The sequence below is a fragment of the Stegodyphus dumicola genome, chromosome 5 (genome assembly GCF_044657685.1).
Source record: "Stegodyphus dumicola isolate Sdum_Otavi_A_Nest chromosome 5, ASM4465768v1".
In the NCBI taxonomy this organism is placed as follows: domain Eukaryota; kingdom Metazoa; phylum Arthropoda; class Arachnida; order Araneae; family Eresidae; genus Stegodyphus; species Stegodyphus dumicola.
In genome coordinates, this window is record NC_140772.1 from 125,808,659 (window position 1) to 126,740,775 (window position 932,117).

Genomic DNA, 932,117 nt, shown 5'->3' on the forward strand with positions numbered 1-932,117 from the left:
AAAGGGATTTTTCTGAGAAATTTATACATTAAATTCTTAGAAAGGGAATAGCTGAATTATTAACATATATTTCAGTGCGAAAATAATTAAAAAACGTGTTTTAATGAAGTTGTCACTCTACCGCTTCTCAAACTGTGTTATATAAGTATTCTGGGAGGGGGAGGGGGATGTGATGGCTTAGTCAGGAATAACCGAAAATGATCAGCAATGGCTGAAAATAACAAAGTGTTATAAAAGATGCTGATGAAAAGCAAAACGTTCAGAAAATTCAAATTTGGTATTGGGTGAAAGTAAAAACAATTTAATCTATTACTGATGTGACTACTACTGACCAAAATATGTTTTAAAAGCGATGTAACAAGTAATAAACCCTGACCATTTACTTTTCATCAAAACTTACAATAAGAATGACTATAACGATAAGAGCTTATTGCTGTGAAATTAAATCTTGATATTTAGGGAAAAAGGTTACCCAGGAACCAACCATTTTGTCCGCTTCCACATAAGAGATTCGCTTCATATGTAGCCACTTCCTTGCCAGCTCTGTCACCGAAGCCTACGTTCATTTCGGTGTATCCAACACTCCCTAGAACTTAAGGGGGTTATGTAGGGGCTGCTGTTTTGCTTCCCTCCAACTTGTCACAATTCACTGTTCCAACTATCTTCGCCAAAGCCGGCGCACTGTGGGCGCGTTCAGGTGTGTGTCAGTTGAGATTTGCAGTATAGATCAACCTGCCATTCTCCGTCCGATTACCATGCGCCCCGTAAAATCGTTGATTGCAGACGAATTTAAAATATTATAGAGCATATGCATTTTCCATCCGCGATTTCCTGCTTTGAATTAACTGAACGTAAACTAATACACAGTTTAAATTCAGTTATTGTGCTTGCAAGCAGAATTCAAATAAAGAGAGTAATTGGAATACTTCAAAGCATCAAGAAATTCTGGCCTTAAATTCTTCATTTTGTGCTGATTGCAGTAGTGCTTTCTTAACATCAGTTTATCACCAAGACGAAGAGAAGCTTTTTTAAAAAAATATATTCTATATATTTTATTCATTATATATATATATAGAATGAACTAACATTCATTGAAATCGAAAATAAGTTTTTCTAATATTTGCGCAGTAGCTGCAAAGTAAGATAATAATAATTTATTTACTAAAGAAATATTGATTATATTATCTCCTAATATAAATTGAGTGGAATGTATCAAAATGAGGGAATCCAGAAGTATGAAATTTAATTCCGAAAATTGCTTCTTAAAAGGAACTTGAATGTAAATCATGAAAAGAAACTTTTTAAGGGGACTAGAATTTAAATCATGAAAAAGATTTTGAAAGGAATTTGAATTTAAATCACGAATAACAAAAATTCACTATTAACTCAAAATTTGATGTTTCTTGGTACCGTTGTTTATTATCAGTGCGAAAAACATACATACATTTATGCAGATTCTTCATTATTAATTCTTTAAATATAAATGCAGGGCTCTAATATTTGGTGGCAACAATTTGAAAAGTGAAACGCCGTTTGTAGTGGAAGACACAAAATGCCAATTATTAATTGCTCGTCTGGGCAAATTGCCCCTTTCGGCTAATAAATAAATAAATATAAATCTGAAAGTGTTAGAATTCAGAGATCGCCCAAAAAGATTTGTTAAGGTTTTTTTTTTTTTTTTACACTCTCACTATCTGCTGTTTCACTCACTCTTCCTAATGCATTTCTTTTTGTCTTCTTAGCTTTATTATTAAGAATAATTTTTTTCGCACTTACGCCATATACAGTTCAACAACAAAATTACGAAAATTGTAAAAGCGGCATATGTTTAGAATTCCTGATGCAGTGTTAAGCATAGCAGCAATATGTTTAGAATTCCCAATGCAGTATTAAATTTTGGCATATATATACAAGGTGTGGCTATTAATTTTCAGGACTGCTGTAATAACACCAGAACAGATGATGAGAAAAACGTAACCTTTTAATATGTTTCGAAGTAATCCCATCGGCCGTAACACACTTTTGTGCCCGGTTGTATAAGTTGTGGAACCAACTTTTAAAGTCCTCTTTCGGAAGGCTCTTCAATGTCGACGTCATGTTCTTCTTGATGTCTTGAACATCCACAGAGCGTGTTCCTTTGATCACAGTTTTGAGTTTGGGAAACAAAAAGAAGTCTGCGGGGACCAAGTCAGGAGAGTATGACCGAACATTCATAAACTCAAAACTGCGATCAAAGGAACACGCTTTGTGGATGTTGAAGACATCAAGAAGAACGTGACGTCGACAATTAAGAGCCTTCCGAAAGAGGACTTTAAAAGTTGTTTCCACAATTTATACAGCCGAGCACAGAAGTGTATTACGGCAGATGGGGATTACTTCGAAACACATTAAAAGGTTACATTTTTGACATCATCTGTTCTGATGTTATTAGAGCAGTCCTGGAAATTAATAGCCACACTTTGTGTATATATATAGTTTGCTTTTCAGCCTTATCTCGGTTCATGATATCAATACTCATGATAGTAAGATGGCTTGCAAAACATTTTTTTTTTTTTTTGTCTTTATATTATTGATGTTTGTGTGTTAACATTATTTATTAAGTATCATGATCTTCACATTTACCCCACACAAAATTCAATTCAACAGCAAAATCGCAAAATATTTAAAAACATCTTATCTTTAGAAGTTCCGATAGACAGTCTCGCGCACTGGAGATAAAAATTTCATCCGTACAGTGCTCCCACTGCTCATTTTCAAATCGTTCAGTTTGTTTATCAGAAATTCATTCAAGTTTTATAAAATATGAAATATAAAATTCGAAATTTAAAATTCGGGCTTCCCGATGCACATGTTTGAGAAATAGGTTATTCAAAATCTGATGGCTGTAGATACAGTCTTTTTTCTTCATAATGCGATAAACATACAAACATGAATGCAGCTTCTTTATTATTTAAACTTTTTAAAATAATAAGGGCGATAATATTTTGGTGGCAGCAATTTGAAAAGTGATACTGTGGTTTATAATGGACGACACAAAATCCCGTTTCGAGACTAATAGCGCTTTCTGACTAATACCTTTTGGGGTTTTTGTTTTTTAAAAAACAAAAGTTTAGAGGAAGAGCACATATATACAATGATTATAAATACAATTATCACCAGAAAAGAATCCAAACTAAACTAACAACACATAGTGTCGAGAAATTACACCTAACTAAAAAAAAATTGTTGATGATTATAAGTTACGGAGTGCCTATGTTTCAAACACTCTAACAGAAAAAAAATTAATCTGAATTCTTACGTTAGATTCGTTAAAATAGAAACCGGTGGACAAATTATAAAAATATTTCATTATTCTTCTTAAATAAAAATAATGTATGGTATAAACTGCTTATATAAGGTAAATTGTCGGATAAAACTGCTTAAATAAGGTAATATACGCGGATAAACTAAAAACCTGTTTTAACTATTAAATAAAATTAGAATGCAACACTAAAGGAATTTAAATTTTTAAATGCTTCGACCTTTTTTCTAATTAAAAAGATATAAAGAGAAAAATATCAAAATATAAATATTATTAAAGGAAAATAATTCATGTCAATAAAATTCAAAAAAAGAAATGTACAGACGATTGCAAACTACTGAGTTGCGCAAGAACAGTGTTGTGCAGCAAATTCACTTAATTATTTAAATTATGACTTAATAAAAATTAATTTATTATTAATATTCTAAATTTATGCTACAGAACGTGTATTTTCTTTAATATCTGTGCTAAGTTTATTTATTTTTTAATTGGCATCCGGAAGCCCAAATTTGGAATTTGGAATTTGTTTTATTATCTAGTTAATATTTGGTAAAACTTTAACGAATTTTTGATTAACAAACTCAACGATTTCAAATCGAGCAATGGCAACATCGTACAAAATAAATAAATAAATAAATAAAAAATAATATATATATATAAATAAAATTTAAAAAAAATTAGCTCCAGTGTGCAAGACTGTGTATTGGAAGTTTTAAAGATATTCCCTCTTTAAATATTTTGTGATATTGCTGTTGAATTGAATTTTATGATTTAAGTCCGAAGTACATGCTTTTTATTAAATAAAGGTAACACACAAAGCGCTAAAAAACACCTAAAATCCGAAAGCTCTCAGATTTATTTTCTGTGTATTTATTTATTTATTTTTAATGCAATGAAGGTTTAAAATGCTTCCCACTTATCATTTTATTCATCTGGACACTAGGCATCTATACCCCCATCTATTGAGCACTTGCGGAGTGGTGCAGAATAACTCGGTAAACGTAAAAGAAGCACTACCCGTCAACATTTAGACTCACATTTAAATTCATATGGCGTCGCATGCATCCCAAACGATAAGCACTAACGTGAGAAATGCCATTTTTAATTTTAAGTCTCTTATTTAGACTTATATGTTTTTTTAGTCCAATATTTATTAATTACTGATATTTTTAATTTAGTTCTGCATATTTTATTTATTTATTAGAAAAATAAACACGTAACTACCTTTTTTAATATTTTGTTTTTATATCAAGTTTTTATTTTTTATATTTTTTTAAAGAGAATTTTCAGGAAATGAGAAAGAGAAATCAAGGAAAATAAAATTACGAGCAAAAATTTCGTAAAAAGGGGGGGGGGAGGAAATTCGAAAAAATAAAATGTTTGAGCAGAGGAAAGTTTAATTTCAGCCAAAGGCATAAGGAAATAAATAATCCAAAATGTATCAATACGGTGCCGAAAATGCGGGTATGCTTTATAGCAGTGTTTCTTAACCTTTCTAGCGAGTCGCACCCCATTGAATCTGAAAATATATCTTCGCACCCCCATTGAAAAATGTGTTTTAATTTTTTAGTCTAGAAAAACACATTTTTTGCGAAACTTATTGTTTATTGAAAAACATTGTACATTTTATATAAATACAAAACAATATTATTTTTATTAATGACTAGTCTGTTGTTGTTTGTTCATTATTATACTGGCGAAGCGAGGTTCCTTTTTTGAAAGACATGCGCGTAAGTCATCACTTGAATTTAAGCGATTTCTCGCTTTAGTTTTTATATGCAAAAGCGATGAAAATCCCATTTCGCACAAGTAGGTGGTAGCAAAGGGTAAGAGTAACTGCAGTGTTCCGTTCGCCAACTCTGGATAACGTTGTAACTGTGAACACCAGAATTGTTGCAATTCTAATTGTTCGAATTCCATTTGAACATGTCCGTTTGGTCGCATTTCAATAAGTTGATCTTTTTTTAGATCACTATCATCCATCAAATTTAAGTCAAACAGAAATGGATCCACTATCCATCTCTGATATTGGGTAATATTTCCGGTAGAAAAATATCCATTGAATGATTAGCTCAATCGTCTCAAATGTATTACAATGTCGGGTATAATTGCATTCTTTTCATTTTTTGCAATAACAAAATCAAGCAAGGGAAAGTTTGCAAAATTCCCCTTCTATATTCGACGTATCCAAATTTCTAATTTTGCGATAAATGAAGATAATTTTTCACTAGATATTATTATATTTATACCAAATCCTTGCATTGATAGATTCAATTTATTTAAATGGCTAAATATGTCTGCTAAGTAGGCCAGCCTCAGCATTGCATCATTACTTAGAATCTTTTACTAAATAACAGTTTTGACTAGTCAGTAATTGAATAATTTCCTCACGCAATTCAAAAACTCTGTTAAGCATGCGACCCTTAGATAACCATCGTATTTCGGTGTGATATAGAAGCACGGTATGGTCAGCACCGATTTCTTCGCAAAATGCACGAAAAATGCGATGATTAAGCGCTCGCCCTCGAATGTATTTTACTACATTTACTGCTGTAGTTAGATGTTGTTTTAAACTTTCTGGCAATGCTTTCGACGCAAGTGCATGACGATGCAACATGCAATGCGTTATTATAACTTTTGGTAATTCCCTTTTCATGTGTGAAAAAAAATCCTGAATTTTTGCCTAACATTGCTGGGGCTCCATCAGTGCATATTGAGCCAATCACATTCATTGGTAATTGATATTTAGTAAAAAAAATCTTTTATGCGATTGAAAACATCAATTCCTATCGTATTCACCTCCAATGGCTCACAAAATAGAAATTCTTCTATCACCTCTTTTTCCTTCACATGACAAATACCAAAAGTTGGATACAATTATCAACATCAGTTGACTCATCCAGTTGCATGCTTATTTTTAGTGGACTGATTTTTATGTCTTCAATTACTTATATCTTCACTGAGATCTTGTATTCGCAATCGTATAATATCATTTGATAATGGAATCTGCTGGATTTTTTTATGTGCTTCCGAATCTAAAACTGTTTTAGCAATAATTAAAGCAGAAGGTTTAATCAACTCTTCAGCGATCGTGTGAGGTTTCTTTTTTTTTTTTCACATAAATATGCCATTTGATATGACGCTTCTAATAAAGGTTTTTGAATTGCTGGTCCGCACAATTTTAGGATAGTTCCACTGGTATCAAACCGAGCCTTCTTGGACTTCAAGCTGTTCATCCTATGCGCTTTTTCGCCACCATGCAGATTGTTGAAATGCTCTAATAATTTTGATGGTTTGAGATTGCTGTTTGAAAATATTTTGGAACACAAGATGCATTGCGGTCGTTGCGTGCCATCTTTTTCGGTTGTGTAGGTAAATCCATAACCGGAATACTTATCGTTCCATTGTCGTTTTTTTGACATAGTGGGGTTCCCTATAATCGATTTAATTATTTAGAAATAATGTAATATAATATATATATTGTTCTTATGTTTGTAATATCACTGAATCGTATTCGGCTTGAACGGGCAATTAAGAATGTATTAGTCTCAAGAGGTTTCTGGACAAGTCAGAATACAGAATACACATGTCGCAGACACAATAGTTGGCTCAAATTGACTCAACCTAACACAGACGCAGTTGATGTAGATACAAATCTGTGAATCCGTAGATTCCATTGGAGTAGCACATATTGAACTCAGCGCATGCGCAAGCTGGGATAACGTTCTCTGCTTGTATTCCCACAAAGTGTTTTTCTTTTCTCCGTCACCTAGCTGCCTGTTCGCGTTCGTTTGTAGCGTTTCATGCCTTTTCGTAGTGTAGCGTATACGCCCATCGGCACCGGCTCTTTCCTGTGTCTTCTGCCGATAAGTGAGCTAGGTGCTACCAATTTTTGTGAGCTTCAATATTGGTGACATTATTGCAGATTTCAAATATTTTATTATAAAAAATTTAATAAATGATATTTAATAATTTTTATGGTTAGGTAGGGGCTTCTTCCGCACCCTCCCAAAATACATTCCCGCAAACCCGGTTAAGAACCACTGCTTTAAAGGAAAAATATCTTAGAGTATTTACAATATGATATTTGTTTTGTTTATGTGTTACATGTTTGCAAAAGTAAATGTTTTTCATTGTTAAACAAAAATCTTTTTCATTTCTTTTCTTGATTTATGTATCCATATGTATTATAAAGGGAAAATAATTCTTACAACAAGAAATACAGTCAAAAGTCTTTAATCCGGACTCGTCGGGACTTCGACGATTCCGGATTATCGCTTTTTCCGGATTATAGATCATCATTTTAAATCTGGTAAGATAGCATGCAGAAATTATCAAATTAAAAATATGAAACCGTAATTTATGAAATAAAGAGCAATTATGATCTAAAGAGTATCAGAATTTAAAAAAAAAAAAAAAAAGCTTAATATTTATTTGTTTACTTTATTAAACATTTCTTTCAACGTGCGCATGCGTAAATCATACATTACGCATAGTCGAAATTAGAAACTTGCAACCAGAAAACTATTTGATGTGTATTCGTGATATTTATAATGACGAGGAATTTGATTTAAATCGTATCAAAGACGGAGTACATCGAGATGAAATACTACATTTAGTAAGGAATTATAAGCCGAATAAAATTAAAACATCTGCCGTGAAGATAAGGATATTGCTGACAGATCAACTTCCAGTTCATTGCGCGCCGCGTCGTCTTCCCCCCCACAGAGCAGCGTGAAATTGATAAAACAGATTTCGGAATGGTTAGAGAATCAAAGGATATGCCTTTATCCATTTCTTGCAGCAATTAAACTTTTTGTTTAATAGACATCGAAACATGCTTTCGCTTTGTAGATCCTTTGGTATCTCCAGAATCGGAAATTCTTTTTTTCATAATCGAAAGTTCATGTTTACTTTTATAAAATTGCTCTAACAGTCTGCAAAAAAATAATAAGCCGGATCCAATTAGAAGATTAAGGAACAACGCAATCTGCAACATTAACTGAAATAGATAATTAGATAATTTTAGCTTAGCTTATACCGTCCGTTATACATAAACGCGCATGCGTAAACGTATTATGCACATGCCTAAATGTATTATGCGCATGCGTTAACACAATATGCGTTGACGCATGCGCAGAAAGTTTGTAGCTTTGAGGTCCGAATTATAGATCATTCCGGATTATGGACGTCCGGATTAAAGACTTTTGACTGTATCAGTTTTTTGATCGCTTCATATTCATTAGTCTGCAGTAATACATGTTTACGCTATTTTTCAAATGTTCAGCTAGAAACTAATTGCAAGTTCCTTAAATTTTTTTTTAATTAATTTTTTTTAAAGACTTTCAAGGAAACCTGTTAGAGATAGTTATCGTTTATAGTTCGCGGATACCTTTCCCTTCAAAGCAGAGAGTATTGCTACCTAGGGAAATATTTGTTGCAAGCCTCGCGCATAACGGCCCAGTGAAATAAATGCACAGAAATTTTCTTAAATAATTGTATTTATTTTTATTAAATAGATATACTATTCTTCTAACGTATGATGAACGTATGATGAAATAATATCATAGCATCTTTTCCTCGAACGTTTAATTTATAGTTCGGGAAAAATTTAAATTATAGTTCGGAGCCATTTTGAATAGTTCATTTTAAATTTAAGATTTTATCTTCTATATCTTTAATTTTTGTGTGATTAATTCTTAAACATGCATAGCTGTTGTAACTGCTTAGCTAAAAATTGTTCCATTTGTTTAACTGAAACCCGTTGTACTGATAGTAGATAGGAATTTTATTTTCCTCTTTTGATTTTTTTCTTTTTCAACTTTTAAGCACTTTTTTTTTAAACTTTATAAAATTTTACTGATAAATTATTCAAGGTGTTAGACTATATTTTTCCAGATCGTAATTTTAATATTTTTGTGATATGTATTGCAGAAAATTCTATTTGAATAAAGTATTTTGGGATTGCCTGCAACAGTAAGTTAGCAAAACGTATTATTCAAAAATGAAGGTCCAAAAAATATTTCAGCTCTTTATCTTTCTTTCCGAGAGAGGGGAACAAAAACGGAAAAGAAGCGGCTCATGCTCCACGGCTGATGAAAATTAAATACATAATCAGCATAAATATATATGTGCTTCTTCAAGAAATCGTAAATAAAATAAAATAGTCGTGACGTCATTTCAGATTCCTGAGGCGGAGCGATATGTCAAAACAGTAGTAGCGTAAATTTGCTTTTTTTTAACGCTGTTCTTCCCAACCTTGAAAACCCAAACCAGTTTCTGCTATCGCCTCATGGTTGAGGTCTTCGCCTTCGGAATACATACACTTTTTTAATTCTTAAATAAAAGTTGCTTCTGCCTCAGATACAGTTCATGGATTAGTTGCTCAAGAGATGCAGATGCCATGGGGGCTCTCTGCCACAAATTTTCAAAGCATCGAATATTATTGGGGACTGCAATATGTGCTATATTCCTTTGCCTAACTCTGGTCAACTTGGTTGACAAATGGGCCCCCAAACAATCACCTCGTAGAAAACCAAAACGAGTGACTGACCTCTCGGAAAACCAAAGCGCACAGGTATTATCTCTTTATATGGACTTGTAAGTTTTTTTCTTTTTTTAAACAGAAATATATATTCTCATTGCGAGATAGGAATAAATTCTGCTGTCTTTTATAATACTATTTACTTATGTTTATCGTCTGCTGATGATAGACAATCGTATAATGCAAAATAAGAATCTGCATTCTAGAAATCTGGCCTTCATAATATAGAAAATATTAAGTGTATTTAAATAGTTAAAAGCTAATTGATTTTTATGAATGTTTCAATACAAATATTATGATAAATGTGTAACATACGCATAGTAATAGTCGTAAAACATTAATAGTTATATAAATATAGAATATGAGTTTAAGGGTAACCGAAGTGATTTGTTTATTATATCATCGATGCTGAACATTTAATTGTTATTGAGAAACATTTGTAATGAACATAAAGCACTTTTTGCGAGTATTTTTCCAATATGTAAATTAGCTAAGCTTAGAAAAGATGAATTTATAATCAATGAAAATGATGCAGCTATCGACGTACACACGATATCCTTAAAAAAAAAAAAAAAAAAAAAAAAAAAAAAGTCATTTTTTGAACGCTATGCTGGAAAGTTAATAAATACGGTGAAAAAATATTTAGATTTTCTGTCATTAGTAATATTCTGTATTACTAATACTAAAGAAAGGCTTTTAAAATACAAGTTGGTGTGACAAACACAATATTAAGATTCAATGTTAAAAAATGAAAGGATAATTACAGTTATAACCGAATAACATAAATTTATGTGTAAAATGTATTTCGAAATGTTTCACGAAATTTTCATTTTTATTAGTTTTCTTTCAACCTTGATTTCAAAATAGATTTTGTTTTGTTTCTTTGATTTAATAAATACGTTAGTTTATCACATTTTTCAGTTTCAGTGATGAAAAATTTAATGTGCCGATAAAGTTGTAAATTGACTATTTGATTATCTTGTTAGTTAACTCAACCTTAATTCAAAATTCGGCAAAGAGCAACCATTATTTGCGTAGATTTTGAATAAAATCCTATCGAAGTCGGATCTTCCTCGAAATCGATGGAGTTTTGTTCTAAATCTGCGACAAACAAAAGTACTTTTTTGAGCGAATTTGAAAATTTATACTGCCACTTTATCTTCCGCTTGATTCCATTTTTAATTTTTACCAATAAAATACATTTAGCTTTTATCTATTTTTATTTTATATAATGCGTTTTTTATATTGAAATTTATACGAATTAATTCATTTGACAGAATATATGATTTTGGAATTTAAATATTAAAAGAGTGTTAAAACTATCTTAAACATTTTGGTTAATCATCTTTATAGTTTTTCAACAGCAGGCATTTTTCCAATAATTTATTAAGATTCTAAATCCCGATGGATCTAAATCCTGAAAGTGCGTTAAGGCGTCTAAAGTGTCACTGTGGCATTAATGAAGATATTCTTGATATAATTTAATGGAATTTTTTGTTGTTCTCTCTTACAAAAAACCTTTTTATTTTAAAAGTTGATGAAATACGGGAAATCCAGTGAAGAATGTTAGAAAGTTTAGTTAAATTATATATTTCCAGCTTTTCTTTTTTAGTTTTCTTTTATGTTCAACTAATTCTTGTTTATTTTCTAAAGTTAAATTTTTTTATTTCTGTTTCCAGACACATCGAAGAGATTTTTATTGTTTTCAGTATGCGGATTTAGTGTTCTGGCGAAAAATATTGCTTTGGATAAATAAGATAATAATTCCTTGGATAATAGAAGTACTTTTTCTTTTATGTTGTTGTAAGCTATGTACTCAATATTTGTCTTCCTGTTTCATACAGATCCGTCAACCATGCACTTGCTGACTTTTCTATTAGCTTTGATGTGTTTTTCATTAATTTTTTTGTTGAGTCTTTCAGCCTTAAAAAATAAAACAAAAAGAAATTATGAACCTTTCAGAATAGTGGAATATTGCCGAAAATTTGAAAATGTTTTGAGTTTTCATAGAAGGAATTATAAATCATAAAAGTAAATAAACGCTTTTAGCACATACCTTTCTTTTGAAAAAGTACACGCAGAATAGGAAATTCACTTAAAAGAAGTTAGATTACATTTCCATTGTCTGTATTATTTATTTAGTACTTTTACTTGAAGTAGTCAACAGTCAACTGTTTTCATTATACATGGAAAATAAAGCTGTCATAGAGTAAATAATTGTTTTCGAGTTACGTTGTCGAGAAATGGATTTTGTTGCATCATTGCTGAGAATAAAATATTAAGGAATCCTATTAGAGGCCGAGCGAATTCTGATATCTCGACTCGGGTTCATATCCCGACGAATGACTGTTTGCATGCGATCCATGTTATTACGTATTTCCAGCGTCATTCTGACTAGAGGGCGCTGCGTTCGTCCTAATAGTCAGTGGCAGGCAGGATACTAAAGGTGTAAGACGTGGAAGGCAGAGATGCCTAATAATATATCTCTAATTGATTGAAATTTTCGTATATTTTCTTGTAAATAAATGTTGTTATTGTTAACAAAACCTCTTATTATCTCTTGGATGCACCTTTAGTCTCACAGAACCATTAGATGCAAAATTGGTGCATCTTGTCCGCGAATGTGGAATACCGGAAGCAATTAGTCATCATTACTGGATTATATTTCTGAGAAGTTTGGATACTTTACGCACGCTTTTGGATACGTAACATTGCATACTGGACTGTGGAGGTAAGACCTTTTGAACTCACATATTCGGAGTTAATATGGATAAGCTTTCGAAAATAATTGAAAAAAGAAGTAACGTTCGCGCTAGTGTCACTAAACTAGTTAAAAGAGTGCAGAAGCTTGATGAAGCCGTCGAAGACGTAAGTTCATTATCAGAACTACTGGAACTATTAGAAACGAAAGAGCAGATCTTGAAAAGCCATGATTTAGAGGTGGAAGCACTCATAGACGATCCGGAAAAATTTAAAAGCGAATTAAAAGCTTCGGAAGAATACGATGACAAAATATTGTTGGCTAAGATTAAACTAAAAAGCAAAATTAAAGAATTAGCAGCAGAAAATGTTCAGCGGACTTCTTCAGTTCTTAACACATCTAGTGTTTCGGAAAACACTGTTACGGCTTTAAAATTAACAAAGTTAGAAATTTCGCGATTCTCTGGTGATTCTGGCAAATTTATGGAATTCTTAAACTGTTTTGATAGCGCAATCGGTTCAAACAATTCACTTACGAAAATTGAAAAATTCCAATATTTAAAATCTCTTCTTTCTGGTCCTGCATATAATGTTGTTGCGGGTTTTGAATTAAATGAGAAAAACTATGACTTATGTCTTGAGCTTTTGAAACAAAGATATGGTAGAACTGATTCTATTATAAATTCTTACATGACTAAATTATTAAGCTTAGAACCCGTGAGAAGTTCGTCTAATGTTAAGGGTTTGCGTAAATTATACGATGAAATAGAAGTTAATATAAGAAATTTGCGTTCATTAAATGTAACGGAGGGTTCATATGGGCATTTATTGAATCCAATATTATTGAAGTTGCTACCACAAGATTTGGTGTTAGATTTTCACCGAAAACGAAACAGGGAAGTGAATTGTGAGGTTTCGGAAATTATTACGTTTTTGAGGAATGAAGTCGAATCTAGGGAAATTGTCGAAACTGTGATGAGCCCCCTAAAAGGTTACGAAACAAAACGATCCTTTTCCCAAAATTATCAAAGTGGTCAAACTTATCAGAAAAACTATTCAAAGCCTAAAAATTTATCAACCGCTTCAGCGTTAAATACACAAATAAAAAATGCTTGTTTATTCTGTGACGGTCATCACGATTCCGTAAGTTGTAAAAAATTGGATGTAGAACAAAAAATAAATAAGCTTAGGACTGAAGCTAGATGCTGGTGTTGTTTCCAGAAATATCACAGGTCTCGCGTATGCAGGGCAAAAATATCGTGTAAAAATTGTTTAAGCAATTTTCATCATGAGTCAGTGTGTAGAAAAAATAAACCCGTTAATGTTACTTTGAAAGGTTGTGAGAAGCAAGTGGAAAGCGAAACTGTTTTGAATGACTCACAATCTAAATCTAATAAAAGCGCCGAGAATATTTCTGTGTCTCATAGTAATATATGTACCAAAAATAAGCCCTTTTTACAAACATGTACAGTTTTAGCTTGTTCGGATAAAAATTCAGTCTTAACTAATGTTATTTTAGACAATGGTAGTCATCGAAGTTTTATTTCATCTCGATTAGTTAAGGAATTAAAATTAAAGCCAATACGCTACGAAAGAATAGCTATTTTCGCTTTCGGAGACAAAATAGCACGTGAGAAGGAATACGGTATCGTTTCATTGACGTTGCGCAATAGGGATCAAAGTTCGAAATCGTACGAGTTAGAAGCTGTCATAACGGATTATATATCTAATTTGTCCTTGAAAATTCCTGATGTATCTATTCGCAGTGCGTTGAAGGAAAGAGGTTTTACCTTTGGCTGATTCATTTTCTGGCGACTGCCAGACGGAAATACTTATCGGATGTGATTCATTTTGGGATGTTGTTTATGACGAGAGAGTAAAGTTAAATGAAAACATTACTGCGATAAATTCTTGTTTCGGTTGGTTACTAGCGGGAGTGGAAGGAAGTAATAAATTGACTAATAATTATGAAAATGTATGTTTAGTCATGGACTCTTCTTCCATTTTGTGCGATTTAAAAAAATTTTGGGAAGTAGAAGAATTTCAGTCAGACAAACAAAACTTTTCTGAATGGGACAATCAGTTGATTGAAAAATTTGAAAATTCTCTGGAATTTAATGGGGAAAGGTACGTTTGTAGATTGATGTGGAAGGAAAACTTGGGACCTGCGGTTTTGAATTCTAATTATGACGTTGCGAAAAAGCGTTTTGATTCGTTAAAGCAAAAACTAAATAAAAATCAAGAAATTTATGACCAGTATAAACAAATTATATTGGATCAGTTAGAATGTCAGATTGTGGGAAAATGTGTTAATGAAGATAAAAATTTAGGATATTATATGCCTCACAGAGCGGTAATTAGGGATGACAAGGAAACAACTCGAGTTAGAATTGTTTATGACTGTAGCAGTAAAGCTAATGAAAATAATGAGTCTCTAGAATCAGGAGTAAATCTTTATGCAAATTTATTGGACATAATTCTTAAATTCTGAGAATATCAAGTTGCATTTTGCGGAGATTTAGAGAAAGCTTTTCTTATGATAGAGATTGCGGAGGAAGATAGAAAATACCTTAAATTTTTGTGGTTTTCGGAAGAGGTAGGTCATTCAACCGAAACTCTCCATTTAAATCGTCTCCCATTCGGTTTAACTACTTCGCCATTTTCCTTGGCTTGTGTTTTGAAATTTCACATAAAGAAATTTAAGGAACTTCATCCAAAATGTTATGACATGTTAAATTCTTTTCTTTATGTTGATGATCTCTGCTATGGAGCCAATACCGTTCAAGATGCTTATTATTTGACGTCTACGGCAATAGAGATATTAAAAGCAGCGGGATTTCATTTGAGGAAATTAAAAACTAATTGTCCGGAATTGTATAAACTTTGGAATGAAAACGGATATGAGGAAAATACTGACTTCGGGCAAGGAACAGGTTTCTTGGGATTGAAGTGGGATCCGATTGAGGATAAAATTAAATTAGATTTAAGAGATGTTAGGGATTCCATTGATGCTAGAATCACCAAGCGTCACGTTTTGAGAGTTATTTCAAAGATATTTGATCCGTGTGGACTGATTAGTCCCTTTGTAATCACTGTGAAAATTCTTCTGCAAGAGATGTGGGAACGTGGTCTGCAATGGGACGAAGATTTGCCAAGTGACCTCCAAAATAAATGGAGAACCTGGTGTTCTGAACTTTGTGAACTTGAATCAGTATCTATTGAAAGAAGGTTTTTTGAAAGTGTAGAAATAAGTGAAGTTTCTCTTCATGTGTTTTGTGACGCCAGTCCCAAGGCATATGGGGCTGTTGCGTTCCTAAGGTACGTGAATTACAATGGCCAAATCAAAGTGAGCTTTATAATGTCAAAAAGTAAAGTTGCTCCTTTAAAAACTTTGACTCTTGCAAGATTAGAGTTAATGGCAGCTCTCCTCGCTGCACGTTTAGGAAATTATTTACAAGGTCTATTTCCTAATTTCGCGAAACAAATTTTCTTTTGGAGCGACTCTCAAATCGTCCTTCATTGGCTGAAAGGATCTTCTAATCAATGGAAACCATTTGTCGCCAACAGAGTAGCTCAAGTGCAGTCGCTGACTCTACCAGAGTGTTGGAACCATTGCAGTGGCTCGGACAATCCCGCAGACCTTACTACTAGAGGAGAATCGGCTAGGAGGATTCTTACAAGTTCTCTGTGGTGGTCTGGCCCTGTTTGGTTGTCTAAACCACTTTACTCGTGGCCTCTTCAAGAATCGCTACAACATTTTAATGACATCTCTGATGAACGCGTTGTAGTGAAAGAGCGACGGACTACACTGGTTAATTCCATGGTAACCAGTTCAGCTAATGGAAACTTACCTATGTCGTCGTTATTGGACGTTAATGACTTCAGCAAATTAAGTAGATTACTGCGTGTTACTGCTTGGATTAAAAGGTTTGTGCACAATTCTAAACCTAATTCTACAAAATTAAATGGACCTATATGTGCTCCAGAACTCGAGCAAGCTTTGCGTTTTTGGATCAGAGCTACTCAATTCAAACATTATAGTACAGAAGTTACCCAACTTCTTTCTAAAGGAACTATCGATAAGAGTTCACGCATATTTAATTTGAATCCTGAACTTGATGATAATAACTTACTTTGTTTAAAGGGACGTTTACAGTTTTCAAATAACGATATGCGAGCCAAACATCCTTGGCTTCTTCCATCTAATGATAAATTTGTTGAACTACTTATCTGTGATTCTCATACTAAAATGTGCCATTTAGGTGTCGATGTAACTTTAACACATTTACGAGAACAATTCTGGATTGTTAAAGGTCGTCAATTTGTGAAAAAAGTGTTAAATAACTGTCTGATTTGTAGACGATTCAGAGTGAAATCTGGAATGCAGGTGGTTGCCCCTTTACCGCCTGATAGAATTCAAGAGCATCCACCATTTGATGTATGCGGTGTGGATTTTGCCGGACCATTTTTTGTTCGTGATTTTAATTCAAAGTGTTATTTACTTATATTCAGCTGTGCAGTGACAAGAGCTATCCACTTAGAAGTAGTTCTTAACATAAGTGCTGATTCCTTTTTGTTAGGATTCCGACGATTTGTTTCTCGTCGAGGATTATGTTCCACTATATATTCTGATAATGCCAAAGCTTTTAAAAAAGCAAATAGTGAATTGAAAAAATGGTGGAATCAGATAGATAATGATCAAGTTAAAAATTTGTTTGCTTCTAAAGGTATAGTTTGGAATTTTATAGTTGAAAAAAGTCCATGGTGGGGAGGTTTCTGGGAGAGACAGATACGGACGGTTAAAACCTGCTTAAAGAAAATTGTTGGACGATCCTCTCTATCTTTGAAGGAATTGGAAACTGTTTTTTCGGAAATTGAAGCTCTGGTTAATTCCAGGCCTATCACGTATCTGTACAACGAACCCTCAGAACCCTCTCCACTCACCCCATCTCATTTTCTTATTGGTAAAAGATTGGTGTCTTTACCTGTAATAAAACATAAAAAGGAAAATTTAAATGTTAATAAGAATTCTTTGGTAAAGAAATATAAATATCAGCAAACACTTTTGAATCACTTCTGGAACAGGTGGAGAAAGGAATATTTACTTAATCTAAGATCAGCTTATATTTCTCCACAACCAGGTAAAATAGTTTCATTTAAAGTGAATGATATTGTTTTGATTAATGATGAGCGTTATCCCAGAAATATGTGGATGATGGGAAAAATTTTAGAGCTATATCCAGGAAGAGATGGAAAAGTTCGTTCTCTTCTTATTCAGACTCCTAAAGGACAAATAAGACGCTCAGTACAACTTGTGTATAATTTGGAAATTAATCCTTAATTGTGTTAGTTTAATTGAGTTGCAACCAGTTAATGTTCTATCTGTGTATTAATTATAGTTTAATTGTGCTTATATTTTAATGCTTGATATTTGAACAATTTTCTTTGGAAGTTAAAAGTGTAATTGGTTTTTGTATGTTAAGTCACTGAATAATTTTGAAGCTTTGTATTTGATATAATATGCTATTTATTTTTATTCTTGTAATTTTAAATGGTTCCTGAATGTAAATTTAGTTGAAATTCAATGGTAAGTGAACTCAAGTGAGTTCAGGTGGGGAGTATTACGTATTTCCAGCGTCATTCTGACTAGAGGGCGCTGCGTTCGTCCTAATAGTCAGTGGCAGGCAGGATACTAAAGGTGTAAGACGTGGAAGGCAGAGATGCCTAATAATATATCTCTAATTGATTGAAATTTTCGTATATTTTCTTGTAAATAAATGTTGTTATTGTTAACAAAACCTCTTATTATCTCTTGGATGCACCTTTAGTCTCGTTTGCATGCGATCCATGTATAACATATCCAGCTAGGTAAAATTTTAGTGTGCTTTGACATAAATTCAGTCCTGTTCAAATGGAAAATTAAAGAACAAGCGAGAAATGAGGGAAAATTATACATTTCTATTTTCCTTCTTCGACAGTTGCATGGAATAGGCAGATGAAGGTTAGATTAATTTATTAAGGAAAAATTACTCGAGGACCCTCTCGCTTACGTAGAGAGATATCTTCCTGGATGACTTTTTTAAGGGAAGACTGACTCGTATTCATGTTACGCGTGAGAGAAATCACGAAAATTCTCATGCAGCCAGCCCGTTCCCTAGTATTCGAACCTTGATCCAACTCCCAGGGGTTCCGAGATCTCACCTTCGGCTGCTGGTGAACAGGTAATTATAGGAAACAATATAATAGTTATTACTTCAACAGACTTTGGCCCTTTTGTATTACGCTCACATTTACGAATTTGATGCGATACATAATTTCTAACTGGAAGTCAAACAAAGCTGATTTCAAAGGCTAAGATGTAGCACGTCTTCACGAAACATTCCTTAAAGAAAATAAAACGGTGATAATTCGTACATCCAAACTATTAGTAGGGATTCGAGCCAGATCAATCAAAATATCAGTGTTCAGCGTCTTATCCTATCGGCCAATTTGCCCCACCAGCGGCTGAGCGGTAAAGTTGCAGTAGTAGTTCAACCGTGGTTCGAATCTCGAAAGGTTTGGCTGCTTTGTTAGTTTTCATGATTTTTCTGATGTGTAACATGGTTATCAGCCAGTTTTCCTAAAAATGTTCTAAACCAAGAATTCCCTTCCCATAGGCAGATAGCCCTGAAGTTGCTTTGGCTTAATCAATTAACCTAATCTAACCTAACCTGTCGGCCACTGATAGGCATGTATTCTAAGTAAAGAATGTGTTTTAAATAAAGGCTAGAGGCTTCACAAATTTTTTATCTACTTGGAGTTTTTAGTTTATGAGTTTAATATTTTAAAATATGCATTAATTTTACAACTAAGTTTCTTTCTTTCTTTTTCCTTTTTTTTACAATTTGCCCCGAATGCATCTTTTAATAAATGCCACTTACACTCGAATAACAGAAAATCCCAATAGAAAATAAAAGGCAAGTAAGGCCCTTAGCTTAGTAATTTAAAATAATAATTATGCTTAAAATAAAACAAAGAGCAAATCCGAGTTACGATAACAGCTCATGGCCTAGAGCGTATTTTATGATATAGTTCCACATAAAATGTCTGGACGTCAACGTAGATTAGCTTTCAGCTTCGTCTAAAAAATAACATCTGTTGAGCTGTCTTTATCTAGATTCAGTGGTTCCCAGCCTATGGTGCGCGTAGGGTTACACGAAAAATTATCAGTAATGGCGGAAAATATTAAAAATTACAACATATATTTATCATAAGCAAAATCTTCAGAAAAATAAGTTTGTCATTGAATAAAAGAGAAACTAAGTGGGAAGATTTTCGATGTGAATGTTACTGACCAAAATGTAAACCAAAGGATGTCCTAACTAGTCGTGTAACTAGTCTTACTCTCACATATAATGCTACTCGAGTAATATAATGCTTACTCATCTCATATAGCCACCCCTTTCCTGCTCTATTATTGTACATTATTGAAAACAATTGGCAGCCAATCATATTTTTGGCATGGAGGGAATCATCAAAGCAGTTACCTAATTCGATTCCTTTACTATTGTGATATTTAAATCAGCTTCTCTTTTAAAATTTGTAAAGTGTTATACAGTTTAGTAACTTTGTAGAGTCATAGGGTTAATTGGAAGCAGAAAGGATGAAAAATAGCAAACGCCTTCGCCGGGAATCGAACCACGGACCTCTGGAATACTGGACCGGCGTGCAGAACCACTACACCACGAAGGACGCTAGGAAAGTGGGAGAAAGCTTTATAACTTTTTCTTTTTTATACATTTTCTCACAGACCTGAACCTATCGTAAGTAAAATCACTTATTTGATCTCTGCGTTAAGCACTTTTTGAAGATAATTTTTTTTAGTTTAAACCTGACAGTGAAAAATGATGAATAATTTCAAACTTGTGCAGTTATCCGATATTTTTTTTAAATAAACTTAATTTAGCATTATCCGTAATTGTTTTCAAAGTGCCTGAAAAAACTGATTTTATGATCAAAGTATGAACTGGAAACTGATACTGAAATAACATGAAAAAAAAGTCCCGTCGAAATATTTGAAACATATTACAACATCATATTAAAATACGAGTTTCAATTTACAGATGAAGTAAAGAAAACATACTGAACTATTTAGAAAGAAAGGTAAAGGCTGTTCACACATTCTTTTAAATGAAATGAGAAGGATAACTGAATTTCAAATCTTTTCAATGATTTCTTCAAAGAAATCTTAAAATTACCATTCGCTGAAAAAGAGCAACTTAATGATTATATTTTTCTAACCTCATGCATTTTAGTTAATAAATTTTATGATATTAAAATAGTAATAAAATAAACTGCGAGAATATTGGAAGGGGGTGAAGGGATCTTAGGCTCGAAGAGGTTAAAGATACTATATAATTACACAATATTATTAAGCAGTGTATTTTCTTTAGGTAGAAAGTAGTTGTGTGTTTTGTCTTAATTAATTAAACTAAGCTAACTCTTGCTGTCTTTCGAAATTGTAATGCATGCTTAATTTCTGTATTTTATATTATTTCGCTGTACGACTGTTTGCTCTACATAAATTTGTATATTGGCTGGTACACTGTGTAACCTTTCACTGAATTCTATTTGTATTTTATTCATCTTTATGGCATGTTTAAATATGATTCAAATCTTCTTTTATTACCTTCATGTAATAAACTGTCGCTTCTGTATATTAACTATGCAGTGTTTCTGCAGAAATTCTTATCTACGCACTATTATTAGGTATTTCTGTTAATAGAACTTAGAATTTTATTACATAATACCAACTATTCAGCGTATTCCTTCGGCTCTAAGTTGGTTTGATTTAGTTCAATTAAGGCAAAGCACACTAAAGGCTCATCTGCCTGAGGGAGGGATGCCTTCTTGGAAACTGGCTCGTGCAACGTGTGTGCGTTAACGTAAATGTGCATACGTTATACATGTATAAATAAACATGTATACGTTACACATGGGGAAAACCTTGAAAATGTTCATGCAGCCAGCCTGTTGCCAGGATTCGAATCGAGCTACCAGTGTTCAGCCATTTTACCGCTCGGCCGCTGAGGAGGCCGCATTAAATTGAGTTGGAAAGATAAAAATACTGTTTCTGCTAGCAGAAGCAAAGCTGAAAGTTATGTGAAATGCTGCTAGTACTTTAAATCTTCAAATCTTTGGTAGTTTTTATCCTGTTTGGCTTTGCAAACCCCAAGAGAATGGATAAATATACGTTATCATTGTTTTCTCCATATGTATGAAAACACGTGTCATTTTTTTCTTAAAAAATCCTCCACGAAGCCAGACCTCACCTACTAGGGAATATTGAGTACACTGTCGTGATAAATTGTCGTAATATTTAATCACGAAAGGCATTCATTTAAACAAAGTAATAGAATAAATAAATAATAAAAATTTTGAATAAATTATCTAGGATAACATTGCGAAGTCATGCCTTTGCTAAAGGATATATAGCTTTGACTCGCTTTATTAATTTTCACAAATTTTAAGAAAGAGAAAGAGCAAATTGTTAGACAACTAGGATATGTTAGAATTTCAAATTAGAAATTTACGTAAGTATGGAACATGTTTTCATTCGTTTTCAAGTTAAACGATAAGCAAGTGCATGATAGAAATGACCTGTATAAGACAGAATAAACGGCCCGGTTATTTCATGATTGATGCCATGTGTATGCTTTCTTTCTTTTTTACCATCTCTTTTTCTCTTCATCTAGACTTTTCTAAACCGGAATCTGCACGAATATGCAAGAAAGCATGCCTTACCATTTTTGAATTTGTAAGAGGGAAAATAAATCTTTGCTTAAACTGGAAAAAGAGATATGAAGAGGATGAGCAATTTTTTAGTTCATTCAGAATTATAAACAACTGATTTCAATATAATATTTCCATACTGTAATTTATCAATCCGTTTTTACTTTACTTGTCCTTACGGCTCTGGATTTCATAAAAAAACATAGTTTATTAACCTCTGGATTTCATAAAAATATATAACAATAGATGTAATAAAAGGCAAGAAAAGTATTTGTTGACTTCCAAACTGACTCAAGCGAGAAAAGTTAATATTGTTAAATGAAAAAGGCCTAAAGAAAGCTCTCAAGGTAATTGCGCATATCAACGTTAATACAGATAATCTTTAGGTTTTCACACAGCACTTTAAATTTAAAACTCTCTAGTGCGAAGTGCGCAGTCTTACATACTGTCTAATCTCTATCTATTTCTTATTATTCATATTTTCAAAAATTCAGTGTAATAATGCTTATTCTCTAAAAAACATTTTTTTTTCACATTACAAATGAACGTGGCCTTGTAAATATGTAGATTCTAGATAAATTATTATTTTGATATTTGCATATATTGCATAAAATAGTTCCTGCAATACTTTTCACGGTATGTTTCCATGACACTGGCGTGAATAATTCTATAATTTCCGCAGTTCAGCTTTTAATGTGTGATCTGCTGTTAAGTTGTAGCAACACAGGATGCCAGTGTATTTTCCTCAAGAGCCTTGTATATACTCAACAAAATATGTTTAAATAATGCAGCCTGTACAGCTTTCCAGGCCCTTGGCTGTGGTGCACAGCTAGTATGTTTCCTGCTCCATAAGCATTCCACAATAGCTTAATCATAACAGTAGGTCATTTGTCTTCATGGAGTTCTAAGTGGTGCGGAGTGGTTCAATGGCAATACTCAGGTGTCCAGCGCAAGAGTAAATGTCGATGACGACAACGGAACCTTAGTAGATCATGGACAGAGTCGTAGCTAGGGTTTTCAGCGCCCAGGGACAACTGAAGATTTCGCGCCCTCTACTGCTTGCCAAGGATGGAAAACATTTAAATCTAAAATGTCGTAACATCAGTTTGGCGCCCCTTGGATTCTGCGCCCGGGGACAGATGTCCCCTTTGCCCCCCCCTCTAGCTACGCCCCTGATCGTGGACAGCGGAAACTATGTCTAACAACGTTCGTTGAATTGTGTGTTCTGAAATGCTTATGCTTTGTTACGCACTAAAATAAGCGACTAGCAGAATAATGCTCTGATACCGCTTTATCAAATGTGACAGGTACGGCGCCCACCATCTTTACTAAGTCATGGAAAGCGAAATGGCTGGGTGTCTACTGCTCGTTTCAACACAAGTGAGCCACTTTATATAGATATTAGCTACAGCTGCACTCCAATTGCCACCCAGCTTGGCCGTCTCCAAAATGCTTTTTCCCCGAGGCGTTGGTCTATAACAATCTGTCATTTGTTGACCTCAAGTAAATCTCGAGCTTTATCCATGACGATAGCACCAAACAATTTTGTTGATAACTGTGATTCCCTAGCACTAGATTAATATCCGTCTGAAGTCGTCAAGTACAATTTACGCTCATCAGGTGGCTCCCAAAATTCGAAGATAGGTAATCATGATGCTTTAGCTCTTCAGTGAAAATATAAGCTAATTAGATATCCCCTACCCACATGAAAGTTCTTTTCCTTCTTATTCGGAAACATATGAAGAAAGACGGCCTACGAATGTTTTCGCATTTAACTTGGTTCGACATGCTAATAGGAATCAGAGGCAATTGTATTCTTGTTTCGCGGCAACGTGTATACGCAAGGTGGTAATTTGGAATTACACTAATAGCATTTTCCAAAAAATAAATGAAATGATTCTTAATTGGAACTTTTCTTTAAAAATATATGAATGAAAATTTATACTTACATAATTAGAAAGATTAGAAAATATATGCTATGTTTGAATTGATCCTTCCAGTAAAGCCATATGTAATTAGAAAATATAGTGTCAGTGGGATGCAAAAATGTACAAAATAAATTGAGAAAAAAATAAGATATAGCAAGAAGAAGTGTAAAGCAAAAAATACGTAATACATACTTGCATAATGGAGACTAGGGTGGTTGTGCCGAGCGTCACATGAGGACATATGTAAAGGTAATGAGGGGATAGATGAAATCAAGAGAAATAAATCATAATAAAGGAAGTGCTTCGCTTGGTACAGAATGTGGTGTCGTAATGATTGTTGGTAGTTGCAACGGGATTAAGAAGGAAAGGAACGCGCCTGAGAAGTGCACCAGCAGGTGGGTTGCATAAAGTTGCACGATGAAGTCTTCATTGGCTATCACTTTTCTTATGCTGTTCAAGAAGTTGACAAATTCTCATTTTATAGTTTTTCTAAAAAAAAAAAAAAAATCTTTCATTTTGGGGCAGTTCAAGTAATTTTCTACCGCATCAGTTTTCATTTCCTTCCTGTAGAAATGCGTTACAGCAGAAAAGTGATTAGATGAACTACGTTTTGCTCCTGAAAAAGAAGAATTCGTGTTTTATTGTCCTTGGAATCAGAGAGTGTTATTCAAAAATCTATGCCCAACTACCAGCGGCTGAGTGGTAAAATCGCTGGACATTGGTAGTTTGATCCGGATTCGATTCCAGGCTGGCTGCTTGAGCGTTTTCGTGTTTATCCCTATGATTAACGTGAATGTTTATACCGGTTTAAACTAAGATTGTTTTTTTTTTTTTTTTTTCTTTGCTTAGTTGTATAGTGCCGTGTTTCTCATCCAACTTGATGAAGCTGATGATGTTTTATGTAATTTGAGGTTTCTCAATGAGAAATGAGAAATGATCAGGTAATAAATCGAAGTGTAGAGTGTTTATTTCGCAATAGGTGTTAGCAGAGAATTCTTATGCATACCCGACTTAAGTTTGACGATAAAAGTAGTGCTTCTGCATTTAATTCGATTTATATGTGAGGTCTGCGTGAAGTTATTAGAGTAAAATCAAAGACGTACGGCCCTACTCTATGAATAAATTTCCCCAAGAACATAAAATTGTTATTTAATTTGACACACGTCCCGTATGTTTTTTTTTATTAATTAAATCACTAACACTGCCGGGATTAATACTGGTCATCTATTTCCTATATAATGGGTGGTGGTTGGAAAAAGAAGATTTTTCTTAGAGTAACTTAAATGACGAAACCCGATCGCTTATACTTAGCAGTAATTGGAGTGCAGTTGAGTGATATATTATTATCAATCATTAGCAATTTCAGTGCAACTCATTGAATTATCTTTGACCACATCTAGCATAAGGATAGTAATACTTTGTTTATTGTGCATAGTTGAGCCAATATACTCTGATATGTACCAGTTGTGTAGCTGTGAAAATTCCCTTTCGGAAACCGAACTCTTCATCTGTGAACTGTCCAGCTGGATAGACATTCTGTGCAAGCTGATATGCTCATGTAATTTATCGAGTGATGAGAACAGAATCCTCTCTTCCTGACTGGCATATAATTTCATAGGCAGTCGTAATATTTTCCTGATTTTGATATTATGAAGATATTATCAATTTTTCAAGAAGGCCCACCAGCTGCCAAGCGGTTTAGTCGCTGAACACTGGTAGTTCTGACTGGGTTCGATTACAAGAGAACGGGCTGGCTGCATGGACGTTTTTGCTTAGTTTCATGTGTGTAACTTATATACCAGCTAGTTTCCTTAGAAAGTCCTCCATTAAGGCATCCTTCCTCTTGGGCAGATAGCCCTAGTGTGGTTTGCCGTAATCAAATAAACCAGACCAAACTAATTTTTCAGGCCTTCGGAAAGTAAGATTAACGTAAGCAGGCACTAAAGTTGTTGTTTATTCCAAAGAAAATATTTTTTGAGTGTATTCAGTCATCAGTCTAGATCAGCGGTTCTCAAACTTTTTTGACTAACGCGTACCATCTAAATAAAAACTGAAAAACTTTACTACATTTTACAAGGATTACCACTACATTTTACAAGGATTATTTTTCAAATTCTCAATAGAAATATTTAAAAATATGTATTTTTCCATTTGCACCACTTATTGGCTATTTGTGTTAAACATAAAAAATGTTAAATTAAAAATTGATTACCACTTTAATTATCAAAATTTAAGTTATAGTACTTAAATTCTAAAATTTAATGTGAAATTCGGTCTGTTTAAAGAGAGGTGAATTTCGTTGTCTGGCCTTATTTCACTTAGCTTTAACCGTAAAGTAGGATCCACTTTTAATTTTGTTCCATTTTTATTTTTCAAATATAACATGGAAGTAAATCCTTGTTCACACAAATACGTTGTGCAAAAGGCAATAAAAATTTGATAGCTTTATTTGAGATGCCTTTAAATTCATTTTTCCGTTCAGTCAAAAGTTAACCATTGTGTAATTTTCAAATCATCAGTTCGATCACCGCTTTTTCTGTTCACAACATTTTTAAACTTACTAGTTAAAAATACTTTGTTTATTTGCGTACCACCTATTTTTCTCCTGTGTACCACCGGCTGAGAACCACTGGTCTAGATACAATACAGTTCTAGAAAGACCACTCATTTTATACGATTTTTGTATCTATGCATATTGATGTCAATTTTGATGTCATTATTGTTAATTTACGTTTTTTTTCCTTTGAGAACATACAGACTCCCCGTGCACCACATATGTACAACACGGGGCTTACAGAAGTAAGTTAACTAGAACATTAAACGTTACATGTATAAATAAACATTAAAAATTACATGCATAAATAAAGCGAACAAAAGCAGAGAACTGCAATCTGGACTTCACGAAAACAGATAAGTTCACTGGCCAAGTCACTCCGAACAATTTCAAATCGTTGTGTAAGCATAATCTAGGGCCATCAAATGTAGGGCACGAGAAAATCAAATGTTCCACATCCTGAGGAGCTCTTTTTGAACATTCGCATAAATTGTTTGATCGTAGATTAAAACGAAACAGATAACTTGCAAATTTACCGTGACCAGATAAAAACTGAGACACTTTAAAATTTAACGAGAGGAAAGACTCGGAATTCAGTCTATGGTAAATAGAAGGAAGGAACTTTTTGGTGACTTCAGCATTACAAGATGAAATGTATTCCTCATTCCACATAGCTAAAAGCTTTTTATAATGAAAGGACTTCCAATAACTCTTTGGAATTCTAATGTTGATATCAATGGGTAAATTTAAGGCATCTTTAGCTAAGAAATCATTTCTTTCATTCCGTAGAAACCATGATGAGTACGCACATAAGCAAAGCAGATATCAATACCTCTAATTCTAAGTGAGCTAACAGTTACTAGGGTTTCGATAACTAATTTATCGCAGCTGGTAATACTGTTCAAAAGTTGAAGAGAAGAAAGAGAATCAGAACAAATAAGGTACTTTGAGGATGTTGTCCCATGATCCTGGATCCATTTGACGGCAAGATAAATGCACAGAAGTTCTGCTTGAAGAACTGTACATTCATTCCGTATACGGTGTCTAAGAAAACAAATCTCGAAATGGCCTTCAAAAAGAACAAATGCAAGGCCAACCTTGTTGTTCATCTTGCTGCCATCTGTAAAGAAAACTATATGAAAACTTATTTCAGCAGTCTCTTTATAATCGCAGAAATTTATGGGTTCTAAAGAAGCGTGATGAGGAAGATCAGTGAAGGGGACAATTCCAATAATACAGTCTTCCGAAACATGAGCTTCCAATGACTCAAAAATATTATTCTCATATGCAATTTCAAAATCAATAGGCGGAACTCCTGCAAGAACAAAAGTAGCCTCATAGCTTAAGGTTCTATAACCACTAATAATACGAATAAGAATTCTCCGTTGAATCTTTCTTAAATTTCTTTTGTTAACCTTCTTGGCAAGAACATGTCCCCAAGCACGACAGCCGTACGAAATCAAGGTACAATACACTGCTTATACATGAGTTTCTTAACATCGTAGCTTACTCCAAAATTATTTTTGGCAATTCGGTGAAAGCCATTAATAATTTTTCACATTTAGCAGAAAGGAATTCAATGTGCTTTTTCCATGTTAATTTTTGGTCAAGAATGACACCAAGATATTTAACATTTTCTACAAATTCCAACGGAGAATTATCGAGCATCAAAGAAGCAATATTTTATTCATCAAACGTACTGGGAACAAGCATAGCTTTACTTTTTGAAGGATTGAAAGTGAGTTTATGAGAAATCGCCCAACTGGAGACAAAATCTAGAACTTCTTGTGCTCTCAAAAGAATGTTAATCAAAATCCTTCCTTGGAAAATTAATAGTAAGTCGTTTGCAAACGCAATTTTTAAACAACCGTCGAGATGACTTAAAAGATCATTTGTGATTATGTTCCAAAGAGTAGGTCCGGATACAGAGCCTTGAGGACAGCCTTTTTCTAGAGAATAAACCTTAGCTTCGTTCCCAAGCTGAAGCTCAGCAGTCCTCTCGTTCAAGAAGCTTTTAAGAAGGTTATAGATATTATGTGGTATACCAGCATCTTTTAAAATTTTTAAGATAGATGGCCATCAAGCATTATCAAAAGCTCCTTTGAAATCCAGGAAAATAAGAAGTGTAGTATACTTAATTTTCTTTGCACACTGCAAGATATTACAAAGGCGAATAATGGCGTCTTCAGCGGACTTCCGAGGAGTAAATTCGAACTGAGAATCATTATAAAAGCATTTTTGTCTCAAATACCAATTTATTCTGTTAATGAAGAGAGTTTCAAGACATTTTCCCAAAGTAGGCAAAAGACTAATGCATCTAATATTATCAAGATAAGGGGTTCTTGTATCTAAAATTTTAGGAATCAAAACAACCCGAGCTCTCTTCCATTGTGCTGGAAAAACTGCTAATTGTAAACAAAGGTTGAAAAGTCTGTGTAGAAATGTGCTATCCACCGCATGAAAGTGCTGTACAATTTCATTAGAGAGAGTCAAGCCCAGGTGATTTGTTCTTCTTGAGATTTTTAATAACACTGTTAACTTCTGAAGTAGAGAACGGACAGTCCATAAAAGAAATATAAGGTCCATCAGACTCAGTGCGCATAGTTCTATGAGAATTTCTATCATCACGCGCATTATCTCTTGGGAAATTCTTTGTCATTATAGCAACAATTGTATCACTCAAACTCGAAGTAACACTGCCATCCGGGAGTTTAATTCCCGAAATCTCAATCCTTTTCGCAAAATTGGTCTTAACCCCATACTTATATATAGATTTCCAGACATTGTGAACAGTAATAGTTGAGAGAAAATTTATCCACGACTCAAGCTTAGCATTAGCTAATTTAGTCTTGTACTTATGCCGCGATTCGAAATATTTAATTTTATAAATATTTTTAAGAAGACAGTTTCTTTCTCTCTGGAATCTACGCCTAGCAGCATTTACATGCTTACATGCTTTCTATAACAATCAATTTCCTTAGACCACCAAGGGACCCCATTCTTCTTACTTTTCTTCATCGGAATTGAAAGTAAAGCACAATTAAAAACAACGGTAGAAAGTCTGTTTACAACATTTTCTAATGCAATACAATCAGAGAAACTGTTAAGAAGGATATTCAAGTTACACAATTCTCTCTTACAAAGTTCAGTAAATAAAAACCAGTTCGCTCTTTTTAAATTAAAAGTACACAAATTAGAAGATATAATCGGACGGCATAAAACAAGTTCAAAGATAATCATTTTATGGTCAGAAAGAGAATCTTCCTCAGAGATATCCCAACCTTAATTTACGTTTAAAAACTGTTTCTTCAGCTGGATTTTCATTAATACAAATGCTTAGATAGTTCAATATTATTTCACTCAGTTGCTTTGAATGAAAACGTTTAACAAGGATGATTTTTCTAATTTTTTTGTCCAGTCTACCCCAGTTGACTTAACCACTCGGCTACTGGTGGGCACAATTGTACACGTAACATGCAGAGAAAAGACGGAAAATGAAAAAAACAATTCTTGCCTACCTTCACAGGAAATTTTAAATTTTTTAGTATTTCGTAAAATGTTAAAAAAGTGAGAATATTGGTATTTGTAGATGTTATTTATAGGATAATTTGTAATTAAGTAAGTCTGCGAAAGTATTAAAGTAGAACTAGGCTTAGTAGTAGTAACTTAGTAGTAGTGTCTAAAGTAGAGACATCAGTTTTTTTTTTTTTTTTCAGCAAGCAAGATGAAACATTAGCAAATTAGCAACGCCTTCGCCCGGAATCGAACTACCGACCTCTCAATTACGCGCTGAGTGTGCAGACCACTACACCACGAAGGCTCGCTAAGAAGGCGGGAGAAACGCCTTATATACTCCCTCTTTTAAAGGGCGACTGGGGTTTTTTAGGGAACCCAGTCACCAAATCCTGGGTGAGGAGAATCATCATCCAACAGCCTTTTAGTTCGGGCGCCACTATAGAGACATTAGGTATTTTTTTGTAAGCAAGCAAGTTGAAAAATTAGCAACGCCTTCGCCGGGAACCGAACCGCGGACCTCTCCATTACGCATTGAACGTGCAGACCCCCTACACCACGAAGGCTCGCTAAGAAGGCAGGAGAAATACCTTATAGCCTGATTCAATCATTTCTTCAAAGCCAAACCAAAGTGTCTAAATACTAGGCGGTTTCCTATACACATTCCTGCACTATGGCATCCCTCGTTTGTTCCTGCCGTATCAAATTAACAAAAATATCCTTCTCCAAAGCGAATATACACTGCCCTCCAAAAGTTAAGAAACGGCATGTTTTTCAAAGCTCACCATTACAAAAATGTCAGTAAATTCACAGTTCATATATATGAGGGTAACGACATTTAAGAAAATATATGCAAAAACAATAACTACCACTTTTATTTTATAGAAATGGATACTTATATAGGAGTTGGACTAAAAATGCAAAGATTGTAATTTTTGTTCATGGGTGTTGATCTTCAGTTGTTATTACTGTTTCGTGGGCAATATCCAAGAGAGTCTATCAATGTCCAGGAGAAGTCGTTTGCCTGATTCGTTGAGGTGGCGGGCGATCGGATGGATGGAAACGGGAATGTCACAAGCTGATGCTGATAGACGTCTTAATATCTCTCGTAGTGTGGTCCACCGACTATGGAATCAGTTTGAATCCATGGATTCTGTGTCTGAAAGACCTGTTCCAGGCAGACCTATAGTTACAACACATGCAGGATACCGATAATTAGCTCTTTCGGCCTGAAGGAGGAGTAACATTACTGTGCCTCAGCTCATGAAGATCATTTAGTGGCAACAGAAACAAGAAGCTCAGCTATTACAGTGCACAGACGCCTGCACAATACGTGTCTGTATGCAAGACGACCACTTGTTTGTGTCCCCTTAACCCGAGGACACAGAGGTCCCGTTTATGTTGGGCAAGAGAGCGCGTCTCCTGGACCAGTCAACAATGTTCGTCTATTCTCTTAACAGACGAGTGCAGGTTCATATTGGAGATGATTCAGGTCGTCAGCTGATCTTAAGGGAACAACGAATCAGATACAACCAATCCCACATTGTTGAAAGACACAGTTACAAAGGTGGTGGAATAATGGTTTGGCCACGGATCTCTCTTGGTGGTTACACTGTTTTCCCCGTGTGGAACGTGTATACGAGTCAATTTTATTTAGTAGTAGTAACGGAGGACGTGAGCAAGTCAATTTCATTTATGGATATGGATATGGAGAAATGTGGTGGACAGGTAAAACCATTATTTAACCATTGGCAATGTGGGTATTATCCAGCCACACTAGATATCAAGATAAATTACACCCCACAGGACTTACAGGGGATCCTGCCAGGCGTTGCTTGCAATGCTTTGTATTTCACCAGACCACGTCAGTGCCTTTCTTTTTCCCTTAAATATACATTGGTGTTTTTACAGTTGGTGCCTTTCGCACGTACTTGCTATGGAGGGCAGCTCCAGGTTTGCTTGCATACTATGTTTTAAGTAATAGCTTTGTTATATTATTCTAGGTTGTGCTGCATAGCTCAGTGCCTCTTGTGGACAGGAAGCTCATTATAATTATGTTTTTTTTTCGGAGATGGATGTTCTTGATAGCGTATCTAATAAAGTGAGTCACTACACTCTGTGAATTCGGGACTTTTAGATGATGTTCAGTTGTAAGGGGGCATTTGAATATATAATGGTCGGGACTGCCTCTTTCTCCACATGCACATTGATTTGAAGTTGCTAGTTTCCTTGCAGAGAAGTACGTGGGAAAAAGCCCATGCCCTGATAAGAACCACGTTATTTCTCTAGTTATTAAACTGGGAGCTGTGCCTACTTTTGGGAACAACTGATAAGTCCTTCATCCTTGTTCAGCGTTGTCCCACCAGTCAATTTCATTTAGAAAGTCATCCACAAAGGTATCCCTCCCCTTAGGCAGATAGCCTTTGAGGCTTTGCTGTAATCAAATAAACCAAATTAAGCAATGGCCCACCATCGGCCGAGCGGTAAAGACCATGAATACTGGTAGTTCGGTCCGAGGTTCGAATCCAACGAACTGCATGGGCGCTTTCGTGATTTTCATTATGTGTAACGTATATACGAGCCAGTTGTTCTTAGAAAGTCCTCCACGAAGGTATCCCTTCCTTTATAGCGAACTCGAGGATTTGCCATAATTACCCAAATCAAGTAATTTTCGCTAGTAAACTTCATATTAAAAATGTTGAAATTTTCAGTAATTAAAATGTATTAGCTCTTGAATTACTCTTGTTTCGCGCTTTAACAGTTGCTGAACAGCAGTTTATTGTTTCTGTGTTTTTTATACACTTTTATGATCACTAAAGCTTTTTCGTCAATGGTAATTAAAACTAATTCATTTTTCAATTTTCAGATTAAAGAAGAAGCTAATCGTCTGTGGGAAGCAGAATATGAAAGTCGAGTGCAGAGAGTGCGTGACGTATGTGAGAAGGATGAAATCGTTGCCATGCGGCGTATTTGGCGTGTGGCTGCCAATCGACGTTTCGGCAAAGAAACTTTTTGTAAAACCAAACTCTGTCCTATCATTGTGGATGAGCAAAAAGTACTTTTCTTTTGCTTCATACCTAAAGTAGCTTCAACGCTAGTCAAACGTTTTTTTCTAAATATTTCAGGCATTCCTTTGCATGACGCAGACAATGACTCTGCGATACACATTGTGGCCAATCAAGCTTTGCGACGTATCAGTCCCATGTATTATCCATCAACAACAATTCATCGATTTTTCAAAATAATCTTCGTCCGCCATCCCTTTGATCGTCTTGTTTCTGCTTTCAGAAGCAAAGCAGAAGCGCCCCGACACGAAGTGCAGTTCTTTTATGACAGGTACTGGGATCCCATTTTGAAGAAACTCAGGCCCAATGACACAAACTTGAGCCAAATAACTTTTCAAGAATTCGTATGGTATTTGACGCATTCGCTGGAAAGAGACTATGACGAGCACTGGGCTCCTTATTGGAGTCGTTGTGACCCTTGTCTAGTGGATTACGATTTTGTGGGAAAACTGGATACAGCTGAACATGATTTCCCATATGCGTTTCAGAAAGTTGGCATCGAATCCAGTCCCGACTGGTGGAGTGATGTCCATCCTATTTCGCATTCATTAACTTTGCGTTATTTTTCATCTGTTCCTGAAGAGGATATCCGTAGACTATATCGAATATATCGTCTAGATTTCGAGCTTTTTGGATATTCTGTGGACGAATTTTTACAAGGGAATCGATCAAATATTTAATTACTCATGGAAATATTTATTTAATTTTACTTCCATAATTGGGCATGAAGTCAACGAAGTAGATCTTAGATTTTAATGCACATTTTAAATTCTTTTGGTAATATAAAATAGTAATGTTTCTTATAATTTTTTTGGTTTAAATATGAATGTTTTTTATTTCATGCGTTATTATTGAAAAAATTATAACACAATCTTAAACTGACCATATACAGCATGTATCAAAGTTAATGGAACAAACTTTAAGGGATGATAGAAGACACTGAAACAGGCACTTTTCATCACAGAATTCATTGTTTCACGTTAAGCGGTTAAGTGATGAAGAGCGTTTCCCTCCCTTCCATAAAATTATCTTGTAATAAAATAAAGCTTTACTTAAAACAAAATGGCGGAAAATTAAACGTCAATAGTTGCTTCGTGCCATTAAATTAAACTGAAACTATACACATTTAATAACTGTACAGGTTACCATATTTAGTACATTCCATGCATTTTTTTTAACCTATTGAAAAACGAAAGGAGTAAATTACACATTGTGTACATTTTCTAACGGGAAGGCTTAAATGCATAACTAGTACATTAAAGCCTTAAAGCATTTCCCCCTCTAAATATGCTATTTTTACAATTCACAGTTTCTTAAAATTAAATTTCAGAAAGAAAATACTGTATGTAAACTTTACTATTTTTTCGTTAATATATTTCTCTTTTTTTGTTATTACTAACGTGTTTTTTCTATGAGTAGTTCTTCAAACAGATTTTCTCTGGAAGAAACGTTTTCCTCTTTTCACAGATTTAATAGTGAGTATCTTTGAGCCACAGCTTTTGAGGTCGAAATTTAGTTTCTCATGTTGACTTTCACAGAAGGAAAATCCGGAAAGATTATCCTGACCTGGTAATTGGTGTTAAGATTAGAGATTACACTCTGGAAAGGAAACTTACAGTCAGTTTTATTTCCAATATAACGGAATATTACAAAGCAGGCTGTGACTGCATCCTCAAGAAATAACTGTCAACAGTGATTCTGCAGTACCTTTGTACTGCAGAAGCTTTGTAGTAAATGTTTCTGTCAAAAGGAAGGTTTCATTCCCTTCTGTTCATTGCACGGTTTCACTTTCAAAAGTTCAAGTTTACAGTGCGGACTACAGCCCGCACTGTAAACTTGCATAATAGTCAATTCTGAACGCTATTAAATCTATACTATAGCGTTCATACTAACTTCAAGTATGCTGGAGTGAAAATCGAAGAGAAACAATGTTATAATGGAAATGTTTTATGTGGATTATGGAACGAAAGGGTTACTGTGCGAGTTAATGTTTTATGGTACTTTTGATGGTTTTAACTACCAAGAGCACGCAGATATTTTAAATGCAGCATTGCTTGACGTTTTAGACGATACTGTCTCATCAACAAATTTGTAAACTGTGGGGTTTCAGATTTACGATGTACTAGCACATAAATACGTCATACCACGCTGTTTTTTTAGTAGTGTATTTGGAACCAACACAGTTTCATGCAGTGCCATTCCTAGGCCATTGGCTGCCCGCATACTTTCCTAAGATTGCCGACTTATCTGGAGGCTCCGAGGAGACCGCACGTCGCACAGGGACCTTGCACTTGGTGTAATGTGGTGTAATGGTTTGGGCAGCCACTGGGTGCACGACACACACATCTCTAGTTCGGATCGATGGTAATCTGAATACAGATCGGTACATTTCTGACATCTTACTTCCAGTAATGTGTCCTATCTTCGAGGCCTGCTAAACGCCATCTTCCAACAAGATAATGCAAGACCACATGTTGCACGTCGTGTTCTGATCTTCCTCGATACACAATAAATTTGATTTCTGCCGTGGGCTGCACGGTCTCCAGATCTGTCACCCATTGAAAATATACGGTCATGGGTTGCTGAGAGACTGGCCCTTCATCATTCTCCAGCTAATACGGTTGATGAAGTGTGGCATAAATTTGAAGTAGCATGGAATGAGTTGCCGGTTTCTGTGATCCAAGCCTAGTTAGACTCCATGCCTAACCAAGTAAGGGCTGTTTTAGATGCCAAAGGTGGCAGCTGTTTCTACTAATTTCGCACCTCTGTAAATACCCAGACTGCTTACAAATTTCATCATTTTATCTTAATGCCATACTGTTTTCGTATACTAAATATCTTTTTTGTATTTGCTTTCCTTCATGGTGTTGCAATTTTAATGGCCAGCAGTGTGTATTTATTTTCTATCTGAAGACCAAAGGCTGTACCAGCAAGAAATTTCAATTGCTTATACTTTGTAATTCAAATGCATGCACAGCTAAATATTAAATTGACATTTATTTCAAGCTGACTATGACTGAAATTTATGACGTCCAGATGGGGAAGTGGTTAGTGACTGCAGTACCGAAAGGGGCCCGGGTTCGAGTCCCGAAGAAGGCATGGATGTAAATTGTCTGTCCTTTCATAGGAGGCAACGGTGGTCCACTTATTAGGTGCCTCCATGACAACCGTTTTCGAACTCAGTAATAGCCAACGCCTAATGGCTAGTGCGAGCAATTGAAAAAAAAAAAAAAAAAGAAAGAAAAGAAAAAAAAATGACTGAGATTTATTTATGATTGACATTTATTTCAGGTAAATGCCGTAGATTAATCACTAAATAACTTACATTAACCTGAAAATTCTAAATTTCAGAATACTGAAAGGCCACCTTACTTAAATTTACTGACTATACAAATGTGTGAAATTATCTCACATGACTTTAATCGCATGGTATGACGTACAAGCATACGGTAACAATGACTAGCCCCAGCCTATTCAATCTATCATGTTGCTTTCAATAGTAAGTCACATAGCATGTAATAGTCACATAGCTAAGTTCAAATTTTTGTGTCTCTAACACTTTTAAGTACTATTGCAACAAGTATATAATTAAAATGTATTCGCAAGTCGCATAAAATTGCTTTGGGGACCGCGATTTTGAAACCAGTGTCCTAGACAACTGTAATGTACAGAATGCCCTTAAAAAGTCAGGTATTGTTATTTTGTAGACGAGTTGCCTTTTTTGAAATTTCTTAGTGTTGGGCGCCCAGGCTGTCTTGTTTTTATTCTTTTACCTGAAAACTGATAGTTGTTAATATTGTACTATTAACAGGAATGTTAATGTTTGACATTTCAAAAACAAATACAAGGAAAGGAAGTATTGTGATTGCGAAAAGTTTTGGGTATCGTATTTCAACGTAAATATTCATAATTATAAAACGTATAATGAAGTGAACTGCACATTTTTGTTTGAATAATTTTTGGTACACTTTTGCTCTCGGGACCGTATTCAGAACTGTATGTATATGTGCATGTACGTATGGATTATGTGTTCATGTACGCATGTATATATATATGTATGCATGTATATATATGTTCAGATATACATGTACATACGAATGTATGTGTGTATACATTACATTTCTGAATCTGGTCCCGATAACAGAACAGTACCCAATTTTGGATGAAAGATGTTGAATAAAGGTTATTTTATGAAATACTTTATGTAAAATGTAATTCATATGAAATATAACTTGTATCAGTGATATCTATTTCCAGTATTGAAAAAATTTAGAGAGAAAGGGTCTGTTTAACAAGCTTTTCCCCGGCTTTCAGTTTTGTAAATCTGGTCCTATATGAGCGCGCTTCTCCTGGACGTTGCCAAAAGTCAGCTTAGGAATAAATAAATACAGCGGATATTTTTTCCCTCATATAAGTTATATTTTCCCTCTGAATATACGGTGACAAAGTATATAAAATAAATAAATGCAGTTCTAAATAAAGTTGTGTAAACGGTTGAAGCTCCTGAAAAAATGAAAATGAACATTTACTGATTATTTATATCAGTGAAATGAAATTTATTAGCTGTGAAGTTCCTTGAGCTATTCTTTAAACTCTACATTATGTTTGTTTTTTTTAGCCTTGTTCTAGGAAATTATACATAGTTATTTGTAATAATTTAATTTTATTTTACAAAAATGTCAATAAATTAAGCCCACCTTATCTATGAACCACAACAATAAAAAACCAATTACAAAAGATTTCATTTTACAGCACCAAGAGATAACGAAACAATCACGATATAAATTACAAAACGATCATTTGACATTTAGATATTAGTTTCTAGCACATTTTGACGCCAACAGGCATAAATAAATGATTAAAGAGAGAAGCTCGATTTTATTTTTCACATTCGTTAAGTGTGTTAATAGTATCGTAACTTTTCTTAGCTTAGTAATACCATTAAAATTATCACAGGATATGAGCTCTTTTTTAAATTTAATAGATTCCGGTCGGTGAGATAGAAGAATCCTGTATATGAACCATGATTCAATCCATGAAGCTAAAAGAATCGTGCAACATCGTTCCCTAAAAGGTTTAGATCGGAAGTAACATACCTGTAAAATAATATAATATATTTACAAGCGTACAACAAAAGTTTTGGACGTTGAAGAATTTCTGCAATCATTTCATGGTTCATTTGGAAGTAAAAATACTTTTCCATAAGTGAGAGTTTAAAGATCTCATGAGTTGAGAAATTAAGCTTGACACTTATTCTCTAAAATGCTAAAACTTCGAATCTAAATGTTAATATTTCTTTCTTCATTAATAATTTGTGGATAAGTAGATAGATTTTTGAATTTAAGTTAGCAGTTTTACTTTGATACGAGAGATACCATATATCATTTGAAAACAGCTTAGTATACGTTGATTCTTTCTATTATCACAAGGCACAGTCTGCAGGAGTGTAATAATCACTGAAAGTGATGGTTGGAGCTGAACGGTAATTGTTCGCTCTCCAAACTGCATTTTCTGCGTTCTTTTTGCATTCTTGGATGAGGCTGAGGCAACTGTCATTTGTATTTGATGACGACAATGCTGAAGTAAATTCTTCACTACTGTTCTTAGATAATGGATTTACTTCCCAGGTTGGAAGTTGGAATGTTGGAGAAGTCGGAATTTCTCCATACTCCGATGTTTGGTTCTCTTTCCCCAAAAGCCAGTATGTCCTCATTTCGCCTTTACCCTGTAAAGAAATTTGTCGTATTAAAACCTTTTTAGATACCTAAATTATTTAAAGATGGTTTATAGGGCTCATACAATTTTTACGTAAAAAAAATTCACAGTTGTCATCTACCTTTATAGAAAATCAAATATTTATGAAGATATATTTTTACTATTTACCTGTATATTATAGTATCTCTATAAATAAATACAGGTTACTGTATGTATAGTAATTTGTCAAATATATAGTAATTGTTATATTTATATAACCTGTCAAATAGTTTAATGGGAAAATATTACAAATCTTCTGGCTGAAATACAATTTTTAATATTAAAAAAAATTATACGTATATTTTATTTTTCTTACTCAGTTTTATAACAGTTTAACTTATATTTGAAAAAGCTAACTTTATACCAGCGGCTCAAAATACAAAATAAATAATTATCTTACTGTAGAATTTTCAATCTCTTTTTGAATTTATGTGTTAAATTCGCTTTACAAATATAATCTAAATTTTTAAGTGACTGAAAGTTAATTACGATAATGTAGAAAGTTTTATAAACTATTGGAGGATAATTTGGTGTCAAAACATTTTTGAGTTTAAAATAGAACATGGATAAAATTTTAAAATAAATTGAAAAAAAAAAATAACAAAGTATTATGACGAAGTTCTTTTATGCTGCTCTCTACCTTAGAGATAATATAAATAATTTTGTATTATCATTAAATTCATCATAAATCATTTTATATTATCTATAAGATGGCAGACACTTATGTCAATGATGCTAGAAACTTACAAGATTAGAATCAGCCAAAGCAATTAACCGTTTTGCATAAATCAGCATCTTTCTTACGCTGACATACTACGATTATGTCCTTTGGTTCCTTACCTGTTCTATTGCTATGGAATACAAATCTTTTCTCAGTAACAACCGGAAGTTTTTGGTGAGGTTCATGTTTAGGTAGTTTATAAGCGATAGAAAGAGATACTCAAGACATTTTCTGGTTTCCTCTGCAATTTTAAAATTAATTATGACTATGCCAAATATATCAAAGGCTAAGTGACAAAATAAATTATGTATTTTTTGATACTTTACAAGTGGCCAGTTTTTGTTAAAATATCCACGAGTGACCTTTAACTGACCAGTTTTACAGTGGGTAGCAGGTTCATTTTTAGGACATTTAAAGGTTGCTTATGTCTTAATTACAAATTTCCTGTACTTTTAATATCGTTAACTATTCAGAACATTTTACAGCTTGGTAGAGACACTCGAAATCCAAACGTCTAGGACTTTTCAGATGAATTTTCAGAGGAGTACCAAGTGTCAGAGAAAACTGGAATTTATTCCCGCAAAATGAAGTGATGACACTTATTAGCAATTCATAGGTCATAGTTCTAAATTTTCTATATTCATTAAGATGTTTTCATTTGATGCAAGTACGTTAAATTCTTTTCGATTTAACTAAGGAATACTCTTATGCATAGTTCTACAGTTTAATTATTCACAGTAGAACTCTTTTCACCGACATATATAAAATTATAGCAACTTTTTTATTTGCAGGTTACAACAAAACTTCTGCTACCACATCTCAAAATCATTGACCAGATTTGGACGCATTCTTAAGAGGACCGGCATCCTTATGCAGATCAATCAGTGTTTGCTGGAAGGTACCCTGGCAACACTGTGATAGCATCTTTACGAAGATGGTTTTTTAACTTGAAAAAAGAAGCATCCATAAAACTGTCACATCCCTTATGCAAATATGATTTTAGTTTTTTTGCTTTGATTAATAAGGCGAATAGAAATCCTATATCTATAAGGACGCCTTGATGTAAGTTTCTGGCATTTTTATGAAAGGTAGTATTTTTCAGGATAAAAATTAACCTGCATTAAAGTACTGGCACATTTATGACAAAGTATCTTCATTAAAGTTTCGGCTTTGGAGAACGATGGCTGATTAGCATAAGACTGCTAGCGCTCATAACTGGAAATCCTTATGAAGCGGTCCTTCAGGCTGGGGATAAACCGAAGAGAACCTCTTTTTATAAATATTCTTAAAAAACCAAGTGTAACCGTTAACATACTGTTTAATCTAATCTTAGGCATCATATAATTTGACTACAATCGATTGCCGATTTAGCCTTTTGCACCGGTTACACCAGTATTTTATGAAGATATGGCGTAAATACAGAGTAGACTTCCGATTTTGCGAACACGGATGGACCACAAAAAGTGTGCGTTAAAATAGAAATTCGAAGTGTGAATGGCATAAAAAGGGCCAAACCTCTCAGTAACAATGCGATAGAAAGTTTGTAAATGTGTTTAATACATAAACAAGAGTTTCATATTAACGCGAGCCTACTGTATTATCTATTTGTTTTCATGCTTCAATACTATGCTTTAATGTCTGTTATATAAAAATTTACTTAACTGAAGCTGCACAATCTATGTGAGTTTTCATTTGAAGCAGATTTCAGATAATTAACTTAGCACAAGGGAAACAAATCAAGCAATATTTGGTTTTAATGACACAGACTCATGCAATCCTTCTAAATGTTTTTTAATCAGCTAATGAATGTCATATTGATTATGCTAATTTACTATTTATTATATGTTTTAAAATTTCTTTTAGGAAAAGGCGAAAGACTATGTGATCTTGCAATTTTTCTGGCCATAAAATTAAATGCTTCTAACAAAAATACATCAGCTATTCTGAAGAAAACATATCATAAATTTCAAACATTCATCATATAAAATAGAGCAGATATTTACAATATTGCACGTATAAACTACATCAATAAAAATTACGAATGAATGAACTGGTTTTTGATTTAATTTACCACAGTAGTTTATAAGGAACCCGAATCAACCTGGAAGAGCCAACCGTTACGGAACTAAAAGGACTTTGAAAATCATTATAATAATGATGCAATATAGACTTTCTTTTTGATTGATATGGTATTTCGCAATGAAGAATATTTGTGGTACGAAAACATACGATGATAAATACCTTTAGTATTTTAAAACAGCAGATCAGAAAACGCTGAGGTAAACATTAAATGACATTCTTAAAAGTGCACGATTAAACTGGGAAAAAATTATGATAAAAATGAAATTTCTTAGAAATTTTACAAAATAAATACAAAGAACATTGCTAAAATAACGAAGAATACTAATGAATGTTTTCATTTTACATTACCTTAATTGGGATCAGTCCTCTTTCTTGTAAATTATAGCCACCAAGTTTGTCAAGTAATTTCTTACAGGCTTCACTTACATGGATTTTCATAGCTATGTTTAAAAATATTCTAATTAATGAAATATAAATAACATTATGAAAGAAAAGTTTCAGCACATTATAGGCAGAAATCTCATTTTTAGTCTATTAATTTAGGTGATATTTTGTCTTTTTGACAAAGAGAGAAAATTCACCGACTTCGCCCAAACTCTGACATTTAAAAAGGAATAAAAATACGATGTGCCAGAATGCGCTTATAAAATAGAAGAAAGAAAAGGCGAGGTTTAAGTTTTAAGTAACATTTGTATTACTTAATTCTGTTATTTGTGCGAGTTCATCATTAATCTTGCAATAAAATCTTAACGCTCTACTTCGGGATAATTCGAAACTGTGAGTTTGTTTCTTTCAGTATTATTAATTCTTTTATCGTTGTCTTCTTTATTTATGAAGGAAGACTTATCCATGAATAATATTAAGAAAATAATTTGAAACAATTTGAAAATGTTATGTTTTAAAAGAAGGAAAACAGTTCTTATTTTGTCTGGATTTAATTTATTGCATTTTGTCTAGGGTTACCATACGTCATCATTTTCAAGGACTAGATTAACTTTCAGAAGGAGGTTTTGAGATAACACAAACTGCCCAGAAGTTGGACATGTTTATTTTAATTTTGAAATTATTCTTTTAATGTCTGGTTTCCAAATAACGAAAGCTAAAGATTGTATTGCAAGACAGAGAAAGTTTGATGCTTTGGAAGAGGAGAACAAGCACCTGAGAAATGATGGCGTTGTGCAATGATTCTGATGAAATAATTTGCATAACTGTTGCTCACAATATCTGGAAATGTAAACTGAGTCATTGAGCTTTTCATTTCGAATGGATGAATCACTGAAAATTTCTCACTACAGAAATTAAACCCTGCATCGTAAAATAAAAGAAGTAAGTGCATGAATTCTTATGACAGTTTTATGATTTAAAGAATTTTTCACCTTTATACAAGAATAAAGAAACTACATCAGCATCATTTCATAAAAGATAGGCTCAGTACTTCAAATCTTCAAAATGTATCGTAAGTCATTCTGATTTTCTGAAAACTATCCAACTTCTTGCCCACAGTACTGATTTTGAAGAACTAATCTGTGTAATTTAGATTCAATAGTCTAAGAAAAATAACCACCTTGTTGTGAAGAGAGTAAAAAGATTGGCAATAATTGTATAGTATATAGTGAAATAACTATATAGTGAAATAAAACATTCGTCATTTCATTTGTATAGTATTCCACCCAAACTTCCTGATATTTTAAAGGAAATTTCGATGTGGGGCTCTTCGTGGTCTAACAGAAGAGTCGAGATACTGGGAGGCAAGGACGCTCCTTAGGCAATGACTTCAGTCTTTTTATTCATAGTTTTATTGCTCTGTTTATAAGATTTTAGTTCTTTGTAATTTTTTGCCTAGCCACTGAAGAAAAATTAAAGGAAATTAGACCAATAAGGAGATGATCAAAAGCTGTTTAAATGATGCTTCTTTCTATTGGGACATGAATAGCTGAAATTTCATTACCGTATATTCTGGCGTATAGCGCGTACCTGTAAATGTCAAACTACGTTTTTTAATTTTCAGATATATTCGCCGTATAACGCACATCCTTTGCATTAAGAAAAAAACCTAAAAAATATATGTGCGATACAGTTATCTTTTGTAGTCGTTCATTCGATGATTTTTCGCAGGTTTTCGAACAATATTATGCGTATGCTGAATTGACATGCGATAAGGGGAGAAATATATGTGTGGGGGAAATGCTTGAGGGAGCAAATAATTCTGCTCTGCAAAGCAGGTGGGTTATTTAAATGGTTTTTCTAAAGTTTCTAGGTCTTAAATCATCCATAAATAATTAGAAAAGCTGAATGTGCAGTTGATTCAGCGAAATCGTACACTGTCAATTCGTGTTTGCTTCGCTGTAATTGGTCGGCTCTTATATTAGACTGCCATAAAGGTCAATAGTTAGAAAAGTTCGACGCAGGTAGTTCCCGAAAGTTTGTCTTTGTTAGCAAGACGAAAACCATTGCTACACGGACGAATCCATTTTAAAATTTAAGGAAGCTTCTTCCCTGAATACATTTCAGAAAAGAAAAATTACGCGAATATTTTTAAAATTTTCAGAACCCGGAGCTAAAAATGTAAGGCGAGGGGTGAATACATTGCGGAATAAGGTATTTGCAATTTAATGACTGTGGCTGAATATAAGAATTTGGGTCTGAGAGATTTTATTTGAGATTTAGAGGACAGGAATTATACTATGTTCTCATTTTTACGTTTCAAGACAATACTGATGTCCCTCAATTTTACATTTCAGGATATTATAACATATATTTTATCACGAATATGTATATAATTGCTAGAGTTATATTTTTTCCTAAAAAGATTCAAAATATAAAATATCTTGGTAAAAGTAGGGTGTTACCACATTTTGGGAAGCAGAATCCAAGACTATGAAAGTTCGCGCAGAGGGAGGCGGATGCGGCACAGAATCCTGTTGCAATCGAACAAAAAATGTGTTTTTATATTGATGCATGTGAAATATATACGTTTTCTATTGAAAGAACAATGCATGTTTGCTCATGGACCCATAAAATTAAAATAAATAAAATAAAAATTATTAGTGTAATTATTTGTCTCCACTTTCTTCCTCTTGAAAATTTTCTGTGGATGCACATGTTCAGGACACTTTATGAAATATTATTTTCAGTAACTAGAAAGCTTACAATTTACACATTATACAAACCTGTGTGACAGATAAAGATTTATATACAGGGCTAAAAGGAAATCATATAACAAAAGCAACTTAATATTCAAGATATTGTCTGCATATCTTTTTGCAGCATCGTTATGTTGTATAGAGAATGATCTAATCAAGTACCAAATCTGATGAAATACAGATCTTAATCTTTCTTACAAATGAACCTTTTGTCAGTCAAATACCTGTACAACTGCAAAACCTTTTACATAGGTTCACTTAGGAAACATAATTTCAAATTCTTTAATTCTACTGTCGTAGGCAGATAAACGCGTAATCCTAGCTACATAAGCATTCATTTTTTTATATAAACGCCGCACTAGTAAATTAAAGTCACAATAAATATGCAAATAAAGACTTATTCCTAATTTCAGAACTAAACTCCTTAATAAATAATTGCATATTAACATTAGTTTTATTTACATTATACATTTAGTAACACTTAATAACCATCGCTACATGCAAGGAGAAGTTGAAGAATATTTACACGAGCTGGTTTCAGAGTTCGACCCATTTCTAGAAATAAAAATATTAAAAACTAAAATTCATGAAAAAATAACGCAATGTTAAGCGATAACCTTCTGAGAGTCAGACTTCAAATAAACCTGTGTTTAACACCTTTATGTAAACTGTCCTTAAAACACATTCACTTAAATCCTTAACACTGTTCATTACTTAACGTAGAGAAGAGGCTTCCTCTTCATCGCGTTAAATATCAGTTCAGAAGAGTCTCTATTACACTTTGTAGACAGGAATAACCGCCCAGATCCCTTTACTTCATCGGAAGCCAATATTTTGGTCGTTAGTTAAGTATCAGTCCGAAATAGAGTCTTTATAATACTCTGTAAACGGGAACATAACTCTCCGATCATCGCACATCATCAATCGGAGCAGGAGCAGGAAACCGATGTTCTAAGCTGCTAAATCAGGAAGTTAGGATGCTCACGCATCTTTTTATTTCCTTCACTCATTAAAGAAGTTACATATTTCATAAAGTGTCCTGAACATGTGCATCCACAGAAAATTTTCAAGAGGAAGAAAGTGGAGACAAATAATTACATTAATAATTTTTATTTTATTTATTTTAATTTTATGGGTCCATGAGCAAACATGCATTGTTCTTTCAGTAGAAAACGCATATATTTCACATGCATCAATATAAAGAGAGGTTCTGTTAATTATCACTTTTCGCGTCATAAATTCGGTATTTTTTTCGCGTTACACACATCGTGACAAGATACCACATTTCCTGCTCAGGAATTTATCATTCACGTCCTTCTCCTTCATCATACTCTAAATCATTCAATACATCTGATCATCTTCCACGAGGCCGATATTTCTGCAATAATACCTCTTTGATTTCACACGCGCTCTAGAACTGATTTCTGCCCTTCTTTTTCCACCCTTCTATTAGTTATTACCAGGAAATTTTTCCTATTCTTTTTTCCTTTTTTTTCTTCATATTGTCAAATTCTGATCTAAAAACACCTCCTTTTTCGATAAAATCTTTCTTATCTAATCCCTGACCTAATTATTAATTAAAAGCCATCTTCTGATGCAACCATGCCTCACTTGAGAATAAGTTAATCTCAGATATCTTTTTACAGCGCCCAAGAAAAGGTGAGTAAAGAAAAGCGAGTTTTCTACAGCGCCGCAAGAAAAAGATATTTTATCTGATATTGTTCGCCATGGGAAGTCTCTGATGATTTTCGCTCCCAATAAAACATCTCTCAAGAAACTATTAAGTTTGCCAAACCTATTGTTTGCTTTACAGTCTAATGACCATTTAAACAATACATGGCATTCCGATAATGGCAGTCTTCAAAGCTGCAAATATCCGTTTACCACCTACAAAGAAAAAAATTTTAACCTCCTTTCCAACTTTTAGACAGTTATTGTGTAAGAAGTCTTGTTTTAAATTAAGCAAGCCACGTGAAAATTCATTATTTAATATTTTATTCAAAGGATCCTTTGCTCACAGTCTATAAGTGTTTAGTTTTATCCGCGCCAGCATTTAGGGCTTATTATTCTATTTCTCGACTATCCTGTCAAGGAATCGCACCGCATTCATAATTAACGCTGAAGCTAGAATTTCTATAAAACATCTACTGTAAAGATAATTTCTTGTTTCTATTCCACTCTTGCATATTTTTCATTAGATAATATTTCCCTTAGAAACTCTTTATTGGATTTCGTGTGCTTTTAAAAATTACTATATGAAGATTTGGAATTCACTTTCAAATTTAAATATTACATTAACACCTGTAATCAATCTCTTTTTGGAGACTAAAGGTTATTTACATTTGAAAAAATCCCTTTCTATTGAAGCTGAAGCACGTAACACGAAACTGATTAACTAAACTAAAAATAATCACGTTTAAATATGCCTGACATTTTTCAATCCCAGACACAGCCCTGGGTGCAATTAAAAATTCCAGACATCTTATAAACCTAAGCATAACGCACACTGATTGATTATTACAAGTTAAATGCATTTTTAGAATAATTTTTCTTCAGAATGTCAAGACAGGAACACACGTCAGTAATATTTATAGAATCTTCTCCCGTATATTAATGTCCGGAATATCTACTATTTGTTTACTCTTGCTTCATTTTAGTATATGACTATGTTTCACAAAACACTAGAAAACAATGAAATTTTCTTTTGAAAATAACCCTTTCTTTTTTACATTCTAAAACCTTTAATATTATTTGCTTGCTATGAAGGCTAAATACCAAGAATAAACAAAAATATCATATGAACTTCTGACTGAGTTTAGGTGAAAACAGACTGAAATACGAAAAAGAACCTTTTCTACAGAATTTACACTGACTCGAAAATATGCAAGAATAGCCCAAATGATTATGCATTAGGTTTTGATTTAATTTTTTTCATAAGCCTCTTAAAACATTTTCCTTGAATAATATTTTTAAATAAAAAGTGACAAAATAAATATGTTAATAACACTGATAAAAAACAGAGCCCTTGGCATCGGGATTCGAAATGAGAACTCCTCTTTAGCGTAACTAGGCGCTTTATGGTAACTCCGTCGACGAGCTCAAGAAGAAAAATAATTTCAATTATGGACGTTACTTTGTGAAGAGCTTTCAACCTTGAATTTCCTCCTTATTCTTGAGAGGTGAAATTTCTCACTTCATATGAGTATTTATTTTAAGGTTCTGTGTAGCAATTCAGAATTTGTGCAAAATGGGGGAATCTGAGGTCATACGCACTCCTTCTCAAGCAAATATAAAGTTCTGGAAATAATTATGCTGTTTGACTTGCCATACGGATATTTTGCTACGTGTACAGTGCGGGGAAAAAAGAGGGGGGACAGTTATACATCTCCCGTTCTACTGGGCCGACTGGAGAAATTCAAAATGCGTTCTTCATGTCTCAAAAGCCCGACTTAGGATATATATCAGATTTATATACAGCACTATTCCATCATAGGTATTTTGACACAAAATCGGACTTTTTCTGAAATAACATGCCAAATGTTTTACATATTTCGATTCTACGACTCAAATTATGTCCAAATATGAAATTTTGTAAAATTTGGTGCGAAATTTACGGAGAAATTCACAAATTTATGTTGGCACTTTTTTTTTTAGTTTGCGCCAAGAAGAGTTCGCTTGGCGAACTTCTTAATATATGGCAACCTATTTTCCTTTTCCTTGAGAGGGAAAAAAATCACAACGTTCTTTCAAATAATGAATGTTCTTTATATTATATTTTTATGTTATTACTTTAGATATTTTTTTTTCCTTTTTCGAATTTCATTTTAATTCTTTAAGTTGCTTTGTTTCTTTCGAATAACTGTTTTAAAATTTTCTATTTACCCATTCGAATCGCGTAGTTTAAATATCAGGTGCATCTTTTTTTTTTTTTTTTTTTTCCAAATAGTTTTCTTTATAATTAATTTTTTGTCACAGCTATTATTTTAGGTAATTTTTAAATTTTTAGACTTTTATTTTAATTGTTTGTGTTGCATTGTCTCTTCAAATTTACTATTTTTTCATTCGAACTGAGATTTTTAAATATATTTATTAATATAAATTTTCCAGGATTTTATTTTATTTACTTGAATTGCGTTTCTTTCGGAATAATACTTTGTGTTCCAGACTACAATGCATCTGAAAACTGAATATATTAAAAGAGAAAATACAGTTAAAACGCCTTTCAGTTCAGAAAAGATATGTAAATGAGAAAGATGTATAACCGACATTTTAACTTAGGATGACTTGCGTATATTGCTTTAAATAGCTTTAACATTACAAAATTAATTAAAATTGCTTTTACACAATTTTATCATCCTACATTTAGTTTCTTAAAATGTTATTCATATTTTAGTCAAATATTTTATTTTTGAAATCGCAAGAATCAAATATCATAAGATTAAAAAGTTTTAAATAAAAAAAAAAATACTAAATTTTATGCAAAAATTTATTTTTTTCTTCTTAATGGCTTGCTCTTTTTCTTCAGGCTTTCTGCAAGTATATTAAAAAGCATCCAACTTTTAGAAACATCTCGGTATTTCTGACATTCATTTTAAATAAATTTATCGCCTTCCATTCCATAAAGCCAGTAACGGCCGAGCGGTAAAGTCGCTGAACACTGGTAGTTTGCTCCGGGGGTTCGAAAATGGGCTGGTTGCATGGGCGTTTTCGTGGTTTTCTCATTGTAACGTGTATGCCAGCTGGTTTCTCTTAGAAAGTTCTTCACGAAAGCCTTTTAGGGCAGATAGTCTTGCTTTGCCGTAATTTAATAATCCAATTCAATCCATTTCATCAGTACTTAGTCTGAGCCTTTATCAGTCTTTAGAGGATAAGCATTTTAAGGCATGGAGATGAATGGAAAGACTGGTTTCATCAAGAGAAAAACGTCTTGATGACATCCACATATATCCACATATATCACTGGATAAATTCATGAATATTCAAATAATTCGTCCAAAAAATCATGGGATTCTCTGTTTATGATTATATGATGTTCTATAACGTAATTTAAATTTATACAAACCTATAGTCGAAAACCAGTCGCTCTTCACTTTAATCTGCAATGATATCGTTTTTGTCTTTTCCGTTAGCACAAACTCAGTTAATGATATTTTCTAGTGTACACGTGCAAGTGTTTTCACTTTGAAAACCCAAATTACTTGAAGTATTCTGAAAGTATATTCAAAAGCATCCAACTTTTCGAAACACCTTGGTCTTTCTGACAGCCAAAATCCCCTTCAAATTGTTACTTCCTTTTCTCCCTACATTTCTTCCTTCTACATTTATTTTCAGTGCTTATCATAAGAAAATGAAGATTTTTCGATTGTTACACTTTCATAAATTTTTTATTCTTGTCAAATTTTTTAAAATATTAATTACATCAAATGCGTTTCATCTGAAGATAGCTTTTCATTTTCTAGACATTTTAATTAGAAATAAAGTTTTAAATAAGAATAAATAGAAATAAACCATTCCAGCAGCGCTTATCCTGTACCACGGAGTGGCCCGATTTTTATATCGGCTGCAAACAATATAAATCGTATTATTTAGAATTTTTAAGCTTAATAATTTCTATATTAAAGGACATGTTTTTTATATAATCTACGACACGGCAGAAAATTGCTACTTAAAACATTCTTTAAGAGGATTTATGTAAAAATTTATACTTGTATATATTTTTTTAAAGCTAGGACATGACCCAAACTTTCAAAGTCCTGTTTGCTTAAAAATATTGTGAAAATAAACATCAAACGAACTTTCTCAGTTTTAGACAATTCAATTTAAATGCAAAGTAAAGTAGCAGACGGTAACACGGCGAAGTTAAAAATTTACTCTTACAAATATTAAAAAAAAAAAAAAGGGAAGGAAGGAAGAGAGAAAGACATTAAAAAAAAGTTAAAAATTTGAATAATATCATATATAATTTGAAAAAAATAGCTTTTCATATAGTATTAATAAATTTTTATTACGCATCAGTGAGGGAATAAATTTCATATACAGTGTCTCACAAAAGTGATGGGACACTTCTGCTTTACAAAAGGAAACTGTAGTAAAATAAATTAAAAAAACATGTAAAAAGTTTTTGTGGGTGTGTTTCATACTTTAGTAACAATTATTACATAACATACATTTCCCCAAAATATTAAAATATTAATTTAATCAAAATACACTTGTTTAGAACGGAGCAAAAAATGGCTAAGTGATGGGACACTTATTTTTCCATCAAATATTTATCCAAACATTTTACTTTTTGAAAAGTTTTAATATTTTGTTGGATTTCCTTTTACTTTTAAAACATGATTTAATCTTCTTGGGATAGATTCGTATAATTTTTTTTTTTTTTTTTTTTTTTGTGATTTCTGGAGTGATTTTACCCTATTCTTCTTGAAGCACCGATTTTAATTGTTGTTCTGAAGAAATGGTGTGTTTGCGAATTCTTGATTCCAATTCTAGCCAAATATTCTCTATGGGATTTAAGTCTGGAGATTGTGGTGGTGTTTTCATTATTTCAGGGCAGTTATACAGCAGCCAGAGTCTAACGTTCAAAGCAGTGTTTGGGGTCATTGTCCTGGGAGAATTTAAAATCGTTATGAAGGTTCAATTTTCGTGCTGAAGATTTCAAATTTTGATTTAAAATGTCAATATACTTGTACTGATACATTCTACTGTCAATAAAAACAAGATTACCAACTCCAGCGGACGATATACACCCACATACCATAACTCCTCCTCCACCATGTTTTACTGTTGGCACCAAGTTCTGTTTGCGAAATTCTTCCCTGGGTTTTCTCCACACCAAGATTCTACCGTCAGAACCAAATATATTAAATTTACTCTCATCAGCAAATATAACTTCATTCCAGTAATCAGAATTCTTATTTATGTTGGATTTTCCGAAAGCCAGTCTGAGTTTTCTATTTTTTTCACTCACGAAGAATTTTTTCCTTGCTGCTCTACCGTGATATCCAGCAGATCGAATTACTCTTCTAATAGTCTCAGGATTAACAATTACTTCATATAATGCTTGTAAATCAGCAGCAACTTTATCAGCACTCATTCTTGGATTTTTTTTAACGATAATTCGCTTTATTCCATTGGATAGCTTTGATGGTCGGCAAGGTCTTTCTGAAACATATGATTCTTTTTATATCGTTTAATGATATTGAAAACTGTTGAATGACTCAAGTTAACTGTTTCAGCAGTTTCTCTAATAGATTTTCCACGTTAAATATGCAAATTAATAACTAATTTTCGGATTTCAGGCAAAGTTTCTTTTTGTTTAGCATTCATGGCTGCACAGAGCTAAAAAAATAAAAATTCCAAAACAAACTGGAGAGAAATACTGCAGATGATTTTATAAATTATTGCTAATTGCTTTTGAGTAAAAATAAAAACCCCAAAAATATTTTTATTGCTTACTTCAGACGATTTTTGTTGCATAGTACGTAGTAGTATCTAATGGTGTTCCATCACTTATGTGAGCCATTTTTTGCTCCGTTCTAAACAATTGTATTTTTATGAAATTAATATTTTAATATTTTGAGAAAATGTATGTTATGTAATAATTGTTACTAAATTGAAGTATGAAACACATCCACAAAAAATTTTATATGTTTTTTTAATTTATTTTATTACGGTTTCCTTTTGTAAAGCACAAGTGTCCCATCACTTTTGTGAGACACTGTAATTAATTCTCCGCAAAAATTTACTTGGAATTTAAGGTTAAAAATAGCTGTGGCAATTCATTGTAACAAAAATACATAAACCACATTTGGCGTTATTATCGCTCAAAAAAAAGGTGCCGAATTTCAATACGCGAAAATATGTAAATTCGTGTATATCTTAGAGAATTTTGAATAAAAAACTCTAATTTTTTTCAGGTATGCTTAGAACTACACCTATTTTAAAATGATGGTAAAATTTTATAGGTTTTAATTCAAATTTTTTTTCGAAACATTTATAAAATTTTTTTAAAATATAAATTTTAAAAATAAAACACAAAAAATGGCTGAATTTTATTTGGAATGAACCTAAGTTTCGAAATGTGAAAGAAAGAATAGAAAAAGTTTAAAAGTTTAATTAAAGAGATATTAATAAATATGTGCCAAATTCAATTAACATTGAGGAGCTAAAATTTTGAGAGCTAATTTTTTAAAAGCTAGTCGGACGATTTTTACAAAACTTGGCAGTCTGGCATAATTTGAATCGTAGAATCGAAATATGTAAAACAATTGGTATGGTTTCTCAGAAAAAGTCCGATTTTGTGTCAAAATACCTATGTTAGAATAGTGCTATATATAAATCTAATATATATCTTAAGTCGCGCTTTCGAGACATGAAAAACGCAATTTGAATTTTGTCAATCGGCCCACTAGAAAGGGAGATATAGAACTGTCTCATTTTTTTTCCGCACTGCACAACTTGTTACAGCTGTAAAGAAATTCGTATCAAATAACCGCATTTTGAAGCAATTTCAAAGAAATATAGTTTACATTTATAAGCAATAATCGTACTAGAACTTTGCTTAAAACATTAATATGACTGAGCTGTAAAAATGGAATGAATAAGCGAATTTAACATCTCCTTCGAAGTTTAAAAACAATAAATACATATTCGTATAATTCACTAGGGAAGATGAATAAGAACATCACTTGGGTAGATAGCAACCTTCGCCTGTAGATTCCATTCTGGAGGCTGTGTTGACAGTGTCGCCGAATAAGCAATACCTGGGCATCTTAAGACCCACAACGCCGGCAACACAAGGACCTGAAATTTTAGATATATATAGAACTAAATTATTTCACATAAACAAAAGAACACGCATTGGACATTTACTGCTACTTGAACAGTACAGAAAGAGTCTTAACATAAAATCAACATTATTTTCACCTTTCTTATGCATATCCCATCAGAAAAGACATGTGTGAATTAAAATAATATTCAAAATATATTGCTACGTGTATACGGGATCGTAATAGCTTGAATGCAGACAGAACCGATTACAGCTTCATAAAATTTATTTTACGAAAAGAATCACTTCACATTGTAGAACTTTAAGAAAAGATAGGCGTACAGCTCCTCATAGTATCACGGAGTACAATCAGCAGTTACACTTCAAACACTAAGATCGTTAAATACAAAGCAATGAAAAGCGTATCTAAAATGCAAAGCTTTCACGAACATCTCAATACTCCGAATTCAGCTCTGAACTAACAACAACTACTAAACTGAGAAACTGATGCTCTTCTCGGTCTTATTATACAGTTTTCTTCAGGCCGCTGAGAGATTTCTAGTATTTTGCATTTCTCGAAATTATTGAAAGTGGGTGGTCTCCCACCCCTCTCCCCTACCACCCCTCTCCCCTCTCAGGCCGCTGAGAGATTTCTAGTATTTTGAATTTCTCGAAATTATTGAAAGTGGGTGGTCTCACCCCTCTCAGGCCGCTGAGAGATTTCTAGTATTTTGCATTTCTCGAAATTATTGAAAGTGGGTGGTCTCACCCCTCTCAGGCCGCTGAGAGATTTCTAGTATTTTGCATTTCTCGAAATTATTGAAAGTGGGTGGTCTCCCACCCCTCTCCCCTCTCAGGCCGCTGAGAGATTTCTAGTATTTTGCATTTCTCGAAATTATTGAAAGTGGGTGGTCTCACCCCTCTCAGGCCGCTGAGAGATTTCTAGTATTTTGCATTTCTCGAAATTATTGAAAGTGGGTGGTCTCCCACCCCTCTCCCCTACCACCGAACCACACGAAAGGACTTTCGGCCAGCCATGTATTTAGAGTGAATGCTCCATGCCGCAAAGACATTATACATTTACAAACATCCGTGTCTTCTCCACGATTCGAAGCCGAGGCCTTCGGTACCACAGTAGGCTCTCTAACCATTATACCGTCTGGACGGAACAGTTATTTAGTTAAAATAGCCGTAACAGTTATATAGGGAACCGACCAAACAGTCGCCAAATGGTCGCCAAGTATGGCGACTTCTCGCCAATTTAGCGAGATAACCATTTACTCAATGTTAAATAGACTTTCCCCTGTATTTTTACTTTTCCGGCAAAGCTTCGCTTCTTAAGATTATCATGTTACATTACATAAAAAACAAAAATAAAACACCGCAATTTCATATATAATTTCATTAAAATTATTTACACATATATATGTTAAAACTCGTAACAATATAAATCCTACCGAGTATCATTAATGTAGCTCACTCATAAAGCAACACATCAATATTAAAAGCCACGTACTTAGAATTATTGAAATCTCATAACAAATTTAGATAATGAATGACATGTATTAAGTCAAGGACATAGTTTTAAGATTTTCCCTATCCACTTTTTATGCAATTAAGTTATTTCTTATAAAGCGATTAGCGTCGTGTTATATTATTAGATTAAATAATTCAAAAAAGAAGAGCAATAAGAATATACTGATGCGCAAAGAATGGCTGATAAACATAACGCAACCAAAACAAGGCCAGTTCCAAACATATGCTACTTAGGTAGTCGTCTGGAGCACGAATTTTGGGAGGTTGCTAAATACGTTTTCCCATAATTGATAATTAAATAGAGAAATGTTTTGTTTTGAATTATTAAACTGTTCAGTTTATACGGAAACTGATAGCTTAGTGTTTCCCTTAGTTTGAATAACCACTTATTTTAATTGGTGTATCTTTTCTGAACTTCTTCTCCTCACATTTCCTCGCCAGGATGCAAATTAAGCTAAGTGAAGAGAATATTTAAACAGGTGAACATGTAGAGACATTATAATATTTTTTTGAGTAAGAGAGATTGAAAAATTAGCAACCGCCTTCGTCGGGAATCGAACCACGGTCCTCTGGAATACCGGCCCAGTGTGCAGAACCACTACACCACGAAGGCACGCTATTAAGGAGGGAGAAATACCTTATAAAACGAGAAAGTTTGATAGAGTGTGATTTCGCTAGTTAGAGCACGTTGTTATTCTATCCTTCGGCTGTTAATCTTAGTTGCGGCAACTAAGATTAACAGCATTATTCAGTTTGTCTCCAGCGTAGGTTTCCCCATAAGTTATAATTAAATCACTTATGGCGAAACGGAGTCAGCCTGTTAGCTTTAAGTAAATTGTGCTGTCTAGCACTATTATTTACCATTTTGAATTTATTGCTAAACTATCCATAAGTTCCTCACCGCAAGTAGTCGGTGTTACTGTATGCACGAAGTACTGTCCCTTTTGTTACAGAGTTCGAGAATTAAAGGGCCATTTGTACCGTTCTTCTGAATTGTTATTCTTCACCAGTCGCCAGGCTTCCTACTAAGATCAAGTCACTTGCATTATAGCGAAAAAGGTGAAATCTTACAATTGCACCGAAAACGCTGAAGTGGGTCTGATCAAAATTGAATTCAATAACGGCTGATTTATACACCTGCATTGCAAAAGAACACACAACAGTTCACTCAGCCACAATTTGCTGTTGCAGTTGCTCTTGTGTTTCTGGTTGGTATGCCGTCTTAGATATGTTCCTTATTTTAAAGCGTTTATGAAGGGCCACTATTCAGTCATTTATTCACCTTTAATATTTACATACAACGGGTCAAAATATGAATATACAGAATTTCATTTGGAACGGTGAGGCTCTCGGGGCATGTCTTTAGCTTTGATAAGCAAGGTATAACAATCTTTTTACAGTACCGTGGCTTGAAATGCGTTACAATGAGAGTAAGAATTTTGCTAGCCATACTTACCAGAATTGATTCCAATCCTCAGACTTAATCTTTCTTCGGGCCTGTGTCTGATTTCGAAATTTTCTATGGCTGCCAACAGCCTCAGAGCCAAAGAAGCGATCTCGCTGGCATGCCGATCACCATTACGTATGGGCAAGCCACTTACAACCATATATGCATCGCCTATCGTTTCTACTTTGTAGACATCATAGTTTCCTATGATTGAATCGAAACATGTGTACAAGTCGTTGAGAAGATCCACGACCTGTTAAAAGATAGTTAAAAAGTGAGCTTTGAGTTATGTAATGAATAAAGTTCAATCAAATAAATGACTGTTGCATATAATCATATAAAGAAAATGAGCCGATATGATATTAATACTACAAAATTTCATAATCCCATTTTCTTCTTTCATATTTAATCAAGGATATAGTATCTGTGAAGAAATTTTAAAAGCTGTGACAAACTTATTTAATTTAAGCACACATTCTGAATACTTCTTATAACTCTTAATAATTTTTTAATATGCTGTTATTTGGCATTTGAAACTCAATCTTAATTGCGATTAAAGTAATAAAAATCGAGTCTGCGAGTAAATTAATAGAATTAAAAAAAATCTAAAAGCTTGCAGATTTTACAATTACGCCCAAATGGGCGTTTTTTTTAACGTTTTGTGATTTACCTTATTTATCATAAAATTCAATTCAACAGCAATAGCTCAAAATAATTTTAAAATGAGCATATCTTTAGAATTTCCGATACACAGTCTCTCGCGCTAAAAAAATGTTCCCTCCGCGAAGTGTTGCCATTCCTTGCTTTGAAATCATTGAGTTTGTTAATCAAAAATTAGTGACAAAATATGAAATCGATAATAAAACAAATTCAAATTAGGGCTTCCAGATGCCCATATTCGGGGAAGGATTACGTTATTCAACATTTGATTGTTCTAGGTACCGTTGTTTTATCACAATGCAAAAAACATACATACATTTATGCAGATTCTTCATTATTTAATTACTTTAAATATAATATAGGGCTCTAATATTTGGTGGAAATAATTTAAAAAGTGATTTGCCTTTTATAGTGAACAACACAAAATGCCAAAACGAAATTAATAGTCCTTCTGGGCAAATTGCCCCTTTGGACTAATAAAAGTCTGAAAAATTTCAGATTTTAACGGGTCTGTTAAGCCCAAAAGAGTTTGTTAAATTTCCTATTAATAAGTTTCCTACTATTCACTCCTACTAATCCATAATTTTTGCCAATATAGCTTAATTAAGCATCATCTTGTGCGTGATTACATCATATACTGAATACGTCAATATATATATACGTAATCATATGAATTACATCATATATAGTATGTTACAGCAGCAAAATTACAGAAGTTTTAAAAGCAGCATAGAAATGAACATTCAGAGTTCCCAACGCAGTGTTCAATGATGGCACACATCTTTCTGCTTTTTTTTTAGTCATTTCTCAGTTCATCATATCAGTGATTAAGTTTTCTTACTAAGATGGCTTTACAAAACTTTTTTTTATCTTTTTATTATTAATGTTTTGTATGCTTACTTTATTTATTAAATATAACGTCATTGGCGTATAAGCCACATAAAATTCGATTCAATAGAAAAATCATAAAATACTTAAAAACAGCATGTCTTTAGAATTTCCGACAGACAGTCTCGCGCGCTGCAGATAAAAATATTTTTCTCCGTACAGTGCTGCTACTGCTTGCCTTCAAAGCGTTGAATTCGTTAACAAAAAATTCATTAAAGTTTTACAAAATTTGAAATAGATAATAAAACAAATTCGAAACTCCAAAGTCGGACTTCCAGGTGCCCATGTTTGGGTGGAAGACAACGTTATTCGAAATTGCATGGCTCTGGATACTGTTGTTTTTTCACAGTTCGAGAAGAGAAACTTGCATACATTTATGCAGGTTCTTCATTATTTAATTTCTTTAAAAATAACGCATGGCGATAATATTTGGTGGCAACAATTTGAAACGTTCGGGACTAACATAACATTTGGGTAAATTGTTTTTTTTTTTTTTTTTGGTTTAACTGGAACGTGCATTAAAGTTATTTTACAGGTAATATAACGTTTATTGCAGCCTATACATATATATAGACTCTCTCTCTATATATATATAGATATATGTTTAAAATTAATAAGCTAGGTTGTAAGTACTATACCAAAAAGACCAATTTGTTCAAAAACTTTTGCGCAATATGCTGCAAAATTAAAGAAATGAGAAGAGAAATTGTAGCTAGCTCGCCAAAAAGTTACCAGGAGCTGTGGCTCCAAGAAAAGGTTCAACACAGTTTTATAAAAAAACAAAGACATTGAAGGGTGAAAAATTAGGCTACACGCGAGATAAAATGTAAATTATAAAACACAGTAAAATACTAATCGTTGGATACAAGTTAAAGGCAAAAAATACAGTAAAATACCAATCGATGTGACACATTAAAACATATAAAAAACCTATCGATGGAACAAGTTAAAACAAATAAAACAAATAAAAACATATAAAAATTACAAAGCGGAAAATGGTAAATTAGCTCAATTCGAGGTCCAATCTGGCTTTTCAAGGGAAATTTCTGGTTAAACGTCGAACCAAGCTAACTCCATTACGCGTTTCGCCGGAACAGACAATTGAAACTTTTGCGTTACGAAATTTTTGATTAATTAGATAAACTGCCCTAAAAAGTTTTTTAGTCTCAATTCTCTGTTCCAGTTTCCCGACGCATCCGCATAAAATGACACATTAAGGTGTAAAAAATGGAAATGCAACTCCGATGTAAAGCAATAATAAAAATAATAATAAATAGCGGTCTGCTATTAGTCAAAATATACAATAACGTATGGGCTGGACCTACAAGCTTAAAGAATTAAACCTTTATAAATATTAGAAATTTGAAACTAAATTTAAATGAAATCTAACAGGGTGGGTCTTGCTAAGATAAAGAAATTTTTTTGTAAAAGAAACATAAAAAACAGACCTGTAGTTATGCAGTGTTCTCTATCGTGAAGCATAAATTGAAAGGAGTTGTAATTCCCCCCTGTGTTTTCATTGCTCTCCTACTCGCCGTGTGACGTCAGAAGGGGGAAACAAAGTCACTGAGCAACAGCCAATGTGTAAAGACTGTCCGTTGGCGGGAACTCGCCCCCAAAACTAAAGGAGGGTCGACAGACTTGGAAAGACGTGGAAAAAGTTCAAAATGGCGTCAGTCAAGTTGTTTTAAGAATAAGAACTGTTTCATAACTTGAAAATGGCTAAATCAGCTAAAATTACTTAACATGGCCACAAAAGTAAGAGTAAAATGGAAAAAACAGTCATTTGTTAATAAAAGTCGTAATTTTTCAAGCTAGAGGGCGATCAAGCTTCAGTGAAAAACGAAAAGGCCCGTTTGTTAATAACAGGAGGAGAATTGGCCATCAAAGTAATTTAGAACTATTTAAAAATAGTATTAAAAGTATTGTGCCAAAAATTTTTTTTAGGAGGAAAGTAATCGTAGTGAGAAGAATTATCTGTACATTTTTACATTAGATTCTCAGAATCAGCCATCCACTTTATACCGTTCCATTGGGCTTTAAGTATAAAATATCATTATCTAACTCAAAAAATCAAAAAGTTGGTAAGGCTAATGCCAGCTTTTTTAAGGTATTTTTAATTATTTTTTGAGGAATTAGGTTATTTTTCAAAATTATCACGAAGCTTCTTGAAGGTGTTTTGTTATATTGCAAATTCTTTTTATTCTAAGTAGCTGTGAATAGATAGCGTTTAGGATGACTCTTTTGGAAATATTTGAATTCTAGTTGGTTAATTTTAGTGTTGAAAAATTGAATTCTCTTCTTTTGTCGTAAACTTTTATTAAATTGTATTCAATAATATGTAAATCAAGGTAGACTACATTATGTTGCACCGTAGTTGTATTATTTAGTTTTAAGTATGTAGGGTAGATATTAGCAACTTCTATTTTGTTGTAGTTGTTAAAGGCAATGACATCATCAATATATCGATAGATGTGTTGGTAAAATTTATGTTCTTCTTTACTGAGTGAACGGACAAAGGTCAATTCTTTTGTAAAAAGGAATAATTCACAGACAGAACTTGAAAAATTACCTCCCATTGGAATTCCCTGTATTTGTTTAAAGATGCTATTGTTAAATTGAATAAAATTATTGAAAAGCATGCTTGAGAGAAAAAGTTGCCGTTTTTCGGTATTTATTATTGTAGAAATTATAAATTAATTAGATAAATTGTCCTAAAAAGATATCGGATGTAAGATTGCGGAAATAAATCTGGAAGAGCAAGTAAGCACTTCAATCCTTGTTGGAAATCAGAATTTAATCGAATAAAAATGAGACTAGAAAATACAAAGGTATTGAAAATAGCTTTAAACATATCTAGAATATTTAAAATTGCATAAAGAACGTTTGTTCTGATAAGCAGAGGCGTAACTAGGGTTTTCAGAGCCCGGGGACAAATTAAGAGTTTTTGCCCTTTTCTGTCTGCCAAGAATGGGAAACATTGCATTCTAAAATTTCGTAACATAAGTTTGGCGCCCCCTGAATGCTACGCCCGGAGACAGATGTCCCCCCTTGTCCCTCCATCGCGACGCCACTGCTGATAATCTATGTTTTTAGAATTTACTATATTTTTCATTGTTATAATATAATAACTTCAATTTTAACAAATCGTTCTCAGCCGTAACCTGATTTATCCAAATTGGTTTGTTTTGCCATAACACGCGAGATGATGTTGGAAAATATTTTTGAAATGTACTAATTTTTTAGAGCAGTGGAACGCTTTTTTACACTACTGGAAGGAAAAAAACAAATTGTAACAAGAAAGCGTAAACTATATTAAGTTTATGCTTTTGTCAGACTATTTTTCCTTCTGTTCAATCTTTTTTGAATATGAATTCTCATGCAGCTGTAAAAAAACTGCCAATAATTAATTTAAATCAAATTTCCTCTAATAACACAAATACTCTTCAACCGTACTTATTCTACGTATTACACTATCTCTGTTAAGCATAAGTCATTCAATATTAGAAGGAAGTTGTATTTCTAATTTTCAGATGAATTAATAATAATTTTCGAGTCCTTAAATTTTATACCTATGTGTGCAATGTTTGTTCCTAAAAGATGAAACTTATAAAAATCTTAATAAACAATCTGCATAATTTAGTTGTGTTGCGTTGGTACGGGTTCATAAGAGACTGAATACACACAGAACCGTTGATAGCCTAATAAAATTTATTTTAAGAAAAGAAATACTTCGCAGTTCTGTAATTTTCCACAAAAATAGTCGAATAGTTGTTCACAGTATCACAGAGTAAAATCAGTAGTAAAATTTCAAACTACTAAAAGCGCTAAACACAGTACAATGAATGCAAATCGTGTCTAAAAGGCAAAGCTGTCGCGATTATCTCCGCATTCAGCTCTGAACTAACTACTACTACATCCAAACTGATCTTCTCTGCAGTCTTATATACCGTGCATGTTCGTTAGCTCTATCTCAAAGGTTCTCAGAAAACAGTTCGAATTATCCGATATTAAAAGAAAATATAACTTTAAAAGTCTATCATTGAAGAAGAAAAATCTCCTAATATGTATAATTCCAGAAAATATATTATACTGTGTTATATAAAAATTAAACTTATTAAAAAGCAATAAATACTTACATTAATCACAAAATGAAGCAGAATATATGCAGTACATTGACTACCAATAAGTATTTGGACACCTGTGATAGAAAAGAAAAACTAACTTTATTCAAAATCAATAGTTGGTAGAGCCTCCACGAGAGGTAATTACAGCGTGGACCCTCCGGGGCATACTTTCCACAGATCTTTGTATGACAGCTAGTGGTATTTTCTTCCACTCGGCTTGGAGAAGACATAAAAATTCCTTCACCGATTTTGCACGGGTACAGCACCCCTGAATTCGGCGATGCAACTCGTCCCAGAGGTTCTCTATAGAGTTCAGGTCTGGACAGGCCAGTCCATTCGATGAACTCCATTGGCACCATAACAAGCCTTGGTTAACGTCGAAACATGACAACTGGCAGTGTCGTCCTGAAAGTAACAGGGGTGCAATCCCTAAAACTGCCCCAACGTAGGAAGCACATTGTTCAAAATAGTGCAGTAGGCATCGGAGTTGAGCTTAACATGAATGGGGACCAAGGGTCCCAGCCCATACCAGGAGAAACACCCCCAGACCATAATTCCACCTCCGCCGAACTTGTCTGTCGGCACAATGCATTCTGGCAGGAGACGTTCTCCAGGTAGACGCCAGACCCAGACCCTGACATCCGAACGGTAAAGGGTGAACCTTGATTCGTCACTCCAAAGAACCCGTTTCCACTGATCTACGATCCAATTTCGATGTGCTTTGCACCACATTAACCGAGCAGCGCGGTTGGACTTGTTGTGATCAAAGGCTTATGGGCAGTAGCACGACCATGAAAACCAAGCAGATGTGCTTCCTTACGGATGGTATTCTTTGAAACAATACTCCCGGATGCCTGTTGAAACTCCTCGCGGATGAGAGCCATCGGTTGGGTGCGGTTCTTCCGAATTTCTCTGGACAGCACTTGTCGGTCTCTATCTCCCAGTTTTGTTGGTCTGCCGACTCCGGGCACATTCCGACAATTACCTCTCACCTTCCACCTCTTAATCACATAGGCCACTGTCGATTTTGGGTACTTCAGATCGCTAGATATGTCCCTTAAGGATCGGCAACATTTGTGATACCCGATAATTATACCTTTCTAGAAATCAGAGAGCTCCGAACTGCGAGTCATCTTGCATGCGATTAAAGCCGATGCTGTTTCCTATACGATAAATACCAGCGGAGTCCGTGACGTACCTTAGGACCGCAGACATCGTCATTTGCATAGGTGTCCAAATACTTATTGGTAGTCAGTGTAGAAAGTAAATTTTAATTAAAAATATTAATTACACTTTTGGGAAAAACTGTAAAGTTTGGTTTTGTTTATTTATGCCTACATTTTTCAGCCAGCTTATCGATTTCAAGTAAACATTTCAATTCATTTCCAGAAGAATCTGAATAAATGCTTTCAGAATTTGATCATTAGGTCGCTTAACAGTCTGTGCATTCTTTTTTGAATCCGATAAGGTCTCTTCTTTTTCATCTTATTGGTAAGTTTTTATTATATCGTCATCGCTCGGTTTTTCACAGACTTCTAAATCTTCATTTACCCTTACATAATCAGAAAAAGTAGCGTCATCTCACTTAATTTTTTTTAATTCAGTAAAACTGTATCAATATCGTCACACTCTTCGATACGTTTGTTCTCTTCGGTGTGTATGAATTTAGCACGACGAAAGCAATTACTAATTGTGCTTTCTTTAACAGCACCCCATGCGGCGTATAGATCATTTACAGCTGTCAGCACACTAATGTCGTAGTTTTCATTGCAATATAAAGAAAAGGTGATCTGTTGTAAGAGTCTATTACGATAATTTATCGATATCAGCACAAATTAAGATTCTGTAAGATTCCTTGATCCATTGGTTGTAGCTTCGCAGTTGTGTTTGGCGGCAAATATTCAACCTGTATAGGACCGAGCTCTGGAGGGTTATTTTGGCAGGTTGCGTTATCCACAAATAAGAAAATTTTACACTTTTCCCTCGAAAACTGCTTATCTATTCCTTTTAACCAGTTACTGAAGATATCTCGTTTCATCCATGTTTTTATATTGGTTACATAATCAACTGGCAGTGTTCGAATTCCTTTAAAACATAGAGGATTCTGGACTCCAATCACTAATTATTTAAGCTTTTCGTTCCCATACATATCAGCACAAATTAAGCTGTAATCCTCTGTTTACTGCTTTTACCTCCTACGCAAGCATCCTTCTTAAAATGTAATCTCTTGTTTCGCAAGATTTTATTAAAAAATGCTGTTTCGTCCGCATTTAAAATATGTTTTGGTAGGTAAGTAGAGAAAAGTCTGGCAGTTTCCTACCGAAATTGATGCATACGTCTTCGTTTACGTCAGAGCTTTGGCCTCATTACAATTTGATAAGAGATACACTCACTTCCAAAAGTTAAGTACGAAGATGTAAAATGCAAAAAAATCAACAAATACTCCTTTGATTAACACAAAATTTGGTAGGAAAGTAGCATATATAGTTATGCATAAAACAAAATCAATAATTATATATAGAAGTGAAAACAATATTAAATTTTTGTAAGTTATCAGATAATGACATACTGGAGACTTAAACAGAATTATGTATAAAGTGGAAATAAACAGCATAAAATGAAAAAAGGGCATTAATAGGGTATGTGATCCCCCCCCTCATCTGTATACAAAGTTTACACCTTGTGACCATGCTTTCAATTAAGTGGTCAACCCCCGCAGAATTAAGCAATCGCCATTCTTCTTGTAGAGAAGTTTCCAGCTCAATAAGAGTGGGAAACGTGAAGATACCGTACGGCCGAGAGCATCCCAAAGATTTTCAATGGGATTAAGGTCGGACGAATATGCTGGCCGCGGGGGTTGTAACCCTTGGGCGACGGCTATGGGTCTTCGAACAACTGTCTGCGCGGTTTGGAATTGTTTCCACAAACGTGAAATTACAGAATGATGAACGCCGAAGAGAAGAGAAACATCTGTGATCGACTTTCCTGCTTCAATGCGCCCCACAGCACACCAACGCACGCTCAGAATCTTCCATTTGTCTTCTGGAAGTCATAGAGACACGTATGTCTTGAAAACAAATTGTACGAAAGTTTTAAACGCCTTCTATCAGCACTTACAATCAACTTCTGTAACCCTTCATAAAGCTGGCTTCTTCCCATATTTCTTGACATGAAAGCGAGATTGGCTGTTACCTAACATATTGGCATACTTTCAACTACTTCTGCATCCTCTTCAATTCTGATTGGCTTCGGGAAATTAGAATTTTCCTCTCCATGCTTAACGTTTAGAAGTGAGCGTATTGTGTCTTGACTTAAATCGAAAAAGCCATCCATCACTACATTTGAAATCTTCAATACCCACTCGACTTGCCAATTAATCAGCTTCTGCAGTAGGAGTCCATTTATCGGAAAATTTCAATATCTAACCTGCTGGAACCATAGCAGTAGAGCTTTTTCTAGATCTTCTTGGATGAGGTTATAGCTGCACATATAGATTAATTACAGTTATTCAATTCCAATACCCGTTACAATTATTCAATTACAATACCCATTACAGTTATACAAGAGCCAGACTAAAATGACGCCAAATTCAGCGACTTTTGGCAATTTTTTTGCAAGATTTGGTGAAACAAATTAGTCGCCAAAACCATCGGCAGCATTGCGATATCTTACCAATTTAGCAAGAGAGCCATTTACTCAATGCTAAATAGACTTGCTCATGTACTCTTTCTTTTCTGGCAAAGTATCGCTTCTTCGGATTTTCGTGTTATATTATACAAGAAAATACAACAATTCCACATATAATTTCACTAAAACTGTTTATATATGTTCAAAATTGTAACAGTAGCAAAAAATAACTTTTTCAATAAAAATTATGAGCTATAGAAACTTGAAATTTTCAAAAGAATTTACAATAAAGATTTTTAGAATAAGATGATTAACCTACAAGAAAACTTCATTAGAAGATTTTAATGAATGCTAGAGCATATAATCTTAGAAGGTTAATCTAGGTTCTCAGACGGTTAATCTAGGAAATATGGTTTTAAAAATGAAGTAGACTCACTTGCAGTGGTGTACTAATTGCTGAGAGGGAGGTGAATCCTACAATATCACTGAAGTAGATAGTAACAGAATCAAAACTTTCCGCCTCTACCTTCTCACCTCTTAACAGCTGCTCCGCAACAGGTCTACAAATGCATTTCGTATTAGTATTCGTATTTAAAAGACAAAATTTTTTTATTTGCAAATGCAATTATAAAATTATTTTATACCAGTCAGGCTACATTTATAAAACAAAGCAACATAAAACATAAAACCAAATATAAAGTTATATTATGCCAGTCATGAAGGTAAAAAACAATTTATGATGAGTTATAAGATATATAATGGCTGTTTCATTGCTTGAATGTTTTAATGTGTTCTGTTACTTATTCTTGTTTTGTTTGTTGCAAAGAGGTATGCTGAAAATCAAAATCGTAAAAACAACCCTGTATTTAGCGTAAGTATACTGAAACACTCAATCGATTTCGAGGGCAGCTAAAGGTCCCTCCTCATCAGGAGAAAGAAATAACTAGAAAGAAGTAAATAAAGGAGAAGCAGTCTCAGAAACACATGGTCCTTATCAGCACCGCACGTGGTTATAACTGGATTTTTAATCAGAGTTGCACTGGCCGCCTACTTTTACTGAGCCAGGCTATCTGATCAAGCATAAAGGACAAGAAAAATTAGTGAAGTTAAAATAGGGAGCGACGGGCAAATGCACCTTCACGCTCAAAATCTGAACTTCAAATAATGGAAAGCTTAGACTTTGAACGGATTTTTATACCCTCTGGTAGTACCAAACGCGAGGAGGTAACGCCATCTATCGGCAAAAATAACTGAAATAAGATAGTAGAATTTTAAAGGCATTCGGAAGGACTGGATTGGACTTCAAATCATTAACTAAACCTGCTAAATCTTTGTGAATGTGAAAAGCCTCAAGAAAATCCAATTCACCCATGGAAGAAGCCTTTTGGATAATTTTTGCAGACCCAAAGTCAAAATTATGGTTAAATGTCCAACTATAATACGCTATTGAAGACTTGTTAATTTCGCCTTTTCTGACATAAGATTCGTGTTCCTTGATACGAAACTTCAACGCTCTTTTTGTTTGGCCAATATATCTTAAACCACACTGACACAATATACTATAAATTCCCCAAGAATTCAAGACAGAAACGCAATCTTTTAGAATCGAAGGTTCAGTTTTATTAATAGGGGAGAAACCGACTTGAAAATTGAATTTCTGGAGAATCCGTGCAATTTTATAGCTAACAGAAGGATAAAATGGAAGCACGACAAGGTCATTAATATTATTTCTAACAGTGGAATGTCTTCTTTGATGGGAATCTGAATTTTTTTTTCTTTTTTTTTTCTTTTAACGGCTTTATCAATAATCACGGGAGAAAATCCACGGTCAATCGCAACTGCTCTCAAATAATTAAGTTCATTGGTAAGCAAAGATTCAGAGGAACAAACTTTAAGCGCGCGGAATACATAATAGTAAAAAGAAGCCATTTTTTGCTTAAACAGGGTGGCATGACTTGGCATGGGGTGGTAAACAAACTGCAAAGGGTTTACGGTACACAGTGGTGCTAAAATCAGTTTCATTGCGAATTATAAGAATATCAACGAAGGGGAGGGAATTGTTGGATTCAATTTCAAGAGTGAATTGGATGGCTGGATCAATTGAATTCATAATAGATAGAATCTCGGATAAATCCTCTTTATAACCGTCAAAAAGTGCGAAAGTGTCCTCAACATACCGAATCCAAAGACGAAAAGATAGTTTATCAAATAATTTCATCTCAAAATAGTGCATATAAATGTCAGCAAATACCGGACTGTATGTGTGAAGTGAAATTCCCGAAGCCTAGTTTCAAGGCAATTAAGTGCTCCTTCGACCGGAACATTAGTAAACAGTGATTTGACATCAAATGAAACCATAATGGAAGGAAGTGGAGAAATATTTTTAAGTTTATCAATGACAAGAGAATTTTTTACACTGTGAATATTGTTAGCAAGTAGAGAAGAAAATCTGGAAACTAAATATTTGGCCAAAGGATATGAAGCAGTATCTATGTTGGAAACAATTGGTCGAAAAGGAATACCGGTTTTGTGGACTTTTGGAAGAGCATAAAGCCTAGCGCAATTAGTAATAGGTGGCATAAGAGATTTCACTTATTCCACCTACTAATAATTTGAAATCACCAAGAATACCTCCTCGCGTTTGGTACTACCAGAGGGTATAAAAATCCGTTCAAAGTCTAAGCTTTCCATTATTTGAAGTTCAGATTTTGAGCGTGAAGGTGCATTTGCCCGTCGCTCCCTATTTTAACTTCACTAATTTTTCTTTTCCTTTATGCTCGATCAGATAGCCGGGCTCAGTAAAAGTAGGTGGCCAGTGCAACTCTGATTAAAAATCCAGTTATAACCACGTGCAGTGCTGATAAGGACCACGTGTTTCTGAGACTCCTTCTCCTTTATTTTCTTCTTTCTAGGTATTTCTTTCTCCTGATGAGGAGGGACCTTTAGCTACCCTCGAAATCGATTAAGTGTTTCATTATACTTGCGCTAAATACAAGGTTGTTTTTACGATTTTGATTGTCACATTAGCGTGTTTTTCTTCTAGTCTAGGTATGCTGAATTTATGATTGGATCTGACCGTAGATATGCTAACAGCGTACAGTAAAGATTAGAATAAGTTCCTAAGAAAAGGATGAGAAGTCAGTGTATTCTGACCCGAAATTTTGATTGACTTTGTTAATAAAAACAGATGTATCTCAGTTTATTTAGGGATCATAGTACAGGATTATTTAAGAAATGTCGGCTTTGCTTAGAGGTAGTCTGTCTTTAAACGTTTTAGTTGTGGTAAAATGTTTGTTATTTAAAAAAAACTCGCATATTTTTGAGTTACATACTTTAAAACATGTAAAATTTGCAATATAAGAATCAGTATATTTATTCAGATTTAATCAGAAAATCTGAGTCAATCACGTAATTTCTTTATTATAATAAAAGCATTTCACAATCGGTGTATTAATTACTCTTCTATGATTTAAATGCTATAGGCCTGAAATCAGAGACTAATTTGATAATTTTAGGAGAAATGACTTCGATAAATATATTACAGTTTTATTGAGAAAAATAACTTATATACTAGTTTGATAGAGACCAAATTTGGTAGAATCTGAGGTTAATTAATGACACTGTGGTTTATAAGCAGAAACTAGAATCCACAGAAGCTTAGATGAAAACACGAGAAAGAATTACATCATTACTGTATCCCTAACGGGTTGCAGGTTCTCCTTCCAGTTTTGAGCACCTTACATACATTTAGCATAAAAAAGTTTTGAACGATACCAACATGGACCACACATCATCCTTTAATACTGTATTCTATTTTCGTATAATCAGCTGACGTAGAAACTCTGATAAAATGAAATTTATTCTTATCAATAAATAGTATCATATTTCTTTGTTTTGTTGTCCAGGCTTTGTGTTCTGTGTACCGTTGCGATGTCTTTAATAACAAGTTGGCCAACATTTGCGCAATCTCTTGCCAACAGAAAACAGTTTTGAGGCCAATGTGAAATTATGCTGCTATATTTATCACAGACATCTTGGAAACCAGAGACAGATACGGCAAGCTGTCTTTTCTTAGCTATCTAGTTTTTAGCGGAAATCATTGCCTCCTTATGCTGGTTATCCTGAAGCAAAAATTTACTTGTTATTCGGAAGACCAAATTAATCTCCGAATTATTTGACTGCATACCGAAATCCTCAAGCGGGTTCTCAGCGGGCTATTTTGTTGCCTCTAGTGCACAAAAGAGTAAAGGGAATATTTATAATAAAGATGCATCCTATTAAGTCACTTAGATTGAACTGATACAACACAACAGCGTGAGAATAGCATGTTTTTACATTATGTGAACCACATTTTATGCAGCATAACAGCGCATGTTCTCATAAATTTCAGGGTGGATTTTTGTTTCGTTACTATGTTACTTATAAAACAGGAAAAGAACGTACTGACATTACGTTTTTTCCTGGTCTTTAAAGTTCACTAGCGCATTTTCAAGCAAACTTCCTGACAAGTTTATAAATATTAAGAGGTGGATTGGAAAATAATATTTACATTAAGATGTAAAAACATGTAAACTGCCAAATCTGACGATTTTAAGGATCCTTTTGTAAAAGCGTCCAATCGATAGCAACCTTCCTCTATTATTCCTGTTATTAAATCAAGTTTTATTATATAAGTGGTGCCTCTTACAATCGCTTCTTGAAATCCTAAGGTGCGGCTACCAAAAAAAAAAAAAAAAAAAAAAAAAAAAAAGGTCCCCCCCTCTCTGAATTTTTAAATCAACAAAGTCATTTAGATCGTCATTACGCAGATAGTAATTCGTATTTGAATGTGACTAATTAAAAGAATCTGTTTTTTAAATGAATAAAAATATATTGCATTTAAATAATTCTGCATTTTACTCTAAAAACTTACTTTGGAAGCATTCTCAACAGTAAGTTCTCTGTCTTCTTTTTTTCCTCAAGCAGTTGATTCGTTCGTTCTTTCACTACGCTTTCAAGGTTGTACGCGTATTTCTCCATGATGTTGATCATATTGTCAAAGATATTCGAATTCCTAGAAAGAGAAAAATTATTCATTTCTCTTCCTCAGTTGGATGTTATTAAATTTTGGGTTGGTATTCATCATAGTACTAACACCTCAGATTTTTAAGAACCGCAGTTGATGAAAGGGAGTGTAGATTTATAAACTCAAGCATAGTCTTGATTTAGGTCTAGAAATCCGATAAATAAAGATACTTGCAAAGAAAGAATTTCTGCTAAATGTAGTTAAAATCAAATCATTATTATATTTAATTTAAATTTTAGGAGGAAGGTTTTTAACCTCTGTCAGAGAATGCTGTTAGTTTCTTTATTCATAAATTAAGATAAATGAAGCATAAAAAATATGAAAGCTTTTAGATTTTATGATACGTTTTCAAAGCGACGTTTTTGATTTACACAAACATACACGTTTCCAGAGCTGTTTCGAGAGCATCTGGGCTAAAAATATTTGAAAACAGTACATTCTTAGAATTTCCAGTGGACAGTCTCGCGTGCTGGAGATGAAGATTTTCGTAATGTGCTGCCAATGCTCCCTTTGAAATCTTTGAGGTTTTTAATCAAAAATTCGTTAAGGTTGTGTATAACATGAAGTAAATAATAAAATAAAATTGAAATTCAAAATTCAGGTCTCCAGGTGTCCATGTTTGGGTAGAGGACTACGTTATTCAGAATTTGATGGCTTAAGGTATCGTTGCTATTTCACAATGCAAGAAGCATACATACGTTCATGCAGATTTTTCATTATTTAATTTCTTTAAATATAATACAAGGCGATAATATTTGCTTGCAACAGTTTGAAAAGAAATTCAGTGCTTTCAGTTATTCCACGCAAAATACAGTTTCAAGACTAATAGCCCTTCTGGGCGAATAAAAAAAACTAGCCTGTTTTTTGCGAAAGGAATTTAAAAAGAAACGAGTTATATTTTTACTAAAAAAAAGATAGATTGTAAAAAATTCTATGCAATTACATATTTTAATAATTCACCGGTAACTGAACCGGTTTGAAATTATGCTAATACTTCAATAAGTATATTCCGGTTTGAAATTCATCTAACCTCTCAATACGTGCATGCACTTGAAGAAGTTTAACTGATGTGTGTTTAAGTAAAAGTATTTGATGCATATGCTTACAAGTAAACTAAGTAAAGACATTTAACTTAATAAAATTAACATTTTACAATTTTATAATCTCTTATTAATTGAAGATATTCCAGAAACTAACTAATACTAAATAAAAATAAATGGAATTTGTTAAGGAACATTTTTATGTAAAATGGCAGATAAAGAATGGCAGATGAAGATAAGTAGATAATTCCAACTTTTTTTCGTACTCTTCTGTTATCGGAACCGGATTTCGAAATGTAAGTTAGTACGCCTGGGTGTCCGCCGATAACATCGCGGCAAAAACAACGCGGACGAAAACGTCGCGGAGAAAACAACGCAAGGCGAAAACGTCGTGCTATAAAACATCGTGGGAGAAAACGTCGCAAAGAGAAAACATCGCACTTCTAAAACATCGTAGTACAAAATATCGTCGTCGAAAATAAAGCGGTTCAAAAACTTCGCAGTTTAAAATCATCGCGGTCGAAAATATCGTGGTAAAAAATAAAGTATCTACAAATCATCGCATGACCATAACATCGCAGACACACTTTTTTCAAGCTTTAATAATTGTAAATGGGTATTCTCATGATGATTTGTGGGCGCCAAGATGGAAAGAAGAATAATTTTTACTTTCATATTTTTTATTCACTAATAAATTTTTGATGGTAAAGTAAGAAGGAAACTTAAGCATAGAAAATTAATGCAACTTATAGCACTTAATAGAATTTTAAACCGACATAGTTAACTAACAAAGGTCATGAATAAATCATTTTTTATAAAGTTTTTACTGGTAATTTTTCATGAAAAGTATAATCTAAGAAAGATTAGAAAAAGGAAAGTAACTGCATGACCTTAAATATATGAAAATTGTTAACTTAATTATGAGATTATATTCTTCACTTTTGTTTTAATCTGATATTCTTATAGTGAAAATTATTTCTTGTTTTGTTTCACTTTATTCCTAAAGTGACATTAAAATTTTCATGCACAGCTTGCAGTCAGTTACTTAAATGTCGATTTGCTAGTTATGATGAAAGTCAGCTATATAATATTTCAGTAGAGTTTGGATTTATTAGATTATGCCAAAGCACACTACGGCTATCTGCTTAAGGGGTGGGATTCCTTTGTGGAGTACATTCTCAGGAACTAGTTCATATACATATTACACTTCAGGAAAATCACAAAAATCTTCACACAGCTTTTTCTTTTTTTTAAAGAAATAATGTATACTTGCAGTGAGCCCTCTTGGTAACTATCTCCCCAAGACGAACTATGTTTTTGAGAATAATAAACATAGGTTTTAATCATTAAGCAATTTCACCACATCCACACAAGATTAAAAAGATATCGAATTTTGAGTGGTCGCTTTAAATTGGATTGCTTACATTTATTTTTAGGTTTAGACTTTTCTTATTAGCACTTTAAAAGTATTATTTAATTCTTCATATACATTTTATTCGAAAATTTCGTAGTTACTTATTGAACTTACAGTGACCAACTTCCTAAGGCAATTTTAAATGTTTTTTTTTTTTTTTTTTTTTTTTTTTTTTCGTGTTTCTTAATTTTTAGAATATTTTAATTTATGGACTCTGTAGCGAAATAAAAATGAATATTTCTTGATTAAATTTATATTTCCTGATTCTTTGTCGTCGGAATTCTTTGCCTAGCAACTTTGAAGCGACTAATTTTTCTTGTACTTTCTAAAGTTTTAATTAAAGATAAAATTTAATCAAATTTCCCTTATATAATTTTCAAGGATAAAAACTGCACATATTTTACGTTGACTTATTATCAGTTATTTTCAGTGACTGAAACGTTTCAAGTACACTTTTTTTTTGTATTTATATGGCAAACTGTTTGGAATAAGAAAATGAAACATTTTTATGCATCATTTTAAATGCTTTAAAAGCATATAATTTTGAATATCAATCATAACTAAATTTTAAAATCCGGGTTCGCTTTGTTGTATGATTATTTTTTAATTAATTGTACGAAGTAAAAAGGAAGTATTGTAATCGCGAAAAGCTTCAGGCAGCATATTTGAACGAAAATATCCATTTTGACCGCTTTCGAATGCAATTTAACGATGTTTTTGCGTGATATCTCTACGTAAGGACAGAATAAAAGACTCTTTTCCTCAAAAAAAATTATAAAACTGCTTTAAAATGAATTCTGAAGATAATTTTTAGTGGCGTCTGTACGTACGTACGTACGTATCTCGCATAACTCAAAAACCGCATAACTCAGAACGTTGAAATTTTGTATATAGGACTACTATAACATGTAGATGTGCACCTCGTATTTTGGTTGCAATCGGTCGCACCAAACGTATATAAATATATTTATATATATATCCACTCTATTATCCGGCTCAGTGATCTCAGTTTCTTTACGCTTATATGTTTGTAAATTGTACGTTTTTTGCTTTAAAAATGATTGAATTATGTTGTTTTTATCTTCCGGTTAAGGTTTTTATGCCTTTAGTAAATTTGTATGCAATATTTTTAGAATTATCAACAGTTTTAAAGTTGTTTAAGTGCCGCTAAGCCTAATAATGTTTTGGATGGGGGCCATTGCTTGTTTAAATTTGAAACAGCAGAGTAGTGGATTTGTTGCCAATCTAGAGAAACGTAGCTTCGCACCAACAAAGATAACGCCTTCATTTATTATTGCGAATTAAATCATGCTTAATCTTTTCTGGAATTTTTTCGAGGAAATAAGTGTTTAAGATTTACTTAATTTTTAATAATTTAATTTTTAATAATTAGTAATTTTTAATACATATATTTTGAGGTTTTATGTATTTTTGTCTTGTCGCGAAGTGAGAACTGAATTAATTAAATGAGAAATACTCAATCGTCTGTGAAAAACTGTTTCTTTTTTGTTTTGTTTGCTTAATTTCTTTTATACATCGTTCTATCTTTATTATAGTATTTAAATAGAACATGTGGCAACGATTAGATAATTCTTTAAATGATACAAATTTTGTGCATTCTGAGATATAATTTGAACGAAATGTAATACTGTTAAGTGAACCTAGCGCCAGAGTGTCGGTATGGTAAACAAATAGAGTGAATTTTAAAGAATGCATTAGTTCTATTGTGGTTTATGCGCTGTCGGCGAAGTAGATTTAATTAAATTCAATAAGTTTAAACGAAATGCAAGAAAAAATGCGTATAATTTAATATTCCGTACAAGGAAGTCATGTGGTGTACACATCAGATTTTTAATTAAAGTGGCCAGAAAGAATATTTTTTTAATACATTGAAAGTATTTAGTGCTTCTACGCATTAAACTACTGGAAAAAGTTATCTTGAAAAAGGCATGTTAATTTCCGTATTTTACGTTTTAAATTAAACAAAAGTATTTTTTTGTTTTAATAATTTTACAAATCTTATAGTTTTTCTTCATCTGTAATTAACTGTAGTTTTAGTTTCACAATTCGTAATAATAAAGAACAAAGATATACTGTTAATTAGCTAAATCAATGAGAGGTGTGTTATTAGGTAAATGTAGTATTCAGTTTATCCATGTACACCACTATAAATACCAAATGTACTAATTGCTTGTCTGATTTCTTTTCTCAAGGTTAAACATTTTCTTCATCTTTCACTTCACAGGGAGGAAAGAAGGCTTCTCTATCTCTTTTTCCAGCCATACAAACTCTACTATAATGCTCATTATTGCATCTGCATGAGACAAAAGGAACAAACTGTTGCATATAAGTTTACAACTTCATGGAGTTAACCATTTTTTATATGGGATATGCATTGTTTTTAATATTCATGTAAAGCTTAATTAGCATGTTGGTTGCGATTCATACTATATATTTATACTTGTATATATTCGAATCACATGCTTTTTTGAGTGCTAGATTGATGTTAAAAAAATCTTTTTTTATTTCCATTTTATTATTGCAACATGACTAATTTTTATATAAAGTTCAGTGGTGATGGTGCGTATATAAGAGGACTACATATAGTCCTTATTCGTTTTTTGTATATTGTCCGTATTTAATAATCCTTATTATAATACATATTATAATAATGCATTTTAGTAATATTTACGAAGTCTCATTGATCCTGTGACACAATCATTTTCTCCTTGAACGTTACTTTTGCAATAAATTTCTAATGTTCCAGTTTCATCATAGAAGGGGAATGTTTTTCATACTGAATTATTTTTATGGATATTTAGCGCTAGGATTTTGGTACGAAAAATATGAACTGAATTTTGTGCTCTAATTTTCCATTAAGTTGGACCAAAAATTCTGGGAAATCCTCTGGTTATTGAAAACTAATACATATAAAAGTAGAAGATAGTAGTTTCTCTAAATTATTTTGAATTTCTTTTAAACGAATGTCAAATGCTTCTGCGATTAATATATTCCTAAGTGTAATGGTTAAGAATTGCTATAAAATTATAGCTCATAGGAAATGTAGAATTATAAAGCAATCAGATAACTACGAATTTTCTCATCTGTAATTGAATTTTCTGAGAATTCTTGAATCATGTTTTAGTATTGAGTCATCTATGATTGTTTCACTAATGACCTAGCTAACTACAGTGTTATCAAATGAGTCTTACAAAAATGCATGATATTATGATGCTTAAAATCATTTTAACAATATAGATAATAGATATCTGGTTACATCTTTGTGTAAGCTCTTTCTGATATGTATATAAAAATATTTGCGCTATATTTATTTTATTGACAAATGTTAAGAAAGCAGACGTAAAAATCTGATTGACTTAAGGTCTTTACATTTATGACTTAAATGAATGTAGGTCTTTATACCGAAAATAGTGCTAGTTTAACCCCCTACAATTAAATTTAATATGAATTTCTTGCTTATGTATGAATTTGCACTTTCAACGACACACACGTAATTTGTGTTTTTGATTTTCTTTCTCCAATCAAAGAACAAATCTCATCAAAGAACAAATAAATTCAGCAATTTTAACGAACAAGATTTCTAATTTTTCTACAATATTCATTTATTACCAATTATGTATAGAGCTTAATTGCAGAGAGAAGTTTAGAAATTTTACCCTTTTGTTTGCTCGCTTACCTGCTGTAAAAATATCTGAAAGTGGCATTCGAGGGTAATTTGAAGTTTTTACTTAACATTTATATAACACACTTAAGCAAAATCAAGTAATGTGATATACATTATAGAAGATATATTTTTACCAAATAGTTACAATATTATTTTAAAAAATACTGGTGTAAATAACTTATTTTTCTTTCATGTCTTTATTTATTTGTTTATTTATTTTGTATCAAATTACTAAACAAACTGCGTACTTTTGACCAATCTGACTATAAAAGGTGTGATTCCTGGACTAATTAACCAAAAAATTTTTTAAATCATTTAAAATATGAAAAAGGTTAGACAGGGGGCAGGCAGCTGAATATTCCCGTTTGAAAAGTAAAAAAAATATATATCTTTTCTCATTTTAGATCTTTTTTTTTTTTTTTTTTTTTTTTTTTTTTACACGAGCCAACCTTTTTACATATAAAATAAATACTTTGAAAGCTGCAGATCTCAGTAAGTTCAATCTCAGTGCAGATTTCAAAAGCTCTCTTGATGCCCTTCAAGTTCCATAATAGACATAAAATTTCCTGTCAAAGGCATTTCTCGTGAATAAAAAATGCATTTTTATTTTAACTAAATATGTTTACTTTTTGTTTATTTGTATTTTTTCTATTGATTAGTTCTTAAATGTTAATGTTTTTTAAAGAAATTGAAAGTTGATTATAGAAATCGATATATTCATATGCTGAAAAAAATTTTGCCTATGCTATTCACATACTTATATAGTTTTTTTATACTAAAATAAGTACTGAATACACACTGAAATAGTTTTTTACAATCATATACAGAAAAAGTCTTTCCTCGGGCTATTCATATATTAACTTGTTAGTTTTGAAAGACTTTTTTTAACTTTTTCTCTATATTAATTTCCAAACTTAAGCTGAAACTTCGTTTGTAACGTTAAACCACCAACGTTTTATAAAAGAAGACTCCCATCATAAGTCATCTATTTTATGAAGCAATATAGAGATTATTTGTTGAATTATATAATCACCTTATATTAATACTTATTTCTCAGATCAATTAATATCCAAAATTGCATCCTGAAAAGTTCGTTTAAAATAGCCTGTGCTACTTTCAGATTTTGCAGTGCGCCAGGACATAATATTTTGACTCTATATTTTAATTAAAAGTTGCCATTCATAATATTATACTAATTTTATTCAACACACTGCTTTATAATCCACTCTTTTTACGATTTTTAAGTAATTATCAAAATTAGGTGTTATTGAATAATGAAAACTATTTATGGCACCCTTATAAAATTTAGCGTAGATATTTCAGCCTTGTTAAAAAATAATAGCTTAAGAATAAACAATAATTTTACTTTCCTTCATTTCGTTAAAAGGTGATATCATGTCAAAACTTTGCAAATCATGCACCATCTATTGATGCAGTTATAAAAATTAATTAAAAAATAATAAATACTCATTATATACATTAAAAAAATTAGGAGAGCGAGAAAACTGTAAACATAGTAGAAATTTCCGCCTAAGTTAGAACTAACATTTAATATTGTTTCAAAAATATTTGCGATTAAGCTATGCGTCGCAAACCTTAATATTTTGAGAATATATTTTTGTAACAAAAGACCGATGTTTATAGTGTTACCCATTACAAATTTTCTTCCTTTTAAATATGCAGAGATACGTAATAAAATACCGTATTTTCTCAAAACATAATGATGTCATATATAAACAAGTTTTGTCTTTTAAAAATGTTTCAGAAAGACCAAAGGGGCTTGCATATAAGATGTGCCCGCGTATATAAATTTGATATATCAAAGTAAATTACAAGAAAAGCCATTAAAAGTCTAATCTTATTATTTGAGATAAAATTAAGTAAATATATCTCCCATTGCTTTACGAGTTAAAAAAAGAAAGAAGTACTCAGCTAGGATAAATAACATAGAAGGGAATTGCACGGGAAAAAAGTAACATGAAAGACGGTGTTATTTAAACCTGAATGAATTAATATGTGCCATTTTCTGTCCTGATAAATATTTTATGTAGGTTTGCAGTAATTAAGTCTTTTAATTAAGTTTTGTTTCATTAGGTTTTCGTTACATCGTGTGGAATTCGACCATGTGGATTACCTCAAATAATACGAAGTAAGAATAAATGAGCAACTGTCATTATTTCATAAAAAATTATCAATACGAAAATCTATTGCACATGGCATTGTTATTACGCACGGTGTTCGAAAAAAATGTCCCTGAAAAAATTATCCTGGAAAAAGTGTTCCAGTAAACATGTTTCCAGAAAAAAATAAATATTTCTGGAAACTGTATGTCTATTTTCTTATTTTTCCAAAATTTAAAGCAAATTATTTAGTATCATATCATAAATATCACCGCATGTTTATATAACTTTTAAAATAAATTAACATTTAACAGCCTTACATTTAATAAAATCTGTTATACACAGATGTACTAAATGTGAAATATTCTATAAAAGAGATTTAAATTTAATAGAATTAATCATGCGATTGTGTTATATGGATAATCAGATATAAATTTAAACTAGCTTTTTGGGAAAATGTGCAATATGTATATCAATGTAGAGGTTACGTCGATTACTTTTTTAACCGTTTTCGTCGTAAAGGCCAAATAATATTCCTAATTCGTAAAGGCCAAATAATATTCCCAATTCGTAAAGCCGTATATCATACTCCTAATTAATAATAATTCGCAAAATCATATTCCCATTTCGTAAAGCCGTAGATGCTGTTTCAAGGCCGTAGATGTTAGATATATCATCATTTAGTCTTTAAGGGGCTGTGTACAATTCTAAATTTCATTTTGTATAAATTAATTTTTTAAGGATTACATTTTAATTTAGAATTAAGATAAATTAGATAATTAAGATTACATTTTAACTTAGAACTACTTGGTCCTGTTATTATGTAGATTTAATCATACAGGAACAGACGTTGTGAACACGAGAAACACAAAGAAAGACAGTCGTGTGGGCCTTTGTTGAGCAATCGGAAGCTTAAATACATTAAATCGTGAAAGCAAATTTTATAATGTTTGTGTGTATAGACCGGAAACTAAATTTTTTAAGTTATTTTGACAGATTAAAACATGTTTCAGGAAAATCTGTACATTTCTGTTATTGGTCTGAAGAAGTATTTAATAATAAAGAAATAAATGAATATTGCACAGTTCTGAAAACACACTGCTTAAAACTTATATAATTAAAAAAAATATTTAATTTTGGAAAATCTTATTCCTCAGATTCTAAATATTTTCCATTCTCAGCGACAAAGTTTAAATTTATGTTTTTATCATACGTATAATCGGGAAGTTTCACCTCTTTAATCGAACTACATGGATATGTCATTTTATTGGAAAAAAATTTAAATGTTGTATTATTAATTATTCGTAATGCTGAAGTTTGGCCAAAAAAGAAAGAAAAAGAAAAAAATGTCAATTAAATCTATATTTTAATATAATTCATTGATGAAATTATATATTAATTAAATAAATCTGTATGTATGAATACATGTATGCAAGGACTTTATCAAAGGGCTTTATCAAAAACAATGAAGGAAGGGCGATCTAAACATGTTTGGTAAACTCTAAACTTTTCTGGTTTTTTTTTTAAACTGCATGATAGCTGAAAAACAAAAAAATACTAAGTTAAGAAATGCTATTTCTGTCTGTACGTGAAGCATCATCAGTATTGACCGCAATTTTCAGCTGTCTTTTATTAGCCAAATAGCCTTAAGCTCCAAGAGGGGACAGATCCCCAGGAGTTAAGCTTGATTGAAACATCCACTCCCACGGTTGACTCTCCCCAATAGTAAAATTAGCTGTAACTCATTCCTCCCCCCCCTGAGTTCAGCTGCTTAGCTTGTTTTTCAGCTCAATACTCAGAACTAAAAGCTTCAGGCGTTAGTTTCCCGAAAATTTCCTAATTGCTTTCATCTTGCATACAGATTGCTACAGTTTCCAGCCAAACTCTGATTCTCACTTCTCTTTCGAAACAAATATATACTACTATAGATGAAAGAAAAATTTCATTTTGTGAATAAAATAACTGAATATAAAATGAGAAACTAAATCCTTTATTAAAAAATGAACTTTTGTAAAAAACTCATAAATCAATATTCTGAATATTTTAAGTGCGGTGAAATATAGCATTTAGCTCTCTCCCTTAACCTTTTCAGTCCCAATGGGTTATATAAGTCCCAGCAGATGTTTAAAGAAGCCTAGAGGGAATTACACGCATCAGTTTACCACATAGTTAATGTCCCACTGGTAGTAGGCATCATTTCTAACATCCCCACTACAAAATTGTCGTGCGCCTCTTCTTTAGAGGCTTAGTTACAGACTGTCAATTTCTGTCAATGTCATTTGTGTCATTTTTGATAATTACCAAAAATACATAAAAAAATCAAGTCAGTTGAAACAAACAAATAAATTGGGACTGAAAGGGTTAAACAATTTAAGATATTTTAAAATTTCAGTATTTAGTTATTCAGATTTCAAGCATCAAAATCATTTTCTTCAAACGCATTTCTTAAATGTATTTAACTCCTCAAAAAGAGTATTTTTCCTTTCATTTAAATATTTTATATTTTGACAACTTGTACATCTTTGTTTTTAATAATCTGCACTATATCACACGTAAAATTATAAGTTTTGCTCATAAAAAATTCATAGATTCATGAGTCTATTTGAATTAATTATGCTTCTTACATCGAAAATCTGTGTAATATGAAGACGTATACTAATAGAGTTTTATAATATATTTTCAGTGGGAAATATGCACTAACATATAGCAAGCATTAAAATAATCGAGTCACAGGATCAGTAAGAAACCGTGGTTATTACCAAAATAAATAAGGACAATGTACAATGTAATCAAGACTACAAAAATGAATGAGTACAATATTTAAAATAAATAAGGACTATATACAACTTCTCACACTCCCACACCATCGCCATTATATAAAAATTAAACATATTGCAACAATTAAATGAACAAAAAGAGGGAGTCTGAACAAACCAGTGCTCCAAAAAAGCAAGTGATTCGAATATATACAAGTATTAATATATAGTATGAATCACAATCAACATACTAATTAAGCCTTGCATGTATATTAAAGAGAACGCATATCAAAGTATAAGAAATGGCTAGCTCTATGAAGTATAAAGATGAAAAAGATCATCTGTTTGATTTAAAACGTAAACTATGGAAAACATGCCTTCTTTAAAAATATCTTTTTCCAAAATGTGTTAGATACTTTTAGTTGAATGCGCAGAACTTTCATTTTATTGAAAAAATATTCTTTCTGATTATTTTAATTAAAAAATAATGCACGAAGCGAACTCGTATTTTAAAATTTAGTTATGCTTGATATTCAAAATCATACGTTTATAAAACATTTAAAATAATACATAAAAAATTTACATTTTCTTATTCCAAATAATCTGCCATTTAAGTACAAAAAATTGAACTTGAAACGTTTCAGTCACTGAAAATAAAAGTCAATGTAAAATACGTGCAGTTTTTATCCTTGAATAAAATTTAAGGAAAATTTGATTTTGTTTTTCACGGAAGAAAACCATTAAAATTGTTTTAGGAAGTTGGTCACTCTAAGTTCAATAAGTAACTACGAAATTTTCGAATAAAATGTATATGAAAAATTAAATAAAATACTTTTAAGTGCTTAATAAAAAATATCTAAATCTATTTTTTATAACCAATGACCGGCCCTCAGCCAACTTCGGCTTGGCCACTACTAAGAAGTGATGCCCCTTTATTATGGAGGTACCAAATAGGTGGGCCACCTTTGCCTCCTATGAAGGGACGGACAGTTACAACCATGCCTTCTCCAAGATTCGAGCCCGGGGCTTTTGGTATTGCAGGCCGGCTCCCCAAACCACCTGGATCCCCATACCGTCAGGGCGGCCTAAATCTAAAAGTAAATGTAGGCAATCCAATTTAAAGTGACCACTCAAAATTCCATACCTTTTTAATCTTGTGTGAATGTGGTGAAATTGCGTAATGATTAAAACCTGTGTTTATTATTCTCAAAAACATTGTTCATCTTAAGGAGATAGTCACCAAGAGGGTTCACTGCAAGTATACATTATTTCTTTAAAAAAGGAAAAAAAAAAAAAAAAAAAAAAAAAGCTGTGTGAAGATTTTTTGTGATTTTCCTGAAGTATAATATGCATATGAACTAGTTCCTGAGAATGTACTCCACAAAGGAATCCCATCCCTTAAGCAGATAGCCGTAGTGTGCTTTGGCATAATCTAATAAATCCAAACACTACTGAAATATTATATAGCTGACTTTCATCATAACTAGCAAATCGACATTTAAGTAACTGACTGCAAGCTGTGCATGAAAATTTTAATGTCACTTTAGGAATAAAGTGAAACAAAACAAGAAATAATTTTCACTATAAGAATATCAGATTAAAACAAAAGTGAAGAATATAATCTCATAATTAAGTTAACAATTTTCATATATTTAAGGTCATGCAGTTACTTTCCTTTTTCTAATCTTTCTTAGATTATACTTTTCATGAAAAATTACCAGTAAAAACTTTATAAAAAATGATTTATTCATGACCTTTGTTAGTTAACTATGTCGGTTTAAAATTCTATTAAGTGCTATAAGTTGCATTAATTTTCTATGCTTAAGTTTCCTTCTTACTTTACCATCAAAAATTTATTAGTGAATAAAAAATATGAAAGTAAAAATTATTCTTCTTTCCATCTTGGCGCCCACAAATCATCATGAGAATACCCATTTACAATTATTAAAGCTTGAAAAAAGTGTGTCTGCGATGTTATGGTCATGCGATGATTTGTAGATACTTTATTTTTTACCACGATATTTTCGACCGCGATGATTTTAAACTGCGAAGTTTTTGAACCGCTTTATTTTCGACGACGATATTTTGTACTACGATGTTTTAGAACTGCGATGTTTTCTCTTTGCGACGTTTTCTCCCACGATGTTTTGTAGCACGACGTTTTCGCCTTGCGTTGTTTTCTCCGCGACGTTTTCGTCCGCGGTGTTTTTGCCGCGATGTTTTCGGCTGTAACCGTACGCCTGTATGTAGGTATGTATGTGTTCATGTATGCATGTATGCACGTACGTTCATATATGTATGCGTGTGCGCACATACACATATACGCTCATACATACATACACACATGCATGCATACATATATTTCTTAACCCGGTCCGATAACTAACAGAAAACTACCCTTTTTTAATCGCTTAAAATACTACTCTACACTTATTCCTGTCTCAAACTGTCAGAGGGAAACGTATGCTTTTGATGAAATGCTGTCTGTTCTATTCCTGCTCAAGGTGTGCATTCTTCGGTAATTATTATAGCGGCCCCCAAAATTTAATCGTTAATTAACCGAGGTGTAACAAGTAGAGAGGTCTTAGGAACACGCGGAGATATTTCGTAAGATATCTTGGTTGATTAGTGATTCAGTCTTGGGGACTGCTATACGAACGAATTACCTATTCTTCTTATTAGACAATTACTTCTACCTCTTAAGTGTATTTTTAAATTCTTTATGTGCACGAAATATCTTCTGGAAAGAAATAATCTCAAACGTTCTAAAACAAAACTTTGTAACTTTTTTTTTATTTCCCGTGGCAAGTAAACAGGACAACAGATATCTTTAAAACAAATAGAAATGAACATAAAGATGGAACGATGTCGGTTAAGTCGTCAACTTAAGTGCGGCAATCGAATACCGCTCCCACAAAAATGCAGGAGGTAGAGCAGGACAGGAGGCAAGGTGAGAAATGTCAAAATCCTTTACAAGATTACAATCCTTTACAAGAGCCACACAAGGGACAAGCAGAATCCGGAGCCAAGTTAATTTTATGAAGGTGTTTTCGGAGACTATCATTACCAGAAAATACATTATCATTACCGTACAGTGCCACCGATTTATCATGAGGCCACTCAGGAATATCTTGAATATAACTGAATCAGGGCTTTTGACCACTTTTAAAGGCAACGTTCCGAAAGAAGGAACTCATTAGTGTGCTTTTAATTATTGTCTTAATAGATTGGTAGGCCAGTTTCTGGTTATTTAGGTGTAAAACGAAAGCCATCTTTTCCCCAGAAAGTCAGCGATATCATTCCCTTCGATTCCGCAATGGGCCGGGATCAAGAGCAAAACAACTGTTTTATCATAATCTGATAAACAGTCCAAAAGATTCGTCGACATCTTTCGTGTAGGATGGACCATCAGATTCTATGGCCTGAAGACCTGCTGTTGAATCCGAGAGAATCACCACTTCAGAAAAACATTCCAATCGGTTTTGCAATTGAAAAAAGGCAATCGGATAGCAGAGATTTCTCCGTCGAAAGCTAACATGTGAGCACCAACAGGAGAGTAAAATGAAAAAAGTACGCTAAAAGCACTGGCTTCTGCACTGACACTATCTTCCACCCTAGAACCATCTCTGTATAGACCCTGAGGCAATGCGAAACAGGATAAGGATTATTCAAAGTTTTATGTGTCACAGATCTTAGGATTTTATCACAGTTCTTTAACAACATTCTGACTCAAGTCAAGGCAGACAGAAAATGTTTTGACTTCGATGAAGCAACGGGGTAATAAAAATTTCTGCATTCCACAATCGATGTCAAGTTCAGAAATCAGATCGATGATCCCCCTGAACAAAGCTTCTCTGGGTCTTTAGATTACGATCAGTCTAAACAGAGATATGATCCCATATGGTCAGGCAAGGAATTGCAAGGCTTGATTTTGAAATTTTTCAAGGAAATAAATTATTTTCTTAGAAGCAGTAACAAGTAGATTACAGAAGTAAGTGTTACGTAGAAAAAAATTAATTAACTTTTAACTCAACTTTTTAACTGACTTCTTGGTCCTGTGACAAAAAAAAATACTCAAACTAAAACCAAGCTCAGTAATCATAATCTTAAACTTTTAAATCAAAGAGAAATCAAAGAAAGATATCCTCTCTGGTGTTTTGGATAAAACTAATATTATTTAAAAAAAAAAAAAAAAAATGCGAAGAGGCACTTCCACAACAAAATCATTAATCATGTTATCTCTCACTAAAATAAAACTAATTCAGATCTCCCAACCTGAAAACACATAAATTTCAATACAAACCTAGATATAGTCATAAAACACTTCACATTTAAAATACCACACAGATCTCCCCAAAACACCAGGGAAAGATAAATCTCACAATTAAGAAGTCTGTTCATCAAAATCAAAATAAATTCAGTAAACCGATCGTATAGTCACCAACCCTTAAAACTGATTTTTCTACTACCGCAATACCGTTCTACTACCGCATGGTTATTCGAATAAAATAACCATGTTTCCGTAAGGATCACATGGGTGACCTACAGTAGACCACAATTAATACACAAAAGAAACATACAATAATAAAAATAATAAACACATTTATTAAATAATTCAAATCTTATAATTCAAGATTGCTGGCCAGACTACCCCTAGACTACCCAATTAGTTCAATTAACTTCTGACAATTAAACATTAATAAAATAAATAAGTTACTCATAGTTTTTTTTTTCATATCAATCTCATATTAAACATTATTACATTAATACAAAAATCACAGTAAAACACGTCACAGTTCTTAATCATTTTAAACAGGAACTCAAGAAGTTTAAACTCATTTATAAAAGTTAATTTAGAATAAATCATATTTCTTCAACTGTGACACATCAGCATGTTCATCCTCGGTCAAATGAAATTACATGAATATAGAACTTAAACATTAAAACAAAGATTCACTTCCTTCAATTAGTTCAATTAACTTCTGACAATTAAACATTAATAAAATAAATTACCTTCTCAGCTAGAAATTTAGTAACAATAAATATTCAATTTTCATCTACTTAAACATGATAGCTCTTGCTTTAGTATTAAACATTTCCAAATTTATAAAGATAAATTAACAAAATAAAAGCAGCAGTGAAAATATAAAGTCACTCACGAAATCCGCGTACACACATGTGAGAGACACAGGGGCCCGGATCCAGTCACGAAACGTCGAAATATAACAGACAAGCATCCTCGATGTCCAGAAAACCGATACTGATGTGTGTTCAAGCATAACGAGAATTTTCTCATAACACCCGCACTACTCGGTCCAGCAGCATTTAACTCAAAAAAATATTAATAATCAGTCTTCTCTTTTATTTCGAAGACCCTCTGAAGATAACGGAAGGAGATGGACAGCAGGAGATGAGGACTTCCCTCTTTTTCCATATTTTCCAAAGCAAACTGGAACTTCAGCGCGAGTTATTCAAACAGCTCTTCCAACGTCAGAGACATGATTCAGACGCTGGACCTAGCTCCAGGTCTTTTGCCAATTACGCGGAAATATAACCGCAAGGAGCTCGCGACGATCTATGACCGGCCGCCGCAACCAGTGCCTCGGAAATTATCAATTTTAACCGTAACCGCGGTCGCCCCCAAGGGGTCGTCGGGTAACGTTCCTCTCAAAGTCGTTCAAACTGGACCAAATTTCACAAAAACCTCGCAAAATCTCCTTTATTCTTCTCCTTGCAACGGCTTAAGAAAACTCGGTTTACACTCCCCAAGAAACGCCTCAAAACCACTATTGGCTCAAACAACACTAAAATTAAAAATTTAACCAATCTTAAAGAAACTTGGACTCCCTCTAGCCAACTAGGAAAAAGGTAATAAATAGCCTCTAAAATTCTCAGAAATTCAGAACTTTCTACAAGAAGACAAACCCTTTCTTTCCCACGCAACAGAAGAATGTTTCCAACCTATAACTCTGTCAAAAAAAAAAAAAAAAAACCGCGCCCCTTAGAACTATTGCCTCTGAACGAGCAAAGCACGTGTTTTTAACCCCCGCGAAAAGAGGAAAATGCAGATGGGCAGTTTGACCCCTAACCTCCCAAAGAAGCCGACTCGAGAGAAACGGAAATACACCCTCGCCCTTTTAACTGTAACACATATTCTGCCAAACTTAAAAGAGCTTTGCCATAAAGTTTAACAATTTTAAATATTATACATTAATTTTTAAATTAGAGCAATACAAATTCATTAATCACAGTAAAATAATATAATAACTAAGAATACATTATGCACAGTAAAATAATACATAATAATTTTCCACCACAAATTCCCCACGGTACGGAAAAAAGAAACATTTTGAGCAACAAAATTTTTCTACACACTCCTAAATAATTACAAAAAGATTAAGCCAAACTGCAGACACATTATTACACACCTGGATGTAGTTACGGAGAACAGTGATAAGTACTCACAACAATTTCAAATTTACTTTAAGAAGTGTCCCTGATACCTTAATTAACAACTTGGTAACACAATACTCATAAACCAGAAACAAATCAAACGACTAGTGAGTAAATAAATACAAGCTTTTAGTATCCTAATCAACAACAGAAGCAAACAACATGAACCAGAAAAGTTTATCACAAATAACCTCTAAACTGAAAGGAAGTACAGACACGCAGAGAGAAACTCCAGAAACGGAATTCAGTAACTTGAACAAAATCTAAGCCAAAAAATGTCTAGCGCTTAACTAGAAACAAGAGGGAAAAAAAAAATTGAAAACTTAACTTGAAACAGGAAATGAAAGTTCGTACCAGCCAAATAAATCCCTAAACGCAAACAAACTATGGAGTCACGAACTAAAACCAAAACTAAGAAAACTCTCAACATGCGCATACCACCACCAGAGCGAAGCCCAGTTAAATGAAATCGGAACTTTAAAATAATTCTTCAAAGAGCCAAAGAAAATTCAAGACACTTGTAAGGTAATCAAAACTCAATAATAAACAAATTACCGAAAAAAAAAAAAAAAAAATTCTAAACAAAAATTTGTCACCAGGACTAAGTCAAGACCGAACCGAAGCGAGTTAAAGAACACACATAGAAAATCTCAAAATAACAAAAGGTGTTCAAAATACCTTTAAAATTTAAACTGTATAAAACATAAAATTGCCTACAAGAGCTGTTTAGGGAATGTGCACTGCTTTGCGAAAATGCAGTATTGAGCAACATCTATACAAAAACGCCCAAAGCTGGCTACAGTAGACCATGGTAGACACGTAACGACCTAACATGTTAACATGTCTATACCATTGTTAAGCCCTAACATGTTAACATACTTTCCACGTTGTATGTTTACAACACCGTGTTCATGCTCGTGAATACATGCTTATGTGAAGGCTTCAGAAACGGTGATAATTTAATTAAGAGATTATGTTTTCCATTATAATATTTGCATTGCTTTCCGCGTTATGGAAGACGCAGTGAAAAATATTAGCATATTTTTAAATGAGAATCTGGAATTGCGGCAGATGCAATATACTGAATTAAACTGAAATTCGAAAAATTTCTGTTTCTTTCTTTATGGGCAAAGCAAGACTTTCTGCTGGATTGTTCTTTTACTTCCTTGTACGAAGTAAAAAGGAAGTATTGTAATCGCGAAAAGTTTCAGGCAGCATATTTCAACGAAAATATCCATTTTTAACGCTATCGAATACAATTTAACGATGTTTTTGCGTGATATATGTACGTAAGGACAGAATAAAAGACTCCTTTCCTCAAAAAAAAAAAAAAAAAATTATAAAACTGCTTTAAAAATGAATTCTGAAGAGAATTTTTCGTGGCGTCTGTACGAACGTATGTACGTACGTACGTATCTCGCATAACTCAAAAACGAGTAGCCTCACAACGTTGAAATTTTGTATATAGGACTGATATAACATGTAGATGTGCACCTCGTATTTTGGTTGCAATCGGCCGCACCAAACGTATATAAATATATTTATATATATATCCACTCTGTTACCCGGCTCAGTGATCTCAGTTTCTTTACTCTTATGTTTGTAAATTGTACATTTTTTGCTTTAAAAATGATTGAATTATGTTGTTCTTATCTTCCAGTTCAGGTTTTTATGCCTTTAGTAAATCTGTATGCAATATTTTTAGAATTATCGACAATTAAGTTATCGACAATTAAATTGTTTAAGTGCCGCTAAGCCTAATAATGTTTTTGTTGGCGGCCATTGCTTGTTTACATTTGAAACAGCAGAATAGTGGATTTGTTGCAAATCTAGAGAAACTTAGCTTCGCAACAACAAAGATAACACCTTCATTTAGTATCGCGAATTAAATCATGCTTAATACTTTCTGGAATTTTTTCGAGGAAATAAGTGTTTAAAATTTACTTCGTAATTTTTAATACAGATATTTTGAGTTTTTATGTATTTTTGCCTTGTCGCGAAGTGAGAACTGAATTAATTGAATGAGAAATACTCAATCGTCTGTGAAAAACTGTTTCTTTTTTGTATTGTTTGCTTAATTTCTTTTATACATCGTTCTAGTTTTATTATAGCATTTGAATAGAACATGTGGTAACGATTAGATAATTCTTGAAATGATATAAATTTTGTGCATTCTGAGTTATAATTCTCTCAAGACAAGCATAGCCGAGCGGCAGAAATTGTCAAGTTGCAGATCCTCACATCGTGGGGCCACGTTTACTTCTCTTCTAGAGACTCTGCACTAGGTGCAAAAAGTACGTTTCATCTTACTGGATTCAACTCATCATTAAAGACACCCTACTTATAATATATTGGTAAAGGCCGCACTAGGCCGATTGCCTCTTAATTGTGTTATGGCATAGACATAGACATAGTTATAATATGAACAAAATATAATACTGTTAAGTGAACCTAGCGCCAGAGTGTCGCTATGGTAAACAAATATAGTGAATTTTAAGGAATGCATTTATTCTATTGTGGTTTATGCGCTGTCGGCGAAGTAGATTTAATTCAATCCAATAAGTTTAAATGAAATGAAAAAAAAAATGCGTTTAATTTAATATTCCGTACAAGGAAGTCATGTGGTCTACACATCAGATTGTTTTTTATGGTATGCGAACGTTGCGTCAAAAATATAAGTCGGCAAAAAGTATTTATCTTGTTGTGAGGTCTTTCACAGATGTTGTGAAAACAAGTCAAACATATTCAGTTATATTTTATTCTTTGAAATCTGTGCGTGCGGTCTGTTAGTTCTGCGACAAGAAACTAAGATTTACAATAAAGGATGATGCTTTATTAAAAGAATTTTCAAGCTATTCAGGCAGCATGGCTAATTGCAAAGAATTTATTTGAGAAATATATTACTTAGTCTAAATTCCTGGTATTTTAAATAGCTTTTCTTATTCCTGCCTGTTCGTATTAATGATAATCTACGGTACTTCTTTCATTTAAGATAGATCTAAAGAGTGGAAGAGATAGTTCATAGAAAATATTTAATCCTGTCGTAAGAGCTATGTCATTAGATTCTCATTAAAAAGGACATTACGTCATGGTTATTATATCTCAACATAAGGAATAGTAGGATTTGATTTGTGCTCATGCTATAGATACTTTTTGTCATTTGCCTGTACGAAGTAAAGGAAGTACTGTAATCGCGAAAATTTTCGGGTACCATATTTCAACGAAACTATCCATTTTGACTACTGTCGAATGCAATTTAACGACGTTTTTGCGTGACATCTGTACGTAAGAACAGAATAAAGGACACTTTTTGCCAAAACAGGTTGCAAAAAGGATTTAAAATGGATTCAGAAGAGATTTTTTTTCGTGATGTCTGCGCGTACTTAACGTACGTATGTATGTATCTCGCATAACTTAAAACCGAGTAGCCTCAGCACGCGAAAATTTTGAAATATATAACTGCTATAACATGTCGTTGTGCAGCTCTTTTTTTAGTTACAATCCTCGGTCTGACCAAAAGTGTATATACACTCTCTTAGACAAATAATAATAAATAATAATAATAATAATAAAAAAAAAACGACGCACCACAACGCACCGAGAAGATATAAAGCAAATTGGACACAAATTGATATGCATGCAGGTTTCGACGGAAATGCAAAATTTTACTTTTTGGCTGCCAATGAATGAACGGTTGTCGCTATAGCGCATCTGATCTGCGCAACTGGCAGGATATTTGAGAGGAGAAATTACGATTCCAGGTCATAAATTCTTCACGAATTTCATTCCGTGTACTCTGGTAGACAGTAACTATGCCTCCCATACAAGTGCGCGAACGATATGCGCAGATGTCAGAATTTGAGAGAGGTCGTGTATTCGGGCTCAAAGAAGCCGGTTGGTCTTCAGTGATGAGTTCCACTTTGAACTGAGCCCCGATGACCAGCGAAGGCGAGTCTGGAGACGCCCCAGACAGCGGTGTGATACCAACCTGTCTTCCGGGAGACAGGCCGACAACCAAGAGTAATGGTCTGGGGTGCCATTTCATTTCATAGTAGGACCCCTTTGGTTGTCACCCATCGCAACCTTACAGCACAACGGTACGTCGACGAAATTCTAAAGCCCGTTGTGTTGCCCTTGATGTCACGCGACCCTGGGCTTACATTTCAGCAAGATAATGCCCGCCCCCCCACACTGCACATGTTTCTACTGCTTGCCTTACTGTTTGCCGAACATTACCTTGGCCAGCAAGGTTGCCGGATCTCTCTCCTATTGAGCTCGTTTGGAGCATTATGGGCAGGACCCTCCAACCAGCTCGGGATGTTGACGATCTAATGCGCTTGTTGGACAGAATTTGGCACGATATCCCTCAGGAGGACATTCGCAACCTCTATCGATCGATGCCAAGTCGAATAACTGCTTGCATAAGGGCCAGAGGTGGACAAACGCGTTACTGACACGTTACTTCAATAAATGGCCCAATTTTTCTCAAACTGTAATCATTTGTTTTTCTGTACACGTACATCACTTCTACCGATTTTCATCCCATTCGGATAACTCCTTCTTGGTTTTTTTCGTAGTTTTTTTTTTTTTTGTCTAACAGTGTATATACCCACTGTTGTTAATCGGCTCCATAAGCTCAGTTTTTTTTTTATTCTTATATGTTGATATGGTGTTGGTGTATTTAATTACGGTAAAGCACACTAGGGCTATCTGCCTAAGGGGAGGGATGCCTTTCGTGGAGGACTTTCTAAGGGAAACTGGCTCGTATACACGTTACACATGGGGAAAACCACGAAAACGCCCATGCAGCCAGCCCGTTTGCGGGATTCGAACCTCGGACCGAACTACCAGTGTTCAGCGACGTTACCGCTCGGCCGCTGGTGGGCTCAACATGTTGATTAACTGCGCAATTTTTTGCTTCAAAAATGATTGAATTATGTTGTTCTTATCTTCTGGTTAAACCTTTTATGCCTTTAATTAATAGTTGCAGAATTATCAGCAATTTAAAAGTTAATTCAGAAGTCAAACAACAAAAATCAGCGTTATATTTACAAAATATTCACAGGACTAGTTTCGATGGTTTTACCGAACCACCATCTTCAGCTGCAAAACCGCAAATGAACAAGATAGGAAAAAATGATTAGATAAGATAAGAAAGCGTGGACAAGAATAAGCAAGTGGCGCCATCTGTTGGTGAAACTAAAACATAATTTCTCTAAAAGCCGAAGGCAAATTTGGATTGGAATTAGGATTGTTAACTAGAACAGAAAGATTTTTATGAATGTGAAATGCCTCTAGAAAATCCAGTTCTCCAATGGAAGATGTTTTTTGAATAATTTTGGCAGCAGAAAAATTGAAAGTGTGATTTTCGGACCAACAATGTTGAGCAACAGAAGACTTCTGTGTTTCCTTTTTTCTAACATATGCCTCATGTTCTTTGACGCGAAATTTTAAGCCTCTCTTAGTTTGGCCAATGTAAATTAAACCCCACTGGCAAGGAATCCTATAAATACCCCAGGAATTCATATCCGGAATGGAGTCCTTGAGTATAGAAGTCGGAATTTTATTGATGGGAGAATAAACAACCCGAAAGTTAAATTTCTGCAAAATATGTGCAACTTTATAGCTAATTGATGGAAAGAAGGGAATGACAACAGAATTTTTATAATCTCCTAAAATAAGAGTGTGGCTTTTAGTGTGTTGAGATGAGAATTTTTTAACTGCTTGATTAATAATGTTGGGTGAAAAGCCCCTGTCAATAGCTATTGCTTTTAAATAATATAGTTCTTCATCAAGGGCTAGTTTGGAGGAGCAAACTTGAAGAGCACGGAAAACATAGGAATAAAATGAAGCTAACTTTTGTTTAGTCGGATGACATGATTTAAAGTGTGGTAGAAGGCAAACCGATGAAGGTTTACGGTAAACTGTAGTACTGAAGTTGGATGTGTTACGTGTGACCAGAATGTCGAGAAACGGAAGAGAATTGCAAGTCTCAAGTTCAAAAGTGAACTGAATAGCAGGATCAATAGAATTCATTGTTGAAAGAACTTTATTTAAATCATCTTTATTACCTTCAAACAGGGTAAAAGTATCGTCTACGTAGCGGAACCATGCCGGGAAGTTTAAAGTTTCAAACAATTTTGATTCATAATAATGCATGTAGATATCAGCCAGGATGGGACTGAGGGGGCTTCCCATGGCTAATCCCTCAGTTTGCTTGTAATATTTATTTTGGAAAACAAAATGTGTTTGTTTCAAACAGAGTTGAGTGAGAGAAATTAGCTCATCAATTTCGAAGCAAGAGAAATGAAATTCGCGAAGTCTGGTTTCTAGACATCTTAATGCACCCTCCACTGGGACATTGGTGAATAATGATTTTACATCAAAAGAAACCATGAGTAAATTACTAGGAGAAATGTTTTTAACCTTTTTTACAAACTCTATTTAATTTTTATGGTGTAAATGTTATTGTCTAATAGAGTGGAAAATCTAGAAACTAAACATTTAGCTAATGGATAGGAGGCAGTACCTAAACTTGATACAATAGGGCGGAAAGGAATACCACTTTTATGAATTTTGGGAAGAGCATATAATCTGGCACAATTCGCAACAGATGGGATAAGCGAATGTTTTAAGTTGCTTGAAATGATTTGCGAAGATTTGATCGCAGTTTTTATTTTGGACAAGTCCGAAGGTGAAGGATCTTTAGGGATCGGATTATATGGTCCTTCGTTTAAGAGTTTAGTGACACCATCGATGTAAGTGTTCTTATCCATGACGACTATCTGGCCACCTTTGTCGGCCTTTGAAATGATAATATCCGGGTTAGAATGAATTTCGCGCATTGTAGCTCTTTCTCTCGCAGTTAGATTTGGTTTCAAAGGTTTATTATTGAATTTCACATTATGAGCGATAAGATGCCTAATCATTTCCTTCTGTGAATCTGAAACTTTACTGAACTTGAAAGCTTTTTCGATAGGAGTCAAAATCTTTGGAATAGAGGGTTTACAGGTTTGTGAGAAGTTAAAATTATATTTTAGAATTCTCTCTTGTTCTTCTGAAAGACTAACATTAGAAATATTAAGTATTGGCTTGATGTTTACAATGGGAAGATTTTTTGAACTACTTGAACTGGAAGACTGTAAAAGAAGTTTTTCGAATTTAACTGAGAGGGTGTTTTTATGACGGTTAACTGCATTTTCCGTTCTAGACCAAGACTTTTGTTCAAGGGCAGTGAATTTTGGATATGATTTAGCGAGTTCCAGATGAAGCTTATAGAGTTCATGTTCAATTTTGGACAATTGTTGACGTGTATCCCTTATCACGGACCGAAATAAGGCAAGCTTGCAATTTAACAGAATTCTTGAAACGCGACTCGAAGGTTTTTGATTAGATTTGATTTGAATAAAATTAGGGATCAATTTTTTACATTTACATTTAAGTAAAAAGTCAAAATGATTCAGGAATTTTTGCCGTTTCAGGCGTAATTTAGTGAAACGATTAACGGATGAAGGCATGATAAACAATGCAGAAAATCAAACTAAATTAACTGAGCAATAATAAAGTACACACAAAACAGCAGAAAAATCCCTCACTGAAATGAATAGAGAACAAAACGTTTGTAAGCAAAATGCATGAAATCAGACAAGCAAAGCACAATATCCAAATGTACAAAACATAAACATAACTTAAAAATTGCAAAAAAGTACTCACCGAAACTCCTATCGAAAAAGCTTTCAAGTTCAGTAAAGTTTCAGATTCACAGAAAGAAATGATTAGGCATCTTATCGCTCATAATGTGAAATTCAATAATAAACCTTTGAAACCAAATCTAACTGCGAGAGAAAGAGCTACAATGCGCGAAATTCATTCTAACCCGGATATTATCATTTCAAAGGCCGACAAAGGTGGCCAGATAGTCGTCATGGATAAGAACACTTACATCGATGGTGTCACTAAACTCTTAAACGAAGGACCATATAATCCGATCCCTAAAGATCCTTCACCTTCGGACTTGTCCAAAATAAAAACTGCGATCAAATCTTCGCAAATCATTTCAAGCAACTTAAAACATTCGCTTATCCCATCTGTTGCGAATTGTGCCAGATTATATGCTCTTCCCAAAATTCATAAAAGTGGTATTCCTTTCCGCCCTATTGTATCAAGTTTAGGTACTGCCTCCTATCCATTAGCTAAATGTTTAGTTTCTAGATTTTCCACTCTATTAGACAATAACATTTACACCATAAAAATTAAATAGAGTTTGTAAAAAAGGTTAAAAACATTTCTCCTAGTAATTTACTCATGGTTTCTTTTGATGTAAAATCATTATTCACCAATGTCCCAGTGGAGGGTGCATTAAGATGTCTAGAAACCAGACTTCGCGAATTTCATTTCTCTTGCTTCGAAATTGATGAGCTAATTTCTCTCACTCAACTCTGTTTGAAACAAACACATTTTGTTTTCCACAGTTTACCGTAAACCTTCATCGGTTTGCCTTCTACCACACTTTAAATCATGTCATCCGACTAAACAAAAATTAGCTTCATTTTATTCCTATGTTTTCCGTGCTCTTCAAGTTTGCTCCTCCAAACTAGCCCTTGATGAAGAACTAAATTATTTAAAAGCAATAGCTATTGACAGGGGCTTTTCACCCAACATTATTAATCAAGCAGTTAAAAAATTCTCATCTCAACACACTAAAAGCCACACTTATTTTAGGAGATAATAAAAATTCTGTTGTCATTCCCTTCTTTCCATCAATTAGCTATAAAGTTGCACATATTTTGCAGAAATTTAACTTTCGGGTTGTTTATTCTCCCATCAATAAAATTCCGACTTCTATACTCAAGGACCCCATTTCGGATATGAATTCCTGGGGTATTTATAGGATTCCTTGCCAGTGGGGTTTAATTTACATTGGCCAAACTAAAAGAGGCTTAAAATTTCGCGTCAAAGAACATGAGGCATATGTTAGAAAAAAGGAAACACAGAAGTCTTCTGTTGCTCAACATTGTTGGTCCGAAAATCACACTTTCAATTTTTCTGCTGCCAAAATTATTCAAAAAACATCTTCCATTGGAGAACTGGATTTTCTAGAGGCATTTCACATTCATAAAAATCTTTCTGTTCTAGTTAACAATCCTAATTCCAATCCAAATTTGCCTTCGGCTTTTAGAGAAATTATGTTTTAGTTTCACCAACAGATGGCGCCACTTGCTTATTCCTGTCCAGGCTTTCTTATCTTATCTAATCATTTTTTCCTATCTTGTTCATTTGCGGTTTTGCAGCTGAAGATGGTGGTTCGGTAAAACCATCGAAACTAGTCCTGTGAAAATTTTGTAAATATAACGCTGATTTTTGTTGTTTGACGTCTGAATTAGTATTTATTCGGCGTGTTATTGTGTCTTAATTTAAAAGTTGTTTAAGTGCAGCTAATATATAGTAGGTAATTAATAATTTGTTTACCATAGCAGTCATATTTGTTTACATTTGAAACTTATCAGAATAGTGAATTAAGTCAGTTTCTGCAGCTTCAGTGATTTTGCCGAGTGGGACCAGAAATATATACTTTCAGAGTGAAGACTCAAGTGCGTATTAAGGAAGCGTCAAGAGGCGTATTAAGCAGTTTTGTTTACCAAAATTTATCTGCCTTCTTACCACGCTAGCCGAATTGCTTGTTTTGGGGAAAAACTCTAATTTTAATTGTAATTTTTTTTAAATTGTGTTAATTGTATTTGGTGTTTTATGTTTTTATATATCATTCAACTTTTGATGAAGATATATTGAGTTTTTATGTATTTTTGCCTTGCCGCGAAGTGAGAACTGAATTAATTGAATGAGAAATATATCTCTAATGAAATTCGAGGAAATAAGTTTAAACGAAATGCAGCAAAAAGTGCGGATTGTAGTCTTGTGGTTGTACATTCAACAATAGGAAGTACAACTAAATGGCATGAATCATTTAGCTCTTTGAATAAGAAATATAATAACAATTTGATCTAAATGTAAGTAAAACAAGAGGTATCAATCATATCTAGGAATACGGAAGAAACAGATCTCCGTCTACCAATTAGTTTGACTTATGTATTTGATACACTCAGTAGCTCTGCAAATGAATATGTGCATGTATAATATAAGGTAGGGGACTAGCTTTTTTTGTCAAACCAGTGCCCTGTTTTTCCATTAAAACAAAATTTGAATTGTGGCAAAGACAGGAAAATTATAAGAAACATAGCTTTCTTTCGTTAAAATCTTTAAAAATAATGATTTTACGACAAATTAATTATAAGATTCAGAATATCACGTACAGACCAGAGTGAAGAACTCTTAATTTGACCTTGATGAATCTAAAATCTGGACGGTCCTCAGGGTTTTCGAACCAGCATTCTTCCATGCACTGCTTGATGTAGTCTGGGCAATCTAGTTCGTGTAAGGGAGGACGGAAAAGTTCACCATCGTAGTTCATGGGATTGGCAACTCTTTCTTCTACATCTATAAAAATATTCGAAACTCAAAATGAATAATTTTGTTCCTGATGTAATTTCAAAAATAATGATCAATATTTTATAGTTAAAAAAATATGGGGGGACATAGATAATTTAATAAAAAGGACTAAATCATATTCAGCCGTAATCAAAACAAGAACTTAGGTTAGAATTTCAAAAGGAAAATTTTTTAATTCTTTCTAAAAGCTTTTGCAGAATAAGAAATTAAAAGTGTTAAATCGATTTTTGGCCTTATTGCAGTAAAGAAAAGGAGTCCACAATAATTTTTCGACTTTGTTTCGATGAAACTAAATGAAAATAGTCGCAAGGTTAAAATATTTATACTTTTTTATCTTTTTATTAAAACACATTTTAAAATAAAACATTAAATTTAAGAAAGACAAAATGCAAAAGAATGTAAAACAAGAGTTAATATAAAAGGAAGTTTTCAGAAGGAATTATATACTAAATACGAAGCGAAACATTTGATCAGTTATAGTATTATATACTAAGCATAATCCCTATTACCCGCGGTACTATGTCGTAATGAAATGAAAATTCAGATTATCTTTTCGAATACAATTGTGTAAGGTTTATTTTAATTAACAAGTTTTATTTATTTTAAAATCTCTTCTATTCTCCTACTGTTTCTTTTGCCCCCACCATAATATGTAAATGACAGAAGTTTTAAATAGAGAAAATGTGAGTTAAGAGAAGGATTGCCATCGCTAGTGATCTTGAAGACCAATCCTCTATCTGTACCAGATGTAAGCAGAGAATTATCTGAACTCCTTTGCTGTTGCATATTAAAAAATTAGTTCATGAAATTTACAGAGTCTGTTGTAAGAATAGGTTAAGGATTTGTGAATTATAAATAATCTGAATTTACATGTTGTCTGTTATTTCTGCGAAAAGCGGAATTAAAATTTTAAGTTTATTTCTGTACTTCAAGTTGAAATTTACAATAAATTTTTGTTTTTTTGTTTTCTAAATTTGATTCGGTTGTTGTGTTTGCGGAACCAGCGGCTGATTATAGTTCTACATCTTTTTAATATTCAAATCGATTCTAAGAGGCTCTTGTGTAGAGTAGAAAATATGCTAACATTATAAAGAACGAATCACCGACAACCTACCTATTCTTTAACTAATTGCTCTTTGTCATAGTTTACATGCTGGTCTACATTGCCCAAAAAAGACTTTAATTCCAGAATGCACTTTTCCGACTGAGAATCAATTCAATTCTTAGGCAAATGCTGCCATCTAGTGGGGATACAGGAAACGATTCCCCATATGTTCATTCAATATTCTGAGAGTATAGTCGGAGTCGGGAGTAAAATTAGTCTGTCAGATTTTAAAAATTAGTTAGTGTAGTTACGGAAAAGTGACTTTCAACTGATGGAGATAAAAATTTTCCGAATTTATGCACGATAATTAAGTTTCCTATCAGGTCCGTGCCAAACCCAATTGGCGCCGTCGTGCAAATGTCTAGAGAGCGCCTTTATGTAGTAACGATAATAATAATAATAATAACAATAATAGTAATAATAATAATAATAATAATAATAATAATAAAATAAATAAATAAATTCAAAAACAAAAACAAAAAACAAAGTTTAACTTTTGTCTAAATATGCAAACATTTTGTGCTTTGTTAAAACCCACACTTACACATATTTATTGAACATTTATATTATTAAAAGCCGCCCAACTGGTATAATGGTTAGCGTTGCTGACTGCCGTGCCGAAGGGCTCGAGTTCGAATCCGGGAGAAGACATGGATGTTTGTAAATGTATAATGTCCGTGCGGCATGGGTGCACTCTAAATATGCGAGGTGAAAGTCCTCTCGAAAAGTTGGTGGCAGAAGAAGAGGGGTGGGAGATGCTCGGATCCTCCCCCCATGGCGCTTTCCATCAAAATTGGGTGCGAAATTGAGCTAAACCAAGGTAAGGTGATGAAGGATGATACCAACGACAGGATTACCTTGCGCTCCTTGCCACGACGAATTTCGTGGGCTTGGGCTGACTATAGGTCAGACAAGTGAGCATTAGTCAACAGCAACATGTTATGAAAAAGTAACACTGCAAGCGAAGCGAAATAATATACTAAACGCACTGGATACCAAATATATTGCTGAACACTACTTATTATCTTAAAATTCAAACCGAAGTAATATACATATCTAATAAACTTGCACTAAATAAATTGTTGATCTCAGCGTAATTTACGACAAGGTTCAAATTGTGATTACAAAAGAGCACAAAAAATGCTGTAGGGCTGATATCTAGTGACATATCCAAAATTCTTTTCTGCACACCGCTATGTTGTTGACAACGATATAGCTTAGAGTTTCAACCGGCGATGCTATATTGCCTCCAAAAGTTTGCAAAACTGCAATTCATGCATAAGTTTTGTACTATGTATATCGCTTTGATTTTTATCAATTAATGCTTTTGCAGTTTCTGACATAAGTTGAGCTGATCTTGTAAATATATGTGAACAAAAATACGTCATGCCGACGTATATGCCAGGGTACAGGGGGCACCGTAGACACGTTCGGCAAATTGCTTAGTCCTTATTTTGTGTCTACTGTTGCAATCAGAGTAATTTGTGAAACATTTATCTTTTCTGTGATTTTTTTTTTGGTGATTGCTTGATGTTATATTTATTCTACATAAAAAAGGTAAGGGCAGTTACATATTATTGTTGAACTTGGGTTAGCTTTTTAATTCAGAAAAGCGACTACTTGAGCATAATTACACGTTTTTTTTTAATGTGAACCATTTATTTATTTAACTAAAAATTATTATCTTTCGAAAAGAAAGGATTGACATACTTATCGAGTAGCACTGAATTTAAAATATACCTATTTGAGATTTGAAGGGAAATAAAAATATACAAGGTATTCTGAAATTAAAAACTGCCCATTTACCGATTTTTAGTTATGCGGGAAACCGAAGGAAAATGCTTAGATATTTCATTACGTCTTTAATACATACTTTAAATTTGATTTATTTACTTTAATAAACAAACGAGTACCACCATCTCTTTGAATTATTTGGTATTGATCTAATAGTTCATACATTTACCAAGCAATGATTTCAGATATACTCACTTTTTCAGAAGTAAGGTAAAATATTTCAAACAATGACTTTCCGAGTGTTTTCAAGAAACGTTTTACGCAATAGTTCTTATAATAGTTATTTTCTACTTTTATGTTTACTTCCATTTTTTCCGTTTTTATTTTTCCTCAGATGTCGGAAGAAAAACAGAAAGAAACTGTCTGAGTATTAGAATGTATTGAAGAACAAGAAGATGTGAGGATGACTTAACCAGAACTTTAAAACTATAGAGTACCCAACCTGACGCTACTATTATTTGTTCATTAACGTCTCAGCTACCACTGAAATTACCAAAAGAACCTAATAACCAAAAAGAGTTAGAAAGTGTTTTCGCCTGAGAATTACCTTTAATTTCAGTGCCAGCCTGTCGAAAAAACAGAGGAAATACCACTGAAATCTACAATTTCTGCAGTAAATACGCTTTTGCCTGTGCCTGATGATTCTGGATTATGCCCGAGTCCATTATTGCCATCCCAAGTTCAAGCCTTAAGAGAAAATTGTTCTGGATATTACCAAAACTTGGTTTCGAGTTTCAGTTTCCCAAAAGACAAAAATAGACGTAATTGTTTTTTAGATGTACTGTTGTCGAATCTGACCAAACAACGAAAGAGTTGTCCGATTTCTTAGAACGATTACGAAAGAATAAACCTGTTAATTCGGAATTTCAAATTTCATTAAAAAAGAGACGAAGCATTGGCACGATGTTATTCAAAGAATTATCTATGCAATTCAGTTTTTAGCGACATAAAACTTAGCCTTCAGTGATTCCAGTAACAAATTATTCGAAAGATATAATAATTTTCTAAAGTGTATAGAAATGATCAAAAAATTTCACACTATCAATGTCTGTATATATTAATAAAATTCAAACTAAAAGAATATGCTTCATTACCTTGGAGATCAAATTCAAAATAAAAAAATAAGCTTATTGGGGGATAATATAAAAGGAAATTATTTTAAATAGAAATAAATATAATATAAAGCAAATTATTTTAAATAAGGTCAAACAGGCAAAGAATTTTTCTATTTTACTTGATTGTAACCCTAATGCTAGCCATCATGAGCAGATATCAATTTATATGAGGTATCTTAATTTAGAAAATGCAGACATGAGTATTGAAGAAATGTTTTTAGTATTTTGTATTACAACAGATACGACCGGTGGAGGACGAACTACATTCTTATTAAAAAAAGGAGGAAAATGGAAGAAAAAAAGGAAGGAAAATGGTTTAGATATTAGTAATTTATGCGGCCAAGAACACGACAATGGTTCAAACATGAGAGGTAAACAGTTTCTGAGTAATTATGCTCAAATCGTTGCTTTTCCGAATTAGAAAGTTAACTTAAGTTTAACGTAATATGTAAATGCACTTACCGTTTTTTATGTAGAAAAACAATAACAACAAGTAATCACAAAAATGATAAATGTTGCGCAAATTACTACTATTGCAACAGTATTCACAAAATAAGGATTTGTCGAATGCGTCTATTCTTACATAAGCATCGGCATCAAGTATTTCCAAGTTCAAATAAGACAGAAGAGAACACCAAAGACGAACTCCTGTCCCGGTTATAACTTTAGGTCAAATAAGACAGTGTGCTAGAAGGAAGGAAGTGGTACTCAGACATGTCAAAGTCGACGTTAACATAGTTAAATGCCCCAACGCCTAGAGGCGATCCAAGAGGCCGCAAACTTATCGGTCGAGCCGACGAGCAAAGACTAAGCTGAGTCGACAGGAATACTCAGAAACTCATATTCCACGTCTTCGTTCTGGAGGCATGGCAAAAGCATCTGCCATCAACAAGGACCTCAACTCCGAACAGCAGAACGAAGTCACTTAAACACTATCAGAAAGACCGGGCCATCAATCCGGCCTGCTAACACTACGTCATACTATACAGATCTCAGCTTTAGGCGATCCCAGTGAAAAACCAAGGAAGGAAATGAATATGGAGTTTTGAGGCTCCAGGCGCCCACTGGAAACCTCAAGCACTATGAAGGCTAGCTGAATTCGCCAACTCCATCGACGGGGCTGTTTCGTCCCGGAAAATCATGAATATCCGACTATATAGCTCCACCACAACCAACGAAACGGGCAAGGCAGTATCATGCGGTCCCTGCCGAACCTGGAAAAACCATCGCCAGCGATGGCTCCAGTCCTGTGAGACTGTTTTTAAACACTCGTGGCCGAGACTGCCTAGGTACAGATCCTTCCCAGGTTTTACCTGAGTCGACCCCCGAAGAAGCGTTCAAATAAGACAAGAATTTTCCTGTTGAGCAGGCAGCGGGACGTACTGCTTGTTTTAATCATTACTCAGCGCCTTTTTGAATCGTGTTCCGCACGACCTTGCACCTATTGTCGGCGCGGGTCTGTTTCCTATGATACTGAATAAATTTAATGTTCATAAAACAAGGAAAAATAAGCCTTTTGACTTTTTTTGGTATTACACTAGTTATCGAATAATTAGTACATGCAATAGTTTCGAGAACAAAATTATTTATTATTATAGCCACATTTTGGTACGCTTGAGTTAGTTATTTCACAATGAAAAAAAAAAAAAAAAAAAAAAAAAAAAGAAAGAAAGAAAAAGATATAACGGCAAAATGTAACGAAAACAAATTATTTCGTCAAACTTTTCTTGCAGTATTTTCACAACTTTTAGCCCCAAAAGGACGTTAGTTGTTCATTTCTACGGGTGGGCCAGAGGCCCTATCCTTATTCTTAAGTTCTGGTTCTTTTTTCTAAAGTTGAAGGAACATCTGGTTAGGTAGAGGAGTTAAAAGTATAAGGTGCTTAGAAGAATCAGATGAAAAGGTAAAGAGAATGCAGAGGCATTAGCGAGGCTTTTCAGTCAGTGGCTGCTTCGATTCTTGCATGGAATAACATCAAATTTATCAATGGAGTCTGTAGATACTATAAGATTTTTATTAATGTATTTCTCCACTTTAATGACGAAGACAGAAAATTGAGTTCATTTGTACATCATCTCTATTTTATCGAAAGGAAGAAGTTGTACGGAGGTAAGTTTTCTTTAGTACAATTTCATGTAAATTGTATAACTTTATGTACCGTGCATTCTAGCGCGGTTATTTCATTAATAGTTTCTTTTTTTTTCTCCACGTCTATAGGTTACTATACGTACGTACTGTCTCTTATTACAATTTTAATGGGTCTTTTACATTCAGCAGTGATAATGTAGCTTTCAGTATTATTTGCTGGAAACAATTTAATCAGAAGGCGATGATCATTAGATGTTACAGGTATAATTTTGAGGAACTCTGTGATTCTGCGTAAGAATTTGGCAGTGGTTATATTAGATAAATGTTTTAAGTACGCATTAAAGTATTAGTTTCTAGAGGTTGCACCCTTATCGGTGGCAACAAATAATTTTTGGTCACACGGTTATTACAATTTTACTCGGTCTTTTACATTCAGCAGTAATAATGTAGTCTTCAATATTATTTGCCTGAAACAATTTAGTCAGAAGGCCGTTATCATCAGGTGATTCAGGTACAATTTTTAGGAAATTTCCTGTGACTTTGTCTAAGAATTTGGCAATGGTTATATGAGACAAATGTTTTAAGCACGCATTAAACGTAGTAGTTTCTAGAGCACCATTAAACCATTAAACGCAACATTATTGGTTTCACAGTGGTTTGAGGCTGAGTCCGCTGCTGATTATGTATGGTGTTGTCATTGCTATTACTAGTACTAAATTGCGGTGTAGAGGTGTTTTCATCATCCAATTTACTAAATCTATTACCTACTGAGATTTGATTTAATATTCTTTTTCCTAAGCGGAGCTTTCTGTAGTAGTTTTTGCTGCATTCTTAAGTTTTGTAAATCCATCACTATCGCGAGTCCCATCTTCCGAATTTTCGGTTAAGTCCTGCTTCTTCTGCTTAACTACATTAGGTTCATTAGAGGTAAAAGTAATGGGTTTGGGTAGGGAGTTACTCGCTCAAGAATTTTTGAAAAACTCACATTTAACTCGTAAGTAATGCAGTTTGCCAGATTCATTCTTATAAATTTCAGCAAGTTTCTCCGCATAAAAATCCGGTTGCCCGGCTTCAGAATGGCGGTTTACCGTGCTCTTTGTAATTCTGAATTTTTCATGTTTAAATTCAAAATCTTTAATTTCTTTTAACATCTGGCCATATTCTTCACGAGAGGTTAAACCGTTGTGCAGAACATCAGAATTTTGAGCGAAGTCCATAACATCATCACTGTCTTCAGGAATATTAATGACCGGCACACACTATCCGGAGACGTAGCATTGCCACCCGGTATGGTAGGACTGTTCGCGTTACTTATGAGAGGTGACCAAACATGCACCTCAGGTTATTAGTCTCGAAACCGATGGGATATTATTCTCGAAACGATATTTTGCTTTGAACCAATATAATTCGCTTATCACTTTTCAAATTGTTGCTGTCACATATTATGGCCCTGTATTTTATTTACAGAAATTAAATAATGAAGACTCTGTATGAATGTATGCATGTTTCTCGCATTGTGAAAAAACAGCGGCACTTAGAGCCATCCAATTTTGAATAACTTAGTCCTCTACCTGAACATAGGTACCTGCAAGTCCGAATTTTGAATTTTGAATTAGCTTTATTATCTATTTTGTATTTAGTTAAACTTTAACAAATTTTTGATTAACAAACTCAAGATTTCAAAGCGAGTAGTGGCAGGGCACGGAATAAAACATTTTAATCTCTAGCGCGCGAGACTGTCTATCGTTTCAAAGGAATGCTGGTCTTAAATATTTTGTGATTTTCCTGTTCAATCGAATTTTATGTGGCGTAAGCGTAAAGAGCGTGGTATTTAAAGTTAACACACAAAATGTTAATAGTAAAAAGGAAAAAAAAAAAAGTTTTGTAAAACTATCTTAGTAAGAAAAACCGGAAAAAAAAAAAAAGTGTTAGTAAGGGTTAGTGGAACAGCAGACTGATAGACTGCGAGCTCAGCGGCAGCTTAAAACACCTTAACAAACACTTTTTGGCGCGCATTAAAATCCCTTTCAGATTTTCTTTTTTGTATTTAGGGTTATTTTTAAAACTTAATCATATTAACTTTAATTATTTTAAATCTTTGGTAAAAATGCTTACGTTTTCCTAAAAATTCGTTTCTAGTTCACGATCTTTTTTTCTCTCCCCAGAGATGGCAGTTTCTCACTTTATTCTTGCTACATTCTTTTATTTACGTCATACTTGTTTTATTCATGTCATATCTGCTTCATTTTCGTCATATTCTCATCAAAACCGAAATCTCAGGATGCATAAGATCTTGTTATTCTGTAAATGAAAGTTCTGTTTCGATAACTTTCCAGACATCAGTATAAGAATTAATTATGTGGATTTTATGCGCAGTCGGCGAGGATTCATGAATTCTTTGCAAAACGGTGCACTGACTGTTTAAACTCATTTATGATAATCTGGCTTTAGGGTTAACAAGAGCTTGGATAAATATGATTGCACTAAATCAGTAAATATTACCGAATCCTTTCCTATGAAGCGCTAAAATTTTAATATAGCTGCAAATGATTAAATACAAGGAAATTTATATAAAGATCAAAAAAGGTTTATTCTTACATTTTAACGATGGCTCTGGATTTCCCCATGGTCCTTTCCTTCCAATAATTTCAAACAGAATAATTCCAAATGAATAAACATCACCTTTCTGGGTACCCCTTGCTGGAGGATTCAGTTTTCTCATCAGTTCTGGAGCTCGCCAGAGTAATGCTGGAAAAGCATGATGTGAACTTTTAACAAAGATAAGTAACGCAGCGAGTTTAAAGCTCAAACAGAGGAATTTATTGCTTTTGAATACTTCAAACTTCAGGAATACTCTTCTTATACTCTTAGCCACTAACTTTATTGAATATTTCCAAACTGATTTCTAATGTCTTTAAGTAGAATGTGTGGAAATTTCCTCCCTATTTAAACAGGGAAAGCTGATAAAAATTTTCCACCTCATAACAGTATTATAATTATTATTAACGCAGTCCTATTTACTATGCATTAAGATTGGCAAAGGAAATATTTAATTAATCAAATCACGGATACATTAGAAATAAATTAATATGTCTGAACTTGATTAGATTGTGGAAATAGTAATGCTATCAAGATATCAAAATATTTGACAGTAATTCTATAATTAAATTTTCTAGCAGATCCTTATAAATGTCTAATGACACTGTTTCAGATAAAATTTCATCGTTCTAAGCGTTTAATATAAGTAGCTAATCTCTATCATGATTCTAACTTCTTTTCGTATCTACGACAACTATTGACATTTGTTGTAAAAAAATTCACGACCGATTATTTTTTAAGAAAAGTTGTTTTTCACTTTAGCTTTTTGTTAAAACTTTGAAAATGTAAACCATATCGATTTGCAGGTAACACATATTTATTGCTTTTAAAGACATACATTATTTTGCATGGTTCTACTCTGTGAAATTAAAACGGAGCTCTGAGACGGTTTTAAATAACCTTTGTGTTACACGCCTGGACTTAATAATAGCAAAATTTGAGTGTACAAATTAAAACTCCACCACTGGGGTATTAGATAACAGAAAGTTGAATTCACAAATTAAAGCGAATCGTAGTAGTAAATTACAATACAAATGGCCTAATTAAACATTGGTTCAAATTTGAACTGTGCAGTTTAACTTCGACCAGCAGATTGGCTTATCCCGTATAACTAACATATCGGAGCTAGGCAAAAGAAAAGTATTATAGCTGATGTCATCGGTACCATAAACTGTATCTTTAAAAATTTCAAAACCTTCACTTTAAATACACTAAACTCATTTACATCCTCGTGACATCTAACGAAAAGTGATAGTATAGATCCAAATCATAAGGCAATAGCTTAATTAATATAACTATGCATTTCTGTTAATAAATTTGAGAGAGAGTATTTGGACCCTGTATTAAGGAAAAGATTTGACTGTAGATGTCCTAGCCATTAGCCGTGTATGAAATGAGCTTATGATTTTTCACCTTTTAGAGGTAAGCAGTAATAATAAAATGCGCTATATGACATACACTGACTACCAATAAGTATTTGGACACCTATGCAAATGACGATATCTGCGGTCCTAAGGTACGTCACGGACTCTGCCGGTATATATGGTGTAGGAAACAGCATCGGTTTTAGTCGCATGCAAGATGCCTCGCAGTTCGGAGCTTTCTGATTTTGAGAAAGGTATAATTATCGGGTATCACAAATGTGGCCGATCCTTAAGGGACATATCTAGCGATCTGAAGTACCCAAAATCGACAGTGGTTTATGTAATTAAGAAGTGGAAGGTGAGGGGTGATTGTCGGAATGTGCCCCGAGTCGGCAGACCAACGAAACTGGGAGATAGAGACCGACGAGTGCTGTCCAGAGAAATTCGGAAGAACCGCACCCAACCGATGGCCCTCATCCGCGAGGAGTTTCAACAGGCATCCGGGAGTATTGTTTCAATGAATACCATCCGTAAGGAAGCACATCTGCTTGGTTTTCATGGTCGTGCTGCTGCCCATAAGCCTTTGATCACAAAGTCCAACCGCTTTGCTCGGTTAAGTGGTGCAAAGCACATCGAAATTGGACCATAGATCAGTGGAAACGGGTTCTTTGGAGTGACGAACCAAGGTTCACCCTTTATCTTTCGGATGGCAGTGTCTAGGTCTGGCGTCTACCTGGAGAACGTCTCTTGCCAGAATGCATTGTGACAACAGTCAAGTTCGGCAGAGGTGGAATTATGGTCTGGGGGTATTTCTCCTGGTATGGGCTGGGACCCTTGGTCCCCATTCATGGTAAGCTGAACTCCGATGCCTCCTGCACTATTTTGGATGACAATGTGCTTCCTACGTTGTGGCAGTTTTACGGGGTGGACCCCTGTTACTTTCAGGACAACAATGCCAGTTGTCATGTTTCGACGTTAACCAAGGCTTGGTATGGTACCAATGGTGTTCATCGAATGGACTGCCCTGAGTCCAGACCTGAACCCTATGGAGAACCTTTGAGACGAGTTGCATCGCCGAATTCAGGAGTTCACTACCCGTGCAAAATCGGTGAGGGAACTTCTATGCCTTCTCCAAGCCGAGTGGAAGAAAATACCACTAGCTGTGATACAAAGACTTGTGGAAAGTATGCCCCGGAGGGTCCACGCTGTAATTACGTCTCGTGGAGGCTCTACCAACTATTGATTTTGAATAAAGTTAGTTTTCCTTTTCTATCACAGGTGTCCAAATACTTATTGGTAGTCAGTGTACTTGCAATGTTCAGCAGTCATAATTTTTTATGGGATATATGGCTGTATTACGTGATCCCCTGTTAAAATATATTATAACTTTTGACTGGTTTTGTTCTAAGTATCGGTATCAACTCCTTCTCAAATGCTACCTTACTGTGACGGCTAATTATCATACTTAGTCTAAACTGATTGTGAAGGCAACAAACACATTAGAATGTAAAATAGTAAGTTAAACATATTTTACTCATTACCTGGGAAGAATTAAAGTAACATGAATGTAAATCTAAGTTTCCCCAGTTTTCAGGTAATTGCCGGAACCTACAACATGCAGAAAGGAGGGAGAAAATATCTTATACCTTAATTTTATTTCAATAAAGGTGTACTTTTGATGATTAGTTTAATGCTTACTGAACCAATATACAGTGATAATCAAGGATTCTGAAGCAATTTAACATTTTAAAGAAATAAAATGATTATTTTTGATACCGACTTACATCTAGATCTAATATCTTTAACTTCTAGAGGTGGATCCTGATTGGCTCTAAATTCGTGCATTCCAAAGTCTGTAATTTTGAGCATCCATCGATTGTCCACAATACAGTTAGATGACTTCAAATTGCCATGAGAAATTATGTCACTCTCGTGGATGTAAATCATACCCTAAAAACGGAGAACCATCTCTTATTGGTGTAATAAAAAACGGTACTAAATACAGTTGCACTTAATATAAGAAGAAATAATGAAATATCCAAAAAATAAAAGTTATCCTAAACTACATAGGCACAAAATTGTGTCTGTTCAAGTAAGTTTTCTAAGTAAGTTTTCTAAGAGTGCACATATTCCAATAAGCTACTAGTCTAGAGAATAAATCATTTCAGTATCTTACAATAGTAAAGATTTAGAAATGCATTACGGTTATATAAAGCACTTCACTACTTAAAAATAACTTTTATGAAATCTAGAATTGGGTGCAATTATTATTATTTTTTTAAATATTAAAATTAATTTTATTATTATTTTTCGAGGAGCCTACAAAGGAATTCTCCTACACAGTTAATTTGAATACTGACCTCATAACTTATGCTCATTGGTGCCACCATGAAATTTGAATTAAAGAACTGAAATTAATACTGATAGCAAGAGTTTTGTGTTCAAAGTTTTCAAACAGTATTATACTACAAATTCTAATAAAATATTAAAAATACATAACACTGAAATTTTGTTTCTCCAAAATAAAAAGAAATCTAACTGCAAAATAAATACATATTAAAAGGCTTTTACAAAACCATATACCCAACTCCAGTAGCACTATAACACTGTAATTTTGAATGACGAAAGTAAATTCAACGTTAGTGAAATTCAGCGTTAGTTATCAAGTTACTATCCCATAGAATAAGAGGTTGAATTAAAATCTTTTTTCTAAATAATGATTAAACACAATTAATGTTGTCTCACAGTTATATCTAGATTTTTTCTCTATCCTATCATAAACAAGATCTATTTTTTAAAAAATAAAACGTCATATTTGATTTGAAGGTATTAAAATCAGTTTCATAAAGTGAATCAGATTTCTGTATTAATTAATGATGAAATATACAATTTTTCAACCCTTCATCAAGCTTAAAACCAGAGGACTACAAATATTGCTGTTTATAACATTATATTTTTAGAACTCATTTTTTAATACTTGCTTGGAAAATACTACTAAAAGTGAAAACGCAGTACGTATGGAGGATTTTTTAAGTAAAGGGATTAAATGCTGCGTTTAATATAAAATACATATTAGACACAAATACGCATTCATTTTATAAACACTTTTGAGACAGAAAGTAAGAAAACAATGATGGTTTTATTCATTTTATTGAATATTTTCATTGATGTAAAAATGCTTGGTTAAAATTACATTGTAATTGTATTCATGTTATAAAATATGCAGAAGGAGAAACCATGCAGATATCTGCATGTATCGATTGCATATCCCAATTTACGATTGAGATTTTTCTCATCTTGAGGTGCAGCTGAACCGAACAAATAGTTCAACCGCAACTTTTCTATACACAAAATTAAAATGAATCTGTGTTGCTTAAACGATATTTATTTTGTGATTTAAAGATATAATTCTAAATAAATTATTGAAATGTTTCCGAATTTACTAACTGCTATTGAAAAATGCAAATTTAAAATAAATTTTTTTCTATTAAAAGATCTTTAAATACACATTATTCGCCTCATACATTGATCTAAAATCCTATTAAAAATTTTGCTTTATGTACTGTTTGAAAAAGCATCTAAATGTGTAAATAAATGGCAGAAAGAGAAAGAGAAATCAATAATAAAATGACAGAGAGAAAAATAATCAGGGAACTATATTTGAGGGTGATAGCTAATCGTAGAAAATTAGAAATATTACTATTTTAGAACTTGGTACAACTTTATTTGCGACATTCATTATTTCACTGTCACTTTTGCAGTATAATATGAATTATGAATTGAAAGAGTGAAGAATTCAACATTATGACTACAACATATTTTGATGAATCTGGCATATTAGTATTCCATACAGAATAAAGTTTCAATTTTTCATACGAGTTACATACGTTAAGAATATTAAAGAAATATGCTTCGTCTTTTTCTATAAGGAAAATAGTTACATTTAGATAAAGCTATATATATATATGATATATGTATAATTTATTCTAACGTGTTCTACAGGTAGACAAATCATCTTCTTTCTAACTGAGTTGCTAGTTCGAGAGAAAGGGATATTAAATTGTGTTTACGTTTAAAAGGGATGTTTTTACATTGAAAAGGTTACGTTGTGTTCATTCTAAAGTTCGTTCTTTCTTCGAAGGAACTTTCCGTCAATGTAACGCAGGTAGTCTAAACCTTCACGAAATTAACATTTGTTTATTTCTTTCAAATGGCATGTATTTTAACTGGTAGAAACTTATAACTCTCTTTTTTAGTGTTTTGGTACTTATGTCATTTTTAAAGTGGTCATTAAGTTATTATTCATTGTTTACATGAGGAGTTAAATCTGTCTGAGAATATGCGTAAGTTAAAATCATCATAACTTTTGTCTTATTACAGATGCACTTTCTCTATATCATTTTTGCTATGATAAATTACTATAATTTCTTCTTTAAACCGCAATAGTTTGCAAAGAGTTATAAAAGTTAAGATTCTCTTATTTAAGAATACTCGGCGAATATACAGGTTAATTTTGTCTTGAAACTTTAATGAGGAGTCAAAAATTACTAAATTTATTCTTTAATGTATGCACAGACATGCTTAAGTGATCTTACCTTGACTAAATCTGCAACCAGTGACGCTATGAACATTGTATCAAGATGAAGGTCAGGGTTGTTCAGTATGTCCTAAATTAAGAAGAAACACAATCACTAACTGAATGAACATTCTGCACACACACACACACACACAAAGAGAAGAAATAAAAAAATTTAAAAAATAAAGGGGGGGGGGCAAATTTATATCTTCCGTTTTGGGCCGATTAACGAAATATAACTTGCGATTTTATGTCTCGAAAGAACGACTTGGGATATATTTTAGGTTTATATATAGCATTATTCTAACATAAGTATTTTGACACAAAATCGGACTTTTCTGAAATGACATGCCAATTTATTTCCATACTTCGATTCTACGTTTCAAATTATGCCCAAATATTAAATTTTGTAAAATTGAGGGAGAAACTAACCGAGAAATTTAAAATTTAACTTGGCACACTTTTCTTCAGTTTTTGAGACAAGAATAATTTACTTGGCGAAATTCTTAACTTATAGTAACCTATTTTCCTTTTCCTTTTCTCACTGTGCATCAGCGGGGAAAAAACAAAAAAAAAAAAAACAAAAAAAAAAAAAAAAAAAAAAAGGTGCATCGTTCATTCTTTTAAATAATTTTAACAAACTGCGTAAAGCGCATTTAGTGTTATCGCATATAACAAATATGCCAAATCTGAAAACGAACCAATATACAAATTCACTTATATCTTTGGAAATTTTGAATAGGAAACTCTAATTTTAGCAGTTATGTTTAGAAATTCACCTACTTTATGGTGATGGCAAAAGTTTTATAGTTTATATTTCAAGAAGTTTTTCGATAAATTTATAAAAATTAGTGAAAAACACAAATTAAAAAAAATAAATAAAAAATTAGCTACGAATTTTATTTGAATTGAATCTAAATTTCAAACTGTGAAAGAAGAGATCAAGTAAGTTTAATAAAAAGAATTATTATTAATAAATGTAGTCCAAATTCAAATAACACTGAGGAGATAAAATTTTGAGAGCTAATATTTTAAAAACTACTCGTGCGAATTTTCAGAAAACTTGGCACTCAGGCATAATTAAAGATGTAGAAGTGAAATATGGAAAAAAAAATCGGTATATCTTTCCAGAAAAAGTCCGAATTTGGGTCAAAATACGTATGTTACAACAATGCTATATATAAATCTAAAATATATCCTAAGCCGCGCTTCGAGACATGGAAAAAGCGAGTTAAATTTCGTCAATCGGCCCAGTAGAACTGGAGATATAGAACCGTCGTATTCTTTTTGTGCAAAGACTACGTGTAGCTACCTATCTATATAACATTTATAAATTGCTTGTGATACTAAATATGGAATCATTAGTCAGCAAATGAGTAAGACACAAATATTTAGGATATAGTGCAAATTTTTAATTTTTTCTCTTTTTTTTCGTCTGTTTTTTTCTAATCTTTGTTTTAAATTACTCAAATTCTGATAGGATTGGTATGAATAACTGCACTTACTTGAAGACTGCCTCTCGAGCAGAATAAACTCAGAATACAAATATTAGGTGGGTCGACGCATGCGCCAATGAAAGGGTTGATATTTTCATGTCTCATTTCTCTGATCTGGAAATCAAAAAGATATAAATGTACTTAGGATACATACTCATACATAGAAACAATTTTATTATTGTAGCTAATATTATTTTTTCAGTGATTATTTTATTTTATAGCTTTAAGTTCGTGCGAATAGGGAAGGTTGACTTTTGGTATTAGAAATACGTATAGTCTAGTTTTGTAACTATATTGTTTTACATAACGCTACTAGAGTATTGCGACATAAAATTTTTAATTTGGCTTTCAAATGAAAACTTTTTTATAGTTAACAAAATGAGTAATTTAAAAATTATCTAAATTCTTCTTAATAATTTGTACCTTCCAAAGTTTTGTTTTTAATAATGTCAATATAAATTACGTAATTACGTAATTACGTATTATGTGATTATTTGCATGTAGTATAAATTATGTCTTATGTAATTATTTGTGTGTAATGGAATTTACAAATAAATAATATAATTTTAAAAACTTTTGAATCGTTACTGCAATTAATAAAATATATATCGTATGCCGTATATTGCTTACTTTGGTACAGAACAATGCTGCACATGTGGCCTAATGGCCATTCACTTTTATTAAGTTTTTTCATGTAACATCTTATATTAGAAAAGGCGAAATGAAAAATGTATGTGGTACAGATACACTCAGCTGATCAGTGATAATGTTTACAAAATGTTGCATACTTTTTTTAATAATCGCTACACTATTTATATTTGGTATGTAAATTGATGAACATCTCCGGATTTGGGCCGGATGAAAATTATTACTAGTTGGAGTTGTAAGAAAGGTTCAAATTTTTGGCTATTTTTCTTTGCTCTTCTTCCATGTTTATTCAGGAAGTTTACCCAAACTGTTAACACACAACGCTGGAAAATATCAAGATGTTTACTTTAGTTATTCTTTATTTTGAAGTTGTGGAAGATAGCCATTTGTAAAATGGAATCCTAAGTTTGAAGACTTTTATTTTAGAAAACAGGTAAGATGTTATTTTTATATACTTAAATTTGGGAATTTCAAGCCTCCAACAGTACAATCAATAGGATTTTATGAGCCTTATTATTATGACTTAATATTATGATTTGCGCTTTGCGAACTGTTTTATTATTAGTTTTAAGGTACTGTGATATGCATGAGCTTTAAGGCATGAGTTGCCTACTTTAGTTACTGTTTACTACAGTTATTGTTCACTGTTACTTCAGTTATTAGTCTTAGCTTTCGCCCTGACATCAGTATCTTAGTTAATATCATACAGAAATTCGAGAAGAAAAAAGAAGGGCAAAGAGATACACTGTGTGGCATGGCCGTACTCAGCTGATAAATATGTTGACTCAGCTGATACAATGATACGTTTACAAGTTTACAAGTAATGTTTTAGGAAATGACAATAATCAAAAACCATCTGAGAGAGCTCATTGACCATTCGAAAAATTTCAGTGCCTCCACTGTGGTCGTCTACTTAACATCAGCACTCAGCAATAAAAAATATTTAGTTCTCTCCTTGCACTTGAAGAGTTAACATGAGTGTTACCAAGTCAAAAAAATTATTCAAGACAGATGTCTGGGAGCTGAAAACAAGGACTGAACGTTGGACAGAACACAAATACACTGATTGGCCATTTCAATTTAAGGATATATGAACAAGATATATATGAACTATATGCTGCTTTCACACATCCTAAAGGAGAGAAAATCTTACATAAATTGATTTTACTTATTACAAAGGTGAGTAATTAGAGTATGAAAAATTACTTGACCAAGAATTTTAAATATTTTACTTAATCCAAAGGTTAGCAACTGGGATCGATTAAGTGATTTGAAGCAAAATCTTACATACCTGGGTTTCACCTATCACAAAGGTTGATAACTAAGCTCGGGAATGTGTTTTGAACCAAAAAAGTGGCAACATCTGCGTAGCCGAAAGCCGGAATAATTAATTACAGGAATTAATTCCGGTAGGAATTGCGTGGGACGGTATGAATAATTTATTTCTTCCGTTGATTTATTCTCTACTTTTTACGCCGCTTGTTCACATGTTAGCCATTCATACCGTAGAGAATATGAATTTAATTTTTACCGTCTTAAAATGTATATAAAGCTTTAAAATTGGATTTATTTTCTACTTTTTAATTCTCCTATTATCATTCCCATGCATACTGGAGTTACACAAAATCACTCTTTTATGGGATCGGATCAGAGCTGTTCGCTCACTGAAATGAATCGGTTCTTTTTTTATGACTGTCTCCTAATTAACAATGGGGAATCAAGAGCGGAAATAATCGAATAAGCAGTTAGATAGGGACCGGTTAGCGAGATTGGAGCGAAGAAGTGAAAGGAATCGAGTGGGATGGAAAATATTGACTCAATCAAACGCAAAGTGCTTGAACTGATTTTTTTCAACAGTAGTTTTGAGATTCCCTATAGCTCTCTTCCTACACAGAACCAACAATAAAATTCTGAAATTAAAAGTTTTCAAAAAATTGGGCAATGATAAAAATTAAACTAACATTTGCGAAAGTAAACGTTCCCCATACCCCCTTAAATGAGGAAGTTGGCACGCTTCCAACTTCTTACACCCCCCCTTTTTCACCAATCAGGCTTTCGCTCGCTCTGTAAAGTGAACCAGTTTGTGAATGAATAGCAGATCTCTCTTCCTGGCACCTTCCAATAAGAGCTGTCCGTTTACTGCAAAAGTTCCGTTTTCTGAAATGGATAAATGTGCTCAAAAGAGTGAATTGGTTCTTTTAATCAGTTGGAGTGGATCATCCAACTCTAATTCATAGCGTGGGGAGTTAGTTTTACGCGTTTGCTTATTTCTGCTAAGCCCGCTGACGTTTCACTTACGGACTATTGTGCATATGATCTATTGAACAGAACTTTTTCTAAGCGCAAACTCACCATGGCTGATGGACGCTGGAAAGTACTGGCAGAGGAACGGAAATCAGTAGTACCCTTGGAAATTTTGCGAAAAGACAATCATGTAAATCACAATTCAACTTATTATCCAGGAAAGAAGCTATCAAATCGAGTAACTAAAAGTACTCTTTATATTTTAAACATTAATTAAACGGCATCGAAATCTGTCTATATTTAGTGTATTAAAGCTCGTTAATCATTAGATATAACTCGTTCAGGCCGGCCATTACGTTCGAGGACAAACAGTTCCCATTTAGTTTATCACCTTAAAAGAGAGAACTAAACGAATTCTTCCTCCTTAACTTGCTTTATTAGTAAAAATGTACTATTTTATGTTAATAGTTGCAGATCTGGGAAAAAAAAAAAAAACTGTTGTTTATTATAAATATGTTTCACTATCAACACAAAATCAGAATGCTATTTGAAATGCGGAAAAGAACTGTGTAGAATAAATAGTTTCTTGTTCAGAATAAGTGACGATAAATCGAATATATGTCCATCCATCTAGATCTCCATGTTCAGATTTATAAATAAACTATATAATTATGTTTAGATATCCTTATACAACAGTCGTGTATGCTGAAAATATTATAGCGAGAAATTATTCTTGGTAAAACTAAAAATATGTGTCTAGTTTCATAATTTCGTAGTTTTTATTTAGAATAAAGATGTTATCTTCAGGCTCACTGTAGCGGAAATATAGGCAAAGAAAATAGCTTAAAACGAAAACAATATAACTGAATTACCTGTATCATTTCTTTCCTTAAACTCCTAGTGAGATCTACGCTCTTTTTGTACACATGATATATGTAAACAGCGTTTCCTTTGTAGAAACCCACTTTAGATTGTGTCCTTCCAGTCACTGGATCTTCCATCATTGCTGGACAGTCTGTTTCACCTTTACTGTTTTCAACTTCTTGCTAAAAAAAAAAAAAAAAAAAAAAAAAAAAAAAAAAAAAAACTAAAAGTAAATTTAGCATAGATGTTTCAGAAAATATATTGTTTTGTGTATATTTTTCAATCTAAAAGAATTTTCATATTAATTTTAATATTCAAAGCTACTTTTTGTCACATCATAAAAAGAATATTTATGTTTAATTTAATTCACGAAGGAGGTACCCGTGAAAAAAAGCATTTCGCTTTAATATTAATATTTCATTGTTTCATTTGCCATCTAATAAAATAGAATATTTCGTGTTAACGAATTTACTCAATTAGATCTAAAAAAATTCCTCACTTTTTACTGACTGTCTAGAAAGTTCAAAGGCTGGAAATAATTCCAAGAAATAACTTTTATGAAAATGGTTAGAGAAAATGATTGGCTTGTAAAAGGATAAAAAAATGACCTCTCAGAGAATTAAAAATTATATACAAGCATTTTTGAAGGGGGATATTTCAACCAGATAAAATTTCTTCTCAAGAAGAAAGCCCCCCCTTTTTTTTTCAAGTCACATGTAATATAAAACAAATCGGACAAAATGTCATTTGCCCTTTTAAATTAAAACCAATTTCTTCAATCATCAAACAGATTTCTCTCCTTAAATTTCACTGAACAACAAACTCGTTATATTGAATATTTTTAAAGGCTTATTTACATAAATTTCAATGATGGGTTTTCAGCGCTTATAGACAACAAAAGTTTGGATTTGAAGACAGGATGATTTCTTCATTGCAGATGTATAAGAAGAATAGTAATCATTCTAAAACCTTAAAAACGGAATTTTTGAAATCAATGTAAATTGCAGTGATGAATCCATATCTCATTTATTAGTAGCCGATACATTAACTGTGTAAGATGAATTATGCAGAAACATACCTTAGACTAATCAGTTTTTAGAGGTCTACTTCAGCCATGAAAAAGTAAAATATTTATAAAATAGATTAAGACCATTAAAAACACTCAGATCATAAAACTCATACCAAAAATAATTGCTATTCTTTGAAAATACGGAATTGAAAAATAAAACTTTTTTTTTAAAGAAGTTGATGTAATTTATGCGATATCTTTTAATATATATGATGCAGAAGGAATAGCGATTCCTCGTGCAATAAAAAATCTGATGTGTACACCACATGACTTCCTTGAATGGAATATTAAATTATACGCATTTTTTCCTGCATTTCACTTATTTCCTCGAATTTCATTAGAGATATATTTCTCATTCAATTAATTCAGTTCTCACTTCGCGATAAGGCAAACATATATAAAACCTTAAAATATATTTATTAAAATTGAAAAATATAGAAAAATATAAAACATCAAATACAGTTAAAACAATTAAAAAACAATTTTTACAATTAAAATTAGATTTTCTAAGCAAAAACAGGCAATTCGGCCAGAAAAACAGATTTTTCAGTGCGGAAACCTGACAGTTTTCCTTTTGTCCCACTCGGCAGAAAGACACGGAAGGTGCAGAAATTGACTTAATCCACTATTCTACTAAGTTACAAATGTAAAAAATTATGGCTTCTACGATAAAAAAAATTAGGCTCAGCCGCACTTAAACAACTTTTAAATTGTTGATAATTCTACAGCTATTGCATGCAGATTAACTAAAGGCATAAAAACCTTAAGCGGAAGATAAGAACAACATAATCCAATCAATTTCTAAAGCAAAAAATGCACAATTTACCAACATATAAGAATAGAACACTGAGCTCACTAAGCCGAGTAACAGAGTGTATATATATATATATAAATATATATATATACTCTGTTATCCGGCTGTTTATATACATATATTATAATACATACATACATATATTATATATATTGGTGCTATATATATTGGTGCTACCGATTGCAACCAGAAAGGAAGGAGCACAATTACATGTTATAGCAGTCCTATATACAGAATTTCCTCCTTAACTTGCTAAGTAAAGTTAAGTTCTGAGGCTACTCGTTTTTGAGTTATGCGAGATACGTATGTACGTATGTAGGTACGTACGTACCAAAGCCACGAAAAAAAATTTCTGAATACATTTTAAATCAGTTAATAATTCGTTTGGGAGAAAAGAGTACTTTATTCTGTTCTTATGTACAGATGTCGCACAAAAACATGGTTAGATTACATTCGATAGCCATCAAAATGAATATTTGCTTTGAAATATGAAACCCGGAATTTTTCGTGATGCTAGTACTTCTTTTATTTCGTACACAAGGAAGTAAAAAGAACGTTTACATTGCAGCAGTCTTATATCATAGAAGAGTAACAAAACTTATGCTCATTCTCAAGAATTTAGGATTTTGAGGATCTATGAAGAACAGGATGCATATCTTCTTCACAGTAGAAGGACCTTTTCAGCAGTTTTCTCCAACGAATATAAAAATGAATACTTCGATTTATCTTGATTTCTATTACGAAACGTTTCTTGTTACGATTTGTAATTACGGGCAATTTACATAAAACTTCGGAAGCGAACGTTACCTTTCAGCGAATTTTAATTCTAATCAGTGGTGTGGAAAAGGAATAATATTTTCTTATTTAATTTGGTGAAGGAGTAGTAAATGGTAATTCTATGGAATGAAAAAACAATAATGTGAGCCGCATATAATGATACTTTAAGATGCATTTTAAGAGAATAGTAATTTTTTAGACCAATTAGTTATTCTTTAAAAAATTTTTCTCTCTTTAAATTTTAAATGAAGAGACAAAAAATTTTCGATAAACTTGCATGCGTTCAAGAGCTTGCAAATTTTGCGATGCCAAACTGCCAAGTTTTGTAAAAATCGCAGGAGTAGTTTTAAAAAATTAGCTTTCAAAATTTCAGTTCCTCCATGCTAATTGAATTTTATATATTTATATGAATATCTTTTATTAATTAAATTTATTTGATTCTTCCTTTCCCATTTCGAAATTTAGGTTCATTCCAAATAAAATTGTAGAGACATTAGGATTTTTTGGAAGCAGACTTGATGAAAAATTAGCAATCGCCTTCGCCGGGATTCGAACCACGGACCTCTGAAATACCGACTCAGTGTGCTGACCACTACACCACGAAGGCACGCTAGGAAGGCGGGAGGAATACCTTCTAAAATATATCTTTCAAATAGCTAACAGCACTCCACTTTTTATACGCGCTGAACAAGAATTCCATAAGACAACAGTACTACAACTACGAAAGAAGAGCCATTACAAATCTTTTAGAACGTTTAGCAGAGAATTACGAGACACCGGCACACCCATATGAACACCACACAGGAAAGAAAAATAATATCACATTAAGCATGAAAAAAGAAGTAAGCGAAAAGAAATTCCCCCAACTCTTTACAGACGGTTCCGGCCTAGAAGGTAAAGGCAGCGCGATCAAAATCTACCTAGATTCCAATTCGACAATAGAACAGAAGTTCCACCTAGATCAACAAAATAGTGTATTCCAAGCGGAATCAGTAGCGCTTCATGAACCAATAAAATACAGCATCACAAACTTCCTAAAAGCAGCACATATCTTTACAGACAGTCTTTCAGCGATGTATGCCATCGCAAACCCGCGCCACCGATCAAAATTAATCCAGGAGATTACAGAAAGAACTTCAGCATCACAAAATCAACACTTCTTTGTAACTTGGCTGAAGGCACATGCAGGGACAAAAGGCAACGAGGAGGCTGACAACCTAGCCAAAGAAGCAGCTAGGGGTCAAAATGCACAAAATTTATCAGTACCATGGCCTGGCTCGCACCTTAAAAAAATCATAACCAACAAGCTGAATGGCCGAACTGGTGGGACAACGCCGAACAAGGAAGGACTTATCAGTTGTTCCCGAAAGTAGGCACAGCTCCCAGTTTAATAACTAGAGAAATAACGTGGTTCTTATCAGGGCATGGCCCTTTTCCCACGTACTTCTATGCAAGGAAACTAGCAACTTCAGATCAATGTGCATGCGGAGAAAGAGGCAGTCCCGACCATTATATATTCAGCTGAACCCTTACAGCTGAACATCATCTAAAAGTCCAGAATTCACAGAGTGAAGTGACTCCCTTTATTAGAAACGCTATCAAGAACATCCATCTCCGATATAATGAGCTTCCTTTTCACAAGAGGCACTGAACTATGCAGCACAACCTAGAATAATATAACAAAGCTACTACTTAAAACATAGTATGCAAGCAGACCTGGAGCTGCCCTTCATAGCATGTACGTGAGAAAGGCACCAACTGTAAAAACACCAATGTATATTTAAGGAAAAAAGAAGGCACTGCCCGCGGTCTGGTAAAATACAAAGCATTGCAAGCAACGCCTGGCAGGATCCCCTATAAGTCCTGGGGGTGTAATTTATCTGGATATTTAGTGTGGCTGGACAATACCCACATTGCCAATGGTTAAACAATGAGTGTCCACAACATTTCTCCATATCCATATCCATACCTTATAAAATTCGCAGATTTTTTATGATTTATTTTTAAAATTTGTATTTTAAAATAATTTTTATAAATTTTTCGGAAAACATTTTGGATTAAAACCGATAAAAGTTTTACTATTCCCTTAAAGTACTTCTAAGCATACATGCAAAAATTTACAATTTTTTATTGAAAATGTTCTAAGATATACGTGAATTCATATATTGGCTTGTTTTCAGATTTGGCATATTGTTATATGCGATAATAACACTAAATTTCCTTTACGCAGTTTGTTAAAATTATATGAAAGAATGAACGATGCACCCTTTTTCCGCTGATGCACAGTGGGAAAAGGGAAAGTGAAATCGGTTACTATAAATTAATATTTTTGTCAAGTGAATTATTTTTGTTTCAAACTGAATAAAAGTGTGCCGAGTTAAAGTTTTGAATTTCTGCTTAAATTTCGCACCAAATTTTACAAAATTTAATATTTAGGCATAATTTGAGTAGGAGAATCGAAATATGGAAAAGAACTGGCATGTTATTTCAGAAAATGTCTGATTTTTGTATCAAAATACCTATATTAGAGCAATGCTATATATAAATCTAATATATATCCTAAATCGCGCTTTCGAGACATGAAAAAAGCAATCTGAATTTCGTCAATCGGCCCAGTAGAATGGGATATATAGAACTGTCTTCCTTTTTTTGTGCATTGTACATAAGATGTTTAATGCAGAAAATTTCCAAAGTTTCAAGAAATATAAATCAGATTAAAAATTACTTGATGCTCACAAAAGAAATGATACTGACGTATAGAGTGTTACGAAATCTTTGGAATCTTCCATCGTGGTCAGACCTCAAGAGTAACAGATCTTTCATCTCTACCTTCCACAGCAAACAAGCCAGTTTCTGTTCGTATCGGTAGTGTCTGTAAATACGTAGATTAAACAATAAGCACAGCTGCGATTTGCAATAAAAATTTATTCAATAAAATAAAATATTAAAAGATTTTATAGTAAGCAAGAAGTCCAAATTTAATATTGAGAAGAAAAGTAATTTATTGCTGGTTAAAGTTCTTGACTAAGGAGGGGGGAAATACCTTATTTTCTAGGATAAATGTTATTAAACTTATGTTACCGACGAATTCGTACAATATTCAAACAAATCAGAAAGTAGCGAATATAAATTAACAACTTTAATCATAGTCCTAATTACAGGAGGCGATGAGTATTTAATTATCATAAAACAGTGTTGAAAATGCGCGTAATAAGAAAGATTATTCCAATATGGTAAAATTATTTACTAAAGATGTTTGGCTTAAGAGTTAAGCAAGGGTTTACACAGTGGGTTTGCAAGTTTTATAAAATTGCATGAAAACTGTTATACATCAACTCCCAAACACACTAGTATAAACAAAATACTTTCATTCTCAGTAACATCAAAACACAGAAAACATTAAATTATATTCATGGAATGGGTAATTGTAAAATATTTCCCTGCTATGTTTGTTATACTTGTATGTACAGAGATTTGTATTTGTAGAGTCATTAGGTTTTTTTGATACGGAAGACATGAAAAATGAGCAATGCCCTTGCCGGGACCTCTTGAGTACGCGCCGAGTGTGCTTCTGTTACATCACGGACGCATGCTGGAAGGGCGGAGAAAATACCTTATATACCCCGTTTTAAAGGGAGGCTGATGATTAGGCGAACCAGTCGCCAAGTCCTGGTGGTGATGAATGGTCATCCACCACTTTTTAGTTCGGGCGCCACTGTAGAGTCATTAGATTGTTTTGAAGCAAGAGACATGAAAAATGAGGAATGCCCTCTCCGGTACTCGAACAAGGACCTATCGAATACGCGCCGAGTGTGCTAACGTTACACCACGAAAGCATGCTGAAAGGAAGGAGGATAATACTTAAAAAACTTTAACGGTGTGAGGTTTATATTATTTTTACGAATAGTTATTTTAATTGGTTAACCTTGCTGTCTTTTCTTGTTTCCCTCGCGTTTCCTCGTCGGGATGTAAATGAGTTAGGGTGAACGAGATTGTATTTAAACTGAAGTAGCATAAAGTTAGTCAGAGCGTATTTCACTAATGAGCGCGCACGTTGTTATTTGTACTTAGCTGTTTAAATTCTGAATCCCGGCTCCACATTCTTGCTGCCAAATTTAATAGCACGCCGGTGTAAGTTTTTGAGTCAACCTGCTGGGATAAATTAAATTGTGTAGTCTTGTGCTGCTTACCTTTGAATTTAGTTTAGTTATCATTATCTTTAGTTTTACCTCAAGTGCATAGTGGATTTGTAAGCACAAAGATTGTGCCGTTTGTAAAGAGCCTTTTCAAATAGGTCTAGTAGCAGTTTATTTTACTAGACCTACTTCTAAGAATACTGAATGTTACAACAGATTTAACATCTTATGAAGATGAATTATAAATTATATAATTATAAATTTAAGCATTTTACCGATATCACAATAATTAATTGAGCAAAACTGTTGAAATGCTTTGAAACATTATATATTACTTCTACTTTATGTATAAACTTATTCATGTACTAAAAGAGTTTTTGTTCCGTTTTTTTAGTACATTTCATTATAACAGGATAAACTCCGAAGGGACTTCTAGAAAAGTGATAAACATGAGATGCAAAGCAAGAATAATATTTTTGTTTTCATATAATAATTCAAATAATTTATCTAATTCCAGATAACATACAATCTTAAAACAAGATATTCAAGTGCGCTATGCAGTCCTTACCACCTTGATTGCAAAGTTAAATTCTTATGCCCTGAAGGCGAAAATTACAATCAAGATTGCTTTGAATTCACTTCAGTTACCCTGCTAAAGTAATAGTTTTGCCACCGCATTCCTTTCGATTTTACTCCCGGATTGCTTAAAATCATGTAAAAAAAAGTTGAAAGCATGATAAAAAGACTGAAATGCAGTTTTTGTGAGAAAAAATATAAACAGAACGAAATGTGCATTTTTTTCAATAAGGAAATTTAATTTTGTACAGGGTTTGGAATTTTAACTCACGATGAAGAATCATAAGAAAAAATTGTCTCAAATCTAATATATATACAAAAAGAAACATAATAATAGGCTAAACATTAAAAACAAATTTCTTTAGAACGGTCCTGCGCTATAGCTGCAGGATTGAAGTAAAATAAACTTAAAGCATCTAAAGTAAATATTCAATTGAAATCAAAGCAAGGCAATTCCTCAACAATATTAAAAATTGTAGCGGTGTAAGAGATGTTAACATAATATCTAAACAAATCAAAATTAAAATAAGAATTCATGGCAGAACAAACTCGAAAAATAAAAATGCGACATGTAAAATATAAAAAAATACAAATGATAAAAATTAATCTCCCTTTGCTGAAACTCCAATTCAGAGTTCATCAGGGAAAAATGAAATACAGTTTCAGAAAAGTCGAATCAGATGTTTCGTTTTCCTGGTTCTTGAGATCAAAAACCGAAAAAAGTACAATTAAATTTTCAATTAAGACATTAAAATTCATATAAAACCGAAAAATCTAATCTCAGATGTACCAGAATTTTCCCTACACAATTTCGAAACACTTGAAAAAAAAAAAAAAAAAAAAAGGAATAAAACATAACATTGTGCCCAACTGACTACTGAAAACGACCTGAAAACTTAACATTTTGCAACTTGACCATTCAAAAAATAACTGGTCTAAAAGCATTACATGCAAAATCGAAATTCAGAAGCAATTACAAATAAAGAGCAAAACAAATATGCATTAAACAAAATTGTCATTTAAACAACACTTCAGAAAAGTCGAATAATATGTTTCGAAAGCATGTTTCGTTCTCCTGGTTCATTTAAGATCAGAAACCGAAAAAAGTACAATTAAATTTTCATTTAAGACATTAAAATTCAAATAAAACCGAAAAATTCAATCTCAAATCTGCAGAATTTTCCCTTTTTCCCTACACGATTTCGAAACACTTGGAAAAAAGAATAAAACACAACATTGTGGCAAACTGACTACTGAAAATAACCCTAAAACGTAACATTTTGTAAAGTGAACATTAAAAAAAAAAAAAAAAAAAGTCATTACATGCAAAATCGAAATTCAGAAGTAATTACAAATAAAGAGCAAAACAAATGTACATTAAACGTCATTTTAAACAACACTAAAAAATTGGGTGGACCCCGATTATGCTAAACTAAACTTTTAATACCAAGAAAACGAGAAACTTTTCACAGAGATTTCTCTAAATAACAAAATCTAATCTGAGCCTTAAACAGCTAAAATCTGTTACTTTAGATCAGTGGTAGAACCGGGGGTGCCAGCACCCCTGGGCGTACGAGAATGTATCTTTGGGGGTGCGGGAGAAGCCTAACCATAAAAATTACTAAATATCATTTATTAAATTTCTTATAATAAAATATTTGAAATCTGCAATAGTGTCCCTAATATTGAAGCTAAAAAAATTGGTAGCACCTAGCTCACTTATCGGCAAAAGACACAGGAAAGAGCCGGTGCCGATGGGCGTATATACACTGGTGTGCAAAAATTAAGGACGAGACGGTTTTTACAAAAGCTTTCCAAATCAACACATTTAATACCGTAAGATCCCCAATACATAAGGACATGAGTAATGTAAGCAACACTTACTAAAAGAGAAATCAGAGGGATAAAAAGAAGCTTTACTGAAAAAGTGGCATGGAGCGCAATGCGACTGAAGGCCGAAACATCCCTGTGATGGGTGTCCAGCAAGAAACATCCGGTCTTTAATATGGGATATGATCTCCCCTGACTGCTAGGCAGGTTTCACAGCGTCTGCCCATGCTGAGAATGAGGGTGTCAATGAGTTGTTGAGGCATTGCTGCCCATTCGTCTTGCAGCGCCAATCGAAGCTCCGGAATCGTTACTGGTGGTAAGGTACGAGCTGCCAAGCGTCTGCCTAGAAAATCCCATACATGCTCGGTGGGATTGAGATCCGGAGATCGTGCCGGCCAATCCATACGTTCAATATCCTCACTCTCTAAGAGCTGTTTGGCAGCTACTGTGCGATGACATGGTGCATTGTCATCCATGAAAAGGAACTGCGGACCCATAGCGCATCTAAAAAGACGCACATATGGAAGAAGAATCTCGTTATAATAACGGGTCCCGTTGATCGAACCTGCGTCGAAGATGTGAAGGTCTGTACGACTACCAAGCATGATGGCTCCCCAAACGAGAACACCGCCACCTCCATACCTGTCCCTTTCAATAATGTTCGAGGGATGATTGCGGCTTTCCCGCTCTCTCCAGATGACTAAGCGATGAGAATCGCTACTCAGACTGAATCTGCTCTCATCTGTAAAGAGTACTCGTCCCCATTCATTGTTTCTCCAATTCCGGTGTTCCCGGCACCACAGAGAACGCCTTCTCCGATGGGCAGGCTTCAGAGGTACACACGGTACAGGGCGTCGTGCAAACAAACCACCACCGTGCAGTCTTCTGGCTACGGTAAAACGCGATATCGGTCGTCCAGTCGCCTGTGTCGTGTGTCTAGCGATTTCTCCCGCTGTCTGCCGCCTGTTTCTTCTGGCCTGTAAGGCAATATACCGGTCATCTGCGGGTGTGGTTCCTCGTGTACGACCACTTCTAAACCCCGGATAGCTGTTCCTGTAGTTTGAAATTGTCTCCAAAGTCGTGAAACGATGCTGTGAGCAATTCCGAACTCTGCAGCCAAACTTGTCACACTGCGGCCTTCCTCCAACTTCCCAATGATTCGACCTCGGGTAAAAGCATCCAGATGTCGTTTAACAGATTGATTATTCGCCATTTCTCGCTGAGGAAGAAACTCGGTGTGATTTTAACTGCTATACGGCGTGCAATCTCTTTGCCAGAAATACTGATCTTACACCGACAACATGCTTTATACTACTCAGACACTCCTCCATTACGTCTACCTACATATCTGCGCATGTGCTACCGTACATCACCTTACTTAATCTCCTGATTGGTCTTTCTCTCCGCTCTGCCTCTTCGTTCAGCTGATATGCTAATTTTTCGACTTCGTCCTTAATTTTTGCACACCAGTGTACTACGCTACGAAAAGGCATGTAACGCTACAAATGAACGCGAACAGGCAGCTAGGTGACGGAGAAAAGAAAAAAACCTTGTGGGAATACAAGTAGAGAGCGTTATCTCAGCTTCAATATGTGCTACTCCAATGGAATCTACAGATTCACAGATTTGTATCTGCATCTACTGCGCCTGTGTTAGGTTGAGTCAACTTTTGTGTCTGCAACATGTGTATTGTGTATTCTGACTTGTCCAGAAACCTCTTGAGACTAACACATTCTTAATTGCCCGTTCAAGCCGAATAGGATTCAGTGATATTACAAACGTAAGAACATTATGTATATTATATTACATTATTTCTAAATAATTAAATCGATTATATTGAACCCCACTATGTCAAAAAAACGACAATGGAACGATAAGTATTCCGGTTATGGATTTACCTACACAACCGAAAAAGATGGCACGCAACGACCGCAATGCATCTTGTGTTCCAAAATATTTTCAAACAGCAATCTCAAACCATCAAAATTATTAGAGTATTTCAACAATCTGCATGGTGGCGAAAAAGCGCATAGCATGAACAGCTTGAAGTCCAAGAAGGTTCGGTTTGATACCAGTGGAACTATCCTAAAATTGTGTGGACCAGCAATTCAAAAACCTTTATTAGAAACGTCATATCAAATGGCATATTTATGTGAAAAAAAAAAAGAAACCTCACACGATCGCTGAAGAGTTGATTAAACCTTCTACTTTAATTATTGCTAAAACAGTTTTAGATTCTGAAGCACATAAAAAAATCCAACAGATTCCATTATCGAATGATATTATACGATCGCGAATACAAGATCTCAGTTAAGATATTTTAATGCAAGTAATTGAAGACATAAAAATCAGCCTACTAAAATTAAGCATGTATTTCGATGAGTCAACTGATGTTGATAATTGTAGCCAACTTTTGGTATTTGTCAGGTATGTTAAGGAAAAAGACGTGATAGAAGAATTTCTATTTTGTGAGCCATTGGAGGTGAATACGAGAGGAATTCATGTTTTCAATCGCATGAAAGATTTTTTTACTAAATATCAATTACCAATGAATGTGATTGGCTCAATGTGCACTGATGAAGCCCCAGCAATGTTAGGCAAAAATTCAGGAATTTTTTCACACATGAAAAGAGAATTACCAGAAGTTATAATAAATAACGCATTGCATGTTGCATCGTCATGCACTTGCGTCGAAAGCATTGCCAGAAAGTTTAAAAACAACATCTAACTACAACAGTAAATGTAGTAAAATACATCCGAGAGCAAGCGCTTAATCATCGCATTTTCTGTGCATTTTGCGAAGAAAACAGTGCTGATCATACCGTACTCCTATAACACACCGAAATACGATGGTTATCTAAGGGTCGCATGATTAACAGAGTTTTTGAATTGCATGAGGAAATTATTCAATTACTGACTAGTCAAAACTGTTATTTAGTGAAAGATTTTGAGAGTATTGATGCAATGCTGAGGCTGGCCTACTTAGCAGACATACTTAGCCATTTAAATGAATTGAATCTATCAATGCAAGGATTTGGTATAAATATAATAATATCTAGTGAAAAATTATCTTCATTTATCGCAAAATTAGAAATTTGGATACGTCGAGTAGAAAAGGGGAATTTTACAAACTTTCCCTTGCTTGATTCTGTTATTGCGAAAAATGAAAAGAATGCAATTATACCCGACATTGTAATACATTTGAGACGGTTGAGCGAATCATTCAATGGATATTTTTTTACCGGAAATATTACCAATACTCAGAGATGGATACTGGATCCATTTCTATTTGACTTAAATTTAATGGATGATAGTGATCTGAAAAAAGATCAACTTCTTGAAATGCGAGCAAGTGGACATGTTCAAATGGAATTCGAACAATCAGAATAGCAACAATTCTGGTGTTCACAGTTACAACGTTATCCAGAGTTGGCGAACGGAGCACTGCAGTTACTCTTACCCTTTGATACCATCTACTTGTGCGAAATGGGATTTTCATCGCTTTTGCACATAAAAACTAAAGCGAGAAATCGCTTAAATGCAAGTGATGACTTACGCGTACGTCTTTCAAAAAAGGAACTTCCCTTCTCCAGTATAAAAATGAACAAACAACAGCAGACTAGTCATTAATAAAAATAATATTATTTTGTATTTATATAAAATGTACAATGTTTTTCAATAAACAATAAGGTTCGCAAAAAATGTATTTTTCTAGACTAAAAAAATTAAAACACATTTTTCAATAGGGTGCAGAGATATGTTTTCAGATTCAATGGGGTGCGACTCGATAGAAAGGTTAAGAAACACTGCTTTAGATGCTTTAAGTTTATATATATATATACCCATTCGAATCAAACTTTGCAGCTCAATGGCCCCCGAAAATATATACAATCGCGGATTCCCAAGATGGGTAAGATATTCTTCCTTTATCTTACTCCCGTAATAGCCTCTAACTATTCTATTGGAAATGTATATATACACAGGATTTAAAGCAGTGATTTTCAACTTCTTTTGCCCTACGCACCCTTTTCATCATTGCTAAATGATCAGTCCTATAGTCGTTACCCAAACTCAAAATACATATACATTTATTTAAATTTAGATTATTTTTATTGACTTTTATAAAACAAACAAGGAAAAGTGTAGAAAATATTGATATCACAAATTAAAATTAAATACTTAAAGAATAAATCAAAAGCTGACTGCATTCCTCCTTGAAATTATGAAATTCTAAAGAAACGTCCGTACGCACTACATTTATATTAGAATGAAAGGTCCCGGATGGTATACTTTGGATTTGGTTGTAGTAAAGTGAATATGCCGCATCAAATAAAAATTGAGAATAGCGAAAAGTTCTGTCTTTAACTTAATTCTATGACGAAGAAATGTAATAAAAAAGAAACAATTACATCAATGCACGGAATCATTCAATGACTAAGAATTAGTATTCAGGAATGTACCAAAGTGAAATAATACAATTCGTACGGAACCCAATATAAAACTGGGTTTAGAATACATTTTTTTTTGGCATAAACACGATTGTAGACGAATGTCTATCACTTTTTTTATCTTACGCCTGCCATACTATGCTCGAGAAATACTTTCCTGCCAAGGGTCATTCGTCCCCCCCTTCATGGTATTCATTACCTATGACAAGAATTCATATTCATATTCAGCCATAGTTCTTCAACATTTTGAAGACGCCACTGAGGGCTTAATTTATGCTCTTCACCTTCGTACTGAAGCTTGAAAAGTAGAGGCATGTCTTAAGCCAAAAACCTCCGAAATCATTCGAATACTCGAATGTTAGGGTCTTTAGGCATTATTAGCCTTCTGTGCCGTAAAGCTCAAAAATACTTCACTATACTTCATCGAAAGGGCAGCTGTTCCACTTGGAAATGGCCACTTGGGCGTCTATCAACCTGCTTAAGCGCTGTCAGTGATTCTAAATACAGCCATATGCCCAAGCACATATCCTCTAAAAGCTGCCTTATGGGACTAAATTATTCTATTGTGAATGTAAGCCACAAGGCAAGAAAGAAGAGGACGATTCATGCGCTATATTTTAGTTGAAATACAGATGTTTTTCTCATTTTTTCCGATAATTTCGAGAGTGATAAGTGTACTGAGACAATGTAAGGTATCTAAATCTTTGTTAAGCTTTCGATGCAGTGCTACTAGTCCGATGAGTATCGTGGGATAATAATAAACTATGACGAAATGGCAGAGATGTCAGTCACGAGTAAAGCCAACGTTTTCTGTATAGTTCACATTAATCAAACAAAACGTTTCCAATACAGAATAAAGAGACGAGTAGTACGGCGCCAGGTTCTTCATTCAGCAGGCCTACACATTCGAGTATTCGAATGACTTTAAATCTTTATGTTAGTGTATGCCTCTCCGGACTGTGGAAGAAACGTCAAGTAACTAGAAATGTCAATTAATAAACGAATAGGTGAACGAGAATATTTTGAATAAGCACAAAATTTGTTGTATATGGCAGAAATATCATTAAAAATGACAAAAAATCGTCATAACCATATTTACTTCAAAACCATGCATTCTAGATTCTGTACCTATGATAATGGCTGTAAATGACAGATATGATATATAACTAATACTTATTTCGCGTGAGTGATGTATGACTGATAGTTATTGTAACTCAGTCAGTGACGTATGACTGATAGTATTGTTGTTGGATGTCTATGCTTAGAAATTACCCATGTGATCAGAGAGTAATAACGTAACGTATTCTTTCGTGTATAAGCCGCATTTTTTTCCATAAAAATCAGATGAAAATCAGATGTGCGGCTGGTAGACGACTTTTTAACATTCATTCTGTTTATAGGAATATACAGTAGAAGTCCATTAGTCCGGCATCCAACAGTCCGGAATGCCCGATAGTCCGACATCGCTCCGGAAAATTGTAAAAATTTTGGTTTTCTCCAAAAGTGTGTCTTTAAAGCAAATAAAACCGCTCGAGAGCTATTCGGAAGTTTTCGGGGTAGTTCGAGATCATCCGGAAGCGCTCGGTATTGTTCGGAAACAATTAGCGGCCGGCTAGTCTCAGCTGTCACAACAAATTCAGGTGCAGTGCAGCTCCGTTAATCAATCACGAAGCGTCTTCGCCATTTTTTTGTGCGTTGTTGTTTTGTGTCCTTTCACATCGCAGTAAACGTAACTTTTGAAGCTGTTTATAAAAAAAGTGATTTTCGTTCTAACAGTACAACAGTTCTAACAGTAACTGTACAGTGACCATGTTTTCAAAACCTAAGCCTTCGAATTCAAAAGGAGAGAAACGAAAACACGTAACACTGACTCTCAATCAGAAACTAGAAATCATCAAACGGCTAGAAAATGACTCAGATGCCGAAACGGAAGAAAAGGAAAAAATCAGCTGGGCAGAAGCTGCAGAATCACTAAATAAGTTTATCTCTTTTGCCGAGGCTAGTACTAGCTACAGTGCTTCAGAAATTATTGATTTCCATATCATTAGAAATAAATTTTATACTAAACGCCAAAAGTCAAGAAAACAAAAAGACATTCGTGACTTTTTAAAATCTAAGTGAATATGTGCTGACCATTGCACCACGAAGACATGCTAGAAGGCAGGAGAAATATCTTATAACTGTACTATTGATTGCTGGCAAGAACGTCCACAATACTCAAGAAGTCGAAAATGCAATAAATGAAAATTTTGCTCAAAAATCAAAAGACGAACTTTTTTTTATTTCAATTTGTGTGTATCCATACTTCATTACATTTTGATCAACCTTATAAATGATGCTCTAAGACTTTGTAACCGATAACTTTCTTATGTTTCATTTCATTGCAGAGTTTAAAAAATGATTTCATAATTTTAATTTTAGAGATTACAGCGCTTAAATTCATTTGCACATATCTGCTTTATCAGACACACATCCAACGTATACACTCTGAGTATGTTCATTTTACTGGGTATGTTCATCCTGACTTTTCTTTGAACCTCGTAGATGGGCACTGATATCAGTTATAAATCTGTAACGGTTTTGCAGACCTTGTGCAACTATTTAAATTTAATAACATTGACGAAATAAATAATTGTTTGATGGAAATGTAAACTGATACTTTACCGAATTAAGATTGCTCCTAAAATTATTGTAACGGCACAACATACCGCGTATATTAAGGCCATTTTCCACTCTGAAATAAAAACTAATTTTCAGTACATTTATTAATAAAAGTACATAAAATTTATTGTGGTAATATATATTAATTGCAATATACATTTTTGTAATCTATAAACTTCCGAACAATTTTTAAACGTATACCTTGGTATAAGAGAAAAAAAATCTATTACAAATAACAAGAAAATTAGGAAGTATAATTCTGTAAAACCACACTTAGGATTAAAAAAATATAAGACAAGAAAAAAGATTTAGTAGCTACGTAATATAAAATTAAAAATATAGTAGCAAGGAGAAATAAATTAATACGTAATTATCGTAAATGATAAGCACATATTTAAAGATATCTGGTTAACAATGAGAAATAATGATTTACTATTGTATGTAAAATTTGAAAAAAAAAGTATTTATTATTATATGTTAATTAAAAAATAGTTATTTGTTATTTCATACACATTCAATCAAAAATCAATGCATAATTTTAATATGTAAATCAGAAAAATTAAATTTAATCTTAGCCTGCATTCTATATCTTAAATTCAAATTTTATACTGTAAAATTCTGTTACAGATTGTAAATAAAAGTTTAAAATCGATATAAATAAGTAGTAAATAAATGACCTAGATAGATCACCTTGAGGGTAACAAAAAGCAAATGTACTTTTGCTTCTAACAAAGAGTATAAAACAAATAAAGAAATGGAAAGATATGCCTAAATTAGCAATTTAGATCATTTTTCAAATCTTGCTTTGTTTATAGGTTCATATTGCCAGCTGGAGGTTTCAGAGCTAAGACACACTGAGGGAGATTCAGATTTTTAAACTAAAAACATGATATGGAAACCATATGTCTTCCTTGTACCTCCTATTTAATTTTATACGTTTTTTGTTGCATTTCATTTAAACTTATTTCCTCAAATTTCATCAGAAATATATTTCTGATTCAGTCAATATAGTTCTCACTTCAAGGCAAGGCAGAAGTGCACAAAACTTGAAAGCACCTTCATTAAAAATTATGAAATACAGGACAGGACTAAGTGTGGGAAGCACCAACACATCGCCATTGGCAGAACTGGTGTCGCTCCTTCACACTAACCGTCTTGAGATGAACACCGCCACAGGGCGTATTTACGCCAGGCATCGGTGTTAATTGAAACGTTTATCATTAGGGCATAGAGAACTTGTGGTACGGGAGATACAGTTGCTGATGACGATGACATTACAAATACAATACCATACTAATTCAGAAGTCAAACAACAAAAATCAGCGCTAAACCTCCAAAATTTTCACAGGACCAGCCTCGAAAACCTATGAGCAGACGTCACGAAAAAAATTATTTTGAATCCATTTTACAATCCGTTTTGGAGAAAAGAATCCTTTATTCTGTTCGTACGTACAAATTTCACGCAAAAGCATCTTTCAAATGGATCCGAGAGCGGTCAAAATGGATATATTAGTTGAAATATGATACTCGAAATTTTTCTTGATTACAATACTTCCTTTACTTCGCAAAAGAAAGTAAAAAAGTCTTTAAAATCAGGACACGCATAAAATGCATTTTTAACGACACAATGATCTAAAAAAATTATGGAGACAAAATTATATAAAATTAAAAAAAAATTGATGAAGTTAAACAATAAAAATAATATGCAGAATGCCAAAATATTTTTAAAAGAAGAAAGACATTTACTTTAACGCTTTGGTGTTTGCCAGATGAAGCAATTCTTTCTCCTCAAATACACGCATTATCTGTGACTCGGTAAATTCCATAATGCGAGATGTTTTCGTATGTGCTTTCTACGGCGCAGAACTGTAATGGAAACTGACCTCGAAGGTGACCAGGAAAATTCAGAACTTTGAAGAGGATTTTAAGGGACCTTTTTTTCCCCTCATTCCAAGAATTAAAACTTTCTGGATAACATTTCCATTTAAAAAACAGCTTATTTCCTTTCCTCTTTATAATTTTCTCATTTTATTTTTTTATCATATTTAACCAATTTCTTTTTATAAAAAGTTTTTTCAATTTCCTGATTCTTCAGATCTTTCAGCCTGTACGTATGAGGATCTGTGTTTAAAACTTAAGTAATAAGAATCTCTTCAATAAAGTATTTATCGTATCCTCTTGTTAAAACGGTTTAAATTTAGAAATCCTTAACTGTATCACCGATTTTAGATTTCGGCGTTTTAATTTCTCTCGGCATTTTGTCATAAATTCTTAGAATGTACGTCTTCATTGTCTTTAATAGATGCTTCAACGGGTGTGATTTTTATAGATCGAGGATACGAATTATTATAATTTTTAACTAGCACATCTATATATCTTTTAGTTCCATTTGCATCTAAATATTTTCTGATCTACTCATTCAAACTCTTATTAAATCTCTCAATTATAGCACATTTAATTTCTACATTTTCTGTATCAAATCAATGACTATTATTAACATTAAACAAGTTTTGAGTATTTTTATTGGTAAACTCTGTTGCTTTATCCTTCTATTAGTCCACATGCGAATTAGTCTACATGCGAATTCTTGAATTAGTCCACATGCGAATGCTTTTATTAGTTCACATGCGAATTTGTTCTCTAAAAATTCTTTTAAACGCATTTCTGACTTATTCTCCTGTTTTTCTATTTATGTGAATAGCCCACATATTTACTAAAGACTAAGTTCGGTCAGCAAATAATTTGTTGCTCCATTATATTCGCTAAAGGGCTCTAAAAATAATAGATCTCCTTTCCATTGATCGTTAATTCTAGAAACCTATATTCTTCTCGTTTGGAAATTTCTAATGAATAGTTTATATTTTGTATAAACATCTTGTTGATGGGGGGGATTCTTTTTCAGGCATTTTGGTTTTCCTCTGCTGTTCATTCCCGCCACAGTATCCTGTTTTAGAATTATAATGTGCATCTTTTAACACGTTTTCTTTTGACAAGCCGTTTGAGCTAAAAAAGTACTTTTTTAGAGGCGAAAACATCGAAAATATCTTCTAATATAGGTCTGTTGTTTTCAGGAAAAGTTTCATGCGAATATTTAGCCTTTAAAACAGTATTTCATTCACATAGTTTTTTTTTTTTTTTTTCATTTCAAACAGTCTTCCATTCCAAATACTTTGTATTTTCCATTTTTTAACGCCAGAAATCATGTTTGTATGCTGTTTTATTCACCCTGTTTATAGGCTTAGACAATTATTTATAAATTGGGATTTAATGTCGTTTTTCCCCATAAAAGCTGCGCCCCAGGTCCTGTAAACGAGTACTTAAGCAAATACATTTCATAAGGTAAATTGTTAATGAGTTTATTAATAATACCCTTCTTCATTTATATAGCATAAAAAAAAACAAGTAGCCATTCGAGTTTTTCATTTTCAGGGCCCACCAGCGGCCGAGCGGTAAAGGCGCTGAACACGGGTAGTTCGGTCCGAGGTTCGAATCCCGCGAACGGGCTGGCTGCAGGGACGTTTTCGTGGTTTTCCCCATGTGTAACGTGTATACGAGCCAGTTTCCCTTAGAAAGTCTCCACGAAGGCATCCCTCCTCTTAGGCAGATAGCCCTAGTGTGCTTTGCAATAATTAAATACACCACACCTTTTCATTTTCAGATACTTTTTAATTTGGAAAAACTGTTAATCTTTAATCATGGTTTTAGCTTTCAGAGAACTTAACAGAGATTTACAAAGTTCATAAGCATACTTAGATTCCTATTTTCTTTCTGAATGTTTTAACGATTTATCTGGATTTCGATAATTTCTGTTACAATACTCAATGCAGTAAGGAAAAAAAAAAACATGAAGGCACATAACGGATTTGCATTAAGCAAAAATTTAAAGACAGAGAACGATAAAATGACGTCATTATATACTTTGAACTCTTTTTATTGCCATCACTATTTTGTCTATTTTACTAATTTTTTGTTACCATTGTTTGTGTTTGTTCGCATTTTTTTTCTTTGGTGTATGCTTTTGTCTAAATGTTTGTATTTGTTTTTTCTTCACTTTTCTGTTTTCAATTATTATTTTCATTTAGTTGTTTAATGTTTTAATTATTTTCCTTTATTTAAAAGGGCGTGGCCTGTTATGACCATGAGACCAACTTAGGTGGGTCGGGCTGCGCCCATTACTGATACTCTGTAACTCTTGCGGTAAACATATAACTAATCTCCTAACTTCTTTTCCATTTTTATGGTCTTTATGGTATTAATTTTGTTTATATCTAATCTTAGGATTTTAAAAATGATGATATCATGGCGTTCTTTTATACGTCTGTTATACATTTCATTAAATTTTTCGCTTATTAATTTCCCATCAGTTCTCATGATGTGTTGCATTTCTTTCGGTTGTAAATTAAAAAATATGAAATAGTTGCAGTTGATCCTTATTTTTAGGAACGTTGTAAGAAGCTTGAGTTAGATAAATGATAGACACCATTTTGTGTCAACTGGAAAAGCATAATTTTTTAATATTTGTCTGGTCTTCAGCAAGGCGATCATCGTATACAGTTACATTCTTTGCAAAAAATGGTTTGTCACATGTATTATATTTTCATAGTAATTCCTTTTATAACTTTTTATCGGTTGTAACATTTACGATATGTCTTTTTGAATACCTCCGAATCTTTTAATTTTTTTAAATCAATCAATTTTTAAATTTTTCAATTATTTATTTTCATGAATATTTTTAGCATATATGTATAATGTATCGTAATTTAAAATTTTCTAAATTTAAAGTAAAAGTAAATTGATTGAAATATTTGTTTTTTTTTTCAGCTTTGCTACAATCACAAGCCTGAAAGAGTGAATAGGCAGGAGAAACATTTTAATTTTTATCACTCATAGAGAAAAAAAAAATGCATGGTGCATATTTTGTTTAGCATGCTGAAAATTTAATCTAGTTATAAGCGAACATTATTAAAAAAGAAAACCACGCAAATGGTTTTAGAGGTCATAAAGTTAAAAAAAGAAACTATGCTAAATAATGAGAATAATTTACGAAGGAAACGAAAATACTGAAGTTTATTGAGAAATTTCATAAGCCTGTTGGTGACAGGATAGAGAAAGCCCGTACGTGCAAAATAACAGAAGAAAATCCCACCAGAGCCATAGAAGGCAGGAAAAAATTCTGACGTTTGATTTGAATAAAGACTTCGATTTTAGTTTTTTGGTAGAAAATAATTTAGATCTACTTTCAAACTGTTTACGAATCTTAACGAAGAAAAAATTGTTCAAATGATTGAAAACGCTAGTGATTAAAAAAAAAAAAAAAAAAAGGATTAGGTAAAAAAGAGGCTAACTGAAAAGCAAAATTTCTGGAGCTAAAAATTTGATTGAAGCAGAAATTCAAGAAAAGAGATTGACTGCAGGGGATAATGATAAGAAAATGTGATGGAAATGTATTTGGAAAGATTATATAAAATAAGAGGTTCTTCAAAATTACTGACAGGCAAGGGTTCAGAAAATGTATTAGATCTTTTAAAGATGCTAACTCAAAAAAATATGGAATGGTTTTCAATGCAAAAAGACAGTGATGTTGCTGATATGCATTTAACAAAATATCCAATAAGGGAAATTCAAAATGGAGGAAGAATAGCTAGAGCAACAATCAATTACAATAGAACAAAGAAGGAGGATTTATTTCTTTTCTGATTCCTGCTTAAACAGCGGCTGCGACAGCTACAACTCCAAGTGCAAAGGCAGGGGTCGGTGTTAAGAAACTTCTTGGATCTGGAATCATCTCAAAGGTCTGGAATCATCTGATATAAATTCTGAATTTATATCAGCTTTACAAAATGTAATAAATGAACATCAAGGAGGACGCTTAAAAATTCCCGAAAAGGGGAATGTATCAAAACTGGGAGTTTTCACCAAAAGTATAGAAGATAATTTAAAAAACGGAAAAGCTTTTAGAGCAGCTTTTACTTCAGATTTACAGCCCAAAAGAATGAAAAAAATTTGAAAATGGTGTTATCAATTTAGAAGTATTTACATGGAACTCATTAGGTTTTTTATTACAACAAACCGAATTACATTTTTTTAATATTTTGATTCTTTTGGTGATCACACAAAATTAAAAAAAAATTCAGAAAGTATAATAAAATATCTCAAAAAAGGGGAAAATAATACATAACGACTGTTTTCTACAAAAATATTTCATTTATTAGCTGCGAGTTTTACAGCATGAAATATATAACCGATTAAAAATAAAAATCAATTTTCTTTAGAAGTTTTTCAAATTCCTTTACTCAAACCCCTGATGATTACAACAAAATGTTTTCGATATTAATGAAATAGTTGGTTTTAAATTCAAGAGATTAATCGAAAGAAAATTCATGACTGAATTTGCTCATCCGCTTAAAATTAAAAAAGTAGCGCTCAAGGGATTCAGCATTTTTGTTTCTTGGTACACTATAAGTTAAAATAATACCTTTAAATACTTTGGATGGATTTCAGTGGATCGATTTCATTATTCCAGACTGAAATTATGCAATTACAGAGTTTAATGGTTATCAGGAAGATTATTATTTTTAACAACTTGGAAGAAAAAGTACCGAAATATGGACCTTCCATTCAGTTTGGTATACTGAGTGCAGGATTTACATATAAACTACACAAGCTATAGCGTTGGCCCCAACAAATAATTAAAATATAGTATAAATTTAGTATTAAAATATATTATAACAGACTTATAAAGGACCCCATATCTGAAATAGCTTAGGGCCTTATCAAGTCTAAATCCGGCTCAATCACTTTCAATGCAATATCCTAAGAGCTAGACAACGATATACTATCAAATTACTGAATATATATAAAGTAGATATATCTAGAAATCAACATCACAAAAGACTGTGATTTGAAAGCATAACTTATGAAGAAAGCAGACGAGAAGAAGAATATATCGCCGACACAACAAACGAAAATAACGATACCTACAAATTCATTACGATATTTAGGAAAGAGCTTAATCAATGACTTCGGATGTTATTATTTTGCATACAAACAAATACAAGCAGTCAAATTGTAGAAACGATTGATAAGCCTTTATTTTTTTAATGTAAAACATGAAGAAGTTTAGAGCATTACCATGAAAATTACAAATCAGAGTTATTAAACCTGAACAAGCAAGAAGTGGAATGCAGTTTAATATTTGAATCTGAAAATGAAGAAGGGGATATTTAAGAAAAACTTACGACTTAAAGTTTTTTCCTTTACAAATGAATCGCCATAGATATTATGCAAAGAGTATAAAAGGTCCAAGGAAGAGGATTTTTAAAAATAATTTAACCAAGACTGGCAATGAGGCATTAGAAAAACTAAATCTGTTGTTCATGATAACCAGATACAAAAATTTTCTATGACAGGTCAAAAGTTTAAAAATAGATAAGTCATATTTTATTTTTAAATAAATAGAGAAAAGATTTATGTTCTGAGTAATAAGAATTACTATTATAATCGAGATATAAAGAGTTATGAATATAAAAAATTGAAAAACAACAAAATGTTGATCTCAAGGACGAAAACGCAAAAACAGAATTTTCGCTCAAGAGTTACGATGACAGTTTTCTGATTTCTGAAGGTTTTCTTTGTCAAAAACTTAAAACCGTAAAATCAGACGGTTTTTCTATTAGGATCGACCATATAACATTTACAATCTTCTGACCGGCATGGGGCTTCACGAAGAAAGCCCAAATTTTCGAAAACTGCGGTGAGAAAGAGATACTTTCTTGATTTTAATGTAAAATATATCTAGTGTTTTATGCTTGTACTTATGTGCTTTTAAATTATTGCCTTAATAGTACCTTGGACAAATTTCAAGATGCACGTATATATACGTTCTTTTAGACATCAGAAAATATTCTCTCTCTCTCTCTATATATATACCGCCTTGTCATTCAGAAGGTTCGTTTGAGTTTGATTAATAAAATGCGTTTCAAAATAGGAGTCACTGCCACTGGGAAAAATCATCAAAACATGGCTCTCACGTTACAAGGCCTGAGTTTAAAGATCTTCACGATTGATTATTCAAATTCTGAGCTCACCAACGCGTTTTTCTACAAAGATACATCCGATCATCATCACTCTTTCTTTACGTTGTTCTGAAACAGATGAAGATGTAAAAAAGATATCAGATATTACCAAAAGAGTAAAACTTATCTCACTTGTGCTTGGTTTAGAGCTGAAAGAATTATAACTCGCAGAGATCAGAGGGATCACACATATATATATACATTATGAAAGTTATATATTTTTAGAAATGTCAAGATGTTCTTCTTTAAAAGAACGACTGAAGAAAGCAATGCTACATGGAGAAATGATGTACTACTTTTAAAATATTATTACCTGTTATTACCATACCTGGTTTATTATCACATTTTTCACCCTTAAATCCGCATCTTGGCTCACTCAAGGGAGGTGCTCCAGCTATCCAGTTGATGGCACGCTCTATCCTTAGAAGCTGAAATGCACAGAATATTAACTGTAAAACACATCGCAGTACATTGTGAACTATTAAATATAGTCATATTCACAAAAGCGAATGCCCAGCTTAAGTAATTTTATTGCTTGTTGCATATTTTTAAAGTGAGATTACTGAATGTTTTGCAGAATTTATATATACAATAATACAGCTTTTATCTTCAGTATTTTAATCATGCCCTAATTATCATATTAAACGTTAAAACAACATCATTTAAATTGTATACAATAGAAACTTCAGCCAGAAAATGAAAAATTTGCATGAAAATTGCATTTTCCGGCTGAAGTTTCTGTTGCTTTTCTGGAAGCAAAAGAGCGTTTATCACACAAAAATATTAATAGCACATTTATTATCACAATGAAAATATATTTTATGCAATCGACAGTACAGAAAATTAAAAATTCTACTAGTCAAAAAGTCTGAAATATCTAATACAGTTCATTTGGTTCCTGTTAGTTGGATAAAATCTTAATAAACCGACATACGCGTTTAATGAAATAGAATTCAAGCATTATTATTATTTTCTAGGAAAAGAAACAAAGTCCACTCGTTAAATTTGGGAAAGAAGAGTTTATTTTTTATTTGTTTTGAATCCCATATATAGATTCTTTCATTTTAAATTTACACGACTTTTTTTAATCAAACTCATATTCAGTTCTATGGGAAGAATGTAAATGTAAATGGATTTTTTTCTTTCCGTAAACTTCGAAGAAATGGAATTTATGAAATGCCTTATGGGCATTTCTGTAACAAACTTCTATGATGTATTCGGAATGAAGTTGTAGAGTCATTCGGTTTTTTTTAAGTAGGATACGTGAAAAATGTGCATTGCCCTCGCCGGGACTTGAACCCTGGACCTTTCTAATACGCGTCAAGTAAGCTTCTATACACCAGGAAAGCTTGAGGAAAGGAGAAAGAACATACTTTATAAAGTTAAATACGATACGCTTTGTTTTCAGTGTTCGACAATTTTTCGTTATTTGGTTAAGAATGAGCCAAATTTTCAGTTTAAGCTTAGTTTGTAGCAGTCTTTTATCTTCTTCTAGTTGTCATCTCGTTGCATAATCCGATGATGTACGGCATTTAGTAGTTTCTCTTTTGGTGTTTAGTAATAAAATATTAGCCTCTAAATGTCTGTGTTAGATCCTTGCTTGGTTTATAACATTATTTCAACAATCTTTACGAAGTCTAAAAAGGCCATTAAAACGTTTCAACAAGAAACGGAGATTTATCTGGAAGGTTGTACGCATTGCCGTGCTCGATTTTATGCCACGTATTGAAATTATGCCAACCAAGAAAAATATTATTTAATCTTAATAATATTAATGAATTAGATGATTCTGATCTTTCGACGCATGGTTCGGAAGCTCTTTCTCCGAGAAGCTGCGTAACTTGACGTAATTTACACCATAACGCATTTTACAAAGCACTTCATGTATTATTGTCTACTACTTGGCTTCTAAACAACAGATTACTAAACTATAAACAAACTAAATATTAACTGGACCTTAATATTACGTTAAGTGCTGTTAAAAATCAAGCTGAGCTCATGCATACTAAGCCAATAATAATATACTCCATACAGCACATCTTCCTAACAAGATATAGGATTTCCTTCAACTCTCAAAATGGCACTTACTCTGATAGGCCTTGATTCGATGAGATGCCGATAAAAGTTCAGGGTATCTGTTATCATTATCTTAATTGCAGGTCCTTCAGTTGTTATAAATTTTGGCCTGGTAATAATGTAGCATTAAAGTAAAACTTGAGCTGACGAAGAGACATCAATTGAAATTATGGTAGAACTTTGATTATTCGAAGTAATTGGGGCAGTAAGTACCTCAGATAATCGAAATTTTGATTAGATGAGACTAAATGTTAAATTATGCAAATTATTCTTTCGATAAGTTTTTTTTTGAAATTATTCGTTTCAAGTTTTAAATATATGTGTTTAAAAGCTATTATTAACATTTTAGAAAACTGTTTATAAGTAAATAAAATTTGTTTCTTTCATTTGAACAAATATTCCACACAAGATTATATTTATTAATAAAAATATTTATAAAACCTAGAATAAACAAATTCCATCAAAATTTCTGCAACTTTTGAAAGTTTGTCAAATTTGTTATTGCATTTTATAGGGCATTAATTTTTTGAAACATTGTTACCCTTTTTTGTGATAATCCTATTATTACTCTAGCAACTGTCGCAAGTTCAGCTGTCAAATTTTGATCAACAAAAGATCCGTAGGAGGAACATTAGGGAGTTGTTCCAAAAGGTAAAAAACTGATTCCCTGCATTCTCTATTTATCCATTTTGAAGTGTGTTCTAGAGCAATATCTTTGTATCCTTTTATCTTCTGGAACATGTCTATGAATTTGTCGTCAGCTGATGTAAGTTCCGGTGCTTTCATCTTCAATACACTTAAAACAGATCTTTTATCGTAAGGCTTTTAAACAAAAATTCACTCACCCATAAAAAGAGGTCAAAGACCAACTGCTGATAATAGAATACATAAATAGCACTAATTTTCCCACAAACTTCTATGTTATTACTTTTTTAATGATTTCTTTAAACTGATTGTAGGCTCGGTTAATAGAGGGCTTCATTGATAGAGACCCGGTTGCTAAATGTTCTCTTGTACAGACGTCTGGATGAGTGAATCAAATGGAATTCACTATCGTTTCTTTGAGCTGCTCTTTGTTAATTCTTGAAGTTTAGCGTGATGCACTATCAGGTTGTTACAAGTTGTTACTGGCCATCAACAGTAGGCAACAACAATAGTACGAATGTGTAAACCTGATCCACAGCATTGATTATATACACTCACGTCCATAAATTAAGAATAATGCAAAATCAGGCAAAGGAAGAGTTAGAAGCAAAACAAATTTGACTTATTTGTAAAGCTTACTTATTAAACAAAAGGTAAAGAGCAAAAAAAGAGGCTGTATGTTTGATATTATAAAAAAAATTAGCGATTTTTTCTTCCTGCAGCAAATTACAAAAAAAAAAAAAAAAAAAAAAAACCCTATGTAAAAAAACCAATATTACATGGTTGGTATGATTGTTAATACATTGTATGTCTTCCAGACGATGCAATACAGTCCGTACAACGCCTAGGCATGCTGAGTAAAAAATTACCGATCTGATCTTGGGGGATATTACACCACTAAAAAAGCAATGCTCTCCGAAGTTCCGGTAGACATATAGGAGGAGGTTGACGGGCTGCAACTCGTCGGCCAAGCATGTCCCACACGTGCTCTACTGGATTCATGTCCGGTGAGAATGCTGGCCAGTCCATACGGGTGATATCCTCCGATTGAAGGCATTCGCTTACGATGTTTGCACAGATCAAGGCCGAAAATCTTATGCCCATGTTATGCAGTTGTCAATTGAGTGCAACTAGCAATAGGAGATATTGTTTTGATTATATGGTGTTAGGATTGGTCTACGTAACCGATTGAGTCAATATTCAATCAATAACTGCCCTGTCATCTGAGTGCACGTCTAGGCTGCGGATATTGTGTATAATAAAAGTAGGCCTCTGGTATCAGACATCTATAATCAGCACACCAGCTAGACAAATGGTTCGTCATTTGTTCATCCTTTTCCATTTTTGAATGACTACTATACTATATATCGAAAACTTTTTACATTCTGACATTAGACATAATACGGACAGAAAAGAAGTCAAACAAAATTACATATAAAACTTGATCTTGACTTTGTGACCTTGGTATAAGTAATTGATTGTTCTAGAGACAGGTTTACTTTTTTAGCCCACAGGTGGTTATAATGAAATGATTCTTTGATATACAGCATACACTGTATATCCCCTTGAGGACCAGCGCGCCGGAAATAAAACTCAGTCACGGGAACGAACGCTCTGAAACGGAGCGTCACTACCGGCCCGCGCATTTTAAGCAGTTAAGCCTAAGTTTGCAAAAAAATTCGTATAAAATCAGCATTTTAATAAAAAGACTCCAAATTTATAAATTATATATATACTATACTTCTATTTAATATGTATTAAAATAAAAAATATAACGTTAATACAAATGAATGAAATATGCAAAAAACTAAAATTATTACTATGCACATGAAAACAAATACTATACACAATAAAACAAAGCTGCAAATATTACAAACACAAAATAAAAAAAGAGTAAATTAAGAATAATAATATATTCTGAATAAAATCGAAATTTAAAAATTCTGCTGTGTGTGATATAGTTCAAAACAAGGATCCACACAGAGTCCAACATTGCATATTTTGCACTCATAATATGATGTTTGTTTTCGATTTTTTTTAGCACATACGACACATCTTCTTCTACTTTTATTTCCTTTCCCATCAATATAAATTTTTGGAAAATGTCTACCAGTTAGACGAAATGGTTGAATGCCAGGTAATTTTGAACAAGTTTTTGAGCTCCTTGGTTTAGCGAATTTTCCTATTATTTGATGAATAACTTTGGATCTGAATTCCAAAGCAGATATTTTCTCGCCTTTTACCTTCGAATATATTACATTTGCATTTAGAAGTGCCATATCTAACAAACCAAAAAACAGCTTTTTATACCATTTTACGGTTTTTCTAAATGCTGGATAGTGATGAATAATAGAATCGCCAATGTCAACACCCCCCATATTGTGATTATACTCCACAACGCAGAGTGGCTTCAAAATGTCCTTTCCAGTCTTTCGGTCTTTTTTACCAATTGGCACAATAACGCCGTCATGTATAGTTGATAACATCAGCACTTTTTTCTTTTTGTCATTAAATGCAAATAAATTCACTGAATTTTCCGATCACATATCCCTAAACTTCTACGAAACACACACACATAAAAAAAAAAAAAAAAAAAAAAAAAAACGGCGCCAAAACTGAACATAAATATTTTACTCTTACCCGTTGCTAATCCGCTGAATGTACTCCCTCATATTCTCCTAATGAAAAAAACAAAGCAATAAACAAGTCACTTGAACTCACACGTGCCCTTTCAAACACCCGTGTTTCCCAGTTTGTTTATATTAACTAGAAGAAATTCTTTCTTCCATTTCACTATTTGATTAATTCATCTATTTCGAAATCTCGCTCTGTCAAACCTTTAAAGAGCCGTGATTCTCACTTTGTTTACATCAATAAATATATCAAATACAGTAGCATAGAACAGAAACCAATGCCCGTTCATGAAGGTCAAATACCATATGAGTCGACCGTTGTGAAAACCGTTGCCGTTTAACGCCATCTAGTAGCATTTAAAAATTCAAATAAAACGTTCCGATTTCCGATTACGCATACGCGACGCTGGTCTCTCCATATCAATCGGAGCTCTTCGCGTGGAAGCGACGCTGGGCTGATAAGAGTGGAATCGCTGCGTCGCGTCCACGCGACCTTGGTCACGAACGGGATATCAAAGAATCATTAACAGGTATGAGCCATGTAACAAAATCTATTGTTATGTATAGTATAAAGCCCCCAATATGCTATATTTGTCATATTTAGATAAATACTCAGATCACATGGACCTCTTAAGAATGAGTGTAACTGAAAATATAGTAATGTAACAATATTGGCCCCTTTTTCCTGTGAAGACATTACTGATTGTGATTTAATTAGTTCAAAAATCTATAATTCCGTCACTTTAGACGCATATTTTCTAGAGAAGGACAAATTATGCTTGCTTCATTTAAGTTCATCTCGTTGGCAATCACTTTCAACGCAATATAAACAGACTATTTCCAATAAACATGACTGAAAGTTCAAAGCTTATGGAGATGTTAGGATTGATTCTTAAATTAGTGCTAAGGTTAAATCGTTTAAGAAATCATAACACGTCAGGTCGACTGGAAATAATTAAAAGTATAAGAAAATTATCATGATTATCATGAGGGGAAAAGCAACGTGCAGGTAAGTAACTTACAGGTAAGTCTTTGGTACCCTGATGAGTGAATCTAGCTACAGGCATCATTTTTTGCTGTGGGGGCTCACCTTCCTTTACAAGAGCCATTACCGAGTAATTTCCTTCAGCATCTCCATTGTCATCTATCATCACACTAAAACCCATTATACCTAAAATGCAAAGTCACAAAAATTTTCTATCAATAAGCATAAAATTAAACTATAAAGAATAAAAAAGGAGCACATGACAATTTTTTAAGGAAGTCAATTTTCTTGAACGTGATGATTCTTGAACCACATAACATCAGTTATCAAGAAAATGTAAATTTATTGATCCAGCAGAACTTTACTCGTTGAAACTAACTGCAACAAAGTCGGTTTGCATTTTTTAATAGTGGCGGAGGTCTAATGGTGGCATTTTACCTTCAGGTAGCCCTTGGTCAGGCTCATTTTCAGAAAATGAGAAAAGGTTCATTTTTCAACTATGAAGCTAGTTCATTTTCTTTAATAAAGTTATTTAAAAAAATAAATATCAAAATTTGCTTTTAATTTTTTTTAATAAGCAATTTGTTTGTCTTTGGACATAACAGGAAAAATATACATCCGCAGTTTAAAAAAAATTTTAGAGATTTTTTATCCACTTATGGTTTTTTTAAAAAAAATGGTGAAGTGCTCGATGAAATGTGAAATTTTTTTTTAGTTTGAAAGCAAAAATATTGACAAGGAAATGCAGTTAAATACTTTGAGGTTAAAATTATAATATTTCATAAATAAGTATAATTTTATTTTACAACAAACACCTGATGAAAATTAATAATACTGTAGTTTGAAAGCAAGAATATTCATAAGAAAATGAAATCTTCTTTATATATATAAGCGGCTAAAGTGTTTGTCGTCGATAGTTTATTGTTGCCACTCCGAAAAATGAGCGTGGAAATTAACGTTTCCGCAGTTTTTAATTAATATCTCGGCCGATTAAAGTCGTACGAAGATGAGAACGGTATCGATGGATTCGGAGAATTTTTTGGAATCCGAGGATACGCGTCTCGAGTTTCAACTCGGCGGCGTTCCGTAGATATTCGAGAAAAAGAATTTGGCACGTAGCCAAATTACTCTAATAGAGAAAACCCAAGAAAGAAAGTGGAAAATGTAGGGAAAACGTAAGGGAAAATTAGTTTTTAATTAATATCTCGGCTAATTAAAGTCCCAAGAGGACGCGAAGGGTCAAAATGGCGTTCCACGTACCTGCGAAATCCAACGGTGTGCTTCGCTGAGCCAGGAAGCCAGCCATTTCGGAGGAGATGATGTTACTTTCCCCCGTATATATATGCTACTTAAGTGTCTGTTTGTCGCCGATAGTTTATTGGTTGCTTGCGTAACTGTACTAGCCAATGGGGTGAAGTTGCCATGGCACAGGGTGGCCGTTTCAATTGAGACGTAGACAATTTCCTGTAAAACTTGACTTTGCTATGACCATCCATAAGTCTCAGGGCCAAACGCTTAAGCGTGTTGGCATTTTTTTATCTGAGCCTGCATTTGGACACGGCCAACTTTACGTTGTCTGTTCAAGAGTTCGTGAAAGAACGGACGTAAAATTAAAAATATTGGATGGTCCTCTGCAAGGCGAGCTTAAAAATGATGGAAAGATCTACACAAGAAATGTTGTGTACAAAGAGATCTTTGACATGTGAATTAATATTTCATTATTTAAATCACCTATTGATTGAGCTAGCGATGGGGGCTTTTAAGAAATGTACCGCCAGTGGTTTCCTTCATTGCACTCTACTTTAAGCAAAGCAAGTAGAAGGGAGAAACCCGTTGGGTTGTAAACAAAGGGGCGTCCTCGCCGCCTGCCCTGGGTAATTCAGTTTAAATTAGCAGACACCTTTGCACAAATCATTTTAATTACAATTTATAATATCTAGAACAGCGGTCATTTCGTATGACCGCTGGGCTTTCTAGTTTATAAATAATGGCTTAAAATTATAATATTTTACGGATAAACGCAGCTAAAAAATTCCTTTTATGAAATGTGTCTAAATCAATAGCAGTTCCCTAATACATTTACTTGCTTGAATGACAAAACTTAATTTGGGCTGTTTTTCAAAATGTATGTTCTAGTTTTCTGACATCTCTCATGCTTCCGTTTTTGGTAGTTCAGAAAGATATTTCAGAATAACTTATATTTAAGTAAACTGATTAGTGCATTTAAATTAAATTCACTGGAAATATGCTATTTTGTAGACTCTTGATTTGCGTACGACATAAAAAGATTTTATGTTATGAAATATGTATTAATTTTAAGTCAATGACGGAAAAAAAGGCTGATTAAAAAATTGGAGATGGCTGTTTTTTTGCTTAATGTGTGACAATTTGCATATTGCTCTATCACTTCGAACTTAGTCACGAACTCGTTTTCTCCAGAGGGTTATGCAGACTTTGAGAAGAGAGTAAGGATTTACGCAGTTAACTGGAATCGGTACTCGAATGGTCAATCATTCGATCGATTAGTTGATTAGTTGCCTGCAGTTATCCTTATGTCTGTCCTTATATCTGAGTTGGTGTACCTGAAGTACCGCAGCCGATGTCTGGTCATAAGCGTATCAGATCATAAGAACGGAACACTGGAAGTTGTTGACGTTGATTATACATGTTGGAATGAGTAACAACCAGAAAAGTTTCTGTCGCAATCAGTAAGCTAAAGATATTACGGTTAGCTTGATAACAAGTCGGGAATTGGGTTCCTCGCAGAATTATCTTTGAAATGTGCATTTTAGTTTCGTAAAGTAGACCGGTGATATTTATATTTTTGTTTGTGATGCTCTGACTCAATAAAAGTTTGAATGCTAAATGCTATTAAGTCTTTGTATTATCCCTTCCATCTCGATAACTTGGGAAAGGAAGTTAATGATACTTTGTAATTGGATTCCATAGAGCTAGCTGTATTAGTCACATTAATCCAAACATTTTAAAGCGAAACCCACAGGTAAAGTGCCATAACTGATTCAATGCTACTTTTCTATATCATTTCGTTATTTTATCATAACCTATTTAGAACTGAGACATAAAATGTTTTCGGAGAAAATTTTATTCACGAGAAATCACTTAGTCAGTAAAAAGAACAAAGCTAAACAAACTTACTCTCATAAGGCCTTGATTTTATGTATTGAAAGATGGCAGTTCCTTCAAGTTCGGATCTATTATCGGCTAGAGCTTCTGTTAGGGCACTCGCGTAAATCATAACTGCATCGTAAGCCAGACCAGCATATATTGGTACCTATTGAAGTAAAAGAAATTTAATAGCAGATTGAAATTTAATACTGTTTTCTTTAGTTTAATTCAGAATGTATCACACAAAATGCAACTAGTCGCTTAGAGTTGCATATATTTAAAATGCAAAACATAGAAAAAATATGTAATAAGTATTACTTTGTTACGCAGCTATAGCTGAAAGGGGCTGTTAACTTTATGATATAACATTCTGTTCTTTTCATTCTGGCTATGGCTGCTTTTCTCTCTTAAAATTTGCTACTATATACCGCTTACAGTCTCTTCAGTGATCTTATATTTTGTTTTATATCTTTGATTTGGATGAGATTCATTATTAACAGTGTGATCATCCAGGAGGAAAGGTTTGATGGAGTCCAAAATTATATTATGGCTGATTTGCATAAAATAGTAAGTTTAGAATATAAATGTGTTTTAGAGAGAACGGTATTTACTTTCGCAATGGAAGGAGAAAACTAGTTTCTTAAGTCTTCATATCAGCTAATGGGTGAGTAGATTATAGTAGGTTATAGTATTTACATATGTATTTCGTATTTTGTGGAACGCGATTTTGGTTCGAAAACTACAAAACAAACAATAATCAACAAAACGAATTCATATTGGACGCCCAGTTATATATACTCAATCTCCAAGAGCGACAGAGAACACAAATGTTTCTCACAACTAAATGACGTATTTCACTCCGTCTATGAATTAAAATAACGGTTAAAAATTAACGTAATATGAAAGCATTATTAATGAGTGATAAATGATAGAGCTATATCTGTATGCAATATGCTATTCAAGCGTAAAACATAGGAGTACAGAGTAAAGAGGAGTGAATAATTTGAATACTTCAGTAACACAAAATTACTCTGTGTAATTCTAATAAAGTTCAAAATACCTGCGTTGAGAGCATTGAAATATATCAAAATAAGAAATAAATCACAATCTTGGTTTACCAAAAAAATGCTTCTGTAAAATAAACTGAAATGGGATAAAAGAAAGAAGTAATTACCAATAATTTATATGGGAAACATTTTTTTAGTATTCCTTGGCCACCAAAAAGTATGTCTCGTCATATTGAGTAATACGCATAAGTAACAATAAATGCAAGAATGGTGTGATAAACGCACAGACTGTATAAACAAAACTTTAATCTTGAAGTATTACAATTTAACAGTGCTATTTTACCTTTAAATTCTAAAAACAGAATACATTGGAAGGTTTAAAAGTAAAGAAAATGACTCTAACGCTTAAAATTGTGCCGTCTGACATTCAGAAATAAAACATACAGAATATGCGATCACAGAAAAAGGGAAAGAAGATCACCTATTACTATTTCACTAATTACTTGTTTCTCTTAAAGCGTTATGTCTGCAGTTAATAGGTTTATTTGCTCCAGTGTTGAAAATCGAATTGCACTGCTATATTCGTTCTTTCCTTCACATCATGCCGTGAATATCGCAAAATTTGTCTGCCTCAGTAAAAATGACATAATGAATTTCATGTAAGGATTACTTCAAATAAAATTCAATAAGGAGAATAATTAATAAAGATTGGAAAGTAGAAGAATTTTTTCTCCTAGTTTTTGAAAAAGCCAAAACAGAGTCATATGAACTAGAATGTGAAAAGAATGTCATAATATGATTACAAAAGGCTACACAAAATACAAATACAAATTTGAAATGGAGACGAAATATAACTGTTTACAATATATACAAGTGCAGGAGCGCAGGAGCTGAATTTACATCGGAAAATTCAAGTCACTTAAAGTTTATCAGCATACGGACGTAATTCATTGTTCTTCGGCAGTATATTATATTCAAACAACCTAAAGCTTCTAAGATGATAAAAAGTAGCAGTTTTCTTGTAAAAATAAATACAGCTTTTATCTAGAAATTTATCAATTGCTTTATTGTTAAGATCTTCATGTAGTATGGGATTACGCATGCAGAGTTGTGTTTTAGTAATGATATTAAGACATTGGTTTTTGTACTTGTGGGAGTATGAGTAAGTCTTTTTTGTTAAGAGTAGTTCATGCAGATGATGCACAAGCGAGGACTGGAAGCACAATGGAAATATAGGCGCTTCTTCGAGAGATCTAATTTGCAATATTTACCAATAATAGGAAACTAACAGTTAATGACTTTAGTGACTTTTCTTCTAATATTTACAGTATGATATTTCCAGTTTAGTTTACCATTAAAATAGACCAAAATATTTGGCTTTACGTACTTTTTGAATGATTTAATCAGAGCTTTGGTAACAACTTTTATTTGGTAAGGTGCTCATGTGTTTTTTATAAATTATTAAAAGCTGGAATTTCTTCGCATTGATGGATAATTTCCACTTCGTGACTTTAGCAAATGTCATCATCAGAATGATTCTTTATTCATAGATTTTTTAGTTAGGCTAATAAATGCATTGTCAGTTAGTATACCATGCAAGTTAACTGGAACTCTATATCTAAGAAAATTATGACTTTTTGTTTTTGTTACATGAAGTAACTGCAATAAATTTATTGAATTTGTTCAATACCGTTTTGCCTTCTGCTTCTGATTCTACTTCGTCCAAGAGTATTCGCTTTATTTTAAGTAACTGCAAATTCTTCTCGTATTTCATCTTCATTTAGTAAGACTGGCTGGAATACGAATACATAAGTTTTCATTTCTCTAGTTCGCCAATTTTCCTAATTCATTCCATGACGCCACTAAAGCTAACCAAATTCAGTGAAAATTACAAGGAAATCTGCACCGATACATGACAGCCGTACATATTGGCATCCACTTGTGGATGTACAGATGAAATCTTCAAAGATACCATATGACTGATTGCTTAGACAAGCGTATTTTATTTTCTGTAACACAGTTTTTCATAGGCATTTTGAAACATTTTGCAAAAAATGGCTCAAACTAATGCATCTTTATATACCTTTTATTCATAACCTGAACATAATAACATAAAAGTAATGTTGAAAAATGTTACCATTCTTTCGTAAAAGCGAAATCTCCTTCGGGTTTGATTTGTTACAGGAAAGTGGTTCTTTGATTTTCGATAAAAACGAAGTGGTGGGAGTCTTAGCTCCGTGACCAACTAGCGCTCACACTAAGATCTTGATATTTTGGCTTCGGAATCATGACTGCTGTTTTAACCAGCTGCATCAGTAACCGAGGTTACTGATGCAGCTTTAGGTGATGGATGCAGCGGCGCAACTATTATCTCCATTGCCAGTAAGCAAAATTTCGGTTTCACAAAATTACATATGGGTAGCCAATGTGTGGGGCTGACTATAGCTCTCTCTTCATTGCGCTGCTGTCTCTCGGCAGCATCTCGATATAAGGATGGTAGATGTGATGTTGCTGCATTGGTGACTTTGCAGCTGTGGCAGTGAACCTGAAGTGGCGAACGAAGGATTATTATAAAGAAAGCTAATATTGTTACTTAAAGACCAAGACAACGCTCATGGTTCCTAAACCAATACCAGTCTAATATAATTTTATTATGAATTTACAAACTTGAAAATACAAATAATATTTTTATTACTTTACAGTTGTTATACAATTAACTCCCAAATATAATAGTAAGACATATTTTGAAGCACATAATTCATACTCTTAATATGAAGAATTATACAAACCTCTACTTTGATGATATGATGAAATGGAATGTTAAAAGGTTCTGATTCTGAATAGTTGAGCACCAGATCTTTAAAAAATTCATAATCCGGATGAATAGGAGAACCTGGACTAAGCAACAGCACAGAGCGGAATGGGATTGGATCTGCAACCATTGAGGCAGCTTCGAACTCTGTACAGATATAAAGAAAACATTTATGCTGAATTGAAAAGTCTTGTATTTAAATAAAAAGATCAAGTTTACTCAACTAGTGACGTTTACCAGTTGGAAAGTTTTGAACATTTTATGAATTTAGCTGAACTAGTTAGAGTAATTTTTAAGGCATTTATAACGGCATAAAAAATTTAAAAAAAAAAAAAAAAAAAAAAAAGCTGACGAATGAGAAAGGAAACTAATTTAAATCTTGATATGTTTTCAATAAAAACATATAAATTTGATTCAATAAATTTAAAAGTAATTTTATAGCGCAAATTTGTCGTATCATATAATAAATAATTCGTAAACCTAATGCGAGTTTACAGCAAAAAAATTGTACCGATTCTAAGTTCCAACCTCACTCCTTTTGTATAAGGTTTCCAATTAATTTGAAGTTTTAAGCAACACTTCCCTTTAAAATTAGGAAGAGTTCTGAAGTTCGCAAAAGTTTCAGAAGCTATTTTTTTGTTAAAAATCTGCTTTTAATTTTTGTCTGCATTTTTTCATTTACCACCATTTTGAAAGCTGAATGCTACTTATTTATATTATTAACTGCCAATATTAAAATTTTATTTTATTTATTTGAAGAAAATAACCTAATTAAGCTAGCTTATTTGGTTTGTAAGAATGATATATTTTGAGTAAAAATTAAAACTAGAAGAGGTACCTTTTCATGGAGATCCTAATGTACTCTCGAATGAGTGGAGAAATTATTTATTATTTAATGCTCTGCTGTCTGGAAAAGAATATTAAAACTATGCTTCTTTATTTATTGCTAATTCAAATACATTAGTATTGATTTAGCGTCGGCATTTGTCGACAAATATTTCAGGCAGAAGACAAATCTCTCACTTGAGATTATTTTCTTCATTCAGCATAGTTTATTTAAAACAACAGTTAGAAAAAAAAAATAGAAGCAATAAAGGGAAGGTAAAAAAAGTTTTTAAGGAAAAAAAGATGTTTAAATTCCAATGAGTATATCGGAGAAGAAAAGAAATTAATAATTTTCTAACATGTTTAAAAGGAATTTCATTACTTTTAGTGTCGCCATCTGTTGCGACCAATATAAATTAAAAGCTGATTTCGTAATAAAGTGATCAAATAACAGATTACAAAACGGATAATCGATATAACTGAGCAGCTGATGCTAACATTAATTAAATATTGGTTAAAGTTAAAAATTAATTTACTCAATAGTTTTTCTCACTGTTGATTCTATTTGAAAATGTTTGAATAGGAAAATTCACTTTATAAGTCCGCAGTGCACATTTTTCTTATTACATTTAAAATACTAATATTTCTTGAAATGGTTTTTAAAATGCAAATGTCTGCAGCATAGGAAAACTGGTTATAAGAAAACAGTAAGCATAATTTAAAAAAAAAGAAGAAATCGCATTTAAAGTAAAGGACGTACCTCTGCGGATGTATTGGTGTTTTTTATATGGATCGTACACTTCATCTTCATCCAGTGATATGACAATGTATTCCCCTTTATCAAAGAGTCCTTCTTTTTGCATGATGCGCACGAAATCCACCAAAGCATAAATGTCAGCAATCACAACATATACTGGGATAGAAAAAAAATATTAAATTGGAAAACCATTGTGGAAAAAATATAATAACAATATTACTCTAATTTAAAGAATATAGGAAACATAAATTATTCGACTATTACCTTCTATAAATACGCGCGCACTGGAGATAAGAATGTTATATTTCGAACAGTGTTGTCAGTGCTCGCTTTCAAATTGTTCAATATCTTAATCAAAAATTTATTAGTTTTACAAAATAAAAATAAATAAATAAAAACATAAAAACTGAACGTTTTCAGATTTTATACTACGCCCAAAAGGGCATTTTTTAACGTTTTGTGTGTTACCTTTATTTATTAAATATCATGTTCTTCCCACTTAAACCACATAAAATTCAGTTCAACAGCAGTATTACGAAATATTTAAAAACAGCATATATTTATAATTTCCGATACACAGACTCGCGCGATGGAGATAAAAATTTTTTTGCCCTAGAGTGTTGCCATTGCTTGCTTTGAAATCGTTGAGTTTTTAATCAAAAATTCATTAAAGTTTTATTAAAATATTAAATAGATAAGCCGAACATCAAAATTCGGGCTTCCAAGTGTCCATGTTCGGTTGGAGGACTACATTGTTCAAAATTTAATGGCTCTAGGTACCGTTATTTTTTCACAATGTGAGAAACATACACGCATTTATGCAGATTCTTCATTATTTAGTTTCTTTAAATAATTTCAGGGCGATAATATTTGATTGCAACAGTTTGAAAACTCAATAGACGCAAACTGCCGTTTTGAAATTAATAGCGCTTCTGGGGTAACACCCTTTTGGGCTAAAAATAACAAGATTACTATATGTATATATAAAAATACGTAATAAATAAAAAAATCTGAAAGTTTTCAGACGTTATATTACACCCAAAGGGGCGTTTTGTAACGTTTTGTAACGTTTTGTGTTTTACCTTTATTTATTAAATATCATGTTCTTCGCTCTTAGACCACATAAAATTCAATTGACCAGCAATACCACCAAATACTTAAAAACATCAGATCTTTAGAATTTTCGATAGGCAGCCTTCCACGATGGAGATAAAAATTTTTTTTTTTCTATACAGTGTTACCATTGCTCGCTCTGAAATCGTTGAGTTAGTTAATAAAAAAATTCGTCAAAGTTTTATATGTCGAAAGTTTTATATTTATCAAAATGTGAAACAGATAATAAAACAAATTCGGATTTCGGGATTTCAGGTGCCTTTGTTCGGGTGGATGATAACATTGTTCAAAATTTGAAGGTTTGCGTACCGTCGGTTTTTCACAATGCGAGAAATATACCTACATTTATGTACATTCTCCTTTATTAAATTTTTTTAAGATAATACAGGGCGATAATATTTGGTCGCAAAAATTTAAAAAGTGATAAAGCCTTTTACAGTGATTCAATGCAAAATCCCGTTTCGAGACTAATAGCCCTTCTGAGCTAACGCTTCCTTGGGTTAACAAATTGGAAATGCAAAATTCGGGTTCCCAGGTGCATATATTGGGATCAAGGATTACGTTATTCAAAATTTGATGGACTTAAGTACCTCCGTTTTTTCACTATGCGAGGAAAATTCGCGCACAGATGGAGATTCTTTAGTATTTATTTGTTTAAAAATAATACAAGGCGATATTATTTGGTACCAACAATTCGAGAGGTTATACACCGCTTATTGAGAGCCGACGCAAAATCTCATTTCGAGACTAATAGCCCCTTTTGTGTTAAAAAATAATTAGTAAATTTAAGTAAAACTTTGTGATTTAAAATGTTTATATATATAACAGAACAAATCTGGGTTTTAAAATGAACAACGGTGGTAAGCAGCTTAATATGAAGAAAGCTAATGTCATAGTGCTGATAAGGCACTTCTTCCGTTTTGTTAGCATGTCTTTGTCGTGTAATGGTCAACAGGCTCGGTCGTATTCGAGAAGTCGGAGGTTAGAGTCTCGGCGAGGGCATTCCTCATTTTTCATCTCGCCTGCTTTCAAAAAATACATAATGTCTTTATATGCTCATACTAAGATATTAATCCTGGAAGAAAATGTAAATTTAATACAAAAACAAAAAAAAAGTGGTAATAGTTTTCAAGGAGCAGCCAAAAGAATTATCACTTGAACTGCGTTTCCTGAATTCCATGTGGATGAATTGCTAAAATATTAAAAACTTAAATTTGAAAATGGAAGAAACGATTTTTTATTGAAAAGATTATTCTCATTAGTCTACAGAATGCAGAAAAGTAAGTTTGAGGCATGGGAAAATGATGAAAATGCTAAAAACAAAAAAGTTCATTTGTCTGAAATCGAACCCAGATCGAGCTACCGCTGTTTAGCTACTTTACCGTTCAACTGCAGATGAGTTCTTAACCGCCCACACACAGGAAAAAAATCCTGAACACAATAAAATTAATCATTCTAACAGCCTAGCAACATGTACCATAATATTTTTATTTAAAGTTTTCTATTCTATTTGATAACGTAACTTATCATTACATTCATTCATTTATTCATTTAGCTTTCTGTCTGTGAACATTTTCTTGTCATCACTAATATATATTAGAAGCGGCCAAAATTAGCTACAAGATTTAACACAAACAAATCAGTCAACTAATAAACAATGGAATAAGTTAAATAAAACTATATAAAAAGGAAACGCCTCAGATAAATGATCTTAGACTGTTTGAGAAGGAAAGTACTTTTAAAAGGCAGAAGCCGCCAATATTTAACTTCACGCATGTTCTAACGTGTTCTTTAATTTTATCGTGCATTCACATTTGATACGTAAACAAAATAATGCATTTTATCAAACTGCTGGCATATGATACAAAAGCCTTTTTCAGAATGCAAAACAGTTTAGAATTTTCAAGCAGAAATTGCAAATGAGTGAGTCAGAAATTTTAAGACTTTTAATGCGATTTTATTTTATAAAATTTAAAGCTTTGGTTTAGCAAAAGTGCCGCCCACACGATATAGTGGTTAGGGAAGCCTGACCGCGTTACCGAAGGGCCTTGGTTCAAATCCCAGAGAAGGCATGATTGTAACTGTCCGTTCCTTCATAGGAGGCGATGGTGGCTCACCTATTAGGTGCCTCCATAATAAAGAGACCACCACATCTGACCTTGTATAGATTAATGGACTGGGCTACATTGTAACTGTTCACAATCTGCCATTAGAAAAAAAAAATAAAAAAAGGTTAGCAAAAGTTGACTTTTACTATGTCATGCTCGTTAATTTTACATAAAAGTCGATTGAATGTCTTAACGCTGAAGTGTCAGAACACGTTATTGGACTAATGATTCATGTTCTTAATTTTTAAGTTTGTAAATGACTTCAAATACGAAAAATGAGTCTTTTTATCACTTCCTTAACAATAACAACAAAAAATGCTGTATGCGTCGTGTTTCTTAAATGGTTATCAACGTAATCGCATATTATCAAAAAAGATAAAACAGAAAACCTAGAGTTTAAAATGCTCAACATGAGAAATATACTTGGTAAAAAAGAATAAAAGGCGTAATGCATGTTAAAAATGTGTATATATTTCATGCGTCAGTGCATCACCTAAATACAAGTTTAAGTGCATAAATAAGTACAAATGCGCAAGAATGCAGTAATATTTATAGGTGCAATAATGCTTATAATTTTTTTTTTTTAGTTTGGACGTTATTCTTGATATGAGGTTGGCTTTGGTTTACTTAATAATGGCAAAGCACTAGAAGTAGTTCATATAGATGTTATACATGGGAACAAAACCAAGACAAAGCCCGTGCAGCCAGCTCGTTCGCCGGGATTCGAACCGCAGACTGAACTACCAATGCTCAGCGACTTTACCGCTCGTCCGTCGGTAGGCAGATTTCTACATTTCATTCACCTCAGTGATTATTATAATATCTAAAGAAATCCTTACATGCAGTTATTGTATTACAGATGGTCCTTCATTGATTGCAGCATTATTTATTGCATTGAATAAAAGATGAAATAGTTGATGATTTGTTTCAACTCTCTTCATATTTATCAAAAGTTCTATAAATTCTAAATGTTAATCATAAATCCTAGATTGCAAAATTTGGCATTTGTTAGTTGAAGGTGATTTTGTACTGTATTCACTAGCTAGGAAAATTTGAATAAAGGAAAAGTAAAGCTATGCTGAAATATTTTTGGTTTGAAACTTTTCTTTTTTTGTTCGGAAGATAACTAATTTCGTTGAATGCTGAATTTCAGAATTTTAGCCGAAGAAATCGTAAAACGTAAATGTCGTTTAAACCAGATTGGTTCAAAGAAAGGGAAACAAAGGAACTTTATGCTTTGTGATATACTACCTTTTATCTCTAAAATGAAAACGGAAGAAGTATTTTTAGTTTTAGATAGCAATATAAGCAGTACTGAAAAATAAGAAAAATTCATGCCTGAAAAATAAAATTTGTAATCGTTTGAAGTTGATATGCATTAATTTCACGAAATACGGAGAGTACTTCCTTTTTCTCATCTGAGATGCTCTTTTATCAATCAATTGAAGAAGATGAAATGCGGTAAATGAAGATTTTCATTAAAACTGTTAAGGAATTGAACATTTAGTATTAGCACTGCGTTTTTAAATTTATAAAATAGTCGAAATCCTGGGGTGGCATCAAGAACCAATAGAGTCTTGTCTGTAAGGGTTAGTGTACTTGCCTTTATCTAATCTTTTTTTTCCAATTTGTCATGAGGGTGAGTTAAAATATTTTATTTTGTAGCTTATGTTTTATTAACAAGGAAGAGCACAGCACAAAGACAAGAAATTGTCCCATCTTATTTTCAGAATATCTCGAAAAAATTCGGATTTTATATTTATATAAGTTTTGCCGTCAGTATTATATCAGTCATTTCAAAAGTTTGAAAACATTACGTATAAACTAAGAGTTATTATCACTGAATATAAATTTAATGTAACATTAAAACTGAATATAACTAAATATTACTGAATATAATATTTATTGTACTGAATATAAATATTCGTTAAGAATAATTGAAGAATATTGTTGAAAAAACTTTATATAAAAAATACGAATATATAAAATAAAACATGTAAAAAATAAATATATTAAAAAAACTTTAAATTAAAGATATAAAATACTAAATTAGCAATATAAAGTCATTTTTTTCATCCGTACGAGCTTAAATTATTGATATTCAGGTAGTTAAGTTTTAAAATTTGTCTAGAATCTGCGTCCCTATAATAGAAACTGAAAGTAGGGTTTTAATTATTCTTATTTCTCACTAATTATTCAACTAAATTGGACTACAGTTTTTTTTAATCTCTCTGATACCCTACTACCTTTTAAAATTTTAATTATAAAGATTTGCATTCCTTATATTCGAAACGAATCTTTTTATTATTTTATTTATAGAGTTCCTCACTGTTATTCTGTTATATGAAGTGTCGAGGAACCTAGTGAAATATTAAACGAATAATTGCTTAGTTCAAAGAACAGAAAGCGAAAATTCAAGAAGGCTTAATTACCCTTTATTTACTCAAAATAAGATTAACAGTCGACCCCTTTCTTCGGGCTTACAGCAAAGTCTCTACTTGGGATGAAACTCAAAAGCAAGAAAATAAGAACTAACTATATCTAACTAAGAGATTTAACCAAAGTTAACACAATTCTAAAGTAGTTGGCCCGTAGTCGTAAACTAGCCGGGGAACAATCAAAAGGCAACGTAATAATACGGCCGAGCGTAACAACAACTAGAGAGGCTAGTCCAAAGGCAAACGAGTGATACACAAGAATCCTCACTCTCTTTCTCTAAGTCAGTTGAACCTAACTTTAACACTATTGCCTTCCTCATTTGCATTCAACACGATTCTAAAAACTCATTCTAGTAGGGAGTTGTAAGTTGAAATGAGATAAGACAGGAAATGTTCACTAAATTAACATAACTGTTATAGAATTAAAATATACTTTACACACTGAATTTTGTGGTCAATATATAATTACTTTTAAAATTAATTAATATATTGTCTCAAATATATGGTGATATGGACTTCTTTAAAAATGCCATATTTGGCATTTTAAAGAAGTCATATATAAAATATACATATGATATGTTACAGTTTTCAAAATTTTAACATACGTATGATATTTAGATTTTCTTATTCTTGTAAATCATCTTCAAATTAGGTTAGGTTAAGTTGCGTGCCTTTCCAAAGCACGTCCCATAACGCGTTATATATTTGAGACAACCCAGTTCATCTTTATTGCTCTGAATTTCAATCTTAATAAATTTAAACTTTTGTCAATTGTTACTCGTCGGCTGATATAACCATCCTTCTTTTAAATGCTTAAAACATCATTGTAACTGGAAGTAATACAATGTATTTCCATGAGAATTTCTAGTTTTTACTTTTTAAATTTAACGTGTTTGTTAGCGATGTGGATTAAATCTATACACTATAAATATTTCCGCGCTTCTAAATGTAACGAGGTGCCTACATAGGATTTTCGTAGTCTATTTCACCTGTAATGTCAATACGAACCAGTTTACATGGAAAAGTTCTTCACAAAATCATCATTCCAAAGATGTTTTTCCAACCTTCGAGTACTTTATTTTTACAGAAAGCATAATTTTGTAAAATATTTTCTTCCTCCTTACTACGCGCATCGTGGCGGAATTAGAAGCACGACTGGGTTCCATCAGGAGATTCAAAGATCGAATCTTAGCAAGGGCATTTGCGCATTTTTATGATTCCTCATAAGGTACTTTCTTCCTCTTTTCCGCATACTTTCGTAATGTAACTGAAAGTAAACTCGACGCGTATTCGAGAGGTTCAGGGTTCGAGTTCCGGTGAGGGCACTACACAGTTTTCACGTATCTTCCTTCAAGGAAACCGAATGATTTTACATGCTTTTATAATAAATCTAATGACACTACAATGGCGCCTGAGCTAAAATGTGGCGGACGAAAATTTGCCACAACCAGGATTTGGCGGATGGTCGCCATGTTCCCAGTTTCCGTTGAACTGGATTTATCGCGAATTTTCATGTTGTAATTTGGAAGCACATTTTTGTAGAAATACTGTAAGTTCTTCTTGTGGTTTGTAAACTATCACAATAATTTGTAGGTGCTCAGTACTTTTTCCAATTATTAAAATATTTATGAAAAGTGAGATTTCTATTAAAGATACTTTTTTTTCTCAAGTGTACCAGCCTTCATGGGAAATTAATCCTTGTCATTAATACAAGATTATAGAGAAAGAACTATAATCTATTTGTATTACAGAAATTCTGGATGCAGTAGATAGTGTGCAGAAGGAGTACTATTATAAATTTTGCAATCCATTTATTATTAGAATATTAGACACATATTTTATTTATCACACTTATTGTATAAAATAGTATGTGTTGCAAAATATTATTATGAAGTGCAGATAAAATAACTTTTTGAATGATTCACTTTCTTATAGTGACGAGCAACGAAACTCTTTTATAATACGGAATATTAATACAAAATTTATGCATCGCAGATCAGCAACAATCTACTCTAACATATCTGAGTTTTATTCGTAAAAGACAAGACTACATCATTAACTCTGAAGATTAACGTACAGGGGTTGGACAAAACTATAGATATACTTCCTAAAATGTTATGTTGGAACTGAAATGTTTATTCTTGCAAAAGCTGTTGCTAGCGCTGATGCGTTTTCTTTCTAGCGCCACCTGTATAGCATCCTCAATACATTGCAAACGTCATTCATTATCGAGACAGTGTTCTGTGCAGTTGTGAGTGTAACATGTCGGACCTAAATGATTCGAAAGTGAATAATTGTTGGGGACCTTATGGTGAGTGCTTCCATAACCAAAGTAGCTGAAGTGTTTGGTTTTTCAAGAGGGAGAACATCTACAAATTTTAAGTCATATAGGAAAACCGGAAAAACCCCGTCCGATAAATCACAGCGCGGATGAAAATGTGTGTTGAGTGATCATGACAGAGGATAATTGAAGAGGATTGTGATTGAAAATGAGAGGCTTACATCTGCAAAAGTGACTGCTGAACTGAATGTCGCACTCGCAAACCCTGTGAGCACCAAAACAATAAAAAGAGGAGCTCCACAAGCAGGGTATTTTTGGGCTAGCTGCAACTCAAAAGCTACCTCTTTCTCCTTTTACACGCATGTAAGAGGAGAAAGAGGTGTCAACCATACAAAACCTCGATTGTAGAGCAATGAAAGACTGTCATTTGGTGGGATGAATCTTGCTTTACACTGTTTCAGAATTCTGGGCGACTTCTGCCGAACGCCGTTTTAAGAGTAGGATAGGGTTATGTGACTATTTTCTCTGATTATGTCCATCCCATGGTACAAATTTTGTTTCCCAGTGGTGATGTCGCATTCCAGGACGACAGAACTTCTGCTCACTCAGCTCACACCGTCCAGGACTGGTTTTGCGGAACATGAGAGTGAACTTTTACATCTACCGTGGCCACCACAGTCACCAAATATCAATATTGTTGATCCTTTATAGGCTATTTCGGAGAGAAATCTGCGTAAACGCTATCTACCGCCATCACCGTTAATTGAACTTACCAACGTTTTATAGGAAGAATGGTACAAGATTCCTTGCAAAGGATACAAGACCTTTGTTTATCCATTCTGAGAAGACTGGAGGCTGTTTCGAATGCCAACGGTTTTTACATCTGTTAAAATGAATATCAAAATAAACAAAAAAATGAATGCTGTTAGAAGATTCTTCAATACTCCCAGTGAGGAAAAGTTTCTAAAAAAATGTCAACCTTACTTTAAGAATGTGACAGGAAATGCAAGTTTAGGATCAATATTTAAGGAAATAAAACCTGAAATTATCTTTTAGACAATATCTTGTATATGTACGTAAAGTATAAAATATTTACCTTTTTGGTAAAGAGAAGTGCCGGATCTCTTTAAATCAGTCTATCATATTCGCTTTACATGATGGGTAAAAATTTCTTAATTTTAACTAATTCAGTTTAATTTCTCATTTGAAAATATTCCAGGTTTTTTAATAATAATAATAATATATATATATATATATATATTATTCAATTTAGTCTCAATGTGATTAAAGAATATTATTATTTTCGCACCATTGTAAATATAAATAGAATAGACCCTCCTCCACAAAAAAATTCGTCTTCATAAGTAATAAATTGTTTAAGAGGCCATGGAAGTAACGTCGGTTATATGTTCCAGAAAGCATTTTTTTTTTCATAAAGCGCAGTTTCTGTAAATGCAGATCCTTTCATTTACATAATTTCGTTTCACTTACGACGAGTAGTTTCAGAAGCAGAAAGAAGTTTACGGCTACAGAGTAAAATGTCCCATCAGAATTGCAACTAAAGTTTCGAGTAAAAGCTGTTTAAATTTTATCACAAAAATGATGTACGCAGGTCTTACATTTCAAAAGAATCTATTCGTTTATTTAGAACGGAAGGCAGATTGAAATACAGAGGTAAAATTTTATGTTGAGGGACCGTTAGAATTGGCTTGTAATAGTATTGGCAAAGCGACGACTAATGATATAACTGAAAGTTCCTGTTTTTACTTTATAGAACTGGAAGTTTCTATTCTGTCAAGTATCCTTTTGAAATACTTTAAATTCTTTAACCATATTATGAAATATAAATTACTCTTAAATCGTGCATAGTTTATATGTATTTTTTAAGTGATTTAATATCACACTAAAAATCATTATAGATAGAACTGGTGGAGAAAAAGAAAGAAAGAAATGGTAAAAATACTTGCTAAATCGAAATTTTCAATAAGTTGGTGTTTATAACAATTCGAGCTGAATATCAAAATATAGAATTCGAGATTAATATTAACTTTTATTCATAAGTCAAACTTTCACTATTTGAATATTTTCAACTATCTCAGGGCTCGGCTTTCGAATTTCGACTGTACGTGTTAACACCCCCCCGCGGGGGTCGACGTAGAGAACTCTGCGAATGGCTAGGATCTGTACCTAGGCAGTCTCGGCCACGGGGGTATAAAATTTATGAACTTGGTGATTCTGAAGGCTCTGGGAAAGGTCACTTATTGGCCGGCCTCGGGGTCTGACATGTTCTGAGAGGTTGGATCTGTAGCCTGGGGGGGGAGAGCTATCCCCCTGGTTTGCTGGGTAACGGCCTTCTGCGACGGGCTCTTCCCTGCGACTGCCAGGTAGCAATTGACGACCAGTGTCGCCTGGAGATCTAAGTATTTCCAGGTGGTGCGCAACCCCTTGGAGAGGTAATAGTGGAGGTTGAACCTCCACGACCTGTCCCAAGGGGGGTTGGTTGGTTGGTAACGGAGGACGGGGACGTGTGATGTCTAACAGAGGTAAACAGGCATGTGTCCCGCGCCCTCCACTAACCAGGAACAATTCCCTGAGGCCTCAAGATGAAGCCTCGGGAGCTTTTTAGGATGTTAACAAGAGCAATTACATGGCCATACAAGGGCAGATTGCATTCGTTTTACCGTTTTGACATTTGTTGTTGCAATTTGCTATGGTAATTTTGCATATTCATAATAAAATTGAAATAAAAATACAAATTAAATATACAGCTACAAAAATACAGTTACAAAATAATAAGACTAAAATACAGGCTCATAGGTTAAAAAAATTAAGTATTATGCATATACAGAAGAGGAAATGTTAAATACATGTTGGAAACTTTTGACTGTACATTATTTGATAAGTGTCTGTAATAGGGACTTATGTAAGTTTTAGGAGTAGACTTATGTGTCTGAGAATGTGGAACTGCATGCTGACTTAGTGTATCATGCCTTGAGAGTTTTGGTTAATGAGAAGAGCACAAATCTTGGCCCATTCTCTTGAGCTTGTTAACAACTTTGCAGATTGTATTTACTGCCGGTTTGTGCTTTATAAGGAAGCGGTGATAAGCTTCTCTATTGTTGATAGAAAGAGGGAGGTGATTTCCTGCTGTCAGATGGCATTCAAAAACATAGTAGTCTGGGGAGCCTTCCGCTCCGCAGGCGCATATGTCCGTGGTTGTTATGCCATGTCTATTGAAGTTGGTCGGGAATGGGCCGTGTCCCGTAATATAAGCCGTAAGAGGAGCTATTGCAATGTTGCGTTCAGTGACGACTTTCGGGAGGTAGCTGTATGTAAGTCTTCCAGTCGTGCAGTGCGTCCAGTCTTCCTGCTAAAAATTTAGGCCATCACCCCGTAATAGCTCTTTGAGGTAGGAAAGAGAGGCTGGGATTGTGATTTTTTCAGCTTCTGGATCAGTGGATGCTTGCCTGGCCAAGCTATCAGCTGCTTCATTCCCCTCATTTTATGCATGTGACTTGACCCAAGTTAAGGAGAGATGTTTCTGCGGATTGCGCTGTAAAAGTTGTTGTAATTTGATGATCAAGGGCGAGGTTTGTTTGCAATTATCGAGTGAAAAAGTGTTGACATACTGTCTGTGAAAAGTTTCGCCGTTCTATATTATTATTGAAAATGTAATCTACCGCCGTTATAATTGCTTGAACCACCGCCTGGAACACACTGTTGTTTAAGTCAAGGCGTCCTTTCCATACATGGATGATTCTTCCTTTGTCATAGTGTGCAAAGGCGCTGCCTACTCCGCCTTCCTGCTTAGAGCCGTGTATTTGTGTATATTTGCGTATCCCTTGAAACTCACGTCATTGACAGTGGCTGTACCCGTGAGATGTTAATGCTTATTCCTGTGCCTTTACGTGCGGGTTGAGTGTGAAGAGTGTTACCTGGGCTTTGAAATTGCAGAGGGCTGTATGTTATGTTGCCAAATGTTGCATCTTTACGGAGGTATATGAGGGTGGTGTAGATTTGCTTCACTTCCTTGTCACTAAATGGTATATCATGTGGAGTTGGTGGGATGTTGGTATTCATGTGAACAATTTTCTGTGCTGGCGTATCTTCCTCCGCGTTGTCTGTGGGAAGGACTTCGTTGAGGATTGTGGTGGCTGTATTTTGTACTGGATTGTCGTTGCTTGTATTTGGTGGCTGCATGAAGATTTGAGCTGGGTGATATATTTTACTTGAGGCTAGCTTGTGGAGGATTCCATACGGATTGCTGTTTTCGGTGCAAAATTTTCTCCAACTGGTAATTTTGGCCCCTAGTATGTTGTTTTTGTAGAGAGCGCGCTCTTTGCGGAATGTCGCCAATAGTTGGATTTTCCTATCTTCATTGGTGGTGGTGTCCCGAGGGGGGGGTGGACCCGTAGTATGATATTTGATTCACGGAACGGGGAACGCCCAAATGTTGTTGTACATGTTAACGATTTACAAACAGAGGGCGAAATATTTGAAGTTTATAGCACAGCATGAAGTAGTTCTGAGATTATACTTTAAAATATATTTTTTTATGTAATAATAATATAAAAATGTCCTTCTAGAATAAATTTGAAATTGAAAATTTGAGGAAAGAGTAATCTAGGCTGGAAATTCAGAGGTCTGAAAAAGAAAGTTATCACAACTTGTTGGTCAAGATGGCACAGCACAGAGGAAATATTGGAATCTGCATCTGAATATCACAATTCTGTGATTCTGTATACGTAGGGAATGAAGACTGGTTAAATCGTATTCGAATGAAAATAAAAGCAAAACTATGATTTTTACTAATTTACTCATTAAATTAAATTTGAAAACTAAAGTTAAAATTTGATATTACATTATATAAATAAATTATAATATTTGATTAGATCTATTATCAATGATTTTAACGCTTATCTATGAGAACCGGTACGAGTCATCGAGTAGCCTATATTGATTTATGGCAGTCACGATGCCAGACTTAACGCGTTAAATGTAACATAATAGGTAATAAATCAATTAACAACAAAATGCCACATGACAGTAAATAAATGGCCGTGAAAGTGGAAAATGAAGTTAACCTAAATTAATAGACAGGGTAGCAGTAAATATGTAAATGAACTAATCACACTGGAAACTCGTCTCTTCCAAGCTTAGTTACAATTAGTTAAAATACCGCCAATATTGCTAACAGACAGTGTTTAGGGATCAAAATTGCGTTAGGATCAAAATTAAATTATTAAACTGTAAGAAACTTGGTTGTCTAACACTTTAGAAATTTAGTGCTTACGTATGCCGGGAAGAAAATAAAATATTTCACACTTCTACATTTATTTCTATGCTATGTTAAAATGATATATAATGAAATACTAGAGCGAGTAAATTGACGAGTAGAATCGGAATATTCTTTACTGGTGTAATGCAATTATTGAACTCTAGCACATACATTTATAAGCTATTAAATGTTCAGAAACTTAGCGAGAAACACTGCTGGAATAATTAATGAACTTTATAACCGTTTTTGAAGTTGATATTCGTTTTATGGTGACCGGAGATTAAAGATTTTCGCACTGCAGATTTCCACTAAATATATCTATGTTTTTCTCTTTTCTTAATCACATGAGCATAAATAAATGATGGTTTAACTTTCTGTAAATACCTGTTATATTTATTTTACAAAGTATATACTTCTGCATTTACTTTGATAGTGGAATACAGTGTGGTTTCAAAAGATTGTGAGACTATGTATCTCTTAAACACGTATTTAAAACTTGAACGCATAGTTAAAAATGAATGAAATAAGCTATTAAATTTCTGCAGCTCCGCATGTACATAATATTCCTAATGACAGCTATACATGCTAAGTTTATGAACGCATATTTCTGAAAGATGCCTTTTTTCAGCATATAAACGTTAAATATAGAAGTGCAAGGTTTCACGTTCTCCTTCGTAGAAATTTTAAAATTAGAGATTTTATTTCTCACAAAATTAAATGTTTGCCCAAAATTTGAAAATTTTAACTATGGGTGAAAACTGCTTAAACGATATAATTTTGAAACATTTTTTTCAAGAGATAAAAGAAAAAATAAATTACTTTCGTAAAGAACTCTTACAAAAATTTAATTAACATATATTTTACTAAGATGTGTCACATGGCAAAAATTGTTGCAGTCTGAGAGCCTATTTACTTGATTTATTTCTTAAACTGGAATGCAGAGATATAACCTATCATCGGTAAAGGATTTATTTAGCAGTGCAATAGTTTTGAAACACTTTGCACAAGATGATTCAAAATAAATGATTTGATTTCGATTGACTTTATTTCTGAATTTAGCGAGCACAGAAAAAAATATTGTATGTGAAATGAACAGAGAACCATCTAAGTTTCACCTACAAGTGCTTATGTGGCTTCTTTTAGTTACCCGAACATGAAAAGACGACAGTCATATGCTTCAGGATATTACAAGCTGACTTAAGAGAAAATATAACAGTTGTAAAAATGAGAAATTAATGCAGCATTTTAAATATATCCAAAAGAAGTTTCGAAATGTCAGATACGATATGTATGAGGCTAGACATGAAAACTAAGTCATCAGGCCTACTAAGTTTGGTTTAGTATAGATTCAGTTCTTCCTTATCAGCATTTTGATTCTATTATAAAATATTAAAATTTTGCTTTTCCATTTGAAATATATCCCATTGATGTATAATTAATAGGTTATTATAAACTAAATTCAGGTCAATCGTTTTGAACCATCTTCTGTTGGTATACGCATGTTTCATTTTTATGCAAAACCTACTTTGCAATATTTAACGTAAAGAGTTTTATATTCATGATAGTACAAACCTGATTGGCCCACCAGCGGCCGAGCGGTAAAGTTGCTGAACACTGGTAGTTCGGTCTGAGGTTCGAATCCCGCGAACGGGCTGGCTGCACGGGTTTTTTCGTGGTTTTCCCCATGTGTAACGTGTATACGAGTCAGTTTTCCTTAGAAAGTCCTCCACGAAGACATCCCTCCCCTTAGACAGATAGCCCTAGTGTGCTCTGCCATAATTAAATAAACTAAACCAAACAAACCTGATTACTAGCTATCGTAGAACTGGAGATATCAAATTTCAGTATCTAGTAAGTTTAGAGGCAAATATGGCGACATACGGCATGGTAATATAATATTTTTTTTGTTTTTTTGCTGATTTATATTCTGTAGAATATATAGAAATAAACATTACTATGAACTTTAATTGATGTTATCATAAATATTACTACTCGGATATCAAACACAAAGAGAGAAGGAAACAAAAGGAATTTAATTTCGAACCGCAGCAGATTTATTTATGCCCTTTCCTTCGCCTAATTAAGATAAAGAGAAAATAAAATTTACTCAAATAATTTCCAAAATACAATGGAACTGATTGTAAAAGTATAATGATATTATCATTTGTGTAGATCTTTAATTAGATACAGAAAGTGTTATGATGATCTTTCATTAAATGCACAAAATGTTATGTTATGCAATGAAAATGCTATGATTAATTAAGTACAGAAAATGCTTCATATACATTTTCCAAAAATTATTAGTCCGCATTTGAATAAAACCTTTAAGAAGTACTTATCTGAGAATAAAACTTTAATGACAGACTAAAAATTGTACAAGGGGACTATAAAGTGTAAGGTATAAGTAAAGTTGAGGGGATATGTGCTGAAGACAAATATGCACATTGCGAAAATTGTTTACCAAAAGAAATGCCAAGTACCTTATTTATAAGTATTTATTCTAATGTATAACAGGTTGACAAAACTTTGTAAAAAATATTTATTCTATCCAAAATGAAACAAAATATTATGTAAGCAATTTTATGATACTTTACTACTTAAAACAAAAATACAAATATTTCCGATTGCTTGCATTTCAAAAGAAGCAAAGTTCCTTTTGTGTGAGCTTGCATTCAAATTTTAAGCAAAAATGTGTTTAATTTAAATAAGGCCCTATAAGGAAGTCATGTGATGTCCACATCAGGTATCTATTACAAGGCGTTTGTTACAAAAGGATAAAAAAAATATCGGAACAGAGATTTTATTGTTTCAAGTTATTTATTTCATTTCAAACAACTGAATTTATATCATTCTAAATACTGTATTTGTGTTAGTTAATGTAGTTTTTTTCTTTAACATTCCCTAAGTTAAAAACGGTAAAAATAATTATTACCTAGCGTATATATATATATATTCTCAGCCATAACATAACGTCCAGTTTTATTGCTGTCACATTTCAGATTGATTCTAAGAATTGTATGAGCATTGACATTATGTTAATATAAGTTTTTTCCTTTAAATTACTTCTACTTTATCTGATAATACCAATTAAAGTTTAAAAATGCGGTATTAAAATATTGCAAATATTTCTGTGTTCAGTCTAAAAGATATTTGATTATTATCATTGTTTAAAGACAATTTACATCTTTTTTGCTTAAGTTTGTTTTTCTAGCTGTTTTTAGTCTAACTTTCGATAATCAGATGAAATCTGCGTTAGGAAAAATATAGGTAGAGTTTTTTTTTAAATGAATATAATTGGGAAAGTGAAACGAGAACAGTCAGAAGGAAAGAAGGGACAAAGTTGAAGTTGGATGTCGCTGTATGAAACATGTCGGATGTAAATGTTATACAGATGACCTTGAAAAGATGGCCTTGAATTTAAAATCTGATAGCAGATTTTATCAGCTGTTCTAGTGTATTGGATTACTGAATAACTTTAGTCTGTGTTAACTTCGAATTTGTATAAATGTTTTTTTTTTGGGTTTGGTTTTTGGTTTATTTGTATGGGTTAAATCTTGAAATTAATATTATTTCATCCTATTTTTTAACCTTTTCAAAAATACACATATTTGAGATGACAAATCAATATTCTACAAAAATGGTTTTTGAAATCTGACACAAAATATTTTTATTTAGTGTTGAAATTGTTTTACACATCATAGTTTGACGCTGAAACTAATAATCGCGGTATTTTTATATTTGCACATCGGATAGATAAAATAAAACTTTCAAATGAAGATTTGTTGAAATTTCTAATACAATTCACGGAATTTCGGCGGTTTCCCAAAAATTATTCGATTTTTTACTTAGCCTGTAATTGCTAACAGTTATGGAGTTTTAAATCAAAATGATTCAGCCAGTGCTATGGATTTGTACAGATCTCCTTTAATAACCATATCAGGAGAACAGTAAGATTTGAATTGAGCTAATTAACAGCTCATACAGCATGATAAATAGGTATTAGAACCCTAGTAGAAAAATAAAACATATATAAGGCGAAATTCTATTTGATACGCGAAGAATATCGACGATCACCAGCCTGCAATAAATTCCAGATTGGTAATTATAGAGAAGAAGCGCAATATTGTAAACTCTGAATTACACTAGCTGTACTAACTGATTGACAACTGCTCTCAACCTTCTGTTTACGGGATTGTTCAAAGTAAAATGTAAGTGCTTATGATAACTTCAAGAAAAATCGCTTCTAGGGCTTACAAAATGCGGTTTTTTTTGGAAACTTTTAGAATATCAGCAAGTTGCACGAGTACTTGCTAAATGCCTGCAAATTTGTGATAAAAAGTGTTTTTAAAGTTCACTAGGAAGTCTCTACCCACATCGCTCAGCTCCAGCCCAAAATTCAAACAACATAAACTTCAATTGATCCCGAAAAACATTATCAGTAATATAATATATGAAATAAACACAAGAAAATACAGGAAAATGACACAAATTCAGAATCAGACAAAACATCCACCAAATATATCTACCAACACCATACTAAACACACTAACTATGTGGAATAGGAAAGAAAAACAATGTACAGCATTAAAAAGCCGAACTATACTTACCGAAAATTCGAATTATAAAAAAATAAAACAAATGTTTACAAAATTTTACAGCATTCTTCAGTACTTCTTTATAAAAATTGTTCCCGTTACATTTGAAGTGACGATGAAATTAGATTTCAAATGGAAATTAAGTGAATGCTGTGTAAATTCAAACCATCAGATAAATTTGTAAATCTTGAACAAAAGAGTTCATAACTCGCATTTAGAATAAATATCTGTCATATGAAGTTTGTAAATTAGTAAACTGAATAGAAATTAAACAAATTCAGTGTTATGGTGCAGCTGAAGTTTGTAAGAATTTTTGTTTGAAATATTTCTTTTCGCATAATACAATAACGAAATTAGTTTTTAAGACTGATTAGTCAGCACGCAAACAAATGATTTTAAAATTGGTTTTATTTAATAGCCTTAGTAAAGGTCTAGGTATTTCTCTCATATGAAAAATGAAACAGTTTCTTTAAAAGTATACTTCCATTTAAGACACTTTTTTTCATTTAAATACTTTTTTAACATGGGAATGCGTTCCTCCGCAATGGTCTGATAGGAAAGCAAAAATTAAGAGGCTATTTGATCTGCGCTTGTGAGCGGCAAGGTCGTCTGATAGGAATTTATCCGTAGACAGTGTGTTCGGGTGGTGCTTGTTGTTATTTTATTTTATTTCGTCAAGCTGGTGGTGTTGCGAATTTATAAAAAAATTGATGAGTGCAGAAGATAGTTCATCAACAGAATTTACTGTTAAGCAGAGCAAGGTAATACAGGATTCAGAAGCACGTGACATTTGTTAGGTAAGTTAATAGACTGTCAAGATTTATTCTAGCATCCGTATATATTCATTCAATTGTTAATTTAGGAGATTTGAAGATGTTTTTGTTCAACACATTGATGAAATATTCTGAGACTACTTTATTGATCGACGAAGCGTTTATTGTAGATACAAATGTTCCTGTTATTATGATGGAAAGTTTTAATCCAGATGTCAAATGAAATGAAAAAACATTTGGTTTCATGAAACATCATTTTAATCTCAATACGGTGCCAAATAACTATACAAGTACACTTGGCAATTCATTTATAGATTTAACATTTAGTAGGAATATAACCGGCCATTTTAAGTGAATAATTGCAATAAATAAGAAATAATAAAATAAAATAAAATATATGTGTGTGTAAAACTTTTAGTTTGTTTTATTTTTTTTCTATAATATCTCCATACTTCTGTTAGCAATCCTACGTATTAAGCACCAGCGGCTCTTTAAATTAAAAAAGACAGCCTACCGTTATTTTTTAAACTAATTTATGTGTTAGTGTAGAATTATTATACAAATGAGACACATATATTGCCCTAAAATAAAATATGCCGAATACTGAGACGGAAGTATTTTTCTACAAAAATGTCAAAAAAGGTTTACTTGGAGGTGGAATTCTCAGACTATTGAATCAGTATTTGCACTTGTAAAAATGAATTTTTGCATTTACGCATATTATCTTTTTTTCTCTGTACTGAGTGAGCGCGCCCTGAGATGGCTTCTGACTGTAGAGATGAATCAGACGTAATGTATACATACTGAACTGGAAGATTTGAATTTTTAAAGTATTTTCTACAAACATACTTTAAAAATTCAAATTACCAAGAATATTCAAATTACCAATTACCAAGAAGCGTAAATTAAGGAATTTGAAAACGGTAAGAAAAAACAGAAAATACTTAAATAAAATTTAATTTTAAAGTAATTGGAAGAACCAAAAAATGTAGTTGAATTCAGCAAAGTATATTACAAAATTGAAAATCTAAAAACTTGTAACGGAATTTTATTGTCTTGATTCCGTTCTCTCTCAGGAGGATGACTGAAATAAATGCAAACGAATCACGTTCCAGCACAGGAAACTCCTACTCTTAATTAAGGCTGCATTTGCGCTTAGCTATAGTTTATTGGTAAGATTAAGTTTGCTTTTAACTCGATTCTCAAACTAAATTAAGTTAACTTCTGATAATGTTTATATAGTATATGCTATCTAGCAGTGGTGTATGAAAGGACTCGATTCAGTTTTAATGAACTATCTCATTTTAAGACGGTAAATTCAAACATGATTAAAAATAATGTTTTTGGATATTTTTTCATTGTTTCACTAGTCCTTTGAGCGGCAGGCCATTCAAGAAATGTTGCATTTACAGAACACTCGAATTTTGGATTTTTCAGAATAATTCATAAAAATATTTATTTTCTGAATCTTCAAATGATAAAATTTATTTATGTATAATAAAAGAAGTAAAAAAAAATCAACATATATTGCAAAAAATTCAGAATGAATTGTAAAATCTGTTTTATAATTTATCGAAATCTTTGTTAATTCTTTTTGAGTAGTTTATTTCTTTTCAGGAATCTTATAGAACAAAGCGATTTAAATCCATCAATGGACATAGACATTTGAAAGTCATCATTTGGAAAACATAGCTTTCACAATCAGCAAGCTATATTTGTATGTAATAAATAAATCAATATCACTAGTATTCTTTATAAGGTACTAACGTTGAGTGCCACGTCAGTCACCGGTGACTGACATTAAACTTTCCGTTCAGGAGACATCAGTTACTGGTGATTGACAGTGATAAATATGATATAACACAAAAAACAATTACATTGTTTTAATGAATTTTATTGAAATACGGTAAACATAAAACCTGTTGTTCTTCGCAGATATCAGAAACTTGTTTAATCAATTTTCTGTCCATTTCTCTACCAAACTGTGCAGCGTTTTCTTCATATCGTAATCCTCATATCTTTGCATTGTAGAGACTTCGCAGCTTTTTTTGGAGTTTGGGCGGGGGATTTTAGTAGTACCCGCAATACCAATAATAGATGGAATGTCTTCATCACGACAGTTTTTGAGGTGACATTCAATTGATTCAAATGACATTTTCGCGTTCTAGGCTAAAGAAAGATTTTTGTCTGCATTGGACCAAGAACCACAGAGAGCTGAATGCATATAATCGTAAAAAAATTCTAATCTTAACTAATAATCTTAGAAGTACGCTTAGTATACCACAATATCAGCGCCCTTCTAAGCAGCCCGTCTTACCCGAAGGCAATTTACTAATAAATTCGCATGGCACTCAACGTGTTACACAATCAGAAAGACGAAAAGTTTTATTTGGAAGTACTGTAAATAATCGGTTTTAGGAAGCATTGATTCAATGTCATTTTTCTGCTCAACTCAATTTATTCAGGTTTATGTTATACGAAGTTCATTTATGAGATTTTACTATACATAATTGATAAAAAAGTAGGAAAGGATATAACGAAGAGAAGTAAATTTTTCATGCTCCTTTTTTATCGTATAGTTCTTTTATTTTTGAAACAACGTTGCTCATTATTCCACAGTTCTAAAGCAGTAAATCAGTATAAAGGTTTTCTTTTGAAAATATGATTTTAATTCTAGCAAGAGTAAAATATTCCTTATGTATGAGAAAACTTCTTTAACCTAATAATTGTAATGTGAGCTGGGAATCTCTACCTTGTGATTTAATATTCCAGTTATATTCGTATATCGATCGTATGAAATATATGGATTATTCACGAAATTATAATATTGCGCTAAATGTACATAATTTTTTTTATTAATTTGAATTAGATTCTCTTTATCATATCCATAATAAAATACATTATTGGATGGAATAGAATCCGCATTTCATTTTCTGGCTGAAAGCGTAAGCTGCAGTATTGTAAAGTGCCTAACGTAACAGGCTAACATAAACTACTTACCTCTTGTTCGTTCGTAAGTTTCCATTATGATGTCTTTAAGAGTGGTGTTGTGTTTGGTGAGGTAGTCTCCCGGAATGTAAAAGATTTCCAATATTTCTATTTCATGTTCTTGAGCAAGTTGTATAAGTGCTTCTGCTACTTGCTTATCAGATGAGCTGTCAGAAACAAGCAACATGAGCTGGTCCCACATGAAGTGTTTCAAGAGTGAGATGAGCGATTTGGACACCTTAGAGCTCGGAGGAAGAGTCCGAGCAAACGTCGAGAAGATCGTCTTATCGGACACTTTGCTATCAGAACATTTCTAAGAATAAAGGAAAAAAAAACAGGAACAATTTTCAAAGATATTTACTTGTTTCATGGCTTATATGTTGTAAAAGACAAAATATACATACATGCAAAATAAAAGATAAAAGTGAAGAAAAATTCTAACATTATTTCCCATGCTATTCATATATATATGTTATAGTTTACTGTTATATAAAACCTTTCTCTTCACGTATTCCCATGTTATTATAGATATATGCCCTAGCTTACTATTATATAAAAGATTTCTCTTCACGTATTCTCAATGATAATTAAATTGGAGGTAATAGCTGAGATTGGCTCTGAAAGTTTGGTGGATATATAAAAACCATACTAGTTCAGAATCCATTTCAAACGGATTATTCAGGGCTCACACAAATAAAAAATCTGCATGTCTCAGCAAATCAGAAGATATGGTTTTATGAGTCATATGAGAAATGCTTATGGCATGATTTTCCTGATAGCACAAACATATGATAAACTGAATACATCAAAGAAAGGTACCTGACATGTAAACATCTATTACGTTTCTACCAGTTGTCAATAACTTTTGGGCTTTCTGAGTTTGGGCTTTCTGAGGTGCAAAGTTTACAGTTCGTTTAGTTCCATTTTCACCTTCTTGATGTTTAAAGAACTAAAATACTTCAAGAACAAATCCCTTGAGATAAAACTCTTATTTTGGCTTCCTACTAAGGCTTGTCACTGATAATGGATAATTTTGTTCTCTTAAAATTTTATGACTGAACGGTTTATAATAGTTCCATTTTACATTCAACATCGAATATCGAGACAAAAATATAGAAGATTTGAATAGTTCCCGATTTAGTTATTATATATCAAAAATATTATTCTGATCTGCTTGTTTTTTTCTTTTAACTCTTATAAATGATCTGGGCTGAGCTTTTGAAACTTCTTCACCTGAGTTCAGAAGCAGAGAGAAAGTATCATTACTTGATTATATAGATAATATTACTTGATTATATGTTAACAAAAGCTCACGAATTCTTGGTACTAAATCAGGTAAAACAAATAAAAATAGAGCTAAACTGTTAGCGCATGGGAACTGTAAATTATATCATCATCACTGTTATTGAAGTCACTAAGAACTGAACATTACTGGAGTTGAAAACGCCTTTCATTAATCATACAAACGGTATAATTATTTGTACAAGTTACTAGCGAGAACTTTTTATACATTTATCTAATATAAAACTATAGAATATGTATTATAAAAATAAAATAGAAATAAAAGTGTTAAGAACTGCCCATATTAAACTTTAATCTTCCAGTTTAGATCAAGGATATAAAATGCGCATTAATTTTAAAGAGGAAGATCTATTTTTACTTTTAAATCGGAACTCAAGCTTATGTTCAAGACAAGATATGCAAGAAAGTCCATGTAGAATTAAAGGTAGGTAACGTTAAACACTTCCTCGCTATACGAATTTGATACGATTCCCTGCTTAACATATACTGCAACTTCGAAAAATTTTAATCATTACTATGCAGATGTAAGCTGATTGAAAAATTTTAAGAATAATTATTTTATTCAGAATTATAGATGGATTAAAGAATAATACGCCGGTATACTCAAAAAGCAAAAAAAATCTAAAACCAACTGCAACATATTTGTTGATTTTTGCCTAGTTTTGCGTAATTAATCATAATTTTAAAATTTCATGGAAGCAAGAATATTAATAAAATTTGTTAGAGGTATTTGATGGCGATTTCATGCAAATAAATGTATCGGCAGCTTTTATGTACATAAAAAGAATTAACTCTTGCTAGAATTTAAAAAAATGTCATTCATTCTTTTTGGATAATATAATGAGATGTAAAAGATAACATATGATTTCGTTCTTAAGAAAAAGTTTAAATCGGATATCTTTCCTAATTCAAAATTTAACAGCTCGTGCAACTTTCAATGTTTTTATTTTGATCCTCTTGTAAAAGGATTATAAATTTGGTCTCGTATGTGTTTTTGAAAACATGCATAGGGTAAAAATATAAGCTCTTGCTAATTTATTACCCTTCAACCAATCTAATAAAGTAAAATGTTAACATTTTAATTTATTAGATTGGTTGAAGAAATAGTTTCCTCTTCCAGAAGTTGGACTCCATCAATTAAACGTTATTCGAATCTGTATGAATAGATACCTTTCATATTTATGAATTAATTTCGAAACCCAAGTTTCAGTTTTAAACTTTCTTTAGCTCAGAAACAAACTGGCTAATTAATATACTGAAAACTAATTTTTTCCAATTATAAGTAATTTCATTATAACCAATATAAAATATACGGTCATATTTTGTTCTCTAAGATGCACATAGATTTTTTTTTTTTAATTGCCAGGCTAATATATTTTATTTTAAACAGTTTGGAGATTCTAGGTTATCAGCTCAAAGAATAAAATAGTTCGATTAAGAATATTAAATCATTTACAGACATAATTACCCTTATAAAAATGTGAATTAAATTGGTAAAAAAACAATAAGTAAATAAGAACTTTTCTCATCAAACTTCGGGATAATTAAAATACTTTTTAATTAAAATTACAAAATGTTCAAATGTAGAATAAATAATTTTTAATAGATCAATTTGTTTTATATATTTCATGTTATTTTTAATATTTTGTGATTAATTAAAAGATAACCAAATATTTCAGTTCTTGTTATTTTTAATATTTTGTGATTAATTAAAGGATACCAAATATTTCATAATTTTAATTCTTCTGTATCAAATAATTTGTTGTAATACGGTAATTATAAGCTATAGAATGAATAAATTTTAGAAAATTTTAAACAATGCTAGGAAAAAATTAGTAAATTAATTATTTTAATACTGTAACCAATCCTTTAACATAAACTGTTGGACTAATTGTGACAACAAGGGTGCCCTCTTGTGAGTAGCCAGAGAAGGACTTTAGTAAAAGTGTCTAACCTGATAGATTGTATCAGACTCTTGCTCTATAATTTTCTTAAAGTTAAATATAATGTCCGTTGTAACTTAAACCTGCTAATAAATACTTGTTACACTATACACGATTTTTCTATGAACCTATCTAAACGCCCAACGTTATGTTTAGCTTTAAAAATTTTCCTTGGCTTTTGCTCCCTTTCTTTTTCAGAAACAGTACTTGCATCCACACCCGCTGGATCCAACTCCTAAAACTTTAGAAAAAGAAATACCTCGCCCATTAGGTATGAATTTTTTTTTGTGTGTGTGTTTGCCACTTCAACGGCTTATCAGGAACAAATAGTTGTTGTCAATGCTATAAGTTGTTTTGTATTTAAACACTAATGTTCTATAATGGGTTAACTCTTAATATTGAAAACGTGAAAATACTTAAATATGAAAACGTAAAAATACTTTACTGTGTTCTTAAAGTATATATTGTTACGGATTTGATATTTAAATAGCTAATGTTAGTAGAATTGTAAATTAAATTGTTTTATTTTCCGTGCAGTGCAGCGCGTGACGAATATTATGAGAAAGCTAAGTTTAAATTTAAAAAAAAATTAAAAATACAAGAGCATGTGCATTTAATATCTAATAAATAAATATCTCTTTTTGATATCGAGAAATTGCTAGAACAATCTCGCGCGTGATTTAAAAAGCTTATAAAATGGAGGAAAACCTCTCAATTCAGTTAGGATTCTGAGTTAAAAAATGAAAGTTTCTCTCTTGCGACGACGACTACTCTGTGGAAATCCTGTGGAACGGAAAATAGAGACTTAAAACCATGTCTTGCCATCCTTGTAGGAGATGCGCATGACAACTGGCATTCGAAACTCCCAGTTATTCGCTTCGCTATGAATTCGGCCGTCTGTGACACAACAGGCCATACACCAGCATTCCTAATGTTTGGAAAAGAGCTGAGGACTGTCGACGACGTTGTTCACGATTTCAAAGCTGTGGTCGAAAATGATAACTTTGTTCCTGAAATGATCCCTTATCTTAAAAGATTCGTAACTATTACAAAGGACATACGAGAGCATATCGAAATAAAGCAAGATAAACGTAAAAAGCAATATGATAAAGGAAGGCGACAAGTGTTTTATTTACCAGGCGATAAAGTATGGGTAAATTTACATCCCGTTAGCAATTTAAAAACAAAAAAGACTTCAAAGTTCATACCAAAGCGTGAAGGTCCATTCTTGGTAATGACACGACACAGAAATCACCTACTTCCTATGCCATTTCAAGTCTTCATAAACCATCAGAACCGTTAGGAACGTACCATACATCTGCACTAACACCTTTCAAAGACTCGCCACCTCTCCCATTCTTCCGCTCAGGAAGAGAGGTAGACCTCCAAAAGTTACTTTGCATTCCCGAAATAATCAAGAAATTGTGGTTCTGGACAGTGCTTCAAAGAGAAACAATGTTACAACAGCTCCCAAATCCTCCAATTCTGTCTCCTTGCCGGAACGTCGGCGGAGCCAGAGGGAGAGTTTGTAACCAATCCTTTAACATAAATTGTTGGACTAACTGGGACAACAAGGGTGCCCTCTGATGAGTAGCCAGAGAAGGACTTTATAAAAGCCCGGTGTTTAACCTGATGGGTTGTACCAGACTTTGGTTCTGTAATTTTCTTAAAGTTTCTTAAAGTAATATCCGCGTGTAACATAACCTGCTAATAAAACTTGTTACACTATACACGACACTTCTGTGAACCAATCTAAAACGATCCCCCTCACAATACGGATTTCGTTAATATATGCATTTTCTTATCTGGATTTACATTACCCAATGCTAGTATTTATAAGATAGAAGATACATTTGTACTGATATGTTTCTTATAAGACAACTATAATACCAGCAAAGCACCTTAGAGATCATTTTGAAATTGTTTACTAAAAATCGTTCGTAAATGCTACAATTTTAAGTGTTTGCAACAGCCTGATCAAATATATAAGAAAAGAATTCAAAAATGGTTTTTCTGTCGAAACAGATCGAAACATATTACTTAACCTATTAACGTATGTGCAGTACAGATAAATAGCAGAAATATTTTATTATAATGTTAATTTCATTCATGATTAATTATATCTTCATTCCTCAAAAAATAAGAATTACATTTAACATTTTCGTCGCATTAATACATAAGACATTTTCTCCCTTCTTCCCGCATACCTTCGTGGTGCAACTGGAAGCACGCTCGACTCATATTCGAAGGTCCAGAGTTCGAAACGTCGCGGGGCACTACATAATTTTATCGTTCCAGCATCGATATAACCGAAGACCGCTACAAAAATACCTACTAATAACATCACTTCTGAGTGATACTTGCATAGTTTTACCTGAGCGGTTTCGCCATAATATCTTATAAGGCTCCCAGTATACTTTATAATCACTTGTGTAGAATACTAAATAATTTCGTAACTCGATCATTATTTCAAACCAGGATCTTCAGAACACGATACGTCATGCAAGCGATTGTATATCAAACATGAGACTGCCTGTCGAGCATATAATTAAACCATTGCATGGAATGTTAACTGAGGATGAGTGAGACAAATAATACTTATGGACTCCGTTTGGAGGTTTTAACATTTAAAAGGTATCAATGAATATTATTGGTTAACACTTTAAAATTAACAAGATAAGAATAGGGATGCATAAATAAGATCTCAGTGAAGTCGTATGATTTAGGTAACCTGATTTCAAACAAGCTCTAAAAGAGAATGCATGCATAGTTCAATTCTTTCATTATAAAGTTAGAAATTTCTCCATCCAGGTTTTTAGTGTGGCAAGGCATCGAACTCGTAATTCATTTCCAGGGACTTAAAAGGAAAATTTGATTTCATTCTGACTTCTGACAGGAATCCAAAGTTCTTAAGGGAGCGAACGGATTGATTTATAGAGTTTGAAAATCTCTACAATATCTTTGAATTGTTTAATGTTGTAGAACATTAGTTTAACAATAATCCTGTCTTAAGAATTAGAATCACTAAAAGATAACTAAAAATGTAACCTAAACTATGAATGATTTTGCATGATCGCAGTGTTTATTATTGATAACTAAACTTAGATTCCATTTGGAAATTATAATTAATCAAATAACATTTTATCCTAATTCAGAAGTCAAACAACAAAAATCAGCGTTATATTTTCAAAATTTTCGCAGTACTGCGAAATACTGCGAAAATTTTGAAAATATAACGCTGATTTTTGTTGTTTGACTTTTGAATTAGTATTTATTCGGTGTGTTATTGTGTCTTAACATTTTATCCTGTTTAAGATATACATAGCTGAATCGTTATTTTAAAGTAAGACAAATATTAATGGAAATAATGTAAAAATAAACAGAAATTTAAAATGGATGAACGTAAAAGAGTATACATTTTTATATACAAGATGTAAAAATGAGACTACGGTGTTTATTTATTTTAATATCTAACGTAAACACGTGTCCCCAATTACAAGGTTTATTTTAATTTCTTATGAAAATACCCTTTATAAATGGAAATAATTCTGTAAAGGAATAGATGAGGAGGGGCATTTTATATGATTTACATACAGTAAAAAGGCTTATTAATCTATTATTCATATGTTTTAATTCATTAACTTAAAAACTTCCTCATATATAGTATGCAAATTTTCAAACAGATATGTGAAACAAATATTTTCATCAATAATTAAATGGACATTTACAAACAAAATGACAAATATTATATTAATCCAAGACGAAACTGTTATTGATCTAAATGGGTGCATTTTGTTCTTTGCATTTTTTCTTAGTCTTGAATTTTATCTATGGTAATACTAGGTACGGAAAAAATATTCAACACAGTATTTTTTTTGCGTGAAATATCTTCCCCAATTTTGTATCTAATGATAAAGAAACTTTTAAATTTATCTTTTAAATTTTAATCATCCAGTTAATTAAAGTAAAATAACACGCCGCATAAATATTAATTAAGTCAAACAACAAAAATCAGCGTTATATTTGAAAATTTTCACAGGACTAGTTTCGATTCTCAGCTGCCAAAGTGCAGATAAACGAGATAAGATATAGTGATAGCCTGGACAAAGCTACTGGCGGCATCTATTGATGAAACAAGAAAACTAAAATATAATTACCTTACAACATAATTCTTTCCTGTTTTAGTTTTCTTGTTTCATCAATAGATGGCGCCAGTAGCTTAACTCCTGTCCATGCATTCTTATCTTATCACTATTTGTTATCTCGTTTATTTGAACTACCACTTTTCGACCTCTTATTCAGGCACAAGACTTACCTACGTTATGTGCCGTTAAGCAACAAAGTTATTGAGCCGCAAACGTCGCGCTTCTACGTGATGTCGCGGCAATACTCGTCCAGAGCGAACGATAATTTGCACTTTGACAGCTGGTGATTCGGTAAAACCTTCGAAACTCATCCTGGGAAAATTTTCAAATTTAACGCTGATTTTTGTTTGACTTACTTAAATTAATAGTTATTCGGCGTGTTATTTTACCTTAATTAATTAGATTTTAGTTGATTAATTGATTCTCTGCAGCTTCGGCTAATAAAATTTGATTAAGTATTAGTTTTGTATTTTCTATTTTGAGTTAAAGTGGATGCATATAGTACGCCCAGAGGGGCTATCTGCAATCTATTTTGAGTTGGAATATAGGGTAATTTACTCTTCTTTGGACTTGCTATTTACAAAATTCAGCGAATAGTCGCTATACAGTTCTTCAGTAGTCTAGCGTAGAAGGAAATCTAGTTTAGCTAGGACATAAGGTATTTCTCCCACTTTCCGAGGTGCCTTCGTGGTGTAGTGGTTCTGCACGCTGAGTCGGTATTCCAGAGGTCCGCGGTTCGATTCCCGGTGAAGACTATTGCTAATTTTTCATCTCTCCGGCTTCCAAAAATCCTAATGTCTCTACAGTGGCGCCGCGCCCGAACTAAAAGGGTCATGGATGATGAATCTCCACACCCAGGATTTGGCGATTGGGTCCCCTAAAAACCCAGTCGCCCTTTAAAAAGGGGAGTATATAAGGTACTTCTCCCACTTTCCGAGCGTGCCTTCGTGGTCTAGTAGTTCTGCACGCTGGGCTGGTATTCCAGAGGTCCGCGGTTCGATTCCCGGCAAAGACGATTGCTAATTTTTCATCTCTCCGGCTTCCAAAAATCCTTATGTCTCTACAAATATATAACAAGCATTACGGCTATTTAAAGAAGAATTTTAGATTTTACAATTATAGAATAATTTACAATGCAGAAAGTAATGTCCTAAAACTCTACATTTATTTGAGAAACTTTATTACTGGAATAAATGGCATAAGCCAATAGTTAAAAAAATAACCTACTGTCATATTATTTAAACATTCTGTAAAATTATCACATTGAAATCCATGAGAGAAGACATATTTATGCGAATTAATACTGTATTCTCTTAACTTAAATACGGTCTGCATGAAACAAAGCGGTTAAAGTTTTAAAATATAATTTCATGTCAAGTTTTTGTTATCTTTAAACTGCATCAGGAAAAACTAAGTTTCGTTTTTAAAATTAGAGTTTCATATAATATATTTTCAATAAAATTTTAACTTCTACTTAAATTTTCATAAAAAATGTTTTTGCATGAAATTTTATTGATCTAGAGTGCAGAACACACGAAACTGCAGAAGAAAGGAATTTGTTCTCCCGAGAATGCTCTTGTTGTGCAAGTCCATTTGGCAAGTAGAAGATCCATGATTCTAATCCCATCGATGTCACAGTTGATTTTTCTTGTCTACCGGTCCGAAATGTGTAATGGTTTCTACACATTGCTTTCATGTGTAAATAAATAACAATATAATCATCGTAATGACCCGTTAAATATGGATAAATAACTTAATAGTGGAATTGATAAAGAAGAGTTGTTATGTAGTGTTAATAATAATATTCCGGATGAAAATGTTGCTTTTTTTTAAATCTCCCAACAAGGATTATAATATTGTTAATAAAGGGAGAAATTTTTCATTTTTATCCTTAAAATCTAGTTCTCATAGAAATAAATTACTTTTAATGAAAATGTTTCTTAAAAGGAAATTCTAAGCAAATAAAAAACAAGCTATAAGATAGTGATACAGAGTACATAAAATAAAATTTAAGCTACAGAGTGTTTTACAAACCCTTTTATAAAAACATTTAAATTCATAAATTCATTCATTTATATGCCTTCAAATGCATAAAGCGAAAGGAATCAAATGATATTCTTCAGTGACAGCCAAAGACTGAATATCTTTAAAAATAAAATAGTGAATTTGAAAATTCTCACATATATTTGATATCTTAACTGTTGTATTTATAAAAATTAAAGGATTTAAACAAAATAAATAAATATTCCAAAACATACGCTTACAAATTATTATTAGACATTAAAATATATTCTTTTCGTAGATGCACAAAAGGGGGAAAAGAAACAACGTAGAAAGTGAGTACATTCCTCCTTGAATGCAAATTAATTCAGTTTACGACGCTAAGTTTTTCGTTTGTGACATGTTAAAAATACTCTAGAACACTGGTTACGAATTCAGAGTGAGTGGTTACGGTGCAAATAGAAAACACAATACATCCTGGATTTAGAACGGCCAGAAAAACAGCGTGAATGCCAGAACGGTCAGAAAAACAGGTCTAATGCATAAAAAGTCCTAGCTCTAGAAGTTTCCATAAAATATATTCTAACTCAGTCATTGACCCGAGGTTGATATTTTGTATCAAGAAGGTCAGAGACCTTAAATCTTTACAAAGGTCTGCTGCATATTTCATTTTAGACGGTAAAATCGTAGAAAAATTTATGCATTAATATGAAAAATATTTAAAAATAACATTTGGCTGGAATTACTTTCTTCTGTGAAATAACTGCCACTTTTCTTTTAATGCGTTGACAAAGGATTCCTAAAAAAGCCTTTACAGAATGCAGTAGTAAGAGTTTATGTCATCAGTTTATTATCCTAAACTTTTATATTCAAGAGTTATTATATTACATTGATATCATCGCCATTTTGCATCTTTTACTCATTTATTTTATTGATTATCGTCTTTTCACTTCTTTTACTTGTTTACTTTATTGATTATCGTCATTTTTACTTATGTACAGTGTCTTCTGTGGTTGAGCAAATTACCAAATTTCTATCAAACTCATCTGCTGCGAGAAATAGTCCTTAGCGAGCAGAGCATATATTACAATCCTGCTAAAAATAATCAAAAAAGGCAAGATATAGAATAAAACAAAAACTAGTTAATGGATGTTCATGAAATTGTTCCAAGACATTGCTAAGGCATTACTAAAGCACATAACAAACAATAAAGCAAAGACAACAAAGCAGAAACACATTTCTTACTACCACGACATCATAAGAGACCACATGGATCGGAAAAATGTGCAATAGAAACATGACGCTAATAACTGGATGATGCCATCTAGCTGAAATGCATGCTTGAAAACGGCGAGTCAAGCTGACAGTAATGCCATTGGAGCAGTAACGCCCATTCTTGTACTAATGCATGTCAGAGATCGTAGAGTGAGCCTGACAGCACACTGCGACCTGATATCCGTCTTCTCAACGTGTTCCATACATGCTCTATAAGGCTCAGATCCAGTGCCTTATAGAGCATGTATGGGATATAGCATGTATAGCAGGCCACGGCAAGCATGGAATTGTTTCACTCTCCAGATAACTCCTCACCAATGGAGTTGTACGTGGACGGGCATTATCATCCATAAATATTGCGTCGGTACCCCATTGCAGAGACAAAAGGACGCACAAAAAAAGTGTAGAATTTCGTCCCGGTATCGGACGGCTGAGACGAAACCACCAGGAATCATGCAGAAGACTTTGCAACCGTTCTTTGCTATCCCAACCCATGCAAGTAAAATACCTATATTAGAGCAACGGTATATATAAATCTGATATATAGCCTGACTTTTCGGAATGTGAAGTCATAAGTTACGTTTTCGGAACATAAAGAACGCCTGTTAAATTTAGTCAATCGGCCCAGTAGAACGGGAGATATAGAACTGCCCCCCTTTTTTGTGCAAAATGTACATCCACCGAAGAATATAGTTCTATAATTTCTAGCAGTTGTAGTTTAAGAATTAAAAAGAATTACATATAAATAATTTTGAGATAAAAAGGCTGATCAGAAAACAGAGCTTAAGGAAAGAAGGCTTAAATGTTTATTTAAAAATCAAACATTGTGCATGTCAGTTAATCTGATGATTAACAGAAACCCGAAATTGGCGTATTTGGTGAAACTGCGTATTGCCAGTAATCTAACCATACTCCCCCCTATCTAACAAAAGCAATAAAATAATAAATTCCCTGTACAGTGGAAAGACAGACCTGTACAGTGGAAAGCGGTTCTGTTACTATCATTGAGTTTGTATCTAATTTGGATAAAATAATCGCAAACGAACATTCGAGATTTCAAGTGCCATACAAGTATTAAGAATATTATTAACTAATGATTTTTTATAATACAGCATTTGTAATAAAAATAAAAATATTTGAAAAGTTATGAATTAAAATTTATGATTTTTTAATAAATTGCGTTTATAAATTTTATAAAGTGTTTGCTTAAACATTAGTGCAATTTTTTTCCTTCGTGTTCTTTGAAATTTACGTGTATATTTTACATTTCAACTGTAATGTTGCGCTGCCCCAACCTGCACGCAACAATAGTGTTGACTGCTATGAACTGGAAAGTATACAAAGTCTTGAGAAGGGTTTAAATCCCTTTTTATTCAACTTTAGAAATTACAGATGCGTGCTCTTGACGCTCACAAACTACGCCGACCCGGCGGTAAAATAAAAATAAGAAACTAAAAATGAATAATAACAAGTTACTACCTACGAGGCTGTCTAAACGTAACTAACCTAACTGCGTTCTATGATACCGTTGATAATTCAGCAAACTTCTGAATATTACGTTGAAAGATTTAACTATCTGCCGCACAGGCCGAAACGCTCGGTTCTTCAATTTCTAACTAGCCACCTCCACGCTCGTGAAGCAAGAAAAGCACACTTTCGAACTCGTTTCCCTTCTATTTAACTCAGAATACTTCCGCTGACAATTTGAATACTTTGCGCGTTCTACTAAAATTTACATACTCTGGCATTGGCAATTCCAGGGGAAAGTAAGGCTTGACAAGAAAGATAGTTTAAACTTAAAATAAATGTTAGTTAAAATAAATATAAACCCTACATTTGCTGCTGCCAGAATTTGGAAAACTTGGAAGCAGGTCCTACAAACGACCTGTTGTAAAGTTTCTACAATTCTGAACTAACTTTTAAGAGCCTCGTTTACATAAAAAAAATCTTATCTCACAAAAGGATAATAAAATTTCTGAGTATACTTCATTAAATCTCTCTTCTTACAGCAACTTTTCCTGGACTTCAGCAATCAATCTTGTTCTTTTCCTTCCAGCGTCTGGAAGGAATAAGTATCAGTATCTTTCTAAATACATTATAATTTACACTTTCTTGACACTGAATAAATTTTTGTTTTTTTTAAACGATTTATTTTCCTTAGTTACTGCTTACTTCACATTCATTCAAGTATTCAAACATTAATTTAACTTTACCCTGGCTCTCCACCATGTGTGGTGTCAAACGGGAATATTCGTGTTTTAGTATTACAACACTTCCCCTAACCACCATGATTTGTTAGAATTCAACGACCAAATAGACACACCTTACTCGACATTCTAAAACTCGATGAGCTATTTTAACATTCTTAAAATTCAAGTGTAGGTGGAGAACCCTACAAAACACATTCATTCTAAATTCCCCCTCATTCATCTTTAGACATACAGGCTTTCGCTCTAAAGCATGATTTTAACTGCTGTTTAATACTTAAACTTAAATTCATTTCTTTCGAGTATTCACTTTTAGCATCTAAAATTTCATGCTTCTAAACTAAATTCTACTTTTACATAACTTTTAAGTATTTACGCATATTTACAAAATTCTAATACATATAATTTTTACAATTTACCATAAAATGAATAAGAGAAAAATAAAATTTTTACTTCACACATTCTTCGCCAAGCTGGCGGCACTGAAACTAAATTTCTTATTAATATAAGAATACGAAGTTATTTTTATCTTCGGCCAAATTTTGGCTTTAACATAGCAGAATTAGTCTTTCGACCAACAGAAACTGCTTGTTCTTAGATTTTATACTTAAAGAAAATAATACTTTTGCCTTAGCTAAATAAAGTAAAACAAAACTAAGTCTCAACCGAGACAAATTGACTTCCGTCAAAACATAGAACTTCGTATTTACGCATAACACTTCGGAACAAAAGAAAAATTTATAGAAGATTTTAACTTATCTTTGAGTTTTCGATGACTGGAACTCCATCCTCTTCTGGCAGAACTGCTCCCACGATATGGAATTCATCGAAGTCAGTCGTCTCCTTTGTGTCCTTCGAGTTTCGTCCATGTTGATTTTTCTTTTTCGCCCTCTGTATGCTGGCCTCTTGGAGTGGAGTCGTCGGGTTGCTGTCTTTTCCGTTTTGCCCCTGGACGGCTGGTCTTGGCGTCCTCCGGTCTGGAATCGTTCTTGAATTTCTTCTGTTGGTGGTGGTCTTTTCGTTCCTCCTGCTGTCTTTTCGTTCTCGGAACGGCGGCCTTGTTTGCTCCTGACTATCTGAACCTGGAAGTGTTTTCCTCGATGCAGAATTTCTACTGCGATACGTTGTAACTGGTCTTTTCCTCTTTACCAAAGATTCTTTACGCGGCGGCGTTGCTTTCTTGTATTTCTTAAATGCTGGAGTCTGAACGTTTTCATTTCTTCTTTCGGTACCGTCGCATGACTTGTAGAAGGGCTAGGTTTCTCTTCAGTTCTCTGCTTCTTGGGTGGTGGGGCGGGTGACGTTACTTCTTGACCTTCCACTTCTTTTACGCTTGAGTCCTGCAAGAAACTTTTAAGGATTTCAAAATCACTTTGATTATAATATTTTTTCACCTGATAGGACTTGATTTACAAATTTCCCCTCTCTCGTTCTTAAGGTACAATACGACTTCCTTAATTTCCTGAATTACATAGGGGCCTTCAAATTTTGGAGCTAACTTTGCAGTAAAATTGTCTGGGGCACTTGATAAAGAAAATTTCCGCTTCAACACTTTATCTCCAACTTTAAAATCTGCTTCACGGCGTTTTCTATCATAGTATAATTTTTGTCCATTTCTTGCCGTATCCGAGCTTTTAACCGCCTGGTCAATGAGTTTTTGCACATCTTTTTGTTTAAATTCTTGCTCTCTTTGTTGCACAAAGAATAATTTATCTAATGGCGTAATTAACTTCCGTCCTAAAAATAATTCTGCTGGAGTTTTTCCCGTAGTATCGTGATTTGCTGTTCTTAAAGCATAAGCTAACTCATTTATGTAGCCATCCCAGCGCTTGTGATGTGTGCTAACATAACTTCGAATTATTTTTACAATATTTGTATTAACTCTTTCTGCGATGTTTGCCTGTGGTCTATACGGAACCATTTTGATATGGCGTATGCCAAGTCCATTGCATATGTTTTCAAATATTTGACTAATGAATTGTTTTCAGTTATCGCTAATGACTTTTATCGGTGCACCGTATTTTAAAATGTATCTGTGTAAGAATGCATCTGCGACTGTTTTGGCTGACGCGCGTTTAAGTGGAACAATTTCTGTCCATTTTGAAAAATGATGTACAATTACGAAAAGAAAACGATTTTTATTTAACTCACTCTGGGGGAAAGGACCAAGAAGATCTATGCCTAAAATTGCATTCGGAAATGTAGCGCGAATGTTATTTAAGTACCCAGCCGGGCTGTAATTAATATCATTTATTAACTGACATTGATTGCAGGACCTGACATACGCAGTTACTATTTTGTATAACTGCGGGAAATATACCGCCTCGCGTACCCTTTTTAAAGTCTTTCTGACCCCTAAATGACCCGCTGTTTTCGCGTCGTGTAATTCCTTCAAAATGCTTAATCGAAGCGAGGCTGGGATGACTGGTTTGTACTCGAGATTTTCGTTTGTTGTTTTCGTATAAAATAATAAATTATCTATTATTTCATAGTTTTCTGCTCTATTTCTTATCGCATCGATATCTGTGTGCTCAAGCTTTCGGGGTCTTTCAAATATGCATAAATACTTCCAAATTCAGGATCAGCTTTCAATTCAGCAATAATTGTTTCTCTAGAATCTAAAATTTTTGAAGTCAACACAGCGCATTTAAGTTCATTTCCTTCATCGTCCAGTTTTATACGAAAAAGTGCGTCAGCTACATTGTTTTCCTTATCCGTTTTATATTTAATTATGAGATTATATTCTTGAAGTTTTAAAGGCCCATCTTATTAACCTGGGCGTTAGGCATTTCCCCGAGTAAAGTCTACCAACAGCCGCATGAACCGAAAACACTGTTACTGGCGCTTTGCCGAAATAAACTCGAAATTTGTGTACAGCCATTAATACGGCTAATGTTTCTCTCTCTGTAGCTGTATAATTCCTTTGCGTAGGGTTCAACGTTTCACTAAAAAATGCCAAAGGATGGCCATTTTGCATGAGAACAGCACCTACAGCATAGTCCGACGCATCTGCTGCAATTTTCAGGTTTTCGTCCCCCTCCGGGAATTTCAAAACAGGGGCATTGATGAGCGCTTCTTTTAACCTTTCAAAAGCAGTATTTGCTTCTGCTGTCCACGTGAATTTACTTTTCTTTCTTTTAATTACTAACAATGTTTCAACAATATTAGCAAAATCTTTAATGAATGACCGATAATAAGAACATAACCCAAAGAAAGAAGAAAGTTTCTTGGCGGTGTTGGGAGGTGGGAAATTCTTCATGGCTTTTATTTTTTAATATTGAGTTTCTATACCCTTTTGCGAAATTTTATAACCCAAATATTTAATTTCTTTAGTTGCGAACTTGCATTTTGAGGCGTTAATTGTAAGACCGGCCTCTTTTAATAATTTAAAAACTTCTTCTAGGTCTTTAATATGTTGTTCCAACGTACTACTCGTTATAATTATATCATCTAGATAGATTAAAGTCGATTTTCCTAGGACAGGTTTTAGAACAATGTCCATAGCTCTCTGGAATGTTGACGGGGCCCCACACAACCCAAAAGGCATGCGTAAAAATGCATAAGTGCCCGATTTTGTTATAAACGCGGTTTTATGTATGTCTTCGGGTCTCATAGCTATTTGATAGTAGCCAGATGTTAAGTCCAACGTAGTCATGTATCTCGTAGACTTAATCTTTCTAATAATTTCCTTTATAACCGGGAAAGGGTAAATTGGGAATTTAGTAACACTATTAAGTTTTCTGTAATCGATAGCAAACTTCCAAGCCCTTTTATCCGAAGGAGGAAACTCGTTCTTTTTCCTACATAGTACGACTGGACTCGCGTACTCAATATTTATGGGCGTTATTATCTGGTTCTTTAACCTTTCCTGAATGTGTTCTTCGAGGATTTGTTCTTTCTGTTTATCATAGCGGTAAGGTTTAGTCCTACTGGGTTTGTCGGCAGTTAACTGAATATCATGCGTAACAATTTGACAACTACCCGGCCGTTCTGAAAACAAGTTTGAAAAAGTACTCACCACTTGCTGGATGGCTTGGCTTTCATGGTCATTCAAATGGCTAAGGTCGACTTGCGGTTGTTCTACTGGTTCCACCACCCTCCGATCCATCTCCAGCACAATAGAACTTTCCTGAAAATTCAGTTTGGCCTTCACGGCTTTTAAAAACTCCATACCTAATATAAGTGGACTTTGCAAGTTTTTTACTACAAAAATTAATACTTTAAGGCTTTCGTTTTGAACCTGTATTTTTAAAGATAATTTCCAATACATTGACAAGTTTGTCCTTGCGCTGCTATGATTTCTGTGTTTTTATTTTTAAATAATCGTAACCTATTAAAATTCTTAAAAAAAATATCACTCATAAAATTACCTTCTGCTCCTGTATCGATGAGGGCTTCTACTGGTACATCGCCAACCAGGACTGGTATAATTGGTAACTGTGAGTTCTATACGATGACCGTATTTAAGTGTCTTCCTGAGGGATTTTTCAAAACTTCCGGGATCTGGACCCTCGCTTTCACAGGCCCCTCTACTCGTTTAAAGCTTTTCTTTCAACTTCTGCCTTCTGGGTACGCGGACGGTTGTTTTCAAATTTCCTTTTTGGGCCTTGACCTTCGAGCTTCGATGAGTTAGCTTGATAGCTCTTTCCCCCATAAGAGCGATTTTCGTTTCTGGTCTGCTCATTTGAAGATTGCCTTCGGAGACCTTGAGAATACGATGCCCCTCTAGCTTTTCCCGCTATTCTGCGATTTTGGAACTTGACCGCCAATTCGAAGAGCTCCTGCAATGTGCTTGGGTTTCTAATTTCGAAGTAATCTTGAACAGCAAGTAGCAATCTTGGTAAGATTATTTCAATAATTTCCGCGTCGGGTTTCTTCCCATACAGCATATCAGTCAGCTTAATTTTTCGCAGAATAAAGTCCGTCAACTCTTCTATATTCCATTGATAAAAATTATATAGTTCGGCTTCTAGCCTTGCTCGATCTTTCACTATGGGGAAGGCCTTTAATAACGATTTTTTGAAATTTTCAAATGTGTATGTTTGGCCTCCGAATTCCCCTAATAAAAATTTACCTATATTCTTCCACCATAGCGCGGCCTGTCCTCTTAGTGCAGATGTGACAATGGCAACTTTTTGTCTTTCAGGCACAGGGTATAGCTGGAAATGGTTTTCGAGGCCTTCTAGAAATATCGCCACCGAATTTTTTCCGTCGAAATTGATGTTTGGCTTGATTGTCGCTCTCATCGTGTGGACCAGGTATCCAAATCCTTCCAATTAGCTTGCCATTTCTTGTTGTTGGACTTGTCCCGAGGTTTCCATCGAGTTTTCGGCCATTTCAGCTCGACAAGTATTCGGGCGCTAATGTAATGTTGCGCGGCCCTAACCTGCACGCAACAATAGTGGTGAATGCTATTAACTGGAACGTACACAAAGTCTTGAGAAGGGTTTAAATCCCTTTTTATTCAACTTTAGAAATTACAGATGCGTGCTCTTGACGCTCACAAACTACGCCGACCTGGCGGTAAAATAAAAATTAGAAACTAAAAATGAATAATAACAAGTTACTACCTACGAGGCTCTCTAAACGTAACTAACCTAACCGCGTTCTAAGATACCGCTGATATTTCAGCAAACCTCTGAATATTAAGTTGAAAGATTCAACTATCTGCCGAGGCACGCACACAGGCCGAAACGCGCGGTTCTTAACTTTCTGCCTAGCAACCTCCACACTCGTGAAGCAAGAAAGCCCACTTTCGAACTCGTTTCCCTTCTATTTAACTCAGAATACTTCCGCTGACAATTTGAATACTTTGCGCGTTCTACTAAAATTTACATACTCTGGCATTGGCAATTCCAGGGGAAAGTAAGGCTTGACAGGAAAGATAGTTTAAACTTAAAATAAATGTTAGTTAAAATAAATATAAACCCTACACAATGGTCGACAATCATGCAGAGCAGTCTTGACCTCGTGTTCATCTTCTGGGGCTTATTTAAAGTGAAATATATGAAATTAAGTGTTTAAAATACTATTTCAAATTGTTAGTTTTGAATAAAAATTCTACGGAGAAGGAATATCTCCCTATCGCATCCTGGCGAACAACAGAAAACCACACAAGATAATCCTGCCTGCCACTGCACTATAAAAGACCCACATTCCTGGTATAGACCTTTCATTTCCACATGGCTTATAAGATAACAGCTAGATGACAGAGATCTCGAGACTACAATCTTAGAAGAATCTGATAGTAGTAACAACAGATGTTTCGAAATCGTGTCGTAAGGCGTACTGATTATTAAAGGGGGATGAATATAAATGCGTATATAAGTATCATCGACGCATGTTTTAATAATTTAGAAGACACTAAATTGAAAAGCGATTATTTTTATTACGAGATGACCAATCATATTCCAAAAGATTCAACAGCGTTTTTGGAGTTAACCGTGTCTGTGGAAGATTATGATGTTTTAAGTCTTCAGACCTTAGAACCACACATAAATCAAAAAATGAAAGAGAACATTACTGAAAAAGACAAGTCACACACAGCTCATTGATATGTTCTCATACGTGTATCTCTAGATCATGAATATTTCATGGAAACGTATTTTCATTTTTTCAGCATTGGTTGTGATACAATTCGTGGTTACATTTTTGAAGAAATGATAACGGAGTCACATTTTGAGTGAAACACCCTGCATTTCTTATGCTATAATTTGGGTCACATCATTGCTGTTTTATTTGCATTCTTAAGCTGATGATTAATTTACTTTGGTCATTTAAGAAGGACAGAAAAAGAAGAACAGAAGTATCAAGAATTAACAAAATGCAGTTATTGTTAGTTTTGGTTTAACACTGTTTGCCTGAACATTATTTCATAGTTACAACATAAAATATACTGCCACATAAGAAAGCAAAAAGGATATACTTTTCCCAATTAATGTGAAGATTTCAAAATATTGTTAGAAAAGTGATTCTGCAAAAGTAGGCAAAGCATTTGGAAGTTTGTTTCTCCTAGTTTCTTTCTTTCATTTGATGATTTAGTTTTCTACCTCAGAAATCTAGGAATGGACCAAAAATAGAATCAAAAAGAGTAAACTGAAAATAGAAATGAGAGCTTTAATAAAAGCCGGTATAGATTGAAATATAATTTTATTTCTAAATCTTTCAGAGGAAAGCATAAGCCAGTCCTGAAAAGTTCAATGCACAGGAAAAATAGTTATATTTATGTTTCATCTTCTCTGCTATTGTAGTTTTTTAAACTCCGAATTAAAACTTTATTAGAATTTTAACTATCTGGATTAAATGGGACCGTAGTCTACCGGGATAACGGTGTTTTTGTTTTCCTACAGGCAACATATTTGCAGTAATGAAAGTAATAATTATATAATGTAGAGTGAATGCAAAATATGTTAATATATGCGTTGTATACTTAAGAAGCAAAAATAACACTGTATACTGAAGAGCCAAAATTCAGACAAAATTAAAATGATATGCGCCAAAAGGAGTAATAGAACTAATAGTAAGAACTGCAGCTATGTTGCATATTTTAAAACAAAAACTCTTTACCTAAAGAGGGAACTGACATAAATTTACATAATTTGCACACGCGGTTTTGGAGAGAGAGAGAGGAAAGGCGTATATTCTGGTACAGCTAAGATTAACAGTGAAAGCAACGAGATATTAGGTGCATATGAATTTGTTTTTCCTTTAATATTTATAGCTTTCATATTTGCTTAGGGTGTCGAGTACTTTTAAAATGTCAAAATATGCCAATAATCTTAACTCTTTTTAAAGCTCAGTACCTTTATAATTAACTGGGTTATAATTTGTAAATTTTGTACAGGCATTTCTCTATCCTTCCTTTTCCTTTTCTACTGCTACCTTTACTTTATATTTCAAGCTTTGCAATCGACATAAAATTGTAATACGCACTGTTCGCAACGTTATGAATAAAAAAATCACGATTTTTAGCTAATTTGTTTTAAAAAATCTAATGAATAATTAAAATGACCTAATATAAAATAGTCGTGTAACGTTTAGTATTCTTGGCTAGTATATACTACTACTAAATTTCACAATCGAATAATATTTTCTTGAAAAAATGAAATTTGTTTAACTTAAGGACTTAAAATTGACAATTTTTTGAAAGTATAATTAAACGTAATTTCTATGTTTTTGTACGAGAAGCATAAGAATTGGTCATTTTATACTCATATATACTTAAAACATTGATCAACATATCTTGAAATTATGACGACTGGTTTCCGAGAGATCATGCTCGCAAGCAGCAAAACTTTAGTTCTGAGAAATGGTAAAGATTTAATTTCCTTCAAATCCTGTAAATTTACATTATTTTCTTAATATTAATAAAGATTAAACTGAATTCATTGGTTAATACTTTAAGCATCTATAATTATATTTTAAACCAATATTATACACATAATCATTTCACTATTATAATCATCACTCATTATTATACACATAATCATCATTATTTTATTTAAGATAATGAAAAGTGACTAGTCGAAATTTTCAAACAGTTTCAAATTTAAATTAAACTGAATTAGTTGATCAAATTCTTATACCAAAAACACAATAAATAGTCATTTTACACAGATGCAGTGTTTACACAATTCATCAAAATTTTTTTAAATTCTAATTTTTAAACTAATTCAGAGAATTAGTTTAAAATTAAAATGCAATCAGGAAAATCACATTTTTATGAAATCTTTACTGGGAAGGAAATTGCATTGAAATCTTGTAAGCACATTTTCTTAAAGTAAAAAATATAAATAGACATGCTAATACGTTAATTTCCCTCTCCGGTATAACTTTATATTTGTATACAATTATATCCAGCAGGATTTTATGTGTAGTTCAAGAAATTTAATACGAAGAATTTGTGGAAATGCAAATGTAAAAAACGAATTGGAAAAATTTAGAATTCTAGAGACATTAGGTAGTTTTTGGAAGCAAGCAAGATGAAAAATTAGCAACTGCCTTCGCGAGAATCGAACCACGGACCTCTGGAATACCGGTCCAGTGTGTGGAACCGCTACACCCCGATGGCACGCCAGGAAGGCGGGAAAAATACCTTATATACTCTCCCTTTTAAAGGGCGACTAGGGTTTTTAGGGGACCCAATCGCCAAATCCTGGGTGTGAGGAGAATGAGGAGAATCATCATCCAACACCCTTTTAGTTCGGGCTCCAAGGTTGAGACATAAGGATTTTTTTTTTTTTTTTGGAAGCAGGCAAGATAAAAAATGAGCAAACGCCTTCGCCGGGAATCGAACCACGGAACTCTGGAATACCGGGCCAGAGTTCAGAACCACTACACCACGGAGGCACGCTAGGAAAGCGGGAGAAATATCTTATACACTGCTTTTTTTAAAGGGCGACTGGATTTTTATTGGACCCAATCGCCAAATCCTGGGTTTGGAGAATCCTCATCCAACACCCTTTTATTTGCAGCGCCACTGTAGAGATATTAGGATTTTATGGAAGCAAGAGAGACTGAAAAATTAGCAACTGCCTTCGCGGGAATCGAACCACGGACCTCTGGAATACCAGGCTAGTGCAGAACCACTACACCACGAAGGCACTCTAGGAAGGCGGCAGAAATACCTTATAAAACAATTTTTTTACCTTAATTTAGGTTCAAGAGCAAATTTTTACACGAGATTCTTTTAAAATGCTTGCAACAAATCTAATTTTAGTATAAAAAGATAAAAAAATTCTGACTGTTTAAATTACTAGGTACCTGACCCCTTAGTACTGTAAGATTGCAGACCACGCTATATGTCGTATACATTCTCCAAATTCCATTTAATAACTTCTTAAAATGCGTGTTGCATTGTTTTATCTTGCTTATATTGTTTAAATCAAGATAAAGATGAAATATGAAAATAAATTAAAAGCAAGCTTAATTTTACTTGGTTTAAAGAGAAAACAAACTATCCAGGTAAATGGATTTCTAGACATCTGGAGATCGGGTAGTTGGAATTCTACTCTTTTATGAATATAATATTTTATCTACTTTATCAGAAGTTTTAATTCAGAACAAAGAATATGATATTCATAATAATTATTACGACATTAATAATAATATTGTGGTACTGATACATTAATGGTATGATATATCATTCGATTGGGCACTAATGGACTTCAACTAAGGCTAGAGGTATAAGTGTACTGCATTTAAGTTTCATCATGTGTAATAATTACATTATTATGTGAGTTTTATACTTCTTATGCTTTAATGAAGATTAATTACATTATTGTTCTTGTAGCGATAAAGTTATTATAAATCGGTATATTTATTACTACGAGAACAATTATGTAATTAATCCTTAAGCAAGCAGCATCTAAACTACAAAGAGTCTTGATTTTCTACTTCCACAGCTTTTAACAAAGTAGGCAGAAATTGGAATATAGTTTATAGTAAAAATGAGAAGATTTGAGACAACTTACTTTCGCCCATATATTATAAATAATTACGATAAAGCGTCGACCTGAAAGAAGGTCAAAGCCTCAGTAAATAAAAAGCTCTTAAATTTTCCCCGCGGTTTGCTGTGCTTTTTAAATTTTATTATCTCGGTGAAAAATATGTAGCATTCACTTTAATTAATGCCATTATTTTTTAAATTAAAAAAGAAGTCTGAAAATTACTTCAAATATTCTAGAAAGAAGAGAGTGCAGTACGAAATGAAATAAAAGATAATCGCATTCAGCATTTATGCAATTAATTGGTAATGAAAAATGTACACAAATGGGAACTTCATAACTTTCTATTGAAAACCTGCGTTATATAGGAGAAAGAAAACGAAATCACTAAAAGGTCTTCTAATGAATTAACTAAATATTTATAAAATTCAATAATCACATGCCTTCCCGTCTTTCCGATTGCATACGCTTTCCTAGGTAAACAGAATTCTGCGCTTCCCATTATTAAATACCTTAACGAGAAAAAAAATGTGAAAGAGTAATTTACTCAGTTTCATTACGTTTTCGATTTCTAAGTAGAAGAATTAATGCGAGAGATTACTAACTTTATTAAAGGTTATCGCTCTTTCATAACTTAAGTTAAATGAGCCCTGCGGTTATTAGTTATTCTACAGCTGCCTTTGTGTGAAGGAATTCTGTATGTGTGCTAAGCATCGGCACATAAACCAATTTGTCTCATTCCATTTTAAGGAATTAACTAACTCCTTAGAATATAAAATCTCTTGCTTTTCAGGGAGAAATTTGAGATGTGATAAGCAAAGCACTTTATGCTGCTTTTATAGCTTTCACATGGTGAAGCGGGCTCATGTTTTATGAATTTCATTAATAACCTGCTGAGACATAGATTAATATATTCCCCAAACGGAAATGAGATACATTGCTACGGATATATTAATTCGTACAGATTGACGTAGAAAAGCAGAAATTGGAGGGATGTGATTACTTTTAGCTTCAGTTCTGTGTATTAGTTTGAATGTTACGTTATGGCATCATCATGAAATACATTTCAGAATACGTACGCTGAGACTTCTTACTTTTTCTTCTTACTTCTTTTCGAAATTAAAAATTCACCTAGTACCTATCTATATCACCTATACATTTTTAATAATTTCTATATCACATTTTTGTTCAAAGATATTTTTTTTAATAATGCCACAAGATTATACTATATGCACTTATAGCCATAATATTCTTTCCATTACAAATAAAGATCAGAAACAAGCCAGCACGTTCATTCCTTTCGAAAATCTTAAAAGGTTGTAGAGACATTAGGATTTTTTGGAAGCAAGAGAGATGAAAAATTAGTAACGCCTTCGCCGGGAGTGGAACCGCGGACCTCTGGAATACGCGTCCAGCGTGCAGACCACCACACCACGAAGGCATGCCAAGAAGGCGAAAGAAATACCTTATATACTCGCCCTTTTGAAGGGTTGTGGTCCGGTGCATGCTAGGTGTTCAAACTGACCCCTTTTGAAGGGTGACTGTGGTTTTAGCGGACCCTGTCGCCTAATCCTGGGTGGGGAGAATCATCATCCACCCCCCTTTTAGATCGGGCGCCACTGTAGACAGACATAAGGAGCTTTTGGAAGCAAGAAAGATGAAAAATTAGCAACGCCTTTCCCGGGAATCGAACCGTGGACCTCTGTAATACGCGCCGAGCGTGTAGACCACCACACCACAAGCCAAGAAAGCAGGAGAAATACCTTATAAGGTATTTTCTCCTTCCTTTCGGTATGCCTTTGTGGTGTCAATGGAAACATACTCGCCGCGTGTTTGGGAGGCCCGGAGTTCGAATCCCGGCGAAAGCATTGCAGAATTTTGACGTCTCCAGCATCAAAAACACTAATGACTCTACAATATTTCCAAACAAGGAGTTTTTTAAAATAAAAACTTTTGTGTAGGGTGGAAATTACCCAGATGCAGTTAATCTTTAAGTCGAAGAACAAAACGCAATATTACGAATTTGATTATGGATTCGAAAAGAAAAAGCATTGAAATTAATCCTTAACCAATAAACTTAGAAGTAATTATTTTTTGTGTTTAATACCAAAAAATGAAAGTTTTGCATTAAGACTTTCAAATTTTCTGAAAATAATTTAAAAAGATTTAGCTATTTAACAGCAGCTGTCGAAGAAGAGCATTTCATCATCGAATTCAGACACAGTGTTTCAAAATTATACTATCATCCAAAGTATTTATTCAAGGAATTCAGAGATTTACACAAGATGGATAACCAGCGAAATCTTTCAATGATATATACGCATGTGACTGAGCGTAATTCTTGTAAATATTTCCTTTGCAATAAAAGTGCTTGAAACAATGGAAGCAGTTGATAAATTCTTGACATCATGAAAGATCCGTGTTTATATATCTGTCAGAAACAATCGCAAATATTTTAATGGTCTTTCGCAAAATTTTGTTTCTGAAATCTGTGAGTCAGTTTCCCAAGCTCAGTCTTGAGTAAGTTTATACCATAAGAGTTGCTTAGAAGCATGTAACGGAAGTAATTTTGAAGGAATTTAATATTTATTATAAATGTTTCATTGCTTTAAAACTTTATTTAAAATGCAGTAAAACATCATTTCATTCAAATCTGTTTGAAAGCAGATTTTTCTGGAAAGAACGCTGAAATTTGATGTAATTTAAAAGTAGCAGAAAAGGGTGGTTAACTTCATTTTAACAATAAAATTTAAATGAAAAAGAAATCTAAAATTTGTAATACCTACTTTATTTTTCACGTATCATTTACGTTACTGTGATTCATTAATATTATTACAATTGATGTCAGAAAATTGAAAAGAAATTCTTCGTAAATGCTGAATTCGCATTATTATATTTTCTTTCATTTTCTTAAGTTCTATATTTGATTTGCAAATTTCGAAACAATTAGCAATAAAATTAAAGTTCTTTTAAATTATTTTACGCATCTCATGTACACATACACTGACGAGCTAATACACTGACCATATACACTGACCATCTCTACATGAACTCGTCTGGACGTGAAGGGCACGTAATTAAGTAGGGATGATAATTAACTGCTGCTGGAGAAGGTCTGCTGATTTTATCTCAGACCCTCCTTTACCACCTGTTTTCGACACTCAACTGCCAGGTGCCATCGCGACACAAGTATCAGGAGCCGATAACGTCGCATTTACTAGCGACAATTCCACGATATATATATGGACCGGACTGGAGTAGGTCTGCTGATGTTCTCTTGTTACAGGATTCATCTGAAGTAATTACACTGTCATGCACCCCTCCCCCCCCTGGAATTCGCTCAGGTGACTGGGATGTACCGCTTTAACCCTTTCCGGCACGCTACATTTTAAAGTCGGAGTTTTAATAAAAAAAAAATAAAAAGTTAGGCAGTCTAATTAGGCCTAGAGGAGTCCACAAGTAAAATTTTGTGAAAATAGCACTTATCGTTTTAATTCTGTGGGTGTGCCCAAAGTGGGCAACACTGATTGAATAGAGCTTCGAAAAGAGTGCTGAAATGAGCATTGTTGTCAATGAACTGATCGATGAGATGCGGAAAAACAAAGAATACAGACTCTCAGTAGTCCTAGATTATCGGTGAGCCCGGTCTGGGCACACCTAGGGTTCGCCGTTTGATTTTAAGCAAGATTTCAAGGTAAAAATTTAAAACTAATATAGAATAAGGAGATTAGCATACAGACAAAAATAACATAGAAATTTCTTTTCAAATAATTCTTTTATACTCTAAAAAAAATCTGGAAGATTTCTTTGAAAAATGAGGGTCATGGCTAAAATATATGGACTGGTTTGTGTTGAGCTGCCATCTACTATAAATAAAGAAGGTTCAGAATAACCTATAGTAACCTATAAATCCTTTTTCATTCAATTTTTCTGTGCGTACAGAAGGAAATTTTTAGGTGTGTCCAAACCGGACACACTGTGCCGCAAAGGGTTAATGTGTTAGAACCCCAGTATAAACACGGCAGTATCAAAGTAAGGAATGACCACTGAGCTCGAGAAGATAGGTCGCAAGTTTCATGACATCTCGAATCTTGGTAAGTTATTTTTTACTTATCTCCTCGAATGTCAGTCAGCTTGCGTTAATAGTACCCAGTGCTTATCAACTCGTCATTGATCGAATATTAGAAAATTTGTTGCCAGGAAAAATTCGGTAGGGCTCTCGAATGACGAGGAAAGAATTCTTGCTTCCATTATGAAGAAAGAGGACGCTCTGGATAATTTTTTTTCGAATCCGAAAGAAGAAGAAACGATAAGAAATCTCCAAAAATCTAAAGACCAGAGGAACTCCACAGCAGAGGATTCAAATTGGAAAACTGTTGAATGCACTAAGAGTATAATATAAAACAGCGGTTCCTCTATAGAATCTCAACCAGCAAGCACCACCTCTAGATATAAAGCCTTGAATGGTACCCAAAATTTAGATAACTCAGATATTGAAGCAGACGATATTAGAGCGCCAACAGAGGAGAATGCAGCAAAACAACACATCCGTAATCCAAATAAGAAAATCTTTCGTTAGTAATTACGTAAACTAACACAAATTGGCTATAACTACGTAAAGAAATCAAAGAAACACTCGTAGTTACTAAATTTGAAAGCAGAACAGACAGAGACAACCTTAAGGTTCAAGCTTTTAAGTATTGATGATTTTCGCAGAGCGCTAAGCAAATTCGAAAGAGAAAAAATTGCCTTTCATTCCTTCCTCCTTAAGCATGAGAAAAAAATCAAAACTGTCATAAAAGGTCTTACGGCAGATATGCCTGCTGAAGAAATAACAAGAGCTGCTTATTTTAAATGTACCAGTTATTAAATGTCATCAATTGATGAAAATGAGAAATGGAACTACCACGTTATTGCCTGTTTTTTACGTAGAAAGCCCAGAAACCCAGAAGGGAAGAAAGTATATGAAGTTAAGCATATACTAGACATGAGAGTCAAAAGTTTTGCATACAGAAGTTGGCGTGGCCTATCTAATGCTTCAATTGCCAGATGTATGGGCACATGCAGAGTGCTTGGTTTAACAAACCTGCATGTGTGAGGTGTTTTGATTCTCATAGATCGTACGAGTGTCCCGTAAAAGATAAAAATGAGATAGCGGCCAAATGTTTACTCTGCGCTGAACTCCACGCGGCCAGTAACATTTTATGCCCTAAAAGACCAGAGAACAATGATTCCGAGACCGAAGAATGACAGGAAAATAATCAGAACACAGAAAATGTCAGAAAAGGGTGATAGATTCAACAGTCAATAAACTAATACGGGAACAAAATCGTACGTGGTCGACAGTGGTCGTTCTCGCTGCGACAAAAGATTATGATAAACTTAAAGAATTCAGCTGCACTTAAGAAATTTGCAGTGATTTTAAAAAGAGGATTTTCAAATTAAAAGCAATATATGATAATTATAAAGACATACAAAACAAGAACAAGAAAAACAAGAACGATGAGATTGACTCACCTTGGAAGCACTTGAATTTTTGATTCTGTCAGCGCTTGGCAGCCGAGTGGTATTACAGAGCCACGAGAAACTGTTTACGAGATCGCGAATTCGATTCCAGGCGAACTCGTAAAAATAATAATTTTGAAGACTTGTATATATTTTTTAAACTTTCATCTTATTTCTTTTTTATGTGTTTTAGATGACTCACTGCATTTTTAGACGACATGTTTAGTTTTTTATTCACCTGCTTTGCAAAATATAGGACTTGTGCTACATCCCGTGATTGTGTACTTTACAAGAACTACTGCCTAGCTGTTTTGCCTCCAGTATATTGCTTTCATTTGAGATATGCCTACACTAAAAAAATATGTTTTTTGGTTATAATTGCTTATTTCATAGAAGTGTTTTCCGTTTTATCTGGAGCTATACGCACCCAATCGACAGCCCTAGTGGAAGATGAGATATATAGAAGTAAAGCGTCGAAAAAGATAATTACTTCTGCGACGAATGAAGATCTCCCAATTTACCTAAGAAGTGTTTTCCGTTTTATCTGGAGCTATACGCACCCAATCGACAGCCCTAGTGAAAGATGAGATATATAGAAGTAAAGCGTCGAAAAAGATAATTCCTTCTGCGACGAATGAAGATCTCCCAATTTACCTACAAGAAATCATCCTTGAACTTAATTTTGCGAGTGATGGTAAAGGCTGCTAAGCGAATTTGATATACAACAGATTTTAATAGCCCAAAGACACAGAACAAGTATCTCCAAAACTGCACGACTCATAGATCATTCATGATATGCCGCTTATGCATGCTAGTATTTATACGAAATGGATAAGTGACGGTGAAACCAACAGTAGTCGCCAAGATGTCGGACGTCCACTCGTCATCAAAGAAAAAGGACGCCCGAGACAGTTCCGCTTGGTACAGCAAAATCGGCGCCAGACAGTGGCTCAACTGACAGCCCAATAGAATGCAGGTCCATGTGCAAGTGTTTCGGAATACACTGTTTATCTGACACTGTTGGATATGTACAGAGCAGCAGTCGCCCCACACGTGTGCCTCTGTTGACCAAGCGTTATTGTCAGCCTCGCCTACAGTGAGCTCGAGAACATCGAGATTGGAAGAAATGAAAGACAGTTGCTCGGTTGCATGAATCACGATATATCATTCATCAAGTCGATGGTCGTTTCAGGTATGCCGTTTCCAAACGAGCGAATGCTCCTCCTAGGTCACACAAAGGCTGGTGGTGGCAGTATTATGCTTTGGACAACATTCCCATGGGCGGCTCTGGAACCCTTAATTATAGCAGAATAGAGCACGAAAGATACGGATTATCTGATCATAATCGCGGATCGGTTGCACCCTTAGATGCTGTTCCCTCAGTTACTTCCCAACAGAAAATGGAATATTCAATCAGGGCAACGCTCTATGCCACAAAGCTCAAATTATGGAGTGGTTCGAAGAGCATAAGGATGAATTCCAATTAATGTCCTGGCCACTTAACTTGCTGGATCTTAACCCGATAGAGCACATTTGGGATGTCATAGAGCGGCAGTTCAGAGCTCAAACACCGCCATGTCGGAATATCTCGACTTTGCGTGACCCCTTCTTAGACATCTGGTACAACTTGTCTCCAGGCATCTATCAAGAACTTCTGGACTCTAAGCCAAGGTGAGTTTCAGCTGCTTTCCAGGCCAAAGATAGCGCAACGCGTGATTGAGTTGGTTATCATAATAGTATGGCTCTTAAAGGTTATATTAGACAAAAGGCTAGGTTATATTTCTAAATATAGGCGTTGTTTCTGGATTATCTTTATTTAGAAATGCACTATGTGCTATTTCTGGCAAACAGCCAATTCTAGGATAAAAGGGAATGTTTTACTATTGTCCTAGTGTTGCTATTCATATACATGAAACTATTAATAAACAAATAAAGATACTGATTCATGGAAAATACAAATAGATTTCCTAGTTATAGTTTTGCTTCTTAAAGATATTATTGAAGGGTGTAATGAATGACAACTATTCGTTGTGGAAAAGTAAGGATTCAAAATTTTTAGAATGAAAATAAACTAATTAGTGAGATTTTTAAGATAAAAGAAATTTAAAATAATTAGTAATAAATAAAAATTCGTGCATTAACATGTAGGGTTTATATTTATTTTAACTAACATTTATTTTAAGTTTAAATTATCTTTCCTGTCAAACCTTACTTTCCCCAGGAACTGCCAATGCCAGAGTATGTAAATTTTAGTAGAACACGCAAGGATTCAAATTATCAGCGGAAGTATTCTGAGTTAAATAGAAAGGAAACGAGTTCGAAGTGTGCTTTTCTTACTTCACGAGCGCGGAGGTAGTTAATCAGAAATTGAAGAACCACGCGTTTCGGCCTGTGTGCTTGCCTCGGCAAATTGTTAATCTTTCAACGTAATATTCAGAGTTTGCTGAATTATCAGCGGTATTGTAGAACGCGGTGAGGTCAGTTACGTTTAGAGAGCCTCGTAGTTAGTCTCTTGTTATTATCTCTTTTCAGTTTATTATTTTTATTTTACCGCCGGGTCGGCGTAGTTTGTGAGCGTTAAGAGCACGCATTTGTAATTTCTAAAGTTGAATAAAAAGGGACTTAAACCCTTAGCAAGACTCTGTCTAATTTCCAGTTTCAGCAGTCACCACTTTGTTGCGTGCAGGTTGGAGGCGCGCAACTTTACATTGGCGCCCGAACACTTGTCGAACTGAAATGGCCGAAAATAGGATGGAAGCCGCGGGACAACAACAAGAAATGGCAAGCAAATTGGAAGGATTTGGATACCTGGTCCAGACGTTGAGAGCGTCAATCAAGCCAAACATCAATTTCGACGGAAAAAATTCGGTGGCGATATTTCTAGAAGGCCTCGAAAACCATTTCCAGCTATACCCTGTGCCTGAAAGACAAAAAGTTGCCATTGTCACATCTGCACTAAGAGGACAGGCCGCGCTATGCTTAAATGCGCTGTGTTGACTTCAAAAATTTTAGATTCTAGAGATACAATTATCGCTGAACTGAAAGCTGATCCTGAATTTGGAAGTGTCTATGCATATTTGAAAGACCCCGAAAGCTTTGAGCCCACAGATATCGATGCGATAAGAGGTAGAGCAGAAAACTATGAAATAATAGATAATTTACTATTTTATACTAAAACAACAAACGAAAATCTCGAGTACAAACCAGTCATCCCAGCGTCGCTTCGATTAAGCATTTTGAAGGAATTACACGACGCGAAAACAGCGGGTAATTTAGGGGTCAGAAAGGCTTTAAAAAGGGTACGCGAGGCGGTATATTTCCCGCAATTATACAAAATAGTAACGGCGTATGTCAGGTCCTGCAATCAATGTCAGTTAATAAATGATATTAATTACAGCCCGGCCGGGTACTTAAATAGCATTCGCGCTACATTTCCGAATGAAATTTTAGGCATAGATCTTCTTGGTGTTTTCCCCCAGAGCGAGTTAAATAAAAATCGTTTTCTTTTAGTAATTGTAGATAATTTGTCAAAATGGACAGAAATTGTTCCACTTAAACGCGCGTCAGTCGCAGATGCATTCTTACACAGATACATTTTAAAATACGGTGCACCGATAAAAGTCATTAGCGATAACGGTAAACAATTCATTAGTCAAATATTTGAAAACATATGCACTGGACTTGGCATACGCCATATCAAAATGTTTCCGTATAGACCACAGGCAAACATAGCAGAAAGAGTTAATAAAAACATTGTAAAAATAATTCGCAGTTACGTTAGCACACATCACAAGCGCTGGGATGGCTACATAAATGAGTCAGCTTATGCTTTAAGAACGGTAAATCACGATACTACGGGAAAAACCCCAGCAGAATTTATTCTTTGTGCAACAAAGAGAGCAAGAATTTAAACAAAAAGATGTGCAAAAAGTTATTGACCAGGCGCTTAAACCTCGGATACGGCAAGAAATAGGCAAAAAATATATTACGATAGAAAACACCGTGAAGCAGATTTTAAAGTTGGGGATAAAGTATTGAAGCGGAAATTTTCTTTATCAAGTGCCCCAGACAATTTTACGGCAAAGTTAGCTCCAAAATTTGAAGGCGCCTATGTAATTCAGGAAATCAAAGGAGTCGTAATGTACTTTAAGAACGAGAGAGGGGATATCTGTAAAGCAAGTCCAGACCAGGTGAAAAAATACTATAATCAAAATGATTTTGAAATCCTTAAAAGTTTCTTGCAGGACTCAAGCGTAAAGGAAGTAGAAGGTCCAGAAATAACGTCACCCGTTCCACCACCCAAGAAGCAGAGAACTGAAGAGAGACCTAGCCCTTCTACAACGACGGTACCGAAAAGAAAAAACGAAAACTTTCAGACTCCAGCATTTAAGAAAACAAGAACGCAAAGCCGCCGCGTAAAGAAACCTTGGTAAAGAGGAAAATACCACTTACAACGTATCGCAGTAAATATTATTCATCAAGGAGAACGCTCCCAGGGCCAGAGACTCAGGTGCAAACAAGGCCGCCGTTCTGGAAAATAAAAAGACAGCAGGAGGAACGAAAAGACCAGCAACAACAGAAGAAATTCAAGAATGACTCCAGACCGGAGGACGCCAAGACCAGCCGTCCAGGGAAAAACCAAAAAGACAGCAACCCGACGACTACTACTCCAAGAGGCCAGCATGCAGAGGACGAAAAAGACAAATTAGCGTGGACGACACTCGGTGGTCAGTAAGGAGAAGACTGACGTCCATGAAACCTATAACTTGGGAACAGTTCTGCCAGAAAAGAATGACGGAGTTCCAATCATCGAAAACTCAAAGATAAGTTAAAATCTTCTATAAAATTTTTTTCTTTCGTTGCAAAATGTTATGCGTAAATACGAAGTTCTATTTTTGACGAAAGTCAATATGTCTCGGTTGAGACTTAGTTTTGTTTTACTTTATTTAGCTAAGGCAAAAGTATTATTTTCTTTCAGTATAAAATCTAAGAACAAGCAGTTTCTGTTGGTCGAAAGACTAATTCTGTTATGTTAAAGCCAAAATTTGGCCGAAGATAAAAATAATTTGGTGTTCGTGTATTAATAAGAACTTATTTTCAGTGCCGCCAGCTTGGCGAAAAATGAGTAAAGTAAAAATTTATTTTTCTCTTATTCATTTTATAGTAAATTGTAAAAATCATATGTATTAGAATTTTGTAAATATATTTAAATACTTGAAAGTTATGTAAAAGTAGAATTTAGTCTAGAAGCATAAAATTTTAGATGCTAAAAGTAAATGCTCAAAAGCAATGAATTCAAATTTAAGTATTAAACTGTACATAAAATCATGCTTTAGAGCGAAAGCCTGCATGTCTAAAGATGAATGAGGGGGAAGTTAGAATGAATGTGTTTTGTAGGGTTCTCCACCTACACTTGAATTTTAAGAATGTTAAAGTAGCTCATCGAGTTGTAGAATGTCGAGTAAGGTGTGTCTATTTGGTCGTTGAATTCTAACAAATCATGGTGGTTAGGGGAAGTGTTGTAATACTAAAACACGAATATTCCCGTTTGACACCACACATGGTGGAGAGCCAGGGTAAAGTTAAATTAATGTTTGAATATTTGAATGAATGTGAAGTAAGCAGTAACTAAGGAAAATAAATCGTTTAAAAAAAACAAAAATTTATTCAGTGTCAAGAAAGTGTAAATTATAATGTATTTAGAAAGATACTGATACTTATTCCTTCCAGATGCTGGAAGGAAAAGAACAAGATTGATTGCTGAAGTCCAGGAAAAGTTGCTGTAAGAAGAGAGATTTAATAAAGTATACTCAGAAATTTTATTATCCTTTTGTGAGATAAGATTTTTTTTATGTAAACGAGGCTCTTAAAAGTTAGTTCAGAATTGTAGAAACTTTACAACAGGTCGTTTGTAGGACCTGCTTCCAAGTTTTCCAAATTCTGGCAGCAGCAAATGTAGGGTTTATATTTATTTTAACTAACATTTATTTTAAGTTTAAAGTATCTTTCTTGTCAAGCCTTACTTTCCCCTGGAACTGCCAATGCCAGAGTATGTAAATTTAGTAGAACACGCAAGGATTCAAATTATCAGCGGAAGTATTCTGAGTTAAATAGAAAGGAAACGAGTTCGAATTGTGCTTTTCTTACTTCACGAGCGCGGAGGTAGTTAGTCAGAAATTGAAGAACCACGCGTTTCGGCCTGTGGGCTTGCCTCGGCAAATTGTTAATCTTTCAACGTAATATTCAGAGTTTGCTGAATTATCAGCGGTATTGTAGAACGCGGTGAGGTCAGTTACGTTTAGAGAGCCTCGTAGTTAGTCTCTTGTTATTATCTCTTTTCAGTTTATTATTTTTATTTTACCGCCGGGTCGGCGTAGTTTGTGAGCGTCAAGAGCACGCATTTGTAATTTCTAAAGTTGAATAAAAAGGGACTTAAACCCTTCTCAAGACTCTGTCTAATTTCCAGTTTCAGCAGTCACCACTTTGTTGCGTGCAGGTTGGAGGCGCGCAACTTTACAAACAGGTCCATACATGATGTAAAATATGCTTCACATTTTCGATTCTAAGATTATTTATATTGCGATAGATAGCTAATATGATTTCTTCTTGAAGTGACCGATTATGTTGATAACCAGAAAGCACTGCAAACAATGCATCTGATTAATTAAAATAGTTTTCATCGTAATCCAAATCTTTATTTTACAATATTCAATAAAAGTTTGGCTGCTTTAAAATTCAGCAAACCTGTTAATGAACTGGTAACATTATTAGGAAATTGAGCAAGATACTGTATTGTTGTGTTTTTCTTTTCTGACACCAGTTGTTATTTTCTTCCTTCACGTTTGTATGAAGTTCGTGAGGATTTGGAGTGAATAACGACGGCACTTGTTGAAGTATCGAAACACACTTTGTTTAGCCAATATTAATCAGGACAGCTCCAAAACACTTTTACAGTCGTTGAAGAACTACTATAGACACGCTGACACAATCAGCGACACAGCCTTCACACTATCAGGTTATAACGGTCGAGACAGCTTCACTCCACCAGAGTACAGCTCCCGACTCTGCTTGGTCGTTCAGTCAGAGCTCCACGTACTCTCGAGATTTTCCACGCTACAACTCGCGATGCACTCGACTCAGCACCACAGTCTAAGACAAAACTCGACGATGCACTATCTCGCGATACACTAAAAGACTCTGTCAATGCACTCCACGACCAACTCGGCGCTAGACTTCGAGACACTCGCTCAATGACTGACTATCAGCTCGTTAGACGAGGCACACACACTCGCCCTCTCGACGACGCACTCTCTCACTGACTGCAAACCAGCAGAGTTTACATAGCTTTCAGCTTGTGTTCGAGAACATTCAGGGCTAAACCGGTAAGAATTCGTTCCAGAAGGTTCTCCATCCGTCCTTGGCACACCGCCAATTTTGTCGCCAAATGGGCGATATCTCGCCAAACGTGGTCCCTGCCTTTCCTTGCCATTTTATGACAACCCTAAAACTGTTTTGCGGGGAAGCTATCTCACCGCGCCTGTACATTTCGTAACAGCATATTGTAATATGTAATTGGTTAGATTTTTCCAGCAATTGTCGTATGACATACACCTAAATATTACTTTTAGAAATACATTATGTCTATTAAAGTTAGCTGTTACGCATACAACTTTTAATGCATTTACATTTCATTTATTAGTCATTGATTTTCCAAAATTAATTAATGAATTAACTATCTTAGGTATTTTTATTTATTTATTTATTTTATATTATTTATTTATTTTTTTTTTTGTTTTGGGAAAAGGACTAAACACTGACTCACCGAAACGCAATGACGAAATGGCGACGGTGGAAATTCAGAGATCTTTTACTATCACCTATTTTTCTAGAAATGGGATAAATCCACATCTGACTTAGAATGAAGCTTGGGTTTAGTTGATTTCTTCTGTATAATGGTAATAAATTTGTGTGGGTAGCTATGCTGATTCCTCAACCTTTGATAAAGGCATATAGATTAAACTCATGGCCCTAACCGGCATTGACTTGATTTATTCGTTATTCATAGTTATTGAAAAGTATTTTCTCTTCCTTACCTCGTGCCTTCGTAGCGTAACTGAAAAACACACCCGGCTGGCATGCGGGAGGTGCGGAGTTCGAATCCTGGCAAGGCCATTGAGGATTTCTTCGGTTTCCTACCTTCAAAAATTTTTAATAAGCTCTTCAGGGGCGTCCCAGCTAAAGAATGGATGGTAAACGATAATCCATCAGCTTCAGGATTTGGCGATTGGGTCCTTCCTTCCTAGTCACCTTTTAGCTGGGATGGAGTTTAAGGTATTTTCTCCTTTTTTACTGCTTGTCTTTCTGGGGTAATAGAAAACTACGTCCGACTGGCATTCGGGAGATCCGGAATTCGAATCCAGGTCAGAGCATTTCAGGTATCTTCGTTTTTCTGGTTTCAAAAATTCTGAATAGATTGTGTATAGTCAAAACACTTTAAAAATGTTTCCTTTTTCGCTCCAAATAAATGAGAAATAATTCTTCGAGTTATCATGATTTGTGTGTTTCGATTCGAAACGAATTCAAACGAATTTGTGTGTTTCGATTCGATCTTCAAAATGTGACAGTTCATGAATTGTGTAAAACGCATATACATTATCTGAAATTTGTCAGCCACAGTAGCTTTCATTCGCACCTGAAGGGTGTTCGAGAAATATAGCTGTATGCCTCTCATTTCTTTATATAATATCTCTATATATACATTTCCAAATACGAAATTTTAAAATACGAGTAAGACAGAGAATTTTATGAAAACAGTTTTATGATAATATATGGGAAGTTTCCGTAAAAATAAAATCTAAATTTTTATGTGTTATGTGCTGAGTGAAAATTTAATTTGTGAAGCATTTATTTTGCTCCAATTAGTCAAACACAATACTTCATACTTTTAAATACTTTAGAACACAAAACTTCATACTTTACAATTCCCAGTAGCAAAAATAATAAATTATTTCAAGAGTTCGACTACAAATTTAATAATGAGCGCTCCTTTATTCAAGGTACAAACATTAATCGTCAAAACGAACAAAGTTTGTTATCACCCTCAATTCGCTCTAAAAAGGCTCAGTTATTTTGCCAAAGTAATTGGGAAAAGACCCGAAACAGTAAATTTGTTGTCATATATCTCCAATATTTAAATCTAAAGTTAGGTAATGCGTAGAGATCATTAGACGTTTTATTTCGGAACAGAAGATATGTACACTATCCTCGCCAGAACTAAAGCTCTGGACCTACCGACTGCTATCCGAACATGCTTTTCAATTACACCGCGAAGGCACGTGATAAGGAGTGAGAAAATGCTTTGCATTCTCCCCCACTTGAAGGGGACTGCCTAGATGCAGTCGTTAAATCCTGGTGATGACGAATAATCATTCACTACCTTTTTAGTTCGGTTGCTCCGTTAGAGACCATTAGTTCTTTTATTTAGGTGCAGGACACATGCAAAATGTGCAGTGCCTTAGCCGGGACTCAAACCTCGGACTTTCCGATTGCTCGATTCGAATTGCACCTTATAGGTACTAGATAAGGAGGGAGAAAATATCTTATAAACGTTTTATGCGTAAATAATCAAAGCACAATTAATATTTCATTAATGAAACTTTTGCTTTGTGCAAAGTGAAATTTTAGATTTGAGTAATTACATAATATTCTTATCGCTTTTACAAAATTCCTTGCATTAATAGTTGAAACTTGTATGTCTAGTTTCAACATCTACGTAAATGATCAGTTTAAAGAACGGATGTTTTTAGTTAGCTTTTTCTTGCGTACGTAGAAGAATGTTGCGTTTTTTCCCTTGGCACAGAGCTTGAGCATAGATTGAAGATAAGTTACGTTTATTGAACGTTGATTGAGCTATCTGAAATTCAGACTGAATATGCGGCGGACAACACAGAGATGGGAAAATCCTGTGTAAGATCCCTGCAAGTCACTGCTCCCAAGCTTTTACGACGTGTCACACGACATGGTTTGACATCGCAGACGCAATAATTCATTCCGTTGACAGTACAAGAGACGCAACTTCATAACCAATGTCAAGAGATCTTAGCGTTTTGCACTGTGTCTGTCATCTCGATTTCAGGAGGGCATACAAACCAATGATCTTGTTTTTCTTTCCAGATATAAGGAATCAGAGGATGTAAAATACTACGGAAAAATTAAGGAGGCGTAGCTAATTCATTTTGAAGATTTTTTCCAACCGAACCACACGCTAGCATGCTGTTGAATTCTCGACTAGAGACCCTCGTTAGCAGGTTCTTCACGTCACGAGGCCTATACTTCACTACAGTAAATGTTTTATGCAATCCATGAATTATATATTTATGTAAAGAGCTTCTCGTAATTGTAATAAATATGTTTTGAGTTCAAAAATGCAGTAAGTATTATTACGCGATTTCACAAACGTACTAATTACTATACACTGATGTGCAAAGATTAAGGACGAGACGGTTTTTTCAATATAACTTTGTAGAAAAGCTTTCCAAATCAACACATTTAATACCGTAAGATCCCGAATACGTAAGGACATGGGTAATGTAAGCAACACTTACTAAAAGAGAAATCAGAAGGATAAAAAGAAGCTTTATTGAAAAAGTAGCATGGAGCGCAATGCGACTGAAGGCCGAAACATCCCTGTGATGGGTGTCCAGCAAGAAACATCCGGTCTTTAATAGGGGATATGATCTCCGCTGACTGCTAGGCAGGTTTCACAGCGTCTGCCCATGCTGAGAATAAGGGTGTCAATGAGTTGTTGAGCATTGCTGCCCATTCGTCTTGCAGCGCCAATCGGAGCTCCGGAATCGTTACTGGTGGTAAGGTACGAGCTGCCAAGCGTCTGCCTAGAAAATCCCATACATGCTCGATGGGATTGAGATCCGGAGATCGTGCCGGCCAATCCATACGTTCAATATCCTTACTCTCTAAGAGCTGTTCGGCAGCTACTGTGCGATGACATGGTGCATTGTCGTCCATGAAAAGGAACTGCAGACCCATAGCGCCTCTAAAAATACGCACATATGGAAGAAGAATCTCGTTACAATAACGGGTCCCGTTGACTGAACCTGCGTCAAAGATGTGAAGGTCTGTACGACTACCAAGCATGATGCCTCTCCAAACGAGAACACAATACTTCATACTTTTAAATACAATTAGTCAAACACAATACTTCATACTTTTAAATACAATTAGTCAAACACAATACTTCATACTTTTAAATACTTTAGAACACAAAACTTCATACTTTACAATTCCCAGTAGCAAAAATAATAAATTATTTCAAGAGTTCGACTACAAATTTAATAATGAGCGCTCCTTTATTCAAGGTACAAACATTAATCGTCAAAACGAACAAAGTTTGTTATCACCCTCAATTCGCTCTAAAAAGGCTCAGTTATTTTGCCAAAGTAATTGGGAAAAGACCCGAAACAGTAAATTTGTTGTCATATATCTCCAATATTTAAATCTAAAGTTAGGTAATGCGTAGAGATCATTAGACGTTTTATTTCGGAACAGAAGATATGTACACTATCCTCGCCAGAACTAAAGCTCTGGACCTACCGACTGCTATCCGAACATGCTTTTCAATTACACCGCGAAGGCACGTGATAAGGAGTGAGAAAATGATTTGCATTCTCCCCCACTTGAAGGGGACTGCCTAGATGCAGTCGTTAAATCCTGGTGATGACGAATAATCATTCACTACCTTTTTAGTTCGGTTGCTCCGTGAGAGACCATTAGTTCTTTTATTTAGGTGCAGGACACATGAAAAATGTGCAGTGCCTTAGCCGGGACTCAAACCTCGGACTTTCCGATTGCTCGATTCGAATTGCACCTTATAGGTACTAGATAAGGAGGGAGAAAATATCTTATAAACGTTTTATGCGTAAATAATCAAAGCACAATTAATATTTCATTAATGAAACTTTTGCTTTGTGCAAAGTGAAATTTTAGATTTGAGTAATTACATAATATTCTTATCGCTTTTACAAAATTCCTTGCATTAATAGTTGAAACTTGTATGTCTAGTTTCAACATCTACGTAAATGATCAGTTTAAAGAAAGGATGTTTTTAGTTAGCTTTTTCTTGCGTACGTAGAAGAATGTTGCGTTTTTTCCCTTGGCACAGAGCTTGAGCATAGATTGAAGATAAGTTACGTTTATTGAACGTTGATTGAGCTATCTGAAATTCAGACTGAATATGCGGCGGACAACACAGAGATGGGAAAATCCTGTGTAAGATCCCTGCAAGTCACTGCTCCCAAGCTTTTACGCCGCCACCTCCATACCTGTCCCTTTCAATGATGTTCGAGGGATGATTGCGGCTTCCCCGCTCTCTCCAGATGAGTATGCGATGAGAATCGCTTCTCAGACTTAATCTGCTCTCATCTGTAAAGAGTACTCGTCCCCATTCATTGTCTCTCCAATTCCGGTGTTCCCGGCACCACAGAGAACGCCTTCTCCGATGGGCAGGCGTTAGAGGTACACACCGTACAGGACGTCGTGCAAACAGACCACCACCGTGCAGTCTTCTGGTCACGGTAAAACGCGATATCGGTCGTCCAGTCGCCTGTGTCGTGTGTCTAGTGATTTCTCCCGCTGTCTGCCGCCTGTTTCTTCTGGCCTGTAAGGCAATATACCGGTCATCTGCGGGTGTGGTTCCTCGTGGACGACCACTACTAAACTCCCGGATAGCTGTTCCTGTAGTTTGAAATTGTCTCCAAAGTCGTGAAACGATGCTGTGAGCAATTCCGAACTCTGCAGCCACACTTGTCACACTGCGGCCTTCCTCCAACTTCCCAATGATTCGACCTCGGGTAAAAGCATCCAGATGCCGTCTAACAGATTGATTATTTGCCATTTCTCGCTGAGGCAGCAACTCGGTGTGATTTTAACTGCTATACGGCGTGCAATCTCTTTGCCAGAAATACTGATCTTACACCGACAACATGCTTTATACTACTCAGACACTCCCCCATTACATCTACCTGCATATCTGCGCATGTGCTACCGTACATCACCTTACTTAATCTCCTGATTGGTCTTTCTGTCCGCTCTGCCTCTTCGTTCAGCTGATATGCTAATTTTTCGACTTCGTCCTTAATTTTTGCACACCAGTGTATAAAGTCATAAAGTAAGCGCTATCTGCCGCCAGTTATCTACAAATAATAAGTTACGTTTTCTCTAACCAGAACATTAACAATAGCTTCAGATAAAGAAACATTAGAAGTCCCATCTAAAATGTGGAGAGACTGAGTCAGAGAGGAAGTTATTTTGAAAAACAGGCCTATCATCTTCGAACATAGACAATACCATCAAAATAACAGGTTTGATTTCAGAAGGAAATGTGAACAGAAAATATGACGCATTTGAGAAATTTTCCTTTGAATAGCTTTTCCTTTAAATCGTGAAATATTGCGACATATAGAGTAGTGTTTCCCTATAATTTTGCAGTTTCTGTACGTACAAATATATCCAAAAATTTCTCATGTTAAGCAGACTTTCAGGTATTTTGTGAAAAGAAACAATAGTATGTAAAATCTACAAAAGTATTGAAATTAATAATACTAACGTCAAATTAAAAAAGATAAATTCTTTACGCGTTAGATTATGTTTGATTTAGAAACTACAAAGTAGCAGTAGGCTTTATAAACAGTACGTAGTAACAGAAAAAGTTGTTATCTGAGAATATATGAAAAGCTTGCAGAGTCATTTTTTTTTTTTTTTTGAAGCAGAAGAAATTTAAAATGTAAAGTGCCCTCGCCGGGACTCGAACTCTGCAACTTTTGAATACGCGTCGAGTATGCTTACAGTCACACCACGAAAAAATGCGGAAAGGAAGTAAAAAATACCTTATATACTCCTAGGTTTAAAGAGCGACTGTCCTGGTAGGAACGAATTATCGCACACAACATTTTAGTTCAGACACCACTTGTAGAGTCATTAGAGTTTTTGAAGCAGTAGATGTGAAAAATGTGCAATGCCCTCGCCGGGACTCGAACCCTCCACCTCTCGAATATGCGTCGAGTATGCTTTCAGCTACGCAACGAAGGCATGCGGAAAGGAAGGAGAAAATGCCTTATAAGCAAACGTTAGAAAAAAGTTATAGATTAGCAAAAATACCGATAAATAATATGAAAAGACATTGCTACCGTTAAATCTACAAATAAACATACTTTTATTTCACTTTTCAGTTCAGTGGGTTTTCCAGCTTGCTTATTGATGTTTAACCCTATGCTTAAAAGAAAAGGATACATATTCTAGAAGAGTAAGAAAAGAATTTTATAAGATTTATGAGAATTATGCAAATTTGAAAAGCATCTCAAGTGTAAAGTCATTACACGCGCGTTTTTCTCGAAGAAAATATGTTGCAAATTTTTAGGTATTTTCGATGATAATCACGATAAATTACGATTAGTGTTTTGTAAATACAGCAAATGACGTTTAATGTGATTGTGGTCAATCTTATTAACCGGATTCTTCCGTCGAATTGCCGAAGTAACTCTCTTTTGTACAGGAAAATTTACAAAATACATTTTTATATTCAGCCATCACGCGATTCACAGTTCGATTCATAAATCACGCGCATCAACATTTAAATTAATATGATCAAAATATTGCACAGTAAATTTTATTCACCTAAAGGAAAGTCACTAAATAAGTTTAAAATAAATTATTAAAAAAATCTGAAAAGTATCAGATTTTAAAAGTCGTCTAAAACGATTTTTTCTTTACAGTCTCCATATGTACATATGTACAACACGGGGCTTACAGAAGTAAGTTAAATAAAGCATTAGAAGTTACATGCAAACATAAAACGAACAAAAGCAGACAACAGCAGTCTGGACTTCACGAAAACAAATAATATCACTGGCCAAGTCACTCCGAACATTTTCAAATCGTTCTGCAAGCATAATCTAGGGGCATCAAATGTAGGGAATGAGAAAATCAAATGTTCCACATCCTGAGATACTCATTTTAAACATTTACATAAATTGTTTGATCTTAGATTAAAACGAAACAGATAACTTGCAAATTCACCATGACCAGATAAAAATTGAGAAACTTTAAAATTTATAGAGAAGAAAGACTCGGATTGCAGTCTATGATAAATAGAAGGAAATAATTCTTGGTGACCTCAGCATTACAAGATGAAATATATTCCTCATTTCACTTTGCTAGAAGCTGCTTATAATGAAAGGACTTTAAATAACTCTTTGGAATGCTAATGTTGATATCAATGGGTAAATTTAAGGCATGGTTAGCTAAGAAATCAGCTCTTTCATTTCCAAAGAAACCGCGATGAACACGCACATAAGCAAAGCGGATATCAATTCCTCTATTTCTAAGCGAACTGACAGTTAATAAGGTTTCGAGAACTAATTTGTCGCAGCTGGTAATACTGTTCAAAAGTTGAAGAGAAGAAAGATAATCAGAACAAATAGGATACCTTGAGGATGTTTCCCCATTATCCATGATCCGTTTGACGACAAGATAAATACACAGAAGTTCTGCTTGAAACACTTTGCATTCATTCCGTATACGGTGCCTAAAGTAAAAATTCTCGGAATGGCCTTCAAAAAGAACAAATGCAAAGCCAACCTTGTTGTTCATCTTACTGCCATCTGTAAAGAAAACCATGTGAAAACTCATTTCAGTAGTCTCTTTATAATCGCAGAAATTTATGGCCTCTAAAGTAGCGGGATGAGGAAGATCAGTGAAGGGGATAACTTCATTTATGCAGTCTCCATTTATTCAAGGTATAAATTGCCAATGACTCGAAAATATTATTCTTATATGCAATTTCAAAATCAATAGGCGGAACTCCTGCCAGAACAAAAGTAATATCATAGCCTTAAGGTTCTATAAACACTAATAATACGAAAAAGAATTCTCCGTTGAATCTTTCTCAAATTTCTTTTGTTAAACTTCTTTGCAAGAACGTGTCCCCAAACATGACAGCCGTAAGAAATGAAAGGTACAATACACTGCTTATACATGAGTTTATTAACATCGTAACTTACTCCAAAAGTATTTCTGGCGATTCGGTGAAAGCCATTAATAATATTTTCACATTTAGCAGAAAGGAATTCAGTGTACTTTTTCCATGTTAATTTTTGGTCAAGAATGACACCAAGATACTTAACATTTTCTACAAATTCCAACGGAGAAACATCGAGTATCAAAGGAGCAATATTTTGTTCTTCGAACGTTCGGGGAACAATCATAGCTTTTCTTATTGAGGGATTGAAAGCGAGTTTATGAGAAATCGCCCATTTAAAGACAAAATCTAGAACTTCTTCTGCTCTCAAAAGAACGTTATTCAAAGTATTTCCTTGGAAAATTAAAAGTAAGTCTCCTGTAAATGCAATTTTTAAACAACCGAACGAGATGACTTAAAAGATAATTTATTATAATGTTTCAAAGAGTAGGTCCACGCAGAGCCTTGAGGAGAGCCTTTTTCTAGCTTAGCTTCGGTCTCATGTCAAGGTTTTTTTACACTCCTACTAAGCTCGCTGTCTACCAATCTACTATTACACTCACTCTTACTAATTCACTTTTTTTCTGTCTTTTTACCTTATTATTTTTAAGCACAACGTTCTTTATACTTATGCCTTATACTTAAGCAACAGCAAAATTATAAAAATTTTAACAGCAGTATAGCAGTATACGTTTAGAATTCCCGATGAGGCGTTAAGTGATGACACACATTTTTCTTTTTCTTTTCTTTTCTTTTCTTTTTTTTTTTTTTTTTTTTTTTTTTTCTTTTCAGTTCTTCATATTAATGTTCAGTTTTATTACTAAGAGGCATCACAAAACTTTTTTTTGTCTTTTTGTATTAAAGTTTTGTGTGTTTACTCTATTTATTAAACATCACTTTCTTGGTGTTTATGCCACATAACATTCGATTCAAAAGAGAAATCACAAAATATTCAAAAACAGCGTATCTTCAGAATTTCCGATACACAGTCTTACGCGATGGAGATAAAAATGTTCTTTTTCTATAGTGTTGCCAATGCTTGCTTTGAAACCGTTGCGTTTTTTTAATAAAAAGTTCGTTAAAATTTTGCAGAATGTAAAATAGATAATAAAACAAATTCCGGATTCCAAAATCGGGTTTACAGATGCTCACGTTCGGGAGGAGGATTACGCTATTCAAAATTTGATTGTTCTAGGTACTGTCGTTTTTTTCACAATGCGAGAATTATACCTACATTCATGTATATTCTCTTTTATTTAATTTCTTTAAATGTAATACAGGGAAATACTATTTGGTGGCAACATTTGAAAAGTGATTAGAATTACAGAGTGATTCAACGCAAAATGCTGTTTTGAGACTAATAGGCCAATCGCTCCTTTGAGCTTGAGCTGGAAAAAAAACCTTATTTTGAGGTAGGTTTTCAATAACTCTGTGGATTTTGAGGGGATCAGGCACAGGTCTATATTGAGCACGAGAAAAAAAAAAAGAGTCTGCAGAATTTTTTTCCTGAAACATCTACATCAACTCAAGGTTACGTTTTTGCTTGATTTTAATTTTTACATTGACAAGTTCTGTTTTAATGAGGGATGCTCTCCGAGTATTAAGATTGGTCTGTCAAAGCATTTCCAGAAATGCTATGAGCAATGAGCAGTTTATAAACGTTTTAAATATTAAAGTAGTTAAATTCGATTGCTGATTTGAAGGATATGTTTCTTCATCGTTTAATGTTATCTTTAGGTTAATACTTTCAAAATAGCCGTGTACAAATGTAATCAGGTTAAATGGCCCCTTCTGTGATAAAATGTAAATTTTAAGCATAAAGGTCTGTAAATCACGTTGTCTTTGATCATATGTCGCATATATTTTGTTAAGGATTACATTTGTGTAAATTAAACAACGCTGAAATTTATGAAATAAATGAAATTTTTATGAGCATAAAAAACTGCTATCGCGTGCCGAAAAAAATCGCAATATTGAGTTTATTTTTTATTTTTAAAGATCGCTATGTATTTTTCATTAATGTATATTATTGTCAAATGAAAGGATTCCTGAGTTAATATTTACATTTCTTTACCTAGGCCTTTTAAAGCAACTATTTTAAATATGTTTCTTAAAAGAGAGGGATAATAGTGAAAGTTTGCTCTACAAAACTAAGAGATGGGGACCTTAAAATAATTATTTAAATTTATTGATATTAATGCAGAAAATTTTTTAATGTAAGTAAGGCTTTTTGGTATACTAACAGTGATAAAGCACATGGCGGTTATCTATCTTGGAGATGAATTCGTTTTTAAGAAGTCTTTCTAGCAAAAGAAGCCATTCGTATTCATTTACACCAAAAAGATCACAGCTATTTTGTAGAAATAAACCTGGTTAGAATAAAAAGCATCTTTTAGAATCTTGCATGAAAAAGGTTAGACTTTATTGAACCTCGAGTGTTAAAAGAATATTTTGCCCTATGATACAACATTTTCCCTATATCTCTTCGATTCGTTGTAAAATTTTTGGGGATTAAAGTTAAATAAATTGCGGAAAGGTAAGTATTAAAAAACTGCATTGTACGTAATGCTTTCAAAAGCCAAATTTTAAAATATCTAAAAGAAAAATACTGTTTCATTTGATACTGATAATGCTCTTAGTGAAATCTTTCGAAAAGTATTGGAGCTGTAGGTTAAGTTACGTTACACCACGATGTGCTTTAGTGAATGTTTTCATTGCAAGAAACATTGTATTTTCTCACATGGAAGACTGTCATTGTATAATAGTAGTCTTCAAACTTCATTGCTGTGATTCCTCTTCGCAGCATGGGCAAAATATAATCTTCTCCAAAGATCTCTTTTTTGTTTTTGTTTAATTTAAATGGTTAACCCCTCATATAGGTAAGATTGAAAATTTAGTATTTTTATATATACCCAAAAAGGCATAATGGTAAGTTTACTACATTCAATTAATATTTATTTGCATATTAATATATAAATTAACATTACATTTAAGAAATATGAATAAGGAAACGTTTCGATTGATTTCATCACGCATACATAGTACCTAAAATAGAAAATAGTTTTTTTCAGCTTTTTCATATTCTTAGCTGTTTTCCTGCATTATTGATTTTCTATGCAATTTAAGTCTGAAATCAAACAATCTTTCTCTGAGATAGTAAAATGCCCCCTTTAAGGAAGAATTTTCCAGCGGTTTAGAACATTTACGCTATTAATGGCGATGACCAAAAATGGTCACTGCTAATCTTAGATTTAACTTAATAATGTATGCACTTTAAATCGCTCCGTTTTCCCCAACGGTGATCGTCAAACCGCATGTCACTTTCTGTCTAATTTTGCAGTTAGAAACGTACTTAGCCAGAGGCTTCGAGAACTTTTGGACTATGTACAGTCAGTTCAGTTAGCAAATATTCACTTAGGGAAATACAAGAAACTCGATGCAGGAGAAGGTGCTCAATCAATTACGACGTTCTAACATCCTAGTTCTAACAATCTACAAAGCAAAGCCATTTTTTAGTTTAACAAGGGCTAATCGATTATTCACTATATTCTTTTTCCCAAACATCAGGAAATCATTTTGAGCCCAGTTAAATAATATTCTTTCTCATGGATGGGAAAACATACCAAGATAAAAACAATGTCCGAAATACAATTTCTGCTTCATTTCGTTCAAACATCTTGAAAACATCAATTCAAAGAAATTTTAAAAAGTTATACAGAAACATTTCTTGGCTGTAATATTAACAGGCGTTTTGTCTTTCATAAAAGATAAAAAAGATATTGAATTAAGATGTCTGAGTTAAAGACAAGACCATGTTGTTGAGAAAATAGAACCGTTTTAATAAGATGATATAATTATCCATCGGCCTCTCAACCAAAATGATAATTACGTAAGCATAAGGTACCATACAGAATTCGTTAATATAACGATTGTAGTATTTATTATGTCTTGGATTACGCTTTAGATTAGAGCAACGGTTCTCAGCCTTTTGACTAACATGTACCATCTAAATAAAAACTGAAAAACTTTCGTACCATCACTACATTTTACAACGGTAATTTTTCAATATCTCAATAGAAATATTAAAAAATATATATTTTGCCTTTAGCACAACTTATTCGCTATTTGTATAGAATAGGCACACATGAAATATTAGATTAAAAGTTGGTTAACATTTTATTTGTCTAAATTCAAGTTATAAATATATTACTTTAATTATAAAATTTAGTGTGAAATTTGAGCCCGTTTGAGAGGGAGATCAATTTCCCAGTCCGGCATTATTTCAATTAGTTTAAAGTGCAAATTAGGATCCACTTTTAATTTTACTCTGTATTTAATTTTCAAACATGGAACAAAATCCTTGTTCCCATAAATAGGTTGTGCAAAAAAAGCAATAAAAATCTAATAGCTTTATTTGAAATGCCTTTAAATTCTTTTTTTCGGTTCAGCCAAAAGTTACCAAGTGTGTTATTTTTGAAATCTTCAGTTAGAGTTCCATCAAAGGAAATTTCTATCAGGTGTTCGTTTTCTTCACGAGATAAAACTTTGTATAGAAGACAAACAAACAAAAAAATCATTGATTTATATATGTATAGATACTGCAAATATTTTAAAAATATGATTTAAATGCATTAAAAATCTCACATGCTATACGTATTATAATTTACATCCACTAGAACTGTTATTGATGACTTAAAATAATGTATAAATTATTAAGTAAATGTAGAGATGTAATAATTAAATAAGCGAATTGCTTTTAATACGCTCATTTTGCTAATAAATGTATAATTCCAATTTGAAAGATATATTAAAGACATGTTTAATGTGCAAACTGAACTTTGGCAGGTCCTTGGATCATAAATAAGAGATTTCTTGACTCACTGAATGGTAACACTATCCAGGCCAAATTCAAAAGTTAATCTAAATTTTAAGAAGTGATGGATTATTATTCGAATAAATAGTATAATAAGAAGATGCGAAGAGAAAAGTGTTTAGTAGAAAAAATTCTTGATATGCTTTAGTTTTTCATTTTAGTATTTAGTTTTCCAATAGGTGAAGCAATTCTTCCAAGTATATGCTCATACAAATATTCACGTACTTGACAACGATGTTTCTAAGAGTTACTGTGGAAAAAAGAACTTGTACGGAATAGTTCCCTCTCTTTTATTGCATTTGTTCCCTATGAGATAATAATAGCAATACCATTATCTAATAAAGAAAATAGATTACTTTTATTGCCATCGAGTATGAAGAATTGTTGTAAAAAGGAAATAAAGCAATTAATGTTCTTTATTTTACCTTTAAATATTATGAGCACTAGAAAGTTCAGATACATGAGCAGTTAAAGACAATTATATTTGTTCTTATCTATCAAGAATTGTTCCAAATAAATATCTTTCCTAATTACATATGATTCTATTGACCAGAATTAGGTAGGAAAACATATTGCATTAGAAACGTTAAATAAATGGGACGACTATTTATCCAGTCTAAGAAGTGTCCGCATTAAACAAAAGGTTGTACTTTGCCGCTTTTAAATCGTGTGACGAGTTTTCTTCAAGCTTGCGATTTCTTATGATAGAAATTAGTTAACAAGTAGTTACAATATTTTGATCAATATTTATTCACCACGAGAGAAAGTATATTTCCGAGACGACCAAGTTTTGCAGTTTTTGGCTTGCCATATGCTGGTTTTGGCTAAATATATACACTGCACAAAAAGAAAAAAAAAAGGGTGGGGCAGTTCTGTATCTCTCGTTCTACTGGGCCGATTGACGAAATTCAAATTGCGTTTTTCATGTCTCGAAAGCGCGACTTAGTATGTAAGTTAGATTTATACGTAGCATTATTCTAACATAGGTATTTTGACAAAAACATCGGACTTTTTCAGAAATAACATATCAATTTTTTCCATATTTCGATTCTACGGGTCAAATTATGCCTAGATATTAAATCTGGTAATTTTTAGTGAGAAATTTATGGAGAAATTAAAAAATTTATCTTGGCTGATATTTTTCAGTTTGCGCTAAGAATAATTCACTTGGAAGAATTCTTAATTTATACTAACGTACTTACTTTCCTTATTTTTCATTTGATGCACGAGAGGAAAAAAGGTCCATCGTTCATTCTTTCAAATAATTTTAACAACATGAGAAAACCACATTTTCGTTATTATCGCTTATATTAAATACGCTAAATTTCAAAACGAGCCAAAATGTAAATTCACGGATATCTTAGGAAATTTTGAATAAAAAATATAATTTTTTGCAGATATGCTTAGAAATACATGTAGTAACCAGAACAGATAGGAGCCCCTTACCCTACTTGTGAGTGACCTATTTTGTGTTTCATATGAATTACGGTGCTTATTTCTTTCCTATAAAGGTACGCCCGCGTACATTATATCTGCATTTAATTGCTTTATTTTTCTATTGATGGAGCATTTCTTTGAAGGCTAAATTCAAAGAAATGCTCCAGCAATAGCAAAATAAAGCAATTAAATGCAGATATAATGTACGCGGGCGTACCTTTATAGGAAAGAAATAAGCACCGTAATCCATATGAAGCACAAAATAGGTCACTCACAAGTAGGGTAAGGGGCTCCTATCTGTTTACTTCAGGTAAATAATATATGACCCCTACATTTCTATGTAACATAAGGTCCCATTACCTGATAAGTGAACACATGTAATAAATAAACAGCATTCAGCTGGTAAAGTATCAACAATGTAATGTATCATAGTATGTAATTCATGTAAACTAATTATTGTAAAAACACACGTAATTGCATACAATGAACTAACAAAAATAAGTTGGCAATGTATCAGCAAATGTATGCAGATATATCTAAAAGTACGTAGTACGTATAAGTATGCAGATGAAGCTATTTTTTTCTTTTGTTTTCAGACTTATTTATTTATGTCTTTTTTATTATTTTATATTTTCTATTTTTGACAGCTGTTTGTAAAAAAATGATGTAAACAAGTCATGATTGTAGGCTTGATCTGTATACTAGAAATAAGCTGCTTCTAGCCACCTCAATTTATAATGTCATGATCAATTTTTACATGCAAATAGCAATGTACTGCTAGACAATAATGTAATTTCTGAAAATCAATTAACACAAAAACATACGTTACAGCACATAATGAATCGTCAAAATTGAGCTGTTAAACTTTCAGCACAACTTTACAACAGTATTTAAATGTAAGCTTTGTAAACAATTTTATAGTTCTTAATTAATTCTGATAGTAAACAGATTATGTTTACAAAAATAATTTGTAACGTGGGAACATTCCGCCTGTTTGTAATGCAATATATAATGTCCTGAAACATGTTGCCTGTACCCACTACAATAGATAACATCTTCAAAATATGCACCTGCACAACTATGTATTTCGCAATGTATATTATGTTATTCAATCCCTTTTACTTGAGCTAATTTAATGCTGATAGGTAGGAGTACCGTTGATGCCGCCGCCGGTGGCAGTACGTGTAGTGCTCACTGGAGTCACATTTTCCATCACGACTCGAGGAATGATGCCAGAATGTTGTTAGTTTTCTAGTTAGTGTGTGGGGCTAATACCTACTTACTTGGGTAAATATTAGGTGGCCACCTCACTTCTACATAACATAACATAACATAACATAGAAATACATCTACTTTAAGATGATGTTAAACATTTTATAGGTGATAATAAAAAATGTTTTCGAAAAATGTATAAAGAATATTTAAAAATATAAATCCTTAAAATAAATCATAAAAAAATGTTCGAATTATATTTGAATTAAGCATAAATTTCGAATTCTGGAAGAAGGAATCAAGTAAATTTAATAAAAAAAGAGATATTAATAAATACATATCAAATTAAATTAACATTGAAAAGCTAAAATTTTGAGAGCTAATTTTAAAAAAACTACTCGTGTGATGTTTACAAAATTTGGCAGTTTGGCATAATTTGAGTCGTAGAATCGAAATATAGAAAACAAATTGGCATGTCCTTTCAGAAAAAGCCCGATTTTTTGTCGAAATAGCTAGATTAAAACAATGCTATATATAAATCTAATACATGCCCTTAGTCGCGCTTTTTGAAACATGGAAAACAAGGTGAATTTCGTCAATCGGCCCAGTAGACTGGGAGATAACGAACTGTCCTATTTTGGTTTTTGCGCAGTGTACACAGCCTTATAATCTTCAGTGAAGAGCTTCGTTGTGTTCGAACTCACAAGGGCTGTTAACAAGGTGATAAATATTTATAGTTTCGTTTCACTAATCTTTTATCTGACCGGAATGATCAATTTACAGTAACTGCTAGTAAGTCAATAACCACTAGTCAAACCATTATTGTTGTGTTTCTATTTGGAACTGCAGAATAGAGAATGTATAGTTGGCATTTTAGTATGTTCTGGCAATAGGTTAAGAAATCACCGTGAGACTTATCATTCGTTCAGTTTTGAAATTATTAGATTAGATTCAAATTCATCAGATAATATTTTGATGATACGTTTTCATGAATACTTACATTCTGAGTTGTAGCGTTAAAATACAGCGCAATGTACTGGTTTCTATCAAAGAAATGATTCCTTATTAGGCACATACAGTTTTTACAACTTTCAGCTTTATCATATCACTTTCGTAACACATTTCGGTACGGTGACATTTTGTTGCAGTGGCATCCTTTATCTCAACAACCATATATTCGGATATCATATTCTTGAAGCTATATTCATAATACTCGACGAATGGTTTGGATTTCATAATAAAGAACATTAATAGCATAGGCTCCCCACGAATTTAGTCGTTACAAGCCCACAATTTCTTTCATTTGCAATTTCCTATCTGAAAATAAGCAGAAAACGTGCGTAGGTAAAACATTTTGAAATCTCAAAACTGATTTCCTTAGTTCGATAGAAATATTCAAGTCACATTAAAAGCATTTTGATACACAATGTACTCTTGATTATTCGGGTACGGATTATGCGTGCGTAGCAGTGCCACCACACGCATACTCAACGAAAGTTAGAAAAGTGTTGTCATACAAAAAAAGTGTACGCATAATCAACGGAAGCACGCGACACGAGCACTTTGTCCGAAACTGTTGATTTGCGTCTTTGTGTTAACGGTTACCTCGCACAATTCATTCTAAATGCGCATAATCGAATGCATCGTTTCGGTTGATCTTTCCGATAGTTCTGTTTCCTTTGTATGTTTGTGCATAATTTCTTCTTACGCTTTTAAAAATTGACAAAAAAGTTTAGGCCGAAAGTAAAACTAATAACTCTGTTTCGATCATAGAGAATGAACCAACATGATATAGAAATCAGAGATTTATCTAAATTTTGAAAGCAAGATCTGTAGTTGTATCCCGAATAATCGACAGTACACTGTAATTTAATTATTTATAAAAATAGACCCATCAACAAGCCCATATTACTTTGAACTGACTTATATAATGATACAAATAACGCAAAAGCTAATTAAAAACGATTTTGATTACGCTTATTAATAATTTCACCAATTTTTATTAGACCACGTGACTAACTAAGTAGCATTCATGATACATTGAACTGCGATATTTTAAATGTATCTTTTTGTATTAATTTTAAATTTGTGTTAACTTATGTAGCTCCATGTTTAACTACTCCTTGTGTACAAAAGTATCATAACACGACGCTAAAGAGAATCATAAGCTGCACAATGATTTTTACTCGTCAATGATCACTCTTCTCTTTCTTATAAGTTAATTCGGAAGAGCATAAATTCAAGCAACAGGTTTTTAGAAAAATGTTAGACAATCAACGGCATTTAGAAAGGTGGATCCAAAGACATCATCAAAATTCGCTCATTGAATTTCATGCATTAACGGCTTCAATCCCAAATGGGATATTAGTCTCAAAAAGGCGTTTTGCATTGAATCACAATGAACGGCGTATCACTTGTCAAAATGTTGCCACCAAATATTATCGGCCTGTATTATGTTTAAAGAAATTAAATAATGAAGAATCTGTATGAATGTAATCATGTTTCTCGCATTGTGAAAAAACAACGGTAACTAGAGCCATCAAATTTTGAATAATGTAGTACTCCCCCTAACATCGGCACCTGGAAGCTCGAATTTGTTTTATTATATATTTCATGTTTCGAAAAACTTTAACGAATTGTAATTCACTAACTCAATGGTTTCAAAGCGAGCACTGGAAACACTGAACGGAAAAATAGGCTTTTACCTCCAGCGCACGAGACTGTCTATCGAAAATTCTAAAGATATGCTGTTTTAAAATATTTTGTGACTTCACTGTTGAATCGAATTTTATGTGACGTAACCGCCAAGAACGTGGTATTTAATAGGTAAAGTAAATACACAAACTGTTAATAACAAAAAGACAAAAAAAGTAACAAAAGTCATCTGAGTAAGAAAACTGAATATCGATATGTTGAACTGAGAAAAGATTGGAGGAAAAAAAGGAAACAGAAAAATATGTACCAAGACCTACGGTTGCATCGGGAATTCTAAACTTATACTACTTTTAAAATTTTTGAAATTTTGCTGTTGAATTGTATATTGTGTAAGTGCAGATAAAATGATTTTTAATAATGAAGCTAAGAACACAGAAAAAAATGGGTTATTAGGAGTGAGTGTAACAGCAGACTGGGTAGACTAGGTGCTCAGCGAGAGGGTAAAAAACCTTAACAAACCCTTTTGGGATACCATTAAAATCTGAAAAGATTTATATTTTTTACTATTTTCATCATTTTCTCTTACCAATTTAAAGATTTAAAATCTGAAATTACGAAGAAAACATTTTAGACGATGATGACATAAGATATATATTGAACATTTCGAGAAGAAAATACTGGAAGAAAAGGTAGCCAGAATAAACATGAGAGAAGCAGATTGTTATATTTCGAGCCAATGAAAAGTATTGGCTGTGATGCGAAACTTCAAGATGGAGAATGATCTCTTTATGCGAAGAATTTCTCCGACTTTCTAAAACAGTATGAAGGCTGATTCTATAGGGAAAAAAGTGAGTTCCAAAGAATAAAATTTCAATTTCGTAGGATGTTCGCAATACTTCACAGAACTTTCAGAAATCTTACTGCCGAATCAACGAATTTTCGAAACAGCGAGTTTAAAGATAACGCTGTAATAGAACCTTGTGAAAATTCTTTGGTGAAATGAATTGATATTCTACGGAACGTAATCTTCTTACAGACGAACTAAAGCTTGTGATAATCCCTTGCTGAGATTCTGAATTTTTATTTTAAATTTTCGGTACCATAAGAACATTTTTCATAGTAAAAAACCTTTTAATATTTATTCAGAAGGGGAGGCATACCGAGGTATAATGATGATAAAATTTTGATCGAGTGGAGGGAAGCGTTGATTGTAAATACACACATTTTCTACAAAGTTTGCTAGGCAAAATGTGAAATTGATTTTGGAAAGAATTGAAATAAAAAACATTATAATCTAAATATGATTCTTTCCCTTCCCATGTTAGAATTTGGTATTTGTTCTTGCTTCATTTATCTGGGCATAATTAGACTAATGATCAGCAATAAAAATATTTTAGAAATATGTGAAAATGTTTTAAAAATATTTTTAAATTAAAAGAAAATCATCCGTTAACATATGCTTCCAGACACTCATTTCCGGGCAAACTCAGAATTTTATTAAAATTCTTATTTATAATGAATGAAGAGGTATGGAGGAGATAAGATTTTCTTTCATTTAATTTCTATAGATTCCCTTGTGAAACCATCAACGATATTAAATATATTTAATTACATACACGTATATTGTAATACATGACTTCATTTGCTTCATGCCGAATTCATACGAATTTCAAAATTAAGTTACATGCAAATAACAATCTTTTTAAAATCTGTTAACGGTAGTGGAATTTAAACCAGAATTTTCACAGAGAAATGCAAACAAATTGGGAATAACCATTCCCGCATAAATTACTACTTCATGTTCTTTATTTTAATACTATTAATACAGAGGAGCTCCCGATATACTAAATTCTAATACTATTAATACATGGGGGAATTTTAGTTATATATGACTAAGAATATTATGCTAATTAAAATGTTTAATTTTTACACTTAAATGCATTTAAATAAATCTATATAATTTGAAATATATTATAATATATGTTTTATGTATAGAATGCTGAAAAGTAAGAAAGGAAGAAAATTCCTTTCTCCGAAAGCAGAGACCTTTTCTTACCCCAAGTAGCGTTACAACGAAGTACACGTGACGACAACAAATGTTTTCAAGTATTTGCTAATGTATTCGTCAATATAATTTATATTTAATTCATTTACATTTCAGTATTCTTATAAATTTGTCATTCTTTATTATTGCATCTGAATTTTTTTCATTATTTTAAAAATAATAAATAAATAAGAAAAAAAAAACAAAAAACTGAAAGCTTTTAGATTTTGTTATGCCCAAAGGGACGTTTGTTTAATGTTTTGCGTATTAACTTTATTTATTAAATATTCTGTTCTTTGCACTTAAACCATAAAATTAATTCAACAGCAATATCGCAAAATAATTTTAAAATGAACATATCTTTGGAATTTCCGATACACAGTCTCGAGCGCTGGAGATAAAAATGCTTTTTTTTTTCGTACACTGTTGCCACTGCTCGCTTTGAAATCGTTGAGTTTGTTAATTAAAAATTAGTTAAAGTGTTACAAAAAATATGAAACCGATAATAAAAGAAATTCCGAATTAGGGCTTCCAGATACCCGTATTCGGTGGAAGAATTCGTTATTCGCAATTTGATGGCTCTTAGGTACAGTTGTTTTATCACAGTGCGAGAACCATAGATCCATTTATGCAGATTCTTCATTAGTTAATTTCTTTAAATATAATGCAGGGCTGTAACATTTGGTGGCAACAATTTGAAAAGTGATACTCCGTTTATAGTGACTAAATGCAAAATGCCAAAACGAAAGTAATAGCCGCTTTCCGGGGCGTTTTTTTAACGTTTTGTGCGTCACCTTTATTTATTAAATATCACGTTCTCCACACTTAATCCATAAAATTCATTCAACAGGAATATCACAAAATATTTAAAACAGCATATCTTTAGTATTTGCGATACACAGCCTCGCGCGCTCGAGATAAAAATGTTTTTTTTTTTGGGGGGGGGAAGGCACAGAGTTGTCATTGCTCACTTTGAAATAGTTGAGTTTCTTAATCAAAAACTCATAAATGCTTTAATATGAAAAGGTAATAAAACAAATTCCAGATTTGGGCTTCCAGATGCCCATATTCGGGTTGAGACGTCGTTATTTAAAATTTCATGGCTCTAGGTACCGTTGCTTTATCAAAGTGCGAGAAACGTACATACATTTATGCAGATTCTTCATTATTTAATTTCTTTAAATATAATTCAGGGCTCTAATATTTGGTGGCAACCATTTTAAAAGTGATTCGCCATTTATAGTGAATCAACGCAAAATGCCAAACGAAATTAATAGCCCATTTGGGCTAATTGCCCCCTTGGGCTAAAAGTACAATTTCTGTGAAACTGAATAAGTGTTTTTAAATATTTCTCTTCAGCTCTTATTCTCGGGCAATTAAAAAATTCCAGAAGTCTCAAAACGTAATATACTTTTTAACCTAAATTTTTCGAATACTTTCTATTTTATTTCAGGGTTTGGATTTACTTATAACTCAATTTCTCTAATTTTTAGCTTGTTTTGGGTTACTCTTCGCAAGTTATTGTCTTATTGATAGTATACTTCAGAATTCGTACAGAGAATTAAAGGTAATAATTAAAATTTATGCACAATGTGGACTTCAGTATTAAAAATTATAAAACCAACAGCTTAATAAAAACATAGGTCGGTTGTATTTGTCTATGTACAAGAGAAGAGCAGCTCACAAAACGCTCAGGAAAACGCTGGACGAAAATCTTTATTTTTTTACGTTCATCGTATTTTTTCCAGCAGAAATAAATAGAGCTTGTGGCGTCCTCTATGTTTCCTCTTCATCTTATCTTTAATTTCTGTACGTTTTAATTTTTGTAAGATGGCAACAAACGAAGACTGTTGGAAAGATAAACATTCATTGGAATTTCGTTTTCAAAAGACTCATTCGTTTCAATCCTGTTTTCGCGTTAATAAAATTGTTTAAACAAGTTTTTTCTTTATGGTATATTAAAAATACTTTAGATTTTATTCAACGAACTTCATTGGTGACTACTGGACGCATTACTCAAGAATCGAATATGGAAAACGAAGGCAAGAGTTTAAGTTGAAGAAGTGCTAAATACTTTGAACTTGTAACTGAAAAATATATGAAAAATTAAACAAAATATATGAAAATTTTCAAAGTTTTGCTAATTATTTCAAAGTTAGGTAATCAATTCTTCTGACTTTGTTTAAAAAACTAAATCTAACTCAATATATCAGACAATTTTAATCGTAGAGAGATGTTCGTCATATGTGTGAATCATTATTAATTACATCTAATGACCGATGTGGTTAATTTCTTTATTCTGATTAATTCCCTGCAATTTTTATACGTTTGTTCTGCTTCTTAAAAAAACGCAATGAAATATGATACTCGTGTTACAGCTGCTTTGCTTGTGTTAAAGTAAAAATACTCTAAGAATGTGGCTTTTTAAAAATGGAAAACGAAGGCTAAAACAAAAGCGTCATTTTGACATCGATCCCTAAATAAGTACTTGCCTAATAAAGACAAAATAATTTCCATCTTCGCCGAAACCGAAACGCAAAAGGCACAAAAATTATTAACTGAGGTGGAATTGGGTGATAAAAAACCTTCACAGTTGTTATGTGAAATGAAGAATTTAGATTCAGATAAGGTAGGTGAAGCTTTCCTAAAAATTCTCTGGCTTCAGAGATTACCCAAGGCAATCTCGAGCATTTTATCCATCAGCGGCGATGATTTAGCCAAATTGGTGACAATGACCGATAAAATGTGGGAAACAAAATCTACGTGATATCAGAATGCCGTTATAGATTGCTCTAGAGATGGCATGCTTTAATTAAACTACAAGTGCAGATTTCTGAATTATCCCTACAAGTTAGCGAACTAAATAAAAGACATCATTCTAGACGCCAACAGTTCAGATTCCACTCCAGAAGTAATTCTATTAATAGGTATGAAAGTTTATCACTCAAGGGTTTGGCGATAAGGCTTTAAAATGCAATAATCCTTGCAAATGGCCTAACAAAACCAACGTTCATCCGCAGGGAAACTAAATCCTCGACTCTCGCAACGACAGAGGGCCAAGCGGTAGATATGTGGCTTCTTTTTATTAGTGACAAGGAAAGCTCCACCCAATTTTTAATCGATACCGGCGCCGAAATTTCTGTGATTCCACTATTATCGAAAGAAAAAAGAGCTGTTGCAAAGCTGGAATTCTTCGCTGCAAATGGGACCAAAATTAAGACTTATGGGCAAAAGTTGCTAAAATTGGATTTGGGACTGAGAAGAGCGTTTGATTAGCCTTTTTTGATAGCTGATGTTAATAAACCAATAATAGGTATTGATTTTTTGTCTCACTTTCACCGTTTAGTTGACAACAAAAATCGTAAATTAATTGATGGCATCACTTCTTTGTCTTCTATTGGTGACTCTCCTATGGTGTCGTTTCACCAATGGTGCATGCGGTAGAGAATCAGTACGAAGCAATCCTCGAACAATTTCCAGGTCTTTTGCGGCCAACATTCGTCAATAATAAAATTAAAAGTCACAACATTGAACATTTCATGGGAACTAAGGGGGCTCCTGTTACTACTAGGGTCAGAAGACTCTCGGCCGAAAAATTAAAAGCAGCAAAACCCGAATTTCAGTTTATATTGCAACAAGATCTTTGCAGGCTTTCAAAAAGTTGTTGGTCTACACGGAAAGAAGATTTTTTCATCTGTTGACTTAATTAGAGCTTATCAATAAATTCCAGTGCACGATAGAGACATCCCCAAAACGGCCATTATAACTCCTTTTGGGCTGTCTGAATTCCCATTCATGACATCTGGTTTACGCAACGCGGCACAGACATTTCAGCCATTCATTAATATAGTACTATCAAGATTAGACTTTACATTCTGATATTTAGATTATATATTAATAACTTCTCCAGACAAAGAGTCGCAGCGTAAGCATCTACACACAATTTTTCACGGATTAAATGACTATGGTTCATGCATCAATGTTGCAAAACGTATTTTTGGCACTTCTAAACTTAATTATTTGGGTATGAAAGCACAACTGAAAGCATAAGACCTCTTCCGACGAACGTTGATGACATACAAAATATACCCGAACCCACATCATCCACCAGCTTACGTAGGCTCTTGGGGATGATGAATTTTTATCACCGCTTCATCCTAAAGTGTGCCAAGCTTCAACAACCTCTGACCTCACTACTCAGTATGTAGAGTCATTAGGTTAATTTGGAAGCAAGCAAGATGAAAAATTAGCAACCGCCTTCGCCAGGAATCGAACCACGGATCTCTGGAATACCGGCCGAGCATGCTACCGTTACACAGCGAAGGCACGCTAGGAAAGTTGGAGAAATAATTTATAAGTAGAACATGCAAAAATAGTAAAATACTGCTAACATGGACCTAAGAATGGCAATGCATCCAAAAACCTCAAAAATTCTTTTTGTCACGCTACTATGCTGGTTTATCCCTCAACTGACGCTACTATATTTCTTACATGGGATGCTTCAGATACAGCTATCGGGCCGTCATTCATCAAACTGACCATATAGAGAAATGCTTTCATTAAGTTTCTTCTTACGCTCCTTAACTGACACACAGAAAAAGTACAGCGCATTTGATCGAGAGCTCTTGTCCATCTACACGGCAATACAGCATTTTAGGTACATATTGGGAGGAAGGTCTTTCAACATTTATACGGACCACAAACCGCTCACCTTCGCGTTTCAACAAAATTTAGACAAAGCCTCTTTCAGACAAGCAGAACAACTGAGTTATATTGCTCAATTTTAACGAATATTAGCTTCGTCAAGGGAGGAAAAAAAACGTTGTTGCAGATGCTTTTTCTAGAATTAATAGCATCTCCAAAAGATTACGCCACTATTGCAGAATTTCAAGATGATGAAGAATTAACGATTTAAAAAAACAATCCAAGGCTGATAGTGGTTCAGATTCCCATTCCAGGCACCGAAAAATCGATTTTTTTTCTGATGTCTCCGCCAACAGTAACCGCCCATACATCCTCTCAAACTTTCGCCGACAGATATTTTATTTTATTCATACCCTATCGAATACAGGGATTAGAAGAACAAAAAAATTAATCAGGAAAAGATTCATACGGCCAAAATATCAATAGAGATTATCAGTTATGGTGTAGGGAATGCCAACGATCTAAGGTTCAAAGACTTACAAAGTCAGCTCTTAATGACTTCAAGGTTCCACCTGAATGTTTTCAGCACATTCACATTGACATCGTTGTACCCTTGCCTTCATGTCAAGGTTTCAGATAGTTATTAGCGATGATTGATCGTTTTCAAGACGGTTTGAAACTCTTTCTATGGTGGATCAATCAGCAGAAACAGTTGCAAAGGAGATGATCTCAACCTGGATTTCTCATTTTGGAATACCACAGCGTATTACGCCTGATCAAGGACGTCAGTTTGAAAGTCAACTCTTCTCATCTTTGGGAAAATGCTTCGGTTTTCAAAAATCCAGAACAGCAGCACACTATCCACAATCGAACACATTGATTGAGCGACAACACAGGTTTATAAAGGCAAGCTTGAGATGTCATTTACAACAAAGCAAATCTTCGTTAGATGCTTTACCTTTGTTTCTTCTTGGATTACGCTCTACACTGAAAGAAGATATAGGGTACTCTTCAGCCGAGCTTCTTTACGGAAGTCCCCTCTGTTTATCCGGAGAATTCATCACCACGATCTCTAATGTCACACACTCAGAGTTCGTACAAAGGCTACAAAGTACTCTTAACACGAAACATTCTGCAATGACTAATCATGGCAATACAACAGTATTCGTTTCCAGAGAATTTGAATTGCTCACATGGTTTCGTCTACAATAACACGGCCACTTCATCTTTGCAAACAGTTTATTTTGGCCCTTATGTTGTGAAACACCAACCATCAAAGTATTCTGACATTGAAATTAATGGAACTGTCAAAAAAGTTTAGTTAATAGACTGAAACCGTATTTTACTATAAAAGACAATGATAAGCTACCTCTTGAAACTCACAGGCACATGGATTATCCCGATCCTCACACACGGTGCGAAACCTCGGGGGGATTTCGCCACCGGTCAATCACAACCATGCCACACGCAATGAAAAGACCGTTAGGTTTCCACCCCATTTAAAGGATTATGCCTTCTAATCATCTTCACTGGGTGTGTAGCGTTCTCTATTTTCCCACTTCATATTATTTTTAATTTCTGTAAGTTTTACGTTTCGTAAGATGGCAACAAAAGAGATAAACTTTCATTTGAGTTTCGTTTTCAAAAGGCTGTTTATCATTTCTTTCAATCTTGTTTTCTCGTTACTAAAATTGTTTAAAGAAGTTTGTTCTGTATAGTATATTAACGATACTTTAAATTTTATTCAACGAACTTCAGAGCTTCATATGTTTTGAGCATCTAAATCTGATTGAGGGGATTGTACAGTAGAATTAAATGCTATCAGTTTCTAATCTGAGCAAAAGACAGTCATCAGACATACCATTTAATATCTCCTTTATTTAGCCACTTCTTTGCATATTTACAGAACGAAAGTAAAGAGTTTAAAGCAAAGAAAGTAATCAACGAGACTAAAAATAAAATTTAAATGTCTGTCAAAATAATAAAATATTACAAGAACTGCGGATTAAGAATTTCTGTGCTCTAAGAGACCTAAGAGAATTTCTTCAAGTTCGAAATAAGAATTTTCAGGAGTCTCAGGAATATATATTATCCACTTTGGAGAGAATGACAGTTAATCTACTTCATAGAGAATCTTTTCTCGATTGGGAGATAAATGGAGTAGGGTGACACCATGAAAAATGATCTGCGTCATCCATTACTGTTACTAGAAAATAGTCAGTTATTGTCTTCTACAATCATCGGCTAATCGGCTAATAAAAGAATGTTTACTTTCTTCGCAAGAGCTGCGCATTATTGAGCAAGCCATTACAGAGATTCATTTGATCATTAAAGTGAACGATTATCAAGAGGTGCCAAATCTGAAGGAATGTGTATAGTTGTTACCAATGTTTCGATTTCATGCCAAAGGTAGTACATGCCTTAATGCATGCCGCGGAATGAGAATGAATTGATTGAATAAGAAATATAGTATCTCTAACGAAATTTGAGGAAAACGTTTAAATGAAATTCAGCAAAAAGTGTGTATAATTTAATAAGCAATACAAGGAAGTCATGTAGTGCCCAAATCAGATTTTATAAAATAAACAAACTCTTCCTTCTCCTGAAGAAGAACCTGTGTGTGATAGCTCTCTAAATCGATTAACTTCTTTGAAAATATACATAAAGCTAATGCTTCCTTTATTGCCTATATTTAAATTTCACATTGGCGTGTGTCTCTTCTATTTAATGTTAACAATTTGCCTGTGTTTCTAAGACTTTTAATCTAGAAAAACGATCCATTTGGTTATGTAAATCAGCATCACTCAGATTTGAAACGAAATCACGTTTTAAAACAAAACGAACAATGTTTCCATTTATATTATTCTTACATTACGATAGGACTCCATATGAAAGAGAAGATTAATGGTTGAAACACTTAAACTATTCTCATGACGCAGCAATTTATATTTTTAATAGGTATTTTAACAATATATTCCAGATTATGCACAATTAAATTACATATCGTAGTAACGCGCTGCAACGCTAATCTAATGATCTTAATTCGATACAATTTCTCCTCTCGGCATCAAATGAATGCGCCATAATGTCGTATTTTATCTTTCTCTTTTAGATTTTTTAACTAGCAGATACTCCATCGAAGATTTGAAGAGGTGATTGGTTAATGCAGACACAGCGATAATTTTTCCATTGGAATTGGACACACAGGATACGTGTCCCGTCGACTGGGAATGTGTAAAATAATGCGCAATACAGGTACTGTGCGCAATGCAGATAGTTACAGAATGAATTTTCAGACATGAGGCGTTTTCAAACTAAAAAAGGGGAATTAAGAGCTACTTTAAAGTATAATCTAAAGTTAAGGATTTTTTTTCTATTTTACACATATATCCACTCTGTTACCCGGTTTGGTGAGCTCAGATTTTTATTCTTTTATGTTGTTACATTGTGCAGTTTTTGCTTTAAATGTGATTGAATTATGTTGTTCTTATTATTTTATCTTCCGGTTAAGGTTTTTAATGCCTTTAGTTAATCTGCATGCAATAGTTGTAAAATTATCAACCGTTTAAAAATTTAAGTGGTGTTCAGCCTAACGAGGCCGCCATTTGTTTACTTTTGAAATTCTTAGAATAATAGTGAATTAAGTCGGTTTATGCACCAATTTCACTGTTTTTTTGATAAGTGTGACCAAAAATAAATTTTCAATTTTGTGCAGTAAAAAAAATCCGACTTCCTGCCCACTAGCTGAATTGCTTGTTTTTGCAATGAAAGTCTGATTTTTAATTGTAAAACCTTTTTCTTAAACTGTTTACAATTTTTAATGAAGATGCTCTGAGGTTTTATGTTTTTTTTTTTTTTTTCCCTTGCGGCGAATTGAGAATTGAATTAATTGAATAAGAAATATATCTCTAATGATATTCGAAGAAATAAAGTGTAAATTAAATGCAGCAAAAAATCGTATAACTTAATAAGCCATACAAGAAAGTCATTTGTTGTCCATGTGGTTGCCACGTCAGATATTTTAGATAAGACCTGGCTACATCACTGTTAATCAGAAGTAGGCTATGCTTCTACTAAATAATTATTTAAAAATATTCATTGGTCGTTTCTGGTGACTAAAATAATTTCAGTAGTAACAATAAATCTTAATAGTGCTATTGGTATTGCTTGATTTCTATGAAACTATTTCGTAAAGTGGAATAGTGTTACGAAAATAAAATGCATATAATTAAACTAAATTGAAATCCTTGTGAATTTTTTTGTTTTAATTATATAATACAGTATCTGTAATTTGTGCCAAAAAAGTTTATAAAAAACTTTAAAGAAAATACTGTTCTCTCAATATTTTAACAATATTGTTCCGCGAAAATATTTTATTTGCGTAATTTCGTTTATTGATTTTATTCTTTGCACATTTAATGACAAATTATTAAGCATTAATTCAGAATTAAAACATAGCAGTTAATTTTAAACTTTTCATAATTACAAGAAAGTTTAAAAATATTCACAATTCCGCACTAAGCTATAATTATGTCTACGTGATTTCGTGTCCGCCGATAACATCGCGGCAAAAACATCGTGGACGAAAACGTCGCGGAGAAAATAACGCAAGGTGAAAACGTCGTGCTACAAAACATCGTGGGAGAAAACATCGCAAAGAGAAAACATCGCAAAGAGAAAAAATCGCAGTTCTAAAACATCGTGGTACAAAACATCGTCGTCGAAAATAAAGCGGTTCAAAAACATCGCAGTTTGAAAACATCGTCGTCGAAAATATCGTGGTAAAAAATAAAGTATCTACAAATCATCGCATGACGATAACATCGCAGACATGCTTTTTTCAGGTTTTAATAATTGTAAATGGATATTCCCATAATGATTTGTGAGCGCAAGGTGTAAAGAAGGATAAATTTTACTTTCACATATTTTATTAACTAATAAATTTTTGCTGAAAACGTAAGAAGGAAACTTAAGCATAGAAAATTAAATGTAACTTATAGATTATACTTTTCATGAAATATTACCAGTAAAAACTTTATAAAAATGATTTATTAATGGCCTTTGTTAGTTAACTATGTCGGTTTAAAATTCTATTAAGTGCTATAAGTTGCATTAATTTTTTATGCTTAAGTTTCCTTTTTATTTTCTCAGCAAAAATTTATTAATTAATAAAAAATATAAAAGTAAAAATTATCCTTCTTTCCATCTTGCGCTCACAAATCATTATGGGAATATCCATTTACACTTATTAAAGCATGCTTGAAAAAAGCATGTCTGCGATGTTATCGTCATGCGATGATTTGTAGATACTTTATTTTTTACCACGATATTTTCAACGACGATGTTTTTAAACTGCGATGTTTTTGAACCGCTTTATTTTCGACAACGATGTTTTGTACCACGATGTTTTCGAACTGCGATGTTTTCTCTTTGCGATGTTTCCTCCCACGATGTTTTGTAGCACGACGTTTTCGCCTTCCGTTGTTTTCTCCGCGACATTTTCGTCTGCGATGTTTTCGGCTGTAACCACGTGATTTAAGATATAAAACTTAATTTTATGCTTGTGAAAATGCAGTTATTACGATAGGATAACTATAGGTTTGATTTCCACTGGTCTTAAATTCTGCCATTTCTAAAATTTCTTGGGATTCAGAACAGTCTCAAAATCATGGGTGACGAGGACTCTGAGATATAAATTTTCTCGTTGAATAAAATTTGCAACTATTAAAATATAAATTTTCTCATTAATTAATTGAACTCAAAATGCTTGTTATATATATATAAATTTTAATAAAATTGTCCAAAATTCTCAATGCTCATAGAAGATAAAAATATTTTATTTCCAGCAATGGACAACATATTGCTTTCAAATACTTGAATTTATTGATTACATTAAAAATGCATATAAAAAATCTTACGCTCTGCCGAATGGCAACACACGAGCATCTGGAAGACAAAAGTATTTTATTTCGGGCAGTGGAAATATATTTCTCTTAAACCTCTGAATTTGTTGATAAAAGATTTTATTATTTTGCATAAAAGATAATTAGAATAACTCCATTCCACTGACGACAGACTTGTACTGATTAGTGCAAAAGAGAACACCTTTATAAGCACAAAAGAAAGCTTTTTAACTGCAGAAGTTTCGAAAGCAAAGACACATAAAAATATTGCAATCAAATTCTTACGCCATAAATATATTTCCTTGTACTACAGCATAAAAAACAATAGAAGGGATAAAGTTTTCCTCTTAGTACTGAGCAGTAGTCAAACTAAAAATTAAATACCTTTTTGAAAAAGGATTTACTGTACTCTAATTGGAGGATGAACGAAGGATTTAATGGATCATTTCATATCGATCGAAGTGATCACGTGTATCAGAAGAATATCACTGCTACTAGGGTGTTGTTACAAATACCCCAAAATCCAGAGGAAAAGATTATATGGGAAGGTAATCCTTTGTTCAACTTCCGATTACTATCTCCTCTCCCAAGATTTTTGGCAAACGGCCAGAAGAGAACAGATCAAAATTCAGCTCTTCCGAGAAATGAAGTGGAGTAATTTTTCTCTATAGAATACTTTTCCCATTTACGAAAGAGTTTATGAGGTAGTGATGAGAGAAGCTAGCTGTCATTAACTTATTTGCACTTAAGACTAAACGTGTAATTTTCAAAGCGCAGAACTTAAAGCATTGTATCATTTACCGAAAATATTCACATAATTGCGAAATATCAGTTGGGCCATTTAATTCGTTGAACATTAATCGGATTAGAATGAGAAGACCTTATATAACCGAGGTAACTAATACTCTGAGGAATCGTAAGTAATACTTAAAGAGCGATAGCTTATTTGATAGTTACTTAATACACTACGCATATTCGCTTAATTCAGCTACCGGGTAGTTATTTGCAAATGTTTTTGTTCGTATTGATACTACGAGTAGATTTGAAATAACTGGCTTGCCAAATTTTTAAAATTATAATTTGATTTTTGAATGTAATTATAAATTTATTACGTTCAGAATTAAATTTTTTCATTACTTGCTGTTCATTCTAAAACTTCAGAAACGCAGACATCAAATGTTTCCTCTGTTTTATAAAAGTACAACGGTTGTTTGAAATCTCTTGTAATGATTTGGTTTGATTTGTTTGATTATGGCAACGATTTCAAAAGCTATCTGCCTAAAGGGAGGGTTGCCTTCGTCAAGAACTTTGTGAGGGAAGCTCTCTCGCATCGCTGTTACACAGATGGAAAACGAGAAACAACCATCCAGCCAACCCGTTCACTTTGGTTCAATTCTGCGTCGAACTACCACTATTCACCGATTTTAACCACTCGGTTACCGTAAGGACCCAAACTGAATAACAATAGCAAGTTGTTTCATTGTATATAATAAATACTGGATTACCCGTATACTGTTACGAGTAATATATCACTTGAAATTTCAGTTACAGTTTATATTGTTACGTTTAAAAACTGTTTGTTTAAGATGAAGATGGATTTTTCAAAAACAGAATTTCCATCTAATGATTGAGCATTACTTTGCAACGCATTCTTAAGGATATGTTGTTTCAGCATTTAAAGAGACCGAATGTTCGCAAACCTAACAAGACAATAGTGTTCTGCTTGCTAACGGAATTTCAGGAAACTGCAAGATTTCACAATAACAAATTAAATGGCACTTTCTCTGTGGGATAAGGTCACGAATAAGATGTTTCTATTACAAATAAAAGGTCATCGCAATCAATTCGCATTGCGAAGTAATTCTAAATCATAAAAATACGTTCTAGGTGGGAAAAATTCATATCCATCTTGTACCAAATAAAAGTTTTTTTAAAGCTAATAACATGAACTGTAACTAAATTTCAAGTGCTGTAATATTACTTCTGAGAATATAGGAATATCATCAACTGAGGCAGTTTACCATTGATTTCTATTGTTGAATTTCAACAGTTTTTGAACTTTCGATGCGCGCGATTTTTGGATGATCTGATATTTTTCAATAAATTTCCCAGTTTGATGAAAGCCGGTTTTCAATACAGTCAAATAAGAATTTAATAAAAAAAAATATTCGGACCTAATACTTCATTGGGATCTGACGAAACTGAAAGTAAAGATCAATCAGTTCAGACAACGACATCGTCTTATACTAGAATGCTTAAAATCAGAAAATATGAAAAACTGATATCATATACCCAAACAACACGAGAATTTAAGGTCAGCGTTAGGGAGAGGATGGGAACTGGCACTTTTTTCTTAAAGACCGCCAGTCACCAAATGCGGTAGCCTATTTATATATAATCATGAACAGCTGTGCAATAATAATATTTATAATGCTTACTGTGTGCAATGACAAATTTGCTCCTGAAGCCGAATTTGTGCAGCTTTCTGACTTTTTTCAAGATAAAACAGATCGCTGCGTACATGGGTGGAACAGCAGTTTCGTTCTCCCTATTTGCATTGTGAGGTATATATTATTTTTACTAATAGTTATTTTAATTTGTTAGCCTTTTCTGTCATTTCTTGTTTCCCTCGCGTTTCCTTGCCAGGATCTGAATGATTTAGGGTGAACGAGAGTGCATTTAATTTGAAGTAACGATAAGGGTGAGTCACATTGTGTTTCGCTATTGAGTGGGCACGTTGTTGTTTCTGCCAGCTGTTTGAATTCTAAATCTCGGCTTCGCATTCTTGCCGCCGAAGTTTAATATCACGCCGGGTGTAGGTTTTTGAGTCAATCTGCTACGTTAACTTAATTTGTGTAGTATTGAACTACTAGCTTATCATTAAATTTAATTTAGTTTACCATTATCCTTACCATTATCCTTAGTTGATGGAGGATTTGTAAGCACAAAATCTGTAATAATTGAGTTCAATAAAAGGGCCTTTTACACCGGTTTTCGATGACCGTTTGGTGCGGAATTTATAAAAAAGGCTAATCGGCTCAATATTTTACCAGGTTACGTTAACGGCCACACGATATTTAGAACTTCTGCAAGACATAATACCGGATTTTGTTGAGAACCTACCGTTGCTTTGACTCCTGAATGGATGGTTCCAACATGACTTTGCAAGTGAAGCAGTACCTGATGGAGGAATTCGGAGAAAGAAAAATCAAGGTACTGTGGTTTCGAAGAGTGGCATCGAAATTCACCTGACATGACTCCAATGAACTTTTTCTTGTGCAGCCTAAGCTATAGCTTGTGTAGCTTACGCGAAAATCCTGCACTGTATATGTCTTACCAAGTGCAATTCTGCAATTAAATTTCATGCAATAGTCATATTGAGACGAAATAACATAATACAAAATTCTAACTAGAGTTTTAACTAGTGTTTCTAACAGAGTTTTGTCAAATTATATCTGCTTTTTAAAAATCATTTCCTTGTAAGAACTGTCCATGCTATTAGAGGAAGTAAATGAGTTTGTCACTAAGAATTAATATATGACCAAGAAGATGAAGACAGGAACCTGAAGAAAGATAAAGTATGGTACGAACTTAAGTTGATGAGAACTTCAAGTTACAAACGCCTTGGAAATGAATATTATTGCTTGATAAGGAAACTGCGTCGATTGACAAATCTAGAATTCTCATTTAGAGGATCAAATTGAATATTTTTTCCTGAGCATAATTTTTTTTTCATTCGAAACTCATATGAATCTAGGAATAATCTTATCAGCAACTTATTTATTGCGTATACACCTTTTACCAGTATTTTAAAAAATGCTTTTTCATTGCAAATAATTACCTAATTAAAATTGCTTTTGAATTCTTTTCTCAGTATTTTGAATACTGTCGAAATAATTTTGCTGACTTTACTTAATCGGATCTTAGTCGAAATGTGCCAAAAGAAGCTGAAGAATGTCAAGTTGAAGTTACGATAGAAACATTTATTTTGCAACTACAAAGAATTTCGCGTTGAATAAAATAAAATTGTCATTTCAACGCCAAAACAACTCAAATAAGGGAGACCAAATGTTTATTTACCAGAACCTCAAACGTTTGACGCATCTATTCGCGATTCCTTCAATAACATGCATTTGCTTTTTTATATGATCTCATCACTTACGTTTAATGTGAAATTTTTCACATCTGGCATACTTGCTGACTCGATCAGTTTAATCATCCATTACTAGCACTGAAGCAAAAAACAGCGTCCAACAGGCGCCAAAAGTATTAGTAAAGGAAAAAAATTAAACCATGAGAAGCAGTTATTTCTAAATTAAACACACGTTCCCAGAATTGAACATCTTTATTTCGGTAACAGCAAATAAAATGCTTTTTTTTACGATTTCTTAGAGAAACGTCTTTATGTTTCTTCCTTCTTATTTGTTTTTTTTACGAGTTTAGATCTATTAATTTATTGTTCTGTTGCTTCGCAATAATTATCTGCAGTTCACAAAACTATTCTATTGCTATCTTTCAGATAATTTAGATCATATTTAATGCATAATTCTGAGGAAAATTTACATGAAAACTTTAACATGCTCAATAGAATTTCGTTTCCACTATTAAAATTTATTAAATAAACTTTTAGCTATTGCAGGTACAATAATAAATGTGAATATTCATAATAATGCTAGAAAAATTAATTGTATTATCAAATGAGGAAATACATAAAGAATCTCATAACGCATAAATAAATAATAAATAATAAGCATAATTAAAGTTTCGTTCATACCTAGATATTATGTTGCAGGGAAAAATTACACGAAAATGTTTAAATCATAAATTAATTCCTTTTCTTTATTAATATGTTATTCAGAACATCTAAAAGCTTTAAGTTTTTTACAGTATGCTCAAATGAAAATATTTATTTTAATGTGAAGGAAAAATAGATAATTAAACCGAATTATGCATATACGATAAATGTAATTAAACACAGTAAATAATTGAGGAGATTGAAAAAAGAGTTATGAACTCAAAAGCTCAGCAAGAAATGTAATTGAATTGCTTCGAAGTTTTATTGAGAAAAACTTCTGGTCACATGAAAGTAACAGCAGAAGATATGAAGAACTAATTATAGAAAAATAAAATGTTTAATCAAGGACTGAAAGAAACCGTTGCCAATTTTCTAAATAAATTCTGTTGTGTTGTAAGGTTAGTTAATTAATTAGTATCTAGGTGCAAAGTTAGTTTTTTCGTGTTTTTAAGGAACACTTTAAGAAGATAGTTATAAAGAAAAGAAGAAAACTATGAAAGCAGAAGTTTTCGTTTGTAACAACAAATTGTTTTACAATCCATTAATAATTTTAAATCACAGTATAAAAATTATTTTGAGTGCCTCTTCGAAGATGAATTTGATCTATAAAAGTAAAAAATTAAATTTTCAGTTCCTTATAAAATGTTTTCACAGTGGGGGGGGGGAGATCTACTATTTAATTTCTTTGATTATGTCATTTATAGATTTCTAGATTATAACGTTGCGCGCCTCTAACTAGCACGCAACCAAGAGGTGACTGTGAAAGCTTGTATAAACCACAGAGTCTTATAAAGGGTTTAAGTCCCTTTTTATTCAACGTACTAAATTACAATTGCGTCCTCTTGACGCTTACAAACTGTGCCAACTAGGCAGTCAAAATAAAAATAATAACCTGAAAAGAAAATAAAGACAATATTCTAACTACGAGGCTCTCTAAAATAACTAACTCACCGCGTTTTACAAAAGCCGCAGCTAATTCAACAGACTTGAAGCTCACTGGAACAATTGCAACTACTTCCCGCCAAGCACATAGGCCGCAACGCGGGGTTCTTTAATTCTCGATTTCTACCTCCGCGCTCGCGAAGTAAGAATAACTCTCTCACCGAACTCGTTTCCTTCTATTTAAATCATACTACTTCCGCTGATAATTTGAATGCTTGCGCGTTCTACTCAAATTTACATATTCTGGCATTGGCAGTTCCAGGGGAAAGTAAGGATTGACAGGAAAGATAGTTTAAACTTAAAATAAATGTTAGTTAAAGTAAATATAAACCCTACATTTGCCGCTGCCAGAATTTGGAAAACTTGGAAGCAGGTCCTACAAACGACCTGTTGTAAGTTTATCTAATTCTGAACTAACTGGCGAAAGCCTCGTTTACACAAAAAAAAAATCTTATGTAACAATTATATACTAAAATTCTTTTGCTCGTTACAAAGCTTTCTTCTTACAGCAACTTTTCCTGGACTTCATCAATCAATCTTGGTCTTTCCTTCACAGCATCTGGAAGGAATAAGTATCAGTATCTTTCTACATACATTATAATTTACACTTTCTTGACACAATAAATTTTTGTTTTTAAGCGATTCGTTTTTCTTAGTTATTGCTTACTTCACATTCATTCAATTTTTCAAGCATTAATTTAACTTTACCCTGGCTCTCCACCGTGTGTGGTGTCAAACGGGAATATTCGTGTTTTAGTCTTACAACACTTCCCCTAACCACCATGATTTGTTAGAATTCAACAACCAAATAGACACACCTTACTCGACATTCTACAACTCAATGAGCTACTTTAATATTCTTAAAAATTCAAATGTAGGTGGAGAACCCTACAAAACACATTCATTCTAGCTTCCCCCTCATTCATTTTTAAACATGCAGGCTTTCGCTCTAAAGCATGACTTTACAGTTTAATACTTAAATTTTGACTTCATTGCTTTTAAGCATTCACTTTTAGCATCTACAATTTTATGCTTCTAGACTAAATTCTACTTTTACATAACATGCAAGTATTTACATACATTTACAAAAGTTTAATACATATGCTTTTTACAATTTACCATGAAATGAATAAGAGAAAATAAATTTTTACTTTACTCATTCTTCGCCAAGCTGGCGGCACTGGAACTAAAATTCTTATTAGTACAAGAATACGAAGTTATTTTTATCTCCGGCCAAATTTTGGCTTTAACATAACAGAATTAGTCTTTCGACCAACAGAAAATGCTTGTTTTTAGCTTTTACACTTAAAGAAAATAATACTTTTGCCTTAGCTAAATAAAGTAAAACAAAACTAAGTCTCAACCGAGACATATTTACTTTCGTCAAAACATAGAACTTCGTACTTATGCATAACATTTCGGAACAAAAGAGAAAAAAAAAAATTATAGAAGGTTTTAACTTATCTTTGAGTTTTCGATGCTTGAAACTCCGTCATCCGTTTTTGACAAAATTGATCCCAAGTTAGAGGTGTCATGGATGTCAATCTTCTCCTTATTGATCTCCGCGTGTCGTCCCCGTTGATCTTTCTTTTGCGTCCTCTACATGCTGGCCTCTTGACGGAGTAATCGTCTGGTTGTTGTCCTTTGCGTTTCTGCCTGGGACGGCTGGTCTTGACGTCCTCCGGTCTGGAGTCCTTCTTGAATTTCTTCTGTTCGTCGTATTTCTGTGCCTCCTGTTGGCGTTTCAGTTTCCGGAACGGCGGCCTTGCTGGCACCTGACTCTGTGGCCGTGTGCGCGTTCTCCTTGATGTGTAATTTCTGCTGCCATCCTTTGTAGGTGGTGTTTTCGTCTTTACCACGGTTTCTTTACCCGGTTCATCTGTATTTTTGTTTTTCTTAAACGCCGGAGTTTGAAAATCCTTTTTTTCTTTTTGATACCGACGTCCGGGTTGTAGAAGTGCTAGGTCTCTCTTCAGTTCTCCGTTTCTTGGGTGGTGGAATAGTTGTTGCAGTCTCTGGCCCTTCTATTTCGTTTAGACTTGAGTCCTGCAAGAAACTTTTAAGGATTTCAAAATCATTTGGATTATAGTATTTTTTCACCTGGTCGGGACTTGCTTTACAGATTTCCCCTCTCTCGTTTTTAAGATATAAGACTACTCCTTTGATTTCCTGAATTACATAGGGGCCTTCAAACTTTGGAGCTAGCTTTGCCATAAAATTGTCTGGGGCACTTGATAAAGAAAATTTCCGTTTCAATACTTTATCCCCAACTTTAAAATCTGCTTCACGGCGTTTTTTATCATAATAAATTTTCTGCCTATTTCTTGCCGTATCCGAGGTTTTAAGCGCCTGATCAATTAGTTTTTGCACGTCCTTTTGTCTAAATTCCTGCTCTCTTTGTTGCACAAAGAATAATTTATCTAAAGGCGTAATTAACTTTCTGCCTAAAAATAATTCTGCTGGAGTTTTTCCCGTAGTATCATGATGTGCCGTTCTTAAAGCATAAGCTAATTCATTTATGTAGCCAACCCAGCGCTTGTGATGTGTGCTAACGTAACTGCGAATTATTTTTACAATGTTTTTATTAACTCTTTCTGCTATGTTAGCCTGTGGTCTATACGGAACCATTTTGATATGGCGTATGCCAAGTCCATTGCATATGTTTTCAAATATTTGACTAATGAATTGTTTTCCGTTATCGCTAATGACTTTTATCGGTGCACCGTATTTTAAAATGTATCCGTGTAAGAATGCATATGCGACTGTTTTGGCTGACGCGCGTTTAAGTGGAACAATTTCTATCCATTTTGAAAAATGATCTACTATTACTAAAAGAAAACGATTTTTATTTAACTCGCTCTGGGGGAAGGGACCAAGGAGATCTATGCCTAAAATTTCATTCGGAAATGTAGCGCGAATGCTATTTAAGTACCCGGCTGGGCTGTAATTAATATCATTTATTAACTGACATTGATTGCAGGACCTGACATACGCCGTTACTATTTTGTATAATTGCGGGAAATATACCGCCTCGCGTACCCTTTTTAAAGTCTTTCTGACCCCGAGGTGGCCCGCTGTTTTTTTTTTGTGCAACTCCTTCAAAATGCTTAATCGAAGCGAGGCTGGGATGACTGGCTTATACTCAAGATTTTCGTCCGTTGTTTTCGTATAGAATAATAAATTATCTATTATTTCATAGTTTTTTGCTCTATTTCTTATCGCATCGATATCTGTTTGCTCAAAGCTTTCGGGGTCTTTCAAATAAGCATAGATATTTCCAAATTCAGGATCAGCTTTCAGTTCAGTAATAACCGTATCTCTAGAATCTAAAATTTTTGAAGTCAACACAGCGCATTTAAGTTCATTACCTTCATCGTCCAGTTTTATACGAGAAAGTGCGTCAGCTACATTATTTTCGTTACCCGGTTTATATTTGGTTGTGATATTATATTCTTGGAGTTTTAAAGCCCATCTTATTAACCTGGGCGTTAGGTTTTTTCCCGAGTAAAGTCTACCAACAGCCGCATGATCCGAAAAGACTGTTACTGGCGATTTGCCGAAATAAACTCGAAATTTGTGTACAGCCATTAATACGGCTAATGTTTCTCTTTCTGTAGCTGTATAATTCCTTTGTGTTTGATTCAATGTTTTACAAAAAATGCCAGCGGATGGTTATTTTGCATAAGAACCGCGCCCACCGCATAGTCTGACGCATCTGCCGCAATTTCCAGGTTTTCGTCCCCCTCAGGGAATTTTAAAACAGGGGCATTAATAAGCGCTTCTTTTAATCTTTCAAAAGCCGTGTTAGCTTCAGCTGTCCACGTAAGTTTACTCTTTTTTCTTTTGATTACTAAGAGTGGTTCAACAATATTAGCGAAATCTTTTATGAAAGATCGATAGTAAGAACATAGTCCAAGGAAAGAAGAAAGTTTCTTGGCGGTGTTGGGCGGTGGGAAATTCTTAATAGCTTTTATTTTTGAATCTTGCGTTTCTATACCCTTTTGCGAAATTTTATAACCGAGATAATTAAGTTCTTTAGTTGCGAACTTGCATTTTGAGGCGTTAATTGTAAGACCGGCCTCTTTTAATAATTTAAAAACTTGTTCGAGGTCACTAATGTGTTGTTCCAACGTACTACTCGTTATAATTATATCATCTAGATCAATTAAAGTTGATTTTCCTAGGACAGGCTTTAGAACAATGTCCATAGCTCTCTGGAATGTTGTTGGGGCCCCACACAACCCAAAAGGCATGCGTAAAAATGCATAAGTGCCCGATTTTGTTATAAACGCGGTTATGACATGTTTTTCCTTGCGCCGCTATAATTTCCGTATTTCTGGTTTTAAAGAGTCGTATCCTAAAAAAATTCTTTTTGAAGAACTTTTCACTCATGAAATTTCCTTCTGCCCCTGTATCGATGAGGGCTTCTACTGGTACATCGCCAACCAGGACTTGTATAATTGGTAGCTGTGAGTTTTTTACGATGACTGTATTTAGATGTCTATTTGAGGGATTTTCTAAAACTTCCGGGGTCTGGACCCTCCCTTTCACAGGCCCCTCTAGTCGTTTAAAGCTTTCCTTTCAATCTGTGTCTTCTGGGTACGCGGGTGCTTATTTTCAAATTTCCTTTTTGGGCCTTGACCTTCGAGTTTCGATGCGTTAGCTTGATAGTTCTTTCCCCCATATGAGCGATTTCCATTTCTTGTTTCCTCCTTCCTTCTGGTACTTTGAGAATATGTTTCCCCTCTCGCTCTTTCCGAGATTCTGCGATTTTGAAACTTCACCGCCAATTCGAAAAGTTCCTGCAATGTGGTTGGTTTTCTAATTTCAAAGTAGTCTTGGACAGCGGGTAACAATCTTGGTAATATTATTTCAATAATCTGCGCATCGGGTTTCTTGCCATACAGCATATCCGTTAGCTTGATTTTTCGCAAAATAAAGTCCGTCAATTGTGCTGTATCCCGTTGATAGAAACTATATAGCTCGGCTTCCAGCCGTGCGCGATCTTTCACTATGGGGAAGGCCTTTACTAACGATTTTTTGAAATTTTCAAATGCTTCCAAATTCACCTAGTAGAAATTTTCCTATGTTCTTCCACCATAGCGCGGCCTGTCCTCTTAGTGCTGATGTGGCGATGGCAACTTTTTGTCTTTCAGGCACAGGGTAGAGCTGAAAGTGGTTTTCTATACCTTCTAAAAATACGGACACCGAATTTTTTCCGTCGAAATAGACGTTTGGCTTGATTGATGCTCTCAAAGTCTGGACCAGGTATCCAAATCCTTCTAACTGAGTTGTCATTTCTTGGTGTTGTCCAGCGGCTTCCATCCAGTTTTCGGCCATTTCAGTTCGATAAGTGTTCGGGCGCCAATAACGTTGCGCGCCTCTAACTAGCACGCAACCAAGAGGTGACTGTGAAAGCTTGTATAAACCACAGAGTCTTATAAAGGGTTTAAGTCCCTTTTTATTCAACGTACTAAATTACAATTGCGTCCTCTTGACGCTTACAAACTGTGCCAACTAGGCAGTCAAAATAAAAATAATAACCTGAAAAGAAAATAAAGACAATATTCTAACTACGAGGCTCTCTAAAATAACTAACTCACCGCGTTTTACAAAAGCCGCAGCTAATTCAACAGACTTGAAGCTCACTGGAACAGTTGCAACTACTTCCCGCCAAGCACATAGGCCGCAACGCGGGGTTCTTTAATTCTCGATTTCTACCTCCGCGCTCGCGAAGTAAGAATAACTCTCTCACCGAACTCGTTTCCTTCTATTTAAATCATACTACTTCCGCTGATAATTTGAATGCTTGCGCGTTCTACTCAAATTTACATATTCTGGCATTGGCAGTTCCAGGGGAAAGTAAGGATTGACAGGAAAGATAGTTTAAACTTGAAATAAATGTTAGTTAAAGTAAATATAAACCCTACAAGATATTATGTTTAACTATTTAACTATTTATTGATACTATTTTGACTAATATTCAACTAATTTAGTTTAATTATGAGGCATTTTACCCCGTCTTCGTGGTGTAGTGTACAGCACACTGGGCGCGTATTCGAGAGGTTGGAATTCCCGTGAGGGCTTTGTTCATTTTTCATCTTTGCTGCTTTAAAAAAATACCCCATTTATCATCTTTCTTGCTTTAAAAAATACCTAATGTTTTTCCACAATATATTTCAATATCGTTCCGCAGTTATAAAATATGTAAATATACTTTATTTATTCAGTGGATATTTATTAACTTTTTTAATTGAGGCAACTCAAGCAAAATACAGGATTTTAAAATAATAGACCGAAGTACCATTATTGCAAAACGTGTTTCAAAGCACCTTGCTCGATATATACCGCTAGTACCTCCACCGAAAATCCGTGGTTTAAAATTCTGCAATTGTTCCATCATCTTTTCAACTGGTCAAAAGTATATACCAATCAAAAGTGTAACATTAAAAGTGTATACAATTACACTGATGTTCCCAGATTTTAGCCCTTTTTATATTTAAGGGAAATAATTAAGTTTATAAAGTCTTAAAATCGGACACCAGAAAGTTTCATATAAAAAGAATAAAATAAACTCTTAAAAGCTCAGGAAAATTTTTATAACCAGCAAAAAATTATTTCAACACAGACATCAGTAAATATAAAAAGATTGTATACACGTTGATGCAACATATTTGGGGACGAAGAATACTTTTAAATCAGGCATTACATTTCTCAAATGACTTAGAAAGAATAGAGAAAGTTAAAGAAGGACGATTATGGATGTTCTTTTTCAATATTTTTTCACACACACACACACACACACACACACAAAAAAAAAAAAAAAAAAAAAAAAAAAATGCGAGACCTGTAATAAATCCTGGCTATTGAAAGTTACCCAGAGAAAGATATCAATATCGAAATTTCTTAGAGGGCATTGTTTGTAGGGTTTTTCTTAATTTGCTTGCGTAACAAATTTATTTTAAGTTTTCCTGTTCTCAACTTCTCAAACTTCCCCTCAGAGCGTGTTTCGCTAGCCTAGCGCACGTTTAGTTGTTATTTCGCGGTCACTCGAGTAAGCCTCTTATCAGTTTAGTATCACGCCGGTTAGATTTCTGTGAGTCCATCTCTTAGGAGTAAGTGCGTTCTTGCACTCCTTTATTTTTCAGATTTGATTTATATTATAGTCTACGTTTAGTTACCGCCGCAAGTGAACGGTGTTTTTTTGTAACGCACGAAGTCTGTGCTGTCTGTTATTTTAGTTTGAGTTAATAAAGAGTTATTTTGCACCCTTTTTCTATGCTGTTATCTATTTCACGCCTGTGCGAGAATTCACCAGGTTCGTTGTAGGATCTAAGTTAGTGTATGTGGAAAGTAGAGATAGATCTTACATGTTTACATTATTACTCACTAAAAGGAATCTACATTTACTCCGATCACTAGATGAAGGCTAGAAAAAGAAGAGCAGCTTTTCTTACTCATGACTTCAAATGAAGCTATTCATTGTGATACAGATCTTACGCAGTTTTCAGCTTAGTTGTGGATCATGCTTAATACTTAGATTCTGAGATAAAGGAATGTGAACATTTGGGACGAACTTAAATATTATGCATTGAGTGGATTAAATATCGTGTCTTGTTATATAGTAAACATATTCATAATCAGCTTGAAGAAATTTATAATTATATGTTTAAACACATCCATTCGAACTTTAATGTAACATTAAAAAGTGAAAACAAGCCTTAGCAATATAAATGATGCTTTGAGGAGTGGTTTTTAAAAAAAGGACAAGAACGAATTTCAGACGCCCTCTGATTAGAACACTATTCATATTATAATCAATTATTTAGGCTGTAAAATGATGTACGTCTAGGAGTCTAATGAAGCTAGAAATAACTAAAAGCAAAGCGGAAGAACGCCAGTAAAAGTTTTCCTCTTTGAATATAGGGAGATCATTAAAAGTGGATCAGCTGTATTTAGCTTTAGTACAGAGAAAATTATGTTTTTAATTCGGCATTTTAAATTTTTAACACACAATATTTAAATTTGAATTTGGTGTTGTGTTTTCATTTTTTACACATGTAAGTTTTCAAGTTAATTACATGTTAAGTTACACATGTAAGTAACTTTAGGCTGGCCGGTTATCCTCTGAAGATTTCCTCCTGCAGCTTGGGTGGCAGAATCATTTTAGCTTGCTGGCAGAAGTTTCTATTAGCCCCGATTTGCTAGCGAGCGTTTAATCAGTAGGCAGTCAAGGTTCAAGAAAATCTTGAAATTTGTGCTCTGCATTTCATTCAGTTTGAATATGGGTTTGTTTACCACCAAGGCGGGGAAATTTTTGTTCTTCCTAAATTTTTACTTTGTATAACCCCGACATGATAGCAAATAGTTTTATTTTAAACTTTTGTCTTTGTTTATGTTACTTTTAGTAAATAGTTAAATGGATCAAAACTCGTCCAGGAGTTCACGAAGGTTATTTCTGTAACCTTGGTAGCTGAAACTTAGTAGCTTAATCGTACAAATTTCAGAGCTTAATTTCAATGCTTGAATTCAAAATGAACATGTGTCTTACTTTGATAACATTAATCCTTTAGTCATTTGAAACACCATATTTGTTATTTTTACTCACTATGTTATAAAAACATACTAAAAGCAGTTTCTTTACTTGATATACGAATACCTCAAAACGGTTTACACACCATCTACGGGAGTAAATCTGATAATCACCGTGTAAGCGCACAACTTAGCATCACCCTCCTTAGCTGTTCGTAGTCTAAATCACTCAAAAAGGCTGTTGTGACGCACCTTCCTTAGCTGATCATAAGTCAGGTGTTTACCATGGCTAAGAAAAATTTTGTGAACCCAGCTTCACCCCAATCTTGATGGAGAACACTCTTGAGAATGGATCCAAGAGTCTTCTACATCTCTCTTCTCCTACTACTAACCTTTGAAACGAACAACCCACTCGACACTATTTTATGTGCCCCTATACTAATAGAACCTTACAAACATTTTAAAACATAGGTAATAACAAATCATATTGGACAAATTTTGAGTGAAACGTAATCTCAATGAGTCTTAAAAAAGTCGAATGATGCGTAAAGACAAAGAAATGATAAACGAATGTGCCATATAAAGACACTTAGTTAACGTTTTTATGTAATGGGACGCTTCATACAAACGATAACATTTTTCTATTTTCCACTTGTGATGTCCATTCTCCTTTTTCAGATACAGTAAAATTAAACTAAATTTTCGTCCATGTTATCTGTTTAATATTACGTTTATAGGATCAAACTCGCTTTGGCTACATAAACTAGTCCTACTAATGAAACTGGCGATATCTCGCACTAGCGTGAAATAATACCAGCACAGAAGAAGCGTGAAAGTAATCCTTTATTATTTTCAACTATGAACAAAAAAGGGACGTACTTCGTGTTTTACAATAACACCTATAACTTGCGATGGAAACTAAGAATTTGTAACACAAATGAATTTAAATCTAAAAAGAATAGTGTTAGATTAACTGTTGTATCATAAATTATTAATACGACGTTTAGCTTAAGAGAGCTTCTCCTGACGCATGCGCCGTTCGCGTTTATCCGCGCGGTGATGATGATGACGTAACTGTTTATTACACATGTATGTATATGTATACCATTCTTACTTCTTCGCCTTTTTGCTCTGCTGTACGCAACTATGTTTAAGATAATTTCTGTCATTAAAAATGTTCATTGATATTACAATCTATTTAGGCTTATTTATTTCGTCAATGGTTATGTGCCTAATTAGCAAAATACTTATTTTAAAATGAATATTTTGAAGTTTTCGAGCATTGAACTCTTAAGCCTAATTCAGTGCAAGAACTGTTACGTCTAATCAACGGTAAGAACTGATCAGCGTTCAGTTAAGCCTATTTTTATAGCGATCAATCTTGTTTTATTTGGCTGTGAGAGACTGTATTACATCATGTCGCATTTGACTACTATAGATAAGCTCGGAAAAGATAATTTTGACAGTTGGAAATTACAAATAGAAGCAGTATTGATTAAAAACGACCATTGGGATTATGTAACCGGTAAAGTGCTAAAACCTGCTGAAGGAACCGAAGACGAAAAGAAATGGCTCCAAGCTGATCAAAAAGCTCGCGCAGATATAATTCTTGCTATTAATCCTAGTGAACTGTGTCATATAAAGCATTGTGTGACATCAAATGCTGTGTGGAATAAACTCAAATCAGTATATGAATCGAAAGGACCTGCGAAGAAGGCTACATTATTAAAACAGCTTTTATTTAGAAAAATGGCGGAAAGCGAAACGATGTCTGAACATTTGAATAATTTCTTCGAAATAGTTGATAAGCTTAAACAAATGGAAATTGACATAGCTGATGATTTATTATCGATTCTTCTGCTCTACAGTATTCCAGAAAATTTTGAAAATTTTAGATGCGCCATCGAATCAAGAGATCAGTTACCTAGTCCCGAATCTTTGAAAATCAAAATGTTAGAAGAATGGGAAACAAGAAAAGGGAAAACATCTCAAGATTCACAGAATGCATACTATACTGATTATAAAAGAAGAAATCAAGAACAGAAGAAAAATGAAAAATGGAAGGTGAATTCAAACAAAAATTTTCCTGCTGAAAGAAATTTTCGAAACTTGAAGTGTAATTACTGCTCGAAAATTGGGCACAAGGCATCTGAATGCAGAAAGAAAATAGCTGATAAAAAATATGCGCAATCAAATAATGGAAATCAAGGTTCTATGATGGCTTCTAATTATGAAGAGCAGATTAGTTTAGCAGTAAACAATGCTTATCAGAAGACCTCCTCATGGTGCTTAGACAGTGGCCGTACATCTCACATGTGCAATGACAGAAGGTTATTTTCAGAATTTCACCCTCGAACGAATTCAACCATAAAGTTAGCAGTTGACAAAACAGCAAAAATTACAGGAATTGGAACTGTCCTTATAACAGTACCTAACGGAAATAAGACAATTAAACTTACGCTCAAAAATGTGTTATGTGTTCCGGAATTAAAATGTAATTTGCTGTCAAATCTAAAGCTACTGCAAATAATCGTTCAGTGATTTTTACAGAACGACATGCTAGAATAATAGAACCAAATGGATCTATACTAGTGCAGGCTATTCGTCATGGTGATCTTTATTATATACATCCAAGCACTGAAACAGCTGCAATAGCACAGGTAAGTGATTTTGTAAAGTGGCATCTTAAATTAGGTCATTTAAATGAGTCTGATTTGAAAAGACTTAAGTCTGATAACATGGTTAGAAATTTAAATTTTAATAACACTGAATCTCTAAAAGACTGCAAAGTCTGTATCAGAGGTAAACAAACTGTGCAACCTTTTCAAAAAGAATCACAATTTCAAAGTGATGAATTACTGTACTTGATTCACTCAGATTTGTGTGGACCTATGAGAGTCCCATCCCATGCTGGTTCGCGTTATTTTGTTACTTTCATACACGACAAATCGCGTTATGTCGAAGTCAGTCTTCTTAAAACTAAAGATGAAGTGAAAAAGGCATTCATTAAATACAAAGCTGCGGTCGAAAATCGTCTAGGAAAGAAAATAAAAATCCTTCGGACTGATAACGGTCTCGAATATCGCGGAGAAGAATTTAATAGATATATTCAAGAATGCGGGATTAAACGAGAATTCTCTGCACCAATGACTCCTCAACAGAATTCGAGAGCTGAACGCATGAACCGCACTTTAACTGAAATGGCCAGATGTTTGTTACTACAAAGTAATCTTCCCCAATCCTTTTGGGCTGAAGCCTTGAACTGTGCTGTTTATATTCGTAATCGTTGCCCGAATCGAAGCCTGGGAGTAAACAAAACACCTTATGAATTATTTTTGGCATAAAGCCAACTGTATCTCACTTCAAAGTATTCGGACAGAAATGTTTTGTACTTAATAAAAGGTCTAAAGGGAAATTCGATCCTCGATCAGAAGAACATATATTTGTAGGATACTCAAATGAATCGAAAGCATACAGGCTGTGGAATAAAAATTCCAGAAAAATCGTTATAAGCCGAGATGTTAGATTCATTGATGAATTTGAAAACTGTACTAATTATGATAAAGATTTAGAAGTTTTATTTCTCGAAAATATTCCTGATAAAAAGAAGGAAGAACCTCTGAATGTAAATCAAATATCGGCTGATGAAATAACAGAAGACCCCTCAAATATGGCAGAAGCATCTGCTGAATCATCTGATAATGAAGATTCTGATTCCGAAGCACTACCTGAAATGCAGATTAAAAGGGGGGCAGGTCGTCCAAAGAAAGTCAAGACTGGGAAGCCAGGAAGACCAAAAAAAGAGTACCACAATATAAACATAGAAAAGGAAGAAGCACAAATTGCTGAAGAAGATACAAATCCGACATTAGAAGAAGCATTAAATGGAAGTTATGCTGAAGAATGGCATAAGGCTATGCAAAGTGAGTATGAAGCACTTGTTAAAAATGGTGCATGGAAATTAGTAAAGCGACCACACAACAAAAAGGTAATAGGATGTCGCTGGGTTCTTAGAACGAAATATAATGCAGATGGAACAGTTCAAAAGAGAAAAGCTCGATTGGTTGCTAGAGGATTTGCACAGGAACCTGGAATTGATTTTAATGAAACCTTTGCTCCAGTAGCCAGAGCAAGTTCTATAAGAACTGTGATTGCATACAGTGCTGAACAAGACCTTATGTTATATCAACTAGATTTTGTTATGGCTTATGTTAACGGAGATTTAAAAGAAGAAATTTTCATGGAACAAGCTAAAGGTTTTGAAGACCAAAATAGTCCTGATTATGTTTATGCTTTGCAAAAGTCTCTTTATGGTTTGAAACAAAGTAAAAGACAGTGGTATGAAAAATTAGACAAAAAATTCAAAAACTTTGGATTACAACCATTACAATCAGATAAGTGTGTATACAGGATGAAAACATCTCAAGGTGAGTTAATTCTAATTTTATATGTTGATGACTTAATAATAGCAACAAATAGCTGTGATTTATATGCTGAACTTAAAGGTTATCTTTCTAAAGAATTTCATGTTAAAGATTTAGGCAAACTTCATTATTGTCTTGGAATAGAATTTAATCAAGATGTAAATAATAATTCTATTAGTTTATCTCAGCAGAAATATGTTGATAATATTCTACGAAGGTTTAATATGCAAGATGCAAAACCAGTAGCAACTCCTTTAGATCCTAGTGTAAAATTAAGTAAAGAAATGTGTCCTTCTGAAACTGAAAAGGAAGAAATGAACAATGTACCTTATCGCCGTCTAATTGGTTCGCTTATGTATCTTTCTGTGTTTACTAGGCCGGATATTACATATGCCGTCAGTCACCTGAGCCAATTTAATAACAATCCTGGAAAATTACACTGGTTGGCTGCAAAGCGCGTTCTTCGATACTTAAAAGGAACTAAAAATTATTGTTTAAAATTTCGAAGGACTGGAAAAGCACTTATTGGATATACCGATGCCGACTGGGTGTCTGATGTTAATACTAGAAAATCGTATACAGGTTACCTATTCAAGCTTGCTGGAAATCCAATAACATGAGAACCACGAAAGCAACAAACTGTTGCATTATCAAGTACTGAAGCAGAGTACATCAGTCTTTCAGAAAGTGCCAAAGAAGCAGTTTATTTACGTCGTTTCCTTAAAGAATTAAATTTTACTGCTGATTATCCAACCATTATATATTGTGATAATCAAGGTGCACAGAAGCTTATGAAAAATGCTGTTTATCACTCACGCACTAATCACATAGATATTAGACATCATTTCATTCGTGAAATTTATGAAAGAAATGAAATAGACGTTAACTATGTGCCAACAGAGAAAATGCCTGCTGATGTACTGACAAAAACACTGACTGCTTCGAAACATTCTAAGTGCTGTAAATTAATTGGAATAACTGTAAATGATTAATGTTTATTTTTTTTTCAGCCGCCAAACGTCGAAAGGGGGATTGTTGTATCATAAATTATTAATACGACGTTTAGCTTAAGAGAGCTTCTCCTGACGCATGCGCCGTTCGCGTTTATCCGCGCGGTGATGATGATGACGTAACTGTTTATTACACATGTATATATATGTATACCATTCTTACTTCTTCGCCTTTTTGCTCTGCTGTACGCAACTATGTTTAAGATAATTTCTGTCATTAAAAATGTTCATTGATATTACAATCTATTTAGGCTTCAATCAAAACCGTAAAAAACAACCTTATATTTAGCGTAGGTATAATGAAACACTCAATCGATTTCGAGGGCAGCTAAAGGTCCCTCCTCATCAGGAGAAAGAAATACATAGAAAGAAGAAAATAGGAATCACAGAAACACGTGGTGCTTATCAGCACTGCATGTGGTTATAACTAGATTTTTAATCAGAGTTGCACTGGCCGCCTACTTTTACTGAGCCAGGCTGTCTGATCAAGCATAAAGAAATATTAGCGAAGTTAAAATAGGGAGCGAGGGGCAAATGCACATTACGCTCAAAATCTGAACTTCAAATAATGGAAAGCAACCACTGAACGGATTTTTATACCCTCTGGTAGTACCAAGTGCGAGGAGGTAACGCCATCTATCGGCAAAAATAATTGAATTAAGACAGTAGAATTTTAAAGGCATTAGGAAGGACTGGATTGGACTTCAAATCATTAACTTAACTTTCTAAATCTTTGTGAATGTGAAAAGCCTCAAGAAAATCCAATTCGCCTATGGAAGAAGCCTTTTGGATGATTTTTGCAGACCCAAAATCAAAATTATGGTTAAAAGTCCAGCTATGATACGCTATTGAAGACTTGTTAATTTCCCCTTTTTTGACATAAGATTCATGTTCCTTGATACGAAACTTCAACGCTCTTTTTGTTTGGCCAATATATCTTAAACCACACTGATATGATATACTATAAATTCCCCAAGAATTCAAGACAGAAACGCAATCTTTTAGAATCGAAGGGTGAATTTTATTAATAGGGGAGAAACCGACTTGAAAATTGAATTTCTGGAGAATCCGTGCAATTTTATAGCTAACAGAAGGATAAAATGGAAGCACGACAAGGTCATTGATATTATTTCTAACAGTGGAATGTCTTCTTTGATGGGAATTTTTTGACGGCTTTATCAATAATCACGGGAGAAAATCCACGGTCAATCGCAACTGCTCTCAAATAATTAAGTTCATTGGTAAGCAAAGATTCAGAGGAACAAACTTTTAGCGCGCGGAAAACATAATAGTAAAAAGAAGCCATTTTTTGCTTAACAGGGTGGCATGACTTGGCATGGGGTGGCAAACAAACTGCAAAGGGTTTACGGTACACAGTGGTGCTAAAATCGGTTTCATTGCGGATTATAAGAATATCGAGGAAGGGGAGGGAATTGTTGGATTCAATTTCAAGAGTGAATTGGATGGCTGGATCAATTGAATTCATAATAGATAGAATCTCGGATAAATCCTCTTTATAACCGTCAAAAAGTGCGAAAGTGTCGTCGACATACCGAATCCAAAGACGAAACATAATTTATCAAATAATTTCATCTCAAAATAGTGCATATAAATGTCAGCAAGTACCGGACTGAGAGGATTACACATAGCCAATCCTTCAACTTGACGAAAATATGCATTTTGGAAAACAAAGTGGGTTTGACTTAGAGAAACTTTAGTAAGCGAAACCAACTCATTAATTTCAGTATGTGTGAAGTGAAATTCCCGAAGCCTAGTTTCAAGACAATTTAGTGCTCCTTCGACCGGAACATTAGTAAACAATGATTTGACATCAAATGAAACCATAATGGAACGAAGTGGGGAAATATTTTTAAGTTTATCAATGACTTCAACAGAATTTTTTACAGTGTGAATATTGTTATCAAGTAGAGGAGAAAATCTGGAAACTAAATATTTGGCCAAAGGATATGAAGCAGTACCTATGTTGGAAACAATTGGTCGAAAAGGAATACCGGTTTTGTGGACTTTTGGAAGAGCATAAAGTCTAGCGCAATTAGTAATAGGCGGAATAAGTGATTTCTTCAACTGAGTTGGCAGAATGTGGGAAGATTTAATAGCACTTTTTACTTTCATGAGGTCCGAAGTTGAAGGATCTTTAGGGATCGAGCAGTATGGGCCTTCATTTATCAATTTAGAGACTCCAGTAATATATGTGTGTTTGTCCATAACAACGATCTGTCCGCCCTTATCAGCTTTAGAGATAATGATATTAGTATCAGAATTAATTTCACGTAAGATCTCATTTTCCTTTTTGCTAAGATTAGAACCCAAAGATTTATTGTTAAAATTAACGTTATGAGTAATTAGGTGGCGGATTGTATCCTTCTGCGTTTCCGAAATTTTGGAGAATTTAAAGGCTTTCTCTATAGGGGCGATGATTTGAGGAATTGAAGGTTTAGATGTCTTTGAAAAGTTGAAATTATATTTTAATACTTTTAACTGATCCTCCGAAAGATTCCTATTGGAAATATTAACGATGGAGTTAACGTTTACAGTGGGAAGATCAGCTAGATAATTGGGACTATCCGACAGGTGTGTGAGTTTTTGGAATTTAGAAATGAGCACATTTTTATGCCGTTGACAAACGGTATCGGTTCTAGACCAGGATGTATGTTCAAATGAGGAAAAATTTTCAGTGGAATTAGCAATTTTTAAATGGAGGTAATATAATTCAAATTCAATTTTAGATAAACGTTTGCGTGTGTCCCTTATAATGTGACGAAGAAGTGCCAATTTGAATTTATGCAAAATTTTTGAAACGTGAACGGAAGCTTTAAGGCTACATTTCACATGTATAAATTTGGGAATGAAATTTTGATGTTTGCATTTAAGTAGAAACTGTAGATGATTCAAGAATTTCGTACGCTTAAGGCGTAACTTACAAAATCGGTTCCTGTCAGTGGACATATTGTGAAAAGGGCACAAGCAAGAAACAAGTGAACAAAAGAAATGTAATTCCGAAAGTCCAAACAAGTAATTACTTATAACATGAAAAAAACACCAATAAATAATGAAGACAATTTTCATCAACAAATGACAAAAACATTCCAAAAGGAGAGAAACATCCAATACTGAAAAACCAATAGCCACGTGGAAAGAAGCAACGAAAGTCAAAATCGTGCACGTGGTAAACCGAAAAAATATAGAATTACCTCGAAAATGCCGGTTGATAGCATAAACCAAATCCGAAAAAATGATGGCCACGTGGAAAGAAGTAAATAAAATGGTGCACGTGGTAAAACAATAAACAGTAAAATATTCTCGAAAATGCCGGTTGATAGCACAAACTAGACTAGAAGAGAAACACGCTAATGTGACAATCAAAACCGTAAAAAACAACCTTATATTTAGCGTAGGTATAATGAAACACTCAATCGATTTCGAGGGCAGCTAAAGGTCCCTCCTCATCAGGAGAAAGAAATACATAGAAAGAAGAAAATAGGAATCACAGAAACACGTGGTGCTTATCAGCACTGCATGTGGTTATAACTAGATTTTTAATCAGAGTTGCACTGGCCGCCTACTTTTACTGAGCCAGGCTGTCTGATCAAGCATAAAGAAATATTAGCGAGGTTAAAATAGGGAGCGAGGGGCACATGCACATTACGCTCAAAATCTGAACTTCAAATAATGGAAAGCAACCACTGAACGGATTTTTATACCCTCTGGTAGTACCAAGTGCGAGGAGGTAACGCCATCTATCGGCAAAAATAATTGAATTAAGACAGTAGAATTTTAAAGGCATTAGGAAGGACTGGATTGGACTTCAAATCATTAACTTAACTTTCTAAATCTTTGTGAATGTGAAAAGCCTCAAGAAAATCCAATTCGCCTATGGAAGAAGCCTTTTGGATGATTTTTGCAGACCCAAAATCAAAATTATGGTTAAAAGTCCAGCTATGATACGCTATTGAAGACTTGTTAATTTCCCCTTTTTTGACATAAGATTCATGTTCCTTGATACGAAACTTCAACGCTCTTTTTGTTTGGCCAATATATCTTAAACCACACTGACATGATATACTATAAATTCCCCAAGAATTCAAGACAGAAACGCAATCTTTTAGAATCGAAGGGTGAATTTTATTAATAGGGGAGAAACCGACTTGAAAATTGAATTTCTGGAGAATCCGTGCAATTTTATAGCTAACAGAAGGATAAAATGGAAGCACGACAAGGTCATTGATATTATTTCTAACAGTGGAATGTCTTCTTTGATGGGAATTTTTTGACGGCTTTATCAATAATCACGGGAGAAAATCCACGGTCAATCGCAACTGCTCTCAAATAATTAAGTTCATTGGTAAGCAAAGATTCAGAGGAACAAACTTTTAGCGCGCGGAAAACATAATAGTAAAAAGAAGCCATTTTTTGCTTAACAGGGTGGCATGACTTGGCATGGGATGGTAAACAAACTGCAAAGGGTTTACGGTACACAGTGGTGCTAAAATCGGTTTCATTGCGGATTATAAGAATATCGAGGAAGGGGAGGGAATTGTTGGATTCAATTTCAAGAGTGAATTGGATGGCTGGATCAATTGAATTCATAATAGATAGAATCTCGGATAAATCCTCTTTATAACCGTCAAAAAGTGCGAAAGTGTCGTCGACATACCGAATCCAAAGACGAAACATAATTTATCAAATAATTTCATCTCAAAATAGTGCATATAAATGTCAGCAAGTACCGGACTGAGAGGATTACCCATAGACAATCCTTCAACTTGACGAAAATATGCATTTTGGAAAACAAAGTGGGTTTGACTTAGAGAAACTTTAGTAAGCGAAACCAACTCATTAATTTCAGTATGTGTGAAGTGAAATTCCCGAAGCCTAGTTTCAAGACAATTTAGTGCTCCTTCGACCGGAACATTAGTAAACAATGATTTGACATCAAATGAAACCATAATGGAACGAAGTGGGGAAATATTTTTAAGTTTATCAATGACTTCAACAGAATTTTTTACAGTGTGAATATTGTTATCAAGTAGAGGAAAAAATCTGGAAACTAAATATTTGGCCAAAGGATATGAAGCAGTACCTATGTTGGAAACAATTGGTCGAAAAGGAATACCGGTTTTGTGGACTTTTGGAAGAGCATAAAGTCTAGCGCAATTAGTAATAGGCGGAATAAGTGATTTCTTCAACTGAGTTGGCAGAATGTGGGAAGATTTAATAGCACTTTTTACTTTCATGAGGTCCGAAGTTGAAGGATCTTTAGGGATCGAGCAGTATGGGCCTTCATTTATCAATTTAGAGACTCCAGTAATATATGTGTGTTTGTCCATAACAACGATCTGTCCGCCCTTATCAGCTTTAGAGATAATGATATTAGTATCAGAATTAATTTCACGTAAGATCTCATTTTCCTTTTTGCTAAGATTAGAACCCAAAGATTTATTGTTAAAATTAACGTTATGAGTAATTAGGTGGCGGATTGTATCCTTCTGCGTTTCCGAAATTTTGGAGAATTTAAAGGCTTTCTCTATAGGGGCGATGATTTGAGGAATTGAAGGTTTAGATGTCTTTGAAAAGTTGAAATTATATTTTAATACTTTTAACTGATCCTCCGAAAGATTCCTATTGGAGATATTAACGATGGAGTTAACGTTTACAGTGGGAAGATCAGCTAGATAATTGGGACTATCCGACAGGTGTGTGAGTTTTTGGAATTTAGAAATGAGCACATTTTTATGCCGTTGACAAACGGTATCGGTTCTAGACCAGGATGTATGTTCAAATGAGGAAAAATTTTCAGTGGAATTAGCAATTTTTAAATGGAGGTAATATAATTCAAATTCAATTTTAGATAAACGTTTGCGTGTGTCCCTTATAATGTGACGAAGAAGTGCCAATTTGAATTTATGCAAAATTTTTGAAACGTGAACGGAAGCTTTAAGGCTACATTTCACATGTATAAATTTGGGAATGAAATTTTGATGTTTGCATTTAAGTAGAAACTGTAGATGATTCAAGAATTTCGTACGCTTAAGGCGTAACTTACAAAATCGGTTCCTGTCAGTGGACATATTGTGAAAAGGGCACAAGCAAGAAACAAGTGAACAAAAGAAATGTAATTCCGAAAGTCCAAACAAGTAATTACTTATAACATGAAAAAAACACCAATAAATAATGAAGACAATTTTCATCAACAAATGACAAAAACATTCCAAAAGGAGAGAAACATCCAATACTGAAAAACCAATAGCCACGTGGAAAGAAGCAACGAAAGTCAAAATCGTGCACGTGGTAAACCGAAAAAATATAGAATTACCTCGAAAATGCCGGTTGATAGCATAAACCAAATCCGAAAAAATGATGGCCACGTGGAAAGAAGTAAATAAAATGGTGCACGTGGTAAAACAATAAACAGTAAAATATTCTCGAAAATGCCGGTTGATAGCACAAACTAGACTAGAAGAGAAACACGCTAATGTGACAATCAAAACCGTAAAAAACAACCTTATATTTAGCGTAGGTATAATGAAACACTCAATCGATTTCGAGGGCAGCTAAAGGTCCCTCCTCATCAGGAGAAAGAAATACATAGAAAGAAGAAAATAGGAATCACAGAAACACGTGGTGCTTATCAGCACTGCATGTGGTTATAACTAGATTTTTAATCAGAGTTGCACTGGCCGCCTACTTTTACTGAGCCAGGCTGTCTGATCAAGCATAAAGAAATATTAGCGAAGTTAAAATAGGGAGCGAGGGGCACATGCACATTACGCTCAAAATCTGAACTTCAAATAATGGAAAGCAACCACTGAACGGATTTTTATACCCTCTGGTAGTACCAAGTGCGAGGAGGTAACGCCATCTATCGGCAAAAATAATTGAATTAAGACAGTAGAATTTTAAAGGCATTAGGAAGGACTGGATTGGACTTCAAATCATTAACTTAACTTTCTAAATCTTTGTGAATGTGAAAAGCCTCAAGAAAATCCAATTCGCCTATGGAAGAAGCCTTTTGGATGATTTTTGCAGACCCAAAATCAAAATTATGGTTAAAAGTCCAGCTATGATACGCTATTGAAGACTTGTTAATTTCCCCTTTTTTGACATAAGATTCATGTTCCTTGATACGAAACTTCAACGCTCTTTTTGTTTGGCCAATATATCTTAAACCACACTGACATGATATACTATAAATTCCCCAAGAATTCAAGACAGAAACGCAATCTTTTAGAATCGAAGGGTGAATTTTATTAATAGGGGAGAAACCGACTTGAAAATTGAATTTCTGGAGAATCCGTGCAATTTTATAGCTAACAGAAGGATAAAATGGAAGCACGACAAGGTCATTGATATTATTTCTAACAGTGGAATGTCTTCTTTGATGGGAATTTTTTGACGGCTTTATCAATAATCACGGGAGAAAATCCACGGTCAATCGCAACTGCTCTCAAATAATTAAGTTCATTGGTAAGCAAAGATTCAGAGGAACAAACTTTTAGCGCGCGGAAAACATAATAGTAAAAAGAAGCCATTTTTTGCTTAACAGGGTGGCATGACTTGGCATGGGATGGTAAACAAACTGCAAAGGGTTTACGGTACACAGTGGTGCTAAAATCGGTTTCATTGCGGATTATAAGAATATCGAGGAAGGGGAGGGAATTGTTGGATTCAATTTCAAGAGTGAATTGGATGGCTGGATCAATTGAATTCATAATAGATAGAATCTCGGATAAATCCTCTTTATAACCGTCAAAAAGTGCGAAAGTGTCGTCGACATACCGAATCCAAAGACGAAACATAATTTATCAAATAATTTCATCTCAAAATAGTGCATATAAATGTCAGCAAGTACCGGACTGAGAGGATTACCCATAGACAATCCTTCAACTTGACGAAAATATGCATTTTGGAAAACAAAGTGGGTTTGACTTAGAGAAACTTTAGTAAGCGAAACCAACTCATTAATTTCAGTATGTGTGAAGTGAAATTCCCGAAGCCTAGTTTCAAGACAATTTAGTGCTCCTTCGACCGGAACATTAGTAAACAATGATTTGACATCAAATGAAACCATAATGGAACGAAGTGGGGAAATATTTTTAAGTTTATCAATGACTTCAACAGAATTTTTTACAGTGTGAATATTGTTATCAAGTAGAGGAAAAAATCTGGAAACTAAATATTTGGCCAAAGGATATGAAGCAGTACCTATGTTGGAAACAATTGGTCGAAAAGGAATACCGGTTTTGTGGACTTTTGGAAGAGCATAAAGTCTAGCGCAATTAGTAATAGGCGGAATAAGTGATTTCTTCAACTGAGTTGGCAGAATGTGGGAAGATTTAATAGCACTTTTTACTTTCATGAGGTCCGAAGTTGAAGGATCTTTAGGGATCGAGCAGTATGGGCCTTCATTTATCAATTTAGAGACTCCAGTAATATATGTGTGTTTGTCCATAACAACGATCTGTCCGCCCTTATCAGCTTTAGAGATAATGATATTAGTATCAGAATTAATTTCACGTAAGATCTCATTTTCCTTTTTGCTAAGATTAGAACCCAAAGATTTATTGTTAAAATTAACGTTATGAGTAATTAGGTGGCGGATTGTATCCTTCTGCGTTTCCGAAATTTTGGAGAATTTAAAGGCTTTCTCTATAGGGGCGATGATTTGAGGAATTGAAGGTTTAGATGTCTTTGAAAAGTTGAAATTATATTTTAATACTTTTAACTGATCCTCCGAAAGATTCCTATTGGAGATATTAACGATGGAGTTAACGTTTACAGTGGGAAGATCAGCTAGATAATTGGGACTATCCGACAGGTGTGTGAGTTTTTGGAATTTAGAAATGAGCACATTTTTATGCCGTTGACAAACGGTATCGGTTCTAGACCAGGATGTATGTTCAAATGAGGAAAAATTTTCAGTGGAATTAGCAATTTTTAAATGGAGGTAATATAATTCAAATTCAATTTTAGATAAACGTTTGCGTGTGTCCCTTATAATGTGACGAAGAAGTGCCAATTTGAATTTATGCAAAATTTTTGAAACGTGAACGGAAGCTTTAAGGCTACATTTCACATGTATAAATTTGGGAATGAAATTTTGATGTTTGCATTTAAGTAGAAACTGTAGATGATTCAAGAATTTCGTACGCTTAAGGCGTAACTTACAAAATCGGTTCCTGTCAGTGGACATATTGTGAAAAGGGCACAAGCAAGAAACAAGTGAACAAAAGAAATGTAATTCCGAAAGTCCAAACAAGTAATTACTTATAACATGAAAAAAACACCAATAAATAATGAAGACAATTTTCATCAACAAATGACAAAAACATTCCAAAAGGAGAGAAACATCCAATACTGAAAAACCAATAGCCACGTGGAAAGAAGCAACGAAAGTCAAAATCGTGCACGTGGTAAACCGAAAAAATATAGAATTACCTCGAAAATGCCGGTTGATAGCATAAACCAAATCCGAAAAAATGATGGCCACGTGGACAGAAGTAAATAAAATGGTGCACGTGGTAAAACAATAAACAGTAAAATATTCTCGAAAATGCCGGTTGATAGCACAAACTAGACTAGAAGAGAAACACGCTAATGTGACAATCAAAACCGTAAAAAACAACCTTATATTTAGCGTAGGTATAATGAAACACTCAATCGATTTCGAGGGCAGCTAAAGGTCCCTCCTCATCAGGAGAAAGAAATACATAGAAAGAAGAAAATAGGAATCACAGAAACACGTGGTGCTTATCAGCACTGCATGTGGTTATAACTAGATTTTTAATCAGAGTTGCACTGGCCGCCTACTTTTACTGAGCCAGGCTGTCTGATCAAGCATAAAGAAATATTAGCGAAGTTAAAATAGGGAGCGAGGGGCAAATGCACATTACGCTCAAAATCTGAACTTCAAATAATGGAAAGCAACCACTGAACGGATTTTTATACCCTCTGGTAGTACCAAGTGCGAGGAGGTAACGCCATCTATCGGCAAAAATAATTGAATTAAGACAGTAGAATTTTAAAGGCATTAGGAAGGACTGGATTGGACTTCAAATCATTAACTTAACTTTCTAAATCTTTGTGAATGTGAAAAGCCTCAAGAAAATCCAATTCGCCTATGGAAGAAGCCTTTTGGATGATTTTTGCAGACCCAAAATCAAAATTATGGTTAAAAGTCCAGCTATGATACGCTATTGAAGACTTGTTAATTTCCCCTTTTTTGACATAAGATTCATGTTCCTTGATACGAAACTTCAACGCTCTTTTTGTTTGGCCAATATATCTTAAACCACACTGACATGATATACTATAAATTCCCCAAGAATTCAAGACAGAAACGCAATCTTTTAGAATCGAAGGGTGAATTTTATTAATAGGGGAGAAACCGACTTGAAAATTGAATTTCTGGAGAATCCGTGCAATTTTATAGCTAACAGAAGGATAAAATGGAAGCACGACAAGGTCATTGATATTATTTCTAACAGTGGAATGTCTTCTTTGATGGGAATTTTTTGACGGCTTTATCAATAATCACGGGAGAAAATCCACGGTCAATCGCAACTGCTCTCAAATAATTAAGTTCATTGGTAAGCAAAGATTCAGAGGAACAAACTTTTAGCGCGCGGAAAACATAATAGTAAAAAGAAGCCATTTTTTGCTTAACAGGGTGGCATGACTTGGCATGGGATGGTAAACAAACTGCAAAGGGTTTACGGTACACAGTGGTGCTAAAATCGGTTTCATTGCGGATTATAAGAATATCGAGGAAGGGGAGGGAATTGTTGGATTCAATTTCAAGAGTGAATTGGATGGCTGGATCAATTGAATTCATAATAGATAGAATCTCGGATAAATCCTCTTTATAACCGTCAAAAAGTGCGAAAGTGTCGTCGACATACCGAATCCAAAGACGAAACATAATTTATCAAATAATTTCATCTCAAAATAGTGCATATAAATGTCAGCAAGTACCGGACTGAGAGGATTACCCATAGACAATCCTTCAACTTGACGAAAATATGCATTTTGGAAAACAAAGTGGGTTTGACTTAGAGAAACTTTAGTAAGCGAAACCAACTCATTAATTTCAGTATGTGTGAAGTGAAATTCCCGAAGCCTAGTTTCAAGACAATTTAGTGCTCCTTCGACCGGAACATTAGTAAACAATGATTTGACATCAAATGAAACCATAATGGAACGAAGTGGGGAAATATTTTTAAGTTTATCAATGACTTCAACAGAATTTTTTACAGTGTGAATATTGTTATCAAGTAGAGGAAAAAATCTGGAAACTAAATATTTGGCCAAAGGATATGAAGCAGTACCTATGTTGGAAACAATTGGTCGAAAAGGAATACCGGTTTTGTGGACTTTTGGAAGAGCATAAAGTCTAGCGCAATTAGTAATAGGCGGAATAAGTGATTTCTTCAACTGAGTTGGCAGAATGTGGGAAGATTTAATAGCACTTTTTACTTTCATGAGGTCCGAAGTTGAAGGATCTTTAGGGATCGAGCAGTATGGGCCTTCATTTATCAATTTAGAGACTCCAGTAATATATGTGTGTTTGTCCATAACAACGATCTGTCCGCCCTTATCAGCTTTAGAGATAATGATATTAGTATCAGAATTAATTTCACGTAAGATCTCATTTTCCTTTTTGCTAAGATTAGAACCCAAAGATTTATTGTTAAAATTAACGTTATGAGTAATTAGGTGGCGGATTGTATCCTTCTGCGTTTCCGAAATTTTGGAGAATTTAAAGGCTTTCTCTATAGGGGCGATGATTTGAGGAATTGAAGGTTTAGATGTCTTTGAAAAGTTGAAATTATATTTTAATACTTTTAACTGATCCTCCGAAAGATTCCTATTGGAGATATTAACGATGGAGTTAACGTTTACAGTGGGAAGATCAGCTAGATAATTGGGACTATCCGACAGGTGTGTGAGTTTTTGGAATTTAGAAATGAGCACATTTTTATGCCGTTGACAAACGGTATCGGTTCTAGACCAGGATGTATGTTCAAATGAGGAAAAATTTTCAGTGGAATTAGCAATTTTTAAATGGAGGTAATATAATTCAAATTCAATTTTAGATAAACGTTTGCGTGTGTCCCTTATAATGTGACGAAGAAGTGCCAATTTGAATTTATGCAAAATTTTTGAAACGTGAACGGAAGCTTTAAGGCTACATTTCACATGTATAAATTTGGGAATGAAATTTTGATGTTTGCATTTAAGTAGAAACTGTAGATGATTCAAGAATTTCGTACGCTTAAGGCGTAACTTACAAAATCGGTTCCTGTCAGTGGACATATTGTGAAAAGGGCACAAGCAAGAAACAAGTGAACAAAAGAAATGTAATTCCGAAAGTCCAAACAAGTAATTACTTATAACATGAAAAAAACACCAATAAATAATGAAGACAATTTTCATCAACAAATGACAAAAACATTCCAAAAGGAGAGAAACATCCAATACTGAAAAACCAATAGCCACGTGGAAAGAAGCAACGAAAGTCAAAATCGTGCACGTGGTAAACCGAAAAAATATAGAATTACCTCGAAAATGCCGGTTGATAGCATAAACCAAATCCGAAAAAATGATGGCCACGTGGACAGAAGTAAATAAAATGGTGCACGTGGTAAAACAATAAACAGTAAAATATTCTCGAAAATGCCGGTTGATAGCACAAACTAGACTAGAAGAGAAACACGCTAATGTGACAATCAAAACCGTAAAAAACAACCTTATATTTAGCGTAGGTATAATGAAACACTCAATCGATTTCGAGGGCAGCTAAAGGTCCCTCCTCATCAGGAGAAAGAAATACATAGAAAGAAGAAAATAGGAATCACAGAAACACGTGGTGCTTATCAGCACTGCATGTGGTTATAACTAGATTTTTAATCAGAGTTGCACTGGCCGCCTACTTTTACTGAGCCAGGCTGTCTGATCAAGCATAAAGAAATATTAGCGAAGTTAAAATAGGGAGCGAGGGGCAAATGCACATTACGCTCAAAATCTGAACTTCAAATAATGGAAAGCAACCACTGAACGGATTTTTATACCCTCTGGTAGTACCAAGTGCGAGGAGGTAACGCCATCTATCGGCAAAAATAATTGAATTAAGACAGTAGAATTTTAAAGGCATTAGGAAGGACTGGATTGGACTTCAAATCATTAACTTAACTTTCTAAATCTTTGTGAATGTGAAAAGCCTCAAGAAAATCCAATTCGCCTATGGAAGAAGCCTTTTGGATGATTTTTGCAGACCCAAAATCAAAATTATGGTTAAAAGTCCAGCTATGATACGCTATTGAAGACTTGTTAATTTCCCCTTTTTTGACATAAGATTCATGTTCCTTGATACGAAACTTCAACGCTCTTTTTGTTTGGCCAATATATCTTAAACCACACTGACATGATATACTATAAATTCCCCAAGAATTCAAGACAGAAACGCAATCTTTTAGAATCGAAGGGTGAATTTTATTAATAGGGGAGAAACCGACTTGAAAATTGAATTTCTGGAGAATCCGTGCAATTTTATAGCTAACAGAAGGATAAAATGGAAGCACGACAAGGTCATTGATATTATTTCTAACAGTGGAATGTCTTCTTTGATGGGAATTTTTTGACGGCTTTATCAATAATCACGGGAGAAAATCCACGGTCAATCGCAACTGCTCTCAAATAATTAAGTTCATTGGTAAGCAAAGATTCAGAGGAACAAACTTTTAGCGCGCGGAAAACATAATAGTAAAAAGAAGCCATTTTTTGCTTAACAGGGTGGCATGACTTGGCATGGGATGGTAAACAAACTGCAAAGGGTTTACGGTACACAGTGGTGCTAAAATCGGTTTCATTGCGGATTATAAGAATATCGAGGAAGGGGAGGGAATTGTTGGATTCAATTTCAAGAGTGAATTGGATGGCTGGATCAATTGAATTCATAATAGATAGAATCTCGGATAAATCCTCTTTATAACCGTCAAAAAGTGCGAAAGTGTCGTCGACATACCGAATCCAAAGACGAAACATAATTTATCAAATAATTTCATCTCAAAATAGTGCATATAAATGTCAGCAAGTACCGGACTGAGAGGATTACCCATAGACAATCCTTCAACTTGACGAAAATATGCATTTTGGAAAACAAAGTGGGTTTGACTTAGAGAAACTTTAGTAAGCGAAACCAACTCATTAATTTCAGTATGTGTGAAGTGAAATTCCCGAAGCCTAGTTTCAAGACAATTTAGTGCTCCTTCGACCGGAACATTAGTAAACAATGATTTGACATCAAATGAAACCATAATGGAACGAAGTGGGGAAATATTTTTAAGTTTATCAATGACTTCAACAGAATTTTTTACAGTGTGAATATTGTTATCAAGTAGAGGAAAAAATCTGGAAACTAAATATTTGGCCAAAGGATATGAAGCAGTACCTATGTTGGAAACAATTGGTCGAAAAGGAATACCGGTTTTGTGGACTTTTGGAAGAGCATAAAGTCTAGCGCAATTAGTAATAGGCGGAATAAGTGATTTCTTCAACTGAGTTGGCAGAATGTGGGAAGATTTAATAGCACTTTTTACTTTCATGAGGTCCGAAGTTGAAGGATCTTTAGGGATCGAGCAGTATGGGCCTTCATTTATCAATTTAGAGACTCCAGTAATATATGTGTGTTTGTCCATAACAACGATCTGTCCGCCCTTATCAGCTTTAGAGATAATGATATTAGTATCAGAATTAATTTCACGTAAGATCTCATTTTCCTTTTTGCTAAGATTAGAACCCAAAGATTTATTGTTAAAATTAACGTTATGAGTAATTAGGTGGCGGATTGTATCCTTCTGCGTTTCCGAAATTTTGGAGAATTTAAAGGCTTTCTCTATAGGGGCGATGATTTGAGGAATTGAAGGTTTAGATGTCTTTGAAAAGTTGAAATTATATTTTAATACTTTTAACTGATCCTCCGAAAGATTCCTATTGGAGATATTAACGATGGAGTTAACGTTTACAGTGGGAAGATCAGCTAGATAATTGGGACTATCCGACAGGTGTGTGAGTTTTTGGAATTTAGAAATGAGCACATTTTTATGCCGTTGACAAACGGTATCGGTTCTAGACCAGGATGTATGTTCAAATGAGGAAAAATTTTCAGTGGAATTAGCAATTTTTAAATGGAGGTAATATAATTCAAATTCAATTTTAGATAAACGTTTGCGTGTGTCCCTTATAATGTGACGAAGAAGTGCCAATTTGAATTTATGCAAAATTTTTGAAACGTGAACGGAAGCTTTAAGGCTACATTTCACATGTATAAATTTGGGAATGAAATTTTGATGTTTGCATTTAAGTAGAAACTGTAGATGATTCAAGAATTTCGTACGCTTAAGGCGTAACTTACAAAATCGGTTCCTGTCAGTGGACATATTGTGAAAAGGGCACAAGCAAGAAACAAGTGAACAAAAGAAATGTAATTCCGAAAGTCCAAACAAGTAATTACTTATAACATGAAAAAAACACCAATAAATAATGAAGACAATTTTCATCAACAAATGACAAAAACATTCCAAAAGGAGAGAAACATCCAATACTGAAAAACCAATAGCCACGTGGAAAGAAGCAACGAAAGTCAAAATCGTGCACGTGGTAAACCGAAAAAATATAGAATTACCTCGAAAATGCCGGTTGATAGCATAAACCAAATCCGAAAAAATGATGGCCACGTGGACAGAAGTAAATAAAATGGTGCACGTGGTAAAACAATAAACAGTAAAATATTCTCGAAAATGCCGGTTGATAGCACAAACTAGACTAGAAGAGAAACACGCTAATGTGACAATCAAAACCGTAAAAAACAACCTTATATTTAGCGTAGGTATAATGAAACACTCAATCGATTTCGAGGGCAGCTAAAGGTCCCTCCTCATCAGGAGAAAGAAATACATAGAAAGAAGAAAATAGGAATCACAGAAACACGTGGTGCTTATCAGCACTGCATGTGGTTATAACTAGATTTTTAATCAGAGTTGCACTGGCCGCCTACTTTTACTGAGCCAGGCTGTCTGATCAAGCATAAAGAAATATTAGCGAAGTTAAAATAGGGAGCGAGGGGCAAATGCACATTACGCTCAAAATCTGAACTTCAAATAATGGAAAGCAACCACTGAACGGATTTTTATACCCTCTGGTAGTACCAAGTGCGAGGAGGTAACGCCATCTATCGGCAAAAATAATTGAATTAAGACAGTAGAATTTTAAAGGCATTAGGAAGGACTGGATTGGACTTCAAATCATTAACTTAACTTTCTAAATCTTTGTGAATGTGAAAAGCCTCAAGAAAATCCAATTCGCCTATGGAAGAAGCCTTTTGGATGATTTTTGCAGACCCAAAATCAAAATTATGGTTAAAAGTCCAGCTATGATACGCTATTGAAGACTTGTTAATTTCCCCTTTTTTGACATAAGATTCATGTTCCTTGATACGAAACTTCAACGCTCTTTTTGTTTGGCCAATATATCTTAAACCACACTGACATGATATACTATAAATTCCCCAAGAATTCAAGACAGAAACGCAATCTTTTAGAATCGAAGGGTGAATTTTATTAATAGGGGAGAAACCGACTTGAAAATTGAATTTCTGGAGAATCCGTGCAATTTTATAGCTAACAGAAGGATAAAATGGAAGCACGACAAGGTCATTGATATTATTTCTAACAGTGGAATGTCTTCTTTGATGGGAATCTGAAAATTTTTTGACGGCTTTATCAATAATCACGGGAGAAAATCCACGGTCAATCGCAACTGCTCTCATATAATTAAGTTCATTGGTAAGCAAAGATTCAGAGGAACAAACTTTTAGCGCGCGGAAAACATAATAGTAAAAAGAAGCCATTTTTTGCTTAACAGGGTGGCATGACTTGGCATGGGGTGGTAAACAAACTGCAAAGGGTTTACGGTACACAGTGGTGCTAAAATCGGTTTCATTGCGGATTATAAGAATATCGAGGAAGGGGAGGGAATTGTTGGATTCAATTTCAAGAGTGAATTGGATGGCTGGATCAATTGAATTCATAATAGATAGAATCTCGGATAAATCCTCTTTATAACCGTCAAAAAGTGCGAAAGTGTCGTCGACATACCGAATCCAAAGACGAAACATAATTTATCAAATAATTTCATCTCAAAATAGTGCATATAAATGTCAGCAAGTACCGGACTGAGAGCCAATCCTTCAACTTGACGAAAATATGCATTTTGGAAAACAAAGTGGGTTTGACTTAGAGAAACTTTAGTAAGCGAAACCAACTCATTAATTTCAGTATGTGTGAAGTGAAATTCCCGAAGCCTAGTTTCAAGACAATTTAGTGCTCCTTCGACCGGAACATTAGTAAACAATGATTTGACATCAAATGAAACCATAATGGAACGAAGTGGGGAAATATTTTTAAGTTTATCAATGACTTCAACAGAATTTTTTACAGTGTGAATATTGTTATCAAGTAGAGGAGAAAATCTGGAAACTAAATATTTGGCCAAAGGATATGAAGCAGTACCTATGTTGGAAACAATTGGTCGAAAAGGAATACCGGTTTTGTGGACTTTTGGAAGAGCATAAAGTCTAGCGCAATTAGTAATAGGCGGAATAAGTGATTTCTTCAACTGAGTTGGCAGAATGTGGGAAGATTTAATAGCACTTTTTACTTTCATGAGGTCCGAAGTTGAAGGATCTTTAGGGATCGAGCAGTATGGGCCTTCATTTATCAATTTAGAGACTCCAGTAATATATGTGTGTTTGTCCATAACAACGATCTGTCCGCCCTTATCAGCTTTAGAGATAATGATATTAGTATCAGAATTAATTTCACGTAAGATCTCATTTTCCTTTTTGCTAAGATTAGAACCCAAAGATTTATTGTTAAAATTAACGTTATGAGTAATTAGGTGGCGGATTGTATCCTTCTGCGTTTCCGAAATTTTGGAGAATTTAAAGGCTTTCTCTATAGGGGCGATGATTTGAGGAATTGAAGGTTTAGATGTCTTTGAAAAGTTGAAATTATATTTTAATACTTTTAACTGATCCTCCGAAAGATTCCTATTGGAGATATTAACGATGGAGTTAACGTTTACAGTGGGAAGATCAGCTAGATAATTGGGACTATCCGACAGGTGTGTGAGTTTTTGGAATTTAGAAATGAGCACATTTTTATGCCGTTGACAAACGGTATCGGTTCTAGACCAGGATGTATGTTCAAATGAGGAAAAATTTTCAGTGGAATTAGCAATTTTTAAATGGAGGTAATATAATTCAAATTCAATTTTAGATAAACGTTTGCGTGTGTCCCTTATAATGTGACGAAGAAGTGCCAATTTGAATTTATGCAAAATTTTTGAAACGTGAACGGAAGCTTTAAGGCTACATTTCACACGTATAAATTTGGGAATGAAATTTTGATGTTTGCATTTAAGTAGAAACTGTAGATGATTCAAGAATTTCGTACGCTTAAGGCGTAACTTACAAAATCGGTTCCTGTCAGTGGACATATTGTGAAAAGGGCACAAGCAAGAAACAAGTGAACAAAAGAAATGTAATTCCGAAAGTCCAAACAAGTAATTACTTATAACATGAAAAAAACACCAATAAATAATGAAGACAATTTTCATCAACAAATGACAAAAACATTCCAAAAGGAGAGAAACATCCAATACTGAAAAACCAATAGCCACGTGGAAAGAAGCAACGAAAGTCAAAATCGTGCACGTGGTAAACCGAAAAAATATAGAATTACCTCGAAAATGCCGGTTGATAGCATAAACCAAATCCGAAAAAATGATGGCCACGTGGAAAGAAGTAAATAAAATGGTGCACGTGGTAAAACAATAAACAGTAAAATATTCTCGAAAATGCCGGTTGATAGCAAAATCATCCAAAAGGCTTCTTCCATAGGCGAATTGGATTTTCTTGAGGCTTTTCACATTCACAAAGATTTAGAAAGTTTAGTTAATGATTTGAAGTCCAATCCAGTCCTTCCTAATGCCTTTAAAATTCTACTGTCTTAATTCAATTATTTTTGCCGATAGATGGCGTTACCTCCTCGCACTTGGTACTACTAGAGGGTATAAAAATCCGTTCAGTGGTTGCTTTCCATTATTTGAAGTTCAGATTTTGAGCGTAATGTGCATTTGCCCCTCGCTCCCTATTTTAACTTCGCTAATATTTCTTTATGCTTGATCAGACAGCCTGGCTCAGTAAAAGTAGGCGGCCAGTGCAACTCTGATTAAAAATCTAGTTATAACCACATGCAGTGCTGATAAGCACCACGTGTTTCTGTGATTCCTATTTTCTTCTTTCTATGTATTTCTTTCTCCTGATGAGGAGGGACCTTTAGCTGCCCTCGAAATCGATTGAGTGTTTCATTATACCTACGCTAAATATAAGGTTGTTTTTTACGGTTTTGATTGTCACATTAGCGTGTTTCTCTTCTAGTCTATTTAGGCTTATTTATTTCGTCATTAACACTTTTAAGTTACGGCTAACTAGGCTGACTCCACAACCTAAGAGGCGTGATAATTATTCAATTGGTGAAAAGGCGTATCAGCGTGACAGCCAGGTCAGAAAACGAAACGTGCGCTGGCTAGCGAAAATACGCTCTAAATAAACTCCAAGATTCACCCGTTTAAATACTCACTTCACTTAACTTTAAATTTACACCCTGGCGAGGAAATGCGAGGGGAAGTTGAAGAGTTCAGGAAAGATAACAAAAATTTGAATAATAGGTTAAATAAACTAAGGGAAAACCTACACGTTTATCGTTTTTGTTTTACATTCAATGGTTTCCATTTTTTACGAATTTGCGCGCTGAGTACTGTTTGAAAATTTAAATAAGCAATTATCTGTGGTCCAGAAAGGAATTCATGCAGTTTGTTTTAATTATTCTAAAGAAAATTGTTTCGGTTTACTAATATGCCAGTTGCCGAAAGACCTACAGCAACGAATTAAATTTGTGAAACAAAATTTAGCTGTATATGAAACATAATACGATACGGGAGGGACCTCTGAATTTTTTTATATACCGTTCGATAAATAATTTGAATTTTATCGATTTGCAGAACTCAAGGACGAGTTAAGTTATTAAGTTAAGGCTAACTTAATATTTTCTATTATAACAACGCTAGAATTCATCGCAGCTTTAATATTAATACTTTTAGAACCATTTTGTATGCTGTTAGGAAAATAACATTCTTCCTTACATAGCATATTGATACCTAAACACTATGATCTTGTTTCATTATAAGGTATTTCTCCCGCCTTCATGGTGTGGTGGTCGGCACGCTCGACGTGTATTCGAGAGGTTCGTGGTTCGAGTCCCCGCGAAAGCATTGCATATTTTTCACATTTCCTGCATCGAAATATCCTAATGTCTCTACAGTGGCGCCCAAACTAAAAAAGGGTGGTGAATGATGATTCTTCACCACCAGGATTTAGCGAGTGGGTCCCCTAAATCCCAGTTGCCCTTTAAAGGGGGGTATATAAGGTCCCACCTTCTTAGCATGCCTTCGTAGTGTAGTGGTCAGCACGCTCGAGGCGTATTCGAGAGGTCCGTGGTTCGAATCCCATCCACAAGAGATGAGAAACTGCTCATTTCTCATCTCTCGTGCTTTGAAAAAATACCTAATGTCTCTACAACATTACTTGCTATGTATTAGGAAAAGTCTACACAAATTATAGGATGGTTCATAATCTTTTCCTCCTAAATTTGGAAAACTTACCGATCAGTAAGTGTTGCAAAATGGTTCATAGCAATACAGAAATAATTCGGTAACAGGCTCTATCACCCAACTACAAATTTAGCCGTAAGGTGGCCATGTAATGCAAGCAAGGTTTCACTGCTACACAAAGTTTACTGTGTCTCAAAATTCGCTAAATGAAAATCATTGTAGTGATATTATTGAAATTCTTTCGAAATATCAAACGAAAATATCTAATATTCTAACAATTCATGCATAATGCAGTTAGTTGAAGAAGAATGGCTACTTCTACAATGCAAAAAGTTCAGGTTGCTAGTTTCATTGTAGAGCCATTGAATAAAATCGAAATTTGCAATGTTACCAGATCTGTACCTAATAAAAGACTATATCGTGCTGTAAGGATCTTAAGTTTTACTAACGTTTACTTTATTTTAAATCTTTACTATCACTTCTTATTTTCTACTTCCGGCCAGAATTATAAGCGTTAATGTATTTATGCAAAGTTTGTCTGGCGAACGCCAAGTATTTAAGTTGTGGCATTTTGCCAAGCGAGAGAGAGGAAGCAGTGAGTCGAAGCAGGCCGCTTACCTTAGAAGTTTTACTCAGTTGCTGGTTGCCTTCCAGGCCAGAGGTTTTAATCCTTTTGATAATTTTTAAACGTATTGTAGTGTTCACAGTTCTCTGTACTACATACGGCTTCCTGTTAATATAAGGCCAATCTTCCACGTTTATTATTTTAAAGTTAAATTAGAGTTTAGTTTTATTTTTATATTTTTACGTTAGACCACAAGTAGCGGGTCTGTGTATTCCGAAGTACGGAAGTTATTGTAAATAGAGAAAAATAAAGGGTTTTGTATACCCTTCTTGTGTATCCTGTCTACTTCCCACAATTATTTAACATAGCTTTAGTAGTTGTTCCCGAAGAAGGTAAGACGGAACATTGAACCTGATAGTGGCGCCCAACGAAGAAGAATAACCATGGCCGAGTTTCAAGAAGAACCTGTGCTGCCTGCAGAAGCGGCTCAGAATCCAGAAATGCCAGCTGCCGCCCTGGAAGGATTTGGTTACATCGTCCAGACCATGCGCGCTTCGATGAAACCAGAAGCAACATTTAATGGAAACTCACCGGTAACCAGTTTTTTGGAAAAATTGGATGACCACTTCATGCTCTACCCCGTGCACGAATTTCAAAAAGTTACCTTAGCTACCAGCGCTTTGAGGGCCCAAGCGCTTAACTGGTTCAAATGTATTCGCAGAAATCTCTTGGGTCAAGCAGGAAGTCCCACCTATACTTATGAGAATTTCAAGACTGCCCTAGTAAAAGCCTTCCCTGTTGTAAGGGATCGTGCGAAATTAGAAACGGAACCTTTTAGTATATATCAACAAAGAATCGAAAATCTCTCAAGCTTTATTTTAAGAAAAATTCACGTTTTCAAACTCTTGTATGGAAACCGTCCGGATCCTGAGATAATTCAAGTGATTTTGCCGAGGTTACTGCCTCAAGTGCAAGACTCAATTTCTTAATTCTACCCCGTGCACGAATTTCAAAAAGTTACCTTAGCTACCAGCGCTTTGAGGGGCCAAGCGCTTAACTGGTTCAAATGTATTCGCAGAAATCTCTTGGGTCAAGCAGGAAGTCCCACCTATACTTATGAGAATTTCAAGACTGCCCTAGTAAAAGCCTTCCCTTTTGAACCAGTTAAGCGCACGGGGTAGAATTAAGAAATTGAGTCTTGCACTTGGGGCAGTAACCTCGGCAAAATCACTTGAATTATCTCAGGATCCGGACGGTTTCCATACAAGAGTTTGAAAACGTGAATTTTTCTTAAAATAAAGCTTGAGAGATTTTCGATTCTTTGTTGATATATACTAAAAGGTTCCGTTTCTAATTTCGCACGATCCCTTACAACAGGGAAGGCTTTTACTAGGGCAGTCTTGAAATTCTCATAAGTATAGGTGGGACTTCCTGCTTGACCCAAGAGATTTCTGCGAATACATTTGAACCAGTTAAGCGCTTGGCCCCTCAAAGCGCTGGTAGCTAAGGTAACTTTTTGAAATTCGTGCACGGGGTAGAGCATGAAGTGGTCATCCAATTTTTCCAAAAAACTGGTTACCGGTGAGTTTCCATTAAATGTTGCTTCTGGTTTCATCGAAGCGCGCATGGTAAAGGTGATGTTTTTTTATAGTAAAGAATCTGCAAGCACATATAATCTTAGGAATAGATTTTCTTTCAGAGGCACAAACAACGCTGGATTTTAATGAAGCGTCCCTTAAGCTGACAATGAAACCAGTTCGTGCAGAAAAGGCTGAACCGCCGATGTTAAATCTTGACCACCTGCCTAATGACGAGCAAGGAAGAATCCGACAAGTGGTAAGTGAATTTGCTTCGTTATTTAGTGATATTCCAGGATTCACTCAGGGTACTAACCATAGTATTGACACCGGAGATTCAATGCCAGTTCGCCACAAAGCATACCGGTATGATAAGAATAAGGAAAATATTATAGAATGACACATTAGCGATATGCTACGTAAAAAGATCATAACGCCCATCTCAAGTAGTTATGCTAGTCCGGTGGTTTTATGTAAGAAAAACAATGACTACCCATTAACACATCCAAAAAGGTGGCGTTTCGCGATTGACTATCGTAAATTAAACTCCATAACTAAATATCCGGTATATCCGTTACCTATTATTGAAGAAATTCTAAGGAACATAACATCCACCAAATATATGACGACTTTAGACTTAACGACTGGTTATTTTCAAATAGGGGTTAGGCCTGAGGACGTGCCTAAGACTGCTTTTATAACCAAGTCTGGCACTTATGCATTTTTGCGTATGCCGTTTGGCCTTTCAGGGGAGCCGGAAACATTTCAGCGATATATGGACATTGTGTTAAGACCTGTTCTTGGAAAGTCCACATTTATCTATTTAGACGATATCATTATTACTAGTGATAATCTCGACCAACATGTACAGGATTTAAGACAGGTGTTTTCTTTATTAAATAAGGCCGGTCTAAAAGTTAATGTCGAAAAGTGCAAATTTGCAGCCCCTGAATTAAAATATTTAGGTTACAAGATATCTCAGAAAGGAATAGAGACAGACGAATCAAAAATAATTGCTGTACAAAAGTATCCGACTCCAAACACGGCGAAGAAGCTCTCTTCTTTTCTAGGACTTTGTTCATATTATAGGTCCTTTATAAAAGACTTTGCAGCTATTCCTGAACAATTGTTAAAATTAAAAAGGAAAAAGGCAAGATTCTCGTGGAAGGCCGAAGCCAATAGTGCTTTCGAAAAATTAAAACAAGCATTAACGCAAGCCCCTGTGTTGAAATTTCCTGAAAAGGATGAGAATTTAGAAATTTCAGCGGATGCTTCGGATTATGCGGTAGGAGCGGTACTTTCGCAAAATCAGCGGCCCGTGGCATTTTTTAGCCGAACTTTAAATCAAACACAAAGAAACTATTCCGCGACCGAGAGAGAGGCACTTGCAGTTCTGTTAGCAGTGCAAAAGTTCCGAGTCTATTTTGGAAAGGCGCCAATAACAGTGTACTCTGATCATGCGGCGGTAACTAGATTGTACTCAGGGAAAAACTTATCCCCAAGATTAATAAGATGGGCACTCAAGCTACAAGAATATAATCTGGTAATCAAACATACCCCCGGAAAGGAAAATATCGTAGCAGATGCCCTATCAAGAATTAAAATAGATGAACAAGGTAATACTGTAAAGGTTGGAAATGCTCACAGCATGTACAATAAATTCCCGAGAAACTGTAATAACCGAACTGGGTAAGGATCCTGAGTTTGGAAGCATTTATGAGTATTTAAAGGATCCTGAAAATTTTAGCCACCAAGATATTGTGGCGATAAGAAATAGGGCGGCCCATTACGAACTAATAGATGGTCTATTATTCTATACAAAAACTACGAATTCCAACAACGAATTTCGACCTGTTATCCCAGCTAGTCTTAGATTAAATATCCTGCAGGAGCTCCATGACAGCCCTTTAGCTTCTCGTGCTGGTATTCGAAAAACTATCGAACGCGTACGCGGGGCAGTCTATTTTCCTGAACTGCAAAAGTTAACAAGGGCATATGTCCAGTCCTGCCCAACATGTCAAGCAGTTAATTATATTAATTTCCTCCCGGCCGGGTTTCTAAATAGTATTAAATCCGAATTTCCAAATGAAATAATTGGCATCGATTTATTGGGCCCTTTCCCAAAAAGTCAGTTAAATAAAAGTCGCTATCTCCTTGTTATGGTTGATCATTTTAGTAAATGGACCGAAATTGTTCCCTTAAAACGAGCCTCCGCGAAATTAGTTACTGATTCTATTTTAAATAAATATATTTTAAAATACGGGGCGCCCCTAAAAGTTATATCGGATAATGGTCCTCAATTTGTAAGTAATGTATTTGAAGACATGTGCCAAAAACTGGGCATACGTCATTTAAAAATGGTCCCGTATCGGCCGCAATCAAATATAGCGGAACGGGTCAATAGAAATATAGTGAAAATTATCCGTAGTTATGTTAAAAATTTTCATAAAAGCTGGGGTAACTATGTCAATGAATTTGCTTTCGCCCTTAGGACCGCAAAACGTGATACAACGGGCAAAACTCCTGCTGAGTTATTTTTAGGCAGAAAGATTATAACGCCGTTAAATAAATTATTTTATGTGCAACAAAGAGCCCCAGAATTTAAAATGGGTGATATAGAAAAACTAATTAAGGAAGCAAAGAAGAATACTGAAGTAGCACAGAGAAAACAATAATTATATTATGACTTGAAACGACGGGGAGTAACTTATAAAGTAGGGGATGAAGTTTTAAAAATTAAGCATTCACTTTCTTCAGCACCAGAAGATAAAACTGCCAAATTTTTTCCACGATTTGAGGACCATATGTCATAGAAAAAATAACTCACGCTGTAGTAGTGTTAAAAGCTAGAAATGGTGAAACCTGCTCCGCAAACATTGATCAAATCAAACCCTACTATGATCGTAATAAAATGAAAATTTTCAAAGATCTTTTGCAGGATCCGGCACGGCAGACACCGCAGGCACAAGCTCCAGAGGTGGAAAAACAACAAGTACAAGAGCAAGCCATTAAGAGGCAGGAGCAAGTAAAAAGAAAGTTTCCCCGCGGAAAAATTGAAGGTAGCAAGAAAAAGAAGCCGTTCCACCGTCCAGAAAAGAGAGCTCACGAACACCCCCAGAATGAAGAAGGGAGAAGGACGCCATATGCAAAGAGAACCAGGAAAAATGACGGCAACTATAACCCGGCTCTAAAACGGAAGATCTACTCATCCGACAGGACTCTCCGCAGCAAATGTCGCCGAACTGCGGAAGGGCCACCAGCGACGGAGGAAAAGTTACAAGGAAAATTTGAACGGCCAGCAACGAGGTCCAAGCAGGAACACGAAAGAAGTTTCCCGGTTCCGCCAAGACCAGCTGCCATCAAACGACCAAGACCACAGGCAGAAGCGAAAAAGAAGGTATTCAAGGGTGACCGAACTGGAGAAAAAAGAAAGCATCTAGAGGAAGGCACTGAAGGGCGAGCCCGTACAAGAAGGAGGATAAATCAAACAACAATCTGCACTACCTTTCAGGACTGGGCCCAGAAAAGAATGTCCGAATATCACGAAGATAAGTAAAATTTTATGTTACTTTGCAAACTTAAGTTAATCTTTCATTCTTACTGCAAGTGGCAGATTTCAAGAAGTTTTACCTCATGCGAGGTCTACCTTGATCGCCAAAAGGGCGAGAAATGAGTTGTTACCGATTTTGGTATTATGTTTTTCAATTACTCGCGCGTAAAACTAAAGTTGATGTATAATAGCGTTGTGTAAAGACTTAAATATTGTAAAAAGTTATTGTATAAATATTATTTAAAACATTCTGGCAAGAAAGAAGTTTTAGTCTGAAAGACTTTTTGAAATGTATTATTTCAATGTAGAAAGAATTGGCACTTGCTTTGAAAAGAATACAAGTTAACAATGTACTACTAATGTATGTTTTCAAATGTATAAAATTAACGGCATGTTAATATATTCTTATATACAATGTGAACTGTTATTTTAAATGTTAAGAAATACCGTGATATGGTAAAAGTGAAAGTAATGTTAAAATGTTTTTTATTCGTGTGACTGTAAAAAGACTAAATCATGGTGAATATGTGTTAAAGGTTGAATGATGTAGTTAGGCTCTCTGACGCTACACTTCAGAGTTAGCCACTTTCAGAATAGTACCTCAGGGTTTAGAGTTGAAATTAGGGTGTGTTACGAGGTCTTGGTATGTTGAATTTTAACACTTTAGTGTTTTGATTGTAGGAGGAAGTGTTGAACACATAGACATAAACACATTCGTGTTTGGTGTTCTTTTACAACACATGTCAGAGAGCACGTGGAGAGATAACTAAAATAGTCATGAATGAAATAAGAATGTTAAGAGAAATATAATTATACATGTTACTTGCCATTTCATTGTGTAACATTTCATTAAACTAGTTTTCCTTCCAGATCTCTGGAAGGAACCAGATTTGAATAAAAGCTCCTGTTTAGATGCAGTACAGATGAAAAAAAATTGTGTGTCCTGGGAGCTGCTATTGTAAAAACAAATTTCTTTCTTTTAAATTTCTAGTTTCTAGCGAAAAATGTTTGTAAAAGATTGGCCTCGCGTTAGATTCTAGAGCTAAAAGTTTTCAACAAGGTCGTTTTAGACCTCAGTTTCAAACTAATTAACTCTGGCGGGAAGTATGTAAGGATATTAAGTTTTACTAACGTTTATTTTATTTTAAATCTTTACTATCACTTCTTATTTTCTACTTCCGGCCAGAATTATAAGCGTTAATGTATTTATGCAAAGTTTGTCTGGCGAACGCGAAGTATTTAAGTTGTGGCATTTTGCCAAGCGAGAGAGAGGAAGCTTTGAGTCGAAGCAGGCCGCTTACCTTAGAAGTTTTACTCAGTTGCTGGTTGCCTTCCAGGCCAGAGGTTTTAATCCTCTTGATAATTTTTAAACGTATTGTAGTGTTCACAGTTCTCTGTACTACATACGGCTTCCTGTTAATATAAGGCCAATCTTCCACGTTTATTATTTTAATGTTAAATTAGAGTTTAGTTTTATTTTTATATTTTTACGTTAGACCACAAGTAGCGGGTCTGTGTATTCCGAAGTACGGAAGTTATTGTAAATAGAGAAAAATAAAGGGTTTTGTATACCCTTCTTGTGTATCCTGTCTACTTCCCACAATTATTGAACATAGCTTTAGTAAGCTCTCTGTTCCGAGTCAGGTCCTTGTATGTTCCCGAAGAAGGTAAGACGGAACATTGAACCTGATAGTGCTTGCAAAACTTGGAGAGATCCTTTATATATTGATTTAGATCTTTTTGCTGTGTTTTTTATAATTATTTTATTAAGAATTTTAGAAACCAGATGGGAATTATGTGTCATTATATATTTAACTAACTAGGTATTCGTAATGAAATTATGTGTAATATTTTTATTTTTTTTCTATACTTTTATATTGTTCAGTTAATTTCTAGGATTGGCAACATAATGAGAATTATATTAAATAACTAATTTCATTCTACAGATTTTTATCTAAGAAAATCTGCAAGACATTAATGAAAACAACTGGAAACTGACTTCTATGTTTAATTCGAACCGAAATCGAAAGTATGATTTATATGGTGCTGAAAGCACAGTTAGAAAAGAATAAGGAGAAAGTGTGGTTTCTTAAACAAATGTTGCCATTCATTTTAAGAAAAATTTATATACAGACGATATGTCATACCAACAAACAAGCCTGCACATATAAATAACGTAACTTTAACAAGGAAAGATTTATGAATAAAAGGAAGTAATTCGTCACGTGTATTGCAAAATACATCAACATTCATAAACGAATTTGACTGTTCTATAATTGATATCCCGTTGCCAAGATTATTTTTACGAATTTTGTTTCGAAAAATAAATTTAATGAAATTATTCATATCCAAAGCAGTTACATTTATTCCTTCCTTCGGAAAGGTTAAAGAATTTCTCTTTTGAATCTTGAAAATGTTAAAAAATGCTGAAGGGTAAAAATTTAAAAAAGATCTTAGAATGAAAAAACAATATATATATATTTTGCTTCTGCAACGTGAGAAGAAAATGCGATTTGCTGTAGTTGTTGAAAACGAATCAAAATCATATAAATAATTACTGGATTCACAATTTCACTTTAAGAGCATATCAATAAATTTGACAAAGAACTTAATAAGCTTTGGCATCTCCTTAATGTAATGAAATTTCAGAAACTGCTAAAATATTTGACGAAATGACTTTTACAATTTCAGATTCAGAATCACTGATTCAGGATGCCGTTTTCATAAAGCTAATGCTTAAACTATTTCAAATGATATGTAAAATATTTCGGCAATTGGATATACTGTATTCTGAAAAGAAGTTCGAAGAATTTCCGTTATCGGTTTAAAATTATGAGCATTTTCTTTATAGTAATATATATCTGCTTATGTAATATTTGTCTCTTTAGGAAAGTTCCGATTCATGACCAGAATCTCAAACTCGCAAACAAAACTCGGAGTAAGCCTGTATTTTTATATACAGGGTAAGTCAAAATGAATATAGCGATTACAAATGACCATAACTATTTATTGAAAAAGAATTTATAAGATTAACACATAATGTAGAAGGAACTTCAAAATTTTGTATACATACGTCATAGATGTCCTATGTGACTTCCCTTGTTCACACGAACAACATCTAGACGGTAGTCCATTTTACGCCATACATTCTGAAGCATTTGTTCACTCTCCGACGCAAGCGCATTACAAATGCGTACTTTGAGTTCTTCAATTGTTTTGGGGATGGGAGATACAAACACCCTGTCTTTCACATAACCCCCATATAGGAAAAAATCGCAGGGTTTCAAGGCCGGAAATCTCGGTGGCCAAGAGTAGAAGACATCGTCGGCAGCTCCACTTCGACCGACCCAACGCTTTGAAAGATGTTGATTCAAAAATTTGCGAACCTCCGTACTCCAGTGTGGGGGGGGGGGCTCCATCTTGCTGGAAGTTGTAATCCGGGGAATCAGAGTCTAGTTGTGGCAATAACCGTACCTCAAAGCATGTCTAGGTAAACATTTGATGTCACACTTCGCTCACTAAAGAAAAAAGGACCGTACAATTTACGTGATGAGCTCGCGCAGAACACATCAACTTCGCTGAGTCACGTTCATATTCAATTACAGTGGAAGGCTTCTCCGTACCCTATTTCGACTGTTGTACCGGTTAACCTTCCCACTTATACGGAAGGCTGATTCATCGCTAAAAATGAGACGAGCGTAATTCATACGTTTTCCATAGTCTTCCTGTTTCAATTGCTGCACAAGTTGAATGATGTACGGTTTCATTTGCAGCCTCTTTCTGAGAGCACGCCATACCGTTTTTTGTGGCATTTGTAACTCCCTACTGCCTTCGTACGTCGATTTCGGTGAGCTTCTTGCGGCGAATTCTTTCTATGTTATCTGCTGAAACACGTGGCTTTCCGTTACTATTCCCTTTGCACAGACATCCTGTTTCTTTAAACATCCGATGTCATCTGCGTATGTTGTTCGCATTTGAAGATACTTGTTTGTAACGCTGATGAAATCTTTGCACTTTTGTAACAGAATAACATTTTTCAAATTCTAACACGCAGAATGATTTCTGAACGGGACTGTCCTTTTTTACAAATGAGACGCCCACAATGAACATGTTTCTTGTTGTTGCGAAGTTTTAACTAGGCTTCCGCTTCACTGCACCTGCGCCTTACGTAAAAAAATTTTTGTAGTTCCGTCTACATTCTGTGTTACACTTATTGATAAATTCTTTTCCATTAAATAGTTATAGCCGTTTGTAACCGCTATATTCATTTTGACTTACCCGGTATTTAGTCCGTATATAACTAAATTTTCTAAATTTTTTGTATTTAATAATACTTTGTAAATAATTATTTTTCTTGCATTTAAGTGCAATGAACGTTTGTATTTTTTGTAACTTTGTCGAGGTGCGATTAACTGCACCGGATGGTTGTGGGAACATTTGCCCCAAAAAATAAAAATGATTTTAACATGACCAATAATTTAGTAGATATCGTGGGTAGTACTCTAAAGCAATCAATGATAGTTCTACCCTGCGAACTCCTTTTGTTACAGGTTCGAATCCCCTCAAATAGAGTAGTAGGTAGTATGCATGGCGTTGTCCACCCTCCTGGCAGGCCCAAGCTTCCCTTTGGCTTTTCTAGACCGGCCTCACCCCCTGAAAGAGGAAAACATCTATTTATCAACTAAATTAAGAATAAGAAAACACTCCTTAACTATGTCTCCGCGTGCAGGCTCATCATTGAAAAATTAAAAGAACTGAAAAAATAATAATATCGTCTGTATCAACTCTGTCGATAGATGCACACATAAGCACATCAGAATTAATATAATAACTTAGTTTCTCTGCAAGACGTTTACTGTTACCCAACTGATATCCAGATCGAAATTGTTGACTTACAGTAGCGTACTACACTGAAAAGCAAATATAAGGAACTTATTTCAGATGAAAGTGATTCAAATTATATTGAATTTTGGAAATTTGTACCAACAAGCAATTTTGCATATTCACACTATTTGGCTGTCATATTTTGTTGTAGGTTTAGATCAACATATGTTTGTGAAAAAAATGTGTTTTTTTATGAACATAATAAAATTAAAATATCTTTTAAAATTAACTGATATCTACATAAAACACGTAATTTTTTAGCATCTAAAAGAACTAATTCTAATATAGATGACTTGATTAAAAAACTACATATTCAAAAGCCACATTAATTAATTGCTGACTGTTTAATAGTTATTTAGAATTAAATATTTCAAACTATTCATTTCTGTTTTAAACATAACCTACTTGAATGAACCTTTAAAAGTGTTTAACAAGCAAAACTCTAGTTTGTACGACAGTTTTATTTATTATATTTTTTCAAATGTCCACTAATCATATTTTCATAAAAAAGTGTGCTATTGCTAAGTCCCATAAATCAGCCTATAAATAAAAATTTTTTTCATCGTTTTCTATTTTTTTAGTATGCTAGAAAAGTGGGAAGTGGGCGCGCATAACTTTGTTTTTTTCAGATAGTGGCACTCTTACCAGAAAGGTTGTTTACCTATTCTAATCTGGTGACGCGTCCTAGCTGGAAACTTCGCCTATAGTCTCCTTCTGCTCTTATTCCTTCTTCAATACAGAGAAAAGAATCGAAGCCACAGTTCATTCTACAGTTCGAGCTTGTTCTCGTAGCCACAGAGATATACAATGCAGGACAGTGCCGGCCTAAACGTATAACTATAGTTCGTAGATTTCTAGGATAAATGAAATAAGGAAAAATTACGATTCCCAAATGGCACATTTAATATAGTGCTGCTAAGATATGGACTGTCGAATATTTTCGCTTATTCACTTTCCTTCTTGAGTTAAAGAGGCTCAAGAGATGAGAGAGTAACACCCACGTGAGCAAGTCATAATGCCAAACATCGTTCAATGTGTTATTAAAGAGAATCCTAGGGAGACAAGAGCTGTGAAATGTTTGGTAAGAACTACGTTATAAGTTAAATCTAAAGGGCACCATGAAGATAAATACATACTGTTTGCTACTCTTGGCGCCGACGTTTCGAATTCTGAAGATATTTCCAGCTAGTGAATTTTAAAATATATTTAATATTTTTTGTTATGTATTTAATTTTTTTCACTTTAGTTCCAGGGCATAGTTAGAACCCTTATTTCTAAATAAATTCTTTTAAAACTTAAGACAATCGTGAAAGATCAATGTCAAAGCCATATATTAAAAAAAGATAATTATAATTTTAATGATAGTACTTATCAAGTGTCTTATTTTTAACGCTCACGCCTTCTGAATATTTGAAAGATTTTTCAAAAGTTATATAAATATATCACATGAAAATTTTAAGTGACATCCAGGAAATTCTTTAGATTCCAAACCCTAGAAGTTTCATTTGAAAAGGAGAACTGTATATCTTGAAGGTAATTAACTACTGTTGATATTTCACTTTTGGACCCCTAATTTTGTTATTTGAAGTAAAGGTATAATTTTCTGAAATCTGTTGTCAGTTTCTCATCAGGTTAGTGGCAATAGATAAAACAAATATGTTCTCGCTAGTCTTAAAAGTCGCCGCCCAGACCGGAAAGTGGATAGTGACTCTGACTGCCATACTGAAAGGCACGGACACGAATCAAGGAGGAGGCGTGGATTGACAGATGGCCGCGAGTTTCACCCTAAATACTATATTTTCGTCTCATTTAAACGGTGGTGGATAAAGCTTCTTAAGAAACTAATTCTTTAGTTATATAATCTAAGGGAAAAATTATGTTTTTCCGAATGAAGATTATTATCGGCTTTCTTTTCTTCCCTGAATTCCTTTATAGTATGTTTCTAGAATGATGCATTACAAATACAGGTTTTAGGACTTTGGGTTAGAGATAAAATACGATATTTAAATAAGGCACATTTTCAATTTCTTAGCACACTGCAGATATTGAGGTAGTACATAAGTTTATGCTGAGTAGAATTAAGAGGCATGAAACCTTACTTCAAAGAACTATTTCCTCTGAATTTGCATACATAACGACTTACCGTATTAGCCGTATCTTTGCAAGCTGGTACCTGAGAAGAGCTTATTGATTATCCACTGATGCAATATCATTAATTTTGAAATTGAAAACGTAAGATATTTAAGTTACAAAGATGCAAATCAGTAAGTCATTGCGTTTACGTGACCTGTAGCGCAATTGAGAAACTATAAATTAAATTAATTTTGGCTATCTTTGAAGCATAACAATTTGACATAGTCTGCGTTTCTTAGTTTAACATTCTACATATCTCTAACTTTTAAGCAGCTAAACAGTTATTCTGTAATAAAAGAAAACAATATATGGTGTTAGAAACATCCTTTATTAATTATTATAATGATGCTAATATTCATATATATATAAGTTAGAGTAAACTAATAAAATCTATGATATATTATTAAAAATAAAACAAAAATGCTTGAAAAATTCGGAAAGTTTTCAGATTTTAACGGTTGCTTAAAAGAGTTTACTAAGATTTTTACTTAAGATTTAAGTAAAAGTCTTAGTGAATCCCAGTTTAAGTTGTTTAACATTAATAAGATTAAGCTGAGCTCGCAATTTACCAGTCTGCTGGTTCATTCACTCCTACTAACCCATTTTTTGCCTTTTTAACATTATTGTTAAGCCTTGTTAGCTTCACACTCACGCCATATACAATTCAACAGCAAAATTACAAAAAATTTAAAATAGCATAGCAGTATATGTTTAGAATTCCCGATGTAGCGTTAAGTGTTGGCAAACATTTCTTTCTTTTTCTCAATCTTTTCTCAGTTCCTCATATTAATTAATGTTCAGATTTCTTACTAAGATGGTACGATCTTATTCTCTTAGCTATCGTAAAGTAACCTTATCTTACTGGGAAACCTGGCGACTTCTCGCACAAGCATGAGTAATACCAGCACGGAATAAGAGTAAATTAAATCATTTATTATTCGTCAAACTCTTAACACAAATACTTACAATAACACCGACGACTTGCGGCAGAACTTAAGAATAATTTAACAATATATTCAAAGATAAAGAGTAGTGCTGGACTGACAATTTAATTTAAGGTTAATAGGCTGACTCAACAACCTACCCGGCGATATGACCAAAAAGGTGTATCAGCTGATCGCCGTAACAGCAAGGACGAAATCGTCACGTGCGATGGCTAGAAATATCATGCTCTGAATAAACTACTCGTTTCGTCTGATTTTGTATTTATCATCGCCAGATTTTGTATCGTCTGATTTTGTATACATCCTCGCCAGGATGCAAATTTAATATTTGCATCCTGACGAGGAAATGCGGGGGGGGGAAATGAGAGTTTCAGGGAAGGTATCAAACTTAAAATAATTTATGTAAAACTAAGCGAAGCGGTAGAAGAAGGCTTTACAAAACTTGTTCTTTTGCTTTGTATTAATGTTTTGTATGCGTATCTTAATTAAATATGACGTTCTTGGGACTTATGCCACGTAAATTCCATTCAACAGGAAAATTAAAACGTATTTAAAAATAGCATATTTTTTAGAATTTCCAAAAGACAGATTCGCGCGTTGGAAATAAAAATATTTTTTTTTCTGTACAGTACTGCCATTGATCACTTAGAAATCATTAGATTGTTAATCAAAAATTCGTTACAGTTTTACGAAATATGAAACAGATAGCAAAAAAAATTCGAAATTCAAAATTCAGGTTTCCAGGTGCCCATGTTCGGGAGGAGGAATTGAAAAGGTGATGGATCTAAGTATCGTTCTTTTTACAGTGCGAGATAGATGCATATATTATTATGTAATTTGTATAAATATAATATAGGGCGGTAATATTTGGCGGCAACAATTTGAAAAGTGATACGCCATCAATAGTGATTCAACACAAAATGCCTTGAGACTAATATCCTATTCGGTAGTAAAGTCCCTTTCGGGCTAAAAAATGTAAATTATTCGGGACTACATTTATTGCTTTTAAATAACGCAGTTACCAAGTAATTCCAGATGCACATCGAAAGACAAATCAAGAGTTTATGCCTGGTCGAAAAGCAGTTCTCTGAGAAATGACTATTTGCCTAGCCACGTGAAAATTAAAGATCTTATGTTCCTGGTATGTCAATGCTTATTGGCTGTCTTTGATAATAAATACCCTTATGACAAATATCGCTTTGATCATAAAATGCTATTTTAATGTAACGGCTCACACATTTTAACTGCCGTGGATACTGAGGTTCATTACAGATATTATTAGATGCTGGTACATCACCAAAATGTCCACTCTTTTTCTAAAGACTACTACAGGCGTTTGTAACATCAGAATGCTTTTAAATAATGAAACTAACTTCTAACGGGGGCCCACCAGCGGCCGAGTAGTAAAGTCGCTGAACCCTGGTACTTCGTTTCGAGGTTCAATTCCCGCGAACGGGCTGGCTGCATGGGCGTTTTTGTAGTTCTCTTCGAGTGTAATATGTATACGAGCCAGTTTCCTTTAGAAAGTCCTCCGCGAAGGCATTCTTCCCTTCCGTGTAGTGCCTAAGGGCGGATTACATAAATAATAATAAATAGCTTCTAACGGGCTTAGAAAAACGTAAACTTAAAACTTGAAAGCTCCCGCTCTTAGTTTTATCATTATCCAATTTATTCGATAAGTACGCATATTAGTTATTTCCAGAATAAAAAAAAATAGGATAAAAACAGAGAAATAGGTTAATATACTTAATATGAATTTGATTAATGTCAGTCTACATGTCTAAGATTTAGTAACTAATTTGGTTTTTACCTAAACTCTACAGTCAACTATTAAAGATTAATTTCAATTTTTGGTTTACTCAAGTGAAAAAAAAAAGCGCAAATAGTTTTATTTTTAACGGATAACATCAAATGCATATAAGATGAATAATAAAACAAACATAAAATTTATACTTTTTTAAATGTTAACTGATATATTTTAAACAATTGAGTTTACGCTTATAATTTGACGAGATGTTTGATAAATAATTTTTCCTCGTTTAAAAAAAATTAAAAATTTATAAATTGAAAAGATTGATTCTTAAAATAAAAATAAACCAATTGATTAATCTCTTTCATAATGGCGCAGATGTTGCTAAAAGTTATCAGTTGGATGTATTATGAATTATGTTGGCAGGATAGTGGATAGGCTTGCAGATGCAAAACAGACAAAAGATTCGGAAGAAAGGGGCAAGAAAAAGGCTTTTAGTTTCTCATAGCGTAATAAAGGCTATTTCTTCTTGCTCCAATGAATGAAATCCCTTCAGATCTCTCTGGAGGAGCTCGATGGAAAGGAAGAAATGTCATTTTGAAACAAATGACTCTTTGTGCTTGATTGTCGCATTATTTAAATTTGGAAATTATAAAATAATAAAAAAATGCGTCGTAGGTAGGGTGTTGTGAGCAAGAACCCTTTTTGCTCCCCTACTGAGCGCCGGAAGCTTGAAAATTATGTTAGCCCCACTCTCAGGGCGAATAAAGGAAAAGCGTGTTGCATAATTTTACTTTGAATCCGTGTTTTTAAATAACCTTCCAATGTGTGACATGCCATACGCCTTAAGCAGTGTAAGATGATGGGAGGCATAATTGTATTAAGTTCTGTTTGAATAATAATTATGAAAAGGAATGAACAGTGCCAATATTATCGAAAAGCAACGAGAAAAAAGGGGTAGGGTAAAAGTAAAAAGAAAGGAGAAAGATGATGTGTGTGGACTGATAGTCTGATGGAGCAATTGGTGTTATGAAGGAGAAACGTCTGGAAAAAGGTGCTCAGGTTAGAAAAAGATGAAGAGTGCTTTAATGAACTGAGTTTAACTTGCGAGATGAAGGAAAGTAACTCACGCTGAATCGGACTCCCTGAATGATGAACAACTGAATAGAATGTAACTGGTGTGTGTTTAAAACTGTGGTCAAGACAGTTATCTGATGAATGTTGGAGAGATTGAATGAGTTTCATTTCCGATAACGAGGGTGTTTAACTGGTAGTAAGACTCCTCGCATGATAATAAAGTGAATTAGACTGTAATTTAGTATGTGTTCGAAACTGTTGTTTAGCGTGTAATGGAAGCCAAAAAAGGGGGGGAATGTGATACTGTCAATTAAGACTTGAGAAGATATGCCGTCCCAGTTTCTGAGACGACAATCTATGTGATACGTTCCGGTTTGCGGCGTCTTAGGAAGAATTCTTTCCTGGATGTTTTCGTTGATTCCTGATAGCTCCGGTTTGAATAGAGCCACCTGGACGTTATAGAGTGCGATAAAATTGGGAACCCGCCAAGCTATATGAGTTGTTTTCCTGCTACACTCTTCAGAATTTTATTGTGGCAAATTGTGATCTTACAATGAAGAAAGTTAACTTGTCTCTGAGGTATCTATTGATGACAGCCCACGTAAATAGTCACCTCTTCATAATATACATATATTGCATTGTAATCTTATTAATTTGAGTTTAAGCACAATGTTTCATCCGCCAAAAGATTATAAAATGTTTTTGTTTGTGCCAAGATTAGATATAAAAAGCCTTGATGTAATAATATGCCTTATTCGAATCAACTATACATTATCTGACATCCCCCTTGAAAAGGGAATATAGCATTTGATGTTGATAAGTATATTATATATGTACATATGTACAGATATTAAGTACCATAACTTAGATATTAAGTACCATATTTTTGAATTTATATGTTATCTTGTTTAACTGTCTTCCATTGCTATTAGTTCAATTATCAAAACTGTATTTATCCCTTAGAACCTTGGGTTATGTTCTTAATGATTTAGTTTAATAATCTAGATTGTGATTGTTCACATTTATCAACTCCTTCCCACAACAATAGCTAAGTTTATGTTTTCGTTCTTCAACTATTAGTTGCATCAATAGCTTTTCCATTTTTAATTCGTGAAGAAAGAAAGAGCAACAGCGGACATCAAGCTTGCAAGCCAGAGAAGCGAGACAAGAATGAGCAAGTTATACTTTGAAGGTCTGGAGAATGCTTATTCAATAAAAATTGTTGCTTGCTTTTTAATGCTCCGTCCCCCGAAAAAAAAGAGAAATCTGCCAAAATAGTGCTGCATGAAATAAAATGTAAATGCATTCAAGTTTGTAAAGTCTGCATAAAACTTCAAGGAAGGAATATAGTGATAATCTAATTCTGCAAAAAACACAAAGCTAAAGAAAATACGAGAAGTTACTTACGTATGTGATCATTGGTATATCCCACGCAGCGGCGACGAGAGCCTCTGACACGCAGCTGTGATCTGGACCAATAAAAGCTGTAACTCCATCGTCCTTCATCTGAGTCATCTTTCTTATTGTGACCGCAGTGTTCGGTTCTCCAGAATCGAGATACATAAACCTTAGGTTGTGATCGGGTAGTAATAATGGATTTTCATTGACCATCTCTACCGCTAAGGGAATAGCTCCAGCTATCAGATTCCCCAAATACTTGTGAGAGAATAAACACTTTATTAGTTAGCAGAATAAAACTAGGAAGAGAATAATCAAAATTTAAACTAACCAAAGAATCATCTTAATAGAATCATCAGAAAAACAAGTTACCCTAGAACTACTGCAAAATGCATTTGTGTTGTACTAAAAGTATATTTTGATACTTTTTGCATGAATTTGTTGCTTTAAGCTACCAAGATTTGGATATAATGAATATTACTACTCATTTTTCGGTAAATTTTAAATTCGCTATTAAAACTCATTAGTCTGTCAAAATAATTACGTTCATAATAATAATTTTCTAATTATTCCAAATCTGATTATTACTAAAGTAACTAACTTTGCCCGACAATGCATCTCGAATGATTAAAACATATACCAGTTAACGTTATGAATATCCAAAAGCAGATGTCGATGAATTTTATAAAGTCTTATAAAAGGTAATATAAAACTGGAGGCATACTCATTTCTCAAATAGTTACTGTTTCCAAAATTCTGAAAAATATAATCTTCAGCAACTTAACAGTCTTTTTTATATCATGGCATTGCATAATGTGAATAGTTATCAGAAAATTCTCTGAAAGTTAACCTTCCATCTACTATAATCTGGAAAACAAATAAGATCTTGTTAAAGAATGGTGGAACTAATAAAGATTAAGCAAACATAATTCTTGGGACTTAAACCATTATATTTTTACAGCATATATTTATTAAAGTATCCTGATACTATTACTGACTAATAATATTTATTTGCCTTTTGGAGAAGGCAAGTAGTTAAAACATTAAAAACCTATAAAATTTAGTCCAGGTGACAATGCATATACGAGAGGAATGCATAAAATCTCAAGTGAATTAATAAATATGAATGAAATCAGCAGAAATAAGGGCATATTTACAAAACTTGTAACAGCTTCAAGCACTAAACTGTTTATTCGGTTGATTTGATGCAAAGACTGCAAGGACAGACTTCTAAAGGAAGAATGTTTTAAAGGGAAGCTTATTCATATTGACGTAAAACAAGGGAAAAAACCCGAGAATAACAAGCAGCCAAGACGTTCAATCTGCATAAAAGGGCCTCTAAATGAATTAGTAAAGTTCGGCAACTTTAATATTTTCACAACAGAAAGAGTCACTAAAGTGGCGCTATGCTACAAGTATGTATAGAGTTGGTATACGAAATTCTAGAAACAGGAAATGTAGAAGAGTTCAAAGAAGTATCTAACTTGAAAAAGTTGCATCAAAAGTACAAATGTAATGCACAAAATGTGAAAAAATGGGTCAAACTTGCCTATGTAATTTTGGACATTTCGAAGAACTATCTGCTTTAATATTTGATGCTACTACTTTGTAACACCGGTTATATACATCAAAACTCTAAAAGAAGAAAATCCCCATGTTGAAGTATCATTGTAATTTTATTATAATTTCATTATCTGATTATTAAATTCGTAAAATTTAGTGCATTACATAATCTATTTACTTATCATTCATTATATATAAAAATTTTGTTATGTGTAAAATTCATCTAGGCAAAAAAATGTGCACTCTATTAAAGCTAATTTAAATACCTTGAAGGAGCAAAGGAAACCTATGGTAATGTTGGGTTTATTGGGATCCAGTGGATGTTCTCGAGCAGAAGATTTCAGGCGATGAAGATCCACTACAGTCCGGTGGGGTTGAAGTTCTGTGCTGCTCAGTGTGAAGAGAAAGCTGGTTACCAAAAGCGCAGTGGCCATGGAGGACATGTGTACGTTGGAGTGCCGTGAGCATAGTATGACATTCCAGATATCCGAAATCTTCCAAGGACGTTGAACGCTGGCGGAAAATATCCACTCATTCTATGCAAATAAGATCTGGGAGTGAAATATCTCTGATATTTTGAGACATTTTTGGCGAACATGTGATTCTGCATGAAAAGTCTAATTTATAGTCGCTCGGCAAAAGGTGAAACAAGATAATTTCTGCAGCGGATGAAATATATTTCCATAGAGAAAAGGAAGCGATTCAGCACCTGGTAAAAAAAAAAAAAAAAAAAAAAAGAAAACACATATTAGATTACAAACTGCGCGTTAATTTCGTAATAATTCGCAGAAATAAAAGAAAGTTGAAATATTTTTCATTGTTTTGTTGATAGACACATACGTAACCGCATATTTAAAAATAAGGAAAATCCTTTCTCTTTCAAGAAGTTACTTATCGTTTAAAGATGACAAATGCATTCATAATAACAATACTTTGAGTGCGAATTTGAAAAAAAGATGTATTTTTGGCGAATCATGTGCCTTCATAAAGCTGAATAACTGTTTTGATCCCGAAAAACACCACATGACGTGTTTTTTTTTGGTTTCGTAATACCGAACACTCTCGTCATATTTACAATACGTGCTAAAAATACCTTCAAGGAAGTTTAAATCATTCTCTGTTAATAATTAACATTCTTTCGGAACATGAAGTATCGTACTGTTTTCCACTTGAACTACATTTTCTAATCTCTTTAATTATACGATTAATGAAAAGATTTTGCCAGTAGCTGTTGTTATAAAACTAACAGAAAAAAAAGGATGACAGAAAAAGGAAGGAAAAAAGTATCTGTTTATTCTACATGGTGTTACTAAACAGAGAATAATGTTTATCATATTAACTTTAGGTACCAACAACATTATTAAAAAAAATAAATCACCGTTAAAAGAAAAAATATCTTAAATTCGTAACGAAAATAAAGTTATAAGTTTTCATCGCTAAGAGAGGAAAGATGATTAAACCTCTAATAATAATACTGTTTAAGCTAAGTTATTGTATAAATAAGTAAGCCATTAATACAAAAGAATAATAATGGGTCATTTGTATGAACATTAAACTTGGATGAACCTGAAAAGCACTAAATAGCCGAAGTATTTTAAAATGAAGAGAAATAAAAAATAGGTCCTGGTGAAATTTCTTTATTTATATAATAACTTTATTTATTTATTTATTTCGTAACATATTTCTATCAATTTATTTAATAAGATGCAAAATAGTAAATGCTGCCAGGTGTTAAACCAGTACTTGTTTCCAATCTTCAGGAAGGGGATCCAGAGATCCAGTCTAAACACGGTTACTGGCTAAGATTTTACCTTTCAGGTGTAGTCAAGAAATAGTTTACTGAATTTGTACAATTTCAAACGTTAAAATTTGTTTATCATTATAAAATTTGCATTCAAACATAGAATAAAATTATTCTTTCAGAAAACCTTTTACGTCTACACAAATAAAGAATTTATTGAACTTTTAGAACCGTAGATTAGAATAGAACTACAAACATTCGTTTAAGTGGGATTACAGCTTATTTAGGTATTAAAAAAATCCGGATAATTGAGTTATAGCATTTTTCACGTAGAGTAAATACTTATTAACATGCCAAAAATAGTATAGAAATCTAGTATTTAATATGTTTTTCGCGAAAGCGTAAAACTGCTGAAAATGAAGTTCACAAGTATGTGTGTGTATTCTATAGGCACTGAAAAGCGGTCCATAATTTTGCTGTATTCGAAACTGGTCGCCTTGACAGATATAGTGGTTAGTTCAATAGCTGCTGTACCAATGGGTCCAAGTTCGAATCTCGAAGATATGAATACATATTTGAAAATGGGTATACTATGAAACTTCCATCGCTTGTAAGTGTATAGTGTCTATGCAGCATAGGGGCATTCAAAATACTCATGCACCGAAAGTCCTGTCGAGTGATTTGGTCATAAAGAAAGAGGGCTGGGAGACCTCGTCCTCTGGGATGTTCTCCCTAGAACATGCGATGAATAGCTAGTAATTTATATCTTTAATCAGTATTTAAATGGCAAGTACCTTAATTTTATAAAGCTTTAGAGGCGAATGGGCACTCTATGTAAAAGAAATTCTTTGCAATGAAATGCAAAAGAAATGTTTGCAAAAATTCTAATCACAGATAGCAATAGCAAGGGGCCAGTATGAAGATGGAATTCATGGAAATGATTCACTATAATCACCGAACATCACCGAAAAAATCACCGAATCACCAAAAACATCACCGAACTGACTGAAAGAACTGTAGAACTTCAACCCACAAAATACTGAATCAAATAAACATGTGAAAACAATCGTAATCCATATGACTTAACAATATGCAACAAATTTGTAACTACCATGTAAAATCAGCTGTATCATCATATTGAAGTAATATTTATGTACCACCATGGCATAATGTAACTTTTCATAGATTTAAATGTATAAAAGAAGCACTAGGGACTTGTGGACGAGCTCCTAATGCACTGCTGGCAGTGGTAAGGCCCGCGGTGTAGCGTGAGGCAGGAATCTTCTGTTCCAAGCTAACCTATTCGGGAAAGTTAGTAGAAAGGGACAACACCTGTATCAACCTGTTGGCAAATATCTGGTGTCGCCCTACTTATACCTATACCTATATTCAGTATTGTAGTTTTGCTTCAGTATTCAATATTTTACATCTATTTATAGTGTTATGACAGTATTCAGAATGGTACTTGCTTTATGCAAAGAAATCCTTATCATGCATTTATTTGTAATTATGTAGCAATATCAGCCAAGGTACCTACCCAACATTACTATGTATTCATTAGTAGATTACTTACGGTTTTGCAACGGAACATTTTAGCATGTAATTTCGGAGTGAAATTGTATGTAAAAAGTAATATATTTTTGTATAAGGTAATGAATTTTGTATATAATTAGCAAGTGTTTCATATAAATATGACCTATTATGTCATATCTATATGAAACACTTGCTAATTATATACAAAAAAATAAATGTATTTGAAATTTAAATTAATAAACATAAGATTACAACAATGCGAATGGACTGTAGTACAACTTTTTTACGATTTCAGCTTTAGAACACAACACAGCAAAACGTAAAGCATGAAAATTACAGTTAGCGTTTGCAAGAATTCAAAAACAAAATGCGAGCTGCGCATACGAACTGCGCGTTGCGAAATAAGATCTCATAGACAGGCAGAAGACTCTAGTGGCCGAAACATTCCGCCCGGCAATGAAACGTCGTCTCAAATCTAAATAGCTTTTGCAAAATGAAATTGTCATAACAATATTAAATTACGCAAAAATGTTTCATAAAAATATTCACAAGAAAACATAATATGAAATTATGAAAGGAAACTAAATTGTTCTCAAAACAGATGCACAGAAGCCTTGATACAATTCAAGAACTTAATTATATTTAAAGCAAAGGACAAAGTTATAATGCTTTAGAGGAAAAAAAAACTTAAACACTAATAGGCAAAACACTAAGTTTGTGAATTGGCCTTTTGAAAAGTCCATTAGCAGTTTTGATACGCACAGTATTATCTGAGCTAGGAAAAACTTCCAACACTCTTCCTAATTTCCATCGTAGCGGAGGTAAAGTGTCTTCCTTTATGGTAACTAAATCATTAATCTTTAAATTAGGTTGCACTTTAAACCATTTTAAACGTCGTTGCAAATTAGAAATGTATTCATTTGACCATCATTTCCAAAAGCTTTGAAACATTTTCTCAAGAAGCTTCCAACGTTGCAATATGGGAATTTTTTGATCGTGTAAATTTTCTTTAGGTAACGCAGTTTGCGGGGTACCAATTAAGAAATGTTCTGGCGTAAGTGCAGAATTATGATGGATCTTCAGACATTGGACACAAAGGTCGAGAATTTAAACAAGCTTCAATTTGACATAGCAATGTCGTAAATTCTTCTTGAGTTAGAAGTTGTTCACCTATGGTTCGCTTGAGATGTAACTTTGTAGATTTGACTGCAGGTCCCATAATCCTCCAAAATGTGGCGCTGCGGGAGAATTAAATATCCACTTAATACTTTCAGTAGAGCAATATTTATTAACCAATTCATTTTACCTCAAAGAATTTATTACTCTTTTCAATTCCTTATCTGCGGCAATAAAATTCGTGCCACAATCGCTATGCACTTCTATTGGTTTTCCTTTTCGAGATACAAGCGCTTCAAAGCGGCAATAAATGATTCTGATGTTAGATTAACTACTAATTCAATATGTATCGCTCTTGTAATAAAACACACGAATACACAAATGTAGCATTTCATTGGTCACGGTTTTATTGGTCATGAGTCATGGTTTTACTCCTCGACCTTCACTTGAAATGGCGTAGTCAATTCCAACCTTGGAGAAAACCTTTGACGGAACGACTCTAGACGATGGTAAGTCAGAAATTATCTGGGTAGATGTTATAGCACGTACACGATGACATTTCACACATTTCCAAATCTGTTGTCTTATAACTGACCTAGCGTAGATGATCCAATATTCTTTTCTAATCACAGATAGCAATAGCAAGGGGCCAGTATGAAGATGGAATTCATGGAAATGATTCACTATAATCTGGGTTATGTGATGTTTCTTTGGCAACAAAATAGGATATTTTCTGTCCTGCGCGATGTTGGCTTGTCTTAATCTTCCTCCGACGCGTATAAGTCCATTTTTATCGATAAAGGGATTCAAAGAAAGGCTCTTACTATTTAAGTTTAACGGTTGGTTCTTCTTCAGAAGATTATTTTCATTAAAAAACTCATCCCTTTGATTTACTCTAACAATTGCATTTCTAGCGTATTGCAATTCTTCGGTTTTAAAGTAACCTTAATCCTTGTTGCAGTAGATTTAGCTGAATTATTCGCAAACCGAAAACACCATGCGATTATTCTTTTAAGTTTCAAGAATGATGAAACTTCATTAAGAACTGGAATTTGCGAAGCAACTGTTCCAATTGAAGAAGAAACATTTTTCCTTTGTTCTTTTAAAGACTCTCCTGAAAATGGTAAGTTGATAGAGAACGGAATATTATTTGAATTAAGTCACTGAGGACCTGTCCACCCCAAGTCATGAGTAGAAAGTTCTGAAGGCAAAAGAGCTCTTGATGCGCAATCAGCTGGATTCTCCTTCCCTTTTATGTCATTCCAATGCAATGATGGTAAGACTGATTGAATTTTTGAAACGCGGTTGTCTACGAAAGTTTGCCAGCCTGTGGGTTCTGATTTTATCTATGACAAAACTATCATTGAACTCCATGCGTAAATATTGTCAACATGAGTTCGTAATGAATTCTGCGCACCTTGAACCAAATGCACTAATAGAATGGCAGAGCAAAGTTCTAAACGAAGAATATAAATCACTTTCAGGGAAGCTACACGAGTCTTTGACGTTAGTAGCTGCATCAAAACTGAAGAATTATTTAAAGACTTTAAATAAATCACTGCCGCGTAAGCTTTCTCTGATGCGTCATAGAAACAATGAAGTTCTAGATTTGTAGCTTTGGGCAATAATACTCTCCTAGAAATGCGAATGCATTCAAGATTTGCGATATCTTCACAATAGATTTTTCATATTTGATTGATTTCATCTGGTAAGAGATCATCCCACAAGATATGCAATTTCCATATATCTTCAAGCAAGATTTTTGATGCAACTATAAAAGGTGCTAACCAACCAAGTGGATCAAAGATTTTCGAAATAGAAGACAAAATCATTCTTTTAGTAGAATGCTCTCTGTTTTCAAGGCTTTCAAAGTGACAAGTAAACTCGTCTTGCGTTGGATACCGCTCCAAACCATATAATTTTATTGATTTAGTATCAACTACTGTGCATCAAGAATTAGCGTTCTGAGCATTCAACGCAGATTTTAAAATCGAGTGATCATTTGTACACCCTTTATGAAATTGAAATACACATTTTTGTAAAAGTTCACTCAATGAACCACGATTCTCTACTGTGTCTGAATCAAATAGGACATCATCAATATAACAATTATTTAATATTATCTTTTGGGAATTCAGCTCCTTAATCAATTGTTAGTTGTTTGAATACGCTAGTCAGGTATGAAGCTGAAGTAGTGCCGTACGTAACTGTGCACAAATTGTAAGTTTTAATCGGCTTCGATGGATCATCTCTCCACAATATTTTTTGGTAATCGCGATCTTCATCATGAATTTGAACTTGTCGATACATATTCAATAAGTCGCTAGTAATGGCTATGGGATTGCATCTCAAAGGATTAGTAAATAAGTCATCTTGTACCTTGGGACCATTCATTAGCATGTCATTAAACGATATCCCTGATGTAGGTTTGTCACTAGCATTGAAAATAGCACGTAGTTTTGTGGTAAGACCCGATTCCTTCAGCACTTGATGATGAGGTATGTAATAATGCTCATTTACTTTATCTAGATTATCATCGGATAATTCTTCCATGTGTCCACGTGATAAATATTCGGACATAAAGTCTTTATATTGTTCATATACTTCAGGAGTTTTTATTAGTTTTGGTTCCAGACTAAGACAGTTGCGCTCTGGAATTACCTTAACTCATTTCTTTTAGGCTTGAATGGCAATTTTACTGAGTAACGACCATTCTCACTATGGACATGATTTTCCACGAAATGGATTTCACACAATCTTTCCTCTTTAGTTATAGGTTTTGATGTGGGAATTTGTTCCAAATCCCAAAATGATTTGACTAATTCCTCAGTAATTACGTTTAGCGTGTTGACTGAAACTTGCTTACGGTTTGGGAATTCAAAATGTAAAAAGCAATTACCCATCCTAACTTAGAACAAAATGCAATGCTTCCTGTAATTTTGGCAATTGAAATAGAAGAAGACTAATAGCTGTGCACTCAATTTACTATTTACACTAGTTCTAACTGTGGATTTAAAAGCGTTTTTATTTTCTGGATTATGAACAATTAGCTTTCAATGTTACATCATCGTCTGCGGTTACTTTTGCTATTATCCCCACTTTCGTCGTTTCCTTTTTGTGTTTTTCCTATTACTTTGGTTTCTGATAGTAATTTTTCTATCGTTTCGCCATATATAAACTTAATTTCTTTAGATGGAATCCACAATCTGATTAATCTGTCCCCTAATCAATACACAGTTTCAGTTTACTCTTATTTTCTGTTCCTTGAAACTAAGCTTGTATTATCAGTTTAAATTGTATTTGTTACGAGAGGCTCAATAATACACTACTGTAACTTTTTTGCGCTTCTTCATCAATTTTCTTCAATATTGATAGAAATTCGTCGTTTTTAAAATCTTCTGTCACAAGCTGTAGTTTACTTGGCAAAGAAACGTTAAATCTCATGCATAAAATACAAACAAAGATAATGCATTGTTTGAATTGATTTATTGAAGGTAATTAGCTTGATTATCCAGACAACTGGAAAGATTTTAATCTGTTGTCTAGACGTGTTTATAGCAGGTATCTGAAAATCATCAATATATACAGTGAGATATTTGACATTGATGCATTTTGATTTATAGCAAGAACCGATGCTGATGTATTCTGGTTTTAACTTGATACGTTCTAACGGTGTTCTAAACTTATTTGCTTTCCAGGATTAGAAATGCAGTTAAAAGTTTATAAAGTTGTAATGTTTTTACGTTGCAGATATTTTGATATCTTCTCGAGGATTCAATAGTATTGTGACATTAAACTGTCTCTGCAAAGAAAAATGCGTTTAAGATAAGAATAAAAATTTCACCTTATATTTGATACTGCATTTAATTTTAAAAAAAGCTTTCAGAGGTGATTGTCACTTACCTTAAAACATATTTTCATTTTAAGTAATAAAATTAAAATAAAATAAAATTAAAATTTTCGAAAAACTTTTGTATTTTATGGACCTCTTGTTTTAAAGAGATTTGAAGGAGGCAAAGAAAGAACAAAATAGCAGTAAACATAACTGTGCTTCTTTGCAAAATTGAAAAAAATCAATCGATTGAGCAATCAGTTAATGCGTTTAAAATCTTTGAATGAGTTAACATTATTACTACAAAAAACTTATATTACATTATCGAAAGGTCTAAATCAAATCAATTGGGTGAAATACATTATGTTAATTAATACAAAATAATAAATTTTCAGAATTTAAATTACATTAAAATGTGAAATCTTACCATATTAATAATTTTTTGTACGAATTCAATTACAGTTAAAATTTAATTATTGGTTTTGCACTTTTTATTGCCATTAATTGTTAGGAAAAGGAGGAAATTTTGTGTATTATTTTAGCATATTGTCATTTAATAATACCTGCATATAACTCACAAGTAATAAATTAGCATATTCATGAGCGACGTATTGATAAATTCGAATATTCATAAGTAATTCGTTAATCCCATTGTATTCATAAATACAATCTTATTTAAATAAATTATTTTAAATTTTGAAATTTATCTAATTTTTATAATTTTTGTGGTTTTAGAAATTTTAAGAAATTTGAAAGAAATCAGAAGTGTCCCAAAATATAAGAAAATAAAAAGTAAAAAATAATATAGCATTCTTTTTCTGAAAAACGACATTTTAAAACTGAGTTTCACTCAGTTTCACTTAAATTGAAATAAATGAATTATTGTTTAAAATCAAGAAAGAAAATTCAATAATTTTTTTACAGATGTTTTCTCTTGGGAACATTGATATGTTAAACTTCCATGAAGTGACAACACGATCAGCGCCCACCAGCGGCCGAGCGGTAAAGTCGCTGAACAACGGTAGTTCGGTCCGGGGTTCGAATCCCGCGAACATGCATGGGCGTTTTCGCGGATTTTCCCATGTGTAACGTGTATACGAGCCAGTTTTCTTTAGAAAGTCCTCCACGAAGGCATCCCTCTCCTTAGGCAGATAGCCTTAGAGTGCTTTGCCTTAATTAAAGTCACCACACCACACCTATACGATCAAACCATGGAGAAAAGAAGAGTATTCGTTACTTTGAAAATAACAAATATAATATATTATCAAGCATATTATTAATTGCTCATGAAATTCGAATTTATTTTCCAGGACTTTTTTGTGTTTATATTTTTGTTGAAAAATTCCTTTCTTAAGCACCTAGTTCCCTACTTAAATATTTTCCCTTGTAAATTAAAAGTAAACCGCAAAACTGCGCATAATCTTAATCTAAATATTTTGTTCTTGTTTCTTCAGAAAGTAATTCAAGGATTATTATTCTTCAAAACCTTCCAGTTCCCTAGATGTTTTTTGATTTATAACCACGAAATACCCCGCTTTTATGACCAAGAGCTTCGATCATTATATGTTCAAAAAATGAATAATAACACTTCGTCAAATCTCTACAAACTATGCATTCCATAAGTTTTATTGTTCTGTCCGAATAATACTATAACTATAATGGTGACATTTAGCTTTTTCACTTAGGGTATGATTAAAAACCTAAAACACATCAGAAACCTAAAAAGAAATGCAAATATTTCTTTCACATTGAAGAGCATTGGTTCCTGGTTTTGTAAAAAGACAAAATATCTACAATGTCCAAAATGCGATAAGAGACGCACCAGCTTCCGAGCGGTAAAATCGCTGAACACTGATAGTTCCTTTCGGGGTTTGAATTCCGACTAACAAGCTGGTGCATGTGCGTTTTTGTTATTTTCCCCCCATGTGCAACATGTATACTCGTCAGTTTCTCTTAGACAGTCCCCCATGAAGATATCCCTCCTTTTAAACCGATAGCCCTCGCGTGCTTTGCCATAATCAAATAAACCAATCTAACCAAAATGTGATTATAAGAGTCATAAGTACCTACGCTGTATAAATAATTATAAATAAGCAAACGCTGAAATTTGTACGCCTAAATTCTTCTTATTATTCGCAAGATACTGAAAATGCAATTTAGATTAATTATAAGGGAAATTAAAGAGACTAGGAAATCGAGGATGTTAAGAAAAAAACTTAGAATATTTGTATAGAAACAATATTATGGGATAATTTCTATCACTTGTTAAGATCTTGTTTCTATCTTCATTCTTCATTGTTCAGATTTTTAAACTTACTTTAAAGATTATGGTATAACAATTGTAGCAAACTAGTCTTCATATTCAGTAAAGAACATCATTCAACTAAACTCCTCCAGCATGTATATGCCACATTGAAAACATTTAACTGAAATATAATCTTTGGGGGACTTATCTTCAAAACGTTCTGATCTCTGTATAATTTCCAATGAGAAAAACATTAAAATGCTTTCGGAGAAAACACTTTTTATATATGGATTTATTAATACTTATATGTCAATGACTCTAAGCCGATTTAATCTGAGATTATTTATCCCAGAATGGAAGCGACAGCACTAGTGACTATTTGAAAAGTTTACTCCAGCGGTGGAAATCTTAAAAATAAATGTTATGAACCATTGAAGTTACGTACAGATATGACGACATGAAGTTAGGAATTATAACAAACCTCTCTAAACTTGTATTATATAAAAGAGTTATAAAGTCTAGCTTCACATGTGTCGTATCAGCTTGCGTTCGGGTAAGTGAATATAGGCCATTCATCTTAAAAGGGCTTCAAGCCTTTCGAAAAAAAAAAAAAGGTGTACGTATAATTATCAGCGCACCTTGGTTTTTGATAAATTCTGTTCTTCACAAGGACTTGAGAGTCAAATCTGTCGACTTATATATCCTGACTACCTATCAAAATGAGTGCCGCTATTCTAGATAAATTCAAGACATTATTAATTAGAAAGAATTTCTGAATGAGCCTATAAAAAGGAAAGCAGACCATCTTTCAATATCCTAGTTGGTCATTTTCAGTTATCGCTTCTTGTCCTTAAGCTTGATAATCAGAATTCACTTGCTTGTTATCTGCAAGCTGGTTTCACCACTGATCTACCGCTCCAGCCTTAAAAGATATATTAATATGCGAGGAAAGTTAACCATATTGTTGAATCTTTTGTTATATTTATTTCTTCGATTTGCGACGTTACGAAGTTAAATACAGATATGAAGCCATGAAGAAGAAATATTTTTGATGATACATTGAAATATATGATTTATTTTCAAGTTTCATTAATTTTACTTTAAAAATTCTGGATTTTAAATTTTTATGAAAGTTTTCAGCGCTGCGTATTGATATTCGTCACACATTCATGAACACAAGAATCTATACTTTTAATGCTTATTTTATTTCGATCAACCAATTATTTTGCTAAAAAAGGTAAAATACTACTTTTGTGCATAAGATATGTAAGGCTATTTGCTGTTTTACCACGCTCTTATTCTTTACTCATCAGTTTTTTAAAATGTGCAATGGAAGCAACGTATACCTGGGATTTATACGATTGCATGGAATCACATATACCGTTTGGTTTCTTGGTGAGGATAATGAGGAGTAGGTAGACACAGAGTTATGGGGATTTTGTCAAATTTTTGTTTGAGGAATGAAGAAACTTCATATAATATGTACTGCAGTGGATAATTGATACATTGTTTTCATTTTATAGTATCATTATTTTAAATTTTCTTCGTCAAGTATCTAACTAAAAATTTTAATTACTTTAAATTGGTGTCACTGTCCTTGTGACAGTTGATTTGAGATAAAAAGAGATTTTAAATTAGAAAGTCTGCAAACTTACTTTTAAAAAACATAACCGATATAAATTTAATTATTTAAAGTTCGATCAGATAAGGTATTATGCTAATGAATCCAATTATCTTATTATTTTACTGGAACTTTCCTTTTAGTTTCGTCTGCTGCCGTCAGAATGTAAATTACTAATGTAACTTAAGGAAATTTCTTGAGTCTGAGAGAGAGACAGCTTGTGACAGCTACCGCTGACCGTCTGGCTATTATTTTTTCCCTCTTGTAAATACTTAAATGGGCTTTAATCTTGCTAGTAGCAAATACTCCCAAGAATTTAAGCGCTTGAGCCAAAAGATGTAGGCTCGCTTTGTGGTGTTGGAGCGCTGTTAATTTATTTGCATTTGAGCCAAAACTTGTAGGCTTGCTTTGTTTTGTAGAAGCGCTGTTAATCTACTATTTACACTTGCTTGCTACTTACCGGCTTTAGCTTTGCGAATGCATTCAGTCCCGCACCCAAGCTTACCTTTTAATTTAACTTCTTCGATATTTTTCGCGAGTAGTAGAGCTAATTTCTGTTACAGAATCTGTATTATTTAACTGTCATGCTGACATGTTAAATAGAGTCATTTTAAAATTTCTCCCGAGTTTGCGTTTACTGTACTCAAAAGGTCAGACGGGACGATCAATTATCTCTCTGTATTTCGTAGTAGTTGGTATTTAAGGTAATATAGATCCGTACAAATAATAACCCAAATCTAGCCTACATTATTAATATTATTCTACGAATACATTGAATTAAATTCTTTCATTACTAGAAAGCACAATAAACCTGTTCACCTAAGAGAATAGATGCTTTTGTGGAGCACTTTCTAAGAGAATATATTCACGCTATCTATGGAAGAAACCGTGAATAAACCCATGTAATCAGCCCATTCACTAATTCGAACTTTCTTTTCTTTTCACCATCGATGGAACAGCTGGCCCACTGGGTTAGGTGCTTTTCAGCCTGTTGGATCCCGTCGATGGAATTAAAAAATAAATACATGAATAAACATAAATATAGAGCTTAGTACTGTGCCCTCCGGGATTGGCCACGAAACGAGGAACATTGAAATAAGAACCAGTACATGGAAAGAAGGTGTATGGTGGGGACTGCTGAGACTAAGCGGAACACTTTTCACTATTCTCATACATGTTAGGCATACAGTTATATTAAGGATGTGCTATAAAAATCAGGTACAGATGTAAAGATGACCAAATACATTACAAATTGTGGAATACATTAAATGAGTTCTGGATTAATCATAATATTAAATATAATTAAAAACAGCAAAAACAAAACAAAACAAAACAAAAACAAGACATTAAGTAAATTAATATATGTACAGAGCAGGCTGCTGACGACCCGGTATCCAAGGAAAGTAGTCATTCCAGGTTGTCAGCAATGCTTTTAGCAATGGTAGTGCAGTCTCTAATGCGGCTGAGCGCAGATTTATTCTTAATTGAGTTCTTGAACCATGCTGGCATATTGATTGCAGTTGGTCTTTTTAAATGTGAATTTTCTGTGGGCGAGCAGTCAAACAGATAGTGATCTGGGTCACCAGTACTGCCACAAATATATTGGTCACTGTCTCTTAGGCGAAATCTGTGAAGATAGGACATATATGGGCCATGCCCTGTCAGATACTGTGTGAGGTGCAAAGAACTGCTATTTAAATTGCGGTTAACTTTTGGTTGGAAATCATACAGTCTTCTACCTGTGGTGCTTGTTTCCCAGTAGTTTTGCCACTGCTTCATTAGTTCACATTTGAGAGCAGTTTTCAGATACGAGTGCGGAAGGGGAACACCAATGATACAAGTAATTAATGATAATTTATTCAGTGTTGTTAGATTACTCACAGCGAGCGGACACACACACAAATTACAAATGCGTGTGAGTAGCTTGCGTTCAGCTACCTTCGGCTTTTGGGGGACACGTGCACTCAGAACCTGTACGCATCCCCCGAAGATCATATCATTACGAACATGTTTGACATAATTAAAGCATTCAAATGTCAACTAGTTCTTTGGGAGAAACAACTTAAAAATGAAGATCTGACGCACTTCCCGACATGCAGCATGAATAAATCAAGTTTAGATGATACTTGTTCGTATCAAAAGTATCAGAACGTAAACATTAAATTTTTCTTGTTCTTTTCTCTCTCTCTCTCTCTCTCTATATATATGTTTGTTATTGTATTATTCGAAATAAATCTACGTTTCTATGAATATTGATTTTTTTTTTTTTTTTTTTTTTTTTTTTGCGGCCCGCCTAAAGTTAAATCTTGTTTGTTTGGCCCAAGTGTACCTATGAGTTTGACATCCCTGTAGAACGTAGTAGTATCTAATGGTGTCCCATCACTTATGTGAGCCATTTTTTGCTCCATTCTGAACAATTGTATTTTTATTAAATTAATATTTTAATATTTTGAGAAAATGTATCTTATGTAATAATTGTTACTAGATTTAAGTATGAAACACACCCACAAAAAATTTTTACACGTTTTTTAAGTTTATTTTATTACAGTTTCCTTTTGTAAAGCACAAGTGTCCCATCACTTTTGTGAGACACTGTATTTTGCTTAAAACATTGGCTGCAGATTTGGTTTTCGAATATAATAAAACATTTCGAAAATCAAATTACGATTTGAATCACCTAGTGGAATTTCTTTCTTTCTCAGCAATTAATTGCACGGGAAAAAACAGCTTTGCAGTCGAAAGAAGCGGCGTCAAATTCTCCTCCTCCCCCGACAAACAAAACGCGAAAGCAAGCTGTCAACTTGGCAGGATAAACGGGTACCAGATGTATCGTCTGCTCGCAGTTGCTGTCTACAAATGAGAATCAAAATTATAAACATTCGAACTGCATATTTTGCGATTCGGATCATGAAAGTTCTGAATTTCGGAATGCGAGTCGTTTAACCTTAGATGGAAAAAAGCAAAAATTGCAGAATCACGGATTATGTTTTAAATCAAGGATGTCAAACTCGTGGCCCACAACAAATATTTTTGCGGCCCGGCCAATATATCGGCAAATAATAATATATAATAATAAAATAACATATCGACGAAGAAAAAAATGAAATGTTTACTGCTAAGTAATTAAGGATAATTTATTCAGTGTTGTTAGATAGATTACTCACAGTGAGCTGGCACACACACTACTTAAATTACAAATGCGTGTGAATAGCTTGCGTTCAGCTACCTTCGGCTTTTGGGGTACACGTGCACTCAGCTGCGTTGGAAGGTTAAAAATAGAACAGCGCGTGCATTTAATATCTAATAAATAAATATCTCGTAATTGCTGTTGCCATCCACAAAAATCCAGATATTTACAGATGTTTCCAGTATATTCGAGAAATTAATTATAAAGCTTATAAAAGCCGAGAACAAACAACTCATCTCAGTAGTAGCTGTAGTTCTTGCGAACTGTTTGTTTACTTAATGCTGTGATTGATTTGTAGCGATTTCGCTGTGAGATAGAATTAGTTTCTCTGTTTTGAATTGATTTTTGCTAAACGTTTGACATTTTGTGATATTGTTAGAATATTTTTGAAGAAATATTTCAGCATTTTGATTTATCTCTTGTAGAAAGAATAAATTTTTGTTAACTTTTTAACGTTAACCGTGTTTATTCCAGCCCTTTGTATTCAGTATGTCTATATCAAAACCAAGTGGTAGTAAAATTAAACGAAAAATCGCTGACGAACATAGAATATTCCAAGTAAAATGGGAATTAGAATATTTTTGCTGTGAAATAAAAGATAAAATAATCTGCTTGATTTGTAATAATACTATTAATGTACCAAAGTTATATAATATTAAACGTCATTACGAACAACACAAATCGAAATATAACAATTACGAAGGATTAATGAGAGAAGAAAAGTTGAAAGAGCTCAAGTTAGGAGTGAAAAAGCAACAGTCCATGTTTAGTAAAGTATTGCAAGAAAGTGAAGCGGCGGTACATGCAAGCTACGTCTTGGTCCGAGTTGATAGCTAAACATTCGAAGCCTTTTACTGACGGTGATTTCATCAAGGAATGCCTAATGAAAGCTGGAGAAATTGTTTGTCCTGGAAATGTGAAGGCTTTTCAATCAATTTCATTGTCTCGAAATACAGTTGCGGAAAGAGTTACTGATTTAGCCGCGAATTTAAGTGATCAGATCAAAGCAAAATCATCTAGTTTCGAAAGTTTCTCCATTGCCTGTGACGAGAGCACGGACATTAGTGGCAAAGCTCAATTAGCAGTGTTTTTTCGTTCTTGTGACAAGAATTTTAACATTTTTGAGGAATTACTGGAACTAATACCGATGCCTGGTACTACCACAGGAGAAGATATATTTACTTGTGTTTTGGGACTTCTGCAGAAATACAATGTACCTTTGGCAAAATTAAATTCTGTAGCTTACAGATGGCGCTCCATCAATGACCGGGAAAAACAAGGGCTTCGTAGCATTACTAAGGAAAAAACTTAGTGAAATTCACGGTTCAAACATTCATCATATGCATTGTATTATACATCAAGAAGTTCTATGCACGAAAGTAATGAATATGGACAATGTTTTGTCATATATAAAAAAAGTTATAAATTTTATAAGATCTCGAGGTTTAAATCAGCGTCAATTCACTGCTTTCTTAAGTGAGTTAGATAGTGAATATTCGGGTTTGTCCTACTATACCGAGGTCAAACAATTCTGGGATTTGAAAGAAGAAATATGTCAGTTTTTAAAAACGAAAAATCAAGACGTAAGTTTGTTTTACGATCCAATATGGATACAATATTTATCTTTTTTGGTTGATATAACCAATCACTTAACCGATTTAAATTTATCGTTACAAGGAAAAGATCATATCATTACGAACATGTTTGACATAATTAAAGCATTCAAATTTCAACTAGTTCTTTGGGAAAAACAACTTAAAAATGAAGATTTGATGCACTTCTCGACGTGCAGCATGAATAAATCAAGTTTAGATCATACTTGTTCGCATCAAAAATACGCAGAAAAAATTGAAAATTTAACAACTGAATTTGAAACGAGGTTTAATGATTTTAGTTCCCTAAGACAATTTTTTTTTGTTTTCTTCGATTTTCTCAATAAGTAATGACTCAGTACCCAGCCATATGCAAATGGAGGTGATCGAGATTCAATGCAACTCAAATTTGAAAGCAAAATTCATTGAAGTGGGCGTGCCTGAATTTTACAAATATTTACCTGCCAGGTTTGAAAATACTCGAAAATTCGCATATGAAATTATTTCCATGTTTGGTAGCACTTATCGGTGCGAGCAGTTATTTTCAGTCATGAAAGGTAATAAGTCTCCTATTAGAAACCGTATTAATGATGCTCACCTTGGGTCAGCGTTGAAAGTTATCACTGCAAACAAAATTTCTCCCGAAATAGGAAAGATAATAGCAGAGAAGAGATGTTATGTATCAGGACGTAAACATTAAATTTTTCTTGTTCTTTTATATATATATATATATATATATATATATATATATATATATATATATAATATATCAAGCAAGGTAGTAATTAGGTTTGATTTTCATATGTATTGATTTTCATATGTATTAATTTTTTAAAACGTGTTGAACTTTTTGGAGCAGCAGCTCTTGGTAACTTTTAGGCGAGCTTACTACAATTTATATATATATATATATATATATGTTTATTACTGTATTATTCGAAATAAATCTACGTTTCTATGAATATTGATTTTTTTTTCGGCCCGCCTAAAGTTAAACCTTGTTTGTTTGGCCCAAGTGTAGCTATGAGTTTGACATCCCTGTTTTAAATGCTTGAACCGGAACCATATCTCCCGTTTTTGCAAGACCAAAGTTAAATGTTCCATATGCGGTAAAGCTCATTTATCAATAATGTGTAACTCTCACGGAAATAATTCTACAGACATTATTGACGATGAAAATAATAAAAAGGACTGTATTCTGACAAATAAATCTTGCATGCAGTTAGTAAATTTGCAAACTTTAGTAGTAAAACTTCGTGGGGATGGGATCGAAAGATATGTGAGAATTTTAATAGATAGTGGTTCCCAGCGATCCTACGTTTCGAAGTATGCAGTTAGTATAATGAATTATAAAACAAGTGGTAAAGAAGAATTAATCCATGGTTTGTTCGGAGGAATTGAAAAGAAAGAAACTCATAGTAAATATTTAATTAGATTGAGTAGACTTAAAGGTGATTATCACTGTAATTTTCAGGTTTTGGATCAGGATAAAATATGTACTGACATTCCTCAAATTCGTAGAGATACATATCTTACTGAACTGCGAAAACATGGAATTTATTTAACTGAGATGCAGAATAAGTCTGTGTATTTGATGTATGAAAAATCACCTTTAGAAATTCATGTTCGTTTAGGTGCAGATGTGGCAGGAAAGCTTCTAACAGGGAAGGTTAGACAACTAAAATGTGGGTTATCATGCGTATACACTAGATTAGGATGGACAATGATGGGGAAAAATGAAAAGCGTGAGTTCTCTGACAGTACGAAAACTGTATTGTCACTTCATGTTAATGATGCTAAAATATCGGATTTATGGTGTCTTGACTCGTTAGGAATAACGGATCCTGCTACAACTCACACAAGAAAGGAAATTGATGAAATTGCTAAAACATATTGTCGTCAGTCATTAAAGAGAGATAGTGAGGGTAGATATCATTTCTCTTTTCCTTGGTTAGAAGGGCATGAGGTTTCACCTGACAATAGATTGTTAGCAGAGAAAAGGTTAAAATCCTGCGTCAAAAATCTTCAGTCAAAAAACTGTCTAAAAGAGTATGAAAATATTTTTAACGAATGGGCTGAAGAATGTATTATAGAATCTGTTGAAGATAAGAAAACCGAAAATTGTCATTACCTACCACATAGGGCTGTAATTAAGGAAAGTTCAACCACAAAGATTAGACCTGTGTTCGATGCGTCTGCGAAGGAAAGGAATGGTGTCTCCTTAAATGACTGTTTAGAAAAGGGCCCAAATTATTTGGAATTAATACCGAGTGTTTTAAACAGATTTCGCCTAGATAAACACGGGGTTATCTCAGATATACATAAGGCCTTTTTTCAAATAGGTGTCTGTCCTCGAGATAGGGACATTCTTAGATTTCTCTGGTGGGAAGAAGGAGATTCCGAAAAATTGAAAATATATCGACATAAGCGCGTTGTGTTTGGCGTTAATGCCAGTCCTTTTTTTCTTGCCGTCACACTGAATCATCATCTCGAGAATGTTCCTGAACATCAACAAGAGGTAGTTAAGAAATTAAGTGAATCAATGTACGTCGACAATTGTGTGGCCAGCGTTGATAGTATTGAAGAACTAAACACTTTCATTAATGTGTCGAAGGAAATTATGTCGACTGCTAAATTTGATTTAAGGGGATGGTGTTACAATGAACCTAGCGGTGAAACTTTAAAGGGAAATTCTTGCAATGAAGACTCCGATAAAACCGTATCAGTTCTGGGGTTGAAATGGAATTTATCAAATGCCACTTTGTCCTGTGACTTTAAAGATAGTTCTGTGAAACAGCCTGTCAGCAAAAGGAATATATTGTCAATAGTACACAGGATTTTTGACTCGATTGGGTTTACAGTTCCTGCTACTCTGATTCCTAAGCTAATGCTTTAAGAATGCTGGAAACAGAAGATTTCATGGGATAACAATTTACCTAAAAGCATTTCTGACAAATTCGAAAGCTGGAAAAATAAATTGCACAATTTGGAAAAAATAGCTATACCCAGAAGAATTTTTGCTGACTTTTTTCCGATTTATCTTTACACGTGTTTGACTGAAAGAATTTCCGATTTATCTTTACACGTGTTTTGTGACGCGAGTAAATCTGATTATGCCACATGCATATTTATGCGAAGCTGTAATGAAAATTCCGTTACATATCAGCTCGTTTCAGCTTGATCCAGAGTGGCACCTATCAAGCCGATTTCCATACCACGACTAGAGCTTTTAGCTTGTACGATTGGTGCTAGACTGGCACATCGTGTTAAGGAAGATTTGAGACTAGACAGCCGGCCTATTTATTATTGGAGTGATTCTATAGATGCATTATTTTGGATAAAAAAGAATGAAAACTGGGCCGTTTTCGTTCACGATAGAGTGAAAGAAATCCGTACTCTAATCCAAACGACTGGAATTATATTCCTGGAACGCTAAATCCAGCGAACCTCCCTTCCCGAGGATGCAGTCCGGAAACCTTAGTCAAATCGAAATGGTGGCAGGGTCCCGATTGGTTGAAAAATGATCCAGAAAAATGGCCTACCTCTGAAATTGTACCGAATTTTGACATTATAAATGCTGAAAGAAAGAAGACAATAATTTCTGCAGTTAATTCGAATGCTATGACTGAAGTTAATTTTGATAAGATTTCTTCATACAATACCATTCTAAAGATAATATCTTGGATCTTCCGTTTTGTTAAAAATGTCAGACTAAGTCTTAATGAAAGAACTTTTGGAACAATTACAGCGGAAGAAATTAAAGGAGCCGAATTAACTCTTTTGAGATTAGTGCAGAGTGAATCATTTTCTGGATTAGATGACAAAAGATGTACTTCAACCAATGACTGATTCTAACGGAATCCTTAGGGTTAAAATCAGAATTCTGAGAAGAAATGATACAGAAAATTTTCGATTTCCTATTATTCTTCCTTCAGATCATCCTATTGTAGTAAAATTAATTAGAGCTAAACATGAAATGAACAATCATGCAGGAGTACAATTTTTAATATCCGCTTTACGAGAACAATATTGGATTTTGAAAACACGAAAGACTGTCAAGAAAGTCATAAGAAGCTGTGTTGTATGTCAGAGGTTCGATACTAGTTCTTCGAAAACACCCATTGCTCCTCTCCCTGAAGACCGAGTAAGAGAAGCAGCAGTCTTTGAGATTGTAGGTGTTGACTTGACTGGACCGTTGATATTGAAGGGAAATCAAAAATCATGGATAGTGAGTTTTACCTGTGCTGTTTTTCGCGCTTCATGGATAGTGAGTTTTACCTATGCTGTTTTTCGCGCTGTACATTTGGAATTGATTTTCTCGCTATCAACTGAAAGTTTTCTGCAAGCGCTGAGACGTTTCATTGCTCGACGTGGAAGACCCCACACCATCTATTCCGACAATGGAACGAATTTCAAAGGAAGTGATAGATTATTCAAAAGCTTAAATTGGGATAAAATCTTAGAACAAGCTAGTATCCACAGGATCACATGGAAATTTCTTCCGCCATCAGCTCCCTGGTCTGGAGGATGGTGGGAACGATTAATAGGAGTCCTGAAAAGAATCCTTCGCAAAGTTTTAGGACGATCATCTCTGAATCATGAAGAAATGATAGCAATTTTGTGTGACTATGAAGCAATAATGAATAATCGTCCATTGACGTATGTCTCGGAAGATGTTGAAGATTTATCTCCGATCACACTTTCCATGTTTCTCCATGAAATTCGACAAATTGGAGTTCCTGATTTGCGTTCAAATCCTGCGAAAGTTTCCGTAACTTTCTCTATCTGTAATATGAATATGAAAAATACCTCAGAAAGTTGTCCACGAAGGCATCCCTTCTTCAGACAGATATCCTTAATGTGCTCTGTTGTAATCTAATACGCAAATTAAATAAATTCATCTGTAATGTAAATATGAACCAGTTTATCTTAAAACGCCTTTCATTAATGCATCCTTAAGCAAATAACACTTCCGAGTTTTGCTTTTAATCAATTAACGAGATAAAATAAAGAACTTATTTAATTCAGTTAGTCATTTCGTCATAAAGTTCTGTATTACATATTTTTCATAATTTTTGTTTGTTATAATTGCTTAACGTTTAATAAATGCTTCAAACTTGTATAAAGCATCAGTTGACAGATATGGCTATGGGCTGAAAAAACGCAACCTGAAGCAAATCGGTTTGAAGTCTTTGCGTTATCTGCATGAAATTTAATACCGTAAGAAGTGAAAGAGATAAATACAGTCTTTCAATCAAGAAGTGTAACCATACGCTTACCAGAAGATTAAACTCGGTCCAAATCCCAGTGAATGGAGTGACTGCATGGTTTTTTCCATGTTTAACACTGTTACTAGCTGTTTCCCTTAAACATTTTTCTATAAATAACCTTATTTTTCTTTAAATGGGTACCTTTCGTATTCTTTAACGTACTGAATTTAACAAATGCAATTAAAAAATGTGGGTACCACATGACTTCCTTGTACGAATTATTAAATTACTCCTGATTTTGCTTCTTTAAAAAGCCGAAAAACGTCCTTGAAAAGTAGTGTAATATTTTTCACTAATTACATTGCTATTTGTAATATTTCAAAGTTTTTTTTTATCAAAAAGGTATTTTATAATTTTTTTTATTTTAAAGATTATAAGTATTATTTCTGAATACAGAAAGCTGTGACTATGTTTACCTTTTGTTTAACATAAAATGTATCCATATCCCGTGGATTCCCTCTCGATGAATACTCAGAATTCCAAATGCAGCCCACCAGCGGCCGAGCAGTGAAGTCGCTAAAAACTGGTAGTTCGGTCCGCGGTTTGATTCCTTGCGAACGGAATGGCTGCATGGGCGTTTTTTTCGCGGTGTTCTTTATGTAAAAAGTGTATACGAGTGAAAAACACATGTGTAAGTCTGTATTTATTATTGGGGTAAAGGAATCAGAAATACAGCATGAATATGTTTTAAAAGCAGGATAAAAGTTAAATATAAAGGACAATATATAAACAGAAAGTAGAAAATGTCAAATTTACATTTTTCAGACATAGTTTGGCGAATCCTTTGAATAAAAGTAAGATGTGTAAAAGAGAATCCACCATGTTTTCTATAGTGTTCCAAAACGTTAATATATCTGTAGAGACATTAGGTATTTTTAGAAGCAGGCAAGATGAAAAATGAGCAACGCCGTCGCCGGGAATCGAACCACGGACCTCTAGGATACGCGCCCAGCGTGCAAACCAGTACACTGCGAAGGCATGCTAAGAAGGCGGCAGAAATGCCTTATATACTTCCCCTTTTAAAGGGCGACTGAGGTTTTCAGGGAACCCAAACGCCAAATCCTGGGTGTGAAGAATCTTCATCCACCACCCTTTTAGTTCGGGCGCAACATTAGGATATTTTGAAGGAAGCGTGAAGGATAAAAAATGAACAGCGCTCTCTCCGGGAATCAAACCACGAACCATGGACCACTGGAATAAGCACCCAGTGTGTAGACCACTACACTCCGAAGGCATGCTAAGAAGGCGGGAGAAATATCTTATAACATGACAAACTTTACTTGTTATCCGGTAATGAAATTTTTTAAGTTCGTAAGGTACGTCATTTGTTTTAAATAAGCAACATATATAAAAGGTAAAAGTAAAAATCGAATTTCTATACACTCATTTTTTTTCCCTTATTTTCCTCTTTCATTTTTATATCCGGCGTGTAGCGCGCACCCGTAAATTTTGATCTTATTTTTTATGCTAAAAGTTCGCTTTATGTTTCGGGATGTGCAGTACATACGATATTATACGAATGCATTTACGTGTTTATATAATGGAATGGAATTTGAATACTGCATTATTTTCCGCCTAAAAAGAAAACAGATAGAGCACGTATTAAGGACCTAAATAGCCCCCCTAAGAAAAGTTATGAAAAGACAAAATTAGTAATGTACTAAATCTAGAATTTACGCGATGATTGAGAATAGAAAATAAAGTAAATTTTAACAATCACCTAAAGAGTTGTACTAAGGTTTTTTAAGCTCTCGCTGAGTTCCCGGCCTGCTAGTCCGTTGCTACGCTCTCTTCCACTAAACATAATTTAACTACTTCGTTAAAGAACTTCAATGAATATGAAAGAGATGGCAAAACAAATTCGAAATTCAATATTCGTGCTTCCAAGTGTCCATATTCGGATGGAGGACTACATTATTCAAAATTTGATGGCTCTAGATACCCTTGTTTTTCCACAATGCGAAAAAGATGCACACTTAGTGGCAATAATTTAAAAATTGATTCACACTTTTCTAGTGATGCAACACCAAATCTCATTTTGAGACTAATAGCCCCAAAAATCTGAAAGCTTCTAGATTTTATATTTCTCTCAAAAGGGCGTTTTTTTTTCATTACATACACATGCACGTTTCAAAAACATTTGGGCTAATGTCCCTTTGGACTAAAAATATTTAAAAACAGCATATCGTTAGAATTTTTGAAAGAGAGTCTTGCGCGCTTGAGATATTTTTTTTTTTTTTTTGTTTTTGTTTTCCTGTACAGTGTTACCAGGGTTTTGAAATTGTTGAGTTTGTTAATAAAAAATTCGTTAAAATTTTCAAAATATGAAATAGACAATAAAACAAACTCGAAATTCCGAACACATTCTTCCAGGTGTTTACATTTGCGTGGAGGACTACGTTATTCAAAATTTGATGTCCCTAGGTACCCTAGTTTATTTCATAATTTGAAAAAAATGCACACATTCATATAGATTCTTCATTATTTAATTTAGTTCAATATTATATAGGGCGATAATATTTGGTGGTAACAATCTGAAAAGTGATAAGCCGTTTATAGTCAGTGATTCAACGCGGAATTCCATTTCGAGACTAAGAATTCATTCGAGCTAACGTTGTTTTGGGGCTAATAAAGATCAATAGTACATTCAAATATCAAGAAAATGTTTCAAGTTCTAAACTTATTATTTCCACGTGAAAGGAGAAACATTTGGTAAGGTTCTAAATTTTTAATTTTAAATGCTATAAAAGGAAACTGTAATGTAACATGTAAACATGCTTTCTGTAATAACATGTAAACATGCTTTCTGTAATACCCTGTAGTAATTTATTGAAATAGATATCAAACAAAGGGAAAAAAATCTGTATTAAAGTCAAGGTTAAAATTAATTCTTCGGAGACAGCTTTTGAGGAAATAATTGCGCTTCTGGTTTCTGAGCGTACTAGTCAGATATTTTATTTAATTAAAAAGAATTTTGAACAATACAACATAAACCATAAGCTAATTAAAAGCAGAGAATAAATGTTTAATTTTTTTCTCTGCTTTAGAAATGTCCGCGTCCGTCATTTTCTTTGAAGAATTTTGTTTTAATATATAAAGTGAAAACATAATTTCTAAATATTTTAAGTTTATTATTAGTTTTGTAAAATAATTAAAAGTCTGGGAATTTAATAAATTAAATGTTTAACAAAAATGTTTCTAATTTTTAATATCCTATTCCTTTTATCTACATAATTTATCATTAATATTTTTATTTTATAGAGCGATAGAAACTAAACACACTCACTATCTAGTTGCATAAATAAGTAGGCACACGGAGATGGAAGCAATTATTTTATACTTCTGATCGTCGGAGTTTAATCTTCGACCATTAATCAAACAGTACATATATCTACATAATTTATCTACATAATTTATCATTAATATTTTTATTTTATAGAGCGATAGAAACTAAACACACTCACTATCTAGTTGCATAAATAAGTAGGCACACGGAGATGGAAGCAATTATTTTATACTTCTGATCGTCGGAGTTTAATCTTCGACCATTAATCAAACAGTACATATATCTACATAATTTATCTACATAATTTATCATTAATATTTTTATTTTATAGAGCGATAGAAACTAAACACACTCACTATCTAGTTGCATAAATAAGTAGGCACACGGAGATGGAAGCAATTATTTTATACTTCTGATCGTCGGAGTTTAATCTTCGACCATTAATCAAACAGTACATATATCTACATAATTTATCTACATAATTTATCATTAATATTTTTATTTTATAGAGCGATAGAAACTAAACACACTCACTATCTAGTTGCATAAATAAGTAGGCACACGGAATTGGAAGCAATTATTTTATACTTCTGATCGTCGGAGTTTAATCTTCGACCATTAATCAAACAGTACATATATCTACATAATTTATCTACATAATTTATCATTAATATTTTTATTTTATAGAGCGATAGAAACTAAACACACTCACTATCTAGTTGCATAAATAAGTAGGCACACGGAGATGGAAGCAATTATTTTATACTTCTGATCGTCGGAGTTTAATCTTCGACCATTAATCAAACAGTACATATATCTACATAATTTATCTACATAATTTATCATTAATATTTTTATTTTATAGAGCGATAGAAACTAAACACACTCACTATCTAGTTGCATAAATAAGTAGGCACACGGAGATGGAAGCAATTATTTTATACTTCTGATCGTCGGAGTTTAATCTTCGACCATTAATCAAACAGTACATATATCTACATAATTTATCTACATAATTTATCATTAATATTTTTATTTTATAGAGCGATAGAAACTAAACACACTCACTATCTAGTTGCATAAATAAGTAGGCACACGGAGATGGAAGCAATTATTTTATACTTCTGATCGTCGGAGTTTAATCTTCGACCATTAATCAAACAGTACATATATCTACATAATTTATCTACATAATTTATCATTAATATTTTTATTTTATAGAGCGATAGAAACTAAACACACTCACTATCTAGTTGCATAAATAAGTAGGCACACGGAGATGGAAGCAATTATTTTATACTTCTGATCGTCGGAGTTTAATCTTCGACCATTAATCAAACAGTACATATATCTACATAATTTATCTACATAATTTATCATTAATATTTTTATTTTATAGAGCGATAGAAACTAAACACACTCACTATCTAGTTGCATAAATAAGTAGGCACACGGAGATGGAAGCAATTATTTTATACTTCTGATCGTCGGAGTTTAATCTTCGACCATTAATCAAACAGTACATATATCTACATAATTTATCTACATAATTTATCATTAATATTTTTATTTTATAGAGCGATAGAAACTAAACACACTCACTATCTAGTTGCATAAATAAGTAGGCACACGGAGATGGAAGCAATTATTTTATACTTCTGATCGTCGGAGTTTAATCTTCGACCATTAATCAAACAGTACATATATCTACATAATTTATCTACATAATTTATCATTAATATTTTTATTTTATAGAGCGATAGAAACTAAACACACTCACTATCTAGTTGCATAAATAAGTAGGCACACGGAGATGGAAGCAATTATTTTATACTTCTGATCGTCGGAGTTTAATCTTCGACCATTAATCAAACAGTACATATATCTACATAATTTATCTACATAATTTATCATTAATATTTTTATTTTATAGAGCGATAGAAACTAAACACACTCACTATCTAGTTGCATAAATAAGTAGGCACACGGAGATGGAAGCAATTATTTTATACTTCTGATCGTCGGAGTTTAATCTTCGACCATTAATCAAACAGTACATATATCTACATAATTTATCTACATAATTTATCATTAATATTTTTATTTTATAGAGCGATAGAAACTAAACACACTCACTATCTAGTTGCATAAATAAGTAGGCACACGGAGATGGAAGCAATTATTTTATACTTCTGATCGTCGGAGTTTAATCTTCGACCATTAATCAAACAGTACATATATCTACATAATTTATCTACATAATTTATCATTAATATTTTTATTTTATAGAGCGATAGAAACTAAACACACTCACTATCTAGTTGCATAAATAAGTAGGCACACGGAGATGGAAGCAATTATTTTATACTTCTGATCGTCGGAGTTTAATCTTCGACCATTAATCAAACAGTACATATATCTACATAATTTATCTACATAATTTATCATTAATATTTTTATTTTATAGAGCGATAGAAACTAAACACACTCACTATCTAGTTGCATAAATAAGTAGGCACACGGAGATGGAAGCAATTATTTTATACTTCTGATCGTCGGAGTTTAATCTTCGACCATTAATCAAACAGTACATATATCTACATAATTTATCTACATAATTTATCATTAATATTTTTATTTTATAGAGCGATAGAAACTAAACACACTCACTATCTAGTTGCATAAATAAGTAGGCACACGGAGATGGAAGCAATTATTTTATACTTCTGATCGTCGGAGTTTAATCTTCGACCATTAATCAAACAGTACATATATCTACATAATTTATCTACATAATTTATCATTAATATTTTTATTTTATAGAGCGATAGAAACTAAACACACTCACTATCTAGTTGCATAAATAAGTAGGCACACGGAGATGGAAGCAATTATTTTATACTTCTGATCGTCGGAGTTTAATCTTCGACCATTAATCAAACAGTACATATATCTACATAATTTATCTACATAATTTATCATTAATATTTTTATTTTATAGAGCGATAGAAACTAAACACACTCACTATCTAGTTGCATAAATAAGTAGGCACACGGAGATGGAAGCAATTATTTTATACTTCTGATCGTCGGAGTTTAATCTTCGACCATTAATCAAACAGTACATATATCTACATAATTTATCTACATAATTTATCATTAATATTTTTATTTTATAGAGCGATAGAAACTAAACACACTCACTATCTAGTTGCATAAATAAGTAGGCACACGGAGATGGAAGCAATTATTTTATACTTCTGATCGTCGGAGTTTAATCTTCGACCATTAATCAAACAGTACATATATCTACATAATTTATCTACATAATTTATCATTAATATTTTTATTTTATAGAGCGATAGAAACTAAACACACTCACTATCTAGTTGCATAAATAAGTAGGCACACGGAGATGGAAGCAATTATTTTATACTTCTGATCGTCGGAGTTTAATCTTCGACCATTAATCAAACAGTACATATATCTACATAATTTATCTACATAATTTATCATTAATATTTTTATTTTATAGAGCGATAGAAACTAAACACACTCACTATCTAGTTGCATAAATAAGTAGGCACACGGAGATGGAAGCAATTATTTTATACTTCTGATCGTCGGAGTTTAATCTTCGACCATTAATCAAACAGTACATATATCTACATAATTTATCTACATAATTTATCATTAATATTTTTATTTTATAGAGCGATAGAAACTAAACACACTCACTATCTAGTTGCATAAATAAGTAGGCACACGGAGATGGAAGCAATTATTTTATACTTCTGATCGTCGGAGTTTAATCTTCGACCATTAATCAAACAGTACATATATCTACATAATTTATCTACATAATTTATCATTAATATTTTTATTTTATAGAGCGATAGAAACTAAACACACTCACTATCTAGTTGCATAAATAAGTAGGCACACGGAGATGGAAGCAATTATTTTATACTTCTGATCGTCGGAGTTTAATCTTCGACCATTAATCAAACAGTACATATATCTACATAATTTATCTACATAATTTATCATTAATATTTTTATTTTATAGAGCGATAGAAACTAAACACACTCACTATCTAGTTGCATAAATAAGTAGGCACACGGAGATGGAAGCAATTATTTTATACTTCTGATCGTCGGAGTTTAATCTTCGACCATTAATCAAACAGTACATATATCTACATAATTTATCTACATAATTTATCATTAATATTTTTATTTTATAGAGCGATAGAAACTAAACACACTCACTATCTAGTTGCATAAATAAGTAGGCACACGGAGATGGAAGCAATTATTTTATACTTCTGATCGTCGGAGTTTAATCTTCGACCATTAATCAAACAGTACATATATCTACATAATTTATCTACATAATTTATCATTAATATTTTTATTTTATAGAGCGATAGAAACTAAACACACTCACTATCTAGTTGCATAAATAAGTAGGCACACGGAGATGGAAGCAATTATTTTATACTTCTGATCGTCGGAGTTTAATCTTCGACCATTAATCAAACAGTACATATATCTACATAATTTATCTACATAATTTATCATTAATATTTTTATTTTATAGAGCGATAGAAACTAAACACACTCACTATCTAGTTGCATAAATAAGTAGGCACACGGAGATGGAAGCAATTATTTTATACTTCTGATCGTCGGAGTTTAATCTTCGACCATTAATCAAACAGTACATATATCTACATAATTTATCTACATAATTTATCATTAATATTTTTATTTTATAGAGCGATAGAAACTAAACACACTCACTATCTAGTTGCATAAATAAGTAGGCACACGGAGATGGAAGCAATTATTTTATACTTCTGATCGTCGGAGTTTAATCTTCGACCATTAATCAAACAGTACATATATCTACATAATTTATCTACATAATTTATCATTAATATTTTTATTTTATAGAGCGATAGAAACTAAACACACTCACTATCTAGTTGCATAAATAAGTAGGCACACGGAGATGGAAGCAATTATTTTATACTTCTGATCGTCGGAGTTTAATCTTCGACCATTAATCAAACAGTACATATATCTACATAATTTATCTACATAATTTATCATTAATATTTTTATTTTATAGAGCGATAGAAACTAAACACACTCACTATCTAGTTGCATAAATAAGTAGGCACACGGAGATGGAAGCAATTATTTTATACTTCTGATCGTCGGAGTTTAATCTTCGACCATTAATCAAACAGTACATATATCTACATAATTTATCTACATAATTTATCATTAATATTTTTATTTTATAGAGCGATAGAAACTAAACACACTCACTATCTAGTTGCATAAATAAGTAGGCACACGGAGATGGAAGCAATTATTTTATACTTCTGATCGTCGGAGTTTAATCTTCGACCATTAATCAAACAGTACATATATCTACATAATTTATCTACATAATTTATCATTAATATTTTTATTTTATAGAGCGATAGAAACTAAACACACTCACTATCTAGTTGCATAAATAAGTAGGCACACGGAGATGGAAGCAATTATTTTATACTTCTGATCGTCGGAGTTTAATCTTCGACCATTAATCAAACAGTACATATATCTACATAATTTATCTACATAATTTATCATTAATATTTTTATTTTATAGAGCGATAGAAACTAAACACACTCACTATCTAGTTGCATAAATAAGTAGGCACACGGAGATGGAAGCAATTATTTTATACTTCTGATCGTCGGAGTTTAATCTTCGACCATTAATCAAACAGTACATATATCTACATAATTTATCTACATAATTTATCATTAATATTTTTATTTTATAGAGCGATAGAAACTAAACACACTCACTATCTAGTTGCATAAATAAGTAGGCACACGGAGATGGAAGCAATTATTTTATACTTCTGATCGTCGGAGTTTAATCTTCGACCATTAATCAAACAGTACATATATCTACATAATTTATCTACATAATTTATCATTAATATTTTTATTTTATAGAGCGATAGAAACTAAACACACTCACTATCTAGTTGCATAAATAAGTAGGCACACGGAGATGGAAGCAATTATTTTATACTTCTGATCGTCGGAGTTTAATCTTCGACCATTAATCAAACAGTACATATATCTACATAATTTATCTACATAATTTATCATTAATATTTTTATTTTATAGAGCGATAGAAACTAAACACACTCACTATCTAGTTGCATAAATAAGTAGGCACACGGAGATGGAAGCAATTATTTTATACTTCTGATCGTCGGAGTTTAATCTTCGACCATTAATCAAACAGTACATATATCTACATAATTTATCTACATAATTTATCATTAATATTTTTATTTTATAGAGCGATAGAAACTAAACACACTCACTATCTAGTTGCATAAATAAGTAGGCACACGGAGATGGAAGCAATTATTTTATACTTCTGATCGTCGGAGTTTAATCTTCGACCATTAATCAAACAGTACATATATCTACATAATTTATCTACATAATTTATCATTAATATTTTTATTTTATAGAGCGATAGAAACTAAACACACTCACTATCTAGTTGCATAAATAAGTAGGCACACGGAGATGGAAGCAATTATTTTATACTTCTGATCGTCGGAGTTTAATCTTCGACCATTAATCAAACAGTACATATATCTACATAATTTATCTACATAATTTATCATTAATATTTTTATTTTATAGAGCGATAGAAACTAAACACACTCACTATCTAGTTGCATAAATAAGTAGGCACACGGAGATGGAAGCAATTATTTTATACTTCTGATCGTCGGAGTTTAATCTTCGACCATTAATCAAACAGTACATATATCTACATAATTTATCTACATAATTTATCATTAATATTTTTATTTTATAGAGCGATAGAAACTAAACACACTCACTATCTAGTTGCATAAATAAGTAGGCACACGGAGATGGAAGCAATTATTTTATACTTCTGATCGTCGGAGTTTAATCTTCGACCATTAATCAAACAGTACATATATCTACATAATTTATCTACATAATTTATCATTAATATTTTTATTTTATAGAGCGATAGAAACTAAACACACTCACTATCTAGTTGCATAAATAAGTAGGCACACGGAGATGGAAGCAATTATTTTATACTTCTGATCGTCGGAGTTTAATCTTCGACCATTAATCAAACAGTACATATATCTACATAATTTATCTACATAATTTATCATTAATATTTTTATTTTATAGAGCGATAGAAACTAAACACACTCACTATCTAGTTGCATAAATAAGTAGGCACACGGAGATGGAAGCAATTATTTTATACTTCTGATCGTCGGAGTTTAATCTTCGACCATTAATCAAACAGTACATATATCTACATAATTTATCTACATAATTTATCATTAATATTTTTATTTTATAGAGCGATAGAAACTAAACACACTCACTATCTAGTTGCATAAATAAGTAGGCACACGGAGATGGAAGCAATTATTTTATACTTCTGATCGTCGGAGTTTAATCTTCGACCATTAATCAAACAGTACATATATCTACATAATTTATCTACATAATTTATCATTAATATTTTTATTTTATAGAGCGATAGAAACTAAACACACTCACTATCTAGTTGCATAAATAAGTAGGCACACGGAGATGGAAGCAATTATTTTATACTTCTGATCGTCGGAGTTTAATCTTCGACCATTAATCAAACAGTACATATATCTACATAATTTATCTACATAATTTATCATTAATATTTTTATTTTATAGAGCGATAGAAACTAAACACACTCACTATCTAGTTGCATAAATAAGTAGGCACACGGAGATGGAAGCAATTATTTTATACTTCTGATCGTCGGAGTTTAATCTTCGACCATTAATCAAACAGTACATATATCTACATAATTTATCTACATAATTTATCATTAATATTTTTATTTTATAGAGCGATAGAAACTAAACACACTCACTATCTAGTTGCATAAATAAGTAGGCACACGGAGATGGAAGCAATTATTTTATACTTCTGATCGTCGGAGTTTAATCTTCGACCATTAATCAAACAGTACATATATCTACATAATTTATCTACATAATTTATCATTAATATTTTTATTTTATAGAGCGATAGAAACTAAACACACTCACTATCTAGTTGCATAAATAAGTAGGCACACGGAGATGGAAGCAATTATTTTATACTTCTGATCGTCGGAGTTTAATCTTCGACCATTAATCAAACAGTACATATATCTACATAATTTATCTACATAATTTATCATTAATATTTTTATTTTATAGAGCGATAGAAACTAAACACACTCACTATCTAGTTGCATAAATAAGTAGGCACACGGAGATGGAAGCAATTATTTTATACTTCTGATCGTCGGAGTTTAATCTTCGACCATTAATCAAACAGTACATATATCTACATAATTTATCTACATAATTTATCATTAATATTTTTATTTTATAGAGCGATAGAAACTAAACACACTCACTATCTAGTTGCATAAATAAGTAGGCACACGGAGATGGAAGCAATTATTTTATACTTCTGATCGTCGGAGTTTAATCTTCGACCATTAATCAAACAGTACATATATCTACATAATTTATCTACATAATTTATCATTAATATTTTTATTTTATAGAGCGATAGAAACTAAACACACTCACTATCTAGTTGCATAAATAAGTAGGCACACGGAGATGGAAGCAATTATTTTATACTTCTGATCGTCGGAGTTTAATCTTCGACCATTAATCAAACAGTACATATATCTACATAATTTATCTACATAATTTATCATTAATATTTTTATTTTATAGAGCGATAGAAACTAAACACACTCACTATCTAGTTGCATAAATAAGTAGGCACACGGAGATGGAAGCAATTATTTTATACTTCTGATCGTCGGAGTTTAATCTTCGACCATTAATCAAACAGTACATATATCTACATAATTTATCTACATAATTTATCATTAATATTTTTATTTTATAGAGCGATAGAAACTAAACACACTCACTATCTAGTTGCATAAATAAGTAGGCACACGGAGATGGAAGCAATTATTTTATACTTCTGATCGTCGGAGTTTAATCTTCGACCATTAATCAAACAGTACATATATCTACATAATTTATCTACATAATTTATCATTAATATTTTTATTTTATAGAGCGATAGAAACTAAACACACTCACTATCTAGTTGCATAAATAAGTAGGCACACGGAGATGGAAGCAATTATTTTATACTTCTGATCGTCGGAGTTTAATCTTCGACCATTAATCAAACAGTACATATATCTACATAATTTATCTACATAATTTATCATTAATATTTTTATTTTATAGAGCGATAGAAACTAAACACACTCACTATCTAGTTGCATAAATAAGTAGGCACACGGAGATGGAAGCAATTATTTTATACTTCTGATCGTCGGAGTTTAATCTTCGACCATTAATCAAACAGTACATATATCTACATAATTTATCTACATAATTTATCATTAATATTTTTATTTTATAGAGCGATAGAAACTAAACACACTCACTATCTAGTTGCATAAATAAGTAGGCACACGGAGATGGAAGCAATTATTTTATACTTCTGATCGTCGGAGTTTAATCTTCGACCATTAATCAAACAGTACATATATCTACATAATTTATCTACATAATTTATCATTAATATTTTTATTTTATAGAGCGATAGAAACTAAACACACTCACTATCTAGTTGCATAAATAAGTAGGCACACGGAGATGGAAGCAATTATTTTATACTTCTGATCGTCGGAGTTTAATCTTCGACCATTAATCAAACAGTACATATATCTACATAATTTATCTACATAATTTATCATTAATATTTTTATTTTATAGAGCGATAGAAACTAAACACACTCACTATCTAGTTGCATAAATAAGTAGGCACACGGAGATGGAAGCAATTATTTTATACTTCTGATCGTCGGAGTTTAATCTTCGACCATTAATCAAACAGTACATATATCTACATAATTTATCTACATAATTTATCATTAATATTTTTATTTTATAGAGCGATAGAAACTAAACACACTCACTATCTAGTTGCATAAATAAGTAGGCACACGGAGATGGAAGCAATTATTTTATACTTCTGATCGTCGGAGTTTAATCTTCGACCATTAATCAAACAGTACATATATCTACATAATTTATCTACATAATTTATCATTAATATTTTTATTTTATAGAGCGATAGAAACTAAACACACTCACTATCTAGTTGCATAAATAAGTAGGCACACGGAGATGGAAGCAATTATTTTATACTTCTGATCGTCGGAGTTTAATCTTCGACCATTAATCAAACAGTACATATATCTACATAATTTATCTACATAATTTATCATTAATATTTTTATTTTATAGAGCGATAGAAACTAAACACACTCACTATCTAGTTGCATAAATAAGTAGGCACACGGAGATGGAAGCAATTATTTTATACTTCTGATCGTCGGAGTTTAATCTTCGACCATTAATCAAACAGTACATATATCTACATAATTTATCTACATAATTTATCATTAATATTTTTATTTTATAGAGCGATAGAAACTAAACACACTCACTATCTAGTTGCATAAATAAGTAGGCACACGGAGATGGAAGCAATTATTTTATACTTCTGATCGTCGGAGTTTAATCTTCGACCATTAATCAAACAGTACATATATCTACATAATTTATCTACATAATTTATCATTAATATTTTTATTTTATAGAGCGATAGAAACTAAACACACTCACTATCTAGTTGCATAAATAAGTAGGCACACGGAGATGGAAGCAATTATTTTATACTTCTGATCGTCGGAGTTTAATCTTCGACCATTAATCAAACAGTACATATATCTACATAATTTATCTACATAATTTATCATTAATATTTTTATTTTATAGAGCGATAGAAACTAAACACACTCACTATCTAGTTGCATAAATAAGTAGGCACACGGAGATGGAAGCAATTATTTTATACTTCTGATCGTCGGAGTTTAATCTTCGACCATTAATCAAACAGTACATATATCTACATAATTTATCTACATAATTTATCATTAATATTTTTATTTTATAGAGCGATAGAAACTAAACACACTCACTATCTAGTTGCATAAATAAGTAGGCACACGGAGATGGAAGCAATTATTTTATACTTCTGATCGTCGGAGTTTAATCTTCGACCATTAATCAAACAGTACATATATCTACATAATTTATCTACATAATTTATCATTAATATTTTTATTTTATAGAGCGATAGAAACTAAACACACTCACTATCTAGTTGCATAAATAAGTAGGCACACGGAGATGGAAGCAATTATTTTATACTTCTGATCGTCGGAGTTTAATCTTCGACCATTAATCAAACAGTACATATATCTACATAATTTATCTACATAATTTATCATTAATATTTTTATTTTATAGAGCGATAGAAACTAAACACACTCACTATCTAGTTGCATAAATAAGTAGGCACACGGAGATGGAAGCAATTATTTTATACTTCTGATCGTCGGAGTTTAATCTTCGACCATTAATCAAACAGTACATATATCTACATAATTTATCTACATAATTTATCATTAATATTTTTATTTTATAGAGCGATAGAAACTAAACACACTCACTATCTAGTTGCATAAATAAGTAGGCACACGGAGATGGAAGCAATTATTTTATACTTCTGATCGTCGGAGTTTAATCTTCGACCATTAATCAAACAGTACATATATCTACATAATTTATCTACATAATTTATCATTAATATTTTTATTTTATAGAGCGATAGAAACTAAACACACTCACTATCTAGTTGCATAAATAAGTAGGCACACGGAGATGGAAGCAATTATTTTATACTTCTGATCGTCGGAGTTTAATCTTCGACCATTAATCAAACAGTACATATATCTACATAATTTATCTACATAATTTATCATTAATATTTTTATTTTATAGAGCGATAGAAACTAAACACACTCACTATCTAGTTGCATAAATAAGTAGGCACACGGAGATGGAAGCAATTATTTTATACTTCTGATCGTCGGAGTTTAATCTTCGACCATTAATCAAACAGTACATATATCTACATAATTTATCTACATAATTTATCATTAATATTTTTATTTTATAGAGCGATAGAAACTAAACACACTCACTATCTAGTTGCATAAATAAGTAGGCACACGGAGATGGAAGCAATTATTTTATACTTCTGATCGTCGGAGTTTAATCTTCGACCATTAATCAAACAGTACATATATCTACATAATTTATCTACATAATTTATCATTAATATTTTTATTTTATAGAGCGATAGAAACTAAACACACTCACTATCTAGTTGCATAAATAAGTAGGCACACGGAGATGGAAGCAATTATTTTATACTTCTGATCGTCGGAGTTTAATCTTCGACCATTAATCAAACAGTACATATATCTACATAATTTATCTACATAATTTATCATTAATATTTTTATTTTATAGAGCGATAGAAACTAAACACACTCACTATCTAGTTGCATAAATAAGTAGGCACACGGAGATGGAAGCAATTATTTTATACTTCTGATCGTCGGAGTTTAATCTTCGACCATTAATCAAACAGTACATATATCTACATAATTTATCTACATAATTTATCATTAATATTTTTATTTTATAGAGCGATAGAAACTAAACACACTCACTATCTAGTTGCATAAATAAGTAGGCACACGGAGATGGAAGCAATTATTTTATACTTCTGATCGTCGGAGTTTAATCTTCGACCATTAATCAAACAGTACATATATCTACATAATTTATCTACATAATTTATCATTAATATTTTTATTTTATAGAGCGATAGAAACTAAACACACTCACTATCTAGTTGCATAAATAAGTAGGCACACGGAGATGGAAGCAATTATTTTATACTTCTGATCGTCGGAGTTTAATCTTCGACCATTAATCAAACAGTACATATATCTACATAATTTATCTACATAATTTATCATTAATATTTTTATTTTATAGAGCGATAGAAACTAAACACACTCACTATCTAGTTGCATAAATAAGTAGGCACACGGAGATGGAAGCAATTATTTTATACTTCTGATCGTCGGAGTTTAATCTTCGACCATTAATCAAACAGTACATATATCTACATAATTTATCTACATAATTTATCATTAATATTTTTATTTTATAGAGCGATAGAAACTAAACACACTCACTATCTAGTTGCATAAATAAGTAGGCACACGGAGATGGAAGCAATTATTTTATACTTCTGATCGTCGGAGTTTAATCTTCGACCATTAATCAAACAGTACATATATCTACATAATTTATCTACATAATTTATCATTAATATTTTTATTTTATAGAGCGATAGAAACTAAACACACTCACTATCTAGTTGCATAAATAAGTAGGCACACGGAGATGGAAGCAATTATTTTATACTTCTGATCGTCGGAGTTTAATCTTCGACCATTAATCAAACAGTACATATATCTACATAATTTATCTACATAATTTATCATTAATATTTTTATTTTATAGAGCGATAGAAACTAAACACACTCACTATCTAGTTGCATAAATAAGTAGGCACACGGAGATGGAAGCAATTATTTTATACTTCTGATCGTCGGAGTTTAATCTTCGACCATTAATCAAACAGTACATATATCTACATAATTTATCTACATAATTTATCATTAATATTTTTATTTTATAGAGCGATAGAAACTAAACACACTCACTATCTAGTTGCATAAATAAGTAGGCACACGGAGATGGAAGCAATTATTTTATACTTCTGATCGTCGGAGTTTAATCTTCGACCATTAATCAAACAGTACATATATCTACATAATTTATCTACATAATTTATCATTAATATTTTTATTTTATAGAGCGATAGAAACTAAACACACTCACTATCTAGTTGCATAAATAAGTAGGCACACGGAGATGGAAGCAATTATTTTATACTTCTGATCGTCGGAGTTTAATCTTCGACCATTAATCAAACAGTACATATATCTACATAATTTATCTACATAATTTATCATTAATATTTTTATTTTATAGAGCGATAGAAACTAAACACACTCACTATCTAGTTGCATAAATAAGTAGGCACACGGAGATGGAAGCAATTATTTTATACTTCTGATCGTCGGAGTTTAATCTTCGACCATTAATCAAACAGTACATATATCTACATAATTTATCTACATAATTTATCATTAATATTTTTATTTTATAGAGCGATAGAAACTAAACACACTCACTATCTAGTTGCATAAATAAGTAGGCACACGGAGATGGAAGCAATTATTTTATACTTCTGATCGTCGGAGTTTAATCTTCGACCATTAATCAAACAGTACATATATCTACATAATTTATCTACATAATTTATCATTAATATTTTTATTTTATAGAGCGATAGAAACTAAACACACTCACTATCTAGTTGCATAAATAAGTAGGCACACGGAGATGGAAGCAATTATTTTATACTTCTGATCGTCGGAGTTTAATCTTCGACCATTAATCAAACAGTACATATATCTACATAATTTATCTACATAATTTATCATTAATATTTTTATTTTATAGAGCGATAGAAACTAAACACACTCACTATCTAGTTGCATAAATAAGTAGGCACACGGAGATGGAAGCAATTATTTTATACTTCTGATCGTCGGAGTTTAATCTTCGACCATTAATCAAACAGTACATATATCTACATAATTTATCTACATAATTTATCATTAATATTTTTATTTTATAGAGCGATAGAAACTAAACACACTCACTATCTAGTTGCATAAATAAGTAGGCACACGGAGATGGAAGCAATTATTTTATACTTCTGATCGTCGGAGTTTAATCTTCGACCATTAATCAAACAGTACATATATCTACATAATTTATCTACATAATTTATCATTAATATTTTTATTTTATAGAGCGATAGAAACTAAACACACTCACTATCTAGTTGCATAAATAAGTAGGCACACGGAGATGGAAGCAATTATTTTATACTTCTGATCGTCGGAGTTTAATCTTCGACCATTAATCAAACAGTACATATATCTACATAATTTATCTACATAATTTATCATTAATATTTTTATTTTATAGAGCGATAGAAACTAAACACACTCACTATCTAGTTGCATAAATAAGTAGGCACACGGAGATGGAAGCAATTATTTTATACTTCTGATCGTCGGAGTTTAATCTTCGACCATTAATCAAACAGTACATATATCTACATAATTTATCTACATAATTTATCATTAATATTTTTATTTTATAGAGCGATAGAAACTAAACACACTCACTATCTAGTTGCATAAATAAGTAGGCACACGGAGATGGAAGCAATTATTTTATACTTCTGATCGTCGGAGTTTAATCTTCGACCATTAATCAAACAGTACATATATCTACATAATTTATCTACATAATTTATCATTAATATTTTTATTTTATAGAGCGATAGAAACTAAACACACTCACTATCTAGTTGCATAAATAAGTAGGCACACGGAGATGGAAGCAATTATTTTATACTTCTGATCGTCGGAGTTTAATCTTCGACCATTAATCAAACAGTACATATATCTACATAATTTATCTACATAATTTATCATTAATATTTTTATTTTATAGAGCGATAGAAACTAAACACACTCACTATCTAGTTGCATAAATAAGTAGGCACACGGAGATGGAAGCAATTATTTTATACTTCTGATCGTCGGAGTTTAATCTTCGACCATTAATCAAACAGTACATATATCTACATAATTTATCTACATAATTTATCATTAATATTTTTATTTTATAGAGCGATAGAAACTAAACACACTCACTATCTAGTTGCATAAATAAGTAGGCACACGGAGATGGAAGCAATTATTTTATACTTCTGATCGTCGGAGTTTAATCTTCGACCATTAATCAAACAGTACATATATCTACATAATTTATCTACATAATTTATCATTAATATTTTTATTTTATAGAGCGATAGAAACTAAACACACTCACTATCTAGTTGCATAAATAAGTAGGCACACGGAGATGGAAGCAATTATTTTATACTTCTGATCGTCGGAGTTTAATCTTCGACCATTAATCAAACAGTACATATATCTACATAATTTATCTACATAATTTATCATTAATATTTTTATTTTATAGAGCGATAGAAACTAAACACACTCACTATCTAGTTGCATAAATAAGTAGGCACACGGAGATGGAAGCAATTATTTTATACTTCTGATCGTCGGAGTTTAATCTTCGACCATTAATCAAACAGTACATATATCTACATAATTTATCTACATAATTTATCATTAATATTTTTATTTTATAGAGCGATAGAAACTAAACACACTCACTATCTAGTTGCATAAATAAGTAGGCACACGGAGATGGAAGCAATTATTTTATACTTCTGATCGTCGGAGTTTAATCTTCGACCATTAATCAAACAGTACATATATCTACATAATTTATCTACATAATTTATCATTAATATTTTTATTTTATAGAGCGATAGAAACTAAACACACTCACTATCTAGTTGCATAAATAAGTAGGCACACGGAGATGGAAGCAATTATTTTATACTTCTGATCGTCGGAGTTTAATCTTCGACCATTAATCAAACAGTACATATATCTACATAATTTATCTACATAATTTATCATTAATATTTTTATTTTATAGAGCGATAGAAACTAAACACACTCACTATCTAGTTGCATAAATAAGTAGGCACACGGAGATGGAAGCAATTATTTTATACTTCTGATCGTCGGAGTTTAATCTTCGACCATTAATCAAACAGTACATATATCTACATAATTTATCTACATAATTTATCATTAATATTTTTATTTTATAGAGCGATAGAAACTAAACACACTCACTATCTAGTTGCATAAATAAGTAGGCACACGGAGATGGAAGCAATTATTTTATACTTCTGATCGTCGGAGTTTAATCTTCGACCATTAATCAAACAGTACATATATCTACATAATTTATCTACATAATTTATCATTAATATTTTTATTTTATAGAGCGATAGAAACTAAACACACTCACTATCTAGTTGCATAAATAAGTAGGCACACGGAGATGGAAGCAATTATTTTATACTTCTGATCGTCGGAGTTTAATCTTCGACCATTAATCAAACAGTACATATATCTACATAATTTATCTACATAATTTATCATTAATATTTTTATTTTATAGAGCGATAGAAACTAAACACACTCACTATCTAGTTGCATAAATAAGTAGGCACACGGAGATGGAAGCAATTATTTTATACTTCTGATCGTCGGAGTTTAATCTTCGACCATTAATCAAACAGTACATATATCTACATAATTTATCTACATAATTTATCATTAATATTTTTATTTTATAGAGCGATAGAAACTAAACACACTCACTATCTAGTTGCATAAATAAGTAGGCACACGGAGATGGAAGCAATTATTTTATACTTCTGATCGTCGGAGTTTAATCTTCGACCATTAATCAAACAGTACATATATCTACATAATTTATCTACATAATTTATCATTAATATTTTTATTTTATAGAGCGATAGAAACTAAACACACTCACTATCTAGTTGCATAAATAAGTAGGCACACGGAGATGGAAGCAATTATTTTATACTTCTGATCGTCGGAGTTTAATCTTCGACCATTAATCAAACAGTACATATATCTACATAATTTATCTACATAATTTATCATTAATATTTTTATTTTATAGAGCGATAGAAACTAAACACACTCACTATCTAGTTGCATAAATAAGTAGGCACACGGAGATGGAAGCAATTATTTTATACTTCTGATCGTCGGAGTTTAATCTTCGACCATTAATCAAACAGTACATATATCTACATAATTTATCTACATAATTTATCATTAATATTTTTATTTTATAGAGCGATAGAAACTAAACACACTCACTATCTAGTTGCATAAATAAGTAGGCACACGGAGATGGAAGCAATTATTTTATACTTCTGATCGTCGGAGTTTAATCTTCGACCATTAATCAAACAGTACATATATCTACATAATTTATCTACATAATTTATCATTAATATTTTTATTTTATAGAGCGATAGAAACTAAACACACTCACTATCTAGTTGCATAAATAAGTAGGCACACGGAGATGGAAGCAATTATTTTATACTTCTGATCGTCGGAGTTTAATCTTCGACCATTAATCAAACAGTACATATATCTACATAATTTATCTACATAATTTATCATTAATATTTTTATTTTATAGAGCGATAGAAACTAAACACACTCACTATCTAGTTGCATAAATAAGTAGGCACACGGAGATGGAAGCAATTATTTTATACTTCTGATCGTCGGAGTTTAATCTTCGACCATTAATCAAACAGTACATATATCTACATAATTTATCTACATAATTTATCATTAATATTTTTATTTTATAGAGCGATAGAAACTAAACACACTCACTATCTAGTTGCATAAATAAGTAGGCACACGGAGATGGAAGCAATTATTTTATACTTCTGATCGTCGGAGTTTAATCTTCGACCATTAATCAAACAGTACATATATCTACATAATTTATCTACATAATTTATCATTAATATTTTTATTTTATAGAGCGATAGAAACTAAACACACTCACTATCTAGTTGCATAAATAAGTAGGCACACGGAGATGGAAGCAATTATTTTATACTTCTGATCGTCGGAGTTTAATCTTCGACCATTAATCAAACAGTACATATATCTACATAATTTATCTACATAATTTATCATTAATATTTTTATTTTATAGAGCGATAGAAACTAAACACACTCACTATCTAGTTGCATAAATAAGTAGGCACACGGAGATGGAAGCAATTATTTTATACTTCTGATCGTCGGAGTTTAATCTTCGACCATTAATCAAACAGTACATATATCTACATAATTTATCTACATAATTTATCATTAATATTTTTATTTTATAGAGCGATAGAAACTAAACACACTCACTATCTAGTTGCATAAATAAGTAGGCACACGGAGATGGAAGCAATTATTTTATACTTCTGATCGTCGGAGTTTAATCTTCGACCATTAATCAAACAGTACATATATCTACATAATTTATCTACATAATTTATCATTAATATTTTTATTTTATAGAGCGATAGAAACTAAACACACTCACTATCTAGTTGCATAAATAAGTAGGCACACGGAGATGGAAGCAATTATTTTATACTTCTGATCGTCGGAGTTTAATCTTCGACCATTAATCAAACAGTACATATATCTACATAATTTATCTACATAATTTATCATTAATATTTTTATTTTATAGAGCGATAGAAACTAAACACACTCACTATCTAGTTGCATAAATAAGTAGGCACACGGAGATGGAAGCAATTATTTTATACTTCTGATCGTCGGAGTTTAATCTTCGACCATTAATCAAACAGTACATATATCTACATAATTTATCTACATAATTTATCATTAATATTTTTATTTTATAGAGCGATAGAAACTAAACACACTCACTATCTAGTTGCATAAATAAGTAGGCACACGGAGATGGAAGCAATTATTTTATACTTCTGATCGTCGGAGTTTAATCTTCGACCATTAATCAAACAGTACATATATCTACATAATTTATCTACATAATTTATCATTAATATTTTTATTTTATAGAGCGATAGAAACTAAACACACTCACTATCTAGTTGCATAAATAAGTAGGCACACGGAGATGGAAGCAATTATTTTATACTTCTGATCGTCGGAGTTTAATCTTCGACCATTAATCAAACAGTACATATATCTACATAATTTATCTACATAATTTATCATTAATATTTTTATTTTATAGAGCGATAGAAACTAAACACACTCACTATCTAGTTGCATAAATAAGTAGGCACACGGAGATGGAAGCAATTATTTTATACTTCTGATCGTCGGAGTTTAATCTTCGACCATTAATCAAACAGTACATATATCTACATAATTTATCTACATAATTTATCATTAATATTTTTATTTTATAGAGCGATAGAAACTAAACACACTCACTATCTAGTTGCATAAATAAGTAGGCACACGGAGATGGAAGCAATTATTTTATACTTCTGATCGTCGGAGTTTAATCTTCGACCATTAATCAAACAGTACATATATCTACATAATTTATCTACATAATTTATCATTAATATTTTTATTTTATAGAGCGATAGAAACTAAACACACTCACTATCTAGTTGCATAAATAAGTAGGCACACGGAGATGGAAGCAATTATTTTATACTTCTGATCGTCGGAGTTTAATCTTCGACCATTAATCAAACAGTACATATATCTACATAATTTATCTACATAATTTATCATTAATATTTTTATTTTATAGAGCGATAGAAACTAAACACACTCACTATCTAGTTGCATAAATAAGTAGGCACACGGAGATGGAAGCAATTATTTTATACTTCTGATCGTCGGAGTTTAATCTTCGACCATTAATCAAACAGTACATATATCTACATAATTTATCTACATAATTTATCATTAATATTTTTATTTTATAGAGCGATAGAAACTAAACACACTCACTATCTAGTTGCATAAATAAGTAGGCACACGGAGATGGAAGCAATTATTTTATACTTCTGATCGTCGGAGTTTAATCTTCGACCATTAATCAAACAGTACATATATCTACATAATTTATCTACATAATTTATCATTAATATTTTTATTTTATAGAGCGATAGAAACTAAACACACTCACTATCTAGTTGCATAAATAAGTAGGCACACGGAGATGGAAGCAATTATTTTATACTTCTGATCGTCGGAGTTTAATCTTCGACCATTAATCAAACAGTACATATATCTACATAATTTATCTACATAATTTATCATTAATATTTTTATTTTATAGAGCGATAGAAACTAAACACACTCACTATCTAGTTGCATAAATAAGTAGGCACACGGAGATGGAAGCAATTATTTTATACTTCTGATCGTCGGAGTTTAATCTTCGACCATTAATCAAACAGTACATATATCTACATAATTTATCTACATAATTTATCATTAATATTTTTATTTTATAGAGCGATAGAAACTAAACACACTCACTATCTAGTTGCATAAATAAGTAGGCACACGGAGATGGAAGCAATTATTTTATACTTCTGATCGTCGGAGTTTAATCTTCGACCATTAATCAAACAGTACATATATCTACATAATTTATCTACATAATTTATCATTAATATTTTTATTTTATAGAGCGATAGAAACTAAACACACTCACTATCTAGTTGCATAAATAAGTAGGCACACGGAGATGGAAGCAATTATTTTATACTTCTGATCGTCGGAGTTTAATCTTCGACCATTAATCAAACAGTACATATATCTACATAATTTATCTACATAATTTATCATTAATATTTTTATTTTATAGAGCGATAGAAACTAAACACTCTCACTATCTAGTTGCATAAATAAGTAGGCACACGGAGATGGAAGCAATTATTTTATACTTCTGATCGTCGGAGTTTAATCTTCGACCATTAATCAAACAGTACATATATCTACATAATTTATCTACATAATTTATCATTAATATTTTTATTTTATAGAGCGATAGAAACTAAACACACTCACTATCTAGTTGCATAAATAAGTAGGCACACGGAGATGGAAGCAATTATTTTATACTTCTGATCGTCGGAGTTTAATCTTCGACCATTAATCAAACAGTACATATATCTACATAATTTATCTACATAATTTATCATTAATATTTTTATTTTATAGAGCGATAGAAACTAAACACACTCACTATCTAGTTGCATAAATAAGTAGGCACACGGAGATGGAAGCAATTATTTTATACTTCTGATCGTCGGAGTTTAATCTTCGACCATTAATCAAACAGTACATATATCTACATAATTTATCTACATAATTTATCATTAATATTTTTATTTTATAGAGCGATAGAAACTAAACACACTCACTATCTAGTTGCATAAATAAGTAGGCACACGGAGATGGAAGCAATTATTTTATACTTCTGATCGTCGGAGTTTAATCTTCGACCATTAATCAAACAGTACATATATCTACATAATTTATCTACATAATTTATCATTAATATTTTTATTTTATAGAGCGATAGAAACTAAACACACTCACTATCTAGTTGCATAAATAAGTAGGCACACGGAGATGGAAGCAATTATTTTATACTTCTGATCGTCGGAGTTTAATCTTCGACCATTAATCAAACAGTACATATATCTACATAATTTATCTACATAATTTATCATTAATATTTTTATTTTATAGAGCGATAGAAACTAAACACACTCACTATCTAGTTGCATAAATAAGTAGGCACACGGAGATGGAAGCAATTATTTTATACTTCTGATCGTCGGAGTTTAATCTTCGACCATTAATCAAACAGTACATATATCTACATAATTTATCTACATAATTTATCATTAATATTTTTATTTTATAGAGCGATAGAAACTAAACACACTCACTATCTAGTTGCATAAATAAGTAGGCACACGGAGATGGAAGCAATTATTTTATACTTCTGATCGTCGGAGTTTAATCTTCGACCATTAATCAAACAGTACATATATCTACATAATTTATCTACATAATTTATCATTAATATTTTTATTTTATAGAGCGATAGAAACTAAACACACTCACTATCTAGTTGCATAAATAAGTAGGCACACGGAGATGGAAGCAATTATTTTATACTTCTGATCGTCGGAGTTTAATCTTCGACCATTAATCAAACAGTACATATATCTACATAATTTATCTACATAATTTATCATTAATATTTTTATTTTATAGAGCGATAGAAACTAAACACACTCACTATCTAATTGCATAAATAAGTAGGCACACGGAGATGGAAGCAATTATTTTATACTTCTGATCGTCGGAGTTTAATCTTCGACCATTAATCAAACAGTACATATATCTACATAATTTATCTACATAATTTATCATTAATATTTTTATTTTATAGAGCGATAGAAACTAAACACACTCACTATCTAGTTGCATAAATAAGTAGGCACACGGAGATGGAAGCAATTATTTTATACTTCTGATCGTCGGAGTTTAATCTTCGACCATTAATCAAACAGTACATATATCTACATAATTTATCTACATAATTTATCATTAATATTTTTATTTTATAGAGCGATAGAAACTAAACACACTCACTATCTAGTTGCATAAATAAGTAGGCACACGGAGATGGAAGCAATTATTTTATACTTCTGATCGTCGGAGTTTAATCTTCGACCATTAATCAAACAGTACATATATCTACATAATTTATCTACATAATTTATCATTAATATTTTTATTTTATAGAGCGATAGAAACTAAACACACTCACTATCTAGTTGCATAAATAAGTAGGCACACGGAGATGGAAGCAATTATTTTATACTTCTGATCGTCGGAGTTTAATCTTCGACCATTAATCAAACAGTACATATATCGAAATGTTTTTAATCGTTTAGTGAGACGATATTTTAGGAGCTATTAACTTTCGTACCTTGCCACTACACACAGAGAAACGTTCTGACCAGGTTTATGGCTCCTGTTTCGAATAAAGTAGTATTATTAATATTATTATTGTTATTGTTATGACTATTAAGCCCATTAAAAGAACTTTGCGTCGTTGAAGCTGAACAACTACTTTACATAATGGACACATCAACAATGTCAGTTAACTAAATAAGGAACTACTAAGTTTCTCCGAGTAGGATAAAATCCGTATATGTACTATATTGGCAGAGATACCAAAAAGAAAAACTGAAGTTAACTGTCAGAAAAGCCTGTCTAAGTACAGTATTACCTCTCACAATATTAAATGGGATTAAATCCTGAATACAGGTTCAGATTAGAACACACTATGGAAAAATATTTTACACTACACATAGATGCAGGACTAGAATACATATATATCTTGAATAATAAGCAAATAAGGGCTCGAAAAAGTACAGAACATATGGGCTTGGAAATACAAGATTATGCACATATTACAAGATATAGAGAAATACACAAACAGCGTATTAAGAAATCTAACAGAAGCAGGAAAGACAGGGATTAAGGGGATCTCAGCTGGGGTTATTGCCTGATTGATTGAACTCTCAGGGAAAATCTGAGCCTTCACATTGTTGCGAATTTCTATAAATATTTTAATTCGGTTGATAGTGTTGTTGTTTTGTACAGCATTATAGAATTACTATTATTTTGCATTAATCAGTTATTCATAATTTCAAGCTTTACTATAACTTCTCTTTTCCGATATCTCACCAGAATTGTAAATGAGTTAGAGAGTATTGAATCTGAGGTTTTGGGACTGAAAGACAGAGCGTGTTTCTGCCTCTCGAGGCCATGTTACTTAGTTTTTCCAGCTGCGATAAAATTATAATTATTCGGCTTTGCGTTGTAGCTGCAGTGAATTAAATTGTTACGCTGGTTGAAGTTCTGAACCAAGTTAAAATTAAGTTGAAGTTAAAATGCGCGGTCTTGACTACTAGCTTACATCTTAAATTTTGAATTTATTACTTTAATTTGCATCGCCACGAATGGTGGCTGATTATGTGAGCAAGAGATGTGGATTTTATTTTCAAATTCTAAGTTAAATAAAAATGTTTATGTAGACTTTTTCACGACTCTGTAGTTTATTTGAGACATAGCGATAATTCGCTTAGTTAGCCTCTATTAGGAATATGATGACAGGGTATGCTCTCAAAGAAAGTAGCTGCTCTGTCGTGTTATAATATTACATATTGTTTTATCTAGCTATTATCTATAAGGTTTAGAATTTATTTTGTTTGTTAACGAATTTTTATCTTAATATTTTGTGTGTAAGTGTTTATTTCTTAAACAGAATTGAAGATTTTTCAATTTTAAATCCAACAATGTTTAAACTGTAAATGTAACTCATTCACAAAGCAAGATGGAAGCAATTATTTTATACTTCTGATCGTCGGAGTTTAATCTTCGACCATTAATCAAATAGTACATATCAAACAGTACAAAAATCGTCTCACGGGCCTTGACAGCATTGGACGATTTCTCGTCAACTTGGTGACTTTCTGGAAGATTTGTGAAAATGCATTTTCGAAGCTTAAGAAGCGATTTTCCGTTAAGCTTCCAGAAGCCCATGTAACACAGTATAAATACGGGTTCGAGAGCGGATCTGTTGCTAATCAGCTCTGAGACTTTGCAATTCAAAGATAATTCGCTGAATTGCATTTTAGACACACTATTAAAGATTTTAGGGACTTAGGATCTTTTTCATGCACTAAAGAGGAGTTGCGTTTAATTTTAATATCTACGTTTTCCTTGAACTGTTTACAGCTGTTAATTTTGCTCTGTGTCATTATAAGCTATAATAAAGTGTCAAATTTTTCCTTCTCATTCAGAGTAATTATTCAAAGAGAAAACCGCAAACCTGTAGAAAGTAATAATATTTTGCTGTTGGCATTTTTTTAGTAATTAATGTATATGTATTGAATTTAAAAATTGAGATCTGGATTACCATTTCCATTTCAGTACAGATCACATTCTCTGTGGAAATGCGTAGTGAAATGCATAGTATGGCCATGAAGAATGCTTTAAATGCGATTTTCCGCTTATTACTGTTTTAGTTACTTTCAGTGAAAACAAATTACTGCTTCTGCGGCCAGTACGTAATTTGTCCTAGCGTTCTGCTATTTTGTGAATTACAAGCTGATGAATTTCCTTTTCTACGGATGAACCAGGCAACAAATTTTTAGTACTTGAAATATTTGTTCCATTGTTGCGTTTTTAGCTGTTTACATCTGCAACTTTGGTTTTCACTATAGAACTGTGATCATGATTTCTGTGCGGTCGCAGATCTGCGGGTAAGAACAATTTTGATATTTTCCCGACGAGAGAAACTCTCGTTAGGGAAATAAAAAAACTGCTAAAAATTTCTTCCCTTAAAACATTTTCAGTGCTATTCTATGAAAGTTTTTTGGTACATTAGAAATTATGCTAGAAAGTGTACAATCACTAGTTTGGTATTGAATATAGAGCTTTCTATACTTAGTTTTACTGCTAGAATAGAGCTGCTTGTTTACATCTTTCGTCAAGAATATCAAAAGCACCTAAGCGAGATTCGAAACCAGGTTTAACAAGAGGCAGTTGCCTCTGCAACTACCGTGCGAAAAAGATGCTGATGATTTTAATCTAGGAAAAATTGCTGCTCAGATGACTTCCTAGGAAAACTTGATCTATAATTACTTAATTTATGAGGTATTTCTACCACCTTCTTAGCATGCTTTCGTGGTGTAGTGGTCAGCATGCTCGACGCATATTCGAGAGGTCCGTGGTTCGAATCCCGGTGAGGGTATTGCTCATTTTTTACGTCTCTTCTACTTCAAAAATATCCTAATCACTCTACAGTGGCGCCAAAACTAAAATTGTGGTGGATGATGATTCTCAACCACCAGGATTTGGCGATTGGGTACCCTACTCCCCATTCGTCCTTTAAAAGGAGAAGTATATAAGGTATTTCTCCCGCCCTTTTTAGCATGCCTTCGCGGTGTTGTGCTCAGCACGCTGGACGCGTATTCAAGAAGTACGTGGTTCGAATCCCGGCGATGGCATTGCTCAGTTTTCAACATTACCGCTTCAAAAATACCTAATGTCTGTACAACGTAATTGTACAAACTTCATAATATCGATGTAATACTTGACAAAATTCAACTTCCATACGAAAAATGTGTTCCAATTTGCTACTAAAACATTATTTAAAAAAAAATTGTTTTCTGGGATAGGTTGATGGTTTAGGATAGGTTGACATTTTTTAAACAAGAAATCGTGAAATTTTCCATTTTTGGTTTGCGTAAATTTATTTGAAAGTAATTTATTTCGCATGTTGACTTTTTAAGGGAGAGTTACTCTGCATATTATTCTGTTACTCTGTATACTAAGATTTCATAGCATCATGTTTCTATACCTGATGAAATTCAAATTCTGGTCAAGAAACTTGTTTATTTTGTTACTAAACCTTTCTACAAATATGTCATAAGTAAACCTAATTTACCTTAGCAGCTCTCTAAATCTTTGGAAGGACACAACTTTATCTCGAGCCACTAACAGAAATTAAAGTGTGCTATAAAATATCTCGTTAAATTTTAGAATTTGTAGTAAAGAACTTTTAAAGGGTCATAAAAAGCGTAATTAAGAATCGTCTTTCTGAAAAGATAAGTGCTTGGCAAGGGATAAATTTTAGCGTCGTAATATATAATTTTACTAACCAATGGCTTTCATATGATCAAAAGAAACCTTATTTGTTTTAAGTACATAGCTGAAGAATTTGTTTTATTTACAAATTTAAAGAAAAAAATAACAAAGATAATGCAGGTATTTTACAATTACTTTATTATTTTCACAGATTCTTGATGATGCAGAATAAAGACGTTGATAAAACACAGGGTGTTTCAGAACAGCGGTTAGAAACTTTCAGGAGAGATAGACTAAACCTACATGACGGAAAATCATATAGTAATGCTATACTCGGAAACACTTTCCTGGCACGGTAGTGACAACACAAAACACACGAAATTAAGGACATGAATAGGGTGATAAAATATGTTTATAATGCTTAGTATAGCAGAAACCAAGAAATAAGAACAAAAACAGACAACGATCGTCATCATTGAAGTTCGAAATTGCTACCGTGATGCAGGCCTCACATCTCCGAAGCATGAAAGATGTGATGTTCTGGATAACAAAGGGTGTGTGCCGGACTTCCCCAAGCAGCTGTCAAGATGTGTGCAACAAGTTCTTCAGCACTGTTGACGGGGTTTCGTACACGATTGTCGTAATGTGCCCCTAGAGGAAGTAGTCAGCTCATGTTTGGTCTGGTGATCTTTTTAGCCAATGCATCTGACCACTCCTGCTGATCCAATGTTGAGGATACGTTGCATTCAGGTGCTCGTACACCAGCCAAAGCCGTCCCAACATTTTAGCTGTACTAAGCATAATAAACATGCTTTCTCAACATGTTCGTGTCCTTTATTTCTTGAGGCACGCCAGCGACGAGCGGTAAAGTCGCTGAACACTGGTAATTCGGTCCGAGGTTCGAATCTTGCGAAAAGGCTTTTATGGGCTTTTGCGTCGTTTTCCCCATGTGTAACGTGTATATGAGCCAATTTCCGTTAGAAAATCCTCCACCAGAGCATCCCCTTAGGCACTTATTCCCCTTAGGCACTTATCCCTCGAGGCTTTGTCGCAATCGCATAAACCGAACAACCTTCCTTTCTTGCGTTTTGAGTCGTCACTATCGCGCCAGGAAAGCATTTCCGACCAAACTTCGCTATCTGATTTTCCATCGTCTAGGTCAGGGATGGGCAAACGTTTTCGGTCGTGGGACAAAAATCGAAAAAAAAAGTTTGGAGGGTCAAGAAAAATTTTTCTAAAATTTTGAAAACAATATACAAGTACTGATATTTATATTAAATATCTTAATGAAATTAATAAAATTGAGATTTCATTTTTAAAAGTTCCTTATATTGAGTTTCGAAGTGAAATGTACTGATTCTAAGGAACGAGACTAAATGCTCATGTGTCAGTCTACTTCTGAAATAATTTTTTTCTAAGGTTCATAGTTGAAAACACTTGTTCACATATATAAGATGAAGTATACATAGCACTGACTTTCTGGGAGTGAGATATTAAATTTGGAAAACTTGCTTTCGATAATGATTTGTAAAACTCTGACTTTGGCATATTTAGAAGCAACTGCTTGAAACGATTGTTACATTGCAACTCAATTAATTCAAACTGCAAATCTGACCTCACTGCTTCACAATTTACGTTGAAAGGCATGGTAAAAATATTTAATTTTTTTAAATGGCAATGAAATCTTGCATTTCTCAAAACTCAAAATGCAGTTTTTTCAAGCCACGTTCGTAATTCTTAAGCTTCTCTTCATTAACGGAGAGTATTGAATTTAAGCTCGGGAAATGAGAAAAGTCGTTCTTAGCTAGCTGCCCAGCAAACAGATTAAGTTTTACTTTAAAAGCTTTTAGATGGGCCCAGGTATCGTTGATAAATTGGTCTTTTCCTTGCATCATGACATTCATGTTGCTCATATGACAAAGAAGATCTGTGAAAATGAAATTTCAAGTCTGAAATCCATTCTGTATCTTATAACATTTTGCACTCTGCAGAACAGTGTTTCTCATGGAAGAACGACACGATGTCGTCTTTCAGCTGCCAAACTCGATCGGAAACACATCCTGCACTAAGCCACCTTACGTTTGTGTAATACAGTATATCAGAGTATTCAGATTGCATGGACTGAAGAAAATCTCGAAATTACCTATGAGTAATCCCACGAGATCGAATAGTATTTACAAGCTTCACGACTGCATCAAGCACGTGTTTCATATTCAATGCAGATTTACACAGAGCATCATGTGGTAAAATACAATGTAGAAAACCAACATTGTTCCCGGGATAGTTTTGATTAAAGAGTCCAACAAATCCAGTTTTTTCTTGTCATATTTGGTGCTCCATATGTCGTAATATTACATATATTTGTTATAGGCACTTTCAAAGTTAAAAGCCCTTCCTGAAACTAGCTCTAGGACACCATTAGATTATGGATAATAACTAGAACATTTTCCAGGCTCAATGTTTAGATCCTTAAGAATTCCTTTTTTCTATGCTCATTATTCAGATCCTTCTTTTTTAAGAAAATTTTCAGACTCAGCGGCAGAGTCGTTGAACACTTGTAGTTCTGTCCAAGGCTCGAATCCCGCGAACCGTCAGGCTGCAAGGGCAGATTTTTACTATGTGTAACGCGTATACGAGCCAGTATCGCTTACAAAGTACTCCACGAAGGCATATCTTCCCTTAGGTTGATAGTCCTCGAGGCTTTTTCGTAAATGTGAAGCATGAGCAATATATAAACAAAGGTTTAACTGTTTATTTGAGAAATAGAATTTTATTTTCTAAGTGCTTTGCTTTTAAATGTGCCCTGGTTGTTAACTTTATATCACTACATCATTACTCTTATCAATAAAATACTTGCTACAAATTTCAGTATTATTATTATTAACTTTTATAATATAAATAATATTTTTATCGATTTTTACTGATTTACTATGTTTTGAGTGAGTTTGAGACTTTTGAGTGTTCGTCAGAAACTCTAGAAAGAAAATCTGCAAGACTAAGGAAGCCGCCTAAATTCTTTTAAATTCTTATGACTGCAAAAAATAAAAATCTTAAAATCACGAAAATGGGTTTGAATCATAAGCATAAAAAATGAAAAAATCCTAAAATATAATTATTGACCATTTTTTTTAAGAAGAATCTTGACATTCAACTGCGTTTTTATATATCGTATTTACTCGCATATTTCTCATCTTTGCCCTAGTATTTTCAGTATATGGTTCAGAAGCTTCTGATTTATGGTTGCACAATTAGTATTATTTTGCATTAACCAGTTATTATTAATTTAGACTAAAGAGTTCCTCACTTTTATCCTGCTAACTGAAGTGCCGAGGAACCCAGTGAACTGTTGCGGGAATTATCCCTAAGTTCAAAGAACACTCATTTAGGTAGGGAGATGTAAGTTGAAACAAGGCAAGACAGGAAAGGTTCACTAAATTAAAATAACTGTTATAAAATTAAAATATATCTTACAAGATAGTTACTATAACTTCTGCGTTTTCGTTTCTTTACCAGAAATGTAAATTAGTTACACAGTATTTAGCTGAGATTTTTGGATTGTAAAACAGATCGTGTCTCTACATTTCGAGGCACATTACTAGGTTTCAGTAATTCTGATAAGGTTGTAATTATTTGGCTTTGTGTCATAGTTGCCGTCATTTAAAAATGTATGCTGGTGAGAATTTCTGAGTCTACTTAATTTTTAATTAAATTGGGTAGCCTTTGGGTTGTAGGTCAAATTTAATTTGGATTTTACTGTTACTTAATTGCATCCCCACAAGAGGTGGTTTTTCTTGTCAAGCTCGAGAACTGGGTTTTATATTCAAATTCTGTTTTAATAGAAAGGTTATCTTAACCTTCTCAAGTATCTCTAGTTAATTTCAGACCAAGCGATAATTCGTTCAAGTTTATTAGGACTTGCAAACGAGTTTATGCTACCAAGGCAAGTCAGACGCAATATGAAAGCAATATAAAATGTAATGCACACTCAAGAAATTATTCTGTGTAATAGGAAAGTATTTTGCGTAAATAAAAGAAATATCATTGCAATTGATACATAATAACAGTGCACATTTTAATGTGCTATCATATTTCAACGGAAATATCCATTTTGAATGATCTCCAATCCATTTGGACGATTTTTTTATGGAGGTCTGTAAGTACGAACAAAATAAAGCGCTGTTTTTTTTTTCAAAAATGGTTGTAAAATAGATTCTGTCGTGACATTTGTACATATGTACGTAAGTATGCATCTCGCATAATTCATAAACGATTAGACGTACAACATTGAAACTTTGCCTATGGGACTGCTATAACATCTAATTTTTTACACAATTAGTTGTTAATCTAACTGTTTATACAATTAGAATGCTGCCCCTACCTTTTTTTATTGCAATCCGCAGTACCAAAAGTATATATGTAATATATATGTTCGATGTTATGCAAATTGTATTTCTTTCTTTGTACCGAGGAACGGCGCAGACGCAAATTTGTTAGGTTTTTAAAGCTCGCGTTTAGAGCTTTGAGGTTGCTGTGATTTACTGGAGTTTCAACTAAGCAGGGGTTCTTCTGAGTTTGTGTTGGTAAGCCGCTACTGAGTTCGGAGTTTGCAGTGTGGTCTTCGCCGTTCCTCAACCAACCTACTGTTTTGAAAGCCAATAAAGAAGTTTCGGTCGACATTATGACTCTGAGGTTTCTTGGGTTCTATACTGAAGTAATATCAAGTCAATTTACGGGGCCCACCAGCGGCCGAGCGGTAAAGTCGCTGAACACTGGTAGTTCGGTCCGAGGTTCCAATCCCGCGAACGGGCTGGCTGCATGGGCGTTTTCGTGGTTTTCCCCATGTGTAACGTGTATACGAGCCAGCTTCCCTTAGAAAGTCCTCCACGAAGGCATCCCTCCTCTTAGGCAGATAGCCTTCGAGTGTGTTGACTTGAGTGTGTGTGTGTGGGTGTGTGATTATTTGCCATAATCACACACCCACACACACACACTCAAGTCAATTTACAGTCCACTATTTTTAACAACGGATCGTACATGTTTTTGGTCCGTCAGCTACGGAGTCGCAGTAAATTTTGTGAGTCAGTGTGTTTTTTTATCTTTCTTATTAGATAATGGAATTTACAACGCTTAAGACTAAAAAGCGTGTAGCTAAAGCTAAGTTAAGTAAACTGAAAGAGAAAATTACAGTGACTTACGATTCTGCTGATGTTGATCAGTTAGAACTTTTTAAATCTAGATTAAATAATTTAATGACCGAACTATCGGATATTTTTAGTAACATATTTGTAGTGTGTGAAGAAAAAGATATTGATGTATTTATAGAAGAACAACAGGTCATACAAGATACTGTTTATGAGTTAATTTTAATGCTAACCAGAGTTAAGAATGTTAAAGACATTAGTGTGGAAACTAAATCTTGTGAAATAGCGAGTATACGCTTACCTAAACTAACTCTTCCTGTATTTAGTGGCAGTACTGAAGAATGGTTATCATTTTTTGATTTATTTAAAACGGCGATAGTGGATAATGACCGTTTATCAGGTGCACAAAAGCTACAATATTTAAAGGGTTCTTTAAAAGGAGATGCTTTGCGGATTGTTCAAGCTTTAACTATTTGTGACAGGAATTTCGAAATAGCGTGGCATTTATTGTGTCAAAGATTTTCACATAAGAGAGAATTACTTTCATCGTTATTAAAGAAAATCTTGTATTTATCAAATTTACAAGCTGAAATTCCTAGTCAGATATTAGCGTTAGTAGACACTGTAAAAGAGTGTGTATGTTCGTTTGAAAATCTAGGATTCAAAGTGGAGCAATTCGCAGATACAATTTTAATGTTAATAGTACAGTTTAAATTGAATTCTTCGACGAGAGGATGGTGGGAAAGAACATTAAAGAGTGAGGAAATACCAACACTTAATAATCTGCTAGAGTACTTAAAATCTCATGCCAGAACCTTGCAAGCAGGTAAACCTCAAGGTATTAAAAAACAAGTTACAAAAGACAAATTAACTTCATTGGCTTCAGAGATTCGCGCGCAGTGTACGTATTGTAAAGCCGGTCATTCAGTTTTTAAATGTAATAAGTTTTTAAATCTGAATGTTCAGGAACGCGTTAATTTTGTCAAGAGAAATAATGTTTGTTTTAATTGTTTGGTTTCAAATCCTAAAGCTTTCGAGTGTAGAAGTACACATAAATGTAAAAAGTGCTTTAAAAATCATCACACACTACTGCATTTCGAAAGAGTTCAAAATGAGCCAAAGGCACGTAAAGGAGTTACGAACAGTTCGAATGAATTATCAGTGACGGCTAAGCCATTTTTCCCTGGGCCAGAACCTCGCACTCAATCGGCTGGGTCAGGGGAGAATATCGCAAGTTCTAGTCCAGTAATTAAATCTTGTGTTTCAGACTTTAATTTTCAGAGTGAAGTTTTATTATGTAAGTCTATTATTAAAGTCTTAGATTCATCGGGTGAATACCAATTGTGTAGAGCCCTCCTTGACCCTGGCAGTCAAGCAAGCCTGATTTCACAAGATTGTGTACAAAGGCTAGGGTTATCAAGAAGAAATGCCATAGTTTTTATTTCATGTTTAGGGTCTTTGGATACGAAAACTAATGGAATTACGGAAATAAACTTCGTTCCGCATTTTCCGGCGAAAGTGTCATTTAAAACACCAGTATTTATCATCAATAGAATTATTGGAACTTTGCCGCATTTTACTTTGGATAAGAAGTACGTTGAGGAATATAATGATTTAATGTTAGCAGATCCAACATTTTACAAAAGTGGGCCTGTTGATATACTTTTAGGCGTAGATATTGCCTTACCTCTTTTAAAGGGAGAAATAATTAAATGAGAAGAAGGTAAACCGGTAGCTTCTCGTTCTGAACTAAGATGGATTATTTCAGGTAGTGAGAATAATTCAACAGAAATTAATCCTACTATCTATGTGAATAATATACAAGTGGAAACTGATCAGATGCTGTCAGACTTTTGGAAATTGGATGCTGTACCTACGTTTGACATGCTTACTAAATCGGAGAGAGCATGTGAAGATTATTTCAAATCTACATATACGAGAGAGGAAAGTGGGGTATATACTGTGATATTACCGTTTCACTCTCCGCCTTCTCAGCTTGGAGATTCCAGACAATTAACTATGCGTAGATTCCAATCTTTAGAAAATTCACTTCTAAAAATGCCTCAGATATATGAACAGTATAAGGATTTCATGAGGGAATACCTTGAGCTGAGACATATGGAGGGAGTGCGTGAGGGAGAGATTCTTATTGACTCTACGTATTACATGCCTCATCATGCCGTATTAAAGGAATCAAGTACTACGACTAAACTGAGAGTTGTTTTCGATGCTTCAGCTAAAACGACATCGGGTCTTTCATTGAATGATATATTGATGGTTGGGCCAAGAGTTCAGCAAGAGCTGTTTCCAATTTTTCCACGGTTTAGAACTCACAAAATTGCAGTATGTGTCGATGTAGAGAAGATGTTCAGACAAATTCGTGTCCACCCAGATGATACAAATTGGCAACGAATGCTTTGGAGGGATAGTCCTAGTGAGCCCTTGAGTACATTTAGATTAGTGACAGTTACATATGGGACTGCCTGTGCGCCATATTTGTCTACTAGAGTAATGAAACAACTTGCATTAGATGAACAAGTGAGATTTCCTTTAGCATCAAAAATTGCCCTTCGTGATTTTTATGTTGATGATTTGCTTTCAGGGGCACAAAGTGAAGAGGAAGCGAATGTTCTAGTTCAGCAGTTGAATGAAATGATGAAAAGGGGTGGATTTCGCTTAAGGAAGTGGATTTCAAACAGTTCAGCTATTTTAGAGAATATTCCCGAGTGCTTACGAGAATCCAGTATTTCTCTTGAAATAACCAGTGACAAGAAAGTAAAAGTATTGGGAATTAATTGGAACAACTCTAGTGATACGTTTCATTTTTCGGTATGCATAAGTGATAAAGAGTTTACTAAGAGGACTATTTTATCAGAGGTAGCCAAAATCTTTGATCCAATGGGATGGTTAGCGCCAACAATAATATATGCGAAAATATTATTACAAGAGTTATGGAACTTACAGCTGGGTTGGGATGAACTCGTTGATAAGAGAATAAGTAGAAAATGGAAGCGTTTCTATCTAGAATTGCCCTTACTTTCAATCTTACAATTTCCGAGGTATGTCTTGAGTCCGAAGGCAGTAGTTACAGAAATCCATGCTTTCTGAGACGCTTCAGAAAAGGTTTATTGTGCAGTCATCTATCTCCGAACAATCGACCTTGATTCGTGAGTCAAAGTCAGCCTTCTGAAATCGAAAACCAGAGTAGCGCCCTTAAAAACCCAGTCTCTTCCGAGACTAGAGTTGTGTGCTGCGTTACTTTTAACCAACCTCTTACATGCAGTATTATTATGCATAGAACTGCCTATTAAAAATATTTACGCATGGACCGACTCGCGGGTTACATTGGCATGGGTCTCGTCCGAACCTCGCCGTTGGCTACCTTTTGTGGCAAATCGAGTTGCAAAAATACAGGAAGCTGTTCCAGGTATTCAATGGAATTATGTTGCTGGGAAAGAAAATCCTGAAGACTGTGGGACCAGAGGTTTTATTCCATCAGAATTCTTACAATGTGAGTTATGGATGAAGGGACCTCAGTGGTTAAACGAATCCCTAATTCATGTACAGCAAAATTCAAGTGTAGAATTAGAGGGTGAAGTTATGTTGAAGGAATTGCAAAAGAGTTTCAGTTCAAATGTTTCCAAATTTGAAGAACCTAGTGTGTTTTCAAGATTTTCATCATGGTTAAAGTTATGTCGAGTGTTAGCGTGGTGTTTAAGATTCAGAAATAATTGTAGTAAATTACCTACAGAGCGTATAAAGGGTTATTTATCTACTGAAGAATTCTGTGAAGTTACTTCTATGATTGTTAGGATTGTGCAAAGAGCCGAATTTCCAGAAGAATTATTCTGTTTAGACTCTGGTAAACCCTTGAAGACATCAAGTAAATTACTGTCTTTAAGTCCTTTCTTGGATTCCGCGGGAGTAATGCGTGTGGGCGGAAGGCTCAGAAACTCTACAGTTTCAAATAATCAGAAACATCCTATAATTTTACCTAAGAATCACAATGTTACGCGTTTAATTATTAAGCATTATCATGACACGTATCTTCACGCAGGTACGCAGCTACTCACTTCTGTCATACGACATAGATTTTGGATTGTGAATGCTAGAGATATTATAAGAAAGTGTATAAACCAATGTGTTATCTGCCGTAGAGTTAGAGCGCAAACTGCAACTCAGCTAATGACAGATTTACCCGCTTGAAGAGTTACTCAAAGTAGAGCTTTTTCTCGTGGAGGGATTGATTTAGCAGGACCATTAAACGTTAAATATCGTCCTGGTAGAGGAGTCAAAATCTTTAAGTGTTACGTATGTCTATTTATTTGTTTTACAAGAGCAATACACTTAGAATTAGTTGGAGATCTTTCAACAAAATCATTCCTCGCGACACTTAAGCGGTTTATAGCTCGTAGAGGCAAACCGTGTGAAATTCACAGTGATTGTGCAACGAATTTTATAGGAGCTAATAAATAATTAAGGAAAGCCTTTTCTATTGTTCAACGTGATGAACAGCTACAGGGTTATATTTCTTCAGAAAATATTAAATGGTTATTTAATCCTCCCTCTGCCGCTCATTTTGGAGGGCTTTGAGAAGCGGGTATCAAGTCTATGAAACATCACTTAAAAAGATGTTTAGGAACACTTATTTTAACATACGAGGAATTTTTGACATTAATAACCCAAATTGAATCCTGTCTTAATTCCAGGCCTTTGGTACCAGCTTCAAGTGATTGTAGAGACTTGGAGGCGATAAGACCAGGACACTGTTTAACCGGAGCGGCTTTAAGCGCTATTCCAGAATCTAACCAAATTCAAGAAACCGTGAGCTGCAGTGACCGTTGGAGGAACGTGCAAAGGTTATTTCAACATTTCTGGAATCGATGGAGCAGTGAGTATTTATCTAGATTGCAGCAGAGATCCAAGTGGTGCAAGTTACAATAAGATCTGAAGATTGGTGATATGCTTCTTATTAAGAACGAAAATCTACCTCCGCTACGTTGGAAATTAGGTAGAATTACTAAAGTGTATCCTGGTCTTGATGAGAAAGTTCGATTGGTGAGTTTACGCACGTCTAATGGTGAAATAAAACGACCTATAGCAAAGCTATGTGCTTTGCCATTTAATTCCTGATTTAGAGACTTTAATTTTTATTTTTCAGGTTTATGCAGTTCAACAGTTTAAATTTATTGTTTGAACCCCCTTGAGACTTCAAGGCTGGGGGTATGTTCGATGTTATGCAAATTGTATTTCTTTCTTTGTACCGAGGAGCGGCGCAGACGCAAATTTGTTAGGTTTTTAAAGCTCGCGTTTAGAGCTTTGAGGTTGCTGTGATTTACTGGATACTGGAGTTTCAACTAAGCAGAGGTTCTTCTGAGTTTGTGTTGGTAAGCCGCTACTGAGTTCGGAGTTCGCAGTGCGGTCTTCGCCGTTCCTCAACCAACCTACTGTTTGAAAGCGAATAAAGAAGTTTCGGTCGACATTATGACTCTGAGGTTTCTTGGGTTCTATACTGAAGTAATATCAAGTCAATTTACAGTCCACTATTTTTAACAACGAATCGTACAATATATATATATATATATACATCCATTTATTAGGCCTTTATTTATTGGTCGTAGTAATAAACTTCCAGTTATAGAGGTGTTTTAAATAACGAAAATATTTATGTTTCGGCAATGTCAAATTAAAAATAATCAATTTTCTGCAAATAACGAAATCTAGCTTTTAATGCAGTCTCCTATTTCGCGTACTTATGTTTTAGAATGTTCTATACTCATTATGAAAAATAAAATGATAAGAAATTTGACTCCCGTAAGATGAAAATTGACCGGTGTATTAAATTTCAAAATTTGCAGTTTTTGATGTCATTTTCAGCTAGCTTTGAAGAATCGGTTAATCAAGTTAGAATAATTCGAGAAAATAAATTTAAATGAATTGCAGTAAAAAAAAATGTGTTATAATCTAATATGCCATAAAAGGAGGTCAAGTGATGTTCACAACGGATTTTTTCATTTAATAAGGAGACCGTACGTTACAAAATTTATTTTTTAGTTTCTTTTGGTTTATTTTGTATTTGAATTACTTATAGACAAATTTATTTTTTTATAATCTAATTTCATTAATACTTCCCAACAGCATCGTTAAAAGTATTTATTTATGGTTCTTAGAAATATTAAAAATCTATTAATTGTTAATGAATTCAAGTCATTGAAAAATAAAGATCAAACTAGTCAAAAGAAAGAATATGGAGAATAGTTCGCGTTTTTCGTTGCTAGTATAACAGTTTATGAATTTAGCCAAATAAATATATAACTCAATTTGTGACTTTTATGATTTCTCTTGTGAAACTTAGTCTGAAGTGTTAAATATAGTCTGAGGTCAAACTTCAAAATGAAGAAAATCTATTAAATGCTTTTTTTATTAAATAATGACACTTTAGGCTTTTATCTGTTAAACATTTAAAAAATTTGTCAGTAAATTCTGTCAGCTTAATTTAATATTGATATACTTATTATTTCTGTTACTGCAATTTGTTTATTAGAAACATTTCAAACTTAATAAAGTAATTGAAATTAAAAAAATTAGTAAATTATAAGCTATTTTATGTTAATTTATCAATTCATTATGATTTAAACCTTTATTATAAATTCTTCCGCTCTCTCATCAGAATGCAAACTAGTTATTTGAGTATTTCAGTTGAAAGTTTTGAAAGTTTTAATGTAAAAGCTTTTGTCAGTCTTTATTTCCTATCATCATAACACTTTGAAATTAATAGTCTCTATTAGAATAGTCTCTGTTAGAGATTATTATGGCCTCGTCCACTTTCCTAGTCGACGTCAATAGTTGAGGTTAAAATATTTGAGTCAGGTGACAGTTGAGAGCGGATCCGGATACCCGGGTGGCTTACTAGAATTATTCGGGTATCGTCCGGAATCCGCAACTGTACAACGCAATAATTCTTTGGCGCCCCGGAAGCCCGGCGTCAGGAGCTTAATAGAAACTTCTGTTGGTGCTGTATATTGAAATTTGAGCATTTTAAACTGATATTTAAACATTTTACAATAACTGTAATTTACAGTACAATAATTGTATACTGATACACACACTGAAGCTGTTGTATAAATATTATACATTAATAATTGAACATTAATGTGGTGCATTTTATGTGCACCACATTAATGTTCAATTATTAATGTATAATATGCATTTTATGTTCAATTATTAATGTATAATTATTAATGTAAACCACATTAGGTTCAAACACTGGGAATAAATTGTTACAACAATATTTGTTTTGCCCATGCATACATTATTGCTCGTACATAAACATTCCACACTAATAATTAAATGTTTTACTCTTGGTTGCAAGCCAGTTCTACAATGATACATTCATATATACATAAACAAATAAACACACATAAGTTACCCTGGGACATTTTACATATATAGAAGCTTTGGATAGGTTAGTTACTTTAGAGTGTTCATGTACTGGGTTCCATCATACACACACTAAATAGCACACTAATATGCCGCGTAAAAGCACTAGTACCATACAGCGAGGCACTCAGGAATAAAGAATTAGTACTGAAGATTGGGTAGGAATCTGTAGTGCACTAGGTGACATGACAGAGGTCCTTTCCCAAAGCTTTCAGTTTTTCCATTACGAGTTTTAGTTTTCTGAGCAGAGCAGGCTGCTTAATGAAGAAGAGCATGAATGGTGCATCATCAACTGGTAGCCGCATGCGCCACGTCTCTGTGAGTAGGCATGCTGTTATGTAATGGTCTGGAGTACCAGCCTCACCGCACACACAGAGGTTAGATCAGACAAATTCCCTTTTACAGAAATACTCTGGAAAGGGGCTGTGGCCAGTTACAAATATTGTTACAAAGGGTGCCGAGGTAAGTCGATCAGTGGAAACTTTATAATAAAATATATGAGCTCTTCTACCCTGAGGAGCTGCATCCCATTCCACTTGTCATTGCTTTAATGCCTTCTCCCAGATCTGTCGCTTTAGAGAAGATGTAGGAAACAGAGTGGGCACAGGCTGAGCATTGATGTTTCTTGCTACTTCTTTGGCGAGTTCATCGGCTTCTTCATTTCCCTGGTATCCAGCATGTGCATTTTTCCAGGAGATATGAATAGTCCTTCGACTCTCACTCTCTCTAAGCAAAGCCTGGGTATCAGCTATCTTAGTAGAGGAATGGTAGGGATTACGTATTGCATAAATAGCAGAAAGGCTGTCTGTGAAGATGCGGAATGCGTGCCCATCAAATTGTTCCGTGACTGCGATGGCCTGCCTAATTGCGGTCATTTCAGTTTTGAAATACCGTATTTTCTAAGTGCCCTTTTTATGTTTGTAAATCTTCATCGTTAAATTTTATTACAGCACTACATCCAACTCCTCCTTCGAGTTTTTGAACCGTCTGTTTACATGCAAATTGCATTTTCTGAACTATTTTGGCAATTGAGCATTATTGGATAGACATGAATACCTGTTCCATGTTGCGCTGGATATACATTAAGCAGCGACCTCTTGCTCTCATAATCGGCTGGATTAAGGTGAAGATCTCTGTAAGTTGCCTGTCTTTTAAGCATTGTGACGGAATATCTGAGTCAGCTTAAGCAGACCATTTTGTGTAATCTCCGACTGTGATACCTGAAGTTGAATTTTAACTTATGTTATTTTAAATACCCACAAGTGGCGGAATTTTGTTTGTAAGCACAAGTGGTTCCTTTTGTTAAATGTAAAGTGTTAATAAAAAGGCTATATTAACCTTCTCAGGACATTTTATTTTAATTCAGGCTAGAGCGGTATTTCGCTTATTAGTCTAGGAGGGTCTGAAAGCCATTAATTTAATTTCTACACAAACAGAGCCCGTAACTTCTATGAGGCTTTATATTGTTTAAAATACATTTCTCAGAGTTTTATATCGGCAAACATGTTTAATGCATTGTGCTGTTTCTTCCATGTAATAAAAATATTCATATTTATTAACATAGTAGCATATTTGATAAAACGTTAAGTTAAATGTTACAGCATTTCTAAATGCTACTTTTTATTTGAAGTTAGGAAGCCTTTTTCGTTAAGAAACTATTACTCTAATATTTGAGAACATATTAGTTTCCTCCTTATTTATGCTGCAAGATCTACCATTATTTAAAATTCAATAGATGTTTGGAAACGGTTGGCTTGGTAAACTTTTAGATAGTGCATAAGAGCAATTTTTCTTCAAAGGTCGCCAGAGAATCTTTACATACCTCACAAGCGAACAAAATCTAAAACTAAACGTATTTATTTTGAGGAGTGCCATGTAGAATCAATAAACCAATACTAAATTTTGAGGAAACGTTATGGAAACTCGGTCAAATGCAAAAGCCTTATTCTTTTTTCCCGTTAAGTGAGGTGAGGAGAATTCAGTTTTAAATATTTTTTTTCTCCTTCTTTGCAGCCTAATATTCGTACTAAGCATTTAATAAAGTTTTCAAAACTAATGGTTGACAGCATAAGCCCTGTTAAACAATCAGAACAATGTACCAGATTGTACCAATCAGAAAAATGTACCAGATTTAAATGCTAAGTATGCAGTGTTTATAAATTGTTTGAATATTTCTCAATTTCTACCGTAGTTTCTGTTAATTAAGTACCTTCCAGACTTTTTGCTCTCTGGCTCCTTTTTTCGTTTATTCTAATCTTCATTGTCTTTTTACTTACCCTTTCTTGTAGCTTTAGTTAAGATATTCAGCAACCTACATATGCCTGTCGCTAAATCAGAAAATAATAAATGCTTCCAAAAATAATTAGGTTGCATTCAGTTAGAAAAGGGAAAAAATAATAAAAAGAAACATAAGCATTTTGTTAAAATTCTAGATATTTAAGTCTTATACTTTTTAAAGCAGGTAAACATTCCATGCTTCTTTCCGTATATTATCTTATATTTGGCGTATCAGTTAGGGTTCGTGCTGCCAGACTGTACGTCTGCAGCGCCACGGATTGTTAACAAGACGTCCTTTGCATTAACGTCCCTTGACGCTTTAGTGCAATCATTGCCAGCAATGGTTCGTTCAACAACACACATAAACGTATCAATGTTGCGACATCGTCTTTTTTGAGGATTTATGTTTTGCTTACAGAATCACTCAGGCCACATATTTTATATAGGGGCATCAAGAAGTACGGACGTTAGAAACATGTGTTCGTCATAGTCATATCAGCTCAGTGCTTGGATCCAAAATATTGGATGCTACTGGGTACACATCCATTTTACATCTAGTTTGCTTATCCTAAATTTTGAACAGCCACCATAACATTACAGAGGTTTTAATGCTCTTGGGTTTGCTGTATCTTCTGGACTTCTGCCATCCCATCTTTCACTAGGAAAATACGAAACCTCAGGTTGCCCACGCTTTTCATCATTTCCACTATAAATAGGGTGTTAAACGTCTGCTTTGTCCAAAATATTGTCCAGATCTGTCACCAACTGAAGAGTCTGGTCAATGGTTTCAGATAGAATGTCACGGCAGCATCCATCAACCAGCAGGGCAGGAAAATATTCCACCGTCTGAAAAAGTTTACTATTTGGACTAAAATTGAAATTTTTGACTGATCGAAGTCAAAGTTTTTGACAAAGACTGAAATCTGAGGCATTTCAATACCCAGAACTGCCTCCAAAATCTGTTCGACTTCATGCCCAGCCGTATAAGAGCTTCTGTTGTTCCCAGAGGTGGATGCTGAGAATACTAATTGTTACATGCTTTCTGTACATCGAAACTACTGGAAATTTTAACCATTTCATTCTTCCATTATAATAAACTTGCGACATAAATATATTCTATAAACTGCTTTTTTCATGATGCAGCTATTTTAATGGCAAGCAAAGTATATTATCTCCATAGTAAAATACCCTTTTGATTTATATTCTGCACTTCTATGCAGCAAAACTAGTGAATCTTTATGAAAGCCATAATAAAAGCTAAGAAAAGAGCTTAACAATAACGACGTAACATGAAGGATGGACTAGACGGTTCATACATAATGTAGACAGAAGTAATTCAGTGTGACTTATTTGTAAAGTCCATTTAATATTACTTATTTAAAGAAGGTGTGTATGTTAACCTTTTGTATATAAATAAAATAATTATTAATGTATTGTATTAATAAAATTCAGTTATATTATGTATGATATATTGTGTTAAGTTGTATTAATAATAAAACTGTATTAATAAAATTAAATTTAAAATTAACTCTCATGTCAAGCAATAATTCAATTCATACCTACGAAATTCTCCCTTGGAAAAAAAAAAAAAAAAAAAAAAAAAAAAATACTTCGCTGAATGTGCTTTTAAGTAATTATATAATAATATATATTTACTTTTCGATTGATTTTCTCAAATGCTGAAGAATAGCGCAGTGCAAAAATGCTTTCAAACCTTAGCACGCGAGGACATACACTCGCATACGTAAGAAAAGGAAACTAATTTTTTACATTGAAAAAGGTGCTGGAGTATATAGGTGAAGATTTAGAAACGTGATCGAAGTAAAAAATGGAAACCGAAAAGGCATCTAGAATATTAAAGTAATGTTCGATAGTAAAATATTGTTACGAAATTTACAGGCGCGGTAAGATGGCTTTAGTTTTAGGGCAGTTTTAGGGTTGCCATAAAATGGCAAGGAAAGGCAGGGTTACCACATTTGGCGAGAAATCGCCCATTCGGCGACATTTGGCGATATACCGTGTACGGATGGAGAACTTTCTGGGACAATACTTACCGGTTAAGCCCAGAATGTTCTCAAACACAAGCCGAAAGCTATATAAACCCATGCTGGTCCGCAATCAGTGAGAGAGTGCCTCGTCTAGTGTGCGAGTGAGTGTGTCTCATCTAGTTAGTCCGTGCGGAGACGATCGAGTTGACAGCCGGCCAGCGAGTGCCGAGTGGGTCGTTGAGTGCATCGAAGAGTCTCTTAATGTATCGCGGTTAACACATCGTCGAGAGAGTGTGTTAAACTCCGGGAACGACTGAACAGAAGACTCGGGAGCTGTGCTCTGTGTGTCGTCGAGTGCGTCGCGAGATGTAGCGTGGAGAGTCTCGAGAGTACGCGGAGTTCCGGGAACGACCGAGCAGAGTCGGGAGCTGTACTCTGGTGCTTTGCAGCGAAGAGCTATCTCCACCGTTATTACCTGACAGTGTGAAGGCTGTGTCGCTGATTGTTTCTGGGTGTTTATAGTAGATCTTCCACAACTGTAAAAGTGTTTTGGAGCTGTCCTGATTGATATTGGTAAATAAAGTGTGTTTCGATACTTCATGAAGTGCTGTCGTCGTTCTTTACTCCAAATCCACACGAACGTGAACGAAGAAAATAACGTAACAACTGGTATCAGAAAAAAAAACGCAACAATATATTAGAAATTCATTAAGCGATTTCTTTAATTTCTTTTTTTTTATAGTATCATTACCTATTGATTGAAATATGATGAGCAAATCGCTATTCTAAATAATTTTCGCACTTTTTAGAATTCTTATAATACTAAAAGTTCTAAAATTGTTTAGATTTCTTAAGTAAAGTTTCTATGTTAATTATAGTACGTTTTAGTGCTACTGATTTTTCCAGCGTGTCTATAGTAGATCTTCGACGAAGTCGTCGAAATAAAAAAATAACCCCCCCCCGAAAAAAAAAAAAAAGAAATGAAATAATTGCCAGATGAAAATAGTTCTGAATTCCTTTGTTTTCTCCTAATAACTTTTACGCGCTGTTAATGTCTAGAAATTTTTTAAGGAAATATTTCAAAATTTTTAGACCATTATGATAAACGATAATATCATTTATTGCATTTATCATTCGTGTACTCTGGCAAATATCATTCTTTGACTCTCACTTAACAGATATGAGATCTTTCACACAGCCTGGCAAAAAGCCAGTTTCAGAGTGCTACCATTCGAAGGGACGTCTTTAAATTTATGTTTCAAATTATAATCTTGCTGTTTAACAAACTGGAAGATTAAAAAGAAACAGCTCACCTTTTAATAATGTGTATATTTTTCATTTTTTATTAACATATCTAAGTGATATTATTATAGAGAATATCAGGTGTTTCAACCGGATATATAAAAAATCGAATGTCTGGGAATTCTATTTCCTGGATGAATCTCATAAAGGCATGCACAGGAGGAGTAGTATAATACTTTACAATATTATTTAAAATAAATTTTAATAACAATACATCCCGTTGATAATTAAGAAAATTTGGAAAATTATAGTTATTAATAAAAGATGTCTCTCAAATCATACATTCCGTTCCTTGGTACAGAATAATTTGATTTTTTTACTGACTCTTTTATATGAAGGGATTGTTGTTTTCCCTCTCTTTAATCTTCAGCTTAATTCTTACTTTGTTACTAATCTTTTTAGCTTATTTATTTCTTGAATTTATTGATTTGTTCTGCCGTCATTTGGTTGAATAATGTAAGTAATTAAACCATCTAAATAAAAAGAAAGACCAGGCACAGGCAAGAAATTTTCAGAAATATTTTTGAATGACTGATTAATAATTAATATTCATTAGGAGAAAGCCCATAAAAATACTGCTACTACATTTTTTACTTAAGCAAAACGCATTTGCAATGCAATGAAAATTGAGATCAGTTTCCCCGCGGACAGAAATCTTGCCCGTTCATATACTTTGAATGTTATCTGTAGAAAAAGGATAACAAATATTTAAAATTAGATGAAAGAAAAGAAAAGACATTCGAGCTTTCATTGGATTGATGGAAAAAACATCTGTGGGCAATTTCCCGAAATAAAAGGGACAGTTCACTTAATTAAAATTCCATAACTATCTATTACGAAAGAGATCCAAATTTAGACGAACGATTTAAGTCTCATTCAGAGTTTCGCTTTAGTAACATCACACGTGTGAGTATGTGATTGGTTTACCGCCGTTCTCAAACAGAATGAAAATTAAATCAAAATTTTCTACTGGAAATGCTGTGGTATTACATGTTTATATTTGCAACGTACGTTTCCTGCAATTTATGAAGCCAAATGTTTCGAAAATTTTATTACAGCCAATACAAATCATTACATTGCAATTAAATTATGCTTCATGCACTAGTTGAAATTTTGTATCTAAACCTTTTTCCACCATAGCAACTGATATTCATAAAAATTGCATTGTAGATGTAATCATTGACTGACACCAAGAAACCATACGTTTATTAAAGATACATTTATTAATGCGTTTTAGCCATGGTTGTTGTATTATACTACTTATACTCATCGTCCTTTCGAAGAGATCCGATAGTATATGAGGGAAGGATGAAATGTTTTGAGCTTCGCAGTGAAGAGGGTGTTTCAACTACGGCTTCTCATTACGTATATCTTCATAATTAAGTTTTAAAACAATGCACTTATGAATTCTGTGCCGCAGTTGGTTGGCAGTTATCATAAAGAATGATTTATTTTCAGTCTCATTACGCTAAATGATAGACTCAATAATATCACCGTTTAGGTTGAAGTGCCATTCTTCTTAAATCAATCTCAGATTTTAGATCATTATTCTTTAACGAGCATTCTCTCTCTTTGGAGACGTCTTTACTCCATGTCTTTGTATATTTCTTTAGAAGTTGCCTAGCTAGTATAGTGGTTACTGACGCTGGCTGCCGCACCGATGGGTCAAAGTTCGAGTTCCGAAGAAGTAATGGATATGCGCAAGGGGGACTTAAAATAGAGGAGAGCCTAAGTTCTTTCGAGAGGTTGGTGTTAGGGAATGATGGGATAGAATGCCGCCCCGCGATGTTTACTCTCAGAATTGGAGTGGAACTATTTTGTTAATGCGGCCGGTCTGTACCAGTACGCACAGTGGTGAAATTCTGGTTTTCTATCCACTTCTAGCTGTATATTTTTTTAGGGTTTTGAGAATTAAAAAAAAATTCTCAGAACGATATGTCTCTTACCGGAACTCAAAGAGCACAAAACGGAGACATTACACATAAGTATAGATAAGAACCATCTTCGCTTCTTGTTCTATTAGATAATCATAGTAACTGATATTCTAAATAATTCTATAGTCGTGATTACTGCGCTTGTTATAAGAAATGAGTTCTTCAAAGTAAAGAACAGATGAAAATCTAACATGCCGTGACTCGAGATAAAAGTGGTGAAGCCACAATCGAACCAGGAAACTTGGGTAGTTTTGGCACAGCGATAAAGTCTTGATGCAGCATGATTCTGTTCTAAATTTTCCCTAGTTTCATCTCTTACATCCAACCTGTCTGCTTTTGTATCTGATTAGAATATTATTCAACTTACATATCATTGATTGTGAAGCCTTTCATAACAAAATTAACTCTTCATTTTCAAAATCTCCCTCCGTTTTCACCCTGTTGTAATGTTTCTAGGGATCAACAACTTCAGATTATGTGTCACATAGGTTCACATTGATGAATCATGTGTGATATAGGATTGATTGAAACCTACAAACATTTAAACACTGTTTACACGGTCATTCGACGATTGTACAAGATCATTTCTAATTTTATGTGTTTCTCGGTTCATGAGCCATCTAAAATGCTTTCGCTTCCACGTCTTAAGTCTGCAATCCCTCATTTAACAGTTGCATATAAGAAAACTTCATTTTTTAACATTTGCAGTATATTTTCTGCTGAATAGCTATTGCAATGAGGATCTTCTGACAAAGGTGTACCGAGTTTCGGTTCTGTCAGCTAATGTTATATCTTTCATTTTCCATCTGAAAGGAACAGAGAATAATAATAATTTCGCAGTGTGTCATAAAATTCCAAACTAACATGTCACAAAATATTAACTACCTAGTACCATTCTTCTATGTGAGGCTCAAAAATATTTCACATTTCCTAAGTAGATTCTGACTTCAAACAAATTCAAACAAACAAGCAAACAGGAACGGTGACTTCAAACAAACAAGCAAAAAGGAACAGTGAACACAAATGCTTTTAAATCTTTAACTAGAGCTCAGCGTATGCTTACTCTATGCAGTTTGGTTTTGTCATTAAACAAACACTTTGCTATAATAACAAAAAAATTCGCAAATCGCATGCATCCAAACAGATATAGACCATTATTCAGTTTCATTAAGAACATGTAATTTTATTTACTAAATGAAGTCAGTACATGCCAATAAATTAATTTATAAGGTGACTAAAGTTTTCATTATTCAATAAATGCCATTCTTGCTGTGCTGTACTCTACATTCTGTGCTGTACATCTTACACCTAACATGACTACAATGAACTGATAAAAATATTTTGTGGTTGCAAATAAAAAGACCTCATACCTGCTCAGAATAAAACGAAACTCTTTTATTAATATAGATTCCTTTTGTCATAATAAAAAGGTTGTGTTTAAGGGGAGTTGGAACCCCAAAATCTTCAAAAAATTGTGATTTCGGATTTTTGCATTTTCAAATTCTCTACACTTTTATCTTTCTAAAAATACCATTCTTTAATCTTTATGAAAGTTAGAATTGAAAAAAAAATCTAGTTTTAATTTGTCATATACTGCTTTGATCAATGAGGATTTTTACATAAAACCGCGTTTTTCTCCAAACGTGATTTTTTTATACTCGATGTACCTTTTCTCAGGAACTACTGCTCACAGGTATCTAAACTTTTTGTGGCTTATTTATTAGGCTCCCTAATATTTACTGAAATGAGCTTTTTGTAATAAACTTAGAAAAAAAAATGTATTTTTTTTGTGTGAGAAAAGTGCTAAATTTTACTATGCCTAACAAAATATCCTGTAATTTACTCTAAAATTCAAAATGTTTCAAAAGCTCATTTCAGTATAATCAGATAGGTATACTTTAATTACAGAAAAAATTTCAAGCTTGTATCTACAGCAGATTTTGAGAAAAGGTACATCGACAATGGTCAATTTAACATTGTCGGTATAGGGGTTTCTAATACCCCTTAAAACATAAAACTAAACTTTAATAACTAATTAATTAAGTTATTAAATTTTTATAAGGGAGTTCTTTTTAAAGCTAAAACTTTCAACTAACCATAAAATGAAAATACATACTTTAGTGAAGTTTTCTTATGTTTAGTACATTTTTAAAGTTAACTAGATTATTAATAGTTATTGTTTTCCTTTAGAAGAAGTTTGTTGGCTAACGTCCTTGCAAGGAAAACTGAGTTTTTTTAATTAAAAGAGATTGCAATTAAATTTCCTTAGAAAACTAATTATTTTCAGAATTGGTTGCAGTTTTAAGATTAAAGTATCATAATTAAATTTCAAAATAAAGCAACAGTTACCATGTTCGTTTTCTTATTTGGTATTAATATTCCATATTTATATACTATCGTATTATTTCCTACCTGATTTTAAAAATGAATGTAAGTGCAGCGGAACTCCAAATGAATGGATGTACTGAAATCATTGAAGAATGTGCCCACAGCTCTATCGGAACATTAGACTTTTTTTTCCCTGCAGCTAAAATGAAACTGAAAAAAGAAAATACTAAAAATCTTTTATTTCCATAAAAAATACGTAACATATTTCGTAGAAAATTAATCAAGGAAATAATATTTAATTGATCTAAACTTTCAATTTATTTCTATTTTGGCTGACATAAAGCAATGGAGTGTGGACCTTAAAAGCCTTATTGTTTTTTCTACCTTTCAATTAAACAAAGGGCTTTTTAAATAAAACCAAAAGCATGAGATATTTCTATTCCCTTCAAATTCGAATAAAAATTATTCGCTGCAATTGCATTAAATTACGGGTTTTATTTTATTTTCCCAAATGTTATCTTTAATTTTGGAAACAGACTTTCCTTTACTCCCTTATTTTCCTACACACGTTTTCCTGCCAAAATGAGTTTTCAGTTTCACGCTTTATGCAAAGTGAGGTAGAAACTACTATTTAAGCTGTGATCTGAGCTATTTCAGACACAACGTGTTATACCTTTTGGCCCTCTTGATACCAGTTAGAGCTTGTTATTTTACGGCCATGCATATAATTTGCTTGTTCATCTACGTCGGTGATATTAGCCAAAAAGCCAATTACGCGTTAAATACCTGTGTGCAGCTTCGGCTGATTATTCAACTTAGTTTAGTTTTACGTTTTCTACTTTTATAAAAGGCTTAAGGGAATTTGTAAGCCCAAGTGGGGCCATTTGTAAATACAGTTGGGTTAAAATAAAAGAGTATTTTAAACCTTCATCTGTTGCTGTTTCTGACCCAGTAGAATTTAACGAATAATCACTTACAGTTGTAGAGATATTAGGTATTTTTTGGAAGCAAGAAAGATGAAAAATTAGCAACGCCTTCGCCGGGAATTGAATCTCGGACTTCTGGAATACGCGTCCAACGTGCAGACCATCACACCACGAAGGCATGCGAAGAAGGCGGGAGAAGTACCTTATACAGTTCTAGTTGGTTCTCGCCTTCAAGTGACTTTAATTTAGCTAGAACACTATAAATAAGTCAGTACTATAAGTAACTCATGAAATCAAAATGCAGTAGTTTGTAGCAATCAATATTAGTTTTTCACTTAATGTTTACAATGTTGTGGTGTAGTGTCCAAAACCGCTACACAAACCTCGGGTTGTAATGAACTTCTAACTCAAGCTCTAACAATAACATGAATTTTAATACAATAAAAACATTAACACTTGCAAATCATGACGATGTGGAACTTTAGTACACTCAGTCCCGTAATTTCGGAAATTTGTTAACAGGAAGCTAGTAACATTATGTACGAGGAGTGATAGTTCCAGCGGGCCAATATATGCCCATAGCTCCAGCAGGAATGTCCTGGCTTATCTCAAGAAAAAGCCACTTTCCTTTCTCGCTGCTCCAAAACTTAGTAACTCACTGTGTTAGTTATTTAATTTAAAATCACCTGTGACTATGTGTTTGTGATAAGGATCCACATATTTATTGTAATCAAGAAGCTGGTAATTACATTTGCTATTAGCTGCAACATCGTGGTGATTAACAATCATATTTCTTAAAGTTTTTTCAAACTTAAAACAAGGTATCACTTGGATCTGGTTGGGTCGAGAGCAGACTTTGATGTTACTTGAAAATTTGAGGAATTTGGAGCTGATTATACAAATGTTGCTTGAATTGTACCGTACAGAAAATATTTTTATGTAAAAAATTACTTTTCTTTAATTTAAAATTGCAAAAGTCGATAATTAAATCTTTGACAATTAGGTAAGCTTGAAATTATTTTTTAACTTTACAAAGAAGATTCCATAACATAACATCTTTAAAAGCATGTAGTAAGTTAATGGAAGTTTTTGCGAAGGCATCCTTTTGAAAGAAGGAGCAAAGTTTTTTAATTACACTATCTAAATCCTGAGTGGAAAAAATGTTATTGTTAGAATTTCCTCCTCTTTTTCCTCTGGAAGTTTTTGTACTATACTAAAAAATCTAAATTATCGGTAAATTGAATCTTCTACATGTCTGTTAGTAGTGTTGTTGAGATGCGCGTTGAGCCCATAAGGGTAGAGTGTCCTTTTTTGAAGGATGTACATTGACTCTCTAAAGAGCCTCAATTTTGTGTCAGGTACAAGATCAAGAATACTAATCTCTATGCTGTCAAAATTGTGAACTTGAAAATGCTCAAGAATTGCTGTGGGGGTTTTTTCATGTAAATTAGCTTTATCAATATCTTTAAATTTTTTTATATGTGACCTAAGGTTATTGATTCTAAGATTGAGAGAGTGTTTAGTTTGCCTTACATAGGTGAGGGAACATTCCTTTCAAGTAATTTGGTAAATACAGTTAAAAGTTTTCAGGGGGGTTGGTGATGTATAACTTTTGATGCTAAAAAAGTTGAGCAATTGTTGAAGAAAAAGTCTTAATTTCATAACAAGCGATCAAATAGCCTGTGCCTTGCTTCGGAAAAGTGTGTACTCATTTAAAACAACTTGCATTTATCAAAAATCAGTGAATTAACTTCGAAATATTCGAATTTAGAATATTTGAGTTACATAACGTTATCTATTATGCAGATACTTTCATTGTATGCAAACTTTATAAATAAACCCATTTCATACCCTACTGTGAAATGAAATATTAAAACTTCATCCTTCTGTAAAATAAGAATTTATCAAAATAAAAACGACATTTATCTCTAAGAAGAAGAACGACTTCTGTATGCAAGTTTGACAATATAGTTAGTTTTTATAGTTATGCATGTTAGAAAAGATTAAAGACTGGCGGGGGGAAAGCAAATTTACTAGCCGATTTTTCCTGATAAAACAGAAACATTGAAACAGACTTGGCCACAGCTGCGCTAAACCACATTCTGCAGCTGCTCCATTTAACTTTTTAAGAAAAATATACTGGAAATGAAAGTGCTGTAAAAACTATTCTTGGTATGAAAATTTTAAAAAAAACATTTTTTTCCCTTTGCTTGACATTTAAATACACTTAGATGTTGGATTATTTTAAAGAATGACATTAACCAACTGCTGTTTGGCCACAATAGTTTATATGCATATATACCCAGAATAATGAGAAAAATATATTAATAGTGAAAGAGTATGAAAATAACAATTTCTATTTATCTTATTCGTTCGAAGATTTTTCACAATTATTATTAGTTTTTAACATTCTTATGGTCCAATAGTAAACCAGGAATGGTTCTCAGACATAAAGCAACGGTCACTAGACAAAACACGATTTTAAAACCAAACAAACTGACAAACCAAGCCGCTAGTTACAGACCCAGAAGTTTAATATCGCTGTTCATAAAGCTACGGTATCTGCCATCCTAAGGAAACGCAAAGAATAATGCTCATTATAATGATGCTCAAATATTTTATCCATTAGGGTTTAGCTGAAACCTAACTTTAGTTTAGATGGAAACTTAACTGCACACTTCTTGGCTAGGTGTTCGCATATGATAAATAATACAAAAACTGTGAATTAAACAAAATTAAAATTAAGAGAAATTACCAGTGCTGAGTACGTACTATTATCAAAATTAAGTGTTCTGCATGTAAGACCATAACTACAACAATAATAACAAAAACTCCCCAGGACATTTTTTGAAAATCATAATTGATATTTTAATTCCATGTGGCTGAATGGGACATCAGTGTGAGCAAACTTTATTAAATAAGCTTTATTTCGTTAACTTTCCTTTAGATACAAACTGTGAAGTCGTAAATAATAACTTAAATCTAATTTTGTATCATAACATGGAAGGAAAATCATTTACTGCTACTGATCACTCTATTAGCTTTAAAAGTATGTCCCTTTACACATATCATTTTTAATGATAACTTACCCGACTATATCTCGCATTTAGGTGCATTGGCTTTTAATTAGCTCTAAATTTGTTCCGCGAAAAGAGAGGATGTAGCAGTTCTGGAATCATCGTTTGATGTCCAGGTCAAATTTCGCAAGTGTCCCATAAGTTGCAAGCAGGTGATATTCTCTGGCGCAGCTCATAAAAGTTTAAGGCATTTGCAAGAAAAGCCGTGGAATATTCATCGGAAAATTAATCCTTGTTTTATCTCATAGCATGTCATTTCACACGTGCCAGAGACTCAACTGTTTGGCGTTGACCTTAGATTATACAGTTTAGGGACGTTCGCAAGAAAATTCTCATCTTCATATTCGTCGTTACATTCGAGAATATTTAACGCCTCTCAGCTGAGAAAATGACGAATTAGGTAAAAACACTTAACGACAGCTTTTCAATACGCCGCACAATGCAGGAAGATTAAAGGAAGACATAGTGTCGCTTTTGGGAGTAACAAACTATGAGTGAAAGACGCGTTGCTTTGAGCTCTTGTGTTGCGATTTTGTAAACTGCGGAAAAATTCTAATACCATAAGCGAATTTTATACCTTCGTGAAGCCCTACTCGAGAGGAATACAGTGATATTACCTGCTAGGCAATAGAATTAATCATCGAAAAGTTATAAATCAAGCAAACTTAAAATCTTTACGGATTGGATTTGTAATTGTAAACAACAATAAAGTAATGCAATAATGGGTATGTGTTTATAATTAAAAAATTTAAAAAAGAGTTTAAAAGTTATACATTAAATTCATAATTGAGTCATAGAAAAATTTTTTCTCTATTTTGTGATATAACCTTTGTTCAAATATATCAAGTTTTTTCAAAATTATAGTAATTTTCGTAAAATTTCATTTAAATATAAATTTTAAAAAAATTTATAGAACTTCATTATTTGTATCATTCACGTAATAGCTTTAGCTCATGCATATCTTTCAGTATTATCTTACTTTAAATAAATAATATTAACCATTTGATTTACATAATGAATTAAATTCTAAGCTGAAAAATATCAAAATAAATATTTTTAACTTTTTCATATAAATACAAAATTATGGTATATATTTGGTTTATATCATAATATTTATTTACCTATTAGTTAGTTTTTCTATTAGTTATTTAAAAATTTTTGGTTTTCTGTATCACGTTTTTGTAAATTCAGTAACAAGATTAGTTTAAAACATCTCATTCATTATTCATGATGTCAGTGAGAGACAAATTATCTGACACAACGTCAGAATTTGACTGCAGTTTTTTAAATGAAAGCTTCCAAATTGAAACAAAGAAATTAATAACAATAATAATAATAACAATTAATAACAAAGAAAATATAAATACTTAGTTTGAAAATGGACTCAATAAAGTAAAGAAGAAACGGAAAGAACATATTACCACCTAAAATACAAGACAAATTCAAGGTAATTCTATATAATCTTAGAAATGCAGCACTTAAAAACTTAATCCCCGTGCAGAAAGAAGATAAATCTTCACATACTGCAATAACTACTAAAAATGCACATACCCAATTTGAAAAAGAAAAGACAATAGATAGATCTTTTCAGTTCAACAACTCACAAGAAAGTACATACCAAGTCATTTTGGATTCTTCTAATAGTATTTCGGAACATAGTCATACTGCAATTTCTTCTGATCATCATTCATTGAACATTTCATCAACTCCGAAGCCACAATGCAATCAGACAGCTAAGAAATCTAAAAATTGTTCTCAAGAATTTATACCGACAATAATTAGCACAAGATCAGAATCTACTACTGAAAATAATAATCAAGGAAGAAGACTCTCAACAGCCCTTTTAATATTCCCGAGAGGGCATAATACTAATGAACAAATTTTTGATGATCTAGATAGACATATTCCACTCCACAAACTGCCCATCATAATTAAGAAAATAGTGAAGCTCAAACGAGGAGGTATTGTTATTGAATGCGACAATAGCAGCGACATTTTTTCCTTGCAAGAATTCATCATTAATAATCCAATCAAAAATATAGAAACTAAAATCTCTACTCCAAGATTACCAAAATGTAATCTCCATAATGTTACATCCAGATATACTGAAGAGGACATCCTAAATATTTTATATTCAATAAACAATTTACCAGATCACTCCTTCAGACCTCTCTTTAAAAATGCAGAAATAAGGGGAACAACAAACAAATGGATAATAGAATGTACACCACCCGCCTTCAACCATCTAATCAATAAAAAACATATATCAATAGGATGGAGATCGATTCGTATATCTGAATATTTTGGAGTTAAAAGATGCAGTAACTGTCAAGATTTTTCGCATACAAAAAGAAATTGTAATTTCTGGACACACTGCCTTTACTGCGGAGAAAAACACCACATCTCAGAATGCCAAGCAAGCTTTCCCTCTTGCATCATTTGCATAGCTAATAAAAATTTTAATAACACAATCTATGATATCCATCATTCAGCCAATGATATCAACTGCCCAACGTACAAACAAGAAGTAGAGAAAATAATATCAAAAACCTCTTATTAATGAATCAGCAAGACTTACCAAGGAACTTTCCTTTTCAAGAAATAGATAACCATTCAACGCCATTACGGATACTACAAATTAATCTTCAGGGAGCAAAAATAACTTTACCACATGCACTCAAAATAGCGCAAGAAGAAAAAATACATTTAATATTAGCTCAAGAACCTTACGTTCCAACCTCAAGAAAACTGGAATTGCCATCAGGGCTCTTTTCCTTGCTATCGCATTCAACAAAATCTTTAATAATCTATTCAGGACCAATAACACCTATATCAGTTCATACCACACTGCACACAGCCACTATTAAACTGGAAACATTAAATCTATCACTATACTGCACTTCTATATATGCTCCACCATCCTTAAATCTTCAAGATGTCTTGCAAGAATTAAGCTCAATACCTCTTCCATCTAAATGTCATCATCTAATATCAGGAGATTTTAACGCCCATAGTCCAGTATGGGGATCAAGTACTAAAAATAACATAGGTTCGATATTAGAATTTATTCAACCAAATCTACTTGCAATAATAAATACTCCAGACAGTCCACCCACCTTCCTCACTCTTACAGGTCAAAGTTGGATAGATCTTACAATTGTAACTCCTGAACTAGCCTCAAAAATTACAAACTGGAAAGTCCTTCATCAAGAATCATTAAGTGATCATCAATATATAACTTTTCAAATAGAATCATAAATATATTATACTATTAAAAGAAGATTCAAAACTTCATATGGAGGCCATAGCTCATTTAATACAAAATTAAATGTAAAATCCCAAGTTCTAATAAATATTCTAAATTCCTCAAAAACAAAAGAAGAAGTAACTGCAGCAACAGCATACCTTATCAGCACAATAATAGACATCTGCAATACCTCATATAAACAAAGATCTACATCAAAAAATTTTTAATTAAATTGGTGGAATCAAGCGTTATCAATAGAAAGAAGCAGGGTCAGAGCCCTAAAAAGAAGATATAAAGCAAACAAACTCCCTGAAGAAAGATCAAAATGGAAACAAGAATTTAATAAATCAAGAGCAATATATAAAAGAAATATCAGACAAGCAAAATTAACCAGCTGGAAAAACTTTTGTACAAATACATCAGAACTCTTTGGTGCAGCATTCAAAATAGCCCACAATAAAGTGTTCATACCACCCCAACTATCTATGTCAGGATTCACAGGAGCAGCAACTGCACGCGATGTTATCACCCAAATAATTAACACAATTATTTCCTCAAGATGAAGAAGTAGCACAACCAAGTTTAAACTCAAAAGCTTTCAATAACACAGAAAATTTTGAACAAACATCCTGCAATAACTCCCCAATTCTAATGGAAATAGAAAACATAATTAAACACTTAAATCCCAAAACAGCTCCTGGACCTGACGGCATAGACAATATAATTTTAAAGCAAATTTTGAAAACCAATAGAAATATCATAAAATCTTTTGTTAGTTCATGTTGGAAAACTGCCACTTTTCCTACTATACTAAAACAAGCTGAAGTATTTCTCTTCTTAAAGAAAAACAAGCCTCAGGATAATCCTCAATCATATCGACCAATATGCCTGTTACCTGGTTTGGGAAAGCTTCTAGAAAAATTAATACTATCAAGACTACAATATCACCTGCATATTAACAAAATCATTCACCCATATCAGTTTGGTTTCATTATTAATAAATCAATAGACCATACTTTCCAGAAATTACATCAAATATTACAAATAAACAGAAATCAAAATAAACATTTTTTAATAATATCATTAGATATTCAAGCAGCTTTTGACTCTATACGTTGGACAGATGCAATACAAATCCTTAAATTCATCCATTGTCCAAATAAAATATTCCTATTATTAAACGATTACTTCTATAACAGATCTCTACAATATACATCAAATAGTGGAGTCAAATTATATAAAATTACAAGAGGATGCCCACAAGGATCTTGTTTGAGTCCAGTTATTTGGAATTTAATAGCAAATGAAATATTGAAAAATTTTGACAATATCCTTCATACACACGTACAAGCATATGCAGATGATTTCCTACTAATAGTCCAAGGCAATAGTCGCAAAGACATAGAAGATAACTCCAAACAATCCCTACAAATCTTTAAACAATAGGCAAATAAATTTCAGTTAAAAATATCAATTCTCAAGAGTAAAGCTCTTTATATACCAAAACAGGGCACCAAGATAACGAACCTTCGAAACCCAATTATCAAAATAGCACAAGATAAAATAGCAACAGTAAATTCACTACTATACCTAGGTATCATGCTTGATAATAGACTTTCATGGCATCAACATATCAAATATATCAAAAATAAACTTCTAATATTATCAAACTCAATAAAAATAACCACAGCAAGAAACTGGGGAATTTCTTCTCAATATCAGAAAATTTGGTATACAACAGTAATAGAAAAGATTCTTCTATACGGCGCTTCTGTTTGGGGCACAGATCTAAATCAACATGCAAAAAGACAACTTCAATACAACGGCTTTTTCTGCTATCAATAACAAAAGCATATAGAACAACACCTACCAGTTCTTTACAAATAATTTCAGGTATTCACCAATTACTCTGACTTTACAGAAAGAAGCAGTTAAAACAAAAGTTGCACGCCCGCGACAAACAAGCACCTATAATTCTAATATCTATCATCCAGCAGAATATGAAGAACTCAAAACAAAATGTAAACTTACATCCAAATCAATTATATTCAGAAAATCTAATAGTAAATTCAAATATAGATCATTTTCAAATTCAAATTTTTACAGATGGATCAAAAACAGAGTTAGGCGTAGGCACTGCTTATTGCGTTTTCAGAAATAATAATCTTATACAAACCTGGAAAACAAAATTGAATCATACAAATTCACTATTTCAAGCAGAACTATTGGCTATAAGAGAAGCAATAAGATATGCAAAGCAATTCTCAATAACCAGTGTTATAATTTCTGACAGTGCATCAAGTATTCAAGCAATAGCTGGTCATAATCGCTCTCCTTTGGTTCAAGATATACAATATTTACTCGCCTATTTTCCAACTGGACAAAAACCTAAACTACATTGGACACGTGCCCACGTAGGAACATTGGGCAACGAAATGGCAGATAGCTTGGCAAAAGAAGCAGCAAATAGTACTATAACAGCAATAACCTATTTACCAAATCCAATATCACTTTTAAAATTAAGACTTGAACAAGACTTGATTTTACAATGGAAACTCATGTGGTCACAAGATAATACGGGCAGACGAACTTTTATGTTTCTACCAAAATCAACGCGAAATTTAGTTACAACAAATAATGCAATAACATATCTTCTAACAGCACATGGACCCTTCATTTCATATCTTTTTCGTTTCGACTTGTATCATACAGACAACTGTATATGTGGATCAACAGGAACAATAGATCATTACCTGTTTGAATGTGCAATCACTAAAGACCTCCACATTCGTCCTTTCACAAGTGAAAATGCCCAAGGATGGTTCAAACAACTACTGAGAAGTAAATCTCTCCGCAAAAAACTTCATAATTTAATGGAATATCTCATAGAAAATTGTGATAATCTAAAGGCAGCATAAATTAAGGCATCACAATTCCACATCAGCATTTTTTTGGCATAAATAGCATCACTTCAAGACAGCCCAACTTCAATCAACAAATATGAAACTTACTTCACACTAACTATAAAATTTCTCAGAGCTTTATCAGAACTTACATCAGACTAATTATTAACTTCAACAGAAAATAAACTTTAACAGACTTATGAACTGTGCACTATAATGAAGAGTGAACTATTTATGAATTATTAACTATTTACCAACTGTGAACTATTATTGCAATCCAACATACCATAAAAATCCTATTTTATTTATTATGTATATAACCAAACGTTTTAAAATGTTTATTGTAATATAAAATTTTAAATAAACGTGGTCCCACTGAGTGAGCAATAAAGCTGAAAGTCTTCATGGCGGCACAGCTGCTCACCCAGTGGTCTCCTGTCTCCTGTCGCTTTTGGGACACAGCGCAAAGATCACATCAACGGAGAATACTTTCAACCGCACGCAGCACAAATGGTTTTACGACGCAAATCGCATCTTCCAATATAACATTTCAGAGTACTGCCCTAAGATGTCAAGCGACCAAGCAACTTTAGCAATGAAAAGAGTTTGAAGACTGTACCTTTCACAGTCGAGCGGCGTTTGACAAGACGACAAAATATAAGACACTAATTACAAAATTTGCACTTGCAGTTTGAGGCCAATGCTTGGATTTCCTTTTTATTAGCCGCCTCGCATTCATTTTGAGGTACACAATAATAATTAACAAACCATCTATTATTCAGTTAATAAAAAAGGAAAATATTAAATATTTCAATTTAAATACATAAATATTCTAAGGCTTTTCTTTGTCGTTGTTCTTAAAAATAATATTCTTTTTTAAGTCAACATGCGACCTCTATCAGGAACCGTGAAAGAAATTATTGACATTTTAACTGATAACTGAAAATAATACTTAGAATTAAGTTATACTAAATTCCCTGAAATAGTATAACGTAGAATTACTATTTAAATTTACTCATTGGAAATTAGTTAATATTATAAAGAAACAACAAGGCTTCAATCTGCAATAAGCGTATAATGTATTTTCTCCTTTCTTCCAGCATGCCTTCGTGGAGTAGTGGTAGCACACTCGGCGCCTATTCAAGAAGTCCAGGTCGAGTTCCGATGATGGATTGCTCATTTGTCATGTCTCCTACATCAAAATAACATAATGACTCTACAGTAGGGCCGAACTAAAAGATAGTAGAACTAAAAGGTAATTCGTCACCACCAGGATTTGACGATTGGGTCGCCTAACCTGCAGTCGCCCTTTAAAAGGGTATTTTCTCCGTCCTACCTTCGTGGTGTAACGTAACATACTCAGCGCGTATTCTAAAGGTCCAGGTTAGAACCTCGGTGAGGGCATTGCTCATTTTTCATGTCTCCTGCTTCAAAAAAAATACCGAATGAGTACTAATTCAGAAGTCAAACAACAAAAATCAGCGTTATACCTACAAAATTTTGTAGGTATAACGCTGATTTTTGTTGTTTGACTTCTGAATTAGTATTTATTCGGCGTGTTATTGTGTCTTAATTACCGAATGAGTGTTATGTTTCATTGATCTGTTAATGTCATTAGTAGCTTTTATGTTTGGTGATCGAGTAATATATTATTCCCCCAAATTTAAAATATAATTACATGTTGTTGTTTTTCAATTAGAAAAATTATAAAATATATAACGTTTATTGAGACATTAATATGTCACACTTTATCATTCCAGAAATATAATATAAGGGTGAACTTTTAAAAATACTAATAACAATGAATGACTTTTAATTCAAACTATGTAAATTTTTAGAAATCAAAAGTAGAAAACTATGCAGTCATATGAAATGTACAAAGCTACAAAAATATAAAAAGAATATTCTTCAAGAAAATGCTAGGAAATCCTTGAACTAGTTTCGAGCGCATACCAAGGAAAAAAGAGGCATCATACATAAAATATGCGTTGAATAACAGCTTTAAATCGAGCTTTAGAGCTCGTTCTTTACACTCAGCAGTTTCCAAAAATGGCTGCATACTGTATTTCTGTCGTCGATGTCACTATTCATTCATAAATCGGAAGTTGCTAAAAATCATGAATGGCCACCGCCAAAGAAATACTCCGAGTAGAGGACGAACATAAAACAGCGTAATGTCTTTTCCCAAAGAGATGTCTTCATAAAAATGGAATATAAATGCTGGTAAATGCGGTATTAACATTCTAATAAAGAAAAAGGAATTTTTTGAAGTGGTATTTAAGGAGTGGTGATTGTAAAATACTCTTTTTTGGCACTTAATGACCTTTGTAAAAAATAGAACAGTTTTACTGTATTTTGCTTACTTTAAAATGAGGGGAAAATAATAAAGAAACAATTTTAAATGAAATTTTATTTAAGAAATGATGATAAATATCCATTTTAATTAACATTTAATGGATTGGATTGAGAGAATATTCTAGAGCTCTATTTTGAGGACTTCTTTTATCTGGAATATTAATTAGCTAGTCATTTGATGCAATTTTTAAGACATGTGATCGGGACAATTCGAATTCCAAGTAAATGGAATTCAGGAATTTTTTTACATATAATCTAGTCCGTTATAAATGGAAGCGATTAAAGCCTATGTAAGACGCAAAATTATGCGAACAAATTTAAATTATATGTACCATCGTTTTCTGGAGCGACTGACTTTGCCTTTAGTAAATCTGTATGCAATATTTGTGGAGTTATCAAAAATTTAAAATTTGTGCAGCTAAGCTTAATGAATTTTGCGGATGGCGGACATGTTTCTTTACATTTCAAACTTGGCAAAATAGCGGATTTGTTGCCGATCTAGAGAAACTAAGCTTGGCAACAATAAAGAAAACGTCTTCTTTTATTATTGCGAATTAAATCATGCTTAATCCATTCTGGAATTTATTCGAGGAAATAAGTGTTTCAGATTTACTTCGTAATTTTTAATATAGATCTTTTGAGTTTTTTATGTATTTTTGCCTTGTGGGGAAGTGAGAACTGAATTAATTAAATGAGAAATACTGAATCGTCTGTGAAAAACTGTTCTTTCTCGTTTTGTTTGCTTAATTTCTTTTATGCATCGTTTTAGATTTATAATAATATATGAATAGAACATATTAAAACGATTAGATAATTCTTCAAATGATATAAATTTATATACATTCTGAGTTATAATAATATGGACGAAATGTAACGCTGTTAAGTGAACCAGAGTGTCGCTATGGTAAACAAGTATAGTGAATTTTAAAGAGTGCTTTTATTCTATTGTGGGTTTTGCAGTATCGACGATGTAGATTTAATTCAATCCAAGAAGTTTAAATGAAATGAAAAAAAAAAAATGCGTATAATTTAATATTCCTTGCAAGGAAGTCAGGTGTTGCACACAAACATAAAACAGCATTTTGTGGCGTTCCACTATAAACGGCGAATCACCTTTTTAAATTGCTACGACCAAATATTATCGTCCTGTATTATATTTAAAGAAAATAAATAATAATGTAGAATCTGCATGAATGTATCGATGCTTCTCCCAATGGGAAAACGACACGGTGACTAGAGACATCAAATATTGAATAACTTAATCCTCCACACGAATATAGTCACATGGAAGTCCGAAATTTGAATTTCGAATTTGTTTTATTTTCTCTTTCATACTTTGTAAAACTTTAACAATTTTTTTTATTAAAAAAACCTCAACGATTTCAAAGCGAGGAATGGCAAAATTGTACGAAAAAAAAAAAAAACATTTTTATCTCCTGCGCGCGAGACTGTGTATCTTTTTAAATTATTTGGGATATTGTTGTTGAATTGAATTTTAAGTTTTAAGTGCGAAGAACATGATATTTAATAAATAAAGGTAACACACGAAACGTTAAATAAATAAACGCACCTTTGGACGTAATATACTTTCAGATTTTATTTATTTATTTAGTTACTTTTTTGGTTTTTACCTTATTTTACGTCAAGTTCATTATTGAAACATTTATTATGCATTGTTAAGTTTATCGAGTATTTATAGAATATAAAGTAAGGTTCAGAGCATTATTTAATTTAAGGCTATTAACCTGTTTAGGCTTATGCTTACAAGATAAAATTTAAATAGCAGTTTATGAAATAAATATCCTAACAAAATTAATGTAAAAGCATTTACACATTCTAAAGATTCTTTTTTTGTTTTTGTTTTGTTTTGTTGTTGTTGTTGATTTTTTTGTTTCGTATGAACAAGAGCTTAAAAAAAGATTAATTTAATTGGTTTACCTAACTCAAAATTGAAATGGGTTCTGTTAATAAAAAAATAATAATTTCATTGTTAATTTTGCTAGAAAAGGGTGGTTTGTTTAAAAAAATAAAAAATATGAAAAATGTTTCAAAAGTTTTTTTTAAATAATTTTTAAATACCTCGAAGGAAATCGAGGTTTATTAATTTCAGTTCATGGATATGGTATCCTGGTTAAATAGAAAGTATTGCCACCTAAGGGAAACACTTATTGCAAGCCTCGTATGCAAGAGATGCAGGGAAATAAACGCACAGCTACGTCCTGAACAATTGTCCTTTCTATATTAAATAAGTGCGTACGTCTTCTCTTGAGTTAATGTACGAATAATAATGAAATAATGTAAAATGAAATATGAAATGTTGTCATAAAAATATTTCTTATTTTTCTCTTACAATATGCTACATAATATAAGCTAGAATTTTGTCTTTGAAATCGCTAGCGAAAAACGATTGATCATTTTGAACAGATGATTTTAAATATAAACCTTTTATCTTCGGTACATTACATTCTGGGGAAATGTGTCTCTAATTGTAAGTCCATCCTAACAGATTAGTTTAAAGCTGTTTCAGGCGTTAAACTGAAATCTCATGAAAAGATCGGCTTGAAATTTCTTTTTAATCTTATGATTTATATGTTTTTTAATTAAAAATATTTCAACTTTCTGAAACTTTAATTTAAATCTGATTCATAAGAAATATCTCTTATATTATGATAAATACTTATTTGGACTAAAGCAAAATGATAACCAAATTACGCATACTTATATAAACTAAAAACAATCCCAGTATGTCCTAGTATATGGTGTTTGACTTGATTTTAATAATAAATGTGTCTGCTGAACTTAGTTTAGCTTGCAGTATAAGAAAGTATTTGCGACCGGGCCTTATTAAATTTCGTGCGTTATTAAAAATAAAATAAAAATCATATTTATCCGATTACAGTACTTTCATTATAAAGAGAAATGCATCAATTATATGAGTGTTTGTTTAAACATTTTTACTGTTTAAAACCTGCTTTTGATAAAAATAGAACTTAAATGCTTAAAACAACTTTAAATTAAAATTCTCATTAAAAGGCATTTTCCGAACACATTTTTGGACATGCATTTTGATCTGAATAATTCGAATTACAAATAATTATTTTAAAAAATTCTTAACATTTTAATTATTTCATGCGGCAGAATAATATTACTGGAAATAAGCCTTCATGCCTGAATATTTTTATTTCTGAAACTGGCATTTTATGATGTATATGTTAGAAAATTTTATGTTCATTTATAACTTAAATTGCCAACTTCACGAACACAAATGGTATGTTCTGTATTTGGAATACTAAACATAATTTTGGTTCATATTGCCTTAAACCTGTTAAATCCTCTGCAATGATTACTTTGTATTTTTTATTTATTTGTACTCAAAAATTACCGTTGAAAAAATGTTTTTCATTTTAGAACGCTAATTATTCTTTGGAATTATTTAATGGTATTAATCAATACGACTTTTAATCGATTATGCCTTGAAAGTATATAAATAGTAAGTACACGTAAAGATGATACGGACTACTTGAAACAACCGAATAAGATCACAGTTCACTCGTACTTTTATCAACATAGAGTGTTCTCTTTGAGGTTCTCGGGATTACTCCTACGCTATTTACTCGCTGCATTCCAAAGGCTTGTATTGACTCAAGATTACACCTAAGGGCATGCTTTTTATGCGAATTGCAATACTCCGACCCTTTTTTATATTCCTTATTATTACGAGGTTTCATAGCCCACCACGTTTTCCAAATTTGCTAAAACCTTCATATTAATGAAGTTGTTACCATATATTTTATTTATCAAGCATAATTTTATAAGATCAGCATTTTACAGCATACTCTCAGGCAGATAACTGTATTAAAGTATTCTGTTTGCCTGTAATTTATATCAGCGATCAGTTTGACCTCACTGTTATAAAATGCTACTTTATGCGTCTCTAAAAAAACATCAGTTTGCCTTATCATCGGCACCATGTGAGATCAACACGTGATAATCATATTCTATTAATAATAAGGCACCCCGTCATTTTGGAATTAAATATACCTAGCAGGAATTAGCGAAAATATGGACTATAAGATCAAAACTGTCAGTGTTATACATTCATGTCCATAAATTAAGGATAATTCCGAGTCACGCGGAAAACGAACTCTAAAATAAATATATCACCTATAAAATCACTACACACAGCTTCAAGAGTAATATGCAAATTTTAGGAAGTAACCAGATGACACCGATGGTACGCCACAATGACGAGAGTGTAAGAGAGTGATAATAAGGAATACAAGCAAAGAAGTAAAATTGTTCCCAGGCGCTTTATAAGCATTTCAGTGCAATAACCGAATAGTTATGACACAAAGGACGCATTTGGATGATTTTTGACGTGGTAGAATTATCGGCCGTCTGGAATGTGGGCGTACCTAACTGGAAGTATCAGACGAACTTGGAATTGCCCAGAATGTCATCTCCAGGCTTTGGCAACGATTCCAAGATGATGGTAATGTGAGAAGACGTTACAGCACAGGTCGCCCCAGAGTTACAACGCCGAATGACGACCGCTATTTGGCAGTTACTACCAAAAGAAACAGGCGGAGCACAGCCTCAGCCCTGTCTCATCAGCTCTCTTCAGCCACTGGTACGACAATTTCAAGGCAGACCGTCTACAGACGCTTAGGGCAGATTGGTCTATAAGCTCGTAGACCTGTAAGATGCTTTCCACTTACTGCAACTCACTGTCGCCTGCGGTTAGGCTGGAGTAGAGAGCATGCATTGTGGACACCGCAACAGTAGGCTTGTGTGATGTTTTCCGACGAGTCCAGGTTTAGCTCGCAGTCTGATTCTCGCCGGACTTTCATGTGGAGAGCTCCAGGTACCCGTTACCACCAAGAAAACATCATTGAACGACACCGTTACGGTGGTGCAGGAGTGCTCGTTTGGGGTGGAATTATTCTGGGTTCCAGAACTGACTTGCATCTTCAAATTGGAACCATGACAAGCCAAATCTATCGAGACGTCATTCTGGATCAACATGTACGTTTGTTTTGGGGCGCCATGGGCACACAATTTGTGTTTATGGATGACAACGCCCGTCCTCATCGTGCAACATCGTAAGCGAATGTCTTCAGTCGGAGGATATCACCCGTATGGAATGGCCAGCATTCTCACCGGACATGAATCCAGTAGAGCACGTGTGGGACATGCTTGGCCGACGAGTTGCAGCCCGTCAAACTCCTCCTACATGCCTACTGGAACTTTGGGGAGCATTGCTTTTTGAGTGGTGTAATATCCCTCAAGATCAGATCGATAATTTGATACTCAGCATGCCTAGGCGTTGTACGGACTGTATTGCATCGTCTGGGAGACATACAATGCATTAACAATCATACCAAACATGTAATATTATTTTTTTGTAAATAGGGTTTTTTGTAATTTGCTCCAGGGAGAAAAAATCGCAATTTTTTTTAATAATATCAAACATATAGCATCTTTTCTTGCTCTTTACCTTTTGTTTAATAAATAAGCTTTACAAATAAGTCAAATTTGTTTTGCTTCTAACTCTTCCTTTGCCTGATTTTGCATTATCCTTAATTTATGGACATGAGTGTATTTGATCCATTAGACAAATATACAGTCTATATATTCGCGTAAACCATCAGTATTGTATAAATTTTGACCGAATAGCTTTCGTGTATGACGGATGAAACTGTTGTGTCTTAATGTAATTAGAATTCTTAAGGTGCAAAATATTCTTAATTACTTTAAAATAGGCACTTCAAGGCCGTTTCAACCGTCTTCCCTCATTTGTAATAGCAACTCCTATCCTCACCACCGAGCAGCATGTGTTTTCTTTACGCCATTTGAGGCTGCAGTTCAAGTTTTCATTCTCGCGCTTTCTCAGGTTTCTTCGCATACAGTTGAAAGAATGTTTTGATTAAAACCGTATGTTTCAAACACAATTACTTAGAATTCTGAAAAATTACCTTGAACTCCTATTTTAAAGTAACAGACAATGATTTTAGAAATTATTATAAACCTCTTTCAAACCTGACAATGTTTAAAATTAATATAATTTTATATTGCCAGATTAATTAATATAATTGTCAGATTTGAAAGAGGTTTGGTGTATTTAATTATGGCAAAGCACACGAAGGCTCTCTGCCTAAGGAAAGGGATGCTTTCGTGGAGGACTTTCTAAGGGAAACTGGCTCGTATACACGTTACACATGGGGAAAACCACGAAAACGCCCATGCAGCCAGCCCGTTCGCGAGATTCGAACCTCGGACCGAACTACCAGTGTTCAACTATTTTCCGCTCGGCCGCTGGTGGGACTTGAAAGAGGTTTATAATAATGTTAATTCGAATAGATTAATTTTAATTTAGATATGCAGAAATCATTGAAATGCCTTCATCTGACTTTCACAGATCAATCTTGGAATGCAAGTAAACATCAATAAATGTATTTACAGAAATAACTAGAATATGGTTTTATTAAATAAGCTTATTTTAAAATGTGCACCTAAAGGAGAAAGAATTACAAAAATTAATTCCTTTTAGAGATTTTACTTCAAATGTTATAAATTAATCAAAATTTAAAATCCAAATAAAGGTAATTTTGTGACGAAGAGATGCGTTTATAAAGCTGAAGTAAATACATGTCATGATTTTAATGACATTTATCATCAGTTCTATTTGACTCTAACAGCTACAGGTTTTCTGAAAGCTTCCCATAATAAAACAAAAACTCTACTAAATTAAATAAATTAAAACTCTACTAAATTAAATAAATTAAAAACTTTTTGTTATAAGAAACATACTTAGTTATATACTGTACTACTATTTGCTAATAATACTATTATTTTTTATTATAATTATATTTCTATATTAAAATAACAATCTGCTCTGCTACTATTAGAATAATACAATACAGTACTATTGTTATAAAAACATTTTAGTATATTATTTATTATAATTATACTACAATATTATTTTTTTTCAACTCGTAAAAGAGTATTAACGAATATGTGACGAAATACGTTTTTTTTTTTTTTATTATTGTTAAATCTAGTTCCATCTCCTCGTATTCTTTTAGCTTCTCTATAGCAACAAAAATTTTTATGAATTAAAATATCTGAACATGTTCGGAGTATTTGTTTTTTCAAAAACGAAATATAACTATATTAGAAACACGCTTTTTTCATTTATTTGTTACAAAGAATACCAATAGAATATAAAAATTTAATATATATTATTATCATTCCGCAGAAATATCAAATGCAAATTTCAAAAACATTTGAAGCATCTTCCATAGAAAATTATCGTAGCTACATAAAAAAGTCTTACACTAATAAATTAGATGCTTTTATTTACAGAATAACGTATAATTTTAAGCATTTATTAAAAAGTTAATTTTTCAGTTTAAAGATTTTTATATTTTCAATAAATTCGCAATGTCGCAATGTTTAATGGTAGGTCACAAATTCAAAAATATTTACAATGTAACTATTCTGGTATATCATTCCTTAGATAATCATATATAGCTTAAGTACGCAATATTTCATAAAAGTAAAACAAGAATAATTTATCTTGTACCAAGTAAGCAAGTTTTCAGGGGTAAAGAGATTTTAGGAAAAATGCATTTAAAGTTTGAAACGTAATTTTGGTTTTAAATTTTCATCCAGATACGTAAGAATCCAAACATCTCTAGGTGACATCTTCGGTTTGCTTTGAGTTATCTGTTTTTTATAATCACCCTATTAATCTTTTTTCTGGCATTTTTTACTCTGAGTAGTGAGTTACATTTCGATTTACTTATTGGCTCCACGTGCTTGAATTTCTCTCCTTTGATGTATACCTGTACAATTTAAAATATCTAGCATGCCTTAAAACACTCTGCTAAATTTTATAACAGCTATGAATGTTACCAGTTTCAGAGTTGGAAATTCTACAAACAAATCCATCATTATAAATTTCCATAAAATGTCATTAAAACTTTCCTTTGCATTCTGTGCCTTTCATGTAAGCACTTTTGTGAGTGATTCTGCTCACATAGTTTCATGTATATATATACCGTATATACCCGCGTATAAGTCGACACCCCCCCCACTTCGACATAAAAAATTCGTAGAAAATAAGAAACCCGCGTATAAGTCGACCCCCCACTTCCGAAATCGATCGAGAAACTTCGAAAAATTTTTCTTAAGTATTACATTTATTCAAAATCATCTGAGAAAAAAAAGTAAATATACGATAAAAAATACCTTGGTAAATAAACAAAATCAAAATCCTTCAACGTCCGATTCATGGTCAGATTCGCCAAACATTTCATTAAACCCTTCTGTCGTCATTGGCTCATCATCATACATATTTTCAGTCACGAACTCTGTATTGTTACAATCACTACTAGAGCCTTCGTCATCATTTTCACTTTCAAAAACAGTATCATCTTCCGTGCCGTCTAGTTAGTTGCTAATACAACATTTTTTAAATGATTTTATAATCATTTCAAAGAGTATTTCGTTCCAAGCATCTTTAACCCACTGAGCAATTAATGTAATATCGGACTTTTTATTGTTCGGGGGCCGAAAATTCTTTGGTTTAATCGAAACTTACTCTAGTTAAGGAATGAAATTAGTTCGCCACATAAATTACTTCAAGTAAGTGACTTATTTGATAAGTCGTCCAATTTGAGTGCGGGAAGAAAACAACTGCATTATATAAAGAAATGTTTGAACTTTCGATTCCTTTAATTTTTTATGGCCCCGCGTATAAGTCGACCCCCCGCTTTGAAGTCTTTTTTTTTTTGGTCCAAAATATCTCGACTTATACGCGGGTATATACGGTACATATATATCACATCTGGCGGTACTTTAGGTTTGTCTGTGTACATTCTTCCAACTGACGCAGGTCGCTGATATTTACACCAGCTCTCTGGTTCAAATGAGTAAAGGGGCTTTGTCCCTGAAGAACTATTGTTTTATTTTTGCGATTTTGCGTTGAATCACTATAAATTTACGTTTCACTTTTCAATCTGTTGCCACCAAATGTTAGAGTCCTGTATTATATTTGAAGAAATTAAATAATGAAAAATCTGCATAAATGCATATACATTTCTCGCAGTGTGATAAAACAACGATAAATAGAGCCATCTAATTTTGGAATATGGGCATGTGAAAGACCAAATTTGAAATTAGGAATTTGTTTCATTATCGATTTCATATTTTGTAAAACTTTAACGAATTTTTGATTAACAAACTCAAGGATTTCAAAGCGAGCAATAGCAACACTCTACGGCGGGGGGGGGGGGACCGTTTTATTTCCAGCGGGCGCGGAACTGTGAGTCGGAAATTCTAGAGATATACTTATTGTAAAACTCTTTTGCGAAATTGCTACTGAACTGAATTTTATGTGCGAAGAACAGGATATTTAATAAATAAACGTAACACACAAAACGTTAAAAAAACACCCCTTTGAAAGTAATTTAAAATCTGAAACCGTTCAGATTTTTTTTAACTTTTTTTTTTTTCATTAGAGTATGTGTGAAAAATGGAGTAATTACTGCACTTTTCATTCCTGATTACAAACATTGTTCCTGATTGCATTTCCATAGTGAATTTGAAGTTAGTCAATAAAGACATCCGTTAGTTAGCGACATTTAACTGTCCACCAAGTTTTCCATTCAATTTTCTGATCCTGGAATCAACAATGCTTATGTATATGACCGATACATTCATACCTGGTGCCACTGTTTACACATAAATGAGAAGGTGTGATGTAGCCGTTCCTCAATAGACACTAATGCCGGCTAGCTTTAAAAGAATTTATTAACAGAGCACACAGGAACGGTTACAAACAAAAGAAATATACATAAAAAATGAAACATATACCAAATGGAACATCAAACATTGAGAATAACATAACATAGTAAGCTATCATCATGGCGGCTGGAGGTCGACTGACGTTTTTTCATATCGCCACGAGATGGCGTTTAAATAAAATAGTTCGGTTAAAGTTCATGAGTTCATGGCGTGAATAAAATAGTTTAATTACACTTAAATAGGTCTGTTACATCCTCCCCCTCTGACTTCGTAGACGTCTCGGCAAGAAGTCAGAAACTGACATTTGTCTACTTCGTGCAGCGGGCGGAGAATCAGATGGACGGGCTCCAGTTTGACGAGGAGTAGATTTTGCGTCACCAGCACCTTGTGCAACAGGTGCAGATTCGGGTGGTATTACACGTTTCGGGCGTCCTCTTTTCTTTAAGGGAACCACTGGAGTTACACGAGCTGTGTTTTGAAACTTATTTCGATCTTGATATGGATTCAAGGCTGAAACATGATACTTGCCGAGAATTTTGTCTGGTTCATGAGGATCGGCAATATCATAAGTGGTTGGAGATCTTGTAGTCACTATCACATAAGGACCATCTCTCTTGGGCATGAATTTAGCAGTTTTCTTCAGTGGACCTTTGCTGATTGGGTGGAGGGTGACACAAACTTTATCTCCAGGAACGAATTTCGGTGTTTCTCTTCGTTTTCTGTCAGCATAACGTTTCTGTTTATCTTGATGCAATTCGACTCTTTCTCGTACCTGTTGTACATTTCTTGCAAAACGTTTCAAATATGGAGTAATTTCGGGAACAAAATTATCGTTCTCAATTACGGCTTTTATATCATGCTTTACATCATCTAAGGTTCGTAACTCTTGTGCAAATTGAAGAAAAGCAGCAGAATGTCCAGTTGAATCACATTTGGCTGTATTCAAAGCAAACCTTATTAATGGCAGTTTATCCTTCCATGACTGATGGTCGTTACCAACAAGTATTGCTAAACGTGGTTTCAGATCTCTATTCTTCCTTTCAACTGGGTTAGATTGTGGGTGATAGACAGGAGTAAGACTTTGATCAATGTTCAAGATATAGCATAGTTGTTGCATAACAGCACTAGTAAACTGGGTACCAGTATCACTTATTATTTTCCTGGGTAACCCAAATCAAAGGGCAACTTCCTCCAAAAGAATAGTGGCACATTCTCTGGCCGTGGCTTCCTTTAAAGCAAATAGTTCTGTCCACTTCGTAGCACAGTCCTGCACAATAAAAATCCATTTTTCACCACACGGTGTTTCAGGAAGGGGACCGAAAAGATCAATTGACAAGGTCTCAAAACGTTGAGCATAGACTGGAGTTTGAAGTAAGGCAGATGGCTTTTGATTAGTGGTTTCTCCCCCTACTTTGAAGACAGTGTGATATTTGTTAAGCAATGCATCAGTTGCAAGCCGTTGGGCTGTAGTTAATTGCTGTCCTTCATTTTCTCGTAGTCGGCAGTTGTTTACAACAACTGGGGTTTCTTCCAGTACTTGGGATTGATGAGGTTTCACGAAGCTATATTTTCTTCGAGGTTCATCAGAAAAGTTCCACTTATTTTCAGCAAGATTTAAAACAATTTTAGCTTTTTGAAGAAAGTCAGTTCCTAACAGAGTCGAGTTATTTTTGGCATCAGGCAACACAAGGAGCGGAGTTTTGAACTCTCTGCCTTCGAGAAGAATGATTTGTTCGGTGCGAAGTACCTCTTTTTCAGATACCAAACCATCAGCGAAAGACACCTGTAGTGTTGTCTTTTCAAATACTGCATCTTGTTTTAGCAGAATATGATAGAGGGATTCACTTGCAATTGAGTGACTAGCACCAGTGTCGGCGAAAGCTGTACCGGAAACACCACCAATACTAATTGGAAATACAGCAGTCCGAGTGGAAGATAAACAGGATCGGATTTGGATAGTGCCAAAATTTGATGAATTTGAAGTCTTTGGGGGGTTACAGTCTGGACATTTAGACTTGATAAAACCAGTTTTTCCGCACCCATAGCATGTTAAAGGAGGTCGCTTTTCCTCTGTTTGTTGCTGAACACGATTTGAAAAGGTTTTATGAGTTCCCTGTATGTCACTTGTTCGATTTTCTACTTTGTGTTTGGATGGATTACTCGGTTTGTAAGAATAGTTCCGCCTGCCAGGAAGTTGAGTTTTATAGTTCGTATTTTTAACACGTACAGCTTCATAATCATCCAATTTCTGTACTAATTCAGATGAACTCTTTATTTTTCCCCAAGTATCAATAAAATGCTCCTTAACGTCACTACTGACTCTTCTTTTAAGCTGATCTGTCAGGACCAAGTCTTTGAGTGATTCAAAGTCTGTAACATCGAGACTATGGAGCCACTCTTCGAGATAATTGTTTAATTCGTAAGTAAAATCTTTCCATAAAGACACAGGGTGTTTTTGGTGTGTAGTAAGTTTAATTCGAAATGATTCAGCATTTAATTTGAATCTTTGTAGCAGAATCTTCTTGATGTAAGAATAATCTTCTAATTTGTCTTTTGGTTCTCTTAAAATAATTTGCGAAATGTCTATAGGCAGAAGAGGTAGGAGATGAGTGATGTAATCTATTTGTTTTATATTAACTTTCTCACATTGTCTTTCAAAAATTTGCAGGTAGGTTGCAATGTCAGAAGTTCCTGTAAATTTAGGGATTAGGTGTTGAATATTTGTTCCAATAGCTGCATTTGAAGCAAAGGCGGCATAGTTAGGGTTTGAGCGAGCAGCTGCCAGGTTTAATTTTAAACGTTCCAATTCTAATAAAAGTTCTTGTTCTTTTCTTTGACGTGTCTCCAGATCGTTGCTTTCACGTTGTTTTTGTTGTCTAGTTTCGATTAAAGTTTCCAGAAGATTCCTGGTAAAAGCCTCATCATAAGTGTCAGAATTGACAATAAGATCTTTAAGATCTATTACTCGCATAGTGTCGTTTACAGTGAAACCCAGTTCTGCAGCGAGAGTTTTTAAATCCTCTTTTCGTGCTTTGGCAAGGTAAGCCATAATTATATGAGAGGTCAGGGGGGAGGGAAAAGATGAAGTTGAATTTGTTGTTATTTCGATTTTATTCACAATACAGTATTTTAGAATTAATAATTATACCTTTAAGTAAAATAAATATACCTCTATTAAACAGCATGTATGAATGTAAACAATGTTACTCGTACATTTATATACCACTATTAAACAGTATTTATAAATGTAAACAATAATACTCACAAAGTTTATTATTTCGGAGTCGTAAAAATATCATAAAATGCCCTCATAAATTCAACTTGTATCAAGAAAATAACATATAATAAATTGCTCAAAAATTGTTTACTACTTAGCAAAACATACAAAACATACATAAATGTCTTACCATAAGCTTTTATATTTAAGCTGAATTCTTCAAAATCTTAATCTTAACAAAATATTAAGCTGATTAAGCAACACACACTTAGTAACTCTTTTACTTTATTTAAATAGTCATTCGATTTTATTCATAATTATTTTCTTTCGCTTCAAGAAATATTTTCAAGACATGCATTCATTAAAGGAAAACAATCGTATTTTCTTAAAGTATTATACTATAATCATTTTCTCAAAATGTTCGTCGAAAGATAAATCAACAAGTACAATATTTTATTTTATGTAGAATAAAACATTTAATAAGGAACAACAGCACTCAAAGGAAATAAAAATAATAAAAGATTTGACGTAAACACATCATAAATCATCGCTAGTCTAAACATTTCCGCGGGGGGAAAACATCTGCTGCTGTATGTCAGAATCGAAACTAATAAATTCTAATGAACAACGTCCATGAATATATTCAAACTTTAACATCAAAACATGTATTCAGTGAAACAATATTATTCACAAATTAATTTACTATGCGAATTAACATTTTAAAATAACAAATTACAATTCAAGAAATAACGTTTGGTTAACAGAAAGCTGTTTGCTTTCGTTTAATACTCTTATGTAGTATCAATAAATGAGATTTCAGTAAAGAATTTACATTTGCTTTAAGAAGCAGCTTATAATAAATAATCAGTTTAAAAGAACTTTAAACTCAGATTAAACGATAATGTAAACGAAACTTATGTTTTCCGTTGAAATTGTCCAGTTGATGATTCGATGTGCTAGCAGCACGGTATGACAATTTTAATTCCAGAATTGGTTTCCAGAATATTTGACCAGTAGTCCACACCTGAAAAGAAACTGAGCCGATCTCCAGCAACTAAAAGTTAAATTCGGGAGTAAGAGCTTGTTAAAGCCAAAGCCAAACAGAAATTCTAAACATTTTGTTGCGCCATTTTGGATTCAAATTTAGACACTAATGCCGGCTAGCTTTAAAAGAATTTATTAACAGAGCACACAGGAACGGTTACAAACAAAAGAAATATACATAAAAAATGAAACATATACCAAATGAAACATCAAACATTGAGAATAACATAACATAGTAAGCTATCATCATGGCGGCTGGAGGTCGACTGACGTTTTTTCATATCGCCACGAGATGGCGTTTAAATAAAATAGTTCGGTTACAGTTCATGAGTTCATGGCGTGAATAAAATAGTTCAATTACACTTAAATAGGTCTGTTACAAAGGTGATTTATTACCATTGTTTTCGATTGCCTTTGCAAACCCGTTTCATAAATTTGCTCCTTACGGATCTGTGTTTACGAGTAGTGTTTCGATTTTTTTTATAATTTACCACTAGACGTTTAACTCAAGTGTCACAGAATAGCACAGAATAATAACAAAATAGTCACAGAATAAGAAAACTATAATTGCAATATAAAGGATGGTCCAAAACTATATATCAAATATGTAAAGGCATGTAGTTTAGTTTAGTGACGGAGGACGTGGGCACCATCCCTTTACCGTTATGGTTAATTGGTAATAGCACCACGTCCACCCTTATCTAGAGACTAGTGGGACTACAGGTCATACTTTACAGTACTTACGATATCGTACAATATAAATAAACCATACAATTTCCTACATATGCATGATACAGTATATAATCAAACAGGATTATTAAAGCATAATGCTGGTGCGTATACAGTTAAAATGCAAAAGTTAAGATGTAAAATACTAAGTATCGATTTAAGTTATATGACTAAATAATATTATATTATTCATGCATAAAAACCTTAAAAAAAATAAAGAAATAAAGAAAGAAAATTAAAAAAAAAAATACAATATCCTACATATGCATGATACAGTATATAATCAAACAGGATTATTAAAACATAATGCTGGTGCGTGTACAGTTAAAATGCAAAAGGTTAAAATGCAAAATACTAAGTATCAATTAATTATATGATTAAATATTATTATATTATTCATACATAAAAACATTCAAAAAAAAATAAAATAAATAAATAAATAAATAAAAATAAGTAAATAAATATATATATATATACATAGAATATGCCATACAAAATAATACACATACACATTAGGAGCAGAATGTGGAATATAGGATCAAACAAATACAGGATCAAGTCATGAGGATCATTGAAAAGTACATACTTAATGTGCTTCACAAATTCAGCCATAAGTATCATTCATACAAATGTAAGCATTCTGGAACAACAAAAACCAATAATGGTGTACCCTCATATTTGCTACAATACACTACACTGGTACAGTAGTTTCTTATGAAATATTTTACTTTTACATTTCAGAGACACAAAATTTGATAGAATTTGTACTGAGTGACTATTTGAAAGGGTACGTTAAGACTGTGGCAACTAATAAGCAAAGTAAACATATTTTTCATAGGGGGTGCATAAGATACAGTACAATGATCATTTCATTAGATCAGTCCGTTATAAGAATATCACTAAAATTTATAAATGTAGCATTAAACCAGAGTTTACCACGAAGATTATGTACTTTGCATCAATGCATTATGCCTATGAATGCTACACCTGGCACAGGTCTATTCCAAGACCTTTAACCTTTTCCATAACCTTGTTAATTTTATTAATCAAGTGCCTCTGCTTGATTAGAAATTTGCAAAAGGCTTGACGATTTTGCGAAGGGAATCTGATATGTAAGCCTTCTGTAAGAGGGCACTCTCCGCAGGTGCAAAAGCTGGAATCGCTTATTTTAAATCTCTCAAAATAAAGAGGAAAAGGGCCATGCCCTGAAATATAACGTGTCAAATGGGGATTTCCACAGCATCTATCTTGTGTAACGTAAGAAATATGGTAATAAGTACGACGACCAGTGGTACTATAATCCCATTCTTCTTGCCACTTACTGATTGCTTTGAGACGTAATGCAGATTTCAAATGTGAATGCGGCCAAGGTATGTGAATTTGTTCAGCAGCAATTCCAAAAGCGGCCTCCTTGGCGAGAGTATCTGCAACTTCGTTTCCATATTCACCCATATGTGCCTTTATCCAAGCTAAGTGGATGTCATGGCGTTGATGTTTTCTAAGGTCTTGTTGAATATCTCTAATGATTTTGGATGGGTGTTCTGGATTACTAATCGCATAAATAGCTGAAAGGCTATCAGACTTTATAGTAGCATTTAGGATTTGGTGGGCTAGCAAGTAGCGAATAGCTTGCGCTATTGCTACTGCTTCCCCTTGAAAGACACTGTTATTGTTAGCCAAATGGCCCTTCCATTGTGCAATGACACTATTTTTTTGTAAGACAGCAAATGCGCTCCCCACATTTCCTTCAATTTTAGATTACTATACTCGAGGGGCTACGGTATTCTGTAGGCGGGACATGTAGTCTAATGCCAACACCATAATCCGCAGGGTGAATGCTGTCAGATGTTAGTTTGGTTTCATATTCCTCCGAAGTAAATTTTTCTTCAGCAAATGCTATTGGCTTGTGTAGCTGTATTAACATTTGTCGTGCTGCTTCCTCCTCAGTTCTAATATGCAGTGGGAGTAAACCAGCCAAGACATTTATTGCATCAGTGGAAGTAGTAATATATGCCCGAGTTATTCCTAAGGCAAAAGAGCGCTGAATAGTAGAGAGATGCTTGATTTTTCTCCTCTGCATAGGGAGAGCCCAAATTGCTGCTGCATAAGTTACTAACTTTTCTACAACCGTTGTGTATAAGATCTTTTGAATGTGGTGGTTCAAACCCCACTTGTATCCATAAAATTGTCTTAGTTGTTTGGCGATGGCCAGGGTACGCTTTTTAATAGAGAGAACATGAGGAATCCACGTAAGTTTTTCATCAAAGGTAACACCAAGATATTTTAATTCTTTTACAATTTTGAGCCTCTGACCATTGAGTACAATACGCGGTCTCCTTGCCAAAGAGCCTCCCTTCTTAGGCACCAGTAAAATTTGACACTTATTTTCTGCTATGACTAATTTCAGTTCGTCACAATTTCGCTGGAAAATTTGACAGGCCTCATTGCAGTTCTTTTGCAATTCTTCACGAGAATGTCCCTTGACAACCAAGGCCGCGTCATCGGCATAGGCAAAAATGTTCGTATGCGCAGGCCAGGAAGCATTGAGTAGTTTATTGAAGGTTAAATTCCAGAGTTGAGGACCTGCGCAGGAACCCTGCGGGCATCCTCTCGTCTGTGACTTTTCAATAATTCCCGCTGAATGTATAATCATTATTCTTCGATCCTGTAGATAATGATTTATAGTATTAAAGATATTGCTTGGGCAGCCAGAACTTCTTACAGCCTGCAAGATCGCTGGCCACCATAAGTTGTCAAATGCACTCTTCAGGTCTAAGCTGATGAGTGCTGTATGGAGACCGTGATATTTGTTGTCCATGATAGCCTCTTTGATATCATGCAAAGCGTGTAAAGTGGAAGTTCCTGGCCTAAATCCATATTGCCTGGGACTGAGGATATTATTAACGTGTAGGTAATAGCGTAGTCTGGTCATAAGGAGTTTTTCAAACAGTTTACCAAGAGCCGGAAGTAAACAGATTGGTCGGAAAGATGTGGGTTCCGCTGGATTGCGATCTTTTTTCAAAAACAACACCACTTGTCCGATTTTAAACGATTTCGGGAATGTACCCGTAGCTAGCAATTTATTGAAAAAGTTAACAAAGATTGTTGGCTTGGCCAAAACGACTGTTTTAACGATTGCATAATCAATGCCATCAGGGCCAGGGGCCTTTTTCTTTGGCAAATGCGCTAATATTTGTTTTAGTTCTTTCAATGTAATATCCCTATCCGGTGGCACGTTGGTAGACATCTGTTCTGTACGTATAGTTGCTTGTTGCTTAGAATCTTCGGTTGGGTCATCCTGACTGAAGACGGAATCCAAGTCAGTTTTTTAGTACTACGCTGTGGCAATATGTCATCACACGCTTGCTGTATACACTTTTGTAGAGTCACTGTGAAATCTCCAATTCGTCTCTAGAGTTCGCTTGAGTTAGCTGTTGTTTAATACCTTCAAACAAATTCTTGACTCTAGTAGTAAAAGCACGTTTACGCCTACCAGGTAACGACGAATAATATTAATTGTCGTCGGTTGCTCTATTGAGAAAGTAATGTAATGATGGTCGCTTAAGCTAATTTCATCATTAACCCTCCAGTTTTGTATTAATGGCGCAGCTGAGGCTGAGCTGACCGTCAAATCAGGCCAGCCTTGTGCGTAGATTCTATCATATGTCGGAGGAGCGTCTGCTGTGTTATGTAAAACAAGATGATTAGCAGACAGAAAATCCTCCAGAAGGCTTCCTTTGTCATTCGTAGAAGCATACCCCCAAACCGTGTTGTGGGCATTATAATCGCCTGTAATTATTTTAAGAGGAATTTTAATCTTTTGCAGGGTATCTGTAAGAAACTGTGTAGTAGCCAAAATGTCTGCAGAAGGAGGAGAGTATTGTGAGATAAACAGTAAAGATGCTTCTTGTGCTTCTATAATGATTGCAACATTATCGCGTTCAATTGCTACGATAGCCGGAGACCATTTTTTGTTGCAGTTAATAATAATGGCCCTAGGAGGATATTCTACATTTCCTTGTTGATAAATTGTCCATTGCAATGGAAATCCCACTGCGATTCCGTCTCGCGTGTAAGGTTCTTGAGCCATTATCAGGTCAGCAATAAATTCTGCTGCAAATTGTGCTAGTTGAGCAACTGCTGCTTTTGCTCGCTGTAAATTTATTTGTATACATTTGATAGATAATGTACTGCATATTGTATCTTTATTTATGACGTTTGATAAATCAAGATTAGCAGTATTCTGTATTATCTCGGATTGACTGTACCTTGCGCTGGTATTGTGGGCATTCTGGAGCATAGGCTGGATGGATGTAGCTGTATTTGGTGCCATAGCGGGAGTTGGCCTCACCACAGTTGATACACTGTGGTTGTTGGGCTGTGCAATCACGGTTCCCATGTTCTTCTGCACAGTAGGAGCAATATTGTTTTCTACTTCTGCAGTCAGCTTGCTTATGCCCATATTGCTGGCATCTAAAACATCGCTGGAGGCCAATATGCTCTGAGACTCTATGAGCCTGCCAGCCGAGGAAGATTTTTCTGTGCTGCATGATGGCTGCAAAGCCTGTCGGCTCACACTCAAAAACCCACTTGATTTTGCCTTTACGACGTTCTTGTAATCGGAATAGGGCTTTAAAGGTGGTGCTAGGCATTCCAGTGACGCCGCTGAGTTCTGCGAGTACTTCTTCTGATTGTGTGGGTACCGGCAAGTCATGGACGGTGCATCTTGGCTTACGTTTCCATGGACGGGTGACTTCCGCTGGGATATCTTGTTGTTGAAGCTGTTGTTCGAGGATTTCGACATCTTCAGTGGATTTACAGACAACCTCGAAACCTCCTTTGTTGAGCTTAGAAATTCTTTCTATACCTGCCTGTTGCTTGGAAAGTGGTACTTTAGCGTTTAGCTGCGCCTTTAGCTCAGTCTCTGTGACGTCCGCTTTGGGATGTATGCATAGACTTGGATTCTTATGTTTCTTTATAATCTCTGGAAAAGTTGGTCGAGAAGCTGTTGGCAAAGGTGGAGGTGCCTGTAAATCAGGTGGTTGTTGTGCTATCGGTAGAGGCTGAGAGCGAGCCAATTCACAGCAAAGCACTGTTGATGTATTAACACCTGTGTCTATCTTTGTTGGCTTGGCTGCTAATTCTGCACCTTGTAAGGCCAGCGTCTGCAACGCAACCAGGGAGTCTAATAGTCTGGTGCGAAGAACTGTAGGTAAAAGATATTTAGTACTTCTGGTGGTGGCCGCTACCTGTCTAATATCCTCACACAAAATAGCTACTTTCTCTGCGTAAGGCAAATCAGAGGTCAATAAATTAGTGGCGTCTACGTCCCTTTGTGAATGCGCGGAATCACCGTCAGTTGGAATTACTGATTGACAGGACATGCTGTCCAAGAACTTTCTCAGAGTTGCAAATTATCACACTCGTAGTGTAACTCTTTATCAAATACTTAACGTGAAATAGCTATTGCTTATTGCTGTATAACAACCAATATATGATAAAATTTGGTAACAATAGGTCCCTTTCACACCCAGTAACAAGAAATTACAGTAATTAAAACATGTAGTAGAATAAGTAAGATACTAAACATAATTAACAGATGAACTATGACTAAAAATTCTCTAAATACAATCAAACTGACTGATTTTTAAGTGCAAGTAGAAACATAAAAATACAAGTAATTAAAATACAGCAATTAATACAGTAATTAAAAGATTAAATAAACATTTCAAGTAATTAAAGGTAAAATACAGAGTGCATAAAGATCAGTTCTCATGTAAAACACACCAAAAGCACGCAACTAGAGCTTTAAAACTAAATTTTTAGAGTTTGTCGAATAGTGTTCAAAGTTATCGAAAAGTTATTCGACGACGAGAGCTATAATGTCGAAACTGAAGATGAAAACGATGGAATTAAAACTATGCAAATCCTGTAACACTATGCAAATCCTGTAAAAATGTTAAACATTTTGAAAAAAATAAACATACCATTTCTTGAAATTCCTGGTTGCAATGGATCCGAAGATATATACATATATTTTAATTAAAAATTAATTTCTGGACATGGAATATTTGGCCGATTTTCTAGGCCTACCAGGGGAACCACGTGGTAGCTAGGCGGGACCCTTCCGTTGCTGTAGCGGCAGAAGTGGTGAACAAAAACACGGTAAATTGCGACTGCCTATTTTCTTTTGTTAGAAGCACTAAAACACAAAAATCTGGAGAAATATCACTCACACACACTTAAACGATGTATCCAGGGATGCAGGCGATATTCACGCACATTTTGATATATAATACACACGTCGCACTCAAAAACTTCCACTAAAAATTGGGGAAAAACCAAGAGCACGGCGTGATGGCGTGCTTCCTCGTTGCATGCTCCGGCGTCTCCCCTGTAAAGGCAGGTAGAAGGAACCTAAATAAGAAGATTTCGTATAGGAATGTGTTTGCGATAATGCCACATTGAGCCTGTAGAGACCACTGATGAGTGTAGCGTATAAAAGCTAGCGCGGTTACGGAGGAGTGCGTCTAGCTGGATTCTTCACTTCCTGCACGGATCTTGAACAGCATGCAACATTACACCAATGCGGAGCTTGCCGACATAAATTTCATGTATGGGGCTGCACGAGGAGATAGATTAGTTGCTCAAAGGATGTTCAGGGAACGATTCCCGGAGAAGAATCAACCGTATAGTAGAACATTAGAACGTAGTCATCGAGAGTTAACCACGGGTGGATAGTTTTATGCGTGTACTGGCACTGGAATATATCCCAGAATTCCTGCAGTGGAAAAAAGAATATTAAACACAGTAGGGGATTATCCTTCGTCAAGCTCTAGAGCTGTAGGAGGTGCGCTGGGTGTGAGCCATTCAACTGTTTTGAGGACTTCACATTAAGACGGAATACACCCGTATCATTGACAGAGAATGCAGGCAATGACAACTAACGATTATCTTCCGCGTCTCAACTTTGCTCTTTGGCACCTAGAGAAGTCGGCAGGCAATCAAACTTTCCCTGCTGCAGATGTTTTATTCACTGATGAGGCTACCTTTACGCGGTCGGATATGTTTAACATTTTTAATTCTCACCTGTGCTCTCATGATAACCCACGTCGCACAATAACACACGCCTACCATGAAAAGTTTTCCATTAATGTTTGGGAAAGCATTGTGCACAATAACTTAATAGGATCGTACATTCTACTCCGACCAGCCAATTAACTGGGCACACGTACAGCATCTTCCTACAGAAGATTTTACCTAAACTTTTGGTCGATGTTCCTCCAGATGTTCGCGGACGAATGTTGTTTTAGCCCCAGCTCACTTCAGCCGGAATGTCAGGAATCACCTAGACTTGTCTACGGCCAGCATTGGACAGGACGAGGCGGACCAGTTCCCTGGCCACCGCGTTCTCCTGATTTAACCTGCTTGGATTTCTTCTTTTGGTGTCATATTAAAAACCTCGTGTACATCCGCAGAAAATCTTGTTGCTCGCTTGTCTGTTGCTGCTGAGCATGTGCTCTACATGCCTGATTTCTTTTCTGATGTACGCTGATCTATGCGCCGCCGCTGTGAATCTTGTATCGCTGTAGGTGGCCGCTCTTTAAAGCACACATTATAAACTGTTAGTAATTTTTTCTTTCTTCTTTGTCATTTTAGCTTCCTGTGATTTCTACTGATTTACGTGCTAGCGCTTTATTGCGTTTTTACCGCACACACATTCCTATACGAAATCTTCTTATTGAGATTCCCTCTACCTGTCTTTACAAATCAAATTTAAACCCATGCGCTAGGGAGAAATATACGTTTCCAACATGTAGACAATAACAATACTGCATTTTATTTGAAATAATTTCATCTTGCCGCACAGATTACGCATAAGAATAATTTATTTCTCTCTCTTTAAAATTATATTTCAAAAATAAAACTGTTTATATTCATTTTTGACACTTTTCTTCTGTTTTGATGAGGAATTTTGCCGACTTCTAGTTTTTACGTCTTTATGAAATCCTTAATATCTTGGTTGCTAACTAAAGCAGAAACAAAAAACTTTTCGGAAAGCTAAATAAACTGTATATCTAATGAATGACTTTTAAAAAATTCGCACTTCGGTCCAAAATTGGCCTTTTCAGTGTGTTCAGATAACTTAAGGCATTTCGTGTAAAGATCTGCTCAATTTACATTTTTTACTTCCTTGCACTAAGTAAAGGAGTATGAAGTAAAGGAGCACGAAGTAAGTGCTGCTCTGTCAACCTCACGCCGCTTCGATACCTACGTCTTACTTTAAAAATCAGTGTACAAAAAAATTATCCTATTGAAATATGATTGGATAAATCCTTTGTCTACAAAAATAATCTGATATGAAGTATAATGGAATAAAATTATATTTTTAAATGGCTACACTTTGAAGTTTGTGTTTTATGCATCCATCTATCTAATTACGTAGACTTCAAGCTGCAGCGCATCAAAATATCCATCCCGGCCATGACGACTGCAGGCTGATTAAATTATGACGTATATATGTAATTTAACAAAGTAATAGAGCATAAAAATAAAAATTATCTCCTAGGAAATCCGGAGTGAAATTTAGAAAGCAAATGTGCACTATTGTGGTAATTATTAATTGAAATTTGTAAGTAATTGGAATCGCCAATTGAGAGTAAATTAAAAGAATAAAACAAGAAAATTACTGCTGATTCCATGCATACAAGCAATAACAATTCATACAAAGCGCATTCCATCATCTCGCATATCTGAACAGACCACTTATTTTAAAGTTTTTCTTCTTGTTTGCCTTTACTATGTATGCATATATATATATATATATATATATATATGCATATCCACCCCGTTATCCGGCTTAAAAGTCCTTACCTTTATTTTCGCAAGCGTTGCTCGTTGTCATATACTTCCTATTCCAAAAGTGTTTTAAATGACGAAAATAGTCATGTTTTGGCAATTTCAAATTTTTAAAAATAATTAACTTCCGACAAATAAGGAAATTTAACTTTTAATGCAATCTCCGGTTCCTCTATTTGTGTTTGGGAAAGTAGTACACGCGTTATGAAAAAACTTGACTTGAGGGATCGGTTGGTTAAGCTTAAATAAATCGAGGAAATAAATTAAAATAAAGTCCAGCAGAAAATGTGGATAATTACACAGGCTTTACGAGGAAGTCAAGTGGTATCCACATCAGATTTTTTTCATTATAGGAAACTAGTACATTGAGAGTCAGAAATAAGTAAATGAATTTCCTCTGTTACATATTATCGAAATTAAACGGATGAATTTTCGAAAACGCATTTTCTGCATTCACGTAATTATCAGATTTTAATTCACAGTCGCACTATTTTATATATATTACATATATTATAGTATTTTTCCTTCTTACAAGAAGGAAATTAATTTACATTGCAAGCAGATTGAACATATTTACAGTGCAAGCAGATGGAACATATTTACAGTGCAAGCAGATGGAACAGGAAATATTTAGAAATATTCATATATAAATAATACTTTCTGAAACTGTTTTATGTTGTAATACAAATAAAGTTTAGAAAAAAAGCCTCAAATAAAGGAACCTTTTCCTGCACTTCATAATCTACCACTCTCTTATGTAGACTAAGAGAGAGCTTTTAGTCTTTTTTTTGTGTGTGTCTTTGGTTATTAAAAATCAAAATTAAATTTAAGGGAGAAATGTCCTCTTTTTTAAATCAAATAATTCTTGGGAAATGATGCAGTTTATTTCTTTTTTTAAATTTGCGTGTATATGATTACAAATAATCTGTCTTTAGAACCTATGTTATTATAATGTCGCTATAAGTATTTTATTATACTCTGAAAGAGTGCTGTGCAATATTTGCAAAGAGAGTTTTAAATTGTAAATACACTAATTTTCATATAATGAATTAATTTTTTATTTATCTTATTGTAACTTCTTTGGTATAAATGTTCCCAAAATTTATACTTACGTCTATCATGGAATTTTAGAATGAGTTTTTCCTTACATTTTGTCGAAGAATAAGAAATCTGGCAAACAAGATGATTGTGGTATGGCATGTATGTACTCTTGACCAAAAGAACCCAAGTTTCTTTCCTCACTTACTATTTTCTCAATACATTGCAGGGTTGAAAGATGCTTCAAATAGGCTTGCACTGCAATATAAACTATATCGCCTCTGATGATATCATTTTATGTATGCTTTCTGCACAGATCATTCTAACACACTCTGAAAGCCAAGTTCATGTATTGCAAGTTTCACACAAGATGCGACATGAATTTCCGTCGAACGTTTTGGATACATGACTATTTTTTGAGCTTATCCAACCAGAGCCAGATTTAGGCATGATAAGGCCCTACGCTATTTGTGATATGGGGCCCTTTATATGTCTGTTATACTGTATTTTAATTTTTGGGTGGGCCCCCAAGAAAGTGGGGACCCTAAGCTATAGCTTGTGTAACCTTATACGTAAATCCTGCACTGTATCCAACTCATAATCACTTAAGTGTTTACTCTTTCAGTATGTAACTTTCCATTTTCAGCTCTGTATGAACTCCTTGAGCTTTCTTTTCGAAATATTGGATAAAAACAAAAAGATAATTTATTGTTATCCAATATTTCAAAATAATTGTGATTATTTTCATAAATCTAGAGACCAAATCTCGAAATTCCATTCTTAATTTCAATAAGAATATCTAAATTACGAGGACTAAAAACTTTGCTTATTATAAATTCCATTTTTATTCGTGGAACACACATACACACTCGAGCGTTCCAATGTATAGAGAGAGAGACAAAAAGTTAGAAATTTGGAACCTATTTTACACAAGAACCCCAATAAATCTAAATTCAATACCAATAAATTTCAAAATATCTTATAAATATGAAAGATAAAAATTAAAGAAATGTGAAATTAAAAGCTAAAAATTATAAAAACCTTAAAATATATACCAAAACCAGAAAAATAAATAAAGAAGAGACATTCAATTAAATTTGATGTAACGTTATAAAGAGGAGGATACATCAGGCTCAATTACAATCCCCTTTTCACTTGAAAACCCTTGCGTTTTGTATTCAAAATTAGCCGATAAACTATACTGAAGTTTTTTAATTAATAAGAGTTTATCCGAAAATTTTGAAGTCCTCCTCAACGCAAAGAAAAATCAATGTCAAATCAAGTAAAAAATTAAATTAGACTTCTTCATTGAATTTAAAATGGAAATAAAAATTAAAATAAACCGAGAACATGAACTTACTAAGTTTTAAACTGAGGTTTATTTAAGACTTACTAAGCAAACTGTGCAACATGTCGGATGCCTTTAAATGTATTCTTTTATTATACCATTCATTTTTTTTTTCTAAAATCCTTGCCAGATTGTGTTACTCATTTGTTATAAGCAAAGAAGTGACTGATGATAAACTTTTTTTTGACAATTTGATGATCATGCTGAATGATCACTTAGTATACTAAACTGCACCTGTCATCGACAGACTCAATGGACTAACTAGGCTACTTTATATGCTGTTAGTAACATCATACTTTCTAAATTCTTTCCTCCTGAAAATGATTTTTCTGGAGTAATCAACACATTTAAGTTATTATTATGATATAAAAGGTCAATAAAATACTTCCTTTTCTTCCCAATATTCCTGGTTACAATTTTAATGAATGCACCTTTTTTAAACTGTTCAAGATGGAGTTATGCCATTAGTTCTATGAACAACTCAATTTTCATCAAGGATTAAAGAATGAATGGCGCATGATATAAACCGCTGTTTTTCAAAGTCATACATCAAATGCTCTTTTTTTAACAGTCCATGAAGCTGACAAATAATTAATGATGGTGGATTATCAGTTAAAAAATAAAACAAGAAAACACATTATAATGCATAAAAATTAAATAATAAATAAAATGAATAATAAATAAGTTTTTCAGTGGGAGCACGTACACCTAAAATACATAAATTAAGGATAATGCAAAATCAAGCAAAGGAAGAGTTAGAAGCAAAACAAATTTGACTTATTTGTAAAGCTTATTTATTAAACAAAAGGTAAAGAGCAAAAAAAAAAAAAAAAAAAAAAAAAAAACTATATATTAGATATTAGTAAAAAATTAGCGATTTTTTCTCCCTGGAGCAAATCGCAAAATAAAAACCTATTTACAAAAAACCAATATTACATGGTTGGTATGATTGTTAATACATTGTATGTCTCCCAGACGATGCAATACAGCCTGTACAACGCCTAGGCATGCTGAGTATCAAATTATCGATCTGATCTTGAGGGATATTACACCACTCAAAAAGCAATGTTCTCCGAGGTTCCAGTAGGCATGTAGGAGGAGGTTGACGGGCTGCAACTCGTCGGCCAAGCATGTCCCACACGTGCTCTACTGGATTCAAGTCCGGTAAGAATGCTGGCCAGTCCATACGGGTGATATCCTCCGATTGAAGGCATTCGCTTACGATGTTTGCACGGTGAGGACGTGCATTGTCATCCATAAACACAAATTGTGTGCCCATGGCGCCCCGAAACAAACGTACATGTTGATCCAGAATGACGTCCCGATAGATTTGGCTTGTCATGGTTCCAATTTGAAGATGCAAGTCAGTTCTGGAACCCAGAATAATTCCACCCCAAACGAGCACTCCTTCACCACCGTAACGGTGTTGTTCAATGATGTTTTCTTGGTGGTAACGGGTACCTGGAGCTCTCCATATGAAAGTCCGGCGAGAATCAGACTGCGAGCTAAACCTGGACTCGTCGGAAAACATCACACAAGCCCACTGTTGCGGTGTTCACAATGCATGCTTTCTATTCCAGGCTAACCGCAGGCGACAGTGAGTTGCAGTAAGTGGAATGCATCTGACAGGTCTACGAGCATATAGACCAATCTTCCCTAAGCGTCTGTACACGGTCTGTCTTGAAATTGTCGTACCAGTGGCTGAAGAGAGCTGACGAGACAGGGCTGAGGCTGTGCTCCGCCTGTTTCTTTTGGTAGTAACTGCCAAATAGCGGTCCTCATTCGGCGTTGTAACTCTGGGGCGACCTGTGCTGTAACGTCTTCTCACATTACCATCATCTTGGAATCAATTCCAAAGCCTGGAGATGACATTCTGGGCAATTCCAAGTTCGTCTGATACTTCCCACATTCCAGACGGCCGATAATTCTACCATGTTAAAAAATCATCCAAATGCGTCCTTTGTGTCATAACTATTCGGTTATTGCACTGAAATGCTTATAAAGTGCCTGGGAACAATTTTACTTCTTTGCGTGTATTCCTTATATATCACTCTCTTACACTCTTGTCATTCTGACGTACCATCGGTGTCATCTGGTTACTTCCTGAAATTTGCATATGATTCTTGAAGATGTGTGTAGTGATTTTACAGGTGATATTTTTATTTTAGAGTTCGATTTCCTCGTGACTCAATTATCCTTAATTTATGGGCATGAGTGTAAATATTTAAATCAAAGATATCTACAGTTACGATTTTTAAATAACAAATTATAAATACCTTTATCAGGAATGGGGATTATAAACAAATAAGAGAAGGTTCTCTTACTCGCTAAATACATTTATTATATAAACTTATAAGCCTACAAAATTCATTTGCATCTCCGTTAGATTCTCATCTACTTTATCTTCAAAATATCATTATATGACAAAATTATTCATGCCATTAATCACGAAATGTTATCCTAAGTAATATTTTTAGCTAAAATCTTATTTCCTACGTTTTTATTAATTAATTGTATCCTGCTTCTTTGAAAAAATAAATTTAGGAAGAAATATCGAATGCTTTTTATCTGCGAACTCACAAATAAATCTTTATAAAAAGGGCTTTTTGAGTGATAATTCATTACAGACACAGTTTATTGATTTTAAGAATAAAAATATTATATTACGGCATAATAGAAAAAAATCATAAAATAAAAATCGTCATTGATGAAAATTTCGTGGTAAAAAACTCAAATGAAAAAAAAAGATCTCTTCGGAATTTATTATTTCTGGCTTTTAAAAGCTAATTAAATTTGCGTCCAGGCACATTCATCTTCTTTGTCTTTCTAAATAAATTTCTCATATAAGTAGGAAGTAAAAAATATTCAAAACAAATTAATAGAATTTATAGCACTAAAAGAAATAGAATTTAGAAAACGAATTAGATATTGGGTACTAAAAATATGTTTGTTCACTTCGGAATCTAATCAAACATCATGATTATTTTATTTGCAAGAAACGTAACTCCTAGTTTGTATGTTTTACCCTTACACAAGAAGGATTACTAGTATTTAATTTTTATATAGTTTTTTCCATGTTTAGAAAAAAAAATTATTCTAAAATTTTTTTTACACGTTCTTAAATAATTAAGTAAATCGTACTTATGTTTCTCAAAATTAAATTTCAGAATTGTTTCAGCTTTTTAAAATATTAATAATTTATTGTATATACTAAATACAGACCAAAGGAAAGTAAATTATAAATGTATATACTGAAAAAAAGAATGACTACTTTTTGGTAACATTATTGTATTAATTTAAAATTTACTTCTAAAACTATTGAATAATATTTAAAGAAATATTACAAAACATTATGTCCTAATGGCAGAATTAACAAAAAAAATTAAAAGCATTAAAAGAATAATATAAGTATAATTTTAATATGATATATTTTTAAAAAAAAGATAACCGATCTTAAGAATGTGTATATGATAAATTTAAACTCAATCAAAATAAATTCAAATAATTTTCTTCAAAATTCAATTTTTATTTTGTTTTGACTGCATGATCAAAGTCTGAAAATAAATTAATATTTTTTCTTATCTACTAAATAGGCTAGTTTCCTTTAACTGACATTAATCTGCTTGACAGAGAAAATGTCACATTCTGAAGATTTTTCACACAGCTATGCAAATAGGGGTGTGTATTAATTAAAAACTACCGCTGGATTCTCAGAGGCGTTTTTTCTTCTAAAGCTTTGTTATAACATACGAAAAAATGTTGCAATGAATGATAACCATGGCTATATGAAAACGCTCTGTTTTCTGTCATGGGATTGATGCGAAATTGCAGCAATTTGCAATTTTTTAAGCTAACTTATCCGTTTATATATAATTAATTACTTTCTGCTTCATATCACGAATGAAAAGACACAAAATCTGAAATGGCGGTGGAAATAAGCAAATGTGAACAATCATAGTTGGATTAAAGAACTCAAATGATCACTATTTACAATTCAGAACAATTTCAAATTAATATGCAATGTTGTGTACGAACGGGAGACTTATAAACGTTCGCTGATGAGTCGCTAATATGTAGAAAACACCGATTAGAATGTAAACAAAGCCAACCAGAAATCATCTTATACAGCGGCCATGATAAGTTGCGACCTCTACCGTGACATTTCATGGCTTCATTTTCATTGTGCGAGACATAAGTGGGTTGCTTACTCTATTTATTCTAACCTCCTACGTCCTAGGAAACAACATATACAATACTGTGAAACTGTAGCACTTTTGAGAATAAATTAACATAATTATCAGGTGAATTGTTGATAATAAAAAAATCTTAACCTTTTTTCTTGAAATGAATAGAAACCACGCAATAGAAATGAGTATAAAAGAAATTTGATTATAAAGAAATTAAATAAATCATTTAATTACTCTTTAAACAATTCGGCTGCTTACTACATTGACTTTAAAGCAATATCAAGAATATAAATTTTTTAAATTATCATAAATAGTTTTAGCGAAGTTTCGTTAATTTAAGTACGATATTTAAAAATCACTCTTCTAGATGTTTCCCAGAGTCTAAAATTAACAATAATAATATGTTTTCTAAAGGGAATAATCAGCTCTTTGTAACCAATTTGGCACCCCTTCTAGTGTCTCACCTGAGAAAAGTTTACACTTTTCCCGATTCTGACTATCACATATTATTTAATATATTTGTTACTTACAAAAGGAATTCTAAACAGCATATTTCATTCACTTTTATTTCTCGTTACTGATTCAAATACTGAACGCAGAGAAACACTAAAGCTTTGATTGAAAATGTAGACGATAATCCAAATCTGTTTTAAAATGTAATATCATACTATATAATACGATCCAAAGGAGAAACAACAAGAATCGTATGCAGGGAAAGAAAAAATTGATCCTAGTCATAAGAAACTGCATACGAAGAAATAAATTGATCCTAGTCATAAAAAATTCTCTTTTCTTATGCGTTTTGATTTGTAGTGAATTCAGAAAAATTTTACTTGAAAAGCAGCCGGCAAACCTAATACTCAACAAAACATAGATGTAATTTCAGAAATAAAATTAAAACATTAGAACAAACAAAGAATGATTATTTTTTTAGCCCTTAGAGCATTAGCCCAGAAGAGCTATTAATTTCGTTTTGGCATTTTGCGTTGAAAACTTTAAATATCCGTTTCACTTTTCAAATTGTTGCCAGCAAATATTATCGCCCTGTGTTATATTTAAGAAATTAAAGAATGAAGAATCTGCATTAGTCATCGAATTTTGAATAATTTAACCTTCCACGGAATACGTGCATCTGGAAGCCCTAATTTGGAATTTGGATTTTGATTTATTATCAATTTCATATCTTGTAACACTTTAACGAATTTCTGATTAACAAGCTCAGCGATTGCAAAGTGACCACTGCAACACTGTACGGTAAAAAAAAAAAAAAAAAAAAAAAAAAAAAAAAAATATCTCCAGCGCGTGCGACTGTGTATCGGAAATTCTAAAGATACGCCCATTTTAAAATTATTTTGCGCGAATGCTCTTGAACTGAATTTTATGGTTTAAGAACGAATAGCATGATATTTAATAAATAAAGGTAACACACAACATGTTTAAAAAACGCCCGTTTGGGAGTAATGTAAAATCCGAAAGCTTTCAGATTTTTCTTTAATTAATCTTATTATTTTATGACGCTATTTTTGTTATTTCTACCCAAAGGGGCAATTTTCCCAGAAGGGCTATTAATTTCATTTTGGAATTTTGCGTTGATTCACTATAAACGGTAAATCACTTTTTAAATTTTTGCCACTAAGTATTAGATCCCTGTATTTATATTTAAAGAAATTAAATAATGAAGAATCTACATAAATATATTGTTACGGATTTTGTATTTAATTGGCTATTTCTAGTAGAATTGTAATTAAAAATTATTTTATTTCTCCGTGTGATGCAGCTTATGACGAATTTTAAGAGAAAGCTACACGAAAAGTAAAAACACAGGAGCACGCGCATTTAATAAATAGATATCTCATAATTTATATTTAAGTTGAAATAATGCAATTGTATTATGTTAGCTGTAACTGTAATTCCTACTCTTTGGCTTTCCAGAAACCTCGAGAAATTACAAGCTTCTCGTGACTGATTAAAAAGCTTATAAAAGCGGTAAAAACATTTCAGTTCAATTGTTTATTTAACTTGTTGACTGACTGTAGCGAATTCGCGGTGAGATCAGATTAGCTTTTTCTGTGTTTTGGATTGCGTTCTATTTAACGATTTAGAAGCTTAAAATATAACTACTGTGTGATATTGTGACATTGTACGAATATATATGAGGAAAAATTTCAGCATTTTTTTCTTATTTCTTGTGATGAGAACAAGTGCTATTACTTTTTACCAGACTTGTGCATTCAATCTATTACGAACCCGTACGCACGCAACAATATGTATGTTTCTCTCATTGTAATACAACAACGATACCTGGAGTCATCAACATTTTAATAACATATGTCTTCACCCGAGTGTGGGCGTCTGGAAGCCCAAATTTGGAATGCGGAATTTGTTTTATTGTCTAGCTCATACTTTGTAAAACTTTGAATTTTTGATAAACAAACCCAACGATTTCAAAGCCAGCAATGGCAAGACTTTACGGGGGAAAAAGAAACATTCTTATCTCCATCGCGCGGGAATTCTAAAGACATATCAGAAATTCTAAAAGCATGCTCATTTTAGAATTATTCCGCGATATTGGTGTTGAACTAAATTTTATAGTTTAAGTGCAAAGAAAATTATATTCAGTAAATAAAGGTAACCCACAAAACGTATAAACGCCCCCTTTGGGCGTAATGTAAAATCTGAAAGCCTTCAAATTTTTTTTAGTCCAAAGGGGCTTTGTCTCTGAGGGACTATTTTCGTTTTGTGATTTTGCGTCGAATCACTCTGAATGTCCGTTACACTTTTCAGACTATCGCCACGAAATATTATCTACCTGTATTATATTAGAAAAAAGTAAATAATGAAGACTCTGCAAAAATGCACTGTATATAGAGCGAGTGAATTTTGAATGACTTAATCCTACTGCGAATATGGGCACGTGGAAGCCCAAATTTGAAATTTGGAATTTGTTTTATTATCGATTTCATGTTTTGTAAATCTTTAAGGAATTTTTGATTAAAAAACTCAAGGATTTTAAAGCGAGCAATTGCAACATTCTACAGAAAATACACTTTTATCTTCAGCGCGTCAGACTGTGTGTCGGAAATTCTAAAGATATGCTCAGTTTAAAACTATTTTGCGACATTGCTCTTGAACTTAATTTTATGGTTTAAGTGCGAAGAACGTGATATTTATTAAATAAAGGTAGCAGACAAAATGTTAAAAAACGCCCCATTTAGACATAATTTAAAATCTGAAACTTTCAGATTTTTTTTTCATTTAATTCATTATTATCCAAGAGATGGAGAGCATGCAAGCAAATTTTATCATGAAAACAAAATTTAGAAGTTTTATCTTTCGGTTTCTATTGCATCGGACTGAAATCAAAACTAGTTATAGTAAAGAAATACCCGTAGAAAATGAAACAAAAAACTAGTAATACGTTGAACGTTAAGATATAACTAGCAATTTTCATGCTGTTTTCCTGTAAACCGTTCAAGGTAATGAATCTTACGAGTATTAAAAACCGAAAGCAATTCCAAACACCTAATGTTTTACTATTACTAGTATAAGATCTTAAAATACATTTTTGTTTTGTATTATAAGGGTGTTTTTACACAACGGCAGAATTATCAGGCTGTTTATGGCAAAGAAACACGCAGCTGTCTTTTTTTCATTATCTTTTCAGGCCAGTTTCATTATCTATGTATGTGTTTCTGTTCCTTAACATAAGATCTCATTTACAGAGTTCTGAGAGCAACTCAGAAATTCGGAAAAATACAATGAGAAAATTAAAAGTATTTCACTAATGCACTTCTACAAAATCATCGAGAAACATTGCGAAGAAGATAAAAAAAATTTAAAAGATATAGAGCTTTAGAATGAATGAATCTAACAAACGGAAGAGTTATAACATTTTATAACGTTTTTCTTTTTTTTTTAAAGCGCAATTTTTATGAACTCAGTCCTAAAAATTTCGTTGACGCCCTGCTATGATTATTTATAAATAATTTCAGACAAAAAAGTTACCTTAAAATGTGATACAATTTTGTAATTTAAACTTTTATCAAAGCCATAAAATGAAGTCTTTTATTTATTATTAAAGTAATAGATTTGCGTATATCAGAATAATTAGTTATCAAGATTCACATATGCAAAGCTTATCCAACGCAGTTCAGATTTTCGCTACTGTATCCAAAGCATAGCTGTAGAGTTTAGGTTAATTACTTCATTATCATTTTATTTGAACTATACTAACACTTCCACTTCGTCAGTTTTCACCAGGTTATAACTGAAATATGTGTATGTAAGAAGAGAGAGAGAGAGCTTTGGCAGTGACTCTAATTATTGTGCTAGTTCCTCGAGTGCTGAGAGTTACTTTATCCGGAGTTAGCCATTTGCTTGCCGAGTTACTCGCACAAATTATATCGAGGTATCGCATGGTAGGTTTTTACATTTTGAATCGATTTAAATTATTTTGAATTTTAATTAACTTTTATATATATTCAAAACCCTTCAAGCTTCAGAGATTAAATTATAAGCAATAACCTGCATTAGTTAGGTTTAATGTTTTAAAAAAGAAGGTTTGCTGAGGTCTTCTTGTGTGTTTGTCGTTAGGTAAATTCTACACACACCAAAAAAAGGGAAAAGAATACAAAATCTGAAAGCTTTCAGATTTTAAGCTTTCAGATTTAAAGCTTTCAGACTTTACATTACTCCCAAACGGGCGTTTTTTTTTTTAACGTTTTATGTGTTACCTTTATTTATTAAATATCATGTTCTTTGTACTATAACCATAAAATTGAATTCAACAGTAATATCGCAAAATAATTTTTAAATGAGCATATCTTTAGAATTTTCGGTACAGAGTTTCGAGTGCTGGAAAAAATTTTTTCCCTCTACAAAGTGGCCATTGTTCGCTTTGAAATCGTTGAGGTTGTTAATCAAGAATTCGTTAAAGTGTTACAAAATATGAAATCGATAATAAAACAAATTCCAAATTAGGGCTTTTAGATGCCTATATTCGGTGGAGGATTACGTTATTCAAAATTTGATGGTTCTAAGTACCGTTGTTTTATCACGATGAGAGAAATATACATTCATTTATGCGAATTCTTTCTTATTAAATTTCTTTCAATATAATGCAGAGCTGTAACATTTAGTGGCGATAATTTGAAATTTTTTATAGTGGTTTAAAGCAAAATGTCAAAACGAAAACTTGTGGGTTAACGCCCTTTGGGCTTAAAAAAAAAAAGTTCTGAATGTTTTCAGATTTTATATTAGGCCCAAAGGGAAATTTTGTAATGTTTTGTGTGTTAAATTTATTTATTAAATATCATTCTCTTTGCATTTAAACCATCAAACTCAATTCAACAGCAATATCACAAAATAATTTAAAAAGAGCATATCTTTAAAATTTCTTATACACAGTCTCCCGCGCTGGAGGTAAAAATGTTTCTTTTTCCGTACAGTATTGCCATTGCTGGCTTTGAAATCGTAGAGTTTGTTAATGAAAAATTAGTTAACGTTTTACAAAATATGAAATAGATAATAAAGTAAATCCCAAATTCGGGCTTCCAGATGCCCATATTCGAGTGGAGAATTACGTTATTGAAAATTTGATGGCTCAAGGTACCGTTGTTTTATCGCAGTGCCAGAAACATATACACATTTATGCAAATCCTTCATTACTTAATTTCTTTAAATGTAATACAGGGCTCTAATATTTGAAGGTAATAATTTAAAAAGTGATTCACGATTCCAAAACAAAATTAACAGCCGTTTTGGCAAAATTGCGCCTTTGAGATAAAAATGATGGGACAGTTCTATATCTCTTGTTTTAAATGGCCGTCTGACTAAATTTAACTTGCATTTTAAATGACTCGAAAGCGGGAAGGATATACATTAGACTTTTTTATAGCATTGTTCTAACATAGGTGTTCTGACACAAAATCGGACTTTTTCTGAAATGACATATGGATTTTTTCCATATTCGGACTCTATGACACAAATTAGGGCCTAAATATTAAATTTCCTAAAATTGAGCGATTTACCAAGAAATTCAGAAGTTTATCTTGCCTCACTTTTTTCAGATTGACCCAAGAACAGTTCACTTAGTAAAATTCTTAATTTCTAGTAACCTATTTTTTCTCCGCACGAGAAGAAAAAAAAGGTGCATCGTTCATTCTTTCAAATAATATTAACAAACTGCATAAAGCACATTTAGAGTTATTATCGTATATAACAAATATGCCAAATCTGAAAACGAGCTAATATATAAAGTCACGTATATTGAGAAATTTTGAATAAAAATCTTTATGATTTTGCATTTATGCTTAAAATATATTTACTTTAAGAAGATGAAAAAAGTTTCATAGGTTATGATGAATTTTGCTTTCAAAAATTTATAAAAATTACTAAAAAATATAAATTTCAAAAACGAATAAAAAGTAACTGCGAATATTATTTGGGTTGAATCTGAATTTCGAACTGTGAAAGAATGTACCAAGTAAGTTTCATAAAAAAGATATATTAATAAATATGTTAACAATTTCAAATTAACACTGAGAAGCTAAAATTGTGATAGCTAATTTTTTAAAAACCACTCGTGAGATTTTTACAAAATTTTCCACTTGGGCATAATTTGAGTCGAGGATTCAAAGAATGGGAAAAATAGATACGCCATATTAGGGAATGTCCGATTTTGTGTCAAAATACCTATGTTATAATAATATAGGTCATGCTTTTGAGACATGAAAAACGCAAATTAAATTTCTTCAATCTACCCAGTAGAATAAGAGATATAGTATAGTTCCTTTTTTTTTTTTTTTTTTTTTTTGAGTGTATGTGTGCTAGGTGTACTTAGACAAATACGTAGACAGGTATGTTAGGGCTACGTACATTGACAGATAAGTCGCCTGATGCTCTAAATGACGAAGTAATTAACTGAGCGGAAGTCTATTTCGGATTATCCCAAAAATTAAGAAAAATTCATAAGTTTATAATTGAATCCTTTTGTTCTTTTATATATACATCTTGATAAAACATTTATTATTTCAGTCTTTAATATGTATTTATAAAATCTATAAACACTTTCTTTTTCAACAATGTGTTACTTAGATAGACCGTGCTTATGCAGTATGCGTTACTTACGCCTTCTGCCATTGCTTGGGTAAAAGAATTGTAAGTATATCTGCGGTAGTTATATCAAGTTGATATTTAACAGAAATACTTAACTGAATGACGACTGAATTCAAATTTAATTTATTTGCCTTTATCAGAACACCATTCAGTAATAATTCAAAATTTCAGTAAATAAGATATTTGAATTACCGTAAATGGTACTGAATCTGCTCATAAAATACTTTTTGTTTACAACAAAAGCCTTTGTCTGAAAAATATACTGATACTCTAAATTACTGACAAAAATATAGAAAGTTTTTCTTTCAAAACAGAGAACAGAATATTTTTGTTTCTTGAAGAACAGAGACTTCTTACCAGTTCCTGCCAAAATGCTCAGATATTTTTTCGAAAATCACAGTGTCTGGTTTAGTTTCAGCTGCAAGGTCTAGTCTTCTTGGCTAGCACGCAGTGCTGCTAGATCTACTTAAAAGCCTACTAGCGATAAGGTTAGAAGATTAATACAACAGGGGAAGGGTGTAAAAAGATTAAACACAATTATTTAGAGGCGGCACAGTCTTTGTGCTTACAAATCCGTCATCTACTTATGGCGATAAAACTAAAGATAATGGCAAATTAAGCTAAATTTAAGGATAAGCTAGTAATTCAAGACTACATAAATTAATGTAACCTAACAGGTTGACTCAGAAACCCACAGCGATGTGATGCTAAACTCAGACGGCAATAATGCGAAGGCGAGGTCCAGAATTCCAACAGATGGCAGAAAGAACAACGTGCACTCAATAACAAAACACGCTCGAACTAATTTTTCCGCTACTTCAGTTTAAATACATTCTCGTTCACCCCAACTCACATATATCCTGGCGAGAGAAACAAGAAATCACACAAAAGGTTAACAAATTAAAATAACTATTAGTAAAAATAATATAAACCTCACGCAACAAATTAAAATTTAAATACTTCTTCTATCTTGAATTAGTTCAAGGCTAACTTGAGAATTTTTCTTCGCTCCAAAAAATTAAAATAATATGCGTTAAGCTATGAAATACAATATGCTTTCGTTTAAATAGAAGATATTAAGTTTTAGCTCGAAATTCGTAAAATGAATTGAATAAGAGACTAAAAATGGTATGTCTGATGTTACCTTCAAGGAAAAAGAAATTATAATCAGTTTTGGAAAAGCAAACTGTACACATTTTTACAACCGTCTACTTCATAGAAAGCAAATCTGTGCATTCGCAAAATAGGTATGTAATAATGATCAATAAATAAAAAACTTTACTTTCGGGTGTACTTTTTATAGCGTCTTCTTATACTTAAATTTAAGTATTTCGTCTTTTGATGGACGAAACAAGATTATTAGTATCCCGAAGTGACGCTGTCTAGAGAGTAGAAGAGATCAGATTCTGAAATGTTATAATTTGTGAGACTTTCTCAGATGCAACTTTCAGTTAGGGAAAATAATTACGATGTTTTTCGCTGCCAGACGTGGGAAATCTGTGAAAACCGGAAGTGATTTTTAGAAAAGGTAGTAAAAATCTCTGTCTGATAGCAAGATAACAGATTTTTTTTTCTTTTCCGTAAACTCCTTTTCTGTGTAAAGCATTTCTTTTCTTTTTCAGAAAAGACATTCATTATGAGCAATTACTGAGAGTAAAATGATGCTTAAGAAAGACAAAAAGAAGCGCCCGAAAGAATGAATGTAAAAATAATAAGAAGCACCCAGACCGCGGAAGATAAACTTTGCGTTTCAACCTCGAGTCACAGAGTTATAGGAACGTTGTTTGAATTTATTACTTATTAATGTAATATTACTTCGAAATTAATGCACTTGCAATGTATCAGTACGCTATTTTTTGTTATATACATCTTCCATAAAAAAATGGTACAGTTCTACTAGCCCGATTGACGAAATTTAACTTGCAATTTTCATGTCTCGAAAGCCCAACTTAGGATATGTATTAGATTTATATGTAGCATTGGTTTAACGTACATATTCTGACACAAAATTGGGCCTTTTTCTGAAATGACATATATTTTTTTCCATATTTCGATTCCATGATTCAAATTATGCCAAAGTGCTAAGTTTCGGAAAAATCATACTAATAGTTTCTTAAAAATTAGCTAAAAATTTTTAACTCCTCAATGTTAATGGAATTTGGTATACATTTATTAATATCTCTTTTTCTTATTACACTTACTTGATTTTTTATTTCACAGTTCGAACAACCTAAAGAACATTAGCTTTCTAATTTTTATTTGCTTTAAATATATATTTTTTAGTAATTTTCATAAAATTTTGAATTATGACTTATACAACCTTTGCCATATTCTTAAAGTAAATATCTCCTTAAGAATAATTGGAAAACATTTCATTCAAAATTTCCAAAGGTATATGTGAATTTATATGTTAGCGCGCTTTGAAATTTGGAGCATTTGTTATAAGCGATAATAAAGTCAAATGTATTTTATGCATGTTGTTAAAGTTAAAGTAGTATGAACAAAAAAAGAGAAAGGAAAATAGCTTGGTGTAAATTAAGGAGTTTTCGAAGTGATTTATTCTTGGCGCAAACTGGAAAACGTGTGCCAAGATAAATTTTTAAATTTCTCTGTAAATGCCTCAACAAATTTTACAAACTTTAAAATTTAGGCATAATTTGAGTCGTAGAATCAAAATATGGAAAAACGGCATATCTTTACAGAAAAAGTCCGATTTTGTGACAAAATACCTATGTCAGAATAATGCTATATATAAATCTAATACATATTTTAAGCCACGCTTTCGAAACATGAAAAACTACGTCAAATTTCGCCAGTGTGCAAGGTGTCGAAGTTCTTGGCAAATGATAAGAAATTTAAGTTATATTTTTATTTTAGTAAAGAAATAAATCTGTTTTTAGATTCTGTCATCTATGGGAATTTAACTAATTTTATTCTTGTTAAAGTAATTCTTTTCCAGACATGTGCTAATAATGTGACTTGATTCTTCATTAGTAGAAACTTCAAAAAATTTAAAAAATTAAACACTGTTCACCGCAGTATTTAATGAAACCAGAATACTGTGATGTTGCTGAGATGTCGATGTTATAAACAAAAGCCAAGCTAAAGTATGTACACCTTTTTAAATTCCCACGGAGTCAACAAAAATTTATTTCTCAAGAGTTTCAATGAACCTATTACAGGTAGTTCCTGAGAACTGCCTATTTATAACTTTCGAAATTATTTATTTATATTACTAAATGTACGAAACAATTCACTAAAGCATTAATGAAGGATTCTTTCACTACTTCGGCGTTATGAAATGATTTCATCTGTTTGCCACGAAATAAAAAGCTTCATACTATGCTCACATACCACTGCATCTTGTGAAATCACCAACGATAGTATATTTTACTGTTGCTGCAAAGATTTCTTAAACTGAATTAATTTTTCACTCCTTCTCAAACAAAGTGTAGCTAAATCATTATTTGTAATTTTAATGTTACTTATTTCATAATATCCCACTTTCACAACAAAGCAAACAAGTTATTGAATCACTTTCATTTTGCGCAAAAAATAATCTTCTTCTCAGTTGTCTTGAAATAATCGGTTATCATCAGTTATTTTTATTTTTATTTTAAAAATGTTTCTGCTATTGTAGTTAATAAAAGTCTACGAATATGCTCTTCAAATTAAAATAACTAAAAATCAAAACTATCCCGAATTGACGTAACTACACAGAAGTCGGCCATGCCCAGTGCAAGATTAGTTTGGGTTATGCATACATTGTATCCGAGACTATACATTCGGCAGCAGTTCGTACTTCAGTAACTATACCAGTGGGTCACAAAATTAAAACATTACAGGACATATAACCTGCAATTTTAACCTGCGTTAGAGAAATTTAATCATACTATAGCCTAGACAGCCTTCAATCTTTACATACAAGAACTACAAATTAACTTCATTTCGGGTCCTATACATAAACTAGCTGAGCCATATACGCTCCGTGGGCCACGAGTTGATTATGAATGCTCTGATGTCTTAATTTCTAATTTATGATTTTAGCTTTGATGAAACTGATTTATTTATGACAATAACAGCACGAATATATTTTAATATGAATTTTTCTAATTTTTAATGGAAATTTAAAAAAAAACATTTTGCTCCGTCCTGGCAAAAATAGGATGCTTACGTGGTCATTCTAAAGTCAGGTAAATTAAATAAACTTAATAATTAATAAAAAAATTTCTGTATTACAAAATTTGTTATCTCGAGGTCTTATGACAACTTCTCAACCTCATGAAAAAATTTCTGATATGTCATCGAAGTCGTAAACTTTGAGTTCATATAAATTAATTTTAAATAATTACTAGCTAACTTTACAATTTGTAAACTACAAAGCAATGTTATTTATTCTATTCACTTCAGGAAAGTTAGATTAAGAAACATTCCTTGCAAAAAGACTGAAGTCTGCACTATTTGAAAGTCAAAATGGGAGTATGTAGAGAAATAATGTATAAAGGTGAAAAAAATAATAAAACATTAAAAGTTTTTTTTATTGAATGTTTCATGCTTTTTCTCTAATAATTGTATGTTTGGACAGTTGTATCGATATGATCAGGGAAATTTGTCGACTTGATTATTACTGTGATGATATAACAATTGTTTAAATGTACTTGCGGTGTTGTCACTATTACGATAAATAACTATCTTAAAATTATTTTTTAGAAAGTACTTTGGAAGTTGAAAAAAAATAAAGCAAATTTTTGTGTAGTGATTAGGATTGTAACAAATATTTTTGCCTTTGGTGAGCATTTGTTGAGTAAAATGCAAGCTGTTCCAACCCCCCCCCATAAAACATTTCTTTTTATCATACAGAAAAGACTAATTGGGTCAGTTTATGCCATTTTATTTTTCGAGTCGCGTTCATTTAACCTGGAATAAATTTTATTGTCGTTTGGTTACATACATATTTATAAGTATTTAAAATATCGCCTCATCAAAATGCTTGACGGCCCAGTTGTAATGCAGTTACATCTAAAATAATTAAATTTTTGGTTTTTCACAACGGTGTTAATCATTTCTTTCTCGCAAGTTTAATCATGGGTGTCTACAAAATGTTTTATCCTGCAAATAACTAAGAAAGATTAAATTTTCTGGAAAGAAATAAGAGGATGGAATTATGGTTACAGCTAACATAGTGGTCAATTATATTTATTCAATATAACTATAAATTACCTAGGTATCCTTTTACTGAATGTTAAACGCACGTTCTCCTGTATTTTTACTTCCTTGACATAGCTTTCTCCCAAAGTTTGTCTCGAGCTGCGTTGCACGGAGAAATACAATAATTTTAATTATAATTCTACTAAAACTAGATATCTAAATACAAAATTCGTAACACTTCCCCCTCACCAAGGACTACATGTCCTGGGCAGTACAATACCTAGACAGGAAGCCAGACTTACAAATAAAGCATCAATGCAATAATAAAAATTACAATGCAGTAAAAAACAACATAAACAATAATTGCAAGAAGTAAATTAAAACAAATTAAATACTAAATCAATAAATGATTGCACAAATTTACAAATTTAGAAACAAAAAATACCATGGTCTAATACTATTTGCGTTATATATACTACGTACTAAAGCCATAGTAAGGAGCTAACCTGTCGTGATGCATGACTTTAGTTTTAAAATTCGATGACTTGCAGATCCGAACTACGACGTCGTTCAGCCCGTTTAAGACTCTGTAAGAACCATCCCAAGATGACTGTAGTTTAGGACAGGGTCCTTTTCGTAGAATCGGATTCTACAACCACAACTTGTCTCCTTCGTTGAATAAATGTACTCCAGCTCTCGTGGCGTATCGGATCTTCATATTCTCTGTCGCCAGGTGATTCGCTCTCTTGCAGATCTGTGCATCCCGTCAAACCGGGATCTGGAGATCTTGGATGTACCTCTCAGACGATGAAGTCGCATCCGGAGGGCCATCAAACAATAAATCATAAGGCAGACGAAGGTCACGACCGAAGAGCATCTAAGATGCGAAATAACCAGTAATTTCGTGGACAGCAGTGCAATAAGGCTGTAAAAATAGAGGTAACTTCTTGTCCCAGTCTGGTTGGTTTCTGGAAATCACCAACGAGAGGTTATTGGGGATGGTTCGATTAAACCTCTTCATCATGTCCTCTAACTGGCGAAGTAAAGGTGTCGTTTGGGTTTTGTCAATGCCAAGTACCTTGCAGAGGTCTTTAATTACAGCCGATGCAAAATTTCTTCCTTGACTGGAATGTAACTGAAGAGGCACATCGAACCTGGAAATCCAGTGCTGTATCGTTACCTCTGGCTACCTTGACAGCCACCTGATTAGTTATAGGATACGCTTCAGGCCACTTGATGAAGTAGTCCATGACAACGAGGATGTATTTTTTGCCATCAGCAGCTCGTGGCAGAGATCCCAGGATTTCAAACAAGATACATTCAAAAGGTGCTCTTACATTGTAACGTTGCAACTTGCTTCGGCTGCGTCCTTCGGTCTTTTCCGACCTGAGTAGGTATTGCAAGATCGGCACCACTTTTGCAAGTCATTTCTTGCATTACTCAAGCAGAAGCGCTCACGAACTCTCTGCAAAGTTTTCATAATTCCGAAGTGGCTTTCTGTAGGGCTGCTGTGTAGTTCCTTAAGGTCGTTTAGGACCTTGGAATTATCAGCTGCCATTGAAGAGACTTTCTATCATCTGATTCGAATTTCCGGTACAAGACACCGTTTTGAATTTGGAGTGAGACCCAAAGAGCCCAATATTGTTTTGTCGTAAGATTATAGATCGAAATGTCCTGCCAGGTAGGTTTTTCGGTTTGAAGACTCCATTAAATCAATTATGGGTTAAATGTCGCCGTCTTCCAGCTGGTCCTTCCTTACTTCGTCAACACTCCGTGGGTCTGGATGAGCCGATGCTGAAGTTGTAAGTTGTTGGAAAACCGCATTTAGCAGCTCGTGTTTCGCCTCGACCCTGGATTTATCCTTCCGCTTCTACTGCGAGTGAAGTGTTTTTTACAGGAGTTGTGGCAGTTGAGTGGAGAATGGGATGAGGTGTATTTTGGAGAAATTAAAGAAAATGGCAAGCATGATGTAATGAAATTAAAGAACTTCAAAATTTGAAGATTCGTCGACATTATTTTTCTGGCACAATTCTGAAAGGAGAAGAAGATTTACAGATTCATATATTCACTGATGCTGCATTAAAAGGTTTTCGAGCGGTGGCATACTTTAGGTACAAGACATCACATGGCACTTTTAAAACTAGCTTCATAATTTCCAAATCTCGATTTGCGCGAATTAAAATGATGTTGCTCCAACTAGAATTAATGGGTGCAGTAATTGCAGCAAGATTAACCAAGTATTGTAAAAACCGCTTTAAAAATGTAGAAAGGATTATTCTATGAAGTGATTCAAGAGTTACGGAAGGCATGGCAACTAAGAGGAAGCAATTTGTTTCAAACAGAGTATTAGAAATTCAAGAAACGACAGATCCCAGTACATGGAGACACTGTAGAGGTAAAGATAATCCTGCGGACTTGTTAACAAGACGATTAACTAGTAAAGATTTGCTAAATTTGTAGAGACATTAGGTACTTTTGAAGCAAGAGACGTGAAAAATGAGCAATGCCCTCGCCGGGACTCGAGCCACGGACGTCTCGAATACGCGTCGAGTGTACTGACAACTACATTACGAAGCCATGCTAAGAAGACGGAAGAAATACTTCATAACTTCAAAAAAAAATGGTGGCAGGGCCCAAAATTGTTATTGTACCCGGAGAATACTTAGCACCACCGGAAGCGATTTGAATATGACTCAGTCGACCAGGAGATCGAAGCTGAATATAAGGCTCCTGCTATAATTAGCAATTGTTTCCAAACAGATAATTGATGTTAATAAGTTTAATTGCTTACGTAAACTACTGAAGGTGACGTCTTGTGTATTATGGTTTGTTGATACTCTTAGGTGGAACACTAGTATAACGAGTCCTTTTACTACTGAAGAATATAATCGTGCTGAACAGTTTTGGGTAAAGCTGTTCAAAGGGGCGTTTTCTCTGAGGAAATTAATTGTTTGAAGAATAACAAGCCTTTACCAAAAGACTCTAAGTTGTTATGCTTAAACTCATTTTTAGATTATGAATATTTATTGCGAGTGACAGGAAAACTTGAGAAAACTCCTTTGTATACGAATGAAAAACACCCTATTATACTACCTTCAAAATCTAAACTCGCTGAATTACTGATTTGGGAATCCCATAATAAAGTATTTCATTCTGGTATATCTCACACGCTGGTGAAGTTGAGAGAATAGTACTGGATACTAAAGGCCAAACAAGTTATAAAATCTCTTTTAAGCAAATGTGTTATTTGCAAAAGGTTCAGCGTTTCTTCAGGAGACCAGATGGTTGCTCCATTACCAGCTCTCCGAGTGGAGCGATCAGTCTCATTTACAGTTATTGGGATCGAGTATGCTGATCCGTTATTTGTGAAAGATAGTAAAAATAAATAATATATTCTATTGATAACCTGTGCTGTTACAAAAAGCGCTCATCTGGAAGTAGTTAGTAATATCAATGCACATGCAGTTTTCCTTGCCTTCCCACGTTTATATCTCGATGAGGCTTGCAAAGTAAAAACCGAGTTATCGGTTGCACTGCGGAAAAAAAAGGGGGTCAGTTCTATATCCTTCGTTCTGCTGGGTCGATTGACAAAATTCAACTTGCGTTTTTCATGTCTCGAAAGCGCGACTTAGGATATGTATTAGATTTATATATAGCATTGTTCTAATATAGGTATTTTGACACAAAATCGGACTTTTTCTGAAATAACACACCAAGTTTTTCCATATTTCGATTCTACGAATTAAATTACGCCAAAGTACCAAGTTGCGTAAAGTCACACGAGTAGTTTTTAAAAAATTAGCTCTCAAAACTTTAGCTCCTCAATTTTAAATGGTGGTGTGGTGGTGTATTAAAAATACGGCAAACCAGACTAGGGCTATCTGCCTAAGGGGAGGGATGTCTTAATGGAGGACGTTCTAAGGAAAACTGACTCGTATACACGTTACACATGGAGAAAACCACGAAAACGCCCATGCAGCCAGCCCGTTCGCGGGATTCGAACCTCGGACCGAACTAGCTGTGTTCAGCGAATTTACCGTTCGGAAGCTGGCGGGCCTCAGTGTTAATTGAATTCGCATATATTTTTTAATATCTCTTTTTTATTAAGCTTATTTGATTCTTCCTGTCTCATTTCGAAATTCAGGTTCTTTCCAAATAAAATTCACCCCTGTTTTTATGATTTATTTTTAAATTTGTATTTTTATTTAATTTTTAGAAATTTTGCAAACACATTTTGAATTATAATTAATAAAATTTTTACCATTATCTTAAAGTAGACGTATTTCTAAGCATACCTGCAAAAAATAACAAATTTGAATTCAAAATTTCCGAAGATATAAGTGAATTTATGTATTGGCGCGTTTTGAAATTTGGCATATTTGTTGAAAGCGATAAAACATCAGATGTGGCTTAAACACTTTGCTAAAATTATTTGGAAGTAGAAACGATGTAACTTTTTTTCCGCTCATACACAATGTAAGAAGATAGAAACGATGTGCCTTTTTTTTCCGCTTTCGCATAATGGAAGGGAAGGGGAAATTGGTTGCTATGTATTAAAAAGCTCGCCAAGTGAATTATTCTTGGCCAAACTGAAAAAATGTCTGCATAAATTTCGCACTAAATTTTTTCAAAATTTAATATCTAGGCATAATTTGAGTCGTAGAATCGAAATATGAAAAAAAAATGGTATGTTATTGCAGAAAAAGTCCAATTTTGTGTCAAAATACCTATGTTAGATCAACGCTATATATAAATCTAATACATATCCGAAGTCGTGCGTTTGAAACATGAAAAGCGCAATTTGAATTTGGTCAATTGACCCAGTAGAACGAGAGATATAGAACTATCCCATTTTTTTGCGCAGTGTACATCTTTTATACTATTAACTACTTCAGAACTCAAGTTTGATCTTAAGTGCTAATTTAAAAGTATGCATTGTGAGTATACCTTTTTATGGTTGTTTCTTATATTTTGAATTATTCTGTTAAGACTTTGTAATTTTTTAAGCTTCCATATACAAATTAAATAATTTAAAATGTGCTCCATAGAGTCATGGTATGCTCTTAGGGGCCACTGAATAATCTTCTATTGTTTTTTGAATTTGAATAATGTTATATTTAAATTGCCTAATATTCCATTTAAATTATCAGTTACTTAGATGAGATATATTTTTTCCTTTTGTCTGAAGCTCGAGTGTTTTTGTAGTATGAATCTATACTGTTTATATATAAAATTTGTGAAGCCCCCTGTGGTTCATGGGGGGCAAGTTGTTAAAAAAATGATCATGTGAGCAGACGATCATGCGTTTGCAGTCGTCTGAATACTTTTTTCCGGCAGGCCTTGCGATAAATGTTTATAAAAATAAATCTTTAGAATTTTAATGTAACGGATAGTTTTGCTTATTAGGTTAGTTTATTATTTCCTTTTTCTGGGATTAAATACGCTTGGATTATTTTTTTATTGCTCCCTGCCGTCGATACGACTTTCTTCAAGGTATCAACTACTTTGGCGACCGAGAAAACTATGTTATGGATATGTTGTTCCACGGCAGAAACAAGCTCTTCTATCTGTTCTTTGACAGAGGAAATTCTTTCTTCATTTTCTACCGCCTGTGTTCTGCCCTCCATGGGTTCAAATTTGTTTTCTATTATGTAGGTGATTTCTCTTCTCACTTCCTTTTGGCTCGCTTTTATCTCTTCTTTAACTTTATCGTGACCAAGTTCCATCTTTTCTTTGACGGAATCTTGGCAAGCTTTCATCTCTCCTTTGACCGAGTTGACGGCCCCTTCCATCCCTTCTTGATAGGCTTTCATCTCTGCTTTAACGGATTCTTGACGCGCTTTCATGTCCTCTTTAAGGGATGCTTGGATAGCTTTAATCTTTTCTGGGAATGCAGCGAAGGCAGTCACGATTTGTCTTAATTGTTCTTTCATCGCTCTTGCCACTAGCATTCAATCCCACTTCTGACACCAAAAAGAGTTTCGTGGATAGAGGTTTGTAATAGACTGAATGCACAACTCCGAAAATAAGCTAATAAAATTTATTCTTATAAGAAGAAATACAGAAGGCTTGAATTTTCTTCAGAGGTATTCGTTCACAATACCACGCAGTATAATCAGTAGTTATACTTCAAACTACTATAAATATTAAAATACAACGCAGTTCAAAGCATTGTCTAAAGAGAAAGCCAATTCAGATATCTCAGTTCACGCTGAATTAAACAAATCGCAAAAAGAATAGCTAAGCAAGACTCATACGCTCTCTCTCCGGCCTTTTATAGATTTCAACCGGTCGTGCAAGAAATGTCTAGTAATTTTTGCTTCTCGAGATTTCCGGAAAGCAATAGAAGGATGGAATTACGGTTGCAGCTAACATAGTGGTCAATTACATTTATTCAATTTACAGACAAATTACCGAGATATCCTTTTACTCAATGTTAAATGCAAGTGCTACCGTATTTTTACTTTCCCTACATACATTTCCCTCAAAATTTGTCTCACGCTGCATCTCACGTTGAAATACAACAATTTTAATTATAATTCCACTAAAATTAGCTTTCTAAACACAAAATTCTTAACATTATTATACTAGAAACTTGTTTAAAGAAATAATTTAATTAAAAAAATTGATATATGACTAGTAGACGTAAGTCATATGCTGCCAGTGGCACGTAATGTATTTATTATTCTTTCTGCATTAAGCAGCAAAGCAGCAAAAGTTATGTTTTTTGATCTTACGTAATATTTAAATGTAGGAATAATGCATCTCAAAATGTTGGACTCTTATTCCTTTCCAATGCCCTCGACATACCATACTCATATATGCGAGATCCTCCACTAGGGATACATTTGTTACTCTAATTATCGTCGTGCTTCCCTTCGAAAATTAAAATCCGTATCATTTGCGATATAGATATGCTATTTAGCCAAAATGGTACTTAATGCTACTCAAGCTGTTTTCTATTTGTTTTGTAATTTAATGTTAGGAAAGCAGCAATTTAATCTTAAATGTTATTACTTATTCAGAAGTCAAACAACAAAAATCAGCGTTATATTTACAAAATTTTCACAGGACTAGTTTCGATGGTTTTACCGAACCACCATCCTCAGCTGCAAAACCGCAAATGAACAAGATAGGAAATAATGATTAGATAAGATAAGAAAGCCTGGACAAGAATAAGCAAGTGGCGCCATCTGTTGGTGAAACCAGAACTAAAACATAATTTCTTTAAAGGCCGAAGGCAAATTTGGATTGGAATTAGGATCGTTAACTAGAACAGAAAGATTTTTATGAATGTGAAATGCCTCTAGAAAATCCAGTTCTCCAATGGAAGATGTTTTTTGAATAATTTTGGCAGCAGAAAAATTGAAAGTGTGATTTTCGGACCAACAATGTTGAGCAACAGAAGACTTCTGTGTTTCCTTTTTTCTAACATATGCCTCATGTTCTTTGACGCGAAATTTTAAGGCTCTCTTAGTTTGTCCAATGTAAATTAAACCACACTGGCAAGGAATCTTATAAATACCCCAGGAATTCATATCCTTAATGGGGTCCTTGAGTATGGAACTCGGAATTTTATTGATGGGAGAATAAACAACCCGAAAGTTAAATTTCTGCAAAATTGCAACTTTATAGATAATTGATGGAAAGAAGGGAATGACAACAGAAATTTTATAATCTCCTAAAACAAGAGTGTGCCTTTTAGTTATTACTTATTTAGCCACTAATATATCTAACTCTTCAGCTAATTAAAAAATATTAAAATGTAATGAAAATTTGTGGTTACTTAGACATACGCATTTTTTAAACGTTCGTCTAGTATAAATATAGTTTTCTCCACAGTATTGACAGCTATTAAAAGTATGAAAAATAGCGCCTAGGTAGTTGCAAAAAACCTTCATGAAAGAATTATATATGTAGTTCGTTATAGTAATATTACTTACCAAACACCATATTAAAACTTTATTATCAGAAAGCTTCGAGATCGTAGAGCTTTTCAGTTGTCTATTTCACATATATTTAAATTGACGGAATATTATTCATGCTTATAATATAAATGTTTAATGATAAAATAGCGTACATCATTCTGAATTGTGTCGCAAATACAAAAATATGAATACGTAAATTAAGGAGTTGATATTTTTATAGAAATCTAACTAAAGCAGTGAGGGTTTGATAAGATACATAAAAAATGGCAGAACGAATGAACTGCTTTTTTCACTGCAGAGTTTATTTACATTTTATCTATATTGTAGCTCGTTTAAAAATTTAATGAAACTAATTTGTACGGATTTCGTTTTATATAATTTTGCTTTTCTCTAAAGGTCATTAAATTGATAAATATTATGTTGCTAACATGGCATGAAGAGGAAGAATTAGATTCATTACTTTAATTCATCATTTACTGGAAATTTGGCCGTGAAAAAATAAATCTCTTGTTGATTTTTTTTATGGCTGAGAGGCAGATGTAAAATAAGCCATGAATATCACTTCACTTTGTGTTTATCTGTTGAAATGGAGTTGTACTTCATGTTTGGTGATTTAGAATCAATTTTTTAGAAATGAGTGCATTTAATCATAACAAAAGGGCTATGTCTCCTAGAAAAATTCCGAAACTTTTGCTGTTTTAGTTTCTTTCATTTGTGTTAAATTATGGAACTCTTTGACCTTTTGCTGAGGCAAGAAAATATTCTTTCACAGAAAAAAAAAATTAGAATTCATGCAATAAGAAAACTCCTCAAAGTTTAAAACATATTGGAAGTTTTAAAGGATATCAGAAACCTACAAGATTAAAGTTTAGCGACTATCTGTGGCTTAGACAATAAATCCTCAGAATTATTCTGTTTCATTTGCACATATTTCTGGCAATTTCCGGGTACAGCAGATTTTCAAATCGAAATTATTTTTAGTTATTACACCAGATTAGGTGTAGGTATGGATTAAGCTTTAGTTCTAGATTTTTGTTTCTTATGTTGTTTTAAACATATCTTTAAACATAAACTCTAAATTTTCAGACAGCAGTAAATAGCTACTGTCAACCAAATATAACCAGCCAGACAAGAAAATTCGACGGTATTCTGTTACTAGCTCATGAAATTGTTACCACTTGATAATTTGATTAAATACGGGCAGCCAAAAATTTATAAAGGCATAAGGCGAAGTTTATTTAGATTATTTTACTTAAATTGCAAATAAGTATTTTAGAGATTATTGCGATAATAACGTAAAAAGCAATTCAAAATAAAATACCCTTGAAATATTTACCTTGTATCAAGAATATTCGCATTAATTGAGCAATCCACAAGTCACAAAATTATACATGGCATAAATTACTAAATTATTTCGTGTGTAAGTGTTACAAAACCTTATTTCCTCATATTCACAATCGCATTATAGATATAACATTTATTTAATTTATTATTTTCTCACGAACATCTTTTTCTTAAACTTTGGGACTTAAATAGTTTATTAAGGTGGAATACAAAAAAATAACAAGCTTAATTGGTATATTTAACAATAAAGAGATGCATAATTATATATATATATACTTTTAAAGCAAAATAAAATTTTAAAAACGTTGCTTGAAAGGGCATATCCCTTTTTTCAAATAACAGGATAGCATGTTACTGATGTTTGTGCAAAATTTAGTTAAACGTATAAGGCATTTCTCCCGCCTTCGTGATGTAGTGGTCTGCACGTTGCCTGCGTATCCAGAGGTCCGTGGTTCGATTCCCGGAGGTGTTCCTCATGTTTCATCACTCCTGGTTCCAAAATACCTATTTCTCTACAAACGTATTACTTAACATGCATGAATTTAATTACATTAAACTTATTTTTACAAGCCAAATAACCAGACCAGACCTAAATGCTTCTCGCTTCTCTACTTTTTTGAATGAATTAAAAGAATATAATGCACTTTGTGTGCATGTAGATACGAAATATTACACTTGAAGTACTCTTTATTGTATCTCTTTATTGTTACACTAAAATGATTGCGATCAGATTTTTTGTTATGAAATCTTTAAAGTGTTTTAAACCGCACTTTTCTATTCGGAAAGTAGAATTAAATCCAGCCACGTGTCACGTCAAGCAGAGCAATTCTAAAATAAACCCAAGAATATAAGTTAAAAATGAACCTATAGGTGTTAGACCATTTTAAAAGCGTAAGAAAAACGTGTGCATTATGATAAAAATCAGTGGAAGGGTCTAAGAGAACTTTATTAATACACTTATAAATTATGGAGAGGAAATGAAGCTGAGTTCTTAGTTTTAATTGTCTTCGAAATTTATTTGAAATGAAAACACATATTTTTAAAACGCATTTGAAAAAGTGTATTTACTGTTGAAAATACAGACAGTTAAATAATTGAATACATTATTACTAATATTTTTGTCTGTTTGAGAAAGACTTGCGTAAGGAATTTCAAGTTCTTGGCGGATTTTCATTTCGCTCAAACCTATTAATGATTTTCGAAAATATTAACCTCTGAGCAGATTGCAGTCATTTTAGTCGGTAGCATATACAAAAACCTATTCAAAGCAGGAGGAATTTTAAATGCAATATTTAGTTATTATTACAGAGGATAATTATTTCACGCAATAAAGAATAATTTGTTTCACATGTTTAAAACTAAGGGATAATATATGTAACATAGGAATCCGCTGAATCTAAAAGTATGGTGTATTTTTCATCACACTGGCATTTCTCCTCTTCACAACATTGAGAATATCATGACTATAATTTGATATTTCCTAATTAGAATAAAAACAGTGACATTGTACATAGGGTACTTTAACAAGCAGCAATTATAAGCGGCTCATTTGTACTTGAGGAAAACGAAACCTCGTAAGGAAGACTGCAGAAAGTCGAGGCGTTTGAAACACAAAATATCAAGTAAAAGAAAAAGTTTTGAAACATAACGTAACTACATTTTTAAGAACTTAAAACTTTATAAGTATTTTTTCCTCTTTTCCGCATGCCTTTATGGTGTGATTGGAAACATACTCCTCGCGCATTCGAGAGGTCCAGAATTCAAGTCCTGGCGAGGGCATTGCTCATTTTTCCCCTCTTCTGTTTAAAAAAAGAAGGAAAAAAACCTAATGACTCTACAAATTTAAATAAGCAATCGGCACCAATTACAAATTACAAATTACAATTACCTGTTAATAAGTGGCATGTATTCTAAGCCAACTAGTCTGATTGCGAAGACCAAAAAACATTGCCGATAACTAATAAATTAAGTAGGATACATTTAAAAGTTCTTGAACACCCAGAAAAAGAGCTTAAGCTTCTCCTCCCTCCCGAAAAAGAGAAAGAATGAAATTCGAATCGTCGTTACATTTGTTGTTATATCAAAAGTCAGTATATTTGCAATTTAATGCATTTGTCGGAAACAGCTAATATTTATCCATTTTATTATATCGTCATTTAGCTATCTCATCACCAAAAACATTGCCTATGATGCATCACAGAGTGTCCATGGAAAAAACATCGTGGATTAAAGGGATATGATACCCCAAAACCAATTTAATTTTTTGCGAAAAATATACTTTAGTACTTTTACTAGACAGAGAAAAAAATTTGAAACAATTTGACGACGAATGGTGTATAAAAAAACAATAAGTGTTATAAAAAGGCTTTGAAAAATTTTAGCAGCATTTTCCCTGAAAAAGAAGGAAAGACAGAAAAATGTACTTTTGATCTCGCAGATTCCCTCCCACTCCCTCTGGAAATATTGCTACTTGCATTTTCTGTCAATTTTGTTATGCGTTTATTATATACCTTGACATTATTAAAAATGGTGCTGGAAGAAATGATTTAATACTCTTTAATTAATTAAAATACCCCTAAATTAATTAAACAGCCAGTTTATATACGAGAACAAAAGAAGCGAAAATAAGAGACGAGATCACACATGCTGCTACGGAATTTTAAATGAAAAATTTTAGATTTGTTCAAATTTCAAATTTTAATTTTTGAAAAAATGAAAAATCTTATTAACACTGATTATAAATGTTTTGGAAACTATATTATAATCAATTTATATACTAAATTGTTTTAAACATGTTTTATAAGACAAAAGAAAGTAAAGAAAAATTCTACTTACACTTTATGATTTATCTTGCGACATTTCCGGTCAGATTAGGTTTCAGAGTTACAGAGATAGGGATTGAATTATTTAATATTTTTACGGCTTGTTTATCACTATATACTTAAGAGAAATAAGAATAGGTTTTTGCAAAATACTGAAAAGAAAATTATTGGAAGTAAAAATGTAATTAAAATTTTTTTAATTAAAATTTACTTTTTTCAATCTTTTTGCATATAAATATGCTTTTAAATTTTTTCTCAGGAACTAATTCATTAATTGCACAATCGATCCTTAAAGTTATAAAGAACATTTTAATAAACCTAACTAAAAACCTGGGGTTGAAATCTGTAGCAGAAGATAAATATTCTAATTTTAGACCATTTCCTCCCAAACTTAAAATGATAAAAAGTACATGAAAAAATTTTTCAGCTTAAAATTATTTTGTCTAACAAAGTCATTTAACAATATTCATAAAAAATATATGAAAGTTCTTAAACAAAAAAGTATCGTTTAAAAGGTATCGACTCCCCATTTTACTACGGAATCGCAGTGCATTTTGCTATGGAATTTATTTATTGTGAGTGCAGTACTGTTTTGAGCAAAAAAAGCCTTCTCGTCTCGTGTTTTGAGCAAAAAAAGCCTTCCACTTTAAGTCTCCTGCGCAAGACGACCACCTCTGAAAGTTATAAGCATTTCTGAGAAAAGTATACTAACATCTTCATTAAAAATCACCTAAGATTACACCCATAGAAGGCCAAAATAATCTGAAATCGAGATTGTCTTAATGAAGGCTCACCGAATTCAGTACAATAATGCAGTCCCAAAAATATTGTTTCATAGAATTCTGAATGTCTTAGAAGCATAAAATGCATCTATGATTTTTACTTGCTGAATTTTTTTGTCACGATTTCTTGTGAGGTGATGTTTTCTAATTATGAAATGCTGTCACCTTTTTTAGTTTCTACGAGTCTTGTACCGTGATGTTTTGGTGTAGTAGAATAAATTGGAAGGGGAACTGTGAAGAATTCCTTCCACTTTATACGGAACTGATCCGAGGGTCTCTATCCTTCACCACCAGACGTCACAAGAAGCCTTTTGATTCATCAGTATTTTAAGTGCCTCGATGACGCTCAGACACCTACAAAAACAAAACCTTCTCCAGGATTTGAACTCGGAACTAATAATGCGGCAATAAGAATGATTATAATTGTACCCATGAAGGTGGCTTGATGTAATTTTACGGTCTAGTCATCATAAACTAATCAATCATAACATAAACAACTAGTCTTTACATTCCAAATCGAAAATTCTCTAGCAAGAAGGTAAATATTTAAGTAAGCTTTAGACTAGCTTACTTATTAGGTTTTTGGATAGTTAAATATTATTTACGTTTAAAAATTCTGTTTTTTTCTAATACATTTTATATTACTTTTTAAATCATCGTACTGAGGAGGTGGTTAATAAATAAAGTAAAATAATTCAAATAACAATAACAAGTAGATTTTTCCCTCCTTAAATGCCAATTAGTCAATGATATAATTTAGCGATTTACTAGTGTCTTTAATTTATAATTACTAATTTACTAATGTGTTTAATTTATAACATTTGCTATGGCAAAAGAATTTTCACGCAAGTATTTTTTAGAAGTTTTCAAAATCTAAAAATACGTTGATAATATTCTCATGATGTTTCATTACTTTTAAAATCAATGTATAAAATACCATAGTTACTTAAAAATATTTTATTAAACTACATATATCATAATTCCATAAAAGTATTTCATCAAACTAGAAATATTTTCATTTTAAATTAATGTGAATATTATTACGGGTTGGCTGCGATTCAGTGAATAATAACTCCATTTTCTGAAAAAAAAGTATATTAATCAATAGGTTTCACTGAATAGAATTATTCGTCACTTAATCTGTTATTATCAGAGGTGTACGCTGAAAACGTGGCTTCAACAAACAACGAAGAGAAAAAAAATCGTCGTATAAATCTTCCTAAGAAAAACTAAACAAGGAGAAAACATCGCAGCTATAAAACATCGTAGAAAATAAAGCGATTAAAAATTTTGCAGATGTAAAGCTTTTTCGTAAAAAATATCCCAGTAAAAAGTAAAGGACTTAACAAATCATCGCATAATGGCTGCATAGCAGATATGTGTTTTCAGACTTTATAAGGGCATGTTCGCACTACGAGTTCAACTTCGTAAAAAAAATTAAGTTAACAAAGTTAAAGTAAAGTAAACTTCGTAAAAATTAGCTATTTAAGTTTCGTATTCAGTATTAAGTTACCTTATTGCATTTCAAGTAAAAGAAATATTATTTAATATAAAAATATGAAATATACAGGTAAAAAGAGTAAATATTTTCTTTGCAACATATTTTCTTGCGGGCACAAATCATCATGAGAACATGCATTTAAAACTTTCAAAGTCTGAAGACACATACATGCAATACAATGCTGTAATAATGTGAGGATTTTCAGGAGCGGTATTTTTAATTCAATATATTTTATGGTGATGTTTTAAAACTACGAAATTTTTGACTCTCTTAATTTTTACTAATTAATACTACGATGTCTTAGTGCTGCAATGATTTCTCCTTGTCTTCTTCTCTCTCACGACGTTTTGTATGTCGATGTTTAGCATTTGCGCTGTTTTTTTCCCTCGGCGTTTTTGTTTGCAATGTTTTTGCCACGATGTTTTCGCCTGCAACCTAATCAGAAATATATTTTCTAAACTGATATTTTATTTTTAGTTGTGTACACATGCAAACATTTGGATTTTTAATTTGTGTACGGCCTTTAAATGTGATCCTTGACTTAATACCAAATATCTGTCAATTATTTTGTGCGGTTGTTAACATTTCTGTATTTTACTTTTCATGAATATAACAGTTCTATAAATGCAAGTATAGAGTGTACTCAAGTTACATATGAGGAAAATCACAAATCTCTCTAGCAACTAACTCCTTCCCTGAAATTGCAACTGACGTAAAACTACAGATAATTAAATCTTTGCTTGCATACTTTAATTCAAATGTAACACAGGATTAATTGTTAATTAAAATGCTTGCTTTGTAGTATTATATAAAATTCATAAAATTCACAATAAATTACCCGTGTCTCACGTTTCGGTGTTTGAGCGATATTCATTGAGAAATAAGAATCACTTGTTACCGTAAATGAGCTTAATGAATATTAAGATGCTTAAATTTAAAAGATTTATTGACTTGTATAATAATATCTCTTAATGTATTTAGTTCGCTTTAAAATATCAATTAAAACGAAACTGAACTCAAATTCTGTGCTTTAAAATGAAATTTATAGGTAAACAATACTATTGGTATTAATGGAATCAATGCATTTGAAATCGTGGAACGTTTAAGTAAATAAGTGCATGGTATTGATTTGTTTGAGAAATGGTTAAATTTACCGCCTTGACATTTGGGATTGCAAGGGTTCAGTGACTTCAAAAGAGAAGACATTTCATTTAAGACTCCACTGTTGGTAAACAGCATAGTGTTCCAATGCATCAGAGATAGCATTTTAATGTTATTAGTGATGATGAATAAAATGACTGGAATTTACATTTTGGAAAACTGTTTACCATAATATTTTTAAAAGGTGAATCTTTGGATACAGACGAGCTTTCCATGAAAAAAGATAACGTATAATTTAGCATGAAAGGAAATAATTACACATCACCAGAGTGGCAGATTATAAAAAAAAGATATCCTTTTCAATTTTGTTGATCCACGACAGAAAGATTAAAATATTCTAATGTTTCAAAAATTTGGGTGTCTTGGCAACTATTTACAATGAAAATTGTCGAGTAGAAATCCTTCAATTACAATTCAATTCTCTTTCTAGTATTTCCGTGCTTAGGTTTCGTTCACAATATTCAATTTTTTTTTCATTTTGACACATCGAAATGTTGTGATATTTCATTTAAATCAACTAGAAATTAAAATTATATCGATTGTTTCTTTGATGCTTTGTTTCACAGATTACTTGCATAGAAGATTACGTAGAACTTATGGCAAGCAGCGAAGCTTGAAATGAGAAGAGGAATCGTAACCGGCAGTATTTTGAGTACAGCCTTGGCTATTGCTGCTTGCTTGTCGAAATGAAATGCCAATGATCAGAAAGGATATGAATGCCTGGCATTCATAAGATTATTAAATGTAAATTACTTTAGCTTTGTCTGCTCAACCCAATTAGAATGTAGCTTCTCGTAGGGCTTAATAACTAATATATTATATATTTCCAACGAGCTCCTGTTTCTGAGAAGACTTTAATTTTATGCTAAATTACGTTACGTTAAACTCAGCAGCGGCGAGGAAATACAATTTTACGTAAACGTTTGTAATTTTAATGTATCATATTTCCACAGTTCGAATTTATGAAAGGCGATAATTCGCATAGAGGCAACTTCGAAAGATGAGGAGCAGAGGAGAGGTGGTTAATTAGGCAGTTAAACACTTCTAGGTCGTTATAGCAGCAAAAGACGGAAATCTTTGTAAGCAGTTGAGAAACTGTTTGAAGTTAAATTTTGAGTTGTGTTACGACGACTAGAGTTTTGTTGTCAATAAAATATCCGAAATGAAAAAAGAGCTGATAAAGTCACAATGTTGAAAAGGAATGTGTTAGCACCAACCAGATTTTTGATCCCAGGCTAAGTATTGATGCATTACAACGATTCGTACGGATAATAGATACGGTAAAACCAAATTTAGTTTTGATGGGACAGGCGTATTTTCCGCTGTTCTCAGTACCAGAAATTCAGAAAATAACAACAATATCGTCTATTTTAACAGGTCTGCATCGTCTATTTTTTAGTCTATCCGCAAGATGTTGTTATATCTCATCGGTGTACCGACATACACTTATGAGTCGCTTAAGCAAGTGGTGTTAAAAGAAATTTCACTGATGAAGAATGGGACTATAAACTGAATTGTATAGTAAACTTCAGATGAAGGGCGAAGAAATAACTAAATCAACTTTAAGAAAACTGGAACTATATAAATTGCTGTATGGCAATAGACAAGATGTAAAATATTGGAAATAGAGGTCCCGCGTTATTACTTAAGATACAAGATTTCGTAGAATTAAGAAATCTGCATTCGTTGCATATTTTGGTTCAGTCAGTGTCAAAGTACGAAAACAGAAAGATGATAGTTGAATATCGGCAAGTGCATGGCGGATATGAGCCTAACTAAATTGTCTCCCTTAGTTGCCTAACTAAACCATCGTCTTTGCTTGCTTAACTAAATCGCCGCATTTGCTCTCTAGTTTGATAACGGGTGTCAAGTTGGCAGCCAAGGGCAATTATTTAATTGGAATAAATATTAAGATAAAAAAATAGCCGAAAAAAAGAGTCAAAAGGAGGAAATCTAAGTTCAAGGAAAGGTTTTTATACGAAGAACAGGCAGAAAAGAAATTTAAACTAGAAAGAGAAGTAAAGAAATTAATAAAACACCTCTCAAATTTCACTCAATTTTATTGTGGTAAAAAAGATAGTGTTGCCATACATGCAGGTGCAGTTAAATGGATTAACAATGAGAGCAGTATTAAATAGTGTTTGCAAGGCAAGCTTTTTGTCGACTAGACTTTTTTCAAATTAAGATGCTGTTCAAAGTATAAGAAAGGTAATCAAAATCGTAAAAACAACCTTGTATTTAGCGTAAGTATATTGAAACACTCAATCGATTTCGAGGGCAGCTAAAGGTCCCTCCTCATCAGGAGAAAGAAATACCTAGAAAGAAGAAAGATAAAATAAAGGGGAATCTCAGAAACACGTGGTCCTTATCAGCACTAGTATTTCTTTCTCCTGACGAGGAGGGACCTTTAGCTGCACTCGAAATCGATTGAGTGTTTCAATATACTTACGCTAAATACAAGGTTGTTTTTACGATTTTGATTGTCAAATCAGCGTGTTTCTCTTCTAGTCTATAAGAAAGGTATTTTACATTGTTGGGAAGCATAACGTTAAATATAAAAGTAAAACAATGAGTAACAGAAGATGCTATTTTCGATTTTAAAAAGCTTTCAGATGAATGTTATTTTGGGTGCAGACTTTCTGTAGAACGTCAGGTCTCAAATAGATTAAAAAAAAACACAAGGTTCGATGGTAACACTAATCTCACTTGCCGTAATGCCCATAGCAGCCCACTCAACAGACGGTGGACTTTAAAATTTGAGTTCTCTCTTTACCTGCTTCTAACGGTCACCACTCCAGAGAGCATGGAGGTCACGATGGATAAGGAAAGCTAACTGAAAAACAGTAGTCTGCCTTTCGCACTACCCACTCGGAAGGCCTGCGCCACCGCTCTTTGGAACAGCATGGATTGTTCTGTCAAAGAGTAGAACTGGGTCCGTGCATTTTATCCAGTGCATTTTCCAGTGCCGAAAGTGTCAGACATCAATATTACGTGAGTGCGTACGATGCCAGGGGGGGGAGGTGGACAAGAGGCCATTTAGTTTGCCAAAGTTTCAATTAGCCTATCTCCAGGCGGGAAAAAGCGAAATATCCTGAAAGTAGAGTAGTTCGAACAGTTATTCATTAATAATCCGAGTTCAACACTTCTAATAACAAATAAAATCAACAAAAGCAAATAAGGTATAAGGTACTTTTCCCGCCTTCTTAGCGTGCCTTCGTGGTGTAGTGGTCAGCACATTTAGCGCGTAATTGAGAGGTCCGCGGTTCGATTCCCGGCGAAGGCGTTGCTAATTTTTCATCTTGCCTGCTTCCAAAAATACCTAATGCTTCTACAGTGGCGCCCGAACTAAAAGTGTGTCAGATGATGATTCTCCTCACCCAGGATTCGGCGATTGGATCCCCGAAAATCACCAGTTGCACTTTAAAAGGAGGAGTATATAAGGCTCCCACTTTCTTAGCGTGCCTTCGTGGTGTAGTGGTCAGCCCACTCAGCGCATAACGGAGAGGTCCACGTTCATGTTACCTACTTTCAAAAATACCTAATGTCTCTACAAAGGAATGGAATAAGGAATATACACAATAAGGAAATGTTTGGCAATAAGATTATAATACTTATCAAGAGGCTGTGTAAATTCGGAAGTGTTATGTATAAAAAACGAACTGACTGGTAATACAAAGATTGTGGAGATTCCTAATTAATTACTGTAAATTAAATAAAAATACAAGTTGCCCCGTTTACTCCCTGCGTATTATTGAGGACGTTATTAGGAAGGTCAAACGTACGCAGTATATGATAATACTGGATTTCAAATCGGGATAATTTCAGAGGGCAGTAAAGCCAGAGGATGTAAAGGAAACCACGTTCATAACAAAATCGGAAACTTATAATTTATGCCACACCGACTTTATAGGTACGATCGGCGTTATCCTGATTTAAACTTTGAAAAAAAATTAATTCGTCTACCCCCATGATATAATTCTTACGTCAGAGTCAGTACAGAAAGACGTGGAAGCTCTCCGGGAAGTATACTCGTCATTGAAGGACAAGGGACTGAAGGTCAATACAGATAAATGTAAGTCTGCATGTAAAGAATTAAATTACGCAGGATTTAAATTAAAATACATAGGATTTAAAACCATAAAGTTGAAAACTGTACATACCAAATATTTCTTATCCTTAAGACGGCACATATCTATAGCTATTTCTAAGACTATGCTTGAGTTATTGCAGTTTCATAAGAAACTTTAGAAACGTAGAAGAACCCCTGTAAAACCTGGAGTGAAAAAAAGGCGAGGTTTAAATGGCGAGACAAAGCGAACATGGCCTTTGAAACGTTAAAAAAGCCTTAGAATCCGCGCTAGTACGCAAAGTGCCTGATCCGGAAAGATCACTACAGATTTAGACTGACGTCTCAGATTTTCCATAGAGCCTCTTTTAATGCCAGATGGGCATTCAATAGCATATTTCAGCTGGTGCGTGAGCCCTGCAGACAGTAATTGTTCTATCTCTGAATGCAAGACTCTGGCTTGCATTCAGCGAGAAGAAAAAATTTCAGGTGTGTTTCTAAAAAGAGCGAGATACAATACCCACAGATCACGTCGTCCTTATGCGATTATGAATTGAGTATAATTTGTCCCCGAGGATGATTAGAGGGTCCTTAAAATTGAGAATGGAATTTTAACTTCGGGGAAAGAAAACTGAGTTTCAGACGAATCAGGATTGATGAGGACAAGAACAAAATCAGTTGTAATATGTTAAGTGCTGTCGTGTTAGACTTACGGGAGGAACTCGTTAGAGGTTTACCGAATGATCTATAATTTAAATTATCTTGAATTTTGTGACATTTTATGTAAATTGCCTATTAGTTAAATTCATGCTGAATCTTTCTTTTAGGAATAATTTTGTCATGCACTCGCTGAGTACAGAGGTTTATGCAGAATTTATCGCAAGTGATGTCGGTTAAAAGGAGAAAAGGAATCGTATCTGGCACAATATGGGATAGAGATTTGGCTACTGTCGTTGCTACTGCTTACTTGTCGAAAGAGAAATTCTCTGATAATTGATGCGGTTGGTAAGTATTGTAAATTTGTTGAATTTGATCTGTCCGACCCAGTTAGGATTGAGCTATACATAGATTTCCTAGTTCGTACACTGCACAGTTTCAATGTTCTGTTGTTGTCCAGAAGATTAATTTTGTGTTTTACACTGCCGGCCATTAAAATTACTATACAAGGAGGGAAAACAAACAGTTGAACTTTATTTATAATACTTGCATAATGGGAGGAAAGACACGATTTAGCTTGTGAAACCTGTGCTTGTATTACTTTATTTTATTTTAATTTAAGAATGATGTCTAAACTAATAGTTCATATAAAATGCTTACGATTGCTTCAAACTAAAATACGGGATGACCCAAAAGTCCGTAACGTTTGAAAATGCAGTAATCCACTGAATAATACAGGTAGAGAACAAAAACTGACACACATGCTTGAAATATCATGGGGTTTTATTGAAAGCAAAAAATTAGTTAAAACGGCCAACAGATAGCGCTTCATTTGACAACAAAAACAATAATTAGCATAAAAATTGATTTTTAGAAAAGACTGCCTTCTTCATAACAAATATTTAACATGTACCGTCATTTAGCAACAATACATGTAAACGAGAGACAGTGTTGTGAACAGCACTGTATAGCATATCTCTAGGTATAGTGATAAATTGCCGTCGGAATGTTGTCTTTCGGCATCTCTAATGAGATCGGACGTTCGCGGTGGACTTGCGATTTCAGATAAGCCCACAACTAATAATCACACGGATTGAGATCTGGGCACCTGAGAGGCCAGGCATGACGGCACTGGTGGTTCAGCATGCGATCCTCACCAAATGATGTGTGCAAGAGCTCATTCACCACGTGTAGCAATATGGGGTGGAGCTCCATCCTGCATAAAAGTCATACCTTCGAACAAGTCTTCATCAGCCAGCTAAAGATAATGCGATTCTGTAACAAATCAGGGTACCTCACACCCATCATACTGACAGTTTGAATAGCAGAATCACACATTTCTTCGAAGAAATATGATCCGATCAGGATTGAAGTGATAAATCCACATCACTGCTCTTACTTAGGAATACAATAATCTATTTGCTTACTTTCTAAGTAATAAAAAATTAAGTAACATAAAAGACTTAAAGCTTTCAATACCTTTATACTTTAGAAACTTTTTCTTCTTCTAAAGGTTACTTTTCAAATAGAAACATTATATTGCAGATAAAATTCTTTACCTTGTTTAGAAGATTAGTACAGCAGTTTATAAAAAGGCCTTATAGTAACACATGTTGCTGGGCGAAATATTTTCAAAAAATTAAGATAAAATGCTTTTCCTGGAACACCTACAGAAACAAAATTTTAAAGTAGTCAAATATTATTTTAAAAGCAAAAACTTTGGCGTAAAAATTTGTATGATTGTTTTAAATTTCAGCGGTAACTGGTTCAGCTCTAACATTTGAATATTGTTATGGCGCTTTTTAAGAAGACACCATAAATTAAATTTACCTAAACCTAACTATTACAAGCATTGCGTTGTGATTTTATTAAGACACGCTATAACCTCGTCTTAACAACTGGTAATGATCATGAGTGGTGATTAAATAAAACATACAATTTTTATTCCAAGAAAAGCATGACATTTATTTATCAAGAGAATATTTATAAATCATAAAAAAAGTATTGAAAATCTTCTATAAAAAATTTCAACCCGGAAAAATCAAAACAAACATAAGATATATATATATTTGATATTTGATTGCCCCATTTAATCTCTATTTAGTTTAACATTTTCATCAAAATCTATTATTCTTTCTTGATCAAATATTCAATTATCTTCGTAAAGGGTATTTTTTAAAAAACGTTTCGTAGAACAAGTTATTTATTCAACATATTGCACATAAAATAAAAATCACTCAAAACACAACATTTAACAAAATTCCTAGAAGGATCACCTACACTCAACTTAATTCATACAAGAGGTACTTGCTTAATTTACAGCTATTGCACTAATTTATTTCTTCAGTAGATATTTTTTTACGGTAGTAGGAGAGGGTATACTCAATTCTCGGAGTATTAACCATTAAATAACTTAAATAAGATATTTTTCTTTCCTTGAGTTATAGTTGACTTTCTCTAACATTTCTTTAGTTGTGATTTTCTCTAACATTTCTTTAGTTGTGATTTTCTCTAACATTTCTTTAGTTGTGATTTTCTCTAACATTTCTTTAGTTGTAATTAACTCTTAAGTATTAAAACGAATTTGGTAATAATTAGCATTTGGATTAGAAATTTTTCATTTTTTGATCCACCAACAGCTCTATAATTATTGCCAGCAATTTAAATATTAATAAGCCTTACCATTAGAGAAATTACATTGATATTTCACCACTAATTCCCTTCAATACTCTTAGAAAATTTAAATTATATCTGTAAAACATTTAATGATTCACTTGAAAAATTAAGTTGGTTACACGTTAAGGTAAACCCACATTTTAAAACAATTCCCTGCAAGCTCTTGAAGAAATTTAACTAGAGTTAGAATTTACAAAAATCTAAGGAAAGAGCAAATTACAAATGAGAAAATTTTCTCCACTTAGCTGGAAAGGTCCGGCAAGGACATAGATGGCAATCCGTCATTTTAACGTAAGCTCAACCTCTCAAAAAGAATAGGATCAGCAAGCATTACAGGGACAACAGGAAATCGGACGGCTATTTGCTATTTCAGGAGGATGAAAGAAAAGCCGTAGCATCTGCATCAAAACGACATCGGCAGGTAGAATAATGAGTCAGGAAGTTCGTCGAAAATAATTTAGCATAACGATGATGGCACAGAGAATCGGATAGCTAAGTTGCTATTTCAGGAGAATGAAGAAAAACTGGACTCTTTTAGAAATAGGTAAGCTGACATCTTTAATGCAAAGAACAGTTGACATCTTAAATAAAAATCATAAATTAGCATCTTTAGAACGCAGCGAAACGCTGGCGTCTTCAGTGAAGAGGTTCTCAAAATCTGTTCTCGGCCCATAGCCACGAGAACGCTTGCCTTCTCCTTGCATCGCCGAGCTCAAGAAAAAAATTTAACCGCAACCCACGAGAGAGTAGAAATCCCGTGCACATGGTGGAGGCCAGAGGGAACAAAAAGGGGCGAAATCCCGACTTGCAACTCCTTTTAGATATGATGAGACTGCCACATTGGCTAACAAACGCTAGAAATTGTGAAAAAAAAAAACCAGTTTTCACAACCACCGCCTCACGCTATGTAAAATTTCTTCTTTTTCCCAAGCGTTGAACTAAACACAAATTTGAATATCGCCTAAACTTCGCTGAGTTGGAACGCCAGCGAAGGCCGAGCTGGCAACCATAAACTAATCCCACCGGAAATCCCCTAACTGCATATGCAAGAAAACTAGAAATCGTTTTTAGAATTGTAACTATTTCTTCCCCCATTACTTTCCACACAATGAAAAATGGAAATTTCAGTTAAATAATTCACTGTATCTTAAAATCTGTTAAGGCTAGATTCTTGAAAGTGATCTTAAATTCCATTGTGTGTTTCATCGCATTTACAAATAACTAGAAAAGAACGTACCAATTCTTTCGTACAAAACCCCACTTAAAAATTAAACAAACTTAGCACAGATATTTAATAAAATACACGTTGTGTAGCATAAATTTAGAATATTATTAAATTAATTTTAATTAAGTCATAATTTAAATAATTAAGCGAGTTTGCTACACAAAAATATAAAGACTTCTGTTTTCTCTAATGAAAATTTTGTGGATGATAAACACGAATGTTAGGACACAGAATTATGACAAAGCGGAAATAAGAAGTCACTATTGCACGACTAACTGTCTTGTCTAGTATTTTAAAATAAGAACATCAAGGCATTTTTCGCACCCGATTTGACTTGCAATCGTAGAAACAACAGCTGCGAAAAAAAAATGTCGAGTTGCTTAATTTGTTTTTCCTACCTTATTTTCGTTTAGAGCGTTTTGCTTTATAAAACGCACACTTATGATGTCTAGCTTGCATTACGGACTTAAATGGCGTGAAGAAAATAAGGAGTTTGCACTGATGACAACCTGAGTTAAAAATGAACATGATCAAAAATGAAAAAGGGATGGCAACTGTCTTGAGAAGCTAACAGACACAGCTTTCCGTATTTGCAGCTTGAACTATGAACAGTGCACATACCAACTGCGTATTGAATTTTATTACGTGGCAACAGTAATAATTAATTTTCAGATAATTGCATGTGGGGTGTAGACTGATTGTCAGATCAAATAGTTGATATTCAAGTGGGTACATTTATAGTGAAATGAAAATTTTACGCATACGACCACCACTTTTTCCAGAATTAACAAAGATTCCAGGAAGTCCAAATTAATGGATCAGCAGGTGAGAAATCTGGCCTGTAATGAATTTTGATTCTTCTCGTATATTTCAAGATTATATTCTGTGCATAGCCAAAATTAAAAACTAATCAAATGGAATCACCTCACCCATCAAAGGATCATCTTCTAAATTAGGGTTTACTGTTAAATGCGTTTTTAATTTTGTTTGGATGATTGAAAGATAATAACAATTACTTTATACTAGCTTAGTTTAGAAAACAAAATAACCGTGCAGATTTTGATAAATATTGTAGAGTTTATGTGAACAAGTTTGAGGTGTACTCATAACACTTCAAATAGAATAGTTCTGTACGAATGTTTATATTTTTATACGTATATAAAATAAGTTTTCGCTAGAAAGGAAACTCATTCTTTGGAAATTCGTTTCCCAAGACTAAACAATTCATCCTCCAAGATCCAAGAATTCCTAACGAATATCTATGAATTCCTAGGAAATTCATCTTTTAAAGGTTGTTAAAGGTTAATCAATAATCATCTGTTTTATGGTAATTTATTGATGGTCTTGAAAAGTACATATGTAAATTTCCCATTTAATAATTCTTCATCAGAAGTTATGACTTTCCACTTAAAATTAATGTAAACCTTTTCTCTTGCAAAGCCTCATAATCAGTAATTCTGCTGTAGCAGCCGTGATACAATGGCATGGCAAAAAAATAACTATTCATCACGTGTCTTTTATTTAAATTGGAAATAATTTCTGCCATTTCTTTATTCACCACTGCTAATCTAGCATCTCATGACCGAGTAGCCATGAGATGCTAGATTAGCGCTGTCTCATGCAGTAGTAGATTAGCGGTGGCTTATGCATTAGTAGAGATTCGCTCATGCAATGTTGCCACAGTCAGTCTTCTAAACACAGATTTAAATTCCATCACAGCATGCTTCTCCAGTTCGCTGGAACTTTATATAAACTTGTTGACGAAAAATGCAGATATTTCGAAAACATAAGGGAATTTTTTGCAGCAAACATTCAATGAAGTAAAAATTTCATAACTATATCATGACCAGGATATTACAAACAATGATTATTTTTTTTATTTAATCAAGATCTTATTAAAGTAAAAATAGCATTTCGAATAATATTAATTAGATAGTTCAGGCAACAAGAATCCGCGTTAATGTCTTTGAATTTGCAGTAATCGTTTAAAAGTTTTAAATACAGGAGTGAAGTAAAATTTCACATTAAATAACATGAAACATATTGTTGCGCGCGTACGGGTTCGTAATAGATTGAAAGCGCACAAGTCCGATTATAGGCTAATAAAATTTATTTTTATCAAATGAAACACTTCAAAGTTTCGGAATTTTCGTTTAGAGCGTTTTGCTTTATAAAACGCACACTTATGATGTCTAGCTTGCATTACGGACTTAAATGGCGTGAAGAAAATAAGGAGTTTGCACTGATGACAACCTGAGTTAAAAATGAACATGATCAAAAATGAAAAAGGGATGGCAACTGTCTTGAGAAGCTAACAGACACAGCTTTCCGTATTTGCAGCTTGAACTATGAACACAGGTATATTCGTATAGGTATTCACAATACCACAGAGTATGCGCTAAACTGCGGTTTAGAAAGCCATGTGCAAAAGAATTGCAAAACACTCCAGGGAAGGAAAAGAAAACATTCCACAGAAAGGACACAAGAAAAGTGGGAGAAATACCTTAATAGCCATCTCACCGAGCGGAGTTTGAATGAAAATAAGAAACCCCATTTTAGAGCTCTTCAGATTTCTGCATCAAGAGGCAGCAGTAATGGACTATTCATCAATGGGCATATAAATGGAGTTCCTTGCAATATATCCATCCATACAGGAGCCAATATTACCATCATTCGAAAAGATTTAGTTCAACAGTTTAAAGATAATATCATTTGGACGCCATCCTGTGTTAGGCTCTAGACTGCGTCTAGTGATAAAATCGAAACTGATGGGAAGTTAAATCTAAATATCACGTTTGGAAGTGTTACCTACCATCACATGGCACATGTAGCAGATATTACAGATCCTTGAATACTCTGATTGGACTTTCCAAGGAAATGGATTTTTTTCTTTGACTTAAAGATAACGAAATGCATTCAGCCTCTGAGGACATAACTATCCGTCATTGAAAGGGATTCTTACCTGGAAAAGCCAAAAACTTCTCTAGAACACTCTGCTCTAGAACACACAGAATGCTGCCGCTATTGTTCCCGGATTGAAGAGAAACATGAGCTGCTTAGTCCTGTCGTATACCATATGTCGTACGCCAACATTGGTTGATCGAGACCCATGGAGAGACAAAGAAGTCCGGAAAGGCCAGCTGGAAGACGGCGACCTTAAACTCATAATTGACTTTATAAGGTATTTCTCACACTTTCCTAGAGTGCCTTCGTGGTGTAGTGGTTCTGCATGCTTGGCCGTTATCCAGAGGCCCGTGGTTCGATTCCCGGCGAAGGCGTTGGTTCATTTTTCATCTTGCCTGTTTCCAAAAAGTACCTAATGTCTCTACAATGGCGCCCTAACTAAAAGGGTGTTGGATGAGGTTTCTACACGTAGGATTTGGCGATTGTGTCTCCTGAAAACCCCAATCGTCCTTTAAAAAGGGGAGTATATAAGGTATTTCTCCCACTTTCCTAGCGTGCCTTCGTGGTGTAGCGGTTCTGCACGCTGGGCCGGTATCCAGAGGTCTGTAGTTCGATTCCCGGCGAAGGCATTTGTTCATTTTTCATCTTGCCTGCTTCCAAAAAGTACCTAATGTCTCTACAACTTAACGGCATCCTCAAACAGAAAACTTACCTTGCAGGACATGTCGACCAATAAAACAAAATTGGGCTCTCTGGGACTCACTCCACATTCGAAACGGCATATTATACCGAAAATTCGAATTAGATGATGGAAAGGCATTCTGATGGCAGCTGATATTTCCAAGATCCTGGATCCCTGACGTCTGTTAAGAGCTACATATGAGCCCTACAGGAGGCCACTTTGGAGTAATGAAGACTTTGCAAACAGTTAGAGAGCGTCTTGCGATGCATGAGAAGGTCGGAAAGAAACGAAGAAATGCAATCGAGACAAGATGCAACGTTACAATGCAGGAGCGCACTTTTGAACGTATTGTGTTTGACCTCTTGGGACTTCTGCCACGAGCTGCTGACGTCAACAAATACATCCTCGTTGTCATTGATACTTCAGAAAGTAGCTTGAAGCGTTTCCCATTCCTGCTCTAGAGGCTGTCACAGTAGCAGAGGTAAGGATTCAGCATTGTATTTACAGGTTCAGAGTGCCTTTTGAGTTACATTCCCATCAAGGAAGAAATTTTGCACCGGCTGTAGTTAAAGATTTCTACAAGCTACTCGGCATTGCAAAACCCAAACGACACCCTTACATCCCCAGTCAGACCGAATGGTAAAGAGGTTTAACCGAACCATCCTTAATAAACTCTCGCAGGTGGTTTCCAGAAAACAACAGGACTGGGACAAGAAGTTCCCTCTGTTTTTGCTGCTATCGCAGTGCTGTCTACGAGACTACCGGCTATTCCCTAACCCAAATGCTCTTGGGTCGTGACCTTCGTCTGCCATGAGATCTCTTGATCGGTCTTCCTCTGGATGTATCTTCATCGCCTGAGGCGTACATCCAAGATCTGCAGGCACGGTTTCGAGTGATGCAGAGTTCTGCACGACATCGAGTCAACTTGGCGACGGAAAAGACGAAGACCCGATATGACACGAAAGCTACAGGATAAATGGACGAAGGAGACAATGTATGGTTGTGGAAACGGATTTGCCGGAAAGGATTCTGTCCAAAACTACAATCACCTTGGGACTGCCCTTGCACGGTCCTAAACAGGCTGAATGACGTCATAGTTCGGACCCGTACGTCATCGAATCCAAAGCCTAATGTAGTTCATTGCGACAGGCTATCTCCTTACTATAGCCATAATACGTGGTGTATAAAATGTAAATAGCATAAGACCATGGTTCTATTTGTTTTAAAATTTGCAAATTTGTGGGTTTTTCAATCATTTTTTTAAGTTAGTATTTGATTTGTTTTATGTTATTTATTCCAATTAATTGTTTAAGTATTGCATTGAGTTTTAGTTGTAAGTATGACTTCCTGTCCGGGAATTGTATCACCCGGGACGTTCAGTCCTTGGAAAGGAAGCAGTGTTACGAATTTTGTACTGTGACTGGCAATTTTAGTATAATTATAAGTAAGACTGTTGTATTTATTTTGCAACCTGAAAAATCTAAAGTGAAACTATCAGGTTCAATGTTCCTTCTAACCTTCTTCGGGAACATACAAGGACCTGACTCGGAACAGAGAGCTTACTAAAGCTATGTTCACTAATTGTGGTAAGTAGACAGGATACAGACGAAGGGTATACAAAACCCTTTATTTTTCTCTATATACAATAACTTCCGTACTTCGGAATACACTGACCCTCCACTCGGGGTCTAACGTAAAAAAGTATAAAAATAAAACTAAACTCTAATTTAACTTTAGAATAATAGACGTGGAATTTTGGCCTTATAATAACAGGAAGCGTATGTAGCACAGAAACTGTGAACACTACAATACGTTTAATTTATCAAGAGGATTAAAACCTCTGGCCTGGAAGGCAAATAGCAACTGCGTAACTTCTAAGGTAAGCGGCCTGCTTCGAACTCACTGCTTCCTCCCTCTCGCTTGGCAAAAAGGCCACACTTAAATACTTGGCGTTCGCCAGACAAACTTTGCATAAAAACCTTCACGCTTATTATTCTGGCCGGAAGTAGAAAATAAGAAGTGATAGTAAAGATTTAAAATAAAATAAAGGTTAGTAAAACTTAAGATCCTTACATACTTCCCGCCAGAGTTAATTAGTTTGAAACTGAGGTGAGGTCTAAAACGACCTTGTTGAAAACTTTTAGCTCTAGAATCTAACGCGAGGCCAACCTTTTACAACCATAACTTCTCTAGAAACTAGAAAATTTAAAAGAAAGAAATTTGTTACAATAGCAGCTCCCAGGTTATACAACAATCTTTTTTTCATCTGTACTGCATCTAAACAGGAGCTTTATTCAATTCTGATTCCTTCCAGAGATCTGGAAGGAAAACTAGTTTAATGAAATGTTACAGAATGACATTGCAAATAACATATAGAATATACTTCTCTTAACATTCTTATTTCATTCATGACTATTTTAATTATCTCTCCCCGTGCTCTCTGACATGTGTTGTAAAAGAACACCAAACACGAATGTGTTTCTGTCTACGTGTGCCACACTTCCTCCTACAATTAAAACACTAACGTGTTAAAATTCAACATAACGAGACCTCTTAACACACCCTACTTTCAACTCTAAACCCTGAGGTACTATTCTAAAAGTGGCTAACTCTAAAGTGTAGCGTCAGAGAGCCTAACTATATCATTCAACCTTTACCACATATTCGCCATGATTTAATCTTTACAGTCACACGAATAACAAATGTTTAACATTACTTTCACTTTTACCATATCACGGTATTTCTTAACATTTAAAATAACAGTTCACATGTATATAAGAACATATCAACATGCCGTTAATTTTACACATTTGAAAACATACATTAGTAGTACATTGTTAACTTCTATTCTTTTCAAAGCAAGTGCCAATTCTTTCTACATTGAAATAATACTACATTTCAAAAAGTCTTTTAGACTAAAACTTCTTTCTTGCTAGAATGTTTTAAATAAAATTTATACAATAACTTTTTACAATATTTAAGTCTTTACACAACGCTATTATACATCAACTTTAGTTTTACGCACGAGTAATTTAAAAACATAATACGAAAATCGGTCACAACTAATTTCTCGCCCTTTTGGCGATAAAGGTAGACCTCGCATGAGGTAAAACTTCTTGAAATCTGCCACTTGCAGTAAGAATAAAAGATTAACTTAAGTTTGCAAAGTAACATAAAATTTTACTTATCTTTGTAATATTCGGACATCCTTTTCTGGGCCCAGTCTTTAAAGGTACTGCCGATAGTAGCTTGGTTTATCCTCCTTCTTGTACGTGCTCGCCCTTCAGTGCTTTCCTCTGGAAGCTTCCGTTTTTCACCAGTTCGGCCACCCTTGAACACCTTCCTTTTCTCCTCTGCTTGTGGTCCTGGCCGTTTGAAGGCAGCTGGTCTTGGCGGAATCGGGAAACTTCTGTCGTGATCCTGCTTGGACCTCGTTGATGGCCGTTCAAATTTTCCTTGTACTTTTTCCTCCGCCGCTGATGGCCCTTCCGCAGTTCGGCGACTTTGCTGCGGAGAGTTCTGTCGGATGAGTCGATCTTCCGTTTTAAAGCCGGGTTATAGTTGCCGTCATTTCTCCTGGTCCTCTTCACATACGTCGTCCTTCTCCCTTCTTCATTCTGGGGGTGTTTGTGAACTCTGTTTTCTGGACGGTGGAACGGCTTCTTTTTCTTGTTACCTTCCATTTTTCCGCGGGGCAATTTTCTTTACACTTGCTTCTGTCTCTCATTGGCCTGCACTTGTACTTGTCGTTTTTTCACCTCTGGAACTTGTACCTGCGGTGTCTGCCGTGCCGGATCCTGCAAAAGATCTGAAAAGATTTGCATTTTATTACGATCGAAGTAGGTCTTGATTTGATCAATGTTTGCGGAACAGGTTTCACCATTTCTGGCTTTTAACAATACAACAGCGTGAGTTATTTTTTCTATAACATATGGTCCTTCAAATCGTGGAAAAAATTTGACAGTTTTATCTTCTGGTGCTGAAGAAAGTGAATGCTTAATTTTTAAAACTTCATCCCCTACTTTATAAGTTACTCCCCGTCGTTTCAAATCATAATATAATTTCTGTTTTCTTTGTGCTACTTCCGTATTCTTTTTTTGCTTCTTTTATTAGTTTTTCTATATCACCCATTTTAAATTCTGGGGCTCTTTGTTGCACATAAAATAGTTTATCTAACGGTGTTATAATCTTTCTGCCTAGAAATAACTCAGCAGGAGTTTTGCCCGTTGTATCATGTTTTGCGGTCCGAAGGGCGAAAGCAAATTCATTGACATAGTTATCCCAGCTTTTATGAAAATTTTTAACATAACTACGGATAATTTTCACTATATTTCTGTTGACCCGTTCCGCTATATTTGATTGCGGCCGATACGGGACCATTTTTAAATGACGTATGCCCAGTTTTTGGCACATGTCTTCAAATATATTACTTACAAATTGAGGACCATTATCCGATATAACTTTTAGGGGCGCCCCGTATTTTAAAATATATTTATTTAAAATAGAATCGGTAACTAATTTCGCGGAGGCTCGTTTTAAGGGAACAATTTCGGTCCATTTACTAAAATGATCAACCATAACAAGGAGATAGCGACTTTTATTTAACTGACTTTTTGGGAAAGGGCCCAATAAATCGATGCCAATTATTTCATTTGGAAATTCGGATTTAATACTATTTAGAAACCCGGCCGGGCGGAAATTAATATAATTAACGGCTTGACATGTTGGGCAGAACTGGACATACGCCCTTGTTAACTTTTGCAGTTCAGGAAAGTAGACTGCCTCGCGTACGCGTTGGATAGTTTTTCGAATACCAGCATGAGAAGCTAAAGGGCTGTTATGGAGCTCCTGCAGGATATTTAATCTAAGACTAGCTGGGATAACAGGTCGAAATTCGTTGTTGGAATTCGTAGTTGTTGTGTAGAATAATAGACCATCTATTAGTTCGTAATGGGCCGCCCTATTTCTTATCGCCACAATATCTTGGTGGCTAAAATTTTCAGGATCCTTCAAATACTCATAAATACTTCCAAACTCAGGATCCTTACCCAGTTCTGTTATTACAGTTTCTCGGGAATTTATTGTACACGCTGTAAGCATTGCAACGTTTACGGTATTACCCTGTTCGTCTAATTTAATTCGTGATAGGGCATCTGCTACGATATTTTCCTTTCCGTGGGTATGCTTGATTACCAGATTATATTCTTGCAGCTTGAGTGCCCATCTTATTAACCTTGGGGATAAATGTTTTCCTGAGTACAATCTAGTTACCGCCGCATGATCAGAGTATACTGTTATCGGCGCCTTTCCAAAATAGACTCGGAACTTTTGCACTGCTTACAGAACTGCAAGTGCCTCTCTCTCGGTCGCGGAATAGTTTCTTTGTGTTTGATTTAAAGTTCGGCTAAAAATGCCACGGGCTGCTGATTTTGCGAAAGTACCGCTCCTACCGCATAATCCGAAACATCCGCTGAAATTTCTAAATTTTCATCCTTTTCAGGAAATTTCAACACAGGGGCTTGCGTTAATGCTTGTTTTAATTTTTCGAAAGCACTATTGGCTTCGGCCGTCCACGAGAATCTTGCCTTTTTCCTTTTTAATTTAAACAATTGCTCAGCGATAGCCGCAAAATTTTTATAAAGGACCTATAATATGAAGAAAGTCCTAGAAAAGAAGAGAGCTTCTTTGCCGTGTTTGGAGTCGGATACTTTTGTACAGCGATTATTTTTGATTCATCTGTCTCGATCCCTTTTTGCGATATTTTGTAAACTAAATATTTTAATTCAGGGGCTGCAAATTTGCACTTTTCGACATTAACTTTTAGACCGGCCTCATTTAATAAAGAAAACACCTGTCTTAAATCCTGTACATGTTGGTCTAGATTATCACTAGTAATAATGATATCGTCTAAATAGATAAATGTGGACTTTCCAAGAACAGGTCTTAACACAATGTCCATGCATCGCTGAAATGTTGCTGGGGCCCCTGAAAGGCCAAACGGCATACGCAAAAATGCATAAGTGCCAGACTTGGTTATAAAAGCAGTCTTAGGCACGTCCTCAGGCCTCACCCCTATTTGAAAATAACCAGTCGTTAAGTCTAAAGTCGTCATAAATTTGGTTGATTTTATGTTCCTTAAAATTTCTTCTATGATCGGCAACGGATATACCGGATATTTCGTTATGGAATTTAATTTACGGTAATCAATAGCGAATCTCCACATTTTTGGATGCTCCAAAGGATAATCATTATTTTTCTTACATAAAACCACCGGGCTAGCATAACTACTTGAGATGGGCGTTATGATCTTTTTACGTAGCATATCGGTAATATGCCATTCTATAATTTTTTCCTTATTCTTATCATACCGGTATGGTTTTTGACGAACTGGCAATGCATCTCCGGTGTCAATACTATGGTTAGTAACCTGAGTAAATCCTGGAATATCACTAAATAACGAAGCAAATTCACTTACCACTTGTCGGATTCTATCTTGCTCGTCATTAGGCAGGTGGTCAAGATTTAACCTTGGCGGTTCAACCTTTTCTACACGCACTGGTTTCATTGTCAGCTTAAGGGACGCTTCATTAAAATCCAGTGTAGCTTGTGCGCCTGAAAGAAAGTCTATTCCTAAGATCAAATGTGCTTGCAAATTCTTTACTATAAAAAACATCACCTTTACTTGTTCGTCCTTGATACGGATATACAAAGGTACTTTACCTACGCACTTACATTGTTCTCCTTGCGCCGCTAATACTGTCGTATTATCCGCATTATATATGCGGTATTTGCGAAAATACTTTCTAAAAAAGACTTCTGCCACACAGGAACACTGCGCGCCGGTATCCAGGAGTGCGGTGGCCGGGATATTATTCACCAAGACTTCAATCTTCGGAAGAGTCAAATTTTTCACCATTACTGTATTTAACTTGTAGGAAGAGGGGTTTTCGTGGCCTTCGGATTTCCGCACCCTCTCGTCAGCAGAAATCCGTTTTAGTTTAAATTATTTTTCCTTTCCGTGCTTTCCTTCTTTTTTCCCTGGCCTTGAGACTTTTTTCCTGGGTTGCTATTGAACTGTCGACGTTCGCCGGCTGTTTTTGAATGCTCGGGTTTCCTTGCCCACTGATTCGCTTTTTCTCCGTAGCCATGTGCTTGAGTTTGCTGTAGTCTTGGCGTACCAAATTGGTTTCGCTGTTGATATTGGCGTCTTCTTTCGACGTCCGCCGTTCTTCTACTTTCAAACTGGATTGCTAGCTCAAATAACTTTTCCAGTGTAGTCGGATTTCTTAATTCAATAAAGTCTTGCACTTGGGGTAGTAACCTCGGCAAAATCACTAGAATTATTTCAGGATCCGGACGGTTTCCATACAAGAGCTTGAAAACGTGAATTTTTCTTAAAATAAAGCTCGAGAGGTTTTCGATTCTTTGTTGATATATACTAAAAAGTTCCGTTTCTAATTTCGCACGATCCCTTACAACAGGGAAGGCTTTTAGTAGGGCAGTCTTGAAATTTTCGTAAGTATAGGTGGGACTTCCTGCTTGACCCAAGAGACTTCTGCCGATACATTTGAACCAGTTAAGCGCTTGGCCCCTCAAAGCGCTGGTAGCTAAGGTAACTTTTTGAAACTCGTGCACGGGGTAGAGCATGAAGTGGTCATCCAATTTTTCCAAAAAACTGGTTACCGGTGAGTTTCCATTAAATGTTGCTTCTGGTTTCATCGAAGCGCGCATGGTCTGGACGATGTAACCAAATCCTTCCAGGGCGGCAGCTGGCATTTCTGGATTCTGAGCCGCTTCTGCAGGCAGCACAGGTTCTTCTTGATACTCGGCCATGGTTATTCTTCTTAATCGGGCGCCACTATCAGGTTCAATGTTCCGTCTTACTTTCTTCGGGAACATGCAAGGACCTGACTCGGAACAGAGAGCTTACTAAAGCTATGTTCAATAACTGTGGGAAGTAGACAGAATACACAAGAAGGGTATACAAAACCCTTTATTTATGAAATTGGCAATGCTTTCACCAGGATTCGAACTCCGAGGTTCCTGAATACGCGTCGAGTGTGCCTCTAGTTACACCACGAAAAGGAGGGAGCAAACACCTCATATAAACTAACTAAAATATGTAACCTGTTGGCTTGTCTATATTTAAAACTAAATCGACGTAGTCTGCAGCGAATCAAACTTGCGAGAAAATTTATGATGAGAGATTGTCTGCAAGTTGCCATTGAACCAAAGAGTGAAACTTTAGTTTTGTAGAATTTGAGTTACGATACTTTTTGAGATTTTTCTCATTGAAACAAAGAGTCTGGTTTTAGTTTCGTAGAATTTGAGGTACGGTAACTTTTTGAAGTTTTATTTAATCATTTTTAGTCTTATGAAATAAATTTAATATTGAAGCCTTTAATATATTCTTTTTGAGAAATCATGGTATACGCCTATCTCTTCGGTATTTTTAATTCTCACACTACATGCTGGTTGTTTTAATTAAGTCAAGAATTAGAGAAAATTAATAAAACATTTTATCAGGTTCAATGTTCCGTCTTACTTTCTTCGGGAACATGCAAGGACCTGACTCGGAACAGAGAGCTTACTAAAGCTATGTTCAATAACTGTGGGAAGTAGACAGAATACACAAGAAGGGTATACAAAACCCTTTATTTTTCTCTATTTACAATAATTTCCGTACTTCGCAATACAAAGACCCACTACTCGTGGTCTAAACGTAAGAATATAAAAATATAACTAAACTCTACTTTAACTTTAGAATAATACACGTGGAAGATTGGCCTTATAATAACAGGAAGCGTATGTAGCACAGAGACTGTGACTACAATACGTTTAATTTATCAAGAGGATTAAAACCTCTGGCCTGGAAGGCAACCAGCAAGTGGGTAAAACTTCTAAGGTAAGCGGCCTGCTTCGAACTCACTGCTTCCTCTCTCTCGCTTGGCAAAAAGGCCACACTTAAATACTTGGCGTTCGCCAGACAAACTTTGCATAAAAACCTTCACGCTTATAATTCTTGCCGGAAGTAGAAAATAAGAAGTGATAGTAAAGATTTAAAATAAAATAAACGTTAGTGAAACTTAAGATCCTTACAAAACTATGCCGAAAAAGTAAAAATAGAATAGTAAGTGCGACGTATAAGCACATACTCATAGAGGTGTTCACAGTACCATAGAGTATAATCAGTAGTTCCTATTTAAACTACTAAGAATGTTAAACACAACACAATGCAAAGCGCATCTAAAGAGAAAGCTAACCCGGAAAGATCTCTGATCTCGTGCTGAACTGACAACTAGCAACAACAGAAACTAAAGAACTGACAGCAGAACTCTCCTCAGCCTTAAATAGTTTTCAACCGGCAGCCGAAATATTTCTAGTACTTTCTGCTTCTCGAAATTGCTGGAAAGTAATAAGAGGATGAAATTACGGTTACTGCTAATATAGTGAAAAATTATATTTATTCAATTTCAATATATATTACGGTGATGCAGCCACCGGACCAAAATGTCGCCAAATAGTTTCCAAATTTGGGGATTTTTGGTGATTTCTCACCAAATTTTCGAGTCAATGTTAAATGATCACCCCTGTATTCTGATTTTTACGGCATAACTTCTCTTTAGATTTTTCATCTTACAAAACAAATACAACAATTTTATTTATAATTATAGTAAAATTACCTATCTAAGTACAAAATTCGTAACATTATGTTAGGGAAAAAGAAACATATAAGTCTGCAGTTGACCAATATTTTTGGTAAAAAAAAAATCACATTTTGCATTCTTTTGCACCTACAATTATTCAAAAAATAGCTTCGATGCATCATCCACTGAAGTATTAGATTTCTACGAGGCGTTTCACATTCATAAATATCTTTTAGTTCTAAATAATCATCCAAATTTCAGTTTGGATTTACCCTGTTTTTAAAGAAATTATTTCATAGTTATTTTAATTTTTCGTTGACAGATGGTGCCAGTAATTGTTTTCATTTCTTGATGGAAACTTCCCAAATTTTCTAGTCAATTATTTTCATTGGTGTCTCGTAACCAAAGCCTTGTCTTTCATCGTTTTCACTTCTGTGGCTGAAGAAGGTCTGAGTCAGTTCTTCGAAACTAGTACAATAAATTTATAAAAATTAACGCTGATTCCGCTTGCTTGAACTCTCTAATCAAGATCATCTTAGTTATTAAGGAATAGGTAGCAATTTAGTATCTGAAGACATTTTAAGCTATAATCCATCATACTAAGCTGTCATTTTAAAGAATTATCTTCCACAGGTACTACGGGAAGTTGTGTATTCTGATTCTTTACAGAGCTTACTTTTCTTTTAAAAACGTTTTGATCTTGATCAATCTTGGTTCATAGCCTAAGGCAAAATATCATCAGGTAGAGATTAAATACAAATTACTGTTCTACTAGTTCTTAATATCTTGATTTTTAGCACCTTCGTTTGGCAGTTTGTAAGATATTATCACAATCCCTATGCGTAAGTGTAGTAGTGTAAGTAGTTAGCACGTAGAGCTCTTAAATGAATGATCCATGACTAGTACCTCGGTTAGAGCAGATTTCATTTCTTATGTCTCCTACTTATAGCAAACTCAATGGTCTACGCATGTCTGCGTAATCATTCGGGAAATTTACCTATGGAGAAAACCCTAAAAACATTTGCGTTGCCATTAATATTTCAGTTACGGTTATCATTCAAATGCTAAGAGTCGGATTCCACCATCTCAGCTGCAAAACCGCAAATGAATACAGCTGAGGATGGTGGTTCGGTAAAACCATCGAAACTAGTCCTGTGAAAATTTTGAAAATATAACGCTGATTTTTGTTGTTTGACTTCTGAATTAGTATTTATTCAGAGTGTTATTGTGTCTTAATTACGAGATTATTAATTAAATGCGCGTGCTCCTGTATTTTTACTTTTTCGGCTAGCTTTCTCTTAAAACTCGTCCCGCACTGCATTGCACGGGGAGATAAAACAATTATCATTACAATTCTACTAGAAATAGCTAACTAAATGCAAAATCCATAACAATATAATATTGTTTTATTCCTGAAATCTTGCTTCATTCCTGAATTCATGCTTGACCTAATTTTTGTCATCTTATTTTAGCTTCTACTTGCAAGACAATCATGACCAACACTTCAGCTGCTTCTTAAGAAATTGAAATCAGAGTTTTGAATTTATTTCAGTTCTATAACCAAAAAAAAAAAAAAAGGTATTTTCTCTATTTTTTCCGCGTGTTTTCGTGGTGCAGTTGGAAGCATACTCGACGCGTGTTCCAGAGGAACAGAGTTCGAGTCTCAGCGAGGGCATTGCACATTTTTTCACCTCTTCTGCTTAAAATAAAAAGACTGTACAAGTGGCGCCCGAACCAAAAAGTGGAGGATGATAATTCTTGACCACTAAGATTTGGTGACTGGATGCCATAATCTCCAGTCGCCCTTTAAAATAATGGGAAGTATATAAGATATTTTTTCCTCTTGTCCGAATGCTTTCGTGGTGTAATTGAAAGCATACAGAATGCGTATTCCAGAAGTCCAGCTGGGTTCGAGTCCCGACTAGGGCACTGCACAATTTCTCCTCTCTCCTGCTTTAAAAAAATAATAATAATGTAAAGAAATACATTTTCAAAGATTTACGGAAAAACGTATATATAAGGTAGTTTATTCAGTTATAGTTATGACTGATAGCTTCATAGGTATTATTTTAAGAAACATTCACGAAATTTTCTAATGGTTTACGATATTTTGTACAATTATTTCTATACTGCATAGGAATGATTTTTTTAGGATTTGCAGAAAAGTAAAAATTAAAAGAAAATCTGAAAGGTTTCAGATTTTAAATTATATCCAAAGGGGCTTGTTTTTTGGTTTTATTTTTATTTTTTATTTTTATTTTATTTTATTTTTTTATTTAAAAAAAATTTTTTTTACGTTTTGTGTGTTACCTTTATTTATAAAATATCATGTTAACTTAAACCATAAAATTCAAAAAATAATTTTAAAATGAGCATATCTTAAGCATATCTTAAGTTCCGCGCGCGGGAAATAAAGTTTTTCCCCCCTCGTAGAGTGTTACCATTGCTCGCTTTTAAATCCCTGAGTTTATTAAACCAAAATTCGTTAAAGGTTTAGAAGATATGAAATAGATAATAAGACAAATTCCAAATTCGGGCTTCCAGATGCCCATGTACGGGTGGAAACGTACGTTATTCAAAATTCGATGGCTGTAGGTACCGTTTTTTTATCACAATGCGAGAAACATACATACATTTATGCAGAGCCTTCATTATTTAATTTCTTTAAATATAGTACAGGGCGATATCTACTGGCAACAATTTTAAAAGTGAATCAGACATTTATAGTGAACCAACGCAAACGGCCAAAACGAAAATAATAGTCAAGGCCAATTGCCTCTCTGGATTTAAAAAAAAAAAAAAAAAAAAAAAAACTTAATGTTTTTGCAAACTTGATGAAAACGTCTGCTTGAAATAATTAACGGATTTGTGGTTCATAAATATGCATAATGTTTAGATCATAAATTTACTTCTTTGTCTATTAAAACGTCTTTTTAGTGGTACAAAATCAAGATTATCTTGCTATAGCCTGAATACAATTAAATGAAGGTCAATAAATAGTCAATACTTTTTCTCCATAAACTCCAAGATTTCATGATTCGAGAACAAAAATTCGATTCCTAATCATAAGAACTATACGTTGTATAAGCAGCGGGTACTGAACTCGCAAGCTACGTAAGCTTTTACGATAAAATAGCAATATTCGCAGAAATACTTTTTTAGCTTCATGAAGCATCAGACTGTAAATAAGAAACATTTGTTGTCCACAGATCAGGAAGCTATAATGGTGATTATGTTTATACAGTTGGACGTATCGCATACTTTTTCCAGATCTCGGTACTAATCCAAGGATTTGGGCAAAAGGAGAATTATCCACTATGCTGCTGAATACACGAATATTTTTATTATTTCAGAAGCATAAATATGTGACTCTATAGGAAATGGTATAAATTATTTATATTACACATTCTAGACATCTGGTTTTCGTGAAATGTTTTTTGGTTGCCATTAAGGAAAAAATCTGACGTGGACACCACATGACTTCCTTGTATGGCCTATTAGATTATAAACATGTTTTGCTGCATTTTATTTAAAATTATTTTCTCGAATTTCATTAGAGATATATTTCTCATTCAGTTAATTCAGTTCTCACTTCTCGGCAAGGCAAAAACACTTGAAAACTAAGAACATCTTCATTGAAAATTGAGAAATATGGAAAAGCATAAAACGCCAAATACACTTACAACAGTTTAGATAACAATTTTTACAATTAAAATTAGAATTTCTGCGCAAAAACAAGCGATTCGGCCAGGAGACAAGAAGGTAGATTTTTCGGTGCACAAAACGGAAAGTGTACTTATGATCTCATTCGGCAAAAAGACACTGAAGATGCAAAAAACTGACTTTATTAACAATCCTGTTAGGTTTCAAATGTAAATAATAAGTAGCTGCTCCGTTAGCCTTAGTGGCACTTAAACATTTTTTAGGTTGCGGATAATTCTACAACTATTGCATGCAGATAAACTAAAGAGATAAAAACCTTAACCGGAATATAAGAACATAAATAGTAATAATTCAATCATTTTTAAATTAAAAAATGCACAATGTACTAGCATATAAGAAGAAAAAACTAAGCTCACTGATGAAGGTAATAGAGTGTGTATAAATATATCTAATTTTGACGAGGCCGATTGAAAAAAAAAAAAAAAAAAAAAAAAAGGAGATGCAGAACTACATGCTTTAACAGTCTTATATACAAAGTTTCAAATTTCTACGGCTAATCGTTTTTGAGTTATACGAGATAAATACATACGTACGTACGCACAGATGTCAAAAAAAATTTCTTCTGAATTCATTTAAAAGCCCTTTATAATCAGTGACGGAAAAAAGAATCATTTGTTCTCTTCGTATGTAGACATGTCATGCAAGAAAATTGTTCAAATGGATTCGAGAGCTGTCAAAACGGATACTTTCACTGAAATATGATACTTGGCATTTTTGCGATTAAATTTGGATTGGTTACAAACTTATACTTAAAATTCTTTAGTTTCTAGTGTTCAAAGTATGCTAAAGGTTAGATTTATTCTATAAACTTAAACTGACTGTTTCTTTCTTATATAAATTTAAGTACAAACTACTAACTTATTACTACTTATTTATTTAACATAACATAATCACAGTGATAATAAATTTACTGCTCGCCCAGCGAACTTACTGCTGTAAAATTCAGCGCAAGACTTGAGAGAGTATTTTTTACAGATAAGCGAACATAATTCTTTCAGACTGTATTTCATCAAACAAATAACATTACATTTGGTCAAAATTTATTCTTTAAATGCTAGAAATGTCACTCGTATTCGTGTTTGGATCCATGACAAAAAAAAAAAAAAAAAAAAAAAAAAACCCCTGTAAACTGAACTATAAAATGGAAAGCAAACAAACGAATATTTTATCCGGACCGGCTCTCACAAACGTTTCCCGATATTTCCTCAGTGAATACAAAACGCATTATGTTTTATTTTTTCCTCTCAAATATGTTATTGATTATGTCTATGCTCGAAATATTTTCTAAAAGGAAATATTCTTCAAAGAAAATGATAAATTATCAAAACTTTCAAACATATTGACACTAAGGTGTTGTGTCTTCGTAGTTTGGAAGCCAAAGCCCATTATACCATACAAAAAAAATTTTTATCAAATTTTATGGTTTCCAACAAATGATTTTGTAGAGGATGTTTCGAAAGGAAATTGAGTCAAGTCTCACGCGGAGAAGAACCATGAAAATACTCTTTCAACCAGTCCATTCACCAGGATTTGAATTTATGTAGAATTGTTAGTGTCACCTGATTTTCATCTACAAAACCGCTGGGTGGAAATGTGCTTTAGCCCACTTAGCGATTTTCAGTAGTGGCGATTATTTGAAAATCGCCAGTAAAATCTCAGAATACGTTGCGTAAACAAAGTTGCGAAGGCGGAGCTAAGTGACGCCCATTAATGGTTGGGACTAAAATTGTGACGTCACAATGTATTCTCTATAAATATAGGAATAAGTATAATAAATTCTTTATATTTTAAGTTATAATAATGCAGTAAGTGAATTGTTCCAGTTATTAAAACAGTAAACAACGTCGCATTCTCTCATATTTGTATTTCATACAGCTTCGGTATTTTCAAAGATTTTTAAGCTTTAGAATTTATACAAATAAAAAAAGATTTTTATTATTAAATTTATTGCGGCAATTATGTCAGAATGTTGCAAATTATTGCGTGTCTTTTAAATAAAATAGTATATACGCCAATTTGCGTTAAATCTATTAATACAAGGGCTTAATAAATTTCATGACTTACCCCCTTTGATGATTTTTTTTATGTTGGATTATATTCCGAATAGCTACTAGAAAAATACAAACTTCTTTTGTGAATGATTGAACGTAAAATAAATCATACACATGATTTTGATTTATTTTGTTTCATATCGACATAATATTATTTACATTTTTAGTTTAAAAGAATAATCATTTAAAGAACAATATCCGATTATAGCCGATTCAAAAACTATCAAAAATCGAGTTCAAGTTCTAAAAAAAAAATGCTAGTTCTACGGTTTTCGTCTGGTTTCTCTCTTTTGCCAATATGCTGCAATCAATAACTATTCCCCCCCCTTTTTTTTTCTTTTCCTTTTACGGAGTAGTTGCCAACAAATTTAAATTCATATTATCGAACATTTTAATTTTATCATTTTTACAAATTATCTTGTTGCTACGTAACGACACAATCCCTTAGGTAATAGCAAGTAGACAATCTTCCTTAGTGTCTAAAAATTTTAAACTTTACATTAATAAAAATATAATAAATATTTTTATTGCAGATCAACATCATACACAGCTTTCATATCACTATTTATATTTCTTAAATTCTTAAATCACGTCATATTCTATAGTCATTCTAGAATTCTATACATTCTACAAATAAAAAAAAATCTAATTTCTCACAATGAAAGAGAATAAACACTACAAATTTGGAACACTAAGCAATGCTTCACACACACACACACACACACACACACACATATTATCAAGGAACTCATATTATCAAGTGCAATTGCGATAGCAAATACTACTTATAAAAATAAAAAGAAGTATAAGTTATTATAAAGTTAACAGTTCTGCTACTATTGAGTAGATCGTCGGATTATCGATATTTTTCGGAAAGTATTATCAACATATCAAAACCAAGCAATTAAAAATACAATAAAAAAGACGTCTAAAGTACAACTTGCAATTAAAACAACAATGCAAATTTAAAATATACAAACGACACATTAAACATTGCATATAAAATACGTTACATTACAGCTCGGTATAACATACAGCCTCGCCTTGTCCATGTGCACAACGATCTGTATTCACTCGAAAAACTTCAAAGAAGTGCAAAAACTTGGTTTCGATGTACACATCCATCCATTTTCACTAAAAAAAAATCAGAGAATTGCACAAACTTGGCATTGCGCGCTGCCTTGGCTTTGTCCATGTGCAAGTCGATCTATTTTTACTTAGAAAACAATAGAGAATCGCACAAACGCGGCATTGCGCGCTACATTGATTTTCCCATGTGCACATCGATCTATTTTCACTTAAAAAACTTCAGAGAATTGCACAATCTCGGCATCGCGCACAAACTCTTTATTGCGCACTGCATTGGCTTTGCCCATGTACACACCGATCTATTTTCACTTAAAAAATCAGAGAACTGCACAACCTCGGCATTGCGCACTGCATTGGCTTTGCCTATGCATACATCGATGTATTTCCCTTAAAAAAAACATCAGAAAATTGCACAAACTCGGCGTCGAGCACAACCAGGACATTGCGCATTGCATTGTCTTTGCCCATGTACACATCGATCTAGTTTCACTTAAAAAAACGTCAGAGAATTGCACAAATTTGGCATCGCGCACAACCTCGGCATTGCGCATTGCATTGGCTTTGCCTATGTACACATCGATCTATTTTCACTTAAAAAAATCAGAGAATTGCACAAACTCGGCATTGCGCACTGCATTGGCTTTGCCCATGTACACATCGATCTATTTTGACTTAAATAACATCAGAGAATTGCACAAACTCGGCATCGCGCACAACCTCGGCATTGCGCACTGCATTGGCTTTGCCCTTGCACACATCAATCTATTTTCACTTAAAAAAATCAGAGAATTGCACAAACTCGGCATCGCGCACAACCTCGGCATTGCGCACTGCATTGGCTTTGCCCATGTACACATCGATGTATTTTCACTTAAAAAAATCAGAGAATTGCACAAACTCGGCTTCGCGCACAACCTCGGTATTGCGCACTACATTTGCTTTGCCCATGTACACATCGATCTATTTTCACTTAAAAAATAAGAGAATTGCACAACCTCAGCTTTTCCAATCTTCTAGAATTGAGCCAAAAAGAAATACAAAATATTAAATATAAGCAACTTTAAAACGAAGCATACAAGAAGAAATTTTTTTTCCTTTTCAGGAAAAATGTAAAGTCTTTTTGAGGGGTTTTATATATGTATATTGAATTTATCTCAGGGGAAACCCTTTTGGACTTCCCTCATCTTTTACTAAATTTACTAATGTTTTATACGCCGTTTCCGTAATACCCACAGGGGGAAAAGACACTCGATTAAAAAAAGAACCACCACATAAGAACATTCAAACCGCAACAGAATTAACTGCTCAAATTAACAAATAAAAATTTCAAAAAAAAAAAAAAATTAAAGCTTTCAGATTTTACATTAGGGTTTTTTTAACGTTTTGTGTGTTACCTTTCTTTATCAAATATCTTTACACTTAAACCATAAAATTCAGTTCAAAAGCAATATCGCAAAATAATTTTAAAATGAGAATAGCTTTAAATTTCCGATAGTTTTGCGCTCTGCACATAAAAATGTTTCCCCCCCTCCGTACTGTGTTGACGTTGCTCGCTTTGAAATCTTTGAGTTTCTTAATAAAAAATTCGTTAAGTTTTATAAAATATGAATCAGATAATAAAAAAAATTCCAAATTCCAAGTTTAGGCTTCCAGATGCGCATATTAGGTTGGAAACGTACGTTATTCAAAATTTGACGGCTCTAGGTACCGTTGTTTTATCACAATGCGAGAAACATTTATGCAGATTTTTCAATATTTAATTTCTTTAAATATAACACAGGGCGATAACATTTAGTGGCAACAGAATAACAATACAGCTTCAAAACATCGGGTTAGCCCTGTTGCCGCGTTTATTGCCCATTGATAAACAATCGCCAAGCAGTGGGCTAAACCGCATTTCAACCGGCCGCTATTGAGTACGTAAATTTCTGCAGAGATAGTTAGTTCTAAAATACTGTAAAAATGTTTTTGTTTTCTTTTGGGGCAAGAGTTTTACTGAATTCTTTAATACGTGCTCTTCTTGAAAAATTGAACTTCATTGACAAGTCTTTTGTACTTGTTTTTCAGAAATCCTTGATTTTTTTTAATGTCTCCTGGTTATAAAATATGTTTCATAAAAAGATTCGGCTAAATCGCAGAATAGGCTGCATCAGTCGATGCTGTGTTTACTTCTCTTATGCTTGGACACGCCTTTTTATGACGTAATATTGGTTACACCTCTTCTTAAAAACAAGTTATAAGTATGCTATAGCTTCGTATTTAAAGAAAACTTAAATTATATTTTAACTCAGTTGAAATGGCAGGTTTATAATGTTCTGCGCGAGATTTTTTTAATTATAAATCTAGTTTTGTGTGTTGTGTGAGCTTTTAACGCAACGAGTTATCTCTTACAAATGTATTAAGATATCAAACGATTGAAAATATTAAATGCATGAGTTAAAAATTATAACCGTAACTTCTGAATATACAGAAAATAATTCTAAAGAATGTTTTGATTATTGATGAGTGTGTCATAATCGGTGCTTACTGCAGAATGGATGAGTATCTGAATCTGGATTTTTTTTATCAGTTGGAGCTAAGAGGTAAAAAGAGCGTTATTGAGTAGTGTATGGAGAAAAGCTTGATTGCAGTATCGTATAAGTACCTAATTTGTGGAACAAATATGAAACTAGTAGCGCGAAAAAACCGTATAGACGGTTTTGAGTGGATGTGTAGAGTTACTGGAGGCAAATGTAGGCATCGAATTTCAAGTTCTGTTCGAAAGAACTCCTGGTTTGCGAAGAGTAAATTGAGCGTGTGTGATGTTTTGCGAGTTACCTATATGTGGTTGGGTAAGTGCGGGAATGATTTTATACGAACGGAATTACTTATTGCTAAAAATAAGGTGATAGATTGGAAAAGTTTTTGTAGGGAAGTATGCATGGAGTTATGTTTGAAGGAGAATGTGGTGTTGGGTGGGGAAGGCGTGATTGTCGAAATCGACGAAAACAAGTTTGGCAAGCTAAAGTATCATAGAGGGAAAAAGAGTCGAAGAAAGATGGGTTTTTGGTTTCGTTGAGAGAGGGACAGATAAATGCGTCTTTAGAGTTGTTGAAAACAAAGGTGCCGAATATTTTTATTTTGTTTTGTATAATTTTTCTGGATACATTTTTTTGCAACTCGAATCAATGGAGTTGGTTACGCGCAAGTTTCTGAAATTCTCTGATTTCTTTAAGTGAAAGTAGATTTCTGATTATATAAGCAATGGAGAATTTATTCAATGTCTGGTTTTTTAAGTAGAAATAGATCGATGTGCACATGGGCAAAGCCAATGTGGTGCGCAATGCCGAGGTTGTGCGCGATGCCGAATTTGTACAATTCTGGGATTTTTTTTAAGTGAAAATTGATCGATGTGCACATGGGCATAGCCAATGTGGTGCGCAATGCCGAAGTTGTGCGCGATGCCGAGTTTGTGCAATTCTGGGATGTTTTTTTAAGTGAAAATAGATTGACGTGCACATGGGCGCAAAAGTCAATGTGGTGCGCAATGCCGAGTTTGAGCAATTCTCTGATTTTTCTTTAAGTGAAAATAGATGGAGGAGCACATTGACACCGAGTTTGTGGGATTCTTTGATGTTTTTCGAGCGAATACTGATCGTGGTGTAAAAGGGAAAACGAGGTTGTGTGTGATGCCAAGCAGTAATGTAACTTTATTTATGTGCAATGTTTAACATATCGTTTGTGTATTTTAAATTTGTATTGTTGTTTTAATTGTGAAATCATTTTTCATTTAAATTGTATTTTTCATTTTTTGGTTTTGATATGTTTATAACGCTTTCCGACTTATATGTATCGATAGCCCGACGATTAACAGTAGCAAAACTGTAAACTTTAACCCTTTAAGTAACGTTTACCTCATATTTTAATACGTAGTATTTGGTATCGTAATTGCACTTGATAATATGAGTTCATTGATAATATGTGTGTGTGTGTGCTTATGTGAAGCATTGCTTAGTGTTCCAAGTTTGTAATATTTATTTTATTATATTATTTTCTTTTATTCTGAGAAATTAGATTTTTTTATTTATTAATGCGTAGAATTCTAGTATGCCTACACAGAATATGGCGTGATTTAGGAATTTTAGAAACTGATATGAAAGCTATGTGATGATATTCATATGCAATAAAAATATTCTTCTTTTTTTATTAATGTAAAGTTTTTTTAGAATTTTTTAGAAAATAATGAAAATTGTCTAATTATTGATATGTAAGGAATTATGCCGTTACGTAGCAAGAAGGTAATTTGTAAAAATGATAAAATTGAAATGTTCCACAATATGAATTTAAATAAAAAGAAACATTTTTTTTTATTTGTATAAATGCTTTAATAAAAATCTTTGAAAATATTGAAGCTCTACAAATATTAGAGACTGCGACGTTGTTTATCGTTTTAATAATTGGTAGAATTCGCTTACTGTTATCATGGTAATTTTAAATATAAACAATTTATTATACTTATTATCAGTAACGCCTAAGCTTAAATGTTATAAATGTAAATTAAAAGTAAAGAATTTTATATTAATTTACAATAATAAACAATTTATTATTGTTATTTTTAAGAGAAAAAGAGAAAGTACGCGTAGTGTAAATGCGAGACTACCATGGACTTATAAGAAATAGAGTAACCCAAATGGATTTTCTCTCTGGTCTGAGGCGTGCCCGGCTGTCACCTTGATCACATCCGGAGGAGTAGGGACGACTTGCAGAAATTTAACAGTGGTTGCCTATTGCAGCGTGTATAATTATCAAGAAAAAGCTGGTTGTAGCGCTTCATTTCACAAATTAGAATTTCTACATATTTTTATTTTTGAAATTGAGATTAATTTTTAAAAATTTAGCATATTTATCAAGCATAATTAACGTTCCAAATAATTATAAAACTATTGCATGCTTTCAGGGCTGGATATTTTTTTAGCTTATCTTATGCTGTAAGGAAATTTCTAACTACTTCTTTTAGAAAATAGTATTTTAAATCTGAACTAATAGAAAATTTCAAGCAAGCAATTTTTTCTTTCAATTTTTAGGCTTTTTATTGGTGTAAATAAGTAAAAAATACTAAAATATTTAAAAACGAATTTTTGAAACGTTTGTTTAAAATTCTAAATTATGCTGCTTTTTAAAAATTATAAATGAGTATTATAGCACAATTTCTATAAAGGAATTTTATTTCAATTATATTTTATGATACCTCATAGTGATAAACGCTTTTGACTCCTTAAAAATTTTTATACATTTAATTCTAATATTAAAATTGTATTTAACCGTAATAATTAATTTTGCTTGTATTTTATAGTGATTATTTATTTAATTTTTTTTTTTTTTTTAGTTCCGCATAAGTTTTTTTTTATTTATTGTTAACTAGCAGCTTCGCTGCCAGCCTTCGTCTGGCTTTTAAATGTACCGGAAAAATGGCTGAAGGGAACACCAAACGTTAAATTTAAAAACTGCGTAGAATTTTACTCTGCAGAACAACTTCATAAAAAAAATTATTACGTATAACAAAATTACAATGAATTAAGCAATATCCTTTAATACAAATATTAATTATCCTAATAAATAAATTAACCAACTTCCCTTTGCGAAATCTTAAGAACTCAAATGGTATAAAGGAGGTCAAGAACTTTGTTTCCTAAAAAAAATCACTCAAAACGTTTCAATATCTGAAAAACAGTGAAATGAGGAATAAATAACATGAAAGAATACAAAAAACAAAAAATTCTAAAAAGCGAAGTATAATTAAGGATATTTTATCTTATATTTTCAAGAGAAAAAATTACAATGAAATAAGCTATATCCCTTAATACAAATATTAATTATCCTATTAAAAAACTAACTAACTTTCCGTTGAAAGAAAAAAATCATGCAAAACTTTTCAATATCTTACAAACACTTAAATAAGCAAAAAATAACAGCAACTCAAAAAACATAAAATTGCGCGCAGAATTTTATTCTGCAGAACAACTTTATCACAAAAAATCTGATCTGTACACCACATGACTTCCTTGTATTGGAATATTAAATTGGAATATTAAATTATATACATTTTTTCTTGCATTTCATTTAAACTTACTGGATTGAATTAAATCTACTTCGCCGGCAGCGCATAAACCACAATAGAATAAACGCATTCTTTAAAATTCACTCCAGTATTTGTTTACCATAGCAACACTCTGGGGCTAGATTCACTTAACAGTATTAATAATTATATAACAGTTAACTTATATAATAATTTTATAACGGAAACTAAGTTAACTGCTATATAATCCAATAATTGTATAACAGTTAACTTATATATTTCGTTCATATTATCACTCATAATGCACAAAATTTATATCATTTAAAGAATAGAATTATCTAATCGTTGCCACATGTTCTATTCAAATACTATAATAAAGCTAGAATGATGTATAAAAGAAATTAAGCAAACAAAACAAAAAAGAAACAGTTTTACACAGACGATTGAGTATTTCTCATTTAATTAATTCAGTTCTCACTTCGCGAGAAGGCAAAAATACATAAAAACTCAAAATATCTGTATTAAAAATTACGAAGTAAATCTCAAACACTTATATCCTTGAAAAAATTCCAGAAAGAATTCAGCATGATTTAATTGGTAATAATAAATGAAGGCGTTATCTTTGTTGTTCGAAGCTAAATTTCTCTAGATTGGCAACAAATCCACTAGTCTGCTGTTTCAAATGTAAACAATCAATCGCCGCCATAAAAAAAAGGCTTAGCGGCACTTAAACAACTTTAAAATTGTTGATAATTCTAAAAATACTGCATACAGATTTACTAAAGGCATAAAAACCTTAACCGGAAGATAAAAACAACATAATTCAATCATTTTTAAAGCAAAAAATGTACAATTTATAAACATATACTAGTAAAGAAACTGAGATCACTGAGCCGGGTAACAGAGTGGATATATATATAAATATATTTATATACGTTTGGTGCGGTCTATTGCAACTAAAATACGAGGTGCACATGTACATGTTATAGTAGTCCTATATACAAAATTTCAACGTTCTGAGGCTATTCGTTTTTGAGTTATGCGAGATACGTACGCCCGTACGTACATACGTTCGTACAGACGCCACGAAAAACACTCTTCAGAATTAATTTTAAAGCAGTTTTATAATTTTTTTGAAGGAAAAGAGTATTTTATTCTGTCCTTACGCACAGATATCACGCAAAAACATTGTTAATTTGCATTCGATAATGGTCAGAATGGATATTTTCGTTGAAATATGCTGCCTGAAACTTTTCGCGATTACAGTACTTTATTCGTACAAGAAATATACATTACTCTTTTTATTCGTACAAGAAAGTAAAAATGACAATGAAATATGCAAGTCTCTTAAAAACAGCGACCTAAGAAATACGATAAAACATTGTTGCCAAACCTATATTTCTAAAAGAATGAAACTATTCAAAATGAGGCGATTTCATCAAAAATCTATTAACAACAATAAGAAAGGAAATTTTCTTCCAAAATCACATTTTTAAAGATGTGAGATGTGAGAAGTGTACTCGGAAGCTTCATTTAATTTTTTTTTTTTTTAAAAATACAAAGTATTATCATTTTTCCAAAATTCTTTTTGTAAAAACAGTCGCAAGGATGAAAGTTTAGCGTGTCCAAAATTCAAAGAAAAATAAACTGTACATTTTTAAAAATAAACTTTTTTAGAAAAAATCCCGTTGGTAAGGTGTTAAACCCACTTTGTTAAATAAATTCGCATTTAATCGATTTATTGAAACACGAAATTTATTTAAAGTTCGTAAAATAGCTAAGTCCCTACGTTTCATGACGATGTGAAAATGGAGTGTGTAGAGTAAAATCTCACTTTGTTATAGCCCATTATGTCTCAAAATGACGCGATTTCGTCACAAAACATAAAATAAAAAAACTTCTAATTCAAATTTCGAAAAAATCGCTTCGAGGTGCACTGGCTCTTGTCTAGATGCACCTATGTACCAAATTTCGTAGCCGTGGGTCTATTAGCTTACGCGCAGCGCGAACAAAAGACACACACACAGACAGACTCTTTCTTTTATTATGTGTAGAGATGGAGATAGAGAAGATTTAATTTATTAGCCCAAAGTGGCGGTAGCCTAGAAAGGCTGTTAGTTTCGAAGCGGCATTTTGCGCTGTTTTACTATAGTAAAAGTCCGTGTCTCCTTGCAGATTGTTGTTACCAAATATTATCGCCCTGTATTATATTTAAAGAAATTAAATAAGGAAGAATCTGCATGAATACATGTATGTTTTTCGCACGGTGACAAAAACGGCAGTATCTATAGCTATCAAATTTTGAATAATATAATCCTCCATCCGAACATGGGCATCTGGACGGCCGAATTTCGAATTTGTTTTAATCTATTTCATATTTTGTAAAACTACCCCTTCGTCGGGAATCGAACCACGGACCTCTGGAATACGCGCCCAGCGTGTAGACCACCCCATCATGAAGGCATGCTAAGAAGGCGGAAGAAATACTTACAATCAAATGTTAAGCAAATAAGTAAATATCCATCAATATGCATTTAAATGAAAATATATCTTTTATGATCTAAGCTTGAGTTTAAATTAAATTTAGATAACAAATTACCTTTAAATAATGACAAGCGCATACTATGCCGTTAGCAGAGAGTGGCACAATCGCTAATTCTCCGCTGGAGCTTTCACATTTCAGAGCTAAATGTTTAATGTCTTTTCATTGCATAATCATGCAACCTGTAGCGAATTAGCCCTTGTTCCTCTAGTCTACCATTATCGAGGTAGCTAATGCTTATCTTACATACTGCGCCGACAGTAGGAACTGATTTTAGACATACGAAACGAAATGATATCAGATAAAAAATAAACAGAAAGAAATTGCGTTTGTATTAATTTTTTTAATATTAAAGTAAAATAATTTAGTTTATAGAAAATGAATTAGATACTATATTATTATTTCTTTGTAAATCAAATACAAAACTGTCAAAAGTATTTCACATCACTCGAAGATCTATGCTTTCAAGTGCGAAATAATTTCAGCCATTTTTGTTTTTAGCTAATTTTACGAAAATACTTTCTTTTGTGGAAGAGAAGATATATATTGGCAAGATATTCTTTTCATTTTAAGAGAGAAAGTGAAAATAACGCTTTTAAGTTATTATCATTTTTAACAATTAATTATTATTGATGTTCAAGGAAACATCAAATAAATCTCATAAATAATCAGACTGGTAAAACTTGAATAAACAGCTTTTATATTACTTGCTACATTTATCTTTACTCTTTTGTAGAAATGACCACAAATAGTAACTCACATTATAGAGGTGATTGGTCTTCATTAAACAAAAACGAACCTCAGTGACGATATTCGTTTCCTCTCGTTTATCATAGTTGTTTTTTTAGCATTCGCATTCGTCAAAAAGGAAATTCATTAATTTACTGTTAAATTGAGAAAACGAACTAATGCTATGAAGAGCTTATTAAACACTTCCTTATACTTTATTTAAATGGTAACGACAAAGTGAATAATTAGGTATTATATACAAACCTAAGTTTAGTCGCCGGTAACATAACTACAGCCTGAAAGCAAATAATTCACTTTCAGTAGATATATATATAAAGGGCAATCAATAAAAATGAATTGAAAGTTATGGTGGAAAACAGGCAGCAACGTCAGTTGCATTGAAAGAAGTCATAAAAGAAAATTATGAACATGTAATACATAAAGCTAGAGGAACTAGGTATCACATCACGTCATCAAAAAGGGAGCTATCTAAACAACATTTCCTTCCAAGCATATGGAGACTGAAATGGACTTACTGAAGGTGACTGTATGAGAATTGAGAAATAGAACGTATTGAAAATACCTTTACATCCAAGAATTGCACTAGAACTTCCTTCTACTATCTTTTCTTATACATGCCTTTTCATTAAAACGATAATACGCAGGTACGTCTGCTTTAGCGATACATGCGCATATATATAGTTTCCTTTTTGGTTGTGACTAAAAGTCGGCGTTGTTGTCTATCCCATATGTTCACTACCACAGCTTTCGGTCTTTTCCTTTTAATTAATCCTTTTTTATACATTTTGGCCTCACCCTGATTTTTAAGGGATTTTACAATAAAACTTTGTTGTGCTATAAAAGTAGTTAAATGGTCTAAATATACTTAGAGTTCAAACTATGCAAATGTGTTTCCTTTTAATATAAAAGTTAAGCGAAAGGTAACAATTTAATCAGTATTTTATCTTAATCTGGTGCACTTACGACGAATGCTTTTTAAAGGGGAAAATCAATTTATAAAGTATTTCCCTCGCCTTCCTAGCGTGCCTTCGTGGTGTAATGGCTAGCACACTGGGTCGGTATTCCAGAGGTCCGCGGTTCGATTCCCACCGAAGGCGTTGTTAATTTTCCATCTCTCCTGCTCCCAGAAAAATACCTAATGTCTCTACGGTGGCGCCCGAAATAAAAGGGTTAGATAATGATTCTCCTCACCCAGAATTTGGCGGAATAGAAATATATCTCTTCGGAAAGCGCAAAAACATATCCTCAATTCAGAGCTTGTTTGCATAAGACATTCTAAAAGAAGAATAAATTTAATTGTAACAGACAATATTTCTCATTTCAAATAATAAGCTGTTGATAGAAAGTTTTATTCCAAAACACTTGCCTTCTTAATTCTTTATCGAAATCGTTCTAAAAATGTGCAAACACCCTCTATATGGAACAAATCCACTTTAACAGAGACAGATCTACCATGCGCAGTCTGAGACCTTTCATGACGAAACAAATACAGTGCGTGCAGACCTCTTTTTCAAACCTTCAGTGCACATGGACTCGTGAGCCACAACCGTGTCAAAACTGAAATGAATGGCATATCCTGGTTCAAAGGATAAAGAAATAAAAAATTAAATTGAAAATGATAAAACATTTAGGGAGTGTAATTTCACATTATTTCCTCTCAAAGAAACAAGAAATATTTATTATATTAAGTAAATTCTTGAGCGGACAATTAAAAAAAAAAAAAGCCTTTCTTTGATAATTTTTTTTTATTCGTCAATAAAATGATTGATCTTAAAGACGTAAACAGCTTACTACCAGAAACTACTCCAACATGACATCTTCTCATGTTTCGTTTTCTTTCAATTCTTTTAGCAAGGTAATTACAGAACCAGTTTCTTGAAAACGTCTAGCCGAATATTGAATGATAAAATTTGAATGTCGTTGCCTGAAATTAACATTAAAAAGCAAAATTTGCTGAATTAATTTGCAGTTCTATTCTTGCGTTGTCATTTGGAATGTTATGTTTTAGTTCTTCGAGCAATCCCAAAAATTATTTTCAGCAGTAGCATCTTATAAAATTGGTAAAACGAGGAGGAAAGAAACTAAATCTGTTAGCAATGTAAACATAACTGTGACTTATAGAACATGTTTTATAGCTACATTATACTGTATATGTAGAGGCACTTTATCCTCATTCATAAATATTTCAAATTATAATAAAAAATTCTGAAAGCTTTCAGATTTTATGTTACGCCCAAAGGGGCGTTTTTTTCACAGGGGATTCAAAACAGGATTTGAATAGTGATATAGACATTGAAAGTCATTCTATGCAAAATACCATTAGACATTGTAATGTCTTTGCGTTGCTACGCGACCAACATAATACCGGGAAGAAATGTAAGGAAGCCTCGCGCATAAAATACCACTGCTTTGAAAATGAAGGCGATGTTAGTATTAATGGAACGCTTTGAAATCGTTGAGTTCGTAATCGAAAATTCATTAAGGTTTTACAAAATACGAAATAGGTAATAAAATAATTTCCAAATTTGGGCTTCTAGATACGAATGCTCGAGTGGAGGACTACGTTATTCAAAATTTGATGTCTCTCGGTACCGTTGTTTTTTCACAACGCGAGAAACATACATACATTTATGCAGATTTTTCATTATTTAATTTCTTTAAATATAATGCAGGGCTCTAATATTTGGTGGCAGCAATTTGAAAAGTGATTCAGACATTTATAGTGAACCAACGCAAAACCCTAAAATGAAATTTATAGCCCTTCTAGGCTAACGTTCATTTGGTATAAAAAGAAGGTATAATGAATTACAATTTGTTATTATTAGTAATTTTATAATATTTACTTAATTTAAGTTTTAAAAAAATATTAGATTATAGACTAAGATTTTAAAAATACAGCGGTATAATTATTTATTTTTCCTGAAGCTATATTTAATCTTAAATCTTTTTCATTATTTCACCATAACAGTTTGGCTTTATAGAAAATTTTTAAAGCTAGATTCAACCTTATAATTCCTGACGGCATATCATAAGTCTATCTACTTATTCCCGTTAGAATTTAAAAATTGCTTAATTGAGTAAACTGAATTTATGAACACGTGTTTGCAACAATCGTCCTTTCCTCTTTGCATTAATTATTTAACAAAATTTCTTTCAAATGAGTAAACTTTGTTGATATATCTATTTTATTTATCACTTAAGTTGTGATATCTATTTTATTTATCACTTAAACTAATAATTTCAGAAATTTATTGTATATGAAATTACCTATTACCAGTTATAGCGCTTATTGTCTTAAAGATAATTTGCAGAGTCATTTGGTTTCCGAAACAGACAGCATAAATTATTGCGCCATATTCCGGTGGAAGACTACATTATTCAAAATTTGATGGCTGTAGGTACCGTCGTGTTTTCACAATACGAGGAACTTACATATCTATATGCAGATTGATGCTTCATTATTTAATCTCTTAAAAATAAACAAGTCGATATTATGTGGTGCCAATAATTAAAATGGATGCAGCTGTTTATAGAGGACGACGCAAAATCCCGTTTCAAGACTAATAACCCGATCGGGCTAACGCTCTTTTAAACTCTATAAAAAAGTGTTATTTTAGGGTGTGTGTGTGATTACGGCAAAACCTCGATGGCTATCTGCCTAAGGGAAGGGATGCCTTCCTGTAGGACTTTCTACGAGAAACTGGCTCGTATACACGTTCGGAAAGCCACGAGGGCGCCCATGCAGCCGGCCTGTTCACGGGATTCGAACCTCGGGCCGAACTACCAGTGTTCAGCGACTTTACCGCTCGGCTGCTGGTGGGCCCAATTAGTTTAGGTATTTTGTGAAAACAAAATTTCATGAAGCGAACGATTGGAAAGCGGAAGATATCTGTATTCGCGTTATGCTTTGTAATTATCTTAAAAGTTTTAAAAATAACTCTTTTAAAGATTTCAGAAGGTAATTTCAGTTTTTCAGATTGCAAAATTTACTACTTTTCTATTTTTTTTTAATTAGAGATATAATTTTCGTACGTATTGATGTTAAAATAAATTGGATGGTCGTTTTACGACACTGAATCATCAGAAGTATGTCATTATGTCTGAATATGCTTTTTATTTACATTTTCTGGTACTGCTACAGCTATTTCTGCTATTAACAAACTATGTTTGCTTTTTAAAACCTTCTATGAATTTATGTTTTAACACTGGAGTTTAAACGAACGAAATGGAAGCTTTGTTTTGAATCTTGGCATTGATTTATATCAGGAGCAAGTAATGCTTTGTAAAAGAGATAATACACTTTTTTATTGATAGCTTTTCCGACTGTTGCTTTTTCAATTTAAAGTAATACTCACTGGCGCTGGGTGGAGAAAATACAACCGATTCAGAACATATACTAAACATTTCTTTTCTTCTTCAATAAACTCTAATACTCAAAATACGGATCTTTATGACTGATTTGAAATAATCATCACCATCATGATTACTTTTATATATAAATGATTAAATTAGTTCACAAGAAAATTCATTATTAATGAGACATAATAAATTAGCATGCGACGAAATAATAAATTAGCATACGATAGAAATAATAAATTAGCGTAGTATACGACGACTTAACGGCGAACAGAAATTAGGAAAGAGAAATATTATTCTTGGAAATATAATTTGTAATCCCGAATAGATACCACTTAAAAGTATAAATGAAAGGGCTGAAATTAAATATGTATGCATGGCTATAAATATCAAAATGAAACAAATTAAATTTCATCTAGAGCAGCGGTTCTTAACCTTTTGACTAACGCGTACCAGCTGAACAAAAATTGAAAAACTTTATTACCACCACTACAATGTATTACTAGCACCACCACTCTTGAACAAAGCTCAGATCGCATAATTTTACGAGTGTTATAGAAAAAACTCAATCAGGATGTTGATCTCAATCAGGATGTTGATCTCAATCAGGATCTCAATTAATTTTTGAATTTAATAGTTAAAAATAATTTTCATCTTTGCGTACTACCTATTTTTCTCTTGCGTACCACCGGTTGAGAACCCCTGATCTAGAAGCCATTGTATTTTTTCCCCTTTCTACGATATACTTTAAATCTGGTAGTGTCTTAACGATACACAAACGGAGAAGTTGATAAAACTAAACTTTTTTAATTGTATAAAAACTTTAAGAATGCTTCTTCACTAAACAAACTTAGTTCGAAATTAATTAACTCTTCAGCTTATTTGTTCATAATCTGAATTTTTAAACTAATCATTCTAAGGTAATTTTTTTCAATTAATCTCTCTGATTGTGGTCCAGTAATAAGTCCAATACATAACTGAAATTACAAAGCAAATATTAATGGCATTCATTGCATAAAAGAAAACCAAAAAAAAATTTTTATACAAACGAAAATAACAGCAACCATCAGTAATGGTAATATAATGATTTTAAAAAGAATGCGCTTTTAATCTTTTTAAGATGTGATAGCTTTAAAGAAAAAAAAAAAAAAAAAAAAACGCTAAACGTACTCTCCTTCCCTTGTACATTAAATTATAAATTTACATGCGATTTTATATACCTTACCTTGAGTCATCTTTGTGAATGTTAGACTAAAATAATGTTTGTAAAGTCTCAGTGAACTTATTCACAGTGTTCTCACCAGCGAGAAGTTTTAGCGCACGAGCTTTGACTCTCACGAGAGAAAAACATGAGGTGCGATCACTACGATAGCCGAACAGCATATGGTTCGATAGTGAGTTGACTTGCGCTAACTCAGATTTTTCCCCGAGAGCAAGAATATGATTGGTTCTCAGTTCTGGCGGGCTGCTGCTAAAGAACAAGTAAGAGAGCAGCATTCGATCGCCAGAAGTTAAAACGAGAGAAGTAAATATAGTTTAAATCTCCTGTTTCGTTATTCGCTGATTTAATTATAAGTGCATGGCAGGGCATTTGCATCTGTCATACCTGAATTCTGGATATCGTCATTAAAATTAGATTTATCTTCATGCGGAAATGCTAGCCGCGGTCTATCTGTTAATGTTTGAAGTTATAATAAATATGCTGTAAATAAATGCTAGCAGGACTGAGAGCATATCAAATTAATACTTCTCTCTCACTATCACGGATTCTTCGATATAAACTGATAATTTTATATTTTGCCTTTGCTTACATAAAAAAAATCTGATTGTACACCACATGACTTCCTTGTACGGAAGATTTAATTATACGCATTTTTTCCTGCATTTCATTTAAACTTATTGAATTCTACTTCGTCGGGAGCAAATAAACCACAATAGAATAAATGCACTTTTTAAAATCCACTATATTTATTTACCATAGCGACATACTGGTGCTAGGTTCACTTAACAGCGTTATATGTCATTCATTTTATAACTCAGAATGTACAAAAATTATCTAATCGTTACTACATGTTCTATTCAAATGCTATAATAAATCTAAAACGATGTATAAAAGAAATTAAACAAATAAAAACGAAGCAGTTTTTCACAGATGATTCAGCGTCGCTTACCTAATGCACATACGCTATTCGAAAACATTCTCTTCTGTCCGAGTCAGACTGGCGACAACTTATTTCCTCGAATTTCGTTAGAGATATATTTACCATTCAATTAATTCAGTTCTCGCTTCGCGGCAAGGCAAAAATACATAAAAATTCAAAATATCTTCATTAAAAGTTTAAAGATATAGAAACGCATAAAATACCAAATACAGTTAAAACAATTTTCACAATTAAAAAATTTGAGTTTCTGCGCAAAAACAAGCAATTCGGCGAACAGGCAGAAAGGCAGATTTTTAGGTACACAAAATAAAAAATTTCCTTCCGTGGGGACCAACCCCATGGCAAAAAGACACTGACGACGTAGAAAATGACTTATTGTTATTGACGCTATGCTGAGTCAATATATGGGATAATAATATTTCCAGAATAGATTAAGCATGATTTCATTCGCAATAATAAAAGAAAACGTTGTCTTTGTTGGAGCTTAATTTCTCTAGATCAGCAACAAATCCACTATTTTGCTAAGTTTCAAATATAAACAAATATGCTATAGAAAAAAAAGTTAGGCTTATCCGCACTTACACAACTTTTAAATTGTTGATGATTCTACAATTTTAACATGCAAGTTAAATGAAAACATAAAAACCTTAACCGAAAGATAAGAACAACATAACTCAATCATTCTTAAAGCAAAAAATTCACAATTTACCAAAATATAAGAATAAAAAACCTGAACTCGCGGAAACGAGTAACAACCCACTCTGTTATATATATATATACCCACTCTTGCGTATATATATATATGTGTGTGTGTAAGATAAAAATATGGGAATCAAAATTATAATTGAAACTAACGGTAACCCTTTAATTCTACCTCTCTGTTTCAAACATTGTAGTAACTTCTCTGGATTACATCATTTCTAGATCTCTGGATTACGCCATTCTGCATGGCCTATGCAGCGCTCATGACGTAATAATTGGGAACTGAAACTTTTAACTCAAACCAAAACCTTTCTCTTTGTGTGTTTCCATATAGGATAACTACGCACTTCAGCTACGCTCTCCAACCAGCTAGGATTTAATTTCACTGTCTTGCTAGTTATCGCAATAATATCAAAAATGTAAATGTTCTGTAAATAGGCATGACTAGAGTGCCAAGTGATTGTGACCACAAAAGTCAGTTGCAAATAAAAATGGAATTAAAACTGCCTCGGTTGCCAGTTTCTTAGATAATACGAACTCCTTCCTCTCCAGTATGCCATCTACGATCTATCCTATCTGGATATTAACGCATCAATAGTGCTCCGTGTTTTCCTTGCTATTATTGCAACTACTTCTTTAAGTACGCATCTTATAGAATTTGCTTTACAATACTTTTTAGCAGATTGTTTTCCAGTTCGAACAATTCTTACTTAAATAGTTTTATTAACGTATTTGTCAACATAACTTCAATTTATATTTACAATTAAATGTTAAGGTTATTATATATTTAGATAATACTTATAATCATTATAAATTTAGATATATTTAATAACTAGACTTCTCTTACAGGAGTTTATGAATGAATAAATTCTTCATTTCCAAATAAATTTATATATAATTTAATAAAGATTTATGCATTTTGTTAAAATATTTTTATTTAATTTTTTATTAAATTTGCATAAATACTTATACATATTTCATATTTAAGATAAATATAAAAGTAAAGTTATTTAAGTAAAATAATAAATAAATGACAATAAATTTAATAAAAGTAGCGAATACTCTATCAAGGGCATTGAAAAGACGTATACAATATTAAAGGTACCGTAAGGTATTTTTCATAATTTAAGTAGAACATTTTTGCTAAAATCTATATTTTTGTTGTCCAACAGCTTAACATTTTATACAAACAAATTTATAATCAAAATCTTTGTTATAAGTTATCGGAAGGTAACCAAGATGTGAGTTTTGTGTAAATGTCACTAAATCATATCAGGTTCAGTGTTCCGCCTTACTTTCTTTGGGAACATGCAGAGACCTGACTCGGAACAGGGAGCTTACTAAAGCTATGTTCAATAAATGTGGGAAGTAGACACGATACACAGGAAGGGTATACAAAACCCTTTATTTTTCATTCTTTACAATAATTTCCGTACTTCGGAATACAGAGACCAACTACTTGTGGTCTGAACGTAAGAATATAAAAATATGAACTAAACTCTAACTTAACTTTGGAATAATAAACAAGGGCCTACGTGGAAGATTGGACGTATATTAACAGGAAGCCGTATGTAGTACAGAGAACTGTTAACACTACAATACGTTTAAAATTATTAAGAGGATTAAACCTCTGGCCTGGAAGGCAACCAGCAAGCGAGTAAAACTGCTAAGGCAAGCGGCCTGCTTCGACTAACTCATTCCTCTTTTCCGCTTGGCAAAAAGCCACAACTTAAGTACTTGGCGTTCGCCAGACAAATTTGCATAAATAAGTTAAAGCTTTTAATTCTGGCCGAAAGTAGAAAATAAGAAGTGATAGTAAAGATTTAAAATAAAATAAACGTTAGTAAAACTTAAGATCCTTACATACTTCCCGCCAGAGTTAATTAGTTTGAAACTGAGGTCTAAAACGACCTTGTTGAAAACTTTTAGCTCTAGAATCTAACGCGAGGCCAATCTTTTACAAACATTTCTCACTAGAAACTAGAAATTAAAAAAAAAATTGTTTTTACATTATCAGCTCCATGGACAATCACTTTTCATCCGTACTGCATCTAAACAGAAGCTTTTAGTTCAAATCTGGTTCCTTCCCGAGATCTGGAAGGAAAACTAGTTTAATGAAATATTACACTATGAAATGGCAAGTAACATGAATATTTATATTTCTCTTAACATTCTTATTTCATTCATGACTTTATTTTAATTATCTTTCCCCGTGCTCTCTGACATGTGTTGTAAACGAAAACACCAAACACGAATGTGTTTATGTATACGTGTGCAACACTGCCTCCTACAATCAAAACACTAACGTGTTAAAATTCAACATAACAAGACCTCGTAACACAGCCTATCTTCATCTCTAAACCCTGAGGTACTATTGTGAAAGTGGCTAACTCTGAAGTGTAGCGTCAGAGAGCCTAACTACATTCATTCAACCTTTAACACATATTCACAATACTTTTCTCTCTCTCTCTTTTTTTTTTTTTTTCCAGTCACACGAATAAGTTTAAAATTTTTGGCATTACTTTCACTTTTACCATATCACAGTATTTCTTAACATTTAAAATAACACATTGTATATAAGAACATATTAACATTTTGTTAATTTTACGCATTTTAAAACATACATTAGTAGTACATTGTTAACTTCTATTCTTTTCCAAGCAAGTGCCAATTCTTCTACATTGAAACACTACATTTCAAAAGTCTTTCAGACCAAAACTTCTTTCTTGCCAGAATTATTTAAATAAAATTTATACAATAACTTTTACAATATTCAAGTATTTACACATTCCTATTATACATCAAATTTAGTTTTACTCGCGAGTAATTGAAAAACATAATACCAAAATAGGTAACAACTCATTTCTCGCCTTTTTGGCGATAAAGGTAGACCTCACATGAGGTAAAACTTCTTGAAATCTACCACTTGCAGTAAGAATGAAAGATTAACTTAAGTTTGCAAAGTAACATAAAATTTTACTTATCTTTGTGATATTCGGACATTCTTTTCTCAGCCCAGTCCTGGAAGGTAGCAACGATTCGTGTTTGATTTATCCTCCTTCTTGTGCGGGCTCGCCCTTCAGTTTCTTCCTCTAGAAGCTTTCTTTTCCCTCCAGTTCGGTCACCCTTGAATACCTTCTTTTTCGCCTCTGCCTGTGGTCCTGGCCATTTGATGACCGCTGGTCTTGGCGGAACCGGGACACTTCTCTCTCGTTCCTGCTTGGACCTCGTTGCTGGCCGTTCAAATTTTCCTTGTATCTTTTCCTCCGCCGTTGGTGGTCCTTCCGCAGTTCGGCGACATTTGCTGCGTAGAGTCCTGTCCGATGAGTAGATCTTCCGTTTGGGAGAAGGGTTATAGTTGCCGTTATTTCTCCTGGCTCTCTTTGCATTTGTCGTACTTCTCCCTTCTTCATTCTGGGGGTGGTCGTGCGCTCTCTTTTGTGGTAGATGGAACGGCTTCTTTTTCTTGTTACCTTCAATTTTCCAACGGGGAAATTTTCTTTTCTATTGCTCCTGCCTCCTAATGGCTTGTCTTTGTGCTTGTCGTTGTTCCACCTCTGGAGCTTGTGCCTGCAGTGCCTGCCGTGCCGGATCCTGCAAAAGATCTGTAAATATTTGCATTTTATTACGGTCATAGTAAGGTTTTATTTGGTCAATGTTTGCGGAGTATGTTTCACCATTCCTGGCTTTTAACACCACTACAGCCTGAGTTAGTTTTTCTATGACATATGGTCCTTCAAATCGTGGAAAAAATTTGGCGGTTTTATCTTCTGGTGCTGAAGAAAGTGAATGCTTAATTTTTAATACCTCATCTCCTACTTTATAAGTTACTCCCCGTCGTTTCAAATCATAAAAGAGCTTCTGTTTTTTTTCTGCTACTTCAGTGTTCTTTTTTGCTTCTTTAATTAATTTTTCTATATCACCCATTTTAAATTCTGGGGCTCTTTGTTGCACATAAAATAATTTATCTAACGGCGTTATAATCTTTCTGCCTAAAAATAACTCAGCAGGAGTTTTGCCCGTTGTATCATGTTTTGCGGTCCTAAGGGCGAAAGCAAATTCATTGACATAGTTATCCCAGCTTTTATGAAAATTTTTAACATAACTACGGATAATTTTCACTATATTTCTATTGACCCGTTCCGCTATATTTGATTGCGGCCGATACGGGACCATTTTTAAATGACGTATGCCCAGTTTTTGGCACATGTCTTCAAATATATTACTTACAAATTGAGGACCATTATCCGATATAACATTTAGGGGCGCCCCGTATTTTAAAATATATTTATTTAAAATAGAATCACTAACTAATTTCGCGGAGGCTCGTTTTAAGGGAACAATTTCGGTCCACTTACTAAAATTATCAACCATAACAAGGAGATACCGACTTTTGTTTAACTGACTTTTTGGGAATTAGCCCAATAAATCGATGCCAATTATTTCATTTGGAAATTCGGATTTAATACTATTCAGAAACCCGGCCGGGCGGAAATTAATATAATTAACTGCTTGACATGTTGGGCAGGACTGGACATACGGCCTTGTTAACTTTTGCAGTTCAGGAAAATAGACTGCCTCGCGTACGCGTTGGATAGTTTTCGAATACCAGCATGAGAAGCTAAAGGGCTGTCATGTAACTCCTGCAGGATATTTAATCTAAGACTAGCTGGGATAACAGGTCGAAATTTATTGTTGGAATTTGTAGTTTTTGTATAAAATAATAGACCATCTATTAGTTCGTAATGGGCCGCCCTATTTCTTATCGCCACAATATCTTGGTGGCTAAAATTTTCAGGATCCTTTAAATACTCATAAATGTCAATTGCAAAACGCCACCTTTCCAGATGTGTTACCGGATAGTCATTGTTTTTCTTACATAAAACCACCGGGCTAGCATAACTACTTGAGATGGGCGTTATGATCTTTTTACGTAGCATATCGCTAATGTGCCATTCTATAATTTTTTCTTTATTCTTATCATACCGGTATGCTTTGTGGCGAACTGGCATTGAATCTCCGGTGTCAATACTATGGTTAGTAACTTGAGTAAATCCTGGAATATCACTAAATAACGAAGCAAATTCACTTACCACTTGTCGGATTCTTTGTTGCTCTTCCTTAGGCAGGTGATCAAGGTTTAGCATTGGCGGTTCCGATTTTTCTTCTCGAACTGGTTTCATCGTCAGCTTAAGGGACGCTTCATTAAAATCCAGCGTTGCTTCTGCCTCTGAAAGAAAATCTATCCCTAAGATAATATGTGCTTGCAGATTCTTTACTATAAAAAACATAACCTTTATTTGTTTGTCCTTGATACGGACGTATAGCGGTAATTTACCTATGCACTTGCATCTTTCTCCCTGCGCAGCTAACACTGTCGTATTATCCGAATTATATATGCGATATTTACGAAAATACTTCCTAAAAAAATCTTCTGCCACACAGGAACACTGCGCGCCTGTATCCAGGAGTGCGGTGGCTGGGATGTTATTCACCAACACTTCAATCTTTGGAAGAGTCAAATTTTTCAACATTACTGTATTTAACTTAAAGGAAGAGGGGTTTTCTTGGCCTTCGGATTTCCGCACCCTCCCGTCAGCAGAAATCCGTTTTAGTTTAAATCCTTTTTTCTTTCCATGCTTTCCTTCTTTTTCCACTGGCCTTGAGACTTTTTTCCTGGATTGCTATTGAACTGTCGACGTTCGCCGGCTGTTTTTGGATGCTCGGGTTTCCTTGCCCACTGATTCGCTTTGCTTCCGTAGCCGTGTGCTTGACTTTGCTGTGGTCTTGGCTCACCAGATTGGTTGCGTTGTTGATATATATATTCAATGTCCGCCGTTCTTCGACTTTCAAACTGGATTGCTAGCTCAAATAACTTTTCCAGTGTAGTCGGATTCCTTAATTCAATAAAGTCTTGTACTTGGGGAAGTAACCTCGGCAAAATCACTTGAATTATCTCAGGATCCGCACGAATTCCATACAAGAGTTTGAAGACGTGAATTTTTCTTAAAATAAAGCTTGAGATATTTTCAATTGGTTTCTGGTATATGCTGAAAAGTTCCGCTTCTAATTTTGCACGATCCCTTACGACAGGGAAGGCTTTTACTAAGGCAGTCTTGAAATTTTCGTAAGTATAGGTGGGACTTCAAGCTTGACCCAAGAGACATCTGCCTATGCATTTAAACCACTTAAGCGCTTGGCCCCTCAAAGCGCTGGTAACTAAGGTGACTTTTTGGAACTCGTGCACGGGATACATCATGAAGTGGTCCTCCAATTTTTCCAAAAAACTGGTTACCGGTGAGTTTCCATTAAATGTTGCTTCTGGTTTCATCGAAGCGCGCATGGTCTGGACGATGTAACCAAATCCTTCCAATGCGGCAGCTGGCATTTCTGTATTCTGAGCCGCTTCTGCAGGCAGCACAGGTTCTTCTTGAAACTCGGCCATGTTTATTCTTCTTCGTCGGGCGCCACTATCAGGTTCAGTGTTCCGCCTTACTTTCTTTGGGAACACTTTGCATAGACCTGACTCTGAACAGGGAGTTAAAGCTATGTTCAATAAATGTGGGAAGTAGACAAGGGTAGATATGCTTCGACATGCTATGACAAGCTATGTTCAATAAATGTGGGAAGTAGACAAGGGTAGATATGTTATTAAGGGTAGATATGCTTCGACACCGGTTCTCAGCTATTTCGCAAAGCCGCAAAAAGCATTAAGCCTAGATTCATCCATGGTCTGATGAAGACGTTCCTGATTTAACGAAGCTTTCGTTCTTAAGATCCGAATTCTTTGGCTTAACTAAGACACGGGTGCAGCACGGGGGAGGGGAGGTTGTGCGGTGTCTCCTTTAGACGTCCAACTGGTGTCTCCTTTAGACGTCCAACTGGCGTCTCCTTTAGATGCCGTCGCACCATCCTTGCGGAGCGCTCCCAATTTGAAAATCCGTGATTTTAAAGTTATGGGACCGTAAACGAACCTGCAAGATAAACTACATTTCCCTTTGATTAGGATAAATTTTATGCTTCAAATAATATATAAAAAAAGTACTTTTCTTTAAAGAAAGATTGTATTGTTAGGAAACAGTTTTGTTGGAATATGAATTTGCTTAGTACTTGGAAATATTTTAGGCTGACACTTGAGTAAAAATGTTTTAGTTGTCGGGAATTAATCTATCTGATGGTATCGGTCTGCTTAAAGAGTGATCCTATTAGAGAAGAAAATTTATCCGAGCAGATATTTTATTTATGCTCTAAGAAATACTTATGAGTATTTTAAAAAGAGTCACCTACGAAAAATGATCGCTGTGAGAATATTCACTACATAATTTAATTCTCCTTTAAATTAACTTTTGAAATATTGCAGCTACTCCAATCATTACATTCAGCTGTATTTATCTTTAAGCATGTTCGCATTAACAAAACTTTTAATTTGAGATTTAATTAGTAAAGCTTTTTAAAAAAATTTTTCCGATGTTAAATATAATATAAAAGTAGAATTGGGCTTTGAATGCTGAATATGGAAAAGATAAAATTAAATTTTGCAAACATTTGAAATACAGTACAAATTTTAGTACGTATAGTCTTACTGTGGTTACAATTTCATATACTTTTTTATACATAGAACTGTTGATGCATGGTGTATAGAAAAGTCTTAAAACACCAGTATGATGTTAGAAAAGAACTGAAATTAAAGCTAAAATGATAGCAGAAAGCTATAAAAGAAAGCTAAAACTGTGAAAGATACGTTTGTCAAAAGTAAAGAACCATGCTGTACCGACTGAAAGTGAACCTACAGCCGAATTTTGGAAGATAGAGAAAAGAAGGACAGAGGAAAGAGTTAAATGCAAATATAGCCACCGATTTAGCATGTAGAATCCCCGATTTAGCATGATATGGCACCCTACACACACCAATAAATTTAACAGAAGCATGAAACAAAGAGTCCTCATTATTCAATGACTAAGGTGCCGTGCCGCATTCAGGTACTCAGGTTGTCCCCCACACAAAGGCGCCTTATAAGAGGGATGCCATTTCAAGGAAGTGCTTATTAATAAAATTTTGTAGCATGCTCTTAGGAATCAAAACATTTCTTACATATTTACTTACACATTAATCAAAACTTTACACATTAATCACAACTTTACACAATTATTAATCACACTACTCACAAATTAATCACATATTAGTCACAACTTTACTCACACATTCATCACAAATTTACACACACATTCATCTCAACTTTACTAACATATTCATCACAACTTTACTCATACATTAAGAATCAAAACTTTACTCAAAAAAAGCATGCTTGCTGTCCGACTAATCCTTAGTTTTCAGAAGTCTATATACAAAACAAACATTTAGTTTAAGTTATATAACTGTTTTTTTTTAATGACATTGCCATTTTAAAGTGTATCAGAATCTCCTTTTGGTTCCTTCTTCATTTTTTTTTATTTCAGGCATATTACTTCCACCTTTCCACAATTTGCCTGCGGTAATTAAATGAAATGAGAAGAGAGCAACATAGGCATTTTCAATATTTTATTTCCATAATTCGTAACATATTAAAGAGCTGATATGTTTAAGTTACAGCCAAAAATATAAAACGAATAAAAATTATTCCTTTAACAAGGTGGTTTTAAACGGATTTGCCTACTTTGAAAGGATCTTAAGTTTTACTAACGTTTATTTTTATTTTAAATCTCCCTTGCCTTCCTGTCACTTCTTATTTTCTACTTCCGGCCAGAATTCAAAGCTTTAACTTATTTATGCAAATTCGTCTGGCGAACGCCAAGTACTTAAGTTGTGGCTTTTTGCCAAGCAAGAGAGAGGAAGGAGTTAGTCGAAGCAGGCCGCTTGCCTTAGCAGTTTTACTCGGTTGCTGGTTGCCTTCCAGGCCAGAGGTTTAATCCTCTTAATAATTTTAAACGTATTGTAATGTTAACAGTTCTCTGTACTACATACGGCTTCCTGTTAATATACGGCCAATCTTCCACGCAAGCCCTGGTTTATTATTGGCAGAGAAAAGAATGTTTGAATATCACAAAGATAAGTAAAACTTTATGTTACTTTGCAAACTTAAGTTAATCTTTCATTCTTACTGCAAGTGGCAGATTTCAAGACGTTTTACCTCATGTGAGGTCTACCTTTATCGCCAAAAAGGCGAGAAATGAGTTGTTACCTATTTTGGTATTATGTTTTTCAATTACTCGCGAGTAAAACTAAAGTTGATGTATTATAGGAATGTGTAAATACTTGAATATTGTAAAAGTTATTGTATAAATTTTATTTAAAACATTCAGGCAAGAAAGAAGTTTTAGTCTGAAAGGCTTTTGAAATGTAGTATTTCAATGTAGAAGAATTGGCACTTGCTTGGAAAAGAATAGAAGTTAACAATGTACTACTAATGTATGTTTTAAAATGCGTAAAATTAACGGCATGTTAATATGTTCTTATATACAATGTGTTATTTTAAATGTTAAGAAATACTGTGATATGGTAAAAGTGAAAGTAATGCCAAAAATTTTAAACTTATTCGTGTGACTGGAAGAAAAAAAAAAAAAAAAAAAAAAAGGGAGAAAAGTATTGTGAATATGTGTTAAAGGTTGAATGAATGTAGTTAGGCTCTCTGACGCTACACTTCAGAGTTAGCCACTTTCAGAATAGTACCTCAGGGTTTAGAGTTTGGGATAGGGTGTGTTACGAGGTCTTGTTATGTCGAATTATAACACGTTAGTGTTTTGATTGTAGGCGGCAATGTTGAACATGTATACATAAACACATTCGTGTTTGGTGTTTTCTTTTACAACACATGTCAGAGAGCACGGCGAGAGATAATTAAAATAAAGTCATGAATGAAATAAGAATGTTAAGAGAAATATAAATATTCATGTTACTTGCCATTTCATTGTGTGACATTTCATTAAACTAGTTTTCCTTCCAGATCTCTGGAAGGAACCAGATTTCAACTAAAAGCTCCTGTTTAGATGCAGTACAGATGAAAAGTAATTGTCCATGGAGCTGATAATGTAAAAACAAATTTTTTTTTTTAATTTCTAGTTTCTAGTGAGAAATGTTTGTAAAAGATTGGCCTCGCGTTAGATTCTAGAGCTAAAAGTTTTCAACAAGGTCGTTTTAGACCTCAGTTTCAAACTAATTAACTCTGGCGGGAAGTATGTAAGGATCTTAATTTTTACTAACGTTTATTTTTATTTTAAATCTTTACTATCACTTCTTATTTTCTACTTCCGGCCAGAATTAAAAGCTTTAACTTATTTATGTAAATTTGTCTGGCGAACGCCAAGTACTTAAGTTGTGGCTTTTTGCCAAGCAAGAGAGAGGAAGGAGTTAGTCGAAGCAGGCCGCTTGCCTTAGCAGTTTTTCTCGGTTGCTGGTTGCCTTCCAGGCCAGAGGTTTAATCCTCATAATAATTTTAAACGTATTGTAGTGTTAAAAGTTCTCTGTACTACATACGGCTTCCTGTTAATATACGGCCAATCTTCCACGCAGGCCCTGGTTTATTATTCCAAAGTTAAGTTAGAGTTTAGTTAATATTTTTATATTCTTACGTTCAGACCACAAGTGTATTCTCTGTATTCCGAAGTACGGAAATTATTGTAAAGAGTGAAAAATAAAGGGTTTCGTATACCCTTCCTGTGTATCTTGTCTACTTCCCACATTTATTGAACATAGCTTTAGTAAGCTCCCTGTTCCGAGTCAGGTTCCTGAATGTTCCCAAAGCAAGTAAGAAGGAACACTGAACCTGATAGTGGCGCCCGACGAAGAAGAATAACCATGGCCGAGTTTCAAGAAGAACCTTTGCTGCCTGCAGAAGCGGCTCAGAATCCAGAAATGCCAGCTGTCGCCCTGGAAGGATTTGGTTACATCGTCCAGACCATGCGCGCAGCGATGAAACCAGAAGCAACATTTAATGGAAACTCACCGGTAACCAGTTTTTTGGAAAAACTAGATGACCACTTCATGATGTATCCCGTGCACGAGTTCCAGAAATTCACCTTAGCTACTAGCGCTTTGAGGGGCCAAGCGCTTATTGGTTCAAATGTATAGGCAGAAGTCTCTTGGGTCAAGCTTGAAGTCCCACCTATACTTACGAAAATTTCAAGACTGCCTTAGTAAAAGCCTTCCCTGTCGTAAGGGATCGTGCGAAATTAGAAATGGAACTTTTTAGCATATATCAGCAAAGAATCGAAAATCTTTCCGCCTTTATTTTAAGAAAAATTCACGTCTTCAAACTCTTGTATGGAAACCGTCCAGATCCTGAGATAATTCAAGGGATTTTGCCGAGGTTACTTCCCCAAGTACAAGACTTTATTGAATTAAGGAATCCGACTGCACTGGAAAAGTTATTTGAGCTAGCAATCCAGTTTGAAAGTAGAAGAACGGTGGACATTGAAAAAAGACGCCAATATCAAGAACGAAAGAACGAAACCAATTTGGTGAGGCAAGACCACAGCAAAGTCAAGCACACGGATACGGAAGCAAAGCGAATCAGTGGGCAAGGAAACCTGAACATCCAAAAACAGCCGGCGAACGTCGACAGTTCAATAGCAATCCAGAAAAAAGTCTCAAGGCCAGTGGAAAAAGAAGGAAAGCATGGAAAGAAAAAATGATTTAAACTAAAACGGATTTCTGCTGACGGGAGGGTGAGGAAATCCGAAGACCAAGAAAACCCCTCTTCCTTCAAGTTAAATACAGTAATGATGAAAAATTTGGCTCTTCCGAAGATTGAAGTATTAGTGAATAACATCCCAGCCACCGCACTCCTGGATACAGGCGCGCAGTGTTCCTGTGTGGCAGAAGATTTTTTTAGGAAGTATTTTCGTAAATACCGCATATATAATTCGGATAATACGACAATGTTAGCTGCGCAGGGAGAAAAAAGTAAGTGTATAGGTAAATTACCGCTGTATGTCCGTATCAAGGACGAACAAGTAAAGGTTATGTTTTTCATAGTAAAGAATCTGCAAGCACATATTATCTTAGGGATAGATTTTCTTTCAGAGGCAGAAGCAACGCTGGATTTTAATGAAGCGTCCCTTAAGCTGACGATGAAACCAGTTCGAGAAGAAAAAACGGAAACGCCAAAGTTAAACCTTGATCACCTGCCTAAGGAAGAGCAACAAAGAATCCGACAAGTGGTAAGTGAATTTGCTTCGTTATTTAGTGATATTCCAGGATTTACTCAAGTTACTAACCATAGTATCGACAACGGAGATTCAATGCCAGTTCGCCACAAAGCATACCGGTATGATAAGAATAAAGAAAATATTATAGAATGACACATTAGCGATATGCTACGTAAAAAGATCATAACGCCCATCTCAAGTAGTTATGCTAGTCCGGTGGTTTTATGTAAGAAAAACAATGACTACCCATTAACACATCCAAAAAGGTGGCGTTTCGCGATTGACTATCGTAAATTAAACTCCATAACTAAATATCCGGTATATCCGTTACCTATTATTGAAGAAATTCTAAGGAACATAACGTCTACCAAATATACGACGACTTTAGACTTAACGACTGGTTATTTTCAAATAGGGGTTAGACAGGAGGACGTGCCTAAGACTTGTTTTATAACCAAGTCTGGCACTTATGCATTACTGCGTATGCCGTTTGGCCTTTCAGGGGCACCGGCAACATTTCAGCGATGTACGGACATGGTGCTAAGGCCTGTTCTTGGAAAGTCCACATTTATCTATTTAGACGATATCATTATTACTAGTGATAATCTGGACCAACATGTACAGAATTTAAGACAGGTGTTTTCATTATTAAATGAGGCCGGTCTAAAAGTTAATGTCGAAAAGTGCAAATTTGCAGCCCCTGAATTAAAATACTTAGGTTACAAAATATCTCAGAAAGGAATCGAGACAGACGAATCAAAAATAATCGCTGTGCAAAAGTATCCGCCGCCAAATACGGCGAGGAAGCTCTCTTCTTTTCTAGGACTTTGTTCATATTATAGGTCCTTTATAAAAGATTTTGCAGCTATTGCTGAACCATTGTTAAAATTAAAAAGGAAAAAGGCAAGATTCTCGTGGACGGCCGAAGCCAATAGTGCTTTCAAAAAATTAAATCAAGCATTAACGCAAGCCCCTGTGTTGAAATTTCCTGAAAAGGATGAGAATTTAGAAATTTCAGCGGATGCTTCGGATTATGCGGTAGGAGCGGTACTTTCGCAAAATCAGCAGCCCGTGGCATTTTTTAGTCGAAACACAAAGAAATTATTCCGCGACTGAGAGAGAGACACTTGCAGTTCTGTTAGCAGTGCAAAAGTTCCGAGTCTATTTTGGAAGATCGCCAATAACAGTGTATTCTGATCATGCGGCGGTAACTAGATTGTACTCAGGGAAAAACTTATCCCCAAGGTTAATAAGATGGGCACTCAAGCTACAATAATATAATCTGGTAATCAAGCATACCCCCGGAAAGGAAAATATCGTAGCAGATGCCCTATCCAGAATAAAAATAGATGAAGAAGGTAATATTGTAAAGGTGGCAATGCTCACAGCATGTACAATAAATTCCCGAGAAATACCCGAACTGGGTAAGGATCCTGAGTTTAGAAACATTTATGAGTATTTAAAGGATCCTGAAAATTTTAGCCACCAAGATATTGTGGCGATAAGAAATAGGGCGGCCCATTACGAACTAATAGATGGTCTATTATTTTATACAAAAACTACAAATTCCAACAATAAATTTCGACCTGTTATCCCAGCTAGTCTTAGATTAAATATCCTGCAGGAGTTACATGACAGCCCTTTAGCTTCTCATGCTGGTATTCAAAAAACCATCCAACGCGTACGCGAAGCAGTTTTATTTTCCTGAGCTGCAAAAGTTAACAAGGGCGTTTGTCAAGTCCTGCCCAACATGTCAAGCAGTTAATTATATTAATTTCCGCCCGGCCGGGTTTCTAAATAGCATTAAATCCGAATTTCCAAATGAAATAATTGGCATCGATTTATTGGGGCCTTTCCCGAAAAGTCAGTTAAATAAAAGTCGGTATCTCTTTGTTATGGTTGATCATTTTAGTAAGTGGACCAAAATTGTTCCTTTAAAACGAGCCTCCGCGAAATTAGTTAGTGATTCTATTTTAAATAAATATATTTTAAAATACGGGGCGCCCCTAAAAGTGATATCGGATAATGGTCCTCAATTTGTAAGTAATATATTTGAAGACATGTGCCAAAAACTGGGCATACGTCATTTAAAAATGGTTTCGTATCGGCCGCAATCAAATTTAGCGGAACGGGTCAATAGAAATATAGTGAAAATTATCCGTAGTTATGTTAAAAATTTTCATAAAATTTGGGATAACTATGTCAATGAATTTGCTTTCGCCCGTAGGACCGCAAAACATGATACAACGGGCAAAACTCCTGCTGAGTTATTTTTAGGCAGAAAGATTATAACGCCGTTAGATAAATTATTTTATGTTCAACAAAGAGCCCCAGAATTTAAAATGGGTGATATAGAAAAATTAATTAAAGAAGCAAAAAAGAACACTGAAGTAGCTCAAAGAAAACAGAAGCTCTATTATGATTTGAAACGACGGGGAGTAACTTATAAAGTAGGAAATGAAGTATTAAAAATTAAGCATTCACTTTCTTCAGCACCAGAAGATAAAACCGCCAAAGTTTTCCACGATTTGAAGGACCATATGTCATAGAAAAAATAACTCACGCTGTAGTGGTGTTAAAAGCCAGGAATGGTAAAACATGCTCTGCAAACATGGACCAAATAAAACTATACTATGACCGTAATAAAATGCAAATATTTAAAGATCTTTTGCAGGATCCGGCACGGCAGGCACTACAGGCACAAGCTCCAGAGGTGGAACAACGACAAGCACAAGGACAAGCCATTAGGAGGCAGGAGCAATTGAAAAGAAAGTTTCCCCGTTGGAAAATTTAAGGTAACAAGAAAAAGAAGCCGTTCCACCGACCACAAAAGAGAGCACACGACCACCCCCAGAATAAAGAAGGGAGAAGTACGACGAATGCAAAGAGAGCCAGGAGAAACAACGGCAACTATAACCCGGCTCCCAGACGGAAGATCTACTCATCGGACAGAACTCTACGCAGAAAATGTCGCCGAATTGCGGAAGGACCACCACCGGCGGAGGAGAAGATACAAGGAAAATTTGAACGGCCAGCAACGAGGTCCAAGCAGGAACGAGAGAGAAGTGTCCCGGTTCCACCAAGACCAGCGGCCATCAAACGGCCAAGACCACAGGCAGAGGCGAAAAAGAAGGAATTCAAGGGTGACCGAAATGGAGGGAAAAGAAAGCTCCTAGAGGAAGGCACTAAAGGGCGAGCCCGCACAAGAAGGAGGATAAATCAAACACGAATCTTAGCTACCTTCCAGGACTGGGTAGAGAAAAGAATGTCCGAATATCACAAAGATATGTAAAACTTTATGTTACTTTGCAAACTTAAGTTAATCTTTCATTCTTACTGCAAGTGGCAGATTTCAAGACGTTTTACCTCATGTGAGGTCTACCTTTATCGCCAAAAAGGCGAGAAATGAGTTGTTACCAATTTTGGTATTATGTTTTTCAATTACTCGCGAGTAAAACTAAAGTTGATGTATTATAGGAATGTGTAAATACTTGAATATTGTAAAAGTTTTTGTATAAATTTTATTTAAAACATTCTGGCAAGAAAGAAGTTTTAGTCTGAAAGACTCTTGAAATGTAGTATTTCAATGTAGAAGAATTGCCACTTGCTTGGAAAAGAATAGAAGTTAACAATGTGCTACTAATGTATGTTTTAAAATGCGTAAAATTAACAAAATGTTAATATGTTCTTATATACAATGTGTTATTTTAAATGTTAAGAAATACTGTGATATGGTAAAAGTGAAAGTAATGCCAAAAATTTTAAACTTATTCGTGTGACTGAAAAAAAAAAAAAAAAAGAGAGAGAGAAAAGTATTGTGAATATGTGTTAAAGGTTGAATGAATGTAGTTAGGTTCTCTGACGCTACACTTCAGAGTTAGCCACTTTCAGAATAGTACCTCAGGGTTTAGAGTTGAAGATAGGGTGTGTTATGAGGTCTTGTTATGTTGAATTTTAACACGTTAATGTTTTGATTGTAGGCGGCAGTGTTGAACACGTATACATAAACACATTCGTGTTTGGTGTTTTCTTTTACAACACATGTCAGAGAGCACGGCGAGAGATAATTAAAATAAAGTCATGAATGAAATAAAAATGTTAAGAGAAATATAAATATTCATGTTACTTGCCATTTCATTGTGCGACATTTCATTAAACTAGTTTTCCTTCCAGATCTCCGGAAGGAACCAGATTTCAACTAAAAGCTCCTGTTTAGATGCAGTACAGATGAAAAGTAATTGTCCATGGAGCTGATAATGTAAAAACAAATTTTTTGTTAAATTTCTAGTTTTTAGTGAGAAATGTTTGTAAAAGATTGGTCTCGCGTTAGATTCTAGAGCTAAAAGTTTTCAACAAGGTTGTTTTAGACCTCAGTTTCAAAGTAATTAACTCTGGCGGGAAGTATGTAAGGATCTTAAGTTTTACTAACGTTTATTTTATTTTAAATCTTTACTATCACTTCTTATTTTCTACTTTCGGCCAGAATTAAAAGCTTTAACTTATTTATGCAAATTTGTCTGGCGAACGCCAAGTACTTAAGTTGTGGCTTTTTGCCAAGCGGAAAAGAGGAAGGAGTTAGTCGAAGCAGGCCGCTTGCCCTAGCAGTTTTACTCGCTTGCTGGTTGCCTTCCAGGCCAGAGGTTTAATCCTCATAATAATTTTAAACGTATTGTAGTGTTAACAGTTCTCTGTACTACATACGGCTTCCTGTTAATATACGGCCAATCTTCCACGCAGGCCCTGGTTTATTATTCCAATGTTAAGTTAGAGTTTAGTTAATATTTTTATATTCTTACGTTCAGACCACAAGTGGTTGGTCTCTGTATTCCGAAGTACGGAAATTATTGTAAAGAGTGAAAAATAAAGGGTTTCGTATAGCCTTCCTGTGTATCTTGTCTACTTCCCACATTTATTGAACATAGCTTTAGTAAGCTCCCTGTTTCGATTCAGGTTCCTGAATGTTCCCAAAGCAAGTAAGAAGAAACACTGAACCTGATAACTTATCTTAAAGATTCTACATATTTTTCATCCACGATTCTAGAGCATAAAATATGAAAATAGGAATAGGAAAGGGCAATATAAAAATTTTACTTGTTTTTGCTTAATTAATTCAATAGCTTCTATACCAGAGCCAATAAGAAAAAGACTGGATTGCCAAGTTTCCCCATTGCAAGTCTAAGAACCTTGATTCTATTTTTGTCTTCTAACAAACGGGATTTATGCTATTCTATAAAAAATTGTATAAAGAAATTGTATTTAGTGTACTTATGGAATTCTATAGAGAAAGAAAGAGAAATGTTAAAAGAAAAAAGCATTTCGATGTTGGCCATAATTCATACAGCTTATATTCTGCTTCATATTATAGCAAATTAACTAAAAGTATCCTCACAGTTACTGTAAAATCGTAAAAAGTAGAAGCTACACTTTTAAACAAGTATAATCAGAATTGGGAGTGCAGCACAATTCAAATTATTTCTTTTCATTTTCCCATACAAAAACTGGATGAGACTGTGGTTAGTTAAAGAAATGCACTAATCCTTCTATTTTCTTACAACCCTGAAATAATTTGAAAGTACCTACAACAAGTAACGTTTACTATTCAGCGTTTTTATAAAAATAGTTTTCGTAACATAGATTCATGTAAGGAAAATTTTGATATTTATTTGAGCCCAATCGTTTTTTTTATTTTATTTTATTTTATTTATTTATTTATTTATTTATTTATTATTTTTTTTTTGTCTTTTCTCCTATTAGAGTTTAAAATCAAAACAGAAGATAAACACGCCAAAGTGAAACATAAAATTATCAAAGCAACAACATTATGTTTGGGTAGATTTAGCCGAGAGCTCAATCGATTTCGAAGACAAATAGGTACAGGTTCCTCTTCGTCAAAAACAAAGAAATCTGCAAGACTGGGAGAAAGCAACGCTTGTATTCGTATCCTACAGTAAAGCAAAAATTTGAAAATTAAGTTCATAAAATTAACAAGTGCTTTTAAAATAATATTAATTTAATTTTTTCAATTTTGGTTGATATTTTTACTTAGACATGGCTCTACCTTCTCGTTTGCTTTACTGCTATAAGGTATAAATATACAACCGTTGCTTTCCAGTCTAGCAGGTTTCGTTGTTCCTAATGAAGAGGGACCTGTACCTGTATGCTCTCGAAATCCATTGAGTTCTTGACTAATCCACGCCACTAGGGTGATGCTTCGCTAATTTTAAGTATTTGTTTTTTTCCATTTATTGTTTGCTTATTTATCGTTATCATTTTTTGTGTTTTATAAAAAGAAAATTGCTATATGCAGTAGTGCATTGATGTCATTGTATAATCTCATCACAAAATTTCTATATACACTATTTCTATATTCACAAAATTTCTATATACACATCACATTTTTACAAAATCAGGTAAATAAACCCTTTAGTAATGGAATATTTTTATGTAAAACTGATGCAAGATACTATTTGCATACGTTATATAAAATGAAATGTTTTAAAATTTCCTTACGTTGTTTGGAATTCTATTGCGCTACTTTATATTTGTAACAATTTATGTTGTTATAAAATGCATTCATAGACAGTTAAATTTTACTTTAAAGATAGTCACAGACAAAAAAAATACCATAACGTCGGTTATTGGCCTAAAGCATATCTAAAGCTCATATGGAAACACAGACTCGCTATATTTTTATGTATCCTTCGGAATGGCTTTCCTAGCTAAGCTTCTTACATAAGTAGAAGGAAAAACTTGGAAACGTTTTACTTTGAAAGGTACGCAATCTTAAAATGCCAGAGGTTGTCATAGAAATCTCATAAATGCCTTTCATTTCATGAATCTCACGAAATGGCTGCCCGACTACGGAGGTATTTGAATATATTATAGTTAAAGAACTTTTGCATGTTTACGCTTGTGTATTCAAGGCGTATTTTAAAAGAAGATTTAAAATATTATTAAACTTCAAATTGCTTATGTTAAAAGAACTCGAATGGATATTTTTATATATTTAAGTTTCAGTAACGTTTGAGGCTAAGCTGTTTTTTTTTTTTTTTTTTTTTTTTATCTCTATTACTTCAAAATACTACAGTTTATCAAAGAACATTTTTTATTAATTACAAGCACAAACTGCGAAAATCTGTATAAATCTTACACTGAATCGTATTATTATGAGAATAATTCCCGAAAGATTTATTACCTACACGAAAAAAAGGTACTTAAATTGATGAGAGGGACATTTATATTCAGCCAATGTGCATAAAGAATTATTAATTTTTGTAGTCTCTAGCTATTGATACTAGGTGACCGTACAGAAATTCAAAATTTAATTTGATATATAATCTCTCTCTCTCTCTATATATATATATAGTATATGTGTGTGTGTGTGCATAATAATGCAAGACTTAGCAATATCGATTCATTATAATGAAAAAAATCATACACTGTATTAAACCACACTTAGAAGTAACGAATAGCGGGAATTTTGATTGCGTAGAAGGTATAATGTTTAATCTGTAATGAAGCAAACTTGACAGCCGAGGCAAATTAAAATATTCAATTTTATTTCAATTAAAATTTCTGGCCACAGTTCCCTTGCCACTCTAATCTAGCCTATTCAAGAACATTTACATTTTTGATACTGTTGCGATAGGAAAAGAGTAGCGGGACAGAAAACTGCTCGAGGACAGAGCAGAGGTAGAAGCAAAAGTGAGCTTATTAAGAGAAAGTTTTAAGTTCTGATTTAGATACATCATCAGCGTTCTGCAACTAATATGATATCAATTGATCTAGAAATGACGCAGTTCAGAAATAGTTATCACTATTTTTAGAACAGAGAGAGAAAACGCGTAAATTAAAAATGAGGAAGTAAGAGGTTATTGCTAATTTAAATTAGCAATAACCTCTTCATTCCTCATAACACAGATTCTTTAGTGAAAGGAGAGTTCCCTTAAGCATTCATGGATCGGTGAGTTTCAAGGTTCCTTGTAAACATTTTTAAAATGAAGTTCTACAGAAATGCTCTTTAAACTGCAAAGTAACCTAAATTAAAAATAGGATTTGCTTTCCAAAAATTCTTAATGGAATTTGAACTGCAAACTACTTCAAGTTTTCCTATCATTTTTAACCAACTTTCCCGTTAGCAGAGATTTTGCATTTCGAGTTCTGTTTTAATTTGCCCGAGTGTTTCATTTAGAATGTTTTAGACATGATTTGATGAGTAAATATTTAATTGCTTACAAATGGTTCGCCTTATTACGCATTTTTGAACTCTTAATTTTAATGTACAAACTAATTCTAAAAATACTGTATTTCTAAAATTCTTCTTCGAGTTCTTTAACTTATAAAGTTACATCAGTTTATAGATTTATAATTTCATTTTCTAACGCAGTTTTTTTCGTTGTATATTAAATGTGTCAGAAATTATTTCGGCTCTATTTTTTACACTTAATTCCTTTTTAAAGGAAACTACGGATAATGCACAATAATTTTAACTTATTAAACTTGAAAACAGAGTCTACAGTGATTACAAATTTCTGTAATGTATTTTTAATGTTATAATTAAAATTTTGAAGATTTTTGTAGTTAATCGGACAAATTTGGAAAGTGATAAAAGCTGTTTTGCTGAAGATCTTCTAATAACGCAATAAATTTTATATGCAATAAAAGTTGTATGCTACTGATGATTTCAGTTATTGACTTATGTCTCATTGCAATTCTAAACTTAATTTCAATGTGAAATCTGAAACATTAAATCACTGAGACAAGTTTCCATGATTTAAGTTTACAAATTCTTGATGTTGCTCTTCGAGGGCTTTTCTTGAATAGTATAAAATGTTTTGAAAATTGTGACTATTATTTCTTTTGTAGTTAATGTTTTGATGGCTAACATATGTTGGTGAATTATGGAGTGGTAACTCAAAACACTAAAGAATTTGCCATAATTTTGGTAGAAAATTATAAATCCATGTATGCCACCTGTCATTGGCTTACTCCATCATTTAAACTAATTTACAAAGGGCTAGTTTCCTTTTTTTTCCTCAAAGAAATCATAACCATTTGTTCTTTAGATGTATAAATCTTTGAAAACGCATACGATTAAACATAAGCAATTGTGCAATTCTCACTTACATCTGTCGACTCATCAAACCGGTGGCAAAAACAAGAACATCTACTAAATATTCTTCTTAAAATTATTACAAAGTAATTTTCCAGAAAGTTTCTCTTATAAATTAATAGTTCATATTTTTTGCCTAGATATGGCTTACTTAAAATGATGCAACAGTCATTGCGCGTGATTTCAACATGGACTTTTTAAAAGCATTTTGTTGAGCTTTCAAATGAGTAAAGATTTCTAATTTTATTTTTTATCACGTTACTGTTTTGTGAATAATCTATTTAATATTTGTTTTTTAAAGCTGAAACTATTTTTCCGATTATGCATTTTACGGCATATTAAACAGCATTTATCATTCCTCACTGTGAAAAAGATGGCAAGTTTCCTTCGTTATGAACATGATATGTCTTCGAATTTTTTTATTTACTTCTTGGTTTGTTGGGTACTAAAAAACGCAAAGAAGTATGCCAGGAGGCTTTCAACTTTGCCCGTAGGAAGTAGGTATATTAAAATTTTTCACAGCTGTAATATTAATTGATTAATTTTCTATAAACGCTAACACAATGCTATCACTTTACTTTACTCCACCGACAGAGCAGCTGGTCCACTTGGAGATGGTGCTCATCAGTCTGTTTAAGCCCTGCCTGTGATTCAAATTTTGTTTGCTGATATACTAATATCTTGAAAAAATATGCATATTTAATAATTGAGTATTATGCGTACAATGCTATCACTGTGGTTAATACTAAATACTAAACAAAAAAATCATGAATGCCAAATTATACGAATGACTGTTACATTATGAATTAAAAAGGCCCCGCCGAGGAGCCTGTAGATGGCACATTGGATAGTGAGCGAATGACAGATCACATAGAATGCTGCTCCCCTGCTCCCTCGACTACTGACGAGTAAACCGAATTATGATCGTCAATTATACGTCTAAAATGAGTCAGATCTGTTTGCTTCTATGAGACATGACTGTGATGTGTGCTGAAATCATCTCTCATCGGCTGTGATCGTTGTTGGCCATACCTACTCTAAAAAATATCTGTCAACATACAAGACTTCTGTGAATCTGATAAAAAGAGGTAAAAGAACATAAGATGCTGCATATAATATCAGGACTGCTATTCCTTCTAATCTGTTTAGGAAACATGTAAGTGCCCTGAAAAGAACAGGGAGCTTACTGGAAACTATGTTCTGTTGAATTGTAGAAGGGATAACAAGGATGCAAAGGGTTTATTCTGCACAAATTACAGGTGCTCCCGCACTTCGAGATACAAAGACCAACCACTTGTGGTCTGAACGTATGAAAATAAGAACTACGAGCTAACTAAATTTAAATAAGAGCTAAATACTTTACACAGATTAATAACACTAAGATTGGCCTTTCAGATTTTTACGTATGTAGCACGCAAACTGCGGAAAACAATACGTCTTAGATATCAAGAGGACTAAACCTCTGGCCTTAAAGGCGGACAGCAACTGACTGAAAACACGCTTGAAATAAAGTGGCAAGAAGGCCTCTCTCTCCTAACTCTTATTGGCGAAAAGCTACAACTTAAATACTTAAGCGTTAGCAAGCACAATTTGCATAACCAAACTAAGCATTTATTCTGGCCGGAAGTGGAAAATAAGAGAGGACAGTAAAGTCTTAAAATAAAATAAACATTAGGAAAAGTTAAGATCCTTATAATGTGAGATATGGTACATGACTATTTACGAAATATAAGAGCTAGAAATTAAAATTTTTGAGTAATGTTTACCTTAAAGCTTCTGCTCTCCGAGTGAATACGTAAATTCTTAGATCTTTTTAATAATTGATGTGTTTTCTTCTTTGTTTTTGACAGTTTGTTAACAGTATGAACATTTTCTTTTATGTAGTTTTATACTTCTGTAAAATTACGTATTTTAATGCATTTGTGGAAAACTTATTTGTTATGTCTTATGTGTTTGAGATTTGCAAGAACTAACCGTTCTCCTTTCTCCTAATAAACTTAAAATAAAATAACTTTACATATAAAATTCTACAGCGTCATATTTATTTTCAAAATCCATAGAACTGCAACAAACTACAACAAAGATCAGATGGTTGCCACTCTGGCAGTGACAAACTATGAAAAGAAAATAACAAATGAGGCTGAGTTCTAACAATACTCCCACCTTTTGATTGATGACATATACTTAATCAATCAAAACAAAATATAATAAAAAATACTGTCCATACAATTATTAAGGCTAAATAGTAAACAAAAGGAAAAATTAAGTTCTTGAATTTCTACTCTAAAATAACTCAAGTAGTGTTCAGGTTAGAAATCTAGATGGAATTTTGATTTGTCGTCCACTTTTAATTACGACAGTCTTAATGTCCTTTGATAAATCTGCAGCTGAATTATTCTTTGGTAATTTTGAGAGTAAACTGTCTTCACCCTGCGTCTCAGTTTCATTTGCCTCATTTGACTCCAAAGATGAAGGTATTTCGAGAGGGAATATTCTCTGGATTGGTCGAACTAATTCTCCAGACATGGTTTTGACACGAACTACTCGAATGTTGCCATCCTTTTCGGGATATGGTTCAATTACTTTCGCTAGAGGCCACAAGACCTTGCGTTTGTCATCACATTCGATAAGAACTATATCACCGATTTTTATCTGTTGAGAAATCGGCACTGTAGATGGACGTTGCACTAGAAAGCCGAGATATTCATTTCTAAATCTCTTTCTCAAGAGCTCTCGTAAATTCTGTAAATGTCTCAGTCTCTTGTTGAAATCAACTTTATCAAGATGATCCAAGTCAGGAACTCCAAAGACTGGAATTTCACCTAAAAACAAGGACGGTGTCAAAGGGAGTCATCAGAGTCCTCTGACACATAAGTGAGTGGTCTGGCATTCCAGTTGCTTCGCAGTCGCACAGCACACTTATCAATTCTTCATAATTCAGACATGACTGGCCTAGGACTCGACGCAAAAGCTTCTTAATCATTTGAACAAGTCGTTCCCAAAAGCCACCCCACCATGGTGCTGCGGGTGGATTGAACTTCCAGTCGATCTTGTTTGTGGCGGCATCTATCTCAATGGTATTCCAATTAATGGATCTCAAGAGATTATTGGATCCGACAAAATTGCTTCCCTTATCGCTATAAATTATCGATGTCCTCCCTCTACGGGCAATAAATCTTCTAAGACCAAGTAAAAATCCTTGAGTTGAAAGGGACAAAATCAGTTCCAAATGGACCGCCCTGAAAACAGCACATGTGAAAAGTAAAATCCAAGCTTTTCTTTTATCCTTCAAAATTAATGGGCCAGCTAAATCAACGCCGACAATCTCGAAATTACGAGCCTCTCTAACTCTATTTTCTGGTAGAGTAGCAGGCACAGTCTGTAGTCGTTTACCTCCATGTCTCCTGCACCTGACACATGCATATAAAGCTTTTCGAATCGTAGCTCTACTTTCAGGATCCAAAATGTCCCTCTAAGTGTTGACATCAGTACGTGAATTCCTGGCTGAGACATAGAGATATGTTTATCAATTATCAATTTCTCCACAATCTTATGATTCTTCGGAAGTAACATCGGATAAATAAAATTTTCATGGTCTTTCCTTTCAGTCAATCTAGACCTGACACGTAAAATGCCTTCGTCATCTTTGAACATACTTATTGACTTCAGCTTCTTAATATCATCAGATGAAAAAGAATCACGTTGAATAATCTTCACGATAGATTTCTCAGCCCTTATCAATTCATAAACTTTTAACTCTCCTGATTCTTTTTCTTCTTTCCTCTTTCGGGTATTTCCTATGAATCTGTGTATCCACCCAATCATTCTAAGTACTTTCTTATACTTTGAAAAATAGCCAAAGAATTGTGAAGACATATCGTTAACATTGCTTAACGAAACTATAACTGCTTTACATTTTTCAGTATTAACCTCTTCTTTACTATCGATTGGGATAGAACGAGGCCATTCTTGTTCCGGCAGTGCCAACCAAGGTGGGCCCTCCCACCATCTTGACTCAATGAGTTTCTTCACAGAGCATCCTCTTGATGGCATATCGGCTGGGTTTTCCGCACCTGGTACATGATGCCAATTTTCACGATCCGATAGGATTCTAATTTCTGAAACTCTGTTATTCACAAAAGTGCTCCAAACTTCAACGTTCTTTATCCAGAATAGTGCTTTTGACGAATCGGTCCAGTAATATTCCTTTGAAATTTCGACCTTAAGGTTCTTCTTGACAAATGATGCTAATCGTACCCCAATAAGACAAGCAAGCAATTCAAGTCGTGGTATACTTATTTTTTTCAGGAGTGCCACTCGTGCTTTGGCGTGCACTAGGGTCACTTTGACTTCTTTATATTGACTTCTCAAATATACTGCACTTGCATAAGATCGCTGTGAAGCATCGGCAAACGTATGCAAACTAAAAGATTGTCCTGTTAATGAAAGTAGTCTGGGAATCTTCAGAGGATAACAATGGCAATTCTTTGACCCACTTCAAGAATTTTCTTTTAATATCTTCAGGTAGCTCTGCATCCCAGCTCAATTTAGTTTCCCAGCTCTTTTGCAAGTATAACTTTGGAAAAAGTGTAAAAGGGCATGTGAAACCTATTGGGTCAAAAACTCTCTGTACAATCGATAGAACGTTTCGTCTTGTCACTGAGAGAACAATCAAGTTGATATTAGGGATGTCACAAAACAAAGAATCTTCATATTTATCCCACAGAAGACCAAGTACTTTCAATGGTTCGCTCATTGTAGATTTTCCACTGTTCAGTTCTATTTGCTCCCACCCTCTTAAGTCAAAGTTAGCACTTGCCATTAACTGAGTTGATTTTGCAATAAATTATTCTGCTTCTTCATTCGAATTCAATGAAGTGACACAGTTGTTAACATAGATGGAATTTTTCAATTTTGTAGCCACTTCCTTCAAAGAAGGTTCACATTGGTCTAAATGAGAGTTGATCACTTCTCCTAAAAGAAAAGGACTGCATTTTAGTCCGAAGACTACTCTGCAATGGCGAAATTTTCTTATTTCCTTTTGTTCCGAGTTTTTCCACCATAGGAATCTTAGGAAATCACGATCAGAACAGATATTTGAAGAAAAGCTCTTTTGATATCTGAGATAATCCCTATTTTTCCTTGCCTAAATTCAAGAAGCAATCTAGGTATTAATTCAATTAGATTTTGACCTTTTGCTAAACAGTCATTAAGTGACAGGAAATCTTTTTGCTTGCACGAAGCGACAAATACAGGCCTTACTGCTGTTGTACAGTTATCTTTGAAGACCGGTCTGTGGGGAAGATAATGATTGTTAACTCGTTCCTCTTCTTTTATTACTTCTTCTATTACTTCAGATTCGAGCCATTCTTCGAACACTGCATTGTATGTTTCAAATTTATCTTTCAACATGAGCTTCTTTGTCGTGGAAATCAATCGCTTTTCAGCAACTTCTCTATTACTTGGTAAAGCTTCTTTATCGTTGATCCAAGGCAAACTGACTTCACAGCGATCATCCATCCTCTTCAGAGTCTTGTGAAAGTGATCCCACACTGCTTCTTCTAACTCTGAGTCAGTTTTACTTTCTTTGGCATCTGTAATTCCCAGTGCTTCTAGCTTCCACAAGTTTTCTATGTCACTGCTGTGAGTCAACATCGACGTTATGGTTGAAGACATGGACAAGGAGTTTCTTTCTGAAACGTTATCTTTTATCTTTCCCATGATTGTCCATCCAAGTAGTGATTCCACAGCAGTCAGCCCATTTTCTAATTTCTGAATTCTCCCGGTTAACAGAACACCTGCGACGTCAGCTCCAATAAGAACTTCTATTTTCAAATCCTTTTTTCCTACATCAGATGCATGGATATTCTTCTGTCTTAGTTCTTCTATCCATGGTCCAGGCTGTAAACTGGCTACTGGTCCACAAATCTTCGACAGTTCCAACAAGATTAGTCGTCTAGAAAAATCACCTCTTAGGCTTCCTAACGTTCACTTCATAGCGTTTGTAAATTTCTCTCTTTGTTGTTACTCCTCCAAAAAGTGCATGGATTAAAGATTCAGATCCAATTGCGTGGCACCCTATGTCTACAGCAGTCTCCTTTAATATGTATGAACGTTGCGATCCTGTATCGATAAGTGCTCTTACTGTCTTCTGCTTTTTGTTTGCGTCTATATTAATTAATAGTGTTTGAAGAAACACTTCATCTAGGAAATAAGTGCTCGCAAGTGATACATTTTGTGTTTCCTCTTCTTTATTCTTTTCAACATCATTGCTCTTTTGATTGGTGGGCAAATCCGGACACATGACACCCCAATGTCTTTTCGAGCATATCAAACATTGTACATTTGTCTTGCATTGCTTGGCCCTGTGCCCAATTTTGAGGCAGAAGAAGCACCCCTTCTTTTTGTTAATTTCATCATTCTTTTGACTCAGAGGCATCTTCTGAGCAACAAAGCAATCTCGACTTTCATGAATTTTTCACAAAATATGCAAGAATTCTTCTCACTATAATCCGTTGCTTTATTTTGGCCTGAGAATAAATCATTTGCTGTAGGCACGAAATGTTCACTCTGGTACTTTTTATCTTTTCTACTTTCTCTCTTAGCACCCGAATCAATTAATTTAAATCCAGCTTTTGCCAAAGAAATTCTCTGCTCTCCTTCTACTTCATTCTTTAAAAACAATAATAATTGTTTCAATTTATCAGAGTGAGAATTTTCTACTGTAATTATTGATGCATAATTTCTAATCCAAACTCGTAAAATTTCCTCGGGAATGCAAGATTCCACGAGCGGAAACAGCATTGCAGCGTATTTATCGCTTGTCATTCCTATTGACTCCAACGAACGCAAATACGATTCTAACTTGTCATACAATTCTGATATACTGTATTTTCCCTTTTGATCAGTGACGTTTTTAATAATCAAACTTAATAATTCCCGAATATAGAATTCTACCAACAATTCTTTCCTGCCAAACCTATTTTTTAAGCTTTCTATAACTTTTTCATAATTTTCGGCAGTTGCAGGGATGCTGTTTACAATATCCCGTGGTCTCGTACCGGGTACGGTCGCTTGAACGAGATAATGCTTCTTATCCTCGTTTTGAATTTCTTTATCTTCCTGTATTCGCCGAAATTGCCCCAAAACGGTAACCAATCTTTAATTTCGCCCCCGAATTCTTTTAACTCAATTTTAGGTAATTTCAATTTCCGTTTGTTCGAATTCGGCGGAACACTGCCTATGAATAGTGTCGTTTGGAGATTGAAGAATAATTCCGTTTCTACTCGTATTAAATCTAATTTTTCTTTGTATTCTTCAATTTTCGCCCATTCACTTTCAAACTGATCATTTGAAGAAAATTCCGAATTTAATATTTGAGTATCAAATGCATTAAGTTCAACAGATAAACGTTCTAAAGTAACAAGTTTCGTTTTTACAGATTTTGCGTCAGGAATTTCCTTTTCTAATTCTTGCAAAATTGCATTAATTGTTCTCGTAAAACACGCTCTGACAGGTTTTCGTTTCTTAATTAACGATTCCATTTCAATAAAAATAAATTCAATAAAGTCAAATAGAATTAAATTCGATAAAACCAACAAAATTACTTTGACTTGTTTTACCGATCACTTCCGTCGTCACCAAAATTGTTTGAGATTTGCAAGAATTAACCGTTCTCCTTTCTCCTAATAAACTTAAAATAAAATAACTTTACATATAAAATTCTATAGCGTCATATTTATTTTCAAAATCTATAGAACTGCAACAAACTACACCAAAGATCAGATGATTGCCACTCTGGCAGTGACAAACTACGAAAAGAAAATAACAAATGAGGCTGGGTTCTAACATTATGTTTACTAGATTTTTCAGGCTTCATGTTATTATGTAAAGCATAAAATGTTAAGTAATATTCTGAAACAAGATTCAGTGAACAAATTATGTTGAATGTGGGAAGGTTCTAGGGAATTTAGTTAATTTAGTTTAGCTAAAGAAATGTTTTAGAAATTTTAGAAAGTAAAGGAGAAAGTAAACACTATTTGGCAAACCAGCAACAATCAGCGATTACAGATTTATTAATTTCTCCAGGCGCTAACTGTTAACTGTGTAGTATAATACTACATAAAGCTTGAAGACCATCATCTTGACTGGGAAAAGATGCATGCTCAAACAAGAATGCTTTACAAGAAAGAAGATTTTCGTACTTTTCTTCTAATTCATCAATGTAAATAAAATATGGATAGCAGTAAAACGTTATAGCGGTTTTAGTTGTTCCTGATAACACTTAAAACTGTTGTAAATCAGCATTGTTTGGCTATATTAACAATGGTTGTTTACTTTCTTATAACCGAAATCACAGACGTTTCACATGCGGACTGCTAGTTGCCTTCAATGAGCCAGCCTGCGTTGCTATGAATGGGTTGGTGGGCTAACAATGGAAACCATATCGAGGCTAATATTTTGTAAGTTTTTCAGGTTGAAGAATAAAATGTGACTTTATCTGATTTAGTATAAAGTTATCAGTAAAAATTAAATCTATAATTAATTAATGATATCATTTTCTTTGTTATAAAAATAATTATAATCTATAATTTTAATTTTAATTTATACCGTAGTATCCTTAATTCGTGTGTAAAAGGAATATTTTATTAAAATTATCGTAATGATTTTCATTACTTCTAGCGTAATTTATGCCTATTTGTTGCCTTAAAATTGCACTTGTACTATAAATAGCTTAAGAAACATTAAGGAATAAGTTTGTACAACAGAGATGAAGGAAAAGTAGAAGTTGTCACCCAGTTCCATATAGCAAGATTGTTTGGAAATGCATGTGGACAAACAGCAACTGTAGGAATGGCAATGAACGGTTTTGCCAAAACAGGAGTTTGGCCAGTGAACAGATATGTATTTCAAAACTCAAATTTTTTTTGCAGCAGTGCAGTTTAAGACAAATCATGTTCTTGTAGAAGTTCCTGACACAAACCTCTACTCAAAGTCACAGAATACTCTGGCATCAAGACATGCTACAGATGTCAGCAGTACGGGCATACGCAGGCAGACTGCAAAAGCCAAAAGCAATACTGTTCATTCTGCGCTGGAGAACATGGGGTTTGGGAATGCAATGCACATCAACCGCAGTGCATTAACTGCGGGGACGCAAACTCACGGTATGGATCAAGACATAATTTTACCCAACCAGCCTACTAACCCGACTGTCCAGCGAAGAGTGCAGACCATCAAACACAGTACAGAGTACTAGAAGGCTGCCAGCGCCTTTAATGCGCTCAACAGCAACCTCACGTTCGACGAAAGTTTCCAAAAAATAAATATGGCTAATATAGCACAGAGACCAATTGCATTCCTACAGATAAATTTACAGAGGGCACAAGCAGCGACAAATAGAGCAGTAGCATTTGCCATCGAGCACAGTACCGACTTCATTCTAGCACAAGAACCGTACACACGAAATGGCCAAGCAGTGGGATCCCCACTTAAATGGACGATATATCAGCAGCAAGACAAGACTCAACCGCCCCGCGCTATCCTAGTATGTTGTCAACCTAACTGGACTCCTCTGATTAATGAGCAGCAAAGAGACTTAAGTGCAGTCCTTCTTCCTGCCAGCAATTTCTCCTTTCTACTCATGTCGCAATATGCTTCCCCAGCTGAGGATTTAGAAACCACGATTGAACTAGCACAGTCAGTTCTCCAACGTACCAAGCTGCCAAACGTCATCATAGCTGGAGATTACAACGCTCATCATACCAACTTGGGCTACAACAGTACCGACACCAGAGGAAGACAACTTGAGGATTTCTTATCAACACATAATCTCATTCTCCATAATTCCATAGATTCTCCACCAACCTTTGACAGAATTTTTGCTGTCGGCTGGCCGGATTTGACCCTCTCTACGGTGCCGATAGCACAGCATGTGCAGAACTGGAAGGTAGAAGAAGCTGATAGCTTATCAGACCACAAATTTATCACCTTCAAAATCAAGAGCCTACCACAAATAGAAATTATTGAACGTTATAACATGCCATCAAATAAGAAGCGACAGTACTCTCGGAAAATTGATCAAAGATTAAGCAATCTAACCCCAATCCTAAAAAATGGCAATACACAAAGTGATATGGAATCGCTAACCGACGACATCATGAAAACCCTTCATGACACCTGCAAAGAGCTCTTACCAACAAGATCCAAAAAGAAATTAAACGCCACTAACTGGTGGAACACAGAGCTCACCATCCAACGGAAAAAATGCCGTGCGCTCAGACGCAGATTAAAGCAGGAACGACGTAATGAAATACAGAGCTCTACCCTACCTATCTTTCAAAGAGAGCGATCATTATATAAACGACTAATAATCAAGGCCAAGATCAATTCCTGGCAAAAATTCTGTACTGAAACGGAAGTAATTTACGGGCTGCACCACAAAATAGCTACTAACAAGCTCTTTAAACCCGTGCGTCTTCAATTCATACCATCAGAGAAATCAGTAATTACGGAAGAATCCGCCAAAAATACGCTAGAAAATATCCTGGACCATGTCTTTAATCAAGATTACAATTCTTACGACTCGGAATATCATAAATCTCTACGCAGTAACAAATCTACTCCGTCTACTGCAGACGATCCAGACTTCACCATGCAAGAAGTTTTACAAGTCCTAAAATTCCTTCCCAATAACAAGGCACCGGGACCAGACGGGATAAACTATCAAATCATCAAAACAGCAATAAGAGCATCTTTGCCACTTTTTATAGCCTTCTTTAATAAGCTGCTACAAACAGGTACGTTTTCAAAAGCATGCAAGGTCGGCCAGGTCGTATTATTCCTAAAAAAGGATCGCGACCCTTCAGATCCATCCTCGTACCGACCGATCTGCTTATTTTCGGCTCTCGGAAAAGTATATAAGAAGCTTCTAATGAATCGCTTACGACACCGCTTAGAAAGAGGCCAACATCTACACCCCAAGCAATATGGATTTCGAACAGGGTCATCAACACTGCATGCTCTCCACGATATACATTCAGCTATACACGATAATCGCAACCACGGCTATCATACTGCACTATTCAATATAGACCTGAAAAGTGCATTTGATATGCTGTGGTGGCCCTCAATTTTAGAAGCACTCAGAACAGTTCAATGTCCACGCAATATTTTCCTTACTTTGCGGCATTACCTAACGGACCGTTGTCTTCTAATAGTGCACGACAGTGGGATTATCAAGCGTACACAAACCAGAGGATGTCCACAGGGGTCCTGTGCAGGTCCCCATTTGTAGAACACAACCTTCAACTCAGTCTTAAATTTCACACTGCCAACGCATTCCTCCATATTCGCATATGCAGACGATGTTGCTCTACTTGTCCTAGGACGTACTAGAGCAGAATTGGAGGCCAACTCAAATGAAGTTTGCAATCTATTCTACCAGCAATGCAACAGACAAAAACTCCAAGTAGCAGAGCACAAATGTCAAATTCTACTAATCGCAAAGAAGGGAGAATAACTGACTAGAAGACCGACAATCCGCATCAACAATCGTCGAATTAAAATTGTCCATGTCCTGAGATACCTTGGCCTATACATAGATGAAAAACTGACATGGATGCCGCACATACTTAATTTAAGGAAGCGTACAGAAACCATAGCACAGCATTTCAGAATGCAACGCGGATTTCATTGGGGGATTAATTCTCACATACAAAAAGCGTTATATCTTACTATCGTCGAGAAGATGGTGTCCTATGGAGCGGCCATTTGGGCCTTCCCCATGCAGGGAAGGAAACCCCGGCACGTGTCTGCACTACAGAGGCCCTTTCTACTCTCAATTACAAGGGCCTTCAGGACAACATCTACTGATGCACTAAACATCTTGGCAGGAGTGCTACCACTTCATCTACGCATAGAAGAAGAAGCGGTGACACAACAGGTTCAGCAGTTAAGACTTTCACTTACTTATGATTACGTTACCTTCTCTCAAGAACAGTTTGAGAATAAGACTTCAGAACTTCATATACACCCAGCAATCAAGAGTATTGGAATTCACCTCACGAAGAACACAGCATATGTGGCACCATCCAGCTACATATCCATCTACACAGATGGTTCTCATATTGACGAAAAGGTAGGCAGTGCCTTTGTCGTGCTCAGTGAACAACAACAACCCCTTCACCATTGACAGATGCAGCTCAGCACTGAAAACGTTTTCCAGAGTGAAGCACTCGCCATTCACGAGGCCATACGCTATCTAAAGAATAATAAAATCTCCAAAGCCTTAATACATACAGATAGCCTGTCTTCTATGCAAGCAATTTCCAATTCAGAACATACCTCCCCGCAAATAGCAGTCATTCAAAAAAGTCTACGTGAAAATGCTCACAATCATTACGTCATTGAACTTGCAGACGGCCTGGCAAAAGACGCCGCCACTGGGAACAACATTACTACAGTATAGATCCCATGGCCTACCTCATATTTAAAAAAAGACCATACGACAAATAGTTTGCAATTAATGGCAGCAGGATTGGACAAACAGCTTGACCGGCAGAACTTCAAGTCAAAAGTAAATTTACAAAGACTTATCGCCAGTCCCCTCTTGGTACGTTACATATCCCGGTCATGGCCCCTTCCCACAGTACTATTATAGACACGCTATCACCAGCACTGACGAATGCATCTGTGGTGAAGAGGGCACAGCAGACCATTACATCACTGCATGTCCTCTTACAGAGGACCATCATATTGCCATTCCTATAACGGATCGGCAGGCCTTCTGCAGGTTTCTCGTTAAGCATAAGCCAACAATACTCCAAATCACTGCCGTCATGTCAAAGCTAATGACACTTGGCACAGAATTGTGTCAAACTGCTTAATGTAACTTATGGTGTAAAGCAGCATAATGACTACTGCATAGGAATCACAAATTTATGCATGTACTATGCGTATTTTTCACATCAGACTATTTATATACAGACTGCAACCCAATCTGCAGATTACCTTTCCTTGTGCAATTAATAATGTTACAATATTTCAACATAGTGACTTTATCTGCATGTATATTACATGTAAATTAATATAACCTGCATTGCATAATGCCTGTAGTATGTGAAATGCAGGTTTGTAATATGCACTATGTAAAACTTCGCACAGAATTGTAAGAAACTGCTTAATGTATCTTATGGTATCAAGCAACATAATGACTACTGCATATGAATCACAAACTTATGCATATAGTATGCCTATTAATCACATATCTGACTATTTATATTTATTCAATTTCTCAGTAATTGTAAACTGTACTATTTAATGTGTGTAATATGTACCATGCTAATATTGTAGTAATATGTACCATGCTAATACTATTGCAATATGTACCATGCTAATATACTAAGTAATTGTAAACTGTAAATGCGTGTAATATGTACCATACTAATATTCTAAGTAATTGTAATTTGTAAATGTGTGTAATATGTATCATGTCTCAGTAATTGTGTGTAATATGTACCATGTATCAGTAATTGTGTGTAATATGTACCATGTCTCAGTAATTGTGTGTAATATGTACCATGCTAACACTCTCAGTATTTAAACTTAAGCACTGTTCAATCTCTCACTAAATGTTAAATGTACTATGAAATGTGTGTAATATGTACAATGCAAGTATTAATTAATATTATTAACTATTAATGAACTTCTTAGTAAATGTAATCAGTATTATGTAATGTATGTACTATCTATCATGCAAGTCTGTAAATAATAATGAATGCATAATGTTAACCTAAGTACCTAATTAAGTATGATTACGTAAACATGAACTCAACGGATGCAACGTACCTTAAACATAAGTAATATTCAATTTCCCAGTAAACGCAATATGTAGTATGTAATGTGTAAAATATGTACCATGCAATATGAATGTTTATGTATCATACAAGCCTGGATTTGAAAGTCTGAACGTATTAAGTACTTTAAAGACAAATATTCATCAATCTCTTACTAAATGTAAACTGTACTATAATAAGCAAGTAATATGCACCATGCAAGTATTAATTAATATTATAACTATTAATTAACTTCTTAGTAAATATAATCAGTAATTTGTAATGTGTACTATGTACCATGCATGTCTGTAAACAATAATGAATGTATAATTATGTTTAATTAATATTAAAATATTGAACCTTGCGGATGCAACGTACCTTAAACATAAGTAAAATTAATTTCTGAGTAAATGTAATATATAGTATGTAACGTGTGAGAATATGTAACATGCAATATGAATGTATATGCATCAAGCAAGTTTGAATAGGGTATAGAACATATAATAGTCATGCAAGTCAGAATATGGTAATAGGTACCATGCGAGTCTGAACATAAAAATAAGTACTATTAAATTTCTCAGTAATAGTAATCTGTACTATTTAATGTGTGCAACATGTACCATGTTAATATTATTGTAATATGTAATATGCTAATATTCTCAGGAATTGTATTCTTAGTAACTGTAAACTGTAAATGTGTGTAATATGTACCATGCAAATATACCCCATGTCTCAGTAATTGTGTGTAATATGTACCATGTCAATATTCAGAGTACTATTTAATGTGTATAATATGTACCATGCTAATTAATTAGTATGCACTTGTTAATGTGTGTAATATGTACTATGCAAACTGTAAATAATAATTAATGTGTAAAGCCAACCTATGTGTTCACCTAAGCACCCAACTAGACATAGTTATAGTAAGAATTGAACTAAATAGGTGTAAAGTACCTTAAACATAAATATTAAGTACCCTAAACAAAAGTATTAATCAATCTCTCAGTAAATGTAAACTGCACTATGAAATGTGTATGATATGTACCATGCAAGTATTAATTAATATTATTAATTAATAATTAAATTCTTAGAAATGTAATATGTATTATGTAATGCGTGAACTATGTACAATGCAGTCTTCTCAGTAAATATAAGCTGTACTATGCAATGTGTGTAATATGCACTATGCAAACCTGTAAATGCGTAGTGTTAAACCTGTAAATGAGTAGTGTAAATGAATGCGTAGTGTTAAACTATGTGTTAACCTAAATACCTAAGATGTAAAGTACCTTTAACATAAGTATTAATCAATCTCTCTGTAAGTAATATATACCATGCAAGTCTGTAAATAATAATTAATGCATAGAGTTAACCTAAGTGTCTAATCATGTATAATTAACGTAAATATTGAACCTTACGGATGCAAAGAACCTTAAACATAAGTCATATTCAATTTCCCAGTAAATGTAATGTGTAATATGAAATGTTTGAAATATGCACCATGCAATATGAATGTAAATGCACCATGCAAGTATGAATAAGCAAGTCCGAATATGGTATGGCATGTGTAATAGTCAAGCAAGTCAGAGTATGGCAATATGTACCATGCAAGTCTGAATGGGTAGCGATAACCTAAGTACCTAAGGTCATTCTAGATATGGGCGGGCGTGGTGCTCATACCAATTAACCGTAACAGTAGAGGGATGGTGCCCACGTCCTCCGTCACTCACTCGCTCACTCACAAACCTCTACTAGTGGACTGTCATATGATATGTAGTGTCAAGGGTGAAAATTTGTGCAATCACCAAAGGACCAGAATCAGAATGCTTCCAGCTGGTGCACAAACATTGGTGTCAAAAGTTAAAGTTCGTTTGAGTGAAATCTCACCGATTCCATTTAAAGTCTCAGTTGAAAAAGGTCCAAACAAAGCTCAAAAAACAATTCTGATAACAAGTAGCCCATATACAAGCAGATCCTAGAAGAGGCTTAAAAATGCAAAAGGAAGAAGAGGCATCTCTGTGAAAAGACTGTAAGGATCCTAAGTTTTACTAACATTTATTTTATTTTAAATCTTTACTATCACTTCTTATTTTATACTTCCCGCCAGAATTAAAAGCTTTTAACTTATTTATGCAAATTTGTCTTGCTAACGCCAAGTACTTAAGTTGTGGCTTTTTGCCAAGCAAGAGAGAGGAAGGAGTTAATAGAAGCAGGCCGCTTACCTTAGTAGTTTTACTCGGTCGCTGGTTGCCTTCAAGGCCAGAGGTTTAATGCTCGTGATAATTTTAAACGTATCGTAGTTTTAGCAGCTCTCTGTACTACATACGGCTTTTTATTAATTATTGGCCAATCTTAAAGTAGACACTTGTATATTAATCTAAAGTTAGTTTAGTTAGAGTTTTAGTTAATATTTTTATATTCTTACGTTCAGACCACAAGTGGTTGGTCTCTGTATTCCGAAGTCCGGAAATCTCTGTAAAGATAGAAACATAAAGGGTTTCGTATACCCTTCCTGTGTGTATTGTCTACTTCACAATTTATTGAACATAGCTTTAGTAAGCTCCCTGTTCCGAGTCAGGACAGTTAATGTTTCCAAAGCAAGTAAGGAGGAACACAAATCCTGATAGTGGCGCCCAACGAAGAAGAATAACCATGGCCGAGTTTCAAGAAGAACCTGTGCTGCCTGCAGAAGCGGCTCAGAATTCAGAAATGCCAGCTGCCGCCCTGGAAGGATTTGGTTACATCGTCCAGACCATGCGCGCATTCATGAAACCAGAAGCAACATTTAATGGAAACTCACCGGTAACCAGTTTTTTGGAAAAATTGGATGACCACTTCATGCTGTATCCAGTACATGAGTTCCAGAAAGTCACCTTAGCTACCAGCGCTTTGAGGAGCCAAGCGCTTAATTGGTTCAAATGTATAGGCAGAATCCTCTTGGGTCAAGCGGGAAGTCCCACCTATACTTACGAAAATTTTAAGACTGCCTTAGTAAAAGCCTTCCCTGTCGTAAGAAATCGTGCAAGATTAGAAACGGAACTCTTCAGCATATATCAGCAACGAATCGAAAATCTTTCCACCTTTATTTTAAGAAAAATTTACGTCTTTAAACTCTTGTATGGAAACCGTCCGGATCCTGAGATAAATAATCCAAGTGATTCTGCCGAGGTTACTTCTCCATGTACAAGTCTTTATTGAATTAAGGAATCCGACTACACTGGAAACGATATTTGAGCTAGCAATCCAGTTTGAAAGTAGAAGAACGGCGGACATTCAAAGAAGACGCTAGTATGAGAAACGAAGCCAATTTGGTGCGCCAAGACCACAGCAAAGTCAAGAACACGGCTACGGAAGCAAAGCGAATCAGTGGGCAAGGAAACCCGAGCATCCAAAAACAACCGGCGAACGTCGACAATTGAATAGTAAGCCAGAAAAAAGTCTGAAGGCCAGCGGAAAAAGAAGGAAAGCATGGAAAGGAAGAAACAAAATTTAAACTAGCGGATCTCTGCTGACGGGAGGGTACGGAAATCCGAAGGCCTAGAAAACCCCTCTTCCTTCAAGTTAAATACAGTTATGGTAAAAAATTTGACTCTTTCAAAGATTGAAGTTTTGGTGAATAACATCCCAGCCACCGCACTCCTGGATACAGGCGCGCAGTGTTCCTGTGTGGCAGAAGATTTTTTAGGAAGTTTTTGCATAAATACCGCATATATAATTCGGATAATACGACAGTGTTAGCTGCGCAGGGAGAAAGATGCAAGTGCATAGGTAAATTACCGTTATACATTCGTATCAAGGACGAGCAAGTAAAGATTATGTTTTTCATCGTAAAGAATTTACAAGCACATGTCATTTTAGGGATAGATTTTCTTTCAGAAAATTTTCAGCGTCCCTTAAGCTGACGATGAAACCAGTTCGAGAAGAAAAAACAGAACCACCGACGTTAAACTTCGACCACCTGCCTAAGGAAGAGCAACAAAAAATTCGACAAGTGGTAAGTGAATTTGCTTCGTTATTTAGTGATATTCCCGGATTTACTCAAGTTACTAACCATAGTATCGACACCGGAGATTCAACGCCAGTTCGCCACAAACCATACCGATATGATAAGAATAAAGAAAAAATTATAGAGTGGCACATTCGAGATATGTTACGTAAAAAGATCATAACGGCCATCTCAAGTAGTTATGCTAGCCCGGTTGTGTTATGTAAGAAAAATAATGACTATCCGGTAACACATCTGGAAAGGTGGCGTTTTGCAATTGACTATCGTAAATTATACTCCATGACTAAATATCCGGTATATCCGTTACCTATTATTGAAGAAATTCTAAGAAACATAACTTCTACCAAATATATGACTACTTTAGACTTAACGACTGGTTATTTTCAAACAGGGGTTAAACCGGAAGATGTGCCTAAGACTGCTTTTATAACCAAGTCTGGCACTTATGCATTCCTGCGTATGCCGTTTGGCCTTTCAGGGGCACCGGCAACATTTCAGCGATGTATGGACATTGTGCTAAGGCCTGTTCTTGGAAAGTCTACATTTATCTATTTAGACGATATCATTATTACTAGTGATAATCTGGACCAACATGTACAGGATTTAAGACAGGTGTTTTCATTATTAAATGAGGCCGGTCTAAAAGTTAATGTCGAAAAGTGCAAATTTGCAGCCCCTGAATTAAAATACTTAGGTTACAAAATATCTCAGAAAGGAATCGAGACAGACGAATCAAAAATAATCGCTGTGCAAAAGTATCCGCCGCCAAATACGGCGAAGAAGCTCTCTTCTTTTCTAGGACTTTGTTCATATTATATGTCTTTTATAGAATATTTTGCAGCTATTGCTGAACCATTGATAAAATTAAAAAGGAAAAAGGCAAGATTCTCGTGGACGGCCGAAGCCAATAGTGCTTTCGAAAAATTAAAACAAACATTAACGCAAGCCCCTGTCTTGAAGCCCCTGTTTTTAGTTTTGAGAATTTAGAAATTTCAGCGGATGCTTCGGATTATGCGGTAGGAGCGGTACTTTCGCAAAATCAGCAGCCCGTGGCATTTTTAGTCAAACTTTAAATCAAACACAAAGAAATTATTCCGCGACTGAGAGAAAGGCACTTGCAGTTCTGCTAGCAGTGCAAAAGTTCCGAGTCTATTTTGGAAGGGCGCCAATAACAGTGTATTCTGATCATGCGGCGGTAACTAGATTGTACTCTAGGAAAAACTTATCCCCAAGGTTAATAAGATAGGCAGTCAAGTTACAAGAGTATAATCTGGTAATCAAGCACACCCCCGTAAAAGGAAAATATCGTAGCAGATGCCCTATCCAGAATAAAAATAGATGAAAAGGTAATACTGTAAAAGTGGCACTGCTCACAGCATCTACGATACATTCCCGAGAAACTGTAATAATCGAACTGGGCAAGGATCCTGAATTTAAAAACATTTATGAGTATTTAAAGGATCCTGAAAATTTTAGCCACCAAGATATTGTGGCGATAAGAAATAGGGCGGCCCATTACGAACTAATAGATGGTCTATTATTCTATACAAAAACTACGAATTCCAACAACGAATTTCGACCTGTTATCCCAGCTAGTCTTAGATTAAATATCCTGCAGGAGCTCCATGACAGCCCTTTAGCTTCTCATGCTGGTATTCGAAAAACTATCCAACGCGTACGCGAGGCAGTCTATTTTCCTGAACTGCAAAAGTTAACAAGGGCGTATGTCCAGTCCTGCCCAACATGTCAAGCAGTTAATTATATTAATTTCCTCCCGGCCGGGTTTCTAAATAGTATTAAATCCGAATTTCCAAATGAAATAATTGGCATCGATTTATTGGGCCCTTTCCCAAAAAGTCAGTTAAATAAAAGTCGCTATCTCCTTGTTATGGTTGATTATTTTAGTAAATGGACCGAAATTGTTCCCTTAAAACGAGCCTCCGCGAAATTAGTTACTGATTCTATTTTAAATAAATATATTTTAAAATACGGGGCGCCCCTAAAAGTTATATCGGATAATGGTCCTCAATTTGTAAGTAATGTATTTGAAGACATGTGCCAAAAACTGGGCATACGTCATTTAAAAATGTTCCCGTACCGGCCGCAATCAAATATAGCGGAACGAGTCAATAGAAATATAGTGAAAATTATCCGTAGTTATGTTAAAAATTTTCATAAAAGCTGGAATGCTATGTCAATGAATTCGCTTTCGCCCTTAGTACCGCAAAACATGATACAACGTGCAAAACTCCTGCTGAGTTATTTTTAGGCAGAAAGATTATAACGCCGTTAGATAAATTATTTTATGTTCAACAAAGAGCCTCAGAATTTAAAATGGGCGATATAGAAAAATTAATTAAAGAAGGAAAAAAGAACACTGAAGTAGCACAGAGAAAACAGAAACTTTATTATGATATGAAACGACGAGGAGTAACTTATAAAGTAGGAGATGAAGTGTCAAAAATTAAGCATTCACTTTCTTCAGCACCAGAAGATAAAACTGCCAAATTTTTTCCACGATTTGAAGGACCATATGTCATAGAAAAAATAACTCACGCTGTAGTGCTATTAAAAGCCAGGAATGGTGAAACATGCTCCCCAAACATTGACCAGATAAAACCATTCTTTACTCGTAATAAAATGCCAACATTTAAAGATCTTTTGCAGGATCCGGCACGGCAGGCACTGCAGGCACAAGCTCCAGAGGTGGAACAACGACAATCACAAGGGCAAGCCATTAGGAGGCAGGAGCACTTGGAAAAAAAGTTTCCCCGTTGGAAATTTGAAGGTAACAAGAAAAAGAAGCCGATCCACCGACCAGAAAAGAGAGAGCACGACCACCCCCAGAATGAAGAAGGGAGAAGTACGACGAATGCAAAGAGAGCCAGGAGAAATTACGGAAACTATAACCCGGCTCCCAAACGGAAGATCTACCCATCGGATAGGAGGATAGGAGTCTACGCAGCAAATGTCGACGAATTGCTGAAGGAACACCAACTGTGGAGGCAAAGAAACAAGGAAAATTTGAACAGCCAGGAACGAGAGAGAGTTGTCCCGTTTCCGCCAAACCAGCTGCCATCAAACGGCCGAGACCACAGGCAGAGGCTAAAAGGAAGGTCTTCAAGGGTGACCAGACTGGAAGGAAAAGAAAGCTCATGGAGGAAGGAACTGAAAGGCGAACCCGCACAAGAAGGAAGATAAACCAAACCGTAGTCTTCGCTACCTTCCAGGACTGGGCAGAAAAAAGGATGTCCGAATATCACAAAGATAAGTAAAACTTTATGTTACTTTGAAACCTTAAGTTAATCTTTCATTCTTACTGCAAGTGGCAAAATTGAAGAAGTTTTACCTCATGTGAGGTCTACCTTTATCGCCAAAAAGGCGAGAAATGAGTTGTTACCTATTTTGGTATTATGTTTTTCAATTACTCGCGAGTAAAACTAAAATTAATGTATAATAGGAATGTGTAAATACTTGAATATTGTAAAAGCATTGATAATCTTTGAGAAAGGTACCTTAAGAAAATTGTAAAAGTTATTGTATAAAATTTTATTTAAAAGATTCTGGCAAGACAGAAGTTTTAGTCTAAAAGACTTTTGAAATGTAGTATTTCAATATAGAAGAATTGGCACTTGCTTGGAAAAGAATAGAAGTTAACAATGTACTACTAATGTATGTTTTAAAATGCGTAAAATTAACGGCATGTTAATATGTCCTTATATACAACGTGAAATGTTATTTTAAAAGTTAAGAAATACTGTGATATGTTAAAAGTGAAAGTAATGTCAAAAATTTTAACTTATTCGTGTGACTGTAAAAAGAGCAAATTATTGTGAATATGTGTTAAAGGTTGAATGAATGTAGTTAGGCTCTCTGACGCTACACTTCAGAGTTAGCGACTTTCAGAATAGGTGATAGGTGCCGGGGGGCATGGGCACTGTCCCTTTACCATTAGGTTAATCGGTTTAGCACCGTGCCCACCCCCATCTAGAGCCATATTTATTGAATATCAAAACAACAAATACACGGCCAAACTAGGGCTGGAATGAATATATATGGTACCTCGGTTTAGAGATGAATATAAGGTGTGTTCTGGGGTCTTGTTATGTTGAATTTTAACACGTTAGTGTTTTGATTGCAGGCGGTAGTGTTGAACACTTGTACATAGACACGTTCGTGTTTGGTGTTTTCCTTTACAACACATGTCAGAGAGCACGGGGAGATAATTAAATAACGTCACGAATGAAATAAGAATGTTAAAACAGAAATATAAGTATTCATGTTACTTGCCATTTAATTGTGTAACATTTCATTAAACTAGTTTTCCTTCCAGATCTGCCCACCAGCGGCCGAGCGGTAAAGTCGCTGAACACTGGTAGTTCGGTCCGAGGTTCGAATCCCGCGAACGGGCTGGCTGCATGGGTGTTTTCGTGGTTTTCCCCATGTGTAACGTGTATACGAGCCAGTTTCCCTTAGAAAGTCCTCCACGAAGGCCTCCCTCCCCTTAGGCAGATAGCCCTAGTGTGCTTTGCCATAATTAAATACACACCTTCCAGATCTCTGAAGAAGAAGATCAGAAGGGACCAGAATTTCAACTAAGAACTCCTGTTTAGATGCAGTACAGATGAAAAATCTTGTCCTTGGAGTTGATAATGTAAAAACGATTTTTTTTTTTTTTAATTTCTAGTTTCTAGTGAGAAATGTTTGTAAAAGATTGGCCTCGCGTTAGATTCTAGAGCTAAAAGTTTTCAACAAGGTCGTTTTAGACCTCAGTTTCAAACTAATTAACTCTGGCGGGAAGTATGTAAGTATCCTAAGTTTTACTAACGTTTATTTTATTTTAAATCTTTACTATCACTTCTTATTTTCTACTTCCGGCCAGAATTAAAAGCTTTTAACTTATTTATGCAAATTTGTCTTGCTAACGCCAAGTACTTAAGTTGTGGCGTTTTGCCAAGCAAGAGAGAGGAAGGAGTTATTAGAAGCAGGCCGCTTGCCATAGTAGTTTTACTCGTTTGCTGGTTGCCTTCAAGGCCAGAGGTTTAATCCTCTTGATAATTTTAAACTTATCGTAGTTTTAGCAGCTCTCTGTACTACATACGGCTTTTTGTTAATTAACGGCCAATCTTAAAATAGGCACTTGTATATTAATCCAAAGTTAGTTTAGTTAGAGTTTTAGTTAATATTTTTATATTCTTACGTTCAGACCACAAGTGGTTGGTCTCTGTATTCCGAAGTCCGGAAATCTCTGTAAAGATAGAAAAATAAATGGTTTCGTATACCGTTCCTGTGTGTATATTCTACTTCACAATTTATTGAACATAGCTTTAGTAAGCTCCCTGTTCCGAGTCAGGACAGTTAATGTTTCCAAAGCAAGTAAGGAGGAACACAGAACCTGATAAGACGACTCTAAAGTCCTGGCCCAGAGAAGACAAAGGCTAAATTTTCATTGCCTTCAGTCAATTAGTCTATCAATTCCAACGAGGATTTATGGTTCTGTGCTATCTGTTGTGATGACTTCAAGGAAGACATGATTCAATATCTATTGTGTATAGTGTGTGTTTATGAGAAGTGGGTTCTGGTGTCAGAGAGGGGATCAAAATGTATTATTGCGAAAATGCAACTGAACTCATTAAGAACGAATAACTGATGCAGTAGTTTGTGTAAGATTTATATCCTAATATTAATTGTAAATTTGAAAGTTATTTTATGTTATTTGAAAGTTTTCAAGTTGTCGTTATTGTTCTTTTTAAACTAGCCTAAGTATAAATTATCCTCAAGTTCTTATTTTCATTAAATTGTTTCGAATAAACGAAATTGAGAGTTATTTCGTAGATTCTCACTTTAGACCTATTTTATGATTATAAAGACTAATTTACAATCCAACTCCAGATTCGTTGGGAATATTGCGAAGCTATCTATATATTTCAATGAATTTTCAATGGTCTGTGTTCGTTTTTAACCAGTATTTTATATTTACGAATCAAGCTGAAAATATTTTTAAATGTTTTATTGACATGTATTAAGATGATACTGTATTAAAAAGACAATGGCTACCAGCCTATTCATAGAATGTCACCGGCTCAATGAAGGCGGCCGGTGTCATTCATAGGGTCAGTGGCACTTACTTTTATTTTTCTAATATTTACTGAACATTTCATAATTTTAATGTCTATTCCTAGGTATGTATGGTGAGTAATATTTACATTAATATGCAAAATGTGTAAAATTGCCAAATTTGACGGTTTTAAGGATCATTTTATAAATGTGCCCCATCAATATCAACCTTTTCCTAAGTAAGGTCTCTAAACATTCGTAAGTCAAACCAGATTCGAATCCAGGCGAACAGTTAGCTGTAGGTTCACTTCCATTGCTTGTATGTATGTATACCGTGAATTCAAACCAGATTTCCTTAGAAAAACTGCCATAAAATCATCCCTCTCCTTAGGCAGATTAGCCTTCAAGTGCTTTATCCTTAACGAAAAGAACTCAATTATATCCCTGCCAACAACAGTTTCGCTTTACTGAAATTGAAATTTCACAGTTTATTAAGTTCGATCAATACATATTCGAATCTACGACGTATCCTAAGAATTAAGATCTTGGACAATGTGTTTGATGAATATGCCACAAACTATATAAACATTTTGCTTTCAAATTACTTCAATACATCTTTCAAAATATAACTTACCAGTATGGATTCACTCTTTTAAAATACTTCTACTTTAATTAAACTTAGGAGATAATATAATCAATTAATCAATATTGTTTAGGAAATAAATTGTTATTAACTAACTTTGCAGCAATTGCGCAAGTAGTAGTAACTTGTTTTCGCACTTAATGAATTTAAGATCATACAACATATATATAATATATATATATATATATATATAGCATAATAGGAAACAGTTTTTGAAGTACATTTGCACAATCGAGAAACTATTTTAATTAACAGAAGGGAGGAATGACATAACAACAGCGAGAGGAAGAATGGTGTGATGTGGTGTATTTAATTATGGCAAAGCACACTAGGGCTATCTGCCTAAGGGGAGGGATGCCTTTCGTGGAGGACTTTCTAAGGGAAACTGGCTCGTATACACGTTACACATGGGGAAAACCACGAAAACGCCCATGCAGCCAGCCCGTTCGCGGGATTCGAACCTCGGACCGAACTACCAGTTATGAGCGTCTTTACCGCTCGGCCGCTGGTGGGCTGAGAGAGGAAGAATGTCTCCTGCAATGTGAGACGAAGAAATTTGTAAGCTTAATTAATAAGAATCAGAGAAACATTTCCAATAACAGAAACTCGTAAGTAATGAAGTTCGCGACTAAGAGCTGATTTTTAGGAATAAACCTAAAAAAATGAAAACGTAAGATTCTAGAAAGGATATTTGGCTATCAGTCGCCGAGTCACTAAAGCCATGGAGTACTAGTAGACTGGCCCATGTTCAAATTTAGCAAACGCCAAACCATGGCTGCTTTGTTTTTTCATGATCTTCGGTGTGGACAACGCAAATGCGAACCATTATTTTCTCAAAATTTCCTCCGAGAAAGCATCCATCTGCTTAGGTAGATAGCCATCCTATATTTAACCATATCCAATTAAATAAATAAACAATAAGACATTTTTATTTCATCTGTGTACGAATATCTGTCATGAGAAGGAAGAAAAACAAAGGTTTTCGATTAATTAGTAACATAGCACCAAATTTAATTTTTATCGTTAAATACGGGAATTAGAAGCATCAAGCTTCAAGAATCAATGAATTCAAGCACAAATGAAGGAAACTTAGCTGGATAAATTGCTCATTTGAAATTCATTGACCCTTTTTACGTGAACTCAACCCTATATCAAAACGTGATTTATCTGCTTTTCAAATATTTCTTTGAACATATTTGTTGAAACTATTTATATTTGCGTCATGAAAATTATATTGTGCGAGCAAAAGTTGAGAAAAAAATCTATTAAAACGATTTTCGGATGAATGTTCCTTTCGGATAAAGAAAACACAAGTAATTTTCTACGTAAGAACTCTTGACATTTGCAAAACTGTGTGAATGATTGTATCCGAATAAAAATGACTAAAAGGATTTCGGTGGGTCAGGGAATTTAGAAAAATTAGTGCGACAGAATGTCTTTATTCACTATTCGCCTATAAAATATAATGATTAAGCAATTTATTATTAAGTCTATTTTTCATTTTTAAAATATTTTTTGTGCTTAATAAACAGATAACACATGGGATTAATTGGAAAAACATTGAAATGCAATCATCACGCACTTATTCTTTGCAAGTTTTCGTATTATATTTTAAAAAATTTCTTAAAAGTAAATATTGCAATGGAATACGGATGAAGATTTCCTAGAAATGCTATCTGATAACAGGTCAATGGCATTATCTTTTATTCATGTACAAAGAAAGTACTATGCATTGGCTTACTTTTAAAACTTAAACTTCTCTTGCAGTTTAGAAATAAACTAGAAAACCATTGTACTGATGTTGTTCTTTCTTAAACATTATATTAGGCAAAGAATACTCTCGGCGGATTTTAAATTTTTATAACGTTATAAAGCAATCGTGATTTCTTTTCAAAAAGAGTTATAAGAAAACTAATCTCAATTTCCTTTTATTTTTACAAAACTGTTGACAAATTTTGAGCTTACTTAAACTGATTTCATTCTTGTTAAAAAGGGATTATTTCCACTTAATTTTAAAAAAAATGTAATAATGTGACAGATATGACCTTTCAGCTGGCTTAATTTAATGTAAAATTAAACTGAGTAATAATCAACCTAACAGGAAATGGATATTTATACGATAATGAAACTATCGTGGTAGTTAAAAAACAACAGAAATAAGCTACTGTATTCCAAATAAACTTCATGCAGTTCATATAATTTATATCCATGTTTTACTTCCATTATTTGCTCTTTCTTCTGAATTAAGGAAGTTAGTCTTTTGCATACAAGAAAGGCAGCGAATACTCAAGAAAACAGGAACTCCGTTTTCTAAAGGCTGGTTAACTATTAATTATGATAAAGCACTATTAATTATGATAAAGCACTTGAGGTGTTTCTACCTATAAGGAAGATTCTTGAGAGCTTCATGAGAAAATAAACTATATTTAGATGGAACATTTCTAAAAACACAAAACCATGCAGCGAGGGCGTTCAACTGCAACTAAACTAAACTTGTTATATCTCCATAACAAGTTTAGAAATAAACTAGGAAACCATAGAAATAAACTAGAAAACAAATTCGGTGGATTTATCCATTTTGCTAGAGATCAATATTTTTTACTATTAAAAGGTTTTTACCATTTTACAGACAACGGATTTTTCTAGAAGAGGTAAAAATGCAGCTTCAATTTTAGAATATTTAACTATTAACTTGGGTGAGAAATTTTCTCATTTTTTTTCACATATGCATATCTTCTTTACCAGAAAAAATTAAGAATTTTAACACTTTTATGAATACTGACTTTTATGAATACTTTACTGACAGAAGCTGCCAATGTAAAGAAATAATCCGTAAGTTAAAAACAAACCTAGAAGTTAACGCAAATGCTCATTTTAACTACTTTAGGATTTATCCATGTGTCTATTTTAGCGTAACGTATTTTTCTGATGCATAAGAATCTCTTTATGGAACCTCAGTACACAAAATTATGAAAGATAACATTGATTTTATAAAATCTCTTCATGTGGTGTTGGTGTGGTGTATTTAATTATGGCAAAGCACACTACGGCTATCTGCCTAAGGGGAGGGATGCCTTCGTGGAGGACTTTCTAAGGGAAACTGGCTCGTATACACTAAAATATCTTCATAGATAATATTATTTTTAAAATAGGAATAAAATAAAGGAGATTTAATGAAATAAAAAGAGAAATAATATGGAGTTCTTAGGCTATTTTTCTTCATTTTCTGAAATTTTAAATAAAATTAAGAAATTTAGAGTAAACAAAAATGAAAACATTTCTTCTGAAATATTCTCTTTATCCAGAAATATATGTTTGATATGTCATTTATATGTTTAATCAACCTTGAAATTCAACAAACAGATCTCAAATATGGCCCTTAATTATAATATAATTACTTAGTATTTTGCATACTAGAGACATTTTTTTCTTTATTTTTAAATTAGAAAAGCTTTTCAGTTAAAATTCCTTCTTTAGAAAATTCCAATTTACTTTTGACTTTAATATAAAGAATAGAAATAATATTTTAGTTGCAAATTCTCAAAAGGAAACCAGTTTATCTCCAGACGACAAGCTCTTTTTCATTGATTGTTAGAGCTCACCGAAAACAACAAGTTTAACGACAGTTCATTTAAAATATTTTTTTTTTATTTTTGCTAATGGGAAGGTAAATCTTGTATCAAAAATATAAGGAATATTTTAAATACAGCATAATTATTGCACGAATGAAACTTATTTAATATATTTTAAGGTTTTGTAAAATAATTTGTGCTGAATTTAATTACTCTTTAGGAAACTGACAGTTATTAATGGGGAAATAAAAAGGGCAAATTGGACACTTATTTTGGACAGGAGAAGTAAAAATGTAAATTTATAAAACTGCTTACTTACATTAAACATTACATCCTTTTATTTTGCTAATCTCATCAATGAACTTTTGTTTTATGTAGACTGCACAGATACTTCGCTTACTTACTAACATAGAATAACGTATTATTATAATTATAAAAAGATTTAATATAACTGATTCCATGCAAAACTTATAATTTGCGTTAAATACAATAATTACGCATTACAACAACATAGATAACTTTTTTAACTATTATTGATCGGAAGATAAAATTTTCGAAGACATTGGCCTTAATAAATTGTTACACTCTATGTTACATTTAATTTAAAATTTATACCTCTGTAATTATAAAATATTTAAATCATTCTTCTATTTTTTAAGAATTAATGAGATAAAGTAAAATGAAATTTAATGTCACTTTCTCAAAATTTTCCAGTAAGTTACATTTTTCGTTTTTTTTTTTTTCTGGTGGTTTGGTACCCCAAGGTATGTAAAAATGAATCCTCATGACATTTGATATTTCTTAAAATTACGCTTCACAATGCAAATGCCCGTAAATAATGTGGTTCTGAAACAAAAACAAATAAAGTTAGAATAAAGCGCACTTTTGGAAAGAATGGTCATTAAAGAGATTTTATAAAAGCAGAATAACATACCTTTTTTACTTGCTTTCAGTCCCTGGTGAAAGATCATCAGAGATATTTGTGACTTATAATTAAGTTGTAGGCAATATGACACTGACAGATGTTCTCAAGTTTAGAATCATAAAATACTTCCACTTCTGTAAATATGTATATTTTATCAGTTTTTATGCTATAAAAGTCAATTTTTTAATAATAATTTCCATCTTATATGATGGATCTTATAGTTGCTTATCGCATAATCACGATCCACAGAATCGATATTAAATGAGGAAAGTAAAGGAATAAAGGAGCGTAACATACAAAAGCGTTTCTACGTTATTAAAAGGAGAAGTTAAATAAAGGTAACCCCTCAGCTATTACCACGTTAAAAGAAAACAACAAAAGTTTCTTCTCTATCCGTTTTACTAGTAGTTGCAACGTTCCCCATTGATAGTTCCCACAGGCTCAAGTGACAGCACTTCCAGAATCAATCACGTTGAAATTAAACCTCCTTTGTTATACAGAGGTTTCACTAATAGCATTAACATGGAGTTCCATCCCTTCATTCTAACTTCGTTAGTGAAAGGGATTACTTCTTCGGGTAGCATTACAAGTCTCCTTACTGTACATGTTGGAAAGAATTAAATGCTTTTTAACAACTCATTTTTTAAAGAATTAATAATCTAAAATTCTCAATTTCACACATTTTCTAGAACATATTAACTAGTTTTTTTCTCAATCTGAAAATTTGCATTTGCATGAGATCTCATGTAATTCAAACCTTCAAGTAAAGTTTGAAGCTTTAATTGGTAATGTTTTATTTGCTCTAATAGTGCTATTTTAGTCCTTATAACCCTAATAGTAAAGTTGAAGCTTTATTTCACATAAGATACTCTATAAATTTAAAACGGAGTACCGTTTCAAATGTATAACTGAAAAAAGAGCCACTTTAGTCTCAACTTAATGTCGTATTCCTTCATATAATTCAGTCATCAGTCTTGAAACTCCATCAGATGCAGGAAATGAGATACTGGATTGATGCAAATGTTCATCCCGTTTTCTAAAGATGCAGGCCACGCGTGGATTTGATGTCGTATATGGCACTGTGCTGAGTGGAAGTTTTTACCAATAAAATGTTCGTGCAGACAGCATATAAGGCAACACTCGCTGTGATTGGAGGATTATTGGGATAACCACATATTCTATTATCTGTTGCATTTGTTTATATTCTTCTTGCTTTTTTATTTACTTTCATTCCTATACAAAATTGTGTATTTTATTCAATTTGAGATTCATTCACATTCATTTGTTTTACTATAACTAAACCTACATTCACATTAATTTTACATTTTATATATATGTTTATCCTTTTATAGGCTCTACCCATCGAAGCAAGGGCTTTAAAATCTCTTTTGCAACTCCTAATTGGAACTTATCATTGAGTTTGTGTAATTGGGATTTCCTATCTCTAGGGTTATTTGAAGGTTCTAGCAATAGAGCTAAAAGGTTTAATGCTTATGTTAGCAATTAATTAGTTCCTTTATTAAAAACACATTCCGTCAAACATTACCGTTCAAACATTAATTAATAGATACCTGCTTTATTCAGAAACATTACCGTCAACATTACTGCTCAAAAACATTACAGTTCAAATTATTACCGTTCTAAAAAAAACTGTTGTTGCCAATCGGGAAAATACATCTTAAATAAAATTAATACGTTGCGTTTACATTCGGGCATCCTGACTTAGTTACGACCTCGGAACATTAAGAACTTATATTTAAAAAAATTAAATCTGTAATATTAATGTTTATAGTTCGAAAGTCTTTAGCTGTCATATAGATTCACCGTCGTTTTCTATTCTTTTTCTGTGTCCTAGTTTTAGTAATATGCGGCGTGTTGTTATCGTTATCCCCAGTAACACTAATGTCATCACTATCATCATCGTCTTCTTCTGATTCAGCTTGACACTGCCATGACTTTAATTGGCTCACATGAGCTGTCGTACTAAAGAAATGTCCTTTCACCTTCTCTTCTAATTGAGTCACTCTATAGGTAACACTTGGTAAAACTTCTGTAACTACCAAAGGTCCTCGATATTTTTGTTGTGTTTTGGTTGATTCTCCGGTTGATTTAAGTACTCTTCTCATAACTACTATTTCTCCTCGTTCGAATGTTAAAGAATTGCTTTTCTTCTTGTTATAATTTGCTTTCATTTTCATCTGCATATCTTCAATTCTCTTTCTAGCTTCCTTCTGTAAGATTACTGCATTCTCCCATTCATTTGCGTCTTCATCTGTAATCATCCTCATCAATCCGTCGTTAAATTTTGGTGAATAACCATGAAGCATTTCGAAAGGAGTTTTATTTGTAGTCTTATTTATCATATTGTTTAGATTTCTTTCGGATTCCTTAATCTTTTTGTCCCAGTCTCTCTGATTCGGATTTTCCATACTCGTTTTAATCGTAGCCAAAATTGTTCGATTTGCTCTTTCCACCATTCCATTACCACTTGGATGTTGAGTTGAATTGAATGTATAACTGATTCCATTATTTTGACAGTACTCTCGAAATTCCTTCGCTGTGAAACATGTTCCTCTATCGCTGATAATTTTTCTGGTAACCCAAAATCATCTACAAAACTCTTCAATGCAACTAACACATACTTGGTTGCAGTACTTTTCATAGGATATAAGCGTGTAAATCTTGTAAAATTATCAATTATTACAAATAATTCTGTATTTCCTCTTGAACATTTTACGAATGGTCTTAAATGATCTATCTATATGTATAATTGCAAAAGGTCTTCTACTAGATCTAATTGGATGCAGTACTCCTTGTTTCTTACCACTAGGCACTTTACTTACTAGGCATTCGAAACACATCGAAATGTGACGCATAACATATCGTTTCGTTCCTTTAAACCAGTGATTCCTTGATTTTGGCAACAGTTCTGTCTGCTGAAAAATATCCCAAAAGATCGTGAAATTTTACTACAATACCTTTTTATCATTGATTTAGGTATGACATATAACAATTTCTCCTTTTCCTGGTCTTTTACTTTACGAAGCAATCGATTATTCTTCAAGACGTTATTTTCAGTTACATATTTATCTGCATTCGTTCTATCATTTATCTTTTTCTTTAAAATATCTATTAATTTGCGTAATTCTGGATCTCAATGCTGAATTATAAGAATTTGTTCATCTATCGTTAGCGTTAAACAAACTTCCAAGTTGTTTTCAATTATAGAGTCTAAAGTTTCTTCTGACTGATCAACTGGCGATCGGCTCAATGCATCTATGTGACTCATTTTTTTACCTTGTCTGTGCTTTATTTCAAGATTGTATTCCTGGATCAGGTTACTCCACCTTGCTATCTGAGGATTTGAAGTTTTCTTCGCGTTTAAATAAACTAAAGTTTGGCAGTCTGTAATTACCGTAAATCGGATTCCAATTTGTCAAAGTCCAAACAATAGCCATTAATTATAATTTGCTTGAATGATAATTCTTTGCTGTTTCTTTTGTTCCTTTACTTACACAATAAACTAAATGCCACTTTTTATCTTCACCTTTTTTCAACAGCATTCCTGCCAGCTCTTTGTTGCTCCCATCTTCAGTCTGTGCTTTCGAGTTATATAACGCTAGTACTGGTTCATTAGTTAAGTAATCTTTTAAAGTTCTGATCTTCATGCTGATGCTTCTTGCTGATCTTCATTCCAATGAAATGTTTCATGCATCCTTCGTCAGTCTTGTTAATGGCTCAGCTTTCTCTGCATATTTTGGTACAAACCTTCTAAAGAAACTTGTAAGACCTAAAAAATGTTTAACTTAATGTTCATTGGTTGGTTTAGGAAAGCTTAATATGGCTCGTACGTTTCTTGGTCCAGGTTGCATACCATTTGATTTTATTAGGAATCCCAAATACTCAACTTCATCTTTTCCAAATTCGCATTTTGTCAGTTTCATTGTCAGCATTGCTTCTCTCAATCTATCAAACACTTTCCTAAGTTTTTCCATCATTTCTTTCCAAGATTTAGCCGGAATTAATATGTCGTCCAAATAGCACAATACTTCTTTATTAAGCAATGGACCTAAAACGTGATTCATAAGTCTCTTAAATTCTGCAGGAGCATTAGCTAACCCAAAGATCATACGTTCAAATTGACCAGTATCATCTGGAGTGATGAAAGCTTTTTTCAATTTCGCTTCTTCAGTTAAAGGAATCTGTAAATATCCATGAGCTAAGTCCAATGTAGTGAAAACTTTACACTCACTAAGACATTCAAGAAGATCATTTATCATAAGGAGTGGAAATTTATGTTTAACAATTTGCGAATTCAACTTTCTATAATCTATCACTAATCGTAATTCACCTGTGTTTTTCTTTACAAGTAAAACTGGACTAGCATACGGAGATCGTGTTTCAGTAACAATTCCATATTTCTTCTATTCATTTATTATCTTCTTTATAGAAAATGTAAAACTTCATGTTTTCTCTCTGGCGTAATATTGTTATTAACTTTAATTTCTTCTAAAGTAGCCGGTCTCCTTAAACTTCTTAATTTCATTCATTATCAGTATTCCCTTTTGACTTGAATTTTCAGTTTTCTGATCTGAACTTGGTTCAACTAATTCTGCTACTTCCGCTCTACCGATACATTGATTCTCTTTCAAAATTAGTTTTCGATCGCTGTAGTTAGTGACTGGTATCACTGTTTCTCCTTGTATTACTTCCAATAATGAGCCCAACTCCTATTCCGATCCACTTATTAAAACATAACCGTTGTTATTTATTTCATCAGTTTTAACTTTCACGAAATTAACCCTATTACTTTCGATTTGAGTTTCTTGGGAAGCCTTCAGTTTAATTCGCGGAGTGTTGCTATCATTTTGCAACTGTGAAAATGGGCAGTCATTAGCATAGCGTATGTGCAAGGTATTACCTATCTTGGCGTATGCAATATGTGGTAAATCAATCCATGTTCGACCAACTAATAAGTCGCACGGTTGCGTTTCATCTCCTACAATTAGAACTGTAATGTCCTTCTACCACATTATCAATCTCTAAGTTAACAGTTACTTTTCCCAATGTTCTAGCGGCTTTTTTACTCTGGTTCCCAAAGCCAAGCAATTTCTCCACATCAGGTTTTATAATAACATTCAGTCTCTTAGCCGCAAACTGTTTCAATAAACACGAACTAGAACCCGTATCCATGATTGTAGTAATTTCTTCTTCAATATTGATGCGAGCATACTTTAAATATACAGCTGGTGAAACACCTGAATTCTGGTCCACGGATAAATTATTTTTAACATTTGTCAAGTCTGGATTCTTAGAAGTACACTTTTTAAAAGTATGACCCTTTTCATTATATTTCCTGCAAATAATTTCTTTTTTAGGTTGAGGACAATCCGTCGCTATATTTCCATAATCATTACAATTGAAGCATTTCGGCTCACCCTTTTCATTGCGGATGTCAGAATTATATTCCCTTTTCCTTTCGCCTGTTTTATAAAATTTATCTCTCAGATTGTATTTATTATCAAAACTGTTTTTAAAACCCACTTTGAAATTACCATTTGTCTGCATGGAATCGTTAACATTTCTGTGTCTTGAATACTGATTATAGGATCCTTCATAAAATTTACAACCAAATTTGAGCTTAGAATTATGCCTAAAAGTTTTATTTTCTACATGAAATACTTTTATCCCTGCCCGAATATTTTCATATTCATCTAGTTTTTCAGCCAACGCTTCAGGATTAATGAATTTAGACCAATCATCAATGAAATGGTCTCGGATAGCAGCGGGGACCCTTTTTTTAAATTTATCCGTAATAATAACTTGTTTTAAAGAGTCAAAATCTGTTACATTTTATCCAGCAAGCCATTCAAAATCATTTTTTAATTCAAACGTGAAGTCCTTCCACGTATTACGCAACGTTTTAATATGATCAACGAACTTTTGCCGAAACTATTCAGGGCTTAAATTTTCTCAGTAGCATTTGTTTAACGTGCTTATAGTCGTTAGCTTTTTCTTCTGATTCACGGGCAATTAACTGAGTTATTTCATAAGGCAATAGACCCAACAGCTAAAAACCCAGTTTTGTTCTTCTAACCCAATACGTCGTGCCTGTCTCTCAAATAAAACTAAATAAAAACTTACATCACCTTCATTCAAATCATACTTATGCATTAATTTACTCATATCACAGATATTACTTCTACTAACATTAGAAGGAACAGAATCATTTACATTACTACTTCTGATTTCCGCTTCTATTTCCAATTTTTCAAGTTCAAAAGTTCTTTGCTTATCTCTTTCTATAATTTCCATTTCAAATGCTCTTTGCTTATCTTTTTCTATAATTTCCATTTCAAATGCTCTTTGCTTATCTTTTTCTATAATTTCCATTTCAAATGCTCTTTGCTTATCTTTTTCTATAATTTCCATTTCAAATGCTCTTTGCTTATCTTTTTCTTTTTCTAAAATTTCTAACTTTTCCCTGTCTAAACGATCATTTATAATTCTATCTAGCATTTGCTTAGAAAAGTCTTCGTTATAATTCTTACTATTCAAAATCATATCTCTTAAGCCTACAATTTTAATATCAGAAGAGACATCTACATCAAGTTCCAAAGCAAGTTCTTTTAAGTCACATTTCTTGCCTCTTGCCAAATAAGCCATCTTAGACTTCAATTTTCAAATAATAATACAATAATTATACTTAAGTTCTTTCCGTTTAATATTTAGACATAACATAAACAGTTTATAAATTCACGTACCTTTCTACTTTCAGTTTTGGCGAGCTTCTGCATTCAGTTTAGGCTTAACGTACATTAAGGCAATACGTTATTAAATCCTAGATAATAATTCTAATTGATCCCACTTCTGAAATGTTAGCAATTAATTAGTTCCTTTATTAAAAACACATTCCGCCAAACATTACCGTTCAAACATTAATTGTTAGATATATGCTTTATTCAGAAACATTACCGTCAACATTACTGCTCAAAAACATTACAGTTCAAATTATTACCGTTCTAAAAAAACTATTGTTGCCAATCGGGAAAATACATTTTAAATAAAATTAATACGTTGCTTTTACACTTAAGATATATTAATTTTAGTATCAAAGAATAAACTATTCTGTAAAAATTTCAAATGCTTTAAAATTACAAAGAATGAGAAGCATATCAGACATTGTTTGTAATGTGAGTTTTATAGAAATAGTATTGATACTGCAGCATGGTGAAACATTTGTTAAGTGCATGGATATGATTTTCTTTATACTCTTTTTCCTGTTCGAAGAACTCCTATATTGATGATCTGTACCATAAAATACAAAATAATCACAATCTGTAGTAAAAAGTAAATTCGCCTAGAAACTGAACATGTTGGAACATGAGATATGTTAGTCAATCTAAAAATTACTGAGAGAATTCTGGGCTAATCTTTGGAATATGGTAACAGGTAGTTTGGCGACATTTTGGTAAGGCGATAAAGGTTACTAGCTAGGACTTCAGCAGTGTACATGGATATAGTCAAGAGTGTGCGCAATGCAATTTTTGTGCAATTCTGGGATGTTTTTTAAGTGAAAATAGGTCGACGTGTACATGGATGATACCGTGTATGTGCAATTCGTAAAAACGTGGCAAGCAGTGGGCGATTCTGCACTTTCTCCCAATTTTGCACTTAATCTTCGTCATGATTAAGCACTTTTGTTCCATAAAAGTTCTAGCATAAGCGTAATTCGGCTAGCAGATTGTTGGAAAAAAAAATGTTGAGAAAAAAAAAAAAAAAAAAAAAAAACATGCTTTTTACTTTGTGAAAACAAAATGGCGTCCAAACATAAACTAGCAGGTTGCTGTAGCAGCGTTGGTCGCCAAATAATTGCCAAGTTACCATAATCCAAAGATTAACCGGATTCTGTTTAAATTCAAAATTTTTTATCGAATGAAATAGATTTTTGAATTGCCATAATATGTAGGAAAGGAATTATTATGGAGCTTTCTTAACGAATCTGAAGTTATGTAAGCGTTTCACGCAAAATAACTTGATCATCAGAGGTTATTTTTACAGCTAATTTCAGCATCACTCATCTACCTTAGGGCTCATTTTGCATTTAATTCTCCTATCACGTACTAAAAGTTTTTGCACAAATATACCTCAAGTATGATGAGACAGAAAATAAGTTACATTTCCTGAAAAGATGAAAAATGTATATAATAGTTTTAAATTATATTGTTTTAGTAAATGCGCTGGGTAAAATATAAGCTTTTTGGAGGAAGGGGTATCACAATAATTTTGTTATGTGACTAAAAGGAAAATCGTGAAATTGCTACTGATGATATACCATTTTTAAAAAAAATTCATTAAAATTTAAATTAATTGAATGTAATCATTTTTATGTTACACTTTATTCTCATTATTTTCTTCCCCATCATCAGTTTTTTTTTTTTTTGTTTTGTTTTGTTATTCTGTTAATGTCCCAATACAGTTCTTCCCTAGACATGCCACGGGTTTATTTTTAGTCACGTAAAATCAAGTATATAGTGACAATTAAAAAGCTGTTTTTCTTACATTTTAGTGCTTTTAATTGAAACTTGGTAATTAAAAAAGCCTTTTCTTTATTCTTTAATATATTTTATTGAACCTTTTCAGCCCTGGGCTGAGTAAAAAAAAAATCTCTTCGACTAGACGTAAAAATTACTCCTTTCTAATCAATGTGGCACCGGAGTACATGATGCCATCTTTCTTTCAAAGTCTTTCGACGTATCCTATAGCATAAAATTTTATTCAATACATCTTAGAAATCCTGTCTTCGTCCCTTAAAATCGTGTCGCTACTAATAATGAAGGATTAAATGTTTTGATTTAAAATTCTGTCACTTTTCACTGCGCGACAGCTAATCTACTGAAACTTTGACAGAAATTTTGAACAAAAAATTCATTTGGAAAATTATTTTTCTGCCCATGCAATGATGGAGAGATTAAAGTCTGCAATTGTCAGTTTGCTTGTTAAGCAAGGATGTAAGAGAAACATTTCACTCTAAATAAAATAAATTTTATAAAAAAATGCGAATTGGCATTTCAAATACATATATCTGTGTATCTTTTCTATAAATACGAAACATTTCCAAAACGTCAATTCTGTGCAAAAGGGTCAGATGTTAATTTCAAGATTTGCTTGATTCAAACAAACAGAGAAATAAAGTTAAATTAAATCATATAAAAAGAAATCATAGCAGCTATAAATTTTAGAAGGCATGCTAATAAAACGGAACTACAGGTCCTGAAATTGGATGTATTTTGATACATACATCCTATAATGTGCCCAAACGTTTGAACTTTTCGTACTCAGAATAATTTGCGTAAGGAAATGTACACTGGTGTGCAAAACTTAAGCAACAGGTGTTCTTTTTGGCATAACTCCACGAGAAATCATCTGAGAGACATTAAATTCAGAATTAAGAGACAGCATTTGGTATTTAAACGATGACGAAAGCATAATTGCTCTAAAAATGAATACAATGCAGACAGTATGGAATCAAACAAAACCGGCTTTATTGAACTCATAGTATCATAACACATGATTGTCTGTACAAGAGGAAGAACAACAAGCAGGTGTTCTTTAGTATGGGATATGCCCTCCCCTTACTGCAATGATTGCTTCGAACGGCTCTCCATACTCAGCACCAGATTTTCCAACAGATCTTGAGGTAAGAGTGCCCATTCCTCAATCAGCATCTGTTTCAGTTGTTGGGTGTTCCCCGGAGGATGTAATCGTGTCACAAGCGTCTCCCCAAAGCATCCCACACATGTTCTATGGGATTCTAACGTTCATCATTACGTTTGTATGTTTGTATGTAATCAAGGGAGCACGCTGGCCAATCCATTCGAGTGATATCTTCACTTTTCAGTAGCTTTTGAACAGCAAGAGTCCGGTGTGGCTGTGCATTGTCATCCATAAAAACAAAGTCTGCTCTAATGGCACCTCGGAACAGACGCACATGGGGAAGGATCACCTCCTGACGAGAGCGATCTCCGATTACAGAACTTCTGTCGAAAACGTGGAGTTCCGTCCGCCCGTTCAGCATAATGCCTCTGCAGACGAGAGCTTCAGGACACCGTAACGGTCTCTTTCCGTAATGTTACTGAGATTAAACCGTGTCCCTCCTCTCCAAATCAATTTGTGTTGAGAATCTCTTGTGGCACTAAAAGCGATTCTCATCCGTAAGGAGGATACGACTCCATTGATGAGATGCCCAGTTTTTGCGCTCCTTGCACAACTGTAAACGGTGATGCCGATGGCCAACTTTCAAAGAGATTCAGCGTTCAGAACGGCATGCGCATAGGCCATCTTTGTGAAGGTGTTTGGACACAGTAAACCACGGGAATTGTCGCCCGTTGCTGTTTAGAGTTGTTGAGCTGTGGCGCTTGCTGACTGGTTTCGGACTCTTTTCGTCTGCAGGACAATATATCGGTTATTTGCTGCAGTTGTTTTCCTGGGACGGCCACCACCAACCTTTCCAACAGCTGTACCTATGGTATGAAAAGCTTTTTAAACGCCCGAAACGCCACTTTGTTGATTCCGAACTTTTCAGCTATACTGGTCACACTGTAGAGACATTAGGTTTTTTTTTTTTTTTTTTTTTTTTTTTTTTGGGGGGGGAAGCAGGCAAGATGAAAAATAGCAAACCGCCTTCGCCGGGAATCGAACCACGGATCTCTGGAATACCGGCCCAGCGTGCTACCGTTACACCACGAAGGCACGCTAGGGAAGTGGGAGAAATACCTTATATACTCCCCTTTTTAAAGGGCGACTAGGGTTTTAGGGAACCTAGTAGCCAAATCCTTTGTGCGGAGAATCATCATCCACAACCCCTTTAGTTCAGGCCTTGTAGAGAAATTAGGTTTTTTTTGGAAGCCAGAGAGATGAAAAATATGCAACCGCCTTCGCCGGGAATCGAACCACGGACCTCTGGAATACCGGCCCAGCGTGCTACCGTTACACCACGAAGGCACGCTAGGGAATTGGGAGAAATACCTTATAACACTTCGCCCCTACTCCAGACTTTCGATCATTCTTCCACGTGTGAAGTCATTCAGATCATTTCTTCTAACCAATATTTCACGAAAGAACTCCTTGTACTTGCAGCGAATATTTTTAATTGCATCTCCATCCTTCCTTTTATGATAATCTCGAGTTGAGCGCGCCGACCATAAGCGTTTTGCGTACGCTCACGTAGACTGTGACCTTTTTTTTCTTGACATTTGCATACGCATGACCTTTCTACTGAATTGTGTGTTCATTGTACTAAACGCAAGAATCCCTTTTCTACAATTTCATGGCTATCAGATTAAAATTTACATTGTTGCTTAAGTTTAGCAAACCAGTGTAGGTTTACTTTCCTGATCCTTAGATAGATCTCTAGAGAACTATGGATGACTCCGCAAGAATCACATACCTTATATTACTTTTCCTTTGTAGAGCCACTAAAAATTATTAATGTACATATAAACGAGTGTAAATTTGTTATTACTTGGCAAAACCAGTTATTTTATGATTTAGATCTTTACTGATCATTTACTTTCTTTCATTTTACTCACCAGAATGCAAGTTAGGTTGAGCATTCAACCTGATGTTGTTAAATTGTAAAACAGAGCGTTTCCGCATGAGAGAAACGCAACATGTGCATACACGTTGCGTTTCTCTCAGGTCTCATAGTCTGAGTTACTCAACTCTGCATTATTGCTGTCCAGTATTTAAACATATACGCCTGTTATATTTGTGAGCCAACTTCGCGTTAAACTGAATTGTATATTCTTTGACTACTAACTTATTTAAATTTTAAATTCACAAGCGCTGGCTGAATTCGTCAAGCGTGAGGCAGGCTCTTTTGTTAAATTTCTGCTTTAATAAAATGGTTAATTTTTAACCTTTTCAGTCGTCATGTTCAGGTTCAGTGGTAATTCTCTATATTCTACAAGTCTGTTAAAAATTTTGATACTAGTAGTTTAAGCTACTACATAAAGTCAAACTCTATAATAGTCTGATCTGCAATATCTAAAAGAAATGAGTGTCAGTTTCGCATGATAACACTCCTACAACCAAAGAAAAAACTTCTAAAAACAATTCAAACATGTTATTTTGAACTGTTCCTACGAACTTTCTAATATGGCAAAACTTAGGAGACTACTGTACAGAGAATTGACTACTAGCAAAGCCATAGTCTTCACATAGATCCAGATTTGGAAGTTTTCATATGTTGAGATTCTTATGAGTAGCTGAGAGGTTACATATGGTCAGAGTACAAATCGCATTGCACTACTCAAAATAAATCAAATGCTTATTCAGAATGTAATCGGAATGACATCACTTAAACAGCATAATATCATTTTAGACATAACAGTGTTGTTAATTTGATATTTTTATTTAAAAAATATTAAACACTTGCTTTTCCCTTTATTTATATGCTTCAATTATGCTCTGAGAAATTATAACACTTCTTTTGAAATACTATTTGAGCAAAACTGCGCTCTCCTTTAAATTTGTCATCGTTCTGTTTTTCCTTTTCTTAATATTATAAAAACATAATATCAGTTGTTTTTCTTGCGTAGCATTTTGGCTTATGCTGAAAGCAATTAGTTCTATTCCCTCTGACTCAGTTCAAAGACTAAAGTATTTAAAAATAGTTTTGTTGAAAATAATGCTTTTTATTTTCAGATTCGTCCTTTTCCCAGTTATAATTTTCCAAACATCCTGTACTCCAATTTGCATGAAATGACATATTAAACTCCTGGGATATATCATCGTAATACACATTGGAAGAAATTCATGCTCATTTTATAAAATGGGCGAGATAAGCAGGAATAAAAGTGATTTATGCCTACAGATTTACACAATACTTTACATTTATTTGCAGATTTTGTTTCTTAATGTCTCAGGCTAAATAAAAATTTGTATCGTTAGATTCTGATGGAGTTCACTCCTCGAATAATAAACTTTCATAACTGGAACCATAAACTTTTATAAATAAAATAATAAACTTCCATAACTTGCTAGTGAATAAACGAACAGCTTATTAGCAAAACGTAAAAGGGATTTAATTAGTTGAGTAATATTGAGATATTTCATTATAACTCATAAAGTTTTTATAGTTTACCTCTGGCGTTAAAACAATTTTGTGGATAAAATTAAATAATATTCTTCATAAAAAGCAGTTTGCTTGTATTTGACTTCAAAAAAATAAATAAATAAAACTTTAATTTGGGAAGGAATCATTGTTAAGAAATCGTAAGTTTCTTCTAAGTGTACTTTTTGACTATTTTTCCCATCTCATTTATAAAAAAAAAAATTACTATTTCATATATCATATCTTTATCGTATAACATTTCAGCTCAAACATGCCAGTATTCACTTTTTTGAGGAGAAAAAGTCATTTTTACATTCATGTTGTATTTTTCTTAGTTTACATCACAAATGTAATGTATTATGTTAAATTACATTACTTTTACATTAAACTTTGTTTTCCTTTATATTTTTATTATTAAATTAAATATTATTTTAATAAATCGGAGTTAATTCGAAACAAAAGAAGTAAAAAGAAACTCGAACTAATATATGAAATTTTAATTCAGAAAATTCTAATACTTTTTACAGATAAAGAATCAAATAATGAGAATATTAATTACCATTATTTTAAAGAATTGTTAGTATATGTTTAGACATCTTTGACATTTAACCGAAACTATTTGTTTGGCTTTGCTTATCTTATGTCTGCGGTGCATTTACTGGCACTTTTCCCCGTATGATGATATTTTGAGAAATGCATATCAAAATCTTGATAAAAGAAGATATCAGTCTCCTTTTAAGACATGAAAGCACAGAAGACAGAAAACATGAAAGCAGTTTAATAATGCATTTGCAGGTGTTTTTTTATTTCATGAACACGAAAGGTAGTGAATTTTTAAAATTCATGGTTCTTTTGTCATTCTGAATTTCAATTCTATTTGGTACGGAATACTTCAGTCATCTGTTATTTGCTTCAGATTCTTCGGAAAAGCCTAATTTGTCACATTCCAAATTTATGCGTAACGATACTATAAATGAACGCCAACAAATCATTATACCCATTAATGATAAAAATCAAAGAAACAATCTAATTTAAGTCATTTAGCGTTATAGCTAAGAAAAAAGAATTAATCATGTTTAAAAATTATCAAGCTATTATTTAACATATTTAATCTTTCTTACTATTTAATATCACTAAGTCTCTTTTAATATGTTGCTTAGAGTTACTTTCTTCTTCAACCCTGTCAGCTTGAATATTTCAGATTTTCAGTTACGTCAAATTTTAGTGTTGTATGGCGCTTAGAATCTTTTGTATGAAATCGGTATATTGCATCATTTTGCCCCTTTACTGAGTTGCATATCAGCAGAATCCACTTATATTAAGTTATAGTAAAGTAAGCTCGAAAATTCTGAAAATTTGGGAATATTGACCTAATATGCATTTTGGCAAATACTTGCTATGCCTATTTCATTAAAAATAAATTCAAATGAATTGATGTCAAACTGCTATCAATGTATTCTGTACGTTAGCTAAGGTTTAAAATTAAAAGTCTTCCTTTGCAGATTCGTGAAACTTAAAACAAGCAGGAAATCAACTTGTCACGTCTATATAGAATAAAAAATTAACCCTTGAAATCATGAACTGATAGCAAATCTGATTTTATTCTTACAGACATACGGAATGATCCGAATAACGGCGTTTAATTTATAAAAAAACACTTTAGAAGTAGTTGATAAATATTTTTCTTAATTTGAAAACTTAATTTCTCATTATTTATCAACATAATCTCCAATAATTTATAGATATTTCTTCAGGCAATGGATCATGTCTGGACTTCACATATCTCAAAGCTAAGCAATCCCTGTTACTTCATTTAAAAATTCAGATCCAAAATGCAATCATAACAAGCTGTTACCTGATAATCTTAATAGTATCTTCTGTGTTCTCGTAACTTTTCTCCAGCCATAGGCTTCAGGGAAAACAAGGAAGGTCTTGGACTTAATGGAAACAAAACCAGTATTTAAGAGAAATGAACGGAGCTTTAAATGTACTCATTTCCGTTGATCCAAGAGAATTAGTCATCAATGTAGGGAAAAAGAAAACATTATTTCATTAAATATATCAACCTGGCGGCAGTCATATTTAAAATAGTGAAAAACTTATTTCTCGATAGGGAGAAAAAAAAGCTCGCGGGAGATGTAAATTATATTTAATGAAATAGATTGATTCTATAGTTAAATGTAACTTATTCAAGTGTTTCTCACATCTTATCCCTTTCATTACATACGGTCAAACAATAAAATTATGAAATGCCATTAAATGAGTATACAGAATATGTAGCATTTTAAGAAGTTAACAAGAGCGATATGCAGAGTGTTCCAAAAAAGGTAATTTCTAGCTTAAATATACCGACATATGCTTTTCCCTCACAAATCTTATCAAAATAAGGTAGAGGATTTTACAAGATAGTTTCACTACTGGGACGGCTCTGAAAGGATGAAATGTAACTTCTTATTTAGTCAAGCTACTTGCTTTAATAGTAAACGCAGAATATTTCATATCTTTATGCGAAAAATTTGAAGAAATCATTCAAGGTAAAATTTGCTAACTTATATTTCATTCCGATGCCAATCCCTAAGCAATTTTGAACAAAATTTATCTACATTTAGAGAAGGACTACAAAATAAAATTCGATTGTCGTATAGATTAATGATTCCATATTATTCAAACAGCAGTCATTATTACGTTTCTTAGCTGACCTTATGTAGGAATCAATTATTAATATCGCTGAGAACTTTGCACATAAAGTTTAGTAGTTTTTTGTACTTAACTCGTTATAGCATAATGAACATTTTATGGAGGTGTCTCCCTCCCTCGTTTTTTGCGCTTAGTTTGTCCATGTGTGTTTCTACACTGCGAAGCTCGGGTGAGGTTTAATGAGCAGCTCAGATGCATAGCTGTACGAAATATAAGAAGAAGCATAATTAGTATTCATATTCTCTTTTAAGCTTTAATTGAATAAATTTGCATTCCTACAGCTCGTTTGAATAAACATTCGGAAAATAGGTGAACATAAGATGTCAAGAAGTATTTTTAAATAATCTGGAAACTTGAAACCGTTCATTGGAATGTCAGAAAGTTAGATACAGCTCCAATTAATTAAAGCAATTTGTTTTATATAAAATATAAGATCAACCCCACTTCGCATGACGTGGTCATGCTTTCAAGATCTTCCATCCGAGTTAGCGACCGTAAAATTTTAATAAGCTTAAGAATTTAAAAAAGTCTTTTTAATTAGTTATGGATGAAATGATCTGGAAAATAGTTTCCGAGATATGCAAGTATTTATACATAATTTAGAAAGAGGAAAGTCTTCATAAGTTAAAGAAAAAATTTTAATTAACAGAGATGAAGTTCTAACGAACTGTCTTTTATTTTAGAACGTAAGCAATCAAGCCCAAAGCAATAATTGATAAACTACAGCCGAAATGTAAAATGCGTGTATTTAAATAGAAGAGATAAGAAAATTCAACTGAATTTGGTAAGTATGGTATTTTTCGGATTACTGAACAATGTTTATATTAACCGGCACTGTTTTATCAAAAATATATTACAACAACATATTTATTAATCCTTTAAGCATAAATTTAGTATTTCATGATTAAAATGATTGATAATTTTAAATGAACTATAAATAACATAAAATACTGTTATGAAATAATTGCATTGCGAAGAATTTTGACAAACATCTTGTTACTACTGATGATGATCTGATTTTGGCAAAGCATACGAAGAATATCTCTAAAGAAGAGGGATGCATTTATGAAAAGCTTTCTCGAGAAATTAGTTCATATTTACGTGACATTACACGTAAACAATGAAAAACGGCCTATGCAGCTAAACTGTTTATCAGTCAAAATAGTAGCGTTCAATTGTTTTCTCTACGTGCCTAGTGGTAAGCCACAATAAAACCTTTGTATAGCAAATTCATGCAGCAGTATCTATTGCTTAATTTACCTTTCATGACGTCAATACAACTTTATACATTGAATGCAATAATAAAAGTAACTCAGAAGGTAAAATCGACTTAAACGTTTCAACCAATTCATTTAGCATCTTTTTATTAATATGTTTAAATAAATATGGGAAATACGTAAGTGTTTTTCTAGCTAAAGAAACGGGTACACTCATGCCGAACTTTCTCCAAGAAAGTGGCTCGTGTTTACGTTACAAAACTGCATTAAGTTATGTAGAATAAACCAAGAAAATATCCATATAATTAACGAAATCATCGGAATTCGAGCCGAGATCAAACTACTAGCGTTCAGCTGTGCTGCCACTTTTGTGCCCCCATAAGCAGTAAAATAATTCATCCTGTAATGTGTACAACAGCTAAGTACAATTCGAAATTTATTTTTTCAATATAACATTCGATTTTTTCAGGGGAATTTACGTTTTATGGAAGCTCTTTATCTCGGTCTAAATTAAAACCTTGATTAAATAATTAGTATAATAATTCATGCGATTTTAAGACTTATTCTTAGTAACAGCAGCAATGATCTTGTTAACAACAATGACGAGGTAAACAACAACATGGTAGGTTGTTGACAGCAATGACGAACGTAACTAGCAGGAGGAAGCTGTATATTTTCATATTTTATGGCATCTATCATTTCTGACAAATCTCGCGGATTTGATGTGGGAACCTTAGATTTCAGATACCTCCAGATACAGAAATCCATTGGAATGAGGTCGGGCAAACGGGATGGCCATGAAACTGCAAAGTTACGGGAGATCTGGATTCTGATTCTCAGTTTATCTGAAATCTAATTTGTGCACCTTAAATCCACAAAATTTGTAGACTTGATAGATAACATAAAATGTGAAGCTATACAGATTCCTCCTGAGATATTACTTTCGTCATTGTTGGTCCGAAAATATCGGCACGTTGAAAATTTGTATTTCCAGTAAAAGTTCCCCCCCCCTCCTCTCTTGTATTGAATTATTCCTTTACAATGCTCTTCTTTGTAAATGTTTCACGCCGGCAATTTCAGCCGTCAATGTACCTTTCCAAATCCATTTATGGTTTCTCAGTGCGCTAATCAATTTGCACAGGAAAATATGGGTATTGCCATTCAAAACTTTCAAATATTTTTCAATCGTAATCGTGAGAGCTCGGTTGTTTGAAATCATCTCAGTCTTCAGCACAAACCTTCAAATAACAATATCTGAAATTACATTTCACCTGGTTGAGCAGATAGGTCCCTAGAGGTTCATATATACCGAGGAAGTTTCTTTTTATGACCACCCTATATTTCTGATATACTTTGGAACATCTGTCGTCGTTTCTGAATAACAACAGCTCGTCATTCGTCGTCACCTTTTACATCAATAGGCAGTTTCATTCAGAAGAAGCGTTAAAACGATGTTCATGTTTATAGACTTTTTTTCTGTTTATTTTGTCAGCATGAATTATCACCTTTTGTGCATTTCTTCAGAGGTTATTAGTAAAGTGTCTTAAAGACTCGGTCGTAGCAACTCATATTTAACTTTCATTTTATTACAATCTTTTCTAGCCCGAAAATTAAATTATTGCCAATTCATACGTAGCAAAAACTTTCTTCCATATTTGAACATAAATCCATTCCCAGTACAACAAAGCCAACATATAAAAGCACCGCGTAATTCTTAATAACATTTCCTCGTAAATGAAGCTTATGCTTTTATTATAATTAATAAAAGGCATTTTTAAAGCCAGATACAATGTATGAATGCACTAGAGGTTTCTTAACTCTCCAACCATGTGCGTTCTGCATTAATCAAACCTAATACTAAAGATAAAATTCTGTAGAAACAATTAATTATCATCGTCTATGTTTTCTATCCTACTTAATTTTCTTTAAACTAAAATATATTTTAATAATATTTTAATGTAGTTCTCTGTATACTTTTTAACTTTCAATAAATACACTTGTGCTAAAAAAAAGCTACAAACACTAAAAGAAAAGTTACGAATGTAAAAAGGGCACTTAAAAAATGCGGTTTACATATGAGTTAGAAGTTGTATATCCGAATGCAAATAGGAAATCAAAATTAGCATAAAACTCAATCCCGCAGTCACAACACGACGCCTTTAAAAGGGGCATGCTGCATCTTTGTGTCAATTTTCAAGCAGCGGTATTTTCGTGTAATCTGAGATAGCCAAAACGGTAAGTGTGAGCCGAAGATACAATTTGCACGATGAAATGTGTTGCAGGGCTGCCGGGATGTTTCAAGCTAGTGCAAGACAATCCGCTGCTGCAAGAGAGCTGTATGTGTATCGACTATTGAATGGTATGTGTATCGGCTATGGAATGGTATGTGTATCGGCTATGGAATGGTATGTGTATCGACTATGGAATGGTATGTGTATCGACTATGGAATGGTATGTGTGTCGACTATGGAAAGGGATCAAAATCCCTTTGGTAACGATTCCGGGGGGGATTTTTGTTTTGGTAGTCCTCCGGGGTTTGGACCTCGGAAGACTACCACAACGACAGACAATCGCTTCCTTTAGCTATGTGCAAGACGCCGTAGATTATTAGTACCAAGACAGCTCGTGTCGCATCACTCTGCTGCTGCAGGACGGTCCATATCCGCCAAACTGTGTCAACTGCATGAAGGTGGACATCACGCAGCCCCACGACCTGCGGTTTATGTTTTATTTCCGTCGCATGTCAGAGCGCGGTTGAATTGGGACCGGGAACATCGCAGTTGAACAACAGACCAGTGAGACCACGTTATCTTTACAGATGAGTCTCGATTTAATATCCAGAACGATTCCCGAACGACAATGATATTGCGAGAACCGGGGACACACTATCGGGTGCCAAATATCGTCGAGAGGGACCATGACAAAGAAGGAGGCTTACTTGCATGCGATGGGATAGCAATGAACGACAGCGCGGACCTCTACGTGATTCCTGGTAGTCCCATCACAGCCGACCGATATCGCGATGAAATTAACACTCTCTTGTGCTCTCTTTTATCGCTGCTATGTGTACCAACGATATTTATGGACGATAACGCCCGTCTACATAGATATCTAAAGGTGCAGAATTATCTGAAGAGGAAACCATCCCACGTCTGCCGTGGCAGATCACTGGATCTGAATCCCGTAGAGCTTGTGTAGTACATATTGGAAGACGGGTAGCTGGTCACAGTGTTCCGCCAGGCATCCTGTACGAGCTCCGACCAGCTACAGGAATGGACGCTAGTGCCACAGCAAGCGATCAACGACACTATTGCCAGCTAGCTTCGCCGTTCAGAAGTGTGCATTTTAGCTAGAGGTTATCGTACCCGTTATCAGTGTGATGTTTTCACTGCCCATTCTTTCGACTCACTTGGTGTTTCGCGATGTGATTGTCGTAATATATATGTTTTTGTATGGTTTTGCTTTATTGTTTACTATGTAGTCTAGTAATGCCTCACCAACCTCTGGATTAATTTCACGCATGTCCATTAAATAGATTTTATTTTATTTTTTAGCAGGACTGTAATAACTAATGTAAATTTGAAAATGTTTTAAATGACGCATTTTTTTGTTGAGATATTTGCGTAGAATTCATCATCGAGTTTTCTGTAAATAATTTTCTTTTAACGGGACATTTAGAATGTTTAGTATGAATTTTCTTTTAACGGGGTATTAGTTTTATGTAATTTCCTGCCTTTTGAATTTTAGTAAAATTCGAAATCTTTACTATTCGTATTCAATTTTTATAACGTGCATGCTTCTTAACATGCAAGAAAAAGTTTCCTTAGTATTAAAATAGACATTCCATTTGTCTTAGACCAGGTATTCCCAACTTTTTTCTTGCATCGATATCTCTTAAAGAAATGCTTTTCATTATAACATTTTTCTCTGTAATATAGAGTACACAGCATGATCATAATATATAATCATTATCATAAAAATGATCATCAAAAATTTAAGGATTACAATTAGGTACAAAATACAAACAAAGAATTTGGGGAAAATGATTTATTAAATTTACGGCTAATTATTTTTTGTATTATTATTATTTTTTTAATTTTATTAATATAATTTTTTCAGAAACAAAGTCATAAATTCTAATTGCAGTAAAGTACGATTTTGAATAATGTGATATCTGTGTTTAATGTATTGATACAATTTTTTAATATTTGTCATAAAATTGCTTAATTTAATTTTTCAAATACCTTGTTTAAAAATATTCAGCTTGTTTCTAGTTTTCCTTTTTGATTTTGAGCTTTTCGTATTTTTTTAAATTGCATTTTACTTTTGTATTATATAAAATTATACATATTTGAAGGTATGGTATTGATTTGTAAAATACATTAATTATTTTAGTGTACTTTTTCTCTCAAACTTATTTTAAATGATCTGTTCTTTATTTCATGATACGGCTTTCTTAAACAATTAATTATATTAAAGAATTAATTATATTTTTTTAATAAATGTTTTGTAATCATTTAATTTTTTTGGATCATAATCATGCCAATCAATATCCAGTGCACATTCGGCTATCAACTTCTTGACCATCACTGTCCCCTTTTAAAACTCCATCGATCCCCCAAGGGGTCAGTACCGACTCCATTGGGAACTCCTGTTTAAGACAGAGTTAGCTGGTAAAGTGAATTCTTATAAGTTAGGTATGCTGGTACAAGTGAATTCTTTCTAAAAATCTATACAAATTTTTAATGGGTCACACACCTCAGTCTGCGAAGATGCAAGTGTACTACAGCTTCTGTGTTTTGAACTGCAGTTTGAAGCATCAAACAGCATATGTTTTTGCATAAAAATAATTTTATTACTTTATAATCTCTTTCAATCTTTTTCAAATGCAGAAAATTCATAAATTTGTTATATAAAACAACGCTTCTATAATTTTCTTACAACTGAAAAGGAAATGTTTCCTTTCTGGAGAAATATAAACGGGTACTAAAATTACTTATTCTGTTTCTCTGTTTTACAAATGATTTTATGTGAAAAATAGATGAGATTTTCTTTGCAGGTCGTGTTTTCTGAATGGCCTTTTCTCATATATCCGCAGATTGAATGCTTTTACCATGTACTTAAGTTAATTTACAATATCTCAAAAGGCACATCCCAAATCAATCACAGAATTGCAGCAGAGAGCAATGAACTTCAGTATAAGCTCTCCATGGGAAAAATTGTAAAAATCAACTTCCTAGTATGTTCTTCTCTTCTTGGAGAAAGAGCAGACTGAACAGAAGTAAAATTGAATTTACTCAATATAATTTTCGTTAAAAAGCATTTTTAAATTTTCAAGACTTTTTTACTTCAAATGCCTCAGTCTACGGAAATGCACCGCAAAATATGGGGTTAAACGAAACACCTTTTCAACAGCTGGCCTCAAGACAGTTACATTTATGAAGCTATCTTCGAGATGTGCTCAGTGTCACCCCCTATTAATAGAAAAGGTATTAAAGATTAAATTATATGCAAAAATAAAAGTAATAAAATAATTTTTTGGAATTTTATAAATTCACATAACGCGTAGCTGAAAGGTTATTTCAACTATTGATCGAAAAATGTAATTTAAGTAACTTTTAATGTTAGTGATGAATACCTAAGATTTGAATGAACAACTCAGAGTAATATCTAACTTTAATTTCTTCATTCAATTTCTCTTATATTTCCAAAGCCGTAATTTATACTATTCATATTTACTTTCTTGAACGAAATAAATTAGAGAAGAGAAGAGGTGAAAGCGGGTGAAAAACGATGTAGGAGGCGGTTAATTCAGTTCAAGAAATTATTGAAACACGTCAAGAGAAAATTAAGAGAGAAATAGGACCAAAATGTCGCTTAATGGTTGCTACATTTGGTGACTTTTTGCGAATTTTTGCCAAATTTGTATATAAAAATTAGTCACCGAAATTATCTCCAGCTTGAGGCTCACTTTTATATAAATGTTAGTCTATATAAAACTATTTAACTCTGTAACCTTATTTTTCCGTCAATGCTTCACTTCCTGATGCTTTTTATGTTAGGTTATGCAAGAGATGAGAGAGTGTAATTTATATATTTCACTAAAATTGTTTACATAGATACAAAATGCATAGCAATATATATTTATGGATTTAACATTTATTGTCAATTTCCATTTAGCAATCTCATTTTCTCCTTCGCTATATTTTTCACTTTCAATTTAGTTGTGAAGACATTAGAATATAATACGCTAGGAATTTTAGTTCGGGCGCTACTTTAGAGACATTAGGATATTTTTTGGAGGCTGGAGAGATGAAAAATTAACAACGCCTTCGGCCGGTAATCGAACCACGGACCTCTGGAATACCGGCCCAGTGTGCAGAACCACTACACCACGAAGGCACGCTAGGAAAGTAGGAGAAATACCTTATATAGTGTATATATCAGTAGGATCTTAGGAACAAGACAACATAAATTTACATTAAGAGTGGAGTGAAACCCTCTCTAAGGCATCCGTCTATGGTTTCTGACGATTTTGCTCTGTGGAAGCGATTGTTTTAGAAAGGTGATACCCGTTTGTAAGCTATTCTATTTTAATTTGCCTGTATTATAACTTCTTCTTGTATTCCTCACGAAACTGTAAATTAGGTTCTTGTGTATATTTAAACTGAGGGTTTGAATGTTTAAATGAGAGCTTCTGGCAGCCATGTCTCACTGTCACTTACTCTCACCAGCTCTGCCTAAAGTTACATTTCTAATTTAGCCTCTTGCTAGCCGATGCTTTAAATACGCGCGGGTAAAATTTTGAGTTAGCTTAATTAGTCTGTTTTACGCGTGGTCCCTAACTAAGTTACTTCCATTGAATTTCTGTTGTATTAATTTAAATAGCAATAAGACTAAGCCATAACTCTCTAGCAATCTACTAGAGTCTGCAGGATTTAAATTCAGGTTTTTAGTTACAGTAGAATCCTACACGTTTTTAATTTAATTTCTCAGTAATGCTAGTAACTTTCAGATTGATCTTCTATGAAATTGATTGCCACAAGAAAGTTCATTATGGTTAACACTGTAAAATCTGGCATGCTGTTCTTATAACTTTTCCGTATATATCTCTAAGCAGTGAAATTAGTTGGGAAATAATATTACGTGGAAAATAGTGGTTAAGTTTTAAAATACCATTGAAAATTTTATTACATTTTACACCAACATTAAAGTGAAAGAAAAAGAATTTTCATCAGAACTTTCAGAACATCAGAATTATTTTAATCAACAACAAATAAACTTATGTGTAAAGTAATTTCTTTGGTATACGTTACATACTTAATGTCAGTAGTTTTTTTTTAATTTTCCGGTATTTAGGTTTGTCTTTGGTACTTCTATGAATTTTCATTACCCTTCCTGTTCCACACTAAATAGTTCTATTTTTCTTTTGACACTCTAAAGGTAGCATGTTATTTTCAGGAAATGTAAACCCACCTCCTGGAAAAATAAAATTTAAACGAAGAGCGGAAATAGCCTAGAAGCAGTATCTATAATTTCACGGGCCTTGAAGCGAAACAAAAGATTTCTAATTTATCTCCTACGTATCATCGCGTATACTTGATTCTCGGAAATTTGCGTCTTAGGAAAGCGTATATCTCCTGTATAATGTAAAATGAAAAGATAGCATATTTATCTTTCAAATTTAACCAGTCTTTTACTGATTAATAAATTGAGTGGTTTTTCAAACAATAAACACTTTTTTTAAAAATATTTAATACTTATTTTATTTTTATAATATACCCAGTTGTTATCAATAAAAATACACTAAATTTGTGATGACAATGTTTAAGAACATTTGCAGCTTTGACACACTTTGGGATGAGATTCAAGCGATGTGTACAGAAATTGCATTAGACATTTTAGTGCAAAGTACGGAACCAGTCCTGGCTTGTACTCAGAAATGAATTGATGCTGAAGATTACCGTTTGAAAGTTTACTTTAAACTCCATTTAGAACATTCAGTTTGACCAAAAAGTACACTTATTTTTCAAACTGGAGTATAACCTTACTATTCTGAGAAATTTAACCTTGTAGGTTGGAAAATAAATTTTCTATGAGAGTTGAAAGTGTGTATATATTTTTCTGACGCAACCTTTGTATAAGTGTATTTTAGGATATTATTTCGATGTTAAGATGCGTTTTGATTTCTTAATTCCAAGTTTTCGATGCATTCTGAAGTTAAAAATTTCTGCTTAGTGTTCATTTAAATATACGCTTTGAACAATTTATTAAAGAATCTAAATATCGCAGTTCCATAAGCTTAAAGATTATTACAAGCTTTAAGAACAATTTGTCTGACATATATAACTCTATTTGAAAATCATAATTACCTTGCTTTAAAACTCAATTTACTCGTAACCTTTTAAGAACTACTTAATATTTCTCGAAATTTCATGAAAGTGATTTTTCAGGTGCTCATTTTAACTGATTTTTTAAATGAAATATGCGATTAAAATTACATACAAATTAATATTGCTGTCTGTAATTTCTAAAAAGATCTGTTATGCATAGATTCTGGCTTCAGGATTATTATTGTGAGTTTCCTATCAGGAGGTTTGAGCGGTAGAAGCAGGCGTGGATAAAAATTAAACAATTATATTGACAATAAAGGATTCCTTCACTTTTGTGTATGTTGCAAAGGAGAGAGAGAGAGAATGCTTTATATTGTCTTTAATGAGATGGGACCCACGGGGGCACTGCCTAAGGATCAAATATTCTCTTGAAACAAGAGTTCTAACGGGTGACTTTTATGTAAATCTCGAAGTTAATGTTAGAATTTATTTCATTGTAGGGAGTAAGCAGATGCGGCAGCTTTGTAAAAATAGGCTTTACTTGGACCATTTCACAGTTAATTATTTAAATGGTACTTGCAACAAAATGAAGTACACAAGGTCGTGTTTTCTTGAGAGGTTTTGTCGAGAGGATAAAATAAATATATTATCCGATTTATTATCCGATGCAGAAAAATAAGTGCAGCCTCAAATTTTAATTTCTACATGGTTATTATTGGTTCGGAAAAGGATGTGCCATACTGTGATTGATCAATTATGTTCAAGCGGGGCGTGCTTATATTAAATTTATAATAAGGTCAGGAATTAAATAGGAAAGATTTTGTCGGAAAAAAAGAGGCTTTTTAATTTGCGAGTTGCTTTAAGCTGGATAAAGAGTTTAGCGAAACTGAAAGAAGAAAATAGAAGAGACTGCGGGTGTTAACTAATAGAAAGGCGCGTGAGGTTTTTGAGATAGGAAAAGAACATTTTATTGGAGATGAGTTTACAGAATGATAAAGGTTCCTGTCTTTGTTGATGAAGTGTTCCATTTCTACAGACGTTTAGGAAATGACTGAATGATAAAGGTCCCTATCCTATACATACTTTACAGATTCTTAAGAAAAAAATGAGTAATAAATATTTCCTCCCTATACTGATGATGTATGATTATCCCTGCGTTGTGTTCCTGATGTTGTTATTGTTGTAGAATTTCTATTTCATGGAAAATTAGTTACCAGAGCCTCAAGGAGGTTGGACTTCTTTCCCCTAATTCTGAGGGAGACCACCCTGGCTGGTCCAGGGGTCTTCCACCCCTCTCTCCTACCCATGCTTCTACCATCAGATCATACAAGAGGACATTTACAAACATCCATATCTTCTGCGGGATTCGAAATCGGGATCCTCGTTACCGCAGTAGGCTTCCCTAACCACTTTACCGTCTGGTTCCTGTTTCCGAAGTATAAAGAAGTTCAATAAAGATTGTTCTGAACTGATATTTATTGAAGAGGACGGCTTGCTTCTACGAACAATCACGAACACACTAAATACTGTAAATGCTTTGTTAAGACAGGTTGCATTAATTCGCTTGCAGCGAGATGCCCGGTGTTTACAATTTTTGCATTTGCGCTGCGATACGCGCTACACGCTCTGTGAGACTATTTGCCTAGTCGAAAAACTGTATATAAAATATTTTTGAGTTACTATGTTTGCTGTTGAAAATAAATAAAAATGTATGTTCTGAAGATATTAAGTTGAGTTTTTAATTGTTTATTGAAGATATTAAGTTGAGTTTTTAATTGTTTATTAACTTTTTAAATACTCGGTGTGTTATCCATAAATACCACGTAAGTTTGCTTTAGATTCCAGATTCCCGAACTTCCGATACTAATCCGAAGTCTAAGTACCCTTCATGTAGTTGGTAGAGATAATTTTGTAAACCTGAATTTTTTAATGTAAGTATTTATTCAGGAGTTTAGGGCTTTATTTGTATGTTTCTTGTGACTTTAATATGATAGTGTGGATATTAATGATTTTTATAAAAAAATTAATATTTACCTAAGTATGATTCTGCATATGTATGAGTTATCTGTCCACGACACAGTATAATTACAGAATTTAAAATCTTGTTATGTAAACGAACCTGGATTAATTATTAGCTATTGAATTTGATTGTGCAAATACTATTTATACGGAAGAAAGATTAAAATTTTGCCTGTTTATCAGTTTTTGTACATAATTGTTCCCAATAATCAACTACACAGTAGAACAGGAATTTTATTTTCTGAAGACATAGGTTAAGTTTTCCTCTTTTCGGTATATAATTTTTCTGACGTTCCGTTCTGACAGTATCAGAAACAGAAGAAACGGAAGACAGTAAATTGATGAGAACGAGTAGTAGGAAATAAAATGCTTTTAAGAAAGAACTTAAGAATGCAGATTTTATTTTGTGTATATAATATTTTTTTTTTCAAATAATCAAAAAAAATTCTATGACTAATATAACTGACAATTAAGTTGCTTGTGTAATAATGACGGTTATGGGAACCATTCCAAAAACTGGTTAAAAAGTATTGGTAGATTTTTAATCTAATACATTCATTGAGGAGTGCGCCAATAGCCGGGTGCTAATGCTAAGAAAAACTGAAAGTTCGTCTCAGACTTAGTTCTTGATTGAAAAGGATAGTTTGTCTTTAAACATCTGAGCTTCTCTTGGTATGTAGCTTTAATATGGCATATAAATCAGAACTAGCTCTTATTTTAAACTAAAACACTAAACGAAATATTATTTATTGAAAACTATGCAAAGATCTTTTAGCATTTTTCAAAGCCAGTAAACTGAAGAAATCCACAGTGTTCTCACAAGGATTTGAACTCCGAGCCTTCCGAATACTCGGCGAGCGTGCTTCCAGTTACACCACGAAGGCATGCAAAGAGGAGGCAGAAAATACCTTATATACCTTCGGTTTTAAAAAACGACTGAGTGTTAGGGGAACCAGTCGCCAATTCCTGGTGGTGACGAATTATCACCCATCACCTTTTAGTTTGGGCGCCACTTGAATCTTTTAGAACTTTTTGATGAAATTGGCAATGCCTTCACCAGGATTCGAACTCCGAGGTTCCTGAATACGCGTCGAGTGTGCCTCTAGTTACACCACGAAAAGGAGGGAGCAAACACCTCATATAAACTAACTAAAATATGTAACCTGTTGGCTTGTCTATATTTAAAACTAAATCGACGTAGTCTGCAGCGAATCAAACTTGCGAGAAAATTTATGATGAGAGATTGTCTGCAAGTTGCCATTGAACCAAAGAGTGAAACTTTAGTTTTGTAGAATTTGAGTTACGATACTTTTTGAGATTTTTCTCATTGAAACAAAGAGTCTGGTTTTAGTTTCGTAGAATTTGAGGTACGGTAACTTTTTGAAGTTTTATTTAATCATTTTTAGTCTTATGAAATAAATTTAATATTGAAGCCTTTAATATATTCTTTTTGAGAAATCATGGTATACGCCTATCTCTTCGGTATTTTTAATTCTCACACTACATGCTGGTTGTTTTAATTAAGTCAAGAATTAGAGAAAATTAATAAAACATTTTATCAGGTTCAATGTTCCGTCTTACTTTCTTCGGGAACATGCAAGGACCTGACTCGGAACAGAGAGCTTACTAAAGCTATGTTCGATAACTGTGGGAAGTAGACAGGATACACAAGAAAGGTATACAAAACCCTTTATTTTTCTCTATTTACAATAATTTCCGTACTTCGGAATACAAAGACCCACTACTCGTGGTCTAAACGTAAGAATATAAAAATATAGCTAAACTCTACTTTAAAAAAATAAACGTGGAAGATTGGCCTTATATTAACAGGAAGCCGTATGTAGTACAGAGAACTGCTAACACTACAATACGTTTAAAGTTATCAAGAGGATTAAACCTCTGGCCTGGAAGGCAACCAGCAACTGAATAAAACTTCTAAGGTAAGCGGCCTCCTTCGACTAACTGCTTCCTCTCTCTCGCTTGGCAAAAAGCCACAACTTAAGTACTTGGCGTTCGCCAGACAAATTTTGCATAAATACGTTAACGCTTATAATTCTGGCCGGAAGTAGAAAATAAGAAGTGATAGTAAAGATTTAAAATAAAATAAACGTTAGTAAAACTTAAGATCCTTACATACTTCCCGCCAGAGTTAATTAGTTTGAAATTGAGGTCTAAAACGACCTTGTTGAAAACTTTTAGCTTTAGAATCTAACGCGAGGCCAATCTTTTACAAACATTTCTGACTAGAAACTAGAAATTTAAAAGAAAGAAATTTGTTTTTACAATAGCAGCTCCCAGGACACGCAACTTTTTTTTCATCTGTACTGCATCTAAACAGGAGCTTTCATTCAAATCTGGTTCCTTCCAGAGATCTGGAAGGATAACTAGTTTAATGAAATGTTACACAATGAAATGGCAAGTAACATGCATATTTATATTTCTCTTAACATTCTTCTTTCATTCATGACTGTTTTAATTATCTCTCCCCGTGCTCTCTGACATGTGTTGTAAAAGAATACCAAACACGAATGTGTTTATGTATATGTGTTCAACACTTCCTCCTACAATCAAAACACTAACGTGTTAAAATTCAACATACCAAGATCACGTAACACACCCTAACTTCAACTATAAACCCTGAGGTACTATTCTGAAAGTGGCTAACTCTGAAGTGTAGCGTCAGAGAGCCTAACTACATTCATTCAACCTATAACACATATTCACCATAATTTGGTCTTTTTACAGTCACACGAATAAAAAAAAAATTTTAACATTACTTTCACTTTTACCATATCACGGTAGTTCTTAACATTTAAAATAACAGTTCACATTGTATATAAGAACATATTAACATGCCGTTAATTTTACGCATTTGAAAACATACATTAGTAGTACATTGTTAACTTCTATTCTTTTCAAAGCAAGTGCCAATTCTTTCTACATTGAAATACTACATTTCAAAAAGTCTTTCAGACTAAAACTTCTTTCTTTCCAGAATGTTTTAAATAAAATTTATACAATAACTTTCACAATATTTAAGTCTTTACATATTCCTATTATACATCAACTTTAGTTTTACGCGCGAGTAATTGAAAAACATAATACCAAAATTGGTAACAACTCATTTCTCGCCCTTTTGGCGATAAAGATAGACCTCGCATGAGGTAAAACTTCTTGAGATCTGCCACTTGCAGTAAGAATGAAAGATTAACTTAAGTTTGCAAAGTAACATAAAATTTTTACTTATTTTTGTGATAATTGGACTTTTTTTTCTGAGCCCAGTCTTGGAAGGTAGCGTAGATTCTTGTTTGATTTATCCTCCTTCTTGTACGGGCTCGCCCTTCAGTGCCTTCCTCTAGAAGCTTTCTTTTTTCTCCAGTTCGGTCACCCTTGAATACCTTCTTTTTCGCCTCTGTCTGTGGTCTTGGCCGTTTGATGGCAGCTGGTCTTGGCGGAACCGGGAAACTTCTTTCGCGTTCCTGCTTGGACCTCGTTGCTGGCCGTTCAAATTTTCCTTGTAACTTTTCCTCAGCCGCTGGTGGCCCTTCCGCAGTTCCGCGACATTTGCTGAGGAGAGTCCTGTCGGATGAGTAGATCTTCCGTTTTAGAGCCGGGTTATAGTTGCCGTCATTTCTCCTGGCTCTTTTTGCATACGTCGTCGTTCTCCCTTCTTCATTCTGGGGGTGTTCGTGAGCTCTCTTTTCTGGACGGTGGAACGGCTTCTTTTTCTTGTTACCTTCAATTTTCCAGCGGGGAAACTTTCTTTTCACTTGCTCCTGCCTCTTAATGGCTTGCCCTTGTCGTTTTTCCACCTCTGGAGCTTGTGCCTGCCGTGTCTGCTGTGCCGGATCCTGAAAAGATCTGTAAAATTTGCATTTATTACGATCATAGTAGGGTTTGATTTGATCAATGTTTGCGGAGCAGGTTTCACCATTCCTGGCTTTTAACACTACTACAGCGTGAGTTATTTTTTCTATGACATATGGTCCTTCAAATCGTGGGAAAAATTTGGCAGTTTTATCTTCTGGTGCTAAAGTGAATGCTTAATTTTTAATACTTCATCCCCTACTTTATAAGTTACTCCCCGTCGTTTCAAGTCATAATATAGTTTTTGTTTTCTCTGTGCTACTTCCGTATTCTTTTTTGCTTCTTTAATTAGTTTTTCTGTATCACCCATTTTAAATTCTGGGGCTCTTTGTTGCACATAAAATAATTTATCTAACGGCGTTATAATCTTTCTGCCTAAAAATAACTCAGCAGGTGTTTTGCCCGTTGACCCGTTCCGCTATATTTGATTGCGGCCGATGCGGGACCATTTTTAAATTACGTATGCCCGGTTTTTGGCACATGACTTCAAATATATTACTTAAAAATTGAGGACCATTATCCGATACAACTTTTAGGGGCGCCCCGTATTTTAAAACATATTTATTTAAAATAGAATCAGTAACTAATTTCGCGGAGGCTCGTTTTAAAGGAACAATTTCGGTCCACTTACTAAAATGATCAACCATAACAAGGAGATAGCGACTTTTATTTAACTGACTTTTTGGGAAAGGGCCCAATAAATCGATGCCAATTATTTCATTTGGAAATTCGGGTTTAATACTATTTAGAAACCCGGCCGGCCGGAAATTAATATAATTCACTGCTTGTCATGTTGGGCAGGACTGGACATACGCCCTTGTTAACTTTTGCAGTTCAGGAAAATAGACTGCCTCGCGTACGCGTTGGATAGTTTTTCGAATACCAGCACGAGAAGCTAAAGGGCTGTCATGGAGCTACTGCAGGATATTTAATCTAAGACTAGCTGGGATAACAGGTCGAAATTCGTTGTTGGAATTCGTAGTTTTTGTATAGAATAATAGACCATCTATTAGTTCGTAATGGGCCGCCCTATTTCTTATCGCCACAATATCTTGGTGGCTAAAATTTTCAGGATCCTTCAAATACTCATAAATGCTTCCAAACTCAGGATCCTTACCCAGTTCGGTTATTACAGTTTCTCGGGAATTTATTGTACATGCTGTGAGCATTGCCACCTTTACAGTATTACCTTCTTCATCTATTTTAATTCTGGATAGGGCATCTGCTACGATATTTTCCTTTCCGGGGGTATGCTTGATTACCAGATTGTATTCTTGTAGCTTGAGTGCCCATCTTATTAACCTTGGGGATAAGTTTTTCCCTGAGTACAATCTAATTACCGCCGCATGATCAGAGTACACTGTTATTGGCGCCTTTCCAAAATAGACTCGGAACTTTTGCACTGCTAACAGAACTGCAAGTGCCTCTCTCTCGGTCGCGGAATAGTTTCTTTGTGTTTGATTTAAAGTTCGGCTAAAAAATGCCACGGGCTGCTGATTTTGCGAAAGTACCGCTCCTACCGCATAATCCGAAGCATCCGCTGAAATTTCTAAATTCTCATCCTTTTCAGGAAATTTCAACACAGGGGCTTGCGTTAATGCTTGTTTTAATTTTTCGAAAGCACTATTGGCTTCGGCCGTCCACGAGAATCTTGCCTTTTTCCTTTTTAATTTTAACAATGGTTCAGCAATAGCTGCAAAATCTTTTATAAAGGACCTATAATATGAACAAAATCCTAGAAAAGAAGAGAGCTTCTTCGCCGTGTTTGGAGTCGGATACTTTTGTACAGCGATTATTTTTGATTCGTATGTCTCTATTCCTTTCTGAGATATTTTGTAACCTAAATATTTTAATTCAGGGGCTGCAAATTTGCACTTTTCGGCATTAACTTTTAGACCGGCCTCATTTAATAAAGAAAACACCTGTCTTAAATCCTGTACATGTTGGTCGAGATTATCACTAGTAATAATGATATCGTCTAAATAGATAAATGTGGACTTTCCAAGAACAGACCTTAACACAATGTCCATACATCGCTGAAATGTTGCCGGTGCCCCTGAAAGGCCAAACGGCATACGCAGAAATGCATAAGTGCCAGAGTTGGTTATAAAAGCAGTCTTAGGCACGTCCTCAGGCCTAACCCCTATTTGAAAATAACCAGTCATTAAGTCTAAAGTCGTCATATATTTGGTGGATGTTATGTTCCTTAGAATTTCTTCAATAATAGGGAACGGATATACCGGATATTTAGTCATGGAGTTTAATTTACGGTAGTCAATTGCGAATCTCCACCTTTTTGGATGTGTCAAAGGATAGTCATTATTTTTCTTACATAAAACCACCGGGCTAGCATAACTACTTGAGATGGGCGTTATGATCTTTTTACGTAGCATATCGGTGATATGCCATTCTATAATTTTTTCCTTATTCTTATCATACCGGTATTCTTTGTGGCGAACTGGCATTGAATCTCCGGTGTCAATACTATGGTTAGTAACCTGAGTAAATCCTGGAATATCACTAAATAACGAAGCAAATTCACTTACCACTTGTCGGATTCTATCTTGCTCGTCATTAGCCAGGTGGTCAAGATTTAACATCGGCGGTTCAGCCTTTTCTTCACGAACTGGTTTCATCGTCAGCTTAAGGGACGCTTCATTAAAATCCAGCGTTGCTTGTGCCTCTGAAAGAAAATCTATCCCTAAGATAATATGTGCTTGCAGATTCTTTACTATGAAAAACATAACCTTTACTTGTTCGTCCTTGATACGGACATACAGCGGTAATTTACCTATACACTTACTTTTTTCTCCTTGCGCCGCTAACACTGTCGTATTATCCGAATTATATATGCGGTATTTCCGAAAATACTTCCTAAAAAAATCTTCTGCTACACAGGAACACTGCGCGCCTGTATCCAGGAGTGCGGTGGCTGGGATATTATTCACCAACACTTCAATCTTCGGAAGAGTCAAATTTTTCACCATTACTATATTTAACTTGAAGGAAGAGGGGTTTTCGTGGCCTTCGGATTTCCGCACCCTCTTGTCAGCAGAAATCCGTTTCAGTTTAAATTATTTTTCATTTCCGTGCTTTCCTTCTTTTTCCACTGGCCTTGAGACTTTTTTCCTGGATTGCTATTCAACTGTTGACGTTCGCCGGCTGTTTTTGAATGTTCGGGTTTCCTTGCCCACTGATTCGCTTTGCTTCCGTAGCCGTGTGCTTGAGTTTGCTGTAGTCTTGGCGCACCAAATTGGTTTCGCTGTTGATATTGGCGTCTTCTTTCAATGTCCGCCGTTCTTCTACTTTCAAACTGGATTGTTAGCTCAAATAACTTTTCCAGTGTAGTCGGATTTCTTAATTCAATAAAGTCTTGCACTTGGGGCAGTAACCTCGGCAAAATCACTTGAATTATCTCAGGATCTGGACGGTTTCCATACAAGAGCTTGAAAACGTGAATTTTTCTTAAAATAAAGCTCGAGAGGTTTTCCATTCTTTGTTGATATATACTGAAAAGTTCTGTTTCTAATTTCGCACGATCCCTTACAACAGGGAAGGCTTTTAGTAGGGCAGTCTTGAAATTTTCGTAAGTATAGGTGGGACTTCCTGCTTGACCCAAGAGACTTCTACCGATACATTTGAACCAGTTAAGCGCTTGGCCCCTCAAAGCGCTGGTAGCTAAGGTAACTTTTTGAAACTCGTGCACGGGGTAGAGCATGAAGTGGTCATCCAATTTTTCCAAAAAACTGGTTACCGGTGAGTTTCCATTAAATGTTGCTTCTGGTTTCATCGAAGCGCGCATGGTCTGGACGATGTAACCAAATCCTTCCAGGGCGGCAGCTGGCATTTCTGGATTCTGAGCCGCTTCTGCAGGCAGCACAGGTTCTTCTTGATACTCGGCCATGGTTATTCTTCTTCATCGGGCGCCACTATCAGGTTCATTGTTCCGTCTTACTTTCTTCGGGAACATGCAAGGACCTGACTCGGAACAGAGAGCTTACTAAAGCTATGTTCAATAACTGTGGGAAGTAGACAGAATACACAAGAAGGGGATACAAAACCCTTTATTTTTCTCTATTTACAATAATTTCCGTACTTCGCAATACAAAGACCCACTACTCGTGGTCTAAACGTAAGAATATAAAAATATAACTAAACTCTACTTTAAAATAATAAACGTGGAAGATTGGCCTTATATTAACAGGAAGCCGTATTTAGTACAGAGAACTGCTAACACTACAATACGTTTAAAGTTATCAAGAGGATTAAACCTCTGGCCTGGAAGGCAACCAGCAAGTGGGTAAAACTTCTAAGGTAAGCGGCCTGCTTCGACTAACTGCTTCCTCTCTCTCGCTTGGCAAAAAGCCACAACTTAAGCACTTGGCGCTCGCCAGACAAATTTTGCATAAATACGTTAACGCTATAATTCTGGCCGGAAGTAGAAAATAAGAAGTGATAGTAAAGATTTAAAATAAAATAAACGTTAGTAAAACTTAAGATCCTTACAATTTGACTGAATTTACAGTTTTAAATAATATAAGGTCTACGGAGTTATTATGAAAATTATAAATTATAAAATTAGTATAGGATCAAAATTCCCATTCTTGTTAGTAATTTGAATAAATCAAATGAGAAAAATTAATTAGCTTGTGGAAATGCAAACGGACTTCGTGGTGTCAAAGTGCAAATCTTTGGTCTTCCTTAAAGAACAAAACGTCAGATAACTCCCCTTTTTTAAACGCTTTATTTTAAAATGCCTCACAACTTATTCTTAAATCTGAAGTTCTCAATCATGTAGCCTCTAAATTATTCACTGCAGTAAACTTCTTGTGCACAGAACTGTTCTTTCTTTTCCAGCATTAATGTCATTTTACTTAAACGTTAATTAATGTTTAACAGTTCGTCACTAACAGCGGAACAGCTGAATACTCTGCCGCAGAAAATGATCCTGAAAAAAAAAAAGAACATCACTGTTTATGATATGGAAGAAACGTTCTCTAAGTGCTTCCGGAAACTATGCTTCTAACATTTTGTAAGATAATGTTGTTTTCTTCTTGTTAAGTACGTGACACTTTAAATTGCCGATACGCAATAATTAGGCGGTCGATGACTGCTCCTCGAATAAAAAATTCACGAAGTGGAAAATGTTTAAAAAGTATCACGATGTTTCTCATGAGCGTTTCTTTATTATAGATTTTTACTCTTCTGTTATGGAAAAATAAAGTCTTACGTATTTTGAACTTTCATTCAAATGATACCATCAATCTCCTGAAACTGCCAATATGATTTATCATTGGAATTTCTTTACTGGTGATATTCTTTAATGGCGAGATGCAACAGGCTTCTTAATTTGAGAATTCCTTCCGCGGAAATTAAACTTATAAAACATAAAAACTTCTAAGTTATAAAACATCCAAAATGAGCTGTTGAAAATAGAAAAGCAATGGTAGAAAAACAGCTATAATAATTGTATTATTTAGTCCTAAAATTAACGCCAGATAAACGTACGTATCTAATAAACATTGAGCACGCATTTAAAAAAAATGATTTAAATAATCAAAATAAAACTATGTATTTATTTCCTTGGAGAGCGTGCACAAGAATTTTGCAATAAAGACTTTCCCTAAATGCAATACCTTTCATTTTACTAAGACATGAAATCTGTTTCCCAGGTTTCATAGGTTAACTGAAGCATGTAACAAAATTAATGTTTCTTTGCATCGCCTGGTGATCCTGTAGGATCATTAGGTTGATTTGAAGCAGGAGACATGAAAAATGAGCAATGCCCACGCCGGGACTCGAAAGGGGATTTCTCGAACACCCACCGAGTGTGCTACCGTTACACCAAGAAGGCATGCAGAAAGAAGAGAAAAATACATTGAAATCTTTCTTTTTTACTTCCTCGTATGAATTTAAAAGGAAGCATTGTAATTGCGAAAAATTTCGGGTATCATATTTCAAAGAAAATATCCAGTTTAACCGATATCCAATGCAATTTAACGATATTTTGCGTGACATCTGTATGTAAGGATAGAATAAAAGACTCTTTCTCCAAAAAAAAAAATATATATATATATATATATATAACTGATTTAAAATGAATTCTGAAGAGAATTTTTCGTGGCGTCTGTGCTTACGTACGTACGTATGTACCTCACATAACTCGAAAGCGAGTAGCCTCAGAACGTTGAAATTTTGTATATAGGACTGCTATAATATGTAGATGTGTACCTCCCATCTTGGTTGCAATCGGCCGCACCGAAAGTATATAAATATATGTATATCCAACTTTGTTACTTGGCTCAGTGATCTCGGTTTCTTTACTCTTATATGTTTGTGAATTGCGCATTTTTTGCTTTAAAAATGATTAAATTATGTTGTTTTTATCTTCCGGTTAAGACTTTAGTAAACCAGGTTAAGACTTTAGTAGTTTATGCCTTTAGTAAATCTGCATGCAATATTTTTAGAATTATCAACAATTTTAAAGTTGTTTAAGTGCCGCTAAGCCTAATAATTTTTTTGATGGCGACCATTGCTTGTTTACATTTGAAACAGCAGAATAGTGGATTTGTTGCCAATCTAGAGAGACTTTGCTTTGCAACAACAAATATAACGCCATCTTTTATTATTACAAATTAAATCATGCTTAATCCATTCTGGAATTTATTCGATGAAATAAGGTTTTAAGATTTACTTCGTAATTTTTAATATAGATATTTTGAGTTTTTATGTATTTTTGCCTTGTTAAGAAGTGAGACCTGATTTAATTGATTAAGAAATACTGAATCGTCTGTGAAAAAAAAAATTTGTTGTTTTTGTTTGTTTGTTTGTTTCCTTAATTTCTTTTATACATCGTTTTAGATTTATTATAATATTTGAATGGAACATATGGCAAAGATGAGATATTTCTTAAAATGATATAAATTTTGACCTAGCGCCAGAGTGTCGCAATGGTAAACAAATATAGTGAATTTTAAAGGGTGCATTTATTCTAGTGGTTTATGCACTATCGACAAAGTAGATTTAATTCAGTGCAATAAGTTTAAATGAAATGCAAGAATAAATGCGTATAATTTAATATTCCGTACAAGGAAATCATGTGGTGTACATATCAATTTTTTTGTTTTGTTTATAGTTTAACTTATATCATTGATTGGGGGAAGTACGGCACATAATTTTCTCCAAGCGGTCATCGATTTTTAATTTTTAATCCTGAAACATCGATCAGGAATACTTCATTTTATAAACTGAGATTTAGGTTGCAGATATCGTAAATTTATTTATCTATAGAACGTAACATGTAAACTAAAAACAATTTCCCCGAATAAGTTAGAAAAACCTCTTTTTATTTAGCAAAACATTTGTCAACGGAAACAAACGATCTTCCTGTTCCTGCATTCTGGAGAACTTCGAATTCCATCTTCTTCATTTTGGTTCTGAATATTTATCTTCAGTGAATATTCCATTGTTATTTTCTGTTTTTGAATACATTTCGGTGAAAATGTTCCAGTTTACTTTTCTCATTCTGTAAAACAAATTACTCAAAAATCTTCTAATGATCGAGATTTCTCTAAAGTTGAGTCCTACATTTTGTGAAGCGTAGAAATGGAAGAATTGAGTAAATCCCTATCCTAATTTAGAGATACTTATTTTAACAGTAGCCTCGATCTCGTATGAACGGTAAAGCTTAATAAAAATTATTATCTTCTATAATTACATGAAATTCTCAAAGCGTGACAAACTCTTTGACATTTTCTTTAGTTTTCTCTGTATTCAATTTTTCTTTCAGAAATACACAAGTCACCTGTGAAATGTTCAGATCTCAAATTACTGAAGAAATTTATGACCATCAGAAAGCATCCCAAAATCATCCGATTCTGGAAATAATCCTGAAATGGGTAAAACCGAAATGAATATGACTACTGCTTCAGCAACTGATGTTGAAAGTCACTACAGCCTCGACAATTGAATAAAATTACTTCTTGTACAAATTAAATACTTGCACATTTAAAGGTACCAGCGCTGGGGATGAAATCCAAGAGGGAATCATCAGTGTAGATATGAAGCTAGGGTATTTACATATGATATAAGTATATAATATTTTTCATGATATGTGTATTTATAATTTCTAAACGTTTTTATTTTTCATGAAACTCTTAATTTCATTTTATAAAACTAAAAGGCTCCAAGGAACACCATTTGCGATACGTTGCTCTAGAATACTTTCCATTGTTATTCTTGATATTTTACTCATTAAAAATTTATCTCTTTCTTATATTTAGTCTCCTGTCATGAAAACCACGGCACGCCACTTCTCACAGGTCATCTGCAATTTCTTATTAGAATAATATATTAATAGTATTTTCTTTACGTGATTAAGACATTTGGCGTTTCATATTTTCCTATGAGTTAAATTTGAAGCTTCTGTGATCGAGCCATACTGGCCAAAATAATATTTATTTTTTTGTTAAGTTTTCTGTCCCCCCATTGCACGTATCTCCATCGGAAACAAAGATTTTGTCTGATCAAACATTGAGAAAAAAAAACAGCTTTTATCTGCATTCAATTATTTTTGGACAATTTACCGAAAGTAGCGATATTAATGTTGCTCTTTTCGAGTCAATATCTGCAGCAGTACTTCAGATAGATTTTTTCGTCAAACTTTCTAAAAATGTTGATCCTCTGATGCCTTGATGTCTTTTAAATCCATCTCTGAATAAAAAGAATGCTGTTTGTTTTTTCAGAAGCTTTGCTATTGATAGGGCTTTTTTTTGGGGGGTCATCATTTTTTGCAGCCAAATGTTTTTATTTTTCATGAAGAGAAATTTCCGGATTCGCTTTCTTCAATTCCGGAAATTTCTCTTCGCGGAATTATTCGGAAAAGTACGACTTCACCTCAGGTATCATCTATAGCAACTATGTTTGCCTGACTACCCTACTAAAATGCAATAAGAAACAGTAAAACTTTCTACTAGCAACAGTACAATTTTATTGGTTTATACTGACTTTTTACTAGTTTCGATCGATTCCTACTAGCTTTTCTTTTTGGTATCAGTAAAATTCTACTAATAGCGTACAACCAGTGTCAATATTAATAGAAACACTCTGATGGTTTAAAATGTTTTATATTGACCATTAGTGGTCAATATAAAACAACTTCTAACTGATGTGAATGGAATCCTTCTGATAAACTAGTACAATCCAAATGGATATCAGTAAACCTTCTAATGATTTATGTGGGCTTATGCAAGGTTTATTACTAACGTCAATAAAAATCTTTTATAAGCAATGAAAACTAATAGAAATTACGAAAATTCATTTCTTTATAAAGTCTCGTGTTCTTTGCTAGTATAAAATGTACTAAACGTCTTAAAATCTTAGAAGTGAATTATCACTATGTCTTGTAAGGACCACAGAGACGGGGGAAAGGGTGTAAAGGACCCTTTTATTTGGCTCAAACAAAAGTTAACAGAAGGCATCACTCGTGCTTAAAGAAAGCAGCATTCATGGCTTAAATCAAAGATTGAATTTTGCTTCACAACGGCTACACAGATAGAGAACGCGCAAGTTGGCTTTGACTTAAGTTGGCGTGGAAAGCCTAATGGCGAAAATGATGCGACGCTGCAGAATACAGCTCTAAAGAGAATAAAATAAGTATTTTGCCTTCAGGCAGAAGACGCTCTAATTCTAGCTTCTAAAACCTTCTTTTAAATACTATCTCCTTTCTATCTAATTTGGATATCACGCGAGCTAGAAACTTATATTCTGGCAATAAAATGGTAAGTAAGAGGGACAGGAAAGTAAATTAGCATAAAATAACTGGTTAATAAACTAAACGAGAACTTACTGCTTAATTTCTATTAGTTTCGATTGGTATTCGGGTTGTGTACTAAAATCATTTTTTAATTTTTATTTTACTAATTTTATTTTATTTATTTATCTATCTATTTTGTGTTGCTGCTGAAATTAATGTTAGAAGGTACTTTCTCCCTTCTTTACGCATGCCTTCGCGGTGTAACTGGAAGCATACTCAAAGAGTATTCGAGAGGTCCAGTGTTCGAATCTCAGGGAGGGTTCTGCACAGTTTTCACGTCTACTGATTTAAAAAAATTACTCTACAGTGGGCATTCGCCGAGACTCGAACCCTGGGGATCATCTCGAATACGCGTCAATATATGCTTCCAGTTACACCACGGAGGAATGCTGAAGGAGTGAAAAAGTAACTTTGGTTTTCTCCATGTGTAACGTCTATACGAGCCTAATCATTTTATAATACAGATGTTATAAAAAAGATTTTATAATACAGATATTATAAAAAGTAACACAGATGGTTCTCGTAAAAATCCATCAAGTTGCCTATTGAAACGGAGAAAAACTATGTTATTAACGACTACAATAGCATATGTTTGTAATTCAAAAGGAAAGAGAATTCCAGTTTCTCTTAAATAGCCTCCACGAAGGCATCCCACCCCTTAAGCAGATAGCCCTCGAGGCTTTGCCATAATCACACACACACGTTATCAGATCAAATGAAATCTACAACTTTCAAATATTGTTGAAATAATATTTTAACATTACTCCCCTTCGTTAGAAATTAATTGTGCTACGGGAAAAGCTGTTACAGTCTTTTATAATAAACTAATGTGGATATTATAACTGTATAGCAGATAAGATTGTTTTAAACAAATACGCGCACGTATTCACTAAACCAGACTTTTAAGCAAAATTTAATGCTGGAGTTAATAATTTCGAAGAATGTAACGTTGGACATATACACATATGTTGCAGACGTTTTTAATTTTAGTTAAGTGAAGGATTTATTCATACAACTCAACTTTAATGCAAATTCGTTTGATGCTGTAAGTATAGAGTAACATTAAATATTTGTAGAGTCATTAGGTTAATTGGAAGCAGAAAAGGTGAAAAATATGCAGCCGCCTTCGCGGGGAATCGAGCCACGGACCTCTGGAATACCGGCCCAGCGTACTACCGTTACACCACGAAGGCACGCTAGGGAAGTGGGAGAAATACTTTATATATTTTTAATGATATTTTTATATTTTTGTATTTTCAAAGAAATTTATTCCTGATAGGTCAGTTATGTAATACCTACTCATAATTACTTGCACATAGGAATGACTAAATCCATACTTATTCAATGAGATGAATTTTTTACAATCATAGGTTATAAGAGTTGAAAATTAAGCTCTTTATTTTATTTCCACTGGAAAATTTACATCTTGTTATATAGATATCTGCATGTTATTGATTTTATTTACATCAGATTATTATCTAAAATTTATGGAAGACTCTAATCAGATTGGACTTTACAAGCATACATATTCATTGAGACATATCAATAATTCCCTAACTATAAGCTGAAAGACACTATTTATATGGGTTAAGGAAATCTTTAAAAGTTTTCTTCATAATAATAATAATATATATTAAATTTAGTATATTATTATATTGATATTTATTTATGTTCTAACAAATACTGGTAGCATTCAGAGATGGTTGTCTTAGGAAGGTGATCTCCATAGTATTTCTTTATTATTAAATACTTATTAATTTTTAGAACTTTCTTATGTTTCCTTTTTTTCCGCAGAGCAACTATATGTACATTAGTTCACAATAAGTCATGATGCAGGAAGGTTGTAGTACTAAAATGTTTGGGAAGCATTAAATACAACATGCTAGATCAGCGGTCGTCAGCCCTTTGAAATTCACGGACCACTACATATATAATTTTATATTTGGCAGACCACTAATAGGAATTTAAAAAAAAACTTAAATCAGACCTTTAAAACAACATATTAATACGCAAAAATAATATGCAACTTTCCAATACATGTAATTCTAATTTTTATTTGTCAATATAATTTTCGAAACATTTGGTGTTCAGCAGTATGCCTTTATGAAAATTCAGGCTATGCCCCTGCTTATGAGTAACAATTAAAACACTATTTACATCTGACTGATACACATATTTCATTCACATTGAAAAATTATATGAAAAGCACAAAAATCTTACCTTTGTGTACAGAAAGCTTCACATTTCCATATGACTGAAAAGGAACTACACGAAAAGCAAGAACAAACCGGCAAACGCAAAGCAATAACAATAAACTGAAAGTGTTAAGCCGCCAATTTTAATTTATTGTAAACATAATAATCATCGCTTACTCAGCAATGGCGCCATCGATCAACAGTTAGACGAGACAGAAACGGAAACTTCCGGTAAAGCAATTATAAAAAATAATGCAGATGGTTCTCATAAAAATCCATCAAGTTGCCTATTGACACGGAGAAAAACTATGTTATTAACGACTACAATAGCATATGTTTGTAATTCAAAAGGAAAGAGAATTCCAGTTCGCTCTATTATTGATAACAGTAGCATATCTATGAATGCCAACTCTCACTTTCAAATATCGCTAAATACACCTTCAAAAGTAGCTAAAATGTCGCTAAATGCAGAAGGAATTCCGCTAAAAGTAGTAGTCAAAATTAAAAAGAAAAACGTATAATCCATATTCCATAACAGGTTTTGTTACTCGTCAGTTTTTAAACTGAATCTTCATAAATGTCCCAATTTGTCTGCGGACCATCAAAGCGTTTTCACGGACCACCAGTATACCGTGGACCTCCGGTTGGCGACCGCTGTAACATGCAGCGAGACAGAGTGATATGTATGTCTTTTGCAGATTAGATCAACATGACATTTATTATAATCTTTTTGTTAATTTCACTCTTTTTATAAGAGAAATTTAGTTTATGAATTGGTAGAAATATTTTGTAAACATTTGTATTGACATAGGCAGAAAATAACATAGAGCTGTAGGCTTCACAGAATCAAAAATGTTGTTGTTTTTATTAAATTGAATTTCATTCACTATTACCGTATTTATGCGAATCTAATGCGCCATCGAATCTAATGCGCATCCCCATTTTAAAACTTTAAATAATAAAAAAATGTTTGTCGGCGAATGTAATGCGCATCAATGGTATGAGGAATTTATTGAATCTTATTTTATACAAATATGGATTTGTATATAAACTATCAATCAATGGTATGATAATTTTATTCAAATTTAGATACCATATTTTATACAACAATGGATTTATACATAAAGTAGCATAACATAGAATTAACCTATTAGTGGGCTATTGTTATGTGAAACAATCATTGTTCATTACCACTACCGTATATACGGTACCTATCGTAAAATATGAACATGAAAAATAAATCGTAACATTTCTATAGCTAACAGTTTCTACAAACCGTGATTAATAGTAATCGTCTTTATTCACTAATGTTTTCATCGCTGGAATCTTCGCAGCTCTCTTCGTCAGAAGCAGATTCATTTCTTCTTTCCTCATCGTCATCCTCGGCGTTCCAGAGCACGTCATCTTCACTGCCATTCAATGAATTTGAAATGCAGCATTTCTTAAAAGATTTCGCAATCATTGGATCTTCGATGCTTTTCCAGGCAGCAGAAACCCATTGTGCAACAATGTGCGGTGCAGTACGCTTAATTTTTCCTATCGGGGTCAATTCACGGTTTGGATCACAAAACCATTTTTCGTACTCCGCCTGAACGTACCTCTTAAAAGGTTTATTTATACTAACGTCCAGTGGTTGTGTAACACAGACGTCATCCCTCCAGGAATGATTACAAGATCACTGCCTAGGCTGCGCGTGTTCTTTTTTACGTCGTCGGTGAGATAACCACGAAATGCGTACAGACAAAGCATTGATGGTGGATTGAAGAGCCTACCGGGACGGCGTTCTCATACATTTCGGAGCCAATCAAGCATTAATGATTTCGTCATCCACCCCTTCTCTTGGTTTCGAATCAGGACATCATCTGGGAACAGCTTTTCATTCTTAGGGGTTTTAAGGCTTGTTTTCCGTTTGAAGATTAAGAAAGGGGGGAGTTTGCACCCGTCTGCTGTTATTGCCAGCATCACTGTTACGCGTTGTTTTACACATCCCCAAGTTTTAATGATAACTTCCTTAGTCCCCTTCTCCGTAATGGTGTAGTTATGAGGCATATCAAACCAAATTGGCGTCTCGTCAGCGTTGCCAATTTGCTCCATTGAAAAATTCTTTTCCTTCCGAAGTTAGTAGTTTTCCCTCAAAATCTGCAGGAAGCTTTTGGCATATTGTTGTACGGCGTCTTAGAGATAAGCCCATCCGCTTCATAAACCGATCCACCCATCCACGGCTAGCCTTAAACTCTTGTTTCGGTATTCCAAGAACTTCAGCCTCCTCTTTTGCTTTATTTCTTATGGTGTCACTAGTCACAGGTTGTTCATTTTTGTTCCTTTCACGTACAAATTCCAAAACTTTTTCTTCAATTTTAGGGTGTCTTCCTTTGCGAGAGCCAGTGAATTTCTTTCTACTAGCTTTAGTTGCAAACAGTGCCAATTTCTCTTGCCGCCACAAGCGAACACTGCTCTCAGCTACGTTGAACTCTCCCCTGCCTTTCTATTGCCATTTTTTTTCAGCATAAAGAATTACTTTACGTTTGAAAGTAGCGTCATATGACATTCTCCTCTGTTTGCCCTCCCTTTCGTGACTACGTACTCTGCAGTTTGTATCCTCTATGCAATAATGTGTCAACGATAAATGTAACGGTAAATCTAGTCGACAAATACAGTAATCGATTGTTACGATTTAAATTTGGTGGACGTCATCGGCGAACTTTGCACTGGAATCTAATGCGCCATCGAATCTAATGCGCACCCCAATTTTGAATATTACATTTGGCCAAAAACGATGCGCATTACATTCGCGTAAATACGGTATTTTATATGTTCCTCTTTTATTCCAAAATGGTTTTACATGTTTCATCTGTGTTAAATACGTATCTGAGATTACTTTTATGGGATTTTATTTACTTGAACGCTATAATTCTCTAGTTTCTTAGACATTAGTTTCTACGCGAATCTGAATTATGTTAGTACTCCTACAGCTCTATTGGTTTCATATCCTGGTTTTTGCAAGAATTATTCTTACAGTTCAATTCATTTTGCCAGTGGTTCTTTAACAATATACATCTACGACGCACGGATTTTTGTCTACTTGCTTTTACGGAAATTTAGCAATAGATATCGTATCCTACGGATTTTTTATCTACTTCTTTTATGGAAATTTAGCACTAGTTACTGGATCGTACGAAGTTTTTATCTATAGATTTTTACGATGATTTGGCCAACGGATACCCGTATGAATATACCGGGTTTTCTGCAAGTTCTCGTAGACCAAGTCCAAGCATAATTTTTTTATTGATCTGTAAGGCATGTTTTAGAAGGGTATGATTTCCTGAGTATCGACTCAGGAAATATTTTAGAATCCCGTCCTTTTTTACCATTTCGATCGTAGTCAAGAAATGAGATTCCACTTCTAAAATTTTGTGTCTTGTCATTCAGAGACAAATACATTCTCTTTTCTTTCTAGACACAGTTAGGAAATGAAGTTTACCAAGCGAAAAGACGAGCAACACACTCCGTAGAGATTTTCTAATTATTTAATTATGAATGTCACATTCGATACTACTTTGCCGAACAGATGCCAATTTATTCTCGTAGAACAGGATAAAAAGCTAAACTGGAGTGAAAACAATTTCTTATGCTATAACTGCCTTTCTGTTTAACGATTTCTTCGATACACCATGTAAACTTTGACTACGGAGGCAAATTCTCGTCTCCTTTTTTTTTTTTACTAACAAGTGAGTTTCGTAGTTTTGAAAACTTTTGCCATTCAACTAATTTTTCAAAAATTCATTTTGTTTCGCTTTAATTTTAATACTTTGGAAAAAAGTAGTGGAAGGGAAACAAAAACTTCAATTCATAAAATACAGGGAATGTGTAATTTTAGTTCGAAAACCGCAGCAGAATTTATCTTTATTCTATAAGATGCTTTTCCGCACAAATACGATTTACTGATGCTAAGTGCAACAGAAATACCCCTCAGAAAAAAATTACTTTGAATATTTGGGAATTTACCGCAATTTTGAAACAATCAATAAATTTTCAAATGCTTAAAAACTGAATTAAGTTTATCAGTATATTGAAAAGTTTGCTTTATTTATCTTAATTTCAAAAAATATTTTTACGAAGTTATAAAAATAGCTCATCTTAGCTATGCTGATTGCTATGTGAAGCGCTCCTGCAAAAACTAAAAAGGTAAGTACTTTAAACTTTACAAAATTAAATATTTTTAAACCTTATAATCTATAAAAGAAATCGGTTAGTAAATTGCGAAGCAGCTATAATTTGAAAGGTCTAATTATTATTCAATTATATTCTATGGGAATCTTAAGGCAGAATTAGAAGAAACTTAACAATATACGTAAATACCATATACGAACCAAGAAACTCTGCAAAAATCTTAGGTAAAGTTTAATAACCTTTTTTAAATCACGCTAAAGAAGAGAAAGGGAATGTAGAATGGGAAATGACATTCGAGTCGCAGTTTTTATTATAAAAGACGAATTCTTCATCGCCTTAAACTATATTCTTTCTGAGAATTGAATAGTTCGTGAACAATTTCTAGCTAATAAAAAAACCGTACTCACGTATCTTTTAAACTTACCGTTTTTAAAAGGGAAAACGGCTCTGTTTCAGATAAAAAATTAATATAAAATTTGAAATATATTGGATTTCACGGGAAAAAAATATGAAGTGGGCTTGTTTCCTAATTCTTTTTCAACAACTGGATTCTAGAAAAGGAAGATTTCCTGCTTTCTTGCGTTTTCCAATAACACACTTTTATCGATAATCCATTTCTTTAATTTAAATCTCCAGATAATTTATTTTATAAGAATGAGGATTGAGCGATTTGGATATCATATATTTTCTTATCTCTGTCTCTCTCCTTATATGTATAATATATATGCATGTGTGTGCATATATTATTTTGCATTCAATGAAAATTGATCACTATTTATTCCTTGTTTATGTGATACCCTAAGGACGCTCTTAATTAAAGTTATTGATTTTGGTAGGAATTCTTGAAATTCAAGTTCTTACTTTGTAAGGATCTTAAGTTTTACTAACGTTTATTTTATTTTAAATCTTTACTATTACTTCTTATTTTCTACTTCCGGCCAGAATTATAAGCGTTAAAGTATTTATGCAAAGTTTGTCTGGCGAACGCCAAGTATTTAAGTTGTGACTTTTTGCCAAGCGAGAGAGGGGAAGCAGTGAGTCGAAGCAGGCCGCTTACCTTAGAAGTTTTACGCAGTTGCTGGTTGCCGTCCAGGCCAGAGGTTTTAATCCTCTTGATAAATTTTAAACGTATTGTAGAGTTCACAGTTCTCTGTACTACATACGGCTTCCTGTTAATATAAGGCCAATCTTCCACGTTTATTATTTTAAAGTTAAATTAGAGTTCAGTTTTATTTTTATACTTTTACGTTTTGACCCCAAGTAACGGGTCTGTGTATTTCCGAAGTACGGAAGTTATTGTAAATAGAGAAAAATAAAGGGTTTTGTATACCCTTCTTGTGTATCCTGTCTACTTTCCACAGTTTTGAACATAGCTTTAGTAAGCTCTCTGTTCCGAGTCAGGTCCTTGCATGTTCCCGAAGAAGGTAAGACGGAACACTGAACCTGATAGTGGCGCCCAACGAAGAAGAATAACCATGGCCGAGTTTCAAGAACCTGTGCTGCCTGCAGAAGCGGCTCAGAATCCAGAAATGCCAGCTGCCGCCCTGGAAGGATTTGGTTACATCGTCCACACCATACGCACTTCGATGAAACCAGAAGCAACATTTAATGGAAACTCACCGGTAACCACTTTTTTGGAAAAATTGGATGACCACTTCATGCTCTACCCCGTGCATGAATTTCAAAAAGTTACCTTAGCTACCAGCGCTTTGAGGGGCCAAGCGCTTAACTGGTTCAAATGTATAGGCAGAAGTTTCTTGGGTCAAGCAGGAAGTCCCACCTATACTTACGAGAATTTCAAGACTGCCCTACTAAAAGCCTTCCCTGTTGTAAGGGATCGTGCGAAATTAGAAACGGAACTTTTTCGTATATATCAACAAAGAATCGAAAATCTCTCAAGCTTTATTTTAAGAAAAATTCACGTCTTCAAACTCTTGTATGGAAACCGTCCGGATCCTGAGATAATTCAAGTGATTTTGCCGAGGTTACTGCCCCAAGTGCAAGACTTTATTGAATTAAGAGGCGGACGTCGAAAGAAGACGCCAATATCAACAGCGAAACCAATTTGGTGCGCCAAGACTACAGCAAACTCAAGCACACGGCTACGGCAGCAAAGCGAATCAGTGGGCAAGGAAACCCGAGCATTCAAAAACAGACGGCGAACGTCGACAGTTCAATAGCAATCCAGGAAAAATGTCTCAAGGCCAAGGGAAAAATAAGGAAAACACGGAAATGAAAAATAAGTTAAACTAAAACGGATTTCTGCTGACGGGATGGTGCGGAAATCTGAAGGCCAAGAAAACCCCTCTCCCTTCAAGTTAAATACAGTAATGGTAAAAAATTTGACTCTTCCGAAGATTGAAGTGTTGGTAAATAATATCCCGGCCACCGCACTCCTGGATACCGGCGCGCAGTGTTCCTGTGTGGCAGAAGAGTTTTTTAGAAAGTATTTTCGCAAATACCGCATATATAATGCGGATAATACGACAGTATTAGCGGCGCAAGGAGAAAAATGTAAGTGCGTAGGTAAAGTACCTTTGTATATCCGTATCAAGGACGAACAAGAAATGTGATGTTTTTTATAGTAAAGAATCTGCAAGCACATTTTATCTTAGGAATAGATTTTCTTTCAGACGCACAAGCTACACTGGATTTTAATGAAGCGTCCCTTAAGCTGACAATAAAACCAGTTCGTGCAGAAAAGGCTGAACCGCCGATGTTAAAGCTTGACCACCTGCCTAATGACGAGCAAGGAAGTATCCGACAAGTGGTAAGTGAATTTGCTTCGTTATTTAGTGATATTCCAGGGTTTACTCAGGTTACTAACCATAGTATTGACACCGGAGATTCAATGCCAGTTCGCCACAAAGCATAACGGTATGATAAGAATAAGGAAAAAATTATAGAATGGCATATCACCGATATGCTACGTAAAAAGATCATAACGCCCATCTCAAGTAGTTATGCTAGCCCGGTGGTTTTATGTAAGAAAAATAATGACTATCCTTTGACACATCCAAAACGGTGGAGATTCGCAATTGATTACCGTAAATTAAACTCCATAACTAAATATCCGGTATATCCGTTACCTATTATTGAGGATATTCTAAGGAACATAACATCCACCAAATATATGACGACTTTAGACTTGACGACTGGTTATTTTCAAATAGGGGTCAGGCCTGAGGACGTGCCTAAGACTGCTTTTATAACCAAGTCTGGCACTTATGCATTTCTGCGCAAGCCGTTTGGCCTTTCAGGGGCACCGGCAACATTTCAGCGATGTATGGACATTGTGTTAAGGACTGTTCATGGAAAGTCCACATTTATCTATTTAGAGGATATCATTATTACTAATGATAATCTCGACCAACATGTACAGGATTTAAGACAGGTGTTTTTATTATTAAATGAGGCCGGTCTAAAAGTTAATGTCGAAAAGTGCAAATTTGCAGCCCCTGAATTAAAATATTTAGGTTACAAAATATCTCAGAAAGGAATAGAGACAGACGAATCAAAAATAATTGCTGTACAAAAGTATCCGACTCCAAACACGGCGAAGAAGCTCTCTTCTTTTCTAGGACTTTGTTCATATTATAGATCCTTTATAAAAGATTTTGCAGCTATCGCTGAGCCATTGTTAAAATTAAAAAGGAAAAAGGCAAGCTTATCGTGGACGGCCGAAGCCAATAGTGCTTTCGAAAAATTAAAACAAGCATTAACGCAAGCCCCTGTGTTGAAATTTCCTGAAAAGGATGAGAATTTAGAAATTTCAGCGGATGCTTCGGATTATGCGGTAGGAGCGGTACTTTCGCAAAACAAGCAGCCCGTGGCATTTTTTAGCCGAACTTTAAATCAAACACAAAGAAACTATTCCGCGACCGAGAAAGAGGCACTTGCAGTTCTGTTAGCAGTGCAAAAGTTCCGAGTCTGTTTTGGAAAGGCGCCAATAACAGTGTACTCTGATCATGCGGCGGTAACTAGATTGTACTCAGGGAAAAACTTATCCCCAAGGTTAATAAGATGGGCACTCACGCTACAATAATATAATCTGGTAATCAAGCATACCCCCGGAAAGGAAAATATCGTAGCAGATGCCCTATCCAGAATTAAAATAGATGAAGAAGGTAATACTGTAAAGGTGGCAATGCTCACAGCATGTACAATAAATTCCCGAGTAACTGTAATAACTGAACTGGGTAAGGGTCCTGAGTTTGGAAGCATTTATGAGTATTTAAAGGATCCTGAAAATTTTAGCCACCAAGTTATTGTGGCGATAAGAAATAGGGCGGCCCATTACGAACTAATAAATGGTCTATTATTTTATACAAAAACTACGAATTCCAACAACGAATTTCGACCTGTTATCCCAGCTAGTCTTAGATTAAATATCCTGCAGGAGCTCCATGACAGCCCTTTAGCTTCTCATGCTGGTATTCGAAAAACTATCGAACGCGTACGCGAGGCAGTCTATTTTCCTGAACTGCAAAAGTTAACAAGGGCGTATGTCCAGTCCTGCCAAACATGTCAAGCAGTGAATTATATTAATTTCCGGCCGGCCGGGTTTCTAAATAGTATTAAACCCGAATTTCCAAATGAAATAATTGGCATCGATTTATTGGGCCCTTTCCCAAAAAGTCAGTTAAATAAATGTCGCTATCTCCTTGTTATGGTTGATCATTTTAGTAAGTGGACCGAAATTGTTCCCTCAAAACGAGCCTCCGCGAAATTAGTTACTGATTCTATTTTAAATAAATAGGTTTTAAAATACGGGTCGCCCCTAAAAGTTATATCGGATAATGGTCCTCAATTTTTAAGTAATATATTTGAAGACATGTGCCAAAAACCGGGCATACGTAATTTAAAAATGGTCCCGTATCGGCCGCAATCAAATATAGCGGAACGGGTCAACAGAAATATAGTGAAAATTATCCGTAGTTATGTTAAAAATTTTCATAAAAGCTGGGATAACTATGTCAATGAATTTGCTTTCGCCCTTAGGACCGCAAAAGATGATACAACGGGCAAAACACCTGCTGAGTTATTTCTAGGCAGAAAGATTATAACACCGTTAGATAAATTATTTTATGTGCAACAAAGAGCCCCAGAATTTAAAATGGGTGATATAGAAAAACTAATAAAAGAAGCAAAAAAGAATACGGAAGTAGCACAAAGAAAACAGAAGCTCTATTATGATTTGAAACGACGGGGAGTAACTTATAAAGTAGGGGATGAAGTTTTAAAAATTAAGCATTCACTTTCTTCAGCACCAGAAGATAAAACTGCCAAATTTTTTCCACGATTTGAAGGACCATATGTTATAGAAAAAATAACTCACGCTGTAGTAGTGTTAAAAGCCAGAAATGGTGAAACCTGTTCCGCAAACATTGATCAAATCAAGCCCTACTTCGATCGTAATAAAATGCAAGTCTTTTCAGATCTTTTGTAGGATCCGGCACGGCAGACACCGCGGGAACAAGCTCCAGAGGTGGAAAAACGACAAGTACAAGGGCAAGCCATTAAGAGGCAGGAGCAAGTGAAAAGAAAATTTCCCCGCGGAAAAATTAATGTTAACAAGAAAAAGAAGCCGTTCCACCGTCTAGAAAAGAGAGTTCATGAACACCCCCAGAATGAAGAAGGGAGAAGGACGACGTATGTGAAGAGAACCAGGAGAAATGACGGCAACTATAACCCGGCTCTAAAACGGAAGATCGACTCATCCGACAGGACTCTCCGCAGTAAATGTAGCCGAACTGCGGAAGGGCCATCAGCGGCGGAGGAAAAGTTACAAGGAAAATTTGAACGGCTAACAACGAGGTCCAAGCAGGAACACGACAGAAATTTCCCGGTTCCGCCAAGACCAGCTGCCATCAAACGGCCAAGACCACAAGCAGAGGAGAAAAGGAAGGTATTCAAGGGTGGCCGAACTGGTGAAAAAAGGAAGCTTCCAGAGGAAAGCACTGAAGGGCGAGCCCGTACAAGAAGAAGGATAAATCAAACTACTATCTGCAGTACCTTTAAAGACTGGGCCCAGAAAAGAATGTCCGAATATTACAAAGATGTAAAATTTTATGTTACTTTGCAAACTTAAGTTAATCTTTCATTCTTACTGCAAGTGGCAGATTTCAAGAAGTTTTATCTCATGCGAGGTCTACCTTTATCGCCAAAAGGGCGAGAAATGAGCTGTGACCGATTTTCGTATTATGTTTTTCAATTACTCGCGCGTAAAACTAAAGTTGATGTATAATAGCGTTGTGTAAAAACTTAAATATTGTAAAAAGTTATTGTATAAATTTTATTTAAAACATTCTAGCAAGAAAGAAGTTTTAGTCTGAAAGACTTTTTGAAATGTATTATTTCAATGTAGAAAGAATTGGCACTTGCTTTGAAAAGAATAGAAGTTAACAATGTACTACTAATGTATGTTTTCAAATGTGTAAAATTAACGGTATGTTGATATGTTCTGTTATTTTAAATGTTAAGAAATACCGTGATATGGTAAAAGTGAAAGTAATGTTAAAATTTGTTATTCGTGTGACTGTAAAGACTAAATCATGGTGAATATGTGTTAAAGGTTGAATGATGTAGTTAGGCTCTCTGACGCTACACTTTAGAGTTAGCCACTTTTAGAATAGTACCTCAGGGTTTAGAGTTGAAATTAGGGTGTTTTAAGAGGTCTTGTTATGTTGAATTTTAACACGTTAGTGTTTTGATTGTAGGAGGAAGTGTGGCACACGTAGACAGAAACACATTCGTGTTTGGTGTTCTTGTGCAACACATGTCAGAGAGCACGGGGAGAGATAATTAAAATAGTCATGAATGAAATAAGAATGTTAAGAGAAGTATAATTGTATATATTACTTGCCATTTCATTCTGTAACATTTCATTAAACTAGTTTTCCTTCCAGATCTCTGGAAGGAACCAGAATTGAATAAAAGCTCCTGTTTAGATGCAGTACAGATGAAAAAAAGATTGTTGTATAACCTGGGAGCTGCTATTGTAACAAATTTCTTTCTTTTAAATTTTCTAGTTTCTAGAGAAGTTATGGTTGTAAAAGGTTGGCCTCGCGTTAGATTCTAGAGCTAAAAGTTTTCATCAAGGTCGTTTTAGACCTCAGTTTCAAACTAATTAACTCTGGCGGGAAGTATGTAAGGATCTTAAGTTTTACTAACATTTATTTTATTTTAAATCTTTACTATCACTTCTTATTTTCTACTTCCGGCCAGAATTATAAGCGTTAAGGTTTTTATGCAAAGTTTGTCTGGCGAACGCCAAGTATTTAAGTTGTGGCCTTTTGCCAAGCGACAGAGAGGAAGCAGTGAGTCAAAGCAGGCCGCTTACCTCAGAAGTTACTTAGTTGCTGTTTGCCTTCCGGGCCAGAGGTTTTAATCCTCTTGATAAATTTAAACGTATTGTAGTGTTCACAGTCTCTGTACTACATACGCTTCCTGTTAATATAAGGCCAATCTTCCACGTTTATTAGTTTAAAGTTAAATTAGAGTTTAGTTTTATTTTTATACTTTTACGTTAGACCCCAAGTGGCGGGTCAGTGTATTCCGAAGTACGGAAGTTGTATATAGAGAAAAATAAAGGGTTTTGTATACCCTTCATGTGTATCCTGTCTACTTATCACAATTAGTGAACATAGCTTTAGTAAGCTCTCTGTTCCGAGTCAGGTCCTTGTATGTTCCCGAAAAAGGTTAGAAGGAACATAGAACCTGATAAAGAATGTCCGAATATCACAAAGATAAGTAAAATTTTATGTTACTTTGCAAACTTAAGTTAATCTTTCATTCTTACTGCAAGTGGCAGATTTCAAGAAGTTTTACCTCATGCGAGGTCTACCTTTATCGCCAAAAGGGCGAGAAATGAGTTGTTACCGATTTTGGTATTATGTTTTTCAATTACTCGCGCGTAAAACTAAAGTTGATGTATAATAGCGTTGTGTAAAGACTTAAATTTGTAAAAAGTTACTGTATAAATATTATTTAAAACATTCTGGCAAGAAAGAAGTTTTAGTCTGAAAGACTTTTTGAAATGTATTATTTCAATGTAGAAAGAATTGGCACTTGCTTTGAAAAGAATAGAAGTTAACAATGTACTACTAATGTATGTTTTCAAATGTGTAAAATTAACGGCATGTTAATATGTTCTTATATACAATGTGAACTGTTATTTTAAAAGTTAAGAAATATCGTGATATGGTAAAAGTGAAAGTAACGTTAAAATTTTTTTTTATTCGTGTGATTGTAAAAGGACTAAATCATGGTGAATATGTGTTAAAGGTTGAATGATGTAGTTAGGCTCTCTGACGCTACACTTCAGAGTTAGCCACTTTCAGAATAGTACCTCAGGGTTTAGAGTTGAAATTAGGGTGTGTTACGAGGTCTTGGTATGTTGAATTTTAACACGTTAGTGTTTTGATTGTAGGAGGAAGTGTTGAACACATAGACATAAACACATTCGTGTTTGGTGTTCTTTTACAACACATGTCAGAGAGCACGGGAAGAGATAATTAAAATAGTCATGAATGAAATAAGAATGTTAAGAGAAATATAATTATACATGTTACTTGCCATTTCATTGTGTAACATTTCATTAAAGTAGTTTTCCTTCCAGAGATCTGGAAGGAACCAGATTTGAATAAAAGCTCCTGTTTACATGCAGTACAGATGAAAAATTGTGTCCTGGGAGCTGCTATTGTAAAAACAAATTTCTTTCTTTTAAATTTCTAGTTTCTAGAGAAAAATGTTTGTAAAAGATTGGCCTCGCGTTAGATTCTAGAGCTAAAAGTTTTCAACAAGGTCGTTTTAGACCTCAATTTCAAACTAATTAACTCTGGCGGGAAGTATGTAAGGATCTTAAGTTTTACTAACGTTTATTTTATTTTAAATCTTTACTATCACTTCTTATTTTCTACTTCCGGCCAGAATTATAAGCATTAAAGCTTTTATGCAAAGTTTGTCTGGCGAACGCCAAGTATTTAAGTTGTGGCTTTTTGGCAAGCGAGAGAGAGGAAGCAGTTAGTCGAAGCAGGCCGCTTACCTTAGAAGTTTTACTCAGCTGCTGTTTGCCGTCCAGGCCAGGCCAGAGGTTTTAATCCTCTTGATAATTTTAAACGTATTGTAGTGTTCACAGTTCTCTGTACTACATACGGCTTCCTGTTAATATAAGGCCAATCTTCCACGTTTATTATTTTAAAGTTAAATTAGAGTTTTGTTCTATTTTTATATTTTTACGTTAGACCCCAAGTAGCGGGTCTGTGTATTCCGAAGTACGGAAGTTATTGTAAATAGAGAAAAAATAAAGGGTTTTGTATACCCTTCTTGTGTATCCTGTCTACTTCCCACAATTGTTGAACATAGCTTTAGTAAGCTCTCTGTTCCGAGTCAGGTCCCTGCATGTTCCCGAAGAAGGTAAGACGGAACATTGAACCTGATAACTTATGTGAATTAAACCCTCTCTCTCACTCTAAATACTTATAAAAGAAGTATTCCTTCATCTTAATTACTATTAAGTACCAGTTTAACAATCACAGCTGTTTTGTACCCATAGGTAACAGAAAATTAAAATTACACTTTAGAAAGTAGGATGGGTTATAAAAAATTAGATGCTTTTAGAATATTAGCTTCTGATGATCGTCAGTACTGTTAATGATAACTTTAATAAACAAATAATGGAAATTGTTTAAACCTAAAAGAAAGATAGGTTGGTGTAATCATGATACATATAGTTTACTCTAGGTAAACTAGGAAGCATTAATTTTGGAATTGTTTTCAAATTTATTTCAAGTATCTCTCCTACATCTATCACTTGATGCAAAAATTAGTTTACAGCTAACTTTTTAAGATGTAAAGTGCAAGATGATTTTTGTGTCTTTCCTGTACAAGTACTACCGAGGAAGAACTGAAAAAATAAGATACTGATTTTCAACCTTATTAGCTTTAAGGGCGGAAAATTCTGTATAGAAGTGCGGCTTTTGTGTTGAAATACCATGAAAATTTCTGCCAGCTTTTAATGTATCCGATTTTGGATTGGATGCATATTGGAAGAAAAGGAATCAATGTATAAAGGGAGAGAGTCGTTTTTTAATTATAATCAAGAAAATACCATTTAGACATTTAGAGGAGCTTTGAAATTTTCAGGGCTAAACCCTTTACGCTCGGAAGGTACGAGATAACTGAAGGCAATTCAAATCTCAGAGACGCATACTTTTTGCCTTGAGGTAAAAATAGAGTTGCCCAGAATGTGATCTCACTTTCATATTGGTCTGAACGAATTCGAGTCAGTTTCCCTTAAACTGTACTCCATGAGGCATCTCTCTCCGTAGGCCGATAACTGTAGTTGCCGTAATTGGTTAAGCCACAAATAAACAAATATTCTGATTTTCGTGTACAATGAAAGATGAATATAAGACCACCCACAGCTCTAGCTTTTAAGGAGGAGAGAGTCCCGCGGAACATAGCTACAGATGTAGTCAAGCAGTTGTTTATTAATGCTCTCAGGAAACACTGATCATTTTTAGAGACATTCTTTCTTAGGGAACAAGTCAACATGAGGTATTAAATTTATATTTTTGTGAAGTCTACAATCCGTCAGAAACATAACTTCATACTGAAATAATAGGTCTTGAATGTGCTGGTATTGGCTAATGGTGGCTCATATAAATTTTCTCGACTGACTTACAGATAGTAAAAATAGAACAAAATTGTTATTGAGGTCTGCAAATGGTAAGTGTACAGACTAAAGTATAATCTGCTGCTTCGTGGATTAAACATATAATTACAATATTAATTTAGGAACTCAAAATGTTTTAACGCAATCGAAATTTGTCAAAAAAATTGGCAACAGAGTTTAAATTCAAAAATTTTTAAGCTTAAATATCATACTTTGAAGGAACATTTTCAATCTATATGGCTGAAACGTAACTCACTGGCATGAAAAAACATGATTATAAGATTAGAATTTATTATAAAGTTCCACTCAGGAAGTAAACAGCTAACTTTACCACAAACTTCAGACTTAACTGCTTTACCACAAACTTCAGAGACTGTTGCGTCGTCTCAAACACGTATTATATTTGCAGACTTCTAGGAGAAGTTAAATTAAAAATGTGTAGTAAAAAACAGGCGATATAAAATCAGAACTGGTTCGTTAAATTTATAATATGTATATATTAATTAAATTAATTTACGGTTTCTTTTCTTCTTTCTAGCTAATTTTAAAAGTAAGTACTATACATTACATTTTTTTTAAAACACATCATTTTATCAAACAACCATGAAAACATTTTGAGTGTAAATGAAAGGTGAGATATTTTATTCGTAAATAAATCAACATATAAGTATATTTATTTACAGTTTTGCTTCAATATCAATTTAAAATGTTTAGTATTTGCTCTACAAATTTACCTCATTTAAATACTTGAATTCATTATGCCATGTGGCATGCTTTACTATATTGATTAAATATCTTACATTTTTTTATTATTACTGTTAAACTGTGGTCACAAATTCGCTATTGAAAGCTTACTGTATTAAATATTAATTCTAAAATTGTGCTTTTTGCAGTGCTTTTTAACAAAGAAATGTTTATTAATGTTCTCATGGTTCTCAGGGCTTGGGAATGGTGTGTTTTATTCACATCCCCAATCTCCGTGTTACCAAACTCAAAAAGAAAATTAAAACAACCAATTTTTCAGATATTAATAGTACTATACCATCTGAGTCACGTTTTAGACGATTAGAAGTAGCAAGGCATCTCAAAAAATGTCAGTGACAATGTAATGTAAACTAAGCCTCGAATGTCAGTTGTTCTCTCATTTACTGCCCGTGGAATCGATATCAAAGTAAAGCAACTGCTATCATAAAAACCAGTAAGTGTGCGTCACTATACGCTCAAGAAAATTATTTCTTGGCTCTGCAAGCACCAAAAATTCAAAATGAAAAGAGCTGCTATGTTGTTAGAATTAAGGCCAATTTCCTCCTTTTCGTCCAAGCAAAATATTCTAATATATCACTAACTTTGTTTGAGTTAGCTACTTCTATCTGAAAAAACGCTTTTCGATATCAGCAGAAAAATTAACTGGATAATTCCTGAAGTTAACAAGAATATACAAAAGATTTAGTTCGAATTTATTCCCAGACCATAAAAGACACTTATGGTGATTTAAATGTCCATAAACAATTATGGAAATTTAAAAATTTTAAATTCTTTCATTTAGAGTAAGATGCATCAAACATTATTCTAATTTTAGTTGTTGATTTATTTCCATTAAATACAGGATTATCATGAAAGCATCATCTAATTACAAAATTTAATATTTTCTATGATTACAAACAGAAAATTATAAATAATATGTTATAAAGTCTAGTTCTCTTCCGGAGCAGACACTATAGACTTTAAAAAGACTATTGAAGAATTATCTTCTAGCCTTTTGAAATAAAAAAGGTCAGAAGAAGGGTGTATAAGACCCTTTTATTCGAACAGAAACTTAATAATTACCCAACTTCGGTTTACACAAGCCAAGCGCTTCTGACTTAACAGAAATACATAACGTTGAATAAATTCAAAACCTGGTAGATTAGCTTAACGGCTTAGAGGATAGTTTAACGCGCAAGCAAGGCTCTGGTTTGTAGAAAACCGGCGAGATAAAGCTAAATGGCTAGAAGCACTCAATGCCACTAAATCAAGTCGCTAATAATCACGGTACAACGTGGCTTGGAATAGGCAGACACGCTCTAAAACTAACTTCCGAAACTATTGCTTAAATAACACTTCTTTCTGCCTGAATCTAAATATAAACGCTCGCTGTCTCATTTACGTTCTGGCATGAAAATCATGGGTGAAAAGAGAATAATAGAAAAGTGCTAATTAAAAATGAACTATTAGCTAAAAATTAATAGATAAACCTCACAATGTTACTTTAAAGAAAAAATTTTAAATATTTCTCACAAATGTTTGATATGACTTCTTTTAGTCAGGTGTATAATATCAATGCAATATGCCATTTCTTGCAAACACGTTGCAATGTTTTACTGTTAACTGTTTGTAAAGCATCACAAATGCGTTGCGCGGGCAAACGTGCAGGTAAAAATGGTATGAACACAAAATATCTTTCACTTATCGCCAAAGGAGTATGTCGCATGGGGTGTTAAATCAGTTGATCTAGGAGGGTAGCTTTGTAGGACCAAATCATCGGTTGCACTACTGCCAATCCAGTGGTGTGGTGGTTCTCTGTTTAGAAATTTACGAACCGCCAAATGTCAATAGAATGGTGGGTGCACTGTCTTATTGAAAAATGGAATTTTGCGTATCTTCCTTCAACTAAGGGAAAAGCCATTTTCCCAACATATCGAGGTAGGTAATAACACTTACTAATTTTTCGGTAAAAAAGAACGGTCCTGTAAACCTTTGATGAAGGCACTGCAGAAAGGATGCATGGGGATTTTCCGATTACCAAATTCGCATATTATAGTGGTTTACTTTGACACTTAAATGAAAAGTGGCTTCATCACTAAATACGAATCCATAACTTCATTCATAAAAAGCAGTAGTTTAGACGTGACAAATCGTCACTAAGCTTCGGTGCTTGCATGCTTTTCAGTTTGTAAGGCTTAAAATGCAACTTTTTTTCTCAACACAGTCCAACCGGTAGCTTGAGGTGTCCGAAGTTCACAACTAACACGAACCGTCGATTTCTTCGGACTGTGTAAAAGAGTCCCTCGCACTCTTCCAACATTCTCTGCGGAAACACCTGGTTGCCCTGGAATTTTGCCTTGACACAAGCATTAAGTTTCATGGAACTTGTTGTACCACTTTCTGATACTCTGAGATATTATTTCCATGATACTTTCTCCTAAATTTACGCTAAACAGTAATTGTCTGACTTCTTGCAAAGAAGAGCATACAAGAAGCCTTTTTCTTAGAAGCCATTTCCACTTCTTTTCAAAATATCAAAAACAATTAATGATAACAGTGTTGCCACCTATGGAGAAAAGACAATGTTACATACAAAAAATTTAATATTTTTCTCCTCAGTACCATAATTCAGATACAGCTGAATTCTTTCATGATATTAATTTAGTTCATTTTCTCTTAAATGGGTCTTCACAACTTCTTATTTAGTTCATTTTTCCTTAAATGGGTTTCACAAATTCTTATATTGTAGGGTTTATATTTATTTTAATTAACATTTATTTTAAGCTATCTGTCCTGTTAAGCCTTTATTTTCCCCTGGAATTTCCAATGCCAGAGTATGTAAATTTTAGTAGAACGCGCAAGGTATTCAAATTTTCAGCAGAAGTAATTTAAGTTAAATAGAAGGGAAACGAGTTTGTAGGTGTGCTTTCTTGATTCACGAGCGTGAAGATCGCTAGGTAGAAATTTAAGAACCGCGCGTTTCGGCCTGTGTGCCTACTTCGGCAGTTAGTTGAATCTTTCAACTTCTTATTCAGAAAGTTTGCTGAAATCTCAGCTGTATCTTAGAACGCGGTTAAGTTAGTCACGTTTATAGAGCCTCGTAGGTAGTGACTTGTTATTTATTCATTTTTAGTTGTACTTTCTTATTTTTATTTAACCGCCGGGTCGGCGTAGTTTGTGAGCGTCAAGTGAACGCATCTGTAACTTCTAAAGTGGAATAAAAAGGGAGTTAAACCCTTCTTAAGAGTTTGTGTAATTTCCAGTTCATAGCAGTCACTACTATTGTTGCGGGCAAGTTGGGGCCACGCAACATCACATTGGCGCCCGAACACTTGTCCAACTGAAATGGCCGAAAACTGGATGGAAGCTCCTGTACAAGTCCAACAACAAGAAATGGAGAACCAATTAGAAAGATTTGGATACCTGGTCCAGACGATGAGAGCATCAATCAAGCCAAACGTCAATTTCGACGGAAAAAATTCGGTGTCCGTATTTTTAGAAGGTATAGAAAACCACTTTCAGCTCTATCCTGTGCCTGAAAGACAAAAAGTTGCTATTGCCACATCAGCACTAAGAGGACAGGCCGCGCTATGGTGGAAAAATATAGGCAAATTTCTTCTAGGTGAATTTGGAAGCCCGACGTATACATTTGAAAATTTCAAAAAATCGTTAGTAAAGGCCTTCCCCATAGTGAAAGATCGCGCACGGCTGGAAGCCGAACTATATAGTTTCTATCAACGGGATACAGCACAATTGACGGACTTTATTTTACGAAAAATCAAGCTAACGGATATGCTGTATGGCAAGAAACCCGATGCGGAGATTATTGAAATAATATTACCAAGATTGTTACCCGCTGTTCAAGACTACTTTGAAATTAGAAACCCAACCACATTGCAGGAACTTTTCGAATTGGCGGTGAAATTTCAAAATCGCAGAATAGCGGAAAGAGCGAGAGGGGAAACATATTCTCAAAGTACCAGAAGGAAGGAGGAAACCAGAAATGGAAATCGCTCATATGGGGGAAAGAACTATCAAGCTAACGCATCGAAACTCGAAGGTCAAGGCCCAAAAAGAAAATTTGAAAATAAGCATCCGCGTACCCAGAAGACACAGATTGAAAGGAAAGCTTTAAACGACTAGAGGGGCTTGTGAAAGGGAGGGTCCAGACCCCGGAAGTTTTAGAAAAACCCTCAAATAGACATCTAAATACAGTCATCGTAAAAAACTCACAGCTACCAATTATACAAGTCCTGGTTGGCGATGTACCAGTAGAAGCCCTCATAGATACAGGGGCAGAAGGAAATTTCATGAGTGAAAAGTTCTTCAAAAAGAATTTTTTTAGGATACGACTCTTTAAAACCAGAAATACGGAAATTATAGCGGCGCAAGGAAAAACATGTCACTGCATCGGGAAAGTATCATTAAACGTACAGGTAAAAGAGGAAAATCTCAAAGTATTAATTATTGTGGTGAAACACCTGCAACACTCTCTTATTTTAGGAATGTCCATTCCTTTTTTAAGGGCCGCGAGGGCCAAATTGAATTTTCAAGATAGTTCCGTGGTGCTGGAGATGGACCAGAGGGTGGTGGAACCTGTGGAGACACCTGAATTGGACCTTAGCCATTTGAATGACCAGGAAAGTAAAGCAATACAGCAAGTGGTGAGTAATTTTTCTCATTTGTTTTCAGAAAAACCGGGAAACTGTCAGATCGTGACTCACAAGATTCAATTAAATGCCGAAAAACCTTGTAGGACTAAACCGTATCGCTATGATAAACAAAAAGACTTAAACATCGAAGAACATATTCAGGAGATGTTAAAAAATAAAATAATAACGCCCATAAATAGTGAGTACGCGAGTCCAGTATTACTATGTAGGAAAAAGAACGAGTTTCCTCCTTCGGATAAAAGGGCTTGGAGGTTTGCTATCGATTATAGAAAACTAAATAGCATAACTAAATTTCCAGTTTACCCTTTGCTGGTTATAGACGATATCATTAGACAGATCAAATCGACAAGATATATGTCTACTTTGGACTTAACGTCTGGCTACTATCAAATAGCTATGAGACCCGAAGACATACATAAAACCGCGTTTATAACAAAATCGGGCACTTATGCATTTTTACGCATGCCCTTTGGGTTGTGTGGGGCCCCATCAACATTCCAGAGAGCTATGGACCTTGTTCTAAAGCCTGTCCTAGGAAAATCAACTTTAATTTATCTAGATGATATAATTATAACGAGTAGTACGTTGGAACAACACATTAATGACCTCGAACAAGTTTTTAAATTATTAAAAGAGGCCGGTCTTACAATTAACGCCTCAAAATGCAAGTTCGCAACTAAAGAACTTAAATATCTCGGTTATAAAATTTCGCAAAAGGGTATAGAAACGCAAGATTCAAAAATAAAAGCTATTAAGAATTTCCCACCGCCCAACACAGCCAAGAAACTTTCGTCTTTCCTTGGATTATGTTCTTACTATCGATCTTTCATAAAAGATTTCGCTAATATTGTTGAACCACTCTTAGTAATCAAAAGAAAAAAGCGTAAATTTACGTGGACAGCGGAAGCTAACACAGCTTTTGAAAGATTAAAAGAAGCGCTTATTAATGCCCCTGTTTTAAAATTTCCTGAGGGGGACGAAAACCTGGAAATTGCGGCAGATGCGTCAGACTATGCGGTGGGCGCGGTTCTTATGCAAAATAACCATCCGCTGCCATTTTTTAGTAAAACATTGAATCAGACACAAAGGAATTATACAGCTACAGAAAGAGAAACATTAGCCGTATTAATGGCTGTACACAAATTTCGAGTTTATTTCGGCAAATCGCCAGTAACAGTCTTTTCGGATCATGCGGCTGTTGGTAGACTTTACTCGGGAAAAAACCTAACGCCCAGGTTAATAAGATGGGCTTTAAAACTCCAAGAATATAATATCACAATAAAATATAAACCGGGTAAGGAAAACAATGTAGCTGACGCACTTTCTCGTATAAAACTGGACGATGAAGGAAATGAACTTAAATGCGCTGTGTTGACTTCAAAAATTTTAGATTCTAGAGATACGGTTATTACTGAACTGAAAGCTGATCCTGAATTTGGAAATATCTATGCTTATTTGAAAGACCCCGAAAGCTTTGAGCATACAGATATCGATGCGATAAGAAATAGAGCAAAAAACTATGAAATAATAGATAATTTATTATTCTATACGAAAACAACAAACGAAAATCTTGAGTATAAGCCAGTCATCCCAGCCTCGCTTCGATTAAGCATTTTGAGGGAGTTGCACGAAAAAAAAACAGCGGGCCACCTCGGGGTCAGAAAGACTATAAAAAGGGTACGCGAGGCGGTATATTTCCCGCAATTATACAAAATATTAACGGCGTATGTCAGGCCTGCAATCAATGTCAGTTAATAAATGATATTAATTACAGCCCGGCCGGGTACTTAAATAGCATTCGCGCTACATTTCCGAATGAAATTTTAGGCATAGATCTCCTTGGTCCCTTCCCCCAGAGCGAGTTAAATAAAAATCGTTTTCTTTTAGTAATAGTAGATCATTTTTCAAAATGGATAGAAATTGTTCCACTTTAACGCGCGTCAGCCAAAACAGTCGCAGATGCATTCTTACACAGATACATTTTAAAATACGGTGCACCGATAAAAGTCATTAGCGATAACGGAAAACAATTCATTAGTCAAATATTTGAAAACATATGCAATGGACTTGATATACGCCATATCAAAATGGTTCCGTATAGACCACAAGCTAACATAGCAGAAAGAGTTAATAAAAACATTGTAAAAATAATTCGCAGTTACGTTAGCACACATCACAAGCGCTGGGATGGCTACATAAATGAATTAGCTTATGCTTTAAGAACGGCACATCATGATACTACGGGAAAAACTCCAGCAGAATTATTTTTAGGCAGAAAGTTAATTACGCCTTTAGATAAATTATTCTTTGTGCAACAAAGAGAGCAGGAATTTAGACAAAAGGACGTGCAAAAGCTAATTGATCAGGCACTTAAAACCTCGGATACGGCAAGAAATAGACAGAAAATTTATTATGATAGAAAACGCCGTGAAGCAGATTTTAAAGTTGGGGATAAAGTATTGAAACGGGAATTTTCTTTATCAAGTGCCCCAGACAATTTTATGGCAAAGCTAGCTCCAAAGTTTGAAGGCGCCTATGTAATTCAGGAAATCAAAGGACTAGTCTTATATCTTAAAAACGAGAGAGGGGAAATCTGTAAAGCAAGTCCCGACCAGGTGAAAAAATACTATAATCCAAATGATTTTGAAATCCTTAAAAGTTTCTTGCAGGACTCAAGTCTAAACGAAATAGAAGGGCCAGAGACTGCAACAACTATTCCACCACCCAAGAAACGGAGAACTGAAGAGAGACCTAGCACTTCTACAACCCGGACGTCGGTATCAAAAAGAAAAAAGGATTTTCAAACTCCGGCGTTTAAGAAAAACAAAAATACAGATGAACCGGGTAAAGAAACGGTGGTAAAGACGAAAACACCACCTACAAAAGATGGCAGCAGAAATTACACATCAAGGAGAACGCGCACACGGCCACAGAGTCAGGTGCCAGCAAGGCCGCCGTTCCGGAAACTGAAACGCCAACAGGAGGCACAGAAGTACGAGGAACAGAAGAAATTCAAGAAGGACTCCAGACCGGAGGACGTCACGACCAGCCGTCCCAGGCAGAAACGCAAAGGCCAACTACCAGACGATTACTCCGTCAAGAGGCCAGCATGTAGAGGACGCAAAAGAAAGAGCAACGGGGACGACACTCGCAGATCAATAAGGAGAAGATTGACATCCATGACACCTCTAACTTGGGATCAATTTTGTCAAAAACGGATGACGGAGTTTCAAGCATCGAAAACTCAAAGATAATTTAAAACCTTCTATAATTTTTTTTTCTCTTTTGTTCCGAAATGTTATGCATAAGTACGAAGTTCTATGTTTTGACGAAAGTCAATATGTCTCGGTTGAGACTTAGTTTTGTTTTACTTTATTTAGCTAAGGCAAAAGTATTATTTTCATTAAGTGTAAAAGCTAAAAACAAGCATTTTCTGTTGGTCGAAAGACTAATTCTGTTATGTTAAAGCCAAAATTTGGCCGGAGATAAAAATAACTTCGTATTCTTGTACTAATAAGAATTTTAGTTTCAGTGCCGCCAGCTTGGCGAAGAATGAGTAAAGTAAAAATTTATTTTCTCTATGAATGAGGGGGAAGCTAGAATGAATGTGTTTTGTAGGGTTCTCCACCTACATTTGAATTTTTAAGAATATTAAAGTAGCTCATTGAGTTGTAGAATGTCGAGTAAGGTGTGTCTATTTGGTTGTTGAATTCTAACAAATCATGGTGGTTAGGGGAAGTGTTGTAAGACTAAAACACGAATATTCCCGTTTGACACCACACATGGTGGAGAGCCAGGGTAAAGTTAAATTAATGCTTGAAAAATTGAATGAATGTGAAGTAAGCAATAACTAAGAAAAACGAATCGTTAAAAACAAAAATTTATTGTGTCAATAATGTATGTAGAAAGATACTGATACTTATTCCTTCCAGATGCTGGAAGGAAAGACCAAGATTGATTGATGAAGTCCAGGAAAAGTTGCTGTAAGAAAAAAGCTTTGTAACGAATAACAGAATTTTAATATATAATTGTTACATAAGATTTTTTTTGTGTAAACGAGGCTTTCGCCAGTTAGTTCAGAATTAGATAAACTTACAACAGGTCGTTTGTAGGACCTGCTTCCAAGTTTTCCAAATTCTGGCAGCGGCAAATGTAGGGTTTATATTTATTTTAACTAACATTTATTTTAAGTTTAAACTATCTTTCCTGTCAAGCCTTACTTTCCCCTGGAACTGCCAATGCCAGAATATGTAAATTTGAGTAGAACGCGCAAGCATTCAAATTATCAGCGGAAGTAGTATGATTTAAATAGAAGGAAACGAGTTCGGTGAGAGTTATTCTTACTTAGCGAGCGCGGTGGTAGAATCGAGAATTGAAGAACCCCGCGTTGCGGCCTATGTGCTTGGCGGGAAGTAGTTGCAATTGTTCCAGTGAGCTTCAAGTCTGCTGAATTAGCTGCGGTATTTGTAAAACGCGGTGAGTTAGTTATTTTAGAGAGCCTCGTAGTTAGAATATTGTCTTTACTTTCTTTTCAGGTTCTTATTTTTATTTGACTGCCTAGTGGGCACAGTCTGTAAGCGTCAAGAGGACGCCATTGTAATTTATTACGTGGAATAAAAAGGGACTTAAACCCTTTATAAAGACTCTGTGGTTTATACAAGCTTTTCACAGTCACCTTTTGGTTGCGTGCTAGTTAGAGGCGCGCAACGTTATAAGGGTTAGTTTCAAATTACACATTTATGAGAATATAAGCGTATCTGAGATTTAGTGAAAACACAAATTTTACTTATTCTCTTACTGCAGTGATAAATTAATGTCTCTTCTTTCCAAATTCAGGTTTAAAGTTCTCTAAGTTATAGGTAATACTCCATCGTAATGGGAAAATGAAATATATGCTTACATCTCAATAATAACATTTTATACTGCATATAAATACCATTCCAAAACTGGCTTGTATATTGCAATGGGAGGAAGATCAACTAACAGACAGAAAAACGTTTTTTAATATGTTTTGAATAAAGACTCAGGAAGGATTAATATTCTTGTCGTTATTTTTATAACGATAAGTTAATATTAATAGAAATCAGTAAAGAAAGCAGGATTTGTAAACAATTGACATCGTAGAAAGATGATGTTTGGGGTGAAAGTTCTAATTTAGTACCAGAATCACCTTCGAGGCTTTTGATCTCAAATATAATTGAAGCTCACCAGTAGTCGTACACCACATGTATTAAACGGGAAATACTACGTTATCTGAAAATTCATGACGCATTTTTCTTTGTTCCTTAGAGGTCCTTTATTTATATAAAAAAATCATCAATCAATAGTAAAAGAGTGCAAAATGTTTTGTTATATGTCATTTTTGATGGAAAAACAAGAATTGAATCTTTGGATCTCCCAAATATTTCAACAGAGATTCGGCATGACATTATCTGCAGTTTGGAACCCTTTTGGATTAGTTCACTGCGGATAACAATTTTCGGATTGCCTTAACTAGGATCATCATTAATATCTTTTCTTCTGATTCTAAAGCCTCGCTAGAGACGGTGTGTATAAAATCACTAATCACTGGGCATCCATCTTGAATTCTGTTGTAAGTGAAATGGGTGTCTGCATGTCTTTTTCCTGGTTTTTTTCCAAGTGAGCTCTAGCAACTTTCTTTTAAAAAGTCCTTCATAAAGATATCCCTTAAGGCAGTTAACCGTAATAGAGTCCCGTTATCAATTAACCAACCAGCTCAATAAGCTTTGGTTTCTGAAAACTGCATACCGTATGAAAATTTGTATACGCAATATACAATCATTACCCTAAAATTAGTAAATCAACCTAAGTATTTTGTGAAAATTTAATGGTTGCATTACTCCATTCTGGCTTTGCGACGATATAGCAATTATTACGGTTACTTCTACTCGCATTTTTCAGAAAATGTTATTATTCATAATTCCATCAAACATTTCAAAAATTCAGATTTGTGATTGATCATAATAATTAAGCGAATAAACGAAAGCACTTTCCAGATCTTTTTAAATGGTAATTTTGCGCAGAAAGTTTCTGTAGTTTATCATTGGGTGTCAGCAATATTAGTGGTTAGGGAATATGATGCTCCTTTTGTGTTTTGAAATACGAAAAAAGCTTCGTCCATTTTGATCGTAGATTGTGGGTTTCCATCAGAATTCGGGAAGAAAGACTTGTTTTCAGCAATTTCAAATAACAGTACATGGAATTCTTGAGTCAAGGTTCTCTTTGTTCTTGCATTAACTGCTAATCTCGGATCTTCTCAAGTACGGTCTAGCCGCTGTGGCTAACTGTGATATGGAGGGAATCGAAATACATCATCGTATAGATGGGTATCTGACATATCAACAAAGATGAACATGCTGGACATTTGTGAAATATATAAAATAAAACTCAGTATGTTTTATTTACATTATATACATTTCAGTGTAGTAAAATTTGATTGCGTAGTTTATTTTTATAAACATTTACAATGCGTACGAACAATCATGTATTTATAACTCACATTTTTCTAAATTTTAATGCAAGAAGGATAGTGATTAATTAGATATCATAGTTATATTAAGACTGATCATCAAGATTTAGATTGTTATATTAATTTAGATACAAGATTAGATTGTTTTAGATTGTTCTGCTGATTTATATGGTTAATAAAAATTTCCCTTTCTAGCCATTTTTCTTTGAATAGAGAACAAAATATACATTTATTGACTAAGAGACGAGTAAGAATCAATGATTTATATTTTGAATTTTTTAAATGAATGCTTTCTGCGTTCGTTTCTAAGTACTTTATAACATATGAAAAGTCTTAAGCAGTCATTCACAAAGGTGGTTGAGATTTGCAAGCTCAATATTCCCTAATCGATCGATATTTATTATTTACTTTTCGCCTAAAGTTAAAAACACAGTACTGAAAAGATACTTTAAAAGTTTTTAATTAAAATTAAGCAAGATAATATAGATCGAACTCGAGATATTGTAACGATGAATAATTTTAATGAGTGCCAACTTCAATAAATATCAAATGTACCTTATGGTTGGCTTCATCAGTGACCTAGAAGATGAAATTGCTCAGCACTGATAGCCAAATCTGGGTGAACGGGCTGGCTTGTGTTAGCTGATAATGAGCTAGTTTCTCTTAGGAAGTTCTTCACAAAGGCATCTTTCACCTTATGCAATTAGCACTAGAGTGCTTTCCCTTGAAATAAATAATCAGTAAGTAGGCAACCCTAGTGTACTTTAATCTAATTAAAACAATTCATTCCGTTTTAGCTTCTTATCATTGGATTGTTTAAACACAAAAGTCTAGAATACATCAAATTCCACTGTGTACTTAATTGAGTAATGCCTTATTTAATGCTTTACATTCACTCTGGATGAAATATAGATGCTGTGCGCAATTATGGTTTACTAAAATTCCTGATCAATCAGTTGTTAAAGTGTGGAGAATTTGCCTCATAAACGCAATCTTGCTTTGAATTTAAGTCTCATTTTAGCTTCCCTATTCAGTTTCAGGTTTTGATTTGGATTACTAAGTATTATTCTCTTGTTTTCCTGTTTGTCTGAAATTATTTGCTTCTTTTCCTCAACTTTGAAATATTAATTAGATAAATTACTTTTACATTACCTTTATTATTCACAAAAATATGTTGGTAATCAACAAGAAGTGTGACTGGCCATCAGTTAGAATTTAAACGGTGTAATTTAAATGCAAGGGCCAAAATTTTCATAATTTTAGACAACAGCTAATAGCTTTGAGTAAAGGCAGCGTCATAGTTTCCAGTGAGGTTTTAAATAGGCGTAATTATTCTTAGTTAAAACTTCGTATCATGTATTTAAAGCTTACATAATGTTTATATTAAACATTTAATGATGGCATATCGCATTATAGCTTAATAATTTATCTCCCAGAAGTACTGTTTGTGATTCTTCGCAAATTTTACCACTCCAGCGAGTGCAAATATAATACTGGGTATTAGGTTAAATGGGTTTATTATATTCTTTGATACAGCTTACTGGAAATTTCAATGTATCTTCCATGTCTTTGATTTAAACTGTGCTGCCTTGTAAGTAATATGGCTTGAAAGACAAGGACAAATACGACCAGGATAAAACACAGATTTGAAAAGAATTAATATAATGTAAAACGGTATTTTTAAGAAAACGTTCTACAATGTATCATTATAATTATTGTTCAATTAATAAAGGCATGTTTTGGAGCGTCAATCACATGTGTTATATGTAACGACAGTCAGTAAATTGATTACCTAGTTATTTTCTAACAAATTCATGATATCGAAAATCAGAGCTGCATTCGAACAAAACGCTAGTATATAATAATACTGATCAAAAAGCACAAAACGCGAAAAACAATAGGAAACTATTTAAAGCTCTGCAATAAAGATAGCTACAATCAACGTTAACAACCTTGAAAGAAAACAACCAAATAAATTTTTAGCTATCTGACTCGTAATCCCAAGGCTTCATGGCATTAGTTTTAACGCATTCCCTTGGCAGCATTTCTAGTGATCAATCAAGATAAAAATAAATCTCTGACAAACAAAAACCAATAGCCCAATAGCATTTCTTAAAAATAACATATTTCCTTCAGTTTTACTCTAAACTCAATGAAAATATTTCATCTGCTTGCCCTTACCACATTTCTATCGTGAAAAATTAAATTTTATTAATGTTTTTAACGTTTAAAATATATTACTCAATAAATGGCCATTTTAAATCCCACTTGTTTCAATAACTTTTTCAGGTCACTGGGAAGAATTAATCATGCAAGCTTTTTTGAATTTTCATAGAGTTGAATAAATATCATTTCATTTCTCATATCTTCATATGTTTATATTTCATTTGTACTCATAGTTATAATGAAAGTTATTCTATATCCCTTTTAAACGATTATTTCATCTTTATATAGATCTCATTCCCGACGATAAAGCGCAGGTGAAGCCATCACTAACAGTTTTTAATTAACATCTTCATAGTAAGACATTACTTGCTCTTACCAGCGGTCGAGCTGTAAAGTCGTTGGATACTGTAAGTTTGACTTAAGTTCGATTTCAGGAGAGCTGCATGGGCGTTTTCATGTTTTCTCTTGTGTTATATGAATACGAGCCAGTTTCCCTTAGAACGCCTCCCACGAAGGTATCCTTTTCCGTAGGCAGATAACCCTAGTGTGCTTTATCTCAGTCTCATGTGCAAACCAGATAATATTTGCAAAAATACCATTTTTCGTAGAAAAAGCTCGTATCAAACTGTTCTTAAATAAATGTATGGAAAATAATCTTTTTACAAGAAAATTGAGAGCTTCGTATTTTATAATAAATAAATGAAGAAGAAAGATCTTATTATTGTTGCGATTTCTGTAATTTTCATTAACATTATAAGAGAGTCTGCTAGTTCATTTCCTTGATTTCCAACATGTGCCTTTATCCAATGGAGGTAAAAATTTAGATGTCTGAAGCACTATAAGTCCCTCTGAATATCACTGATAATATATGAACTGTATGTGGTGTTTACGATGGCATGTAGCACTGAGAGGCTGTTGCTATAGAAACTGGCGTTGTAGTATCTTTCGTTTACTGCATGAGTTATTGGAATTGCTAGGGAATCCACATCTGCCTAGAAGGGGCTATTTTGACTGAATGTTGTGCTTTTCATATGCAGAATTCTCCTGCATTAGTGTACTGAACAAAGGCGGAGACAATTTTTCGACTGAACCGTCAGTGTAGAGCTGAAATTTGTATTGGGAAGTGGTAGACAGTTGTTTCAGATGTATACTTTATTGAAACATCCTCTGACAACTGGATGAATGTGCAGTGTGTTGCTCGATGCTTCATACGTATGAGGGTGGAATCACGTCTTGTGAAACTGCATTTATTTTCGTAGCTAGATAATAGTCTGGAGTGCAGCTGTTATTTCTATATTCGTATATGCAGTAGGGTGACTGTACTATGTAAACAACCAACAATCGCTCTTTGCTAACAATAAAAAGCTTCAGTAAGCAGTAAATGCTTTCTAAAGTGGATTGGTGGTAGAAGTTTGATATGTGACTATGTAAAACCTTGTCTTCCGGTACGATAACTGCCTTAATATCAATGTTGCCCGCGTAGAATAAAAGCCCAAATCATGTCTTTTTCAAATGCTAAAAATACATTGCTTGATTTAACATCTTTCATTCTTAGATATTGTTAGATAGAAATATAGAATATCATAGCAATTTTATGCTCATAGAAAAATGAGCATAAAAGTACTATTTTGGGATTGTTTTCTGAAATCCATACGTATTAGCTATCTTATGATTTGCTTACTGTAATTAAAAACTGCTTTAATTGTTGTTATAATTGTGATTTAGAATTATTTTATTGAAAGGTTTCTTTAACATAATACTTATATGGCAGTGCTTGAGTTAGTTGGATGTAAAACATTTCTAGCTTCCAAATATTTTTGTTTTATTATTTTTATTGCACATATACCTTTGATTATTAATGTTTAAGTTAGCACTGATAAAATTTAATTGATCTCCATACTATTAACTTTTGGATAGTTCTATGTGGCTTGGGGATAAAGAGACATTCATAATAAATTAAGATGATTTTGTTAATGACATTGGTTGTTTATTATATCTTAAGCAGACGCGATAATTCACAATAGAAAAATGAGCATAAAAGTACTATTTTGGGATTGGATAAAATCACTTCATCCTTTAAATTGCTGACGAATGTGTTCCATTAGCTGGAAACTCGAGGTAATTTTCTGAGACAGGGAGAGAAATGTGAGAGAACATTCAGATAAAACTGTGTAATGAATCAAATCATTTCAGATGGTATAAATTGCAATTTTAGGGCACAAAATTTGCGTAGATATGACATATATAATTTTTTATTTCATAATAAATATTTAAATTATTTTCAGTTTAAATATTTTGGAATCAATTCTAATGCAAAGAATTTTTAAAGAAAGTTTTTTAAGTTAATTTATTCAATCCTTTTTTAAGAAAAAATACAATTTTTTTATTGTTTCAGCATTAAGTAAGCTTTGCTTTGAGAAAAGACCTACATGCCTAATTACGTTTTGCATTGCAAATATTTTAATAAAAATGAAGAAATTTCGACAATGTTTCCCCAGCGACCAATCATTTGTTAAGGCAACTAAAAAAACAAAATTTCTCCCCAACCACGGGACTCGTAATGAAACTGCGTAATGGCCCTTTGGCAGAATGTTGAATACTTTCAAGAGCATAGAGTGTTTTCTTTTATTTAGCCCGCAATCACGATAGACACTTTAATTAAAAGAAAGAACAGGTCAGTGACCTTTCAGAAAGATGTAAGGGGTTTCTATATTTATGCTGCAATAACTGTCGTCTAGGGGGCTACCCTAAGAGATCCATCAACATACAATCATTTTCTATTTATTTTTTATTTGATTCTTGTATAAATAAGGTTACATTTCAATATTTTTATGACTGCTTAGGCCAAGCCAAAAGTTATAAATAAATATGTATGTGGTTTTTAAGACCTGGAAATCATTTTAATATTAAGACTGATATTTTCTGATATTTTTTATATTATTTTATATAAGAATTTTAAAGTGCATATATGGATTCCAACCTAAAAAATCTAATAAAGGTTTGATGAATTTTTGTTGACTGTTCTTCCTTTTGATAGTTTTTTAATAATTATATGGTTTCGAAAAATCAAAGATTTCATTGTGATTCTTTAAATAAATATAAATATGTTTAATATTGACCGTAAAATACCCATCTCTTTTCACATTTTATATATCATTCTAAAACTGTTGTTGAGGTAATTTACAGCATGGCTTCTCGATTTCGTTTCTTCAGATGAAATGTTTCGTAATTATTCATTTGCGTAAAAATATAATTTATGCAGAGAATTTTAAATTATATTTTTAAAATTTATTGAAACATAAATGAGTAATGTATAAATTCTAAATTGTTAATCGGTATCTAAAATATCAATCGATGAGTAAAAGAGTTTTAAGATGCATATTTTTGAAAATAAATTAAATGGGCGTAAGATGGCGTACTTTAAAAAACAGCCAACGAACTTGATGAATTTTGCAATGTACAACTGCCATAAGAATAATGAACATATTACCCACATGAAAATCTTACAAAAATGTTATGCATGCTTAATTTACCATGAGATGAGATTTCTAGTGTGATAATGCTTGGCTTGAAGGAGCCCTTTTCATTAATTTCATGGTTGTATGTTGGAACATGAATTTGTTGCCCACAGGCGTATATAGCCACAGCTGGAGATAAAATTTGTATTATCTTATCTTCAAAGTACCATATGCACTAAATCAAGAATTTCTAAAATGCATTCATAAGACTTAAAATAATGTACTCTGCATGCTTTAATTGCAATATAGTCCTCATAAGTTAAGATTTTGACACAGAACACTTTTACTAGCTTCTGTTACATTTCCTTCAGACATTTTAAATCATTTGTCGTATTTCTAAGGCCTAATTTTATGAGCTTATTACGGATACACTCTGTTTTCATTTACTTCTTGCGAAAGACATGTTAATCTCTTTCAAGAACGTATGAATGCTGTTTGATGTTACTGAAACTGATGAAATCATCATGATTAATGATATGAGATTCAAGAACTTTAAAGTTAATTTCATATCAGTTGTCATTTAGCTTCTTTGTGATATTACATTTCCAAACAGCTGCAGAACAAAGACAACAACATTTATCATAATTTCTACTTTCTTCTTTTGGTCATTTTGATATTTGCCAAGCAATTCTCTTTTTCCTGATACAATGCAGAATTTTCGTTAGCTATAGCACTGTCTTGCTTTTGATTATATTGTTGTTATTGTTATTATTACAGTGCATCTGATTATGTTTATTTCTCCATTTGGTATATTTCATGAAATCTGCCTTTAAATGCCTTTATTTCTTAAATGACGAAAACGCCAATGCAGCTAGTTCATTCTCTGTGATAGAACTACTCTAGTGTTCAACGACCTTATCCACTGAGAGGAGGGTTTTGCGATCATGGACACATTGCGGCAAGAATTCATTGAAGGATATTTGGCATGTATGATGATAAAGTTGTATCAATATGAACATATTAATATTGGTTTCTATGTTTCTGTAATGATAAGACGAAGATTAACAAGGTCAAGAAGATCTCAGGCTTTGATAGACGAGTATTTGTTAAAACTGTATGATCGATGATAAGATTACTACAGGAAAATAGTAGAAAAAGTATGCGTTTTCTTAAAACAGCTGTGGAAAGGCGAATTCCCGCCTTAGGACTTTTGACATAGTTGGACGTCTGAGGACTAGAGAGGAAATTGTTCTGTTTCAAAATTTCCTCAGCAGAACGCATCTGGATTTCTGAGTCTAACAATAGCTGGCGTTGAGACTGGCAAATAAGGTAGGACTGTTTGTAGCCCATATAAATCTCAAATATTTAACATAAAACAAATATTTTCCTCTCCAAATCCTGCTAAATACTAGCGAATATTTCAGAGGACCACCGAACAAATTTTGAATGCAAACATAGATTGTCAGACTGAGTAATACTTTAAGATAAAAGCTCTGTACGTTTGACTTATCGCTAAGTCTTAAAAATATTGCAGAGTCTGGTGCACATAAACCTTTATTTTAAATTACAATAGATGAACAGAATGCATACCTGGCGTTTACAAACCAGCCAGCATTTATGGCGAAAACTCAAAATAGAAATTCAATGCAAATCTAAAACAGCCAAATGCTACGCAGAGAAAATTAATAGCGGAGTTAGCTCTTAAAACTTTACTATACTGAAATTACTATCGGAAAGTAGGCACGGCTGAGGACAGGAACTCTTATCTTAATATAGTAATCCTAGCAACGTGGCCTTCAGTAGGCAGTGCACGTTCTGAATTCACGATATCAAACCTCCACAGCACACGAACTAATTTGCATTCTGATGGGAGAACGGCAAAAGAGAAGTGACAGTAAAGATTCTGAAGTTAATATGGGTGAAAGCATTCAATGAAAGATGCCAAAACGTGGCAGACATGCTGGGGCCAAGTCGTCTGAGTGTCAGCGATGCAGACGTGCAAGCTGTTGCCGCACTAATGGACAGTGATCGCCGCCAAACGATATGTCAGCTGGCCGGACAAACAGGATTAGCGCATACGACTGTGCTGCACATTCTGAAGTAACGCCTGTCCATGAGAAAAATTGCTTCACGATGGGTTCCACATCAATTGACGGGAATGCAGAAATGGCTACGATACGATGCTTCCCGAACCCACCTGGAGCACTATGAGCGCAAAGGAGATGCTTTTTTACGCCGTATCATTATGCTGGATGAGACTTGGGCCTGATCGTACCAGCCAGAACTGAAACGCCAATCAAACGAATGGCGTCACCACGACGTTTGAAATTTCGTCAATGTGAAAGTTATGGTGATTCTCGTGTACGACTGTGATGGTGTCATCCTAACGCATACCGTTCCCCCACAGCAGACCGTCATTGCACAGTATTACTGCTAGTTTTTGGAGCACAATCTCCGACCAGCTTTGAGAAAAAAACGGCGACACTTTCTGCAGAACGCTCCTCTCATTTTGCATGACAATGCTCGGCCGCATGCAGCGCAAGCTGTGATTGATTTGTTCAAGTGATGGGGCTGGGGAGTGCTTTACCATCCACCATACTCCCCAGATCTAAGCCCTTGTGACTATGACTTAATTCCTAAGATGAAGGAACCACTTCGTGGCACTCGCTTCCAAACTGTTCCTGAAATTCTTGCGGCAGTAGACCGGTCCATTCAAACTATCAACAAAACAGGCGCTGCTACAGGTATTCTGCGACTTCCACATCGTTGGAAACGGGTTGTACACAATGCTGGCGACTATATTGAAGGACTGTAAAACATGGTGACATGAATCACTTTTGTATTCCTTGTAAATAAATAGTTGCCACTATTAAAGTTCCAACCCTCGTATTTAACCACCTTGTTAAGATCTTTAATTTTAACTAACCACGAGCCAACTTTTTACAAGCAACAGAAGTTACAATATAATTTTACAGCATCTCAACTCATACATAATAATAGCAGCAGCTGTTATCCTTTCAATCATCTGGGAGCTCACCAGCGGCCGAGCGGTAAAGACGCTGAACACTGGTAGTTCGGTCCGAGGTTCGAATCCCGCGAACGGGCTGGCTGCATGGGCGTTTTTGTGGTTTTCCCCGTGTGTAGCGAGTATACGAGCTAGTTTCCTTGAAATTCCTCCACGAAGGCATCCCTCCCTTTAGGCAGATAGCCCTCGTGTACTTTGCCATAATTTAATAATCCAATCCTTTCAATCATCTGGAAGGAAAAAGATTTAGCAAAAGAAATCAACACATTTCACATCATTTTCCTATTCAAATTATTTTATCTGAATATGTTTCCCTTCACTTTTATCAGAAGATTTCATGCATTTTCATTTATTCTATGATTCAATTTTCTTCTCCGCTGCTCTCCAGTAAAATCTACTGAAATATATGAGCAGGTGTCACTTGCAACAACTCTACCACCTAACCAACATCTAACATGTTAGAAATCAGACACACTAGACCTTAAAAACACCTTAATTTCAAAACTGCACCTAATGTGCTAATCAAAGTAGATCATTAAACTTTTGTGTTGTCTGGAGAGCCTAACTTTTAATTACATGCATACCGCTAGCTTTTGTTTTAACTTAATTTTATCTTATTTAGCTAGCTTACATTTAAACATTTCATTCATACTTCAAGACTTCAAATCTTACAATTATGAAAGCATTTACGTTTAGTTTAACACAGAAGTTAACACAGAAATTTTGCGCTTACAATGCTAAACTATTAAAATATGTCATGAAACATTTACAATACAAGACATTGAGAAATTACTTATTGAGTCAAACTTTACATCACATGTACATGAGTTGCTTAGAGCTACCTTACAATTTTGCGAAAATGTCCTTAAGCATCGCTCTGCTGGAGTGAAATCAGACTTTTCATTTTTATAATAAACTTAAGATAATTGCAAATTAATTGTATAATTAAATTTAGATCTTCTTGCTGCTTAAAAACAACTGAAATGATTTCGCTTAAGGCAAAACTTAAGATAAATTGCAACTGTTGCTTTTTCCAATATAAAATGGAAACTGAATGCATGAAAAAAAGTTAATTTTCCACACTTTTTTTTTTTTTTTTTTTTCTGATCGCACATCTACTTGGCTACCCAACTACTCCTATATCAAATAAATACTTCTTTTGTGCATCCGAAGGCGTTTCCTAGGGCGTGTTTCACTTTTTGGTTGGGTTGGAAATTTCCTCTTCGGGGTCTTTTCCTGCTATCTTTTGATTTTACCTCGTCGTTGTGGCGTCGTACCTCGTCTTTTTCTGATCCTCCTTCTCTGGTCGTTTCGGTCGTAAAGCTTGCCAAGTAGGAACTTCGTTGATATTTAGAATCGGCACTTGAATTCTTGTCCGATCTCTGAATCTGCGCTGGTTGATTTGTTCGCTGTATTTTCTGGATCGTCGTAATTTCCGTTCTCTTCTTGGAACTGTGTTACTTTTTATGTCTGGCTCTTGTTGCTTTTTCCGCTCCTTTCCTCCTGGAGATTCCACCCTTATCTTTTTTAATCTTGTTCATTATTTGCGGTCCCCGGACTTTTCCTTTCGGGGACTTGTATTTTCGATGTGGACGGAACTTCGCCGCTGTTCTTGTTGGTACTGCATTTCTGCTATGTTTCAATTCCTGTACAATTACATTAAAAATAGTCATGTCAGCGCATTTATAATAGCACTTCACCAAATCTATATTAGCAACTCAAAACATCATCCCCCATTTTGATTCTTTAAATATATGATCTGAATAATTTCCGTATGCGCTCAATTACAGATGGGCCTTCAAACTTTGGGCTAAACTTTCCCGTTTTATCCTCCTTAGCCCGTAATAAAGAATATTTCCTTTTCAATACTTTGTTCTCCACCTTTAAATTATAGCATTTGAATTTTTTATCATAATACAAGTTTTGCTTTCGTCTTGTAAATCCGAATTTTGAATACCTTCGTTTACTAACTTTTAAATATCGGCCATTTTAAATTCTGGTGACATTTCTTGAACGAAAAATAGTTTATCCAAGAAGGTAATCAATATTCTTCCAAGAAATACTAATTCTGCTGACGTTTCCCTCTCGTATCCTGTTTACCGATCTAAAAGCAAACGCTTCTTTATATACGCAGTCATCCTAGTGCTTATAATCGTTTTAACATATCACATATGATCTTAACTATATTCTTATTTACCCGCTCTGCTATCTTTGACTGCAGCCGATGAGGTACCATATTTAAATGTCGTATGCCAAGCCATGCTCATAATCCCTCAAATATTTGACTAACAAACTGCTGCCCGTTTTTCGAAATTACTTTTAATGGAATTCCAGATTTTAAAATATATTTATTTAGAAAGAATCTAAAACAATTTTTTCGGAGGCTCTTTTGAAAGAGATTATTCCTACCCACTTCGAAAAATGACAACGATATCGAGTAAATATATATTTTTATTGACTTATCTACGTTGTTATGGGCTGACAAGTAAATTCCTATTGATTCATTTGGGAGAATAGCTTTTGCATACTATTTAGATATCCGACCGGGCTATAATTATCAACGTTAACTAACTGGTAAATATCGCATGAAATGACGTATTATTATTGTTGTAGCTAAGAAAAATAAAAAGCCTCATGAACTCTTTGTACCGTTTTCTTTTTTCAAAGGTAAACTTAATTGGCGAATCATGCAATTCCTGTAAAATACTCAGCCTTAAACTAGCTGGGATAACCAGTCTAAATTCAAAGTTTCCATTAATAGCTTTTGCAAAAAATAAGAGGTTTTCGATGACTTCATAATTCGCGGCCATAACGTCCTGATGCCTAATTGCCATAACGTCCTGATGCTCAAAATGCTTAGGATCGTTTAGATAAGTATAAAGGTCTTTAAATTCGGGGTCCGCTTGTAATTTAGCAACAACATTTTCACAGAATCAAACACTTCTGCAGTCAACATAGCCCATTTTAGAGTACTTCCGTCCTCACCTAATTTTATTCTGGATAACGCATTAGCCACTACATTTTTCTTCCCAGGTGTATGTTTAATGATAGGTTGAATTCTTGAAATTTTAGGACCCATCTAATAAGTCTTGGCGATAAATTCTCTCCGGAGTACAAACGGCCCACAGTCATGCGATCCGAATATATTGTAACAGGAGCTTTCCCAAAATATACTCTAAATTTTGGAACTGCTAACAAAATTGTTTCTCTTTCTGTAGCCGTATAATATCTCTATGTAGGACTGAGAATTTTACTCTGAAGTATGCAAAAAAAGAGCGTTAACTGCGTAATCAGAAGCATCTGCAAAGATTTTCAAGTTCCCCTCGCCTTTAACACCGGTGCTTTAATTAAAGCATCTTTAAGCTATTGGAACGCTGTGTTTGCTTCGGCCGATAAAGTAAATCTGGCTGTCTTTCCTTTTAGCTTTAATAAGGGCTCAGTTAATTTACCGAAATCTTTAATAAAAGCCCTATAATACGAACGCAAACCTAAAAATGAAGGTAAATACTTCGTATAAGTCCTTAATGAGCTCGCCAATCGTCTCACTAGAAGTTATTATATTATCTAAAGAAATAAATATCTTTTTATCTAAAGACTGGTCTCAAAATTATACCCGTGGTCTTTCGAAAAGTTGCTGAAGCTCCCCTTAAACCAAACGAATTCTTAAAAAAGGCATAAACGTCCGACTTTATGATAAATGCGGTTTTCGGAGCATCCACAGATTTGAAAGTATCTTGAAGAAATATCTAATGTTGTCATGTAATTCGTATATTTAACTTTTCGAATGGGTTTTTCTATTATTTGAAGTGGAATGACAAGATATTTAGTAATATTATTAAGTTTTTAGTAATAACTGCTAATCACCATACTTTGTAATCTGTACGAGGAAGACATTTTTTTCTCGGCGTAGAATCTACTAGCTAGCGTGGAGGCTACTTATCGGAATTATAATTCTATTTCTTAAGGTTTTTTTAAATACATCAGCTTCTATTATTTGCTCTTTAACTTTCTCGTAACGAGCCGCCCAGTCGGTATAGTGGTCAGGAAAGCTGACTGCGAAGCCGAAGGGCCTGGGTTCGAATCCCAGAGAAGGCATCATAATGGTTGTAACTGTCCGTCCCTTCATAGGAAAGCCAATGGTGGCCCACCTATTAGGTGTCTCTATAATAAAAAGATCACCACATACGGTCTTGTATAAGTTAATGGACTGGGTTACATTTGTAATTGTTCACAATCTGCTATTGGAAAAAAAAACTTTCTCGTAACTTTCTCGTTTTTAAGGGAAACTGGCTCGTATCCATGTTACACATGGTGTTATGTAGAGAAATTATCTGATAGCGTTATAAAAAATTAGGTGAATGATTTTATGATTTATGGAAATTTAAATTTTATTTTGATTCTGAATTATTTAATTTAAGGCTTTAATTTTGGGGAGAAACAGATGCTTCTGGAAATATTATTTAGTTAAATGAATATTATTTATTTTCCTCTATTTGTAAATCTTGTACAAACTTTTATTCATTGTGAAAGAAGCAGGGAAAGGGAGGCAATTTTCGCCAAGTCATGATTTCGCGCGCTTTAGAATGTTCGAGAAAGAATTTTCATTGTTAGTTGACCTTAAGAGAGGAAAGTACGTGACGGAAAGGTCAAAGGTTGCTACTTGTCTTTCAATGTAAGTCATTCAGGTTTTTGGCGATTGAGGGTCCGGTTGTTGGCTAAGTGAAGAAGGGCGCGCATGCGCGATCACCCTTATTTCCGCATTCTGGAGTTGAAAACGAAGATTTTGCCATAATTAAGGGGGCGATAAGTGAAGCCATAGTGGGAGCCCGTTTTTGTGAAGGAGACGAAGGAAATTCGAGTTGGATACACACTTACTTTTTGGCTGACTCTCTGACTGACTCGCTGATTTTCGGGCTTGCTGGACAAAAATGTGATTACGAAGCGGGATGTTTTCCGGCGGGGAGCGGCAAATATGCTCCCCGGCCGCGTTTGGTTAAGAGGCGAGACACACTTACTCTTGACTCGCTTAGGCACTCACTGCTTGGATTCGCTGACTTTCGGGCTTGACGGACTTGTTGACGGAGACTGAGAAAAAACTTGTGGGTGTTGCGAAGGAGAAAGGAAAAGGATTTTAGTCGGCATCGAGCGGGGAGCATAATTGCCGGTACGAGCGGCAATTATGCTCCCCGGCCGCGGGTTTTCTCAAAAATGCGAAGAAAAAAAAACTGTTGAGCGAATAACAAAAAAATTAACAGAGACTTGGGTCTCTATCTGTATCGGCAAAAGTCAGGACGATGTCCTCTGAACTCCGACTTGAAAACAGAAGGAATTATGTCACCTTAGTCAACTGGAAGCCTGCGTTAGCCGTTCTCTAAAATGCCTAGCTTAATTGTCTACGTTTTCCTTGGTGGAGCTGAGAGTCTAGGCAGACAGCCGTGCGGTGTAAGCTGTTCTCTTGCTTCCAGTAGGAATAATTTTCTTCTATGGAAACCAGTAGCAGGCGTAAGATTTGACGGTATAGCTGATGTGATTTATTGTCGTGCCGTTCGAGTCTCTGTCTTGCGGATTTGCCAAGTGACGTAAGGACAGAGCTAAGATATGAGCTCTCCTCCACTTCAAGATGTCCACTCAAGATAAGTATTATTTTTTTTTGGTGTGTTGGAACTTTAGGCAAGTTTTTTCAAAAACGTCCTTAGCAGTAAAAACAACGTCGAATCTAAAATTTAACTCTCAGGCCATAAATTGTTTCCCTTCCCTTTCTTTTAAATCACCAGACAAACCTTAAGTTTTTTTATGAATTTAAATGAACAGACTCTCAGATGAGGTTAAGATTTTTCTTATTGTGTTGTAATTGAATAAACTGATATTTAATCTGGAACCTCTTACAGTATGTTTTCTTTATATATTTAATATGAACTTTTCCTTTATATCTTGTATATGTTTTATGTTTTCGATCCTCTCACGGCGCGGTCCCGGAATGCATTTTTTTCACAACGCAAAAATGCTGTACACGTTTCACTATACGATCACTCCCTTTAACGGCAAGTAGTTTCATATTTAACATTTAACAATATAGGAATTTCAGATATAACATGGTACCTAGAAGTAAAACTATTTAACCTTGGTGTCGAAACAATTCTTCATAACAATGGCGAAAACGCCCATGCAGTAGGCCGTTCGCCGGGACTCGAACCACGGACCGAACTACCAGTGTTCAGCGGCTTTTACCGCTCGGCCGCTGGTGGGCGTCTCTTTGAGTTGCGATCAGAAATTCAATTTTCCTCTGTGATTCAAAATTTGAATTGCAAAAATATTTATTTAGTAAATTATGGCTGGGGCATTTAGCATATTTAGCTGATATTTGTGGAAAGTTAAATGAATTAAATTTTGGATTACAAAGATAAAATTTTAATTTGTTTACCATTAGAGTTAAAATAAATGCAACGGTAAAAAAAACTTGAGCTTATAATCAAAGAATTCGATAATTTAACTTTTCGCTGAATCGAAAAAAAAAATTTAAAGGCATTTCAAATAAAGCTATTAAAATTTTATAGCCTTTTTCACAACCTATTTGAAGAAGGATTTTCTTTCATGCTATTTTTGAAGAATAAATACAGAACAAAATTAAAAGTGGATCCTAATTTTCGGTTAAATTTAAGAGAAATAAGACTACACATAAAGAAATTGATCTCTCTTAAACAGAGCCAAATTTCGCACTAAATTTTATAATTTAAGTCTTATAACTTAAATTTTGATAATTCAAATGGTAATTAATTGTTAATCTAATATTTATGTTTGCATATTTAATACCAATAGCAAATATGTTGTGCAAAAGGCAATATATATGTATATATATATAATATTCCTATTGAGAAATTGAAAAGTAATCATTGTAAAATGTAGTGGTGGTACTAAAAAGTTTTTCAGTTTTTGTTTAGATGGTACGCGTTAGTCAGAAGGTTGAAAACCGCTGCGGAGTCTAAAGCCTTGGGAGAGCTAGACTAAAAACTGAACTTCCTCGTGACATAGTTTGCTATTGTTTGCGGCCAACTCTGGAGAACATGCTTGTAACAAAATTTAAGTTATGAAAAATCCTGGAATAGACGTGTAAGTGACTAATCGCTATGTCTAAGAAGAAATAGAACTTAAGAAGCGTGTAAGAGATTTTTTTTAATTTAAGATTGAGTAGGCTAAGGAGAAGGCACATATGGCGCTTAGAAGTCAGCCGGTATTTATTATGGGAACTCTAGAGTAAAATTTTGTATTAAAACTAAATCTAAGTAGCTATTAGCCAAGGACTACTCAGAGTAATTTAAACGCGGCAGTTGATTCTCAAGCTTACACCGGCGTGACAGCACTATCGGCAAAATAAAGCAACACTGTACACAGGAAAGCTTATCTTATAACATCTAGCATGGCCTTCAGAACACATTCTTACTAAACAATATCAAAACCTCCCTTGAAGACCCTCGAGCTAATTTGCATTCTTGCAAGAAAACGAAAAGAGATAAGTGACAGTACAGATTCGGAACATAAAATAACATTCATACAAACGCCTTTGTTCTACTTTGCCTCGTAGCATATTTTTGGAATCAGAATATTTCTAATTTGAAAGATTCAATCACACTATGTTCATGAATTTACAATATATTTGCAAATGTAGGAGAATTCTGAAAGCTCTTTTCAGCTTATTCTGAATTTTCGCTTGATATAAATAAAAAAAATTCATATTTTATCAAATGTCTATATAGATTAGAAGCTTTATTAAATTTTCATACACAAATTGTACTTTTAGTAAATTTGGTTCACACTGAAAATATTCTCTCGGGGATTATACCAAAAATACTAGGCACCAGATTCTTATCTTAAAAGTGGTAGCTATAAAGTACTGGAAGGCTTCTAATAGATAAATCAAATACAGGAACAATTAATTATTCAGTCATAATTCAGACGCTTTCTTAATCCTTTCTTCTTGGCTCATCTACATTATCTGGAAATGAATGGCTGAGATTTGAGAAAATCGATTGCACAGCTTAACCTTTAGCACCTGTTAGATAGAATAAAAAGTGTAAAAAAGAATTTCTCCCTTTTTTCTGCATGACTTCTTGGTGTAATTGGAAGGTGTAATTTCTCAAATACTCGGCGCGTATTTGAGAAATCTAGGGTTGGAGTCTCGTTGAGGGCACTGCACATTTTTCATGTCTCCTGCTTCAAAAAATAAATAAATAAATAAATAAATAAATATATAAAACTGATAAGCGTCACCCGAATTAAAAAAAATAGTAGACGGTAATTCGTTACCACCAGGATTTGGCGATCAGGTCCCCTAATCCTCAGTCGCTCTTTAAAATTGGGAGTATATAAGGTATTTTCTCCATTCTTTCCGTATGCCTTCGTGATGCAGTTGGAAACAAACTTGAAGCGTATTCGAGAGGTCCAGGCGAGGGCGGTACACATTTTTCATGACTCCTGCTTAAAAAAACTTAATGACTTTACAGAACTTAACAATTTAAAAAAATATTTATGCAAGAATATGATATATAAATGCACGAAGTACTATTTTTCTAATTAACTGAATCGTGGAAACATGTAAAAAGTACAGAATTTCGCAATATTTAGCCAGAGATTATTACGCAGTGTACATGTGTACATATATACTAGAAACGTAGGAAGAAATTTTTCACTTTTACGGATTGCATTTGGTCTTCTATTTATTGTATGGAGAATTTAGCAAGTTCGGCACATAGATATAACATTTCGTTGACTTTTCCCCCTCCGTAATTTTATTAAGTGCAGTTTGCAGTTTACTAAAAATATTTTTTTTTTAAACGGCGTGCGTATACTGCTATTTTTCTAGCTTTTTGTTTTTATTTTCCATGTAGTTTATGTTTAAATGACAGTTCCATTCACATGTGGCATTAAATGAGAAATATTCGCAATCATTTCCAATAATAGTAGACAAATAATGGAACGTAGAAGTATCGATTTTCTTTCGATATGAGTATACGAGACGTTTTTCGTAGGAGATGAAAATGTAGAAAGCTTTCTTATTCATTAGGTATCCCTGACTAGGAAAGCTTTTCTTAGAATTGCTTTTCTTATTCTTTTTTGTAAATGGTCAATAAACTAATAGCTGAGATTCAGAAAACTCTTCTACTTCATGAAATTGTAAATAGCTAAATGTATAATATGAGTAATATAAACATATTAAAAATTTTAAATCGGAAAATGTATTTATCGCTCATAATATACTTTAATAAAAATGTTATGCATTGTCCTACCTAAATATTCGAATACTAGGTGCGTAAGAGTGGACCGCTGAGCAACTGTAGCTCACCATAAAAGCGCTTGCACCTTTACGTGGTATGTCCAGTACTGGCCAAGGTTGAAATCTTCATTAAAAGTATCGACGGAAAAGTAAGTGTGAAAGTTAGTTTCAGATTTAAAAACAACTACTCTATAAAAATGTCTGCACCGTTATGCTAGGTCAACGTATAACGTTGCGCGCCTCCAACTTGCACGCAACCAAGAGGTGACTGTGAAAACTTGTATAAAAGATAGAAGCTTGTGAAGGGTTTAAGTCCCTTTTTATTCAACGTAATGAATTACAATTGCGTTCTCTTGACGCTTACAAACGGTGCCAACTCGGCAGTCAAATAAAAATAATAATCTGAAAAGAAAGTAAAGACAAGATTCTAACTACGAGGCTCTCTAAAATAACTAACTCACCGCGTTTTACAATACCGCTGCTAATTCAGCAGACTTGAAGCTCACTGGAACAATTGCAACTACTTCCCGCCAAGCACATAGGCCGCAACGCGGGGTTCTTCAATTCTCGCTAACTACCTCCGCGCTCGCTAAGTAAGAATCTCACTCTCACCGAACTTGTTTCCTTCTATTTAAATCAGAATACTTCCGCTGATAATTTGAATCCTTGCGCGTTCTACTAAAATTTACATATTCTGGCATTGGCAGTTCCAGGGGAAAGTAAGGCTTGACAGGAAAGATAGTTTAAACTTAAAATAAATGTTAGTTAAAATAAATATAAACCCTACATTTGCCGCTGCCAGAATTTGGAAAACTTGGAAGCAGGTCCTACAAACGACCTGTTGTAAGTTTATCTAATTCTGAACTAACTGGCGAAAGCCTCGTTTACACAAAAAAAAATCTTATGTAACAATTATATACTAAAATTCTTTTGCTCGTTACAAAGCTTTCTTCTTACAGCAACTTTTCCTGGACTTCATCAATCAATCTTGGTCTTTCCTTCCAGCATCTGGAAGGAATAAGTATCAGTATCTTTCTACATACATTATAATTTACACTTTCTTGACACAATAAATTTTTGTTTTTAAACGATTCGTTTTTCTTAGTTATTGCTCACTTCACATTCATTCAATTTTTCAAGCATTAATTTAACTTTACCCTGGCTCTCCACCGTGTGTGGTGTCAAACGGGAATATTCGTGTTTTAGTCTTACAACACTTCCCCTAACCACCATGATTTGTTAGAATTCAACAACCAAATAGACACACCTTACTCGACATTCTACAACTCAATGAGCTACTTTAATAGTCTTAAAAATTCAAATGTAGGTGGAGAACCCTACAAAACACATTCATTCTAACTTCCCCCTCATTCATCTTTAAACATGCAGGCTTTCGCTATAAAGCATGACTTTCGCTCTAAAGCATGACTTTATCTACAATTTACTACTTAAATTTTGACTTCATTGCTTTTAAGCATTCACTTTTAGCATCTACAATTTTATGCTTCTAGACTAAATTCTACTTTTACATAACCTTCAAGTATTTACATACATTTACAAATTTTTAATACATATGCTTTTTACAATTTACCATAAAATGAATAAGAGAAAATAAATTTTTACTTTACTCATTCTTCGCCAAGCTGGCGGCACTGAAACTAAAATTCTTATTAATACAAGAATACGAAGTTATTTTTATCTTCGGCCAAATTTTGGCTTTAACATAAAAGAATTAGTCTTTCGATCAACAGAAAATGCTTGTTTTTAGCTTTTACACTTAAAGAAAATAATACTTTTGCCTTAGCTAAATAAAGTAAAACAAAACTAAGTCTCAACCGAGACATATTGACTTTCGTCAAAACATAGAACTTCGTACTTATGCATAACATTTCGGAACAAAACAGAAAGAAAAATTTATAGAAGGTTTTAACTTATCTTTGAGTTTTCGATGCTTGAAATTCCGTCATCCGTTTTTGGCAAAATTGATCCCATGTTAGAGGTTTCATGGATGTCAATCTTCTCCTTATTGATCTCCGAGTGTCGTCCCCGTTGCTTTTTCTTTTGCGTCCTCTACATGCTGGCCTCTTGACGGAGTAATCGTCTGGTTGTTGGCCTTTGCGTTTCTGCCTGGGACGGCTGGTGTTGACGTCCTCCGGTCTGGAGTCCTTCTTGAATTTCTTCTGTTCGTCGTATTTTTGTGCCTCCTGTTGTCGTTTCAGTTTCCGGAACGGCGGCCTTGCTGGCACCTGACTCTGTGGCCGTGTGCGCGTTCTCCTTGATGTGTAATTTCTCCTGCCATCCTTTGTAGGTGGTGTTTTCGTCTTTACCACGATTTCTTTACCCGGTTCATCTGTATTTTTGTTTTTCTTAAACGCCGGAGTTTGAAAATCCTTTTTTCTTTTTGATACCGACATCCGGGTTGTAGAAGGGCTAGGTCTCTCTTCAGTTCTCCGTTTCTTGGGTGGTGGAATAGTTGTTGCAGTCTCTGGCCCTTCTATTTCGTTTAGACTTGAGTCCTGCAAGAAACTTTTAAGGATTTCAAAATCATTTGGATTATAGTATTTTTTCACCTGGTCGGGACTTGCTTTACAGATTTCCCCTCTGTCGTTCTTAAGATATAATACTACCCCTTTGATTTCCTGAATTACATAGGGGCATTCAAACTTTGGAGCTAGCTTTGCCATAAAATTGTCTGGGGCACTTGATAAAGAAAATTTCCGCTTCAATACTTTATCCCCAACTTTAAAATCTGCTTCACGGCGTTTTCTATCATAATAAATTCTCTGCCTATTTCTTGCCGTATCCGAGGTTTTAAGCGCCTGATCAATTAGCTTTTGCACGTCCTTTTGTTTAAACTCCTGCTCTCTTTGTTGCACAAAGAATAATTTATCTAAAGGCGTAATTAACTTTCTGCCTAAAAATAATTCTGCTGGAGTTTTTCCCGTAGTATCATGATGTGCCGTTCTTAATAATAAGCTAATTCATTTATGTAGCCATCCCAGCGCTTGTGATGTGTGCTAACGTAACTGCGAATTATTTTTACAATGTTTTTATTAACTCTTTCTGCTATGTTAGCCTGTGGTCTATACGGAACCATTTTGATATGGCGTATGCCAAGTCCATTGCATATGTTTTCAAATATTTGACTAATGAACTGTTTTCCGTTATCGCTAATGACTTTTATCGGTGCACCGTATTTTAAAATGTATCTGTGTAAGAATGCATCTGCGACTGTTTTGGCGGACGCGCGTTTAAGTGGAACAATTTCTGTCCATTTTGAAAAAATGATGTACTATTACTAAAAGAAAACGATTTTTATTTAACTCGCTCTGGGGGAAGGGACCAAGGAGATCTATGCCTAAAATTTCATTTGGAAATGTAGCGCGAATGCTATTTAAGTACCCGGCCGGGCTGTAATTAATATCATTTATTAACTGACATTGATTGCAGGACCTGACATACGCCGTTACTATTTTGTATAATTGCGGGAAATATACCGCCTCGCGTACCCTTTTTATAGTCTTTCTGACCCCGAGGTGGCCCGCTGTTTTTTTTTCGTGCAACTCCCTCAAAATGCTTAATCGAAGCGAGGCTGGGATGACTGGCTTATACTCAAGATTTTCGTTTGTTGTTTTCGTATAGAATAATAAATTATCTATTATTTCATAGTTTTTTGCTCTATTTCTTATCGCATCGATATCTGTGTGCTCAAAGCTTTCGGGGTCTTTCAAATAAGCATAGATATTTCCAAATTCAGGATCAGCTTTCAGTTCAATAATAACCGTATCTCTAGAATCTAAAATTTTTGAAGTCAACACAGCGCATTTAAGTTCATTTCCTTCATCGTCCAGTTTTATACGAGAAAGTGCGTCAGCTACATTGTTTTCCTTACCCGGTTTATATTTTATTGTGATATTATATTCTTGGAGTTTTAAAGCCCATCTTATTAACCTGGGCGTTAGATTTTTCCCCGAGTAAAGTCTACCAACAGCCGCATGATCCGAAAAGACTGTTACTGGCGATTTGCCGAAATAAACTCGAAATTTGTGTACAGCCATTAATACGGCTAATGTTTCTCTTTCTGTAGCTGTATAATTCCTTTGTGTCTGATTCAATGTTTTACTAAAAAATGGCAGCGGATGGTTATTTTGCATAAGAACCGCACCCACCGCGTAGTCTGACGCATCTGCCGCAATTTCCAGGTTTTCGTCCCCCTCAGGGAATTTTAAAACAGGGGCATTAATAAGCGCTTCTTTTAATCTTTCAAAAGCTGTGTTAGCTTCCGCTGTCCACGTAAATTTACTCTTTTTTCTTTTGATTACTAAGAGTGGTTCAACAATATTAGCGAAATCTTTTATGAAAGATCGATAGTAAGAACATAATCCAAGGAAAGACGAAAGTTTCTTGGCTGTGTTGGGCGGTGGGAAATTCTTAATAGCTTTTATTTTTGAATCTTGCGTTTCTATACCCTTTTGCGAAATTTTATAACCGAGATATTTAAGTTCTTTAGTTGCGAACTTGCATTTTGAGGCGTTAATTGTAAGACCGGCCTCTTTTAATAATTTAAAAACTTGTTCGAGGTCATTAATGTGTTGTTCCAACATACTACTCGTTATAATTATATCATCTAGATAAATTAAAGTTGATTTTCCTAGGACAGGCTTTAGAACAATGTCCATAGCTCTCTGGAAAGTTGATGGGGCCCCACACAACCCAAAGGACATGCGTAAAAATGCATAAGTGCCCGATTTTGTTATAAACGCGGTTTTGTGTATATCTTCGGGTCTCATAGCTATTTGATAGTAGCCAGACGTTAAGTCCAAAGTAGACATATATCTTTTCGATTTGATCTGTCTAATGATCTCGCCTATAACCAGCAAAGGGTAAACTGGAAATTTAGTGATACTATTTAGTTTTCTATAATCGATAGCAAACCTCCAAGCCCTTTTATCTGAAGGAGGAAACTCGTTCTTTTTCCTACATAGTACGACTGGACTCGCGTACTCACTATTTATGGGCGTTATTATTTTATTCTTTAACATCTCCTGAATATGTTCTTCGATGATTAAGTCTTTTTGTTTATCATAGCGATACGGTTTAGTCCTACAAGGTTTTTTGGCATTTAATTGAATCTTGTGAGTCACGATCTGACAGTTTCCTGGTTTTTCTGAAAACAAATGAGAAAAATTACTCACCACTTGCTGTATTGCTTTACTTTCCTGGTCATTCAAATGGCTAAGGTCCAATTCAGGTGTCTCCACAGGTTCCACCACCCTCTGGTCCATCTCCAGCACCACGGAACTATCTTGAAAATTCAATTTGGCCCTCGCGGCCCTTAAAAAAGGAATGGACATTCCTAAAATAAGAGAGTGTTGCAGGTGTTTCACCACAATAATTAATACTTTGAGATTTTCCTCTTTTACCTGTACGTTTAATGATACTTTCCCGATGCAGTGACATGTTTTTCCTTGCGCCGCTATAATTTCCGTATTTCTGGTTTTAAAGAGTCGTATCCTAAAAAAATTCTTTTTGAAGAACTTTTCACTCATGAAATTTCCTTCTGCTCCTGTATCGATGAGGGCTTCTACTGGTACATCGCCAACCAGGACTTGTATAATTGGTAGCTGTGAGTTTTTTACGATGACTGTTTTTAAATGTCTATTTGAGGGTTTTTTTAAAACTTCCGGGGTCTGGACCCTCCCTTTCACAGGCCCCTCTAGTCGTTTAAAGCTTTCCTTTCAATCTGTGTCTTCTGGGTATGCGGATGCTTATTTTCAAATTTTCTTTTTGGGCCTTGACCTTCGAGTTTCGATGCGTTAGCTTGATAGTTCTTTCCCCCATATGAGCGATTTCCATTTCTGGTTTCCTCCTTCCTTCGGGTACTTTGAGAATATGTTTCTCCTCTCGCTCTTTCCGCGATTCTGCGATTTTGAAACTTCACCGCCAATTCAAAGAGTTCGTGCAATGTTCTTGGGTTTCTAATTTCAAAGTAGTCTTGGACAGCGGGTAACAATCTTGGTAATATTATTTCAATTATCTCCGCATCGGGTTTTTTCCCATACAGCATATCCGTTAGCTTTATTTTTCGTAAAATAAAGTCCGTCAATTCTGCTGTATCCCGTTGATAGAAACTATATAGCTCGGCTTCCAGCCGTGCGCGATCTTTCACAATGGGGAAGGCCTTTACTAACGATTTTTTGAAATTTTCAAATGTATATGTCGGGCTTCCAAATTCACCTAATAGAAATTTGCCTATGTTCTTCCACTATAGCGCGGCCTGTCCTCTTAGTGCTGATGTGGCGATGGCAACTTTTTGTCTTTCAGGCACAGGGTAGAGCTGAAAGTGGTTTTCTATACCTTCTAAAAATACGGACACCGAATTTTTTCCGTCGAAATAGACGTTTGGCTTGATTGATGCTCTCAAAGTCTGGACCAGGTATCCAAATCCTTCTAACTGAGTTGTCATTTCTTGGTGTTGTCCAGCGGCTTCCATCCAAATTTCGGCCATTTCAGTTCGATAAGTGTTCGGGCGGCCAATATAACGTTGCGCGCCTCCAACTTGCACGCAACCAAGAGGTGACTGTGAAAACTTGTATAAAAGATAGAAGCTTGTGAAGGGTTTAAGTCCCTTTTTATTCAACGTAATGAATTACAATTGCGTTCTCTTGATGCTTACAAACGGTGCCAACTCGGCAGTCAAATAAAAATAATAACCTGAAAAGAAAGTAAAGACAAGATTCTAACTACGAGGCTCTCTAAAATAACTAACTCACCGCGTTTTACAATACCGCTGCTAATTCAGCAGACTTGAAGCTCACTGGAACAATTGCCACTACTTCCCGCCAAGCACATAGGCCGCAACGCGGGGTTCTTCAATTCTCGCTAACTACCTCCGCGCTCGCTAAGTAAGAATCTCACTCTCACCGAACTTGTTTCCTTCTATTTAAATCAGAATACTTCCGCTGATAATTTGAATCCTTGCGCGTTCTACTAAAATTTACATATTCTGGCATTGGCAGTTCCAGGGGAAAGTAAGGCTTGACAGGAAAGATAGTTTAAACTTAAAATAAATGTTAGTTAAAATAAATATAAACCCTACAAACGATACGCGAAAACGATTTTTCATTTGCTTTAAAAACATAAGAAAAATAAAATTCTATTTGCACAGTGGAATAACAGTACTGGTGCTTTTAAATGTTGCTTGTTCGTTAGGTGATCGTCATAATAGTAGAGTCATTGTATGCTGCACATTTGCTGTTTTGCTTTAAAAGAATATAAGTTATCAGCCTGAGTAAAGGTGCCGGCATCTTTTAATGAGACGCAGTTATAAAGATCCCCTTGCCTCCCAAGAAAACTCTCATATGCATTAGATATGGCGTAAGCGGCATTAGCTATGCTCAAGTCCCCAAATTCTCAATGCAAATAATATATTTTGCTAACACAGAAGGCAAGATAATGCTAGAAGTATTCTTTAACATCAAGGCTTATTGTTCATCCTACACCTTAAATAAAATTATGGTTTCTTTTCCATTTTGATGACTCCATCAACTATAATCAGTTGTTAAAAGAATAACCAAACCAATTAGCATTTATTACAAGATCTAGTTTAAGTTCCAGTAAGTAAGTTTTTATTACAAGTTAACCAGTTATTTTATGTTATAAACTACTTTCCTAACTCCCTTATTTTCATTTTCCTGCCAAAATTTAAATTTCTGATCGCGTGATATTCAAATGAGGGAGAAAAAGAGAGTATTTAAAGGAAGGTTTTAGAGGGAAGAAACGGAGCGTGTTCTGCCTTCTGAAGACCATGTTGCTAATTTGATTCCTTTGCGAGTGGTATTGAGCCGCGTTACGTTATTCCCACCTTAGACTTGTTAAGGCCAACCGTAGGTCAGAGATACCTTGAGCGTTACTCAAATTGTGCAGCCGTTAAGCTAATTTACTTTTCTTAGTTTTAGTTAATCCGTTGTCGTATTTACAATTTGAATAATACCAGAATTGTTGGCTTTGACTTAAGCCATAATTGTTTGCTTCTGTAAGCACGCATGGCGCCTTCTTTTAATTTTTATAGGAGTCAAATCAAAGGGTCCTTTACACCCTTCCTTGTCTCTGTAGTACTTACAAGACGTAACGAAAGTTCGGATTGTCTTACGAGTTCTCGTGCATTTGACGTTACCAAAGACTACCAGACTGCATACTGTACACCTTATTAGCTTGTAATCACATCATATGCATTTTACCTGTTTCTTGAACTATTTTCGAATGCACGACTTTGTTGTTGAGAAGCAATTCTCAGACAGCATTTAGCGTAAAGAACATCTATTAAATTTCACCTGAGTTCTTTGCAACTTAATTCTCCTATCATCAACTATGAAATTTAAGGAGCTCTTACTTAAACAACGGGAAAGAAATTAAGCAAAAAAGAATAATCCTAAATTTCACCACTACAGGACGTTTCCTTGTGTGAAACGTTAGCACATATGCTAATTTTCTCAACTTCATAATCTGGCTATTTCGGTAACATGTCACAAGCGGTGGATGAAATGAGTTCTTACATACCTAAGTCGATTTCACCGCCGTTTCTTCACCATGATGCTAACCTTGCAATAACGTGTTGTTTTAGTGAAATTCTTTTATCAAATTAGTGATTTCGCATCAGAAACTTTTTTACGATTTCAATCTTTAAAGGGCCTTTAAAAAGGTTCGGTCGTTTCTAATGGACTGCGGAAAATTTTAGCGAAATTGAAAGAAAGAGCAAAGTTATCGGTTTGGCCGAAAAGAGCCTAAACGCGCCTTTATGCACTTGTACAGAACGCGAGCAGCGAAAGTGAAAGGCTTCAAACTCCCTCGATGTATCGCACAAAGTCTATATCAACCAACTGCCACCACATAACAGGTTCCAGAGAATTCTATTATGTTATTAACTCTCAAATTTATTTGTTCAGCAAGACTAACCTACTGATCTCGTTGCGACGTCTCCTCTTTATAGTTCCTTGTTCGCTGTGAGGTCGAAAGTGAATAGTCTTGGAAGACTATGTGGACGAACAACACGCAGTTTCATTTGGATGTTCTCGCGCATTAATCTCGTATTTGCATTCCAGAAAATTTCCACTCATTTCTTGAAGTTCCATCATACTTACTTAAATATAAAATATAAGACGAGTTTTCTGAATCCGCCCTTGGACTGTTTCTCTTCGAAAAGCTTTCTCTCACAGGTTCCACGTCGTGCTCTACTCCTTCGTTGTTGGAGAATTCCATATATCGTCAGCGGCTTGGAGCAATAGTGCTTGTACAGAATACTGCTACTCCACACGTACATCATTTAGCAGTTCAAAAGGAGACGATTTTTCAACGAAAGAATCATCAGTCATCAATTTAACAATTATTTAATGTTTGGCCTCCCCTGTCTCCAAACGTGATTTGTTTCATTTTTTGAGTTTAGGCTATTTTGATCTGGTTTGCCTGACAAAGTAATAGCATTGCCAGATTTGAAAAAAGTATATTCCATCTCTTACACAATATTTCAACATATGCTGCATTCAACAATTTGACAAGCTATTTAATATTTCCAAATTGTAGCTGAAAAGGTTAGCCGTCACGAATGCCATCAGTATAAAATATTCAAAGAAGAAGAAGAAGAAATTTTCTTTCTTTATTTCTTTGTTGTACTTTATTATATTTTTATATTTTAAATGAAGTTATTTAAAACAACTGATAAGTTATATTTAAAATAAAAACATTTAAAGTGCCAAATATTAAATTTCATCACATCGAATAAATAAAAATCAAGGGCATTTTATATTCTTATTTTTAATGAGTACTCATAAAACACAAAAATGCAATGGGATCGATCTAACTTTCCGAAAATATAGAGAAGTGAGTTTTATGAATGTTCACTGAAAGTATTTTTCCTTGAAATTTATAAGAAAATGTATTCCTAAAAATTATTTTAATTGTCATAATTTAATTGCGGCTTGTTGCTTTCTTTTTACTGCAAAGATGTCAAAAGCGTAAATACTTTGAAATAGGCAAAAGAAATATGCTAAGTTATTTGTGGCCACAACATGTTCACCGAAATAAAAATGAAGATTTAATCTGCCTCAGCTGCCAGTTTCCTATTCATTATGGATCGGCATTCTACGCAATCAAAATTCTTGCACTTCATTACGGATCTACAATCTGCATATCTGTGCAGTTAATTTTTCTACAACATCATTACATCTAAGTTTGCTTTATTAAAATGTATGATTATCTTATTACATTGTAGAGACATTAGGTAATTTTCGGAAGCAGAAGACATAAAAAATTTGCAACGCCTTCGCAGAGAATCGAACCACGGACCTCTGGAATACGCACCCAGCGTGCAAACCACCACACCACGAAGCCATGCCAAGAACGTGGAAGAAATACCTTATAGCATATTTATATACAGGGTGCTTCATCACAGCGGTTACAAACTTTTAGGAGAGATAGAGTACACCTAAGCAATGGAAAATCACATAGCAATCTTTCCTGGCGCCGTAGGGGCAGAATTAAGCATAAGAAAGAAAGGACACTAATATAGGGTGAGAAAAATATGTGTATTATGCTTAGATACAGCAGAAACCAAGAAACAGCATTAATGCGCATCTCCACCTGAATGCAACATATCCTCAACACTGGATCGGCGGGATGGTCCAGTGCATTGGCCAGGAAGACTGCCCGACCTCACTTGCATTAACTACTTATTCTGGTGAAGGTTAAGGCACTGGTAAGAGATCTACCCGCCTGGCTACGAAGTAGCCTTATGATCACACTAAAGTGACCTCATTCGCACCATAAATGATAATAATAAATACAAATAAACCAAACAAATAATAATAAACACCCAAACAACAATAATAAATACAAATAAGCAGCTTCAGATCAAAACACCAATTCTTTTACGAGTTAAATTAATAAACCTCATAATTTAGCGTGAATATATTTAAAAAATTTTTAAATCAAAATTATCTATAACATCAAAATTAAAATCATCAAATTTGTAAAGTTTCCTAAGATTGGCAAACAGAGGACAGTCCACCATAAATGTCTAGCGTCTAGCGTCAGCCATGCATTTACAAATTGTACAGCATTCATTTTCCTGTAATTTGGATCTATGGAAATAGTAAGGAAACGTGCTATGTCCTGTAAGAACTTGATTAAGATCAATATCACTAATAATAGGCCTTATATTCTGGACTTACAATATAAATTTCTTACTATGAATTATAATATATTATAAAATTCGAATTATAAATTATATTATAAATTTCATATTATAAAGTATAATAAATTATAAATTTCATATTATAAAGTATAATATATTATAAATTTCATATTATAAAGTATAATATATTATAAATTTCATATTATAAAGTATAATATATTATAAATTTCATATTATAAAGTATAATATATTATAAATTTCATATTATAAAGTATAATATATTATAAATTACATTATAAATTTCATAAAACCTTTGTTTTTAAAGAACCATGCCAAACATCACTCCATTTGTCCTTACATATAGCCCCCTTCAAAGAGAAAAAGGCTTGACGACAAAAAAGCTTTTATAGAAAAAAGCATTACAGAATTAGCAAATCAGTAACATTAAAAATATGTAAATCAAAATTATAATTTCAACTAACTATAACCCTTTAATTCTCCCTCTCTGTTTTAAAAATTGTAATGATGTCTCTTGATTGCGTCATTTCTAGATTCAAAATGGAATCATTTTGCATGGCCAGCGTACTGCTGATGTAATAATTGGGAACTGAAATTATCAACTTCCTTCCTCCTTCCTTTGAACTGCAGCGTTTTCTTTCGCTTACGCTTTCGTGCTGGCAACACGCTGCTTTCAGTGTAGAATATCTGTGTTAGAATAATGTTATATGTAAATCTAATATATATCCTAAATCGCTCTTTCGAGACATGAAATTGATAATTAAATTTCGCCAATGGCCCAGTAACACGAGAGATATAGAACTGTCTCCTTTTTTTTCGTGTATGTGTGTGTGTGTGCAGAGTATATAACGTCAAAGCAGATTTTCCTCTATACCACGTTCCAAAATCACGTTGAACAGCAGGTGACAGGTGAAAGCAGGTCCGGACACCCCGGGCGCGTAATGGCAAACCGCACATTGAATTGATCAATGTTAATAAATTTTGCTTACTGCTCATGTTCATTGTTATACCGTTGGAGGAAATACTGCCGACTAAGCATAAACAACTCTACACAAGCCTGTTTGTCATGTAGGTCTTTTCGACTGTTTACAATTGCAATACTACGGAAACTTGTGCTCAATGCATTTGCTTCTGTTTCATTTCATTTTGTTCATAAACATTATATTTAATATTAGTTATTTATAATAATTTCTTTGACTTTAATTCCGTAATTTAAACTGGATTTATTCCTTAATTCTTTAAAGTATATGAAAATGGAACGTATGGTAAATACGCAATTGCTTTTATTCTTAAGAAGTTTAATCAATAAACATTCAGCTAACATATATTGTAATGTTTCCTGCTTTATAATCATTCTTAATCGAAAATTTCTTTATTTTACAATCGATACTTACACTCTGAGTAACGAAACAACTTACTACCAAACAAGTTTAAAACACCGAACTGTTTACGCCCCAAATAACAGAACATCGACCATACACCGTATTTATCTTCTTTTAAAATTGTGCCAAATTCTCTTCTGGGCATACTGCGTATGCCCAGAAGTAAAGTAAAATTCGTTTAACAGTGATCAACTCAATGTGTGGTCTGCCATTACGCCCCTCGGGCGGCTTGCATAGACTAATTGGGTATCGTCCGAATTTCGCAACTATCTGACGCTGAACAACAATAAAATTTGTTTTTGCATATTCAAGTTTACAATATGTTTTTCCTACCTGTTTAGTGGCAATTTTGCTGGCATGTTGTCAAAAGCGCTCCCTTAAAACTGACGTCACGAAAACAAACAAGAAGAAAATATCGAGAATATGAAGATTTCTATATAAAAACGGTACTAAATCCTTCTTGATGAATATAACTGCTTTTCGATTTATAAGTATTTAACCAGTCTGTGTTTTTAGGTTCGCCTTGCATGTCTGAAAAATGATGATTAGTTTAAATTTATCAAAAACTAGCCTAAAACTAATTTTTGTTTGCTTATAAAGAAATCTGCATGAATGCAAATTTGAAAGATTTATTGTATTATTCAATACCCGACAGCGAATAAAGAGTAAATGAGTAAAGCAAACAATTCTAGGCATAATTTTATGTTGACATAAATGTGTTATTTTCTTTTGAAGTTGATTCTTTTAATTTATGAAAAGCATAATTCCTTTCGGCTACTTAAACTCTGTTTAGTGAGGCGTATTTTAATTTTCTTTGAACCAAGAATAGCTGATGCATATTTATTAGTGATAAGTTAATTAGATTTATTTCTTTGCAATTATTTAAGAATGATATTCGCACGAATGGACTAGAAGTAACTTAAATGAATATTCGCTTCAGTGTCTTTATATGATATCAGTTTTTGCGCTAATAATTTTAATGAATTTGTTACAAGTGTATTTTAATTTTAATTTATGAAAAAGCTCTCAAAGCAAAATTTCTAGAATAATATCCAGCATATGTTCTTGAGACCCACGGGTAGTCAAAATCTTCTGGCCGAAAAAAAAAGAAAGAAAAGAAAGTTATATGGCAAATTGGGAATTGCTTGCACTTTTTTTTAGAATAAAAACACCTGCTAAAATCTTTTTCTCTTGGGAGGGACGGAATAAAAATCTCAGCATTTGAAATACCTAAAGATTTCTTAGCTCAGGTATTTTCAAATAGCAAAAGGTGATCGAATAAATAGATTGTATCTAGTTTGTCTTACATGTCTTTAAATGTGAAATTTTATTTATATATATTTTTGCCTATTTACAATCTATTGAATGTTTCCAAATTTGTTTCCGTTGAGAGCAACAAAAGGATTTATTAATATTATTGGATAATTCCAGATAATGCATTATAATTGCATTATCTGGAATGTTATAATTCTGCATGAAACACATTAATTATATTAAATTTTATTGCTAAATGGTTTCGGAATATATAGGCTGAAAGTTAAGTTGCTAAAAACACTTACTTTCTATAATTGCTAAAAATGACAAAAAGACGAAGTGGACCTAAAAGAAACAGACAGATTAAATGCTTATAAATCGAAAAGCATTTAAATTTACCAGTAAGGATTTAGTATCATTTTATACAGTCTTCAAGTTTTCGATATTTTTCTTTTGGGATGTTATTTTAAACTTGAAAATTGTGCATCATTATCATATACACTACATACTCAAAAACGAAATCACCGTATCACACAGATTTTCCTGCTCAGATAATATAGAATTTTCAAGAATTTCTTGATACATTGTGAGTAGTGGTAAAATGGGGGTTCTGCGCCAGCAGAGCTGTGGAGCCAAGAGCATGACAGTAACGTCACAGGTACAACATGAAGCCTCATCCATGACATCACAACAGAGGGTCTTTCTAGTGACGTCACAAGTGCAGGTGAGTTGTCTGAGGCTGATGTTGAGTTGTACACCTTCTGCTGCATGAATGAATTCTTCTAAACTGGCAACGGATCAAGGGGATTTTTGCTGCATCTTCATGCTGACCTCTGTGACGAAAAAGAGAACTGAATATTTGGGAATTATTTTTAAGTCTCTCGTTAAAACCATTAAATGCACGTCTTTTAAAACAAAGAGAAGGAAAAAAATTTAAAAAGGACTTGCCGCTAATGGAATTCCTCATCTCATGACAATGAAATTTCTTCATTTTTAAAGTTTGTTATTCTACTTAATTTCCTTTTGAAAATTTTATCCTTTCTAGTTTTCATGAACTTTTATGTTATTTTTTACATTCTCTGTTCATAATAACATATTTGTTTGCTGTAATTTTTTGAATACCTAACGTTTCTAATTTGTAAGATTTTGTTTAATTTTACGTAGATTTTCCCTACATCTGACATAATTTTAAACATACTCAGAATTTTAACTTACAGAACGTAATTGTTCATACAAACGCTGTTTATTTGTTATATTATTTAATTTTAGATGCAGTGTCGCACATTTTTATTTTTAACGTTATAGTTTTCAACACATTCTAAATAACTTTATTACAGTTTCCTATCATATATACCTGCCATTATGTTGCCCATCATATATTCATTCTTTATTATAATGATTACTATATATAATCATTATTTATTGCATTATTTAATTTTAAACGTAACTTTTAACTTTAATTCTTATTTTTTAGCCCTTCTAGTTTTTTTCTACACTCTAATGTTAACTCTTATATTAAGTATACATATTAGTTATATACTCTGCTTATAAGGAAACATTTATTTTTCTTAATCTTCGCTATTTTACTTAATTTTACACAGAATATCTGGTTTCTAACCCATTCTTCTTGATCCGTATATCTTTCATACTTAAGGTGTTTTACATGTTTAACGTTTATGTTATTAGAGCAATACATTCTTAGTGGAAAATAAATTTTTGTAAAATGATGAGATATAAAAGTGTAAGGTTATTAACGTTTAAGATTTATTACCGCTATGATGAATGATACAATTTATAATTTAAGAAATGTGCACATACTATTAATATTCTATTAACCTCCATTTTCGGTACGTTGGTATACAAGTAAGATGGTTTTATATCTATATATATATGTTAAATCGTTTCTCGTGTTCTCTTAGGTGTCTCCTACTTGTGGCAAGATTGTAGAGTCATTAAGTTAATTGGAAGCAGAAAAGATGAAAAATATGCAACCGCCTTCGCCGGGAATCGAACCACGGACCTCTGGATAACGGCCGGGAGGGCTACCGTTACACCACGAAGGCTAGGAAAGTGGGAGAAATACCTTATAAGATGTTCACTTTGAAAATGAATTTAAATCAATAAAGATCCATACGGGAGAACGTCCCTTTCAGTACATGGAACGTGGAATTTCGTTCTTTAGACATAATATCTTGAACAGACATCTGCGAATTCAAACTGAAAAACATCTTTACAGCGCAGTATGTGTTTCAAGCGATTCACTCGTATTAATAGTTTAAGAGCTTATTAAGCGATTATCTTCGAAATTTTACATGTGCAATAAATTTTCGAGTTTTCCTGAAAACAAGTGATCTGAGCAGATGCCTGAAATTTCATGAAAAAAAAACCTTCAGATGTAATGTATGTTCTAACTGATAGCTTATGTATTGTATGAATTAATGTAGTGTATGTTCTAGTAGATAGTTTGAAAAGTCATGAAGATTCTCAGCTTAAAAAATGTAGTCAAAGTCCGATCGTTTTTTTTTTTTTTTTTTTTTTTTTTTTTTTTTTTTTTTCCTTTCTTTTTTTTCATGTAAAAGGGATTAAGAGAGACATGCGAATACGCATAAAATTATTTTAAGAGTAAAACATTGTAGAGACATTAGGTAATTCTTTTTCAAGCAGGAGAGAAGGAAAATGAGCAAAGCCCTCTCCGGGAATCGAATCACGGACCTCTCGAATACGCGCTGAGCGTGCAGACCACTACACTACGAAGGTGGGAAAAATACCTTATATCATGCTCAAAGATATTTAGTGAAACTTTTAATTTAAAACAACATGAAACTTTACATGTTAGATATTGTACTGAATGTTCGGACGTTTTTTCAAGTAACAGAGTTTAGAGACATATGAAATCTCATCAAGCTTTTTTTAAATGAACTTCTCCAAAACGATTTATTGATAATGAAGCTTTGAAACAGCTTCTTATCTTCGGAATTGTACCCAATGTTCACAAGCGTTTAAAAGAAAAAGTGATCTATTACATTCGAAAGGAACATTGTCTGACAATAAAATTGATTAATGATGCAGACACATTTATGTCTGAAATGGTATTCAGTAGTTACTATTAATATGAGCCGCATTTTCAAGGCAACTATTTGGAATTATTTAAAGATATCATACAGAAAGACAGACTGACGAAGCATTCAAAAAACTAAAAATGAGCTTTGATGAATTTAATGAACGTGGATCAATGCGAGTCTTAGAAAATGTTCTTAAATGCGAAATAAAGATAAGATACGAACCTCTTCCTCCCAATAGTTAATTATTCAGCTGTAATAACACTATTAAATTTGAAGTATAATACATATACATGTGTTAAATGGTGATATTATATTGATTAATGTAAATAACTGATGAGATAAGTATTAGCATAGAGAAAGTAACTTTTATGAAGTTCTAAGCATTAGTGCAAATATCATTCATAAAAGTTTTGAATTAATTTTATCTGATATATACAAATATAACAATACCTTATAATGTAATTTATCCCTCCTACCCATATGCCTAACTGGGTGCACACTCGACGCGTATTCGGGAGGTCCGGAATTCTAATCCCGGCGAAGTCCTTGCTAAATTTTCAAGTATCCAGCATATGTAAAATATTTTTAAAACATAATGTAGATTGGAGAAAAATATCTCTTACTCTGACTTTCTTTGGTTCTTTGGTTGTGTGTATGCTGGTAATAATATGCATATTAGTAATAGTTATACTGTGCCACATTTCTGACAATCTTTCGTTCATAAGAAAGTACATTTAATAAAAGAATTATTGAAATTAATAAACTAATGAAAACCGACGTTATGGAAAGAAAACGATAGAAGCATTTACATTTCCAGAAGTGTATCGAAATTCCTTCTCTTAAAAAGCCGTGAGTGTATCCCGATTTTTATTTGTGTATTTCGTTAAAACCTGAATTTTTAAAAGGAAAATTTAACAGTCTAAAAATTTAAGTGGCGCTAAGTCTCACGACGCCACCATTTTTTTACATTTGAAACTCTTAGTAAAGTAGTGTTGGTGCAGCAATTTAAGTGTCTTTTTGCCGAGTGGGACCAAAAGTCAACTTTCAGTTTTGTGCACCGAAAATTTTATCTTTCAGCCTGCTGGCCGAGTTGCTTGTTTCTGCGAAGAAGTTCTAATTTTAATTGTAAAAATTAATTTTTAACAGTTTTTAATTGTATTTGGTGTTTTAGGCTTTTCTGTATTTTACAAATTTTACTAAAGATGCTTCAAGTTTTTATTGCCTTGCCGTCAAAGTAAAACTGAATTACTTGAATGACAAATATATCTCTAATGAAATTCGGAGAAATATTTATTAATCAGTATTTATTTGCTGTATACAGTCGTTTCTAAAATTAATTTTTATTCTTCACTCTTACTATCTACGATTATTGAACGGGATTCAGTTAAAACTATTATTCACTGACACCTTGGCATTGCATAAAATTACGACCCTCCTAAAAATATTTCGATTAATCATTATTTCGTGACGAAATTATTTTTCAAAACAATTATTAAATAGATTTTATATATTGTGTTGACAGTTATATAAGAACCCACTATATGTCGTCCTGCCACGTGCAATGATTTACAAGTCAACTTGGATGTCATTAAGCTCTCCTCAGTACTAAGTCTAAATTCCCAGGAAAGGTCAGTAAAGGAGGCTTTTGAGTGGCATTAGCCAATAAAATCAGAAGCAATACCATACTTTTCCGGAATATTTCCTGTGAATAGTTTAGTCTCTGACGTTTATCTTAGATAAACAAAATATTGACTCTCAAGCTCTGATCGCAATACAATTTACCTAAAGGAAACTTTAGCCGCCTTGGTTTGACGAATGAAACGATGCATGAAACCAATATTCCTTTCCTCCTTTATTGTTGTTAATATTAAAAACATCTTCAGTGGAGTAGATTTAAATTTTTCTGCCCGTTATGATAAGTTACATTATGCTACCTTGCAATTCAATATCTAGGAGATTTGTCAAATGAGTTATGGCACGAAATATAAAAGCTTTAGTCTGGTACGAACTGTGCGAAATTTGATCGAAGATCCTTGCCCCTCTTATTTAATCCAAGAACTGCGCGATGATTTCCTGTCCCCTCTTTCTAAGAACTTGAATTCTCAAGAAGATGGGTGCTACGAAAAGTCACTTATCGCCATTAATGAGACATTTTATTGAGCCTATAAGCCTCCATTTTCGTTTATCAATATTGTAAAAATTGTGCATACAAAACAAATACTAATTTAAAATATGGCGTGTGCTAAAGTAAAAATGAATTTCTTTTACACTCATTTTAGAGTTTTATGATGCTTAAAAGAATAATGAGCCAGAACGTTTTTATTCTCTGTAAGAATTAAAAACTTTCCAAGTTGTAGATTTAAGCAGCTGATATATATATATATATATATATATATATATATATATCAGTTTTGAATAATAAAATTGATAGATTAATGACATACATAAAACGGATACATAATCAATCTATCAAATATCGGATTTGTACCGCAACTTAAATACGTTTTTCTTGTCTAGATAAATATTAAAAAACCTTCTTAGATAGCAGAATGGTTTTAACTTTTAAATTTACCAACTTAGGTAAACATATCAGGACTTGTGTTCCTCTTAACTTGCTTTGGAAACATGAACTGTCCTGACTCGGAACAGGGAGCTTACTCAAGCTATGTTCAATAAATTGTGAAGTAGACAATACACACAGGAAGGGTATACGAAACCCTTTATTTTTCTATCTTTACAGAGATTTCCGGAACTTCGGAATACAGAGACCAACCACTTGTGGTCTGAACGTAAGAATATAAAACTATTAACTAAAACTCTAACAAAAACTAACTTTGGTTTAATATACAAGTGCGTAGCTTTAAGATTGGCCGTTATTTAACAAAATCCGAATGTAGTGCAGAAAGCTGCTAACACTACGATACGTTTAAAATTATCAAGAGGATAAAACCTCTGCCCCCCCCCTTGAAGGCAACCAGCAACCGAGTAAAACTACTATGGCATGCGGCCTGCTTCTAATAACTCCTTCCTCGCTCTTGCTTGGCAAAAAGCCACAACTTAAGTACTTGGCGTTAGCAAGATAAATTTGCATAAATAAGTTAAAGCTTTTAATTTTGGCCGGAAGTAGAAAATAAGAAGTGATAGTAAAGATTTAAAATAAAATAATCGTTAGTAAAACTTAGGATCCTTACATACTTCCCGCCAGAGTTAATTAGTTTGAAACTGAGGTCTAAAACGACCTTGTTGAAAACTTTTAGCTCTAGAACCTAACGCGAGGCCAATCTTTTACAAACATTTATCACTAGAAACTAGAAATTGAAAAGTCGTTTTTACGTTATCCACTCCATGGACAAATAATTTTCATCTGTACTGCATCTATAAACAGGAGTTTCTTAGTTGAATCTGGTTCCTTCCAGAGATCTGGAAGGAAAACTAGTTTAATGAAATGTTACACAATCAAATGGCAAGTAACATGAATATTTATATTTCTCTTTTAAAATTCTTATTTCATTCATGACGTTATTTAATTATCTCCCCGTGCTCTCTGACATGTGTTGTAAAGAAAAACACCAAACACGTGCGTGTCTATGTACAAGTGTTCAACACTACCGCCTGCAATCAAAACACTAACGTGTTAAAATTCAACATACCAAGACCTCGTAACACACCCTAATTTCAACTCTAAACCCTGAGGTACTATTCTAAAAGTGGCTAACTCTAAAGTGTAGCGTCAGAGAGCCTAACTACATTCATTCAACCTTTAACACATATTCACAATAATTTGCTCTCTTTACAGTCACACCAATAAGTTAAAATTTTTGGCATTACTCTAATATTTTCACTTTTAACATATCACAGTATTTCTTACTTTTTAAGATAACCGTTTACATTGTATATAAGGACATATTAACATGCCGTTAATTTTACGCATTTTAAAACATACATTAGTAGTACATTGTTTGTTAACTTCTATTCTTTTCCAAGCAAGTGCCAATTCTTCTACATTGAAATACTACATTTCAAAAGTCTTTCAGATTAAAACTTCTTTCTTGCCAGAATCTTTTAAATAAAATTTTATATAATAATTTTTACAATTTTCTTAAGGTACCTTTCTCAAAGATTATCAATGCTTTTACAATATTCAAGTATTTACACATTCCTATTATACATTAATTTTAGTTTTACTCGCGGTAATTGAAAAACATAATACCAAAATAGGTAACAACTCATTTCTCGCCTTTTTGGCGATAAAGGTAGGCCTCACATGAGGTAAAACTTCTTGAATTCTGCCACTTTCAGTAAGAATGAAAAATTAACTTAAGGTTTCAAAGTAACATAAAGTTTTACTTATCTTTGTGATATTCAGACATCCTTTTTTCTGCCCAGTCCTGGAAAGTGGCGGAGACTACAGTCTGGTTGATCTTCCGTCTTGTGCGGGTTCGTCCTTCGGTTCTTTCCTCCATGAGCATTCTTTTTTTTTCCAGTTCGGTCACCCTTAGGCCCACCAGCGGCCGAGCGGTAAAGTCGCTGAACACTGGTAGTTCGGTCCGAGGTTCGAATCCCGCGAACGGGCTGGCTGCATGGGTGTTTTCGTGGTTTTCCCCATGTGTAACGTGTATACGAGCCAGTTTCCCTTAGAAAGTCCTCCACGAAAGGCATCCCTCCTCTTAGGCAGATAGCCCTAGTGTGCTTTGCCATAATTAAATACACCATACACCATACACCGGTCACCCTTAAAGACCTTCTTTTTAGCATCTGCTTGTGGTCTCGGACGTTTGATGGCAGCTGGTCTTGGCGGAACCGGGACAACTCTCTCTCGTTGTTGCCTGGATCTCGTTGCTGGCTGCTCAAACTTTTCTTGCTTCTTTGCATCTGCAGCTGGTTTACCTTCATCAATTCGTCGACATTTGCTGCGTAGACTCCTATCCGATGGGTAGATCTTCCGTTTGGAGCCGTGTTATAGTTGCTGCCATTTCTCCTGGCTCTCTTTGCATTAGTCGAACTTCTCCCTTCTTCATTCTGGGGGTGGTCGTGCCCTCTCATTTCTGGTTAGTAGAACGGCTTCTTTTTTTTTTTTTTTTGTTACCTTCAGTTTTCCAAAGAGGAAAGTTTCTTTTCAATTGCTCCTGCCTCCTAATGGCTTGTCCTTGTGCTTGTCGTTGTTCCACCTCTGGAGCTTGTGCCTGTAGTGCCTGCCGTGCCGGATCCTGCAAAAGATCTTTAAATATTTGCATTTTATTACGGTCATAGTATAGTTTTATTTGGTCCATGTTTGCAGAGCATGTTTTACCATTCCTGGCTTTTAACACCACTACAGCGTGAGTTATTTTTTCTATGACATATGGTCCTTCAAATCGTGGAAAAAATTTGGCGGTTTTATCTTCTGGTGCTGAAGAAAGTGAATGCTTAATTTTTAATACTTCATTTCCTACTTTATAAGTTACTCCCCGTCGTTTCAAATCATAATAGAGCTTCTGTTTTCTTTGAGCTACTTCAGTGTTCTTTTTTGCTTCTTTAATTAATTTTTCTATATCACCCATTTTAAATTCTGGGGCTCTTTGTTGAACATAAAATAATTTATCTAACGGCGTTATAATCTTTCTGCCTAAAAATAACTCAGCAGGAGTTTTGCCCGTTGTATCATGTTTTGCGGTCCTACGGGCGAAAGCAAATTCATTGACATAGTTATCCCAAATTTTATGAAAATTTTTAACATAACTACGGATAATTTTCACTATATTTCTATTGACCCGTTCCGCTAAATTTGATTGCGGCCGATACGAAACCATTTTTAAATGACGTATGCCCAGTTTTTGGCACATGTCTTCAAATATATTACTTACAAATTGAGGACCATTATCCGATATCACTTTTAGGGGCGCCCCGTATTTTAAAATATATTTATTTAAAATAGAATCACTAACTAATTTCGCGGAGGCTCGTTTTAAGGGAACAATTTCGGTCCACTTACTAAAATGATCAACCATAACAAGGAGATACTGACTTTTATTTAACAGAGTTTTCGGGAAATGCCAATTATTTCATTTGGAAATTCCGATTTAATGCTATTTAGAAACCCGGTCGGGCGGAAATTAATATAATTAACTGCTTGACATGTTGGGCAGGACTGGACATACGCCGTTGTTAACTTCTGCAGCTCAGGAAATTAAACTGCTTTGCGTACGCGTTGGATGGTTTTTCGAATACCAGCATGAGAAGCTAAAGGGGAGTCGTGCAACTCCTGCAGTATATTTAATCTAAGACTAGCTGGGATAACAGGTCGAAATTCGTTGTTGGAATTCGTAGTTTTTGTATAAAATAATAGACCATCTATTAGTTCGTAATGGGCCGCTCTATTTCTTATTGCCACAATATCTTGGTGGCTAAAATTTTCAGGATCTTTTAAATAATCATAAATATTTTTAAATTCTGGATCCTTACCCAGTTCGGTTATTACAGTTTCTCGGGAATGTATCGTACATGCTGTGAGCATTGCCACCTTTACGGTATTACCTTCTTCATCTATTTTAATTCTGGATAGGGCATCTGCTACGATATTTTCCTTTCCGGGGTTATGCTTGATTACCAGATTATATTCTTGTAGCTTGAGTGCCCATCTTATTAACCTTGGGGATAAGTTTTTCCCTGAGTAAAATCTAGTTACCGCCGCATGATCAGAGTACACTGTTATTGGCGCCTTTCCAAAATAGACTCGGAACTTTTGCACTGCTAACAGAACTGCAAGTGCCTCTCTCTCGGTCGCGGAATAGTTTCTTTGTGTTTGATTTAAAATTCGGCTAAAAAATGCCACGGGCTGCTTATTTTGCGAAAGTACCGCTCCTACCGCATAATCCGAAGCATCCGCTGAAATTTCTAAATTCTCATCCTTTTCAGGAAATTTCAACACAGGGGCTTGCGTTAATGCTTGTTTTAATTTTTCGAAAGCACTATTAGCTTCGGCCGTCCACGAGAATCTTGCCTTTTTCCTTTTTAATTTTAACAATGGTTCAGCAATAGCTGCAAAATTTTTTATAAAGGACCTATAATATGAACAATGTCCTAGAAAAGAAGAGAGCTTCTTCGCCGTGTTTGGAGTCGGATACTTTTGTACAGCGATTATTTTTGATTCGTCTGTCTCTATTCCTTTCTGAGATATCTTGTAACCTAAATATTTTAATTCAGGGGCTGCAAATTTGCACTTTTCGACATTAACTTTTAGACCGGCCTCATTTAATAATAAAAACACCTGTCTTAAATCCTGTACATGTTGGTCCAGATTATCACTAGTAATAATGATATCGTCTAAATAGATAAATGTGGTCTTTCCTAGAACAGGCCTTAGCACAATGTCCATACATCGCTGAAATGTTGCCTGTGCCCCTGAAAGGCCAAACGGCATACGCAAGAATGCATAAGTGCCAGACTTGGTTATAAAAGCAGTCTTAGGTTTAACACCTATCTTCTGGTTTAACACCTATTTGAAAATAACCAGTCGTTAAGTCTAACGTAGTCATGTATTTCGTAGAAGTTATGTTCCTTAAAATTTCTTCAATAATAGGTAACGGATATACCGGATATTTAGTCATGGAGTTTAATTTACGATAGTCAATTGCAAAACGCCACCTTTTCGGATGTGTTACTGGATAGTCATTATTTTTCTTACATAGCACAACCGGGCTACCTTAACTACTTGAGATGGGCGTTATGATCTTTTTACGTAACATATCTCGAATGTGCCACTCTATAATTTTTTCTTTATTCTTATCGTACCGATACGGCTTGTGGCGAACTGGCAGTGAATCTCCTGTGTCGATACTATGGTTAGTAACTTGAGTAAATCCGGGAATATCACTAAATAACGAAGCAAATTAACTTACCACTTGGCGAATTTTTTGTTGCTCTCCCGTAGGCAGGTGGTTGAGATTCAACGTGGGTGGTTCTCTTTTTCTTCCAGAACTGGTTTCATGGTCAGTTTAAGGGACGTTTGGTTATAATCTAGCGTTGCTTCTGCCTCTGAAAGAAAATCTATCCCTAGAATCACATGTGCTTGTAGATTTTTTACGATAAAAAACATGATCTTTACTTGCTCGTCCTTAATGCGAATATATAATGGTATTTTACCTATGCATTTGCATCTTTCTCCCTGCGCAGCTAACACTGTCGTATTATCGGAATTATATATTCTGTATCTACGGAAATACTTCCTAAAAAATTCTTCTGCCACACAGGAACACTGCGCGCCTGTATCCAGGAGTGCGGTGGCTGGGATGTTGTTCACCAAAACTCCAATCTTTGGAAGCGTCACATTTTTCACAATAACTGTATTTAACTTGAAGGAAGAGGGGTTTTCTTGGCCTTCGGATTTCCGCACCCTCCCGTCAGCAGAAATCCGTTTTAGTTTAAATTTTCTGTCTTCCTTTCCATGCCTTCCTTCTTTATTCGCTGGCCTTCAGACTTTTCTTCTGGCTTACTATTGAACTGTCGACGTTCGCCGGTTGTTTTTGGATACTCAAGTTTCCTTGCCCACTGATTCGATTTGCTTCCGTAGCCGTGTTCTTGCTTTTGCTGTGGTCTTGGCGCATCAAATTGGCTTCTTTGCTCATACTGGCGTCTTCTTTCAATGTCCGCCGTTCTTCTACTTTCCAACTGGATTGCTAGCTCAAATAAATTTTCCAGTGTAGTCGGATTCCTTAATTCAATAAAGTCTTGTACTTGGGGAAGTAACCTAGGCAAAATTACTTGAATTATCTCAGGATCCGTACGGTTTCCATACAGGAGTTTGAAGACGTGAATTTTTCTTAAAATAAAGCTTGAGAGATTTTCAATTGGTTTCTGGTATATGCTGAAAAGTTCCGCTTCTAATTTCGCACGATCCCTTACGACAGGGAAGGCTTTTACTAAGGCAGTCTTGAAATTTTCGTAAGTATAGGTGGGACTTCCCGCTTGACCCAAGAGACTTCTGCCTATGCATTTGAACCAATTAAGCGCTTGGCCCCTCAAAGCGCTGGTAACTAAGGTGACTTTTTGGAACTCGTGCACGGGATACATCATGAAGTGGTCCTCAAAATTTTCCAAAAAACTGGTTACCGGTGAGTTTCCATTAAATTTTGCTTCTGGTTTCATCGAAGCGCGCATGGTGTGGACGATGTAACCAAATCCTTCCAAGAAGGCAGCTGGCATTTCTGTATTCTGAGCCGCTTCTGCAGGCAGCACAGGTTCTTCTTGATACTCGGCCATGGTTATTCTTCTTCGTCGGGCGTCACTATCAGGTTTAGTGTTCCGCCCTACTTTCTTTGGGAACATGCAGAGACCTGACTCGGAACAGGGAGTTAAAGCTATGTTCAATAAATGTGGGAAGTAGACAAGATACACAGGAAGGGTATACGAAACCCTTTATTTTTCACTCTTTACAATAATTTCCGTACTTCGGAATACAGAGACCAACTACTTGTGGTCTGAACGTAAGAATATAAAAATATTAACTAAACTCTAACTTAACTTTGGAATAATAAACAAGGGCCTACGTGGAAGATTGGCCGCATATTAACAGGAAGCCGTATGTAGTACAGAGAACTGTTAACACTACAATACGTTTAAAATTATCAAGAGGACTAAACCTCTGGCTCCTTGAAGGCAACCAGCAACCGAGTAAAACTACTATGGCAAGCGGCCTGCTTCTAATAACTCCTTCCTCTCTCTTGCTTGGCAAAAAGCCACAACTTAAGTACTTGACGTTAGCAAGACAAATTTGCATAAATAAGTTAAAGCTTTTAATTCTGGTCGGAAGTGGAAAATAAGAAGTGATAGTAAAGATTTAAAATAAAATAAACGTTAGTAAAATTTAGGATTCTTACAAACAGTTCTAATTTAATTTAAAATTTCTCTTTATTAAATCTAAAAATTGGATTTCTTAAGTGGTTCTAAATTCACACTAATATTATTGCAATACATGCTGTATTAAGCTTTCCATTTTTAGTATTTGAACCTTATTTTAAGGTTGTTTAACTTTCTTACAAACCCCATATTTTAATACTAGAAACGTTTAAATATTTATTCTGTTCTCCAGTTACTCTAGCTGATGTACTTTGGCATACATTTAATTTCCAATACACATTTAATTAATAAATTGATAATCATGAGCATTTGCAAAATTTTCATAATTGACAAAAAAAAATTCAAACTCCTTATATTCATATCATGGGATTTTTAGTTCCCTTTTAATCCATTCCTTTTTACATATTGTTGCACTGTATTGAAGTTTTCATGTATGTAGAATTTATGTCTTTTGTATTGTATTTATGCCAATTTATATTTAAATGATCATTTTTACAAATTCTTGCAACATAACTCTAGTTAACAGAAGATGTTTCTAACACCTTGGTAAAGCTTAATCTTCAGCATGCACCTTATTTTCTAACCTAGTTTCAGGCTGAATTGATTGTAAAATTAATTATTTGAAATTATTTGTTAACAAAGATGGTCGCTAAATCACTCTAATAATATTTCTAACTGTTGTAATTTATAATGCAACGAGTTCATGTGATTTATAATATAATTCATTTATAATTTTTTCACCAGTATTCAAATTAATAGCATATGCTGATAATGTTATACATTTAGATTACAATGATTTAGATTGCCATTGCCTTCTTCACTCATGCTTTTATGCTACATTCCTAATATTTCATAATGCCATACAGGTAAGTTTAACTCATTCATTAAACATGTAAATCTCTAATTCAGCACACTTTTGTTCTTACGTGTGCTGTATCTTCTATTTTCTTTAATATATTGTTTAGCCTAATTTCAAAAGGTCTTATGATCATGCGGAATAGTCCCTAAGCATTGGTAGTTCGACCCAAATTTCTAGTCCCGGTGATTCCCCAGCTCTTTCTCTCTCTCTCTCTCTTTTTTTATTTATTTACTGTAATAAAATGTAGCGTAAAAATTTCTGTTCATGAAGTAAAAATACTTTTTTTAAATTTATTCTTTAAATATTTTGCAAAAATTTTCACCTTTACCTTAGCATATCATTTTACTAATCCCTTTAATAGGAAAAAATAAGGAAAGAAATTAACTCGGTTTTGGTGATTCATACAGTGGTGCAAATTATATGTAACATTTTCCAAAAGCATAGAATTTATATTGGATATCAATAAATGAAGGGTTATTTCTCCATCTAATTTTCTTAACATGTTTATTCCAGAATTTTCTTTTCACACTGTAGCGCTTAACTTTATGAGTTTTCTATAATCATTCAATTTCTCTAGCTAGGGCAACTTCGGACAAGTAGTCATATTTTTACCAACTGTTATTTTAATTCCTGTTGACTATCAGTACATTATTCACTTGTTTCACAAATGCAAATATTCATTTTATACGCAAATCTAAGTAAAATAGCAATAAAACTCCAGTTATGCGGAGCTCCTGATCGATTGCTTGTTTTAGATTGAATGAAATTAAGCTTAATGTTACTTTTAATTAGCTTGTTATTAATTTAAGTATACATTTCTAATTAATTATATGTTTAGATATTTGCAAATATATTACACAAACTTTTGCACCCCAATTTTTAATTTTTGGTTAAAAAAGTAAAATTTTATTTATTGAGAGGCCTGATTGCCTCTCAATATTAATTTGCAGTACTGTTTATCTAATTCTTTTCTTCTACATCAGTTTTAAAAAAAAACTTCTTAGCATAATAGTTTAAATTTATTTACAATTTATACGTCAGTGTTCCAAACGCATAGTAATGTTGTTATAATATATTTCACGCTAAGCTTTTTTTTTAAATTTAACTATTAATTTTTGCAAATATTTACATGATTACTTTAATTAACAAAAAACATTTTAGCACACTTTAATATGGAATAATCTTTTGCACGCCAGTGAACTCTATTAAATTTTCCATTCTATTTCAGCTTAGCATGAAATAATAGATTTCATATTAAGCTTTTTTTTTAATTTAACTCTCAATTTCTGCAAACATTAAATGATTTTTTTAATTAACAAAAAATATTTTTAGCACACTTTTATATGGCATAATCTTTTGCACGCCAGTGTACTCTATTAAATTTTCCAGTCTAGTTCAGACATCTTGACTATTTTTGATGTAATTTATAAAAAATGTAATATTTATAATTATTTAATTTATGATATTATTATAATAAATGAAAGATCTTTGTAATGCTAATACGTACGTTTACCAATACCTTTTATTTTCTTTGTTAGCTCTCGCATTTATTACTGTTATTCAAGTAATTAGCCCTCATATTAGATATTTTTTACTTGTTCTTGTGATATGTAATTCTATTTCTCTATTTTTTTCCCTCTTGGCTAGAATTGGCTTCGAAAAGTTGAATTGTAACCCTGTAGGCAACAGGGGAAAGAAATTTTGATTCGCGCAGTTGAACTATAGCTGGACCCGGGGAGGGGATTTTCATTTGCGCAGTTGGAGTACACCCAAAGGTTTAATACAGGTTTTAAACGGTAATTGTATTTTTTAGTACACTGAGTGAAAAAAGCAGTAAAATTATTTCCTGATAATTTAAATCATTTTCCTATTTATACTTCTTTCTACGATGTAATTGTAATTGCGAACAATTTCCAGTATCATATTTCAACAGAAATATCCATTTTTTTCGAATCCATTAGAACGAAGTTTTTGCATGACAGCTGTACATACGGATAAAATAAAGGACTGATTTTCCAAAACGGTTTGTAAAATAGTGGATTCAAAAGGGATTTTATTTTCTCCAGGTCTGTACTTACTTACGTACACGTACGTAGGTATCTCAAATAACTCAAAAATGATTACTCGTAAAACGTTGAAATTTTGTGTATGGAACTGCTGAAACATTTAATTGTGCACCTCCCTTTTTTTTCCAATCAGCACATCCGAAACATACGTATATACTCGTCTTCTTTCCCGGCTTAAAAACTTCTTACCCAACCTCTATTTTCGTAATCGTTGCTCGTAGTCATATACTTCCAGTTGCAGAAATGTTTTGAATGACGACAATGTTTATGTTTTGGTAAAGTCGAATTTTAGAAAAAAATTTGACAAATAACGAAATCTAAATTTAATTGCAGTCTCTCGTTTCCTATACTTATACGTCACAGGCAAGTTCACAGGTAAGTTTGACACCAACTAAAAATGGAGCAGAAAAGGTAGCTGGTGTTTTACTGAAATTTTCAAATCCATCCTTAAAGTTCTGTGATAAAGTAGTAACCAACTGTCAGTATTTCCGCTATTTACATGTTTTTGTGCAAACACAGTTCTAAAATACATTACGTTAATGCCTTTAATGTGAAATTACTGGAATTTGATTCCATTTTGATTACTTTGATACTTAGAATCCTAATTTGATACTAGTTTCTTTGATTCTTAAAGATGCAGGTTTCATTCATTTAAATTAGTAAATAAAATCCCTCTTGGCTAGAATCCAAACAGCTCACACTCAGCGTAACTTGCGTCCATACTTCCGTTCATTTTTCGGTTGTTTGATGCCAGCAGTGGCTTGGTCATCAATAAATTACGTAATTATGCTTCAAAAATAAGTTTCAAACGCATAATATGCTCCAGGATACTAAAATTGAAAGCAATAATTAAGATATAAATATATTAAAATGTTCAGAGTGCTAAGTGTTCATAGTTAGTTCTACATTTTGAATTGTCTCAAGAAAAATTATCTCGAAATAGAAATTTTAAGAATGTGTTTATGTAGCATAATTAATGAATTCTATCAGAATAAAATATGGTATCATCTTTTTTTTCTTTCTCTTTTTTAGCCCAAAGGAGGGGTAGTTCAGAAGGGCTATTAGTCTCGATAGTGGGAATTTAAGTTGAATCAATGTAAAAGGCTGAATAACTTTTTAAATTGTTACCACCAAAAATTATTGCCCTCTATTAAAGAAATTAAATAATTATTATAGTTAATGTAATAATTATTCTAATGTATTCATGTAGAATCTGCATGAATGTATGGATGTTTGCATGAATGTATGGATGTTTCTAGCATTGTGAAAAAATAACTGTACTTAGAGCCATCAAATTTTGAATGACGTAGTCCTCCACCCGAACACGAGCACCTAGAAGCACGAAATGGGAATTTCGAATTCGTTTTATTATCTTTTTCACATTTTGTAAAACTTTAACGAATTTCATTATTAATTTCATTTCATTTATTAATAAACTGAATGGTTTCGAACCGAGCAGCACTGTACAAAATAAAACATTTTTATCTCCAGTGCGCGAGACTGTCTGTCAGAAATTCTAAAAATATACTGTTTTTAAATATTTTGTAATTTTGCTGTTGAATCGAATTTTATATGGCGTAAGTGCCAAGAGCGCGATATTTAATAGATAAAGTAAACGAACAAAAAGTTTATAATAAAAAGACAAATAAAAGTTTTGTAAATTTTGTAGAGCTATCTTAGTAAAAAAAAATGAACATTGATATGATATAATACTGAAACTGTAAAAAAATAGAAAAATGTATGACAACACTTAATGCTACATCAAGAATTCAAAACGTATGCTGCTATGCTGCTTTCAATTTTTTAAATTTTGCTGTTGAGTTGTACATGGCATAAGTGCGAAGAAAATAATGCTTAATAATAAAGCTTAAAAACAAAAATAAATGGGTTAGTAAGAGTGCGTGTACACGGGATGCTATAAATTTTACGATTCAAGGAAAGGTAAATAAATTGCGTCGAATTACGTGCTTAGTCAAACAAGACAACACGTTATTGGTAAATACAACTCAATATTAAATAGATATTAGAATTAATTTTGCTCTTTTACGCATAAAAGTGTTTAAACTTACGAAAAGTCAGCAATTTGTTTATATTGTTGCTAGGATTGTGCAAGTTTTATTAAAAAAATTAGTAAATCGTTGTTTTGTTTCATACCGTCTTAATTTTTAAAATTGAAGAATAGATTAATTAATAGGTTTTTAAAAATATAATGAACAAACACATGAGACAACTAATTATCACTCAATTAAATAGATCACTCGAGAACGCAGATATTTTATTTGTATAATTGAAACATCATCTAACTAGGAAGGAAAGAAAAAGTAATATCAGTCATCATTATACTAGTACATATTTAAAAAAAGGCATTTGTTTTCTCGTATCATTACTGTATAAGTAAAAGGATTTCCAGCAAACTATTAATTATGATAAACCGGCAGAAAATGATTTTATAAAATAATGTATTGTATACGGAAAATTTGTAATGTAATAGGATTTTTTCCATTATTAATGATACTTAATTCTCATCCTAGGTCCATAAAGAAAAATGAAGAAGATCATATATCAGATAAAGTCGTTTATGTATTCAAATGATTAATTCGTCAGTTTAGGATATTTCTGTCTCCCGCCTCTTTGATGTCAACTGTATTGATTTAGTAATGAATATATATTCTTAAAAAAATTATAAAATATATTAATTACGCTGCATAAAATACAGTCTTATAATTTATATTTCGAAATAATTTTTCTTGAGACAATGCAAAATGTAGAACTAACGAAGTAGAGCACTTTGAACAGTTTAATATATTTATATCTTCATTATTGTTTTCAGTTTTAGTATCCTGAAGCATATTATGCTTTTGAAACGTATTTATAAAGCATAATTACGTAATTCATTGGTGACCAAGTCACAGCTTGCATCATACAACCGCAGAATGAACGAACATATGGACGCATGTTACGTTGAACATGAAAATGTGAACAGTTTGGATGATTATTTGAAAATATAATTATTATTTTACATTAATTAAACGTGCATCTTTCAGATTCAAGGAAATTAGTATCAAATTATGATTCCAAGAATTACAGTATTCAAAATCAAATCGAAATTGCAGCATTCTCACATTAAAGGCATTAACTGAATGTATTCTGGAACTGTTTGCACGAAACCATGTTAAATAGCGAAACACTCAGAGTTGGTTGCTACTTTCATAGAACTTTAAAAAAAGAATTCAGGATCTCAGTAAAGCACCACAAAAATTTTCTACTCCATTCTCAGTTGGTGTAAAACTGAATTAAACTTTGCATTTATAATACCAATAGCTGATATCAAATTAAAAATTATCTGAGGAAAATTCTATAAGTTTCATTTCCCATGCAGAAATATTTCCTGTTTATAATGTTTCTTTGAAAGGATATTAACCTGGGAGAATTTGCTTCCCTGCATAAAGTATAAATTAAGAACAGAAATTTCAAGTGAACATTTCGAAGTGGGGGGGGGAAGCAAGCGTGATGCTTATATTAAAAATGTTTCATTCTTATTTTTTTAAATATCTCTTGTATGAAGATGTAACATAACTTTATCAGATGCAATAGTAATACAAATCGCTCTTATTAATAAACCAAAAAAGTTATATATAGCATTTGATTTTTTTATTTAGATGTGACGCGATGTGTCTTCGGTGGGTCACCCCATTAGGATGAAAAATATTATAACTGTAAAAAATCAAATTTAGGATAGAAATGTACAAGCAGGTTAATTGAAATAATACCAAGTAGCCTATAGTGAGGTGTTGGAAAACTTACGGTCTTTATGCGATACCTCTTGCTAATTTTTAATTTTGTCTTTCTTATGCCAATGCATTTTATACCTCATGTACAGTATGAAAAGTATTTTAAGATAAGTTTTATGCATCATTTTTCTTATACGAAATAACTTGCAACCGTTACTGGTGTGTATCCTTGGAAGGTAATTATTTCACAAGATACTGTATTAAACTACATGCTACTTTATTATATACAAAGCACATCATCCTCGCTTACACACGTAATCCTATAACAACTCGCATTCCAGTCTTAGTTCTGGCTTACATTTACTTCGCACGCTTGCGATGCTTGGCATAGTACCAGCTTTAAGTCCGTCTATGATTAAACTCTCGATACACCACATCACCACATCCCTTCACCCCTTTATCACAACTGCAGTCTATCTGGAGAACGTCGAATTCTACTGAACCGACGCAAAGGTTGTGGCACAGCAGATTGCTTTGTTAACCTGGTTGTATCAGCAGCAGGTCCGGTGGATGGAACATCTGGTAAAACCTTAGGCTTGGAAGACGACACAGACTCATCTACCTGGTGGCTATTATCTTTGGATGGTTCTAGAACTCCACTCTTATCAGGCTCTTTGGAAATCACGAGAGCTGAAGGTGGACGTATGAACCCCTCATCTGTTATAGTTCATCCATCACGTATTTGATCGACATGTCGCGGCCATAACTGACCATCTGCATTTGTGGTGTAATGAAGCTGCCCATCCTTGGATTGGTTCCAAATCTCCATCGTCTGTCACCTTGGCGATAATTTCTTACTGCTCCTCTATCGCCAACTCTAAATCCTCGATCTGCAAACTTAAAGTTTAATTTACGAACTCTGTCTTCTACTCTCCTTTTGAGATCTGGTCTCAATTTATCTATTCTTGTTCGAATTTCCCTCTTCAGCAGTAGCATTGCAGGGATCTGTAGAGTCGTTAAATTTGGAGTTTTTCTGTATTGCATCAAAAAAATGTACTGAGTTTTGTCTCAAATTTCCCAGATAATTTTGCGTGGTTCTTAAAGATTGTTTTTCTGTAAACACATACTGTTCAGCTTGCCCATTACTAGATGATTTAAATGGTGCTGTAGTGTAGTGTTTGATTCCGTTACTCTGTAGAAACATCTTAAACTCATGTGAAGTGAATTGTGGCCTATTATCACTCACTAACAATATTGGTATTCCGACTCGTTCAAAAATGTCCCATAAACATTCTATTGTTTTGAAAGTCGAGCTTGATTTCGTTGGATAGGCTTCTAGCCATTTTAAGTGGGCATCAACGATTATCAAAAAGATATGCTCAAAATTAATAATATGCATAATAAATATGAATATAATAAATGCATAATAAATATGAATACGTTCCATTGAAGCGCTCATGTACTCCCAATGATGAACTTTTACCTTAGGATCTATTTTATGTTTTGCACATTCAGAACTGTTTTTAGCAGTATTTTCGATATCTTTGTCTATACAATTCCAAAACACGTAAGATCTATCAATTGCTTTCATCTTTACAGTCTCTAAATGTCCGTGATGTCCGTGATTCAAAATATTCTCACGGTATCGTTTTGGAATACAAACGCGTTGACCATAAATTATACAGCCATCTTGGAGACTATAGCCTATCTCCCTTTCTTTCAATTCACCGCCGCTTTGAAGTATTCGTAACAGAGGACTAAGTTCTTCATCAATTTCAGCTTTTTTAGCCAAATCTCTGGCAGAGATTGGAACAGTTTCAATCTGCTGTAATTGAAAAATAGTTACATCATCCTGAATAGACAGTTGCTCTGAGTTCGTCAGTAATCGTGATAGAAAGTCGGCATTACCATGCTCGTTTGTTTTATGGTAAATAATGTCGAATTAGAATGATTGTAAAGTAAAGCCAAAGTGTAATGAATGAGTCTTGTTGCTGCCAAAACTGGCATGCCTTTCTTTGAGCCGAAAATTGCAACAAGAGGCTTATGGTCTGTAGTTAATGTAAATTTCCTGCCTTTTAAGTACAGAAAAAAAATTTAGTTCGCCAAATGATTGACAAAGCTTCTTTATCGTTTTGAGAATAATTTTTCTCGGTTTCTTTCAGTGTTCTAGAAGCCTTTCTGTTCCATCAGGAAGTTTGTGAGAAAGTACCGCACCTAATCCCACTGGTGATGCATCAGTTTCAATGTTAAGGGTAATTTTGGATCATAATGCATCAAAACTTTTTGTGAACACACTTCGTTTTTAATGATTATGAATGCCTCCTGACAATCCTTCGTCCTAACCCATTTTGAGTTTTTCTTAGTTAGATGATATAAGGGATTTGCGATTGTCTCTAATTTAGGGCAAAATTTTCCATAAAAGTTAACCAATCCCAAAAACCTTTGGATTTCCTGGACATTTCTGGGTCTTGGGGCCTTTGATATCGCTGATATTTTTCTTTCATCAGGTTTATGCAAACCATTAGCATCAATTTTATGACCTAAAAATTGTATCTCATTCTGAAAAAGCTACTTTTCTCTAAATTTAAATTCAGTCCGTGAGTTCTACACTTCTCGAAGAAATTTTTTAAAGTATTTTTTAAAACGTGCCTCATCATCAGACCCTTTTATTCGCTCATAATCCATGAAGACTTTACACCCTTCCATTCCTTGGAATAATTCGTCTACGTAACGTTGCCAGATTGTCAGCTCTGCATTTAGCCCGAAATTTAATCTCTTGCACTTATATAATGCTTTCTGTGTGTTTATTGTTAGCAATTTTTGAGTCTTAGTGTGTACTTTCATTTGTAAATAAGCATGCTTAAAATAAATTTTTGAAAAATGCTTTCTCCGCTCAAAATGAAAATATTTCCTCAATGGTCGGCAAAGGAATGTAAGGATTATGTTACATTTATTAACAGTTAAATTTTAAACTTCCTTTCCTATCGATTCTTACTTCAAATTACCACTTCCGGCAGAACGTAGTTTTAGAATCACATCTGATACATAATGAGGAAGAGCGGTGTATAACCGCAAAGTTCTACAGTCTTAGTGAGAGAAATACCAGATATTCTGCCTGTACGCGTCCGCCTTTTTGTTAGGCTACTCTTTCGTAAGCTATTATTACGCTTGGCCGTACTTTAGGCCCTTGATAGCTTCGCAGTCAGTTATCGTTAAGGGGCCAACTCTGTTAGAATTTTGATAGCTTCGGCTATATCTCTTTAGTTAAGATTAGTTTAGTTTAATTCTTGGTTTCTTAAGTTCAAGCGCAAGTGTCGGCTTTATTGTAGAACTTCAAGACGGAGTTTTGTTAAACGTTAGTTGCAATAATAAAGGATTATTTTAACCTTCTATCTTCTATCTATCTTGTTGTTTCCTGTCACACGAACTCAAGCGATTATTCGCATATCAATTCGTAAAATTGTTCACTTCCAACAGTAACAGTCGGGAATCCTACAATTGGCTCCCGAACAGGGACGCAAAATTTGAGCCCATTTTTGAAGGCCCGTACATTGTTGAAAGAATAAGGGAAGCCACTTTTTATTTAAAGGCCGAAAATGGCCAACAACTAGTTGCAAATATTGACCAAATCAAACCTTACTACAGCCGTAATGATTTTAAAATTTTACAGGATTTATTACAGGATCCTGGAAGGAGGAAAGAATTCCGCCAGCTCAAAAGCCTAGTTAGGGTCCACCAATACAAAAAAAGGAAACACCCGAATCAATCACCAACCAAGCGGAACCAACCCGGAAAAGGTCCAGGCGCAAAAAAGCGGAGGAAGGTAACGCCGACAAACCAACGAGCCAGAATACCTGGTATCTCTCTCACTAAGACTGTAGAACTTCGTGGTTATATACCGCTCTTCCTCATTAGCATTCAGACGTGCTTCTAAAACTATGTTCTGGCCGGAAGTGGTAAGTAAAAGTAAAACGCGATAGGAAAGGAAATTTAACTCAAAATTTAACTGTTAATAAAATTAGCATAATCTTTACAGGGTGTTGATTCGTAATTGCCTTTGCAAACATAACTGGAGTCCTGAGTAGGAACAACAACAACAATTTAGGCTTCCCTGCCCCGTGAACTAAATCACACTACAAGTCTACTCCCCCTTTGGGCACGTCGTGGAGGTTCAACCTCCACTATTACACTCTGGAGGAGCAGCGCACCACCTGGAATTCACCAGGCAGCACCGGTCGTCTAATGCTCCTACCAGTCGCATGGGCGAGCCCGTCGCAGTGGGCCGTTACCCAGCAAACCGGGGGGAACCAAGCCCTCCGGCTACGGTTCCACACCGCTCAGGACATGCCAGTCCCCGAGGCCGGCCAATAAGTGACCTTTCCCAGGGGCTTCAGAACCACCAAGTTCATAAATTTTATCCCCCGTGGCCGAGACTGCCTAGGTACAGATCCTAGCCAGTAGCTTCGCAGAGTTCTCTACGTCGACCCCCGGGGGGGGGGGGTTCTGAGTAGGAACAGGAAGCTTATTCAAAACTATGTTCGTGCGTGTGTAGAAGATACAACAAAGGTAAGAACGGTTAAATTTACCCTTTATTTCTCACAGCGTACAGCCGTTCCCGCACTTCGGGATACAGAGACCAGCACTTATGGTCTAAAACGCAGAAAATAAGAAATCAACTAACTTAATTATATAAGAACTAAACTTAGATGCTTTACAGAGTACTAGTAACGCGAAGATTGGCCTTTTGACACTACGTATGTAGTGAGCGAAATACAGAAACTACAATACGTCGTAGTGTATCAGCGAGAACTAAGTTTTGGCCTTAAAGGCAAGCATGAACTGACTGAAAAGCACGCGTGTGGTAAGGCAACAAGAAGTCTCTCTCTCGCTCTTTTGGCTAAAAGCCATATCTTAAATACTTATACAGTTTGCAACGGCATTTGCATAAACCAGCAATTCTCAACCTTTTGACTAACGCATACCATCTAAATAAAAATTTAAAACCCTTAGTACCACCACTATAAAGTACTACTACCACCACCACTTTTGAAAAAAAATTTACGAATGCTGGAGAAAAAAACTCACTCAGGATGTTTGGTTTTTAATTTTTGAATTTAATAATTAAAAATACTTTGCTTCTTTGCGTACCATCTATTTTTCTCTTGCGTACTACCAGTGGTACGCGTGGTATGAGAACCCCTTGCATAAACAATTCTACGATCGCTTATTCTGGCCTGAAATGAAAATAAGAAAGGATAACAAAGTTTTAAGATAAAATAAACGTTAGTAAAACTTAAAATCCTTACAAGGTACGTGTTAGATGGCTTTAGAAATATCTTATATTAATTACACAAAGAATATGCAAAAGCTTCTAAAATTATCATTTGGCTACATTGTCAACTATATTAATTAGATGGATATAGTATCAAAAATAAAATGAAGACATAAATTGTTGAGACATATGTTTGTTGACGTTAAATCGCTCAGTATATTAAATAACTTCCTACAATCATGATTAAAAAATAAACTAAGCATTTTGTATTATGTTGAATGGAAAGATCTGAGAATAGAATGTGTTTATTATGTGGAATGTGCTGTTATGTTGAATGGAAAGATCTCAATTTGTTACGCCTCCAAGATGATAGATGAAACTTTTTATCTCTGAATGGCAATACTTGCCAAGCCTTGCGATATTAAATCCCGTAGCAGAATAACGTAACGTAGCAACTCCCAAACTGGAATTCTTACGGATAAAAGAGACTGGATCGGGATGAATCTGGATATATGTATGTTTCTGATATTGTGAAAAAAACGGTGGCACTCCTGGCGGCCAAATTTTCAACTCCCATTATCTTCTTTCTAAGCCGAATTTCTTTTTTTTATTTATTTATTTCATATCTTGTGTGAATTTCGACATTTTTATTGTAGGGTTTATATTTATTTTAACTAACATTTATTTTAAGTTTAAACTACCTTTCCTGTCAAGCCTTACTTTTTCCCTGGAACTGCCAATGCCAGAGTATGTAAATTTTTAGTAGAACGCGCAAGGATTCAAATTATCAGCGGAAGTATTCTGAGTTAAATAGAAAGGAAACGAGTTCAAGGTGTGCTGTTCTTACTTCACGAGCGCGGAGGTAGTTGGCCAGAAATTGAAGAACCCCGCGTTTCGGCCTGTGTGCTTGCCTGGAAGTATTGTTAATCGTTCAACGTGATCTTCAAGTTTGTTGAATTAGCAGCGGTATTGTAAAACGCGGTGAGGTTAGTTACTTTTAGAGAGCCTCGTAGTTAGAGTCTTGTCTTTAGTTTCTTTTCAGGTTATTATTTTTATTTTACCGCCAAGTTGGCGTAGTTTGTGAGCGTCAAGAGCACGCACTTGTAATTTATTACGTTGAATAAAAAGGGACTTAAACCCTTAACAAGACTCTTTTATCCAGTCTCAACAGTCACCTCTTGGTTGCGTGCAAGTTGGAGGCGCGCAACGCTACATTATTAACAAATTCGATAATTTAAAATCAGTATATTGCTAATCGGCTAAACATATGATATCTATGTTTCAAATTTAATAAGAAAACTCAACAATTTAAAGGAAATGTATTGCCACTCGTCAAAGCTTAGCATATTTATGTTTGAAATTTAACCAAAAAAAAAAAAAAACTGAACGTTTTAAGAAATGTGGCTACTCTTCTGTTATCGGGATCGGAATCTGAAATGTATGTATATATGTAAGTGTGGATGTATGTAAGTGTGGATATGTGCCTATATGTGCGTGAGTATACTCACACATATACATACTTACGTAGTACATATATGCATGCATACATGAGCACATACATCCATACATACATGCGTACACACATACATTTCTGAATATGTTCCCGATAACAGAAGAGTATCATGTGGTGTTATAACTACCCATAGGCATAATAACAATAACTATATCTTACGTCTTAACTATCTTCCTGATTACCAAGAAAAGAGGCTCGACGACTTTAGCCCTAAATTATCACCCTGCTAATTACCTATAATAGTAGTTAATGCTAAGACAAATGCACAAGAAAATTCTCAAAGGTTAGAGCAGATGAAACGTAAAGAATATCAAAATATAAAAAATTAAATAAAAACTTCTTGAACTAAATATGAACATAGCGAGAGATAAGAACCAAATAGAAAGAATAGCCTTTTATGCGTTCTAAATTTTGAAATGGCTGTATTATTCAAATTAACATTTAAAAAAATGCATTTCTAGCCTCTCAAATTTGAAAAAAAAAAGAAAAAAAGAAAAAAACTTGCAAAAGATTATATATATTTAAAAGAAATCATGAATTAACTAGATTTAATAATGATAATTATAGATGATGAAATGACTCATCCTTAGCATAAATGGCAGAAACGTTTACTATACTTTATACCTCTACCGAAATGTACATATTCTTCCACGTGCATTATGTTGCCATTTCGCAAAGCGTAAGATATTTAATGCTTATCTAAAATTTAATCTATTTCATTTCTGTTATTATTAATTACTTGCTCGGCTTCAGAAATTACAAGCATGAGCACATTAATATATATATATATATATATATATATATATATACAGTAATTATTTTAAGCGATTGGTCTCAAATACAAAAATTGACTTCTAGCTTTATTTTCCTTAGAAGAAACGGGAATGGAGTAATGCGCACATATAGTAGAAAAATAAGGAATAACAGGTGCAAAGTTAAGGCGAATTCCAGTAACCATTCATTTTTTAATAGAAGTCACCAAATTTTGCTCAGTGAATCGGGCAAAATGAAGCTATACATTTGCTATAACAATGAAAAATATATTACTGAACCCATACAGATATTTGCTTGCACCCAACACCATTGTAAGTTCTAAATTATTCTCAGCGATTTCGTAGCCTTTGATCGATTTTCAATGGCTTCTGTTATGAATCTTTTTGACAACTTTCAAAGACGCACAATTCCTGGAAATAAACATTTCTCTCCTTTAACCAGCCTTCAGACCTGCCGTATATGAGATTATTCGGTGAGAGATGTTTATATGTTTTGAGATGTTTGTGCTGCTAGTGATTTTGTGGAACACCACGTGACGCTTTCGAAATAAGGTCAGGTTTCTGCGTGAAAAGATACTTATATATGGATTCTTTTCATAAGTTTTACAAGGAAAATAAATTCAGTTGCTCAAGCAGACTCCAACTAGTGTATTGTCCGATACGAAGTTATTTTGGTTTGGCGGGAAAATGTTCGACATTTCGTGACATTTCAATGTTCTTTTGCAGCTAAAAATACTTAACCTTGAATACGTATATATTCACAACATTTTTAAACCGCAAATACGTTTGAAATCTCATTGTATTCTCATTGTAAGATATTCTCATTGTAAGATAATTTAAGATTGGCTATTCATGTTGAGTTATAAGACTTCTGAGAGCACATATTTTTTTAACAGAATAATTTCACTGCAACGTAATGCGCAATAATTTGATTATTATTTCTAATTGTGGTATTGCAAAGAGATAATTTAAGAATGAACTGGCCTATTAATTGATGAGAAAAACATGCCTATTAATTGACATAAAATAACTATTAGTTCTCCGTATGCAAAAATTCATCGCATTCTACACTTTTTTAAGGTAACTGTTATAGACATGCGACATGCGACGGAGGACGTGGGCACCACCCCTCTACCAATACGGTTAATCGGTATAGCGCCATGTCCACCTTTATCTAGATAACCATACGTGTTCATTGTGCTAATATACTAATATATAAACATACATACAAATTTGGTACTTCATACAGTGGAGTTAAAGCTAATTAATGTTAGACACTGGATAATACATTGCCATGTTACAAGGTGTATGCAAAAGCATGGATACGGTAGCATATATACATAACGTGTGTACTCATATGTTGAGTACACTATGATCTTTGAAGCATTATTATTAGATTAATGAAGACATGTACATACTGAAATATTAGGTGCGCAATGTTATGCTGGAATAAGTAATTAGTACAGTGAATTAAAAGTTAGACCCTATATTAGCACTGTGTGGTACAGTGTCTTGCAACTGAATTATTTGTACTGTTTCCTAAGTACATTAACCAATGTACAAAGATATTAAAACATGTGTATTAGGTACTCAGTAATTAGTGGATACCCAAGCGTTAGGTAAGTGCTACTTTAACATACATTAACAATAGGTACTTAATACAATGCTGAACAGATAATTGGTGCAATTAATTTTAGAGTGGGGCTCTAGTTAGTTCTTTGCGATACGGTGCCGTGTTATAGGTTAAAACGCGCAGATGCATAGTTACATTATCATATACACAGAACATAAATTCATATACATATATACAGACACATTAGGTACATGATTATTCATTGCGTAATAGATGTATATTAACTATACAGTGCCAAGATATGTGATAACACTAGTAGATACATGGGTATAATTACATATAAACAAGGACATACACAATTACATATAGACAAAAGCGTATATACGCTTATATTTGGTACATAATAGTCATTGGTGACATAAACATTTGGTACTTACTTCATGTACTTAAACTCTAGATCCAGAAAATAATGTTATAACTAGTAATAGGTACTTATTAATTTCATAATAGGACACTAGGTTGATATTTTGCCTTACTGTGTCATGTTACGTAGAAATGTATGCGGGTGCATGGGTACAGCTTCCTATTTACAGTGCTATACCGTTTTCCTATTTACAATGCTATACCTTGTAGGGTTTATATTTATTTTAACTAACATTTATTTTAAGTTTAAACTATCTTTCCTGTCAAGCCTTACTTTCCCCTGGAACTGCCAATGCCAGAGTATGTAAATTTTAGTTGAACGCGCAAGGATTCAAATTATCAGCGGAAGTATTCTGAGTTAAATAGAAAGGAAACGAGTTCGAGGTGTTCTGTTCGTACTTCACGAGCGCGGAGGTAGTTAGCCAGAAATTGAAGAACCCCGCGTTTCGGCCTGTGTGCTTGCCTAGGAGAATTGTTAATTGTTCAACGTGATATTCCAAAGTTTGCTGAATTAGCAGCGGTATTATAAAACGCGGTGAGGGTAGTTACTTTTAGAGAGCCTCGTAGTTAGAGTCTTGTTATTAGTTTCTTTTCAAGTTCTTATTTTTATTTTACCGCCGAGTTGGCGTAGTTTGTGAGCGTCAAGAGCACGCACTTGTAATTTATTACGTTGAATAAAAAGGGACTTAAACCCTTAGCAAGACTCTGTCATTTATCCAGTTTCAACAGTCTTCTCTTGGTTGCTTGCAAGTTGGAGGCGCGCAGCTCTACATTGGCGACCGAACACTTATCGAACTGAAATGGCCGAAAATCGGATGGAAGCCGCTGGACAACACCAAGAAATGGCAAGCCAATTGGAAGGATTTTGATACCTGGTCCAGACTTTGAGAGCGTCAATCAAGCCAAACGTCAATTTCGACGGAAAACATTCGGTGGCGATATTTCTAGAAGGCCTAGAAAATCACTTTCAGCTCTACCCTGTGCCTGAAAGACAAAAATTTGCCATCGCCACATCTGCACTAAAATGACAGGCCGCGCTATGGTGGAAGAATGTAGGCAAAGTTTTATTAGGGGAATTTGGAAGCCAGACATATACATTTGAAAATTTCAAAAAATCATTAGTAAAGGCCTTCCCCATAGTGAAAGATCGAGCAAGGCTGGAAGCCGAACTATATAGTTTCTATCAACGGGATATAGAAGAGTTGACGGACTTTATTCTACGAAAAATTAAGCTGACGGATATGCTGTATGGGAAGAAACCCGATGCGGAGATTATTGAAATAATCTTACCAAGATTGTTACCCGCTGTTCAAGACTACTTCGAAATTAGAAACCCAAGCACATTGCAGGAGCTCTTCGAATTGGCGGTGAAGTTTCAAAATCGCAGAATAGCCGAAAAAGCTAGAGGGGCAACGTATTCTCAAAGTACCCGAAGGAAATCTTCAAATGAGGAAATCAGAAATGCAAATTGCTCTTATGGGGGAAAGAGCTATCAAGCTAACTCATCGAACTTCGAAGGTCAAGGCCCAAAAAGAAAATTCGAAAATAAACATCCGCGTACCCAGAAGGCACAAATTCAAAGGAAAGCTTTAAACGAGTAGAGGGGCCTGTGAAAGGGAAGGTCCAGACCCCGGAAGTTTTAAAAAAACCCTCAAAAAGACATTTAAATACGGTCATCGTAAAAAACTCACGTCTACCAATTATACAAGTCCTGGTTGGCGATGTACCAGTAGAAGCCCTCATCGATACAGGAGCAGAAGGAAATTTTATGAGCGAAAATTTCTTCAAAAAGAATTTTTATAGGGTACGATTATTTAAAACCAAAAATACGGAAATTATAGCGGCGCAAGGAAAAACATGTCACTGCATCGGGAAATTATCATTAAACATACAGGTAAAAGAGGAAAGCCTCAAAGTATTAATTTTTGTAGTGAAGAATCTGCAAAATCCTCTTATTTTAGGTATGGACTTTTTAAGGGCCGCGAGGGCCAAGCTGAATTTTCAAGACTGTTCCGTGGTGCTGGAGATGGACCAGAGGGTGGTGGAACCTGTGGAGAAACCGCAAGTGGACCTTAGCCATCTGAATGACCATGAAAGTCAAGCCATCCAGCAAGTGGTGAGTAATTTTTCTAACTTGTTTTCAGAAAAGCCGGGTAGTTGTCAAATAGTTACGCATAAGATACAATTAACTGCCGAAAAACCTTGTAGGACTAAACCTTATCGCTACGACAAACAAAAAGACGTAATCATCGAAGAACATATTCAGGAGATGTTAAAGAATAAAATAATAACGCCCATAAATAGTGAGTACGCGAGTCCAGTCGTACTATGTAGGAAAAAGAACGAGTTTCCTCCTTCGGATAAAACGGCTTGGAGGTTTGCTATCAATTACAGAAAACTAAATAGTATTACTAAATTCCCAGTTTACCCTTTGCCGGTTATAGAGGAAATTATTAGACAGATCAAATCGACAAGATACATGTCTACTTTGGACTTAACGTCTGGCTACTATCAAATAGCTATGAGACCCGAAGACATACATAAAACCGCGTTTATAACAAAATCGGGCACTTATGCATTTTTACGCATGCCCTTTGGGTTGTGTGGGGCCCCATCAACATTCCAGAGAGCTATGGACCTTGTTCTAAAGCCTGTCCTAGGAAAATCAACTTTAATTTATCTAGATGATATAATTATAACGAGTAGTACGTTGGAACAACACATTAATGATCTAGAACAAGTTTTTAAATTATTAAAAGAGGCCGGTCTTACAATTAACGCCTCAAAATGCAAGTTCGCAACTAAAGAACTTAAATATCTCGGTTATAAAATTTCGCAAAAGGGTATAGAAACGCAAGATTCAAAAATAAAAGCCATCAAGAATTTCCCACCGCCCAACACCGCCAAGAAACTTTCTTCTTTCCTTGGGTTATGTTCTTACTATCGGTCTTTCATAAAAGATTTCGCTAATATTGTTGAACCATTCTTAGTAATTAAAAGAAAGAGAAGTAAATTTACGTGGACAGCTGAAGCAAATACAGCATTTGAAAGATTAAAAGAAGCGCTCATCAATGCCCCTGTCTTGAAATTCCCGGAGGGGGACGAAAACCTGGAAATTGCAGCAGATGCGACGGACTATGCGGTGGGTGCGGTTCTTATGCAAAATAGCCATCCTCTGGCATTTTTTAGTAAAACGTTGAATCAGACACAAAGGAATTATACAGCTACAGAGAGAGAAACATTAGCCGTATTAATGGCTGCACACAAATTTCGAGTTTATTTCGGCAAAGCGCCAGTAACAGTCTTTTCGGATCATGCGGCTGTTGGTAGACTTTACTCGGGGAAAAATTTAACGCCCAGGTTAATAAGATGGGCTTTAAAACTCCAAGAATATAATCTCAGAATAAAATATAAACCGGGTAAGGAAAACAATGTAGCAGACGCACTTTCTCGTATAAAACTGGACGATGAAGGAAATGAACTTAAATGCGCTGTGTTGACTTCAAAAATTTTAGATTCTAGAGATACGATTATCACTGAACTGAAAGCTGATCCTGAATTTGGAAATATCTATGCATATTTGAAAGACCCCGAAAGCTTTGAGCACACAGATATCTATGCGATAAGAAATAGAGTAGAAAACTATGAAATAATAGATAATTTATTATTTTATACGAAAACAACAAACGAAAATCTTGAGTACAAACCAGTCATCCCAGCCTCGCTTCGATTAAGCATTTTGAAGGAATTACACGACGCGAAAACAGCGGGTCATTTAGGGGTCAGAAAGACTTTAAAAAGATTACGCGAGGCGGTATATTTCCCGCAATTATACAAAATAGTAACTGCGTATGTCAGGTCCTGCAATCAATGTCAGTTAATAAATGATATTAATTACAGCCCGGCCGAGTACTTAAATAGCATTCGCGCTACATTTCCGAATGAAATTTTAGGCATAGATCTTCTTGGTCCCTTCCCCCAGAGCGAGTTAAATAAAAATCGTTTTCTTTTAGTAATAGTACATCATTTTTTCAAAATGGACAGAAATTGTTCCACTTAAACGCGCGTCCGCCAAAACAGTCGCAGATGCATTCTTACACAGATACATTTTAAAATACGGTGCACCGATAAAAGTCATTAGCGATAACGGAAAACAGTTCATTAGTCAAATATTTGAAAACATATGCAATGGACTTGGCATACGCCATATCAAAATGGTTCCGTATAGACCACAGGCTAACATAGCAGAAAGAGTTAATAAAAACATTGTAAAAATAATTCGCAGTTACGTTAGCACACATCACAAGCGCTGGGATGGCTACATAAATGAATTAGCTTATTATTAAGAACGGCACATCATGATACTACGGGAAAAACTCCAGCAGAATTATTTTTAGGCAGAAAGTTAATTACGCCTTTAGATAAATTATTCTTTGTGCAACAAAGAGAGCAGGAGTTTAAACAAAAGGACGTGCAAAAGCTAATTGATCAGGCGCTTAAAACCTCGGATACGGCAAGAAATAGGCAGAGAATTTATTATGATAGAAAACGCCGTGAAGCAGATTTTAAAGTTGGGGATAAAGTATTGAAGCGGAAATTTTCTTTATCAAGTGCCCCAGACTATTTTACGGCAAAGCTAGCTCCAAAATTTGAAGGCCCCTATGTAATTCAGGAAATCAAAGGAGTCGTATTATACCTTAAGAACGAGAGAGGGGAGATCTGTAAAGCAAGTCCCGACCAGGTGAAAAAATACTATAATCCAAATGATTTTGAAATCCTTAAAGGTTTCTTGCAGGACTCAAGTCTAAACGAAGTAGAAGGTCCAGAAATAACAACAACACTGTTCCACCACCCAAGAAGCAGAGAACTGAAGAGAGACCTAGCCCTTCTACAACCCGGACGAAGGTACCAAAAAGAAACAAAAAAAACTTTCAAACTCCAGAATTTACGAAAAACAAGAATGCAGATGCACCGCGTAAAGAAACCGTGGTAAAGAGGAAACCACCACCTACAACGTATCGCAGGAGAAATTATACATCAAGGAGAACGCTCCCAGGGCCAGAGAGTCAGGTGCCAGCAAGGCCGCCGTTCCGGAAACTGAAACGGCAACAGGAGGAACGAAAATACCAGGAACAACAGAAGAAATTCAAGGACTCCAGACCGGAGGACGTCAAGACCAGCCGTCCAATGGAAAAACGGAAACGACAACAACCCGACGATTACTCCGCCAAGAGGCCAGCAGGCAGAGGACGCAAAAGAAAAACTAATGTGGGCGACACTCGGAGGTCAGTAAGGAGAAGATTGACATCCATGAAACCTATAACTTGGGAACAATATTGCCAGAAAAGAATGACGGAGTTTCAATCATCGAAAACTCAAAGATAAGTTAAAATCTTCTATAATTTTTTTTTTCTCTTTTGTTCCGAAATATTATGCATAAGTACGAAGTTCTATGTTTTGACGAAAGTCAATATGTCTCGGTTGAGACTTAGTTTTGTTTTACTTTATTTAGCTAAGGCAAAAGTATTATTTTCTTTAAGTATAAAAGCTAAAAACAAGCATTTTCTGTTGGTCAAAAGACTAATTCTGTTATGTTAAAGCCAAAATTTGGCCGAAGATAAAAATAACTTCGTATTCTTGTATTAATAAGAATTTTAGTTTCAGTGCCGCCAGCTTGGCGAAGAATGAGTAAAGTAAAAATTTATTTTCTCTTATTCATTTTATGGTAAATTGTAAAAATCATATGTATTAAAATTTTGTAAATGTACGTAAATACTTGAATGTTATGTAAAAGTAGAATTTAGTCTAGAAGCATAAAATTTTAGATGCTAAAAGTAAAATGCTCAAAAGCAATGAATTCAAAATTTAAGTATTAAACTGTAGATAAAGTCATGCTTTAGAGCGAAAGCCTGCATGTTTAAAGAGGAATGAGGGAAAAGTTAGAATGAATGTGTTTTGTAGGGTTCTCCACCTACACTTGAATTTCTAAGAATGTTAAAGTAGCTCATCGAGTTGTAGAATGTCGAGTAAGGTGTGTTTATTTGGTCGTTGAATTCTAACAAATCATGGTGGTTAAGGGAAGTGTTGTAAGACTAAAACACGAATATTCCCGTGTGACACCACACATGGTGGAGAGCCAGGGTAAAGTTAAATTAATGCTTGAAAAATTGAATGAATGTGAATTAAGCAATAACTAAGGAAAACGAATCGTTAAAAAACAAAAATTTATTCAGTGTCAGGAAAGTGTAAATTATAATGTATTTAGAAAGATACTGATGCTTATTCCTTCCAGATGCTGGAAGGAAAAGAACAAGATTGATTGATGAAGTCCAGGAAAAGTTGCTGTAAGAAGAGAGATTTATAAGTATCAACAGAAATTTAGTATACAAGTTATTACATAAGATTTTTTTGTGTGAACGAGGCTCTCGGGAGTTAGTTCAGAATTATAGAAACTTACAACAGGTCGTTTGTAGGACCTGCTTCCAAGTTTTCCAAATTCTGGCAGCGGCAAATGTAGGGTTTATATTTATTTTAACTAACATTTATTTTAAGTTTAAACTATCTTTCCTGTCAAGCCTTACTTTCCCCTGGAACTGCCAATGCCAGAGTATGTAAATTTTAGTTGAACGCACAAGGATTCAAATTATCAGCGGAAGTATTCTGAGTTAAATAGAAAGGAAACGAGTTCGAGGTGTGCTGTTTGTACTTCACGAGCGCGGAGGTAGTTATCCAGAAATTGAAGAACCCCGCGTTTCGGCCTGTGTGCTTGCCTAGGAGAATTGTTAATTGTTCAACGTGATATTCCAAAGTTTGCTGAATTAGCAGCGGTATTGTAAAACGCGGTGAGGGTAGTTACTTTTAGAGAGCCTCGTAGTTAGAGTCTTGTTATTAGTTTCTTTTCAGGTTCTTATTTTTATTTTACCGCCGAGTTGGCGTAGTTTGTGAGAGTCAAGAGCACGCGCTTGTAATTTATTACCTTGAATAAAAAGGGACTTAAACCCTTAGCAAGACTCATTTATCCAGTTTCAACAGTCACCTCTTGGTTGCGTGCAAGTTGGAGGCGCGCAACTCTACAACCTATTTACAATGCTTATATCATTCGATTTCATAATCAATAGGTACATGGCACATTTATATACATGAGCAGATGGTGCATTATAGAGTGCCGTTGAGGATAATTGATGCAATTAATTTTATAGTATTGTTACGAATTTGGTATTTAAAAAGCTAATGTTAGTTCAATTATAAATTAAATGGTTTTATTTCTCGCGCAGTGCAGCGTGTGACGAATATTGAAAGAAAGCTAAGCCGGAAAATTGAAAATACAAGAGCGCGTGCATTAAATAAATAAATATCTCTTTTTGATTTCGAGAAAGTACTGGAAAATGCTAGCGCGTGATTTTAAAATCTTATAAAAGGAGGAAAACATCTCAGTTCGTAGTAGTTGCTTAGTTTGTTGTTGTTTAGAAAACTGCTCTTGTTGATTGTAGCGAATTCGCGGATTAGCTTTCTTTAGCTGTTTTGAATTACGTTCTATTGGACATTTGAGTAGTTAAAAGATAACTACTGTGAGATATTGTAATACTGCATTATAATTTGAGAAAATTTAAGCATTTTTGCTGTGATAATAATAAATTTTTGTTCATTTTTCATCGGACTTGTGCATTCATTTCATAACGAACCCGTACGCACGCAACAGTATTTTAAATATAATGCATTTATACGCAATTATAAGGTGCATAATTTTCATTGGGTACATATACATTAGGCGCATAATACATATACATATTCATATATTAGTTTCTTAATACAATGCTAGGGCAAGTAATTGGTGCTGTTATTCTTACATGTAACATGATGCTGTAGGCGATTGGATGGATAAACTGATATATATACTAATATACATATACACAACTTTTAGGCACATAATAATCACTAGATTCTCAGACATTAGGTACATGGTATACTTATACATATATAAACAGATGATTCATAATACAGTGCTATAGAAAGTACTAAATGCAGTTAATTTTATAGTAAGATTCTAGTTTAACACTATGCGAAACGGCTTCATGTTACAGTGTTAAATACTGACGCATGAATACAGTAATATTTCTACTTGTTAATACTATATATATATAAATATACAAATATTTAGGTGCATAATTAACATACGATACATAATTATTAGTTGCACTATGCATATACGTACATAATACATAAGATTAGTACAATGCTGGAACAATTCATTGGTGCTGTTAGTTTTAGTGTAAGATCCTAGTTTAACGCTGTGTGGTATAGTGCCATGCTACAGGATGATATGCGCGGAGCCATGGATTCAGTTATATACATACTAAAACACGTATACACAATTATTAGGCACACAGTAATCATTGGATTTATAAGCATTATATACATGGTACATATACAGACGATACATAATATATAAACAAATATATATATAATATATATAATAATAATGCTATAGAAGTTAGTTAATGCAATGGATTTTTTAGAATTAAGACTTTAGATTAACAATATGCGGTAAAGTGTCATGTTGCGTGATGTTATATTCGGATGCATGGTTACATTATCATACATACGAGGATATATATACATAGTATTAGGCACATAGTAATCATTGGGCTCACAATCTTAATGCACATAGTACCTTAGTCTCGTAGACTTGAAAGTACGTAATAAGGTTCAATTGGTGCTATTAATTTGATGATGCTAAATAATATTAATACAATAATGCAGCAATGATTAATACAGTTAATGATCAATACAGTAACATTTATACTAGAACATATATATACAAATACAAGGCGCATAATTACATTGAGTATAGAATCATTGGAGCATTATACATATACATACATAAAACATAACTACATGGTGATGGTACTTAAGATACGTTTATAAACAGGTACAGACGGTCCTTATTTACATATTGCGGTACAGATAATAGACATAATTCGTTTGGTTGTCATAATGCAAACTGATTAAATAGTTGATTCTTGCTATATTACTAGGAGTGTTGGATACTCCTTACGATAATTCACAGTTATTTTGTGGTGTTGGTAGTTGGTGCTAGACTCTGAATTACTATTCGTCTATATGGCTAACTACGTATGGCACAGGTCTGTGTCAAGGTCGGCCAGTTTATCCATTAAAAGCCCTATTTTTCTAACCAAGTGTCTCTGTTTTATCAAAAACTTACAGAAAGCTTGTCGATTGGTCGACGGAAGGTTGATGTGTAGCCCTTCTGTAAGGGGACAGGAGGTCAGATAATGCTCCGGAGAGCCAGTCTGTCCACAGGCGCACTGGCTAGTGTTACTTATCCCGCGTTTATTAAAGTACTCGGGAAATGGTCCGTGACCCGTAATGTATCTTACCAATTGCATGTTTGCAAAATTTTTGGTAGTGTCCACGTAGCTGACATGGTAATAAGTCCGTCGGCCGGTATCGCTGTTATCCCATGTCTGCTGCCTTTTCCCTATTGCCTTTAAGCGCAATGTTCTTTTCAGGTAAGACACTGGCCATGGGATGTTGATTTGTTGAGATCTTGCTCCTGTGGCAGCTTCTTTGGCTAGATGGTCAGCCAACTCATTGCCATGGTGGCCGGCATGCGCTTTGATCCATTTAAGTCTTGTATGGAGTTGGGAATATTTTCGCAGATCTTCCTGTATTCCCTGAATAATATCGGATGGCTGGTCAGGGTTTCCTATTGCGTATAGCGAAGAAAGACTGTCTGTCTTTATTGTAGCGTTGCGGGAGTGGTGGGATTGCAGGTAGCGGATTGCTTGGGCAATTGCCACTGCTTCTCCCTGAAAAACGCTATTAAATTGCCTTAGTTGACCCTTCCATTGATCTATGACTGTATCTTGCAGCATGACCACATAAGCACTTCCGACGTTTTCGTCTATCTTCGACCCGTCAGTGAAGATGGTAATCTGTGCTGGACGGTGGGCAGTAGTTGGATTGGTAATTATGCTTATTCCGGTGCCTTTGGCTGCTGGATGGATTTTCAGAGAGCAGCATTTAGCTTCATAGTCCTCTGGATTAAAATATTCTTCGTCAAAGGTGACAGGTCTTTTAAGCTGCAGGACGATTTGTCTTGCTGCCTCCTCTTCGACACGGATGTGTAGGGGAAGGAGGCCAGCCAACACGTTGATCGCATTTGAAGAGGTCGTGCGGTAGGCTCTGGTGATACCCAATGCAAAAGGTCTTTGAATGGTAGAAAGGTGTTTAATTTTCCTGCTTTGCATTGGGTGAGCCCATACTGCTGCTGCATAAGTGACTATCTTTTCCACCACTGTGGTGAAGAGGACCTTCTGAATATGAGGATTGAGGCCCCATTTGTGGCCATGAAATAATCGCATTTGCTTAGCTATTGTCACTGTTCTAATTTTGATGTCCTGGATGTGTGGTATCCAGGTCATCTTGTGGTCGAACGTAAGGCCCAGATATTTTAGTTGATTGACTATTTGTATCCTCTGATTGTTGATCTTAATGGTTGGTTTTCTTGAAAGAGAACCTCCCTTTTTAGGTATTAATAACACTTTGGGTTTGTGCTCTGCAATTTTCAGTTTAAGGTTGTCACATAGGGCGTAGAATTGTTGGCACACTTCGTTACAGTGAGTCTCTAATTCTCTTCGGGTTCGACCTTTCACTATTAACGCTGCGTCGTCTGCGTAGGCGTAGATCTGGGTGTGCGCTGGCCATGTAGCTGTTAAGACTTCGTTGAAAGTTAGATTCCACAGGTGTGGACCAGCGCACGACCCTTGTGGACAGCCTCTCGTCTGCTCCTCTTCTATTATGCCTGAGTTGTGAACTGCTAGTAGTCTTCTATCCTGTAGATAGTTGCTTAGCATCTTATACAGGTTGCTCGGACATTTTGCCTTCCGTAGAGCCTGTTTGATAGCCGGCCACCATAACGTATCAAAAGCGTTCTTGAGATCTATGCTTATCATGGCAGTATGGTGGCCGCTATGTCGATTCTCTAAAATTGCTTCTCTAATGTCGAAGAGTGCGTGGACTGTAGAAGTGCCCGTCCTAAACCCGTATTGTCTCGAGCTTAAGAATCCTTGCGTGTGTAAATGGTACCGTAGCCTGTTCATGATAATCCTTTCTAGTACCTTACCCATTGCCGATAAGAGACAGATAGGACGAAAGGATGTGGCCTCGGCTGGGTTCCGGTTCTTTTTCAGAAATAAAATAACTTGCCCTATCTTGTAGGGTTTTGGGAATATACCTGCTGCCAGAAGCTTGTTGAAATAGTCAACAAAGAATTTAAGGTGAGTTTTGATCGTTGCTTTGGTGATAGCATAGTCCATCCCATCGTGCCCAGGGGTTTTCTTGCGCGGCAGAGTCGCAAGAACTTTTTGAAGTTCATTAATTGTAATATCCGGGTCTGTTGGGGCTTCCAGTGTGGTTGTTACTGTCCTGAGAAGAGCTTGTTCTTCTGAGTCCTGCAGTACATCGTCTTTGCAGAAAACTGCGTTTAAGAGCGTACGTAGGGTGTCTGCCGTGTACTCCTGACTGTTGGTGATTGAGAGATGGATCTGTAGCTGCGAAGGTTTAAAAATTTTACCGGTAGCTATTTTGTGGTGAATACCATACGTCTTTTTTGCTTGGGTGCAGAATTCCCTCCAGGAAGTAATCTTAGCCTGAATAATCATCTTTATGTACCGCGCCCGCTCCCGCTGAAATATGGGGAGGGTGTTGGACTCTATCTCCAACCGTCTTTCGCTTTTGAGTTTTCTTCGCAGTGCTCTGCACTTTCGTTGCTGTATTCTGAGCGCACTCGACCACCAGTTAATGCCTTGGAGTCTCTTAGGTTTTCTAAGAGGTGGATTTTCATTACATATGGCTTGCATTGTTTCTTGTAATGTTACGGAGAAGTCTTCTAATTCTGCTGCCGTGTTAGCTAGTTGGAACGAAGGTTCGAGGTGCATTAGCTGCACTTTAATTTTCTTCATAAATGCTGTTAATTTCCGGCCAGGAAGGTTATAGCGTTTGATCTTGGACACGGAGGTGGTTTGCGATATAGAGAATGTAATAAACTTGTGATCCCTGAGGCTCTCTTCCTCTTCGACTTTCCAGTCCTGCAAAAGAGGTGCTACGTGCAGAGTGGTCAGGGTGAGGTCTGGCCATCCCTGCGCAAAGACCCTGTCGAAGGATGGTGGTGCATCTGCTGTATTTTGGACTATTAGATTACTTGAGGATATGAAGTCCTCTAGTTCTCTCCCTTTCGGGTCTGTAGTTTGATATCCCCAGGCCGTATTATGTGAATTGTAATCGCCTGCGAAGATCATATTTCGGATTTTAAATCGATGTATAATACTTTGGATGAATCTTGTCGTCGGGCCAATATCCGCTGTTGGAGGAGAATAGATCGACGCTAAGATAACAGCGAAGGAATGTACTTCTAGGAGCACTGCTACATGATCTTGATCGAGTGAGATAGATGTTGGAGACCAGTCTGGATTACATCTTATTATTATAGCTCTTGGTGGATGGTCGTGATTGGAACTTTGAAATACTGTCCATTGCAATGGAAAACCTGCTGCCGCGCCATCGCGGGTATATGGCTCTTGACCTATGATAAAGTCTATTTTATTATCAATTGCGAATTGAACTGTCTGAGCGACCGCAGCCCTGGCTCGCTGCATATTGATTTGTAAAAATCTGATGGCTTCTTCGTTTGAGTTAAACACTGTGTTTATCTGAATGTTTTGTGCTTGTTGACTTTCGCAATTACGTGGTGTGTTGTTATTAATATTGGGTGATGCTGCGGATGTAGGCAGCTGCTCGCTGGTATTCTGCGCATTCAGTTGCATAGGCTGGGTGCCTACAGTCGTGCATGGTTCCATGTCTATCGTTTGCGTCACGGCAGTTAATACATTCTGGTAGTTCTGCTTTGCAGTTTTTGACATTGTGCGGTCCGGCGCAGTAGGCACAGAAGTTCTTGCATGTGCATTTATTCTGGGTATGTCCGAGCTGCTGGCACTTGTAGCAGCGACGGATGCCCAGGTACTCTGTGATTGCGTGTACGTGCCAGCCTGTGAAAATTCGTCTTGCCCTAAGGACTGCCGGGAGGATGGACGGTTGGCACTCCAGGACCCATTTGACTCGCTTTGGGTTCCGTTCTCGGAGTCTGTAAAGCGCTTTGATGCCTTTGGATGGGATGTCTGTTGTTGCAGCGATTTCCCCGATGAGTTCCTCTGGCATGATGTTGTCCGGGACGTTATGAACTGTGCAGTGTGGCTTTCTTCTTTGCCGTCTTTGCAGATCAATCTCAAGGTTGGCATTTTGTAATTTCTCTTCTAATTGATCTATGTCTTTAGTTGATTTGCAGAAGACCTCTAACTCTCCTTTCGATGTTGAGGAGATATGCTCCACCGCAATTTGTTAGCTGCTAATCGGGGCTTTTTCTTGGAGCTCCTTTCTGAGTTGTGCTTCTCTCTTATATGACTGTTATAGACAAGAATTCTGAAGGAATAAGAAAAACTAACATCTGTGATATTTTTTAAAAGAAAATGATTTTTTCATTTAAGGAAAAGGCACACTCGCCTACTTCAATTTTAAAAGCAAAAGAAAAAACACTGCGTGTGTAAATTATTATGGATTTGTAATTTTGGTTTCTATAGTCCCTGATTAATATCAAAATATAGTTTTAGCTATTACTCTGCAACTGTTATCTGAATTTAGGTAACAATTGTTTTCATACAAAGATTCAGTAATTTCAGTTATTTGCTGGATCAAGCATAACCTTGTAATCTCACGGTTCAACGAGTGCTACCTAGCGGCCACCTGAAGAAACGCCAGGCAAAAAAAAAAAGACTTCAGTCGGTGTACTGGAGTCATGGACTAAGCATGCTGTTCCCCAAGATTTACTTTGTAACTTAAATGTGTAATTATAACGCCCTTGTAATTTTTTATCTTAATTGTGTTTTGTTAATTAAAGATAATTGAAAAGTCCAGGTGAGTCTTTTGTTTATGGTAGTTTTGGTTATAGTTGGCCATCCAACGTGCGACTCGAATGATCTATCCAGTTGAGAAAAAAAAACCATGTTTAATTTAAGCCTCCAGGACATCGACTCATATTCTCTCCCAGGTTTTAGGTACGTAAGGCTATGTACTTCCCTTTGACAACCTCAATAATCTCCTGGTGCAGGCTCGTGGGACTCCAGGGAGCTTTTGCTGTAGTTAGAGGAGGGCGTGGAACACATGCCTGTTTACCTCTGTTTAGACAACAGGCGTTCCCAATCCTCCGTAACCTACTTACCTATCTACTACTTCCATCAGCGAAGCCCTCACTCGAAGATTATTTTGAAATTGAATAAAGGTTTCATCTTCACCCGAAAATTATTTTGGAAACCGTATGAAGTATCGGTTTCATCTTCACCCGAAGATAACAGATAATAAGAGATTTTTACTTAATAAATATTTAACTTAATAATAAGATAACACATTTTCACTTAATAAGCAATATAAAGTTCTAACTATAACGTCGTTAATACTTAATATGGAATGGAATGTGTCGTTAAAAAGAAAAAGAAACAGAATCATATATAAAGTAGATATGAGCTGTAAGTGTTTTCTTTTAGCTAGGTTTGCACTTTAAGAATTTATATTGTCTTACGTTGTTTTAAATAATTGATATCTATTTGAATTTCCTGTGTTTTAGTTCCATGTTCTAACTGAACATATTTTATGTTCTGAATTTTGTTTTCATTGGAAGTCAACACAAGACTTAGGGTTTTCGTTTCGGTTCTGAATAAAAAGTGTTTACATAGTAAAATGTTATTTTTATTCTGATTGATAAATTTTTCCGGTGTGCATAATTCTTTTAGGATTTTGTAACTGTATTGCTATCTATGAATGAGTTATATGTTTTGTTTTATTCTATTTTATGAATAATATTAAAGGATATTTTCTTATCCTCTGAGAATAGAAATGTTCTTTTAAAAGGGAAAAGGGTTTTATCTAGTATATAATTTTAACTGTGCCACTAATGTTTTGTTCTTATTCAATAAGAATAGTACTTCTTTTGAATTAATATTTTAGTTGCCGTTATTCTCAGGAGGCATTCTAAAACTTACTGCATTTTCGACTTGCGTGCTTATCAAATTTTTAAATTATTATTTCGTAATATTTGAGAACAACTTATGTATCTAATTGTGTTTTTTCAAAGAGAACTACAGTCGAAAATTAATTAAATGTTAGTTAAAATTAATTTAATGTTAGTCTCTTTGTTAAATGTTAGTTTCGTTTTCGAAGTAATCTCAGATTAATGATTTTGTTCGATGATGTTTTTAAATGTTATGTAATTAATTTTTAGGGGTAATTAAGAAATTCATAAAATTTCTGAACATATTACTTTTGTTTAAAGAAATATTGAACTTTTCAACGGACAATGAAAGTACGATAATATGGCATTTATGGGACTAGCTAGGAAAAAGGACCTGCAAGTCTTAGCCACAGAACTGGATCTGCCCGTCTCAGATAATTTGAAAATGATTCAACTCAAAGAATTAATTACGAACTCAGACAAATATGAAGAGGGATTCGTGAAGAATCTATTGGCAAGCATAACTGATTAAAGAAAAATGGCTGAACAAGCATCTGAAAATGAGAGGTTAGCGTTAGCTGAAAAGGAAAATCTTTTGCGTGAAGAACAAGCAGCCGAAAAACGTTTGCGTGAAGAACAAGCAGCCGAAAAACGTTTACGTGAAGAAAAAGCTGCTGAAGATCAACTAATTGAGAAGGAGCGTCTGTTCGAGTTGAAAAAATTAAAACTTCAGCTAGAGTTGCAGAAAATTTCTCAAAAGGAAGTAATAGATCAAGTAATAGATCAACTCAAAATTGATATTACTAGAGTTGTTCCTAAATTTAACTCTAAAGAAGACGAAATTAGATTGTATTTGACAATTTTTGAACGTCAATTGAAACTTTTAAGTGTTCCAGAATCAAAATGGGTTTTTTGTCTGATCACTTCATTGCCAGCAGAAATAGCTAGAGAAGATGAGAAAAAATCTCAAAATTAAGGAAATGATTCTTAAGCGGTATAGGTTAATATTAGAAGTTAAACGCAAACCGGTGATCGAGAAAGGGCAACGGTCACCGAGTGAGAAGGACGACCCCTCAGAAATTCATTTAATACAGTGGCGGTACAAAATCTAGGGCTGTACTCCAACTGCGCTAATGAAAATCCGCCCCTCGTTCTCGTATAGTCCAACTGTGCCAAACAAAATTTCTTCCCCCTTTGCCTACAGGGTTACAATTTTACTTTTCGAAGCCAATTGTAGCCAAGAGTAAAATAAAAATAAAGAAATGCAATTACATATCACAATCACAAGAAAAAGTAAAGAATATCTAATAAGCAGGCTAATTACTTGAATAACAGTAATAAATCCTAGAGCTAACAAAGAAAATAAAAGATATTGGTAAACATACATATTAGCATTACAAACATCTTTCATTAATTACAATATTAGAGGAAAGAGTATTACAATACTATCATAAATCAAATAATTGTAAAGCATACCAATTATACTTTTTATAAATTACATCAATAATATTTAAGATGTCTGAACTAGACTGGAAAATTTAGTATAGCTCAGTGGCGTGCAAAAGATTTTTCCGTATCAAAGTGTGCTAGAAATATTTTTTGTTAATTAAAGTAATCATGTAAATATTTGCAGAAATTAAAAGTTAAATTTAAAAAAAAAGCTTAGCATTATAACAAATTATAAATCTATTATAACAACATTACTATGCGTTTGAACACTGACGTATAAATTGTAAATAAATTTAAATTATTATGCTAAGAAATTTTTTCTAAAATTTATCTAGAAGAAAAGAATTAAGTAAACAGTACTGCAAAATAATATAATCAATCAGGCTAGTCAATAAATAAAAGCTTATTTTTTAACCAAAAATTAAAAATTGGGGTGCAAAAGTTTGTGTAATATACTTGGAAATATCTGAACACATAATTAATTAGAAACGTATAATTAAATTAATAACAAGCTAAATAACAGCAAAATTAAGCTTAATTTCATTCAATCTAAAACAAGCAATTGATCAGGAGCTCCGCATAACCGGAGTATTATTGCTATTTTACTTAGATTTGCGTATAAAATGAATATTTGCATTTGTGAAACAAGTGAATAATGTACTGATAGTCAACAGGAATTAAAATAACAGTTGGTAAAAATATGACTACTTGTCCGAAGTTGCCCTAGCTAGAGAAATTGAATGATTATAGAAAACTCATAAAGTTAAGCGCTACAGTGTGAAAAGAAAATTCTGGAATAAACATGTTAAGAAAATTAGATGGAGAAATAATCCTTAATTTATTGATATCCATATAAACTCTATGCTTTTGTAAAAATGTTACATATAATTTGCACCGAGGTATCAATCACCGAAACCGAGTTAATTTCTTTCCTTATTTTTTTCCTATTAGAGGGATTTGTAAAATGATATGCTAAGGTAAAGGTGAAAATTTTTGCAAAATTTTTAAAGAATAAATTTTTAAAAAAGTATTTTTACTTCATGGACAGAAATTTTTACGCTACATTTTTACACAGTAAATAAGTAAAAAAAAAAAAAAGAGAGAGAGAGAGAGAGAGAAAGAGCTGGGGAATCACCGGGACTAGAAATTTGAGTCGAACTACCAATGCTTAGTGACTATTCCGCATGGTCATAAGACCTTTTGAAATTAGGCTGAATAATATATTAAAGAAAATAGAAGATACAGCACACGTAAGAACAAAAGTGGGCTGAATTAGAGATGTACATGTTTAATGAATGAGTTAAACTTACCTGTATGCCATTATGAAATATTAGGAATGTAGCATAAAAACATGAGTGAAGAAGGCAATGGCAATCTAAATCATTGTAATCTACATAAATGTATAACATTAATCCGTATCTGCTATTAATTTGAATACTGGTGAAAAAATTATAAACGAATTATATTATAAATCGCATGAACTCGTTGCATTATAAATTACAACAGTTAGAAATATTATTAGCGTGATTTAGCGACCATCTTTGTTAACAAATAATTTTAAGTAATTAATTTTACAAATAACTCAGCCTGAAACTAGGTTAGAAAATAAGCTACATGCTGAAGATTAAGCTCTGCCCAGGTGTTAGAAACATCTTCTGTTAACTAGAGTTATGATGCAATAATTTGTAAAAATGATCATTTAAATATAAATTGGCATAAATACAATACAAAATATATAAATTCTACATACATGAAGACTTGAGTACTGTGCAACAATATGTGAAAAAGGAATGGATTAAAAGGGAACTGAAAATCCCAGGATATGAATATAAGGGAGTTTGATTTTTTTTGGTTAATTATGAAAATTCTGCAGACGCTCATAATTATCAATTTATTAATTAAATGCGTATTAGAAATTAAATGTATGCCAAAGTACATCAGGTGGAAAACAGAATAAATTTTTAAACGTTTCTAGTATAAAAATATGGAATTTGAAATATGGAATTTTAAGGTTATGTGAAATAACCTTAAAATAACTTCAATGACTAAAAATGGAAAGCTTAATACTGGAATATACTGCAATAATATTAGTGTGAATTTAGAACGACTTAAGATGTCCAATTTTTAGATTTAATAAGGTGAATTGTTTTAATTAAATTAGAACTATTTACCTAAAATGGTAAATTTGAAAGTTAAAATCATTCTGCCATCTAAGAATATTTGTTAATATTTATCTAGACAAGAAACTTATTTAAGGTGCGCTACAGATCCGATATTTGGTAGTTTGATTATGTATCGGTTTTGTGTATGTCATTAATCTATCAATTTCACTATTCAAAACTTATATATATATATATATCAGCGACTAAAATCTACAACTTGGAAAGTTTTTAATTCTTACAGAGAATAAAAAAGATCTGGCTCACCATTCCTTTAAGCATCATAAAACTTTAAAGTGAGTGTAAAAGAAATTCATTTTTACTTTAGCACACACCAGACTTAAAATTAATATTTGTTTTGTATGCACAATTTTTACAATATTCATAAACGAAAATAGAGGCTTGCAGTCTTAATAAAATGTCCCATTAATGGCAGATAAATGAATTGTTGTAGCACCCAATCTTCTTAATAAAGAAATTATAAACAGAAAACATCGCGCAGTTCGTGAATTAGATAAGAGAGGAAAGGCGATCTTCGATCAAATTTCGTGCAGTTCGTACCCTACTATTAGAGAAATTAATCAAAAGTGTACGCAGGTTTGACGGGTTGAGTTCAGACAGCTGTCCTCTTAAATATTCATTCGACCATACTGAGTGAAATATTATACCGTAGATATGCAGTGTTTAATATTTGGCTTAAGGAATTTCATTTCATTGCTCAGTAGTAATAAATCGCTTATATTTTCCCTCTTGAAATGTCATGGTATTATACTTTGTATTACATTCGTAAAGAGTCTCATATTGTTAATTCAATTCCCTCTGGTAATGCAGGTATAGTATTTCAGGAAATATAACTCCACTGAGGAAGATTTTTCAAGTCATTCTGAAACATTCGAAACATGTGAGTAGTAAGCCACGGTAACCGGGAGCCCAAAGGATGCCGCCACGGCGTAATAGAGCAATAGATTACGTAAGAGAACAATAGATAACGCAACAGGGGGTGTGTTTTTTGATGTGCCGCCACCGCCATCTTTGATCACGTGACAACCGAAAGTGACGATATCAGCGCCATCTTGGATTTCTCCGAAAGGGACACATTGGAATGACGTCATAATAGTTCCGTTGTTATTCTGTGGCAACGATTTTATGTTTTCAAAGTTTTTATTTCTTGTGGCAAGGACACTTTTTTATGTTTATGGCAACGAGCTCTTAACAACGTGCTTGGCAGGACAACACTTTTAATTTACTGCTTTTAATTATTTAATACGTGATTAATTATTTAATGCGTCATTACTTTTAATTATTTACTCATTTTTATACGATTCATTTTAATTATTTAATCCGTCATTACTTTTAATTAGTTTTAATTGATTCCTTTATATTTTAATCCATTTTTAATGAATTTAGTATCATTTTCCCTGTATTTTAAAAATAACTCCACGGCTGAGATTTGAACTCGCTATCTCTGCGATGGGAGTCTGGCGTTTTACCGCTCGGCTACCCCTCCATGTTATCAAAACTGTTATTTTTCCGTTTGCAGCGAAAATCACCATGACGTCACGAGGCTGGGGGAAACAGGCAAACGTCATCCCCGTTGCAGCATGCCGAAACCGCTTCACACTTTCTACATCCGCCGTGGCGAACGTATACAATCTTAACAACCAATCAGCATTTCGCTAACAATATCTATCTTATTTCAGCCAATGTTTTCATTTTTCATCTTATTCTTACTATTTTTTAAGCTATTAGTTAATTTATTAATTTTTGATTTAATATGTTTTTCCTTTCCCAAACATAAATTTTATTTTTAACTTTCGCAAATTGACGTTTATTTCTACAAAAGTGAATTTACATTTTCTTTTTACTTTGCAAAAGTTTTTTTTTTCACATTTATTCCTTTTTCTATTCTTACTTTATTTTTTTATATTTAATTTTCTTTTTGGTTTTACAAAAGTAATATTTATTTTTACGAATTGAATTTTTCCTTTTCACTTTTTTATTTTACAAATTTTTGTTTCTTTTTTTCTTTCAAATTTTTTTTTTCCTTTTCGTATTTTTACTTTACTTTAATTTTTTGTTTAACTTTCTTTTTGGTTCTACAAAAGTAATATTTTTATTTACGAATTGAATTTTTCCTTTCCACTTTTTTATTTTGCAAAGGTTTTTTTTCCAAAATTTATTCCTCTTCGTATTTTTACTTTACTTTATTTTAATTTTTTTGTTTAAACTTTTTTTGGTTTTACAAAAGTAATATTTATTTTACAAATTTAATTTTTCCTTTCCGCTTTTTATTTAAAAAAAAAAGGTGTTACTACATTTTTAACTTAATTTTTTTCCAAAAGTAATATTTACTTTCAGAATTTTAATTTTTTTGAGATTTTGTTTACACAAATGCAATTTTTTGTTTTTTCCCTTATGCATTTTACTTCCTAAAATAAATTTCATTTTTTTTCCCATTCCTTTAAAAAAATTTTTTTTGTTACATTTTTATTTTACCCTTAACTTTTTTCCCTTGTTTTAAATACAATACGATGTTACATTTCCATTTCTCTAAAAGTAAACTTACCTACATTTCTCTCTTTTTGAAATTTTAAGCTGGAATTTACATGCATATAACTTCACTAGATAATATTTTCTGTAACATTAAGCCAATATACACAACGCTTTTCTATATAGTTTAACTGGAATACTACATTTCTTACTTTTTACTACTAAGTTGGAGATACTCAGAACGTTTCCTTCTAATGCATTGTAATAGCTATTAATGACTGTATTAACTTTTTGGCCAACTATACAAAACTTTGTTGATTTTCTTTTACACGTCTTGCTTTTATTCAAAAGATTCACCGAACTATGTCTGACAAATGTAATTTTTACACTTTCCATTTACACATTTACCCTTATATTTTCTCAGGTTCAATGTTCCTTCTGACCTTCTTCGGAAACATACAAGGACCTGACTCGGAACAGAGAGCTTACTAAAGCTATGTTCACTAATTGTGGTAAGTAGACAGGATACAGACGAAGGGTATACAAATCCCTTTATTTTTCTCTATATACAATAACTTCCGTACTTCGGAATACACTGACCCACCACTCGGGGTCTAACGTAAAAGTATAAAAATAAAACTAAACTCTAATTTAACTTTAGAATAATACACGTGGAAGATTGGCCTTATAATAACAGGAAGCGTATGTAGCACAGAGACTGTGAACACTACAATACGTTTAATTTATCAAGAGGATTAAAACCTCTGGCCTGGAAGGCGAACAGCAACTGCGTAACTTCTAAGGTAAGCGGCCTGCGTTGACTCACTGCTTCCTCTCTCTCGCTTCGCAATAAGCCACAACTTAAATACTTGGCGTTCGCCAGACAAACTTTGGATAAATACTTTAACGCTTATAATTCTGGCCGGAAGTAGAAAATAAGAAGTGATAGTAAAGATTTAAAATAAAATAAACGTTAGTAAAACTTAAGATCCTTACATACTTCCCGCCAGAGTTAATTAGTTTGAAACTGAGGTCTAAAACGACCTTGTTGAAAACTTTTAGCTCTAGAATCTAACGCGAGGCCAATCTTTTACAAACATTTTTCGCTAGAAACTAGAAATTTAAAAGAAAGAAATTTATTTTTACAATAGCAGCTCCCAGGACACACAATTTTTTTCATCTGTATTGCATCTAAACAGGAGCTTTTATTCAAATCTGGTTCCTTCCAGATCTCTGGAAGGAAAACTAGTTTAATGAAATGTTACACAATGAAATGGCAAGTAACATGTATAATTATATTTCTCTTAACATTCTTATTTCATTCATAACTATTTTAGTTATCTCTCCCCGTGCTCTCTGACATGTGTTGTAAAAGAACACCAAACACGAATGTGTTTATGTCTATGTGTTCAACACTTCCTCCTACAATCAAAACACTAACGTGTTAAAATTCAACATACCAAGACCTCGTAACACACCCTAATTTCAACTCTAAACCCTGAGGTACTATTCTAAAAGTGGCTAACTGTAAAGTGTAGCGTCAGACGGCCTAACTACATCATTCAACCTTTAACACATATTCACCATGATTTAGTCTTTTTACAATCACACGAATAAAAAAAATTTTAACATTACTTTCACTTTTACCATATCACGGTATTTCTTAACATTTAAAATAACAGAACATATCAACATGCCGTTAATTTTACAGATCTGAAAACATACATTAGTAGTACATTGTTAACTTCTATTCTTTTCAAAGCAAGTGCCAATTCTTTCTACATTGAAATAATACATTTCAAAAAGTCTTTCAGACTAAAACTTCTCTCTTGCTAGAATGTTTTAAATAAAATTTATACAATAACTTTTTACAATATTTAAGTTTTTACACAACGCTATTATACATCAACTTTAGTTTTACGCACGAGTAATTGAAAAACATAATACGAAAATCGGTCACAACTCATTTCTCGCCCTTTTGGCGATAAAGGTAGATAGACCTCGCATGAGGTAAAACTTCTTGAAATCTGCCACTTGCAGTAAGAATGAAAGATTAACTTAAGTTTGCAAAGTAACATAAAATTTTACTTATCTTTGTAATATTCGGACATCCTTTTCTGGGCACAGTCTTTAAAGGTACTGCAGATAGTAGCTTGATTTATCCTCCTTCTTGTACGGGCTCGCCCTTCAGTGCTTTCCTCTGGAAGCTTCCTTTTTCACCAGTACGGCCACCCTTGAATACTTTCCTTTTCTCCTCTGCTTGTGGTCTTTGCCGTTTGATGGCAGCTGGTCTTGGCGGAGCCGGGAAATTTCTTCCGTGTTCTTGCTTGGACCTCGTTGCTGGCCGTTCAAACTTTCCTTGTACTTTTTCCTCCGCCGCTGATGGCCCTTCCGCAGTTCGGCGACTTTTGCTGCGGAGAGTTCTGTCGGATGAGTAGATCTTCCGTTTTAAAGCCGGGTTATAGTTGCCGTCATTTCTCCTGGTCCTCTTCACATACGTCGTCCTTCTCCCTTCTTCATTCTGGGGGTGTTCGTGAACTCTGTTTTCTGGACGTTGGAACGGCTTCTTTTTCTTGTTACCTTCAATTTTTCCGCGGGGCAATTTTCTTTACACTTGCTTCTGTCTCTCATTGGCTTGCCCTTGTACTTGTCGTTTTTCCACTTCTGGAACTTGTACCTGCGGTGTCTGCCGTGCCGGATCCTGCAAAAGATCTGAAAAGATGTGCATTTTATTACGATCGAAGTAGGGCTTGATTTGATCAATGTTTGCGGAACAGGTTTCACCATTTCTGGCTTTTAACACTACAACAGCGTGAGTTATTTTTTCTATAACATATGGTCCTTCAAATCGTGGAAAAAATTTGGCAGTTTTATCTTCTGGTGCTGAAGACAGGGAATGCTTAATTTTTAAAACTTCATCCCCTATTTTATAAGTTACTCCCCGTCGTTTCAAATCATAATATAGCTTCTGTTTTCTTTGTGCTACTTCCGTATTCTTTTTTGCTTCTATTATTAGTTTTTCTATATCCCCCATTTTAAATTCTGGGGCTCTTTGTTGCACAAAAAATAATTTATCTAACGGTGTTATAATCTTTCTGCCTAGAAATAACTCAGCAGGAGTTTTGCCCGTTGTATCATGTTTCGCGGTCCTAAGGGCGAAAGCAAATTCATTGACATAGTTATCCCAGCTTTTATGAAAATTTTTAACATAACTACGGATAATTTTCACTATATTTCTGTTAACCCGTTCCGCTATATTTGATTGCGGCCGATACGGGACCATTTTTAAATGACGTATGCCCAGTTTTTGGCACATGTCTTCAAATATATTACTTACAAATTGAGGACCATTATCCGATATAACTTTTAGGGGCGCCCCGTATTTTAAAATATATTTATTTAAAATAGAATCAGTAACTAATTTCGCGGAGGCTCGTTTTAAGGCAACAATTTCGGTCCATTTACTAAAATGATCAACCATAACAAGGAGATAGCGACTTTTATTTAACTGACTTTTTGGGAAAGGGCCCAATAAATCGATGCCAATTATTTCATTTGGAAATTCGGATTTAATACTATTTAGAAACCCGGCCGGGCGGAAATTAATATAATTAACTGCTTGACATGTTGGGCAGGACTGGACATACGCCCTTGTTAACTTTTGAAGTTCAGGAAAGTAGACTGCCTCGCGTACGCGTTCGATAGTTTTTCGAATACCAGCATGAGAAGCTAAAGGGCTGTCATGGAGCTCCTGCAGGATATTTAATCTAAGACTAGCTGGGATAACAGGTCGAAATTCGTTGTTGGAATTCGTAGTTTTTGTATAGAATAATAGACATATATATGTATAGTTCTGAATATATATGTATAAATGTCTGTAGAATTTTACTCTACAGACATTTATAGATATATATTCAGAACACTCCCTTTTATTGAGTAAGATTCATTTATACTACTAACATAAATTTTGCTAACTCTTTGAAATATTTTACAAAAATATCTTGTATTTTCTTGCACACATCCAACTTAAATCACCAAACATACAGTAAACCTTGATTTTTCCTTCATGTGAAAACGTTACTCGGATCCCTAATATGATTCGACCATTTACCGCAGAACTTTATAAACGTTACTCTATTTGAACTTATCACAGCCTTACTCTCTTAACAAGGTACAGGTAACGTATTATTTTTAATTTGAATTATAGTCACATTTTGTGAAGGAGAACTTAAAGTCTATAATACACATGTAATTAATATTCAGCCATGGAAATGAAACTTTATCTCCTTTTTCCCAACTTGGAATATAAAAATTTGTTAACTTGGAATATTTTTAACGTATTCATTGTAACTTAAGCGAAAAATACCCATATTTCTCATTGTCAATAATTTATTTAGCACTGAACTCTTACAGCCTTTTGAGAACGAAATTTAATTTATCATACCTGACAAATGACTCCTACATAGTTATGATACATTACACGAAATATTGAGTAGAGTTCCAAATAATGATCTAACATAGTAATTAACATAAAAGACCTAACACTATCAGGATCAATGTTCCGTCTTACTTTCTTCGGGAACATGCAAGGACCTGACTCGGAACAGAGAGCTTACTAAAGCTATGTTCAATCACTGTGGGAAGTAGACAGGATACACAAGAAGGGTATACAAAACCCTTTATTTTTCTCTATTTACAATAACTTCCGTACTTCGGAATACACAGACCCACCACTTGTGGTCTAACGTAAAAATATAAAAATAAAACTAAACTCTAATTTAACTTTAAAATAATAAACGTGGAATATTGGCCTTATATTAACAGGAAGCCGTATGTAGTACAGAGAACTGTGAACACTACAATACCTTTAAAAATTATCAAGAGGATTAAAACCGCTGGCCTGGAAGGCAACCAGCAACTGAGTAAAACTTCTAAGGTAAGCGGCCTGCTTCGGCTAACTGTTCCTCTCTCTCGCTTCGCAATAAGCCACAACTTAAATACTTGGCGTTCGCCAGACAAACTTTAGATAAATACTTTAACGCTTATAATTCTGGCCGGAAGTAGAAAATAAGAAGTGATAGTAAAGATTTAAAATAAAATAAACGTTAGTAAAACTTAAGATCCTTACATACTTCCCGCCAGAGTTAATTAGTTTGAAACTGAGGTCTAAAAGGACCTTGTTGAAAACTTTTAGCTCTATAATCTAACGCGAGGCCAATCTTTTACAAACATAACTTCGCTAGAAACTAGAAATTTAAAAGAAAGAAATTTATTTTTACAATAGCAGCTCCCAGGACACACAATTTTTTTCATCTGTACTGCATCTAAACAGGAGCTTTTATTCAAATCTGGTTCCTTCCAGATCTCTGGAAGGAAAACTAGTTTAATGAAATGTTACACAATGAAATGGCAAGTAACATGTATAATTATATTTCTCTTAACATTCTTATTTCATTCATAACTATTTTAGTTATCTCTCCCCGTGCTCTCTGACATGTGTTGTAAAAGAACACCAAACACGAATGTGTTTATGTCTATGTGTTCAACACTTCCTCCTACAATCAAAACACTAACGTGTTAAAATTCAACATACCAAGACCTCGTAACACACCCTAATTTCAACTCTAAACCCTGAGGTACTATTCTAAAAGTGGCTAACTCTAAAGTGTAGCGTCAGAGAGCCTAACTACATCATTCAACCTTTAACACATATTCACCATGATTTAGTCTTTTTACAGTCACACGAATAAAAAAAATTTTAACATTACTTTCACTTTTACCATATCACGGTATTTCTTAACATTTAAAATAACAGTTCACATTGTATATAAGAACGTATTAACATGCCGTTAATTTTATACATTTGAAAACATACGTTAGTAGTACATTGTTAACTTCTATTCTTTTCAAAGCAAGTGCCAATTCTTTCTACATTGAAATAATACATTTCAAAAAGTCTTTCAGACTAAAACTTCTTTCTTGCCAGAATGTTTTAAATAATATTTATACAATAACTTTTTACAATATTTAAGTCTTTACATAACGCTATTATACATCAAATTTAGTTTTACGCGCGAGTAATTGAAAAAAATAATACCAAAATCGGTAACAACTCATTTCTCGCCCTTTAGGCGATAAAGGTAGACCTTGCATGAGGTAAAACTTCTTGAAATCTGCCACTTGCAGTAAGAATGAAAGATTAACTTAAGTTTGGAAAGTAACATAAAATTTTACTTATCTTTGTGGTATTCGGACATTCTTTTCTGGGCCCAGTCCTGAAAGGTAGTGCAGATTCTTGTTTGATTTATCCTCCTTCTTGTACGGGTTCGCCCTTCAGTGCCTTCCTCTAGATGCTTTCTTTTTTCTCCAGTTCGGTCACCCTTGAATACCTTCTTTTTCGCCTCTGCCTGTGGTCTTGGCCGTTTGATGGCAGCTGGTCTTGGCGGAACCGGGAAACTTCTTTCGTCTTCCTGCTTGGACCTCGTTGCTGGCCGTTCAAATTTTCCTTGTAACTTTTCCTCCGTCGCTGGTGGCCCTTCCGCAGTTCGGCGACATTTGCTGCGGAGTGTCCTGTCGGATGAGTAGATCTTCCGTTTTAGAGCCGGGTTATAGTTGCCGTCATTTCTTCTGGTTCTCTTTGCATATGTCGTCCTTCTCCCTTCTTCATTCTGGGGGTGTTCGTGAGCTCTCTTTTCTGGACGGTGGAACGGCTTCTTTTTCTTGCTACCTTCAATTTTTCCGCGGGGAAACTTTCTTTTCGCTTGCTCCTGCCTCTTAATGGCTTGCCCTTGTACTTGTCGTTTTTCCACCTCTGGAGCTTGTGCCTGCGGTGTCTGCCGTGCCGGATCCTGCAAAAGATCTGAAAATATTTGCATTTTATTACGATCATAGTAGGGTTTGATTTGATCAATGTTTGCGGAGCAGGTTTCACCATTTCTAGCTTTTAACACTACTACAGCGGGAGTTATTTTTTCTATGACATATGGTCCTTCAAATCGTGGAAAAAATTTGGCAGTTTTGTCTTCTGGTGCTGAAGAAAGTGAATGCTTAATTTTTAAAACTTCATCCCCTACTTTATAAGTTACTCCCCTTCGTTTCAAGTCATAATATAGTTTTTGTTTTCTCTGTGCTACTTCAGTATTCTTCTTTGCTTTTTTTAATTAGTTTTTCTATATCACCCATTTTAAATTCTGGGGCTCTTTGTTGCACATAAAATAATTTATCTAACGGCGTTATAATCTTTCTGCCTAAAAATAACTCAGCAGGAGGTTTGCCCATTCTATCATGTTTTGCGGTCCTAAGGGCGAAAGCAAATTCATTGACATAGTTATCCCAGCTTTTATGAAAATTTTTAACATAACTACGGATAATTTTCACTATATTTCTATTGACCCGTTCCGCTATATTTGATTGCGGCCGATACGGGACCATTTTTAAATGATGTATGCCCAGTTTTTGGCACATGTCTTCAAATATATTACTTACAAATTGAGGACCATTATCCGATATAACTTTTAGAGGCGACCCGTATTTTAAAACCTATTTATTTAAAATAGAATCAGTAACTAATTTCGCGGAGGCTCGTTTTGAGGGAACAATTTCGGTCCATTTACTAAAATGATCAACCATAACAAGGAGATAGCGACTTTTATTTAACTGACTTTTTGGGAAAGGGCCCAATAAATCGATGCCAATTATTTCATTTGGAAATTCGGATTTAATACTATTTAGAAACCCGGCCGGGCGGAAATTAATATAATTAACTGCTTGACATGTTGGGCAGGACTGGACATACGCCCTTGTTAACTTTTGAAGTTCAGGAAAGTAGACTGCCTCGCGTACGCGTTCGATAGTTTTTCGAATACCAGCATGAGAAGCTAAAGGGCTGTCATGGAGCTCCTGCAGGATATTTAATCTAAGACTAGCTGGGATAACAGGTCGAAATTCGTTGTTGGAATTCGTAGTTTTTGTATAGAATAATAGACCATCTATTAGTTCGTAATGGGCCGCCCTATTTCTTATCGCCACAATATCTTGGTGGCTAAAATTTTCAGGATCCTTCAAATACTCATAAATACTTCCAAACTCAGGATCCTTACCCAGTTCGGTTATTACAGTTTCTCGGGAATTTATTGTACACGCTGTAAGCATTGCCATCTTTACGGTATTGCCTTGTTCGTCTATTTTAATCCTTGATAGGGCATCTGCTACGATATTTTCCTTTCCAGGGGTATGCTTGATTACCAGATTATATTCTTGCAGATTGAGTGCCCATCTTATTAACCTTGGGGATAAATTTTTCCCTGAGTACAATCTAGTTACCGCCGCATGATCAGAGTATACTGTTATCGGCGCCTTTCCAAAATAGACTCGGAACTTTTGCACTGCTAACAGAACTGCAAGTGCCTCTCTCTCGGTCGCGGAATAGTTTCTTTGTGTTTGATTTAAAGTTCGGCTAAAAAATGCCACGGGCTGCTGATTTTGCGAAAGTACCGCTCCTACCGCATAATCTGAAGCATCCGCTGAAATTTCTAGATTTTCATCCTTTTCAGGAAATTTCAACACAGGGTCTTGCGTTAATGCCTGTTTTAATTTTTCGAAAGCACTTTTGGCTTCGGCCGTCCACGAGAATCTTGCCTTTTTTCTTTTTAATTTTAACAATGGCTCCGCGATAGCCGCAAAATCTTTTATAAAGGACCTATAATATGAACAAAGTCCTAGAAAACAAGAGAGCTTCTTTGCCGTGTTTGGAGTCGGATACTTTTGTACAGCGATAATTTTTGATTCATCTGTCTCGATCCCTTTTTGAGATATTTTGTAACCTAAATATTCTAATTCAGGGACTGCAAATTTGCACTTTTCGACATTAACATTTAGACCGGCCTCATTTAATAAAGAAAACACCTGTCTTAAATCCTGTACATGTTGGTCCAGATTATCACTAGTAATAATGATATCGTCTAAATAGATAAATGTGGTCTTTCCAAGAACAGGTCTTAACACAATGTCCATGCATCGCTGAAATGTTGCTGGGGCCCCTGAAAGGCCAAACGGCATACGCAGAAATGCATAAGTGCCAGACTTGGTTATAAAAGCAGTCTTAGGCACGTCCTCAGGCCTAAATCCTATTTGAAAATAACCAGTCGTTAAGTTTAAAGTCGTCATAAATTTGGTTGATTTTATGTTCCTTAAAATTTCTTCTATGATCGGTAACGGATATACCGGATATTTCGTTATGGAATTTAATTTACGGTAATCAATAGCGAATCTCCACCTTTTTGTATGCTCCAAAGGATAGTCATTATTTTTCTTACATAAAACCACCGGGCTAGCATAACTACTTGAGATGGGCGTTATGATCTTTTTACGTAGCATATATGTAATATGCCATTCTATAATTTTTTCCTTATTCTTATCATACCGGTATGGTTTTTGACGAACTGGCAATGCATCTCCGGTGTCAATACTATGATTAGTAACCTGAGTAAATCCTGGAATATTATTAAATAACGAAGCAAATTCACTTACCACTTGTCGGATTCTATCTTGCTCGTCATTAGGCAGGTGGTCAAGATTTAACCTTGGCTGTTCAACCTTTTCTACACGCACTGGTTTCATTGTCAGCTTAAGGGACGCTTCATTAAAATCCAGTGTAGCTTGTGCGTCTGAAAGAAAATCTTTTCCTAAGATCAAATGTGCTTGCAGATTCTTTACTATAAAAAACATCACCTTTACTTGTTCGTCCTTGATACGGATATACAAAGGTACTTTACCTACGCACTTACATTTTTCTCCTTGCGCCGCTAATACTGTCGTATTATCCGCATTATATATGCAGTATTTGCGAAAATACTTTCTAAAAAACTCTTCTGCCACACAGGAACACTGCGCGCCGGTATCCAGGAGTGCGGTGGCCGGGATATTATTCACGAAGACTTCAATCTTCGGAAGAGTCAAATTTTTCACCATTACTGTATTTAACTTGTAGGAAGAGGGGTTTTCGTGGCCATCGGATTTCCGCACCCTCTCGTCCGCAGAAATTCGTTTTAGTTTAAATTATTTTTCCTTTCCGTGCTTTCCTTCTTTTTCCCCTGGCCTTGAGACTTTTTTCCTGGGTTGCTATTGAACTGTCGACGTTCGCCGGCTGTTTTTGAATGCTCGGGTTTCCTTGCCCACTGATTCGCTTTTTCTCCGTAGCCATGTGCTTGAGTTTGTTGTAGTCTTGGCGTACCAAATTGGTTTCGCTGTTGATATTGGCGTCTTCTTTCGACGTCCGCCGTTCTTCTACTTTCAAACTGGATTGCTAGCTCAAATAACTTTTCCAGTGTAGTCGGATTTCTTAATTCAATAAAGTCTTGCACTTGGGGCAGTAACCTCGGCAAAATCACTTGAATTATTTCAGGATCCGGACGGTTTCCATACAAGAGCTTGAAAACGTGAATTTTTCTTAAAATAAAGCTCGAGAGGTTTTCGATTCTTTGTTGATATATACTAAAAAGTTCCGTTTCTAATTTCGCACGATCGCTTACAACAGGGAAGGCTTTTAGTAGGGCCGTCTTGAAATTTTCGTAAGTATAGGTGGGACTTCCTGCTTGACCCAAGAGACTTCTGCCTATACATTTGAACCAGTTAAGCGCTTGGCCCCTCAAAGCGCTGGTAGCTAAGGTAACTTTTTGAAACTCGTGCACGGGGTAGAGCATGAAGTGGTCATCCAATTTTTCCAAAAAACTGGTTACCGGTGAGTTTCCGTTAAACGTTGCTTCTGGTTTCATCGAAGCGCGCATGGTCTGGACGATGTAAACGAATCCTTCCAGGGCGGCAGCTGGCATTTCTGGATTCTGAGCCGTTTCTGCAGGCAGCACAGGTTCTTCTTGAAACTCGGCCATGGTTATTCTTCTTTGTTGGGCGCCACTATCAGGTTCAATGTTCCTTCTGACCTTCTTCGGAAACATACAAGGACCTGACTCGGAACAGAGAGCTTACTAAAGCTATGTTCAAAACTGTGGAAAGTAGACAGGATACACAAGAAGGGTATACAAAACCCTTTATTTTTCTCTATATACAATAACTTCCGTACTTCGGAATACACTGACCCACCACTCGGAGTCTAACGTAAAAGTATAAAAATAAAACTAAACTCTAATTTAACTTTAGAATAATACACGTGGAAGATTGGCCTTATAATAACAGGAAGCGTATGTAGCACAGAGACTGTGAACACTACAATACGTTTTAATTTATCAAGAGGATTAAAACCTCTGGCCTGGAAGGCAAACAGCAACTGCGTAACTTCTAAGGTAAGCGGCCTGCGTTGACTCACTGCTTCCTCTCTCTCTTGCTTGGCAAAAAGCCACAACTTAAGTACTTGGCGTTCGCCAGACAAACTTTGCATAAAATCCTTCACGCTTATAATTCTGGCCGGAAGTAGAAAATAGGAAATGATAGTAAAGATTTAAAATAAAATAAACGTTAGTAAAACTTAAGATCCTTACAATTTAACTTATAAAACATATTCATGCTGTATTTCTGATTCCTTTTTCCCATAATAAATACAGACTTACACATGTTTCTTTATTGTAAGACCTACTGAATTTAAACAAATCTTATGAGGAGCAATAAATTTTCATGGTATGAAGCCCACTCAAACCAATGCATGGAGCATTTCTACCCAGTTAAGTTTAGATACGTACCAATATTACTTCATTTCTTCTTATTTTACTCTACAGACATTTATACATATATATTCAGAACACTCCCTTTTATTGAGTAAGATTCATTTATACTACTAACACATATTTTGCTAAATCTTTGAAATATTTTACAAAATATCTTGTATTTTCTTGCACACATCCAACTTAAATCACCAAACATACACTAAACCTTGATTTTTCATTCATATGAAAACGTCACTCGGTTTCTTAATATGATTCCACCATTTACCGAAGAACTTTATAAACGCTACTCTATTTGAACTTATCACAGCCTTACTCTTTTAACAAGGTACAGGTAACGTATTATTTTTAATTTGAATTATAGTCACATTTTGTGAAGGAGAACTTAAAGTCTATAATACACATAGAATTAATATTCAGCCATGGAAATGAAACTTTATCTCCTTTTTCCCAACTTGGAATATAAAAATTTGTTAACTTGGAATATTTTTAACGTATTCATTGTAACTTAACCGAAAAATGCCCATATTTCTCATTGTCAATAATTTATTTAGCACTGAACTCTTACAGCCTTTTGAGAACGAAATTTAATTTATCATACCTGACAAATGACTTCTACATAGTTATGATACATTACACGAAATATTGAGTAGAGTTCCAAATAATGATCTAACATAGTAATTAACATAAAAGACCTAACACAAATAATTTTAGGATAGAAATTTCAAACTGACATTGCTTAATAATGAACTTTTACAGCTTTTGTGACATTTAACTTCTCATAGATAGTAAATAAAATTACACACAAATAATTATACAAAATAGGTAATAATGTCAGAAAATCCATATAAAAGTCTACTGTAGTCACCAACTTTAAAAATTTTAAAGCATTTTTAATATGTTATAAAAAAGACCACACTTTTTTGAAAAGCATTATTTTAATTAAACATCGGAACCACACAGTCTTGCGCACATGTATAACATTTTTATTTATCATGAGCATGACACATAATAAGTAAATAAAATTTTCACAAAATACAAAACACATTTCTCTTTTAACTGTATGTACTCTTAAGAAAAATGCAGTATGGAATGTTTAGAACACTCAGTGCCACAGTTCCTCATTTCCCCGCGCATTGACCAAAATATACATGTACTTTAAAATCAGCTAAACAAATTCAAATGTTAGTATTCAAACAGGAATACTTAACAAATTAGATAAAATTGAGGTACACAATGAACTTGAGTGATAAATACAGAAAAGCATGTAAGGACCGAGAAAAAGATGTATTCGTGGAGAACTTTTTAAGATAAACTTGCTCTATTTTTGTACATGGGTTACATTTTGCATTTCAGATTAAGGAAACATTCAAGGTAATTCCTGTATAACTAGAGATTTTATTCACACTTGTTAGTAATGTAATTTATTAGAACAGTCGCAGATATATAGGACAAGTATGCCATTTCCAAGGAAAACAATTTTCCCAAGCCAGACTTTAACAGTGAAATATAAAATAGAATAAGAAAATGCCCTATTTCCAACAAAATTAATATCTGAGTATGCAAAAACATGAACAAGAAAGGGATATTTTTTCTGAAAATATTCCGAATGGTTTAAGTCAGGAATAGTTTCATGAACAGAGCAAGAAAAATAATGATGAATTTTTTAATTTTATTTTGTCTGCAGTACATTTACTTATACTAAAATCTTCCATTTTGTTGACTGTACTTTACATTTAGACCTAAGTTGATAAATCAGAGTGATTTTGTGCTTTAAAGCTTCAGGTTCAGAAATATTACAGTTTCAGAAATAATACAACTCAAAAAAAAAGGATTAAAAAAGATTAAAACGGCAAGAGAATATACTGCAAGCAAGCGAACGTGATCAATGACCTTTTGGGCTGATTTTCATGAATTCATAGATCGGGTGCAAACTTTTAATGCACTGTATATGAACTATTTTTCAAATGTATTACGATTACTGTTTTCCTACTTTACATAGACTTAAAGTAAACATTTCGTGTTAATTTACCATCTTTCCTGAAATTTATCTACGTATTTACTAATTTTTTGCATTTTGTTTATAAATATAAGACCAAAAGGACATAAGAGAACATTTGTTTCTTGAAAACGTCCATATTTTTTACCCAACTGTCATTTCTTTCATAGCTTTGAAGTAACCTATTAAACACATAATTATCCTGTATTGACCAGACAGCCGTTGGTCTTGCCAATGTCTGAGGGAAGTCTCAAAGCTAGAGAATTTAAGTAATATTTTTACCAGTACGGAGAACTTCTTACGGCGTTTTTGATGAAAATTGATCGAATTTAGTAGTTCATTACTAACCTAGGAGCCTTTAACGATTTTTATTCGAAGAAAACACACCAGAAATTATCATCAAGATTTTCCATACAGATATATTGTACTACTTTTCCTGCCATTACATTTCCAATGAAATTTGATTCATTGTCAGATAGTTAAATGTTTGCTATTTTTTCGCATACGAATGCATTTAGTGTCTCACATACGCTCATTTCATATGATTTAACAAAATTGCAAACAAGTTGGAAGTTAAATGAATATTTCCTGAAATACTGTACATTTCATTCCGAAAGGTTTACATGAGAATTTTCATTTTGAAACCCCCTAATGTTTCTTTTCCTGCATTCAATGTAAATTTTGAGTATAAAATTTTCAGTTGTGACGGAAGTTATTTGTGGGTGGTTGTGATGTGTTCTTGTTTTCATAAACCGTTTTTTGTGAAGTACGTTTTGAAACTTTGAATATTACCATTTTTTTACCTTACTGCCACTGCAAATCATTTAATTTTTCAAATATTTTTCTCATTTATCTTTTACAAGTCCTTGTAAATATTTGAGAACAAATTTTTATTAAATAGTTATATGGTATGATTTAATAACTTTTTACACGTTTGGAGGATTTAACTTCAACAACACTACCACACCGAATCAGAAATTAAGAAAAGAAATGGAATTGTTTATCTTAGTATACTACAGGAATAGATTAATTTTCTCTAGCACTGATGTATTCGAATGTAGTAGATAATGGAGACTTTTAACACAGATCCCACAGACTTTGAATATTTTCTCTAAGTCACCACGATCACTGACTTGCATTGTCATAGATTTTTTTCATAAAGTCTATTTCTTTCTTAAAAGAAGTTTATATACTAATTTCATTAGAAATATATCTAAGAAAATATCTCACATTCATAAGAAAATCAGCGCTTGTTTCTTTACCAAATTTGTACTTTCTGACTTCATTCTACTGAAACGAAAACATTCATAACTTATTGCGAAGAAAAATGTTATACTTTTTGATTAATTTTCATACCACAGTATTATTTTTGAAAATTTTTTTCCTAGTCCACTGCTAATATATTGCTAATTTTCGTACGTGACAAAACAAAACTCAGTTTATAAACTGTTTGACTTAAAAACTTGTATTATTGCATTGCTGTACCGGGGCCATGCTTTCATTTTTATTACATATCATGCGAATATTTTAAAAAAAGCATATTTTTTCCTTCTGTTGGCACAATTTCAACCAACATTTTACTATTACACAGACTTCTTTAGTAAAATCTCATTACATTGAATTCATTACATCTAATTTACATTGAATGCAGGAAAAGAAACATTAGGGGTTTCAAAATGAAAATTCTCATGTAAACCTTTCGGAATGAAATGTACAGTATTTCAGGAAATATTCATTTAACTTCCAACTTGTTTGCAATTTTGTTAAATCATATGAAATGAGCGTATGTGAGACACTAAATGCATTCGTATGCGAAAAAATAGCAAACATTTAACTATCTGACAATGAATCAAATTTCATTGGAAATGTAATAGCAGGAAAAGTAGTACAATATATCTGTATGGAAAATCTTGATGATAATTTCTGGTGTGTTTTCTTCGAATAAAAATCGTTAAAGGCTCCTAGGTTAGTAATGAACTACTAAATTCGATCAATTTTCATCAAAAACGCCGTAAGAAGTTCTCCGTACTGGTAAAAATATTACTTAAATTCTCTAGCTTTGAGACTTCCCTCAGACATTGGCAAGACCAACGGCTGTCTGGTCAATACAGGATAACTATGTGTTTAATAGGTTACTTCAAAGCTATGAAAGAAATGACAGTTGGGTAAAAAATATGGACGTTTTCAAGAAACAAATGTTCTCTTATGTCCTTTTGGTCTTATATTTATAAACAAAATGCAAAAAATTAGTAAATACGTAGATAAATCTCAGGAAAAATGGTAAATTAACACGAAATGTTTACTTTAAGTCCATGTAAAGTAGGAAAACAGTAATCGTAATACATTTGAAAAATAGTTCATATACAGTGCATTAAAAGTTTGCACCCGATCTATGAATTCATGAAAATCAGCCCAAAAGGTCATTGATCACGTTCGCTTGCTTGCAGTATATTCTCTTGCCGTTTTAATCTTTTTTAATCCTTTTTTTTTTAAGTTGTATTATTTCTGAAACTATAATATTTCTGAACCTGAAGCTTTAAAGCACAAAATCACTCTGATTTATCAACTTAGGTCTAAATGTAAAGTACAGTCAACAAAATGGAAGATTTTAGTATAAGTAAATGTACTGCAGACAAAATAAAATTAAAAAATTCATCATTATTTTTCTTGCTCTGTTCATGAAACTATTCCTGACTTAAACCATTCGGAATATTTTCAGAAAAAATATCCCTTTCTTGTTCATGTTTTTGCATACTCAGATACTAATTTTGTTGGAAATAGGGCATTTTCTTATTCCATTTTATATTTCACTGTTAAAGTCTGGCTTGGGAAAATTGTTTTCCTTGGAAATGGCATACTTGTCCTATATATCTGCGACTGTTCTAATAAATTACATTACTAACAAGTGTGAATAAAATCTCTAGTTATACAGGAATTACCTTGAATGTTTCCTTAATCTGAAATGCAAAATGTAACCCATGTACAAAAATAGAGCAAGTTTATCTTAAAAAGTTCTCCACGAATACATCTTTTTCTCGGTCCTTACATGCTTTTCTGTATTTATCACTCAAGTTCATTGTGTACCTCAATTTTATCTAATTTGTTAAGTATTCCTGTTTGAATACTAACATTTGAATTTGTTTAGCTGATTTTAAAGTACATGTATATTTTGGTCAATGCGTGAGGTAATGAGGAACTGTGGCACTGAGTGTTCTAAGCATTCCATACTGCATTTTTCTTAAGAGTACAGTCAATTAAAAGAGAAATGTGTTTCGTACTTTGTGAAAATTTTATTTACTTATTATGTGTCATGCTCATGATAAATAAAAATGTTATACATGTGAGCAGGACTGAGTGGTTCCGATGTTTAATTAAAATAATGCTTTTCAAAAAAGTGTGGTCTTTCTTAAGACATGTTAAAAATGCGTTAAAATTTTTAAAGTTGGTGACTATAGTAGACTTTTATATGGATTTTCTGTCATTATTACCTATTTTGTATAATTATTTGTGTTATTTATTTACTATTTATGAGTAATAAATAGTAATTTATTATTTATGAGATATTAAATGTCACAAAAGCTGTAAAAGTTCATTATTAGGCAATGTCAGTTTGAAATTTCTATCTTAAAATTATTTGTGTTGTAAGGATCTTAAGTTTTACTAACGTTTATTTTATTTTAAATCTTTACTATCACTTCTTATTTTCTACTTCCGGCCAGAATTATAAGCGTTAAAGTATTTATGCAAAGTTTGTCTGGCGAACGCCAAGTATTTAAGTTGTTGCCTTTTGCGAAGCGAGAGGGAGGAAGCAGTTAGCCGAAGCAGGCCGCTTACCTGAGAAGTTTTACTCAGTTGCTGTTTGCCTTCCAGGCCAGAGGTTTTAATCCTCTTGATAAATTAAAACGTATTGTAGTGTTCACAGTCTCTGTGCTACATACGCTTCCTGTTATTATAAGGCCAATCTTCCACGTGTATTATTCTAAAGTTAAATTAGAGTTTAGTTTTATTTTTATACTTTTACGTTAGACTCCGAGTGGTGGGTCTGTGTATTCCGAAGTACGGAAGTTATTGTAAATAGAGAAAAATAAAGGGTTTTGTATACCCTTCTTGTGTATCCTGTCTACTTCCCACAGTGATTGAACATAGCTTTAGTAAGCTCTCTGTTCCGAGTCAGGTCCTTGCATATTCCCGAAGAAAGTAAGACGGAACATTGATCCTGATAGTGGCGCCCAACGAAGAAGAATAACCATGGCAGAGTTTCAAGAAGAACCTGTGCTGCCTGCAGAAGCGGCTCAGAATCCAGAAATGCCAGCTGCCGCCCTGGAAGGATTTGGTTACATCGTCCAGACCTTGCGCGCTTCGATGAAACCAGAAGCAACATTTAATGGAAACTCACCGGTAACCAGTTTTTTGGAAAAATTGGATGACCACTTCAAGCTCTACCCCGTCCACGAATTTCAAAAATTTACCTTAGCTACCAGCGCTTTGAGGGGCCAAACGCTTAACTGGTTCAAATGTACAGGCAGAAGTCTCTTGGGTCAAGCAGGAAGTCCCACCTATACTTACGAGAATTTCAAGACTGCCCTAGTAAAAGCCTTCCCTGTTGTAAGGGATCGTGCGAAATTAGAAACGGAACTTTTTTTTAGAAATTAGAAACAGCAAAAAATCGAAAATCTCTCAAGCTTTATTTTAAGAAAAATTCACGTCTTCAAACTCTTGTATGGAAACCGTCCGGATCCTGAGATAATTCAAGTGATTTTGCCGAGGTTACTGCCCCAAGCGCAAGAATTTATTGAATTAAGAAATCCGACTACACTGGAAAAGTTATTTGAGCTAGCAATCGAGTTTGAAAGTAGAAGAACGGCGGACGTTGAAAGAAGACGCCAATATCAACAGCGAAACCAATTTGGTTCGCCAAGACTACAGCAAACTCAAGCACACGGCTACGGAAGCAAAGCGAATCAGTGGGCAAGGAAACCCGAGCATTCAAAAACAGCCGGCAACCGTCGACAGTTCAATAGCAATCCAGGAAAAAAGTCTCAAGGCCAGTGGAAAAAGAAGGAAAGCACGGAAACGAAAAAGGATTTAAACTAAAACGGATTTCTGCTGACGGGAGGGTGCGGAAATCCGAAGGCCAAGAAAACCCCTCTTCCTTCAAGTTAAATACAGTAATGATGAAAAATTTGACTCTTCCGAAGATTGAAGTGTTGGTGAATAATATCCCAGCCACCGCACTCCTGGATACAGGCGCGCAGTGTTCCTGTGTGGCAGAAGAATTTTTTAGGAAGTATTTTCGGAAATACCGCATATATAATTCGGATAATACGACAGTGTTAGCGGCGCAAGGAGAAAAATGTAAGTGTATAGGTAAAGTACCGCTGTATGTCCGTATCAAGGACGAACAAGTAAAGGTGATGTTTTTTATAGTAAAGAATCTGCAAGCACATATAATCTTAGGAATAGATTTTCTTTCAGAGGCACAAGAAACACTGGATTTTAATGAAGCGTCCCTTAAGCTGACAATGAAACCAGTTCGTGCAGAAAAGGCTGAACCGCCGATGTTAAATCTTGACCACCTTCCTAATGACGAGCAAGGAAGAATCCGACAAGTGGTAAGTGAATTTGCTTCGTTATTTAGTGATATTCCCGGATTTACTCAAGTTACTAACCATAGTATCGACACAGGAGATTCACTGCCAGTTCGCCACAAGCCGTATCGGTACGATAAGAATAAAGAAAAAATTATAGAGTGGCACATTCGAGATATGTTACGTAAAAAGATCATAACGCCCATCTCAAGTAGTTAAGGTAGCCCGGTTGTGCTATGTAAGAAAAATAATGACTATCCAGTAACACATCCGAAAAGGTGGCGTTTTGCAATTGACTATCGTAAATTAAACTCCATGACTAAATATCCGGTATATCCGTTACCTATTATTGAAGAAATTTTAAGGAACATAACTTCTACGAAATACATGACTACGTTAGACTTAACGACTGGTTATTTTCAAATAGGTGTTAAACCAGAAGATAGGTGTTAAACCTAAGACTGCTTTTATAACCAAGTCTGGCACTTATGCATTCTTGCGTATGCCGTTTGGCCTTTCAGGGGCACCGGCAACATTTCAGCGATGTATGGACATTGTGCTAAGGCCTGTTCTAGGAAAGACCACATTTATCTATTTAGACGATATCATTATTACTAGTGATAATCTGGACCAACATGTACAGGATTTAAGACAGGTGTTTTTATTATTAAATGAGGCCGGTCTAAAAGTTAATGTCGAAAAGTGCAAATTTGCAGCCCCTGAATTAAAATATTTAGGTTACAAGATATCTCAGAAAGGAATAGAGACAGACGAATCAAAAATAATCGCTGTACAAAAGTATCCGACTCCAAACACGGCGAAGAAGCTCTCTTCTTTTCTAGGACTTTGTTCATATTATAGGTCCTTTATAAAAAATTTTGCAGCTATTACTGAACCATTGTTAAAATTAAAAAGGAAAAAGGCAAGATTCTCGTGGACGGCCGAAGCTAATAGTGCTTTCGAAAAATTAAAACAAGCATTAACGCAAGCCCCTGTGTTGAAATTTCCTGAAAAGGATGAGAATTTAGAAATTTCAGCGGATTCTTCGGATTATGCGGTAGGAGCGGTACTTTCGCAAAATAAGCAGCCCGTGGCATTTTTTAGCCGAATTTTAAATCAAACACAAAGAAACTATTCCGCGACCGAGAGAGAGGCACTTGCAGTTGTGTTAGCAGTGCAAAAGTTCCGAGTCTATTTTGGAAAGGCGCCAATAACAATGTACTCTGATCATGCGGCGGTAACTAGATTGTACTCAGGGAAAAACTTATCCCCAAGGTTAATAAGATGGGCACTCAAGCTACAAGAATATAATCTGGTAATCAAGCATAACCCCGGAAAGGAAAATATCGTAGCAGATGCCCTATCCAGAATTAAAATAGATGAAGAAGGTAATACCGTAAAGGTGGCAATGCTCACAGCATGTACAATAAATTCCCGAGAAACTGTAATAACCGAACTGGGTAAGGATCGTGAGTTTGGAAGCATTTATGAGTATTTAAAGGATCCTGAAAATTTTAGCCACCAAGATATTGTGGCAATAAGAAATAGGGCGGCCCATTACGAACTAATAGATGGTCTATTATTTTATACAAAAACTACGAATTCCAACAACGAATTTCGACCTGTTATCCCAGCTAGTCATAGATTAAATATCCTGCAGGAGCTCCATGACAGCCCTTTAGCTTCTCATGCTGGTATTCGAAAAACTATCCAACGTGTACGCGAGGCAGTCTATTTTCCTGAACTGCAAAAGTTAACAAGGGCGTATGTCCAGTCCTGCCCAACATGTCAAGCAGTTAATTATATTAATTTCCGCCCGGCCGGGTTTCTAAATAGTATTAAATCCGAATTTCCAAATGAAATAATTGGCATCGATTTATTGGGCCCTTTCCCAAAATGTCAGTTAAATAAATGTCGCTATCTCCTTGTTATGGTTGATCATTTTAGTACGTGGACCGAAATTGTTCCCTTAAAACGAGCCTCCGCGAAATTAGTTACTGATTCTATTTTAAATAAATATATTTTAAAATACGGGGCGCCCCTAAAAGTTATATCGGATAATGGTCCTCAATTTGTAAGTAATATATTTGAAGACATGTGCCAAAAACTGGGCATACATCATTTAAAAATGGTCCCGTATCGGCCGCAATCAAATATAGCGGAACGGGTCAATAGAAATATAGTGAAAATTATCCGTAGTTATGTTAAAAATTTTCATAAAAGCTGGGATAACTATGTCAATGAATTTGCTTTCGCCCTTAGGACCGCAAAACATGATAGAATGGGCAAACCTCCTGCTGAGTTATTTTTAGGCAGAAAGATTATAACGCCGTTAGATAAATTATTTTATGTGCAACAAAGAGCCCCAGAATTTAAAATGGGTGATATAGAAAAACTAATTAAGGAAGCAAAGAAGAATACTGAAGTAGCACAGAGAAAACAAAAACTATATTATGACTTGAAACGAAGGGGAGTAACTTATAAAGTAGGGGATGAAGTTTTAAAAATTAAGCATTCACTTTCTTCAGCACCAGAAGACAAAACTGCCAAATTTTTTCCACGATTTGAAGGACCATATGTCATAGAAAAAATAACTCCCGCTGTAGTAGTGTTAAAAGCTAGAAATGGTGAAACCTGCTCCGCAAACATTGATCAAATCAAACCCTACTATGATCGTAATAAAATGCAAATATTTTCAGATCTTTTGCAGGATCCGGCACGGCAGACACCGCAGGCACAAGCTCCAGAGGTGGAAAAACGACAAGTACAAGGGCAAGCCATTAAGAGGCAGGAGCAAGCGAAAAGAAAGTTTCCCCGCGGAAAAATTGAAGGTAGCAAGAAAAAGAAGCCGTTCCACCGTCCAGAAAAGAGAGCTCACGAACACCCCCAGAATGAAGAAGGGAGAAGGACGACATATGCAAAGAGAACCAGAAGAAATGACGGCAACTATAACCCGGCTCTAAAACGGAAGATCTACTCATCCGACAGGACACTCCGCAGCAAATGTCGCCGAACTGCGGAAGGGCCACCAGCGACGGAGGAAAAGTTACAAGGAAAATTTGAACGGCCAGCAACGAGGTCCAAGCAGGAAGACGAAAGAAGTTTCCCGGTTCCGCCAAGACCAGCTGCCATCAAACGGCCAAGACCACAGGCAGAGGCGAAAAAGAAGGTATTCAAGGGTGACCGAACTGGAGAAAAAAGAAAGCATCTAGAGGAAGGCACTGAAGGGCGAACCCGTACAAGAAGGAGGATAAATCAAACAAGAATCTGCACTACCTTTCAGGACTGGGCCCAGAAAAGAATGTCCGAATACCACAAAGATAAGTAAAATTTTATGTTACTTTCCAAACTTAAGTTAATCTTTCATTCTTACTGCAAGTGGCAGATTTCAAGAAGTTTTACCTCATGCAAGGTCTACCTTTATCGCCTAAAGGGCGAGAAATGAGTTGTTACCGATTTTGGTATTATTTTTTTCAATTACTCGCGCGTAAAACTAAATTTGATGTATAATAGCGTTATGTAAAGACTTAAATATTGTAAAAAGTTATTGTATAAATATTATTTAAAACATTCTGGCAAGAAAGAAGTTTTAGTCTGAAAGACTTTTTGAAATGTATTATTTCAATGTAGAAAGAATTGGCACTTGCTTTGAAAAGAATAGAAGTTAACAATGTACTACTAACGTATGTTTTCAAATGTATAAAATTAACGGCATGTTAATACGTTCTTATATACAATGTGAACTGTTATTTTAAATGTTAAGAAATACCGTGATATGGTAAAAGTGAAAGTAATGTTAAAATTTTTTTTATTCGTGTGACTGTAAAAAGACTAAATCATGGTGAATATGTGTTAAAGGTTGAATGATGTAGTTAGGCTCTCTGACGCTACACTTTAGAGTTAGCCACTTTTAGAATAGTACCTCAGGGTTTAGAGTTGAAATTAGGGTGTGTTACGAGGTCTTGGTATGTTGAATTTTAACACGTTAGTGTTTTGATTGTAGGAGGAAGTGTTGAACACATAGACATAAACACATTCGTGTTTGGTGTTCTTTTACAACACATGTCAGAGAGCACGGGGAGAGATAACTAAAATAGTTATGAATGAAATAAGAATGTTAAGAGAAATATAATTATACATGTTACTTGCCATTTCATTGTGTAACATTTCATTAAACTAGTTTTCCTTCCAGAGATCTGGAAGGAACCAGATTTGAATAAAAGCTCCTGTTTAGATGCAGTACAGATGAAAAAAATTGTGTGTCCTGGGAGCTGCTATTGTAAAAATAAATTTCTTTCTTTTAAATTTCTAGTTTCTAGCGAAAAATGTTTGTAAAAGATTGGCCTCGCGTTAGATTATAGAGCTAAAAGTTTTCAACAAGGTCCTTTTAGACCTCAGTTTCAAACTAATTAACTCTGGCGGGAAGTATGTAAGGATCTTAAGTTTTACTAACGTTTATTTTATTTTAAATCTTTACTATCACTTCTTATTTTCTACTTCCGGCCAGAATTATAAGCGTTAAAGTATTTATCTAAAGTTTGTCTGGCGAACGCCAAGTATTTAAGTTGTGGCTTATTGCGAAGCGAGAGAGAGGAACAGTTAGCCGAAGCAGGCCGCTTACCTTAGAAGTTTTACTCAGTTGCTGGTTGCCTTCCAGGCCAGCGGTTTTAATCCTCTTGATAATTTTTAAAGGTATTGTAGTGTTCACAGTTCTCTGTACTACATACGGCTTCCTGTTAATATAAGGCCAATATTCCACGTTTATTATTTTAAAGTTAAATTAGAGTTTAGTTTTATTTTTATATTTTTACGTTAGACCACAAGTGGTGGGTCTGTGTATTCCGAAGTACGGAAGTTATTGTAAATAGAGAAAAATAAAGGGTTTTGTATACCCTTCTTGTGTATCCTGTCTACTTCCCACAGTGATTGAACATAGCTTTAGTAAGCTCTCTGTTCCGAGTCAGGTCCTTGCATGTTCCCGAAGAAAGTAAGACGGAACATTGATCCTGATAGTGTTAGGTCTTTTATGTTAATTACTATGTTAGATCATTATTTGGAACTCTACTCAATATTTCGTGTAATGTATCATAACTATGTAGGAGTCATTTGTCAGGTATGATAAATTAAATTTCGTTCTCAAAAGGCTGTAAGAGTTCAGTGCTAAATAAATTATTGACAATGAGAAATATGGGTATTTTTCGCTTAAGTTACAATGAATACGTTAAAAATATTCCAAGTTAACAAATTTTTATATTCCAAGTTGGGAAAAAGGAGATAAAGTTTCATTTCCATGGCTGAATATTAATTACATGTGTATTATAGACTTTAAGTTCTCCTTCACAAAATGTGACTATAATTCAAATTAAAAATAATACGTTACCTGTACCTTGTTAAGAGAGTAAGGCTGTGATAAGTTCAAATAGAGTAACGTTTATAAAGTTCTGCGGTAAATGGTCGAATCATATTAGGGATCCGAGTAACGTTTTCACATGAAGGAAAAATCAAGGTTTACTGTATGTTTGGTGATTTAAGTTGGATGTGTGCAAGAAAATACAAGATATTTTTGTAAAATATTTCAAAGAGTTAGCAAAATTTATGTTAGTAGTATAAATGAATCTTACTCAATAAAAGGGAGTGTTCTGAATATATATGTATAAATGTCTGTAGAGTAAAATAAGAAGAAATGAAGTACTATTGGTACGTATCTAAACTTAACTGGGTAGAAATGCTCCATGCATTGGTTTGAGTGGGCTTCATACCATGAAAATTTATTGCTCCTCATAAGATTTGTTTAAAGTCAGTAGGTCTTACAATAAAGAAACACGTGTAAGTCTGTATTTATTATGGGAAAAAGGAATCAGAAATACAGCATGAATATGTTTTATAAGTTAAATATAAGGGTAAATGTGTAAATGGAAAGTGTAAAAATTACATTTGTCAGACATAGTTCGGTGAATCTTTTGAATAAAAGCAAGACGTGTAAAAGAAAATCAACAAAGTTTTGTATAGTTGGCCAAAAAGTTAATACAGTCATTAATAGCTATTACAATGCATTAGAAGGAAACGTTCTGAGTATCTCCAACTTAGTAGTAAAAAGTAAGAAATGTAGTATTCCAGTTAAACTATATAGAAAAGCGTTGTGTATATTGGCTTAATGTTACAGAAAATATTATCTAGTGAAGTTATATGCATGTAAATTCCAGCTTAAAATTTCAAAAAGAGAGAAATGTAGGTAAGTTTACTTTTAGAGAAATGGAAATGTAACATCGTATTGTATTTAAAACAAGGGAAAAAAGTTAAGGGTAAAATAAAAATGTAACAAAAAAAATTTTTTTAAAGGAATGGGAAAAAAAATGAAATTTATTTTAGGAAGTAAAATGCATAAGGGAAAAAACAAAAAATTGCATTTGTGTAAACAAAATCTCAAAAAAATTAAAATTCTGAAAGTAAATATTACTTTTGGAAAAAAATTAAGTTAAAAATGTAGTAACACCTTTTTTTTTAAATTAAAAGCGGAAAGGAAAAATTAAATTTGTAAAATAAATATTACTTTTGTAAAACCAAAAAAAGTTTAAACAAAAAAATTAAAATAAAGTAAAGTAAAAATACGAAGAGGAATAAATTTTGGAAAAAAAACTTTTGCAAAATAAAAAAGTGAAAAGGAAAAATTCAATTCGTAAATAAAAATATTACTTTTGTAGAACCAAAAAGAAAGTTAAACAAAAAATTAAAGTAAAGTAAAAATACGAAAAGGAAAAAAAAAATTTGAAAGAAAAAAAGAAAGAAAAATTTGTAAAATAAAAAAGTGAAAAGGAAAAATTCAATTCGTAAAAATAAATATTACTTTTGTAAAACCAAAAAGAAAATTAAATATAAAAAAATAAAGTAAGAATAGAAAAAGGAATAAATGTGAAAAAAAAAACTTTTGCAAAGTAAAAAGAAAATGTAAATTCACTTTTGTAGAAATAAACGTCAATTTGCGAAAGTTAAAAATAAAATTTATGTTTGGGAAAGGAAAAACATATTAAATCAAAAATTAATAAATTAACTAATAGCTTAAAAAATAGTAAGAATAAGATGAAAAATGAAAACATTGGCTGAAATAAGATAGATATTGTTAGCGAAATGCTGATTGGTTGTTAAGATTGTATACGTTCGCCACGGCGGATGTAGAAAGTGTGAAGCGGTTTCGGCATGCTGCAACGGGGATGACGTTTGCCTGTTTCCCCCAGCCTCGTGACGTCATGGTGATTTTCGCTGCAAACGGAAAAATAACAGGTTTGATAACATGGAGGGGTAGCCGAGCGGTAAAACGCCAGACTCCCATCGCAGAGATAGCGAGTTCAAATCTCAGCCGTGGAGTTATTTTTAAAATACAGGGAAAATGATACTAAATTCATTAAAAATGGATTAAAATATAAAGGAATCAATTAAAACTAATTAAAAGTAATGACGGATTAAATAATTAAAATGAATCGTATAAAAATGAGTAAATAATTAAAAGTAATGACGCATTAAATAATTAATCACGTATTAAATAATTAAAAGCAGTAAATTAAAAGTGTTGTCCTGCCAAGCACGTTGTTAAGAGCTCGTTGCCATAAACATAAAAAAGTGTCCTTGCCACAAAAAATAAAAACTTTGAAAACATAAAATCGTTGCCACAGAATAACAACGGAACTATTATGACGTCATTCCAATGTGTCCCTTTCGGAGAAATCCAAGATGGCGCTGATATCGTCACTTTCGGTTGTCATGTGATCAAAGATGGCGGTGGCGGCACATCAAAAACACACCCCCTGTTGCGTTATCTATTGTTCTCTTACGTAATATATTGATCTATTACGTCATGGCGGCATCCTTTGGGCTCCCGGTTACCGTGGCTTACTACTCATGTGTTTAATTTATAGAGGTTGTCGTCCTGTTTGTCTGGAGTAAAAAACAAATATTTTATGTTCGAAGTAATAATCACCATTCCTTCACGAAGTTCGAAGTAATTCACCAGAATAACACTGAGAAAATTAAGAAATCCGATTCTGGAGTTATTACGTTGAAGTATAACTTATAGGAAACAGTTAATTTAGAAATGCAGAAATACAGATTTAGTTGTGACAAAAGAACACGCCAAAGAATTAATGCTAAGAAACCAACAATTAGTACGACGTTTGGGGAGTTATGTAAATATACTTACAATATTATAGTTTCGAAGGTAAAACAGAACCTTCTTCTTCAATTTCTTTTTCAATTATTCCAAGTTTACTCATATTACTTCATTTCCTATAAATTTATAATTATTTTAGAGCTGTCTTAGAGCATGTTCTTCAAAATGAGTCGACGATATCAGAATACCATCGACTGAGGTATAACCAATTGTTCAGTACCAATTGAGGTACTGAACAAGCGCTGATTTTTTTATATCTTTATATTACGTTGGTTTTTGTATCTTATGCGGTTATACCATACAAATCATTTCACTTCTTACGGAGCTATAACACATACGTGATTATATATGTTGCTTAATAAATAACTTACAGGTTCGAAAAAAGAGAAACATTTTAACATACAAACATTTTATTCTTCGTATACTATATGCAAATTTACAACGCAACTGTAAAAAAATTACGGTGCAGCTGAAATGTATCTGCGCATGTGCGCGGTGATACCTCCTTTTCGTCTGCTGAGTATACGAGGAGGCAATAACGCTTTCTTCGCAAAGGGGGGATGCAATCTGTTTGCCACAGTATATCTACTTGTAAGCTATAATAACTATTCGTAAGCTCATCAGAATTCGGAAGCAAATGCAAAGAAATAAAAAATTAAAGAATTATAACGATTAATGAAGTACTGATAGACTGAAAAATGAAACTATATATTTATAATGTAAGATCTAAACTGAAGACTACAAAAAATATTTTCTGAATATTAACATTTTTTATCTATAATTTTAATAATTTCAGATAAGATGGTAGAAAGTATTGAAATTAATAATTTAAACAGAATTAAGTATTGAACTAATTGCAACCTTTTTGATTTCGGAAGAAACATAGTTAAACATTAACTACTTTATTTTAGAAACGAAAGTCGTAGTAGTAGTAAATTAAACCGTGACTCCCAACATTCGGAAATAAAAAAAGTGATATAAATTTTGTTTTTGCAACGATGAGAATATCGTGAAAGAAGAAACGACTGTCACACACCAATCTTTGCAATTTATTTTAGTCACACATGTTACCAAGCGCTAACATTAGTTTCGGAACATAAGTTTCGGAAACGGCTAATTTATTTCAATATTGCTCAAAGTAACACCATTCTCATTACACAAATATGCAATGACAGAGAGTTTCAAGAAAATACTTTTAGATTAGAAATTATGCGTAACATAATCCTCAGGGTCCTTTTTAGTTAATAATGAATTACAATTAATCACGTCTTGAAAAAATTCTGATGGAAGTTTTAAAATAAAATATAAATATTTCAATAAAATATGGAGGAAATAAAAACGATAAATGTAAGGCTCAGCCATCCTAGGTTTATATAGTTGAAAAGAAAAGGATCTTAGTTTAACGTCATATTCTATAATATATTTCAAAAGATTAAATTTTTTAGAACAAAATTTGATCCTTTTGAAATGCATTTTTGATGGAAGTTACTTCGGAGTAGCATTTAGTTTTACTACGTCATCATTCTTTTCTTTCTCTCTCTCTTAGAAGAGGAGAAATTGCCAAGAGTGTGTATTTTCATTACCTCGAATGTAAGTTTATTTTGCAGCTCATTGAACTATGTTATAACACTATGCTTGATTTGAGTGTGCCTTCTGAAAATAAAATGTAAAGATATTGAATCTATGTTTCAGACTTATAACAGAAAACGTCATTCAAAAAGCCTTTTTTTATAAAGAAAAATAAGTCAAATGCAATTGTCATAGTAAAAGCGAATAAATATAAGCAAATTCATAGCTGTTTACATTTACCAAAAAGAAAGCATATTCTTTATCAAATATCGGAAAAGTATCAAAGATATTTTATGTGAAAGTAAAGAATAAATTTATTAATTCTGTTTGGGTAAACAAGAAATAACAAAACAGAAGTGAAACATTTATTTCCAACTTATTGTGTCGAAGGCTTTCATATTTAAATTTTGAGTTTGCGTTCGCATTTTTCGATGTTATGTATCATCTCAAACCAATTCATTCATTTACATTCATCATTTTCTAAGACATCAAAGGGCCCACCAGCGGCCGAGCGGTAAAGTCGCTGAACACTGGTAGTTCGGTCCGAGGTTCGAATCCCGCGAACGGGCTGGCTGCATGGGTGTTTTCGTTGTTTTCCCCATGTGTAACGTGTATACGAGCCAGTTTCCCTTAGAAAGTCTTCCACGAAGGCATCCCTTCCCTTAGGCAGATAGCCCTAGTGTGCTTTGCCATAATCTCAATAAACCAAACGAAACTAAGACATCAAAGCCAATCATAGAAGTCAAAGCAGGTGACGTGATTTGTATCCAATAGGAGACATTCATCAGTCTCACAACAAAATAAATTTAAACGTTTTTAAAGCATTATTTTAAACAAGTTGCAATAATAATAGCATAATAATAAACAGGAGGCTTAATAGCAGACAGAAAGTTACAATAATTAGAAATGTCAATAAAAATATAAAATACGAAAAATAAGTGAAAATAAAATTAATGAAGGATAAAGAAAGCAATTGATTGTGAAACGCAGTGCATATATTGGGGGTCATAAAATACTTCTCCAATTATATGAATACTTAGCGGCCTGATCAATTATCGCAGTTTCATGACACTGAAACAAACTGTCATGAAATTCATACTTGAAAACAAAAGAAAAAAAGTTCAAACACAAATTCTGTAGGACTGTATAATTTTTAATGTAACCTGTACGCGATAAGAACTTTATATACTTCAACCGGATGAACTCCCCAGTCATCTGGGCTAAAGTACATATTGGATAATTAGGATAACCGTCTTAGAATTACACAATCGGAACACACCATGATATTCACATTACTTTATTTTGCCCCGATTAGCTAGCTCACTTGCTAGCTGTATTCCGGCTCAGTAAGTAATTTTGCCTTAATGGCGCTGAAAGTAAAATCATGACATAAAATAGAGCAATCACGACATACAATAGAACATCATACATTAGAGAACTTTTTAAAAAAGTTATAAGTTAATTCCTGTCATCGTACAGTAGGCTGAAAATTTAAACGTCCAGCTGTTCGATCAAGTCAAGAAACTGCAAAGCAAGCTGTAGGTTTTCCTCCTGCGTAGGCTTTTCAGGGCCTTAGCAAATTAAAAATTTTTATCAAAGAAGTTAGCAAAATTATCTTGAAGGCTTTCAACAGGGAATTCAGTCTTGAGGATGGAATCGGCAGACTTAGAAGTAGGAATTGAGGCCTTTCACAGCACCAGAGCCATCAGTGAAGTTTTTCCTGGGCTTGGAAAACTTCTTGATGGTATTAGAAGGCAGCTCAGTCTTTTTAGCATTCTTTTATTTACGAATTTTGAACCTTTGAATGAAGCAATATGAGATTTTTTACATTTCACACGAGTAAGATTATCCTCTTTTGGTACAGTGCAAGAGTAGGTGAGATGATTTAACCGAAACACTTCAGGAGCTGGCCACGGATGTTGAAAGGCTGTCCCATCTCGCCTTTTCAGAGTGCCCGACAGAAACAAGGGAAATCCTGTCTCTGCAATACTTCATTGACGGCATCCGGGATCTTGAAATACAGAAAGCTCTGCGAATGGCGGATGTTAAAGATTTGAAAAGCGCTCTAGTTTACGCCATGAAATTCGAGGCAGCCCAGCAAGCAACTCGTAAATACCGCCACCCAATCAGAGCTGCTCATGTCCAGGAGCCAAGGGATCAAGGTCATTGTTCGTCTAGACGATATAACCAGACAACTCAATGCCTTGAGAAGAAATATCAGTGACAAGAAACCGACCGTAAAATGTTGGAACTGTGGAGCTGAAAGACACATATGACGGAACTGCAGAATACTCCAGGATACGGATATTAAGACCGCTCCTAGCAAGCAGCAAGGAAACTAATTAGTGGCCATCTCGCGGGGCGGAGGTTGCCAGATAATGAAATGCCCCAGTTTAAAGCGCTTCAGATTTCTTCATTGAGAGGATGTAATGGACTTTTCATTGTTCGGCACATTAATGGAGTTCCCTGCAATATGACGATAGATACAGGAGCCAACGTTACCATCATCCGAAAAGACTTGGCTCAACAACTGAGAAGCAAACTTATTTGGACTCCGCCCTGCGTTACCCTGCCGACTGTCCGGTGAGAAGATCGACATCGACGGAAAAGTAAACGTTAACATCCCGTTTGGAAGTGCCGCTTACCATCACACGGCATTTGTAGCAGAGATCACTGATCCTTGCATACTAGGATTGGACTTTTTAAGGAAATACGATTTTTCCTTGGACTTTAAAAATAACGAATTGCATTCTGCGTCTGAAGACATAGCGTTATTTGGAATTAACGATGAAGAAGTTAAATCTGTCCACAAAATTATAGCACAAGACAATATCAAAATACTGGCAAGAACAGAAGTTTTATTCCCTGGATCCATAGTCGAAAACAGAGATTTCCGCTGCGGCATCATAGAATATCCCAATAACTGTAATAGCCCGAAAGGAGTACTAGTAGCCTCAGCACTCATCGACTTATCGAGAACAGTTAGCCCGGTGAAAGTTGCCAATGTAACTGAGAAAGCTAGAGTTATTAAGAAAGGTGAAGTGGTTGCAGCATGTACAGTAAGACCCCGCTTAACGCGGGGGATACGTTCCATCGAAGTAGAGCGTAATGCGAAACAGCGCTAAGCGAGGCTATCTTAACATGTAAATAATGGGGTTAGGGGAAGACGGATAAAAAATGGTTAGGCATTAAATTTAATAATGTTTTTTTAATAAAAATAAAATCAAACATTTATTTCTTACAAAAATAAAAACAATATAAACGCATATACTTTTAAAAACAAATAAAATTCTCAGTCAGATCATTCAGTCTATTCTGGGTTTCCAATTTTCTGCCTTTTTGTCAAGAAGGCATTATGATAGATTGGCTTAATGGCATATTGCGTTCAATTTCGTCGTCAATCCATATAGACAGTCGTTTTTCCATTTCGTCTATAATGTTATTTCTAGAACGGGTAATTCTAGTTGCAGAGCTTGACGTAGTTGCAGTTGCCGATGACAGTATTTTTTCTTTATTTTTAAGAATTGTCCTTATTGTTGAAGTTGCCAAAATCAATGCAGCATTAATTTGAGATTGACGTTCACCAGAATCTAATCTTCTAATCACTTGCATTTGAGTTTCCAGTGAAATGCTTTTTCTGGTTGCTTTCTTTTCTTGTTTTTTATTATCACCCATGATAAAAACTAAAGATCATAATATTTGTCACTGTATTAATCGTTATAGTATTATACAAATTTAAACTTACAATAATGTCAACAAATGTTTCAAATGATAAAAATGCGTCCACAAAGCAAGAAACACAACTACACTGTTTCGGATATGTTATTTGAAAACCTAGCGCTGCGCACAATTTCGGAGAATCCCCGGGTTGAAATAAAAGAGCGCTAAACCGAAACAGCGCTAAACGAAACAGCGTTAAGCGGGGTCTTACTGTACTCTAGTAACTAGCGTTGAAAGAAAGAGTAACATACCAGAATCGTGTCTTTAGAGAGCATTACCTCGGAGTTATTGCTGAATGCACAATTAAACGATGAAGAGAGGAATTCTGCCGATCGTGTCATTAAATATCTTCAAGATGTTTTCTCCCGCTCGTCTCGTGGGTCGAACCAATTTGACGCGACATATACAATAGATACCGGTGATCATCCACCAATCCAGCAACATCCAAGATGTCTACCGATTGCTAAACAGGAAGAGGTACGAAACGTTTTAAAGGATATGGAAGAAGGCGATGTCATCGAACCTTCAGCAAGTCTATGGGCATCTCCCATCGTCCTCGTCAGAAAAAAAAGACGGCTCAACAAGATTTTGCGTTGACTATCGCTGGTTAAATGAGGTTACGAAGAAAGACAGTTACCCTCTTCCTAGAATTAACGACATTCTGGACACTCTTTCTGGAAGCAAGTGGTTTTCAACACTTAACTTAAAGAGTGGATATTGGCAGGTAGAAATACATCTTGAAGACCGAGAAAGACAGTATTTACTACGGGACAAGGACTTTGGCAGTCCAAGGTGATGCCGTTTGGACAGTATAATCCGCCGGCAATATTCGAACGCCTCATGGAGACTGTTTTGAAATGTCTTTCTTACGAAGCCTGTCTCATACACTTGGATGACATCATCATCGTCGGCAAGAGTTTTGAAGAACATATAGAAAATCTTAGAAAGGTGCTTCAGAAACTGAAAGAAGCCAATCTAAAATTCAGTTCCGCTAAATGTAAATTATTCAGACAGGAAGTGACTCGGATATGTCATCTCTACTGAAGATGTGGGCACGGATCCTGAAAAGTTGTAAGCCGTTAAAGCCTGGAAACGTCCCGAAAATGTCCATCAGCTGAGAAGCTTCGTGAGGCTTTGCACCTACTCTAAGAGGCTCGTGAAGGACTTTTCTTCCATCGCAACACCCTTTCATAAGCTGACAGAGAGCATCAAAAGTTCTTGTGAACAAACGTATACGAGGATGCATTTAAAAACTTAAATTAAACTTTAACATCTGCTCCAATCCTGGCGTATCATTAGCTCGACAGACCATTTACTCTCGACGCGGATGCGAGCAATGACAGTGTCGGTGCTGTTTTGTCCCAAGAAATAGACGCCCAAGAACATATAGTGGCATACTGGAGCAAGTGCTTGTCTAAACCGGAGAGGAATTACAGTGTCACCAGGAAAGAATTGCTCGCGATAGTCAAAGACGTAGAACATTGCCATCATTATCTATACTTTAGAAATTCCTGCTCCGCACGGATCATGCATCATTGACATGGCTTTTAAATTTCAAGAATATTGAGGGTCAAATAGCCAGGTGGATGTAGAGACTCCAGGAATATGACGGGAGTATCGGCTGAGCGGGATCCGTGGAGTGACAAAGAAGTCAGGAAAGACTAGATGGGAGACTTCGACATAAAACTCATAATCAATTTAATGGTGTCCCCAAGCAGAAAACCTACCTGCAGGACATTTCGGTTCTATAGTCCGTCGACAAAACAATACTGGGCTCTTTAGGATTCACTTCACATTCGAAACGGCGTCTTGTACCAGAAATTCGAATCGGATGATGGGAAGACTTTCCTGGCAACTGATACCTCCAAGATTCCGAATTCCTGATGTCCTTAAAGAACTACTTAGCAGCCCTACAGTAGGTCACTTTGGAATAATGAAGACTTTGTAGAGAGTTCATCAGCGCTTTTACTGGAATAATGCAAAGGATGAGGTGCAAAAGTGGTGCCGATCTTGCGATGCCTGTGCAGGTCGGAAAAGACCGAAGAAACGCAGTCGAGGCAAGCTGCAACGTTACAACGTAGCTGGCGTCTTCTGAACGTATCGCCTTTGAGATCTTTGGACCTCTGCCACGAACTGCTGATGGCAACAAATACATCCTCTATCAATGATTACTTCATAAGTGAACTAAAGTGTATCCTATTCCTGATCAAGAGGCTGTCACAGTAGCAGAGGTGATGATATAGCACTGGATTTCCAGGTTCGGAGTGCCTCTTCAGTTACATTCCTATTAGGGAAGGAATTTTACCTCGGCTGTAATCAAAGAACTCTGTAAGCTACTCGAAATTGGCAAAAATTCAAACGACGCCTTTACATCCTCAGTCGGACGGCATGGTAGAGAGGTTTAATCAGACATCTTTAACAACCTCTCATTAGTGGTTTCCAGAAACCAACAGGACTGGAACAAGAAGTTACCACTGTTTTTGCTGGCTTACTGCAATGCTGTCCACGAGACTACCGGTTATTCCCCATCACCAGATGCTCTTCGGTCCTGACCTTCGTCTGCCTTGTGATGTTTCGTTTTGTCGCCCTTCGGATGCGCCTTTATCGCCTGAGTAATACATTCAAGATCTCCAGGCCCAGTTTGAAGTGATGCACAACTTTGCACTAGAGCGAGTGAATTTGGCAATGGAGAAGATGAAGACCCGATACGACACAAGAGCTACTGGACATCAATTCAACGAAGAAGACAAGATGTGGTTATGGAAGCCAACTCGACAGAAATGACTCTGTCTAAAACTACAGTCACCTTGAGATGCTCCGCACACAGTCCTAAACAGGCTGAACGGCGTCATGGTCCGGATCTGTAAATCATCGAAATCTAAACCTAGAGTCGTTCATTACGACAGGTTAGCTCATTAGTATGGCCATAACACGTAGCATTTTGTTTTTATTTGTTTTGATAAGAATAAATTTTATTTACTTTTCATCGGACTTGTGCATTCAATTTAGTATTACGACCCGTACGCACGCAACAATATACTTACCAGAAATTGCTATCCAGGCTGTTTTGGTTAACTATTTATATATTGTAAACATTTAAGTTTGCTCCTCATATTAACTGCATCTTTGGCGATTTTATAATTTTATTATTCCACGAAACAAGAAATTCGTTTGCAGAAAGCTGCATGCAAATTATTTTGTCTGTTATTATTATTCGAAGAAAAGAAACAAATTTTGCGCATCAGTGTTACTCGTACATGCCATTCAGTGAAATCAAAACCATAGGAATCCTGCTTAAACGTCATTGCGCTAAGGCATAAAAATGCATAAAGGGAATGATGTCATTGAAAAACATATCCAATAATAATGCGAATTTTTCCCTGTGAGAGCGGTGCGGGACAAAATGCTTATATGCGCGCCGAAGATATATCTAATGTACGGCCTTTTGTTACCTCTCGCAGACAGAGTGATGCAGGCCATGCAGATGTCGAGAAATAATTATTCAGAGATATGTCTCCTCGTATGGACGGACCTTATTAATAATTTTAGATACCGCGAAGCGCTGTCTTTATGTTCAATATTCAGTTATGCATATATTAGTTGATGGACTGAACAGTTTGGTTTTAGATAGGTAGTAGATTCATTTAACACAAAGCCCGAGTACTTAGATTTTCCAGTTGCTCCTGAAGGATGTTCGAAAACTTAAAGCCAGCACCTCCACAGATATTGATGAATTTTGGGTAATAGAAGGAAATGCTGCATATCTTTCGCGTTTCAGTTTTGTTTCTCCAAAGGGTCACGAATTACATCATAAAATAGCGATGTGGCGCTTTCATAGATAGAATGAATGAATCTTAAGAATAATTCAAACATAAGATATCGATGAATGGCAACAGCAAAACCTAATGCATTAAATAATTAAATAGGTTATTTAGCATCAATGAAAATAAATAACTCTTGCGTTGTATTAAGAAAAAAATATTACTACAGCACGCGTATTTTAAACTTTGTTTCTATACTGTACAGAATTCTTTTATTCATTCAGAAAACCAAGACTTTCTTCTAATGGCAACTTTTTAAAGCCTAAAAGAACTTTAAAAACATAGTCTCGAAATGGCATTTTACGTGGTCCATTGTAATTGCGTTGTTTCAATTTTCATTCGAGTCTATTGCCATAGGGAAAAACATAAGACATTATTCTTTCATATTTAGTCTATCTATTATCAGTTAACAAACTATTTAATAGTTGATGCAATTAATAGATGCATACCTTAAAAATACTATTTTTTACTTTTTAATTTTATTAATTTAACTCATTAACCGCCAAAACTACAAGGAATGTTTCTTTTATCATGAATATAATAACAAATATTAAATTAAGCATTTATCCCCAGCAGTATCATTTGGTAAAATATCATTATCATTATTTAAAACATTGCCATTCCTTTCTTCTTCGTCACTAGTTTCTGCAGTTTCTGGGGGAACAACAACAATATCAGTTTCATTCTGGTCATTATTAACATTATCATCATCTGTTTCTTCATCAAAAAAACTTTGAAGGGCTTCTTCTAAAGTAAGATACCTCGTTTATAACATAAATTCAGATTGGAAATAAAAAAATGCTCTTACCTGTGGAAAAGCAAGTGTTGCCGTTCGCGCAACGTCAGCGGAATACGACTACGGATGTCTAGTGAATAGGATTGTACTCGTGCGATGTTTCCTTTGAGTGGAGCACTGGATTACTTTTTAGCTGTATAACGTTTTATAAATCTACAAATCACTTTACTTGTAATATATTTAATATTAAAATATACATTATATTTCTTTTACAAATACAAATTATTTCAATTGAAAGATTCAAGCATGAAAAGCTTGATTACAATCATGATGTAAAGCTACATTACATACTTTGCATCTATTAACAGTCTGGCTATGGTACTCTTTACAACAAAATCTTTTGTTATCAACGGACTTTCCAATAAAATGTCTACCATCTCCATGCAATGGTTTTTGAATGCTGAATTTACTAGGTCTTCCTGTTGCTGATCTATCTCTGGCTAATTCTACATTCTCAATAGGAGTTTTCAAAAGAAATAATGCATTCTTGCATCTGAAATCTAAAAGAAACTTTATATTTCCGGTAGTAAAAATTGGTGATATTTAATAAGTTTACATACTGTCTCACCTCATATAATTTATCAGTATTGTCAAATGCAAGTTCTGCTTCATATTCCTGTACTGCAAACGTGATATCGATTCTCGTACAACAGGAACAGAAATGTCCTGATCAAAAGACCAATACATTTTTTCTTAGGTAAAGAATGATATCATGTAAGCAATTTTTTTTTTTTTTTTTTTTTTTTTTTTTTTTTTTTTTTGTTGTTGTTGTTGTTGTTGTTGCTGAGCGTATATTTGTCTGTTCAACGAGAAGAGAGTAAATGTCTAAACCAAAAAGAAAATCGAAAATCTTTCCGCTAGTTTTACCTTGTATTTTGTCTTTTATAATTTCTCTTCTATCTCTTTCTTCATATTCTTCCTGAGACATAACTAACAGTTCTTTTTCTATCCACTTCAAGATTTCAGTCTTCTGCTTTATAAACTTTTTAGTATGACTATAACTGCTTTTAGAAGGCTGAAACTTACTTCTTACGTGAATTTCAACTTCCCCAGCAGTATCATTTGGTAAAATATCATTATCATTATTTAAAACATTGCCATTCCTTTCTTCTTCGTCACTAGTTTCTGCAGTTTCTGGGGGAACAACAACAATATCCGTTTCATTCTGGTCATTATTAACATTATCATCATCTGTTTCTTCATCAAAAAAACTTTGAAGGGCTTCTTCTAATGTAAGATACCTCGTTCTAGGCTTTTTTAAACAACCAGATAATGAACCAGAACATCGAAAGAAATGAGTGAAGAAGGAGGTTGACTACCCGTTTCCTGCTGACGTTGCGTCAGCGCAACACCTGTTTTTCCTTCCTTACCAACACAACTATAAACATCTTACTGATGTAATGTTCTGATAAACGGTGACCTTGAATAAAAAAAGATCGCTCATAAAGACGGCGATTCTTTCGTTAAATATTTTCAGCAAAAATACCAGGCCGAAAATTTTGCTTAAATTTTCCTTAAAGTATGAGATTAATTATTATAAACAAAATTATTGTTGAAGGCAAATATTTTTTTACAGAAATAATCTTCATAATATTCCCTACACAAAATCATCTGCTGGAATAAAATATCTTAGGTAGTTATATTTATATACGCATTTATTTTGACCGTTGCGTCAACGCAACACCAGCGGCTAATGGGTTAAATCAAAATGCATTTAATTATTGATATATGTAATTAAAACATTAAATATTTTATAGAGTTATATTACATATTTTTTTACATTTTAAATATATAGCATTTTCATGTTAATCTAAATACACATTCATCTAATATCCTATAAAATGTTTCTCTATTCCACCTGCGTCACCTGTATAGATAATTCTAATTGATAAACCATATTAAACTTATAAAAAGGCGATCGTTAAAATATAAACTCTCTCAGATTATTATTATTATAATTATTACTGTAATTAAATATTTTGTCAGATTATTATTATTATTCTCATAGTAATTAAATATTTTTCATTCCAGTTAAGAATAACTCAACAATTTTAAAGAGGGAATTAGAGATTTCTCTTTACTTTTAGGATTTAATGGTATGATTGTTAGCATTAAAATTACTTAAAGTAGGTTCTAAACTTAGCTCGGTTTATACGTAAAAATGTAATAATCTAACCTAAACCTGAATCATTTAATTGCATTTTCAAATGCAATCCGGATAAGATACGTCTGATTCTTCCGGCGCAAGTTAAAGCTGATCATTCGTACTGCCTTTCAGCAAAATTTTAGGGTACGCAAAATGTGGCTAAAGAATTTCATTTTTCTTCTGTCTTGATAGCTTTTACCTTCTTCAAAAGTAGCATCACTTCGGTTGTAAGTCTCAAAAGGAACACAAAGTTCGATATTGTATAAAATTGCTCTACATGTGGTCTATTTGCAAATGAAATTACTGAATGCTAGAAAAGTATGTTACTTTGGTAAAATATTTTTTAACTACTATTTGTTATTACGCAAGTTTAAACAAGGTTGTTGAAATCGGGACACTATATTGCATAAACTGTACTAATTCCGTTTATTCCCACTTAAAAAATTTTTGAAAACTGTCGGAAAAAATACTTCCAAATCACCTGTAAAATATGTGCACAGAACGTTATAAACAATATTTCCCTGTTACATATCTTTGTCAAGACAAGAAGAATACTAATAAAACAAATTTTCTTCTGCGTACTTTCGAGGAAAGATATCCAGATTAAAGATTTATCGAGAAGCAGACTCAGACATGAGAAGTAAGAGAAGTTTAAACAAACATGAAAATAAAAATGAAACAGAAAAACGATATTAGAAAAATCTGCATACGCAAAACAAATTCTGAAGGAGAAAGAAAACAGAAAGAAAAATTTTAAATATTAGAAAAATAAATTTCAATTTAAAGAGTGGTAAAGTACCAAAAATTAAATTTTAAAATAATAAAAGAAAAACTAAAAGCATAAAAATAAAAATGGAAAAAGAGTAAAATATAAAAATTAATTTCCGTTTAAAGAAATGCAGGCAATAAAAATCCAAATCATCAAACATAAGTACTAATGAAAATGCTCCAAAATTTACTGAGTTTTCTCTTAAAAGTATAAAGCAGCTCTGCTTCTTTCACTTTGGAAAAAAAATCGTAAATCAAATTATAACAAACAACAAATCTGTTGCATGTTCTTGACATTACTACAAAGGTCTATAAATATTATTGTAAAATTTCACAAATTAAAGATAAAAATTTTGTTTATATTTTTCTCATCGTGACAACCTCAGTTCTACATATCCATAAACCAGAACCGTTATAAGGGTGAAGTTATAAGAGTTGAGGTGAATTACTAGAAAGAAAGCCTAATTAGAAAAAAAACAGAAATTTTTACAAATTATTCCATCGAAACACCCAACTTTGATACACATTAAACAGCATCATTTTAAAATATCCAGCTTTAAGTAAAAAAAAAAAAAAAATCTACAAGTTTTCAGATTTTAAATTACGTCTAAAGGGGCGTTTTTTTAAACTTTTCGTGTGTTAACTTTATTTATTAAATATTACGTTCTTTGCACTTAAACTATAAAATTCAGTTCAATAGTAATGTCGCAAAATAATTTTAAAATCAGCATATCTAGAATTTCCGATATACAGTTCCGCGCGCTAGAGATAAAAAGGTTCCCCCCCCCCTGTAGAGTGTTGCCATTGCTCGCTTTTAAATCATTGAGTTTGTTAATCAAAAATTCGTTGAAGTTTTACAAAATGTGAAATCGATAATAAAACAAATTCCAAATTTCAAATTTGGGCTTTCAGATGCCCATATTCGCAGTAGGATCACGTCATTCAAAACTATATGGTTCTAGGTTCAGTTGTTTTATCACAATTCAAGAAACATACATACATTTATGCAGCTTCTTCATTACTTAATTTCTTCAAATGTAATACAGGGCGATAGTATTTGGTGGCAATGATTTGAAAAGTGATACAGCCTTTTAAAATTTTCAACGCAAAATCGCTAAACGAAAACAACAGTACTTCAGAGGCAAAGCCCCTTTGGACTAAAAATTACTACCACTCTTTACGATAACTGAAAAGCATAACATTCTTCATATTGTATTCTTTGTTGGCGCTGTGTAGTTGAATGTCTGATTTCTTGTACTCATTTTTTGTAGCCATCTTTTTGGTTAGGATAACCTCTCTCGGTTTATTTGACACAGGAATATGCCAACGTAATAAGCAACAAATCTCTTTAAATAACTTAATATTTAAACAATAGTCCCTCAGAGACAAACTCCCTTTGGACTAATAACAAATTAAATAAGAATTGTTTTATTTATTACCTTCCTATAAGCTGGTTTCTATAATACATATTCTTACTGCATGGTTTTACATTAATTCAAGACAAGGCATCAAGAAACATTTTGTAGTTTAAATATCTCAGTTGAAGATTTATAAAAGATATAATTACATTAATTTATTCTTAAAAGTACAACTGTTATATAGAACTGAATATTTAATTTTCTAACATTAAAATGTATAATGGAATTAACGTATTTCCACTGATTTACTTATGTATAATGAACTTCATAGACTAAGTTTTCATAAGAAACGCTACGCCGCGCATATCGCTGCTTCTGTACTATAGCTATTACTAAGTTTCCGCAATAAGAAATCTCATTAAACTGAGACTGTTGCATAACATGCTTTCATAATTCTACGATTTTGTCATAATATAATATGCTTTCCAAAGTCCACGAATTGAACTTAGAACGACGTGACGCTCGCTTAGATTTCATTTCAGCAAGACATTATACCAGGGGGGGTCAACCTGCGGCTCTTTGAAGGTTTACTTACTTTACTTAGTTATGGCAAAGCACACAGGGGCTATCTGCCTAAGGGGAGGGATACCTTCGTGAAGGACTTTCTAAGGGAAACTGGCTCGTATACACGTTACACATGGGAAAACCACGAAAACGCCCATGCAGCCAGACCGTTCGCGGGATGGCTCTTTGAAGGATTCTTTGTGGCTCTCAATAAATGTACCTGAGTTCCCTCTTCATTTTTGCGTTATTATATTTTAAAAAAATTATTCTCGTTCCGTATGTGTTTCAAAATGTCTTTTAAATTACTGACAACAAATATTAATGAGTAAGTGCATCGTTGTAACAAATTTCATTTCCGTCCAAGTTAAGAATGATATGACTCATCGAAACTTCGCGAACGAACATGAACAGTGGCATAACAGTTCTGTTCGTAGGATTTTCTTGCCCTTCGACTGCTTCGTGAATTATGAGATACATATGGGAGTTACGGCTTTTTCCGGTCGATTGCTTCTCGACGAATGACGATCTACGGTCTACGTAATCGACCGACTCCATACCGATTTTGAATATGTAAACTTTCACTGCAACGGACAGCTGACATTGTGCTCTGGAGGAAACAATTTGTATCACTCTTACTACGGATATAATTTGTAATCTGAAATTTTTGGAAAGTTAACTATAATTTGTTTCGTAGTATGTAACACGTGTTGTAATTGTTTTAATAGCACAAAATTTGTATTTTCCAAATTTCTTTATTTATTTCCAGTTCTTTTAAAAATAAAAAAAGAAAGTACGAGCAAGAAAATAAAGTTTTAATAATGAGTGGAAGGAGAATTTCTTTTTTATTGACAATAACGGAAAAGCATTATGTGTTATTTATAATTCTACGGTCAAAAACTATAAAGCTAGCAATTTACGCTGACATTATGAAACCAATCATATCCACCAAATTCTAAATTAAGATCAGATAAACTTGCTTCTTTAAAATCAAATTTAAATACATAACAGTCAGTTTTGATGACCTTTAGCAATCAAGCTAATAATGTGGCTGAAGCAAGTTTTGTTATTGCCTGGAATATTTCTCGTGCAAAACGCCCGTATGGGAGAGAGAAAATTTATTTAAAAAAAAAAAAAAAAAAAAAAAAAAAAAAAACTTGGAAGATGTACTTAAAGTTTTAGATCCAAATAATGCAGCATTTCACAAAGTTGTTTAAAAATTCCCATCTCGAGACACACAATCGAACGACGCATAAATGCAATTAATACATTTCTTGAATACAATTTAAAAAGTGATTTGAAGAACTGTGTTGCATTCAGCTTAGAACTTGATGAATGGACAGATATCACAGGTCTTCCGCAATTGGTAGTTTTCATACGTTTTGTTTCACCTGACGTTTCGTTGTTAAAGAAGAATTATTAGATTTAGTAGCACTTCAAGAGTCAACCAGCGGTGTCGATATTAAAAATGCATTAGATTCCATAATGGAAACTTTTGATGTGCCTCTTAATAAACTTGTAAGCATTGCAACTGAAGGAGCTCCAGTGCTGAGTAAAAAAATCGGTCTTACTGGGCTTTTAAGTGAGGATTATCAAATTCCACAATTCACCGAGAACATCTCGTTACAAAATATTAAAAATATCCTGATGTTATGAAAACAGTGTTACACATTGTAAATTACATTCGCACCAATGCAAAAAAAATCATCGATAATTCAAAAATTTCCTTGAAGAATTAAAGGACGAAGAACTTTCAAATGACATTAATTTCTTTTCCATTGTTAGATGGTTATCTAGCTACAACGTATTAAATTGATTTGTAGATTTGTTTGATCCGATAAGTGCATTTCTTAAAGAAAAGGAGATAACCTATTCAGAATTAGACGATGACGAGTTTTTACAAGACTTGATGTTTTTGACTGAGTTCATGGAACATTTGCAAACAGTGAATTTACAATTGCAGGAGAAAGATAAAATAATTTCTGACCTCTCACAGTATATGTTTAATTTTCCAACTAAATTACAACTTTTTCAAAAGGACATTAAATTAAAATATTTTGTCATTTTCCTCGAATTAAAAAAATTTGTTCCAATATTAAACAAGAAAACTCAACGAGTAAATAAAAAAGCTAGAAGTAATATTGAAGGAATTGGAAAATAGGTTTCAAGACTTAAAATATTTTAAATTGTTTCTTGATTTTTTTCTGAATCCATTTGAAATTAACATAATTCAAGGTGAGTTTTCCATTTCCAATATAATTATGTCCCAAAACGCATCTGGAGAATTAGAATTAATAGAGATGCAAGACGATCAAGCTCTACAATTAAAATATAAGTCGACGCCAATTACTGAATTTTGGAAATTTGTACCAGAATCGAAGTAACCTGAATTAAAAAAGGCTGCTTGTCGAATTATTTCAATATTCGGAACAACGTACTTATATGAATCAATTTATTCCACTTTAAAATTCGTGAAATCTAAACACCGTCCAGCATTAACTAACCATCATCTCAAAGAATTACCGAGAAGTGCTTCACCAAATTTTAAAGAATTATCAAGGGAAGTAAAATAAATGTGTTTAATTTTTAATATTTAAATTCAATAAACATATTTTGTACTTTTATTTATATGTTTTCAATAAATATAATTTCTGTAAAAAAATAATGCCGTTTTTGCATACCTTTTAAATACGTATTTAATTGCGGCTCGCGAAAAATTTTAAATTTTGAAAAATGGCTCGGACTATCAAGGAGCTTGGCCACCTCTGCCTTATACGTTAAATCCATTGGAATTGTATCAGAAGATTATATAAGGTTTCTGAAAATGAAGTATTTCTCATTATCTGTTTATTTATTATCATTATTATTCATGATCTCTTTATTGTTATCATTTCTCATTATCCATTTTCGTTCTGAAATTTGTCATTGAACCAGGTATAGTCTTCGAGATTTCATCTCGTTGCATTCGTATTTCTCTCAGAACTAACTACACAGGTTTTTTTTTTTTTATTTACAATTAATTATTCCTGGAATAGCTTCAGGTACTACTGGATGAGTAAAGCGAATAGCCACCTCATTTTTATGTTTTGTGAAGACTGAAGAAAAAAGTGGTCAATCAGGTAAAGCATGATTGTCCTTTTTTAAGCCTTCTATTGCTTTCAATGCAATAATAAAATAAATTTCCTAATAACAAAGAAATAAAAAGAAGATAATAAATTCTGGATTTTGCTGTGGAAGAATAAAACAAACTTTTCCCGCTAACCCTATATTAACAGCTATTAAAGACTGCGAAAATACTGATTTTTACCAATACTAGTGATTACTGAACCCTTAAACGGAAAATATCGGCAATAATGATAATATTTTTCTGAAAAGAATAATAATGTTTTATTAATATTTTTTATAAAATAAAAATAATTTAAAAATGTCGGTAGTACTCGGTAATGAGTAAACCTCTCAGGAAATAAAACTGTAATCAAAGCAGTCATTTCTATTATTTGTTGGCTACATGGGAGTTTTCTTGATGATATTTTCCGTCTGTAACATGAATATGAAAGAGGTTCCCACAGAAAGTTATCCACGAAGGCAGGCAGATAGCCTGAAGGTAGGACTGCCACATAATCTGATAAATATAAGCCTCATAATCTGATAATAAATTAAATTCATATGTAATGTAAGTAGGACCTAGTTCCTTTTAGAATGACTTCCACTAAAATATCCTCACATAGGCAGATCGCTCTTGCGTGATTTACTTTTAATCAATTTATAAGATCTAATTTTCTTATCTATCATGCAATGTGACTACTAGATCTACTTGGGTGTCAAACTTTGTGAATTCTTGCACAGGCCTGAAAATGAAAACAACAGAAAAAGAGTGTAAAAGAGCGAGTGTAAAAGTGTTATTAATCACAGCTCTTTAACAGAAAGCACGGACTTACGGCGTACAAACCGACTACTTGCGTTGTTAAAGTTAATTTAACAATAAAGATTTAATTTTTAAAGATAAGAGTAGTGCTAGATTACATAATTCAAATTTAATCTTGTCTGACTCAGAAATCCACATCGGCGATATACTAACTAGACGGACAAAATGCATAAGAATTAACAGCTGGAGGACAAAAACAGCAAACGTGCGCTTCACTAACGAAATCATACTCTGTTATCTTTTCGTTTCCAATCGTTTAAATACTCTCGTTCACCTACGTAATTTACATCCTAGCGAGGATATGCGAAGGAAAATACGATAATTCAGAAAACGTTCAAAAATTAAAATAACCGTTAGTACAACTAAACAGAATCCTAGAAATTAACCAAACCAAATAGTAAAACTTCGGTGGTTGTCGGCTCTAGCCGTGTGCTAGAGGCTTTCGCTTTGGTTAATGTATGTTGACTATCGGTTCGTGTTCTACGAATTTGGCCTGACTGTTTTTTATATTATGTGGTCCTTTCTCAATTATTTTGTGCTTTTATAACTATATTAGTGTTTAAGAACTGATTAAATGTATATTCTATTTGTTGTTCTAAATTTTAGTGAATTGTGTAAACAGGGATATTAAGCCTAACGTGGAGAATATTAGCGTCGATTTACAGTTACTTTGGGATGTCCAAGAGTTGAATTCCACTTTTTGCTTTACTTATCATATGGTTTCTTTAAAACTTTCTGCCGTGGTTCATCGTAATTTCACATTAAGTACTTTTATTTTTGAGGACGTTCTTTTTCAAGTTACTTTCCTTTTCTGTTATAAAGACTCCTAACTACGGACTATTTTATATTAAATTAATCTCATGAGTACCTTCAGTATTACAAAATGAGTATCATAAAATGTAAATCACAAAAAATCCTTCCAGTGAATCAGCCTATGGTGAATGTACGGACTCAAAAATACCTGTTCGTATTAGAAATCTGACTTCGGATTTTGACTCTGATGCAGAGAATTTTTATAAGGGCATTCACGACATAGACACAACGGTTAAAAAACATATTCTACTTATACACTTATAAAACCGATTTTGGGACAATTTAAATAAACTTAGAAGTTTATGTCATCAGAAAATTTGTCCTATTTCCATGATAAACAATTACAGAATTCAGCTTTAAATAATCATTCTACCTACTGGATACGAAAAAAAGCTATCTCTTCTCAGCCATTTACATACTTTTCAACGCAATTTAATCCTGAAAAGAAATCATATTCTAAAGCTTCAGCTTCTAATCTTTAGAAAACTACTAAAAATGTGAAAAAAAAAAAAAAAAGACATTGCTTAATATATCCAAATGATTTATCTAAGAATAAACCTGTATCAGAAAAGCTGAAAAAAATTATACCTGTGAGGGAAGATGGAACAAAAATTCATGAAGTCAAACCAATTACGAAAGGGGGATTATTAGCTGTATATAAAAACAAACAAACAAAACAAAAAAAAACAAAAAAAAAAAACGTCAAATTAATTGAAGAAAAATATCTATTTTAGATCTAACAAGAATTTTTATCTTAAAACTCCAAAGTCACTTTATTCTAAATGCACAATTCGTAAGGTATCTAATATTATTTTGCCTTAGACATTCCAATTCAAAACTTAAACCTCCATTAAACTGTCAGAAAAATATAGTGATAATGTTAAATCTGTTCAAGAATGTTCTCTAGATGCTTTCAAAAAAGGTTTAAATGCATTTTTCGTAACTATTGGATGGAGAACATTGCGGATTACAGAGTTCTTTGACATAATTCAAAGTTTTCGTTACCAAGAATTAGGAGTTTCTAAACATAATTGCACTTTTAAGCAATACTATTGATATTATTCCGAAAATCACTCTATACAGGATTGTACTGTTAACAGACATTCATACGTCAATTGTATCATAACTAAAAATTTGAATGATACAAACCATAATACTTTTTATCCAACATACTCCCTTACTTATCAAGCAGAAATTTAGAGAATAAAAAATTTACCTTATTTGAAGAACGCTCATACGAAATTTAAATATGTCATCTTTTGTAGAAATTAATCAATATGATTGCACTGTTATACAAAATACACTGTATGGTTCAGTAACAGTCGCAGGTATTTCTAATGAGCGAGACATACGCTGTATTCAAATATATTTATATAAAGCTAGAGCTGTTTATGCACAGTTATTTCAATATTCCATTGAAAATACTATTGATTTACTTTTTAGCAACAAGAAATATAGTAAATAAAAGAAAAGGCTCTTTTATATATAACAGAACATAAAAATGACATCAACACTCCTAAGATAATTGTTCTCTCTGAATCAATAAAAATTATGCAAACAATCTCTAAAAAGCTCAGGCATCAACATCGGATCTGATAAAATTTATAACAGAATGCAACACCCATTTCATTTTACTCGAAAAACCTTATTGTGTCAACGGAAAAGTAAGTGCTATCCCAGATACACAGAACTGCTTTCAATATTCATCAAATAAAATTCTAATATTAGAATGCAATGCAGCAACATACATCAGTAAAACTGGACTTTAGTAAAAATTCCAGTAAAATTGGAAAGATATATCTGTTACCGGCAGAGTCTGAAATCCCGCATTCTATAGAATGCCTAGACATTGTATGTAATGCCTAAAACTAGCCGGCAATGTATGAAACGATTCATATTTCATGCATTTCTTAGGCATTCTATAGAATGCTAAATGAAAAACCGGCAAAGTATGTATTATATCTAAGATTCGTGTATAAATACAGAGGACAGAGGAGCAGCTAAAAAAATGTAATAAAAAGCGTCCAAACGATCGAAAAAGGTGTAACTAACCAGATTGTGCAAGAAAAATAGCTTGTTTAAAAAACATGGATGAGATTATAGTCGATAGTGAATTAAACTAACATGATGAAGACATGCTTACCGACGATATTTCCGTTTCTGATACCTGTTGTGTGTGTTTAGAGGAAACGAGTGATGGACTTGCATGTAAAAGGTGTCGCAAAAAAATTCATACCTTCTGCGGCCATATTAGTAAAGATTATTATATTATATTCAGGGCTTAATTTCTCTAAGATGAGAAGTGCCGGAGCCCTATGGAAGACCGTCAGCAAATAGGAACAAGAATAAATAAATAAATAAAATGACTATTAAACTCTTTAATAATTAAAAAGTTAATTATTATCAAATTAATTAATAGATATTTAATTAATGTTTATAAATTGTTATTTAATCAATAATTATTATACAATTAATTAGTTATAATTTCATTAATAATTATTGAATAATTAATTATTATTTATTGAAATAATTAAAGATTGGAGTAATTAAATAATTAAAATTAAATAAAATGTAAAGAGATAAATTGAAATTTAATACGCGATTTTTAATATAATTTTATTGTTAAAATAAAATTTTCGAGATAAAATTTCTATACTAAAATCGTTATTCAGTTACATAAAAGAAGTACCGCAGCCTTCTTATTCCGGGCTTCGGTGCGTTCCGGGTAGAATTATGATTTATTACAAAAATTAAGAAGCACCGGAGCCGACATCCGGTGGGCTCCGGCCCAATTTAAGCTTTGGCCGTAGGGTGGGGGGAGTTCTTTTATCATCAAAAAAATTCAATATATTGATGAAAATTCCGGGACGAAACAGAATGAGGATATGAGTGGGTGGAAACAAAAAATGAGGGGAATTTTGGTGAGAGAACGTTTCTTTGACCGCGGCTCTTTGCTGATATAATCAGGCAGATGTTTGTCAGGGGTAAAATGAGTCCCGAATTTGACTCCTAAGGATGAATGTAAAGTTGCTGGTTACACTTCCCCTTCCCATTATGGGTACTGAGGGAAGACGATGTATAAGACGTGCTTGAGCAGTTTTATCTCGGTATTTCGCTCTTATTGTACTCGCTGTCACTTAACGCACATTTACCTTGCTGCGAGAATGACTAATTGTAAGCATCGATAACAATACAGTAGATACGATGACATGGCGAGAAATTTACGCGTTCCTAAACAAACTCCCCCAAATTTATTGCTTTTCTTAGAGGGAAAGGTTTCCGCATGTTAGTGAGGGGACTTTACTTTGAACGTCTCGTGTTCTCATGAGATCGCATTTCTAGGGAAATAGAGTATTGCAAGGTCTGCTTATTGTTAAACTAAAACGTCAGAAATTCTAAATTTTTTCCCTTTAAATTGTAGTTCAGTTTTATAAAAATAAGTACCGGAGCTCATCTTATTTAGGGCTCCGGCTAAAATTGTAATTTATCTTTAAAATTGAGAAGCACCAGGGCTCCGGTGGGTTCCGGCGCAATTTAAGCACTGATTGTATTCTATATTAGTAAAGATGATGAAATGGATATTTTGTGCACCCTTTGTTTCAAAACGGAAAATGCTATTGAAGACAAAATAAATTATAAAACCAATCTGGAAATACAAGTTTAAAAAAAAAATGAAAATGAATTTGGAAAAAAAAAAAAAAAAAAAAAAAATCCCACTGCTTCACTGGGATCTACTGCACGAGTTCCTGTTGCTGACGTCGACAAAAGACAATGTGATTCGTGCAATAATTGGTAGTTGTAATGAGTGTGAAAAGAGGGTGGTTTTTACCGACTTGGAACTTTTGAAGGAATTTGAAAACAAGTATATGCGAGATCGCAATTCACTTTATATCCTAAAAACTTGCTTAGAATTGAAGATATTCCTGACCACGAAATTCCCCTCCGGTCAATTGCAATTGCTGAGTCCAATGGAAGCGGCCAAGGATCCGTCAAATGTATGTGTAAAACAAAGTGCCAAAATATGAAATGTCTTCCAAGCCTACCATGTGGCAACAAGTGGGTTAATTTTAATTTCTTCTTATTATTTATATGAAAATATTGTTTCTCTTAATAAGAACGCATAAATTTTGTTTTATACAACATTCATTTTTTTTACGTGTTTTGAATAATTTTTTAATGGCACTCTGATTATTTTTTCAGAATAACATTTGTATTTTTGAGGAATGCACGTCATTTATATAATAACTTCATCAGGACCTTTTTTCATACTAATAATTTATAATTAAATAATAATTTATAATTGCTGGCGTGCCACGTGAAAATGTGCATAATGGTGAAGTGCAGCATGGCTAATGAATGTTCTGAGGTCTTGAGATTACACTGCCGGATACTTTTGTATTTAGTATTTAAGACTTCTTTAGCTATCGAAGAAAATCTCACAAAGCACAAAATGTTGTCGCAATCAGTGAAGATCTTTCCTGTTGGTTTGCTATCACCGGCTACAAAAGTGAAGATAAAGTTATAAGGTGCTTTCTCCCTCCTTTCTGCATGCCTTCGTGATGAAACTGAAAGCAGACTTGACGAGTATTCGAGAGGTTCAGGGTTCGAATCCCGGCAAAGGTGCTGCATGTTTTTCATATTTCCTGTTTCAAAAAATATCTAATAATGCTACAGTGGCACTCGAACTTAAAACGGTGGTGGATGATACTTCGTCACCACCAGGATTTGGCTCTCAACCTCAGTCGCCTTTTTAAAAGGTGGTATATAAGTAATTTTCTCCCCCTTTCCGCATGCCTTCGTAGTGTAATTGGAAGCATACAAGACAGGTATTCGAGAGGTTCAGAGTTCAAATCCCGGTGAAGGCACTGCACATCTCCTGCTTCAAAAAAACCTAATGAATCTACAATATATCAATAACTTCGGATTTCTGATACGGAAAGGGATGATCTAGTTCCTAACGTTATTTTTGGAAAATGGATTTAATTTCAGAAGGAATATCTTGCTATTGTGTCTATTAAAATTCCTAGACATATTCACGCATAGGCAATGCAGTTACAAACATTTTACGATGCTTCAGGACTTGCGTATGTAGCAGCGATTTATTCACGGCAAGAACTTGAAGGCCCTGTAAATAAGTAGATTTCTAGCTGCAAAGACAAGTGTTTCTCAGGCCCTTATCTGTTCCTAGATTGAAGCAGACAGCAGCTCATTTACTGTCAAATCTTGTTAGTTCTATGAGGAATATGATGAGCAATGCAAAATTCGAAATTTTTGCATGGACCAATACTAGGATTGTACTAGCATAGTTATCATCATCACCTCCTTTAGATGGAAAACTTCCATCGGTAACCGAGCGTCGGAAATCTTAGAAGATTAGCGTTAGCGTCACAGAGGATCAGGGTGCGTTAACTGAAAGAAAAATTAATATTATGTTTAAATTTCACGCTGGTTTGGAAAATGAAACTTCAGGTACTCTTTAAAATAACACATTGTACTTATCAAAAATTCTTCGAAGTCTATGCTATTGCAAAAGATTTATCTAGGTTTTCAAGATACAAAATCGTTTGCTAAGTTGTAAGTTTTTGGGTAAAACTCCACCTCTAACTGCTTTAGAATATAAAGAAGCATTAAGGCATTTAATTTCAAGAGTACAAGTTTACTTTTAAAGATGATATACACTTATGAAATTATAGGTAGCTTTTGAAAAATGACGCTTTGGTTGCATTGCGGCCTTTTTTTTAAAACGTTCTTTTACAAAAGGGAGGTAACATTCAACATTCTACATTAAATTGTAATGCTAAACATCTATTAATATTTCCACCATCCAGAAGACTATTGAGCTTTTGGCTAAGTAATAACATATTACATATATACTTTGCAGAACCTATAGATCACATTTTAAAGCAAAATCATTGGATTATTGGAACAAAGAAGCTCATTAAAGTTTTAGAGCCAAATGTGTAGTTTGTATGAGTTATAAAATAGAATATTCTATTCAAATAATGCACAACTTGCGAAAATCTATAGTACAACCAGAAGAATAATTTTTCGACTGTGGTATCGACTATGCAGGACGCAACAGGATGGAGGATGCAATTTAGCAAAGGACGTGGTGAAGGTACCTCTAAGGGTTGTGTTACATTATTCGTTTGTGTAGCAACAAAAGCTATTCACCTAGAAGCTGCATCAGATTTAACGACCGATTTTTGTATTGCTGCATTCAAGAGCTTTGCTGCGTGTCGAAGTGTACTTCAAAAAATTTTTTGAAGTGTACTTCAACACACATTGATAATGCGACTAATATTATTCCAGCGAAAAGAAAATAGCTTTAAAGGAATTAAGTAATTCACAAGAATTCAGTGTTTTTTTCTTTTCTTACTTTCTTCCCCCCCCACACTTTTTCCATTTAGTGGCACGATTCCTACTGCTTCTTCACACTTCAGCGTAAAGGAAAAGCGGAATTAAATCTATAACGTTTCATTTCAAAAGAGCTATAGGATAGATTATATTCATATTTAAAGAGTTCTATACTTTACTTGAAGAAATAAAAGGCAGTTTTAAATCCTAGGCCTCTAATTCTCATTACTTGAGATGTGTCAAGTTTTAACTTCACATTTCCTTGTAGGAAAAACAATTACAGGTGTTCCCGAATACAGCAGTATCAACTTCAAGACCTACGTTCCACGTAGAATTTACAGCAAAAAAATAAAGCAGGAATTCTTGAAGAGCTTGCACAGTGAATACCTACATACCTCGCAGCTTAGATCAAAATTCCTGATATTGTTCTATTATAATGCAAAATTGCTCCAGCTGCATGAATAATGGAGGTATATTCAGGACGAGATGGATTTGTCCATGTGGCTAAAGTTCGAACTTGTTCGAAGTCTTGTTCCAGCTCTCCGTAAACAAGTTAATCCTCTTCCCTAAGTGTCAAGGATCCAGTTGCTGGGAGTCGAGTACGCATGGATGTATGCATGATGGTGGAGTATCGCGTGGACAAATACCCCATGCAGTTATTTCTGTGTTTGCTACAATTCAACAAAACTCAGTACTGCCTTTACTGTATGTCCCACAGAGCTGCGAACTACCACTACTTTTGTTTTATTTGTTACTACGTTTCGTTTCTTATTGTTAAGTTCAAAAAATTTTCCGTTTGTGTTACAGAATCTCGTTTCCTGGATTATTTTATTTCTAGGTTCAAGCATACGAACAATAATATTATTTTACTCATCCTCGTTAGATTGGACTAATAGAAAATCTACACATAATTCTACAAAAATTCAAGAATGGTAAATACCTGAGTGGAGGTGACTTACAATTGTAAGTCCTTACAATCGTCGATTTGGGAAAAACAAGCAAATGACCATAAGCGGGAAATTTCGGAAGACTTCATCTCCTCGAAAAATCTATTCTTCCCTAATAATGCAATGACTCGTCTAGTTTATGGAACTATTCATGGTCGAGACTGATCAGATCCTCTCTTTCTCAGCACATTCAAATGCCATAAATGACTGAATAGTTCATGATTATGAATCAATTTCAAACCACAAACTAATTTCATCCTTCCTAAATTACGATAATGAAATAATAACCACAATTCGCTTATATCATTATACTTTGTGAAAGTTTCTTAAACTTAATCAAAAAACATCTTGAGATTATTCAAAAAGAAAGTCTGCACTTCTAAAAAAAAATGAGAGAGATAACAGAAAAATTAATAAATGTAATCCAATACCATAGCAGGAATACTCTCATAAAAAGAGCCTAATAAAAAATTTAATAATAAACTAAAGTTGGTACACTTTAGTTTATTATATAGAATAAAACAAGAGCATTATATAGAAAGATGAAGAAATCCTATGCACAAGAAGCAAGAAATACAGCTTATATTAATTATTCGAAACAAAAAGAAATTTTCGAAAGAAAAGTCTTAATAGCGAAGAAAAAATGCTGGTCAAAATTCTGCCCAAAAACTAAAGATACGTATGAAACCATTTACAAAATCTGTATGAACAAAACATTTAAACCAGTGCAATTAAGACTCCTTTCAAAACACTGTAAGGATTATGATACTTTTATTAACAGTTAAATTTTAAGTTAAAGTTCCTTTCCTGTCAAATTCTTAACTTCAACTTACTACTTCCGTCCAGAACGCAGTTTTGGAATCTTTCTGAATTTTAATGAGGAGGAGCGATATTTAAACCGCGAAGTTTACTTGCAGAGTGAGAGAAAATCAGAGTTTCTGATTTACGCGCGTCTGCCTTTTGGCCACTCTCTCTCTCAAAGCTGTTATTACGCTCGGCCGTACTCAGGCCCTTGATAGCTTCGTAGTCAAATAGAATTAAGGGGCCAACTAGTCCAGAATCCTGATAGCTTCGGCTATATTTTCTTTAGTTAATCTTAGTTTTAGTTTAATTCTCAGTCTCTTAAGTTCAAGCCCAAGTGTCGGCTTTGATTGTACACTCCAAGACGGAGTTTTGTTAAATCTTATTGGAATAATAAAGGGTTAGTTACCCTTCCATCTTGTTGTTTCTTGCCACACGAACTTAAGCAATTATTCGCTAACTAGTTCTTAAGATTCGTCACTATCTACAGTAACTGAGAATTACACTAAATGAAAGTCTTACAACACTATATCAAGATCTTAGTAACAATGTTTCTGCAATAACATAAATACAAAAATATTCCTTTTCCAATTCAAATAATTATAAAAATTATCAAACGACTATCAGGAAAAAAGCTCCCAGATCCTCATGTCATTAGCAATATACGTAATTAAATTATTGATAATTCAGAAAAATTTTCATCGATTTATGTAAGAAATGCTGTAGCTGAAACTTTTTCCAATAGCTTCAAGATAGAATACAACATTATATTGAGTAAACACAGGGCCGGCGGAAGGGGGTCTGCATGGCCTTCTTTGCAAGCGGGCGCCGACCAAGAGAGGGGCGACGATCGGCCGACGACTCAGAGCTCTTGTTTTTAATTCAAAAGGATGCACATCATTATCATCTTTTTTTAATGCGAAAGAATGTGATGATCCAAGCATGGAATTAAATGAATCTGAAGTTGAAGATTATTCAGATAATTCGATGGACGAGACTGGCATAAATGAAAATTCCTTTCTTCATATTGATTTTCATGATCCCGAAAAGTGGCCAACTCTTAGCGACAAATTGAGAATGACTTTGCCTGAAATGGAGCCTAGTCAAAAGAAAGGCTTAATGTATACGAAAAGTAATGATGGACGTAAATTTAGCGATACAATATTACAACAGAAAAATGGAAAAGAGAGATTTAGTTCCCCGTTCATGGCTATTATATTCCATAAGTACAAATTCTGTTTTTCGCTTCTGTTGCAAGATATTTGCATCGATTGACTGTAGTAGCCTTGTAAAAGGCTACGATGGTTGGATAAATGTATCTAAAGCCTTGCATAGGCATGAGACTAGTAGAGCACAGATGAAAAATTTCTTAAAAGGGAAAGAGCTTGAGAAAAATTTGAAAAATATAATAACAATTGATTCCGAAATACAAACGACGTATGAAAAAAAAAAAAAAAAATTGGTCAAATGTATTAGGAAGACTGACTGAGATCACAAAATTTCTTGCCAGCCAGAATTTAGCCTTTCGAGGCTCATCTGTTGTGCTGTATCCAAAAGGCAACGGAAACATCTTAAAATTAGTGGAATTGTTTGCAAAGTTCTACCCAGTTATAGAATTTTACGCATAAAGAGTATTACTGCCTAAAGGTAGCAACAGGCAAAGTTTATTATCTAAGCAAAGATAGTCAAAATGAAATGCTGCAAATTATTGGCAGCGGTATAAGAGAGAAAATCTTTCTACCTCTTCGAAAAGTCAAGTATTATCCTTAATTTTAGATTGTACTCCCGATATTAACAAAACTGAACAGATGAGTGTCGTCATACGTTTTGTCCTCTGCAATGATGGTTTGGCAGAAATCAAGGAGTATTTTTTTGGCTTTATTAAAGTTGATGATTCTACAGGTAACGGCCTATGTGAGACAGTAATGGAAATGTGGAAAATTTGGAACATTCCCCTTGATAATATGAAAGAACAGGGCTATGACAACGGCACAAATATGAAAGGGAAGAAAAATGGGTCTTCAAAATATTATCTTAAAAATAAATTCTCGCGCGTTTTACTTCCTCGTGAAGCTCATAGCTTAAAATTTAATGATTAACGATGCAGCAAAGATGAATGCAGATGCAGTTAGTTTTTTTTTTTTTTTTTTTTTTTTTTTTCGACAATTTAAGAATTATACAATTTATTTTCTTCTTCTCCTAAGCGATGGACAATTCTTTTGAAAAACATTTCCCGTTTAACCTTAAAACCTCTCTCAAACACTCGATAAGAAAGCAAAATTGAAACCATTCGACCTTTAACCCTTTGCGGCACAGTGTGTCCGGTCTGGACACACCTAAAAATTTCCTTCTGTACGCACAGAAAAATTAAATGAAAAAGGATTTATAGGTTACTCTGAACCTTCTTTATTTATAGTAGATGGAGCTCAACACAAACCAGTCCATATATTTTAGCCATGTTTAGTTTTTTAAGACCCTCATTATTCAAAGAAATCTTCCAGATTTTTTTAGGGTATAAAAGGAATTGTTTTAAAAGAAATTTCTATGTTATTTTTTTTGGCTGTATGCTAATCTCCTTATTCTATATTAGTTTTAAATTTTTACCTTGAAATCTTGCCTAAAATAAAACGGCGAACCCTAGGTGTGCCCAGAACGGGTTCACCGATAATCTAGGACAACTGAGAGTCTGTATTCTTTGCTTCTCCGCATTTCATTGGTCAGTTCATTGACAATAATGCTCGTTTCAGCACTCTTTTCGAAGCTCTATTCAATCAGTGTGCCACTTTGGGCACCCACAGAATTAAAACGATAAGTGCTATCTTCACAAAATTTTACTTGTGTACTCCTCTAGGCCTAATTAGACTGTCTATCTTTTGTTTAAAATCAAAACTCCTACTTTAAAAGGTAGCGTGCCGGAAAGGGTTAAGATATCAACTAGGAAAAATCTATAACGCTCTTTTTGAAATATCCGAAGGTGAATCCTTTTCAAAAGAAGTGCAACATGAAGCACGAAGTCTGATTGAAAATCAAGAATTATAAATTTATTTGTTCTTTACTTTGACACGATTTGTTTAACAGAATTAATCCTATCACCAAACAAGAAAGTGGTTTAAGTATTACACTAGACTTAAAGGCAATAAGTAACTTAAAAATATTCGTTGAAGAATATAGAAGTATTCTTGAGAAAGCCAAAAAACTGAGTGTAGAAGTGAATGGCGAGCCATAGAGTAAAACTTCCGAAGAAGTCCGACGAAAGAAAAATAAATGTCGTTTCGATTACGAGCATGCGGACGAATCCCCTTAATCTCCAGAAGAGAAGTTTAGGGCAAATGTCGTTTTTTAGAATTTCGGATAATGGTTGGGTATCATTAAACGAAAGATTTGATGCAATGAAAAATCACTGACATAATTTTAGTTTTCTGGGTAATTTATCAGAAATCGATAATGCAAATATAAAATAAAATGCAGTAAATTAGAAAAATGTTACAGTAGCGTGACAATAAAGATATTAATGCAGAAGAACTTTATGACGAAATAGTAGCTTCGAAAGACATGTTTAGAGCCAGTATGAATGACCCATTCGATATTCTGAACTTTAATTGTATTAAATAATTTGTGCTTCCCGAATTTGAAGATCATATTGAGAATAATTTTTAGCATTCTTGTTAGTGTTGCTAGTAACGAAAGACCACTCTCCAAATTAAAATTGATCAAGACATATTTACGGTCAATTATATGGCAATAAAGACTCATAAATCTAGCTTTGATTGCCATTGAAAATGAAATCTGCCGAGAGATAGATGCAAAAGAAATTATAGAAAAATTTGTAAATATGAAATGCAGAAAAATAAATTATTCCCGATAAATTGTTAAAAAAATTTCAACTTTGCTTGGATGCTTTCTTCAAAACTTCCTTCTCCTATACAAAATTTAAGAAAAGGGGGGGTGACTTCAGCTATCTTGTAGGCGGGCGTCGGATGACCTTGCGCCGGAGCTGAGTAAACAAATTCAAAGTTCGAGAACCCGAATCATATCAACCGATAAATCATGCTGCCGGTAATCGAAAAAAATCCTGGAAAGAACCACTACTCGTATAACCATCAATAACATCATCAGTGCAAGTCAGTAATTGCTGCAGAACGTACATTGAAGAATTTCACGATGTTTTCTTCCGCACATCTTCGAACGTAGGGCGAACCAGTCTGGCACAGCATAAAATTGATACGAGGGATCATCTGCTAATCAAGCAACACACAAGACGTCTGCCGATTGCTTAACAGGAACGGGTAAGAAAACTCCTAAAGAACATGGATGAAAGTGGTATTATCGAGATTTCAGCAAGTCCTTGGGCGTCTCCTATCGTCCTGGTCAGAAAGGACGATTGTTCAATTATACTTTGGATTGACTATTGCCGGCAGAACATCATGGCGAAAGACAGCTACCGTCTTCATAGAAATGATGGCATTCTTTCTGAAAGTAGAATGTAACAGTTGTAGGTAATTTCAAAAATGGATTATAACAGTAAATAGTGGCAGGTAGAGATACATCCTGATTGACCAAGAAAAATGGCATTTACTATCGGGCAAGAACAACAGTTCAAGGTGATACCATTTAGATTAGTAATGCGCCGGCAACATTCGAAAATCTCATGAAGACCGTGCTGAGAGGTCTTTCCTTCGAAGTATCTATGATGTACCTGGATGACATTATCATCGTCGGGAAAAGCTTTGAAGATTATTTAGAAAATATTAAGGTGCTTCAGTAATTGAATTAAGCGAATTTAAAGCCCTGCCAAATGTAACTTGTTCAGACAGGAAATGACTTATCTCGAACACGTCATCTCTGCCGAAGGTGTGTGTACGGATCCAGAAAAAGTGGCGGCAGTTAAAGACTGGAGACGCCTTCAAAGGAGCCTTGAGCTGAGAATTTTCATGAGGTTTCATCTACTGTAGAAGATTTGTAAAGGACTTCTCTTCCATCGCAAGACCACTTCACAAATGACAGAAAGCAAGCAAAAGTTCTAGTGGACAAAATGACAATGAGGATATATTTTAAAACTGAATAAGGCTTTTGAATCTGCGGCAGTCCTGACGTTCCTCAGCTCGACAAATTATTTATTCTTGACACTGATGCGAGGAATGGGAGTGACAATGTTGTTTTGTCCCATGAAATAAACGGGCAAGAATGTGTCGCAACATATTGCAGCAGATTTTAGAAGTGTCTATCTAAACCGGAGAGGAATTATTGTGTAATCAGAAAAGAGTTGCTCACTATAGTTAAAGCCGTAGAACTTTTTCACCATTTCCTTCTACGGCAGAAAATTTCTACTCCGCACAGATCACGCATCGTTGACCTGGCTCTTAAATATCAAGAATTCCGATGGCCAAAAGGATCATCTCAAGGAAAAGCAGAGGCACTGTCTACAAGACCCTGCCCAGGAAGCTACCAATATTGTTCTAGGGCTGAAGAGAAATACGAACTGGTTAATCTAGTGGCACGTCAAGTTACAATTTCAACATCGTCCGACCTAAACCTATGGAGTGACGAAAAAATCACAAAAGATCAGTCAGAAAACATAGACATAAATTAAATAACTGACCTAATCGTATCATCAGATAAGAAACCTACCTGGTAGGATATATAGTCCTCACAAAATAACATTAGGCTCTCAGGAACTTACTCCATATTCAAAACGGTGTCTTGTAGCGGATGTTCGAATTTGATGACAGAAAGGCATTCTGAAGGTAGCTGATACTTCTAAGATATCAGACAGACATATTTTAAAGAATCGCATAGCAGCCAGACAGAAAGCTACTTCGGTTTTATGAAGACTTTATATAAAGTTCGAGAGCGCTTTTACTAGAATAAAGCAAGAGCTGCCATGCAAAATGATGCCAAGCGAAATGGCAATGGTATATCAATTTACAAAGGTAATATTGAGGTAAATGGCTGCATTGCTTACCTGGCGATTGTTCTAGCGAGAAATCGCCAAACCTGGCAACATTCCTGTGTCTGGCCCTATCAATCTGTAACTGTGTATGGCTTTCCAGAAATTTTGAGAAATCGAAAGTGCTTGAAAGCCCTCGGCAGTTGGAGCAAAACTTTGGCCGAGAAGCGTATCACTTAAGAAATCGTTCAACGGGCAGGGGAGACGATACTAAAGAAGAGGGCAGTAACCTCAGAATAATAATGAAATATGAAACGTATACATGATACATAAAAATGAAATGGCAGAAAAAATATGAGAGGGAAGGAGCATGATTTCTCAGTTAGTTTTCAGGCTCAAAGCATTGAGATTGTTGTGCGAGCTCATGCATTCAAAGTTTTTAATACTGTGTTGTGTTTAACGTTCGTAATAATATGAAATGGTAACTACTGATTGTGCTCTGTCGTACTGAGAAGAGCTGTATGAGTATTTTTGTGAAAAGTTCTAGAAATGTACATTGTTTCTTTTAGGACATTGTTGGACAAATGTACATTGTACATTGTTTCTTTTTATCAACCTATCATTGATCGGTTCTGTGCACATTCAATTCATTATCAACTCAAACGCATGAAACATTATGTTGCATATGATCACTAATACCCTGGAGAGAATGCAACGAAATGTTCACTTTCATCATTGCTAATAATTAATTAATATTTTCATTTCTTCACGAATGGGTGTTTTTCTTTACGCATTCAGCCCGGGTCTCATTTAACAGACATACTGATCCTGTTGCCAGCAGAAGGGCATTTTTGTTTCTTAATTTAATACATTGTCCACATGAGATATATCATTTAAGTGACATTTTAAAAAATCAAATTTCCAATTACCTGTTTATTTTTTTCATCTAACAAAATCATTTTTTCCATGTCTATCACGACAGTAAATACAAATAATTCCATTTTCTTTGATGTATAAAAATATTTCCTATAAATGGAGCTCGTAATTTATTTTTACTATTTGGTGCTTCTATATCAACTATGTCATTAAGCCACTTGATTTCAAAATCATTTGCTGTCTTTCTTCTTTTTACAAGATTATATATATTTATATGAACATTCAGTGCAGTGCATAAACACATGATACTTTTAGCTATACTTGCGGGCAACGTATCATGTGCTAGTCGCTGTTTAACAATGCGAACTTTACTTACTTTAGGAGACAGCACCACTTCCTACAGTTTTATGACACAACACAGACACACTTTTTTAAAATACTGACTAATATGTAACATGAAAAAATATAATTATTAATATTATTTTGATAAATTTCATGCTTGTGTGTGCTTGTTAATTTTGTTTGTATGCTGAATTTTTAAAGGCGTGAGTAAGAACACATCCACAACTTAGAGGGAATCATGCTGCATGAGCCTCACAAACCTAAATTAAAAAAAAAAAAAAAAATACATTCTAAATTGGTTCTTAATTTAGAAACGCACATACAAAAAATAATAAATGGTACTACAGCAAAAGTCTTTCATTAAAAGAAAAAAAAATACTTTGCACCCCCAAAAAAAATCACCTCAACATGGGCAAAAATGATCATTTTCTTTCTCTCTTAAGAATTAGTTAAAGACAAAAATCTAAGTAAAATTATTCAAGGCAAACCCGGCATCAACAGGTTAACTAAATTATAGCCAATTTTCTAACAAACATTTTTAGTATATAAAAGTATAAAAAATGACACCATTTCTTTTTAAAATGCTGCCTGCTGATAGCTAAATTTCTTTATCAGTATGCTTTATAGAAACCCTTTGCCCATCACCTCACACTAAGTGGTTATACACAATTAAAAAGCAAATACTGTTTATTACAAAATGTCACATAAATAAAATTTATTCATTAAATAAAACATACATATAGTAAGCTCAAAACAATCAAACAACAATAACAAAATAGACAACTGTATATATTTAAAAACCAGCATATATTTACAGTCACATATTTCAATTGCCAATCTGAAATCTTATATCCGGTATTGTGCAATAACATGCAATATACAAATTGCATTATTTGTATATATCTTGATAAAACAAAAACAGATTATTAGTTATTAATATGTACAAACAAAGCCATCAAATACAACGTAATGGTGAAACATAAAAAATGTAAAAATGGAATGCAATCAATACTTTTCACCATTCAAACGTATAGGGAGGGCACTCTGAAATTTTTTTACATATGCACAGATGAAAGTAGCAGAAAAAATTTAATGCACAAATGAAAGTGACCGAAAAAATTTAACACTTAGATTTGAAAATATGAACTATTTTAGCCTAGCAGACAATTTTCTATTGGCCAACTACAAGTAGTTTAACATAGAATAAATTTTACGCAAAAGGAAAAATGGAGTTGACACGACAACATTATCCGTACTGTTTTTCTGTGATATTAAAGTAGGATTAAATCAAGAAGAATGTGTTTGGTGTCTACAGTTAGCATTTGACGTTCTTATGGATTTATCAACTGCATCTTAAAATAACTTCACTGTTATCACAAATAGAAGTGAAACACAATGAAGTACATCTACACACAATATGTTTTTTGGTTTTAATGAAGAAAATAGATCCTCCATAAAAACCTAGGGAGGGTACATAGCATCTGATAATGTTTCTAAGAAGTCGTTTAAATGGTTTAAAAGTAGTACGATTAACAACGTCAAACTATGTTCATAAAGAATGAAAGAATTTAATAGCTAAGAACTGGAAGAATTTCTTCTTAAAGACCACCCAGCTCAAACATTGGAGGACTTAGAAAATGAGTATATACAGTTTACTATAATTAATTAAGGATATTAATTTATATCCTTAAAACATTTAATGAATTTTTGCAAGCATATAATAATAATCTAACAAGCTATTATATTTAGTTCACTTCATTCAAATATGATTTATATTGATTTTATTTTTATCTAACAAGCTATTATATTTAGTTCATTTAATTTAAATATGATTTACAAAAAGTAACATATGGCTGTTTTCTTTAGAAGTACAGGACTGGTCAAAGCCCTATTTATTTTTAGAATTTATTTTTAAGTACATGAAATCAAACACAGAATCCAATTTTTTTTTTTTTTTTTTTTTTTTTTTTTGTAATTTACATTTAACACAAATCTTTGGAAATGTTAGTCTCAAATATAATTTATTTCTAGAAATACAAATTACGCTTTATATATAAAAATTAAAATGCTATGAATGAAAACAAAATATAACTAAGAAAACTGCATAAGGAAAAAAACTGCACTATCATACAGGAATAGTATTACTTATACAATCTCCGACAAAAATATGTCTTCACTCATTTATCTGATCTACAAACATATACAGCAGAGCAGTCCCATTAACACCAAAGTTTCGATATTCTACCAAAGGATAAAAAGGAAAACTGAAAACATAATAAAGGATAACTTAATACATAAGAATACTTCTATTATAAGGGAAATAATTAAATATTACACAAGATTCAAAGATTCATCTGGGGAAAAATTTCATATCTACCATTTAATTTTCATGAGTTGAATTAATACATTTAGAAATTAGGGAAATACAAATAGTTAACTGCAACAAATAAGTTAAAGAATTAATAATAAGAAAGCAGTATAAACTAATATATATTCAGACAAACATATATATTCAGATTTCTTAATTTTACAAATCACTTACCTTTGCTTTTGTAGAAAAAATATAAAAAGACTATAAATAATGAAGAAATAAAAAATCTTTGTGAAATTTGCTTTCTTATTTAGTCACCCGAGACCATTTTCTGACTATTTTTCAAAAACTCCTTGGGATTTATTATACTTAAATCTTCACCAAAACTGGCAATATTCTATTCTCTTAAAAATTAAACATCTCAACTAAGCATTTCTAAAATTATTAAAAATTATTAACATTCTGTGAAAGTTCTCTATAATGTTTAACTCAGCATAAAATTTACTTATTTGTTTCTAAAAAAATTCAGCACTCATATTTCATCATCATTCATAAGAGAGACACAGAATTGAATATCCAATGCAAAGCCGTATAATACACGTGGCTGGCTCAGTGGACTAGTCATATTTATGAACTCATGTAATTATAAAGTTTCTTTCAAGAGATTAAAAGATTTCAAGCAATTAAAAGCGCCAATTTTTTTTAAAGTACAATGGCTGTTTCTGATAAAGCTCAAATCACTTCTTATCAGCTCTCAGAACTGCAAGGAAAAAAATATGAAAGTTCATACTTTGGGTGAGTCACTTATCTGCATGCGAAAAAATCATCACGAAAATGCCAGGAAATGAAGCAAACAATGAAAATAAGCAAGCTTACTCTATTAATTTAACAACATGCATAATTGGAATCAAAATGAAAATATAGTAAGTTCAAAAATATGTGATTTGGGTTTAATTAAGAAATATAACATCTTCTAACTGAAAAATCAGAAGTCTTAACAATACATTTAAATAGAATATATATATATAAAGCTTTTAGCCAAGGTAAAGCAGAAATGAATATCTAAAAGTTCTGAGTTACATTTGCAATACAAGCTAAACATGTTTCTGCAGACAAATACTGGTGTACTAAATCAAATACTGTTGCAAAATAGGTTATGAAAAATCAGCAGTAAATGCTAATATTTGAATACAGTAAAAGCTAATATTAGAATACATTAAAACTTACCTAAAATAAATTGAATGCTATAGATTCCAAATTCTATGCACAACAACAAATCTACACACAATCTTGCAACTACAGTGGGATACTATACAGATTCTCACATTTTACTTCCTCACACCAATTTTTCTAATACACTGAAACACTATACAGAAAGACCATTTTATGTATCCTGAAGTAAAATTAATCAGCATTATTAATTTTTAAAGAATTTCCTAAATCAGCATATTATTTTGCGATTGAAAAATTTTACATTTAAAAGAATTTGAAACTTAGTCATTTTTTTTTTAAAGCAAGTAATAAAAATATGGCAGAACACTAGTAAATTTGGAATTTCTTAAAACAGTCTCTAGTGCTTACCATGAGAAACCTAGTGCAATTTATTTATAACAAATACACTTTTTTTTTAATAAATTGAATGCATAAGAATCACATGCAGTGTTTCTAGAAATATCATTTTTAATTGATATTTTTCATTAATAAACATTATTCTCTTTTTGCAGTCCACCGCTAACTACCCTTTCCATCACCAAATACAGTAAATGAAAAAAAATCCAGATATTCTAAACTTATAGATTTTTCTCTTAAATGAGGACAAACTATGAAAACAAGCATTTTCTTATTGCACAATATTATGATTCTTTCTTTTCACCTGACAATTAATGGACCCTTGCCACCAAGTCAAAAGACCTTGTAGTCAATGCACTACAGGTAGATATATTCTACTATATATATTAATGCTTTAACAAAATATATAACAGTATATAAGACAAAGATACTATTATATCAATATATATTTTGACAGTTATTAAACAAAATAAAATATCCACATTAATGAATTATAATAAAAAAATGGAAATTTAGGAACAAATTATTGAGAGGAAAATATGATAAAAAAATCACATTCATATCCAGTAACAATGAATAATTTCAAGATAATAAATTAAGATTTCCATTCACTGACATGGTTGATATTTTTAATGTTAAAATGTCAGAATAAAAATATAATCAATGTTTAACACAACTAAGTAATGAGAAACAATAGCAACAACTTGAAATATGATAATAATGTAATTCTAATAAATGAAATTTTCAAAGCTATTATAATTATTACTATTACTCTTTCTTTTATATACATTATATAAGGATTAATAATGAGTATACAATTATTTGATACAGGTGAAGTTTCTAGATTTTTTATACTTTTATTTAAAAAAGAGAGGTCAATAAAAGTAGTGAATTTTTATTTACCTATTAGTTTTGGATGCAGAAAACAAAATCTGATGAAAGGCTACAACAGTTATTCAGACATTATGACAAAGTTACATTACAATAGATCTAGAAATATTTTCTACTACTTTTTTTTAATCATAAGTGGTTTCAAGAATAAGAATCAACAAAATAACGATTTATAGATGTAAAAGTCATTAACATTGAAAATTTAAAAAATAACATATACATATTATATATAATGATATTAACATAATAGCATATATTACACATATTTATATATTGATATTAACACAATAGCATACACTACACATATTTATATCAATACATTTTCAAATATTTTAATGATAATTAACAGATTTTTAATTGATATTAATGCAATCATTTTAACTACTCTTGTATTGAAATTAAAAACTCTTAGCACATAAACAAACATGAATTATACAATATAATCCAGAACATATATATTTTTATAGAACTTGTAAAAAGAAAGAGTGAAATAATAATCAGTCATGGTAAAGGCAATGGCATTTAAAGGTAGAAAAGATTATGATATACAGACTTTTATACATGAAAACTAAACATATAACATATTTCAACTATTCTATATAAATGGAAAATTAACTATTATACATTAATGGAAATCTATTGCTAATTATATCTCAAAAATACATCTGAAGAATAAAAGCACTTTCTAGCTAAAACATAACATTTACAGATGAAATTGTTTAAGAACATTTATATAAGGTATAGTTTAAAAAGGACTAACCAAAAAACAGCACTTTTTCCTTAGAAATGCTTCTAATGGACGTTGTTTTGAAAAAACATGAGTAACAGGCAGGATACTTTTGGCAAATAGTTTCATGAGAATACAGAAATGTTCAGCAATCTGAACATTTCATTGCAGAGGTAATTTACTCTGTCATTACACAGAAAATTTAATGCTGTTCATCATTTTAAAAATCTGATTCTTGTATTTAGGATGAAAATTTTTATATAATTTATATGCAATAATATTCAGCTTTATATTTTAGAATACCTTTCTTTTTATCGTTAATATACTCTATAAAATAATTTAAAAAAGACACACTGTTTAGAAGCTGAATACTGATCTTCACAAATACTTAGTTACTTAATTCACAAATTGGTTTTAATAATAAACGCATGTTTCGCATTGGGAAAAGAAATATTCATATATTTATATATAGCTCTCTCTTAATATATACATTTATTTGTTACATTATTTTGCTTTAAACTGTAGATAAAATATATTCTACTAATGCACTTAAATATTCTTTTACTTTATGAATTTATGTTTTTCTTCAGTAGGAAACGAAGATGCAAAATAATATTTTTAAAAAAATATTTAAGTTAAATATCAAAAGAACATAAAATACATTGCATTTAAGGAAAATCACAAATTTTATGTCTTGTTTAAATGCAGTAATCCCTCATTACTCTTTTTTTGTTAAATTTTTTATTTATAATCAAGAAAAATCTCAAGTAGACTATACAAATTAGTGCTAAAATCTTGCATTGTTTATTGTTTTATTTTCATATTTTAATTGTTTGCAAATGCATTTGTTTAATTTCTGTTCTTCAAACTTTTTCAGTGTTTTAGAATAAGTGACAGATACCCAAGATACTTCAACCCTCAAGTGAAAAAAATTCATCTATTTGCAGGATACCAATGACAAGTAACAATCATTGTGGTAACAGTAACAACAGCATTCTATTTCTCCCATGTAAGAGCTGGTTGGCAAAGTTTAAAAATCATTTTTGCTTTTATAACTTCAAGCTTGTCAGGGAATTTGCCTCAGCTAACCACAGAGCACATAAAACTTAAATATGCAGCTAAAAGACTTAATATTTAATATGGATAAGAGTGTTTTTTTTTTTTTTTTTTTTCCCCTTAGTCTAAAGAGGCGATTTGCCCTGAAGTACTATTAATTTTGTTTTGGTATTTTGCGTTGAAAACTATAAATGGTGAATCACTTTTCAAATTGTTGCCACCAAATATTACAGCCCTGTATTATATTTAAAGAAATCAATTAATGAAGAATCTGCATGAATGTATGCATGTTTCTTGCATTGTGATTAAATGATGGTATCTAGAGCCATCAAAATTTGAATAACATAATCTCCATAGAATATGGGCATATGGAAGCCCTAATTTGGAATTTGAAATTTGTTTTTTTATCGATTTCATATTTTGTAAGACTTCAACGAATTTTTGATTAACAAACTAAACAATTTCAAAGCAAGCAATGGCAATACTGAAAGGGGGGAGCATTTTTATATCCCACACACGAGACTCTGTATCGGAAATTCCAAAGACATGCTCATTTTAAAATTACTTTTCAATATTACTGTTGAACTGAATTTTATGGTTTGAGTACATAGAACATGATATTTAATAAATAAAGGTATCACACAAAAAAATTTTAAAATATCCCTTTGGATGTAATTTAAAATCTGAAACCTTATTATTAAGATTTTATTTACTTATTTATTTCTATAAATAAGCCGTAGAGATCTTTCTTATCTAAAATTGAAATGTTGTGCCTAGATCGTAGATTTAAAGCTGCCAAAGACAGATTTACCTTGCTGTTTTGCATAAATATGAGATGCTAGCTAACAAAGTCTTTGCTTGTTTATAAGCCACTAAATTCAGAACATTGAAGGGTAAAAACAAGTACTTTGCTTCATAGTACTTTGGTTGGCTAACAAATAAACATGGGTCACAGAAGAAATGTTTGGAAATTGGTTAATTATTGTTCCTTAAGTGTAGGATTAATTATGGTTAAAAACATACTTTTCAATGTCCTCTTGCTGGCTGAAAATACTCTAGTCTACCCTGTATGTTTGAAGCTATATTTTTGCCATCAAAAACAACCATTAGATCAAGGAGTAAGTTTTTAAGGCTTACATGTTTAAAGGTTTATATGTAAAGAATTTTCAATTTTTTTTTTTTTTTTTTAAGGAAGATCAATCAGACAGTCACACATGCAGAAAAATTATAATATCATGGATTATCTCATTAAATTAAACCTTCCATAACAAACGCTTGTTGGTGCAAATTATTTGCAAAAGAAACAAGTGATGAGAATATTCTACATTACTCATATAGTAACTACAGCATAAACTGCAGAATGTTTTGAAGTAGTAAGTGAAACAACTATAGAAGAGAGAATCTTGTGTTATGAACATAAAGACTGAAATTAGAGGAAATAGAAGAGTTTATTATGGTTGTGAAGAAATAATAAATGGTACTGAACTGATAAATGCTGAAACAGAAATGGAAGCAGTTAAGCAAGTTTTCTTTGGGAGTACAGTTAACCGATCACATTCTCCAAATGAATCCTCTCATGAAAAGAAAACTGAAGTTTAAAAGTTGCATTCAAATTTACTGCAGTCTAACAAAGAATTACACAGACTTTAGAAGAAGAAGAAGGGAGGGGGGGAAAGAAGAAGAAGAAACAAAGTTCTATCACAGTGTTTTCAGTTTGTTAATGGCCTAAACATTGATTAATAACTTTATTGAATTAATTTTCATTGTTATCCCCTATTATTATTCATAAGTAAACATACTCTGTTAATATGTATTGTTGTAATTTCAATTGAAATTAATTAAGTTCTGCATGAAGAGCTAAAATTGTACTAAATTCACTATTCAATATGCCCTCATAGTCTCATTACATGAGGTTTCATTATACAGGAAACAAAAGAAAAATATAATCCCTTAGCTAATGAGGGATTACTACAAGTATATTTAATTTTCTTTCTCATGTCTCAAAAATAATTTTTCCGTGAATTTTTTAATGTAAATTTGAGAAAATATGTTATTTTACTCTATTTTTACATTTAATTTTATAATTTTACATTGAATTGATGAGATAACAGAGAAACAATCATAGTTTTATTTTAGAGTACCTAAATCTTCTTGCTCAGTTAAAAAAGAAAACACTTTCCTATGAATTTTTTATGCTACAGAGATAGAAACATTCCATTGATAACATCTTTAAAAATGCATAGTAAATTTTCTCTGTAAGCATTTATTTATTCTTACTGTACCTAATTTCCTAAGAATAATATTTGTAAAAGAAAATGAAACCACTTAACTTATTTTAGAGCTTATCATTTAATTCACGATTCAAAAATTTTTTACAGAATTCAAGTCTATCAACAATAATCAAATTTCCTCTTCTTCCCTGGAGAGAAATACAAATCTAACACTTTTTATAAAAGATTCAATAATCGAATATTTATAAGCATATAGCATATGCACACAATGTTCAAAACAAGGAAACTTTCACACTTGCATCCAAGCACAAAATATACACTGCAAATCAACATTAACTTCAACTAAATGTTGTTGCTATAAGAAATAACTGATAATGTAGATCAAATGTACAAATTCATGCATTGCATAATATAACTCATCATAATGCAAAATTATTATCAGAATAAATATATCTCCATGAACTCTTTTCAAAGTGTTATAAATTCAAAAACCTCTCTGATCACTTGATTCAGAATTCAACATCTCAAATATTCTACTTCAGAATTTAACAATATATATCACATTATATGCAGAATTCAATAATAATATATGAATATGTAAAACAATTTAATTCAGTTTATTGCACAACTTCTGAAACGTAAGAGCATATATGCTGTTACAATTTAACCTGCATAATGTGTATATTTATAAATCATATGGATAAAATCCATAAATAAATTAAATGAACATGTAATGGAAGTTACATAAAAAATTCAGTAACCAGTATTGGCTACTATTTTCATAAACTAAAGCTCCTTAAATGATACCTAGGTTAGAAAAAATTTAACTTTGCAAACTTAGTCATTAATTAAAATTCAGAATAACAGTTTTAGATGCTGCAATGGTTTAAAAAAAAAAAAAAAAAAAAAAAAAAAAAAAGCAAAAACCATAAAGGTTTTAAAGGTCACATTCCAAAGCTCATATGTAATTTTTTTTTAACTTACAGATTGCTGTAGTGAACCAAGTAGTAATTTTTCTAACTCTTTGGGAGAAAACACAGGAAGCGAACATGAATTTTTCTGGCACACGAATGCAACAGAATCTGATAATTCAGATCCATTTAGCTGTTCCAGTGCCTTAAGTCTTTCAGATAATAAATCTTTTGAATCTTTATTAGCAAGTAAAAGCACTTTAAATGGAAGAAAATGCTGGTGAACTTGTTTCAATAAATTCTGCGTATCTTCACAATCTCTGTTCCCAGTTACAATAACCTAAAAGTGTATTATTTCTTTATTATTTTATAAATGAAGCACAGATAAATATTCTTACAATAACCAAACAATCTTAATAATTAGTTTTACCAATAATAATGATTAGCTTTTTTTTTTTTTAAATTTTGTCCAATTATATATAACGTGGACTATATTTTTAATAATAAGTATGATGCAAAATTAACCAACAAAATTTAAATAAAATGCAGTTTCTCTGTACTCAAAATTAGAAATAAAAACTAATGCATATAAATTATAATTACATTTTTAACAAATATATTGCTTATCAGTACATCACGTAATTGAGGTTTTACTGCTTGTATGGCACAAAAGCTTAATTTCATATTGACAAACAAAAAACAAACAATAGATAAATTAGAAAATAAATAGTTTTGATATATTAACAATATTTTAACCAAAAAATCATTCGTTAGAAAAATATACAGTTCTTTGATGTTAATTATCTATTATAAAAGTACTGACATATAGCAAAATACTATACTAAAATAAAAGTGAGTGTGGTGAGAAATAAAAGACTGCAATTTGCAATTATAGAAATCTGTCAAATCAGGCATACACTAGAATTTTATTAACAAATAATTTAGCATGTAAGAATATATAGCATATCTCTGAATCTAATAAAGATATTTAACTGTCTCGTACAAAGAATACAAAAAGCAAATTGAACAATGAAAATTATACTCAAAACTGCATTAGTTTATACACAGTTCTATTACAGCTTTCATGAATGGCCTATTTTTAGTGAGTGGAACTTATACGATATCTTACTTACTCTTTTGTTTGTATCTCTTTGCTTCTATCCTCCTTCCTCTATGGCTACAAATTGCAGATGAATACAACACAAAACAAAGTAAGGACAGAAAGTAAGGACAGAAGACATTAGGTGGAAGGAGGGAAAGGCAAAATAGAACACTATTTAAGTTCCAACTCACAAAGTGAGTAGGTCATCAACAGAAGCTGACTATTTAAGCTAATGCAGTCTGATGTGATTTTAATATATCTACGTATACGACATAAATTTTCATTTCTCAGTTTTGCGACTTTTCAAAATAATTCCTGAGTCAATCACAGCTTAATTTCTAAAATTAGAAATGCTGAAGTCCTAATGAAAATCACTCGGAAAAAGGACAAAATAAAGTAATAAAATACAGAGTGTGTTTTACACAATTTTAATCAAGTTTTGGGGCTGTTTAATTAATATTTAAAATGTAAACAGTACAGATTTTTAAATATTCGATCTCGTAGCCTTTTTTCTGGGCTAAATGTCTGCATTATTATTTCCCTTTTAAGACAGTTTTCCCTTAAATTGCCTGGGGTACTTATTTCTATTCCTCTTAGACTACTCTCCAAAGTCCATCAACCTGGGCGATTTGCATTTAGAAAGAGCTCTTTTCAAGAGATCAAAGGCTCAGTAGTCCATAGGTGAAATGTCATGCACTAGGCAGGAATACATTGAGAAGTTATACATGCAATAACTGCATCAGTCTTTGTCATTTCAAGGAATGAAGTGGTACTTTTTAAAGTATGACTTGTTGCTTTGCCTTGATGAACAAGTTATTGAAAGTTATTGGTCCTTGAAAGTTATTGGGTTAAAGATACATAATTTCTTCTGTAAATATCAGATGTAAAACTTTTTCTTGTAGTGTATTAAGTTGATTTTAATATTTTTTCCCACTCTTCTGATTTTTAATTTTCCATTGTGAGAGAATCCTGTGACAATCATAAAGCCCTTCTTGAAACATTTTTGGCATTGATGGAACCAGGTTTTTTCCTCATTTTTTTCAATAGTAAACACACCTTTTATTGTTGCAGTCATTTAGGTAAACCCATGCTTCATCAAAGATCACAATGTATTTCATTTATCGCCTGCTGAGCAGTTTTCACGTAGAGTTATACAAATTGTTCTGTGTTCAGCTTCTTTAAGTTGTAAATTTGGGTTTATTATTTTATTTATTGTTGCTACAGATATGTTTAAAAGACTTTGCAATTGGTTTCTGCATCAGTGGATTTTTCCTTGTTACCAAAGATTTAACTTTAGAAACATTAGAAACAATATGTACATTTTCTAGGTATTTGATTGGAGTCTTCCTCCCATGTAGAATTATGATGGATAGTTTTCCCCTTTCTGATTAATAACATTGCTTATTTTGCCCTTAAAAATTTTAATACCATGCATTTGATAATGTTTCTGAATTACAGAATAAGAATATTTTACTTTGGAAAGTGCAAAAACATATTTTTCAGACCACAGCTTGTTTACATGTGATATTTTGAAAGAAGAATAAATTTAAAAGTAGCACATGATAATCCGCATTCCAAATAATAAGCTGTTGCCAGAAATTTTTATTTCAAAACATTTGCTTTTTAAAAAATGTCTTAGCAAATTTGTTCAAAAAATGTGTAAGCTCTCTTTGTAAATAATAATTATAATACTAAATAAAAATTTAATAAATTATTATATTAATGATGAATAGTTAAATAATAAAATACAACTGTGGACCTTATCTTATTTGGGACTTTGGCTTGATTTACAATTTCATTCAAAAATTACAAAACAGCTCATACAACCTACGACTGAATTTAAGGCCCTGAATATATGGTATAATGCACAATAAAGAGATGATAAAAACAAAGACTATATTCCTCTCCCAATAAATCGATGACAAAAAGTAAAACAGTTAAATCATCACTAATTGAGAACAGAAAGACTACTAGAAACAGTGTCAGAGAAAGAAAAGAAATTTTAATGGAAAAGTGTAATTTCAAAAACAGAGTACACTTCATTACTTTCTGACTGCAATCCACTGCAGATGTACTGTATTTGCCTGCATATAAGACTCACCTGCACTATAAAATGCACCTCCTTTTATTATACACATTTTTGAAGGAAAAATTTTATTACGGATAATTAAAATGAATTTACAGTATTTTAAATATAAAGAAATGCAAATACAAAGTAATACTTTTTGCAAATACCCAGTCTATGAGTTGGGTTGCTTTTTTTAGATCTTTTTCCTGATTCCACCAAGTTCTTATCATTTTCTTAGTTGGCCCAAAATATCTCTCTGCAACCGTTTCCATGTTCTTTAGCATACACAATCACACATAGCTTGTATGATATGTTATAACAATGCTGATGTTGTTTTTGAGCCATAACCTACCAATATATTTCAGAAAATTGAATAGTGGAAATTTCACACACTTAAAAGTCGTTCAAAAAAACTGCAAAGCTTAAACGAACCCAGCTATGACGTCGATGACAGCGCATATGCATTCACTAAACTCGACATAACTATAATATTCCCATACTCCGCAAGGAAATAAGAAAAAAAAAAAAAAAATCGTATAACTCTGAATAGAGGAATGAAGGTAATAAAAAACTGAGTATCGACGTATAAGATGCAGTATCGATGTACAAGACGCATCCCGTTTTCCAGATCTGTTTTCAAAGAAAAAAGTGTGTCTTATACACCAGCAAATACGGTAATTGTAGCTGTCAAGTAAACTGTGACAGGGAAAAAACTTACCTCAAATCTGATCTGATATCAACGTGAAACTGTACAAATGATAATTTTAAGTCACTGTATTTGGTTATACTGTTAAAAAAAATCTGATGTGTACACCACAACTTCCTTGTATGGAATATTAAATTATACACATTTTTTTATGCATTTCATTTAAACTTATTGGAAGGAATTAAATTTACTTCATCGATAGCGCATAAACCACGATAGAATAAATGCACTCTGTAAAATTACTATATTTATTTGCCATAGTGACATTGTGGCCCTAGGTTCACTTAACAGGGTTACATTTTATCATTTTTTAACTCAGAATGTACAAAATTTATATCATCTTATGAATTATCTAATCGTTGCCACATGTTTTATTCAGATCCTATAATAAATGTAGATCGATGTATAAAAGAAATTAAGCAAACAACAGCAAAAAGAAACAGTTTTTCACAGACGATTCAGTATTTCTCATTCAATTAATTCAGTTTTCACTTCACAACAAGGCAAAAATACATACAAACTCAAAATATCTGTATTGAAAATTATAAAGTAAATCTTAAACACTTATTTCCTTGAACAAATTCCAGAATGGATTTAGCATGATTTAAGTTGCAATAATAAAAGAAAGTGTCATCTTTGTTATTGCGAAGCTTACTTTCTCTAGATTGGCACCAAAAACAAACATGTCTGCCATACCAATTTTTTTACATATTTCGACTCTACGACTCAAATTATGCCTAAATATTAAATTTTGTAAAATTTGGTGCAAAATTTACGGAGAAATTCAACAAGTTATGTCGGGCTTTTCATTCAGTTTGCACCAAAATTAATTCACTTGGCGAACTTCTTAATATGTGGCAACCTATTTTCCTTTCCATTTTTACATAGTGCGTGAGAGGAAGAAAAGACTCAATCATTCCTTCCTTCAAATAATGTTCTTTATCTTATATTTTTAATTATAATTGTTATTAATTTTTAGCAATTTTTTTCTTTTTTGAATTTCATTTTAACTGTTTAAATTGCATGGTTTCTTTCAAATAACTGTCTTAAAAATTTCTATTTACTCATTCGAACTGCGTAGTTTAAATCAAAGGTGCATCGTTTATTTTTTTTTCAAATAGTTTTCTTTATACTACTATATTTTTAGACTTTTATTTTAATTTTTAATGTTGAATTGTCTCTTCAGATAATTATTTAAAATTTTCTATTTATTCATTCGAACTGAGCATTTTAAATATATTTATTAATATAAATTTTCCAGAATTTGATTTTATTTATTTGAATTATGTTTCTTTCGGAAGAATCTTTGTGACCCAGACTATGATGCATTTGAAAAGAGATATATATATGCATATATTAAAAGAGAAAATACAGTAAAGCACAGTTAACACAACTTTCAATGTTCCATTCAGAAAAGAAATATATAAATAAGAGAGATGTACAACCGACATTTTAACTTAGGATGACTTGCATACACTGCTTTAAACAGTTTTACCATTGTGCCCATTGCTTTACACAATTTTATCCTACATTTGGTTTCTTAAAATGTTATTCATATATTTTAGTCAAATATTTTATTTTTGAAATTGCAAGCATCAAATATCATAAGATTAAAAAGATTTAAATTTTAAAAAAAAAAGTAGAAATACTAAATTTTACGCAAAAATTTATTTTTTCTTCTCTTTTTCTTCAGGCATTCTGCTTCACTCTTGCTCTTTTTCTTTAGGCATTCTGCAATTATATTAAAAAGCATCCAACTTTTCGAAACATTTTGGTATTTCTGACAATCATTTTAAATAAAGTTAGCGCCTTCCATGTCATAAAGACCCACAAACGACCGGTAAAGTCGCTGAACACTGGTAATTCACTCTGGAGTTTGAATCCCAGTAAACAGGCAGGTTGCATGGGCGTTTTCGTGGATTTTCTCATGTGTAACGTGTATGCCAGCTGGTTTCGCTTAGAAATTTCTTCACGAAGGCATCCTTCCTTTTAGGCAGATAGCCCTGCTTTGCCGTAACTTAGCAATCCAATTCAAGCCATTTCATCAGAGCCTTTATCAGTCTTTAGAAGCTAAGCATTTTGAAGGTATGAGATAAAAGGAAAGACCGGTTTCATTAAGAGGTTTTGGTTTATTTAATTATGACAAAGCACACTAGGGCTATCTACCTAAGGGGAGGTATGCCTTCGTGGAGGACTTTCTAAGGCAAACTGGCTTATATACACGTTACACATGGGAAAACCACAAAAACGTCCATGCAGCCAGCCCGTTTGCAGGATTCGAACCTCGGACCAAACTACCAGTGTTCAGCGACTTTACTGCTCGGCCGCTGTCTTCAGGAAAAAATGTCTTTAGGTGACATCCACATAGATCACTGAATAAACTCCTGAATCTTCAAATAATTCGATTGAGAAATCCTGGGATCCTCTGTTTACGATATGATATGATGTTTTATAACATAATTTAAATTTATACAACCACATAGTCTAAAACCAGTTGCTCTTCACTTTAATTTGCAATGATATCGTTTTTGTCTTTTCTGTTAACACAAGCTCAATTGATGGTATTTGCTGGTGTATATGTCCAAGCGTTTTCTCTTTGAACACCTAAATTCTTTGAAGTATCCTGAAAGTATCTTCAAAAGCATCCAACTTTTTTTAACATCTTGGTATGTCTGACAGCCAAATTTCTCTACAAATTTTTGCTTACTTTTCTCCCTAATTTTCTTCTTTCCTTCTACAGTTATTTTCAGTGCTCACACAAGAAAATTAATGTTTTATGAATGCTAGACATCCATAAATTTTGCATTCTTGTCAATTTTTTTAAAATATCAATTACATGAATTGCGTTTCAAAGTTTAATTTACATGGAGGTTATAACTAAAGTTCCACATTGAAATGGTCATACAAGGAACACTACCGGACCAAATGTTATCACACTTGGGAACCATGTAAAGGAGGTTATGGGAATTTATTTTCCGCGGGAAAAAAAACAGTTCAAAAACTCACCAAAAGGGAAAAATTGCACTGTATGCAATATTGTTAAAAGAAATAAGACATGAAAACATCGGTTTAAAATGTGTTTAATCGTTTCCGAAATGTCTTATAAATAAAGCATGTTCAATGTAACGTCCAGTATTTTCCAAAAGCAAATTAAATCCTGTTACTGCATCCTCAACAGCAGCTCTTAGCATATCAGGAGGAATGTTACGGACATGTTGGTGTATCACATTTTTCATATCTGCCAAATTGTTTAGATTATCACCATAAACAGTGCTTTTGAGTTAACCTCATAGCTAAAAGTCACAGAGGTTTGTGATCTGGTGGGAAGAGGGGAAGTGTTGGCCTATAAGACGTTCATTCGTGAAATGTTTCCTAAGTAACTGTGCTGTGGGGCCCAGCTTTGCATAAAATTCGTAGTATCTAAAATGCCATGTTACTGCAGTTCATGTATCACGAAACATTTTAACATTGACTCTAAGCGAGCTGCAATCACAGTAGTCCCGCTGTCGACTGCTATTCAGAGAAAAATGGTTCAGTTATGAAACTAGCTGTCATTCCACACCCTGGTGTGGAATGACTGCTATGCAATCGAATGTGGTAGGAGAATGCAATGGAACTAGGTAGATAACATGAGGGATGTCTTTGGCCCAAATCGATTAAACGCGTTTTGAATCAGTATCTTCATGTTTTAAGGCCAAATTCAGGCTTCAAAAATTACGAACTAGCAATCTGTAAGAAAACGATTTCCAGATTGTACCCACTTGTGCGAGTGATTTGCGATATCACATTTTCTAATCCCTAATTTGTGGTTTTCACGGATGAATTTCTCCCTTACACAGATGGCGCACTCGACTTTTATCGAATTTAATGCCCTTAAATGGTAATTTGCTTACTTCAAAGTTTCTTAAGGGTATACAACATATTAAAAGCGTGTAACAAAAGATTAAGTTAGATTTCGACCCATATTTCGTTTAAATATATTGCATGCAGTGCTATTCCCCCCCTGGTGGTGAGGTTTTGAACTTTATTTTTTCGTGGAAAATAAATTCCCATGACCTTTACATGGTTACCAAGTTTGATAACATTTGATCCAGTAGTTTTCCTTCTATCACCATTTCAAAGTGGAACTTTAACTATAATCACCATGCATATTGTTAAATTTTAATTTGAAGCTATGCGTTATATGTATACCATGCATAAGATTTTCTCTTTTATGGAAAAAATAAAGAATCGAAGCAAATATACTTAGGATAATGGACCAAAACTGTAAAAATTTTCCCTCCCTCCGAAAATAAAATATTGAAACTTCGACCTTGAATTTATTGGATTATCCAAAATATTCAATTTGACTTATTTTCTAAGTCCTAGTTCCGACAACAATTCCGAATTACTGAAGCTGAAGTAAAAGGTTTAGCATATATTTACTGTATGTTAATAAAGTAATCAGAGTGTAATAAAAATAGGTTATAGAATTTACGCTGATACACAACTTTTTGTCTGAATGCACATGTAATGGAAGAGAAGGCTTGTAAAGATCTGTTTTTGACATGCCTCTAAAAGTAGATGTCATACTCCTTTTGTCAAAAACTAAAAGTAGATGTCAACTTTTGCCAGATGTCATACTTGAATGTCAAAAAACTTTCATTTGAGAGGCAACTTTAGTTTTGGGGAAAAAAAAAAAAATCACAAGAAGACAAATTTGAAGAACATGCAGGACGATTGAGTACACATACTTATTTTCGGAATACAAGCAGTTCTCCGACTGGTTATTGAAAAATGAAAAGATGCCTTGTCATGCAATACAAAACATTTGGAATACGTTTTCTGACTGAATAACGTAAGATTAAAAGTCATCTGCTTAATTCACAGCCATTTACAAGTCAACTACTCGGGCAATTGTAGAATAGTTTTGATTCTGAGCTTGTAAGAAAAACCTAATCTCACTGGATTTAAACACTTCTTTAATCTACCGAGAACATTCCTTCTTTAGCTCATATTCCAAGAATATTAAGTGAATACAGTTATTTCAAAACAAATTGAATATTCATTTGCACTAGCTTGGTAGCTTGCACGGCTTGGTAGCTTACTAACGAGTTAACAAAACTTAAATTCTGCTTTTTGTGTCTAAGAATACAACAATATTTTAAATATTTACAAATAAAATATTAAATTGGAGCCTCACCAGTTGCCTAGCATTTGAAGATTGTTAAATACTAATTGTTTGTTGCAAAGTCTAACCCAGGCTGCATGGTTGGTTTTCGTAATCTACGAAAACCAACCAGTTTTTTTTTCAAGGTTCTCTTTACAAAGGTTCTCTATGAAAGCATCTTAACCAAATAGCTCCCATGTTCTTTCTATGTTCAAATATCCAACTAACCTAGTTTAAGCGCAATGTAGCTTGCCAATCGGGAGTAACATGAAAGATACGGCGCTAATAATTGAATTGCTGTTATGGTACGCTGTTTCTAAACTTAAATGGTCATTCCTTAATTAAATATAATTGATTTGTAACTTCTACTAGAGCTGAGATGGTAAAAATTGAAGTGCAAATAAATAATATCGTGTGTAGTCTTGATTAATATAAAATTAGAAATATTTGCATTCAGACAGAAAGTTTTTTGAAATATTTGCAATTACTTTATAAGAAGGATTTATTAATAACCGTAATAATTACTTATTATATTACTGATGATTAGAATTCAGTTCTTGACAATTACATTCTAAAATAGAATTCTAAGGATATAATGAAAATATGCTACGCATAAAAATACATTTTAGGATAAAAAATGAATTGATTTTTTTTTATGTTTAAAAATTTCCTAAATACATTTAACCTTTTACATGCCAATGTTCCATAAATGGAACATTGAATTTAAAATTTTATAAAAAACACAATTTTATTAATATTGCTTTGTATAAATTATTACATGGAGAGTAAATATGGATTGATGTTTTAGTAGCAATATAATTCTTCTGAAAGAAAAATTAATCTTGATAAAAAATTCATTATTTCACCTTTTTTCCTTCTTTTCTAAGAGCAAAATTTAGAAATTCAGATAAAATAAAAAATTCAACAAATGCTTTTAAAACTCAAAAATTTTTGAATTTTTGAAGCAATAGATATTGAATGTATTTTTCTTGACTTAATCCCATTTTAAAATCATAGCATAATAATGTTCTCATATCAAATCTATTTTTTTCTACACTAAACTACTAGCTATTAGCAAAAAAAAAATTTTTCTGCCAGGCTAAAATAGTTTATATTTTCAAATCCAGCCATTATTTTTCTTTTTTCTGCCACGTATCATCTGCAAGTATTTCAAAATTTTCATTGTGGCATCCGTATGATTGTTGACTTCATAGGACTTGTAGCCCCTCTAGCAGTAAATTAAGTCAGTAATACACTCTTGAGAACAAAATCAGTCAAAATTTCCAATTATAAATTTTATATTCTCTATTTAGTTTAAAAACATGTTGTTTGTATATGACTTATACACAAATTATAATAACTGATAAGCAAAAAACAAGAAGCATGTGGATATGTAAATTACTAAAGGAAACAATGAGAAATATAATTACAAAAATAGCAATTAACCTAACTTTCATTTAATTAGAACTATACTTTCTACATTAATAAATTAATGCTGTATAAAATTGAAGACATATATAAAGTTACATTACTAAAGCAGTGTTTGAAAGGTATACAAAACATATCTTTAACAACTTTCCTAGCAATCTAACTACACTGGAAATAGTTTGCTTTGTCAGATGACTTTCTGGATTGAGGAATACAGCTTTGCGGATGAAGCACTGTAATAATAATTATTATGCAGTAAATTGTCATCTAAAATATAATACCCTTTATTTAAGTTTTCTGTTTTACTACCCTAACTTGGTAACAACACTTAACCATTTCATTTTGCATATTTTATATGCATGTCTGTATTTTCTTCCATAAAGCCTTCAGCAAAATAATTTACACCTACCTTTATCTGCAATTTTTATGACACATTTATTGTTTGATATAAACAGAATAATTCTAAATACATTATAATCAGCTTATTAATTAAAATTAGCTTTTATTTTTTTTAATGTTTCTCATCTTTTGCTTCAAAAATTCTTCAGCAGTAAATAAAATATTCACATATTTAACAAATTAGTATATTTCATTTTTAACTTTATGCTGTGTTGTGTTTTCACACTAAACAATAAATAGATATTTGTCAAATAATGAAAGAAAGATGCTGGTTACTATTTTCTCAAATTTAAACTAAATTTTAACCAGTGGTATAACTCCACACATGAAATGAGAAAAACATTTGTTTCTTTCAGTTGATAAAAATAAATAGCATTAACAAAACTGAGTAAATTAAATATACAACTTGACTGAAAAATATACTAATAACAATATGCAATAAATTAATACCTGTTTAAGATTAGAAGAATAAAACATCAAACCACACAACATTTCAGGAAGAGCTAGAGGTAATATTGTCATCCTATGACTATATAAAGATAAAATTTTCACTGCTTTATCTTGCAAACTATGATCAACAAAAATATTTGACAGACGTAATAAGTTGCATACAGCAACAGAATTAGGATTAGGCTCAGCACCATCTTGATCTAAAAAATATAATAAAAGTAAATTAGTTTACTATAATATAAGAAAGCAGTTATTCTCTCCAAAAGTACTATAGTGCAAGCGATAAACTTACATATTTTAAATTGTATTAAACATAATGTAATTGTAGTTATTAAATTAGCAAAATTATTCTGCAATAGAAATTTCATTTTATAAGAAATTATTGATAATTGTGCTAGAAAGTAATTTGAAAATTACAGCCTATGCTTTACTAATTATTTACCTAAAAGTGAAACCCCTTCTTGATCAGATTTTTTCCCCCGAATTTCTGACCCCCAAAAGCATTCATTTTAATTGCTGAAAATTTATATATGTTCTACCCTAAATTTAAAAAATGCAATATATTTTTGACAGTAAGCAGTTTTTAATGGACCTATGGGTGGTCAAATAAGTGATATCCCATCCACTAATCACTAGTTTTCTCTGCAATGCACTCAAGTTTTAAATTTAAAAAAAATACAATGTGACACTATATTTATTAACGCTATCATTTTGATGTATTTAATATAAATATCTACATAAAAATTATTATTAAAATTATGTAAAAAATCCTTTAGAAAATGGTTTTTTAACTTTACCTTTTAAACAGCTTTACAGCCTGCTTTGGATATCAGAGCATAAAAACCACATTTATCACAAAACCAAAATCATTTATTTAATAAAAAAAATCAAAATTTTCTTTGCTTACTTTATCAAAAAAACATTCGCTATGAATATCAAAAATACCTTGAATGGTCTTTTAGTTGAAATTCTAACAGATATCACACGAGTATTCAATAACAGATACTAAAGGTGGGAAATCTCACTCAAAAAATTGTGAAGGAACTAGGTCTAGTCATGCTATCTCTTGGCAATATTTCAGAAATACAAAAATAATTGCAGAATTTAAAGTGACGTATGAGTGAGTAGTGAAGAATTCAGTTTCAACGATGGAATTTTTCACTTTGTTGCATGGCATGCAATGCCAACGGGCACAAAAACACTCCGCATGCAGATTATTCTACTTTTTAAATGCAATTACTTATTTATTGCATTTTTTAATAGTTGTAAATTTTATTCTAATTTTTGTATCCTGATGTTATATAATTTTATCACCAATATTGTTTTTTTCCCACTCAGCAAAGATCAGGCAAGGTCCTATGATGAGTTCATTTATTTTTCAGTGAGAGAGAAATTTTGCTTCATTTCTTTTTGAGGGTAAATGGCTTTTATTTATAAAGCTGCCCTCGAGCCTGGTATATGCTAATTTTTAGAAGGATAGTGTTTTTTTTTTTTTTTTATACTTACAGTATATGTTGGTCATATAACTAATTTTTATAACAAAAAATTTATTTTAATATTTTTTTAGATGGCTCTGAATGAACTTATTACATAGTTGTTAAATGATAATATAATGTGCTCTGTCTTCCTTCTAACACTTATTCTTACAGTCTGATAGCACTTTTCAATTTCACATTTATATAGTTTTTTTTTTTTTTTTTTTTTTTTTTTTAAGACATAGAGTTTCAGTGTATAGGAATTAGAACATTACTATAATCTGTAACTTTAAAAGAAGAATTTCAGGATCATCTTCCATTGCTTGATTTGTCTTATAACCATGGAAATAACAGCCGTGGAAAAAAGGTCAAGTTGCTAATTCCCTTCCCCCACAAACTTCCTTTCCATTTAGCGTGTTTCACTCCACGAAAAAAGCACATGAGTGAAGACTCACTTGAACTACTTTTTGAGATCAAATGAAGAAAATATATTATGATAGGTGATGATGATACAAGTTATGCTCCCAAATGGGGAGAGGTTGGAACCTGTGGAGCAACTGCCCTTGAAAATGAAAGTGATTAAGGTGTACCCTCCGACGTTACTTTACCCCACACCCGCTAACTGGAACTGCACTCGATCCAAAGGAAGAGAAACTTCTCTCCTTGTATGATTCATTCTTATGCGTTCTGCCATGGAGAGCTGGTAACACTTGTACCACTGCTAGATATCTTTTTCCTCTCATACCTAATAAATATGTTTTTTGTGTACTACTAATAATGGTTGTGCTTCTTATATATAATAAGATGGATTACCCATTAATAAGGTAAGAACTTTTACTCTGTTTTATTTATTCGCTCATCTCGAATAAGCTGCATTCCAATAGTAAACAAATGAACAACACAAACCTTCATTTGATTAGGAGACTGATTGCATGTTTACTTCAAACCAAGAGCATAAAACATAGTGAGATAAGCTATTACGAATAAAAATAAAAACAGAAAATATACTCTGCCATAAATTATCACTGGATAATCCAAAGGAGAAAAGCCAAGCCTGTTTTCAAAAAGTGAAACAAAACTAACATAGTACAGCGCATTCAAAAAACAAAAGCAGAAATGGCTACTAGCTGTGAAAATATTCGATTATGAAACTATACAATAACAACTATTAACTATGGAAATACAAACCTGAAATGATTCTCAAAAAAAGAAAATCTATGGGATTTAATCGCAAATGATACACCAAAAGAAATCAACGCTGAGTGGATAAAACGAGATGAACAAGCACAAGCTACCATAAGTTTACTTGTAGAAGATAACCAAATCATACACATAAGAAAACAACTAAAGAGACATAAAACAACAACTAAAGAGATATGAAAATTCATGAAAGAAAAAAATCTTTCCAGTAAACATTTCCTTCTCAGAAAGCTATTTACGTTAAAATCGGAAAATGAATACAAGCTCAAAGAACACATCAACAAAATGCTCGAAATTGTAGAAAAACAGCAAGAAATTGGTGAAAATATAAAAGACAGTTACATTACAGCACTCTTACTAAGCGGCTTAACAAAAAGCTACAAAAGTCTTATTGCAGCTTTAGAAGCATGCCCAGAAGAAGAAAACATTGGAATATGAAAAAACGAAACTCACTGACAAATGCTTAAGAAGAAAAGAAGGCATGCGAACAGAAGGAACAACCACCTTCAAAACAAATTTTAAGACAAAATTCAAGCATTTCAATCAAAAAAGATGCAAGTATTGCAAAAAAAATAGGAAGCTTAGAACTCAAACCAGTCAACTGATTCAGGAGCCGCTTGTCATATGACTGATAACATAAGCTTTTTCCCGAAATTAGACAGAAGCACAACTGAGCAAATAGCAATTGCTAACGGTACTTAGATGAAGTCCATAGGCATTGGAAAAGGATACTTATACTGCACAGATGACGACATATCAAAATAAAAGTAAGACTCATAGACATTCTATACATTCTTGACCTAGATGGAGGATTAATATCTGTAGGAAAAATTACAAAGGGTTTCATTTGAATTTGAAGAAGATATTTTCAGAATACAGAAAAAAATTTATATACCATAATTGAATCACAAAGAAAAAAAGCCAAAATTGCAACTGCAAATGGAAATGAAAATAGCATAGATCTTTGGCATAGAAGACTAAAAGAAATTATGAAACAATCAAAATGCTAAAGAATGATGACCTCGCAACCGGAATACAGATCAACCAAGAACCTAAAAAGGAAAAAGAATGTGAACACTGTATCAGAAGCAAAATGTCTGAATTTCTGTATCCCAAGCTAAACAACTATAGAGCAAAATCAGTTGAGACACAATGAGAATCATTAGCTACAAAAGATGATGCTATCTCCAAGTTAACCCTCAAGCTGCTCATCCCGTGATTTCCACGGGCAACTCAAATGTAGCGAAATCTGCTCCTCCCGCAAGCATATGTTTTTCTTCCTTTATTGAGGAGTGCGGCCCGTTTCTCCCCCCCCCCCCCGTTTAACCATTAAAATAAATTATATACAGTATTAGACGTTTAATTTACATTTTGGCCAAAAGATATCGTTAGTTGTCCGTTAAATTGCAGCATTTTTGAAGGCACATGATATTACCACTCAGAAATGGCTTCTAGAAAACGTTCAGCGATTATCTTGATTACTTAATTAAATTATTGAATTATTAATTAGATTTATTGATTAGATTAATAATTACATTGATCATTAATTAGATTTATTGAATATGGTGCCTTGAACCCTGTTTTGAACTCTATCATACTAAACTGCATTTCTAAGGTAGTTTTTCCTCAGTGCTTTATATTTTCTTAAATTTTATACATTTTGCTTTTTTATATTATGCAATAAATATAAATTAACTGTAATTCGACTGAATATGTATAGATTTAAAATATGCAAAGAAAAAAAAAAATTACGCAATTTTTGAAGCGATCTCGGTCTACAAATTGAGCAGTCAGGGGGTTAAAGAAATTTGTAACCATGGCAAAGAACAAATTTGGAAAGAAAGCCAAAAATTTTAAGAAGAGATAATGGAGGAGAATACACAAACAAAGAGATTGAAGAGTATTTAAAGGAAGAGGGAATTGAACATCAAACCTCCTCAACATATCCAACACAAGAGAATGGTAGAGATGAAAGAAAAAAAATTATATTTAATGGAAATGGTGAGATGCCTACTACTCAATTCAGGACTCAAAAGAGAATTTTGGGGTGAAGCCGTAATGACAGCCACCTATCTATAAAATAGGCTACCATTAAGGTCAATAGGAAAAACACTGTATGAGCTCTGGAATAATAACAATAAAAATGAACTTGAACCATATCAGAGTTTTCGGCAGCACAGCTTATTGCCTAGTTCCAAAGCAGAAAAGTAAACTAGATGTAAGAGCAGAAAATGGGAATTTTTGTTGGATACAGCGACCATATTAAAGGTTACAGAATTTACATGCCACACACAAACAGCGTTGTGATCAGAAGTGTAATATTCAATAAAACAAAAAGGAAGAAATGCCTCATCAATTAAATGATCAGGATGAGGAAAAATAATGGCCTCTTAAAGAAAACAAATTGCAAATTGAGAGAATCATGTCCAGATGCTACAATAGAGGAAGGAAATGAAACAGAAGAAACTCCCCTATTACTGACAAGATCACAGTAAACAATTAAGGGAGTCCCACCAAACAGATGCTCATACAAGGTTAAGAACAAAGAAATCAAAATTTCTGAAGACTGGAAAGAACTGCAAACTTTTTCAACCAAAGAAAAGGATTGTGGTTAAAATCCACAAAAGAAGAAATGGAATCACTAAAGAGAAACAAAACATGATACCAAAAGGAAAGAAAGCAACTGGAAATAAATGGACATTCAAAACAAAATCTGATGCTTCAGGAAATGATATCAGACATAAAGTTTTACTAGCTAAAGGATACTGCCGAAAATTCGGCCATGACTACAGTGAAACATTTGCACCAGTCATAAAAAAATATCACAATAAGGACTATCTTGCCAATAGCAGCTGAAAAGAATATGCACATGAACCACTTTGATGTAAAAACAGCTTTTCTGTATGGAGATCAGAAAGAAGAAATATATATGAAGTAACCAGAAGGTTACATCTCTGTTTCAGAAGCAAACAAAGTCTGTATCAGCTAGAAACTTAAAATAGGTGAAATCCTGTGAAAACAAGGATATGTTACAGGAAAGGCTGATCCATGTTCCTTTACATTACACAAGAAAAATGCAAGAACTTATATAATCACTCTTAAACAAACAAACAAAAAAAAAAAAAAAAAAAAAAAAAAGATCCACCAAGAAGGTGTAAATCAAATTGGACATAAATTGATATGCATACAGGTTTCGACGGAATTTACAAAATTTTATATTTTTGCTGCCAATGAATGAACGGTTGTCGCTACAGCACATCTGATCTGCACAACTGGCAAGATATTTAAGAGAAATTATGATTCCAGGTCGTATATTCTTCACGAATTCCATTCCATGTACTCTGGTAGACAGTAACTATGTCTCGCATACAGGTGTGCGAATGATATGCGTAAATGATTGATAATTCTAAAAATATTGCATACAGATTTACTAAAGGCATAAAAACCTAAACCAGAAGATAAGAACAATATAATTCAATCATTTTTAAAGTAAAATATGTACAATTTACAAACATATAAGAGTAAAGAACCTGAGATCACTGAGCCGGGTAACAGAGTGGATATATATATAAATATATTTATATACGTTTGGTGCGGCCGATTGCAACCAAAATACGAGGTGCACATCTACATGTTATAGTAGTCCTATATACAAAATTTCAACGTTACGCGTTTTTGAGTTATGCGAGACACGTACGTACGCCACGAAAAATTTTCTTCAGAATTAATTTTAAAGCAGTTTTATAATTTTTTGGAGGAAAAGAGTCTTTTATTCTGTCCTTACGTACAGATATTATGCAAAAACATCGTTAAATTGCACTCAAAAGCGGTCAAAATGGATATTTTTGTTTTTACTTCTTACAAGGAAGTAAAAATCGTCGAAAAATTCTCAGATCTCGGAATTAATTTTCTATAGAAGCTGGTCTTAAAATCGCCAAAATGTTGATAAGTCACCAAATTTAGAACCATTTAATAAAAGAATTCACATCCCCAAAAGCAAAAAGTTGGTTAAGGGCTCTTTATTGGGGGGGGGAACCGAATTTTGCTATGCGTATGTTTCACTTCTTGCTTAGAACCTCGAGTATCACTCTTATATTAGAAATAGAAACAAATTATAACCCATGAGCCCCTTCAAAAGATACGTCAGTGAATCGCCAAAAATATTCCTCCAAAATGCTAATTCACACTCAAAATGGCAGTCGGTAAAACAGACAGAAATTTCAGATGATTAAACTTAAGGACCGTCTGCTGATTTTGGCCAAAACTAGGGACTTTTAAAGACCAAAAATTGATTCCAAAAAATCTAAGTACTTTTAAGGACTCTTAAGGACCGTATGAACCCTGTCTTTCCTATTGAGCACGTTTGGAGCATTATGGGCAGGGCCCTTCAACCAGCTCGGGATGTTGATGATCTAGCATGCCAGTTGGACAGAATTTGCCATGATATCTCTCAGGAGGACATCTGCAACCTCTATCAATCGATGCCAAGCCGAATAACTGCTTGCAATAAGGGCCAGAGGTGGACAAACGCGTTACTGACTTTTTCACTTTGTGAAGCTCTATCACTTCAATCAATCACCCAATTTTTCTCAAACTGTAATCATTTGTTTTTCTGTACATTAACATTACTTCTACCGATTTTCATCTCATTTGAATAACTCCTTCTTGATGCATCTTTTTTTTTTTTTTTTTTTTTGTCTAAGAGTGTGTATGTTGATATTAGTCGTGAGCAACAAGTATGAATCAATTGAAGAAGTTAAATGAATTCTCAAAGAATATTTAGACATTTGAAATCTTGAAGAAGTATCTACATATCTGGGAATCTAAATTGCAAGAGAAAGAGACAGAAGCTTTAAACTTCACCAAGCTAACAAGATTAGCAGTATAATCGAAAAGTCAATGGAGAGTCAGCAAAGAAACTAAGCTATACACTCAAGACTATGAATTTTATGAAGAACCAAAACAAACAGGATGATATTTTTCCCAATAATCAGAAATACAGAGAAGCACTTTTATATCTAGAAACAATATCAGATACAAATTCTGTTGGAATCCACAGCAGAAAAGTAGAAAACCCATCAACATCAGACTGAGACAGTATAATTAAAATCATGACATCTGAGAGCTACAATTAATTAAAAATTATGTCTAAAATCTAATGTTGCACCAGCTTACAGCGATTATGATTGGGCAGGAGTTACTCCTGTCAGAAAATCCACATCTGGATATATACTTTAAACAGAAAACAATACAGTTATCAGGGTTCATAGCCACATTTTAGTTAAAAAAATAAGCACCTATAAGCACTTTTCAAGCACATTTTAAGGAAAAAATAAGTACCTGTCCAATTACATTATACACAACTGCATAACCTTAAAAGAAAAATTAGACTTGTAATTTAAAATATGAGCAATGCAATATTTATTAAGAGAATGAGCATTACCTCAACAATGGAAAACAATTAACTTTTTTTTTTTAAATTTTAAATGACACTTCAATTTACAGAATTAGTTTACAATGAGAGAAAAAAAAACTATGCAGAACTAAACTATATTACAAAACTTAATGATGATATTTCAGTTGAAAATATAGAAAATAAATAATAATAAGCCATATTAATTGTATTCGTTTGGCACCTAATAATAAATACAATTTATTTTTCCACTCATATTAATATTTAAATAATTTAACTTAATCAAAATTCTGAACATTTTCTAAATTTTCATTGCATAACAGTTTTCCCTTAACATATATCCCAAACAAAGTAATTTAAGTAAAAAAGAGGCACATTTCTGAAATCAGAAGACGGGAAATTACTTCATTCAGTCATCCTTTAACAGTAAAAGCTTAACTAACCCGCATACTCGGAAATTCCCGAATATTCCGGATAGTAACTGGAAAAAGAGGAGTGGGGGAGATTGTAGCCGTTCTTTAGATTTAAATTTAGGCTAAATAAATGATTTTGACATTTCGATATGTGCATCATATAAAAACCAATGGAACTGAGAAATATTCTGCTTAGAAAGCACAGTAAAACTCTTTTAAGTGTTCATAAACGAATCTCAGACTGAACATCAAAATTAATTATCAATGCAAAATACCGCAAACGTTATTGCGCAATACGCATAATTCTTCCATATGTGATATTACGCAATCAGAATCAACACCTGCCGGTATTCCGAGAAAAAAGAACTAAATAAAGGAAAAGAAAGAGACTTACTAATCTGGGGTGTTTCTGATTCTAATTTTCAACAGACTGTATTAAATTTCCGGAATAGAATCAATCTTCGCTTGGGTTGGGTAAAAACTTTTAGTCCTATTCAATCCAGATTGGACAGTGACAAAAAAAAGTCCGCTGCTTCAATATTAGAGATTTTGCGGAGAAACTCCCAACCTCCGTACTGTATAATGTATTGGCAAAGAAAATGAAATTATTTTGACTATTCAATTACTTTCCTTTTATTTAAGCCATTCCGAATATTATTCCTTAGAAAGCTAATCTGTGTAAAAACACACCCATTTTTGGAAGTTTATCTATACTTCAGCAGTTACTGCAACTATATTATTATAAACACTCATACATATGCTAATAATATAAGTATAACGATCATAATAAACACGAATATGAACTGACTATGCGGAGCGAGAATGCAAATTATTAAAATCTTGATAGAAATTCAAACGTGTGTAGTATTTGGTTGGGATGAAAAGAATACCAAACGTACCGGAATTTTCTGCGTTTTCAAATTTTGGGGCCAATAGAACGACGTACACCTGTCTGTACTCTCGCGTGCACCATAGGTTGTTAATGCAGAGGAAGGGGGGAAAAGCAATTTTCGGGAGTATGATTCACCATCTGACATTGCATATAAGGAAGAAAAGTTATTTATTTAGTTTTGGCTTTGGTACGGGGAAAAAATGTGCATTCATTAAAAACAAAGGATTAAAAAAAAAGCACTAAAAGCAAGAAATAAACACTAAAAACAAAAAATAAGGATTTTAAAGAAAAAGTAAGCACCTATAAGGGCCCTTATATTTTATTTTCAAATATAAGGACTTATAAGCACTTGTAAGGACCGCTACGAACCCTGAGTATAATGGACGAGCAAGAAACAAAACTGTGTCGCCTTACATTTGACCGAAGCCAAATATATCACTCTAGCTTTAACTTTGTAAGATCTACAGAGAATGAGAAAATTGATGGAAAATTTAGGATTCACTCAACACGAAGCTAACATCATATTCAAAGACAATATATCCTTCATAAATCTTTCCAGAAAAGAAAAAGGGAGTAGTTATACCACACAAATCAAAGTAAAATATCATTACGTATGCGATCTACAAAACCAAGGAATTGTCAAATTAAAACACCGTAACAGCAAAATGATGTATGCAGACAGGTTCATGAAACCCTTTCCCAGCCAACAGTTAGAATTTTTGTTAAAAGGAATTTGTCTTACTCCAGATGGAACAGCTCATTCAGTAGGAGATTGTGGAGCAACCGCTATTGAAACTGAAAGTGATTAAGCTGTACCATCCAATGTTACTTTTCCTTCACCCCTGCTAACTGAAATTGAACTCAATCCAAAAAAAGATAAACTTCTCTCCTTGTATGATTCATTGTTATGTGTTCTGCCATGGAGAGCTGATAATGCTTGTACCACTGCTAGATATATTTTTTTTCTTCTCATAACCTAATACATTTTTTTTTTTTTTTTTTGCGTGTGTGTGCTAATAATAATGCTTCTTATATATAGCAAGATGGATTACCCTTGACATTAATAAGGTAAGAACCATTACCATTAATAAGATAAGAACTTTCATTCTGTTTTATTCATCTGCTCATCTCAAATAAGCTGCATTCCGACACTAAATAAATGAACCATGCGAACCTTCACCAGAAACAGCCTTGAAGTGTCTACTTAAAGTAACGAACTACACCTGTTCTGCTACATTTTGTTTTAGAAAACAGCAGACAGCTTTTATTTCCTCTCCTGGCAAATCTCTAGATCCATCAACAAAACAGTAAGTATAACACATATGTGCTAAAGTAAATGAAACATGACTTAATATATGATTAAAAGATGACAACAAAAGTTACAACAGGTGCAATGAAATACTACATATAAATCTGACTGCAATCAGATCAGAATAGGACAGATAATATATTTATTCAATTGTAAAAAGTTTTAAATGCTTACAACAATGCAGCATAACCTTTTACATCTAAATAAGTGTAATTTACAAGAAACAGTTGGAACAGAAGACAAATATTACTAGCAGGTTATCAGAAACTTAACAATATAACTAACAAATGTTAATACACAAGTAGCACACGATGCTGCAATGACGTTGCAAACTGGTCCGAGAGGCTGCAAAGTGGTCGTGGTAACTTTTACGACGTCTTTACAACATTGCGAAGATGTAAAATATTTTCCATAGCATCTTGACAATTTGCTGACGTTGCCAAAACGTAGAATGAAAAGAGACTAAATCTGCCCTTTCAAGAATCTGAAATCCGCATATGATTTACTTTGTAATGTTCCATTACTTTATTTCATCTAAATATATTAATCTAAGGTAGATTCATCTAACGAAATGTAAATTTAATATAAATACTTTTCATCTATTAAATTTAATTAGTACTAAAAATAGTTGCTAAATAATCGTTTAAAATTTTGTTAAAATAATTAATACTTAAAATATTTTTTTATAAATATAGCAAAATATTTAAAAATGAAACTAATCTATAAAGTAAGTTATTAAGTTATGCATTTTATACACTTTAAAAAATCATATTTCTGAAATGAATGCAAATCACATGTTAGCAATTATTTCACTACTGAAATATGACTTTATTTCTTATTTTTGAAGTAAGGATGAATTCATGGCTGTCCAATATATATGGTGAAAGGAGAAGCAGACCTGTACATTATTTACTGGGTGCTTATATAAACGAACATATCGATATTGACGCTCTTTGGCTAGCTGCCAAATTCGAAAAACTGCGCAATTAATTCAAATTCTAGCAGTTCTTTCAAGTAATTTGGTAAAGATGCCATCTGTTAGGCATTTGAAAAGACTTACTTTATGTTTGAAATTGAATCAAGCAATGACTGATATAAATAATATTGCTTATATTAAAAGTAAATGTCAATCAATGAACGCATTGTTAATCTTCTCATTGTTCTGTATCTACTTCCTTTAACTGCCTTCAGCGACTGAAATTATCGTGAGAATGCTGAATTTGTGCTTATTTTGTGTGTGAATATCTGCTCTACAAGAAATGCCACAATGCTAATCATGAATCTTTACACAGTGTTCGTGAAACAGTGTCTCTGTGGTCTATAATGGTATAATGGTCTTTGGAATATAGTATTCGTGAAATAGTGTCTCTGTGGAAATAGTGTCTGTCTCCAATCTCTGTGGTTCCAGCGATGCAATATTTGGATAAACTTACTAGCTTTGTGCTTTGGTTATAACGTCCTGTTGGCTTTCAGAATAAATTCATATAAAACCAAAAATAACATACAACGGCAAGCCACTTTCTGGTTTTGCTGAAAATGCAATCAATACAGAAGCAACAACAATTTAAGCTATTATTGTATATTCATTATTTTCAAAATACAAAGAAATTATTGGACTGGTACCAGTACTTTATATGACTGCTGAAGATGAATTAGATATATATAAGCAATTGATAATTAATAAGCAATCAATGCTTATATGTATAATATAAGCAATTAATTAATTATTAAAATTAATAATAATGCATATTCTATAGTATATTGTCTTTTGTACAGTAAGCAGAAAAGGTTAATGATTTTAAACAGTGTGTGAAATGTATTTTTGAAAAACTAGTGTTAAGGAAACATTAGTATATCTATGAAATATTCTAATCTATAATTATGTGATATTTAATTATGTGATATTAAAAAACACTAAATATTTTTTATTGATTGCAAATTGCAGTTTTATTAATTTTCGTTTGGTATCTATTCTTCCAAACACTGTGTAATTCGCGTTTTTTTAAATATTGCCGTTATGTATGTTCATTAGATTATTTCAATAAATGAATGTTGGAAATCAGGTTTTATTTTTTATTAAATTTAAGTATATTCTATTGCTGTTATATATGTTTATTAGATTATCTCAATAAATGAATGTTGAAAATTAGGTTTTATTTTTTATTAAATTTAAGTATATTCTATTTTCTTCACTTACTTTTTATGTCCTTGTGATAACAGAGAAATTCATAATAAATAGAAACAAAAGTTTCATTGTGTGCTCTCTAACGAAGAGCTTACTTTAACGTACTTAGCTTACTATCGTATACTATATTATTTAAATTATTTCTGTACAGTAACAAAAGGAAAGTTATTGATTACAAAAAGTGCACAAAATAATCATTGTAATCCACCACTATTCTAAAATGTAAAAACTAAAAATTAGTAAAGACATTAACATATGATCGAAAGAAATGGTGTTAAGAAACATCAGCATTACTAGTAAATACTGCAATCCATAATTATTGCACTTTTAATTGCTTACTATTTAAAAAAAATTTTTTTTATTAATTAGAAATTTTAGTTCTGTTACCTTCTCCTTCTGCTATTTATACTTTCAAACACTACTAGTTCATGTTTTTTCTTAAATAGTGCTGTCATGAATGTTGTTTGTTAGGTTATTACTTCATTTTAGATATGAATATGGGAAGTTATTAGATTTAGGTATATTTTTGATCACATTTATTAACTACTTTATACTGTCTTTCATTTGCATATCTTGCAGATATAGAAGTTAACCCTCTGAGCGTTATGACCGGGTTTAGGCGGTCAAGGAGACCTATCTCAAAAGCGTTACCGACGCTTTTAGGAGGTCATTGGAAAAGTGTTCAAAAGCGTTACTGACGGTTCTAGGCGGTCAGTGGCGACGACCTCGAAAGCGCTATGACCGCCTTAAAGCGGCCGTGCATATGTCTTACCACCCCCCTTATTTTTGGAACCCTGGAGATCTCTAAATGACAACTCTCAGTAGGAGTCTAAGAGGGTTGCTCTTCTTCGTTTTAGACCGCTACGTTTTATCGCCAAGAAAGTGTTTAGACATACGACAAACTGACACGAACATTCTTCGCTAAATAAATAAGCAGCATGTAAAAATTTTTTCAATACTATCTTTAAACAGATAACATTTTCATAAAATATCCTTTAGATTTCAAACTAAATGTTCAGAAATATGCAAAATCCTTGTGAATGCAATTAAAAATTAGAATTTCAAAATATTTGCATTATTTAAATAAGTTTATTTATGATTATGTATATGCACGAAACAGGCAAGTTAAAAACTTTCAATTAATTCGAGCGAACCAAATAGTACTGCATTCAATTAACCTGAATTAGATGTTATACCAATCCCATACAGAAACTTTCAACATTCTATAGTTAACCGTTTTTGAGTTATGCGATATACATGCATACATACGTACAGATATACGTCGCGTTAAAACTAGTCATAAGTCCCAAATATAAAATTTCAACATTTTATGTTGAAGTTATGCGACATATGTACGTGTAAACATCATGATGGAACTAATCAAAATGGAAATATGCTTTGAAATATGAAAATCGAAATTTTTCAAGATTACAATATTTATTTCTCACAAGCTAAAATGCTGTCACAAATAACTACCTACTAATAAATATATGATGCAATCTAAAGAATTATTTAAATCTAATACTTTAAACTGGAATACAATTAAAATATTTGAAAATTAAATATAAACATAATATTAAAAAAAGTTGCGAATAATTTGTATTCGAAGAATTGGAACAGGAGAGAAAAAAATTCTCACAAATTCCCTTCGGATATTAAAAAGTATTTTCTCAGAAAATAACGATAAAATTGCAAGATTTATTTTTCACCATTATCGAAGCAATTTCTTAAAGAAAATGGAAATTTAAAGCATTTTACATAATTTCTTTTACTGATGTATATTGACTAACTTTCTGTACTAATTCAGAAGTCAAACAACAAAAATCAGCATTAATTTTCAAAATTTGAATTGCTGTGAAAATTTTGAAAATTAACGCTTATTTTTGTTGTTTGACTTCAGAATTAGTACTTATTCGGCGTGTTATTGTGTCTTAACTTTCTACGAGAGCTATCCAGAAAGTAGATTACGTTTTGGAATAAAAAAATAAACAAAGTATAGGAAACAAATTTTATTATATACAGATGAAAGCCACACTCAAATACTACTTTTCTACATAGTCACCATACAAATTAAGGCATTTATCGTAGCGATGTACGAGCTTGGAAATTCCTTCGTCGAAAAATTCGGCCGCCTGCGCCTTCAACCACTTCGTTACCTCTTCTTGCAGCTGTGCGTCGTCATCAAAACGCTGCATAGCCAGCCACTTCTTCATTGCTGGGAATAGGTGGAAGTCGCTCGGTGCCAGGTCGGGACTGTACGGCGGATGAGGAAACAACTCCCACTTAAAAGATTCAAGAACTTTACGAGTGACATTTGCCGTGTGGGGCCGGGCGTTGTCGTGAATCAACAAGATCTTAGAGCTCAACAGTCCTCTGCGCTTGTTTTGAATTGCTCTTCTGAGTTTTTGGAGAGTTTGGCAATACCTTTGAGAGTTTATTGTAGTGCCTCTTTCCAGGAAGTCCACCAAAATTACACCTTTTCTGTCCCAAAAAACAGTCGCCATCATCTTCCTTGCCGACATTGTTTGCATGCATTTCTTGGGTTTTTGGGGAGAACTTGTGTGCCCCCACTGCATTGATTGCAATTTCGTTTCACAGTTCACATGTTTCACCCATGTTTCGTCACCAGTAACGATGCGATCGAGTAAAGAGTCACCATCCTTATGGTAAGCGTCCAAAAAGTTCAACGCTGCAGCCATTCGCTGATTTTTGTGGTCCTCTGTCAAGATTTTTGGAATCCATCTTGCACAAAACTTGTGGTAACCAAGCTTTTCGCTGATGATTTCGTGCAACAAACTTCGCGAAATTTGTGGAAAACTCAAAGAAAGTTCCGTTATTGTGAAATTTCGATTTTCACGGACTTTAGCATCGACTTTTTCGAGAAGTTCGGCGGTCACTATGCTGGGTCTCCCACTTCGATCTTCGTCGTGAACATTGGTTCGGCCATTTTGAAATCTTATGACCCACTGACGCACTCCACCTTCAGTGATAATGTTGTCCCCATACACTTCACGAAGCTGCCGATAGATTTCTATCGGTTTACAGTTTTTTGCAGTCAGAAACCTTATTACTGAGCGCACCTCGCAGCTCGCGGGATTTTCAATTAACGCAGACATTTCAAACCGTCACAGTATCTGAACGGAGCACAGCACGAACCTCTCACTAGCACGGCTAGATGCAGACTGAGCTGCGCAACGCTCTGACCCCAAGATGGCCGCGCTAGCCCCGCCCCTAGCGGACACAGACGGAAACGTAATCTACTTCCTGGATGGCCCTCGTATATTCAGTACATATCTTGATTAAGGTACGATTAATATGCAGCATATGTATTACTATGCAAACTATAATGTAGCCAAATTAGGAGATAAAATAACATATTAGCAACCAATCCTGTGACAAAGATACCATAGGGAGAAAAACTAATTTCACTTGCTAAATTCAACGGAGGGAAGAATTAGCTTAATTATATCTGCATGGTAAGGTGGGCCCACTTTTGAAGTAGTTTGAGTCAAAATACTTGCCGTTTTTGCGACAGACCAGATGAGTACACACGATTATTTTTTATGCGTTTTCTTGAAAAAGTATCGCTCAGGGGTTAATGGTTATATTTTTTAACGTGAAACGCGAATAAATTTATACTTGAGTTCAGGTAAAATACCAATTATGTTACCTTAAGAACCGCTACCTAATTTATCATGACAGGAGCAATTTTCAATGTCTCTGAGATTTAACAGAAATAAATGTGATAATGCTGTTATCAAAAACACTCTTTTTTTTTACCCACATATGTATCTTTACTTTTATCTAGGTCTAATTGAGTTTCATTTACTTAAAACCTACTATTAATGTTATATATTTATAATAGCCACTTTCATAATTACTCTCACTTAAGGGGAAAAAATGATGAAATCTTAAGTAATCATAACTTATTTAAGTTATTTAAAAAATAAAGCACTGAAATTAATTAAGGCTATTATTAATTATGCATATTTAGTCTAAACAGAAATTTAAAAACTATAGTTTAAAGTACTGAAAATAATTAAGGCTATTATTAATTATGCATATTTAGTCTAAAGAGAAAAAATTGTATTATCTCCTGGTTTTCAGGAAATGATAAAATATTTACACTTTAGATAAACACAGAAAATACAAAATTTAAAAGAAGAAGAAAAAATATATTAATTATTAAGCTTATTTTTCTGCATAAATCAATATGCAACACAAGGACATAATAACGACATTTTCACAACTGCTGCAAAAAGGTGGAATTTTCCGAACATTTAGGCATCTTTAAGATGCTGTGATATGATACTTTCACAACCAAAATATCACCTACAAAAGACGCAATAACGACATGTATGCGACAAAAACCTCATCTGCAAAGATGTAAGAAAAACATCTTTGCAATGGTTGAAAAACAGTGGATGTTCACGGACATCTTAAAGATGACATATTGCAACGTTTTTGCAACGACATCTGTGATGAGTTTGCAACATCGTTACGACGTTGCTGTGCTACTTGGGTATATACCTATTTCTACTAGAGCGAAAATCATTCTAATGTTAAATTTTCTATATCAGTTAATATGTAAGTGTTATTGCTAATTTTCTATTTTTTACACTGAGTCTAATTTTTGCAGAATCCATTAAGTCTAGAAAAAATTGTAAAAATCATTTAGAAAGGTACACTGCTCAAAAAAAAAAAAAAAAATGGGACAGTCCTATATCTCCCGATCTACTGGGCCGATTGACAAAATTCAAATTGCGTTCTTCATGTCTCGAAAGCGCGACTTAGGATATATATTAGATTTATATATAGCACTATTCTAACATAGGTATTTTGACACAAAATCAGACTTTTTCTGAAATAACATACCAATTTTTTTAGATATTTCAATTCTACGACTCAAATTACGCCTAAATATGAAATTTTGTAAAATTTGGAGCGAAATTTACGGAGAAATTCACAAATTTATGTTGGCACTTTTTTGTCAGTTTGCGCCAAGAATACTTCACTTGGCGAACTTCTTAATATATGGCAACCTAGTTTCCTTTCCCGTGAGAGGAAAAAAGTCACCATCGTTCCTTTTTTCCAAATAATATTCTTTATATTATATTTTTAATTATAACTTATTATTTTAAGTAATTTTTTCTTTTTCGAATTTCATTTTAATTGTTTAAACATTTTGCACTTTTCTTTTTTTTTTTCAAATAACTGTTTTAAAAGTTTCTATTTACCTATTGGAACTGCGTAAATAAAGCAGCGTTAATTTTTTTTCAAATAGTTTTCTTTATATATATTTTTCGTCATAGTTATTATTTTAGGTAATTTTTAAATTTTTATACTTTTATTTTAATTGTTTGTGTTGCATGGTCTCTTCAGATAATTGTTTTAAAATTTTCTATTTATTCCTTCGAACTGAGCATTTTAAATATATTTATTAATATCAATTTTCCAGAATTTGATTTTATTTATTTGAACTGCGTTTCTTTCGGAAGAATACTTTGTAACTCAGACTACGATGAGTTTGAAAACTGCATACTATATTAAAAGAGAAAATACAGTAAAGCGCAGTTTTACACGCCTTTTAATGTTCCGTTCAGAACAGATATATATAAATAAGAGAGATGTATAACCGACATTTTAACTTAGGATGACTTGCATACACTGCTTTAAACAGTTTTATCATTGTGCCGTTTGCTTTACACAATTTTATCCTACATTTGGTTTCTTAAAATGTTATTCATATTTTAGTCAAATATTTTATTTTTGAAATTGCAAGAATCAAATATCATAACATTGAAAAGTTTTAAATTAAAAAAAATACAAATACTAAATTTTACGAAAAAATTTATTTTTCTTCTCTTTTTCTTTAAGCATTCTGAAAGTATATTAAAAAGTATCCAACTTTTTGAAACATTTTGGTATTTCTGACAATCATTTTAAATAAAGTTATCGCCTTCCATTTCATAAAGGCCCACAAACGGCCGAGCGATAAAGACGCTGATCACTGGTAGTTCGGTCCGAGGTTCGAATCCCGCGAACGGGCTGGTTGCATTAGTTTCCCGATGTGTAACGTGTATACGAGCCAGTTTCCCTTAGAAAGGTCCTCCAAGAAGGCATCCCTCCCTTTAGGCAGATAGCCCTCATGTACTTTGCCATAATTAAATAATCCAATCCAATCCTTAATTAAATATAATTGATTTGTAACTTCTAGAACTGACGTTAAGAATTGAAGTGCAAATAAATAATATCGTGTGCAGTCTTGATTAATATAAAATTAAAAATATTTGCATTCAGACAGAAAGTTTTTTGAAATATTTGCAATTACTTTATAAGAAGGATTTATTAATAACCGTAATAATTACTTATTATATTACTGATGATTAGGAATCAGTTCTTGACAATTACATTCTAAATTAGAATTTTAAGAATTATTAGAATTTTAAATTAGAATAATGAAAATACGCTACGCACAAAAATACATTTTTGGATAAAAAATGAGTTGATTTTTTATGTTTTAAAACTTCTTGAATTCATTTAATAAACATCGTATCCTCGTTGTTAATTGAATTCAGAATGTTGGGTGTCGTTTATATAATTATTCTTACTTGTCCACAGAATCTGCTGACTTATCCAGCGATTAAGTAGCTGCAGATCATTTCTACATAACCATTGAACTTCCATTAATTCAGTCTCTAGAGGGTTGTATATTTATATCATAATTTGACTTTATAAAAATGATTATTCTAAATCTTATGTCTCTATAAAAATATACTGTGCTTTAAAAATATGGATGATAGTACCAGCCGCTCTTTCAGCCACTTAAAAAGCATCAGTTTGTTTAGAAATAAATTGTGCAGTTAATGTCATAAAATTTAAATAAACATCAAACGAAAATTCTCAGTTTTAGACAATTTGATTTAAACGAAGTAAAGTAGCAGACGATAAAACGCCGAAGGTAAAAATTTACTCTTACAAAAATTTACTCTTATTTAAAAAAAAAAAAAAAAAAAAAGATAGAGACAAATTAAAAAAAATATTAAAAAATTTATTTAAAAAAAATAGCTTTTCATATAGTATTAATAAATATTTATTACGCATCATTGAGGGAAAAAATGTCATATAATTAATTCTTCGTAAAATTTTACTTGAAATTTAAGGTTAAAAATAGCTGTGGCAATACAGTGTAACAAAAATCCATAGACCACATTTGGCGTTATTATCGCTCAAAAAAAAGATGCCAAATTTCAAAACGCGAAAATATGTAAATTTGTGTATATCTTAGAAAATTTTGAATAAAAAAGTCTAATTTTTTGCAGATATGCTTAAAAATATACCTACTTTATGATGATGGTAAAAACTTTATAGGTTATAATACAAAATTTTTTTCGAAAAATTTATAAAAATTATTTAAAAATAGAAATTTAAAAAATAAAACAAAAAAAATGGGTGAATTTTATTTGGAATGAACCTAAATTTCGAAATGTGAGAGAAAAAATCAAAAAAGTTTAATAAAAAAAAGAGATATAAATAAATATTTGCCAAATTCAATTAACATTGAGGAGCTAAAATTTTGAGAGCTAATATTTAAAAAACTACTCGTACGATTTTAACAAAACTTGGTATTCTGGCATAATTTGAGTCGTAGAATCGAAATATGTAAAAAAATTGGTATGTTATTTCAGAAAAAGTCCGATTTTGTGTCGAAATACCTATGTTAGAATAGTGCTATATATAAATCTAATGTATATCCTAAGTCGCGCTTTCGAGACATGAAGAACGCAATTTGAATTTCGTGAATCGCCCCAGTAGAACGGGAGATATAGCACTGTCCCATTTTTTTTTTTTGAGCAGTGTACTTTACATGAGTACCATGAAAAGCCGATTAAAAAATATAAGTAAAACATTTTTAACATAAACAATACCTTCTTTGAGACGCAATACAATCGATGAATCTGTTGACACACTGTTATAATAACCACCATCTGCTGCATCCCAGAATAAACAGTCCTGAGTAGTTTGAAGTTTTGATGCCCACTCAAGGCACCATGGATCATATGATGCTTCATATAAATCAAGTAAACCTCGTATAAGGAATGTGTAATCTTCAAGAACGCCAGGAATAGGATTCAGGCTATAAAAATAACAATTTCTGAATTTATATCCCATTGTCATGACAAGTACATGACAAGCTAATTAAATCCACGTACATGACAAGCTAAATTAAATGATACAATAAACAAATACTGTTATAATTTTAATACTTTGCTTCACAGACAGTAAGGGACTAGTAATTTGAAAATATTTTTATAATACTGTTTCTAAAATTTCAATGTTGGTTCTAATAAAAATTTATAAATAGTAATAACATGTAAATTTTAGTACTGCATAGCTGTTCTCCACATGATTTCATAACTGTCTTGTTGGTACAAAATATTTTGAAGAAAACAATGATTTCTTAAGATAATTGCAATCAAACAATTTTTATCAAATTGAAAAGCTAATTTTCTTCCCTGATAGCTTTTTACTTTTTTCCAGATATCATAAGTTAGCTAACACTACCTACAGAGTAGCAGAGAAATTGGCTACTGTTATACTCAGTAACACATATTTTCACTTTATTTTAGATCATTTTGCATTGGACTACTTTGCAATTTTCTAGCATAAATATTACTTTTAGTGCATATTGGATGTAGTTTTATCAATTTTTTCTACTCAACTGAAAATTAATTTATATATATATATATCTTTTCACTGTTTAAATCTTTTCTGCTAACTTTATTGTTTCTACTTTTATATGCAAGTTAAAGAATTTTTTTAACAACTTGTTTTCAGAATTTTACATCAGATACTGCTGTAACAGAAAATGTAGCATTATGATTTAGAACACATACATTCCTGTTATGGTGCAAGTGAAAACGTGGCCTAAAAATCAATACTGTAAGTTATTACTGCAAGTATGACTGGGTGACATATGTAATACATATGTCGATAACAGCAAGTACAATTAATTCAATTAAAATACATGTGTACATTTGAAAATTCCTTTACATTAAATTCAAAATAATATATTTCTTTATTTCATTACACACATAATCTTCTGTATAATAATTGCTAATTTACATACCACAGAAGAGAATAAAGAACTGTTATTTCTGAAGCACATTATGAGAATAAGATGAGAAAACTACTTATTAACATAACTGATTAAAAAAAGATTTAAAAAATTGAAATTTTATTTATTGCTATAGTACTAAATTATGCAGCATTAAATGTTATGATTTTTAAAATTTGAGCTTGCTGCAATAATTCCATAAAATCCAGTTATTATTCATTAATTTGTTTAGCTTCTTAACCTTCTGAGTGTTATGGATTTTGCCCTAAAATTTTAGAGTTCCACAAAATGTCATGAATGAATGGCATTTTGTTGACTATTATTCCAAAACAACTCGCTCACTTTGTACCTTGAATTTTTTTCTTCCAATATACATCCAATCCAAAATTGGATACATTAGAAGCTGGCAGAAATTTTCATGTGTAATGAATAGGAAAGCCACCGTTCTATATGGAAGTTTATGTCCATAACACTTAGAGGGGTAATTTCCTCCTAGCATCCTAATTAAATAAATATTAAAGAACATAAATTAAGTAAACAAAAAATAAATAAAAAGTTGAATGTACTACTGATAATGACCATATTTGTTTTGTAAAGAAAGAAAAATGACTTATTAAATTAATACATATACTGAAAAGGATATCAATAATTCTCCAGCAGATTTAAGGGACTGTGTAAGTATTATTAAAATATATAATTTAATTAGGAAGATGTCAAAATAAATATATAAAAATAAATATGTATGTAAGTAGGCAGTTAGGTAGAAAGTAAAATGTTACGTAGATAGGCAAAATAAAAGATATAAAGTAGTTATTTTCATTGAATTAATAAAAAATTTATGCAATTTCACGCTACCTTATTTATAATTATAAATGGGAAGTTAAAATTATGACTGCAATTTTATATAGATATATTCTCACTTACATAACTAGTCAAGACTCTTTTCATAAGTAACAATAAATAAAAGAAAATCATAAAAACGTAGTTTTTGCTTTGCATTATATTATTTTTCATTATAAATATTCTAAAAAAAGAATATTAAATCTAGAAATTTACATTTGAGCTACACTGCCATGGTCTCCTTTATACGCACTTCTTAGAAGGCAATCAGTTTCACTGTTATACAAATGTTTGTACAGAAACTGAGCAGCATCCATAGCATACTGCGAATATTTTGAATCTTGTAGAACTTGAGCTGCTCTAGAAAAACCACTGATCATAAGACCTGAAAGAATCTTTCATTATTTTATCAGATGAAAGTATATTTAGACAAGAAGAGAATGCAAGAAAATACATATGCTGATTCTGAAGTTTAAAATATACATATTATGTAAATTAGAAAAATTACTGAATAAAACATCTAGGCACAAAACTTTGTACCATTCCAAGAAGTTACAAATTTATCATCCATGTGAGGCTTGGGACGTTGTTGCCTAACATCATAAAGGATCTGTTTGCCTTTCTGTAGAGCCCTCCTTAGAACATTGATATCAATACCTAACTTATTTGAACAATCAATATCGGTAGTTTTTGCTATTAAAACATTTTTCTCCTTTAATTCATGATGTGGATCCTATAACAAACATACAAAATACAATTTTCAACCTTGAAAACAATCAATTTCTAGAATAACTAAACAATAATGGAATAAAAAAGTTTTATACTTGATAAGGATCCACATTTCCATCAGCTTGTACATTAAAATATTGGCAAAATACATCTGCGAGTGTTAAGTTGGTACCAGGAACTTCTTCATTTAGGTGTGTTCGAATCTCTTCTTCTGTCCAAACACAAAAAGCTCCTTCTTTTTTCCTAGTGTCAGACTTTGATGGCAATGAATCTGCATCTTCTGCACTATAGAAACCTCCATTCTATATAAAACAAAAGTACGTGAACTAAATTAAAATAAAATCAATGCTATTAAAGCTGAAAGTTGTTAAGAACACTGTTAAATTTAAATCTATATCAAAAGAAAGTCCATATTTTTATTTCTCTTTTCGAAAACATTACATGTGTAGTATCATTTACCGTGTAAAAAAATTAGCAATTTTAACAGATTCCCCCCCCCCAAAACTTAATTGCACAGGCTCTGTCAATATAACTTTCACAGCCTAAAAATTTTTTGGTTCCTTCTGATTAAGTGTATCCCCCATGAGGCAACACATTATCTCAGTAAAACAAACATGCAGCAGTGCACAACACTGCCAAAATGTATTTATGGAGCAATCCAGGTATCGCATGTCTGCACAGTAGACATGCATCTCAGTACCTGTGAATTTCCAATTTCAAATTTAATAGTAAATTTTCTGACTAGCCACTTCTGCATGGCTGCCCACCTAAAACATTTAGTGCGAAAAAAGAAATATGTAATGATTTTAATGAGCATGGCTTGTGTAATTGCAAAAAAATTATTTAATACTTCTAATAAGACATCTCATGATTTAAATACACTTTTATTTAAATCAATTATATTAAAAAGTAGAAAAAATATTTATAAGAAGGGAGTTCATAACTTTTAAATAGCTTGGTTTGTTACTCATTAACAGACAGAATAAATTTGAAAGTTAAGTATCTTACAATTTATTGACTGACAACACCCTGCTACATGGAAGATATGAGTATTTTATTTGAGGCAATGGCAACATATTGTATTTAAATAGCCGAGTTTGTTGATTAAAACTGAAGTTTACATATCTTATATTTTGCTACATGGTAACAATCTGGCACACTGGAGATTAATGAATGAATTAAGATGTAGAGATTTATATTTATTTTAACTAATAATTTAAAGTTTTATTTTAAACTTTCCTACAAGCCTTCATTCCCCTAATTGTCAGTGCCAGAATAGGTATATGTTGTAGCGTGCATGAACAAATGCATATTTTCTACTTGGAAGGAAGTAGTTAAAAGCCGAGTTTTGGTAGGAGAAAGAGAGAGTTAGGCTCTAGCCCGCCATCTGTGCCGCAAGTACATTTGCTTATTGCTGGTACAAGTGGCTTAATTGCATTTATTTGCTGCCACTAGCTTCGAAGGGGTTGAAGTTATGGGACCTAGCTGAGCCCTGTAATATAGGTCTATCGTTTGTTAATATCTTCCAATTTTAGTTTAATTACCTGATTTTCAGTTACCACCCAAGCAGAGGTGATGTTCGTTAGCATCGAGTTGACGCATTGTATATTTTCAAAAGATTTAATAAAGGGTATTTTAACCCTTCTCTTATGTAGTTTCCTGCTACTCCAATTTCAGATAGAAGTTCACCCACTTGGACTCTACAAAGAAACACTATAGTATAAAGTTTAAAACTTCTGTCTTCCTCGAAAATATTACTTAGTAACCAATAGTATGTGTGACTCAACCCTTTGACTACAAATTTTTTTTTAAAAAATTAACCTCGTTTTCTATCCAAGTGAACAAAATATGTCATAAATGAGGTAAATTTAACATTTTGGATTTTTTTAGACAAATGGTTTTCAAACCAAAGGCTGAGACACATATCTCCCAGCCATAGTTAATGGTGATATACATATGTCCCACATGTAGCAATCAACTTACTATAAGCACACTTATTATTCTGGAAAACATTATTATATGAAATAGATTTACATTGTATGGTACAGGGTAAAACATTTCTTTGCATAATCCAACATTACACACTGGGCAACTCATACTTGTTCTTTTCTCTATGTTCATTTGTGTACAATAAGAACAGCGGCGTCTTGATTTTTCAACTATTGGAAGATGATCCCCAACATTAAGAAGATTTTAAGTACTTTTTAATCCAGCAGTAAATTTTAAAAATTTAGTGGAACATGTATGTCCTGTTAATAGTCAAAGGATTAAGAAATACGTTTCAGCATGTTCGAGCATATAAGTACTCGTGAAACACAAACACTAAGCTTTAATGGACTGTAGCTTTATTTCTTTTAACTTCTGTTTGGATGGACACTCTTGCCATCGCATAGGTGCACCTCTCAGCACGCAATCAAACACAATAAATAATGGCTGCTAGCTAACCACGTTGTCGTTTTCTCCCATCGTGGTTGCCAGATCACTTCTGCCTTAACATACCGCCGAGGTTGGGCATTTGTTACATAGTTAACAATGACCAAAATTAAACAGTTTTAAATCACCATATAGTCCAAATCATATATCAGAAAATTTAAATTGATACACATGAACAAAAGCAATAAACATAATTAACCACAGAACATGAAATGCACAACATCTAAATTAAAATACAATGCATATATATAACAATTTTTTGAACTCAGGAAATATACATGAAATTATGTAACATCTACTGGTAGTACAGCTAATTTAGTTATTGGTCTTTTTAAAAAACCTGACTTGGTTCTTACAATACAAACTCTAACCTTTTTATCCTTACCATAAATTACCTCTTCTATTTTACCCAGTAACCAAGTCGAAGTGGGCATGTTGTCTTCCTTTACTAAAACTATAGTGCCCTTTTTAACGTTATCCTTAGAGAAATACCACTTAAATCGTTGCTGTAAATGACTGATGTAATCATTTTGCCATCTTTTCCACAAATATTGCGTTACTTTAGTAGTGCGCTGCCAGCGCTTTAAAGAACTATCAGAAAAATCAGTTAAATCAGGCTCTGTTATTGATGTTAAAGGTATCCCGACTAGAAAGTGTGCGGGCGTAAGAGCTTCTAAATCATTGGTGTCATTTGACAAAGGGGATATTGGACGTGAATTTAAAATTCCTTCAATCTGGTTCAAAATTGTAAGAAACTCCTCAAATGTAAAAATCAATTTCCCAACTGCTTGCTTAAGATAAAACTTAAACGACTTAACACCTGCCTCCCAGATACCTCCAAAGTGAGGAGCCCTGGGAGGGATAAACTTCCAATGAATTCTTTCAGATGTCAGATATTTGGCTAAGAATTCATCAGGGTATTTCAACAAATTGTAGAGTCGCTTCAATTCATTGCTAGCCCCAACAAAATTTCGAGCGTTATCGCTAAATAAGGTTGCGCATTTACCCCTTCTAGAAATAAATCGCTTCAAAGCAGCAATAAATGATTCTGTAGACAAATTTGAAACGATCTCGAGGTGGACTGCACGAGTCAAGAGGCAAACAAAAATTGCAACATAAATCTTGTGCACTACGCTCTTCTTTTGAGTTGTATACTTTATACCAAAAGGGCCACAAAAGTCAACACCAGTATGGTTAAAGGGAAAGGATGGATTCAGTCTCTCTAATGGTAAATTTCCCATCTTTTGATCCAGCAATACTGGTTTTACTTTGGCACACGTAACACATTCTCTTACTATCTTTCTAGCAAGATTACACCCACTTATCAGCCAAAATTTTTGTCTCACACTATGCAAGAGCGCTTGTGCTCCAGTATGAAAGTTTCGAATATGGTAGTGTAACATAATTAAATGAGTCAGTTTATGATTTTTTGGCAGGACAGCAGGGTGCTTTGTGTTAAAGGGTAAGTTAGCTTCCTGCAGTCTACCACCTACTCTAATAACTTGAGATTCATCTAAAAAGGGACATAAAAATTTTAACTGACTATTTTTACATACTTCCCTTCTCTTACTTAAGTTCTTGAATTCTTCAGGAAAGTTTTGACATTGGACTAAGGAAAGTAATTTATTTTCGCTTAACGAAACCTCATCTACTGTCAGATTACCTACTTGTTTTTCCTTGGATCTACAATTTCTTATAAATCTTAAAACATAAGCAAAAACATTAATTAATTTAGCATAACAATTAGTAATACTAAAAACATAATCCAAAAGAGAATTTTTAACAGTTACGGTCAAATTTACATTAGAAATAAGTTTCAGTTCGCGCACATAGTTCTCATTTGAATTTTCAAAGTTATTATTAACACTATAATTGATGACCTGTTGATGCAGAAAATTTGGTCCTTGAAACCACAAAGAGTTGTCAGCAATAATTTCCGGTCTCAGACCGCGAGAAATTAGGTCACCGGGATTGTCTGCTGTTCTGACATGTTGCCAGCAGAAATCCTTAGTTAGCTCTTGGATACGAGCTACTCTATTTGACACAAACACTTTTAGAAGATGAGGAGATGTAGCAATCCAAGCTAACACAATTGTTGAATCTGTGTACAGAATAACTTTGTCAACATATAAACTCAAAGATGTTATTACCTTACACACAAGTTTGGAAAGGAGCTCTGCTGCACACAACTCCAGACGAGGAATGGTTATTACCTTGATAGGCGATACTCGAGATTTGCTGCAAAGTAAAGTCACTTTAACTTCGCCAATTTTAGAGACACAGCGCAAGTAAATTACTCCACCATATCCAAACTTTGAAGCATCAGCAAAACAGTGGAGCTCAATTTCTTTAATTGATTCTATTAGAGTGCAACGAGGAACTTTGATTTGTTTCAACTCTGGTAGGGCCTTTTGAAATGTCTCCCATTCTTGTTGCTCTTTGAAAGGAAGTGGATCATCCCACTCTAGATGTAAAAGCCACAGCCTTTGCAGGAATATCTTAGCACGCATGATTACAGGCCCTAGGAAACCTAAAGGAACAAACAGTTTAGCAATATCAGCCAAAACCGTGCGTTTTGTACAGATTTTTGACGAACTAAACACAGTAAAACTAAAAGAGTCTTCTTCTGGATTCCATCTTAAACCCAGAGTCTTTACGGTGCTTTGTGAAGATTCTCCAAAACGATACTCTTGTTTTTCGAATGGAACTTGTTCTAAAAGAATTTTTTCGTTTGAGCACCACTTGTGCAATTCCATTTTCGCAGATTGTAGCATGTCTATTAACTGCCACTGCAATTCTACAGCAGTGGTGACATCTTCTGCGCCAGACAAAATGTCATCAACATAAAAATTGTTGAGTGTCGTTTTAGAAGCCAATGGATACTTATTCTTTTCATCTAAGGCTAACTGCCTCAAAACTCTTGTTGCTAAAAAAGGCGCTGATTTTGTTCCATATGTTACTGTAAGTAATTGATAAAGTTTAGATGCATCATTCAACGTATTTTTCCAAAGTATGCATTGAAGTTTGCGTTGCTCAGGATCTATACGAATCTGCCGATACATCTTGCATATATCAGCAGTGAAAGCCACCTTGTGTTTTCTAAATCGTAGCAAGATAGCAAATAGGTCATCTTGAACTACACCTCCATTCATCAAACAGTCGTTTAATGAAACACCAGACGATGAAGGAGCCGATGCGTTGAATACCACTCGTAACTTAGTTGTACTGCTGTCTGCCTTATAAACACCATGATGAGGCATTATGTATTTAGGAGTTTCCGTCATACTCTGCATTTTTTGCATATGCCCTAACGCTTCATATTCACTCATGAACTCACAATACATCCTAGACATGTCAGGGGTTTTGTCTAGTCTCTTCCACAAATTATTTAACCGCTGGGTGGCTAATTACGAAGAATCACCCAAATGAACATCTTGCCTTAATGGTAGCGTCACTACATATCTACCCTCAATATCCCTCTGATGGGTTTTTCTAAAATGCTCCTCACATTCTACTTCTTCTTTATTTTTTAGTTTGAGAGATTCTGTAACAGCCTCAATTTCCCAAAAGGACTTGATTAGTGAATTTAAGTCTTCTTCGACTTTCATAAATCCACACTGAATCGTATTGCCTGAATTTGAACCAACATTTACACCGGTAGCAATGTATCCAAATACGGAATTTTGAAGAGTTAAATTAGAATTTCGTGGATGAATTTGATCAGTCTTCAATAGTTCATAAAAGCATTCTGCACCTAATAAGGCATCTATTTTCTGGGGCTTGTTAAAATGAGGATCCGCTAGTTTGATCTTTTGCGGAAGCTGTGAAAATGAAAATTTAAAATAATTCACTGGTACCAAATCATTAATTTTAGGTACAACAAAGAATTCGAGAGCACGGTGGTAATCGCGCTTGTTTGATATCACAGCAGTAAGCTTGGATTTTACCGATAGAGCTTTCCCATTTAAACATGAAATTGATATGTTAATTTTACTCCCTTTTATTCCAAGCCTATTAGCGAAATCATAGGTGAGACACGAACACTGACTTCCGCAGTCAAGTAAAGCTCGACAAGCAATAAAATTCCCGCAAGAATCTTTAACATAAATAATAGCAGTAGATAGTAATACCTCCTTCGAAATCACTTGTGAAGCAGTTACAGACGAACCACTAAATTCCGAATTGTTTATTTGGTTGCAATTAGATAACATTTCAAAACATCTGGCGTCAGGGTTTAGATTTGAGTTGTCTACTAAAGGAGGGTCAGAATTATTAGCCGGTGCTTCCTCCTTCCCCACACAACTCGCTATAGTAGCAGGTGAATGCGAAATGTCTTGATTGGGAAAATGCAGTAAACTATGGTGTTTTTTCATGCATTTTGAACAGCTGAATTCTGAACGACAGTTCTTTGCAGTATGAGTCGGATTAAAACCCAAGCAATTAAAGCATAATTTATGTTTCTTAACAAATTCAAGACGTTCACTTACAGTCATTTTCAAGAAAGAATTACATTTATACAACTTGTGAAAATTGATACTTTTACAACAAATACATTTAAAATCTTGACCTTTAACATTTGACACTAAGGCAGTCACCTTTTGAATAGGTTGACCCTTTTTTGCATTAAACACATTAGATGACTTTGATGACTGCAAAGTTGTAGCATGATTTTTTAGAAATGTAATAAGCTCAGATAATTTAGGTAACTCACTTGTTTTTGAATCTCTTTCCCACCAAAGACGAGTGGAAACATCCAATTTTTGCAGCAAAATATATGCAAGAAATGTTTCTGCGAATCCCTCTATTTTTTGGTCTAATATTTCCAGAGACCTTACACTTTCATTCACTGTGTCTACTAATTTCAAAATAGAAGACGGGCTTTCATTTTGTATGGGAGAAATTGACATGAAACATTGGAGTATCTCTCTTCTAAAAAATCCCAAGCAATTTTATAGTTATTGTCACAAATTGTGACTGATTGAATAATCCTAGCTGCTTCGCCATGAAGCGATAACTTCAAATACGAGAGCATTTGGGAATCCGATAATGCATTATTATTATGAATGCTTGAAATGAAAAGATCCCGAAAGCTTAACCAATCTTGAATATTTCCACTAAAAGACAGCAAGTTTAATTTAGGTAATTTCATACCTTGTGCACTGGTATTTTCAATCTTTACATTACTTGCATCTTTAGCACTAAATTTTGACATTTGTCGTTTAACCTTAACCCACAAAGTATCAATACTGTCTTGAATAGTTTGTTGTTCAGTTACATATTCGTCAAACTCTTTTTCATCAACTATTACACATAATTTATCAAAAATATCTGAACATTCATTATTAAATTTTGCACATTTATTTTCAAAAAGTTGTAACTGAAATTCATCACAAGTATATTTTTCGAAGTCTGATGTCGCTTTCGTTATATTTGACTTTAAAATTCTTTTCTTAATTAAAAATGCTTCCATAATTAACGTTAATTAATAATACCGAACATATGAGCAAATTCACTTACCTCCGTTTGAGGTAATCCAAGTGAACCCGAAATTTGTAAATCCAAACACACACTAATTTTTATGTCAAATGCGAAGTAACATATCACACTTTTTTATCAATTTAACACTTCACCTTTAAGCTTTTTAACCAGCACTTTATCCATAGGCACTAATCTTCCTACCGGGTTGCACGGACCACAATTATGTTCGAGCATATAAGTACTCATGAAACACAAACACTAAGCTTTAATGGACTGTAGCTTTATTTCTTTTAACTTCTGTTTGGATGGACACTCTTGCCATCGCATAGGTGCACCTCTCAGCACGCAATCAAACACAATAAATAATGGCTGCTAGCTAACCACGTTGTCGTTTTCTCCCATCGTGGTTGCCAGATCACTTCTGCCTTAACACAGCATATATCAGGTATAAGGAACTACAATGCGCTAACAGAATTTTTGCACCTAGCCATTTATTTTCTGAATATTTTACATAAAATGAAATGAATTTTGAGGTTTTCCTTCTGTATAATTATTATGTTTATAAATAACATACCACTGCCAAAAAATATAAAAAATTGTAATACAGTAGAATTCCAGAAATCCAGAAAGCTTGGGACCAGAGGTAATGCGGATTTTAGGATTTTGCGGATTTCAGGAGAGAAAAGATGCATAATATTCGGACTAAAAGTGCAATATGAATAATTTAAAGTTTTATTTTAAACTTTCCTATAACATTTAATTAAATTATTATATACATTATTGCAATAATTTATTATATGCATTAAATTATTATTACATACATAAATTGATTATATTATTCATTGTATTATATGTACACAGCATCGAGGTTTTCCGATTTCGCCTCAAGCAAAGATTTCCGTTGTTAGAATCACTGTTGCTGTAAAATTTCAACAGCTTTTCTTTATTTTTCCATATATCATACACAATCGTATCGGAGTTCCATACGATTCTGCTATAAAATGCACCTGTCTCCATCTTTTACAGAATTTGCACTCTTTGCATTACCATCAATGCAACGTGTTTACGTTTTTCAACGTTGCAAGCAGTAAAATCACGAGTGCGTTTCTTATCTGCCATTGTATTAAAAAGGGCTGAAATTAAAAATATTCTTAATTCATCCACAAAATATCCGGATTAAAAAAAGGCAGCACTAAACAACCTCGTGAAACGAAATAAGAAAGCTCAGAAAATACAACAACGTGAATCATGAAGTTGAACAAAGAGTTGAGTGAATTGTCTGCTTTTTACCTCGATGCAGATTAGAGGGGGAAAAAAACTTATTTATTTTATCTTATTTTTTTTAAACTTTTTTATATCAATAATTTGGTATTTCTGTTTTGACTCACATTATTATTCAGTAAGTATTTTTTTCTTTGATATTTCGTACTTAATGTTGCGGTTTCCGGAACCTATAAACTGAATGTTTATATTCTGAGAGGCAACGCGGATTTCAGGAGTTGACGGATTTCAGGTCGGTGGCTTTTTGGTATTTGACTGTATTGCTAAATAACAACAAAACTATTATGTCTGCTTTACTGTTTAACTAACGCTCTTTGCTTAACATGAATTTGAAATTTGCAAACAGTTCTACATACATCATTATGAATAATTATAAAATAATAAAGGTTCTCTGATTATCCACTCTGACAAGGATCACCAAGCAAAGTGCTATATCTGCAATGTAGGCAACTCAGAATTTTATGAAAATGCATTTATCTAGTAACCAGCACATAGTGAGCACAATCTGAAATTCGAGAGACATGTTTGTTTCTGCTTGTTGTGATTAACATAGAGTTTCTTTTTTTTTTTTTTTTTTTCTTGTAGTGAATCTTAATAACTCTGTGGAGTTTGCCAGCTAATGAAAAAGAAAGTGTTACAATTTTTTCCCCCAGAAATATGAGGCTCGGTCTTAGTGCATAGGAATGCATATTCCATAAAGTTAATTTGTGCGATTTTCAAATGCTTTTTTTTAAGTTAAAACACATCGATGTGTTTATGGAGAGCAGCATCTAACTGCTCCATGATGGCAAGAATTTGCATTTCTGATTTTTTTAAGTGAAAATAGATCATTGTGCACATGGGCAGAAGACCAGAAAAAAGAAAATTAAATACTTTTTAATGGATGTGTCTTTAATTTAGGTAATCTATTGCCATTTTATGTAACTTTCAGTGTTTCATTATGAATATTTTATTTAATTTTCAGTACCTCATTATGCATGTTTCTTGTATTTTAAAATCATTTTATTGCTGTTTTATATAAACTTCCAGTGCAGTATTATTTTTTAAAATGGCTCCTGTTTTTGAAATATTATGCTGGTGAAAAATTAGTTGCCAATGATTAGTGATTTTGCAGGAGGGTTGGAAGAATAATCAGAGAGCATTATAACGATATTATACAACTTGTCAATATCTGAAAGTGTAATTATCAAGTTTCTAGTTTAGTTTTTTTTAATTATTAGGAAAAAATGTAAAAAAATAGTTTTATTATTTGAAACATTTTATAGAAAAATAATAGTTTAAACCATTTTCATATAATTGTTAACAACAGTAGCAGATTTTGTTTTCTTTACGGAATAAGCATCATAATTAAGGTAAAATAACATGGCAAACAAATATTAATTTAGAATTCAAACAACAAAAATCAAAGTCATATTTGCACATTTTTTCACAGGACTTGTTTCGATGGTTTTATCAAACCACCATGTTCAGCTGCCAAAGCGCAAATGAAATGCAGCTGCCATTTGGCTTTAGCAGCTGAGGATGATGGTTCAGTAAAATCATCAAAACTAGTCCTGTGAAAATGTTCAAATATAACACTGATTTTTGTTGTTTGACTTCTAAAGTAATAAGTGTCATAACTTTGCTCACAGTAATTGCCATGTAGACATATTTTTGCAAATAAAAGTGCTTCCAGAGTATCATCATTCTCCCTAGATCTAAATTTAGGCCTTGATTCAAAATGCTCTCACATCTAGTCTTACTACAAAGATTTGTCACTGTGCCCAACATTATTTTAGCTAGTTCACTACACTATAAAATTCATCAGGACTTTTCAATTTTCCAATTAAACTCCATTAATTATTAATTCATGTACATTTTGTAATTGTAAATTGCAAAACTGTGATAGCAATTCATCTGCTGCAACAATATTTTTGCTTCTGAAAACTAAGCAAAACTCGAAATCTGTTTAAAAAATATATTTACATCATAAAAAATCTAATTGCTAAAGAAGAAAAATTTGTGACATTAGCATGCAAAATTACTCCAGTATTAATTAAACATTTATATAATATATAATCACATCCTTAGCTCTAATAACTTCATCAGTGGCGTAGCAAGGGGGGGGCAAGGGGGTGTATGATGCCCTGGGCACCGCTCTCTTCCAAACAAAAGTTTCATCATATCACTGTGCTTTTTTGGGGGAGGGGGGGGCAAAAAGGTATTTTGCCCCGGGTGCCAGTTATGCTCGCTGCTCCACTGCCTCTAATATATAAATAACATTTCTTTTTGCCTTAATTTGTAAGTTCTTTAACAACTCCATTTAGCTGCAATTCTTATTAATAAATATTTAACATTAAAAAAACTATCATTGTTGTTGTTATTATTTCTCATTTTATTCTAATATCATGCTGCACAGAGTTAAAAGAAAAAACAGAGATGAGTTTTCAAACTTTGATAAAAACTCAAAAATCTTTGATAAAAGTAAATAAAATAAATCACTGAAAACAACATGATTTAATGAAATTTTTTAGAGCAGAACTGTATTAAAAACATCAAATGATGGCAAAATAGAGAAAAAAAAAAAAAGCTTTGCTACAATTCAAAGACAAAATAAATAAATAAATTTATTGTTCTTTACAAAATAAATTTATTGTTCTTTACAAAATAAATTTATTGTTCTTTACAAAATAAACTTGCAGCAACTTACAAATGTTTTTATTGTGGAATATTTTTTTCTTCTTGAAGGACTTTTGTGTCAGCTTTATGCTCATTTCTTGCTGTAATTTTCTGAGAATTACTAATTATGCTCCTTGCTATTGACGAAGTTACTTTATTTTTCTTACATTTAACAGTGGAAGTAGTTGCCACATCTTCACATACTTTAGATCAGGGGTTCTCAATAAAGGATAAAAGTTCAGCTGGTTGGACATTTTCTTCATGAAATAATACAAAGAGAGTCCTCTGTATACATTTCTTGAAAGGTATAAGAACATTTTACTTTATTTCCAGATATAAATAAGATAGTTAATCCTTACAGAACTTCAAGAAGCGTGTGAAACTCACACCATTTAGCAATGCCAGAAATGCAGTAAATTGCTTCAAACTTGCTTTTTGCTCTTTGGCTGACATACATCAGATGACCTGCAGCTGCACTTGATGCTTATAGGATATTAGATCATGTTGTTCTCAGACTGATCTACTCGTACACACATAGCAGTAGTAGTAACCATGAAACTTTTTTTTTATGCTTATCGAAAGAAAAAGATTTTAGATATCTGAAATTGTGCTTGGGGTTTAAAATAACAAAATTTAATTAATAAAAATTATGAGAAATTTCAGGAATTAGAGAAAGTCAGGAGAAAGATGTTGCAAATTTTGTTGGCAGAAGAGTGGCAAAAAGAATCTCCTGCCTGAATCAAGAAAGTTGGCATATATGATTTAGACTGTTAAAATAAATTACATTACCCTGTCTCGCAAATCTCTAGAGACATATTCAAGGATATCTTGGGCAACATCAGCATAAAATGAATCTTTAGTAACTTGATAAGCATCTAAATAAGAAACAGCTAATTGTCCCTGGTCATAAAGCATCTTTTCAAAATGAGGTACATGCCAGAATTGATCAGTTGAGTAACGATGAAAGCCCTTTAAAAGACAAAGAAATCAAATTATTAGTAGATTATACTTAAATTATTTCATTTTCAAAAATAAACATTTTAAAGTATAAAGAAATTAAATTATTACTACTTTATCCATTAATTACTTTATTTTCAAAAACAAACTTTTGAAACACTAGCATACACTGATGTGGCAAAACATTATGGCCTTCCCCACATTTGTCAAAAAACTCGCCTGAATGATGCGAGGGCACATGATTAAGTGGGAATGTTATTTTACTGTTGCTGGCTTACATTTGTGAGTGATGGGAAAAGCAGCAGATCTAAGTGAATTTGATAAAGGGCAGATTGTAATGGCCTAAAGACCTGGAATGAGTATCTTTGAAATTGCACAACCTTCACAAAATGCCATTGTTAGTATTTATGCAAAGTGGGTAAATGATGCATAACCAGCAGTAGACGACAAGGTGTTGGACATCCACATGTTATCAAAGAAAAAGGACGTTGGAGACTGTCCCACTTGGTACAGCAAAATCAGTGCTGGATAGTGACTCAGTAACTCAGCTGAAAACCCAATGCAATGCAGGTCCAATGCAAGTGTTTTGAAACACACAGTTCAGTGGACACTGTTGGATATGGGACTGCACAGCAGACTTTCCACTCATGCATCTCTGTTGACTAAGCATCATTGTCAACTAAGCCTACGGTGGGCCCAGGAACATCGAGACTAGGCCATAGATAAGTGGAAGACAGTTGCCAGGTCAGATGAATCATGATTTCTTATTCATCATGCTGACTGTCAGTATATGCCATCTTCCAGGTGAACGGTTGTTTCTCCCCCCCATACATCGGGTCATACACAGACTGGTGGTGGCGGTAATATGCTTTGGGGGTGTTCTCATGAGTAATTTCTGGACCCTTAGTTGTAGTAGAACAGACCATGAAAGCTGCTGACTATATGGACATAATTGTGGATCAGTTGCACCTTACATGGCATCTATCTTCCCAACCAAAAATAGAATCTTCCAGCAGAACTTCCCCATGCCACAAGGCTCAAATCGTGTTGGAGTGGTTTTGAGGAGCATAAGAATAAATTCCAATTAATGTCCAAGCCAAACTTGACGGATCTTACTCAACAGAGGACATTTGGGATGTCATCAAGGGGCAGCTCAGAGCTCAACCACCACCACGTCGGAACATATCAACTTTGCGTGACCTCTCATAGACATTTAGTACAACCTGTCTACAATCATCTACCAAGAACTTGTAGCATCCATGCCAAGGTGAGTTGTAGCTGTTTTTTAGGCTGAAGTTTGTGCAATGCATCAATTAATAGGTGGTCATACTGTTTTGATTCTTCAGTGTATATACATTTCTACAGAATCTACTAAATGTTTTTACATTACTGATGGAATTTTTAGAAAATCCGTGCCAGAACAGATTCCAATAATCTTTACTTTAATATGAAATAAATAAAAGAGATTAAAAAAAAAATCTTTAAAATAAAACTGCAAGCAATTTTTAGGTAGTGAAGATACTTTTTTTTATGCACAATATATATCACTGCAAAACTAGTATGAGATTTTTAAGGCAGCAAAAGTTATATAATTTTAAATTTCTATATTAATTAAAAAATTAAATTTAACCTTTTTCCGTGGGCTATAGGGCCCAATTTTGAATGTATTATGGCCATTTAGTCACTTATTTTAAATGAAAGGAACAGAAAAACAAATCGACAGGATCTTGCTCTTCCTAATCCATATTAAGGAGTAAATTTTAAATCTCCATAGTTTACTGAAATTTCTTGAGACACATTTAAAGTAGTGAAAGTACGGGACATATATGTCTCAGCCCCGGGAAAGGTTAAAAAATGTGAATTAGAAAAATAAATATTGCAAAAAAATACAGAATGTTTATAATACTAATACATTTTAATTACAAATAAGAGATCTTTAAGAGCATTTACTAGACATTATTCTGTAATATTGTATTTTTATCCTGGAATTGACTAGTACAGTAAAAGTCCAGAAATCCACAAAGCTTGGGACCACAATTTATTATATGCATTAAATTATAATTACATATATAAATTGATTATATTATTAATTGTATTATATGTACACAACATTGAGGTTTGCCGTTTTCGCCTCATGCAAAGATTTCCGGTTTCAGATTCCGGTGTTAGAATCACTGTTGCTGTAAAATTTCAACTGCTTTTCTTTATTTTTCTGTATATCATACACAATCGTGTTGCAATTCCATAAGATCCTGTTATAAACCGAGGAGTAGCACCTGCCTCCATCTTTTGCAGAATTTGCACTTTTTGCATTACCGTGAATGCAACGTGTTTACGTTTTTCAATGTTGCAAGCAGTAAAAGCATGAGTGCGTTTCTTACCTGTCCTTGTATTAAATAGGGCTGAAATTTAAAATATTTTTAATTTATCCACAAAATATCCGGATAAAAAAAAAGGCAGCACTAAACAATCTCGTGAAATAACAAAGCTCAGAAAATACAACACTGTGAATCGTGAACTTAAAAAAAAGAGTTGTGTGAATTGTCTACTTTTTTACCTTGATGCGAGGGTAAAAAACTTTTATCATGATGTCAATAATTTGGTATTTCCATTATGACTCATTATTATTCTAATTATGACGTAATTATTCGGTAAGTATTTTTTGTTCGATATTTCATACTCAATGTTGCAGTTTCCGGAACCTATAAACTGAATGTTTATATTTTGAGAGGCAATGCAGATTTCAGGAGTTGGTGGATTTTCGGTATTTGACTGTATTAACTTTTATGTACAACTATCAAGATGTAAAAAAGATATAAATATTTCATCAAAGAAATTTAGCAAAATTTAATTCAAATCATCTTTACTTTAAATTACAGAAGTTAAAACATCAAATAATTATTATAATATAATTTAAATTGCTAAGCCAACAAATTTGAATTAAACATTTACACAGTTTTAGTAAATATAATTATCAGCTGCCAAATAAAAACTAATCAGTTGACTAATTTAATTGTCAATCACATACACTATAAAACCAATCACCCAGACTGGCACAAGCTTAATTTTCTTTGGTATTATAATCAAGGAATTTCTTTGGTAATCATTTTCTTTGATATGGTAAAAGACCGACTATCTAGAAAACTCAGAAAATGCCAAATTTCAGATGCATGAAAATTCTGGATAGCTCAGCATATAAAAAATGCAGTTTACAGTTGGCAGAAATTTGAAAGAATAGATTACTTTTTATTAAGTCACATATGCAATTTCCAGATATAGCATGTAAAAAACTTAAATTATTTATCAGAAATTTTTAAACTGCACAGCCCTATTCATTTTTATACATAAGTAACACTTTTCTTGATGTTAGTATCCCATAAATCTGAAAATACTCTTCATTAGAAACGTCCCAAATTTCAATAAATTTTTCAAAATGTGATTGAAAAACAGATAAACAGCATTTATATATTTTTTTACAAAAGTCAAACCGACTTACTGAAATTTAATTGGGTTTATATAATCCCATATCATGATCCATTATTGTGAATTGTAGTGGTTTGCAAGAGTTTTCATTTGATTCAAATCATGGTCTTATTTGTAATTTATAACAAGATTTTAAATCTTTTATTTGCTTCCTTTTACGTTTAAAAAAAAAGTTTCTAAAATTCAAAATACTCCATTTAGTCAAACGTTGAATAGTTATGATTTTTGTATTTAGTTGAGTAATTTTAGTAGAATTATAATTAAAATTATTGTATTTCCCCGTGCAATTTAGCATGGGACAAATTTTAAGAAAAAACTATATCAGAAAAAGTAAAAATACAGGAGCATGTGCATTTAACATTGAGTAAATGATTTTCTTGGTAATCTGTATCAAGAATTGTATTGAAATTGAATAAATGTAATTGACCTCTTAGTTAGCTGTAACTGTAATTCCATCCCCTTATTGCTTTGCTGAAATCTTGAGAAGTAGGAATTACTAGAAATATCTCGCAGCCAGTTGAAATCTATAAAAGGCTGGAGAGAGAACGTTTTAGTCAGCTGTTTAGTTTACTGCTGTTGTATTGTTGCAAGTTCAGAGTGAGATTGGTTTAGATTTAGATTTCTCATTAGATACACTTTGTATTGCATTAATTCAATGTTTTTAGTAGTCAAAGTATAACTACCGATTATATTGCATGATACTGTCAACACTTGTACAAATATTTCTGAGGAAAATTCCAACATTCTGATGTATTTATTTTGATAACAACAACAAACTCTTATAACCGCTCCTGCTACTGAAAGCAACTGGTGTTTTGTAACTATTCTAATTGTTACAAAACGATTGTTAAAGTGTAACGATTGAAATCCACGTTTCTAACCACTCAGTTATCTCACTCCGGATTAGGCAGGAGGAGACAGGTTAACTACCAAAGTGGGCAAAATTTTTTTTTTTTTTTTGATAAGAATAAATTTTATTAATCTTTTAGCGGACTTGTGCATTCAATATATTAAGAATCTGTTAGCACGCAACAATATTCATCTTGACAAACAAAATAAAGATTTACCATATTTCCCGAACATCAAAGCGAACTTTCTGAAGGCACCATCTGTCTGAGTGTTACTAGCAACCTCATCAAAAATATATGATGATGGTTTGATAGTCTCCTATAATATATTAAAATTAATTCCTAAATGGGGAAAAGCTCATACCATGAACAAAGTGTTGATACTGCCAGCTGTCAAGGGAGTTTTAGAAATCGTTTTACACCATCCACCCACAACCAGTGTTATGCAAACTTTTGATACCCACCGAATATTCACTTCAGGTTGATGAATCAACCTTGCCAGGTACTAGCAAGGCTTTAGCATATATCCAGCTTGTGAAGGAAGGAAAAATTATTCAAGAGATGCTTTTTGAAAAACATTTGATTGCAGATACTAAAGGTGAATCTATTTTTATACTGTCAAAGATAATTTTAATGAGAAAAATATATTCCTCCAGTGAACAGGTTATTATTACAGCATTGTGCCGCCAATTGAGAGAAGTTACCCCCCTTTGATAATTTTCAAAAGAAAAACAGTTCTGAAAGGAAACTTACCTAAAGTTTTTATTTGCTCCAACAAAAATGGATGAATGTGTGAAGAAACGATGCTGTTTTGGCTGAGAGAAATTTATCGAAAAAGGGAAGATGCTTTTTTTCCAAACTTAAGGACAAACTGGATTCTGAATTCAGTGTGACACCATTTAGTGGATACTGTAAAATCCAAAGCAAAAAAAAACTTAGCACCAATGTCTCAGTGTTACCAGGTGGACTCACAAAACTTTTACTGCCGCAGGATCTCACCATCAATAGAATTTTCAAGCACGAACTACGAAAGCAGTAGAAGGAATGGATGCAAAGTGGACTTCATTCTTTCACGAATTCCGGACGAAAGAGAAAATTAAGAGGCTAACTTATGGGTTGATAAAGCATGACAATCAGTCTGACCTAATATGATCATATCAGTTTTCATTAAATCAGAAACCATTGAAAAAGAAAATGAAAGTGAAGATAGTAATGTTGAAAGAAGTGATTTAGAACAGAATAATGAAACTAACGAGTTGGATTTTGAAGGTTTTGTATATGTAGTTTAATTTAATTATAAAATTCTTTTGATTATCTAACATTCTTTTTCATAATAATTTATGGTGAACAAAGTTTCCTGAACCCATAAAAGCAATATCTATTAGAAACACCATCATTAAAGTTCATTTTCAGCAAGTTCAAGGTAAGATATTTGTTCCTTATTTATTTATATATTGCTGATTATATTTATGTTGTAAATGTTATAAAATTTTATTGTTGATGATAACATCAATATGGCAGGAAATTACTGAATAAATGAATATTAAGTGCCATCATTTCGGAATGCTGTGCTGTATATAGCAGTGTGGCTTATTTCATGAACTTTAATTGTTTTATCATGAGTGTGGACTATACGCCAGGGCGGTTTAGCTACCCAAAATTATGGTACTAGATTTCTCACTCTTTGACTTGCTATTGTCTCTTATCAACATAATTGCATGAAAGCAAAGTTTTCAGACAATTCAAGCAACCCAAACACAAAACTTTTATGTACATAATTATGTATCATTGTATATAGCAAAGTAAAAACTTCAGATTGCAAATTATAATTTAATGTTCAAAATATAATCTTTTCAGAAACAAGAAAACACTCTTAGTTCATAAAATTGAATACCTTAGCAACATGATCATGAATACCTCCTCGTGCCATCATTTTAAGAGTGTGCAAAGCCATTTCCAAAGATTCTTTTCCATCCTTCGATTCAGGATTAGTAGCATATACCCGAAATAGAAAATTAAAAATAACTGAAAATACATTAAATAATTAGAACATGAGAACAAAATATATTACAAATACTACATTTACAACATTTTTTATACAAAAATAATATAAATAAATATTTAAATGCTAAAATTTAAGTTCACATAACAGTCAAATAAAAAGCAACTGTCTTTCAAACAAGCTATTTCGCTGTAAAGCTTATGCAAATAGATTCAGATAAAAACAAAACATAATAAACACACACACACACCAAAAAAAAAAAAAAAAACATTTATTTGCTTAGGGTTCAGGAAAATTGCAAAATAAATTTTAGAGAAAGAAAAGTAAAATAATTCATACACATAGTAAATATATTTTCCATTTTGAATTTTTACATCCATTACAAATGAGAAGGTTATAGCTAATATATTTGTATTCTCATAACATGCAGCTAATATCAAAACATTTCTAGGATATTAATTAACAGACGAAAGAAGTAAAATAGTACCTGGTTGTGGAAATTTTGGAGCACTTCCAAATCCACCATATTCTTTATCATATGTCTGTGAGAGTTCTGAAAAACAACTCTTGATACAATCTAAGCTAGGTGGCATTTTTCCTGATTCAGAGAAGGCTTTAAGGCTCATTGATTGAATAATTATTTCAAGAATTCTACTTCCTTGATCTAAAACTTTTTCTCTGTTTATATGCCACTGTAAAGATAATTCCAGTGGCATAAGTTAATAAATAATAAAAATAAAAATAAATCACAAATAAACCTAAATTTCCTAAGTACATTTATGTCAGTATTTAAGAAATAGAACTGTTGAATTAAAAACATTTCTGAAAGTATTGTGCCATAAATGATGCAATAATTCCTTAATATTTAATAGTAAATTTAATTTTCCAAGACAGTTACAAAACTTTATTAATTTGATAAACATTACATAAAGATTTCACTTTAGAACAAATCTTAATACAAGAAAAATTAATAAATTCATTTGAAATAATGTACTACTATTATCAAAATTTCTAATTTACTAATTTTCTACAGACTGGAAGACACCACAGCTTTCTCTTAATATGAACATTTCCATCTTATGCCCAAATCCACAATAACAAATTAGCGTATGATACGGGACGCTCATGGTTGTTTCTTGTAAAGGCCTCTGTTCCTTGTTTAAAGGCAACTAGCCCTTATGAACTGCACAAAAACATTCCGTTTTTTTTTTTAAATTAACTAAATTGCATTATATTAAAAAATAAAAATTATTATATATGAAAAACATATAAGTGGGAGTCTTCAAAGTTTATCTGAACATATTATGGTCCATAAATTTTAAAATTAGTTAATATAATTCCATACTACTTATGATTCCTATAATACTACTCAAAAATACTGTTTATTATATTTTATACTAATTTTTCATAATTATTTCATTCACTTAAAAATTCTTATCAACAGTTCCAGATTTTCAACATAAATTTAAAAATATGATTATTTACTTAATATCTTTTCCTCAAATAGTTTAAATAGCTTACAATTCATTACTTAATTTTCTCACACATGAAAAATTGGAAAAAATTTATGAACAAGAATTCCACATTTTTGCAAAACAGCACAATCAAATTGCAGAAATTTTAAGCAAAATTGAAATGAAAAGTATAGCATCCGAAGCATATTAAATAATTTTGTTTCATTTTTGAGTTAAATTTACATGGAAACAACAATTTTGGAACTGTCGATTGACAAATTACTACTAGAAAAAGCGGAAGCGCAAATAATTTTTTGTCGCACATAATTGCAAACACAAACTCAGATCGACGACCTTGAATACACTGTAATGTTGAATCTCCTAAGCATTAATTCACTGAAGATTTAAAACACTTTATTTATTTATTTTTTTTTTTTTTTTTTTTTTTTTTTCCTAAAATTTGTAGAGATGGCTGAAGCAAATTCAATATTCCTTTTCACCAGACATTCGAACTTCTGGATTTATTGGGAGATTACTTTCATTCTCTAAACACCCTGCATGATTATTTTTTTGAAGCACTTACAAAACACCACAGCAGAAGGATGATAGATTATTTTTTAAACACTGAAAAAACAAATTTGACAATTCACTTCTTTCACATGCCTTTGAATTTATCACAAAACAATGATTTGAAAAGCTGAATAAATTTTCTATTGAGGTCTCAGGCTCGAGGTAACCATCCTATCGGCTAAAAAAAAATGTAATGAAAACAAGATAAAGACAGAGCAGCGCTGATGCATAATAGCTATATAGGCTAGACCGCAGATCCATATTGAAGAGGAAGAAATCTGACTGCATAGTACGCTAATAATGTTGAGTTCATATTATCTAAGAAACTTGGCAGTTGAAGTAGTTTTAATTCTATTTTAACTTGCAATTGACATTTATGGCCACAGTTCACTTGGCACTCTAGTCGTGCCTATTCAAGAACATTTACAGTTTTTACATTATTACGATAATAGAAAGTGAACACAACGAAACAGTGACCAAGCAGAAGTTCAAGCTGAAAAGTGACGCATTTATCCAATAAGGAGCTTGCCAAGAGGAAGGTTTTGGTTTAGTTTAGAAAAGTTTCAGTTCTCAAGAGTTACATCATCAGTTTTGTGCAGTCCATGCAAGATGGAATGATCTATAAATGACACAGTCCAGAGAAGTTATTAAGATTTTTAGAACAGAGAAGGATAATTAAAGGGTTACTGATAGTTTAAATTATAATTTTGAATAATTTTGATTCACATATTTTTTATCTTACATACATATATATAGTTATAAGATTAAATGTAATAATATCTACCCATTATGTTTACGAATTATATGCTCTTAATATTGCAGCAAGCACGAGGAAAAAGGTATTAAAAATAACTCTTAGAAAAAATACCAAAATTTCATATATTTAATAATATTTCAGTAAGCATTGCTTTTGATATTGCAGCGAGAATGAGAAAAAAAGGTACAAAAAAAATCACCCTTAGAAAAAATACCAAAATTTCATTAAACCTCATGTTTTGTGTTGTCTTATATTATTTTATTACAACACTCTTTGGTTATTTACCTAGAAAAAGAGATGTCTTGTTGGAGAACTTGCTAAGAAAAAGACATACCAATTGAAAAAAAAATCATAAAGGCATACCAGTTGAAGAAAAATCATATACAGCCTTCACATTTATCACCAAAAATTAAGTTTCTTTAGCCATTCATCTACTTCATGGCATTATATATATTATATTTTAAATTAAATAATTTTAAAACAGTAGTTCAAATTGCATTTCTAATATAATGAAAACCATTTACAGATAATCCACTGCAATATAAGTTTTATAAACAATATAGCTCCAAAGTTTATTATTTATAAAACAAACATAGTTTTCTGTTGATATGAAATGTAATGTAATAAATGGCAAGGATTCAAATCTGGCAGACAAGCAATTTACCCTTTATTTTATGTTATCATAAAACAATTTAGTTTTCCAATACATATTTATGGCTATCACACATTAATTATAATTTTATTTCATCACCTTTTAGGCTTATAAATTGTAGCAAATTCATTGATGCCGGTAAGTAAAATACGACATAATCAATTCAAAATAATATTCTGTAAATAACATTCACTACTGCTGAGGCAATTAATATTTAAATATAAAATAATTCTCTATTATTTTATATTTAAATATTTATCTACAGGAAATTACTTTTAAGACATAGGAAATCAGAAAGAATGTTAGTAATCTCCCCTGACAGAATCCACGTAGTACACATGTACAAAATCCAAACTGAGTTAACCATTATGGAATTAAATTTTTATTCTTAATGCTAAATTAGTCAGGAAAAAGTCATTAATAAGTCTATGAACCAGTTTTTAATAAAAAAGAATGAGTCACCAATCAACAGATATCCAATGGGACATTTTCAAAACTGTTGATTTTTAATTTTGAAAAAGTGTCATAAGCTATTTTCGGTGATCAATTAATCTACGTTTTAACATTCCTCAAATTGAAATTAAGAGTTTATAGTATCCTTAACAGTAAAGCATGAAACCTGTTTTATCTTCGTTTTCATTTAGGTCATAATATCCTATTTCACAGATATGCAGATGGCCGAAGATCCATGTAAAATTAAATAGAAAATAATTTTTCAAATTGTATATCAGCAGTCGACAGTGACTGATGTGATCTGAACAGAAAGTACAGTACCATTCACTGGTGACAGACATAATACTTAACATATTAAAAGAAAATAAAAGACCTGTAATCAAAGAAATGAAAGGCATCCTAAGCGACACTATATTTGAATATCCATATTTAAAACAAAATGAATACATTTATAAATATATATTTTAGAATTAAACAGAAAAAATAACAATTTACATCAATTTGAACTGATACATAATGAAATTACCTGCTGTGCAATGTGCTGCAAAATAGTTTTGAAACCAGGTTGCCCATAGTAACGATCATCAGGGGGGAAGTATGTTCCGCCTAAAATAGGTTTCAATTCCGGAGTCAACCAAACACTCATAGGCCACCCACCACCTCCTGTTGTAGACTAAGGGAAAGATACAATGCATAATGAAATACTGACATTATTTCATATTAAATATTTATTTTTGATGCATTTTTTTAGGAAAAAATGGCTACAAATAACAGTTGCATGTATGTTTGTGTGTGTGTGACCATTTAAATGACCAAATTCTTATTAAGTCTTTAACACAAAGTTTGCCAGAGAAATACCGTACATTACTGTCTGTTCAAAATATAAGCTCACTTCAAAATTGGGTGTCCATCGCAAAAAAGTTATTTCCAACTTCAAGTTCAGCTCAAAAACCTCAAAGCAGCTTATAAATTCATGCACAGCATGCTGAAACAGTAGGCAGTATAGTGCAGCAGTAAGACATGCACTTTTAAGGCAAGTGATAGTAGGAAAGTGAATGCACATTTCAGCAAGGCCTATATACAGTCAAAAGTCGTTAATCCGGACTCGTCGGGACTTCGGCGATTCCGGATTATCGATTTTTCCAGATTATAGATCATCAGTTTAAATCTGATAAGATGGCATGCAGAAATTATAAAATTAAAAATATGAAACCGTAATTTATGAAATAAAGAACAATTATGATCTAAAGGGTATCAAAATTTACAAAAAAAAAAAAAAAAAAAGCTTCATATTTATTTGTTTACTTTATTAATAAACATTTCTTTCAATGTAAGTTGTTTAAGTTGCTTCGTTTTATGTGATAATACTTTCTCTTTAATTCTACAAACAGACATAATTTCTTGTTCAGTTACAAAGTTCCACTATTCAAGTCCTATAATTGCTGTGTCGAGAATACCGACTAATTTGTCAATCGAAATTTTTTCATTTTCAATATCCTCTGTTTCACTTTCTTCACTATTGGAAGCGAATTATAATGATGAGGAATTTGATTAAAATCATATCAAAGACCGAGTACATTGAGATGAAATACTACATTTAGTAAGGAATTATAAGCCAAATAAAATAAAAGCATCTGCCCTGAAGATAAGGATAGTGCTGACAGATCAACTTCCAATTCATTGCGCGCCGCGGCGTGAGGTCCAGATTATAGGTGTCCGAATTAACGACTTTTGACTGTATAAGATTTGAAATCCTTATTTTAAGTTTTGAATGTTGATTGGCCAATAGCTCTCTGCAATGTAGATGACCCCGTAAGTTGGTTTTTCAACATGACAGTTTAGAAAAGTTATTACAGTCAAATATCAAAAATCGGCCGACTCCTGAAATCCACATTGCCTCTCAAAATATAAACATTCAGTTTATAGGTTCAGGAAACCGCAACATTGAGTATGAAATAGCGAAGAAAAAATACTTGCAGAATAATGATGTAATAATTACCGAATAATAATGACTCATAACGGAAATACCAAATTATTGACATCATGATAAACGTTTTTTTCCCTCTAATCTGCATCAAGATAAAAAAGCAGACGATTGACTCAAATCTTCTTTCAAGTTCAAGATTCATGTTGTTGTATTTTCTGAGCTTTGTTATTTCATGAGAGTATTTAGTGCTGCCTTTTTTTTATCAGGATATTTTGTGGATAAATTAAGAATATTTTTAATTTCAGCCCTTTTTAATACAATGACAGAAAAGACACGCACTCATAATTTTACTGCTTTGCAATGTTGAAAAACGTAAACACGTTGCATTGATGGTAATGCAAAAAGTGCAAATTATGCAAAAGATGGAGGCAGGTGCCAATCCTCGGTTTATAGCAGAATCGTATGGAATTGCGACACTATTGTGTATGATATACGGAAAAATAAAGAAGAGCTGTTGAAATTTTACAGCAAGTGATTCTAACACTGGAATCCGAAACCAGAAATCTTTGCATGAGGCGAAATCGGCAAACCTCGATGCTGTGTACATATAATACAATGAATAATATAATCAATTTATATATGTAATAATACTAATTTAACACATATAATAAATTATTGCAATAATGTATATAATAATTTAATTAAATGTATCTAATATGCCTTAATTATTTTGCACTTTGAGTCTGAATATTATGATTTATCCTTTCGTTCCTGAAATCCGCTAAATCTTAAAATCCGCACAATCTCTGGTCCCAAGCTTTGCGGATTTCTGGACTTTTTTGAATAAAGAGGGGGGAAATATCCAAATTAAAATTAGTAATTTTGAGCTTCATATTTTTTTATCTTATATATATATGCATCAGCCATTTTTTACTTCATATATATATATATATACATACAGGTATTGTACACATTTCTATCAGCAAATGGGAGCTGAATAAATACAATTAAAGGTAACTTATGTCTGAACATCACTTTTGCAATAACACTCTAAGAATAAAATAGATCTGTAAGTAGGATGCATTATTATTAAACATAATTTAATAAAACTGGGGCTATAGCTGGGTACATGAGATTCAGTGTATGGACTTTACGCTCACTTTACAGAAGCAGGGAGTCTATCCTTTTTAACGAAAATCATGGATAGTTATAGGATTAATTTGATGGCCCTTCAGGAAATGAGATGAATTGGAGAGAGAATTCAAGATAGCAGAAACCACACTGTATTTTACAGTTATGCTCCTAAAAAACATATGTTTAGTACAGGCTTCATTGTTCATAAGAAGATTAGGCATCTTATCATTGATTCTGAGCCTAAATCGCATAGGCTGTGCAAGATCAGACTGAGAGGCAAAGTCTTCAACTATAGCATAATAAATATACATGCCCTAAAAGAGGACAAAGATGAGGAAGAAAAATATACTTTTCATGAAAACATCCATGCTTTGTATTCTTCCAGTCCCAAACATGATATAAGAACAGTGTTGGGTGATGCAAATGCCAAGACTGGGAAAGAAGACAAGTTCAGACCCACCACTCAGGGGCACAGCCTACATTGTGACTCAAATAATAATGGACAAAGGTTGATATTTTTTGCTGCAGAACATGATATGGTGGTGGCCATTACTTGTTTTCCACACAAACATATATGCAAAATAACATGGATACCTCCAGATTGTAACACCTTTAATCAGATAGATAACGTCTTAATCCATCTTAGACATGCATCAGACATACCACATGTCAGATCATATCGTGGAGCAAATTTCGATTCAGACCACTACTTAGTAATGATAAAAATTAGAGCAAGAATTTCTAATGCCCATAAAAACCAAGGGGTAACATTAGAAAAATACAACTGTCTGCTGTTGAAAGATACAGGTATTAAGCGAAGATACCAGAATGAATTGGAAACAAAATTGAAAAACATTAAATTGGATGAATTGGAAAGTACTGATGAGAAATGGAATTCACTAAAATTGGCAATTGGCGATGCTGTCATAGGAAAAGTTAAAAAGAAAAAAAAATGTTATGATTGGTTTGACCTGGAGTGCAGAACTACTAACAATCTTAAAAATAAGTCACATAAGAATATGATACAAAGAAAACATAACAGAATAGCTGTTGATGAATACAAATGTGCCAGAAAAAAGAAGAAAAGATCCACTGTATTAAGAAGACAAACTTTCATGAAAATCTCTTAAAGGATATTGGACATCTTAGGGAAGTACAGAAAAGCAGAGCTTTCTTTCATGAGATTAATTGTGGATGGAGAAATTTCAAGGCAAGAACTATACTGCGCAGAGAGAAAGATGGCAATATTTTAAGCGCAATAGGTGATAATCTTCAAAGGGAGCATCTGAATTGAGTTGCTAAATTCTGATCTGCCTTCAGAAGTTAGCAGATCAACAATCAGAAATTTAGAGCCCATTGATCCCCCCCAATTAAAAAGTGAATAATGCTATAAAAAACAATGAATCTCCTGGACCTGACAAAATATCGTCAGACCTTTTAAAAGTTATGGAACCTAACTGTATACAGCTTATAAAGGAATTAATTCAACATATTTGAGACACTCCCAATAGAATGGAAACTTAATACCACTTGCATGATATACAATAAAGCTGCTGTGCTAGACTGTAGTAATTATAGAGGAATCAGTCTCCTTTGCACATCCTATAAAATTCTGTCCAATATTCTTTTTGATGGACTTTTGCTGTTAACACTTCGGGTACATTTGACGAGTGAGATTCGTCATCTGCTTACTCGGGCAAAGTTATGGTGGACGAGCCCGACTCTAAAATGCTGTTTCAAAAATATATTTATATCACCAATATAAGTATATTCCAAATAAAATGTATTACTTTTACATATTAATCCATATAGCGGCACATTAAATCCATACCGTGGGCATAAAAATCTTCAAATAATTCAGTACTCAAAGGGTTAACTTGATAGGCGACTATCAATGTGCACTTAGGAAAGGAAGATCTACAACTGAACAAATTTTCAACTTGAAACAGATTCTTGTAAAATGCAGAGAGTTTGAAATCGAGACTCACAATTTTTTTATTGAATTTAGAACAGCATATGATTGTATTAAATGAGAACTTCTCATAAAAGCTATGCATGAATTGAAAATTCTAGAAAAACATGTTGCACTTGTAGTCTTGACTCTTAAAGAAGCCATAATTCAAGTACGCATACAAGGTGATCACACAGAACAGCTTGAGGTAAAAATGGAGCATGACAGGGAGATGCACTGGCATGCCTGCTGTTTAATATACAGCACTCAAAAAAAGTTATTAGAGACTCAAAGATCAATATTAGAGGAAATATCTTTACTCAGTTCAAATGCTGGCTTATGCTGATGACATTGGCATTATTGCACCAGCTCTCAAACAAGCACATATGACACTGGAATAAAGTGCTAAAAGAATGAATTTATTTGCAAATGAAAATAAAACTAAATATTTACCTTGCCTAAAGTCTGACTTACAACTTCATCACTTAGAAATTGGCAATTATAAGTTTGAAGAAGTTAATAGTTTTACTAATTTGGGAACGGAGATAAATAATAAAAATGTGTTGGCCCTAGAAATATATAAAAGAAGCATTGCTGCAAATAGATGTTTTTATGCCCTGAAGAGCCTCAGGGCAGATCCCTGCTAAGATGTATTGATTGTGCTGAAAAAGATCTTAATATTTTAAAGGTTAAAAACTGGAAAACAGTTGCCAAAAGTACAGATGCCTCGAGAGAGCCAGGGCCCACCCAGGGCTGTTGATCCACTGAAGATGAAGAATTTAATAAACATACTTAAGAAACAAATTTGAGAATAAAATCAACTTTATAAAATTGATTAAGTAGCATTAAATATTTTACACTTATAATAGTTGGACATATTTTGAAAGAAGATTAGATTAAATTTATGTCAAACAGCATAGGTTAAAATGAGAAGTAAAGACATAATAACGGAAGACTGGCTGTTGCCAATGCTGCTGCTTGCCTAGAGAGAGACCTGTTGATCAAAACAAATCTGAAAGCCTGATGTAGGCATGGTTGGCAAGTTTTGAAAGTTAGTTGTGCTCTGTCTGATGTAATTAGTGCCGTAGCTTCATGTAGAGTTCCTTAGATTGTAACCCAGTTAATAATATATATTAAGGTTCCAATAAACCACTAATGAACCAGAGGTGATAAGTTGTTTTGTATTATTTTAAGTCTCACTAGATGCATGGAATAAGTTTTATATTAATTTTTACATTTTTGTGCTGTATTTTGTGAAGGCATATACTTTTTTGTCATACTTTTCTCACTCCATGACTAAATAGGAAGGTTCTTTTTAACAAAATTGAAGTCACATGATATCAATTCTTTTGGCTTATTATTAGTTTCTTTAACATGATTTCCATGCTCACAAGTTGTGTGATACAACTGAAAGACAACATGATCACACCCATGAAGTCAATTTTAAATCCCTCAATTGAAAATTATTAATATTTCAGACTGTAGTGACACTGAAAATATTGTCCTATTTGTCATGCCAAGAAGGTCTGTTAGAACACCAGCTCAGTCTTGAGTCATGATAAAAGGAGTCAATGAAGGATAGCAGGATTATAAACCTGCCATTAGCAATACCAAAGAAAGTCCATGTGAATCTCAAACCTACTAATCATAGTAGAATTTATGAAATGTCTGTAGATATAAAAGGTGGAGTTGCTACATATAATGTCAATATAACAATGAACACATACTAAAGAGGGGCCCTAGTTTTTTTTCCAACACTTCATATTTTGTGCTTTTACTCACTATTTTATAACTCAATCCCCATTGGTTAAACCATGCTTTAGCCTTGATAAAAGCAGAGAGCAACAGGAGATAAATAAGCCTTGTGAAACCTTACACAAATGTACTAGTTAAATTAAATAGTTAAATTTTTGCAGCCTCATTTCTATTGCAGATTAGTGTATAAATGATTACATAATTTTAAGCTAGGAAACAGTCTCAAAATAATCCTACTATTATAAATAATACTATATAAAATTATAGCATCTAACTATCTATCTGCATATATTACCTGAACAAATGTCATGTACACTTTGTCAACATCTGGTCGTTCTTCTCTATCCACTTTAATATTGACAAAATTTTCATTCATTATCTTAGCAATTTCTTCATTTTGAAAAGATTCCCTCTCCATTACATGACACCAGTGACAAGTAGAGTATCCAACTATCAAACAATATACACAGTATATAACTTGAAAATTGAAACAACATATATTTCTATTAAAACGTACATTTAGAATTACTGACAGCAGATTGTAAGCTTCACGGCTAAAACAAAAGCCAGTCGTCAAAGTTAGTTCAAAATAAACAGAAGTTCTTACCTGGTTCTGCTATCTGCTGAATTTCTCAAGAAAGTAAGTAATTAAGTATGATTTAATAACATTAATCTTTTATTATGCACTATAAATGGGTGACATATATGCTTCTATGACGATTTACAATACTATGAGTTACAGCAAAACACTAAATAATAGTCATGGTTTATTAGCATCATCTACAACAGGGTTTCTTAAACGTTTTTCAGTCGCGACCTCCAGGAGCCCATATATTTTTTAAAAAATTTGTGGAACCCCATAAGTATTGCACAAATCCGACACACATGTGAGTGAAACTGTCAATTTTTTCACTTGTACTGTAATATACTATTGCAGTTTTAGGTCATTAACTTTAATTTATAATTTTAAGACATACAACAATGTGAAAATTTGAAATAAGTAACAAATGAAATGACAGCATCACGTGCAAAGCAAGGAAAATGAACGTTTATATTATAAAAGAGGGTGACTCCCACGTGACTACCACTGTCCAATCCGTGTTTTACAGAAAGGATGAATTTGAATATTTTGTTTAGCTAATCTGTTGCACTTAGTTGTGCCATTTGTCTTCATTTAGATCGTGATATTAGTTTAATTATTCCAATCTAGATAACCTGTTTCAAAACTTGATAATTATTAATATTTCCAATATTTCTCATTGTACGCGTAAGCTGGTGACCACCCGCGTGACAGGCTCCTGCCTGTCACGCGGCTCCCTTACTCACCTACATTTCACAAAATTTGACAAGTTTCGCCTAGTTGGCGCGGCGTAAATCGCCTTAATTAAAAACTTAAGTACCAACGCCTTAGGGCAATTTACCAACAGAGACGGTTAAAGTAGCGGTTGGCTACTAATTGCCGCCTAGCCATTGACTCGATTTCGATTTCGATATTATAAAAGGAATGCATAAAAATGCGTTTTTTTCTTTGTCTGTATTGTCTTATATTTATCTATTTTCAGATGCATTGAATAAAAATATTTGGTAATTGTAAAATTACTACGTATAATAAGTTAAAGAAATATCAAAACTGCTAAAATTTTTGGTAAACCTCCTGCTGCAGGTCCCGTGACCCCCAAGGGCATTGCAACCCACAGGTTAAGAAACCCTGATCTACAGTCTAGAGTTCATTACAAGTGCCTTATATGAACATTTCCTACCTCTAAAGTGTGCTACAAAACAATCAAACAAAAATTAAGAGTAATTTTGCCACTAGTCTTATTTTTGTTAAACAGGACCAATGATTGAAAAGAATCTTGCTCAGAAGGAAAACATGTAGTGTAGTTTTCATACATACTGTTCATACATACGTGTGCTAGTATTCAATAATGTTGTTTTTGTTAAAATAAATTTGTTATTGTTAATATTACAGTCCACTTACTGAAGTTAAGTATCATTAAATAAGTTCGAGCTATCTCCGGCTCGACGGGCCGGAGAAGAATATGGCTATTAATATTGTTTCATTGAATCGCCAACGCGGCGTAGTGAAAACAAAACTCAGAGCTTTGATAAAATTCCTTGATGAGTATAAAATGGAGGAGAATAAACTCAACCAAGATGTTATTATGAAGACTAAATTGGATTCTTTGTTGGAATTAAAATCTCGGGTTAAACAACTCATAGTGGAATACACCAATTTGCCAGAGGAAATTGACTTGAAGGATAATCTAAGCATTACACAAGAATTGGAAGAAAGCATCGAAGAGTTCAAAGTAAGATTTAGAATTTTTCTTTCTAATTGTGAAACAAATAATAAAGATAAATTTGAAACCAAAACTGTTTCTAAATCAAATTTTAAACTGCCTGATTTACCTCTTCCTCAATTTTATGGTAAATATGAAGATTTTAAAAATTTTAAAGTGCAATTTATGTCTATGATTGGTAATAATAATAATTTAAATGATACTGAGAAACTGTTTTATTTGAAAGCATCACTTAAAGGTGAAGCAAAAATGTTAGAATCATGTCAGGATACATTTGAGTCGCTATTTTCTGCACTTGAAAGCAGATATGAAAACAAAAGAGCAGTAGATGATGCCTTTATCAATAATTTGTTGAACTTTGAAAAAATAAATGACTCACCTTCTCAGTTGAGATCACTGGTAAATAATGTTAAAAGATGTTTGAGATCTTTAAGTGTATTAGAATTTGATAGAAATAATTTATCTGATGTTTTGATATTAAATATTTTATTGCATAAATTAGATAGAGAATCTAGAAAAGCATTTGAACTAAACGTAAAATCAAATGAAATTCCCAAACTTGATGAATTTTTAGAATTTCTCGAAGAAAGAATTCGCATTCTTGAAGAAATAAACAAAGTTAGTTTTCCTAAGCAGAGCTATGCTCATCAAATCAATTAAGTCGCTCTAGAAATTCAAAATCCTTGGTAACTAAAACAAACCCTTTTTGAAAGTGTATTATGTGTAAAGAACCACACCCAATTTATCATTGTTCGAAATTTAAGAGTATTTCTGTTTCTGAGCGGTATGATTTTGTTAAGGAATATAAATTATGCATTAGCCTTTCTCCATCACACGTATTATCGCAGTGTAAGGCTAAACTCAATTGTTATGTCTGTAAGAAAGACACACATCATACGCTTTTGCATAAAAATGACAAAAAGCAAAATGAATCATCGAAAGAAAAAGAATTGACCTTGAACCTTTTCTCAGTGAATGGGAAAGAGGACTGCCCCTCTCTCCCCCACACAACTTTGATGGCAGCTGCAAATAAATCTAAATTTGTGTTAATAAATACAGCGATTGTTTATCTTCGTGATGTTTACGATGAACGAATTCCTTTTAGAGCAGTGCTTGATTCAGCTTCGACTTCTAATTTTTGTACTGTAGGTGTTATGAACTCATTAGGAATAAAAAAAGAACGAGCATTTATTCCAGTTAGTGGAATAGGCAACACTACTTTGAATGTTAAATCACGCGTTTATCGAACTTAGAAAAGGAAAATGAATGGGAAATAGAGTTATTAGTTGTTCCCAAAATAACTGACATGACACCATCGAAATCTATTGATATTTCGAAATTAAATATTCCGAAAGGAATAAAGTTAGCTGATGATGAATTTTTCAAGGCAAAAAAGGTAGATTTATTATTAGGTGCGGAATTATTTTTTGAATTTTTAAAAACAGATAAAGTACGTTTAGAAGATAATGAGTTACTTCTTCAAAACAGCTGCTTCGGCTTTTTAGTTTCTGGAAGCATTAGAATTCCAAATGTAAAGAATTATGACTTAAATTATTGTTTTTTGTCAACAGAGATTAATTCGTTAAATAACTTAGTAAAGTCTTTCTGGGAAGTTGAAGAAGTAAATGAAACTAAATCTACAGTTAATTCTGAATTAAATTATTGCAACGAACTTTTTAAAAACTCATTTTACCGGCATGCGGATGGAAGATATGTGGTTAAAATGCCGTTCAAGCCAGATATTGGTGAAAACATACAATTAGGAGATTCAAAGGAAATCGCTGAAAAAAGACTGAATCAATTGTGGAAACGTTTGTCGAGTGATTCTGTAATGAAAGAACTTTATGTTTCATTTTTAAGGGAATATGAATCATTAAATCATATGGAGAGGATGCAAGACTATTCTGAAACTGAAGGAGGATATTTTCTTCCTCATCATGGCGTGCTGAAACCTGATAGTAAAACAACAAAGTTACGCGTTGTGTTCAACGCGAGTGCCAAAATTACTGACGGTTGTTCATTGAACGACATATTATGTAAAGGTAGAAAGATTCAAGAGGAACTTTTTTCCATCATGATATGGTTTAGAAAGCATATTTATGCATTTACTGCCGATATTGAGAAGATGTTTCGACAAATTGAAATATTGCCATCGCAGACCAAATATCAAAAAATACTTTGGAAGGAAGATGAAGATAAGCCTATAGAAATATTCAGACTCAAAACGGTAACTTATGGCACAGCATGCGCTCCATATTTGGCACAAAGGACTCTTCAACAGTTAGCGAAGAATGAAGAAAAGGATTTTCCTGTAGCATCGAAAGTGGTCTTGGAAGATTTCTATGTAGACGACTGTCTTACTGTATCTTCGAATTTGAAGGAATGCATTCAGCTCCAGAAAGATTTGACAGAATTGCTCCAAAGAGGAGGAGTGAAGCTACACAAGTGGGGTACTAGTTTTGATTCTCAGAACTCTGATTTACAGAATTTTTCATTTGATCGTAATAGTAATACAACTGTGAAGACGTTAGGTATGTTGTGGAATAATAAGAAGGATACATTGCAATATAAAGTTACTGTTAATGAAAAGCCTGATGTTACGAAAAGAGATGTTTTATCTCAAATAGCGAGATTATATGATCCTTTAGGCCTACTCGGTCCTATTATTAGCAAGGCAAAGATATTCATGCAAGCACTTCGGTTGCTTAAGCTAGACTGGGTGGAACAGTTACCACCACCTCTTGCCAATGAATGGAATGTGCTTATTAAAACTCTTCAGAGTATAGAAAATATACAAGTACCTCGTTGCATTTTAAAAGAGACCTTTTCAATGCTCATTTTACAGGGATTTGCGGATGCCTCCGAGAAGGCATTTGGGGCAGTGATATATCTTCAAAGCATTACAAGCCCTGGTGAATATTGTAGTAAACTTCTTTGTAGCAAATCTCGTGTAGCACCTATCAAGACTATGACTATTCCTAGATTAGAACTATCAGCATGTCTACTTCTGTCCAAACTTATGCAAAAGGTTTTAGAAGCTTTGAAACTCAAAATTGATGACGTTAAGCTCTGGTCAGATTCAAGCATTGCTTTAGCCTGGATCAATACATCACCGCATCTTTTGAAAACCTTTGTGAGTAATAGAGTCTCACAAATTCAACAACTTACTTCTAACTATCAGTGGGGACATGTGTCTTCAGAAATGAACCCAGCCGACATCATTTCCAGAGGATCAGATGCTACAACTCTTGGATCTAACAAGCTGTGGTGGAAAGGTCCTGATTTTTTAAACAAGGACAATTTTCAAGATAAAAATGGACTTTATTCTTCTGAGCTTTATTCTTCTGAACTGAAACCAGTTACGACTTCCTAGTTGACTTTAAAAACTGATTCATTCTTTGATGACTTCCTAAAAATAACTAATGATTTCTTGAAACTAATATGAATTCTTAGTTTACTTTTCAGATTTATCTACAACTGTAGGAACACAAGTGAGAAACGAACAGGTAGTATTAGTATGGATGAAATAGAGCTGTCAAGGAATACACTCCTTAAATATATCCAAGGTAGGTATTTTGCAGAAGAAATTTCTTTGTTGCAGAAAGGTCTACAGATAACATCAAGGAGTAAGTTAAAATATTTTGATCCCTTCTTAGATGAAAAAGGTTTGTTAAGGGTAGGTGGTAGGATAAAGAATTCTAATTTAAGTTATAGTCAAAGACATCCCATTATTTTGCCTGCCAAGAATAAGTTAACTGAACTTATATTTATTTATTTTCATGAAAAGGATTTTCATAATGGTCCACAATCACTATTAAATTTTATTAGACAAATTTATTGGCCCATTAATGGCAGGAATATAGCTATAAAGATAGTCCAAAGCTGCATAATTTGCTTTAATGCAAAACCAATAATTTCTCAACAACTAATGGGAGAATTACCTAAAGAGAGAATTAATATTAACTTTACATTTAATTGTTGTGCTATTGATTACTGCGGCCCATTTCTGATAAAGTACAAAGGGCAACGCAAGGGTAACTATCATAAGATATATGTTTGTATTTTTGTTTGTATGCTGACAAAAGCAATTCATCTAGAGATTGTCAATGACTTAACCGCAGAAGCATTCATTGCTTGTCTGAAGAGGTTCTTTGCCCGACGAGGTAAACCAAAAAAAATATTTAGTGACAATGCAAAAAACTTTGTTAGTGCAAATACAGAAATAAAAAAATTAATGAGTATTTTTCTAAAGCAGAATGGAACTTTAGCTAATTTTCTAGCCGAGGAAGGTATACAATGGAAGTTTATACTCCCAAGAGCACCAAATTTTAATGGTCTATCTGAAGCAGGAGTAAAATCCTTTAAATTTCATTTTAAACGAACAGTAGGAAATTCAGTGTTAACCTACGAAGAATTTTTGACAGTAACAGTTCAAGTAGAGGGAATCTTAAATTCTCGCCCTCTTACACCGTTAACTTCTAATATTGATGATTTAAATGTTTTGACCCCTGGCCATTTCCTTATAGGTCGACCGATCAATTCAATAATTGAACCCAATTTAACAGAAGTAGATAATAACAGACTTAGTTCATGGCAAAAAACTACAAAAATGGTACAAAATATATGGAAGAACTGGACTAATAATTACTTGAGCACTTTGATTCAAAGAAATAAATGGATGATTGCTAAACAAAATATTAAAATAGGGGATATGGTAGTGATTAAGGAAGAAAATCTTCCTACCTGCAAATGGTTGTTAGGGAGAATTGTACATGTGTTTTATGGGAAGGACAACCTTGTGCGAGTTGTCTCTGTCAAAACCAAAAATGGTATTTATAAATGAGCAGTTACTAAAATTGCTGTACTGCCAATTGAGAAATAATGTATGAATTTTTATGTTTATTTGAAGGTTTGAATTGTAATCCATCATATTTGTTCTTTTCACAGTGTAATTACTTGTATTATAATTTGTGCATTAATTTACATTGTATCATTTTGTATTGTATGAACATTTATTACTTTTTTTAATTTTACTTATTGTATTGAAATTAATATTTCAATGCCGGGCGGGATGTTCGGTGTCTGAAAGAGTATTGCTTGGCAGCATTGTTTCACGCCAGAGTTTGGCTTTAGTGTAACCCTAAAGTTATTTCGTTTTTGCTTTATTAGTATGAATGATTTCTGACTTGATGTAAGAGCATATGGTTGCTCGCTCTTAGCTAAGTTACATAGGTAACTATAAGCACATGCGTGTGCTAGTATTCAATAATGTTGTTTTTATTAAAATTAATTTGTTATTGTTAATATTACAGTCCACTTACTGAAGTTAAGTATCATTAAATAAGTTCGAGCTATCTTCGGCAAGAACACATACTAATACAAAAGTTTTAAAATAAATGTTCTACATAAAATGGATTATTAGTTATTTTGATGTCACTGGCTTCACATAATATAACACACCCTCTGATGACTCAATTTATAATTATGAAGCAGGACAAAAAAGAAAAAGTACTGATTGTCAAACTCAATTTTCAGTACCAAAGAAGACTTTATATACTACACTTATATACACAATTACATTATCAGTGAACAGAATAATAATTAAAGTGCACTTTTTGATGAAAATTTAAGAAGTTAGACCATTTAGTATAAATTATTATGTTTTGATATACATTATCTCTTTAAAGCTAGTCCTTATATACAAGCAGTTTAATATTTTATTAATCAAGATTTTCTGAATTACTGAAAATTCCAAATGAAAAATTTAAATTTGCATAAGTGAGGTTCTACTGTATATGTAACTTTCAAATGTAAACTTTTCATAAAAAAATTACATTTCTTCGCCCCCTCAAAAAATTACAAAAAAGCAATATTTTCTTGTAAATATTTTTAAATTATAAAAAATGTAACATAATACACTGCAATATTTCATAACGCAAAGCAAAATATTTATAATAATGGATTAAATGTTAAATAGTTCATTCAATACTAAGCAATTTATAATGAAAACATACCTACTTTGAAAAGCTACTGATTATATTTAATTATTTCACGTGACAGTTCTTTCACACCATATAATTTTTTTATAAATACAGTGAAACCTTGGTTCGTGAATTTAATTCTTTCCTGAAAGCCATTCATGGACTAAAATACTTGGAAACCAAAACGATTTTCAACATAGGTATCAACATAAATTGATTAATTTATTTCTGGACTACAGATGATTGCTTATTTAAATTTTAAAACAGTATTTTGTGTTCAAGTTCATAACCCCAAACCAATGGGAATATAATACAAAAATATAAACATAATATTAAACAGATAAAAATTTAATTTAATTTTACTGTACTTGTAAGGGGAGAGTGAATGGCATAAGTGGAATATGATGTGAAAGATTTTATTGTATAGATGCAAAATTCTTTTCCATAAAAATATTAAGTAACTGTCTTTAGGGGTCATCTTCTTTTATCTTTTGTTTGCCTCTAAGTACCATCTAACTCTGCTTTCAACCACTTGGTAAGTACCACTTTACTCAATGTTTGTGCAATATGATTTATGGTTGCCTGTGTTTTAAAATGATTCTAAAATGAGACAAGGCATTATCTTTGAAAATACCTATGCTGAAGCTTTGTATTGGTTTATCAGGGTGAAATTTTGCACAAGTTTTGCTGTTCAGAGAACTAGTGTTAGAGAAGACATTTCTTCATAAATTGCCTTTTGTTTTGCTGCTTTTGAAGTTGTAGTTCTGTCATGTTCAGCTCATTTTTATGGTCAATCTAGAAACTTCTCCACATCTTCATTGCTAATTTCTTAGCCCATAGTTTTGCTAGAGAAACAATATCATAGAAAACAACAATACCCCCCCCCGTCAAAAGTATCAAAATGCCTGCAACCCAATATGGCCATAATTTCTTCCAAGCAGATTTCATGGAGCTATGAGTCACTTGCCACCATGCTTTGCTAGTGAAAGGTAAGTAATGGACAACATTAAAATGGTATTTCCAGAAGTTCCTCGGTGTTGATTATGTACACATGTTATCTCAACACACCTTCAAAATCATACATTGCTAACTTGAGCATTCATAACTTGTAACACCATTTGTCATCTGAATCATTTCTTGTTCAAATAATTTGTTTGTGAATCAACTTGTTCATGGTCTGAGATTCCACTGTAAATGACATTCAGAATTGGGTAAAAATCACTATATCATTGCTTTCAGTTTTATAACATAATTTCACCTTTCTGCATTATTAAAAATCAGATTACAGCATCTTGAATAATGTAAATTATGTGTAACTTGAATTATCCATTATGAATAAAAACTTTCTTTACAAATATAAAATATTAACATATTGAGATTTCTATATATTTAACAAATCAAAGCTCTAAATTTATTTATGGTCAAAAGTAAAATCCTTAAACATGTAAAAATGTACATTCATATGTTATATAAAAGACAACATCTAACATAAAATCAATAAATCAAATTTAAAAAAAATTATAATGTTTAACTGGCAATGTGATAAAATTATTTTTTATATTGAAATCCCCCTACACTCACATATTAATATTTGTGTATTTATGTATGTATGCCTGTCTCGTAAAACTGTATTTTATAGTAGCCCTTAAAGTTTTCCATTTAATTCTGTTCTTTTTCTTTTCTGTTCTAAAAACAGAAGTGCAGTTCTAAAAACAAAATCTTTAGGAAGTGCATCATTTCAAAATTAATCCCTGTTCTATAATTGTTGTAGAATACAAATCATATTGCTTAACCCTTTGCAGCGTACTATACGTTAACGTTGAAATTTCAACAAAAAAGTTGTATGCAGTCTATTTAGTCCTAAAGGAGTATACAGGTAAAATTTTGTAAAATTTGCACTTACCGTTTTAATTCTGTGGGTATTCCATGAGGTGGAACACTGCGCCACCAGAGCTTTTAAAAGTGCGACTAAGCGAGCATTGCAGTGAAGCACGAAAATGAGTAGAAGCGTTTGTATAAGAATGAAAAAACTCTGTATTATGGCTGTATACATGGTTTCTAGGATATACACAATATTCTTGAATATATATGGATAAATGAGATAGATATCTATACACACAAGTCCTATATACCAAAATATTTACAAATTTTCCTATTTCTTAGCTTTGTGAAATTGTTCAAAGCAAGTCACACCTTTTTGATGGAAGCACAAACCAACTACAATTAAAATAATTAACTATGATTAATATTAACAATAAAGAAAAATAAGCCTATAATATATACATACATGAAAAATATCTACACAGTTATTGAAAATAAATGGGAATGAGACTAAAAAGCGACAGCAAAAAATTTGCGCAGGTCTAAGTAAAGATGAGTCAAGCTACTAATAAAATTCCCGTCTAAAAACTACTCCCAAAAAATTCGAGATGCCAATATTAGGGCTTTCGGTTGGTTTGTGCATTAGCACTGAAGGCGTAATGAGTAAGTTTCCTCAAGCGCAGTTTTCATTAAAGAATCACAAGTCAAAAAATTAACTATGAAATCTTTATTTAAATATAAAATAGGAGAATTTTGCTTAACTTAAGTAGAACACCAATTAAAGTAACAATCATCACAGACATTAAAACACTGAAGTACTGAAAAGAATAACTTACATAGAATAATCATCAGTCCTAAATATCATCATGCTTACCTATTTAGGCAATTAAAAAGAGAAACAGGAACATACGCTGACACAGTACCTGAATGATAAAGCACTAACTGAATTAGACCTTTGGCCAGGTACAAGTAGCTAAGGTGAGAATCAAATATACTGCATTGCACACAAACTTTACTTTCTCTCGCCAACATATATCTTGGCGCACGTCCGTTTCGTATGCCTTTCGAGTTTCATTATGCAAAATACCTAAATTTATGCTAACACTTTCATAACACAAAACACACCTCAGCCCTCAATACTGCTTTGTTTGAATTCATCCCCCTCCCCAAACAACGGAAACAGAAAACATAAACAACGGATGTTCTCTCCTAAGCACAGATGTTCTGATTCGTAACAGCATGAGATCGCTAAAGGCGCAGTGTTCCCGCTAATGGAACAATTTAAAATACAGTACACTCCCGGTTATCCGCGGAATTGGGTGGCGCGGCCGCCGTGGATAATCCGAAAAAAGCTAAAAATGGGTATAGCAAAAGAAAAAACAGTCATTCCAACTTTGATAAATCATTTTATGAACAATAAAACGTGAAATAAACAGCAGGAAATGTTTAACTAACTCTTAATATTTCAATGATTCTGCGTATGGTTTTTGTATGAAAGATTTAAAAAATATAGAACAAATAATTTGGAGTACAGCCAGCAAAATTATGCCTATTTTTTTTTTCCAAATAAAATTTTTTATATCATTAAAAAATAGAGAAAATTACTTGAAAAAAGTGGATTTTAATAACACATAATAAATGAAAATTCTGTGTCTCCTTGTGATATGCTGCTATCTACTGTTTAAAAAGAAAAGTTCAAAGTATATTATAAAGGCATTTTTATCTATTTACAGTTGAATTTAAAGGTTTCAGATACGATTCAATTTGGGTGTTCCATGTAGTGGAACACTGAGCCACAAAGGGTTAACCCTCTAAGTGGCCCAGGTTTTTGGATATGCCATGAAAAAATGTATTTAAAGAGCCTTTATTACGTAAATATGTATATTTACCAATTTTAGTGTGTATTTTCCTAAACTTACATTCATCAAGATGACATATATATTATTAACGAAAGTAAGAAAGTAAAATATCTTATTATAAGCTAATATATATCAAGCAACAAAAAATCTCTTGATTGGATGCATATAAGCATTCTATACCGCACCACGCGCATAGGGAAAAATCCATACATGTGATTGGACATTCTTTCCGATGACATCATTTTCTGTCATGTAATGATGTTTAGACAGGATTCTTACGGTTTTGTTTTCGATAAATGACTTGCATGAATGAGACGGAAGCGTGAAAATTATCGTTTATTTTCTTTGAAATGAAAAAATTTAGCTGTAGCATTCTGAATATGGCTTGTTGTTTCATGAAATTATAAAATTATAAAATCTTTCAAAGATGCTGTTAATATCAGAAGCAATCTTAAGCATTTAGATTTTATAAATAGCTGAGTTCATGAATTTACTGCAAAAACCAAAACATGACAATCTTGATCCAACTATATAGGCATTGTGTGCTAAAAAGTATATTATTATTGAAATTTTGTTGCACTCTGTTCTTATCACATTGCAGAAAATACTTATTTTTCAAATGTTATGTTATTTCTATGTTAATGTCCATGTCATTCTAATATTCATTTCCTTTAAAAGAAAGAAAAAAGTGCATTCAGTGCCGTTGCTGAATTCAATACACGTGTACAAGAAAAGAAACTGCCTTCTCTGACAAACACTTTTTTATGCAAAGGTACAAAAGATGTTACACATTACAAAATCGGCAAAGAAATATTAATCAAATTAAAATACAGTACACTCCCGGTTATCCGCGGAATTGGGTGGCGTGGCCGCCGCGGATAATCCGAAAAAAGCTAAAAATGGGTATAGCAAAAGAGAAAACAGTCATTCCAACTTTGATAAATCATTTTATGAACAATAAAACGTGAAATAAACAGCAGGAAATGTTTAACTAACGCTTAATATTTTAGTATATCACTCAAAACTAACCTAAAATGTATTTTGTTAATGAAAACAGAAAAGTGCTTTGTACTTACGAGAGGCATCAAGGATACATAGAAAAATTAATACATATGTACTGTATTCGTCGGCATTGTAAATTTGTTCAAAAGATAGCTCTTCTTTTAAAACAAATTCTTCAAATCCATGGTGGAAATCGTTAGCTGCTTGTTGGTCACCACTAAGTTTCTCCCCATGAAGTCCAAATTCTCGAATTCCATATCGCTGCTTAAAACGAGTCAACCAGCCAGAAGATGCATCAAAATTTCCTTTCAGGCCTAACAACTCAAAAAAGGTTTTTGCCTTTGCCGCAATGATAAGACCATTTACAGGAGTACCCTCTTTTCGAACTTCAGCTAGCCACTCTGTCAATGCCATATCTAGCTCATCAAAGGTAGAACCCTTCATAGTTTTTCGCGTTTTCATTGCGGAAGCACTGTCCGACATTGATGCAAAGTTCACCAGTTTGTCTTTTTGCTTTAGAATCTCACACATTGTTGTTTCCGCGATTCCGTAATCCAATTCCATCTGCTGCCATGTGGCGCTGTTTGCTACTTTGGAAATTAATTCTAGTTTTTGCGCAATCGTCAACATAACTTTCTTTCGTTTTCCTGACATTTTAAATCGTAACGAAAAAACAAAACCAAAAAGCACAAGCACTGAACTCAATAATTAACTCCGACCGGTTGGCAAACACTATCAGGCTTAAACTAACAATGGCGAGTGGGAGGAAGTGGACGTGTCAGTAAGATTAAGACGAGAGAGGGGGTGGAGCGGGCACTGCAAGAATGAGTAAGAAATCACTTACTCATCAGAGGGGAAGGTTCCGAGAAGGCCTGGGATATTTTTGCCATAAATAAGCATGATGTTAGCAAATTTAACGTTTCGCTCAGTTTCATGAACATTTTTATTTTCTTTGCTTTACCCTTGTAAAAAAAAAAAAAAAAAAAAAATGTGCGTCAGGTGCGGATAACCCGTCTGCGGATAATCGGGAGTCTACTGTACATATCACTATTTCTCTGTTCCAAATCTATATTAGTCTAACTTCAGAAATAAATTTTATGAATTTACTCTGTACTTTGTTAGCTCCCAACATCATTTCTGTTATTTCCGAAAAGTGACTTGTATCTTGCTTTCAGAGATTGCATCTGCAGAAAATGGATATGAAATGAACATGAAATAATGAATTAATAATTACAGCACTTTTAAGATGAAGGGTTTTAAATGAAGACATTCATTAAAATTTTCTGCACTTAATATTATTAATACATATTTACAGAGTTAGCACAAGAAGAAATAATGCTTTCTTTCACTAGGGAAAATAAATTACATTTTTTATATTAAATTCACCACATTGTCGTAAGTGTAATCTCATAGCAACAAAAATACAACACGCGTAATAATCTTTTCTGAACTCAGAAGGTAAACGAACGGTATGGTGTTGTACCCTCGAGCCCAGGCAAAGTCCAGGCGTTCCTAAGCGGAGAGGAAATGATGTCATCGGAACCGACATCCAATCACGAGGAGGGATATTTCCGTGTTTGCTTAGAAATATAATAACATTAAAATCAATAATTAATATCATAATATCCTTTTCCTATGTCTGCATTCGTCCAGCTAACAAAGACTGTCATTTCTCTTTATTACTGACTACTACATTATGAATATTTGAAAAAAATGTTTATTATTATTAAAGAACAGATGCACTTCTTATGCTAAAAGCAAAATATATTTACTTTAAAAATACTTCACTAAACATAAAAGGTATCAATTTATGCACTAGCACTATTATCATTATCATCCAAAATTTTATAACACATACCTGATAGAAAGATCATTTTATCTTCATGAACAGCCTTTTCAAAAGCTTCAGATCCCCAAGGATACCTACACAGAATTTCACTTGTGAATAACAGAAATCATACAGACCCTGATACTGATATATAAATAACAAAAAGTAACATTTCAGATTGCTATGATTTTGGATGAGTGAACAAGAATTCTCATTTCTTTGGTTTTACATATTTTTTTTTGTTCTAAAGACTAATTATTCTTTGCATATTTATTTTTGTGTTATGTGCATCATATAATCTTCAAAGCATGCTTCTATATCCTTTATTCTAAAATACATGCTCACTGTTTTTCATGCATTATTAAACTAGTGACATGTTGGTGGATCAAAAATTTGAATGCAAAAGAAAAAAATTCTCTTCAGAATTCATTTTAAATCAGTTTTATAATTTTTTGGAAAGAAAATAATCTTTTATTCTGTTCTTATGTACAGATGTCATGCAAAAACATCATTAAATTGCATTCGATAGCGGTCAAAATGGATATTTTCGTTGAAATATGATGCCTGAAACGTTTCGTGTTTACAATAATTCCTTTTTACTTCGTACAAGGAAGTAAAAAGGACTTCAGTGTAAACAACACAGTAAATTCATTTCATGTAAACATAAATACAAATGATTCCACCTTCAATGAATCATTCAAAGGAAAGAAGTTTAAATTAATCAGATCTGCTATTAATATTATCACGAAAATGTAATATAATTCCTAAATGTTGAAAACAGTTTTTTTTTTTTTTTTTTTTTTTTTTTTTTTGTCCTTTTGGTATTACTGATAAAAATGCAAAGCATGCAGCACTGCTAATCTTTGGCTGAATCAAAATATAAAGAATACTTAGAACATTTGTATCACAATAGAAACTGTCAGAAAAAAAGTATCTGGGAAAATAGAGACTGAATTAAGTCATACAAATTATTTTTCTTTGAATGCTTCTGAAAGATATTGCAGACTTCACTTTTATAAAAGAATGCAGTTAAATTGATAGTTATGTAACTAAACTGCAGCCTTTTGGGGAAGAGTTTATTTTTATCAATTTATCAAATCAAGGTTTATAAAATCATTCACTCACTAAAGCAATTTCAAAATTACTACTGGAATTGTAACTGGCATTACTTGAGTGGCTACCAGGTGCATCAACAGGTGGTGGATAGCCAGATGTCCTGTATTATCTCACAAGATGCTTTGAATAAGAAGCCGTGAACCCCCTCCTGTAACCCTGGTATTATGTGACCCATGCCTATGACACTGCATATGTCATTCATCCTAGGTACACATTCTAGTGTCTTAACGGAGCCTCTAGAATGTCTGGCAACTTCTAGAGTATTTTACCTTACCCAGCAACAGGCAATACTGGATGGTCCTTTTTTATCCTGTACTTTCTTTTCTAGTCTATATAAGGCTGAAAATTAGAACATAACTAGAAATTTTGCTTCTGCAGGCAAAACTTCTGAGGTAGACCTTTTTTCTCAAAACAAAGAAATCCAGAAGAAATCAATCGAAGGAGCACAAATTAGTCCTTCATCGCATGAGGTAGAAATGACCTCTATCCAAGTTACTCAGTCAACATCTGGAGAAGGAAAGAGAGCTATCAAAAGCATGCTGCCTCACTAGATAAAATCAAAATCAAAAAGTAAATGTCTGCAGCACAAAAAAAAAAAAAAAAAAAAAAAAGAAGGGGAAAAAAAAAAAGAAAGAAAGAAAGAAAAAGAGAAAAGAAAAGAAAGATGCCCAAGAATTGAAAATCTTGGGTTGAAAAAATCCAACGGAAAGGTGAAAAAAGCGATTTCAAAGGATGGAGCAAAATACAACCCTGAAGATTGCCAAAAGAGACAGACCTGAAAGTTATACCTTCAGAGAGGCTCTTACATGGTCAAGATGGCTGTACTCATTCAGGGACATCCTGGAAATGTTTATTAGAGGAACAGGCTACTGGCCTTGAACTTCTGGTAACATTGACTACTTTAAGTATTTTCAATACTAAAAGAAATTAAACCTCAGCTCTATTAAGGGGCTGTTAGACTTTATAAATAAAGTGGGTATAACCCAAACAATTGGGGCTAGGAAGCACTGGGTTTAGTACGTTTAGCACAAAATGCTATTTAGGCAGAGGTGCCTTATACCTGACAAACTCAACCTCAAGAAGAAGAACTGACATTGGAAACTATTGTATCAAAGGCTTATGCTACAAAAATGACAGCAAACACCATGCAAAGAATATTTGCAGGATGTTTTATGACTTTCACAAAAAAATAAATAAATAAATATTTGGATTCAAGTGATTATGTTTACAATTAAAAGTAATTTCAAGCCAATTAAAGAATAAAAATAATGGGTACTGTTAAAATGAGAATTTACAGCTGCAATGGTCAGCAGAAAATAAATCTAATGGACACTCCAAAGTTTCATTGAAATGTTTTTGTACACAACGTTTCTCACTATAATTTTTTGTTTCAAATGAAAATACATCATAAAAATTAATTGTGTACACTTGGAAATTTTTACTTGTTTAGCAAAATATATTATTAGACTTACATCTGAAGTGAACATGGCAAGATGCTACAAATTAATGAACAAGTCTGTTAGAAATTTAATAACCATTCTTTTTACAGATGGCAAAAGTATTCCAGACATATTAAAAATTGTCGATATAAAGCATTTAACTATCTTTCATGTAATAAAATGATGGAAATTGTATGGAATTGTTGAAAATGCACTGGAGTCAGGAACACATTTTAAGCTAACACCAAGGAATCACAGGTTTATTCTAAGAAAACTCAAACAACCCCCAGAAATTAGTATTTAAATATGTTCAGCAGATTTAGAAGAATGGTTTATAATAAAAGTTAACCCTCTGTTAACCACTTTCTCAATTTAAAGTATAGCATTTGTATAAATTTACAAAAGACCTGAATACTTGAACTGAATGCCTAAATGAAAATTTGAAACTAACATTAATTTTCCTCTGTAATCAAATTTTATTACTCAAACTAGTTTTCTGCTTTCTTCGGTTTTTGCTAATCAAAGTTTAACCGTATGTTACTTACAAGTTGATAATGACATAATAAAGACCTCTGACATTATCATCATAATTATACATATATCAGATAACAAATATGAGCATATAACAAATAAGCAATATTTTACCAGTCAACTGGATTAGATGCATGCTGTAATAAATATGGAGATCTTTCCAGTGCTAGTCTATTTTTATACCTTGTTTTTTCTTCTTTTTTATCACATTCATTGTTATTTTCAATGCTGGTAGATGATGAAGCCATTCTAAATTGTTCAAATGAATTCTGAAATGAACTGAAATAAAATTGTAAAATTAAAGCATATCTTAAGACACAACAATTTGTACTTAATAGTTATTCATTAAAAAAGAATTACATTTCTTCTAAAACATTGGCTTTACTACTCACATGAATTCTGTATTAACTGATCAAAATAAAGGCAAAAAGAATTTAGTCCCTTACATATTTTGGCAAATGTATACATAAAATCTTCCTACCTTTCTGAACATTTATATCTGTAAACTCAACTGCACAGTTTATTAAAAATATTACGGTCATCACAACAGTGCACAGAATATAGTAAAATAATTTTTTCTTTGGTTTTATGTAAAATTTTTATGAAAGAAACTTATGTTCACTAAATACCCTAGGATTTATTGCTTAATCTAAATTTGAAACTAGTGCAAGTATTCATGTTTTAACTGCATACTGCATATGGAATCTTGTAGGACTGTGCAAGTGAAGTCAAATCATTATTATATTTCAAGTACACATTCTGTATAAGGGTACTGAAGTCAAATCATTATTCTATTTCAAGTACACATTCTGTATAAGGGTACTAACTTGTATATCTTCTTTTACCCAAAAAGCATCACAAGCTTGAGATAACACAAATATATGCAATGTTATATGATGACATATATCATATGTTATCAACATTTTTGATGGATTTCTGTATTCTTGTGAATAAGAGGTTGAAATTAATTTCCGCTGGAGTGCTAAAATTATGAATTTGTATCAGAAATTAATGGCATCATCTGTAGCTAGAAATTGCCACGACTTATAATACTGAGAAAATTAAAGGAACTACAATAAAAATTTGCTTTATGTTATTTCTATTAAGTGGAATCCAGTAACAGGTAGGTGGTTGGTACCTCAAGATCAACGTTATCAGGTAGTCCAGTAGGATTTTTTTTTTACACAGAAATATGCAAATTTTTGTCCCAAGCTTTTGGGGTATGTGAAAAGAAGTATAAGTGGAGGCATCAAATTCTGATTTCAAAGACTGGACAAGTAGATGAATAAAATTTTTATATGTATGTGGAAAGCGAAATACATCATTGAGAAGGCAATGATAGATTGTGAAAATGGCATGCAGTTGGAAAAAATGGCTGCCAGACAGACACAGATCTGTAAAGACCTAAGTCAAAGCATTCTGTTCAGAATCTGGAAATAGTTTAAAGACACTGCACTGTACGCAGACAACTAGATCAAGGTAAAAAATGTTCCACAACATACTCTCAAGACCATTATTTGGCACCATTTGCTAAAAAAAATAGACAACTGACATTACTTCAGAATGCAAGGGAGTTTGGCACAGCTATAGGAACTAACCTAGCTGTAGGTATCATGAATGGCAGGTTGCCAGAAGAAAGCTGCATGCAAGGAAAACCTTCACTTGCAGTGGGGCAGAGTTCATCTTGATTGGAGTGCCATAAACTAAAACTTAAATCTTACGAGCATCACTTTTGTTTGGAAAGCAATTCCAGATGCATTCCAGACCTGAAGAGATCAAAACACATGTAATAATCATGAACACATCTGTGAAAAGCATCTGTATAAAGGTGGTAGTATAATGATATGGGTGAGCATCATTTTGAATGGGTGCACTGAGCTACACAATTTTACTAATTCAACTATGAATGCTGAAAGATATAGAGATGAAGTTCTTAATCCATATGTCAAGTAGTTTAGATGTGCAACTGGTAATAACTTCCTCTTAATGGATGATAATATTCATCTTATCCCACTTCACTATTGACCGCCAATCTTAGAGCAAAGGAATCCACAGGATGGAGTCGTCCACATATTCTTTAGATTTTAATCCAACAGAAGATTTGTAGGATGCACTAGGACACTAACTTGCATCACTGCACCCTCCCACCTAGCACTCTTAGAAGCTTCAAGATTCTATTAATCAGGAATATACTTTCTTATTGCAAAAACTCCTAACACACAGAATGAAAAAATTCTGTAAAGCTTGCATTTTGGCTTTAATTTGCATGTCAGGAATGATAAAATAACAAAGATCTTGGGCAAGTGTTATGTTCTTACTGAAAAAACATTCAAGTTACAAGAATTTTTATAGTTAACCCTTTCTTTCATTTTTTTCACCAGTGTTTTATGTAACATTGTCTTACATTCAGGCTGATCAAAATTCCATCAAGCAATAGCAAGACACATATATGATTAACAGTATGACAATTAAAAAAGCTGTTTTTATATTTTTATAATATATTAATTTATAAAGAATTTTTCACAGAACATGCATAAAAATTTGTATGTTGAAAGAAAGGAGACTTGCAAATCATACTGCTCACATCGCATGTACGTTTTATATAAACTGAGCATAAACAAATTTTGATATTGGTACTTTTCCGTTTTGCCGGCGCAAACGATAAAGTCGCCAATAATGGTACAACTGGATGCCAAAAGGAATATATTCGCTGGTAACCTTTTACGCCTCATTTTCAAAACAAATCGCAGCCATTTCTTGTTTCTTTGAATGCTGGCATACAATTACATAGAATTTTTACAAGATAGTTAAATTGTATGCCCTAAGACCATTCGTGGTAATTAAGTCAATTAGAATGCAATCACACCGTTCACACGAAGGCAAAAATATAGAAAAGGCAAAATCAAGTGTTAGATCCATCAATTATAATGAGAATGCACTAGCGAAGTAAAGCACTGCGGTTTTACATAATTTCTCAGTAAGCTATTCGTAAGAACTGAAATAACTCTTGCATTTAAAATTGTATTCCAAATTAAGATTTAACTTGAAATTACTGTACATAATTACTGAGAGAATTAGATTTTTATAGCATAGTTTACGTGAGATGAGATCACTTGGGGTCATGTGATACGAACCTACGAATCAGGAATTTGAACCATGAAAGCATAGTAAATTCTTAAATTATGTCTTTTTACAAATTTATTGTCTTTATTTATTAGCTTTTTACAAAATTTTAAACCATATTAAAATGTTTGTGCCTTCAAAATAGAAAATGTTTAGAATTAACATTTGTTAACATTTTTTATGTGTATACTGTATGTTATCGCCAACAAAGTCGTCTTGGCGAGATTTGCGCCGGCGAAACGGAAAAGTACCTTGATATTTTATTGTCAAGTCATATAAAACCTATTATATTTCGTATTAGAATTCTGTCTTACAATTAGCAAACATTTTGTTGATATGAAACTTTACTCAGATCTCTCCATACACCACAAACATCCTCTCTGAAGACACTGTTTGTATATGACCTTGATAGTGTTTCTCTCGTCATGATGGCGGAAAACATCAAGAATATTGATATATGAATACTTCCATGGTGGGATTTCAAAATGCTCACTGCTTCGGTGGAAACATCAGACATGAAATGCTCTTCAATCAAAGAATGAGCTCTTAATGAAAAAGAAGGTACACAAGATGGCAGTGCTTCAAATAGATCACACAAGTCATCAAGCAAAGGATGATCAGTTTGAGAAAATATATCAAAATAATACAGAAGAGACAATTGCTCATGCCTCAACTGGAGTGATGGTTCATAACAATCAACATACAGGCTCTGGACAGGATATGCCCTGAATGCTCCAGAACATAAATCTGCAGTTCCTGATGATGAATTGGATCTAATTTTAACAAGACTGAAAGCCATGGAGATTCATAAAGAATTGTATAGAGCATACAGTCTACAGCGGACAAGCGCTCTGTAAATGCACTCTATGCTTCAGGAGGTATTCTCCAAGACTTAAAAAATTTAATATTTTGGTATACTTCTTCCTCAGCTGTAAAACATGAGGAACAAAAGTCAGTTTTTGGTTGAACATCAGTTCTAAAAACTTTACTTCAGGTTCAATTGGAATCACTAATCCATAAAGATTTAACTCAGACTCAGGATGGAGAACTCACTTTCTACAGAAGTGCATGCAGTCTTCTGTTTTGAAAATATAAATCTTTGTATGTCTGACCATTTTTTTAAATTGAACAAAGTAATGCCGAGCACACAGCCTTGAGGTATCTGATAAAACAGGGCCAATCCTGATTTGAAAAGTCCTTGCCCTAAAAAAATTTTAATGAAAATAGACAGATTATCATACATCCAAAGGTGTGAAGGTCATGGAGTATACCATATCTCCATGCCTTACCATAAGCTATCTTTACGACAAAAAAAAAATGGTTTCTTCTTACAAAGACTTTATGAATTGATGTTTCAAAAGGAGCATACTATCCATGGTCATTCTTCCTTTACCAAAACCACTTTAATAAGACATGATATTATTCTTTTCCAAGAAATAAATTACGTGGCTGTTTAGCTTTTTTTTAAACACCTTACATATGCAACTCATAAATACAATGGTCCAATGGAGGGATTCTTCGGATCTTTCCCTGGCTTACATATACGATTAATAGCAGCTCTCTTCCATGCACTGAGGAAAATATATTCTTTCCACACATGATCTTAAACAGCAAGAAGGGCAGTCAGTGACTTAAAAGACAGATGCTTCAGCATTTCATAACTAGTACTATCTAGACCTTGAATGTGCATATGCGATAAAATTCTTTTCAGCTTAAGTATCACATAAGCAAATAAGGCTTACATGTGATACTATGAATAAATTTGATATCATGCAGATAGTTTGGTTAAACACTGTGATAATTCTGAAAGTAGTCAGATGCTGTTAATAATTTTTGAAAGACATTACTTAGATGAAGACCAGAAGAGGCATGTGCTCAATCGCCGGATAATGTGTCAGATACAATTCAATGTTTCAAGGGGAAGCTAAATATTATCTAAAGTGATTTCAAAAATCTAAAATCATCTTGCCATCTTTTAAGAATAAGGACAGCTCGTTCTTTTTATTATTGAGATTAACTCTGATATATGAAGTCTATTATTTGTCATTTCTTTTGGCACAAGAAGACTATTACAGAACTGTCTATAGTTGACTTGGAACTTCTCAACAGTCAATGATACTTAAATAAGGAGATATGCTTCATGAACATGATTTCACTGCCTTACATCCTCTTTTCTGCCTTTTCCAATAGACAGCATGTAAGATGGTGCCATTTTTATCATTAAAGGAGCTAAAAGGGACAAAAAAAAAAAAAAAAAAAAAAAAAAAAACTGATCCTGCATATTATTCACAAATGAGTCTAGTTTCAGTTTAAATAATGATTCTGAGTGCACTTTCATTTGGAAAGCATCCGAAACACAATGTTTCATTGCATATCCATAAAAAAAATACTGCTTTCCTATTGGTGAGTCATGAGTTTAGGAAAGAAGCATGAAAAACTGCTGCAATAAGCTCCATATCTATGACAGAGATTCTGTTATCACACATATACGTAGATGAGATTTTTGTTTTTTCACCAGCATATTTGACTATCAGCAAAATGTTTCACATATTTATTTAGGTTCAGATTATTTTTTAACATGTTTTATAAACTGAACAAAAAGCATGCAAATTGTTGACAAACACCGAAACTTGTATAAAGTAGTTTTTTATATATATAAACTAAATGCTTAGCAGTTAAATAAAAGGCTGACTGCATCACCTGAATTTATGAAATTCCTCTTTGACTGAGAACCCCAGGTCTTAGCTTTTATAATGTTTTCTCAGTGCCAGCAATGAGAAGTAGTGGTCTTCAAATGTTCAAATTATATTTGAATGATCTTGAGTAACAAGGTGACTAGCTGTTCTAATGACTAAAAAGCTGTTCGACTCTTGAGGTGATGCTTTAGTGAATATTCATTTGTCTAGAAACATCCAAATTTAGCTCAAACAGTCAGTAATGGAACAGTTTTAAATAGCATCAAGACAACAGCCTGAACATATGCTGCTTTATAGTTGTCTGAAGTGATTAAATTGCCCCCTCAATAATCTGACAATTTGAAATACAATAGAACATATGGCTAGAAGTATGATTAAGGAAAAACAGCATCTGATAAGAAGCTAAATGGGGGTTAAAAAATGGGATACTAGTTTAACTAAATAGTAAAAGCGAGAGAATGACCTGCCTATATCAGACTGTTAGAAAGTTTAAAAACATTTATTTTTAGCAATTTTTGAAACCACTTTTTATGTTAGTAGTTAACTACATTTTTTAACTGCTAAATTATTTCTTTGCCTAAAAGTTATACATAATTTTGTAAGAAACAGAATAAAGGTATTTTTTAAAAATATATTGTAAAATATTCTTATTTAACTTAATAACATATTTCTTCTACAGTAGAATCTAAAAGGTTTTTAACCTTTTTGCAAGTCAACATAGAGCTTGAGACTACATCTCTACATTGTCTAACATCAATATTTTAATACATACATAAAATTTTTAACTTTGTAAAATTCATGATCAAAAAGTATTATAATACGACAAGCACAATGTTTAATAATCTTACATCTTACAATCCAATACATAAAAATTTAAATTATTACCTTAAGTCTTGATAAGCAGGCTTTTATAGCGATTTTTACTTTTAATATTTATTTAGAGAATAAAATTCTGTCATCCAACAGTATAAAAACATTTCATGGTCACATTTTAAAATATACACTGAAAAATTGACGCACAATATTTGAAAAACAAACAAAAATTTCAACTAATAGAGATGATTTGAAAATATATTTTAACAGGCAAATCTAAATGTGCAAATGTGTTTCACATTCTTTAATTAAAATTTCATACTTTTGCTGGAAACGTAAAAACACTAGCAGACGAGGATGGGAAAATTCTAAACTTCGTCTATATATCTTTTTCATACACCATACTTTGGAAGACACTGAAGGAAAGCGAAATAAAAAATTTAAGACGAACATTATAATTCTGAAGCATTACGATTTATATTAATATTATATAAAAGCAACAAAATATTCAATTATGTATCTCTCCTTGTTTGACCGTAGAGTCAGAGGCGGAAGATGCAGGGATCACATTGGATGTTAAATTCATCCCGTCATTTAATGATGTATTACATACAATAAAAATAATTTCGTGCTCCATTTCAATGCTTATTAAAATAAGTAAATGTACTATAATATTTATAATTCTAATATATTTATTTTATTCTTTTATCTTAACTCTGAAAGAAAGAAAAAGAAAATGAATGTTTATTCAACCGCCAATCACTGGTTTCAACCTTCGCTGAATTCCTAATATTTGTTTCTATTAAATTGGCAACATAATAATATCGTAGACGAATGATTTTTGATATCTCCGTTTAAAATCCGGAAGTAATTTTGTAGATAAAAGTTGTTATTTTTCTTTTTTTGATTTCATAATGTTTAGTAAAATTCGACCATTATATAAATGCTTCACACTGTTGCGAACAGTTAATGTGGCAAAAATGAGTCAAGATTCTTCAAAGCAGTTTATTAATGTGATCGAAGACGAGAAAAAAAGTTCGTAATTTCTTTATCTCGATTGAGTAACATGCTGCACTCCTTTGTGAATTATTTCAGTCAGACGTTTTGTTGACTTAAAAACTCATTAAAACAATAATGCATGATATCGCTATAGAGAAAATTGTTTATTTTCAGAGAAATAAATGATTAGATAGCTAAGAACGTAAATAAGGAAGAGACACATACAAGGGTAAAATCAAGCTGAAAACCCTCTTAAATTGGTATAGCGATACCAATCTGAGATCCTTAATATAATTTTGTATATTAAAAGGCTTATGCGATTTGTTTTTTAAATAACGTGACTTCATCTTTTCATTACAGCTGTATTTTCATACTGAATGAAAATATCCAATATTAACTTTCCCATGAGCTGGTCTTTCTACTAATTGACTTGCTTGAATGCATGAATATATTTCATGTGTAATTTTATGTTAGCTGAATGTACAAGGTACAACGTGTTAGTTAGCCTTGTTTAGAATAAATGAAATATAATGTTAACAATTTAAATATGCACTGTAATAAATCTCTGAGAAACTTTATTATCAACAGACCATGCACAGTTATTGTTTTAAAATGTTTTCTTATGCATTTTGTTAATTGTGTTATTCTTATCTTTTATCATGCCAGGTATATTTCGTTTTCTAGGTTATGACATATCATCCAGCATTTTTTAAGTCTGCAATGATTAAATATAATCAAAAGGTTATTTTTCATTGATAAAAAAGGTGTTTTTAGATTGTTGTCTCAAATAAAGAACTTCATTTGAAAAGAAATACTTTTGCTATAAAGTATGTACAATTTAGTAACAGCAAGATAGTATTAATTCTCTTTTAGCACTTTAAAAGTTATTTGGTCAAATCCTAGGAGAGCCCGCACCCTTGGAGACAAACTGGGAAAGTGTGCACTGCTTTGTGCATTTTTCAAAATCGCCAACTTGAAAATAACAAGTTACACAAACTCAATATCCATGTACACATCGACCTATTTTCGGGAAAAGTGCAAATCACCCACTGCTTGGCACATTTTTAAGAATTGCACAAATTCAGTATCCATGTGCACATCGACCTATTTTAACTTAAACATCAGAGAATTGCACAAATTCGGCACTGTGCACTCTTTTGACTTTGTCCATGTACACATCAATGTATTTTCATTTAAAAATTCAAAGGAAATTGACAAAAATCCAATTTGTCTTACTCTTGTAAAAGGTGCCAAATAAATGAGCAATTCTGCACTTCACCCCTATTTTCACTTAAAAAACCATCAGAGAATTGCACAATCTCTTTACTTTGTCCATGTACACATCGATACATACCATAACCAAAATCATTCGCACCAAGGGTGTCGGCTCTGCTATGATCCAACCAGTTATTCTTAAAGACTTTAAATTATATCAATGGTTGATCTTTACAATATGGTAACTGGTAGTTTGGCGACATTTTGGAGGCGATAAAGGTTACTACCTGGGACTTTGGTAATAATGTGAGCAGTACTCAGTTCCGATTACGCATTATTTTGCGTGAGGGAAATGAGAGATCATGGGATATGTCATGTGATATTAATTATGAATGTGACGAATTACGGTTCTTTAATTGGAAAAGGGGGGAAATCGGGAAAAAATGTGGAAATTTTGTATTTAGCTTTATTCTGTGTTGTGTGAAACAGTGTTGTGTAATTTTTGGATCCCATGGCCCTAACTAAAGTGAATTTGAAATGGGTATTTAGGCATTGTGATAAAGAGAAGTTTGCTTTTTATTTAGTGGAGGAAGTATGGAGGAAAAATTCGCAGAAAAAATATTTCAATAATTTTATTGAATGAATTAGAAAAGTGTATCCGCCACGTAATCAAGATTCTGAAGAAGATTAGGTAAGTTAGTATTTTTAATTATTTGAGGATATTATTTTTATGCATTGTTCTAAACGTAAGGTGGAAAGGAATTTGGTATTATTGGGAAATTGTTATTAGCAATGATTTAGTTTAAAGTAATTAGGATTGTAAGGTAATTTTTATTAATTTAATGTATGTGCTCATGTATATTTTAAGTAGTGTTTTTGAATTTAATTATATTTTAATGAAATGATAGTTATTTTGTGAATTTTATGTTTGTAGGAATTTGGTATACGTTTAAGTTGAAATAAACGTGCATGGAAATAATTTAAATATTTGATACTAAGTATTTGTAATACTTGCGGTATGAATTCGTTGGTGACGTGTATAATGTAATAGATGATTTAGAGGTAAAAGTTTTTGGATATTTTATTTATTTTATATGTGGAAATGTTCATATTTGTAAAGGGTAAATACTTTTTCGCGATCAGGTAATTTCATATATGTTCTTTTTACCGGGTTTAAAGATTGAGAAAATTGTCATGTATTTTCGTGAAATTTTTCTAATTTATGAGAAAAAAGCAGTGTACATGGATATAGTGAAGAGTGTGCGCAATGCCATTTTTGTGCAATTCTGGGATGTTTTTTTAAGTAAAAATAAGTCGGTGTGTACATGGTTTATGTGTATGTGTTATTTTGAAAAACGCGTAAGGAGTATGGTATTGTGCACTTTTTCCCAATTTTGCAGTGAATATTTGTCATGATTAAGCAGTTTTGTTTGATAAAATTTCTAGCAAAAGTGTAATTCGGCTAGTAGATTGTTGGAAGAAGTGTTCAGTAGATAAGAAGAAAAGAAACATGTCTTTACTTCGTGAAGAAAAAATGGCGGCGGGGAAAAAATAATAGAGGGTTGCTGTAGGAGAGTTGGTTGCCAAATTTTCGCCAAAAAAATCGCCAAGTTACCATAATGTAAAGATCAACCATATCAATTCTGTAATACAGTGAACTGAAAATAGTGCTTGGAATTCCTTTTTGACAAGTTTGTTACAGTTAACTTTTTATCAGTAACAAAAAAAATAAGTTGATGTTTCATAAAAAGGGGTACATGAGATGTTCATATAACTTTAAAATTTGTTAGTTAATTTTAATCAAGGCAAAGCACATGAGCATTTGACTTCAAGATCTAGGTTTTTAACATTACACAAGAAAAGGAACAGAATGAAATGAAATACACAGTGCATCTGTTACATTGAATTCATTACAAAACTCATATAATTTTATTTTAAACTAATCACCTGTAAGTGAAGGAAAATATCTAGATTAGTTTTCAACTTTTTTTAAAAAAACATTGAACAAAAAGAGACAGTGACAAACAAGATAACTTATCTGCAAGAATATATTTTTCTATGGGTTAATAATGAGAAAAAGATGCACCTGTTCGTCTTCATTTAACCTTTTCTCATGGACAGTAATTTTTTATGTATTGAAGCTATTTAGTCAACTATTCACAGAAAAACAAGTCAGCAAGGTCTGCCATTTCTGCTCTACACTGAGTAGCAAAATTCATAGTAAACTTTCTTTGAGCCTTATTTAATGTAATGAATGTGTGGGACATATATGTCCCATCCTCCAGGAAAAGGTTGAGGTTCGAAAATTTTTTTAATATTTTTAACTGCTTAACTTGCTTTTATTTCATTTAGCAAACTGCTGTTTTTATAAATAGTAGCAATTAGATGCATTTTTGTATGGCATAAGTCATGGTTTTCATATCTCTCTTTCTATTTCTCCAAACTTTAAAAATAAAGGTTGGGGGAAGGTAAATGGCAAATCAAATTACCTTTCTTTTTTTGTTATTATCTGCTTGGTAATTTACAGAAAGGCCTATTTAAATGTACGAACAACAATTTCTGCATGTATTATAAGCTTTTTCAATAAAAACCAATGAGTATTAGAAAGACATGAAAGCTCTAATATTTCTATGTTCAAAATTTGCTCAGAAAAGTCATGTTGCAGTGCTTATACATAGCCATTAGAAGGCATGTATTAAGTGGCATCATCCAGGACAGCATAGTTTGTGTTTTAACACAGATAGAGTTTAAGCATCTTTTAACCATTTGGCGATATACTATATTTTGGCCATTTGTTATAATGATATATTTGGGTTAGTGTGATCAGAAATAAATTCCTATTGTGCCACAATCACATTATTTTCCAGAATTCTCACCCACTGATCCTCTTAATCTAGAATCTTCATTATCTTCTGGTTAAAAATATATTGGTGCCATACCTGCTTACATCCAACGCCCTCCGCAGTAAAATTGCAACTAAAACATAATGCAATAAAATTTTATGGTGTAAAGCACAAAATAAGCAACGTACATCCTAGCCAACATTCAATGCATAAATAAGTCCTTACAAATACTTTCCATTAGTCAAATTCACTGTAATCATGCAACCAATCACATCATAATTGGATTTCCATAACATTCAACTACTCAGTTACCTACCATAAATGAAACAACAACTTAACAATAATCCAAAGGATACCCTAAATATAGACTAACTATCTTCAGTTATCTAGATGGTTCTATTAGGGTTAATGTTTTCAAGTATTTCAAGATATTCAAACAACACCATCAGTCTGTAACATATGCCAGAAACAGAGGTAGGAGAAACTATAGGATTAGTTCATAACCATTCATCCAGTAAACTAAATTGGCACTCTTTTATGACTAGCTAACAGAAACTTTGATTAAAGAGATTAGGAAGAGGGAGTGAATCAAGAGCAATGTGCAAAGACAAAGGTGAGAGATGAAAGAATCAAACATGGGTTAGGATTGGGAGAATTGACTCAATCTCTCAATCCATCTCCTTGTTTTATTCTTTCCCACTAAATTTCTGGATTGGTTTCTTTTAAGTGTAGTTTTAAAGATCCCTTCTCTACATAAAACTAATAATAACATGTAATAAAAAGAAGGTGTTACAAAAAATTTGGTAATAATAAAAATTAAACTCTCTTTTAGCCTGGGGAGAGAACCATTTTTTCCTAAAATGGAAATCTAACTTTCCTAGTTCTCATCCAACAAGAGTTCTGGGAGGAAACACTGCTCCATTTTATCGCTCCATAAAATACATAGGCCCTCTTAATCAGTTTATGAATGAATTGCAAACCTCTAGCCAGAGAAGATATTCTCTCAATCCTACTATTATTAATGATAGGAGCACTAGAGCACATGTGTATGTTTTGATCAGGGCTGGCACTAAACTTTTTGCTGCTTACTTTATTTAGTATGTTGACACAGCTAAAATCTGCTGCCCAGCGGCTCAAATTTGCATCAACCCTGGTTCAAATAGGTGGGAATTTGAAGGTAATTAAACATTTTTTTTTTTTTTTTTTTTTTTTTTTTTAATTTCAAGAAGAAATGCCCATTAAGCATTTTCCATAAACTTAACCATTTATTTCTTCATTAATTTTAAATAAATTTAGAAATTTGTATATTTCTATTTACAACTATAATTAATTACATTTAAATAATTATTGTCTTACTTTTATATGTAGAGACAGCAAATGTGGTAATGCAGAGACAGCCAGTGAATAGTTTAAACTTGGAATTACTTCAGCAGTTGACAGCAGCTATAAAGGAACTGGAAAAAAAGAATTATAAAGGCATTATCTTGTCTTCGGTATGTAACTGAGAGATATATTTTTATATCAATTTTTGTTGAACTTTATCTATCATCTATGCATCAGTGTACAAGCTGCTGCAGTGATGATAAATATGAAAGAAAATGCATGAACAGTACCTGTAGGGTTGGGTAAACTGTTATAATTACCAGGGCTGTGGAGTCAGTGCAGAAAATGACCGACTCCGACTCCCACACATATATATATGTAAACATATACACATGGGTTACAGCTTATTTTTTTAATATAAAAGAAGTAATAGATGCTACAGAAAAAAAAATGATGGCATAGCAAATTATTTATATTAATTAGCATTTATTATGAAATGGAGAAACTGGCATTAGTTATTTCTCAGAAACAGTATATCTTCGGGAAGATCTTTGTGGGAGGGCCAGAGATTTGATAAACTTTAAGCTGAGAAGAGTCTTTCCACACTGACTTGAGTAGGATGAAGAGCTATTAATGTTAGGGCTACTTCTTTTAACTTTTCAGGATAGATTTTTTTATAAGTTCTAAAAGAGGTGTCTTGCAAGCGCTATCACGTTTCTCTAGTTCTTCAAAGGTCATAAAGAAATCTTGTTTGTATTTTTTCATTTTTATATCTGAAGGCACTTGGTTCTTTATTTTCATTCACTTTGCCTAAGCCTTTTCAATATTTTCCAAAAATGCTAACAAATTATGCTAAATTTATGCTAAAAAATTTTAAAAAGTCTTGAATAATCTTGCCATTGTTCAAGAAATTTAACATAGGTTTTAAAAATGCTACTTTATATTTGCATTTCAGTGGGTGCACTATTCCCATATCCATAGGCTGAATGATAGACATGCAATTTGGAGGGAAGAATAATACGGATATATTATCTTTCACTAAAACTTTAAGTGAAGTATGCGGCAAACAGTTGTCAACAATCAGGACAATTTTTGAGTCATCAGGTAAACCAACCGAATTCAAATGTCGCCGAGCCTCGTTTATAAAATGATTTTCAAACCAATCATTCATCAACGCTTGTTTCATCCATGCTGTTTTATTTGCGTGATATATAACGGGGAAAATCGTTACTCCTTTAAATGCTCAAGGTCGTGCATGTTTTACGATTACAAAAAGTTTGCACTTGTGCATTCCTGCAGCATTTGCGCACGCTAAAATTGTTAGTCTCATTTTGGAATCTTTGACACCAGTTGGAGCCTTTTCTGTAAAGTTTGCCAAGGTATTTCGCGGTACATATTGCCAGAAAAGACCAGTTTCATCAGCATTGTAAATTTGTTCTGCATATAATTGTTCACTAGTAATGAGTTCAATGAATTCATCTGCAAATTGTTCAGCAGCTTCAGAATCAGCTAAAGCCTTTTCACCTGAAATTTTTAATTGTCTTATACCATAGAAATTTAAAATTATTTGCGTGATATATAACGGGGAAAATCATTACTCCTTTAAATGCTCAAGGTCATGCATGTTTTACGATTACAAAAAGTTTGCACTTGTGCATTCCTGCAGCATTTGCGCACGCTAAAATTGTTAGTCTCATTTTGGAATCTTTGACACCAGTTGGAGCCTTTTCTGTAAAGTTTGCCAAGGTATTTCACGGTACGTATTGCCAGAAAAGACCAGTTTCATCAGCATTGTAAATTTGTTCTGCAGATAATTGTTCACTAGTAATGAGTTCAATGAATTCATCTGCAAATTGTTCAGCAGCTTCAGAATCAGCTAAAGCCTTTTCACCTGAAATTTTTAATTGTCTTATACCATAGAAATTTTAAAATTTGATTAACCGACCTGTCGAATACGTGCACTGTGTTTAAGTTCATTTCTTCATGAAATATTTTGGCTTGAGGCACTAGCATTGGACTTGAAATGCTTGAGGCATTAGCATTTATCCTTGCTGTGATGCTGTCTGGCCCTTTCAATCATTACTTTTAGCATAACGAAACCTTTTTCTTTTATTCATTGCAAGTGGGGTGTCAGAATCCACAAAAAATTCAAAAGTTCTTTTTTCTTTTTGCTTATGTCATATACAGTTGACTTTCCAATATCATAATCCTCGCATAATTTTGAGACAGATATGCCTTTATCCGTTTTTTGCAACAATTCTACTTTTTGTTTGATGGGCATCGAAACATGCTTTCACTTTGTAGATCCTTTGGTGGCTCCAGAATTGGAAACTCTTTTTGACATAATTAAAAGTTCAAGCTTAATTTTTATGAAATTGCTTTAGCAGTCTGCAAGAAAAATAAGCCGGATCCAATTTGAAGATTAAGGAACAGCTCAATCTGCAACATTAACTGAAATGCCTTAGAATCAGTAAAGATAATTTTAGCTTAGCTTATACCATCCGTTATACATTAAATGCACATGCGTAAAGCATACAAAAAAAAAAATTGTGGCTTTGAGGTCCGGATTATAGATTTTTCCGGATTACGGACTTTGTACTGTATATACAGTCAAAAGTCGTTAATTCGGACATCCATAATCCGGAATGATCTATAATCCGGACCTCAAAGCTAAAAACTTTCTGCGCATGCACCGCATTGGCACATGCGCACAGGCGTTTTACATGTGCGCGTAAGACCTTGATTACTGTGCATATGCATGTGCGCAAGTGCAGAATACGTTTTCGCCTGTGCGTTTAATGTATAACGGACGGTGTAAGCTAAAATTATCTAATTATCTATTTCAGTTAATGTTAATGATTGCGTTGTTCCTTAATCTTCGACTTGGATCCCGCTTATTATTTTTTGCAGACTCTAAGAGCAATTTTATAAAAGTAAACTTGAACTTTCGATTATGTCAAATAGAATTTCCGATGCTGGAACTTCAAAAGGATCTACAAAACGAAAGTATGTTTCGATGTCCAACAAATAAAAAGTGGAATTGCTGCAAAAAATGGATAAAGACATGAAGAATGTGACATAGAGGTTAGTGAAAACGAAAAAATTTCGATTGACAAGTTAGTCGGTATTCTCGGCACAGCAATTAACGGGACTTGAACAGCGGAACTTTGTAACTGAACAAGAAATTGTCTGTTTATAGAATTAAAGAGAAAGTATTATCACATAAAATGAAGCACTTTTAAACAACTTACGTTGAAAGAAATGTTGAATAAAGTAAACAAATAAATATTAAGCTTTATTTTTTGTAAATTTTGATACCCTTTAGATCATAATTGTTCTTTATTTAATAAATTACGGTTTCATATTTTTAATTTTAGAATTTCTGCATACCATCTTACGAGATTTAAACTGATGATCTATAATCCGGAATCGCCGAAGTCCCGACGAGTCCGGATTAACGACTTTTGACTGTACTTCCTTATAGCATTGTTTGATCAATAATTGTTCCTTTTCCTGCTCCCTTCCTAAGAATGGTATCAATTTTGGGAGTTCTTGCTGCTATTGCTGCTTACCTAAATTTAGCAGTGAGATCTGTAACTAAATGAATCACTTTAATCATTAATGGCAAATATCACATCCATCCTCCTCTCTTATATTTATTAATATGCCAATAAAATAGAAAATAACTATTTATTGATATATATAAGCCATAAAAAATAATTCAGCTTGTCATTAATTTTTTCAATTCATTTTTATTTCATTTCAAATTCAAACTGTCCAATAAAAATTGGAGTCGGAGTCGACCTGTTAGAAGCGACTTCAACTCCGCCTCCTTTTACCCCAAAATCTGCCCGATTCCGACTTCACAGCCTTGATAATTACACATGAGATAAGAACTCTTCAGCGTATTTTTTTTTTTTTTTAAATTTTAATTAGTTTTTCTGAATAACTAGCCGCTTGCATGCCTGTTTGTCTAAAATAGGAATTATTAAAATGGAAAAAATATGTAATGATTTAATGTGTCCAGCTCTGGTAATTTCATAAAAACTTTTAATATTTCTAATTAGACATCTTGTGATTAAAATGCATTTGGTTCTGGAGGTATGCGTTCATATATCTATGTATATATGTATGTACACTGCGCAAAAAAAAGGGGGGACAGTTCCTATAACTCCCGTTCTCGTGGGCCGATTGACGAAATTCAACTTGTGTTTTTCGTGTCTCGAAAGCGCGCCATAGGATATGTATTAGATTTATATATAACATTTTTCTAGTATAGGTATTTTGACACAAAATCGAATTTTTTCTGAAACAACATACATTTTTTTTCCATATTTCGATTCTATGACTCAAATTATGCCAAACTGCCAAGTTTTGTAAAAATCGCACAAGTAGTTTTTAAAAAATTATCTCTCATAAGTTTAGCTCCTCAATGCTAATTGAGTTTAGTATATATTTACAGTCAAAAGTCATTAATCCGGACACCCATAATCCAGAATGATCTATAATCTGGACATCAAAGCTACAAACTTTCTGCGCATGCACATAATACGTTTACGCATGTGCATTTAATGTATAATGGACGGTATAAGCTAAGTTAAAATTATCTAATTATCTATTTCAGTTAATGTTGCAGATTGCGTTGTTCCTTAATCTTCGAATTGGATCCGGCTTATTATTTTTTGCAGACTCTTAGAGCAATTTTATAAAAGTAAGCTTGAACTTTCGATTATGTAAAATAGAATTTCCGATGCTGGTGCTGCCAAAGGATCTACAAAGCGAAAGCATGTTTTGATGTCCATCAAACAAAAAGTGGAATTGCTGCAAAAAAATGGATAAAGGCATATCCTTTGTTTCTCTAACCATTCCTAAATCTGTTTATCAATTTCACGCTGCTCTGCAGGGGAGGGGATGGCGCGGCGTGGTGCGCAATGAATTGGAAGTTGATCTGTCAGTACTATCCTTATCTTCAGGGCAGATGTTTTTATTTTATTTGGCTTATAATTCCTTACTAAATGTAGTATTTCATTTCGATGTACTCCATCTTTGATATAATTTAAATCAAATTCCTTGTCATTATAATTCGCTTCCAATAGTGAAGAAATTGACACAGAGGTTATTGAAAACAAAAAAATTTCGATTGACAAATTAGTCGGTATTCTCGACACATCAATTATGGGACTTGAACAGCAGAATTTGTAACCGAACAAGAAATTATGTCTGTTTATAGAATTAAAGAAAAAGTATTATCACTTAAACAACTTACGGTTAATCTTTGGATTATCATAACTTGGCGATTTTTTGGCGACCAAGCCTGCTACAGCAACCTGCTAGTTTTTGTTTGGACGTCATTTTGTTTTCACGAAGTAAAGGCATGTTTTTTTTTTTTTTAACTCCACATTTTTTTCCAACAATCTGCTAGCCGAATTATGCTTATGCTAGAACTTTTATGGAACAAAAGTGCTTAATCATGACGAAGATTAGGTGCGAAATTGGGAGAAAGTGCAGAATCGCAAACTGCTTGCCGCGTTTATAACAATTGCACATACATGGTAACCATGTACACGTCGACCTATTTTCACTTAAAAAAACATCCTAGAATTGCACAAAAATGGCATTACGCACACTGTTTGTTGACTTTATCCACGTACACTGCTAAAGTCCTAGCTAGTAACCTTTATTGCCTTACCAAAATGTCGCCAAACTACCTGTTACCATATTCCAAAGATTAGCCCAACTTAGATTGAAAGAAATGTTTAATAAAGTAAACAAATAAATATTAAGCTCTTTTTTCTGTTTGTTAATTTTGATACCCTTTAGATCATAATTGTTCTTTATTTCATAAATTGCGGTTTCATATTTTTAATTTTATAATTTCTGCATGTCATCTTACCAGATTTAAACTGATGATCTATGATCCAGAAAAATCGAAAATCCGGAATCGCTGAAGTCCCTACGAGTCCGGATTAAAGACTTTTGACTGTGTTAATCTCTTTTTTTTTTTTATTAAACTTATTTGATTCTTCCTTTCACATTTCGAAATTTAAGTTCATCCCAAATAAAATTCACCCATTTTTTTATGATTTATTCTTTTAAATTTGTATTTTTAAGTAATTTGTATAAATTTTTTCAAAAATATTTTTGAATTATAATCCAAATATGTTTTACCATCATCTTAAAGTAGATGTATTTCTAAATTTACCTGCAAAAAATTAGTTTTTTTTTTTTCCAAAATTTCCGAAGATATACATGAAATTATATAATGGCACATTTTGAAATTTGGCATGTTTGTTGAAAGTGATAAAACATCAAATGTGGTTTAGACACTTTACTAAAATCAAGTGGAAGTAGAGGCGCAGTGGCTTTTTTTCCATCCATGCACAGTGTAAAAAGGCAGGAACAAGGTGCCTTTTGTTGGTTTGTGATTGGCATATAAATGATATTCTCTAAAGAATTATCTACTTCTAATAAAAGCACATTATAGTAATATATAAAAAGAAAATTTATTAAAGAAAATTTAATAATAATAAGGCTTACCGCATTCTACAAAACCATAACAAACTCCCTAGATGCCAGATACATTTTAACTCATTCTTTTACAATTTAAGAATATATCAATGTTGCCAAAATATTAAAACTTAAAATTATATTTTATAAACAAATATCAATTCCACCCTTATTTGTGTTTAAAAATATAATTTTAATCAGTCAGTCATGTCCATACTTTAATAGTTCATCTTTCAATTTCATCCTAGGTAGATATTTTGTTAAAATATCCGCTTTTTGATTTTGTAAACACACAAACTGAGGAATGATTTGATTCATTTCATATTCATCTTTTACAAAGAAATATTTTCGATTAATGTGCCTTGAACTACTACTTTATTTTGGTTTTTTAATCCAATCTATTAATGCTTGACTGTCTGTTCTAATTTCTATTGATTTATCAATTAGATCATCTTGCCCCAATTCTTCAAGTAAAAACATGTGCCATTTAACTTCACATGCACATTCACAGAATACTAAAAAGTTCATCTTTCATTGTAGATAGAGCAACTATTCTTTGTTTGTTGCACTTCCAATTTATGAAATTTTTACCTAATTTAATGAAATACCCTCCAAATGATTTTCCATCTTCAGTGGTACACCAACTTGCATCTGATGTAGCATTTAATTTCCTATTGTCTGAAGTATATATTAAACCAGCATTTTGTATTCCTTTAGTATATCTAAATATCTTCTTCACAGCTTTTCAGTGTTTCTCTCTGGGATCTTGATTATATCTTGACAAATTACTTATGCAAAAGCTAAGTCTGGCCTTGTGCCTGTTGCTAAGTGCATCAATGAACCTAATGCTTCTTGATATTTTGTCTTTAATATAGGTGGCGAAGAGGCTATGTGATCAAGATTTTCACCCAATATTCTTGGAGTCTTGACAGGTTTACATTTATCCATTTCAAAGTTTTTAAGATTTTAGTTATATAGTTTTCTTGACTGAGTATAAGTTTTGCAGATTCTTGCATTTTAAAATTTTTTGTGTTTTAGTGACTTCTCGTAATGTGAACGATTTAGATAGTTGAGAGATGAAATCATTTATCTCAATTTGAATTTCCAATCACCATTAAGTCATCCACATATACTGCTATGATAAGATAGTTGATCTTATCTTTATAAATATAAACACATGGATCTGACTTTAGTCTAGTTAAATTCTTTTCCTTAAGAACTTTACATAATTCATCATACCAGCATTTTCCTGATTATGATAATCCATATATACTTTTGTTTACAAGATACACTTTGTTGGGATCTGATATAAATCCAGGTGGTTGTTCCATGTAAATTGGTTTATCCAAGTATCCATTTAAATATACAGTTTTTACATCAAAAAATCTTATTTTGTAGTTTTTGTAAACTGCAATCGATAACAATGTTCTAAAGGTTGCAAGTCTCATTACTGGGCTAAATCCATCTTCATAATAAATTCCTTTTCTTTGATTAAATCCAGTTGCTACTAGTCTTGCATTGTAAATTGTGTCTAAATTACCCTTTTTGTCCCTTTTTGAGAATATCTAGCGGTTTTTAAATAACTTTCTTATCGATGGGTCTTTCAACTGGTTCCCAGACTTTATTAGCCTCCATTGAACTCAGTTCTTCTATCGTTGCATGTAGCCAGAATTCATTTTCAGCTGATTCTACAGCTTCTTTATACGTCTTAGGTAATTCTTCATTTGTATTGTGTACTAGAGAATCTTTTAGTTTTTCTGGGGACTGTCATTCGTGCAGGTCTTTTTTGTATAGAATTTCCATGACTATCATTTCCAGATTCTTCATTTATTTGTGGATACTCGGTTGGCTTTTCCAATTAATTGTTATTGTCATGTTCATTATCAGTATTGGTTAGCAAAATTTTCTCAGCTTCTTCATCTGTTGTATTATCTTCTGTATGGTATCTGTCAGTAATTTCTGAATTGTTTACACTGCCATTAGTTTGTTCCTTCTAAAAAATAATAAGTTCTAATATTTGATTTTTATCGAATTTTAAATAATTTTCTTCTAGTAAAGGTGATCCAAGTTTCTGTTCAATGAATTTTACATCTCTCACTTCTTGAATTTTATTTAGTTCAGGAATATAAATTTTGTATGATTTTCTCTTCATGCTGTAGCTTTTAGCTCCATCTTTCTGTGTTTTTCTTGTCTTATATGCACATATGCTTCACATCCAAATCTTTTAAGATAAGTAATGTTAGGCTTGCGTCCTTTATATAGTTCATATGGTGTAAACTTTTCATCGTTTTTATGACTCCTGTTTTGCATTTAACAATATTTTATGAATGCAATTTAATGGTATTTTTGCATGATATCTGTACATAAGGACAGAATTAAGGACTATTTTCCCTAAACGGGGTGCAGAAAGGATTTAAAATGGATTCAGAAGAGATTTTTCATAATGTCTGTATGTATGTATCTCACATAATTAAAAAAAAAGTAGCCTCAGAACTTTGAAATTTCATATACAGCACTGCTATAACATACAGTTGTGCACCTCCCTTTTCGGTTGCAATCGGTCACTTCAAAAGTATATATAAATATGTGTAATGAAACTGTGGTTCGATGACACGACATGAATGATTTGATTGTGAATGCGGTACAAACTTGCATTAAAATTTCCAGTGAAACAAGTCTTTTCCCATGATTCACTGTGGACATAATAATAAACTCGTGTAGAATTTTTCATAATTAGAACTGGCCTAAGAATGTAATGACAGAACAATTTTGGAGGCACTGAACTGAAATAAGAACACTGAAACGTAGATGCATAGAAATACTGATTGCATAGATACTTAGAGCATCCATCCATTTTGAAGAAGAAGCAGTCGAGCCGGATTAAATTCCTTTTTTAATTAAATTCACATTTTGTGCCCACAATTACTTTGCACTCTACTTGTGCCTATTAAAGAACATTTACAATTTTTGATATTATTGCCATAGAAGAGAATATAGCAGCACACACATGATTGCAGACAGGCATCTGGCCAAGAGAAAAGCACAAGCAAGAGTGGTGCATCAGTTCATAGAAAGAAGGGAGGGAGTCAAAAGTTTCAGTTTTTAGTTTTGGTTTGCAATTTGGTTGTTGGTCAAGAGGCATCTGCAGTAAGGGTTACGTAAAATCACGATTAATTTGAATGACGCAGTTTAGACTTACAGCGCTTTTTTTAGGACAGAGAGATAAAGTTCCCAAATGTAATTAAAAATAAAAGAGGATATAGTGAATTAAATTTAGAAGTTTTCTTTAATATTTTTTATCTTATATATATATATATATATACACCCACTCTTGTTACTAGGATCTGTGAGCTCAGTTTTTTTTTTTTTTAATTCTTATATATGTTGGTAAATTGTGCATTTTTTGATTTAAAAATGATTGACTTATGTTGCTCTTATCTTTTTATGCCTTTAGTTAATCTGCATGCAATAGTTGAATTATCGACAATTTAAAAGTTGTTTAACCCCTTCGCGCCGACTGTCACGTCTACGTGCCAGCAACGAACACACTCACCTCCCGGCCGACACGCAGGCGTGCCAGAGTGTTTTCCCACTGAGCGCCGACTGTCACGTATCTGTGCCAGTCTCCTGAAACGTTTTTAAAACTATAATTTCTGCCACAAGATGGCACTGTATGTCCATATGGTTTCAGAAACATGTACATTAGACCTTCTACTCGAAATGAGAGAAGCATGACTCACATACACGTGTTTTTGATTATATAAACAAACGGGAAAATAAATGTTTCCGATTGGCGTGATTTATGACGTCTCTTTAAATCGCACTTTATTCGCACGTGGTAGGCGACGATGCTTCGTTTGTTCACATTCCCGGAAAAATCCTCCAAAACGGCAAATAAGTTATTACGAGTGCAAGGAATGAAACGTGTGTAGATCCCTGTTATTAAATTCACATTTTGTGCCCCTTTTATCCCTGTTATTACGAGTGCAAGGAATGTAACATGTCTAGATCCCTGTTTTCAAATTTTTCATACGAAAAGAGAATTTTAAGTAATATATTTAGCTTTCAGATGTATAATGTTAAAAATCATAAAATGGTGAGTAATGAAAATAAAATGTGTAAAATATGCATTTAAACAAGAAATAAGGTAATTAAAGTATATAGTATAAAAATATCTATAAAGCATACAGCCGTTTAAATACTCTATAGAGCATTATTAAACAATGCTTTGATACTTCGAAAATTTCATGGATTTAGGCTTAGTAGCAAAAGAGCTCCCGGCCCTGGACAGACGCTCGCGTAAGACACTGCCGGCCTCCGCGATAAGCGCCTGTTTGCGCTACCCGTCGCGAAGGGGTTAAGTGTGGCTAAGCCTTTTTTTTACCATAGCAGCCATGTTTGTTTACATTTGAAACTTTGCAGAATAGTGAATTAAGTCAGCTTCTGCACTTTCAGTGTTTTTTTGTTTTGTTTTGTTTTGTTTTTTGTGAATGGTACCAAAAAATAAACTAAGTTTTGTGCATCGAAAAATCTGCCCTTTTGCCCACTGGCCGAATTGCTTGTTTTTGCATAGAAACTCTAATTTTAATTGTAAATTTTTTTTTTTTTTAGTTGTTTTAACTGTAATTGGTGTTTTGTCTTTTTCTATATTTTTCTATTTTTAATGAAGATGTTTTGAAGTTTTATGAAGTTTTACTTTGCTATGAAGTGAGAACTGAATTAATTGGATAAGAAATTTATATCTAATAAAATCTGAGGAAATAAGTTTAAATGAAATGCGGAAAAAAATGCATATAATATTGTTACGAAATGTCCAGACGCGGTAAGATAGCTTCCCCGCAAAGCAGGTTTAGTGTTGCAAAATGGCAAGGGAAGACAGGGTTGCCACATTTGGCAAGAAATCGCCCATTTGGCAACAAAATTGGCAATATACCATGGATGGATGGAGAACCTTCTAGAACGAATTCTTACCGGTTTAGCACAGAGTGTTCTTGAACACAAGCCGAAGGCTATATAAACTGTGCTGGTACATCGAGTTAGTCAGTCCATGCGGAGTCGATCGAGTTGACAACCGGGCAAGTGTCGAGTGGATCGTCGAGTGCATCGAAAGAGCCTCTTAGTTTATCATGGTTAGTGCATCGTTGAGAGAGTGTGTTGAGCTCCGGGAGCGACCAAACCGAAGAGTCGGGAGCTGTGCTCTGTGTGTCGTCGAGTAGTGTGGAGAGTCTCAAAAGTACGTGGAGTTGAGAAAACGACCAAGTAGAGTTGGGAGCTGTAATCTGGTAGTTTTCAGTGAAGCTGTTTCCACTGTTATAGCCTGATAACCTAAAGGCTGTGTTGCTGATTGTTGCAGTGAATTTATAGTAGATCTTCAACGACTGTAAAAGATGACTTTGGAGCTGTCCTTAATAATATTGACTAATAAAGTGTGTTTTGATATTCCATCAAGTGCTGTCATTGTTATTCACTCCAAATCCACACGAACCCCCTAATGAACGTACCAAAGGAAAAAAATTACATAACAATATAATATTCCATTCAAGGAAGTCATTTAGTGTACACATCAGACTTTTTACTAAAACTTTATGTTAATTATGTGCTGAAGTCTCTTAATCGACAATTTCCATGTCATCTGGTAAAACAACTGATTTCAAATATTGCTAAGCCCTGGGTGTGAAATAATTTTCAAATCAATCATTCATTAATATTTGTGTCATTCATGGTCTTTTACTTGAATGGTAGATGAGGAGGAAGGTCTGTACTCCTTCAAATGCCCGAGTTAACGTATTTTTTCTGATTAGGAAAAGTTTATATGAATTAGGAATTCTTTTTGGTGTATTCAAAATTAAATTTGAACTGTAGTTTTAATAAAATATCTGTAATAATAATAATAACCTAGAAAAAATGATAAACTGGATCAAATTAGAAAGTAAAGGAAGATTGCAATTTGCTATTTTAACATAACTTAAGTTCTTTGGAATGGAATTCTTTTCCCCTTTCCCTCTGGTACGCCAACAAAAGAAAACCAGTATAAGCAGCATCCCACTAAAAAAAGGGGGAGGTCTTAAGGCTTCGTTTTTTGTTTAATTCACATAGAAGAAAAATTGTAACTCCCCCTCACAGCCATTCAAGAATGAAAGAGCGGTCAAGAGGCCAACATCAATACAGCTTTCATCAATGCTTTATTATTGATCATGGTGTGATTCGCTAGCCAGCAAGTGTTAAAAAGTGACATGCGGGAATCTCAGTCATGAGATAAATTGCTTTTACAATGCACTTACTCTTTCTTAAGTATTAATATATTCTTCATTCTCTGTAAGGGAAAAAATATGAGTAATCCCCCCTAACCTAACCCATAAAAAAATAACCTAACCCATTTTGAGGCAATTTAGCGTAGCTATTTTATAATTTTCTTTAAAAATACCATGAAAGTGAATGCATGTATGTAAAATACCCAATGTTTCTTTCCTCAATATCAGGTATAAATCAAACTTCAATTGTTAATTGTTTTTATTTTTTTATTTTTCTTTTAAAGAATTCACCTACTGTATTTTCTGCTGGTCTGGATATTACTGAAATGTATAAACCAAATAATGAAAGACTGAGAAATTTTTGGATATCTCTTCAGAATATGTGGAAAACATTATATTTAACACCTTTGGTAACAATTGCAGCTGTAAATGTAAGTAAAATGAATATTTTAAATTTTAATATTTTAAATAGCATAATAAATTAATAGGTATATTTTCTGTCTAAAATTTTTAATTGTTGATCTATTCAAGCACTTCTTGAGTGCTTTTCATTCATGATCCCTTTTTATCATTGAGATTTTTTTGCAGTCCCAGATATTAAATATAAAATATCATATATTCCAGCATATAATGCATATCTATAATTTCAGAAAACTTTTTTTTAAATTTTTAGGTATATTCACAACATAATTTGCACTTTTTCTTTACGAAAAAGCCTAAGTCATTCATTCAAAGATTTCCCCCAGACTTTCAAACAATGAAATACTGAATTGGCAAGTGATAAGGGGGAAATGTATGTGTGGGGGAAGTGCTTGAAGGAGTAAATTTCTGCAAAGAAGGTGGGTTATATTCAATGCAGGTGTGGACAAGAATGGTATTCTAAGGTTTTGAGAAAAGGGGAATGTAATTTGGTGTAAGAATGCACTTCCTGAATTAAACGGCTAAATTAGGAGTCTGATGTTTTCTTTTCTGTGGTCATTTGAAGAAGTACTTTCGAAGTGAATATCGAAGGCACATTTGCTTTAGCTGGAAATATAGTAGATCTAGTGTTCCTTTTAATAGTAAATATCGTTTCTGCCAAATGAAACAAACTCAGTGCTGGTTTCAAATGCAATTCAGATTCCAAAAAAAGTGGAAATTAGGGCTGTAGCAAGGATGTTTGGCATTGATGAAAGCTCCTTAAGCGATTGGAAGACAAATGAAGTCATAATAATAATAGAGAATATTTTTTGTGTGTGTGAAAGAATAGCCAAATGACTTATTCTAGAAGGAAAGTATTGCAAACTGTATCCTAAAAAATCACCAGAATGGATTAATTGGAACAAGAAACAGCATAAGTTTATTTGCCTGAAAGTTGTCAAAAAAGAATGCAAATGAAAGTAAAAACTTTAAAACAGCTTTGAGTTGGTGTAGTCAGTTTATAGCATGGAATAATTTAGTTCTAGAATTAAAAATAAAAGTTTCACAAAGGCTTTTGAAAGATTTGGACAACAAATTGATAGGTTTCCAGAAATACACTATTGACCTCATAACGGAAAAACATCATATACTATTCACATATTGGAAACAGAAATGGAACTCTAGTAATGTTTGCTATGGTAAGAAATAAAACAGTTGATGGAAAAGGAACAAAAACATTTCACATAAAACAAGTCACTAAAAATCTCACTTCACCATAGTGCTTTTCTGCTTTGCAGATTACTTATCTTAACTAGTTAGCGGTAAAAATTAAAAACCTATGGTTATTTTTAAGAGAGAAACAATGCTGAAATGTAAATTTCTCAAATGGTGTTCTCATTCATGATCACAAGAAAAGGTGGATGAATGAAAACAGTGTGAAATTATGAATAAGAAGTGTTTGACGAAGGTGCCCCATTGCCTTAAAGAATCCAGAAAGTCCTGTAGTTTGGGACATGCTCTAACGGATAATATTAAGAAATTGTTGAAGGAGTGTTATTCTAGGCGAATTAATGCCATTATTACTGCCTTTAGATGTGGGTATGAATAAGTCATTCAAAGAAATGTTAAAATGACAGTGAAATACAGGAATGCTACAAAGTGAAAAAACATTTCCAAAAGTAGCCCAGATGCGTCATGCCAATCTAGAAATAGTATGTGATTGAAAACGCAACATAACTCAAAAGCGATTTAAAAAATATTTTGTATCTAACAGTCTAGATGGAGTGGAAGATGATTTATTTATGGGTCAGAGTAATAATGATGGTAAAGATGAAACAGAATTTGAAGATGTGCCTGAAGATATAATAGAAGACTAATATGACGAACTTTTCATAATACCCTGTTTCATACTGTAAGTCATTTCTTTTAAAAAACATCATTTAAATGCATGTAGAAATCTGAGTTTTGTATGCTCATCATTTCTGTATTTTTAAATCTATCATTTTTATATCCAGTGTATAATGTGCACCCTTAAATTTTGATCTTATTTTTTGTATTAAAAGTTCACATTATACTCCAGAATATACGGTAAATATTTTCTCATAAATAATTTACTTTGTTAGTAAACAACATACATGTGAAAAGAAGAAGTTTTAAGGTTTGTTTCAAGTACAAAAAAATTAATGAAAGAAAATGTTTTAGTGAGATGAATGTACTTACTTTTTTTGGCTGCATAGCAAATTAAATCTTGGTGCAATAACTGACACTGCTGGATGTAAAGCATCAAATTTTGTTTCAGCATTGAATAATATTTACATTAATAAGAAATAAAGCTGAAAAAGTTGTTTCACATAAATATGTGGTGATGAGCTACAGACGTCTTTTTTGATATTTCAGATTTAATACCCTTTCATAGATTGTCGAAAATTTGGTTCTAGCTTTGAACCAGAATTCTTTAAAGAATTTTTGGGGGAACTTAACTTTTAAGTCTGAGTCATTTAATAGCTTGGCAAATTCCTTCTGTGAGAGCTGTTTATATGGTAGGTAATTAATCTCATTATTGTAACTCAAAAATGTTTTTTGTACCCAAGATAACAATTTGGCCTCAAAATTTGATGTAAAGTATTTGCAAAACTGTGTTTCTTGGGCTTTTACGTGATCTAATAATAACTTATAGAGCTAGAAGTTTTACAATAATTTTCTTAATTATAGAGCTGTCAAGAGTTGAAACCATTTTCATGAATCATTTTTCACCCTATTCTTATAATGTTGATTGTTTTGATAAAACCTTCAATTTTATCATTCTTAGTAAAATATATAGTTATTTTTTCCCTTGAAAAGATATGATGAGATCGTTTAGTTTCTCAAAAATATCGTACAAATAGCACAGCTTTAACAGCCATAAGTCATTTTGAAAAAGAACAGCAAGATCAGAATTTTGTTTTGTTTAAAATATTATAATTTCATATCTTAATAACAATAATCTTCTTTAACTTTGCTCTCTTGACATTCATTTTACTTATGTATATAATAATAAGTTTTTTCATGAAATGCCAATGTCTTTACAGAGATTTTGAAAATAAATGGCTGTTAAGAGAGTGTCTTTTATTAAAATTTATAATTCTGACAGCTGACAGCATTCTGAAGCACATTTGTTCAGTTCCATTGCTTTTTTTTTTTTTTTTTTTTTTTTTTGCGAGGGTTTTTTGATGCAGGCAGTGCAAAATTTACAGGATCATTACAAGCAACTGTAACAAAAGATTTCAAGCACTTCTTCATTGCTTACATCTGTGCATATTTCAATGAAATTCTTCTGTTATAAACCTTTAGTTTCAAAATTTTATGTTTTACTATGTATGTCTTCTTTTCCTGTATGTTCTTCCAAAGGACAAAAAATATAGCATTTCTTTATTGATATTTTCTTTATTGATGTATACTAACAACTGAGCTGTTTTTGAAATATCAGTTGTTTCTTCCAACTGAATTATAAATATTGAGCTTTCTTGAGTCAGCGGATTAATGGTAAAAATATAAAAATGTGTGGTTAATTTTTAAGAGACACATGATGCCGAAATGTAATTTTTCAAATGGTGTTTTCATTCATGATCACCAGAAAGGCTGGACGGACGAAAACAGTGTGAAATTCTGAATAGGAAAATTTTTGACAAAGGTGCCCCATTACCTAAGTTGCTTGATTTGGTCATTGCTAATTTCAGAAATTCTATTGGTAGCCATGTTTGACAAACAATTTTTTCAAATTTCATCGCCATATTTACTTTTGTGAAGTATTTCTGCCATTTAAATAACAGCAGGTAATGTAGTGATGCATGGCTTTTTATATTTAGCAATGAAATATCATATGGCATGAATAAATATTTTTCACTAACAGTTATAATTATCTTAAAATAATATTTTTCTTTATTTGAAGATTTTTAACAGTCATTTGAAATTTTCTTTTGATATGTAGGATGTGTGTGGCTTTAAAATACCTTTTAATTTTGATGTTTTCATACTCTCCATAAGCAAAACATTATTGGAAATTTAAAAAGAGGTTATTCGTTACCATCATATTTTCTTTTTTCATCATCATACTTTGCTTTCTTTTTCTCAGCGTCATAGATACCTCTTTCCATTTGCAAGATCCTGCTTGAAGAAGCTACCTGTATTACTCAAGTTCACCTATTTATAAAATAATTATTCAAATAAATACCAAAGTTTATTTTAATTAACCAATTATTATGACTTGAACCTTTACTATAACCTCTTTCCATAATCCTCACCAGAATGCAAATTATTTGCGAAAGTATTTAAGCCAAGGATTTAATTTTTTTAGAGCTTTTGGAAGCCTTGGTTGCATTTCACATCCTATTACCAGCTCTACCAAAGTTTATTGCAGCTTTAGCCATTTTGCGAATGGATGTTAAAAGTGCTGCATTAAATATTTGAGCTAACTTGAGTAGAAATATTTGTGTCGTCTCCAACTATGTTACTAGAATTTGTGTTATTTTAAATGTACAAGTGACAGGGTTTTGTTTCATAAGCACAAGTGAAGCCTTTTAAATTTAAATAGTTAATAGAATAGTTAGTAGGGCATGAAGGACATTCATTTAAGCATCTGTTCAAATAAAACCCTACAAACCTTAGTTGTGTAAAACAGGAAATACAAGTCCATCTTCTTCCCATTTGAATTCCAATCTGTTTGTCCAACTGTTCGACACTAGCAACAGGAAAAAAAAATCCACCCCTTTACGCAGAGGCTATGTGAGGTCTCTCTGGTCCTTTCTTAGGTCAGCATAAAGTTCTCACTAGTGCAAAAATTTGTGAGTGACCACTGTAAAGAAAATTCCAAGCATGATGAAACTAAGGCCTGAGAATTCTTCATCTTCCCAAATTCTTTGGGGGGGAAAAGAAAATCTGAAATGTTTCAGATTTTAATTTATGTCCAAAGGGGCATTTTTTTAACATTTTGTGTGTTACTTTTATTTATTAAATATTATGTTCTTTGCACTTAACCATAAAGTTCAGTTTAACAGCAATGTCACAAAATAGTTTTAAAATGAGCATATCTTTAAAATTTTTGATACAGAGACTCATGAGCTGGAGATAAAAAATTTTTTTCTGTACAACATTGTCGTTGCTCACTTTGAAATCCTTGAGTTTGTTAATCAAAAATTTATTAAAGTTTTACAAAATAGGAAATCAATAACAAAACAAATTCCAAATTTCAAATTTGGTCTTCCACATGCCCATATTTTGTAGGAGGATTATGTCATTCAAAACTTGATGGCTCTATGTACCGTTGTTTTATCACGATGTGAGTACATACATTTATGCAGATTTTTCATTATTTAATTTCTTTAAATATAACACAGGGTGATAGTACTTTGTGGCAACAGTGTGAAAAGTGATTTGCCGTTTGTAGTGAATCGACGCAAAATTGCAAAATGAAAACAATAGTCCTTCAGGGACAAATCCCTTTGGACTAAAAATATCAAGGCTGACACAGTGATTGTATTAGTATGCTTATGTGATTATGGCAAAACCTTGAGGGCTATCTACCTAAGGGAATATATCCTTCCTGAAGGAATTTCTAAGAGAATCTGGCTTGTATACATATTACACTTGGGAAAAACCATGAAAACGTTCATGCAGCCAGCACATTTACAGAATTCGAACCAAACTAACAATGTTCAGCGATTTTAGCGTTTGGCAGCTGGTTGGTCTTAGCTGTCTATTCTGAAAAAGTATTACCATTATACTATTTATAGTGACATTGACCATACTTCGTATACTTGTCTGGCACAAGACATTAATTAGGTTATTTTATATTTGTGGCATATTTCGGTTCTAAAAAAGGGTGTATGCTGAAATTGCAAAGCAACACCACTATTATGATGCACTTGGTGGTATTTTGCAATATGTCAATTTAATCTACAGTTCAGTTTGGCCAATGTTATACTATATGGAAAATGCAATACATTAAATTAAAGAAGGGTTTGCGACTAGTGTTTCTTTCATTTCATGTATATGAATTAAATTTTTGTAACCTCAACATTTCGTTTTGCGACCTTATTTGAGGTCGCAACCCCCAGTTTTAGAAGCACTGAACTATGTGGTTAATGTGCAAAAGAAAGTTTAATATGGATTTTTCATTAAATCATTTTATTAAATAAGAGTATTATGGATATAATTTATACGTTTTTATAATTTGTTCTGATTATCTGTACCTTCATTAGCAGCATAGTTAGAAATTTTAGGCCTTCAGGCAAAACTTATGTTAAGTACATGTGTATATACTAAGTGTCATGTTAGTGCAGATAATTATGAATTGAGAATACATTTTAATGAAATAACTGAGTGTTATTTAATGTTTTTAATCAGTTCAAGACTATTTTAATAATAAACAAAATTTATTAACAGTAAAACCACACAGAAACAGTCTTACTCAACGTAACTAACTAAAAAGGAGAAAGAAAAGTAATAATAATATTTTCATATTAACAAATGGATTTATGAAATATATAATCAGAGTAGTCATTTTCATGATTTTGTTGAGACAAAATACTCATCTAACATAATAATCATCTTTTTCAAGTGTATTTTACTTGCCTCTTCATGCTCAATGACACGAAGTAAAAAATAGTGTAATCATGTTTGTCCAGCTGTATTTTGTCTATAATCTTTAATGATTTTAAACTTCGAAATTGATGTTTCCGTAGAACAACAGTTACAGGAATCTTTAAAAAATGTTAGCAAAAGAAATTCAAATCACAGACTTCTCATTTCAGTGAACAGTATTTTTTTAACCTTAAGTTCCCAAGTTCTTGAATGGTCATATTTTCATTAAGGTAATCTGTATTTAACTGAAGTGTATATATTAACTGTCATGTAAATTCTGGTGACAATATTTCGGAATAAATATCTACTAAATTGTTGCAGTATTGTGTTAATTCAGTTTCCTTAGGATGGATTATATATATATCAATCTCTCACAATTGTCATGCCATTGTACCAAAAATTTATTTGTGCTAAAGTAATGTCTAAAAGCTAATCTGTGGCGCTTCTTTCCATTTATTTTTTTTATTGCTTTTATGATGGATTTTAGTTAAAACTTTCATAATTTAATGATAACACAATTTTACTGTATTTTGTAATGTGTATCTGACCAATAAATTAGGTTAAGTTTTTTTTAAGATATTTCTTATTTGGCTGTGAAATTAGTTAAAATTCTCATCAGTTTATATTTTTCCTAGGGAATAAATATAGATTTTGTAATACATAAAAAAATGATGTAATTTCTTTACAACCACTTACAGCATCATTAATGGTGAAGTTTAAATGTGTGAGATGAGCATTGCACATATTCTGCATTGGGCTGAATAGCTTTTATCTTTAATTTTACTAATGATAGCTTAGTTGAAATACCTTTTTATGAAACAGAAAATTTTGACGAAATATTTAACCATGATAGGGAAAACCTTATTAATTGAAAATGTAATGAAACCATTAAGAAAACAATGTTGTGATGTGCTACAATGGAATGTTATGCTCTGATTAAGTGAATGATTTAAAGGAGTTAGGAAAAGCTGTTGAATATGCTGGACTTACAGCTGTTGGAAAGCAACAAGCTTAAGCATTCTACCAGGTTTGTAAGACTTGTCATAAAGAATTTAAGAAGATGACTTAGTCCTAATTCCTGATAGTTGAAAACACAGTTTATGGCACATGACCTGGACCTCCCACGATCATCAAAAAGCATACTAATTATAGTTACATGGTGCAAATTCATGATAATACTTTGAAACACATTCATGCAAACAAAATACAAGAGTTCAGGACTGCTGTGAATAATGTTGGTGATATATATGATACAAACACTGATTTCAGAGAACTTGAAAACATTCCAAGAATTGTTCCACTGAAAATAGAATACTGTTCCGATGAAGAGCTTGGTCTTACGTATCTCGAACCACATTTACCAGAACAATATGCTTTTGTATTTTTACCCCTTGGATGAAGAAATGCTATCACAATTTAAGAAACGATGTCTGCCAGAGGAATATGAACAAGCTTCTTGCCAAACATCAAGTCTGTGCTGAGTCTTATATTGATGATGTGACTTAATGACATGATTAAATTTCCAATGATTGAAGCATGACTGAAAGTCAATAACTTTTGCAACATTATGAACACTTTGACTGTTTCGTTTGAGCATTTTTTTAAAGCTAAAATGCTAGACTTTTGAATTTTTCTAATGTTATGTGCTATGTTTAATATTTAGCCATGGTTTGCTAAAGTATAATGTTTTATGTTAATGACTGATTTGTATTCTTCTGTTAATGTAGTAATTGTTTAAAGATTCAGTTAAAAGAAATGTTAATTGAATGTTACATCTTTTAATCCTTAAAATTGTTAAATTTATGTTGGAATACCTTTAATTTAAACTAGTAAGAAATGATTATTTAAGTTTGAAAATTTCATGAATATTAGTTTGTTGTTGTTGTTTGAAAAAATGTTTATATGTATATTTAACAGGTCCTTGAAAGATGCAATCAAATCTTTTACAGAGGAGGTGTGATGAACACCACGCATGCACACTTTAGCCAAATGGCACGCTTTGCCTCTCTCACACATGACACAGTGTCAAGAATATAGAAGAGAATGTTACGATAATGGATATTACATGCTGTATGCCAGTGGCATATTGTGTTATTAACTTTATGTAAATTATATTTTGTTTTAGTAGTGTTATAATAGTTTGTCACATTTTTCTGTGTGCTATGTGAAGATGCCCACATCACATTGTGTTCATTTTAAAATAATATACCTAGAACTCACATCTTGATGGGTATATCACAGCTTGTTTTAAATGTTCCAGAAAGCCTTGGTCTCATCTTGCCATTTCTAGTGCACTGTTGGAAATGATGGAGAGGATAATTACTAAATCAAACTAAAACCTTTTAAAAATCTTTTAAATTAAGCATCATTTCACCTTTCATATCAGCTTCCAAACATTTTATAAAAGCTATTCTTGGGAAATGGTATTGTTTTACAAATCTCACATAAGCTGAAAGGAAAGCTTTGTTTCCTGGCAAAATGGACTCGTCAAACTGTATAGAGAATTCAGATGTTTTTAAGTACTTGCATAAAGAATTTACTATGAACTGATTCATTTCATCAGTCCTTCTTTGTACTGTATAATTACTCAATGTAATTCTTATAATATCAAAATTTATTAATGCAGCACAATGCATATCACCTCATTTACAATTGGTAGACTAATGGTGTGTGGCTTTTTGAGTTTTCAATCTGTAAAGGAAGGTCATTAGAATCATATAGTCCATCGTCATTTCTCTCACAATGACTGTGTTTTTAAATAGTCTCACTTTATCTTTTTTTGCTATGGACACTTGTCAAATGTTTCTTAAACTTCTTTGATTCGTTTGACAAATTTTATTGCAAAGAAGGCACACAAACATATGTAAAAAAAATCTGAATAGTACACCACGACTTCCTTGTACGGAATATTAAATTATACGCAATTTTTCTTGCATTTCAGTTAAACTTATTGAATTAAATCTACTTTGTCAATAGTGCATAAACCACAATAAAATAAATGCACTCTTTAAAATTCACTATATTTGTTTATCATATCGACACTCTGGCGCTAGGTTCACTTAACAGTGTTATATTTCCATAGACTCCAACTACTACGGATTCTCCGTAGTTTCTACAGAAATTCATGAAAAACTACGAGCTACGAAAAGTATGGAAAAAACTACGGATTTTACAGAAACAAGAGCTGGAGAACCAGTACGCAAAACGGAACCAACTAATTCATCCGATGATTGGCTGAATACTCGGGTTATCATATATCACATGTTGAGTGCCTTCCTAGTTTTGAAGAATTAGCCAATCATAGATCAGTAACTCCAACCGTTAACGACTTATCAATAGTTCCACCCAATTGTCTGTCTCCCAGGTTCCTCGCTGATGCGTGTTTAGGCTGAATTCGGCTGCATTGTGTAGTTTACGGCGAGAGCTTAGCGTGTGTCTTGTGAACTGTGAATCAGGTGAAAGATTTGTAATCATAATGCTGCCTCGAACGAAGAAGCCAAAATTATCAAAGCAGAAGTTTAAAGATTCATATTCTTCAGAATTTCCATGCATTAAAGCGTCCGAAATTTCTGTGAATCTCGCACACTGCAGTGTATGCAACAAAGACTTCTCAGTTGCTCATGGCGGAAAAGATGACTGTAAATGGCATGTGTTTTCTCAAAAGCATATAGAACTTGGCACCGTAAAATCTAAAGAAATAACAAATTTCTTAATAAAAGATGATGAAACAGATCCTATAAAAGCCGAATGCTATTTTGTTCATTTTTTAATTGAACATAATCTACCGCTTTCTGTTTCGGATCATTCCAAAGAGCTTTTCAAAGCAATGTTTCCGGATTCTGCCATAGCAAAAAAATTTAGCTGCGGTCATACCAAAACTGCTGCTATTGTGAAAACGCTTGCAGAAAATACTGTTGCTGATATTATAAAATCAGTGTGCAGTACATCATTTTCTCTAAGTACTGATGGAAGTAATGATAACAATGATAACAAACTGTACCCATTGGTTATAACATACTACAGTAAAGAAAAGGGAGTGATAATTACTTCATTGATTTCTATTTTAGAATGCACGAATAATACAGGAGAAGGTATTTTTAATTGTATAAATGAAAACTTTAAAAACAAAGGTTTAGAATGGAAAAATTGCTTATCATTTTCTTCAGATAATGCTAGTAATATGATTGGAAAGTTTAAAGGTGTAGCATCATTTATCAAAATGCATCAACCAAGTATAATCACCCGAGGTTGTCCGTGCCACCTCTTGCATATAGCTGCAAAAAAAGCTACTGAAAAATTAATTGGCTCAGAAATTGATATGTTGATAATAGATATATATATGTGGCGTTCCGACAGATACTTCAACTTCTATTCACGAGATGGCACCACATGTAAAATCCAGTTCTTAATCGGAGCAGCAAAGCGACGTCATTACTCACTCAGACTTCTCGTCACACAACTGTACGCGACGCTAGCACGAACTGTGTTCCGAGCTCCGTGTTGATCTCTTCAATGTAATTTAAATTGTAACTTAGTACTTAATATATTCTTTTGTTATAGGAGATTGTCTACTCTTATTTTCTTTAATTATATCATGCATTAAGCACACACGACCACCAAATATATTTACTTGGAGAAAAGTTCGAAACGGAAGCATAGCTTCAAAGTTGCTCAACAAATTTTGGGACAGAATGCAAAATCTCATAAAATTTTGAAATATTGCAGTACGAGATGGTTGTCTCTTTTAGAATCTATAACAAGGATTTTGGAACAGTGGGATGCTGTGATAAATTTTTTTGGAGATAAACCAGATAACAGTGAGAATTAAGGAAAGAGATTGCAAAACATTAAAAAAATTTTACAGTCACCGACCACCAAATTGTACTTGTTATTTTTGAAAAATACTTTGCCTTTGTTTATAACAGTAAATATTAATTTGCAACAACAAGCTCCTTATATACATAAATTGAGAAGAGAACTTTTTGAACTTTTAATGAATTTATTTGTTAGATTCGTAAAACCATCAGTAATTTCTAAAGAAAATGAAGATGTTACTCTAACGTCTATTCCATTTCAGAAGTATAGTAAACAAAAAGAAAATGAAAATGTAGTGATTGGTGCGGAAACAAGACTATATTTAAAAAATGCCAAGTTGAATGAAAGTGAAGTGAAATCATTTTTCAATTCTGTGCGAGCTTTTTCTGTAACTGCATGTTCATATATAATTGATAAATTTCCACTGAGTGATCCATTTCTAAAACATGCTGAAGTTGCTGACATCAACTTGAGAACTGAAGTCTCATTTTCATCTGTTCTTTACTTGATGAATACTTTTCCATCCATTATTGATGAAAAATGTCTTAATCAAGTAGAAATTGAATTTTCCATGTATCAAGTAGATGATTTGAAAGAAATTGTAGATTTGCGTATTGATATAGCATGGGGAGAAATTGCCAAATTAAAAAATATGAATGGGTGTATTAAATACAAAGTATTGCCTTCTGTAATGCTTGCTGTCTTAATAATACCTCATTCAAATGCAGCTTGCGAAAGAATTTTTTCTATTGTTAAAAAAAATCAGACGGAATTTCGACCAAATTTAGGTCTTAAAACTCTTGAAGCAGTTTTGATTGAAAAAATAAATATGCAGGCAAATGAAGAACTGTGTTATAAAAAAACATTCTCAAAATCAGAACTTAAGCTTGCTAAGCATGCTACATATAAATCTTTGCATTCATAAATTATGCGTATTTTGTTTAATACTTATATGTATCATTCTTGGTTATTTAAATTTTATTTCCCTGTAGAAATCATATCCAGAATAAAGATATGATTTATAGCTTCTGATTTTTTCTATGATTAGTAGTGATTTGAAGTACTTTTTATTAGTGAATGCTTGAGGAGTTAAAAGAAAATTTCTAATTAAATGTGCATATAATTTACAAGGTATATTTTTAATTATTCAGTTTTATATGTATATGGATTTTAAATGTAATAAAATTGATTACAATTAATTATTAATTTAAAATTAATGAATGGTTAATTACAACATACGCTACGCGCACATTTTCAAAGTTGTAAAAATGTCGTTCGCGTGTTGACTACTGACAAGGTTTGCTGAAGGTTGGAGTCTATGTATTTCGTTCATACTATAACTTAGAATGCACAAAATCTATATCATTTGAAGAATTATCTAATCGTTGCCACATGTTCTATTCAAATACTGTAATAAATCTAGAATGATGTATAAAAGAAATTAAGCGAACAAAACAAAAAAGAAACAGTTTTTCACAGATGGTTCAGTATTTCTCATTCAATTAATTCAGTTCTCACTTCGCAACAAAGCAAAAATACATAAAAACTCAAAATATCTGTATTAAAAATTACAAAGTAAATCTTAAACACTTATTTCCTCGAACAAATTCCAGAAAGGATTAAGCAGGATTTAATTTACAATAATAAATGAAGGCATCATTTTTGTTGTTGCAAAGCAAAGTCTCTCTAGATTGGCAACAAATCTACTATTCTGCTGTTTCAAATGTAAACAAACATGTCTGCCATGTTATTTAAATGTTAAACTTAACCGCAGCTAAACAGCTTTTAAATTAATTAAGACACAATAACATGCCAAACAAATACTAATTCAGAAGTCAAACAACAAAAATCAGCATTATATTTTCAAATTTTAACAGGACTATTTTCGATGGTTCGGTAAAACCATCGAAACTAGTCCTGTTAAAATTTGAAAATATAGCGCTCAATTTTGTTGTTTGACTTCTTAATTAGCTTTTAAATTATTGATAATTCTACAAATGCTTGCAGATTTCCTAAAGCATAAAAACGTTAAACCGGAAAATAAGAACAACATAATTCAATAATTTTTAAAACAAAAAATGCACAATTTACAAACATATAAGAGTAAAGAAACTGAGATCACTGAGCCGGATAACAGAGTGGATATATATATAAATATATTTATATACATTTGGTGCAGCTGATTGCAACCAAAATACGAGGTGCACATCTAAATGTTATAGTAGTCCTATATACAAAATTTCAACGTTCTGAGGCTACTCCTTTTTGAGTTATGCGAGATACATATGTATGTACAGACACCACGAAAAATTCTCTTCAAAATTTATTTTAAAGCAGTTTTATAATTTTTTTGGGGGAAAAGAGTCCTTTATTCTTTCCTTACGTAGAGATGTCACACAAAAACATTGTTAAATTGCATTCGATAGCAGCCAAAATGGATATTTTCATTGAAATATGCTGCCTGAAACTTTTTGCGATTACAATACTTCCTTTTTACTTCGTACAAAGAAGTAAAAAGAACACAGTTTGTTTTATTTTACTCATGCAAAAAAGGCACTTCCAGTTTATTTACTATTATTTTTTTCCTTGTGATGTAAAAAATTACTTTCAGTTTATTTATTGCTGTATTTATTTATTACTTTCATATTCAGTTTATTTATTACTTTCATAATAATGAAAATGAGCAACAATTATTGTATTTTGTATAAACCATTCACAGACCACCGAACAGTGTCTATATATCCCTAAATTAGTTTTAATTTGCCATACACCCTTTCAGCAGTCATAAGAAACGCTGGGAGCTCATAGGAACCACTGTTTTAAACAGATTTTAAAAAAAGAATAAATAAATAAAAGGAAGCCATTTTATTAGCCGAAAGAATACTGATCAAAATATTTACTTTTCGTGTACCAGCTCCTTGCATCGAGCACTGAATTGGTACAGGTGATTCACCTCCAGTGGCTACAACCCCTTACAGACTATCTCCAGCAAGAAAGGAGATTTTGAAGAAAGAAATTAATGCACTTCCTGCATCAGGCATAATCAAAGAATGTGATTCACCATATGCAGCACCTGTTGTTTTAGTTCCCAAGCTGAACAGTGACTCGGTTATGTGTTGACTACAGCAAACTGAATTCTGTGAATAAATCTGATCCATGCCCACTGCGTTGTATGGATGGATTTCTTCATACTGCAAAGCAAGCCAGATACATGTCTACTATAGACTTAAAATCAGGGTATCACCAAGTTCAGATGTATCCTCCAGACAAAGACAAAACTGCCTTCGTATGTCAGTTTGGAACCTATAAATTCACAAGGACGCCTTTTGGATTCAAGACAGCACCAGCCACTTTCCGAAGATTAATGGATATTTTCCGGAATGGGTTAAGGGTCAACACTCTTACTTATTGTGACGGTATTATTGTGATGTCTTCTACTTTTGAGAAGCATCTCGAAGACTTGCGCTTAGTGTTTGATCGACTCTTCAAACTCAAGCTTCATACCAATCGAAACAATTGTCATTTTGCTTATTCTAAAATGAAATATCTCGGACATTATATCACAAGTTCTGCAATTGAAGTAGACCTTGCCAAAGTAAAAGTCATTCAACAAATTCCTTCACCAAAGAATGTGAAGCAAATACACAGTGTCCCTCAGATTTGCAGCTGGTATCGACGCTACATTCCTAATTTTGAAGAGATCTCAAGACACTGAGTAATGTCACAAAGAAGCACTCCACTTGGAAATGGAGACCAAGAGAGAACATTTCTAAGAAATGCTGCGCAAAAGAACCAACAAGACAATTCTTCCTCTGGCGAATAACCGAGATGTCTTTGTAGCCAGGGGGAAGACTGCAACAAATGAATATCGTCGGCAATGCACTCTACTGATGATATAGAGAAAAATACTCAGTTCAACGCACGCAACCTGCAGAAGTGAAATGTGATTGTTTGAACTCATTCTCTGAACTTTAAAAAACTTTTTTGATGTAATTCCATTTTGAGTTTTATCATTTTCCTGTATGTTGTTGTTAGGTGTTAATAAAACATTATTTAAAATTAACTTCTAAAATGCTAATTGATTCTTTTAAGGATTAATGCACCTTTTATTTGCTTTATTTTTATTTTAATTTTCTGTCTCATAGTTAAATTTATTATTTTTTCTATTTATCATTAATTGAATTTAATATTTTTATTTTTTTTATTTTCATCATATCTGAGAATATTGCATAAAGCTGTAATACTTCTAAGTTTGAAAATTAAATGTGGTTATTATATGATGTAAAATGCATGTATTCTTTTTTTTTTTTTTTTTTTTTTTTTAATAACAGGGTCACTCTCCTGCTGGTGGTTGTATGTTAACTCTCAGTTGTGACCACAGCATTATGGTGAAGACTAGAGCCACTATTGGTTTAAATGAAACTATGCTGGTATGTTATGTATTTTGTAAAATATTGTATTACTTTTACAAAAATATGCTATTAATGTATATTTCCTGAACATATATTAATTTCATATTCATAAGCAGGGCTTTATTAGTCCTTTCTGTAAATTCATCCTTGTTTGAGAATGATAATGTATCTTAATGTAAATTTTAGCTTTTTCTACTTTACAAATCATATCTTTGCTGTAATTTTCTTTTTTATATATATATTTTTAGCATTTTCTCTGAATAAGTTATACCATTAAATTTTATGGGTAAGTTATCTACTTAACCATAAAATTTGTGTTTCCCCTTTCTGTTATACAGGGGTACTCTAATTAATTAATATAATCTTATTCAAAATTCTTCACAGTTGCACTAGTAAGCAGAATTCCATTAAAATTTGTACATATGCCATTAAAAAGATAAATAAAATTATCTTTTTGTTATCTCAAAATGCAGAAATGAGCTTTTAATTACTTTGTTATAGGTTTGTTTTACTTATTTAGCATGTTTTGCTCTTCCCTTTGATGTATTTTATGCTTCATAGGATCATATTTTCTGTTATCTGAAATCATCGTTTTTCATTAAATCTTTTCTGCATCCTTTAAATAGCCTGAGCACAAACTTTGTTGCAATTTTCGTTCATGTTGAGAGCTACAGAAAATTCTAATTAGAGAAACTGTACTTAAAATGACTTTTTTAAAGAAAACTAAGAAGTGCATTTTCTTTATACAGTACAAAGCCCGAGATTCGGATGTTCAATATCAGGAATGATCTAAAATCTGGACCTCAAAGCCATGAACAATTTTTTTCTTTTTGTATGCTTTATGCATGTGCATTTTATTCCCACCCCTCACATAATAAAACATGTGGAGAGTCCCAATTCTTAATTTCACTTCTGCACTAAATAAAATACCTTGCTGTTGAAGAAACAATCATTTTAGCATAAATTTGTATGATCAATAATTTGGCTCTGTGGCTTCCCAGTTGCCTGCTTGGCATACATCTCAAACCAAAACATTCTACATAGATACATCATTGAATTTACACCTACTAATATTTTATATCCCTGATGCCAATCTTTGTCCACTTTATTCTTTATAAAGTGGCGAATTACTGTTATATTTTGCTTTCATCACCACATGTTTAGCTGCACATGACAACTTAAGTAATGACTCATATAGAGATGCCTGAACAATTTTTTTATGTTAGTAATTGAATGACAAAGAGTATGGTAACCTTTTATGTTGACATTATGCTTGGCGATGATTACATATATAAGTTAGAGGTGCTAAGATATGTTAACGAGGAACAATTTCTTTCCATGTGCTAAAAAAAGATTTTGTTAATGATACCCGTTGGCCAAAATATTACATTTAACCAACAGGACAATTCTTCCAATTGTCTTGTTGGTTGAATTTTAAGTCTCTTTGAATTAAGAATAATTTATTTGTTATTCACATAAACCCAAAACCAGCACCAGGGCTCGTATGGTCGCAACGGGCGGCAGAATTTATGGAAAACAAAGAAAGACGCTTGGTAGCAGAATTTAGGACTTGCAGAGACTGCATCAGGTGGTAAAATATCTAGCGCCAGCCCTTCATAAGCTTTAAGTATATCTGGGAATTTATTTATTCAGGACTCGCATAAGCCTTAAGCATGTGTAAGAAAGAGACATAAGTATAATAGTCGCCTTTAGTCGCCAAATATGTATAGGGAACAATATCTAAATTATATGATAGTAGCCATGAATTTTAAATGTTTTCGGATATCGCAAACCAAAGGTGAAATTTTCCAATCATCGGATTCTGTAAAGAATTGGGGAGAAGCAGTAATAAAGGAAGATGATATAAAAGAAGTTTTTCATTGTGATGACTATGTGGCTCAATCATCAATCAATTAAATTTGTATTATGGTTCTAGATCCAGAAAATACCTCTACCAATAGGGAAGAAAGTGATGGTGAGGTTACTGAAATCGAAAGCATTTTGATTGACAAGTTGGAATTCTCGAGACACCAATTACAGGACTTCAAATATTTAGCTGAGCAAGATATGTTCTGCAGACAGAAATTGTCTGTCTACAGAATTAAAGAGAAAGTATTAGCACAAAAAATGAAGCAACTTAAACAACTTACATTGAAAGAAATGTTTAAAATAAACAAATAAATATTAAGCTTTTGTGAATTTTGATACTCTTTAGATCATAAATGCTTCATTATTTCATAAATCACAATTTCATATTTTTAATTTTATGATTTCTACATGCCATCTGACTAGATTTTAACTGATGATCTAATATCCGAAAAATCCCAAATCTGGAATTGCGGAAGTCCCAACCAGTCCTTATCACGGACTTTGTACTGTAGTTGTTTCCTCATAATGAGACTGCAGGATAGGATCCTGATAAGCCAAAAAACTGCCATATATGCTGTTTGAATATTATCACTTGTTGAGGAAAGAAGACTAGTTAATTAGAAGTTTTTGGTAGAAGGAAAATAAATTATGCTGTACTAAATTATTAATTATTAATAAAAACTCATCAGATGCTTAAGATGAGTTATCAAGTGATATTTTTCAAAGGCATTTGGATTTAAAATTTAGATCATAGCTTTTATATTAACTGTCTTTACATAATTGTCCACCTATAATAATTTGGGGGATTATCGGAATCAAATTTCAGTTTAGATTATTGACCATAAGGTTTTTTTAATATAAATTTTAAGAGGGGGATATGGTACGTATGCACTAACTTAGATAAATGCTAGGTGATCCAAACCAAACATTGGATAAGGTCAGTCAGGTTTTGTGAACAAAGCTGAATTAAATTTTGTAAGTCTCCTTCTTTCTTTTGCCTTTGTACAATAATTCTAACTTTTGCACCGTGACTGCTGCTTGTAAGTCTTTTAATACAAGTCTAACACAGTATGCTGTGCAACTTGAATGCCCTTTATGGAATCAATCAAGGACTCAGCAATTTGTATTTTTGTCTGTCAAATGTAAAAAAGTCATAAGGTGTTAAATGAGACCAATAAGAGGAATGACAGGCCTAGCATGTGAATTATGATTCCTCCAAAAACTATTATTTTAGAACACTGTGATGTGGATGGGTTGTCATGGGGAGACAAAAAGCTCTCATCCTTGGATAGTTCAGATCTTTAATTATAAAAATCTTCTCTCAGCCATTTCAGGATATCGTAGAAAAATTTCTCATTGGTTGTTTGTTCTAAAAAAATTAATACATAGTCTCTCTCATGTCCACAGAAACAATTGAGCATTGCCTTTCTTTTTCTCCTAACTTCCCTTGGCAAAAACAGATTATTGTAGGTCTTTCTTTTTTAAGCTTCTTATTCCGTCTGAGAATCACAAGCTTATGAACCAGATTGCTATCATCTTAGACCTTGATTTTGTAAAGGCCATTCCAAGTTGAATTGCAGAAGGACTAAACACACTTGAATTAAATAATTCTGATGCAGCTTTTCAGTCATAGGTAATTATGGAATTGAGAGAAATCAGATTTTTTCAAAAGAGTTTTAAAATTTAGTTATCTTTGTCAACTTTATTCTTTATAAGTTTAGTATTTCTTCCTGAAATTGTTTAAATGTTGACTAAAATACTTTTTTTTTTTTTTTAATGTTCATATGTATCAAGGTATTTTTAATATTTTGTTATTAAAATCCTACAACTATAAGTACTCATGATTTGATTATTATTTTCAGGGTATAGTAGCTCCAAAATGGTAAGTTTTGCATATATATTTCTAAAATTATACATGAATATTATGGTATAATTTAGTTTACGCATTAAAGTGACTTTTATTGTAATTAAGAATTTTATTTATATGTTAATGTTGAGAGCCAGATGTTTTAAATGAATTTTGAGTTAATGAAAAATCATATTGATTAATATTTCTGAGTAAAAGCATATCAAAATTAAACAAAAGAACTGCTTTCAGTTAATGAAATATACTCCATTTTTATTCATTTTTCTGAATTGAATTGAGGTACCGCTAGATTTTCATGTAAAACTAATGAAAAGGTTATGTAATCATTATGAAACATACATTTAATAGCTTGATTAAATATTTTTTAATTGAAAAAGTTTTTATTATTACCGTATTTGACGGTATATAAGACACACTTTTTTTCCTAAATTTGGTCTCAAAAAAGTTACCTGCGTCTTATATGTGAAGGTAATTGCATTCAATAATTGTTTATTTGGCTTTTATGAAACGTGAGAACTAAATGAAACCACGTTATTGAAACTTTTTTTTCCTTGTGTGTGCCCGTCTAAATAAGGGTGCGTCTTATATGCCAATGTGTCTTATATGCCGTTAAATACGGTAATTACTTTTTTTATCTTTAAGCTTTTGTTATCTTGGTTTCTTGAGGTTTTAAAGATGCTGCTTTTCCATTTTCTTTGAAATTGCTCTTAAGTTAAATATTATTTTAGATGCATTTAAAGCAGCAGACATGTACTTAAAACTAAGCTGTGACAGAGTTATGCTATTTTTGTCATCTTTGGTACTGCTGCTTCATTCTTTTGTCCGTTCTGTCATTTTTATACTTAGCAATGATAATGTCAGGAGAGCATGAATCTCACTTTACATGAAATTCAAATATAATAACATCAAATTGTAAACTCATCCAGTTTTCATGAGCAGCAATAAAATCAAAAGTAGAAATATGAGTAAAAGTACAACTCATTATTTTTTTTTAAATCATGCCTATAGAAAATACTTTTTAACAGATTCACATAACACTTTTTGTTGAATCATAATTAATGAAACTATTTCCTTTTAAGTTGTCCATTTTATTCCAGTTATGGATCAGCATTTCCAAAGTATGGGTAGCACAGATTGTAAAAAGTACTGAATTTTTTTGTATGTTGTTTAATTAATGTATTATTTTTTAACCATGTAATTATCCCATCCCTAGTTCTTTTTCTTCCTCTATAACTATCTATATACCTATATATATCTTTTAATAAAATAATTAAGTGGCAAATGAGAATAAAATTAATAAACATTTAATCCATCTAGAATTCTTCAAGCCATGAAACATTTTTGTTAGTCTCTTTAATATAATAAAAAATAAATGGGAAAAATTAATGATAGAATAATCAAGATTGCTCTAAACATACTTTCATTGGGGACAAAGCATGTTTAAAATAATATTAATTAATCTAAGTAAAGGGTATCACTTGAAATTATGCAAGGCAAGATAAAATTCAGACAACATTTTTTTTTTTTTTTTTTTTTAAATTCTGAGAACAGCAAAAATTTAAAAATAAAAATGTAGCCTTCTTTGGTATGACTCAAGGCTGTATTCCCCAATTAGTGGGAAAACATCATGTGGTAATGTCCATTTAGTCAAATTCAAAATCATAAATTCACCAAAATTTAAATGCTTTAAATCAAATATAGATTAATAACAAATAGGCAGTGCCTAATTTTTATTCTAAAATAGATGTAAGTATTAAAAATATCCATTACATCACTATAAAAAATGACAAAATTAAACAATTAAAAAATCAAAAAACAAATTTAATTTTAAAACAAACTGAAATTTGAACATTTCAAAAAAAGATTGCTAAACCACAGTCAAAGAAAAATGAAATTCTAGAACTTTACTGTTAAAAATCTTTTAGATAAATTTAGCATTAAGTATATGGTTTTTAATGTTACAAATGAAGGAATTAACTGAAACCTAAATAAAGAAGGTCAATACCAGATGTGTAATATATGTGAATATCCCGTGCTATCCTTTACCCTTTAACTAAAAAGCAGGTCAGTTTTGATTTCCAAGCCTTAATGCAACCCGATTGAATTCTGTTGACTTTTTACTATTCTTTGTATTTTCTAATTCCTTACCTTTGAAATACACAGTCCCTTATCAAAAACAAATTTATTCAATTATTTTATTTCCTACTGTTTTAATTTATTGTATGTATTTTTGAATAATCCCTGCATTTTAAGCTTTAAAAAAAGTCATTTCACAATTCACACTTTTATTCTCTTCCTCACTTAAAGAAGCTTTCACTTTTAACTCTGCCCATTTTGCTGCATTTTACACTCTTTCCTGCTTAGTTTATCATTTCAGCATTAGCAGCACTTTTCCGCGATTAACACATTGATTGCCAACATCCATCGGGGTAAATTGCATGAGCATGATATTTTTAATTCATAAGTTTGGAAGAAAAGTAACTTTAGGTTAGTACAGTACAAAGTCTTCAATCCGGACTCGTCGGGACTTCGGCGATTCCGGATTATAGATCATCAATTTAAATGTGGTAAGATGGCATGCAGAAATTATAAAATTAAAAATATGAAACTGTAATTTATAAAATAAAAAGCAATTATGATCTAAAGGGTATCAAAATTTGCAAAAAAAAAAAAAAAAAAAAAAAGCTTAATATTTATTTGTTTCCTTTATTAAACATTTCTTTCAACGCGTGCATGCATAAAGCATACATTACACATAGTCGAAATTAGAAAATTGCAACCAGAAAACTATTTGATGTGTATTTGTGATATTTATAATAACGAGGAAATTGATTTAAATCATATCAGAGTACATCGAAATGAAATGCTACATTTAGTAAGGAATTATAAGCCGAATAAAATAAAAGCATCTGCCCTGAAGATGAGGATAGTGTTGTGAGATCAACTTCCTGTTCATTGTGCACCGCGACGTCTTCCCCCCCCCCCCGGCAGAGCAGTTTGAAATTGATAAATAGATTCTGGAATGGTTAGAGAAACAAATCACCTCTCGGTCACTTTCTTCATGCCTTTATCCATTTTTTGCAGCAATTCCACTTTTTGTTTGATGGACATCAAAACAAGCTTTCGCTTTGTAGATCCTTTGGCAGCTTCAGAATTGGAAACTCCTTTTGATATAATCGAAAGTTTAAGCTTACTTTTTATAAAATTGCTTTAACAGTCAGCAAAAAATAATAAGCTGGTTCCAATTAGAAGATTAAGAAACAAGGCAATCTCCAATATTAACTGAAATAGATAATTAGATAATTTTAGCATAGCTTATACCGTCCGTTATACATTAAACGCACATGCGTAAATGTATTATGTGCATGCGTAAACATATTATGCACATGCGTAAATGCATTATGCATTTATGCATGTGCAGAAAGTTTGTAGCTTTGACGTCCGGATTTTGGAGGTCCGGATTAAAGACTTTATACTGTATGTGATGTTATAGGGCACAACATGGTATTTTATGTCGTTTTTATTTACTTTTAAACAATACTTTGTGCTTTCCAAAACACTGCAGCATATATTCATATTTTTTAAAACCATTTTGTAAGAAAACAAAATGAATACTAATTCAAAAATTTGAGAAATTTGTATATTTTTACAAGTAACAAAGAAATACGTTTATGAAATTATATACCTTTGTAATTTGGAACCAATTTGAGTAGATTGATTTGAAGGTAGAAGAAATTTATTTTCCATATGAAACTGCAGGAAAGGTGACCCACGAGGTCACAAACGTGAACATTGCTATGACCCACCAGTGGATCACAAGGCTTATCAAAACCTATCATTATCCATTAATGAGTCTCATGGCAGTTAAGGTGTTAATGTTACTTGGAGTTGTACTGCTCGTGATAACTTAGTTTTTTTCCCTCCCCCTCCTTTTTCACTTCTTTTGTCTGTATTGTTTTTCGTTTGCTTAAATTATAAACTACCTAATTGTACCTGCTTACTATTTTAATAGTTACTAATAGCCAAATTTTTAACTTCCCATTTCACTATTAAAATTTTTAATTTGCCATTACCAATGGTCTTCGTTTTGCATGTAGGAGATGTATTTTATGCCCATCTTTCATTTTCCTTGTGAACTGTACTCAGGAGCTAGTTGACTTTTGTTTTAATGACAAAGATTATCATCACAAAGATATTTACTTTATTATGCATTTATTAATCATTTCATAGTTGTCGAGGAGCAATCTGGCCCCTAAACATTTCAAATTCTCAATCACAAAGCTGTAAGATCTATTACAGCAATCACAGAACAAAGAATACTCAATTATGATTGTGCAGGTCGAGAGTATAACGCGCTAGCAGCGCCTCCTATCGGCAACTTCTAGTCACTACTGAGCATACTCCCGACCTTGAAACCTTATGCGTTTCAAAACAATATTACAATTAGTATACATTGTTTTAAAGCACAATATAACAACGAACAGTTGTAAGCAGTAGCAATACAATGGTTAAATTTTAAAATACACATTAAATTATAAATGCAATATAAACACTATAAGGAAACATTGCATTACACAATACATAAATCTAATTACAATTCACAGGAAGAACTGTCATTTACATTGGATTAAATCTGTATTTTGATTGTAATTAAATTATTGAATTTATGCTCTGTCTGTTAGTTTTTAATTTATTGGTTTTTAATTTATTGTTTATTTGATTTAAAGTTTAAAATTTTCTGAATTAAGAGCTTTTGCTAAATGGCAATCATTTAATCATAACTTTTCCCATCGTTTTCAGCATAAAGTTATATTGAGAGTTGAGTTATACCAGACAAGGCCACATTTTTATTTTTAATTTTTGCCATTCTTGAAAATTTAAAAAAAGGGGGGTCTAAATTTTATTTTCTCCTGTATAGCTTAAAAAAATAGCTTTTAATTAGATTAATTAAGGTTCTTTTAAACAGATCTTTCCTCATGGTGAGAGCATATTTAAAGCAATCTTTATGATTTTATAATACTGTTTATCTTTCATCGCATTTACTTTTTATTTTATTAAAAGTGTTTCATGGCTTGAATTCAATATGGACTCCTCATTTATTATTATTATTATTTGGTTTCTTGAAGAGATGTTAATGCTTTTAATTTTTTTTTCATTCATTTTTGAGCAGTTTTGCTACTGTAATGCAAAGTTATCCTTTGGAATTACACATATAAAAAAATCTGTCTTCTTTGTGTCTAATGGCTTGTTGTGAGTTAAATATGGAATAGAGTTAAATGTTTTATTTTTATTTTACAAAACAGGGTTAGTAAGAAATAAGTTTCCCACTTCAGAGGGCTGTAGGAATGCATTCTATTGATCCAAATGAAATAAAATCTGAACTACAGATGTTTCAAATGATACACTTGACATTTGTTTAATAAAAGGTTTTAATACAAAAATCTGGCAATAGATGGCGCTGTAACACAATAAAAACATTTAATATACTTTATAAGTGTTAAATAATATAAAAAATAGCATTATGTGTGCTCAATATAACCCCTTCATGTTCAACAATGTGCTGTAATCGCAGAACCGTATTATCCACAGCTAAATGTAGTGAGTCTTCTGCCTGAATATCAAGAACATGTCGCTGAATACTGTCCTTCTGGCACAGATGCTGGCTTCTCATGGTAGATATTGTCCTTCAGAAAATTCCACTTCCAAAAGTTAAAGGGGGGGCCTGATGACTGTTGAATGAGGAGGCTATGCTTTTGGAAAATGCTGGCTGATCGCCCATTCATCTGTCTACTTCTCTCTTAGGAATCACTTTACACAATCATCAATCTGGGGAGGTGTACCATCCTGCATGAAAATTACGTCCTGAAGGCATCCATGCTAAGTTTTCGGATTGCAAAATCCCTCAACATGTCATGATATCGTCCTTTTACGGAACAGGTTTTAATACTATTTGCAGTTATCTCTTCAAAAAATACACTCCAGTGGTAAAGGTAGACATAAAACCACACCATACTGCCCCTTTTTCAGGACACAAGGTTTCTTGGCTAGCATGAGGGTTTTCTGCTGCCCAACTTCGACAATTGTTGGTTGTACTTGTTAATGCTGTCAAGACAGCTGTTGACGCACAGTCACAGACATAAGAGTTTGGGAGCAGTAGTGCGCATGCAGTCTCTCGACAGACAGGCTATTCTTACAGCACCATCCAAAAAGTACTCAGAAACATAATTCAATACTTCCCATACAAGATCCACCATACCCAGGAGATGCTTGATAAAAACAAGCCACAACTTCTCTCATTCGCAGTCAATTTTCTCAACAAAATGACTGTTGATCTGTCATGTCCTTGGAATATTCTGTTGAGTGACGAGACTCATTTTTACTTCAATGAGACACTCAACACACATAATTGCCACATTTGGGCTAAGGAAAATCCGTGGATCCACACTGAAATTCCCCTACATTCTCCGAAGGTCACTGTCTGGTGTGGATTCACAGCAACATTCATCCTTGGGCTATTCTTCTTTGAGGAAATCACAGAACGTGGGCCTGTCACATGTTCCATTACGGGCCGTCAGTACCAAGACAGGCTGCAGACAATTGTTGGGCTGCAACTACAGCAAAGGTGGGTCCTTACATCGACCATTTTCATGCAGGATAGTGAGCCACCACATATCCATGGGTCCGTGAAGATGCTAGTGCTCCAACACTTCGCAGAGGAACATATTATTAGTCTTTCCTTTCCTAATCTTTGGCCACCATGTTCTCTTGATTTAATTCCATGCAATTTCTGGTTATGGGGCTATTTAAAAACTCTGGTGTACCCTGGAGATGTTGCGACGTTGAATGACTTAGAAAGAACTCCATAACGCTTCGTGTGCGAAGCCTCACAACTGATCTCTTATGATCTGCTTTTGAACACAGGTCCATTGACTTGAAATTTTGCAGGTGAATGAGAGTGGTCACATGAAGCATTTTTCTCTACATCATCCTGGACACGATTAACAACTGCTCCTGTTGTACAATTTCGTCCTAATTTGTTCTTGTATCGGCAAACTGAACCATTTTTGTTTCTCGCTTAACTTTACTTAATGTGGTTCGATGAGAAGGTGAGCAGAAACTAGTCAATAAATGTTAATATTGTTTTTGTATTCCATTTTGGTCGTTTATCGTGTTAAATTTCATGTTTTTCCTGAAAAGGCACCCTCTGGTGGACATTTTGGAACTAAAATTTTTTTTTGGAATCCCATGATCACGTCTTGTGTATAGCCCAAATAAAAATTTTGTTGCATTCTGTTCACATGTTTGCATTGTAGGATTCCGTTTATAGGGAAAGTTTAGTCATAATCACCCAGTATATTCAACTTTTAGTACCTGTTCCCATTTGCCCTTTTGAGAATTTTTTTCCACCTTTAATATTTAATCTATTAATAAAATAATTTCGCATATCGCTCCCAATGAAAATGAGGCAATAGTAATACCCTAAACAATTTTTCCTGTGATAGGATAATCTTTTTAACACCATTTTTTTTAAAATAATTTCTTATGTGATGTTGTAGTTTTTGAGGAGGATAGAACAAATTCAGTCTTGCGCCATAGTCAAAGTGGTAATTGATCTTTGAATAATCGCAATATATCTTTATTACTTGACGATTATACTGTTCAAACATCATATTGAGTAGCCAAGCATAATATGGGTGATCTGGTCCTAAAAATTTTTAAATACACAATTTTTTTTTTTTTTTTTTTTTTTTTTTTTGGAACAGCTGAGAAAGAAGACCAAGTGAGAGATGCTGTTTCTTCAGTCAGCAGCAAGTAAGGAATATGTATTGCACAGTAATTGTGGTCATATTTATAAGCAGGAAAATCTTTCAATCCTGAGCTGTGATTGGACAAAAGTTTGCAGAAATGCAGATACTGCAGGGGAAAAGCAGATGCCTTGAAAAGCTTTAATTAATAATTTAAAGGTTTATTGTCAGTTTGTTCCAGTTAAGTTTAATAATTTTATTCCTTTTTTTATATTTTATATACATACATATATATACATTGAAGAGCCGAAACATTATGACCATCTATTCAGTAACACATTGTGCAACCTTTGGCATGCAAAACAGCTGCAACTCGCCATGTCATGGATGCCACAAGTTCTTGGTAGATGACTGGAAACAGGTTGTATCAAATGTCTAAGCAGCTGGCTCCCAAAGTCAAGGTATTCTGACATGGTGGTGTTTGAGTTCTGAGGTTCTGCCGTATGACATCCCAAGTGTGCTCTGTCGGGTTACGATTCGGTGAGTTAGATGACCGGGACATTAATTGGAATTCATCTTTATGCTCCTCGAACCACTCTAACACAATTTGAGCCTTGTGACATGGAACATTGTTCTGCTGAAAAATCCTATTTCCAGTTGGGAAAGACGGATACCATGTTAGAGTGCAACTGATCTGCCATTATGTTCAGGCAGCTTTCTTGGTCTGATCTACCATAACTAAAGGTCCCAGAGCCTCCTATGAAAACATCCCCCAAAGCATAATACCGCCATCACCAACCTGTGTATGACCTGCTGTGCAGGAAGGAGCAACTGTTTACCTGGAAGACAGCGATTAACATGATGAATGAGAAAACATGATTCATGCGACCAAGCAACTGTCTTCCCCTTATCCATGGTCCAGTCTCAATGTTCCCGTGCCCACTTTAGGCATAATTGACAATGATGCTTTGTCAACTGAGGCACATGTGCGGGACATCTGCTACATAGTTCCGTATTCAACAGCATCAAATGAACTGTGTATTCCAAAACACTTGCACTTGGAGTTGCATTGTATTGGGCTGTCAGCTGAGCTGCTGTCTAAGTCTGGTTTTGCTGTACTAAGTGGATCAGTCACCAGTGTCATTTTGCTTTGATGATGCATGGACTTCCAATACCTTGGCATTCCCTGCTGGGTTCACCATCATTTATGCACTTTGCACAAATATTACTCGTAACAACAGCAGATCATAAACAACCTACCAGCCATGCAGTTTTGAAGATAGTCGTTCCGAGTCTACAGGCCATTACAATCTGCCATCTATCAAATTCACTTAAATCTGCAGCCTTTCCCATCACTGGCAAATGTAAGCGCTAGAATTATTCCTTACCTTCTCTAGTGGCAGTTAAATACTGTTTCCACTTAATCACGTGTCCTCCACATCATCCAGATGAGTTAATTGAAAAATATGGACATAGTCATAATGTTTTGGCTTGTCAGTATATATATATATATATATATATATACATATTGGATTTCGATATATCACTAATTTTTATTTTCACACATATCCGATTAATTTGGCAGACACATATTCAATCATAATTAAATATGATAAATTTCTATGTAGACTGTGCAAAAAAAAAAAAAAAAAAAAGGAAAAAAAAGACACTTCTATATCTCCTGTTCTGCGCAGCTCTGATTGAAAAAATTGCGTTTTTCATGTCTCGAAAACGCAACTTAGGATATGTATTAGATTTATATATTGCATTGTTCTAATATAGGTGTTTTGACACAAAAGCAGACTTTTTCTGAAATAACATACCAATTTTTTTCCGTATTTCGTTTCTATGACTCAAATTACACCAAAATACAAATTACCAAGTGCTATTAATTTCGTTTTGGCATTTTTGTGTTGATTCACTATAAACGATGAAACACATTTCAAATTGTTGCCACCAAATATTATCACCCTGTACTACATTTAAAGAAATTAAATAATGAAGAATCTGCATAAATGTATGTATGTTTTTCACATTGTGATAAAATAACGGTACCTAGAGCCATCAAATTTTGAATAGCATACATCTCCACCCAAATATGGACATCTGGAAGCCCAAATTTGGAATTTGTTTATTATCTATTTCATATCTTGTAAAGCATTTGTGAATTTTTGATTAAGAAGCTCAACTATTTCATAGCGAGTAACGGCAACATTTGTATGGAGAAAAAAAAGATTTATCTCCAGCCTGTGAGACTGTGTATCAGAAATTCTAAACATATTCTCTTTTAAATGTTTTGTAATATTGCTGTTGAATTGAATTTTATGGTTTAAGTGTGAAGAACATGATATTTAATAAATAAAGGTAACACAATGTTAAAAAAACACCCTAAAAAATCTGAAAGCTGCTTTTTTTTTTTTTTTTTTTTTTTTTTTTTTTTTTTTTTTTTTTTTTTATCCAGCTAAGAAAAGCAGGTGTAAAGGATATTTTTAAGCTCCATAACATTTTTGAAGTTCTTTAGCATTGCTTCGAATCAGAAATTTGAAAAATGTATCTGTATATATGTATGTTAAACATATGTAATTCAGAGATGTATAAATGATATTATACTATTAATTTTTAGTGTGCATTTAAATTAATATTTTTTTCTGTTATTAAATCTTTCACAGTTGAATATATATTCTTGTGACAAACTAGATTTATTTAATTTCCTTCAATTCCTAAAAATTTCTCAACATGCTTGCACACTTAGGATATTCTGACTCTATATTTTGAACAAGAACAAAATTCAGTTAATTATGCATTCTGCAAAATCATAAATTTATGGTTTAGCATGCAAGCATTTATTTTACTGCATTGTATTATTAAAATTTCAAGAGTGAATAAATTAAAAAATTACTTAGCGAAATCTTATTTTGTATTAAAATCATAGGTAGTAACTATAAGAGGCTTTTGTAAATGTTATTACAATATGCAAATGTTTTAAATTTTTTTAAAGGTTCCGTTCCATATTCATAAACACTCTTGGATTCCGTAGAGCTGAGCATGCTCTTAAGCTAGGAGCAATGTTTACTGCTGAACAAGCATTAGCTTTAAATATTGTAAATGAACTAGTAGATTCTCCTTCAGATCTGATGTCTAGAGCCCATGATGAATTAGACAAATGGCTGAAAGTTCCAGGTTTTGTATTGTTTCTTTTCTATATCTAAACAAATCAGAATATCTGTAGAATTTGTAGTGTTGATCTTCCTTAAATGCCATATGATTATTATAAACGGGGCTGTGGAGTTAGTATGGGAAATGACAGACTCTGACTCCTGGAGATTTAAAGACTCCGACTCCCTCATATATATGTAAACATATACACATGGGTTGCAGCTTATTTTTTTATAAAAGAAGTAATAGATGCTACAGAAAAAAAAATTGATGACATAGCAAATTATTTAAATTAATTAGCATTTATTATGAAATGTTTTTTTATCATCAGTGGTGAACTTTTTGATGAATTTGATCACCAATAGTAAACTATCTGACAAAATTTTAAAATTTTGGAAAATCTCTGAGATAGCTCACTGTATTGCCAAATATAATTAGATTTGTATATTTTTTATTTCTTATTCACGCAGATTTAGCAGTCAGCCTTTTTAACATTATATACTTTTAAGTAAGAAAAGCATTTTTTGCTACTTTTTGAATTGTTTTACTTCAAATAATTTCACTGTTTTACTGGAGCACTTCCTCAGTTTTTGCAGTAAAATAGTATTTTTCATTTACGTGATTTGGATGGAGGGATAGAATGGATTCTACACCTTCAAAATAAGCTACTATTCAGTTAACAGCTAATTTCTTGTCAATGAAACAAAGAAAATGTTTTTGGTTATCAAATGCAACTTTGTGCTATGAATACTCCTTTTCCTATAGTTTTGTTTTGATCAAGAAAATATTAGCACAGCATTACACCTTGTGAAACTATGTAATCTGTCCTTTGAAGTAAATTATAATCAATTCTTTACACTTTATTTATATCTAGTTTTTATTAAATGCAATTTTCTGTTGCTATTTGTAAATATTTCTTTTTCTACAGGTTTCAAATAACTTTATTTTAACTTGCACTCAAGTTTATTCCCAAGTCTAAAATTTAATGAGGTAGTAGATTAGACTTTTAATTATGCCTGTAATTGGAAATTTAAATTTATATAATGTGGTATAAATATTGTTTCAAGATTGCACAGCAAGGCATTTGAAATTAATAAATTTAATGCAAGAAGTTATCTAACTGAAATTTCTTATTTCCAACATTTTAAAGGAATATAAAAGTCCAAGAGAAATTGCAGTTGCCAAAGTAGTAGAGAAAAAAAACCTCAGTTGAAAAGACTGGTCCATCAGTATTTTTTAATTCTTCATTTTAAGTTACTGTTTGTTGACAGTCAAAATATATATATTTTGTATGTTATTTTTTCGTTCATTATCTTATATTTTTACGGCATGAAACAAGTAGTTTGGCAACTTTCAAAATTTTTAGAACTGCATTTTCAAATTGCCAAATAATGATGTATCACCAAATCTGATCATTTTGCCCCCAATTTGTTAACTTTTTATCCATGGAATATTGACTGTTAATTCATGTTCTGTTATGTATTTCTAGATAAATATATATATGACTTGCATTCCCCCCCCTCTTTTTTTTACTAATTTTGTCCTACAAAGTTGAGAGAAAATTATGCAACTAAAGTAATTTCCTAAGGATGTGGCTACAGAAATAATATAACAAATGAATAGTGTTTGTGGATAAATTATCAATGAGTATCACAATAATATTTATTTAAAAGAAACATACATTCCAGTTAGAATATGTAGTAATATTAACATTACAGTATCTAATAAGGTATTTTATTTCTACTTTCTATCTTGAAATTTGCCTATTCTTATTATTGTCTTCTGCTATATCCTGGGAAAACTTCAGTGCTGCTGGAACTGCTATATCATGGGGTACAGTTTGCAGATTTTTACCATCATCTTGGTCACCATTTAGCCTGTCTGCCTCTGTGTAATGATCTTCAAAACCATCATGGTATTAGATAATACCTTTTCTTGAATCCGTTTGCAATTATTGTTTCACTTACTCAGAGCCCATGGTCTGAAAACCAATGGCAAGTCAATTAGTAAGATGAAAGCAACTGCTAAGTGGACAAATTCATTTTTAAATTTATTTGAACTTGCTTTCTGAATGCCTTGATGAAAGGGAAAATTGCATGGATGTTTAAAATTTTCAGAACATTGTGCTAAGCTGGGGGAGGGAATACACAAGAGGAGGAAACTTTTTTCAAAGAAAAATTGGGAGAGTTGAAGGCAGAAAAACCTTAAGAGATCTACCAAAAATATAAGAATTGTGGACATTTACATGATCAGTGCAATAATTTCATAATTCTGGTATGCTACATATTCTCTTTCATCACTTATGTCATTGGTCTCAAACTGACGGTTCACATGTGGCCCACGAAGGGGTTTCAACTGTGTATTTAGTACAGATATTTTGAGATTTTAGTTATATGAAGTTGAATTCATATTATTTCCATTTCCACTAAAAGCAAACTTGAATAACTCACCAGAAAACCTATAAATAGAGTTAATTAATTTATGGTGTGATACAAATCCTGTTCAGTGATTTGAAGATGTAGATTTGATTAACTTTTATTCTTAAAAATTTAAATAAGCTTAAGTAAGAATTTTTGCACGAAAACTAATTGTTTTGTTTGGAATTACCCTTACATATAATCAACTGTTTTCATAGTTGAAATTTTATAAGAAGAGAACCCAGTTGACTATGAGCATTTACAATTTGTGATAAAGATAATTTCTAGTACTTTCTCTCCAAAGCCGCAAATTTTATCAAAATCGAAATCACATCAATTCTAAAGCTGTGAAGTAAGAAATAAAGAAATTAATAACTATTTACATACACACATGTACATTTTTATTTATGCACTAAAGAAAAATTTAAGAAGAGAAAGAAACTAAGTTGTTGTAATTTATTCTCAAGTTTTATCCCACCCGGAAATGTTTCTCTGAAAATTTAGAAAGTTTACATAATGGCTTCAGAAATAGACAATCCTCATCAATGTGAATAAATCAGAAGCCCTTATTGAACAAAACATCAAAATGTATTATTTATTTCATGGGCCCAGCACATAAAGTATCTTGGTCCTGTAATTGATCACCCTTTTGAGCGCCCACCTCAATATGGTAGAGGGGCTGAAATGTTCCCACGATGGAAGACAGCTAACAGGCCTACCACCATGCTGCAGGCAGTCTCCTAACATGAAGGAGTAAACAGCTTTCTTGATGGTACATCCAAGCATCAAACTCACAAGGATGTACTTGATAGTGAATATGCTGCTTCGACCCGGCTATGCTCATATAATGGGGTCATCTTGTTGGTGCAGGTCTGCAAGCTGATGATAGATCGTTACTATTGTCTTGAGACCAGATAATTCCAAAAATGTTATAATTGACCCAAAATTGGCATGGAAGCTCCACATTGGCACATGTAATTTATGTTACACATTGCCAAATATATATACAATCTCACCTGGAACTCTGTTTTATCTGTTGATATTAAGTCACTCATTTATATAACCTTATTGTGACCTATAATTACTTACACCTATCCTATAAGTGGATTTGCCAGTCATATGCATGTTAGTAAGTTCCACATTATGTAAAATGTTACACTAAGGCAGATTACGAATGGCCACTGGTTCATGAATAATCTTTCAATCCACGACAAACTCAAAGCGCCACAAAGTAAAACCTATATGGCAAAATTAGCAAAGAAATTCTTTAGAGACATCATTAAAATAAATAATAAAAGTATTCCTAATCTTGACTACAAGATCAACAATCAGATTAACACCAAAAGACTTTATTCATTATTAAGAGCACTGAATTAATTTTTTATTCTCTACACCTTAATTAATTTATTTTTTATTCTTAAAGCATTGCTTATTCTTGTATATTGCTTCGTTGCCTTAAAATTTTATTTACAAATTCTTAATGTTTAATTTTCTTAATAGTTCACCCCTTTCCCCGATTTTGGTTCATCCTATCCAAAATAATGTACGAGTCTGAATATCCTTTCCATTCAAATTTGCCTGCAAATAGCATTTCTACCATCTCTTCCAGTCTTCTTGCTCCTACAAGTCACCTGTCCAGATGCTCCTGTCTTTTGCCGACTAATGGCTCTGCCTCCACAGCAGATTTTTAGCTAGACTCTTGAAAGGCCTGAAATGATTTTGGATACAACTGCTTATCAGTTTTACATATTCAGTGCTTAAAAAATATTTTGCTTATCCTAGTAATGCTCTTGATTTTTCATGTTCTACATATGAGATAGAGCACAGCTCTGGGACCTGCAAATGTGACTTCATCACCTCACCAGAAAGGAAGGAGAAATCTGTCAAATCATGCAAAAGAATGCATAAAAGTATAAAACTAATGGAATGATATAGCCTAGATAAAAAGAAATAATTTGTGCAGTTGCAGCTCCAAAAATAGGGAAAACAACTAATATAGTGGAAAAGCTTCAAGGCATATCAGATTTAAAGAATAATTGTCACAATTCCAAGTCAATACCAACGTTTCTTAGAATTCTGCTTTGGGTTACCATCTTCAAGTAGTAGATGCGGGCAGAAATCGTTGTCACATGTGTCATTGAAAAAAGGTTTTAATTATATAACTATCTCCCGATTGATTGAGATATCTGCAATACACATGCTAAGACACTACATCTTCTCTTTGAGTAATGCATTTAAAATGTTGCATATGAGAATCCATTCTTCAAACTTAATTAACAAAAGTAGTTTCTAGAAGCTGTCGCAGATAGTCTTTGATGTTGCTTAATCAGATAGGTTCATCAGAGATGATGGTAATGAAAACACAATGCATTTTAGTACAAGTAGTGGGGGAAATTACAATCTAGGAAAAAAGAGAATCATTATTTGTATCTGTCAAGTTTTTACAACTACATCTATCTGTCAAGTTTCTGTGGCTGTCTCAGTTTTGAAAATCAGGTTTGGCATTTTCTGTAGCTGATATGAAATGCTTAAATTACAACAATATTTGACTGTTTAGATTGATGCATTATAATTTTTTATAGATTGCTGAACTATCTGAAACTTGTATCTTGATTCACTAAGTCGTAATTTTCTTTATTCACTGATTAAAATAAATTCTGAGTGATATTTCTGCTTTACCTTTTTTCATAAAAAAAAAAAAAAAAAAAAAAAAATCCTTCAGATTTCTTTTGTAAACTGAAGGTAATATCAGTATAAACATTCATAAAAGTTTACTTGTAAAAGACATTCCCCCATAAAACAAGGTTATACCTATATTTTTTTTTTCAATTACTTTATGGTGTATAGCTACATTTAGTAATGAAATCCTTGGATGTATCTTCACTTTATTTCTCATCAAATTTCATCCCTAACACATATGGAATCTTGCATATTGTGGCACAAAAAAAAAATAAATAAATAAATAAAACAGGCAGAAAAATGAATATCTTTTCTTATTTTCTGCTTCAAGCAAAATTAAAAAATTAAGTACTCAGGTTTTTTTTTTTTTTCCCTCCCCTGTTAATCTGTATGAGTTTGGTAGATAGTGTTGTTTCTGAATTGGTTTTAAAAATTTGATGTGACATTATACAGTCAAAAGTCGTTAATTCGGACACCCATAATCCAGAATGATCTATAATCCGGACTTCAAAGCTAAAAACTTTCTGCGCATGCGCCGCTTTGATACTTGCGCATAGGCGTTTACGCGTGCGCGTAAGACCTTTTACCACTGTGCATATGCATGTGCGCAAGCGCAGAATACGTTTTTGCGTGCATGTTTTATGTATAACGGACGGCATAATCTAAAATTATCTAATTATCTATTTCAGTTAATGTTGATGATTGCGTTGTTCCTTAATCTTCGAATTGGATCCGGATTATTAATTTTTGCAGACTGTAAGAGCAATTTTATAAAAGTAAACTTGAACTTTCGATTATGTCAAATAGAATTTCCGATTCTGGAGCTCCCAAAGGATCGTACAAAACGAAAGTATGTTTCGATGTCCATCAAACAAAAAGTGAAATTGCTGCAAAAAATGGATAAAGACATGAAGAATGTGACAGAGAGGTTAGTGAAAACGAAAAAATTTCGATTGACAAGTTAGTCGGTATTCTCGACACAACAATTAACGGGACTTGAACAGCGGAACTTTGTAACTGAACAAGAAATTGTGTCTGTTTATAGAATTAAAGAGAAAGTATTATCACATAAAACGAAGCAACTTAAAACAACTTACATTGAAAGAAATGTTTAATAAAGTAAACAAATAAATATTAAGCTTTTTTTTTGTAAATTTTGATACCCTTTAGATTATAAGTGATCTTTATTTCATAAATTAAGGTTTCATATTTTTAATTTTAGAATTCCTGCATGCCATCTTCTGAGATTTAAAGTGATGATCTATAATCCGGAAAAATCGATAATCCGGAATCGCCGAAGTACCGACGAGTCCGAATTAACGACTTTTGACTGTATAGCAGTTAACAGTTATTTACAGTGTTTATTTTCTGAGTAATGAGATACCATTTAATAATTTAAAAAGTTGTAATGCCATTACATAATTCCTATTTTGTTTTAGTGAATCATTGCATTTCATTGAGTTTATTTTAGTATTTTCTCTCTTTTATTTCCACTTCCAATTATTTTTTAGAGGCTGCACGTCAGATGACTAAAATTAGTCTGCGGAAACCTCATGTGGAAGAACTGCTTTCATATGAAAAGGAGGAGGTAGAAGAAGTAGTACATTTTGCTAATTTGGAAGAAACTCAAAAAGCTTTAGGACATTATTTTGAAAGTTTAAAAAGTAAGAAGTAACTGAAAATGCAGCCATGTGATATGTTGAGGCCATTAAAACATTGTATGAGCTTCTGAAGTTTGGTATTTTCAGTAATTTGAAAGAAAAAGATGCAGCAACAGATGCTTTAATTCTGCACTAATACTTCTATTTTCTTATTTCATGTATGTTTTTATAATAACAAAAATATTTAAGGGTATAATAAAGCATTTTTAGGTTAACATAAAGTAATTAGCATGTTATTTTGTCGTACAGCAGCTAAAAGGTATAATGAAATTTGTTTTATGCAATCAGTTTTATTATAATTATTCAGTTTAAACACATTACTAATATTTAGTAGCTATTGTAGATCAACAGGAAATTTTTATTAAGTGTTATAATAAATTCTTGTTATTAATTCATATTTGTAGTAGATCAAATAACTTTGATTGCATGTTGTAATTGTTATAAAAAATTAGGTTTTTTTTATAATGAATTGATATATATTTTCTAATAAAAACTATTTTTACCTTTACATATAAAAAGTTGCCTTAATTCTTCACTCAGTTTATTTGCAAAAAAATTATTAGTACTTTAAGATACTGTTTTAGGAAAATTTTTAAATCTGATGTATTAAATCATTACATCTGGTATCTTTTTCTAAGATAAAGTTTGAAAGGGAAAATCCTGTTTATAATACAATACATGTTGTACTGCCCATAACCCGAGAAGGAGAAGGAAAAGCCTAGCCAGCGGAATAATTAGTCCGACGGAGCAGGTGGTTCGTTGGACGGAAGTAGAAAGGACGAACAAGAAGACAAGGGGGGCGAAGAGGACTTTGCACCCTGGTTGTCGGACGGGACGGTCGGAGTTTTTTTTTTTACTTAATAATATATTGTAGTTGACTGCGGTAGTCGTGCCGAGACAGATAAGCATCGTTGTATTATACCGTAGCGTAGGGTTCAGTTGCTTCACACATGTCACCGTCGATCAACGCATAGATGACACCCATTTTTCATTTGTTCAACAATAAACTTTAATAAGTAAACAATTCTTGATTATTATACATTATATATACAAGCATGAATAGGTAAGGCCGGCATGGTCTCCGCCGGATGAGAAAAACAACTTCTGCATCACGAAAGAAAATGGCGACTCCCATCCGCCCAAAAAAAAACTCCGACCATCCCGTCCGACAACCAGGGTGCAAAGTCCTCTTCGCCCCCCTCGTCTTCTTGTTCGTCCTTTCTACTTCCGTCCAACGAACCACCTGCTCCATCGGACTAATTATTCCGCTGGCTAGGCTTTTTCTTCTCCTTCTCGGGTTATGGGCATTACACATGTGATGCAATGAACATTATGCAACTTCATTGTTGTTTTATAATGTTGCCAACATATTGTGCAAGTTTTGTATTTTTATGATGATCTTAATACTATTTGGCAGGTGAATTGATTTTCCGTAAAAAGTTACTTTTATTTAACATCATTTTTATTAAATTCAGTGTTTTACTTGTTTAGTTATTTGATTTACAGCAAAGCACAGAAGGGCTGTGTGCCTATGTTAAAAGGATGCTTTTGGAAATTTTTTTTTTTTTTTTTTTTTTTTTTTTTTTTTTGTAGAGGAAAACTGGTTCATATTTACATTATGAACAGAAAACTGCAGAAATGCCTCTGCAGCTACCTTGAAACTGAGTTGCACTAGCAGTGCTCAACAGTCTTATCTCTTTTTTGACTGGTGGTCTTAAATTCATCAGAAAAACCGATTAATGTTTACTGTATGAAGTTTCCTCAGTTTTGTATGAAGTTTTCTCAGTTCATGTTATTTAATTATGAAAATACTTTACTAATGTTATGATGTGAGTGTTATCAATTCGTTTAGTAAAATATGGCTTAAAATAGTTTATTTTATATATTTGGTGCTCCCTTCAATTGATAACTGAGAGGTTGATAACTCAGAGAGCTGCAGTAGAAGAAATGAGTTGTGACTACTGAGTGTTTGGTCAGAGACTAGGTGCACAATATTCTGGAGACAAACCTGTGAAATCTTTGTCTTTAGAAGACATTCCTATATCAGATCCTCAGTAAAACATATCAGTCCCTTTTCTTTGTTTATCTTTGACATATAACCATAACATCTCTTAACTAAAAATTATATTCTAATAAAGACCACTATTTTAAAAGACTTTATTATTTCCCAAGAAGGACTAATAGTTTTGATAAAATTTGTGTGCAGTATTATTATTTCTAAGGGTAAATTAATAGTATTTAGTTAATTGATTGAACAAGAAATAATCTGGATTTTAATAAGTAAAAAATCATAGTGTACTCATATCATATGTCTGCCATTGTTTGTTGCCATCAAATGAGCCTTTATCTATTTTTCCTAAAAGATGTCTTGAATTTGTCTTAATTGTACACTTAAATTGGCAGTATATATACATATGTGTATGTGTGCTTGAGAGATATAAAATATGAAGGAAATATGAAGTTTAATTTAGCAGTAGTCCTTTTAATTACTCATTTTAATTTGTGCCCTACCCCAGAATCTGAAATACACCATCTCAAAAACTAATTATCAAAAGTTTAAAATGTATAATAATTTTATTAATCTTGCAATGTGCTAAGCTCTTGTCAAATGACTGTTCAAAATTTTAAACAAAGAAACCAACTCTATAAGTAATCTGTTTGAAATGCACACACATTTTGCTCTCCATCCTATTTTAATTTTTCTGTAAGTAGAGAAGAATTCTACATAAATAATTAGATTCGTATGTGCTTTGTCATTCTGTAAGATTTAACAGTAGCAGCATTTGTAGCTGAGATAGTAAACACAAAACTATTTCATTTGTATGCAAGATAAGCTGTAATTGGAAAGTTAATCATAGTCAACTGGCTTCAGTAATTCAGCTTAACCAATTGATGCATTTAGTTGAAAGAGCCAAAGAGAATAATTTTTATTTTTTGGAGATTTATTTATTCATTTATTACCCCTACTTTTTTTTTTTTTTTTTTTTTTTTTTTTCCCCTGAGTCAACGAAATATGCAAGGACTGTCTACCTAAAGAAACAGACAAACAAAATTGAAAGCATTTGCTCATTTTCAGTGATTAGCATTATATACTGATTAAAGCAATAATTAATATATATTAATTACACTATCTATTATTTTTATATATTGAAAATTATAAAGTATCAATTTTTAATTAGCTTCAGCCAATTATACCTCCCATTTTTTTCCCATAGTCTTAACAAATTGTAACTTCCATCTTCAGTGCAAAGGCATACTCATATGAAATTACATCTCTTTTACATCAGAATCACTGCTGCCAGGCTTAATCACTAGATGTTATATAAGCCTACCCTTCTTTAAGTAAGAATTCTTGAGTTTTCCCATAAGTGACAGTGTGCTTGCTATTTAGGGAAATCATTTTATCCATAGCTTGATACTATAAACTCATTATCTAAATTCATGTCACCAGTTATGTTTCTCTCTTTAATCAGAACTGGTGACCAAATGTATTCAACTGCATTTAGATCATAAGGGAAGGGAGGAACCCACACAATATCATGCTTGTTCTCTTTTATGATATAGTCGGTTTTAGAGATTTTTCTCGGATGATTTTACTCTCTAAGGGGAAATATTTCTGATTTTTTTCATTTTTGGATTGCAGCATATCTCCTTATATTTTATCATATTTTATGGACACTACATTTTCAGGTTTCATGCAATATGAAGCATCATTCATGAATGCCATAATTTTAAATGTAGAATAGTTTTCTGTACAGGAACTAATTTCATAATAGTTCATATACCATATATTCTGGCATATAACATGCACATATAATTTCGAACTACTTTTTTAAATTTTTAGGTATAGTAACTGTATAACGCAAACTCTTTTCCTTAGTAATAAGCCTGGAAAATCCATATGCAATGCTCTTAACTTTTGAAGCCATTTGAAGTTTTGCCAGGTTTTCAAATAATGGTTTACTGAATTCACAAGCTTTAGAGGGAACTATATGTGTTGGAGGACAGTGCTTGAGGGAGTAAACAATTATACAAAGAGGTGGATTATATTAATTTCAGGTGTGCACAAGAATATTATTCTAGGATTTAGAGAAAAGAGGGACATAAAACAGGTAAGAATGAATTTCCGACCCACATGAATTCGTAGAATTAAGAATCGGATGTTATCTCTCTCTAGTTTTTTTAAGTGCACATCGAAGGCTTTAATATTTTGCATTTGCTTTGGTTGAAATACGTTTGATCTAGTGTTCCTTTTAGTATTAAATATGGCTCCAGACAAACGAAAGAAACACAATGCTGGTTTTAATGCAAAGTCATTCAGTTTGCTAAGGAAAATGGAAATCGTGCTGCAGCAAGGATGTTTGGTGTTGGCGAAAGCTTCATCCATAAGTGGACAAAAAATTAAATTACAGTACAATAATTAATATTCCAAAGAATAAATGCGCTTTGAGTAAAGTATAACGAAATGGATTATCCAAGAAGAAAATGTTGTGTACTCAGTCTTAGATAATCGCCAGAATGGATTAATTGTAAAAAGAAACAACATGTGTTTATTTGCTTTAAAGTGGGCAAAAAAGAATGCAAATGAAAGTGAACACTTTAAAGCAACTGTGAGTTGATATAGTCAATTTATGGCATGGAATAATTTAGTTCTGGGGGGGGGGGAAACGAAAGTTTTGCAAAGGCTTCCAAAAGATTTGGACAATAAATTTGGTAAATTTCCAAATGTATGGCTATTGACCTACGAAAGCAAAATACATGTATGTATATTTACTGTCACATATTGGAAATAGGGATGAAGCTGCAGTAATGTTTGATATGATAGGAAATAAAATGTTTGATGTGAAAAGAACATAAATGGTTCACATAAAACAACAGATCACTAAAAATCTCACCTCAGTATAAGTGCTTTCCTGTTTAACAGTAATGGGGTTGGTGAAACAGAATTTTTTTATCTCTTTGAAGAAATAACAGAAAATGAATATGATGAACTTTTCATGTTATCCAATGACAAAAACTTTTAAGTTCATAAGGTATGTCAATTCTTTTAAATAAACAGCATTAGGTACATTTAATTTAATAGGTAAATCTAATTTTCATATGCTCATCTTTTCCTTATTTTTAAATCTATCATTTTTATATCCAGTGTATGACATGTACCCGTAAATTTTAATATTTTTTTTAATATATATATTAAGTGTGTGCATTATACGCTGGAATATACAGTAGCTCATTTGGCACTGGTAATATCTGCTTTGAGCTGATGCCTTGTACCGAATTTGAGCACCTGAACTTATGAAAAAAAGCCATCATGTACAAAAATAATGTTTTGAATTAATTAACATTCACTTTTGTTTCCAAAATTTTGTCATCTCGCAAATATTTTTCATTAAATGCAAAGTTGCTTTCAGTCCAAGTTTCTTTGATATAAATAATGTAACATCCACTTTGTCTTGTATTTTTCATAAGTAATTTTTTTCTTTAGATTGCTATATCAGTAGTCTTCATACTTTGTCAACTCACTGTACCTTTAGAACTACATGGTTTTTTCGGAGGACCCCATCTCACCTTTAAAAAATATGTCTTAAAATAATATTTAAAGAAGATCATTACATAATAAGAAAAAGAAAAGTATTGAGTATTGTATTTTATATTAAAACATTTTAATATAAAACATTATAATAGAAAATTAATGTAATTTACTCGTTAATAACACTCTTGCTCCAGGTATCACCTACCCTTGCATTATACTTAGTGATAAGGGTGTGCTTGCATTCTTTTCTGCAAACGTTTCCTAATTTTTGTAATTGCGTATTTATATTCCAATCTTTCAAGAAGCTGAGATGCTGGCCTATCCTCTACCTGTACATATGATGATTAATTTATTATTAAACCAATTTTTAAGATTCATAAATTTAAAAAAATGTAAATTTTATTCATATGTGATGAAAAAATTACTTTTAAACTCATTTCTGTAACCTTATAAATTCTGTATTGAGTCTTCAAGAGGGCGAGACACATATCAACTTACCAGATGTGCTAGCTTACCTGATTCAAGTGTGACACTACTGATTTTTGACTGGTGTTCCATTAACCCAATTTACAGCATGCTTTCTCTAAGATTTTTCTGTTCCAAAAATTTCTGCGATTTTTATTATTTTAGCTTAATACTATTATTTTCAACCAAAAAATGTGATTTCCTGTATTTATAATCCATTGCATTTTCTGTTGATAATTCATATTGTAACAAAGAAAATGCTTTGACTACTCTTGTGAGATAATTTGTGTCTGAAATTGTTATTATATAATTTTCAAATGGGCATCAAGTGTTGCTGTAAGTCATCTGGCACAAATCAGCCAGTGAGCACAACAAGATCGAAACAATCCTCCATATTTCCAACATTCATAAACAGTGTGAATTCCATGTATTTGTTGAAGGTACTTGAGGATTTGTTATCGTTTTCTTGGTTAAGTCTGCGAAGAAAAGCCAATATACTCATGTACTTTCCTTGCATTATTTCATCAAGAAAATTTAATACGATTGCAGTTTGTACCATTTGTCATTGCAATTTTTTTCAATTATGCCTGGTAAAAGGACCAAATGTACAAAAATGTATTGTGCAACAACAATTGTTAGTTGTATCGAAAAAAACTGAAAGTTTTTTTCTGTGGAAACAGAAGATTATTTATGCAGAATGCCTATTTATTTGATTACTGTTTGCCACTGATTGCCTTCAGTCACAATGCTTTGTGCAAGAATGAAAACAACTGAAATTGGCAGAGAAAGGGTATGAAAAATACAAATGTTGAATGTATTAAAGCAGCTCTTTTTGCCTTTGCCTTTTAAGAGATGGGAGAAATAATACACAAGACTGTATCCAGATGCTATTACTTTTTTTAATCCTGCTTTCTTCTGAAGTTGAGTGTAGTGCATCCCCACTTTGTGAGGAGATTCAAGAGGCTTTAATATACCACAGCTAAATATTGAAACTGTAAAAGAAAATGTAGTTTCTGTGGGTAACTATTTAGCTTTTGGGTAGACGATAGACCAGTAATTAGGTTGGCTTGAAGACTGGTGCTGCTTTTACCTTGAAAAATGAAAATTCAAAGTTGCAAATTATGATGTGTGCCTGTCACCTTTTAAATTTAGAGGCTGGAAAATGTACAACTTTATCAATAAATATAGACATTCATTGTTGATATTTATTACAATCTTGAAAAAGAGTTCCAACGGAAAAGAAAAATTGAAATAATTCCAAAAACTATATGGTACTGATATAAGAAAAATTTTGATATATGTACATGCTGGTTATTCTTTAAGAATTGTTTGTCTGGAATCCTTGATCAATGGAACCCGGCTCTTAAATTTGTTAAGGAGAAAGTAAATGTCTCAAGACTAAAATAAAATTCTGTACTTAAGATATAAAATACCTAAAGTAAATAAATGTGTGACTGATACTTCTACTGTTAAAGTCAGATGTAAAAAAAAATAAAGCAACTTCTTAAAAAGTGAGTAACTGAATTGGCAGTTGTCAGAGTATTTTAATAGATAAAGAAGTCTAAAAAAAATTGCTCAGCAAGGAAAACATCTGCCAGTTTCTGTAAGTTTATCTTGTAAAGAATCATTATTTATAGTTTGGTCTTTTAGACCTTAGCAAAGCTTTTTGCATTTTTGGTCATTGAATTTTGCCATCACTTAATATTCTTAACACAGTTTTGCTGCAAGGAGGTCCATTAATTTACCTTTTGTATTTTGTGATTTGTGTGAAGACATTTTATCAAAGTTTATAAAAGCTAACCTTTGTTTTGTCTCCTGATTCTGCATATCACATAAATTATAATAAAACTGAAAATAAGAAAAATGGTAATTTGCTAATAGGGGCTGCAGCTAATGAAGTAGCAAAAGAGTTCTGTGATGAAGATAAAAAATTTTATTTTCATGCTAGAAGTTACTCTTGTCAAGTATTTGATGATATTCTGTGTAAATTTCATTACAAATTTGTAGTTTACACATAGAAAATTTGGATTAAGTTTTAGAATCAACCAGAATTGATGTTTAGTGGAGTCTAATTAGAAAACAAAAATACTGATGGCCAGTTTCTCATAGCAAAGCTGAATGCGAGAGAATTTTCGGTATTGTTATTGAAAATACAGACTAAGTTTAGATTCAGTTACATTGAGATTTTTTAAAGTTTTTAGCAAATGTCCAGAATTCATTATTAGGTTCGTTGAAGCTAAGTAACCATTCCATCACTCGATTCTGTGTTGTTTAATTTATTAAGTTCCTTTTTTTATTCTTGGGTCTCATGAGAGATTCCAATGTTTCCTGAATCTTTCTATTCTTTATCTGCCTGTGGATGTAATGAGGGAAATATCAGGATTTTTTTCTGTAGGAATTTTACTTGTAGCATTAGCATATGCACAATTAATTCAATTTTTAAGAGAGTTGATTGCAGCATTCATATCAGCATTAGTTTTGAGGCTATTGATATCTGGATAATTTTTGAAAAGAAATTCGCTAAAGAGATTCCAATTTGGATTTTCTTGAATTTGGTATCATTACTCTTAATGAGTTTCCAGTGTTGCAATGACAGCAGTGGCGAAAATAAGGGTATGCAAAGAATGCCGTCGCGTAGGGGGCCTTTGAATGTCATTCTAAACTACATTTATATGTTTAAATTTAAAAAACGATAGATTTTTTTATAAACACTATATATATGTATAATAGAATCCATCTTCTTTTAAATTTCTAGGGATGCTCCGAGTCATATGACACAGTTACGGGTCTCTTGCAAGCATATATAAAAACTGAATTTAGGGTTACATAAACCTAAACTTCAACTGAATACAAAGCAGAAAAGCTATATGCTTTTATAGATGAAAAGAGCGATTCCTTGTCTAGATATTGTTTTCCTTATAGACTCGCGAAGTTGACATACTGTTTGTTCATAAGTCTTATATCAAAGGACCAGAGCACTGTCTGCCTAGTGGAAAGAATGGTCTCTGAAAGAAAGTAACTCATATTTACTTACATAGAAAAACAACAACAACAAAAATGTTTATGCAATTGGATCATTCTCTAGGTTTCGTACTTAACATGAACTACTACTGTTTAGTGATGAATGGTCAGACAATATTCCAACAACTTTTTAGAGATGTAAAAAATTAAAGATATCCATCCAATTTCGTTCATTATCCAGAAATTCTTACAAAGGATAAGAAATGATTTACAGTCAAAAGTCTTTAATCCGGACCTCAAAGCTACAAACTTTCTGCGCATAATACCTTTACGCATTCGCATTTAATGTATAACGGACGGTATAAGCTAAGCTAAAATTATCTAATTATCTATTTCAGTTAATGTTGATGATTGCGTTGTTCCTTAATCTTCGAATTGGATCCGGCTTATTATTTTTTGCAGACTGTTAAAGCAATTTTATAAAAGTAAGCTTGAACTTTCGATTATGTCAAAAAGAATTTCCAATTCTGGAGCTGCCAAAGGGTCTACAAAGCGAAAGCATGTTTCGATGTCCATCAAACAAAAAATGGAACTGCTGAAAAAAATGGATAAAGGCACATCCTTTGTTTCTCTAACCATTCCGAAATCTGTTTATCAATTTCACGCTGCTCTGCAGGGGAGGGGACAGCGCGGCGCGCAATGAACTGGAAGTTGATCTGTCAGCACTATCCTTATCTTCAGGGCAGATGTTTTTATTTTATTTGGCTTATAATTCCTTACTAAACGTAGTATTTTATCTCGATGTACTCTGTCTTTGATATGATTTAAATCAAATTCATCGTCATTGTAAATATCACGAATACACATCAAATAGTTTTCTGGTTGCAATTTTCTAATTTTGACTATGCGTAAAGTAGGCTTTACGCATGCGCACGTTGAAAGAAATGTTTACTAAAGTAAAAAAAATAAATAAATATTAAGCTTTTTTTTTTTTTTTTTTTTTTTTTTTTTTGGTAAATTTTGATACCCTTTAGATCAGAATTGCTCTTTATTTCATAAATTACGGTTTCATATTTTTAATTTTATAATTTCTGCATGCCATCTTACCAGATTTAAATTGATGATCTATAATCCGGAATTACCGAAGTCCCGACGAGTCCGGATTAAAGACTTTTGACTGTATTTTAAATTTTGGCTTTTGTAGACCAAAAGATACCGATTTTCCTCAAAATAAAGACAGCAGATCATTTTCTTCTGTTCTTTAAACGATGATTTTAATAACTCCATATTAGAGACAGATTTTCCTTTGTTATTCACTTGAACTTAACAAAGATCGTGTTTGTTAATTTCAAATAAGGACAGATGTGGTCGACAGGACTACAGCACTGGCAAACATTAACCACAAGGGAAAAAAAAAGCGCGAAAGAAGTTATCATATCCCAAGCTGTATTGAAAAGAAAAATTGGGAAACAAGTAACTGTATTGATCAAATATTGGAAAAAATCTGTAAAAAATGAAATCAATTTCAGTTAGTTTTAGGGAGATTAAATCCAGATAACTTTAGCGGAAAATAGCAATGGTTACATACATAGCTAACTTTCTGTTTGACATCAAATTATTGGAAGAATACGACGTTGTGATAAATGACATTAAAAAATTGCTCTCAAGCACTGTTAAATATTTGAATTCTGCAACATAAAATGAGTTAATTGATTGTTTAAGTAGTATTTGTTTGAAAACACAGCTTTTGGATGAAATTAAAAATTATCTTTAATTTCTTTGTACGAAGTAAAGAAAGTACCATAATTGCAAAAACTTCAGTTATTATATTTCATGAAATATGATTACCAAAGTTAATAACTTGGAAATATGATAACTGGTATTTGACTGTTCCCAAATCGATCTGGGACCCACGAGCGGCCGAGCAGTAATGTCGCTGAACAATGGTAGTTCGGTGCGAGGTTTGAATTCCCCAAATGGCCCGGCTGGCATGGGCCTCTGTAATTTTCCCCATGTGTAGCGTGTATACAAGCCAGTTCCTCTTAGAAAGGCCTCTACGAAGGCATCCCTTTCCCTAGGAAGATATCGCTTTGTCGTAATCGCATAAACCAAACCGAATCCATTTTGGGGGAGACGCATGATGTCTGTACGTACAAACAGAATAAAGGACTCTTTTTTTTTTTTTTTTTCAAAAAAAGGATTTAAAAGGGATTTTTTCTCGACATTTGTATGTTTCGATGTACATAGGTATGTATACATATATTATGTGATAAAACAAAACTCAGAAGTAAATGACCAGCAGGAAATTTGATACCATAGAAGTGTTGATCCATAACGAATAGGAAATTGGAAGCAAAGGCAGATTATATCTTCACATTTTATTTCAGCAACATCCTGTGGGCACAAACAAGTTGTAACATTAACTGTGCCTATTCCAAAAAGTATACATTTTTAGATAAATTTGCAGTAAGAAAGAAGGAACGGGCAGATTGCGGTCAAGCTAAGCGAAAGTGTAGAAAGCAAGTGCGTTATGCTGAGGGTGAAATCTTAATTCAGACCGAGTTAATTTCAGTTCTCAATGCATTTTGATTCGATTGTTAATATCCCTATAAAATTACTATTGGCTGTTTGAGTTTTTAATTCCATTTATATCATCAGAATTATGTAAGAGTCATATGACATAGATTAGTCTCAAAATTATGCAGTGCAAATAGAGGTTAATATTTTTAGAATACAGAAGGGAATTTAAGCTGCTAATTAATTCTTTTACATATTCTTTATTTTTCTTACATGTTTCTTACATATGCATCAAATAATTGAAAACGATTAGTCGCAGAGCGTTGAAATTTTGCACATGGGGCTGCGATAATATCCATTTGTGAAGTTGTCTTTTTTACTGCAATTGGCAGTGTACATACATATTAACCCCTTACCCAGCCTTTATTTTCACAATCGTTGGTCTTGGTCATATCTTCCCATTACAAAAATGTTTTGGCTATGTCAAATTTTAAAAAACATAACTTTCGACAAATAACAAAATTTGTCTCCTGGTTCCTATACTTGGGAGTTTTGTACTCGTTATGAAAAAGTAAATTAGAAGAAGTTTTGACTCCCGTGCGACAAAAAATTGACCGGGATATTTTGATTCAAAATTTGGAATTTTTATATCATTTGCAACTTGCCTTTAAGGATCGGGTAATTAAGTTAAAATTATTCGAGGAAACAATTTTAAATGAAATGCAGCAAAAAGTGTGTCTAATTTAATAGGCGATACAAGCAAGTCTTGCATGTCCATATCAGATTTTTAACTATTACTCCTGATCTGATAAAAATGATTATCAAAATGTTGGCTTCTGGAAACCTAGATTTTGGGAAGAGGGTTAGTACTGTAAATTTATTGGGGAAGGGGGCCCAAGAATTTTTTTTACATAGGGGCCCTAGAGTTCTAATCCGCCACTAGATGACAGGTACGTGGTACGACAATATATCCATTTTGGCGACAAGATATGTGGGGATAGAGACAGTTGAAATCAATATGTCCAAAATATCACCTCTTCCAACACAATTAGGTAAGTATGTGAATTTCGTGGGTGCATAAAAGTATATTATGTGGTTATTTATGAAATTTAGAAAAGTTTCTCCGTTCCCCATTTTTCTTTCTACAGCTCTATTCACTGTTCTTGGCATTACCCGGCCAAGATAATTGGCTTGTCGGTGGGTAGCAGATCGCTTAGAATTTTTTCATCTAAAGAATTTTGTAGTGGGTTGTACATGGAGCTGGAATACATGATGCCATATAATGGAAGTAGAACTGAAATTGTGATTATTTCATGGCATCCTCATTGATATAACAGAATTGCAACTTGTTTTTAACATGAATTACAACCTCTCCCCCTCTCTGACTCAACCTATTGCACTGATAGCATCTATAATTAGCGATCTTCATACTAATACTGGAATTAACATGAGTTTCTGAGATGAGTCTCATTAGTGATGAGAAAATTTTGTAGTTCCTGGATTTTTATACTGAATGCTTCTTGCATTCCAAATCATTACTTGTATGGGTGCTTTGCTAATAGTGTGATGACCCATTACCGATAGTATTGGAGGTAGTTTTGTCCCCATTTTTGTCATTTAACTGTAGCAATAATTGGGTGATTTGTACAAAGGCTGCACTTTTTATAACCGAAACAAGTTCGGCCAAGTCTGCAAATATTTTTTTAGTCTCACTGATTGTTTCCATGTAAATACTTGAGGATAAGGCATATGCATATGATTTGCCTTCTATAACTCTATTGGCAAAAAGTTTTGTCCTCTTTTGCTTTGGTAATTTTGTGCAACCTTTGAAACTTGCAGTGTGTGATTCTCCACAGTTCACACAGCAGAGTGGCTTTTCTTTATTATTTTTATCAGGACATTCATTTGAGTTGTAGTCTTGTGCACAATGCACACATTTAAGAGGGTAATTTCAAATGAAGG

General features: G+C 33.4%; 4 protein-coding genes and 1 long non-coding RNA gene across 11 annotated transcripts; 3 read left to right on the forward strand and 2 right to left on the reverse strand.

Annotated features, from left to right (window-relative positions):
* The first annotated feature begins 9,590 nt into the window (after positions 1-9,590).
* On the forward strand, positions 9,591-45,932 carry LOC118193039 (carbohydrate sulfotransferase 11-like). Of its 3 annotated transcripts, none has more exons than XM_085817034.1 (3): positions 9,591-9,878; positions 33,178-33,366; positions 40,643-45,932. In XM_085817034.1, the coding sequence occupies exons 1-3, from the start codon at positions 9,705-9,707 to the stop codon at positions 40,703-40,705; spliced, it is 426 nt and encodes a 141-aa protein (XP_085673160.1). In that variant the 5' UTR covers positions 9,591-9,704; the 3' UTR covers positions 40,706-45,932. The 3 variants fall into 3 exon arrangements, 2 of the variants coding, with proteins under 2 accessions (XP_085673160.1, XP_035219971.1); XR_004758872.2 differs by having other exon boundaries at positions 9,596-9,878; positions 33,178-34,153; positions 40,643-40,766; XM_035364080.2 differs by lacking the exon at positions 40,643-45,932 and having other exon boundaries at positions 9,596-9,878; positions 33,178-37,586.
* LOC118183554 (guanylate cyclase 32E-like) lies at positions 38,020-497,069 on the reverse strand. The gene is made up of 23 exons (XM_085817033.1): positions 496,932-497,069; positions 307,668-308,110; positions 305,848-306,096; positions 179,901-180,201; positions 158,318-158,470; positions 156,710-156,879; positions 152,944-153,079; positions 149,825-149,973; positions 143,777-143,876; positions 135,377-135,446; positions 124,477-124,594; positions 119,071-119,244; positions 115,316-115,420; positions 113,830-113,901; positions 111,019-111,184; positions 107,871-108,020; positions 98,975-99,158; positions 71,044-71,184; positions 66,568-66,691; positions 56,839-57,082; positions 53,783-53,881; positions 42,282-42,373; positions 38,020-39,101 (listed from the first exon to the last, which is right to left on the reverse strand). Exons 2-23 carry the CDS (start codon positions 307,842-307,844, stop codon positions 38,799-38,801), a joined length of 3,477 nt encoding a protein of 1,158 aa, XP_085673159.1. The 5' UTR covers positions 307,845-308,110; positions 496,932-497,069; the 3' UTR covers positions 38,020-38,798.
* LOC146997227 (uncharacterized) lies at positions 149,082-219,128 on the forward strand. 2 transcript variants are annotated; one of them, XR_015041221.1, is made up of 3 exons: positions 149,108-149,332; positions 162,123-162,311; positions 218,885-219,128. It is a non-coding gene; the product is annotated as an uncharacterized LOC146997227 (long non-coding RNA). The 2 variants fall into 2 exon arrangements; XR_015041220.1 differs by lacking the exon at positions 218,885-219,128 and having other exon boundaries at positions 149,082-149,332; positions 162,123-162,453.
* Positions 497,070-762,737: 265,668 nt separating the features above from the next.
* On the reverse strand, positions 762,738-862,644 carry LOC118198397 (spermatogenesis-associated protein 20). Of its 4 annotated transcripts, none has more exons than XM_085817037.1 (15): positions 862,226-862,644; positions 855,455-855,550; positions 852,216-852,280; positions 837,687-837,841; positions 831,151-831,297; positions 827,226-827,430; positions 826,631-826,761; positions 820,238-820,417; positions 807,694-807,900; positions 807,410-807,602; positions 807,086-807,254; positions 804,840-805,048; positions 784,025-784,224; positions 772,796-773,062; positions 762,738-763,286 (listed from the first exon to the last, which is right to left on the reverse strand). In XM_085817037.1, exons 1-15 carry the CDS (start codon positions 862,354-862,356, stop codon positions 763,263-763,265), a joined length of 2,379 nt encoding a protein of 792 aa, XP_085673163.1. In that variant the 5' UTR covers positions 862,357-862,644; the 3' UTR covers positions 762,738-763,262. The 4 variants fall into 4 exon arrangements, with proteins under 4 accessions (XP_085673163.1, XP_085673165.1, XP_085673164.1 ...); XM_085817039.1 differs by lacking the exon at positions 862,226-862,644 and adding an exon at positions 861,976-862,180; XM_085817038.1 differs by lacking the exon at positions 862,226-862,644 and adding an exon at positions 861,976-862,179 and having other exon boundaries at positions 855,386-855,550.
* A 79-nt stretch (positions 862,645-862,723) lies between these two features.
* LOC118198396 (enoyl-CoA delta isomerase 1, mitochondrial-like) lies at positions 862,724-918,900 on the forward strand. Its single transcript, XM_035370060.2, has 7 exons — positions 862,724-862,938; positions 868,329-868,453; positions 881,326-881,472; positions 897,205-897,303; positions 901,017-901,036; positions 911,765-911,946; positions 918,530-918,900. Exons 1-7 carry the CDS (start codon positions 862,818-862,820, stop codon positions 918,691-918,693), a joined length of 858 nt encoding a protein of 285 aa, XP_035225951.1. The 5' UTR covers positions 862,724-862,817; the 3' UTR covers positions 918,694-918,900.
* The last annotated feature ends 13,217 nt before the right edge of the window (positions 918,901-932,117 follow it).

Excerpts from the sequence above, each read along its gene's own strand:
- LOC118193039 (XM_035364080.2), top strand. The coding sequence starts at position 9,705 with ATGGGGGCTCTCTGCCACAAATTTTCAAAGCATCGAATATTATTGGGG. Across the intron at positions 9,879-33,177 it reads CGGAAAACCAAAGCGCACAG|ATTAAAGAAGAAGCTAATCG; the intron begins GTATTATCTCTT and ends TTCAATTTTCAG.
- LOC118183554 (XM_085817033.1), bottom strand. The coding sequence starts at position 307,844 with ATGTCCTCCATGGCCACTGCGCTTTTGGTAACCAGCTTTCTCTTCACA. Across the intron at positions 149,974-152,943 it reads AAAATCAAGGCCTTATGAGA|GTATAATGGGTTTTAGTGTG; the intron begins GTAAGTTTGTTT and ends TTTGCATTTTAG. Across the intron at positions 57,083-66,567 it reads CAATTAGTACACCACTGCAA|GTCGTGGATCTTCTCAACGA; the intron begins GTGAGTCTACTT and ends ATCTTTTAACAG.
- LOC118198397 (XM_085817036.1), bottom strand. The coding sequence starts at position 862,356 with ATGTTCGTCTTAAATTTTTTATTTCGCTTTCCTTCAGTGTCTTCCAAA. Across the intron at positions 784,225-804,839 it reads TGTATTGCGTCTCAAAGAAG|ATCAAGATGGTGCTGAGCCT; the intron begins GTATTGTTTATG and ends TATATTTTTTAG. Across the intron at positions 773,063-784,024 it reads ATTCTTCTAATCTTAAACAG|GTTATTGTAACTGGGAACAG; the intron begins GTATTAATTTAT and ends ATACACTTTTAG.
- LOC118198396 (XM_035370060.2), top strand. The coding sequence starts at position 862,818 with ATGTTTAGTAAAATTCGACCATTATATAAATGCTTCACACTGTTGCGA. Across the intron at positions 862,939-868,328 it reads GATCGAAGACGAGAAAAAAA|AGACAGCAAATGTGGTAATG; the intron begins GTTCGTAATTTC and ends TTTTATATGTAG. Across the intron at positions 901,037-911,764 it reads GGTATAGTAGCTCCAAAATG|GTTCCGTTCCATATTCATAA; the intron begins GTAAGTTTTGCA and ends ATTTTTTTAAAG.